The 1153433-nt window shown below is 43.4% G+C and overlaps 4 protein-coding genes and 1 non-coding gene across 16 annotated transcripts; 2 read left to right on the forward strand and 3 right to left on the reverse strand.

Annotated features, from left to right (window-relative positions):
- Positions 1-16894: 16894 nt before the first annotated feature.
- On the reverse strand, positions 16895-816903 carry ASTN2 (astrotactin 2). 5 transcript variants are annotated; one of them, XM_074362105.1, is made up of 24 exons: positions 816355-816903; positions 700525-700712; positions 634933-635317; positions 579209-579361; positions 536866-536973; positions 489947-490093; positions 460411-460578; positions 432867-432951; positions 432304-432378; positions 431434-431571; positions 344733-344883; positions 314492-314658; positions 300147-300335; positions 240714-240838; positions 237532-237636; positions 234435-234614; positions 182185-182450; positions 156454-156587; positions 154767-154915; positions 66722-66863; positions 32293-32393; positions 30399-30582; positions 17687-17720; positions 16895-17603 (listed from the first exon to the last, which is right to left on the reverse strand). In XM_074362105.1, exons 1-24 carry the CDS (start codon positions 816803-816805, stop codon positions 17538-17540), a joined length of 3891 nt encoding a protein of 1296 aa, XP_074218206.1. In that variant the 5' UTR covers positions 816806-816903; the 3' UTR covers positions 16895-17537. The 5 variants fall into 5 exon arrangements, with proteins under 5 accessions (XP_074218206.1, XP_074218205.1, XP_074218204.1 ...); XM_074362104.1 differs by having other exon boundaries at positions 16895-17720; positions 431434-431559; positions 816355-816902; XM_074362103.1 differs by having other exon boundaries at positions 16895-17720; positions 816355-816902.
- On the forward strand, positions 202419-213562 carry TRIM32 (tripartite motif containing 32). 4 transcript variants are annotated; one of them, XM_074362108.1, is made up of 2 exons: positions 202419-202491; positions 210488-213562. In XM_074362108.1, exon 2 carries the CDS (start codon positions 210565-210567, stop codon positions 212524-212526), a length of 1962 nt encoding a protein of 653 aa, XP_074218209.1. In that variant the 5' UTR covers positions 202419-202491; positions 210488-210564; the 3' UTR covers positions 212527-213562. The 4 variants fall into 4 exon arrangements, with proteins under 4 accessions (XP_074218209.1, XP_074218210.1, XP_010955494.1 ...); XM_074362109.1 differs by having other exon boundaries at positions 202424-202491; positions 210485-213562; XM_010957192.3 differs by lacking the exon at positions 202419-202491 and adding an exon at positions 202692-202777.
- TRNAV-GAC (transfer RNA valine (anticodon GAC)) lies at positions 283572-283643 on the reverse strand. Its single transcript has one exon. It is a non-coding gene; the product is annotated as a tRNA-Val (tRNA).
- Positions 816904-1020751: 203848 nt separating the features above from the next.
- Positions 1020752-1021178, reverse strand: LOC105070722 (large ribosomal subunit protein eL36). Its single transcript, XM_045518231.2, has one exon. It carries the CDS (start codon positions 1021125-1021127, stop codon positions 1020810-1020812), a length of 318 nt encoding a protein of 105 aa, XP_045374187.2. The 5' UTR covers positions 1021128-1021178; the 3' UTR covers positions 1020752-1020809.
- Positions 1021179-1071687: 50509 nt separating this feature from the next.
- On the forward strand, positions 1071688-1080073 carry TLR4 (toll like receptor 4). Of its 5 annotated transcripts, XM_074362114.1 has the most exons (4): positions 1071913-1072322; positions 1074616-1074782; positions 1077103-1077340; positions 1078484-1080073. In XM_074362114.1, exons 1-4 carry the CDS (start codon positions 1072230-1072232, stop codon positions 1079366-1079368), a joined length of 1383 nt encoding a protein of 460 aa, XP_074218215.1. In that variant the 5' UTR covers positions 1071913-1072229; the 3' UTR covers positions 1079369-1080073. The 5 variants fall into 5 exon arrangements, with proteins under 5 accessions (XP_074218214.1, XP_010955488.2, XP_074218215.1 ...); XM_010957186.3 differs by having other exon boundaries at positions 1071890-1072322; positions 1077103-1080073; XM_074362111.1 differs by lacking the exons at positions 1071913-1072322; positions 1074616-1074782 and adding exons at positions 1074842-1075222; positions 1076449-1076645 and having other exon boundaries at positions 1077103-1080073.
- The last annotated feature ends 73360 nt before the right edge of the window (positions 1080074-1153433 follow it).

Here is a 1153433-nt window from a genome sequence, read left to right on the forward strand (position 1 = left end):
TCTCCTGTCAGGGGATTCTCCTGGAACGTTAATTCTTCGGCACACTTGTATTCCATGCTGGTGGGAGGAACAGACTTGGGCCATCATAAAATGCTCTCAGGCAGAGAAGTGTGGATACTGACCATGGGAAGTGAGACCAGGATACCCTAGGATGGCGAAGCTCAGGGATATGGGTGGGGATTCACTGGGATCTGCTGCAGGACTAAAGAGTGTGAACCTTATTCTGAGGGTGACAGACAGAAATGGACATTCTCAGGGAAAGAGATGGAAGAAATTTAAATTTGGAGGAAGAGCCCTTTGTGTAGAACAAGGGTTGCAGGGGAAAACAAGCGTGTACTGAGACCAAATGGGAGGCTGGAACAGGGGCCCAGGTGAGAAGTGACCTGATCACGATGGGCAATAATGGAATAAAAGCAGCTGGGATCAAGAGGGTGGTAGGAAGTTGAGCAGGGTAGCATCAGTGATTAATTTGATATTGGTGACTGGGGGAAAGGTGGTATGATTTACTTAGAATGCATATACTTGCCATGGACATCTGTATAATCCAGGGTATTTAAGGAGCTAAATGTAGCCAGAAATTGTACAAAGGACATGAGGGTTCAAACCCGCAGCAATTTATTTTTCCTAGAAAAGGAGAACTGAGTGCTGGGAATATGTGTCATGACACATGGATGGTTGCTTGAGTCCTTTTAACAGCTGAAATGTACAGCAAATTTCCCAGAGAGTTCCCAGAATTAGCCTCCTCACAGAGCAAAGAACTTGTCCATAGCTCACGATGTCCTCGAGTTCTACTGAAGCTAGTGTCCACAGAACCTCTTAGAAATTATGGCATCCTCATCGCCATGGTCCAACCCATTCCTCTAGACTAGTGGTACTCAAACTTTGGCAAGCATCAGAATCCCCTGAAAGGCTTGTTAAGATTTCTGGGCCCCATTCCAGGGTTTCTGATTCAGTAGCTCTGGAGTAGGGCCCAAGAATTTTGCATTTCTGAAAACTTTCCATGGGATGAGGTTGCTGCTGATCAGGGGGCCACAATTTGGAACCACAGATCCAATCCCTCAACTGTCCACATAGTCACACACCCACTCTGCTGTGGTGATGAGGATTCTAAATGGATCAAATGAACAGCACATGGCCCCTGCCCTCAGGGAGCGTCTTGTCTGTTGGTAAAGACACAAGAGGGAACACACGTTTTCTAATGTCAAAAGCCAAGTTTGAGAGGGACTGAGGCTTGAGGATAAGATTGTGTGATGATCAAATGGAGTTCTGAACATGAATGAGCAGGAGTTGGTCAGACCAAGAAGGGAGAGATGGGGTTCCAGGCAGAGGGGGCGGCCTGGGCAAGAGGACGCTGGTGGGAGAACGCTTGGTGATGGGTTTAGAGAACAGCAAGCAGTAAGTTCGGAACATTGTCAGCCTGTGGGCAATCAGAGGACGTGGGACTGGAGAGGAACCCAGAAGGCTCCTTAGAGGAGGCAGCACTTGAGACGAGCCTTGGAGAACAAGTAGGGCTTCAGAAAAGGGAAGGAAGGATGGCCTGGCTGATAAAAAGGTCAGGTTCACCTGACTTCAGGGACTTTACATGGTCTCCCTCGTTCCCTCTACCTTCTCAATGTACGAGGGAGCACACAGGTGCTGTCCTTTGACAAAAGTTTGTCTAGGAGTTGGGGTCTTCCCCTATGGGTCCTACCAGGAACATGTCTGGGCTTTGCAAGAAAAAGGAGCAGCTTATTCTCCTCAACAACTTCGCACTGTACGAACACGATCCTTTCCAGGGTTAAAAACATGCCAAGGTAACACAGGCCACATGTAGGACAAGAAGGGACCAGACGTCCTGTTTTCTCCAATCCCTGGACAGGCACAATGTGTCTATCCATCCATCCATTCATCTCTATACACATACATACACACACCCTCTCTACCAGCACAGGCCAGGGAGGTAGAATTCCCAAGGACCAATTTCAAAATCTCCTCCCAAGAAGCCAAAGAGAGAACTTAGTTTCCAGACATTTAGTGCACCATCCAAGACCTGAGCCCAAAACCTTGATATTTCTCTTCCGCTAGGAGAATGGCTTTCTGTCAAGTCGTTACTAATTTTTCTCTGTGTTGATATTTTAAAAATATTTTCCATGAAGCTCCCTGCCAAATGCTTTCATCTCAAACGTCTGCAGTTCCCTGTAACTCACGTTAACACATACAAAGCATCAGTTATTGGGACTCCATTCACCTGTAAATTTAAGTTGTCTTCAGAGCCTGAATTTGAAAATAGGCTCACTTCTCAAGAATACAGCTGCCCAAAGTTTTAAATTCTGCCTACCCTGCAAGACTTGTCTTTTGCTACCATCCCCGCCACTCCCACCGACCCACTCGTCACTTGACGCTCCAGCCAGAGCGAACTTCCCTTGGTTACTGTGGCATGCCGCGTCCTCTCAGTCCTGAGCTTTGGACTCAGGCTCTGCCCTTCACCTGGAACACTTTCCCTTAACGACACAGAGCTCACTCCTATTCATTCTTTAGGTCTCAGCTCAGATAAGCATATTCATAATTATTATTACAGCTTACACTGATTGTAGGCCCACCGTATGCTTGACCTGGAACTAAGTACTTTGCACTCATTTATTTAGCATACACAATAGTCCAATGAAATAGATACAGTGATCAGTATTCTCATTTTATAAATGAGGAAACTGAGGCAGGAAATTTTAAATAACTTCCCCCACGGTCATGAAACCATTAAGGGGAGAAATCTGAGTTTGAACCCCTTAATATAATTATGTCTGATGGTGCTCCTGGAAGCCTCTCTAAGCTCAACCAAGCCTGGCAGGCCTGTGGGTCCCTAACAGCCCCTGCTTCCTCTGAAACTGCCTTAACCACACTACACTACTTTGCCATTTACTTCTTCCATTTCTCAAAACACACAAGCTGCTTCTCATTTGCCCTGGATCTCCTGGCTCACCACAGGTCTTCTGGGGTTGTTTGAGAAAGACGTGAAAAGACTTGGACAGAATCTGAGTTAAGTACCATTCATGAAGGAAACACACACTAATCCAATTAGTGATATAAACTCCAGGCTGTAGCCAAACCAATTAAGGAAACAAATTTTTTTCAGCACTTTGATAAAGTATGCTAACACAAAAATTATATGTTAATTTCCAACCTGTTTCATTTTTTTTCATTACAGAAGGTGCCCCAAAGACCTCCAACTGCTAAGGCTTAACCAAGAAGAGCATGCAGCTAGAAACAGAAAACACGATTTTAAAAAATGACCAGTAATTCTATCACTTAGTGCGTCCCAACTGCCTGCGTGTGAATAAATCAGAGTCAAATATGGATAATCAAGTAGAAGCCTACGTTTAAAGTTCTAGTGGCCGGCGGGGAATCAGGCCAACAGAAGGACATCAGAGCACCTGAGAGCACTGCTGCCTGTCAGTTTACGGAGCTGATGACGGACTGGACTTTAAGGCTTTGACTCCTCATTGTGTGAGCAGGATCTCTCAGACATCTGACCTCTTGACCATCATCTATCTAAGTCAGTTCGAAATTTGGTTCTACCATTTTCAATTTTCACAGGTTTTCAAGTAAAGCCACACACTCTCCTTTTCTTTCCCATCTGAAGTTGGCCATTCTCCCTTCTTCCTTTCTTCTGCTTTTTGCTTTTCTTCTTCGAACTTCCTAACACAAGTTAATTGGTCAGAAGGAAGCCACAAGCTTAAAGTTAACAGGCTTACCCTGCTACCAGAATGATACATAAAAATCCCGCTGCACTCATGCTACAGCCCAGACTCCATCGATGGCCCACATGGCTGTGGTTGATCTAGCCCAGCACTGTCCGCCACAGCAGCCACCAGCCACATGTGACTACTGAGCACTTAAGGCTCGGTTAGTGTGAGCTGAGATGTGCTGCAAGTGGAAAATTCACATTAGATTTTAAAGACTTTGTACCCCCCTCAAAAACTAGTAAAATTTCATTTTTAATTGTTTATATTAAACACATGTTGAAAGGATAATATGTTGAGCATTGTGGGTTAAATAAAACATACATATCTTCCTCAATTTATGATGGGGTTACATCCCTATAAACTCATCGTAAGTTCAAAATGTCTTAAGTTGAAGATGCATTTAATACACCCAACCTACTGAACATCATAGCTTAGCCAAGCTTACCTTAAACATGTACAGAACACACTAGCCTACAGTTGGGAAAAATCATCCAACACAAAGCCTACTTTATAATAAAGTATTGAGTATCTCATGTAATTTATGGAATACTGTACTGAAAGTGAAAGGCAGGACAGCTGCCTGGGCACAGAAGGGTGGTAAGTGTATCTGTGGTTCACCCTTGTGATCACGTGGCTGACGAGGAGCCATGGCTGCCGCTGTCCAGTGTCAGGAGAGAGGACCCTACCACATGTCACACCGCCAGCCCTAGGGGGATCAACGTTCAAAACCTGAAGTACCGTTTCTACTGAATGTCTAGCACTTTTGCACCATCGCTGAATCTAAAAACTGAAACTCAGGGATCATCTGCATCATTACATTTAATTTCACTCATTTCTTTTTAACATGGCTACTAGAAAGTTTAAAATTACACACGGATGACACTATATTTCCATGGGGTGGCACTGATCAGATAACAGATATGTAACATTCAGCCTCAATTCCTGCCACTCTTCCCATCACAATCTGCATTCAGGTACACAGGACTCCTTTTAGGCCTTCTAGCCTTGAAAGTCTTCTCCTCTACCCGGCTTTTATTTATCTGGAACATTTTTTTTCAGTTCATTTACTCTTACTCAACCTTTGGGCCAGAGTTCAAATATGATTTCCTTGGAATAGTGTGGTGTGTGCTCAGCCTTCTAAATTTGGGTTTAAGGGCCTCTCTCTGTGACCCCATGGCCCCCTCTGTTTTGATCCATCACAGCACTTGCCAGGCTGCTGTGATGGACTCTTTCTGTCCCTCCAGACTGTAAGCAACAAGAGAGAGGGAATTGCTCCTGTACATGGTGCGTACTAGGTGCTCAAGAAATACTTAAGGAATGAAGGAAGGAAGGAAACCTAACCCGGTCACACTGCCTCAGTGACACCCAACACCCTGTAACAGTGATTGGCAAATCACAGCCCACCAGCCAAATCTGGCCTGCTGCCTATTTTTGTACATATTTTTTTTTAAATACAGCTACACTCATTTGTTTACACACCATCTACTTTTACGTATGTCTACTTTTGAAGTAGAGGTGAATAGTTGTGACAGAGGCCATATGGTCCACAAAGCTTAAAATATTTATATCTTTTAAAGAAAGTTTGCTGACCCCTACCCTATCAGATAAAGCCCAACCCCGTAGGACACATCGCTGCCTACCCATCCAGGCGTATCTGATGGTACTCTACCTACAACACCTCTCTGTTTCGTGTGTGTGAAACAACTGGCAGGGCCAGGAAACCTCCTACACTCTCGCTCTGCCATTCCATCTCCGGGCGGCACTGCAGCTCTCAACGCTCTGTTTTATATATTTATATATATTATACACAAGTACACATACAAAAGTATATTATATGCATATTTGTACATGCAGTTGTGTATATATTACATACATTTATATACATGTATGTTTTTATATATAACATGTAATTATAATAAAATGACTATATACTCACTTAGAAGTCCTTCTTCTCTAGACTGTGAACTGCTCAGGAGTAGAAACAACACATTCACTCAACACTATTTACTGACGTGCCCACCATGCTTCAGGAACTGAATGGTGACAGTGCTCAAGGCACTTACAGCCTGTCTAATGGGGCGGTAAGACCACTCTTCCTCAACTCCGTGTCCCCACTGTCCACTCCAGGGTCAAGCGTGCTGTTGTCACCCAGCACATATTTGAGTGAATGAATGAATGTCTCCCACCAGGATCACACTTTTATCTTTACACAATGTTAGAAGCCATGAAGTGAAATTAGGAGTCAGATCTGTTTCTAGTCCCAGCTTTGACAGACAGGCAGGCATGAAATAATGATTAAGAACATAGATTTTTGGAGGAAATTTGTCTGGGCTTGACTCTTGGCTCTGCCACAGGCGCTCTGTGTGATCGTGGGGCCAACTGCTAGACCCTTGTGTGATCCGTTCTCCTTGTCTGTAAAGTAGGGATAAAAACACCCATCTTGCAGAAATGCCGTGTAGATTCAGCAATGAATACTCTATATGCAGAATGCACAGGCCAGTGCCTGGCCCAGTCTGACGGTTTATAAGTGCTGGCTATCGTGAACATCAATATCATTGCCATGACTGCCTAAGCTGGGGCGTGTGACAACTTTAGGAACTTCATTGGTCAAATGGGGACAAGGACATCTGTTCTGCCCATTTTGCTGTGGGAATCTTATCAGAGGCATCAGTGGAAGGACTTCATAACCTGTAAAGCACTCTCCAGAGGTGAGCCGTGGTGATGATTATCTCCCAGATGTGTGGGCCAAGCCCTCATGGATGCATCTTGCAAGGAGCAAACATCTGGAGGCCTGGCATTCCATCATCCCAACTTCTGCCTCCCTTTCCCCTCCTGCTCTATTCCTTTTCCTCCCAAAGTCTCTTCTCCCACCCAGAAGCGGGCAGTTTCAGGGATGGAGCAAAAAGAATAACATTCCTCTGTTCTCTGCCCAGCGTGGAAATTCCATCTCTTCGCAATTTCCATCATGTCAGAGTTGCACTGAAGGTCCATTAAGGCTTCTTATGAGAAGAGAGAAGGGTGTGGAGAGCGAGAGGGAGTGGGAATCCCTTTCACTAGAACCCCTAAGTGAAATCTTTCCATCCAGTCACCAAAGCCCTCAGTCGGTCATGGCTACGGTGTGATTTAAAAACACACACACACACACACATGATTTAAACACACACACACACACACAGATCAACAGCAAAAGAGAGCTTCATTGAATCGAAGCACACATCCACTGCAATTTTTTTTTTCCCCGACCATTTCTCCCTCTTTGCTTTCTGAAATACCACACTGTCTAGGTTAGTTCTCAAAGCAGTTTTGGATTGAAGGCTTAGACTGCTTTGTAGGGAGTCCCCCGAAGTCAGTCAGTTCTGTTCAATACGCATTTCTTTAGCATCAAGTCTGCACCGGGAGCCATACTGGGCCACAGAGGCCCTGAGGTGAATGGAGCACTGCCCTGCTGTTGAAGATCACATACAAAACCCAGAGCTCTCCGACCCGCTGGGGCAGGGCGAACGTAGATGTGATCCCTGGCACTTGGGGAATCTCAAGGGAGGGGGCAGGAACCCAGCTTGTGCGTTGCCTGTGCCCAGCACAGAGTAGGTCTTGCAGAGGAATCTCTTGATGAATAAATGAGCTTTAGATCTGAGAGTTCAAGGAAGGCTTCCCAAAGAAAACACTCTTGAACCATGGTTGAGTGTCTGTGCCACGGCTCATAGGTTGCAAGTGGCAGCAACAGAATTTGACACAAAGGGAACTTAATGCGAGTGTTTGGGGAAGTTCTGCCCACCCGTGAGGGAAGGCTAGAGAACAAGACTTGAAGGAGCTAGAAAGCCAGGTGGGTTCAGGGGCTCAGCAGTAAGAAAAGCTCAAAAATCTCAACCAGGATCTACCGCGAAACAAACCCCACTGTCCCTCTCTTGCATCACTCTGCTCGAGACTCAGAGTCCTGACAGTGAGGCTCCAGTTGGCACCTCTGCCTGGATGCACAGTAATGAGAGGAGTCATCTGCAGCGGGGAACATAACGCTTTGATTTACATTTCACCAGGACCATATCCAGGGAGGTGAACCCCACCCCCTCCCTCACCCCAAATCCGGGCGTTGCTGGGAAGGAGTAACAGTTGCTGAACAGCCAAAAAAGACATTGCAGCTACCTAATAGACTTAGATGAATAAAGATGGCAAGAGGATGCCTACTCATGAAAGCAAAGTTACAGAGGTCTGGAAAAATAAGGACTGGGCAGGGAAGTTCCAGCAGCTTGGCATTACTTGCGTCTGAGGCGTGAGACAAAAAGTAACTGGGTGTGAACAGGGCCATGACGTGACGGTGCTTACACTTGACGATGCACTGTGGAGTGACTGGGATGATGGAGGAGGCTTCGGAATGCCACTCCTGCGCGCGTCCCTGCTACTTGGAAACATTATGCTGTTTTTGCCCAGTGTCAAGGCCACAGCACGTTCTGTGACTGTCACATCCCACTCATACTGGGACAAAGAGATTAAACAAGGCCAAATGACATTAACCCGATTACAGATGTGCTTAGAGGGTGCCGGGCTTTGGCCCATCCCCAACTGGAAGTTTCCCTTGAAGACTTAAAAGGACCAAGGGCAAAAAATTCTCATTTATGGCCCATGCCCCTTGCCCCCTGCCAACTACAGAAACCTCTGCTGCCCAGTCTTATCCTCCTTTGTTCTGTTACTGTCTGTTGGCTTTGCTTTTAGCACAAACCCCAGTTTCCTGTGTAACAGACACGCGGCTGGGCGTGTCTGAAGTTAGACTTTCCTGGAACTAATAACGATGCCAAAGGAATGAGTAAGTGAAAACTAAAGAAAAAGCAAACTCCAGGCCTTTAATGAGCACCTACTGTGTGCTGGGCTCTATGTCAGGCCTTTTATTTACAGACAATGTCTTCCCTACAGTGTCCCAGTGAGACAGATGAATCTGGTGATCCCTATTTTTTCTGGTGAGAACACTGAGTTTTAGGTCTATACAACTCCCATGCTGAGTCTGGAATTTAAATCTGAGTTTGTCTGACTCCGAAGACCCCTATTCATTCCTCAGAGTCACTCTCTCCCTCAACAGCTCTTTCTGTGGTCATTTCTCCCTCCCCACAGAGACTTGAATCTCAACCTGCTTGACTCTCAGTCTGCACCTGTCTAGCAATGGGAAGCTCACCATCTGACCGAAAAAGAGGTCTTCCCTGGGCAAACCTCTGGTCTCCATTCTATTCTCTTAAACCCCAACAAAAGAGTCCATTCCCTCAGCTGGATGCCTACTATCACAGTATCTAAAGATGAGACGAGGCCTCTGTGTATTTTCCACGGAGAGTCACAAACTCTCTATGCTCCAGTTGGGAAGGTTCTTGGACATCTTCTAGATCTGTGATTCTTCCACATGGCGTGCATCAAAGCCCACCCTGTAAATGTAAAAATACAGATTCCCAGGCCTCTCCCAAGACTTACTCATTGGAATCTCAATGAGTAGGGAGTAAAAGTCAGCACTTCCCCTAAGCACTCAGGTCATCTGGAAGTTTCAACTCCATTTTCCAAATTATATTCCATGGGAGATGGAGATCCCAAGAGGGCAAGAAATTTGCCCAAGGCCATCCTGCCCATCAGTCATGTTTTTATTTGCCGATAAGGCAGGGCTGTCCTCACTGACCCCCTCAGACAGCCCCTCTAAACACACAGCTCTTTCTCTGCCCAGGAAGGCTGTTCGTAGACTGTGGAGCTGAATAGCTTGTAAGTGAGTGAAGAAACTACGTCATCCCTGATCATAAAACCTAGTGAACCGCAACCAGGCTGGTATTTGGACTACAAAACCACCTGGGGAGCCTGGCCTGACTTGGCACTGGCCTTGCTTCCTGAACAGAGGTAAGGCTTTCTTGCCTGCCCCTCCCTACCAGCCCAGACGTCAGGAAAGGGGATGGGCCTGAGGTTACCAAGGGGTCAGAACAGCACTGGAAAAAAAATCGGAATATTCCACACTTGATTTTGTCAGCCGCGTGACCTTGGATGGGTTTTTCTTCCTTTCTGGTACTCAGCCTTCCCAGTTATAAAATGGGAGCATTGGCCTCAGGTGTGGTTATGAGAACAGCAATGTAGAGTCACAGTGTCTTAAGTTAGAACCGTACTCCAGCTCCTTACTAACAGTGTGACTCCAGGCATATCACCCAACCTCCCTGCGCCTCAGGACTTGTTCTGTACAATGGGGATAATGGGAAATACATCGTAGGGTGTGTGTGACAGCTAAATGAGATATTGCAAATAATGTGCGTGGCACAGACCCTGCCTGTGGAGAGTACTCAACAAATGGCAATTGTTGCTCTCATTACCGAAATTTGTCATTTCTAATCTGAATCCCCAAGAGATCAGCCTCTCTGCTCACAGGGGAGGGTGCTGGGGCTTTACATGTGCACAGACTTCCGTTCTGGTACAGAAGACTTTTCAGCACCCCCAGTGGGCCCTCAGCAGTTCCACCAGAGAGGCGCTTGGCACACCCCAAAGGGGCTTGCTCTGAGGGTCAGAAGTCAGAAGCCCAAAGGCCTGCTCTGGCCTGGAGATCCCGCGTGACCACAAATACAGCCTCAACTGCTTATGTCAAAAGTACAGGTCACGAGCCCTGTCCTAGAAGACTCGAAAAAAAACAGCTCTGAGACCAGGTGGAACTGCAGCAGCGCGTATTTTCTGAACACTTGCCACATGGTTTGACCTGTCCTGGGCACAGATGACACAAAATAGGGCCCCGCCCAAGAGCTCACATGTTAGGGGAACGTAGAATCCTAAAGGCAAAATGAAAACTCAATGGACTCAGTGGAGATACTACAAGAGTACGGAGATTGTGAGAACCTAGAGGAGCCGGTTCCCATCCTGAATTTGGGGGGTCGTGGTCAGAGCAGCTTTCCTGGGAGAAGTAGCACTTCTCCAGGGGGTTGGTCTCTAAACAACAACACCCTCTGCAAATACACAGCATTGCTTACTCTCCCCATTTCCAGTTGTGGGCCCCGAGGGCTCGAGAGCCTAGAATGTTAGCGCTGAAGGATTCTTCAGTGATTTTCCAGTCTTACCAGTGTGTTTATGAAAAGACACTGAGGGCAAGACAGGGGAGAAACTGGACCTGGGTCCCACGACTGCTAGCGCCAGAGATGGATCCAGAATCTGAATTCTCAACTTTGCATTTGGAGCGCTCACCGCCACCAGAACGGACAACCTCCGCCCCAGGCTCCTCATTTCACACACACACGCGCGTGCACGCGCCTGTCCAGCAGAGCACACCTGTGGCCCCTTGCCCTCCCCTGCTGCCAACTCCTGTGAAACAGGAAAACAGAGCAGCTAGGCTTCAGCTGTAACATGTACAAACACATGCAGCGAAGTTTCCAAAGGGAGACAGACAGTGAGCGCCTTTCAGGGTCTGGCAGTGTTACGGGCAGAAGCTAATTAAAAAGCACCCCCCCACACAAAGCCCATGGGTTTCGTCTGGCTATGGCCTTCTCCCCAGGACCCTCATATGCGGCGTTGACAGCGCGCACTGGAAGTGCCACTGTTCTCAAGGGATCCCGGGCATGCCGCGTGCTTCCCAGATCCTCCCTCAGGATCCCCTCGTTCTAGGCATCAAGCTCGATTTTGCTGAATGCCAGCTATGAGCTAGGGCCAGTGAAAGGCTCCAAGGTACAGAGAGAATCCTACCCAGGCCGCGGCCTTCTACTCCTCATAGTCCTTGGGGGTAGTGACAATGACACCGAGTGAGGAAAATGCTGAAACAGAGGCAGGGAATCCTCCCCGTAAGACCCCAGAGGACAGAGGGGCAACGGGTCTCACGGAGCCAGTGAAAGACATTTCAGCTGGGTATGTCCAAGCTGGAAGGGCATTCCCAGCAGGGTGATCAGTACATGCAAAGGCTAAGAGGGAACATCTGGAAGGGCATTTCTGGGGATTTTTCAGTGCAGCCGCAGAGTACAGTGCTGAGTACAAGAATGGTAACAACAACTAATACTTACCAGTACTTGTTCCATGCCACATACTGTTCTCAGTACCTGATATATGTTAACTTATTTAATCCGCACTATAATCTTAGGAGAGGTGCTATTATTTCTCCCAACTGGGCAGAAGAGAAACTCAGGGCATGGAGAGGCTGTCACTTGCCAAGGCTGTTGGATCCTTGGCAACCTGTGGCTTGTATGACCATGAGTGGGACTGGGGTTGTCTCTAGGGCAATAGAGTTGGCTGGGAATCCAGGATCTACAGCCTTGCTGGGACCTTCACTCTCTCTAGACTGGCCAAATGGAACCATTCATTCTGGCACAGTCAACCTCAAAGGGAGGTAGTTAAGATAAAAGGGAGAGTGAAGTGAAAAATATTCTTTACACTTGAGTCATCATCTAATATACTTCCTCACATCCATGGCACGTACATCTTCCCCAGTGTGGCAGGCGCACATGGAGAACCCAAGGCCCACAGAGAGTGAACAGCTTGCTCAAGGTCACCCAGTCACTCTGCTACGGCGGCAAAACTAGAACCCAGAGCTCCGCACCTCAGAAGGCCACAGAGTATAGGTAACATTCTAGGGTCAGATGACATCTGGTTTGAAATTTTGATTCTGCCATTTACTAGCTGCCTAAAATCAGGACATTTCTTGAATCCTTCGGGTTCAATTGTTTCATCTATATCGCAGGTGATGATTTACACATTGCAGAGTTGTTGTGAGAAGTATATGAAATATATGTGTAAACAATCTGGCATATAGTAAGTAATCAATCAATCAAGTGATCATGGTGATGAGGATAATGATGATGATGAAGGAGGAGGAAGAGAAGAGGAGATGATGATGGTGAAGAATCCATCACTCTTTTCATAAGTCCAGTACCTCACCCTTCCACAAGATTCTACACTAGCTTTACATAGTCCCTCACTATGGGACATTTGGAACCCATGACAAATTTGTGCTCAGATACACGCAATTCCATGCATGGTTTCCACATAAACCTAAATGATACTCTTGGCTCTCTTATGTTCCAGTTACTGTATTTGCATGATGCAAATCCTGCCTCATTCATGCACTGTCCACTGAGCCCAAGTGGATTTATCACCTAATTCATGTCCCACATTCTGCCAGTCCAACACTTAGACACTAGAGAAGAAAGGCAAGACCCAAGTCTCTAGGCCTCTTAGCAAGTCCTGTTGAGTCAAGCTCCTTCATGCCACTCAGATCCAGCCTCACCATTGCAATGGCCCTGGCTCAGGCATCTTCATCTCCCTCCTAAACAACACTTATCTGCCCTACCCTACCCACCCTATCCCACCCCATCCTGCCCTGTCTAGTGCCACTGGCTCTCTCCCTTACCTCCTCTCTCCTACTTTGCAGCCAGAAGTGTCTTTTCAGAATGCTTATCTGCCTATGTCACATCCCCGCCTTCAATCTAATGCCTTCCACAGTGGCCAATGTGGTCTGTACTGCCATCCTCTCCAAACACACCCTCCATCTCTCAGTCCACACCAGTTCACTGTCCCTCAAAAGTGGCACACTCTCTCAGGAATATGCTGGTCTCACTGCTTATAATGACCTTTCTCCACTGCTCTGCTTACTGAATGTAAACATCCTTTGACTGTGAAGGCCTTCCCAGTGCCTGCCTTCCTGATGCAGAGTTGATCTCATCCATTCTTTCCCATGTAAATAAGTCGTTGTAATAACTATTTATTGAGAGCTTTTGTTCTCAAGCATCCAATGGCTTTATATACATTATCTAATTTAAACTTTCCAACAGTATTTTGAGGTAGTCTATTCATCCCCTTTATAGATAAAGAAAGTGAGACTTAGAGAAGTTACTGTCAGCCAATCTGAGCCTGTTAATTAGCAAGATTTCTTGAGTTTGCGTCATATATTTTTCTTAGGGTCCAACCTCCCCTCACTGTAAAATATACAGCTCATATTTAAATTCAGGCTGGTTAGATTCCAAAATGTCTTGAGTTTATCACACTGCATTTAGTTAGCTAAGTTCTGGGAGTTCCTTAAGGGCAGAATCTGGGTCCTGTTCATCTCAGTACCCCAAACCTGGAAATTAGTACTCGAGCATTGGTCGGAAGTCAGACGGACTTAGCTTCTAACTTAAGACGGAGAAGGGGTGCATAACACGCATCTGTTCGAGTGAGCAACAGGGCTCACCAGATAGAAATACTTAATCTGTCCAAGTTTAGATCTCAGTGACTTTCTAACTATAGGATTTGGAACATGCTATTCGACCTGTCTAAACCTCACTTTCTTTCATTGAAAAAACGGCAATCTCCCTGGCCTATGACCATTTCGCACATGATTAACAAAGTGTGTAGAGTCCCTGCTAGGATGGGGACTCCCTCAGTGGCAGTTGTCAGCATGCATCCATGCCATCCACTCTCAATCCCGAAGCCTGCCTGGAGGAGACACTTCTTGACCACACAGAAGATGGGAGTCACGGAGGGTGATTTCCTGAGCACCCCTGACACACACCTCTGTGTGTTCACAACATCTTTATTCAGGGGTGGAGACCACATGCAAAGCCCCACCCTCACCAGCCAGGAGGACATGAGCTTCCCGGCATTTTCTGCAGAAGCACATGAATCTAGCTGGCTGTGCAGAGGCCAGGGTGCTGGGCCGGGCAGCTTCGGTAGCACATCAAGAATTTTTCTTTTTCTTTTTCCAATGAAACATCTTAAGAAATATTGGTCTAACCTCCTTTCCTGCAATGGCAAGGCCCAGACACACACACCTGTCGCACCAGGCTTCTCAATCCCACTCCTGAGGGACTTACTGGGGCTGCGAAGGGCAATAGGCCCCACGATGCCAGGAAAGGGAGGTTGAAACCAGAGAGGGGCATGGACGGAAGATCGAGCTGCAGACAGCCTGACGGTGGATATCCTCAGGGGCCAGCTAACTTTGGCAAACCAGGCAGCTATCCAGAGGCCACGGCCACCTGTGAGAGTCTCAGAGCCAAGCACACACTTCTTGCGGCTCTTGCTAAGTTCCCCCACTGTGGCCACCTCTCTCTGGCTTCAACTCTGATACTATTTACAATCCATATACTTCTGCTAGTCATTAATTTCTGCTCTTAAGCAGAGTTCTCTAAGCCTTTCTCAGACAGTTGCCTAGTTACCTCTCCAAGATTAATAGCATTATGCATATTGTCTATTGGGAGAAAAAAAAAAGGACCCTACTGTATATATTGCGCTGGCGCATTACAGCTGTTATCACACTCAAGCCTCACAATAACCGCAGGGACAGACCACCATTTACTCCATTTTGCTGATGGGGAAGCTGGGGTGAAGGCATCAAGTGACTCACGCAAGGGGAAGACCTGGTGAACGGTGTCGAGTCAGACTCACACTCACTCAGGATCAGACCACAGCCCCAGAGCACTGGGGAATTTAACCTACTGCAACCGTTGAGCTCAACTTTTCCTCGGGTTGTGTCAAGACAATGGAAAGCTACAGCAGCGGGGTGACTCGGCGAAGGCCTGGGACCTAGGCCTCAGGAAAGGGTGCACATGAGAGCAATGGAGAACAGGCTTGGCGTGTGGCAACACTATAGACTGAATGCTTGTGTTCTCCCCAAAGCCCTGTGTTGGAACCTAATCCCCAGTGTGATGGTATTTAAAGGTGGGGTCTCTCAGGGATGATTAGGTCATGAGGGTGGGGCCCTCACGAATGGGACTAGTGCTCTTAAGAAAGACACCCCAGAGAGCTCCCTCTCCCCTTCCACCATGTGAGGAGACAGCAAGAAGACGGTGTCTATGAACTCACCAGCTCTCCCCAGACACCAAATCTGCTGATGCCTTGATCTTGGACTTTCCAGCCTCCAGAACTGTGAAAAACAAATTTGTATTGTTTATAAGTCACCTAGTCTCGGAGGTTCTGTTTTACCATCACTAAGACAGACAAGTACTCAATGAATGGTAACTATTCCTTTTCTTTTCATTTTTGTTTTTTTCTAAAAGATGTTTGCTTTTCTCTGAATATACTATTCCTGGAAGAAGAGCCATGCACAGTGCAGTGGGAATTCATTCGTCTAAATTCCACCTACATGCTTGCAGAAATGTAAGCCCAAGAATAATAAAACTTCTTGAAAGAGCATCTTTGAGCTTAGATTGTTGGAAGTTGAGCGGATCTTTAGGCACGTGAGTTGTCTGGAAGAACCTCCTTCTTTCCCCATATAGGATTATTAGAGTCCTAGGGTGGGGAGAAAAAACTCAACACGGAGGTTTTCGGGAAGGGGGTTACGGATCTCATCAGTGCTCATCAAACCCGGGAAGTACGCTTATTTCCGACTGCATATATTTTATTGACATTCAGTATCTTCCCCTCTGAATTCCCGCAGGGCCCTACACTCTTTAACGGGCGTCATCCCTGCATATGAAATACCTGACCTCCATCCCATTTCCTCCAGCAAGCCGGCCTCTCTGAGCTTTTGCCAGGAAGTTAAGAACTTACCAAGCCTCTTGGTACTCATTACCCTCCCAGGCAACACAACGGAAGCGAAACAATTGCCATTTAAAAGGAGACTGAACGGTGGAAGGTCTTCCCCATTACCACAGGGTCCAAACTGCCATCACTTCTGGAAAATGACAGAAGTCACTCTCTTCTTCGAAGCTTTCTCCAGTCCAACCTACGCTCTGGATCTGGGATGGTTTTTCTTAAAGAACAAGTCGACTCCTGTGTTAATGTTCTGCAGTGACTCTCAGTTACTTCAAATACCATCAAACTTTTTCCCCGAGACTTCCAACGCTATGCCTAGCTCCCAGCCTCACCTACGGCTTCTTCCTACTTTGATCTCCGTTCTCAATGGAAGTGCTTTCAGCTCTTGAAGGGGTTTTCTTTTCTCTTATCTCTGGACTTCTGTTCACGGTGTCCCACTTGCCTGGAGCAAAGCCCCCCCCCCCCATCTTTTGGGCCTAGGCATCGCTTTTTCAAGAATGCATCTCAGAACCCCTCCAGTTTGTCTCATGACCCAGCAATGAGCCCCAGGAACCTCCAACCTTCCCCTACCACAGCCTGAAATAACTGGTGGTTTCTCTACCATTTCCACTGGGCTGTATACTCCCTGAGAACAGGGAGCATCTCTGTCTTTAGCTGCATGCCCAGTGCCTACTATATAGTAGATAATCACTATTTGTTGACTGAATAAACAGAGGCCCCCCCATTTGTAAGAAACACCACCCAAGCAGAAAGAGAGACAATAGGAATTTTTAATGCATGGAAAGTCCTGCAGGGACTCTGGGCAGACCCACAGGCAGCAGGAAGAGGCAGGGGTCCTGCAAATTCAAACACGTCTGAAAAATAAAAGGTCCTAAAGACCCAAGCTTCCTCACTGCAACAATCCTCGGGGCCTCCATCCTGATGCTGAAGAGGTCCAACTGTCTCTCCGTAGGTCTCCTCCTGGGGTCCATGGCAGGAAGGAAGCTGAGTGCGGCCGGAGGAAGAAGAAGAGGAAAGGCCGCTTGGTCTCCGCCTGAAAGCTCCTGCCTTGGGACTGTCCACCATCCATAAGAAAAAGTTTAAAAAGGAGAGACTTTGATAGAGTCAAAGGATATCTTAGAAAAAATAAAAGATAGGGGGAAATGAATAATTCCAGTGGTTACAAAGTTCTCTGTCGGCTATCCACAAGAGAAAGAGTTCGCTTTGGCCTTGCTGGCAAGCCTCATCTGCCAGGCCCATCCTCAGCTGACCCCAGCCCACCCAGGCCCCAGGATCCAGAGAGCACGGCTCCCTCTCCTATGGAGAGTCTCTGTGCTCACGGAGGGCGGCACCCTCCCTCACCGGCCCTTGGACTCGCCGTACGTGTTTCGGGCCATGGACACCATCTTCTCCTCACATGTGATTTTGGTGTCCTTGAGGATGCTGTACCACACCATACCGGCAGGCCGGACCTCCTCGCTGCGGCAGAAAAGGTAGGGCACAGTGTCCACACGGCTCTGGATGTAGGCACTGCGCAGGAGGCTGGAACAGTGGCTGCTCACCCTCTCCAGGCGCCTCAGGATCAGGTGGGCCTTCCTGGAAGACAGAAGGGGGCAGTGATGAAGAAACAAGCCCGGACCAAGGGTCAGACCTTGGAAGAGGTGAATAACGGTTCACAGACAGATGAAGACTTCTTGGCATAACAATTTCCTAGCCATTCCTGGCCTGAATGCGGTCTCTTGAATACCTGTTCAAAATTCACCTTGGAACGTGTCCTCTTCAGCTGTGTAATGTGTAAACAGTAAAAAAGAGGTACAACCTTTGACCTAACATTTTCACTTCTAAGATATAAGAGTTATAACGTTAGCAACCTTAGGACTCTGACCAAGTGAAAATTACTGTAATAATGATAAACAACAAGAACAGTAACTAAAATGTATTAACATTACATGCTAGACACTACGTGAGTACTTCATACACATTTAAAAATGTACATTCAATCTTCACAACAGCCCTGAACATACTGTTCTTTCCACTCGTATATAATGAGTATGGAGCCCAGGTTTCAGAGAAATGACACTACTTGACCACAGATGGACATCAAGTTGACCATTGAAGTTGGGCATCTGGATCTGGGCCTAAACACCTTGTCCCCCTCTGTCTGCTTTCTGACTTTCCTAATTCTCTCCTACTATTTTCTCATAGTCAGAAGAAAATCTTGCCCTCTGTGTTTCTGCTTCATCAAAGCCTTTATGTAGCAATATCCGCAAATCAGAACTTCTCTATCTCATTTTTCCTTATCTCTACGATAGCGATACTGGCCTTACCTTCATATACTGGCTGTAGATTGACTAAGAGAAATGCCCAAAGGCTGGCACAGAGTACGCCCTCAAAAAATGATAGACAGCTGCTACTAAAAAGCACTGCCGTGATGACGTCTCAGGACCGAGGTCATACTGAACACTAGTTTCAACAAGAACTACCTGTACGGTGGTGACCATCATTAGGAACTCACCCTCAGCTCGTTACACGACACCAGAGAGGACCCCTGAGGAGATCCGATGTCTGCATAGAAAATTAAAGATGGCGAGTGTCTCTGAGAGCACCTAGCCCAAGGTTTCCCCTCAGGGGCGCTGCTGACGCGTGGGCTGGGCCCTTCTTTGCTGTGGGCGCGGTCTTGCAGGACACGTAGCAGCATCCCCAGGTCTCCGTCTACAAGATCCCACTAGCACCCACAGCCCCAGGCGTGACAATAAAGTTGCCTCCAGACATTGCCAAATGTCATCTGGGGAGCAAAATTGCCCCATTTGAGAACCAATGACTTAGTCTGACCTACTCTCGTTAGAGAGGTAGAAACTGAGGCTTAGAGAGGGAAGGAAACATCCTTTTCCTGGGTCAGGGCATAAGGCAGCTTTGTGGGTCTCCATGTGGAATCCGCTTTTCTCTGCACCTCAGCATCCTCGAGATGCCCAGGAACACGGAGGGGCTAAGGGGGAGGCGCTCCCCTGCTGTCCTCTCCATGCCCCTCCGAGACCTCAGGAGGGAGGGCGTTTTACGACAGCAGACCCCACAAATGGGAGACTGTGTCGGGCACCTGTGTGGCGGCTGGAAAAGGGCCGGGCTTATGTGTGGAGGTTTTGTGGGCACGATTTATGAGGTGCCTTTCAAAAAGTCCTCTTTGTATAGTTCACCACTTGGGTGGAATATTTCCTGAGGTGCCAAGAATTCATGGCTTCGCAATCACACTCGAGTTGCCGCTCAACCCACGGCCCTCTTGCCTTGCAGGCGCCTCCCCGGAGGAGCCCGAGGAGCGCGCTCGCAGCCCTCCTTGCTCCAGTCCCTGCTCTGCTCCTTGGGGAACTTACTCCAAACCTGTTTCTTCACTTGACAGATGGGGCGGGTGTGAAGTTAAAGGCGATAAAGTCTTTGGCCGCTCCTTTACTGAGCACTTATTACATGGCGGAGCTCCTGATTCAGTGGGAAAGACAGACAAGTGGAAACGGCAGCACAGGTGGCAGAAGCCATGATAAAGGGGGTGTGGGAGCTGTGGGAAGACAGAGGACAGTGCCCAGCTAGGACTGGGAAACCCAAGAAGACTGCCTGTAGACGGGGAACTTGTGCTGAGTCTCACAAATGAGCAGGGTGTAGGCGAAGAAGAGAGCAGAGGCACAACAGGAGGCAGGTAAAGGCAAAGAGAGAAGGGCTTGCATAGAAGTTCTGGGAATTTGTGGCAGAGTACAGGTGGGCACGCAGTGGGAAACTGGAGAAGCGGCAGCAGCCAGGCCACTGGAGCTCAGAAGCTAGGGCATCTGTTGTGCACCACGCAGGCTCCTGGGTCTGACCGCTCAGGTTCAAATACCAACTCAGCCACTCATGAGCTCTGTGATACGGAGGAAACTGTTTAACCAGCTCTACCTCAGTTTCCTGACCTATAAAATGGGAGAATAATGGCTGTATCTACCACAAAGGTTGTTTTAAAAATCAAAAAAGCATTAAAGAGTCTATCATAAGCCCTCAATAAATGTTATTTATGATTGTTATCTGGGGAGTCACTGAAGAGTTTCAAGCCACAAAGTAACAGGTTCAGAGACGACTATTTAAAACCATATCTGATAAACAAGTTTCTACTGTATAGCTCAGGAAACTATATTCAACATCTGGTGGTCATCTATAATGAAAAAGAATATGAAAACAAATACAGGTATGCATATGGATGACTGAAGCATTATGCTGTACACCAGAAATTGACACAACATTGTAAACTGACTATATACTTCAATTAAAAAAAAGAAAGCAAGTTAAAAAAATATTTAAATACCTCAAGAGCTAAAACAAACAAACAAACAAACAAAAAAACCAAACCATGTTTGGCTGCCTTAAGGAGAGTGGAACTGGGGGAGGGTAAGACTGGGGGCCGGAAACCAGGTACAGACACACCCAGGTGTTCCGTGTTTCCTATCATTGTATGTAGGGGTGCTGGTTCGTTCTTTCTCTCCCTTTTAAAAAGCAACTTATTTTTTCTGTTTCCTTATTTACCAAGAGTGGGGAACATCCGCCCACCTCATAAAGTTGTATCAAGGATTAAATAGGTTAATACGTGTAAAATCCTTAGAAAAGTGCTTGGCACACAGTAAGCCCCTGATACATGTCAGGAAGTATCAGTAGCACCACCACCACCACCACCACCACCATTTCTATACTGCTTAAGCTTTGAACACATAGCTATATAAGTCAGTGGCAGGAGACAAAAAGACCGACCGAAATAGTGACAGCCTCTACTTTAGCAGTGGAGTTCTGGGTTGGAGAATTTGCTGGGTGCTATGGGAGTATATAAAATGGATACCTAATCATTACTTTAGGGGCTCAGAGAAAACTTCCCAGGGGATGTAACATCTGAACTAGGTCTTCAACGGTCAAACACATTTTTCAGGTAGATGGGAAGGCAGAGGAAAAAGCCCATCCAAAGGTGGACTGAAGAGAGCATAAACCATCAGTTGTTTGAAAAGGCGAGTGCAAAGAATGGGTGAGAGACCAGTCAGTTTGGCCATGGCTAGATGGACATCAGACCATCCAGACTCTTCTGAGCCATGGTGAAGTATTCTATTTTGGGGGTAATGGAGAGTCACTGTTTGATCTAGACAGGTCACCAAAAAAAGCCCCAAATATGAGCTTGGGAAGGACAGTCCCCTAACATGACCAAACGCTTTGTCTCCAAGGGCCCAGCCATTTCCAAAGAGAGACTCTTGGAACTCAATTGGACCACACCTTTATACAGATGAGGAAACTAAGGTATGAAATGAGAAAATCGTTTCACCTTAAGTTAATAACAAAGGCAAAGCCAGAAACAGGGTTCCTGAGTGTATAGCGCTGAGATGAAGTATTTGGCTGTGGAGTCCCAGGTTCAAATCCGAGTTCTATAACTTAGCTATGTGGATCATGAGCAAGCTCTTCCATGCTACTAACTCACAGTTACTGCATCAGTAAAATGGGAATAACAACAGCGTTTTTGGAAAGGTGAGATAACCTGGGTAACTCGCTTAGTTCTCAGTAAATGTTAGCCAAGATTCAAGGCAGTACATTACGGTACCACGGACATAGGCCCCAGAGCCCATTAGGATGAGCCACTTTTCCCTACAAGCCTCAGCTTCCTCATTTGTAAAGTGGGGACGCAGATGCTTATTATGTAGGGTTGCTGTTAGGCTAGAGTGGAAGTACCGCCTTCGGCATTCAGTACAGGGATGCACACCTGATCGACGGCAGTTTGCTTCGCTATCCCCTGCTCCTTCTACACTGTACACTATGCCTCAGCACCTTGGTTTGCATTTAGATGACAAGGGCAGGAGAAGTTGGAAGGCGAAGCAATGAGGAGAAGGGTTGGAGGTACTCAAAGGCTGGAGAGGAGGAGGGGGAGCGAGAGACCAGAGGCGAGAGTGCTGAGTAAGAAATTGTAGGCAATGGAGATTCATAAATCAAAGGCCAGCCATGCTCCAAGCTTTGCCTGCAGGGGGAAATTACAGGTCAGAGTGACCACTTTTCTCAAATACCGGAAATGAAACCTTCCTCCTCGGAGATAGGACTCAGGCCCCCTGGGATAGGAAGCCAGAGGTGAAGGGGGGACACCACACATTAATTCATCATTGTATCAGCAGGCAAGATTGAGACAGGGATGGCTGGTGAAGGAGTCAGGGGCTGGGCTGGGACGCCGCTTCTCCGGGAACTGTAGAACCTTTGACCGATCATTCTGTTCCCAGCATCATTACCCAATCCGCTGCTGACACGGTTATCAGACAGAGACCTAATTTCTAAGGGGGCCTTGGAATGGAGAAAAAGAGGAGAGGCAGTAAGGAAACATTCCCGCTGGCCTCTCTCCTTCCTCTCTGCCTCCTTGAGTTGCGCTTAAATGTCTCTGTGTTGGCTGACCTCAAGCTTAATGAGAGTCAAGGGCATGACGTGGTTGCAAAAAATCGGAACACAACCTCTAGAAGTAGAGAGGGCAGATTAAGGGAAGTAATGACTTCCATTCATGCTGCCCTTCCTTGTCAGGCCACATCTGGAGAACCCCAGTCACTTCTGGTAAGAGAGCCACATGCAAACTGTAGCCAGATAGACCATGATACTGCAGGTTGTCTCAAAGGGAAGTCTTCTGAGGAAGTGCTGAAAGCAGGAATCAAATGTGTCACTGAAGGGGGTGGGATTTAGAAGGAAAAAAAATGGTTATGATGTTCTAGTAACTGAAGACAGGAGGGGAAGACCTTGAGGGTCAGGGATGATAATGGCTATAGTTGACTGAGGACCCACTCTGTGCCAGAAACCTATGCAACGTCATTTTAAATATAATTCTCACCGCAATTCTAGGGTGCAGGCTTCAGTCCCAGTCTTCAGGTGGTAGAAGTAAGCCTCAGGCTGGTCATAGGATCTGACCAGGACTAACAGAGTTTGAGAACAGCATTTCAGATCTCTGCTGCAAAGCACCTCAGCGTTAGCAATAAAGCACTCAACTAACAGAAGGCAAATTTGGTCTCAAACAGACAAACAGAAAACAAAAACAAACAAACAAAAAACCCCTTACAGCTAAAGTCCTCTAAATGTAGTTGGGGTCCTCCTATACCTGCAGTGGGTTCCCCTGCACTGGAGATGATCAAATCAAGTATGTCTCAGAAAAGAGTCTGTCAGTCTGTCTGGGCTGCTGTAACAAAACAAAAGGCCGCAGACTGGGAAGCTTACAAACAGCAGAAATCTCTTTCTCATAGCTCTGGAGGCTGGGAAGTCTGGAATCTTGGCACTGGCAGATTCGGTGTGTTCCTGGTTCACAGACGGCACTTTTTCACTGTGTCCTCCCGTGGCATAAGGGGCCAAGGATCTCCCTGCAGTATCTTTTACAAGAGCATCAATCCCATTCGTGAAGGCTCCACCCTTGAGGTTTAATCACTTCCCAAAGGCCCCTCCTCCTAACGACATCACCTTGGGCATTAGGTCTGCACTATATGAATTTCGGGGGAGACACATTCAGATCACAGTAGAATCTAGTGGCAGTAGGAGGTGGAGTAGATGTTTCTCGTTTTTATTTGTTTGCTTGTTTTTAATATAAGAGGAACTAGGGGCTTGATTCGCAGAGAAATAGCACCTGGTGAGCAGTTCACAAGAGAACCTGGTGTGACACAAATGTCACAGCATCGAATTTCTGAGATGCGATGACCACATTCACTGAGATTCTATTCATGCTCCAAAGCCATGCTAAAACTTCATCTGGAGGACTTCTTCTGGATCTCCCCAGCTATCGTAAGTCATGTTTTCCTCTTTGTGGATGAAGAACTTTATTTCTCTGTTGAGATTCATATTACATTATCCATTAGTTGTAGACATATCTTGGGATGCAATGTGTCATAATGAACAGGACATTAGTTTGACATCAGAAGACAGTCTTTTCAATTTGAGCCCTCACACTTACTAGTTGTGTACCTTTGAACAGTTTACTTAAATCCACTGTTTCTCTTTCACTTCATCTTCAAAATTAATTTGTTCAGGAGATGAAATGAGATAAAAATGACTGGGCCCTAATAGGTGCTCAACTAAATACTTGCCGCTTGCTTCTTGGACAGTGCATAGCTCCCCTGATGTCCAGCTCCTGAATGTGTAAGAAGAAGGAGTTCATAATTTTCAGTCCTTAGCTTTAAAAATACAGCAATTCTCTAACAGAGGTTGATAAAAGGAATAAGATGGCACAAGAACTTCAAGAAGACCTGAGGAAATAATCAGGTTAGTGGGTAAGATGTACGCAGATTTATTTATAATAGCAAAGAAGTTGGAAGAAATCTAGTTGGTCTTTAATAGAGACCTAAACTAATCTGTGATACATGTATATAATCACATGGCCAGAGGACCCTTCAAAAAGACAACGTATCTGCATAGGCATCATCCACAGGGAAGACCTGTACATGTGCTATTAAGTGGAAATAGGCAGAAAACAGAACATAGTGTACGTATTTGTTAGACATAGCAGAGTTGATGGAAATGGAACTGTGGTCTGCAGATGTCAACATATGCTAAGTCTGTACCAGTTGCCCTACTGATTTGCATACCAGTGTCACATCCATATCTGTGTCTGGGGAGGTATGTGCACACTGTTAACAGTTTTATCTCGGAGTGGGGATTAGGGGTTTAGAGGTGCAACATTTTTCCTTCCCATTTTATACATATCTGTCTCATTTACATGTTACAGAAAGAACAAGAATTACTTTTAGCACAAAATACAATAAAGGCACTTCCATTTTGGAAACATGCATACACACACATTTTAAAGCTGGTATGGTAAATTTGTGCAATGAAGCCTTAGTTTTACGGCTTCTCAGTAGTTCACTGGGGTTACTTTCAGAATGAATCCACATCAAATTCAGCCTCAGACCACCCCCACTGAACAGAAAACCAGAAGCTCAGGTACCGCCATCGGAATATATTTCCTCAACACCAGGCTAGGAACATGATTTGTAAGGTGACTAGTGAAAATATTTACATTTGGCTTTGTCTCCTCCTCGTTCTCGCCTAAGAAATCATGAGACTTTTGCAAGAATTTGTTCCTACGCTGATGGCAAGCATGACTGAGTCTCAATGGACCAAAAGCTATTTCAGTTTGGGACTGATAGATACTGCAAGATAATTATCTACCTTGCATATGATCAATGGGGAAAAGGATCTATGGGACATTTGTTCAAAGTCATAGTGTGTCTTGTTTGTATTTACCTATTCTAAGACATCTTTAATTTTAAGAGATGCCACTGATTTAATGACAGCCTTTCAAGCAAAGAAAAATGCAACACGTAATGGGCACATCTACTGTGCACAATCCATCCTGATTTCCGAAAAGTCAAAGTATGCAAGAAAAAATTAAAAGTACATCTGAGATGATAGGAATATGACTCTAGAAGCCTAAGTTTGCTCTTGTTCCCAATCTCCTAGAAATTCCAAGAGTTATTCCAAGATATCTAAGGAAAGAGTAACGTATGAAGAACGTACAGTAACATCTCAGACTTCAATGTCTTCACTAAGAATAAAGTAACAGCAGTTCATAGGTTGCGCTCACTCTTTTCAGATGGGAAAAGCTTCTGGTTGGCTATGTTGAGCAAGATTCCAGGATGAATCAAGCCTGGGATGATTTCTGTGATCCATTAGCAATGTCTGCCATGAAAGCAAGAGGGGCTGACATCACAAATGCACTATTTCTAATCTAGAAAGATCAATTCTACTAAGACAAAATCTCTTCCAGTGCTTGCTCTCTTCTCCCTATTTGATCATTTTAATCAAACATAACTGAGGATTAAGAAGTCTAAGAGTGGTCAAAGATATTCTGCCTGGAGCAAATTCTGGTCCCTGACCACCTATAAGCTCAGTTTTTCAAGTCTCCTAATAGGAACCGTACAGCTGGGACAGCTGGGTGTCAGCCGGTCTTCTCTGAGCAGTTGTTTGCAGTAAACTGTGGTTGTCATGGGAGCCAGGCTCTGGAGGACACTGTCCTGATTGATTTATTAGGTAGAGGTAAGAGATGCCCTTCTGTCACACGACCACAGATTCGGAGTAGAGAACATTTTGGGGTTTGGTGATTACAGGCCAGCAAAATCCTAATAGAGCTCTCCGCATGATCTCAGCCCTCCGGGTGCTCCTGGGAAAAGCTTTTATTACCCTAGCCACCCTGGGTTGCTGAGAAACAAACTTGCTAGGCTAGAGGTGAAAGGACACTCATGGTGTGCCTCTTCTCTGGTCTCTATGACCTTCAGGGTTTGCGGGTTCCTTGGTTTTGTAGCTAGAAGGGACTTTGGAATCCAGCCCTTTTATGTTTCAAATGAAGCCCAGAAAGGTGATGAAATTTGTCCAAGGTTACACAGCAAGTGGGTGGCAAAGCTGGGACAGGAACCCAAGGCTCCTGGTTCCAAGGTAGGGTCCTGCTCTCTCTCCTTTACACCCTGATGTTCTGCATACCTGCTAACCCTTGAGAGGCATGGTACTCTTACCCACATTGATTCTTGTGTCTAAAACCTTTATCCAGCTTTTGGAAGAAAGAGCAACACGTGAAAAGGGCTCATAAGGGCCATCACGATCTGACCTCTGCTGAATTCTTCAGCCTAGCTTTTTTCCCTGCTCCCTCTCACCTTGAACTCTCTGCCCCACTGAGATCCATTCTTCCCGACTGAGGTATGTTCTCTCACCACCCTCTCTCACCTTTGCACTGGTTGTTTCTTCTGATGAGAGCACTGCTCCCCTTCCACCTGGAGGACTCATATTCATCCTTTACTTCTAAGCATGCACTTTCCTTTCTTCTCCAGGAATTCTTCTTTGAGTTCCAGGTCTGGATTAGCTGCACCAACAGCTGCATCCGGAACCTTGTCACTCAAGGTGTGCTTTTTAAAGCAGCAACACTGGCATCACCAAAGCGCTTCTTAGAAATGCAGCATCTCAGGTCCATCCCAGACCACTGAGTTGATATGGATTTTAACAAGGCCCCCCCAGGTGATTCTCATGTATATTAAAGGTGGACAAATGATACTCTAAAACACACTTCCCACCCTCTTTTTATAGCATGCTTCTTGTGACATATTTCACTGCAACTGCTTGTTGGCCAGTCTTCTCACTAGATGCTCAGCCTGGCAAAGGCAGGAGATGCCTTCTTCACCTATCTACTTCCAGCCCACAGCACTGGGCCTGGCACATGGTAAGTACGCTAAATGAATCGATGAATCAATTAACTAAAGTGAGGGTCTCCTCAAGTCTCTTAACATTTGCAAGGCCAATACTTTTTTTTTTTTTTTTTAAGAATGTTACTTTTAAGCTAGAAAAACCTTGGAGTTTGTGGAATTCAGTTGTTTCCAATGGTGAACTATAGATCTTTGATAGTTCAGGTAGACCTCAGGGACCCCTGGGACTGGAGGCAGGAGTTGAAGAGGAGACCCAGAAGCGGGGGCTCCAGGCCACCCACTCAAGCTTCCAGCAGAACAACTCTGTAGTCACCTGGTCCACACATCCACTCATCCCATGATCCAATTATTCAACAAATAATGGTTTAGCACCTACTCACAGGAGTGAATAGGACAAAAAGGATCACTAGCTATGCATGAACTGCCATTGCAGTGGGGAAGAGAGAGAACGTATGAGCAATATAGGATTCTACACCCAGTAGATATGACAGAAAATTAAAACACGAGGGTGTGATACAGTGAATGGGTAGAGGAATGAGGTAGAGTGAATGAGGAGGTGGCATTCTAGCTAAGACCTGAGGATCTATGTAAGATTTATTTAGAAAACAAAGTTTTCACTGCTTGAAAACAGCAAAGTACTACTGTCGTTTTATAGATTAAGAGACCGCAGGCCAGAGAGGGCCAGAGCCCACGGCTGCACAGTGGGTTTACTAGCAGTCCCAGGACAGATCAGGAGACGGAGGCCTTGATTCCTGCTGATGCCAGTGTGCGATATCAGAGAAACCTCAGATTCCCTCCGGAGACTAGGAAGACCAGGGGAGGAGGAAACTGGGTGACACAGGCAGGGGTTGGTGGGCAGTGGCTGGTGACTAGCTGGCTGGCAGTAAGTAGGTTGTCACAGTCCCTCCCTGAGTGGGTTGTCCTGCCTCAATGGGTGGCCAGAAAGCCTTTCTAGAAGATTTATGTCCTGGAGGGTCATAAAGGATCCAAGATGATTATAAAGACAAAGTCAGCAGTGAAGCCTTGGTTTAGCTTCCACCCGAACTCCCTGAACCCTGTGGCGAAGCCCAATAAAATAGACCGCCTCTCCCTGATCATGGGCAAGATGGCAGCCAGGATGACTCAACCAGCAGCTTTCATCTGGGGCTCAGCTGCTGTCTGTCTGCTTTCTTTTAGCTTTTATCTAGAGAACCTTTCTTTCATGTGAAAGGGAGCAAGTTACAGTCCAGGACCCAATGGAACAGATAAGGCCCGCACCAGGGAAAGATCTCTTTTATCCCTCGATCAGGCTCTCACGTCTTCCCTCAGACTCTTGGAGGGCTGTAAGTGTTGTACGGGCCCAGGGGGAAACTCAGAGCCAGACTCCACAGCAAACTCTGTGCACCTCTGGGAAGCTCATCCAACCTGAGGGGGCCTTCGATTCTCTTCCATGGATGAAATGGGGAGGATACTTTGCCTAGTTTAGAGGGTGATTTGAAAGCTCTTTAAAGCAAAACACGCTGCCCACAAAGTATTTCAGGAAGTCATGCAATTCTCTCTGGGGCTACTGATACTACCCCGGCCCGGAGACCACACTCTCTCTCTTGGATCAGTATGACAACAGCCTCAAGGGCCTCACTGCCTCCCTCTGGTCTTGACTCCTCTAGTCCCCGCTTCCAACTGCAGTCAGAACGATCTTTCTCCCCTGAAGTTCTGATAATATCTCCCCCTTGTGAAAAACACTTGAAAAGCTTCCCATTACCCTAGAGAGATAATCCAAACTCTTTAACCCTGCTTAAAGGGCATTCGGAACTGGCCCCCAATGACCTCTCCCTTCTTATCTCTAACCACTCCTGCTGTCACACACTCCGCGCCAACTACACAGAAATTCTTTCAGTTCCTCCACACGCAGTGTTTACCAAAGTGCAGAAAGAGTTCCCCCGGGGCAGGAAAAAGGATTTTAGGTGATACCCGAGAAGATCACAGACCCAGTATTGAACAACAATGAATCACACGGGGGAAAAGCAATTAGGTTCCCTTTTACATTCTCTTCCCCTCCTCCAGATTACCTTAAGAAAGTCATAAAGGTGCAGGCAAATGACCAAACTTTGAGAGGAAAACCCTGCTCTTTATAGTATTATGTATTAGAGTATTATGTCGTCCGGACACTTCACAGGCCAGCCCCCTGGCCTACAACCGTCCAATCCTCTCTCTCTGCTTGCCTGGCCCTTACTCACCCTTTGGGTCTCAGAGTCTCAGCCCTCGGGAGGGCTTCCCTGGGTTACCTAGCCTGGGCGTCTAAGCCTCGCCTCCCCAACAGGCCCCACTCGTCTGCTGCCATGACACTTATTCCTGTCCCTTGCACTTGCTTGTTTAATTACATGTGACAGTAAGCTATGTGCAGGCAGGGACTGCTTCTACCCTTAACATTGCGTGGTCACCAACCGACCTAAAAGAGGGGCTACTCAGTTTGTGCTGAATAAGTGAATGAATGTCATTGTTGGATGCGAGGCATGAAATGCAGCCACCATTTCGGACACTAGTTTGGGGAATTTCAGAAGACAGCGACTGTCTTTCAGTTACGGTTGAATCCTGCATGGCACCTATCACAGTGGTGGCATAGTCACTGCTGGTGATATAAAAATCATGCCTTAATATATGTTCAAATTATGAATGTATTTAGTTATGGTCATTTATGGACTTAAGTCCAGAAATAACCCAAGATTTCTTATGAAAGAGCAGGAAAAGCCCTAGGTTAGGGGGCCATGGCCCTGCCACCACACTCTTCCATGACCTTAGTCAGGACACATCTCCTCAAGGAGGCTAAGTTTCCCATCTCTGAAACTGAAAGTGGAAGATGAGTACAGGCAGTGACCGTTTAAAAGAGCAGTGATGTCTCTCTCTTATCTGACATTTCAGGAGTCCAGGAAGCCGAAGTTCCGAGATTCATTCTCTCTGCCCACTTCCCGTCTCAAACCCCGACACGACTAAGGCGACTGCCACCCTTATTTATTTCACAAAGCCCATCCTCAGCCTGTGGAAGAAAAGGATCCAGCAAAGTCCCATGGTAGCCAGAAGAATTTACCACTGCACTCGTATCAGATGCCCATACCTGGGCCCCAGCTCGTCCTCACTCCTCCAGACGAAGTCGCCGAACTTCTCATAGTGAGAGTTGTAGTGGTGCTGGACTCGAAACAGCATGGAGGCTGAGACTTCCATCAGCGTGTTGTAGGCAGTCTGCTGTTCCTTGCCACTTGTGTACCCATTGTACAGATTGTAGATCTTGTCGGCGATCTCTGGCAGGAAGAAGTGCAGGCACAGATCACTGGGACAGTAGGAAAAGGGAGGATGGAAGCATGCCTTGTAGCTTGGAAGGCATATTCATGCAAGAGTTCACTGGTGTGGTCTTCGGGGGGCCAACAAACCTTAGCTCTGTCCTGAATATGCCACTGGCCAGTTGTGTTCAGTTCTCTTATCAATCAACTGGAAATAAAATGATACATACTCGGGAGGGACATTGTGAGGGCTAAATTAAAAAGTGGATGTAAAGCACTCAACACAGGGTCTGGCACAAAGGTAATGCTTATAGTTGTAAGCATAATTTTTAACAGAAGTTTGGTGTCTATGACTTAACAGAAAATTTCAAATAGGTGCAGAGGCTTAAATAAACTGTTGTGAGCTCTTCTCAGCAGTCTACTTCCAGCTCCTCTCTGCAATATTGCCAACACATTTCTGTGATCAGGTCTAACAGCTCTGTTCAGAAATCTTCCAAAGAAAAGCCAGACTCCTTTGCTTGCCGTGCATGGCAATTTCTGGTCTTTCAGTCATTCCTACTAACTGAGGTAACTTAAATCCATTACAGGTTGCTCTCTTACAGAGAAGGTGCGTTCTTTCATCTTTGAAGACTGAACAAAATTCATGTACATCCACAGGTCATTGCTAACAAAGACTGCCTCCAGGAAAATCAGAGGGGCTTGGGTTCAGGATGGGAGAAGCAATTACTCTGCACAATTTTCTACTCTCATTTAGATTGTTCTTGTTTTTTAAACCATATTCATATGCTATTTTAAAATAAAAATAATTTAAAGATTACCAGGAAACCATCTCAAATCCCCTCCCTTTTGAGACTCAGTATCTCACCATCTCCTCTTGTCTGGTAGCACACAAAACATTTATCATCAAGGTTATGATTGAGCCATTGGAGAAATGTCTCTCTCTCCCCCCACTAGAATGTGAACTCCTAAAAAGTGGAGAGTACGTCCCTCCTGCACTGCTTGTACCAGGGCCCTTGGAAAATATTTGCTCAACTTCAAGTGAACTGTGAGAACTTACAAGCTACCACCACATTTTTGCCAGTCTCGATGCAGAAACTGTATCTATACATTGTCTAAGAACGAAGCGTATGGTGGATCTGATGTGTTGGTTCTATTTTTTTTTTTTTTTTTTTTTTGCAGGTGTCTTGCCTAATATTTACAACTTCATGGACCAGGAACAGCAAAAAGGTCTATTCCCGCATGTTAATTCTGACAGTTGCTGAGGATGCTGGGCCTGCCCCTGGGCTAGACAGGAAAGGGATCTGTGATCAGTTAATGATGTCTGCCACAGGTGCAGCAAAGGAAAGTGGTCCTCTAGGCGCCACCGATTTGCCAGCTCGAGCACAGACCAAAGTGGAAGAGAAGGATGGGCCCCTAAAAGCCCAGGCCGAGTGGCAGGACACAGGCGTGGGGTTCTGACTCTCCATTATTCCTTGCCTCTAAGTTAGAACATAGATTCTATAAAAGAGGAGCAAGTCTTTTCACTGGCAGACATACTGCTGGCCAATCTCCATTTCCTTCATGGCTCTGATTAACTTAGCCCCATGTCCCTCCTGGTCCCTTAGTCCCTTCGCTGTCTTCTCCCTCTACCAATGTGTGTGAGGTGGGGAAGGAGTGGCGGTTAATGTTGGGTCCTGAATTTAGAGACAGGAAATGTGAGTTAGCTGGGGAGCGAAGACATGGGCCACCCACCTTCTGCTTTGTTGTCATCCACCAGCGGGCAGGCGGTCCGCAGGGTCACGGTGCTGAGCTCTGAGTGCCTCCCTCGTGTGTCCACAGCATAGAGGGTGAACCTGTAGCACAGCAAGAAAACAGAGCGTAAGGCCACGGCTTCAGAGAAGGCCCTGGAAGCTGCGAGGAGGAACACAGCACCGTAGCACAGGAGGAACAGCTGAAAGAACTCAGGGATGCTTAGGCTGCAGAAGAAATGATTTGGAGGAAAAATGCTAATTACTAAACATTTATTGAGCACCAACTGCCTGCTGGGCATTTTGCACTTAAAATCTTAACTTACAGGTAGCGAGGCCAGAAGGCAGGGATTATCATCCCTTGCGTTTCACCAGTGAGGAAACTGACACTTAGTTTTGTCTATTTCTCTTGTCTCACAGTTACTAGAGGACAGAGCAGTCTGAGTCTAGGACTTGAGAAGTAAAACCCAATGTTATCTTGTTTGGCTTTATAAACTCACTTATATATTCATTCATTCACTCATTCATTCAATCAACAAATATTCATGAGCATTAACTGTGTGCCAGGAATTATTGCAGGAGCTAAGATTACAAAGATGAGCAAGAGAGTCAAGTTCTCTGCTTGCATAAAGCTAATCAAAAAGGAAGCAAAAAATCAGACAACCATAAATGTAAGAGAGAATGTAACAGGTTAATACAGAAAAGACTAACGTGAAAGAGAATGTGGGTGCTTTGGACAGGTTTGTCCACGAAGACCTTCTTGTGGAGAGGTTTGAGCTGAGACATGAAAATGAAAAGGGACTAGCTTATGGGAGGAAGACCAGGGGAAGAGCATTCCATACAAGAAAACTGGTAAGTGCAAAGGTTCTGAGGAGAGGGGGATCCAGACTGCTGGAGGAATGGACAGCAGTAGGTAGCAAATATGAGAGGTAGATAGCAAACAGAGAGCAAAATGAGACGAATGGGAAGATGGGTGGGGACCTTGGGGCCACGATAGGGTGTCTGGAAGTTATTTAAGGTACAAGCCATGTCCCAACCCAGGGCACAGAATTCTTTCTGGAGCAGACACTGTCCTCTGGCCTACTTGGAGAAGGCTCTCTGACCCTTCATACCTCCGGATCTCCAAGTTCTGTGGTTTAAACAAAGTCCAAGGAGTGAGCAGAGAAAACTTTCAAGAGGAGGTAAGCCTTGGAGGCGAGCAACAATCTGAACGGAAGGGAGAAGGGATGAGCATCTAAGTGTCCTGTCTTGTCACGCCCTCCTCTTCACCAGCCTTCAAGGGTAGAGGTAGTTGTGAGGAGTGGGAAGACTGTTCCCTGGGTCAGATAGAAGAAACCACCATCCTGGGGCCCTATTTCCTTTCCTCCTTCCCCAACACGTCAACTTACCTCGTCTTATAAAATGAGCATTACACTACTCCCGCCAAGTTGCAGAATAATGAGCCCTGATTGTACATATTAGATGGTTAATAAACATGAGTTGGCCGTACAAATCAATTAATATGTGATAAGTCCTTAATATGCGTCAAGCACTGGCCTGAGCATTTTTATCTGCATTATTGCTATTGATCCTCCTAGGTGATCCTAAAAGATATCTACTATTACTCTCCTTATTTCATACAAGAGGCTCGGAGAGGACAAAAAGCTTGCCTAGAACCACCCAGTAATTACTGGGACTGGCAATTAAGTCTAGGTGTGTCTGACTCCAAAGCCCATGCATTTAACCACTATCAGCCACTGTCTTCTGGCTAAAGGTCTACGGGTACCAACACTGTACAAATACAACAAATACAATTCCATTAGGTACATTTGCCAAACTCCAACTATGTTGAAACAGTGCCATTTCACATGTTTTTCTAATCTTATGAAAACTTGCTAAAGTAATCGCCCTCATTATCTACATCTTCCAGAAGAGGAAACTGAAGATCAAAAAATTTGGCAATTTGTCCAAAATCACAGAGCTGGACAGTGAAAGAGCCAAGATTCACACCATGGTTTGTCTTACCCTAAAACCTGAACTCCTTGCCCTTAGCTGCCACTCTGCCGCTCTAGCTCTACCACTGCTGGCTTAGAGGGTCTGAACCTGGTCATCTCTCAGGCCCTCTGAGTTTTCACACCTCATGACCTGGTGCCCCAATGTTTTTGTGAAAGGCACTATAAATCAGAACTTCTCAGTACTAGGTGCACAGTAAGCAGAAGCCAGTATCTTTCTGGAGAAAACACTATTTGTCTTTTTTTGTGTGTAAAAATCTCCTTTTGAAAAAATAACTCAATTTCTCTTCTAAAGAACTGTGAAGGGTACTCATGTCATCCCAAGAATGTGTTTCTAGCTTATTCTGTGATAATGCTTCTGAGTTCCATTGTAATTCAGACAGTACATTAGTGCCATCCTGCCTTTTCTAGGAAGTTGGTATTTTTTGGTGCACATAGGAATTCACCAGTCATGCCAGGTCTATGTTTACAATGCCATGAGCCCGGCTGGCAGCAAGCCTTATAACCATATATGCTCCACAGTCTTTGCTGCTATGGGACACTGCCACCAGGCCCATGACAGGCCCATGGAGACACCTCCCAGCACCACAGGAATGTGCACTGCTCTGTCCCACCCGTCTTCTGCAAAGGGGACTGGGGTGAGGAGTCAGGCAGGGAACAGGGCAGGAGGACTCTTGTAGCCCAATCAGCATCCATTCAAACCTTGGCTCTGGTGTTCACTAGCTGTATGACCTTGGTCTAGTTGATCATCCTCTCTGCTCCTGTCTCCCTAAATGTGAAACAAAAGCAAACAAGTCCCTCCCTGCAGAACTGTCAGTCCAAGTGTAGGAAACCTAGGGTCATACGATGGCTGAGTGCAACGCTAGGCACGAATGCCATCTAATAAGTGGTCACTGGTGTCCTTTACACGCACTATGCCAGTTAATCTTCATGATGATACACTGGGTACCATGATTGTTCCCATTTTATCAATAAGGATGTTGGTTCCAAAGAGGCCAAGTAATTCACCCATAATTATGTATTAAAAAATAAATAGCAGCAGGGGACCAGAACTTAGGTCTGTCTGAATCCCAAGATTATGTTCTTAATCACACTGTACTATACTACCTTGTCAAACCTAATTCCACCTTGTATCTTTCATCAGCTGACTTGCAGTGCTGGGAAGGGTAAGCAAGTGTAGGTCTACTCCTAATTCATGTGACTTAAGATACCTAAACATGGAGTGTTTTGGCCTCATCTTCAGACGGAAGCCAACCTATTCATCAGCCTTCTGGGCCGTTTAGCTTCAGCCTTTGGTGAGAGAACAGCAGCACTGTTATATGGGCGTTCTCTCTCTCCACCTGTCACATCTCAGCACTGTGAGCGGAGCTCCGTTCTGGCTCTTACTATATATCCTATATTGTCTCAGTCAAGGGAGAAGTAGTGGGTGACAGAGGGAGAAGTCTGGTGTTGGAGGTGGCCAGGCTTGGGTTCACTTTCCATTCTCTTGCCTTGCTGTGTGACCTTGGACTAGTCACTTCACCTCTCTGTGTTTATATCACTTCTCTGTTTGAGGCATCTTGTGATAGGAAGGCTGCTATCCACTTCACAGATCAGTGTGGACGAATGTGAAATTTAAGTGCTATACAAGGGGAGGTATGGCTGGGAAGCCTTGCACAGGGGTTGGAAGCATGACCATCATGAAACCCCAGGACGTGAGAATAAGTAAGCGGCAAAGGAGGAAGGTAAGGACAGTACCAGGTAACATCATGTAAGCACTTACTGTACACACAACAACCCATCTAGAAAGCAGCAGAGGCAGAATCCAAACCACAGCCTGCAGCTTGGGTATGTCCCCAGCACTTCATACAATACTAGGCATATGACAGGCCATCTAAATATTTGGTAAATGAATGAACTTGAGCATAGCACATCTCATTTCTCAATTTCAGTTTCTGCGTCAGCAAAATGGGGATAACTGTACAGACAGTGTACGGTTGTCTCAAGGATCACATAGAGTGAGGCATGAGAAGTGGCTTGTAAGTTGCAAATTTTTATGAAGGCTATATAAAGAGCACTTACTTGGGCAAGAGTACACATTTTTAAAATGCTTTCTTGGAGTAGAAGAGGAGACATATTTCAACTGAGGAGAAAGTGGAAGGTTGTAGTAAATAAAACATGTGAATGAGACTCCAAACATGAGGACTTGGAGACAATTTTTAACACTGCTTTCCCATTGGCCACTTATGTTTGCATGATGCTTCTGTAATATATTTCCTCCACCAAGAGAGTCCGGGGTCACCTCTCTGCTTAGCCAAGCAGCATGAGTAACAGCATGCTGGGGGGGAAGCAGTCTCAGGTTTTCAAGTTATAAAATGTGGGTAGAATCCTCACTTTCCCCAACTGCTGGCTGAGCATTCTTTGAAAAGTCACTTCACTGTTTCTGAGCCTCAGTCTCTGAACCTGTAAAATAGGGTGAAATTAACCATACCTCACAAGTTGGGGGAACAAAACTCAACAAAATAGTGATTGCAACAGGCCTGGTTCACTCTTCACTTCCTAAAAGACAGCTTCTATTTGTGTCATTAGAGTAACTCAACCTGTCAGTGGAGGCCTTAGGCCACCCTGCCAGTGGGAGCGGAGGGGTGGAGAAAGAGGAAGATGACAAGCTCACGGGGCTGGGTCAAAAGTCACAAGGCCACGCGCTTTCTGCCTGTCTCAGCTGTAATTGTAGAACTGTTCCAGAGACACATCTGAAAGCTGTTAGGGGACCAGGGGCTCTTTGAGAGGGGAAGAGACTGGTGGCCCCTGATGTGGGGAAGGAGGAGAGAATGAGAGAGACCGAGAGACAGAGACATGTACACAAACACAGAGCAGAGTGAAAAGGTGACAGAGAGAGACCGAGAAAGACACAGGCAACACAGATCTGTGTTCTCAGGGGTCAGGAGGGCCCCAGTTACCTTGGTCCAGCTCTTCCATTTTCACCCGCTGAGGCAGGCTGAGATCCACTGGCCATTTGAACTAGAACTCCTGAGCCATCACCAAACTCCACATCCTCATTCTACAGGTGGGAAAACCAAGGCCCCAAGAGGAGAGAGACTTGCACAAGGACCTGCTGCCAATAAGTTAAGAATAAAGACACTGGCTCTCCTGACTCCTCCTTTCAGTGCTCCATCTACACACCATCTTGCTTCCTGTACAACCAGCTGACTTAGGTCTGTTGGACCTATGGGATACTTTTATTATAAAAGAGGTGGCTCCAAGGATGAAGTGGGATGAGCTATTTAGGAAACTGGAACTCCAGGCTCAAACCCTTGCCACGCCTCCTCTGATCCTGTTTCAGGGGAAAGAATACTGGCCAACACGGCTGAAAACCTGAGTTTGCATCCCAGCTTTTCCACAGACTGTGGGTTGTGAGATCTTGGATGCCTAAAGCAATGCGGTCTTTATGTGGTGGGATTTCAACGTGTGGGGAGATGCCTTGGGACTGGCTACTCAAATGCAAAGTATTTTTCAGTGTTTCTTCACTGTCTTCAGGACAAAGCACAAACTCCTCCCCATGGGCCCGCGACGTGACTCCTTGCTCGCGGTGATGCCTGGCACGTGAGCGCTCAGTGAGAGAGAGCTGTGGGTATTGTCAAGATGATGACGATGATGAAGATGAAGATGATGCCGCCACTGCCCGAGGCTCTGAACCCCCTGCCATCCAGAGTAAGTCGTCCTGGTGGAGATCAGAGGTGGGTAGGTGGAGAGGAAGCTGTTGTCAGTCCCATCCAAGACCCCCAGACCCGATCGCGGCAGGGGTGACTGAATGAAACTGAGACGTTAATTGGAGGTGAGAGCTTCTCACCGATCTGACAGGGGGTAAGAGCTGAGACAGAGCCTCAGAGGCCCACGTCAGAACCAGGTCCCCGAGAGGACGGGAAAATGCGTTTGAAGTCTCTAGGCCAACGCCTGCTCTTCCCCAGCCATCACGCGATTTAGGCATTCTGGGGAGGCAAGATCTCCTTACTGATTTGAAGGGAAACAGATGTTTCCAGGCCAGAGTCCCTGGTCTTGTAAAAATGCTCCTTCCCCCACACAGCTTTGGCAAACAACTTTCCGTTAACTCAACCCCTACCCTCCATCTACCACCAGCTACCACCACTCCCCTCCCCGCCATTCCCAGCACAGTGTGCAAATCAGGGGTGGTGGGAAAAACACCAAGGCCCAGCTCCAGCGGCAGGTATGAGCAGCCAGCCAGCCAGGGACACCCCACTGCCTTTTCCTGGGTCTCAGTCTCTGCAGCGAAGGAACTAAACCAAGATGAGCTCTGAGGGATAGGCCAGACCTGATATTCTAGGGACTGAGGGCATTTTCCTCTGAAAGAGTTGGTACTGTCCCTTCCAGATCCTTCTCCATTGGAGTCCATGGCAAAGAGCATGGGCGTGCCTTAGCAGGCTCCGGGTTTGAATTTGGACTCCATCAGCTACTGGGCAAGAACAACTTAACCAGGGGGCCTTGGTTTCCTTATCTGTAGAATGGGGACAAAGGATCCATCTATGGGGTTGTGAGAATTAAATCAAAATTCAGTTGCCCACCACCCATTTAGGTTTTTTATGAAGGAAATTGAGCACCATACCTCTCTCCTTGAACCAACCATGACGCACAGAACAGTCTGAACCCAGAGGAGTTGTGCGGTAATATTTGTGACTGACTCCTGGCAGTTCAAAGACTCAAGTATGTAACCCAGCTCTGCTTTAGCAGTAGAAGAGCATTCTCGTTTTCATGATCACGATGAAGCAGGCGGTGTTGTGGTTAAAAGAGAATTTGGAGCTTGATGACCTGAGTTCAGATGTTGGTTCTGCAACCTCCTATCATTGTGACCTCTCTGTTCTTCAGTGTTCTTGTCTTTAAAGTGTGGATGATAATATGACCTCCTTCAAAGGGATGCTGGAGGAATAAAGTACTCAAAACAGTGCCTGGCACATGGTCAGTGCTAAGTAAGCACTGACCATTATTTGACGTGTGTGTTTAAATGATAAATCTCTTCTATGACAATTTTAAATGAGTCCCCCACCCCAGTCCTTTGACTTTGCTCCCACTGAGAGGCAGGGGTCTATGCCCTTTCACCTTGAATGCAGCGGGCTCCTGAGTGCTTTCATTAACAGAGTGCGGCACAAGGGATGCACTGTAACTTTTGAGTCTGGGTCATAAAATGCTACACAGCTTCTGTCTAGCTCCCTCAAGCATTCTTGCTTGGAGCCCTGAGCCACCATGCAAGACAGCCAACTACCATGAGGCCACCCTGGTGTGAGGAAGGCAGGCCATGTGCAGAGGCCCTGTTAGGCACTTCAGCTGTCACAACTCAGGTCATCCGAGCCCAATCTCCAGGAAGATGAGTAAAGGAGCCCTCAGGTGATCTCAGCCCAAGCAGTGGAGTCACTCCCAGCTTTTGAATCCTTGCAGCTGAGGCCCTGGTCTTCATGGAGCAAAGACAGCCCAACCTGCTGTGCCCCGTGCCAATGCCCGACCCACAGAATCCATCAGCCTAATCAAGCGGTTGTTTTAAGCCACTAAATTCTGGGGTCATTTGTTATGTCATCAATAGTAACTATAACAGTTTCCAAGCATTCAGAGCAGGGGTCAGCAACGATGGGCCATGGGCCAAATCTGGTCTGCTGCCTGTTTTTGTGACGTTTTAACGGAACATAGCCACTCTCATTTTCCTAAAACCTGTTTCCTGTGGATGCTTTCATGCTACAGTGACAGAACTGAGTAACTGCAAGGGAGCATATGGTCCACAAAGCCTAAAAAACGTACTATCTAGACCTCTAGGGAAAAGTTAGCTGACCCCTGAATTAGAGTTTTGACTGCACTTAACATTAAAATCATTTGCTTACATTATTTCATTTGATCCCAGGGTTAGACGTCATTCCCATTTTACAGATAAGCTCAGTGAGTTCAGGTGACTTGTCCAAGGTCACACAGCAATTCTGACTCCAAGTCTAATGCCACAACAGCCTGCTGAAGATCTGGACTGTGGTTTGGATTCAGACACTGAATGAGCAGTGCAACCTTGGTCAAGTTCTACCACGTCCTGCCCTTTGGTTTCCTGGCTGTGAGATGAGGGGTCTGGGCAAGATGGTACAGACTGGCTGCCAAAATTCAGTTGTCCCAAGTTTCCTGCAGCCGAGTGCTGGCCACCAGGCAAAGTATCTCCGTTCTCCTTTAGTCCAAGTGCATCTCAGAGGGACTTTGGAACAATCAGCCAGGGGCTCTGTGGATACCTGCTCTGTTCCACATGCAGCCCCCTACTCCCCAACACCAAAACCCAACTTTCTTATCTCTTAACTCAGACTGACAAGCCATGCTTTCTGCCAACATAAATATTTAACTCCAATACCCAGCACAGAGACACTGGCATGGTGTTAAGGACTCTAGCCCTGGTTTCTACTTTCAAAACAACCCAGTCTGAACCATGATTGGGAGGCCCTGCCTGGGACAAAGGTGAGGCAGCCTGTGGTTGGGCTCCAAACATCAGCCCCGCCCACCTGCCCTCCCTTCAACCCCTCCAGCTGCATGAGCTAACAGGTAAAGAATCAGGGGAGGGGGGAGCCTGTAGAGAGAGCTCTGGGGGAAGGCCAAGTCTGGAAACCAATGAGGGCCTGAGCTCAGGCAGAGGCAACAACAATCGAGAATCAGTGTTACACACACACTGCTCTGCCTGCCAAGGCCCCCAAAATTCACTGGGTTTTTGAGCGTTACACTCAAATCCTTAGTGCCAAGAAAACTATAACTCAGGAGTGAATTATTCGCATACTGACATTTAAAATCAAATAAATACAAACTGATTTACAATTAAACAGGCTGAGTGTATCTCCAACACTCAACTAATGAATGAGCAATTACTACAGCAGCTCGGCTCTGTGTGTGGAGCACCTGAGAGATGCCTGGCTCTCTACTAAGCAGGGAAGGAAATCACTCAAAGAGAACAAGAGTGTGGTCCTTGCTTTCAAAGCGCTCACAGAAGAGCAGGGAGGTGATCAAGTGAACAAGAAATGGGAGGCAGTGTTCCAGCACTTCAATAAAAACGTATTGTTGTCCCTATGTTTGCTTCAGGTATGTCCCTTCACCCTTCTTGAAAACAGTGGAGTAAGCCTTAGATATGCATTCAAGGGTCACCTGGGTCAGCTGGCAACCTACAGGGGATGTCAACCACCTATAAAAACCTCATTGTCTCCTACAAAAAGCATGGTGACACACCTTACCCTCCCCACCCAGAAAGCCTGAGAGGTATGAACATGCCAGTGCCTTTTAATACACAGGTAGTATGCAAATGGTCTGCCTAAACTCATTCATCCACCTAGCAGGTACAGCCCACCCCGCTCCTTGAAAGGAAAATTCAAGCCAATCGGCATTAGCAGCAGCTCTTGTCCTCTGCCTTCCTTTCCTTCTTCTCTGTCTCTTCCCCTTCTCATCCTCCCTCTTCTCCATCTCTCTTTTCAGGGAACAGACAACATAACTCCTCTTCAACTTGTATTCCTGGGATCCTTGAAGCCAAGTGTGGCCTTTTACTTATATATTTATTGCATATTGGACAACCTGAAACCCAGATTAAAAACAATAATTTTCAAGTGACTTCAGTTACAGAATTCTTTGCATGAAAGCATAACTTGGAAGCATGTTGAACTGAGAGGCAGAGGACATGATTTGTAGGTTTAACTTCATCAACTAACATCTGTCTTTGGTCAGATGATTTGACTTTTCTGTGCCTCAGGTACCTATTGATAACCCCACAGGGATGCTGTAAGGACCAAATAGTCTTTTTGGGTGTGAAAGTGCCTTAGAGATCCCACACACATTTTTGGGGCACCTACTCTGCGTCAGACACATTGCTGGGAACTTTTATATAGTTGTCTTCTGTTCTCTTTACAACTGTCTAAGGGGTATGTATTATTAAATCCATATTTACAAGTGAGCCATAGAAATGTGAATGGACTTTCCCAAGGCTGAACAGACAGTGGTTCAGCCAGGCCGGGCCCCAGTCTAGGCCTCCTCATTCAAAGTCCAGTGCTATTTCCAAATACAATGATTAGGTATTCATTGGTCCCAGCTGGGTCTTGAGTCACAGTTCAGAGGAGGCTGGCGTTTATTAGGAGGATGAACTCCATGTTCCCAACTTCTGACAAGGAAGAGGTCTCAGGACAGGAACACCATTGCCTTCACCCCCTTTCAACACAGATACTGCTCCTCTTTCCACATCAGACCCTAAAGTCATCTTCCTCTGCGGTGCCTTTGGAGACTGCATTTTGCCAAAGCCAAGCACAGAGGAAAGGAGGCCAAGTAGAGGTCACCAACTTGGATTTATCCTCGGATGTTAAATTAGGGAAGGACACTCTAGGCAGGATGGTTCTTATCTACTTCAAGCTGAGCTCTGTCTCCACCTCACATGGGTGGAGGGGTGGATGTGGGGAGAAGGACCAACCCCTGCGCTTGGAGTCTGAAGGACTGAATTTGATCATGGCTCTATTTCCTGTTCCTATCACCTCTGAGAGCCTCAGCTTCCATATGTAAAATTCGGTAAATAATATCTGCCTGGTGAGACTGTTCTAACAATGAAGTAACATGGAAAACACCTAGAACAGTGCTTGTAAATGTTATCTTGCTTGTCTTGCTTATTTGTGATACTCAAGTGAGATGAAGTGGGAACAATGCTACTTTGAAACTCAACCTCATGGGCAAAGGCAATCACCCAGGGGATGTTGTAAGCAATAAAAACCACTGTTTTTCTTAAGGTTTGGTTAGAGATCTAGCTCAGCCACTGGAGGTGTAGGTAAATCATACTATGTCTACGAGCCTCACTTTCCTCATCAGCCGCATAGTGCCAATCCCTGCTTTCAAGAGAAGTAGGAGAATTAGAGACAATGCATATAGTGAGCTACTGGCTCAACTGGGTCTGAACCTTAGGCTGCCCTGGCTTTGCCCCAGTCGACACTATGACCTTGTGTGATGTCCTTCCCCATAGACCTTGCCTTCTTTTCCTATAAAACAATGGATCACCAGATGCCTTCACTGGTAAAATCTACCAAATGTTAACACCAGTCCTTCACAAGGTCTTCCCAAAAAATAAAAATGGAGGAAACACTGCCAGCTAATTAACTGTATGAAGCCAGTGTTATTCTGATACCCAAAAAACAGACAAAGATACCACAAGGAAAAGAAAAGAAAAGAAAAGTCCAATATCATTTATAAACATAGACACAGAATACTAACCAAGTACGGTAACATATAAAAAAGGATTATATAGTATGACCAAATGGGATTTAGCCTATGAAAATAAGATTGATTCAGTATATAAACATTGACCAAAAAGTATATCATATTAATAGGATAAAAGATAAAAATTACATGATAGACACAGAAAAACTTTAACAAAATGCAACACATTTTCATGATAAAAAAAACACCCAACAAAATATGAATAGAAAGAAACTTCCCCAACCTGAGAAACAGCATCTGTGGAAAACCCACCATTAACATCATACTTAATGGTAAAGACTGAAGCTTTCCCCATAAGATCAGGAACAAGACCAGGACGCCCACTTTCACTACTTGCTATTCAGCATTGTTCTGAAGGTTCTAGACAGGGCAATGAGGCCATAAAAGGAAACAAAAGTTATCTAGATAGCAGAGGAAAATGTAAAACTATCTCTATTTGCAGATGGCATAATCTTATCTTGTATACAGAAAAACAAAGGAATTCACTCACATACACACACACACACACACACGTACGTACGTAAAAAAAAAAGATTTAATAAAGTTCAGAAAGGTTACAGGTTAAAAGAGTAATATACAAAAATCTATTGTATTCTATATCCTAGCAGTGAATGAACAGAAAATAAAATTAAGAAACAATTCCATTTACAGTACTGTCAAACAGAATAAAACATTCAGGAATAATTTTAACAAAAAGTGTGGAAGACTTACACACTGGGAACTACAGAATATGATTGAAAGAAATTAAAGAAGAGCTAAAAAATGGAAAGGTATCTTGTGTACATGGACTGGAAAACTAACACTGTTAAGATGAAAATACTTCCAAATTTATCTATAAATATAACACAATCCCTATCAAAATCCCAGATGATTTTTTGTGGAAATTGACAAGCTCCTATAAAATTCATATGAAAATGCACAATACCCAGAATAGCCACATAATCTTGAAAAAGAGTCCTCAATCCTATGTGCCAGTGGGTACTATGTGAGATGAGATGAGATTAAAAAGAAACATAAAACACAGCCCTCAAGGGCTCCCAATTCACTTGACTAGATCGATCAATCGATCAATCTATCTCATATACACATGTCATCTTTGCCAATCATTGGCTATATAAAATCTAATTTACTCTTTACAATAATCTTAAGTACCAGATTGTATTATCTATACCAATCTATATTTACAGATGAATATTCTCTATATTTATCTATATTTACAGATGAAGAAACAGAGTCTCAGAGAGATGAAATGAGATTCCTGAATCCTACGGGTCATATGTTCCAGAGCAGGGTCCCATCCCAGAGCCTACCCAACGCCAGGTCTGTGGTCTTTGTGTTACACAGCAGCCCTGCCGTGAATTAACAGTACTTTAATCCTAATCCAGAAAGCAGCTAAATCGTCCTTGAACAGATAAGACATATCCACATGCAACAATGGTGAATAAGACAGGATAGAAAGTTAGCACGGGGAAAACTACTCAGAGAGGGGTAAAGGGGTTGACAAAGTCTTTCCTTAGGCAAGAGCTACAAACCTTTACCTTCACCAGTTTAGGAGGGCCAAAGTGATAGAGGGCAAAGGTACAAATAATATGACTTAAAGATCAACTATCCAATCCAGAATGCCAATAAAAAGCTTAAAGATGATGAAATCACATTGGGCTTGGACTTGCGATATCTCAGTAGAATTCCCAGCAGAGGTGGGAACTGCAGAGGATCTGGAAGCAGTTGCCCAGAAAACTTGAGGGAAACCTTGCCTATGCTGGCCGTGATTCCTGAAGAGAACTCAAAGCGTTCTCATAAGCTGTAAAAATTGCTAGCATCAACATAGCATCTGATCAAGTAGTTCATTCAACCCCGTTGTTTAACTAAGGCTGAGAGTGGGCAATCAACTTTCCTAGGTCACATAGTAAGTTCAAACCAAATCCAGGATTTGAACCCAGGCCCCCTGCCTCCAAGGCAGGATGCTGTACAGACATTTAGCATGGTAAGCAGATTTACAGTGAGGACTAAGAACAGTGCTGACAGCAGGGTGCCCTTCCCACAAAGGTGTCCCCCTGCCTCTACTCCACTTAGCATGAGCTGTCAGTGGGGTCCCCAGAGAGCCTTTATACTGGGCAGCTTTTGCTCTGTTTTGATTTTCTCTTTTCTCTTTGATGACTGCTCTCTGGGCCACACTGCCCTGATCTCTGCTTGCCAATATGGCCTAACTTACCACTTCTTCCCATCAACCATTATGGATATTAAGTGTCGAGTGCTCCAGGTGCTACACGCCGGATCCCTGTCTTCCCAAGACCCTTGCAAAGGAGGTGCCTCACCCTCCCCCATGAGTAGGCTGCAGAAACAGGCTCAGAGCCCTCTGGTTACTCTGGAAGGACACCTGCCTGAGATGCGGTAGGGTATCAGATCTGAACCCAGGTCTGTCTGGTCTGTCTGTCCCCACCACCAGTGCTGCATACTCCCCACTATGCTGTCCCTCTGTGCTCTAGCCAGCAGGTCTGATCACTGCCGTGAACTCAGGCAACCCCACAGAGCCTTTGCCTAGTATCTCAGAGTCCCAACTGCCATCCAGTTCCCTTTGCCCCATGAAGATAAGCCTCTCTGGTCGACTGGACACATCAGCCTTAGAAACCTTGAGACACCAGAATAAGGGAACAGGCTGGGTGGGCATGGTTGGGGCATCCGGCCCTGATAAGACCTCGCCACGGCTGGACAAGCTCTCAGAGACGTAAGGCTTTGCGTAAGCACAAGATTAGAAGAATACATTATTAAAATATTTATTTACTTTCTTACAGGTATTGACATAAAAAGGAGGGGAAAAAAAGGTTCCCAGGAGAGATAAGACACAGTGGGACTTTCTGGGCCTTGGTTTTGAATATACGATTGTTACAGGAATTAAATTAATATTAATAATAAATAATAACAAAAGCTACAAGGGTCAGCTGGAGGCAGCTGGGGTTTCACTTTGCTGACATATGAAACTAAGAACTGATGGTGGAAATTAAAAAGCAAAATGACAAGCAAACAAATAAGCAAACAAACTCACTCTGTTCTTTGGACTAGACTGACACAAATTTAGGACAATGGTTATGTCTTGGGAGGGAAGGAGGGAACAGAACACAACTGGTGAGAGGGAGACAAAGAAATCTTCAAGTGTATCTTTAATTTGAATTCCTTCTAGGGGAAAAGAGAGAGCTCTGAAGCAAATGTGACAGAGTCCTGACATGTATTAATCCTGCATGGTGGGCACATGGAGCCTTATTGCACTGTCTCCATGTTTTCTGCATTTTATTTTCATTTTCATGATTAAAGCAAACAAATGAATGCATCCCTGACACCTATCAATTTACACTTTGCAAGGCTTATTACACAAATAACCTTGAAAGCAAGACAAAGCAGGGTTTATTGCCCACATTTTACATTCAGAGAATTGGATGTTTGCAGGGAGGGTGGGGATGGGGCTTTTTAATCAAGGACAGACACATAGTGGCAGAGTGATAGAGCTGGCACTTAATCAACTGCTGGTTGAGGGCTCCTTGCGCTGTGTTCACCTTGACTTTGAAGACAAAACTGTTCCCTCTTGCAGAAGAATCTCTGGGGTTTGGATTGGTCCAAGGACTAAGATGGCACCGAGACACTTCTGATCTCCAGGCTCTTGGCTAGTCCACCTACCTTCATGTCACTATGCTCTCCCACAATAAGCCTTGATGTCTTTGGTTCAGCAGAAGTTTCCTGAAGCTCGGATATGAGGCTGGGACTTGTAGGCAGGTCCCCCTGCTTCACATTCACACCAGCCTACTTTCCAGTGACTCTCCTTGCCTAGCCGCTTTGTGTGAGTTTGATTGTTGCACCTAAGTGGCGTTTTCCACATTCCTGCCTTCCTCAGACAGAACACCAAGTGTGCAGTCAGGCTGCACAGTGCTACGCTTAAGGACCCAAGGTGCTGGCATCAGAAAGATGAAGATATAGACCCTGCTCTATGCTCCACCCCTATGAGCCTCTATTTCCTCATATGTATAACATGGATGATAACACTCTGAGGACAACAGTTCTTAGTTTTATTTCTTTCCTTTACTCAATCTTTCTTTCTCCTTTTTCTGGAAGCATTGGTGCCTGTATCCACCACTTAGGACCAATTTCTCCATCTCTTCTTGTGATTTGGGTCGGACTGTCCATTTCATACACCTACCTCCTACATCAGAGGTGGTGGTATCCCCTAAACAAGGCAACTAGAGTCCCTTCTTGAGGATTGATAGGATTGGTAGGAAAGGGGTATGTCTCTTTTTCCTGAGATCATAGGCATGAAAAACCATCAAAGCTTGTAGATGCTGGGGTCCATCTCCATCTGCCGAGTGGTCATGTCTCTCTCTACCTGGCTCAGAAACACATTTCCAGGCTCCAGGAAAGACCCACACTTGCTCAGATGGGACTAACTGCTTCTTCCTCTGAGTGTCTTAGTACCTAGGATGTGAAGCCATGAATGACGCTGTCTTCATCTATCCTTTACTTGCTGTCATCCCCCTGGTATGTGAGCTCTCTGGGAGGAAGGAACCACATCTCATTCTCCTTCTAACTCCATCAGCCTCTCACACGGTCATGGTATCCTTAAAAAATTTCTTGCTATTTCAGAAACAGATGAGAGTCAAGTACGCTTAAAAATCAGGAACAGAATAATGGGGAAGGTTGCCAACTCACATAGGCTTACTTAGCTTACTTTTTATCTTCTAGAGGACAGTCATAGTCCATAGTAGGTATTTAGAAAATGCCTTATACCTTAGACTGGCCCAAGAAGCAAGGGACCGAAGTAGAGTTCTTACCAATAAGCATCAGGCAGGAGAAACTGACGCATGCTGATGAGTTGTCTCTGGTTCACTCCACACCCTCTCTCGCCCTGCTTATCTGAGACTGTAGATTTCAACCACTCTCCTTTCTTCCAATTCTGGTCTATCCCAGACCTCATTGCTTCTCATCTAGGCCTTAGGAATAGCTCCCTTGTTTGCTTCCTACAGTTCTCTCCCACCTCCAGCCTATTCCAGTATATTAGCCAAAGGGATCTTCCTAAAGTACAAATCTGACAATGTCTACTGAGCAGCTTAAAATCTGAACAGCTCCCCTTTCCCTCAAGATAAAGTCCCTCTATAGTTTGACCCCTATCAACCTCTTCAACTTCATCACCCAAATTTTCCCCATTGCTCTATGACTTGAGAAGGGTTTGTAAATTGCTATGTTACCTTGCTCTTCAGTCACATATGACTTCCTCTCCCTGGAAAACCATTGTCCCTTCTATGTTCACCATACTGATCCTGTTCTTCCTTTAACACTCAACTACAATGTGATCCTTTCTTGGCCAGCTTTCACTGGACTAGGAGACATTCTCCCTTCTGACCTCATACATCATTGGCCACATTTTACCGTGAGCGACATAGTGGCAGGAATGATGGTGTTCACGGTCTTCAGGATGTAGTATAGAGCCCTACAGAGAAGCAGACTCTCTAAAACAAATGGTATGAGCAAACACCAATGCTGATGGGGGGATGTTACACTGAAACGCACGGTGAGAGCATAAGTGTGCATGGGAGGGGTAAAGGAAGGCTAGAGGATGTCATTCCTGGCTGCCCAAAATTTCCTTGTTTCCCCACTTTTTTTCCATAGGTCAACATTCGTCTAATGTTGGAGAACCAGTTCACCACTTTTAATTAGCTTGTGGTATGGTGGTTGGTGTATACATCTGGCTCCTCCCAGTAGAAGAGGGAGCTCTTTAGGGCAGATACCATGTCTCAGTGCCCTCTGTGTCCCTTACAGGGTGCCACAGGAGGGAAAGTCGTGCAGGTTCAGACCATGGGCTCTGAGGTCTGAAAAGACCTGCTTTTGCAAATGGAGACCAAAAGAAAGCTGGAGTAGCAATACTTATATCAGACAAAACAAATTTTAAAATAAAGACTATTACAGGAGACAAAGGACACTACATAATGCTCAAGGGATCAATCCAAGAAGAGGATATATGTACTCAACTATATATGTACTCAACATAGGAGCACCTTAATATATAAGGCAATTGTTAACAGACATAAAAGGAGAAATCAACAATAACACAATAATAGTGAGGGACCTTAACACCCCACTTACATCAATGGACAGATCATCCAGACAGAAAATCAGTAAGGAAATACAGACCCTAAATAACACATTAAAGAAAATGGACTTAATTGATATCTATAGAGCATTCCATTTGAAAATAACAGAATACACATTTTTCTCAAATGCACATGGAACATTCTCCAGAACTGACCACATGCCGGCCCACAAAGCTAGACTTGGTAAATTTAAGAAAACTGAAATTGTATCAAACATCTTTTCCAACCACAATGCTATAAGAAAAATACGAGAAAAAAACTGCAAAAACTGCAAACACATGGAGGCTAAACAATATGCTACTAAACAACCAATGGATCACTGAAGAAATCACACAGGAAATCAAAAACTACTTTGAGACAAATGAAAACAAAAACACAATGATCCAAAACCCCTGGACATAGCAAAAGCAGTTCTAAGAAGGAAGTTTATAATGATACAAGCCTACTTCAGGAAATAAGAAAAAAACTCACATAAACAACCTAAACTTACACCTCAACAGCTACAGAAAGAAGAACAAACAAAACCCAAAGTTAGTAGAAGAAAAGAAATCATAAAGACTAGAGCAGAAATAAATGAAATAGATACTAAAAAGCAATAGAAAAGATCAATGAAACTAAAAGCTGGTTCTCTGAAAAAGTACATAAAATTGATAAACCTTTAGTCAGACTCATCAAAAAAAAAAAAAAAAAGGAGAGGGCCTAATTTAATAAAATCAGAAATGAAAAAGGAGAAGTTACAACCAACACCACAGAAATACAAGGGATCATAAGAGGCTATTATGAGCAACTATACACCAACAAGAAGGACAATGTAGAAGAAATGGACAATTTCCTAGAAAGGTAAAATTTGCCAAGACTGAACCAGGAAGAAATAGACAATATGAATAGACCAATTACCAGTTCTGAAATTCAATCAGTAATTTAAAAAATTCCCAATAAACAAACATCCAGGACCAGATGGCTTCACAGTTGAACTCTACCAAACATTTAGAGAAACGTTAACATCTAAACTTTTGAAACTATTCCAAAAAATTGCAGAGGAAGAAACACTTCTAAACTCATTCTATGATGCCACCATCACCCTGATACCAAAACCAGACAAAGATACCACACACATAAAAAATTACAGGCCAATATCACTTATGAATATAGATGCAAAAATTCTCAACAAAGTGCTAGCAAATTGACTCCAGCAATGCATTGAAAGGGTCGTACACCATGAAAAAGTAGGATTTATCTCAGGGATGCAAAAATTTTTCAGTATCTGCAAATCAATCAATGTGATACACCACATTAAAAAAATTGAAGAATTAAAAATCATATGATCATCTCAATAGATGCAGAAAAAGCTTTTGATAAAATCCAACATCCATTTATGATAAAAACTCTCCAGAAAGTAGGCACAGACAGAATATATCTCAACATAATAAAGGCCATATGTGACAAACCCACAGCTAAGATCACACTTAATGGGGAAAAGCTGAAAGCATTTCCTCTAAGTTCAGGAACAAGACAAGGATGCCCACTCTCACTACTTTTATTCAACATAGTTTTGGAAGCCCTAGACATAGCAATCAGAGAAGAAAAAGAAATAAAAGGAATCAAAATTGGAAACAAAGATGTACAACTTTCACTGTTTGCCGATAACATACTATACATAGAAAACACTAAAGAATTGACCAGAAAACTATTAGAACTTCTCGATGAATTTGGTAAAGTTGCAGAATACAAAATTAATATCAGAAATCAGTTGCATTTCTATACACTAACAACAAAATGGCAGAAAAAGAAATTAAGGAAACAATACCATTCACCATCATCCCAAAAAAGAATAAAAGGCTTAGGAATAAGCCTACACAAGGAGGCAAAAGACCTGTACTCTGAAAACTGTAAGACACTGATGAAAGAAATTGAAGATGACATAAACAAATGGAAAGATATACTGTGTTCTCGGATTGGAAGAATCAATATTGTTAAAATGGCCCAACTACCCAAGATAATATACAGATTCAGTACAATCCCTATCAAATTACCAATGAGATTTTTCACAGAGCTGGAACAAAAAAAAAGTTAAAATTTGTATGGAAACACAAAAGACCCCAAATAGCCAAAACAATCTTGAAAAAGAACAGAGTTGGGGGAATTACGCTCCCTGCCTTCAGACTGTACTACAAAGCTATAGTAATCAAAACAATATGGTACAGGTAAAAAAAACAGACACATAGATCAATAGAGTAATCAAAACAATATGGTACAGGTAAAAAAAACAGACACATAGATCAATGGAACAAGATAGAAAGTCTAGAAATAAACCCACACACTATGGTCAATTAATCTATAACAAAGGAAACAAGAATATACAATGGAGAAAAGAGTCTCTTCAACAAGTGGTGCTCAGAAAACTGAACAGCAAAATGTAAAAGGCTGAAATTAGAACATTCTCTAACACCATACACAAAAATAAACTCAAAATGGATTAACGATTTAAGTGTAAGTCTAGATATTATAAAACTCCTGGAGGAAAAAATAGGCAGAACACTCTTGGACATAAATCACAGCGATATATTTTTTGAACCAGCTCCTAGAGTAACAGAAACAAAAACAAACAAATGACATCTACTTAAACTTAAAAGTTTTGCGCAGCTAAGGATACCATCAACAAAATGAAAAGACAATCTACAGAGAAAATATTTGCAAACGATGCAAATGACAAGGGACTAATTTCCAAAATATATAAACAGTTCATACACCTTAATACAAATAAAAAGCAACACAATAAAAAAAACAGGCAGAAGACCTAAGTAGATATCTCTCTAAAGAAGATATACAGATTGCCAACAGGCACATGAAAAGATGCTCAACATCACTAATTGTTAGAGAAATGCAAATCAAAACTACAATGAGATATTACTTCACACCCATCAGAATGGCCATCATTAAAAAGTCTACAAATGATAAATGCTTGAGAGAGTGTGGAGAAAAAGGAACCCTCCTACACTGTTGGTGGGAATGTAAACTGGTGCAGCCACTATGGAGGTTCATTAAAGAACTGAAAATAGACTTACCATATGATCCAGCAATCCCACTCCTGGGCATATACCCAGAGAAAAATATAATTCAAAAAAAACCACATTCACCCCAATGTTCATAGCAGCACTATTTGAAATAGCCAAGACATGGAAACAACCCAAATGTACATCAATAGATAACTGGATAAAGAAGCTGTGGTATATATATATATATACAATAGAACACTGCCCAGACATAAAAAAGGATAAAATAATGTCATTTGCAGCAATGTGGATGGACCTGGAGATGGTCATTCTAAGTGAAGTAAGCCAGAAAGAGAAAGAAAAATGCCATATGATACTGCTTGCATGTGGAATCTTAAAAAAAAAAAAAAGGACACAAATGAACTTATCTACAAAACAGAAATAGACTCATCACAGACATAGAGAACAAATTTATGGTTACTGAGGAGGTAAAGGGAGTGGGAAAGGATAAACTGGGAATTCGACAACTGTACCTCTTGGGAGTGATGGAAATGTTAGCTATCTTGATTGTGGTACTGGTTTCATTGGTGTATATACATCTATCAAAATTCATCAAACTGTACATTTGAAATATGTGTAGTTTACTGAATAGGAATCATACCACAGTAAAGGTGTTAAACGAAAAAAGATCTGCTTTCAAATACTAGTACTGCCATTTACTCTCTCAGTGACCTTGCCCACATACTGAACCTCTGTGAGCCTTTATTAGCTCTAAAGTGGGGGGGGGGGGGGAAAGTGTCTGTCTAATGAGATTACAGCTATGATTAAATGTGATATTACCTGTATTCAATTTTTCATCTGGTAACTATTGAGTGCCTTCCACATGTGCGCTGTTGAGTATACAGAGATCAACAGAACAGACACCATCTTTACCCTCATAGACTGTCAGGTCTAATAGGAGACAGACGTTAACACACACACATAAACGTGTCATTGCAAAGTTGAATAACTGAAATAAAGGAAAGGGATGGGGAACCTAATTTAGGCTATGGGTTCCGAGGATGCCATTCTGAGGAAGCAACATTTGGGCTGAGAACTGAAGAATGAATAAGAGGTGCAGAGTGTGTCAAGGCCCCGTGATGGGTGAGAGTAAGATCTGGTGTGCGCTGGCTCATTAAACACTAGAGTGACTTCTGGGGAGGTTGGACTAGTTAGCGATTAGGAACCTGGAGCCAGCCTGTCTGAGTTTAAATCCTGGCTCTGCTGTTGACTAGGGCATGACTTTAGGCAAATTTCTTACCTTCTCTGGGCTTTGGTTTTCTCACCTGTAAATGAGGATAATAAAATGCTGCCCTCACTGGGTTATAGAGAGGATTGGATACTTTAGTTTGTGTAAAGCATTGAGAACAGGGCCTGGCACACTGAAAGCATGCTAAATGATAGCCATGTGTATCCTCGAGTCTTCTGTTTTTCCTCCGAAGTATTTACATGGAAAGTATCATGAAAAAGGAGGCAAAGGCTTCGCCTGTGGAAGACATATCCAGGCTAGAAACTGAGAAAGAATAATGGGAAATTATGGGAGGTTGTCCAAGAAAATCCCAGGAACCCAATTTGCCTCTCTGTAAATGGTATAATCCTTGCCTCTAGAGTAAGGACGTGTCACGGTGCCAATGGCACTCCTGAGACAACGCCAAAGGACCTCCTTTGGCCTGCCATTGGTTATCTGGATTTGGACAAGGTTGTTGAGATTCCTGAGGGAAAGTGTAATTCCAAGACACTGTATTATTTTAAAAATTCACAGGATTAAAGCAAAAACAAATACAAAACTCCAGGGATTACCACTGCTTTTTTTTTTTTTTTTTTAGAGATGCTCTTGTGGATTTAATATCCATCTAGAAGCCAGCAAAATTGCTGTTTATTTATCCTGTAGCTTCTGAGTGTCTTCCTTGTCCCTGAGCTCTCTCTCCTCTCCCTGTTACAGGCCATGGATAGGATTAAGAAAGATCTATTTATGGTCTTAAGTTACTGCACATGTTGCAGGAGAGACTTCTGGGGGCAGGCCTGTGATAAGGAGGGAGAGGAGCTGGATACAGTTTTGGGAGGCAGGCTGCTCACCCACCCTTCAACCTCTCCACAAATGAGACCGCTCCCCAGGCCTGCCTTGCTTGTTTGGGTCTGTGAATGTTTCCCAGAAAGAAATAGTAACTTCTCCTTTTTCTGGCAGGGGCGCCTGATGAAACTCCCTGAAAACAGGGCCTCTCCCTCCCCTTCTCACTGGCCTCACACATGCTAATGCAAATGAGTCCTGACCCAGCCAGGGGTCTGCGGGAAGGCGGCCAGGAGCTTTAGAACAAACACGCAAAGAATGTTATTTCATTTCTGGCATCCTGGGGAAAGAGGGACAGAGAGAGGGAAGTTGGGCAGTAAGGGGGTGGAGTGAGAGAGAGAGTGGATACAAACTCTACTGCAGTTAAGACTGAAGCAGATGGAAAGCATGGGAGGAAACTGGTAGGAATAAGGGCCTACTGAGTGCCAGAAACTGGCATATAGAATACATATATTTTTAATTCCTCATGCACATTTTGAAGTTGAATATCTTATCACCACTTTTGGGGTGCTCTCAAAACTTCGGCATTTTTTCCTAGGCCACCCAGCTACAAAATGGTAGAGCCAGGATTTGAACCCAGATTTTAAAATTTCACATCCCGTGTTATGCTTTCTCAATGAGGCTGGCTTATTGGTTGTCCTCTGATAGACTCTCAGGGAAAACTGTGAACATGACAACCTCAAATCCTACAGCTCTCTTCATCCACTTCTTTCTCTCCGTCCCTCTCTGCCGATCTAATTCCAGATCCAGGATCTCTTACCAGGACACTTGTAGCAGCTCCCTAAGCATCCCGTGCTCCACAGAGATCATTCTAAAACCCAAAGGTGGCCTTCTCACCACTGCTCAAGTCACTAGTTCCTTGGTCTGCATCACAAGGCCTTGCAAGTCCTACCTCTCCAATCTTATATACCATGTATCTCCAACTATCCTGAACTTTCTGCTGTTCCCTTACATGTCCCTTCATTTCCCATCCCCTTGTCTTTATTTCAGCTGTTCTCTCTAATGGTGATGCAATAACACCCCTAATTCCAAATGGTGGGTGCTATCCATTCTTTCAGACCCAGCTCAAATGCAACTTTCCCGAGGTACACTGGCTATTAGAGATCATGGCCCCGACAGAGCTCCCATGCCTTTATTATGGGGGCAAGTCACCCCCTACACCAAGTATGGATAATCTTACCAGTTTGTTTCCAATACTGAGCAAAACGCTTTCAGTCTAAGCCATAAGTTTTCAAATCTCAGCTGCACCCCTGCCTAGGAGAGGAACGCATAAGATTACCCACATGTGGACTCTGGAGCCAGAAATGTGTTAGACTCATGGTCCTGCCATTTACTAATTAAGTGACTTTGAACAAGTCATTTAGCCCTCTGTCTTAGTTTCCTTATATATAAAGTAGATACTACAGTACCTACCTTAGAAAGTACCATATTGTGAAAGTTCAAAGAGTTAGTAAACACATAGGTCTTAACACAATGCACAGAGGTAGTAAGAACTTGATAAATAGGGACTGTTAGGCAGGTGCCATGTCATTGGTATGTATGTTCCTGGCTAATAGCTACAGATGTTTACATGAAGGCCTGTTTCCATCCATTCAACCCGTATACCTATTCCTGACCTTTGATGTTTTCTAAATTTAGTACCTACTAAATCCCAGGCCAAATGTTAGGGATGCCCGGATTCCTAAACATGGTTTCTAAATCTTGTCCTACTCTTGGATCACTGATAATCTGAGTTCTCTACAATCATGAGAACTACATTAGGGACAGGCTCAGGGAACAGGAGAGGAAGAGAATGGGGGGAGGCATCACTTGTTATGCCTAATGCCTGGGGGGAACAATGCCAAATTTGTCTCATGTCCAAACAGCTTCTGGGGGATGTTCAGAGAGAAAAGACATGGGAGCAACTTCACAGTGGGCAGGACAACTAGCCGATCGTGATTCTCTTTCCTGGTCATCCTTAATGAAGTCCTACTAAAGAAATGTCTTGTACGTACTTGATCTTGAGCATTTACTGTGTGCTGGACTTGCTATGCCTGGGAGATGTGCCTGTGTTAACTACTCTATATGCATTCCATAACAGAACTCTAACATAAGAGTACCAATACCCTCACCTTACAGATGTGGAAATTGAGACCCAGGGAAAATAAGTATCTTGTGCAGCCAGAAAACATCTGAGATTTGGACTGATGCTAGGATAGTCTGACTCAAAAACCCCAGCCTCTCAGACATCCAGGATGACTGCAAGCACATGGATGCTTGGATCCAGGACGAGAGAGAAGCAGGTGGACCACAGTGGAGTTAAGAGCCCTGGGCCAGCCTAGCTCTGAGGCTGGTTCTCTGAGTGACCACGGGCAAGCCTCTGCCCTCCCTGAGCTTGTTTCTCCTATGAAGAGAGAAGGTTTAGGTCCATGATGTCTAGTCCTCAAGCTCTATTGTGCTTGATTCAAGTGTGAAAGCAGAATGGGGTTACAGGTCCAGGGGGGAGTCTGTCCTTGGGGGAAAGGAGAACAGAGCAGAAAGAAAAAATGCCAGAAGTCTGGATCTGTCTTGCCTTTGAGTTTCTACACATCTTTCACTGTGATCTCCTGTAGTCTGCTAACACCTTTCCAGTGATGACCTCAAGACTGCTCACAGTGACAGCCTCCTTCATGGATAGAGGTGAGGGTTTAGGGGGTGGGGGCAGCATGTCATGTTGGACCCACGGGAGCAGGGCAAGGTCTGGCTTCAAGTGTAGGTCCGTTCCTATCATCAGGAGTTCTAGAGTCCTAGGAGATCAGAGAAGGAAGGGACTTCGCCATCCAATCCCTTCATTGTGATGAGGAAGAAACTGACGTTCCTACAGAGGAATCTCTTTGTCCAAGGTCCCTGGCTGATGGGAAGCATAGCTGGGCACAGAGCCTAGTGTGGCTTGTGACCCCATCCTGGGAACTCCTCCCTGTGCAGAGCTGTCTCTGTGTCTTCCCTCTAACACGGCAACCCTGAGATAAAAGGTAGGGGGCCAAGGCCTGCTGGTAAGAGCCCTGGATCGAGCGTCAGGACCCATATTGTTAATGCTGGCTCCGCCTTCACTGTGAAGCCTATGGGTCTCTCCAGGCCTCAGCTCCCTCATCCACACACTGAGAGAGTTGACTAAGACCACGGATTCCAATGAATGACCTGAAGGCTAATTGTGACCTACAATATTGGTTTATATGACCAATATTAAACTGGTTTCCAGTAAGTACTAATTAAGAGATTCCACTTAAGCCTAGATTCATGACTTTGAAGATTTTCAACACTGGATCTACCTTCTCACACAGTAATGATTAGTTGGAGCTAAGTATTCTCAGTCCCCACTGCTCCCTATCATCAAGCAACCTCATGCTGACCCATTGACATCACTTGCCAGTTCCTCCTTATAAAGCCTGTCTGAGGGCTTGCCCAACTCCCTCCGCTCCCTGCTGCCCCAAGCATGAGGCGCACTGTCCTCTGAGACTGCCACCCTACTGAGGCCAGCATTATTGGAATGTTTCCTGCTACTGACCTGAAATTTACCTCCCTTGCAGCCTTTCACCTCATCCTGCTCTCTGGGGTCTGAATGAACAGATCAGTGCCCTCTGACAGCTCCACAGCGGGTTGAAGACATGGACCATCCTCCTGTGTTTTCTCTTGAATAAATAGTCCAGGTCCCTGAAATGTTCCCCAGAGACATCGTTTCTAAGGCCTTTGGTGACCTGCTTCCTCTCCTCTGCTCAGATGATGAGTCTTCCCTTTGCAAGTCAACTCTTCCTTGCAGCCATGAAGGTCGCTCATCCCATGCCCGCCCTGAATCTTGCTCCTACTCCCCCCGGGGCCCCAGCATGGCTGGCGAGGCCTCGCCTACCTCTGTGGCCCAGCTCTCTTACTTGCACCTTGCCCTCCACATTCCAGCTACACTGCCTGCCTCATCGCGCTCTCTCTCATCTCCCAGGCTTCTCATGATCTGTCCTCTGCCTGAAAACCCGGCATTGGTTTCCTAGGGCTGCCGTAATAAACTACCACAAACACGGTGGCTTAAAACAACAGAAATGAATTACCTCACAGTTCTGGAGGCCAGAAGTCTGAAATCAAGGTACCAGCAGGATGATACTCCCTCTGAAAGCTCATGGGAAGAATCCTTCCTTGCCTCTTCCAGCTTCTGATGGCCCTAGGCTTTCTTTGGCTTGTGATAACGTAGCTCCCAACTCCACCTTCGTCTTCACATGGCCTCCTTCTCTGTGTGTCTTTCTAGGTTCTCTCCTCTTACAGTGACACCAGCCACTATATTACATTGGATTTAGGGACCGACCTAATTACAGTATAATCTCATCTTGCTCTTTAATTTATTACATTTTCAAAGACTATTTCCAAGTAAGGTCACATTCTGAGGTTTCAGGGACACATGAATTCGGTAGCAGGGTCGGGGGGCACTATTCAACCCAGTGCAACCCACCCTCCCCTGACTTCTCCAGGAAGATTCCACAGCAGACTGCAAAACAGGCCCTCAGTAGACCCGGCTGGGTGAGCAACCTTTCCTCGCTGTTTCCATGGCCCCTGTGCTTTCCCAGCAGAGCGTGATGTGAAGCACCGCAAACCCAGCCCCTTCTGCCTCTCCGCCACGACTGTGAGCTGCATGAGGGCAGAGACCTTGCTTGGCTCGGTTAGTTCTGAGTCCCAACTGACCAGCTTAGCATAAGGCACGTTGTGGTGGCCCAGTAAGTATGTCCTTTCCCTGCGCCCCTGCACTGCAGTCAGTCATGAAGAATCGGGAAGGCTATTTCCCAGATGTTTCCAGAACTGAGCTGAGCCCACGCTGCTCCACTCTGGCCCAGCACGTGCCCCACACAGGGCACCACTCACTGGACCCCCAGAGGTGTGAGGACCCTACCCATCCCCTCCACCTGCACCAAACGGCCTCCCTGTCTCTCAGCTCAACCCAGCCTGCTCTCCACACCATGGTCAGAGCTGTCACCAAAGACACAGGTTTAAATACAGCCTGGGCCTCCTCAAAAGCTCTTCCTGGCTGCCCACTGCCTGCAGGATCAGGTCCACCTCCTCCGCCCGGCATTCAAGGCCTGGCTCTCCAGCGCGGCCTCAGCTCGCACCTCTCTGCCCTCCACGAGCCTGCACGAGCAGTCTGTGCCCCGTCCTTCTGGAAGCCTGGCCGCCGTCCCGTTCCTGGATGAAATCCTGACGCAGTGAGTCCCCAGCAGGTTTTAGGAGCCTCACTGTCTGTCGGCTGAAAAACAGCGTTATTTTTCCTCTGTGAGTCTCTCTTGGCTTGGGACTCACGGCTGTATTTGCTTCTGGCTTGAGGACAGCTCTTTCCCTCTCTGGGGCCCCAGTGAGCACGTTGGAGAGGTTAGCGTGACCTGACGCTAGACGGAACTGAGTCTTGACTAGCTAGCTAGGCTGCCCACCTCATTCCACCCCCTGATCAACAGGACAGGGTACCACAGCCAGAGAAAGCTCACATTCTGTCTGGGTTTTGGGACATCAGAGGCCCCCGCCCCTGCTGAGCTCTGGGACCCTGGGCCACACCTAACTGGCTGTTCACCCCAGCGTCATATATAATAGGCCCAGACCCTTGTTCTTAGGCAAGGGTGGGAGTGGGTGGAGGGGAGGGGTTGGAAATGCACAGGAAGATGGAAGGAGAGAGATCCTGGGACTGAGCAAGACAGAGACTGAGAAGTGATAAGAAAAAGGAGGCAGAGACAGGGCATACAGACACAGAGAGGGCAAGCATAGGAGAAGCAGACGCAGACACAACAGGACTGAGACAGACAGACGGGACGTCAGAGTGCTGGGACAGAGGCAGCACCCGTGACCAAAGCAGAGAGAGCTACAAGGTTGTGAACGGGAAGGAGGGAAAAGAAGAGCAGAGTCAGAAACAATAAGAAACGGACAAAAGCGGGTGGGGAAGAGAGATGTCAGAAGAGCAGGAGAGGGTGCAAGGACAGAGGAAGAGAGGGAAGAAAGGCAGGAAAAGAGGGAGGGAGGAAGGAAAGGAGAGGAGGGAGAAATGATTGAAGAGAAAAAAAGGACCGAGAGAGTTTCACAGTGGGAAGGAAGAGCCAGTAAAGAGCAAGGCAGGAACTGCCAGGCCCATCCTGGCTTCTTTCCCTGGTGTGTCCTGGATCAACCTTGGGCCTCGGCCTCAGCTCCCAGAGGCTGCAGCCCAGGCCCCTGGTCAGCACGGAAGGCTTCCTCTGTGCATCTCTCTGTCCCCCTAGGACCTGGAAGTCCCCTGAGGAGCTGGCCCGATCACGCTGGGGACTTGGCTCAGGAGGCCCATGTAACAGGCCGGGTCACTGAAGCTGGCAGAGAGAAGGGGTGTGGAACCTTAGGCTGAACGAAGCTCTTCCACCCAGACTCAAACCCTTCCGTCCACGATCGTCACGGGTTTGAGTCCACGTCCTTGCCTCCATTATTTCCTAAGACGCAAGGCCTCCAAATTCATCTGAATTCATGAAACATTCTTCAGGATGGCTGCATTCAATCCCTCTTCTACAAATGGAGAAACACAGGCCTCCAAAGCAGAAACTCCTCATCCAAGGCCTCATGGCTGCTGACGGCCAGACTCAGGATGACCCTCAGGTCTCTCGCCTCCCATCATCTGGGCAAGCATTTAAAAAGCCAGCCCTGAAGGGCTCCTGATGACTTTCATGCTTTTTCCAGTAAATTCTGTGCTGATTCTTGGCACAAAGAGAGGAAATGAAGAGGGCAGGGTAGGAATGTAAATAAAAGGAAACTTTGGGATTCCATCTAATATGTAATTATCATATCCATGGCGGTGGCCCCAGCTGCCGCTTCAGTACGCTGCCCAGGCTGTACCCAGGCAGGGGCAGGAGGTGGGGGGTGGGGTGGGGGTGTCCTGGAGGTGATGGGAGCCCAGCTATGATCCATCCAAGGCTCTAAGCCCCCTGGGCTTTTGGAATAGTATCTTTGGGCCAGGAGCCTGGACTTGTTTGCAGACACATGTGGCAGTCTGGAAACACTGGGAAACAGCTCAGCAGATGAGAGCTGGAGATCCTGGACGTCTCAAGAATGGCACTGGGAGGACATCCCACGAGGAGCAGGGGTCCTTGTACAGACTCAGGTTCAACTGTTCGCATGGCACTGCCAGGATTCAGAGGCAGGGAGAAGTCTGGTGTTCAGTGGAGGCCACATAGCTTTCAGTGTCAAGACTCAAAATCTGTTTCCCACAGTGTTTCCAACTTATCTGAGCATGGATCTTCGCACCAAAGATCCCTTTAAACGGTTTCTATCCTTGACCCCTTGCCATTTCCACATATCCAATTCTTCTCATAATCTAGTGTGGTAATTTCAAGTTCAAGCTTTGCAAATAACTTGGCTGCATTCAAATCCTGTCCTCTCCACTTACTAGCTTTGAGGCTCTGGTCAAGGTATCTAACTTCTCTGGGCCTTAGCAGCCTGATCTGTTTGACTAAGAATAACAGTCACTGCCTTAGAGAGTTGTTTTGAGGATTAAATTAGAAAAGATTCATGACAGATAGATAAGCAGGTAGGGAGGTAGACAGAGAGACAGAAAGACACAGGAAGACAGAAGCAGAGATATAAGACACAGCGTTAGACCCCAGCATGACACACAGTGGATGTCCCCTGAGTATTTGGGAAGGAAGTGAGTTAGAGATGGGGAGTGAGTGAAGGGGAGAAGTCAGTATTCTCCAGGTTGTTGCACTGACTCGGAAATTTGTTCCAAGTATATTCAACAACTATTTACTGGGTTCTTTACTGGCATCAGGCATTGTTCTAGGCGCCAGGGATTTAAAATGAAGAGGGCGGACGCAGACTCTGCTCTATGCAGCTGATAGTCTAGTGTGAACAGACAGACAAGTAGACTAGATATTAAATCACTACATCTTTACCATGTGCCATGGCTTTGTGTGTCTGTGTGTGGGGCAGGTGGGATCTATTGTAGAGAATGTGGTCAAAGAAGGCCCTTCTAAGGAGATGACATTTAATCATGGACCTAAAGGAGCAAAAGGTGCCAGTCACGGGAAAAGCCAGGAGAAGGCCATCCCAGGGAAAGAACAGTAGAAGCAGAGACCTTGAGGAAGGTACATTCTAGTACATTCTAGCAAGAGCGCCTCAGGGGGTTTGAGTAAAGGAGTCAGTGTCAGAGATGACGGAGTAACTTGCTCTCCCACTGGAATGCTCTGGACCTAGTGGTCAGCAGCGCAACCCCAGGCGCGATGGCTTCTGTAAAGCACATAGCCACAAAGTGTAGCAGCAGGGCTTATCCCTCCTCCTTCCACTGCTTAGTAAGTACCGACCACGAGCCAGACGCCGTCCTGTGTTCTTGGTGTGTTTCAGTTCACTGAATCCTCACAATCCTATGAAATAGGCCCTACTATGATTCCATTTTACAGAAGACAGAACTGAAACCCAGAGAGGTTAAGAAATCTGCTCAAGGCCACACAGTGTAGGTGTTGAAGCCAAGGTTAAAAACTCACCTCTGCCTGATATCAAAGGCCTAATCTTAAAATGTGTATGCGTGGTGGGGTGTGGGGCATGTGGATTCAAAACTTCTATTGTCCTTCCTTTTGCTCTTTCTGACAGCGTGATCGTGGTAACTTTTTATCTTCACATGATCTTATGACAAATTCAAAGCACTTTCTCATATACTATCCAGTTTCATCTTTGCAACAACTTGAGGAGGTATAATTAATTATCTTCATTCCATGGGTAAAATTAATTAGCCCTGCTTAATTGCTGAGGAAGATGAGGTGTGAAGTACCTTCCCTGGGGATCTGCAAGCAGGGATGTGGGTCCTCCTGTCCCCAGTGTTCTTCCCCTTGCAAATGTTTGTTTGCAGTCAGAAGGCCCTCTTCCACTCATATCCTTACCAGGTATTGCTGACAGTTCCACATGTGTGGGTAGACAAGGACAGGGACAGAATATGGGGAGAGGGGAGGGGTAGGTGGGTCGGCTTGGGTATGAATCTCAGCTTTATCTCTTCTTATCACGTGACTTTGGGCAAAATACTTACTCCTTTAAGTCCCAGTTTTCCCATCTGTGAAATGAAATATGAAAATGACGACACCAGATCGGTAGGGTTACAGCAAGGCTCAAACGAGACAGCACATGTCACATCCTTAGCACGGTTCCTGACACACAATGAAAACTCAGTGGACTCTTACTACCACTACTTGACTATTATCCTGGAAGTACTGGAGGCTCCATGTTTACCTCAGTGTGCAAGTCTTGGAGGTCATCGAGTTTAACCTGTCCATCCCACAGCCAAGAACTTCAAGGTCAGAGGAGGGGGAGGAACCGGCCCCAGGTCTCACGGGGAGCTAGTGTGGGAACTGCTGTCTGACTCCAGACCTCAGGCTCGCCACCACGCGCACCACGCCTTCCCTCCTCCAGGGCTGTGGTTTTCCTTTCACTCCTCTCCTCCAACTCCACCCACCCTTGATAAGGAGCATCCCCTGGAGCCTCTGGTCCCACCTTGGATGTTGGCACGTGGCTGCAGGACCCAGGCTCCCTTGGCCTTCCCTTCACAGAGCTGAGGCCAACGAGGTGAGGGCGGGCCTGTGGCAAGCCTCTGAATGTGTGGGAATGAGCCCCCCACCCTAGGAATGAGGCCTGGCTGCTGCTGTGTGTTTGCTCAGGACCCTTTGGCAGTCATCCACGATCAGAGAAAGGAAAGGCAGCCAAGACAAGACAGAGGCTAATTACCTCGGGTAATAGGAAACTGGGGAGCGGCAGCAAGAAGGGTGTCTAGGCCTCTGGCCAGGCAAGGGGCAGGGACCACGGATGTCCAGCCTGGCCTGACTCATCCACCTTGAGGGGGGGTTCTTTGCTCAGGGTCGCCCTCAGTCTCCGACAGCCCAGAGGTACAGGAGCTGGTCACACTGTCAGATCTTCTGGGGACCCTCTCCCTCTGCTGCTCTTTGTTTTCATTCAAAAGTAAGACAAATGAAACAAACAAGGAAATTCAATTTAAACAGGCCCAAGTGCTGATGTTTCTGTTTTGTTACACCAGGGTGAGCTTAGGACAAAAAAAAAAATCTGCCTTGACTTTCACTCCTCCGATTAATCTCAACTCTGCGGTGCTGTGTAAAAGCACATGGACAGAGGGGCTGCAAAAGCAACTTGCCTTCCCAGGTGGGGGCAGAGAGAGGGAATGGGGATTCAGGGGGACCAGATTCAGAGAGAGAAAGACAGAGAGACAGAGACAGAGACAGAGAGAGAGAGAGAGAGAGAGAGAGAGAGAGAAAACGAGCGCGAGGAACCAAAACTCAAGAAATACGGTAGAGAAATTGAGATACTCATATAGAAACAGAAACTAAGAGAGTAACAGAAAGGCAAAGAAGGGATGATTGGAAGAATGGCAGACAAAGCCAGTGAGCTACACAGAAAATACTCACAAGAAAGGGAACACAAGGCAAGGAGAGACAGACAAGATGCAGAGAGGTATGGCAGGGCAAAACAGCAGTGAGAGAGGTAGGAAAGTTGGAAGGGCAAGAGCCCAGGAGGAGAAGACAGAACGAGGGTTAAAAAAAAAAATTCATGGCAGAAGTCTGCACTCCCAGAACTCTCCAGCTGGGGTGGATCTAATGCACCTTCATTCTGAAGACGCTGAAACCGTAGGATGAGGAAAGGCTGTGAACGTTACGTGCAAGGTCTCGGAGACAGAAGTGGTGGTAGTGAGATGTGATGCCAGACCTCCTTCCTGAGAGATGGGTCCTCCATGCCCATGTCACCCTAATCTCTCCATCACACCTACTGATGGCACAGATGCGGGGCTTGGTGCCCAGCTGTGCTTAACAAAAACTTGGGGGTCTGGACCCATGCTGTCTTTTCACCCTATTTCTACCCCAAAGGATCCTGACTGTTTACTCTTTCCGGGGTAATGAGACCCCAACCAGCCTCATAGAGAATAGCTCTTCAGACAATGTTTGCTGAAAAGTAAGTGAGTTATGAATGAGTGAATAAAAATGTGAATGAATGAAAGAACTGATGAATAAATAAGTGAATGAATGATGGTGTATAACAGTGAATGTACAGACGGATAGATAGATGGATGAATGAATAGATGGGATGGAGGAATGGATGGATGGATGAATAAAGGGAAGAGAGAAGGACAGACGGATGGAGATACAGATTAATGGTTGGACAGAGTGACGGATAACTGAGTGAATCATTGAGGAAGTGAATTAAAGAAAAAGATAAATGAGTTGAATGCTTGGTCAGTAACACTCACTTTGTCAACAACTGCAGCTTTCTAGATAGGTAAGGGAGGCAACCTACAGTTTCATCATTAAAGAATAAAGAGAGCTGGTCTCTAGGACTCTGCATTATAGCTTACGATGACTGCATCCAGATGCATCCCTTTGTGCTGGGGAACAAAGGGAAAAGGAGCCCCCTTTCCCTCTGAGATGAATGGATGAGTCTCAGAACGACTTCCTTTTGCATCTCCAGAAGTGTAGATGCAATTACCCTGGCGTACTATTTGAAGGAGTGATGATGACACTATTACTAAGGGGTTGCATGGATCCATTAATAAAAAAAATTATATATTATATATACATATATACACAATACACACACTACACACACACACACTTCAGATATGCTAATCTAATATTTCTCAGGAGAGATAGCATGGAATTGAGAAAAGAACACCAGGCAGGGACTCCTGTCTTAGTCCTCCTTGCTAACTTGCCACTTTCCCTCTCTGGGTTGCAGATTCTTCCTCAGTAGGATGAATGGTTTTGAATTACTGGCCACCCCGGGCCCTTTAGCACTAGCCCTGTATGATTCTGTGACTCACTGTGGTCATACTCTCCAACGGACGCTTCTAAACCTTAGAATATCAAGGTGAACAACAAACAGACTGGCCTATAAAACACCTGGTTGGCCTGGACAGACGACGCCTGCCTTGCCTCCCAGATCGAAGCCGTCCTGTCTGCTTCATGCTCCCCACACACAAAGCAGGTCTTACTTGTAGAGACCGTCGGGCTCCAGACACTTGAAGATGACGGAGTAGATACTGACTTCAGGGACCTCTCCATGGCTTCGACCAGCTGCTACACAAGATGTGCCCAGGCCAGAGAGTAAGTCATCGGCAAAACTCAGGAATTCTCCTGGAGGGAGACAAAGAGAGATGAGCTCCCCAGCTCAGGCCTTGGTGAGCAGACATGCCTGCTGTTGTCCAAACCCATCAAATGTCTGGATACCATTAGTTAAGAGGATTAATGGGGAGAATGAGCACAGGATATGCAAATGACACAGATCAGTGTCTAGCCCTGATGATTCTTCGTTTAAATTTATCCCTGAATTTTCTCAACTGTAAAGTGGGGATACTAATACCTACCTTTACAAGGCTGTTCCAAGGCTCAAATGAGGTAAATTATTGTGTAATAAAAATGCATGAAAAGGCAATAACGGGACAGTGCTTTCTGTCTAGAGTCACAATTCCGGCCTTGTCACCGCCATTAACTTCCTCTTAACTCCTAAAGCAAGGCTCTTCCTCCTTGGAATTGCAGTTTCCTTCCTTATATAAAGAAGGAGTTGGGCTAAGGATGTAAAATAGATTTATGTCATACGGTCAGTCTTACGCACTGGTCCTGGATTCATGGAGTGTTGTATTGAGATGGGCAGAGACCAGTCCAGCTAAGGGGGTGGGGAGAGTTCCATGACTGATGAGTGATAAAGGTCATGAGACAAAAAGGGACAGTAGAAGAGCAAGTGCCCCCAATTCCATGATTTCTAAAAGTGAATCCAGCCACTGGATTTGAGGAAACAGCTGAAGTTTACTAGAAATAGGGCTAACAGGATCAGAGGAAGACTAGGAGGCACTGAACGTCTGGAATCTCGGGATCCAGGCTTAGCTTTGTTACGAATTTGCTGTATAGTTTTGGGCAATGAGATTCCCATCTCTGCTCTAGTTTTCTGTAAAGTGAAGGTGCCAGAGTCACTATTATGATTTCCAAATAAATAAATAACAAAATAAAAACACAGATGTGCACAAAGATTAAGTTATGAGGATAAACATTGCAGTACTATTCAAACTAGCAAGAATGTAAACACAACTAAATGTTCAATGATACGGAAGCAGCAATATCAATTATAGTTCAATGATGCAAGGGAATATTTTATAGCCATTAAAAATAATATTGTGGAAAAATATGAAGTTATTTGAAAGGATATTCATGACATAGAAAGTTCAAAAACAGGTTACACTATTACCGAATAATTTAATTTTGGTGGAAATTTTACACATACATCTATTTAGAAAAAGAAGAAATACAGCAAATGCATAATAGTAGCTTTGTCTGGAAAATGAGATAATGGGTACTTTTTCTCTCGTATTTTTGCTTATCTCTATTTTTAAAAGTATCTACAATGAACATGTACTGCTTTTGCAGGAAGAAAAAAAATCAATAAAAATTACTTAAAAATAGATAAAGTAAATGAGCCAGACTAAACGGGCTCTAAATTCTCTCCCAGTTCTAAATCTGGATGATTTAGGAGCAAAGGAGGCATGTGAGGTATTTTATACCATATGGTATGAAAGTCTATGAGGCTTCCCAACTGTTGATTCCTTGTTTTCCTTCATGCCTGGGATGAAAGGCCTTACACTCTCTCCCTGCTTAGATTCTCAGCAATAAACAAGAGGAGGATGTCCATCCAACTACCTTCTCTCTACTTGGGATTAAGGACAGTCTCATATGACAGACCCACCATAAAATACTAATGTTGGTTCTAGTGTCTGAGAAGACAGGGAACTGGATGAACAGACTTTACAGATCACCTCCATGTGGTCCTTTAAAGAAAAGTTTCATCCTTTACTGGCAAGTGACTCATGTAACACTTGTCCGTTGGAACTACCTAGACAGTCCTAGGATTCTATCATGTGTTTGTCCCTACAGTCCCACATAGCAGATCTGATGAGTAGTGTTTCTGTTTTCCCTTTTTCACAAAGACAACACACAGTTCACAGACTTGACATGTAAATGCCAGAGCAAGTGTCTGAACCAGCCTAATGTCAGTGACACACAAGTTCAGCTGCTGCCGTCAGACAGACTTGGGACTGCAGTCACATTCCACCATTTATTACAAGTCTCTTAACTTCTCAAATCTCAGTTTTCCTTTCTGCAGCAAGGTGTCAATGACTCTTTCATGAGTTTGGAGTCTAGAAAGACTGAGTCTAGCAAGAAAGTCTGTCTAGAACCAGAGATTTTGCTAGAAAATGAAGAGGTAAATTAAACCTTTTTTCATCACAAATTTTGACAGCCCCTATTTCTTCCGTAGGCTTCTCATGTCAAACTTCTTCCACAACAAAATCATAAACCAACAATGTCTTCCCGTAGGTACCAAAGCAGAACAATGTATGGGGTGAAAAACAGAAGGGGGAAAGGGGGATTATTCACTGGATGGAGTAAGGGCTTTGTTTCTCTTGTTTTTTCAGGATTGCAAGTCTGGCTGCTGACATTTGTTTTCTTTGAGCTTGGATCCATGACTGTCTGCCTTTCAATTTGTTTCCAGATAGCCATAAAAAGAGCTGGCCCTTCATAAGGGAATTCAGCATGCTTGTGGCCTGTATTAACTAACTGTCTTCAAGCCAAAAGGTGGTTGACATTCATTTTCAAATGGGCATAGCTCTCCAGATACTTCCATGCATTTTAGAATAATTTAGACCATGGACAAAAGCCCCATAAAAACGTCTGGTCAGGAAGATCGGTACACAGTTGTAAGGTTTACAGTTTTAGATCAAGAGAAGAAACTGGATAATGTGGAGTATACAAGTAGTCTTATCAAGGACATTATAAGGGTTATTTAGTGTCCAATTCTGTTTGGGATATGGAGATATATATATATATATACACATATATATATATATAAAATAACCTTCAAATGAAAAGGGTTAATATGACATAGGAAACTGATATTTTAGTACCAACTTTTATTTTTCCCATTTAATCCTCACAACATTCAGTCTTAATAAGTTAAATGTTAGTATTTCTGTGGTAAAGCTGAAGTTCAGCTCACAAGTTTAGGAAGAGACAGAACTGAGATTTGAACACATATCCTTCTAATTCCAAAGCCATACCTTTTCTTTTATGCTATGCTGCCTCCTAGAGAAAGTTAAAAAAAATGATAGTGTTACAAAGCAAGCTTTCTTGATTCTTTTCAATTTGCGATTGAATGCATGCCACTCTCATAGCTCTACGGGCTTGGGAAATAAAACAATAAAAGAAATGGTCCCTGACCTTCTACAGCTTGTAATCTGACAACAGGAAGGGTTGTTAAATACAAGAACAGACCCATAAAGTAAACTGCAAGACTGCTTGTTTTGGATCCCCAGTCCAGGTTTAAATGGAACCTAGAAGGAGACAAGTGAAGGACCCCTCGCTGTCCTTCGTCACCTAGTGGAGGGGGACTAAGAAAGGCCTGGGGGCTTCTCTATGCACAAATGCGAATCAGTGCAATTCAACACACGCACTGCGGTTCCACAATGTATCACAGCCCACATCTGGCAGTGGTATCATGGAATGAACAATATGGCGCAGCGGTGAAGAGACTGGGCTCTGATTAACTCCTGATACATTCCCGCTTACAGCTTTCCCTGGGCAGGTTTCTTGACTCTCTGTGTCCATTTCATCATATGTTAAATGGGTATAATAACGGCACCTAATCTAACAGTATTGCTCTAAATATCATATCAAATACAGTACATGTGTATTGCTTACAGATCAGTTCACACATCTGACATGCAGTAAGAGCTCAAAAAATGTATCAGCTCTCATTGTTATTATTGCTTTCGTCACGACAGAGGAGAGACATAAGGACCCTTAGAGATTATTTTTGTCCAACCTGCTCCTTTTCCAGGTGACAAAACTGAAGCCCAGATTTAAAAAAAAAAGGGGGGGGGGGCATATCCATGGCCATACACAGAGTGGGAGGTAGACCTGGAACCAAACTGGGTCTCAAAACTTGATCTCTTGACACCTACAGCTTATGAGATAATTCACATCGGCCAGGGTATGAGATAATATCACTGAGAACTGAAGAGCCTCCAGAGCCCATGCTCCTCAGTTTCTGACCACCTCTATTCAGCATGACTGTGAGCTGTATTTACTAGGCATTTACTAAGTGCCAGGCACTGTACAAGGCACACAGGTCCATCCCGCCGTCTTCTTAAAATTGGAATCTCCGAGAAAGACAGAACGCCCAGGAGAGGCAGGAGGAGGGGTTCAATATGTTTCACGGACGCAATACATTCTAACTGCAGTTTGTGGATGTGAATATCTAGAACTCCGGGATAAGAAGAAACATACACGTGGTGGCGGCTGAAGCCTGTCTTCTCTATACCCACACTAACCTTCAACCAGATCAGCTCCAGCTTGACCTATTTCAGTTACTAATGGTCCATGTTTTATGTAGGTTGGGAATAGAAACTGTTTTTAAAACCCTGGCTTCAAAGTTCTACTGCTTAAAATGTTTGAATCCTAAAACCCTGCCACATTCCCTGATAGGAATATAGAGATACAGGAATGCTGCAGCCCCATTCAAGGCTTCGCAGCTACTCCCAGGCAGGGTCCAGAACCCAAACCCAGCTCTTCTGCCTCTACGCACCGTGCGCCTCCCACTAGGACACTCCGCCCAGGGCACCTCTGTCCCCTCCTCCCTAGGATGTCCTTACAGCCGCGTGGCTGAGCCCTTCCAGACCCAGGCTGCTACCGCCGCCTCGCCCATGCCTGTCCAAGACTCTAACATTCTTTTTCTGTTTTTCTTTCCTTGAAAACAGATAGGGAGTTGGGAGTTGCTGTACAGGAATGCGCCTGTTCCCCATTATGGCTCTTCTGGGGCTGTAACCCGAGTGGGCTTGGGCCAGACCCCCACACATTTCTTTATCCACTCAGACGCGAGCCTTGCTCTCATTACCATCCCCAGAAAAGGTCAATCACAATTCTGCTGAACCTTCAGAACCAACCCAACAAAGCACAGAGCGATTGTTCTAAAGGTCCCACCCCCTGCCTCAGTTCTCTCTCCCCCTCCCCTTTCATCACTCCCTCAGTCCTCCTCCTCCTGTTTCTCCCTCCACCCCCCTTCTCTCTCCCTCTCTCTGCTTCTGACTGAGTTGAGGTCACAGTCAAAGCCGGCCACAAGAGCAAATTGAAAACAGGTTGGGAGAAAAGCAGCAAAGAAATTCCAAAATGGAAGGGGCGGGAGCAGAGAGTTATTTAGCCCAGGTGGGGAGAAAGGTCCCTGCCCAGGACTCCGCACTCTTTTCAGGAAACGCCAAGGGGATTTAGAGGCCACTCTGGGCCTGGCCTCTCTCTAACCTACGGATGCTCTTGGCCGCAGTGCCCAGGGAGAAGCTGGGCTCTGCCTTTCCCCACCTTTTCTTTCCTTGGGCAAATTCAGACATTGACTCTGAGACCTTGTCAGTGACAAAACACATCTTCGAGGGCCTCACGCTATTCAGCTGCAGTTGGCTTGCTTCTTCCAAAACACACTGTTATTTTAAATTAGGAGAACCAGTGCATGATGGTTCTCACATTTACTGTCATGGCAGTATGGGGCAGGAACAAGAGAATGGGTTTGGGAGGCAGATGAGATCCAGTTTTGAAGCTGGGCTCCCCCACTTATGAACTGTATTATCTAGGGATGGGTGATTAATCTCTCAGAGACAATTTCTTCATCTGGAAAGTAGGTAATCATGAGAGAATCAGCAAGGAATAAATCAGATAATATATGCAGTGTACCTGCTACGTGAATGGTTTACGGGCGTCAGTGCTCCCTCACTCCTGCTGCCTCATCCTCACCATGTCTCATCAGTTTGTCTGATGGCAAAAGTTTTAGTGATCAAACTCAACTGGTTTTAGATACATTATACAATATCTCATTCCATAGAACTTTCCCCCTTTTTTGGGGTAAAATGAACTAATTTTAAAAGGAATAAAGAAAGGAAGGAGAAAAGGAAGAAGGGAAGGAAGGGAGGCAGTTAAGGAGAGCGCGGAAGAAAATGTTCATTTAGCTCTTATTACATGATGTCAACAGTGCTAGACATTTTTACTTAATTGTCTTGATTAAACATTCAAAACAACCTTGTCTTGATTAATATTCAGTACAACCTAATGAACTAGGTTAATTGTGCTTTTACAAATGAGGGAACAGTTTCAAGGAAAGTTAGATGCCTTGCCTAACGAGATCCACCATCTACCATTCCTAAACGGTAGAGAAAAAGGGAGAACCAGGACATTTGTGATCCAAAGTCTGTGCTTTTCCTTGTGCACTACTGTGAGATGCTTTCAGTGGGAGTTGTACTTTGGTCACCTCTGTGTCACCAGTACCCAGCACAGGGTTGGCCATGTAGGTATTTGTGGAATTCTGTGAAATCAAACTTCAGAATTGAAGCCTGGATCCACCTTCATCTCCCCAACCCCAGCACCTGTCATGGGAACCTTCTTTTGGGGGAACCAGGCTGCCTCCTGCATGATCTCTTTCAGGAGTACACAGGGCTCCTGTGGCACAGGAGAGAACGGATTGCCAAAAAAGGTGACAAAGTGTAGCAAGTATCTACTGAGAGCCCGTGTGCCAGGTGTTGTGCTGAGGGACTTCTGGCTCATCCACACACCAGTCCTCACATGGTTTGACCTGCTCTAAAACCTGTCTCCTTTCACTAACAGCACCCCAGTTTTCCACCCCAATTTCAGTCCATATGATTTCAGTCCATATGGAAGCCACGGCTTCCTCCCTCCTCCAGAGATGCGTATGTGATGATGGCGTGAAGGTCCATGTTAGAGACCAATGACAGATGAAGAAGTGACCCAGGCCTGATCAGCCAGACTCACTCCTGGGACAGAGACGAAGTACCGATGACATCATCTGAAGCCTTGGATCAGCTGTGTCTGAAGCCAGATATAGCCTTGGATATTTCAAATACATGACTCAGTATTTTCCCTTTTCTGTCAGGGCTAGTTTCCATTTGTTTTCTGTTACTTGCAACCAGAAGTCCTACCAGATACAGATCCTGTGAGGTTGATTTTATGATTGTCATTTTATAAATGAAAAATAAAAAGTATCCACAGGTATTCAGCAAGTTGCCCAAGGTCACACTCCATCTAAATATAACAAGGCTGGACTTTAAATCCTGAGCTGTCAGACTCCAAAACCTCTGAGCCTTTCCCATCGTGAAACACTGCGTAGGCAAAGGATACAAAGATTCTATTATGCAACAAATCACAGTATTTCCAATGTCCTGCTTCCTCTAGCCTTGTCTTCTGACCTCACTGCCTGTGTTCCCTTCCTCATTCACTCACTCTAGTCATGCTGGCATTCTTCCTCCTCCTCTAACACACCAAGCATGCTCCTACCACAGGGCCTTTGCACCTGTGGTCTCCATGCCTGCAGAGTTCTTCCTCATATCCTTACCCAGATCACTGCTTAAATGTCACTGTCTCAGGAAGGCCTTCTCCAGCTACTCAATCTAATCTAATCATTCTCTATCCCCTATCCCTACTTTATTTCAATTCATAAAACACATTAATCTCTCTCATATACTGAGGAATCAATGTACTGTCTGTATCCCATGACCAAGAGACTTTATTCACTTAGCAAGGTGCCTATACACAGCATGCTCTCCAAAATATTTGTCTAGGGAATGACTGTATTTACTGTGTACTGTATACCAAGCCGATGCTGGGAACACAGCACAAAGAATGTCTTAGTTTGTATTCCCTGGAAAGCAGAGTCTAAGAGAAGGGTTTGGGTGCAGATGGTTCATTTGGGAGGTGATTCCAAGCAGTGGGCATGAAGGAGAAGGGAAGAATGAGACAAAGGAGAAGGGAAGAATGAGACAGAGAAGAGGAAAAGTCACATCAACATAGAGGTGCATCGTTAAGTTTGCTGCTGTGAGTGACCTTCTGAGGAGTGAGCAGGGCATCTCCCAGAATTGTCTGGCTGAGCTGGAGCACCTATCCCCCGACTCCTGATGGGCATCTGTCGAGAGCCTCTGGGGAAAGTGAACTTCCCTCACTTCTTCTAGTGCGGCATGCTTACAGGCGGAGGGAGCGCCCTCGGTCTTGTACAAGGCCACGAGACAGAGCGGAAGTGTGCATTTGAGGTCACTGGCAGCACAAGGGCGGCCTGGGTGCGCACCACAGCTGCAGCCGAGATGCCCACGGGCCAGGTGGCTGCTACAAAGACCCAATCTCTTGCCTTTGAAGAATTTATAGAAAGAGCAACTGATAAGCCTTCCTGACTAGGGGTCCACTGTTGAAACAGTCCACAGACAGTTACCCCCCCACCTGCCAGGGGAAGGACCACACACCGCCGACACAGTCTTGAGCCCCCTCCCTGCGGTGCTCATGGCTTGGCAAAGTACAATTGCAATGGCTGCTTTCATGGGCGACCCGAGGAAGAGTCTTACAACTTACTATTGATACAGAATGTAATAATATTAACCTCAGCATTAATATGCACTTGGCTAATCGAGCCTGCCCTTTTCTACAGCTGGATTACTTAGGGCCATAAAAGCCCTCGTCATCCCCACCATCTCAGGACAAATGATGCTAACACATTTGGCTGGAGTGGGTATTGCTAACATGCGTGCGAGGCCGATCTGGGGACCGGTCTGCGGAGGAGGAGAGGGTGGAAGGAGAGCCAACCCCCACCGCCCTCACCATCACTCTCTGGGGACCACAGTGGGTGTTTACAGCCGTCACAGCACTCATCCATGGAGGGTTGTCTTTCTTTCCTTTTTCAAATCGCGTTCTTAAACCTTCCACTGTGGTGAAGTGGAAAGAACCTACTGTGCAAAATGTGCTTCTCATCAGATTCTCGGTTCCCCGAACACTCCCAGCTTTCTCTGGGCCTGACTCTCCATTCAGCATCTCCCTCTCTGTGCAAAGAGGCAGAAACCTCGTGTGCTGATGGGGGGCCCTGACAGCCCCTCGGACCACAGATGTGATGAAACAGCATATAATCTGGCAGAGCTGGGGTTGTTATTCACATTTTTTCAGGGAGAGAAGAGAAGGCTCAGAGAGTTGGGGCGTGCTGCCCAACCACACAGCTACTACAAAGCAAAGCTGGGACTCGAACCTGGGCTGAACCAGTTCCAGGGCCTGTGGTTTTTCCACCACAACACGCACCTCCTAATTGTGTCTCTGGGGCCCTCAGTCTCCTCGTCTCTAAAGGGAGGACTTCCATATCCACGCTGCAAGGGGCTCATGAGGAGTGAATATTAAATTAAGTCCATAAAAATCAAGAAAGTGCTTCCTAATCTGCGAAGTGTGATGCACATGTCAAAGACTGCTGTTAGGGGACAGCCACAGAGTGTCACGTAAGATGGTAAAAATATCAGGTAGGGGATTCCGGAGCTAGAAGGAGGGAGAAGAGGCCATCCTCTGGGAGGCACAGAGGAATAACTGTTGGTGTTCAGCCCCAGAGACACCCCAGGGCACAAAGTGTGATGATGAAGGACCTTTATGGACTTGGGAACATACCTGTCGGTGACACAAAGAAAGTCCTGTGTCACAGGAAAGGAGAAAGGTGCTGGGGGTATGAAGATGCTATAATGCAGGGAAATCTAGGGCTAGCTTCCTGAGATCAGAGCCTCTGGACTCTTCCCAGCTCTGAACTGGCTTCTCTTCCTTCATTCTGGCTGAAGTCTCACCTCCTCAGAACCACCCCCCACCGCCACCTGCCCCGCACCACCCTCTCTAAAGCAGACACATTCCACCTAGCTCAATTACTGTTCATCACAGGACATTTGATTCTCCTCTGAGCGCTAGTGATGACCCGTGGTTACTACAGTTGTTCATTCACTTCGTTATTTTCACTTGATTCCTAAAATGTTAGCTCCGTGAGTTCAGCAGCCTTGCCCATCTTGTTCTGTCTTGTTTGTGGTCTCCCCAGTGACTAGCAGAGTGAAGGACACGGTAGCCATTCACCAAAGAGCCACTGACTGGATCAGGGAGGGGTGAGGCTGCAGAGGTAAGCAACTAATGACTCAGTCAAGGCTTTGTAAACATCTTGGGACAACTTAAGTTTCCGCTCATATCTAGTATCTTTCCAAAAACTTTTCTTGGTCGCCCCTCCATGCAGCAAGAGTCAGGTCCTCCTCTGAGTTCCCATCATTGTCCTTAACCCACTGTTCTGTGATCATCTGCTCAGTGTCTCCCTCCCCAGTGACTGGGAGGACCTATGGGAAGGGACCTGGCCTGCCTTACTCACCATATGCGCCCTGCGATGGGTGTGCAGAACAAGCAAGTCAGTGAATGAGCAAGACTTCCTTTCCAGCTGGCCCACGAGGGGAGCGGTGGGCTAGGGTTCCTCGTGCAGCAACCTTTGAATTGTGTCAGAAAGAGCAATCCCAGGAGGCCAGCAGATCTTGCATGAAAAAGCAATGAATCAGGAGTCAGAGGACATGAGCTGCACCCCTGCCTCCCTATGAGACTCTCTACAAATCAGTTACCCGTCTCTGCCACTGCAAATGGCCAGGATGGAAGGAGAGTGTGTCAGGTGCTCCCCCATCTTTTCTCTGATCCAGGTAACCCCAGTGTTGCGACCCCTCTTTATTTTCCTCTGTTCACGCCTATTACTCTGCTTCCTCAGTCCCAGTTCCCTGAGCTCTGTCTAGTTGTCAGACGCCCCCCACAACTCAGGAAATTTCCTTCATTAATATTACTGCTTCCTGATCTCTGCCCACCTCTGGCATTTCTGCGCAGCCAAGCCGTCTGCTGCATCGCCTCAGCCTGAACTGGCTGCCCATGAACGTTTGACTCTTGTCTCTACAATGAGAAATGCCTTTCTCTTCCTACAGCCCTCTCCTTTTGTAAAGCCCTTTACAGTTTGCATTGCATGCCTCCCTACCTCCTCATCATATTTAAACTTTACAAATGCTTTACAAGTAAGGTGGGCAAGACAAGATGGAAGTGAAAAGTCCCATTCTACAGAAGGGGAAATTGAAGCTTGGGAAAGCGTATTGGGGCTGGATCGCACATTTCCTGACTCTTGACTGGTGCATTACCCTGTGCTCTTGTCTTCTCATCCAGACTGTGAGCCCAATCATGAACAATATAGCTTTACAGGCACCCCTGTAGTGAGTAACGAGGCACTAACCCTTACTGTGCCCTCCACACACTACTGACTTAGACAATTATATTTACTAAGACACCAGTACCAGATCCCCTGTGGGGAGGGAAAAGTAGCAGAAAAGGCAGTATCGTACTCAGTCCTGGTTTTAAAACCTGACTTGGCTAAATGACTCTTCCAAGCAAGTCACTTAATCTCTCTAAGCCTCATTTTTCTTCACCTGTAAAATTGATGTGAAAATGCTGATATTAAGGGAATCAATGGAATCATAGTAAGAATTAATTTAAGTAGTTAGCACAGTGCCTCACACATGGTAAACATTCAACAAATGGCAGCTTTATTGTGGCTGGTACTGTTACGAAAAATGCCAATTAACAAAACATTTCATATAGGGTAAGTAGAGAGGAGAAATTTAACAATCCAAGGAGAGTGAATTACCCCTGTGAATTTAGCACTTCCTGCTCCTTCCAGATCAGAACTGCATAAACTGTCCACCCAGAGGTTAAAAACTGCTGAATGCCCAAAGCTTCCCCCCTTTTCTAAATATAAGCCTCAAAGCCTGGGGTTAGCAGATAGCTGGAATATCTTCAATAGATAAGGGAGCCTGTTTTGTCTTTCTTCTTTCCCCTTGGGGGGAAATCTAAGCTTCAAGCCCAATCTGACCAGGACCCTCCGAAGGTAGCCTCTGGGGACCCCATCAAGGCACCAGGGAGGATAGAATGAGATCCTGAGTCCATTCCATTACCCAACCCACTTCCCCACCACACTTGCACACGCACGTACACACAAACGCACACATCTCTCCCCACCCCATCCCTGTGCTCAGGCCCTACAGCAGGCCTCCAGGAAGGTGGAGAGAAGGCCAGCAAAGATGAGTCAGGTTTTCTGGTCGTGCAAGCAACACCGTTCCACCGGGCTGAGGTGAATCACTGAGAAGGAGGTGGGAACTGGGGGGTGGCAGAAAGAGGTAGACTTCCAAATGAGAGAGACAGAGACACAGAGACAGACAGACAGAGACAGAGAAGGACAGAGATGGAACTAACACAGACAGTCAGAAAGAGAACCACAGCCAGGAAATACTAAGAAACAGAGAGGCTGGAGTAGAAATTGACAGTGACAGAACAGAATAGAGAGAGTAAAAGGGAGAAAGAGTCAGAGACAGGTGGGGAGAGGGGAAGGAAGACAGATACAGGTAGAGATCAAAACAGAAATGGAGACAGAAGGAGACCAAGATTAAAAGAAACAGGGAGGGAGGGAGGGAGAAAGGAGGGAAGGATGGAAGGGAGGAAGAAAGAAAGGGAGGAAGGAAAGAAAGGAAGAAGGAAGGGAGAGAAGGAGGGAGGGAGGGAGGGAAGAAACTACCTGAAAAGAGAACAAGACAAGACCAAAAAAAAAAAAAAAAAAAAAAAAACCCCGCAGGGGCAGAGAGCTGTAGAGAGTCAGAGAGCTGGAGGCTGAGGACCAGCCCTGCAAGATGAGGGACGGAGGATGCCCTGGCTCTCCTTCTCATCCCATTCTCCATGGCCCTACCCAGCGCCCAGAGGAGACAGACCTTGGGCCCAGAGGGAGGATGCTGCTCCTTTCCCTCTTCAGCTTTGGACCAAAAACCAAGACCATCAAAAGCCCTGTTTTCTCACAGCCTGGCTGGAGGAGGGCCTTGGGGTCCCTCTTAAATCCCACCGGGAGAGGTGACTTTCTGAAGAGGCCCAGAGGTCAGAAGGGTTTCCACCAGAAACAGGCGCCCTTAAGCATCTGACCAGGGCAGTGACCTCCGGTCCCACCTATCCCAGGGGAAGTGATCTGGAAGATAAAGGAGGGAGAGTGAGTGGGTGACAGTCATTTTCATCCAAATCCTTCACCGACCCCTCCCACACACAGATTTTTTTTCTCACTCTCTACTCAAATGACTCCCTGGCCTTGCCATTTATATTAAAATTTTCCTTTAAATAGAGAAGGGGAAACAAGTTCTCTCTTCAGTCCACAATGAGAGCTATAAAAGGGTTTTTAAGCTTGGAAAATTTGGCTGGTCAGTTTTTCCTACTGTTTAATACATGCCTTAGGTTACACTGAATGGGTAAACATGGTTTATAAGAGTCTAATTCATACCTAACTCTGTGAGTTTATAGCCATGTATATATATATATTATATTATAATATATAAAGTATATTATACCTATATAATATTTGCATTTATATAGCATATATATGTAAAACATTTGTATATATGCATGGATATATACACATATACATATATACAATACATATATTTTTTTACATATACACAAAAAGCACACACATGAATACTCACATATATGAATGTCTGTGTGTGTAAAAGCAATCCCTTAAATTTATACAGCTCCTTAGAATTTACAGAGCCCTCTCATTTGGTCCTCACAAACCTGGGAGGTAGACAGGGTAGGATTATTGCCCCCAGTTTACTGGTACCTGTGGTGAAGGCAAAGTCCCCAGGCACCCGAGTCCTCCAAGGGGTCACAGCCCACGTCACATTTCCCCTCTCCACAGTCAAGCAGACTGACTTCATGAGCACAGGTCAGGTGGTGCCCACTCTGGACATGCAAGGACCCAAAGGCAAGGGAAGCCTGAGGCATCACCAGCTCAGGGCTTCACTTTACAGGCTGGAGGACTGATGCTCAGAGAGTCACTGCTAGGCTATATGATACCTCTGTGCAAATTAGAAAAAAATCCCTTCCTTTAGACACCTTCTTTCTATGTACCTGAAAATAGCCTTAGCACTCTGATTTCTTAGAACAAGACACCTGATCAATGATTACTACATGTTTGCGATGTCTACAGTTGGAATGGCGAGCTTTTACATGTGGTAGCATTCTGCATTGCAAAACCTGTCCGACTGTATGTGGTGTTCCTAGAAGTGAGCCTGGCCAAAGTCAAGGCAGAGAGGAGGGCAGGAGAGACGGCTGGGAAGGGCAGATGAGAGAGGGACCAACCTGAATTGCTGGGGTCCAAGAAGACAACTCATTTCACTTAAAGCTTAGCAGGAGAATAATAATGAGTAGTGTTTTTATTAAACACTTAATCATGTCCGATGCTTGCAGTAACCCTTGAGAATAGACTGTACATCTAACTACAGCTTGTATTTCTGCCTTGTCTTCTCAACTAATATTAATAATAATTTGACCATTCACAATCTTTTGGGTGATATGCCTAGTATGTCATGTACTTCATTGCATTTCAGCTTCACAAGAACAAGAGCTATATTCCACATTTAGATGTCGATGTCAAGGCTCACAGAGGTGCAGTGACTTGCCCAAGGTCATGCAGCAAATTGCATGGCTGAGATTTGAGTTTTATAACGAAAGGACAGAGGTAGAGGTAGAGATATTGTCACATGTCACATCCTCTGAAGATAACTGAAATGTTTTCCACACTCAGTCACTCCTGGCCATCCTACTACGCCAGTCCTCACTTGTGTACAGGGCATCAATATCCAGCAAAGGGAAGGGATTTGCCTCAAGTTACATCTCATCAAGCAGCAGCCAAGAATGAAAGCAGCTCTCTGGCTTCTCATTCTGTGTGTTTTCCTGTGTCCCACAGTCTATTCATCCTTTAATCACATTGAGGCTGTTGATGAATGGAACCATCTGGAGGATATATTCACAGTCTCTGCTCTGGGGACATTACAGGGGCTCCAACTCAGCCTTTCCCTGGTACCTAGCTTGCCTCCTCATTTCCGCCTCCCCCTCACCAATGAATGCAAATGGATACGAAAAGGAAGGAAGGGAGGAAGGAAGGAAGGAAGGACAGGCAAAGCAAAACAAAATCAAAGCTAGGAGTCTGCCGTAACAGGACACCAACAGAACTGGGCTTCCTGCCTTCTGCATCCTCTTGTGTAAATAGGAATAAGTACTCCCACTTTGATGGAATGTTTTAAGGAATTAATGTGATGTAAAGTGTCTGGCCCAGTGCTTGCCCTTGATGCATAAAATATGTTTCCAAGACAAGGAGAAGTGGCTCTTGGCCTGGGGCACTCACACTGGGCTAGAACTTTACAGTGTCCATCGGCTCCTTACCATGGCCTGTGACCCAAGTGATCCAGGGCCTCACTACTGCAGCTCAAGCCCCTTCTGCTCTCCCCTGGCTGACTCCACTTCCGCGACCCTGAAGTCATGTCACCAGAGAGCGACTCCCTGATCACCTTAACGGAAATGGTACCCCCCAGCCTCCATCCCCATATCCTGCTTTACTTTCCTTTCAAGCACACAACAGTCTTTGGCATTACATTGTACATCCATTATTTTGTCGTCATCTCCGCACCCCCACTCCATGACAGGGAGGTATTTTTGTTGCTCTTGTTCAGTGCTGTATCCTCAGTAGTAACTGGGGTACACAGTAGGTGCTCAACAAGTACGTACGGAATGACTGAACTCATAGCTCCTCAAGAGTTCCACCAAGAGGCTAGCCAGGCTGACATTCTGGTGCCCATTTTATACATTAATAAACTGAGGCCTGGGGATGTGAAGAAACTCCTCCAAAGGCCTTCAGCTGGTAAATGACAGAGGAGAGGCTGGCAAGCTGAGCGGTCAGACTCAAATCCAAAGACCTTTCTGTCCCTCCAAGTTGTAATTCCCATTACCGGCGCCCTTCACCTCCAAGAACACACTGGGGAGTGGTGATTCTTGGGATTCTGTTGCCTAGGTGACGCCCCCAGAGAGGGAGGTGTGAGGGGTGATTGCCTCATGTGTTCCCCACCCAGACACGGGCCTTGCCAGGGCCATCCCTGCAGACAAACCAGAGCACGGGTCCACGGCTGGGAGCAGGAAGCAGAGCATCCGTGTTCCAGACCAGCCATCAGCAGCCAGGAGGAGGAAGGGACTGGTATCACGATGGGAAAGTGCGGGAAGGGGGCAGGAAGGGGTTGCTGGAGCCCTCTCCAAGGCTCCAGAGAGCCAGGTGGGAGGAGTCCCGGTGCCCTTCAGAGCAGTTTCCGCTCTATAAAGAGGCAGTGACTTACTTCATCCCCCGGAGGTTTCCACTTGCCTCCTGGGGATAGCCAAGCCCTGCAGGGGCAGGAGGGACTCACTGACTCCTCAGTTCTCTGGAGAGGAAGGCGTGGACGTGGGCTGGGCTTTGACTTCCTTTGTGACTTACCTTGCCCTCTCTGGATGTCCGTTCTCTTGTCTATAAAAATAATTCTCGGGCCTCGAGGAACTCTGGGGACTGGTTTAGGGGAGGCAGCATCAAGAAAAACACGTCACCTATCACATGCCCATGCTACCGGGTGGGCCCTGTGCTTGGGTCCCGACACACATGATCGCTTTAATCCTCACAGAAACATGAGGTCAGCATCCTTATGCTTATTTTTCAATTGAAGAAATGGAGGTGCAAGGTCAACTCATACAGATGGTGAACAGCTCATGCTGGGGTCAAAACCAAGGGCTACCCAGGCTCTGAGTAACGTGTCCCCTTCAAACGCAGAGTTGGGGTATTGTTATTGACAGGGTCAGAGCCTGGTCCCTTAGGGACCACCAAAGTGAACCTTTTTTCCCAGTAGGCACAGGAAGGAAAGTGACATGCCTGAGGTCACACAGCAGGATGAAAGCACAGTCAGGTGAGCTCAGTGAGGCAGGCGCTAGACACTGGCTACGAGGTGGCGGTACCGACATGGGCGTCACCTTCATCGTCTCACCCGGCTCCATCTGCGGGAGCTTCACTAAGCTCCACTCACTCTTCCAGAACTTCAGTTGCCTTTCAGCATGTCCTGTCAACAGGACTGTGAAGTGGCGGGGGCGGGGTGTGCACACGCACTCACGCATGCTAAAGATCCACACTGGGACGCCCTCCTCCGCGAAGGCATCACAGACACCCGTGCCCACGTGTGGAGCACTTTACAGTTTACAGGGCACTTTCCTTTTCTTTCTTTCTTTTGATCCTCAGAGCAACACTTCTGAGCAGATGATCTCACTTTCACTTTGTAGATGAAGAAAGCGGAGGATCAGAAAAGGGAGCTGATGTGCCACAGCGGTAAGTACGGGATGAGGGACTGTTGGGAAGGATCTAGGACCTGGACCCAGCTCCGCTAACTTCCCGTCAAGTGATCTTTCCTCGGCATCCCCCCACGAGATAGGTGATGATTAGAGAGCGAAGAAGGGGTGCTTCTACAGAAGGAAGCACTGGGGAGAAAATAAGGCAGGGTTCTGGGACAAGGAAGACTTCATTTGAAAGACCTGAGAAAGACGGAGTTGAGAAGACCCCGCAGGTGCAGTTTTCCAAGTGGCAATGAGAGCGTGGGCCTCAGCGTCTGTCTGCTGCGTATTTTCCATCCCACACCTCTGCTCCACCTCTGAATTTTTAAACAAATCCCCTGGTGAGCTGAATGTTCAAACAGTTCTCCTTTGGATATCAATGTAAGCCGTGACCTCCCCCTTCTTCTGGTGACAGCATGCTCATTTTGATTAGTGTTAACCCCCCACCCCCACACCGGAAAGCAGCAAAACCTACATCACAAGCCACGTGTTGTTTGGCAATGGTTGCTCTAGTGTTGGGCACGGGAGCCAGGTGGAGGGAAAGTGTGCTGGGGGGCTCCTGGGAAAGATCTTTTTTCAGGATAGAAACGCAGGGAGAAAGTCCATTTCCTCTTTTGAACACATCTGAATAGAATGCTTCGAAGCTGTGTGATCATCTTGTGAACAGCACCAGGTGGCCATCCTGCCACCAGCTTGGAGAGGAGCCAGCGCACACTTCAGGGCAGAAACAAGGGCATTATAGACCACATTTGGATCCACCCCACCTCTGGACTTCTGGTAACATGAGATGATGCATTCCCTTGTTTAAACCAATCTGAGTCAAAGCTACTGTTACTTGCAGCCAAAGGGCACCTGACTCCTCCTGGTGGCTCTTAGGCGCAGCCTGCCTTGCAACCCAGTGCGGTTCTCTGACCCAGACCTGTTTCCTACAGACTTCAAACTTGACACCCCTGAGGACAAACTACCGCAGCTGTAAATCGAGGCAGCTAAGGTCAAATTCCTATGAACACTCAACTCTGCCTGTTGTACACAGCCAATACAAAGTGCTGGACTGAGTTTTTAACAAGGAAAAACAAAAGACATGGTACACATTCCAGGGCTAAATATTAATTGCTTGGCATTCTGTACGTATATTCTGGTGAAATATACTGCATAATTTAAATTTCTTATTGAACTTTCTTCCTTTTGTAGCAGTCTAGGAGACTGTATTTTGGAAGATATTTGAAATTATGTAATTCTTGAATAAAATGTTTTCCAATGTTGTGAGCTACCTGAGTCAGGTAGTCAGATGTTATTAGTCACAAACAATGATATCAGATTTAAGAATGATTGGCTTTTTAGATAATCTAGACCAGCAGTCCTCAAACCTTACCGTGCATCAGAATGACCTGGTAGGAAGTTTTGTTAAAACACAGGATGCTGGGCTTCACCCCCAGAGTTATTAATTCAGTAAATCTGAGGTGGGGATTGAGCACTTAAATTTCTAACAAGTTCCCAGATACTGCTGTTGTTGCTGATAAGAACCCCACTTTGAGAACAACTGATTTGATTTAGACCGTTTTATAATAATGTCCCTCACACTTATTTGACTACACTCTTCATGTGTGTCATGTGGAAATAAGGGTTGAGATCCAATGCTCCAAGGCCTGTTGCTTCAGATTCAGAGAGCCTATGGCACAGGTGCGGTGACTGAGCGGTAACACAGAAAGATGCTTGTCTTCATCCCCACCACAAAGCGAACATGTTTGTGGGATCAAAAGGTCCTAACTGCTGTCATTGTCAATATCATCATCGTTGTCACTTAGACTTTATAAATTCCTTCCACATCCATCATCTCATTTAATCTTTGTAACAGCACCATGAAAAAGATCATTGTGATTGTAAACAGGGGGAGGAAAAGGAGGGAGAAGTGGGGGTGAGGAGGGGAAGGAAGAGGATGACTCCCATTGTACAGATGTGGAAACTGAGGCTGCACAACTTGTCCCTTGTCTTACAGTAAATAAACCCCTGAGCTAAGACTCAAATGCAGGTCTATCTGTCATCAAACTCTGTCTTCTCTCTACTAAACTGTGCTGTTTTTGGTGAGTTGGCACAGGTGTCAACTATGGATAAGAGAAAGAGAAAATTCAGGTATTCTAGGGTTATCTTACTTTCCAAAAAAAAGCTAACTTCTTGCTTCAGAAACAGATCAGAATGAATGTCTTGGGATAGCATGATCTAGGAAAAAAAAGAGCATGTTGACCTTGGGTGGGTTACTAAACCTCTTTGAGCATCCATCTCCTTGGCTTTATGAAGTCATAATGCCTTCATTGCAGAACTGTGGAAACTGCCAATATTATATAGAAAGATATGAACAGCCCTTGGCCCAAAGTAGGCCCTGAATAGTAGGAGGCTCTTGTGGTTTTGATACTGACGGTTGTTCAGGGAGGGTCTAGGGATGAACACACACGAGGCAGGGGCAGGGAGAGGCTGAGACAGGTTGGCTGGCTGGTTTGACTTGGGAGGACACGGGCACTTCCCACTTAACCAGGCCTTTGATGCCAGCTCCAAATATTATTTTCTAAAATCATAATTTGCTAAACCAAGACGTTCACAGGCCTTACTTCACAAATTATTACTTTGCTGTTTCAAGAGCCTCCCTCACTAGGACCAGCCCTTGAGCCAGAGCTGACTTCTACCTGGAAAGCACTGTTTCGGAGGCAGCAGACGCATGGAATATGTTTTGGGGCCAGCGCTCGTTGGATTTTGAGACAGGAGAGAGAGGACAAAAAAAAAAAAAAAAAAATCACAAAGCTTAGCTGCTTAGATTTTCACTGAGGCCTGTCTCAGTCTAAAACTCTGACCATTACAGATGCCCTGTTTCATGGACACAGTATCTCTAACATAGGTCGGACGCCCTGGTGAAAGGAGAAGAAAAGTGACCCTTAGTGGGATAAACACCGAGGCTCCTATTTTTCAGTGGCTTCTGCTAATGTCTATATTCTTCACCAGAGCAGGAAAAATGACTCTTTAAATTCTGCTCTATCACCTTCCCTGGTAGGTGGTACGTGAGACGTAACTGAGTTGACTGGAAGGCGAGCGGATCACTGAAACACAGTGCTGTGCTATTTGGGCCATAGGTCCTAACCACCACGGGTAAAAATGTTTCCATGGGAAAATGTGGTCAGAGTTCCCTTCCATGCTAAGGTGCCAGAAACACCTTTCCCTTGCCTCCTTTCACTGACTTCTGTGAGGCAGCGCAGTGTAACGGAAAGAGCTCTATAATTAGAGCAAGATGACATGAGTCCCAGTCCCACTTTTCTTGATCTATTAGCTGAGCGACCCTTGGAGTCATTCTTTGAATCTCAGTTTCTGCATCTGTCAAACAGGCATGAAAATGCCAACTCCTCCAGGTTCTTCTGAGTTTAAAGGAAAATAACATTTGCAGAAATCCCTTTGAAAACTGTAAAGCACCCAGTGCAGCTCTTGAAGAGCTGTAACCCTCCGGTCTGTGAGGACGTCAGCTGCCCTTGAACAACTTCTACATGAAAGTGAACATTCACTTTCCAGGCCTCTCGGTGGAGATGTGCCTGCTTCTGTCTCTAAGCTGCCCAAGGGTATCGGCTCCCAAAGCTCCAACGTCCAAAATGCGTAAGTTCCAAGATAAAGAGAACTGAAAGAGAGTGCTGACTGCAATGCACGTGGACACGACGTGGTGCAGATCATGCTTCTGCTTGAATGGGGCCCTGCTGATTGGGCGGAGGGCGGGAGGTGTGGCAGAGGAGGTGGCACCCAAGCACGGGGGCAGGTGACTTCCCAGCACCAGGGCTGGGATTTCCTCACCTCTTCGACCCTTTGTCCAGCCTGAGACCTTAAACACCACTGACAGCTTCTGCCCTCCGTGGCCGCTGGGACATGTTACCAAATAAAGCATCAGATTAAAACCTGCATCCAAAAGCTCTCTGTCTCATCTCTACCACTGGTCCTTGGGTTTGAGGGATGTTAGTCCTGAGCAGTAAGCACAGGAGAGTTATTAAAGCGAGCCACCTGCATTCACAGCAGTGGCAGAGAGGAGAACTGAGAATCCCCAGTGTGCCAAGGGAGACTTCCTGCTCCCTTACCCTGCGGGTGCCAGCCTTAACCAAAGCTCTATTACCATACTGTTCCCCTATGGAAACGCCCTTAATTATTCACCATGGGGCTTGGAAGGAGGTTAAAGCTCTTTAGAGTCACCCTAAACACTGGATTCCTGACGACCATTCCAGACCCCACTCTCTCCACAAACTGTCCCTTCTGGATTCATCCTCAGATAGCTCACAGACTCACACCTCCGTGTTTTTACCTGAGCGGGTCCCTCAACTTGGCAGCCACTTCATCACATCCCCTTGCCTGCTGCCAGCATGGTCCCTTTTATTGAACTCCTACTCATCCCCAAGACCCAGTTCAAATACCACCTTCTCTAGCCTCTTGGTCCAAAACCCCTTGATGGAAGCTGACAGCCCTCTCCATTCCTTCTTCTCTAACCCACAGATGACCTCTATTATTCAGTGAAGTTATTCATTCACAGAAAGGCTGAGAAATCAGAAGGCTCGGGTGTGCATACAAGTGGCAGCATCCCCTCCATGCACGCATGTTGTATCATGGACATCTCTAAAAGCCCCTCTTCCCCATCTGTAGTGTGGGGATACCTGCCTTATGAGGTTGGTGTGAGTAGTAAATATGACAAGAAACACGAATGTAAATTTTAACTTTGGAAACATAACAAATTTGCCATTGTGATTTTCAGTATGCCTCCCTCGCTGGTTTTGGTTTTTCTTTTTTTTTCCTTTAACTTTCTGATGAGACTTATCTCTGTATCCTAAGTAATCAGATTCAATTTGGACATAGTGCAAGTGATTAGAAAATGTCAGATAAGTGAACAAATGAACAAATGGATGAATCAATCAAACAAGAATCAGGAAACAGGACAGAAGACTTCTTCTGACATGAGAATGACCCCTCCTCCATCAACTAAATTACAGTCCTCCTGATATTCCTTTTCATAACACCCAATAGTTTTCACAGAACCTATCGCAGTGTGAATTGTCTAGGTATGTGTGATGGTTTAATATCTCTCAGCTGCATCTGACAAGCCCTCCACTGATAAGGACCATTTCTTTTTATCCATTGAATATCCAGCACCTAGGACAGTACATGGCATGCAACAGCCACTAAATATGTATCTCTCAAGTGAATGAATATATGGATAATTTTTTCATTTATAAAAACAAAATCATGCCCAGGTGAAAGATGAAGTCATAGTGTAGCTTTGTATTCAACAACTGTTCATTAACGTAAGCGGAGGCACCTTCTTGTCCCCATTCCATGCCCTAGTCTGGGTTGGGGGGCACGGTCTTTACTCTCCCTGCCTCTCCTCTTCTCCCATGGAAACATTTATGCCCTATTGCATTTGCCTGTGTCCTTGTCTGCTTGCCTACTGGACTGTGTTCTCCGAAACAGAACCACCTCTCATTCATTTTTATATCCTAAATGAGCAGCCGTGGATGCAGAAACAGTGAAAGAGCACAGCTGCAATTGTGAAGTTCCATTCCACATGTGGTTCGAGGTCCCTCTACTTACTTATAGTTGCTTTTTTTTTTTTTTTTTGCCTCTTTGTTCACCAAAACTTCTCCATGTTTACATAACAGTGAAACAAACCAAACTGAAATTTTGGTTCCACAGTTTACACTGGTAACTTCACATTCATTTGACAGTTCTATCATATTTCCAACAACTCCAGATTTTCTGTCCATCTAGGACCTACGCACATAAATGAGATGAAGTGACATGTGTAATGTGTATGTGTGGTGGGGTCGTCCAGAGCTGCAAACACCCAGGGAAGTCCTGGGAGGTGAAAATTGAACTTTGATGGAAGCTGACTGCCCTTGAGTTTCCAAAGCTAGAAAACCCAGCAAAGAACCTTGGAGAAAAGTTCTAAAGACAGCTCAGGCTTTGGAAAAAGAGTGTCCACTGCAAATGGGTGAAATCAGAACATTTCACTATCACATAATCAGAAGAGCTGGGGTAACTGCCACACACAGGTAATAGGATATTAGTGTAGAATCAAAAAATTTAAACATCAAGTCCTAGGTACTGAGGGGTGGTGGTAATGATTCAAACCGGAGAGGACCCGAGCCAGGGCAGCCAGGACTGGGAGAAGCAGCATGCGTGCGCATGAGGCACTCTCATGCGTGACTCCACAGTTGTCACAACAACACTTCTAGGCTGCTGTCATCTTACAGAGGATGGCACTGAGGCTTGCAGGGGCTTAATAATTTGCCGAAGGTCACACTGCTCCTAAGTGGCCATGTCAAGATTGAGAACCAAATCTGCCTGCTCCAAATTCACTACTGACTGCTCCCCAATGATGCCTAGGATGCCTCTGGCTGATCTGTCTAGAATGAGGTTGAGCTGTGGTTCCCAGGTCTGAATTAGCTCCTAAGAAAAAGAAACAGAGAAAGAGAGAAACAGATAGAGAGAGAAGAGAAAAAGAGAGAAAGAATAAAAGAAAGAAAAACAGAAAGAGCAAAAGAGCAAGAGAAAAAGGAAGGCAGGCAGGCGGGCAGGCAGTTCTCACGCCCAAGGGCAGAAGACCACAGATCTGGAGGGGACTCTTGCTCTGGCTGCGGTGTCTGACTTGCGACTTCTAATGTCCTTTCAAGTTCTTCGGCTGTGTGTCCCAAGTCTCTCCATTTGTTGGTGCTCAGAGTGAACTCTCTTCATATTGATCTAAGGAAAAGTACTAAAGATACTCTCCATGCTTTATTAATTCTAAAATACATTCCTTTTTTTGTCTTTCACTACGTCTGCAACTGTCCTACAAGTGATGACGACTTCAGATGGTTTCCGTTAGCCTAGCAGCAGACGTCACTGCGTGCGCTTGTGTGAACTTGGCCATCATTTCTAGTGGTACAATTGGATGCAGACAACCCTCAATATTTAAGGCCACAAACTACTTAAGAACTAATTGTGGAAGGAACATGAAACCCGACTGTTGTTCAATTGGCCTCAAACAACTGCTGGTAAGATCAAGAAAACATCAGCAATAAAACTTGAAGGAAAATCCCAGAGGTAATAATGAAGTCTTCTTTTAAGAAATGAGATTTGCAGATACTAACTAAAATATATAAAATAGGCAAACAACAAGTTCATACTGTTGTATAGCATAGGGAACTATATTCAGTATGTTGTAGTAACTTATGGTGGAAAAGAATATGAAAACGAATATATGTATGTTCATGTATGACTGAAGCATTATGCTGTACACCAGAAATTGACACATCGTAAATTGACTACACTTCAATTAAAAATATATATATATATATATATATATACAAAAATAAAAAAAAGAAATGAGGTAATAAAAATGAGTGATGTACTGATACATGCTACAACATGGATGAACCTTGAAAACATTAGGCTAAGTGAAAGAAGGAAATCGCGTAAGACCAGGTATTGCAGGATTCCACGTCAATGAAACCTTCAGAAGAGGCACATCCATGGAGCAGGAAGTAAATTAGTGCCTGCAGAAGATCAGGAAATGAGAGAAGTAGAGGGAGTGACTGCTAATGGGTAATGGTTTTCTTTGGGGAGGGGGAGGGTGTTGAAAATGTCCTAAAACTGGTTGTGGTGACAGTTACACAACTCTGAATGTACTAAAAACTTAAACTGTACACTTTCAATGGGTGAATTACATGGTATGTAAATTATACTTCAATACAACTGTTAAAAAATGTGAAAAAACAAAACTATGTTTGGGGAGGGGAAAAGAAAAGCTGCATAACCAATCGTCTGGCAGGCAAAGAGGACAACAGTCTAAGGAAAACCTCAGAAGTCAATGACCTTGAGTCAGAAAAGGCAGAAGCTGAATGTGAAAAAAAAAGTTCTATGAATATTTGAACATTTATTTTACTTTTATATCGTAAGAGTGATGCATTACAAAAATATAATCAGAATAAGTGAGCTCTTTCAATAAGTCTAAAAATTGAATTGATAAGAAAGCATTGGGTTATAGTTCAGTCGGCAGAATTTTCTTTTCTTTCTTAATGGCACCTAAAATAAAGTGGCTCTTAAAGTCAACGGCATCTCGAGGTGATGAAATACAGTATCTGCGTCTCAGCTATTTGAGGCTGTTTTTTTCCGGTCAATGACTAGCTGTGAAATACTGAATATATCCCTTACCTTCTCCATTCTTAAGCTTTCATACCTCTATAGTGGATTTACTTCTAAGGATCCTCTTGGCTCTGAGATGTACTAGTTCTAATTTAAATTTTTATTCATGCCTGGTGGGAAATTCGCCATTCATCAGATCTTGCACCAGACCACAGGCTTGAAAAATAAGGAAAATATCACATCCACCTAAATGTATCTTCTACTGAAAGGAATATGCTGGAAGAAAAAAGTAGAATGATGTCTTGTATGGCAACTTTGGCTCCTGAATGAGATCTCCTTGGCGGGTAATTGTCTGTGTGTAGGGCATCAACCAGGACACCTGATGTACTAACCCCAGAAGGAAATTACACAGAGACAAGACTTTCAAAAATAATAGAAACACAAAGGCAGGAGAGGGTGGCTTATAAGCTCAACCTGAGAAAGTAGTTTTTCAGTAGGTTCGAGATTCCTTTTAGTTACTAGAGTTCATACAAGATTATTTTTGTCTAAAATGGAAAGGCCTATGTTTATTTTAGCGCTTTTCAAAATAAGTGAGAAATTGGAAATGCCTAAGTGTCCAACACTGGTGAAATGTTAAATAAAATGTGGAATATCCATATTACTAAACAGTATACAGATTGTAACGTTTGTGAAAGGTTTGTAACTATAAGGAAAGATTTGTATTCCACCATCTAACAACCAAAAAAAAAGTAGAAACAAATTTAAATATATTATGTTCTCCATTATATAAGGATTATGCATTGTTTGGAAAGGAAATGTGCCAAAAGTCTGATCATCTCAGACTGGTATAGTTCTGAGTGATTTGTTCTGGCTTCTGCTTTCCTGTTCTATAACGCATGTGCAATACCCTTTTCCATCACAATTAATTCTATATAACTTTAAATAAATGTTTTCCTTACTGTAAAAATAAAACATGTCCATTATAATAAAATGTAGGGAAAAAGAGGAAAGTATAAATCTGCCAGATCGAACACAAAGAAATAATTTATAAAGTATAACAGCAATAGTATGCTTTCTTATCGGTCATCATTGCTGGAATACATACAACACATATACACACAAACAGAAGATCCGTAACAGTACGAACCACTCTGAGGTCTACTCAGCCAGTGACTCTGCTATCTGAGGACTGGTGCCAACACACTTAGCACTGGGCTGTTTTAGCTGTAGTTTTGGTAGGTAACCGTATCCCTTTCATCATAGTTGAATCAACCAAGAGTAAAAACTTAGCCCAAGGTGGCCCAAACATATTTTTTTCTCCAGGAAATTAAAGCTGACTATACCAAGATACTAGGAAGATGGGCAGTTGGCTGAATTGCTGGACTGGGGTAGTGAATCTGCCCAATGAGCAGAAGCCAAGGGAGGGAGAGAACAGTATCTGTGCATCCTAATAACTCCTTAGGTTCCTCGTCTTCTTGATTGACGAGATTTCCCCTCCAGCTCTCAGTTAAAGACACTCATAATCTGCAGCCAGAAGTGCTTTAATTAAGACATCTCATCTACTATTTGGTAACTGGTTTCCTTCAATGGTAATGTTTAGGTGATTTCCTTTTATTTCCTTTATAGTTAACACTGTCATGAACATCCTTACATGTAAATCTTTTACGAACATTTTTTTCCTAAAATAAGTTGTCTTTTGATGCACACTGATAATGTGCCTTTAAGAAAGTTTAATTAATTTACATTACAATCAACAAACTATAATAGAGTCCAATAGACATTATTATGTGATTTTTAATGAAATAAAAAAAGTGATGTAAACTTTTAGTGGTTTATAAGATGCTATAAATCCACTCACTGTCTTATAAGGAGGCCTAATAAATCCTGTCACTTCAATACTTTAAAATCAGATCAATTTAAGTTAATATGTTCATTACTTTTTGTCAAAGATCATTGCCAGAGTGTCCAAAAAAAAAAAGTAAGTTCATTGTGAAATATAAAAACAATTTAGACAAATCTGAACAAAACCAGGTTACAGATTCTGGGAAAAACAGATAATATTTTGGAGTTATTAAAGACCATCATCAGTTCTATTCATCAAAATGTTGTTTTAAGAATATTATTTTTGGAATAGCTTTGATGTTCATCTTCTGAATCATCCAGTGCCCGCCCCCAACTAAAAAAAAGTCATATAGTATGTGTGTTGGGTGGTGATACAGCTTTTTTGGAACTATTTTAAATTGAGTACTAGCTCTACTAAATATTGATCCTAGGGGCCATCTGGCAAGTTTGTTTGTTTGTTTGTTTGTTTGTTTTTGATGGGTAGAAAAGATTCAGAGGAAACGAGAGAGCTCTTCATACTCATGGGTTTCCTACGGGGAAACTGATAATCTCTTCTGTTGTTTATGACATAGTTTTGAAAAAAAATTTTCAAAAAAGAAAAAGAAGCTTAATGAACAAAGGAGTGCTAATCTCTCTTCAAGATCCTGATTCCAGTTGCTTTGGATACACTCAGAAATGGGACTGATGAATAACATGGTATCCCGGTTTTTAATTTGTTGAGAAATCTCCATACTGTTTCCCGTAGTGGCCGCACCGTTTTACATTCCCACCAACAGTGTGCACGGTTCTGATTTCTCCACATCCTGGCCAACACTTGTCTTCTGTTCTTTTGGTAATAGTCATCCTAACAAGTACGAAGTGACATCTCACTGAGGTTGGGACTCACAATACCCAAGATGCTGAAACAACCTAACTGTCCATCACCAGATGAACAGATAAAGAAAATGTGCAATATACATACATTGGGATATCACTCAATCTTAAAAAAAAAAAAACTGCAATATGGGACAATATAGATGAATCTTGAGGACCTTTTGCTAAATGAAATAAGCCAATCACAGAAGGACAAATAATACATGATTCCAATCACAGAGATATCTAAACTAGTCAAACTCATAGAGTCAGAGAGTAGAATGGTGGTTTTCAGGGGCTGGGGGCGGGGAGAGGGAAATGGCAAGTCTCTAACCAGTGGGTCTGGAGTTTCAATTTTGCAAGATAAATAAGTTCTAGAGATCTGCTGTACAACACTGCACCTATATTAGCAGAATTAGATTACATATGTAAAAAACCTGAAAACTTGCTAGGAGGCTAGAGCTCATGTTAAGTGTTCTTGCCACAATAAAATAAAAAAGAAAAAGAAGTTTAAAATTACTTAAAAAACGGAAGCTTGGGAAGGTCAAATCATGCACTGCTTTGCCAGAGCCTATGCTTAGCTGTGTCAGGGATCCCTTTCAAATCATGTTCCCTTAAGACAATAGTCTTTATTTTCCTCATCCCCAACCCCCTCTCCAGTGGCCTCTCTTAAAAAATCATCCTCGTCCACAGATGGTCAACATTACGATGGAATTTTGTTTTCCTCTCATGTGAATTTGGAGCTGATAGAAGCCTCTCAGCTCCTTGCTGGGACCTGCTGACAAACCCGCTGGCCCCAGAACTGTCTGTGACGTCAGGATGATGCTTCTGAGGTTCCTGTTGGTACCCTCTGTTGGGCCGTGGGGCCCAGTGGACAAGCACTAATGAGAACTTGGAGTTCAGACTTTGTCACTGCCCTTGGAAAAGCCACAGTGATCTGGGCTGGATGACTGAACACTCCACTGGTCTTTTCCCCCACCCACTCGAACATGGGAGTCAATTGTAACAGAGAGAACAAGGAATGGGTTAGCAATATCGTATTCCCCGAGGAAGGACTTGCGAAGGAACTGCCAAGAGGACCTTGTTCACAAACTAAGGGGGTTGCACTCAAAACTCTCCAAGGGCCCTTTGTGGCTGACATTCTAGTATTCAAAGATGAATCAACCCTGAAATTTGTACTGAGGCAGTCATACTAAGGAACATGCAATGTCTGGGGAGAAATGAGATATTTACATGAAAAATGGAATGTCCCCAGATAGTCAGGAGGAGGAGACAGGAACCAACCCAGAAGCCCTCCATGTTGACTCAAGTTATTCACCCTATGACAGCATTATAGCCCCCCAAATGTTTATCATCCAAAATTATCATTGACAAAGGAGTCAGGTATCTTAGACATAATAGTGGTAGGTCTTCCCTTGAAATGGTCCGTTTTGTTTCTTTTCTTTTTATGGGTGATTTACTATGTTTACACATCCCAGATAAAAAGGAAGGACGACTTGAGCTCCTCTATTTACACAGATTTGATGTGCTTTTGACAGTTCTAGCACATTTCTGACAGTTACACATTTTTGTTCCTGGGTTGTTTGATTAGTTTTTAGGGATATCAGAAGTTTATACTGGAACACAGTAAGGGCTCACAGACCTTATACTTCTGACACCAAAGGTCATGCTGTGGATTAGGCACTGGGGGCCAGGCCTCCAGACCACAGGAGCGAGCACAGCAGCAATTTTCCAGGAGCTACATCAGTGGGAAACATGGCAAAGAAGATGAAGCCGAGAGACATTTTTGTGGCTGTCTTAAGGACATAAAAAGTCATGAAGCATAAAAAGGCCTCCGAGGGATTCCCCCATCTTTCTTCCCAGCTGCAGAAACATTCTTTCCAGCTTGTTTTGGAATCTGAGCCAGAAGACCCTTGGTGAGAATGCCAGTGGCCTGCTCCTGGCCCAGCTACCTGCTCTCTGGATGCCTGAGCAAACATGGACGGGCCCTGCTCCTCTGCAGCCTCTGGGACAGTTCCTTCCAGCTTCCCAGAGATGTTCTTGGATGGCCCCAGCAGCTCCTGGCCCAGAGCTGGGCCAAGCTCCCCGATGTGCCAGCTTGCAGCCTGGGACGCCAGACCTGGCATGGGGGCCGCCTGCCTGGGGCCATGGGCTATCCTCAAGAAAACAGAGAGTTTGAGATGGCCTGGAGCACTGGACCCTAGCAGGGGTTAGATGCCAGCGAGGTTCTGTAACTTTCACATGTGTTCCTGCAGAAATGCCCTAAAGATTTACACAGAAATTGCTTCTTCCAAAATTGGAGAATGAACTGTGGCTTGGGCTCCACGTATACCACACCACTTTATACAGAGCCTGATTTGGGATATGCCAATGCCTCCTCATTACCTTAAGTCAGTCATTTCTCCACTCATTTCAAAGCAGTAGAATCCACCTTTCTAAAACTTGACACATACACCCCGTATGAAAACAGGTGGGAGTGCAGCCAACAGGTTGTACCCAGCACCTCCCACTGTCACCTGCTGTTCCATCACACTGCTTGTTGTCCCCTGAGGTCTAGCCAGATCCCTTAAGCTCGGAGAAACCTATTTGGAAATCATGGTTTAAGGATTTTTATAAACAACTTAAAGCTTTCTTAAAATCCAATTTCAAAATCACTAATGTTTAGCAGGAAAACAGACTTTAAGCAGAGTCACATGTCGTCAGTGTCAGAATGCATTCAACAAACATTTTCCGAATAGGGTGTAGGCCAGGCACTGTGCTAGGCGGAAGGGGTGAAGAGATGAATATGACCCGATTCTAACACCAAATAGGCCTTACTGCTGAGTGGCCTGAGGAAAGTCACTTGCATCTCTCCGAGTCCCTGTTGTTTTAATGTCCTTGTGAAGAGAAATGTGCTAACAATGTGAGAGCTGATGATTACTGTCATCTGGAGTCTCTTCATTTCCCACTAAAATAAGCTGAGTTGCAGAGTGGGATGATATCAGACTCAAGGCGCACACTCAACTCTGGTCTCCTGGCTTCCAACTGAGCAGCGTTTCAGACTCCCTGGCTGCAGAGTACAGGACAAGTCAGTGAGGAGACACTGATGAGAATGACTTGGGAATAGCAGTGACGCCCGAGTCTTCCTGCTCATAAGTGAGGGGCTGCAGATACTGAATTGTAGATGACAGTGTGAAAGGATGCCACGGGTAGGGTGCTCCAGAACCCAACAGAAATGATGCTGTCAAATCAAATATATTAGTGTGATAGACACTGAGTTTCCATTACAGGTAACCCTCCCATCTACTTTCTAAATTTTCACTGGTAGCATCATATTTGATCTTCCTTGTGAGGATTTGGGTACATAGAAGAGACACTGCCCCCATTTCAAAGATGGATAAACTGAGTCTCAGAGATGTCAGCTGACTTGCCCAAGGACAGACAACTGGTAAGTAGCAGCACCTGGACAACTCACCAAGTCAGAAGTCTCGAGCCCCTGCTCTAGCTGAGTAATATACTGGGTCAGAGATAGGCGTGGGTCGGAACTTTGGCCTGGGAGTGTGAAGATGGAGTGATTTTAAGAGGATTAAAGAAGAAAGGGAGTTGACATTTATCAAGTATAGACTGTTGTATCAAAGTGAAGCACAGCTATTGCCCTGTGGATCTTTACCACAGAATGGGGAGACAGGCCTGTCAAGAAATAAACAGTACCTAGTGTGATGAATCCTATACCAGTGGCACACACAGGAGCTTGTGTAATTGTAGCAACCAGGTGATAGATGTGTTTTATCCTCAACTCTCTGATGAGGAAACTAAGCGCAGAGATGCTAAGTAACCGGCCCCCAGGCTATGCAACCAGTACAAGGAAGGAGCAGGAATTGAACTCCAAAGCCCTTGCTTTCCAGACTTCACCCAGCTGCCCTGGGCTTCAATGAGATCATCCATCTGCAGGCATGCTGGATGGAGTGGGTAGGAATAATATTATTTCATTTATGTCTTATTTATGTGGTGCCATGATATTTATCTAGGGGCTTTCATCTGAGAGATGTGAAGTGTTTTATAAACAGGTGCTTATTATTGCCTCTCTCCGCTTCCACTCCTCCACCTGAGTCCTTGGGAACTGAAGAGGATGCCGGGGATGGCCAAGGTCACAAGTGCGGACAGGTGTATGTGTGACGGTGGTTCCCCGCAAGTGGACACAGCTGTGTTTGGCGATAACAGCAATCATCTCTTACTTCGCATATCTCTCTGTTTTCTAACCTCTTTCATGTCCAACTTTCATCTGATCCTCACGCCAGTCATGTGAAACAGGCAGAGCAAGCATTAGCTTACAGAGGAGGAAACTTATGCCCAGAGAGGGCCAAGTCACTTGCCTAAAGACACACGACCCATCATAGGGGAGGGAGATTCAAACTTAGACCTGCTGATTCACATGAAAGCAGCATTGCATAGTGACTCAGAGGCTGAACTCTGGCATCAGGCAGGCCCTCTGAGACTGAGTTGTCCATCTGCTGTGCACCTTCAGGGCTGCATTCCTGGGACAGTGGTCTTCCCCTCTCTGGTCCTGTTTCTTCATCTGTGAAGTGGGCAAACTAGTCATTCCGACCCCAGTGAGCTCTGAAGAATCCACATGAGAATTATATGTAACATATAAAGAACTTATCATAATGCCTGGCTTGTAGGGAGGTCTCAATAAACAGCCGCTCTAACGAAGATCCCAACCAAGGTTTCCTTCCACTGTGAACAGTGTGGAGGGAAGGAGGGGAGTTTGCATACACTCGAAAGGGTCTGCCTGGAGGCAGGCCAAGGCGCAGGGTTTCCCTGAAAGTGCCACCCACGCTGAGGCAGCAGCCCGTGTGTGGGGTGCACTCTCAGGTAGCCTGCTGGCAGCTGCGGGAGGCACGCGCTCCCTGGCTCCCCCCCACAAGTGGCCCTGACCACCTGTCTCCAGTCCTCCCCATCTGGCAGCCTGGCTTTGCCTCGGAGAAGAGCAGCAAACCTGTCCTCAGGTGCTCTCCTCCTAGCTCCCCCACCGGGGATGCAGCCAAAGAAAACCAAAGTGCTGTGTTTGTTTTCTAAGCCGGAGCCAGGAGCGATTCCTGTAAGGCACGCCTGGCTTAATGGGGCTGTGTCTGGGCCTCGCCTGTAAGCCGGGCTCTGGCAGAGTCGGTAGGCTGCTCGCCTGCCTGGCCCCACTGTGGGCGGTGGCATTTGCTTAAGGTGACTCAAAGTCCGGGCCAAGGGGGTGGAGATGGCAGGAGGCTTGGTTCTGGTTCTCTCCAAGCTGACTCACCATGTGACCCTGGACATGTCCCTGTCCCCACTCTGGGCCTCAAGTTTCTCCACCTTTACCTTAATAAAGCAGCTTCTTCTCAATCAGTGATTTTTCCACCTGGGGAGCTTTTAACAAATGAATGCCTGAGCCCCACCCCCAAGAATTCTCATCTAATTGGTTTGGTACGGGGTCTGAGCAACACTAATTTTTAGAAGCTCAACAGGTGATTCCAGTAGGCAGCAGGGTCTAGATCCTTGCTTTAAATGAATTAAGAGTCCTGCCAACTCAATCACTTAAGGAATTGATGAAAGAGTTGAAGGAACAGAAGCAGAGAATTCTAGAAGGAGAAATCCTAATGGCTCTTTGTCTTTAAAACACCATCTAATCAAACTGCTTCCCTGGACAGATGGGCAAATTGAGACCCAGAGGAAAGGGATGAGTCTAAGGCCTTCTAGTGAGTCACTGGTAGCCTGGTCTAAACCTGCGTCTCCTGAGTCACGTCACAAATAACACAATACAGAAAATAAAAGGATTCAAAGAAGGGAGAGGAAGCTGAAAGTAAAGGTAACAAGAAAGCAGAGAAGGGCAAATTTACAAAAGGAAGCAGAAGAGAAGGAAGTAAAAGACAAGAACAGGAGGCAAGAGAAGAGAGTGGGGATGACTAGAGGAGAAAACAGAAGAGGAAGAAAAGCCATGGTAGGGGAACGAGCCACTCAGCTAGTTCCCAGTGAGTCAGGGCAGCTCTGAGCCACTCCTGGCTGTACAGTGCATATTCAGTAAATGCAACCCAGGCAGGAGCTCCCATCCCAGCTGGGGCCCCAGGCCGGGGCTGGAGCCTGCGTGGGGGCCGTCTGACTCACAGCTGCTGCTTCTTCACCCCGCTTCCAGCCTCTTGCTCAACCCAGGCAGTGGTGGGATGGATGCTCTTTTGCAAGGTGATCCCAGCAGAGAGGCCCTGTGACCTTTATGAAATGACTCGGGCTAGAGGTAGGGACAGGTGGGGCAGGAGACCCTGTGCTCCTGCCATGCCGAATAGCTGGGCAGCTCCAAAAGAGGCCTACTCCAGTACCCTGTCTGATGCCCACGTCCACAGGAGTGCCCTTCCCCACAGACACCCTACCTAGCATGGCCTTCAACGTCTGGTCCTGTCATCTCTCTTCACTCACCCTTTACAAACCCTGCAAGACTACAGCGACAAAGACGCTGTTAGGCTCTTTCGTTGATAAGAAAACTGAGGCTGGCAGATCTGAAGCAACTTTACACTCGAGACCTCATTCTCCCCTCCTAACAGTCCTGTGAGACAGGCAAGAGTTCCCGTCCCTAAAAATGGAAGAATACCCTATCCGATGTAGGAAAGCTTGGGACAAGGCCACGGCCAGATCAGAAGTCGGATCCTCCTGACCCCTAAGATGCCTTGCTTGCTCTTGCTCTGAAGTTCTGCTGCCTGCCAGGAAGAGAAGCAGGCTCAGCCCCAGTGTCAGCAGATGTCAGCCTTTGGGCACAGTGGGACCTAACCTTGGGCCTACAGGAAGCGGAACACACTCAGGCTAACCTCGCCTGCTCTGCCTTTCATAAGAAGCCAGGATGTGGTGCGGGGAGTGGAGAAGGGGCATTCCAAGGCCCTGCAGAATCCTTTGGGAAAACAGTTATTTGGTTTCATCATCCCAAGGAGATTCTCAATCATGGTGACTTGCAAGCATTAGTAGACATGGGATCACTTGGGGATCGTGTTAAAAAATAAAGATTCCCAGAAATTCTGATTCAGTAGTTCTGGGGTCAACGCAGTAATTTGCATTATTAACATGCCGTCCCTGGTGATTCTGATATAAACGGACCACACACTGCAAAACACAGTAGCCCACCCTCTGATCTAAATTCTCTCTCTCTCCTCCCAGCCTAACCTTTTACAGAGAACACTGACTCAACCTATGTGTATAACCCCTTCCCCTTCTTCTGCCATCACCCGCCACTTCCTCCTATCTTGTTTCCCCTGGGCCTTAGACTGGGGGAGGAGAATCCAAGAGGGAAACAGCATCCTTCCACCTCTATAATAAGGTCAGCCCTGCCCATGACTTCAGGTCCATGAAACTCTCCTTCCTGACTTTTTTGGAACCTGGTTCTATCAGTTCCTCTAGTTCCCTTTCTCCAGAATTGCTTCCACTCCTGTATTTCTTTCCATCGGGAAACTGGCCCCTACATCCATATGGTAAATGATCCTGACTCAGCCTCAGAGTCTATATCCAATCTGTCCATTGAGTCTTCTTCTCCAGCAATCCGCCACCAAAAAGTACACGCACACGCATGCAGACACATACACACCACATACATATACCACCTCCACTGTCCCGTGGATTCTACCTCTTGGCTTCCTTCCCCACTCTGTCCTCACTGTCAACACTCTAGTTGAGTCCCCATTTCCCCCGGGGGAACTGCAGTTCAAGGAAGCTGAAGAGCAGAGCAAGAGAGGTAAGAAATCAGGCAGCAGAGCAAGGAAGCAGGACCTTCTGGCCTCAGATTCTCAGGAAACAGAAAGGGCTATGGAGACTTAGGAGGAGTCAGAGAAAGGGAAGATGATGTCTAACCAAGTCTGTAGTTCTATCCGTGAGGGTACGGCCAACAGATTTTGAAACAGCCTGCCATATACACATACATACATACACATGTACATACATACACAATATATATACATGTACATATATACATACTTGTACATACACACACTATAGATTTACATATATATATATATCTCCTTGATTGTAAGATATTTCAGAGAAATGGAAGCACCTCCAAAGACTTTGGTCCCTTGTTCCAACAGTTTCCAGAGGCCAAAGTTGGCCCATTGGACTCCTGTAACACCAAAGAGTCTAAGATTCTTCCCTCACGGAATGTGTGAAGGTGTGAGTGAGTGAGCAAAGCACTTTCTTTGTCAATATCCTTCTCATGCCTGAGTTAATCTATCATCTAAAATAGGCATATTACTAGGAAAATAATGCGTTTCATTTGTTTTCCTTTATTTTCTTTGGGGGGGCGTGTATTTTTGTGAGTATATGTGTCTATGTATAGGGAGGTGGGTGTTTAACAGAAAGTAGACTTGGAAAATGAGTGTCTTTTAAAACTCTTATTCCTAGTAAAATCTTAGGGGAAACCCCAGCAGGTAAAGGTAAAGCACTCTGCTAGTAGCAGGAGGTGAGTAGGTGCAAACTCCTATCCACTCTAATTTCCCTCCCTCGGTGGCTCTTGGGGAGCCCCCCTAGGGTTCTAATAACATAGTTTTAGAAACTATTAGCCTCGTCCAAACGCCTTATTTGGAGAACAAGAGAGAGGAAGACTAGCTGGAGCTCACGCAGCAGGCCACAGTAGAACTGGGATCTGAAGCCTTTCATACCAGTGCTCTAGCTAAATGGCTCAGCCGTATATGCGTGTGTGAAAAGCCCAACTCTGGGGTCAAAGGGAAGACAAAGACCCAGGCCTGGCGCACTGGGACTTGGCGTCACCTGGGGCCAGGCTTGGGTGCGGTCACTCCGTTCCAAGCTGCACGGGCACAGCACATGAGCACACCTGGCCTCTGTAGGACAGTCAAGGGCTTTTGGTGGGATTTTATACCTTCCTCTGGAAATCCATGAAATTATTTGTGTCATGAAGCTCATGGGACAGGTTCTAGGGGAGAGAAGGCAGAGGGGCTGTGGGCAACAAGCCCAGTGCAGAGAAGACTAAGGTAGCTTCAGAGGGCAGGGCCAGGAGAGACAGAGCTGAGGGCCTCCCCTGGGCTGAGAGTCTTAAGAGACATCTAAGCCCAGCTCAGGCAAATCCCCTTTTGAAAAGCAAGTTTTTCCTCCTTTGCTTTATTTTGTTTGTTTCATTGTTTTTCTTTTCTCTTCTTTTTTCAGTGGTCTGCTGGTATGAGGAAGATTCTATCAATCTGCAGACATGTCAGGGAAGAGGCCAGAGTGTCTACCTTTGACTCTAAAACAAGACTGATCAATAACCTGTCTTACTTCATTTCATTTTTGTTCCCAAATTAAAAATAAATTTAAAAGACGCAACTTCAGATGTTTCTGGCATTCACTTCCAAGGAGCCCGAGGTGAGGCAGTGAACTCCAGACAGCACAGGGCCAGGGGCCAGTGCTATCTTCCTTCACTTTTCTCTTCTGGATCTCAAATTCCCCTATCTGTTATATCACCATTACCCCCCCGGCAGACACTTACTGAGCAGCAACTACGAGCAGGGCACAGTGTTAGGCCCTCAGACGGAACAGAAAACACATGTGAGAAAAACTGCTCTCAGAACGCTTACAAGCGTATAGCACTGAAATGCAGTAGAAAGAATACTGGATTTGGAATCAGAAAGACTTGAGCACAAGTCAGCTTTCTATCCGCCCAGGCTGGTGTGACTTGGGCAAAATGTTTTCTACACATGAGGCTGTGATAATGGCTCCTACCTAGCACAGCCCTGCTGCGTTGGGGGTACTCAACAAACAATGTAGCCTCTCCTCTCTCTCTGAGAAAATCTGGGGAAGTCGAACTTGGGGTGAACTTGTCTGTTGACTCTCCAACCTTGAGCAAAAGTCAAAGTTTAGAAAATCGCCATGGAAGAGTGGGATAGCAGGCTCCCAAGGGTCTTCTACCAGCTCTAGGTGAATGTATCTGCAGGTGTAATTTGCTCACTGGGTACTGAATGAATGAATGAATAATTCAATTATTAAGCAATAGTCAAGTTCAGCATGCTTGTGACTGATCTACTTTCTAGTTTTTATAATTTGGCACCAATTGCCTTATCACTGTAGTAGTCACTTAATTCACTCAATTCTAGTCTATTTCTAAAGTAGGGTAGAAAAATACAAAGCAGTGGCTGGAATGTTGAGAACCTAGTAACTTAACACCACGGATTCAGAGTTCTGTGAGAAAAAAAAATAATATAACCTTTCTCTTGAAAAATCCTTACCCAAGGAGGCCCCACTATTGAAAAGTGAAGTGTTTCCTTCAAAGAGGCAACTTGGTGTATGTTTGGGGGACAGAGGAGAACCCACTTTGGCGTCCAGGGTCCCTGTCTAGTCTAGTCCCACCATTGTCACAGATTTACTGTGTGACTGGGAACCAGTCCCTTCCCTGGTAAAAAACCATTCTGCTGGGTTACACGGTGTTTGCCAAAGTGTGGGACACATCACTTTAATTAAAATCATTTAATTAAAAAAAAAGAACTTTCTAATTTTCTTTTCGTCCTTCAAATTCAGTCATGGAAAAGGACTTGGTTTAGTGTTGATACACTCTTGACAATTCTGTAACATTTGCCAACCTACCTTCTTTAAAAAAGGCAGAACAAGGGTTGCAGTTCAGAACCTTTCAGAGGCAATAATGTCTGTCTAGAATTATATAAAATTGTTTTGTTTTCATTGTATTGATTTTTAGAGATATCTTCTATTTATGGCAAGTAGACCTCGTTTTCCATTTACTGGTAATGATACAAATTTCCATTTAAAAATCATTGATTAAACCAAAAATCAATAAAAAGAGACAAGTCAATTTTAAGAAGAACACACTAAGTTTATGATACCCCAGGTATGACGAAATTAGGAAAGTGATGCTCAAATGAAGGGTAGGAGAAACTGTGCTTGATGATTTTCTCTGGTCCTTTGAGGAGGGACACTCAGATTATCTGGGCTCTTCAAACCCTGAAACTGCCAGCCAGAACATTCTTAGGGGGAATCAAATGAATTCTGGTTTTCAGGGAAACCAGGTTTTAGTTTCCAGGAAAATTAATCTGCATAAGGTGATACCCGGATGTTCCGGAGCATCTATTTTCCTCAACCAGCTGTCTGTAAGGGAGAGAGAAGCAGGCCTACTGAGGCCCTGAGAAGAAAGAAGAGCCCCTTGACTTTAGAGGCCATAGAAAATGGCCCACAGCTGCCCAGAGGCCACCGCAGCAAGAGGCTGAGGTCCTGTGATTTCTCTAAGCTCCCCAGCCTGGGCCTCTCTGCTCCCTGGCCAAGAAGAGAGGCAAGGCCATCTGCACAGGCCAGCCCACTCGTGCGCAGCTGGACTCTCTGGGCCAAAAGCAAGTCAGAGGCCAGGATGCAGATCCCCTCTCCTGTACCCCCACCCCCACCCGACTCCAGCTTGAAATACAGCAGAGCAAGAGGGTGAAACCAGGACAACCCCAAACTACAGAGAATGGATTTAAATGGGATGGGGGTGGGCTTTCCCCTCCCCACTCAGCACATCCACCTCCCCCCCAAGCCATCAGAGCCCATGGAGACCTCTGGCTACAGCTGACCTCAGGGAAAACTATTAAATAGTGCTCTGAAGACACTGGGGGGCAGGGGAGGAGGAGGTCCTTAGCTCTGGAAGGGGAGGAAGGGAGGAATGGAGATGGATTTTTCCAAGGATTTAACAGCCACTGAATAATAAATGCGGTCAACTACATTAAAAAAAATAATAAATCCCACCCCCAGCCCTGATAATTGAATGGCGGGAGCTGAATGTCTGTGGAATGAGGAGAGGCCTTGGGGTATAAGGGTGAAGGGGCATAGGGAGGGACAGACTGACTATTGTTGAGAATAATCAGCACCTAAGTTAGGAGCTGCTAGTTCGTGAGTATACTGATCCACCACATACACAAGACACAGACTCACAGCATGGCAGCACCGGGCTGAGCAAAAAGGATCTACTCCATTCATCCATCTGATCTTCATTCAGCAACTGCATTTAACACCTACCAGGTGCATGGCTCAGAGCAAGGTACTAAGGGGACAGTGGAGAATACTTCAGATGCTGCCTCTGCCCTCCAATACCCTACTTTAAAGCAGGGAAATAGAAAATCTGAATAAATCACTGTGATAAAGTGTAAAGAGAGCTCTCAGGTGAGTGAGGGCTTGAGGCCCACTTCATCTCTGCTAAGAAGTTTCTGAGACACTTGGTCTTCACATCCCTGGTCTTAAGTTTCCTCCCTTAGCGTATGTATGCACACAGGCACACATGCCTGTGCACGTTACATTTACAGTGTATGTGTAATATATAAACACAGAGAAATGTACATGAAGAGATGTGTTAAATAGATGTACCACTGGAAGTGACTAAGCATTATTCGATGCAGCGATTAAAGGCACAGTGTTTTGAATCTAGGTGACGACTGCTTCTTGCATATGTGACTGCGGAGAACAAACTTAACTTCTTTAAGTCTCAGTCCCTCATTCTGTGAAGTGAGAAGGGGAATGCCTAACTATGCAACATTCTTGGGTGGATTCAATACGACAGTGTAATTACAGCATTCAGCATGGTGGGTAGCACGTAACAGAAGCTTGTAAGCGGTATTTTCTTTCCTTTTTTTTTACCCCTTCCTAAATGTCTAGGCATGGATGGCCACCAGTTTTCTGATGTGCCCTTCTTGCTCTCGATTCAGACAGGGGGCATTTCCACCTGGAAATTGCCCTTAAAGAAACTACAGGTTGGTACAGAAGCCAAAGGACTATAATTTGGTTGAGTCCCATCACATTCCCACATAAATTACCTAAGTAATGTGTGGCCCTCCAATGGAAGAGTGGAGAGTAGATATAAGCAAAGGTAGGGAAAAAATATGAATTATCTGCAATCACTGCACTTCAAAATAACCACTGTTGGCATCTCGGGGTATATTTCTCATACTTTTTTCTAAGTATATATTAACAAATGTAATATTCTCTGTGTCTCTGAGCAATTATAAACCCCTAGGATGAAAGAGGCACCATGATAACGCAGACAAATAAACCACTATAACAAACAAACACACACACCTCTCATTTTGTTCTTTGGTTCCTTAGCAGCTCTGAACTTGCACTGGCTTCAAGCACTATCCATGTTCCAAGAGGCTATGATTGAATATACATTGTTGGATTTTTGCTTTTACAGGAGTCCCATCATGGAACTATAAGCACAGAAATAAAATGACCCCGTCCACCTGCTGTGATCAGCCTTTTGGCAAATGAGCCTTGGGCTCTCGTGGGGAGCTAGCTCCTATGTGATGGCGGCTGGGATGAAGACTGTGTGCCTGGTCCTGGTCTGCTCTGGCTGACGGAAGACACCTGCCAGATTCCAGGTTAGCCTGTTTTCACCAGCATCTGATCTGCTGGGGCACAGAATAGCCAGGGCTGAGGCCAAGGTGTGGATCCAGATGATGTGAGCTTGTCTGAGCCTCATTTTCCTCAGATGTCAAACAGAGATGAGAATATTACCGATTGCGTAAGACTGATACAAGGGTCGAATAAATCATGTAAAATTGCGTGGTAGATGTTTTTAAAAAATACTCATTCTTATTCTTTTTCTCATTCATTCAGTAAATACTTACTGAGTGTCTACTGTGAGCCAGTCATTCATGTAGGTGCTTGGAACAGACCAGTCAACAAAACAAACAAAACAGTAAGACCAACGAGAGCTTGTTGCCTTTGTGAAGGTTCCATCTGGGGAACCAGGGAAGCAGGCCTCACTCCACCCTCCCTGCCAGTGTCTCCTGTGGAAGGCTGGAGCCCCGTGGGGCTGGAGGAGACCTCCGCTCCTCTGCTCTTAGCTGACAAATGCTCTACTCAGAAGGACCCTTGGAAACTCCACACTGGCTGTCCATTCCTTTGTAAAACCTTGGTCCTAACCTGACTCCATTCCACAGACCAATGCAGAAGGCTGAGGCCTTGGAAATCACATCAGACCAGATGCACAAGAACATAATTTAGGGAGGGGAAATTCAACAGACACATGCTGAATACATCTTAACACCAGGCCCCATGAGACTGATGCTCTGAAGCAAGACGAAGCACAGACCCAGTTTTTTTTTTCTTCACAGCTTATTTAGAGGCTAATTCTAATCTGAATTCATTGTGAACTGTCTGTGGTCTTTTATCTTTAATTCCACTTAGTGTCTTTATGTAAGTATATGTATAGCTGCAGAAAAAAAAAAGAAGATTGACATTTGATTATGGAGTTGCTGATCGAGGACCCAATGAGAATGTAAGAAAATACATGGTACGTGCAGGGCATTACCTTTCCAAAATTAAAAAAAAAAATTCTGAATCCAAAAGCACACCTGCCACCAAGGATTCTGGACCTGTAGTATTGTTCTCTCTGCATTTCACAGATAAGGAAGCTGAGCTCCAGGAAACCTAAGGGTAACGAGGTTATCCTCAAGTAACAGAATCAGGATTTGAACTTGGAAGTCTGACTTACAAACGTGTGCACTCTATACTCTTTACACAGGCCTCTACTATTTTGCCTTTCTTACTCCTTGAACTATTATTGTTTCTAGGCAATTTATATTCTTTCTTTTTTGCATTTAATCCTCACAACAGTTATTTCACTGATCAAGAAACAATTGCTCAAAACAACATATTCAAGGTCAAGGTCAAGCTGCTTAGCATGGCTGGGACTTGAACCCAGGACGGTCTGGCTACTATGCTCTTAACCACTGTATTACATTGCCCCAGCCCAGTGAAGCCCAGTGAGGTCCAAAACGGTCTGTCATTACATGACTTATACACTTCTTTGGTTTATGTACACCTCCTCTTGCCCCTCCTTGTAAGTCATTCTCCATATAAAAAGCACAGTGATATTTCTAAAATAAAATCTGGTAAATCACTAATTCAGTAACTCATTCACTCATTCAATAACCATTAACTGAACACCTTCATGTCAGGCACTTCTCAGGTCATCCAGAAGACAATGAAGAAGAAAATGAAATCTTGCCCTTAGATCAACAACCTCCCATTATATTTAGAATAAAATCTAAAAGCCTTAACATGAGACCCAGGCGATCTGAACCTCCCCACTTCTCCACCTCCTCACTTTTCCCTCCATTCACAGTAGTCCTCAGTAAGTTTACCCATCACTCCAGCTTCCCTCCAGCCTCATGTCCGTAGCACATGAGCGTTCTTTTTTCAGGAATGGTTTTCCTTATCCATTCATTACTTTTATAATTCAATTAATGTGCTTGTCCTCCTCTAGACTGTATGTGCCCTATGCCTTTTCTTGTTGATATATGTATCTGAACCTCTAGCAAAACGTCTCTGGGACCCAGAAGGCATCTGATAAATATTTTTTTAGTAAGTGAAGATAGAAATACTATGTTTGAGGCACAGATCTTTTTTTTTTTTAAGCTGAGCCAAGTGGTGCACTATTATGACATTTATTTTCTTGTACAAACTTTTTTATAGTTTCCTGGGGATAACTCCTGATCATTTTTTCCCTTAGATCTGAGATATTATTGACATATAATATATGTAAGTTTAAGGTGTACAATGTAATGATTTGATACACATATATATTGTGAAATGATTACCACAAAATGGTTAGTTAACAGTTCCATCCACTCTCATAATTACTTTTTTTTTTTGAAATTTTATTTTGTTTTTAACATCATTATTGTGGTATGATTCCTGTATAGTAAATTACACGTATTTCAGATGTACTCTCATAATTACTTTTTAAAAAATTTGTGGTAATAACTTTTAAGAGCTACTCTCAATAACTTTCAAATGTATAATACAGTACTGTTAATTATAGTTGCCAGGCTACACATCAGATTCTTAGAACTCAACTCATAACTGGAAGTGTATACCCTCTGACCAACATCTTCCCATTTCCCTCACCCCTTCAGGACCTGGCAACCACCATTATACTCTCTATTTCTTTGAGGTCAACTTTTTTCAGATTCCACATATAAGTGAGAACACACAGTATTTCTCTTTTCCTGTTTAACTTACGTCACTTAGCAGAATGCCCTGAAAGTCCATCTATGTTGTCACAAAAGGCAGAATCTCTTTCTTCTATAAATGAATGATACGTAAATGTGTGTGTGTATGCTTTTTTTTTTTCCTACTTTTTTTTTTTTAATCCATTTATCCATTGCTGGAAACTCAAGCTGTTTTAGAAGCACAGGATTCAAGTATTCCTACTTGGGCCCTGATAGAAGGTGGGGAAGGAACATAGTAAGGAAGCGTCTCAGAGAAAGTGAAAGTTATTTCAAAGAATGATGACTGGTGTTTGACAGGCAAAGGAGCAGAGAAAGGTACCACGGAGCAAAGCGCAATCTGTGCACATGCTAGGAGGGCTGAATGTAGAGGTGTCCGGATGAACCCTGGCTGTTCGTGAAAACAAAGCTGAGAGAGTTTGAGGGAAGTAAGTCTGGAGGCATCATCCATGTTGGAAACCAATGCTCTAATAATTAACAAATAAATAGACAGACAGTCCCTCCCTCAAACTCAAACTCACCTCACAAGCACAAATCGTCCAAACACTCCCACTGGGTCCCCTCTCATCTTATTCCCTATAAACTACTGTGCACCAGGATGTGCTGGGTCGCCTTTGTATGTCTGTCCCCACTACAGGCTGGGAAGTTCTTGTGATCCATAGCTATGACTCATTCATCTTAGTTTCCTCAATGCCTGGTATACAGCCTCCGGCAGAAGTTCAAGAAATGGTTACTGTTCAATCAGTATATATTGAAGTAAAAGAAAACAAGCTGAGGAAGAATCAGTTGCACTTTTCTCATCTCTCTACTGTACCAGTTGTCATCTTTCACTTCCTAAAGTTTAGCTGGATCATCAGGTTCCAGATCAGAGAAAAGCCATACCAAATGAATGAGATGGAGGAGACCACCAAAAAGAAAAACAGAAACAGAGAACGACTTTGAGAAAGACACAGGCATAACAAGACTGAGAAAAAAACAAGAGTCTCTTTGTCAAGATCTGGAGGGGTTGGCTGGCGTCTCCCACAAGCCCCAGGGAGCAAAGATAAAGATCCCATCGCTGTGAGTATGAAGCTGAATCCATTACATACCACCACTAATTTCATTTTTACAGCATGAACTGACCTGCCAAACTTTTATTGTTGAGATTACTTGAGAAGGTAGCAATGGAGGGTAAGAAGGAAACTGCCCTCTTCTTCCACAGGCCTGGGTCATAGGTGTTCCCTCTTCATTCCCTTGGCCTTCTCCCAATTCTCTTAATTGTGACTCCTTATATTTCATTAGGGGTTCCCTACTGGCCAGGAAAATTTTAAAGTCTGAGGTCATTTCTCTGTCCTGAACAGTCTTTTTCTCAATAGGCAAGCAGGAGGTAGAAACCAAAACCAGGGTGGCTGCCTTGGGCCATGAAGCTAATGTGACAGACGTCAGCTGAGGTTAAACCAAACAAAATTACAGAAGCTGGGAGACTCCCAACCAAATTCCAGTATTTCCTCAAGTGGGTTCCTAAATATTGCTCCTTTGGGAAAGGTGCACAATAGTCAAATACATTTAGGATATAATCCCTAACAATCCCTCTCTTTGACATTCACAATGACTTTTACCATGTTAAAGTCTCTGAGAGGTTATCGAATAAAGAAACCCACTTAAGATTTGATTAACCTACAATTTCCCAAACTAACCCCAGGACTCTTTTTATGTTCTATGGCTCACATATTAGACTCCTATAGTACTAATGTTCTCCGTCGTAGACTTTAGAGTTCAGGCCAAGGAGAGGCGAGCATGACCTTGATAAGTTAAAGAAGGCTTCTGGGAGAACACAAGGCTAATGCAGGACCTTGGAGGATGAAGGATGAGGAGGCACTGATTAGACATGAGCAAGAACAAAAGTCAGAAGGTTCAGTTCATTTAATGATGTATATGATAAATATTCATTCAGTGCCTATTCTCAGCCAGAGAGTATTCTTGGTGTTGAAGACACAGAGATGACCAAGAGGTCATCTTGGTCATCCTTGACCTCATGGAACCTGCATTCTGCAGTGGGAGGACAGATGTAAGCAGACCATCAGAAAGCAATTCCTCTGACCAGGTGCCCAAGAAAAAGGAGACGGGGCCTGAAGGTTAAGAATTCTCCCAGCAGCATGGCAGAGAAAGGAATTTGAAATATAGCCATACGAACATAATGCCTTTACCACCCCTCAAATACAGCAGGCAAGCTTCCACCTCAGGGCCTTTGCACACGCTTTCCCCTCTGTCAGGGACACTCTTCCTCCAGGTTTTTCACCTCCTTCAGATCTTTGCTCAAATTTTGTCCTTTTCTGACCACCTTATTTAAACTTATGTAGATCTTCTGTTCCACTAATCACCCTCTGATATAAAATATAAATATAAACTTTGTCTCCCTCTCCTTTTAGAGTCATCCTCTGTGAGTGATGCCTTTGGAGTTATGAACCACTGTGACCCGACCCCCCAGAGTACTGGCTCCATGAAGTGCCTGGTATACAGTGAGCACTCAATAGGCATTTGTTGAAAAAATAAATTAATATATGAATAAAAAGGAGACATTTGAAAGAGAGGAAGATAATAAACATTTACTTACCACAAACTCTTTGTAAAACATAGGGATCATAGAAATATTATAAGATCAGCATTACATCCATTTTATAGATGAGTAAACTGAAGCTCAGAAGGTAAAGGACTTACCTGGTGCCATACAGCAAATACATAGAGAAACCCAGATTCGAACCTAGATCTGATTCAAATAGGTAATATGACTTAGGCTTGGCTAACTTTTAATGACCTCAGGTGGCTCTTTGGGTTCTTGCTCTTCACCTTAATGCACTTCTCCCCTGAACTAAATGTGCAGCTTCCTGAAGTGGCCCAGGGTGCATGGGACTGGTTGGCTCCCAGTCATGGGACTGATGAATAACAGCACGGCAGCCCTTGGTGCTGGGGATGACTCAGCACACCAGAGCTGGGGAAAGAGCCCATCTCTCCCCATCCCAAACACCTCATTCATTCTCTGATGTCAGGCGCCTGACTACCCACATGCTGGGCCAGTTAATAGCTCACCCTATAAACGGGTGCGTAACAAAGTCTACTGCAAGGCCGTCATCACTCGATCCAGTTAGGCTGATCTTTGTGCCGGACACATGATTAATTTCAACTGGCTATGGTCCCCTGCCTGGGGTCATTCAGAAATTCTTCACTTCTTAGCTGGAAATCTACAGACTCACAGTGTTTGTAAGGAGATTCAAGAGTTTCCTTCCTGCCTCCCTTGTTCCCTTCTACCTTTCTTTCCTTCGTTAGTTCGTCCACCCAGTTTTTCATCATTATATATTCATCGAGTCATTCATTCATGAACTGATCCATTCATTCATTTACTCATGAGTTGCTACTGCATGAATTTATAATCTATATCCATTCATGTATTCATTCATAAAGACATACATTGATCTGCTCATTCTCTTATTAATTTAACCAGGTATTATAAAGGATATTACAAGAATTATCTGATCCTGGAGATATCACTTCAATTCTCCAAACATCATTTTCCAACTAAAAGAGGTAGAGCATGGGGTGGAGGGTAGGGGGCAGCTCAATAGCACAAAACTTCTGAGCCAGTTAAAACCAAAGGCCTCCTCCAACTCTATAATTCCTTGAGTTTACAATGTCTAAAATACAACTGTTGCCCTATAAGAGTTCATAGCCTAGGAAAAGGTCTTCCAAACCTTTTTTTTGATTAATATATTTTACATCCCAACCTAGTATACATGCATGTATATACATTAGAAACAAAGCTTAATGAAATAATATTTACCCTTGCTACATGCAATATAATCTATTATCTTATATGTTTATTTTAAATGTTGGCCACAATACAGCAAGTTGATGTCATGATCCACTAATGGTTATGACCTGAAGTTCAGAAATTATGGTTTAGAAGGTCTAGAGACTCGGTTACAAGTATGTACAACATAAGCTAGCTACTTGGACACCATCATAGACTCTCTACTCTCATAATCTTCCAAATACAACAGCCATCTACTCATGTTGGCTCTTTCTCTCCAATGGCTCTCAACTGACTTTCCTTCTCTACATTCATGTCCCTGCCATCTCCCTCCCACATGGACCTTGCTTCCTGTCCCGACTTCCTACCTCCTGTCTTATGTCTCCAATTCATCCTCAAAACTGCAGCCAGTGGTTGTTCTAAAATATGCATTTGCTGAAAAGTCTGCAGTACTCCTCACTTATCTGCAGTCTACAAAATAAATAAATGTATCTGATTTATTAGCTTTGTCTGGCCTTGATTCTTTTTCCAGGGTCATTTCTCACTAACTCTACTCCTATATCTTATGCTGAATCCATGTTGAGCTGCTTGCAAGTCCTTGAATATTCCATGTTCTTTCATGTCTCTGGGTCTTTACTTTTGGAGATTTTTTTGTCCGAAATTCCCATTCTACCCAAGTCTGTTCACTTGTCAATCCTGCCCATACAGGTCCCCTAAGGTCAAGGACCCTGTTTCGAACCTCTCTTCTTCATTGCCTGGACTCAGCACAGTGTTTGGCACAGATTTAGGTGCTTAGAGAAACATCTTTAAAGTTGTATGATGTGCTCTGGGTAAGATACAAGCAGTGGGGTTTGATGTGTTTATATCTGTGGCAGTCATGAGGCTACATCTTGGAAATTCAACTAGAGGAACCTCAATTAACCAAGAGCCCTAGTCTGAGTGCTCCAAATTCCATCACTACATTTGTGCTGAGGCCATGCTTCCCGTGGGCTGTTCCTAACCAGTGATGGGACACAGCAGGGATACTGTGACAGGCGGTTCCTGGGAGACCCAGGACTCTTCCTTGTATGGTAGACTGTCTTGAGGACTCCTCCATGGCCTTGCTAAACATTCCTTAAACCTTCCTTCTCTCTCTCTCCTTCCGTCAGGGTCAGATTTGCACTGTAGTCTGATGACTCTCCCAGTCTTCACAGCAATTTCTCATCTCTCACGCGCGTGTGTGTTTCCCCTAAGAAAATCCTCAGACGTTTCATCCCATCTCAGCATCTGCTTCTCAAAGGACCTGAAGTAACATACTATCCACCATGTATATGTGAGGGCCTAAGGGTCAGAGAGGTCACATGAACAACTGATGTGAACAACTGATGAGGTCCAGTTGGTGTGCTGGTAAACGTTTAACAACTGGCCCTTTGGAGTTTAAAAAAAAAAAAAAAGTGGGGAGGTGCTGACTTATAGCACTTGCTGATTTCCATGGAGGAAATACTACCACCATAGCCAGTTTCACTTTTTTTTTTTTTTTTTTTTTACCGCCCACAATTTTCCACCACTGCTATGTGACATCACTGAACTTGGGAGTCGGGAAGAGATGAGCAGGACTGTTGTCAAGCCCCAGTGCAAACTGACTCCAGCACACCCCTGCAAAGCTGCAAGCCCAGGTTTCTGTGTCTCTGTGGGGCATCTCTGGCCAGCCCTCCCCATCCTGCCTCACTCCTGAGTGCTCTTCTCAGGAGGGGCCCTGCAGTCAGCCTGCCCCAGGAAGTCTCTGTCAGGTCACTGGGCTGGAAACCCCGTGACCTTCAGCTTCTCCATGGGTCCAGGAGGTGGATGGGGGCTCTCACGTTCCTAGGAATGTAGGCTCTGCTAGGTGGGAGTGGTTACTTGCTGTTTTCTTAGAGAAGGCCTGTGACACCAAACTGGCCTTGGGTGAACTTTCTGGCTGTGACATGGAAGAGGGATTGAAGGAGAGAAGGCAGAAAACAGTAACATCAATAAGAGGTGGTTTAAATAGGAGATATAAAGCCTGAATGAAAGATGGTGTCGTGGGGACTGTTCCACAAAGGACATCAAGGAGGGGAGGGAGGAAGGGATGGAGACAGGGAAGGGGGAGGGAGGGACTAAAGACTGTAGTTACTAGTTCCTGAGACTTTACCACCTGCCGGGTCTGTACGAAGCACCTTCCCACCACAAACACCAAGGTGAGAATTACTGTCTCCATGTTACAGATGTAGAAACTGGCCCTGAGAGAGATTGTGCCTTTAACAATGAAATCCGTAGCAGAAGCAGTAGCTAACATCTATTGGGCCTTGCTGTATACAGCATCTCCCAGCAACCCTGAGGTATTAACATCATTCCATTTTAAAGATGTGATTAAACTACTAACAAAAGGTGGAGCTGAAACTGTAATCAGGCACTTTGTCTCCTGACCAAAGTCTATGCATCTTGCTCTAGGTGTCATGAATAACTCAGATTGAGTCCCCAAATGCGGGCTACATTCTTTTTCATTTCTCCTTCCCAAGTGTGGACAGAGTAGGAGATGCACAATGTAAAAAGGAATGACACTGAGATCCATTTTGCAGATGGAAAACTGGGAGTGCCCTCCCTCTGGGGACAAGGATGCTTGGAATTTCAGCCCAGGACTGTACCAATGGACCAGCTCATAGAGAATTCATTGCATGGAGAGAGTTGTGGAGATGCCTTATGCTCAGTAGACTAATGACCAAGAATACCAGGGAGAAAATTAAACATACTTAAGAACAAAGGCAACCACTGACCTCTCCATCCTGGGAATCTGAGTCTGCAGCCAAATCTCAGCAGACACAGCTGGAAAATTCCAGCGTAAATCCCCTTGAGGAGTAAGAGACAGATCCCACCAGAATAAACAACAACACTTGAACGCTGTGGCCTCCAGCCTCTGCCAGCCAACCCTCCATATTCTCAGCACATATAGCCTTTGTCAGGAAACTCGAAGCTGGTTATGTCACCAGCCTGAAGCTGGTCCTTCTCTGAGCCCAGGGCCAACTGTCACCTAGCACTTGTACGTGGACAGGGTCAGGCCTTAAATGACGAGAACTAACGTCACCTAAGGGGGAGCAGGAATGTGACCAAACCGAGCCAGGCAACGTTCAAGGAGTCTCAGCAGAACCAACTGGGAGACAGTTAACAACTGCGCGACATGCTAAAGAGGCCCAGGAGAGGAAAACGCCCCTTCTAGACAGGTGGGGCCTTTCATGGCCCTGATGCCAAGAAAAGTGACAGGGCCAAGCGTGGCCCGGGGAGCAGTGGGGAGGGATGCAAATGAGCGACTAGGGGCTCTGGGTTTTGATAATCGACTCTTTGACCTGAAAAGACATTCTTCTCCTCTGACCTGAGTTCCCCCTCTCTTTAAATCAGGGGTAACTGCTCTTGCCCATGTCTCTAGGTTGATCAGGGAGTTCACAGGCCAGAGCAGTTAGGAGTGATTGCTAACAGTCAGACCAGTCAGACGTGCCTGGTTAGCATCTCAGTGCTGTCACTGGCTAGCTGTGCAACCCATGGCAAGCCACTGCATGTCTCTGAGCCTCAATTTGCTTGTGAAAGTGACATACAGTGCTTGCCTTTCTGGAGTGTTATGCACATGTGATGAGAAAATACATGCAGAGTGCTTAGCACAGTTCCTGGAACAATATTAAATATTTAATAAATCATTTCTAATATGATTATTAAGCAAAGTAGTAATAAATTAGGGCATGTTATTAGAACTCAGCTTTCTTCCCTACAAACTGACTAGATAGTCCCGAATGTTCCTTCTACTTCTGCTGTTATCTGATAGCCCTCAGCAGATACTTGGTGATACAGACAAGAATGTGTTTCAGACCACGTGAACTGGAGAAGAGACTCCAGCTCTCTTCAGCCTCAGTCCACATTTGGGCTCACTGGCTCTCCTGCCATTTCTTCTTTTATTGACCTACAGTCACCTAGGGAGATCCAAGAAGTCAGAGATCCATCCCTGACACCCGCCTCACACAGTAAGCAGCAAGATGACGGAGCTGAGGGCTGCAGCACACAAGGACACTGCCTCACGGGGAAGTTGGCAATCAGCTCCTAAGTCAGACCCGACGCCAGGCCCAGGAACTGGAGGACACAGGCCCTTGTAAAACTAACAGCAACTTCATAACCCAAGGTTTCCTCTTACTGGTGGAAGAGTCTAAAATATGCCCTCATGCCATCTAACTCAGAGCCTCTTTGCTGTGACTGTCTCTCTCCCCTTTCTGTTGGCTCTGGCTCAAGATCTGAAAAGCCAGAGGAAGTAACTATTACCATGCAGTGAAAAGCAGGGGGGCTTTGAAGTCAAACTGCTTGGTTTAGAATCTGGACTTCCTAACGGTGCTGCCTTGGGCAGGTGGCTTCACATCATCGGCCTTGATTTCTTTCTCTGTAGCATGGAGCTATTCAGCCCTCTTTTTGAGAGTTTGTTTTCTGAGCTTCAACCAATATGATTGATATACAGCACCCAGCACAGTAAATGTAGTAGCCTTTCAACTAATGTTCACCCCTTTGCTCCTTCCCTTAATATAAAAGGTACCAAATTCTATATATTCACTTAACTCCTTTCCCCTTGTTTTGTAAGTTTTAAATTCTATATCTCTACTCCTCATTAGGCTGTGTATTTTGGAAGGTGGGTTTTGAGTCTCGTATCTCTATATCCCAGTATCCTGCAGTGGCCTGGACCAGGATGGCTGCCCAAGGTTTGCTGATCTAAATCTGTTTCACTGAAAATCCCATGATTCCAAGAAGTGAGTTATATTTGCTTAGTTACATAATAAGCCAGCTTTGATGAGCAAGACCTGTCCTGTCTTCTTGGATCTTAAGATCACTCAAGTTTTCCCTTTTTATTTTGAAAAGGTATACTTTAAAAAGAGAGAATGAAATATACCCTGAGAGTCTGGGTAACAGTTTCTTTGTGATACTGCTGCCCAGGGACAGCCAGACTGTGGATGTAAGTGATTCACAGGCCAGGATTAAACGAGATGGAGTGGGTCAGGTCAGGACTGGTCCCCCTGGAGCTGCAGGGACCCAGGGAAAGGGAGCTGTGGTTTGGTGCCTCTGACTTTTCTGGCCCCAGGCTGATGGCTCACTTTCACAAGGGCACCATCTGCTCCCACTATGTACCCTCCCCAAGGGCACCAGAAACTAGCTCGCTCTTTGCTCCAGTGACCGGGGTGGAGAGGGGAGAAGAAGCTGAGTCGAGCACTGGACTCCCCGCAGTCTGTTTCTCACTCCCCTGTCCTCTTTGCCATCTTTCTCAACACTCTTTCACTCCTCTCACCCCATTTGTGGCCTCCTTTTCTCTTCTCTTATAGAAATATTTACTGAACTCCAAGTGCTTCTGATGTAGGTGGACCTGTGCCCATAGAATGAGTGTGACATTGCGCACCGTGGGCTGTGCAAGTGGATGACATCTCACGTGATCTGCATGCCTGTCTGTGTTGGGTGGATCGACATGGCACCTGGTCTGTATGTCTTTACGGTGTGCCTGTGGGGAGCAGGCTGTTTATGCATCTTGTGAGCTTCTGTTACTTGTCTATGATCTGCGTCTGCTGTGTATGGTGGGTGATGCCCCGGCTGTGTGTCTCTGTGGGGCGTCGTGGGGCCGCTGTGTGTGCCTATGTGCTTACCACGCGTGTCTTTGTTCTCCGTCTTTTGTATATCATACATGGCTGAATGTGCCTGGGGGTGACGTGTTTACATACATGCGCGTGTCTGTGTGTTGTCTTTGTTGTTGCTTAGCTGGGCGAGATGACTGGGTCCTGTTATTTGTGTGCAATGGACTGCGTTCATGTTGTGGTTCTGCATCCTGCGTGATTTTTAAAAAATGCCTTGGTTGTGTGCTGTGTCTGTGTGGTGCGGATTGCATTTGTTGTTTGTAGGTGCGTCGTGTAATATGCTGCGTGTTTCCTGTGTCCCCATCCCTGAGAAATGCGTTCCCCCGCCAGCTCTTCCTCCCCTTGGGGTGCCCCAGCCTCCCTCCCTTCTCTCTCCTCCCTAGGCTGTGACCGCTCTCAGCTGACACCTCCGCTGCTCTGGCAACCGGAGAACAGCCTGGAGAAAGGTCAGCTGGCCACCTTCTCCCCAGGCCTGGCGGAGCCGAGCCTTCAGCGTTGCGCGGTGTGGGCGCGCCCTCTGTCGGCCATGTGGCCCGCGCACAGCATGCGCAACGGGGGCTTCCTCTTCCCTTTCCAGACCAGCCCTGAGACTTCCAGCCTCCTTAATAAGGGGCCTTAGAAGGGGAAATGACCGTATAATTTCTCGTTCAAAGTAAGACAGTTCTGAGATGAAGGAGGGTGTCATTAAGCACACTGAGACAGTGGGTACACAGCAGATGCATCCTGAGCAGATGGTAGGGAAGACCTCCCTGATCACCTACGCAGGTCACAGTCCCCCAGAAACGAGACTGCAGAATGCGCCCTGGCTCTCGCTGGTGAAAGTAACAGCGACTCCCAGTTTACATTCAAGCAATTTAGAATCTCAGACCCACACTTACCCAACAACTTCATGCATCCCCCAACCTTCTGAATAATTCCTCAAGGCCTCAATTTCCCCTTTCCATAGAGATTCAAGGTTAAGACCCAAGGGCTCCAGTCCCCAAAAGAGGGAGGGGTTAACTCTGCAAAATGAACACTGAAACTCTTCCGGGGGATTGAACGTCAGGAAGTCAAGGGCACCCTTGTGAGAGCATTTCTCTTAATGGAAGGAAAGGGCAAAGTCATGGATGGACCCGGACCTGCAGTGCCCCAGCTGTGTGATCCTAAGAGCCGCAGCAGGAGAAAGGAGCCACGAGCTCATATGTGGGGATGAGTGCAAACATACACAGATGTACAAAGACACCCCAAAATGCAGAACTCTCAAACAGCCTTGGTGGCAGATAGCCCTCGGGATTGGGGGCATGCACATTTACTACTTCTTGACGTATAGAACAAACAGACTTAAAGAGCCCTATTTTATACAAAAATGTGGGTTTTCATTGCATTTCTTCTGCTGGCAATTAAAGAGAAGGCTGAGAAGCAGTAGCTGTCCCTGTAAACTCAGTATGACAGGGCTGCAAGGGGGCCTGGGGACCAGCTGGCCCAATCCATCTAAAGTGTGCTTTTCAGAACATTACCTCTCACGAGACATTAAGAGTTATTTCAAGATGTGCACAAATAAATTTGAACAACACAGGGTTAAATAAAGTTAAACAGATTTCTATCCGATAGGCTATCTCAGAGCCTTTAATTTGATAATATGTCTTATGACTTCTTGAGAAAAGGGAACACTGCATGTAAGGTTTCTTAAAGCATATGGATAATAGAATTTTTTTCCTTTCCCAGACATTTAAGGGGAAAAAATGTTTTAATTTACACATTAGCAAAGCAAGATCCCCAAAAGCCTAAGTCAGTTACTATTAAGTTTCCACTCACTACAGCAATCATGTGTTTTGTTTTTGCTTTTGTGTGTTTTGTTTCTTTGGATCTGATAATAACCTGGATAGGCAGGTGCTTCTGCTATCACACTGAGTTACAGATGAGACAAGAGGCTCAGGGAGGTGAGGTGACTTGTCCCAAGTCACGACACTGGTCAGGGACAGAGCAAGACTCGACACTTGGCACATCTCTCTCTATAACACATAGACCTGCTGTGCTTACCACTGTTGAACATAACTTGACGGAAAGTTTAAAATGTGGTCCCTGCCCACAAGAGCTGTACATTGCACTTAGAACTTTTTAAAAGTACACATAAAAGGAAGGGAAATAACGGTACTGAAAATTGGTGGATAATAAGTGGCATCACATATGGGAGGGAGGTGTCCTCCATGAGAGCTGGGAAGGTCAGGGAGAGCTTCCTGGAGGAGGTGAATTTAAGCTATGCTTTCAAGGATGCAGAAGGCTTAGTCAGATGAGGTGTCAGCAAGTTTTTTATGTAAAGGGTCAGACAGTAAATATTTTCTTCATGTGAGGCTTACAGTCTCTGTTGTAAGTACTTGACGTTGCCGTTGTACTGGGGAAACAGCTACAGACAATAGGGAAATGAATGGACCTGTGGTTGTGCTGCAATAAAACTTTATTTGCAAAACAGGAGGATTGCCAACCAACCCCTGAGGTGGATGGAGGGAGGAGGGGAATGGAGCCTTTGTGGGCTAGGAGAACCTTTTATGCAAGTGCAATGAGCAGACACTCTAAGGCCAGCTCCAGGCCACAGGCGTGCTTGTAACTGCTCCCTTTCTGTCTCCCCTGCCGCCTCAACCCCTCCTCAGTCGTGTTCTAAGCCCTGAGGGTGAGCTTACTGCAGCTATACAAAGAGCAAGCTGCCTGCATTTGAGATAAGCTGAACAAACAGCTCACCTGTCCCAGGTGCTTGTGAACGTGTGCCTGGCTGGAGTCTGCTAGAAGAGCAGAGAAAGACAACAAACCTAGTTCCTGCTTGAAAAACGGACTGGCCTTTTCTCCTTCCAAAGAAGTCAAGGCCAATGTTAAACTGCTTGTCTGGGTGTGGACCTAAGTGTGGACCACCTGCCCCTTTGCAGATAGCCATGCCAGTCTGCAGCAGTGCCAGTATTCATCAAATGTGATAGGTCAGGGCAATGACTCCGTTCCTCCATCTCCATCCAGCACGGGCCCAGTGATGTTACTTCTTCTACGTGAAACTTCAAGAGCTCTCCACTTGGTACAGGATCAAAGTCAAGCGTTCCAGCCTAGCATTCAAGGCACTGTACACCTGACCTCAGCCCAAGACTCAAGCCTTATTCTCTTCTGCATCCACTCTAGCTGAACTACATTTGTCTCTGTGTCCCTGTGCATGACAGACAAGTGCCAACCTTCAGGACTTTGCACTTGCACCTGGAGTGCCCCCTCCTTCCTTCCTCTGATCCAAGTCCTACTGGGACCTTCAAGGCTCTACTCTGCATTTGTCCTGCTTGGTGAAGACATCCAGTCCTACGCTCTAAATTGTCATAACCAGATACTGTGTTTCTTATGAGCAGTATCACTTTCCTTGGCATGATTTTTCTTTGTTTTCCAAAATGAAACTGACTTTTAAATGATTATAAAAAACACAATCTTACTGTTTAAAAGACCCAAACATTCCAGAAGAAACTGTAACACCAGAGAGAGAGAGACTGATTCAGAAAAGGGACAAAGTCTTAAAAGATGAAAAGGGGGAATATGGCGCAGTCTTTCAGGAAATGTCGCTGCTTCGGTGGCGCTGAAAAAAAATGTCCCTATAGAGGAGTGGCAGGGGAGATGTCAGGGGCAGAACATTTAAATTCCATAGGTTTCAATGAGTCTTAATTTATAGATTGCCAGAGAAAAAGCAAGAAAGCACATAGTAGGTGATTGATAAATATTTATAAATTAATATAAGGTTGGCCTTGGGGTCTTAGGCTGAGAAAATACCTCCAAGAGAATTTCCTAGCATTGCTCACATAGGGTGAGAGAGAGCCTGCAGCAGAAAGCTTAGGGGGACTGGCTCCTGCAGCTGGTCCTGTAAACTAATTCCTTAACCATCTCCCCCTCAGAATGTTAACTGAGAGCTGCCCCTCTACACCGGCAGGTGTGCTGAAGTCCGGCAGGAGAACGCAGGCAGCTGAGCTCCCCAGGGAACAGCCCAGGGAAGGCAGGAGACTGACTTGGAGTTCTCCATTTCAAGGCAACACTGGCTCTGGTGCTGAGTTAGAAGGAGAGGAGCTCAGGGCACAGGGGGAGGAAGGAACACACAGGGAACAGTCCCCTCGTCTGCACACAGATCTTCTCAACCTGGGAAGTACTTTACAGAGTAGCAGAATCCTAAGTTTGGAAGAACCCAAAGGGTCGCTGAGCCTGACCCCTCTGCCCACATCTGGGCACTATTTGGCCCTACCTTGAACACTCCCAGTTACAGGAAGCTACCTCAACCTTGGTCCAGGATGCTAGTGTAGACAATGAGAAGAGGAAGGGGGACTAATCTCCTAAGAAGACTGAGGATTTGTCAGGAGCTGACTCGGTGTGCTACCTGCATTGTTCCAGGTAACCCTCCTGACAACCTTGTGAACGGGGATTAACGTCCCTGTTGTACAGGCAAGGAAACTGGGGCTCAGGGGTACTGAGTCATTGGACCTAAGTACATATCTCGTAAGTAATTACAGTTCAAACTCGGGATGGTCTAGCACTCAGGGTCCACGGGATTTTAGGCCCAAAAAAGGCAAGATGATTTAAGTAGCCCCCACAAGGGACCAGCCCAGAAGGGGATGAACCCGTTGGTTGGTACGGCTGCAGAGGGAACGTGAGAGGATGCGAGGCTGGGGCAGGAATGCAGGAAATGCTTCAGGACAGGATTAAGGCACATTGGTGAGGACAGCCCTGCCGGCTCACATGTTTTTGGTTCTCTGTGTGCCTGTGCCTGCCCCACGGTGAACATTTGGGCACTCTCCCCTTCTCATCCCCTTCCCAACTCTCAGACAAAATAGGAGAGAATGGGGCCCAGGGAACAGGACTGCCCTGGCCTGATCCCATAATCACACAAAGCCAGCCCCACCCTGGATCTGCTACCAATGCTCCTTTGAAAACCATCAGACAACTCACCCCATACTCCCCCTTGTTTATAGAACCCTTTCATCCTTTCAACAATCATTGTATCTTCTCCGGGCCAGGCACTCAGGATACAGAAGCAACAACGATGACAGCAAACATTTACCATGTTCCTTTTATGTTCCAGGAGCTCTGCTAAGTGTTCTGTGTGCGTTTTCTCACTTAATGCTAATAACAGCTTTGTGAGAGAGATGCCATCATTGTCCCCATTTTATGGATGATGCACTGAGACTCAGACTAAGTCATGCAAAGGGACGCACACTAAGTGACAGAGTTGGGATGTGTGATTACAACCCATGTGCAGAACTCTCCAGGAACTGGTTCACAGTGCAGTAACACAGGAAGATGCAGGAGAGGGCTGTGTGCTGACCTGTGAGAAAAGAGGATGAGTTTGAAGCTATGTCTAGGAGGCAAGTGACCAGAAGAAAGAGAGGGAGGACTAACCCTCTGAAAAGAACTCAGTATTTGCCCTATGCTGAACAAGTTTAGTTACAATGGTTGTCTCATGTGATTCCTCCTTCAATCCTGTGGAGAGGGGCTTAACATCCCCATTTTACAGATGAGAAAAATCAGAGCCCAAAGATGTTGAGTCACTTGACCTAAGTTATAAATCCAATAATCAGGGGTTTGTACGCAAAGATCCTAAGACAGTCTCAGGTTGAGAGTGGGCTCTTGAAAGGGGACAGGTATGCAAGGGCATCTCAGCAGAAGGATGACAATGTGCAGGGGTCACAGGCAAGGGGGCAGGGCAGGACAGGGGAGGTGAGGAGAGAGGAGGCTGGAGAGACAAGTAAGGGAAAGATTTTGGAGAACCTTATAAACCTCACTACGAAATGAAGACTTTCTTCTGAAGGCAAAGGAGAATTATGATGGGTTTTAGAGTCCTCCCACTGACTGCAAAGTGGGAAGCTGAGGGATGGCAGGGGAAAGACGGATGGAGACAGGGAGGCTAGCTAGGAAGATACTGCAGTAACCCAGGGGAGCAATGATGAGGACAGGGACCAGGACTAGGGGGCAGTGTGCTCAGAGACGACAGTACAAAAATAACTTTATTATTGGGAAATTGAGGCTCAGAAAGCTAAGCCCTGGTCATTGTCAGAACTGGGGTGCCAACTCAGGTCTTGTGACTCTGAGGGTCCTTTCTGGAAGTGCTTACACCTTTTCTTCTGGAATTTCCTCTCTCACTTACTTCTACTACTTAACAGTGTGAGTAGTGCATTTTTAACTCTCTAGATACAACTTTTATGATTCTCACTTCGAAGTCATGAAATCACAAGCTCAGAAAAGCAAAAGGCAATTGTGTCTGAGAGGATGTAAATAGGAAGCAGCAGAGCCAGAATGTGAACCCCAAGCCTCTGTTTTTCTTACTCTACCGCGCTGATCCCCAAGGCATCATTGTTTCTTCTTCCCCACACTGCACCTCCTCACTGACATTTTTTTTTTTTAAGTTGAGTTTTTCAACTGGAAAAAAATACCGACCGAGGAAATATAGTATGTAACACATTCTTGGATAAAGCTCTTTTTGTCCACAGCACTTTCTCCCCTTCTGAAGAACTGCAGAAGGTTCCGATCAGCAGAAAAGCAGCCTGGAAATTTCGTGCTTTAAGTTCCAAATATTTTTGTGTTATTATTTACTTACTTTCTTAGGAAGTAAATTCCACACTTGGAGGAAAGGGAGGCTAAGAAGTGGCCACAGATACAGACTTTGATTCACTCTCAAGAAGGAAGGTACCTGGAGACACAGCCTCCTATCACTGATCCCTTGCAATGGGTCTATGGTACCCCTTGCTCGTGTAACTGCCCTGACAACAACCCCAGGGGGAGGGGAGTATCACCCCTATTTTACAGACAGAGCTACTGCTGCCTAGAAAGGTGTAGTCACTTGTCCACTGTCACCCAGATGAGAGTAGAAGGAGCTAAGATTTGAACACAGGATCTGTCAAAGGTTTTCTCTCTTCCTACTGCAATTTACCACATCCACGTGATAGTCGGCCCAGCTCAGCTCTTTCTTTTCCCATGACCGGTTCTATGAGAAGGCAGAAGATGCAAGCATCTCAGGGCGTAACATGAGGAGCAGAGCACACGCCATCCCTCCAAGCCCACACCTTTCCTCCCACCATCTTGCCATCTGAAATTGCACTGTGGGAGTCATCTTTATAAAGAAGTGGAAAGGGCATTGGCCTGAGAGTCTGGCCCTGAGGTCCAACCCTGGCTCTGCTAGGTCACAGGTGTGGGCCCACGGACAAACCATCTCCCTGACTGGTGCTAAGTGTCACCAACTGTAAAATGAGGACATTACAAGGTGAGGCGGGGCCCTTCGTGATTCCATATTCTAGGATGCTAACACCTCAGGGGAAATGCAGGGGGTCAGTTCTCAGAGCAAAGGTGAACATGCACGGGACAGAAGAGGTAGTGATTAGGTGTGGGGGGAGAGAAAAGTAGGAGGGGCTGATAGGCAGGAGGTGTCCAACAGAGGGGCAAGAAGCATCCCGAGGTGACAACTCTGCCCTCTTCTCTAAAGACTCACGAATAAGCTCCATTCCAGATCAAGGACCCATGGCCTTGGGAAGAGCATCAGTCGGGGCTGACTGGAGTTTGAGATGGGAGAAAGGGAACAGAAGACAGCTAGTGACAGATCTGTTCACTCTGGATGCCCTGGGAGATGAGGCTGTGTTCTAAATCTGCTCTTTGCTGCAGGACAGCTGAGTCGGTGGCACAGAACAGCCAGATGTAATTGCAGAGCCAGCCTGGTGTTCCTTCTCTTTTTACCCTGGCTGCCATTTTCACATGAAAACCATAAAAGATCCCAGAAATGGGAGGTGCACTTAATGGGTTTTTTTGGCACCAAGAAATTAATCTTTTTTAAACCAAGGGGATTTTTTTTCTTTCCTAAAGATCTTTGGCAAACAGAAGCTAAATTGCTTCCAGACCTCATGAAAGGTATTTTGTGCAAACGAGGTGTGATTTACACTTCCTTTAATTAGTCTGAACCCTGGAAAAAGAGAGAAATAATAGAAAACAAGAGCTATGTAGAAAACAAGTCCAAACAGCCCTAAAATAACAGTTTTGTAAAAGCATCAGTTGAGGGTGTTAGAAGGAGACCAATAACAAAAAACCAAAAAAAAAAAAAAAAAAAAAGAAAAAAGAAAAAAGAAAAAAAAATCCTTCTAATTCTGGGAGTGGAGCAATTATAAGTGAATTGAAGTTTTGTTGGACTCCTTTCCCTGGGGATGGGGGTGGGGAGAAAGTTTGGCAGAAAGGAGCCTTAGTGTTCTCAGAGTGAGGTTCAAGTTCTGGTTGACCTTCCTTCCGTTAAGCCTCAGTCTTTTCTGAGGGCATTTGGGGTCTAGGAGCCAGGGAGTCAGGGAGGGAGAGGATAGTTCTGCTTGCAATCATGGACATTTTACCATCCAGTTTGTCTCGTAGCTGGGTTGCAACACAGCCTTCTGGAAGGGACATGGGTTTTGGAATCACAGCTTTGGGTTCACATTCTGCCTCTGGCACCGACCTCCAGAGTGACTCTGGGCAACTCGCACCTGCCATCTCCTGACCACCCCTTTACCCCTAGACACGCTCTTTTCCTGGGTGCCTGATTCCCCCAGTCTTCTCATTGTCCTATCAGACTGCTCCTGCTTAGTCTCTTCTGTAGAAAGAGATTCAGCCTCATCTACCTTGAAATTTGTCGCTGGCGCTGCTCAAAGCTCAGTTCCAAGACTGCTTCTCCTCTGGGTCAAAAGACTTTATCAAGACAGTGTATCCACGTGAATCACTTCACCTTTCATCTGATTAACCCTCAAAGTTCCACCACCAGCCCTATCTCCTCCCTTGGTTCTGGTCCTCATATCCAACAGGTGCTTTATTTTGGTTTGTTTTTTCTTTTGTTTGCTTGTTTGTTGAGGGGAAAGGTAATTGGGTTTATTTATTTAGTGAGTTACTTTAATGCAGGCACTGAGGATTAAACCTAGGACTTTGTGCATGCTAAGAATAAGCATGTTCTCTAATCACTGAGCTATACCCTCCCCCTACGTTGCTGTATCTTTGATCCAAAGCTGAACTCAGGATCTCCTACCTTAATCAGGTCGACTTCCCACGGGAGCACCCTCACTCACACACATATTATCTGTCCCTGACCCTCATCCTCCTGCCTTCTGTATCTGATCCGACACCAGACCCAGGTGATTTTATCTCTGCCCTGACATCGTGTGATCTGAGCCAATCTTGCTCCATCTTTGAGCAAAATGGGGAAGTTGAGTGAGATGGTCTCTAAGCGTGATCTTGCTGACATCGTGTGACGACTAAGTGGTGATCCCCTTCCTTCGCCCACTTATCCTCTTCTTACTCAACTCACTTACAGTCTCTAACAATCTCTGGATCCATTCAGAGCCTGGGCCCCGAGCCCTTGGAGGAGTTTAAGTTATTGAGATAAAACAGGACCCAGCAAGAGCAGCCCCTGCTATCAGTCTTATCTTTATTTTTACTAATCCCAGCCCTTCTGACTACTCACATCCCCCAGGGATAAAAGAGAAAGAAAAGAAAGAAAGAAAAAAAAAAAGAAACCAAAAGCTATCACAGCACCTTTCAGGTAAAAGGAATGGTGAAAGTGATGTACTACATACACTAAAAGAATACTTTCACTGGACCGTGACAATGTTTAAGGGCCGGGGGCTCCATTCTGCCTCTAGGATACTGGAAATCGTAGGCCAGTTTCATGTATAATGCCCTGCCCACACATGAATAAAGAGTAATGAACTGGAGGACCTGGGCTCAAGTCCCGGCTCCATCTCTGACCCCTGGGATCAGCCCTTTCTACTCTCCAGGGCTCCAGCCTCTTGTCTATACAATGAAGAGGTTGTACGGGACGACTGGCATGGGTTCTGGCAGCTCAGAGGTTTGCAGGACTTCTTAACGAACTATGCATAGAGTGAGAGGGTCCAGGGATCATCCTTTGCAGCTTTTCTAGAAAATCACACGAAAGAAAGAATACAAATAGCAATAGCTGAAATTTTGGGGCACCCATGGTGTGCCAAACACTAATGTCCACAGTTAGAAGCAAACTAACAGGAAAAAACAAACAAACAAACAAACAAAAAAGGGTAAATATTGAACCTAGTGTCACAGAGCTACTAAATGATATAACTGAGACTTCAAACTCCATGCTGATTCCGAGCCTGGGCTGGACACTACACTCTCCAACTATCCAGCCGTGTTTGTTGCTGCTCTGCCTTTGTTTGTTCATCCATTCATTTATGCTACAAACATCCCCCTGAGTACTTTCTCTGTACGTGGAACTGAGCTAAACGCAAGGAAGCATGAGAAAAGGTCCACCAGGGAGCTCAGAGATTGGCTGAAGAAACAAGGGGAAGTTCTCTTTCTCCCCAAAGCGCCACTCTGATCATGTTTATGATCCTCCTCGAAAGGCATCCAAGGCTCCCCTTGGCCTGCAGGATGAAGTCCAAACAGCTTAGGCTGTTTTCTAATCCTTCTGCGATCTGGCTCCTGTCTCATCTCCTCTCAGCCGCATTCATTCCACAACATTTGTTAAGTATTAACCGTGTGCCAGACGCTGCTCTGGAGTAGTGGAATGCAACGTTCAGTGACAAAGACTTGGGCCCTGCTCTCTTGGAGCTTACAGATATTAATCAAATTATCACATTAATGCAGAATTAGGCATTCCCAGAAGCTTTCAGTGGTCTAGCCTTAGAGATGCAGGGTCTCCCAGCCCATCGGATGCTTCCAGCCCAGGAAGCCGACAATGGTGGAGCTCAAGACTCACTTGAAGCTCAGTTGACCTTTTAACAACGTGATTCGTTCTGCTAATCAGGCAGAAATAGCCACTTCTAAAGAGAGGCCCTTTTAGCTCTTGGTGCCATAAAATGTTTAAATTTTATTTCAAAATCATTTTTCAACAGTTCTTCCTGTATACTACCGTAGAACGGGATGCCCTCCATGGGCATGACTCCTTCAGGAGTCACCAGGCTTAAAGTCAATTGCTTACTGTCTCAACTCTAAATTTCAAGAAGGCAGAGGTCTTGCCTATTCTTGTTCACCGGTGAATTCTAGCACTTAGCCTGGTGCTTGGCACACTGCTGACATTCAGAGCATGTGCTAGTTAGACTGAATCATCCTTAATGATCCTTGAATCCTTAATTCAAAAAGAAACTGTGGCAGACATAGATTTTTGTTTTTACCATCACTCCCCTCCTTTTTTTTTTTTTCAGATGAGGAACCAGAGCCTGAAAGGAGAAACAACTTCCCAAAAGTTGCCAAAAAAATTGGTCCATTAACGTCAGAACCAAAGAGAATCTCATGTCCAGAACTCCTGCATGTCACATCCATTCATAACCTTGAGTCTGAAATGTCCAGTAAGTTACGGCCTCAGTGGGGAAAGAGTGCATACCCGGAGGCAGACACTGTCTCCCCAGCCTTCGTCATGTATGCATTTATCTCAGAGAGAACCACTGAGCGGACTGTCTCAGAGCTAGAGGGGCCCCCTCCGCAAGGGAGAAACCCTAGCCTTCCCCCAAGCAAGGCCTCTGACTGAGGAAAAGATTCAATCACTCCCTCTAACCCAAACTCTCCAAAATACTATTTCCTATTATGTCTCAATAACCAAAGTTAACCCACCCACATCTCGAGATTAGATCTGTGAGCTCACAAGGGCTCACTCACTCAATTAAGAGGAGGGAAAATCTTATCCTCTCCAAACAAAGTGAGATGCGACATAACCCAGTTGCAAGGGTTATGTCTCATACAGGAAGAAGGAGAGAAGATGAGAATGGGTGGGTCATTTGTTACAGGAATTTTCCAGGGAAATCTGAGTGATGTGGCCCTCCGAACTTCAGTGTTTCCATCCCCCAAACAATGCTGAAGGCAAGGTCCTGGCTTTAGGAGAGCCCTGAGGGTGAAGAAAGCTCTTCTCCCCTTGTCTTGGAGCTCTGGGTAACCTCCAGGTGCATTCTGACTCCTTCCAGGACAACTAGACTGGTATCAATGATCGGCTTAATACACAGACTTAATACCCAGAGAATCCTACAGGCAAGTACCAGTCTCCAAAATCTACTTGATTAGACTAATGCAGATGTGGGGAAATTCCTCTGAAAGAATAAACCCTTTCTTCGTCTAGGCCTTACTTTGCGCATCCTTAAAATGGAAGTTGGTAGGCAGGTGACTTGGATAATATCGAAAGTCCCTTCCAACATTGATGGTCTATGATTCAGTCATTGAAAAACACTGTCCACACCAGAAAGAGCAGGGATTCTGATGGGTCCTGTTCAGATCCTAGTTGTGCAGTGGACAAGTGATTTCACCTGACTGAACACCGGTTTTCTCTTCTTTAAAAAGGAAGTAACAATTTATAGCCCACAGAGTTACTGTAAGGATTTGAGAAAGTCTATCTGATGTCCTTTGCACGGTGTCTGCATACAGACATATACAGAAAATGGAAGTAATCACTCTGAGAAGGTCTTTTAGACTTTGGCTAATGAATAACTGATTTCAAGAATGAGACCTTTAAGATAAAATCTTGACAGAGACTTTGAGTTTAGAAAGAAGCCATGTTCTCAAGTTAAAGATTCTGCGAATTCACCAGCAGCTGCTTGTCTACTAGAGACCACTAATTCATAGCTAGTGAAACCTGCTTTCCAAAAACCAACTGGTCATATTAAAAAGCCACACAGTTACAGAGCATCTAGATCTCAGGCCAGCTTTGGAGTGAACCATTCTTTTCACGTGGAGGATTATTAAAAGGGACCTGGTATGGACTCAAGGTTAGATGAACTGGGATAACTTCCGCTGGGGACCGAGCCATATAATTAATTTTGAGCCATTCACATTACCGTGCCCAGGCTTCAGTTTTCTCTTTTGTATAGTAGGGATAAGATACAAGCTTCTAGGAGTTGCTGGAAGTATTGACTGTAGGCCCTTGCAGGGTAGCTGGTTGGCAACAAGAGCAAGAGCCCTTAATAATTGAACCCCAACTGTATCTCTTACGAGCTATGTGTCCTTGGTTAAATCACGTTCCCTCTCTGAGTCTCCGTTTTCACATCTGGAAAAAGAGCCCAAGGATACTCCACATTGTAGGACTACTGTAAGGTAGCTGCTGAGACAATGTATGAAAGGGGGTTTATAAAACAGAAGGATGACCCAAAGGCAAGAGATGTTCGTGTCTATGCCCAGGCCCTTCCGGAGAAGCACTGCAGCATCTCCTTCTCAGTCTTCCAGTCTTAAAGTGCTTGTACTTCCATACAGACAAGAATTTGAAGGTCTCATTTCCATCGCTGCCCTGTGGAAAGGTTCCCAGTATTTTTTCCTGTCACTCAGAGCGACCTGAGGGGAAATTAGCCAGACTGTTGTTCTAGGTCCAGGATGAAACTCCACCCAGAAACCTGAGTCAACTGAAGAATGAGGCACTGGGTATAAACCATGCCAAAAATATCCACCCTCTGCTTTCCAGGATCCCAGATGACACTGGTCATTGAAAATACATCCCTCTTATCCAGAGGGAAAATTCAGCTCTGCTTAAGATGAATTTAATGCGCAGCATTAGTTTTTAAAACCCAAACAGGCCCTTCCAAAACTGTGACCTTCTGTTCAAAGACTTGCTTTTGTTTGGTTGTATCTTGTAAAACACTTTAGCAGCAGACTTAGGACTTACAAAATAGAGCCGATTGACAGCCTTGGGAACTGAAAGTCTCTGTTTATTCACTAGCTAGAGACAGTGGGGGCAGTGACACAGATGAGATGGTGCCTCTGCCAGGGTTTCTGGAGCAAAGATATCTCAGAACTCAGAACTGTAATGGACCCTGGGGTAGGAATCAGGAAAGGCTTCATGGAGGAGGTAGAGCCAGTTACAACTTCTGTGGGCTCTGCAACAACAGTGGGTTAAAATGAAACCACTGGACCTTGGATACATTAGCATCTCAGAACACGAGTGTTTTCATCAGTAAAATGGAACGATAGACTTCCTACTTCATTTTTAGTACTGAATGGCATTATCCCAAAGGGTTCGATAAATGATAGTTTTCTTCTCTGACATCTCACACTGATTTTTTTAAATTGAGAAATATTTCTTTACATCCAAATGCACAGATATTAAATATATAGTTCTCAATGTTTTTGAAAAATGGCTGGGTTTTCCATTTTTACAGGGGTGCTTGACCCACATCATAGAGACTTAAGATAAATAAAGGAAAAGATTATCACTCTGGGATCCAGGAAGCAGGAGACTTACAAGGAAACTTACACATGGACCTGTACAACAATTTTCTCTTCTCTTTTCTTCGGGAAAACTGAGGTCTAGAGAGCTGATTTGGGGAGGTGGATGTGAGAGAAGGTCACATAATTCTATAGTGATAAAGATGATCCCCCAAATTAGCAAATATCTATTCAGTGCTTCGTATGTTCCAGGAAGATAACTCTTCCCACTAAATGCTTCATTATCAACCATATTTATTTCTTTAATGGAGGTACTGGGGATTGAAGCCAGGACCTCACACATGCTAAGATTACGCTCTATCACTGAGCTATATACCCTCCCAACATCAACCGTATTGAAAGGGGTGCAGCCACAAGGAAACTTTTAACCATTGGTCAATATACCTGTTACTTTACAAAAGATAGGAGGAATGAAAAAATGAAGGGAAGAAAAGATGGTAGTTGAAGATGTATTTCTTCTGAAAGCACCAAGCATGTTGGCTAGAGAGTTAACAGAAACTCAATAATTATTAAATGAATGAGTGAGTGAGTGAACAAATGATCTGCAGACAATTTCATCAACTTGACTACAAACACTCCTTTAAATGTTTGGAATAACTGTCTCTTGGTTCCACATGCACACACTGCCCAGGAACCAGTGCCTCTCTCAAAGCTAAACCCCTCTCCCTTTGAACTGTGAAGGAATTCTAGAGGTTTTCTCAGTCAAGGCTTCCTGGTGCCTTGTGGCAAGAGAAGAGACAACATCATCAGGTCTCCATCCTCCCTTGTCTGTAATCCCGGCCACTGTCACGTGACATCACTTCAGGAAACAGGAGCTCTGAATGCTCTATGCCAGGTCCTGGTGAAGGGGGAGGCGTTAGAAAGCTGCCTTACGCAGACCACAGCAGTTCTCCAAGGGAGGGCACTCCCCCTCCCTCAGCCACAGGAGGCCTGGGCTCAGGCTCCCGAGTGCACAGCTCTTTAGAGTACATTTCATTCCTCATTCCCAGGTCATGCCCACTGTGCCAAGGGGGCTGTGTACACGTGGCTTTGAGCCTGATGCACCAGTCAGACTTCTTCCTCCCTCATGCTGAGCTTCCCTCCATGTGGGGACAATCTTAACCCACCTGAGGGGTTCTATACTTTACAAGGGAAGGCGATCAGCATCCTCCACCCACTTGTTCCAGCAGCAACGCAGTTTAAAATGGAATTTTCATACCTGCTCCCCTCAAGCTCTATGTACCAAGTGTCACTGAATGGGTAGCCCTTTTCAAGCCATCAAATGCTACCACCAAATCCTTCCCCCAGTAATTGATGAACACCTACTGTCCTTTCCTTTCTATAGCTAAGACGCCACTCACGAGAGCGTTCTCAGACAAAAAAGCTCAGCTCCAAGCTAACCTGCTGTCTCTAGATATAAAAACTGCTGCCATCTTTTTAAATAGCAGCTTCCCTTGAGAACAAGAGAAATGATGATGATGATGTTGATGATAAAAATAACAATACTCTACAACTCTACAAATGAATCTCAAAATACAGTGAGCCAAAGAACCCAGACCCAACAGAATGCATACTGTATTTTTTTTTACACATAGCTTAAAAAGCAGGCAAAATTAATCCATATTAATAGAAGTCAGGATAATGATTTAGCCTTGAGGGAGGGGCTCTGCCTGAATGGGAACACAGGGTGGGCTTCCGGGAGGCTGGCGATGTCCTATTTCTTGATTTGGGTATTGGTTACAGGACTGTGTTCACTTTGTGAAAATTCATCACGATATACACTTGTGATTGGTGTACTCTTGTGTATGAATGCTATACTTCCAAGGGGGTTTTGAAAAATAAAGGCACTCTGCTAGAAATAAATGAATAGAGGATAGTATAGGCATTTAATAATCTAGAGGCTTGAAATCATAAAATCTTAAAGACAGAAAGGCCTCGAGGTGATCTGTTTCAATCACCCCATTTCAGAGATGGGGAAGATGAGGTCCAAGGAGGAGCCCCAAGATCACACAGGAACTCAGTGTTACGTCAGGTCTCCTGCAACCCAGCCATTTGTAATGTCACTTTCCTTCTTCAGATGATAAAGGGGAGATGTGGGTGGAGTCTAAATATAAGCCATGCATCTGGTATAAAATTTTTCAGATGCCAATTAATATCTGCCTTGCAAATGGGCTGGGCAGCTGAGACAAGGCAGATGTGGCCACACAAATTTGTTGCCCATGACACATGGGTTGGAAGAGTGAGGCAGAGGCAGCTCTAAAGGAACAAAAGGAGCACTCTTCTGCCCGGAATGCACTGAGAATGAGGATTCCAAAGAGGTCATCCAGGGAGAAGCTGTGCCTGAACCCCCGAGAAGGCTGGGTGCATTTACTGACATTCCAAACATCTGTGCTTTTGCAAGGGAGATAAAAGGGAATCTGCTTCCCTGCCTCGAGGCATGATATATGGGCTTCCGAGGCACTGGGTGTGGGCCACTCTTGAAGGCACGATGCAGTGTTTGATGGATGAAGGCTGAGGAAACTCACTAGGCCACACATTAATAAAAATTATCAAACTGTCCTGGCTGGTGGAATGAAATGCTAATGCCATTCTCCATGTGGACGTCAAAGGCAGAGAATGTCTGGAGGGAGCTAACCTGCTTTATATCTTTACCTTGATCCCACTTGTCCAAATTAGAGCCTCTGTTCTGTTGCCAAGGCCCTCTATAAGCCAAGAACGGAGGGGATCACTCTACACCACAACCACCCATGATACCTCACCTGCATCTCGTCACTCTTAACTGAGAATGAGAAGGTGTGTTCTAATCACAACGTAGGTGCATAAACACCTTCCACCACTTTCCGTTGCCCAGAAAAGAGACTCCAAACATCTTAGTCTGGCCTTCAAGGCACTCATCCCCTTGACCACAAACTCCAGTCTCCCTCATGCTATGCTCCCCTAGGTACCTTTCCTTTCTATCTGCATGTCTTTCTTTTTTGCTTTATGATCTTTTCTCTGTCTGAATTTCCTCTTACTTATTTCTACTATTAAAATTCTTCTCATCCTTCGAGGCTGAGGTCAAAGGCCACGTTCTTCATGGAGGCCTCCTTAATTACCAGTTCCTCGAACTAAACTAATCTTTCTTCCATTGTAAGTTTTTGTATCTATTTAGTTGCATTTCATTTTTACTCTATTATCGTGCAAGTTGCCTGTTTTTCATTTCTCTCCCCCCAGACTGAGTGCTCGAAGAGAAGGGATAGGATTTATCATGTTCCCTATTGGTTTCCAAGAACACAGCAATACGCTTGGCTTGCACAGTTGTTCAATATACACATTTTCTGAAAGAGTACGTAAGGCCATCCTTCGGGTCACTGCACATCCCTAGTCTCGGATTTCAGCCTCAGCTGCAGTGGACAGTTCCAGTGTGAGTTTGGACTCACTTTGTGCTGCTCCAATAACTTCCACCTTGAGCACATGCCAGGTATATCCTTCTGCTTTCTGGCCCGAGGTCTTCCTTCATGCCATGGGAGCTCTCAGTGGAAGGAACCATAATCTTCAAACATCATGGGCGGGGGGCCAGAGCAGACACACTCCAGCTCTACATCCTCAGGCAGCAACTCTAGGGGGCACTCCTCTCCTTCTCAGGAGGTCTTGTTTTGGAATCAAGCCCACACCACCTCAGTAATAATCTTGTGGACACATCCCTGTATTGGCTTTCTCTCCTTCTGGAGTCACTGCCCAAGCTACCTGACAACTGTTTCCTGTGTATTCTTATCAAGCAAACCACCTGCTCCCAATCCTTGCTCAGGCTTTGTGTTTAGGTTAATCAAAATGAAACCAAAACAAAACAGGATGAATACATGTCCTATACTTTGAATTACAGTAATTCAACTATCTCTAACATTTCTCCAGCGCCTGGAACCAACTTGGGCACACAATAGAGAGTCTCTAGTTGATTGTCAGCTAAAAATGAATTGAAAAATATGAGCCACTATTATTAAATTAGCATGCAGAGAAGGGTCCCATTTCTAAACTACATAATCATCAAGACATGTGCCCATGTAGCTAATTCTAGGTGGCAAACATCAGGAGCACCAGTCTCACTGACGTTTGATTTTGCTGTCACTTTGGGGTTCGGCCGCTTGCACCTACTCATGGGATTCCAGTTTCGTCATCACTTGTAACATCTCCTTATGCTGCAGGCCCAGAACTCCCCCGAGATGCTCAGCTGCTCCAGAATAGCCAGATGTGACCTTCAGAAAGGTGTGCTTCATCATGCACCTGACGATAGCACATCTGCTCCCAATGCACGAACGTGGAGACCTTCAGACCCTGAGCCAGGATATGACCCAAGTGACTCTGAGTTTGTTTTCCCATGATTTCTGCCATGAGAATAATGCCCAGCCCCTCTTACACACCCCCAATCAAAAACACACCACTTAAAATTTGTATTTTTTTTTTTTACTACATAATCCTCTCCTTTTTTCATTTACAACATTGTTTTTATTCTTCCCCCTGCAGGGATTCCTTGAAAGCTATCAAGAGTAGAAACAAGGAGCATGGCCTTCTGAGTGAGAAAGAACTGGGTTCAAATGCTAACACTGTCACTCAACAACTATATGCACCTAGGCAAGTGACTCTGCCCTCCCCAAACCTTGATTTTCCCATCTTGCGAAATAAAGATAATAATAACCACTTCAGAATAATTCTGATGATTGAAATTATAGAAACACCTAGTATACAAATGCTCAATAAACGCTGGCTCTCTTCCCTTTCCCTTTAACTAGCTTTGCATTTTCTGTAGTGCAATCAGAGTTCCCAGTACGGAGCAGGCGCTTAACAAACGCTACTCCTCTGGCTTCGTTCTTACTGCGGCTCTCTTATACTGGATACCTTTATGCTTCTTCACCCGTGGTTTGGCTGTCTGGTATCATGAGCTCTGATAATAGCATGATTTATATTCTTGGTACAAAGAGTATAGCATGGAATGAGACAGCTGAGGTCCACAACCTTATAGAGCTTACATTCAGAAAAGGGGAACCAAAAATAAATAAGCAAAAAACATAAATAAGTGAGACTATTTCAGAGAATGATAAGTGATGTAAGAGCACTGATACTGGGGGAGGTGACAGGAGTGACAGAAAAGCAACCTTATATTTGGGGGGTCAGAGAGAGAGACCTCTAAGTGAAGAGGACAATGGGATGAAGAAACCAGGACGAAGGTGCTAACAATCCAAACAACCGGGGGCAGGACATTCTAGGCAGAGGGAAGCAGAAGTGAAGCTTGATGTGTCTGAGGATGAGAAAGAAGATGAGTGCTAATTTTTGTCCTTGTACATTAGGTTCACATTAGGATACACACCAGCTTCTTAAAAGCCAACTCAAGAAGAGAAAGAGTTTGAGTTGTATTGTTCCCTTTTACAAATATAAAGGAAATATATCTCAAGGTTGGTTATATAAAGGAAGTTATTTTCTTGCCTACTACAATGTATGGCTGGCTGTTGAAAATGGAGATTATTCTTCCTGGAACTCAGATGCCCCTGAGAGATGACTGCTGCCTGAGGTTTGAAATAATAAGCGATTGGACCCAAACCCATAAGCACTCTTTGGTGCTTGCATGGTCAGTGTTGAGGGCAACAATTATTCCAGGACTCCTGATACGTCTTCTAGGACTTACAGAATTATACTCACGAACTTTAAATGACCTCAGTCTAGTCACTTTTCTTCTCTGATTCTTATTACTCATCGTAATGACTGAGTAAGGGGTGAAGGGTGGCTGGAGGACATTGGGTAGAGGTTCATCTGTGATCTCGACTGTTCCTTCCAGATTTCCTGTGATTCCCAAAGGCCCTTTGTAATCATAGAGGGAATACTCCCATGGAACTCCTATATGTTGGGAAGCTCTCCTGTATCACTGATGTCAGCTGTGCCTGAGGCTTTTAAATGGGTCAACAATCCCCAAAGATGACCTGGAGAGAAACCTGGCAATTATGAATTAAAGAACAATTATAATAGGGCTCATAATTGTTCTCCTATAAGCCCATCTTCATTGTTGCTTACTAACCAAATTCCCTCTATCCAGAGTACTCCACCCTCACCTTCTCCTACAGGGGTGGGGGAGGCCGGATCAGGGCAGGGTAATAGAGTTCTTCCTGGGAAGTTTGGGGTCAGGTGAAGCCAACTCCTTGATCTCACCTCACATGGCTCCAGGGATGTACCCAGAATCTTTTCCTTGGGAGGCAGGACAGGATGACTCAGGAAGAGGGAATTCAGTCACAGGAAGTTTATGAAGATTGGAAATGGGGTTGGTAGACAAATCCAAGCCTGGATACTCCCAAAGGCACATGGTATAGGAACCAGTGCTGGGCTGGAAGCCAGGAGATCCTGCCTATATGCTAGTCTGAACTTATCAGGAGATCAATCAGAAATTCCTTGACTCTGAAATTCAGTCTTTTCATCTGAATTGAAGGGATTGGCTTAACTGATCTGCAAGGATCTTGTACGTATGATATTTTAGGACTCTAGAAGCATATGACCCAGTGGGCTACTTCTGAGCCTCAGATTCTGCTTTTGTGAAAATTAGAATAACAAGAGTAACCTCATCATGCAACTATTTGAATTATATTAAACTCATAGATGACTTTACTACAGCATCTCTACGTTGTTCATTTAGTGGACTCCTTTAATAGTTACCCATTTGGCTTCTACTGCAAACCATACTCTGTGCTAGGAGAGAATGAACAAATGAATTCAGTGATCAACTAGAGAGACACCCTCACAGAGCTAGAAGTCTTGAGGGGCACAGAGTGAACATGCAAAAATTAAAGCAATTTTAGTAAGATATTTCTGTTGTTATTCAACAGTCAGCTCAAACCCCCTGTCCATGTAATGGCAAATAGCAGGAGAAAATATTTCAAGAAATGGTGAATATAAAACTATCAAGGGAAGATGTTCTCTGTCCTTGGACTAAATTAGAGATGACACCTTCAAATACCTACAGGGCAAAGCAGACGATGCAGATTAACGTAGTTGGATGGGTGCCAGACACCCTGGAAAAAGGGGACTAAGGCAAACTAGAGTTTACGTGCGTTCTCTACAGTGGGCAGCTGCTGCTCAACTCTCTCGTCTACTGCTGCCAGGCAGCATACGCGCCCAAGGTTAACAAAAACTGTTCTTTTTCAGCAGAAGCCAGGAATCCAGATTTTTATGTAAAAATCTTCCAGATTTCAAATGACGACAACTTATTCAAATATTAAGAAACACGATGTAGCCACTGGTTTGCTACCTCTAGTTTAAGGCAAACTATTTCAGGTAAGTAAGAGCAAAATGTGTATTTTCAAACATGGTAAGGATAAAAGAAAGAGGATGAGTCATTATTGTATATTCTCTACACACAGGCATCTCACAGACATCACATATCATTCCATTGGTTGCTCACAACAATACTGAGAAATATTGGTGTTTACTTCTGATGTTTTTTTCCTTAGTACAGTCACATGTGGGGAATATGCTTTGGAAAACATGATAAAGACAGATAAGACCCTGGCAGCAAGAGGAAGATTAAATACAGGGACAAGACAAGAGGCAGGGAAGCCCGGTGAGAAAGTTATATTGGAATTATCTAGAGTGATTTTAGTGGGGAAGGAAACAGACAGATTTAAGGAACAATGAAGAAGTAATTAACTAAGATTTTAAAAAGTCAATCAATAATGTCTTAGAGGGAAAATCTACTTCTCTCCCACTTCCCAAGGTTGGATGGAGAAGGGAGAGACCTTACAGCTGTACCCCTTCTCTTATACTCTCTTTTCACCTTCTGGCTATCTCTTTGATGCCTCCTCTCAGCCCCACGTTGGCCACCCCCCCAGGTAGGCAGCAGAAGCTGAGCCTCAGTGCTACTGATGGGGTTACCTAGTCCACCCCTCACTGCCATATGGAATTCTTTCTAAGGGCAATGAAGTTCTGTAGAAAAGACCATTCAGCCTTTCTTCTTGAGCCCCAAATTCAGGGGCTTCTGGCCTCTGGCTGGTATCACACTGGCAGTGAGAAATGGAAAGAAATGTGGATTAAACAGTCAGGAGATCCAAATTCAGTTCTTGATTCCACCCTCCTCAGAAGTTTGACCTTCAACTATCAACTTTACAAGATTGATCTTCAACTTCCTCACCTGTAAATGGAGATAATAGTTCCCTCCCACTAGGAAGGATTAATTTGTGGATAAAATGAGATAATAGATTCAACGGCCCTTCAATTCATCTTCTATAGAGCAGCCAGGGTGATCAAACTTTCATTCTTTAACATGCCTTAAACAACTCGCCATAATCTCACCCCTTCCATAGTCTCTTCTCTTTCATTTCCACAACTCAAAATTTACACTCCAGCACACCAGCCTTTTATACCTCAGGGTCACCGCACATGCTTTCGCCTCTACCTGGAATGCTCTCCATCCTCCCCAACCTCTCCACCTTCACTGCATCTCACCACTTCCTGTTCACACTTCAGGTCTTTACTGGGTGCCCCTATCTGCCTGGCATTTTATCAGGCACTGGGGATAGAGTTATGAAAAAGATGAACATAACTCCACCTTGGAAGAGCTAGTATTCCAGTGAGAAAGGCACATGCTCGACCCTTCTTCCCCCAAATCAAAGATACATTCATTATAATTGCAATAAGTACTACCAAGGCAGTATTAAATGCTAAAAATTCACATAATCAATGAAAGGGCCAAATATAACTAAAGACTCAGATAAGTGACATTTAAGCTGAGACCTAAGTGGGAAAGAAAATTAGTGATATCAAGAGTAGACAGAAGACTGAAGACATAGTAGGCAAGAGCAATTCTTCACAGCCTTACTGGCCACGTCAAATTTTTTTTCATTTAGTTAGAAGGGTTGTAGAAAGCTCTTAAAAGGTATAAATTAGGAGGGTGATACTTATAGATCAGGTATCTATTCATCAACTATTTACTGAGTGCTTATGACATGCCAGGCACTGTGCTAGGTACTGTATTCTGAAGAATAACTCTGGCTTTAGAATGAATAACTGACAGGGAAAGAGAGTGGCTAATGTGAAGACTGATTGGAAGGTGACCACAAGAGATGATGGGTAGTTTAGATTAGGCAATGAGAGTAGGAATAAAGTAGCAGATTCAAGAGATAGAATTATATGTCAATTATATCTCAATAAGTCTGGGAAAACAGATAATGGAGATCGAAGCAAAACCATTTGGTTATAAACTGAATATGAGGATGAACTAGAGAAAAGAGTTAAACTTTGGGATTTTGCTTCAAGGAGCTGAATTTGTAGTGGTACCAGTCAGAGAGAGAGTAAACGAACCCTTGGTCAGGAGCACACTAGTGGAGAGATGGTAACAGGCTCAGTTTCAGTCGCGCTGAGCTTGACCTGCCTGTGAGACGTCAAACTGCAGATGCTTTCCGCCAGTTGGATGTAGACAGAGAGCTGGGAAGAATGAGGTGGAAACGCAAATGTAAAAGCAGTGAATATATTGATTATAACCATGGGAGTGGGTGTGGTAGCCTAGAGAGAGTTTAAACTGGAAAAAAGAAGATGAGACACCCAGATCTAAGGAGCTTTAAGATTTAAAGAGCAGACTGGAGGACCCAGTCTGCAAGGCAGGCTGAGGTGGAGTCAGAGAGCTGGGTGTAAAACCAGGAGTATAGTGTCAAAGAAACCAAGAAAAGCAAAGGTTTCAGAAGAGAATGGTGAAGGCTGCAGAATACTTGAAGATATCAAGTAAGTTTATGACTAAAAAAAGTCATTGGATTAGTAACATGGAAGTTACGGATGTCTGTGGAGAAAAATGTTTCAGTAAATTTGGTGGTAGCAGGAGACAGAGTGGAGAGGGTGAGGGGTGAGTGCGCATTGAAGAAATGAAGTCAGCCACTGCAGAGTCTACTTTCAAAAGTGTGCTCATAAAGAAGAGGAGAGAGATAGTTATAGTGTAAGACGGAGTGTTTTGCTTGCTTTAAGAAGAAAAACATGTGAGCACATTTAAAGGATGGTAAAAATAATCTACTAAGTAAGGGGAGATTGAAAGCCTAGAATATAGGGAGACCGTTGATACGCAAAGTTTCCTAGGGACTTAGTAGGGCACAGGAAACAGGGCAATAGGAGGAAGAAGGGCGCCTCCTACATTGTATCAGGAGGGAAGGGGAAGACAGGCATCAAGAAGCCAGCACACAGATTCAAAATAGTGAAGGAGGGAAGATTACCTACTCCCTATGCTATTTTCTCTGTGAATGAGGAGACACAATCTTTTGCTGAGAGAGGAGGAGGAAGGATAGGGTGTCATGGGTCGAAGGACGATGAAGAAGAAAGTAAATTGACAGAAGTCCAGTAGGATCGCCTGGTAGCATGAAGAGCCTGGCTGGCACTGGTGATTGATAATATACTGGTGCCAATATCCTCAGCTGTGTGCTTTTCTCCAGCCACCTGATGTATGTACTAGCAGAGGAGAAGATGAGAGCTGTTACATGCATCCAGTGCAGGTGTTTGGCCAAGCAGGGCAACTGAAGACCAGAAAGGCAAGAGAGCTGAGGAGGTGGCTGATAACACTGATTCAAATATGAAACCATGAATTCCTCATGGTGTCTTGGTCCAACTGGGTTGTTGCAACAAAATACCATAGACTGGGTGGTGTATCAACAACAGGGATGCTCTTTCTCACAGTTCTGGAGGCTGGGAAGTCCAAGCACAAGAAAGCAATAGATTTGGGGCCCACTTTCCCATAGATGGTCTTCTTCTTGCTATAATTTCACATGGCAGAAGGGGCCAGGGATTTCTCTGGGGTGTCTTTTAAAAGGGCACTGGTCTGAACACCAGAAATTAACACATTGTAAACTGATTATACTTCAGTTAAAAATGGGGGGAGGCACTGATCTAATTCATGAAGGCCCTGCCCTCAGGACCTAATCACTGCCCAAAAGCCCTACCTCTTAACACCATCACCTTGGGGGTTAGGATTTCAACATGTGAATTCTGGGGGGACACAAACATTCAGTCCCTTGCACATGGATAGGGAGATGACTAAAAAAAATTGTGATAGATGGAGATAAAAGTAGAGCAGTGATACCTAGGGACAGGAAGTCCTACTGAGTTAAAAGACAGACATGGTAAGAACGGAAGATCAAAAACCTGAGAAAAGATAATGGTCAGAAAGTGGGATACTGGAGCTAATGATTTTTGATGGGACAGCGTCATGGGAGGACAACTCCACGGTGTGAACTAGCAGTGGGTGGCTGAGGTCGACTGGGGAAAAGTTCACTGGAGATGAGCAGGCTGAGGAAGTGAGAGACTGGGTTGCTGGGCAGGGAATCCAGGAGGACTTGAACACATCTATTGTGATGATACGGGCACAGATGGAGAGAAGGCTCCAAATCAGCAGTTTTAATAGTTAGAGAAACAGTTTCTGTTGAGGCAGGAAGATGAAGGCTGGATTCTATCTGATTTTACCTTTTGGGGAATGACTGCATTTCAGGGTCATAAAACAGGATGGAATAATCCTGACAAAGTCTCTGGATGGGAGGTAGGTATCTACCTACCATAATTCTTCCCTGGCCTGGAAGGAGGTTCTGGAGAGGACAGAGGGAAAGCTAACTTTTCATCGCTTGGCATCTATAATGGGCAGCTGCTACTAAGGTCAGGCATGGTGACAGGTGGCAGCAGGGAGAAAGTGAAACTGGAAAAGCAGTCTTTGCAGCCGGAGGGTGAGCTCCACATGGAGGGCTGAGAGTCTTCAGTAAGGCTTGACCAGTATGATTAATTCCTGGAACCAGAATCTTGAACAGTCACCTCACTTCCTCTGTGTAGCCTTTACTGATGACACTAGACTGAGTTTAGAAGTCCCTAATCTGTGCTCTTATGGTATCTGAATTAACTCATCACCTATCATGCTTAGGGTAATTTCTTGCTAAATTGTACCCATCTCCTAGTAGACGTATAAACTCCATGAGGGCAGGAACCACACCTGCCTTGCTCCTATTCCATGCCCAGCATGTTCTGCTGTGTCTGGACCATAGTAAGAGCTCCATTTATGTGAATGTAATGAATGAGTGTGCTTTGTGAACTGTTTAAAAAAAAAAAAAAAAAGCTCTGTGATTATAGGAGGCAGGCTGGGTGGCATGGAGGAATGGAGAGAATTAAGACCCTCCAAATACCTTTTCCCTTTGGAGGCCCTTGACTTCAGAAACCTCTCACCCAAAGAGCTGCTGGAGTGACAGAAACATTTTCTGAGGACCTAATATCAGTTCCAGATGTTTGCAGTCATGTCGGTTTGTACCTCACCCTGTAAAACATATTTCCCTCACCCCCCTCCACTCTGGCTGAGGGAGTGGGGCCCAGTCTCCAATGACATCACCTCCCTCAAGTTGGTCCAGGGCAGGCAGACGGCAGGCGGGCGAGGGCCCCTCTAGCTTCTCAGACAAAGGGTACGGCTCAGCCGCAGCCTGAGCGGCTTGAGGAGCTATGAGTAATTTCCACGGTATTTCATAAACAGCTTCGATGTAATTGCTGCACCACGGCCGCTGCGCCACTGTCCTCTCAGCTACTGGGGGATGTGGGGCCTCGCTGTCCCTCGCCTTGAGTTGCTCCACACACAAACTCGCCTCCACAACTGCTCCCCTTCACATGAGAAGGTCTCCGGTCTGAGGTCTAAGATGGGATGGTGGGTGTGGTGGGGAGGGGTGTGGGGCCTGACCTTTCAGTCGTGGATTGGACTTACTGGAAACAGGGAGGGAGGGGATGGGGAATGGATTTGAGGGTGGACAGAGATGGCTTATGACCATTCTGGACATTATTCTTGACCCAGATCTAGGTGAAGCTAGGTGAACAGCTCATGCCTAAGGCAGCCTGAAGAGACCAAGACAGGACAAGACAGGCCGAGACAAAGGCAGGAGGAGACATGGAGCAAAACAGACCACAGAGGAGGCAGAGATATATCAAGAGGGGCACACGTAAGGGGAGGGAGAGGGAGGGAGGGAGAGAGAGAGAGGAGAGCTGAGAGCTGGCAGGAGGGGAGCCCTGTGCTGATCAGCTGGGGAGCGGCCCTTCAGGCTCCCAGATGCCAGGACAGAGAGGGGCACTGACCAGCTCCAGATGCTGCTGCCTTCCATGAGGACATGTGGGGGATGGTGGAGAGGGCCTGCTGCCTGTCTGTGGGGGCCAACAGAGCCAACTGGCCTTCCAGCCCTGAACCAAACAAGCTGAAGCTGGGAATCCCACGGTGAGAGAGAGAGGGGTCTCTGATTTCTAAAAGGTTAAAAAATATTCCAGCAGACGACCAAAGAAAATGCAGGGGAGTGTGGCGGGAGATCATGACACTGACTGAGGCCCTTCCCCTTTTCATCTTCCCTTTTCTGAGACTTACCTTGAGGGAGCTGGACTCACTGCTTAAGGTCATTCTACTCTAAAGTTGTGGGTTTCTCAGAAACTGGCATATATGACAGTCTGAAGGGCGACGTTCTCTCCAGCTGCCATCAGGTGGCGAGATACTCCATCCTGCCCAGACACACAGATGCCCTATATCCCCTAATGTCCATCTGCTTCTTGGTTTAGTCTCAACAAGAGCAAAGCTCACCAGAGGTAATCTGGACTGGTGCAAAGATGTTAGGACTTGGCAGGGAGAGCAGGTAAAGAAACCAGAGGCCTCGTTCTAGCACTGACTCCACCACTAACGCGTGTGCGGAACCTCTGGACCACCCCTCTCCCGCCTTCCTCAGCCTTTTTTTCTCCGTAGGTCAAACATGGGATTTGGATTCATTAAATCTGCTTGTGCCTCAGCCCCCCTTCTTATTCCCACCTCCCGCCCCTGCATCTACCCCTGCCCGAGAGGCTGAAACCCATGCCAATTGCTCTGATGAGGCCACGTGGGAGAACCAGACGTCTGTTTTTAATATTGATGACAGATTAGCGTGCGGGGAATTCAGCCACCCCCCAAAACAAGCCCCATTTCTGCTCAAAACAACTGGAACAGGAGGCTAGTTGTGCTTGGCTTTCCCAATAGAGTCCCAGAACCGACAGAGCAATGGTTTCTCTGAAGGAAACAAAGAGGGCGCCAAACCCAGGGGTTGGGGGGGGGGGGCAGGAGAGGGAGACAGGGAGGGAGAGTGAGCATTTCAACAGCTATTTCAAAAGGGTGTTGAACAGATGGCAGTCATAAAGTGTGTGTGCGTGTGTGTGTGTGTGTGAGAGAGAGAGAGAATGTGTGTATGCACGTATATCTGCACACACACGCATCCGTGAGCTTGTGAATAAATAAACAATTACAGCACTGGACTCGGCTGCCAGCAAAAATCCAGAGAGATCAAAGAGAAAGGCCATATTTCCCTATTCTGGCCTCACCTGGCCAAATGTTTGAGTAATCCTAACTCTCTAACAAAACAAGTCTTAAACCTTATTTCTGTTTGTTTTCTTTCTAACGTTGAATTTTCCCTTTTCTTTTTTTAATTCGAGGAAATTAGAAGCAACTAAAATTTATTAGTACCTGCCATGTGCCAGGAACTGTGCTACATTTGACCCTTAAAGTAGCCAGTGAAATAGGTGTAATTTTCTCCATTCCACAGATAGGAACACTGGGATCCAGAAAAGATGCTGACTGGCCCTAGATTTTTTAGGAAGAAGTGGTGAAAACTGAAAGCAGGAGACAGGTTTTCCAAAAAAGCCCATAATCCTTAGTTAGGCTTATATCCTCTTAAGATAAAACTCAATCAAATGGACTAAACTTCATATTTGGTCCAAGTTCACTTTCCAGACAGTTGAGACATGGTAATTGTGGCACGGAGGCAAAGAAATGAGGTTTCTGCTTCAGATTCCACCCCCAACCATCTACAGCATCAATTAATCATGACACATTTTAGAAGTCCTTCTATGTACTCAGCTAGTCTCTAGGACTACATAAGACCACATAAAACCACATAGCACTCAAGGAGTTGATGTCGGAATTGAAAGGTTAACACATGGATATGCCTACCCATATACAATTCAATTCAGTGGACACTGAACATCTACTGTCAGGCACTCTGGGAGGATACCAAGTTATGAAGACATAAGAGTCATCATCTTGCTTCTTTAAAGACAACTGCCCACTAACCCCCCCCCCCAAAAAAAAACCAAGAATTGGATAGTGGAGAGAATGAAAGTCAAGTAGCACAAGGAAGAATTAGAAGAACCTGTAAAGATGGTGGCAGATATGTCATTATCTTCAAACTTCTGAATGGCAGCAGGAAGAAGAAGGGGTAATATCTCTGTGGGGTGCCCCCAGGCCATATAACTAAAAAGAAGCTTTATCTCTACCAAAAAAAAAAAAAAAAAGAGAGAGAGAGAGAGAGAGAAACTCTTGCATCAGGCATCAGAACACTGGTTCCTGGACAATCAGAAGGAAGAATCTTGGATTTCCATTTCCGGTCTAGATAGAGAAAGAGACTATTTACCCTACTGCCTGAAACATTAAGAATTTTTTTTTTTTTAAGAAAAGAGCATAAAACAAGTTTTCAAGCTGGAAATCAGGAAACAAAGGACAGAAATCCTGAAATATGGAAAACGAATTCTGTGAGCCCTAAAGCTTCCCAAGCTTCTGGCCTTTAGAGAGTTTCTCGGTCACAGCAACTTGGCAGATTCCCTGCACTGAAAAGACAGAGTTCTCAGTCCAGGGAGACCAAAGTGACTAGAATTTATAGGGTAGAGTAATTGAGAGGAGACAGCTGTACAGAGAGAAAATCGAAGAGATCTGTGGAAGGTCCCCTTTAAATTCTCAGCAGAGTACTGACCGACGGATACATGTAAGGAGCCTACCAACCCAAGAGGATTAGATAGAACAGTGCCCACTGCTCATACAAGGGCCAGAAATAGTGCCTATTCCTAGCAGCCACACTGGAAAATCTTGTAATTCATGGGCAGGTCATTGTGTAGAACACACAGAAAGGTCCTGCCTCAGCAGTAGGGAATAGTTAGCCCTAGCCTAAACACTGTTCTGATTCTACCTAACAAATCATACAAGCCGGACTCAAAGGAATCAAACTGTTTCCAACTAACTTAACTGTGGCCCAGAAAAGAGTTCAAAAATTTTTATAGGAATATAAAAATATCCAGCACCCAACAAGGAAAGTATCACAATGCCTGGCATTCAATCAAAAATTACCTGGCATGCAAAGAAGAAGGAAAATGCAAGCCATGATGAGGAGAGAAATCAGTCCATTGAAACGGACCCAGGCCTGACACAGACATTAGAATTAGCAAACAAGGGCATTAAAACCATCATTGTAACTATTGCATATAGCAAAAAAGTTAATGCCATATACTAATAAGATCCAACTTGAACTTCTAAAGGTGAAAATTATAATGTCTGTGTTGAAAAAGAAATCACAGCCTAGGATTAACACTAGAGGAGATTTTGCAGAAAGTACTGAAAACATAGCACTAGGAACTATCCAAAATGAAACAAAAAGAAAATGAATAATTTTTAAAAATGAAAAGAGCATCAGTGAAATAAAGAACAATTTCAAGCAGCAGAATGTACATATTAGGTCACCAAAGGAGAAGAAAGGTGGGCAGAAAGAAAAAGAAAATTTTAAATAATGGCCCCCAATTTTCCTGACGGGATAAAAATATAAATGTACAGACCCAAGAAGCTTAGTGGACCCCAAGCACAATGAATAATAAAACTTCTCTAAACCAATAATAAAGAGAAAAATCTTAGAAGCAGCCAGGGGTATGGGGGGAAGGTATGCATGTACAGGGGAACAAAAATAGAAATAAAGACAGATTTTTCAACGCAAATAATGTAAGCATGACAGAGAAGTAACATCTTTAAATTACTAAAAGAAAAAAAATCTGTCAATCTAGAAGACTGTACCCAGCAATCATAGTTTACAAAAAAGCAAAAGCGGGAAGAATTCATCATTAACAGACCTGAAATATAAGAAACAGTAAAAGATATCCTTCAGGCAGAAAAATAATGAAATCAGATGAAAATATGGATGTTTGAAAAAGAATGAAGAACACCAAAAACGTTAAGTACATGAGTAAATATATAAAATTATTCTTATTATTTAAATATGTTTAAAAGATAATTTACTATTTAAGGAAAATGATAATGAATTATGGAACTTATGTATATGAATAAAGTGTGTAACAATGCAGCATAAAGGCTTGAAGAGGAGAAATAAAATTATACTATATAAAGTTCCTATACTGTATATGAAGTGTTATAATAGCACCTAATGGTACACTGTGATATGTTGAAAATGCATATGTAAACCCTAAGTAACCACTAAACTAACACAAGAGAGTTGTAACTAGAAAGTCAACAAAAGAAATAAAATGGAATAATAAAAACACTCAATCTAAAAAAAGATAGAAAAAGAAAGGAAACAAAGAAAGATGGGACAACAGAAAACAAATAGCAAGATGAACCTAACGACAGCAATATCATTTGAAATATAAATGGACTAAACACTTCAATTTAAAGGTAACAATGTCAGATTGGATTTTTAAAAGAAGAAAATATTGAGACCTAAAAATATGCTGGCTGCAAGAAACACATTTTGAATATAAAAGCACAAATAATATAAAAGTAAAAAAATTAAAAATGGTAGATCATCTTAATACTAATCAGAAGAAAGCTGGAGTAGTTCTATTAATATCAGAAAAAGTAGATCTGGGTGCAAAACATGTAACAGGGATACAGACAATCATTTCACAGTGATAAAGGGATCAATTCATCAAGATGTAAAACATTCTAAATAACAGAGCTTCAAAATACATAAAGTAAAAACTGATAGAACTATAACGAGAAACAGATAAATCCACAATCATCTTCAGAGATTTCACTGCCTTTCCCTCAAGTATTGACACAAAAAAGAAGACAGAAAAATAGGAAGGATTTAGAAGACCTGACAACACAATTGACCAATGTGATCTAATTGTCATTTATAGAATACCTCATCCATAAATAGAAGAATGTACTTGATTTTAAACTGGAATCTGAAAACAATGATAGACCATATTCTGTGCCATAAGACCAGTCTCAATAAATTTAAAATGACTAAAGTCATAAAATGTGTATTCTCTGATATGAAAATGAATATATGTATATATACATGCATGACTGGGACATTATGCTGTACACCACAAACTAGTAAATTGTAACCAACTATACTTCAATTTTTTAAAAAAGTATATTCTCTGATACAGCAGAATCAAATTAAAATTCAATTACAGAAAAAATAAATGAAAAATCCTCAACTATATGGAAATTAAGTAAAATGCATCTAAAGAAACCATGGGTCAAATAAGAAAACAAAAGGGAAAATAGGAAGTATTTTGAATTGAAAAGAATATGAAAATCCAATTTATCAAAAATTTGTGGTAAGCCACTAAAGCAATAATTAGAGGAAATACTTACAAGAAAAATCTCAAATCAGCAACTTCAGCTACCACCTTAAAAATCCAGAAAAAGAGGAGCAAACTAAATCCAAAGCCAAAGAAAAAACAAAGATCAGAATAGAAATCAATGAAATAGAAAATAGCAAAAATAGGTGAAATCAAAGCTGACTCTTTGAGAGGACAAATGAATTACATAACCCTCCTTCCAGACTGAGCAGAAAGAGAGAGATGAGAGAAATTACCAATATCAAGACTGAAAGAGGGATACCACTATAAATTCCATAAATACTAAAAGAATAACAACAGAATATCATGAACAACTTTTTACCAGTAAATTTTACAACTTACGTGAAATGGATAAATTCCTTGAAACATACAAATTACCAAAATCACTCAAATAAAAAAATACATAACTTGAGTAGCCCCATGTCTCTCAGAGAATTAAACTGGTAATTAAAACCTTCTTACAAGAAAGGCTCCGAGCCCAGATTATTGCACTGGTGAATTCTACCAAACAATTAAAAAATATATATTACTAATTCCACCCAAGCTCTTTCAGAAGATGAAAAAGGAGAAATATTCTGCAATTTACTTTGAGAGGCCAGAATTATCCTGACAACAAAACAGACAAAAGCATCACAAGAAAACTACAGATCAAAATCCCTCAGGAACATAGATGCCAAAACCAAGCAAAATTTTAACACAAGTCCGACAATATATAAAAAAGATAATGCATCATGACCATGTGAGATTTGTTTATTCCAGGAATGCAAGGTTTTCTTTTAAATCATTTGAAAATCCTTCAATGTAATTTACCACATTAACAAACTAAGAAACATACACTGTATGATCATTTCAATAGACACAGAAAATTCAACATCCATTTTCTAATTAAAACAAAACAAAAACCTCAGCAAACTAGCATTCAGTCTTTTATCACCAAGCATAATCAGTAAAGATGCAGGCATTACGCTGGGAGTAAGACAGCCTGGCCGTGGGACTTGGGAGGGTCACAGGCCTCTCTGGGATTCACTTCCTTGATCTATAAAAGCACGCTTGGTAATCGTTCAGAGACTAATGTTAGCAAAATGGCAGCATAAGAATTTCTAGCACTTGTCTCCCTCTGCATCCTCTCAACCACCTCCATTGAAATATCAATTTCAACAACTATCTGCACAGAAATACCTTCACAAGAACTATGGTTTCTAGGTGAGGGATCTCATAGCACCAGGGTGAGGTACAAAAATAATATAATGTGCTTTGAGGAGGGTAGGAAAGATAGATTTACTTTACTCCCATAACCTCTCCCCCAAGCCTCAGCAGCCCAGGGCAGTGAGAGAGAAACCATCCTGGAAGGAAAGGGAAAAGTGAGCATGCAACTTGCACCCCAGGGCCGACTCCCATGGCTGCACGTGGCTCCCAGCAGGCTTCTGTACAAACCCAGGCCTCTGGTTCATCCCAGGAACTGCCGGCTCAGGAGCCCCAGCAGCTTCCATGGCACCAGACTCCCAGTGGGCTCTCATGAACCCAGGCCCCTTACCCACCCCAGCATCTGCCAGCTCCAAAGGCCCCTGGCTGTCCCTGGGGCCCAGGCTCCCTAGTCCTCCTGGGAACCCAAGTTCTAGGAAATTAGCCTTGAACCCAGGCTTCCAGCTGGGCCCAGCACCAGGCTAACTACTACCAACTCAGGCTTCTGACCCACCCCAGAGGCAGGCTGGTGGCTCCTCTGGTCTCTGGCCCCCGACACCCCAGTACCAGGCCTGCCCTCAGGTCCTGCCTCAAGGCCAGTCCCAGAGACCCAGGCTGCCAGCCTGCCTAGAGCCAGACCAGCACTACGGCAACTATTTCAGCACATCTCACTAGAATAGGCAATTCCTTGAATTTCCTCATCTCGCTCCCAGAGATAATATAGTTACAGGTCAAGGTCTTCAAAAATGCAACATGTAGGCCTTCCCAAGTAGAATTTTTTGAATTAACTAACACTTCAGTATATGGCTTTGAGGATCCAACTTAAGAGAATCAGGAATTTTTCCAAGTACAATTTCCTACCTTCCCCTGCTGAAAATCATACCAGAAAGCACACAGGTGTGGGTACTAGGTGACAATCACTAAACAATGAAACTTCCCAGTTCAGATGACACCAAGCCTCCAAAGGCATTTAGAAAATCCCAGGTTCCCTTCTCTGTCACACCACCTCGGCCAAAGAGGAAGTCATAGGCTTTCTACTTACCCGTGTAGAGGTCTGTATCTGTGTATTCATCCACCTTCTTGTGCTGCAGAATATAGTCAGAGACCTTGGTCCCAATAGCTGGCTGAACATCTACCCACTCCAAGGAGACCACGGTGCTGGAGGGCTCTACAGTTGGGGAGAGCCGCAGCCTACGGGGGTGACAGGGAAGGTTGTTTGTTTGCCAGCCAGTATTGTCTGGGCCCCCAAAGAGTCAGCTTGTGTCAAGATTAAGAGCACAGCATTCAGTGTGGCTTCAAATTTTGATTCAACCCACCACCAATCCCTTATATAGACTCAGGCAATTAATTACACCTCTTTCAGCCTCCGTTTCCTCGTCCATAAGGGGGATAAGAAGAGCTCCCTTTCAGGATCGATGTGGGATCCAGTAAATTAATCTAAGCAGGCAATATGTGCTCAAAGAAAGTTGATTAGCTTTCCATTTATTTAAAATATATTCTCAATGATTCTTCACTGTCAATTAACTTGGCAGTGCCTTCAAACACAGTATCTTCCAACTCGTCTGCCATTCTCTTCAATCCCCAAATTTATCAGCCAACCTTTTAATATCCTTAAATCAATACTCCCTCACAGAGGGCAGGAATCCTGGGGAGTCCTTTTATAAAAAAGTGAGAAATAACAGAATGATTGAAGGTGAGCACTGGGAGGGTCCTCTGAGAGAGGGGAGTTCATCCCCCCATTTCACAGAAGGTGACAGCGAGGCCCAGAAAAGGGAATGATCTGCACAAAGTCACCCGACCAGCTGGGGACCGAACCATGTTGGTGACTTTGCTTGTCCCCAGCCCAGATTCTGGCTCCCTTGCCACTCCATCCACTGTCTCCTCAAGGACTATCTTGCAATGCATCCTCAATACTGGCTCCTGCCCAGATCTCTGCTCCTCACACGGCTCTCCCTCTGAATCACATGTCCCAGTCCTTTACTTCCTCCAATGGTGAATGCCCTGCATCAGGGCTATCCCATGGGCTCTTTCTTTTGCCTGAAACATGACTGTTGCCGTTTCCCGCCTGCCTAGCTCTGACTCTAATTCAGGTCTTCTCAAGAGGCTTCCCAGACTATCTTCCTCTTCTCCAACTAAAGCATCCCCCCCCTTTATTTTCTCCATTAGTGTGTCTTTGTGGGGTTTTTTTTCGTATTTTTATTATTTAACTTTTTGAGCGGTATCACAGTTTCCTGTTTTTGCTTTGACATCTGTCCCCCTCACTAAATGGTCAGCTCCCCAAGTGTCTGTCTTGCTCATCGACAAATTCTCCAGGGTCTGACACACAGCAGGTGTTCAAACATTATCTTTTGAATGAGTGAGTAACATAAAGTTTCTTAGAATAGGTTCTACACTTTCTCTGTCTCAATAGCCGCAGTGGTCAGCACAGGAACTGACAAAGCAACAGTGAGTGCCCGGGAAACCTTTGTTGAGCGGATGAATGAAGTCAGGAAGGACGGATGGTGTGGCATTGCTAAAACAGCATGCACTGCGATTTGAGTGTCTACCCCTGAGCCATGATTCTGTTCTGCTAAAACTCCCTGCTTTCTCAAAGAAGGAGGTAGGGGCCCCCAGAGACTTCAGGGATCTGGTGAAGCACCCTAGGAACAGAAGCCAGCGATGGCCTGGGTTGGCAGGAGAGGACTATGAGTCCATGGGAAGGGGTGGCCAAAGGGGCCATACATACGTACACCGGCTGCGGGAGAGGGCTGCAGTTGGGGAGCCCACTGGCATCAAAGGCACTGAGGTCACACCTGCACCAGTCATCGATCACGTCCCCTTTCCCTGAGCACCAGTAGGAGCTCATCAGTGCACTCTTGAAGGCCTGAAATAAAGGAGGACAAAAGAGATGATGATGACAATGGTGGAGAGATGGAGAGTGAAGGTTCCAATGGCCACGATGGCAGCTGACTCAAGCTCCAGAGTAGCTCTCCTGGGCACAGGACAGCATCTCTTGCCTAAATCCCTAGCATTCTACTACCAGGCTCTTCTACTTGGAGCCATTCTCTCTACCCAGCAGTCAGAATGAACACTGGGAACCCAACCTTGACTTTAAACCTGGAGTCAGGCTCCTCTTCCGGACAGCATAACACACTGGACCACACCTAACCATCACATCACCTTGCCTGTCTCACCCAACAGACTCTGACCCCACCAAGGGCACAGGCCATGACTTAGTCACATGCGTTTTCTCATAGGACTGAGCACACTTATTCAGCCAGTATTTACTGAATAAATGAACAGACACTGAAAACCTGATCATTAGGCCCAGGCTCAGATGTGCTTTATGCTTTTGTCACTCCATTTACACTGACATTTCAAGGCACTGGGGATTCAGAAAGTTTGACAGCTTTTTTCAGACTTAAGGATACCAGATAACATTGATCTCCTCCTCCTTTGCCAGGTAACAGATTCTGCATAGTCTCATGTTTTCTTTAAGGTTTTTTACTTTCTGTGTACTTTTTAAACAAAAGCTTCATAGTGCCTACTATCAAGGACACCTGATTACCCAGGTGTCACTTTTTTCCATCTTATATTATTCAAAAGACAAGTACAGCATGTCTGTGTAAAGTGGGTCTGGGGTCTGCCTTCTTGGCTACAGGACACGGATCTAGAAGGAGAAGGTGTGTATCAAGAATGCGCTTGTGTAAGCCTCCAACTCATTTCTCTCAATGTCTCTGACGAGGAGGCTCCAATTATTCCTGCCGTATGTTCTTACCCATATCCTCTCCAAGGGGACCAACAAATGATCTAATTTCTCCTGAATTAAGAATAGTGACCCAAAGAAATGAAAAAAGAATTATAAGAGCTCATGTTCATGAAGCACCTAATTACACAGTGTAAGGTACTTTAAAGGCATTAAAAAAATGTAATTCTTACAACAGTCCTGAGGACCTTCACTTACAGGTGAGAACTAGCAATCAGAGCAGTGAAGTAATATCCCCAAGACCACACAGCAAGCAAATGATGGAAGCAGAAACCCGACCCAGATCTCTGTGACTCCTAAGCATAGATCTTTTCTATTTAACCATGTAGGACAGTGGGGTTGACCCCATGTAGGGTTGCCAGATTCAGTAAATAAAAATACAAGATGCCCAGTTAAATTCAAATTCCAAATGAACAACTTCTTTTGTTTTAGTATAAACATATCCCATTCAGTGTTTGCATATAAAGTATGTGGGCCAGAGTCTGGTACACAATAATAGCGCTGTTCTCACTAAGCGTCAGAACCTAAGTTGGGAACTAACGTCCGTTCTCCCGCCAGCATCAGAGGGGGGCACTCTCATGAGGGCAGAAACCAGATGGGACGGCATGAGGTCATGCTGACCGACAGACTTTCTTCTCCCTCCATGTGCAGGTTCTCGCTTAAATTAACCTGTACAACTGCTCACGGTTTAAGATTCTGTAGCGTCTCCAGCTAGTGCTGAGGGCTGGCTTAGTTGCCACAGTGGTGAAATGTGGGGCCGTGGGTGAGAGTGGCACAGGTGGCAAGAGACTGCCTCGGAATCCAGCGTGGGGAGGAGGACGGAGAACATCCTGTTTTGCTTGTGTATGTGTTTTTGTTTTTGCGTGAGTGTGAGTGTGTGTGTGTGAGTGTGTGTGTGTGTGTGTGTGTGTGTGTGTGTGTGTGTGTGTGTGTGTGTTGTAATCAACACTGGAGCTTGTGAAAAACAAAACAGGAAATCTCTCTGGACTTTGTTTCACCATCCAAGCAGTTCTTGGGAAGAAATCCTGCCTGTGAGTCTCCACGTCCACTGGCTCTTTCCCAGACCCTGAGGAACAGAATGGGGACTGCGGCAATGGCCAGGCAAACCGTGGACAGAGCACAAACACACCCTGGTAAAAGGCCTACATCAAACACGGAGCCCTCGCAAAGCAGCAGAAGCCAGCGTGTGTCAGCGTCGGTCGAGTCTTTCCTTACGTCTTCAGTCCTTGCAACACTCCATCCCGAATCCAATTAGATCCCAGGGGAGGAGCAGCGTAGAATGTTCCAGCTTCAAGGGATTCTGTAAATCATCTAATCAAATCTGTTTTACAGATGCATATACAGTGGCCCAGAAAGGCTAGCCAGCTGATCCAAGGTGACAGAGCAACTTTGTGATGAAATGACCCCATTCCTCCATTTAATCCTCAAAATCACCCTTTAGATGGGTGTCCTACCCCCATTCACAGACATGTGGACGAGTAGGGATTTGAACTAAAGTCCATCCGAATTCTGGCACCCTTGACTTTCCCAGGTCGCACAGGAACAAGAAATGCCAAGATTTCATCCAAAACATCCTTTTCAGCTGCTCTGCTTGTATCATGTGCTTCTGTGTTGTTTGTGTGTATGTGTGTGTCTGTGTGTTCTCAGAGGAAAACGAAACCTTACACTGGAGGTATTGTTGACTCTTGGCTTTTGAGTAAGTGAAGGGAAGTAAGAAACAAATCTTGCACTTCATACAGGGCTAAGGGCTACATTTGCATGGCCACTGGTTTTCTTAACAAAGAAGGTTTGCATTTCCACTACTAGTAAATGCTTCCAACTTCTGGCTAATTAGCTAGCAAACCAAGCCCGGCAAGAGGAGAAAACAGCCACAAAAATGTTAAGCAACCAAAATAAACTAGGATTTATTCCTGACTCTATGGTTACTTTCCTAATTGAACTTTGCATAAGTCACTCCTCTCTTTAAGCCTCAATTTCTCCAACTGTAAAATGAGGACTCAGAAGTTATATTTCTGAAGGTGTAATTAACATCCTCTGAGAAAGGAGAAACAAGATCCAATCACTAATTCTAAAGGACCCAGTGTCATTAGATGAAGACACACACCATCATAATTAATATAGTTCAAATGCTATGACGTAATACACACAGGTCAGACTGCTAGGCTGTTATCCTAGCTTTGTAGGAGACTAATTCCTGAGCCCATGCTCACCAGGTTTGATGGTCGGAAAGACCAGATTGATGAACTTAGGAAGGACTGAATCTGGCATCGTAGCAGTGCTTGTGCAGAGGCAGAAAGAGTGGTTTATAGCCATCACCTGGGCCTCTCGGATACCTGAGCCATCTGCCATTCAGTCACCAGCACACCCCCTAGCAGTGGCTATAGGAGATGCCAATCATTCATTGCCCTGTTACAGGAGTTGGAGACCAGGGGCTAGAGTACTCACGGGGGGTGGGGGTGGGGGTGGGCGGGTGGCAATTCTGGTCTGTCCTGACAGTGAGGGGATTAACTGGTCGTCTTGTTACAAATCAATGAGTGCATAATTAAGCAGCATGCGTGAGAAGACATTTGGGAAGAAAAGTGGGTAATGTTGGTTGATTTAAGTCTTCTTATTCCCCAACAGAGCAGGCAGGCAGGTATGTTGACTTTAAAACACGACCTTAAGTATCTTTGACATTTCCCTCATCAAGAAGTGGGATCTAGGTTCTCTCCCCTTGAGCCTGAGCTCCACGGTGGCTTGACCAAAACTAGTACTTCTGCTTCACTTTCCAGGTCCAGGCCGTAAGAGTCTGGCAGCTTCCACATCATGTCTCTTGGGATGCTCACTCTCAGAGCCCAACCACCATGCTGTGAGGAAGCCCAGACCACATGGAGGCTACATGGAGGCATTCCAGTCTATAGACCCAGCTGAGGTCTCAGCCAACGGCCAGGGTCATCTGCCAGATGGGTGAGCCACAGACATCCGCTGACCACAGCCACATGAGAGAACCAAGTAAGAAATGCCCAGCTCAGCCCAGTCACCTCCAGAACCATGAGAGACAATAATAAAACGATGCTCCTTTTAAGCCACCCATTTTGGGGATGACATAGGAATAAACAACTGGAACAGCAGGTTAATGCACGTCTGAATAATCCTGCAAGATTACTTAGAGGATTACTTAGAGGATGTAGCAACTAGGGAGCAGCTGAACAAAAGGAAGCAGAAATCTTAAACTACATACTCGTCCCAGGAGCTAGCGGGCTCTGAAGTGCACACACTCATACTCAATTGTCACAGGTGCCTGGCCTTTCAGATCCGAAAGAGTCCTGAAAGGTGAAAGCAGCCCTCACAACTAAGAGACTAAGAGACCCAAAAAGGAAAAGAGACTTGTCTAAGTTTCCACCACAAGAATCTGGCAGGAAATAAACTAAGTTTTTCATATCAACTAACCTTCACTATACAAGGCTGCCTACCTTTGGAACTGGGTCTGAGCCGTTCATTTGTTATGCTGTGAGACAGGAAACAAACACAACAGCAACATTTACTGAGAGTGTGATAAGTATTTTAATACACATTATCTCTTTCAATCTTGTCAAGAGCCCTATGAGGCAGATTCTGCTGTTACCATCCCCATTTTACAGAGGAGGAAACTGAGGTTTGAAGGGTGAAACAGCCTGTTCAAAGTCACCCAGCTAAAAAGCGGTAGAACAAGGAATTGAATGCAGGTCCTTTGGTCCTACCATCATGAACAAGATCCCCACTAATTAGAAGATATTAGTAATAGCACTTAATATTTATTGAGTGCTTATTACAAGCCAAATACTATTCTAAATTCTTTACATGTATTACTCCTCACAACAACCCTAGCCACTTAGAGATATATTAATTCATGTAATTAATGTTCCCAGCAACCTGTGAGGTAGGGATGTTGTTAAGTTCCATTTCACGTTTGTGCCCGAGATCCTAGGGCGAGGAAGTGGCATCGCCAGGATATGAACCCAGGAAGTCTGGCTCTGGAGCCCGTGCTCTGAAATGTAAAGCCTCCAAACACACAATCTGACAGAGACAAGCCATTTTTTAAATATGTTATTTATAGTCCTGATTCCCACCCCTCCCCCTCCCCCTTTAGTATATATTGAGATTTTTCATTGTACTGATGGGAACGGAACAGTGAAAATGCCACAGATAACTGCCATTTACATTTAAGTCACATGTCTGCAATTTCATCTGGTTCAATGTAAGAGAAGCCACAGGAGTGAAAAAAGCCTCACAGGACAAGGATAGAGAACACGAAAGGAGTAGAAAGTGCCTTGGACAGAAGAGTCCCAGGAACCTCTAACATTTTCTGACTAATGTGCTGTGTGACCTCACAAGTCATTTACCCTCTCTGGACCTTACTGCCATCTGCATTTTCTTCAACTTGGACATACACTCCACAGCATTGCCGGTTCTAATCATTTTCTGATTTTGCTTTCTTCTCAAAGCTGCTCACAATTTTCCAATCCCCTTTAAAATTTTCATCCTACACGGGATCCTTTGAAAATTCATGCCTGTAGACAAAACTATGTGAACAGTAAAAGAATCAGCGGTTGGCAGGGGTTGGGGGGAAGGGAACAATGAATCTGGAGCAAGGAGGATTTTAGGACGGTGAACCTATTCTGTATGATACTGTCATGGTGGATACATGTCATTACACGTTTGTCAAAATTCACAGAGTGCACACCAGGAGTGAACCTTCAGGTAAACCCTGGACTTCTGGTGATGATGTGCCAGTGTCGATTCATCAGTCGTAACAAATGCCCTAGTGTGGTGAGCGATGATGAGGGTGGGGAAGACTGCGTGGCGGGGGTGGGGGGACAGGGGCTATATGGGGACTCTGCGCTTGATACTGAGGATTGTGCTGGGAACTTAAAACTACTCTAGAAAAATTACGTCTCTTTTAAAAACTCCTCCCAGCTAACATCCTCTCTGCAGAGGAGGCCCCACACACAATGAGCGTGCTGTTGACGGTTTCTGAGGAGCGAGAGTAAGAAGAGGCATTTCTTTATTCTAGGTCTGGCGCTGGGGCATCTGTCTCTCAGCTCCTGTCAGGCTCCCAGTGACCTGTGGGTGCAGCAGCTCTTACTGTCCCAGTAATCCTTACAGAGAGCAAGGGTGGGGTCAGAGGAGTGATACCAGCCCGGGTCCCCCAGACAGAAAGCAGTGGAGCAGATCGTCTCGAACTCGGAATCCCAAGCTCTGCCCGCTGACCTCCCTTACCCTACCCCTCACTCTCAGCTCCTGCGTCAGATCCCCCCACTCACAAGGCCACACAGAAAGAGACACTGATAAGCAAGGACCCACTTCCTATATGAGAATTTGCACAGCTCAATTTATGGCTCTATAAATCACGGGAACGACACCTAATTTCCCCTGTCAGGATAAACTTCGCTTTTCAAGCCATTCTCCCCTGAATGATGAGAGCCCGACAGAACAGCTTGTTAATCTGGGCAACAGGGGGAAGATGCTTAGAGTCAGCCAGACTCTTTCTTGCCACACTTACCTCTGTTAATGAAAAAATATTAAAGAAATAAATACACAACCCACTGAAAGGCTTCTGCACGGGGCTCTGTCAGCTGTTTTCCAAGATGTGCAGAGACAAGATGATGGGGTTATATGATCCCCAGGCAAGGAGTTATTTTTCTCGTCAGTTCACTCTGTATTTCAGCTCCCATCCACCTTATGTAGAGGATGGAGAGCTGGGTTTTAAAGCATTAAAAATGACAGTGAGTATTTTTGAGCATACCTATATGCCAGACACAGGGCTCGGTGTTTGCCACAAAGTCATTTCACTTGCACAATGCCACAAACTGGGTACTTCCATCACTCCCATTATACAGAGGGTGAGACTGAGGCCCCAGGGAGTCTGGGTTCCTGTCCTGTGTCACATAGCCAATATGTGGCAGAGCAAAATTCAAACTCAAGAGCCTCAAATTCCAAAGCCTAAATGTTTCACCACTATGAGCTTATTTATTCTTCATAATAAACCCAGGTATCAGGTTGCATTGTCTCCATGCAATCTTTGAAAAAATTGAACCTTTAAAAAGTTTGGGGCTCAAGTGATCAAGTGACTTGAACAATGTCACTAATCTAGGATGATTCAGATTTAGGATTCAAACACAGAGCTGATTCCAAAGACTGATTCATTGGAAGTATTTTTCCCAAATACCAAAGACAGTATTTTTTTCTAAACACTGACTTATTTTTCCTAAATACTAAATACTGAAGAAGCAGGAGTTGAGGTGCATGCATATTCTCAGGAGGAGACAGGGTGACCAGTCAACCAAATCCTCATGGGCCAGAACAACACTCCAAAGTTGTTTCCAGGGACATGAGTTCAATAGGATATTTACTGACTTTGAGTTTAAAAAAAAAAAAAAAAAAAAAAAGGAGGTGGTGGGGGAAGTCGTCTCTGAGGTCAAATAAGTTTGGAAAAGACTAGATCAAAGAAAATCAAATAGATTGTTCTACACAGAATTTTTCAGAGCCACACATATGCTAATGGTCACTGGGAAGCCCTAAGAAGGGAATGTATAAAATGCAGCATTTCCCAAACATATTTGTCCATGGAGCTTTTTTGGTTCTCTGCACGGCATCTGAGGATCTGGCGCCCTGCAGAGTCGTTTCCGTGTGACGCTAATCTACGTTCTGAACTGGACACAAAGCCCTCGGCCAGCCAAGAGCTCCTCAGGAAGCTCACCCCGGCTCCGTCGGTAACTGCGCAACTTTGGCCAAGTCAGTCTCCCTTTCTGATTATCTCATCTATAAAATAAGGGTTTCGGTGTTCTTATGTCAGAGGCCCCGAACTTCCTCCGACACACGAGTGCGAGAAGTATGTGTGGCTCCCACGGACACTGGTCCAACTCAGGCACCCAGCTCAGGCCCCGGGCCACTCTGAGGGCCTGAGCCCACTCCTACTGGCCTCTCTGGCCGCAGATCCTGCCACACCCTGCTCGACGGCTGTGGGGGTGTCTGGATGGCCTTGTGCTGCTGTCAGGCTCCCCCAAATCTCTGCTTCTTCTGCCAGCATCACCTCCTGCCACCAAGTTTTTCATACTCTATTCTCCAGCTATGCTCGTCTCATCTCTTGATTTTTACATGCTATTTCCATTCCTTGGAACACTCTTACCCCATCCAGTAATTTCCTCCATTGACTAACCCATCAGCTTTCAGCTTAGAAACCACCTCTTGCAGGCAGCACTCCCTGCCTGACCCTCCCACAACTGGGATAGACCCCTTCTTTCATAACACATCTCTTCCTACCTTCTATCATAAAACGTATTTTACTGTGTTATATTTCATAGTCTATTTCATTACCTGTCTGTCTCTCCTAATAGGCTCTGTACAAATTGAGGTTGGAGTCCTGTCTGCTTTGTTTACTGTTTAATCCCTGGGCCCTGACCTACAGTAGGAGCTCAGTAATTGATTTATAAATTGGTATACCATAAATTAATTAATGTTAAGAACATGAATCCTGTCACACCTTTCTCCCTTTGCCTCCTACTCGCCTTGGCTTGGAAGATTTCTCCTCTGTCTGGGACCAGAGAGAAATTCTGCACTCTTAACCTCTGCATACTCCTACCAGATGCTAACTTCACCCCTGAGACCAGCCCAGGAGATCTAAGAGCCAAGACTCTTGACATAAAAATCTTCTACATCTTCCAGTAAAATATGGAAGGGCTTTTTGAGCTTTTGGTACAAAGCATCCCAAATATCAGAAGGGACAAGTGCAAAATTACTTTGAAGTCTCTTTCTTAAATATTTATGCAAATTACATATTCTACTCCACAATAAACTCTGGCTGGCTTTAACATTGAAACAATGGAGTTTTTCCCAAAGTGTTTCTCACAGTGTGATCCCTGGACCTCTTGTCTCATTAATGACCTGAAGCGCTTGTTAGAAATTCAGATTCCCAGGCTAAACTCATAACCACTGAATCAGAATCTTGGGGAGAAGGACCCCAGCACTTGTGATTGAAAATATTCCCAGGTGACGCCTAGGTACTATTAAGTCCGAGAATCTCCAGTCTCTTTATCTTGTGGTTTTGGATATATCCTCACATACCACAGTGTGTCCCTCTGAGTTAAGAGTGCTCCAGTTTGAGAATAACAACCTTCAGGATCTTAATAGATGCCGTTCAGGCATTAGATACAAGGGATGGTTTGGTGGGCACATTTGAACTAAACAACCCTGTTGCTTTGGCCAAGGGTAGTGGGACCAATATTGGCCCAAACTGGATCAATCACATCCTTTATGGAAATTTAGATTCTGATGTTCGTTGCTCTCTCTGAGTGCTTGAACTGGGATGAAATACAAAGCTAGACTTGGCGAGGCTCATCGTGTTGAGCTACGTGCATGGAAACCAGAAAAGGTGGGGGTGATGGGAGGGAGAGAGGGAGAGAGGGAGAGAGGGAGAGAGGGAGAGAGGGAGAGAGGGAGAGAGGGAGAGAGGGAGAGAGGGAGAGAGGGAGAGAGGGAGAGAGGGAGAGAGGGAGAGAGGGAGAGAGGGAGAGAGGGAGAAGGGAGAGAGGGAGAGAGGGAGAGAGGGAGAGAGGGAGAGAGGGAGAGAGGGAGAGAGGGAGAGAGGGAGAGAGGGAGAGAGAGAAGGAAACTGGGAAAGCTCTAGTGCAGAGAGAAGCAGAGATGTCAAGCTCCAGGTTTACTGCTGAGAGTGGCTTCTTGGATGCCAGGACCTCCACTGTGCTCTCTGTCCTTGAGTTACAGGAGAAATCACTATAACATTGTAATAATTTATCCACTCTTTGCTTAGACAGTTTTAGTGGGTTTCTATTCCTCACCAATAAAAGAGGTTTGACTAAGACAAGCATAGATACCGTTTCTTAGCCTGGCATACAGGGCCTTTCGCAGAGTGATGCCAAACAATCTCTTCAGTCTCATACCCCACTATTCTAGTCTGCCCTAGTCCTACCAACCATGGCTGTATTAAACCACCTGTCACGGACCAGACAGGCAACAAACTTTGAGGCCACTGTTTCTTTGCACATAGTTTTCCTCCAGCCTGCAGCGCCTTAACTCCATTCTGCCTTCAAGCAAATCACACTCATCATTTGAGACCCATGACAACTACAATCTTCCCTGGAAACCTTTTTCTGAGTTCCCAACAGAACTGAAGGCCCCAACTGCCCCGTGCACAATACGTCTGCTAGTGAACTACAATATTTTATACAATTATTTGTATGTCTGTCCTCTCCACTGAACTTTGTGTTCTTTGCCTTATTTTATCAAAAGCTCCTTGCACAAGGCCTGGCCCAAAGGAGGCACTCCATAAATGCTGCATGAATAAGTGTTGCATGAATGAGTGGTAAACTCTGAGGATTAGAAGACTGGGAGCTCTTTGGATGTCTCATCTATGTTATCCCAGTAGACCTACTCAGTCATCAGGGCAAGAGATTGTGCTCACATTGTTTCAAACTATCTCCAGACCATTTGTCCTGCCTGTCACTGAGCTGATACCGATTGGGAAAGTGATGAATAGCAGACCAATTATGAGCAATAGGAAACATCAGTTATAACTCCAGGGAGAAGACGCAGCCATATCAGTAGCCTCATCCATCTCCTTGTGAGTCATCTTCCCAAGGCATCTTGCCCTGTGACCTCGAACTGCCAAGGGCTTCTTAGCCTTGTACAAATCCAAGTTCTTCAGAGGACGGCTCCTCCTCTCAGCCAGTCTCCTGCAAGGCGTTGCTCCTGGCCCACTCAGTTCTGGAAGGGGAAACCTGGATGGGACTCACACACTTCTCCTAAGGGAAGCCTTCAGCCAAGGATCCCAGCCCCACCCAATAGACAAGACCTGTCTTCTAAGGCCTGCTGTCCTGTGACAGATAGTAACTCCTCTCCCCTGTGTGAGAACATCTGGAGATGAGAGGCGGGTGGGAAGGTTTCAAGTGGAAGATTTGTCCAAGATTGTGGAGTTTATGTTGCTAAATGCTAGCTTAAGTTAATGGTGAGTTCCTGAGTAAAGGACTGCAAAATTTCCCTTCTGTGGCCACCGGTGACCTCATTTTTCCAGTACGCCCATTTTCCCTTGGGAGGCATCTGAGGGAGGTAGTCTCTCCAGCTGGTGGGGCTTCCATGGTTGGAACTGTGGGTGGGGGCAGGGAAAGAAAGGTCAGAGGACAGGAGGGGACATGCTTAGTCTAGACCCACACTGAGTTTATCTTTGCCTTTGAAAAGGCTCCTTGGAAATCTGGCTAAGGAAGCTCTGAAAAGAGGGAAGATTTCCACCAGGTTCACTGTAGCCATATTTCTGTCCTGATAAGTTGGACTCTGAGAAGTCTTGGTCCCTTAACCCAGCAAAGGACATTACATATGCTGGAGGGACAGCAGAGCGTGGAGGTTAAGAGTACAATCTTTGGGACCAAACCCCTGGGTTCAGATCTTAGTCTGATTACTAAGCAAACAGATAGAAGTGACTTCAATTCTCTGTGCTTCATTTCCCACATGTGTAAAATGAGGAGGTAGTAACAACCACCTCAATAAACCTCAATAAAGAATGGTGTAAGGTTCATTTATAAAGTGCCTAAAGTAATGCCAGAACCACCCATGCGCCCCCACGTACACATATATTTGATAATTAAAGAGCACTGATAAAGCTCTGAACTTTTTCTCTAAATGGAAGCAAGATAATGATTATGAATTATCATCATTTATTATGAATGTACTAGAGTTGTTATTCACAATTACTTACAGACAAAAGTGATTCTAGGCTTATCTAGGCTCATAATTAGTTTTATTCTTCTCAATATTTTTTCAACAGGGAAAATATGTCATTAGAACCAACTATGGGGAAGTATGCTTTTCCTGCTCTCTGTGAACTGACTCCTCTTTTGGTTCATCCATTGGTGGGTGCCTGAGGGTAAGGCAATTACATTTATTGTACACCTACTCGGCACTGGATGCTTTAATCAGAAGCAAGAGCAGAAGCAAAAGAGTGAAGGAGGAAAAGAAAGAGGAGGAAGATGAAGACGACAAAGGAAGAGGGAAGAAGCTGCAATTAATATTGATCGAGTCTCTAATCACACAGGGCACTGCTAAGTGCTTTGCATATATAATCTTATTTAACCTAACAGCAACTCTGAGTTCAACGCTGTTACCAGCCTCACTGAGATTCTGAATAATTAAGTTATAGCTCCACAGGATGGGGTAAAATAAGAATGTAAGCCTAGGTCCATCTGATTCTTACACTGCTCTTCTTTACAGCTGTCTTCTGATATAATATCCAGAATTAATCTACGCAGCAAGTCCAGATTAATGTGACAGATATGAAAATAAAGTTCAAGTAGGCTAAGTCACTTGTTCATGAACATCCAACAGGTTAGGCATATAATCTGGAATTCAAATCTAGATCTGATTGATTCAAAAGCTTGGGCCCTTTCAATAGTAACTCACTAGAACACTTAAAGCTTCAAAATCTCACTAACAAGTCTGTTTACTTTGAATGTAACTCATACCCTTCTGAAAATTAAAAAAAAAAGTAAATAAATATACCTATCTATATAAAATATGTAAGTATGTATCTGTACCAATATACCTACTTATAAATATGTATCTAAATCCCCATTTTCTCCAGCTCCCCTCACAACAGGTATCTACACATCTGAGGGACACGGACTATGGAGAAGCACTATGGGGGGATGGGCAGAGCCTCATCAACGTGTACGCCCCACCCTCAAGCAGCTACCACGCTTCCGTTTCCTGGCATTCCCTCTGAGTTTCTGACGGGAAGCAATATTTTCTGGAAAAGACTCAGCTTGGGCAAAGTACAGTCGAAAGAGCCAAGCCCAAGCTCTTTTAAGAATGATTGATGCTTCTAAAAAATAGTTGAGAAGAGGGTTTTGGATTGTGTGCACAGGTCTTTGTTAAGTTTTGTGACAGGAATCTCAATCAGGGGGTGTAACAGAAGTCAGCTTCCAAAAGGCTGAGAAGTGACTAAGAGGTGAGGATGGAGCAAGGCGTTTTACCGTCAAGGAAAGGTGAAGAAAAAGACAGTGACAGGAGGTGACTCTAGAAGAAAGGCTACTCAACGCCAGAACAGGCTTGCCAGTGTCCGAGTGTGGAGGAAGGAGCCAATGATGGGGCAGCCTCTATCTTAACACGTTGAGACCACAGGCTATGGAACCAGACAGACGTGCATTTAAGTCCTGGTTCCATAACTACTGGCTGTATGATGCCAATAAGATAAGAGATTTTTCCCCTTGAGCTTCTGTTTCCTTTAGTGAGCCAAAAATTAGGTTTTTGAATACTATGGACATGATATTAAAGATAGAAGCTACTGTGACCCAGGGCAAATCCAAAAGTCTGGAAGCAAGAGACTTGGCTTCCACCCTGAATTCTGTAGGCAAGTAGGGCAGTCCCTGTGTGTTCTAGCCTCTCTCCTCATAAAGCATACATCAAGAGGGACAGAGGCATACTGGAGTTCTTTCAGGGGTCAACATTCGGGATGGCTGGGCTAGGACTGAGTCTGAGGAAAGCAGCAGATCCGTGTGACGAAAAACTATTGAAAGAACTGGGGATGATTACCAGAAGAGAAGTCCAGCAGAGACCTAAGATGCCTTCAAATATCTGACTTAGAACCAGGAGAGAGGCCAAACTTTTACTGAGTTACTTCTGTGAGCCAAACATTGCTACAAAGCACCTTACCTGGATTTAGTTAATCTGCAGAACAATTCTATAAGGTAGATATTATTAATCCCATTTTACTGATGAGAAAATAGAAGCTTAAAAACTTAAGTAATATGCCCAAAGGCACAGAGAAATTTTGTAGCAAAGCTGGTATTTGAACCCTCATCTCTGATTCCAATGTGCTCTGTCTGATAAGTCAGGAGATAAGTTCATCTCAGTATAGCACCGACAGATGGAACTGGAAACCACATGGACAGGGCACGCTGTACAGGAAAATATTTTAGCTCAATATAAAGAAGGATGTTCTAATAATGAGAGAACAAGCTGCTTAGGGATCACTGAGCAAGCTTTTCCTGGGAGTATTCAAACACGGGCTCCTGCAGGGAGAAAAGAATTTAGCAACAGACTAGGGTTGGACTAGATGCCTGGATAATGATCACCTCTTCTACTGAGTTGGCCTGCTCCTTCTTTTTCATAGACACTCTTTTGGTCATAAAATGTAGTAACACAATGTGGGAGAGAAGAAGTGGGGGGAACAAGAGGAAGAGCAGGAAGGGAGGGGAAGACAAGTAGGAGCTTGTCTACACTCAGCACTTACTATGTACCAGGTGCCCATCTCATTTAACACAATAACCTCAGAAGTTAGGTATTATTGTTATTATTCCCACATCATACCTGAGGGAAGTAAGGCTCAGAATCCCCTGCCAAAAGCCACCCAGAAGAAAGGGAACAGTCAGGACCTGATGGCAGATTTGACCAGCATCAGAGATAAACTCTTACCTATTATAGTAAAGAGCTCAAATTGTCCTGTTAGATCACCTTGTTCTACAAAGTCTACCAATACTGGTGATGATGGGTTGCCAAAAAAATCATGGCAGGTCAAGCCTCCAGACCTAACTACAAAGTCACAAGAAATACAGGGGCAGAGGAACATGCTAAATAATACTGTGGGGCTGCCATGAGCAAAATCCCCTGGGAACTATGCCCAGTTTTCTTGACAAAATATCACAAGGAATAAAAAGAGCATTGGAGGAGGAAATCCGTAGATTAAAAGAGATTTAATTATCAGCCAATCACAATGTTTGGCTATTATTTAGATCTTAATGTGAACAAACTGGTGCCAAAAATGTAAGACAATCTGGTAAACATGAACAATGACTAAACATTTGATGGTATAGAGGAATTGATAGTTTAGAGAGCAAGGCAATGGTATTGATATTTTTTAAGTCCTTATATTTTAGAAATATGAACTTTAATATTTACATATACAACTGTATAATGTTTGAGGTGACAGAGTAGTAGCTTGTGATAGGTACAATGAGGTTTACTATACTAGTCTCTCTGCTTTTGTATATATTATACTTTTTTAAACTAAATTGGTTTGGGTTGGGTAGCAGAATATACAGAAATCTGACAATGTTCTCCCAAATGGGAAAACTCAGAGATGAATTTAAAAAAGAAAAGAAACATGTGCTGCAAGGAGAAGCCAATTCCTTGAGGGCTTCTCCTCCTCTCAGGACTCAAATGTATGTCCTGGAACCCTTCTGCTCAAAAATGCTAGGAATGACCAGAGAAGGCTCTGCACAGATCGCCTGACCGTGTAACAGTACAAACTCACACTGTTTTCAACCACATCTGCCTGATGAATTGTGAGGCACATCTGGAATGACTTTTTTTTTTTTTTCCTTCTCAGATTAGAGAGAAATAGAGAGAGTTGAATTGTTTGTAAATTCTCTCTGGGCCCTTAGCATCACTGCTGACTGAAGTTTCCTAGTGACCCAAGAAGAGACCCCTGTGAACAGACAAAGCACCCCCAGGGATGGGGCCTTCAGCTTGCTCTGTTCCTTGGAAGCCCAGCACTGCCCTGACTGCATGTCACTCTAAGATAAATGATGGTTGTGTGATGGATGAGTGGTGGTGGGACAGCTGGGAAAGGGATTCCAGTCGTGGCTCTGACATGTGTTAGCCCTGTGCGGCTTCAGAGGGTGGTACCCACCTTTTCTGAGCCTCAGTTTCCTAATCTGTAAAACGAAGATAAACATCGATACCTTCATAGGTCTACTGAGAGGACTAACGGAGCTAGTATATGTGAAAGCACATGTGTGCATGCCAATGCAAGTTGGTTACTCATTTTTTCACTTTCATTTATTCTCATTAAAATATATATTTATGGAATGTCTACTATGAGTCACTTTACTAGAAGATGTTGGTGCACTGCTGAGCAAAAGTTTGTCCAGACCTTGGTCTCATGGAGTTTAGCTCTTAATGTATAGGAAAATATTTTGACTCAGTATCAGAAAGGATATTCTAGAAGGAGGGGGAGACAGGATGCTTACGGATCACTGAAAAAGCTGTTACTGGGAATGTTCAAACACAGGTTCCATAACACTTGCGAGGTGTGGCAGAAAGGAATCAAGCAGACCAGGGCCGGTCTAGATGCCTTCATTCTTGAGTTTACCTGTTCTTTCCTTCGCATTGGCACTGCTGTCATCATAAAATGAAACAATAAAATGTGGAGGAGGAGGAGACGCCGATATTAATCAAACAATTAGAAAACATTCATTAAGGCATAATTATAAACTATGATAATTGCTATGAAAGAAAGATAAAAAGACTCAATAAAGTAAGTAAACAAACAGACAGGGGGATCTTATCAAATCTAGAAGCCTCAGCAATCTGATGGGTGAACAGTAGTTCACTTAGTGGAAAGAAGAAACAGGAGGGGGTGAAACAAGTTCCAAGTAGAGGGAACAGCATGTGCAAAGGCCCTATGGCATGACAAAGCACAGTTTCGGAAAGTGGGAGATCACTGTGACTTGAGCACAAAAAGCAAGAAGGGAACAGGTACGAGATGAGCTGTAAGATAGAAGGGCTGGTCCAAGCAGCCCCTTGGAGGCCACGGTAAGCTCCTTGTTCTGGATCCTATGAGCAACTGGAAGCCAGTTAAGAGTTTTCACTGGTAAAGTGATGTGAGCAAGTTTTAATTTTGAAAATATCATTCTGGCTACCAGGAAGAAAATGAATTAGAGGGGACGAGGGTCACAGCCAGTTAGGAGGCTACTGAAATAGCTCAGGCAAGACTTGGACTAAAATGAGTAAAAAAGTAAACTTAATTGAGAAGTTTCTAAGACAAAAAATCTATAGGGTTTTTTTTTTAATGTGTTGTAGTTTTCGGGGGGAGGGGGGTGAGTGCAGGAAGAGCAGAGTTACCAAGGATGTCTCACTGGTTTCCAGACTAGAAGAACTGAGATAGAAAACACCATTAAAAGAGAGGCAAAGTCATTTGTGGCAAATGTAGTGTCTGCAGGGGTTACAAGTGATGAGAAGCCAGTGTATTTCCACTATATGGAGGGAACCGACCCTAGAATGAATGGGAGTGAATCTGTGTAGACTGCAGAAGTTGTCTGTTCTTGCAAATATTTTGGCCACTGAGTAAAAGAAATGAAGACTCAGTAGTAGCTGGAGAAGGTACTATTAGGCAATGATGGTCTCCTTAGTACACATTAAACTTCCATTTTTTAACACTTTGTCAAAAAGTTGAAGGGAAGTAGCTAAGGAGAGAGAGAGTATAACAAAGTGAGAAAAAGCTGAAATGCTTGGGTCAAACCTGGCTCCACCAGTTCCTACTTACAGGACCTTCGGACAAGTGATTCTCTGTGCTTCAGTTTTCCCAAGGGGAAAAGAAAGATAACAGGAGGACCCACCACGTGGGGTTGATGAGAGGGTTCAGTGAACTAAGCACACAAGGTGCTTGAGCTGAGCTCTTGGCACAAGTGAAGTGCTCAGTAAATGGTTGTTCTTTAAAGTATCAGGAAAAGACATTGTGATCTTCTTTTTGTCACATTTGCTAACTAGATTCAACGTCCCATGGAGGGGACGTGGGGGAAGCTCTACACTCTGACACGCAAAAATGTCTGCATTTGCTAAGTCTGTATGCCTTGCATATCTTACTGCATCTGGTAGTTTTCTGGTCACATGCAATAGCTCTGTTTTCCAGTTTTGCAAATAGGCAAGCCAAGCATTAAGTTCCTCTTCTGTAATTGACCATGAGCGTGTTGAGTAATATGTGGATTATATCCCCCTCTTTTCTTTGATCTTCCCTCTTGCCAAGAACCGCCTGACAGTCTGGTTCCTGGCCAGTTCACCTCCTTCTCATAATGCTCCGACGGAGAGGAAGTGGCCCACAATAGCAGAGATTTACATCAGATTATAAATACTTGACTTTCTTAATCCCTAAGCATGGAATTCCCTGAAGGAATTTCAGAATGAGAAAGTCACATGAACTGTGGTTTTGGGCAGTGGTTCTCAAGCTCACCTGGGAAACTTGTGAAAATGAAGATTTCCAGCCTCACCCCGCCCCTAACCCCAGACAAGCAGAATCAGGAGGAGGAAGCCAGGAATCTGCATTAAAAAAAAAAAAAAATGCTTCCTCCAACCCAGGTGATCCTGACTGACTCTGTCATGTTCTGAGAGCCAAGCCTCTACACTCCACTAGGCATGCCTGACCTAATTCTGTTTTATGTATTTCACCCTTTGCCTTTTAATATATTATATTATTTACTATTCTGATTGTTTACGTCTTCCACATACATTTCAGTAGAAATTTTAAGTCTCCAGATGGTCAAAATATACGCCAATTTTGCTCTCTGATGTATCCCAAAAGCCCAAGGACAGCACCTGGCCCATAGGAGACCCTTAATTAATAGTTGTTAAAATTCTTTGAATTGAGCCCGCACCTTCCCAGACATCCCATTCATGGACTTCTGCCGTGGACACTCCAACTAACTAGTCCGTTTATCTTAGCATTCTTCAACATTTGGGTCAAAAACATTTAGAAAATTTGCTGACGCCATGTATCTTTTTTCCAGAAAACAACTACAGTGATACATAATTCTGCATAAACTTTCTGGAGATCCAATGACCCTTTAAAATCAGTGATCTGCAGACCCCAAATTAATAAGCCTTGCCATTAAACCAGCCCTGGTCCCTGCAATTCACCCTGCAACTGCTGTTGGTATAGTTATTATCCTAAAATTCACATCTAGTTATGTCCTTCCCTTGACCACAAATCTTGAAGAGCTCCCTGTAGTTTACATGGTACCTTAGCCCAGCATTCAAAGTTGTCCACAACCCAGTCTTCTGCGTATCACTTCTCCAGTTTTATCTCTCCCCAGTTTTTTAGACCTGTTGTAAGTATGATTGACTAAATACATACATTTTTGGACACAGGCTTCCAGGGTTTGAATTCTGACCTCACAAGTCACTAGCTGTGTGATGTTACATAATTTACCTAAGTACTCAGATTTTTTTTTTAATGTTTAATTTGTGAAATGGGCATAATAGTGCCTACTGCAAATGTGCCAGGGGATAGAGTGAGACAACATGTACGAAAACAGATGAAGCACTTTTAAAATGCCAGGCATAGAGCAGGCACTTGATAATTGCTGGGCTTTATTCCTCTGTTCTGTATGTTTGGCACATAGTGTTTGAAAGAACTTTCCTTCTCCTTCTTTTCTGGTATATCTTAGCCTACACCAAGGTTGGTCATGAATTTTTTTTTTGCGAAGGACTAGAGTAAATACTTTTGGCTTTTGTATGTCCTGCTGTCTTCTATGGCGACTGCTTAACTCAGCCACTGTGGCAGGAAAGCAGACGTAGACGACACGTAGACAAATAAGTGTGGCTGCGTTTCATCAAACAGATGGCACGCTGGCTTTCACCCACAGACCAGAGTTGGAAAACTCTGGCCTAGACTCGCTTCGGAATCTTGCAGACCTGGGTCCAAGCTTTTCTGAGCCTCGGTCTCCTTATCTATTAAGTAGGGATGATGATAACATTTCCCCGATAAATTCTTGGATAATGAAATGAGATAAAGCACATAAAGCCCTTGGCAGAGCTCTTGGCATATCATGAACATCTGGTTCATAGGATTATCTTCATCATCAACAGGCTGGTCTCAAGCTATTTATCATCTGCCCATATCCACCACCTTCCCTGGCCCAAGAATCTTTTCCAGATTCACCTTCCCCTCTAAGTTTCTTTCTCCCTCTTTTCTAACACTGTTGGCATATCTATTGTATTGTTTGCAAATAAATCATGCATTAAAGTAGCATACACAAGCAATTATAGTTACTTATGTGGCTCTTCTTCCTCACCCAGTACACTGTGAGCTCCTTGAAGGCACAATCTGTGTCTGATTCGCCTCTGTGTCATCTTCCCTAGCACAACACCTGGTACACTCTAAGCGCCCAATGCAAGGTGGTGGCATTGACCCTGCTACAGCAGTGGTGATGGTGGTTATGACAATGGTGGTGGTGGCAGTAACGGGGGGGTGGGGGGTGGGATTTTGACTGTCAATTTCTTTTCAAAGAGCAGTCATTTGGAATTCTCTTCTCAGTTTGAGCCAAGAAGTGTAAATAGAGCAAACAAGTCTTTCTGGCAGAGAGAGAGAAACTGCTAGAAGGTCAGACAACCACAACAAGACCAAAATTATACACGGCTCTTCCTAGGGCAGCATGAAAAGAAAAAAAATAAATCACATTGGAATTCAGAGGACTTGAGCACTAGAAAAAAGTATCCAGAGCTATAGAGCATTTTACAGTCTTTCAAATATTAGCAAACAGTCTCTTAAGTTTTCTATGTGAGAGCCCTGTGGGGAAAGTTATCACGACCCATTTTACAGATGAGGACATTGAGTCTCAGAGAGATGCAAAAGCTATTTCTGAGGTCAGAAGTCATGATGACTAAATCAAATTCAGACTTGGCTGTGTGGTCTAGAACAAGCCATTCCTTACCTCTAGGTCTGAGTTCTACTATTTGTAAAACAAAGATACTGATCTGTAAAATAAAAAAGGATTTGATTTTAGTATCCATCTCTACTTATAAATGCTGTGTTTGAAATGGAATACAAGATGTATGTATCTTTCTCTTCCCAATATTAATTTAAGGAGTAATCTCTTTGTATAGAAAATAAATTGCAGGTCACAAGATGCCTCTTCAAACCTCAAAAGAGTTCCCTTATTTTCAGGGTAGAATTAAGATCTGACCCTATCATAGTGCCAAAGGGGGCCGTGGATAAAGTTAGCCCTACTTCTCATTGTATAGATAAAGAAACAGAGACCAAAAGAGTAGAAGCATTCATGTCCAATGCCATATAACAATCAAGGACAGAACCTAGTTCAAATTCCAACTGTCCCAGTTTCCTAGTTCTTCCAAAGAAAACTCCCAACCCCCAAATGGATAGGGACAGATGCTACAATGTCTACTCTACAAATGAGTAAAAGTAAGGTTGCCCAGACAATTGATGGTAGAGATGGATTCAAATTCAGCTCAGTCTGGCTCTTCACCAAGACACTATTCTGTCTCCTCTATTTGGAGCCTCTTTTTCTTTACCCAAAGGCTAAGTTAACACCCACACAAAGTCTTACACATTTAAGCACTAGTTGTGCTTAGCCAGGCTCTGTGGCTTTGAGCTGTTGAAGGGTCATTTAACAGTTGGAGGGAGGAGATTATGTATTAATCAAAGACATCTCCATCATAAAGACTTTCTTCCTACTTCACTTGTTCAAAACCAGAGCACCATGTGTAATGAAGGGCTCCTTTCCAGCTGAGGCAGAAGGTATCATCCTTTCCCACGCATTCATGGAAATGGATCCAAGGAGATCCCAACCACCAGAGATGCTGGTGTCCAGTGGTCCCCCAGGCTATCCAGAATCAGAGGCCAGAGCTGCCAGGCAAATCTCAGGCAAGTCACACCACTCACTGATACTCCCTGACTGTGCCACACAATGGGACTCAGCACTTCAGACAGCTCAAGTAGTCAGCTGTTCTCACATAGAAGAATGGTTCCATTCTGCTCTGGAAGGTCTATGGAAGGAAAGCCTTTCACTTGTGTGTAATTCCATCTACAGTAAATAAGCGTATGAGTTCCAGCAATGGTTATAATGTGAGAAAATGCTCCTGAAATCCCTCCATTTGTGATCTACCCTTTTGGGTTAACCAGCGACCTCTCCCATACAAAATACAGATCTTACTCTAACTGTCATGTCCCTAGAACTTTGCGCATCTGCAAAGTTACTGCATACTAGCTAGAAGAGGATGCACCAAAGGAAGCACAGAAAAAGGAAGGAGTCAGTTTAGACAAACATTATTGTTACCACTATCATAGAAAACAGGAGTCCATTACATGCTATACGTACCTTGTGCTCATTATCATTTGATCCCCATGAAGCAGGAATCACAAGACTCCATTCTATAGATATGGAAACTGAGGTTTGGAGACGTCATTCAGCATCACACAGGAATATCGGATTGAGGCAGGATTCCAACTCCTCCTGAGCAGAGCACACAGCCTGCACTATCTGATGCCACTTAGACAAAGCCTCTTGTAGGACACTCTGAAGGAAACCTACCCAACATCCCTGTTTTTTTCAGGTATGAAAAGAGAGGCCCAGGAAGGAAAAAGGACTTGCCCCAGCCTTGCTATGACTCAGTGTCAGAGCCCAAGTCGAGGACCTTTTGTGTTTAATCCATGCAGCCTCTGCCTCTGGCTGCAGAGAATGGCAGAGGAGTGGAGAAGCCGTGGGAGGAGTGATGGGGGCTTGGGGAAGAGGCAGAGAAACAATGACGGCCATGCTGAAAGTGGCTGCCTCCTTGTTGCACCAGCCTTGCTCAGCGGCCACGTTCCCCTCCTCTGGATCATTTCCAGACCTGCAGGTGGGCCTGTCCTGCCTACTCTGACCACAGCCTGGCTCCCCTGTAGAGGCCTAACACACTGCAGCCCCCAGGCTGCTGTGAAACTCTAAACAAGCCTGTTGTTGGGGTTTGGGGAGGAAGAGAAGAAACCAGTCAATCAGCTCTAATGTTCCTTTGTAGGGATGACTGCAACAGGAGAGGAGCTTGGCACTGAGAAGACATCACTCGCGCCTACCTGTCTGCCCTAACTCCCTACGGCTGCCCACTAGCAGAGGCCAGACTCCTCACCAGCACAACCTCCATGGCTCTGCCCAGCCTGGCTGCCGCCTCTCCTCGGCGGAGCCTCAGGGAAATGGGCCACGTCTGCACATTCTTCAGGCCTCTGTGGGAGCTGGGCCTTCCACCCTGCATGCTCCCGGGCTCCTCCCCTCCCCCAAACCCAGCCCTCCACATTCTCTTTATGCACCTGACCCCCGAGAACTAATTTCAATGGCACTTTCCAAAGGAAGCCTCCGCTCACCTCACAAAGCCCTCTGTCACCTACTTTTAACCCACAGGCCTGGAATTCTCTTGGTACTTAGCACAGTCTGTCCTTCCTTCTTTGGTGTGATTGTTTCAATGATATCTGTCCCCTCCGCAGGTCTGTGCACTTCATGAAGATAAAGACTGTGCCCATTTGTGTCTGTTTGTCATACGCTTTACTTCTCAGCCTGGGACGCAGTACAGGGCATGTAGTAGGTGTGCAAAAATACTGAATGAATCAATGAAGGGCTAGTGCTTCTGAAGCAGCAGATGTCCCATAAGGAGAACAGTGACATCTAGTGACCACTGTCACACTCCTGGGCTCCTCGGACAGCACATGTATTGGCCTCAGGAAGTGGGTATTTTGAGGATGCTGAGGGAGGCTGGAGTAGCATGCAGACACGGGGAATCTGACTCCTGAGCAAAGAGGAGAGGAACCAGCACATGTCCTGCTACCACACGTGCCAAGAGCACGTCATAAAAGTCCTGTGACTTAGCTAGTGTTGAACCACATTACAGAAGAGTAGAGTGTGGCCCAGACAGACAGTGACTGGGGCAAGTTCACAGAGTGGGCAGTGGGGATATTCACAGCCTCACCCACCAAAACCTGGAGGGCTCAGCCCCACACAGCTACCAAGGAGCAGCTTTGTCCTCACTGACACAACACTGGTCAGACCACCCCTGGTATTTGCTGGAAGCTTCAACAGCCTCCTCATGCATCTCCCTGCTTCCCCTAACAGTTCCACAGTTGACTCTCACCCTGAAACCAGAGGTGTGGAGATGTACACGCATTTGGCTTTTTTGGATCTTTCGTTATTTTTACTTTGGGGACCTCTGATTATTTGTGATGCTTAATTCATGACTTGAGCTCACTGCTGTACCACGCATAATTAGACTTTATATATTCATCCAGTTAATGCTCATTAGTTAGCTGGTTTTAATACTTTCATAAACCCTGACAAATCCAGCACCTAAACAGTTAGGAACCTGACTATGTTCATGTAACTCATCCTCATGCCATCACCCTGCCTCCCCTGACTTAAGACCACCATCATCCTAACCTATGCTCATCATTCCCTTGATTCTTTTTTAAAGTTATCCATTGCATCTGTATGTATTCTTAAAGTAGTGTGTTTGGTGTGTATCCATTTTAACTTAAAACAGGAAAGGGCATCTATCATGCTATATAAAATGTACCTTTGGGATTTCCGGTCTTCACTGAACATTATGGTCACCCACCTCATTGTCACTATGGTTCACTCATTGTGGCTATAGTACCGTGTTCCGTTGTATGCATATTCCACATCTCATTTAACTGCTCTCCCATGGACGGTCATCTGCGTTGTTTCCAGAGGGCTCTTTCTGCCACTTAAATCTAATCCTATCAGTCTCCTGCTAATCTTCAGTATGTCATTGCCCTCCAGACAGGGTCCAGACTCCATGACCTATATTACAACCGGCTAAATAAGCAAGTTCTTCCCAACCCCTCTGGCCTCATCTCTGCTCTCCCTCCATCTCTTAGTCTAAGTAATGGGAAGTTTCTATTGGACTGTATACAGACCATGTTCTTTTCTCCCTCAGGTTGTCTACCTGGTACTTTCCCCACTTTCCTATTCTCTTCTCCTCTCTCCTCTATGAAGCCCTTCCTGATCACTCACCATGCAGTGGCCCTTACTCAGCCCAACAGCATGCTGTGGGAGGAGCACATAATCCAGAGCATCTTACTGGACTTGGTCGGTGGTCTACAGACTGTCTTCCCTGGAGGCCCAGGGCTGCCCAGAAGCTGCTGCATAGGGAAGAGTGGGGACCAGGCAGAAATGCTTTATCCACCTTCTTCTTTCTTACTGAAGGAGTGGCATCACTATTTCTGGTTTTGTGGATTGGGGTTCCTGAAGACTGCATTTGGAAAAAGTACTCCACAAACACAAGTTTGCAAACCAGTGAACCAAATCATTCACACAATCCTCTCAAGCCCTGACATGCTATAGTTGAAAATGAGAGAGACACAAAGAGGAAAAAGATGTAATTTCACAATTAAGCATGCAAGCTCTCCAGCAGACCAACACTGAGCAAATCACTAAATGTCTTAGGTTTCCTCACCTGCAAAGTAGGAATAGGATGAAGGTGAACCACATGGAATTGCCATTTTCATGAATAAATAATGGTCAAATGTTAGAAATTCCATATGAGTCAACAACATACCTATGAGTAAATCATAGATCTGGAAGGTAGCTTCAGTGAGCTAACCTGAGTACAGCACTGAAGTACAGACTTCTAGATTTTAACCAAATCCACATCTTCTTCTCCTGGGAAAACTGACAGACTGCATTTCCCTGTCTTCATTTGCAGACAGGGGTGCCCAGTGGCTGAACTCTAGCCAACCAGTGAATGGGAGCTGAAATGATAATTTGCCATTCTCAGGCGTGGCCCATTTAAGCTTCTCGTGTGCAACCTTCCATGTTCTTTCTTCTTCCAAAGCAGCCTTGGAAGCATCAGATGAACAGAGCACAAGATGGAACAGGCTGGGTCCCTGAACCACTTCTCAGAGTAAAGCCACTCATCAATCAAAAACATCTACTTAGGACTCTGCACAAACAAGAAATAACCTCAATTGTACTAAGCCACTGAGATTTGAGAATTTGTCGGTCACAGTACCTCTTGTTACCAAGCTGTATGTGTGCTTAAAACATGGTAAGGAATCAAGAAATGCTAGTCCTCGCCATGATGGTGATGGTGGTGGTGAGGATGACAGTCCTGGTGGACAAAGGGCCCACCAAGGGCAGGAGATATGAGGGTTGGCACTTAGATTTGACTTAGTGACTGCGTCAGGGGAGCTCACCTCCTTGGTGCCATTGTCCTGGATGAGGCTGTAAAGTGGTGCCACACGGCTGATCTCCAGCAGTACCGGGGTGGGGCTCAACTGCTCTTTGCCCGGTCGGCGGCAAAGGTGGCAGGTTGATGGACAGCGGCCTTTCTCTTCACAGCGGATCTCCACACCCGAGATGAGCTGGTCATCTGACAGCATCTGGGCCGTCAGCAGACCTGAGAGGTAGGTGATGAAGGGCATGGACTTGAGCTCCTTCTTGCTGCCCAACTCCGTGGTCTCTAGAGAAAGAGATAAGTTCGGTATTGTTCAAAAAGTCAGACTCCTGAACCCATAAAGATGTGCTAAAGAAGTGGTATCCGCTGGAAAGGAAATAAAATGATGACAGAGTGGTTTGTTCATGATGCTTTGGAAAGAGCGTTGACCTGAGGGTTCAGAGGCCAGAATGGTGTCTTTTTCTACTATTATATTAAATGATCCTTTGCTTTCTCTAGGCCTCACTGTCTCCAGCTTTAAAGTCAGTAGGTTGGACTAGAGGATTCTTCAAGGATCTTGCAAGATGTAAATATTCATGCATATTTTTCCTAACCAGAAATTCCTTTCTCTAACTGTCAATTTGTATAAATGCTACCTTTCTTTTAAAAACTTGCTCCAGTCCTATATTTCCCATGAAGTTCCATGTTATGGGGGAAAGGCAAACTTTGGAGTCAAGTCAATTTCAGTTTAAATCTCAATTCTGCTTTCTAAGTGCCTATAGTGATTAACTCTGCAATGTGTGGTTAATAATAACAACTGAGGCAGTTATGACTGGTAAATGAGACAGGAGAGGGACCTGTCTGGAAAAGGCACGATTTCCCCCTTTCTTTCCACGCTCGTCTATTCCCTTATTCAAACTTCTTTTCCTCAGAGCCGTCATGTGCGTGAGTGACACATGTCCTGTTCTGTGCTGTCCCTCCTGATCTATACAACTGGCGTTTCCCATCTCTGTGCCTTTGTTCACCCTGTCCTCTTTTTCCCCTCTGCCTCTCCAAATCATTACTACTCATCAGTGTTCCATCTCAAAGTGACCTTCTTCAGGAAGTCTTTCCTCCTTGCCCCAGCCCTTCTTCTCTGGATAAGCATTTCTGCTCATAAGATCTTACCCTGTTAAGCTCATTTTCTGTTGACCTCTCTAACCATATAATCAGCTCATGGAGACCAGGGGCCATATTTCTCAGTCCAGGCCCCCAACCTTCAGTGCCTAGCATGGTGCTAGGAATATTCTTGAGGTTTTATCAAAGAGAGAAAATATCTAGTCTGGGGGCTCCAAAATTATTCTGAGGAACTCTAGGGATCACAGCAGGCATCTCAGCAGCTTCCTGAAGAGGGCAAGAGGGAAACTGAGCAGGCAGGACTCTAAACCTACACCTCAGCTTCAAATAGAAAGTCCCACCATCTCCTTTATAGACTGGCCTCCTACATGAGATTTCATAAGAAGAAGGGGCTCAAAGCATGAAGCAGCAAAGTGATTTACACAACTCAGAGGGTTCCATTTACATCACAGTGTCCTCAGAGCTGTACAATGCAGAGTTAGACACAACAACGTGGCCCTGTACTAAGGGACAAAGCTTGGTCCAGATGACAGGTTCATCCAAGCCTAGTGAAGTCAGGGCAAGTTCCTGCCTCAGTGGAAACAGGGGCCCTGGGCACCAAGTCCTAGGAGAAAAAAGAAGGTTGTTTCCTGCTCTCAGCTTGCAGTGACATGCAGCTGATCTGGAAATGGGCTTGCCAATTAGAAATACAAATAAACGCAGTCTTCATTCATTACTCTCTGGCCCTCGGGCTTGGGATCTGGGCTCCACCTTTTCTGTCTGGCTGTCAGCAAATGCTTATGAGCATCAGATCAAAGGCTCTGGGGGAAGAAGACGAGGCAAATTCCAGCTAACCAATCCTTCAGAGGGATTAAAGAAGAGTAGTTACTAAGATAAACAAAACAAAGCTGCGAAGAAGGCATCTCAGCAGCTGGGGAGACGGAGAGAGTCTTATATACAGACATGTCAAAAGAAGATGATGACGACCTTTGGAAGTGCAGGCTGGAGGGACAGTTTTGGAGAAGGGTGACTTCCAACTTGGGAGAGAACTATTCAGGGGAGGTCAGGGAAAGTCAGAGCTGCAAGGACATTAGGAAGTGGTCAGCCCACACCCTGATGCAGAATTCAGTAAACCATGGCCCATGTGTCAAATCCAGCCCTCTTCCTGTTTCTTGTAAATAAAGTTTTATTGGAACACAGCCCCCCTCATTTACTTATATATTGTGTATGGCTACAATGGCAGAACGGAGTAGTTGCAACAAAGACCCTATGGTTCACAAAGCTTAAAACATTTACTATCTGACCCTTTACAGAAAACACTTGGAAACCTCTGCTCTAGCCCTAAGCTACAGATGGGGAAACTGAGTCTCAGAGAGAGGTTACACAGGAATGTGGCAGTACGATGGATTAAAGTAAAAACTCTGGAATCAACAGACCACCAATACATGTGGATTGTGAACCTCCAAAGAGAAAAAATAGAGTAGAGCATCTTTTCTCTATAAAATATCTTTGGAAAATTATTGAAAAAGTATACCTTTGAAAAGGCTAGTCTGGTATAATTCTCCCATTTTGAATGAGAGGAAATAGTGTCCCAAAGAAGGTAAATGACTTTTTGAGGTCACATGGTGAGTTAGTGATCCTTTTAGTACATGATCCCAGCCTTCTGTTAACCAATTCATCACTTAAACTAAACTACTTTTTTTTTTTTTAAATCTCATACTTTGGAATATAGACGCCCTGCCCCTCATAGCACCTTGCCATAATTTAATTGGGCAAATAATGCAACATGGTGCTGGGGGTAAGGATTCCCTTGATGAAACAAACATTCATAGCCATCGGATTAAAGATCTAAATATCTGTCTAATACAAAACAAGCTATTGATCTTAGTTGGTCTGCTTTTGCCCAATAAATTTTTTTTTCAATCTATCAGCTCAACGTAAGTGGGGTTATAAGTACTCAATATAAGTACTTTTAAGTGGGGTTAAAAGCCCATAGTCCAGGCTGAAAACTGCATTCCGGTAGCAGTATAGAATTTAAGCTGAATTTAAGGGCTTATTTTGCAAAATGAGGGCCCTGGGATATCATCTGGTCCAGCCGCATTGCTTAACAAGTGAGGAATCTTGTAAGACCTAAATGGAAAAAGGGATTTAACTGTAAGTCCCACATACATTTATTAACAACGATCCTTTTTGTAAAGATTGTACCATGCTTAAATTATGATCTGGATGAAAGTTACAACAGGGAAGACCATTAGCCATTCCATTAATTATTCCTCTGTAGACACTACAATTGCAAAAGCTAATTGCTTCTGATCCAACCTCACTCTGTGGCTAAAGTCATCTTTTCAAGAAGCAAACTCTATATCCTTCTCCTGCTTAAATCTCTTCCAGGGCACTTCATTGCTCTCAAGATGAAGACCAAAATCCTTAACATGGCACATAGGTAATGTGGGATCTAGACAGCCTGTCTGCCTGTCCAGTCTGATTTCTCATCCTGTTGCTCCTAATTCTCCTCCTGTCAGCTACGCTGGCCTTCACATTTCTTGCATACACCCTGTGCCTTTCTGTCTTGGCAATGCTCTTCTCTCTGCACAGAATGCTTTCCCCAGCCCCACCCTCCACCCCTGCCTTCTGGCTCACTCCCACTCATCCTTCAGATCTCAGTTCAAGGGCCTGTTCCTCAGAAAAGCCTCTCCTGAACTCCATGCCACCAGTCTCTATTAGGGTTTCATACTAAAGATCCTCATAGCATCCCGTTCTATGTACCATCCACTAACATCTACAGACTATAAGATCCATGAGGGCAAAGGCAGTGTTAGTTTTGCTGATTTCCACATCCACTTTACCTATTACCTGGAGTACAGTACGATTTTAATAGTATTTTCAATAACGTATTTGAATATATATTTACATACCCTGATCACTGTGCTAGCTCATCAAAACACTGATGAGTCTAAGAGCCAAGATCTGTAAATTTCAGGATTGACAATCATATTGATGGCTTGCCATCAAGTGGCAAGCTCTTCCCAAAGAAAAACTAGCCCTTGATTGAAAGGTTAACAGATGAATAGCTGATCAATTTGCCAGCTGTTCTGACCTCCTCCAGGTTTTCACATAGGCCCTTGCCATCGAGGGGATGGGAGAGTTCAGTTAAAACAAGCCGTCTTTAACAGGCCAAGGATAAAGAGCATTTTTGAAGAGACTTATCCTCTGTTCACATTTCCCATCCCTCTGAACAATGATTCCAAAATAGGATCATGTCTGGTTTCAAGCCCAATTCAGTTCCAATGACACTACAACCCATTCATTTGAGAACCTGCCAACTGAACCCTCTTTTTTCTCCTCCCAAATTCCTGCTGGGTATTATTTTGTTGCCACCAGAGGAGGAAAAAAAAAGCCTCAGTTGAAGTGACAACTCCTTGTTGGGAGGGCAGCCAGGGCTTTTCAGCAGGAGGTGATGGCACCGCTTGCCCTCATCCAGAAAACAAAACAAAGGCATCAGACTCAGGGCTTCTGGGAGAGCCAAAGCCGCGTGAATGTTTGTTCAATATTCGGCAACAGCGCAGGGCGCTGCCTCCCGAGTCAGACAGGCTTGCTTTGGCAGTAGGCTTCCACTTGAAGCATTTAAAGGCTCCACAGGGACCAGAGGGGCTCAAATTAGAAACGTTAGGGTGGGGGAAAGAGGGTGAGACTTTTATATCATAAAGAATGGCCTTTATTACAGCAACGGCCTCCCAGGAATTGCTGAAATGGGATCATTTCTTAGGCGGAGTTACTGTCTCCTGTTGGAGGAAAGCAATTGCTCTGAAGCCTGCCTCAAGGACCCACACAAATATCCTTAACAAAGGGAGAGGTAGCCTGCTGAAATGTCTTCGCTGGTCTGCCCTTCATAAATAACAGTACCGACCTGAAGGAGTATTTGTGGAGATTAAAGAAGGTGCCTGGCAAAGGTTAAGCACTCAGTCAATATTAGTTGTTATTGTTGTTCCTGCTGTGGTTGTTTTAATTGTTATCGCTATTGCTGGAACAAGATGGTAAAACTGAAATTTCTATTGAGACACCAAGACAGAATGGAAGTGAAATCCCAAAGCCAAGGCCCTAGATACAGAATTCACAAAGGAGGTGAATCCCAACTAGTTTTATAACTCTAGAAACCTCAGCCAGAACAAGAAACTAAAATGAGGTCAGAGAGGAGACAGGAAGGATTTAGGGGAGATTTGCTTTGGAGACAGCTATTACCTAACGTTTAGAGTCCTAAACACCCCAGGTGGGACGTGCAGAGCACAGTACCTTCTAAGCCCAAGTTTTGTGACAAGGGGCCCCAAGAGTGCATCTTGGAGAAATTGTTAAGTGCCCCTGGCAATGGGGAAGATAGTGGACCAGGGTCCTACTCTACTTGCAAAAGCTCTAGCAGCCTGTGGGAGCAGAACAGAAGGGGCTGCACAGGGATTAGCCCCAAATCCCAGAGGTTGCCAGTGTAAAAAATGCTTGAGGATTTCCCCTGGGCCAGATGTGGATCCCAAAATAGGAAGAGCTGGGCTGGATCTGGGTTTCTGGGGTTTTTGTTTTGTTCTCTTTTGTTTTCCAATGGAGGTACTGGGGATTAAACCCAGGACCTCATGCATGCTAAGCATGTGCGCTAACCACTGAGATATACCCTCCCTGCCGCCCTGGATCTATTCTGAGTCCCCCACCCCTACCCCAGGAGGAATTATAACAGAGACTGAGAGGTCCCCATAGTGAGAGTCTCTGTAAAGTGGGCAGCCGGAGAAACAGAAGGTGGAGGGGGATCACAGCAGCCAAAGAGACATTGCGTGGTCCCCTGGTCTTGAGAGAAGCCTCTAGCTACTGGCACCACTGAAAAGCCCCTGAAAAAGCCCCCAAAGAAAGGGTCAATTTAAAAAACCTGTCAGGACCAGAGAACACAGACACAAGGGCACCAGGGCAAGGATGTCCTTCTCAATCCCCACCATCTCTCCCTCCTCTGCTCTGACTGTGGACAGAGAGGAAGAAGAGCGAGAGAGAGACAGAAGGAAGACCAACCTTACCCTGGCCCCTGATATCCACGCTGGGGAGGGCAAGGAGATTTGACTTGTCAGACTTAGAGATCTGATTAAAATCTTGGACTGGACATCCTAATTCCTGACATGAAACTGTATTATCAGTTTAAAATGCCTATAGCACTGTCTGTTCCAAAGGAGTGATAACAGACTAGATGTGGCTTGCTAAGATTTTCGTCTAGGAGCAGAGGAAGATCATCCCAGTGAATACATTAAAAGGAGTGTGGGAACCAGCTCACATATATATACTTGCGAACATACGTATCTTCATAAACTATATCTTGATCATTCTAAATTTTTGCTATCAGCTGAACCGTTTGCATCATCATCACTATGGTGCTTATCAAACATTTTAAATTTTAGTTAGTGCTAATTTAATATCTGTCTCCCCAACTAAACTGTGAGCTCCACGAATGCCAGGACTACAGCCAGTTTTCATGACCATTTGCATCCCCACCATAGAGTTCAATGTCTGATGTACTGTAGACAGTTCACAGGAAAATATCTTAATAAACAAACAGATGAATGTGTAATCTGATCCTTTTTCCCTTTAATTCCCTCTATTCCTGCAACATTTATCAGACTTCAAATCCACTGTCTCAATTTTATCACCATCGCCCCAGAGGTAAATAGTCTTAACCTTACTTTAGTCATGTACAAATGGTAGCTCAGAGAGGTAAAGGAATTTGCCCAAGAACACATAGCTAGTAAATAGTCCAGCTTTTTGTACCTGGTTCTACTGCCTCTTTCATTGTATTTTTCTCCGAAATTTTTCAGCTCTAATATATATATTAGAGTCATCTCTGTTGCAAAGTCATCTCTGTTGCAAACACGTGGCCTTTCTTATTCCTGTCACCTCCAGACAATAACCCTAGGCTCCCCCACCCCTTTCCAGGCGTTAAGGCATTTTAAAGGTTAGCTAGTCAGAAATTCCACCTGATGTTTCATTCACCACCAAATGATTCGTCAACCGCTATTTGGACACTTCTAATGACATATAACTCAGTACATTTTTAGGCCTCCAGTTCTATTATGGGACAGCTCTGTTGAATCTAGCCTGGCTTCCCATCTGGAAATTGCAATTCTCATCTTAAGCATAAGACCCAGGCCCGGAGCTATGAGCTTTATGCGTTTTGGACGCCCCATCTGCAGTACTCAAGCCTGCCCCTTACCTGTGGGTCATGCTAAGATTAGCCAATTAACTATAGTGGAGGTAGATAAATTCCTGACCTCAGGAACTATGGGGCACCCTTGAGTAGTCTCTGATTAAGGTGTGCGTGCGTGTGCGCACGCGCATGTTTCAGGAATAGAAGGGAAAGCCACAGTGGAGACTGTAAAAAGAAGACAGGTCTACAGAACTGCCAAATCCTAGGACAACTTATTTCCTGCTCCAACCTAATTTGCAACTTCTTCCCTAAATGCACAGGTAATATGCGTGATCACAGAAGGGCAGCTACAGCACAGTGACTTGCTTGGGTTTAAATTCCAGCTCTTCCATTCCCAGCTGGATGATCCTGGAGAAGTCATTTAACCTCCCTGAGGCTCCATTTTCTCATCTGTAAAATGTCAATAATGCCAGTATCTAAGTCTTGGATTATTTGAAGGATAAATGAGAAACTGAAGCCAATAAATAATTTACAAATTCTAGGGTGTCAAGAGCATCTTCAGAGGCCAGTGCTTGGCCTTCAACTCTGAATTACTCATTCTTGTGCATGTCTGAGTCCACAAAGCTTCCTTTGCAACCTGCTGGTGCTTTAGCCACACTGCCAGGAATCTCCTTAAACTACCTGTTTCCTACCTAGTGGAACGTAGTAGGCAAAGGTAGAATTGAGAACTTAAGCCCAAAGCTACTAAGTCAGACTACCTGATTCTAAACTCTGGGCAAATCGCCTCACCTCTCTAAACTTAGTCTTCTCATTTTTAAAAACGAGGAAACTAATTCCTCACCGAATTGCTCTGAGCATCAAATGAGATGCAGCATCTATGATCCCATATAGTCCTTGCTATCATCCTACAAAGTAGAATTGTTGCCCCCTTTTACAGATGAGGGAACTGAGGCTCAGAGTGACATAGTATAACTGACAAGAGGATACTTGTTTCCAGTGAAAAAAGGTAAATCTCTGAGGAAGGTCATATTCCTTGTGGGCAGTGAGATGTACCCCTGGACAGTACCCAGTAGCCCAGTAGTGGCTGATGTCTTTTGTTTATTTATTTACAAGTTAGAATTATTTTAAAAGGTATTTTTTAAAAGGACAAAAATACCCACATGGTTTTGCTGTATTATTTGCCCTAAAGTAAAGAGTAGAGTGAAGAACCCCAGGGCAGCTCAGTCGGCCCAAAAGTGCGTCTTCCCACAGACTAAGGGCATGCTCAGCCCCCACCTGCCCTGACTTATCTTTCTCTTGTGTTCAGGGAACAGTCAGCATCCAAGGTATCATTTGCTCCTGCCTCTTGGGACAAGGTGTGCTGTGGCCAATAACGGGAAGCTGGATGAAAGGCCACGTGTGATCTTCTGCTGCCCTCTAGTGCCTTCTTAAGATGATTGCTCCTGGGAAAAATCTGTTAGGTCTTTGATGCCAAAGAGTGATCACTGTGGGCAAAGCAACTTGCTAGGCATTGAGCACAGCAAGGAGGAGAGTAAAGGCTTAGCTATGATACAAGGAAGCCCAGTGTAATGACTACAAGGGCTCTAAATGAGCGTCTACTTAGAAAGTCTATCAGTGTCAGGTTTGGAGCTAGGCATTGGGGGGTGGGCAGTGAAATTACAAATAATGATTCATTTCAACCCTAGCTGTGCTTAAGTGTAGAGATTTAGGAAGGAAAAGCTAGAAGGGAAGGAAAGAGGAGAGAATGGGGACAAGGCAGAGAGAAGAGGTAATCGGTGGAATAGGATCTTGAAGGAAATAGGACGAGATGATCCCCCAGGTAGCAATGGAAAGGATGTGGTCTGAATGTCAGACTTGGGTTTGAATTTGTTTGATCAAAACTGTGCATTTGACTAGGGCTTCTGTGTACAGTTATGCAAGTTGTGTACTGCATGACAGCAACAAGGCAAGGGGGTGAGTGGGGGCTGAATCCTGCCTCAGCTCCACTGGCCATGCCTGTGCCCATGGGACTGAATCCAGGCAAGGGAGCACCATTTCCCAATTCATTTGAAAGGGGGCTTACAGCTAGCTAAGGCCCTGGATGTGACCATGGACAAGCTACTTCCTCTCTAGGAGCTTCTGCCTTTTCGTGCATACACTAAGGTTAATATTATCAACAATAAAAATTATTGTAATTTAAGATAATGGATGCCCATGCCTCTCAAGAGGTTTCAGTTCTACTACTAGTATTATTATAACAACCTGGCTGTATTCTTAACATGTGGTGGGATAAGTGCATGAAAAAAGGAGAGGGCAGAAAGGAAATTCACATTTCCTGAGCTTCTATTCTTAGCCAAACACAAGACATTGTAAATTTCATTGAATCCTCACAACAGTGCTTTGGAGTACGAATATTACAATTTTTATAACCATATTTTACGACCGAGGAAACAAGAGGTTCTGAGGGGTGACAGACTCAGCCAAAGGCTGTTAGGCACTCAGGCTCTGACTTCAAAGCCTCTTTTCTAGCCGATGGAGCATAGAAGCATCATTACTAGAAAGCCTGCCTTCTCCTTGGGATCCCAGTCCTCCTCTTTCATAAAAATTCTGCTGTAATTGACTATACTTCAATTTTTTAAAAAAATGTTATTATGGATATCAGGATGGTTGATTAAGGATAAAACAGAAAAAAAATCCTTGAGGAAGGATTACAAAATTCCTCCTCCTTCCAGTAGCTTCTTAGGCTAGGGATCAAGGAGGAAATGCCTGGAGGAAATGTGCGCAAAGAATCACGCTAATGGCCTGCTTGAGATGAAGACTCCCAGCTCAGGCTGCTTGGACAGGACCTCGAGGCAGCTGAGCAGGCCAAGGAGACACACCAGGCCACCCTGGAGCCGGTGGAAAGCTTCCAGGTTGAAACATTGGGGCGGGTGTGAACCTGGGATGGCTCAGCTGGGAGGAGGCTTTGGTGCCATCAGAAAACAAACTGCCACTCTTGAGATCGTCCTAAAGGGGCTCCAGTTTTGCTGGCATACTTCTAAGTCTTCATGATCACTGAAATCTTAACAATACTCAGACTGAAAGGTCACCTTTAAACATGCTGATAGGCGATGCTTTTGGAGAACACATTCAAGGTGAGTTACTTCTACTAGCTTCCTTCTTCCCCTGGCTGTGCTGCTCAGGGCAGGAAAAGGGAATCATGAGCCTACCAATCCAAAAAAAAAAAAAATTCAATGAAAATTAAAATAAAATTAAAATAAAGGGCTGAGACCACTTGGGACTCTGTCTTATCACTGAGGACATCAGTAAAATGAATATTAATAACAGCCAAGATTTTACAGACACATGCTCCAGGCCAGATGTGCTGCAATATGCCCTGTGTACACTGTCTCCTTAGTTCCATATAAATCATAACAGTGAGAGGCTGGTTTCATTTCTGCGCTTTAAAGTTGACGAAATGGAAGCTTATAAAGGTGAAATTGGGGACAAATAGCCTTCCAGTTTAACCTGTCTTACTTCCAACCATGTTCCTGTGATCTTAAGCTGCCTCCACTTGCTAAACTGCTGTAGACTCAGGGTATAAATTCTGGAAATCAAATGTGCAATTTCTGTTACTTCTGCCTATTACATCATAGTGATAAGCAATACAATCTTTAAATAATAATCTATGGATAATCAATAGGGAATAGGTTAAAAAAAAGAAAAACTATGGTTCATCCATAGACATAGTGGAGTCTATAGGTTTTTAAAAAATATTTTATTAATTTATTATTGTATTACTTAATGATTTTATTGGGGGTAATTAGGTTAATTATTTTTACAGTAGGTACTGGGGATTGAACCCAGGGCCTCCTACATGCTAAGCATGCGCTCTACCATCTGAGCTACACCTACCCCTGCAGAGTCTATGTTCTTAAAAAGGTACTGGGGCAATCTTTACATGCTATGGAGTAACCACAATGTTTTATTAAATAGACAAAACAAAGTATGGGACGGTTTTATAGTGCTTTCTTTTGTGTAAGAAAGAAGGAGAATACAGATACACAGATAGATAAAATCATATTTTATATTTATATTAATTATATGTTTATATTATATTTATACATTTGTATTTTATATTTATATTTATATGTATATAAATAGATATAATATGCATATTATACCTAACATAGATAGGTATAATTTTTCACTAAGAAACACAGACAATTAACCAAAACTAATAAAACTGGTTACTGACTAGGGGAGTGAGAATATAAGTTAAAGGGAAAAAGGAGAAGTCAGAGCTTTTTAGTGAATCCTGCTTTATAAGCTTTAGCTTAGGAAGCACACCAAGTTTTTACAGAATTTTTTTAATCAAAAAACAAAGGCAAAAACAATACCTAAAAATTATATGCACATTTTAAATATATGTATCCTGCTATATATTAAAGTGTTGGCATAACTACACAGAGAAAATAATTATGTTGAGAGGCTTCAAAATGCAATATTTTGATTTTACATGCTTAGTGAGAAATAGTCCAAAGAAAAAATGTTCTGCAAATAAATCTTAAACTAGATTTTAGGGACTTACTGTGAGTTGTAATATCAGTATTGCTATTTTGAAACTATTATGTGTATATTGTGAGCTATAGCAAACAAGCCATTATGTTACTATCCTTAGGAACTAAGATTATCAACCTAAGAAAGAGCCAATTCAGATATAAAGTCAGAGAAGCTAAGAAAAATTCTGCACCCTGAAATTTCCATTGGAAATCACATATACTTAATGCTTCTCTTTTAAAAAAAATAAACATTTCATAGCTCTGTCCACTGAAAAGGCCTAGAAGTAATGGTAACCTAATAGCAGCAAGTTCTCCTAACGCCCAGAATCTTGTTTTTGAATACCATTTCCCACTAAAAGGAACAAAAGATTCTTGGAAAAATTCCTTATTCCAAGTCTGGGATAGGTGTGGTACAAGCTGAGTCTGGGATATCTTGCTGTGCCAAAAAATAAGATAGCTGCCAAAGACCAATGTGATCATTTCAAAAGGACAGAGAAGCCAATTTAGAGAGGCGCCCACTGGCGTAACACTGAACAAATTGAACATCAAAGTGAACAATGACTGCAATTGATTAAAACAGATCAGATAAATACATTTCCTGAGATTATTATGCTCCTCAAATCAAAACCAAAACCAAAGCCAAAGCCAAAACCGAAAAACAAACAAAATGAAATCTCAATATCCACCACTGGGGATGGCTAGGAGACCAGCTCAAGAGTAGCAGAGAAGATTTTATCATATGAACTGGATTTCAGGGTAACCACAATTTACTTTATGGAAATACTGCAAGCAGGAAGAATGACAGAATTAGGAAATGACCATTTTGCAATCTCTAATAAAACAATAGCTCTAGACAGCTATCATCAATGAATCCTAAAACCATTAGGAGAAAGGCTGATGGGAAATATTCTAATGAATGGATCACAGTTACAACATCTGAACCTACTGGTAAACCTTAACTTCACTAAAAGCAGAAAACCAGACAGTAAGTGCTTTTGATATGATGCTAGAGTAAGTACATGGCCTGTATATTTCAGCTGGTGCTTCTTAGGCCCATGGGTAGATTTCAAGTGTCTGTAAATTTGCATAGGGGAAAGATACACCTTTATTTTCAGGATCGTCTAAATGCAATTTAGCACTTTAAATTTAAATTATGAATGCAGGCAACAAACTACAGTACAGTAACACTTCCTAAGACTTCGACACAATCAAAGCCACATACATTTCCATCACATTACAGTTGTTACAAATATTTCTAAACATTTACATTCAACACCTGTTAGAAATCATGGTAATTATTAGGCTCTCCACTAAATCTTGTCACCAAGAAAGGAGCACATACATTGCTACATTTACCATTTGGTTCTTTTGTATTTTGATAATTATATCTTGATATAATTTCTTTCTTCTGTAGTCCTTATGTATTTCATTTTATGCATTTTAAAACATTCTGAGAAGGGAGGTCTATAGTCTTCACCATTCTACAGCAGTCCATGAGACCAAAAAAAAAAAAAAAAAAAAAAGGAAAAAAAAAAAAAAAGAAAAAAGTGCTGAATCCCTAGGAGAGAGGAAAAATTTAAAAAGCACCAGGAGGAAGCAATCAGCTAAATCTGCAAAGTGCAAAATTCTAAAAAAAAAAAAAAAAAAAACAAATGAGTCAATGCTGTTGAGCAATAAAGGCATGGGCAAAAATTACAGATGTAACAATTACAGATTAGAGGAGACCTCGTACAACCTGTAGACATTCTAAACCTTAAACATACCTACTATAAAAAGGTACTTGGAAGTAATTAAGGAAATTTTAATATGAAGTACTCGATGTGATAATGATGTTGAGATTATGTTAAAAAAATAATCATCTGCTCAAGATACATACTGTGGTATTTACAGGAGGAATGACAGAATATCTGAGGTTTGCTTTAACAGACTCCAGCAACAAAAGACGTATCAAGGGTGAGGGATAGCTGAAGCAAACGCAGTGAAGTGTTGACAACAATATTTGCTGGGTGATGGGCACAACGGGATTCACTATCCCATTTTCTTTCCTTGTTTATGTACTTTTCTCAGTGAAACACTGAAAAAAGTGGGCTGCCAGAAGGATTACACAAAATCAAGAAAGGCAGTTACTGCCAGGGAGGACTGCCCCTCATTTCGGAGGAGGGATTTTTCACATCTACATTATGCACTGTTTTGATGCCTTCCTCTAAAGGTATTATCAGTTGCATTATGTTTAAAAAAATAGTAAAGAAATTTTCCTACTTTTAGAAAATACATTAGAATAATAAAAAATTAGCATAGCAGTGACATAAAAAGAATACGTGGGTGGAGGTGGTGGGGCGTAGGAGGGTGGTGGGGGAAAGGAGACTGTTTAGTCTGCTGCCACCCAGTCTTTAAAAGATACCAACTGGTAGACAGGGTAATGGTAGCCACTATAAAGAGAAAGGTGGCTGAAATCCTGGAGCCAAAACGACAGGATATCTGGACTGGGGCTGACACGTGGGGCTTAGTAAAAATAAGGCGTATGGGAAAGCTTCCAGCAGCCCTCACTTAGTATTGGGTTGAGGTTAATGACGTGACACAGGGAACATTCTCCGAGCAAGCCTCCAATGCTAACATTTATCAAACACCTACTCAGGTGTTTGATTACTTCTGACCTTTATAACCTATGGGGCCTTCTCAGAACTGACCCCCTCCCCCCCAAGTCCTCTGCCTGCCTCTTGTCTGTAGAAAAACTTTAGCCTCCTAGGTCTTCTCAAAATTGAATCACAGAAGTCAGAAAATGCAGAAAGAAAGGAAACAGTCAAGCAAGGCAAAATAATGGTTGTTCAGCCATTAAACAAGGTTAAGTACCTTTAGTTTCTCCTCCAGGGGAACAGATATTCCGAGTCACATCCTTTGAGCTGTTTTACTAAAACCCACACCAGGTGGAACAAGTTAACTGTATGCTGCCCACAAGCACGAGACCCCAGGCAGGTTGATGATGTTGACTCCTGATTGCCTTATCACCCACCAATTAGAAGAATGTCCACAAGCTAATCACACATTTCACAACCCCTCTCCTTAACCCTGTCTTTACAAACATTTCCCTGAAATCCAGCTTGGGATTCGGGCCTTTTGAGCACTAGCTACCTGATTTCTCGGCTTGGCACCCTGCAATAAACACTGCACTTTCCTTCACCACAACTTGCTGTCAGTAGATTGGCTTCACTGCACGTGAGCAAGCAGACCCAAGTTTGGTTCAGGAACACTTTGGCTGGCTATCCACACTAGTTCAAACCATTACAAATTGGGTCTGGCCAATGCACATAAATGTGTATGATATTAAAATAAAGACTCAGAATCCTAAACCAGCTATTTCCATATCAGCTCAAGGAAATAAAACCAACAAAAGAAAGCATAAAAGCTCCCTGCAAACCTTACTTGTGATAGTTAAATGTTCGAAGATGAGCTTATCAACTTGACAAATTCTTATCCAGCCAGTTTGACAACTAATAAAGGACAGAAAAAAATGATTTCAAACATTTTTCCATATTAAGTAAATAAAAGATAAAAACATTTATTAGAAGATGAAAATGTTGGACACCCAGCATGGTTGTAAGTATATATGAACAGTTTAAAAGGGAACCTGGTAAATATTTATATTTACATAAATGTAACCAACATAATGGTTATATTAAGGTGATGGATAAAGTTGACTCTTAAAATTTCCTTTTATGCTGTAAATTTAAATCAAATTCAAACATTTACTGAGCACTTTCTAGGTACCAGGTGCAGGTTAAATGGAAAAACACACAGGGATTGGGTATGGCGTATGGAGATTAGAGTCAGAGTTTCAGCAGAATGTAGACTAATGACAGACAAATGGAACGATAGATATGTACATAAGTAGAATAAAAGACTGAGGGAGGAAGAAAAGGAAGGAGGCATGAAGGGAGGGAGGAAAGGGGAGAAGGAGAAGGAGGGTGGGAGGGATGGAGCCTTCAAAACGGCCTGTGATAATCTCACCTCCTCACAAGCACTGCCTGGATAGTCTCTTCCACTTGAGCAACTTGTTTTAACCAACAGAACACAGCAACATGGAGGGGATGCCACTCCTATGATGACGTTACAGAAGAATGTGTCCTCTCTCTTGCTGGTTTTGATGAAACAAGCTGTCCTGGAGAGGCTCACGTGGCAAGGAGCTGAGGGCAGTCTCCAGCCAGAAGCCAGCAAGGAGAGGAAGCTCTCAGTCCGACAAACCCATAAAGAACTGAAACCTGCCAACACCACCTACGTGGTCTTGGAAACTGCTCCTTCCCTAGCCTTTCAAGTGAGACCCCAGCCCTGGCCAATAACTTGATTGCAGCCTCGCGAGAGACCTTGAAGCCCATCCCCTAGTGAAGCTCTGCTCAGACTCCTAACTCACAGAACCTGTGAGATAAGAAACGCGTGTTGTTTTAAACCACAAAGTTTGGGGGTCATCTGTTATTCAGCGATAGATAAGTGATACAGATAGACAGATGTAATTTTACATTATGTCATGAAAATTCTAGCAGTTATAAACCTCTAGACTCAGACAAATTTGGTTAGGCTGTATTAGAGTTTTAAACTCCTTCTATTTTCTACTCAATATCCCATAAACAAGACATTTCTCTTTCTCTTCAGAATTCAGCTGCTAATATGGGAAGGAAAAGAGAACATTTTGTCAAAATAGTAATCATAGTAATAGTAATAATAACAATGACAAGAATAGCTAACGTTCATACAGCACTTATTCAGGCAGTGTTCTAAAAATCTTAGATCTATTAAAATCATCTAACATTTACAATATTACTGTGAGGTAGATAACTACTATTATTTCCATTTTGCAGTGGGGGGGGTGAAGTACAGAAAGGCTAAGTTGTTCAAAGTTACATAGCTTGTCAGTTGCAACAAATTACCAAGCATTACTTCAAACCACCTTCTAAACCATTCCGCAAAATAACCTTCCAGGTGGGTGGAATTGGGGTTTCAACCCAGGTTTGTCTGACTCTGAAGCCCTCCACTACACAATGGTGGACTTAATAAGCAAACTTATTTATAAAATAATAAATGCAATACAATGAGCATTACCATATCTCATTTTAGCTGATGTTATCACTATTTTAAAGAGAATGAAAGAGAGAGAAAACTAGAGATCTCTGTAAACGGAGAAAGCAATCTTTAGCTGATAGGGTGATGTTATCAGTTGAATTGTGTCCCCCAAAAGATATATTGAAATCTTAACCCCCAGTATGTCAGTATGTGACTCCATTTGGAAACAGGGTCACTGTAGATTTAATTAGTCAAGATGAAGTCATATTAGAGTTTTAATCAGGTAAGATAAAGGTCATAATCTAATAGGGCTGGTGTCCTTGTAACACGAAGACACAGATGTGGATGAAAAATGTTGCCTGCCAAATCAGTAAACAGAGGATGGTACAACTATCAAGCCATCAGACACTGCAGCCACCCCAGCTATGCACCCTGAGGGGACCCAGGATGCAGAAAGCAGAATACTGGCCCTCAATAGTTAAGGCGCATGTCAAAGGAATGATTTCAATGAGTCCAGACTCTTGCATCTTCCCATATAGAGAAAAAGCTCTAAGTTCATTAAGTTGAGATGTCTGGTTTTTTTTAATCAACAATAATCTTTTGATGTTCCAACTACCAGTTTTCTTGCTGAGAGACTCCTATATACCCTGGCTCCTCCCTCACCTTTTGGGAGTAGTTCCTCAGAGCTATCTGAGAGGCTGTCTTCCGGGTTTGAGCTCTCGGTTTTGTCCGCCAAATAAAACATAATTCTCAGCTTTTAAGTTGTGATTTTTGTTTTGTTTAGTTTTTCAGTTGACACAGACACACACAGAGGAGAATGCCATGTGAACAAAGAGACATACAGGAAGAAAATGACCATGTGAAGACAGGGGCCGAGACTGGAGCTGTTACCACAAACAAGGAACACCTGGGGCCACCAGATGCTGGAAGAGGGAAGGATTCTCCCTGTAGACTTTAGGGAGCCTCGCCCCACTGCCACCTTGATTTCAGAATTCTAGCCTCCAGAATTGTAAGAGAATAAATTTCTCTTGTTTTAAACCACCTAGTCTATGACACTTTGTTATGATAGCTCAATGAAACTGATACAGGTGGTTTAAATGTTAAATAAAAAAAAAAGGTATGGTAAAATGCTGAATAAAGAATATTTAAAGTATTCCCCAAAGAGTATTTTTAAAATGTCTCTGTGTATAAGGAAAACTAATAATGTGTCAAGGGTATGCAAAGCCACAGGATTAAAATAAGTGCATTTTTCCAGAGTGTTTATTTTACTCTGAGATTTTGTGGGAAGCATGGTAATTAATTTAAGTGGTAAGTAATTTAAACATTTTTTTTAAAGGCAAACAGATTTTTTTGAGAGAAAAGAAAGGGGTTATGTGTGTGTGTGCGTGGTTTTTTGAAAGCATGATTGGACTACATCCCCACACTGTCAGAGGAGTACCATTAGCTTCTCTCTGTGCTAGGAGAAAGGTCAATATAAAAACATGAGTCCTGAATTGAGACTTTAGGCTTGTAACTGTGATTTTCATCAAACAGGGTGCTAACTCACCACCAAGTCTAAGAAGGGGCTATAAGACTGGGAAGAAACCGACAGTAACTCTCCCATCTCCCCTACCTGCAACACACTGCCTGGTACAAGAACCCCAGGTGTCTGTCCAGAGAGGCTCCTTGTCATTGTGGTGAAACAGGCTGTACTATGTCTCCAACACCACAGAAAACCAGGGCAGAGAGCAATCCCTCCTTTTTGCTGGCAATAACCAAACTTAAAACTTAGCTAAACTGTAACCCTGCCACTTCCCAGAAAGTGACTGTAGGCAAGCCATTTAATCTGGCCGAGCCTTGCTTGCCTCTTTTGTAAGATGAAACTACTGATGTCTATTTGAATCATTGTTGTGGAGATTAATCGTGACATAGGACAACAACTATGGAGTGCCTGGTAAATTGCTGGTGTTCAAAATATGGTCCACTTTTACTCGACTGACACCACCCTGAATCATTTTGCAGCTAGAGTAACTCTAGGTCAGACAGGGATGTGATTTGCCTAAGGTCACATTTCTGAGTCTGACTCACTTACTCAGCAACTTCTACGTGCTGGGCACTGTGCTAACAGATGTGATGACAAACAGGCATTGTCCTTCAGGGAGTTCACAGCACACTGGCGACGATCGCAGGGAAGTGGGCAATTAAAGCCCAACTATGTGCTTTGTGCTGTGTGAGAAATCATCCAATTACAACTCCTGGTACTTGCTGAGCACGCAGTGTGCATATCCTTAATTAAATGCAAACAACTATATACCAATAATCTCAGTTAATCCTTACAGCAAAACTCACCTCCATTTAGAAATAAAGAAATGGGTAGAGAGATGAAACACAGTTAAGATGCTGGGTTCTCAGATAAAATCAGGTTCCAGTCTGAGATTTATACTTATGAATATGTGGCCTTGTTGTTTAATCACCTGGGCACCAATTGCTTATCTCATAGGGTCATTATGAAGATGAAGTAAACTATGCACGTCAAGTGTTTAGCTGCAGCCAGACACTAAGTGCTCAAATGTTAGTTTTGTTGTTGTGTTTGCTGTTTTACCCTTGTGAAGGGTCACATTGCCTACGTGGGATTTCAAATTCAAGCCCATCCTACTTGAAATATCTTCCTGCTCCTAAGCTATACTGTATGGTCACCTGCAGGAGCCTGTGGTTGGCCCCAAACTACACAGGGGCCACAGGTCCTCACCAGCCAGTAGGCTAGACCATCTCTCGATTGCGAAGACTCTATCCCTTCCTGCTCCCCTAAAACTAGATTAGTTTTGGGTTCCTAGGTAGCTTCAATTTGCAGGGATAGAGGCTGCGTAGTGTGTTCCCATCTCTACGTCTGCTGTCAGCCTCCTAGCTTGAGTAAGGTGTAAGAAAATTTCACAAGAACTATTTGTTCATCAGGTAAACTTATCTCTAGCCTGCAGTGTGTCACTGGGAGAACGATGAGGCCCTGAAGCACTACCTTTCTACGCGTGTCCAGGCTCTGTGCTTGCCCCAGAGTGGAAGCTGTAGTCTTCTCTTGGCCCATTTCTCAGATGGCAAAGCTGAGGTTCAGAGAGGCCTTTCTGCAAGGTGCCAAGGCTTGGCTGAGGACCACTCCTGGAAGCCGCCGTTTAGCAGAGGGGTTGACACAGACTGGAGTCAGGCACGTGAGTTCTCGTTTAGCTCCCCGACTCGCTGAGTGAACTTGGGCAGGCCCTTTTCGCCCCAGTTTTTTTAACTGTCCGATGGGGACAGAAAACTGAATTGCGTGGCCCCAAGACAACTATCTCTCAGCGGAGGGCCCACCACCACCCTGCCGCTGGGCCGTGAACGCTGCCCCACCCGCCTACAAGCCCCAGCATGCCCGGGGGGGCGGGGCGAAGTGATGGACAGGCCGTTCCGCGAATTGGCGCCAGCCAAGGGGAGCGCGTTGGCGCGTGCGCAGAGGGCGGCAGGCGGGTGGGCTGGCAGCGGTGGACGCGTCGGAGCCGCGGGCGGTCAGGTAGGGGGCGGGATGGAGGGTGGGGGACGAGGGGCCGCGGCCGGAGTCGCGGGCGGTGGCTGAGCCGCGGGGCGGGCGACTGTGCCGGCGTGCGGCGGCCGGTCCACGCCAGAACGTCAGGGTCTGGGGACCGGATCTGAGGGGCAGGACCGGGGTGGGGGTGGGGCGGTGAGGGGCAGACTCGGGAGGGATTCGAGGGGACTGAGGAGCTCGGAGGAGATGCACCGGGGGAGGGGAGCGAGGGGCTGTGAGAAGATTCGCGGTGCAGCATCTCGGGAGGTATGAGGTAATGTGGGGACCCTGAGGACAGACGGATGCAGAATCTGGGAGATGGGAGGGGATCATCTGAAGGCCCTGGAGGATCAGGGGTGCAGAATCTCGGAAATAGGAAGGGATTTGCGAGCCCTGATGCGATTTGGGGTGCAGAATCTCAGGAGATTTGAGGGAATCTAGGCTTTGGGAGGAGGGGGTAAGAGCTAACATCAGAGAGCAGGGTCGGGGCCATCCTAATTACTTAGGAGGAAGCGTTTTCCCGAGTGGAATCTGGGGAATCAGAGTTTTGGGGGGAAGCAGTGTCTCATTAGCAAAAAGAAGAAACACTAGCTCTGGTATGAAGCAACACATGATATGGGTGGGTAAAAGGAAGGAGCAAGATGTGAAGGCGGCAGGGTTCCTGGTGGAATGCAGGAGGTGGGGGGGAGCTCAGATTGAGGGAGGGCACAGATGTGAGGTGTGGGTTTGGGGTGTTAAACTGTGATGCAGTCCTGAAGGCTGCAGAGATTTGGAAACAGAGATTAAAGGATCTATGTCAGAGGGATTCAGGGCACATGAGTGAAGAATTGGCGAGGGTTGCAATGTAGATCCCAAAAGGCTGTAATTTTGTATTGTAAGAGAGTTGGGAATGGGATTCAGGAAGGGTTGAATGGTGGGTGGAGATGTACTAATTGGGCTGTAGAATTAAGAAACTCTGAATAGAGTCCTGGATTGGTGTCTTGGACTGCTAAAGGAATTTTCCTGATGTCTCTGCACGGGAAGCAAAGGGAGTTCTGGGGACCCAAGGACCTAGAAGTAATGTATGAAACTGTATGAGTGTATGAAGTTTAGCAGAATTCAGAGAGTCAGCAATAAAGTGGTGGAGATCAGGAGTCCTGAAGGAGACTAACTTTCCCTGTGAGGGGCAGAATCTCCCTCACTTGTTAACCAGAGATCCCTGATCATGAACAGCCCTGGTACTGCCACTCACTCCACTCTGAACCCCTGGCCAGCTGAAAGTGGTAGGTGTGAGGGAGAAGAGAGTGATCAATGGAATCATAAAGCAGGAACCTATTCAAGGTCATCTGCCCAGGCTCCCCTTTGCCTGTCCCTCCAAGCTGTGGTGACAGATAGTATGTGACACCTGCAGGGGATGAGAGGAACATGATCTCAGGCCTTATTTTCCTTATCAGTTATGTAAGCACATTGAATTAATCCAACATAAGGTCCATTACAGTGGCTCTGTGAACGAGGTGTTGGGCTGGGAGAGAGACAAGAAAAGGGGAACTCTGATGTACTGAGCATTTAGTCCCGTGCCAAGTTCTAAAGAAATGGTTCCTAATTGGCAGTGGTTTTGTCCCCCAGAGGACATTTGGCAATGTCTGGAGACATTTTTGGTTGTCACATTTGCGGTTTGGGGTACTACTGGCTTTTGGTAGGTGGACACCAGGGACACTGTTACACATCCTACAGTGATGCCATCCTACAGTGGACAGCCCCCACAGCAAAGAAGTATCGCCCAAAATATCAATAGTGCCAAAGCTGGGGAACTCTGCTCTAGAGTCAGATATTCTGGATTCAGATCTTGGCTCTATCTCTCCCCGACTGTATGATCTTGAATGAATTACTTAACCTCCTTGTGTATGGCTCTTCATCTGAAAGATGGGGTTAATAACAAGACCTACATCATAGATTACTGTGAAAACTCAGTGAAGTAAATCAGAGTGCTTTGTGTCTAGTGCAGAGTATGTGCTCAAAACTTAGTAATTTGTAATTTTCGTATCAGTTTTCTTACTCAGTTTTCCTAACAGCCCTATTCTATATCCAGTTTTACACATAAGGAAACTTGTCTAAGATTCTATAGCTAGAGATGGCAACACTAGGTTCATATTCCAGTCTCTGTAACCCTGTATAGGCCCTCTTTCTTTGCTTTTTTCCTTGCTGGGGGCTTTTTAGTCTTTATCTCAACCCGTTCCCCTCTAATAAAAGAATTGCCCAGTGAGTATCACCGAATATCAAATTGAACTCTAGAAGGAATAAATCTATCTAATTAAGTAGGGTGTAGCCCTGGACTTTGTTCTTGATTTACTCTTAGACCAGGACCAGTGGGTAGATAAGGGGAGGAGCTTGAAGTTAGCAGGCAGGATGAGAGACAAGAGACTAGAGGGTGAGGTAAGGGGGCCACTGGCTTGAAAAAACACTTCATAGCAGGGACTGAGGCTGAAGACGCCCATATTCCGGAAAGGAACTCCTGTTCTGAATGATCCCTTGTGGGCTTCTTTCCCTTGGGACAGAATAACAGCATTTGCTCTGTCAGCTCCAGGACTAGCTACAGCATTGCTGAGACCATTTCAGAAACATCACAAGGGCTACATCAGAAGGCCAGAGACTGAGCTGGAATATCCACAAACACACCCCTAAGCAAAATATGTAGTGAGAATTGAATCAGCCCAGTAATCAGAGGCTTGAAGTCCAGAATCCTTCCTCTGCTGCTAATTTACTAGGTGATCTTGGACAAGTACTTGCCCTCATCAGCCTCAATCTATTACAAACACTAATAGCTACCATTTATTGAGTGCTTATTATGTGCATTATCTCAGTTAATCCTGCCAGTGATCCTGCCAACAATCTAGGTGCTATTCTACATTTTACAGATGAGAAAACAAATAGGTTAAATGATTTACCCAAGGCTCCATAGCAAGTGGCACAACAGGGATTTGAGCCCAGATCTGTCTGACTCATAAGTTATATTATACTAGTTTTAGTAGAAAGGCTTTTCCAATAGTTAAGAGCTCATACACTCATGTCTGGAGAGTGGTTGGTAGTCAGAAGTCTATGGCGCCCTGGAAGTGCATCACTGTCCATGCACACTGTATCAACAGCACGATGGACTTTTATGTCTTGTGAAAGGAAATGTAGGTTCTCTTTTACATGTGTTCTAGTTTTTACCTGAGGAGCTCTGTTCTTGTCTGTTACTGCTCAAAATTATATCTCCAGTGTTTTCACAGGGCTGGACTCATAGTAGGTACTCAGTAAAGATCTGCTTAATTAATTGCTTAAAGCCCTCCAGTTTTGGTCATAGGGAATAGAGACATCTAGACAACTAACTATCCATGGTGTGGATTCATGCATTTTATAGAGATTTGAAACCTTAGGTCATCTCTAATCCTTTGATTCTGAGATCAGGTAAAACAATCCCCAGAGAAGGCTCAGAATTTTAATTTTAGAAACATTATTACCTGATATCTTTGAAAAGTGCCTGTTCATTCTTTCTCACTGGCTGGGTGGTGGCCACCACTGCTGCTGCACCTGCTATTGCTGTGGAAAACTGTTATTTATTGCAGAGTTAACTGTATGCCTCGCTTGGTATTTTCCGGGCAAGAGAAGTTGTAAATGCATTTGCCCATCAGTTTCTAACATGGGTATCTGGTGTCCTCAATCAGATTCCTTCAACGCTGACAAGTCTTCTTTATTAATCTTTAGGTGCCTTTATAGGCTGTGAAAGGAAGGATTCTTCATCCTCTCAAAATGTAGTTTGTAAACTGAATGCTTTGCTATAGTTGTTACATTGTTAATACTCTTCCTGTCACTAAAATTATGACAAATAGCAGTTTTTTATTGCATACTGACCACTTTTCAGGCTAAGCACTTTATCATTATCTATAGTTATCACAGTAACCTTTTTTTATAAGAAAGGAAGCAGGTTTAGTGAGGCTGAATAACTTGCCCACTGTCTCACGACTTGGAAATGACATGCGGATTTGATCTCAGTTCTTTCTGACTTCAAGGTTCACTGGGTTTTTGTACGTGTTTGTTGTGGTTGTTGTTGTTTGTTTTTGTTCTGCTACCCTCGTTTATTTATATCATGGATTGGAGAAAGCCTGGTGGTGCCAGAGGCAGCTAGATCAGGCTACGGTATGACCATAGAATTTTCTTGAGTCTTAGGGCAGCTGGAGCGAATGCAGCTTAACGGGTAGATTCTCATTTGGAGCTGAATCAGAGCTGGGCTAGTATCAGCGTGGGGTGTGCGCTATCATGAGATCAAAGGAATTGGTGGCGGGGTAGGCTGAGGTGAGATGAAGTGAGGGGTCAAGAGTTGACAGTACAAAGGGCACAATAGGAAATACGTCCAAGTATCCAGAAGGCAGCCGAAGATGTAAATAACATGTTGGGGGTTCATTTTGATTTAGTTTATATTTTATACTTGGCAGAAAATGGGCAGCTAACGTAAAGACTTGGAATGGTAAGACACTTCCACACACTCATCTGTCTTTTCAGGGAAACTGAGTTCAAATTGACTTTCCATCTGAATCCTTCTCGGTATTAACACTAATGACCAGGTGTATCCTTCTGGAGCAGAGGGGCTGTATCTGTCTGTCACATAGCTGCGTATCAGACTAGGATCCTGCTGAAAGCGGTGTTCCCGTGTCGTACAAACAGGAGACGTGGTTCAGGCGTTTTCCAGATCCGAGGCTACCTCCATGCCTCATGCTTTAGGGATGGGAACTCGTGTCTCCCTGGCAAAGCGTGGCAGCTTTAGGAAAGGAGTCCTTCACATTGTCTTCTGCCTCAGAGCCTAGTGAAGCTGCAGACAGCTGAGACGGTTTGGGGGATGGACGTGGGCTTAGAAGTGGGTGGCTTAAACAGGGAGGCAGGAAGCTTTTTTTATTGAAGGAGGGGTGGTATGATATTCCAGAAAACTGGAGAAAGCATTTGCTGGTATTTTTACAAGTTGGCAGGCTTGTTTAATTAGATGAGCTGCAGTGCCAGTTCTGAGAACAGATGTCCCTGTGCATTGTAAGGTAACATGCTCTGGATCCAAATATCAAATGTTGCCCTCAGTCTGTTGTCCCAGATGATGGAAGAGAGGACTGAAGCTATTGGTTTAGAACTGAGGAGGTTTGCATGGATCCAGAGTTAAGGTTTCCATCACTATTTCTATACGATTGCACCCAGACTCATGACATTTAAGAATTAAGCATTCATAGCTTTGGATATTCACATGAGACCTTTTGAGTTCATGATATGTGGTAATGTGTTATTTTGTTGAGGCATAGATTTGAGTCATAATAGATTGTAAGGCTGGTATGTGGGAGTGGGTCACTCAGCTAGTAGATCAATCTAACCCACTCTATAGCAGCTAAATCTCATTATTATTATTCTTCCTTAACTATGGAGAAAATTCTATGCTATAAGGCAGCATTTCCCAGAGTATGGTCTAGAGAAAACTATTAATAAATGTTATATGATGGTTAAAAAAAAAAGCTTGAAGTAATGTTGGGTTAAACAAAGTTAAAGATAACTTTACTGCACAGTCCCATTGTGTCTGAGCTGTGTGACTTCGAGTCAGTTTTTCTGAGCCTTACCTTCCTCATCTGTAAAATGGTGTAATAACAATAGTACCTACATCATAGGGTCATTATGAAGGCTGAAGAGGATAAAGTGTATGAAGCATCTAGCATGGTATCTAGCGTATAATAGGCACTAGATGTATACTCTTTCCTTTCCAGGAAGGGAAGTGGGATTTCAGGGAGGTTGGATAGACTTTGATAAATTGTGCATGTCTGTTACTGAATATTTGTCAGACTGTGATGCAAAGCTAAATCTGGGGGAAATTTGTAATATGTGTGTCTGCACTGACCCCCCTTCTTGTATATGGGTGGAGAAAGAGTTGATGACATTTGCAAAGCTTTCCTTAGCTTGCTGCATTGTCCTTAGAACCAAGACAATTTGCCCTCCTCCTCCTTGATGGCTGACCATCTGCAGATCACAAGACTGCACAGGTGCAGCAGTAGGATTTGCGTTTAAGAAGGGCTGAATGTATCCATGTGCCTCACCTTGCTAGATTTATTCGTTCTGATTTGGTATACATTGACATTGACAGACAGCTGCAGAGCACTGAGATCTCTGTGGTTCTACTTCATGAGCATATGTGGATTGAGGAGGGTGGGAGTATTCATGGTATGTACTGCTTGTAGGAAAGGGTGTTTCCAGCCAAAAATAAACTGCCCTGATAAGACACTACTATTTTTTAGATCGTCAGTCATCAGGGCTTGAATCTTTGACTGTCTTAGCTCTACCACTTCCCCACCTAATCCACTCAGCTAACAACTCTCAGGGATCGTACTAATGGCATATTGCTCAGGTGCATCTTCTTTCCATTTCCATCACCTGCTCCTAGTTCAGGTTCCCCATAACCTCCACTAGGCAGTTTTGCATATCTTCCAAACTAGTTTCTCTTTCTTTTCCCCCACTCCATTCAAGCTTTGATCATATCAGTTCTCTGCTCCAAACCCTGCGTTGCTTCTCTGTGCCCATCAGAATGAAGTTCAAAGGTCTCATTTTGGCTCTGAAGCCTTCTTACAATCACTCCCCAATTTACCTTTCCAGATCAGTTACTCTAATTCCCATGTTCTCCCACAATTTTAACCCAAGGATGAGAGAAAAGAACTAAATTTTATTTAAGACTTTTGGTATTGAGCCAAATTTTAGCATTTTATACACTACATATAGGATCCCATTTAATCCTTGCAATTGACCTGTAATGGCAGTATTCTCTTTTTACAGAAGAGGAAACAAACCCAGAGAGGCTGTTTCTAATACACTGAAGCTCTTGTCCTTTCCCTTGCTTTCTAGCCTTCGTTAAGACCATGCCCTTTGCCTAGTGCCCCCTCTCCCCTATCTGCACACATGTGTGCGTCCTTCCAGGACCCTATCAAATGCTATCTCCCCTCAGAAAACTGTTTCCCTTCAAGTTAGAGTGAATGCCTTTGACCCTCCATCGAACTTAGCTTATATCTCATTTGTGATTCTATTTTATGCCTTGATTATTGCTTACCCACATGTCTTGTCTCCTTTCCTGAAGTCTGAGCATTTGAAGGGCAAGATTTGTGTTCTGAAAACCTTAGTATCTATCTAGTACAATACATGATGCCTAGTCCTAGATGGTAGGTAAGTAAACAGAACAGATGAATGAAAAATTCATGTTATTTTCTGACCTAATGTTTTGCTGATCACCTAAAGCTAAACAACTTTAATTTTCTATTTCTCTGTATGATTCCTAGGACCCCTAAACATGACATGATAGACTCTATATAACACAATTTTAAAAAAAGTCTTCATGCTTTTGCTCACCCAGTGATCTTTGCTTAAAATGCCTTTATCTCTCACTGCCTTGTTCTTTCAACAGATCTCTGGAGTGTAATTGCTTCTGGGAAGCCCTCCCCAGTTCCTCTAGGCAGAATCTGTTACTCCATCCACTGGGCTCCTGCAGAACCTTGTGTATAATCCTTTCCTGTATTTAATTTTTCTCCTAATGTAAATTATGAGTTGTAAACTTCAAAAAAATGTAAAAATAATCACTAATATTTATCAGGCATACTGCTGGTGAGGTGCTATACTAAGTGCATCATATTATTTAACCCTTCCAAAGAACATATAAAGTAGACATCATTATTATTTCAACTTTATAGATGAGTGATAGGGAAACTGAGTTTTGGGAAGTTTAAGTTACTTCCTTAAGGTCACACAACTAAGAGTAAGAGACTCCAGAACATGAATTCTCACCCACTTAAGCAATACTTTGTTTTTTTTTCCTGTGTTTCACCATCGCCTAGTAGAGTAGACGTCAATAAATACTTGTTAAACAAGTCAGTGATGGAATGAGTAGCTGTTCTCTAAATGTTTCTTGAGTGAATTAACTCATAGAGTCAGTGGAATAATGGCTTCTTTTTGTCTTTAGCAGGACTTGACCCCCTGGAGCATGAATACTGAGCTGCCCTGTTCCAGGCTGTGCTAGCGGGCCCCTTCGCAGGAAGAGCAATGGCTGCGGCAGCAGCCTCGCACCTGAACCTGGACGCCCTCCGGGAGGTGCTGGAATGCCCCATCTGCATGGAGTCCTTCACGGAGGAGCAGCTGCGGCCCAAGCTTCTGCACTGTGGCCACACCATCTGCCGCCAGTGCCTGGAGAAGCTGCTGGCCAGTAGCATCAATGGTGTCCGCTGTCCCTTTTGCAGCAAGATTACCCGCATAACCAGCCTGACCCAGCTGACAGACAACCTGACAGTGCTGAAGATCATCGACACGGCCGGGCTCAGCGAGGCTGTGGGGCTGCTCATGTGCCGGTCCTGCGGGCGGCGGCTGCCCCGGCAGTTCTGCCGGAGCTGTGGCGTCGTGTTGTGTGAGCCTTGCCGGGAGGCGGACCACCAGCCTCCCGGCCACTGTACGCTCCCCGTCAAGGAGGCAGCTGAGGAGCGGCGTCGGGACTTCGGCGAGAAGCTGGCCCGCCTGCGGGAGCTCATGGGGGAGCTGCAGCGGCGGAAGGTAGCCTTGGAAGGCGTCTCCAAGGACCTCCAGGCACGGTACAAAGCAGTGCTCCAGGAGTACGGGCACGAGGAGCACAGGGTGCAGGAAGAGCTGGCTCGCTCTCGGAAGTTCTTCACCGGCTCTTTGGCTGAGGTGGAGAAGTCCAATAGTCAGGTGGTGGAGGAGCAGAGTTACCTGCTTAACATCGCCGAGGTGCAGGCTGTGTCTCGCTGCGACTACTTCCTGGCCAAGATCAAGCAGGCGGATGTGGCGCTACTGGAAGAGACGGCCGACGAGGAGGAGCCAGAGCTCACAGCCAGCCTGCCCCGGGAGCTGACCCTGCAGGACGTGGAGCTCCTGAAGGTCGGCCATGTCGGCCCCCTCCAAATCGGGCAGGCCGTTAAGAAGCCCCGGACAGTCAACATGGAAGACTCCTGGGCCGTGGAGGCTGCAGCCACTGCTGCCTCTACCTCTGTCACATTTAGAGAGATGGACATGAGCCCCGAGGAGGTGGCTGCCAGCCCGAGGGCCTCGCCTGCTAAGCAGCGGGGTTCTGAGACAGCTGCCAGTATCCAGCAGTGCCTCTTTCTCAAGAAGATGGGGGCCAAAGGCAGCACGCCAGGCATGTTTAACCTTCCGGTCAGCCTCTACGTGACCAGTCAAGGCGAGGTGCTGGTTGCTGACCGTGGCAACTACCGTATACAAGTCTTCACCCGCAAAGGTTTTTTGAAGGAGATCCGCCGCAGCCCCAGCGGCATTGACAGCTTTGTGCTGAGCTTCCTGGGGGCTGATCTGCCCAATCTCACTCCGCTCTCAGTGGCTATGAATTGCCACGGGCTGATTGGTGTGACTGACAGCTATGACAACTCCCTCAAGGTGTACACCTTGGATGGCCACTGCGTGGCCTGTCACAGGAGCCAGCTGAGCAAACCCTGGGGCATCACAGCCCTCCCATCTGGCCAGTTCGTGGTAACTGATGTGGAAGGTGGGAAGCTCTGGTGCTTCACTGTTGACCGAGGAGCAGGGGTGGTCAAATACAGCTGCCTCTGCAGTGCTGTGCGGCCCAAGTTCGTCACCTGTGATGCTGAGGGCACCGTCTACTTCACCCAGGGCTTGGGCCTCAATCTGGAGAATCGGCAGAATGAGCACCACTTGGAGGGTGGCTTCTCCATTGGCTCCGTGGGCCCTGATGGGCAGCTGGGTCGCCAGATTAGCCACTTCTTCTCAGAGAACGAGGATTTCCGCTGCATTGCTGGCATGTGTGTGGATGCTCGTGGTGATCTCATCGTGGCTGACAGCAGTCGCAAGGAAATTCTTCACTTCCCTAAGGGTGGGGGCTTTAGTGTCCTTATTCGAGAGGGGCTCACCTGTCCAGTGGGCATCGCACTCACTCCTAAGGGGCAGCTGCTGGTCTTGGACTGTTGGGATCACTGCATTAAGATTTACAGCTACCATCTGAGAAGATACTCTACCCCTTAGGGGCTGAGAAATACCAGTTTCTTCTGCTCCCCAGCCAACTTCCCTTATTTCTTGGTTGCTGGTGGTTCTATAGAGTAGATTTGGCCCGTGTCCTGATTCCAGCTGGCTAGTCCTAGAAGTTTAGAAGCTCTATCTTTCAGTGGTTTTTTTTTTATTTGCATTATTTACCTCCCTAAGTTTAGAGCTTTAACAGATGCATTGCCCCAAATAGGACACATGATATGAGGTTAGCTGAAGTTTACTTAGAACTTAGGCACTTCCAAGGCTTCAGTAGAGAGCCTTTTTGCCCCTGGATTTGAAATGTGCCCTTGTGTTGAATCCTTGTTGATTTAACTCTTTTGACTTTGATCACCCTGGTCCATTATTTCCTTCCCATTATAGTGTGCCCCATCTGTCTCACTTCCTCTTGAACTTTGCTGCATTTAGTGTGCATGCTTCAGTGGGATCTGCTTCACCTTTCAGTGGCAGTTCAGACACTATCTCCCTGTGGCATGAGGTCTCAGGTCTGACCACCTTTACCAGTGTGAAAGACCATTTCATTGCCACCAAGGGAGATGCATAGTCCCTTTGGGAAGCAGTACCTCTCGGCTCTGTGGGTTTGTGCCATCTTGGATTGGTCTCTAATTGCAGATGTGACAGAGAATGGGTTGACCCTTGGTGGCTGGAAGATTTTTAGCCTGGAAATTGTTCACCTTTTAAAGGAGCGTATGAATTGAAATTATGCCAAAGCATAGGAAGATGGAAATAAACAAAAATATATGCTAATATAGTCAGCAAACACCCTTGGGTAGTCTCTAGAGCTCATCATTTTTCATATTACCTCTCTCCCCTGACCTGTGCTAGGAGTGGTCTGAGGAACTGCACAGCTCAGGCCAGGGCCAGCAGAGCAGAGAGGTGGACACATCTCATTTTCATTACTAAAACAAAACTGTTGGGTCCTTATTCTGTATGTTCCTCAAGGTATGCATAATATTTGGTTTGAGGATTTATTTCCATTCCTCTATCAAGCATTAAACAATTGATAATTGTTTCTTCACTACTGGTGTTCATGTCTTTTGATTAAATACAGCATTCGGGAGGGGAAGACAGGGTAAGTTGTACCTTGCTGCTTTGCTTTGATATCTGATGCTGCATTCTTTGAGAGCAGTCAGAATCTACCTAAGTCAAAATTCAGCAAAAAGCACCCTTATGTAAAGATAATCCGTATCTTGTTCCCACATACATGTGTACAGAAGCAGCCCTTAAGGTCTATAGTCACCAACACCCTGTTTTAAACCGAGCCACCACCCTCTCTTTTATTCTTATAATTAAAGTTCAGAAAAGGAGGAAATCTTGTGCTTTTAGAAGGACCAGAAGCAGGTGAGGGAATTTGTGACACGGTTCTTCAGGCTTTGCAGTTTACTAAGCAGCATATCTTGCTCGTTGGGTGCAGGGCTGATTTGATGACAAGCCAAAGAACTATTACCTTGCTTTCACAGAAGCAAAATCTGCTAAGCCAAGCTACTCAAAAAAAAAAATTTTTTTTTTGGTAGTGTTACTTTTTTGGCTTCTGTTGTGATAGCTGCCAAGGGATAGGAAAGGAGCTAATTAAAAGGATGTCGAACTAGTTTGTCTTGTGCTTTTCACCTGGAGAAAGCCCCATGTTCTGATTATGAAATTGCATCCGATTTTCAAAGATTATATAATTGAGAGAAAATTGATCCAATTAAAAGTGCATCACAAGTGACTCCACTGGTTATTAGAGCCACTTTATCTGTGGTAGCACTTGGCAGCAGGAGATCTATCTTTGCTGTCAGTGGGGGACTTGCAGAGGCAGTAATGCTGGCTGAGGTCTCTGGCGCCAGGTTTGCAGCAGAGAAATGGATATAATATTGTGGGCTGGCTTGACATAAACAGTGCCAGGCGTCTTCTAGCTGCCTGTGCTTTTGGAAGGAAGTGCTGTCACCGTTGGCATTCGGCATTTAGGTCTACCTCATCTCTGAATGGTGCTTGTGCCTTGGCCCTCATGCTGGCTCAAAATGAAGATAAGTGTGGTCTGAATGTTTTTGTTTCTTTGATGTAAATATTTTAGGCTGTGCTTAGTACAGGCAATTTTTCAATTATTTACCATGTTGACTAAATTGCAGAGTATAGCCCCCAAGAAGCACATTTGCTCACTTACAGCAGTGTTTTTGTGTTTTTTGGTGGTGGTGGTTTTATCTTTATGAGCAGCAATACCCTTATTCAAACAGTCTTACATGCAAATCTATCTGTACAGTAGATCAAAGAGCAGCTGCTGTGGCTGAAGCAGGCTGTGGGCCTGGTGAACAGGCTTTATCCCCTTGCCTTACCTCCTGTGTATGGTTGCAAAATTCTCGTGAATCCACAGAACACTTTCTGAAAACCACTAAACTTCAGCATTGCTTATCTTCCAGTTCCAACTTATTAGCCTTGTGGTCATGGGCAAGTCAAAGTCATTTAACCCTTCCTCTTCTGGAAAATGATGAAAATGATCCCTGCCTCCAGAATTGGACATGAGGTGTGAGATAACAGACATTAAAATACCTGCTACAGTTCTTGGCATACTCAGGAAGTGATAGCTGTTACCTTCTTTGATTGAGTTGTTCAAAAGAGTGGGGTTAGGTTGTCCAACCATTCCAAGTATTACCTTCCCTGTTTCCTATTTTACAGATTCCTGTTTGCCAACCCAAATCTTTCTAGGCATTCCTGCCCCTAGCCACAAGTCTCTAAATAAATCTGGCCACCTGATCCTTTTTACCATCACTGTACCTGTTTTATGTTTCTATTATTGTATAAATTACTGTGTTGCAATCATTTGCCCATATACTGGAGCTTTATTGATGGTTAACATTAATCTCTACCTGTGAGCACATAGCAAGGTGCCTGTATTGAGCCCTCAGTTACTTAATTGGCTGTTATTTACATTACTTAATGGTGATGGTAGGCCCTCCAGTAACCTGAATCTTCCCAACACAACACCATTACATTAGCTAAAAAGTATTTTCAGACAAGGTCTTTTATAAGGTATATAAAAAATTAAAGGCAGACCACTGACATAAGTTGGTTAAGTCCCTCCTGTCCTTTATCATTATGAGTAATTATATAGAACTGAAGATTTTGGAGCAATGATTCATTCAATATTTATTAAGTACCTGCCATGGGCCAGGCCCTTTGCCAGGTGTTCAGAAAAGAAAAAAATAATGATATATGATACGAATTTCTACTTTTTCATAAGTTGTTTCACAGCCTTTCCTGTCTGAAGTATTTGAAATCTTGGGTTCCATTGCCCTGGATTTCCTCAAAGGCCAGGAATAGGCACCGTCTGACTGACTGGGAGGGTCAGTCCCAGTGTACACTCCAGCCTGAGATAGTCCACAGAGAGGTACTCCATTATTCCAGTTGGCAGGAAAAACTTGGCTTGAGTCTCAGAGTGTTCCTATGGGTGAGGCAAGTAAAGCTTGAATAGTTGTACTTTTAATCTAGTGCTAATTAACGGCCTCTTAAAAGTGAAGTGTTACCCAGCTCTGTAGGAGGGAAATGGAAGGCAGAGCCTAGTGTGAAACTCAGCGCTCTACTTGTACCTGACCAGGCTGCTGATTTGCACTCAGGACGGGCAGCTCCTCAAGGAATCACAAAACAAATTACAGCTATGGAACAGCAGATCCCTGGATGCATTTTAGAAGCAGGGCAGTGGTAAGATAGGAGGCTGTTTAGCAAAAGACTTCATGCCAGACCTATGGCTATGTCCTGTCCATGGCATTAATATTCACGGTACCCCAAGTCTGAAGTCAGCAAGGTAAGTTCCAGGACTGGCAGTATATTCTACTGGGAAAGTCACTGGACTTGACCTGGGTCTGAATCACAGTCTGCCTCTTCACTAGCTGTGTGGCCTCAGATGATCACCGTCCCTCTGCATCAGCTTCCCTATCTGTAAACCAGGAAGGTTGGACCAGATCAGCACTAAAATCCTTCCTAGCTCTATGGTTTTAATTATTTTTTTAACCACCTAGATTGTGGTTGAGTCTGCACTGGAGTAGCAGAAGGAACCTGCACTTGGTAATCGGCCCCACCTTGGTCCAGTTGATGACTCTATCCCAACTCTTGTGATCGTGGGTCACTCACTAGCTACTGCCACTCTGTTGAGCTACCACTCCCTCACCTGGTAAAAGAAAATGACAGTTTATGTTTTAAAGGGCTGTTGTGAGAATGAAAAGATATTAATGGAGTATCTGTAAAAGTACCTAATTCAGAGAATGTGAGGTGCTCAGAAAATGTGACTTCACTGTAGAGGGCAAAGGGCTCCTTCCCCTCATGCTGAACTGATGCAAATTTTTCAAGTTAATAAGGGGGCGTATTTCAAACCTGCACTGGCGATTCAACTACACTGCTCAGCTTCTTAATTAAAAAGCCTATTGGAAGAAGAATGGTACTGCTGGAGGGATAGAGGCAAAACTCTTACACAGCAGTGTATCCCGCTAGAAAAGCTGCACATAAAACCTAAAGGATAATTGTTTGATTAATTAGGATGCATCTTGACTCTTTTTGAGAAATTAAATGGAGTCAAGATTTATATATTATTTATATATAGATAATTATCTATTAACAGGTTATTAATAATTACATCATTATCTATTAATTATATAATCTATTATATGTTATTAATATATTATTGATAGATTATAATTATTAATAGCATGTTAATAGATAATATATTATAAATAATATGTAATTATATATTATATATAAATTATATATATATATATAAACACAGAAACATGCATTTTTAACTATTCCTGTATATGGCTAGCATAAAGGGATTTTTACTTCAGGCCAACAGTCATTAACTCAAATAATTACAAAATTTAAAATAAGCCATAAGTCTCATTGGTAGGTAGAGGTAATATAACACATTTGAAGTTAAAACTTGGTCTTTGTAAGCATGGGGAGGCCTCAGTTCAGTCCTGGTTCCCCTCTTGTTAGTTCAGTGACCACTGAGTCATTTAGCCTCTCAGCCTCAGTTTCCTCATTAGTAATAAAATGATTGTGTTTGCTGCATTGTTCTGAAGGAATGATGGATGTAAAACACTTAGCAGACTTTCAGACAGTCCATAAACTTTACGTAGAGGTAAATATTTTAATATTACAGTAAATTAAATGTATCTGAAGGTTACCCTCATTTTTGTGACAGAAGGATTATATGAAACTGGTGAGGAAAATTAAATGTTTATTTCCCTCAAAGGAAAATTATTTAGTAACTCACTGAAATCCTGAGTGAAAACATGAAGAGTTTGTGCGAGTGTCAAGTCAAATACACATCTTTCCTATAAAAATAGAACCAGGATTTACTTACGGTGATTTACTCAGTGTACCTGGCTATAACTACAGTGCCACTGTATATTTCCACAGAATATTAAGATTTAGATTTCATTCACTCATTTATTCACTCACTTACTCATTAGACATATATGACATCTACTGTTTTTTATTACTGGCAGCAATTATATGAGTAATGAGTGCAAAGATGAATCAGTCATGAATCCTGCAGTCAGGTAGCATGTGGTCTGAATGGAGAGATAAGGGATGTGAAAAGTAACACAAATATACCGAAGAATAAGGTAAATAGTGCCAGAAAGAAATGGAGTGCCAGGTGTTTAAGAAAAGACTGCTAGTTGAGAGGACTTGGTTGCTGCAGGGTAGCTGCATAAACGTGGTACAACATTGGAAGGAAGAGTGAGAAGTTGATACCAGCAGGAAATTCAAACCACGGGAGTGAGGGGGCATTAAAGAAATTCAAAGGTCGAAAGTGATCAATCTGTCCGTGACCCTTCAAGTAATAACGCAATATTGGTTCTCTTTTCTTTCTGCCTTAAATCATGTCATTTACCAGTAACCATGGCTCACAGGTACTTCATTCTTATGGAGGTGGTAGGGTATGGAGCAGAATCTCCTTAGAGATTTGAGGGAAGCCAAGATGGAAGAAGAAGGTATAGTTTGAAAGTACACGCACCACCCCCGTCCCAAATTCTAATATACTCCTTACTGGGAATCCCTGATGACATTGTCTCAGAAATAAATGTTCTGCCTTTTGAAAATCCTGAAATAACCTCACATTGCTTACCCTCAAAAGCTTAAGCTAAATGAGTTTTGTAATCTCAATATAACTTTGTATAACAGCCTTACTCCCCTTCTGATGTTTGATGCTGACAGCTTTCAAAACCCACCATCCTCAGGGGTGGGGAATAGCTCACTGCTTAGCATGCACGAGGTCCTGGGTTCAGTCCCAGCACGTGAATACAGGAGGAGGAAACAAACAAAAAACCGAACCAGAGGTCCACAATTTGACCCAATTAGAAATCCAAAATTTACTGAAGGAATTTATACAAAAAACAAAAAAAGCTCAAAGATTGCAAATTGGTTTTTGTAATTCTACAGTCTAGGTTCTGAATTAGCTTTTAACATCTGCTGAAATGCACCAATTATCAAACTTTCATGGCTTCAATCAATAGTGGGGCTCAAATTAGATTTACATGTGGGAATTCCCCTAAATTTAAATAAGGTACCCCCTTAGGGAAGTACCTTAGAGGAGTTACTTAGGGGGAGTTACTGAGGACACTTTTGGATGTGTAAGGAAGACAAATAGGTATACCTCACCTTAATCATCAAAACTGATGCCTAAAATTCCCCATAGGCATAACACTCATTACACTGAAATATTCTGTTCTGGGTATGGATGCTCTGACCCAATGATTAATAAATTAAAATTGAATTAGGTTTTGGTACTTACAATTGGCTTATCAAAATGGAACCACATGGACTTTGTCTCCTCCCATTAGTTAAAATAGTTAATACGGCCCAGATTAAACAGAGCCTTTGAGGTTTAAAACCCATATACAAGACCTACTTAGAAAAAAAGTGATTATCCCCAGTGCTTCATCACTTAACAGCCCAATTTAGCCTATTCTTAAACCTGGAAAGACTGAATGAAACCTCACGATGGATCACCACAACCTTAATTCCGAGGCCCCGCCCATTAAGGGTTCCATACATACCAATGGTTGAAATTACAGATTCCATCCTATCAATAACCAGTAAATACTTTGCAGTCACAAACTTGGTTAAAATGTCATGCTCAGTGCCTATTTCAACAGCCTCTCACACAGTTTGCCTTCAGCTTCAAAGGAACACCATCCCCCTTTAGCTGGCTACCCATAAGGTACCTCAGTAACCATGCCATCACATGCAGTCTTTACAGAGAAGGTCTTAATGCTTTCTCCAGGAGCACAGGATTGACATCACACTGATCACATCCTCTTCCAAAGAGATTAATTGGACACAGTCATTGAGGACACACAAACATTCACAGAAAACCTCACAAAAAGGGATGGGCCATTGCCCTATCTGTTGTAGAAGGTCCTGCCGCCTTGGTTAAATTCCTGAAAGTTACTTAGCTGAGGACCACTGCATCCCAGACACTGTCAAAATCAGCATCTATAATGTTAAAATAAGCCCAACTCTTTTTAGGTCTTTTTGGATCTAGAGACAACATATTTCTCATTTACGAATTTTATGTAAGCCCATTTTTGCCACTACTCACAAATCAGCCCACCTTTGGGACCCTCGGCAACAGAAGGCTCTAGAATCTACCCAGAGATACAGCGAGTGCTCCAATTGGTGAGCCCAGCGACTCCCTCACTATAAAGGTGTCAGCAGTCTCCTCCCATGCCTCCTGGAGGCTCTGGACCACACGTGGTAACCATAATTTGCTCGTGGACCTCCGATACAGAAACAGCCCTCCCCATCCCCATGCTATACTCCATTGCAGTGCAACATTGGGCCGCACACTGGGCTCTCCTGGAAACAGGCTGTGACTCTCCATACCCTGCTGCCCACTGCCTTTGATCATGGACGCAGCCCCCTGAACTCAGCACAAACACCGAGGCCTTCTTGCTCCATCACAGAGTCAAACCTGGCCCTCCAGCAGATCCCATCTGTAAAGGGGGTGGGGCACCCCCCTCTCCAGAATCTTTTGCCAGATGCTGTGGTACTGAAGAAGACCACCCCTTCCCTTTCCCAGACCCCTTGACTACCCAAATGGCCAGCAAAGGGATTTCATATACTGTATAGATGGCATCACCACAATCATATGATATGGAATTTGCTGCTTTTCAGTCCTTAACTAAGACGTTCCTGATCATGCTGACCCAAGAGTCAGCACAACTGGCCAAACTTCATGCAGTCCTGTTTGCACTGGGTGTCCAGGCCCACTGTCAGCCCCATCTGCACACTTCTACAGACTTGGTTCATTGCCAATGATCTGCTGATCTGGTCTAGCCAATGGTAGTGACAATTCCTTATCCAAGGTTGCCTCTTTGGGGTAAAGAATGCTGGGGATCTCTTGTTTCACAGATACCCAAAATATAAATCAAGGTCACATATGTCTCTACACATAGTAAATCCACAATAAAAGGCCTCACTAAGATGATCCTTCTGTTCAGAGCTCCAGACAATATTGATAGTGACCAAAGCACTCCTTTCACGTCTCAGAATATATAGTGCTGGGCTCCTGTACAAGGCGCTTAATGGAACTTGCATTTCCCTTACCACCCTCAGACTGCAGGCCTCGTAGCGTGCCAGAATGGGTGACTTAACAAGTTCAAGTTCAATTAAATAAAACATGGCACATTTCAGTCACCAGTCAATTATCCAGGGTGAACTGCAATGAAAATTCTGACTCCATATTTGACTGATCTCTGACAGCTTTTTCAAGCTCCCTTTCTGCCCCCTTCCCCACTGGCCCCTCATCTGGGCAAGCCTAGGTGCTCCCACCTTTGGTGCCAGAGGGAAGTTCAAACCACGCGAGCCCCAGCCAGCACATGGACCCCACTCCACCCCACTCCACTCCACTGGCCATTACATAAAAGCCAAGCCGGTCTCTTTCCCTTGCTCTCTCAAGCCATTTTTGGTCCTGTTTGAGAGCTGCCTCTACTCTCTCTCCCCCAGAAAGCTGCATGATGAGTGACAAATCCTTTAAAACCCTGTGTGTGTGTGTGTGTGTGTGTGTGTGTGTGTGTAGCATCATCTGAACCAAATATTGGCTGGGAGTCCATCCCACCACTCCAGAGTGACAACAAGTGTTTACAGTTAAATATTAAAAACTTCATAATGTGATAAATTTAAAAATTTATAAGTTTAATTTCTGAGCAACCACATGAATAAAACCATGTGCTTTTGTGAAATGACATTTCATATTTACACTTAAAAATAATAACTCTCTAAACCTCTCAGGCCCAAACATCTGAAGCTTGTTTGACAAATTGAATAATTCTGTTAAAATGTTAGTAATAAAGTTAAATTAAAAATATTACACTCAACAAGTGGAGAGGAAGTGAGCATGCATATTTCCTCACCTAATCCCGACTCTGGGACTGGATCTCGGAGAATAAAACTTGCATTGATGACAATGAGGAAACGCATGGTGCACGTACAAATGACACAAATACCCTGGACCCTCCAGAAAGGCTATTTAATAGTTAGCTAAATGAAAGATGCAAATTCTAATAAAGGAAAAACTCTACAAATATATCTTCCTCCCTTCTGCTCTGGTGACCATTGCCACATAGGCCCGTTTTCCTCCTCAGTGACATGGGGATAGGAACTCCACCCTACTTAAGATGTAATAGGACTATTCTTAACGTCCCATAACATTTTACAATAATGAGCAGACTAGGCAGCCTATCTGAATAAGATAAAGCCTCTTTAAATAAAACACCGGAAACAATACTGGGTGTGGCAGGGGAAAAGTAGCTCCCTAAGGAAAGAAGTTACAAAAGGAGAACTTTATTTTTATGCTAGGAGACTTGTTTTTTCCCTATGACTTCCACTGCCCATGCAACTAGGTCTCAAACCTGCATTTTTCAGATCTTACCTTCCTTCTGATCACCAGACTGACATATATCCAGTTGTCCACTTTATATTGCCAACTGGTGTACCAGTGGTGGGCTGGTGTGGTCAATGAAGATATCCCTTAGAAACCTTACACTGGGCATATTCAAAACTGAACTCAGCTCTCCAATACCTGCTCTTCTGCTTTTGCTGCATTTAAGGAACACCAGCACCCACTCAGGCACTCACATCAGAGACCTTGGGAGCACCTCTCACCTCCCACCATTCAGTCATGAAGTTCTCATCCTATTAGCAGCTTAATATTGCTCACTTCCCTTTATTCTCTTCTTCATCCTCATGACTACTAAAATTTAAGCTCCTATCATTTCCCTCCTGAAATACTGTTACAACTTCCGATCTGATCTTCTTAACGCTAATCTAGCATCCGGTCTACCACACTTCCTCCCATTCCAAGTTAAGCCCAATCCCACACCAGCCAGAGTCCAATTTTAAAATGTAGGTGCTAATCATAACACATAAAACCTTTATATGGCTTTAAAATGCTCCTGGTAAAAGGAAAAAAAATCCCTAACACTGTCTACTGGGATTTTGTTTCTGCCTATCTGTCTTTCTAGGTGTATCTCACCACTGCCTCCATCCCTCTCTTTTTAGTACTTGCTTTTATGCTACCTAAAATATTTTCCCTCTCCCTACCCACCAATGTCCCCTAAATCTTGCCTCCTCCAGGTCTTCTGGGTGCCTTTCCTGATCTACTACACAGTTTGAGTTAGGTGTCCACACTCCCTTCTGTTTCCTCCTTTTAGCGTTGACATATTGCATTCTGGTTTCCTTGTTACCTATCTCTCTCCAAGGCTAGACAGAGCCACTTTGAATTTACACAACATCTGACACTGTACCTGAAACACAGTAGGCACTGAAACTGCTGCTGGATAAAACCAGGGCAGGGGGTCAGCATAGCTCATGTGTTGATGTATATGAACACTTTGGGTCACATTTAGCACCAGCTGGTTACGCTACCTCCTGTTCCTCCCACCAGCTGCCTCCCTGAATCACTGATGGCAGCTGCAACAGAAAAGCGGGATGTGGTTGAAAGGTTGGGGAGTGGTTCCCTCAGATTTCATTTTCCTTAGAGAACCTTCTCAACTGTAAAATAATTCAAAGTTGGTGTTCCCTTCTGGAAATTCAACCTAAATTTCGCCTTGGTGCAAAGTCACCACTGGAAGAGAAGTCTCAAAAAGGCTCAAGAAAGCTTTGATTGTGTGGTGTGTAACCTGTATCATGACATATTACAAACAAAAATGATATACCTTTGGACACATGGTCCCTTGAATGGCCTCTCAACACACTTTCTTGGACAGGGAAGGGAGAAGAGGGAGCTAGTGTGCGTCCTAATCCTGCCACTAATGTATAATTCCCTTTGAGCAACTTGTTTATTCTCCATGGGATTCCATTTCAACATCTGTATTAACAGAGTTATTGAATGAAGGATTTCTCCAGTTGTAAATGTCTATGATTCTGGTGTCCCAGACCTCAGGGACTTCTTGAGCCAAGAGCTCCAAAAGGAGCCTTCCACATCCCTGGGCACCTGTGGGATGGGAGAGAACAGAAGTGCAGGTCCAGGGACCCTAACGAGGCACCCTGGGGTCTAGAGCTGGTGTGTCAGATGAGGACAGCCAAGGCTAGCTCCAACCCAACAGATCAATGGTCACATCCATCTCTAAGGCCCGCCTCAGAGCCTGCACCCTGACCCAGAGCCAAGGTGTTGCTAGGAAACAAGGCTCTGGAGCCAGCAGGCCGACATCATGAAGGCGGGAACCATGCTGGTCTGCCTGCCTCTTTCCCTCGCTCTTCCTGATCAAGTACTTCTAATTGTTTCAGGACGAAGAGAACCGCCTCTCAGAGAGAACCCTCTTTTTGGAGTGCCCACTGTGGTTAAACAATAGCAAAATGTAGGTGGTGAGAGGACTGGAACAAGAGAAGATGAAAGAAAGAGAAAAGCAAGAGAAAGTGCCTTTTACCAGCTGTATGTCTCTGGATTATATGTCCTACCGGCTCTGAGTCTGCTTCCCAGGCGTAAAGATACCAGCTTGACAACAACAGGGCTGTATTGAGGATTCAGTGAGATCATGTATGCGTCTCCTGCCGTCCTGTTCTCAGCACATGCCATCTGCGGTTACAGGGGGCCAGCAGGGCATGTGGACCTTGGAGTCAGACAGACCTGGGACGGAATCCTGCTTCTGCCTAGTACCAAGCCACGTGCCCTTGAGCACATGAGTTTTCTCATTTAGACGATGGGGATAATTATCTGGACCTCACTGGGATGTTACAAAGACAGTGTGAGACCATGTGGTTAATTGGTTCATAGTAAGGAACAGAAAACAAGTCAGTCATTGTTGCTCGCTCCTCTGTCACCCCTCCCCCAACACACACACACACACACACACACACACACACACACACACACACACACACACACACACACACACTCCTACACATTCTTCTCGGCCAGTATAAACTTAGCGTACCACTGTGCGACCATGCTCCCCTGTGCTCCGCTGCTGGGCTCCAGGCTGTGCTTCCTGGTAAGTCTGCCCCCTAAATCCCACCTCAAGGTTCAGGCAGGACTCAAATTCACAAGCTGGCAGATCAGCCTGGGAGGAACAGCCATCGTTTTAGAAGGTCTGGCAGGAAAAGGGCTTAGGCTGCTGTACTCAGGACTGGGAAGAGCTGCGTCTGTGTGCTTTTTGTTTTGGAAAACTAATAATAATAAGCATCATCACTGACTTGATCGTGTCTCACAGAAACAAAGGATACCTGGAATAGCATTTCCCGGGCATGTCTTCTGTGTCAGGTGCGGTGATAATCACTTGACAAACATTGTTTCACTTGATTATCATAACAATGCTGTAGGGCAAGCATTGTTATGCCCATTTTAAAGGTAAAGGAATTGAGGCTCAGAAAGCCCTAAGTCACACATGGGCAAATGGGACAGATGTCTTGCACAAAGCTTGATCTGTTTGTTGTTATTTGTTGAGAGGGACACCTCATAATGAACAGGCACGAATGACTGACTCTGTGTTGAGTTCCTACTGTGGGCCCATTCATCACATGGCATCATACCGTCTTCACAACAACCCTGCAAGGTCCAGATGTTTTTCCAACAATTCCCCCGGAACCTCCTCCCAAACCGGCCCCTCGGCACCTGAGACAGGGCCTGGCATACACTAGAGGCTGGAAGCACTGGTGTGGAAAGACGGGGGCAGTGAGGAGGGACAAAGGGAAGACATGAGATGGGGAGGGAAGCACCCGGTGGGGTGAATCTGGGGGTGAGGCTACTCTCAGGTGGAAGGTTCCACCTGCTAATAACGACCTGGGGAGGCAAAAGCTCCCATCTGTGTATCTTTGTTCCCTCCAGACCATTTTGTTCTCCCATTCACCTCCGGGGAAATTCCACATCCTTAGTGCAAGACAGATGTGAGAGAAGGGTCCTATCTAAAATCCTGCTCCCTCAGTCCCTGTGTGGCCTTTCTGGGAATGAGACTGTGGTAGGGGAACAAGTGGTCCGGCCCCAGTCTGGATAGAATCAAGGTCACTAGCTTACAAGAGTGTCAATCTCTTAATGCTTCCCCTAACTAGAAGGACAATGGGGACAGGCTCCGGTGCTTCAGGAAATGAGGCACTTGTGCATGAGTGTGTGTGCACATGCACCCCAAAATAAAAAAATATGCATTTTGTCCATGAATGGCTCTGCCATCCGTGAGCATGTCGGGGGCTTTGGCAACTAGGATTTTTGAATTTGCTGTAGGTTTTCAGGACAGGGAAGACCAAATAATACTTCTAGCTGGTTATTAAATTGCACTCCTTTGCAATTGCAGGTTCTAATGGAGTACATAAACTGACCTCAACATTCCCATCCATAGAATGGGAGTAGCTAGCCCAGATGGGAATGGTAAACACCTTACACACGAGTCACCATCTCTCATTCTCACACTCACAACAGACATTGCTAAGTGATGCGTTCTTTCCCACTGAGCCTGGTCCTGACCCAGAATCTCTGTCAATGCAGCATGCCAGGCAGTCTCTACCATTTGATCATAACTGACACATACAGAGGAACTCAGGTCGGGCTAGATGACTGCTGAGGCCTCTTCCAGCCCTGACGTTTTAGGGCTTTGGCTTTACCTTATAACACTGCCCCTAAGTTAAGACAGAGAAACCAGTTGTGCAGAGGGGCATCGGTGAAAAAAGAGAGTACTTCCACCCCTGCCTGAGCTGCGGGACTAACCCTGAGTCTCAGCTTCCCCCGTTCTTTGAACTGTGGATAAGAGAGACAGAAAAGGAGAGCAAACGGTTCCCTTGGGTCTGATGCCAACATCTAAAGAGCTCTCTGAGGCTGCTGTGGTACAGTTGGACGAACACAGTCTTTGTGATTAAAGCAGCCTGGGTTCAAATCCCTGCTCTGCCGAGTTCCCTGGGGCGAACTCCTGCGCAATCATCTCACCCGTCAGAGCCTCAGTTTCCTCAAGCATGAAATGCAGATAACAACGCCTACTTTACAGGCCAATTGTGAGGAGTAAATTGGATGAAATAATGTATGTGGAAGCGCTTTGCGAGACGCTCCACACTGAGCACAGTGGAGGATTATTATTCTTGGTATGCTTCGCACCAATAGGAAAAAGACTAGGGTGTTCCGTTCCAGATGGACTCAATCTAAACTGGAGAACAGATGCTTTTTTTGGTAATTTCATCTGGTGGAAAGGGCAGTCTCATGGGCCTATTTGTATTTAATGAACCACATCCTGTATCATCTTTCTGCAGGGTTCCGAGGAAAAGTGAGTTGGCTCACTCCTCTGGCGCGCTGCAGGCCAGAGTGTCCAGCTCATAGTTAACCTCCTCCTGCCCTCTTCAAGAAGAAACACCACCCTAGAGCTAGACCCACCATACTAACAGCTGCACAGAAGCCAGGGTGCTAGGAGAGGTGCGAGGGGTACACAGCCACTTCCCACCAACACACTGGGACACTGGCATAGAGGAACACGGCCAGGCTGAGACTAACCCATGTGATAGTTAAGAAGTCAGAAGCTCAGTGTAGCTGGAAGGCAGAGAGAATGGAGGCAGATGGAGCTAAGGAGGTTGACTAGGGACACATCAGGTCTCTGAAAGCCCTGAGACCATGGGAGGAGCTTGGAAATTAGCCTCAGGGCCATGACAAGGCATCCAGGAGTTTTCATCCAAGGAAGGACATGATGGGATCTCCATTTTAGCAACATCCCCTGATGGTTGATTTTTTTAATGTAAACTTGACTGGGCCCCATGAGGCATCCAGCTATTTGACCAAACACTATTCTGGATGTGTCTGTGAGGGTATCAGTGAGGGTGTTTGGGACCAGATAATCAGCAGACTGAGTAAAGCAGATTGCCCTCCCTGATGTGGGTGGGCCTCATCCAATCAGTTGAAGGCCTGAATAGAATAAAAAGACTGACCCTCCCTCGAGTAAGAGAGAGCTCCTCCTGCCTGAGTACTTGAGTTGGAACATCCATCTTTCCCTGCTTTTGGACTCGAACTGAAACATTGGCCCTCCTTGGGTCTCATGCCTGCCAGCTTTGGAACTGGAACTCACACCATTGGCTCTTAATCTCTAGTTTCCTGAGATCTTGGCTTGAAACTTCTCAGCCTCCAAGGAATTGGATCACATGAGCCAATTTCTTATAATAAATCCCCTTATGTATATTTCTGGATATATGTATATATATATGTATGTGTATAAATATATATATACACATATATCTAGAGATATAGAACCAATTATATATATCTTTCATATATATATCATACATTATAAATATCAATGAATATATCAATGAATATATACATGTGAAAATTATATATAATAAGGGGATTTTTGTCTATCTACCCATCTCTCCTGTTGGTTCAGTCTTTCTAGAGATCTCTGACTGCTTCACGTCCTTAGAGCTGTGCAGTCTGGATTGATGGGGACAAGAGTGGATGCAGGGCAACGAGGTACAGGGCCAAAGCTAGAGTCCAGATAAGCCATGATGGTGGCAGCAGTGAGATGGAAAGAAGTGGATGATTTCAAAAGCTATTTGGAAATTAAAATTGGTAAGACTTGGGATGGTTTGCAGATGGGGGGAGCGAGGGAGGGAGAGATGTTGAGAAGGATTTCTAGGTTTGTGGCTCTGCCTCTGAACAGATACAGGTGCTTTCCACTAGAGTAGTGGAAAAGTACTGGGCTGTGCGGGGCAGTTTGGGCAGATAGGGGGCTAGCATGACAGCAAATATCAGAGGAAAGAAAGCCTGGAGGCAGAAGTACACATCAGTGTAGAGAGCCTGGCTGAAGGCTTCCACCAAGAATATGGCTGTCCTAGAAAACTGCACTGACTGGTTTAGTGGAGAAGGATGAGCCTGTGAAGGAGACAGAGAAAAGGAACAGACAGGAAGGAAGGTGGGCAGCCAGCAGGATCTGGTCTCATGGAAGCAAAGAGACAGTGCCTCAAGCAGGAAGTTCCTGGACATCATCAAATGCTGAAAATGAAAAGTCAAGGCAAATGGGAACTGAAAACTGCCCAGATGATTAAATCACCAGGGAAGTAGACCAGCACCCATGCAGGTCTCAGCTCTGAGATCAACTCCATGTCTGGTTGGCATCTTTGAAGCAAGTTCCCTCCGGAAACTGAAAGTCTAGGAGAGTTCTCCAGCTTACATCGGCCCCTTGGCCACACCTGTCCTCACAAAAGGAGGTGACATTTGACTACATCTTTCCCTTCTCCTCCCCCACCCCAACCCCTGGGCTGTCTTTCAAACAGCCAAAACTCCTTTAAAGAGTAATCTAGGAATGTTTCAGCTGACATTCAAAAGTGCATTGCAATTCAAATGGAAATGCAGGAATTCATTCCCTTGGACAGTCTTGGGAAATTATAATAGAGATAAAACACCTTTTAAAGGTGGCGGCAGGCATTTATCTGTGGGGACATCGCTATGCTATAGACTCCCCCAGTCTGAACTCAAGAGCAGTTCAACCTTCACATGGAGAATGTCCTTTCATCAGGGTCACCGAGTCTCTAAACTTGGAAAAGACACATTCATTGCATATTTTTTCTCTTCTACACTTTCTTTTCTCTCCATTTCTCTTTGTGGATTTTGGTTTCCCTGTGTGGGCCTCTCTTTGTTTTTCTATCTCCTCCTATCTCCCTCAATCTCTCTCTGTCTCTGTCCCTGTCTCTGTCTCTCCCTGTGTCTCTGTCTGTCTCTGTCTCTGTCTCTCACACACAAACAGAATGAACAATTCCTTTACATGCTCACATCCTTTACTTCCACAATCACTTTCTCCATGAAAAAGAGGCAACTGAGAATTCAGGAAACCTGTCAGACTGGTAATTTCTGCATTCATCACTATCCTCTCAGAATAGAGAATGACAGGGGATGACAAAAGTGCAAGGTCATAGAGCGCTTTTCACATCTCTCCCAAGGCTCCCTCTCACACTGGCTGTACACCACTGATGCCCCTCTGCACCCCAGGCCAATCTACCCCTGTCTGAGTCAACAGACAAGGGAGGGGAGTAAATTAGCAGTCATATCTCCCCCCGCCCTCATATACACACATGTGCACCCACCCACCCACACACACACACACACATCTGGGATCATGGTTACCTGAGTGGATGTGGTGGCCATAGATGGAGGCAGTGGGTTGGATCAAGACAATAATTAGGTGCCCGGCTCAGTGCTGGGTGAGTCCATCATTGATGTGTCTCTGCTTTTATTGGATTGTGTATCTTGCACACAGGAAAATTAATCTTAGAGTGTGAATCAATTTGCTCAAGATCACACAGCTTGTAAAAGGAAAGCTGGGATTGGAACCAAGGTCCATCTGACTGCAAAACCTGTGTTTTATCTCCAAATGAGGAAGTCTTTATCCAAGACGACCAGAAGAAGGGTAACGTAATACACAGAGTCTTAATCATGATGTAAGACTCATGTATCAAGGTCATGGCTAGGAAGAGTGTATGAATATCAAGTCAAAGAGTGAAATGAAGTCCTGATTATGAGAGAGGTAGCTTTTCAAAATAGAGGCGTATCAAGGATGTAGTGGCCTACAGTAAATGTATCAAGCTGGGACAAGAGACTAAAAACTTCACATGGTGCTGAGAGAATGGCCTGGGAGCAGAGGTGATGGTTAAAGGAAACTGACAGACTGAACAGCTTCCAAGCTAATCACACCTGGGTCTGGAGCGTCCAGGGATGACGTCAGCTAGTCAAGTTGCCTTTTAGGGCCCAGCTCTTCCTGGCTTCTGCCAGTACCATCTAGTTGACTTGTTCGGTGCTCTGGCTCCCTCTCGACTGGTGTAATGCCCATAATACCCACTTGGTGATAGGAAATCCCAGCTCCCTGCCTGACCTTCTTAGTCCTCCTTGGTGTGACCAGTCCTCACTGGAATCATCGTCAGAAGCTGGGTCTGTTATCCTAGATTTCATTTTGCCCTGTTACAGGGAGTCCATACACAGGTATGGACCACCACTCCCCCTTCTGCACCTAGAGCAGACACTGCTAACTGATCACAGCTCTCTTTCCTGATGATCCCTATGACATCCGTCAGGGGTGCAGACAAGCCACTCCCCAAATGATCAGAAAGCTACAGGCCACCGTACGATAGTGACTAGGTTCCCTACCATGTGCCGGCCACCTCCTTTTTCCTAGCTGTCTATCAGTGGATTAAAAAAAAAAAGGTCTATAATAAGAATGACAAACTGTTGGAAGGCTAATAGTGGCTGGACCAACATAAGGACTGCAGCCTCATCTTGCCTCCTGCAGTGCCCCAGCACGTGTCACGAAGTCTGCGGAGAAGAAGTACTTAGGAAATACCAGTGAACCAGGGATTAACGAGTGATACATGTGACTTTTTTTTTCCCCTGTGGCATGCACACTTTGAAGCACTTAGGGGAATGAGAGTCAAATAAACCTCGCATGGGAGATATTTTAATCAGGCAACTCACCCCAACCTCCTTGACTTTCCAGTGATTTCCAGTGGTCTGATCACAACAGTGGCCAGACCCTAAGTAAGCCTGGAAAGGCTGGGACTTTTGTTTTTAGTGTCTTGGGGACACTGGATGTGGGTTTGGGCTCAGGTTGGAATTTAAACACCATCTTGTTCAGTAAAGAACTCTGTGGCCCTGACCATTCCCCCTTTTCTCCTTTAAGTTCAGGTTTCCCTTCTCTAAGAGGAGGGGTGAGTACCCTTGCCTTCTTTGCCCCAAGGAGTAAGGGGAGGGCCAAAGGAAGGCCATCTGTAAACTAGACAAATGTCTGTGGTTGTTATCCATTCCCTGTGTGGTCTCTTCTCCCGGCCTCCTCTTCCAGCCTTGGCCCTTCTAGTCAAGGAGAAACCACTGTCTGGGGATAAACAGAGATTTCGAAGACTCCTGGAGCCCTCCGCCCCGACCCTCCTAGGTTGAAAGGCCATTTGCAGGGACTGTCCTTTTCTAGTGACATAGCTGCTTCTCAGGGACAAATGAGGACCACACGTTAGCAAGAGCTGTGGCCAGGACTGCAATCCTCGGCTGATGCCCACATGTTCACTACATATTAAGCTACTGTTTTTTATGTGTTTAGTGCATGAGAGGTGTCTTACCAGTATCCTCTCATTTCACTCTCCCAAACGCCATCCAAGGGAATTACTATTCCTCACTTAACACACACGAGGAAACTGAAACATAGAAGTTACTTTGCCTGAGGTTACCTGGCAGGGATGTAAGAAGCAGTATCCGGACTTGAAATCTTATCTGTTCCACTTTGACACTGTTCTGTTCATCCTCTTCCCACAGGCTCTGCCCCCAGAGTGATCAGCTTCCAAACCCAGATGCATCCTGACCTGGTCCCCACCGAACCCTGGTTTCGCAGATGCCAGTGACACATAGTTGACACAAAGATGGCAGGGTAGAGAAGGGACACACGCCAACCATCTCTGAGCCAGAGTTCTCTCCATTCTTCAGGGGAAAGTTCTCAGCTTCTCATCCACCTCCTCCCCAGCATCACTTCCAAATTTAAAAAGTAAAACCTTAGTATTTGAGGTACCGTCCAAGTGGTCACATCAGGTGGAGAAAGAGAGGAAGAAACACACACAGACCAATCAAGCTGGCCTCAGCGTATGCCTACACTCTTCTGGGCAGCAAGCACGGAGGACGGAAGTGAGAAAAGTGCCTCTGCACTGGAAGCCCAGTGAGTAAAGCTACCGTCCAAGTTCATCCAGCAAATCTGTGGCAAATCTGAAGGCTCCCTGAGTCTCTGGAGGGGGCCCCCAGCTGCTTTCAGCATTCTGTCTGCCCCTTCCCCACCTTACTTGCCATAGGTTCCATGCATCCACTGTATAAGGAATGGGATTTTCTGGAGTAAACAAGCCCAGGGACTGAAGGCAGCTGGGGACGGATGGTGGGATTCAGCATCAGAGCGGTGTCCCAGGCCCCAAATGCTGGACAAAGCAAATTAGTTCAGTAGCCACCGTGAGTGAAGGTTTTTATAAACATAACCTAATTGTGTTACTTCAAAGTCCGAAAGCTTATTGCCCTGCTTAATGATGTGTCACGTTATTTATAGGGTAGCACAATGAGACTTCTATTGATTTAATGCACTTCCTTAAAGACTGTCATTGTCACAGCCATAAAACGAAGCTATTCCCAGGCAACTCAATTATTCCCCTGCGCCTATAAACCACCCTGTGCCCCACACAGTCGCACAAAGACAGGAGGGAGGGGTGAGACCACGACGGGGGATGCAAGCCCCCCCAGGGACAAGAGGGAAGGGTTCTGGAGAAGACAAAGGCAGGTGGACAGGGGCTTCATTCTGCGCGAGAAGAGCTAGACGGGGAGTGTGGAGCACCCCACCCCGTCTCGGCCCTGCCCAGAGGAGCTGCATAACTCTGAGCCAGCTTCCTCCTCCCTCGGGGCCTTAGTTTTTCCCAGCTGCAAAATGGGAGAGCTGAGCCCAGTGAGACCTGTGAGGTCTGTGAGTCGCGGTTGATTTGGTCTTGGACACCGGGTGGCTGGGCCACACGAAGGAGGTGCAAGCTCCTTTTTAACATTGCTTCTCGCCCTATCCGTCAATTGAGGGTCTTTCTTTTTAAATAAAATGGTAATACTATTAACAATGATAACGGGAAGACGTCCTTGCCCTACTATGGATTAGCTGTGTGTCTATGGGTACTTGACCTGGCCTTTCTGAGACTCATTTTCTCCTCTGTGAAATGGGGATGTGCAAACATGGACCTGTTATAATACATAACACATATATGCAATATTTCCATCTGTTTTAAAATGCTGCTGCATGAACCACTTCCCTTTAGTGTAGGAGGGAGACAGGACTAGCTAAAGTGCCCATGTCACAGAAAGGGAACACTGAGGCAGGAAGGGAATGGATTTCCCAAGGTGAGTGGCAGAGACTGGTCTCCTGCTTTCTGGTCTGGAAAATTCCCATCCTGATAAAAACTGAGAATCGGAGGGAAATGAGATCTGGTGACCCTCCCTGAGGATAAAAGCCTCTGCATGGAGAGACTTGAAACTGTCCCCTCAGACATGAGGTGATCATTCCTAAAGGAGCCGGAGCTCTTCCTGGGCTCTTCCAAGAGGCCCGGAAAGAAGGAGATGTCAAGGAGACACGCTCCACTCCCCCACAGCCTTCCCCCTGGCAGTTGTTTTGAGTGCAGAGAGTGCAAAACAAGGTGCCTGCGGTAGAAGCTTCCAGAATTCTGGAGTCGAGAACACCCCTAGGGTCTCAGAAAATGCCTGAACTGAAAGTATCCTGAGAAATTATTACATGGCCCCTCATTCTGTCCATGGTGAAAGTGAAGCCCAGAGAGGAGCAGGGACTTGCCTAAGGACACCCAGTTGATAGACGGCAGAGCCAGAATATAGCTCCCAGGGCGCTCGGTTATCTCCCCAGCCACCTCGCCCCCATACTAAAGGCTGCCACCTCCAACAAGCCCTCCAGGCTTACCTTTCTGGTACTGGAGCCACAGCTGCTGCTGGACCTTCTTGCTGGGAAAGTGGATGATGCAGGTGAGCTCGGAGCCATAGAGGGCCTCTGCGATGTAGTGGGAGCCGTAGTGCTGGATGAAGGACAGAAGCTCCTCCCGACTGCTCTCCTTGGTCAGGATCTTGAGGACGTTGGTGAAGCCTGGATAGAGGAGGAGCACGTGGAGGTGGTCAGACTTGGGAGGCTGGGGGCCAGCAAATGATAAGCCTGGATTTGGTGCCTCATCCCTCACCGTGGTGTCAGCCTGGTGGCTGTGCCAGTCCGAACACACACAGCATTTCCTCACTCACATCCCAAGACAGCTGTCTCCAGTGGACATACGAGACACTAGGACGGAAAGGGAGCTGACAACAGAGGAAGAACTAAAGCTGGCGACCTGGACCACGGGGACCCGAAGATCACAATCTGGAAATCGGAGCTGATGTCTACTGAGCAACCAGCCTGTACCAGGCACACTGCTGGGTGTTTCAGCCACTTTGTCTCGTTTAACCTCAGCCCAACACTGCAACCCCGACCGTAATGGGCCCCGTTGTGTCGATGAGCAAGTTGGAGGTCAGAGCCTGGAATTGATCTGCCTTGGTCCTCCAGCCAGAGGAGCTGGGACTCCCACTCCCTTCCGTTCTCATCTCAAAGCGCATGTATTTCCCACTGAACCCGTAACCTAGGGCTTGAACTGTCCGTGGCCGGAGCCTCGCGGCTGCGCCCAGGCTCAGCAGACATGCTCAGATCTGCTCCCTGACTATCTTTCTGCCACATCACCTCCCATTCCAGCCCTGACATGGCCTCCCTAAAACAGTGGTATGTTCCTTCTCCTGCCATGGTCAAGGGCCTCCTTGCTGCTCCACTGTCTTTAGTCCTTTGCCAAAGAGACATGAGTGGTCAGAGCCCAGCACGGGGCATTCACAGCATGCACTCAGCAAGCACGGCTTGCCTTTCTCCTCTTCCTCCAATAGGCGGGTCACCAAGCTACTCTTTCAGGAGTCTTAAGACCTTCTGGACTCCTCCTTGCTATGGATAAAGCCCAATGACCTTGTCTGGGTGTCTCAGACTCCCAGGGTCATCTCCTGTGAGCCACCTACATCAGGCTTTCCCTCCAGACAAATCAGTTCTCCTATTTGTTTCTGTGATCTTGGATTTCCATCATTCTTCATATCCCTCCACCACTCCCAGTACACACACACACACCCCCCACCGTGTACCTGGAACGGCCTCCCACTTCCTCCCTAAGTCACACCCATGATTCACGGCCCGGGAAGCCACCCCTCCCCCCAGGGGTGGGATCTTAGCTGGGATACCTAGTCTTCGCACCTTCAGCAGGCACCATCTTGGAGGCAGAGGCTCTGTCCCATTTGTCTCTGGGCCTGCACGTGCACCTTTCCCCACCCCCACCTCAGCCAGGCTCCCGGCACAGCTCCCGGGACACAGCAGACACATCACCACCTTATTACAAGAACAACTGTTTCCATGCCACATCAAAGTAAAACGCAAAAGAGCAAGCTCTTCTTCAGCATTAAAAATGAGCTCCGATTTGCCAGCGTTTGATTTACAAGGCGGTCCTCAGGAACATCATTATTGATTAATTAAAGCAGATACACCTTTGTAGTTCTACTAGGAACACTGCAGTCTTATTCACAAGTGTGGTGTAAAGGTGTGGGTGGTGGTAAAAACAGAAACGGGGCTCAAAGAATGAGTGCTTGATTAGAACAACCCCTCTCCATAAACCTGTTAACTCATGCACCTGGGTAATTAATACAGCAGAGTTAATGATGAGATGGTTTCTGTTAAGTAAGAAATCACATCATGGAGAAGCCCTGTGGTTCTTTATCCAGGCAGACTACACTGCCATCAGATCCCTGCTCTGCTCCTGTTCTGCCAGTGACTAGCTGTGTGACCTCGGGCAAGTTACTTAACCACTCTGACCCTCAGTTTTCTTTCCTGAAAATAAAAAAAAGGGGACAAAGAATGTCTTTTTTTTGAGACTGATGGAAGTCCTGAGATATAAAACATCATAAAGTGCTTGGCAGATGTCAGCAGTAATTACTATTTTTACTTCCCAATTTCCAGGCTAAAAGAGTTCTACGTTGCTCATGAACAAAGTGATGCTGAAAAAGAAAGGATAAGAAAAGAGCTGGCCAACAATGAGGAGGCACTCGGACAGCAACCCACGACAGTGTTATGAGTAAAAGCCGGGGTAGAAAACCCGAGGCCAGGCCCCATCTTTCCAGAGTCCTTCACTCATTCCTTATTTTTCAGTTTTCATTTATTTTTTAGCCTTTCATCAAAAAGGAGCACCAACAATGTGCAGGAATTCAGGGTCTAGGAACTGCCTGCAGTTCTCACGTCAGTTGGGGAGACGGACAGGATTCTGATATGAATCAAGCACTTGTTAGTGCTTTAATATAGGCAGTCAAGCACAGGGAATTCCTTGAGTTACTCTGAGGGGTACATGAAATGGAGAGGCAGCTCCAAGCATTGCAGGATGTGCAAGCAGATCCAGGCAGAGGGAACAGCATGTGCAAAGTCACAAGACATGAAATAAATGTCCCATGTTGAGAACTGCAAGCCATCCCCCTTAGCCGAAGCACAGGGTTTATGTAGGCAAAGTGTGGGCAATGTGTGTGTGTGTGTGTGTTGGTGGGCAGGGGGAGCAGAGAAAGCCTTATTGCTATATAGATGGGCAGGAAAAGAAATCAGCCAGGAGAGACAAGAGGAATCAGTGCCTAAAAGAACTTACAAGCCACATGCCTGAAATACTGGCAGAACATAAATGTGACTGAAATTGTCACTTACCCCTCTCTCCTATTCATCCCACCACACCCTATTCAGAGCCTCTCTTACTCCCCAGAATGGACAGCTGCCCTACTGCTGTGTTGACCTCCTGCCATGTGTGGACATCAATGTCTGTTTGCCAACCACCTGCCCTCCCTGGGAGTTCTTTGATGGCAGGGAGGGCGTGGCCTCACTCCTTCAGCATCTCCTTTGTCAGCACTCGGCCAGATCCTGGGGAAGATGCCCGGCATCATGCTCGGTCCCCTGGCTGCCGGGCAGCGGTCCTCACCTGCTGAGAGGGTGATGGTGCTGAGCTTCACGCGGTACAGGTTGCTGCGGACCCGCCACTGCTGCACCATGGGGTAACCCATGGCCTCGTCATACCTGATGTCGCCTGGAGGAGGGAACAAGAAGCCCACGTAAGCCCACATCTAGAGGCCTCACTCCACAATCCCACCCCGCAGCCCTGGCCTCTGGGCAGAGGCTCGGCCCTAGAGTGCGGGCTCTCTCTGGGGCTGACAGCTTTATCTGGATCCCACCTCCAGACCTCTTCCCCTCCTGGCCTCTGATCTCGGCTCCAAACCTGTCTTTTCTTTCTGCCCCACAGATTACATGGCCCCTTTACCCTACAAGCAAGAAGGGATTTAAAGTTCCACTTAGTCCTGAGGGCAATTTGCCAGGGGATGCTAGACGTCATGGTGCCTCAGTTTCCCTATCTGATACCATGACTCCCTAGGCTGACCTTATTTCATAGGTGCCTTGTGAGACTCAAATGAACTAATAGCAGCGGAAGTCCTCTGGTGACCCAGAAATGCATCCCTGCAGACTGGGGGCCAGTGAACCCCAGCCGCTCATCACATTGCCTAAGGCTATTTTACACGATGATGGCAGAGCTGAGCAGTTGTGACAGAGACCGCGTGCAAAGCCTCAGACATTTACTATCTGATCTTTTATGTTTGCCCACCCCAGTGTGGACCATTGTTTCCTAACATGGAAACACGAGATGTCCTTTGGAATCATGTAAAATACCCGTGTGGACAGATAAAAGGTTCCCATTTCAAACAAGACTGAGAAACTGGCTGAACAGAGTTGAACAAAATTTTTAAAAAACTATAATTTCTCAGGACCTTGAATAAATTAATATGCATTTTAAAGGTACATGAAGGTAGTGTGTAGCATTGCACAAACTTCTTTGGTCAAGGAGCCCTGCTTTTAGGGTCCACTGGAACTCACGTTCCGCAGAATGCATTTTGCAAAACACAAGTGTAGATAAAACATAAACAAAGGAAAAACACACAACAAAACGTTAGCAAGTGGTTAACTCGGAGTGACGGCTGTGTTAAAGATTCTTGATTTCTGATTTATATTCAGCTCCGCTTTCTAAATGTTCCTCTCTGATCACTGCGTACTTTCTTATAATCAGGAAAAAAGATTCACGAAAAAAAATGCTAATCACATCAGCAGTTAGCAGTATTGTTGTTCTATACCCTCTGCAAACGGCAGGCACATTTTCTATCCTTCTCTCTTGTCCTCTGGTGAGGAGGTACTTAAAAAGATATTTGATACCAAGATTAAAATGAGAATCTCTTTGGAACAAATGATTTCTTCCTGGACATTACTGCAGTATTAAAGTCCATTACTGTCATTTTTTTTTTCCTCCACAGCCTTTTCAGGAATAATATAATTTTTTACAGGCTTTCATTTGAAAGTAAAATATTCATGATCCCCAAAGGTATGTCCACTGGAGCGAGGTTGTTTTGTTATAAATATGTCCTCTCTGTTTATCTGCTCTGCCTGTCCTGTCTTTCCTCTGCGGACACTAGGGAGAGGAGGAGAGCGGGTGGAAGAGAGGGAGGGGGCTGTGTTTCGAGTCAGGGCAGAGAAAACAGTCTGCACAGGAAGACCAGACACCAGCACCCAGGCAGCCTCTGCCCCATCTATTAGTGCTTGTCCTAGTTCCGAGCAGTCTTGCGGGGGGTGTCGGTGACCGGGGCCATACCCAAGACAGGGAGGCAGAGCGCTTTGCTGCAGGCTGTTGATGCAGCTCATTCACTTGGTGGCATTGTGTCCAAAAGGAAAAAGAAAAAAAAAACTATCTCTTTTGATTATTAAGAAATTCACAAAACCATCTCTGTCTCTCATCTCTAGGCTTCCCCCGTAAGTGATCATCACTCTATCCTCACTTTCCCCCATCCCTGGTCCTTCCTGGGTTCCAGCCAGGAATATAAGCCCCTTCCGTGAAATGTCATCTTCTTGAGGTCAAGGCCATGGTCTATATTACGCCTACTCCTGCAGAGTCAAAACGGAGCCTGGCACAGAGTAGGCTCTCAGTAAATACCTATCTATTGACTCACTCACTCACTCGCATCCCATTCCTGACCGCAAGCTCATCCCTGGTCCTTCCTCAATCCCTGACCCCCATCTTACCTGACTCCATCCTAGACCCCCACCCAAGGATTAGGGGTAAAATGAAACCCTGGGATGAGGGAGGTTATTTTTTCTGGTAATTAAGAAGAAATTAACTCTTAAAATGTGACAGTTCCTTTATTAGGACACCTCCAAAGATACCTGAATTGAAAAAAAAATCCTAACAGTGTGTACCACTAATGCAGAACCACAAGGTACTGTATCACAAAGGCAGAGCCAGGGCCCTTGAATCTTGGGAAAGTCTCCCAAAAAAAGAGAAAATGAAGAAAAGCAGAGGGCACCCTGCAGTGGGATGAAAACATGAGCCTCAGGAGAGCCTGCAGAAGAGAGCTTCTCAGTAAAGGAGAGACAGGCTGGGGGGGGAGCGGGGACGCAGGGAGCCACAGAGTGGAGTGAAAAGGGCAGGAGACCCGGAGCCACGGCAGCTGGTTCTAGTCCTTGTAGATTTGCTGTGTGACCTTCAGCTGGTCCCTTTACCTCTCTGAGTCTAGACTCCTCATCTATAAAATGAGAAAAAAATAACACCCACCCCACAGGATGGCTCAGTGCCCATGCTCATGAACAAGCTGTGTAACTGAAGTGCTTTCAAGTGAGAGAGGTTCCTGGTTGGGGTGGTGGGGTCCACTTGGTTTATTTTAAGATGAGTTAAAAATGAACTGCATGACCTCACTTATAGGTGGAATCTAAAAACAGTTGAACTCTTAAAAGCAGAGAGTAGGATGGTGGTTGGATGGGGAAAATGAGGAGATGCTGGTCAAAGGGTACAGAGGTTCGGTTATGTGGGATAAACATGTTTTGGGATCTAACCAGTGACTACAGTTATTAACACTGCATTTGCTAAGAGAGTAAACCTGGCCTCAGCTCAGAGCTCAGGGAAGACCCCAGTTCTGCACAGCCAGCAGGGGCCCAGGGAAGGGCAGGTCCCTTTCACACCCCATCCCCCTCAAATGTGGAGGCCCAGCGGACGTGCTGAGGGCTGATGTGTCCTGGAGACCAGGCACGTCGGCAGGGAGGCCTGGGAGGGGCCCAGCGCATGTGCCTTACCAGTGAGCCGCTGGAGGTCCGGGAGGGGCTCGGAGAGGACCCCCCTGCACTGCTCCTCCACCGGCAGCGGGATCACCAACAGCCCGTCGGCCAGCTGAGGGAAGTCCTTGATGAAGTTGTTCTCCCTGTGGAGAGGAGCAGAGACACTGCCAGATCGAGGAGGACGTGGAGGCTGCGGGGGCGGCAGGGCAGGAGGGCAGGAGGTTCGCAGGCAGAAGAGAGGCTCACGAGTGGGTGGGCGGCCTTGCTGCGATGCCTCTGGCTCCCTCAGTCCCATCTTTGAGAACATGGTGCTAACAACAGACTCTAGACTCTGGCAGCAGGGGCTTGAATCAAGGCTCTCCACTTACTAGCTACACAACCTCGAGTAGGCTCCCAGTCCACTCAGAACTTTAGTTTCCTTGTCTATAAAAGTGAGATCTCAGGGTAGTTATAAACACTTCGTGGGATAAAGCTGCCAATTGCTTAAGACACAGTCTGAGGTTCTATAAACTGTAAATATGGTTGCTAAATGTCCCCTTACATAAGCAGTGACGATGTGAGCCAGGATGTGAGAGATCTGAGGACAGCATGGAGTGCTTGAAGAAAGACGGGGTGAAGTTAAAATGGAGAAGGGAAGTCTGGAAAGAATAGGTGTTTGTGTGCTAAATGGAGGATCCTAAGAGATCTTTTGCATCAAACCACTCCTTTTACACATGGGGACACTGAGGCCCTGAGAAGGGGAGCGAATTGCTCACAAACAATGGCTTAGACTCAAAACCAGGTCTCCCCACTCCTAGGCTAGTACTCTTTCTTGCCCTAACTTCTGCAGGTGCCTCTGTCCCTTCCCTGCAGGGCCAGCCCAGGAAACAGAAGACAGACTCTGGGGTACCCTCTGGGCACTGAACCCTGAACAAAGGTAGTCTTAAGGGGAGGGGAAGGGTGATATTGTATCACAGGGAGGCAGGCTTCAATCTTCTAGACAATAGACCTGCCTAAAAATTGAACAGCCTGCCACTGAGAGGTGGTGAGCTTGCTGTAGCTGGGAGTATGCAAGTAGGAAGCTTGACAGCCACTTGGCATGGACAGTATCCAGGGCATTTCTGTACTCAAATCTGACTTTTGAGGTCCCTTGCTATTCAGAAATCCTCAGAGTTAGAGACACTCCCCACAATCTGGAGAGGACAAGGAGGGGGAAGAGGAGCAGGAGGAGGAGAACAGAGGGAGAGGGATGTTTATCAATCTGTTTTGAATGGGAAACCTTGAAATGAAAATCAGAAATTGGCAAACAAAAATCTGTGATGCCAAAGCAACACGTTTGAAGCTGGATCTCGGCTATGCGGCTATGCGGCTATGCAGGTGATGTGCGGCCTGGGTCACCCTCCTGTCTGTGCTCCACGTCCCCACACATTCCACCCCCAGGCAACTGCGAAGCTCACCACCAATTCACTCATTTAGTGAACACCTTCTCCGTGTCTGATCCCCTGAGCAGGTCAGAGTCCGGAGGAGGACATATTATCTCCATCTTCCACATCACCAGCATCTCCGTCGTCGTCGTCGTCGTCGTCATCATCATCTCTGACCATTTATGTATTGAATCCTTATAATTTGCTAAGATCTGGCTAAGCACTTTACATCCCTTTTTATCATTTAATCTTCATACCGACTAAAAAAAGAGCTATCATTATCTTCATTGTACAGATAAGAAAAAAAATGAGGTGCAGGGGTAAGAGGTGGCAGAGTTGGGGTTGGAACCCAGATCTGTCTGACCGCACACCTGGTAAGGTGAGCGGCTGGGGCCGGGACTGTCTTCCCGGCATGCATGTGCACGATGGCGAGTTTCTAGGTCCACACGTGTACATTTAAGCATGCTGTTTTGTGTGTCATAGGTGTGCCCTCGTCTGTCTGTGGCACTGTACTTGCTTATGCCTACAAGTGTGCCTGTGCTCATGGGTGCTGCCTAGGTGTTGGAGGCTGGCTTTGAATTTGTCTGTAAACTTGAACATGTGGAACAGCCATGGAAGTGCCCCCAGGTAGCATGTAAACTTGTCAGAGCCTAAGGAACTAAGTTTCCTCCTGTCCCCCTCATGAGGTGGCCTCTGGTGATACAGACCTTCCCTTAGATACATAATGAGGTGGAGAGTGTCCCCATGCCCTGGGTATTGAACCAACGTGAGCTGAGCACACACTCTCGGGGTGGAGCCCTGGGCTGGGTAAGAGGGATCCAGGGATAGACTGGATTCTCCCCTTGTCCTCTAGATCTTCTCAGCCATGTGGGGGAGACAAGGCATCAGCTATGCAGAATACCCAGTGGGACCAGCTATCAGGGACCCGAGCAGGCTGGAGGCTTCTGGCCAAGGGTCCCTCCCCCATGAGACCCACACACCTGTTCCATGGATAGGAGAGGGCAAGAGTGAGATGACTCTGAAGACTGGGCGCCTCTTTTGCCCACACAGCATCCTAGTTGTGTAACCTGGAGCAAACCACTCAAACCTCAACATTCTCATCTGTAAAATGGGGATCTTAAGAGCCATTCAGGCTGCTGTAGTGAAATGACACTAACAACGATGATGGCAGTAGCTGTTTGTTGAGCATCTACTACACACGAGGCACTATTCCAAGTCCTTTACACTAGTTCTCACCTAACCATACGAATTAGGCACTGTTAGGAACCTCGGATTGGAGGTGGAAAAGCTGAAGCACAAAGCCATTAAGTAACTACTCAAGACCACAGTTGGGAAGTGGGACATCTCAGGTGGTCTGGCCCCAGAGCTCACACTCCTCATCACTGCACAGATGCAGGGCACTGAAAATGCTGCTTGTGACGTAACACAGGCTGTCAAAGCTGGAAGAGCCGTAGCAGGCTCGAGTGCACTGAGCCCAGACAGGCAGAGGGAAGCGGGCTGTTACTCATTATGACCTGACTGCACACCAGGTGCTCTGCTCTCCAGGTGGCCTCACCAACCCCGACTCCAGTGCCATGAGATGGACATGATTACACTCCCCAACCAGCTGATGGGGAAATAGCTCTCAGACGTGAAGTGACTTCCCTGGACTACACGCCGAGTGCACTGGGGTGCACTGAAGGCAAGCTTTTTTTTCACTTTACCACCCAGGGTCACATTTCACATCTTCTCTGGCAGTAATTTTATAATCGCAGGGGAGGAGACAGTGCCACTCTGTCCACCCCCACGTCCCTCTCCTCTAATCCCTCTGCCTTGTTCAAGCTGGGCTTGACTGTGTGGCAAACCTCACCTCAAAGGGACAATGAGTGGCAGCACAGTGGGTGACTTCAGGATGGTAGAGTGCCTGGCTCATGACTCCCCTTCTCTCAAAAGATGGTTTTCTCCTTGAACTTCCAGGAAGCAGAGAGGGTCTTGAGGAAGTGCATGAGAAGGAGGGAGACAATGGAAGGGTAGAGGCTCATAGGCTAGTACGGACAGTGAGGAGGGAGCGAAGTAGGGGAGAAGCAAGGAATGACGAGACAGCAACGGCAAAGACCAAGGACCAAGGACGGTCCCTCAGGACTGGGTCCCTTCACGGCTGCCTGGGCGACACGACAAGTCCTGCATGGCCTCTGCCAGCAGAGGGCGCCCAGGGCCTTCGCATCAATCAACTCTCCCCAGAGGCAAAACACCAACGGGAACGGCTGTGCTGGGAAAGTTCCTCTGGGCTGAGGACCTCAGACAGAACCCAGACAGCAGCTTCAGAATCCACCCACTCGGGGAAGGTGACAAGGAGGATGGCACAGTGCTGGCTTAAACTCAGTTGACCCGAAATCAAATTCAGAGTATTGGAGTTTGTGTGGGTGTACATTCATGTGTGTGTGTGTGTGTGTGTGTGTGTGTGTGTGTGTGTACTACCAGGCAACTAACTAATCCTAATAATAGGAAGACAGGAAGAAGAGTAAGTAATATTTGCTTATTGATCATATTTGTTAATCATCAGCTATGTTCTAGGTACTGTGCCAAGATGTGTGTGTGTGTGTGATTTTAACCACATGAGAATTCTCTAACTACTATTATTACTCCCATATTGTAGATGAAGAAATGGATACTCAGAGAGGTTAAGGAGCTTGTTCAACTGAAGTCCACAGTTGGGAAGTGCAGTGGGGCTCCTAGTTTAGCACCTGGTTCCCAGTAAACACGCGTTCAGTGGATCATTCCACAGCCCACGCTCTTGATCACGCAGATAACCTGAGACCAGGCAGCTCTGTTGTTAACCACCAGAGGGATGTGCTTTTGTGCCCGTGGATGGAGCTGTATGCACATGTCTGTGTGTGTCTGCACAAGTGGATGTCGTGTCTCAAACAGAAAAAGGGCTGTGTTTCTTGAGACAAACATCTCCCCCCAAATATCTATGAAAAGAGTTCAGTCTCAACTGACACTATATAGAAACAATTCATCAGATTTTTTAAATAGCAGATCCTGGGCCCCGGGGACTCAGGAGCACTCTGGGAGAGGTCTCTTTCATTCCACAAACATGCACTGGGGTCTCCCGCGCTCCAGGGGCGGATCTGCACACCAGGGGTACAGCAGTGGAGAGTCAGAGGAGGTGCCTGGAGGAGCACGAAGCACAGACTGAAGGTCTACGAGGTCTTCACCGTCCAGCCCCTGCCTATTCTTTCTGCCTTGTTTTGGGAACCACTGCCCCCTGCCCACTGTTCAGCCCCACTGACTGGCTGTAAGTTCCTCTCCTGGGGCACACTCACTTCCCACAAAAGGTCCACTTGGGATGTGCCTTCTCTCTGGAAAGCTCTTGCCCACCACTGCCCTGAACCAGGCCAACTCCTACTTGTCACTCAGACCACATGTAATTTCTCTGCCCTTGAGAAACCTTCTCAGAGTCCGTTCCCCTGTTGCACCCTCTCATAGCATCCTGCCCTATTCTTCCATGAAGAGCTTCAGAGTTCCTAACCCAGACGTGCTCAAAGGGACCTTGTGGGATACCTACCTCTCTCACTAGACTCTGCACTCCATGGGGGCCAGGGTTGTGACTGTCCCCCTCCCCAGGACCTCACACAGTGCAAACCGCATGCAAAGTAGGTGCTCAATGAACATCTTTTGAGGCAGCAAAGGAAGGAAACCCAGACAAAAGTAATGTGTGCACAACCTTCGTGGAGTCCTTTCTGATATTTGGTTACAGGGTCCCAGGATGCCTCAGGATCTAAGGGATGTTGGGGATTTTAGTCTAAGATGCCAGCTTTTCTGCAAGAAGCTTCAAAACCCTACTTTCTTCCTCTAACTTCCTAAGTTTGCAGACACCCTGGCTCCCATGGAGTGGGGACCAGATGGGAAAAGGTGATCCCCCTAAGCAGAGGCCAGTCAGACCTCCCACTCTTGCTAAACACGTGAGTACATGTGTGCATTCGGCTTGGGGAGGAGGTGCAGGGGATGGGGCGGGGTGAGGACTGCTAGCAGGAAACAGGAGGACCAGTTAAAAAAACCATCTCTTCTAAGAATCCATTCCAACTTTCCCCACTTGGAATAAATCTTTCTTGTCACTTTTCTTTCATGCATCTTGTCTGAGGGTAGATTCCAGCAGCCAATGTGGGAACCAGTGGTGGAAAAGGCACAGGCTCAGAAGTCATAGAGACATGGGTCCAAATTTTTGTGTGACCTTGGAGACCTACATTTTATGAGCCTTGCTGACTCCATCTGTAAAACGGGAGTCAGGAGTTCAACGTCAAGGAGTAAGAAGGAGGATTCATGTAGAGTTCTCTTTAATGCTAGTCCCTTTTCCTGAATCTTACAGCAGATTCCGGATCTCTTGGAGATCCGAGAGCCCAGCACAGTGCCACTCACAAGCATAAGCATAAGCGCTCCCTAACTTCTACTGAATTGTGCGCAGAGGTGGAGGTGGGCCTCCTCGCCCTCCATGCCACCTGCTTATGACCTCCCAGTGACAGGAACCCATAGAGCACTTCCACAGAGCATGCACCTTGGGTGGCTTCCCTCTCATCAGCCATACTAACAGGACTCACCAGCAAGGGAAGCTGGGCCACTGAGCCATCCTCCCCCCACCCTTCCCAGGGTTTTCCCTCCTGCCCGCCTCCATTTAAGAATATGTGTGAGCGTTTTTGGATACATTAATACATAGCCACCAGCATGTAAGAGCTGATCACCCCTCAGTTCTGGGGAAATTAGCATTTAAATTGAGGTATTTCGCGGAAGTAAATCATCCCAGAGCCAGCAGTATCTGCAGCCTTTTCTCAGTGGAGGGAAGGCATGATGTTGAGTTCGCAGGGAGGGGTCCACGCTCCCTGTTTCTCCCTAAGCGGCCCAAAGCCTCCAGAAAGAGTGCCATCGAACTCCCAGTACCGACAAGGACATCGCCCCTGGTTTAAACCATGACCCCTCCTTCGCCTCCAGCTCATCTGAGTCTTTCTGCCAAGAGAGGCAACCTTGGCTGAGATGTGGTTTCCTCTGTGATCAAGGAGTTGGGGGACTGTCCTCATCTTGGCTCTGTCACTGCCTGGCTGGGTGGTTTGGGGAAGCCACTCCTTACCTCTGGAACTGGGAGGAGGGATGGATGCAAACTATTTATTTCTCCGAATGCCTGATTGAGAGACGCTGGCCTAGATTTTGCAGCCATTCTCAAGTCATAGGGTCTCCCCGTGATTAAATGCATGTTCCCGCTTGTCCATGCCCATCCTCCACCTCTGCCCTTCTGGGGGAACAGTTAGAAACTTAGTTCTCATGTGGTCTGCTTCTTAAATAGTGGTCTTGGTATAAGTTCTCCACTCAAGCACTTCAGATTCAGTCATTCATTCATTCATTCAACAAAGTTTCAAGATTATATGCCAGGCATTGGGAAAACAAACATTCCCCACCCTCAAGACGCTCACAGCCCAGGAGACTTGCATACGCATGATTCCCACATACATGTGCAAATGTGTGCCAGGTGAATAATGGTTTGGAAAATGTTACAATGAGCATTTTTCATTCCCCACAGATCATATTGGTCCGTGGTGCCCTGCCTGCTAAATCAAAGGCATGCGCCCCTTAGGTAGAAGAGCAGACACCTTCTAGAAAAGAAAGGGTGCCATCACTCAGCTTGGGGCTAGATCTCAAAGCTGACTTTGTAGTGTCTTGAGCCAGACAATGGTTTTGAAAGCCAGCCTGTGCTGGGCGTGAAGGTTCCCTTATGTATCAAAGGCAGGCCTGGCCAACCCAGATGTCTTATTTCCATGTACGGTCGGTGCAGGCTCTGACCTCCGGGAAGTGCCCACCAGATAGGAAGAGGTTAGAGAAAGCCCTTTTTTCTGCCACTAGTGTGGGGAGGAATTGCTGAGGAAAGAAAGCCTGGAGGCTAGGGGTTCGGGCTTGAGAGTCACTGAACCTCTTTCTGGCCTTTTTGGAAGCCAACTCTCCTCCCTACTCACCCCAGCTTCAAGGGCAGTGTCAAAAAATGCTGAAATATCAACAAGGGTTTGGGGCAAGTCTAAGGGAGTTTGAGCAGGAGCAACAGGGTTTGTCCCCCTACCCCAGAACAGGCTGTAGCCTGGGGGATATGTGATCCCCTGCATCCGACAAGCCAACAGGAGGCCCCATGAGAGGGCAGCAGCGGGTGAGCAGGAGGCCAGCAGGAGTCAGCCCCCCAAGTCCTGCACCCACAGTGTGGAGGAATTAAAGCTGATGGGACTTCCTGGCATAACCTCCCTGCTCCCACAGAGGCAGGGATGGGGAGCCTGGGATTGGAACAAGGGTTCTTCAGAGAGTAGAGGCCTCAGGACTCTGGATTCTGACACTCAGCCCCTCTCAAAAGAACGCCCAAGACCACCCGCATCACAATGGATGCCAGGCAAGGCTGGGATCCAAGCTCAAACAGGAAATCACATAGTAAATGCCAGAAAGCATCCAACAGATCACATTTGTACCAACGTCCTTCTCCCATCAGCACTGCCTGCACCCTGAGGCCAACTGGAGGTTGGGGAAGACTTCCTGGTAAGGCAAAGACAGGGCTGGTTGGTGAAGGGTTCAACTTTGAATGGACTAAATATTTACCTTGAAGAATATGTTCTGTATCCTTAATTGGCAAGTTGAACTACTTTTTTTTGCTATCAGTGGAATGAAAACTTGAGGGAAAGATTATGTCAGCTGTAGAAAATTAAGAAGACCAGTGTTTTGCATGACTGAGTTGCAGTGGAAAGATGTTTGAACCTTTTACTGTTTAAAGAGATGGTTATAGGTTAGTTTGATAGTTTAAGATTCACAGAGGAGGTTCAGAGACCCAGGGAGTAAAGAGAAGAGGCACTTAACACAGACTGGAGAGGCCTGGAAGGCTCCCTGGAAGAGGTGAGTCTTGACCAATGGGAGGGGCTATCCAGGGAGAGAGCAAGGAAGGGAGATCAGTTAGGGTTAAGGTGGGACCCAGGTAGAAGTAATAGCACGTGCAATAGTTCAAAGGTGTGTGTGTGTGTGTGTGAGAGAGAGAGAGAGAGAGAGAGAGAGAGAGAGAGAGAGAGAGAGAGAGAGAAATACTAATATGGCACATTCTGGATATTGGAAAAAGCTAAGCTCCAAGTGTAGAAGCTCTGAGTAAAAAGCAAAGATGGGCTAGTGAGGGGCAGGAAGGAATCAGATTTTCTGAGTCTTCTACGTGATGGTAAGGAAACCATTACAGGGTTTTAAACAAGAGAGTGGTGCCATCTGACTGGAGCTTTAGAAAGATGGTGTGGATGCCGGGTAGAGGGTGGGCTGGGAAAGGAACAAGGCTCAAGGGGAGGGAGACCAGGTATGAGGTTTTGCAGCAACACAGCCAAGACATGGGGGAGTAGTTGTGTGGCAGAATATAGGGGAGAGGGACAGGTTAGAGAGAGACTCTGGAGGTGGAACCTGCAGGTCTCGATCCTAATTGCACGTGGTGGCGGGTGGAGGGAGAGTTGTGGGGTAAGTCAGGCAGTGCTGCCGGCGGGGTGGAGGGGGCTGTTCACTGTGTGTCTGTCCCCATCCCAGGCTCTGCAGGTCTTGGATGCAGGGATCTATTTGGCTGACACCCCTCTGGTACAGACGCAGCACATAACAGCTGTCAGTCCTGGCTTAAGCCATCCTGCCCTCTCCCAGGGCCTATCACAATAGCCTGTTAACCACATTCTCTGCACCCAGCCTCGCCTCTCCAACTCATTTACCATCCTGTGGCCAGAATGATTTTCTAAAATGATGGTCCTAACTCAAAAATATCATTAGCTCCATGTATGTGTGTTCTGTTGCTGCCATAACAAATCACTGCAACCTTAGTGGCTTAACACAACATAAACTCGTTACCTTTTAACAGTTCTGCGAGTCAGATGGCTGACACGGGTTTCTGGACTACAATCAAGGCATCAACAGGGTTGCACACTTCCTGGAGGCTCTAAACAAGACTTTCTTTCCTTGCATTTTCCAGCTTTTTGAGGCTGCCCACATTCCTAGGCTCCATCTTCAAAGCTAGCCAAGGCAAGTCCAGTCCTTCTGGAATCACATCGCTCTGACCTCCTCTCTTCCTCCCTCTTCCACTTTAAGGACCCCTGGGATTTCATGGGCCTGCTTGGATAATCCAGCATCAGCTCTTTATGTCAAGATCAACTATTAGCAACCTCACTTCAACCTGCACCTTGATCTCCCTTTTCCATGCGAGATAATTTATTCCAGGGATTAAACACGGACATCTTGGAGGCCATTATTCTGCCTACCCCACTCCAGTTTTGTGGGTTTTTCCAACACCTTGCTGACACGTTTCCCTTCATTTGACAGTTCAACATCCCTTCCCTGGGTTTCCACAGCACCCATCCTCCCCCTACCCTAGCATTTTCGTGCTGGACTACTGGTGCTGCTCACTCGCTGTCTCTCTCACTGGACCAGGAGCACTACAGGATAAATACCATGTCTGTCTTACTCACTGCTATGCATCCAGCCCCAACACAGTGGCTGAAGCACACACTGGGGACTTAATAAGTGCTTATTCAGTGAATGGATGAATGAATGGAAATGGAGGGGGGACAAGGCATTCAGCTGTGGTACTGCAGTCTCCCTCCTGTGAGGCCCTGGGTCATTGCATCACTCATCTCTGCTGCCCCACCCATCTCGCCCTTTCCTGCCTAGACAGCTAGTGTCAGAATAGCACGTGTCATTCTTAAAGCCACTATCTATTGATTGTTCACTCTGTGCTAGACATCATTCTAAAGGCCTTGCACATATCTCATTTCACACTCACAACTCCGTAAGGTAAGAACTCTTACTACAATTTTTTTTTTTTAAGAGAGGGAACAGAAGTACAGAGTTCTTATGAGTTCACAGAGCTAGTAAGCTGGACTTTGAACAGCCTAACTCCATGTTCTTAAAAACTATGCAAAAATATGCTAGGGATATTTAGTTTCTTCCCTCTAAATGAAATGCTAAAAAATGAAGGTTGAATCATTGAAAATACCAGTGCTGGCTGAATGTCCCAGATGGACTCCCATTTAATAACAGTAACTGCCCTTTATATTGACTGCATACCATGTGTTAGGTACTCTGCAGGAATTGTTTTTAACTTTCTTGCTATAGGCTGATTGTTTGTGTTCCCCTCAAATTCATCAGTTGGAATCTAATCCCCAATGTGATGGTATTTGAAGGTGGGGCCTTTGGGAGGTAATCAGGTCATGGGGGTGGATCCCTGATGAATGGGATTCCTGCCCTTATAAAAGAGGACCCAGAGAGCTACTTGTCCCTTCTGCCGTGTGAGGACACAGGGAGAAGGCGCCACCTATCAGCCGGGAAATGAGCTCTCACCAGACCCTGAACCTGTCAGTGCCTTCATCTTTGACTCCCCAGCCTCCAGAATGGCGAGGACTAAATGTCTGCTGATAGGCCACCCAGTCTACAGCATTTTGTCACAGCAACCTGGAAAAACTAAAACACTGCTCAACAATCTTGCAAAGTAGATATTATTACTTCAACGATGAAGGTGAGGAAACTGGGTTCAGAGATGTGAGGTCACTTTCCTAGGGTCATGTACAATTAAATCAGGGCCGTCAGCTCCACTCCTCCTCCCACCTCTCTGACCATGCTCACACCTGTCTTTCTCTCTGCAGGCCCACCCTCATTCATACACAGGTGTGCATGAACACACATACACACATACACAGAATGAGAAGCCAGGGTTAGACGTTGCAGAAGCCTTCCTTCCCTCTCTAAATGCAAAATCACTTCCACCAGTGGTACCAAACTCACTTTAGCATTCTAGGCATGGCTGTTACTAACTCCTGCCCTAGTAATTGTGATCCCTGAAATTGAAAGAAATTGCAAGCTAGAGAAACATTATCTTCTCCTCAGCCACTTCGCCCCCGTCTCCTTGCCCATGTGTGTCAGCTCTGGGATTCCTTGTCCTGTCATAACACAGGGAACAAGCTGAGCTGCTGTCCCTGGGGCCTCTGGAGCATCTCCCTGCACTGTCCTTCCAGTTCTCAAGAAAAGGAATCAAAGACCCCGATAGTCTGGCATAAAGCTTCAGAGCTTGAGGTGGGAAAACTCGACATCACTAGGTCCAACCTCTGCATTTTTCCAACTAAGTGTTGTCATTATCTCTGTTTTTTCAGATGCTATAAACGAGATTGGAAGATGAAAATTAGCCTTGTCCCCGATCACACAGTCCGGATGCAGCCAAATGATATGCAAGCTTAGAGCCTGTCTCCTTACACAGATGTGCAGTGGTCCAAGGTGCCAGCTGCTGGATGGAGGGGCACCACTGAGCCTAGATCTCTCTCTCCAGCCCCAGCCTCAAGCTACAGTTTGTCCCTCCCTCTGTCCTTGAAGAGTCCAGCTACTGATTCTATCACAGTCGAGGGTAGAAGCTGATACCTCTGTATCTTTAAAGCTGTTTCAAGTCCAACTAGGACCTCCATATTCTGATTTGCAAGCCCTCCAACCCACACCATTACCTATGTCTATCTCCAGAGTACCAGAGTAGGGGCAAAAAAGCACTTGCCAAATGAGGCCAAGAGATGAGGAAACTGACCGTCCCTGAATCCTAATGTATCTTCTCACGGTTCCTCACACGTGCTTGTCCTTCCCCGGACAGGAGGCCAGTTCTGTGGAGCCATGCCATTAACTTGCTGTGTGACCCTAAGCAAGTCACTTCCCATCTCTGGTGGGGGGGGTGCCTTTCAGCCCTGGGGTCACTTTCTTCACTAACACAGATGTCCCGATGGCTCTAGCACAGAGGGCTAAGAGGAAGTCCCCAGAGGGGACCCCTGTCCCCATGGTCACTGTGTATCTTCTTTCTTGTCTTTTTTGAAGAAGTTTTTGCAGCCAGATACACCTGGATTTGAATCCACCTCCCATCTCTCATGTGGCTCTGGTTGGACAGAATATTGAACTTTTTCTGAGCCTCTGTTTGCCTATCAGAAAAATGTAAATAATGGTCATCCTTGCCTCACCTACTTGCTGTAAAGATTAGGAGAGTCCGTGACATGAACCGCTTAGCAGAAGCCCAGAGACTAGCAAGCTCTTAATGAGCAGCAGCTACTGCTGCTGTAGGGAACTCTGTTCAAGCACAGTTTTAGTGAACACTCTCAAAAAGCCTGTCTTGACTAGGAATAAGAAAGATGCAGATTTCAGAGCTGGAAAAGACTCACATTCTTCTCTTTTACCCCTTTCCAGACAAGCATACACAGCTTGTCCAAGTCACATGATGGAGCTATAATAAGAATCCAGGACAGGTGGCCACCAATTTGGAATTCTTTTCTTTATATTATGGGATTTTTACCCCCCGCTGGTGGATTTGATTCTTTCCTAACCACATACCCTACTCTTGACCTCTAGGAGAATTATTTACACTTCAGGCAATACCCCACCCGCAGCACCACACACTGAATATGTCTCTTCCTAGCCCAGCAGGTACTGAAATTGATGTGGGATGTCTATTTCCCCCACATTGAGACCAGAGGCTCCGTCTCCTCTCTCCTTCTCCAGCTCCCAACAAAGCATCAAGTATATAGAGTAAGAATCTCAAAAATGTTTGTGAAATGGAGCCTCCAGTAGCCTGGACTCCAAAGAATAAAAGGATGCTTCAAAACTAACTTAAAGCAACAGATAGGAAACATCAGAGCCACATCTTAACTGACCACATAGCATCAATGCATTTATAATAACTTCACTCCTGGTTGTAGTTAGAGAGGGAGAACTCTTCCGTTCCGTTCCGTTCCCTTCCCTTCCCTTCCCTTCTTCTTTTTCTTTCTCCCTTCCTCCCTCCTTCCCTCCCTCCCTCCTTCCTTCCTCCCTCCTTCCCTCCCTCTCTCTCTCTCTCTCTTTGTTTTCCTTCTTTCCTTCCTTTCCTTTCCTTTCCTATTCCTTCCTTCCTTCCTTCCTCCCTCTTCCTTCCTTCCTTCCTTTCTTTCTTCTTTCCTTCTTTCCCAATAGGTACACTTTAGAATCAGAACACGTGACCTCGGAACGGCTGGTGTGAATTTGTGGCTGGGGTCACACCTCTGAAAGTTTCTACTTCCCTTTTGTCTTTCCCATTTTCCCAGGGGCACCTTAGAAGTCTTTACTATAACCATCTCAAATGAGCTTTGCAAAATGAGAAACCTACTGCAGTAGAAGAAAATCTCATAGCACTCGCTTTCTTGTTTGTGTGGCTCTCTCTCTCCCCTTTCTCTTTCTATCTTTTTTTATTAGTCATTAGCAATGGAGAAAGAAAACACCCAAAGGCGGTGAAAATGTAGCACTATTTGCACGTATTTCTTGCAACACTGCACTAATGAGGAGCCCAGCCATCTCTCACATCCCTTCATTTTCACGTCTGACAACAGCTGCAGCCAAATCCAGAATCCAGGTAATGTGAACATTAACCAGTTCATGTTATAACCAAGGTGAAGTGTGCATACTGTTACAGGACAGTTGGAAATGGATTTTAAGTGCTCCTTAAAACCAATGGATGTCAAGATTTTAAAAGGGCCTAGGAAAACAAAAATCCAATTAATGAACATAATTTTGGGCCTTTTCAAAATATGACACCAAAATGTAATTCCATTCAGTTTCTAAGACCCTGGATCTAGCTCCCAGCCTTGTTAATTACTGATCATGTTGTCATATGCAATCACATGGTCATGTTGAGCCTCAGGTTTGTCTATAATAACTGTGGTTCACATTCACTGAGAATGGATCTTAAACTCTACCTCTTACTAGGTCTGTGATCCTGGGCAGGTTATTTAATTTCAGGAGCCTCAATTACCTCACTTGTAAAATGAGGATCATAATAGTATCAATAGTAATTGATAGACTCAATTACAAAGATCAAAAGCGGCAATGAATATAAACAGGCTGGTACATATTTAACTGAGAGATGGTTACTGTTACTATGGTTATTATTTATTTCCTAGGAAAAAAGACTAGGTTTAAGTCTTATCTCTGCCTTTTGCAACTGTTTTTTGTTTGTTTTGTTTCATTTCCTTTTGCAATTTTGGATACATTGCCCTATTTACTAAATTTCAGTTTCCTCACTTGTAATAGAGACTAAATAACAGTCTGGTAATTCTAGGTACTGGTAATTCTAAATTGTTGTGGAATTAAATGAGATGGTGCAGGTGGCCTGGCACCTGGTACATCACACTCTGTAATGTTAACTATCACCACCACCACCATCACCATCATCGTTATTACTGACAGGAATGTTATTTGGGCTTTTTTTTTTTTTTTTTAAAGATAATATACAGTAGAAAATTCCAAAGAATCAACAGCAACAACAATAAAAATCCTGGAACTAACAAGTGATTATGGCAAAATTACAGGATGCAAAGATAACATACAAAAGTCAAAGTATTTCCAATATGCCAGCAATGAACAACTGGAATTGGAAATTAAAAACACAATACCATTTACATTGGCACCAAAAAGTGAAACACTTAGGTATAAATCTAACAAAATATGTGTAAGAGCTATATGAAGACAACTATAAAATCTAGATGAAAGAAATCAAAGATCTAAATAAATGGAAAGATATTCATGTTCATGTTCAAGGCTGTTGAAATGTCAGTTCTTCCCAAGTTCATATATAGACTCAATGCAATCCAAATCAAGTTCCCAAAAACTGATTTTGTACAGATTGACAAACTAATTCTAAAGTTTATATGGAAAGGCCAAAGACCCAGAATAGCCAATACAAAATCGAAGGAGAAAAACAAAGTCAGAGAACTGACATTACCCAACTCTGAGACTTATTATAAAGCTATAGTAACCAATACAGTGTGATTCTGGAGAAATAATAGACAACTAATAGAGAACAGAGAGCACAGAAATAGAGCCACACAAATCTATCACCTAATATTTGATAAAGGAGCAAAGGGATAGTCTCTTCAAAAAGCAGTGCTGGAACAAATAGACATCCATATGCAAAAAATGAGAATAACAATCTAGACACACACCTTACACTTTTCACAAAAATTGACCCCAAATTAATCACAGGCCTAAGTTTAAAACACAAAACTATAAAACTTCTAAAAGACAACACAGGAGAAAATTGTGGTGATCTTGGGTTTGGTGATGGGTTTTTAGATACAACATCAAAAGTATGATCCACTAAAGAAAACCTGATAAGTTGGACTTTCTTAAAATTAAAATCTGCTCTGTGAAAGGCACTGTTATAGAAACTGAAAGACAATCCACAGACGGAGAAACTATTTATAAAACACATGTCTGTTAAAAGACTTGCACCCAAATTATTCAGAAAACATTAAAATTCCTCAATAAGAAAACAAACAATCATATTTTTTAAAGTGACAAAATCGCTGAGTAGACCCCTCACCAAAGAAGATACACAGACAGCAAACGAGCATGTGAACCGATGCACAACACACGTCATTCTGGAATCTCAAGTTAAACAATAAAATACCACTACGTAACTATTAGAATGGCCAAGATCGAAAATGCTGACAATACCAAACGCTGGTGAGGATGTGCAGGGGGCAACAGGAAGCGTTCACCGCTGGTGGGAATGCACGAAGGAACAGCAACTTCGAGAGGGAGTTAGGCACTTTCTTACAAAGCCAAAGGGTCTTATCCCACAGCTCTGCAGCTGTGCTTCTTGATGTTTACCAAAGCCCTGCACATGATTGTTTACGGTGACCTTAATTCATATTTGCCAAAATTTGGAAGCAACCAAATTATCCTTCAATAGATGACTAGATAAACAAACTGTGGTACATCCATACAATGGGACAGCTTTCAGCAATAAAAACAAATGAGCTAACAAGCCACAAAAAAACATGAAAGAATATTATTTCTTTACTTCTTTATTTAATGAAGGTCCTGGGGACTGAACCCAGGACCTTATTTATGCATGCTAAGCACGCACTCTACCACTGAGCTATGCCCCAGCCTTCAAATACATATTACTACTTGAGAGGAGCCAGTCTGAAAGGCTACATGCTGTATGATTCCAACAATATGACATTCCAGAAAAGGTAAAGCTTTGAAGGCAGTGAAAAGACCAGTAATTATCAGGAGTTCAGGGAGAGAGAAGAAGGGATGAAGTGGTGGCCCAGGAGATTTTTAGGACAGTGAAACTATTTTGTATGACACTGTAATGGTGGATACATGACTTTATGCATTTGTCAAAACCCACAGAACTGCACAACATAAAATTAACTATGGACTTCAGTTAATAGTGTTGTATCAATAGTGGCTCAACCGTTGTAACATATATACCACACGAATGCAAGATGTTAACGGGAGGAACCATATGGTAGAGGGTATTGAAGGTAATGGGAACTCTGTACTTCCTACTTAATTTTTCCATAAATTTAAAACTGCTCTAAAAATAATCTATTAATTAAAATAATGATAATAATAAGATAAGCAAGATTTCTTTCAAATTAAATTTATGGTTATACAGTAGAGGTTGACAAGCTATAGGCTTCTAGCCTATCTGGCCCCCACCTATTTTTGTCAGTAACATTCAGCTGGATCACAGTCCCATCCACTGATTTGCACATTGTCTCTTGATGCTTTCCCATTACAATGGCAGAGTTCAGTAGCTGTCCTAGACCATACAAATGTTTGCTACCTGGTCCTTTCAGAAGAAGAGTTTGCTGATTCCTGTTGAGAGTAGAGACTTTTAGTCCAGGAAGTACATTTAGAAGTTGTTCGTTCAATTACCTAGTAAATTCTAGAATCCTTACTACCTTATGATCCTGGGGGAAATAGTTTCCTAGTCTCTGCAGCTAGCAATAATTTCTGCACACTAACCTCTGCACTAGAAATCAACCTCTCGTCCTCCTTCTGCTATTCCTTTAACCCACCAAGCCCAGTCTTTCCATCCAGAAATGCCACGTCAGAGCAGAACCTGGGCATATATGTGTCACAAGCCTTCATCCTGAATCTCATCTCTTAACCCAGTCTCTTCCTGCTTCTGAACTCAGTGGTTATCAGCCTTACAGTTCACACCTGCGCCCCAACGCCTGCTTCTGATTTCTAGTTTCAGTGCCAACCCGGGTGCCCCAGATGTGACCCCAGCTCTTTTGGCGCCATTTAAATGGAAAAGTAATGAGGTAGACTAAATCACACCCCCTGGAGATATCTGACTGGTGTACTTACAAGAAGAGGAATTTTGGACACATGGAGACACTAGGGGTGGGTCAGGAAGGCTGTGTGTGGATGCAGTGAGATGGTGGACACCTGAAAGCCAAGGAGAAGGCCCCGGAAGAAACCAAACCTGCTGACACCTTGATCTTGAGCTTCTGGCCTCCAGAACCGTGAGAAGTAAATTTCTGTTGTTGAAGCTGCCCAGTCCGTGGTATTTTGTTGCGGCAGCTCTGGCACACCAATGTACCTTATACAACAAAGGAGACTTTTCAGAGGAATGGTCTCCTAGGCCAACCTCTCCATCCATAGTAGTTTAAAGATCTTAAAAAGGGGATATGATCCTAGATTATCTGGGTGGGCCTTCAGTGTCATCACATATGTCCCTGTAGAAGGGAAGTAGAGTGATGTGCCCAGAGGGGGCAGGATTTATAAAGATGTAGAGACGTAAAGATGGGAGGGGAGATTGCAGTGATGTGGCCACAAGCCAAGGGATGCCAGCAGCTGGAAGAGACAATCAACAGATTTTCACAGAAGCCTCTAGAGGGAGGTCCTCCGAGACTTTGATTTTATCCCCACAAGGCTTAGTTTGGACTTCTGGCCTCGAGAACAGAGCAAGGATAGATGTATGTTGTTTCAACCATTAATACGTAATGGTAATTTGTTACAGCAGCCATATGAAACAAATACGCACACTTTCTCAGATAAACAGCATTTTTAGTTTAGTTTGGTCGCCACACTCTCCTCTGTGGCCACTCAGTTCTCAAGCAGGAGCCACAGTCACTTAACCACGGTCCTGTCCAAATAAGAGCAGTGTGTTCTTATAACTACATTTCTACGAAGCTGAAGGGGCAAGGCTTCAGTGACAGCCAGGACGAAGTTTGAATCTCTGCTTCAAAATAGTCCATGTGATCTTGGGCATATTATTACTTAACCCAGAGAAATCTCAATTTCCTAATCAGTGAATGGAGATCAAATTATCAACCTACTAGGGTGGTTTTGAGGATTTAAATGATATAGATAAAACAAAAAACACATTTTCTGGAATAAAGTAAAATTTTCATGTTCTCAATAGGTAACAGTAATGATTGCTATTACCAGCTATGTTAGGTTCTGCAGTCATTCTGAGTATACCTGATTTCCTTTTCTCAAAGCCAATAAGGGACTTTGTAAGCTATAGCTGGGGGTGTAGCTCTGACACTAATTCAATGAATTTTTACCAACAACTTCCTCCTCTTATTCATTAGTACTTTTATCTATGAGACGCTTAGAATAAAAAACAAAATTAAATTAAAATTTTTTTAAAAAGCATGGTCATCATTGACCCCAATACTGCTATTTAGCTTTAGGGAGACTGACTGGCTTAAATTCAGAGAGACTAAGCAACCTGGCCAAGGTAACACAGCTAATAAGTGACAACTCCAGGATATAAGTCCAGGTTTTCCATGTGTTGTCCACTATGCCACACTGTATCGCACCTGCTAAGCCTATCTCTCCAAATTCTACACCCCAGAATAGCGTGTTCCCACCTACAGTACCTCTTGAACTGGGTCAGGTGTTTCCTGACCATAAGGCCAGACTCTATTCTTCCATCTTTCAGGGACTTCCTTCCCTAGGGCAACTCTCTAGTGAGAAGACAGATGGGAGGACTCCTGGCAGGTGGCGGGAAGCCCTGAGCCTCTGTGTCCTCGCACTGGAGATGTGACACACCTAATAGCCCTCCCCACCCCCACCCCAGGAAACCAGCAAACCAGCACTTACCCAGAGTGCCTTCCCTCTCTGTCAGCAATCCAGACCATATGGTTAATTAGCAAAAAATTTGCGACCACATCTGTGATGCTATTTCTCTTTTTGGCATATGTGAACTTAATTACTGAAGCCACAGTTAGCTCCTGGCCCCCTGGGAGTGTGGTGGGCATAGGGGCCATAGAGCAAGCCCATGGCTTGGGGAGTGGGACGTGTGGGCGGTTGAAGGTCTGAGAAATGGAGGATGGAGAGGTCCATCTGACCAGCTGAGGATAGGGCTTTCATGGTGGTTGTATCAAAGCCAAGACATAATGTCACAAGTCCCCCATCTGTGTATGCTGGCAAGCCTCCTCAAAAAGAAGCCAACCTTCCTGCACGGTAGAAGGTAGGGTTCATTCTCTGGTCAGCACAGTCCTTCATTTCAATCCTTGGTTACTCCACAGAATATTTGTCTCCCCAGCACACACCACAATCTCCCCAGGATATGGGATGAGGCATATAATATAAAAAGTGTCCAATAAAGAAGGCTGATTGTCCTAACAAATGAACAAACACTTCTGAACCTGTTTACTAATCTGGAAAATGGATCATGAAAGTTATATTCTACCATTTTGTTAGGATTAAATGAATTTTAAAAAAGTACATGCAGCACCTCTCACAGTCCCTGACATAATGACAGGAATCCAAAATCAAGTCCAGTCCTTCCACTGTGCCTCAGTTTCCTCATCTATAAAATGGGGACAAGAAAAACTGCCTCCCTTACGAGGTTGCGAATGAAAAGAAATAACATATGGAGATCTGTGAGAAGAGTTTCTGGAAGGTAGTAGGCACTCCATAAATACTGTGGCTGCTCTTGTGAATAATAATGAAAGGGGGAAACTTGCTGGGAGTGACAGAAAGGGCCTTTCCCTGACAGTCTGTGGTATGTCCTGGATGGTAACTCAGGGCCCCTCCTCCCAGCCCACCCTTCTACTACCTGAGCAGCACAGGCTGGTGTTGTGCTCAGAGTCCCAGGGCTCATTAATAGGACAGATGTATGCCAGTTCACAGGGGTCCCTGGTATGATGTGGGAGACAGGGCACCCACCTCCTTTGGGGACCACTCAGGGATGCTCTGACTTATGCTGGTCAGAAGAGCCTTGTCCATGGCTGGGTTGGCATGGCTTGGGGGTGGAAGCTCTCCGGGACTCCCGCACATGATTTTGTAGATCTTGCCATTGCTTAGAGGGCAAAGAGAAGGTGAAGTTCAGCTCTTCTCTATAAGCTAAGCTCAATGCCCACGCAGGGGGTGTCTGTCCAGAGAAGCCTCCTTGTCCTGGTTCATACACAGGTGCTCTCTTGGCATCTGTGGTCTTGGTGCTTGCCTTGGGGCCAATAGACAGCTAACAGGAGAACTTGAAGACTCACGACCCAGGGTGGATGTTCACAAGAGCAGGACCCTGTGTGCCTTACTCACCTCTCGATCCCTAGTGCCTAGTACAGGACTTGCGCTAGTGGATGCTCAAGCCATCACTTGCTGAATAAATGAGCCATCGTATTCTTAACACCTGTCATAGACCCTGCTGTGGGGTATGGGCTCAGTGCACACTGGATAAATGTGTCACTGTAGTAGCAGGAAAGGAAGCGTAGGTGAGAAAAACCATGATTTCCTAGACTTTAAGCCCGATACAGTAAGAGTGGATAATTTATGAGCAATGACTTTGTCCAGGAATAAAAACAAGAGCTGTGTATTCCCTAAAACCTCACAGCAGCCTTACAAGGAAGGTACTGTGATGGTTTGCAATGTACAAGCATGGAGGTGTGAGGAGTAACACTGATGCCTGAACCTGTATTCTCTTGCCTCCAAGTGCCCCTTTTAACCACCATGATCTTCTTCACTGAGACAGTGAGTTGGCCTGTGGAGCAGCAGGAGACCTCCCACTCCCTCTGTCTGCTACACTATTTCCCTCCACGTGCATAATTCTCACCCCTTCCCTTCATTCAGTCTTCTGCTTTACCATCACCTCCTCCAAGAAGCCTGCCAGGACCACCTCATATGAAGTAAAACTTTCCAGTTCCTTACCCTGCTTTATTTCCCTTCATATCCCTTACAACCACCAGAAATATATGTCAGCTTTCTCTTGGCTGCCTCCACATCCCCATTCCCTCCCAGAAGGTTAGCACAGTGAGGGCAAGGACCTTATCTGTCTTGTTACCTGCCATGCTACCAACATCCAGAACTGTACCTGACATATAAAAGTGCTTGCCATGTATTTATGAAATGACTGGAAGGATGGCTGGATGACCTCGGGTCTGTTATTTAAATGTCTGTTTAATGTCTGACATTCTCTTTCACATTCTCATTCTCTGGCTCTGGTTTCTTCACCCATCAGACAAGATACAGATACTGGAGCTGACACCACACTGTGTGTATGAGAGGGGCATCAGGATAAGCTTGGGAGTTCACCAAAATAGATGACACTATTGTTATTATTATTATTATTAATGATATTATTATTAATTAATATTATTATTATTATTAAACACTTGTGCACACCCTCGGGGGTACAGATCTTTTTCCCTGCCCGGGGTAAAAGCCCAGATCACTGCCAAAGGGTCCCCATCTTGCCAGGGCTGCTATACACAGCCTAGCCTCAAAGCCCCAGGGACAAGGGCCCCCACTGAGACAAACTGGTGTCAGGTAGACTTAAGATTGTCTTTGAACAGGGAAGCAGGGGATGGCTTTTTCGGTAAACGATTTAGTGGCAACATTATTTGGGGTAAGTTATTTTGTCCCAGTTGCCTCTTGCACAAAACCAAAGTCAGGATGAGACCAATCTTGGAGGGCACAAGCTAGAATGGAATGAGTTAAGGCTTTTGAAAGTACTTTGCAAGTTTAACACAGACTTTAGGGCCCTAACCTTACAAGGAGAAGCCGGGCTGGAGGGTTCGGACCTGACTGAGAGTTGAGAGCTCGGGAGGATCTGGAGCAGAGGACAGGTACACGGAGACACTGTCTCTGGGGAGGGCATCTGGTAGTGTGGTCAGAAGGCTGAGCCTCCAAGGTTCCTTTTTGCCTTCTAGATTGTTCCCCGGGGAAGTGGGAGGTAGAGTCGATGGGGTGGGGAATCCCCCTTCCACGCGGGCAGAAGAGGTGCGGGTGGCAGGCAACGGACCTGGGTGACAGGCACTGCTTGTGCCACCCTGATTAGCTGGGAAAATGCAAATCTGCACTTCCTTCCCCGCTGCAGTTAACAAGATAATGAATATTTTCATCAGCTGCAGAGAATACAAACATCTGTAGGAACACCAAACCTACTCTCAGGGGTGGGGGAAGAAGAGGCGGACGCGGAGGTGGGGAAACGCAGTTTCTCAGCAGTTTTAGGGAAGAAGAGATGTGCTGAGATGCTGGAAAGGTGGCTGGGAGCTAGGAGCCTGGCTGGTGCCTGCTGTACGTGGCACCATGGGGAGTAGATAAATCCACCGCAATCTTTGCCTGGTACTCACTCAGGGTTTACGCGTGGTCCGGGGTGGGACTCTGCTCATCACCCACTGATCCATCCACCTGCACCTGCGTCCTTCCCTTGCCCACCCACTTATCCATTCCACAAACTTTCACTGAATCCTACTGCGTGCCAGGAATGAACCTAGGCTCCGGGGGGACAGAGGTAAATAAGACATCTCTTGCCCTCAAGAACCTCATTCATTCACTTAACTATCAAATGCCTGTTCACGAAATGCCTACTCTGTGCCAGGTGCTCACATTCTAGGTGGAGAGACAGACACGTTAACTGGCCCCTGTTGAAGGAGGGCTCTGATACAGAAGAGAGCAGAGGACCACCTAACTTCTGGAGAACAGGTGTTCAAGGAAGACTCCTGGAGGAGGTGACAAACCCCTGGTGTAAATCAAGGGTGAATTAGAGTATTTTAGGCAGAGAACCTGGAAGAGCATTCCAGATAGAGGGAACAGAATGTGCAAAGTCAGGGAGGCAAAAGGAACCACAGGGAACTCAGGGAACCACAAGCAGCTCAAAAAAATGGATGATACCAGGTAAGGCAAGGACCAGGAGCAGTGATAGAGGAAGCTTGAGAGGTGGGTTTGAACCCGACTATGTGGAGCCTTGTCCACCAAGCTAAGGAGGCTAGACTTTCTCCTGGGCACCATAGGGGAACTGCTGGTGAGTTTTGAGCAGACGAGGAACATGATCGGATCTGCATGTTTAGGAAGATCACTCTGGCTGCAGCACGGAGAACGGATTGAGAAGGAAGACTGGGGGTGAGTAAGAGGGCTGTTTAGAACTCCAGTTGGAGGCAGCCTGGCTAGTACGCAACACTGAGGAGGGCTTGTTCTCTTGGGCCTGGCAGATCCCCACAGATACAGACGTGGCTTTGCCATTTAGCCTGATCTGTGACTTTGTAGAGCAAGAAGAGCTACTAATAATAGTTTCAACAAAGAACAAATAAGATAATGTGTGGCAAAGTGACCTACAAGGTCCAAGGCACTGTGGAAATATTAGTTATCAGCTATTCAATTACAGCAGCACTGTTAGATCTAATCATTACTTCACTCTGCTGTCTTTCATCCTCATCCCTGAAACCCAGAAACAGAAAAGAGCACAGCATTGGTGCCTCAAGGCTCCAGTTTTGCCACTTACTGTCTGAGCCTGGAAAGTCGCCTGAATCTCTGTGCTTTGGTTTCTACATCTCTGACATGGGGATAATATTCTTCCCCTTGCCTACTTTCCAGGACTCCCAGGAGGGCCAACCTGGATGGCTGATTTTTCAAGTGTCTTGAAAAACATAAATCTTTAGCAACTTGAACGGGAAGTACCTCCACGGGTTCCACATTTCAGATTAGCGGTTGGCAAGCTACTGTCCGCAGGCTAAATTAAGCCCTTGAGAATTTCAAAACTTAGTGTTTATAAATAAAGTTTTATTGGAATACCCCAACAACACCTAAGTGGATGAGTAGGGGGGATGGATTCATTTACACATTGTCTGTGGCTGCTTTCTTGCTACAAAAGCAGAGATGGTTATTTGTAACAAAAATCAAGTAGCTGCTGTGAAAGACAGTATGAAAGACAGTATGGAGGTTCCTCCAAAAATTAAGAATAGAACCACGACGTCAATCAGCTTTCCCACTTCTGGATATTTATCTAAAAAATATGAATACACTAATTTGAAAAGCAGTATGCACGTCCATGTCCACCACAGCATTATTTACAATAGCCAAGATATGGAAGCAACCCAAGTGCCCATCAATGTGTGAATGGATATAGAAGATGAGAGATACACATATAATATATATAATGGAATAGCATTTAGTCACAAAATAAGGTGAAATCTTGCCACCTGCAACAACATCGTCCTTGAAGGCATTATGCTAAGTGAAATAAGTCAGACAGAGAAAGAAAATACTATATGATTTCACTCATAGGTAGAATATAAAAAATATAATAAACAGACAACAACAACAAAAACATAGTAAGTGAACAAACCGAACGAGACAAAAACAAACATGCAGCTACAGAGAATAGAGTAGTGGTCACCAGTGGGGGGGGGGGGCAAAATGGGTAAAAAGGATCCAGTCTGTGGTCATGGGTGGAAAGTCAACTTTTTGGTGGTGAGCACACTGCAGCGTACACAGGAGTAGACATATAGTATTGTACACAGGAAACATACAACTTTATAAATCAATGTTACCTCAATTAAAAAAAAATCACATGGCTGCAAAACTCATTGTCTGTAAAGTGCTCGAATATTTACTACCTGGCCCTTTGTAGAAAAATTTGCTGACCTCTAGCTACACTGACTTATTTAATTATCGCAATACTGTGAGGTGGGGATACTTTTTTTCTCTCCATTTACAGATGAGGAAACTGAGGCTCAGAGAAACTGGGCCACTTGCCCAAAAAGATATGGAATGAAATTGCCTCAGTTCTGCGACTACGTTATTTCAAAGCTGATTCTCTTTTCACCTCATCTTGATCCTCCCCTAGAAGACTAATCTCCTCCTTTCTAAAGACATCCTGCGAATCTCGGGTTCAGCGGCTGCCTTGTCCACCAGACTATACACTGAGTGAGGGTGAGGATGGGGACTGACTTGCTCCCCGCTCTCTGCAATGTCTATCACGGTGCCTGACACACAGTGGGTGCTTGATAAATAATTGATAATGGCTGGGTAGCCATTCTGCTCTATCGCTGCCCCCTCTACCCCCACACCCACCCAACATTCATAGTCATCAGCCATAAACTTGTAAGATATACTCCTTTTCTCCTTTGCCTTTTTGGAAATCAGTGTAAATCTGCCCCTGAGCGCAGCAATTCGCAGATGTCCGTGTACTCTCTGTTCAGTTTTTCAATGGAAGCCTGGCAGTCAGCATCTGCTCTGTTTTACTGCTCGTAGCTCCGGCGATCAATACCAACTGGTCTCTTCCTCCAGCTACGTGGTGGCTGGGGGCCCCTGAAGGCCACCTTCAAATACCTGGAATTTCAACTTCACCAGGCAACCCTCATCACTCAGACTAAAAAAAGGCAAGAGAATCCCCGCCGAGGATGGAGCACTGAGAGGAAACACTGTGTTTGTCTGGGATGTGGAGTCAGGCAGGTGGCCCTGAATTCTTATTTCAACCCAACTCTAGCAACGATTTACTACAGGACTGACCCAGGGCAAGATCCTTCACCTCCTGAGCTTCAGTTTCCTTACACGTAGAGTGGGTAGCGAAAGCCCAGCTGGCCGGGCTGTAGAGAGGACTGGACCACAGACGCCAGGCGGAGAAAGCACCCTGCCACGTCAGGCTCTGAGGTGATTCTCAGTAAGGGCTACCATTGCTCCCTTTTCTACATCATGCAAAGACTGTTCGAGGCCCTTGGGAGTCGGGGGTCTTGGAGGTGGATGATATACAGAAACAACCAGATAACTACAGCACCAGGCAAGACAAGAGGGTTGCAGAGGGGGCCCAGAGGAAGGAAAACAAGAACGTTACTTTTACCAAGGATCCCCTGGGGCTGAAGAGTGTGCTGGACACATCACTTACAGAGCCTATTAATCTTTCCAGCCTTTCTGTTATATGAGAAGGAGTCTCTTCATTATATGGATAAGGAAACTGACTAGAGAAATTACATGGCTAGTCCCAGGTCTTACAGCTTGTGTGGCCGGCACGGAGATGGGTCCCCCTTCAGGTAAGGACTTGTTGCCCCAGGTGCTGAGACCAGATGCTGCGTGTGCTGTCAGGGTACAGCCTCCAGCTGTCAGCCCCTTGAGAGACTGCCTTGGCTGCAGGGAGCCACCTTGCCCGAGATCCTGCCCCGACCTGGGTATCCTGCACCCATGACTGCTCACTGCATGAGTATAAAGGCTTGCACATCTGGGCCCAACTAGGGCCAATGCTAAAGGGCCACTTCAGCCCAGCACCTCCCTATGGGGCAGCTGTGGTCGACCTGTGGGGCAGTGGGACTTCTTCCCAGTCCTGCTTGCACACCTGCTAGTCCCACAGCCGCTCCCTAGTCTACATGCTGCTTACTGAATTCAGATTCTGCATCCTTAGCAAACCCAACTTGCAAGAACAGATAGTGGTTGATGCAGCTAACAGTGGGATCACTTCTATTCAGTTCTCAATTGTAACCTCTTTGCATGGATAACTTCACAACTAAAGCCATTCATTTCTTCAGCTCTTCACTGAATCTTCCAAGAATTTGGTTCCCCTTCTTCATTCCCTGTCTTCATGGAGCTTGGAGTACAACAAACTTGCACTCACTGTTTCTGGTATCATTATCTCTCCACCTTTACGTGAGTTCTGGCATCCAAGCATTTTAACTGCCCCCTGTTATTTTAATTGGAAGTTGAGGGCGGTGTAAATTTTGAAAAATAATAATGGTCTAAGGCAGGCATCCATTGGCTCCTCAGTTCTTCTGAAGGCTCCTCTGTTCCTTTGTATCTGCGTGTGTCTGTACGCTGAGCCCCACCACTCTGGCTTTGTCTGCCTTTTCCCCTCATGGTTCTGTAACAATCCTCTTTATCTTTGAGAGACGCTGCGTGAAATGCAGATGCCTCTACAGCATGCTTGTTAATGACAAATTGGAGGACCAAGACAGCATGGGGCTGAATTAGGGTAATTCAGCCCAAGAGGGTTCCTTCTGAGAGGAGGCCACACACCACCTGAGAGGGCTGTCTGACGTGGAGCAGCCTAATGAAGTTTCCTTGCAGAGAAAGCCCCGTTCTCCTGCTTTCCCCACAACAGACTTCCAGGCACCCTGCAGAGGAACCTCTAGACACTACGGCCCCTCGGTCCTGGACCAGCTGAGCCCTGGGGCGGTCCACATCCCGCTCCCCCAACAGTAGGGTTAAGTCAGGACCAGCTGTACTCCCTCTGGCTAAGTCGTTACATCTGGGACTTGACGTGTGAACCTATTCAACCTTTCTTGAGGTTATCCAGCATCAGGAATCAACAGTTAAATGTGCATACCTCTTGCCCAAGAGGTTTTGCTTCCTGGATTCATCCTGAGACACAATCAGTCAAGTGTGCACAGCTGTATTTACAAGGATGCTTATCACAACGTAGTTTGTGATAGTGAAAAGCTGGGAAATACCTGTCTATCAATAAGGGATTGATTAAATGAATTATAAGTTTGGGTAACAGAATATGTGCAGGCATTAAGAAACATATAGCTGATCTTTACAAATTAGAAGAGAAAGATTTCTAGGGGATATTTTTAGGTGAAAAAAATGACGAGCATATCCTGTGCCATCCTAGTTTTATATACATATGAGGACAGCTTTATGAGAACAGCCCTGCTTCTGCTACTGAAGTTCAAGGGAAGCAAGTGCCCTTACATCTCTGCTTCTTTCCCCCTGTGTCTTGGTGAACAGTGTTTGATTATTTTGATGCAAATGTGAGTTTGTTGTGCCATTCTCATAAATAAATGAATTTCATTTTTGTCCAATGGCATAAAGATCTGTGCTCACTCAAATGAATAAAATATGTGACTAAAAGCACAAGGGGACATTTGGAAGAAAGTTCACAAATGTGGAGGTGGTTGTGCACAGATGAGACTTTAGATGATTTTAACTTACTTTTCTTCCCCCCACAAATACTGGTTAGACTTTCTAGGGAAATATTTATTAACTTTATGGGGGTGGGGAATAAAGGCTGTATGGCTTTGGACAAATAATTTTCCCTTTCAATCCTTAGTGAAAAGGGGACTAATACTACCTACTAATAAGGCCATTAAGTATTAAATTGAAACTTATCTAAGTCACTTAAAACAGGACCGAAGACATGGCAAGCCTCAATAAACAACCACAGGTGACAGTCTGTATAAGGAAGTGGGGATAGGGCAGAGCATCCTGGTCGAACGGCCTAGGGCCACGGCGAGGAGACATCCACCCACCTGGGCCAAACGCCATCCCTCCTACACCCACCGGCACACACTCACATACAAACGCAAGTACACACATGCACGTGCACATAAATGCACACACACACACACACCAGCACACATCCACACCCACCTTTGCTGAGGCACACGCAGACGTACACATATATACCACACAGACACACAGACACACTCACGCTCATTTACATACAAGCACACACGGCGGCACGCGTGGCCAGGAGTGGGAGAGCACCACGCCTGCAGAACTGACCCAGCTGGCACCTGCCCCGCCCAGCCCGCTCTCGTCCCCCTGGGTGTCCCCGCTGCACGGATTCTGGGTGCTCTGGCTCTGCGCTGGCTCCCAGAGAGCAGCGGGCGGGGTGGCTCTGGAGAGGCGAGGGTGATCATTAGAGTTTAATTAAGCATGACGCCCAGAGACAGGCTTGGAGGATGCACTGTAAGAGACATTCTGCTGAACTCGGAACCCCTGTTCTCTAGGTGAATGCAGGCCTGACAAAACATTTCAAAGTGAAAGAGAACATTAACAACAAAGGAGCTGACAGCTCCTAATAGCACGGTAACAAGGAGACACTAATAACGAGCGTGTCTGGGGGCTGAGCAGCTCTGGAGACAGAGACTACGAGGCTTTTTCAAAGGCATGTTGGCAACGCACGGGCCTTTCTTCTGGTGTCTTCTGTTCTCTGTGCGTCACAGCAGAGGGACAAACTCCTGATGAAAGCAGGGGACCTCTGTGAGCAGGGGTCCCTGAGGCCAGCACGGACAGAGATGTCCTTGAGAGCCCCCCGGGGGTAAAATGGTGGGGAGCACAGGGTGACAGAGTCATGCATTAAATATCTCAGGGAGGAAGGAAAGGAGGGCAGGAGAGAGAGAGGAGGGACGTTAAGAAGTGAGGGAAGGAGAAAAGGAAGAAAATCCACTGTCTCCTGATTGCAGATCTACAGGAAAAGAGAGCTCATTACCTCCATTAACACGTTGTGCAGATGTTGATGGTTCTTGCTGTCTTTTCAAGACAGAAGTCACTAAACACCTACTCTGGGTCCGACCCCAGGTGAATAACATGAAAACAAAACCAAACAAAATAAACAACCAACCAAACAAACAAAAAAAACCCAGAAAAGCAACGATCCTGTCTTCAAGCACTTAGTCTAGTAGGGGAGTCATTCAGGTAAGAAAGATAATTATAATATATTGTAAACTCCCCAAACCCAAAATTTTGTCTCCTCTTTCTAGCAGAATTCCTCCTTCAAAAGGAGTTAGCCCACTGACTCAGTTTCGCACCTCTCATCCTCACACAACCCATTCCTATAAGTCTTTTGCCATATCCGTTCCACATACCTCACCCTTACACAGCTACCAAAGACCTCCAATTTGACAAGCCCACTGGTCTCGACCTTCATCTTAAGTGACTGCAGGGCAGCACGTGACACAGATGACCAAACTCCCTTCATGAAGCATGTTCTAGAGACCCCATGACATCCCTCTCTCTGGCGCCTCCCCCTCCTGCCTCCCTGGCCACGTCTTCTCTGTCACTTTGGTTGGCCCTTTCTCCTGTCCCCACCCCTAATCTGTCCTGACTTTTTTTCACTATCTTTAGTCTTTCCAGACAATCTTTTCTAAAAGGACTTTAAAAAAAAATCTACATGCTGGTGACTACCAATGGGTTAGTTTAGAACTCAACCCTGAGTTACATCTGCTCATCAAGCCGTTATACTTGGGCGCTTGGATACACCTGACTATAGCTCTGGAGAAAGACCTAGATGGGCATGCAGATTTGGAAGTAAGCATACATGGAGCCTGCGTAGGGAGAGAAGATAAAAGCACTGAGGATTGAGCCCAAGAAAGCTGGAAATGTATACAGCGGTGAGAAGTGTGCTGTACACAGAAGGCAGGGGAGACGTTTTCAAGTGAGAGTGAACAATGGGGCTAAATCAAGAGATGAGATGGTGTGAGGTAAAAAGTGAGATGTGCTTTGGAGGTGACCATGAACAGGTGCCCTGTTGGCCCTGGGGGAAGCAGTGTCTGGGGGTGAGAGGTGCAGACGCCAGGCTGGGGTGGGTGGGGAAGTAAGTGGGACGTGAGGAAGTGCAGGCCATTTGCATAGACTTCTCTTTCTAGAAGGCTGGCTGTGAATGGAAGACATACCGTGGCAGCTGAAGGCAACTCAAAGTGTGGGGAGGGGATGAGGTGGGAAAAATGAACACATTTATTGGCTGAGGGGAAAGGATCAGGAGAGAGGGAGACATTCAAGACAAAAAGGGGGTGGTTACTGACGGTTTCTTAAAGGACTGGAGGGGATGAGATTGGTGGGGATGAGATGAGTATTAAGTAGAAGAAGAAACACTTCTTTAAGGCCAGAGTGGGTGTGTATGTAGGTACATGTGAAGGAGGCTTGGAAGTTATGTCCTTTCTTGCCTGATGGTCTCACAGTTTTTCATCAAAACAGTAGGAAAGAAAAGAAGGCTGAGTTTGTGCTGGAGGCTTAACCAAGGGCTCTGAAAGTTTTTTGTTTTTGTTTTTAAAGTCACTGCAGGGATGGAGAGAGGGGAAGAGAAAACTGCATACTTGTGCTGAGGACCCAACTGATACTGGAGGCCAGGGGTGGGTACTGGTGCCAACCTGCATTGCAGTGTGGATTACACAAACCACATGTGGCCGTCCCCATGCAGGAAGGAGGAGAGCTGATGGGGTTGATTCAGGACTGGGGAGTCTGTGCGGGATGAGTCTTTCCCTCACATACTGCTTCTACAGCAAGACGATTACAGCAAGAGCGGCCACCGTTCTGTTGAGTGTTGGTCACATGCCGGGTGCCTTACATACAGTATCTTTAATTCTCAGGATAGTGCTCTAAAACCACTACGTATTTCCCCCTTTCACGCTGAGGAACTCAGTTCCCAGAGAGGTGATGTGATTTTTGTAAAGTATCACAAGTCTGTCTGGCTCCAAACCCAGTCTGGTGCCCTCACTCCACACCTTGTTGTAATCTTTGAGATCTGACTGCAGTTCTCATTTTCCCAAGTGTTTGCTTCTCTAGGATAAACAACTCCAGGCTTTGAACACTTCCTTATGGGACCTCATTTCCATTTCTCTCACTCTCCCATCTTCCCCTTCCAGTTTGTTAGTTTCCCATTCCCAAACACATGTGTACTCGCGTGCACTTTCTTCAAGGTGGTAATGAGTTCCCTATGGGAAAGCCAAGACTTCTTAGTGAAAAGTTCTTGAGAAGGACTCTCTGGAAGGTTTTCCCCAAAGACACTTTCACATGCTTCAACCTAGCTTTCTCCCTAAACCGATTTGCCAACCAGGATGTCCTTCAAGGAGCCAGGGGTATAAAGCCCAGCATTCCATGACCTTCATCACCTCTTCACCTCCCCCTCCAAAGACTGACCCCCATGCTCCAGAGCGATCAGACTATTTGGAGTCTCATGCGCTTTCTTCTCAAGTCTTGTGCTTCTTCACCTGCTGATCTCTCTGCCTGCAGTACCCATTCCTCTGTCCTTTTCTGACAACCACTTGCCCTTCAAGATTCAACTCAGGCGTCACCTTTTAGAAACCTTCCCAGGTGGCCTGGCTACATCAGGTGCCCCCTGGCTTTCATGCTTCTTTTATCATAGCACAGAACAAGCAGAGGACAATGATCAAGGGAGAGGGTGAGTGGGCTTATCAGTCAGACTAGACAAGATCTGGCTCAAGGCACTTACTATTTGTGTCACGTAACCTCTCGATGTTCCCCATTTTCTCAGCTGTAGAATGGGGATACTGTACACCTACCTCATGGGGTTATTGTTAAGAAGAAATAAGCTAATCCCTTTAAAGTACTTGACATAGCTCAGCACATAATGACAGTGATTTCTGTAAAATCTGTCAAACAGTACTGCATTTAGTTTAAGCTTGTATCCACCCCACCAGCCCCTGAGTACCAAGAGGACAAGGACAGCATCTGACTCATGTCTCCATCTCTAGCACCTCAGAGTCTCACACACAGTAGAGGCTCATGAATAAAGGAATGGATGGATCTAAGCCACCTTAGTACAAACTGTCCTTTTATCACATTGTATGAAATTACCTATTTCATTTCCACGTTTTGAGAGAACAGGGATAAGGTGTATATTCTTCATATGGATGGTGGGAGAACCCCCCCCCAAGGACTGACTAGATGATGGCGAGATTCGTGCACTCAGTGCCAAAGCTCCGTACAGGACCATGAATAGTGGTGGTGGCCATACCCAGCTGGAATTCAAGCTCATCCATCTAGAAGTGGTAAAGACTAAGAGGACAGGCAGCCAAAGGTGAAGGCAGGCAAAGAGAGATCTAAGTCCCATGGAGTGGTGGGGGCTCTGCCTCAGGGTGAACCTTCCATTGGTGCTCATGCATATGACCTTTCTTGTCCATGGCTGACAGTCAATTTGATAGCTCCAGGGTCCACGCTGATTGTGTGGCATCCATGCCATTACATTTTCAAAACATATTAAATGTTACCGTTTCTCTGAAATATTGCAATCCTAGGTTCCCAGCAGGACTGGGAAAAGCAATCAAGAATACAATTAGAGAACTGCAAATCCAAGGACTAGATTTCAAGTGCCCACAAGCTAAGAGCAAAGAAGCATAGAGTTCAGGCCAGGCATAGGCCAGCCATTGGGCTGGGTTAATGAATTAGCAATCTGAGCCCTGCCAGGTAAGCTACCCCTTAGAAGACTCTGACACCCAGAGGTTTGCTAAAATGATCAGCCCCATTTCCAAGGCTGCCTCCCCCCTCAACCAGCATCCCCCAGCCCTCCTCTTCCAAGACCAGAGTCATGTGACTCCAGCCAGCAGCCCTGTCTTGGCCGCAGTCACCAGGATCTGATTCTTGTCAAAGGCAATTTATGAACCTCTATGTCAGAGCTCAGAGGACTTAGCTTCACATTAGCACGTGGTACTCATGTCTGTTAAGCATGCACTGAGTTGTACAGTCATTATTTCTTTACAGATGTGTTTCTTCTGTTAGCCTGAGGCTTTCCTAGAAGCAGTAAGATTAAAGAAAAAAAAAAGATGGAGGGAAGAGAATTAAACAAAGGAATGGAAGAAGTAGAAATTAGGCTGACTTCTGGTTTTACTCTCATTTTAGGAATGAGTTTTGGACACTGGGCCTTCATCCTATTTTACCAATAAGTGTCTTGATAAACTGCCCAGCAAGCCATGTTCTTTTGATCCTTGATACTTTCTCTCTAGGAGGTAGAGCTCTGTTTCTAAAGTTCTGCCTCATGCATTGGGCCTTTAGTCTTTGGAATGTACCCAGTTCCCCCTGAAAAGTCTGAGCCCCAACTCTGAGCCACCATCCACTTACACTGTCCACAGGGGACTTGGACTGGGCTTCACGACTTCTACAGTAAAGTTTTGTGTTTTTTTTTTTCCTTTCTGGAATTCTCCTGCCAAGGCTTTGCCCCAGAGGCCTGTGGATTTCAAGAAAGAAATGCTGTAGCCTAATGGGGGTGTCATGAGGAAGAACAGGGGTCACAGAGAAGATAGCTAATGACAGGGAAGGTAGGTGGGACCAGGTCTCCTTCATAATGGAGTACTTGATCTAAGTACGGGCCTTGAAGAGCAGGGATAAAGCAGAGTTTGGCATTCAGGTGGGGAAGAGGAGGAAAAAAAGACACTGGTATGTGCACTGAGCCCATACCACATGCCAAACACTGTGAAATTACACATATGATCTCACTGAAGATCGCCATCACCCCCTGCAGTAGGAGCTATTGCTTCCAATTTACAGATGGGAAAACTCAGGTTCGGAGAGGGCAAGACTCTTGCTCAGTATCTAAGTAAGAGGCAGAGCCCGGAACTGATTCAGCTCTAACTGTAAAGCCACTCCCTCCTCCTACAGAACCAGATCTCAGCCTAGACAGACAGACTCAGGACGTCCTCACAATTTTAAGACATGCCTTGTCCCCAGACTAACTCAACATTCCCAGAATAACTATCTCTTATCCCTTAAGGGAGCGGTCACTCTTCCCTCTGCCTGTCCGTCTCCTTCCGTGAACAAGTTGTAGAATCACGGGCCATCAAAACTATAAGCGCCTTAGTACCTGCCAGAGCAGTGATTTTCACATTTGTTTACTCGTCGCAGAATCTATGGTTGGAACGCCCACTCATGACACAGATATTAGGTCCTGTACTCTCCAGCCCTTATCTGCACTCCTCTGAAAGGGACTCCTGAGGCTCTTCTGAAGACCCCATGCCTCTTCAAGAAATGCAGACTGATCTACTTTGACCCCTCAGTTGTAGATGAGGAGGCTGAGAACCAAGGTCAGAAGGGGCTCACCCAAGGGTTCCCAGTGACCTTGAGGCAGAACCAGGACAAGAATCTAACGTGTTGTTTCTAGTGTTCTCTGTTCTGTAGAGTGGACAAGTCACGCCCATGAGAGTAGAAGAGAAGGTGTTCTGCCTATGTTCAGGCAGGCTGTGCGGGAGTGGGCTGTGGAGATACAAACTTCCTTCTGGCAGGGGGAGTAATCATTAATAACAGTGGCATGTTAATTGAGCATTGTGCTGTGAGGCACAGGACAAAGAGCTTTGCTTGCATTATTCCGTTTAATCCGCTCAGCGGATTATGATCCCATTACGGAGATAAGGAAGCTGAGTCTTAACTCCTAAGCTTAGGTGGACCCGCCAGTAAATAGCCATGGTTGGATCTGATCCCGAGACTTCTCACCCCAGAGAACATCTCTCAACCAGTCTGCTGTACTGTCTTCCTAGTGGAGACAAGATTCTTTCCTATTTACCAATATATCCTTCCCTGTCCTCCTGCCAATCTCTCGGCGAACGCTCTGCACAATCAGACATCTCATTTTTCTACCCCGAGACCGCCAATATGCAGGGTCTTGCGTATAAATGCGCACCCGCTACCCTTCCTCTGACAAATTCACACACTCCCTACACACAGCCGGGCGGGCGCACTTATGCATAATGCATGACGCTGCGTCTCAAATCCTGCTAAATTGAGATTCGGCTGGCTGTTGGGTCTGGAGACACCTCAGTGCCTGCGTCATTAGCTGCGCTCTGAAAGCCATCATTAATGTAGCCACTGTGGCTGAGTCACTGACATCGCAAGCAGGTAATAGAATTGAAGGGACACATAATAAAAGGGAATGGAATGGGACTTGGGTTGGAAAAGAGGACTATTGGTTATCCGGTCCTGAAGGGTGATATGTAAACAGGGAGCTTCAGGCCCCCGGGATGCTGGCTCCCCCGAGTCCCTCAGCAGCGGATAATAAATGGCCCAATTATAACCTCCACACTCTGAGGTTTCAAAGGAGAGGAAGAAAAAAAAATCAATGAAATTAATTTCATGTGGACCCATTTTTTATGTTTGTTTTGCTACAGCAGTTGTGTAAGATACCCCTATAGACGTGCTTATCTTTCTTCCACCCACTGTCCCATCTACAACAGCAAACAAACCACCACCAAAAAAGCAGGATTTCAGGCATATTGTCTGTGACATTTCAAAGAAAGGGGACAGATCAGAGAATCCCAGGGCTGGAAGAGCCTTTAAAATCTCATCTTTCCATGGCACAGGGGAAGATACAGGGTCTCCCCATACATTTGTGCAGGTTGTGCACTGCACAAAGATGCCCTATTGAGGGGTGAGTGGGGACTGAGATGTAGCTCATGCTCTGCTGGACAAACTGCGATCTGCATGGTGTTGCATCCACCTGTATATGATTAGCAAGGAGGAGCCAAAGGTAAATATATAGACTTACACTGAACAAGGACTCAGAGACGTGTCTTCTGTGGGGTTCCCGTTGTATGTGATCTTTAGTATATCTCTTTCCTAGACTTATTTCCTTCTTTGTAAAGGGAGGGCATTCGAAAAGGTACAGGTGAAGGAGACTACCATGAACAAGGCACGGGTTTCCCATCAGGCACTGTGCCGAGAGTATGAAGCATCTGTCTGATTTCATCCTTTTAGTAATTCTCCTTGAGGTTTATTTAGTCTCATTTTACAGCTGGGAAAAAAAGGGCTCAGAGAGAGGTGGCCCCAGGTAACAGAACACTCGGGTGGAGGAGACAGGTCTGCCACCCCAGTATGTCCGGGCTCTCTCCCCACAACATGCCTCCTGTTGAAAGCTGTTTACACCTCTAGCTTCCTGTGATTCTGTATGTAAGATGACCTTGATAATTGCAGCATTGGCGGGGTGTGTGGAAAGGAATAAGACTGCTATCCAAGTCAAACAACAGGGAATGCCACCCAGAAGCAGTTGGTAGGACTGTGTGGAAGGAGGCAGGCGGTCAGAGAACGGTGGCAGTGAAACTGACCAAATGCAGAACTGGTCTTCCAAGGAGGTTAATGAGAGGTAATCCTGAAAATTACTGTCTAGTAAGCCTGGTGTCAATATTTAGTAAAATAATTGGACAAATGTGCCCAGAGAAAAATCTGTAAGCATTTGAGAGATGATGGAATAGTGAGCGATAAGAAGCACTGGAGGTTCATGCAGAACAAATCATCCTGGACAACTTGATAGCTTTTCCTGACAAAATTGTGAAATTAGTGGATGAAGGAGACGTAGTAAAGGTTATGGATCTGAGCTCCAGCAAAATATTGAATAGTGTCACGTGTGATGTTCAACTTGCCAAACTAATTCAAATTGCCTCTGATTCAAGCTGCGTTATGTGGATTAGTGCTATTATTGAATCCGGTTGAAGAACAGAGCCATCAGGTGCTGAGAGATGGTGCTGCTCTAAGGGCCAGGGCCAGAGACCTTCTCATCCCCATCTGTGGTCTGGAAGGGAGTGTCAGAGAAGCCACTGGGGTCCCAGGCAGAAATGCAGACATCATTAAAGCATTAAAGCAGTGGAAGACTCCGGGGCATCAGGAGGAAAAGGAAGTTTTGTCGATGATTTGATTATCACCATCTGCCTAGGGAGCAGCGGTCATTACCATCATCATCTTCATCGTCATCAGTTGTGGTCACCATAATTTTGCTTATAAGGTCAGACAGGGAGTGGCTGACCACACAGATAGGAAGCGGAGGTACCTAGGTTCCAACAGGTGCATCTGAATTTAATGACTGGTGTACTTTCCTCTATCCCCAGTCGTTCTCAAACTTTGGGTGCATCAGATCCACCAGGGGCAATGGTGGGGTGAAAGCTGGGTTGGGGGAAGGTTGTTAAAGCACAGACCGCTGGGTCCCACTCCCAGACTTTCTGACTTGATAGGCCCGAGAATCTGCATTTCCACCAAATTCCCAGGTGATGCTCATGTTACTAGTCTAGGGACCCCATTTTGAGAACCACTGCTGGATCCCAGTTCTCAGATACTAATTTGCATATAACTCACCTGGAGGTCTTGTTAAAATGCAGATTCTGATTCAGCAGATCTTCTGGGGAATGGGGGATTCTGCATATCTAATAAGCTCCCAGGTTTGCAACCACGCCTTGAGTGGCAAACACCTATGCCACGATGCTAAGACATGAGAAATCTAGAGAGACAGCACTGCAATTTAAGAACCTACTCTGGAATCCAAAGTGGAAGAAGCAGACCACTGAACAAAGAGAAAAATGAGCTGTGGAAAGGACATCATTTGGAAGATATGAGTTTAAAACTTGGCCTTGCCTTAATTTGATTTGCTTTATGACCGATGGAATTTATTTAACTTCCTTGGGCATCAGTTTGCTTATTTTTAAAGTAATGCTTACTCTTCTTCTTAGAGTGTTTATTATTCTTTAATGCAAAGACTTTTATATGACAGTCAATGAAAATTTTTTCATAGAGAAAATACTTGGGGACTTCTCAAAACAACTGCTGAAGACTCATTCCATGGTATTGCCCATGGTATGCTTGTGCGCGAAGCCATGGAGAAAACAGCTCTCAGGATGCCGTGCTAACCTGTCTCTCTCTCCTCTGATGACTGGCTATCCCTCCTTCCACAGGCAAGAAGAACCCAGTAAACTCCGCATTGTTGACATTTTCCCTGGACTCACTGACAGGGCTTTCATTAGCATTCTAGAATCAGACTGTTATCAAACTTAAAATCTACCCCTCTGCTTTAAATACCTCGCTATATGTGTGCAATTTATTGCTACTTGTCTAAAGTCCTTTAGGAGACAGAAAGGGATTAAATCTAAACTATTGATCAGGTGAATTCACATGGAAGGAATGAGGGCTTCTGCCCAGCCTCCTCTTGAAGCACTTGGGAAGCTCAGGAGAGAGAAATCAAAGAGGGACTGTGGTAGACTGTTCGGTGTTAGGTACAACAGGAATGAAATGGCTCATTATTGTTGTGATTATTATTACACACTAAAAAGCCAATTACACTGTAATCTTGATACTTAAGGACCTTGTAACAAATAGAACCCCACCCCATATAATTCCCCAGCCTTGCTAATTCCTGCCATTCTCCTCCGAATCTCTGTGCCCTTTCCCCACCTTCTCCTGTTTCCTCCACCCTGCCTAGCACAGCATCAAATTCTAAATACTGACTTCTTTCTTAAAGTTCCTCAAAGTCCAGGAAAGACAACTAGACAATTTATTCATTCATTTGCCTTTTCATTCAGTCATTTTTTTTCATTCCCTCAGTAACATTTCTGCCCTCAGCAGAATCCTCAGGGAATCCTCATTTATCACCATTCATTCATTCATCACTTCACTAAATCCACTCATAGGTTCGTTCATTCATGCTTTTATTCTCATATATATTCATCTATATATTAATCATATATGAACATATATGCATGTATATATCCATCCACTGAGTAATTCATTTCATTTTTCATTCACATTCGTTCTATTATTCATTCATTCATTTCTTGATCATCCACAAAATTCACTGGGTGATCACACGGTCAGGCTCTGCCTTAGCCACTGATTCACAGAAGATATGACCTCTGTACGTGAGAAACCCATAAGCCAGTCAAGAAGACAAAGAAACAAACATATTTAATTGCAAGTGCTGTGTGATTGGGGTGATGCAAGGGAGGCAGAGGAAGGCAGGAGGTTGAAAAGAAAAGTAAACAACAACTTCTGCCTGTCTACTACATGCCCAGCAGTTTGCATGCATTCACTGATTTGAATGCTCCCTTCCTTTAAAAACATGATGAAACTAAATTTACTTAGTACAGAGACTCAGTTGAGATCTGAGCCCAGGCATTTCTCATTCCACTCCCCAGGCTCTTAACCACTCTGCAGTGTTCACTGGTAAGATCATCGAGGACCTTAGTTTAGACTAGCATTTCTGGGGAGTGATGTGGGAGAAATCAAACTAGAAAGTTGCAAGAAGCAATTGGAAAATGAGGAAGTGGAAACAATACATTTCTTTCAAACTGAACATAGTCTCTCCTTCAAGGGGAGGAGAGAAAAAATCATAAGTGAAGAGGGGCTTAGGAGTGAGTCTTAGTCAGAGCATCAGAGGAATCTCAGGAATCAGGACAAGCATGGCTGTCATTGTAGGTTTCTTCCATTATCTTCTCTTAGTTGACCTCACTCATGTTGCCCCCACCACGACTCTGAGCTGTTTTATTCACTTCTGCAAATACTAGGACTTTGCATAGGGCTTGCCATAATACAGTTGTTAAATTAATACCTACAGAATGAATGTCAAATGCTCTACAGTGGATTCACACATTACCCAGAATTGTACTTTTTAGGGAGGAGGGAGGAGTAGGTCAGCTGACTGCCCCCCAAGCAGACAGTGTAACCAGTTGGGTCCTGGAAGTCTGGTGATGCAGAGGGAGTGACTGTGATAGCCAGAAAAATAAAGCAAAGTCAACACTGATAAAGAAAATATAGACTTGAATACAGGGAATAATCAAATTCAAGTATAAGCAGGGGGCAAGATCAAAGCTGGGGACTTGAGTAAGTGGGTAGAATGGTCTTAGAGTAGACTGGACACCAGCCATAGAAAACAGACCCAGGGAGTGAATGTTGCAGGTCTATATCGTTTGGGTGTTTGCACAATTTCCTGGCAATTTGCATTGGTTCAGGAGCCCCAGCAGAGAAAAGAGTCTTTTGAGTGTGGAGAAAATGAAGGTTTTGGCTTCAGCAGGGTAGGTTTTATTAGAACTGTTATTAGTCTGTTGAGCAAAAAGCTCATTAGAAACTCATTGGGGCTCTCAAAAGTGCTGCACATTTTTAATCATCGCCTTCCTTTTCATTCCTCCATGGGTTTCTTGATGCCATCTGAGCATTGGACCTATTAGAGATGTAGCTTCTGGCTCACTTGTCATTTGAGTCCAGGGCCAGATACCTGCAGCTCATGTCCCGCATACTGTTGAAGGGAAAAAAGGAACCTGGCAGGTGGTAAACTGCAGCAGGTGCTCTGACATGTATTATTTTCTGTTACAACAGCCAGAGGAACCAGAGGACCAGATACCTCAAGTGGCTTCCACGAGGTCATACAGCGAGTCAGTCGGGGCAGAATCAGCACTGAAACCTCAGTGGGCTCAACTGGAAAACCTGTACCTTTCCAGGGTCTCATGCTGCCCCCAACAATGGGATTGCTTTTATAAGAGAAGGGGTTTCTCACTTCATGTTGGCAACCTAGGATGTGGGGAAGGGAGAAAAGAGGGGGCAGGAGGAGGAGACAGGGAGAGGAGAAAGAATCATTCCGCACCAGTTTCAGATTCAAAGATCACTCTCCAGCTGTCAGCTGAGCCCACAATCATTGCAGAGTTTTATTAAGGAGCAGAAGTCGTAGAAGAGTGAAGTGACAGATTTAAAATTAACTTGCCAAACTCCCCATCAATATTGTGACAGTCCCCAAGTACCCATTCAGCGACCCAGTGCACCAACTTGACAATATTAACATAACTTTGTCGGAACAAAAGCTTCCCTTCTGTCTTTTCCAGAAAAGCTAATTTTGGGGAGACACACATTCTTCTCACTGCCTTTTTTTTGGCATCTCTGCGACAGGTCCCTTTAGGCCAACCCAGGAGTTCATGTTCTAAAACTTCCATTCTTCTTCCATCTTTCTGGTGATTGCCACTCATGGCAGGACACCAAAGACCATGAGAGAGGTGCTCTCCCCTTTAGGGACCTACTAAGTGATTGGAGACCAGGAAAGAGACCCCAGCATGCTTGCCACTTTCTAAACACCAGCTTGAATTCCCTTTAGTCTTTATATTTGGAGCAATATGCTCTCTGCGCCAGTTCTCTGCAAGTCACCATAGTCTGTCCTCTTCTTTCCCTTCACCTAGTAACCTCTTACTCACCCTTCACATCTCATCTTAAACATTGCTTCCCGAGGAGCACCTGCCTGAACTCCTAAACCCCCATGTGGGTCCCAGAGGTTTGCTCCAAGAGCACCCTGACTTCTAAATGTCACACTGCACAACTCGCTTGGTTAACTTTCACTTGAGTAAGCAAGTGTTTCCTTTCTTTTGTTATCTGTGAGTTCAGTAGATAAAGTGACCATATCATGTATCATCTAATCCAGGTGACTTTTGTCTGGATTAAATGCTAAAGTAGACAGGAACCTGGGACATCAGGCACAAACTCGAATTGTCCTAGTCAGACTGGAATGTATGGTCACCCTACAAACATGGGCATATGTGGCCACCGTCTGGCTCTCTTTGTATCTCCATCACGTAGTACAGTGGATAAAATTTATTAAGTGCAGGATATCTGTTCAATGAATGAATGAAATGCTTTCTTTTTAAAAACTAGTCCTAATGGCAAGCTTACAGACCTTTCCTGACCGACTTCCTTCCTTCATTCCTTCCTTCCTTCCTTCCCTCCTTTTCTTTCCTCCTGCCTTCCAACCTTCTATGCATTAAGCCCTGTTTATTTTCATCACTGGGCATAAAAATAAACATAGTTTCTGCCTTGAGGGTGAGAAGGGGAAATGAGTAGCCTGTACTGAGCATCTATCATGGGTCAGTTGATTTAAGCATCACATACCATTTAGTCACCTGATCAATGAGGTAGTCAGTATAATCACCTTGTACAAACGAGGACAATGAAGTTCAGAGAGGTCAGGTGACTTGACCAAGGGCACCCAGCTAATAGAAGCAGAGACTGCATTCAACTGAGTCCGAAGCCACGGCCTCATCATTAAACTATGTTACTACCTCAGCTCTGCAGAGGGAAACTGAAATATGAAGGAGCACAGGGTGTAAACTGCCATGACTAGGGGAGATTTCCAGTCTCGGGTGGGCATAGAAGTCACTCTGACGTATAGATCTCATATACGTTATCCATAGACTTAAAAAAAATTGGAGGGGGTAATTAGGTTTTATTTATTTATCTTTGATGGAGGTGCTGGCGATTGAACCCAGGACCTTATGCATGTCAGGCATGCACTCTACCACTGAGCTATACCCCCACCCATAGACTCTAAAAACAAAAATCAACTTCTAAGTTACAGTTATCATTTTTGTCCAGACCTTAGTCACGGACACACTTTGCTAGGTCTTGGGGATTTACCATGACAAGGAGTCAAAGATGGTCCTGGATCTCATTTCAGTAGGAAAAGCAGACATGAAATAAAGAATCCCATAGACATGAATTCAACTTAAGTGTTTGCGAGTATTATGGAGGAAAAGCAGTAATTTCCTGCAGACGCAGGATTTCTGTTTCATTGCATTTTCACGGATAAGGGAACTACGGCTGGGCGGTTTAAGTGATTAAGACCGCATTGCAGGGAGTTAGGGTTTAAACTCACTCACTTCTACTTGACCCCAAAGCCTATGCTACCCTACCTTCCCCCCTTTCATTCTGAATAATGCGGTCATAAACCCATCAGTGGAACAGAGCAAACCCCTAGCCACCACTTTATAAGGTCTGTTTGTTAACCTCAGTGGCTTTACATGCCGAATGGCTACAAGCGGCCCATCTCCACAAACTTGCTGTGAGGGTTAAAGACGATGCAGCATTGGAAGCACTTTGCACAGCGCCTGACCCATAGATACACGCTCAGTAAATAGCAATTTTTATATCATTAATAGTATTAGGTGGCACTGAATTATTGACTAAGGTAATTTGGTGGTCGATCACACACATAATGTCCTGCATTATTAGTTAACTTTAAACGTGCTGTTTTTATAACATTCTTCCTCTCCCCTGCAGCCACCACCCTCAAGTCCCTCAGCCTAGCACAGTGGTACGAAGGGGGTGGAATGTGTGACTGTGTGGTAGAAGGGATGGAGGGAGATGGATATTTGAGTATGGGTTTGGAGCCAGACTGCCTACATCCCAGTCCTGGCTCCACCATTTACAAGCTGGATGACATTAAGAAAATTAGCATCATGTCTCTGCATTACACTGCTGTGAGAGCTGAGTGGGACTGAACAGGTGCCGCTACTTCCCGGGCTCTCCTCTTCCGTTACTGGGGCTCCTCCCCAGCCTCCTGTGCTGGTGGCTCTTCCGCCCTCTGACCTCCAAGCACAGGAGCCCCTGGGCTGGGGACTTGGGGTCTCCCTTTCTCTACCTCCTTCCTGGTGGACTCATCTCCCCTCGTTTCTTGTAGACCACCTATAGCCTAAACAACCCAAAATGTGTGTTTCAAGTCTGGTCTCTCTTCTGCCAGACTGTCTGGCCAAATGGCTTCCTAACATCTCCATGAGGATGGATATTATACATAACCAGATGATGCTTACTGAAGCAGGGTGATGAGGACCTGGGGTTTTTATCACACGATTTTCTACTGTTATAAATGACTGGAATTTTCCACAATCGAACTCATTTTTTAACATGGTCACAACCAAATTTCTATTTCTACATCCCTCCCTTGGGCCAGCTCCTACCGTGGTCCTTCCTGTCTCCGTCAATGCACTTCCATCTGTCCAACTGATCAAGCTAAAAGCAGGGAGCCAGCCCCGCCTCCCCCTTCCTCTCCCTCATCAGTAAATTCTGGCGTGCTGCCTTGAGAATACACCCAGAACCTGTCCACCGCTCGCCATGTCAACACCTGCAACCAGTCTCCGCTGTCTTTCACCTGGGTGGGCTAAAGCCTTGGGACTGCTTTTCCTGCATCCATCCTGCCTGCTAAGCTCCATTCTTCACACCCCAGATGAAGTGGCCTTTTAAAAATATGACCGATCTCATAGCCCTTTCCTGTTCACATCACACACTGGCTTCTTTCTCTTCTCAGAGTAAAATCCAAAGCACTGTACCTGTGTGACGCATAGGACCCTATACAAACTACCACACTGCCCCACTTGATGTCCATTATCTCCTCATTTATAGCCTTTTCTCCTACCACGTGCTGCTCTGTCACTATGTCCCATTTACCTCTGGGCTCCTTTTTGTTCTTGGAACATGCAAAGGGCCTGTGAACTTGCTGCGCCCTTTCTGCCTGGAAGCTCCTCCTTGCCTCACCTGGTAAGAACTTTGCATGGATGTCACTTTATCAAAGCCTTCCGTGTCCAGCTTGTATTAAATAGAACCCCCTGCCTGGCACACCCTAGCCCCCTTGTCCTGCTTTCCTCCATAGTGTGCACACCTGACATAGTATATATTTATTGGTTGTCTCCCACACTAGAATTTAACTCACAAGTGCAGGGTTTTCATGAGTTTTGCTCACTGTGGTATTCTGTGAGTGGTACATAATAGATAGTGATTATTTCTGACTGAATGAAGATACAGTGGTACTTGGTAGGGGGTGAAAACCGTACACGTTTGTCATTGTTGTTACTGTTGCTACTGTTACTACTATCACTTCTGTTACTTTTCCTGGGACTAGTTTCCTTATATCCCTTAGTTTTCTCACAACAACACAATGGGATGCAAGGATGCTTATTTTACATATGAAGCCACTGGGCTGAGGACAGTGACATCACCTGTGTAAAGCCCAGGAGCCCAAGATGAGGAACTACTCATCTCCAAAACCCAGGTCTCCCCATCTCCCTGGGGCCCCTACATTCTCCAATGAGATTCCAAACCCCAACATGAGTATGTTCTCTGTGTCTCTGTTGACAAATTTCCTGTTTGTGGAGAGATCTTTAAGAGATATAACTGAGTGGGGGAAGGGGGGTGAAAAACAACATACTTTATGAACCTTTTGTGAGATAAAGGTTGAGAGTTATATTCAATCTTATTTGCTTGAATTTATATAAGCAAATGTGGTAAAGATACCTACGAAACTAACCAAAGTGGAAAGGAGGCAGGAGAAAAGAATAGAGAGAAACAGGGAAGGGAGTATCATTGGATGTCTTTTATACCATTTTCGTTCTTGAACTTTGTAAATTTAATGCCTATAAAAATAAATTAAAACAATAAACCTACTAAACTGTCACAGCCAAGAGGCACCGAAGGAGACAAACAACTAAAGGTAAGATAGTGACTAAGCCAGCTTCAAGTTTGCTCAGCTTGACCAAACTTCAGGCAGGCTTCTTCCTGACTCTAGGTCCCTGACCTCCCTTTTCTTAGAGCATTTCCTCTAAATAACTTGTCACTGTAAATTCCTTCTCTGCCCTTTAACATGTAAATCTTTTTAAAAGCCTCTTGCCAGTTTTATAACCCAAGAATGTCTTTCTCAAGGACCTGGGAGCCATCTCTTTGAATGTAATCATCAAAAAAAGAAAGCAGAGAAATATATTTGCAAATTCAGGAATCACTGTGCTGTGTGGGGCCTATCCCATTGGTCCACCTTCTCCAGAAGTCCTCCAGGACTTTTCCACTTCCATAACCCGGTCTTAAAAACCCTTCTGTCCTTTGTTTCAATGGAATTGAGTTCAGACCTCCCCTATTGCAATAGCCTTGAATAAAGTCTTCCTTGACTGTTTAACATTGCCTAATGCAATTTTGCCCTGACAGAGCACTGGATAAGCTCCTGGATTGGGGGGTCAGGGGAAGGACATTAGGTAAAAAACTGAAGCAATCCGAATATCTGACTTTATTCAAGATTACTGCAATAGGGGAGAGAGGTCTGAACTCATTCCCATTGAAATAAAGGGCAGGAGGGTTTTTAGGTCAGGTTATGGAAGTGGAAAAGTCCTGGAGGACTTCAGGGGCAGGTGGGCCAGTGGGATAGGCTCCACATAGCACAGTGATTCCTTAATTTGCAAATGTATTTCTCTGCTTTCTTCCTTGATGATTCCATTTCAAAGAGATGGCTCCCAGGTCCTTGAGAAAGGAGAAAAGTTAAGAAACACAAGACTTAGATATACCAAAGAGAAGAGTATTCTTTCCCTCTTTATACCAATGTTCAGCTCTAAGAGTCTTGTTCAGCTTGCATCTCCAGAACCTGGCATGCAGTAAGCACTCAATGTATATTTATTGGTTGAATCACAAGGCTGAAGGAGAATTTAATTACAGTTTAGTATAATTTCAAGCTAGGTTTCTACCTCCTTCGCAAATACAGCACCAAGATGCCTATGTGGCTTCTGGGATTGTCTGTTTCCAGTGACTGGGTCCTCACTAACTCCTTCGAAGTAGTTTGGTAATTAATAGAAACTTGGAAAGGTATCCCTTGGTGGAATTTCAGTTCTCTGACTGGGACGGCAAGGTAAACCAATCCCTTTATCCTGTTAATTTCCTCCTACACTAGAAAGCATCCCAAACAAGCCAAATAGCTTCAAGGTTGCAGAGAGCACCCGGACCCTCAGAGAGGATGGAGAGGTGGCTGGCTGATACAGGGGTTAAAGTTCTTTCAAAGTGGTCAGGGATGCACTGAATGGACCAGTACTGGAGTATCCAAATGCCTGCATCATTGGCTCCTGGCTTGTGCCTGCTAATTAACTGCTAACATAATGGGCTCCTCTGAGGATCTTATGAGACATAAAAATAAATGCTCATTTTGGACTCTTAAAAGCCACCTTTGAGGTGTTCCACTAGATTATCATTAATAGTAATTATTCAGTGGTGATGTTACATAAAACCCCAGCCACTGCCCTTGGAGCTTTCTGTATTAATTCACATCTAATAAACTATGATCATATCTTTCATTAGAATTGTTACTAAATACATTTCCATTCAGGGCATCTCCCTGAAATGGAAATATTTCCCTAAAAATTAATTTTCTTGATACACATGCGTAGGCTTATTAATGTGAGCTTAGAATAGACTTACTTTTTCATTTCTCTGGAAGGAATACAAAGAAAGTAATGCTGGTGAATTTGCATCTCACATGATCTCAAATGTGCCAGGATATACACTCCCGCACAAGATTTCAGAGTAAGTAGTATCTCATAGATGCTCAGATTCATGTTAGGAAAATGTCACTAACATTTGCACATGTCCTTACACTTTATAGGGCATTTTAACCTGACTTTTCTCACCACCTCTCCCTCCCTATCATAATTCTCTTGTGGGGTTGCTATTATTATGTTCCCTGATTTAGTGATGAGCGCACTGGGATCCCAAAGGTTAGAAAACGTTGAAGAGTCATACAGCCAGTAATGGTCCCATTACTGTGGTGCTTAAATAACCCTACCTGATTGAATCCATCCATCACCAACCATAGTTTATCTCTACAATCCCACCCCCTCACCGTCTTCATGATCCACTTTGATGTTCACGTCTGTCAATGCTCTGTCCGTGCTCTTACCTGCTGAAGCACTCTCCCACCTAACTGTAATCACATCCTCCAGGCTTCAGCCAGCATCTCATTCAGGAAGTCTTCCTTGCCACTTACCACACCAAGGCTGGGCCAGTGGTCCATCTACATAAGAGTAGGGACTTTGTCTATCTCCATCTTTCATCCCCGAAGCTTAATACATCAGAGGTGCTACATGAAAACTTGTTACATAACCAATGAGAGTAAGTGGTAAAGCCAGGACTGGGATCTCTGACCTCAAGTGCAGTCCTGTGGTGCCATCCCACTCCCTCTTGTAATTAGCAGAACAATAACAAATGACTTCTGAGGTGTGAATTCTTCAGAGAGTAATGTAGGGGCGCTGCCTTGGCATAATGCAAATATAGTAAATGTTCAGTGCTGTGGACTCCATTAATTAAGGACGATAATGCTTGGCCAGGGGCTGGGCTGCCTTGTACCTTTGCAGTGTTTATTTATAAAAGAGATGGCTAAGCATATTAGTACATTAGCAGTGTAAACAAGATCACCGGGGAAATGGCAGAAGATACTTAAGAGAACAAACTGCCTGGAGTCACTTTGGAAGCACCCATTATGAACAAACAATCACTGTGCTAATTACAATTGCTCTGCTAATTACAATTACTGTGCTAATTACAGTCTATCCTTATCTGCTCCTTAGGTTCCCTACAGACTTTTCCTTATGAGTGCTTAGACCAGCCTGAGTTACTGCCTGCATTTGAGTGTAATGAAATTGCGGTTCCTTAAAAATTGTCTCTGCTTCAGATAGCTCAGTGGTTCTGACAGGCTTCTCCCTCCGAGAAAAACAACACAGTCAGGGATTTTGAAGACAGAAAACTAAAAACAAAATCAAAAGGAGTGGCGGGGGTGGCAGTGGATAGAAAACCGGGAAGAGATATAAAATGGACATGGTTACTTCTGTAGCTTTTAGCACGTTTTGCCGACTAGAGACACATCTTTAGGTTAGTTGGAGAACATTAAAAGTAGGCTGTGTATAATCTGTTTTCCTCATAAAATGACCATCCTTGGGATATTTAGAGATGTAAACACTGAGAATAAAGTGTTTTCAAAAATAAAGCAGCTATTTTTCTTTCTGCTCTTACTATAATTAGGGAGAAAGATTAGAGAGGCCTTGTTTAAAAATGGATTGAAATTCCCTGCTCCCCACAAAGATAAATAAATAAAAGGCATCTTTCACTAGGTCTTAATTTTATTACTTTCTTTCTGTCCCCAATTAAACTAATGAGTGTTGACAGTATAAGATTTTTGTCTCAGCGCTTAAGAATGATAAAGCTTCATCCAGGCCAATGACCCCTCCCACCTGGATTTCTCATGAATTTGCCAGGAGTCTGCCTTCCACCTAAAGCAGACTGTAGCCCAGCTTTCCACTGGCAAGTATTTTCCATGGCATCGGATGATGGCTGGAATTGCAGTGCGGACAGGCAGAGGAAGCTCTGGTCTGGGCACCAAACTTTGCCTTCAGGACACTGAAGTCAAGATACATGCCTCCCTCTTTACCACTGATGCTCAGAGTGTCCCTGTACCCATCAGTGAGCAGAGCAGACAAATGGATGCAGAGAACAGATTCTGTACATTATGCACTAGGGGCTTATTGAACTGCAGAACAGCACTGTCTCCCCTGGCTGCTGTAAATCCCAAACAGTCTCTGCACTTGGTCACTCTGCGAGGAGACTCCTGTGGGATTGCATGACGCCCTAGTGCCACTGGCCTTGGGACTGCTTTCAGACAGGCAGATGGAAGGGCGGCCATCTTTCTCCTCTCAGTTGTAACCTGGGCTCACATCCAGCAGAAAGTTCAGTTTAACATCTCGCTATTCAAGCTGGTCCTCAGATCCAGGAGTTCATTTGAAATGCAGAGTCTCAGGCCTGACCCACAGCCCACTGAACCAGGGCCTGTATTTGATCCCCTGGCGATCTGTGTGCACCTTGGAGTTTAAGAAGCACTAGCTTATTTCATGTGCATTGAGTTCTGGCTGTAAGCAGACACATGGAACATTCCTACCTTTAGGTAGCGATTTCCTGTCTGATGATGATGATGAGCTATTATTTGCTTTCTGCTCTGTGAGTATCATATGGTTTCAGACCATATACACACTGTACCTTGGATGCCACACTTCACCTTTCTGAGCTTCAGTTTTCTCATGTAAAACGTATCATAGGAAACCTGCTCTGTCCACTTGTGTCATGGGAGAAACATCTGCCTATGCCCCTCAGAAACAGACTCTTAAAAGAAAAGAAAAAATAGCTTTACTATATCAGTCATGCTTCAGGGTATTGAGAAATGCATCAGGAGATGTGATGAGTTGAAAAGAGGGGAAAGAAATCAGGAAAGGGGGAAGGTAAGTAAGACCGATTGATGTGCGGTCCAGGAGGACCTACTGCTGAACCTTCATTCTATTTGGATGGACATCCTTCTACGCTGATCATTATATATTTTTAATATCACCCCAGAGGTGGTAGATTAACATAGTTCTGGAACTTCTGGATCTGGGTCCAGATTATCAAATTCCATGTAGCACACATGAGCATCAAAATTTCACATTGCTAGTTAGGTATATTTCACCGTAGGTCATCCAGATAGAAACAAAGGGGAATACCCTATAGGAAACAAATGATACAACCTCTCAATGAGATTACAGCTTTCCAAAGATGAGATAAATACTCCCACAAGGAGATGACCTTGACTGCTGCCCGTCCCACACTGCAGGCTGAGCGGTCCACCTTCAACGGACCCACGGAGCATGAAGGGCGGCATTTCTGTCTCTACCCTCAGCATTTCACCAAAGCAGTGTATTCATCAAAACATGGGTTGGTTGGGGAAAGTTGGGGGGATAATCATGACTCTAGTCCAGAGATGAAATTTGGGAGAATGCAACAGAAAACATCTTCATCCACCACATGGCTTCTGGAACTTGGGGTAAAGGAATGAAACTGAAGGAAGAGAAAACAACGTTCGTCAGAAGCCTACTGTGGCTACGACTCTTGCTCATTAGACTGTTAAATCCTCACCACAGCTCCTCGAGGATATTTTGAGGAAAAGCCCCACTTTACAGTTGAACATACTGGGTTCATAGAGGCTTAGAGGATGGTCCAAAGCCACACAACTAGGAAACGGCAGATGTGGGGTATGGACCCTCTTACTTCTCATGGTGGCACCCTGACACCTTGTGTTGGGTCCCAGCCAAGAACAGGACCAAGTTCCTGTAGGATCATGCAGGTAAGGATGGCCTTTGCCCAAGATTCCTCCTTAGTTACGGATTTAGCTGCCCCCCCGCAGCACTTGGGTCTTCCATGTCTGCCGAGAACAGGGATGGAACAGGCGCCAATCTTGTTTAATCATCACAACACCACCACCAAGAAGTGGGTCTTGTTATTATTATCTGATTTAGAGACGAGGAAAATGAGGCTTGATGAGCTAATGTGCTCAAGGTCAGACAGCTGACAAGCAGCCAGGTAGGACTTGGACTCCAAAGTCCAGCATCCTAGACATTAGGTGAGCATATCCCCAAATTGCTGGCTAACATAAACCACCTGGGAATACAGTGGAAATTCACTTTCCTGCGTCCCTTCACTGGGGCAAATGGTCAGTACGTCTTGACACGGCTCTTGGTGATTCTGATGATTAGGTTAGGAGGAAAGGCGTCACGGAGCCTCTGGCCATGGCAGTTGAGTAAAAGGAGTGCCCTATTCTGGGACAGATGCCCTTAGTCTTTGTCTGAGCTCTGCCCTCAACTTCTCCTTAAGAAGAGGCAACAGAAATCAGAAGGGAAGAGTAGCCTAGAGTGACACAGCAGGAGGTGGCAGGACAGGACTGGCAACTCAGCCTTCTGATTCCAGGACCTGACATGTTGGCCTAGACTCCTGGGGATGATGCTAGGAACCCCTGGGGAAATGGAGACAGAGAAAGGAGATTCTTCTGCAGGCAACCCAGGAGTTAGGACCTCAGGGAAAATTGCCCGTTGACTCCTGTGATCCAGCCTCCAACTTTTGTTCCTCAGTTCACTTCCAAAATTTTTTCATTGATCTCCCAGAGAAGGTAGCTTACAGCTGTGTCTCCAGGTGTTTAGTTGAAGATTTTGCCAAGAGCTGGAATATTACTACATAGAAAGGCTTGGGAATGGCCTTGAAAAATCAAAAGCTAATGCTACTTTCAGTTAACAATTTCTCCACTACTTGCCTCCTTTGCTTTTTTTTTTTTTTTTTTTTTTTGCAATAAGATGACGGCATATTACAAAACACCTAGGCCTAAGAGTATAGAAAAACAGCTTCCAGGCCTGGCTCTGCTGTTAATTCTTTATGGAACCTTGGCCTTGGTGTTACCGTCTGTACAGCGCGGGAGTTGGATCCTATGTCTCTAAAGCTTTCCGCGTGAATACAGAGAAACCCAACAGACTGGGGCTTGGAGGCCTGGTTCGTTCACTTACTAGTTACATATGATTTTAGGTAATTCATTTAAGCACTGTGAGCCTCGGGCATCTCATCTACAAAGGGAGGAGTTTGTACAAACTGTTCTCCAAGGTTCTTCCATCTATAAAGCCTATGATTCTTTGGGAACTGAATGAAGAAAATTGACAAGTATAGAAAATAAATCTAATTACAGCTCTCAGAGGTGCTAATACAAAGTAGGAGCACGCTGAAAGCCTGGGAGGCACTACAGCTAAACGGGCTTTGTTGTCAGACCCACGTGCTGTCTGTTTTTAGCTGCATGACTGTTAGGTGAGTCAGCCTAACATCTCTGCGCCTCAGAGTGGTAAACAGTATTGGTGTCTCACATATTTCTGGGTCTCTAATTCTCTGCGCATAATAGGATTGCATGTCTCAGTTCAACCCTTGGAAGGCGCCTTGATTTGACCAATGGAATGCCAGCAGAATGTCATCTCTAGGAGGAAGTAATGAGAGCCAAGTTCCTTTCCCACTACGATAGCATTCATGGAAGCACATGAAGATGATGCTTCTGTCAGCCAGGATTCCCAAGTACCAGAACGAGCAGAAACACTGTGATACGAGCAACTCACACACGCGCGCGCACACATGCATTTCTGTGAAGCCACTGAGGTTGTGAAGTTGTTTGTTATCAAGACCCAGCTTAATGCATTCTGGTTGACACATTCATTTCCTTTTTTGTAAAACGAAGTTGTTGAAGACTACTTTGCAGCCAGTCTTGGGAAGATTAAGTCAGAAAACACACAGTATGTAATGTAATATAGGACCTGGCATATAAAGAAATACACACATGATTAAAGGGTAGAATGCAAGGAAAGATCCAGAAGCAGCATGGACAATTAACCATGTCCCAGGAAAGCAGCAGAAAAACCCTAGCTTTGGAGCCACTTAATAAGATGTGACTCAGGACCCTCAGCTGGGGAACAAGTGGTTGCCACAAAGGAAAGCCAGCTTTCCTCAAATCTTTAAAGAGAATCCTTCTGTCTCACCAAGCGTGGGTTGGTGATGTCTCATCCTGAATCCCACATCTTACCCCAAACTGTCCTCTTATGCTGTACAATATGCACATCTGATAAGCAAGCCAGATTGGAAAGTGCCTTTCTAGTAAATCTTTCACGAGCTCCTTACACCCTTTGTAGGTCATTCTTGAAGGCCTATAGGCAAATGTCTGCGGCTGGCAGAACCGTCTTCTTTTTGATGAGGCTTTTGCGAAATCTACCACTGTGTTTGCTCAGCCCCTATTCCCAAGGAACTTCTCCTCGCTGCAATTTCTGAGACTCCAGGCTCAATAACAGTTCTTGACGGATGTTTATCTAAATCTCAGCAATCTATATCTGACGTTGGCCTTTCTTTCTTATAGGAATGAGGTAGGATGGGTAAGGATGGGAGAGTGAGGGAAGTAAAATCCAAATGAACAAACAAAACAACAAATAGCACCAACCTCTGATGAGTGTATCTCACTCCAACAGTCTCTGCCAATCCCTCACTGATCAAGAATTAAGGCAAGGGAACTCTGATAGTGACCTTGCATGGGTTGTAAAGACCAACACAGTTCACTAAAAGGGATTAGAAACAGCAAAGCTTGACATGCCTTACTAAGTTTGGGGGCAATTCGGAAGTGAGATCTTTGATGCTTCACATTTCCACAGAATTTGGCATTTTACCAAGAGTTTTATGTGCATTCATGAGTCCATCCGAACTTGATTCCTAATCCAGAGCTCTCTCCAGGCACCAGCCAGCCTCTTAAAACAACCCTTATTCCCTCCTGGGAATAAATGATATTGTAACTTCAGTGTGAACTATGTCCTTCTTTCTCTATCACTTTAGGTCTCTCCCTCAAGCCTTCTACCTTTCACTCCTTCCCAACTCACTTACCTTTTGCCGGTTCTTTATCTCCTCATCCTTTGAGCCCTTGCTACTACTTGGTATACCTTTAACCCTTTCTGTGCTTGACGACCCCTCCCGCCACTCTGTCACTTAACATCTCCTCCATCCTTGTCTGCCCCGCACCTCTGCGCGGCCCCTCTGACTGCCTCCCCTTAGCACACTCACCCCATCGCTGTCTCTCTCTGTGAGTCTCTCAGTGTGCACTGTGCTTCATCTTCACCCAGAGTGGATGACTCCTGGACTTGTCAGGGTCCTAAAAACCTCCACATGCTCATCTCCTAGAGACAGGCTGCAGCCTACATGCAGCAACATGAGGAGGCAGCCAGGAATGGGATCAGGTTCCTGCAGAATCATGCATATGGAAGTGACCTTTCCCTAAGATTCCTTCCTTTGTCATGAACTCGGCATCCCCCAAGGCACCTGAGTCCTCACTCTCTGCTGAGAGCAGGGATGAAACAGGTGGCTCTTCTTACCACATGCTAACGTGGGGATATGAAGAAGTTACATATGTCCTTTGTAACAGAGCCAGAAACCAGGAGAACGCTGGTTTGTGAATCAATGACTCAAATTTTCAGTCTCAAAGGGGCCCCAAACCATGGGGAGCACTGGGCAAGTAGTATCCATCTTGGGCCTCAGTTTCTCCAGCTATGTAAGAGATTAGTTCTGGACTAGTTAATCTTTAAGTCTAGTTAAGTCTCTGATTTGGAGACTTAAAATGTGAGGCTTTTTGTAAAGCAGCAATCCAGGCTGCTCTTTCAGAGATCCCAGAGAGGACATGAGAGGCAGGCCTGTCTTCCGTCGGCAGATGCAGGTGCGGGGAGGTGGGTAGGGGCTGGGGGTGTACAAAGCAGAGTTGTGACTGTCACACAGGAGATTCCTTAGCTGGTAAAGTTTGAAATCCCAGGCCAGGCAGCTGTCAGGAAACGAGGCATATGGCAGGACAGCTGGTGGGGTGCCTGCTGGCTACTCTGGAGGGCTGGACGGGAGATTACTTGGAGGAGGAGGGGAGAAAGAGGAGGAGGCGAGAAATGACAACAGCCTTTGATGCTGAAAAACTTACAGGCTTGCCTTCTGGAATTTGAAGGACAAAGGAGCTGCAGCCTCTTTCCTGTCTGGGGCTCAGGAAGGGAGCCTTGAAAGAGATAAATTTAGACTCATCAGAAGCTACTCACCTCCCATGGTGGGAAGTCAACTGCCTTAGCATGTGGCTCCAAGAGGTGACATGGTCTGGGGATAGAAATAATTGCAAAGAATGTAAAGCCAAGGATGAGAGAGCTTAAGTGAAATGGCCTTCTCTAATATAATGGGAGACTGGGGAGTTCCCTAAATCTTGAGGCTGTTGTCAAAAGAGAAAAGTGTGTTCTGTCCATTATGCTCCCTTCCATGAGCAAATCAGGGCAGACAGACCCTAGCTATTCAGAGACAACCTAATATTGAAGGGCTGGGAACAATAACCAGAGTGTTTGAGGCAGAAGGACTTCTGATGGGGCTAAAATTCTGTCTCAGCCTGGAGACTCCCGGGTCAGCCTTCAAGGAGCCAAGCTCTCTCTTATGAGCCGGTCTGTTAGTAGTGGGAAGGCAGCACACTGGGCAATCAGGAGATCTGAGTTTATATGCTAGCTCTCCAATGACCTACCTAGGGACCTGAGCTAAGTCCCTTCCCCACACGCAAATGAGATCTTGGGATTCCATGAAGCCCCTTCAAGTATCAGCATCTTGCTTCTCGATTTGTATCCTCGTTTTAGACCAAGCTAATCTTCACACTTGAGAATGGGAACTAGCACATTTGATCATTTATCACATGCCAGCCACTCTGATAGTTGCTATGAGAAATCAAACTACATAAAACAAGCAACTGCCCATGTCACAGTGACTGGAATCCGATAAAACATCCTTTTAAAAGATAAGGCAGTAGGACTAGTAAGGACTAGTAAGACAAGTAGGGCTTGTCATGGGTGGGGCCAGGATTTGGAGACAGTCTATCTGGAGCTTTATTTTCCTGCCCCTTCCTCTCCCCCTGCTTATCAATATGTCTGGGCTTCTGCATGCTCCTTCCTGGACAGTAAAATGCCTTTATAGCTCTTATCCCTCCCAAGAGGCACTGTTCCTTGCCATCACTTCAAACTCCAGCATACAAGCCCTGTCCTTTATGAAGCCCTTTATCATTCCTTTACTGCCTTTCAAAATCTTCACATGGGAAATCTTTGAAAACCATTGGCATTCCCTGGAACACTGTTTTACAAATTAAATCTTCATTCTATCCCCTCCAATTGTGTCTGTCATCTTGCAAACTTGGAAATTCCTTTCTCGAAGACAAAGGGTAATTTCTTTATTTTTTCCTTTGGATTCCATGCAGCATTATTCTATCCATCACAACGGTCAACAGAGGGTTTCATAGACTATTAACACTATAGAAAATCAGGATTGTATACAGTCTCAGAATTGAACGGTTCAGTCAAATTGTCCTTAAATTTCTCCCAGAGTTTTTCTAGCAAAGTAGCATTTGGCCTCAGCTGGAGCATCTGGATAGTAGAAAGAACTTTACTGGGAATAGGAGGACTTGACTCGGCCATTAAATCGCCGCGTGGTTGCCTGTCACTTATATCACCTTTGAATCTACCCTTAACCTCACCCTTTGCCTGCAACTGCTCCCCAGCCCTTGTCTGTAATACTCTCAACTAACTCCCTGAATCTCCTTTCTCAATATTGTCCCCATCATCCTGGTTGAAGCCGCTAACGTTCTCTTGTGGCTTCCACAGTAGACATTGACCCCACTCCACTGTTTCCCACTGCACCCTCATTGCAATCTACTTCCCACACAATTACTGAGAGGTCATGTGTTGAAAAATGCAATGGAATCATGATGTATTCCCCTCTTTTAACCATTTAGGAGCTCTCCCCTTTGCTATTAGAATAGAGACTTGGCCTGTAAGACCTCCATGGTCTGCCACTGCTTATTGCTCTGGCTTTGCCTCCCACCATCCCTCCCCTACTTCCTCAGCTTCAGCCACACCAGGTTTCATTTCCTGAAGCCGACCAAGTTCTTTTCCTTCTTAGCACATGTCTCTGCTTGAAACATTTTCCAATCCTAACTCCCACTCATCTTCCAGGTATCAGTTAAGTAACACTTCATCTGGAGGGTGGACTGTGAGCCTTATTATTGCTTTCTAATCCAACAGATGCACCCCCACCTCCATATGATGTAATCCAACTAAACTAGATCCCACTGTTAATTGATTTCCTGGAACACTGTATATTTACTTCATAATAACCTGCCACAAATTAAGTACATAAAATTACACACATACACACACACACACACACACTATATCTACACACCACAGGGTCTAAAGCCATTTTTATCTCATTTTCCATTGTCTCCCAAGCAACCAGCATGGTACATAGGATATAGTAGGTGCTCAAAAAGCATGTGATATCTGCATAGATGAATAGTTTCAGGGAATTCACATTTTCATTCTAGTTCTATAAAACGGGAAGTGATAAAGTACACTGGATTAGAAGATTAGAGCAAGACTTTGGAGTTAGCCAGATATACATCTGAATCCTCACTCTCCCTCTCACTAGACAGTGACCTTGAGAAAGCAACTTTACTCCTCTGGTGTTGACTTTTCAGCTGTAAAGTGGAGGCCACGGTGTCTCAAAGGGTTTTAATTATGAAGCTAAAATGACATTATTCTGGTTCTTTCATTTCCTAGAATGGGGACTTGGGAAAGTCACTTAACATTGCCACTTCTCATCTGTATGTGGGGATGATAACAGCCTCGGCTTCCCAGGGCCATTGTGAGGGTAACACAAATCAGTGGATGGAAAGTGCTTAGAATGCCCACAGCATGTGCCAAATTAATGTTACTGGCTATTACTGTTGTTAATATTATTAAAATATGTAGTAAAGAGCTTGACATAGAATATTTCTTAATATTCAGTAGCCATTATTACCACTCCTACAACAATCACTATTATTACTTAGATGACAGGATGAGGATGATGATGATTATGCTGGTGATGTTTCTTGTCTGTCCTGACTTTGTTGACATGACCTTAAATGGTAGGCAGAACCCTGCTTTGTGATAACCTCTAATTATATTTTTATGTAAAACTGTCTAAAAGTATAGTTTTCTTTTTAAAAAGACAAGCATTTCTTATACATGGAACAATTCTTCTTACTCTACTATTTAGAGTTTTCAGATTTTGAAGCATGAATAAATCCCACCCAAGGCCTCTCTTGTCTAGAAGAGCCCCAGTTCCTTTAACTCTCCCAGGAAGATTTTAACAATCAGACTGCATGTCTAATCTTCATATAATTTGGCCAACCCAGTCCCTGTTCTGCTTATTCTATGAGAGCAGTCTCATCTTTTAATTTCCCATGTACCTCTGTATTTATTAGCAGGGAAAGAGGTCTCTGACATACTGAGTAGCAAAAAAAGCAATTTATAAAGAACTTTACTGAGAGTTGGTGTGTATGTGTGCATATGTATGCACACTGATATACAGATAGAGAGGGAGAGAGAGAGGACAGTATTTTAAAAATGTTCAAGAAAATGTTAATTCTGGGTATCTCTGGGTGATGAGAATTTTACTTTCTACTTCATTAAATATCTTTGTTTTTGAACTGCCTGAATAGACTATAAAAGATACTTAATCCTAATAGACTGAAAGATTAATTACTTTAAAAAACTCCATTAACTATACTTACAGGATGATTTACGATTGAGATGGAATTTAAAATATATGGATAGAGTTAGAAAATGTGAGGGTGGGATAAATAAGGGCTAGGTCAATGGAGAAGGAACTTCAAGGAATGACCTTTGCTGACTGCTAACACTTCATGGGCAGGCATTAGTGAGTTTGGGGAGATGCTGGTCAGTATAACAGACCTCTATCCCATAGTGCCCATGGCTTCCTCCCCTCTTCCCAGATCTTGGGGCAGTGAATCTACCAGTAAAGTACAGGTGTCTGCCCATACCTAAAAGTCATCTGGAAGACTTGGCCTTGGTTCACACGCTGGGTCCGGTTGTTGTAACCATGCAGCATCTCTCCAAAGAGGGTGTCGTTGAATTTGGAGTCCGGTTTGAGGCACTTGGGGCCCTCGCAAACATCTGAGAGCATGAGGCAGGATTTTCCATCGGGAGCCAGCTTGTACTCCTCCACACAGCTGCACGATAAAACAGAGTCAAGAGTTAGCTCCACACGCTGGATGCCCCCATTGGGGATGACCTAAAACCAAGGCCTCCTTTGCCTGCAAAACAGGTCAGAGTTTAGGAATGGAAACAGCTATTCTGGCTGGAATATATCTAGGGCACAGGTGTCTAGAGAGAAGCACATTAATCGTGCAAATTGGTAAATTCAAGGAAAGTCATTTGTGACATTTTGGAGGAGTCGAGGGGGAAGCCAGAGAGCACATCTGCGCACAAAGCAAATTTAAAAACTGTTTTCCATGAACACATGGACTTTAAAAAGCATGACAGACCAATTCACAGGGAGCTATCAACTAGCTTCTCAAACTAGAATCTATTCCCAGTGTGTCTGTCGACCAAGGTTGAAGACGGTAGCAAAAACAAGGCTTTTATTGCCCTTGTAGCACAGAGGTGATCCTTTCAGTACCACGGACAGCGCACGGAGCGGCTTCTGTTCAATTAGCAATGTTAGCAGCCTCTGCTGGCCTCTAACTACCCAATCCTGACAGCAGAAGGGCCTTTGATATGCTTGTGAGGCAAGGGTGGGTTCCTCTATGGACCAAACAGGTATCTGAATGGAGTATGGGGAAATACTTGCAATTTGGGATGTTTACAGAGGGAAAGAAATCTCTTAGAGAGGTATTGGGGGCGGGAGCTGGGGGGAGAGGAGACAGCAGAGGTACTAACCCATGAAAAATCAATCCAGAAACTGGAATTCTTTGACTGTCTATCGGTTCATGGTCCTTTGCTAGGCACCGGGGGGAGGGTGCACACAATAAATAAGACACACAAGAAAATACGCTGCACAGCTGAAGACACCTGTAGAATGTCCTCTTTGCTCCTTGTGATGTATGTGAAGCAAAGTAAGCCATTTTACCTCTGTAGCCTCCAGTTTCCTCATCTGTAAAAGGGGGCTGACATTCCTATCCCACCTTAATTCACAAGGCTGCTAAGAGGACCTATGATACACTGACTGCAAAAACAGTTAGGAATTGTACTGTACTTAACAAAATAATTATAGAGTGGTTGTAATGATGGTGATGGTAGTGTTTACTTACTGAGTATGTGCTATTGACTAGGCACTGTGGATATTTCTTTTCTAACCATGAAAAAACGTAGTATCATCATTTCTGCTTTATACAGAAGCAAAATGAGGATCCAAGAAACAAAGCATGTCACACAGTGAGTAAGTGGCAAAGCTGGCATTCAAAATCAGGTCTGTCTAGCAACAAAGGCACCTTTTTCTACACTTGTCTTTTCCAAATCCAGTTGTTTCTATTTGCATGATACGGCCCTGGTTAGGCTGTGCTGGCTGGAGGCAGTAGAAAGCACGCAGTCTCTTATTTGCCTTTCTTCCACAGGATGATGTGAAGATCTATTAAATCTGACTGCAAAAAGACTCATGTGGGAGAAGGAAGAGGCTCTGTAACACGATTTGGGAAGAAAATGTACCCAGGTTGCAGGAACCAATAGCTGATGTCAGAGACACAGGATCTAACTGAAGGCAGGAAGTAGACAGGCAGAGTGGAAAACGTGACCCAAAATCACTCCACTGAAAAGCCAGGAATGTCTCATGCCTGAGGCAAGCTGTCACTCTGCCCTCGCTTTCCTCCAACCCCCGATGTATTGCACAGATGCACTGATTGTCTTTCTAATATTTACATGCTCCTGCCCAAAGTAAAGTGGAAGTTCTTGGAAGGAGGCCTGTCTTGTTGCCTTGGTCAAGTCTCTCCTCTTTTTTTTTTTTTTATCTGTTAAATATGTGAAACTCTCCCTTATAAAGCTGCAGTACAGATGACATGAGTTTTATAAATATGCAGAGTATACAGTAAGTGCTCAGTAAAGTCTAGTTCCATCCATTTATTCCAAAAGGTTTCCAGCAAGTAAGAGAAATGGTTTACTAGGTAGAGCTCTCCCTCTTCACACACACACACACACACACACACACACGTGCATCCGTGAATAAATACACTGTTGTTGTAAAAGATTAGACATTATCAAAATCTATAGAGTAAAATGTAGAAGTTCTTCATTTCCCACTCCACACATATTCTTACTTCCTGTTTCAGTGGTCATCATTATTAATAATTATGCATTATTGGAGGATTTTTTCAATGAATTTAGATATACACATTTTATATATTTATAATAATAAATATATCATTTTTGTTTATTATATCATGTTATATATTTTTAAATTATATATATATATAATTTTATAAAAAACTCATAAGCAGAATTACTCTATACATTGTTGTGAGATATGCATTTATATCTAATATAATTTCTTAGAGATATTTTCAAAACAGTATCCACATAGATTTATCTTTTTAATGACTGTTTGGCATTGCACAGGAAAAGTGTACTATAATGATTTTACCTCATCTTTATTGATGGGAATTTTGGTTGTTTATAGCTGTTTGTTTTTACAAATGGTGCCATAATGAAGAATTTTGTACATATATCACTATGTACATGTGTGTGTTTCTATACGCCAGTCTTAGAAGAAGAATTGCTGGGTCAATATTTCATGAATTTTAAAATTTTGATAGATCTACTAAATGGCTATCTGTAGAGGCACTACCAGTTTACAATTCTATCACTGATGAATGAGAGAACCCATTCCCCCACAAATTTCACGTCCATTATTGCCAATATGGGATGGCAAAAAATAACTCATTTTTGTTCGGATTTGCATTTCCCTGACTACTAGTGAGAGTCACCATCTTTTCATGTCATGGTCATTTGTATTTCTCATTCTGTAGATTGTCCATCCATGTGCTTGGACCACTTCGCTGTTTTGGTATGTGTCTTTTTCCTTATTGGCTTTTACATGCTTTGTGTATTTTCTCAGTAGTTGTATTTCACCTTCCAAATTTATTAAAATTTTCTCCAAGTCTGTACTTGTATTTTAATCTTATTTTTGATGTCTTATAACCTTTTTATCCTGATCCTTTATTGCTTTTGAATTTTGTGTTATGCTTAGAAAGCCCAAAAGGATGAAAAAATATCTTTCTTTATATTCTTCTAGTATTAATACAGCTTTTTCATCCTTGGCTATTTAATTTGCGTGGAATTTATTTTTGTGCATGGTGGGGGTGGTTATTTTAACTTAATTATTTTTAAAATTGGTAGATGATTATCTGAAGGATCCATCCTTTCACTAAGTAGTTTGAAATGCCATTTTGTCATGTACTAAATCCCTGTGTGTACCCTGTATATATGGTTAGAAATTTTATTTAATTATCTGTATATTACTGCAACAATTCTGCACTATTTTAATTACTGTAGCTTTATGGCATGTTTTGGATGTAGCAAAGTAAGTCTTCTCCCTGTCAGGAACACTAATTTTCTATTTCAAAATCTCCTCCGTGTTCTTACTCATTTTCCCTTCAGATAAATTTTAGAGTTCTCTTGTCAAGTTCTATGCAAAACTTTACTGGAATTTTGGGTGGTTTTAAATTGAACTTGTAGACTAAATGGGGACAAGTTGTTAATTTTTTCTCCTTTAAGAAATATGCATTGAGAGTCAACTCTCTGCTCTGCACTGTTGACAACTGTGGCAGAGATGATATCTTGTGTTCACCACACTGGGCGTTCTTTGAGGACACATTGTAGGCTAGGCATCTAAGCTTCCCTTGCAGTTGGGTGCCTTGAAGGGACCGTGTGAAGAGATTCTGAGCCATGGAATCGTGTTGATGTGATGTAAGTCACTGTAAGATCCAGCCCTTACAAACATCCTGCATGATTCTCAAGCCCTCTCTTCCCTTACTCTGGCAAGGGTGGGGGTCATGTGTTCAAGATGCTTTCTGCAGGATAGAATAGGTTTGCTTCAATTACAGTGGATCCTGTGTGAACAGGAAACCAACTTCTGTGTGCAATCTTCTGGTCTGGGAAGCTTCATTTGTTGCAGCAACATAGCCTATCTTCCCCTGGCTGACTGATTCAGCATCTTCACAGTTGGGCGTCTTCTAATAGTTTTCATCTCCATTAATCAATTGTTCTTTTAAAATCTTCACTGAAATTTTAGACGTTTGGTCATAAAAGTCCTGCACATATCTTGTGGGGGTTTATTCATAGGTATTTAAGCAATGTATTATGCTGTAGTGGTTACAAGCATGTGTTTTGGATACAGACAACCAGAGTCCGAACCCAGATTCCATCATTTATTGGCTATGTGACTGTGGGCAAAATCTCTCTGTACTGCCTTCACTTATCTATGAAGAAGTTCCTACCTCACAGAGCCACTGTGAGGATTAAATGAGTTATGTCTAAAATACAGTGTACCCAAGCATTTAGTAGAGTGATAGCCTCTATTATTACAGTTTTCCCACTTGAGGAATAGGATCAGTTTTTCACGTATGCTTTCCCTTATATTTTCTAGTTAGCTATTGCTGATACTGAGGAAAGTTATTACTGATTTTTGTAAGCTGATTTTTCATCCTACCACGTAAGAAGCCCATCAGTTCTCACATGTCAACCAGATTTTTCTAGATGAGTGAGTATGTATTTGCCCAGTTTGGGTATTAGGATTATGCTAGGATTATGGAACAAATTAGCAGACCGTCCTTTTATTGTCTTTCTCTGGATCAGTTTACATAAGATAGGGGTTATCCATTCCTTGATGGTTCGATAGGACCTGCCGATAAAGTCCCTTGGGCTTGATGTCTTCTTTTCAATTGCAGACATTTAGCTCTCTTATCATTTTATTTTATGTTATCTGACTGTTTAGATTTCCTACAGCACCATGACTCAAACTTGGTAATTTACATTTTCTATGAAAATAATGCATTTTATCAACACTTTCAAATTTATTGGCATAAAGTTGCACACAGTATTCTCACTAAATTTGTTTTATCTTCTGTGCTTCTATGGTTATGTCCCTAGCTCATTCCTAATGTGTTCATTTGTGCTCACTCTCTCTCCCCTTTGAACAAGCTTTTGCAATTTATTAGCGAGGCTCCTTTTTTTTTTCCTATTTCATTTATTTCAGCCTTTATTTGTATTAATTCCTTTCTGCTGCTTTCTTTGAGCTTGTTTTATAATTCTTTTTCTGGTTTCTGGAGTTGAATGCTTCATTTGCTTATTTTTCAATCTTTTGTACTTCGTGTAAAGGCCATGGAGCTTCTGACCACTGCTTTGCCTCTCTTCCAGGAGTCTGATATGCAGCCTTCCTGCTCTTGCTCATTGCTAAAGAGGTGATAATTTGAGTTCGATTTTTTTTTTCCGGACTCAAGTATTACTTAGAAGGTTGCTATAGAATCATCTATTGATCTACAGATTCATCTGCTAGACAGATTGTTGTTAATATCTAACATTATTGCATTCTAGTCTGAGAGTGTGGCTTGCATAATTTCTACTTTGGTGAATTTATTGAGATTCCATGTCCCTTTATTTAAGGGAGACACAGGTGTCAAATTCAGATTTTGGATCTAATTAAAGCTGAGTTCAAACACAGGCTATACCACTTTCCAGCTACATGACCCTAATCAAGGCTGTTAACTACCCTTGGCCTCAGTGTCACAATCTATTAAATGGGAATAATAATAATTCTTCTCATAGGGCTGATGTGAGAATTAGAGGTAACTTACATAAAGGATAAAATAGCATCTATGATGTAGTGGCTAATTAATGCATCAGCCATTGTGATGATGATTATTAATGTCATTATGATTGTGCTAGTATTACCTATAATTGCTATTCTGTTAGCCCATTTACACTTCCCAGAGAATGTAAATTCATTTCCAGTGGTCCTGGTCCCCAGATCCTAGTTGCTGGCCTTTTTTTTGCTGGCTTCTTTCTAGATCCAGATTTCTTAAAGCCAACAGAGTTGCCTTTCTTTGCCTATTTTTTTTTTTTTGCTTCAAATTACATAATTGATAACTTCTTTGTGTCATTCATTGGAAATAAATTGTACATATAAACATATACTATATATGTGTTTTAACTATAAAAAATATATATTTATACACATGTAATTATTATACATAAGTTAAATATATGCACAAATGTGGACATACATATGTATATGTGTGTATGTACATATATGTGTGCATATATGTATGCATCTACACACATGTATATATACAAAGCTCAGTCCTGCATTCAAGATTCCACAGTTTAGTGAAATGATTTTCTCCCTATTGCCATCTATATTAGATAGAATAATGGCCCACCCCAAACATCCATGATCGAATCCCTAAAGCCCACAAAACATTACCTTACATAGTAAAAGGGACTTTGCAGGTGTGATTAGGTTAAGAATTCTGAGATAGGATGATTATTCTGGATTACCTGAGTGGGCTCAATGTAATCATAAGGGTTCTTATAAGAGCCTAAGAGGTAGACAAGGGTGTCCAAGTCAGAGAAGGACATACAATTTGGAAGCAGAGCAAAGAGAGAAAGACACGCAGACACAGAGACTATGCCTTTGGCCTTGAAGTTCTGCTGATGCCTCGATTTTAGAAATTCTGACCTCCAAAATGGTAAGATAATAAACCTGTGTTGTTGTAAGCTACTAAGTTTGTGGTAATGCATTATAGAAGCATTGGGAAATTAATACATAGCCCTCAGAGGAAGGTATTGCTCCCATTTTCAGAGGGAAATCTGAAGTTTAGAGAAATTAAGTGACTTGCCCATGGAAATATACCTTGTCAACAGTGGTACTAGGAATTAAACCTAAGAGTTCATATCTCAGGAAGTGTGTATATAAGTGTGTGTATGATTTTAGCCACATTACAAATATTGGTGCATAGTGACTTCCTTTTGCCTGGGGTGAGAAAAGACTGTGGCTCAGCAGGAGAGGAGATTAAAGGCCCTGGTATGCTTAGTAAGACCCTTAGAGATGCAGAGAGAGAAAGGAAAGGGGGAAAAAAAAGAAAAAGAAAAAGAGACTCATAAAGGCAAATGATCCTTTAAGTTTAAAGACGTAAGCAACTCTCTCGCCCAAGCCACCTCAGGGCACAGGATGATTTATGCAAAGGTCTATTTGTTTGTTGGTTTCTTTCTTTTTGTTTGTTTGTTTTAATTTTATTTTTGTACCATGTGACATAATTGGACAGCTCCTTTAGAATATTCTGTCGTCTGGGAGATTTTCTTACAGAAATTCTAAAGAGTGTAGGCTCACAGGAAACCAGCCAAGCTCCGCATGAAACTATATTTATACATTTGCCAAAATGAAAAACATAAAATAAAATAAGTACGAAGATACAAACTGGGCATTTTAGCTGAAGGCAATGAATGTGTTACCCTGAACATACCCATCACGTTACAGAGAATACTAGAACTGGTTGGGATTTTTTTAGAGACTGTACCATAAAACCTTATACGTGTTTAGCCAAGAGCACGTTTTACATAATCCTTATAGCAACATCGTGAGATGGGTACTTTAATTCCAACATTGCCACCAGGGTCCCTGAGGGTTGGCATTTTAAATCCCTTGACCAAGATCACATGAGCACTTTGGAAAAGCCACAACTTTGACTTGGATCTTCCTCCTCCAAGTCTAGGGCTCATTCCACTGCAGCACAAATGCCTGCTTCCAACCTGTTTGCTTCCCAAAAGAGGAAACTAGGACCTAAGAGAAATGGCATTTATAGAGATTCTCAAGACAAGGTATTTATTTATTTACTTATTCATGCATTTACTCACTCATTCATTCACTCATTTCTATTCCTCAGTGGCTTATGGAATCAATAAAATTACGTATTGAAATGCATAGGCTAGAAACTATTTTTTTTAAATAGGGGAGGAAATCAAATCCCAGAAAAAAAAAATAGAAAAAATTTAAGAAGCTTTCAAGAAACTGCATACCACACAGACTTGGACCAATGTTGGAGATGAATCTTGGTATCCTACCACCACAGCAGGAGAGAAACAAGTATGTTTTTAGCTTTGCAGATCCTGCCACCTGAGAGAATCCCCACTCCAGGGGCAACAGGACCAGGGTCCTCTGTGACCCAGCAGTGCAGGCCCTCAACCACACGGACCCCACTCACAATGTCATACAAACCTTTCTCAGGAAAGTTCTCAAGATTGTCCCGATACTAACCAAAATGAAGATTAGTAAAACTGTTCTTGGAGTGGTCTCCATCTGCAGGTTTCACTCAAAGGAAAAATTTAGAGTTTCTAGAAAAGCCACTTTAAAGGTAACATACTCAAGGGTATTCTTCAGAAAAGAAGGAAGGGAAGGGAAGGGAAGGGAAGGGAAGGGGAGGGGAGGTAAGGGGAGGGGAGGGAATGATATGGGGACTCTGGGCTAAATCATATAAACTGTTTCAATTACTCTGAGATTCGTAACACTTGTAAGAAACACTAGCATTTCACCAAACACTAAGAAAGGAAAAAATTTCATTAAACTCTATCAAACCATTGATAGTAAAATACATCCTAATTTCAGAAATGTGGAAACTGTGGGCACTTTAGAACCAATCAGATATGATATGTTTCACCACTGCAGGACTTGCCAAAGCTTTTACTATGCCCAGGTGCCCTGTGAACCTTCAAGAGACTGTTAAGAGAGCGCAGGTTCTCCCATGTGGGCTTGATCACTGGAACTTCCCCTTTTTTGTCTTTGAGCATCTCATGGAACTAACGTTTTACAGAATCCACGTTGGGAAACACCTATCTGAACGAATGGGTGGACTTCGTATGCTTCCATCGGCTGTCTGTGAATGTCTTACACCTGAGCTTTTGCAGATGTTTCAAACAGCAGAGAGTGCAGCGTTGTACTGTTTGACAAGAACCTGGCATGTGCCTGTTCTGTGTTTACTATGAGAGGCAAATCAGAGCAGTAGAGCTCAGACGACCTTCCCTAAAAGTTGAAACCACAACAGAACAAGTGCTTGACTGAGTGACCTCGCATACTCTTGCAACTAGTTACTAACAGTAACTGTCTGCATTCTCGAGGTCAGTGTTTTCCACTGTAAGAGCCAATTTCACATTCGACAATGAAAATAAGAGGTTTCCAGTTACCAGTTGGTATTAAACACACGTATTTATCTCTTTTCCCTCCTAAAGTCACATGAAAATGACATGAAGCGGATATGCTAGTAAGGACTATTTGAGGCTGGATGTGCTTTTTGAACTCATATTTTTACATACATTTTCACTGCATTTTAAAGTAAACTATATTTAAATGCATTCAGTATATTCAGATTAGAAGAGAGTAACTGAGGGAATCTCCCTCCCCAGTGTCACTTCCTCACTGACTGTGAGACACTTCGGGGCCTGGCTTCCTCTTCCAAATGATCTGAGAAATACTGAAACTTCAAACATGTTGATGACATTGCTCACTACTTCTTATATAAGTACATACAGGAAACATCTCAGCAAATTATGTCAGGAAAACAAAACAAAACAAACTAACCCCACCCCCGCAAAAATGACAACCTTCTTTTTCTCAAGCAAGGACAACTGTATAATCCATTATACATTTTTTTTCTGTTTACTTTGGTTGCCAAGACAAATGGAGCTAAATTTATCTCATGTTGAGTAACTCCCCCATTTCCAGCTCCCCAAATTATTTTCTCCCTTTCCCTTCCTCTCCTTACAAATGGCTCTGATCGGTTCTATATTGATACTATCTGGTTTTTTAATAGGTTGGATTTATGTGGATGATATTAAATTCTCTTGGAAGAATGCACAGTATACACAGCAAACACACAGGCACAAATGAAACAAACGTGGTTGCTAGGTAACTTGCCTAGGTCTTGGAGAGAGGTAATGCTTCCTTCACCTGTAAGATTCATCGTTAAGTGTTTCATCTTAGCATCCAGTGACCTTCTCAACCTAGCTCAAATTCACCTGCTTCTCTCTACCACACTGGTACCTGTGCTCCATCAACATCAATCAGGACCGAGTGAGGCTCAAATACCTGTCCCCAATGTTGCCTTTGCCCCTAGTGGGTAAGGACTTGGACTCAGTGCTTCCTTGCATTCTCAGCACCCCAGCAAAAAGACCAGGCACAGAGTAGGTGCAACAGATCTTAGGTGGATGAAATCCTTAATACAACGATTATGGCTTTGGAGAAGCCCTTGGGCAAGCAGTGGGGAAAGATAACAGGGGCACACAGGTGACTAAGATCTGGTCCCTGCTCAATGTGATAGAGACCAGACAGGAAAGCAGGTGAGCAAGGGGGCTACCACCAGGAGAAGCAAGGGAGGCTGTGTGACCCCAGAGAAAAGACACTTTATCCAGTTTTGAGGAACTTGGCCTGAATAGGGGCTGACTGCCAGCACAGCTAGCCAGAGGGCCAGTCTGCAAGAAGTGGCAAGATGTCACTGGGATAAATTAGAATTGGAGGCAAAATGTCTATGGCCCTCTCCCTGGTTAAGAGGGCCCTGGGGGCAGAAAAGAAAAAAAAAAGGCAAGAAAAGCAGTCCTTTCTATACATGTTTTTACCTCACTTGATAAACATTGAGCCAATATTTAAATAGTATCAACTAGAGAGGACAAAGCATTACACTCAGCTCCAGGGTAACCACACATCTCATCTTGGCACTCTCGTAGGGCTCAGAGAAGACTTGTGGGAGAAGGTAACGCCTACACCAAGACTTGAAGATGAAACAGAGCATTCAAGCTAAAGACCACAGACATATGAGGGGCAGTGGGAACAATACTGAAAACTCCCAAAGCTGAAGCAAAGAGGCCTAATTCAGGAATAAGGATGTAGCTGGAAATGTAGCTGGAGAGGCCGGACTGGGAACAACTCCTATGGCCATGACAACCGAGGAACTTCATTTAACAATTATGAATTGAGCACCCACTATGTGCCGGGCACTGTTCTAAGGTCCCAGAGATAAAGCAGTAAACGGGACAGGCACTTCAGTCACTGAAAGATTAAATGAGGTGGCTTTATTCCTATTAGACTAATTATAACAACCATTTACTGAGTCTTAAGTGTGCTGGCCCCTGTGCACATATAATTTCATTTAATCCTCACAATGGTGCTTCAATCACATCTGACTCCACGTGAGACAAGAGACGTTTAGCAACTTGCTCAAAACCACACAGCCAAAAGTGGCCAGAGGCCAGCAGTGACATCAGATCTGTCTGTCTTGACTAATACTGGGGCCACATGGACTGGGTTTGAATCCCAATGCCCCCATTTACCAGTTATGTGACCTTCATCAAGTCACTGAGTCCCTCTGTGCCTGTTTTTTTGGACAGTATATCGAGATCATAATATTAGTACCTCCCTGGTAGAGTTGTTAGAAGAATTCAATGGGCTGATGCAATCAAAGCACTTAACACAGTCTAGGCATGTAGGAAGTGCTTAATAAGTGTTAGCCACTATTATTAACCTGGCTGCAAATAGGTTTGTTAAACCTGTGCTACCCAGGAAGCTCTCAGGAAGGGCACAGAGCACTGAGCAAGTTGACAAGGTCCCCTTGAGCGAGGGTTTGTTTTCCTTGCTTAATTCAATAGCATGCCACTTCTCCTGACCAACTTCCATACAAGTACCTGCTAATGGCTTTCTTTGCTCTGTTTACAGTGCTTCTAACAAGTGTGGCTAACTTCTCATTTGCATCCTTAATAGACAATTTTCAAAGCATGTTGACACTGCAGTTGGTTTTAGGAGACCTGGGTTTTTTGCTCTTTTTTTCTTTTGTCCTGTTTATGGGCAGTTGGATGAGCTGCAACAGCTCAGAGTACACTCCCAACTCTCCCAATTCAGTCTGATTTAAAACTTTCAGAGTCCTTTCTGGGTAGGGAAGGTTAGTTCCTCCTGATCTCACAGACCTTAAAAACATGAGGTTGAGCACCTCAGGTCACTGAGCAACTGGAGGGCTGTTGTCGCTACTATCATTCACCTGAGCTATTTTATTTAACAGATACAGAGAGTGTTAACTCTGCACAGGGCACCACTCCAGAGGACTTTACAAATATTATTGTGAATTGTGATGCAACTAATGTAATGCATTTAATCCTCATTAACAATTCTACAGAGAGAGGCTATTAGGGTCCCTATTCTGCAGATGAGGAAACTGAGGCACAGAGATGTTAAGCAACTTTCTCAAGGTCACACAGCCAGAAACAAGTGTGCTACATTACTAGCCATATGACCTTGGGCATATTACATAACCCTAATGGAGTAATAAATTACAAATGACTTTGCACCCTTCACAACCATCATTAAGGTAGGTATTAAAATTTTAGAGATGAAGAAACTGAAGGGCAGGGGTCCTAAGAGGCTTGGCTGATGTCTGAGAGAAAATTAGTGGCAGAGTTCGGATTAGAACCCAAGTCTATCGATTCTCCTTGACCGCTGCAGTGCTCTACGGGTGAAAGGTGGTGATAGTTTCTATGTCAAAATCCATTACTGCTGCGGCCCCTGCTGTTACTGTTATTTGCAGCAGGACACCCCCTCCCCCAAGTACAATAACAATGGTAGGAACACAGCTGATTCAGTATTCAAGCCTGAGACCCAAGCCCATGCATAATTTACTCAATGCTGCCCTGCAGTCACTTAAGCTGAAGAGAGAGACCCTATAAATTCAAGTTTGCATGCACTAATTTATTTCTTATTTATTCTACTGATACATATCGAGGGCCTCCAGCGAGCTGCTCTAACACCTGCTCAAAGGCGCCTGCAGTGCCAAGTGTAACTGGGGCAGAGGGCAGGGAGACCCTGAAAAAAGCCCCAGAAGGAAAACCAGACCCCATGGACTAGAACCATGCAGGTAAAATTAATTTTCTGTTGAACTGAGATTAAAGCCATACACATTCGTCTACCTCCTCTTTCGTGATAAGTAGGGCTGTAAAGGTTGTTCAATGCTTTATTCGCTTTTCTGCCTTAGTAAAGCACTGAGCACACTTCAGTGACTGACATTCCTGCATGAGCAAAGGATTATTTTTCTGAGTCACAGAATGTCAAAAGGGGAGCAAGTTTTCCAAGATGAAGATATTATCAGAAAGGGAAGGAAGAGAAGGAAAAAGGCTGCCATTTTCTTGAGTGATTGCTGAGGACCAAATGCTATGCTAGAAGCTACCCATGGCAGAGGTCTCCCCCTGCAGACTTTTCCAATATGGAAAACAATAATTACTGGAAGAACTACTAAGGCATTGTCCAAAGATATGATTTCACAGGTGGTCAAACTGTGGCCCAGAGAGGGATAGTGACTTGTCCCAGGCCACTCAGCAAGTTGGTCCCAATGTGCTCCCCTACTTTTTTACTTTTTATTTTTATTGAAGTATAGTTGATTTACAATGGTACATTAGTTTCAGGTGTAAGGTAAAGAAAGTGATTCAGTTAGATATATACATTTATATATATTCTTTTTCAAATTCTTTTTCATTATAGGTTATTACAAGATACTGAATATAGTTCCTTGTGCTATATAGTAGGTTCTTGCTGCTTATCTATCTTGTATATAGTACTGTGTATATGTTAATCCCAAACTCCTAATTTATCCCTCCCCTCACCCTTTTCTCCTTTGATAGGCATAGGCTGCCTTCTGTGTCTGTGAGTCTATTTCTGGTTTGTAAATAAGTTCATTTGTATCTCAGTAAGTTGGTCCCAACATGCCCCTCCTTTCACGCTCATCCTAATTTTAAAACTCAGCTGAATTCTTAGCATGAGTGAAAACTTCCAGCTTTGCCTGCATTGTTTCTTTTCCACCTCACTTCCCCCAATTAATTACCCTTACCGATAGGGGCATTAGGGTAAAGAAAGGGTAAACTCTGAACTTGGCAGTGTTTGATCCCTGCAGAAATAGAGTTGAAAGCCTGGGCTAAGCCCGTGTTCTTAAGCATCACACCTGCTGGTTTCTTAGTGACACTTCAAGATGCCTGCTTTTGTCTCCATAATACACTCACCTGGGGTACAGGGTAGATGCAGAAGGGGCGAGAGACTTCTGCAGAAAAAGATCCTGACCCTAGGATGCAGCCTGAGCATGGATTCCATTTGTTATAATCATTAATCAATGATTTATTTTTCTTCTTCCATGCTTCTTCTGAATACCTAACAAAAGGTTATACTGTTGCCTTTTGCCTCTTGGGCTGAAAAAGCAGAGGCAGAAAGGCCATCTCATTGAAGGTCAGGCCCAGCCGGGCTGAGCTATAGTTCCTGACCTTTTTCTGCATCCCCCGCTGCTGAGAAGGCAGTGGCTGGGCCTCGGGGACAGAGACTCACCCGCAGAACATGAAGATGGTGCTGGAGGTGGTGTCGTAGGGCAAAGGCAGTGTCTGCTGCAGGCATAGCTGCTCACAGCCACCGTTGAAGCCATCAGAGCAGTCGATGCCTTTGGAGTGGTCATAGCAGCCGGAGCCGTCCTTCATGGGCCTCAGCTCCTCCGGGCACTGCTCAGAGAGAGAGCAACAGGGTGGTTACGGATAAAGAGGTGATGGGTTCCTTCGCACCTTCTTCTCCCATCTCCTGAAAAGGGGCAAATTAGACTTTGAACCTGTATCGGGACCACAGAGCCAGGTTCAAAGTCTAATTTGGCCAACTAACAGCTGTGTGGCCTTGGACAAATTCCTTTACCTCTCTGAACCTCAGCGTGCCTACCTGTAAAATGGAAAGTGGTACAGTTGTGAGAATGAAGGGAGATAATGTCTGCAAAGGGCTTAACCATATAGCAAATGTTAGCTGCTATTGATAGTGACCTTGCTGGGATCATCACCATGACTGAGTTTATTACTGTCCAGTAGGGTCACTTTGGGAGGTAGCCTACCAATAGGTGTTTAAATTCCAGATCTTCCCCTTCTCCCTGTGTGACCTGGGGCAAGTTACTCTCCCTCTCTGAGCTTCAAGTTCCTTATCAGTTAAATAAGCATAACGCCTGCCCCTTGGATTTGTTGTCACATTGAAGTTGGATCATGCCTGGTGTATAACTTATTTCAGAATTTGGCATGTAATTTGGTACTTGTCAAATGTGGGTTCTCTTCACGATTCTGAGTATCTTAAAGCATCACTTCTTCTCCATCCTTGTGCCTAAAGTCCTAAATGAGATTCCTACATTCCCACAAAGCCCTCCTGAACAGTTTGCTGGCCACCATATGACCTCCTCTGTACCATCCTTGTAATGGCCACCAGGGTGACATTTCTAAATAACATCACTCCTCAGCTTAGATAAATACATGACTTCTAAACAACAACTATAAATTGAATTTTCTAAAGCTAATAGCCAAGGTCCTCTGCAGATGATATCAAGCCCTCTGCCTGGCCATGTGCATATTCCTCCATAAAACCAAATGGGCTCCGGCCACTAAAATGCCCCAACAATTCCAACCTTGAGTGACCTCAGCTGAATGCTCTTGTCGATGTTCCTGGCAGCTGCTAAGTGCTCCGTGAATGGACACTCTTACACCCTAGGGAAACTTGGTTATTTATTTAATTTAGTTCCCTATCATTTGATGAGGCTGAGCTCATCTCCAGTCCAGCAGATGCAGAAGCAGTTCTAACTCTCCGGTGTTGGGGAGAGAAAATGAGGTACTAGGTTTCCATTTCAGCCGCCCTGCTGGCATTTTCTGTCCACCAAGATTAACACCCAGAGCCCAGCCCTCCTCATCCATCACTGGACATCGCTGATTAAAATGCCCTCCCAATGTTTCTCTCCTCCCAACCAGCTCCCTCATCCCCTCTCCAAACCGTCATCCTAAACAACATCAATAACAAAACACACACGCAAAAATTAATTTACAAAAACCACAGTAACAAAAAAAGGTCAGCCCTCTTGGAAATTAAATTTCACCTAAGAAAAATCTGTAATTACAAATGCATGAGAGAATTCTTCGAGGAATTTGAGACTGGCGCCAGGAAGGGTGACAGAGGGAGTGGGTTATAAATGGCCTTTGTCAAGCTGCCGAAAGGTTATAAAACTGGCTACATTTTGTGCTTAAAAAGAAAAATCAATTTTCCATGTGAGTGAAGTGCTGTACATATTAATACAAGCTCAGAGGAGGCCCTGCTTGTCTCTGAATGTTCACTGTCAGACAGGAAGGCGCCTAGTCCCGGGGTCATTTGGAGAGACTTGTGCTGGTACAGGGGGCTGGGTCTGACTGCAAAGACTCAGAGATGTGTGCTGGAAGGAAGGGCGGACCTTCTTGCCAGGTCACCGGAAATACCTGGGGCAGGGTATTACTCACAGTTCTTTCCATCCTTCACTGAAAAAATATGTTCTATAATCCAGGCAGACTCTAAACACTTAATCTGTTTTAACTCGGTTAATCCTTATGGCAAACCTATAAGGTCATATGGTAGGCTAAGGATGGCTCCCAAAGATACATCCTCATCCTAACCCTTGGAACTCATGCTACTTTCTATTGCCAAAATTTTTTTTTTCAGATATAATTAAATTAAAGCTCTTGAGATGAGGAGACTACCCTGGATTTCCCAGGTAGGTCGAAATGCTGTCACAAATGTCCTTATAAAAGAGAGGAATGGAGAGATTATACATACAGAGAAGGCCATGTGAGGGTAGAGCAGAGATTGGATGATGGGGCCACAAGCCACCAAATGGTACAGTCACTGGAAACTGGGGAGGCAAGGACACATTCTCCCCTAGAGATCCTGGAGGGAGCAGGACCCTGCTGACATCTTGATTTTAGACTTCTGGCCTCCAGAATTGTGAGAGAAAATTTTTCTGTTTTATTTAGACTCACGGACATAGAAAACAAACTGTGCTTACCAAAGGGGAAAGTAGGGGGAAGGATAAATTAAGAGTTTGGGATTAACAGATACACACTACTATCTATAATACAGATAAATAATAAGGACCTACTGTATAGCACAGAGAACTATAATCAATTTCTTGTAATAAGCTATAATGGAAAAACATCTGGAAAAAGTACATATGTTGTTTGTATAGGTAAAATTGAATCACATTACTGTATAGTTGAAACTAACATTGTAAATCAACTACACTTTGATAAAAGGTAAAATTTAAAAAAATTCTGTTTTCTTAAGCCACCTAGTTTGCTAAGCCAATCTTGAATTTCTAATCCTCAAAAAATGATGTGAGATAATAAATGCTTTTTGTTTGAAGCTGCTCCATTTTGGGGTAATTTGTTACACAGCAATAGATAACTAATACAGTGAGATAAATGCATTAAGTGCTTGGCACAGTGTTCAGCAAATGGTAGCTGCTGTACTGAGTATTATGAAGAAGCTTAACATCTAATTTGAGAAATAAGAAATACACGTATTTGTTGGCCAGAAAACAAACATGAAGAAGCCCAGTTAATTTGAATGGGAAAGTGGAAATTCTGCAAATGTGATTGACCAGAGAATAGGGGAGCATTGTTCAGGGAAGTCTTCTTAGAGGGAAGAGATGGGTGTCACTGGAACAAAAGGGAGATTCTGGTGTCCTAAAAGGACAAAGATCAGAACTCAGCCCAGGCACACCACTCGCCTGCCTTGTGACCTTGGGCAAGGCCTTGAACCTAATTGGGCCTCGGTTTTCTCTTTTTAAATGAGGGAAACAGTTTGAAGACAAGAACATAAGGACTGACATCAGTCCTGAATTCCACACAGGTCTTTGACACCAAGCATCTAGGCAAATGCCTCACCTTAGAGACAGCCTCGGGTTCCTCATCTGTAAGATGGAAATAAGAATGCTTCTCTGGGAGGCATTTCTAGAGACCCTCGAGGAAAACAACCTAAAGTGTCTGGCTCAGAACCTGGCATACAATAGGCACTTAAGAAATGAAGGACAAATGATGAATACATGGAGCAAGAAATAAATGAATGAGCCCCCTGGCCACCTCAGAAAACCTAACTGGGACTATCAGCTTAGTTTTTCTTTCTTAACCATGTAAGTCCTTCATCGGAACATTTAACAGATGTTTACTGGACATATACTCAGTGCTAAGCAAACAGGCTGGATGCTGGAAACAAAGTCATAAAAAAGACAGACAAGACCCTGCTGTCGTGGAGTTTAAATTCTAGAGAGAAGACAAACGATTAACAAGTAAAGAAATAAAGTGATTCTTTCAAAAAGTTAAAAAGTATGACAAAAGTATAATGTGATTAAAAAAAGTGAATTGAGGATGGAGTAAAGGAAGCATAAATGGAGAATCTGAGCTAAACCTGAAAAATAAGTGGAATCTCCCTGGTGAATATAAGTGGAAAGAGTTATCCGAGAAGGAACAGCAAGTATGACAGTCCTGAGGCAGGAACAGTGTTGGCCTGTCCATGGAACAGAGGAGGTCAATGCCCTCGAAGCTCCATGAGCCCGGGGAAAACAAGATTAGCGCAAGACAAGGGGTGAGAGGTAGGAAGTGACCAAATCACTTAAGCCAGGGGTTGGCACACTATAGTCTGTAGGCCAAATCCAGTCAGAGGCCATGTTTTTTCTAAAATTATATATATTTTAACATTTTGCAATACTTACAGATTCACATGCAGCTGGAAGAAATACTATAAAACAGAGACATCCAGTGTATTGCCAGTTTCCCTCAATGGTAATATCTTGTAAAACTATACTAAAACATCACAACCAGGACATATACACTGATAATCAAAATATAGAACATTTCCATCACTACATAGATTCCTTCTGTTGCCCTTTTAAAGCCATGTCCACTGCCTCCCTGATGCTTGTCAACCACTGATATGCTCTCCGTTTCTACAATGTTTGTCATTTCAAGAGTATTACATAAATAATCACAGAGTTTTTGACCTTCTAGGGGGGGTTGATTTTTTTTTTTCATTTGGCATAATTCTCTTATTCATCCAGGTAGCAGCATGTGTCAATAGTTCCTTTTTCATTGCACAGTATTATTCTGTGCTGTGCATGGACTATAGTTTAACTGTTTGCTTCATAAAGGACACTTGAGTCATTTCCTGTTCATGGCTGTTATGAATAAAGTTACTATAAACATTAGTGTGCAGGTTTTTGTGTGGACGTAAGTCTTCATTTCTCTGGGGGGTAAAAAAGGCCAACGAATGTAATTTCTTGATCACATGGAACTGCATGTTTAATATTTTTATGGAGCTGCCAAACGTTTCCAGGGAGATTGCACTATTTTAAATCCTCACCAGCAATGCATGAACAATCCAGTTTCTCCACATCCTCATCAGCATTTGATATTGTCAGTAACTTTTTACTTTAGCCATCCTAGCAGGTGTGTAGTAACATCCCACTGTGGTTTGCATTTGCATTTCCCTAATAGTTAATGATGCTGAATCCCTTTTGTGCTTATTTTCCATCTTTATATCCTTCTTGGTGAGATGTCTCGTGATGTCTTTTGCTCATTTTATAATTGGATTGTTTGTTTTTACCATTGCTAAGATTTGAGAGCTCTTTATATATTCTAGACACTAGACTTTTGTCAGATAAGTGGTTTTCAAATGTTTTCTCTCCCACTCTGTAACTTGTCTTCTCATCTTCTTCAACTGAGTTTTCACAGAGCAAATGTTTTTAACTTTGATGAAATCCAAGTTATCATTTTCTCTTTTATGGATCATAAAATCTATATCTTAGAGTCTCAGAATTCTCCGCCAAGCTCAAATCTCAAAGATTTTCTCAAGAGAGAGAGAGTGTGTGTGTGTGTTCTAGAAGTGTTATAGCTTTATGTTTTACAATTAATTCTGTGATACATTTCAAGTTAACTTTTGTACGAGGTATAAGACTATTACACTGAGGTTTACATCTCCAGTGAAACTATCCAAACATAGAGATTTCTTTGGGGGGAGTTTTTGGGTTACAATTTCCATTTTCTTAGTAGTTATAGAGATATTCAAATACCTATTTCAAATTGGGTGAGTTGTGGTATTTTGCATTTTTCAAGGAATTGGTCCATTTCATCTAGGTTGTCAAGTAAATGTGTGTACAGTTATTTGTAGTAGTTCTTTCTTAATCTTTCTGGTGTCTGTAGTGATACCACCTGTCTCATTCCTGATATTTGTAACTTATATCTTTCCTCTTCTTTAATGGTCTTGCTAGGTTTTTTTTTTTTTTCAGTTTTCTTGACATTTTCAAAGAATCTTTTTTTGTTTGTTTCATTGATTTTGATCTATTTTTCTGTTTTCAACTGCATTGATTTCCTTTCTTCTGTTTGCTCTGAGTTTGTTTTGTTCTCCTTTCTGTAGTTTCTCAAGGTGGGATCTTAGATTCCTGATGTGAAACTTCTTTCCTAATGTATGCATTTATGGCTATACATTTCCTTCTCATTAAGTATAAAGGCTTTTACTTTAAGGAAAAGGATGAATTACTGCACTAGCTATGTCCCATACAGTTTGATATACTGCTTTTTTATTTCATTCAGTTCAATGTATTTTTAATTTCCCTTGAGACTTCCTCTCCGACCCATGGATTATTTAGAAATGTGTTGTGTAGTTTCCAAGTACTTAGAGAATTTTCTGTTATTTGTTATTGCTTTCTAGTTTGATTCTTTTGTGGCTGGAGAATCATACTCTATATGATTCAAATTCTTTAAATTTGTTGAGACTTTCATCAGGGCCCAGAATATGGTCTATCTTGTACATGTCCCATAGGTACTTAAAAAGAATGTGTGTTCTGTTGTTGCTGGGCAGGGTGTCCTATAAGCGTTAGCTAAATCCTTTTGGTTAATGGTGTTACGAGTTAATCTATAATATTGCCAACTGTCTAATTATTCTATTGGTTGTTGAGGGCAGAATGTAAAAAGATCCAACTATAATTGTGGATTAGTCTATTTTTCCCTTCGGTTCAGTTAGTTTTTGCTTCAAACATTTTGCAGCTCTGTTGTTTGATGCGCAAATATTAAGGCTTCCTATGTCTTCTTGGTGGATGGCCCTTTCATTATTATACAATGTCCTTCTCTGGTAATTTTCTTTGTTCTCAGGCCTGCTTTCTATGGTATGAATACAGCTACTCCAGCTTTTGCTTGATATGTATATGTCTTTTTCGATCTGTTTACTTTCCACCTGCCTAAATCATTATACATGAAATGAATTTCTTGCAGAGAGCATGTAATTGAGTCATGATTTTTGACCTACACTGCCAATTTCTGTCTTTTAATTTGTGTGTTTAGATCACTGACATTTAATGTGAATATTGATACTTCAGAGCTTAAGTCTACTGTTTTATTTTCTATTTTCCGATCTCCGATTTTCATTTCTCTGCTTTCTTTGTTTTGCCTTCCTGTGGGTTACTTGAACTTTTTTTTTTTTTTTAGAACTCCTTTTTAATTTTTCTCTAGTATTTTTGGGTGCATCTCTTTGTGTAGTTTTTTGTGGGTTGTTCTAATATGCGTAACTTACCACAGTCTACTGGTGTCATTATTTTACCAGCTTAACTGATGTACAGAAAGCTTACCTTACTTTGTGTCCCTTTATCCTCTCCCATTTATAATATAATTTTCTTAAATATTCCTCTAAATATACAGTCGTCCCTTGGTATCAGCAGCAGATTGGTTCCAGGAGCCCATGCAGATACCAAAATCCACAGAAGCTCAAGTCCCTTATATGGCCTGAAACAGTGACTACAATCAGTCCTCCATATCTGCAGGTTTCACAGCCACAGAATCAACCAGCTGGGAAATTGACATCTGAGGTTGGTTAAATCTGTGGATGTGAAGAACCTGGGGATATCAGGTGGACTATAATCAGGACCACATCCGACAATGCTGTCATTTTGGCTTTAACCATCAAGTGTAATGAAAATAGCTCAAGAGGAGAAGGAAGGTCTAATGCATTTATTCTTGCTTAATTGTGCTCTTCCTTCCTTTCCAATGTTCTAAGGTTCCTTCTTTTGTGATTTCCTTTCTGTTTGGGTAAATTTCATTAGCCTCTTTCTTTATAGTAAGTCTGTAGGTGACAAATTCTCTCAGTTTTCCTTCATCTGAGAATGTCTTCATTTCTCCTTCATTCCTGAAGGATACTTCACTGGACCCAGGATTCTGGGTTGACAGCTTATTTTTATTCAGCACTTGAAAAATTTTGCGCCTCTTCCTTCTGGCCTCCCTGATTTCTTATGAGAATGCCACCACCCCTCATTTCATATTTTCCCTTAGATGGCATTTCTCTCTCCTTGCTTTTAAGATTTTTCTTTTGAAAAACTAAAGATATTTTCAGAAACTGGACTATGATGTGTTGGTGTGGATTTCTTTGTGTTTACCCTTGAGTTTGCCCAGCTTTTTGAGTCACTGCAAAATGATTCATTTTGCTAAACTGGATACGTTTTCAGCTATTATTTCTTTGGCACCTTTTCCAGTCCTATTCTCTTTTTTTCTTCTTCTGGGACTCCAATGACACAAATGTTAAATCTTTTTTACAATCCCACAGACCTTTGCGACTGTGAGCGTTTTCTTTTTCAATCTATTTTCTCTCAATATTCAGAGTAAGTAATTTCTATTGTTCTATCTTTAAGTTTACTGGTTATTTCCTTGTCCTCTTCATTCTGCTGGTGAGTCAATCCCCTGTGTGTTTTTTTAAATGCAATTTTTGTACTTTTCAGTGATAAAATTTCCATTTGCCCCTCCTTTATATCTTCTACATCTTTGCTGAGATTTTTCTATTTTTTCATTCGTGTTTATAATTGTTTAAGCATTTTTATGATGGATATCTTAATGTATTTGTCAGATAAATCTAGTATCTCTGTTATCTTGTTAGTGGCATTTACTGGTTGTCTTTTTTCACTCTGTTTGAGATCTCCCTGGTTCTTGGTATGACAAGTGATTTTCAATGGAAACCTAGACATTGGGACATTATGCTATGTTATTATTTTAAAATTCCGTATCTTATTTAAACTTTTCTTTTTTTTTTAAAATCTGGCTTGTTCTGACACTGCTCCAACAGGGGAAAGGGGAAGCATAACTTATCACTGCCAGAGGGAGGCAGAATCCCAGTTTCCCCACTTGGCCTCCACTGACACCCAAGAGAAGGGTCCCCATTACTGCAGGGGGTGGTGGTCATCTGACTCCCTATTAGGACTTTACTGATACCTTCCTGGATGGAATGGTAGGCACGCCCAGTTACTGTTCCCCACTGGGCCTCCATTGATACCATGTGGGTAAGGAGGGTGGCTACATTCCTCCTGATCAATGGTAATGGTCCTGACTTTCTGCTAGGCCTCTTCTGGCAATATTTCAGCAGGGAGGGGGAAGAGCATCCTATTACTGCAAGCTGGGGTAGAAGTCCAGGCTCTTCATTTAGTCTCCACTGACTCTGGATGGAGTGACTCCCTTGGGTGGGAGTGGGAGGGTTGCTCATTACCTCTCAGTGAGGATTAAAGTCTTGGCTCCTTACCTGGCCTTCTCTGATACCACCCCTCCACCACCACAGCAGGGAGGGGGACTGAGTTGTGAGATTATCTCACTACAGCCTGCTAAGGATGGAGCCTAGTTCCCTACTTGGCCTTTATTAGCGTGGGTGGAGGAGGGGCCATGCTGTTATTATTTATTATTATTTTTTCCTGTGATGTTCAGCTGGAATTGAATGGTTAGTGTCTTAAATTTTCTGTCTTGGTTGGCTGCCCTTTTCCTGATGCTTTGGCTGAAGAAAGCAGCTTTTTCTTCTTCTTTTTCTTCATTTGTTTGTTTTTGTCTTTATCAGCATTTCTGAGTTGCTGGCTCCTTCAGCTCCAAGCCTGGGACATTATGAGGCAAAAAGAAAATCCAGGTAATTGACCATCATGTCTTCCCTTGGGTCTCAAAGACCCCAGCTGGTGTGGCTTCTTCCACAGTCTTATATTTGTTTTACATATATCCTCCAGAGTTTTTAGTTGTATTTAGTGGGAGGAACAGAGAAAAGGCATCTCCCCCACAGCCCATTTTTGCACAGCCCTGGAGCTAAAAATGTTTCCTTACTTTTTAAAGTTTTTGTTTGTTTGTTTGTTTTTGGTTTCTTTCTTTGTTTAAAGAAGAATATAAGAGACAGACACACACACATAAGGACCACATGTGACTTGCAAAGCCTAAAATATTTACTACAGGGTACTTTATACAAGACAGCTGCTGACCCCTGACTTCAGCCACGAGAAGGCATCTCGAGTTTATTCTGAGCACAACTGGAAGGCACTGGAGGGTTGTTGGCAGGAGGAGTGAAGTGATTTGATTTGCTACTTTGAAGAGACTACTGCAGTTAGTGAATTCAGTTATCTCTAAGTACTTTCTTAGAGCTCACAGATGGAGCCTTGGGAGGCAGGCTCTGTGGGACAAGGAGAGGGCGGGAGAAAGGAGGCAGGTCCATCTGATAATGACCCCATTCTTTGGAGTGTTGCTCCTTTGCCTGAGATTTTACAGTAAGTGGGTGAGAGAGCTTGGGGTCTAACCCAGGACAGCTGGGCTCCAGAGCTTCACAGCCCCCATGCTGCTCCATCTCAGACGAGAACCCACAGGAAGACCCTGGGCCTAGATTCCTGAGTCTTAAGGCCTTGAGGGGTCTGAGCAGGGAGAGGGGCAGCTGGGGGATTCCTAACTGTTTCCATGCCAGGCTGGCCCTGCCTTGCTCTCTGCCTCCCCCTCCCTCCCCTACGCCTGCTCTGTTCTCCTGCCCAGTCTGACTTTTCATCAGCACCAAGCTATTTGTTTCTGTTTGTAATTATGCATTTTAATGTTCATTAATTATGGAATGCAAATTGCTCCGAGTGCAAAATTTGTAATGAGTTGTTCCACCACCCCTCCCCCAGTTCTAGAAGGTGAACCAGCTGTTCTAAGCAGAAGGAAAAACAATCAACTTACAAAAGAGAGTAACTTTTCCTGGGGCCTGAGTGATTCATACAGAGAACAAGCCCGAGGGATTTCCTGGTAGTGCTGGAGGAGAGACCTGCCCCTCCCCAGGCGACAGGAGTGATACCTCCATTCTTTCCTACTGCCTGGGGCCTGAGAGGCAGGGTGGGGTAGTGGACCTCTTACTAGCTGCCACCTGGAGCTCATCACAGAGCTGCTCTGACCCTCAAGTAATAAGTGGAAAGTGGCAGCCAGGTGGGACACTGGAGATACGCCTGATCCCAGCAAGCCCCCGTCTGCACCAGGATGGCTCTCCAGAGAGCTGAGGTCCGACTCTGCCTGGCCTTGGTCTCTCACTGGCTGGGTGGCCTCAGGCAAGTACATCCCACTCTCTGAGTCTGTTTCCTCTACTACAAAACTAAAGACGTTGGGCAACAGGACGTTGGAGTGGCCTTTAAGCTCTGAGCTGCTTGGTTTCTGTCAAAGCAGCTATGAATCGTGAAAAGGGGAGAACCAGGTCTACAGTTATTTCAGAAGAAAATGGAGAATCCCCTTTGAAGTGACAGAGCATGCTTTAAGAAATCTCAAGGATGCCTCCACAACCCTGCCTGACCACGGGCAAAGCGTTGTCATCCTCCAAGGGCTCAGCAAGCACTTACTTCTCGCTCATTGCCGGTGCAAGCGTGATAACAGCGCTACCTCCTGGGAACAGCGCTGTCTCCTAACAGGAGCACTGCCCCATTAGATCATGGCCAGGATTAAATGAGACGATGACAACAGTGAGATGAAATGTGAATGGGGGGCTGTGCACGCTGGCAGCTAAGTAGCATCCCTACAACTGTGAGTGAAGTCTGGTCAAACCGCTTCCCTGCCATGTGGCCTGGCTTCTCCGAGCTGCGGTTTCCACATCTCTCCGCTGGAGAGAGTAACTCCTCCCTCTCTGGGCTTGTGAGAGAGCCAAACCGGACCACGTACCTGCCACATACCTGCCACAAGGGCAGGTGCTCAGAAAGGGGTACCTCATGTTGTGGATACCTTGTTACTTTCTGCCAAATAGGAAAAACATTCAGGAAGCAATGGAAGGGGACCTATTACATGCAGAGAGTAGGCAGAATCCTGGCACAGGCAGCTTTTGCTTTTCCAAACAATGCCGAGGAAGGCCTACAATGCCAAGGTAGGCCCACCATCATCCTGTTCACACTGTAGATGAGGAAACTAAAGCCCAGAGAGGCCAAGTGACTTGCCTGAGGTCACACAGCAAGGAAGAGGCAGACTGTGCCTACCATTGAAGGTTCTCTGATTATAAATGAGGCTCTCTCTGCCCTGATCCACACAGAGGCGGCCTGTCTGTGATATCACAGTGGCTCAGAGTGACCAGGGCTACACAATGAGTCCCAGGACCTTGTGCGAAGGCCACTGTGATGAGTTATAAGGGGACTCAGAGAGGGGGCTGGCAGCAGTCTTGGATGTACAGATCAGATACAGAATCTTGGGAGGAGGAAGCAGGAGAGAAGGAAGTGAGGAAGGAAGTGGAATGGGTATTTCTTGAGCACCTACCATGTGCTACATATTTCCCATATGCCATCTCTTCAAAGCCCCACAACAAAACTCAAAGGCACCTCTAAGACACACCTGTTTTGCGGGCGAGGTGAGTGAGGATCACAGGAGCTGAGTCCTTTAGTACGAACAGCCCCTTTCATTAGAGACTGAGTGGGCCTAATGCTCCTGCCCCAGGAGGCCTCTGGAGGACCGGCTGGAATGGGAGAGAGTGGGGAAGCCCCGCCAGTTCCCGTCCCTGCCCCTCCTCCCTCAGCCTCAATCTGTCAGCAGGGCCAGCTAGCCCGACGATTACTGCCGACATTGATTTGGACAACCGGGCCAGTCAAGAGCCCATAATTACTGGGAGTTTTAATCAACTCATGCCAACTCAGCTGTCGCTCAATTTGTGCTGGGCTGCAGTGCCAACACGGAGCGGGGGCGGGCAGGCAGAACAGGATTACAGGGATCAGCAGTCCTGGGGAACATGGGTCTGCAGCTGCCAGCACCACCAGGGGGCCTCAGACCTCCAGGTGGAGAAGGCAGAACCTGCCTGCCTCAGTCCCCAGGAGAGCTCCCTCCCAAACCACCACCCAGCCTCACAGGACCTTCCACCTGGATGGAAGCCACCTGGGCCAACACCCAGCAGTGCCTGTTCCATGCAGGATCCAACCTCAGCACCTCCGTCCATGCTATGCCCTCATCCGAGCCTGCCCTCCTCTTCCTAAAGAATCCTATGTATCCTATAAGCTACACTTCAAACAGCCCCTCCGCGGATCCCTCCCTGAACTCAAGAAATGGAGGGATGCTGAGAAGACAGAGAAAAATGAAGTCTAATCCAGACGCTGCTATTTCCCAGCTGTGTGGCTTTGGGCACATCACCACTTTTCTGATCTTGGTTTCCCCACTTTACAATGGACTTGACAATAAATATCTCCCGGGGTTGCTGGGAACACTAGGTGCCACCACGGATGAGAAGTCCCGTGTGGAAGTTCCTGCCTCCTTCTGATGCCTGGAGTCAGTGAGAATCATTTCCCTTCCCTCCCACGTGAATTATTCTTCTAGTGCAAACTTTGCTCTGCCAGGCAGGACGGTTTCTGGGTCACAGCATGTCTCCCTATGAGTCCACAGGCTATTTTAGGACAGAGAGTGGAACACACACAGCTTCCTCTTCTCAGCACTGTCCCAGTGCCCAGCACAGCTCAGGGAGACACCTTGTGTGGACTTTGGGGGTCAGGCAGGCCCGGGCTCGAATCCCACCTGGTGCTGCCATTTAACTAGCCGTGTAACATCAGTCAGTCACTTCATTAACATGTTGAGCCTAATTATAGCTACTAAGTAGAACTGTGAGGGGGGTGGGGGAAGTGAGACATTTAATGTCCCTAACATAGTGCCTGATCCAGGGTAAAATGTCGATTATTATAAAAAGTTTAGTTATTATGATTATGACTGCTCAATATTTGACGTTTGGTAAATATTTTTGGAATATAATAAAATGCCTGGTTATGTTGCTTAGTTTTTGGCTTGAGTTCCAGTGAAATACCAACAGGCCACTCTCCCCACATGCCAGCCATTTGTGTGGCTTCAACACACTCTGGCTGAAGACGCGAGAAAGGAAATCCAAACCCTCCGAGCACCTCCTGCGGGCCCAGCACTACACGAGGTGTTTTCCCGATTCTGCTTTGCTGAAGCCCACAGTCCTGGGGGTCTGCTACCACTGGCCCAGTTGTGCAGAAGATGAAACAGGTTTTAGGGCCAGAAGTGCTTTTCCCATGTCACTGCGCTTTCTGGAAGTAGAGCCGGGGTGCACACATGGGTGTCTCTGACTCCAAACCCACACTCTCCCACACCACCCCTTTCCCACGGAGACACGAAGAAGTAGCAGGCGGTGGTCCCCGACTTCCAGGAGAATCTAGACCGACTGGAGTAACTGGGTAAACCCGGAGAGGCTTATTTTGGTTTATGTTCAAGAACAGTGCTGAAATAGCAACACAGGAAGCCCTCAAAGACGTTGCAGGTTCACTGGAACACTGCAATAATGTGAATGTAGCAATAAAGTACGCCCGATGAATTTTTTGGTTTTCCAGTGCATGTGAAAGTTACGGGTACGCTACACTGTAGTCTATTAAGCATGCAAGGGTACTTTGTCTGAAAAGACAATGTACATCCCTTAATTTTAAAATATTTGATTGCTAAAAAAATGCTAACCATCATCTGACAAAGCAGTGGGGCCACAAAACCTCAGTTCATAAAAACCACAACAGCTGTGATGCACAATAAAGCAAAGCACAACAAAACAAGGTCGGGGACTGGGCTTGGGGGTAAAGCTCTGGCAGACCATGTGCTTGGCACGCATGAGGTCCTGGGTTCAATCTTCAGTGCCTCCATTAAAGGTAAAAACACTTTAAAAAATAAATAAAAATGAAATGAGGTGTGCCAGTAGTGTCAAAATGCATGGTTAAATTTGCTCACATCGTGCTAATCATGGCTAGCTGCCTGAATTCATGGTCACTTATCTTCCCCATCAGAGGAGCCCAGGGAGTTAGGAGACACAGGTTACGATCCCTGCTTTGGGCACTTCCCTTCTCCAGCCCTCAGTCTTATCATTGTTCAATGAGAAAGGTGGCAGCTGGTCTCCAAGGACCCTTCCAGCTTGGATATTCCGAGTTTTCTGCATGAGGCTGACAGGCATTCCCAGAGAGGTCAGGTGGTAGGTTCTGACTGTCAGTGGCACTTGAGCTGGGGAACCAGGGAGATGGTCATGCTAGTGGGAATGGCTTGAGAACACTGCTTGCAGCTCATCCCTACAGCCTCTCCAAATGGCCAGGCATCCTTGTGGTGGGAGTCACCAAGCCTTCTGCAACTCCCTGGAGCTCCCCAGGGTCCTGCACGGACTGGGTGTTCAGTTCAGCATATGCTTATTCAAAGCCAGCTGCCCTCCAGGCCGTAACATTTACAAAACCTTAGCATCGGCTCTCAAGAAGCCTCCATTCCAAAGAAGGGAGAGGTGAGGCGTGGAGAGAAAAGTAACTGGAAATGCACATATCCTTACCTTCTTTGAGGGTTTTTATTTGGTGGGAAGAAGCACCAAGAGCTGACAGAAGGGAGGCCAGGGAGCACTTTCCCAAGGAAATCTGCCAAGAGTCCTGAAGCATGTCTATTCAATAACTGTCTGGAGATGATAATAAATAGCCTTTGTATAGCTCATTAATAATAATAATAGCTAACACTTAATAGTGCTTACCGTGTGCTGGCACGGTTCTCACTGTGTTGTGAATATTAACTCAGACTGTTAAGCACAGTCTGATGGTGCAGGTACCACTACTCTCCTCGTTTTTCAGAGAAGGAAACTGAGACGCAGAGAGCTTTTGCAACTCGTCCCAAGGACAGAGGGCAAGTAAGCGGCAGAGCTGAGATATCCTCAGGTCGCGCTAGGCTGACTGTCATGCGTGCAGTCAGGTTTCTAAAGCACTTTTCCATTCCTTACATTGTTCCAGCTTCGTGTGATTGCAAGATAGAGACTCAGATCCCAGCTGGAAGAAGAGGACCTTGAGGTGTGAGATGGAAGAAGACTTGCCAAGGTCACGCGGTGAGTCGGTGTGGGGTGGCGCGGAGGCTGACACGCTAGGCTGAGGTCTGCAAAACCACCCCGACGCTGTGCCCGCTGGGCTGATGGCCAGACTCGGCGAAGACTCTCTCGTCAAGGTAAGGGCTCTCACCAACTAACACTTGGGTTTAGGCACTTTGTGGTTAAAGGGTGCGGGGTGCAGGGAAGGAAACAGAGTTTGACGATGCTCTCCTCATGTGCCAGACACACTGTGAGGGTATCTTATCCAGTCTCCCCCAACCACTCAGAAAAGGATGCACTACTATGTTCACCACCCACAGATGGGAAACTGAGGGTTGGAGAAGAGAAATGACTTGCTCCAGGTCAACACTGTAGATGCTTGGATTTCTCTCTCCTGTCCTATTTCCTCTGTGAGTGGCATGGAGCCAAGGGTGTTTTGACAAGGAATGTCTTTTACAGACCTGTGCCCAAGGGGGCACCTGGGGAAAACAGCTTTTGGACATTATCTGAGCACTTACTACAGAGCCAGTTCCATTCTAAGCACTGAATGTGCATTAACTCATCCCTTCCTCGCAGCAGCCGTCGGTGGCGGAAACTATTATCATGCCCACTTAGGGGATTATGAAGCACAGTGAGGTTTGTTAACATGCCCAAAGTCACATTTCCAGGGAGTGGTGGAGGCAGAAAATCTAGCACCAGAGTGTTTCCTTAAGCCATTGGCTACACTTCTTCATGCAATGACCATGAAAAGTAGGTACTATAATGTTACCCAATGTTTTTGGATACTGGGAGACTAAAACAAGGAAGTTTAAGGCAACCTGCCCCAGTACGACACTGTGAGTGGCAGAGTTAGGATTTAGACCCACACAGCTGGACTCCAAAGAACCCCTCTCACCCTCTCTGGTGTCATGTCAAGAGCCAAACACCCAGGGGCCAGAGCCAGGTCTTTAGTAAGACAGGCTGGAGAAACGGACTGCTCAGTGCCTACTGGGTTTCACGGGCTGGTCTCCCTTCCTTCCCCATCCTTTGTAACTAAAAACTCGATTTGCAGCTTGAGGCTGATCCTCTCCCCGCATCTTCTCATTGATCATCAGGACTCTGCGTGAAGGATGATTTTATAAGCTAGTTGGCTTTGAAAAGCAGGGAGCAGCAACCATTGAACATATGCTTCTGTGGGTATATATTTATTCAGCGTATGTTGAGTGTAATTTTGCGCAGTTTGCATATTTTATCTTTTTTGTCGCAGAGAGCAATTTAAGAGAAAGAAGACCAAAAAAAAAAAAAAAAAATCCACCCCGGAATGGAGACAGATGTCATATGCGTTGGACCCTGAGGTTCCCCAAGCCAACATTTCGGGAATGGAGGTGGGTGGATGGGAACTCACAAGCGCTAAGAATGAAGCATCACCTCTGATGCTCTCACATCCCTGCCACCCACAGCAAGGCACTAACCATCCAGCCTCACGGCAGCATCCTGCAAGCCTTTATTTCCATAACCTCCCCAACCTCCTGTCTGACTCTGTGCTCTAGCACCTATTTACTGAGTATTAAATACAGGCCAGACTCTGGGCTTGTACATGCCATCCCACTGAACTCTCCCCTCACCCCACGCTGAAGTGCAGCACTGTGCATGTGAGAACACTGACATTTCGTTGCCTAATGCTGTCAGTCGGTACGACAGGGATCTGTGCTCCAGGAAGCTCATCCCCCACCACAGTTCTCAACTTTTCCATCAAAGGTTACTGGAGCCCCTCAGATTCAGTTTCTGATCCAATGCCACCGATGCCCATCTGAGGGACACTGGGCACACCACTCCCCTTCCTGAGCTAGCTTCCGCACTCTCAGGATGGGGATGGCTTTAGCATTTGGCTGGGGTGCTGTGAGGATTCCAAGATCCAAAGTTACACTGAGAAGCAGCTTAAGAGACATTTGTTCTTTTTCTCTCTCCACCCCCACCCCCTGCCTCAAAGGTTTTCCTCTCACCCAGGATGAACTCAGGATGTAGCATTTTAAAATATGCCTCAGAAGACGCTTGCAAGGTTTTAGACCAGCTGGAAAAAAGAAAAAAGAAAAAAACCCACACATGATCATGTGGGCCCCAAAGATTCAAAGGACAAGAGGCAGTAGCTTAGGCCAGAGTCTATACCAGGGGGAATCCTTAAGAAAGGAGAAAGTTCATCATGTGTTTATGCCTTCATTGTGTGTTCGTGCCATAAGGAAGCATCCACATGTGATTCATGGTGGCAGGACTGAAGCATCGTTTTTTGGCTAGGTAAACAGACTGTGAGCTCTCTGCTGCCAGGACACAGTTCATCGCTGTAGCTTGGGAGCCTACAGAGTGTCCGATGTGTAGTGGGTACCTAGGGGCTGCATTGTGAATGCAGCTAAAATTTGAATAAAACTGTGGACCTGCTGTTAACCAATTTTTGCCTCAACCAAAGAAGGATATCGGTTTTACCTAGCTTAATGAGATGTGTCGAATGCTGGAAAATCCACCACCAACAAGCAACAAAATACATTGTTTACGTTATACACAGGTGGGGAAACTATAAAGAAAAGATAACGGACTTGATTAGCATAATGGTCAGAGTCCTGGCTACTTCTAGAGGGGAACAGGGGCTAAAATGGGAAGTGGAGACACAGCAGGTGTGTCAGGGGAGGGCTTGTGGAATGCAGGCAATATTCTAATTCTTGTCCTGGGTGATGGGTAGATGGGTATTGCTAAATTACCACTGATAAAACTGTATGTAATGTTTTACACATTTTTCCATATGTCTGTTATAGTTCACAATAAAATTGCTAAATATACATCACACAGAAAAGCTACTAGAAGGAAATACCAAAACGTTAACGCGATTAGGGGAGGTAATGTAAGTACAGAAGAAACTGTTCTTCATTCTTCTCTCCCTGTATTCTAAACATTCTTATATGTGCATATAATAATTTTGTAATTGAAACAAATAAATTTTTAATTGAGATGCCTCATTATCTAAATGAGGCAACAACAGTATCATGGAGGTCAGATACCATACTCCTGCCTGAAATTCCACCGTATGGAGAACCCCATCTTCTCCCTGAGGTTCACTGTGAACGAAAGCACAGCTCCTTTGGGGCAGGTAGGGAGGGGTGCAAGTCCCATGGCCGTTGCACAGGCTGACCTTCAGGGTTTTTTCCTCCTGGGACTCCAGCACAGCTTTGATTTGTGGACTGTTGTGGGCAAGGAAGGAGCCCCAGGAAGAATCAAGTTCAAGTCTCTGAGTTTGTAGAAAGCATACAGGGCTTGGCTAAGGACACATAATAAGCAGAGCCACGGTGAGATAGAGGGTCCTGTTATACCTAGTCTGTGTCATCCCCATGACAGTGGGCTCCTGAAATCACCTTTCCTTTCCATGAGGGTGAAGAGAATTCTTGAAGATCAATGGAAGCCAGAAAAGGATTTCGTGCTTCCTAGCTCACCAAGCTCCTCTCTATCCAATACATACTGGCTCTGGGAAGTGTGGTTACATAACTGGGTCCGGCTGGTATCCAATTATTCACACAGGGCTCAGCCAACAACACTAGAAGGTGTAGGGATCATTCCCAGTTTGTGGACAGACGAGATAACAAAGGCTCAGGTACAGTCAGCCATTTGCCCCAAGTCACCTGGCCTCCCAGTGACAGGAATGCAGTTTGATTCCAACTCTGTATTACAGCCAAGTCTGCTCTTTCCTCTATACTGGGATTCTGATTAACTAGCCCGCTTCCCAAGAAACATATAACTCGCTCCAGGTACTATTTTCTCAGTGAGGAGAAAGGCTAACGACTGTTTTATGAAACCTCCTCACTGTGTGCTACCTCAAGGCTAAAAGTTTTCACGATCGTGGCTGGTGGCAGGAGTCCAGTTAGTCTTTTTCCTGAACTCCAGACTAACTGTTTGCTGTCCCTGGACAAAGTCTCCAAGAATGTCTGAGCAGTGGGGGAAGACTTATTAAGGCTCAGGAAGGATTCAGGGAGACCCTGGAGAATCTAGGGAAAAAAGGCAACCCTTCAAATTAACAGTAATGATGCTGACATCATTTCCATCCACTTATCTCAAGACCCAGGATAAGAGATATAAAATAAAAGAAGGATACTACATGTGTGGAAGAGAGAGTCCTCGGCTGGAATTTAGGACACCTGAATTCAAGTCAAGTCTAGCTCTCCTGTTTTTCGGTCTCAATTTGCTTATCTTTATTTTTAACATAAGGAAAAAAGTTTACATACCAAATTAGGGAGTCAGTTTAAAAAGAAAAAAGGGAAATGCTCTTTGAAAAGCATATATAAAACATGCAGTGCTGACATAGAAAGTTACCCCCCCAAACCGCAACTGTGTACTTTTGATGCTTCCATTTTTATACTTACATATATAAATTCTTATTTATATTTGCATATGCATGGAGGGAAATGTATAGAAAGATATATATATATATAGACCAAAGTTTAGCACGGTTATCTCTACAGTGAATAATTGATAAAGAGAACCTTACTTTTTTTTTTCTTTATACACTTCAACAAAGTTTGAATTTGTTTCATTTTATTTTACAATGAGCATGCGCAACTTAAAAGAAGACTGAAAAACAACAACAACAAAGATTTAAGACTGGATGGGGAAAATACCTTACAAATGGAAAAATTCTATTACTATAATTAAGACAAGCACAAGTATTCTCGGCTTTCATCTCAGAGCTAAGAAAAGCTGTCTAATTATCAGCATTGGTTTCCTTCTTCACAGGCGCTCAGCACAGCCACTAAGAACTTTGCAGCCACTGCCACTGACCCCTTCATGTCCTCAAAGGGATGACAGCCCTGCCACCTCATTTACTCATCGCTGCACCAGTCCTCTGCTCTGGGACTATCTCCCACATGCATATTTGCACACTTCACCAGGCACTACTCCCTAAAGCAGTATTTCTATTTTATCACTCTCTTCTTCAAGGACCCTTTTTGCCTAACACCCTTGAACTGCAACCAGAACAAAAAACCAGCACCCTAAATCAGAGAAAGTCCGGAAAACCAGAGTTAGTGTTGCTCCTTTTCATTTTAATCCATCCCACGCCTTCACCCAAATCATGGAACACAAATGCAATTTGAAACTATCCTTACAGACTTCTGGAAATGTATTCTAAGGCAATAAAACACAGAGGGAGCCTTGTGCCCAAAGATGCACAGAGAACGTTGTTTATAATAAAGTTGGAACACTCCAAATGCCCAACAATAAGACAAAAGTAAATGATGGAATATTCCCGCGCATGAAAATCAGGCACTACAAATGATGTTTATGGAGAATTTGCCTTGGTTAAGGATGAGGGTTCTGGCATCGGGCTGCCTGGCTGAAATCCCCCGCTCTAGAATTTAAGAGATGTGTGAACCTGAGTGAGTTACTTCCGTTCTCCCTGCCTCAGTTTTCCCATCTGTAAGAAAATGGACAATAAGGGGACCCATGGCAGAGGCTTTGGAACACAGCGAGCACTCGAACAACTCAAGCTGTCCTCACCACCACCACCACCACCATCATCATCCCTGCGTGAAATAGCCAGTAATAACAATAAGTGTGATGATGCTTCCTGCCTACTTAGGGCCAGGTGCCGGCCTATCGGTCAGTCCTAATAGCTTTATCGGGTATTACTATCCCCATTTTACTCAACAGGAACCCGAGACTCAGAGGCCTCAAGTAATCTGTCCCAAGGTCACATGGCTAGTGAGTGACAGAGTGAGTTTTGAGACCAGGTTTTTCTGATGCCAGAAAATGTGCTCTCTTAAGCACTCTATTGATCTCCCGAAGGTAGGGGTGATGGTAGGAGGAAATTTATCTCTCTTGGGGCAGCTTTCCTAAGTGAAAACATGTTTGAGGCAGGTGCATGAAACACACAATTACAACACCAGAGACGACTCCAGAGATGCTTACAAAAGGGAGGCGAAGGGATGGAGATGACCACTCCCCACCCCTCACTGTATATTTGTTTTCCCACCAGCCAGTGAGTTAAGCCCACCCTTCACCCATGTTGCCAGTCCCTGCCCTCAGACCCTTCCAATGTTAGAATCACTGCCCTCCAGGAACAAATATCATGAAGTCACAGATTTCAGGAATTGTAAGAACCCTTAGCAATTCATCAGCGCCTCCCCAGGCTGGTCCCCAGCTCCGTCTCCAAGTTCCAGCCTGCAGTCGACACAGGTGGCCACCACCTTTTGCAAAGGGATTTATTCCATGCTTGCAGCCAACAGGTGGCAGGGCCAGGACAACAGCTCCTATTTCCTGCCTCCAATTTGGGGCTGTCTTATCCCATGCCATCTTTCCAGGAAGCAAAGGGTAAAACTCATCACTTTGGAAGGGCAGGGGCTGTTCCCTGACTTTAGCAGATAATGACTTCCATGCAATAAAAACAACTTACCAGAAATGCCATCAGACCCAGCAAATTCAGGTCCCAAATAAATAAAATAAGGGGGAAAAAACAGAGAAGGCTTCAAATGTCATGGGAGGAATAAAATGCTTAATATCATAAAAGGGTGCCTAGGCTTTATGAGAATGCCACATATTATAACCTTGGAAACCCCGTACCACACCCCCTCACCCCCCAACACCTAGAAGGGAGGAAGACTTCACTTGAAGTTCACAAAGCACAGCTCCCTTCCTTTTCATCCCCCAGAGTTTGAGCCTTGCGTGCAGGGACTTGAGTCAGCAGGTACAGTTCCAGTTTCCTTCTTTGGCAATTTCCTTCTCTGACCCTCCCCGCCCCCTTTCCCATACTCATTCCCTTTCTCTTCCCCCAGATCTCTCGGCTCCAGAGGAGGAAGAAGGAACCCTGGACACTGGAAGGAGGGTGGCGAGAAGGCAGTGTCCCCTCCCTGTAGGCTCCCTGACATGGGGACATTTGCTTTATCCCTGGGGAACTATCCTCAGCCTCTGGAAATCGCCATGTGATGAGGTAAGAGAAGTGGCTTTGCAGTTAGATCGACCTGGGTCTGAATTCCAGCTCTGCCTTCACCTGGCTGGCTGGACTGGGTCAAATTTCTCATGCTTTATGAATCGCTTCTGTCGTGGACGATACAGGAGTACTAACAGTTTCCGCCTCATCTAGTAGCTATGGGGATTCACTGTGATGATGCATTTTAAGCATTTATCCCAGGGCCTGGCCCATAATCAGCACTCACACACTCTCTATCTGCATCTCCATCAGTGATACTGTTATTGATATGATTGACAGCTTTGATTTGTCTATCAGTAGCATCAACTAATTAATGCTGTCAGTACTAGTATTACTGAGGACGGTTCATATAGAAAATTCTCTATGGACCTGTTTGAGCGGAAGGCACTCTGATGAGGATATCATGTAAGAGATGCTTCACCCTTTAAATACTGATTCCTTGTATTTAAAAGGAATAACTCTTTCCCTCTGAAAGAGTCTCTATAAAGACACTCTGCCTCCTGACTCTGCACATTTGTATTAAAGATTTTTAATAAGAAAAATGTGACAAGCATTGTCCCTCCTATTTTGGATTCTGGTAAAGCCTAACCTGGTTGTTCCATGAATCCATCACACCGCCGGTGGCTGACCTGCAGGGATGGAGAGTCCATTTCTGGGGAGGAGGACATGCTTCCCAGGGTCTGGACCCACTTAGGTTCAGCCCTGCTCCACCCGTCAAGGAGGGCAGGATGCCGGGCACACAGGGCCAGGTTCCCGGCCAGCAGGGCCTGGGCTATGCTCCAAAGTTATTTCTCATTCTTCTGATCCCCCTCACTTGTTCTCCCCACTCTTCTTGAGTTTTGTTTCCTTTAATTACAGTCCAATTGAGTCATTAAAGAGGGAAAGCATGAGGCATGGAGAGAAGCAGCCTCTCTCTCCCTAACTGAACCAGATGCCAGAGTCTGCCTCCCTCTGAGCACTGCCATAGAGGGGCCTGACCTATAATCAATGAAAATCTGTATCTTTATTCATTTTGACTTTTTAAAAGGCAGCATTTTCTTGTCGTTATTATCAGCATTTCAGGGCAATCAGGGTTCCTCTGGTCCTTCCTCATATCTGGGAGGCCAGATGGCTTTTTAGGTCAAAATTGTTAAAAAAAAAAAAAAAAAGGATAAGGGGAGGTGGCTGGGTGATCTGTAGTGGGTGGAGCAGAGAGGGACTGATATGGAATTCAGAGACAGGACTGGGAACTGACATTAGACATACCTCCTAAAAGATACCATTGCTCCATAGGATCCACCAAGCGTGCAAATCCTTGCACCTCTTTCAGTCCTAAATTTCTATGAAGGCCTCTAGCATTGCCCCCCCTTTCCCACCCTCCTATGTCTGTGTTTTCCCACATACTCCCATTTCCTACCAGACCATTTCAATTTTCTCATGTGGAAAGTGAAGATAATCATAAAACCTAGCTCACAGGATGACTGTGAGAATTAAATTGGTTAAAATAAGCAAAGCACTTAGAATCATGTCTGGCACACAGTCACTGTGTGGATGGTTGCTCTTATAATACTAGCTTTCTTCTTTTGCAAAAGAGATATAATAATACTCAGCTAGGGAGAGAGTTATAAGCATTTAACTGCCATGAACATAAGTGAGATGGCACATAGTAGGTGCATAATGAGTGCTGGTTCTCTCCCACATCACCTCGCTTCTCCCCAGCACTCACATCGGCCCTGTTGGTATTCTTGTGCAGAGATACAAAGTTCAGGGTCACACAAGCCCCCCTGAAGCCCATCCTGTCTTTATAAAACCAGGTGGGGCTCTTGTTCTTGCATCTCCTGTTCCGTTCGCCGTGCTGGATACGGGGTTGCTAAGTCAGGATTTGGACTGCTACAGTGGCCAAGGCGATGCTAAAATGTCATGACTGTTGGAAGATACAACTGCATGGAAGGAATTTTGGGATCAAATCTTGATTCCATTACTGCTTCCCTCCATGACCTTGAGTGATCCCTGCATCTTCCTAGCCCTTTATTTCTCTGTCTGTAGAGTGGGAGAGGTGCTAGCCTGGTTGGAAGATCTCCAGGGCCCCTTCCTGTTGTGTAGCCCTGCTTGGTGGGTCCACACTGCAGGAAAATGGGTCGCTTAGAGATGGCCACACAGTCTTGGCGACTCCTCTCACGAACCAGTGAAGTCTGGTTTCCCTCCCTTGAATCTGGCAAGAAATTAATGACCTGTTTGACTAACAGTGTGACAGAAATAATGTCCTGGGACTTCTGAGGCTGGGCGCTCAGAAGATACGCAGCTTCTGCCTAGGCTCTTGGAGCACTTGATCTGAGATGTCCGCAAACCCAGCCTCCATGGCACGAGAAGCCCAAGCCAAATGGAGACACACGAGCAAGCACTCTGGCTGACAGCTCCCGCCGAGGTCCAGCAGAGCTAGGATCAGCTGCGCCGGTCCCAGCACTCACCTTCACTGGGAAGCGCAGGGGTCCTCCACAAAGCAAACACTACAGCTCCAGATAGCCCCCCCCCCCCCACCGAGGGCCAGGGACAAATCACCCCGCTGAGCCCTTCCCATGTTCCTGACCCACAACGCTGTGAACAGAACAAAATAGTTGTTTTAAGCCATTGAGTTTGGGGGTAGCTTGTTCTGTAGTAACAGATCGCTGGACCAGTGCAGGTGAGCTGTGAACTGACATTTCAAAAGGGGCTGAGGAGGATGCATTTTGATCACCAGATTGTCTGGGGTGGAGTCCAATAAACAGCCCCTTCCGCAGCTGAGAAAACCAGGATGACACAGAGGAGCAGCAGGAGCCAAATGCTTCAGGGGGCAGCAGCTGCTCAGAGATGGTGGACACGTCCTCCACAGGGTGTCATGATTAAGTGCGTACAGACTTCTCTGGTTTTGCCCTCTATCTTGATTAAAATTTCACAGTGTTTATACTGCCACACAGAATAGATGGAACCACAGCTTACTTTTCAAACTGTGCCTTGCTGACATCATTATGTTTGTCACATTTATACCTCCTCTCAGAGATAACAATTTTTCACTCTTTAGCATACTGAAGGGGGACACACTCTCTCCTTCCCTCTTTTGATGCTTCGTTCATTGTTACTTTCTCCATCCCTAGTCAAGAGGTGAGGGTCTCCCTGCAAGTAACTGAACAACAAAATAACAGGATAATTTTTATATATTACCTCCCAGATCAACCTCTCTCCCCATATTATTGCTCACTTGCATTAGTTTTCTATTGCTGCTATAACAAATTGTCATAAACTTGGCAGTTTAAAAAACACAAATCTATTTTCTTACAGCTCTACAGATTAGAAGTACAAGAGAAAAAAAAAAAAAGGTCTCACTGGGCTAAATTCAAGGTATTAGCAGGGCTACATTCCTTTTCTGGAGGCTTGGGGAGGGGGGTGGGATCCATTTCCTTGCCTCATTCAACTTCCAGAGACTTTCCTGGCTTAATACGTCCTCGTCCATCTTCAAAGCCAGCAAGGCTGTATCATTCTAAATTCCTCTGCTGCCTCCCTCTTCCACATTTAAGGACTCTGATTACACTGGGATCACCCTGATCATTCAGGATAATCTCTCTCTTCAAAATTCAGCTCATTAGCAACCTAAATCCATAGATGAACTTAATTCCCTATTTGTCACGTAAGGTAACAGATTCGCAGGTTCCAGGAATTAGGATGCGGACATCCCTGGAAGGGGGCCATTATTCTGTCTACCACACACCTTACGACCCTCCCCAATTTGGGCAACTAGATGCTTGAGGACCACATTATCCCAGGAGAAGATGACAGCAGAAACAGAATACCAAGAAAGAGAAGGCAATTAAAAAAAAAATTCAGGTTTCAGAAGCTGAGGTCTAATTAGAAGGTATAATAATAATAATGACAATAAAAGAAAGAATCTGTGATCTGTTAGAGAAGTGACCTCCCTCCTACCCATAAAGATTCTATGAGCTGAGGGAAGAGAGCAGTGTTGGAAGTCAAACAAGATGATCCTGCAAAAGAGACCAAACAAGACCCTGTGCTCTCTTCCCACCAGGCTAATGACATGGGTGGTTGAAGAGGCTGAGGGCCGTGGAAAATCAGATGAGTTTGAGGGATCTGAAGGCAAAGGGGGGGTCTGTGTCTCAAACTTGCCAGATAGTGTCTGATAGACGGTAAATGTGGTCAAGTGTTCTTCCCTGGTAGGAAAGGTGCCATTTACAAATGCCTTCATGGTCAGTCTAGATTAAGAGGGCTTCAGCCAACTCCCCTCAGACCCTCATGCCCTCAGGGGGATACAAAAGCTTCTGGCCACTCCTCCCACCCTCAGTAGAATGAGGAGCTATCTGATGGTTAGAACCAGCTGGCCTCATGTGACCTGTGGGGGGATGAAAAGAACACAGTAGCAGATTCCAGGATGGACCATATACCCATACATCAGGTGGAACAAGGAGGTCCTGGCATAGACTAGAAAGGAAGGAGGGTGACGGAAAAGGGCCAGATGAGACAGCAGGTACTAGAACTGAGCAGTGATGGTCTAGTACCATGCATTCCCTTCACTTCCATCCATGCATTAGGCATGTATCAGCCCCCTTGAACTTACAGATGTTCAGGAAGGCAAAACACCTAAATTGACTAGACTTGAATTTTCACTACCAATGGATGGAGCTGAAAGGAAATAAAATTCAGCTGTAGAAACACTATAGAAAATAAAATACGCTGTGCTCCTGCATTTTTTGTGACCCCAAAGAGCATATCCACTACATAAATACATCAGTAACTGTGGCCTCATCATCTCACACATAATGGCACTCTGTAAATCCCACATCATTTCCAGTTACCTTCTTCGGTTTTTCAGAAAACATACGTGTTCAAGAGTTTTTGTTCCCATTGGAAAAATGAAGAAACTGAGGCTAATAACATCCATGCAGATTCTAAAGCTCACCAATGACCAAGTCAGGGCGTGAACCCAATTCACTCAGACCAACCTTCTTTCCAGGGTTCTTTGCTGCCACCTCCTCTCAGCTCCAAAGGAAAGCAACCCAAAATGGCTTTGGGACTAACTAACATCAGAGACTTGTTCTTGGGTCTCCATCCTGCCACCTTGTGGTGAGACCTTGGAAAGTCGGTCTGCTTCCCACACAGGTCAGGTTTGTTGTGAAGATGAATTACTGGATGTAGACATACCTTGAGAACTCTGAAGTGTTCTAAAAGTGTAAGGTATTATTATCTTTTTGCCAGATGAAGTTTCTTAGAAGAGGGGCTATAAGAAAAATTTTGTCTTTGCAGGCATGATGGAGAGTCTACAGAGAAATGACAGGCTTTAAATTTAAAGTGGGCATTTCCCCACCTGTTCTGAAGGCACAGAGGAGAGGTTGCCTCCTATCCGCTGAGCCCTTAAGTTGCTACTTCAAGATTAGATCCTTAATCAGGAAAGGAAGGTCCTTGACAACCTCATCAGACTATTGAATTTTCTCTTAACCTCCAGGGAACAAATGTTCTTTCTTTCTCTCTCTCTTTTTATTTCTCCAGTTTATATTAATGAGAGGGGGAAAAGAGACAACTTCCACGCGCACACACACACACACACACACATCTCTGCATTGTGAGGTTTCGTTCTTCTGGGACATCTATCCTCAAGAAGGAGCTTAGTTCAGAAAGAGAACTGATGGAAAAGGGGGAGACGAGACAGACAATTTAATCCTATCAGAAATATCAGCCTGGTGTTGGGGAGACACCACCAATGATTTGGAACATCCTCTTGAGTTGTTTGTCCACTGACTAGCTCTAAGACTTGAGCAAATCCTCCTCTCTCTCACCAGGCCTCACTTTTCCAATACGCAAAATGAATAGTTGGGTTGTGACGCTCTGAAGCAGACAGCTGCTACTCCCACCCATCGTCCACATCCCCATTTTCCGTTACTAGCAGCCTACTTTTACTCTGAGAATCTGTGCCTTCCCACAACTCACTACCATATATTACAGGTGCAGCTGCCACTAGCCCATGCCCCAGGTACAAGCGGTTCTGGAATGAGCCCAGGCTTTCCAAATGACCACAGTAACTGGTACAGGGATGGGCATGAGAACCAGTTGGCCCAATGAGATGAGATCCTTTGACTTTGGCTGAAGGGACTAGGAGATAGATGTCCGTGTCCTGCAGGACTCCCTGCATGGAGGAGGTGTGGTGCTGAGAGAAGAGAGGGATCCCCATGGCATTGTTTGAGCCTCTCCATCCTTTGGTGCCTAGACTTCCACTTGAGCCAACATACTGCCTCTTTTTGCCAGAACTAGCTTGAATTGAGTTTCTGCCACTTATGATTCTAAGAATTGTCATCAATAAAATCTCCAATCACCCATCCACCTACAAAGATCTGTTGATCTTTGAGTCTAAAATGCATTTTTGTTGCATTATCTCATTCTCTAGAAGCTTCTTCTTTGTATTGGTCTCCTGGCCATGGAGAGCGGACTGTGCATTCCATTTCCCTTGGTCTCTTCCAAGAGCCTCGTCCAGAGCAGCTGTTCTCATCCTTGGCCCCGCTCCTCCCTTCCTGCGCCTCTTTCTTTCTTCCTTATTGACTGAGATGAGTACCCATGGGGAGCTGAGCTGAATCAACAGATTCCCTCAGTTCTCCTTCAGCTTACTGGGTGGGATAAACTTGGAAAAAGTCAGTCTGTGCTAGAAATGATTATAGGTGATGTAATAGATGTACATATATAAAAACAGTAAGGATCTTCACAAGAGCAGGGTTATTTCTCCAATAGGGAGAGGGGAAAGGCTTCAGAAAGGAGACAAATCTGGAAAGAGGTCCACTTGTTTGCTGCGTGGCTTGGGGAGCAACTCACTGTAGGCAGAAGAAGGGCATGAGCAACAGCTCAGAGGCATTAAACAGGCACGTGTGCTCAGGAATTGCATCTAATCCGTTTGGCTCTAGTGTAGAATGAAGTAAAGAGAAGGTGGCAGTGAAAAGGGGGCAGACCAAGAAGGCACTGGATGCTGGGCTAAGGAGTTTAGCTTGTAGGACAATGTTTCCCAAGTGTGCTTCCAAGACGCTCTTTAAATTGTTACAAATTCAGGTTCCTGGGACCTAACCTCCCTCTAGAGAATCAAAATTTCTGATGTGGAACCTGTATTTTAGACAAGCACCCGAGGCCGTTCCCATAAAATAAATCATCCAGCTTCTTCTATAGGCAACAAAGATCCTCACATGTCTTCTGTGTCCCCAACCCACATTCCACACTAAAGCTCCAAGCAAACGAGGCCACCATCGGTCCTCTGTGCCTTTACCTTGGCCATCTCCGCTCTTCTCCTAATGTAAATCAACCCATCTTTTGAAGCCAGTTACAACACCAACTCCTCCAGGAAGCCGCCTACAAAATCCGTAGGTCTTAGCTGCAACTTTCTCTTTTGGACATCTCATGACAGGCTCCCCAGGGTGCTCACAGAGAGAAGACGTGCCCTACCTCACTCTCACACGGACCGTAAGTTTCCTGAGGCCAGGAGCTCTCAAGGACCTCTTGTACATTGGGCACTAAAGCTGTAATATTTCATTTCATTCTTCCAACAATTCCAGGAGGTAAGTGTTATTATCCCACTTTACAGATGAAAAAACCAAGGCAGCCTGCTGTGCTGAAGGCCACCGAGGTCGGAGCTATGGGTAGCCTGATCCTCTTTGACCAACTCCCCCTCACAGGGAGGGGCCTCTTGCAAGCAGCATGGGCACTGGGGCCAGCCCGTGTTCATGGGCCAACAGCACTTACCACACATCCCGAGGAGTCCACCTGGCGGTCAGACACACACTTGAAGTTTCGAGTGCAGCCCCCGTTGTTTCGAGAGCAGTCACGGACTGGCCCAAAGGAGGACAGCAGGTCATTGATGGTTTCAAAGTATGTGGACAGCATCGCTTCTTCCCTTGGAAAGAAAGGGGATGGTTAAATCCCAGAGACACTGGTATTGTTGGGTTAAAAAAAAGTTTAATGTGCATTCAGTTACATTTGAGATCTTCATTATTATATTTGTAATTAAGGAAATGATGCAAATACACATTTAAAAGAAAGTAAGGAAAAAAAGCCAAAAAAATCAATACGAATACCATCATATGACACGATGGTTGTCTAATTTTGATAAAAAGAAATGTACTTGGACGTGTGTGCCCTGTATCTCATGACTCCTCATGGGTTTGGAGAGCAGGCATGAGATTTCCATTTTACTGGCCAGTGGGCTGTGGCGCAGAAAGGTGAAGTGTCTTGTTGAAGGCCATCCAGCCTGTAATGTTTGTGGAATTAAAGTTTGTGCCAAGCTCCATCTGAGTCCAGACAGAAAGCTCTTCCTCCTACAACTCTTAACTTGCATTATACATGTTTCTACAGATCCCAGACCTCCCTGTAGCAACTCTGCAGAATGAGCACATTTCTATTATTCTGACTTAGTGGATATAAATGAAAATTATGGGAGGTGTGAGACTTACCCCGAATCACACATCCCATAAACAGTAGAGCCAAGACAGAAACACAGGACTGTCCGACCCTAGTGCCCTGGAGCTTTATTTTTCAGACTGTTGCATGCAAATCATACCATCAAGAGTGGCAACATCAGCTATTGGAAAGGTCACGAGATTCTAGGCTGATGCGTGACTCCTCACAAATCAGGTTCACGAGAGAGAAGACTAGACTGGATGCCATAATCTATGGATCTTCCAAAGTTCTATTAGATGAGACATACAAATGGGAGTTTCTGGATGCTTTTTCTGGAGAAAGGGCCAAAATAAGGAATACCCTAGAACTGGATTATTTATGATGCCTACATTTGCTGGAGGTATTATCAAAGGGATACCTCAAGCAGTAAAAAGAGGCACTCTATTCTTCCACAATGTAGGACTGGTGGAATCTCGAATTGTGAAAGAAGGGAGATGCTGGCATGTGCACATGTTGCAAGAGGAGGCCAAAGAGCACCATCAGTGATGTCTGTGGACCATCCTTCATCCCTTCTCCCACACTCTCCTCTTCAGTTTCCTGGCTTATTCCCTGACTCTAGCCTTCTACCCTTCCATTCCATCTTCCATGCTGTCTGCTAGTGAACTTGGTAAATTCCAGCTTTAATTAGATACTCCATGGATCAATAGTTCTTCATTGCTTATAGAAGAAAACCTGAATTAGTTTCATTGGTATTCAAGGTATTTCATGATCTGGTTCCTGCCTACCTGTCTAGCTACATTCTCCCGTGTCCTCATATTCTCCATTTGATAGCTACCAGCCTCTTCTCATGCCCTAAATACACAATCTTAAGTCAGGTTCCCTGGAAACAGATTCCAAAACGGAGCATTGTATGCAGGAGGCTTATCGAGGAGCCCTTTTGGGACGTGCTGGTAGGAAGAGAGCAAGGCAGGATTGGGCAAAGGAGAGGTGGACCTGCTAGTGGATGATGCTGTGTAGATCTGAAGTCTCAGCTGGTCCTGAGGGGAGCTCTGGAGCTGGGATGGCCCTTTAGGAATGCCCTGAATGGAAGCAAGAGATCCTGGCCTCTGCATCACCATGTCAGCCAGTCACTGTCACGGGCTGCCATCTGGAAGGGAGTATCCTTGGGTGAAGCAGTTCCTTGCAGCTGAAGGCAATGCCCAGTGAGAGATGCAGCCACGGGCTTCAGCCACGTTCTGGAGAATGGGAAGGTCATCCCCGGAGAGGGGATCTGAGTGCAGTGCGTTCCTTTTCCTTTCTGAACCCTTAACGATGCTCATCTGCCTGGGATGCTCATCTCCAACTTTCCTCCCTGACAAAATCCTAGGACTCTTTAAAAACTATTCTAGTTCATCCATTCATTCATTTACTCATTCATTCATATATTGCACATGCTTACTGAGTGCTTAGCATGCACCAGGAACCATTCTAGGTACTGGGGATGCAGCAGTGACCTTGGACAAAGTCCTTACCCCCACAGTGCTTACCGTGACCTCCTCTGTGGAATATTCTCTACTTACCCCCAACCAGAACTAATTCCTTTCCCTTTGTTTAAATCTATTACCTTATTGCCCTTCATCATCTGCTCTGTGTCTTCCCAAAGAGACTACAAGATTCTTGAGTGAAAGGCTCAAGATTTACTCACTCCTCTTTAGCCCCCTGCACAAGACCTGGTAAGAACTTGCGCTAAGTCAATGTTTTTCAAGTGAAATAAAGTAGCAGAGGGCGTGGATGCAACCACCACCAATCAGTAGTTTTACCAAGAGTCTCTTCCAACAGGACACTCCCTCCCCAACTCTGGGCTCCCATTCCAAATTGTCCATGCTCAGGGCTGAAGCACAGGGACAAAAAAGAATATGCAGGTAATGCTGCCAGCTCTCCATCATGTTCTCTTTGCATAGAGTGAGGTTAGGGTGACAGGCGGGTAGGGGGAGATAACTGACAGCCCCTAAACCGAAGCTCTTGGGAGACCCATCACTTTTGAATCATGAGTTGAGGATTCTGGAAAGATATTAAGGCTATTAAAATATTAAAATCCTTAGAGGGAGAAGAAGTGATAAGTGAGGGGAAGAGATAAAGACAGAGGGGAGAGACAATCTGAGAAAGTGTGAGAACAAAAAGGAGAAACTGTTAAAAGGAAGGATGAGAAACTGAGAGGCAGAAACACAGTCATCCAGAAGAAGATAGATGGATGGATGGATGGATAGATGATGGAATGATGGGTATATATTTAGATATTTAGGTAGGTAGGTAGATAGATATGAATAGATGGATGGATGGGCAAATGGATAGATAAACCAAGAGACACAGACAGCAACACGCCCAGAGGAGAGTCATAGAGAGATTAAAAGAGGGGAAGATGGAGGCAGAGAAAGTGTGTGAAGAGAGACAAAATGCAGAGCTAGATCAGGAGAAAGAAAGAGAGGGAGAAACAGGAGAAACAAACAGATTCAAAAGGAGAAAATATCAAGGTAAGGAGAAGAAATGTGCATGTGTATGGGGAAGGGGGCAGGAGGAGGGAGGGAGGGGAAAGGGATGGGGAAGGAGACGGACTCAGAAAGACAGAGAATGAAAGTGAAGAGAAAGACACTGCATGAGTGGAAAAGAACACACACAGACGGAGAGCAGAGACAGAATAGCAGAGAAACAAAGGAAGAAAAGAGAAAAACAAGCAAAAAATGTCACCTTCCAGCAGAACCTGGCGACAGCTCAGGTTGTACAGATAAGGAAGCTGGTAGCTTTTGAAAGGATTGATTCTGCATAAACATCAGGAGGAGAACATTATTTAAAACACAAAGACCTGACACCGGGGCTGTTACGGAGTCTAGAGAATTGACTTTGTCAGGCTCGGAAAATGAAGAATCTGGAGGCAAGTGACGGAGGGAGCTCAAGGCAGATGCTGGAATTTCCTTAACTCAGGACTCAGTCCCTCACCTCAGCTGCTGAGTCCAGGATTTGCGGTCCGTTGAAGCTCAGAGCTGCTCCAGTAACAGGACACAAAGGGATGTGGGGAACAGTGCAGGAGGTGAAGGCGGGCTGGGGTGACAGGGAGACCTGGGTGAGAGTCTCAGCTTTGCCAGAAATCACCACCATCACCACCATCACCTGCATCACCCATGACTTCCTGAGTACCCGCTAAGATTCCTTTCCTGTGCTCCTTTGGTTTACACCAATAGCCCTAAGGTACACATTTTCCTCCCCTTGTGTAGCTGGAGAAATGGGATCTTGGGGAGATACATTGCCTTGGCTCACACGGGTGTGAGGAGGAGAGCCAGGGTGTGCACCCAAGTCTGCCTGAAGTCAGGTCCTGAGCTTCCTCCCCACCATGCTTGAGTTTGTCCAACTTGCTCTGCGCCCTTTGGGCAGGTCAGAGCTCTCCTAACAGGAAAGCTGGTAGAAACCTGTACCCCCTCCCTCTGCGTCTCTGGGGAGGAAGAACTGGATGGGCAGAGCCAGTGCAACTTCTGCACGTCTCCCAGCGCTGCCTCCAGTCAATGTGTGTCAGAATAAAGGCAGAAAACATGGCGTGTTAGTTTCCCAGGGCTGCCCTAACCAGTACCACAGACCAGGGGACTTAAAACGACTGAAGTGTATTCTCTCACAGTTCTGGAGGTCAAAGTCCAAAATCAAGGTGTCAGCAGAGCCATGCTTCCTCTGAAGGCTCTAGAGCAGAGTCCTTCTTGTCTCTTCGAGGCTCCTGGCAACCCCGGCCATTCCTTGGCTTGTAGCCCCCTCCCTCTAATCTCTGCCTCCATTGTCACATGGATTTTCCTCTCCTTACAATGACACCATCCATTGGATTCGTGCCCACCTGAATCCATTATGACCTCTTCTTGATTACATCTGCAAAGACCCTATTCCCAAATAAGGCCACATTCTGAGGTTCCGGGTGGACATGAATTCTGGGGGGACACTACTTAACTCACTATTCATGGCTCTGAGAGAAGTCTGGAAGCTCAGCAGGATGGCAGGACAAGAGCCAGGACTAGAACACCCTGGTCTTTGGCTGTTACTCCAGTGCTCCTAACCCCACGCCAGCCCTTCCAGCTCTGGGCTCTGCATGTTACATTGTGCACTTACAAGTCCTGTAAAGTCCTAGAAAAAGGACCACAGTGAAGCCATTTCTCCTTCATCTGAGAGGAGAAAAGACCAACGTTAACGAAGTACCTAACACACCCCAGGCAGAACAGGGTTTGGCATACTTTTCTACACAGGAATCCACAGTCAATATCTTAGGCTTTCCAAGCCATATGGTCTCTGTTCCAACTCCTCATTTCTGCATTGATAACCCACAAGCAGCCACAGAAAATATGCAATGACGATATGCAAAATGCAGAGAATGAGCACGGCTAGCGAATGACACAGCAGGCTGGATTGCTACTTCCTGTTTTACAGGGGGAAACCTGCAGGTCAGTGTTGGAGTTAGGATCTGAACCCAGGTATGCCCAACTCCAAAACCCACATTCTTTCTCCTCCATTAAGTGTCTTCCAAGCCTCACTCTTCTCATCTGGAAAATGGGAACAGCATCTTTCTAGCTCCCAACCATGTAGAATGACTGTGAGAATGCAATGGCATGGTGCACAGGATCGTGTTTTCTAGACTCTGAAATGCAATGCAAATCTATTTATCATTCATTGATTCAACAAAAACTAGAAAACTGACTGCATGCCCAGAACTGAGCTGATCATTATTACGTCTCTCCTTTGGCCTCACTCTGTCCCTATTTCTGCCCCTTTGGAGTCCAGCCACCTTCTAAAGTGCTTCCTAGCACCTCTCCAGCTCTACCATTCTAATTCCCTTTTTTTTTTTTCCTGATAATACTGGTTTCAAAACTGAGTCAGCCAGACCCTAGCAGGCTGAGGGAGGCTGCCATCCCCTCACTACCTGATTGCTTAAGTGTGAACGCATCACTTGGGTTCCATTCAGCCCAGTCAGCTGAGCCCCAGGCGGGGTGCACCTTAGGCAGGGTGGCTGGGAGCAGGTGATGACATAGCCCCGTTAATAAAGACCAGGAAAGGTCTGTGTCACTCACAGATAGCTGCGAACGGATGACTCAGGGCCCAGACAGTGACAAGCTCCCCTCGGGTGTAGACTAATCGTCCTCTGATACAACAACAGGCAGCCTTGTTTCTTTCCTGAGCTCCCAGAGAGGAAGGGAGGGAGGACAGCATTTGGCAGGCATCAAGCTGCCCTCCCAACCCGCCCTGCCTTGGGGTTCAGGGAGGCTGCCAAGTCCCAGTAGCAAGAGCAGCTGTGCACAACAGTGGCTACGAGGCAGGTTTGTCCCCTGGCTTCACGCACTATGAGACCTTGGGTAAGTCTCTCAAACTCTGAGCCTCCATTTTCTTGTCTGAAAAATGGGGATATTAATACCAAGCTGGCAGAGTTAGAATGAGAATCAATCAGATAATGCATGCAAAATATCTCACACAGAAGGTGCCCAGCATACTACTGGAAATTATAATCATCTGATCGTCCTACAAAATTGCAAGAATCGTAACTTGAGGATGTAAAGAGCTTGGGGATGCAGGAGAAGAGGACCTGGGGCCTCTTAATCTTCATAAAAACACAGTGATGTAAATGGTATGATCATCCCGTTTGTTTTTTTTTTTTTTCATGGAGGTACTGGTGGTTGAACCTAGGACCTCATGCATGCTAAGCATGTGCTCTACCACTGAGCTTCACCCCCACTCCCTGATCCCCATATTGTAGAAGAAACTGAGACATTGTTGTGAGGATTAAGGCGGTTTTGAGACCAGCTGAAGATAATGTAGGCACAGTGTTAGGACAGCGGCTGGCACAGGGCGGCTGCTTTATAAAGATCCATTGGTAAAGGCTTCTGGGCAGGAGTGAGCTGGCACAAGGCACAGGGAAGCAGATTTGGGCTTTTTTAAAGTCAGAGGTGTTGAGCAAGGGGAACGCGCTCTCCCAGGGTCCTGCTGCTGCTGGCCGCTATAGGAAGGCGCCCTGAGAAGGGATGGCCGTTTTCTGGGAGGGGTGTGGAGGAGAGCCAGGCTTCCCAGGAGGGCTGCACACCATCACGGCGATGGTAACAACCACCACGGCTACTACCTCTTGAGAACTTATGACCTGAGAACTTGACTTAACACAGATGATCTCAATCTCATTATTTCTGGCCATACTCCTATGGGATGGTGCCATTCTTATCCCCATTTTTGTTGATTAAAAAGGAAACACACATCCTCGCATGCAGGACCCAGCACTTACAGAGGGGAGGGGTTGCCCTGTGACACACCATGCGTCTTAGTGGCAGAGACAGGGCTCTGCTCTGCTGTGTCTGTCTCCAATCCTGAAGGTGTCCTGCCTTCCGCCTTAGGATCCCTTCCCACCGGAAATTCTTTGACTGGAGTTCCAGCTGACCCTTCTCTAGCAATTACAGTTTACACTGATTTAGGTCAGGGATACATATTACTCTGCTGAGTGCTCTCGGAGCTTCCTGGCAGTGTCTCTGTCTTTGAGGAGCTTGCAAGCTTCCTGTGTACAGAGATCCCTCCTCACTCTCTTCCCCCTGCTCACCGGGCCCCCTGCAGCTGCTCACTGAATAAGCGGGGCACTGAAGGATGAGGAGGAGGGGCACGTGAGGACCATCAGCTGTGTGGTCTAGGGGACAAAGAGCAAATGACTGTGTGTCCACTGCCCATCTGTGACATGGGGGCAATAAAATTCAGCTCACAGGGTCATGGTCAGGGCTCAAGGAGATAAATGATGTAGAAACCCCTCAACCTCAAACAGAAACCTTAATAAGAAGCTGTTGTATTTCTGGAGATGCGTTCGTCCATTTCACAAGTGTTTACTTGGAGGCTGGAGTTAGGGATGCAGAAAGGAGCCAAACAGACATGAGCTCTGCTCTCCTGGAACTTACAGCTCAGCCAGTGGAACAGGGTCACCCAGCAGTTTCCTGCCTCTACATCAACGTCCTTATCTGTGTCTGTATCTACAAACTATAGCAGCTGCTTTCAGAATACAGGGTACTATGACGCCATATGGCAGAGGAGCCAATCTCATCAGGGGAGCTGGGGGCAGGAGTTGGGCATCGGGGGAAGCAGATTTCTCTGGAGAGTGTCAGGCCCTGAAGTCAAGCCAGCCAGTGTCCTGGCGCAGTTCTGTCACACCGGGGCCTTCCCCAGGGGAGCCAGGATAACGCGTGACCCCCACGCGCATGGCGGCTGTGGAGTCTCTGAAGCTATCATGCCTCGGCAAAAAGCCGCCACCTCCTCCCTGTGCTTGCACTGACTGCTCAGTCACGGCAAGTCTCCTCCTCACCTACCCTCTGTCTCCTGCCCCTTGCAAACCCCATCATTATATTCAAAAGAAACCAAAAAGGATCTGTGACAGTGCTGAGGCCTGAGGATTGTTTATTCGTGGACTACCTGCCCTGAGTTGCTAGGAGAGCCCCACAGCTCGCATCTCATAGGGAAGCTCTTTTAGGTGGGCTCTGGAGGTGGGAGGGCTCTGTGTTCTCCAGAGGCCCTGCAGCTCCCGGAGGGTGGGAGGCCCTGCGGACCTGGGATGGCACAGGGGCTTGCCCGGAGCCAGGAGGGCCCACCCTCAGTGAGTAAACGGGGCTGCATCCTCCGGCAGGAAGGGTACCAGCATGAGGCTGGAGGCGCGTAATCTGGATCTAGCTCTGCTTTGTGCTGCTGTGTGTCCCCAGGTGACCCCCTACCCTCTCTGGGCCTCTGTTTCTGCACTATACACTCAGTGATGGGGTGGTCTCTCAGGGTCCTTCCAGCTCAGATTTCTAGTAATATTATGTGGCTTCCCAAGAAGGATAAGGTGGAAGATAAGGCGTAAGAACGGGGGAGGGAGGGGGAGAAAATAGTTTGTTTCCATTGTATCCATTACAGCGAATATTTCCATTGTTCTGCACCTAAGGAAATCTAGGGACTTACACAGTCATCAGGGGAATTAGAAATAAATACAACTGTGCCAGCGGGAGGAAGCCCTGGGCTGAAACCCAGGCCCTGCCACTTATTAGCTGAGAAAACTCTAACAGCTCTCTCAGCCTCTCTGAGTTTCAGTTTCCCCAAGCGTGGATCATGGATAATAACCCCCACCTCTCAGGGAACATCAGGACGACACGAGGTAATAAAAGCTCCCTGAAGCAGGTGCTCTGTCATGCCCACTGCAGTCCAGTGCCTGTACAGGCACCCAGATTTTTTATTGGACAGGTGAATGAATGAATGAGTCAATGAATGAATGCAAACATATATAAACTGCTGTACTGATGCACTCGCTTTTATCGTTGTGGTTCTTATTAACAACAGCCTGCTTTTCAGGCTGAAACCCTGAAAGTTACTCAAGCTGGGAAAACAAGGGTTCTTAACTCAACCTATAACCCTTTTGTCAGCATATGGGCTACATCTTAGAATAATGTTTTTAAACACTTGAAGTCAAATGCAAAAGGCATTACAAAAGAAACCATTTATCAGAACATTTTTGAAAAAGCCAACTGGAATATAATCATATATAAGCTTCTTTATTGACACCTTAAATAAAAAGATCTAGGAATAGATGTAATAACGACCATAAATGGAAGGCATGAAGAGCATAAACTAGATTTTTAAGACATCTGCAACAAATGAAACAATAAATGAAAGATGATACGTAACTGCATGAGATTTCTATTGGCAGCTAAGTCACAGGGTCTACCAGCACACCCCCTGTCTGCAGTAGAAGGACACGCTCAATTTCAATAAGAGCTTGGTGAAAGTAAAAATGTAGGCTTTTCCAGGGCCTTTCATGGGCCTCCAGCACAACCCTGGGTTGAGAGCCTCTCCCTAAACTGACACTTTGATGGAGAAAGCTTCTTCCTGAATATCTGTTGGTCTGTGAATATCTTGGGTCTAGATAAGAAGAGACAGGAAATTAAAACTCAGCTAAGATCACAGCAAAATCATTCTTTTCCTAAAGGGACATAGGTGGTGTGGGGAAAGGAGGACAGGTTTGGTTTCAGAAAAAAAAAAAAAATTAAACTCTCAAGGATGTGTCCTCACAAAAGTGACCTCCCTTTCTGAGCTTCAGTTTCCTCCTCTGTAAATGCATCATTGCGATGTTCCCTCAGTGCCTAGGGGACTGGGTGAAATATATGAGGCAATGCACCTTGTGCAAAGACGCAAGTGCTTCCCCTCAATATCCTCCTTCCCGTCCTTCTAGAATGAGAAAAGATTTTTGCAGCCACCCACACTTAGAGCTGCTGAATGTACCATAGTGGGGATGCATTTCCCCATCCCTTAGCACCTACTGGGGACCAGGCCCACCTCCTAGATACTCAGCACACAGAGGTGCCCAGATAAAGTCCTGCCCTCAAGAAGTGCATAGGCTGCGGCCAGAGACAAGATTTATAATATGAAGTAGAGTGAATACTTACAGTATAGATGCATAAAAATACACAGATGTCCAAGAGGAAGAAGCAATGAATTTTTCTGGGGCTGGTTGGTGACGGATTCTCGGAGGAGGTAGCAATGAAGGAAGAGGAGGACAATGATGAGGAGGAGGAAGAGGAGGAAAGGAAGAGGAAATGAGAAGAAAGGCAGGACAGGTGTTAAAGGACAGCACAGAGTAGCTAAAATGTGGAAGAGGAAGGAGCGGGGAGTGCTGAGAAAACAGGCAGTGAGCTCACTATCCGTGATGAGGGGTGGGCAGGAGGAAAGGAAGCTGGCTCAGCAGGCTACACCGTGTGGATGGGATAGACCATCCCGGGTCTGTCCCATAAGGCAGATCTCATTACCCCCATTTTAAAGATGAGAAAACTGAGGTTCAAAGTGGGTGAAGTCATGCACATCCCACAGTTCCTTAAAAACGGAGCCATTATAGGAATCCAACTGTGCTCCAAAGTGTACATTCTCTCCCCAGTATGGCACCCACTGCCACCTGTAGAAGACTGCGCTCTCTGGAATTCCACCCACAGTCAGAATCAGGAACACAAAAGGCTTAGGAATAGGACTTTGGTGATCAGGGTAGCACTGTTTCCCACCTCTCCCCTCAAATGCAGCCTTCACCCCTTTTCCTTGCCATGCACATTCCATCTCCTCCTTTGATCCCCACAGGTCCAGCCACCCATCTACAGGGTATGCCTGGTGATAGTGAGCACAGGGAGTGTGCGGTGATGACAGTGACTCTGGCCTGCTCTGCGGGTGGCTGTCACCCAGCAGCCAGGTGGGGCTGGGCTCTGGGGGCTTCTCTCCTGCCTGCTTCACCCCCACCCTGCCGGGGCCTCTGCTTCTAGCTGCTGTCCCAGCCAGACTGGCCTCTCCCACGTGCTGGCATGTGATTCCCTGGGCCAGCACAGGGGTTGGGCTGAGTAAGCCCCTGCCTCCCTCCCAAGGGCCTGGCCAGTGGCCTGTAGTGGATCCTAGAGCATAAGACTTATTGGCGATGGCTGAGACATGGGGAGAAGTTTCTGGAAAGTGTTTGAAGGAATAAGGGCAGGCAGCAACTTTGTTTTCCAACTTCAGAAGCTTTTCTCCTTAGCCAGGGCAAGTCAATTCACTGTGCTGACAAATCCTATTGTCTTTAAAGACTTACTCTCTCTGTCATTCATCCAAGCCACATTAACCATGTTCTCCATGGCCTCCCTTAGTATGTTTCATGATCACTAACAATTGAGCGATAGGCAAGATACTGAGTTTTCCACATGCGTTGTCCCATGCAACACCCACAGCTATTCTGAAGAGAGGCAGGTGCAAACCCACTGTACAGATCAAGAAACTGAGGCTTCAGGAGGGTGCAGAGATTTGTTCCATGTCACACAGCTAATTAGGATTCAAATCTAGCTCTGTTTGACTTCAAAGCTGGAGGCATTTTCAATGTTCATGCCAACCCACCACCAACTTCAACCTGTTTCATGAGCTGAGTGTCTATAGTCCATCTCCTCTGTAAGCAACCCAGTGGGTAGCCCAGGGCTTGGCCTACAGAAGGGTATGGTGGATGTCTGAGCAGAGAAGGAAGGAGGAAGGAAAGGGGAGCTTGAGGGAGAGAGGAAGGGAGGAGGAGACCCAAGTTTTATTTTTCCCGCTAGGCTGTGAGTTTCTGAAGGTAGGAATCTCTGCACCACCACGGCCTAACCCAATGACACCTAACAGAGGGCGCTGCGTATCTAGTGAATATTTCAGCGAATGGATGGATGTGTAAACAAAAATGAGAGAACTCACTGAGGAAATAATGAAAGAATGAATGTCACGGGGCCAACTGCCTGGTAAATTGGTCTCTAAATAAGCCTGAGCTTTCAAGAGCTGAAAGTCCCATCCTCTTGATGGCTCCTCTTGTGGGATTACAGTCACACAGTTTTGGGAGGAAATGAGAAGATAAAAATAAAGATCAATGTAAAACCCTCTGCCCACTAAGACCACATGAAATGTGTTGTTCTTCAGTGGGTATACATTTTCCGCTACGTAACATGAGTGAGTTCTAGAGATCTGTTGTGCAACACAGCACCTGTAGCTAACAAGCGGCTTTGTGCACTTATGATTTGTGTTAAGAGAGTAGATCTCCTGGTAAATGTTATCACCAAAATCCTACCAACCAATAAACCAACCAACGGTGGGGAGGAAACTTTTGGGGAAGAAACTTTTGGAGGTGAGGGATATGTTTATTACCTTGATTAGGGTGATGGTTTCATGGGAATATGAATGTGTCCAAACTCATCAGATTGTGTACATTAAATATGTGCAGTTTTTGTATCTCATTTATACCTTGATACAGATGCTAATCATTAAATAAAAAGACCCCTTGGAATCCCAAATGACTGAAAAGTTCATGATGTTCCCGAGTCATCACTTTCACAAGAGCAGCCACCAGCCTGGAAGTTTTCCTCGGTACACGTGCCTTTAAAGTGCCTTCCTTGTGCCATCCCTCATGCCTTGATTACCTTCTGATCGTAGATGGCTACAGCCCTGTGCTCTCCAGGTCCCTGGGCACAGCCAGGTTCCATGTGGCGGGCAGGTATGCGTGGAGAAACTCATCAAAGTTCCAGGAAGGGAATGCGCTGATGCCCTTTGGGAAGGTGAGGTCACGGGGACACCCTCAGAACCAGACAATCCTGTGAAGCCCCTACAAGCTCTCTGACCACGCTGGCTGAGAGCTGGAACAGTAGAGAAAACACTGGACTGAGAATCTGGAGACTTGGATTCCAGACTGGTTCTGCTGCTCATTCAATGTGACTGGGGGCAAGTCCTTTCTTCTCTTTGTGCCTCATTTTCCCCATCTGTGAAAAGAGGGCTGGACTTCACGCTCCTTCAGAAGTCACCAGAGCTCCCTGTGTGAGGAGGGCCGGGGGATGTCACACCCAGGTGCCCTGTATTTCTGTAGAGATGGGGGAAAGTTGCCCCAATTCCCTAGGCCAGTGGAGGCTCCTGCGGCCTCAGAACCAGGTTTCTAAGGAGCTGTCCAAGAGATAGAGGCCTCCTTCCCACAGCTCAGCTGGCCACACCACTACCCTCATGCTCATTCCTCATCTGTGCCACGTGGCTGAGCCCCTGCCATGTACCAGGCACTGTGTGTGGTCTATGGAGGTGGGAGAGATGGCCCTTGTCCTCAAAGACCTGGCATTTCAGTGGAGGGACACTGCAGACACCCCAGGAAATGAACTAACAGCAGAACTGATGAATTAGAGTCAGAAAATACAGCGCCTGTCTTTCTAATGACCCCTTGTGTGCGTGCAGTGCTACAGCATTTGCATTTTATTGGGCTGCCACAGTTGTTCCTGGTTTGCTGGTCCCATTTAGCAGAGGAACAGATTGAGTTCTGAGAGACAGAATGGCCTGCTTAAAGTCAGATCGCCTGATTTCTGGGCAGTGTTCAGGGAGGGCTTCCTGGAGGAGAGAGGTTTTGAATAGAGTCCTAAATATGGCTGAAGGATAAAGAGTTTGCATCCAGGGTAATGTGTGTGGGGAGTGGAGGAGACCATATGCCAGCAAGGGGAAAGGAAGCCTGGAGAATGCAATTCTACCCCACAATGTAGGGAAATCTATTCTACAGTATAAGTGCAGGGAGGACATAACATTCCAAGTGCTGTTGGAACGAGGAGAAGAAAGAAATGTAGAAAGAGAACAGTCAGAAACATCAGAAAGCACTCGAGATGCCAATCCGGGGACTCTGAGCCCGAATCCCAGCTCTGCCTAGAAACTTCACTGTGTGACCTCAAGAGAATCACTTGGTCTCTCTGATCTTGGCTTCCTTATTGGTCAAATGGAGTTTACAGCAGCTCTCTCTCAGTACAGAAATGAAAACAAAATGAGATAAACCAACTAAACCACCCTATACATGGCCCAGCACCGAGCAAGAGTCCAGCCTTCTCACTGCTCTTCTCAGTCAGCACCTGGGGTGCCTGCTGCCCCTGCGTTGTGTTGATGCATTAGAAGAAAATACAAATTTTCAAGAGACCCCAGCTTATGTAGAACACAAGGCACCTCTACCTACCTGCAAACAAGGACTTTACTCCATAAAATGTAAATTCCAGGCAGGAAAAGCCTGTGCCCAGTCTATCAGCTACTTGCCAAAGGTAAAAAAAAAAAAAGTAGTAGCAGATAGTGAGTTATGGTAATTAAACTCCAGTTAATCCATTTGCTGAAAAGAACTATTGCCTCTTTGAAGCATCAGGGTTATCTGGAGCACAATTTAATGAATGGCATTTCTATGTGGTAGAAATCACTAGGTAATTCCTGGCTCATCATCCATAATTATAAGACCGTTAGGTATGCAAAACCTGAAACGATGATTTATAATTTCTTTGGAATCAACAAAATAAGCACCCATCCATCTGTCCATCCATCCACTCATCTCCCCATGTTCCATCTATCTGCCCACTACAAAGATACTTACTGAGCACCTGCTGTTCCCATCCCTGTGCTGTGAAGTCAGAAATACAGATAAAACTAAGCCATGGTCACTGCCCTCCAGAAAGCCAGAAATCTCAAAGAACAGAGAAGACATGGCAAAAAGGTCTGTGGGAAGTCAGAAGGGGAGCAGGTTATTTCCAATTTGGGAGGAGGGAAGTGGGTGGGAGTTCGGTGTACAGATCAAGAAAGACTTCCTCCTTTTTGCATCTTTGGAAGTTTGAGCTGTGTGTATGTTTATGCTTATTCAAAAATAAGCAAATATTTCATTTTAAAAAACGAGTGAGAACTGGGGAAAGGGAAGAGGAGGAAAAAAGGAAGAGGAGGAGGAAAAGATAACAGACTGAAATCAAGTCATTATAGTTGAGCTTGCATCATCAGTGGTAAAGTAAAGGCAAAAAGTAAGAAGACTGGATTCAAAGAAAACAGGCTTGAAGAAGTGAAGACCTTAAGCGTCCACTATTCTCCAGAAGTTTGCCTCTGTCTTAATTTGCATTTATTTGATAAGAAAGAAGTAGTATCCATCAATGAAGTTGGCAAGTATTTTTGTCAAGTGCTAATTCTCAGTGCCGACGAGGGTAGAGTGAAATGATCTTCGTCCTATTCTACCTGTGCTGGTATAAATTGCCAAAATTTATAGAAAGCAATTTTGCAAAAATCTATCAAAACTACTAAAGCATTCATATGGTTTGACTTAGTGATTATAGTAGTATATTCTAAAGGAAAAATAAACAACCCAGAGAAAGATATATGTTCAAAGGTGTGCATCACAAAATCAGCATAATGGGGTTAAACATGGGAATGATCTAAACATCCAACAGCGACAATGCGATCCATTCATACAACATCATGATCCATTTTTACAATAAGATGTTATGTGAAAATTCCAAATTATGATTTCCAGTTACAGCTAATTGTATGGAAAAACTTTAGAATAGTATTCTTCTCCAAAAAAAGCAAAAAACCATTTCAGATAAACAAATGAACATGCACATATAATAGGGGGGAAAAGACTTCAAAGAGGGAGTGCGTTTTCACTGGGTTGGATGTGTGGTAACGGGGGTGAGATTATGCAGTAGACAGCCCTTCCTTAGATTTCTTTATACAATAGGTAAAAGTACCCCCCTAGCTTTGTAGAAATGTGCTCCACTCTCCCCGTACACACACACACACCTTTGGTACAGCCTTGTAGATTTACCACATATGGTACCTTCCATTTCTCTGCCTTACAGGTGAGTGAGGGAATTGACAACTAGACCAAGCAGAGGTTCACTCCTGGGAATCTGCATCTTAGGCAGAATGAAATGAAGGATGTGAAAATTGATAGCTTGTAAATTCTCCATGTTCCTGCACCTCTGAAAGTCCTTCAAGGTGTCCCTATGTGGTAGGTCTACTTAGGTTTGCTGACTGTTGTCACAGCAATGGAAGCCATTGGAAGTTTCTGAAAAGGGAAATGACACAAATAGGGCTGTGGCTACAAATAATTAAGGAACACTTTAGCTCAGAATGTCTAGGTTTGGTTCAGGGTGTCTTAAGTTTTGGCAACAAAAGAAACAGATCCAGATTTAGGGGCTTTGGAGACGGGTGAGAGAGGATACTGAGTTTCAGGCAGTTGTGACCCAGGATGGACGTCTGCCTTGCACTTTCTCTAAGACCAACCAGCAGAGGGCACAAGGCAAGGGAAGGAGGGCTCCATCATGGCCCCATCTCCGTCTGGAAGAGCACAGAGCAGGTAAGAGGCCCACATGAATAGAGTTGCTTGCTAAATTCAATCTCACAGCTAGTCAGGCAAGCTTTATCTAGGAGCCCTGCCTCTGACAAATCCAGGGTGTGAGCTTACAGACTTGGAGGCCACAGAAGAGCCATAGAGCCTGGAATCAGGATAGTGGGTTCAAGTTCCCTGCTCTGCTGCTCATGTGAAAGATCTTAGACAGTCACTTTCCTTTCCTGAGCCTCTGCCCCATTTTCAACAGGGTGATTTACTCATTCATTTGGCAACATTCATTTAGTTGGTTCATTCATTCAGCAAATGTCTATTGAATGTCTACAATTTTGTATTGCCAGTTTAGATGGATGCAGGAAAATTGGTTCTTTCTTCAAAAGAGTGGGTAGGCTCTCGGCAGCATTGTTTAGGGACAATGGGGGAGCTGGGGGCCCCTCACTTCTGGGTTTTTCCCCTTGTCTCCACTTCTTAAGGATCTGGGTAGACCTACAACCCCAGGCAGCAGGGAGCCTCAGACTCACTGTCAGAGAGAGGTACAGTACAGGCAAAGGTGTAATTACCCACCAACAGGCTTGCGCTGCCCGTCTCCTTCTAGACACGGCCAGTATTTGGCCTGCTGGGTGGCTGGAAAAGAAAGTGTCAGGGAGGAAGCAGGTAGAGACAGTGCTTAAGGGCAGGTCACAATGAAGCACTCAAATGCAGACAGTGCACAAGCAGGGTGGAGGAACTGACCCCTTCTGCAAATTGTGTTTTCTTTTTTGGTGGAGGAAAGACTTTGATTCTTTAGAAATATCCAAAGATACTTACTGAGTATCTATTACACATCAGGCATTGTTCTAGGTGTATCAAAGACTGCAACAGATTTTAAAAGGACCCTTCTTTCGTGGTATTTGTATTCTACTAGGGAGAGAAATTTCCAACAAATACACAAGGATGAAAGAATTAAATGGTTTAAGCATTAGACAGCTACAATGACAGAAGGGGGCTAGGAGTGTTGTGGTGGGCTGTGGGATGGTGTGCTAGTTTCTGCAGGTGTCAGGGAAGGCTTGTAGGGTCTTGGAGATAATGGGGTAATGAATGCAGAGTGATTAGCATAGCACTGGGCATAAAGCAAGTGCTCGAGAAACTGCTGCTGTTGGTGTTATTGTTAATTATGTTCTAAATTCCTTATCTGAATATGGGGACAGCAATGCCTATTTCACAGGGTTGCTGAACAGATTAAATTTGGAAATACAGAAAAATAAATTTACATGACAAATTCAATAAGGGATGACTGAGAGCCAGCCATGTTTCAGGGCAGACTGGCCTAAACAAACACATGCATGAACAGTATAAAGTCAGAGTGGTAAGTGGAGGAAGGTCAGGGCTGGGACAGAGAGTCCTGAGGGGAGAGGAAAGGACCTGCAAGGCTAGAGATGACCTTTGAGCAGAAGCAGGAAGGAAGTGCTGGAGAGAACAGGGCTGAGCAAAGCATGTCACAAGGGGAAGAAACAGCAGGTGCAAAGGCCCAGAGGCACGGGTGGGGGTGGCCCTGCAAGAAGCAGCAGGGGTCAGTGGGTCTTGGAGGTGACAGTAGGGGCTTTGGGTTGAATTATGGGTAAGAAGCAAAGGTGCTGGAGGGTTCTGAGCAAGGAGTATGATGATCTGATTTACAGTTTAAAACCATAACCCTGACCACTTGGTGTAGGTGGTATATACCATCTTATTCATCTCTGGTGTAGCATGAGATCAGAGGTAGCAAATGCAAAGGATGTGACACTCATTCTAAAATCAGCACACTCATTACATGCCTGTTATGTGTAGGCTGCTAGATACAGCAGTGTAAATAGAGACAGCCACGACTTCTTGCCCTCAGGGACCTTCTGATGCTTTTATTGGCAGAGTGTAGATATTTAATAAATTATTATCACCTGATATGGACTAATATATTGCATTGCATTACATGGCATTATATTATACTAAATGAATAACACAGCATTCATATTTTTCTCTCTCTTGCCTCCAAAGTGACAGTGTTAAAATTCACCAGAGGCTCATTATTGAGGAAAAGGAAACAGGAAAAGGGGAAACAAAAAATAGGAGGCAGAGATAAGCAAGAGGGAGCAGGGAATGTGTCATTTCTCACCTAGGCATCTCTGAATCAGTAGATATTACTTTCCTCTCATTTGACCGTCTGGTGGACTCACATTATGGAGCCCAGCTCACTCACTGTCTTCTCCCTGAAGCCAGAAGCCCTCCCTCCACCACACCATGCAGGCTGAGATGCTGTCACCTGCCCATCCATCCTCTTAGATCCTGGATTCACCTTTACTGAGGCACCTTGAGGGGCACCTGGGCACCATGTTTACTCACAACATCCATTCTTCTCATTTGTGTAGCCTTGGAGATAAACACAGGGTCTCTGGTGGCTGGTGTAATAAATGTTTCCAGAAAAGAGAAGGGAAGAGAGGAAAGAAGAAGGGAAGGAGGGAGGGAAAAGGAGAGGGGGAAAGGGAGGGGAGGAGGGGGGAAAAGGGGGAGGAGGGAGGGAAAGCAATCCAATTCTTTCCTCCTTCATTTCCAGGCAATGCTAACGCTCATTTCAACAGGCAAGTGCTGAGTTTATTGATCAACATTTCTGAGGTATTGAACTGAGTTTCTATTGACAGAAATAACTACCAACCTGGCTGGGGGAGAGAGAAATGTGCTGACAGCCAGCAAATCATAGCCCTGGTATCAGAGTGCCTGTCTATGCCAAGGGGGACAATCATTAATTTCCTGTTCCTTCACAGTTACATTTCTGGGGCTGACTGACAAGTTCATTTTAGGGATTCATCAGGCCCTTTATAAATAAACTCCCTTCTTACTCCATGTTTCTAACTGCACCTGCCACCCAGATGATGGGCTGCCCGCGACTCACATAAACATTTCAAATTGCTAGCAATAGCTCAACACGGTAGTTAAAGGAAATCTTCCTGGTTCTGTATTATATAATCAAGAGGGCCCAATTCCCCTAGCACATCAGGCGTCTCTATTCTGTGCATAGAACCAAAGAAGACTTCATCCATTGCTTTTCCTCTACCCCGACCCCACCTTTAAATAAATGATACCCAAGCATTTAGCTTTAAAATGATTTGCTAGCATGTGGATCTTGAAATTAAGTCCCCTGCAAAAGCTCTGTGATTCTGAGTAGGTTACTTAATCTCTCTGGGCATCAGTTTCCTGGCCTGAAAAAAGTAGATACATTGTGAATGGCAGCGTTGATAAAGCAGACACAAAGTAACAGAAGCAAGCCTGTTTAAAGCTCTGTAGAGGGGAAGCAAACTTGTGATATTATCTCATTAAGCCTCATGATGAACCCTATGATTGCTATCTCCGTTTTACAGACAAGCAAATCGAGTCTCCAAGAAGGGAAGTGACCTTTACCAGGCTGGTAGGTGGCATAGGTATGATACAAGCCCAGCTCTGCCTGAGGCAGCTGCTCTCAGAAAGACAATTTCTCATTAATCTTGCTGACTTGACTCCTGTGCCTGGCCTAACATTCCACTTGGTGCTAGTGGCTTTGAGGCTAGCTTAGGAAGAGCTCAGCTCTCTGCTAGTCTTCACATAAACAAAGCCAATCCAGTCTCTCCAGAAACAAGTCTGCAGGCTCCACTCATCAAAGCAAAGTTCTTAGAATCCAAATGCCTGGTACTGATGCATATAATGTACTCATTGTTCAGTGTATGTTGCTAACAGTAGCCAGAGGTACTGTGACATTTGCATTAGCATACAATTTCTCTTAAAGATTGTTTATATTTTGAAAACATTTTGAGTAGTTCTAACTGTTAACTTGGGCAGGAGGATTTTTCCAGTGAAGGACAATCTGTGGTAGAGCTGTGGGGCTGAGACATAAGACGCTTCGCATTCACTTACATTTACTGAATACCTACTGTTTAGGGGTCCGTGGCATTCAGTCCCCCGGGCCCTTTGGCAGCTTCTGTTAGAGTCTGGAAGATGCACGTTAATCCTATAATGCTGTTCTCCCATGTGTCAAACAGGGAACAAGACACTAAATGTGTGCTATCTTACCCGAAACCTGTGAAGCAGCAACTATGTCCCTTATTCCTATTGTATAGATGAGGAAACTGAGGCACAGCAAGGCATGGGGGCAGGCACAAGAAAGTGGCAGCATCTAGAATTTGAACACAGACTGGGATGAGCCCAGATGGTGCCACTTGATTGCCAGCTGGGCTCTGGGCCATGAGGTGAGATTATTCCAGCTGGATACGGGGGTCTATTGTACTAGTCTTTCTACTTTTATGTGTTTGGCATTTTCCATAGTGTGTATACATATACATATATATATATATATATATGTATATGTATACACACACACACACACATAAGAAGTACATGCTCTGGAGCCAGCCTAAGGTCTTAACTGTGAAACAAAAGTAACAATACCACCATGGACATGGAGTTGCTCTGAGCATAAAGCACAGCAATACAGACAAAATATTCGGAACTGGTCACACTGTAAGTATTCAAGACATGTTAGCTGTTATTTATCGTAACAGCTAAAATGGAAAAGTCTGCAGTGCTCAGGGTCTAGCACGCCCTTCCCCACATATTCTTGAATATAAGGAAACTCACCCCCATCTTCCTAAGAAGAGTTTAAGCATTACTTGATCTGCCTGAATATATAAACTTTGCTTAGAAATGTAAATGAAACAGCCATATCTACTCATAGTATTTCATGTATTACTTTAGTAAGACCCATACCTATTTAAAATCACATATTACACATAATAATAAATACATTCAGAATTGCTGCTCTTGCCCACTCTTTTTGAATAAAACTACTTTATTCCGACTCTTCACCTATCATTCCTCATCTAGCCTAATGCATCTTCCCTCAAGTCGTTGTTGTTTAAAATAAATTAGCTGAGAAAATACCATTCAAGTGTGAGAAAGCTGTACCCAAGGCGACAGCCCCTTGGGTGGGGTGGATTAAGCCAGTAAATGCTTCCCTTATATGCATGTATTTACGGTCAGTTATGTGGTCAGAGGGTGCAAGATTTGTTAAAGAAGCAAAGGGGAGGGGGCTGGTTAAGTTGGGTGGGGTGGCTGGGAGCCTGGTCTGCAGGAAGCGAAGGAGAGAAGACTGATGGAGCTAAATGTCAGTCCTTCTCAGACCACGCTACACTCTATCCAGCTCACTGACTTTTAATCAATTTTTTTTATTAGAAAAGTCATACATTGCTGTTATAAGGTGTTTAGACAACACTGAAAAGTAAAAAGAAAAACAAGTCCATTAATTCCACTGCCTAGAGAGAGCCACAACTGCTGTTGTGCTGTCTTTGAGCCAAGCAGGAACGCACTTTCCCCAGACAGCCTCATGGTTCATATGTCACCAGCTCAATGTCACTGGATGACCACCTAATGTTAGGGTTGCCAGATTTAGCAAATCAAAATTCAGGACATCCAGTTAAATTTGAAACAGACAAACAGCCTTTTTTTTTTTTTTTTTTAAAGTAGAAGCATGTCCCAAGTATTGCAATTACTCATTCTTTTCCAGAAATTCACACATTTCACGCCAGTGCAGCCACAACCAGCTATTCCCCACTTGGCTACCTCTGTCCAGTGCTGACCAAGAGCCTCCTCCACGCAGGCTCTGCTCAGACACAGGCTAGAGGGGGATCCCAATGCCAAGACAGACCTTTTCCTGCCAGTTTCTAGAAAGAAAACACCTGAGCCCCCTTTTCTGCCCAGAACCTGGGCCTAAATTGGGCTTTACTCTCTGTTTTCAAAAGGAAGTGGTAAGTAGGAATGTGGGGTGAATGATAATTGATATTTGAAGGTGAAAGTAAAAGAACTGTAACATCTTTTTAAAATACAATGACTCCATTACAATTAAAAAAGAAAAAAAGCCACCTGGCAGCAATCACAAAGCAGTAGGAGCCAGTGCCCTGCTGTGAGTGTTGAGGCATTTTCTGTGATTCTGACAACAATCTTGATTCTCCCCTTTCACTGGTGAGCAAACAGAAGTTCAGAGATGGTAGGTCATTTGCCCAAAGTCTCAGCTAATCAGGGAGGAGCTGGGGTTAGAATCCCAAATCTGTATGAAATGAAAACCCCTATATATAACTGAAGAACTGTGCTCTACACTGGAATTTGACACAGCATTGTAAAATGACTATAACTCAATAAAAAAAAAGCAAATAAATAAAATAAAATACAAAAAAATTTTTTTACTCTATAAAAAAATAGAAAAGAAAAGAAATGAAAGCCCCTGCATCAATTTTGGACCTGAGGCTCCCCAGCAGTTGCTAGAATGTGAAAGCAACTGGCTTTTCTGCAGTGCTCTTGGTCATGTTATTTATTTATGGAAAAGCATTTTATCTCCCTGTGCATTTATGAAAGCGGCCCTGCAAGAGGGAGTGTTTGGGCAGAGATCTTGGAGAGCTAGCATGTTCTGAAAGCAAACTTAACACATTCATTTGTACTTACAAAGCACACAATCCACAGTCTTGACTGTCTCTATTTTTAAAGGGGTGGCAGTGGAAGCTGGAGGTGGGTTGTGGGAGGGGTCAATTAAGGCTGGACCCCAGAAGGCTTTCTGGAGTAGGTGGTATCCTATCGAGGCCCTAGTAATTTGGGCACAGTTTCCACAAAATCCGGTTCTCCCGAATTAAACAGGACGGCAAATGAAGACTATATTGATTTCCTGCTCAGGTCAATAAATAAGATAAATTGACCAGAAGAGCTAAATACTGATCAGGGTGAACCGAACATCAACATTTACTAAGAGCAGAGGGAGGAGAAACATATATATCAGAAAAATGGAGATGCCGATAGCACGTCAGGGCAGCTGCTTGGCTTCCAGTTAAGGTCTATTTTTAAGGATTAATATTTCAGTCAGGTCTTTACTATTTAAAAAAAGCAATGGAATTAACTTATTACAATAAAACTTCATTTAGTCAGACTGATTGCTGGGAAGACTGGCTCTTTTTTTTTTTTTTTTTTTTTTTTTAAGAACGTCATTGAATTAAAACGCACAGATATAATGTGGCAGAATGAGCACTGCACTGGGAGTCAGAAGACCTGGGTCACTGGCCTGTGACTTGTTAAGAGCAGCAAACCATATATTATTCATTTTTGTATCCCCTTTTGCCCAGTACAGATCCAGATGGACTCTGAATTCTGTGAAGGGCAGATCTTGGGTCGAGGATGTGGGTACAGGTAGTTGACTAGGGAGGTGATCCCAGGAAGCAGGCGAGGGACTGGGATATGAGACAAAGGAGGAAGGAAAGCCACTAAATGGGCCATCATGTTGGAAACAGGGGTGCAGTCTTTCTCAAAGACTGGACAGGATGCACCCAGAATCTTTCTACCAAGGGGCAAGGAACCTGGGGTGTTTTCCCACCAACCTCCTGTCCGTCATTTGTTGAGGGCTGTGCAATTTGTTGAGGGTACTTCTCCTACCCCCACTTCCCGCAATGGTTTCTGTAAAGCTCCAAGGCAGAGAGATTCAAGTGCAGTGCAGGTGACCGCTGCCCAGAGCCAAGTAGAGATGGGAAGGACACAGGTAAGCAGTCAGGCTAGTTGAGGGGCTGCAAGAGAGAGCTCTGGGCACTGTGACTGCAGTCAAGTCCCATTGCCTCTCTGGGCATAAGAATCTAACTTTAAATAATGAGGTTTGGACCGTTACATTCCCTCCAAGATTCAGTGTCAGTAACTCTGAAAACCAGATGGTCAAACCAGAGCCCAGGATTAGAGACCCTTCAGGAGACTGCTTTTCACACAGATAAAAATGACCTATAATAAGCACTCCACTTGTTAGGGTTTAAGTGTGAGTTTTTTGAGGGCTAGAACATACACACAGAGATAAATGTGTACAAGGTGATCACTGAGGCATAGTTTGTAATAAGGAAAACGTTGGAAACAACCTAAATACCCTTCATCAGGGCACTGCTGAATAAAATTGGTATATTCATCCACTGGGATGTTCTCCTGCAGTGAAAAGGAATGAACCAAATCTATATGTGTCAACATGGGGAGAGCTCAAAAAATATTTCTGAGGGAAAAAGCAAGATGCGGAACGTTATATATAGTATGACACCATTTAAGAAAACATGCACGCATCAGAGCTTTCCTTTGGGTGGGTGACATATACGGAAAAGTATTTTTAAAGGACTGAAAAGTGACAACGCAAACTCATTTCAAGTTATTTTGGAAAGACCTGGAAAGTTAAAGCCACATTTACATGAGTGGCTACTTTTGGGGAGAGAAAATCAAAGACTAGCAATGGTGAAATGTGGGTGGGAGAGTCAGAGTGATTTTAGTGATATTGTCCTAATTTATAAAAGCAAAATTGATTCATGCATTTTTAAGCCAACTCTAAAAATGGGAGAAGTCTAGTACACAGCCTGGTATCACAGAAGACAACACGATAATGTGGAAAGAGTTTAGAAAATGAAATCGGACCTAGTAATCCTAGCAGATAACTTCTCTGCTGAGTCTCTGACTCCCCAGTTGCAAAATGGACATGAGAAAAGGACTTTGCAAAGCTTAGTGCCAATAAAGCAACCAGCAGCATCTTCTGTCTAGGGCACAATTTGCATTCATCTACTGTTTGTTTCCCACACTCTCAAAAAAGGGACATGCATTTTCTTGCTGTGTTTCTTACACTTAAAAAAAAAAACATTCCTTTACTGTGTTAAAAGGTGAGGTTCCTGCCTAATCTCTGTGAAATCAGGAATCTGATTTAATGGACTCAGAATTAATGAGGCTTTAATGTTTTCCCAATTATCATAGGGTCAGGGTTTGAACTGAGCGAGGTTTCAGCTGAACTTGAATGTGCCCTTTGACTTGCTTTATGAGTATCAATGAGTATTGACGAGGGGCCACTCCCCAAGGACAACACCAGGCGGTGGGATCAAAGTCAAAGGGTCACTCGATGACCCTGAGTTAGAACTGCTGGGGTTAAGTCCAAACAGGTGAAGCTGTTGGGGCAAAGGAGTATCTCCTGCAAGAGTGCTCTAAGCTTTTGGGTCCTTGTGTTTCTACTAGGTTATCACACGATGTTCACGTGCTCACATCTGACTTTTCTTGATGTCATTTTTTCCCATGTCTTCTTCATGGATACCTCCTCCCTCCGTAATAATGACCACAAGAATGATCATGATGCTGATGGCAGCCACCGTGTATAGAGCAACATTAGTTACGAGGAACCATGCTGGGTTTCCATTTAATCCTCATGGAAACCCTGAGAACTAAGCATCCACATTCCCATTTTATGGATGAGGAAACCAAGGCTCAGTGAGTGCAGAAGGATGTGAATGGGGAGGGGTCATTATTTCCCAGGGGCTCTGCTTTTTGACATCTCTCCCCCATATTGTCTTCATGGTTTCCTAGGGTCTATGGTTTTTGTGTTATGTGATTTGTAGAGAAATCATTTGTTTAGGAATTTTCCTTGTTGAGGGCTAACCCTCAACTCCTTGGCTCCTAACTCCTTGGGCTTAATCCTCAGAAAAAGAAAGTTCAAAGTTAAAACACAAGTCAAAGGGAAAAAAAAACAGGGCCCTGTGAAATGACCTAACATAAGATCCATTCATCAAGGCAGGAGACCTGGCAAGTAGACAAGGCAGAAGGCTTATCATTCATACCAGCTAACCCTTTAAGATGGTTGAGGAGGAAGCCCAGATGTCTAGTTACTAGCGGAACCCCTCAAAGCTACCCCTCAGCTGGGGACAGTAGGAGCCTCCAGTAGTTTCCATGAATAGTTTCCATTACAAAGTCCCAAGGGTGAGTTTTCCAGTAGAAAAGATCTCTCATCACCAGCCTAAGTGGTCCTTACCTGCTCCTTCCTCCCTCTGTACCCTGCTCTCCTTTCTTCTCTCCCCTCCCCCAAACCTCCTTTTGGTTCTGAGGCCGCAAAGGAAGCAAGTGGCAGGGGACAAAAAACGTAAACTGCGAGGGAAGACGGAGCCTCATTCTTTTCTTTAGAGTTTCTTCGCCTTAGGTCAGCTCCTGGCTTGCCAGGAGGTAAAACTATTTACCACGTCAAACTAAGATTTTTTTTTTTTTTTGACTTCTTGGAAACCAAGATAGAAGTATGAAGAAATTTGTCCAGGGTCAAACATAATGGCCATGGGCTGCAATCTGAAGCAAGTTCGGAATCCCAAATCCTCTTCTGACTACTGATTGTGTGTGTGTGTGTACTTAGAGCTGCATTTTTCTTACAGCAATTTTTACTTCAGTTCCCTTTACATGATCATTATTTATGTACATGAATCACCATGAGAGCAGGACCCAACTTGGATTAATTTCTACATCTTCTAGCAGCTTAGCATCATGCCAGGCATAGAATAAGTGCCCGTAAATGACTGTGAAACAAAACAGAGAGACAACCAAGGTGTGCTGACCCCTAAGCCTTCCTACTCATGACAGCTCAGTGCAGATGGCGATGTGGACAGGGCAGCACTGTCCTGGCAAAGGGCAGCACCTGCAGGACCTCACAGGCGAGAAGACTGTGTGCAGGAGGATAGAAAGGCCAGAGCAGCCTCCCAAACAGGTAGGGGTAGGCGGCTACAAATCACGTGGATAACTGAGACGTGGCTGCCTTGATGATTTCTTCCTGGGAAAAAGGTCACTGAAATAAGACTGGCCTTTCCCAAATTGTTCCAAGGAAGTATGCTAATGGAAAAAGTACCTGGAGTCAAATATACATGAGAAATGATGTGCTGAACTAAGTTAAACAAAGGTCTTTTACTTTAGGACTTTTCAGAGTAAGAGCACATTGTAAATATTTAACCAGGCAGGCATCCCTGTGGATGTGCTCACAGGGAGCTGGCCATCAAGAAGGGACAGGCTCTCATTTGCCTCCAGGTCTCTGCCAGGAACACCGGTCACCCCTACTCACTAGGCTTTTGGCTTCATTAATGCCTGCTAATTGTTTGAGTCTCAGATTAATTACTCCTTGCATCTGGAAGCCTGCATGAACCTCTCACGGGTGGGATTCCAGCTGCATGTCCCAGGGCACCCATCCCTCTACCGTCCTGGCCAGCGTCACGCCGGAGGGTGATGCTTTCTGCACGTGGTGAGGATTCTCGTGCATTTGCTGCAGCTTTAATGCCTACCACAGGGCCTGGCATAACCCCGATGTGAATAACGCTGGAGCTGTGTGTCTCTCCAGGACACAGGAGCATCAAGGGTTAAGGTTGCATGAGGCCCCTGTGGTGAAGAGAAAGACATTCCTAGAAGGCTGTGTGATGGTTCCTTCTTAGGACCCTGAGAGTCTAGGGCATAGCCATGAGGTGACAGGCAGGACTGTGGGACTCCACTCAGTGACCCGGTCATCTCCAAGCAACCAGACCATGCTGTGGTTGAGACCTCGTCCTGGGGGCCAGACTGCCTGCTCCCGAATCTCGGCTATGTCACTGACAAGCTATAGGACCTCCAACAACTTTCTTAACCCCTCTGGGCCTCAGTTTCCTCATCTGTAAAAAGGGAATAACAACATCACCTACCCCAGGGGGTTGGAACTGCAGGGATTAAGTCAGTTAATAAGGGTAAAGCACTCAGAACAGTGTCTGGCATAGTTTAACCGCGAAGAAGTATCTGTTATCAATCTGCCTGTTGAGTAGGATCTATATCTGTTCTCTATAGCAGAAAGGCCTGGGCCACTTCCATCTCTTCAAAAATTCACATAACAAACAGGATTACAAAAATAAACTCAAGATTCAGGCCGTGTGACGAACATCTTTCAGGCCCCCAGCGCCTGTCTGTGACTGAAGGCTCCAGAACTCCATTTGGTGGTAATGTCAGAACTCTGGATTTGCAGTTGGAGACTGTGAGGCCCAAGCCAAATGCTTCCAGCGCCACCCTCCAAAATAACCCTCCCCCGAGCCCTCTAAAGACCCCTCTATGGCCTCTTCTTGCCAAGAACGAGGAGCGACTGCAGCCTTCTGAACCCTCCCCACCTTGGGGGCCTCCTAACACCACCTCCCTGCTTGGAGTCTCGGCTATTTCAGGAGACTAAAACGACCCCCCAGGGAGCTAACCTTTGCGCTTCACTCCTGGGGGAGGGGGTGTGGGGAGGGGGGAGAGGCAGATTTTCCTGTACAGTGAGGCGCGTGTTCCTTTTGAAAAGCCCTAGCGGAAATAAATCTACAACCTATTGTAGGCTGCGAGGAGCGACCAGCAGGAGCTAGCGTGATACAAAAGGGGCATTTGTGACAGCACGAAACACTCAGCACTTTACCAAGACATGCACAGGATATAAAAGGAGACGCAGGGCTCCATGAGCCCACCAGGCAAGCGACGTGCCCATCGCTGCACCCCAACACAGGCTCTCTCCTCTCCCAGATGCCACGGCCTCCTCCAGGGTGGAAGGGGCCTCTGAACCGATGCAGGTGTGCAAGGTCAGGTCTGCCTGCCTTCTGAGCTCCCCCTACCCAGGCACTGGCCTTGTCTACCTCAGACAACTGCCCCCAACATTCAAGACGACAACTAGAAACCCAGGGTTAAACCAAGCATGAAAAAGCTACACATTAAAGGAAGATACTCAGTACATGGGGTTTATCCTCCTAACTGACACGTACACAGGTATCCACCGCTTTTCAAAAGTTCAGTTTATGCTGCTTTGCTTTTACGAAAGACCTGCCTTAGTACCTGTTTTCGCTAACTAAAAGAAATTCAAAAAGAATTTTCACTTTTACAAAAGGCGAAAAGCAAAAATACCCCTCAGCGTTTGTTTTGCAGGGAGCCTTGCAGAGGCAGCACGCACCCTGAGCAGTGAGGCAGGCACCACCAAGCTCCTTCCCCGGGAACCACACTCAGCATCTCATAGCACCAGGCCGCCACAGCTTTGAACTGTGTCTGTGAGCATCTGTGCTTTATCTCCACTTATTTTCTGCATCTGTTATCAAGATGTGCCCTACGGTGGTTGCTTCTTCACTGGACACCATTTCTGCTGGTGGAAAGTTTCATAGGAATGCTCTACTTTTGGACAACAGGGGACACCTGTATCTTCGTAACAACCTGGAAGGTGAAGTTTCCAGAAAGCATAGGAGGCCCCCAACATTCACAGTGCCCAGGGAACCCAGAGATGTGGGCAGCAGAACACAAGACTAAGTGCGTCCCCGGTATTTTTAGCTTTAAGGGTCTAGGAATCACACGTCCTCATGAGGAGACATGCAAGAAATACTATCTGGCCTTGAACCTAAACCTGTCTCTCTAGGTCTTTCTTTCATCCTTTCTAGCTTTTCACTCCTGCCCTTCACAGGCACACAGAAAAAGCAGATCTCTGTTCTCCACTGACCAGACAAGCCTCAGATTTCTGCCAAAGTCCAGGGGAGACCCCACGTGTGGCAGGCTCTGCTCCGGAGGCTGGAGGTAACCCAGCGAGGCTACAGGAACCCGTCCCCACAGAGCTCACAGGCTAAACAGGGAGATGGCCAGCCAGGCCCACGTGAGCTAACTCAGTGACGCACGTGAGAAGGATCAAAGTGGATGGCGTGCAAAGCAGACACATCTGGGAGCAAATCCTGGGATGTCAGCCCATAAAGGGACCAGCAGAATCTTTCTGCTCAATGTTAAAAAAAATAGCAGCAAAACCTTTCAGTCAAACTACACTTTTTCTGGGACGTGGGCATAGAAATCTAAAGAAAGCAGAGCTGCTCTCTTGGGTTGAGGCAGGTGGGGGCAGGGCATGGAGGCCTCCAGATATTTCCTTCTCTCCCTCTAGGGAGCAGAGGACCACCCCCGTCCCCACCCGGCATACCAGGGGTCTGGGCAGCCCCATTCTTTCACTGTTGCTCTAGTCCAACTTCTTCACTTAGAAAGAGAATGATTTGCCTACGAGCCCATCCCTTCTGTGGACTGTCAGCTTCTAGGAGATGCAGCTTGGACCTTGGTCCTTTTTGAACCCCAGAGTCTGGCACATGTTGGCTGCTCAGGGAGTGTGAGTTAAACGAGGTCAGAGTAGAGATACCAGCCCAGAATCAGAACATGGAGGGTCTCATGTGACGTCACTCAGTGGATGTTTGAAATCCTTTTCAGAAAAGCAAAGGAAAATATGGGTGAGAAGTCTCAGGAAAGACAGAGAAAAAAAAAAACAGGATCTATAAGAGGCTAAAGATACCTTGAAGTGAGAGCCTTATATTATTATTATATCAATAAATATAATCAATATATATGAAGTTAAAAACTGTCTCTGCTTGGTATTTTTCTATTTCATTTCTCTATTAGCATTTCTTCATTACTCTTCCTACTGACTTTTGCTCACAATTTTTGTAACAATTTGCTCGCAATTTGCTTTTGTAACAATTGTTCGCAATTATTGAACAACTACCATGTATTCTTTACTCAGAGCACTGCTTGCGTTTTCTCACCTAATACTCAGAACAACCCTTTCAGCGAGGACTACGATTCCCTTTACATGGTTGAGAAAACAGAGAACTCAGAGAGGTTAGGAGACTTGTCCGAGATCACTCAGCTGTGGAGTGAAGAAATGTGCACTGGAATCTGCAGTATGCATTTATTGATTATTTAACCAGAGTAGGTGATGGATCCAGTAATTTGGAGGACCAGTGCCCCTTTCCCTTGGCCTGTGGTCACAGAGCTGAATAATGTATTTCTCTTGCTGCTGGTTGGAAGCCTGGAGGTTGGGGTTACCTGTGTTCCAGGCTTCCTTTAGGGCCAAGACATCTCAGCCTTCAGTCCGGGTCCTGAAGGGCACCAGAGAGTGAGCTGTAGCCCCACCTGGGCAGGCTCCAAGTAGAGACAGCTTGCCCAAAGCCCAGACCCAAGAAAAATCTTCCAACCTCTGTTTTGGAGTGTGCAGTGCCTTTGTCTAGAAAAGCAGGCCTGCCTTCATGGGCTTTCCCATTGGTGTTACGCATGGCTAAACAGGGGCCACATTTCACCCTCGAAGTGGCTGCATTTCAGAAGCAGAGTGCGATTAAGAAAGACGGATGGCGGGCAATATCCATTACCAGCACCTGTGCTGTGCGTGGGGATCTGTTTGGCAGAAAGGGACTGTGTAAGAGCAAGATCATTACCATTTGAACTAGAAAACAAAATGTGGCGGAGGTGGTGAAGGATGGGAGGGGAGGGAGGATGGAAGAGGGCACAGAGGTGCGGAAGTACGCACTGCAGACAAATGCTGTGTGCAGGAGGCTCTTGGCCCCTGGAACCAGAGGACTGGGTCCTAAGCCCCAGCTCTGCCGCTAACTGACCGAGTAGGCTGGGGCCAGCCTCCCCTCCCGGGCCTAGCCTCCCTATCAGACTCCCTCGGAGGTCTTGTCTTGCTCAGGTTCCCAAGGCTGTAGGAGGGAACCACACCCCACAACAGACTAGAATAGCCTCCAAGAATGTTCAGAACTGAGCACTGAGCCAAATGCTGATGCATCAGCCCCACCCTCCCATTTTGAGAGGCAGGGCCCTCTGGCTGTGGAACCTCAAAACTGCAGGCTGAAGGCATGCAGGCCGAGGCGAGGGTGGGACAAGGGAAAGGACACAGGCTACGGGGCTGGATGGACCTTGGTCCCAGTGCTTCTACCCAACCTGTAGTTTAATGAATTTGGAGTCAATGACTTCAGAAAGAGAAAGAAAGATAGAAGGACTTAATAAAAGACAAAAAAAGACTTTAGAGTTAAGCAGATCAGGGTGGGGGGACCCACTCTGACACCTGTTCACCCTGTAAACTCAGGCAAGTTGCAGTTCCCTAAGCCAGCCTTTTACTTATCTGTACAATGGGGATATCGGCCACCTCATAAAGCAACTGTGGTTATTAAATGGAATAATGATTTGTAAATTTTTGGCACAGAGCCTGACATAAAACTGACTCAACAAATAGAGGTTATCACCTACAAACTCTTCCTCCCCATCAAAAACATCACCATTATCACGACCACTGTCTTTAGCCAGCTTCTTTTTATTTTGGTGGTTTTAATTCTCTAGAGGCTCTCACAGAGAAGGAGAGCCCTGTCCTGTGTGGCTCCAGAGGGAAGCAGGGACCAACAGCAGGTGGGGAAGAGGCAGGGGATGATCAGCAGGCGTTACGCATATCTTCACTTGTTCAAAGCAGCCATTGTGCATTGCTTTAGGGGCTGGGTATACAGAATTGAATACAACATAGGTATATAATGTGTAATATTATACATGCCTTCTATTTTAATAACAGATGCATGTATAAAGTGGATTCAAGAGACCTGGGTGAAGTGATGGAACCAGTTACTTAAACATCTGAGAGATGTAGACTCCCCAAATAGGGAATCATAAGGGCGAAAGCCCTGAAGCAGAATGAGCTTGGAGTGCTAGAAGGACAACAAGCAGGAGTAAGTGGCAGGGGTGAGGGGTGGTCATGGTAGGAAATGGTAGAGGGAGGCAGGGGCCAGATCAGAAAAGGTCTAGGTAGTGGAGGGGATGTTGGATTCATCCTAAGTATGAAGAAAAGCCATCGGGGCTGGCATTTGGGAAGGAGGTGGCATGGTCTGATTTCTATTTTAAATGATAATTCCAGCTGTTATGTGGAGAAGGAACTTGGTGGGGATGAATAAGAGGGGAAGCAGAGGCCAGTCTCGAGGCATTGCCATGTCCCAGGTGAGGGATGATGCTGGCTTGAACTAGGAGGTCAGCTGAGGGTGTCGAGAAATTTTTGTATAATGGATATATTTTCAAGGTAGAACAGACAGGATCTGCTGACAGTTTGGATGAGGCTGTGAGAGGCAGGACTAGCCAAGGATAATTCTAAGTGTTTGGGCCTGAGTAAAAGAACACAGTTGGTGCCTTTTCCAGGATGGGACAGACTGTAGGAGGAGCAGGTGGAGGGGATAATGAGTTTGGTTTCAGACATGCAACGTTTGAGATGCCCATTAACCATTCAAATGGAGGCACTTATGAGGTTGGCACTGGACCTATTTGGTATTTAAAACCAGGGCACTGAACGAAATAACTGTGGGAGTGAGAAGCTGAGGCTGGTGCTGGGGTGCCCTCTAAAATTTAGAGGTTGGGAAGTAGGGAGGATCCAGCAGGGGCCAGTGAGTAAGAGCTGCCTATGAGGCAGCTAAAGTAAAGAAAACGTTTCCAGTAGGAAGATGTGACTAGCTATGCTACATGAAATGAGTCCAGCAAATGGAGATCAAGAATTGGTCTGGAATTTGGCAAGATGAAGGTCACTGGGGACACTGACAATGCGATGTTAGAGTGTTGCTGGGAGGAAAGTGTGGGTGAGAGCCTGGGTGGAAGTGGATTCAAGAGAGAAGGATGATGAGGTGAGAGGCTGGAGGTGATGAACACAGGTCACTCTTTGGTGGGGTTGTGCTGTAAAAAGAGGGCAGGGAATTGGAGTGGAGGCCAATTCCTATGGAGGGGTCAAGGAAAGTGTTTTGTTTTGCAAAATGAGAGATCTTAAAACATGCTTATATTGATGGGCATGACCAAGTAGAGGGGAGAAACCACAAAAGCAAAGTCTGTAATGAGGGAAAAGGGGTCTGGTGCCTGAGTGCACATTTTGTGGGGCCCGAGCTGATGCAATTTCGAGAGCCTTTTTTGGAGAAAAAGAGTTCAAAGTCATGAATTCAAAAGTAATTATGGAAATAAATACCGACTAAACATGAGAAAAGAAATAATAACAAATCAGCAGCACTTTAAAGATGCCCTTATCTTTCTTCTGAGATTTCTTTAGGCCAGGATTTCTCCATCTGTGCAAGACTGACACTTGGGGCCAGAGAGCTGTAGGGGGCTGTCCTGTGCAGAATCTCTGGCATCTACCCACCAGATGCCCGTAGCATCCGTCCCCTCAACTGTGAAAACCCCAAATGTCTGAGACATCGCCCACCACCACCTTGAGAATGATGCGTTAGATAATTTACTTGAGATGCTTACATACAAATGTGCTTGGTTACAATCTCCATCTTGAACGTCTACAACCCCTGGGAACCTCCAGCACTGACTGAGGCCAGGCTAGTAAAGGTCTCTGAAGCCTAGCCTTCCTTTGCTTCTGATAAACCCACCTCCGCTCAGGTTGAGAGCATGCACTTAGACTGGAGCAGGGAGAATGCCCATCACAAAAGGTAAGGCAGAGTATGGGAAACAGATACCAATAAACTCACAGCTTGGAATCTTCTCCTTACTTATGTTTTCTCAGTGCGATAAAAAGCAAGGGCCTCCGCTGAGCAGGTGAAGGCAGGAGGCTGTTAGAGATTTACAGGAAGGGAAGGAATGAACAGTCACCCTGGAGAGTAAGAGAGTGAGTGGACTAGGGTTCCAATAAGCCTTGCAAGGCTAGAGAAAGCAAACAGTTCCAGCGACTCGAGGGTGGCTTGGGTGCCTTATAAAGCAGTGCCCACCTCATCACTGGAGCAACATGCTCTGTAATAGGCATTCAGGCAGCAATGGCAAGTCAGACAGAATGATCCTACTAGTCCTAGTTCTGGGATTCTGGGATTTTAGAGCAAAGCCACCTGCTGCACTGGAGTGTACCATGCAGAATGATCCCACAGGCACAAGAGAGGAGGATTCATCCCATAAAGTAATGGCTGTGATGGCCAAGAGCACTGGCCCTGACTGGGGGCTTTCCATGCTTCATCTCATTTAATACTCACAGCAAGATAAGATAATTTAAGAACGTATACGTCATGTAGGCATTGTCACACAGCTGGTAGAAACAGTGTGACCCAAACTGAGGGACACTCTACAAAATGCCTGACCAATGTTCCTCGTGATTGTCAAGGTCATGAAAATACAAGACAGAAAACCCATCTCAGTGCAGAGGAGGCTGAGCAGACATGATAACAAAATGCAGTGTTGTATCTTGGACTGGATTCTAGAACAGAAAGAGGGTATCACCTGAGAAACTGGCGAAATCCCAGTCAAGTCTGGAGCTTAGTTAAGAGTCATGTTCTCATGCTGGTTTCTTAGCTCTGACCACTGTATCACGGTAAGATGTTAATCTTAGAGGCAAATAGGTTAGATGCAAATGAAAACTCTCTGTATTATCTTCGCAATTTTTCCGTGAATATAAAATTAGCTCAAAATAAAAACTTACTCAGAAACAACAGTAACGAGAATAACAGCAGTAGTAGCAACAGTGGCAACAAAAATCAAGATGTATTAACTCCTCAGCATCTAACTCTGGGAGCCCTGCTTGTCTGGGATGTTCAGGGCACTGGGAGCCGAAGGTCATTATCCTGTATTCAACGTGATGTGTCTGAGGCCCCTGCTTTCTGCTTTTACGCCTACACGTGTCCTGCAGCCGAGAGGCAGCCTCGTACAGCACAAGGGGACAGCTCTGAATCCAGGCAAACGTTGGTCCAGCCTCAGCTCTGCTATTAACTAACCACGTGTCTTAGAGAAATCGCTTTCCAGCTCAAACCTGTGGTTTTCTGCATCTGTAAAATGTAGCCGATAACCTCTCCCTGCTCTAGGCTTTGTGTGAGACTCCAAATGGAAACAGAGAAAAGCCAGCCCTTGACACATAGTAGGTGCTCCATAAACACAAGGTCAGTCTTCTTCCTTCTCGAGAGCCCAGAACCAAGGGCAAACCTGGCCTCTTTCTTTCTGACAAGAACCATTCATGCTTGATTTATAGGCTGGTTTAGGTAGTTGAATTTTAAATAATTCATAGCCTTGCTGTTAATATTTGTAGTTGTTGAATTCCTCTAATAAAACATTTAGGGATTTCTTCCCCCCTGAAGTGTATTTCGCCTGGAGAATGATGTTTTCTGAAATGTAGGACTTGGCTACCCTCTCTCCTTTCTGCATCTAATCCTGTCTATCGCTGTGGCAATAGCAATATTGTGAGTAAGAGATGCCAGCTTTGGGTTTTGCTCAGTAGCTATGGGTATGCAAAAATAGGGTATCAATTCTCCCTATTTTTTGTATCCTATTTTTTATGGGCTGCTGGCTGGGGCTTGGGAGGTGGGGTCACTTTCTAACACTCTTTGTGGTGGTTATTAACACCATTTTCTTATCAGAGCTGGATTGAAACTCAGATCTGCCATTTCCTTACTGTACGAGCTCATATAGGTAACTTAACCTTTCTGGGCCTTTGTTTCCTCATGCACAAAAAATGGGAATGAGAAGACTCCTGGTTACTTTGCCTAAGAAGCTTCTCGGTCTTCAAATTCTGCTGGTATCTGTGGGACCTGCTTTATCAAATCTCTCCCAGCCTCAACCCTGACCTCGTGCATGTCATGTGACAGAGACTCCCTATTAATTCTGCTTGCTTCTCACCTTGGTTTGGGCCATTCCCATGAGAACCCCAGGCTCTCTCCTGGACCAAACCCTGCTGGCTCTGTCACTTCTCGGTTGCCCTCAATTTGGGGGAAGGGGAAGGATGAGCCAAGCATGCTGTGGCATTTCTTGAAGGCTCTGGCTCCCTCTCGAAGACGCAGGAGAGTTTGAAACACAAGGCAGACTTCCCAGGTGCCAACTGTATTGTTCAAAGAATATACTCCCTTTTATAGCACTTATATTTCATTCTCTACTGCCAGAATGGAGACACATGCTGGGTTTCTGCATTCGTAATTGGGGAAGAACAGATGGGAGAGACGCAGTTGGAAGTAACACTGTCATTAAAATAATCTATACCACTCGTAACTCTCGGGCGTGTGGGAGAAGGTGAGCTGAGCCACGTGGGCCAAGTGTCTTCACCTTCATTCCTCGTGGGAATTACGGGGGGCTCGCGCCTTGGTAACACCTGAAAATTCACATCCCCGCCAGGCACACCTCTGTGGGCGTACCTCTAGCTATGGGGCCCCGAGGACAAGAAAAAGAGCAGATGGGTGGATATGTTTCCTTAGGTAGAGGCTGGGGGTGGGCATTCAGGAGAAGAGGACAGCACCGGCAAAGCACAGAGTCTGGAGAAGACGGGGTGTTTTCGATGGATAGTAAGTGCAGCAGCCTGGCTGGGACAGAGTTCTCGTGAGGGAAGGAGTGGGGATATGTCTGGGAGAAGAGCTGAGGCCATGGTGATGAAGTTTTTAATGCCAAGAAAGCTGTTGAATGAGAGTCCCTCAGGTTGGTAGAAAGAGCACTGGACTGGGAGTCAGGTTCAGTTCAGGCTGTTCCTAACCAGCTATGCGAACATGGGAAAGACACATCTGTCCTTCATCTGTAAAGCGGGAATAAAATAGATAATCCAAGTAAATCTTTAGTAGTTTGAAGGACAATAGCTCATTAGCAGGACACAGCTACTTCCTGAGTCTCTGTTCTCTTCTGTTTAAACTAAGCTTATCCAAGTCCCTGTTGTTTGATTAATAATAATGATGATACAAAAAAAAAATAATAATAGTGGTGGTAGTAGTAAGATAACAGCCCCCCTTTACTGAGGGCTACTTCGTGCCAGGCAATGTGAAGTGCTTTACTTCACGTTTTGATCTCAATTATCAGCATCACAAACCCACCACGCAGGGGTTGCCACCCCGTCACACCTGAGGCTCTGACATAAGAGGATGTGCTGGTGTCACCCCGGGCTGAGTGGCAGGGCCAGGAGTCAGGCCCGCCCTCGGCAGCTGCCCTCTTCTCCCAAGCCCCATGGCCGTGGCAATAACAGCACCTACTGAGGCAGAGAGCACTGGGGAAATGTTTAACGTCTGCTGGCTATTTTAATCCTTTCCACTGCTTTTCAGGGTAAATCCTGGGATCCCCATTTTACAGATGAGTACACTAAGGTAAGTTCTTTTCTGTGAAAAGAAATCACCAAAGTCATAAAACCAGACTGTGACATGGCTGGACTGTGGCCTCTGATCAGCCTGGTATCAGTGCCCTGGATGCTACTTCCGATATTTCTGTGCTCAAATTCACACAGGTGGAGCCCCGAATTAGGGGGCAGCTCCACAGTCTCTTCTCCCAAAGTATGGAATGTTCTTTGCAAAACATGCACAGTTCTTGCCAAACTTCTAGACTGCCCTCTCCTGCCCTGGGAAGCATTCTCCCAGCAGACACGTCAACGCCATTGCCACAAGGTGACTGGGCTGATATCTTAACACGTGTGTAGCAGCAGCCTTAGACTAGCTAGAAGGCTGAGGAGTGCCCGTGGCTGGGTCCAGCCCTCCCCTTGGGGAAAAGGCTTATGATCAGTAGACCAGCACGTTGGCACAAGCTTCAGAAGATGATTTTTCACCATACTTTCCAGAGGGTCACCTTATTTCTACATGTCGGGGTTTCATGCTGTACTTCTCCCACTACTGACTGCCCACCATCAATGAGAAGTGCTGGTGAAGCCCTTCAGACATCACTTTAGGGCATCTGAGGTTGGGAGGTGGGAGGGAAGAGAGGAAATGGACTGAGCAGCTGTTTTATACAAATTAGCTCCAAAATGTCCAATCCCAGCCCTGCAAGGTAGGTACTACATTAGTATCCACATTTTACAGACGAGGAAATTAAGTATAGAAAGGTTGACTTGCCCAAGATATGTGGTAAGTGGTAGAAGCAAGGTTTAAATCCGGGGCTTTGGTTTTTCTGACACCAAAAACCTGCAGCATTTTTGGCTGAACCACATGACCTCTAATGCTAAAGAAAAATGGGTTTGGCCCTCCTCTGTTTTGCCTCCACTCTCACCTTTCTCATTGATTTCTCATTAACTTAGGAAATGCCACTGTTCCAGCCATTTGGGCAACAAAAGTGCTAATTTCTCTAGGGAGATATTTTCCCTGCCATTTTTTGCTTAAGTGACAAAGATTTCACTTTTGGGCTCTTGCAAAGACTCCCAGTGACATTGACCGTGTTCTTGTCACCCACAGAGTCTTTGCACATGCTGTTCCCTTTGTCCGAAATGCTTTTCCCTCGCTCCTTTCCATTTTTAACCCTGCTCATCATTTAGATCTTAGAACTACTGTGACTTTCTCAGGGAAGCTGCCCTGAACCCACGTTGAGATCAGCACCTTTCCACCCCAATGATCTCCCATAGCATTGTACTACTTTCCTCTCTGGCACATGGCTCAGTTTCCAAGAAGTGATTAATTGGTGAGTTACTGGGTTGATGCCAGCCTCTCCCACTAGACCATAGCTCTAAGAGGGCAGAGATCGCATCTACTTGGATTAGGGTTGAGTCTTCAATTCCAAGCACAGGGTATGGAACATAGTAGATGCTCAGTCGGCTTTTTTGAGTGAATGCATGAAATGCATTAAAGTACAGGATGTTAAATGTCTGGGTCTGGAGAAAACAGAATTTCCTGATTTGTGCTTTAAAGAGGCACAGCTTTCTTGCTGGAGTTAGTTAGAAATGCAGAATCTCAGGCTCCATGCCGCACCCTCTGAATCAGAATCTGTCCTTTAACATGGTCCCCGGATGATTCCTATGCCTATTAAAGACAGATCAGCACAGCAAAGGAGAAAGGAAAGTAGAAGGAAAGGGTGCGGCAGCTCATGTTAATGATCAACCAATTAATCTGGTAAAATTACCTAAGCACCAACCATATGCCTAGTACTATATTGAGCCCTGTGACTCTGGCGTGAGCACAGTAGATATGGAGCCTGCCTTAAGGGGCACCTCATACCTGCTTGAATGGGCAGAGCTACTGAAGCAGAGGGAGGGGACACTTACAGCCTGAGGGACAGGGAGGGCTTCCTGCAGGTGGTGACTGGGACTGATGGGTAGAGAGGGGCAACCTCAGTGGAGCTTCTTGTCACATGTCACCAGGCTAAAGGCTGATCGATGGGTCAACAGGTTCTTGCAATAGTCCCGGCTGGAAATGCAAGCTGGTCTTTATTTCCCTGTAGAGTTCCCCCAGTTCTTTTCTGCAAGCCTTTCTATGAAACCTGTGAATCAAGTCATGGCCAAAGCCCATGGCTCCTCTCTTGCTATAAAGAGCCTCCCTCACTCTTGTCTTACTTACATTCTGCCTCCAAATGTCAATTTCCCACCTTCTTCTTGATTCTCTCTATGTCTTCTTCTCTCTTCCACCCATTTCCTTCCTAGCCTTCCTCTGATATATCCATTATGTGGACTATAATGCAGCCATTAGAAATGATGTTTATAAAGACTGTGTAATAACATGGAATACACTTAGGTTATAACAGGAAGCAAGGTGTAAAATTGTATAGGCATATGATTACGATTTTATAAAAATGAAAACACTATGTATCATGTAAGAAAAACAAAGCAAAACTCCAGAATGTATCAACAAATATTTATGTTTGCATAGGGACTTAGAAGTATATTTATTTAAAATAGATAAACAAGTTTCTACTGTACAGCACAGGGAACTATATTCAATATCTTATAGTACCCTATAATGAAAAAGAATATGAAAAGGAATATATGCATGTTTATGTATGACTGAAACATGATGCTGTATACCAGAAATTGACACAACATTGTAAACTGACTATACTTCAATTTTTAAAAGTATATGTATTTAAAATTTGTCTATTTTCCATTTTTATTCTAACTGAGGATTTCTTTTATAAATGGGAAAACAAATAAACACCATAAATTTAAAACTTCTGCCATTTATTTACCATGGCATTTTAGGCAAGTTTGTTAATTTCCCTGAACCTCAGTTTTCTCATTTCTAAAATGGGGCCAAGAGTTGTGCTTCCCACAAGGGGTGTTTTAAGATTGTGTTCATTGAGTAGCTTGGCATAGAGCCTGGCATGAGAGAAAAGGCTAAAACCATAGCAGTATTATGGTTGTGACTGGTTCATAACTTTCCTGTTCAGTGCAGTTTTGGATCAAAGAACAGGACGAGTCTGATGCGATAGAGACAGAGGCTGGACATAGGAGGTCATTATTTAGAAGTTCTAAACTTTGGAACTAATTTTGATCCTAACTGGCTGTGTGACCTTGGTAAGTCCTATTCCATCTCTGGGTTTTTGTTTCCCCAAGTGCTGAGGAGAAACACAGCCTCTATGATCGACAGAACTTAACTAAAAGATAGTATCTCAGCTCCCCTGGATTCACACTGTGAATGCTTTAACAGTCCCCAAAATTCAATTGGACAGATACTGTGATCTCTTTCAAATGTCAATCTTTGCCCTTTGAGGTCTGCTGACCTATGGATGAAGGTCCATCTCTGTTAAGGTCAGGAGGTCTCTCACTTGCTTCTAAAGAGCTACTAGGCCCCTCTTCCTCTGCTGACCACAGAGCAATTCAGAGTTCCTTAGATTGTGTCAATTATTTAAAAAAATGCCATGTTGATAGGTCAGGAATTAGGGTGCAGCTGTCCCCAGTTCTCAGCTGGCAAGCACACACCTCCTTGCTCTTTGCAATTTAGTTCTCAGAACTGACGAGTCTTGTTTCAAACACTGCCTCCTATTTCTCCCAACACTGTACACTGAAGGTGGGGGGACTGGATCAGATCCTCTCTAAACAGGCTTTGTGCTCCAAAAGTCTTCTCCTCCCAAGGACAGTGGCAGTTTCAGCACATGGAGGAGAGCCTTTCTCCTGAGCACGTGGCTCTGTCCCAGGACCAGCCTCTCCCCCATCCCAGTCCCCCTAGTCAATCTGCCAGGTTCAGAGGAGCCAGGCCAGCTGCCTCTGCTCTACAGGGAAGCTTTAAATCATATTAGTGGCATAAAAGCCAAAGAGCTGTTGTTCAGCTCCTCCTGTAAGAGGAATATTAACTGGGTATAATTTAAAGAGGAAAATATGTGTGAGGAAGACAGAAAGATAAAAAGAAAGGGAAGAATGGGGATAGCCAACTTTCAGGATCACTTAAAAAATCCTGGGTCAACATCCCACCTGTCTTTTGCAAGCCCTCTTCATGCTCAGGACACCTTCTTGCCTAATAGCTTAAATAAAAATGCTTTACTATGTTCTAGGCACCATGTAAGCTCTTCACCATACATGGCCTCATTTCACCCTCAACTAGAATGTCAGCTCCATGCAGACAGCAGGGGGGATATGAGGCAGGCTCCCTGTTGCACCTCCATTTTGTAGGACAATGCCTTTTGTATGCGTTCATTAAGTATTTGGTGATATAATGAATGACAACACTCTGAGGTCACTAAGGTTACTACCTCCATTCTACAAAGAATAAACTGGGTGTTCCTAGAGATATAATTACTTGCCCAGGGTATACAGCTGGTAGGAAGTAGACCCAGGATTCAGTGTATCTGACATCAATGCCTGCTTTATTTCAGACCCTGTGCCCATTGACAATGCCCACCCCTCTCTACCTCCCTATTCAAGGCTCCTTCCTCCTTCATATGGCTGTTCCAGGGCCACCTCCTTCTAAAAGTCTTCCTTGATCACTTCTTTGGAAGGTGGGACTCCCCTAGGAATGACTTAGCCCACAGCTCTCCTGTCCTTTACCAAGTCTAAGGCCACTTTTCCCAGAAGGCCCCTTCTTACTACCCTGAGCTATGCCTGAGTATCTGATACCCAGAATTGTTACTGTTCACAAAGTGTGGACACATAGAAAGTTACCAGATTCTGGAGGAAGTCTCTGTGCCTGATTCATTGTGTGTGTTGCAAGAAGGCCTGGCTCATAGTGGGTTTTTAATCAATTTATGTTCAATAATGACTAATTTAACCCTTGGAATCACAGTTTCAGGGAGCAATTTGGCATTATCTATCAAAACTTAAAATAATTTTCCTTTTACCATATAATTCCACTTGAAGGAACTTAAAAATACTCAGTCACTAAAATTCATGCATAGGGCTGTTCATTGTAGCATTATTTACACTAGTAAAAAAATAACTTAAAGTCCTATTATTGGTGGGTGGTTAGATCATGACACATTTGTACTGCAGAATATTAGTCAGCTGTCAAAAAGAATATTGCAGATTTCTGTGAACTGACATGGAGTCATATTTAAACCTTTGTATTAAATAGAAAAAGCAAGTTTGGGGAAAAATATACAGTGTGATCCTATATGGATGAAAATGTCATTATGTAAATACGCACTTTGAATTGCTAAGCAGTGGGTACTTTGGGGTGGGATGTAAGTTCGGTGAGTGAAGATTTCTGCTTTTTTCCTCTAAAAATGTTTCTTAATTTTTTTTTTTATGGTGACCTAAAACAACAGACACACAGGGCATGAAGATCAGAAGGGACCTTACAGGGCAGACACAGCACAGGAAGGGGCTTAGGTTCACTGAGTATTCATCACCTGCCACAGATGGGGTTAGGTTCTTTGCCTACATTCCTCACTTACACATCATAACAAACCCTCAGCTGTAAAGATCAGCAGTGCCACTTTATCGATGAGGACATTAAAGTTCAGACTCAAAGACAGCCTATCTGAATCTCAAGCCTGTCCTCTTCCAGAGCATAACACCCAGATTCTAATCAAAGTCCGTTCTGTGGGTGGAGATGTGGAGACGTCTGCGGGCTCACCCAGCTGGAGGTCAGCACCGGGAAGCTCTCTCCTGCAGTGCTATGCCTTCCTCTAATTGCTTCTCCCATCTGGAGGTTGTCACCTCACCCAGCCAATTTGCTCTTTAGACAGCAAGGGCTTTGCATTTTGCTTCTCTGCCCCCAGGTCTGGGCTGATCACGTTTCCACGATGAGATAGTTACTCTTTGAGGGTCTAAGTCAACACTCATGTGGCTTCTCTTGCCCGTTTGTCTTTGGAGATGGAGTTGTCTTTGCAGAATCAGACTTGGACCTAGGGAAGAGTGGTGCCATCTGCATTTATTGAGAAGAGGCGAGTGAGCAGGAGGAGCTGTAGGAAACAGCTCCTGTTTGGTAACCAGGCTTCCAGGTTACGAAAGACAGAGATACCCCTCCCAAGTGGTCTCCCGTGCACCCCATCCTGGCCCTTTCTCACACAGTGACGCTGGCTGGAATACCAGCCCCTGTCCAGTCACCAAGGCCTACTTCAAATACCACCATGTCCATGAAATCAGCAGCGATGTCCCTAGGATTCTTGCTATAAATGACCTCTCTCTCAGCAGAGCTCTTAAGATCATTTTCAAAAATTGCCTCAAAAGACATAGTGATCCCAGTGATTCATGCAGGTGCCTGAACTGTTTGTTACCACCCTTCCTCTACCCTCCGACGCAGAGATTTATTTTTGGTGCACATTTCCCTTTGGTACATCCTATAGCCTTGTCAGTTTCCTCGGCTCTTGCAGGAACCTCTACCCCTCACTTCTTTTTGTTTCCTGCCTTTGTGTTATCAGGTTTCATTTTATGAGTATAGGTAATTTGCATTGCTATTATTTTTCATTGGTGTTATAGGAAAACGTCTGATTCACTCTCACAATAATATGCTGACCATGTTGATAATGGTAAGTTAAATAAGGCATTTGATTACTGATTGCTTTATTTAAATCTTTCACAAAACGGATAAGCTGGGCACCTTTGTTTAATTCCCATTTTACAGATGAGAAAACCAAGAGGTGGAGTAGTTGTCACTCATGCAGTGTCATCCACAGAGTAACAGAACTGAGATTGGAACCCAGGAGTAGCTGACTCTAAAGTCCAAGCTCTGGATCACAGAATAACCCAGAGATAGTCAGTCATGTGCAGTTTACTATACATAAAGGAGCCAACCATAAGGCCACTGTTTAGAAATAAAAGCAAAAACAGGATTTGTAAGAGAGAAGGAAGAAAAGAGGAAACAGCCAGAGCAGGCAATCTGAGGACGATGAACTGTGGACTACAAGTCTGGGGTAAACTAATTAACCGTATTACAGCAAAGAGGGCAGCCTGAACAGTCTATCCTTGAGCAAGTTGAACACACGTCCCAGAGACTCGTTTTCAGTGTCTAGATAGTTCAGAAAACCTTGAGCAAATGTTTAGCTGGGAAGCGTAGGTGGCAGGTGTCCCTTCCCATCAGCACCTCAGCCTTCTTTGGGCCAGGTCTCCATCACTTCCTTCATCAGAACCTTCCCTTAGAGTGCATTGCTTCTTACCTCCTGAAAGACTGCTTTCTACGATTAAAGGACACAATGCATGTGGAGCCCTTAGCATGGGAACCTGTCACATGGTCATACAGCACTATGTGTAGAGCTGCGTCAAGCCCTTCAGTCATGGGGCTGCTTATTACCTTTACATTTAGTGTCGCCACAGGGAAACTGGTGGATTTTATCCTCCTGGCTTTCCCTGGTGTTCAGGTTCGCTTTCTGCAGGCTCTGGTAACTCACCTGTCTAATGGCACACTCATGAGTGTTCATAGAGTGCACTGCTTTGGATTGATCGGCTCCACCTATTCGAATTGTCTGGCCACAGGGAATATAGTTACAACAGAAATCTGTCCCAGACTGTTCACCCTTTGACGCCTATGGGCTCCAAAAGGAACAGTGCCCGGGCTTCATCCGGCTCCACCTCCTTGTCTACCCAAGTGCTATCTCCCCCTCTGAGAATAAGCGTCTCACAGCAGGGTCTTTTCTAAAGCATTTTTGTTTTCCTTGCAGCCCTTACTTCCACACCTGTAGAAGATGCTTAGGGAGTGTTCTTGGACTAAATGAGTGAGAGATTGAAAACACCATTGTATCGCCCTACTGCTACACACGACGGACTGTCGGTGCTGACAGCCCCCTGGGCTGTGCTTTCCTTCCTGGGGGAAACACACCAATTTAGCTTTGCCTACTGTTCTCTCCACATACCCTGCCATGCTGGTGCAACTCTATCTCCTCCTTGCTTTCAACTTGCTGTAATTCAGCATTCCCCAGGACACTCCGCAGCTGTCTCAGCTTCCCTCCCCATCACTTTCCGAGTCCCCCCAACTGCCTCTGTCTTCCAAATAATGTTAAAACAGCTACTATTTACTGAGTACCTAATATGTGGCAGATGCTTTATGTGCAAAACCTCACAGGATCTTCACAGCAGCCCAATAAGTAGGTCTATTACTACCAGTTTCACAGATGAGAAAACTGAGGTTCAGAGAGGGGACTTTATAAGCCTAAGAGAAATAGCTGAAATGCAAACTTGGCTATGATTGACATTAACGACCAGCAGTTTAACTATCTTCACATAGAAACACTGATTAACTTTTCCAGATATTCGAGGAAAACTGCACATATAGATTTGAATATTAATGGGGAATCACACACCCCTGAACTCAGTTTTACTCACAAACCTTCATGGCAACGGCTCTTCATCTTCTAACCTTACACATACATCCAGTTTCTACAGAAAATACCTAGCTTCCCATGTGCAAGGCACAGAGCTGGGCATGGCTCAGGGTGTCAACTGTGTATGATACAAATCATATCCTGATGACATCAGAGAGGAACAGGGAGATGAGAAGAAAAAGAAAGAAAAAGAAAATTGTATCAAAAGAGTTGACGATTAGAATACTCTTTAGAAAGACAAAGACTTGTGGACATGCAAGGGGATGAGTCAGGAAGGGTTAAAAAAAACAGTATTTACTATAAGCCTGACACTGTAGTAAGTGCATTAATAACAATGGTGGTCTTTTTTAAAATTATTGAAGCATAGTTGGTTTACAATGTTTTGTTACTTTCTGGTGTACAGCATAGTGATTCAGTTATCCATGTATATATATATATTCCTTTTCATATTCTTTTTCATTATAAGCTATTATGAGGTATTGAATATATTTCCTTGTGCTATACAGTAGGACCTTGCTGTTTATCTACTTTATTTTATTTCACTTTATTTATTTATTTTGATTGAAGTAGTCAGTTGACAATGTTACATCAATTTCTGGTGTAGAGCATAATGTTTCAGTCATCCATGTACGTACAAATACTTGCTTTCATATGCTTTTTCATTATAGGTTACTGCAAGATACTAAGTATAGTTTCCTGTGCAATACAGAAGAAACTTGTTGTATATCTATTTTTTATATAGTCATTAGTATTTACAAATCTCGAACTCCCAATTTATCCCTCCAAACCCCCCTCTTTCCCCACTGGTAATCACAAATTTGTTTTCTATGTCTGAGTCTGTTTCTGTTTTGTAAATAAGTTCATTTGTCTCTTTTTTAAGATTTCACATATAAATGATATCATATGCTATTTTTCTTTCTCTTTCTGGCTTACTTCACTTAGAATGATAATCTCCAGGCCCATCCACGTTGCTGCAAATGGCATTATTTTATTCTTTTTTATGGCTGAGAAGTATTCCATTTTGTGTGTGTGTGTGTGTGTGTGTGTGTGTGTGTGTGTGTGAGTGTGTGTGTGTATGTATACACACACACCACATCTTCTTTATCCAGTCATCTGTTGATGGACATCTAGACTGCTTCCATGTCTTGGCTATTGTAAGCTGTGCTGCTATGAACATTGGGGTGCATGTATATTTTCAAATTAGAGCTTCCTCTGGATTTATGTCCAGGAGTAGTATTGATAATCCATATGGTAAATCTATTTTGAATTTTTAAGAAATCTCCATACTGTTTTCCACAATGGCTGCACCAAACTACATTCAATGATGGCCATTTTAAAGCACCTGCGATGTACTATGTGCTTTTCATACATCTTCCATCATCTTTACAAGAAGTCAGCACATCTTATCTGTATTCTTAGTTCTATTTTACAAGTGAAAAAATTTAGGCACAGAGAGGGGGAGCAAATTACTTAAGACTATACAGCCATTAAGTGGCAGAACCAAAATTAGAATCCACATCTGTCTGGATCCAAAGGCTGTATTCTTTTTGCTAGACTCACTGCCTGTAATTCTGGAATTTCTCACCTGAGCCTCTTCACCTTCCAGTTGGATCCACCATTTATAGGTAAAGAGAAAGGGGCCGAACCTTGGGGTTGGAAGGGACCTGGAAACTAGAATGTTTGTTTGGGAGAGAGAAGGTTTTGTGATGCAGATGAGACCTAAGCTGGACCTGATGGGATTTAGTGAACAGACACTAGGAAGGCATTCCCAAGAGAAAGGGCCTCATGATCACCGGTGTGGAGAGGTGGAAGCCCCACACACACCGGAGAGAAGAAAAAGCCATTGGCCGGTGTAGCTGTGGCATTAGGCTTCTGGAAGGGGACATAGACAGAATCCTGGAGCGCCTAGCTAGAATTCCTGACTTTGGCAGACAGTTTGCTTTGAATTAAGGGTGTTGACACCGTGGAGTTGACCCTGCGGGAAGTAAACCCTGAGCAGAGGCACTGAGACTATTTCCAGGGGACCCCGAGAAAGCAAGCCCTCTTACTCCAACCACGAGGCACACCACTCCCTAGACACTGGCTCTCTGCAGGGTCTTGGAGTATTCTGTAGGGATCTCTCCGAAATCCAGGGAAATAAAGTCTACAGCACCTTTGGGAGACAAAATAGTACTTTTTCTCACCATCTGATCTGAACAGCCCTTTGCTGACTAATTGAATTACTCTAACCCACAAACTGATAGACAGCTGCTAAAAATGGTTATTGCATTATTAATTCGCTCCAGCAATTTCACATTAAACCTATACTGTTAATAATTTTTCCCCTTCCATTTCTTCCCTCTTAATTAGACTATTTAAAACTTTGAAGGAATAGTCTTCCCATGTTAAATGGAGGCATCGGGCAAATTACATTTTTGATTGAATACTTCTCTGATAGGCCAGCAAATGAGACTGTTGAGTTGTTAATTATTGTCAGAGTTCCACACGATGCCTGCTAATGAGGCAGTCAATCTTAGCTGCCAGTCCCCGAATATTAATGGAGGCCAATGGGATGGACTGGGAAGCATGCTTGTTGGAGGTCCAGGGTGTCCATTTTGCTGGCCGTACGTGAAAGGTTGGACCCAAGAGCTAGAGCTAATGTTAGAGCTAATGGGGATTCATGATGAGTTCCAAAGGCGTGGACAATAAAACAGAGGTGAGGACAGCCAGAACAGCTTCATGGCACCAGGTGGGCACCACTGGGATAACCCACTTGGTTGGCATTCAGCCTTTATTGCTCCTGGCCTGGCCCCAGGCATCTTACTAGCAAGGCTGTGTGTTTGGAGTTTTTCGGGAGATGCTGGGTATGAAGAAGTAGCTGTTGAGCAGTCAGGAGAAGGTACACATCTTAAGACTGTGGATCTGGGCTCAGAATGACCTAGCCTCGGGCTCCAATGCTGGCTGATGCCTCGCGATTTAGCCCTGACTTCAGCCGGTCATGCTGTGGGCTGAGAAAGATGTCAGGTTTCATTCAGCAAGTCTGGGGTTGACAAAGAGGGGATGTCATCCAAGATTGGGCATCAGAGAACCGTACATTTAGTCTGGAACAAAGTGAAAGCTCAGTAGAAGGGCAGAGAAGGGAGAAAATTGGATTTGATTCAATAAATATTTACTGAGTTCTTTGTATGCATGATAAAGACTTAAGTTCCCTGTGCAAACTCCCAGGGCAGACATTTTTGGGGAATCATCCTTGACCTTCGCTCCTATTTCACAGCTGTCCACTCGTCCCTCCCCTCCACTGGACTGCTTCCTAAGGCTCTGATTCTCCTTTGCTATTGCTGCAAGAATTTATTTTCTTATTCATGCTCATTTCTCCTCCCCTCATCCATGGCTCACTGGGCTACTGTCTCAGTCTAATTATTACTGTGTCCGCACTCTCTCACCCTTCCCTGCTGTGGCCTCTGAGACCTCATCCCCCACTCCTCCCCCCCAGTTTACTCTATTTCTCAAACACATCGGCCAGGTTTCCTGCCTCTCCTCTGAGCTTTTGTTTCACCATCTCTAAAACAGGGCATCAACTTGCTGGGGTGTCTGGCAAGGGGTCTGGTCAACACATGCTGGTTTCTATCTCCCTGAGCCTCTCTTTTCTAAGCTGCATCATTCCAACTGATGTTTAATCTTCACTCTTGGGACCATCTGCCTATACCTCTGATCCTACTTATTTCATGACAATGTAGATATGGCTTGAGAATGAGGATGAGGAGGCTGGCCTGTCAAGGCTACAGCATCCTGGAATAGGTCGGGGGTTGATCTCTAAAATGGAGACTTCCCTCCCCATCACGTGGGAGAGTTCTTGAAGACAGATTCCTAACCTGGGAGAGGCAGTGGGCAAGAAGCGTGTGAATTCACATAAGCTGACTTTCTAGATTTTACTTTGCAACTTTGTGGGGTAATAGAGTTAACAAAAAGAAAAAGAATGGAACTTACCTCCTAAAGATAAAAACTTGCTATTTTGCTAACAAAACAATTGAGGCCACTGATGCTTTCTGACAGCGTGCTAGGTACCAGACACTGTTTTAGGTGTCTAGGATACTATGAATGACAAAACAGGCAAGATCTCTGCCCACCTGGAGCTTATATTCTAATTTGGGAGGCAAAGAGCCAATAAGCAAATCAATACCTATGTACACACAACAATTTCAGACAGTGAGAAAGGCTATGTAGACCCTATCTCTTACGGCATGAGAGTGATGATGAGATGGGCCATGTGGGGTTGGGCAGTGTTAGGGAAATACCAAGAGGTAGATCTGAGCTGAGATCTCAGGGAAGAGAAGGCGGCTAAATGAACATCGGCCACGGGAGAGCATGGCAGGCACAGGAAATGCATGCACAAAGGGCCTGAGAAGCAACACAGCTCGGTGAGCTGCAGGGACAGAAAGAATGCTGGTGTGGCTGAACCACGATAATAATGGGTGAGAAGTGAGTATAGTGCATGTGAATTTAGAGAGGTAGAACCTTAGAGACCATGGTAATCAGCTTGAATTTGGCGCCAAGGTCAATGGGAAGGCTTTGTAGGAGTTAAGTGGTGGAAGGACACCATTGGATGCAGGTGCTTTTTAAAGATTTCTAGAGAGCACCTTACAGATGAAATCTGGTGCCAGGTGGTGGGCATACAACAATGAAGTAGCTATAGTCATCACCTTCTTCTTAAAGTTCTAACGGTGGAGACAGACACACACAGCCAGGTGTCTGATACAACATAAGGACAAACAGACTGAGGGTAGGCCTCAATGGCTGTTCTTTCTTTCTTCTATAGAAATAAGACACTTCAATTTCTGGCTTCCAGGAATAAATATCACGTTTCCCAGCCTTCCTTGAAGCTGGAGTGGCCATTAGATTCTTTTGTGGCTAACAGGATGCATGTGGAGGTAGCTCACAGCAGCGCCTCCTGGGGAAACAACTGATTTTACGTTCTGCTTTCCTTCCACTGCCTCCATCGTACTGCTGGCAGTGTGGACGCGAGGGCCACAGTACCACCTGGGAGTACACTAATGAGAGCTAGATCTCAGGGACAGAGGAACAGAAGGCTGGCAGGAGCCTGGATTTCCAGGCAATTCCTGGAGTAAAGAGCGACCTACCACTCAGCCCTGGATTCCTACCTCTGAACTTTTACCAAGAGACAAGTACACCTCCATCTCACATGGAAGCAGGTTTTCCTTAGGGCTTCTTTTGCTGCAGACTAAGTTACACGTGCTAATAAGGAGGGCAGGGATTTTTTATGGGCATTCAGAGAGACAAGAGCTAATTCCAGCTCCTTTAAAACAAACTGCCCACATTTACTCTGAGCTTCCCTCCTAGTTCCTTCTCATCACCTGCTCTCCACTCCTTTCAGCTCAGGGCTGCGGGAATGAGTAAGACTAACTGTCTGAGACCTCACGATCTCAGAGCCCGAGCGAAGGTGGGCACAAGGCAGTCCCTTCCCGCAGAGATGCCAGGTGATTCTGTCTCATGTGTATGAGACAGGCAAGCCAAGACAAGTCTGGATTAGAAACAAGAGCACTTAAGCAATTAAACCAGAATATTCATTTCACAAGGCAGGAGGAAAACCGGATGAAAACAGAACCCAGCTAACAGGAGATGGCAACCCTTTTGAAGCTATTACTTATTGGCAAAGATCACTCCTGAATTTTATTAAGAAAAAAAAAAAAACCAAGGAAAATTCAGCCTCAACTAAAATACCACCACTGAAATGCAATAGGTGGAACATACCAATTATGCTGGAATCCAGATGAATCTGTGCAAGATGTCAGACAAGACAAAAACAATACTGAGAGGATATTGTGGATGCTCTGTGACTATTCTGGACTGGTCTGTCCTCTAGCTAAATGATGCCTTCAGGCAGAGGTAACAGATAAAAACTTGACAGTGGGTAAAGAGAAAGCACGGCCAATCAACCAGTTTGAACATGGTGGGGTCCTGGAGGCTTCTGTTTAATCAAGTGTTAGTCCTCTATTTTCTGAATCAAGGGGATATCTGAGGAATCCCAGCAGAGGGACTGGGGTCACCAGAGGCACTTGGGACTCAGGAAGCAGATATTTAGGATGTGGTCTAGATGCACTTAAATATTTTAACAGCCGCCGCAGTATGCCATTGCATACCTGCCCAATTATCAGCCCCCTTCCACAAATGAGAAGCTATCGCTCCAAAGAGGTGCCTTGATGCCTTAGATGAAAGAAGCCCCATTTCTTTTCTCAACAGCCTCAGAGGTGCCAGTCTTCTGCAAGTTTTCTTCCAAGCCCCATAAAGGGCCCTGGAGTACCCATCAAAAGCAATGCCAGCTGCAGCTAATGCACACGAAACACTCTGCAATTAACAGAGCTGAGTGTGCCGTTAAGACGACCCTATGAGGAAGGCAATACTCCAAGTAAGCCTCAGAGTGTAATGAAGTTAGAGGCTGGTAAACACCTAAGGAATGGCCTTGTAAAAAAAAAATGGCTTTGGAATTCATTTAGCTCCGCAGGCTGAGGCATGATGCAGGCACACAGTGGTTGTTTCATTATTTTCTGCTGACATTTATATGCACCCCCGTATACGGTGGCTGTTGGAGAAATGTTTGGTTTTCTAGAGACAGGCTGTTATGCATGCATGTTCCAGTTCTTTTCCTGTTCTAGCTGTGCAAACTTGGGGAAGTTACTTGAATTCTGAGATTTTATTTTTCTCATTTATAAAGAAGTTCAGGGGATAATGCCCCGCTACGTTGTTGTTAAGAATAATTACAAAAGATGTTAATTAAAGGTATTTCCCTTAGCAATCTTCACGCCTGTGCTGGTTGAACATACACTTCTAGATCTTATACTTCAAATAAAACAGATCCTATACTGAATTCCAAGAAGGGTATCCCACTGTTCACTACGTTGGGAGATTGAGGCTGAGAAAGAGAATGGGTTTTAGAGTTTCATATCCCTGAATTTGAGTCCTATCCCTGCTATTTCACAATTGATCTTGGGTGAGTAACTTAACATCTGAACCTCAATGTCTTCATCTTAAACATGGAAATAATACTGCCTAGCTCATAGGATTGTTGTAAGAATTAAATAACATAATACGTGGTCTAGCAAATAGAAGATACTCAGTAAATGTGAGCTTTTTAAGAGATACCCATTACTCTAGAAGCATGTTCTTAGATTTTGGGATGAGCCAGAAAAAGAATAAAGCTTCCAGTCATACAGTCTAAAGTACCATCTTGCCCTCAGGGAGAACAGGATTCAAATTTCATTTCCACCCTTTACTGACTGGTGACAGTGACATGGGCACTAAAATTACCTCTCTGTTTCTGTGTCGTCATCTACAAGATACGGGAGCAATTCTTCCTCTATTTGGGGATATTCATGCCCTACCTTATTGTTTTGAGCACTAATTAGCTTGTACATTTATTTGACATTTATGTTTATCATGTTCCAAGAACTATCTTCACATGTTACAATTATGACTCTACGTTTAATCTTCATATCAACCCTTCAAGGTGTGTACGATCATTCTCCCCCTTTTACAGGTGAAAAGCCAAGAAAGAATCATCAAGTAACTTGCTCCAGATCACATTTTGTGAATGGCAGACCTGGGGATATGCTGGCTTTGGGGTTGGCGCTCCTAGTCACCAAGCTGTGGGGCCACTACCATCACCACCACTACAACCCTCTCAAATGCAATCACCAGCACAACCACATGAATGGTGCACTGATTAGGTACCAAGCACTTTCACACACAGTCTCCTTTGATTCTTACAACCCTATGGGCTAAGTTAAGGGACCTGCCCAAGATGGCGCAGTTAGCAATGCTTGCCTTTGATTTAGGTCTGTCTGGCCCCAAAGCCCATGCTCTTAGGCACTTTATGCGACTGTTGAAATAGAATGCACCCAGCATGTGACCAGGCACATATATGACCATCTCCAAAAAGGCATTTCTCTCTTCCAGGAATGTCCAAGTCATAAAGGTTGGATTTCCTGACAGCCCTTGAGCACTTCGGCATAAGTCTTTTTGCCCTGTGTAATTTGAAGGGTGAGTCTCAGATAACAAATGAGCCCACACACATCTCCCCCTTGCTCTCCTTTAGCACAGCTCTGCCCAAGGTCTGGCATCTTGTTTATGTCTTTGGAAAGGAAGACTGATCAGCAAAGGTGGTGGTGGAGCCATGCCTGTCTCCTTAGGAGCTGGACAAACCACAGGATGTGAGGACACAGGACTAAGACCCTAGTAACCTTGAACACATGAGAAGGTGTGAATGGCCCATCATTGTCTGGATTGTGTTGGGGGATTTCTAATTTGGTTTAATTCCATAAGCTCAGGCATAGGATCTCACAGAGAAGATTGGGTTCAGTGGAATCTATGACAGTGACCTTGCTTTCCCTTTCTGTCCACCTTCCATGCTGAGCCAGAACAATGGTTCTAGAATGGAAGTCCAGTCATTCTCTCTCCTCCTTAAAATCCTTTCATGGCTTCCAAGTGCTTTCAGGAAAAAAAGACAGGATCTCTGAGTATAATCGGTGAGGTTCTTCATGATTGGTCCCTGGACCAACCACTCTTCTCACTTTCTTCTTCCCATCTTCCCTCACCCTCTGCCATCAACCTTCACTCAGTCATCCAGAACATCTTGCATTTCCCTGAATATCTAGGTACTATTTCTGCTTTGCCTACTTCTGTCCCCAGCTTTTCCTTCAGATCTCAGCTGGGGGATCCATGTTTCTCTGGGAAGCCAACCTGGACAATTCAAATCTGTCCATCCCCTAACCTCCTATTTATTGGAAATATCTATTATCTTTCCAACCAGGCCAAGGACTGGGTGTAGTTTTCTACCACATAGCTCAGTGACACAGTGGGTGAGCCCGCCATAAATATTTATTGGTTTAATAAATATTTAAATGAGCATTTCCAAGGATTAACATTCCAACTACATTTGTTTTAGGAGGTTAAGTAGAAAGAAATATATTTAAGGTTTAGGACAAGATAAAGGTGTAAATGGAATTGAAATTTAAAGACAAATTAATAATCATTTTCATTCTCTGATTCCTAGTTGATCCTGGTACTATACTAAGTTTGTTTTATAAATAACTTATTTTTTTTATGAATTGTCAAGCAACGGGATAGACTCGGCTGCAAAGATAAATATATCTTTTCTGCCCTCAGAAAGCTCACAGTCTAATGGGGGAGGGAGATACACCAAAACAAAGCTCACAAAATATATTTTGGCTGTTTGAGCCAGTGCCAAGCCAATTTTCTTAGCATTTCTAATCTTCTTAGTAATTGACAGGATACGCATTTATCCCATTTTTACAGATGAGGAAACTGAAACGCAATCAGACTTGAGTAACTTCGGTTACTTAATTCAGGTAAGTTTCCTTTGTTGGGTTGTGCAATGCAGTAATAGAAATATGAACTGAAACTCCTTAACACCTGTGACCTTCTTGCTATGCTACCTTAATTCACACTCCACTGTGCTGTAAAACACTTGAACAGCATTTTGTACATTTGCCATCATTTGTATGCATATTACCTCATTTCAGTCTCACAAAGCACTGTTTACGATGCAGATGAGGATGCTATTACAATGCTCAATTTACAGATAGGAAACCAGAAATCCTGAGAGGCTGGATGACAACCTCCCGGGTCATATATTATTGCCAACAGGAACAGAATCTAGGTTTCTTAACGGTGGAGCCATTTTCTTGTCACTTTACAAATACACCGTTGAAGATCATGCCCCTCCAACCCCAAACACGTCTGTCCATTTGCCCACAAGATATACTGACATTTCTTTCTCATGGTAGATCAATGGCACTGCCCTATGGCTGGATGATGGTAGTTTTACAGGCCCCGGGGGTCCTTAACAATCCCCCATGTCCCCAAGCAGCGCTTGCATTAAGTTTGCTTTCAGGCCTTTATCCATTGCTCCCCTTTCGGCTGATATATGAAAGGGCCCTGGAGGCCATGGCCAGCTCTTGGCCCCATTTGAGACGGCACATTGGTCCAAACCGCAGCACATTATCGGGCCTCAATATTTTATCACAATATTTTTCTTCAGACTGATAGCAATTCATTACTTTAAGTACACAGGGGGATCATTCCAGAAAAGAATTGATCATCTCTCTGAGATATTTCCTGCTATTAAAAAAAAAAGAAGAAGAACATTCCCAGGAAGTGATTCTCTCTGCCCCTTAGCGTTTCTCAAAGTTTTATTTCCTTAATTCAACTCAACAAGCATTTACTTTTTTTGCTCTGTGTCCAGCTGTGTTAAGATTTGAAGGAACAAAGATAAACACGATTGGGACCCTTCCTTTTAGGTTCCCCCCTCTATTAGAAAAAGAGAGACGTGTGAAAAAGTAGAACTAATTCAGAAATATTGTATAACACGTTAGGAAAAAGCTGAGGCTTTGCTGGAGGCTAGTCGTGAGCTCAAACCCCAATTCTGTCCCTTAATTGGCATGACATCCTTGGGCCAGAGACTTAACCTCAGAAAGTCTTGAATTTAGTTCCAAAATCAATGCCTTATTTAAGGATGATATGCAATAATATACAGACAGTCCTGTATTGTATCTAGCACATAGTAAATGCTCAATAAAAACAGTTGTTTGGTTACTATTATTTTCTTACTTTCTGGCCTCCCGCGGGACTGTCAACTTCTTGAACACAGGGATTGCACGTTTCTGCTCTTAGTAACTCCTCTTTCCCTCATATCCAGCAAAAGGCTCATCACACATTTGACTCTCAATAAAAAATAAAAAGAAAATATCCCAGTGTATTTTATACAGACAGAGATAAAATCATTCGTGTTATTCTTTTGCACTTTTTTTTCAAATTGGCTAAGTGAAGAAAACATATCTTCAGTGAAAGCCTCTGGTGTGTGGGCCTCATGCTAGGGGCTGGAGAGAAATAAAACACCATCTTTGTCCTCATAAATCTCACAGCTTCACGGTGCCAGGGTGAAGGGACGAAATAAGAAAAACAGCATATACTCTTCCTAATGATCTGGATAGAAACTAACAGCACATAGGAGAAAACTGAGGCCACTAGTCTGGGATCTGGAAGATCTGGTTAGAGCACATTGTTTAGCACTGTATTTATTCCTTTGCCCTCTCAGGACTTTGAAGTCCCTTTATTGGGGAATTATGATCATCTAGAATACTGGGATTCTGGCTTGACTTTTTTCTTTTTTTTTTTTGGAAGCCTTTTATTCTGGAATAATTTAGAGAAGAGTTGCAAAGATAGTATGGGGAATTTCTGTACCCTTCACCCAGCTCCCCCTAATGTTAACATCTTATACGAGATAATCTCATATTTATATATAAAGAGATTTATTACAAAGAATTGTCTCATGTGATTACGAATGCTGGCAAGTCCAAAATCTGCAGAGCCAGTGGCCCAGTTTAAATTTCAAGGCTGCAGGCTGCTTTTGAACCAGGAAGAGCAGATCCTCAGTCCAAAGGCCAGCGGGCAGGAGGATTCTCTTGCTTGGGGAGACTTCTATTCAGGCCTTCAACAGACTGAATGAGGCCCATTCACATTCAGGAGGACAATCTGTTTTACTTAGTCTAGGAATTTAAATGTAGTTTCATCCAAAAACACCCTAACAAACACCCAGAATAATGTTTGACTGAATATCCAGGCACCCTGTGGTCCAGCCAAGTTGAGACATAAACCTAACCATCAGGAACCACATTACATTTATCAAAACTAAGAAATTAACCCTGAAACAGTACTGTTAACAAAGGACAGACTTTCTTTGAAAACCAATTGCTTTTTCATTAGAATAACCTCTATTCACATCCAAGATAGCATCCAAGTTAGGCCCCCAGGTTGGGGCTATGGGACTGTACCCCCAAACCAGAGTAAGACATTCATCCACACAACACGGACAGAGGAGTAGAAAGAACACTGGTCCAGTAGCCTAAATATTTGGATCTAATCCTGGGTTTGCTGCTAAAAGGCTCCTGTGCCCATTGTAGCACCTTTCTGCTTCTTCATTAAAGAAATCTAACTGGCTAAGCCAAAAAACCCCTTCAGGCTCTTAAAAGTATAGAAATTCAGAGAGAAGGACACACCACCTACACACACACACACACACACACACACACACACACTCTCACACACACACACTGGCCCAATGTGGTCTGCAGCTCTGAGGTCCCGTCCTTAGCATGGAGTGTGCCAATTGGAGTAAGATGACCACCACTCAGGTCCTCAGTTCTCAACACTGGCAAGTTCAGTCTAAGCCCTGGCCCCTCTCCAGCCACAGCTCACCATCCTCTCAGCTCATCTTGAACACCCTCTGAACTCATCTCCCTAATCTCCCAAGGCAGAGCCTCCTGTTGGAGCTGCCCCTCTTCTCTGATCTTTGACCAAATTCCCTTTGGGGTCTGTGGCTTCTCCTCCTCCTGTCAGCTCTCATGACTTCCTTTGCCCTGGATCCCTTGGATACTAGACCCAGATAGCCCCCGGGACCCAGGATACTGACCCTGCCCTGCCACCAGCTTCAAACTGCTTATTTTAGGAATCTGTGCCTGAAATGCACGTCCTGCCTTTCTTGCACAAGCCGAGCCACTGATTTACTGCCCAGGGGCACATGTGCACACACAATGTGTGTGTCAGGGAAGACTTGTGGGGGCTCCCCTTGAGCAGGGTTCCCTTCTGGACTGAAGTAGCTAGCCAGAGACAAGGAGTTTTGCATTTAGAGAACATGTCTAGATGCCTCACAGAGTGAAAAAGATTAAAACAATGAGAGGCCAAGTTCAGCCCAACACAAACAGGTACTTAGGGAACAGCCAGGTATCCTCGCTCAGAGGCAACAATCGCAGACCAGGTGGCTGATGCACTTGACCTGTAGTTGCCAAACAGGCAGCAATGACTCACAGTCTTCATATTCATAATTCTCCTCTTCGTGGTCCCACACCCTCTCCTGGATGGAGATGTACCACAGGAATGCCAGCCCATTTGCCCAGTGGAGTCCACAGCCAGAACTATAACAAATGGCCTTCATGAGTTTCTTAACCATCCATCTCAAATCTCCACCTCCTGTGTGCCAGGTCCTGCTGCCAGGAGGTACAAGCTAGGGAGAAAAAGAGGTCAGCAATGATCCTAAATGTCCAGGAGCTCACAGATGGGAGGGAAGGTCAAGTAGGAAAAGTATGTAATCAATTACGTATAAACATTGAGCCTGAAGAGGAAGGGGAAAGACTGAAGGGACTAGGACTCATGGCATGCAGAGGTTAGGGTCCACACTTCCCAGGGCTAAGCCTCAGAGTAAAGAGAGACAGATACTCATTTGGTTACCAAACACAAGTTCACGTGCCGGATGCACAGTGAGGCCAAATGACATCGAAACGTCGGAGCTGGAGCAGAGACAGGTTTACTGCAGGGCCAAGCAAGGAGAGTGGCTCATGCCCAAAAAAACCCCAAAGCCCAGGTGAGGGAGAGGCAGGTGACAGAGGGGCCCAGGGTGCACAGTTCTCTGATTGATTGATGGTGATCAACCCTTTGGGGCCAGAGGGTCTGGGGGCCACATGCTCGTGATCATCAAGTAGTTAATTTCTTCCATTTGGTGGCTGTTTTTAGCATCTGAAAAACTCAGGAAATATGCATGAGATACTATTATCTGGGTACTTCCGAGAGGAGCTACAGCAGAGGATATGGGGGAGGGGTCTGTCCCCGGAAGACCCCATAGAGTCCCGCTCAGTTACACTTCCTGCTGCCGCCGCCTCCGTTTCTGGCTGAACCTACAAGACTGGGCCCCTACATGGCCTGTTTACGTAAGAGTGTTTACAGTTCAACCCACACTTCTAGAGAAGCCTGATTCAAATGTTCTAAGATTGGATTTTGGTGATGGTTATACAACTCTGTAAATTTACCAAAACTTGCTGAAATGAACACTTAAAATGGGTGAGTATTATGGTCTGTAAATTATATCTCAAAAAAGCTCTTACAAAAAGGCAGATTCATCTTCTGGATATACGTGTGATTATGCACTTCTGCAGATTGAGATCATCAATGCTTCCCTAATTTCTTCAAGATAAAATCTGTACCTTTGGCCTGACATTCAAAACACAAACGCAACGGCGGAAAGGCTTAGCTCCGTGCAGTGTCTTTTGCTTTAAATGCACTGGCCTCCCACACCATCACGCGTGTTCTGTTTCCTTCACTGCATTTCAAGCCTTCCATCCTCCTTGAGCCTATGTCATCTCCTCCCACGAGACTTTGTTGGTTTGCTTTGTTCTAAGCACTTTCTTTAGCAATGCATGGCTCTATGACAGGTGTTGAGGATAAAGAAATGAAGAAAAGCTTCTGCCCTCAAAGAGTTCACAGACTCGGCTGTTCATTGTGAAGACGGATATAAAACAGACAAATAGAACCATAACGGTGAACTTATGCAGCACTTACTATGTGCTGGACACTGTTCTCAGTGCTTTTACATATATGAACTCACATCATTTCTTATAACTACACTATAGGGGAGGGCCTGTTATTATTTGCATTTTATAAAGGAAGGAACGAAAGCCAAACAAGATTAAACAAAATGCTCAAGGGCACAAACGTAGTAGGTGGCAGAGCTGCAATTCAAATCCAGGCATCTTGGCTTCTGGGATCATGCTCTTGACCTTCATGCTATAGACACACAGATTAGAGGAGGTGACATCTCAGTTAGTTTTGGGAGAGGAAATATGATCTGTCCTCTAGACACATGGGAGAGGAGACCAGATGAAAAGCAGGGGCAAAGACATGAATGAATCGATGGGATGTATTTGGGGAACCATAAACAATGTGATGCGGCTGGAATGTAGAGAGAGGGGCAGCGCTGGTTGGAGATGAGGCTTGAAATGTTGTGAGGGACTGGATTCCATCAGATTGAGGTGCTGTATTTGTTTGGATGCCTCTGTGTCAAAGAAGTAGAAAAGTATGACTGTAACTGGCTTAATCTATAAAGACATGAAGTGTTGCTTATATCACAAAGCCCAGAGATAGGGAGAGCTTCAGAGGTGTTCAATTCAGCAGCTCAACTGTGTTATCAGGCCCCAGGTTTCCCTCTCTCCACTCTGCTAAGCTCAGCACTGGCTTAACTCTCTCAAGTTGACTTGCTTCATGGCCTCAAAAAGGCAGAACATTTTCAGGCTTCCTGGCCAGACGTGGCAAAGTCCAAGATCAGATAGTAACCATCACTTACAGTGTCTCCTTAAGAGCAAGGGCACCTTTTTGGGCCCACCTTCCCACCCCCACTATGTCTCACTGGCCAGGACTGAGGTTCACATACCGACCTTGACCAAACAGCAAGTAGAATCCATCATACTGGTTTAGACAAATCCTTATCAGCTTTTAGAAAGGGATGGGGCTCACCCTTCCCTGAATCACAGGGTAGACATTTGTACCAAATCCAGGTTTATGAGCAAAGAAAGGGGGGCTGAATATCAAACATGCAGCCTGTGTTTCGGAGAGCAAAACAGCCTTTTTCCTGAAGGTGATGGTGGGGATGGGGGACAAAGCAAGACATTCATGGTTAACATACAACCAAACTAATGTTTAGAAGCAATCTTTTATGCATATGTCCATTGCCCTTTACCTCTCTAGCCTTCACTCATGCCCCTCCCCCCTTCTCCCTCACTCATTCCCTCTCACCCTCTTACCCTCCTCCCTTCCTTCCTTCTTTCCACTTTTCTTCTATTGATCACAAATGTTTTGAGGTTTATAGTTTGTTCAATATTATCCTTAGTGCTGGAATTGCAGTCATGAGCAAGACACACACAATTCCTTCCTGCATTTTCTAGGACCATGAGTCCTTGGCTCCCCTCAATTCACCCTATTCCTCCTCTTCTGCCTGAAACCTTTTATGAATACTTCAGCCCCCAGTGAACTCTCTCTTCTATCAAGAGTTTTCACTATCCCTGAGGCTGCTGGCCAATTCATGTGGAACCTAGTGTGAGAAAATGGGAAGCTGCCCCGTGGGAGATTCTGGACATTAAAAGCATCTTGGAACTAGACAGCATCTGTTTATTTCCCTCACCCCCAACCCAAAACCCTCTCTCCTCCTTTCATTCTCTTTTAAATTCTCTGATAATGATTATTGGTTTTTTGGTAGCCAAAGGGAAAAATTAATAAATTCCTCAGCTGCACAGCTTTCTGGAAATCTAATAATGACCTTTGACTGTTAGCACTGGGATGAAGGATGAAGACAATAAAACAGAGACAACCTGGAGTCAGGGCGTGGATTAAACCTGTCTACTCACAAGTGTTGTTCAGTAAGATCAGGAAATTGAGCCTTTGAGAAAGGCAGAAGGATCTCACCTCCAGGTGGGAAGGTTACGGGGCAGGAAGAGGGTACATGAGAGTAGTGAGTGATCCAGGACCTCTGCAGACTAGAGGATTCATGTGTCACCTTCACCTGCAAAGGCTTCTCGTCACCCCACCCCCTACCTCCGTACCTGAAATTGGGACCACAGGCTTCAGTTATCCTGAGTGACTGGTCACAAGTATGCATTTTGCCAAAAAATGAGATTGCCCTTTAATTTCAAGAGGGGAAAAAGGAGGACAAAGTTCTCCAACATGTATAAAGCCAATACAGAATATGGGAACAGAGAGGAATGATGCGTCTTTAGTAATCACAGACTAATTGTTGCTATTTCTTTGAGGGAGACGCTATGTGATGTGATCTTGGAAGGCAGAGGGTGAACTCTAAAGGGACTTTGGAGTCAGACAGTTCTGGATTTGATTCATTGCACCATTTTCTGCCAGCTGTGTGGTGTTGGGAAGTCGCTTAACTTCTGGGGGATGTAGTTTCTCATCGTGTGATTCATATTCTCTGTTCACTCTGCCTCCATGGGCTGTTTGAGGAACAATGGGATAATGAACGTGGGAAATCTCATGGAGACGTCTGAGTTAAGTTGATGAGGTTGTTACTCCTTCTGGGAAGATACTTCTCACTTCCCAAAGGGACCACGTAACAGAGCTCATGGAGTAATTAACATGTAAACAACTTTGATTTTCCATCTCAATTACTTTCTCTCTCTCATTTGCCTCTGTGTATCCCAGAGCTCTAGACTCTCTTCTTAAAAAAGGGAGGGTGGGCTCCATCTTCTTGTTACTCTTGAAGATACCCCAAAAGAGACATTTGGTCCAAATCTAGCCAGCAGAGAAACAGACTCATTCTCAAAGAGCAAAACTTTGATTCAGGCAGTGTTTTTATATTCCTGGTCAGACCAAAGAATCTTTTCCTATGAACCACTGGAGAGTAAGATGCCAATCAGATTGCCCATTACTTTGAACACTGTAGTGGTATTGTCTACAAACAAAAACAGCCTCATACATAACAACAATATAAGCATCAAAATCAGGAAATTAACACTGTTGCATTACTACCATAGAATCCCCAAGTCCTATTCAAGTCTTGCCAAATGTCCCAAAATGGACTTTAGGGGAAAGGATCCAGGTCAGAATAATGTGCTGCCTTTATCTGTCATTTCTTTAAGTTGTCTTCAGTCTAGAACGTGTCCTCATTTTTTTCTAATCTTTCATAATCTTGAAACTTCTGAATATCATCTCCTCTCAATTTGGGTTTGTCTGTCTCTTCATGATCGGAGTCAGATAATGCATCTTTAGAAAATATTATCACAGAAGTCGTGTTTCTTTGTCAGGGCATCCTATCAAGTGACACATGATTTTGACTTGTCCCATTTAGGGTGATCCTTTATTCATTCAATTCAGGTGTTGTCTGCCAATCTTCTCTTCTAAAGTAATGCTATTCCCTCTATAATTATTGTCTTCTGTGGGGAGGTAATTTGAAACTGTGTAAATATCTCTTTCCTCATCAAACTTGGCAATGTATCCACTTATTAATGCATATTAGTATTGAACAGTGGTTTCCTATGTTATTGACTAGGTTATATGTCACTATCATTATTTGATTCTCAGATTGTACCAGATTTGGCCAGTGAAAGCTTCTTCAAGCTGGCTCCTGTGTCCTTTAACATGTCCCCAACATTCTGACTTAAGATGTTTTATTTTCCTTGTCCTAGCCCTGGAATCAGCCATTTCTTCAAAGAAGTGGGACTCCATTTAGTGGAAGTGGTATGTAGAAGCCAAAATCTAGACACTAGGTATGCTCACTGCTATTGTGTGTTGGGGTGAGGGGAGGGGGCAGGCGTTGCTGGTCCCAGGCCCTTTATCTTCAGTAGACAGAGTTAAACTTCAGCTTGTGTGTGTGTGTGTGTGTGTGTGTGTGTGTGTGTGTGTGTGTGAGAGAGAGAGAGAGAGAGAGAGACAGAGACAGAGACAGAGAGAGACACAGGGAGAGACGAGAGAAAGGTATTTTGGTTTCTTTTGGTATTAAAACAATCGCATTTGATTAGCATGTCTCAAAATACATTCCAGTAGAGTGTTAATAAATACTCTGTGAAAAAAGAGATCTAAGGTCAACTGAGTCTGGCAAACATTGGATTTCTCTGAGTTTGAATACGCTCCTGTACTTGGTGATCATCTAAAAAGGCCACGTAGTACATAGCATCTATTTATGTCAGTCCTGGTCTAGAATTATTTGTTGGTTCTCAGTGATATTAACTGGTGTATGTACATATGTATATGTGTGTGTGTGTGTGTGTGTGTGTGTGTGTGTGTATATGTTTTCCTTGAGTTCTTTACAACATATTTATCATCACTTATTCAAAGTATACTAGAGAAATACTAATTCTCTCCCTCTCTCTCTCCCTCTCACCCTCATTCATAGAATGCTAATATCTTCTTGTCCTCTAGAGGAGGAAGAGATGATGAACTGAGACTGTTACCAGAACCTGTGCAGGTGCTGGAGCCTAGCAGAGCCGGGTGCAGGTCATGTGATGCCCAGTTCCAGAATGTGCTCATATCCAAGTGGGCCAATCTAGGAGGAGGAAGGATGATGCCTACCCTCACAGCTTCTGGGTCGATAGAGTGAGGGATCCAGAACACTTACTGCTTAGTGATCAAAGGCACTGACTCTGGAATCAGACAGATTTGAGTTTGGATCTTGATTTTCCCTGTGAGAAGGATGTGAGGCTTTAGGTACCCTATAGTACCTATTCTATAATGCCTTTGTGAGGATTAGAAGTGTGCAAGAAACACACTTAGTCCACAGCCTCGCATATGGTAAATGCTCAATTAATGGCAGGATTTTCTTCTTTCTTCTTTGTTTGGTTCCAGCACCAGCTGGGAGTTTGGGTGGTCTCTCAGGGAGGTCTATAAGAGAACATGCACGGCAGTCAGGAATGGAGGCGACAGCTCTAGGAGAAGGGTCCTAGATTCCCCATCTGGGCGCTAGTGGCATTTGGAGCTATTTGGTTTTTTGCTGTGAGGGGCTGTGCTGTGTACTTAGGATGTTTAGTAACATCCATGGCCTCCACCCACTAGAAGCCAGTTGCATCTTCCCATCTGCGGCAGCCAAAATTGTTTCCAGACATCGCCAAATGTCCTGGGTGGTGGGGAAAGGGGGCAAAGGTGTCCCTGGTTAGGAACCACTGGGCTAAAGGAACCTATCTACCAGAAAGCTGTAAAGTGGCTAGGAAACGCCAAAAACAGTTTTTTTTCCATTAAATAAATGTGGCTGTTCATTGATGGAGAGCAAAAGTGGATTGACAGGAGGAACATGATTAAGAGAGGATAATTATTGCTTTTTAAAATTTTCATTATTTATTTTTAATAAGAGATATGGTTGGCCATGTTTAATACTGGATGCAAACTGGCCAATACTGGAAGATTGTCATGGTGGTTATTGTTTTCACTTGGTAAGCATCCCTTTCCACCTTATTCTGATAACATCACCTAGTTTTCTTTCTCCTTCTCTTTTCCTTTACTTTCCAGAATTACCTCTTTCTCACTTCACATGGCGTTGGGGGGAGAGAAAGGGACAGCTATATAAGCCCGCTGCCATCCTGGCCACAGCACATGCCAGACTCGATCAATTACAGTGCCTGATCCTCTTCAGTAATAATCGTCCCAGCAAAGGGCAGAGGCATCAGGCTGAGCCAGCACAAATCCTTCTCTGGGATTTTATACAACACACGGAGGAAAGGAGACATTCTTTGTTTCCTTTATGTTCAAGATGTAAAAATATGTCTCCAAAGCTCTTGCTGCCCACATCCCATACTTTATGGAGGATGTGGAAATACTGTGGTCAACACAGAGACAGGAGATAAGAGAAGGAGGGTGTGAGGGAGAGAGAGACAGAGAGAGAGACAGAGAGAGAGAGAGAGAGAGAGAGAGAGAGAGAGAGAGAGAGAGTCCCGTTTATCCATGTTTTCCATGAATGAACCTATCTCTATCATAAGAACCACCGGGTTCTCATTTATAATGAAGCTCGTTAAGGTTGGTTGTTGTCACCAACTACGAAGACAGTCTGGTTTCTATTGCAAAGATGCAGGAAAGGGAGGGTATGATCAATAACGTGAGGTCTCTCAATAAGTCAGAGTGCGTGGCCTCCAGAGCCCAGGCAGAAGAATTTGCCTTAGACGGGAGCGGGTCATACCCCACAGGTCAGTGGAAGAGGAGGAAGGTACAGATGAAGCCCAGTTGTCTACATGGTGGCAGAAGCTCAGGGAGGTACCACAGATTCTGTCAGCGGCGATGTGTAAGTGTGCATCACCAGCAACTTATATACTATCCCATTTTCCTCTCTTCTACTAAAAAGAAAGCATTCCAAAATTCAAGTGAAGGCTACTATTTTAGTTATCACTTTGAACCCACAGTATTAAAAAAAAAAACCCTCTCAGAGAAAAAATATTTTCAAACTTGAGTTATTTGACTGTTACTAGTATTATTATCTTTGCAACTTATCTAAACTCTGGGTTGAGACCTTGCACTTTAAAATACTACAATCCAGGATAATGTGAGTAATCTGTCTATTTTTGGTGTTACATTTCTTGCAACTTAGCCAAAAACTTACCTGGATAAAACCTGTAGGCAGGGCTACATGTAGTTGAGAGCTACTGCATTGATTGAAATAACAATAAGATGTAAGCATTTCATTAAATGTCTATAACTGCACGCTCTGTTTTTAACTGCCTTTTAGTTTATTTTTGATCCTGGTGAGGATTTGACAACAGAACTTGAGAGCTGAATGAATAGTCCAACCTTCACCATCACTGGATGGAGGATTATAGATGGAGAACTGTCCGACTACTTACTTTTGACCCACTGCAGACATCACTAATGGATTCTGGTTTTCATTCTTATTGCACTCACATCTAGCCTCAGAATCCGTCTCAACATCATCCTGCAGAAAGTATAAGACTGGCCTGAAAGATGTGACTTATTGCCTACTGGTGATTGCTTTAAAAGCCCTTGAGGGCTTTGTTCCTGTTCATTTCCTAGTGAAGAAGCAGCAGCTCCCAGGTTCTGGCCAGGCTAGGGAGGACCCTGGAGCAGCCTTGAGTATCTGGTGCTCCATTTCAGCATCCTTGTTCTCCCATTAAGTAGAGGTGAGATGTGATGAGAGTCTCAGGCTGTGAGGCCTCGGGCTTTTATCTCTGGTGATGACACGGGCAGTGTGACATGCAGAGTAATGAACTGCCCTCTTTGCAGAAATGAATAAGTTGTGGTCGGTGATGCAATGATCAATTTGCTCCATCACGTTAAGCTGCCCATTCATCATCCACACCTGCTGTCAGGAGCCCAGGGCTGCTGATATTGGCCTCAAGCCTCTGCCTCCCCAAGGCTCAAGGCTGCTTTTGATTACAACCTCCAATGAGGGGCCCAGTTCCTGCTCAGCCACTGGTGATTCTGGAAGAAGGGACATCTGTGCTGACCTGGACCGTGGAGATGCAGCCCAATGAAAAGCAAAGGGCCCCTTGACAGGGACCCAGATGGCCTGTTCCACTGCCCCGGAGTGTGATGGTGGGCAAGCCCCGTGACATCTCTGTGCCTCAGCTTCTAGGTTCTAAAAGGATGGGATGGAGGAGTTTACCTCTCAGGTCTCTCCTCCTCCTCCAACCCAGTAGGTCCTCCACAAATATCTGTTCCTGGCAGGACAGTCTGTGATTTTAACTCTCCCATTCATTGAGGCAAATAACATTAACTGCTGATTGCTTGGCATCAGTGAATCCGTACATTGACTTTTCACAGCTGAACAGAAGGTACAATGATCATGTTTTATTGATGAGGAAACTGAGATCCAGCAACGGTAAGTGAGGTGCCCAAAACCACAGAGAGGCTGTGTCAGAGTCAGAATTGAATCTAAATGTGCTTGACTCCAAAACCCTTGCCCTTTCTACTAGGAATCGTTCTGGCTACAGAGCAAGCTATTGAGACACTCTAACCAAGCCAATTTCCTGAGTGTTCTGCAGGTAGCAGGTGCTGCTAGGGCCCGATGCCTGCTGAGAGGAAGGCAGGGAGGCCCAGAGGAGCCCATGATGAGACAGTAATTTTTGCATCTGCAGTTTCCAGTTTGAATTTTCAAGCCCCTGGTTAGGACTGGCATTATGGAGTCCAGGGTGTTGGCCAACAAGAATGTTGAGAGGATTTTCAGCATCCTCTGGGGTAGCTGCTCCCCAGGGGATAGAGCCATTCCCTGGGTATCCATGGAGGATTGGTTCCAAGACCTCCAGGATACCAAAATCCAAGCATTCTCAAGTCCCTTATATAAAATGGTGCAGTATTTGCATATAACCTTTGCACATCCTCTTGTATACTTTAAAACATCCCCGGATTACTTATAATACCTGATACAATGTAAAATGGTATATAAATAGTTGGAAATACAATGTAAATACTATGTAAGTAGTTGCCCCACACAGCACATTCAAATTTGCTTTTTGAAACTTTATGGAATTTTCTTTTCAAATATTTGTTTGTTTGTTTTTTGGGTCTTTTCGAACATTTTTGATCTGTGGTTGGCAGAACCCACTGCTGGCAGAACTCACTGATGTGGAACCCATGGATGCAGGATGAACAGACTGTACCTTTACTGTTATTTTTCCTTAACAAAAAGGTTTGGTGTCCTGTATTGAGCATGTGCTGAGTGCCAGACCCCATGCTAGGCTCTCAGTACTGTGCAATTGATCCTCCATCATTTAGGCCTTATAACTACCTGACAAGGTTAGTTGTTCAGTTTTGAATAGGGAAACTGGAAGCTCAGAGAAGACAAGATGTTTGCCAATGGTCATTGAGCTCATTAATGGCAGAGGCCCCATCAATCATCGGTCGGTATTTCCAGCAATTCCAGGGGAGTGGAACCGGCCATGAAATGGGCTCAGAGTCAGAGCCCCCTGTGCTAATCCACTCTTGACCAGCCCACTGTGTGAGCCTGGACAGGCCACATTTCCTCTCACGTGCGTGACTGAGGGCCTGATAGAGGTAGAAAAAGTACCAGCTTTGGATCTGTATGGGCAGGGATTTGAATCCCCATCTGCTCTATGCTCTAACTGGTGTGGTCCCAGGCAAATTGCTTCACCTTTCTCAGCCTCATTTTTTCCCTCCATAGAATGGGCCAGTGTTACGTATCCCATGGGGCTGGAGAGAGAGTTACAGACTTTGGCATTTAATTTTTTTCCCAGTCTATTCTGCACCAGGTGCTATTGCTGTGGATATGATGCTGAGCAAGAAAAACCTTCTCCCATCCCAGCTCACGCAGGATTCAGTGTAAATGGAAACCTTCATGAGAAATTACAGTCCACTGTGACCCACGCTGTGGTGCAGAAGGTCAAAGGCCTCTTCCAGAGTGGTTGATCTAGGACATCTCAACCCTTACTGCGCCTTCCCACCAACTGGGAACTTTTAAAAAATGCCACTGCCTCAGTGTCAGACCAGCTGGAATTCTTGAAGGTAGGGTCTATGGTATTTATTTTTTTAATGTTTTATGTTAGTATAATATCAGACTTCCAGAACAGTTGTAAGAAGAAGTAAAAACTCTTGCCAGTTCTATTTAACATTGTACTGGAGGTTCTAGTTAGAGAAGTTAGGCAAGAAAAAAAAAAGACATCCAGATTAATTAAAATATCTCTACTTGCAGATGACAGGATTTTACATATAGAAAATCCTAAGGAATACACACACACACACACACACACACACACACACACACACACACACACACACACATGTAGCACTAGTAAATGAGCTCAGCAAAGAGGAGATATTTATACTGAGGCCTAAAAAATGAAGAGGAATTGGAAACTGGTGATGGTGGTCGTGGGGGCGGGGAGTAGATGTTCTGTGTTCAGAACAGACCTGGAGACAACCAAGCACAGAAGATGTCTAGACATGAACCGAGGCCAGCTGGCTGGGCACAGAGTGCAATTCAGGAGCAAGGCTGGAGGTTTAGGCGGGGCCACACAAGGAGTTTGGGCTTCTTATAAGGGCAAGGAGAGATTATGCAATGAGTTTAATCAGAGGAACAACATAACTGAATTTTTGTATTAAAATGATACTCTTTTGAAGACCATGTGGGACATTGACATGAGGGTGTCAAAAGCCAGATGCAGCAGCCCTGAGTCACAGTAGCACTATGCAAGGTGAGTGTCAGATGCTGTGGACATGCACAGAGAAAGAGATTCTACACTGAGCTTGCAGGATCAGAAAAGGCTTCCTGGAGGAGGCGGCATTTACTGAGCCATGTTGATGAGTAGAAGACAGCCAGATGAAGGGGCAGGAGGAACAAGAGGCACGGTGAACTAAAAGCACTCAAGAAGGTTAGAGCTTCTAGGAGGGATTGTGGGGATGTGACAGGAGAGAGAAGCAGGGCTAGACGCCCAGGGCTGTGTGTCACAATGAGAAGTTTGGGCTCTATCTTCCTGGCAACAGGCAAGGGGAGCAAAGGAGGCGTCTAAATCAGGTTTACAACCTCGAGGCATCCACTACAGCTGCATGCAGAGGATGACTCTGAGGGTAGGGGTTAGGGAGGCAGGAAGAAAGTCTAAGAGGCCGGTTTGCCAGCGTTGTGGAGGAAATATGTGCACGGTGTGGGCACAGACCGGTGCTCCTGCTGTGTAAGCGATCATCCTAACTCACAGCTCAGGGAGGATGGCCAGGCAGACCCATCCAGGTCTTTACAAGCTTTAATTGGGGTCTTTCCTGCAAAACTCCGGGAGGAGGGGTTAAAAGAAGAAAAGCCCTTCCTATGCAGAAGAGAGGGAGGAAAACAACCTGTCGGCTGTGGACGAGGAGAGAGAACGAGCAAGGGGCTCGCTCTGGTGCAGAATGAAGACAAATGGGCAGTGAGTTCCGGAGAATACATCCTTTCTCTGGAACACTTGCCTCTCCATCAGGGCCCCACACAGGCCTGTCAGGCGGGAACAGTGCTTTTGTGCCTGTGCCGGCTGCGCTCCCGTTGCCATGGCGATGGGGCCATAAGTCACGTCTGCTGCTGCTGCACAGAGGCGCTGTGATTTATGCCTGCCCGGCTGGGATTATAAACTTTTTTTTAATGTGCAAAATCCGTCACAGCAAGGGAAGGAGGGGTGTGGCCGGCTCATATTGGAGGTGTGGGTTGCGGTCAGGTCAGACCTCCCTGCGATGCTCCTTCTGGCCCTGTAGCTGGGCGGCTGGACCCTTGCAGCCCAGCTGGGCTCTGCAGAGCTCTCTGGACCAGAGAACGGTACCAGAAGCCTGAGGCCGATGCTTACTCCTGAGGCCAGAGCACTGCTGTAATCCTGAGACCAAATCTTCCCCCTGTCTCCCCAGGGTTAGTCTATGCATTCCAGCTTGTCTATTCCTGCTTCAATTTCTGGCTTAACAACTTGCACTGTTTATACCCCAGTCCCTCTAGAACTGGGTCTTCATAAGAGGCTGGGGTATACATCAAGTTATTATTTGAAATTCCTTAGCCTTGATTTTCTCATCTTGTTCAAGGTGCTAATAGCACTTCATCTACTGAAATTCTGGTTGGATAATTCTTTTTTTTGTTGTTGTTATGTTTTTTACTGAAGTGTAGTTGATTTACAATGTTAGTTTCAGATATACAGCAAAGCAATTCAGTTACATATATATATATACCCATACACAAATATACATATATATATTTTCAGATTATTGTCCATTATATGTTATTACAAGGAATTGAATATAGCTCCCTGTGCTATATAGTAGGGCCTTGTTGTTTATCTATTTTATATATAGTAGTGTGTATCTGTTATTAGAGGGGTGGTCCTGAACATCATAGGGTGTTTGGCAACATCCCTGCCTCTACCCACTAGATGCCAGTAGCACCTTCCCAGTTGTGCCATTGAAAATGTTTACAGAGATTGCCAAACGTCCCCTGGAGGGCAAAATCATCCCCTTTAAAGCCCATTTTACAGATGAGGCTTTTCCTTTTGACTTCACTTTAATGGGCAACCAGAATTGCTCTTTGAAGACCAGGTCCTTCTGGGCCACGTGGAACCATGGACTTCTGTGACTGTTTCCTGTCATGCCTTCCAGATGCTGTGTTCACCCCTCTGGACCAGGCGCCCTCCCAGCTGACTCAATCATCCCCCAGCACCTGTGTGAGTCGTGTGCAAACCCAGATCCATGTCACACACCTGCTTAGGCTGTTCCAATTCAACACAGTTAAGTCATTTCTGTTGTATGTAGAAGGATAGTGGCAGGGCTGAAAGGTACCCTAGAAGGGAGGATGGTGAGTGATATGCCACGGAGCCATCCCTCTGCCCCAGGAACTCTGTACCCAGGAGGCCCTTGAGGCATCTGGCATGCCTTGTAAGGACTGACTGGGGTGCCTGTGCATATTTCCTTCCAAACCATTCTCTTCCATGTTCTTATTCTTCTTTTTTCACTTTACTTTCCACTCCCGCTTTATGTGATAAAACATACATAGCATAAAAGTTACTACCTTAACCATTTTTAAGCATACCGATCAGTGACATTAGGTACATTTATGTTGTTGTACAACCATCACCACCATCTCCAGAACTTTCCATTGTGCAAATCTGAAACTCTGTACCCAATAAATAATAACACCTCTCTGCCCACCCCGCCCCTGGCAGCCTCCAATCCTACTTCCTGTCTCTAAGATTTCTGACTAAGTGCCTCACAGAGGTAGAATTATACAGCATGTGTCTTTTTGTGATTGGCTTATTTTCCTTAGCATAATGCCCTCCAGGTTCACCCATGTGGAATGAATGGATGGATGTAAGATTCATGCATGTGTCAGAATCCCCTTCATGTCTAAGACCAAATAATATCCCACTGTAGGTCTATCCCATGTTTTGTTTGTCTTTTCAGCCCTGGATGGACACTGGGCTGCTTCCACACTTTAGTTATTGTGAATGATGCTGCTATGTGTCTCTTACTCTTTTTCGAAGCATTTTGGGGCCACTTCCAATGACTCAATCCTCATGCACATGCTGAGTACTTACTGAATGCAAAGGACTAAGAAGGAAAAGTGGAGATTACAATGGGCCTGAATCATCATCCCTTCTGCTGGACAAGAGTTTAAAAAGAGCCTAATGAGAAGTTCCTGCAGTGGATTAAGTCTGGGCTAAACAGTTATAATATTATTTTAACAATAATAGCCACTCTTTTTGTGCCAAAGACATCATACACATCAACTCACTTAATTCGCAATAGCAATCGTACAGGGTAGGTGCAGTTATCTCTTTTTTGCAAATGTGGACATGGAGGCAGAGGGAGGTCTAGTAACTTGCCCACCCTCCCCAGACGGTGAGTGGCAGAGATGGGCTTTGAGCACTAGTGCAGACCCTGCTAACCACTGGGCTGTGCTGAGCTTAAGACTTTCAAAAGGCTGGGAGGCTATGAAGTTTTCCTCTCTCACTACTGTTTCTCCTTGCTACTTCCTTTCCCTCTTCTGCCAGTTAGGCGATCTTACAGTTCTACTCAGCCAGGATTTGTTCCCTCTCTGGAATATTCCGACGTGCCCATCCTATCCCAAACCTGCACCCTTCATAAAGGCACTGTGTCTTCTGCAGGGTCAGGGAATAGAATGTGGAGCTCAGTGGGCAGGTGGACTGACTAACAAGTCAGCAGGATAGAGGCCAGCTTCCCCCTCTTCCCAAAGAACACATGCGTGCTTTGAAAGAGCTCTAGCCCCTCTTCCTGCCCACCCCTCTGGAATCAAATCCCTCTTTCTCTGATGTTTGGTTTAACGTGTGTAGCCTCTGAGCCTCACTGGGTTAACATGGTATGACTTCAAGTGGGTCTCAAGGAGTGTTGGTCCTGAGCCTGCATCTAGTTAAAGAGTGCTGGGGAGATGGTAGTGTGCAGCCTTCGCTTTCCAAAAATTCATGACTTTCATTAATATATTAATGTCTTTGGAAAAGCCTCCACCAAGGAAATCAATATAGCAACTTCCTTTATCACAGGATTTCTTACACCTTTCAAATTAGGGAACCCTCCTTTTCAATTTTGTTATATCCATGAACACTGTGAGGCAGGAAGTTTTGATAGGGCTATTTGATACTAAGGATATTTCTATGTAAGGGGATTGGGTGATGCTCAGACACAGTGTAAAGATATCTGTTGAATATCTGTTGAGCAATTTATTGGTAATATCAAAATATCCTCAAGACTGTGCCAACATAGTCACATCTAACTGGGACATCCAAATGTTCTGTACCCCTTCTCTGAGCTGCTTACTTGCCTAGAACCAGGAATGCAAAGATGGTTAAGATTCAGTTCTTCACTTCCAGGAACACACAGATTACCAGCTGAGGGCAGAGCGGGGTGCCCTTCTATAATCAACCATAACGCAAGGACAGTGTGCTGTCCTGTAATTAAGGAGGAGATATTCTAGCAGAACGAACACAGCAATGAGGGGGCTCTGATTCTGGTGATGGAAGGAGAGCATATTCCTGAAAGGCTGCTCAGAGGAAGTGACATTTCTGCAAGACTGCGATGGAAGAGTAGTGAGGACATAGGGGACATTGTGAGTATTAAGACAGTTCAGAGGGACAGCACTGGCAAAGGCAAGGAGATGGGAGAGTGTATTTTGCATTTTGAAGGAAAGGCCAGTGGTGACATAGTGGGAAATGAGACCCTGGAGGGCAGGGTGGCCAGAATCTGAAGTGCTAATGCGCCCCAGGGGAAATGCTCTGGATTTTTACTCTTGAGGCTGTGCGGTACAGGTGGTGGGGCTCCGGATGGTTCTAGCAGAAGAGAGACACGGCTCGATCTGTGTAGGGGTTGGACTGGGATGTGCAAGGGGATGTGGTCGGGGGGAGCAGTGGGTCTCTCCAGGAGGATCTGATTCTGGGTGTGTCAGGGAAGACAGAGAGGTGGGGACGTCTGAAGATATTTCGGAGGTGGGATGGAAGGGCCTGGAGTAGATGACGGATCTCTTCTATCTGCCCCTCCACCTCCACCCTCAGCTCATCCTTGCCCAGCCTTCTTCCTTAGAAGCCTGGCTTTGGCGGCCAGCAGAAGGTCAGACAGGAGGTGGCTGAGTGAGGCTAGGATGCTCATTCCTCTGGCTTCTTTCCTATGTCCCTTGACTAAAGGTTACCACTCCTGTCAGGTGGCACTTTCCATGGAACTCTCTCTCCATGTTCTGGTAGCCTCACCCTCACGTGGACCCACTGACGCTAGCCACAGTGTACTGAATATCTCTTTTCTAGAACTCCCTCCTCAACTTTGTACATAGCCCCTATGAAACTTTCTCCCTTGAGCAGACCATCTGCTTCTTGCTGGGAGCCTCTTTGATACTAGTTTCCTTAGTTAGTGAGAAGAAAAGGAATTAAGCCTAATCAACTAAGCCAGATCAATTCATGACTCACTGAAATATCCAATCATCTCTCTGACCAGACTGCACAGTGTGTGTGTGTGTGTGTGTGTGTGTGTGTGTGTGTGTGTTTGTTGGGTACAAGGGGGACTGGCATTTCTCTAGTAGAGAAAGATACACTAAAAAACGGGTGGTCCTACCTAGCCCCAGTGAGCGGGCCTTAGAAGGCAAAATGATAGCTCATCTTAGCTTATCTCAATGATCACCGCCTGGAGATAATGACTGCAGAGCCTAAAGCCTGGGCTGCTTAGGTGAGACCAGATGAGGGATTTCTAAGGGAACACAGAGCTCACATCCGGAGGCTAGGAGATACCTACAGGCAGGTGGACTGTATTAACTTAGAACCATCATGTGATGGCAGGGGGATTGAAAAAAAAAATGACTCAGAAGGTCACATCCAGTTTGTGAGCTTATAATTGTTTAAACATGTCTTTAAAACTCTAAAATGCAGTTCAAGGCCCCTGTGATACGAGTGGTTTGTTTACAGCTTAAATTAGTGTTCCATTTTTAATGTATTACAAGTGACAATGACAGTGCCAGACAGTATCTAGGAAGCACCTACACAGAAGCCTCAACTTTGCCTCAAGCCAGAAATCTATTTCAGGAAGCTTACTGGCACCAAGATAAGATTATCCAAATATACCCCCTGAGATAACAGATAGATGGATACAAAACGGTTAGATGGAGTAAGACAGCTCCATTTCCAACTCATCTTCAGTATCTCCATCCACATGACTATCTTTCTCCTGTATCTCAGAGGCCAAAAATCTCTCTTCATTTTACAGTGGAACACAATCCACAAGTCATCAGATGCAAAAACAGAGGACCTCTAAATCCCACCAGGTTCACAGATGGCCAATACCTGACCTTCTGTCACTAGCTCTCATCCCATGCTGAAGACAGGCATCAGGAGTTGATCATAACAATCTTCCCAGCTGTGTCAGTCTATAGCCTCAGAAATCTTCCCAGCTTAATATCCTAGGTAGCCCCAACTCATTTATCTGAGTTGGCACATGAGATGTCTGCTATCTGCCAGCTCTGATTTAGTCCAGCCTCTAAGGCAGATGGATAAACAGAAGCCCAGAGAGGATTCTGAAGACATGGGTTGGAGATGTTCAGCTCATTCATGGTCCTCCCACTTTCTTCCATGACTGTGTTTGTACTTTGTGATCCTGTCCCCTAATCAAAAGTGACTAATCCAGTGGTCAGCTCCTAACCCTTGTCACGCCAGGAAGATGCCTTCTCTAGAATTCTTCAAACTGCAGCTCAAGGAAGGGAAGCATTCACTCTTTGGTGGTAAGAGCACAGTAGTCTTGGAAACGCATGGTTATCACAACCCTTATCATGGGGTGGGAGTGGGGAGGAAGTAGCTGGGCAGGAGGAGAGGATGAAGCCATCCTGGAAGGATTCAGAGGGGAAAGACAGAATCCTGATGTCATGTAATTCCCTTCCCTCCCCTCAGCCCTGTGGCTAAGCTGATCTTTCACTCTTCCCATGGCAGCCTTCCGGTAAAGTTGTCATTAAGCTAAGCTGAATTGGGTTTCTCTGTCCTGAAACCAGAAACAACCTGAATAATAAAGAGCAGAAAGTGTTCCCATGTAGCAAGAGGGGAAGCCACAGTCGCATGACGGATGGAGCAGAGGTCTTGAGATCAGAAGCCTTGTGTTCAAATTCCAACTCATCCTCTTACCAGCTGTGCTACTTAAGGTCTTAGAATGTCAGATTCCTCATCTGTGAAATGCGGGTGGGGGTGGATAAAAATAGCCTTGACCTTGGAAGACGACTGCAAGGATCACATATGAGATGCTATGTAAAGGCCTCCGCCCAGTCAGGTATCCCCAAAATGCTGCTTATCGCTGTCTTCAAAGTGGAGTCAGGACTGAAACCCAGGTATCTTGACCCCTAGCCCAGTGTGCCTGCCAAAAAAAATCATACTTTCATGTCTCTCCCTCCCTTCTCTCTCTCTCTTTTTTCATCCAAAGATCTGCAGTCCCATTTCAACATCAGAAGTCCCATTTGAAAAGTGTTTAACTTCTAATGCAGATATAACAAGTCATTTCTCAGTTTCACTGTATCTGCAAAGCCTTCTATAATTCAACATCAAATATTTATTATTACATTTATTAAAGTTTTAATAATTTAGCATCCCTTGCATGTAAGAGAGAAGCTTAGCTAACTGGTTCCCCTTTATCCAACCTGGGTCACTTCAATATTTATATTCCAAAGCCTCCATTTGAGTTTCATTTAGCGGAGGCTGTGTCGTGGGCCTCCCGCCCAAGCTCACAGTTGGTGCGTGCTACAGCCTCCCCAGTGGCAAAGACTAACAAAAATCTGGTGCCGAATGGTGTTTGAAGAGATTTACCGAGCCTGGGCAGAAACTCATCCTAATAGACTTCACTTTTATTATGATCGCTAAAGTAAAATGGGGGAAAAATATATATCTTCCAGGCTTGCTGGCTGAATGACAGGCAGTGAGGCTGCGAAGTGATGTGGGAAGAGAGCAGATCCGTTTGGTGGGGGGTGTGGAGTTCTTCATACTAATGCATCTCAGAACGGCTTCATTCTTCTAAAAGAAGAGAGGGCAAATGCCAGTGCCCAAATTCCATTCCCCTCAACACACACACACATCAACAATGGCCAGCATTCACCGAGCACTCACCAAACAGCTTGAGTTCAAAGCCTGATTCTGCCTCTCACCACCTGTAACGTGCTGGGCAGCAGATTTAAACTTCCTGTGCCTCAGCGTTCTCCTCTGTAAACAGAAGCAACCCTATCATTGAGTTGTCGTGAGGAATCAGAACTGACATCTGTGAAGTAAATGCTCAGCACATGTTTGTCATGATTATCTATGACTACGGGGCTGAGAGTTTAAATGTGTTATCGCATTCAATTCACAAAGACATCCAAAGATACAACAGCGATTGCATTCCCATTTACAGACAGGAAACTGAGGCTCGGAAAGTTTAAACACACGTTGCCCAAGGTCTGCTGCTAAGTGGCGGAGACAGGATTTGAACTCAGGAGGTTTGACTCCAAACTGTTTGGAGTTGGCCCCAAACTCCTCTCTTCTGTGTTTCAAGCAGGTAAGTGGGCCGCCTATTGAAGGCCTCTTGCCCTTTAGGAAAAGAACATCTGCGTGGGAAACTGGGGGAAACAAAACTCGGGGCGGAGACTGTCTAATGAGGGCTGAAGAAGCCCACCCCTGTCTCAGCATCTCCACTGGGAAGGGAAGTGTGCTTCGCAGTTGCCTACCATGCAAACACACGTACACACACACACTCGGAGTCACTCACTTAGAAAATCCAGTTGAGGTTGTAGGGAAGACAAAGGCAAGAAGTCTGAGTTTAACTCACGTCCCATAGGAGGGAGCATCTTGAGTATCAAACCATGCAAGGCCTCCATCAAGGGATTCCCCTGACCCAGGGCTCCGCTGCCCTGGGCCTTCTCACCCAGCTGTCCCAGTGTAACGCATCACCTGCACTGGCCGAGCCCCACTCCGGCCCACCCCACACATGCTGCTGTACCCCTGCTCTTACCCGCCCTTGCCTCTGCTGCTGATACCTAAAGTGATCAGGAGCAATGTACTGGTCCCTTCTGCGTACCGCTTCTGTGCCACAAACTACATCTTTTATCCCTTAGCCCAACTGCATCACATGGTGACTTCCTTATTTGTACTAAAATGCCTACCAAAACTTCTAAAACCTTCCCACCCACTGAATGCCAGTTACATGTGAGGTGCTGCACTCTCACTCTATAGACATTGCATAATCCTAACAACCACTGTCTGAAAGAAACACAACAATCTCTACCTTCCAGGTTGAGAAATGGAGGCTCAAAGAGGTGAACTGACTTGGCAGTTCAGGTAGCAAATTGTGATGCCAGGATTCATATCCATATTTGTAAGAGTCCAAGCCCACGCTCACTTTCCTACCCCCCTCCCCTTTTCTGGTCTTTATGTTTCCAGAGCCAACACAGTGTCCTTCACACAGGTGAGTATCCAGCGTGCTTTTGTTGAGGCTCTCCCTTTAAGATGGATGGCCCCACTTATCTGACTAGGGGCACTGCCTGGGCTAGAGTCAAATTCTGGAATCTGGAACCTTCACACAGGAGCATCTGCTACTTCAGTGTCATGCCTTGTCCATGAAGAGGAGGACTGGTTTTTGTTTGTTTGCTTGCTTTGCTGCCTACCCTGACTTCCCCCACAGGGAACTGCCCTACCTGCAATCTCAATCCACATGGTGAAGGTACCCCGACTCGTGCTGGTTTAAGGGTGGGTCAGTGACCTAGATCTGGCTAATTTCAGGCACTGATTTGGGACATTGACAAATGTCCCCAAACCAGCCCAACAGAAGCATCATAGCCTAGAGATGAGGAACGTGAAATCAGGAGGCAGATTCTCAGGATTCAAATCCTGATTCTGTCACTTCCTGGCTGTGTGACCTTGGGCAAATTATACAACCTCTCTGTGCCTCAGCTTTCTCATGCATTAAATATGACTAATAATGGGTGAAGATGAAATAAGCTCATTTCAGCAAAGTATCTGGGAAGGTGCCTTATAATGAGCTCTCACTGCTGTCACTCAGTGCCAGGACTTTGGTTTAAACCCTGGGGGAGAGGTCATCTCTATACTCTGGAAATGCTCCACTGAGGTTGTAAGCCTGGAGTTGTTGGTGCGTGTGTACCTGAAGAGGACGTTAACCCAGAGAAAAATAGACATGAGGGATGTAGAGAGACAGAAATACTGAGACCCAACAATACCGTGCAGCATACAAATCCTGCGGTGCCCAAAGCCACTGCCACCCTGGTGTTTCCAGGCCTTCCCATCCTTCGCTTACTGCTTAAGCAAGGGGAGCCTTCCCTTGTTTTGCCGCCTCGTGCTTTAATGGTCAATGTTAGCGGGCATTAGAATCACCTGAGGACTTGTTACACAAGCTTGCTGGGCTGATCTCCAAAATATTTGATTCAGGTCTTGAGTGGTGTGTGAGTTTCCTGTGGCCACTGTAATAAATCACCACAAGTGGGAGTGGCTTAAAACAGCTGGAAGTCTGAAATCAGTATCAGGAGGCCTGCACTCCCTGATGTGACTCTGGAGGGAGAAGCTGTTCTTTGCCTCTTCCAGCTTCTGGTGGCTGCTGGCATTCCTGGGCTGTGGTTGTGTTACCGCAGTCTCTAACCCATCTTCACATCTTCACATCTCCTTGGTGTGTGCTAAATTTCTCTCTGCTTCTCTCTTATAAGGGAATTTATAATCTTTTGGGCCCATCCAGATAATCCAGGATAATCAACATATTTTAAGACTCTCAATCCCATCTACAAAGACCCTTTTTTCCAAATAAGGTAACATTTACAAGTTCTAGGGATTGGGAACTGATACTTGTGAGGGTCTCTGTCAGTCAACAACAGGTGGAGTCTGAGATTTTGCCTTTCTAACAAGTTTCCAGGTAATGCTGACGCTATTGGTCTAGGGACCACACTTTGAGAATCAGTGACCTAGTGACTTCCTGCTAATACTGTGCAGTTTGGCTCAGAGGTCCTCCCTCCGTGAGGCATTTCCTTTAACTTCCAGGTGAGTTTAAGCACCTCCTCTCTTGTGTCCGCTCTCTGCCCTGAACTTTTCCTCTAACCTCTTCAACCGTCCCAAAGTACAACATCTTTCTGTTTGCAGTTCTGTCTCATTTAATAATGCATTGAGATCTTTGTCTTAACATTTCTAGATCTTTAATACTTAGCGTATATCTTTAATACTGGCATATAATAGGTGTTCAATAAATTCTTAGTCTTGGAAATGAAAGGCCAAAAGAACAAGGAACTCTTCTTAATTCTACTCGGAGCTAATTCAGTGTGAAAACTGTCACCAAGTGAGCGATGCTAGCTTGCATTCTGGTGTCCCATTATTCTTTCAACATTGTGCAGGAATTAACAGGATTTCATCATTTCATTTTCATTGATTTGAGATCACAGAAAAATCACTGAGGGGCTCCCAAAAGCTGGGCTTTGTATCTGATTATTATTCCAACTATAATAGCTATTCTTCCATGTCTCTTATAAGAAGAATCAGCTCTCAGTGAAATTGTGAAGAAAGCCCAGTGTGCAGCAATAAGCGTTGTTCGCCATGCTTCTGTCTCCATGAGTATCTTTTATTTTCACCTCTCAAGTCAATCTCTTGTTCCGTGCTCCTTGCTACACCATGAGATTTCTGCATGCAGAGGTGAGCCTTATTCATCTTTGTATTCCTACGGCCCCTGGCACAGTGCCTGGCACACAGGAGGGGCCCAGCCAAGATTTTCAGAATTGAAAGGGATCTGCATGCAATTTAACTAGAGCTTGCTCCTCCACCTTTGTAGCTGACATCATTAGTGCCCTGAATGCTAAAATTCTCATTCTCAGCAACTTTCTGCTGGAGCAGGCTGAAGAATGGAGATTGTCTAGGGGAGAGTTCTTTTCTTTGGCCCTTCAACCTTTGAGACTTGAAAGTCTTCCCTCCCGCCTTAAATTCCACACAGCCAAATCCTATACACAATTCAAGGTTAATTGCCAATGTTCTCTCTCCTGCAAATACTTTTCTAATTCCTGTGGTCAGGAATTTTTCCTTCTTTTTCCACCCCCAAGCACTGTACGTGTCCCATACATATGCCTCGTTGTTCATTCTGCAAATCTTCCCATATCCATAAGGCTGCTAGACCTACAGCACTGTACTAGATTTTATATATTCATTTAAGTCTTCCCTAAGCCCCATGACAAAGGGATGAGGGTGAACTCTCAATACTAAGACCCTATTGATTTTTAAGATGCATCATAAATTGGATGGAGCCTTTCAGCAAAAGAAAGAGAAAGGAATTAGGAAGAAAAAGAGAACACAAATATGCTATGCTATGCTACAATAACAACAAACATAACAGCTAATGCTTCAAGGGAGCTCACCACATGGCAAACTCAGTACTTTACAAGGTATTACATCATTTAAATCTCGCCACTCCCCTATGGCATTCTGTCCATGTTGTCCACAAGGGCAAACAGAGCTACAGAAAAGCTCACATGGGAAGCATGTGGTGGGGCTGGGATTTGAGCTCAGGCTGTGCAATTGGGCTCTATAACATAGGCTTTTAAAAAAAATAAACTACCTGACATAGTAAACTTTATGTTTAATCAGAATACGGCACACATAGAGGAAAGTGTGAAAATCATATCTGTACAGCTTGAAGCATTTTTACAAAGAATGAAAACCCCCATATCATCACCATCCAGATCAAGAAATCAAATATTATCAGCACACTGGTATGCTTCACTTGAATCGTTGGCCCCCTCTGCCACCCAACATCTTCTAACATCAGAGATTAGTTTTTACTGGTTTTGATCTTTATTTAAACGCACATGTTCATTTGCGTCTTCCACAATTCAATCGTATATTTCTGAAATTCGTAAGTGGTGATGTGTGTGGTGGTTGTGTTCATTAATATTCAGCATTAATAGCATCCCACTGTTCTGTTTTATTTATCTACTTACTCTATTTATTCACAGTTTTGTTACTGCTGGGCATCTGGATTTTTTTTCCTATAGCTTTTTGGCAGTCCAAATGAACACTACCATTAGTACTCTTGAATGCAGTATTTGCAGCACATAGACATATTTCTGTTAGGTATTTTACTAGGAGTGGAATTAGGAGTCGGGTTATAGGACATGTAGATGCTCAACTTTAGTAGATACTGCCCAACAGATTTACATAGTGGTCATACTAATTTATACCCCCCCTATAAAAGTACAGGAGTTCCATATCCTCACCAACATTTGTTACCAAAAAATGTTTTAAATTTAGACACCCAGGTGGGTAGAGCCCATACTTTTGACTCTAGGTTCTTCTGCCTCCCCTAGTGTGAGATTCCATACTTTCACAGTAATCTGTCACAAACAAACAAAATGTGAACGGGGAAAGTACCTTTAAACTTCCTTCCCAATTCTACTGGAGCGCTTATCTTTTCCTTCCTGACTCTGCTCTTCTTTTCATCTCTCAGTTGTGATTCTATGACATATTATTGGCTATCTATAATTATGATCTATTATTTATTAATTTCTAACATATCATCAGACCCAGACTTACTAATTCTTTAAACGTCCGTGATACGCTTGCCTGGGCAATGTCATGTCAAACAAGGTTTATTAGTGCAGCTTGGAAAACTCCATGTACGTAGCACAGGTTCTTTTGAATGATGACAACTGTAATATTTTATCCACCCTTGCAGGTGAAACCAATGGGCATGTGACAGGGAGGATGAAGGTAAGACTTACAAAGCCTGCCTGCAATTGCTCCAAGCCTAGACAGAGACGTGTGGGCACCCCAAGCAGGACAGTAATTTAATGCCCTAATCAAACCAAAATTCTTCAAACATTTGAAATTTGGATATTCTTCAAAGGTTTGAGAAGGAAGACTCATAGCTGCAGGATTCCATCCCCTCTCCCATCCTGAGCAACTCTGCTCTGGTCTCAACTCGGTGAAGACACACCCTCCATGTAACCAGGCACAGAATTCTTAGTGGTTCAGAAGCATCTAATTGTTATTGGATCATGCCCTCTGAAGGTCTCATCCCTTTCAACTTACTAGAGTATTTCTTTCAACTACCTACAATATTCTCCCTGAAATGAAATAAATTTGAGTACTATACTTTTCTCAGTTTTGTTTTAACATTTCCAAAGACGTTTTAAAGTCCCTGAAGGTTGATATTCTGGTCTCCTCCTTGTCTAGCCTGCTGTTTAACATAATAATTCACACTGAAGCAAAAAAGGCAACTAATTATCCGACAGATCATGGTCGTTCTCAGCAGTATGACATAGTACACACCTTCCCGCCTCTGCCTTCTCCATCATCACCAGTTTCTACATGAACTACATTGTAGTGGGAATTTAATGCACTTAAAATTGGTAACACTGTACCTTTGGGAGTATATCGTGTACCAGGATTCACACATATGACTTAATCATTATAACAGTTATTGGGAGGTGTTTCAATGCAATAGTTAAGAACATGGATTCTGGGGCTGGAGAGATTGTGTAAGTGAAGTTATCACCTTTATGCCTCAGATTTGTTTTAATTTGTAAAATAAAAATAATAGCACGACTTTATGGGGTTGATATAAGGATGGAACGAGATAACACTAGCAAAGTGTTTGGCACATAGGAAATGAGCAATGGATACGAGTTATCATTATCATTATACTCTGTGAGGAAGGCACTGTTATCGTCCCCATTTGCAAAGAAATGGAAAGTTAGCAAGTTGAATTTGGCCAGGATTAAAGAGCTCATCCATGGCGGAGACGGGACTGTAATTCAGACCTGTTCAGCTCCAGAGGGAGTGTTATCACCAGCCAGTCTGACATCTATAGCTTCACTGAAATCACAAATTCAGCGTCAACAGTACAGAACTCTGAGGAAAGCTGGTGGAGACCTTTTTGCAGTTGATTTGAGGAAAAGTCATAGGGTCTCTTGGAGAAGAGCCCTTAGACCAGATGGCCTTTCCTCCATCTTTAACATATGCAATGCAGAAAAACCTCAGCACGTGCTTTGCTAAAGTCTTCCTGACTCCAACCCCATTAAAAACGGAAATAGTGGCAACCTCTCATGAATCAGCTTGTGTGTGCATGAACCCATCTTAGTTCCTAGCAATCACCACTTCATTTCCTAAGTGCTATCCCTTTAATTTTCTGTTCTTTTTTAAAATTGCCTCTTTGGAGAAATATCAATAAAAAAATCATATTATGTTCATCCTTCCATGAAAAGTTGAGAAGGGGAGAATAAATCAATTGTAAAGCAGGAGACTCGGGTTTTAGGAGCTCACTACTAAGATTCCATGGACATATGATAGCATCTTGATTCACAATGACCTGAAGACAGCTGTGCAGGGGTAAAGTAACAGTCACTGGATACCCTGGGGGCCGTGTCTCCAAGTTCCAGCTCAGGAGCCAATAAACTGTCCACAAGTCAATTCCAAAAGTAAAATCAGAGTCCATTTGTTGTAACATTTAAATTCTAGAATCCTTCCCCTAATCAAATTGGGAGGGGAAAAAATACTCCACTAGAAAGCTCCATAATAGTGCTAGGATCAGATCTAAGGTCACTGGTATAATTAAATCAATAAACATCTAGTAGATGTCCAATATGTACTGGGAACTGGGGATTAAAGAGCTAAATAACTCATTTTCTTTGACCTTGAGAGATTCGCCACATAATAGGACAGAATGATATGTAAGCAACTAATTACAACACTGTAGGGTAAGTCTATAATGAAGTTAACTATAAGGTGTAAAATGTTTAAGAAAAGGTGTAGTCTCCATCCTTTCATGAGTAAAGAACAAATTAATTTGACCTGGACATTTAGAACCTATGGATTAGCCCAAAGTCTGTTCCCAGTACCAGAGTCAAGACAGAAAGCACCTCACTCTCCAATCTTTTACCTTCATAACTCTCCAATATACTGTAAGTATGATCTTTTATTAGATAAGATCGTGGAAGATCCCAGGATGAGCCGGATAACGTGTTAACCTCTCTCATATTTTATATAAACCCAAAAGGAAAGTAACAATGTTGAAATATAAAAGCACCGAGGCCCACCACGGAGGTCACTTTCAGGAGTGCGGGGCACAGCATGTTGGACAGTGTTTTCTTACACATCTACTAGGCAGCTGCCTCCTTCAATGACATGGAAAGTACTTTTCCACAGGTGTTCCTGTGACCCTGAAACAGAGGGGCTTCCTGTGCTCCAAGAAGTCCTTGGTACAGGATGCTGGAGAAGACTTCCCTACCTGACATCTGCAGGGTCTTCCGTGACGAGCACGTCGGTCTTGCAGCTGGCCAGGGGGTTGATGGACAGCTCCACGGGCGGAACCACAAAGCTTTTGCTGACAGGAAGCCAGAGTCCTTGGCCCAAGCTGAAAGTAGACCTGCAATGTAAGAGTTTCCATTGGGGGAACTCCCGGGGAAGCAGAGAGAAACAGAAAAAGGGGGCCCCTCCTCCCATCCCTTCTAGGACCCTTTCTCACTCCCCCAACCAACTGAGTCCTCTGCATTCTCCAAGGCACAATTTGGGCCAATGCTGCCCAGACTTGGATGGTTATTTCTTCGTTCTGCTAATCATTTAGCCCATGCAATGCTCTGTATTGATAGTTTCATTCTCCTGAGTCTAAGTCCTGATTCCCAATTGCAGTGGGCTCTGTGAGGACAGGGACAATTTCAGCTCTGCCTTTCCAAGCAGTCCTGATAGCCAGCAGAGGGATCAGAAGTGACTGCTAAGTTAGCAGGGGCAATCTGCACAAAGGTTAAGAGCAGACTCTGAATCAATTTCAGCCAAAATCTGATTCCAAGTTCTGCCACTTAATTTGCTCTATGTCTTCATCAGCTCAAGTACTGAAGTTTCACACAAGATTTCATGCAAGTGGCAAGAAGATGTTCTATGGCTATAGAATGTTTTAAAACCACTGGACTAGATAATCAGCAATGTCTCCTCCAGTTCAAGTATCTAAGTCTAGACAAATGGGAGTTAGATTCCCATAGCAACCTGGGCCATTGCATCCTGGAAGTGCACAGGCTTGACTGACTAAGGATGCATAACTATACCTCCCCATCAGACCCTTCCCCCTCCCCGGGAAGGTGCCCCAACAGGACTGTCACCTCACCTGAGAATCTTTTCAGGGGCTTGCTCCCCTGTCACCAGATCGTAGCCCCTCTCGAGTGTCGTGTAAGGCCAGGGTCTGCGGGAAGAATTGAGAGAGGGAAAGAAAGAGGGGTAGGAGATGATATTAGTCAGAAGCAGGTGAGATTCACATGTGGACACTGCCTAAGAGCAGCATTACAAACAGCCAAATTTTGCAGAAGTAATTATGGGTTAAGACTGTTTATTCCATAAAAGAATGTCTCCATTTTACAGAAGGACTCAGCACTTTAAAGTCTACTTTGTCCATTTTGGAGCTTATGTTTAAAAGCTGGTTCTTCATCATCAATCCACTCTAGAGAGTGTTTTTGATTATGTATGGCTGGGAGGTGAGCTAAACTTCAGCCTTTGTTCTCTAGAAGACTCATTAATCATGCACCTTTAATACTAAATAGGATTCACTCTCCATCAGGTACACAACCATGGCAGAGAAAGAGTCCTCTTTGTGGAGCAGTTTGGGGCATTTGGTAATGCCACAGGGGAGGTGGGTCCTCCCCTGTCCCTGCCCTGATGTCCTTTGCCACTCACCCTTCACTCTGTCCCCAGTCACTGCGCACACACAGGTGTCTGTGAACTGGGTCTGGGGCGTAGCCTTCATGACAGCTGCACTCTCCTGTAAGCAGAAAGAGAAAAGAATCTGGTAAAATACTGCCTGCCCCAATAGTCTTCTTTAATGGTTTTCTTGTTTTCTTAGAAAATAATGTGAGCTGCCGAGTTTTAAAAATGGTCATGGAAAGAGGGTGTTCTGGTCTACCAGCCACTGTGGTTAACAAGGAGTTTATTCATTTGTTCATTAATTCACTTATTCACTCAACAAGTCCTGACCACATGCCCTGCCAGGCTCTCTGCTCAGCACCAGGCATGAGGAGGTCAAAGGTACAAACCAGATGCTAAAGGAGCTCAGGGCTTAATGAGGGAAACAGAAAGTGACCCGGTGGCTACAACATAGGTCCTATTTTCAAATATTTAAATTATGATAAAGTACACTTGCACTAAAAGTGTAATCAGAAAATTGAATTCTCTCCACCTGAATGAAAAATTCATGTTCATTTATAAGCCCCAAATCAAATGCCACCTCCTCCAAAACCTTTGTTTTCCCCTTTTGGAAAATTTGTTTTCATCTATCATCTCCACGTTTTATTTTGTTTTGCTGTTGTTGTTCGTTTGTAATGGTTTTACTCCCTTCTTCTCTCCTCCCCTCATTTCCCTTCTTTTCTTCCCTTACATCCATCCATCATCCATCCATGTATCCATATGCCCTTTTTTTCTGACCATGCCTTACCCCGGTTGCATGAATACTTGCTAGTACCCCACACTGCCTGAACAATATTTTCCCATTGGCCAAGCTCATTCTGGGTGGCCAGCATCTCTTGCTTCCTGGTACACCTTCAAAGTTCAAAATTCCAGAAGGGTCCTACCTCCTTGCTACTATCAGTATTGCTTCCCTGTACACTCCTTAAGGTCAGTGGATATTTTTTGATTCAATTCGTTGTTACATTTTCTCAAGACATATTTGTAGAATGTCCACAGATACATTACAAAAATAGATTCCACAAAAAAAAGTTGGTGAAACACTGCACCATTTCTTATATCCAGGACAGTATGATTCTTCATAAGGGTGCTACATATACAGTTTTCCCTAAACTTAAGTCACCTTGGAAGACTTGCTGGGGCGACAAGTCATAGGATTAGCGTTCTGTGGGACATACTTTGGGAAATGCTGGTAAGGAACTGCCCTGGCGGAGCCCACTGCCTAGAACAGTGTCTCAACACTGAGAGTTGAATGAATAACTAACTATCCGCTATGGCCCTGATAAATTTCCCAGATAAGCCTGCGATGCTTCACTCCTACAGTGATTCTGGTTGGCCTGACCAGAGAGTTTCCACATCGTGTTTCATGGCGACATCTAGCTCAAGGGGGGAGATTTAGGGACTTTGCAACTTTCAGCTTTTAATGTTCCTTTAAAAGTTTTATTTTTAAATCTCTTTAATAATAAAAGAACAAAAGCTCAGCACTCAGATGTCGCATGCTAGAATTCAGGACACTGGAGAGCACTGTCACGTTAAGCCCAATTGCCAGGTAAATGTGTTTCATCCAAGTCTCATTAAAAAAAATTCTCCTGTCATCCTTGTTTCATTGAGGACGTGTGTCGAGGTGCTAACATGCTCATGCTTTTTACAACTTCAAGTCTTGTGAATCAGGATTTTCTCAACCTTGTGTAACCAAAACAAAACAAAGCGGTGAACACGATGCCAGCGTAACACAGGTTCTACAACTGTCACCCATACTCCTGGTTTCTAAATGTCTGTATGTATCAAATGACCTTACTGTTTTCACTGATTCACTATCAACATTATGCCTCTGACCTTAAACAAAGCATTCTGAGTGTTAACTTGTTTTATACATTTAAATGCTGTTAAATCTTTGTATCCCCAGCATTAGCAAGTACCTAGCAAACAGCCTGGGCTTAATAAATGTTGGCTGAACTAAAATGGTAGTAAAACAGAATATGGAGAGAAGAATGGGTCAGAGATAGTATTCAAAATATTCAGAACAAGATTGTGGAAAGACAGGAGAAAGGGAAGAGGGAGAGAGAGAGATCTACCTCTCCCCTTCTCTGGGTACCTGGCAAATAAGAGGGGACTGCTTGCAGGCGGGGATGCTGTCAGTAATTCTCCCCTCCAGCATTATCCCTGAGGTCTGGCACTGAATGTGTGTGCTGTGCGTGCGTTCAGCCTAATGGACTGATTCTTGCCGGAGGTAAGGAAAACGGAGGAAAAGGGCTGAGATCCCTCAGACTTGGCTGAGAATAATTTACTAAAGGGGGAGGGGTAGGAGTCTCTAATGATGTGTTAAAATGCAACAGTCCCTTCATGAAATATTCACCACTTTAAACGCGTCTAATATTAAAGATTAAAAGTCCTGGGATTTGTCCTCGAGACTCCCAGGACTGATTTATGATCTGCCATGAGCCACAGGCCTCATGATTCATAATGGGAGAGGTAAAATGGTTAGCTCTGGCAAAGGGACGGGAAGTCAGCTGGAGCAAGCCAGCAGGGTGGTGGGAAAGGAGGCTCCTCCTTCTCTCCAGAAAGGGCAAGGGCTGAGGTTCCTGTCTCTTCCGTCAGTGACTCAGGACAGGGCACAGGCCATTTTTTTTCCCTCTCCCTCCTTTTGGGAATATTATTGAGAATGAGAAATCCATACAGAAAAGAGGCGCTGCTACATTCTCCATGTGTGCTTACGAGGCAAGTTTCCCCTGCCTCGGGACAGGTCATTAATTACTGACACTCATTATACAGCAAATATGTATTTTGCAAATGAGAAGCATCCACCCTGGAGGCTGCTTGGAGAACAAGAGGTAAGGCAGAGAGAAAAGAACCTGAGTGCTGGAGACACACAGACCCAGGCTCCAGTCCTCTCTCTCCCCCTGGGTGTGTGGTTTTGGGGAGGAGGTTACTTCACCTTTTCGGTCTCAGTCGTCTCCTCTGTGGAATGAGAATGACAGGAATGCCAACCCCACAGAACTGATGTAAGAATAAACTGAAGTAGTGAAGGGTAAAGCTCATGGCTCAGGTAGGAAGTGAAATAGATGCCCAATAAATTAGTTTTCTCCTCTTTCCCTCTCATTCCAAGATGCCTGCTGGGTTCTGACCTATGTTGACACATTAACTCTGGGAACAACGGATAAGTAATTTCCTCCTTGCCGGGACTTAGTCTCCCCATCTGCAAAATGGAAAGTTGGAATAGATGTTCATCAGTTCTGGGCACTAACAAGAGTCAGTTATTTGCACTGCTTTTCTGAATCACTGATCTCAGGTTTTCTGGACACCCGTGGTTTTAGCCTTAGCTGTGATCACCTTAACAATCAGGCCGGGTGTCTCCAGCAGGGTTTCCCTCAATGCCATGGCTATTTATTGACTTCCATTTCCCCTTCTGCTGGCTCAGTGAACTCTCTACTATTTGCAACCAAGCATTTTCTTTTTTGAAAGATGCAAGCCTCTGACAGCCCGAGCGGAGGATTAGCCCCTGCCCTGGGTGAGTCCCAGCCTCAATCAATCCTGCCTTTGTATAGCCAGGGCACCCAGGCTGTTGAAGATCAGCTCTCCAGGGACACACGTTTACATGGTTTCCCTGTGCTGACTGTGAACGCCCATGCTCCCGTATTCCTTCACTACAGCAGATGCCCCATGGAAGAAGGAACGGCCCCCATCTTGCTCAGCACTGTATCCAGCACCTGCTGCACTGCCCGGTACATAAATAAGTGAGGGGCTGCACTCACTTCATAATTGTAATACCTCTGTCGTTGGGATAGGGATTTTTTTTGCCTGTTTTCCCCACTAAACTGGGAGTCTCTGGATTGCAGAAACATTTTCTTAATTATCTCCATATCTGAGTAGTTAGTACTGTGACTGATGAAGGGTAGGCAACTCATTGAATGGATGCATGGATGGATGGATGGATGAAATAGTGAATACACAAATACACTGTAATCATCATGAATTCAGGCTGAATTCCTTTAGAATAACGATGTTGCTGCTGAAGACTGGAAGGAACTTTCTTACATCCATGACAGGTATTTGCCAAGAAAATGGAAAGTGTAAACATGAGTGCTGATGAAATGTCTAAGATAGAAATCTATTTCACATCAGAGTAGAAAAGGCTGGTAACAATCATCTAGTTTGAATCTTCCCAGCTACATTTTTTTTTCAGAAGGAGAAACTCAAGCTCAGAAAGTGAAGGCATTTGGCCGTATAACTGGACTAGCCTCTGGGCCAGTCAGGATTAGAACCCAGGACACTTGGCCATTATCTCCACATCCCTTCCATTCCACTGGTGGTCTCAGTATTTCAATACACTCAAACACTTTCTTAATTTTTTTTTCCTTTGTACTTCTCTGACACTTCAGAGTTTCCTATAATGAGAATGTATTACATTTAAAAATAGAAATTATTTTTTTAAATAAAATGAATTGAAAATCTCCGTAACACATTAAAAACATACCTTTGTATGTGACCGATAATGCAGACCTTAAAAAAGAGTTTAATTTCTTCATAAAGTGGTTCCCATAAGGGAATTCAATTATGTAGATTTTCAATGGGCTAGTTATTAGGACTCTCTATTATCGGCTATAGATGAGTGGTATTGGTTTTAAAATATTTACTCTTGATGTCTCTTAAGCCCCATTTATTGAGTTCTCATTTTATGTGACGTGCGTTCTCACACCATAAACTCTTGGGGTAGCTACAACAAAATCTCTCAATTGTGAACAGTCTGAGTTTCTCCTGTGCAGGGCTCTCCTAAACCACTTCAAAGTGGACAGTACCTTCCTGTTAATCATGTAAAGCTCAAGGTGAAATGGTTTAGAATGTGAGCCCCGGAATCCTCTTGTTTTGTCCTGGTTCTGCCACTTAGAAATTGCATGAACCTCATCAAGGTGCTCTCGCCTCTCGGAGTGTGTTTCCCAATCCGTAACAAGACTGGTATCACCCATCTGCTGAAAGACCAGTGACACATTTGAAAAGTCCTCAGCACAGTCTTCAGCACATTCTTCTTGCTGAAAACATCATTAGCTGTTTGAGTTTTTTGGTTGTTTTTTTCCCCCTAGATAAGAGGGGCCAATTTAGTATCTGGTTTTAGTGGAAAGACAATGTGCTTCCTAGGTAAATGATGATCTCAATTTCAAGCTATGCCCTAAGCAAGGCCAAAGGAATTTCTCAGTTGTTTCTCAGTCTGTCAATTTGGAGCAGCTTGAATGAAATAATCTCTAAGGCTGGTCCCTGTGTTCCTGGCAACAGTTGCTGCCTTTGTCAATGGCTCCTTCTGCTGAAGGACACACAGGCATGGATGAGGGCATCCACCACAGCTCAGAGGAGAGTGTTAGATAAGTGCAAAGCCTTCTTCCCAGTCCTGCCCGGCTCCTTGGCTCCCCTCCTAACCTCTCACCCTCTCATCCCATTGTGATTCCATTTTCACTTGCTTCTGACTCAGTCATCACTTCTCGACACAGGCCAGGGACACTGGCTGCTGTTCACTTTCCTATTCACTCTTCTTGTCGCTGTGACTTGAAAAGACATCTCCCTGGGCCCTTGAAACTATAAGTGTGTGTGGCATCCTTTCCTGCTCTGACTCCGACGGGGCCACCTTGGGCCTCTGTACTGTGTGTTGCCGGAGCCCAGCTCAGGACCAGGCATGTGGTGGCGGGGGCATGGGCTGGCATTATACCTGCTCAGTGCTCGGAGTGGTGGAAGAGGCTTGACATATGTCATCGATGTCATCATGCAGGTCACACCCATGACTTGTACCAGGAGGAAGGCATTATGTCCTCACCATAAAACAAGGAAAGGGAAGTTCAGATTCAACTAGTCACTTGCCCAAGGTCCTAGAGTCAGGGCTTCAAAGCTCTTGCATTCTCACAATCAAACATCACGACAATAAACGTAATCATAAGGGCATGAGCAGAGGAAGCCGCTACAATTAGAAATTGCATGAACCTCATCAACGTGCTTTCGCCTCTCTGAGTGTGTTTCCCAATCCATAACAAGACTGATATCACCCATCTGCCTTTAATTTGACAATTACCATGAGCTTGAAAATATGAGTTAGGGAAGAAGAGGAAGCTCCAATCCACCCACACTGAAACTGGCATCCTGCTGATTTCTAAAATTCCACTGTTACTAAGGGTTAAGAATTGCTCTTCCAAATATACCCTATTCAAAAGTAAATAATTTATGTACAAATTGCATCGAACTAATAATATCTACAGAATGAAGGGTCGTTGGGTTGATTCTAGCTGACCAGGGTCAGCCTCAGGGGAACCATCATACCTCCTGTTAAATGAGCATTTACTATGTACCAATGTTACCCAAATAATATTGACATCCATAACAACACTGGGAGGAAGATGTCATCGGCTTCTTTAAATAATACGAAGCTGAGGCTTGGAGAGGGTGAGTAAGCTGCCCAGGATTGTGAATAGAGGAGCAAATATCCAAACCCAGGGTTTTTCTGACTCCTTCCCCAGCCACGTGATGGCCCTCTAAGAAGACATGCTTTAAGACAGTGTGGACAAGGGCAGAGGAATAGGAATTCAGGGGTTGCTGAAGGAAAATTTACTTTGTCATAGACTGAATTATTGGTGGCAAGTCCTCATTTCTCTATAGTAGTATTATGCATTCACATCCTTGCCATGGCTGATTGTGGCAAGAGTGAGATTTCTTTCCTACCCTGTCCTCATGCTTGGCTCATGACTTACTTTGACCAACAGGAAGGTACCAGACATGACGCGAACTAAGGTTTGAAGTGTGCTGCGTGGCTGGACTTGCTCTCTTGCATTCCTGCCTCGGGCCATGAGAAAGCCTCACTCCAAGTAGCTGTTGGTCCAAGGAGGATGTGGGTCATGTGGAATAGGGTGGGCACAACCTGAGCTTGAGTCAAGTGCTCCTCGGTCTCAACTGGATCTGTCCACCCAAATGTGTCACAAAGGGGAAAACTGCTTAGAGTTGTTGGTGATAAAAGGCTATGGTTGTTTGCTGTACAGCATCAGTGTAACAAAAGCTGCCCCTCCTCTGTGAATAACGGTCCTACCTTCTTCCCAAACTTGAAAACTTAGAAGAGTTCTCTGAGTAGATTCGTTTTTTTCTTTTTTTTTTTTTACCTTTAGTATCCAAATGGTACCAGCCTCCCACTAATTCTACCTCTTTGCTGCCACAGACCCATCCTCCCCATCTCTCCGTGGTGCAGGTCCTCAACATTGTCCCTGTGTACTACTGAAAAAGTCTTGTCGCTGGAGACCTGCTTTCAGTGTACCCCCCACCACTATGACTGATGGCCAGTTACCTTTTCAAAGGAATAGTTGCACCTACAGCTCATCCCAAAAGGTCTCCAGTTCAGTCGCTTTCATGATAGAGTCCATATGCCCTAGTCTAACCTTCCAAGTCCTTCGTGACTGGCCCAGCCAGTCTTCCCCCTTATCAGTCACTATCCCTCCCTGTACATTTCCTGCTGTAACTTCCCCTGGGTTTTCTGATAAGAACAGAGTTGTTCGAGACTCATCTGCAGACCAGGAACTGCTTTTTGCAGCCAGTCTGCCTTGACCCCACTTCTTGAGAAAAGCAGAACCTGAGCATAAGAGAGGGATGTACTCAACAGAGAAGAGACCAGGGGTTGAGAGAGAATAGGAAGTGAAGGGAAAATTAAGTGACAAAAGGACTATTTAGTAAAGGAAGGAGGTCATCTGGGCAGCTTTGAAGGTAAGCAGTGTCATCAGGGAATACATTTTACAGTGCTAACCCCTCTGCACCTTGGGCAAATCACTTTGCTTTTCTAGGCCTCAGTCTTCCCAACTGTAAAATGAGTAGCTGGTACTCAGAGTTCCCCAAACACTCTTTCAAACCTTGCTCAAACTCCAGTCCTTGATTCTACCTCAAACAGGCTCTGGTCTAGTTTCTTGAAGCCAGTATTTCCCTAGGGGCTGGAGGAGGGAGTCAGAAGATGTGTGGGAGGGTTGGGAGTTTGGAGAACAGAGTCCTGGGAGGCAGAGAAACAGGACTGTAGTGAAATACCAAATTCCCTTCATGAAGGGAAGAGGGCTCCTTTGGAAGTCTACTCAGCCAGTTGTGCCGTGTGACCTGGGGCAGGGCCCCACCCTCCCTGGGGACTCAGTTTCTCTATCTGTACAGTGAGGAGGTTGGTCTTGGTGACATCTAAGCGACCTCACGTGGGCATCTCTGATGTCCCTTTTTCCCTCACACTGCTGGAGTGAGACATTTAGGCCTTGTACTTCCCAGAGCATTTGAAACAGACTTGGATGCCTGCATCTGAGCTGCTGACCCTCACTGCCATTCATAATTACGCCTCTGAGAGCAAGAATTAAAAAAAAAAAAAAAAAAAAAAAGAGGCCAAAAGGTGGTGGTGGCACAGGCTGGTGATGGGGCCTGATAGAGATCACAGTCCTTAATCAAGGCTACCTGGGGCCTAACTGGCTATTGCTCAGCTCAGGTGGGTAGCCCATGTGGGATGGCCTAGGCTCTGAGAGGCCACCAGCCAGGCCACGCCAGGGCCCCCACTACAAGGTCTCAGCCCTGGTGAACCCTCTCCACCGGCTCCATTCTCTCTCTTCCTAGAAGCCTCGCTCACCCTGAGTGCACCACACACACACAATTATCTACAAATGAGTGTCTGGGGGAAAAGCGTGTGGGTAAGAGACTCCCTTAAAACTACGGCTGATTGAGGATGGAGGGAGGGAAGAGATCTCACTAACAGCCTGGAACGGATATGGACGCAGATGTATCCTACAAACAGAGTAATCTGGTTCCAGCTGGGCACCCTGGGATTCCTCACAGGTATGCACAGAGCTAGGCCTGCTGAGCGAGGGGCTGCCATCCCCCCACCCCTGACCACCCTCTACCCTAGAGCCTGCATCATCCAGGCTTCTCAAATCAGTCTGGAATGGGTTGGAGGGGGGGTCAAGGATCACAGCCCCACGATGGGGAAACAGCATCGACCTGGCAATCAAAGCAACCTGAGGCTGAATCCTCAGTCTACTTATGGATTGAGTGGCCTGGATAAGTTGTCACCCTTCTTTGGGCCTCAGTTTCCTCATCAGAAAATGGGCACCTTAAACCCAATTTTTAAAATTGTCACAAGGAATGGCGATAACAGGTTAAAAACAATGACCACGTCACCAGACACGTAGGCAGCATTCAGCACACGGAAGTTGTTACTAGTCTCACTACCATTCTGGCCAGCGCCGCTGTCATCCCCGATGCTGCTGCCCAGGCGGGGCTCCGGCAGGCGGTGTTTCCTCCCTGGTGTGGTGCCCTGGCCCCTCTCCTCTCCTCCTGGGTTCCACCCTTTCTCCTCCCCATGTGGTTCTTGCCTCATCTCTGGTCCAGACAGCACTTCTTCAGACCACTTTCCCTCTCTGTGCAATTCCTCTGTGCCCAGCACAGGTGGGATCGATGCACAGAGACGTATCCGTCTGATTCTCTGCCTTCAGACACTTGAGTGGGAAGATTGAGAACAAAATGTATCACTACTGCGAGGTGTTTTACCGGCTGTTGAGGAGTTTGTGCAAAGAGCCCCATTACGCAGAGGAAAGAGCTCTGAACTCTGCTCCCAGGTCAGAGGCACTCCAGTGAAGAGAGAGGGAGATGAGAAGAGGGAACGCCGAGCTCCTCAACTGCCAGGTGGAGCTGGAAGTTCTCTACTTACATTAACTCACGTGACCCTCCCAACGAGCCTATGAAGCAGATTCTATTTTCAACCCCATCTTCCAGAGGAGGAGACTGAGGCCCAGAGGGGTTAAGTAAGTTGCTTGCCTAGAGTCACAAAGCTAGGACGGCCTGAGCCAGGGCTGGAATCCAGCCAGCCTGGTTTCAGAGACAGTGCTGCTGCCCCCAGGCTGCACTACCTCTCTCTCAAGGGCAAGGAAGAGTTTTCCAGACAGAGGAAAGGATGGGACCCAAGGTAGGTCACAGCACAAAGGGAGAACCATGTGCCCCCTTGTTTCTTTGGATCAGCCCGATCAGCAGAGCCAGAGGGCTGGCTAAGCACTGAGAATTCCCGCCCTAGTACTACTACAGGCAAGGGGAAATAGCCCCTGCGAACTCCTGTACCTCCTCTGGAAAACAGTCATTCCCAAATGCTGAATCCAAGCATTATGCACGGAGAGAGGCAGCTGAAAGCAGAGAAGACAGGCACTGGGATCAGAACTCTGCACATGTTACCCAGTGGCCTGTGGTCTCTGTACAGTTTCCGTCTCTGGCCAAGACTCAGTTTCCTCAATTCTACACTGAGGTTAATCAAGCCTGGCCCTCTCACTGTACAAGAATGAAGATGCTCTATTCCCAGTACAAGCTCCAGAAACATAACCTGCTCTTGCTGTGATTAGCATCAGGAAACTGGCTTTCTTAATGTTCTTTTCTAACCATAGCTCTTATCCTGGACCTTTTGGTTATAATTTGGGGAAAGGGCAAGGCTAAGAGATGCTTATAGATCTTGTGAAGCATAATGTGTTAATCCACCCAGCCACTCTGTGAAGCAGGTGCTAATGTCCTGATTTTACAGATGAGGAAACTGAAGCTCCCAGGGGCTAAATGACCAGCCTGTAGTTGACACAGTGGGGAAGCAACAGGGTCAGGATTCGAACCCAGTTTGGCTTCACCCTGGAGTCAGAGCACCCAGACACTATGCCAGGTAAGATGGAGGAGTTCAGCGTGACCCTGAGTCTCAAAATGAGCCCCCTTGGTGGCTCCTTCTGGCCGCCAACCACACCTGTTTTGGAGCTTACAGAGATGTAGACGGCACTAGGCTTGGTGTTGTCATGCTGCAGGACCCTGCTGCTCTGTTTCCCCACCAGTTAACGTGTGGCCCTGCTCAAGCCCCTTCATCTCTCTGAGCCGCCTCCTTCTCTCCTGGCAGGAGGGGAGCATAAGCCCTGTCCTCCCTCATTCACAAGGATGCAGTGATGACAACATATAGACTTATCCCATTTAGGACACACGATGATTAATAATGCAGTCGTTCCCCGACTTGCACAAAACCTGAAACAGCAAACTGAAATATACAAAATAGATTAAGCAGAGGGTAATTATTCATTTTGCAAAAGAGTTCTTCCGTGCACAAAAGAAATGCATTGATGTTTTTTCCCCCTGAGCATCGGCTATCTTTGTGAGTTTAAAATCAAATTTCATTTATAGAATTAAAGCAAAAAGAGGAATGACTTTCTAGATGTGCACTGAGTACAGTGTGCACTGAGCCCCAGACATCCTGGCCGTGCCATTGCGCTATAAAGCAAGGGGGTCCAGACTCCTGCAGGGATGGACCTTTGCCTTCCTCTAGTCAGGACTTGGAGGGAGATGGCGAGAACCAGGGGTGACCTGCGCACACTGATGCAGAGGGGTCCCTTCCTGAGTGACCTCAGCCCCAGAGGCAGGCAGGTGATCAGGGTCACAGCTAGCTTCCTGGGAAACTGGAGGGCTGTCATTTCCAGTTCCTTCCATCTGGAACATCATACCACTTTACACACTGTGCACGCGCGGCTGAACCCAGCTAACTTTCACTCCGCTACTCTCATTCTCGATGAATCCTCATTCATGTTCTTGCTCACGCCTCTGCTGCTTGTCTCTCTTCTGTTCTGTGGTTCTCTCTCCTCACCATCTCCATCTCTCTTTGTTTCCCAACCTTTGTCTTTTTGTCACTGCCTCTGTTTCTCTCTTGGGCCTCTGCTTCTCTGTCCTGGCCTTGCCCCCGTGTGCGTTCCCATATTCCTCACTGTCTCTCTGCCTCATTTCCTTGGCATCGCTCTGCAGTGAAAAGAACCTGAGTTTGAGTCAGAGGCCCAGGTTCAATCCCCAAGACCTACCTTCACTTCCCCTTCCGCAAATAAGAGGCCAGAAAGGACAGTCTGCCTATTTCAAGGGTTAATGGGAAGGTCTGTAAAGGTGCCTAGAACAGAGAATACGTTCATGTCCTGCTAACTCTGGTTCTCCTTTGTTTCTCCCTCTCTCTCCTGATTTCTCTCATTCTCATCTTTCTCTTTCCTTCCATCTTCTCTCCTCCCTTCCCATCCATCTCACTCTCTCTGCCTGCCTCTCACACAAGCACACAGATGACAGCCTCTGCCCCTCACCCCCACCCCATGCAGCCCCCACTTTCTGGGAATGATTTAATTCCAGGACAGCACCGGCTCCCATTCCTAAGATGCACACTCTTCTGCAGAACATGATTACACCACCTTTACTGGCATGTGATGGAGAATCAGCATGCATCATTAAAATCAGGCAATGTGAGTCCAAGTGGCCTGCGCCAGGCTCCACGAGGGAGTTGAGCTTGACTGTCAACGTCCATTGTTGACCATTTCAGAGACTGCAGCAGTCCGTTCACAGCGCACAGGGCGAGCCCACATGGCTTTGCTTGACTTGTGAGAAGCAGTTCAAATTCCTGGATGTTCTGTCCTGATGGACAGTCTTGGTGTGATCAGCATAAAATCCACATACCCTCCATCACTCCATGTGGTCTGGTAAACACCCATCTAGTGAGGTTTTAATGAAGAGACCATTTACCACTATAGCCAAAAGGCTGGGACAGGTACACACACAGACACACAGACACACACACACACACACACACACACACACACACACACACACACCCTCCTATTCAGATATCTTTAATCACCGACATTGAAATGAAAGCTGCCTTCAGCCAAGAGAGAGGAGAAAGATGGTGCAGTACAGTGGGCTGGCTCCCTATAGATGGCATCAAATAACCAGAAAAGGCTGGTGCTATTGCTAAGTGCTGTGTTTTAAATAGTTTCGTGGAGACCCCTTTTGCTCCAAAATCTGTCACCACGCCTTCCATTCCATCATGATTAAGTCTTTTGTGGGTTAAGCATTGCCCACACTGGGGGTGCTTTTTGCCCCTGATGCAATAATTCCCATTTGTTGAACATGTGTATTTGCCATATAATGTATCAGGTACTTTGTACTGATTATAATCATCACAACAACCTAGCAAAGGTGAATACCTTTTTCTCTGATGAAAAAGAGCAGGAAATGGAGGCTTGGGGAAAATTAGGCAATTTGTTTAAAACCCTACCAAGACTGTAGTTAGAGGCAGAGCCAAGATTTTTAACCCAGATCTGTCTGACTTCAAAGCCTTGACTCTTACAAGTTTGCTCTGCCTCTCCAAAAACAAAACAGAGCCCCCTATGAGGGCAGCAGGATTATGAGCAGATATAGGAGGTGGCAGCATCTCATCCACTGTCTTCCCTGTGGACTGACTCAGTCTGGGGGCTCAGTCAATATTTCTGAATGACAGACCTTCATGAAGCTGATGGGGAACTCGCCATGCCCCCGAGGTCCAGCACTGAAACACTTCCTTGCATGAATGAGTGATTCTGATCATAAGTCTGCAAGGCGAGCCTGGGAAAGCACCACCAGGAGCCAATACCTTCACACATTGCAAAAGACTCCAGGAGGCATTGGGTCAGTTTGCAGCTGGGGGCCTACATCCCAAGGATAAAATGTCTTGACCGCATAAGATGTTCTCAAGAGGTAGGGAAACCAGCCATCAACATGATAGTCTAGAGACCTCCTCTCTGCCACTAATGTGACTTGGCCAAGGCGCCGACCCACCCTGAATGAAGGTGAAGACTTGCCCTCAGCAGCTGCAGAAGGAGGGGCTTGGACTAGATGGCAGCATGGTTCCTCCCAGCTCTGCCCCTCTTTGTTCTCTGACCTCGCCCCCAAGCTTGCCCCTGCCAGAGTCTTCTCAGAAGAAGGGCTGGAGAGGCCACAGTTGTGAACTAATACGTTCCCTCCCCAAGTTCGAGGGGGCACTCAGGATTGTACAAGTGCAGAGTTGCCACCTGAGAATGACAGGTTAGATTCTGCGCTGGGGCCCCTTTCTCGCCTTGCTCTCGTCCCAGCCCTGTGTGGCACGGTGTCCAGTAAAGCTCTGTCCAGCCCCCTCACCAGTACCCCTTATTTCACTGTTTTCCTTCCTCTCTCATCCTAGGTCATTGGTGTTTGTAATAGACTGAAAGTCTGTGTCTCCCCCAAATCACTATGTTGGAGCCCTAATCCCCAAGGTGATAGTATTTGGAGAAGGGGCCTTTGGGAGGCAATTAGGGTCAGGTAGGGTCATGATAGCAGGGCCCTCATGATGGGGTTAGTGGTCTCATGAGAAGCAGAGGAGAGAGAGACTGCGCTTTCTCTCTGCGTGCACACACTGAGGAAAGGCCAGGTGAGGACACAGTGACAGGTCAAGAAGTCAGCCGTCTGCAACCCAGGAAAAGAACCCTCACCAGGAACCAATTCAGTGGTACCTTGATGTTGACCTCCCAACCTCCAGAACTGTGAAAAATGAGTGTCTATGGTTCAAGACACCCCATCTATGACATTTTGTCATGACAGCCCAAGCAGACTAAGTCAGTGTCCTCCTCTCCCGGGTCCTTTCCTTAGAGACAGCATGAAAACTGGTCCTCATGCCGGACATAACACTTGGACTCCTCATCCTTGACATCAAAGCCTGAAACCAATTCATCAGACAGGAAGCTCCAAGGGACAGAGATGGCAGCCTCTCTCACTGGCCATCCCCAGCACTGGGCATGATGCCCAGCATGTAATTGCCGCTCACTAAATCACTGCAATGAATGAAACACAGTATCTAGATTCTGACCACTTCTTTCCACCTCCACGGCTTCCACCTTGGCCCACGGTACCATCATCTCTGGACTGGACTATCCCATCAGTCTCCCAAGAAGCTTCCCTGCTATCACTCTTGCCTCTGCCCCTGTAGATTTTTCTCAATAGAGTGACTAGTATGATCCTCTTAAAATGTTAGTTAGATGATGTCAATCCTCTGCTCAGAATGTTCTGTGGCTTCTCCTTGCATTCAGGTTGTTCTTAAAAAAACATTCAGCCAATGTTCTTAAAATGTTTGACACAGGCTCTGGCCCTCTGGTCCCTCTCAGACCCCATCTCCTAACATCCAGGGGAGCTCAGCCACGTTCTCCTCCATGATCTCCCTCAAACAGGTGAGGCACAGGCAGCCTCAGAGCCTTTGTCCCGGCTGCCCGCTCCGCTTGGACTCTGCTCTCCCCAGACAGCCCAGAAGCATGCTTTGCTCCCTCACCCCCAAGTCATGCTGACCTTGAGCAGGTTACCACCGCTCCTCCATGTTCACAGCCCCCTCTTCCTGCAGTCTTTTTTTGTTTGTTTGCTTGCTTTAATAACACGTCATCATCTAACATAGATCTAATTTGTTTACTTATTACTGTATATAGTCTATATATTCTAATCATCTGTCTGTCCCCTGCCCCTACCAGAATGTGAGCTCCATGACGGCAGCAATTTTTATCTGTTTTCATCCTGTCACTGCCTGACATCCTGCTTATATTAGGTGCTTGATAAATACCAGTTGAATGTTAAATGAACACATACATGAATGAAAGAATAAATACAAAACCCAGTTCTTGAACTCAGATGCCAAAGCATTAAATCAGTCTCCTAGACCAGGGGTTGGCATTTTCTCTCCTACAAAGGCCCAGATGGTAAATATATTTGGTTTTGCAAGCCATAGAGTCATGACTATTGAACTCTGCTGTTGCAGCTACAAATAGTCACAGGCAATAGAGTAACTAGTGAGCATGGCTGTGTTTCAATATAACTTCATAAAGTTTTATTGAGACACAGCAGTTGGCTGGCGGGCTGTAGTTTGCTACCCCCTGCTCTAGTCTATATTCTATCAGGCCAGACAATGGGTCTGGTTTTGCTCACTGTAAAATCTTGATTCATAGCATAGTACCCAGCACAGCATTGTCACTCAATAAATATTTTAAATGAAATGAAATATATATGAAACACAATTTCACTCTCCATCACAGCTGTCTAACTGAACTTGCTGTAATACTAGAAATGCTCTTTAATGCAGCAGCCACTAGCCACATGTGGCTACTGAGCATCTGAAATGTGGGGACTGTGGATTAATTTACATTTCAGTTTAAATAGCCACATATGGCTATTTGCTCCCACATTGGACAGTATAGGTCTAGCACATTCTTTTGCTTCATGGTCCAACTCTGGTCTCTCCCCTGCCAAGAAGCCTTCCCTCACTGCTTAGGCTCTTAGTAACTGCCTTTTTTTTTTTTTTAATTAGTCCTACAATATTTATTTTATTCAATTCATATTTTAACCATAGCTATAATAATAACTAATGTTTGTTAAGTGCTATGTACCAGGCATTCTGTTATGTGCTTCATATGCTTTATCTAGTTCAATCCAAATAATAATCCTCTGAAGATTACTATGTTGATATTCTTTCCATCATTTACCACTGAGAAAAACAAAGGTTAAAAGGGGTCAACAAAATGTCCGGAGTTGTGCAGGCCCAAAATGAAGGGGCTGAAATTTGAATCCCACCCCACTGGAACCCAGAGATCAAGCTCTAAACCATCATAAGTTGTTTATTAAGAGCACAAACTTGTAGTGGTCCCAGTTTCCTGTGTCTATATTCTTTCTAGAGATCGGAAGCATGGACGTTCCCAGAGCTGGACATGGCACTGGCTTGCAGTGCAGATTTGCAGTACACAGAATTTCAGAGCTGGAGAGCACTTAGAGAAAATCTAATGTAAGCTCCTCTTGTATTAAATAGAGAAACTGAGGCCCAGAGAACACAGTGGCATGTCAAAGGTTACACCTTGAGTAAAAATTGCAGATCCAGGAGAAACCCATGGAGTTTATCTCCAAATTCAGTGTTTCCTCTTTGATGCACTCATTCCATTATTCATTATTAAACATCAGTGTGCTAGACAGTGGACTGCATTTGGGGATACATCAGGGCCTAATAACAGCACAGTCCTTGCCTTTACACATCATCCGGTCTCTTCGATAAGCAGGCATTGAGTACAGAAGCACACGAATATGTAATTACAAGTTATAAGTATGTATTGATAACATAGGATAGTGGTTAAGAAGATAGACTCTGAAGCCAGACTTCTGGAACTCCAATTTCAACTCCACCACTTCCTAGATGTGTGACTTGGGGAAAATCCATTCACATATGTGATTTAGTTTTCTCACCTGTAAAATGGTGATAGTAACAGGGAAATTCACTAATTCTAAGACACAAAACCTTCCATATTTTAATATCCCTGAGATGAGGACTTTTCTGATAACCATTAGTATCTTCTGGTTATTAATGGCAGCATTTTTTTCCTTAAAAGCACATAAGATAATTGGTACGTATTATCTGATTGTATCTTGGTTTAGTTAAAACATAATTGTATCTACCTCATCGGGTTATTGAGAGAACTGAATGAGGTAATACCTGTGAAGTGCTTAGAAGAGAGCTAACACATAGTTTGTGCTATACAGTGAGCATTATTATTATCATTATCATCATCATCATCATCATCATCATCATCATCATTTACTTTACTACAAAGAAAAAAGAGTGTACTAATGGAGCATAAAACGTGGAGGAATAACTGAGTCTGGAAGGTCAGTGAAAACCTCCTTGAGAAAATGACATTCAAATTAAAACAGGAAGAACAAGAAGACACGGAGAAAGTAAAGATTGGGGCTTATAAGAAATGGGGACGGGTGAAGAGCAGACTGTTGCCTACAAAGACCTATCGCGTTGGTTGGAGGGAAAGGCCTCACCCTTAACAAGTGTGGACACTTCCAACATGGCTTTTGTATCCTAATGGCACTCCCAACTCCCACCTATACTTTTGCCATCATCTTCCCTCTCCATACTTTCCTTTACTGATAATCCATTGGTCATAAGGCATTCCAAATATATTTAGAAGCTTCCTGAATTCTTCTTTTTAAATAGTAAGACATAGACCACTTTTGGAGTCCCAAGTATATTTTTGCAATACATTTGTTGAATACATTTAAATATAGACTCTAATTTAAATACCAGGGGCTTGTATTTTGGATGATAAAACCTAGATGTAGAAGCTGAGAGCCTTCCTTCTTGGTGGTACAATCCTCCTAAAGATTAGTCATCAGAGCTACCTCAAGTCATCTTCTAGATGCACCTTTACAATGATAGGCTCTTACAACCTCTTTCTTTCAAGTTCCGAAGTAAGGCTGCTTTGGATTTTCAGTGGGACTGACATGTTCCCAATAAGGAAAAGTTTTCAAAGTCTTTTTCGCAGCCCATTCTAACCTTCTCGTCCTTCCAATCGCTTGAGCAGTCAGTCCTGTTTCTTGCTGCTGTGGGCTCTCTGAAATGTTACAACCTCCTCTTTGACACAGATTGTCCTTTTCCAAGGACCATTCACCCTCTTCCACAAAGTAACGTTTTACAACACATTTACACCACATATAGCAAGGCTCCCAAACAGAGATAAAAAATGGTTTCCTTACAGCTGACACACGCTTCCCCAGTTCCACCTCTTCATTTTGCATGTTTCCCTTGTCCCCAACCCAACTGGGTCCTTTTGTTTTTTTCAAGTCAACTTACTCTGTAAAGTCTTTGTCCAAAGGATTCATGCCTGCCTCTGAGAATTCTCTGCAAATACCTATCAAAGAGAGAATGCCTCAATGTCTCTCTCTTCTCAGTGCTAAACAAACTTCCTCACACACTCCTCAGAATAGCAGCTCCTGACTCAATCTGGGTCCAAATTCCAGCTGTGACACTTAGTAAACAGAAGACCTTGGGAATGTAATCAACTACACTTTAAGACACAACTTCTGCTCTGGAAAATGGAAGCAATAATGACTACCCAGAAGTGCTGTCATGAAGACCAGGAGAACTAGGAATGAAGTCTCAGCAGGATACTTGGTACACAGTGAGTGCATAATATACAGCAGAAGTTGTTACTGTTACTCCAGCAGTCATGTATCTCTCCCACCTCACACAGAGTCTGCCGTAACCTCTTAGCTGTAGGCTACCTCTGGCCATTGTCTCACACCCCCATCTGCTGTATGTAGATAATGAATGCATCAAATGGATCAATCTGGTCCGATAAATGGGCTTTTAGGATTAGCGTTCATTTCATGGAATTTAAGCAGGAAAATCTTGGTTTGTTGATGTTTGAATATCTTTTGTTGGAAATGGACAGTTTGGTGCCACTATCTTGAATGTCTGAACAATAAGGCATCAAGTTCACTAATTTACAGTAAGTTTAGATGAGATGACCTCAGGTTCTAATAAAGTCCAGGACCAAGGAATGGTGGGGTAGAGAGCATTACAGATTCTGAGGATCAGAGTGACTCACTTGGTGGAAGATTGATTTCCCCAGCTGAGGTCCCCTGGAATAACAGCATGGTTGGACATGGACTGACACTACATAGATAAAGGATAGAGCTTACTTTATTTGAGTTTAGGAAAGACCAGTGATACTCAGCTCAAGGGAGATGAAGGTGACTTTCAACAGAGAATTAGCTGTCCCAGATAAAAATCTTTAGCAAAAACACCCTTAGCCAAAATGTCACTGTCAGCAATCTGAGGGCTATTCATTGTATTGACACCAGAACCATACACCCAGCCCACTAACCAAGCTTCGATCTCTCAGCAAGTGAATCTTGCTTCTCATTCATTCACTCATACATTCATTCATTCAAGAAAAGATATATTGATGCAGGAACTGTTTCAGTCCCTGAGACACAGCAATAAGCAAGATGAGCAAAGGCCAAGTCTTTATAAAACTTACATTCTCACATATAAATTTCTCCTCTCCAATCTGCCAGAAAGCTGGCTCTCTTTGGAGTCATCTCAACTCACTTAACTGCGCATCACACCTATGCACCACCCAACTTAAACCTTACGTATCTACAACATCACCTAGAAACCCCATGTTACGATCCCCTTTAAGGCAGGGACATTCTTCTTCTCTGTAAATTCTTGCTCTTTACAACTTCATAAAGTCCCCATGTCCCTTTAAACGTTAATAATACAGGGATGAGCAAATAATAGAAACAAAAATCCATAAACATTAGAAGCATTCAGTACACTAGAAGACATACATATGGCACAACTACACATTCTATATTCTCTTTTCTTGTCCAACTGCAAATGAAAAGTGACTGCTGAAGACACGAAAATAAACTGCACATGATGGTGAATGTGAGTGACGTGCCTATCAATTTGAAAAGAAAATTCAATCTGCTTTAAATGCCATTTACAAATTGTTTCAATCATACTTACGTTCTAAGTTATTAGTGCTTAAAAGGTCATAGAAACATGAATTTTGAGCTGGAAAATATCTTAAGAATTATTCAGGGTTGTAAATCACATCTTGCCTGTAATTTACTGAGTGACACTGGGGAACTTGCTTCGCCTTCGTGACCCTCAATAGATCTGACTAGATGATGGCTAGGGACCTTACTTGCATTAAAATTATGTTTCCACTAATCTTTTTGTTGAAGAGACGGAATATGAAGTTCACAGTACGTGACAGACACAAGGTCAATAGCAAATCTGTGGCAAAGCTGGCACTAGAATTGAGAGCCTGTGGCTTTTTTCATTGTACAAGTGTAAAAGTCACACAAGGACTAAATGAAAAGCCAGCAGATAGAAATATCCAGGTTACGTAAGTTTCCCTATTAGGTGGTCAGCTGCCAAGGCCAGGGAGCATACCTTATTCTCTTCCCACATAATCTAACACAGTTGTGCATTGCTGAACTGAAGGTGTTTCATGAAATATTTACTAAATTAATTGAAAGAGTTATTAAATTAATGAAGTGAAGACAATAGTGACTGAATAACTGATTACAAAAAGAGCAGCAGACACTACGTTTTGAGTCGGTGCTGTGTTAAGCACATTTTAAGCGTGATTTTTCATCTTACTCCCACAACAACTATGCAAAATAGGAATTATTCTATTTCGAGGCTCAGATAGGTTAAACGACCTGCCAAAGTCAGCAAACAAAGAAGCAAGGATTTGAACCTAGTTCTGTCTGACTCCAAAGGATATTCCAGCTCAACTCTGGTTCACTAAATGCATGAATGAATAAATGAATAGATGAATGAATTAGTGACTAAGTGAATTAGTGTTCTGCTGTTACTTGCCTCATGTGGTTTGAGCCATATTGTCAAAGATTCTGTATAGAGAATTTAGCATGATACCACCCATGTGCAAGAAATTTAATAAAGCTGTTTCACACTAAGATTCACTCAGCCAGGGTGACATTCTTTTTTAAAATTATTTTTGTCGAGGTAACATTGGTTTGTAACATTTTATGTTTCATGTATACATTATGTGTCTACCTCCGTATACACTACAGTGTGCTCACCACCAAAAATTTAGTTCCCATCCATTACCATACAGTTGCTCTCCTTTACCCATTTCAGCCTCCCCACTTTTAAGAGTCAAAGCCTGATCATTTGAACTGAATGATGCTATGTTTGATAAGACTACAGTAAGTAGTCTTTGAATGTTCACTTTCTGTCTTCTGAGAGCTGAAGATAACTGTAATTTACTCTGAAAAGAAGCATAATGCTACCCTCTGACAACATTTTCCAGCCTTCTCTGAGCCTTCACTGAGACCTTTCTCTGCCTTGGTCCTTGACTGGTTTGTTCTCATCCCATCCACTGCTATGAAGGTAAATGTTTATGACTGGCATTTCAAAGAAAGTAAGCCGTAATTTGTAACATTTACCTTTTTCTTGGTATAAATACTCCTTACCATAGCCAATTTATGAGCCATCTACATGACATCACTGAACAAAGAGTTGGGAAGAGATGATAACAATCAACTCTCACGAGTTCATACAAGCCAGTTCCAGCACACACTGGATCCAGTTCCATCATGAGCCCCGCACGTCCTACAATTGCTGAAATTTCTGAAAAAACACCTGAGCTGGGATATGGCACAGAGCCAGGAAAACCTGCCCAGGCTCATCCATACATCATGGCAATTATACACTCTTCAGCCGCCCAATCCCCCCCTCTTCCCTCCTTCTTTCTGGTCAGCTGGGAGGAAAGATCCTTCCTACTGACACATCCAGCGAAGCACTAAGGCAGGATGAGCACTGCTTGGACTCCATGACTTTGTTCAGCCCTGCAGACCCCACCCACAGAAGGAGGGGCTCTTTATGGGAGGTTAAGCCGCTCTTGACAGAGCTAAGGCCTGAGACATGTACTGCGCTTGGGGGTTTCACTTTTCCATGACTTCCTCCAAATTCTAATTCCTGTTGGAAGGCGAAGGAGGGGACTCCCAGCTGTCCCCTTGGGCGGTTAGATGTTCCCTAAAACAACTCGATAGGTGGAGGGCAGTTTCTCTGTTTCAGTGGCCAACAGTCTTACTAAAACGCTAGGTGGTTCTCAGAAACTTCAGATCCTCCTCTTTCTGTGAGTTCTCTTCACTCTGCCTTTCCAACCTCATCTCCTCTTCCTCTACCTCATGTACAGCACATTTTCCAGAGGCCAACTCAGCTATGCTGCTCTCTAGGTCTGGAAATTATTCTAGATTTACTTCCTCCTTTTCTCCACCATAAAGATTCCTCTGCTAAATCACCTTCTATTCATTCTCCCTACTGATTCTACAAGGCTCAGCTAAAAGGTCATCTTCTCCATGATGAATCTCCTGAAGTCCTCATCTAGAACACATTCCTCCCTCTTCTCCAGGCACCGGGTGCTCTATAAATGCCTGTTCTTGATTTATTCCACGTTATATCTTTTATAATAGCTACATTTGAGCAGATTATTTTTATCCCTGTGAAAATATGAAGCCCATGAAGGCAGGAACATTGTCCAATTTGTCTGTGATTTCCCATAGCACTTAACACACATGAGTTATGAGTGACTTATGAGATGTGGAATTAAGAAAATCTAGCTTGAATGAATTTAACAAACTGAAATAAATTTTGCAAAGTGGGTCTGAGGCAAGCCCCATGAAAATATAGTCAGGAAACTTATGTTCCTATTTCCACTCCTTATCTGTAGATAGTTCCATTCATTTATGTCTTGAGTGACTTGTAAGAGCAAGGTGCTTTGTTGGACACTGGGGTGGGAAGAATACAGGGATAAATTAGATACAGTAGTAAGCTTTAAGCAGCTTACATTTTAGCAGGGTAGAGAAGTTTCCAAATAATAATTCAAGTTTTAATCAAATATTTAGTCAACAGAGAACCCTAATGATACCATAGAAGTCATCCAGTCTACCGAGAGGAAATGAGAGGTAATTAATCAAATAGGATTTTGGAAAGTATGTAATTAAAGATGGAAGGAATTTCAGGTAGAGGGAGGAGCCTGAACTCCAGTTAGAAGGTAAAGCTTTGCATGGGATGTCTGGGGTTGGGGTGTGGGGCTATGCGAATGTGAGCAGAGAGGAGAATGCAAAGAGGAATGTTTGAGGGGTATGGCTGATGGGAGGGTGAGACCAGAGCACTCTAGCTGGTCTGGCTACCGGACAGCTCTTGGTGACCCAATTTCTCTAGCACTGGAAAATATTTAATCTGAGTTTAAAGGTGAGTAGATACGGAGGAAGAAACTGAAAATTGGTGAATAAAATTTTTTCAAGGAGCATGAGGAGGGAAATTTCCTTCCTTCCTTCCTTCCTTCCTTCCTCCCTCCCTCCTTCCCTCCTTCCTTCCCTTCATTACTTTCTGTGAACCAATTATATGTCAGCATTTGAAAGATACACAGATAAGTAAGATACAAGTGTTGAATCCCTCTCCCCGGCCCTGAACAAGGCTTACTGTCTGGTGATTCATCCAGACAAGGAAACTACAGTGACTCTTCACAGGGACAAGGACTGTGACATATGGAAGCATAGAACCCATAAGAGCAGAGAGAAGACCCTTAATCTGGTCAGGGCTGGGGATGGTGAGTCACGGATGCCTCTAGGAGGAAGGACATTTGGGCTGAATGAAATGGGGGTAAAAAGGAGCCCCAGTCTCCCAGCAAAAGAAAGAGAAAGGCATTTCAAGGGGAGGAAACAGCCCATGAAAGGGATGCAGGCATGAGAAACCACGGTGCCTTCAGGAAACTTCAGGTATCAGTGCACCAAGAGCCCATGGGATGTGGCAAATAGAGGCAGAAGAGGAAGTGATAAAAATGAGCATGGTTTCATCAAGATAAATAAATTAATAAATGTGGCAGCTGGGCCTCCCATTGTTTGTTTAGAACACAAGAGGACTGTTTGGGAAGAAGAGTGCTCAGAGCCTTGTTGTATCAAGGTTAGTCCTTAGGTCAGGAGCGTTAGCAACAGCTGATAGCCTTGTAGAGTTCCAGAGTCTTGGGCCTCACTTTAGACCTATAAAAGGCTGAGAAGTGTTGGTTAGGAGCACAGGATCCCGAGTTTGAAGACGTTCTCTGCTACCTGCTGGCTGTGTGATTTTGGCCCTGGATCACCTTTCTTCTCTGGGCATCAGTATCACCAGTGATAAAGTTGAGAAGGTCAAGAGAGTGGATTCTAGTGATATTTCCAGCTCTAAGCAATAAGTGTGTGTGTGTGTGTCTGTGTGTGTGTGTGTGTGTGTGTGTGTCTGTGTGTCTGTGTGTGTGTGTGTGTGTGTGTCTGTGTGTGTAATTCTAGGGGATACTGGTGGGAAAGTTGATCATTGTTGAACTGGCTAATACATGCTTGCACCCTGAATGATCCACTGTTTGGAATTAGGTCCGCAAGCCTGTAGCTAATCAGAAAGATGATCAGAAACCATGAACTTGCACCTGAAGGCAGATCAGCTGGGAAATCAGCAGGTCAGACCCTCAGACACTCGCCACTCTGCCTAGCTGGGGCTTCATGGAGGGAGGAAAGCAGGGGAACCTCTTCTGTTCCCTCCCACCAGCAATCTTGCCTACTTTTTAAGGAAAGGAAAAAGCAAAAAGGAGAGCCTACAGGACCAGATCCAGGAGCACAGAGTTTCACAAAGGCTTTCCTGGCTGTTGCATGAGGATAATCAAGAGTGTGTATGTCTGTGTATGTGTTGGGGATAAAGGGATACTGCTTAGGGTGACAATGCCTTAAAGTCTAAATGTTTTAATTAAGAGAAAGAAGATTCAGCTATCTGGTCAAATGGTACGCCAGAGCTGCACTGCATTTTCTAAATAGCTTCCCCAATAGGCCTATGTAAAGGCTGCAAAAATGTGTCTGAACAGGCTCCCAAGAGAACAATGGTTAAAAGGCAAATCTTTTCCTGACTCTGCCAAGACGCAAGGGTAAGCCTCTCCTTACTCCTGAGCTTCTGCCCCCTGGAGAAGCAGGAGAGAACTTGGGAAGAGAAAGCACACTCTTGACTTAAGCCACTGAGACCCCTCAGCTCTACACAGGCTTCCCCAGGGCATCAGTGCAGTGGGCTTTCCAGGCGAGATGGCCAGAATCTTGTTAACGGAGAGAGGGATTAAGTTCCAGAGAAAATAGGCCCATATAAGTTGTTGGGAAGAGCAGAGGACTGGGAGCTAGGAGAACTGGGGTTTTAATTCCAGCTTCATTTCTAACTTGATTGGTGGCCTTGGCAAATCTCTTCTTCCCTCTAAATACTATTTCCCTGTTTGTGGACATTAATATACACTACTTATTGAGCAGAAATTCTGAATAAGACAGTGTCCATTTACTAAGCATTAACTGTAGATAAGATGGTGTCTTCTGGGTTAATACCATCTATATGCTGTTGACTCACAACTTTCTATCTCCAGCTAAGACCTCTTCTTTGAAAAGACTTCTGGATTCCAATGCTTATTTTTTATCTCTACCTGATGTTTGCTCGACATTTTGAACTTACGTCTAAAATAGCACGATCCTCCCCCACCTCAGCCCTGACCCTCCAACAGGAACCTCGTACTCAATAAATGAGAAATCCATTCATCTCACTGTTTGGACTGAACAATCTGGAATCATCCTTGACTCCTCTTTGTTTCTCATCTTCCACAACCAATAACAAGTTCTGTCAAATCTACACTTGAAATATATCCAGAATTGGATCATTTCTCACCATCTTCTCCCCTAACCCCTGTGGTCCAAGCTACCACCAACGCTTGCCTACATTAGAATAGCAGTGCCCTTGAATGCCCTCTAAGCTGATTTTCCACACAGCAGCCAGAGTGGTCCTGGTAAAATGTAGGTCACATCATGTCGCTCCTTTGTTCAGAGTCCTCCGATGACTTCTTGTCTCACTCAGAGTAACATCCAGAGTCCTTCTTGTCCTTTATAAGGCCCTGCAATCTCCCTCTATGCCCCGCCCTCCCCAGCCTTCTGCTTGTCAAGTTTCTCTCCTAACTCCTCTCTCACTTCCCTCCAAGCACACTGGTCTTCCTGCTAGTGCTGAATCAATGGCATGTTCCTGTGCTCCTGCTGCAGAGTGCTGGCCCTTGCTGTTCTTTCTGCCTAGAATGCTTTTTCCTCAGATAGTAGCATGGCTTCCAGCATCTCCAGCTTAAAAGCGCCTGCTCAGATGTTACCATCTTGGAGAAGCCTTCCCTGACCCCTCTCTGTGTGATAACAACTCCACTCCCACTCCCAGCTTAGCATCCCATGTGCTCTGTGCTCTCCCCGCAGCATTTATCATCCTCTGACACAGTACACACATTCACCTGTTTGTCTGTTGTAGTGCCGTCCAACAGAACTTCCCGCAATGATGGCGATGTTCCACCTCTGAGTTCTCCAAGAGGTAGCCACTAATCACATCAGCTATGGAGCGCTTGAAATATGGCTAACATGATTGAGGAAATGTTTAATTTATTTAATTTTAATTAATTTAAATAGCCACATGTGGCTAGTGGCTAGCTTCTTAGGCAATGCAGATTTAACGTCTCCATAGAATATAAACTTCTTTAGGGCAGAGATTTTGCCTATTTTCTTCATTGTTATATCCTCAATGCCTAGAAACGTGCCTGGCTACTCAATAAATATCTGTAAAATGAATGAATAAATAAGTCTACTAGGAGCTTTCCATACTTTATCTCGTTTAATCCTAACAACAGGCTTGTGGATGAGATACTATTTTCATTCTCTGGAACTCAGAGGCAGGAAGTGTCTTGCTAAAGAATGCCTACCTAGTTTGTACCCGATGACCATATCTCCCCATTTGAGATAAGTTCTGGGGATCTAGTGTACAGAATGGTGAACAGTTAACAATGCTGTATTGTATCTTGAAAACTCCTAAGACAGTAGATCTTAAATGATATCACCAGATACACAAAAAAGGTAAGTATGCGAGGTGATGGGGGTGTTAACGAACCTTACTGCAGTAATTATTTTGCACTATGTCTGTGTATTAAATCATCACATTGTATATCTTAAATTTATACAGTGTTATATGCCAATTATAGTTCAATGAAGAAGAAAAACTAACACCCAGCTAGTAAAAGATAGGCAGGATCTGAGCTCAGGGATGTCTGGTGACATTCAGATACTTTGCTTTGCTGAAGTTGGACTAGATGTTCTCTGTGGTCCTTCCTAACTCCGAGATGCTGCGGTTTTTACAAGAACTTCCTTCCTTGTCAGGCAATGGCAGCACAGAGTTTAATTACCAAAGGGACTGATGGGCTTTTACATAAAGCCACTTGTTAATCGCTTAGAAGCCATGATTCTTCCAGAAGAAGGAGTGCAGACCATCTTTCAGGCCATACCCTCTCTCCCTCCCTCCCCAGCCCTGCTCACGGCTCACCGGTTTCTGGGTCGCAGAGCTGCTCACAGGCGTCTGTTGTCCTCTGTCCGCAGAGGTCCCTCACCCACGGGGAGGTGGCGTTGATCTGGTAATACAGGGACAGCTTGGCTGGGTTTAACCAGTCGGAGATGTCCAGGTAGCTCCCTTCACTCACCACAAAGCTGCTCCCTGTGGGTGAACAGACAGAAAGACAGCTACTTTCTCCCTGATTTTAGGGTATAGGTGTCTTGCTGCTGATGTTGCAGACCAAAAGCAGAGACAGGTGCTTACAAGCCATCCCCCCACCCCAGGTCCCGGTTCTTCCTGGTCCACATACATTTACAGAGCATTTACAATGAGCCAGTCCTGGAATCAGCAGCCGACAGAGACAAGTCAGACACGAGAGACAGATCAGCCTCGTGCTGAAAAGTCAGGTCCTTAAGACTGAGTGAGATGTGGGTTCAAATCCTGGATCCACCCTTACCAGCCATTGACTTTGGGCCTCAGCTGTAAGTAGGAATATTAATGGAACCCACCTCATGGTTGTGAAAGTGAAATAATTAGCCAGTGCCTGATTTGTCCTGGTAAATAATGATTAAATATTGAAATTTAAAAGAAAAATTGTCACCCAGGCATCCCCCTTGGAGCAGGAGTCATTAATGCCCCACAGGGGGCAGGCAGATGGCATCGACGGGAGACACTGGCTGAGGGGAAGGGAAATAGCATCCTGGCCCCTAGGTCTGGCTTGTGTTTCTGTTTTGTTTTATTCTATTAGAGAGAGAGGCAGAGAGACAGAGACAGACTCAAAGAAATGTGTAGCATCTTTAAAAGAAAAAGCAGTACTCATGGAATGGAAAATGCTTTAACGTTGGGAAACAATAAGGAGAGCCGGGGTTTGGGGTGAACAGGGTGCTGCAGGCTCTGTCAGAGTGCAGCAGCCACACCTTGGCTCCAGCCAGCTCCTGTCAAATGGGTCTAAAGGTCAGCGGTGCAAGAACTCCAGATTTTCTCTAGGAGAGGCTGAAAATTTTGATTTTTATTGTAATTGGCCAATTTGGAAATGATGGTTTAAACTTGTTCTTGAAAGCTCATGTAGGCCAAACAAAAGACCCTAACTCTGCAATCTATACTCTAAATTGTTCCTCTTTAACTCACACACACACACACACACACATGCATCCATGTATCGAGTACATACATATATTAGGTATATTCTTTGGGGGAAGGAACAGAAGCCCATTCAGGGTGGCTACATACTGGGTGTAAATGCTCACAAGTGCATGTATGTAGCAATACAGCAAAGGCAGAATTTCACATGGCAAGTTAGAAAAAAAAAAAGAGCTCAAAGAGGACCAGGTTTCAGAAAGCTGGACTTGGAGAGAAGTTCTAGATTTATGGCAGACCTAGAGACCTCAGCAGGAGGAGATCTTAAATTGTTTCAAAATTAACATGACTCAGCTTCTCTCCCTGTATTTGCTTCTCTCTACCTCACTATCAACCAACAAAATCCTTCCATGTCTGCAACTTCACTTTTCCAAAGAGGGACTCAGTTAATAGGCATCCTATAGGTTTGGTGGCAACTTCTCTGTCAGATCAGATCAGACCCGCTGGCTAGTCAATGGTCAGGCTGCTCTGGGCTCTGGTACCCAGCTGTGGTCCAATGGGCGCTGGCCAGACAGGCAGGATCACACCAGACCTTACCTGGCTGACCTGAGGATCTAAGATTCCCTGGAAAGGATATGTGCATGGCAGGCAATGTTATCGTCTCTAACTCACACACATGTTATGATTTACATCACCTTACAGAATGAGTTCCTAAGTAAAAGCCCAGTGGACAAATGTGGTTTTGGTGAGGATGAAGGAGGACTCTGTTTGAAAAGCATAAGGAGCAGAGAGCATCAGACTCGGAGATAAGGAAATGACCACATTTGAAGTTGGCCTTAAAATCCTTGGCAGGTAAAGCAAAAAGAGAAGTCTGTTGGGTGCCATAATTCACATTTCTGGCAAGGGAAGATATGCAAATCTATCTCCAAAGCCATATTTTCCCCCTCTGGAACTAAGCCCAAGCAGAAACATGTCACATGGGTCCTTGTGCAAAGCACCGAACATCAGTATCAACTACAGATTTTTCTTTTAAAAAAGCACAGTCATGCTGTTTAAATGGATAATTTTTGTATTTATTCGCACTAAAGACTGAGGGATGGATATTGAATTGTGTCCCAGGGCTGAGTTTGGCTAATCCCGCTACTTTAAGAAAGCTACACAGTGCAGTGACATAGAGAATAAAGTCAGCAAGACATGTTCAGACCTTCACTATGCTACCTACTGGCTCTGTGAACTTGGGACAAGAAAACAAATCCTCAGTCATATTGTATGGAAGATGTGGATATCAATTTCCCCTTCACAGGGTTAATAAAGGTAAAGATTAAATGAGACAAGACATTTGTCTTAGGGGAGGTTCACCAGAAGTCAGACTCAGGCAGGGACTGGCATGCTGGAGGTTTGTGGGGATGCTCCCTGGTGAGGGCCTGAGCAAAGTGATGTTGGGCAGGAGGAGAAGTTAAATTTCCATGCAGTTGTAGCAAAGCCCTCAGCTGATCCCATGGGAAGCACTGGAGCTGGGACGGCCCTTCAGAATTGTTTCAAATCAAGAAAACAGTGTCAGGCCTTTGACCTCCACATTAACCAGCCATAGGCTGGGGGTTTTCCCTGGGGAAGGGATGTAAACTTGGTGAAGTGGTCCCTTTCAGCAGAGGGCATTTCTCCAAGAAAGACTCAGAGACAGTGGTCAACTGTCAACATTCCAGGCAGCTGGGGGGGGCGGGGGGACGAGGGCCTATGTTCTAATGAGAGATTTGGATGCAGCATTACAACATCCACTACAGCATGTTAAGTCCTTGGCACATGGTGAAGTCTTAACTTGCTGGAACTATTTTGATTACTATTTGGATTTCTTAGGAACTTGGAAGCTCTGAGTGCAATACTAGTTAACAGATCTCTTCAAATATGAGAAATACGATTCTCTTTGGAAGTGACTGACTCAGAAGCAGGTTATCCTCATCTTCTTTAAAAAAGATAATACATACCAACGTATATGGTTGGTGTAACGGCAGAAGGGAGTTACTATCCTCTGAATGCACTCCCTGGTCCAAACCCTGGGATGAATCTTAATCCTTGTAAGAGCCTTGCAGGATAGGTATCTCCCCCCTTTTACAGAAAGACAACATGAGGTTCAGGGAGAAGTTGATTTGTCCCAATTCGCAAACTGACAGAGACAGACTCAACCCAGGTTTTTCAGCATTCAAAACTGAGACCTGCCCATCATTCCAGACTGTCTGGAGAACTGGGGCTTTGGGTGGGTGTGAGGCAGAGCTGCCTTCCCTGGTCCTTCCACTCCGCCTCTGGTTGTCTGTGCGCTCCCCTTCTGTGTGTATCCTGGAGTGCTGGAGGGCTTTTGCTTTCTCTGATAGATTGATTTCCTACAGAGAAGAGATCATGACTTTTCCATCAGTCCTTACTCATCATTAGTCCTGCACGCATCAGTGCACCCCTCAGTAAAAGGCTTTGCACACACTAGGAGTTTGGTAAGTATCTGTTGAATAAAATAATGAAATCAAAGTTCCATGCTCAACTAGTGGAAAGTTTAGCTCACCTGATGATGGGACTGGGGAGCAGGAATGCTTCCACATTGATCCCAGAGTTTATTTTCATCCCGTAGGAGCCAGAATACAAGACTAGTTCTTTAGAGTCTCCTGAGTTCCAAACCAAAACTTGAACTTTGCTATCATGATCTCTCATTCACCCCGTGGGCCTGTGGTGTGGGTGGTTAAAACAGAGAGGCTAGAAGGACTCAGTATGAAGCACATGTGGCAGGAGGTTGGTTGTCACATCAGAGAAGGGAAGTAACTATGCAAAATGCAATCAAGACCTAATCCGCATGTTCATTTAACCAACAATGATTAAACTCCTCTTTGGGTAAGAAATAGACATAAAGAATGAAAAACAGACGGACTAGAATAACAAGGGAGCTCAAATGTACGTATAGGTAGATCTAATATAACCTAAAGTGTAATAAGAACTGCCTGCCAGGGATGGGCATTGAGTGGCTATAAGGGGAAGGAAAAAGGGGGATTGCAGAGGAATGATTAAAGAGTTGGCCTTTAAGCTAGACCTTAAAGACTGCAAAAAAAGAACAACAAACTAGGCAAATGTTGAGGTGGCATTTGTCCCTTAAGCCTCACCTGCAGACCGGGCTCCTATGCCTCTACATCTCTCTAATAATAACAAAGTATTGTACTGAACTAGCTATATATGCCCTGTTATAGACTCATTCATTCATTTATTCATTCATATATTTGCTCATTAAACAAATAAAGCACCTATTATGTGCCAGGTTCTGTTCCTTGGCTCTGGATGATCATAATATGGTGTCTGTCCACTGAGAACTTATAGACCAGGAAGGAAGGATGGAAATTCAAGATGGCAAATCTAAGGCAAAGAGTAAGCATTCTATATCCCCTTTTCTTATTCTCCCATCTAGACTGTGTAATTCTTGAAAGCAAAGATAGTGCCTTATTTAACTCTGCAATCCCCATAGTGCTTAGGGTATATTGGAGGTTCAGAAGGGGTGTGTGTGTGTGTGTGTGTGTGTGTGTGTGTGTAGATGAGAGTAAGGAGGGAGAGAGAGAAAGATTATAAGGTCAAAGAGTGGCAAGCAGTTCTCTCTGGGTAAATTCTAGCATTACTTTGAGAAAAAATACACAGGAAAGGAATAAAAATGCCTTATTCCATTTGTCTCATATATCTCTAGTTTTCCAGTGAGCCCCTGTTTTATTTTCTTGACTTTGGATCAAAAGTACCATCTTTTTCTAAGTTCTCTGAGATTCTTCTTTGTGTTCAAATCAATCTCCCCAGAGAGCAATGACTCTGAAATGAGTCTTTGCCAAAATCTCAACTTCAAAATGTCATCTTTCCTTATTTTTAAATATATATACATTTTTTCTCCCACTGGCTGTGGGTATATACATCATCTAATTAGCCAAATGGATTTTCAGTTCAGCCCAATCGTTTCCTTATCTAGCATCTGAAGCTCGGCGTTGCTCAGGGGACCACATGGGCACTGAGGTCCTCATTAACTCTGATCTTCAATTACATTGATTATAAGCCTGCTTCTGTAATTGTGCAGCATAGATCAGGGGTGAGCTGGGGAGCTCAGGACATTCTGCAGAGAAGTCTGAACTTCCAGGGGCACATCAGCCCCTAAAGAAGCAGAAAGCTACAGATGAGAACTAAAAATACCACAGAAGGAGGTATATCACCAGACAAAACTGCCTGGAGAGCCAGACGACAGTGCAAATTCCTTTCATCATACCTCGAATCATGAGACAGACCTCTGAAAACTGCGGATAGAAGATTTCAAAAGAAGGCTCTGGTCACACTGGTGAATGGGGAGCAGAGGAGGGAAGGATTGCATGGCTGAAAGATGCTCTTCCTAAATGAAGCTCAGGGAATTTTTCTAGCCAAAAATATTCCGTTCTCTCTTCTGTTCCCTCTTTCTTTGGGTGCAAACTCATTACAGGCTTCCTTCTTTCCGCTACATCCTGTATCCCCACAATGATCCCATCTGTCTTGGACCTGGGGGAAACGTCTTTCTGGGGCACAGGAGGAAAAACTGTGGTGAAGCAGGAATGAGTCCATCTGCCTTCAGCCCCACAGACCCCTGAAGAATACATCCACTCCCATTTCTCCTCCCAGTCCACAGAGCCCCAGGTCAAGTCTGAATACAGTCAATCACACACCGTCAACTGCAAACTATTTAAGGAGTGACCCAACTCTGCAAAAATGAGGTTAAAAACAACACTTTGAGGGTTTGTAAAACTGAGGAGAGAAAACCTGGGTAGGTGGGGGCTGTCAGGCTCTGGGAGAGAGCAGTAACTCTCTATGGTCACAGGACAGGGGTGGGGGTTCTCTTACAACCATTTCTGAGAGAGGAATCTGCCTTCACCTGAGCTGCTCCTTATAGCTCTTTTCCCTTCGGTCATTTCTTTCTCTTTCACTTTGATCAAGTTCGACCTATTTCTCGGTACTGTCTCTTCCTGTTCTGGGCTGACTTGTGTCCACCGCAAAGGCCATATGTTGAAGTCCTAATTCCCCAGTAACCTCAGGATGTGACTGTATTTGTTGCCAGGGTCTTTAAAGAGGTGATTATGGTTAAATGAAGTCATGAGAGTGGGCCCACATCCAATATGGCTGGTGTCCTTCTAAGAAGAGATTAGTATACACACACACACAGGGGGAAGACCACGCAGAGACACAGGGAGAGGACCGCTATCAACAGCCAAAGAGAGAGGTCCTCAAAAGTAACCAATGCCACCAACCCCTTGATCGCAGACATGCAGTCTTCAGAACTGTGAGGAAATAAGTTGTTTTAAGCTTCTCAGTCTGTGGTGCTTTGTTATGGCAGTCCTAGCAAACCAATATATTACCTCCTTTTTTGACAGCCACTATCTCTTAAGCTTGGCTTTTGCTCCATTTATTAACTTTTATTTTGTGTCATGGGTCCCTGTGAATCACTTCTCAGAATAAAGTTTTCAAATGTATAAAACATAATGCATAGTATTACCGAGGAAACCAGTAACTGAAATACAGTTCTATCCATGGACCCCTCAGGGGTTCATGGAGTCCAGAATAAAAACCCTAGTCTGAGCTAAGCTATTTTCATCCATAACAGATGCCCAGTCTGTGGCCTGACCTGATTCCAAGTACGGCCAACATCACTGGATGGGCAGAGGGAGTGGCAGCCTGGGTGGAATGAATATGCCCTCCTCCTAAAGTATGTAAGTGAGATGCAAATGACAAGGAGGTGAAAGACACTAAGAGAACGCTGAGATGGTCCAGTGGCTAATTTAAAGAGAGTCAATCTCTTTCATTTTGTTTATTTTACATGAAAATACTTTTTTTTTAAGCTCTGAAGAAGACAGAAAGCTGGTTAAGATCAAAATTTTCTTGGAACAATCATACAACAGATCAGAACTGTATGATGCTAAGTCACATATTTAATTTTAAAGAGTATTAGAAAACTCAGAGTTCCTGCAGTCCAGAGTTTCTCAACCATTTTTTTATTATCACCCACTAAAGAACTTTTTGAGATCTTTTTTCCCCCTGATCACCCCAATCCATAAAATTTTAATACCATATATATATTATATACGTGTTTATGTTCTGTGTTTTGCTGTGCATAAAAAGAGTAAGATTTTTTTTGTGCCCCGTGTACCTCCCAAGTATCAAATTCATCCCTTTGGAAGCATTACTGTCCTCATTGAGAATGGATACTCCAATGAGACCCTCTTCTTTCAGAGGTAAAGAAACCGAAGGTTAAGGAAGGAGAGGGAGGTGCCCGAGATCCCACTAGGATTAGTGAAATATCTACGACTAGAACCGAGATTTTGTGACTCCCAACCACTTAGCACTGTGAGGGAGGTGTGGGTCAGAGAGGGTAGCTGACTTTCCCAAGTCAACAGAGCTGGAAAGCACTGGGGCTGGACCAGAACCCAATGCTGTGATTTCTAGCTCGGGTTTGTTCCAGGATGTCACACTGACACTCAAGAACAGATTCCAAGGAAGTAAGTAAGTTGTCATGAGGCTAGATGAGACTTCGATGGGAAGATAAAATGCTAATAACCTTGAGACGTCCATGTCAAAGAAGAAACATAGAAGAATGCATCACTAGATATCCCAGAAAAAGAAGCGTGGTTATGGACAGGCTGCTGGTATTCTATGTTAGAAAAAGAGTTACTGCCAAATAAAGTGATACGAAAGCCTTGCTCCCTCTCCCCCAACAGAGGTTTCCCAGAAGTGCCAGACCCATATTTGCTCCAGGCAATTGTATTTCTACTGCCTTCTGTCTTCCCCATCTCAAATTGTGATCAAAGTCTGGCTAAAACAGATTGCCACAGAATTCCACATGCCTTTATGTATCCCTGGTCTTGCTTCAAAGTTGAGTTAGGGATGTTTGAGTCTGGACAAAAGAGGTTTGAAGTGTTGAAATTTCAAAAAATTATTTTTCTCCCCAGGGATATAACAATTTGGTATCAAGCTAGGCAGCAGGGGAGAAGAACAAAGTCATAAGAATGCTTCTCATTTTTCTTGACATTACTTAAATTTTTTAGAGAAGAATTGTGGTTAAAGATTGAAAGCAGCTATTTACTTTTAATTGAGTAATTCATTTATTTCTTTCTTCCTTTCTTTAAAAAAAAACTTTCTTCATTAACTTACGAAATTTATGCATCAAATCCAATCTCAATGCTGGATTTCTTTTTGATCTAAGATCAGTGCTTCTTGAATGAACATGGTAGACAGTTGCTCCCAAAACCCAAAGATCTTTAGCTCTGACTTGCTAATACTGAAAAGCTTCCCTCTCTGTCAGCTGCTCAAGTAAGACATGAACTTAGATGAGAGGCAAAGGTCTGGATTCTGGAGTCAGACAAGCATGGATTAAATCCTAGCCCAGCCACTGAGTAGCTGTGTGACCCTGGAACAAATCACTTAATCTTGGCAAGCCTCATCAATTCCCATAGCTGTACAGTGGAAATACTTATTTCATAGAGATTCTGTGACCATTAAATAAAACGCATTTGAATTGCCTACGAATAGGACTGTGCCTGGCTAGGGTCTCTGTGCTGTACTATTCCAGGGGACAAGATTTACACAGTAAAAAATGCGTTCTATGCAAAACTGTATGTCTATCCATATGCACTATGTACAGTGTGGTATATTTCATGTATGTGTATACAATTGGATAATTGAGTTTGTGTATGTACATATGCATATACATGTGTACATATACCTAAACACAAATAAGTCTATGAATAATTGTATCCTATGTAGATGTTGCTCTTAAAGTTGTGTAACATGGTGGCTCTTCCTGGGAAACAATCAGACAACAGTTTCATTTAAAAAAAAAAAAACCACACCTATCTCCTGCTTACCCACGAATGCTTATTTCCCCTATGCTGATTCATGGCTTATCCCAGCACCATCTCCTCTGATTTTCACAATATCCTGGGGTGAACTGGGTAGGGTAGGAACAAGGGATAGTACTTTAAGATGTATTGCAGGAGTGAGGTAACACTGTAGAGGCCCTAGAGAAATACCTGGCACATATTAGGTTCAGTAAATTTGTAATGAAAATACAAAATGCGTGGCTGACTGAATTTAATAAATGCATGAGAGCACCGTGTGACCTTCCAGATCCATCGGCTTAATTATGTTCCCTGCCCTGTTCTCCCTTCTTCGAGTCTACCTTTTTCTATGAAATACATTCTTCTTGCCTTTCCCAAGGAGTCTGCACAAACGTCAGGGGCTGTTTGGCAAAGACGACTCACAACTGTGATCACTAAGAATAACCGTATTAGCAATTCCTCCCGGATCTGTTTCATTACTACACTGTGGGTTTGATGCCAACCGACCAAATTAGGTCCAGGCACCTGCCTGCTTTTGTGTCTCTCACTGTCGTGTGTGTGTGTGTGTGTGTGTGTGTGTGTGTGTGTGTGTGTGTGTTTCTTCCTTTCTAGATCTCTTACCTTCTATTCTCTGCTCTTTTGAATTCAGTGGGAAAACTGCAGACCTTGGAATCGGCAAACCTGGATTCAAAAAGTGCCCTTACCACTTATTATTTGAATGACCTTGGGAACTGCTTAATATTCCTTTTCTTAGCTTCCTCATCTAAAAGAGGATGAATAATATTTACCTCATAGCATCTGCATGAATATTACATGTGGCTGTGTGTGTACCTTACTTATCAAATGGGAGTTTTTATTACTGCTGCTGCCATTAATCTAATTGATCCTAGAAATAACTCTGGAGGGCAGATGTGACTTTTATCCCCATTTTACAGACAAGGAAATTGAAACTGAAGGATGTTAAAGGTATGTGTCTTAAACTGAACATGGCTAGGAAGTTAATGATTCCAAGTTAGAGCTCAGGCCTCCTGTCTCCGAGTCTAGGGCTCCGCAGCACCAGGTTGCCGCCCATTCCTCTCACTTAGGGGAGAGCGTAAGTGAGAGAGTCCACACGACTAAGGTGTGTGTGTGTTGGGGGGTGTGAGTTTGGCTTCTGTCAGTATTCCTCTCTGGTTGTTTCTCTGAGTCCTGAGCTTTTCATGGCGGTGGCTGAAACATAAATCAGACCATGTTGAGAGTATGTGTGTGTGTGAGGGAGAGAAATGGCAGGGGCAAGGTGACATAATATTGTAATTCAACACTTAGTATCTCCAAAGACATGCAATACATCCTCTTGACATTTCCAGAAGATATTTTCTGGAAACTGGACAATAATTCAAATTAATGCTAAGCCTAAATCTAATTGTTTTATGATGCTACAAAGGACTACATGGGGCAAAGCTTCCAAAAATCAGAGGTTTCAACAGTCATGTTGATGGAACAGATTTTACCACCTGGCACAGATGAGAACAGCTGCCTAAATATATAATATTGGTACCTGGAGCAACATAACAAAGGAGAGGTTCAACTCAGCCTCGCTGCGGCATCCACAGCCGTCAGCCCTGCACCAGCCAAGCCTACTATGAATCCCGGGAAAGGTAAGGAGAGAAAGGATAAGATTTTTATTTGAGGACCAAATGAAGGTCTTGAGGCTCAAACAGGATGAGATCCACATTTCTGGTATATGGCATATAAAGGATGAGTTCTTTTATCCTGTTCCCAGAGGGAACTGGTGGGATGGAACTTAAGAGAGCCAGGCTTTGGTGCCAGGCAGGACTGGCTGGAACCATAACCCTGCCACTTTCCAGTTGATGGACTTTATGCCCTTTACCTAACTTTGTGAGCCGTGGGGCTCCTCTCCTAGGAAATGGGGACAATAACACCTACCACATACTCCAAATACCGCACTGAGATGAGATGTCCATGAATGATGAAGAAAGCAAGATGCCCAAGAATATGCGGGCTCTTATCTCAGGTTTGAAACAAACAAGTAGAAAATTCAGGGTGTGTGTGTGTGTGTGTGTGTGTGCACGCACATATGTATATGTACGTATCTGGGTCAGTGTAGAAGTAGCAAAAATTCTGGAAGGAGATACACCAAAAGACTCATCAACCCAACAGACTTGGACCAGGATTACGAATGAGGGCATATTCAATATTTATTTCCTTCACTCCTGCATGACTTCTATAATACAAGTTCTGCTCCTGCTGCTGCTACTACTATTCTTAGCACTATTACTACTATAAGACCAACAACTTCAGGAGGTCTGGGGAGGAGCAAAGGAAGAAGTTATAGTATTGAGTCAAACACACAGTAGGTGACCAAAATGTGCTTGCATTTCTTTCTTTGTCCTTCGCAACTTAGGAGCAGGTTCTCCCTCCCTTGGAAGAGTAGAGGCATTGGCTAAAGAAAGGCAGCAATTGACTAAATGGCTCTGCTCCTCCCTCCCCTGCATGTCCTTCCCAGCCCATCCCTTTGCCTGTGCTCAGGTTTTCCCGTATCCCAGAGCATCCTTCTCACCATACCTGTCCTCCCAGGTCCAGCCAAAAGCAACTCATACTTCCTGGTTCTCTCATCTGGAAGTGGCCTGTCCTTCCTCTGCCCCTAATGGCCTGACTCTCTCCTTACATGAGTGTCACTGTTAATGAATCTGAGTTCAGCACATACTTATTGAGTACCCTCCACATGGCAAGGTTTGGGCAGGTTGATGTTTTTCTACGTTGGAAGAGACTAAGCTCTCTGAGGGTCAATCCATGTCTAACTCATCTTCAAATTGCGAGCTCTTAGCATAGTGTTTGGCACTTAGCAGGGAACCAGCAAACATTCTGAATGGTTGGATGGATGGATGGATGAAGTGACAAATAGTACTTTCATTCTTTGAAGAGCACCACCGTAGATGTTATCAAACTGAATAAAAAGAAGACTCCATAGTTCTCTCACTACACTCTCTAAAAGTGCTTCAAATTTAACCTGCGACTCACTGAGCCTTAGTAATAGGCATTTTCTGTTTAGTATCTAAGACACTGTGTAACACCTTAACATCCAGTATCTCACCTGATCCTCACAGCAACAGGTATTGAAGGCTCTGGAGTCAGACAGATCTTGTTCAAGCTGAGCTTAGGCACTTACTACCCTCTTTGGGACTCAGTTCCCTCATTTGAATAAAAACGAGGAAAATAACTGTAACTACCTCAAGGGTTATTATCAAGAAGAAACTTAAGGAATGTAAAAAAAACTTAGAGCGGTTGGCATTCATTTATACAGTATTCTACATGTGTGCATCCATGTTCGATGACGTTATTATCATTCCCAAGTCACACATGATGTTGAAGGCAGCAAAGAAACCTGTTGCCCACGTACACATAATTATTTAATTACAAACCTGGGACAAGAGTCCAGATGTCTGGGCTCTGAGTATCGTCCTTCATCTAACTGTCCCTTTACTTCTCAGCAGTCTGGTTATTGAGTTTAAGTCTAAATGCATTTACTCACAGGGTCGACACATGTTTATCGAGCACCATACACATGTCAGGCCTGGTTGTAAGAGCTGGGTAGGCAGCAGGGAACACAAAAGACACATCACTAGAGCACTTGCTGTAGAGAATGTGCAGTGCTGAGCAGGAGGTGAGCATTAGAAAAGTAAATGCACCAACACGTACGTGGCTACAAATATGAAGTGATGTAGAGAAAGAAATAAGCTGCTGTGAGTACCAGGGCGCTGTGTGTGTGTGTGTGTGTGTGTGTGTGTTTGGGGTGGAGAAGACAGAGTGGTGGTATCAGTGAAATAATATTCCCTGCAGGAAAAGAAAGTACGTGAAGCTCTAAGATAGAAAAATGCCAGGTTCTGTGTTTGGTTGGAACCAGCAGTTTAGCAAACGAGGGGATGTGAAGGATTTGGCGTGTATTTATGCTTTTGCTTTCAAACCTAATTGTCCCTTCTGGGGTGCTAAGTACCTGAAAGAGCACAGGTAAATACCTAAACTCCGATTCTGTGAATCCGGACGCAACCCCGCGCTGCAGTTTACACTTTCCACTGCAGGAGCGGGATTTACCAGGGGCCACATAAACAACTAAACGTAGACTCACATAATTTCAACTTTGCAAAGAGCTAGTCAGTTTTCTCTATTTTTGCTGGTTGTTAACTTCATTTAGCTGATGAGGCCCCTTTATCTTTTTACAGAGAGAGTCAAGTGCAGTGTTTAAGAGCAGGACGATGGAGTCAGGCGGCCAGTATTCATGGTCCAGCCCAGCCACGAACTAACCAAGTGACAATGATCCAGTTAAATGGGCCTTGGTTCCTCAGCGATAAAACCGTGGATAATAATCTCACAGGAATGTGGGAGGTAATATATGCAAATTAAATTTCCGTTGTTTCAAATTACTCACTTTTAATGAAAATGAGGTCACCTATATAAAGTCCTTAAAAGAGTACCTGGCACATAATAAATGCTTAATAAGTGTTAGTGATTCCTATATCATTTCTGCCTGCATAGATTTGATAACCCTACTGTGAAATACAAGGGAAAGTTACCTTGTTCACAGACAGTTCGGCAAAAGACAAACGTGATCACAGAGACTCCTGCTTAAGCAACACTCTAGCTTTGGACATAACGGCGTAAGCGAAAGCTCATTCTGTGACTCATTTCTATTTTCTTAATTGCCTGCTCTTGCTCTGGATCTCAGCCAGGAGTCAGTCTTCAGCCCGGCCATGGATACATGCACATCAGATTGTGTGTGTGTGTAAACAAGAACACGCAGCTCCTGTTGCTTCTGAGGACTGCAAAGAAATGACATCAGAAGTGAGTGATTTGAAACAACTGAAATTTAATTAAAAACAAAATTAAAAGTGGTTCCAAGCCCGGCGCTTCAGCCAGAAAGACTCAGAGGAAATTAGTAAGTGCTGCTAATAGCTGGGTCCAATTCACAAGTCTCCATGATGAGACAGTCAGAGGAAAGGAGATGCATCCTCTTTAGATGAAACAATTAAAGATCGCCTCTGAGAGATAATCACAAACAGGATCCCAGGGCAAAAAGAAACATTATTTGCTGGTGTGTTTCTTTTTGACTTTCTCATTTCCATTATGGGAAAGTGCCCTGGCAAAGGAGAAGGACACTGATTTTGAAAAGCAGATTTAAATAAGTGGAAGGCGGGGGCAAATTCTTTAAAAAAAAAATAATTGCCATCCACTCACTGCCTGAAATTCCACCTTACTGATTCATTTATCTTTTAAAATTTCAAATATTCAGATTGCTCAATAAAATTCTAATCCCTCTCAAATTAGGGACCTCAAATAATGAGCTGACAAGTGTTTGGGCACTGGGGACTGGGTGCTAGGAGAATTAAATGAGCTGGTTTCTGCAGAGCCACTATGGATGAAATCAGGGTGGGTAGTGGGGCTGTGTCTGAGATGGACCTGAGAGGTGCATCTATCCGTGGTCCTCAGAGCAGCATGGAGACTGGCAGAGGAAAAGCAAAAACTATGCCAGGAGCCAGGAAGATACAGGAATTGAGCTCAGGACAATAAATGAGGGGAGGAGGGACATGTCAGGGGAGGATGGGACCAGAGCTGGGACGCCAAGACTTCATGAATGGTGACTGGCCAGGAACGGGGTGGCCCAGCTTAACTGAAACACACAAAGTTGGGGCAGACAGAAAATGCCCCTGGACAAAGGAATGCTCATCAGAGCTCTACTTTGCTGAGCATCGATAGAAAGGCAACAAGAATGTCTATGTCATAGGAGATCTGGTTCCTGCTCACATCAGCAGCCTCACCCCACTCTGTCTACCCAACCATGTTGACCCTGTCCCAGCTTCTCCATCACTCAACTGGCTTTGAATTTGCTGATCCCTCTGCCTAAAACACACCTTCCTCCCTGGTTCCTTTCACATCTCAGGCTAAATTTATGCCACCTCCTCAGAGAGGCCATCTCTGACCACCCTATCTGAGAGGACATCCCAACTCTCCTCTTCGTTTTAATTATTGTACACCAGTTTAATTATTTTCACAGCAGTTCTCACTTATTTCACTGCCTTGACATATTCCATTATTCTGCTAATTTGCTTTGGTATCTGTCTCCTACTGAGAATAAGAGCATTATGAAGGCACGGCCTTTATAATGTCTTTTTTTCCGGGACAGTATTGTTACTGCCCCAGGACACATAAGGAACATGAAATGAATATTTGTTCCACGAGTGATTGTGTTCTGGGAAGATGAAATAAGTCGTTGTAGGTAAAACAGCTAGCACACTGCCTGCCACGTAAGGGGCACATGATGACTTCTAGCTGATTATTTTTATAATTAACCAACATTATATTGATTTGGATTCTAATAGTGAGCTTGATCCTGGGAGGGTGGAAGGATGGAGACTGAAAAGGTGGTTGGAGTGTTCCAAATGCCAACTGACTGTCTCACACTGTGTTTGAAATATTCAGTATGACCTAAGTATGTGCTTGTTGTATAGATGGGTCTTATGGGGAGTGTGAGGATGGGAGGGTGTGGGCCTGGGTGCTATTGAGGGCTGCTCAGCAGATAGACCCTTTTACACAAACCAGTATCATTCTACCCTCAAATCCTTTTAGGAAGTGGATGAATCTGTCCAAGCCCAACCTACCCTTAAAGTTCAACTCAACCCCTAACTTCTCCAAGAATCCTTTGAGATCCACCTCAGTGAGAATTACCTCCATTTTCCATTCTGTTCCTGACGTAGCTTTAGAAACAATGCCATTTATGTTCCCTGGGCTTGGGCTTAGTGTTAAAGAGGCCATTTCACTGCCAGATCATGTGACCTAATTTTGGATTTCAAAATAAAATTGCAATAGGGATCATAATCAAAATCAAAATAGCAATAGTAAATTTTCAGACTGGCTTTTCGAGATCTGTTGTTTTTGTTTTGTTTTGTTTTGTTTTTATGTCTTCAATGGGTAATGGATCTAAATGTACAGTGGGATGTAAATAGCCCACTCTGTGTTGGAGACTGTGACAAAACGTGGAGGCTTCCAAGGTACAGGAGACAGACCTTGTCTGAAAGTAGCGTACAGTTCAGTTCGGAGATAACTAGACAGTAACCACAGAGCATCATCAAGGCTGTGATGAAGATGAAACAGGGAGCTTTGGGGGCACAGAGGAGGGGCCCTTCTCTCCCCTGTAAAGTCAAATTGGCCACATCTAAGTTGAATGTTAAAGCACATTACAGCACATAAAGTGAAGGGAAAAGAGGATTTAGGTACAAGGAAAGGCCTGGTTGTAAAGGAATGAAGAGACAAACTGAGCCTTCGGGAAACAGCCATTTCCGTTGGCCAGATGGGAACAAGATGGAAAACATCAAAGATGAAGCTGAAAATATTTTCCAGCTCTCAGATATCATAGTTTAGAAAATTGCCAAGCTGGCTACTTTGCCACATGGTCACAGTGTGTCCTCACCCCTGTACCCACGTTGTCTCTCTTGAGGAAGCAGAAGCTGCCATTGTTAATTGATTCCATATTTCAAATGTGACACCAGCTCTGATCACAGGGCCCCTGGGCCTCCCTTCAGGCCTCTGCCTCCGTGGCAGGCCCACGTTAACGCTGTATTTGAGTCTCTGCAGGAAGTGGCCACCGCCGGAGCCTTCGCACTCACAGGCCATGTCAGCACCTGTGCGGGGGCTGGGACTGATCACTCCCTCCTCCATCCTGGCTGGAAGACTGCGGTGAGACATCACCTGAAATATTACTTGAATGATTCAAACCTTCAGGAGCGCAGCCTTCAGAGATCTGGCAAATTAATTTAGCTCACAGAGCACAGTGACAACTCTTACTAATAATTTCCATCCAGACAGGATTTGTAAAGGTCCTAATACTGTGTGTTCTTCATAGTTGCTTGCATGTTTTTCCCCTATTTTTTCCACAAATACAGCCAAGAAGTGGGCATCTGATTCTTGATCTCACATAGGAAAGCTGGTGCATGAGCAGAATAGTAATAAGAGCTGGCTCTGGGGCGTGTTTACCATGGCCAGGTTCTTGCATTTAATGACCATTTGATCTTCACAATCCCAGTCTTACTCCTGGTGCATCAGTATCTTGCTTTTCAGAAGATGAAGCTGCATCTCGGGGAAGGTGGAGTTAGGGCTTGAGCCCGTGCACTCTGCTGCTGGTGTTCATGCTCTGTGCTCCCCACCTCCACACTTCACAGCTTGGCAAAAAGAGTTCTTATTTTGATATCTGGGGTCACTAACCTCTAACGGACCCCAGGATGCAGTTGCCAAGTAGTCTTTGACTCCTACGCCTCCTAGGTTGCTCCTTGCAATTAGCTGGCAAATTTCCTTGCTCAAGTTCCACGGGACTCCCTTATCTTCACTCTCACTTCCAATGCCCTTGCTCAGATATCACATAGAACAAACGTAACAGCCCCCTAATAAATAGCCTGCCTTCCTCCTTGGCTCCTCAGACTCACCTACACTGTGGTCACTCAGTCCACAGATCTGTACTGAACACCGACCGGCCAACTATGTGTCGGAGATTTCACTGAAACAAGACACTAGGGATTTCAATTAGCATTATGAGGGGCTATTGTTTCCTAAATCTTGATCATGTGCCAAGCCCTTGTCAAGTGCTTCATATACAATCACTTGATTGCCTTTTGAGATGGTTTACTGTTATCATCCCCCTTTCACAGATGAGCAAACAAAAGCTTAGATACTAAGTAACTAGCTCAATGCAACACAGCTGGGAGATTTCAGAGCCTGGTACTGAACCCTGGGAGTGTGAACCTATAGCTCGGACTGTTAACCAAATCAGACATTGAATAAGCAACTGTAAATGTGCTGAGTGCACGAAAGAGAAGTTTAGGATCGTCTGACAGGGAGACCTAGCTTAGACTAGGAGAGAGTGATGATGATGATGATGTCAATAAAAACTAGTATTACCCAGTGTTTCCTGCTTGCCAAACATTCCACTAAATACTTGACAGATATCTTCTCACTTAAATTTCCCAAGAGGGAGTTATAATTATGTCCACTCTACAGATTAAGAAACACAGCAAAGACTTAAATATCATTTGTAACATCAAAAACTATTAGTAATTCATAGAACCAGCATTTGAACCCAAATATGTTTTGATCTGTAGCCTGAACTCTTAATTACTCTATTGCATTGCCTTTTGTAAAAGTAACTGTGACCCCTACACTCCCTTGTTTAAGATCCTTCAGTGGCTTCATGACCCCCCAACAACCTGCACAGTAAAAACCCAACACAGAGACCCCTGCTCTTCTCATGTGCTCCTCCTGTTAGTCCTGTTCAAGCCCGGTGGAGCCCCAGATGCTCTGGATGCTATCTGTTCCCGCCATACCTTCGCTCATACTTTTCCCTTTGCCTCGAAGTTTGTCCTTGTCCTCACTCTCTCTCATCACCTCTGACAGAACATAGAGTCTCACTTCCAATCCCTGCCCATCCAGCTTCCTTCAATGGGACAAACCAACTCTGGCTCCCTGAAGCTTTACCCAGATCTGTCTAGTGGAAAACATTCCAGGCTTCCCTGGCAATCTTGTGGACTCTTATTTCTATGTCCCTCCTGGTCCAGATTATGATCGGCCTTCTGTTGTTGTCTTTTGCTTTATAGCTATTCTGTCCCTTTAAATAACATGTGTAATCCCTCTGAGGGCATGATTCGCATTTACTGAGCATCTGTTATAGGCTATTTTCATACCACGTTCTATTTCAAACTCATCAACACCATGTGAAGTAGGGGCAAAGAGCTGCACTTTTATAGATGGTGAAAGTGATGGTTCAGAGTAGTGACGTGACTCGTCCAAGATCCATAGTTAGCTGAGTGACAGAGGGCAGATTTGAACGGGAGGTTTTCTGCTTCTAAATCTCAGATCCTTTCTCCTACTTCATGTTCCTTTAGTGCTAATAGTATCTGAGTTAGTTCTAGAGTGTGAGTCCTGGCACTGAGCAGACACTCAGCAATGTCAGCTGACAGTCTTAATGTATGGGTTCACTGATAAAGTCCAAATGAGAATCAGGGTGAAAGCAGAGGAGGGAATACATGGAAAATTCAGGGGTGGTCTAGGTTCTGGGGATGATTCCAGCTGAGGGTGAGATGCCCAGGGACTTTAGCAGAGCTTCAGGGAGTTACCAACAGCTGCCAAATACATACACACACACACACACACACCCATACGGCTGTGCAGCTGCAGATATATTTGGCTTAGATAATCCAGAGGGGTGGCTGGGGAAGAAAGACAAATAGCAAGGCTCTGCTGGGCACCAGAGGCTGGGAGAGGGGAGGGTTAAGCAGGGGGAAGTGGAGAAGCAGGAGGGATATGTAGGTTTTAATTATTCCTCCCATCTCATCATTTCCTTCTGAGTATGATACATCCTCCCCCTCTCATACTTTTACTGGCATCCGAGATGTTCAAGGTCCCTTGGCAGCTGAAGCTGGGAGCTGGAGATGGAGAGACATCGTTCCTACCATGGCCCAGCTCCCCACCACTTCCTGTTTCATCCCAGCAGCCCTGGGAGCCTGCAGTCCCTACACAAGCTTGGCTGTGATCCTTCTAAGCTTTCTTCAAATGGCAACTTGTGGGCTGTGAAAGGTTTGCTCAGCTGCGTCTGCTCCCAAGATGTTTGCTCAGGGGGCCGCCTGGACACAAACTTTCCCAAACAAGAGTTGGCAAACAGAGGATGGAGGATGCTAATAGGATGGTTGCCTAAAGACTCCAGAGGTCAGTACCTAATGGGATGAGTAAAGAGGGACTTTGAACCCCAGTATTTCTTACTCTAATGTTAAAATGTTAAGCCAGGAGGAATTTTAAGCACCATCTTGTTATCTTTCCCACATTTAGCAGTGAAGAAACCAGAGAGAAGTAGAGATTTGCCCAAAGTCACGGTGAATTTGTGGCAGAGCTAGAACCTGACCTTGTCATTGAATAATTCTCTGTCTAGCACAGCCTGTGGCTGCTAATTTGAAATACTTCTGCTCTTCCTGCCTGTGTGATACTGAGGTGGTCACAGACTCCAGCTTTAGTTTCCCTTAAATTTAAAATGAAGAAATACCTGAATCTACTACAGGTGGTAACAGAATTAAATGAGGTAATGCTTTGCAAAGCACTCAGCACGGGGCCTGGCACTTAGCAATGCTCTGTAAATGTTACCAATTCACAGTGTTGTTATGATTGTAATCACTGGGAGGCTTGAACAGCAGGGTGTATATGGATGCAGTGAAAAGCATCCATGACCCCTCTGGGAAGCCTGCCTCATCCATCACCCGCCTGCAGGTAAGCTCTAAGACCCAACTCAAGTAGCATCTCCTCAAGACATCCTCCCCTTAGCATCACAGCCCATCTCCAGCTTGAAGTACTTGGCTGCCCCTCCCCTATTTTCCCACAGCACCAAGTGTAAACCCCATTAAGACTCTTACCACACTGGGTTTAATATTTCAACTGCTTGGTAGCGTCTCACTACCAGCAAACTGGGGGAGGCCAGAGATGGTGTTTTATCCACCTCTGCATTCCTAGCACTGAGCATGCCACAGAGAAGGTGATGTGCTATATTTGTTGACCACAGGAAGGAGGGAGGAAGGAAGGGAAGAAAACAGGCACTATATAAGAATAAGGAAGCAGTGTTTTAGTAATGAATTTTTAACTATTTAATGTCTTCCTTCTGGCCAAGCTAAGCCTCTCTAAAATTGTACCTCCTACTTATCTGGCCATACCCACTAAGATCTTTTCTCAACCTCTTTATTGTCTTCATAAATAACAAAACACTGCACAAACAGAAAGGGAAAAAGCACCATGTTCTCATAATCAGATCTGTTCTCACAGCTGGCCAAGTGCCTCCACACTCACCAGCCCCACTAACACTCATTTGAGTCAAGGAGTATTAACATTGCTTTTGGATGAGAAAAGTGAGAATGGAGTGTGTGTGTGTGTGTGTGTGTGTGTGTGTGTGTGTGTGTGTGTGTGTGTGTGAATTAATATACTCAAGGTCACAAAACTAGAAATCAGAAGAATTGGAAGTTGAGCTCACATCCCCTGGGCCACAGATCAATGCACCTAACCTCCGTACCATGCTCCCTTCTCTCTCCTGGCACTGCATCACTGCCTCAACCCTGCCCCATTGCCTCAACCCTACATCCCTTTGCAAGCACCCAGATGACAATGATGTAATATCTAACTCTATACTCCTGAGCTCCATCCCATTAAAGTTCCCACCTGCCATTCTCTCCTCCAAGTCAAAAAATCAAAGCAGCCTTCTACTTACAACAGCAGAATGGAATTATTAATGGGAATAAATTAAATTCCCCTACCCCTTGCAACCATCCTCTGCCCCTAGTTCCTACTAACATATTTTTGGACTCGATTCACTATCAAAACACAGAAATTAGTCTCCAATTTTGGATGTCAAACCGAGTTATCCCTTTTGTTAAGAAAGGAAATTAGTAACAATTTATCCTGGTCGGAAGCCAAGCTAACATCTTAGCACAGAGTGTCATTAAAAATCCCAACCCAACTGGTTGTTGTGATATCTTTAAAAGCTTGAACATGTTCAGTTGCTTAGAGTGGTTTTCCAGCATTTGTTCTCCCTCAAGCCCCTTGTCACTTTTAACCTGGGGATCAATTACAATTTAAGGAAGAAATGGCTTGAAGCATTCTTTTCCTTCCATGGTTTTGTGGATTTAGACTTTTCTAATGAAGAGCTTTGAGGGGGGAAAAAAAAAACACCGATTCCACTCTAGGGGGTACCCGTAGCTCCCAGCACCAGCTCCAGGCCATCGCTAAGCAAGTTGCCCATTAAATACAAGAAGAGAGAGAAGGGAAGAAGTTTTCACAGTTTATAATTATATTACCAGTTTCATTATCTATCTCATTTTAATTCTGATGGAAAGCTAGCCTTGCCTTCTCCCGCACTCTCGCATATAGTTATTAAACCTGGGTTGGAGTTCAACCTATTCTTTCTGATTTCTGCATATTAATACGGTTTATTGGTATTTCATTGCCACCTCCCTCCTGGGTGTTCTGAATCTCAGCTCAATTTATATTTTCCTCTCTTTCTGGGCTCTGGGATAAAGCTTGTTTCATTTTGGTGTTGTGGTGGGGAGAGGGTGGGCAGAGATGTGAGTCTGATTATAGTTTCTTATCTTTGGGGATGGGAAAAAAAACCTTGGGAAGTGAAGTCAATCATAAGAAGAGGAGGCAGCCTCAGATTTCTTGCACTGTCATTGCCCAGAATGTATCTTCTTAGGGCATCTGGATCCACCTGCCTGCCCTCTCTCCCTTCATTCATTTCACAGTCATAATTTATTATATATCTACTGAGTCAGAACCATCATCAGGCTTCATAATAGTTTAAGACATGAATAAACTGTGGCTTTGCCCTTAAGGAAATTTAAGTCTAGCTATTGAAATCACTTATCTATTTTTCTCCCCATTCAACCAAATTTTGGGCGCTGTCCTAGGTGCTGAACATAATGTGAAAAACAAACAAATATCTCTATCCTTATGTAGTTCACAACCCAGTGGGAGAATGCAACATTAAGTAGATAAGAATATAATTATAAATAGAAATAAGTGCAGTCAAGGAATCAAGCAGGGCTTGAGGAGAACGAAAAAGTATGAGCCAAACAGAGGCTGGGATATGAAAAAGGGAGGTCAATCACTATAGGGTAAATGGAACTTATCCCGAGGAAACTGAGGAGGTGAGGAGAAATTTTCAGACAGTGAGAATAACATGTGCAAAGGCCCAGAAGCAGGAGACAGCCAAGGATATGTAAGGAAACAATAGAGAAAGTGGTATAAGGTGAGGCTAGAGAAGCAGGCAGAGGCCTGATCTGCCTGGGACTTAAAAGCCATGTTAAAGACTTCATTCTTTATAATGGTACAATAAGAAATACTTGAACAGTTTTACGGGAAGAGGCAACATGTTGAGATTTTTCATTTTAAAAGACTGCTGTTTGCAATGTTGAGAAAAGATTGGAGGCACACTTGATTTAATATGGGATGCCAGTTTTTAGGACTATGGCAGTTATTCTAATGACACATGCATAACAATAACAGTGCTGGAAGGTAGACTGTGGGGTCATTAGAAAAGTACAAGTATAGTTTTATGTAATTTTCAAGGAAAGATAGATTATTTCTGGTGGGTGTTCTCTTTGAAGAAGTTTTAGGGTTTTGGTTAAAGAAGGGTTTCTGGAGGAAGGAAAAAAACTAAGTTAGGTCTTAGAGATGGGTAGGGTTGCAATACATGTTAATTAGGAAGGATACTCCTGGTGGAGAGTGACATTTTAACAAATGTACAGAGGGAGGCAGATACAAGGCAAGGCAGCCTATCTGTCTAAATAGCATTATGTGCGTGTACAGAAGTTAAGGATGGAAAAGGCAGCAGTCATACTGTAGAGCACTTTTACACCTAAACAGTTTCCATGAAGCTCAAAGGTCTGAAGTCAAAACTGAACATTTTCAAACAAAGTTCCAGATAATTCCAGAGAGCAAGATGTCCAAGGAACTACTGTTTTTAGACAAGTTGTTTGGCAGTTTGTGACTAAGCAGTCACCTTCAGTGTGGTGTAATTTTCACTTCCAAGAGCTGAAAATATTCCTCCCATGTATTCAAATCACTGCAAACTCACTCTGAAGTCAATTACGAACCTCATTCCTCATTAACGGCACAGCCACACATTAGTTCACTCTCTTGGGTGAAAAGACATAAAGTAGGGGCACAAGCAAATAAACATAGAACAAGATTCACTGTACATAATTGTGTGTTTCAAAGCAGCTACACATGTGGCATATTAATGAACCAGGCCATCCTAATGATGAACATTTCCACTTGATGACTTCATAGGCTGGTAAGGAACACATAATCGCCAATTCCTCAGTCATAGGGAACAGAGAAGACTTGAATACCACATTAGTCCAACCCAAAAGTCAATGCTAACACACTAACTCAATCTTAACAAATTGATATTTTGGCCTGGATATTTATGCAATGATCATATAAACGCAAGAAAAAGCCCAGTGTGTGTGTGTGTGTGTGTGTGGTGGAGGTGTATTTAACCAAGCAAAGTGTTTGAGACATATCTGGCCATCACCTATTCCTGAATCTCACTCTATTTCTGAGTCTAGGCAAAGAATGGGTGACACTCAGGGTTGAGGTAGTAAAGAATAAACACACTCTCAAGGTTCTAAAAATTTAAGTGTTTTAAAAATTTACATTATGATAAAATGGTTCTGAATCAAAATAATATGTAGCCTAGCCAAACACATTCCTTCACTTTTCTTCTATGGTTTCAAAGAAATGTGGTCATCTATTTTTGAAAATTCCCTGAGATGGGGAACTCATTACCTTACAATGATCCCCTTCCAATATTATAAAAAATATTATCACAACTACTAACATTTATATGATTTATTGAGCCATTACTAGGTCTCAGGTACTGAACTAAAAGCTTTATAAGTATTATTTCATTTATTCTTCACAATAACTCTCTAAGTACTGCTATTATCCCCATTTTATAATGAGACTAAAGCTTAGAAAGTGAAGACATTTTGAGACGAAGGGGTAATCTTCCATATCTGATCACCCTCATCACTCATATAGCTCTAATTTTGTTTCCTGGGAACTTCCAGAACAAGCCTGCTCCCTTTTCAAGACAAATGATAATTACTATGGTCATTTTGTGGAAGCATGGGACCTGGAAGAACCCCGGATGAGAGGTCCAGGTAGACTTGGGCTTCCATACCTTGCTCCACTTCTGTGCGTTAATCTGGTCAAATCACTTAACATCTCTAAAACTTAAATTTCATGCATACAAAATGAGGATGCTAAATCCTGCCTCACAGTTCTGCTATGAGAATTAAATTAGTAACTCTATGTAAAGTGTTTTGAACACTGCCATATTTATAACAGATATGTACAATAATACTAAGCTCACTTTTTTGTCTAGGTTCCTTCAACTCCTCTTACAGAATGATTCTCCTCCACCCTTTCCTTAATAGGTCATTAGGTATCAACAATGTTTTTCCAATATCTTGACTGCAATTCCTTTATTTTGGATGACTTCCAATATATGTTTCCCCTTCTTAAAGCACAACTACCAGAACAAAACAGAACAGAGAACTCTAGGTGTAGTGCTATCTGTTTGCACTAGAATAGAACCATCTGATCCACATAATCTAAACAGCTTTTTCCTTTAAAAGTTATCTCTTCTACTGACTTCCCATAGGGCCAGAATATTGGGTGACCATATCCTGACACACACTGGGAGACTCAAGGGATGAACAAACCAGTATCTCAATTCATATGTACTTTTAAAGTTAACCAATAACTATCCATCAATAATGCTACCTGCATGGCAATTTGGATGAAGGCCAAATCTGTGTGATCAGAGCTGCTTTGTTATAAAATTCATATCGGAGCATTCACAAGGTATTCAGTGCTATGGGAAATCACTGTAATTATACCATGAGGCAACTCCATTAAACAGCACTGATCAAGTCAAAGATGGAAGAAGCCAGAGCCCCTTATCAGGGCTCCACGGGGGTCTCAAGGAGTTATTAATCTGATGAAAGGAAGATAACACAGAGACACTGATGCAGCTTTCAAGCTTCTGTTAAGGGATCACCTCAAGTTCTTGTTAAAAATATTAATAGTTGGGCTCTACTCCTAGAGAATGTGATTCTAGTTCTAGGGATCATCAGCCCAGATAAGCCAAATGCAGATCACCTATAGGCCACAGCTGGAAAAAAACAAATATCAAATTCAGTGAGCTTGGACACAAATCTAGTCCATCTCTCCACTATGTGCTTAGCAGGGCAAAAAGCCACCAGTGGCCTTGAGAAGGCCCAGATAAAGGAAGGGATGATATTTGCCAAGGGCTTGGATGGGGACTATCAGTATTTATTGCTCTTGCCAGCTGGGCTTTAGACAAGTACTATATTATGCTGACCTTTGCCTATAATGGCGAGTAAGCATCAAGTACAACTATGTTGTAACACAAGTGCAGAATTCATTTTCTTCCTGAAGACCAAACCCATTACTCAGCCACCTCCAATACTCCAACACCATGGACAGCCCAATGCACAAGGCTGGCTGAGAGCTCTCTCTACTAAGGCCAGCCTAAGGTTCATGGAGGAAGGTGAGAAAGGTGAGAGCTGCCTTGGCCATGGTCCTAGGGTGGCCATGGAGCCATTTGACAAGGGCTGCTCTCACCCTGATGGGTCTCCTTTTGATGGTGTTTTCATTTATAACTCAGCCAATGGCCTTGGGTGGAAGCCTACATTTTGATCTGGCTATATAAATATATGCAAAGAAAATCACTGAATTGTACACATGAAATCTGCATTCTTGACTGTATGCTATACCCCAATACATTTATAAATATTAATGCCAAGTGATGATAAGGGTTCAAGAAAATAGGCACCATCATCATCACCTCCTCTCTTGCCTCCCTGTATAACACTCTCATATCTCCAGAAATCAGAGCTAGAAACCCTACTAAAACCCTTTTTTTTTTTTTTGTCAGATCATGTTCCACCTCCAAAGGAAGTTGAATTCTACTCCTTTGCAAGTCCTGATTTATCTCCCAAAACAGGGGATAATGAAGATCACTGTGGAGAGCTGTTGGAGAAGTGGAATGAGCAAATGCACATAGATTATCCACCCACATGAGGCACTGGAATCGTGCTGTGGAAGGCCTGTTGCCTAGAACTATTAGATAGCTGCCCACTTGACCTGGAGTATTTGCTGCTCTCTACATTCCTGCTGATCCCCAGAAAAATGAGGATCTTCAAGTGTTAATGTCTTCCACTGGGAGTCATGTCCATGGGCCAGGGGTTGGGAGGGGCATATAGTGGACTTCCTGTTCCATTTTCCTAACTGAGAATAGGTCTCATCTATATAATTTATTATACCTTCTTGTCCTACCATGGTACAGCATCTGATATCTCTTCCTTCAAGATCATTTTAGGAATCAGATTAATAACAGCTGTTATTTACTGAGCAATCACAATGTTTCAGATAATCTATTGGCATTTTATACATATTATGACATTCAATCTTTTCAAAATAAGCACCATTTTACAGATGAGAAAAAGAAACTCAGGGAGCTTAACTGATTTTTCTGTTTCACAGCAGCTAAGCAGTAGAACTGAGATTTGAACCCAAACATATGTCATTTCAAAGATACACTCCTTATCAAGATATTACAGCATGTAGAGGAAGAGGGTTCCATTATGCCTTAAGATTGAGGCACTGGGCTTTGTCCTTCTAATGCTGCCCCCACCATGTTTGCTAAATTGTGTCTGAAATACTTGTACACGCCATGGTTATTTCCAACTTTCTTGGACTTCTATGCATTCTCGGCCTTAGTTTTCCTTCACTCAGTCTCCCATTTCTGCTTAGAGATCTAATAAAAGAATCCCACAGAACCATCCATAATTCTGCTTTAATTTAGGCCCCATTCATTTATTCAACACATATTTATTGAACATCCATCATGGACCAGGCAATGTGCTTGTCATTAGAGATACTCTTGCTCTCACAGGGATTCCAGTCTAGAGGCAGAAACAGATAAGTCTACATGTAGTTATAAAGTTTTAAGTCTATGACAGGTCAGAATAAGAATTATCAAGAAAGGGCAGTTTTTAATTCATCACGTCATTTTTCATCCTTCCAAACTATCACAAGAGTTTTGCAGTTTTCTTTGGTGATCCCTTGATATTAATATTTCCCTCCTATGTGCTATCTGAAAATCTAACAAATATGGAATTGTAGGCTTCACAATAATCCTATGAGATAGGTATTATTATCATTCTCATTTTATAGATTCAGAGACTGAGTCTCAAAGAGGTAAGTAATTTACTTGGCTACAGAAGATGCAGATAACAGGACAAGCATTTGAATTCATGTTTGTATTATTGTACAGCCTCTCTTAGCCATATTATTTATCATGACCTTGAGCATATTATTTAGCCCCTTAGAAGCTCCATTTCTACATTTATAAAAATAAATGTTCAAAATGTGAATGTCTCTAAAATCTATCATTCTACAGTTAATGAGTAATGACTGGTGAGAACAAAAGGAAAGGTCACATGACTTCAATAATGGTTAAAATTTACCCTATTGGTTTTCCAGCTTCATTGTTCATCACTCTTACTCTCCCATCCTCATGTTCTAGCCACATCTAGGTTCTGGTAGTTCTTCCAGTTCCGAGCTCCAGGAGCCTACACTACCAGTGCCTTGTTGCTTCAGTGAATTTTGCTCCTTCTGCCTCCCTCCTCGATGCCCTTGCCATCCCATACTCACGTGTTTTCCTGTCTTGTGTGCACATATGATTTGTTAGGGATGCACTAAAAGTCTTAGGTCAAAAAATCAACTGATTTTTATATATATATAAAATATAAAATATATTTTATAAAATATATATATAAAATGAAAAATACTGAACTTATTTGCAGTTCAACTGAAAAGCAAGTAAGGGTTGGTTCACTATGGTGAAATAGGAGCAATTACAACATGCTTTAATAGAGTCTGGGTGTTTCAGAAAAAGAAGGTGAATGTTCCACTCTGGACAGAACATACTGAAGAGGCTGGTGCTAAGTTATAAACACTGTATCTTAAAAAATGGAGATAAAATTAAATTATATTGAGATAAGGGTGAAAAAATAGAGTTAGGCTCTCAAAAACATTCAATACATATCCAGTTGGAAAAAATTTAAAAAATAATGGTAGTAATATGGTGTGAGAAGTCAGAAGGCTGGTTATCTCTGGGAGGGCATTCACTGGGAGGGAGTGTAAGGAAGCTGAAGGGGCTTAAAATGTTTTATGGTTTGATCTAGATGAACTCATGTAAAAAGTCCTTAAGCTGCATACTTAATATGTCTTCTATTTTGTATTTATGATAACTTTCAATACATTTAAAAATAATAATGCCAAGCATTTGGACAAGCATTCTGGGAAACAGGTGCCATCACATCCTGGTGGAATATGTAAACCGGAACAATTTTCTGGAGGGCACTTTAGCCACAGATATCAAGCACCTTAATCAGCTTCTTCGACAATGCTTTGCGAATGAGTATAGTGACTACAGTAACTCATTAATTCAAATTAATTGAGTGAAGAGTAAATGTAGGATATAACATGCTTGTAAAGTGCATTTATAGGGAATGAGATATGAGTATTATCCAGGACAGTCAGGAAATTCCAACAAAGCTCATGCAATCCTCTCTGTCATATTTTTTTAATTCACAAAGACTATTTTTGGGGGGTTATTTTTAGTCAGGGATAGCATGATAAGAAACAGTGGGTTCCCTGAAGTAGCTCAGTCTTTCTGTACCCACATTTGAATTCTTTCTTTATTAACAAACCTTATCCTTGCCCATGGAATAAAAGCAGTCTTTCGTTCCATTCAAATAATCCAGGATTCTAAACGATAAGAAACTCTTCCAAGGTCTTTGGATGTTCTTTTTTTTTTGGGGGGGGTAACATAATTCTGAGTGACGAGCACAATTAAGGAACATTCAACCAGACAGGGATGCAAGGTGCCAAGCAGGTGTGGAGCATCTCTGATGCTCAGCTCTTACCGTCTGCAATGAAGTGCTCCGGCACATGCAGAGTCACCTTCACAGTGAGTGGACAGGACATCTGACTGCCACACACCATGGCCAGGATGCAGGAGCTCACAGCAATCAGTGTCAGGGCCGTCTTGTTCACTGGACTTTTCAGCAAACCTAGTAAAACAAACACACACAAAGACACATCAGTCACGTCAGAAATAGGAATAGCATGGAATCTAGGACTCCTGTTCCTTTTTCAAGCTGGAAAAAGAAACCATATTTTCCAACCTCTGTGCTTGTGATGACACCTCAATGACCCCTTTTTGGGTCTTGGTTTAAAATCTCTGCAAAATCCCTTTTGGTTTCAATGAAAGAAACAAACTTTCTGAAAATTGTGGCATTTCTCCCCTCTCCCCTCTCAATTAGCCTGGTCATTCTTGATAATAATTAGATGATATTAAACTCTCTGCTCACTTCAGAAGCAGGTGAGAAGATACCATGTTGCTGAATTCACAGGGCCTAGGGAAATGAGCATGGGCTTTGGAGTTTGACAATCCTGAGTTCAAATTTGGGCTTCAGTCCTCATTAACTTATGACCTGTTTCATTCTCCAAGCCTCAGTCTTCTTATGTGTCTGATGAAGATAATAACACACATCACTATTCTGATGATTACGTGACATATGCATAAGGGTTTCACAGACTGTAGGAGGCTGATCCATTCAAATGAATTTCCCAAGCATTTACAGATGACCAACTATGTGAGACACACATGGAGCAGAATAAGAATAGTTTTTGCTGTTCAGGAACTTACAAGTTGGGGGGCAAAGACAGGTTTATCCACAGCTAATTAGAATCCAAGGCAAGTTGTGTTAAGAGCAAGTAGAGAGGACACAGGATGGGGAGGGGAGTTTTGCCTGAGAAAATTAAAGGCAATTTCACGAATGCAGCAGAATGAGTAGATTGGATCTGCATGGCAAAGAGAGTGCTGGACCAGCAAAGAAATTCTATGCACTGCATTCTGAGCCCTACTGAGTTTCATTCTTTAGGATTTGCTGTTCACATCTAATTTCAGGGCTTTGGTTACCATTTTTAGAGCAATCATTCCCAAATTTCTATTACCTACTATGCTCTTATTTTGAGCAAACCTTTATGCCCAAATCTTCTGCACATCTCTCTATGAAAATCCCATGAGCCTGACAAAACAACATGTTCAAAAGCAGACACATTATCTTCTACTTATGGCCTCCTCCTCCTTTTTCTCCTGGGCTCCCCGAAGTATTGGAAGCACCGCCATTTGAACTGGCTAGAAACCTAGATGTATCTTTCAGCCTCCTGTCTTCCTCCTTTACAGCATCGAAACAGCATGCAGTCCTAGGTGCTCCATGTCCTTAGCATTTTCACCTCTTTCTTTCCCCTCATCTCTTCTATCGTCTGTTTGCTTGTGAGATAAGGGAGGTGGGGGCACAGCTCATCTCACTTTGTGATGGAACCCCTTGAGCTGTTATCCAGCATCTGGCCACAGGATGTGGTCCATGCTGATTAGCCTGGCATCTGAGGCCTTCGTGGTGGGTCCCTGTACTCAGACCTCCTGTTACTCTCTCCTACCCAGCCCAGGGGCTGGCAGGGCTGCATTACTACAGAGCTGCCACAGAAAGCGCTCTTTATCATGCTACTATCAGCACAGGACTTACTTCTTTTGCATAGAAATCCACTTGTTTCCTTGTCTCCCATCACTTATTGAGATTAATGGTATATGTAAATTCCTTTCTCTCTGGGAAGACAAATCGCCTATATTCGTTGTCTTTCTTAAAATCTCATTCAGACACTAGAGTCTAGTAATTAAATGATAAACTCCTTGAGGGCAGGCATTGCATCTTTTGCCCAACAATGTATCCTGATGCCTAGCATAGCGTCTGGCACGTGTTAGCATCTCAGCAAATGCATCAGAACTTCCAGAAATGAGAATAACAATATTAGCAACCAGGCACAGGCACTGATCTATCAAAAAGCATGCCAACCACACACAACCAACACTGCCAGACTGGTGGATCCTAATGGGACAAGAGCCCTTGACAGCCCACTTTGGGATTTTTTTTTTTGGATAGATACCTATTTCTCTTAATAAACAGTGAGCTGCTTGAAGGAAGGGATCCCATCTTCACCATCTTTATGTCTCTCCTGCCAAGTTCACTGCCTGGAACCTAGAAATTGCTTAAATTAAGAATAGGGGCTTTGTCTTTATTGCCACTCTTAGAACAAGGTATAGCGTACGGCAGGAGCGATTCATATATCTGTGGTTGTTATCGTTGGTGAATATTAGTTAAATGGTAGAGCAGTTAAAATAAAAAGATGGCTCTGGTGTCAGGGGATGGAAAATCCCTAAACTTAAAATGACCACATAAAAAAAGGAACACATTTTCTCTCTCATCTGGGAGCCACAAGAAGCTATTTCAGACTCTGATAATATCAATAGTTTCATAACTAAATGGCATAAGCAAGCTAATATCAATGTTTTCTACTAGAAGGGGTATAGACCAGGGGTTGGTGCCTTGCATAGGTCTTTTCTTAAAAAATCAACACATTACTTTCAGCTTAGATGTTTAACAACGCCCGCCCCCTGCCCTGGTTAACAGTTGGCAGCAGTACCAAGTTTCCATTTCAGATTCTACAGAGGCTGTTCTGAGGGAAAGAACATGCAAAAATGAGTCCAGCACAAACAAACTCTTGGGAAGGTGAACTGGGTCTAGAGCATGAGATGTGAAAGGTAGAGGCACCTGGCAGTGGGGAGGTGGATGCCCTGGATGCGTGTGTCCAAGAAGTGCATCTCTCAGACTGGCCCATGCAGCAGCATGAAATGGATGTGACCAAGGCATTCCTTTCACCAATTAAGCAACCACCAGAAATACCACTCAGGCTCCACAGGGCTGAGTTCTGGTCATGGGAAGAGGGTTGAGGAGCAGGAATAGGAGTGCTCACACTAGCTCCCCGGGTTCGTGCTGGGCTAATTGCATTCCCTACATCACTTAAACCTTCACAGTAGCCCAGGGCCTTGAACAGTCAATGGGGTGGGCAGTAAAGTCACATCTGCTTTTTGACCCTTCATTTTCTCATCTGGAGAATAGGACTAAAATGATGTATCCTACAAGAGTGTCGTTAAACGTTAATGAGACAACAAATGTCAAATGCTAAGCAGTTTCTGGTGCATGGTAGGCCCTTGGTAAATGGTCTTTTGCAAGCCAGATATTGGTATTTAACTCACAATTGATGGCAGAAACCAGGACGTATTTACCTCTTTGTCCAACGCATTATCAGAACATACTAAGAATTGAATTATTCTTTACAGAAACTGAAGACACAAGGAGTGGATACGGAGGGAGAGTTTTAAGAAGCAGAAGGGAGTGGAAGAGAGAATGAAAATAAACAGCATCCTGGGGGAGCCATTCACGCAGAAGATGCCTGAAACACCACTGTTGTCTCTGAAGTTCAGGAAAAAGAAAGCACACAGGTCAAGTCTGCACTCAGACCAGATGCCTGTGGAGCAGCCACTAGGGTTTGGGGGTTTCCATGGCAACTGGATTTGGCAGAAAACTTCACAGTGGGACTCAAACAGAGGTGACTTTTTAAGAGTTTCTGGCCTAGGGAACTGATCACGAGCAATAAGCTTGGATGAGGGGCTGTAGATAGTGGCAAGGTAGAAATTATCTATCCCATAATACCCAATCCCTCCTCCCCCAGGCTCCATACTGCCTTGCAGGAAGCAGAGACAGGGAGGAGAACCTCCGTTTATTGGCTACTTACTATGATATAGGCACCATGCCTAACATTTTCATTCATCCAATCATCTACCCAACAAACTTTTATTGATCATCAATTCTTCCCCAACACTGTCCACACTGCTCTAGGCACAGGGAAAGGAATAGTTAACAAAACAGCCAATGTCCTTGAAGCTTACAGTTTAAAGGAGGAGAATTATTTCATTTAGTTCTTACAGCAAACTGCTACTATCTCTGTTTTGCACAGGAACAGAGGGACAAAGCAATAAAACGACTTGTCTAAGGTCACTCAATCTGTATGTGGCAGAGTCAGGATTAGAACTGGTTCTTTCCATTCTCTCCCCCATGTCATACTACCTTCTACTTCACCACAGAATAAGGGTCCAAGGATAGCATCATGTAACTGTGGAAAGACCATGGCCTTTGGAGCCAGACATGCCTATGTTCAAATTCTGGCTTGGCCACAAAATCTTGTGTGACACTTATCAATTCACCTAAGAAGACAAAATGTCTCCATCTGAAAAAATGGGACAGCTGATGTGAGGACAAAATAAGATAATGCATGTAATTGGTAAAAAAAAAAAAAACAAAACTCAGTAAATGATAGTTCCAGATCATAATAAGAGCATCCTCCAATGGCCAGGGTCACAGTTATCCCTGGTTCACATCCCAGTTTGCAGTTCCCTCCCCATCACTTGCAAGGGAGTGAGCTGTGCTGTGGGAATAAAATTTCACCAGGGCATATCGATTGCTGGAACTGGAGAAAGTTAATAATCTAATTTTGCTTTCATTTCCCCTCCCTCTTACCCCCAACTCCTCTCATGGCAGCAGAGAATGGCATAAAATGCATTGCTTGAGAAATTCATCCGGAAATAACTCAGCATTGTTGATCCATGCGCTGCCTATAATTTGGGGTTTGATTGATTCTCAGTTTGGAAATGCCAGGTTGAGAGAGGAAAATCAAATTTAAGTTAAATTTGGAATTGAATCAATCACATTTTACAATGAAGAAAATAGATCTAACCCCATCAGACCACTGTGTATGGAAAACTTAAAGCTACTATGCTCCCAATGATTCCTTCCTCCTGGTATCCTCAGGGGACAAGAGACTAGGTCGTAAACTGAGAAGTCATTTCTTTCTTTAAATAGCATATGGAATTGAGGTGAGGGACAGGGATTCTAGGAACCCAGGACATTAGGGTGGAAGAGCCCAAGAGGTAGAAAGGGCACTTAGAACAAAAGAAAGCAGTTGGGTTTAGGTTCTGGACATAGAGATTTAAATCCAAACTCTTCCCTTTAGTAGCTTCTGACTTTTGGCAAGTTACATACACTCTCAGAGCCTCAGTGTTCTAATCTATAAAATGGAAATGATAACCCCTAATTGGTAGACACGCTGTGCGGATTAAATGAGATGACATTTATAACAAGAAGCACACACACTTAGGGATCTATACATGCTCTTGGTATCATCCCTTTCAACTCGATTCCTCAAAACCCCACTGCCCAACACTCGGCATCTACATTGATATCAAGAGGACATGTGGTAATTTGGCTCAAGTGGGAATTCTGGCTTTTACACTCAGCTGCTGGCCCCCATGGACAAGTCACCTTACTTCTCTAAGCCTTAATGCCCTGATCTGGGAATTAACTCATCCAGTAAGAAGTTTTGTAATGTGCATCTACTGTGTGCTGGACCTCATTTTTTGTGCCCTCCTGTTATTCCCAGTGTCTAAAAGCATGTCTGAATATATTACGTGCTCAATAATAATGAATGAATGAATGAATGTTTAAATACTGTCCCCCATTCTACCAAGAGGCGTCAGTGTTGGAATATTGTTATTGGTTCATTTCTAGTCAAATGCATTCATTCATTTTCTTTGGTAAGGATTGGTCCTCGCCCAGCCAGAAACTATACAAAAAGCCCCTGAAAGGCCGCTATTCTCCTACATATCAGGGAGAGCACTACAGATTGGAGGTGTGCCCCATTAACCTCACTGAGCATCTCATGGGACTCCTGCCACACCTGAGCTCCAGCACCTCTGTGTTTCTCCGTGTATTTCTGGAAACTAAAATTGGGACACACATCTGACAAGTTCAAGTGTCACACTGGAGGCAGGAGGAAAGAAGATTTGAAAGTGGGTCTTCCTCAGAACTCTGGGGAAGGCAGCCCTCTTTCTTTAGCCAGCCTCCAGTCAGGATTCTGCACACACTACTTTAATGTGGCATGTCAATATGGGACATCCTTTTCCCAGTCTTGTCCACCAGGCGCCAAGTCTCTCCTCATCCCTCCACCAACCCCCGCCTCTGCCATGAACTAGTTTCTTGTGTTCTCCGACTCTCTGACCTTGGCGCTCTCAAATCCATAGTATCCTTTAAATCATTTGTAATCCCCCCAGTCTCCCATTTTTCATAGTGTTTTCCATTGTAAGATCTGTGTGGGTGTTCATCCAGCCTTTGCATACTTCCAGAGACAGCAAACTCAACCCCTACGGAGCAGCGATTCTGCTCTGAGACAATTGTACTACACAGTCCTAGACTCTCACTCTGTAAGCCAGCTTCTGATGTCCACATCAAACAGGGTGCATCCAATACCTCCTCCTCCAGGCAGCTATTTTATTTAGTTAAAGACAGCAGTGTAGTTTCCTTGAGCCTTCTTTCCTCCAAACCAAATATTGCTGGCTTCACTTTATTCCTCTAAAGTAATATTTTGAGTCTCTTGAATATATTTTGTATAGACTTGCTTTTTCTACAACAGCTTTCCTAGCAAAGAATGTCATCACCATCATCATCATATTTAACATTTGTAAAAAACAGTTATGTGCCAGACAATATAATTAAACATTTTTCATGTAATATCTCACGTACTCTTCACAGAAACTTCATGCCATGCTGCCTACTACCACCCACATTTTACACATGAGGAAACTGAGGCCACCACTTGCTAAAGGCCATGCAGCTCAAAGGCAATGGGGCTGAAATTTTTAGAAAATTGATTTCAGCGTCCAAGTTCTTAATCAGTACCCTCCATAACTTTGCTATCAATATGCTAGATGTGGCCTGAACAGAGAAGGATCAACTCTTTCAATCTGCTTACAGACCTCAGCTCGCCCTGTGGACCTGTGGTGACAGATGGGCTCACAGTGGCCTCACTCCCCATCTGTGTTGACCATAGGTCTTCCAAGGAACTGCCTGGCACCACCAGAGGGAACTTCACAAGGAGGGCAGATGGTGAAAGGGGTGAGCTGGATGGCTATTTCTCTTCCTCTCTGCGCCCCAGAAAACAGTTCAGTTGAGCTACCTGGGGCCAATTATGACCCTGCAAGGCCAGTGGGGAACACCTTTGACTAGCTCTGCCCCACGGATAAGCAGAGTGTCTGTAATGCAGGCTTGGAACACCCTGTTGAAGATGAAGGCACTGACAGCAGACAAACAGCTAGCTCTGTAGATTTCTCTGTGGCTGTTGCAGACACCTGTTCCTGGAAGTATGAAGGTAACTTTAAGATGATGACAACAGAGGTGGTGACAATGGTGTTGGTGATGCAGATGGCACAGATGTCATCCTTTTTTCAGGTTCTTTTTTTTTTAAATTTTACCTTTTATTAAAGTGTAGCTGATTTACAATGTGAGTTTCAGGTATACAGCAAAGCAATTCAGCTATACATATGTATATTTTTCAGATTCCTTTCTATTATAGGTTGTTACAAGAAGCTGAATATAGCTCCCTGTGCTATATAGTAGGACCTTGTTTTTTATCTTCTTTATTCAGTCATCTGTCAATGGACATTTAGGCAGTTCCTGCTAGTTTACAAATTACTCACAAATATCTCATTCACTTTTCACCATCCTCTGTAGTGGGTACTGCTATTATCTCCAGGATACACATAAGAAATCAGAGGCTTAATGGCGAACTCATGTTTCAGCACCAGGGGAATAACTGGTCCCGGGAACCATATCTCCTAACTCACAGCCTGGTGCCCTTTCCATGACACTGGATCCAGGTCTCACTGGCGAGGAGTGAAGATAGGATTAGAATCTATGCCCCAATTTCCGGATCCACTGATCACACTATTGTATCCAAAGGCCCCAAAGAGCCAGTGCAGTATTTCCCACAAAACAAAATGTATCTTGAAAAGCAAAAAAAAAAATCTTCAAAAAATTCTGAGAATGCTACATTCCACATTCACCTCTTAAAGTGCTCGGGTACATATCTAGTATTACAATCTCTGAAAAGGCCTGCACTAAATCCCCTTTAGCAGAATTTCACTTGATCTTTTCCAGAAGTATTGATATATTGCAGAACTCTTATTCTACAGAACAAAGCAGGGAAAACAATGAGCTAGTTTAAAAATTTATACAGAGGTTGGTGTTATCAGTATCAGCTGTTCCTAATAATTAACTGTTGCTCTTATGCCAGCATTGTGTTAAAGATTTCATGTACATCTGCCTACTTAAACTTCTCAACAGCCTTGCAAGGTAGAAATTACTACCTCTACCTATAAATGGGAAACCAAGACGCACCCACTGGGAAGTGATAGAGGATAGTTTCATAGTCACTCTTGTAGGACTCCAATGTCTTCCGGTTCCCAAGTGTTAGAAGAAAGCATAGTCTTGCATTAAACTTAAGAGATACGTGCACCCCATGTTCACAGCAACATTATTTACCATGGCAGAGACATGGAAACAACCTAAGTGTCCATGCACAGATAAATGGATAAAGAAGTTTGTGAAATACACACACACACACGTACACACCCCCACACACAGAATATTATTTAGCCATTAAAAATGAGGAAATTCTGCCACTTGTGACAACATGGATGGACTGGACCCTGAGAGCATAATGCTAAGTGAAATAAGTCAGAGAAAGATAAATACTGTGAGATCTCACTTATCCACAGAATTAAAAAAAAAAACCTATAGAAAAAGAGATCAGATTTGTGGTTTACTATGGGTGGTTGGTAGAAGGAGGGGGAATTGGAAGAAGGTGGTCAAAAAGCACAAACTTCCAGTTATAAGAAAAATAAGCACTAGGGATACAATACAGTTAACCTCGCTGTATGATATATATGAAAGTACTGAAGGGGACTCCTAAGAGTGCTCATCGCATAGAAAACACATTCTTCTTTTTTTGCTTTTGCTTTTTATTGTATCTATCTGAGGTGATGGATGCTAACTAAACTTATTGTGGTAATCATTTTACAAAATATGTTAACTCAAACCATTATGTTTTACACCTTAAACTTATACCATGATGTACGTTAATTATATCTCAATTAAAACTGCAGAAAAAATTTAAAGGAAAATGGATTTGAGTCACAGGAAAATCTATGCAAGGAAGGAAAAGAGGCAGGTACAGCAGGCCAGTTTAGAAGGTTAAATACTATTCAACTGGAGTTTAACCGGCTGATGGAATGCATAAGGGGAAAGAAAAAGATGCTGTACTCAATAGATGAAATTGCAGCGTGCAAATGAGAAACCATGGAGATGATTCAAAAGAGATAAAGTTCTACAAAGGCTCAGACATACATGGGAAAGAAGGAGGAAGAGAAGGTCACACTTGAATTTCAGATTCATAGGTGATCATCAGCTGGTACTGACTTATAAAACTAAAAATAAATAATAATAAGGCACTGGCACTTGATCCCTGGGTTCACCCTCTTAGACTGTGGGCTGTTGGCTGCATCACCACCATCAGCCCACATCACTGATGGAAAGGGGAGTGGCAAAGAAGAGTGGGGACCAAGTAGTGGATGCAAAAGGACAGAGCAAAAAGCAGCTACAAGTTTCCATGGCTACCAAGGAAAATCAGAGCCAATCACGTCCCATCTTCATCAAAGGCGCATTTCTAGCTGCTTTTTGCTCAGAGCTTGCCAAAAAGGGCACTGTTCCATTCTCCTACGAGATGTCACTGGACTTGGGTTCAACGTCTGTGAAAGCAGGAGAAGAGAAATGTTATTTATTGTATTTAATATTGGATAGGTCTGCTGTGGTGCCTTTTACCACAAGAAACTCTTTTATGCCACACATCTACTGTCAACTCTAGGCAACACTGCTGTTATTTGACATTGGAGGAAATGGAAACTGAGAGATTTTAATGGACTTGCCCGAAGGTTCAGAACTAGCAAGGGGCAGAGATGGAATAAGAACCAAGACCAACTGACCTGCAAACTCAGTGTTTCCTCCATTGCATCACATGGCCTCTAAAGGAAGGAAGCTTCCTCAGTCTCCCTGTCCCTTCCCCCTCACCTCTTTCTCCTGATTCTCAGACTGTATCTGAGAAATCATAAGAAATAAGGCTTGGCCTGATGTTCCACACACTCTCTGCTGCACTTAGATTTCCCTGTCCCCTCCCTTGTAACAGGCTGCATGCTTTCCCCACACCTACGTGTTGTCCTTCCTACCTTCCTCGACAAGTCAAAGGTAGAACAACTTCTCAAGAGAAGAGAATTCCCATCTCTTGGAAGTCTGCTCTAATCACTGCAACTCACAGGAACACTGTATTCCTCTTAACTCCTGCCACATGCATCATCTGTTCCAATTTGAGTCACGGGATCACAGAATCATAGAAGACTAAACGGGCTTTGACCCTAACGTACCATACGATACGGGTGGTTTCCTACAATGTCATCCAACCATGGTCATCCAACCTGCGTTTGCACATCATCTAAACTGGGGGCTTGTTAGCTCAAAAGAAAACTCACTTAACTGCTGTTGCTGCTGATAATCTTTTCTTTTAAAGCACTTACTTTGTGTGATATGTTATGCCAAATATTTTACAGATATTACTTTATTCAATCTATCATAAAGTTTTGTTAGCTCCTCATTTTACAAATAAGGAAACTGAGTCCAGCCCAAGCCTGGAAGGCTATTGAGCCCCAAAGCCAGAATTCAAATCCAGATCTAGATCCCAAAGCTGTTAACAAGTGTACTGTGTAGTCCTCCTTCACTGTTAGCCTGCAGGCTGAGGACTAGGTTGATCTGAAACAAAAATCTACTCCTAGAGTGGTAACCTGATGAACATGGTCCTGTCCTCAAGACTTCCACAGACCAGTCTCCATCCCTCCTCTCCAAGGCAGCCCTTTAGTTCTGAAGTTGGAAAAGAGGTTCCCTATTCTTTTGTTCCAAAAACATATTCTGTCATTAGACTCCCATATGCAGGAAACAATCATGTAGCAAAGAAGCAGCTGGAGGAATAGCTTTACATCAGTTAGTCTAATCCAGGAGGCTAAAGGTTAGAAGGACAACATCCTTGCCCAAAGTCACATTGCCCAGAGCCAGACCTAGAACCCATCTGTCCCAGCTCCCACAATGATGTTTCTCCGTTCTCCACTTGGGATAGTTGTTGTCTTTTCCTAAGTTAATCGATATCTCCTGGAACAAAATTAGTCCATCTTACACCTCTCTTGTTCCCTGTGGCACTGGACACGGTAGCCCATGTATGACTGTATGTTAGGTGGGCTCACCTAGTATAATTTGGTCAATGTCAACACACAATCAAAATGAACCATACCCAAATATCTCCACAAAACAACCTCAACAGATTGGTGCAAAGTCTAAAGCATGGTAGAGTCAAGTAATGGTAGGAACGCGGACTTTGGAGTTAGAGAAACTTGCTTCATTGTTTTCTGGTTAACCTTCAGCAAGTCACAGTATCCTAATCAATAAAATGTAAATGACATCTCCTTGACAGGGTCATTAGAAAGATTAAATAGGAAAATATATATTGCATAGTACATGCTTGATGCATAATATCTTTTATCATCATCATTATCATCATCATCATCATCATCATCATTCAAAAGAAGACCAATAAATGCAGAGACTGACCTTTGAATCTAGAAAACTATCTGTATAAATTTAGAATGGGTCAGAAGTGAAAGAAAGACCAGGTGGCTGGAAGGATAGTGAGTTTCCACTAAGAGTAGGTTCAAACACACGCACAGTGCCTACTACGTGCTAAGCCTCTGCTGGGCCCTTTGTGCCCATCATTCAGTTTGCTCTTCATAACAACCTTTGGCTCCCCAGTTTACGGAGCAGGAAAGTGGAGCTCAGGGAGAAGGAATGGTTTGCCCAAGGCCATATGCCTAGTAAGCTGCAGAGCAGGTAATGTAAGTCAGGTCTGTGACAGTCTAAATAAGATACAGACAAGTGGCCCATTATCTGAAGAGAGTCACCAGGGCTGGACTGGAGACCATGTCAGGGCAGGACACCAGATGAAGGTTATGGGACATTCAGCCTTGAAACAAGGAAGACTCAGGCAGAGGGGCCTCTTGACGGGAATGTTGTGGAAGACATACAAATGTAGAAAAAGGGAAAGGAAACATATTTTGCACAAGCAACTACCGTGAACCAATGCTCGGTGCTTGACTTGACTTTTTTTCACTGAGTCCTAAAGACAACCCTCTGATTAAGTACCATGATCTCCATTTTATAAAGGAGGAAAATGAAGCTCTTGTCCCAAGCTGCACGGTCAGAGGCAGAGCTGGGATTCAGCCTAGGTCTACTTGACCCCAGCAACATCTTTGCTTTTCATACCAGGGCCTGTTTACCATCAGGTTCTCTTGCAGGTCTAAGAGCCTAGAAGAAGCTTTGGCCTGAGGAGAGGATTCTCAAACCAAGGGTCTTGCTCAGCACCTGAAACCTCACTCCTATAAAGGAAGGCACCAGGGTCCCCTAGGGGACAGAGGATGCTGCCATTTCCTGGGTGCGGGAGTTTGGCTGCTAAGCACCTGGGAACGTGATTAACATAAACACACCAGTCTCTAGCTCTTTAAATACAGGGGCATTTCCCACCCTGGTTTTCCAATCCATTGCCTCCTCTTCAGACCACTAACATTTCAGCAAAAGCACGTTGCATTGTGTTTAAATAGTCATTCGGAGATAGACAACTCTGCCTTTAGACCTTTGAGGAGGGAATATAAAAGAGGATAAAAGAAGAAGAAAAAAAAAAAAAGACAGGAGAAAATCTTCCTGTAAAGCACTTCTGCCCAAACACATTTCCATACAGAGGCCTCTACCCATTTCAGGCTGACATTCTGGGCGCAAACCTTTCAAACCCGCTGGCTGAAATACGACACATCCAAAAGAACAGTACTCCTAGCCCAAGGGCCACGCTAGACCCACATTCTGCCTCATCCTTTAGTGTCAAGGATATGCCTGGGGGGCTGTGCAAAGAGCTCTGTTCTGGAGTCAAGAGACCAAACCTGAGTACTGGGTCTGCCGTTACTCACTGTGCAACCTTCAGAAAATCCCTCCCCCCTCTGCACTTCTGTCTCCCCGCCTATAACAGGAGGAAACGCATTCATTCAACAAATATTTATCGAGAGTCTGTTCTCCACTGAGCTCTTTGCTGTGAGCTGGGGATTCAGAGAATCAGAGCTTTCAAGGGTCTCAAGGCCCAGCAGGGTAACGGGTCCCTAAACAGAGAAAGCAATGCAAGGGGATCACCACGGCGGCAGAGGTCAGTGCAGAGGAGGGGACCCTAATCCAGGCTGGGAGGTCAGAGAACCATGCCTGAGAGTTGAGGCTTGTCATGTGAGAGAGTTAGCCAAGTAGAAAAACAGGACATGTGGTCCAGGAGAATGGAAAAGCAAGGATGAACAGGGCATTGCACATAAACTGGAGATGTGGGAGCAACAGGTACCTGTAGCATAATGCAGGCAGAAATGGACAGGGAGGTAGGTAGAGAACAGCACAGAAAGGAAGTCATGGTCCACTGCCAGGAGAGTGGGCTTTGACCGAGAAGATGTCTCCAATCCTTTCAGGCCAGCCCTCCCAGCACCATACAAACCTGAAACACATACCCATTCATTCACTTTGTCAACAAAGATGTGCTCGGTGTCTACCAGTGCCTGATGCTGTGTTGGGTGCTGGGGATGCGACAGGGCCTTCATCATCCCAAGGGGTGGGATCCAAAGACCTTGTGACAAAGGATGAGATCTACAACTGTACCTCTGGAGTGGAGGACAAGGAGAGGCCCTGGGTTAGAGCACAAACCTTATTCTACAAAGACACAGTGTAATACCAGCAGAGGGTGTTCACACAGAGGAGGCTGAAAAACACCCTGGATAGAATCTAAAAACCTGAAGCTTGGTGATAAACCATTCTTCAAGTCTATGGACACAAACAAGCACGAGTCACCTGAAATGAAAGAAAGATCTGGTCTGGAGAAAACAAAAGAGGGCAGGGGACCAAGGTAGGCAGCTTCTAGAGTGGCTCCCGATGGCCCTCGCCTCCTGTCATTCACACCCTGGTGTACGTCTCTCCCCGACAGACTTGCTGCCATCAAATGAAATGTCACTTCCAAGAGTGGGGTACAGAAGACTGACTTCCTCTTTCCTTACATTCTCTGGCTCTTTCTTGCTCTGGTAAGCCAGATGCCACATCGTGAACTGCCCTGTAGAGTGGCCCATGTGACAAGGAACTGAGGGTTGCCTCTGGCTAACAGCCCTCATGGAACAGACTCCTGCACTGACCTCATGAGGAGCCTGGGAAGCAGATCATTCCCCAGTGGAGCCTTGAGAGGAGACCACCGCCCTGTTGACCACGTCACTGTAATCTTGTGAGACACCCTGAGCTGGAGGACCAGTTATGTGGTGTCCAGATCCCTGACTCAAAGAAGAAATGTTTGTTGAGGTAATAAATGTTGGTTATGATAATAAATAAGGTGATGCCTGTTTGCTGTTTTAACCTGCTCCTGCTGGGATAATTTATTACACATGATCAGATAACTAATTCTGGGATCCACCTGAATGAATGACAGAGAGAGGCTGAGACTGAATGAATGACAGAGAGAGGCTGAGAAGTCCTTCTCCCTAGCACCCCTCAGGGCCCTTCAAGTTTAGAAGAGACCTCCCTTCATTGAAAAGAGGTTCCCTGAGCACTTGGTGTGTACGCCGCCCTGGACAAGTCAGAGGACTCACCAAGGAGCCAGACACAGCCCAGATCTGGAGGGACATAGGTAAGCGAGAAGGTTGGGGGAAGATATAATTACACGGTACCTGGAAAACTGCTTGGTTGCTTTACTGAACACTTCACAACCTGGTAAGAGCCAAGAAGAAGGAGCCAATAAAGTCTGCTTGACAAAATCAGGGCTGGCTTCACAGTGAAGGAAGAAGTTCCTTCTGTCTCTATAAAGGCATCTCTCTCTCTGTGTCTCTCTCTATCTGTCTCTTTCTCCCTCCCTATGTTCACACATTGATCCCAGAAGCTGGTGAAATGGAAGGCTTGTAAGCTTTGCAATCAGACAAATTAAGCTTGAAAACCCAACTCAATAATTTCTCAACACTGAACTTAGGAAGTCAATAAAACAGAATAGTTAAGAACATAGCCCTTAAGTTCCCCCAGAGCTGGAATCAAGCACCAGCACCGCCCATTACTAGCTGAAGTTGCTGGTATATATAATCTGGTCTTTCTAAGTTTCACTGCCCCATTTATAAAACAGGAAGAATTAAAACGCATGCTTCATAAGATAACTTGAGCTCAAGCGAGAAGTTTCCAGCACAGTGGCTGATAATGAGAAAGGCTCGATGATTGTTAGCGAGTAACGCTGGGGAAGTTACTTAACTTCTTGATGTCTCTTGATGCATGGGAAGTTCTCGGCACGTTGCTCAGTGTTTACGCTGTTCTTAGCTGCTCTACCTATAAATACCATCAGCGGTGGCCCTGGACCTAGTGATTTGTCATGGTTCCTCCTAGATTAAGGGCTGGCTGGCAATGATGCATTCAAGACATACATCCTTGTGTATTTATTAAAATGCTCCCTACCCCACCCCTAGGGACACTTAGTTCCTTGTGCTGGATGGAAGGACACAGATTATTTCTGCAGCAGGAGCTGTGCAGAGGCATCAGTCAGGTAGAGGTGGCAGGGACACGGCAGCAGCAGTTCCCTAAGTAACTGTAACTCAGGTGCGACACACACCTGGAGCTTCCGGCGGGTACTGTTAGATTTATGGGACAGCAGTGATAGTAATGACATTAGTGCTTATTTATTTATAAAATGCCCACATCTGAACATCCTAAAGAGCTAAAATAGAAGCCCCACTCAATTTTACAGAAATCTATGTACATGTGGAGGGGGGGTGAATCTATATATGAGTGTATGAGAACAGCGATGAGGATGTAGGCATGCTTAGAGCAGAAGTAACAGCAGCCCTGGGAATCATAACCGTGAATTTCTTCTTCCACTTCAATCGTCAACCAGGGCCAGCGCTACCAATGCTGCTTTCCCCTTGGTTTTCTGGTAGTCAGCAGCTCAAAGAATGAAAAATACCATTGCAAAAGTCAGCAGAGTCCAAATTCCCAGATTCACCAGTTTCTGGTGACATGATGCTCATTTCTGTTTTGCAGTATCTGGTTCCTCAAATGATATAATGGGCATAATGCCTTGGTTGGTCCAACTCAAAGTCTAGTGTGGGAGACACAGACTCCCTCCCTGCTTCTCTCCCTTCCTTCTTATTTTAAACTACAAAGGACAGGATATATCCAAAGTTCACTGTGTTTTACAGACTAATCCCCCACTGGCTACTTGCAGTTATTTAGCAAAATCCTATAACTAGGGAGAGAAGGAGGTAGAACCTGCCATTCCCACCAGGTGATTCCACCTTCCTCAAGGGCATGGACCCTGCCTTATACTCTGCACCACATGACCTGGAACTGAGTAGTAGTTAAATTAATATTTGGTTCATGAATAAATGGATAAGTGAATGAACAGAAGATTCTGCAACCAATGACTTGTTTTAGAGAGAAGCAGCAGCCTTCATGAGAACCTTCCACAGGGGGAAATAAAATTTAGACATTACCTCTTTGGTGAAGAGAATGAGGTGAGAATGAGTTTCAGCTGAAGTATCACTTTGCCTCCCAATAAAAGTAATAATAGCTACATGGGTAAGCACTTAACTCTGTGCTGAGTCCTGGGTGAAGGGCTTTACATGGAGTTACCTCATTTACTCCTTATAACACTCCATGATGGAGTCACTGGTACTACAGCCATTCTATAAAGGAAAAAAATAAGTCTGTAAATGCAATTGCCTACCTAAGATCACAGAGCTAATAAAACTGAAACAGAAGATGGCCGACCCCACAGAACAGCCACCAAAACTCTCTGCCACATTGCCTTCTAGGTGACAGCCTTCTGACCCATCAAAGGAGACTTTCCAAGACCAACATAGTTACCCTTCCAGCACCGCTAGGCACAAGGAGCCAAGACAGAAACAGACGTGGCCCCCACTCCCCTGAATTTTTCAATCTGGTGGGGGTGGGAATTTATAGATGTGAATATATCATTCACACTCTGATTCATGGTAGAGTGGAGAACAGGGTGGGATGAAGGACCTCATTTAGAAAGGGAGAGTTAAGTCCAGTCCTGATGGTGGGAAGGAAGGGTGTTTTAAGCAGCAGGTCAGATTTTCCAGGGTATCATGAAAGGGAAAAAGTGATGAGTGACAGGAGATGAGGCTGGACAGGTGGGCAGGGACATGCAAGGCTTTGAAGGCCAAATTAAGGAGTTTGCTGTTAACTGTAATAGAGCAGGAGAACCACCAAAGGGTACCAAGAAGGAGGTGGTGTGATGAGATTATGCTGCTCAATCTGACTGCTGGGGGGAGAGGGCAGTCACGACCAGAGTGTGACATGACTTGATTATAGTGGCTGAAACTCATTCTCACCTCATTCTCTTCACCAAAGAGGTAATGTCTAAATTTTATTTCCCCCTGTGGAAGGTTCTCATGAAGGCTGCTGCTTCTCTCTAAAACAAGTCATTGGTTGCAGAATCTTCTGTTCATTCACTTATCCATTTATTCATGAACCAAATATTAATTTAACTACTACTCAGTTCCAGGTCATGTGGTGCAGAGTATAAGGCAGGGTCCATGCCCTTGAGGAAGGTGGAATCACCTGGTGGGAATGGCAGGTTCTACCTCCTTCTCTCCCTAGTTATAGGATTTTGCTAAATAACTGCAAGTAGCCAGTGGGGGATTAGTCTGTAAAAAACAGTGAACTTTGGATATATCCTGTCCTTTGTAGTTTAAAATAAGAAGGAAGGGAGAGAAGCAGGGAGGGAGTCTGTGTCTCCCACACTAGACTTTGAGTTGGACCAACCAAGGCATTATGCCCATTATATCATTTGAGGAACCAGATACTGCAAAACAGAAATGAGCATCATGTCACCAGAAACTGGTGAATCTGGGAATTTGGACTCTGCTGACTTTTGCAATGGTATTTTTCATTCTTTGAGCTGCTGACTACCAGAAAACCAAGGGGAAAGCAGCATTGGTAGCGCTGGCCCTGGTTGACGATTGAAGTGGAAGAAGAAATTCACGGTTATGATTCCCAGGGCTGCTGTTACTTCTGCTCTAAGCATGCCTACATCCTCATCGCTGTTCTCATACACTCATATATAGATTCACCCCCCCCCACATGTAGATAGATTTCTATAAAATTGGAGAAACGTCATCAAACACAAAGCACATCTGGAGGACAGAGTTGCTGGCTTGTGATGGAGCAGATCTCCTGGGAAGTGGAAAGGGGCGGGGGTAAGTAGGGTTTTGACATCTACACCCAAACTCTAGTCCCAGGCAGAATTTCTTCAACAGGTCATCTTATTGTCTCAGAGAAGTGCAGGTAAGCACACAGAATCTCCTATTAAGAGGATGCTGTGTCCTTAATTCAGGGCTGAAGACAGTATTTCCCAAACTCCTCTCCAGTTTGACTATTTATGTATCATTCAATTGCTTGTCTATTCTTTAATCAACAACTATGTACCGAATTTCTGTATTTCCTCTTTGGGAAAAACTGTGCCAGGCACTGGAGATACAGAGGAAGACAAGATAGCAATTCCTAGTAGATACATCCCGGGCTTGTCAGTGGGACTGGAGCAATGGCATAACGAAACTGGCTCCAGTTAGCTTACGAGAGAATAATACTTAGGGCTTAAATACTTAGGGATGCTGCTCGGTGGTTATTAAATCTATGACTCGAAACTGAACATAGTAGGAAAATATACACCATAGAAACAGGCAAGTGCTATAAATAAGGCTTTTTAGATTTTTTTTTTTTTCTTCAGAGAGCCAGCCTGCCAGGACACTACTGGGTTGGACCAGACTGCCTCAAAGGGGCTGACAGTCAGAGGGTTCCTCTTCTAAATTCAGGTAAGTCAAAAGTATGTACAGAAATTCAGGTCACAGTTACAAAATATACACCCATCCTTTTTAAAGAACTCTTAAGCATTTCAGGGCCAGATCATAGACTCTGGAGTCAGACGGACCCACGTTTGTATCCTGCTGCCAACACCTGCAGTGAATGATAAGCATTATCAATATTGTTCTTTTTTCCCTATTATTTTCTAGTCTTCCCTCTCAACCATTTCACTCTCAATTATCCTTAGAAGCATCCAGCCTTAACTTACACCCTCACGAGAACAACTCTCAGTGCAATCCATTCCATCTCTAATCAGCTCTGGGTATAAGAAAGATCTTTCTTAAACAGAAAACTGTAATTTCTACCAACAGTATTCACTTATTTAATAATACGCTATGCACATATTTGCTACATCCACCTTAAATTATTCAAGTGTCATCAGGGGTACAGAGCATAACAATCAACAATACAATACAAATTGTGTCTACTCTGCTGATGAACTTGTAAAAGGAGACCACTGGTTCTGGGACTAGAAGACCTGGGTTTAAATTCCAGCTTGATGTTTATTAGCTGTGTGATTTCAGGCAAGTTATGCAACCTCCCTTTATCTTCATGTCCTCATTTATATATTTGTACTCTGTAGGTTTTTGTCAAAGATCAAATTAATTAATTTGTCCTCCATGCTTACGACAGTATATGATAAATGCAAGGTAAAATGTCTCCTGACACCGTGGAGGTAACATTGTTTCTGAGGGTCCTTGCCATGCTTTGTGGTAGGTACCAGGGGCATAAAAATAAATCAGAAACAAGACTGTACACATCAGCCATCTATGACAGAGTACATGAGTGGCAGATGTCATTTTTAAAAGGAAGAAGCTGAGGGTCAGGATGCCAAGCTATTTACCCAAAAGAAGTATGTGTTCCGTACTGCATAAGCAAGTCATCAGGGTCCAAAACCCAGTCATTGCAGCTTATCATTACAGCTTACTTTCCCTGCTTCCTCGCCTGCAAAATGAGGACGGATAGCTGTACCTCCTTCATCGGTGGTTGTGGGGATTATATTAAATTGAATACATAATGTTTCTGATACTGAATCTGGTACATGGTATGTGTTTGACAACTTATTGGCTTGAGTCCCCAGAGAACCTGACTGTGGCAGTGTGGGATTAGAGCAGCCCATTTTCTTTTTTTTTCTTTCTTTTTTAATTAAAATATAGTTGATTTATAATATTGTGTAGTTTCAGGTATACAGCAAAGTGATTCATTTTTTAGACTATATTCCATTATAGGTTATTATAAGATATTGAATATAATTCCCTGTGCTATACAGTAAAATAAATTCTTGTTGCTTATCTACTTTATGTATAGTAGTTTGTATCTGTTAATGCCATATTTCTAGTTTGTCCTTCCCTCCCTCCCTCCCTCCCCTTTGGTAACCATAAATTTATTTTCTATGTCTGTCAGTCTGTTTCTGTTTTGTATACAGATCCGTTTGTATTTGCTTAAATTCCACATGCAAGTGATGTCATATAATATTTGTCTTTCTCTGTCTGACTTACTTCACTAAGTAAAATACTCTCTAGGTTCATCCATGTTGCTGCTAATGGCAACATTTAATTTTTTATGGCTGAGTAATATTTCATTATATATATATGCCACATCTTCTTAAGCCAATCATCTGTTGATGGACACTTGGGTTGTTTCCATGTCTTGGCTATTATAAATAATGCTGCTATGAACACTGGGGTACATGTATCTTTTCAAATTAAATTTTTCATTTTTTCCTGGATATATGCCCAGGAGTGGAATTGCTGGATCATATAGTAACTTTATTTTTCAGTTTTTTAAGGAACCTCCATACCATCCTCCATAGTGGCTGCACCAATTTATATTCCCACCAACAGTGTAGGGGGGGTCCTCTTCCCCCACAACTTCTCCAGCTTTTATTATTTGTAGACTTTTGATGATGGCCTTTCTGACTGGTGTGAGGTGGCACCTCACTGTAGTTTTGATTTGCATTTTCTTCATAATTAGCGATGTTGAGCATCTTCTCATGTGCCTGTAGAATACCCCGTTTTCATGCTTGCTATTTACCTCTGCACCCTCCCCTTTACAAAGCATTAACTCTTGCCTCCTCAAATTCAGCCCAGTTTCAATTCAATTTCTTCTTCTTTTCTTTATGGAAGGACAGCTGCCGCCACCAACACCCCACCCTGCCAAATTCTGCTTTGCTGATTCGTAGTTTAGCTGTATTATTCCAAACATTTACACGGGCTCATGGGGAAGAGGCCACCTGTCTGTTTCTAGGTGGTATCTTTACACACAGATAATTTAAACCCATCTTCAGTGTCCAGCTTGAGCCCTTGACACGTGGGAGAGAGTGAAGTAGGTAAATCCTGAAGTTAGTGGGAGGCTATAAACTGTATTTTACAAATGCACATGATGTGATTTGTTGTATAAATTATGGATGCCAGTCCAGGCTGTGGCTTGTTTACAGTCTCTGAACAAGGAAATAAATACCATCATCCTTGAACTTTCAGTAAGAGAATGAAAAGGGAGAGACGGTTCTCAATTCAGTCTTTAGAAGACTTTCTTACCCCTTGGCAAGGAGAGGAGGAGGAAGGAAGAGAGGAGGGAAGGAAACATTTGGAGCCACAAAGTCTGATAGTTTCTTGACCCACATTATTTTCCTTCAACCTCTTCACAATGCTGTCAGTACTTCTACAGATCAGGGAAGCTGTGTTGCTTGCCCAAAGCCTTGAAGCTGGTAAGCAGTGGAGCTGGGACTTTACACCAGGTTTGAATTCAAAGGATGAGCCCTCCCTTGCATAGCATGTTGAACTCTGCACAGCAAGGAGTATGCCCCCATCTGGGGCCAACTCCAGCAGGACTGACCCTACTCACAGTGAGGCTGCTGATTGGCCCAGCCTGTCCCCAATGCCAAGCTCATGGACTTATCAAGGTGCCATCCACCCCTGGCTACCCACCTGACCAGTCACCATCAGAGCATCTTCTCATCTTGCACAGGAACAGGGCCACCATGACCCCTAGACAGCCACTCTTAAACCACTCAGCAATACCTAGCACCTAGAAAGGAGCTCTCTTCAATCACATCTTCACCTTATTGAACAGATTCAGCTTTGTTTGCTTCCTAGCTCAGAATCCCCTACAGAGCTTATTAAAAATACAGTGCTCTGCGTCCATCATGAGGTGTACTGAACAAGAATATCTGGGGTGGGACCCAGAAATCTGATATTTAAACTTTTTTTCCTCCCAGAATTGTTAACTATCACTCCTGCAGATGGAGAATCAGAGAAAGGTTGTTTAAAAACCACAGAGATGAGCTATATATTCAATGGAATCTACACTCAAGCCCCAAGCCACGCCCTTGGGTACCTTGGTCAACTAATCTTCGACAAAGGAGGCAAGAATATACAATGAAATAAAGACAGTCTCTTCAGCAAATGGTGTTGGGAAAACTGGACAGCAGCATGTAAATCAATGAAGCTAGAACACTCCCTTACACCAAACAAAAATAAACTCAAAATGGATCAAAGACTTAAACATAAGACAAGATACAATAAACCTCCTAGAAGAAAATATAGGCAAAATATTATCTCACATACATCTCAAAAATGCTCTCCTAGGGCAGTCTACTCAAGCAATAGAAATAAAAGCAAGAATCAACAAATGAGACCTAATTAAACTTACAACCTTTTGCACAGCAAAGGAAACCATAAACAAAACAAAATGATAACCTACGGAATGGGAGAAAATTTTTGCAAAAGATGAAACTGACAAAGGCTTGATCGCCAGAAAATATAAGCAGCTCATACGACTTAATAAGAAAAAAACAAACAACTCAATCCAAAAAAGGGCGGAAGACCTAAACAAGCAATTTTCCAAGGAAGAAATACAAATGATCAATAGGCACATGAAAAAATGCTCAGTATCACTAATTATCAGAGAAATGCAAATCAAAACTACAACGAGGTATCACCTCACACCAGTCAAAATGGCCATAATTCAAAAGTCCACAAGTGTCAAATGCTGGAGAGGCTGTGGAGAAAAGGCAACCTTCCTACACTGCTGGTGGGAATGCAGGTTGGTGCAGCCACTGTGGAAAACAGTATGGAGGTTCCTCAGAAGACTAGGAATAGACCTACCATATGACCCAGGAATCCCACTCCTGGGCATATATCCAGAAAGAACCCTACTTCAAAAAGACACCTGCCCTCCAGTGTTCATAGCAGCACTATTTACAATAACCAAGACATGGAAACAGCCTAAATGTCCATCGACAGATGACTGGATGAAGAAGATGTGGTATATTTATACAATGGAATACTATTCAGCCATAAAAATGAAACATAACACCATTTGCAGCAACATGGATGTCCCTGAAGAATGTCATTCTAAGTGAAGTAAGCCAGAAAGAGAAAGAAAAATACCATATGAGATCACTCATATGTGGAATCTTAAAAAAAAGAGCATAAATACAAAACAGAAACAGACTCACAGACATAGAATACAAACTTGTAGTTGCCAAGGGGGAGGGGAGTGGAAAGGGACAGACTGGGAGTTTGAACTTTGTAGATATTGATAGGCATATGTAGAATAGATAAACAAGATTATACTGTATAGCACAGGGAAATATGATCTTGTGGTAGCTCACAGTGAAAAAGAATGTGACAATGAATATATACATGTTCATGTATAACTGAAAATTTATGCTCTATACTGAAAATTTACACAACATTGTAAACTGTCTAAACTCAATAAAAAGTTAAATAAATAAATAAAATGAAATTTAAAAATTAAAATAAAAACCACAGAGATGAGCTATACATTCAATGGAATCTACACTCAAGCCCCAAGCCCTACCTTTGGGTGCCTTGGATGCTGATACCTTCAGAGCAATGGTAATTGTGTGTGTGCGTGTGCATATGTGCATGTGCACATTCGTACACACTTGCACATGCTGTTCTAACACACTGTATAGAAATACATGATGTATTTCTTTAAAATTAACTTCATAAAGGGTATTTATGTACAGTGAATGCAATGCTATTCATATTTCTCATATATAACAGGTTAATTAGGCTTGTAGACAAGACTGGAAACTTAATCCTTATTCATAATCCTTTCAATTTGCAGGACAACCATGCAACTTTTTGAGGGACCAGCCTCAGCTGTAAACCACCACTTTTACCATTGCCACACCTCAGGCACACCAGGGTAGAGGTTAGATAGAATGCCGTGTGCAGCCTCGGAAGCTAATCAAACCCTGTTATATTCTTTTACTTCAGGTGCATTCTAGGTAGCACGATTTTAATGGAATAGCCTTGGAACCCCACCACATTAGTTTGCACAGATTTTTATTATATACTTGCTATATCAGGCTTAGTTCTAATTCAGATATGTCACACGGTGCCAATTAGGTCTATTCTTAGAAATAACCACAGTTAATAACCTTGTCACCTTAAAGGTACATTTTTTTTCAGGTTAAAGAACCACTGGGGATTAACTGGACACCTGGTGGGCATCTTAATAATCAAAATAGATTTGCAATGTTTTTGATCCTGTAGGAGGTTAAGTCGACTTTTGCAGGTTGAGCCTGGAAGCTGTGTGGCTGTTTACAAGTTTATTATGAGGAAGCATACTCTGCATGCCAGAGGATCTTACAAACAAAGTCCTGGCCACCTGGTGGGCTCCTAGGTTGAGCTCCTAGGGGTTGTAGCAAAAACTGACAAGGGGGTATGGCTACGAGCCACAGGACCACAAGTGAGAGATAAAGGCAGTACAGGCAGAGAGCTATAAATAGTGTGCCAAGTGACCCTAACAGGCTCTTCTATCCACTGGGGCCGCTCCAACAGCTTTCTCTTTCGGATACATGAAAGCAGCTGAAAGGATTGTTTTCCCGAGAGCTTTTTGGCTGCCCTGAGCATGTCAAGGGACTTTGCTGTTTCTAATTATCTCCCTTTATGTTCAGGCCGAGACTTGTTAATACAATAAACCGGCGTTTCCAGGGCACGCTCACAACGCAGAAACATCTCAAGGTGTTTTACAAGCAGAAGATCATGTTAAATCAAATCAAATACCAATTAAAGATGAACAGCAGTGTTAGAGAGCTATTATCACAGTCCAGCCAGGGCTGCTGGGACGGCCGGTGTTTCCTCCAACCTGCTGTGGTCCAGCTCCCGTCCAGATTGCTATTTTGGGATCTGTTGGGTAAAACAGTCTTTGCCTAAGTCCCAAGGTCCCAGAATATCAACATTGGAAAGATGTTAAAGATCATCTCAGCTGAGCCCTGTTGTTCTAAATGGGGAAACTGGGATCTAGAGAGAAGAGGTGACCCAGCTTCATCCAGCATCAAGGATCCAAGCTCCTTGAGATGTTCCCAGGAGCCCCCTGTTGTTGGCATAGGACCCCATCTAGCTGCTTTCCAATACCTAAGAACCTTCTCTCTGATTTCCACTTGCAGTGCTGAATTGTAGTTCCCATCTGGAGCCTCAGAATGTGATCCTATTTAGAAAAAAGGTGCTTGCAGATGTATTTAAGTTGGGGATCTCAAGACAACATTATCCTGGAGGTAGGATAGGCCTTACTGCCAATGACTAAGGTCCTTATAAGACAAAGACAAAGGGGGATTTGAGACCTTCAGAGGAGATGGCCATGTGAAGATGCAGGCAGAGACTGGAGTGATGCACTGACAAGATAAGAAATGCCAAAGACTGCCATGAGCTACCAGACACTAGGAGAGAGGCATGGAATGGGCCCTCCCTCAGAGCTTCTGGAAGAAATTCACTCAGCCAACATTTTGACCTTGAACTTCTGGCTTCCAGAACTGTAAGATAATACATTTCTATTGTTTTAAGCCACCCAGTGTGAGGTAATTTGTTAGACAAGCCCCAGGAAACTAATATTGCCTCCTCCTGGAATGTCCTTTGTCACCTCTTCCATGCAGTGAGTACCTACTTTTCTTTTAAGATTCAGTTTTAGTGTTGCCACCAGCCTACATATGAACCTTCCTGGCTGCACCTCCAACTACAATTGATCCCAAATATCTTGGTGTCCCTTAAGCGTATATACCCATAAAGTTTATTTCAGCATCAGTAAGTTGATATTTTAGTTACTTGTCCCTCCCTTCTACCAAATTCTGGGTTCATGTACAGGATGGACCACATCTGATTCAGTTCTGGGCCCCAGAACACTTAAACAAGTGTTTAGGAAATGTCTATAGAATTAACATAAGCATAAATGAATGACTTAATCCATGTTCTTTCCTTCCTTTCCAACTATAGAAACCCATACCTATTGCATCTCCATGCCCACCTACTAACCTTTCCTCCTCTCCCCTAACTTCAAGTCTATCAAAAAATAAACTTAGAGACCTTCAGGTCCAGGCATGAGGCAATATAACATCAAAGATCCAGGCACCAGCTTTGGAGACAAACATTCCCAGGCATATACCCTGATTCTATCACTTTTTATTAAGTAATTAACCTCTCTGAACTTCAGAACCCTCACCTCTGAAATGTAAGTAGAAGATTAAATGAGTTCATGCAATTAATCTGAATAACTCCTTTCGGACAATAACTCTATCACTCCCATCTTACAGATTAAGTCCTTGAATCCAAGAGAAGTGAATTGTTCAGGGTGGCACAGACTGTAAGTGTCACTGCAGGACTTGAACTTCGGACTAGCATTCAAGTCCATGCTCCTGAACAACATGTTATACAGAATCCTAGGCTCTCTACCACCCCAACAAGATACTCCTAATCCATTTGCTGAGTGGTAAAAATAATTCTCTTGTTTCCCAGAATGAAGACTCCCCAGAATAGCACATATCCTTGAATTTATCTCGTTTCATCTTCAGGCTCCTTGGGAGGCCTCTAAATTCGTATCTAATACAGTCTTTGAGTCTCAGCTGGTTCGAGACACTGTGAATCGTAATGCTGGGAGTATGAAAACAAATGCCTTCTGCCCAAGCCATCATCTTTCAATTACAGATCGCTCTCTCCATTTGGAAGCACCTCCCTTTGGATGCAGGCATCTTGCAGTCTGGCACTAGTTACAACTGGGAAGAAATAGAAAGGACATGGGGAGAGGGAGGGACAGGGGAAGAAGCAGACAGGGAGCGGAAAAGCTGGAAGACAATGGAATCATCAATTTGACCAGATGCTTAGAGCTCATCTCGTTCAAGGCCCTACTATCACACAATTCCGGGGGCCCAGTTCCCCTGGATCTTTGCCCTGACATCCAGAAATTGAAAAGTGGCTGCTGGAGTTAGTTGTAGGATGTGGTGGCACAGATACAGTACAGCCAATTGTTTTTCGAAACAGTGGGTGAAACCAAGGTAGAGAGACGTTAAGTGGCTTACCAGTCAGCAAGACAATGGCAGAGCCAGGATCTCTGACTTCTCTAATCACTGCCCTGTGGCATTCGGTGGGCTGGGTGCCCAAATACAGAACTGGAGGTACGGACCAAGGGAGTTTTGCAGGGAAGACAAAACAGCTTAAAGGCTTAAAAGAGAGGGAAAGAGAGAAAGAAGGAATAGAGTGACAGAAGTAGAACAAGAAGACATGTACAAAGGAGAAGAAGAGAGATGAGGAACAAGAAGACATGTACAAAGGAGAAGAAGAGAGATGAGGAACACGAAGACAAGGGTGAAGAAAGTGTGAGAAAACTGGGAATACCAAAGGCAATACAGTGCAGCAAAAATTGAAACAACAGAGGGAGACTGAAGAAATAAAAATACCGGGTTACCTAAGCGCTTTGTCACTGTCCGATGAAGATGCTTGAAGGCATCCCTACGCTCATATCCACGAAGTCCTTGCCTCTTACTCAGCTCCCCTGACTCTGTGACTGAGCCTGGCTGACCTCTCCCACCCCATGCCCCAGCCCCCTAGCCCAGCTGTCTGTTCCAGGAGTGCCTTCTGCCCGGACTGTCCTTTTTCTCCATTCCACTCCGGGATATTGCTAGGTTCACTTCACTAATCCTTTAAGATCTCCTCTGCTCCAGGAAATTCTCCTCTCCCCTGTTCCTATCATCCACCCTCCACTCCACACAGGTTGGAAGGTTCTCTTCTGTGTTCCCAAAACACCCCAATAACCCCCATCGTACTATTTATCATAATGGACTTTAAATCTCTGTTTTAATGTTACCCTGCTTCTCCCAGTAGACTGTGCATTTTTCCAGAGCCAGGAACTAGGTTTGATTCAGCTCATATCTCCAGTACATACCACAGGATAAAGCATGCATTACACGTTCAATGCGTGACTGATGAATGTGTGATTGGACAAAGGTCTCCTCCTTTGAAGAGTGAAAAATTATGTCTATAACCACTGGGGGGCGCTCCTGGGTAACTCCAGCAGTGGACCCTGGGGCAGGAGACAGAGTAGAATTTCTCCTCCGTGAAACAGAGGAAGCAAGAGTAATTCAGAACTGGAGAAATCCTTCCAGACTTCACCAGGTGAGGCTGAGAATGGAGCAGAGGCTGCCCTGGTGGACCAAAGACTAAAATGAAAGTCAGAAGAAATGGACTCTCGTTTGTGAAACTGGCTAGCTCTGCAGCTTGGGGAATCATCATGGAAGGGTAACAGCTCACCCCCATCACACAAGCCCAGGTGAGGCCATGATTACCACCAGCCCTCACCTGCCAGGAAGAGCGGGATGAATGAGCAATAAAGCGCTGTGATCTGTTAGGGGAAAAAAAAGACCTTAACAATACAAGGAATGAGGTTATCTGAGATTCTTATTCTAATTGGGAACATTTATTGCATACCTACTACATCAAACATGATTTCAGACACTAGTGTTACAGGTGTAAGCAGCTCACCGCCCCTGGTCTCAACTCTAGAAGGAGGCAGAGACACACAGGACTAACCATAATTTTAAAGGAGAGGCAAGGACTTGATAAGAGAGATGCAGGTAACATGCCACGGTGACATTTTGTCTGCAGGGATCAGGGAGAGCTTCAGAAAGGTGGTGACATTTATTCCAGCTAGACCTATAAGGGCAGTCGGCTTTATGAGACAGAGCTGGGTCGACAATGCACTCTAGGCTGATGGAACAGCACCAGCGAACACTAACCAGTGAAGACGTGCAGCTGTGCATGTGGGTGTTCAGGCAGAAGACAGAATGGAAGTTCAGGCAAAAGGGGCAGGTTTGGCTAACACTGACAACAAGTAATAGCAGTTGAAACAGAAGAAGCAGCAATGTGGGGTGGAAATGTCTGCACCTGCAGGGACGGAATGATAGAGAAGAAAGCTGAGGACCAGGCTAAGGGCTGAGCACACAATGCCTCCCTGAGTCCTAAGTATCCACACGTGTGCATACACACAAACATATATATGCATACATGTATCTGTCTGTCAGTATGTAGTTTTTATTTCCATTTCATAAGTGAAGACCACGAAACACCAAGGGGTTCAATAATTTCCATTTCATAAGTGAAGACCACGAAACACCAAGGGGTTCAATAACATGTCCACAGTAAGCAAACGGTGACGCCAGGATCTATATACTCAGGTGTGTTCATCTCCAAAGGCAATGCTTTCAAATGCTATGCTACACCTCACCCAAAGGCATGCTAAGAAGTGGAGAATTTATCATGAAGGCCAAGAGGGAGCCATCAAAGGCATATGAGGGAATGACACCATCTAACAAATGCTTTCAGAAGATACTCTGGTGTCACTCGTACCCCATCAGCTTTGGGTGATTCCTACTCTCTTATTCCTAATGAAGGCTCTTCTGGGGTGAGTAGGGGTGGATATGGTCCATTTGTAGCAGTACCCAAGTGTCCCAGAGGAGCCCTGGATGGGCTCAGCCCCTCTGACAAATGCTCCCGCCTCCCCCGGCCCGAGGGAGTGATTTATCAGAGCAGCGTCAGCGCCTCTGCCCAGCAGCCTGTGATCCAGGGCTCACAGCCCAGGCTGGGGTTTTTAATTAGCTGAGAGAGGGAAGAGTCAAGCCCTCTAGGATGGAAAGAGAGACACCAAGAAGGCTCATAAATCCAGAACCAAGGATCCATCGGCTGGAGTCTGGCAGTGGTAGGAGGGAGGAGGGGGAGATAGGGAAGAAGGTGAGGGACAGACTGACTATCTTTTTAGCTTTTTTCATACTCTCCCTTGCTTTCTGGTCTAGGCACTACAGAGAGGATGGGAATCTGTACCACATTTTCCAAAGGAATCCCTGGGGAAGCACTTTTTTTCCTAGCTTGTCTGTGTGACCAGAAGTCAGGGAACCTCATTTCTAGTTTCACCTCTACTGCTGAGTTGCTGTGCAATTTGGAGCAAACATTACAACACAAAAGCTTGCAGGCTTTGGAGTTAGACATGAGCTTAAATCTCTATTCTATGATCCTTACCAGAACTGTGACTTGGGCAAATTGCCTTTGTCTCTCCATGCCTCAGTTTCCCCATCGATACAATCAGGATAAGACCTTGCATTGCAAGGATTAAATGAGAACACAGATAATGTGCTTTACCTACAATGGACACTCAATACATAACGGCTATTTTAAAATTTATTTTCCTCCCTCTTGGCCTCAGTTTTCTCATATGTAAAATGCAAAGTTGTTCATATGACTGATAAGGGCTCTTTCAGCACTGATTTCCTCTGGGTATTTTTATCTGGATACAAGAAAACACATCCAAATCTGGGGCGGGGGAGGGTGCTTCTTTACAATGGAAGATTTGAATGTACTCTTTGCAAAGAGTCCAGAGGAAGGGCTGGGGCTAACATAGGGTGTAGCGTGGAAATCTTGAGGATTGCTTATTTCACACCGGTGTAGCAAGACAATTCTGAGAATCTGGGCTATTGGCTGCCTCAGTAGTGAGTGAGTGCCACATCCTTGGAGAATGCAAGCAAAAGCTGGACAACAGTCTGGAGCTGATGTTCTGAAAGAAATTTAAACATTGGATAGAAGGCCAGAGTTTTTCCTTTAAGGTCCTTACCAGAGCCGAAAATGTCATGACATGATGCTTTAGGGTGTTATTAATTTACTGTACTGTTTCTTATTTAACCCTCACAGCCCAGTAGGGAGGGAATACTAACATCCCCACCTTACAGAGAGGAAACTCAAGATGCAGAGTGAAGCTGCTTGGTCAAGGTTGCACCCAGATAGAAGGAGGCAGAGCAAGACTAGGAGCCCCAGTGAGTCTAACTCTTAAGCCTCTCTCTTTTTGTTACACAGCCGGCCTTCCATCCCTGATTCTACACCCAATGGCAGAGTCCCAGCCTCGCTAATATTGATTGCAGCTGTCCCTTCCTTCCTCCCCAACCCCTGTCTCTGTCCCCTGACTGCTCCCCCACACGTATTTACACTGGGCTGCCTGGTAACAAACGGCTCGTTACCATGCGGAAGGCGACAGCCGGGCGATTAGTGAAATTTGTTACCCATGCGTCTCTGAACAAAATTAAATTAAAAGTGCTGCTTCGCTGTCAAGATAAGGGCCAAGCTGCTGAGATAATTTTTCACTCTCAAACACTCAATTACCCAGTGAGGCTGGATCAGATACAATCAAAGGGGGGAAAAAGAAGAAAAAGAAAGAAAAAAAATATAGAGGCAGGACCTCCAGGAACAGATGTAAGAGTTGTTACCGCTCTCTCTGGCCAGGGATGTTAAAGAGGCTGTTGCCATGGTGATGGGCTGGCCCAAGTGAAGCAGGTAGGTGGGTGTGGCCTGTGACTACATCCTGTAATAAAGGAGATGATCTCCATCCCCACTGCCCCAGCATTAGGCCAGATGCTGAATTATTGAAACAGCCTCCTCTACCTGCTCTCTCTTACCCCATTCTTGTCCCCCTCTATCTCAGCTTCCATAAAATCCAGAGTGACCTTTCTACCACACAAATCTGAAAACAACACTTCTATGTTGAAATCTTTTGACGGCTTCTCGCTGTCATCATGATAAAGTCCAAATCACTCAGCCAATGTCACCTCTAGCTCTCTGCTCCTCAAACTTTATATTTCAATGAAACAAACTAAACATATCCCTCTTTCCTTCCTTTTTCTCTCCCTCCCTCCTTCCCCTCCCTCCCTTCTTTTTCAACAGGAATTATTTTGAAGGCCTACACTATGCCAGGCAGTTTGCTTGATCTCACTCTATTCACAGTCTCCCTCTGTCTGAAGAGTCTTCTCCGACCTTCTTCCCATCAACAATACCACCTGGTTCTTTAAAACTCAGGTATTTCCTATACCAGCGTCCCTACTCTGATCCCACCAAGCTGGTCAGGTGCTCTTCCTTTGTGCCAACACAGTATCCACTTGCACCCTCTATCATAGTCTTTTCCACATTCTATTATTAAATTATCCATTTGGTTATCCACCAACCAGACTTGAGACCCACAGGGCAAAGACTGCCTTGCTCATCTCTGTATCCCCCCAGGATCCAAACAGCAGGCTTCTAGTATAAGTTTCGTGAACTGAAATTACCTTGGACTTAAATGATGGAATACCTTCTGGAGATCTCTTCTGGAGACTGGAGGAGTCTCTCGCCTCCTTGTTTTCAGTTTCTCCACCAGAAAGAAAATGATTTCTTTAGATGTGTGTTTCAAGATTTTCCTTTTCTAGAGAACCATCCTTGGTTTTTGGACCCTACATATGCCAATGCCTCACTCTAAACCTTCTCAGCCATTAGCACATGGCTAATACTACATTATCTTACATTTGTTAAAACAAAACAAAAAGTACCCTTCCATTAGAATCACAGAATTGCAGAGCCAAGGATACCATAGAATTATAATCTATTTTGGTTACAGAGAGATTACAGAGGGAAACCGAGGCCACTGAATTTGATGGATCTGCTATTCTCCATTATATCTTACTTGCTCTGCCAGATTAAAAATACCTTGAGTGCATGGACCATCAGTCTTACCCTTCTTTGGTTAAGATCCCTAAGGCAGCGATTCTCAACCATGGCTGCACCTGGAGAGCTTTTATTAAAAAATCAGAGATGCCCCGGCTCTACCCCAAGCCTCCTAAATAAAACTCTGGGCTGAGGTCCACAGATAGGTATTTGTTTTTTAAACCCAAACATGTTCCCTATGTACAGAGGGTTGGGAACCACACTAAGAGAGGAAAGTAGCTTTCCTCAAAACATCATTCAAGGACAGGGTACAAGGATATCATTCTCATGGTCCAGGACCCTTTCCACCTGGATATTTAGTTTTGACTCTTCTTCATTCCTTCTTTTACTTTTCCCTCTTTAGGTAAAGATGAAATGCTTTCACACCTCTAGGGATCCCAAGACCAGACACACAGTGGTTTGAATGAATAATGAAAGAGGGATGGGCAATGTTTTTCAAGATTTAAAATCGATTTAAAGATGTAGTAAACCTTTGAGATCATCAGACTTGGCTGCTACAAGACACAGTTTCCCAGTGTGTAAAGGGGAGTGGGCAGACATGATGCCACCATTTGTCCGTCACCTACCATCGTCAGGAACTGTGCTGAGTGCTTTACTTACACTATTCCATTTCAACCTCAAAACTACTCTTAGAAGAAAGAGCTAAAACATGCCATGACAGAGCTGAGGAAAGCAGAAGCCAGTGGGTTAAAGTGATCTTCCCAAGATCACTCTGCCAGGACTCACAACTAGACTTTTAGCTTCAAAGACCATGAATTAAGCACTGCACACTAGGCTCCAGCAAGTCCACTCCCTTCAAATCCTTTTGGGGGATGGGCAGAGCATAAATGATAAACAAAAGGATAAACAAATACATACATATATAATATATTGCTATTCTCTCACATTTTTTAAAATAAATTGTTCTATTTGTCCTCAGAAGTAATCATCATGGTTTGTGAATCATGCCCTTCTTAAAAAATCATTCTTGACAATTATCTGGCTGCATAATATTCCATCAAGTTGATGGATCATAATTTACTTAGCCATTTCCCTATTGCTGGTCACTCAGGCTCATTCTAATTTTTCAATATTACAGATTATGCTACAATGAGTATCTTCAGGTTTAGAGTGTCATGAAAAATGGGTAGTGTCATGAGAAAAATATGGTCATAATATAATTTTGATTTAAAAAAACAAGTGAAATGCAAATGTGTGTATTGATTACAGTTACAACAATGAGAAAAAATATATATGTAAATGAGGGTGAGAGAAATGAAATAAGCTCTTTGGTCTAGAAGGTTCTTGCTCCTTTCTGTTTTCCTCTAGTAGAATTATTACATGATTTTGCATTGCTGAAAAAAAGATAAAAACAATCAGCATGCCATTCCCAATGTTGCTGAAACATCTCAGTTCCCTAAGTGTCCTCATTGCGGAGACATGAGCTTAGGAGTCAGTGGTCTTGACTTTTTCCATGGACAGAAGTCAGAGGAGGAGATTCTCAAAGGCTGGAACCATGTCTAATTAACCCCTGACTCCCAACAAAGCCACACTTTTCCTGGAATCTACAATGTGTGTTCAATGAATCAAAGCATAGAATTTCAGAGCTTGAAGAGGACTCAGATATAATTTATTCAAACACCACTCCCCAACTGAATGGATGGGGAGCCAAAAAGACTTGCCCAAGGTTCCCCAGCATTTGAGTACAAGAACCAGAGTTGACCCCACTTTTTTTCCAAAATCCACTGTAATTAGAAGAGGCAAATGGTTAGCAAATCTGCTCAACAGAATCCATGAAGGAAAAGTCCTTTTCCAGTCCAACACAGAATGGGTTTGACTTGTGAAGTTGGGGTACTGCACATGCTCATGCATGCTGAGTTAGTTTTACAGATCTCACCTGAAACCCTGAGTCCCACAGCCTCTAGGCTGTTCTTGTGACAAATGCCTCTGAGCTGTATTCCTCCCCATGAAGCACCTCAAATATACTTGAGATGTTGCGAGATGGACATTTTTCAACCCAGAATCTGTGACTGAGGGGAATACCCTCGAACTCTTCACTTTCCAGTCTACTCCCTCTCGTAGATAGCCTCTTTCTCTCATGACTTCATTTACCATCCAATAGGGGGACAGGCTCTGAATCCTAAAATGGTCCCCAATATTCCCCCAAGATACATACTCTGAACATTCCCCTCCTCCTGAATGTGGGTAGGTCTCTGGATATGATGGGATATCCCCCCCTGATTAAGATATGTTATCTGAGAAAGGTGAAGGGATATTTTCAGATAAAATTAAGTTTCCAAAGCAGCTGACTTTGAATTAATCATAAAGGAGTTTACCCTGGATGGGTCTGGCCAAATCTAATGAGTCCTAAAAGAGACTGGGGCTTTGAGGGAAGGGAGTCAAAGTGTAAGAGATGCTTTCCAGCTGCCCTTGAAGAAGGCAACAGTCATGCCATGAACTGCCATGGAGGGGCCATGAGCAAGGGCCTACAGTGACCTATAAGAACTGGGAGTGATCCCTGGCTGACAGCAACAACAGAGCAGGCATGTCAATCATACAGCTACAGGAATGGTCCCTGGCTGACAGCAACAACAGAGCAGGCATGTCTATCATACAACTATAGGAAAACAAGTTCTGCTAACATCCACGTGTGCTTGGAAGAAGGCCCTGAGCCTCAGCTGAGATCAAAACCCCAGCCAATGCCTTGATTTGAGACCCTGAGCAGAGAGGCTGGCAAAGGCATAACTGGACTTTTGACCTATAGAACTACTGTGAGATAATAAATGTATGTTGTGTGGAGCCTCTAAGTTTGTAGTAATTTGTTATGCAGAAACACAAAGTTAATACACAGCCACAGAGTGCTGACTCTGACTCCCTTTTCCCAGTTAGATCTCTCAGATCTGGTTGGCAGTGCCTCTGTCTGGATGTCCTATAGGTACCCCAAAGGCAGCAGCTCTAAAGCTGAGCTCATCCTTCTCCCTCCTGAAGGTCTGCTGCTCCTCCCTTCCCTGGTGCTGTGATTCTCTCCAGCCCCCATGCCTAAATCCAATGCTCATCTTCAGCAATCCTCAGTGGCTCACTGTCTTAGAGTCAGTCATCCCCTCTAACTGCATCTTAATTGTCCCTGGCAGCCATCCCGTCCCACGGTCTCCCAGAGCACCACGTTCTACCTCAAATACATCCTAACTGGTCTCCCACCTCTAGTCTGGCCCCCTCCAGTTCCTCCACCGTGGAGAGAGTGATCTTAGAACAGGCACAAGGTGATGGATCTCTCTTCTTCAGAAACCTTCCTGGATTCTGCACTTCACATAGGTTCAAGTTCAAGCTCTCTCCTACTCACGTGGAGATGTGTTTTCTTGGTACCGGCCACCTCCCATCCATCCTTCAGGTTTAAGCTTTAATACTGGCTCCTCAAAGATGCCTTTCATGACATTCCCCATTATACGAGTTCCCCTACATGTTTTTCACAGGCACGTCTCACAGTTTGAAATGATTGTTCCTTCATGCGTTTATTTGTGAAGTCCTCCCTCCCACCCCATTCCTCTCTGGCAAGACTATAAGATTCATGAAGGCAGCCACATTACTGGTCTATTTGCCACTATATACCTGGTCCTTAGCATAGAGTCTCAACAGAATTAGATATTTAGTAAACATCAGTTGATTCAATGAATGAATAGATGAATGAACTTGACACTCAAAGCCTTTCCCAGTCTGGGTCAATTCACCCTTCCCTACCTTGTTCTCATTATCTTGCTTCATGTACCTTCTATTCTAGCGACACATCGTTCTGTTGGATCATCACGTAAATCCTATAATGGGATTCTCACCTCCATTTTTCATAAAAGTAAACTGAAGCCTGGGAAATAAACTAACTTGTCCAGGATCACCTAAACTAAGAGTCAGGAATACATAAGGTCGTGCACACAAGCATTTCACAGGGCATTTGGTAGACGGCCCGCAATCACGACTGGTCATTTCACCTCTTTATCTAGGAAAGAGTTTTGCAGGGCAGAAGAATCCCAGCTATCGCATAGGATTGCAAAAAAAAGGAGATGACAGAGCGCTCATGCTTGGACGGGAAGCAGAAAGTCACAATCCCTCAGCATAAGGAAAAGAGGAGGAAATCCTGCTGAGCCTAGTTGAAAAACAAGAAAGCGAGAGAGACTGATTATTCCTTCTCGCTAGTGTAAGCAACTAAAAACGACATGTTTGCTTTATCGCCTTTGGTCTCCCATTTGATTCCTGACAGCTGTCTCCCTCCCTTGGAGGCTGGGCTGTCAGGTGCTGAGCTGGTTGGCATCACTAAGGAGTAGGAGAAAGAAGAACAATTTAAATAGTATTTTAGGGACCGTCACGAGCTTGGGGAGGGAGTTTTTGAAGTTGTCTGGCTCCCTCACTGCATTCCAGGAACCCTCATTTGCCAAGAGTGCTTGATGTCTCTGCAGACTGGGGACAGGTAGTCTGGGAGGGACCTTTAAGAGAAAAAACAACGAAAACAACAACAAAATAATGTCTATTTCCTCTGAGGTTGGAGGGAAGAGAGAGAAGAGAGACATCAGACAGGCGCTTTTTTAGCCTATAACAATTTCGGAATACATAATGTCCTCTTCTCTAATGCCACATTAAACAGGGCCAAATGCAGGTGTGGATCAAAGGTAGGTTTCTGCATTTTACTGTTCTTTCAGTAACAGAAATCCAAACTTCCATTCTCATTTCTTCATGAGAGAAACTAGAATCTGTCCAGAAAGCCTGCATGGGCTGCTGGAACCTTCTGGAGGAAGGTATCCACCTAACACAAATCACAAACAGCTAACTATCAGGGCATGAGCTATGGGAAAGAGGAAGGAGATAAAATCTATATGACTCCCCTAGGGGGGTCATACTGAGGTATGGTGACAACAGATTTTGGAAACAACTGAAATGGGGTTCCAGACTCAACCCTGCAACTTCCTGATTCTATGACCTTGGAGAATTTACTCTGCCTGGTTTTAGTTCCATTCTTTTGCATAGAAAGACAAGGACAGTAATAGATCACAGAGGATGATTGGTGAATATACAATAGACCTGGCACAGAAGTGACACTCAATAAATGGTTGCTATAAGTTGTTATTCATCCTGTAACTGTGAATCAAGTTCCTGGCTTGGGCAAGGGAGATACCCTCGGTGGGAGCCAATGCCAGAATAGGAACAGGGATGAACTGTTGGCTAATACGTCAAGGATATAGTAGAGCGGTTTTTCTCAACTCTGGCTCAAAACTAGAATCTGGAAAGGATTTTATACCAATACCCAGACCCCTTTCTTGGCCAGATATTCCCATAGAATGAGTCCGAGATAAGCATTTGGAACTGGTGTTTTGTATTTTAAGTTCTCCATGTGGCTCTGAGGTTCAGTTAGGCCAGAGGACTGCCCAGCTCTGATGTTCCTTTCTACCACAGAGCTGAGGACACCTGCGCTGCCATTGGCTCTGATCTGACCCAGATTCTAGGACTCATCATTCCTTCAAGTAGGCTGCCCCAGAGTCTCCAATCTCCTACACAGGCCTTAAATATCCAGCCTCCCCAGCTGACCCTGTCTTCTGTTCCTGGAAAGAGATTTTCCACCTAGAGCCTTGAACTTGGTAGTTTGCTTTGTCCCAGGCCTACTGCATTGTCCTCTGGGAAAGATTCCGGATTACTCAATTTCTAGAAAGAAGTCCGTGCACTTGAGCTTGTGGCTAAAATCTTACTTCTTACAGTTCCTACTAGCATGATGGTAAATATTTAACAGTGGGCTCTCTTAGGAGGAAAGAGAAGCTTCCATTGCAGGGTTTGCCAACTTCCCTAGTGTAAATACTTCCACCATGGTTGATTATAAGCTACCAAAATGATTTGACTCATAGCAGAGTTGGGAATAATGAGCAAAACTGGCTCTCACAAATGGGTGTGGGAAACTAGAAGATCTCTTTGTCATGTATTTTCCTCCCTGACCAAATACCAGGACCCTCACTGGCAGTAGTGCCCTGGTAGGGTGGGTCCCCAAGGATGCTGCCTTTTTTCCTTTACACTGAACTAACTTCTCAGTGTCTGAGCTAGTTCTGACCACCCCTACTCCTGGTCCTAGCCCCTCCTGGACTGAAGCTCTGTGGAGGGTTACAGAGCTTACACCAGGATGTTCTCAGAAGTCAGATCAAGCTTTCTGTACCAGCACAGACATGTGTACATACCTCTTGTCTTGTTAATATAGATCTAGTGCTAGGTACTGAGGGACACACTCGCATTATCTCAATCATATAATAGTCTGTCCAGATTTTGAAACCAAAGAGCTTAAGTCCAAATCTCAGCTACCCTCACCTCATGGCAGTCTCAAGGACGTGTTCTAAGTCTCAGTTTCCTTAGGTATAAAACAGAAGTAAAATAATCCCTTCCCATGGTATTACTGGAATTCTATAAGGTGGTGCATATAAAGAGCATAGACCAGTGTAGAGAGAGTTCAATAAATCAAACATGTCCTCTGCCCTCATACTTGGCAGGTTCTGTTCTGTTGACGCTCAGCTTTCATCCCACCCCATTCCCCCTTCCTGGGGTCTCTGCTCCATCCAGGCATTCTCAGATTATATTTCAGAACAGTCGCCTACTCTCCATCCCCAAAGGCCTCCTCTTCTCAGATATGGCTTGAACTTTCCCTCACTTGTCCATTTTCCTCTAAAACATGATTAAACTCTGTGTGTGCATATGTGTGCGTGTGTGTGTGTGTGTGTGTGTGTGTGTGTGTGTGTGTGTGTGTGTGTTTTGGCAGGGGAGAATCAAAAAGAAAAAAAAACACAAATCCATAGCAAGGTTTGCCTACAATTCAATAGTTCTTATCACTATAGAAAACCTCAGCTTAAGAACTGTCCAATTAAAACAAGCAACTAAAAACAAAGAAATAACTCAAACCAGGAGGCATCTATGCCCTGGTTCTTTGGGAACTAGTCAACAAAGCTTAGAGGAAAGTGCATGGGATTGGGAATCACATAACCTGGGTTTCTCGAACTGGCTGAGCAACCAGCAGAGGTCCAGAGAGTGAGAGAGACTCGCCCCAGGCCACACAGCCACCCTCGCAGAGCTAGGCTGGGAAGTCCATGCTGGGTGCTTTCCCTGCTGGAATCAGCTGCAGCTGTGGCTGCTCTGTCTTCTGCTCAGCACTGTGCCTGGGGCTGGACAAGCCATCTGCACTTCTCATCTGGACCTACAATAATACACTGGCTTATCCTGATCAGCATCGCTCCTCTGTGTGAGCTGGATTTCCCCCCAAGGAAATTATTACCACTCGGAGGCTGGGGGCCCAGGGCCCATTGCCCACACTGCCCAGCATCATGCTTAGTAAGGTTGCTCATTCCCTAAATGTCGTTTAGACTAGAATGAGCTTTGGACTTGATGAAATGAGATGTAAATATTTTTGTTTCATAGATAGGAAACCTGAGGCTCCAAGAGGGCACATGCTGGCCAAGGGTCACTGAGTGAGTTAGTGGTCGGGGGTACAAACTTGACTGTACATCTCCTGACTGTGAGTCCAGTGTCTTCTGCTGGATGTAGTGTCATCTCTGGATAATAGAGGTGAAATTCTGCCCAGTGGGAACCTGTCGTATCAACTCCTTAATTAGTTAACGCTGTCAAATGCCATCAGAATTGGCAAACGTCAAACAAGTGATGGATTGGGTGGTTATTTACTTGGCCAAAAGTAGAACTCTTTGCTTGGCAAAGAGACTCCTTTAGGCAGAAAGACCGTGAAGACATGAGATCAGATCCATTTCACAAAGCACTGCGAGATTTCACTTGTGCTTTCTGGACAGTTTAGGTCAGGGCTCGGCAAACTGTGAGCCACTGGTGAAATCTGGACCAGCATCTGTTTTTGAAAATAAAGTCTTATTAGGATGCATTTATGTTCATTCCTGTGTCTGTGGCAGCTTTCAAGGTACAGTGGAAGAGTCAAGGAGTTCCAACAGAGACTGCGTGGCCTGCGAAGCTGGAAACGTTCATTAATTAACCATTTACAAAGAGAGGCTGCTGGTTCCTGACTAGGGAAATCCCTCCAGACACACATATTGTGGTCTCTCGGTCTCTGTTTCTCAGTCACTTTTTCTTTCTTCCTCTCTGCTTACTCACCATCTTGATTACTCCAGCTCTTTGCTTTGGGAGGGGGTTCTACCTGGCCACCCAAGACACCTTTGAATAGCAGTCCCATTTCCCTGACAAAGAACCCAAGACTCAGGGAAGCTAGCGCTGATTCTCAGACTATATCATAAATATCTTTTCCAGTAGATCTCACTGCCAAAAATGAGATTTTAGCTGATTTAGTTTGGGGTGCAGACTGTGTTCAAGGGAAGGGGAACTTCAGCGGGAAAGAATCAAAATTTCTCGAACACCTTTGGGTGAGTCCTGGAACCTTCCTTCTCTGGACTCGCTCATTCTGTGAGGTCAGTGCCCACAGCTCTATTTTCTATAACAGAAGTGCCCCAGAGGTTAAAGGCCGATCCACAGCCACAAAAAGCAGATGAAGAGAAGTCAGGATTCATAGGCAGGTCTGGCTGAATCTAACGCCATTTTTATTTCTCCCATGGGACATGCTAATGAGAGAGACCGAGGCAGGAAAAAACGGTGAGGTGTTTCCTTTCTCCTCCCGCTCCATGTCCTCTCTCTACCATCAGCCTTGGGTGCATCCTTCTCTGCCAGGGACCTTCCCAGACTTGTCACATCCCAGTAAATTGCACTCGGTCCACCTGCGCCCAAAGAAGCCAGGCAGAGTGGGCTTTCAGCACCAGTACCCGGGCCCTCCCCCAGCTACTAAGCACATCCTTCCCTGATGGCCTTGAAGAGGAAGAACGGGCAGGGCTGAGGCCACAGTTCCATTCACCAGGAGCAGTAAAAAGAAGGGGAAAGGAGAGGAAACCTTTTTTTTTGGTCCCAGTAACTGGAGATGGAGTGAGAGAAAACAAGAGGGGCCAGGCCGTAAACCAGCATCCACCCTGAGCACGCGTAATAATTCGAGCACTCGACTAGGAATTTCTTTCATTCATTCATTTATCACTCTTTTGTTCAAAAATATGAACCCAAAGTTGAATTAAAAATATGGACCCATCTCTGTGTTTGGTGTGGGGATGGAAAGCTGGTAGAAGTGGCAATCTATGTGCCTACCCTTGTGAAGCCTCTGGTTCAGTGGAGGGTACAGACACTGCCCAGAGAACACGTTGGTAAATGTAAAATTACAGGGGTGATGAAGTCAGCCGAGGGAACAGCACAGAAGCGGGTGCAGAATGAAACAGGGAAACAGGGTGTGGGATGGCTTAGCTGACACACGCCATTTAAGTGGAGATGTCAGAGTGAGTGGGAGTGAGTTGGAGGGCAGGGGGCAGCCTTCCAGGAGAGAACATTTTGCGAAGGTTCTGGCAGGACAGACGGGGGAGTGCTGGAGAAGAGGCCTGGGCAGCAGAGCAGACAAAGCCCTGGAGAGATGCACGTGGCCAGACCACTCAGGGGCTCGGAGGTGCAGCAAGAAGTTCACATTTCACCCCAAATGCAGAAGGACAGATTAATTCTAAGCAGAGAAGAAGCAACATGATTCCTGTTTACATTTTTAAAATGAGCACTCTGGCTGCAGGGTTGAGAATGGATTAGGAACAGTAAGTGAGACCACTGAGAAGGTGATTTTCATCGCTTTTAAGCAAACGATGCAGGGGACAGGCATTAGGATGGTGGTCATGAAGAAAGAGATCTTGTTGCCAGGAGTTATAGTTATAAAGGAGATCCTCAAGTTCCCATTCAATCCCCATAGTTACCCTCAGAGGGAGGCATTGCTACCCTGTCTTACAGACGGAAATGTTAGGATCATTGTTCATGTTATGTGGATGAATAGTGACAGAGTCAAGTCTGGGCCCAGGTCACTCTTCAGCTTCGACTCCTTCAGGAAGCCCTCTCAGATATCTCCAGTGTTCCTCCATCTCTTTCCTTTCCCTCCAAGCTGGGATAACATCTGGTTATACTCTGTCTTCCAAAGTCTTCTAACATCTTTCCCAGAACGACTCGGCCCCCAGCAGGACCCTCAGGAAGACCTTAACCAGAATTTACTGATTTTCGATTGAACATCTCTTCTTGTCAATTGGGAAAGTGAGACTCAGAGAGGGGCAGTGATTTGGAGACTCACCCAAAAAGCTGGTGACAAGTCTAGGACTAGAAACCACTGTTCCTGTCACTGTCGGGTAACCCAAGAGTCCCAGCTTCCTCTGAATACTTCAAAGACAGCAACAGTCAAATGCCTCGATCCAAGCCCACATGGCCCTAGATTTGGGGAACACAATCCAGATCCTATTTTCAGATGGATTTCAGATGGTGAATTAATATGGACTTCAAATGCTAGGAGCTCTGTTTGCAAACAGCATAGGGGTCCGCCTTTCCTGGTATATTCAGCTCTTTCTCCCTCTACCTCATTGTACTTTATCGTCTCTTCTGGGTCATAGCCTGGCTGGCCTGCATGGCCCCGGGCAGACCAGCGGGAACTGCTGACTCACTGCATTTTCTAAAGAAGAGCTGGGATGGTGGTAGCAGAGGCTGGGAAATGGGCAGGGATGACGGGGGTTCAGGCAGGCTGGGGATGAAGGCACAGTGAAACAGGATGGATGATAGAGGCTACTCTCATGCCAGGGACAGACACCTTCTCCAAAAAGAGAACCAGGAAAAAGGAGAGGCACTGGCCAGTGAAGGCGCGGTGGTATGGGGCAGACATGCTGCAAGGGAGTGGGAAGCCAGATACATTTCCAGACACACAGCCAGTCCCATTGGCATGAGTGAGAAGGGACCTCAGAGGCCAAACTCTCCCAGGTTCAGGTAAGAACAGAGGCCTGGATCAGGGGTGTAACTTGACTGAGGTCACACCACACGTTGGCAGCAGATCTGAGATTCATGCACACACTCAGTCCTAGGGTGCTTCTTCCTCGGCAGCCTGGCTCCACCACGACCTCTTCTCCCCCTCCTTAACCCCACCTACATGCTTCACTAATTGTAATCCTTAGAACAAACCCTCCGGGCTTTACTTTTCCTGTCCGCTTTTTTTTTTTTTTTAGATTGGGAAACTAACGCACAGAGAGAGGCTAAGGTTCATGTGCAAGATGGCATCTCTAGTAAGCAGAGGGGCTGGGGTTTAAACTCAGGGAGCCTGCCACAGAATCCATGCTCTTAATACTCTGCTCCATTGCCCTCTCACCCTCAAGGGCTCCCAAACCTCCCCCAGCTCACCTCTGCATCATACATTTTTCCCATCAGGGTAATGAGCACTGAAGGTGCCCCGACTCCTGTACAATATATATGAAACAGGGAAAGGTCACAGTCTTTCCCGGGTGACCGTGGTGTCTACAGTCCTGGGTACTGGGCTCTAGTTCATCTGGCTGGAGCAGAGGCTTTGCCCAGACCAAGTTCACCCTCTATGCTAAACAAACAACCAACCACAGCAGCAGTGGCAACAGAAGCAATAACCTTGACAACACCAACCACAGTGTCAGGAGTGCTTTCTCTGTGACCCTGCAGAAAAGTAAGGTAACTCGTGCTCAGGGAACCTAAACTTGCAGTCCCTTCCTTACTCCCTCAAACCCCTCCCTTGTTGTACTCTTTCTCCTTAGCGTTGGCCACCATCTCATATGTTTATATTTTGATATAATACAAACTCCACGATGGCAGGGCTTTTAAAAATTGTTGCTTGGTTTCTGTCCCCATTGCCTGGAAGAGTGTCAGACACATAGTTGGTGCTTAACAAGTATTTGACATATTTATGGAAGAAAATAAGGGAAGGAGAAAAGAAGGAAGGATTCACTAGGAAATAGCTGAAGAAAAGAGCAGAGTGGTCGGAGGAGAGGGAGGAACAGAAGAGACAAAAAAAGGAGAGAGAAGAAGACAGAGGGACACAGGAGAGAAAAAAAAAAGACACTACTATATACAAGAGCTAAACAACCAGGGCCTACTATAGAGCACAGGGAATTATACTCAATACCTTGTAATAACCTATAATGAAAAGTATATATTACATTTTCAGTTATGTATGTGTAACTACATCACTTCGCTGGACACCTGAAACTAACACATCAATGTAAATCAGCTATACCTCAATAAAACAATAAAAAGAAACCCACAAAAAAAGAAAAGACAGAAGAATGAGGAGAAGGAAGCAGTGACAGATGAGGGAGGAAAGAAGAGAGGAAGGAGAAGAGTAAAAGAAAAAAAAAAGAAGTAAGATTGATAAGAAATACGCAAGCAAACAAATTCAAAATATGGAGAAAGAAGAGGAGACGGAGAAAGATGTGGTGGGACCGGAGGTGGAGGGAGAGGGACTTGCTATTAGTGGACAGTAAGTGGAGGAGAGGGACGAAGCAGCTTTTGTTTTCCACTGGCAGGAGGGGAAGGGAAGGAAGGTGTGTGTGTTCATGGGGTGCATCACAGCCCATGGCATCCCTGTCATCCTGGAAACACAGCCCTGCCTTTTGGAGTGTATGGAGGTACTGGGCCAAATTGCTTATCTCAAGTCCTGCGGCTTGCCTTTGCTTTTCTTTTTTAAGTTTAACTCCAGTTTACGAGGGGCACGCTCAACGATGGATGCTTTTCCAGTTAGCTGTAAAGAGCCCGGTCCTGCAGAGGAGACCCACCGACTTCCCCAGCCCTAATTCTGGCTGTTGTACTGGGAGAGGAAGAAGACAGGTCAAGAATCATCCATCACCAACTTCTAAATTTCCAATGCAGCAGACACCAGAAAGCTGAGGCATGGGAAGTGTAAGAGGCAGGCCCACTTATTCTAACATCTGCAGAGGCTGCAAGGCCATCCCAGGTGATGTGTCAAGGGAGACACTCTCCTTACAGGGCCTTTGTGGTGAAAGGCACCAGGAGTAGAGAGATATGGAAAGCAACAAACAGAACCGAAAGAACATGAATGATGTCCACTTTATGTGCCCTTAGTATGTATCAGGTGCCATGATACATTTTTAAACAGAACCAAAATTCATCTCTGAGTCAATGAGACAGTTCCAAGGCCCATTTCACAGAAGAGAAAACTGATGTATTGGGTGGGTAGATAACTTGCCCAGCAGCCAAAGGCACCCAGAGAAGCTATGTGATCTATGCCTATTGAAGGTCCATCACACATGGGTAGGGCTGTTTTGTGAAGAAGACTTCCCCTCCTCTCCTCTACCACAGGTACATCCTCAGCCCACTTCTGTGCAGAGCTGGAGGTGGTGGTGGTGGGGGGCACAGGCTGCCACATGCCTGCATTAGCTGCCATCATGTTTGTCAGAGGACCTCCCTTCTCTCCAGGGCCTGGTCTAAGCCCATGGATCTGCCCTTAATCACTGGCATGGAATACATGTTTGCACCCTAAGTTCTCTCCCAAGATTGCAATCTTGAACTTGCTACTTTGTCATCCTTCTAAAACACTCAAGGATGAGGCGTCCTATTCCCAGGTGACTGCTTGACATATGATCCATTTTCTCTCCAGAGCACGTTTTACCAGAGAGAACGATGGACCTCGGCCACAAGGTCTAGCTCTTTAAGGGGGTTCCACTTCAGCATTCTGACATATCCTGACATTAAGTGGCATTGTGAGAAAAAAAATTATGTATCAACACTGATTCTGTCCGCTGAAAACACACTGTCTAGAGAATCACAAGGAGTCCTGTTTATAGAAACCAACTGAATAACTTTCTGTCTGGTCTCTGTGTCAGATAAACACCATTTCCTGAATAAATGCTGGTTTTATCACATAGACCCTGTGCATTCTACTGCTGAGTACGTTACCTTTTGCACTTTGGTTGCTAAGAATCTCTGAGTTAAGCTGTCAGCTCCTTGTAAGAACTTCACAACACAGCACAGCATGGATTACCGTGCACACATCTGAGCTGAGTTTGAATAACTTTCCTTACTCCTATTTTCCTTTCCATCTGATTCTCTATTGTGATGATTTTTTTTGTAAAAAACTGCATAAACTTAAAAAAATCCCCAAATCCTTTGAAAAAATGGGGTAAGAAAGAAAGCAAATAAAGGATGGGCAATCAGGGTACTGAATGCCAAGCTCAGGGTTAACTGGATCAGCACCAGGCTGAAGAAAATCCAGGGTTTGTCAAGAAGCACAGAATCTGCTTCCCAGGTTTTCCTCCTAAAACCCTGGTTCTGGAACCTTCCCAAGGACTTCGTTACCTTTGCTGCGGCGACGGCTGCGGTACTGCTCCGTGTAGAACGTCAGCTGCGTTTCGTCGTCTGCCTCTGAACCCGACGTCCCCTTGGTCCTCCCAAAGCTGATGCCCCCTGTGCAGGAAGCACAATCCATCTGTCATCACAGGCCTCCAGAAGCTATTAAATCCCTCATCCGTCCCAAAGGTCAGCAACCCCATCCCCAGACCCTTTTCTGTAAATCCCAAGGGACCCAGGAGTCGGCATGATTTACAGGAGGAGCTCAGGCTCTGCAGTGATGTGGATCTGGGTTCTAACTATGGGCTTGGCAGCCTCGGGGCTGTGTGACCTTGAGGAGATGCCTCATCTTTCTGAGCCCTGGGTTCTTTCTTTCCAAGTCAGGGACCATCACTATTAAGCTTGTGGGGTTGCTCTGGAGATTAAAGGAGATAAGATACGAAAAAGACCCTGCCGGCTGGGGTGGGTGTTGAGTAACTGATAGGTATATTGCTATGATGATCCAGCCTCTAAGGAAACACTCCAGGCAACTTAATTTCACACACATTTCAGTCAAGTGCTTACTATACGCCAGGCCCAGAGTCAGACACGGGAGAAGCAAAGATAGATACCACCGGTTCTTGCCAGCCAGGGGATCATAAGCCAGTCACAGGGACAAACGGGAGCCTAAGGAGCCTTTAATCTAATTCATGGCCATGTTTCCCACACAGTGAGACACCAGGAAGATGGGAGAGAGCAATCCATCCCAGCATGGAGGGCCCGGGAAGGCTTTACAGAGGAAGGGAGATTGAGGTCAGGGCTGGAAGGATGGATGGGGCTTCCATGGTGGAAAATGGAGTTGGAAGGAGAGATAAGAGCTGGAGCATCCCTGGGGCGGGGGGGAGGAGGCAGCAGGGGTGGAGTGCTGACTGGGAAGGAGTGGAAGTCCCCGAGTGCCACACCGAGGACAGGGACTAAGTTTGGGATGTCACGGAAGCTTCTGAAGCAAGAGAATCAGTTCATCAGCTGCACATGCCAGGAAGGACATGATGGTGGCTCACAGGTCTCAGAACGGGTGCCAGGGAGGGCAAGCAGCTAGGAGGCTCAGCGATGGCCCAGGTGAGAGGAGGTGGGGGTCTGGGTAAGGCCAGGGGTGGTGAGGATGTGGAGGAAGAGATGAGCGCAAGGGATGCTTCAGAGACAAACTCAGAGGAACATGGAGGGGAAAGGGTAAGGCTTCCATACGCAGCGAACAGCTGATCACAGAAACAATAAAGAAAAAAGCCCAGAAAGAAATACATCAAAATACTAATAGCAGTTAATTCTACAGGGAGAAATATGGGTAAGTTTTATTTCCTCTGTGCTTTTCTTTCTGTTTATTGTGAAAAAAAAAAAAAAAAGTGCAGGATGTGGAAAAAGAAGGCTGAAAGGGTCGGGAAACTCTTTATCCCAGAGAGGAAATGGCTACAAGAGAGCCTCAGAGCATGGTGAGGGTGCGGGGTGGGCAGAGCAGGGAGCAAGAGGGACCTTGGTTTGGAAAACTGTTTAGTGGAAGGAGCTCAGATGCCTACATCAACAGACTATCTCTGGGACGACACTCAAGGATCTGGTAAACGTGGTTGTCCTGGATGGAAAAGTAAGTGGCTGAGGATGGAGATGGAGGAAGATACCTTTCCCTATATATGCTGTGTATCTTTTGGCTCAAGCACCATGCAAACCTATTAGCTACTGCAAAACCTCCACCTGAAGAAAAGCAAAGCATAATTAGAGGGAAATGTTATTCAGTCCATGTAAGGATTTACTCTGTCATTTCCTCTGCTGGGGCATCGGCAATGATGTTCAATACACAGAAATCCCACTTTCAGACACACTTTCTGCTATACAATTATTACGCATTTATTCATTCCAGCAACGTCTTCAGCAATCTACTAAGTACCCAGAAGATGTCTATACATTATTGCATACAGTCCTCATCATGACACATTCATGGGGAAGGTGTAATTAGCAACTGAGACAATAATACAAAGACACAGAGACATGCAAAGGTGAAGTTACCTGCCAAAAGTCATACAACTGATGAGCAGGAAAGCTACAATTCAGGGCCACACTGCCCAGCTCCAAATCTTGGCTCTCTGCTATGCAAGTTGCTTTCCTGGGAAGCAACTTGAGAGGGAAGCTTAGGGAAGACAGATCGTCCTTTAAGCACCAGGTGTCCAGTGCTGTGTTATGAGCTTTGCATATGTCATCTCATTCAAACTCACAGTCCTCATAAGAGGGAGGCAACATGATGCTCACTTTATAGATGAAGAAACCAAGGTTCAGGAAGGGAAAGTGATTTGGGAACGATGAGTGAAGTTGAACTTGGTACTCAGGTATGAATGATGGCCAAGCTCAAAATTTTAACCATCGTGACACTATCCCTCAGTTTAATAGTCTATAAAATGGAAAAATTAATACTCACCACCCTCCTTTTTGGAGACAGTATTTGTAATGGATGGTAGAGTATGAAGGAGAACAGTATCTGATCACTGTCCCCAAATGTGTCTCAGGGACATGGTCTGTCCCCATCCTTCAGTGCAAACCTTCCCAATCCCCAGAAACTAGGAGTTGGGCCTGGAGACAGCAGGAGACTCCAGATTCTACCAGATGCAATTCCCCACTTAAAGACTCTCCTTTGAAATGGAGTTGGCAGATGCCCCATGGAGATTCTGGAAGCAATGGAAGAGCAGAGGTCTCATAGACCAGCAGACTTCTAAAAATGCCATTAAAATATTTCACTGTTACAGAAAGAGGAAGGAAGGAAGGAAGGAAGGAAGGAAGGAAGGAAGGAAGGAAGGAAAGAAGGAAGGAAGGAAGGAAGGAAGGAAGGAAGGAAGGAAGGAAGGAAGGAAGAGGGAGGGCCTGAGGGAGGGAGGGAGGGGTAAGGAGGAAGAGGAAGTGGGGAGGGAGGGAGGGAGGGAGGACTTTTTTTCATCTACGCATAATTCTTGGCCAAGGGGAAAACCAAGGCCTGTGATAAAATAGCTGCCTTATGTACAGGAAGCATCTGTCATACTTCCTGCTGTGTTTGGGTAGCAGAGAAAAAGGGAGGTGTCGCCTGTCAGGAGTCTACCCCAGGCCCTTCCCACATCCCCTTTCACGCCACTGCAGTCCTTTTAAACATTCCAACTAAGTCCTCCCTCCTTTCCTTCCTCTCCTCCTCTTTCTCCTCTTCCTTTGTCTCCCAAGCAAATGACATGCTGCACTCCTGCATGGTGAACATGGCAGATAGGATGCAGACAAGTCTTTCCTTACTGGGACAGTCCAGTGGTGGGGGTACAGAAAACTTACTGGGCAATTCTAATACAATAAGAAATGCTAACCCTTCCACAGCACCGTCTCTCTGCCAGGTACAGGTCTCAACCCTTTACTTGAATTGCCTTGTTTAATCCTTACAATAACCCTAGGAAGTAGGTTAAACTTTTCATTCCCATTTTAACAGATGAGGAAATGAAGGCATGAGGAAATTAAGTAATCTGCCCAGGGTCACACAGCTTGTGAGCAGCAGACCCACAATTCAAACCCAGACAGTGGCTGCAGTGTATTCCCTTAGCCCTCATGCTGTGTATAATAAAATATGAGTAAAAACCTCATTTAATGTCCACAGCCATCCTTGCAAGGAAGGCATTATGAACCTTGTTTTACAGATGAATAAGCCCTGCCTCAGAGAGGTGATGTGAGGTGTGAATGAGCAAGCTGGGATTGAAATCAGGTCTGCCTGCAAAGCCTGCCTCACGGCTAAAATTAGCTGAGAAGTTGTGTGTGCATGTGAGTGTGTGTGAGTGTGCATGTGAGTGTGTGCAGAGGGAGCGTGGTAGCAAAAGCTTGAGGACCTGACCTCTGAGGATTAGCAGGTCTGTTACTTGCCCCCAGCACCAGGGCACATTTTCCACTTCCCACTGCTCCTCCCTGGAACCTCGGCAACTGTATTACTGGTAGGAATTCTGGTCAGACTCAGCTAGATCTTATTGATGCCTCCATCATTCCACATGTTCATGTACCCCAAGACTATGCCCCTGCTTCTCCAGGTGCCTCCTCCAATCCCACACCTCTGACCTTCATCTCCCTCCTATAAGTACCAAGGTACCACTTTCAGAATGGAAACTGAGGCTCAGAGATGCTGCCTCTACCTCAACCTGTCCAATAAAAATAAAATGCAAGACACATGTAATTTGAAATGTTTCAGTAGCCACAGTAAAAAAGTAAAAAAAATAAATAAATAAACAGGTGAAATTAATTTTGGGGATACACTGGATTTAACTAATATACTCAAAATACCATCATTCCAACCTGTAATTAACATAAAATTATTATTCATGAAATATTTTATATACCATTCACAAGTTTTCAAAATCCAGTGTATTTTTTTATGCTCACAGCACATCTCAACACGGACTAACCATATTTCAAGCACCCATTATATTGGAAAGCACAGTTCCAGAGGCACTTATGTGATTCCCAAGTATAATTAAGGGCTGGAACCTGGGCACAGGAGAGAGATGAATAAGCCACAGGCCCCACTAAGGTGTTGAATCTTTTTCTATAATGTGACCTGGATGAAAAATGGTGTAGCTCAGATTCCATTAAAAGACAATAGTCATTGTCTCTGCCCTTGGGCACTTAGAGTCTAGCAGGTTTCTACATTGGTTTAATCTATGCGTCATGAGAGGTAATACACTTCTGCACAAAGAAATTAGGGTATTGGAGTCCGATATGAGTTATAACCCTAGGTCCCACTTATTAGCTCTGTGGGCTTGGGCAAGGCACCCAACCTCTCTGAATTCATCTTGAAAAGGGGAACAGTAGCTCTCCGATCATATGGTCATTATGAGGAAAATGAGACAGTGTATGTGAACAGTTAGCACAAAGGCCAAAGAAGTGAGAGCAAGGGTACACTCCTCATTTAGTCAATGCTTGTTTACATTTCATAAAAGAAATGGATGTGCTTCTGGGTGGGAGTGGTGACTCCCTGCCTTCAGTGACATTGTAGGGAGGTGGCAGCCACCCAAGGCATACAGCCTCTGAGTGTCCATATAATCTGAAGAGGCCACAGGCCAATTACCGACTGACTTGGAGATGATTCAGACGAATGGAAAAGAGCCCCCTCTGCTAGCATTTTAATATGAAATTGGTGATTTAGTGACCTAAAGTGCAACCATTAATTATATAGAGCTGCTCAAGTATTCCTAGTTAGGGGCTGAGAGAAAGTGAGAATGGTCAGAGCCTGGCAAGAAGAAAGGAGAGGGGCCGGCAGCTCCTTTGCCCGCATTTCACAGGTTCCCGGCTCTTCTGGTCCTGAGTGGCTTGGGATGGAGCCATGAAGATGGGCCAAGCACGTACCACAGCAGGCTAAGCACCGCTCTGGGCACTTTGTATGCAGTATCCCACCCATACCTGTCACGGGGTCTGAGAGGTAAGCACCATCCCAGTTTTACTGAGGGACAAACCAGCCTTCAGAACCTCAATATTGCTTATCTAAGATCACACAAATCATAAATGGTAGACTCCACAAATTTGAATCTGACTTTTGTCTGATTCAAAAACCTTCTGTTCTAGACAGATTCACAGACAGAGAAAACAAACTATGGTTACCAAGTGGGAAAGGGGGTGGGAAGGGATAAATTAGAAGTTTGGGATTAGCAGATACTAACTACTATATATAAAATAGGTAAACAACAAAGTCCTACTGTATAGCACAGGGAACTATATTCAATACCCTGTAATGAACCATAATGGAAAAGAACATATATATATATATAAACTGAATCAATTTGATGTACACCAGAAACTAACACTAAATCAACTATACTTCAATAAAAAACAAACAAAGAAAAACCTTCTGTTGTCATGAAAAGATCAGTCATTCATCAACAGGGAAATCCAAATCAAAGCCACAATGAGATAGATACCCTTCATATACACTAGGTTGGCCATAAGCAAAACAATGAGAAAATAACAGGTGTTGGAAAGGAAGTAGAGAAACTGGAACCCTCCTGCATTGCTGCTGGGAATCTAAAATACTGCAGCCACTGTGGAGGACAGTTTGACAGTTCCTTAAGAAATTAAACATAAAATTATCTCATGACCCAGTAATTCTGCCCTTAGGCATACCCGAAAGAACTGAGGAGAGGGTATTCAAATAAATACTTGGACATCAGTGTTCACAGCAGCACTGCTTACAGCAGTCAAAAGTGGAAGCAACCCAAATGTCCATCAACTGATGAATGGATACACAAAATGTAGTATATTCATACAGTTGAATATTATTCAGCCATAAAAGAAATGCTGACACGTTACGACATGTGTGGACCTTGCAAACAGCATTTTGGTTCTTAGCAAAACACTTCGCTAAGTTAAAAAATCCAGACATAAAAGGTCATATATCATATGATTCTATTCATAGAAAACATGAGAAATAACTAAACCCATAGAAGCAGACAATAGTGGTTGCCAGGGCTGGGCAGAGGGAGGAGAGGAATCAGGAGTGATTGCTAATTAGTATGGGGTTTCCTTTTGGTGTGATGGAAATGTCCTGGAACTAAGTAGAGCTGTTGGTTGCACAAACCCCTGAATGTATTAATTGACAACAAATTTCTAATGAGGATGCAATTAAGATATTCCAGACATGATGCTAAGCCCTCTATATGAAAATGATCTCAATTTTGCTAATAAATAAACTGAAATATTCAGAAGTTTTTAGATGCTTCCCCAAGACGACATAGATAGTTGGTAGCAAAGAGAGACCTGACCCTAGGTTTGCTCTGGGGTAAATCAGGGCATTTGAATCACTCGAAAGCCATGCTGGAAAAGGCTGGAGCAGTTGTTAGGTGCATAGTCTTTCCCAGGCTTGAGAATTAACTCATTGCTCTTTGAAAATCCACTTTCCCTGACTGGGCTGCCCTATTCACAGACCTGTTCTGTCAGCTCCTGGTAGGCCCACCCCTCCACACTCCATCTCCCGCGCTCTTGGTATCATGATGGATGGTGGTGACATGTTAAATTATTCAGACTCCATGTCTTCCTCGAGCTGGTGACAGCGCTATTGCATTTTTAGATTGCCCAGAACTGCACCAGATAGAGAAATATGTAGCTTGGGAATGCAAAAGCCCATCTGACCCCCACCACCCAGGGAATACAAATGGTACCAGTCATGGGAAGAGGACAAAAGTGGCTAAACTTTCCATGCCCCCTAAACCACACAGCTCATAACTGCTTGGAGCTCTAGGGCTAAGCCATAGATGTTCACACACATCCACCACTTGCAGATGCTCTGACCACAAATGCTACCAGTCATCAGGCACCGTTATACACCAGCACAGTGCCAGGCACTTTGCCCAGAGGTGACGAGTTGTATTCCTATAACTCCAAGGTGGAAACAGAGGCTGAGAGAGGTGGCACTCCTTGTCTGTAGTCACATAGCCAGGAAGTGGCAGGATCTGGATTCAGACTCGGGTTTATTTGATTCCTAGGGAAGAAGATTCTGCAGAATTCTTTGAGGTTCATGTTGAATTTTTTTAAGTTGGTCTTTATGGTTAAAAAATATCTTTATGGTAAAATATAATTAAATATATTTGTTTATAATTTCAGAAAAAGAAATGGATATGACCTAGAGACCCATTTATAGGTGACTGCTTAAAAAATGTTGGCATATTTCTAATACAGATTTTTCATGAGACCATTAAATACAGTGACATAAATCTCTATTTACTGACATGCAAACCTCTCTCTAATATACTGTGGAGTAGAAAAGTATACAGAGAAGAATGCAAAAAAGGGATTCCCTTTGTGTAAATTTATACACACTTCCTGATATTTGGTGTGAATTCCACGGAGTGTGTGTAATAAAGAATAAATATATTTTAATTTAAAAAATAAAGAAGAGGAAAGTAAAAGTCATTTTGAGATGTTCATGATCTAGGGTTATGAACCAAGCTTAAAAAAGCATATTGCAAAACTGTAATTGCAGAATGATCCTATTCTGTTTTAAAAATACACACACACATAAAGCATATAAATGTATGCATATATATATATATATATAGGCATGCATAAAAAGATATTGAAAGAAATATATTAAGGTGTTCTAGTGGTTATTCCCTGGGTAGTAAAATTTGGAGTATTTAAAACATTTTTCTTATTGTTGCTCATCTGCATTTTATAATTTTCCTGCAATGAACATCTATAGGTTGGTAATTTTAAAAAAGACATTTAATAAAAGTTACTTTTTTTTTAAAATAGATTGTCTTTATTGCTTCAGCTGAAGCTATTCCTTATATGACCTTTGGCGTAATATGGTGATCATTCCACTATCCAAGAAAGGACAAATCTCAATTTATCCCCAAATTTTGACCCAAAGAACTACCTATGGAGGAGAAGCTCTCCAATCAAGCTTAACTCAGTATTTCATGAAAACAAAGCTTTGTCTTCTGGAATATCCCACTGCTTCCTTTGGGAGGCTGTATTTTCCAAAAAGAGTCAAAACAAAATTCCTCATTCCCTCTTCTGCAGTGGAATTTCTGCCACTTCCCTATCAAAGGTGGAGGCTAATTTTTCTCCCCTTGAATCTGGGCTGCCTTGGGGATGTGTCTTTAATAAAGAGGTATGGCTGTGCATAACCTCTAGGACTGGATCATAAAAGGTGATACAGCTTCTGCCTGGCTCTCTTGACATGCTGATTCTCTAGGTATCACTCCGTCTTTGGAAACTGCCACTGCACTGTGAGAACCCTTAGCCACAAGGAGAAGTCAAGTTTAAGTGGTCCAGTCAACAGTCACACTGAGACCAGCTTTCAGGACACCTCAGTCTGGGTGGCAAAAATGTGGGAGAAGAAGTTTCTAGTGGATTCAGCCTCCCGCCACCTGAGTCACTCACAGATGTTTGAGTATTTCCAGCGGGGTCATGGTCATTGTGAATCTAAGACAATCTATCTTCCCTTGCTGTTTATGAATTCTTGACTCTAGAATCCATGAGCAGGCCTGAGTTTGGGGTGGTGTATTATGCAGCAGAAGGTAACCAGAACACTCTCCTTGTCTAGTCCTACAAAAATATCCACACTCCTTCCAACCCATCACCATGTGGCAGACCTGGGCAATGGAAAGATGAACTGGATGTCCAGAGACCTAAGTCTTACGTCTGTCCTGTTACTAACATACTGTATGAATTTTAAAAAGCGTTAACATCTAGTAAATAGTACATAACAACACATTAATTTCTTCCCAAAGACAGTAATTCATTGGACTCTCACAATAACTGGATGAGATATTGTTATCCCCATTTGAAAGAAAAGGAAACTGAGAGTCAGAGACACCACAAGTGACTTGCTCAAGGTCCCATAGCTTATACACGGCAGAGCAAAGACTGAAATACAGTGGCAGGTCCAGAAGGTACAACAGAGTAAGAGAGCAGATCCAGGTCTGTGAGGCTGGCCAGGAATCAAGTTCCTTGCATTTCCACCCTTCAGATTCTATCGAGCTTTTTGGAATCATAGGCTCAAGCTGTTTAACGACCTCATACAATGGGACTTCAGCTGTCTGAAGACTGCTTATTTGCCCATTTATAATCTTTCTATCCAAGCTAAATAGTCCTACCATTAGCTATTCCTTATATCATGCATTTTACAAAAATTATGATTTTTCTGGGGGGGTTATAGAGTCAATGCCTATTTATTGTAGAACACTGAGGGGAAAAAAGTAGGAAAGCACAAAGAAGAAAATAATAAGTCAAATACTATTACTCCCAACTAACCTTCTCTTTTTCTTTTTTACCATTTATATGAGTGTGTTTTTAAAACTGGATTTTATTATCTTATAACATAAGAAGTACATTTTGTGAGTTTTGTTAAAAATATCTAAGCATATATTGATCTACTCCTTTATGTCAAAAATACATTTGGGGATCCAATCATATGCTTGGTACTCTTTTGCTGTTATATAAATTACATATATCATATATGTTGCCATAGGCATACATCTAGATCTGTATTTAGATGTGTATGTATATCAATATGTTCATTTATACATGTACCTATACCTAGATCCACCAAAGTGTTAATAGTGATTTTCTCTAAATACTGATATTTTCTTCTTTTTGTTTACCTCTTTTTTTTCCTTTTAAAAAAAAATGAACTGAGATAGCTTATGGAATCAAAACAAAGCTAAATAAAATATCATACACATTACCCTATGCTATTAAGTATTGACTCCAATATCCTTTAATCCCTGCAATATATTCTACTCTATCAAAGTTTTATAATTTTTCATCAATTCCCTATTGTTTAAATTTTATGTTGTTTCCAATTTTTCATTATAATATTGCATCACACATTCCTAAAGATAAATGTTTTTACACATTCCTGTAAATCCATGTGTAGAATTTTCTTGAGAGTAAAAAGATGAATTGCTGGGCAAAGGGTATTGACATAGTTGAAGTTTTTGATCCATATTGTCATGATGTCCTCCAGAAAGGTTCGACCAGTTTCTTCCTGATCAGCTGTATATAGGAGTGATTAATTCACTACATCTTTTATAACACTGAGGATGAGTGAAAACACTAATCATTGTTTTCCAATCTTAGTGATTTTGATGTGCATCCCATATTTCAAATTCATTTTGTCAGATTCTTTTCTACTCCAGTTTACTCAACTCTTTCTTGGATTCTGATGTCCAGAACTAGTCATGCTAACCCAGGTGTGTTCTGGCCTACACAGAGCAGAAGTGTGCTATCACCTCCCCTTTTCTGAACATGAGACTTACAAAAATGAAGCCCAGGAATGTTTCTTTTTTCCTGGCAGCTGACTTGTATTCAGTATGCCCTCGGTTCTTTGTTCAGACACACAGCAAATAAATCTGGTCTTTCCCATCATGTATTTATAAAATTGATTTTCTAAAACCAAAGTAAAGAACAATTTGCATTATCAAATTTTATCTATATGTTCTGGCCCTTTCTTCTCATGTCTTGGGATATTTTTGGTCCTAATCCTGTGATCTCATGTTTTCATCATTCCCTAACTACACGCCCTCTATGAACTGGAAAAATATGAAGAGGAGCAGGAGGTAAGAAAAGGAATGAAGGGTTACTGAGTGTCTGCAACATGTCAAGCCACAGACTAGAAGTTTGTGTAAGTTAAATTCATACAGTACATATAATAGTATAATGAAGTTGCTGCCGATATCTTTGTTTTAAATATTAAGAAACTGATGTGTGCAGGGATTACCTGTCTTTGGCAAGGCCACACAGGCAGTAACGAGAAGGGATGGACTGGGAAGTCTGACTGGTAAATGCTGTTCTCAGGGTTCCATGCCAGATCTTTCCTTATCTCAGGCGAGGACATCAGTGTTGAAGAGAACTTTGTGGAGAACAGAATTTGATAGCTCATGGCTACAGGACTCTCTTCAAAATGATATCAGGCCCTGAATGAAAACTCTCTGGAAACATGTAACTGAATAAAACTGACTATACTATTAAGCACTCTACAATTTCCTCCTTTGCAAATCAACAAAAAAACATTGTTCATTCAATAAATATTCATGGAGAGCCTATAACATGCCAGGATATGCAGTGGGAAGTGAAACAGAAATAGTCTCTCCCATCATAGAACTTGCACTTAACGGGAAAGATAGAATATTTGGATAAACACATGTAAAAAGCAACAGACCTGAGAAGCTTTGTCAAATGTCCTGCTGACAATCAGAGATCTTGTTCTGTGGTATCTCCCTGATCTTCCTGTGCAACAAATCTATCCACAGGGGAATAGCAATTTGCCTGGTATAATTTTTCCTTAGTGAACCCAAGGTGGCTTCTAGTGCTCCCAGCTCCTGTTCCCACATATTCACTATGTAAGTTTGACATATGATCTTATTGTTCTTAAGAAACACAACCAAGTTTCAAAAATGCTTTACCACCTATTCAAAAGCATGATTAGATTCTCCCTTTTCAGAATTTTGGAAGCCTCTCTACCTACCTTGATTCATCCAAAAGTATAACTCTGTGGTTCTGAAAACATATCTTCAAATTATTTTAGTCCTGGAAAAGTAATTTGCTTAGGTTTGAGACCAAAATTGAGGCAGACACTTCAAAGTGAGTACTTAGTTCCTCCTCTGTGTGTTAGAACTCCATTCCTTATGAAACATCTTTATTCTCCCTTTCCTACTTTTCAGATTTTTTCTTGCTATAAGTGACAGATCTGACAGACTCAGAATGAATTTAGTTTTATACTTTCATCTGGTAATAAGGTTTCAGTTGTTTCATGCAATGGGACAATCATTTTCTTGTTCTTATTGTTCCAAAAGCAATTTCAAAAGCTTGTTTTATTTGTTTATTTCCTTTCAAATTTGCCCACCATGCATTGACAAATCTGAAATCTCAGCCTTTCTGAGAGTATTTTCATAAATTTAGGCTAAACTGTTACATATATTTGGCCTTTTTTCCCCCCTCTGTTAGTTTCCTGTGCAAATACAGCTTCCCCCTCTATGCTCCCCAAATTCCTCCTTCATTGTAGTTTTCTGTGATTATTTGTTCAGAATTTCATTTTTCAGAGTCTTCCTCTCTGTAACACATCTATTTCATTTTAGAGTCTCTGGTCATAGAACCAGAAAAATCTATCCTCTGCCATTAAAATATTATCTGTATATGTGTTCATAAATTCTTGGTTGTAATTTTTCATCTCTTGAAATAGAAATGTTATTTCTTGGTTTAATAATATCCAGTGCTGGCAAGGGTTTTATGAAATGATCATTTTCCTAAATTGCTGCAAGCAGTGCAAATTTGTACAGCCCTTTTGGGAAGCAATTTGGCAATATAAAAAAGAGCCTTAAAAAATGTCCATCCCTTTGACCCACTTCTGGGAATTCACCCTAAGGAAACCATCCTAAATATAGAAAAGGCTTTATGCAGCATTATACTCATAATGCAGTGTTATTTATAAAAATAGAAAAAAGTGGAAAATAGCCTTAAATAACTTGAGGGGAATAACGAATTATGATGGAATATTAAATGGGTCTTGATGATGATAAAATATTGAAGAAAATACTTGTGTCTGTCCAATATCAATTTTGAGAAAGGAAGGTAAAAAACAAATTATATATTATAAAGTGATAATTACTGACTATAGCAGAGATTTTGCTTATGACATAAAGGAGTAAGATATTAGCAGACCAACCCTCTTGTAGATAGCAACAATAAATTTTGGATAAAACACAAACAAACAAAACACTACCTAAGGCTCTGGAAAGTAAATAAAAGCAGGTATGTTCTAGAAAGGAGTAGAAACTTAGAGAAAGCAGGTAGCATCAGGGGAATTTCTCATGTTTCAGGCTTGGTCATGTCAGTAGTCTAGGGCAGTACATCTCAGGCCAACTGAAACACCAGGACAAAGGTCCTTCTGGACTGAGGAGCCAGTGGACGGACCCCAGATCAACCAAGGCCACCAGGGAGTGAGGGAGGAATCCAAAACAAAACAAAACAAAACAAAACATAGAGGGACCCAGAGAAGGGTCTCATAATCTGTGTGTAATCTCTCCCCACATCTCTGGCTGACCTGTGAACCACACAATGTGTAAAGGAGACTCCAAATAGATCAGCTCAAGAAAAAAATAATAATAATCGAATTTGAGCTGCTGCTCACCACAGGCAAGACAGTTGGAGCCTAACCAAGTTCACTGCCTGCAAAAACAAAACAGCAGCATTCCTTGGAGAAACAGAATCCAAGAATCTTCACACAATAAATTCGCAATTTCTAGAATTCAATCCAAAATGATTCAACATATAGTGAAAGTTTCATCCATTCCCAAGGGAAAAGACAATTAGCAAAGGCCAATCTAAGATGATCCAGATGGACGAAGACTTCAACACAACTACTATAATTGAGCTCAGTGGGGTAAAGAAGAAGATAATTATAATGAACAAAAAATATAGGACTTATGAGCAAGAAAATTATACACACACATATATATAGCAAATGAAGATTTTTAGAAGCAAAAAATGAAAGATATATGCATTGTTTTTAATCACTGGATGGGATTAACAGAATGAATAACAGAGAAAATAGTCATTGGCATTGAGGATAAATTAATACAAATTCTCTAACCTGAAGAGGAGAAAGATTGAAAAAAAATTAAACAATGTTAAAGAAAGACATGAGACAATATCAATAGTTATAAATATAGATAAACGGAGCCATAGACAGCAAGGAGAGAAAACAGAATAATCATTTTTTAATTTAAAGAAATAATGGTTCAAATGTACTAAATTTAGTATAAGATATAAACTAGAAAATTCTTAAAGCTCAGGGAACAGGATACACATGAGAGAAAAAAAAAAACCTGTGCTTATGGTCAAATGACTGAAAATCAAACACACAGAAACATCTTTATTTCAGCCATTTCAATATGGCAAGAAAAAGAAAGAAAAAGCATACAGATTAAAAAGGTAGAAATAAAACTATATTTGTTTGCAGATAACATGATTATTTAGAAACATAATTATAAGAAATCTACAAAACAACCATTAGAATAAGTGACTTCAGCATGGTTGAAAGATGAAGGTTTAATATACAAAAGTTAATTCCATTTTTATATATTGGCAGTAGACAACTGGAAAATAAAATTTAAAAAACAATTCCAAACAATAGTGCAAGAAACTCTAAACTACTTAATAATAAGTTTAACAAAAGGCATACAAGATTTCCTCGATGAAAACAACATGAAACTGCTAAGAGAAATTAAAGAAAACCTTAATAAACAGAGAAATATACCATGTTTGTGGATTGCAAGACTCAATATTGTTAAGACATCATTTATGCCCTATTTACCTTTAGGTGAAATGAAATCCTACTTATAATCTCAGCAGTTTTCTTTTTTGGGTAGAAATTGACAAAGTGATTCTAAAATTTATATGGAAGTGTAAATAACCTCAAATAGCCAAGCACTTTTAAAAGAGGACAAAATTAGAGGACTTACACTACCTCTTTTCAAGGTTTATTATAAAACTAGTAACCAAGACAATGCATTACTAGCCAGAGGATAGGCATATAGATCAGTGCAACAGCTTAAAAAGAGTTCAGAAATATACACAACTGATTTTTTAAAAAGTCGTCAAAGAAAAGTCTTTTCAACAAATGGTGCTGGAACAAAACGAGAGCCATATGCTGGAGGAAATGAACACAGGCCCTTAGTTCATGCTGTATACATATATTAACTCAAAATGGATCCTAGAGCTCAATGTAAATTCTAACACTATTAGCCTTCCAGTAGAAAACAGGAGAAATGCCTTCCTGGCCTTGGGGTAGGCAAAAATCTTAAATGGGGAACCAAATGCATGAACCATAAAAAAAAAATAGAGAGAGAGAGAACTTTACAAAAATGAAAAAAAAAATTACTCTTCTAAAGATTTCTCTGAGAAAAGTAAAGACAGGCATAGAATGGGAGAATTGTCTGTAATACATATATCTGACTTGTATCCAGAATATATACAGACTCCTTATAATTCTATAAAAAGAAAGCAAAAAACTCAGATAAAAAATTGGCAAATTATAAACAACCCAATCCCAAAATGGGCATAAGACCTAAACAAGCAATTCTCCAAGGAAGACATACAAATGATCAATAGGCACATGAAAAATGCTCAGTATCACTAATTATCAGGGAAATGCAAATCAAAACTACAATGAGGTATCACCTCACACCAGTCAGAATGACCATCATTCAAAAGTCTATAAATGACAAATGCTGGAGAGGCTGTGGAAAAAAGGGAACCCTCCTACACTGCTGGTGGGAATGCAGGTTGGTGCAGCCACTGTGGAAAACAGTATGGAGATTCCTCAAAAGACTAGGAATAGACCTACCATATGACCCAGGAATCCCACTCCTGGGCATATATCTAGAAGGAACCCTACTTCAAAAAGACATTTGCACCACAATGTTCACAGCAGCACTATTTACAATAGCGAAGACATGGAAACAGCCCTAATGCCCATTAACAGATGCCTGGATAAAGAAGATGTGGTATATTTATACAATGGAATACTATTCAGCCATAAAACAACAACATAATGCCTTTTGCAGTAACATAGATGTCTCTGGAGAATGTCATTCTGAGTGAAGTAAGCCAGAAAGAGAAAGAAAAATACCATATGAGATCACTCATATGTGGAATCTAAAAAAAAAAAAAAAAAAAAAGAACATAAATGGGAAACAGAAACAGACTCATAGATATAGAATACAAACTTGTGGTTGCCAAGGGGGAGGGGTGTGGGAAGGGATAGACTGGGAGTTCAAAATTTGTAGATACTAATAGGTGTATGCAGAATAGATAAACAAGATAATACTGTATATATAGGACTTATGAGCAAGAAAATTATACATATATATATAGCACTGGAAAATATATACAAGATCTTGTGGTAGCTCACAGCAAAAAAAATGTGACAATGAATATATGTATGTTCATGTATAACTGAAAAATTGTGCTCTACACTGGAATTTGGCACAACATTGTAAAATGACTATAACTCAATTAAAAATGTGAAAAAAAAGGTGAATAGATAAAATAAAGCATATCTATATAACGGAATACTATTCAGCATTAAAAAAGGAACTCCTGATATATGCAAAAGAGATGAATCCAAGATCACTAAGTTGCAGGACCAATACTAGACACAAAGAATATGTACTGTATGATTCCATTTACATGAAATTCTGGAAAAGGCAAATCCATTGTACAGTGCCAAAAAGCAGATCTGTGGTTGCCTGATGCACTGGGTGGAAAGAAGGATGTACCACAAACAGTGACAAGGAATCTTTTGGCGGTGCTTAAAATGTTTACTGTTGTATACACATTTCAAAACTCACTGAACCATGTACTCAAAATCGATGCAGTTTGTTGTACATAAAATATATCATAACTTGGTTGATTTTTACATTGCATATTGAAAAACGTAAATCAAGCTTGAAAATAAGCTAGAGTAAAATTCAAATGTTGGTAGTATTTGGATGGTGGGGTTACAGGAGATTTTTATTTTTCTGTTGACCTTTTAGGCACTTTAGAAACTAGCTTTAATGATATGAATCATTTTAAACTAAATAAAATACAGTTTATGGCATTTATTAGATTAAGGTCAGCATCCTGTTCCAGTTAAATGTATGACTAAGATATGCTTTTTTGCCTATGACATATTGTTTCCAAATTAATACTCTTCTTGTTGGTCAGACTCAAGGACAAAGAGGTAATCCGAGAGGGATGAGTGTTCTCCCTTCTCTACATTTCAGGCATGAAACTGCAACAGAGGCAAGTCAATAATTTGTCATAAATAGTGTTTTTAGCAGAATAATTCTTCCTGTAGCCATCTGAAGAACATTTAAAATTTTTTTGTTATTTAAATATAGTCAGTTTACAATGTTGTGTTAATTTCTGGTGTACAGCATAGTGATACAGTTATACATATACATACATATATTCCTTTTCATATTATTTTTCACTATAGGCTATTGCAAGGTATTGAATATAGTTCTCTGTGCTATACAGTAGGATGTTTCTGTTTATCTATTTTATATATAGTGGTTAGTACCTGCAAATCCTGAAATCCTGATTTATACTTCCATCCTCCCCCTTTTCCCCCTGGTAGCCATAAATTTGCCTTCTATGCCTGTGACTCTCTCTCTGTTTTGTAAATAACTTCATTTGTATCATTTTTTAAGATTCCACATATAAGTGGTATCATCTGGTATTTTTCTTTCTCTTTCTGGCTTACTTCACTTAGTATGATGATCTCCAGGTCCATGTTGCTGCAAATGGCATTATTTTATTCTTTTTTGTGATTGAGTACTATTCCATTGTGTGTATACACACACACACACTCTCCACAACTTCTTTATTCAATCATGTCGATGGACATTTAGGTGTTCATGTCTTGGCTATTATAAATAGTGCTGCGATGAACACTGGGGTGCATGTATCTTTTTTAATTAGAGTTTTCTTTAGATACATGCCCAGCAGTGGAATTGCTAGACCATATGGTAAGTCTATTTTTAGTTTTTTAGGGAATCACCACACTGCTTTCTATAATGGCTGCACCAAACTACATTCCCACCAATAGTGCAGGAGGGTTTCTCCACACCCTCTCCAGCATTTATCATTTGTGGACTTTTGAATGATGGCTATTCTGACTAGTGTTAGATGATACCTCATTGTAGTTTTGATTTGCATTTCTCTGATAATTAGCAATATTGAGCATTTTTTCATATGCTTATTGGCCATTTGTATGTCTTCAATGGAGAAAGGTTTGTTCAGCTCTTATGCCAATTTTTTGATTGGGTTGTTTGTTTTCTGAAGCCCTTTGATACACTGCATTAGCTCTAAATTGTTTTGTGTATTCAGAATTCATATCTATATATCAATATCTCTATCCCTATCTATCAACCTACCTACCTATCTATATCTATATCTATACATCCATCCATTATGGAAGAGCCAAAAATGACTGGATTTGGAGTCAGGATACCTGGGTATCCTGATTCTTCATTCATTAGTTCTGTTTTACTGTGGTGGTTTTAAACACAGCCTCCAAATTCTTTCGCATACCTCCCATTGAGAGGTAGGATCTCCTATCTCTGCACCTGGGTGGGTGTGTTACTGCTCTGACTAAAGGAGAACGGCAGAGAGGAGGCTGTATGTCCTCCAAGGCTCAATTAGAAAAGGCCATGAAGTTTCACCTGATTCTCTCGGGAAGGTTGCACTGAGAGAGGCCAGTCACCATCCAAGAAGGGACCACCCAGAGATGACCACGTTGGAGAGGCCACTTGTAGCACTAGTCAGCAGCCCCAGCCCAGCCCCTAGCCAACAATGAGAATCGGCTTCCAGTCACGCAAGTGGTCATTTTGGATGTTCAGCCCAGCTGACTTTTCAGATAACTGCAGCTCCATCTCATGTTTGACTGTAACCACATGAAAGATTCGAAACAAGAACCGCCTAGCCAAGTCCTTCCCAAATTCCTGACCCACAAAATTATGTGTAAAATAAAATGGTGGCTATTTTTAGCTACAACATTTGGGGTCACTTATTATATACCTTTAATAATACCTTTAACAGTGACTGTTGGTGAGTCATTTGACATTTTTAAACTCAAGTCTTACATCACGAATGGAGTATCATCTACCCTCAGAACTGTTGCAAGACTTAGAAGGATCTTGTGAATCTTGGAGTTCTGAGCAAATACCTGTAGTTTTATTTCATTTACTTATTTATGTTTACTCAACACATTTATTGCATATCTACTGGTAGGTTAGGGGTATAACTGTTAATAAGATATAGTCCCTCAGGTCAAATAACTCAGATTTGGATGGATGAAGGAGTCAAGAAACTAGGTGATGGAATGAAGCGTGGAAAGGCCGCTGCAGATGTCAGTGCAGGAAGAGTGGGAACACAGGCAGGGCTTGCTCCTACTGTCCTGGGAGCAGCAGAGAGAACAGTTAGGATTCCAGATTAGATGTGCGGAGGTGCAAGGAGGTGTGAGAGTAGAGGAAAGACCATCACGTAAGAGAAACAGAGCATCTGCTTAGTTCAGTAGCGAATGAGTTGCAACGAAAAAAGGAATGTGGACTGCTGTAAAGAGGAAGGGGGTTTCTTGTGACTTATGTCAATCTTGTTGAAAAGGGACACTTTTGTGGTATGACAGGCAGTTTAATAACTATCTTCCATGCACGTCTCAGCACACAAGAATAAAACAATAAATAAACAAACAAATAATGAAGAACAGCAGACTTGCGTAATTGCTACCCTTAGCTTATCTTTGTCACTTTGAACAGGCAAAGTGGGAGATAAGGCTAAGGTTACAAGATTTCATGAGAAACTTCTCATTCTGCTCACTGCAAGGATGGAGAGTGGTGATGGTGGGAGGCAACGGTGGAAGCTTGGCTCCAAAATCTTTGCAAAGGCCCTCTTTCCAAGTCAGAGTTACATAGGGGCAGACCTGACTCCCTTGGCCTCATGGTTGTTCCACAGCCAGCAGAGTTATTCCCTGATTGTCAGATGACCATGATCATACTCACAAAGTGTGTGCGTGCGTGCGTGCGTGCGTGTGTAGGTCAGGGAGAATCCAGGTATCAGCAAAAAAAAAAAAAAAATCACCTCCCTAATTTGTCATTTAAGTAGGTCCATTTAACAACCGCATGTTGTAAGCAGAATAAGCAGAATGTCATATCATCAACGCGCAAGGCCCTGTGTCTAGGAGATGGCAGTAAAAGAACGATTCCCAATCAGCTCTTGCGTCTCTATGCCCAGGGCTCTTCCCCTATACCTCTTGCAGACAATATGACAACTGAACACTTCAGAACGGTGACTAGTGGTGACAACAGTGAGGTTCTCAGAGCAATCGAGGCCTCAGGCAGGTGAAGAGAAACAAAGCGACCCTATCTGGAACAAGGAACCTCAGTTTCTCCTTCACTGGGAAAGAGCCATTCCTCTCTGTGACAGAGACAAGAAGGGCTCTTGCAAATGCCAAATTTAATGAGCTCAGATCCATGTGAAATGAACTCAATGCAATGTGCTATTTGCTCTCCTTTTCTCTCTTGGAGAAGTCTACGGTTTTGGACAGCTTAGGGAGAGGGAGAAAAAAGTAAAGTTTAAAAAAAAAAAAAAAGAGGAAGAAAAGGAAAACCAAGCAGCTATAATACCCAGAGTTGTGCCAATACAGCTGTTTTAGGAAAGAGTGGGGGACTTTCCTGGGTAACAGGAAGAATTCTCCCAGACAGTCTCCAAATGCGGGCAGGGGCTTTTCCCATCCCTTAGCTCTTGCTATGGAACCAGGCACACAGAGGGTGCTAGCGAGTGCTGGCCAGAAGGAACGAAGCAGGAGAGGCTGTTCTTATCAGGACCCGCCACCCCACCCCATGGTGTGATGCTGCAGATGCTTTGAAGAGACGGTCTCCAGTTTAATCCTGTTTGCTGAGTTATTAGCCTTTTAATCTCAAACAGAAATACTGCACCATGTCCTGAGAGTCTGCTTGTTCCTTTCCCCCTGCTACCACTCCCCACCCAGCCCTCCCACATTTCCTTCCCTGTAGAGAACAACATCTTTTCAAAGCAGACGCCACACTCTGTCTTCCTTCAGACTTGGCAATCTCAGGGTGAACTCTGCATCCCTCTGGGTGTAAGGACACCCCCCCCAACCCGCCGTTGCCCCGCAAAGGTTTCTGCATATTATGACAGCATGGCTGAATGCAGGTGAAATCCCTTTTTAAAAACACTGTCATGCAAAAAACACATTGTTTCCAACTTCCCTCCACCTCCTACAAGAGCACCAGGGCCAGGGAATTTCATTGTCATTCAAAGAGGGATTCAATGGCAAGTTTATATAGACACATTAGCTAAGACCTGATTTCTGGGTCCTCACCCTGATTCTATCAAAGTGGCCACAAGGCTTCAGGTCAGTCATTTAACTTCCCTATTTTCTTACAGGAGAAAAATAATATCTTCCCCATATATTATGCAAAGCTACTATTCAGTTCAGATAAGAAACTCACAGAATTCTTGATGAGCCTTCCCAAATCTGCCACTCGGCCAGTCTCCCCATCCTAGAAAAAAATGACCTCCAGTCATGCACTTAACTCAGGCCAAAACACGGCAGCCATCGCTGCGCCCTTTCTTTCTCTCCCAGAGAAGAGCCCATCCAACCTCTTTCTGTTCTCCTCGTCCCTCGCAGGGAATCATTCACTATGGCCTTTTTGCAGGTCATCCAACGCATTAACTTTGTTCTTGCTCCAGGGTGACGACACTGTTCTTTCCTTCCCTGGAATGTCCCTTCTCGACTTCATGAAGGCCTTTATTCAAATGACACCTCCTCAGAGAAGCCTTCCCTGACTACCCTATCTGAGGTACTATTTTTCTTTTACTCCCACACGCTCTACACACTGCTTTATCTTCCTTCATAACATTTATTACTGAGATTATGCCATATCTTTGCTTATTGCCTCTTTCTCCTGTCAGAATAGACAGGAGACTAGGATCTCTGTCTTTCTGTCACCACATTCTGGACTTAGTCCAGTGCTGACATACAGCAGGTACTCAGTAAGTATCTGTCGAGTGAACGAATAGGTGACGCACGTGAAAACATGTGGAAAAGTTCAAAGCTGCACAGCTGAAAGGAAAATTATACATTATAGCTGTGCCTGCCCACTCCAAAGAGGAGAGAGTTTACACACGGGCTTGGAAATCTCTGGCAAACACGTATCCATTTCAGGAACAACTCACCTATTTGGTTATGTGAGGAACTGTCCGGGGAAATGAAGGAAATGAAAGAAATGCATTTCATTTCGCTAGGCATAGCATGTTATCTCCCAAATTGCTCCAGATTTCACCGGAAGTGCCTTCCGGCTACGGGAACGCGAGTGCCAAGGCGTGGTGCAGCCAGGACAGGAAGCCGCTACTGAGGACCAGATGCGCTTGCGCTCTGGGGCGACGGGAAAGCCGGAAGTGGCCCCCGGGGTCCCTGCCCTTCCCAGCTCCCCCCTCACCACACTCCCTCATCCATTGGTTCCGGAATTTTTCTCCCCTAGTCAATGATAAAGCCTACCCTTACAAGCGCTAGAAGGAACACACAACTGGGCACTAGATTTGCACTCAGCCTCCACCTTGCTGTGGGATTCTGAGAAAATTAACCTCTTTGACTCTTTTTTAAACAATATTTTTAACAATTTTGTGTACTATTAAAAATAAGGACACTGATGCCTGCCTCACTTCTTGAGATAAGAAGCTTGTAACACAAATGAGGGGATCCCACTGTGACATGTCTGTTACCATGAATTTCCCAGAAGGTGGTGGAGCCTGACTTTAGAATCTTTTTCTGTGGGGAGATTTTGCCACGTGGATGGGAACAAATAAATTGCACTGGAGCATGAAAAGGTAATTTCGTAACTCGACACAACTATTTCTTCACATTAAAGGAAATTCATTGTATTCAAAGATTATGTAACGTTGAAATGCTGAACAATTACAAAATATTTTGGCTCCAGTGGGGTATGGGGGAGAGATGAAAAACCCTGAAATAGTAGAAGGTGGTGGCTCACAGGAAAATGTTACCATATCTGTTTGTGAATGACTGAAGACTCCACCTTCCCACACACGTTCTGAACACTTCCGGCAAAATGAGTCATCATGTTATGATAGCAAGTATTTGCTAAGCCTCTACTATATGCCTGTTTCTAGATCTGAACCATTTCTCAGCTCTGAAGCCACTGACTGAAAGTGAGCCTGGATACCCATGAGGAAGGCTGCAGCAGGAGAGCAAGTGTGCACAGGAATGCTTCCTCCAGGCCTTCCTCGGGGGACTCAAGGCCATTTATTTGGGTAACCATAAACCCAGGTAAGAGGAATATCCAGATTGTTCAAAGACAGTTGAATGCATGTTGGCACTGACACCCAGGGAACCAAGGTATACTTAGAATGGAGGGGTACATGGACGGCTAGGTAACCAATGGAGTCCTCCCCTAGGTCTGTTTCACAGTGATGATCATTCCCCAAGTCCCCAAGTGCATAATCTACATGGACATATGCAGTAGTTGGCAGAGCCCTCCTCCCATTGTTTCCTTAATCTCTATGATAAACTATCATAGTGGGGAAGGCAAGTGGAGTCATCTGCATCTCCAGACAAAAGAGGAAGACAAAACCAACATCACATCCAGAGGATAATGGATGTGATAAGTGATACTCTTAAAGACTCTAAGGATGCAGGGATGGTGGTGTCCATCATGTCTCCATGTAATTCACCAACCCCGTCCCTTAAAAATTCAGATGGGATCCAGGAGGATGGCAATGAGCTACGACAAACTCCAACAAATTGTAGCCTCAACCGAAGCTGTCAAATGTGGTGTCTATGCTACAGCCAATTAATAGAGCCTCGGGGATAGAGTCTGTGGCCAATGATCTGGAAAATATGTTTTTTTCCCATCCCTTTCAAAGAAGGATTGGAAGCAGTTTCCATTCACATGGGGTGGGCACCAATACACATTTAGTCTTGTCCCAGGGCTGTATTAACTGCCTAACCCTCTGTCATAACAGTCTGAAGGGACGTGGACCACCTGGACTTTTTGCAGAATATCACTTTGGCCCACTATGTTGATGTACTATGCTAATTGGACCAGAAGGACAGGAAAGGGGAAGTATATCCAAGAGCTTGGTGATGTATATGTACTCCAGAAAGTAAGAGATAAAGCCTATGAAGAAATGGGGGCTTGCCACATGAGTGAAGACGTTAGGTTTCTGTGGTCTGTAGTATGCCATATATCTGCTCCAAAATAAAGAAGAAATGCCTGAATCTTATACTTTGTAACTCCAGAAAGGAAGCAGAATGCTTGGTAGGCCTTGCTGGGTTTTAAAGGCAGCATACTGAACACTTGGGGATACTGCCCTGACCCATTTTTCCAGTGGTATGGAAGGCTGCCAGCTCTGAGTAGGTCACAGAGCAGGAAAAGGATCTGCAATGGGTCAGGCTGTGCTACAAACAACCCTGCCATTTGCATTATGTGATCCAATGGACCCTAGAGTATGAGAGTCATCTATGGTGGTAATAAATACTCTGTGGAGTTTATGGACAGGTTCCAATTAGGAGACTCATAATGTAGAGCCTCAACATGTATCGAGAAAAAAACTATAATTTGCAAAGACACATGCATCCCAATGTTCATAGCAGCACTACTTACAATAGCTAAGACATGGAAACAACCTAAATGTCCATGAACAGATGAATGGATAAAGAAGATGTGATATATTAACAGTGGAATATTACTCAGCCATAAAAAAGAATGAAATAATACCATCTGCAGCAACATGGATGGATCTAGAGATTACCATATTGAGTGAAGTAAGTCAAGAAAAGACAAGAGAGATAAATATTATATGATATCACTTATATGTGGAATCTAAAAAAAATTGATACAAATTCTATTTACCAACCAAAACCAGATTCATGGACATAGAAAACAAACTGTGGTTATCAAAGGGGAAAGGGCAGGGAGGGATAAATTAGGGGTTGGGGATTAACAGACACACATTATACTATACATAAAATAGATAAACAAGGACCTACTGATAGCACAGGGAAGTATATTCAGTTTCTTGTAATAGCATATAATGGAAAAGAATTTGAAAAGAAAATGTATGTATATAAATACGTATGTACATATATAACTGAATCACTTTGTTGTACATGTGCAACTAACATTGTATATCAAGTACACTTCAATTAAAAGGTTAAAAAAAATAATGTGGCCCCTTAAGCTTATGGAATAAGACCATGCCAACTGCAGCACGAGCTATGCATTTGTGGAGGGGAGGGTGGGGAGTTCCTGGTATGTTACCAGCCTCTATCAAGAGCCCAGGAAGCCAGCACTGCCCATTAGGAGCTGGATTCTATCAGATCCACCAAGTCATATAGGAGAGGTGGCATAAGATGGAAATGGCCCATCCAGAATCAAGCCTAAGCAGGTCGAGAGGGCACAGGTGAACTACACAAGTAGATGGCCCAGATCTCATGTCGTCCACCACTGGCTCCTTTCACTCACCTTACACTATGTAAGTGGCAGGGATGAAGGGAAGGTGTAGCAGGGGTGGGAGGCTAAGCTGATTTCACTAAGAGGTACTGGCTCCGTATATAGATAAGCCAAAATAGACCACTTGTGCACAAAGGATAGACTTCAAAGGGTACACCTGGCCATTCACTTTGTGGGAAAAGAGGGGAGGTTCAAAGTAAGAAATAAGTGGATGTATGACTTGACTGGTTGTCAGGGGCCTTGGCAGAGGAAGACAGGAAGGTCCTCTCCCTTTGCTTGTTCAACACCAACTTAAACAAAAGCCTTTGAGAAGTCAGTGAGGCATCCCTGGCCATGGTCATCAATGGGTGGTGGGTTTATTGAGAAGAAGGCAAACTGAGAAGACTGTGGAACTTATCTCTTCACTTTCAGAGGTTCAGACACATGCCACAGCTCAGCAATCTACATTAAACCTGTCCCAGCTCCCTGGAGCCTACTTGCAAGGCTTTTAGCCCTCAGCCTCCTTGAAGCTGACTTTGACTACCCCATGCAGATGTGCAGAGCACCAAAAAAAAGAGACCACGTGAGTAACACAAAGCCCCAAAAGGGGCTGTAATCAGTGACCTGCAGGGTCCCTCTGGCCTTCAGATTCCAGGACAAGGGAGTGAAGGATGGGAACAGTTTCCCAGTGCAGTGGTTTTCTCACTTAATTATGCATCAGAATCACCTGGAAAGCTGTTGAAACACTGATTGCTGGACTCCACCCCAGAGTGCAGGGTCTGGGAATTTGCATCTCTCAAGTTCTCCAAGGATGCTGACACTGCCTGTTCAGAAACCACCCTTTGAGAGTCACTGTCCCACAGCAATGGTGACTCAGAGGTCAACCTTGTGGGCATCATTCGCCTGCACTTTAGCAACCAGTTTCAGTGAAGGAGGCCGTGTGTGTTGTTGTTAAGAGCCTAGGATTTGGGCTTCGACTGATTTGGGTTCAAATCCAGACTCTGCCACTGACCAGTTATGCGACCTGTGGCAAGTGGACTTTACCTTGTGAGCCTCAGTTTTCCCATCTATAAAATGGTAGACATGAAAATATCAACCTTCACACTCATAGGGATATGATGAAGATTTAATTAATAATAATGAAAAACTAGGCACGGTGCTTGGCACATAGTTAGCCCTTTGTAACTAAAGATACAATGTCAACAGGTGATGCTAGTGTTTTGTAAACTGTAAAGTGCCGGCCAAATGTAAGAGATTGCATTCTACTGACATTCACCCTGTATTCTTCAATTCAAATTTTCATCTTCTAGGACTCAGAGAGGTAACAACATTAGAAGGAAAGCAAAGTGAAGAAACTTCTTAATGGGGGCTGTAACTCCTCCTTCCCCAACCCTCCCCACCTCCAAGGTCAGCCTGTTTAAATTGAGACTTGAACTTCCCTGGGAATCAGTTTCACGTTCTTCTTACCCACAGTGCCCAATGAGGGTAAGGAGTCATATTGTCACTACAACACATCTGTCTATGCTTTTGTGGCTGATGGAGTCACAGCAGTTAGCACAATTCCTGGCACATAACACCTGCACAAACAATGTTTGTTGAAATTGAATTAAATGTACATAAATTAAGGAGACAGGATTTAGGGTCTAGTTCTGTCTCTGGGTCAAAGTGTAGTCTTGGGTAAGCTACTCCTCTCATTCCAAGCATTCCTTTCTCACTTGTCAACAAGGAGACTTCCCAGACCTCTTCCTCCAGCTGAAGGTTACAGTTATAGAGTAGGAAACAGATCTGAACTGGCTGGGAGTCAGTAAAGCAGGGTTGGGGGTTCAGATCTGCCAGTAATTCATGGTGGAGAAGTCACTTCCCCTCTCTGTGCCTCAGTTTTCTCATCTATACCATGAAATGATTTCTAAGTACCCATCTCCCATTCCACAGTCCTGAATTTCTAGAATATTTTATTTTAGATCTCCTTAGGGTTCAAGGTCAAGGCATTTAAGTAGTGGTTGACGGGATGGAGAGAGTGTTTCCTTTCATCCTGAAGCGGCCATGTTTTACCAGAGGCTCTAGGATCTTTCTGGATGACATCTCCCATAATAATGCACAGTAATAATGATCATTAATATTGCATGCAATCATTAAGTAGCATCGTATTACTCTCAATTCAGATGGTATCTTTTAGCGGAGAGTCTGCTGATGCTTTAGCAAGACAAATGAAGGCAAAAAGAGGATTGCTATTTGAGACAGTCACTTAAATCTTCCCTGCTTGCAGTTTCAAACATAAGAGAGGTGGCATATGGAAGACAGCATTGGATTTGGCTTTAAAAGCTGTGGCGTTAGTGCCAGGTTCTTTTACTTTCTAGGTGTGTGACTGTAGGAAAGTGCCTCAGCCTCTCTGGGCCTCTGTCTCCTCATTTGTGAGTGCTTTTCTGCTCACGTCACACGGTTGTTGCAAAGATCACCTAAGATAATGGATGTAAAAATTTGTTATAAACTGTTAAGCTCTCTGCAAACACAAGGCATTGCCATTATGGTAATAAAAAGCAAATGGCACATGAATATTTCACAAGCATGGACCGGGACAGAGTATTTGTAAAGTATTCCCATCTAATGGGGTTTTATAAGTACACACGCCCTCTCCTTATTACGAACTTTCTAATAATCTCTTTCCACATCTTATCTTCAAATTCCCTTTGCCTCTCCCATCATTTCTTCTTATTATCTCCTTTCTTTCATAGCTATTTATTACTGAACTCTGCGTCGCATTTGGAGAGATGGTTAGAAAAATACACACATACGTATTTTGTACAGGGAGATAAACAAAATGAAGCCAGGACACTTCAATTCTAAACTAAGATATTAAAAAATATACATCTTCTTTGTGGGTCTGTCAGAGCTGTTCATATTAGCAATACTTAGTCTGAAATTAGGTTTAACAACCCCATCCCCATATGTAGCTTCAAATCTGTTCACGTGTGGTATTAATGTGGAGCAGAAAGAAACGAAACAGGCTCAGGTGCAATATTTTTCTTTTTTCTTTCCCCCTCAGGAAAAAAAAGTATAAGAGTTTTACAAAGCCTTTTGGAGTCTCTCTCGACTAAAAAGGAAATCCTTTTGCCATTAACTGATCCTGCAGAGAGAGCTCGCTAGCTGCAAGATCATGATGAGGGTAAGCATTAATTAAATCTAACTGCGAGAGAATAATTATGTACACATATCCGTCAGGGCAAGTTGTCACTATCCAGTAACAAAGTTGGATTCAAACTCCATCAGCAGAACTGTCAGGCGGCTGTTAAAAGAATATAAATGTGTCCCAAAGGGATAATTTCATTTAAGGGGGGGGAAAATTGGATTGCAAAGGATTAATGAGGCGAGGGGTTTGTGTTTTCAACTGGACGTAAAATGCAAACTGAGTAAGTCATGATATCATCATTTAACCTTAATGTTTAGCTGCCTTTGGATTTCTAACACGTGGTGAGGACAATTAGACCTTGTACATCAAACCCACATTTTCCATCAGGAAATGAAATTCAAGGCTAGATTTTTTTTTAAGTTCAACTCTGCAAAAGTTTACAACAAAATCATAAAATCTAATTTACACAGATGGCATATTCTTAATAATAATTAGGCAAGAAAATTAATGCAAATCCCACTAGGGTGAATAGGGGATTCAAAAAGGGTCCTTTTTTGGGGAGGAGGGGTTGATTTTACTTCTGCCGAATTTCAGTCTAACCTCTGAGGTCTGTGTCTGTGCAAAGGCCCTGCACAGGTGATGTGAAATCAAGACTTGGAGGTCGTTGCTGCAAAGAGGCACAGCTACAATGTGGGAGAAAGGACATCAGTGTTGGAAGCAGACAGATCTAAGTTGACAACCAGGCTTCACGGCTGACTCAACCACGGGAGCTTGGGCAACTTATTTCATGTCTTTGAACATCCATTTCTTTTTACAGAATAAAGGTTAAAGAAAGATGGTGACAAGAATACACTTGAAAGCATGTGGAGCAGTGACTGGCACAAAACAGGTAGCCAATTATTGTTGTTTCCTACCAGATGTATGTCCCAAAGTAGGAAATTGGATAAAAACAAACTGCAGCCCCAGGATCTGCTCCTCCTGGGCTGTCATCTTGGCTAGGAGAGCCATGGACAGTGATGGTTTCTAGCCAAGGCAAGGAAAAGGAAGCCTGGCAGGTTTCACCTCATGCTTGGTGGACAACTGTGACGGTCAAGACCAAGGTCATTGTCTCCAGTGCACTGATAACAACGTGTAATCATTGTACTTCAATGCTTTCTTGCTTGATTGATAGTCTGCCTATTTCTTCCTACGTACCTTGAGTCCCACAGGGGTGGAGCCCTCGTCTATTTGGTTTTCAATTGAAGTCTCAGGACCATCGCGTCTCACATTTGGTAGGCATTCAGTTGAAAGAATGAATGAATGACAGTGAGGTTGGAGGTCCTGGGCTGGATAATAGCAGAAGGAGCTAGAATCCAAGAAACGGGAGTCAGCAGCAGCATCTCTAGAGAGCAGTTAGAAAGTCTCACGCTATGACAGGAATGATGCCATAAGGATGGTGTGACTCGTCTGGCAGTGCTGGGACCAAAGAAGTCAACCTTAGTCAGAATGAGGCCAGAGTCTATCAGAGATCCTATAGCCATGCTAGGATGCTGTAGTTACCAGTGTATTTACCTACTCTTGGGTTCTCAAGATCTTGGAGTTACTTCCATGCAGTCCTGCCTGTAAGTGGAACAATTTCTTCAAGATCCTTTTCCATCTTGGAATCTATGAAGGTTGCTACTAATGTCCCACTAAGGGGATCATACTGAGCAACTGCTTTGGGAAGATAACCAGGCTGACACAGACACAGAAGGTGATCGGACACTACAGCTATTCTCCACCCACCTTCGCAACTAGACCACACATAGGTAATCGAGGGAAAGATCTTTCTAATTTCAGAAGACATCTTGACAAAATGGACTATTTCTTTAGCTTGAAGGAAAAATATGAGGAATATGGATTGAAACAATATACTTCTTTTTTTTTTACACTCATTTAGATTTATTACTATTGTTTAAGAACTTAGGAATGCTTATAGTAACTTGAATTCCACTTCATTTGCAGATTCAATCCCTTCTTGCTGAAGCACATCTCTTTCAGCAGTTCATTCATCAGATCTCAGGGTGGTAAAATCTCTCAGTCTTTGCTTATCTCAAAATGTTTTTATTTTGCCCTCAGTTTTGTTTTTTGTTTGTTTGTTCTTTTATTGAAGTATAGAACATTAATTTATAATGTTGCAGGTGTACAGCAAAGTGATTCATATATATGCATATACATACATATATATATTTTTAAATTATTTTCCATTATGTTATCACAAGAGATTGAATATAGTTCCCTGTGCCATACAGTAGGTCCTTGTTATTTATCTATTTTACATACAGTGGTGTGAATCTACTACTACTTTATCTTGACAGTGACTATTTTTCTGGAAGACTTCTCCTTCAACCGTAACATCCCCCTATACCCTCTCCCCACCCAAAAAAAACCAAAACCAAAACAAAATCAGTGCAAATACATTGCTAGTCCCTACTCCTACCCCTGATTGACAGAAATGTCTTTCAGAGGCATAAAAATGAATCCACATTTAGTCACAAATGCTGCAAAGAGTTATCACTGAAAATAAAATAAGATTTCAGGAAACTGGGCCAAAGCAAGAACATTCAGGTCATAAGATGTCAAGACCCATAAAGAGAATTTCTTACTTTTTAAGAAAAGTCTTTAAACTCTAATTCTTAGGGGTAGAATTTTATGTATGTTCATTTTATTGTATTTTTAACAGTATAGTTCAACTTATCCATATTATTAGTAGTATTTTGCTTACTTGATCTAATAGGAAGATTTCTACAAAGAATTTCCCACTTCGATTAGGTATTGACCAACTACTCATTTTACTTCTCTCAATTTATCCTTTTATCTGTTTTGAGGTTGTGTTGTTTGCATATGTAAGTAGAGATTTCATTTGTCTCTGGGTGAACCACTCCTTTTATGATTCATTAATGACCATCTTTATCCCTAAGGAGTTTTCGTTTTTTCTTGTTGTAAAGTGTGTTTTCCTATATATTTATACTTTTCTCCAAGCTTTCACTTGAATAGTAGTTGCCCAGTATTAGATTGTTCCTTCACTGTCAAACTTTCTATGTCTTTATGTTTGGGGAAGATCTTTAGTAAACAGCAAATAGGTAGATTTTGTTTAACATAATCTAGCTCTGAATTTTAATATGCAAATTAACTTATGATTGCTGATGCCTGGGGGCTTTTTTCTACCAAGTTATCTCTCATTTCTTCCTTGCTCCTGCTTTCTTTTTACTTTTATCCCATCCCATCCCACTGCCCACCTGGAGTCAGCATGACAGCTGCTAAACTCAAAGCCTGGGTGTTTGCGTTTCCTCCTCATTCCGCACACCTGAGGAGTTGCCTTTCTACATTTTGGAGATAAATTTGTGTTTTTTTAAGGTACATTTCACCCACCCTGCATATGTGTGTATGTGCGCATGCGCGCGCGTGTGTGGTTAAGGAGCAGGAAAGAGGCCCCGCCAGCTTCGTGTGCTGTGCTGTTGGAAGCTTACGACTCTCCTTGCTAGCTTTCTTCCCATATACAAATGGGAGCTTCTATCATACAAATCATTTTTGTTTTTAAAAGCATGTATTCTAGAATTGGGACTTTTCCCCCCAAAATGTTTAAGTCCAATGCATAAATCTAGAACAGGAACATGATGAAAAAGCCCTGCTTATGCAGTGATATCCCTCCCCCCAACTCCGTTCGCCCCCCGGAGCACCTATTTGGAGCAGAGCTTGAAAACTCCTGTCATGCACTCTACGCCGTTGGCTCATTCTGTTTCACCATGTCTTTCTCAGATATGGGAAAACACAAAGCCTTCTCTTTGTAATCTTCTAAGTGATTTACTCATTTGATTACAGTTGAATTAGACAAGCTGCCAGTTTCTAACTATATGTTTTGTCCAAATTTCCCAACAGTTGATCCATATGTACGTAACTTGGCCTACAAACTTTTATATGTTCAAATAGCAGGAAACAAGGACAATTTTGTAAGTCAGAGAACTGGGAATTCCATTCCTCGGTCTGCTAGTTTCTCTCTGTGCCATGGATGAGGTCTCCCCTCCACCACTTTCCACATCCACAAGCAAGTTGGATCAGATGAACTTGAGATTCACATCCCCCTCTGATGGACTAAGAGAACATAAGGAATTATTTCCCCTCACCCGTGCCTGGGAGCCTGGGGCAACAATGGCTCTGGGATATTAAGAATCTGCCTAAAATTACACAGCAGTTAGATCCTCATGAGTGGTTAGATCTAGGATTCCCAGAGTCCTAATCTGAGGTGCTACCTTATACCAGGTGTTGTGGGCCATATCTGGCCCACTGCCTGTTTTTGTCTGGACCAGGAGTTCAAGAATGGCTTTTACATCTTTATGTAGTTAAAACAAATCAAAAGAAGAATATATTAAGATGTGAAAATGATATGAAATTCACATTTTAGTGTCATAAATAAATTCCATTCTTCTCATTAGTCGAGCTTCATTACAAAACGTGGTACGTGGTTATTACTATATTCTAAATTTCATCCATAAAAATTGGTGAAACAAATTCTCTCATCGTTCAAGTGCCTACACACTACATTCAAGTTTGCCTCTTGGTCAGAAAGGCCTGAAAGATTTTCTATCTGGCCCTCTACTGAAAAGTTTTACTGCTCCTGCACTGGACGATAGGCCCTTGTAAGAATGGAGCCTGGATGCAAATCTACTGCCCTTCCATATACCACGAGCCAGGGTGTGTACTGTACATAGCACAGGGAACTATATTCAGTATCATGTAGTAACTTACGGTGAAAACAAGTATGAAAACGTATTTATGTATGTTCAAAAAAAATATATAATGGCTTGAGATCAAAAGTCTTTAGCACTGTTAAAGAGCGGCAAAGTAGCAGAGGTTAAAAAAAGGTAATCTTTAGATCAGCTATAGAAGGATTAGAATCAGGGAGCTGGTCCTCCCATGACCAGCTGTACCATGATATAATGTTTCCTTCATATGTCTGAGTCTCAATTTTTCCATCAGCAAATTAGAAATAATTAGCTGGGATTCTGAGGATCAGCCCAATCTTTAACATAAAATAGAGGCTTAATAAAATATGAATATTTGCAGGTTGCAAAAACCATCCTAATATTTTGTCCCTGCTTCCTGCAAGAGATGAACTCCGTTTCGCTACCCCTTGTAGCTAAATTGGCCTCACAATTTGCTTTTGAGTAACTGAATGAAGTTCAAAGGATGATGTGTGTCTTCTGAGCTTAAGCGTCAAAAGGCCTTGCAGAGCCTGCTCATGCTGGTTTTGGAACCCTCCACCATGTGAACCAGTCTCGGAGAGCGGGTTGACCGAGGTACACGACTGAGGTCAGCTGAGCCTGCCCCACCCAGGCCAGAAGAACTGCCCAGCTGAGGCCAGGCCAAATGCTTGACTTGAATTAACAGCCACATAAGTGGTTTCTGTTTCAAGTCCCAAAGTTTCAGGGTGTGTATTAGGCTACAACTCTAACTGACATGGAATTGTACCATTGTGATGAAAGAAATATCTTAGACTGGTGTCCCCAGGCCCCAGCAGACCTGGTCCAGAGCATTCTATTAAGGCTGTTTACAGCTGCCTGTCCACCCAGCCAGGCCAGATGGGATTGACTGAGAGCCCCTTGACATATTTCAGACAGATAAGGAAAACTGTCTGGAGGAGACACACACTTTTAGGAATGCAAACTTCTCTGAAAGACACAGCAGGGAAGATTTATGGAGGCCGCTGTGTGCTCTGACTACCAGTCAGCTCTCCGGGCCTCAGTCCAACATAACCTAGGGGATTGCTGGACTGTGGTGGGACTGGCCCTGGCAGCGCCTCTTGGAAGGGGCCTGTGGTCAAGAAAAGGAAAGCTAGAGCCCCAAGGAAAAGGCTGCCTCTTCAAATCTGCATGTTAGTCCCTGTCTGTGAAAGTGCCAAGACTGATTCCAGGATGCTGCTAGTCTATAGAGTGTTCTAAAGGGGCGTTTCCGTGAGCATTCTAGCACCTCCTCGCAGGAGCCCTGAGGAGCAAGACTGGCAGGTATTACCACCCTCGAGGTGCTGCAGAAGGAACCCCAGGGAGATTAAGCATTTCCCCTAAAGACTTACTGCACTTAAGATCTGGGATGCAAACCGGAGTTTTCTGACTCCAAATGCTGGACTTTTCACCAAAAAACAGTGCTTCTCCATCAGATTTATATGTAAAGACCATTTGAGTTGGAGGAGACCTGTGGAAATTATCAAGCCCATCACCTTTGCTTTCCATATTAACAACAACAAAGATTTATTAGGTACTTACTATGGTCAGTGTGGCCCGCTGAGCACTTCACATACATTGAGTCTAATCCTCCCAGCCTCCCTATGAGGTGGCCGGTTGTATGATTTGCAGATTAGGTAATGGCAATTTAGCACAGTAAGTTATTTCCCAAAGTTGAGCAAATGGGAAGCAGAACTGTGGAACCACGTCTACGTGACTCCAGAACCTAAGCTTGTTTCTGGCTTCTTAGATAGGGACATGGAGGCTTGGAGAGTTGAAAGTCTTGTCCAAGGTCATGCAGCCCATTTGATTAACTGACCTTAATTCATCAAGCGTTAATTGAGCATCTGCTATTTGTCAGGACTAGTCTAGTCAGTGGAAGCGGAGGCATGATCTGGACACAGTCACTGTGCTTTAGGAGATCAATTAAGGGAGAAGAGAAGTGGTCATAAACCACTCTTGTCAAAGGTAATAAATGACAAACATCATAAGGAAGATAGAGAAGAGGTTATCAAAGTTTGGAGGAAATATGCATGGCTTTCATTTGGGAAAAATTTAGAAAGACTTCATGGAGAAATTGGTTTTAAGGTTTTGTTTAGAAGGAAGAGCAGGGTTTTGGCATGTGGCAATGGAGATGGGGAGGAAAATCAAGCAGAAGAAATGTCACAGAGGTAGAGACAAGAGGTTATTTCATCATCAATTTAGGGCTAGACTCTGGTAGACACACAGGTAGCTGGAGTCTACCCATTCTTCTTTCTATTTCTGTAACTCAAGCTGAATGTCATCCTGATTATGCAGTTTCAAAACTTCCTTTGGCAGAAGGGGGACTGAGCTCCACCCAAAACTCCTTGGTAGGAAGGGGAAGCTGTTAAGGGGGCCCAGGGGCTGGGGAACAAAGATGGGAACCAAAGAAATAAAGACTGATCCTGTTGGCTGCCTTTTCAATATTTAAGCATAGCAACAATCCAATGAGGCAAATAATTTAAAGCCATAATATTTCTGAATATTTTTCCAACTAAGTGAATAAGCCATAGCTACTTACTAATAAATACACACACACACACACACACACACACACACACACACACACACAAGCCTGTATTCAGATGACAGTGTCCCACCATAAAGAGCACTTTGGGGCTTAACTATCAGGGAACACACAGAAGCCAGAATGTGCCTCTCCTCCCAGTGTGGGGACACAGCTAGAGATCATGGGAGTCAAGTCCAGGGCCTGGCTCCAATGGTAGATGATATCTGCCCACTTCACCAGCATCTGATTTGTTCTGTCTTCCCCAGATATTCCCACAATGCCCTGCACAGTGTCACTCACAGGCACCTTTGCATATTTTCTTTCTTCTACCAGCAGTGCTTTCTCAATCTCTCTTCTTGGTTGACACCAATGCATTCTTCAAGGGTTACCTCCTCTGGGAAGCCTTCTTTAATTATTCTCCCAGTTTTGTAAACACTCCAGGCCAGCTCATGCCACCTTTCTATCTATGTATTCCTTGTAGCACAAATGTCTGATCTCCTGCTTCATTCGCTAAATGACAAAGTGCTGGTTGGCAGAGATCTGAGTGGCACAACCAAAAAATGTATGACATAGCAAAAAAAAAAAAGTTGGGTGAGTGCCTTAAAAAAGGCACAGAACACTGGACAATGACATAACCACTAGGTTTGCCACTCCTAAAGTCACAGCACTGACTCCCTGTGGCCAGAGGGAGCTTGTAGGGGCAGTTCCGACACTTCATTAGCTAAGAAAGAGAGAGATGCTTCACTATCCAGAAACATGTAGCTCCTGACCACCTTCACAGCAGCACTGATGATACAGAAACCTGCCAATCCAAGGGAAGCTACAACCACCTCCTTCCAGTATCTAGACTAAGCTGATACAATTTCAGAGCTCAAAGATCTTGACCAGGATGCTAAGACTAAAACTCTAGTCATCTGGGGACTGAAATGTGGGCTCAGTATGGGCTGAATTCACAGTTCCACAGTCTACTAGCTGAGTACAGTTGTGCAAGTCACTGAAACTATTCAAGGTTGGATTTCCTCTTTTGTAGAATGGGCATCATTATAGTCCTTACCTTGTGGGATTGGGGGGCTTTTAAATAAAAATATGTGATGAGTATGGTACTTAGAATATACTAAATGCTCAATAAATGCTAGTTGCACCATATCTATGAGGCTCCTAACTATCTCCTTTTATTCATCCATGCATTCATCCATCCATTTATATATTCTCCCATTCAGATATTTGCTCTTCTGTGACAATTCTGTTAGGCACCTGGGCTGCAGAGACATAAATCAGTGTCCTTTCCATCATGGGGCCGTCAAAGTTGAGGGAAACAGATGTGTCCTGTAATGAGGGCTGTGATAGAAAGCAAATGCCCAGACAAAGGAGTGGCTCACTCAGCAGGGGTTAGGGCTGAGGGTGTGCTGGGGGTGGGGTCTTCACAGAGAAGATTTTGAAACTGGAATGCGAAAAATAAGTAGCAATTTGCTGCCTGGAGAAGAGACTGGGGAGAAAGAGGGTGGCTTTCAGGTAGGGCATGACCAGTACACAGACTTGGAAACCAAGGCATGTTGGGGAAGGAAAAATAGCCAGTGTGCTGAAGGCTGCAGAATACAGAGGCTCGGGGCTTGTGGGGAGCCAGAGGTAGGCTGCAGCCCAGCCTAGGAAGGAGCCTGGTGTAGCACGCTATGGCAACTTTTTAATTCTTTTAAACAGTGTGTCCTTCATCCTCTAGACTCTTGCTTCTAAAACTGGGAAGCTGTATCCCTAATGGGATACTGAGAAATATAATGATAATTGACATCATCACCGTCATGATAATGATGTTGACAAATACAAACATAATAATAAAACAGAAGTGATGATAGTAAATAGAAAATAGTAAAACACACATGTTCAATGTGCACCTTTTGCCTGGCTCTGTGCTCAGTGCTTTACAGGCATCCTCTCACTTGAACCCATGGAAACCCACTGAAGATGGTACCTTACTATCCTAGAATAATCAGCTTAAGTGTGGTTCTTCTTCCTGTGACATCAACATTACCTAAAGACTTGAAAAAAATGTTTCATAATTTAACTGACAAATAATACAATCTAAACTAAAAGAAAGCTGCACATATTATAAAATTGAGTGGCATGGATTTTCTTTTAGATGGAACCTAGTATTCGGAGATGATAACTGATGTCTTGTGAGCACAGCTGCTGACCCCTTGGAGGTGTGTTGATTCTCATTCGCCCTTAGGAATACTTCACTGGGAAAGCTTCAGAAGCCCCCAAAGCAAGTGACAGAATATCAGGAAAATGTTCTAGGCAGGAGAGTGACATGGCCTGACGTAGTGTGTTTTCAAAAGATCACTCCACCCGCCAGGGTAGAAGATGGATTTGTGGATGAGGAGGCTGTCACACAAATCTGGATGAGGGATGATGAAACTTCAACCAACTCAGAGGCAACGGCCCAGGGAGGAGGGGATGGATTTGTGAGTCTCTGGAGGCCAAGTGAGCAGGACCCTGATGCCAATGATAAAATTAGCTACTCTTGATTGAGGGTCAACCATGTGCCAGACACTGGACCAAGCATTTTGCAGGTATTATCTCACAACTCACGTGTGACTTTGGCATTATTAGCACTTTTTAACAGATGAGAAAACTGAGGCTAAAAACCCTCAGTTAGCCAATGGTGGAATTAAATGTCAAAGTCCCACCTTGAAACCACTGTGTAGACTGCATGAACCTCAGTAAGCCCTTCCTCACATCCACAGAATTTTCCTCTGCTTTATTTGAATGCCAGCACCTCCTTTTCACTGCCTGTGGACCCTGGGGAGTGACTACCCAACAGTTGCCTTACAAAACCTGGTTGCAGGCCTGAGGACAGCATCAGAAACCACATCACCATCCTCTGTCGACCAGAGGACGATGCACTTCAGCATCTGCCAGGCCTCTCAGGAGGAAGCCCTAATGACAGAACCACATTGGAGCTGCTTTTAACCATGTGTGCAATTCCATGACACTGGTTCTCTGCTATCCATCCATCTGCTGGGAACCACTGAGCACCATGGGCTGGGAGTGAAGCCTAATGAAACAGAGAGAGGCCAGGTGCTCCCACTCTAGGCCAGAAGGCCTACGGCCACTTTAGTGGCAGGGGTAAGAAACAGACAGTGGAAGACTGGGGATTTTGACCATCGTATCTGGGATTTCTGCTGGTCAGTGCAAGCCAATGGAGCTCTTCCAAAACTGTGTTTCTATAGACGCTTCTGTTCTGCAAGATGTTAATACATGTTATAAGGGGAATAAGAGTCTGTGGTCAAGATGGTTTTACAGATCATGTGCTAAACAAATCTGCCCAGCAGTTCTGTACTGCAGGACTTTCCAGGGTCTTTAATAGATTAAGACACAAGTGGGATTTTCCAAGAGCAAGAGGGAGCGTGCAGAATTTCCAAAACTTTTATTGACCATGAGTTCTTTTGTCCAAGAAAATCTTGAGGATCTGGAGTGGAAAGTATGTGAGTTAAGAAGTTCAGGACTGCCACGTATGATCTTTACTCTCTCTTGAAAAATCTTATCCAATAGTGGCAGCAAAATCCTGAGCACAATGTTATTAAGCCATTCTGAAAATTGCTTTAACAGCATCCACTTGAGCACGTTTAATGTGCTACCCATCAGTGAGTCCATCTCTAGGGGAAATAGGAGATCTTCCCTAGAGATCTGTACCAGGAGGTTTTGCTTTATCCTGGATCCCTTTTATACCATCAATTTGAAAGTTATAAAACTGAGCCACTTTTCAATGATCTTTGAGGTTAATGCACTCATTTATTCAATAAATATTTATTAAGCACTTTCTGTGTATTAGGTTTATGAACATGAAGCTTATATTTTAGAGAGAAGAACAGTAAACAAGCAAACAAATGAAACTGATTTTAGACCCTAACATGAGGGATGGAGGAGAGTGATGGTTATGTAACAGACAGGAGCAGGTTGGGGATGGGAAGGAGTCAAAGTTTGGGTACCCATATTTGGGTAGTCACAGACAAGGATGCTGAGGAGCTGATGTGTGAGTTAACAGCTGAAAGATGAGAAGGGGCCAGGCAGGAGAACAGGTGGGGGGCAAAAAGAGACAGAGGGAGAAGAAGAAACAGCAAGTTCTTAGACTCTAAACTGGGGACTCATTTTTAGGGTTCATAGAACACGTAAGAAAAGTCATTGTGTCTGGAGCACAAAGAAATGCCAAGTGAGGGAAGAGGGCAGGAGTAGATCCAGATGGAACAGGATCTACACGCCATGGCAAGGAGTTTGGATTGTGTTCTAAAGGTAACAGGAAACCACGGAATGATTTTAAGCAGAAGAGTGATCTTATCTGGTTTATATTTCTAAAAATATGACTCTAGCTTGCTTTTTGAAGAATCTCAAGGAGGGCATGGTCACAAGCAGGAGGTGAGAGGTGGCAGTGGTCATAATGATGACAAAGAAAGGGGGAACAAATTTGAAATACATTTAAAAAGGAATTTCTTCCTGCATTAGTTCTCTTAGGCCCCACCTAAATTGTAAATTAAAATAACTGGATATCCAATCATAGTCTAAATCAAATAAGAGAGCTCATTAATAATCTAATTCTGCAGTTCTACTGTAAGAGGGGACAATGGACCCCAAAGTGAAGGCTAAGTTTTAAGAAAAATAAATAAATAAATTTCACATGGTATTGTTCATAATGGTGAAATAATTAGAAACAGCCCAAATTCCTAACAGCAGGGGCCTTGTTAGAGACAGTTATGGTGCATAAAATAGATTGTTTTCAGAAGAATTTATTGACATAAAAAACGTTTAGGATATGACATGAAGGAAAGTGATACAGATTGGTAGTGAGGAGGGGGAGGTTATGGACTTGGATCAAGAGTATTTTGGGGGGCTGGATTTGTAGAGAGGATGTGGGAAGGAGATTCTTGGTGAATAGTGGAAGGACAGAGACGGACAGTTCAAGCCAAATGGAATGACAAGCGACCCTGAATGCCCAACCCATAACAAATATAAGACAGCATTTATTCAGTTCCTAATACATCAGCTAAGCAATCCAAGGTAGCCTACATCCATCATCTCATCAGATCCTTACAGCAATCCTCTGATGTAGGGATTGGCATCCCCATTCTACAGAAGAGGAAACTGAGGCTCAGAGATATCCAATGACTCTTCCAAAGCTAAGCAAGTTGGAACTGACTGGGCTGGGATTAGCACCCAGACATTGCGGATCTGAAAACAACTAGTCTTTATCATTACACAACGTTTCAAGCTGGGGTTTACTACATGAGTTCCAAAAACAAACTCCATCATCAACTTCTGCCTCCATTTATGACCTCAGCTTAATGTGTAGATCTTGGTTTTTCACTGGATACAGCAATTCGAACATTAAGACTTAGACATTATCTCTTCAAATAGCAAGTGTCTACTTGTGTGCAGACACTGATTTACACCCAGAAATGCAAAGATGATTCAAATAATAAAATAATTCCTGCCTTCAAAGAATTCTCTGTCTAGCTAAGGAGAGAGCCAGCAAAAGCAAATGATACTACACAAAAATGAAGTCAGTGCTTAACACATGGTAAAGATATGGGAGAATTCAGAGTGCACTGTGACTGTGACAATGGCTTCTCCAACATACGCCATGCAAGTTGAATTTGGAAAGATAGGTAAGACTTCACTAGTATAGAATAGGATGGTTTAGTAAAAAAGTTTGGGACCCTGACTGTTTAGTTCCTCCTGGCTCTGCTACTTACTAGGGCATCCCTTTGGGCAGCTCTCTGTGCCCCAGAGACATCATCTGTGAAATGGGTGCTATCACTGTACCTGTTTCACAGGGTTCCTGCGGATCCAATGAGGTAAGACACGTACAGCGTTTAGCCTGCTGCCTGGAGTGAGTAAGCATTAAATGACAATGACTGCTCATAGGGGCTTTCCTGCAGAGAAAAGGGCATGAAAAAGAACATGGAAGTGGGGACACATGGACTTGGAAGAGCAGCAGAGAGATCGGAGCTCTGCAGTGGCCTGAAATGCCATTTTCATAAGCATAGACACTTCTGAGGACACTGGACAACCACTGAAGCTACAGGAGAAGGGGAATGACAGAATCAGAACCAAGTTATAGGAACTAGAGACGTAAGAACCAAGAGGAAGAGGCACCTGCTGGAGACTACTGAGTGAACTGAAGGACAAACAGACAAGATTTGGAAATCGATGGCAACAATGAGGGGTTTTGTCCCAGTTAGAAAGTCACACAAAAGGTCAGAGAAGCAGTAGATGATGATGATGACGATGAAGATTTGGATGAATTATCAGGGAGACAGGGGCATTGGTTCTATGAGCACAGGGAAGCAAGGGAAGAGGGCACAGCTCTTTCTGGCACCTTCAGAACCTGGGCACAGTGGCTGACACCCTGGCCAGAAGCGCTGGGAGGACCTACCTCGGGACCTGCTTCTTCTCTTCCTCCTCCCTGCCGAGGCGCTGCGCAGTGCTGGCTGCAGCTGACCGATCTCGATGGGCGTGTTGGCGCGGAAACTCTCCTTGAACTTCTGCATCAGGGACTCCACTGGCTCCTGCGTCACCTCGGCTGCCGCTACAGGGTGGGCAATGGGGCTAAGGTTAGGTCTTGGCCCACCCTCAGTCCCTGGAGGACTGGGCCTGGCCTGCTGAGTGTCTGGAGCTCCCTCCCTGACCCAGCGATGATGCAGAAGCCACAGGGACCAGTCAAGATGTACCTGCTGGCTTATGCATTTATTTCCTTAGCACCTATGTTCTCAAGGGCACTGCCCCATGCCCTTGAAATATGATGGTGGAAGTTAGACATAGTCCATGATTCAAGGAATCCATAGCTTGGAAGGACACATATCCAGGCATTTCCAACACTGTACAATACTTCTGTGATAGGAGAGTACAGAATACTAGAGGAGCCCCAAGAAGGGTCATCTCACCCATCCTGGAAGTCAAGGCAGGCTTCCTGGAGTAGGCAACACCTACCTATACTGAGCCTTTAAACATGAGTAGGAATCAGCAAAGGAGATAGGATCAGGGTAGAGCTGCCAAAAAGATTTGGAATGAGAGTGCCCTGGGTGGAAGGAGAGGCATATGCAAAGATCTGAAGCCAGAGAGAACATGGTGCATGAGCAGCTAGCTGTTAAGGTGTTCACTCTGGCTGCAACAGAGCATGTAAAGAGGCATTGAAGCTGCAGAGGTCAGAGCATCTTGTAAGCAACCTTGAGAAGTTTGGATTTTATTCCAATGGCAAAAGGTAATCATCAAAAGATTTTAAACAGGAAACTGGCATGTTCCAATTAAGTCCCTTAGACAACAATTACTAAGTAGAGTATGGAGCAATGCACATAGAGACAAGGAGAAAGGCCAGTGAGAGGCAATGATGGCCTGAACAGAACAGTGGCAGTAAAGGTAGACGGCAGGATGTGCGTCAAATGACATTTCAGGAGACACAATTGCAGCACTGTGATACGTAGACCGCTTGGTACAATAACCCCATTTTACTCAGGGAAATTGAGGCCCTCCAAGCAAGGCAAACAACTTGCTCTCAGCTAGCAAGTGGCAGAGTCAAGCCTTCTAACTCCTACTCCAATGTTCCATTTGCATCAACACCCTCCAATAATCTGTTGGTAGCCAGGAATTTCAATATTTAAACTCGTACAAAGTTCCAGAAAATGGACAGATTGTGGTCAAAAGGGCAGAGCAGAAAAAAAAAATGTAGAACATAAAAGTTTAAAAAAGCAGGAACGCTTGAGAAGGAAGGAGAGGCAACATAAAAGGCAAGGAGAGGAAATGAGAAAGAAGAAAAGAAAACCAGCTGAATGGTCTCAATGCCTTTGTTCTGAGAAATCCCCAAAGAGAGCTCCGACTTTGAAGTCTTCAAACTCAGCTCTCCCTCCACCTATGTCTCTAGAGGCTGGGAGAGTTCTTCAGTTGGAGCCACCTGCTGTTTGATGCCAAGGAATGGGACATGCCAAAGATTCCTGTTTCTTTGATGAGGTTTCACTAGCCTGGACAAACAAGGCTTCTGAACATCCCAACACCAATTTCAAGGGGCTTCTGTTCTCCCAGGAAAGTTTATCTGCCTAGACACAGGTGTGTCTGCAGGGTAGCTCACACCCAGGGGGCTGGCTTGGGTACTGGGCTCTGTGAGAGGTCCTGTCTTTGGGGACCTAGGGGGAGTCTGTTTGCTAAGAAAAAAGACAACCGACGATACAAATGACCTGCCGTAGCAATATGACTTCTGTACTTGCCTCCCTTGCTGTCTCTCCAGGTACCCCAACCAGGTCTACTGAAAAGTAAGCCAATAATAAAAACCCAGACATGAGTCCCTTAATCCAAGCCTACAACACAGAACCTTCCAGCAAGAGGCTGCAGTCCAATTCTGAGACACACTCTCATGCCCAATCCTGATGCTTTAAACCCAGAGAGGAAAGTGATTTGCACAAAATTTTAAGAGTTGGGCTATACTGTGGTGAAAAGTCCAGAGCATGCCACAGTCTGAAATCCTTCAAGGGAGGGACACATACAGGTCTGTCAACACTCATGCATTCATTCATCTACTCATTCATTCATTCATTCATTCATTCATTTATTCAATAGTATTTTCAGAAAAACCTCCTGTGATGAGCATAGGAGGTATGTCTTAGTTTGCTTGAGATGCATAACAAAAACCACAGACTGGGTAATGTTAACAGGTCAGGTTCTGGCTTGAATATGGCTGCCTTCTCACTGTGTGCTCACCCTGCCTTTCCACGATGCATCCACATAGGAGTGGAACAGAAGAGAGAGAGAGAGAAATCTTCCTCTTATAAGGACACCAGTCCTATTAAATTAGAACTTCACCCTTATACCCTCATTTAATTTTAATTACCTATCAAAAGCCCTGCTTCCAAATACAGTCACATTGTGTTAGGGCTTCAACATGTGAATTTTGAGGGTACACAATTCAGTCTATAGCAGACTGTATTTGGAGATAGGATCTTTAGGAGGTAATTAAGAATTAAATGAGATCATAAAATCGGTGCTCTAATCTTACAGCACTGTGGCCTGAGGAGAACAGAAAGATCCCTTTCCCTTCCTCTCTCTCTCTCTCACACAGATAGATATCAGCAGAAGGCAGCTGTCTGCAAGCCAAAAAGAGAGCCCTCATTACAACCTGACCATTCTGACACCTGGACCTCAGACTTCCAAACTCCAGAACTCTGAGAAAGTTAATGTCCACTGTTTAAGCCACACAGTCTATGGCATTTGCCTATGGCAGCTCGAGTAGACTAAATCACAGTCACATGGAGGGTTAAGGTTTCAATGCATGCACTTGAGGAAGACACGAATTTTCACTCCATAACAGGGTGCAATGGTGAAAAACACAAACCAACAAAACTCCCTCATGGTGCTCACCATATAGACAGGAAGACCACTACTAATGAAATGAGTGACAGAGAAATGTAAAATTTACAAGCGATGTGTACCATAAAGGAGAGGTGAAAGATGGTATCAGAGGCTACGTTAGGGGATTAAGGCCTCTCTAGGAAAACCATAGAAACTTGCTACAAGGGAGTGAGCAGTGTGACTAAGATCTGAAAAGCGTGTGAGTTAATCAGGTGAAAAGGGAGCTATAAGGGAGGGGAGAGGTAAAGAAACAAAAAAGTCAGAGGGAAGAGTCTAAACAAAGACCTCCTTGGGGAGAAGGAATGTGGAAGGGGCTGCAACCACCACTGGGGCTGAAACACTGGGGGCGTGAGATTATTCTAGAGCGGCAGGAAGCCCTGACACTAATGCTGACCCTCACCCTCACCCTCACCCTCACCCTCACCTTAACCCTAATTATTCTGGGCTTGTGGAGGACAGAATATACTGAAGGTATTAGATAGGAAAGTGACTTGATCAGATCTTCATGTAGGGAAGATTGCTCTGGCAGGAGACAGAATCCATCGGAGAAGGACAGAAATGGAAGTGGGAAGACCAAGCAGGAAGAAGGTGCAGTAGTCCAGGAGTCCGTGTAGGAGACGACAGGGGGCAGGGGCAGAGACAGAGAAGGAGACAGAGCAGTGGAGAGAGCAGGGACAGAAATGGTGGAGTAGCGGAGGTGGAGGAGTGTGCAAGTCTGAGTGACTCTGCAGGTACAGCTCCCTCCGAATGCGGAGAGTTACTGGGAAGGGGCGGCGAGGGAGAGGGAGGTGTAGAGGATGATCCTGACATCCTCGGAGGCAGAACAATGGTACCTCTCAATGAGAGGCAGGGCACTGGAAGAGGAGTTTGGTTTTAGGTAAGCACACTTGGTGCCGCCCAGACGTCTAAGTGGAGTGGTGTTGAGTAGACAGTAAGTTAAGTGGGCTTTGCACTCCCAGGGGAGAGCTGGGCTCTGTGGAGACTCTACATGCATTCTTTGGAAAAGGAAGAGAGTGCGTGGGTGTGGTGGTTAAGAACATAAGCTTCTGGCGTAGTGCAGGCTACGTAACACGTATTCATTCCTGATCTGTGCTGTCTGATCTCCCTTTGCACCCCCAGATCCATCCTCCACTTAACTCTGCCTCACTCTATGGGCTACTCTGCAGTGGAGCAGGCATACGGGCTATTTCACAGATCCTTGTTATCTGGCTACTAATTGAGTTTGCCCAGTGGGATGCCATGGGAGGAGGGAATTTGAGAGTAAGTCTTCCCTTGCTCCTTTCCTGTTTCTGCATCATATTTCTGATAGAGACTAAGACCTTCAACACCAGGGGCTTCTTTCCCACAAATCTAGCTCTCACAGACTCCAATGAAATCATGTTCTCCCCTAGCCCCTCTGTTCTAGGAATTAGCTCATTGTAGTTTTTTTTTTTAATATTTTATTTATTTACTATTGTATCATTTTATTTTATTTTATCTTGGTGGGGGAAGTAATTAGGTTTATTTATTTTTAGAGGAAGTACCAGGGATTGAACCCAGGACCTCAAGCATGCTAAACATGCACTCTACCACTTGAGCTATACCCTCCCACCTAGGAATTAGTAGTGGCTTCCTGATACTTATTTTGCTTAGTTCCTCAGTACAACCTCCCTGTTGATTCTCTTCATTCTGTCTACACCTCTATACATAGTCACTTCATTGAATTTCTCCTAAAAATCTCATTTGAGGGTGCCTTCTTTGCCCAGCTGGAACCTTGAAGGATATATCATCCCTTTTCACTGTAGCTTTGACATTCAGCAATTCCTAAAGGTCAGCCTCTTCCCATCCTGTTATTTGCGCTTTACTTTCTCATGAGCTGATGCAGATTGGACCGGCTGGGAGGAGAGGAAGACACACAGAGAGGCAAGGTTTGCTCCCCTGAGCAGCAAGGGTTTCTGATCCCGACTGTAGCAAATCCTATCCATCTGTTTGGCTGCTCTTGCCTTGGCGACAGTGCCAAGCGCCCAGACAGGCTCAGAGGCGGCTGTGCTTCTGCAAACCCCTCCATGGCCTAATTCATCCTCCGTACCACCCTCTCCTGCCCCCATGCCTCTCAATCTCATTCGGTAGCTCTATCAATATCAATATATCAAGTTGTCCAAACAAGCCACATTACCTCCTGGTTCCCGCTGAGCTCTGCCTCCCCAGAGCAGCAAAATGCTCACCCGTCGCCTAGATGAATGCAACAGATGGTGCTTGATCTGAGCATCGCGGCAGGCCCAGGAAAGGGAGGGGGAAGAGGGGGAAGCTGCCTCTTTCTAATTGACATATGAGAGATTGTCAGGCTTAATGGGAATGAACCACTGGGGCCAGAGGAGAGACGCCCGGCCCCCAAGCCAAGACAGAGAGAGAGAAGAGAGGAGGAGAGGGAAAATGGGGGAGGGAGAGAAAACAGGAAGGAGGAGGAAAACTGTACTCAGTAATCAAGGTCAGGGGGTGAAAAGGGAGGCAAAGAAGAGTGGAAAGGAGAGGAGAGAGCAAGATAGTAATAAAGGGAGATCAGAAAAGGAAGGACAGGAGAGGAGACAGATGGCAAGAGAAGAGAACGGCGGACCCCAAGTGCCTTTGCAAAGGCATAAGGGTTGTGTTGGTTTCCAGACACCAGGCAAGCTTCCCCCTGATCCTTGACCCTGCAGAACAGGCACTGTCTACACTGGCAGTCAACAATTTCCACATTCAACACTCATGTGCTGTTCTCTCCTCCACACAGCCTGGGCTGTTCTATCACTGAAACTATTGTGGGTTTGGGTTCAAGATCCTGTATCACCTTTATCACCCTCTTTAATTTTTCTAGACTCATCTAGCCTGTTTAAGAAGAAAACTCACAATTCTTGAAAAATTCACTAACTCTCTGCCAAGCAAGGAGCCTGGCATTTTTTCCTATGTTTTCTCATTTATTCCTCCTAACAACTCTGAAGAGGAAACATCATTAGCTGCTTAGAAATGAGAAAACTAAGGCTCAGAGAGGTTAAATAATCTCCAAGGGTCATACCCTTAATTCACAGCAGAGCTAGGATTTATACCCACATTCCAATGACTAAGATAACCAGGCCCCATTCACTGCACTACCTTGTACATCCTCCTCCTGGCCTGCCTGGTGAAGGGACATGGATATCCCAGTCTTTGAGTATGGACGTGACTTCTCTTAGTCTGGAAAGTGACTCTGACAGCCCACCCCTCTTAAATTATCTGGGCAAGGAGTCCCCGGCAATCTGGCCCGGGCTGGAGCCAGGGGCTCAACTTGATTGGAGATTGACCTGCCATGCCAAGGAACCTTGTTCAGTGTCGACGGTCAAGACTGTTCAGCCTGGAGGTCCTAGTCGCAGCTCATGCCCCATTTTGTCAGTCCTGTCTCACCACAGATCTATGTTCAGAAAACCAAGCAATAGGTGGGCGTTACTTGATCATACTGCCTAGTGCTACGTGTGAGAAAGCCCACCTGAGTTCCAGTGTCAGCTCTGCCACTGTGCGGCTTGGAACCACCCCCTTCTCTTTTATAAACCTCAGTTTCCCTAAATGTCTGTAGGGTTTTTTGGAAAGATTAAATGTAATTACGTACATAAATTGTGTAACAGAGCTTCTAGAGCATACTAAGGGCTCAAGAAAGAGTAGTCACTACCCAACTTCCTCTCTCTTCACCTTCATGATTGCAATCCATCCACCCAAAATCCATCCATCCATCCATCCATCCATCCATCCATCTATCCATCCATTCACTCATTGTGCATCATAAGATATCCATTTTGAAAATTCTTTTAGAGAGTCTGTATTTCCCCTTTTATTCAGATGTGAAAACAGAGGTGCTGTGAGACAAAGTCATGATAAAAGTCAGCAGAAGACCAAGATCCAGCACTCAAGTCTCCAATTTCCACTACTCCTCCCCATTTCCCCAAATTCTATGATAATCTTAACCTCAGATCTTGTGATGAATAATTTTATGGGTCAACTTTCCTAAGCCATGGTACCCAGATATTTAGTCAAACAGGATCCTAGGTGTTTCTGTGAAGGTATTTTTTCAGATGAGCTTAATATTTAAATTAGTAGATTCTGAGGAAGAAAACCTTCCATAATGTGGGTTGAAGGCCTTAACAGAAAAAAGACTGACCTCCCCCAAGGAAGAGAACTCTGCTAGCAGACTACCTTCAGACTTGACGGCAATAACTCTTCCCTGGATTTCTAGCCTCCCAGCCTACCTAGAAAATTTTGGACTTGTCAACCTCCACAGAATTATGAGATGAGTCCTTAAAATAAATCTAGATAGACAGACAGGCAGGCAGACAGACAGATAGGATGTATGTAACCAATAGATGATGTATCTACACATGTCTTTGTCTAGATCTCCTATTGGTTCTGTTTCTCTGGAGAACCCTAATATAGACCTCAATTTTTATTCCCAAGCTTTGGACTGGACACACTCAAATGCCAGGATTGGGGTGCAGGTAATCAGAGAAGACATCCCAGCCCTAAGGAACCCCTCAGCTGGGAAGACCTTGTATAAATGCAAAGAACCGTCAAATTTGGAAGTTGTGAGAAACCAGTCCCTGAATCTAACATTCCATCTCATATAGGAGTTACCTCTTCATAAAATAAATAAATAATAATAATAAAGTAACAAAGGAAACAGCCAGTGTTCCTTAGCCAGATGAGAATGCTTCACTACTAGAATAAATTTAAAAGGCATGTATGCCCCCCCTTTTTTAAATGGCCATCTCTTCCCAATTCTCAGGGATAAAAAATGATGGATAGAATTTTCTCACTTTTTAGTTTTTTCTTCCACATATTTCCTTAAAACTTTGGTGCCTGGTACAGCTCATCTTCAAGCAAGTACCTGCAGACAAGACAAATGAACAAACAGCAACAAATATAAATTGGAAAACTCAGGAATAGCCTTTTCTTAGATACACGATCTTGGGTCTGTCAGTTAATACTGCAGACTTACAGAGTGGTCGTAACTTCTGCTGGAGAACTGCATGGAGTTTGAAGGATGAGATTAAAGGCAGTGATATTTCCTTCTGCTCTGTTAAAAACACAATACCTTCCAGGTTCTGCGGAGCTGGTTGTACAGTCCCAAGCCAGAACACAGATGGTCTCAAAGATTCTTCCCAACTCCACGGCCTCGTAGGCATAAATGTAAATGAAAGGTGCTTTCAGAAAGATGAATGCAGTAACCACAGGCACGGGATGCTTCCGTGTGCAAAGTACTTTTACCTCTCTCAGCGAACGCTGCCTTCACCACCTGCCATTTTATAGAGCCCACAGAGGCAAAGGAGATTTCCGATAGGTGGGCTGGGGTTGGTACCACAAATAGCAATTCTTGTTCAAGGGAGAAATGGTCCAGTTCTAGACAGGCTGGGTCAAAGACTTCTCGGTCACTTTATTACCTCCTTGGTGGCAAGGCATGGCTCTGGAAAGCCTTCAGAACTGGCCACACTTTGGGCTGTTAGCTATGTTTCTTACCAGCTGCAAAACGTGGGCAAATCACTTAACCACTCAGAGCCCCTGCTTCCCCAAGTATAAAAATGGGGCTTGCAATTCCAAATTAAGTAAGTTGTTAAGGGATTAAATGAGAGGTTATAATGCTTATCACAGTGCCTGATACAGAGTAAGCATTTTCAAGATGAAACTTAATATTGGAATTGCCAAAAAAGATCTTAAACAAACAGTCACGGCAAATCCAGATCTTCTACCCAACCCTGGTGCCATGTGCGTGCCTAGAATCTGATGGAACTCACAGTCACTAGTCAGAGTCTTCTAGATTCCTCCTTTACTGTAACTGCCCAGGAAAGCCGTGTATGTGGCTCAGCAGTCCTCGGGACTGAGGGACCCCTATGTTCTACAACTGGAATTCTTCTTCCAACACCATTGGCAGAAGTGGGCACTGGGGACACAGTGCTGAGCATTGTGCCTTTAAAACACAACACTGTTGAGTAGAAGAGACAGTTAAAGATTAAAAAAAAAAAACAAACACACACACAGCATGCTAAATGTTCAGTGATGAGACTACGGGCAATGTGCCCTCTAATTCCTTTTGCAAGTGGAAAAGCTATAGCAAATTCCCAAAGGAGACACGGACTTGTCTGACCCTGAAAGAATGCAGAACCAGGAAAACAGATGACAAAGTGTAGTAGCATCCGCAGGAAAAGGGGGCAAGAATTGTAGAGAAAATCCCACACAGTCTGGTTTTTCAAGAGCATCTCTCACTTTCAAGTTAAAGTGAGAGATGATTTTATGACAAAGAAAATCCATCTTTGGGCTAGGAAGAAGGGCCAGGCTCTTTCTACCAACTCCTACCTCCTCTCCCAGACCACAGTTCAAAAGGCCCACCTCTTCTGAGAGCCCTGCCGTCCGGCTCCCTGCCCTTCCCTGTGCCTGCTACTATTATCTCAGATACCCTGGGTGCAGCAGGTGCACACCGTTTAGGAATCCGACAGACCCGGGTTTAACCTCCGTTCTATCACTTAGTCCTTCTGGGACTTTGGGGACTAGGTACGTTCCTTGACATCTCTAAGCCCCAGCTCTTCATCTGTAAAACACTGAATATAAATCCCCTTCAAGAATTGTGGGGTTTTGTTTCTTTGTTTACTTGTTTTGGTTGAGACTGAATGCAATGATATATGCAAAGTGCTTAGCACAGTGTGCAAAATGGATTAAGCACTCAACACAGGATAGCCTTTATTATCATTATTGTTAGTCAGCTTAAGTGAGGTAAGCTTGCAGAGGGCCTTGCACCGAGTCAAAGCTTAATACACACTAGGTTCTCCACTTCCCTTTTAGGTAACTCATTGCCTCTAAGGACTGTGGACTCCAAGTCCCTGTTGTGCTGTCATGTATACGTTTTTACCATCATCCCTGACCCCAGTGACACCCAGGGCTTCCACTCTGCATCAGCCAACCCTTGTCACGGTTACACCCTGGATCTACTATAACCTGGGACTTGAAGATGGCAACTGCATTAAGCCGGGAGCCGAGCTTCTGTTCATGACCCTCTGTCTATTCTCACAGTCTGTTCTGTGATGCTCATCAACTTTGTACTTTGACCTCTAAGAGATCACCAGGTCCTGAATATAAGGCAATTGTGGCAAATATGTGGGAGCTTACACACACACACGTGTGTGTGTGTGTGTATAGTGAGAGAGAGACACACAGAGAGAGAAACAGAGAGACAGACAGAAATCTGTTGCTGATGAAGATCTAACTCCATTATTTTGAGCCAGAGGACGTTGTTTTCCTGGCAGGTGGTTGGCAGGAAGGGGAGACTCTCACTCTCTTACCCTTACTCCCTTCCCTCCCAGAAATTTCACCTCTTCCCCCAGAGAGTTAGCTTAAATGTTTCTGGTTGATCTGGTAATCCAGGCTCACCTAAATGTAACATTCCAATTTGCCGAGAACAGTTCACCAGTCACATAATCACAATAACAGTAATATTTAACACTTGTGGAGTGTTTATAATGTAACAGGCACGATTTTAAAGGAAACAAGCCACGGGTTAATGTAGTTCTCTTAATGACTATGGTGTACGGAACTTTTCGCCGCTTCACCGCTCCCTGTACCCACTTCTCGCCATAGTGATGTGATGTTGATGGACTGTACTTCATTGCCCCTCGATTTGTGCTTGGCTATGTGACTTGTTTTGTCCAATGGTAGGTATGTGGATAAGAAGCTTGTACCAGTTATGAACACAGGCTTCAAGAGGCACCACACATTTCTGCTCACACACTTATTCCTTCCACCACCATGAGGAGGACCTGTTCCACATAGCCTACTGGTCCAAGAAGGATGACGGACATATTGTGGACTCACAGCTCTTCAGCATGGAGTAGAGTCATCCTACTCCCACAGCCTAGGTCACTGACACCAGCCAACCTGCAGATGATGAGCAGATCCATCTGAGATGAGCACACACTCCATCTGATCCTCAGATACAAGGCGATTCAATGCTTATTACTAGATGCCCCTGAGATGTGGCAGTGGTGTGGTGTGTGATGTAGCACTCTTGTGGAGATGATTGACTGATCCACAATTTGTCAAGACACGTATCATTATTTGGGTAAGGGCGGCATGACAAGATTAATTAATTCTTCAAGGTTCATATAGCCTATAAATAGCAGAGCTAAACAAATGGCTTCCCATGCTATACCGTGGCTTGTCTTCGAGTGGGACCAGTAAACATGGTTTAATGAATTGACTTCCACATTGGAGTGGATGAAAGGAACCTCTCTCAGCCAGCCTCCCTTTAGAACATATTAATGATAATTATGAGAATAAACCCAGAAATAACCACCACCTGAAACTGAGATGGCTCTCTTTAGTGGTATTAAGTCTGTTCACACATCCATTCAGAGCTTTCAGGGTTGGGCTATGCTTGCGGAATGAATGAAAAACTGTTTCACAGTGTATATGACTGAGCACGGGAGGAGGGGTTTGAAAAGTATACGTCGTGACACGGGCACAAGACTGACCCACACGACTGTGGGGGAGCAGAAGAGGGAACGTGCACAGTTTTAACCATTTCAACTCGCAGATTTCCTGCCCATGTTCCTTTAAACCGAAGGCAACTCTTCCCAGTGCAAAAAGGTGGTTATAAATTTAAACACATTTAAGTCAACTATAGCAAATGGCAGGGATTTTAGACTAAAATGAATGCAGCTGCATTATATTTCTCAATATTAAACTCTTAAAAATAGACTGGCTAAATATATAGACAATAATGGATTGAGGCTGAGTTGGCGTTATACTACGAGGCTCGGGATTTTCCATGTAATGACTTATAATTTCAATTTCCCATTTCTTCATGGCAGTTACAGCAGGCTTGCTTTATTATTCATGATTACATGCCACTGCCACACAAAAACGCAAGCAGAAAGCTTAGAGAGCAACTTGGGGGAGGGGATAGCAGGGAATCCTAAACTAAAAACTCAGCAGATCTGGAAGAAGAAGATGAGGTCTTCAGTTCCAGCTCAGCTGCTGTGTGACTTTGAACACCTCACCAGGCCTCTCTGAGCCTCAGAAAACAAAAAATGTCTGTGAGATGCATGTTAAAGCATTTCATAAGCTGGGTTATGATAAAGTTTGCAGTACTGCCGTTCAGAATTATTAGTAAAAACTGGGTTCAAATTCTGCTGTTCACATCCTTAATCAAGTAGACAGTGTACATATAAAGAAGTGTACATACAAAACAACATGGGGAAAGTATGATGCAAACTGACTTTGTTATTGCACTCTGGGGCAAATCCTGCATCTGCCTCTTAGCATCTTCTAACCCTTGAGTACAATGACAATGCCTCTCTGAGCCTCAGTTATTTTGTTCACTTACTAAATGGAGATGATGGTATCTATAAGAAAGATTTAAATAAGCACACCAGCTATACTATTAACTCATATTTGTTGACTAGTTGAGTATTTATGCCAGGCACCACTACCCCATACGCCACTCACGGCAAGCCTGGAAGTGTATGACATTAGTACCCCTGTAAGGGAACAGAGCCTGGCCCAGAGCCCAAGCTGATCTGACTCCTACGATCTTACCCACTGCTGAGAAGATGAAAATAGGAGAAGGAACAAATGAAGGATGTGGAAAGGGCAGAGACGGGATCAGCCTGTGGGATAGTGGGGCTGTCCCAAGCATCTCTGAGGGGCTGCTGTGTGGATACAGGCTCACATGTGCATTTTAGGAATTACTTTGAATCCATAGCTAGATAATCCTGAATTATCTTCTTCTTTCCTTATTTAGTCCTGGTTAAATGGGCTCAGCTAAGTATTATGTATATCTCCTTTTTTCTCTCTATCCTTTTCCCAGGGAGCAGCCAAAAAACTGAGCTAAGGCAGTAGAGAAGACTGGAAATCATGTCTTTAGTGGAGCAGAACAAATTCCTCCTCTGATGTTTTTTGGTGAAATAATAGAGATCCATCCTAGGGAGCCATTTGTACAGGGAGCCTGTGTGCACGGGCGGATGGGTCTTGAGGAATACTCTCATTTTGCTAGATGTGCACAATGAAGTAGAGCAATGTGATAACAGAAAGGGAGAGAGAGAGAGAGAGGCTGTGATAAAACCTCCAAACTAAGCGTCTAGTAGCAACCCGGGAAATTCCGGTAGCCTGGGAAGGAGACTCAGGTTCCAGCCACCGTTCAGATAAGGGGTATCCCAGGACTGTAAAGCAACGTGTGCCATTTCCCCTCTGAGTGTGCCTCTTCTTCCTCACCCTTTGTCTCTTATCAGTCTCCTCCTGATTTAAATCTCTAGAGTTTGGACCTTGCATGCCTGGGTTAGACGTGGGTGTCCAAGTAAGCTTCTTGGAGTTCTCCCCAGTAACACAAATCTTATAAACACACGTTCAGTTGGGTGTTATTCCTCCCTCTCCTGTCATTTCCACTCAATAATCTGGGCATCAGAGATCTCAATGTGAGTTAATGGTAAGGTGACCACTGAGAAAGTAATGTACATCCTTAAGCTACGTGAATAGAAGCATAAAGTCTTGGAATGAAGAACGGGACAGCTCTATGGTGCACTGCTCAGACCACACCTAGAGAACTGTGTTAAGTTCTGAATGTCACATTAAGAATATCATTAGGGAGAAGGGGACAGCTCAAGTGGTAGAGTGCACGCTCAGCACCCAAGAGGTCCTGGGTTCAATCCCCGGTACCTCCTGCAAGAGGAAATTCATGAATAAACCTAATTACCTTCCTCTCATAAAATTTTTTAAAAAAGCAAAAAAAAAAAAAAAAGAATATTATTAGCTAACAACTGGAAACTTCAAACTCTTAAATTTATCCCCTCCCACCACCTTTCCCCGGTAACCATAAGATTATTTACTAAGTATGTGAGTCTGTTTCTGTTTTGTAGATGAGTTCATAGTGTCCTTTTTTTTTTCAGATGCCATATATATGTTCAATATCTTATAATAACCTTTTATGGAAAAAAATATGAAAACAGATATATGTATGTATATGCATGACTGGGACATTGTGCTGTACACCAGAGACTGATACGTTGTAATTGACTGCACTTCAATTAAAAAAAAGAATATTATTAGTGCTGATCCAGATATGAGAAGCTAGTCTTACATGAAGGCTTATAATGGTATCATAAGGAATAAGACACTATGAGGGAAAATATATATATATGAATCATTATGCTATATATCAGAAATCAACACAACATTGTAAACTGACTACACTTCAGTTTAAAAAAAGTCTCTACAAGGAAATAAAAGTCAGCTGCCTTTGATTACTTGAAGGGCTGGAGTATTAACAGCACTTACAATACTGATATTTAACATTCTTTGTTTTTTGATGTTTAACATTCTTATTACTGTAACTATGACCCATGCACCATGATACATGCATTATTTGTGTTATAATTACAAGAGCTATTTCTCTGAGGGCTTACACTGGGCCAGGCACTTGCTAAAGGGCTTTGCAGGCATCAGTTCATGTAATTCTCAATGATGCTGTGAAGCAAACTCTACTCATATCTCTCTTTTACAAATGGGAAAACTCACCCTGAGACAGGTAAGGTTCCTGACCTAAGGTAGGGTTTCTCAATCTTAGTACTATCGACGTTTGGTGCTGGATGATTCTTTCTTGTGACAACTGTCCTGTGTGATGGAGGATATTTGGCAGCACCCCTGGCCTCTGCCCATTAGATGCTCGTAGACCCCTCCTTGAGGTACACTAATCACACGTATCTCCAAATATTACCTAATACTCCTTATGGGGCAAAATCACCCCTGGCTGAGAACCACTAGACTAAAGTAACCTAGGTGGTAAGTGACAGGGCTGGGATTCAAACTCAGATCTGTCTGGTACCAAGATCCATGATCTTAAGAATAATATCAATAACAATCATGATAGTAACATTTATTTTTTTATGAGCCCACTACATGACAGAGCTTTCTAACTATGGAAAGAAGAGCCAGTGGAGATGGTAAGTCTTCTGAAACCGGAAGTTAGTAGGCAGAGGTGTCACATTCCAAAAATAACATAGAAGAGATTCAAGTATTAAATTGTAAAGGTGGATAAAAAGACAGGTCAAATCAATGATAACCCTAAAAGTCCGTTATTCTGTGAATTTGTAACTTAAAGGTGACAATTTTAATTCTAAGTGTCTTTCAATAATTATGGAGGAGAGAAACAAATAATAATTTGAACTGTCTTAGACTTAGCAGAAACCCAAAGAAATTTGCCTTGCTCTTACACTTAAGAGATTGGGAAGATGCCATTCCTCTTTCCTTCTTCATCCCTCCAACCTACATAGAGACACAAACCCTCTTGTCCATGCATCTGGGTTCAGAAACAATTGGTCCATTATCTGGTTCTCAGCAGAAGAAAGCTGAGATACAATATAGCATGTAATCAGCTGTGCGGCAAACTGGCAAGCCTCCACCGGTGTGTAATAAGTTAATGATGCCTGAGAAAGGAAGAGGGAAGCCCACAGCCTCCCACCTGCCTCTTTTCATGGCCAGAGCTTCTACCTCCTGAGTTGTGTCTGAACACAGAGGAGGAAAGTGGAGGAAAGATATGCACATTGCTAGTAATCAGAGACTGGAATGAGGAAAGGCATATGGATCCAAGTCAGTAGCAAACCCGCTGGAAGCCAATCATCCATCCAGGTGACATTTTAGAGCCTGTTCCCAAAAGAGCCTGATGATGCAACGAATTACACCAAGATGGAGTGAAATTTAATCTGAACTGGACATCAAAAAGAATTCTTTAATTAACTGGTGATTCAAGAGGAGGATGTGAAGGTCACATCCAGAAGGCCAAGTGGAGAGAGATGGCTAGCCATCTGGCTGACTTTAGCACTCCCTTGCAAAGCGCAGGAACTGAAGCAACACTTTGATGCCAAAGAAAGATGAGAGGGCTTTCCTAGGTGGCATATACAGAGAGCAGAAGTCCAAAGACATCTTCAGTTCCAAAAATGATGTCATTTAGTAAGGCTCGAGCTCAGTCTTCCTGGAGGGGTGCTGCTGCACAAGAGGTGAGGAGGAGGTTGTGCCCACACCAGGAAGGGACTTGAATGCCAAGCTAAGCACCTGAACTTTAGTCTACAGAGCAGGGAAGATTATATGTACGTGTATTATAAGATATATATATGGGTACTGATCAAAGGAGTGGCACCATCAGGGAAGTACTTAAGAAAGATCAATGTGACTGCTGGTGTGGAAGAGGGATCCGAGGGAAAATAATGCATAACAAAAATAATGATAAAAAGAGCTAAAACGTACCAAGCCACTCAGCATGTGCCAGTAACCGTGCGAAGCATTTTACCTGAAGTTTCCAATTTAACACTCACAACAATCACGTGAGGTAAGCACTTCAATAAACTGCTTTTTGCAGAAGAAAACTTTAAGCTTAGAATTCACATTGTGTTCAGAGTCCCAATACTTAACGTCGATGGAGTCAAGATACTAACCAAGGTCCAATTCTAGTAACTATGCATTTATTCAAGGAATCTCTGTAAGCCCCGACAAAGAGAGACACAGATCTTGACTATAAGAATGTCAAAGAAAATAGAAAATAAGATTTATATGTGAATATATATATGTTATATATATATTATACACACACACACACACACACACACACATATTCATGTAGGGGTTAGAATGGACAAGGAAGATAGGACTTGTATCTAAATTAGAAGAGATAAGAGAAGTCAAGATGCATCCTAGTCCCCCCCCCCCCAGGAATGACACATTAACTATATAATTTTAGGGTTAACTACAACCCAATATAGTCGAAGATCGCCTGAATATTCCCCTTTCCAATTACAAATGGACTACTTGCCACTGATGCTTTCCTTACCATGATCAACTTGCCTACAGAACTAAATTAAAGCATTCATTACATAAAAGAGAAAAAAAGTCACGGCATGAAGAAATTTCTTCATCTGACTGTCATCCTCACCGAGGGATGGCAGTAGGGCAGAGACTGTCAGGCAAAACCATGACCCGGACCGTACAGGGCTTAGGCAGATTGCCAAGGAAGGCACTGGTTTCATGAACAGGAGGGTTTGTGGATGACTGAACTTGAAACTTAAGTAAACACAACTCATGCAAATATTTATACTCACCTGTTCAATGAACTTAACATGAACATCTCTGTGACTCTGACCTATAAGTCCAATTCTTAATGTCTCACTGCTCTTCCTGGGCACCAGGTATACTGCCTACTCTGATCTTCACTGTTTTCCCATCCTCAGCAAAGTATGAATCCCCCTCTCACCCCTGTCCTTCTGGATGTGTCTCACCCTCCCTACTTCATCCTCCAGTCACAGCCTTCCTACACTTCCAAGCTAATTGTTTCCATCCATGTGAGCAAACCAGCCACTTATGGGAAATGCCACAGGATGTTACTTTCATTTGGAATTGGGTAATTGCAGAAAGGCACTTCCTTTTTTATTATATAGAATGAATAAGTGTTGTACTAATAGTGCCATTTCCAATTACAACCACAGTCGCAGGTCTGTCGTCCAGTAACTGTGGGTTATTTTTCATGAAGCATTTTTCTGAACAGCTTTCTTTTTAAGTCCTCCCCCCATTCCCTTCCTCACATCATTGTAATTGAGATAATGCAGCAAAATTATAAACACATTTTGGAAGCTCAAATGCCAGCCTGGACTATCCAACTAGTGCTACGTGCTCGCTGAAATTTCTCAAGCAAAACCGAAAAAGCGTTGGGGTCACTATAGAGGGAGAAGAATGAAGATTGGTAGAGTCAGCAGAAACAAGCCAGAGCCGTCCAGAAAACCTGGCCAGAGCAGACCACGTCTGGGGAGCTGAGCTCGCTTCGATATTTCTAGAAGGCAACCAGGAAGCATGCTCAAAGTTTTGAACATTGAGAAAAATCTTATCAAGCCTCTACCATGCATCTACCATGCTTCACGTGCATCATTTGATTTACAAGGCAAATCCATGAAGTTTGTTTTTTATTACCATTTTACAGATGAAGAAACTGAAAGTCTAAGAAGTTAAGGACATCGGCCAAAATGAAGAGTTGGAACAGGTAAGCTGAGATTTAACCCTTATTGCTGGTATGTGCTCGTTCCTGCCATTAAGAACCACTCCGATTTTTTTTTTTTTTCATTCAAGATTCTACTAATTCACATGTCTGTGTGTCAAACGAGGGTCAGATTACTCAGGCTGAGATTAGTTTGGCTGCAAACTACAGGCTGAGTTCAGGTCTGCTTCGTGTGTCTTTCATCCTCTTTGGACCAGCAGGCTGTGTGGGACATATTCCCACAGAGAATCAAGAAAGTACCAGAAGGAAACTTGGCTGTGCAAGCACACTTCAAGCCTTGCCGTCACACCTGCTAACATCTCACTGGTCTAAGTAAGTCAGATGAACAAGCTCAATATCGACAGGACAGGAAAATCTGCTGTGATCACAGTGGCAGGTGGAAAGTGAGTATCTGCTGAACAATAATCCAAGTTATTACACCTAGAAATCTTTCCAGTTTCTAATACACCATGAAAACCAAACCACCGAGAATCCAAGTTTCTGGAACGTAGGGACTCATGTCAAAGGGAGGTGGCCATGGTGACACAGAAGTGGCAGTAAGTACATGACCTGGAGCTTTTCTCATCTGCATAAAGGCAATGATATTGACCCAATCTTCCCAAGAAGGCTGTTGGAAGATGCCTATGCAGAGTTTTAAAAAACAGAATGCTTCCTGGTATGCTCATGTTCCATCACCTGGCCCTGCTTTAGTTTATTTCACCAAATACATCACCGCTGACATTGTGTTGAATATTTATTTTATTATTCATCCCCCCTTAACCATTACAAATATAAGTTAAATGAATGAAAAGACATGCTCTGTTTTAACTGTTATATCACCAGCCCCAAATGTATTGACTAAAATGTAGTACACACTCAATACATTTTTTTAAAAATAAGTGAAATGTAACATTAGGAACCTTAGCTTTTAGATACTCTGTGCATGCAACACAAAAGACTCAAACCTGTCCCAAGCTCTGAAGAGGGGACAAGATTTTTTGAGAGGTACAGTGGAATCATAATAATGATAATGGGTGGTGGTGGTGGTTTGATGTTGGTACTAAACATAATGGAAATTAAAAGAATGTATATTTAAAAGATCACTGGACTTGGGATAAAAAATACTGATGACTCAGTTCCGTATCTTTCCACCTGTGCTACTTTGGAAGGTCCTGCAATTCACAATTCTCAGCGATCTCATCTGTGTAATTGGTTCAAGTACATAGACTTTGCCAAAGCAGCTCAAGTCTCCAGGATAATCTATTAAGCGGCTGGCACAAAGTAGGTAGCTACCAGGAGGAAGACGAGGATGGTGATGATCATGATCATGAGCATTCTCTTAACTTGCAATTTTTCCTGGGAAAGGTATATAAAAGCAACTACTGCCAAAGCAGGCAGAATTAAACTTCTGCTATAAGAGATATAGCAAAGGGCTGGGGGTCATAAGTTGGAGAAAGTTTCATGGAACCAGAGGCTTTTGAACCGACTCTTGAAGACCACGTAAGATTCATCTATGGGGAGATGAGAGGGCAAAACCCCAGAAAGGGGAAACAAAACAAGAAGATCACTATGCTGTACACCAGAAATTAACACAACATTGTAAATCAGCTATACTTCAAATACATACATACATACATACATTCATGCATATATACATAGAACATTTCCAGAGAGATAAGGGCAGAGATGACAGTTACAACTGTCCAAGCAACTTACACGCTTCTTTTAGAAATTTTTGTTTTATCTGAGCAATTCCAGATTTATTATATAAGTTGATCTCTTTAATAACCATGTATGATATATAGAGGCATTATCACCCCTATGTTATAGATGAAGAAACAGGCTCAAAGACAGTGCATAATTAAACTTTGCAACTAGATGAGAAATGGAAAGTTGAGTCGAGACCCCAAAGTGACACGTACCAGAGATCGAAACGAGCTGAAGACAGATCGCTCCAGTAGCTCATGTGAAAAGCAGGTGGCTAGGAACCAGTAAGTGAACTCTTTAACCTGTCAGTCCCATCAGGCGAACGACAAACGACTACTGGAGAAAGTATAGAGAGGAATTCTCTTGGGAAACAATATCACTGTGAGCCCCACCTCCTCCTTTCTGGGGGAGGCTATGAAGATGTAGGGGGTGCCTAACCTCTCTGCAGACCTAGTAAGAAGGGCTCTCTCAGTACTGCTCAAAGAGGTTTGTGTGTGGCCCCTGCTCAGTGAGCAGGTGTCCAGAGCTCCTGCCAGGGAAACGTAAAGGGTGAAAGATGAGCTGGCTAGTTCCTCTGGGGAGAGCAAAGCAGAGGCGCCAGTGTGGGCATCATCCCGCACCCCCAGAGGGTTCTCCATAGCCCAGGATTCTGAGTCAGAGAACCAGCACGGGGCTCGGGTACAGAATACTTGTTCAAAGAAGGACTCTAAGCTAGACTGTGTGAGCTCAAATCCCGGCCCCTCCACACTCTAGCTGAGAGGTCCTGCTTCATGCTCCTTGTTCCTTAAGCTTTCTAAGGCTGTTTCTTTATCTGTGTAACAGGGCTAAGCATTATGTACCAATACATTCTGTAAACGTAGGTTTAAGGGAGCACGTGTAAGTGCCATACAAGTGTTAGCTACTTATCATAAGTTCTGAGGAGTACGGTTGCCTGGAAGGGCGAACAGATCTACCCAGGGGGAAGTCGGAGAAATTACAAAAGTAATAGAGTGAGTGAACCAACATGGAAACAGGGATGCCAACCACATTAAGGGACCTCAGAGGAGGGCTCCTGAGGAATGGGGGCTGGTCTCTGAGGACATCATAAAATGCCTTCAGACAGAGAGCCAGCTCCACCTCTAGTAGGCTCACTCAAGTTGAAGTCATGTTATGATGACACCAATCAAGTCGCACCTTTCCTGACCCTCTTGTGTTCCCACCCTCTGCTTCCACACCCCAACTCAGAAGGGTTGGAAACGATAGCTAAAAAGCAGGGGAAGAGGTAAGTGAGAAAGAGAAAGCAAGCCAGTTTCACTGACCTTCCTCAGCTGCCAAGATAACCTCGTTCCTTGTTGTGCGAGCAGCAGGGAGACTCTCCTTCTAAGGGAGACCGAAGGGTTGGTTATCACATGACACTGGACAGCCCTGATCGAGACTGTTTTTGTTACATTAAGTAAATGTCAGCCTTTTATTACCTAATGCTCATCAGAAAAGTCACTGTGTTTTTATACACAGAGAGGGCAGAGGAGAAACTAATACCATTCAATGATTACAAAGGAGTGACAGAAGACGAAACTAGAGATGCTTCAAGACTATGTCCTATGGGGCATCGCTGGGCAGGACACCAGCTTACACCTCTCTAATACTATTTTTCTTAGACTTACCATGTTATCATATTAATACAGCTTTTCCCACTCTAACTAGGACTTCCTTTTTGTTTTTAATTTAGTAAAATCATCACAACACATCCAGATAAAAATTACTTAGCAGGGAAGTGGAAGATTTTGACTTGAGTCTGTATCTCCCAACTCATGAATCATTCTCCACACCATGAGACAATCAATATATTCACTTTATGGTTCTAAATAATGCATTTTTTCCCTTTAGCTCAAACCTTGGACTAACCATTAAATCTTTCTTCCACTGGATCAGGTACTTTTCCTATACGCTCCCATCTTATCAGAGACTCTTTGTTCTTGTAACACTTCTCATATTTGCAGTGATGTATGATTGTTCTCTTCCCCACTGGATATGAACTCCATGTTGGCAAAGACCACGTCTGTATAATTTACAACTGTTTGTCCAGTGTGCATAATGCCTGGCACAGAGTAGGCATTCAGTGTACATCAGGTAAGTGACTGAATGAATAGATTAACTAACAGGGACTCACCATTTTCACTCTGAGTTTCAAAGCACTGGTTTCAAAACAATTGGTTTCTGTCTTAAAACACATTCCCAAGTAACATATCACTTGATTAGGTTTTAAAATCAGTTTTAGAAGTATCCCCATTTGGAAGTACACAAAACCTTCAAAAGATCATTTATAGGTGGCAAAACAGGGTCCCAGAGAGTGGGGATGACCTCTGAGGCAGGGTTGGGATGGGAAGGCAGGTAGGCATCTACCTCTTAGTCCAGTACTCTTTCTGCTGCACCGAGCTGGCTGAAGAATCCTTTGGCCCTGTGTAACTGATTGTTTTTATGGATTCACACTCCAGGGCATCACCCAGTGAGATGGTCACCAGGTATAAATGAAAAGTGAACAGAACCTGGAGGAAGCTTCCATTCGGACATTAATGAACGTACGGCAAAATCCCAGTGTAATGTTGCATGAAATTTGGGGAAAGATCAATAACCGTCAAGTCAAAACAGATCTTCAGCCTCCTGGTCTCCTGAGACTCCCGCCCCCATCTCCTCTAGGCAGCCAGTGGGCCTTGAAGTGTGTTATTCATGGCTGGATTTGAATAAAACGTCTTTATGAGGCATAGGTCTGAGCCAAAGCAGGCGAGTTTCCTTCGAGCACAAGACACAGGGATACCTGACTTTGCTGTTGGGTTCAGGTGTCAGGCTTTGATGAAACTGTCCTGGCACAGGGCTCACCCCTCTTGTATGAACTCTGCTGGGAGACTCTCCCCTGCCCCACTGGGTCCCTATTCTCAGCAGGCATCAGGAGGACAAATGGTGATGGCCAACGTTCGCTCTGCCTTCCCTATGTTGGCACTGAGCTCAGTACATTTAGGATTGTCTTTTACTTCCCACGATAATCCTATAAATTAAACAACTTTTTATTACGGCCTCTTTACAGATGAAGAAACTGCATCTCGGGAAGGTTTCACTAACTCCCCCAAGGTCACAGGCTAGCATAGGATAGAGAAAGTGTTGGAACACATGGTCTGCCTTCAGAGCCCACGCAGACAACCACTAAGCTTCATAACTCCCACTGCCCACGTGGCAACCATGCAATAGCTTGAGGAGGTCATGGTCTCCTCCTCCAAATGCCTCCCCTCTGCTGCCCTGCCCTTCCACATCCTGCCCGCCATATGCATTTGCACTCACGCAGAGGGTGCGTGTTATTTGCTGAACACCTCCCATATGTTTTATATGATTTGGGTACATCACACTCAACACTTTACTTCACTTCTGCAAAGGAGGTATTGTTACCCTTGTCTTCACAGATGAGCAAACAGAGGCTCAGGGAGGTGGAGTAACACACTTGCCAGCAAGAGGCAAGGCTAAGATTCTGCGTGGGAGGCCCGGGCTCCTTTCCAAGTGCTCCAGTATAGCTCTGCCTGGCTGTCCTAGTTCCAAGAAGAGAATCCCTCACCTCTCAACTGGCACTTCTCCCTCCCTGCCCGCCTCCCATGGAACGCAGCACGACACAGTATGAAATTTCGACAGTTAGTCCTGGGAATGAACCGCTTGTTCCCCAAGGCTGCAGGTTCCTAAGAACAAGGGCCAGGCAGGTTTGCTCTATATTCCCCTCAAGCCCTTTGCCTGGCACCCTGCTCATCGCAGATACTTGAAATTCCAGTGGCAAAACATGGTCCCTTTCCTCCACATGTTCGGCTGTGTTTTGCTGAGGAAGTCACTTCACATTCTTGAACTTTACTCTCCATGTCTCTCCAAAGGGCCCACAGTACCACCTCCTGACAAAACTGGTGGCAAGATGAAATAAGAAACTAGAGGGGGGCAAGGTATAGCTCAGCAGTAAAAGTGCATGCCTAGCATGCACAAGGTCCTGGGTTCAATCCCCAGTACCTCTGTTAAAATAAATAATAAATAAATAAACTTAGTTACCTCCTCCCCAAAACAAACAAAACCAATAATAATAATAATAAAAGAAACTAGAAGGGGAGCCTCAGATGCCTGACACAAAATAAGTATCCATTTTTTAAAAAATAGCTATTATCATAGGAAGATCTTCACTTGAAGCACTGATCATCTGAGGTTTAGAAACCTCTGGAACATAACCATGGAGTAAAAATCACCTCTTTAGCACTTATAACAAACAGTCCTTAACTTACTTAGGTAACTGGTTACCCAGTACAACAGGTGTTCAGTCTTACTAAGATAATAAATAACACTGCTGATAGTATCAAACATGTGCTCTATAGCCTCAGGTTGTGTTCAGTTACTAACGGTGCACTGGAAAGAGGGGGACAAAACCAAAGACATGGCTATGGAGTCTGAAGGGTCAAGTCACAAGGGAAGCCAGAAAATCTGCTGGCTGGTTCCACCATCTCTCCCCTCTGCAGTCTCACCCTCTCCAACCCATCCTCCCCACTATAGTCCATTTGATCTGCCAAAAATGCAAATTGGATCTTTTGAGTCACCAATTTAAAGGCCTTTAATGGCTCCCCAAAGCCCTTAGAACAAAGTCAAGTGCTTGTACATGGTTTGCAACAAAAGCCTTTTATAACCTGTTCCATAATAGCCTCTTCGTCATTTGCTGTTATGTGTTCGTTCCTCTGTGATCCACACCCAGCCAGACCAAACTTCCAGCTCCATCTTCCCACACCCTGGTTCCCCCTAGCTGGGTGCCATTTGTCCTCCAGCTCTCTAATCAGCTCTCTGCTACTCAGAAAAACCTTTGCTGACCCTCTGAACCAGGTGGCTCCTCCTGTAAACAGATGTAGCACCACCTAATCCTCCTCATAATATATGCTTATTGTTCAATATCTTCTCCACAAACTACACACTGCCCTAGAATCAAAGAAGATAGCCCGTCTAAAAGCCCAATCCAGTCCCAGGTGCGTAATACGATGTTTGATGTGTCCCCTCTCAGCCTCAAAGGCCAAATGATGTTGAAAACATCCATTCTTCCTGCTATAGCGGATTGGTGGGAGGACACAGAGCAGAGATAACTACTAAAGCTTTCAATCACTGTCCAAATAGAGATATTTCTCTTGTTTTTTTAATTTAGAAAGATAACGTAAAAAGGCAAAAACCAGAATAATCAAAACATAACTGGATTTTGAGAGGTAAGATTAACAAAAAGAGAAAAATACCATCAGCTAGACCCTGAAAAATCCCAGATTTCATGACAAGTGCAAGATAGTATCTATATCCTTCTATCTATCTATCTATCTATTGATCACAGTAACTTTTTTTCCCTGAAAACATCCTTCCTTAATTGTCAAATTCTTGTGCGTTAAAGGAGAAATGAAATCCATATAGTTCTAAGTCATCTACAATTAAATCATTAAAACCTTTATGCATATTTTAATGTCTTGAAGATTCTGGAGTGACTTATATAAATCCCCTAAAACCACTCTGTTTTCCTTCCTGAGTTTTTACCACCTTCCCCCAAAACAATGCCTCACTAAGGAAAGGAGCAATGTCCCAGGCCAAATTGTAGTAAATACAAAACATAATGTTGAGACATGACTTTCTGAGAATTTGAAAATTTGGCAGAAATATTACTGTCTCTCTTGAACCTGAATGTGGTGGGCAAAACGATCTGAGTCAGAAAAACAAAACAAAACCATCCATTCAGTAAATATTAAGCACCTATTCTACACCAGGATCTGAAGAAGGAGGACATTATCCCTATTCTTATGGAATTTACATTCTAGAAAGGGAGCTAAACATCAACTCGAGTAATTTCTTGAGTGGCAGACCCTGCATAGGAGGCTGGGTGAGCATGTAATAGGGAAATCTGATGTGACCTGGGAGGTCAGTAAACTTTCTCCTGAGGAAAGAACCTTTGAGCTGGCATCTAACTTGACCTTTACCCTAAAAACAGCAAATTTTAGTCATGACATTGAGAACTTATCTATCTACATTTTAGAAATATAATCTGAGTGGCTTTCAGGAGCAAGGACCACAGGGCAATAGGCAGTGTCACGGGGTATAGACCAGTAACAGGGACCACTAACCAAGACAGCTTCTTTGAGATTCAATTCCCTACCCTCTAAAATAGGGTTATAATTCTTCTTCTGCCTCTCTCGCAGACTTATACAGAAAAATTAATAGTGGGAGGTGTTAAGAAGATGGTGGGAGGAGCTAAAGGGATAGTGGGAGGAGCTCAGAGGATGATAGGCTGAGTAAAGATGATGAGTGTGCAAGCAGTTCACAGCTTATGCACATTAAATTAATAGGAATAAAAAGTTGCTTTATCAATATCTTCATCACCACAAGAAAATGCATAATATGATAGCCTGTGGTCACAGTCCCTCATATAAGGATCCTTAACTTATACTTGGAGGTAGGAGTTCAACATCCTGGAAAATCTAACGTAAGTTAGAGCCCTTTCCTTAGAAAAACGCTTAGTACAAGACATAGGCCTATAATCCCAACTGGTTTCCAGGCACATGTGCGCTGAAGTCCATCCACAGACCTCAGGCTAGAAACTCCAGAGGCAGGAGGAAGCATTCAGTCATCACAGCAGCTCCTTCCTAACTTGTCAGACTGGAACCCATAGTAAAATATGCATTTTAAATTGCTACCCAACTGAACAAAAGTTTCAGGAAGCAATACTAATATAATATACTACACTGTTTTTTATTCTCTCTTACTTTACTGTTCTCTGTTTTATTTCATTGCAGTTTGTTTTTCCATGTTTCTAAATGCTGGCCATGATTCAATAAATTGAACCTAAGTTGCAGTTTAGAAAACACTGTTTACAGAATGGCAAGCATATGTCTGAGTTTTGCCCTGTCAATTAATTGCTGGTGTGACCTTAGACCACAGGCATCTTCTTGGAGCCTCAGTTCCCCTCAACTATGAAATAGGGATAAGAATGCCTACTTGAAGAGTTGAGAGAATTAAAGTAATACCATGGGAAATCACTACCTAGATTTCCTGGCACAGAATAGGTGTTCAATAAAAAGCAGTGATTATAAACTGAGGCTGCTAATGGGGGAATTAGAGCATAGCTAAATCCCTTCTGCCTCAGGGGGTAAAAAAAATGGAAGAAGCAAAAATAAATAAATAAATAAATAAAACTCATTCATTTTCTACCCAGGGGGTCTTTTCTGTCTTCCAAATGTAACTATTTGCTATGGGGAGGAGAACTCGGTCCAAATGCCTCTGTTTGCTGTGACAGGATTTATAAATAAGTAAAATGCTTCATCAAACATTTATAGTTGTGTGTGAGAGTCAAAAAAAAAGGCACGTGGGCTTGGGGTTTATTTATAGTGACTCTCTATTTTCCCTCTCCACCACGATTTCACAGCTTAGCGTTCGTTTACTTATGATTGTTCTTGGATGAACTTCACTTCCAAGCAGAAGGTATTAATTATTAAAACACAGACCAGAAAAAAAAAGTCCATGCTGCTCCCCCAAACATTGACAGGATGATGCAGCAGAAGGGAGCCACCAGAAAGAAGGGCTTAGCATTGCCAGCACATGTTTTCTTGCAGAGCCAACAACCGTTGGCAAAACATGCTGTAACAAACAATCCAAGGGCGCCTGCTATGTGCAGCCTGGGGGCTGCGCCAGCCCACGGTTGGGACAGAGATGTCAAAGATGAATGAGACAGTGTATAACTCACCTCCCCGTGAAGGGAGGGAGTTTCCAGCCAAAGGAGGGAGGAGGTATGTAAACAGTAAACTACAAGAGAAGAAAGACAAGTATTTTATAAAAAGTTTGCTAGAACCACAGAACAGGAGTTCCTCTTAGTCCACTTTTAATTCCCAACTAATTTTCATTTTTGAATTAATTGGAGTTTTTTTTTTATATCATACTCAGAATGGCAACCTGAATAATGTTTATAAATAGTTCACATAAATTGAAAAGAAATACATTCTCTATTTGTAACATGCACCATTCTTGTTTATCTGAATTTTCTTAATTTTCTACAATGAGCTTGTACTATTTTTGTTAAGAGAAAAAGATGGACAAAAATTAATTGACATAAAAATTCTTCTGGCAGTATTTAAGTCATGGGTTGTCTGTTAAAAAAAAAAAAAAAAAAAAAAAGGAAGGAGTCCCTCTTAGAAGGCTTCGCAGCCTGGAGAAGGAGCACCTGTGGGGTCAGGCCATGTGCGTTTCAAATCCCGGCTCTAGCACGTTCTGAATTTGTGAGCTCGGGTATGCCACAGTCATTCCACTTGTGACACAGGTGTGATAATACCTCCCTGGCAAAGGTCATTGCTAGGATTAAATATGAAAAGTCATGTGGACTGCTAGACATATTGTAAGCTTTCATTAGATAGTAAATATTAATATTACTAATATGGGTACTATTTAGCACATAGTAGATACTAAACAATAGTGCTTCCCATCTTCCTTTCCTTTCAGAGTCAATTTGATTGCAAACTGCACCTACTTTCTTGCCACTCCAACTACGGTGTGCCTGGATATCACTGACATCCTCTCAGTAAGGCTCTCATCCAGACCCGACCCCAGCCTCAGCTGGCCTCAGAGTTTGTCCACTGATACAGTCATTGAGCACCTGCTATTCCTTAACATTGACTCATTAACACTGATTGACATGGGCACCTGCTATGTGACAATGCTGGTTCAGGCACTTGGGATTCAAAGAAGGAAGACAAAAACCCCTACCTTCACTAGGGAAAGATGACAAATAAGTGAAATATAGGCCATGTTAGATGGTGCTAAACACTAAAGAGAAATGTAAGGCAGGAAAGAGGAACAGGAATTGCTGGGGAAGGGGGATTCTATTTAAAACCAGGAGGCCTGGGGAGCCTTATGGAGAAAGTAATATCTGGGCAGAGACCTGAAGAGGCCATGAAGCAGCCAGGTGAGCATTTAAGAAAAAAGAATCCCAGCAGAGGGAAAGGCAGGCGAAAATGCCCTGAGAGGGGAGCATTCTTAGTCTCTCAGTCTGGGCCTCTGGAAGGAAGGAGACAGTAGAGTGATTTGATTTTGCAAAACAATTTTGGTTTTCCCGCACACTGATATAAGCAGTCATACCTTATCAAGTGATATTGAACCAGTACCCACACTGGACTCCACAAACACATTTATAAAGAAACAACCCGGCTGTGTGCTCTGCCCCTGGCTCCACATGAGGAACAAGTGTGGCTCTGGACTTGGCTCCAAGGTATTCGTGACTGCACTGTCACCACTACTGCACCATTCTCAGACCCTGAGTGCCACAAGCATGCAAGCTCTCAGCAACATCCAAGACCACGGACTTTGGAATAACCTCTGATGACATCAGGGCCTTGTAGAAGGAATTTAAACTAAGTAAAGCCAGAAACAAAAGCAAAAACAAACAAGCAAACAAAAAACAAAGAGGAAACATGGAACAGAAATAGTTCTTTTAGCACGATTGAAATGCTCATAGGTATATAATGTTTGCCAGAGTACACGTAAGAGGGTGAATATCATGTACAAAGAATAAGGGCTCCAGAGAGAACCTGTCTACCTGGTCTCTTGGCTTCGCTGTGTGACTTGGGAAAGATTGCTTCATCTCTCTGTGCATGAAATTCTTCACCTTTCAAAGAGGAATAATAATGGTTCTTATCGCAAAGGACTTAAATTTAGGGTAAAATGAGTTAATCTGGGTCAATGTTTAACACCATACCTGGCTTGGAGTGAAAGATCACAAAGATTTAGTTAGTGTTTGGGAGAATGGATATATACATTTTGGTAAATTCACACAATGCAACACTACACAGCAGTAAAAGAGTGGATTATCCATACCTGTAACAACAGGATGAATCTTGCACATGGTATGTTGAGTAAAAAGAAGTCAGACATCAAAGAGCTCACATGTAGGCTCCCATATACATAAAGAATAGGAAAAAACAACTGATGGTAAAAGTCAGAATATTGGTTACTTTTGAGAGCCCATCATACCACTGCCCACTAGAGCTTTCTATGACAGAGTTGTCCACTCGATCTGTGCTGCGCAATGCAGTACGCACCATACATTACCAAAGGCATGTGTGATTGCTGAGTATTTGAATGTGGTCTGTGTGACCAAGAAACTGGGTATTTGAGTTTAAGCAATTTTAATTAATTTATGTTGAAGTGGCCACATATGACTGCTGGCCAATGTACTGGGAGGCACAGGTCTATTTCTCCACCTGGATGGTGGTATCATGAGTATACGCGTTTGTTAAAAAAAATATCAAAGATAGACTTAAAATTAATGCAATTTATAGACTTTACATGTTTAATCCTTCAAAAGTTAGCCAGAATTATTAATTTACCTGCATTACCTCATACAGTCCTCCCAAGCTCGAAGCAAACAGGGAGAACTATCCCTATTGTGCCCATTTCCGCAGTGGCTACACTGAGGCCCAGAGAGGTGGTTGTGATTTGTGAGTGGTCCTGTGGCTTGTGAATGGCTGGGTGAACAGCAAGTCCATCCAAGCCTCTTCTCACAAATGGGAAGAAGGCATCACACAATGACCTGCTGAGATGATTCCATTCAACAGTTCATTCATTCAATACATATTTTGTGATCACCTGCTAAATGCCAGGCAGTGTTCTGGATGCTTGAAATGAAGCAGTGGACAAAGGAGGGGTATGTCCTGGCTCTCCTGGAGCTGACATTACAAATCTTTGCTGACCTCATTCTGCCACCATTTCAGAATCTCTTACCTGAGATGACCTGACCATGGACCAAAATGGGTGAAATCAGACTTTACTAAGCACCTATCAGTTATCTACCTTCTGCCAGATAATCCTAGATTTCATTCCTGATTCTCTTCTGAGCTGACTAGCCTACTTGTTTTTCCAGTCCCTGGCTCTTTTATTTTTAAGACAAAGCATGAAAGAAAATATATTAAAGAAATGCTAGCTAAAAAAGAAAGGCAAAAAAGCAATCATGACATTCATTATTTAATGACAGAGGATCAACTCCCTACAAAAAAATTAGCAACCCAAAACTTTAGGGCAATGTAGCCCTAAAACATAAGAAAAGCACACACTGCCAGAAATGAGTGAAATTCACAGGTCTAGATTTTGATTGAAAGATTTTAGCACATGTGTCTCAGAAACAACAATGACAACCCCCCCCCCCAAAAAAGCAGACAAAAATTTAGACATAGAAATTTTGGTCAATAAAATCAACAGACAGGATCTACTGGTTAAACATGAATATTTTGTCTGATAATTAGAAAATACATGATGTTTACACACACAAATCGCTTACACAAAGTAGCCATGTCCCAAGATACAAAACAAGTCTCAACAAATAACTAGGAATTGAATAGTATCCAGAACATATTCTCTGACAAAATATAATAAAATTAATGCCAATAGCAAAAATCTTTAAAAAAAAGTATGTTTAGAAATTTTTTTAAATTGATATAATTGTTCAAAACAAAACAAATACATTTTAAAAATACTTAGGACTAAAAAACAACATGCACAATACATGGCAAAATCTGATATCTAGAGATACAACAACACTTAGAAGAAAGTTAAATATTTAATGCAAATATCAGTAAGACAGGAAGAACGAAACTTAGTGAGCTAGGCTTTTAATTCAATAATTTAAAAAAAGAATACAATAGTAATAATAAATGATATAGAAAGAAGAAAATGACTAAGACAGCAGAAATTAATGAAATAGAAAAGAAATAGCACTGAGTATCAATAAACCATTACCTAATTAGTGAAAAACACTAATAAAGTAGATACATCACCTAAAAGATTGAGAGAAGAGGCCAAATAAACCCTTACCTGGAATTAAAATGAGAATATAATTGTAGGTATGGTAGAGATTCGGGAGATGTGTATACACATGCAAATGCATATCTATACTTATCACACAGATATATAACCCTATATATATAGTGCTGTTTGCTACATATTTAACACATAAGATTAAAAACACAAAACATTATATACATAAACGAGATAACCTGAACAAAAAAAATCAATGATTCTAAGGAAAAGTATCCAATACCAAAACTGACTTAAGAAGACATAGCCAAGTGAACTAGCCATATAAACATCTGAATCAGTAGACAGAATTTACCATTAACAAAACAGAAGTACAAAAACATCAGGCCTAGATAGATATAAGCATAAATTCTAAGGGGTAGCGTGGCCGAGCAACCTAAGGTGCTGGATTAAGTAGAAATTCTAACCGATGTTAGGAGATAGTCCCCATTTCATACAATAGTCATACATTCAAATAGTCATATACAACAATATGATAGTATAAAAGAGAAAGCTGTTAATCCCCAATTTTATACAGCAAAGATAACGTTGTTACTGAAGCTTACCAAATATGTTAGGAAATATAAGGATATTTTACTAATAGAATACATATGTATATTCTGTTAGTAATATATATACTCTATTAGTGTCTGTCTGTATATATAGACACTACTCAATCAGGTTAAAAGAGAAAACATGATCATCTCACTTGATGCAGAAACAGTATCTAGTAAAATATAACCCCAGATCATGATTTTTAAAATCCTTAACATACTAGGAATAGAAGAGAAATTTTTTTATTAGTAAAAGCTTCCTAACTTTTATTATTTGGTTATGTATGGAAAACCTACAGAAACATAATACATAATGATAGTGTTTTAGGATCCTTCCCTTTAAGGTCAGGAACAAAAAGGACATGTTCTCATAATTCAAATTCAGCACTGAATGAAAGGCCCTGCCTGTTAAGTACAATAGGACAAGAGAAAACAAAGACAAGATGCAGAGATTTGCAAAATGATTGTTCGTGGTGTATTATATGATTTTTAACATGGAAATTAAGAAAAATATATAGGAAAAAGGTAATAAAATAATCAATTTTCTGGGTTCAAGATCAATGAAAAACTAGTATTTCTATACACAAGAAAATAACAATAAAGAAATGTGGTAAAAACAAAAAGATACAATTTGCAATAATAATAGAAAGTGGTGATGCTCTGAGAAATTAGACATAATAAAAAGGGAATGATAGGTGTACAGATAAAATTTGTAAAACTCTACTCCAAGGCATGAAAAAATGGCCTAAAGAAAGAGATATATTTATTTCATGGATAAGAAGTCTGAATTTTGTGAATTTTGCAAATTGATCTGTAAATTCAATGCAATCACAATGCCAATCACAGCGAGATGTTTTCGAAAATAGGAGAAATGTATCTTAAAAATTCACTTGGAAGAGTAAAGAGAAAAGAATAGCCAAGATACTTGAGTAAGAACAGTGAGAGGGGGTCTTGCCCTATCTGGTATCAAGATATTATAAAACTATAATCATTAAAAGCAGCATATTACTAGAGCATGGATCAATAAATAGGCCCCTAAAAAGGAAGAAAGAGTCTCAGAAACTGACCTACACACACACAGGAACTTGTTACAGGACAGAGTATTATGAACCAGAGGAGTAAAGATGGACTCTTTGGAAAGTGGAGAACAACTCGTTATCCACGTGAAAAATAAAGCCATTAGGTCTTTAAATCCTACCATACACCAACAAACCGATGTCTGAAGACCTGTAAGTGGCAAGCCAAATCTTCAGAATTTAGAAGAAAGTGCAAGAACATCATTAAGACACTAGGAGAGTGGAAGATTTCTTCCATAATTCATGAGAAGTATACACTAGAAATTAAAAAATAACTTTGCAGCATTATAATGAAAACCCTCAAAATGAGGAAGTAATTCTCCTAGCAAAATCATTATGTAAGCCATAGACTGGAGGAAATATTTTCAAATGACAGAGGCCTACTTATTTTTGTAAATTTGATTATCATCAATAAGAAAAAGAAAAACAATCCATCAGAAAAATACACAATGGATATAAATGAGGAAAATAAAAACTTAATATAGGAAAAGATATTTAACCTCTAGTAATCTCTGACATGCAAATTAAATCACCACTGAAATCATAATTTCATCTCTCACAGATGGACAAAGTATAAATTGTCTGATAATAAGTGTTGTTAAGAATTGGGGGAAAATGGTAGCTTTTATACATTGCTGGTGGGAGTGTGATAAAATAAAAAATTTAAAACATAGGAGACCATCCTAGATATGATCATGGAAACTATATAGGAAGTAAAAATGTAAACATTCAAATAGAAGGGAAACATCAACTCTAGGGTAGTGAGGAATGGAATAAGTGGAGGAAATTATTTAGCTGTGAAATTTAGTATCTTACTTATGAAAATACACAAAATATTTACATTTGTTCTAACTCAGTGGTAAAAATATATATAGTATATATATATATAATATATATTTATATATTATGTTATGTATGTACATATATGTATGTGAATTGTATTACATATTTACTGCATGGTTAAAGTAGCTCATGACCTGAAATAAAATCTATTTTAGGAGGATTTTAGAATAAGATGTAATCCAAGAGAAGGACAATAAATATAAGGATATAAAGATGAACCCAAGGGAAGGAGCAGCCCTGAAAATTAACACTTATAAAATTAACACCTCCTAGCGTTGTAAGCTTCAAATAAGACTCAGCATTCCAGCGGACAGCAGAAAGGGGAAACTGGTGAGAAGATTTGTATGTCCACGGCACTGAAATAGTCACTGGGCCAGAGAACACAGGGATCTTGGTTCTGATTCCTGAGGTCAAAGTTCATATTTGCTGCCCTGTGTAAGTTACTAACAATATGCTCGACTAGACCCTTGCAGAAATTAGAGTGAGCTGCTGCGAGGACTCATGATGAAAACAGCCCCTATGTAGACCAACCCACTGTTCTAAACAGTTCACGCTTTATAGCTTCTTTAATACTTACAACTAGCCATATTTTATTATCATCATTTCAGGATAAGGAAATTGAGGGGGAAAGAGGTAAATAGCTTACTTCAATCCCATAGCTATAAAGAGGAAAAGTCTGGAAGAGAACTTACACAGTCTAGCTCTCCATTACCCTGCATTAATGTCATTACAGCAAAGCCAGTTACATAAAAGTAGTTTCATGATCTCAAAGTAAAGTGGTCCGGGTGTGCGGCTGCCTGGAGGTCTGGCTCTTCCAGCAACTACATTTTTGAAGCAGCTAAACCAGTACTCATGACTTCTGCTTATGTCTGGGAAGTTTTTGATTGAGTGACATAGTTGTGGACCCTCTGGCCAAGGAATTGAAGTTACTCTTAATTTTGCAAATAATTTTAGGGGAAAACTCAAACGTGAAAGAACTCAAACATCAAGCCCCCTCCTACTCTGGGGAGGAGTGAACAAACTGTATATTCTCTTTCAGTGAGCCATGGATACAAATTCTCACCACTGAGTAGCCTTAATTTGGGAGGATTGCAGCTGTAATTAACGCAGAGCACACAGTAAGTACTAGCTGTGCCCAGAGCAGTGATTATTGTCATTGTTACAGGTAGCAACCTCCTTCCTGTTCTCCCAGCTTCCAGGCTTGCTCCCTGCATTCTCCACCTGCCCATCACCAACATACATTTCAACTTGCTGCTTCTTTGCTCTATTCCCTCCAATGTCTGCAGATCACACCTAGAACAAAATTCCAGCTCTTTGCCATCATCCCCAAAGCCTGGTTTGATCTGGCTCCCCGTTAAGTTTCCAATCTCACAGCCTATAATTCTCCCCCTTTCTCACTCTGCCCCATCCCTGCTGTGTCCCTCACTGTTGGAACCCATCTCAAAGCTTTGGAAGTTATGTTCTCCAACTGGCCGTCTTCTCTGTAGTAGCAGCACCCCACCTCTTCTCACTCTTTATTCCTCTGCCCATCATTCACTTATCATTGCCCTGCATTAAGGTTTCTACAAGTGGATTCCTGTGATTAATGTCTGCCTTTCCCTTCACCGCCCTGCTAGCATGTAAGCTCCTGAGCACAAGGACTTGTCTGTTTTGATCTTTGCTCTGTCCCCACCATCTGAAATGTGCCCAGCACACAGTAGGCGCTCAGTGACTGTTGGTGAACAGAAGAAAATGAAGGAGGGAAGGAGGGAGAGAAGTTAGCTGGGGTTTATGATTGTGATTCCTGGGCACTGTTTTAGACATGTCCAGGTGCCCAACTTTGACAACATAGGGTAGACTGGCTCCACCCCCAGCTCCTAAGGACAAGAGAAGATGTGTGTGTAATGCCAGGGGACATTGTAGACAAAAAGCAGCAGTAACTTCCCCAACACCCCTCACTAACTGCTCAAGGGCAGGCAGAGAAGTGATACCACACATGCCTTGGAAGGGCAAGGTTCTCAGGTCCAAGAGTGGTATCCTCAGGGCCCTCCCAGCCCGGCACTAGACCCCTCACACTTAGATCTAATTAACAAGGCCCCAGAGAAGGAGCCTGCAGGGCAATCAGATCACCAAACACCAGCAAAGCTGCATCTGCAGGGGGAGAGGGCTGAACCCAGCTGGGCTGCGCTGAGTGGCACTGGCCCTAATTAAGTTATTAGACACACACTGCTGCAGCGGGCTGTTCCCAGCCACCACACACAGACAGGGCTGGCTCGGAGGGAGGCTGATGGCCGAGGATACCAGCTGAGCTGCCTCCTGTCCTCTCACAGCCCTCTCATCCTTCTCCTTCCTTCATTTTTTTTGTCAATATGGTAGACAAGAAGGAGACTCCCCCTAAGAGAGTAGTGACAGATTAATTTACATACATATGCACAGCCCTTTATAGTCTACATTGACTCCATCCGCTCATGTATTTTATTTATTCAACCAATATGTATTGGGGACTTACTATATGCCAGGAAATAGTCTAAGTGCTGAGACAGTGTGTGGGTAAACAGATCTCAAATCCTAAGTCTCTTGGAGCTTACTTTCTCTATTTTGGGAAGGGCGACACTATGTATGTGTATAGTATATATATATATGTGTGTGTGTGTGTGTGTGTGTGTATAAATATGTGTGTGAGTATATGTGTGTAAATATCATACAAAATAAACACATCAGATAATTTACATATATGATCAGCTAGAGAGAAGTGAGCCAACACATCACCATGTGCATCTCCCACGTGATAGAACAGAATCTTTCCAAGAGGTAAAATGGATGATGAAGCGTAAGATGCCATCTTAATATGAGACCCCATGGAAAGAGACGGGGGATATCCTTCCTGCTCCCAAAGGGAAGTCTCTTATCTTCCTCTTCTCAGTTGCCTCTCATTCTTGCACCTCTCCCTTTCTCTCTATTTCCTTCTTTCCCTCAGTAAATCAAGGTGCAACACAGGGACACCAGGGATGGCCCCTGCCGACTGCTTGCTGCAATCCAGGCTTGCTGGGGTGGGGCAGTGGCAGGGCCTTTCTGTCTGACTCTTACGTCCCCAACCCCACGTTTCCCTCCCTGTCTCGCTGCAAATCTGTCGCTCAGATCTGTTGAAAATTTGTATTTAGGGACTTACCTCACTCTCTCCCCCTTTTATTTTGCCATCGCCTCACCTCAGACACCTCCATCTTCTCTACCTTTCCTCCTAAAGATGTGGGATATAGGAGGTGGAGGTCTCCTTGGAGATCACTGGGTCTCATTTAACAGATGAGGGAACCGAGGTCCAGAGCAGGGCTGCTAAGTCAAATCACACGGCACATCTGTAGAAGAGCTGAGTCAAACGTGGGGAGGTCTGCCCCCAACAAATACTGTGGCATCTGCTGGAACATGCTGACTCTTCCCTATAAAAGTTTTCATAGCTGCCCAGTGCCTTTCAAATAAAGTCCAAGGCCACAATGATCTGGTTCCCGTGCTCCTCTCCAGTCTGCTGTTCCTGTGCATGTCCTTTGCTCCAGCCACCCTGCACTTCTCGCAGCTCCTAGAAGATGCCATTTTTTCTTGTGTGCCTCAGGGACTTTGCACACCCCCTCTCCTTGCCCCTTGGGTTCACTGATGACCTTCTTATCTTCAAGATTCAGCTCACATGTCACCTCCTGAGGGAAGCCTTCCCTGGCACCCTTGGCACGTTGAAATGCTATTTCCAGTGTTCTCTTGAATACCTGTTCATAGCCACATTCCAGCACCTTCCCAGCAATAATTTATGGACTTCTCACAATGCACCTAGCATTGTCCTGAATACCTTACATGACACATCTCATTTAACCTTCAGAGCAATTTTTAACCCCAGTATTCCTCTACACTTGTTTCAGAAATGGGGAAACTGAGGCCCAGAGAGGTTTGGTAACTTGTCCCAGGTCATAGAGCTGGTAAATGTCAGAACAAAGGTTGTACACTGGCCACACTCTCAAAAACTGTCCTACTGCTGTCATTACCTGTTGATCCAGATCTCTCACACACCATTAACTGCCAAAGATATTAACCCCTACAGAACTCCAGCACTTGGCACAGTGACTCGAGTCTCTGCATGGAGTATACACTTTGTAGGTGGCCACTGAATGAGTGAGTCACTTCTCTCTGGCTTGTTTGTCTGTTTTAATAGCATGCTGGAGAGCAGTGTGGTGCAGGGACTACGAAACACAGACTCTGGAGCTGGACAGACACAGAGAGACAGGTTCCGGTCCTCGCTCTGTTACATCTTACGGTTTCAAGCAGTTCACCTCTCTGAGGCCCATTTTTCCTGGTCTGTAAAATGGGGCTCATGATGATACCATGTAGGATATTCATGAGGATTAAATACAGAAATGCATAAAAAGTGTACAGCATAGTGCCTGGAACTCAGCAGACAGCAGGGACTCTGTAAGCATTTGCTGTAACGGCCATTACTATTCAGTGTGTTCCTTCTCCTGCCAGCGCCTCTCTTTCCCCCATGTCTCCCCTTAATCAAGAGGCATGCTCTCTCAGCAATACTCATGTGGGGTCTGGAAAGGCCAGGAGGGGATCAGGGCTGCTCTGGCCCGCTGAGCTCAGTGTCCCCTTCCCCACTCCACACTGCCACCTTCCAGCTGTGAAATTGAGTGCCTGCTCTGCCGGGCCCAGAGCTGTCAGGGGGCTGCCAATTTCACAGTTCACGAGGCTGCTGCTCCCCCCTGATTAATGGGGTGACAGCAGCCACAGGCAGGGCTGTGACACCAGTCACATGGGGCTGTTCCCCCTCTTCCACTCATGCTTCCTGAGGAGGGGAGAGCAGGCCGGCCTCATGCATATTTATGCAGGGAGAGAAATGATTTCGTACTGCATGCCTTCCCCCCAAATAGATTTCACCCAAGTCCCATGCATTTCCCTCTGTGAACATGGCAAGCTCCAGGGAAGAAAACCACACACGTGCACAGACACACACAGAACGATGAGAAACTGAAGACACTTTATACCACTGATCTGAGCAGGGGAGTCTGATGCCAAGGATGACCCAGGGGACACAGGAGCTATTAAACCCTGGAGCACAGATAAGGTTATCTTGAAATTAATCCAGTTCTATCCTGTAGCCCTAAGGGAATTAGAACAGATAAGGTCCAAACTCAGCTGGGAATCTGCAGGCCTGCCCCACCACCTTCTAAGTCATCGCTCTCCGTCTACACCACCCCTCAGCCCAGACAGATGCGCTCTCTTCCCTCTGAAAGCTAGCCAGCGTCAGCATCCCTGGTACTTCCCCTAATGAGGCTGGAAGGAAAGCTTCCATCTCCCGCAGACCCCAAACCTTCTGTGCCAGATACGCCACCTCTGTGAAGACACTTGGGCTGCCCGTGCCTCAGTTTCCCCATCTATGTGCACAACAGCCCCCTGGCCCAGTCTCCCTCACTGTGTTCTCATCATATCAGCCTTCGGGATCAGGGAGTGGGCCAAGCTTTTTCTTTGCAAAAGCCCTTCCACTGTTCTGGGCATTTCATCTTGCCAAACACTCTACATCCTTCCGACTTCAGTTTAATTCTTTTTTCCTCAGAAAGGCCCTCTTGAACAGCCATACTGGGGCCAAGGACCCCCTTCTCCTCGCCCAGAGCACTTTCCTTCCTGGTGGCTTGTGTTGGTTAAATTAGTAACTGTGTGATAATTCAGTATGGGTCTCAAGTCTCAAGCCTTTAATGTCTTCCCATTAAAGGACAAGTCTGAGGGCAGGGTCATGGCGGTCACTTTTGCTGTCCTGCCCAAATGAGTATTTGGTAAGTGAATGAACGACTGAATTGCTGAGTAGTTGTGAGAATTAAACGAAACAGCGTAGAAAATGCCTGATCTATTGGCAGAAGACTCTGAACACTATCACAACGAATATTCATAGAAACTTTTCTTTGTAAAAAGCACTCTTCTGAGCCCTGTGACAGGTTTTAACCCATTTAGTCTGGCAACAGAGGATGCATACTCTGACTTTCTCTATTTTAGGCATGAGGACAGTGAGAGACGGGGACAGTTACTCATATATCCAAGGTTATGCACACCTAGTAAGTCTCAGAAAATACTAGGAGGCAACCTAGGCAGCCTCGCTCCAGAGCCACCCGCCTAACCACCACGCTGGAGAGGGACCTTAGTTCCGTCCCCACGCCTCCCCACTTGGATCTTTCTTGGCTTTAAATACCCTGGTTAAATCCTCTCTCTCCCATGGAGTCTCTCCTGGTTTGCCAGCCCCACTCTCTTAATTCGGGAATCCATAGCCCCGCTTCCCCAAACCCACGCAAAAACAACTGAGGCTACAAAATGCAGCCTGTGATATCAGAATAGTCTCTCCTGCCCTCTGGCAAGCCTTAAAGGTGGGGCAAACCTTGTTTTCTTACAAGGTGAGGACACAGGGTCCCCACAGGTGACATTCAGACCTCAGTGCCAAATTAACCTAACACCCAGGAGCATCCTCCCCTGTAAAAATATCAACGTTATTTGCCTCCTGAGATACCGACAAGTTGGGAGCTGGATAAGGGTGCAGAGGTATCATGGGGCGCCTGATTGTGCACAGTCAGGCTGAGGTCCAGGGACAGGGAGGACCCAACTCAGGCCACACGCCGTGCTGAAGGCAGTGCTCGTACACCCTCATTCCTGCTCCAGTGCCCTCCCCTCTGTCTCCCACTGTTTTCTCTTCTTCGAAGGGGAGCCTTGGGGACAACACGCAGTAATTACCGAGCATGCAGCTGGATGAGATGCAGCTGTGCTGAGCTCAAGCAGGCTGCTGGTCTGTCCACCAGGCGAGGCTGCTTTCAGAGGGGTGGGGGTGATGAACAGCGCCAATCAGGCGGCACTTAACATAATCATAATGAAGTGGATGCATCTGGTCTCCAAAGGCTTCATTCACAAGGGAAATGATGAGGAAGTGATATCTCTCTCTGCCAACCTCGTTGGGACACTTAGAGGAGAGTCCTGGAGCCAGGAGGCTATAAAAAGAAGCTTGAGGCTGGTCTCTGCCGCCCATCAGCCCAGTTAGAATGCGAATGACTGGCGCCCTTTTCCTTTCTGCATCATTTCTTTACAAGGAGGTATGAGGAGATAAGGGTTTGCATGAAAGTCTTCCTCTCTTCCTCTTAAAGACCTCTTGGTTCTTCTAATAACCTCTCCCCTCTACACACACACCATTAGTTATGCTAACCAGGCATGTGGCACTGAGTTCTGGCACAGTTTCCACTGGTCCCATGCCATATGTCTATAAACAGCCCAAGCTGAAAGGGGTAGAAATTGAAGAATGCAAGAGTTCAGATGGCAACGGTTCAAGCTGCTCATTATACAGATGGGAATACTGAGGTTCAGGAAGGAAATATCATTTTCCCAAGACCATTCATGTTTATAGCAGGTGCCCTCTGCACAAACTATTCATATGTTATTATCAAAGCAACCCTAGAACTCTGACACAAGTATTGAATCAGTTTCACAGGGGAGGAATCTGGGACTTAAAGAGGTTGGCTGACTTGTCCAAGATTGAGGTGTCACATGGGGACACGGCTGATACTCCCATCTGCCCCATTCCAAACCCATCATCCTCCTGCTGGCTATTCCTCAGACAGCCATACCATTATGGTTTCGCTTTGGTTTAAACATTTAAACATAGTGCTCAGCTAAAAGTTGGTTAACTCCCACCCTCTTTCACATGCCCTGGTTGGGTGCTAGATACTGAAAGGGATCTTGTGATGAATGCTTTCATAAAATAAAGAAGCATTTAGGAAAGTAATCTGTCAGTCTTTGATTTATTTCTTTGATTTCTTTGCTAAGCTGAGCTCTTCACAAACCAGGTCTTTTGAAGCCAGCATGTCAGCCCTGCTCTGAGCAGGTGGGACTCCCCCCTCTTCTGGACACGATATGATGCTTTGAGGGTGAAAGGAGCTGCAGGTACTTCATAACCCAGAGGGTGCCTTGCTGGGGGCCCCGAGACCCCACTATTCTGGCAGAGCTGATGGGACCAGAGCTCCACATCCGAGCAGAGGCAGACAGTCCCAGATGCATAGATGGACAGTGGCATGGCCAGGTATGAGGACTTGCCCCTTGGGACATTCAATATGAGATGTGACAGATTCTCTCATGGGCTAATTGAATAGGTGGCACCTATTCTGTCTCCAACACACATGGAACAGAGAGGAGGCACGAGCAGAAGCAATGAGGCAGGAGAAGCCATGGGCATGCACAGTTTAGGAGACAAAGAGAGGTCGTTGCCAGATTTCTACAAAAGAGTTGCAGGAAGAGACACCAATGCATGAATTTAGCAGAGCTGCTTGCGGCAGAAACAACGTGGCAGTTTTTCTATATCCTAACAATGGCTCTTTCTCCATGAATTCTGCGGCTGTTTTATGATTGTGCCTGGTCCCTGTGTTCACCAACAGTAAAGGCAGCAGTACTGGTGAGAAATGAGGACTTTGAGGTCACCCAGATCTAGGTACAAATCCTAGCACAGGATCCTGGGGCAAACTACCTGGGCTCTCCCAGCCCTGGTTGCCTCATCTGAAAAAGGGGGCAATTAGAGGTACTGACCACACCAAATTTTTTGAGGATTAAAATATTTACTGAGAGCTGATAACAGAGCTTGGTCCATACAGACGAGCTAATACTACTCCTATTGCAACTGAAAATAAACCCTCAGCAGCAAAATCAAAGTCTGATCTTTGAAACCTAAACAAGCCAAATGAAAACAATGGCAGCCATGCATTGACTCATTTATTTATCCAATTTATCCATTCATTCCAGAAGCTCTTTCTTGGTTGTCTGCTCTGTGCCAGGCAACGTTCTAAGTAACAACTGTACAGCATTAAACAAAGTGGACAAATATGTGGAGGGAGGCAGATGACAGACACACAGATACATATGACGGGTCAAATCGTGACAAAGGCAATGAAGAAAGAGAAGAGGCAGAGGGGAATAGAGTATGGCCTGTGTGCATGTGATGATGCGTACCATGCTGTTTTACATGGGGTGGCCAGAGATAGCCTCAATGATGAGGTGAGAAATAAGGGAAGGTACTTGCGGAATAAATTATGCAAATACCTGGGGGAAGAATTGTTCAGCGATGCAAAGGCCCTGAGGTAGCACCCTCGAAACAAATCCTCCTAGACGATGACAAAAATGTAACAATGGCAAGCAAGACATCACCATCCTATGTTTGTGTAGCGTGTTAGTTTACAAAAAGTATTTGCCTCCATAACTGTTGGTTCCACATTCTTGTGGAATTGGCTTCTGCTTTTGACCAAGGTGACAATGAAGGCTTGCAGCAGAGTTTCTCAACCTTGGCACTCCTGACTTTTTGAGCTGGGCAATTCTTTGCTGTGAGGAGCTGTCCTGGGCACGGCAGGGTATTTACCAGCATCCCTGGTCTCCATGGATTAGGGCAGCATTCTCCACCCCTTTCCCAGTCATGACAAACAAAAATGTCTCCAGACATTGTCAAATGTCCCCAGTAAGTGGGAAAGGTGACAAAATCACCCCTGGTTGAGAACTACTGGCTTAGAGAAATGAAGGAGTTGGTCCAAGACCTCAAAATAAGTGTGAACAGATAAGGTTGGATTCTGACCTTCTTTTCAATGTCTCTGTGAGCCAGTGTATTGTACGGCTGTCTTCCTCATATTGCTCCTTCCTATTCCTGAATGCTCCCAGTGCACTATGCTCCCAGCATGCTGTGCTCCCAGCACAGGGCCTTTGCACTCGCTAGTCCCTCTCCCTGAGAAGCTCTTTCCTCAGATATCCAAATGGCCTACTTCTTCATCTACTATAGATTAGTACTCAAATATCACCTCATCAGTGAGACCTTTCCTGAGGGTCCTAGTTCCCTTCCTTCTTTGTTTCTTCCTCATTATGATTATAATGATTTCTATTACATATATAATAATATATATTTTATATAATGTATCATTTTTCTTATATACATTTATAAAATATTTACATTTAATATAATATGTAACTACACATATTTTATATATTTTTATTTGTTTATGATCTTTCCACACTCAATAGAAAGCTCAGCAGAAACAGATTTGTATATATTTTATTCACTGCTTTATCCTCAGTGCCCTAATTAGTGCCTGACACAGAGTAGGCACTTAATTAAAGCTTGCTGAATTAATAAATGAAAATTTAGATGAACAAATGTTTCCTTATTTAACAAATGTTTACTGAGACTTCCTGACACAGGGATGTTGAGCTAAACATACATTAAGAATTTTAAAAGTTTCGTACAATTTTACCCGGTAATTCCACTCCTGGGAATACATCCTGAGGAGATAAAACTGTATGGTGAAAAACAAATTTAAGTCCAAAAATGTTTGTTGCTGATGAAAACAAAATCACAAGGGAAAAAAAAGCCACTGAAATGTCTATCAATAAATCCAAAAAAAGCCACTGAAAAATGTCCATCAATAAAAAGTTATACAACAGAATAATAAACATGTTGAAATACTTATGATATAATATTTAGCAAAAGTATAAGACATAAAATATTATAGGTTTTCACTTTCAATATGTTAAATAAGATTTTTTTTTAAAAAAGGAAAAAACGGTAAGAAGTTACTGTGGCTATTTGATGAGGCATTCTGAAAAATGCTAATTTATACTTTTTAAAAGTTTTCTAATTTAGGGATATACAACCTGTATAATTAGGAAAAATATTAGGAAAAAAGTATTAGGAAAAATAAGGACCAGTCATTATCCAGGTAAGGATGGAGATTTATTGCATCCCCGAGGTAGACAAGGATATGGAAGCCAGAGGCAGGCGGAGTCCCTGTGGGAGATGTGAGGCTGAACTGCCTGGACTCTGTGTGACAGTCAGGCCCTCACTGGGTGATTTCCAGCCATTTCAAGGGAGGCCGGACAGGAGGTACAGAGTCCCCTGACTGCTGGGAAATCGCTCTAGCTCTGATCAATCAGGGAAGTCTCTTCAGCCCCTGACATTTATCAAACCTCCTTTACCCCCATCTGTCAGTGTGCGGTGGGGCTGCCTCACTGGGCACAGTCTAATCAAGTCAGAATGCCCCGAGGGTCCCTGGAGATAAAAGGAGGGGGACTCTGAGGGAGTAGGGAGAAGGGGGAGACAGGGCGGTAGAGTGAAGATCATGAGGCAGGAGGGGGAAGAGCCAGTGTTCAGAGAACACCCGTTTGTTTTGCTATCATGGCAATTAATGCTGGGAAGTGACATTTTAAGGGGCTCTGGTGACAGCTTTGGTGACACTCCTGTTTGTGATTCCATGACAAATCCCTGTCTATATCTTACTTTAGAGAGTGTGGCGACAGCTCAGGAGAAGGCTGTCTGGGGATGCTGAGCTCCTGTCTGTCGGAGGCACTGCTCCCGCCTGCTTTGCCGAAGCCAGGCAGTCAGGCACCCAGGCCAAGGTCCGGAGGGGAGGGGCTTAGAAATCCAAGTCAAAGACCTTTGTTGCTGAGTTGCTGGCCTTCCATGGTCCTGTTAACTCCACTAAGTGGTATGATTAATTGGGACAAAAATGAGCTCTCTACATTCTACAAGATCAGTTGGTCTTAAAAGAAAAAGGAAAAAAAAAGTCTCAATTCTGAACACTTTCCAGGCTAACTAGTTTTGAGGAATCTATGTTTTCAAACACAGATCTTAGCCCCCTTTGTTCAAATTTTACAATCTGAGAATCAGAAGGAATTACTTAAATTGTGTCTCATTGCCAACCCTGCTACACCATCCTTGACAAATGGCTACCCAGGCTGGTTTAAATACTTCCAAAGACCAGGAGTTTACGATCTTTAAAATTAAGATTGGGAAGGCAGTGTGGATGTAACAAGTTGCTTGCCAAAAGATATTCAGGATACTGCAGGGATAAATACAATGTGGCAAAATGAAGAGAGTACTGAACTTAAACTTGAGAGATGTAGGTTTGAGCTATACCACTACACTCGCTCTGTATTGTGGAATGAGTGATTTAATTTCTCTGAACCCACGTAAGGTTACTTGTCTCTCAAAAGGGTTCACAAACACACAGAGTTTATCATATAACGTTTATGAAGTCATTCTACAAATGTTAAAGGACCACATAAAATAAAGTCCTATTATTAAGACTATTACTGTTTTATACCCCCCTAAACTGTGAGCTTCTTGGAGAAAACTATTTCCTATTTTGCTTTGTATCTTCTGCATTGAACACAGTGCCTCACACATAGTAGGTGCTCAGTAAAGATCTGTTAATAAGTGAATGCATGAGTGAATGAATGAGAGAAGAGAAGATGCAGGGACTAAAATGTCAGCCCATCTCTTTCTGCAGACGGCTGATGAAGGTGCACAGGAGACAGAAGACACACCGAATAGCCTCTGGAACGGTTTCCAGTGCAGACTTCAAAAAGTGCTTAACAAGGAGAATGGAGAGACAGCTTGGTATAAGGGCGGCAGGGCAGTTTGGTGGAAGAGAGTTGTATATAAACCTTTCTTCTTTTTATGCTGGAGAGCCCATCTTTCAAAAATAAGCTTCAGTGGAATCCCAGTGTGTGAACCAGTTTAGAGCAGCCCTGCATTAAAACAATGCTGCCCATTCCGTTTTCCTCGTGTCCTGGGTAGCACCCTGAAGGCACTGTCAAAATGGGAGCTGTTGTTAGGAAGGAGTTTTCCCCAAGCTCTTTGAGAAGCTCCTTCTGGGCTCCAGGCCAGCTGGGAAGAGGGAGGTGCTGAATTGCAGCCTAAAGGATGGGTAGAGGGAGAGTAGGGGGAAGAACTCTGGAGGGGGTTGGGGGTAGAAGAAAAGTAGGCAAGGAAAGAAGATAAAGGAGACACAAAGGATCCTTTGGGAGGGCAGGTTGAGCAGTTTCAAGGGAAAGTATGGAGATGGAATCAGTGGGCCAGAGGGTTGGGTGAAAAACACCAGAGGGTTGGCCACAGGGACAGCTGGGTAAGACGTAAAGCCATCACATGGGTCTTGCCTATCTCAGGCACCATTCCTAGTTCCTCTATCAAACCCTTACCTTGAGTCTAATTATCTCCATCCTTCAGCTTTCTAGGCAAGGAACACCTCCAGGAAGCTATCATCACAGACCCAGTGATGAGGAATCTGTCTCCCTAAAGATATCTCAACACAAGGTAGCCTCTCTGAGGCTTGAAAGGTCTTTGAACTTCAGGTTATGACCCACTCGTAAGCTGTGAAATCAATTCAGTCGTTCACACCAGCAACAAAGAGATGACCAAAGAATAGAAAATCTCAGAGCATGCTACATGTAAAAAGGGAAGGATTCTTTTGCAAAGCTTATAGACACACATGCAGGCATTCACAAGACGACATGTGTGACCACAGTGCAAAATATATTTCTTATTGGGGTTTGCGTTCAACATTTTTGGTCGACACAATTCTAGCGTCTAAGCCCATGTTTTACCTCTCCTGGTCAGATAAATGGACAGGATTATGCATGTTTGGGGTTTGGGGATTAGACAAAGCTGGGTTCAAATTAAGATTTCATTACTTTTAGCTGTATAACTTTGAGACAATCTCTAAATTTTGATAAGGATAACTTCTTCCTTGTGAGACAGATGGGAAGATTCAACAAATCACTGATTTGAAAATACAGTTTGTATTTTGTATCTTCTGCATTAAACACAGTGCCTCGCATAAACACAGTTTGTACAGCTCAGAAAAAGGGTAAGGAGTCCATGCAGAGGTTACCAGTCTGTGGGAAGACACTGAGACATCCATCCATCTATTTAATTCCTTTATCCATTCCTTCACCTATCGACCCAATACATATTTTAACGCCTATTATATACCAGTCACTCTGGCACAGAACAAAGCAAACAGACCTGGTATGTGATCTCATAGAACTCTGAGTCTAGTAAGAGAATTAAAATATTTAGTAAATAAATCCAAATAATAAAATTACCATTACAGGAAACAAAAGAGGAGAACTCAGAGAAAGAAGCTTTGCCTGATGAAATAGGGTTTAAGCTGAGACCAGAATGATGAGAAAGAGTCAGCTGTGACAGACTGGGGAAGGAAAGAGTGGGCTTTTTTTCAGACAACAATAAGTATGGCATATGCAAAGGGCCTGTGGTAGAAGAAGCTTAGGAAGTTTGAAGAACAGAAAGGAGGGCACTGTGGCTGGAGCACAGAGGGTGAGGGTGAAGAGCAGTGAGAACTCTGCAAAACATTAAGCATGGAACTTCTATGACCAGAGTGATCAGGACAGAGCAAATACTGTGTAGAGAATGGAAGGGGAGGGTAGGCATGCAAGCAGAAGGGATGTGAGGATGAAGTGCTTTGGACATGTCAGGAAGCCTGATGTGGCCTGAAGAGGGGATGGATGAGCAGAGGTGAAGATGAGGGATCTGGAAGCAGGCTACAGTCTCTGTGTGAGGAAGTTCAAACATCGAGATAAGGTGCTGAATAAGGTGCTGACTATGAAAGAGCTCTGAAATTTTAGAAAACATTGCACAAAGATGACATTTCCATGGCATTCACAGGGGATGTCAGAAGGGCTAATAAACAGCTCCTCAATTCTCTGTCACCCTAGAGTGCTTTATTGACACTAAACATGAGTTCCCTGCACCCTTGGGGACCACTCAAAACACTCCAAAAAACTGGGATCTTCCTGTTGCAAAGTCCCTTCTGCCAACTTAGAAGCTGGGGATTACTGTGTAGCAGCACCCTGCCTTGGAGAACAGAAGCTAGTCCCATTTTTCTTCCCATACTTGTGAGTGAAGCAAGCTCATGGGCGCTACGTTTCAGCTCTCCCCGGGACTGCAGGAGCTTGCTGGCTTCCCAAGGGGCATGATATTCAGTGTGCTGTCTTGTGTTCACATCCCAGCTCTGCCGCTTCCCACGATGGCTCTTATGCTAGAGTTTTGATCTGGCTTAGCTACTTTCCCTTCTGTGACCTTGGACATGATATTTAACCCTTCTTGGCTTCAGCCTCCTGCTCTGTAAGGTAAGGGTGTTACTAGTACATAACTCATAGGGTTGTCGTGAGGGGTCAATGACATAATTCATGGAAAGTTCCCAGACAGTGGTTGCCACTAAGTGGAGGTCAGCTGTCATCTGTATCATCATCGGCAGCAGCCTTGGTTTCCTAGCCGACCCTTCCATCTGCCTCCCCCAGGGTTTATTACAAATGGGTCAATGAGGCAATGTATAGAACAGCAGCGGGGCTCCTACAGGGACTCAGTGAAAGCCCCACCCTCCCCAGCCTCTCATCAAGGGTCCCATTTACCTTGAGCCTTTCTGGTCTGCAATCCTGCGCAACAGTAAGGCTGAGCCTACTGGCGCATGTCAGAGACACCGTGACACCCCCCACCCCAATCACTGAGGGCCAGGGCTCATATTTGATGCTATTTCTCTTTCCTTTTCCATCCTAAGTTGAAGTGGGAGAGCCAAAGAAAAGCCTTTAGTTGGCATCACTTCACCAAAGAATCATTGCTCAGGGTAACTACAAGGACTGACATCTGACAAAGAAAATAATTTGGATCCATGTTCATTAGAAAAAAAAATTGACAGAGAAAAGTGCATGTTTAAAATGATGGCAGCTATAGAGATAAAGACCACAAGGGTCCGTGCTAATATATGAATGGCCAGTGTGATGGGGTAGTGGGCTGTTAATGCAGATCCGTGTGGGAGACGATATATAGGCCCCCTTGAGAGTGCAAAACAAAATTTAAAGTGAATAAATATGGCAGTACTTACCAAAATTGTAAATGTGTAATTGGTAACTACAAATGTATAACGTGCACCCTTTAAGGCAGCGATTCTGCTTTTAGGCATCTGTTGTACAGAAATAGTCTCATGTGCGTAGTGTGTGTGTGTGCAAAGATGTTTACTGACTCACTGTAAGTGCAGCAAATTGAGATAATGATCGACAAAAAGGGATAGTAAAGCAAATGCTGGTGTATGTGGTATATTCACATGATGGGATCCTATACAGCTTTCAAAAAGAGGAAGATGGATGTGCAGGGCTGATATGGAAAGATGCATTTCACACATTGTTTGTTAAACTATGAAATTGCTGCAGAATGACATATGAGGCTAAGACGGCCCTATCAGTGTGTATCTAGGTGCAAAATGCATATACCTGTATCAATACCATTTATATATAACACATACATTCCAAAAATGTGTATGTTGGAAAATATGCTAGAAGAAGATATAAATCAAAGTATTATCAAAGATTAGCCTTTGGGTCTCATTAGTGGGATGGGATGGAGAGACAATGGTGGGACTTTTAGTTATTGCTTTAAACAACTCAGACTTCTTCCTCCCTCCCTCCCTCTCTTCTTTCTCTCTCCCCTCCACTTTCTCTCTCCCTCCCTCCTACCCTCCCTCGCAACCTTCTATCACAAATAGTGTGCCTTTCTTTCCCAGTAATAAAACAAAATTAAGAAGCCCCAATATCCATTCAGCCATCCCCTACCCTGTCCCTTGATAAAGTGATAAATTCGTTATTTTAATTTCCTTGAGCTTCCATGCATAATATTCAGGAAAGGGAAACATAAATTTAAGGACGGATAAGGAGAATTGGAATTAAAACGCATAAAGTTTCTGTTATGTACCCAGCGCTGTGCTGAGCAGTCACATATTGACATGATTAAATTCCTAGCAACCTGCTAAGGTGATATCAAGGGTGATATTCGCTAGACCTGAGAACTTCCAAGACACAGGCACTAACCAGCAAGATGAAATGCCAGCCATAATCCTGGAGAAGCATCTAAAGCCACCCTGTCCCTGGATGGTGGGGACTTTAGGAGGGTCCTTGGGAGGGGTCGGACTGACCGGGTAGCAGGAGGGCACCGGGGAGGAGTGTACTTAGGCCGGCAAGCTTCTTGCCGACTGGCATGGAAGAATTTCAGTGTTTAACTGAAATTAAAGGTGTGGCTCCACATGGGGGTGTATCAGCTGAAAACCAGCCTGTTCAGCACAGTGCTCTTGGGGTCTGGGATCCCAAGCTGTTGTCTCTTGGTAATAAAACTTTGTCCCTTTGCACTGTAGACTGTCCCCTCTACTATTTGCAGGCCCAAGCTGCAAAGCAGGGTGACAGTGCTCAAGTCTGATGAGGCAGTTTGACTCTATGGGCAAATTCTAAGTGTGAGATGCACAGGTGAGACTAGCCCTTGGCAATGTAATTTCAAAGGTATTTCAGGATTACTTTTATTTGCATTGCCCAGCCTCTGATACCTGCCCACTCTGGACAAAACGCACAGCTGTTCCCAGGTTCCCCCGTAAAAGGCAGAACCTCACGGTTCTCTCCAAGGGCCGCCTGAAGCAACAGCAAGCACATTTGGTCTGAGCTGCTGCTGTTACACTCTGCAGTCTGCAGGCAGAATCACCCCTTTTCTGTCCAGCAGGAGGACCAGACGCTCAGGGGCTACAAGACTGCAAGAACAGCCCCAGCCGCCACCTCCCCACAGGTGGGGTGACCGGTTTCCAGTCTGCAGTCAGGAAAAGTGGGTCCTCTACTTCCTTCTTGCCTGGGTTTCTTCCTTTCCTGCCCTTATTGGATCAAATTGTGGCTGGGATACGCTATTAAATAAAATGGTTAGTTTTATTTCAAATTGTACTTTGTTTTAAAGCCAACTCAGAGGAACATGAAAAAAAAAACGCAGACAGATGAAAACAGGAGAAACAAAGGCATGCATCTGCAGGTGGCTAAAAGGTTCACCGGGGCCATGCCGCCAGTGAACTCGAGAGCTGGGTTCCAAGTCCGTCTGCTCACTCCCACTCATCAAGCTGCCTTGCAAGGACTGGGCCTCAGGCATCCACCACTCATTCTCTTTGGATTTCTTTTGTATGCTCCTCATCTAACGTAGAGATTTCAAAAAATAAGAGCCTGGTTTTGTCACTGTTTAGATACAGTTCTGCTTGAAAGAAAACACAACAGATGGGGTCGTCTTTAAGGCAGGATGCAGCTGGAGGCCCGAGGGCGTGCAGACCTCAGAGCAGCTCCTGAGGAGGGGAGGCCACAGTGCGTCCCTCTACCTCTCGGGAGTCAGTCTTCTATATCCTCTGGATCCCGCATGTGTCTGTCCCCTGTGCTGTCTCTGTCACGTAAGAGTCAGGCCCCTACCCTCTGTGAACATGAGCAACTGAAACGCATAGCAGCTGAAATGGCAAAACTGAGTGTTCCCTTTAAGGAACACAAGGCCTGGAAGGGCCCAACCCCCAGTGAAATGGGCTGCCACCATGACGCCAGGTGGGCCATTCTGAGCAGGACAGCTGTCTGTAGCACAGGTTCTTTCTGGCCAGGATGCTAGGACTTACCTGGACTCTGCCACATCTTTGCTGTGTGGCACAGAGAGATTCAGGACTTTCTGAGCTTCAGCTTCGGTTGCCTAAACCCCAACCCCTTCTTTTCTCCCAGGAGGTTTACTGTAATGCTCTTTAAGGGCAAAGTTTCTGCTTTCCTCACCTCTATTCCAGGGTCTATCATGGCCTCTGGGACAGTGTAACAACTTTGAAGACTGATGGTATGAATAATAGTAACATAAACGTGTGTTGAACGTTTACTGTGCACCAGACCCGTTACATGGGTTACCTCATTTACGTTTCTCAGCCACACTGCAAGGTGGAATACTAGTATCATGCCCCTTCGATGGGAGAGGAGGACGTGACTCATCCAGGGTCACAGAGCTAGTAACGCTAGATGGGGAACTTAATCCTGTATTATTATACCTCTTGATTGCAGAGGCCTTATTGCCATACTGTATTGCCTTCCAGGGGAGGGGAGGGGAGGGAAAAGAAGGGACCTGCCTCCCCCACCTGCTTCCCCATTTTGAAGACGTTTCCTGTACTCCATCTGGAGCTTGCTGGAGGCAGTGAAGTGGGGAGAAAATCTGCCTGTATTAGCTTCTTCTGATCTCTGTTCCTTGTCGGTCACTTACCTGTCATCTATGACTTTTCCTGGGTTTTCACCCCCAACCAGTGGCTACTCTCTGCTGGGTTCTGGTCATCACTACCAATGGTCTCTGCTAACCCTTTGGTTCCTAGATTTGAGGATGGTGAAATAGCTCGAGACCTGGAACTGAGAATTCTGGACTCTAACCAAAGAGTGGATTTATCTAATCGACCAAATGACTGATGAGTGGTTTTAATCATTCAGTCAACAGGTATTTTCGGAGCACTTACTAAGCATCAGCCACTGTGCTGGACACTAGTGAGACAAAGATAAAGACACAGCCCTTGCTCTCAAAAATCACCAAGTCTCATATATCATGGGGATGTAATGCACAACATGGTGACTAGAGTTAACAATACTCTATTGTATATTTGAAAGTTGCTAAGAGAGTAGATCTTAAAAGTTCTCATCACAAGAAAAAAACTGTAACTATGGGAGGCGATGGTTGTTAAGTAGACGTCACGGTGATCATTTCTCAGTATAGACAAATACTGAATCATTACTTTGCATACCTGAAACTAATACGATGTTACATGTGAATTATATTTCAATAAAAATAAATAAAAAAAAATCTCCAAGTATCATGTAGGAGACAGAAAGAGGAACTGATTATTACTGAACAGTGATAAAGTAATCACACCCTGCTCCAGGAGCTGGAGGGAGTGGACCCCTCTCCCCATGGCTAGGTTGGGGAAGATTCTGGTGTGGGAAACAAATGCCAGTCTAGGGAAACTTCAGTGTTTGCAGTGCATTTATGATTTGATCCCCACAGCAAAGCTAAGGCATGGGCAGACTGGCTGTTCATTCACCCATTTTCCATATAAGGACAGTAAGGCTCAGTAAATTGGGCTGCAAAACCCCAAATCTAAGCAAATGGGAAGATGGCTTCTGCCTTATCCAAGTGATTTTCTGCTTCAGACAAGAGACACAGGATGCCCTGGCCCAATGGCACTGCTCCCAAACATGCTTATTCTCCGGGGCCATCTTTCTTACCTGACACTCACTGGGCATTCTCTACGTGCGAGGCCCTGTGCTAGGCACTACGGGATGTGAAGAGGTGAAATAAACGCAGGCTGGTCTTGTTCTAAGATGGGAAGTCACATGAAAAAAGATAAATAATGCTTGAGAAAGCAAAGAATTGAGGAGACTGTCAGTAAACCAACAGTTTAAAGGCAGAAGAGATCGTGGCAGACAAGGGAAATAACGCAGGCGTTCCCGGGCACTGAGCAGACCATGGCAGCGGGGACTCAGAGGGAGACTGGAGGGGAATGGATTAGGGAGTCTCAGAAGCCAGCTGAGATCGAGGGCCTGAGGTTGACCGAAACGGCTCTCAGGGATTCAACACTCACCAGGTACCAGGCCCTGGCTTAGGTATTTTGCACACATTTTGTTTTTATATGTAATCCTTCAATGAGGAATCTGAGGCTTGGAGGGTTGAAATTCCCATTTTCCAAGGTCACCTAGTAAATAAAGGAGATGAGATTTGAACCCTGGTCCAGATGACTCCAAAACCTGTGCTCTCACCTCCTGCTCTATCACTCTTTTCCCTCCATGGGTTTCTAAGCTTAACAAAAATTTCCCCTTTTTAAGAAGTCCCCAGTGTTCCCCTCTGCCCACTGAGAATCATGGAAAGATGGATCTGACATGAAGGATTTTAGAAGTAGAAGAAAAGACTGCAAATTTCACAGCTCCAGGACTGAGCCAAGCAGTGACGGTTCCTCTCGGCTCAAAAAGAGTAGTTCTAACACTGGGACCTCCAGACCAAACCTTTAACCCATCATCATCACCAGTGTCACAAAGACAATATGAAAACAACAACAACAACAACAACAACAACAAAACAGGACAGCACTTTTGCAGCATTTATCTAAAGGAAAAATAGCCAAATCCCATCTATAAACAAGCTGGAGCCATAGACACTTACTAAACATCAATATAAACACACCCTGTGCTTACATCCAAATAATTAATTGTCCTCCACCAGAACAAGGTCTTTGCAATAGCACATATGAAAAAGAGGGGGAGGTTTCAGTCAGCAAAAAGCCAAATATGAGCCAGCAATAGCTGCAAAAACCCAAATGTGATCTCAAGCTGCATCAGCAGAAACGTAACAGCTGACAAGAGGGAGGTGAAAACCACATTTTGCTCAGCACAGGGGCAATCCCACCTTGAGGAACAGAAGTGTCAGTTCCGGTGTTACGCTCCAGGTCATGAAACATTAGAATGTCTATCTACAGGACAGTGACCAAAATGGTGAAATGTCTGAAAAACACATTACATCAGACTAGCTGAAAAGACTGGGATTGTTTATTTAGGTTGATTTTCCAAAGTGACAGGTCATCTCTTTTTTTGTTTTTTCCTGTTGTCAAATTTCCTGAGAGCTGCCTTGGAGAAGGAAAAATCAGATTCACTTTCTTTGAGGATGTGAAGGGCCAGGGAAACAGATTTCAACTCAGTATAAGGAAACACCTTTTGATAGAGTAGTGCCTGGAAATGAGATGCACTCTCTCCTGGGCAGTGAGAAGGCCATCATGGGAAGTAATCAAGAGATACTGGAGAGACGTTTGACTACATAACTTCTGACGCTCCTCAAAACTCCAATTCCAAGAACACTGATACTTTTCCCCCCTCCCATCACCACTGAAGAGCCAGAGAAGACAGATTCTGAAAACCCAACAGAAGTTGGCCATAAATCCAAAACGGCTTAGCCCAGAAGACACTGCCTGTGTCCCCAACCGCCAGCTCCTGTGCCTCTTCCCAGTTTCCTGAAATGCCCCCTGGAAGGTGGGATGCAACAGGGAAGACTCACCTTTCTTCTCAAAGTCCCCTTTCTCTTCCCCTGGTCGGCCCAGGCTGTCCAGGGTGTGGGTCACCTGGCTGCCAAACTCGTCCTCATGGGAGACATGGTTGGCCCGCCGGGGCAGGTCCTCCTCCTCCTCGTAGTCATAGTCGTCCAGGATGGGGGTCTCCCGGATGGGCACGCCGATGACGGAATTGTGGGCCTGCAGCCGGGAGGAGCGGAAGGTTTCCCGGGCCTGGGGGCCCAGCAGCACGGAGGGGATGTAGTGGATCTCGTGAGTGGCTTCCGTGCTAGCGCTCTTCTGGGGGATGCGGCGACGCTTCTGCCAGCGCCGCTGGGCGTAGAGCGCCACCGTGAACACCAGCAGCAGCAGCAGCAGCGCGATGAGGCCACCCTGGAGCGGGAGGGAAGAAAGACAAGCAAATGGGTCACTGTCCTCGGGGATGGAGTGACAGAGGGGGGTTTCCAGCCCACCATACTCAGTCCTGATCCCTAGGTCCTTAGGTTTGGCTCTCGGAGCCTCAAGGAGCCACCAGCCATGCTTTGAAGCCAGAGAGACAGTTTCCAAATGTGGCTTCCTCACCAACACACTGTGTAACCTTGGAGAAACTGCTTCACCTCTCTGAGCCTTGCTTATCACTTGTATAAAGGTGGTGAGTAAAAATCCCTGCCCTCCCTTCTTCAAAAGGTTGCCACGAGGAGCAACTGAGATGGATAATGGTCATGCCAGAGCAATGGAGACTCCTAAACACTGGGAAAAGTCAGGGTTGTGGCTTCACACAAGAGTCTGAGTCCCAACTCCACCTCCTACCAGCAGAGTGACCCCAGGATATTTGCTCATACCCTCTTAACCTTGCTTCCTCATCTCTAAAATCAGTCCACCAAGAGGTCAAGAGACAGTAGCCTTTCTTCCATTCTGCTGGGAATATATGATAGCACTTTTAAGTCAAACAGTTTCTACATAATCCATCTTTTTTATTATCAGAAAAACTAGTCTTTTAAAATTTGATTCCCAACAGGGGACCTGGGACAAAGGTGCTTCATTAATATTTGTTGAATGAATGAATAAATGAGCCTTTCTAGGGCTCCCTTAATCAGGAATTTAAGGCATACTGAGATTTGTTTTCCTTTAATACATTCAACTGGTAAATATTTGGTTATATCTGCACAACATATATTAAAATGAAATAGGTTAAGGTGTTTACGGACGTATCTGACAAGATTCATGAGACTCATGAAATAGTCTGTTCTGTGAACTCCTCAAGGGTGGGGGTGTTTCCAAAACACGTCTGTACTTCCGACAGCAGCTGTCCAGGGCTTGAGGTGGAAGGTCTGCGTTCTCCGCACCCCTCTTCTTTCACTCTGTGCCAGAAGCATCTCTGAGGAACAGGGACAGACCCTCAGTTACCTTGCTTCTCTTCATTATATCTTCTGCCTGGGAGATTCGAGGCCACTGTGCTGAGTCTCTGCTGTGTAATCCTTAGACCTGGGGAGGATCACCCTCTTGGTATGGGGTGGGGTGGGGAGCAAAGAAGTCCAGAGAGTCTGAAACTCAGATGGTGAGCAGCATAGCAAGCTCTGAGCCTCACTTTTTGTGTGTTTGTTTATTTTGGATTTTTAGCTCTAAAGCCTGGATTCTTTCAACACACCCATGTGGCTGATCGCGCTTCCTTGATGATGATCTCATTGGAGGAAAGGACGATTTCTGACAACGACTTACATAACATCTTGCAAAGATGAGAGACGTTAACTAACCTTGAATACATCATCTCGGTGGGGAGTGACTGCTGTTAAGGATACTTGTTTAGGCCAAGAAGCAGATTATTTACTAAAATGATTCAGCTATCCCGCTGAATACTTTAAAAAATGATCACGTCTTTCATCTCTGCAAGTCCCTCAGTTCACTAGGCTAGAATTCATCACCTCCATGGGGGTGGAGGTGGGGAGTAGGTGGGTAAGTGGCTAAGAGGTGGCCAGGGACACAGGTATGGCTGGCAGTCAAGCCCTGTCTTGACTCCAGCAGTGAGTCACTGCTAGATCCCCAGGAAGGTTGTCTCTGGATGTTGGAACTCAAAAACAAATATACAAACCAAATAAAGCTACAAGTATATGTACTTACGTATACGTGTGTGGGCGTGGGTGCCATCTGTTAACTCTGTGTAAAGTGTGTGTGTGTGAGTGTGTCTGTGAGTGTGTGTGTGTGTGTGTGTGTGTGTGTGTGTGTGTGTGTGTGTGTGGTTTATCACCTCTGGAGCCCTAGAAAAACAAGAACAAATGCTTTTTCCCTCCAAAAAACACACAATAGAGACCGCACTGCATCTAGAAATCATGTGTGACATGATTTCTTGGTATGATTAGCTTTTTGCATCAGCGATAACAAAGGAAGGAGACTGGGGTGGGGGGGTATGGAGGGAAGAGATAATAGGAGAGGTGAGTGAACAGAAAAAGGAGGCATGAAGAACACCACCACTTGATAAAAACAACAGCAGGCCCTCTCCTTACTACTTTTACTTAATGTTATTTTATTTATTCTTCAAGACAATCCTATGTGATAGGGATTATTATTTCTGCTCCATAAATGAAAGGAGGGAAAGGTGGTTCAGAGAGGTTAAGTAACTCGCTTGAAGTCACACAGGTTTGGGTCCTGGGTCCAACTGAACACAAAAGGCTAGGATGTGGTAAAACAGGGATGTGAACCCAGTCCTTCACTGCACAGCCAGTGGCTCTTTGACAGCGTAGTGATTCTACAGACCAAAAGGAAGGAAAGGAAAAATGGGTGCTGTGCACAAATAAAGGAGCTCAAGAGAATTATGTGGCCACCTTTGTCCTAGTGGGACGTTCCACCCAATGAAAGCGGATGAGTAATTCAGAACCAAGAAGCAACTAGAATCTGCATCCACCTGGACTGGTCCAGGCTGCAGTTCTGCTCCACTGCTGCAGGGCTGTACCCTTCTTTGCAGTCTTCCTTCATCAAGGGCAAGCAAACAGAAAAGCAGGAGCTGTTGCTGGAAGGGTGAGCAGGACTAGAGTGTCAGTCCACCAAGTCTACAGGCCAGGGGCAAACACAGACCCAGGCAGCAGAAAAAAGGCTGCCGGGAGAGCAGGGAACCCAGGAAGGAGAAGAGGATGTAGAGAGAAGGCTATGAATTTTAAGAAAGCAAGTTAAGGAGAGGTCAAGGCTCGAGGGGGCTCAAGCTGAGGTCCTGCCAGCCTCAGGGACAACCCGATGCCAAATCTGATTTGGACGAGACAAGTCAGGTTGGAGAAGTGGCAGCGAGTTCCAGAAATAAAAGTCCCAGTCTGTTACTGAGGGGTAGGTGTCTGCAAGACTGCAAGCAACACAAGTCTCAGGGTAATTAGCTGTACCTTATTCTTTTGTGTCTAAGGATTTCACTAAGCTGTCAGGCAGGAAGTGGGAAAGAGACAGGAGGAAGAATGTGTGTTCCCATCTTTTCTGGAACCTTCCCTACTAAAGCCTCTCTAGAGTAGGATCAGCCTGCTCTTCTTCTATTCCTGACACTGAGTCTCAGATCCCTCAGTGGAGCCAGGCCAGGGCCAAGGGCAGAGTGGCAGGATGTGGTAACCAGGTGTCTGGGGGCACCCGGGAAAGCGTGGGAGTCCCTGCTTCCCTGCGTGCTGTTGGCCACGACAAGCTGGCTAAGACATTTCACCTCCTTGTGCTACAAAGGCTCACCTACAAAATGGGCTGATTGTTCCCAATGTGAAGGGTTAATTAAGCTAAGGATTAAAGAAGACAATAAAAGATCTGGAGAAAAGGTCTGGCTCCACAAATACCAACAAATACCAGCCTCAGTCCTTCAGCCTCTCTATTCCTTCATCCCAAAGCAAATCCTTTCGCACCCTTCCCCTGGCGTAAAACCCTTTTCTGGCTCCCCTCCCCACCCTCAAAATAATGTCCAGATCCCCAGCCTGGCACCCAAGCCTCCTCGTGCTGAAGTGTCTGCTTCCTTCTCCTGCCTCACCCCCCAACAAGTCCCATCTCATATCTTGTCCTTGAATCACACTGTGATTAGCATTCCCCCAAAGCATGATGCTCTGAGCTCTTCCCCAATGACTTCGCAGCCCAGAGCACTCAGTCACTCACTCCCTACAGTGGTTGGAATAATGCCCCCCAAATTCATGTCCATCCAGAACCTTAGAAAGTGATCTGATCTGGAAGAGAGTCTTCGCAGTTATAATTAAGATGAGGTCACACTGCTTAGAAAATAAACATGGTTACTAAGGAGGAGGGGGCGGGGAGGGGAGAAAGGAGGGATAAATTGGGAGTTTGGGATTTGCAGATACTACTATACATAAAATAGATAAACAATAAGGCCCTACTGTATAGCACAGGGAACTATATTCAATACCTTGTAATAGCCTATAATGAAAAAGAATATGAAAAGGAGTATGTATATATGTACATGTAACTGTATCACTATGCTGTACACCAGAAATTAACACAACAGTGTAAACTGAATATACTTCAATGATAGATAGATAGATAGATAGATAGATAGATAGATAGATAAATAAATAAATAAATAAATAAATAAATAAATAAATATTTTTAAAAGATGAGGTCATACTGGATTGGCTGGGCCCTAAATCCAATGACCTGTGTCCTTGTAAGAAGAGTAGAGGAGACACATACACACAGATGGCCACGTGAAGACAGAGACAGAGACCAGAGGGTTGCAGCTACAAGCCAAGGAACACCAAGGACTGCTGGCAAACATCAGAGCCTCCAATTGCACAACCCCTGCTGACATCTTTTCTTTCTTTTAATTGAAGTATAGTTGGTTTACAATGTTGTGTTAATCTCTGGTGTACAGCACAGTGATTCACTTACATATATAATACATATTTATTCTTTTTCATATTCTATTTCATTATAGGGTTTTTTTTTTTCCTGCTGACATCTTAATTTGGGACTTCTGGCCCCCTGAACTGTGAGAGGATAAATTTCTGTTGTTTTAAGGACCCCAGTTTGTGGTTACTTGCTACGACAGCCCTAGGACACTAACACCTCCTCCTCATCTGCTCGTCTCAACTCGCCCAGCCATCCCAGCTTGGACGTCAGGTCACCGGGGGCATCTTTGCCTCTTCAAGTTGGCGTGAGGCTCCGCTCTCCTCCCTCACACACGCCACGGCTGTCAGCCATCTGGCTACACTGCTACAACCTCATCGTCTGGTTGACCACTTTCTCACCCTAGCTTCTGCACGGCCGTTTCCCCAGCCTGCAATATAGCACATGGCCCAGGAAGGCACTTAATAAACATCCAGAAGCCTAAAATCTGGCCCAGACTTTGCCAAAGGAATGTAAATCCGACAGTCCCTGTATCAGCACTGACCCCAGCAACCAGAGGACACCTGATCCGACCTTGTATGGCCCGGCCCCTCTTTGCTGCTCTGCTTTTATCCAATGCCGGTGCCTCCAGCTGGTTTGCTTACATACACAATATCAAAAACTGAAAAATAACACAGAGGTGAAAAATAAAAAGCACCCCCAAACTGCCCCACCGAGAGAGCCTTCTGAAAAGTCAAACTAAGAACTCTATTCAGCCTGGCCCCATTCTAATCTATTTTTTCCTGTTAAAATATCCAGGCACAGAAGAAGGAGCCAGAGAAAGGAAAGAAAGGGGTAATGTGAGAAATGCTTTATTTGACAATGTGTCATTCGGAAACTGATTATTTCTGTCTCTGGCCTTTTTAATATTCCCTCATGACGGCCAAGCCGCAAAAGGATTTGGTATTCTAAGACTGGATTTATAATACTCTGTTCGGCAGTGATAAGAACACAGGCCTTTAATCCTCAGAGCTGTGAACATGCATATTCTCCCAAGTAATGTCCTTCCCCTCTGTCACTTGTGTCTGGTCCCGACAGCCAGCCCCAGGACGTCTGAGGTCTGACGACCCACCGGGTCTTCTCTGGGCCATTACCTGAGTGACGGAGCTAGCACGCAAAGGCCAGGGCTCCAAGCTCTCTGGGATGTTTTCTTTCAGGCCTCAGTCTATGTTTAAGCTGGAGGGATTATTAGAAAATAGCCCAGACCCTTGGGACTACAGATAAAAAAACAGGCTCAGAGAGTGGAAGTGACTTGACCAAGATCACAGAACATCCTAAGATAATTTTGGAAGCAGTATATGCAGCCAACACCCTTCAAAGCTGCTGAGAAACCACGACTCCTGACAGTCTGATCTACAAAATAGTTTCCGCAATCTTTCTTTCTCTCCACTCTATGTCTCAGTCATGACTGCCTTTCACCATGATAATTTCAAAACCCACCCCAAATGACCTCCCAGGCTTTATTCCACCTCCTTCACTGTCTCCAACCCATCTTCTATCATAACTAAGGCACAGCTGAAAACAAAGCCCCTCCCCACTGAGCAATCGAAAAGTCCTACAGTTTGATAGTTCAAGTTCATGTCAACTGGTTCTCCACCTTTGTAGATAACGTATAGCTCAAAAGGTATACCTTGATCTATATCCATAGGAAACCTTAATTTGAAAGATACATGCACCCCAATACAGCACAATTTACAACAGCCAAAACATGGAAACAACCTAAATGTCCATCAACAGATGACTGGACAAAGACGTTGTGGTATATTTATACAATGGAAAACTACTCGGCCATAAAAAGTAATAAAATAATGCCATTTGCAGCAGTATGGATGGACCTGGAGATTGTCATTCTAAGTGAAGTAAGCCAGAAATAGAAAGAAAAATACCATGTAATATCACTTACATGTGTAATCTAAAATAAAAAGACTAATGAACTTATTTATAGAACAGAAACAGACTCACAGACATAGAAAACAAACTGATGGTTACCAGGGGGGAAAGGGGGTAAGAAGGGATAAATTGGGAGTTAAAGATTTACAGATACTAACTACTATATACAAAATAGATAAACAAGAAGTTTATACTGTATAGCACAGGGAGCTATATTCAATATCTTGTAGTAGCCTATAATGAAAAAGATTATGAAAACAAATATATGGATGTATATATATGACTGAACTATTTTGCTGTACACTGGAAATTGTCACAACATTGTAAACTGAATACAGTTCAATTGAAAAGAAAATTTTTAATGTACACCTTTGTATATCCTTCTCAAAATGTATGCTTCCCCTCCACACACCACCAATTCTACTGAGAGCCTATTATAGAGCAGACACGGTGCTAAGTCTGCAACCACATTGGAACTCACTGTTCCTATTTACTGTCCTGAGATTTCCTCTCTTTGGAATGCTGCCCTCATTGGCTCTCACTGTTATTCCTCACCCTGACATCTCTATGCACAAAGACCAGGAAGACTTAATGGCCAACTTCAGTGCAATCTCCTTGGTGAACTCTTCTGGGATGAGTTCTGGGGATATTTCCTCTCTAGGCTCAGCCAGAAGGAATCACTTTATCCTCTGAATTCCCACTGTACATCATCTCAACCCTGATTTAAGGAACTTTAGCATTTTCTAACTTGTATTAGAGTTATTGATGCTCAAGCTCCCCTACTGGTTAGATTATTACACCCATTGCACAGATGAAAAAGTGGGGCTCAGAAGATAAACTTGCTTGAGAACACACCCCAAGGTGGCAAGTCCATGGGATAAGGCCTCCCAGCTGGGGCCACTGCAGTAAACTGCAGGCCCACTCTCTCACAGACTGGGAATGCCCACTGGGCCTTGAGGGAGCTGCAGGGGAATAAGCTGATAACACAGGTCTGAACCACACTGCAAATGGCATGACAATTTTTTAGGCAGTAGGGATCCAAGATTTTCTTTAAAGCAATAGAGTAATGAGATCACACTGGATGTATGTACTGCAGGGATGGGAAACAGGGAGACCAGTGCGATGGCTGTTGACAATAGTCCAGGACAGAACTTCTCGACTGGGGGTAATTTTATCCCCCAGGAGACATTTGGTAATGGAGACTTTTTGGTTGTCTCAACTGGGGAAAAGGTGCTACTGGCATTTACTGGCTAGAGGACAGGGAATCTGTAAGCATCCTCCATGCCCAGGACAGCCATGTACACAAAGAATGATCTCTGTCAACAGTGCAGAGGAAGAGCAAGCCCTGGTCTAAGAGACAGACGATTCGACCTGATATACGGGCAGCTGAAGTGGGGTCGTCGGCTAATGGCATACAAATAAGACATTCCACAGGACGGGAAGACCTGGTGTTTCACCGGCAGGAAGGGGAGAGAAAGAAGGTGCCAATGATGACACTGAAGCGTAGATTCTGTCACTGGATTAGAATTGTATCTACATGTGAATTTTTTCCCTAGGTAAGCTCCCAGAAAGTTATGAAAGATCCCAGCACATAATCAAATGAAGAGATAAGTTTATACATGTGAACATCTAGGAGAAGATAAATGCACAACAGATAAAGATATGCATACACATACATGTATTATACACATATGTATATACTCACGTGTATAAAAATACATTCATGCCTATCTTTATGTCGATAGTTGGCTATATTTAGTTATCTCTTTGCCTCTAGACAAATATAGGGTGACCTATTTAAGGAAGTCCCATTATAGAAAATGAAACATTTTCCTTTTAAACTAATCATCTACTTAGAATGTATCTATTAGAGAAACTATTTTATTTCCTAAGATAATGCCAAGGGAATAAAGTAAAAATGCAGAAATTCTTTGGAACTTATTCATTCCCCACCCAGCTCAACCTTCCTTAATCATCTTCAGATTAGATCAGAATGGGGGCCAAATCCTGGGTGATCATTCTGAATCCATCAGCAATTCACCAAGGGGAAAGCTGGTGAACTCAGGGACACCTGCACTTGCCCATGAGTCAGACAGACAGGGATTCAGGTCATGGTCGTACTACCTTTCAGATGGGTGTCTTTGTTTTGTCCCTTGAGCTTCGTCAGTTTTCTCATCTGTAAACTGGGTTACTAACCCTTAACTGAGAGGGTCTGCAGAGGATTAAATGAGATTGCATTACAGAACTCATTGAGTATAGTGGCTCGCAGGTAGAGGATCTCAGGGAATATTAGGATCCTTGTTATTCACACAAGACCTTACTCCCTGAAAAATTAGATACAAGGTAATGGTGAAGCCACCAAGTTCCCTCCACTATGGTGTGTGGTACTCTCTGTACAGTTTCCCAAAATATTACCATGATCACCCTACAGACTCTATGTTGTGTGACCTTGACTATGGCCCTTCTTCCCCTCTTTGGGGTGAGTAGATAATATTGCCTGGTTTTTAATGATCATCCCAGCTCCAATATTACAGATCAGAAAGGCAAAGGCAAATGTGAAAGTGTTTTTGAACTGATGAAATATATGTATTCCCATAACATCCTGTCTAGCATTTCAGTTGTATAAGCATGAACCTCACCGGCAAAACCTCCTTCATCCCTTGCACCATCTCATGCAGCTGTGCTTTTGCTCATGCTGCTCACTCTGCCTGAAATGTTCCCCCAGCTTTTCCTTCTAGTCCTTTAAACTCAGCTCTTGGGTCATGAGTTCTCAACAAGCCTTTGTGAAACCTGCCGTCTCTGGCTGGTTAAGTACTCACCCGTTAGGACCCTCAGTGACTCATGCTTCTGTCTGCCAACTACCGTCTCATCACCCTGAGTGCCCCTAGAGGGCATCCTTAATCAACTCAGTGTACCCAAGACCAAGCCCCGGGCCCAACACTGAGTAGACCTCATTATGCATTCATTGTATTTCTACACTGAGAGGCAGTGAAGGGGAGGGCAGGGTTTTATTTATTTCTGAGTGAATTTGAGTGGTACATGGTACATAGTAGAGCCTCAATTCCTTACTGAATGAATGAATGAATGAATGAATGAATCCATTATAAATGCATCTTTGAGGGTAGGTGACTGAAATATACCTACATCTGTTTGGCAAGTTTCCATTTGCTTGGGAGAGAGGGCTGACAATAAGTCACAGGAGGTATTTAGCACAAATCAGTACTCCAGATCCTCAGGTGGCCTCTCATGTTTTGTCAGAAATCCCAGTCTGAAGATGGATGAATGGAGAGGGTGGGAGAAGGCATCGTTGAGAGGATTGATTTTCTTCCTATTCTTTGAGTCATGAAGATAAACAGATGAACCCTGGTGACTACAGAGGGAGCCTTGCACTCATTCACCAGGTCAAGGGCATGCCTGGAAATAGGCAGACCCAAGGTCAAGTTCTCACTCTGCCACTCAGTGGTGGTGTGACCTTAGAACATTTGCTCCGTGAGGCTCAGTTTTTGCAGCTCTAACTTGGAAATAAAACCATTCACTGAAATGGGCTGTTGTGAGGATGAGATAAGGTGATATTTGCAAAATACATCATGTAGCCCTTCATCTGTAAAAACATTCAATACCTGGCAGCTATTGGCTTGTTTCTGCTGTTACTGTTATGCCCCATCCTTGCACCCAACTTTCTGCCTGGATTTAGGAACACACAGATATGGCCTCAAAGAACTTGCAGTCAGTTTGGGGAAATAGATAAATACACAGATAATGACTGCCATGCACAGTTTGATAAGCTCTATGCCAGAAGCAAACATGGTGAGAAGCAAAGGTTCTGATAGCTTCCAAGTGCAAAACAGAGAAGAAGTGGGAATAAAAAGAACTTGCTTGCAATTCCAATTACAGTCAAGTTCAAAGGTGGGGGAGTGGGCTGGCCCATCTAATCAAGTATACTCACACCCAAAATGAGATGGAAAGACTGGATAACTACACAACACAGCTGACCATGCAGGCTCTGGAGGACTTGGCCCGGGTCCGATCTGTGCTGTCACGTATCAGCTGCGGAGCCTTGGGTGGGTCACTGCCCTTTTCTAAGCCTCAGTTTTCCCACTAGGAAGTTGAGGACAGCAGTCTTTACAGAATGGGGCTATCGCAGGAATTAAATGAGTAAATGCACAAAAATGGACTTGAGATTATGTTTAGAACACAGTCGGTGGTCAATAAATGGTGGTTTAAAAAATTCTGACAGAGGAAAATTGCCTTGAGAAGGAAATCAGAAAACTTGCACCCTAGTCCTGGTCCTGGCCCCTTATAAACTGAAGACGCTCACAGAACTCTCACTGGTCCATGTGTATCTTTTAATGAGGTGGCCACAGCAGCCCCATGAGCGAGATGGCCTTCTTTCAACAGACAAAGGAAGAGCCTCCAAGAGGTGACTTTGCCCAAAGTTGCAGGTTCAGGCAGAGGCATAGCACACATTTGGTTCCAGAATTCAAAGTCCATAATGATCCTGAAGCTCTCTGTTTGGCCCTAGAGTTGGTGGTATCCAGAGCCTAAGTCCTTTGCTCAGGGCATCATTCTCTGAGATTGTGTTTCAGACTCACAGTGTCCACGGAGAGATCCCTAATACTGTGCCAACCTTAAACCACTGTGCCAACAGCCCAGCCTTCTGATATAGAGAGGAGGGCTAAGAGTTGAGAGGAAGCTGGAAGCCATGGAAAGCCTTAATACACACAAAATAATTTTCATACAGGCTGGGAGCTTCCCACATTAGCTGGCTTCTTGAGAAATCACGGGTGGGGAAAGGAAGTTTGGTGCAGGCGCAGTGGGTAGTGGGTGCTTGTCTGCAAACAAGACACAGCCTCACCTGTGAAGTCTTCCCTTTGCACCCCTGGTGGGTGGTGTACCCTCACCCATGTCCATCACAGCATCTCTGTGATCTTTCCACTCTTCCTTCATAGTACTTACCTCCCAGCTGTTACATTAATAGATTAACTCTGTTTATGGCTCTAATGGACTAGAACTTCCATAAGGTAGGAGTTCCATTTTGTCTATTATTTTATCATCAGTACTGAGAATAGCACTCTGTGCTTTATTGGTGTTTACTAATTATCTTTTGGATGCATGGATGGATGGTTGGATGGTTGGATGGTTGGATGGATGGATGGATGGATGGATGGGTAAGTGGATAAACACAGTAGACAGATGTCTCCACAAAAGGCGTGGAAGCCCCTAAAGGGAAAGGGCTGGGTCTGAACCATCACTGTGTCCTGTCCTAGGGCCAGAAGACTGGAAGATACATAGTGAATTAAAACACACAGGCACACATACACACATCGCTGTCAGTCTCCTCCTGGATCTGGGGAATGGGCACTGGTTATACGGGTAATTAGGAGGCAAACATGCCAACAGTCTGGCTAGGTCTCCCTGCTTTAAGGGCAAAGAGGAGAAGTTGGTCTGCACTCCAAGCTTGTTTAATCATTTATTTACTTGTAAATGCTCAGGAGAAAATGAACCAGAAAGCAAAGAGGTCAGGGGATGTCGGACCCAATTATTCATGCACAATCACCTTCTACAGAAAGCAAACTGATAGCTATATCTATTTGCTATTCCTCTTCCTATATTTGCATGGCAATATTAGGACTTTAAGTGAAAGGGGACATCCATGATGTAGCTCAAAGAGCACTGGATGGTTTCCATTCCTGGCTGTCACTGATCAGCTGTACAGCCCTGGGCCAGTCGGTTTACTTTTCTGAGCCTAAGTTTCCCCATCTTTAAAAAGGTCACATTAACAGGTGCCTTTTCCTCTTTATGTAAGGACCCCACTGAGACTCATGTTTATAAGAGAACTTTATATGTTGCAGTGATTTACACATATCAGGGCTTAGTGAAAGAAATGTTGAAAAAGAAGGAAGAAACAAAACGCCAGTGGTAACTCTGGCAGAGAGTAACTAAAGTCACAGAAAGAAAGCTGCAAATCCAGAGGGTTTCCATTATTTCCTATTTCTCCATCACCTACCCATCAAGTGTCTTCAAAACCTATTACAAGGCACACAACAGGGGTCTTTTGGAGGCACTGTTTTGCTGCCATTTCCCAGCCCTGGTGCTGGAGCTGCGGATTGTCTGGAAAGCACGTTGTGATCGCCTTGGAATCTCCCTACTGGGCCTGATTGGGAAAACCCCAGGAAAGATAGTTACCAAGGGCAGAGAGTCAAACACAAGATGCCAACCAATGAGAAGGGAGAAGAGAGAGGACTTGGCTGGAGGCTGGTCTGTGCAATGATGGAGGCAGGAAGCAAAATCGCTCAGTGCCCTTGCTGCAGCCACCAGGGCTGACCTGGTCTGATTCACCCTCTCCTCTTCACCGTCCTGCTCCATGGCTCCTGAGTTCTCAAAAACATAGAATTCAGCATTGCCTGAGTATCTCAAGTTAGCAGAGAGACTTGCCCAGTCACCTACGACCTTACTCTTAGTAACCCTTCTTAGCTTGGTGATGTTCTCCATCCTAGGGTGCGGGCTGCAGGGGGAGCTGGTAGGTGGTGCTTTTCTTCCTTGTTCAGGGAACATCCCAACAGAAATACTGATAACCCCCTACCCCTCCATGAGTGCTAAGCTCCACAGAATCTGTTCCCTGAGACTTTGCTGTCACCAGCTGGGCTGCTCCAAAGCAGCTCACCAAGTCCTGCATCCCCAATCTCTTCCTAAGATTCTGCATCCATATCCTTCCAAGGCCCACCCTCAGATCAAGCACCAACTGGGCTTCCAAAGACTGTACACTGTCCTTAGCTCAACTCCAGGGTCAAGTCCAGGGACCCAAAGATCTAGCACACCTCAGCCTAAACGGGTCAGTGATAGCTCCCCCAAACCTACCACCCAAGGAGACACATCCCTTGGGGGCTACTGGAGCCTGAGGCTGGAAGGCTGAGGTCTGGGAGAGCCCAGGAACTGTGCAAAGAGGAGGTAGAATGTCACAGAGCCACCCCCTTTTCCCATCGGTGAGGGGCCTGAGATCTATCGAGAACAACTAGCTGGGGTTCCTGGCGCCTGCACAGCCTTGTGCATTTTGAACCAACGAGAACACCCTGGAGGAACAGGTGGAGGTGGGGCATGGACTGTCCCAGCGAAAGTCCCTGCTTCCAGATCTCAACTTAATCCTTAATATCCTCCAAGGAAGCTGGGGATATTCATTTCCGAGGCTGCCATAAATATCATTACAAACTAGGCAGCTCAACACCTACTACATGGTCCACAGAAGGTTCTCAGTAAATTCTTCTCTTATTGTTACCACATTCACCAGCAACTACACTGTCTCTCTTTCCTTTATAGGGAAACTTTTTTTTTTTTTTGCTTCTCTTTCTCTTTTTCACTTTGATATCCCCTTCCTTTATCCATACTCTTCTGAAATTGCACCACAGTACAACTAGGTGTGGATTTCCCTCCCATTTTTGTTCCTCATTTATCGTGCTTGGTTTTCAGTGGATACTTTCATTCTGAATATTCACTCCTTTCTTCTGCACGGGGAGGAGGAGTTCTGGCATTATTCCCTCCCTCCTATTGTCTGTGCCTGGTTACTGGTTTCTGGTTTCTGGAGCTCCTCCCACTTTGCTGTCAACAAGCACATTTTCTAAATGCTTGGCCAAGGTCTTAAGTTCATGAAGCCTCCTGGATACAGGGCTGCATAACCTTCCTTCCAAGAGGCAGAGAGTAGGCTGGCAGTGGAACTCCTGAGAAAATCAAGGAGGGGCTGGGATTCTGGAAGGACGCCTTGTCTCCAGTCTCCCTCGAGCAATTGGTCCTCACTCGGAAGCAGGATATCCTGGAAAACTGCTGGACCTAAACCAGTATCAGCCTCAGTGGAAGCCAGGAGTTTGGAATTTAATCCTCTTAAGGAGATTTTGGGCAAGTCACTCAGCCTCCTTTCCTCATCAGTCAAGTGGCAACAATGATTTACCTTCCCTGACTCCCAGGGTGGTTGGGAGAGCCAAATAAGAGGATACAGGGGAAGAGGCTTTGGGAATTACTAAGTGCTACTTACATACAAGTATTATGTGTGCGGGCAATACAGATGCATGAAATTAAAATATACTCAAAACTCTCACCGCATTAAGAAGAAAGACTGAAATATACTAAACACATCTCTGCTCATCCTTCAAGATCCAGCTGAACTGTTGTTGTTATTACTTATTTGACTCAGCACCTGAAATAAGTGGCTTGAATTTAGAACTGTGCTTTAGAATGAAAGAAAGAAAGAAAGAAAGAGAAAGAAAGGAAGAAAGAAAAGGATATATCTAAACAAGGGAGTTGCACACAGGACAGAGCAGCATTGACTGTGAGGCGTGGACATTTGAGACTGACTAAAGAAGACAGCAGTTTCATGTTTCCCATCCTATTTTCACTCTGGATTCCAGATGCTCATGGAGTGTAACAGTGAGAAAAATGACCTAACCTCTTAAATTTCTGTCTCTGTGTCTCTTGTCATAAAACATACATAGGTTAACTCATGCAAATTAAATGTACTTATGATAGGCCTCCACTGTTATAAAAAACTGCTTGTTATCTGTCTTGTGAACTGGAGATCTCTCCCCGTAAGATTCCATTTGGATCAACAACTCCCTGCTAAACTGTTGATGGAGTCTCTCTCTCTGTTACAGAAGGGTGTCTCTGCAGTGCTGTAGACAAGGGCTAGGCAGCAGGAAGGAGGGTTATAGGAGAAGTAACTGGGCAGAGGGCAAGAGTCAGAGCCACCCGTCTCTCCCCAGAACAGCGAAGGCAGCAGTGGTACCCAGCTGCCAGCAAACAGGCTGCGAAGGGAGCCGTGGGCAAGGACAGATAGTGTCTGGGTTGGAGGGTGAGACTAATAACTCAGAGGAGACAATACAGACGTGCCTGGCATCCAGACCGCTGCCCCGTGACCCTGCTTCCCTCTTCTCCTTTCAGTCCCCCAGAGCCAGCTAATCTCTCCTGATCAGGCCATGTGCCTCCTACTGTGCCCATATCATGCTCAGCAGGGGCTGGCGGGAAACCCAGTGGGGACAGACACACTCATCTTTCTAAACTAAAATCTCACTTTCCAACTGTCAGAAAAGAAAGGAAGTCAGAGGTCTTCTGGGGAGCCAACATTGTTATGATTTTTACCGCTTGTGAATACCTTCCTTTAATAAAAAACAAAAACCTTAATTGGGCACTCATTTCTGGAAAAAAAACATAAAAAAAGAACTCTTTTAGTTCAAGTGGAGGTTGGGAGTCTGAAATTTCTAGGGTTGCATGGAACAGAACTAGAAAAAGTATTCTTTCATTTTGCAAAGAAGAAGATCAAGATATTCATTGTCATTGACAAATTAATCGCACTAAATCAACCTTTGAGGGAACCTGAGGTTGGTGCTAATGCACCCATTTTGCAGGTAAGAAAACTCAAAGAGGTTAAGTCATTTGCTCTGAGTCACAAAATGAATCTGTAGCAGACCCATTATCAGAACCCAGACCCATAAGACACTGTAGAAAAATCTGAGAGGGTTTTTGCCTACCCTCCAGAAAAAACTCTTCTCATCTAAAAGTGTATTACTGTAATTACAAGCAAACAATATAAACCACCGCCACTGCAACAAAACAGGGTCATTTGCACAACACAGGTTTAAAAGCCTTTCCCTGCAGCACTGGCCCATCTGAGCAGCTAGCTGTGCATTACATGGCTGGGACCAGGCTGAGGAGAGGCAGGCACTCATCTGCAAAATTTAAAGGGGTGCCCAAAACCTAGTAATCAAGATAAATAATATTTTAATGAAATCTTTTTAAAAATCAAAATTAATGCATTGCTGAGTCTTGGGGCAACCCTTTCAATTCAGTGCTCAAGGTGAGTGAAGCACTCATTCCCTGACTCTAGCCCCAGCCCTGTAGTCTGCAGATCTCTGAAATAGGGAGAAAACATATTTCTGTACCAATTTTACAGATGAGGAGGATGATTAATAACAATTCCAGAGAACTAGTGGCAGGTTCTTCTGACTACAGGCCTTGAGCTCCTCTTAGTCCAGCTGTGGGCCTCTCAGCCCTGGGAATCCGGTGATGTCGGTGTGATGGGGCTGGGGAGAGCTAAGTCCCATTGCACATACCCCAAAACGGAGGTAGAGAGCAGCCAGATGAGTTGTCTGAGAACCTGAGACAATGAGTTGTCTGTGCGGCAGAGCTCAGCAATAAACTCATCTCTGATAGGATCCCGCAGTCCGCTCCGCCTTCCATCATTACCGAAATGTGAAGATTATGTTTCGGAATAACACGCAGAAACAAGGAGGTGCTGAGTGAGCCCACGGACAGCCACCGTCCTGGAGCACTGGTAACTGGGCTCCGTGCCTGCTACCACGCTGGGGAAGTGCCAGTGGCAGCCGTCCTGGGCTGGAGAGCATGAGTGGCAGACAAGTGGCCAAGCAGTGGAAGAAACTCACAGGCCGTTGGTTGATGGGAGACTTGACCAAAAAATGCCACGGGCCAAGGACAGGGTGCCCAGGGCAGGATGTGCAGTCCTGGGGCTGACTCTGACATCTGAGTCTCACTCTGTATTGAACTGTAAGTTCCACGAGTGCGGGGGTGTTGCCTGTTTACTGCGTGGTATCTTCGATGCCTGAAACAATGCCTAGCGCAGAGCAGGGGCTTGATAACAGACAAGATAACGGCTGGATCTCAGACTTTGAGATTCAGTAGAGTACCGTGAGCCCTGGCTCATAAATCGACTCTCACCCTCTTCCACTGACCCCATGGGAAGGGCAACCGCTCTCTGCCTCAGTGTCCTCACCTGGAAAATGAATGCAATGTACCTCACGGATGGACGAGTTGGGAGAGAAAGGTGAGTTAATATAGGTCAAGCGCTGGGTAGCACGTCTGCCACCTCAGAGGTGCTACATAAGATATTATTAGGCAAAAGAACACTAAGGAAAGTTAGCCCCAAATACAGACAAAGTAGAGACAGCTGACATTTTCTTACTGTGTCTGACATTGGCTCAGGCTCCATGCTGGTCTTGGATTATGGAATGAAGAGAGCAATGACTGGAACTAAGAAGGGAGGGAGACAACCAGTCTTCTGGCACCTTCTACCCACCCGGTCCCTGCCTTCCCCACTTTACCTGCATGATTTCACTTAATCCTTACAAGTTTGTGAAACAGGTTCTATTATTATCCCCCTTTCCCAGTTAAAGACCCTGAGCCTCAGGGAGAGGAGGTGATCTGCTCAAGGCCGTTAGAAGGGCTGATCAATGAGGCCAAGTAGCTCTGAAGGTCGAGTTCCTCGGTGGTGCCAGGCTGCGACCCACCTCACTCAACCTCTCTCTTGGGCCCCTGTGCCCAGCTGGAATGGAGGCAGTCAGAGAGGAGAGGCTGGTGCCAGGCCTCCTTCCTCCAACATTTGGTGGCTACAGGCCAGTCAGTCTCCTTGGAGATGCACAGTCCTGTTTCTCAAGGGTCCTGGGACAGAGGCTGCCACTGGCATGGCTTTGGGAAGGTGGCATAGTGAAATCTCACCATCTCACAGAGCTGCAATCACAACTCCATTCTTTAGAAGGAGGATAAAGGCTGTTTTAATAAAGGCACTCCCACCCCCATCCAGTGCAGGAAGGAAGGGCAGAGATACATCCCTGGAGGCTCTGGGCAGAGGACCCACTGGTCCCAGGTATTCAGTCCGGTCCCTGTGTGCTGGGTCTATGGCCCTGGAACAGGGGCCAGGCTCCCTCTGCAGGCACTCACTGAGGGATAGTGGGATGTCAGGGATGTAGACGGCAGAGACAGAACTCACACCCAGCGCAGCCTGACTCTGGGAGGCTGAAGAGTGATGTTGGTCAAGTCCCTGTCTCTCTCAGAGCCTCAGTTTCTGCATCTATGAAGAGGGGACTGTAGCAGATGGTCCACAAGGGTCCTCCCAGTGCTGAACATCTTATGAGTCTATGAATTAAGGCCACAGCCAACATCTCTGGTTCTGGCCCAGCCCGTGGCTGAATCTCTTAAGTAATGCCCTTCAGTGAAGAGAAACTCATTCTTTCTTGTGGGTACAGCACCCTGGAAGAAATTTTGAATGACTCTTTCTCTGACTAGCTGTGCGACTTAAGAGAGTGAATTCTCTTCTCTGATTCTCGCTTTAATCATTAGACAAACAAGGACGCTGTGCCCACCTCAAAGGAGGGCTCTAGGGATCAAAGGAGCTAATGTGAGTGAAGTTCCCGGCACTTAGTAGCACTGGCTATCATTCTCCAAGTTGCCAAGCTGCCCCTCTCCCAAGTGGAAAAAAAAAGCTCTATTCACATGCACATACGAAGCTGCCAGTCTTTCCCAGCTGTAGGAGGGTCCATAATACTCAAGGATCAATTACGCAGGAGATTCTTCTTCATAGAACCTTAGATGTATCACTTTATCAGTGTGAAAACTGAGGCTCAGAGGGTGTATCTGCCTTGCCCAAGGACACACAGTAAATCAGTGGCAGACTCAGGATTCCTGAATCCCAATCCATCATATCTCATCTTGGGTAATGGAGAGGCCCTGCCATCCTTGGCAAAAGGCAGCAATGAGTCCCTACAACCAATTCAGTCAGTGTTTCCTAAGCCAGGTGTTGGGCGGGACACTTGGAGCCCAGAGAGGAATGAGAAATAGCCCCTCTTCCCCAAGGGAACACAGGTTGGGGAGGGACAGAAGGACGAGTTAGTGAATCCTGTCCACACAGTTTCTAGAATATGATCCTCCCTCCCTCCTCTGTTCCCACCTCTTTGTAAAAGGCCCAGCAAAGCAGACAGATGTTGACAACATCTGGGCCACCGTTGTCGGGCAAGTGGCTCTGGGCTGCCACTGGAGAAAAGAAGCTGTTTGTGTTAGGAATGATAATAAAGAGCTCACATTTGCAGAGTGTTCTCTCCTGTTTCAAGAGACATCCCCACCCCGTCTCACTCCCATTCATTAGTCCCAGCCAGTGCTGCAGACTGCAGCTGTCTGAAAGCCAGGTAGAACTACTACTTCTCAGGAGGCAAAACCGAGGCTCACAGAAGTTAAGCTCCCTGCCCCAAATCACAGCTAATATGGCAGCGAGGGCCCAAACACAAAGCCACATGACTCCTAGAGCAATGCTCATTCTCTTTGCTAGGCTCGGACACCGACTGTAAATGAGTGAAAATACAGATGCAGCCCCATCTCTATATTTAAAGAAAACATTTAGTGTGTGCGTGCTAGATGCCAGGCACGGTATCACGTGGCTAGTATGCGGATTTGTTCGTTCTCTCAACACTGTGAGATAAATATTATTTTATCCTCCTTTTCTGGATGCGTAAGTGGAGACTCAGGATTGAACCCAAGCTTTCTGCTTCCCAGGCAGGCACTCTTGCACCGCCTGCCCCGTAGTCTCAGCCTGATTCTCTGTGCAACACAAGGCTTTAGCAAAAGGCTCACATTTGCTCCCTGACCGCCCAAGTCCTGGTTACACTTCTCCTTTCCCATCTGAGCCTTTCTGGGCTTCCCCTTTGTCTACTATAAAAAGAGCCACTCAAGATGAGAGGGAGAAAAGGACAATTCTCGCTATGCCAGCTGCTCTTTCTGAGCCTAAGGCCATTCAAAGCCAGTGGGACCATCAGCTCTGACATGAACCGAGTCCGGTAAACAAAACTGCACTCAGGTGAATCTGTCCTTTTGATGCTTTTCAGAGTCGACACAGTAGCTCCTCGGAGTCTGCATGACTCAGGAGTTCTCTCTAATAGATTTGTTTGGGTACACTTTCAGCTAGGAGAAACTCTGACAACCACACTCCTATAAGCCAGGAGTACCTTCTGAAGGATCCATCCGGCCTCATTCAAGTTAGAGGTCATTTTGACATTTGTATCACTTCAAACAGTGAGTATCCTGTGAAGAAAGGGCCCAAACAGAAATACAGACAGAGAATATAAATAGGGAAGTGAGCAGGATACAATAAAAGGGACAGTAGAGACTGGTGAGGACTGTGGCAAACTAGAGCACATGTGATCTTCCCAAAGGCATATCTGCCACTTAAATGCAGTCAGTTGTTGCCATCCAAGAATGTGGATCAATTGGACATAGAGCATGCAATTTTCATATACATGCACGTACACACACACACACACACACACAAGCTATATTTTCGCTTGAAGTCTAATTTTCAAATTTTGGGCCACCAATTTTTTTTTAACCTTTGTCCCAACTGTGGACAAAATAAGACCCATGTGTGGCTTAGATATAGTCTTGGGCTCCCAGTTTACAAACTCTGTTCTACAGGGTCCAATTAGTTTCCTTTAACTTGGAGCTAACTTTGACATCCGCATTATTATAAATCCTCTTAGAGAGTGTTTCCCGTGTGGAATGGTTCCCCTGGACTCAGCTGACATCCTTCGGAGCATTCCTATAGATTGCCAGACTGAAAATTGGCAAGTTTCCACCTAGAGGCTGTAACCTATAAATATATCTCAAACCTCCATTCCCTTTACACTCTGCTGGTGGATATAATTGAGTTTCTCTCTGTACCAAATGAGCTCTGAGTTCTTAGTCCTTGATGTATTTAATGGAGGAAAGTCAGGAGGAGTCTGGAAAAGCAAGAATAACATGGAAATGGAACAGGGATATGCGGGCTGGAGGTATCATAAAGGTTTTATCGTCTCTTGTTAGAACAGAAAAGCAGAAGTAATGTTATCATCTCATCCTCTGCAAAATCAGCTCTTTATGGTACCCGGCCTGGAGACACAGAGGAGGGTCCAGCTGCTGCTAGGAGTCGATTCTCAGTAGGAGGCCAGCGGGCCCAAGGATGGTGGAGGTGATGTGGTAAGACTTTTTTAAGCAGGTTTCTCAACATGTGCTGTGGGCCCTGTTGGTGTGTGGAACCCACCACACAAGGTTGGCGCTGCCCAGAGCAAACTCTGGTGCCAGAATCCCACAGGGAACTTAACCTGTTGTGTGCCCCGCTCTGGGTGGCCCTGCAGAGGGAGGACACTGACTCCAGCTTCTGGTTTGCCTGTGGACTCATTCATTCCTTCACTCATTCATTCGTTCCAAAAATACTGAGTGACATATCACCATCATTTTGTCATCATCATCCCCATAAACATCAATGCCATCTATTCAGTCTTCTATTTTTCAGGCCCTTCGCATTTGCTTTAGATAATTCTCTTCAATTCTACAAGAAATTGGTAAGGAAAGTATTGCTGTTCTCTCTTACTAGTAAGCAAACCAAGGCTCAGCCAGGCTATGTGATATGGCCACAGTCACACGTCTGAGAAGCAGCAGAGCTGAGGTGTGAAACCAAGGTTTCAGACCTCCCCCTCCCGCAGCTCGTCGGTGTTCTCATTGCAGAGCACTACCTTTGTAACAGTACGGCATTTTGTGTGTTGGAAAGTAATTCTTTGATTCTCATAACTGAGAGTAGATCTAATTAGCCTGATTTTCTAGAAATGAAACTGAGTATTAGACAAGTTAAGTGACTTGTCAGAGGTCACTCAGCCATTATGTGGGTCTTAAGGACAGGTCTTCTCCCTCAAACCCCAGAATTCTTTAAAATAGGATATAATACCTCACTATATGGTTCTTCCAATGGTAATGAGAGTCATTCATAATCCTGTAAGCCATCAATTATCAACGCTTCACAGTGTGACAGAAGCCCTACTAAGCACTGGAATAGAATACACCCATTTCACGCTCAAACCACCCTATAAAGTCAGTGTGACTGTCACCATAATACAGAAACTGGGCTCACAGAAGTAAACAAAGCTGGCCTAAGCTACACAGCGAGTAAACTGCACAGCCAGCATTTATACCAAGGTTTTTCTGACCCAAAATCTTAACCCTCCCCATGATGTGTAAGGAAGGCCTTGTTAGGGCTATTAGAGCTGAATCAGACCCAGATACTCTGTCAAAGACGTAGGGTGCCTATTCAATAGGAATTCTCCCTTTCCTCCTACTAGCGGACCCTGATTTTACCTAAATGGGTGTACTTCCAGCTAACAACTGTGTCTGAGTCAGGTGACTAGGTTCTGGCCAATGAGATGTTAAGTATAAGCGTTGTGAGCGACGCCCCAAAAACTCCTTAAAGGGGGCTGCTTCAGCTAGGAGGTGGCCTCATCTTCCCTTTCTTTTTCCCCCTTCCTGCTGCTTGAGACTCGATTATGACGGCTGCTTTCCGGCAGTCATCTTGGACCATGAGGATGGATGCCACAGCTTAGGATGATAGGTAAACAAGGAAGGAGGGAGGGAGGAAGGGAGGGAGGGAGGAAGGGCTAAGTCCTTGAAGACATCACAGAGCTGCTTTGCCAGCCTTGACTATCCTTTCATCAGATGTGTTCTACGTAAGACAAAAACAAATTTCATCTTGTTTAAGGCACTATTATTTTGGCTTTCTTGTTATATGCAGTCAGACTGGATGTTAATTGATACAGATCTGCCCTCAGGTAGCTCCCAGTCCTGTAGGGAAGGTGAATGTGCAGCAAATTGATCACCATGATATAAGAAGGGGGCTCCAGCCCTGAACAAAGGTGAGAAAAGGGCTCCATTCATTCCCCAGTGGCCTCCACCGCTGTGGCCCTGATCACAAAACCCACAGGCTGGGGCGTGCTCTCTGTGTAACCGCAATGGATAAGCTGTCCATTCTGAAAGGCAGACGCATCCATTTCAATTAGATGTGCCCAGTGCTAGGATGCTAACCAATTAATCCTGCCCATCTGAAGGCTGATTAGTCGGAATATTTGGGTGAATGGATAATAACAGGCTAATGAGCCTGCTATCTGAATGCTGCCGCACGTCTTTTTTGACACAATATTGTGGATGTGTTTGCAGCATCTGTGACTAATCTTCGAGTGGCGAGAGGCCCAGTTTGCAGAGCAGCAGATGGACGGGGCTCAGGGGCGCCTGCTCCGGCTAGTCTTCAGCGTCTGTGTTTGAACCCGAGTGGCCCAGGCTCTTCCTCTAACTGCCCTCTACCCACTGTAAGGTGGAGGCCTGCTCCGTGCGGCCAAGGAGGCGGGACACAGCCTGGGAGGGGAAGGTCTCTGCCATGTTCTTGTCCACCCTGAATCCACTGGACGACTCAAAGCAAGTCCCTTCCCCTCTACGGCTTTCAATTTACTCATCTGTATTACTCACAGTCATTTTTTTTAAATCAAGGTAATAACACTTAACACAAGATCTACCCTCTTAACAAACTTCTAAGTGTACGATGTGGTACCGTTAATGGTGGGACCAATGTCGTAGGGCAGGTCTCTAGAACTTACTCATTCTGCACGACTGAAAATGTGTACCCACTGAACAGTAATACCACCTTTTCCCTTTCCCCCGGCCACTGGCAATCATCATTCCACTCTCTGCTTCTATGAGTTTGGCAATTTTCAACACTGCATGTAAGTAAAATCATGCAGTATTTGTCCTTCTGGGTCTGGCTTATGTCACTTAGCATAATGTCCTCAAGGTTCATCCATGTTGTTGCATATGGCAGGATTTCCTTCTTTTTAAAGGCTGAACAATATTCTTTTACACACATACATCCACACACACATATTCCATTATATATTTATATCTATATATCTCATTGTCTTTATCCACTCATCTGTCAATGGACATTAGGTTGTTTCTACATCTTGCCTTTCATGATGGTGAACAGGGCTGCAATAATCTTGAACCAGACTTACTACGGCCTCCTGATACTTGCACAGAGTCTCCCTGCCTAGTACAGTTCTTCCCAACACTGTATGCCTAGTTAACCTCTTCTCATTCTTCAGATCACTGCTTCCTTCTGGAAAACCTTCTCCAGCCACCACTTGCCTATGTTACCCAGAGTCTTGTGCTCCTGGCACCCTAATGACCATCATACTCTATTACAACTATGTATTTACTAGTCCATTCACCGCTCAGCTCCTGAGGGAAGAGGCCACGTCTGATGGCTCATAGTTACGTCTGTGGTGCCTGGCCTAGTGCATGGCCCAGAAGCAAAACAAAAGTGTGTTTGCTAAAGCCTTATTCTGCCCCAAACCATTGACTCGAGTAAGAGGCGAATGGAATGTAGGATTAGGGGGCGGGAAAAAAAGCCACTTTGCAAACCTCCAAATTGATATACAAATGTAAGGAATTAGGAGTAATGAAAAAGTCCTTGAAGGTGCAGAAGGAAAGCATTTCAATTCTTTAAGAGCTTCACACTTGCTCAATGTGTCACCAATAATTACCCAGGCTTTTCCCTCCTTCATTTGTTGTAATTAAGACATAGTGTCTTTGTTAGGGGAGAAACCAAGGTCCAGGTCCACAGTAGCAGAAACCACGCCAGGTGTAAATCCTGGCAGCGTGGCACACCGACTGTGGGGCCCTGGACAAGCCCTGCAGCCACTCTGCTGTCCCCTTCTGTGTGACAGAATGAAAATCTCCACCCTCGAGCTCACGGGTCATGGTAAAAATCATACAGAGTTAATGTTTGTAAAACGGCTTGTAATCTGTAAGATGCTATGAAGGTGTCACTTTAATAGCTTCCTGTTGGTGTCTCTAGAGAACACACAGTGGATATTGGAACTCGGATTTCCAGTCTCTAAGATCTCTAAATCCTGGGGAGGATGACAGACGTAAAGGAGAGTCTTGGGGGTGAGGGAGGGGTCTGTCACATTTCTTCACTAAATTCACTGAGTATTTGCTGAGCATCTTCTATGTGCAAGGTCTATTCTAGAAATTGGGGGCTAAGAGGTGAGCAAAGCATGCCCTTCCCTCAAAGACCTTCCACTCTGATGGGTGAGGGTGAGGGGAACAGGCAGGTGAAGAAATGGTTACCAGATGTTAGGTGTCGCTGCAGGGCTGTGAGCTGAGGGGAGGGAGTGAGGATGGGCACTGACCCTGATGGAGTTGTTGTGACCTGATCCTGAAGGAACTTCTGGAACAGGTGAAGGTGCGTGGATTCTATCCTGGGAAAGATTTTGAAGAGGAAAATGACCAAGTCAGATTTACCAAGTCGACAGAACATTCTGGAAACAGGCAAAAAGGTAAAAGCACTGATAAAGGAGACCATGACAGGAGTCTTCTCAGAATACTGGAGAGAAAGATGGGAAAAAGAAAAATTGCAGCAGAACAGGAGAGAAAAATAAGAGGGAATCAGAAAGGAATGTTAATTGAAAATGTGAGGAGAGAATGTCTAATAAGAAACGTGTAAAGATAAAGAGAGAAACAGCAAGGATTAATGGCTTGCCTCCTTATCTGAGGCCTTCCGAGGCCATCCTCTGCCTGTGCCGTTCATCACTCAGGCTGTTCTCCTGGCTACCCGACAGAAACCTGCCCAAACAGACTCTCTGTGGCTGAAGAAGATGCGAGGGACAGAGGGAAAGTGCAGGCATGGATTCTGATCCCAGCTCTGGTCTATATGCTCTGAGCCAGATGTAGGGAGTTACTTAACCTCTCTGATCTGCAGCCCCTTCATCATAGAGTGATGGGAGGTTAAAGAAAGTTTACACGAAGGACACCTAATAGAGTTCCTAGGACAAAGCAGTGCTTTCACGTCCTTCCCTTCATCCATCCTTTGCCCACCTCCAGACCCATGGCCAGACAATGACACTGAGCACTAGCTACGTACCAGCCTTGGAGGAAGGCAATGCCTTGCATGGGGTCTTGCTCAAGGAACTGGCCACATCTCACTGGGCACTCAGCACTGCCACGAAGTAAGTAGGGACACATCGTCCCTATCATACAGATCTAAGACCTGAAGCCAAGAGAAAGGAAGAGACTGTGTCCTGCCCAGAACTTGGCTCTTTGGGTTCACTCTTCTGCCCTAGTGACAGCCAGGTCCTTGCACAGTGATCAGAGCCAGGTCCTAGGGCTCAGAAGAGCCTTGTCCCAGTGCCAGCAGATGTGGGCAGAGCCCTACTGTGTAGTCCTGTTCCTAAAGCTTGGTAGCCCACTAAAAAGGGCTCCTGTCCCATCATCTGGACCTGGACAAAAACACTGGCAATTTATGTTTATGACTCTTTTACAAAGAATTAATTGCCTGTGGGAACCTAAGGAAAATGACCTCATCCTTTTAGTCCTCAGTTTCCTCATCAGCAAAATGGGAAAATCACCTCTAATCCTGCTGAATTCACAAAAGGCTATTACTAAAGTCACTTGAGGATATATGTGCAAGTGTTCCCAGGGTACAAACATGATACTTGTGGTAAGACTACCTTTAACCAGAAGTACAAGTAATAATTTTTCTTCTCTTGACTTTTAAGGCTTTTAAGATCATCTTAATTTTGTTTGGATCTAAAATGCCTGCTGGAGTCTGCAAGACCTTAAGCCTCCTGGGAGCAGCGACTCCATGCTGAACAACATTATACCTAGGACAGTGCCCGACAGTAAGTAGATAATCAATAAAATATGAAGGAATGGATTTAATTAACAAATTAATTAATGGATAGATGATGGATGGATGGATAGATGAAGAAGGGCATATTTTAACTTCAAAACATCATTCTATTTTGAAATGAAATTATATATATGTACATATACACACATAATATATGTATATATACAAATGTATGGTTACCATATAATGTCGTGTGTGTGTGTGTGTGTATGGTCAGCCATCCATATTTACAGATTCACCATCTGTAGATACTGAGGGCTGCTAAATACTACACCATCTTATATAAGGAACTTGAGCATCTGGGGATTGCTGTATTCACAGCATCCTAGAACCAATCCCCGGGGAATACTAAGGGACAACTATATATAGACACACCTCCCAGCTGGAAAGAATCTCAAATACAAAATAATTAGACTCTATAGTTTGTAGGAAGGGAAAGTGGGGTGAAGGGATGGGAATGGGGGCTGGTCCAAGGGCAACGGTGAATGAGTGGCAGAGCAGTAAAATCCTGTGACTGAGGGAAATGTACCCTGAGCTGGAGGGTCCCAGGCACTGGTCCTTCCTCTGCCCCTACTTTAACGTATGCTCATGGGAAAACCCCATCCACTCTGCCCTTCAGTCTTCCCATTTATTAAAGTATATGGCCAAAGAGTGAGAAAGGATGTCTCTAATGAAATAATCTTCCACTATGTGGTGTGTCTTCTTTTTCTCCTTCCCCGGGGAGTTTCAAGTGCAGGTGAAGGGGTAAGCTAGCTTCTTCTCGCTTAAACTCCCTGAATTCTTATTTCCTTTTTAAAAAATCTGTTCAGACGAAAGATAGACAGGCAAGTCTAAAGGCAAGAAAAGCCATATGCGCAGGCCTTCGGTATGGGATAGCCTGTCCTGACGTGGTCCTGGAGCTGAGCTGGGTTTCTGATGTCTGTCTGCAGAATGAGAAGGGAAGTGCTCCTGCCTTGGTTGGCGGCTCCTTCCTCAAGAGGAAGCAGGGCTGCAGTGACAGGCCAGCAGCTGCCCACACCTCTAAGGAACTGGCCCTAAGATCTGGCTCAGCTGCCCTACTGGAAATAAAGCCTCATTTCTGAAGGAGAAGGAGAGACAGAAGGCTGCATCATCCTCTTTTCCTAGATATCCCAGGCCCTGGGGGGTGCAGCAGGAGATGGCCAGACACAGCTCCAGTGTGTGTTAATAGCAACAACTCCCTCATCTGCACTAGGCATGGCTTATGAAGCCCTTTACGTAAATGCAGTCTTACTTGTCCCTCTCAGAGACCCCTGTCCAACAGCCTTATTAATCTCTGCCTCCCTCAGACAAAGCAAATGAAGTTCAAAGGGGCTCAGGTGTATTCAGGTAAACAGTCATATGCAGGTCTGTTTACTTAACCCTGTCACGTGCTAGGCTCTGGAAACACCCAGGAGAATCAGATGGAATCTCTGATCTCATAGCGTTCCCCGCCCTGCAGGGCCACAGACAGGAGGAGGGGCCCCTTGACTATAGGAAGTAAAGTGTTATTATAGATGTGAGCTTGAGATGGTCTGTCCACACTTAGGACGGTTACATAACCCAGACAGTGAAGATGAAAGCCAGGCTGGTTTTCTGGAGAAGCTGAGACTTGAACTGACTTGTAAACAATGAATAGCAATGACCCTGGCTCAAGTAGAATGAAATAAAAGGAGTGAGTGTTGCAGGTGGAGGGAATCGTGTGAGCAAAGGCCTTCTGGTTAAAACTTCATGGAGCACTTGAGATGCTGCAGGAACTTCACAGTGTCTAGTACAGACAGAAACGTGAGTTTGGGAGGAGCAGAGAATAACGCAGCTGCTTGGTTTGGACCACAAAGAGCCTTAGATACGAGGTCAGGGCGCTAGATCTTAATCCTTAAGGGAATGAGAGCCAAAGAACATTGCAAGCAAGGGGAAGATGCGAACAAGATGCGTGTTCGGTGACTGGGCTGGCCCCTCGGCTGCTGTCCCATGATCTTAAACATCCACAAAACAGGGTCTTGTTGACTGTACCTTTCCAGAGACAGGAGCAGAGTGTGGTAGTCCCTGTATAGTTATATGACCGTGCATTTGATCAAAAAGCAGAAAGGTAGCACCAAACAGACCCCAAAGATGTAATGTCAACAATCTGCATTTAAATTCAAGGTCAGCCCCACCCACTTCCTCTTTGAACCACTGTGTTGTGTCCCCCCCCCCCCAGCTAGTGACTGCACCCCAGATGGCTTGACAATCGGCTGCCTCACTGCTGATGCTGTGACCTTGGGCAAGGTCCCTCCTTCTCCAGGTCTGCATTTCCCCATCTGGACGATGAATGATGGAACCAGAAGCTCTTTCTTTCCTCGACTGAGTATTTGAAATTGAAGGTTTCGTTTTCACTCTGATTCTCCTCTCACAGATGCTCCAAACCGGAAAACCATTTAGGATCATTTTGGCCAGAGGTTTTCAAACTACTTTTTGTAACAGAACCCTTTGTTCAAATGAAACTGGGTACTCAAAAATGCAACATAGGAAATCTACCAAGGGAACACTTCTGTAAGAGTGAGGGTGCATGCTGCACCTTCCCTCATTGCCCACCACCTTCCTCCTTGGCCCAGAAGCACAGCCACAAATCCCTGAAGTCCCAAGAAGCATGATTTTAAAACCACTGACCTAGTCTCTCTTTTTTTTTAAATGGAGAGACTGAGACCCAGATGAAGAAGACACTAGCTCAAGCCACGATGCTAATTAGGTAACAGGGTTGGAACGAGAACCCAGGTCTCTGGGCTCCCAGGCCAGCATGTCTGCCACCGTCCTATTTGTCTTCTTGGTCCCAGCCTGTTGAGCCAGCAGCCGCAAGGGCCCTCAAGGTGATAGTCTCTCCAGAGAATGTCACCGCCTCCTCACCTCCTCTCTCCCTTTCCTTGGAGAATTAACTCACGAACCTCCCACACTCAGTGCCAACTCTGCTTTCTGGAAGCAGATATATCAGCCTCCCTTGACCTGGCAGACATACTCTCAGAGCCTTGGGCTTTTCCTTGGCTTGCTGCCCATGCAGGGACTTCTGGGGCCATGTGGGACCAGGAGGCTTCCTTGGAAAGGTCCCTTCCCTGACACTCCCCACATATCCCCCCACCCCCACACACACAGGCTTTAATGCTGCAGTCTGAGGAGCTGGCAAAGCCTGCAGTGGGCTGGGAGTCAGAAGACTGGGTTTGAGTTCTGGTCCCCCTTCTTTTTAACCTGGCTGATCTTGTCTGACATAAGCTGCTTTGCTCCTTGAGGTCTTCTCCACCTCGCAAGTTTGATGATCAAGTGAGATAATGAAGCTGGAAGGATTGATAAGCTGTAAAGTACTGCCTACAAGTAAGGAATGATTTTATTTGGTAAGTTTTTCATCATTTTCCCGAGCCAGGACATTTTCATCAATTTCAGTTTATACCTAACAAGTCTTTCCATTTGTCCATTAATTTACTAATGGATGCTTTTTAAAAAATCATTATTTGGTCCTCCTACCCAAACAATTCATTCGTTCATTCATTCACTCAACAAGCACTCAGGGGCACCTACTATGTGTCAAACACTGGATCTGATGGCCTTACAAAGCTCACAGTCTCACAGGAGCACAGACACTAACAGTCCTGTGGGCAGTGATAGGAATGGAGGAAACAGAGAGGGATGGGAGCATGTAGGGGCACATACCCCAGCCTCGCAGTGGGAGGGTCACCAAAGGTTTCCAGGAGGAAGTGAAGTCTAAGCTAATATCTGAAGGTTGAGTTGGAGTAATCCAGGAGACAGGAATGGGGTGGAGATGAGAAGGAAGCAGAGGACCACCCTGATGGAGAGAAGAGCAGGTGGAAAGAAGCTATATGATTCAGTGAAGCTGGACCAGGTAGAGAGTGATCAGGGAAGAGGCTGGGTTAGGAATAAACAGAGTTCAAAGCCTGGATGTTCTGGAAGTAAAGCTAAGAAGTCAGAACTATCCCAGCATCCTTATCTCATAGAGAAGAAAGTGAGGACAACAGAGATGAAATGATTTGTCCAAGGTCACAAATGGAAAGCAATGGAGGTAGAATGTCAACCCAGGTTTGTCCCTCTGCCTGCAACCCTACTCCCCCAGATGCCTGAGTGGCCTGTTTACTCTCTTGCCTCATTTGCAAAACCAAGCAAATGTTACCTTCTCAGAGGAGTGTTTGCTGGTCACCTTACACAAAATAGAGCCATCTTGCCATTCTCCTACTTCATCTTTCCCCCTGGCACTTATTACAGTCAGATAACATAATATAAATTTATGTATTTGTGCAATATCTCCCTCTCTCTCAAAAACATAAAGTGAATATAAGGACTTGGTGCTATTCATGCTGTATACCTGGTGACCGTAACAGCACCTGGCACACAGAAGGAACACAACAAATGTTGGATGAATAAGTGAATGAATTTCAAACCGTCTAAAATCCTTGCTGACACTTAGTGCTACAGTACACTTCTATGACTGACTGGGAGCCTTTGACCTTTTAGTTACTACTGGCCGGAAAACAACACGACAGGATTTGGCTTTAGAACGTCCATGCTGGGAGCAACGTGGAGAAAGAATTAGACAGGGACACGCTTGGGGGCCAGGAGAACAGCGAAGAGGCAGCCACTCTCTTGTCTGCCAGGAAAGATGATGGTCTAGACCAGGGAGTAGTAAGAGGAATGGAGAAGAAAGACCCCCGAAGGACCTGAAGCCTCAGGGAGACCATCAGCCCAAGACTCGGCGCCCACTAAGAGAAGAGGCCAGAGTAGGAAGGTCACATCTCCAAGAAGGCAGAGTTACTCCCATTTCTGGAGATTAAACATAAGAGTGGCTAGAATAGGCTCTCAAATTAAATATTTCCAGAACAGCCTCTGATAAAATTATACCCTCTATGGGTTGGAGGAGAGGTGTCTTTGGGGAAGGAAAACAGATTTTTGTACTGCCTAATGATGAGGAGGATGAATGTCTAAATCACATGGAAATCAAGCCCAGGCTCACCTCATAGTCAGAGAGGCAGAGTCTGATACCTGGGGAGTAGCAGGCTGACCCCTTGGACAGTACTTCTAACCTCCCTACTCCTTGCACATACCTGCCCATCTGCAGCCAAGACTGGAGAGGTAGAACTAAAAGGTGGTGGTTTTCATTCCAACAAAACCTGAAAAGAAATTAAGAAGAGGCTACAGATATCTAAGTCAATTGCACTCATTAACTTACTGATTTATTCATTTAGTCAATCCGTCCACCAGAGCATCATTCAACTAATGCTTCTAATACCCTCAAAGAGCCAGACACAGCGCTACCACCGAGGACAGAACAAACAGCAGGACAGATCTAGTCTCTGTCCACATGATGTGAATGGCCTAGTGTTTCCCAACTACGTTCTTTGCACAAAAACATTACAAAAATCAAATTATCGCTACCTCGTTACAGTCTTTTATATTTGCCAGGGACTAGACATGTCTTGTACCATTTAATCAGCAACTCTATAAGGCAGTTATCATCACTCGCATTTGTCAAATGAGGAAGCAGAGGCTCAGAGAGCTTTAGGAATGTGCCAGAGAAGAGACAGCCTGGGATGTGGGAGCACAAATTTAAACTCATGTCAGGTTTTTTGCCAAAGCCCTTCCATGGTCTTGTGCAGCCTCACAGCTTTGCAGAAGTCTGGCTCTGAAGTCAGACAGCCCTGGAGTGAGTCCAGGCATCACACAATATGCCCTAAAGCACTTAGAACAGTGCTTGGCTCTCAGTGAGTGCTATATGAGGTTATCTGTTGTTGATATTACTATTACTAATAGGCAAGTTACTTCCTCTCTGAATCATAGCAACCTCCTCTGTGAAATGGGAACACTAATGCCTCACAGAGTTTAATGAGAATTAATGGAGATTTAGAGAGATGGTGTATACTGTGTCCTGTTTGCTGCTGGACATGTTTTGGGTGGTCATCAGTAGCAGAGTCAGAGTCCTTGATCATGGCTGAAGGGCACTACTACAGCTCTGAAGGACAAACCTGGGCCTGGACACAGAAGGAGCCCTTTGATGAAGCTGCTTTATTCCCAGTACCTGGGGCTACTAGTTCAGAGGGCCGTGGCAATCTCCCAGATCTGTTCTGCCATGCCAGGTTTCTCTCCAGCAAGGGGAGGGGAGGGGGAGAGGGGCAGAGGAGGTCCTAGGTCATGAGGCCAGGAATAGAAATGCCCTGCGGAATGCCCTGTGGCAATTAGAGCTCCAGGCTTGGGGACATTCCCAAAGACCTTTCTGTGGCCATCATCAAGGATGTTTCCCTTCTGCTGAAAGGCTCCCCTGGGCTAAAGAAAGAGCTGGCATGGCAGAAATCCTGCGACTCTAGTCCATTGCCACCCAAGGGGGAATGCACCCCCATTTAGTGAGGGGCTACTACGCCAGACCTCTGTCTTCTCCTCCTGTTTCCCCCATTCTTATTCTCAGCACACCTCTAAAACAAGCAGGGATTACCCGCTCCATGTGATACAAGGACATGGAAGCTTGGGAAGGCCAACAGTAGTCACTGCACGCCTCTGTGCCTCTGACCAGGCAGCATCTTAAGTCTGTGTCACAGCAGCCGTGAGTGGGGAATCAGGGCACAATGGGGGAGTGGGTAGGTTTATGATGACCCCAACTCCCTCTGCCAGCATCCTGTCCTAGCATAAGACTGAATCCAACTCAGAGACCACTAGCCTCAGAAATCCAGTCTCCAGATCCACTCCTATACCTTCTGTTCATCATCCTCACTAGCCACACACCCAGAGGTTTTTATCTGTATCTACTGCCAGCTTCAGGAAGCCTTACTGAGTCTGAATAGTCCTGGGTGGTCTACTTCACCTGCCTTGAGCAGCCTATGAAGTGCTTAGAGAGCACAGAATTCTTGAACCTGACAGAGAGGGTGGGGTGGGCATTCCAATGCCTGCTCTGCTTCTATTGGGATTTACTTCCTTGGGCAAATCACTCTGTCTCGTTGAACCTCAAACTTTCCCATCCAACAAATGGGGGCATTAATATCTACCTCCAAAGGATGGTGTGAGGAATACAGGATAAGAGGCACTGAAGCACCTAGTGAGCTTTAGCTAAGTGGTGATAATTGAGGAGGTGGGGGAAGTGTGAATAAGGCTGCTACTTACTAAGCATTTACTATGCGCCAAACCCTGTTCTAAACACATGAGCAGTGGTTGATATTTCTAAGTAAAACTTACTGTTCTTGTTGACACATTTCCTTAAATCCACCTTACACTTCGGCTACCATGTTTTTGTAGGGACTACTGCGACAAAGCTCAATGTATTCTTCTGTGAAGGGTTGGGCCCAGATTTAGGGGATGAAGAGACCCGGATGGAGATTAGTTATGGTTCCTTGTCAGGGAACTTACCATCAACTTAAGCAATAACACAAGGACATGGCTGACTACCAAACCATAAAGTAGTGAATTGAATTTATTTCCCATTAGAGTCTACGATAACAAATACATACAGTTTATTTTATAGGTGTATGCAAGTATGTAAATGACCTAAAAAAGTTGCACACACTGAAAGTACTTGCCTTGACAATAACGGATGCATGCCAAAGTGTCTGATCTGTTCTATTCTCTTCTAGAACATTCTGCTCCACTCTAACCTTTTATATTCTGGTCTGTCATTTTCTATCCTTTTCTATTTGATTTCATTCTATTCTGGCCTGTTTTGTTCCTTTCCACTGCATTCTGTTCTATTGTTTTCTGTTTCATTCCATTTCATTATTTGATATTTTCTTTGATATCTCTTAAAAATGTTTGCAAGCCGCTCAAAATGTTATGACTTATTAAACGATTTTGACCCACCTTTCGAAAAGTACCGAATAAAGAAGCTCTTTTCTGGTTATTTCTATCTGAGATACTCTCTTGAAATTAAGTCCTAGCTAACACTAGTCTCTCAATAATCATTAAACAAATAATTGGAGTTATGCTGGCTGAAAAGTGTGAGGGCCCTATTTGGCCACCTCCTTTCTAGACATCCAATAATCGATGAGGATGATTTAGGGCTGATATTGATCATAAAGAGCTCCCTCTAGGCTTTCAAGAAAGGACGGGAAGGAGATGATTTAAATTTTTGATTAATTCAGTTCATTTGTATATACTCATCAGATGCTTATGTGTTCCATGCCCAGTGCTAGGGCTGGGCCTGAGTAAGATGATTCTTACCCTTACAAGGTTATATCAAATGCCCACCATTTATTAAAGCACTCTACACACAGCCTCACATTAAGCCTTCACTGCTCCCTTGAGAGACTACTGGCAGTGTACCCATTTTACAGATGAAGAAACAGGCTCAGAAGTAGCCCATGGTCATACAGTGATACACATTAAAGCTGGGATCTAAACCCAGGTTGTTTAAATCCCAGATTTTACTTCTAGCTGGAACAATTGAAGAAAGGGTTTCAAAGGAGGTGGTTTCTGAGATGCCTCTATCTGTAGGGGCAAGGGAAAGCCTTTCCTTGCCTCTCAAGAAACAGAATAGTGTGGGCAAAATACTGGAAAAAGACTGAAGCTACAAGGTGCATTGGGAGAACATGGAGAAGCCAAATTTGGCTGGAGCACAGACTGCATGAGAGAGAGAATTTCAATGGTGCTTGGAAGCTGCACACAGCAAGGGGAGCGGAAGAAGAAGGTGGCTGGGCTCCGGGGAGAACTGCATCTGGCTGGGGCCTCCAGGCAAGTCCCAGGCTGAAGGGCAGGGTTGACAGTCCTCTGGCAGAGATTCAGCTTCAGCTTTGGTGCAGGAAGGGCACAGCTCAAGGCAGGAAAAAAATTACTTCTTTGGAAGCACACATCCAGAGATGGCCATCTCTCCAGGGAAAAAACATTTTTGGTCTGAATTAAAATGAAGTCCACAAAAATAAAATTCTCCCACCTGGATCACTAAAAACCACTGCCTCATTCTTAGTTTCATCTGATGCTTGGACCCAGCAGAGATGATCATTGTCTCTATCTGAAGATGGGGGAATGGAGAGCTGGGTAGCAAGACACAGGGCTTGCCTCACTCAGGCTCCTGTTACAGCTCTGTGCTTGCTTTCCACCTGCCTTCCAGGGAACCCAATCTCCTTTCCTTGTACAGAGGCTGCTACCAAAGTCAGGCAGCACAAACATTGATTCCTGGAATCCTGAAGCATCTGCTGCTGGCATAAGCCTCAAAAATGCCACTGTTTCCCAAAGGCCATGAGAGAGAAACATCGTCACCAAGAAACCTCTTGGAGAGATTCAAACACATCTTCTTTCCCTGTTAGGGGGTCTGGACTCAGCCGAGTCCTGATTAAAGAGACTGACTTTAACCTACGAGAATATGAGTCTTTCTGAGGGGATTTGGGAGTGGGTGGGACAGGAGAGAGGAACCTATTATTTATTGCGTTCTACTACGTGTCATGCGTATTAGACAACTCACTCAATCATGAAACCTTATCATTTTTATAGGCTGGGATTCCCACCTTAAAGGTAAAGCAACTGAGGCTTGGAGAGGTTAGAAGACTCGTCAAAATCGTACAACCATGCAAAAGGCTGGCTTTGAACTGGGGTCTGCATGTCTCTTGGTTAATGGGAAACCTAGGCTGTGCCAAACCGGAATAAAAAAATGGAGAAGCGTAAAAGGAGGAGGAGGAGGAAGGAAAAAACATAAGGAATAAGAGAAATTATTACTACTTTTTTTCCCACGACTACTACCATTCCACCACTACTACTATAACTCAAACCTCTTTCTAAATCAGTTTCACATTCAACACATTATTTGATCCTCACAAAAATGATGAGAAGAAGGAAAGACACACGCCACTTTCTCTGCATTTAATAGATGGGGAAACTGAGGTTCAGAGAGTTTAAGTAATTGTTAAAGAACAGTCAGTTACAAACCTGGAATGACAACCCATTAAAAAAAAAAAAAGTTTAGTCTTAAAAAAAAAAAAGGAAGACTAAACAATATTCCTTGAAATGTTTTTATAGCACTACTTATAGTAAGAAAAACATTTTAATTTTTTCCCAGCCTTATTCAAGTATAATTGAAAAGCAATATTGTGTAAATTTAAGAACGCTTGCACACTGTTGGTGGGGATTAAAAATTGATACAGCCATTATGGAAAGCAATATGGAAGATTCTCAAAAAATTACAAGTAGAACTACCATAATATCCAGCAATCTCACTTGGAAGTATACATCTGAAGGAAATGCAATTATTATCTTGAAGAGATACCGGCATTCCCATGTTCACAGCAGCATTATTCACAATAGCCAAGACAAGGAAGAAAACATTTTTCAAGGGGACCCAGTCCATACACTCACATATACAAACACACATGCACTCGTCAAAATTTCAGAAACAAAACTCGTCCTTAACTCTCTACAATTGATTCTGACATTCTCCATTGTATTCTACACTAATCCATTCTATTTTGTTGCAGACGAGGCTGGTCCTGACTCATTAAATGGATTTAATATCTTGCAAAGGAGTCAAACTCAGGAGTCTGGGAATGAACCATAGACTTTCAGAGCATGAAAGCATAAGAGAACTAGCTCAAAAGATCCAAAGGACTCCCACATGGAACAAAAAATAGATTCATGCTTCACTGTTAGAGATGGTAGAACTATGACCAAAGAGTGGAAAATGAACACAAATTTTAGGTCAACATAAAGAAGCCTTTCTAAATAGGCAAAATTGTCCAAACATAGAAAAGTCACCTTGGGAAGTAGTGAGCTCCCTGACACTAGAGCCGTACAAGCTGAAGCTTGAAGATCACTTGATAAGGATGCTATAGATGGAGTTGAAGGTGACCCTCAAGTTTCTTTCTAGGACAGAAATGCAATTTAATTTCTTTTTTCTCATTTTTTCCTCCCTATGGCAGCAGCCATCACAGCAAATTTGGCTTTGATGTCAGAGTCAGAGGACACAGAGGAAAAATAGAGATGCTGAATTTTAGTTCCACTGGCAAATTGGGAAATGTAATACACGTTTCTCCATTCTCAGAATATAGGGGAAATGAGGAATAAGATAGCTGTCTAGGGGAGGAGTCAAGGTATAAAAGAGTACAGGAAGTCATAGAATAAGAGAGATTCGTTTTAGTCCACGTTTGGTTTTTTTCTCATTGTGAGACACAGGGCCAGCCTCATTTTTCCCAGCTAAGCAGTGGGGATACAGTTGAACTACATCTCCAAGGACTATTTCTGGTCTCAGGTTCTAGGTATTTCTGTTGCCTTATTCCTGGGCTCTCCTGTCACCATGCATGATGCCAGCTCAGCAGCTAAAGAAGGTAAAGGAAACAGTGGGTAGTAGCTTAGCTTCTCTTTTGAAGGGAAGGAGGAAGGAGCGATTATGGTCCATCTCCATGGCCTCGTGCTGACTTAGAGAGTCTCATCCCATCAAACGTGTGGGTTATGGAGTTCAATTCATTAATTTTGGTGGTGGAGGGAGGCTGACAAGCCTGGTGCTGACATGAATAATGATGGATCACCAGGAGAGGGCCAAGCAAAATCTGCAGCTTAATCAGACCCAGAGAGTCTCCCTGGGCATGTATGTAGGCCAAGTGCTTTCCAGCCAATCAGACCCAATTTCAATTTAATGTTGCAAATTGTTACCACGCAGCTTGGCCTCTCAACGCTCAACTCAGACTCAAACTGGGTTACTCATTTGTTCTTTTTTCCTGCTCATTTGGAAGCACCTGCCTGGTCATTGTTTGGACTACAGTTTGCAGCAGGGGAGGTGGCTAGACCGTGATGGCGAGAATTCACACAGGGCCATGCAAAGCCCCAGACCAACATCCCCACTGCACCACTTTGTACTCTTGTTTCTAAAGCCCATTCGGTGCTTGATTATGAAGACCTGCTGTTCATCCACAGCCTGCAGGATAAAACTCAAGTCTCTACTATCAGACTGCTCTAGCCTTACCACCCGCCATGCTTCCCCAAGCAACTTGTGCCTCAGTCACAACACATCACTTCCACTCCTGAAAAAGCACAGTGCCCTCGCATCTTGAAGCCTCTGTGTGCCTGCATGTGCTGTGCCCTCTGCCTGGAATGCCTTTATCTGCTCCTCTCTGTTCTCCACCTCACCTCCATCTACCTTCCTTTAATCCAGAAGACACTGGCCGGAGAGAAAGGTACACACCAGACTAGCAGAGCCCTGAGGGGCAGGGATTATTTATTTCACCTTGTGCCCAGAGTAGACATTCAAAAGAAGTAGAATCAATGAATGAATGAAGGTGTAACTCTGGACATTTCAAGTTTCCAATCCTCTGTTTTCTCAGATGTAAAACGAGAAAAAAAAACAATAAAATTAGCTCCTATGCAGATACTAGTGTGACGACTCATAAAAGATGCTTTCCTTTTCAGCCCTCCCATTTTCCCAGTGTTTTTCAGAAACACTGGGTGAAAGCATCAGTGTAGACTCCTGCCCTCCAAGGCCCTCCTCTTAGCTTGCCCTGTGCTTCACATCTCTGTAGCTCAGTGTCTTCATATGTAAAGTGTATGTACTAAATCCTAGGGGGTTGGGGAGATGAAGCACATTCATTCATTCATCCCTGCTTTCAGTATATATGACAGATGGAAATTATTGAAATGATGAATGTTAAAGTCACTTTCATAGGATGGGGTACAGAGTGGATGCTCAATAAAATCTTTCTACCTCTTTGTCTCGTATTCTCTTCTATTTTCTGTCTTTCTCTTTCTTCCTGCCTTCCTTCTTTTCCCCCAAGGTATGATTTTGGAATTATCATAGCCTTGGATGAAGGGATTAGGCACAGACTAACTTTATCCCTAAGTACCATGATGCAGCTTCAAAGCTATCTACCCCTTTAACAGGACACCTGGACACAGAGCACTGAGATAAGAGTGACTCTGTCCCAGCCAACTGTTACGTGTATGGGGCTTTGAGCTCCACTGAGCAAGCTACCATGTGAACAGAGAGTGAGAGGTTACTATTAATTAAGGAAATTGAGAATCCTTGCTATTCTTCTGAGAACCCATCTTTAAAATCACACCTCATCATTCCATTCTACCTCCTAGTAAACCAGTGCCAAGATTGAAAGACGATCTAAAGCAATGTGATTTCACTTCCAAAACTCACTTCTTGCTCACATATTTCATCTCTATTAGCCCACAAATAAATCCCCCCCCCAAGCTGCCAGAAACCATACATAAATAACAGGGATCCACACCATACCTGATGTCAGGAAAACATCAGTGTTGTTAAGAGGAATTAGAAGGTCAAGAATTGTCATTTCTCCAGATGGTCTTTAAATTTAGTCACCAAAGAAGGGGAACCGAAAAGTCTGGAGAGCGACACTGTGTAGGTAAAAGCAGAGAAAATGTCACTGTTCTCCACTACTAATTTACTATATGACCTTGGGCCATTGATTTCTCTCTGAAATTAAGTTTTTAAGTCTGTGAAATTAACCTAGTTCAGTTCAACAAAAATACTAGGTACCTACCATGTGCCTTCCAGACACGGAACTAGATGTAGATACAGAAGCAAATAACTTATAGCTTACATTGACCAGGAAGACTGAATTTGAAAGTATTCTACACATTATGAATTCCATACATTATAAAGTATGCTACAGAAGTATTCTGTAGCTCTTTTGATTGCGTACGGATGTGAGTGTGTATGCATGTACATATGTAGGTATGTATTATTCCAGTGAATGAGTGAAAAAGTGAGGACAGTGTGATTAGTAAATCCCTCTGACCTAAACTTAGCAAGTGTCTAGCATGAATGAGATGTTATCTGAGACACTGCAGACAGAACAGTGAGCATAATCAAGTCTCTGCTAAAGCTTACATTCTAGTGATGAAAATGTCACATTTGAAGGCGGAAAGAAGGAACCCTGGGCTTTTTACCCAGTTATGGAGACATAATTAGAGGTGAGCCTTTGGTCACAAATAGGAACCAAAACAAGTTGAGGCTGTGTTCTTCAGACCAAGTGGTAGTTTAACAATGTGTTTATTCAGCACCTAGGACAGCACCCCATGGAGAAGCCATGCTTTGGGCATTACTAGGGCAGCTGATCTGTTCAATGTGATGAGGGCTTAAAAGAATTTACAGACCCCAAAACACATGGGGTGTGCATGCAGGACCTGACTCTACTTTCATATATACGCCTGAATTGTTCGGGAGTTATCTATATCACCAAAGATTTCCCCAATAAGTGCCCCAGCCAGGCCTCCTGCTTAAACACGGTGGACTTGAAAGTCAGAAAATAATTTAACACCACACCACTTCTCTTAAAATGCCTCCAATAACTCTTCATTCTTACCTCTGCTTTCTATCTTTTCCATCTGTAGCTCCAAAGTGTGCATTTGACTGGAAATGCATCACTCAAGGCACCTGTGGTGGAGTGAAATTGGTTAGGATTTCATGATCCCATCCAATTTCAGCTAGCAGCAGGCAAGGAGGGGAGAATGTTCAGTTATGGGAAGTCCCTTTTCTTTTTTTTTTTTTTTTTTTTTTTTGGTTTTCTTAAGGTAAAGTTTGGAAAGAAACATTTTTGTTGTTGTTCCTCTAGAGAACATTGTCTCTTTGGAATTATTTTCCTGAAGACTTCCATGGAATCTTTTAGGATATATCCTTAAAAATATCCTTCTCAGGTGAGGAAGACAGTATTCTTTATTTCTTAAAGAATATATCAAAACCTTTTTTGATCAGCATTATCCTAGTGGTCAAGCTCTTGTTTGACCATTTTGGACTCTAGAGTATGAAAAAAATTAATAGCATACTATTTCTCCTAAAATGCCTCCTATAACTTTCACTCATGGATTCCATCATCTAGAAACCAGGAAACTATATAAACAAGATAGTAAATTTAGGCTTAGGAATATCCAGGGCCTTATCTAGGAACAGAGAAAAGAATTTTTATCATGAAACAAAATCAGCTATTTGCTTCTTTGTTGTTAGGCACAGCTGTTGAATATGGTCTTCAAACATCAGAATATGAAAAAAATCTTTGCAATCACTAGTTTCACCTTCTACCCAATATTGAATACCTCACCCCACACTGTGGTTGATTTTTTTTAACTTCCTTGGCATCTCTTTCCTTTTCTTCTGTAACAAGGACCTAGCATTGCTTTGAGAGACTACATGGTACACCTTCAACATTCACAGCCTACACAGTCTGGCTCCAGCTTACCTGAGTCTAAGTCCAGGGGCAGACACTTGACTCAGAATTAACCAGCTGGAGCATCACAGGAACTTTTTATGGTTTGTGGTAAGCAGAATAACATCCCAAAGAGGACCACATCTTTATCCCTGCAACCTGTGAACCTGTGAACATGTTAGGTTACATGGCAAGGGGTAATTCAGGTTGCAGATGGAATTAAGGCTGCCAATCAGCTGACTTTCTGAAAGGTAGATTGTCCTTGATTATATAGAGAGGCCCAATATAATCACAAGGGTATTGATAAATAGAAGAGGGAAGCAGAAGAGGAGGTCAGAGTGATGTGATGTGAAGAACTTGGCTCACTTGTGTTGGTTTTGTAGATGGGAGAGGGGGCCACAAGTCAAGGAATGTAAGCAGCCTCTACAAGCTGGAAAGGCCGGGGAAACAGATTCTTCTCCCCTAGAGCCTTCGGGAGGAACATAGTCCTGCCACCAACAGCATCACTGTAACTCAGGGAGAACCATTTCGAATTTGTGAACTGCAGACTTATAAGGTAATAAATGTATGTTGTTTTATGCCGCTGAGATTGAGGTAATTTGTTACAGCAACAATAGAAACTAACGTAGGGATAGACACATAAGCAAATGATAGTCTGTCCAGGGACTTAGCTTAAAAACAAGGAGCCCTCTCTTTCCTTCCTGGCAGTGCTAAAGTATAAAATAATCTTATGACCTGGGGAGAGTTCGCCCGGGAATGAAACCTACCCAGAGGAAGCCAGAGTAAAAGAATAGAGAGATATTCCCGAAGACTCTGTGGATATTTTGATCTAACCATACCTGCACTAAAGGTAGCCTTAGATACTTCAGTTCCTTGAGGAAGTAAAGGCCTTATTTATTCTTTAGTCAGTTGGAGTTGGAGTTACATCACTTACAAAAAAAAAAAAAATCCTACAGGCACGGTGGAGTGAACACCACCTCTTGAAATATCCTATTCCAATTTTGGATACTTTTGTTATTGTGTCTTTTAAAAATAGAGCTGAAATGGGTGGTCATGTGGCATCTTCCCACTGCTTCTTACATCCTAAGGCCACACAGGACAAATTTAACTCCTACCTCCTCTTGAGAGATATTCAGGGTTTGAAACGGTAGTCCCCACCAAGATCCCCAAGTCTTCTCTTCTCCAGGCTAAATCTCCCCGGTCATTTTCAGAACTGCGGTAACATGGTTTTGAATGCTTTCACTGTGGTTAATCTTCCCTGGACACAGTCAATTCTGATCTTTTTTTTTTTTTTTTTTAAGATAATACCCCAACTAAGCACAACATTCCAAGAAATGATTAAGCAGATCAGAATATCCTTGTTCTAGGTGAGACACTTACACTGATGAAATCTAAATTGAAAAAAAAGTATTTTGCTGTTATGGAACACTGTTACTTCACTCGGCTTACCGTCCAGTAAAATCCACCTGTGCTTTTCTAACGAGCTGCTACGTCATTTCTTCGCTCCTGCCTCTACATTACCCAGTGTTCTGAAGTACACAGAGGTCTTTAGGGTTACACTTATTGAATTTCATCATGGAGATGAGCAGGGAATGGTTAAAATACAGAATTTCAATTCACATGAGCTTGGATTCAAATCCTGGCTTCACCACTAACAGCTGTGTGACCTTGGACAACTGCAGAATCTCTCTCAATCTTAGCTTCCTCATTATAAAATAACAACAGTACCTTCCTTGTAGGGCCCTCATAGAAATAAACAAGATAATGTAAGGGAAGTGCTTGGCACAGTGCCTGGCATGTACTAAGCTCTTAAAAAATGCTACCTATTACTATATTCAATCTGGAAAAAAATTAAAAGGTCAGAGCTTTCAAGCTCAGGATTGTCCTCCTTCAGGTGTGCAAATGGAACAGCGCAGGGAGTGGGATGGAGAATGAGGAGGAGGAGGAACGGGAATACAGCTATCCTTCCCCGTATTCTGCGTTTACATCCAAAGTCAAAGCCAAGCAGTCCTAGAAGACAGGCTATCCAAACTTCCTTACCCCTGAAAGTGTTAAACTTAAGAGTTTATTTTCAAAATGGGACCTGGCAGGCAGGAAGCAAACAAATTTCCTTAAAGCAAATTAAATAAAGTCCTGGAAATCATACACATAAAGGTGTCTGGAAGTTGAAGCCTCAGAACAAAAACTTTAGGAAGGGCTTTGGCAACCCCTGAGCCAATCTCTCCTCTGACAACTACAGAATGTAGCCTCAGAGAGGGACAGTGCTTTGCTCTGTTTCAACCAGCAAGTCTGTTTCACAGCCACTGGAAGTTGGGGTCATTTTTAAATTCCCTTTTGGGCCCAAACTTCCTGGTCAAAGAGGCCACAAAAAAAGCCCATTTAAGTTTGTCTTTCTCCAGATGAAATCCAGAAAAGGATTTGAGGGAACAAAAAGGATTTGGAAAGTAATTCCGGGAAACATTGGTAGGGAAGTGGGGAAATGAGGCAGGGGAGGGAAAGAGGCCAATAAAGGATGGCTTTTTAAGCCAGGTATCACAGTGGACCACAGGAAACCTATCCTGCTGGCGTGGCAGGGGTGACGGGGCATGTATTAACCACACTCCAACAATCACCAGTTAAGGGCGGCCGTTAAAGAGCTGATGATTCTGACTCTCCAGCTGGCCTCAAGCCTGGGCAGAGGGGTACCCAGCTGCCAGAGGGCCTCTGGCCAGATGCGTGTGTGCTGGCAAGTGGAAGTTGAGCCAGCATTCATGGAAAGGATTAATGCTGAGGGGATCTGAGCTGGACCTCAACAGAATCTGCAACAAAGTTCAAATGGTAATGAGACAGTCTCTGAATGAGCCTAAAGCTATCAACCAGCAAACCAATCAGCCCACTAATCAATTAAGAAAAATCATTAATACTGTGTCACTATTCCAAGATGTTAAAGATACAGAGAAAACATTCAGTGTTTGATCACTCTACTGATGCAAGTAGCCACATCCCTACACAGTATGTCCTCAGAATCAAAGAATTGTCAGCAAAATGAGTAGGAAGTCCTCCAATATTTTTATGGGTAGGGAACTTCCTAATATCCTTAGACTCTTGCCTGCTAATTTCTGTCTGGAATACTTCCTGCCACCCTCAGTTCTTCAAGGACCATCTCAAAGGTCACCTCTTCATAACCTTTGTTCCAAGGGATAAATGAGATGATCTGATATGGTCCAGTGACTCGCACCAGATTCCCCCAAGATGTGCCAGGCCTGGACAGTTCATTCACATCTCTGCACTTCCTCATCCATGAGCTTCAAGTCAGCTGTATTCATCTAGATCTTATGGAATCTCGCCAAGGGTTCAAGCTGCTCTAAGTGACTGCTCAAGGCTAAGATACAGGAAAGGAAGGATCTGTAACTCCCTTCCTCCCTAAATGCCATGGGACCCAGTAATACAAAGAAGAAAAGCAGCAGCACACACACAACACACAACACACACAACACCCACACATACACATAAAAGCATAGACCCTATCAGGCTAAGAGACATACCTTTACCCGCTTCCTCAACTAGGTGTATTTTAAGATAAAATATGGAGGAAAAAAATGGACATTTTAGGTGTTACTGCATTGCTCCCTGTTGACCTTTCCCTAACAGAGTTAAAAGACCTTCCTTCGGCCTTGGAGTGTGATGGTTACTGACAGTGCCATGGTGATGCAATTAGAATGCCCCCGTATTGGGATGAGGTCTGCAAAGCCAGTGAAGATGCTGCAGCTCCTTTCTGCCCAGCACCTGCTCTGACCCAGGTGTACCACCTAGAAAAGAGGTTGGTGTTAAAAAGTGTGCATCTTTTTTCTTCTTCCCACCTCCTTTTTCTCCCCCCTTTATATTTTTGTTTTTGTTTTGCTTTAAAAATCCCTTTTCTCCACTGCAGTAATAAATCACTGCAGACAAGATCCACTGATGAATGCAAAACTTAGTGGGGAAAACCTCATGGAAAAATAGGATATTTGCAGAATTTCAAAATGTCTCTCCCAAATATTAATTAATTACGGTCGTGGTTAAACAAATACCTTCACATCCTTTGACACCTCTTCCTCCAGGTGGATCTTAATCCCCCCTCCTTATGTGTGCTGGACTTAGTAACTTGCTTCTAATAATAGAGTATAGAATGAGAAAAATACAAACTTCAGAGTGGAGAAACCTGGCAGATACCACCTCACACAAGAGCTCAAGGTTAACGTATTAAATATTAGATTCTGCTGATGTCACATACCTCCTGATACGATGTGATGAGGCCGCTCAGTCTTTGCAGTGTTTTCCCTCCAAGTCTATAATCCCAGTCTAACTATGAGAAAGCATCAGACAGACCCAGAGTGATGGACATTCTGTCAAATACCTGACCCAATACTCTTCAAAAAAGTCAAGAGGATGATAAGCAAGAAAGACTGAGGAGACGGAGACTAGGGGAGACAGGATCCTAAATGAATTTGGTAACCTGCATTGGGTCCTGGATCAGAACGAGGACATCAGTGGAAAATCTGGGGAAACAGGAATAAAGTCTCCAGTTAACAGTGTTTCATCAATGTTTACTTCTCAATTTTGCCAAATGTACCATGGTTATGAAAGAGGGTGGCATTAAGGTAAGTTGGTTTAAGGGTATATGGGAATTATCTGTGCTTTTTGGGTAACTCTTCTAAAACTATTTCAAAATAAAAAGTGAAAAACACGAAAACAAACAAACAAACTAATCCCTTTTCTTAATAGTGCCGTAGAAAGCCTTGGGGTAGGACACCAGAGAGCCAGCACCTGGCTTCAGCTTGCTGACTGACTCCAGCTTTGAGTAAGCTCCTCTCTCAGGGCAGACCCTCCATCTGTTACGCGCTGGGGAGTGGAGGGTAGTTTAGTAGTATTCAAGTCAAGTTCACTAGGGCACAGACTTGGTGGTGCGTGGGGTAAACTAAAAGTAAAGCCAGGTCCTGTCCACCCCTACCCACCACCAACTCCTCCAAACTTCCACCCAAAGTAGATCCATTTTCATCTGTTATATATTACGTATCCATATAACTTTTCATTTGATGACAGGTTTCTGGTGTAAAATGTTAAAAAGAATGGAATCGATCATTTATAAGGTTCCTTTCTAAACGTACCTTCACCCATCCCTGACAAGTCTTCCCTGAATTAACTATAAAGGACTTAAACATTCCCTTCCCTGTGTAGTCTGAGATTTTCATAGGAGAACCCATGTCTGTTTACTTGTGTTCGTAAGTCCCCAACCTTTGCCATGGGACGGAGTAGTCCATACCAGGTGAACTGGTGTTCAATAGGATGCTAGGAATCTAACCATCCCTGGGAAAGAGAATGAGTGTGACCCTAGCGTCTTGCTCATATAATCTACTGCAAAGAGATCTTGGCAAAGAGGCAGAAGTTGTCAATTATTGAGTGATGTCCAAATCCATGCCACACTTTAAGACCTGGATGAATTTTCCCTTCTTCCAGGAAGTTCCCTTGATCTCTCCGGCTGGAAGTGACTGCTTCCTCCTCTGTGTTCCCACTATCTTTGGTCTGTGTCCCTGACTGGGTGCTACCTTGTCTTCCTTGAACACTTGACTCACCACCCCTACCCAAAGATGTGAAAACCTTCATCTTGGAACCCCCTGGAGTGCTTAACACAGTGCCTCGTGCATATGAGATCCCCCATGAAAGTTGAAGAAGTAAATGAACAAGCTCCAGGCCTCCTTGTTTCAAAGGAATCTGAACAAGACTCCAAGAGATCCAGGTTTGAATTCCAGCTCTGCCAGTTCCTATAGTGTGACCTTAGAAAAGTGACTTAACGTCCCTGCGGCCTCAATCTCAAGTCAGTCTCTGGTGTGTGCAGTGAATAAACTCTATATACAAGATCACACAATCCCAGGGGTCTGACACAGTACTTGACACACAGTGGGTGGTTGTTCAAGAAATATTAGTTGTGTAAATAACTAAAATGTAGCCTCTTTGAGTTTTGGTTTCTCTATCTGTAAAGTAACAATAAGAATACCTACACCTTGCCTCTCTGTGGTGAGATTAAATAGCAGAACATAGCCGTACATTCGGCACAACGCCTGGTGCATGGCAATTGCTCAATTAATGTTTGTTTCTCATCTAGTCTTTTCCCATCAGGCATTCTCTCCAATGAGGGGACTAACTTAAGCACTTCTCCCAGCCATGGGCTTCATTATGGAGGCCAAATTAAGAATCCAAGGTGCTTACATTTGAGGAAAAGCAAAAAATGCTAAACCATGGAGTGCGGTATGCAGTGTAACGTATGCACAGTAGCTTGGCTAAGAAAACATCCAGGCCCCCAGTCGAGAGACTAACGCAGCACCATTAGCATAGCAGGTGTCTTTGCAACAAGAATGACACTTTAAAGATAAATCCCCCCAATGCATTCCCCAAACACAGGAGTGCATATTTAATTACACTTAATGCTATCTTCTCCCTCTAGCTCTGTGCTTAGGACACATCACTCCACAAAGTTGGGAAGATTTTTACAGAAATGGCTGGAATCCAAAATTGCTTCCTAGCTCCAGTGCCCAAAGGAAGAATATCAACAGTGGTGCTTCAGGGAAGGAGCCATGGGCTTTCTTTGTTTGCCTGAAGGACAGGGAGCTGAGAGAAGAAATCATGGGATGGGAAGAGCAGAACACACTGGGACCCAGGAGAGTGGAGGTTCACTGTGGGCAAAGCCTGGGGCTGACCTTTGTCATAAATTAGTTTTAATACACACAACAAACAAAATGGTGCAGGTATAACCATCATTCTAATATTTCGAGAACACTGAGGTTCAGAGGATTTGAGTGATTTTTCTCAGGTCTCAGAGCAGATGATGGAGGAGGCTGGAGTTGAACTCAGGCCTGTCTGGCCCCAAGCCCACGCGTTTTCTTCTTTATCCACCTTCCCAGGGGCTCTCACACAGAGGGCACACATTCTGTTACATGCACAGTACCACCCATTTCACATACATCATCTCACTGAATCCTCATCCTGTTTTGTAGTACTTTTAAAATATATTTTACAGAAGAGAAAACCGAGGCTCAAATAAACTAATCTGTCTAAAGTCATAAGTAAAGGGGATGGAAAATTTGGGTTTTAAATCCAAATTCATCCATCTTTATCCTCAATGTCACACTAATCTGCTGTGTGAGTTTGAAAAAGTGAATTTCCTTCACTGGGCATTGGTTTTTTGTTGTCTTAAAAATCAGACTTTTATAAGCAGAGGTTTAAAGGTCCCGTATGCCTCTAATATGCCATAATTGGATGTGCCTCTCTGACATAAGTTCTTCCCTATTTTCCAGCACATGACACGCCCAACCTTTCAACAATCTCCAGGGGATGTTGAGATATTTGGTAAAGGTGATTTGGCTCTAGCATTTGGCTTCCCTGTGTGATCTCTGACATGATAAACCTTTTTAAGCTGCGAGCAGGGCTGATAATAATAACAATAGCTACTATATCAATGTCTAAATACACAAGGATGGTTTTGAAGATAAAATGTGATAGTAGATGTGTGAACACTGTCTTGAAACTGCCAAAGCACTGTACAAATATTAGTTAGCATTAATAGTATTATTATTGCCAGGTAAAATACATTCTTTAAGGATGATTAACTTCTACATCCACATAACTTGATTCATGAAAGTGTAACTGGTCCTCATTGGCCCCCACATGAGAACCCCTGTGTTTTACAAGATCTGATCTTCAAAATTCCTCACTCAGCTTTTAACAGATACTAGGATATTTGTTACAAATGGATACTCAGAGCATTTTATCCAGAAGACAAGGAGGTTTTACTATGGCACGGCATCTAATGGCATTGACCTTGGACTTCCACAACCCTGGGCTCAAGCCTGAGCTCCATCGCTTGTAACAAAAGAGTTTGCTGCTCTGAGCCTTGGGTTTCTCCCATGTGAAAGGCAGTTACCAAAAGCATTTAGCTCTGTTCCTGGCACATAAAAAGACTCAGCGGACTACACTGTTGTTAATAGCAAAGTGGTAACAATGCAAATTACAGCAGCCAAAAGGATGGGGCCACGCACATGGGCACATAGAAGTGGATCAAGAAGAGGGCTCAGGTGTTCCTTTTCAATGCCCGTTTCCCAGGTGCCCCTGCTCAAATGCGTACCCTTTCACGTGATGCTAAAGGGTGAAAAAGGCATTTGCTTAAAATCCATCTGCTTTTTACAACTTCCAGAGACCAAAATCTGCACAGGCAGCAGTTCTTCTCAGCTCCTAATTAATTCCTAAACAAAGACCGCTCCAGCAGCAGCACAGTTTAGGAAGCCAGTTGACCTCCTGGTGCAGAAATGATGACACAGATGTCGTTGTTGCTTCACAATCTCATTTTTCACTCTCCACCACTTGGTCAGGCCAGCCCTGTCTTCACCTCCTAAAGAGCAGGAGGTGGTCTCTGGGGTGGCTCTGGGACCCCAGCTGTCACCTCCCATAGCTGCTGGCCTTCTTCCACTGAGGGCCCTCCCAACAGCAGTCAGGGGTGAAACAGTCCAGAAAAACATCAGCCGGACTTTGCTTTATCTAAGAGATTCCAAAGTTGAGGACTCTCTAATCTCCATGGTATTTGAGAGGCTATGAGTAATCACAATCATAGTCATCATGAATTGAACATCTATTATGTACCAGACACTATCCTGGCCTTTTGCCTGGGCAACCTCATTTCATTCAACACAGTCTTTTAAGATATGAGTTACTGTCCTTGGTTTAAAGTCCAAGAAATCAGATATGGGAGATACGAAGGAAGCCTTGCACAACTCCAGAGCCTCCAGTTACAGAGCACTTCCTACAGATGAGGCACCAAGCACTTTACTGTGTCACCTCCTTGGAGCCTCTCTCCACCACTGTGAGGATCTCTACCAGGTCAGACAGCATTTCCAGGTCACACATGTAGTTAAGTGGAGAAACAGAAGCCTAATAAAGTGTGGGTCTTTCCTCTGAGTTAGCTGTTATTCCAATTTCACTGGTCTTCATGTGCAAACAGGGAGAGCATGGGCTCGAGACTAAGATTCCAGGTCTTGGGTTGCATGTGACCTTGGACAATCTCAGTTTTCTCACCCATCAAATGGGCACAGTCTTACACAACTCATCTGTGAATAACCACAGACAGGTAGAGTTTTGCAAATTTTAATGAAGTGGTATGTGATGAAGATCATACAAGCACATAAAAGGTACTAGAAAATAATTGTTACAATAACTCAGTGGAAGCTGGTCTCTTCAGCTCTCTCCCTGCAGCCTGGGAATCTGCACCCAGGGCTACGATGCTGTGAAAGTTAACAGCCGTAACACGTGACAAGATCCAATCATCTATCTCTAGGTCCATCCATGTACATGGATGAGCTCCTAGTACATGCCAGATACTCTAAAAGCCTTTCTCCTCTCCTCTCTCCTCTTTCTATCCTGTCCCCTTCCTGCTTTGTGATCACCTCCTCCCCTCTGTTTTTCCCTTGTGTTCCAGAATAAGAGCTGAGGAAAAGGAAAATATTTATTTCAGCTTTCCTGATCCCTCAGCCACTGGCAGCTGGGGAGGCACTAACCACAATTCTCCACTGTACTAATTTGCTCAGGCCTTCCATAACAATTCCACAGACAGGGGCTTGAACCAAGAAAGTTTATTTTCCCACAGTTCTGGAGGCTGGAAGTCTGAGATAAGGAGCCGACAGGGTGGTTCCTGGTCAGGTTCCTGGTCCTGGCCGCCTTCTCAACATGTCCTCACGTGGCCTTTCCACTATGTTCCTGCATCACTGGTCTCACCTCCTTTCCTTATAAGAACATCAGTCCTATTAAATTAGGGCCTCACTCTTATGACTTCATTTAACCTTAAATATCTTCTTAAAGGTTTTATCTCCAAATATAGTCCCATTGGAGGTTAGGGCTTCCATATATGAAATTTTTTAGAGGGGGTGAGGGGGGACACAATTCAGTCCATAACAACTGCCACCCTGAATCTCAAAATGACAGGCAGACAGCACATCCAGCCCAAATTTCACCATGGACCTTAAATTACCTTCCACAGGACTGCAAGCAAATTTTGATCAACCCCTCCCCCACCCCACCCTCACCCCCAGTTCTGGCAGGGATTCAGGGACTTTGTATTTTGGCACTGACCAACTGTGTGACCCTAAGCAAGCTCCTTCTCTGAGGCTTGGCCTACTCTGCTATAAAAGGACGTTAAAATGGACACCTACTTAATATATCGTCAAGTTTTCATGAGATGTTAAATGACAACGTGTTCTATGAATGTCAGTGGGTCAACAGTGTTAGCGCTTAAATAGCTACAATTTATTGAGAAACTTCTATTTATCGTATATCAAGCTTGCACTTACCACGGATGCTTCCATATCTGGCCCTGTTTTCATCAGAGGAGGTACGATTGTTATGCCTATTTTACACCTGAGGAAATCAAGGCTCAGAGAGGGCAAGCAGCTAGCCCAAGATCACACAGCTAGCAAAAGGCTGACAGAAGCAGGTCCCGTTGATTGACCCCTCCCCTCAGCCATGCTGCTGTCATCACTGTATTGGCAGAAACCTGCCCTAAAGGTGAGCTTCCCTTACCTGAGATCATCTGCAATGAAGGGAGGAAGGACTTCCTCCCACATCTCCCCCTAGAAGACCCCCAGTGGCTCTGTGAACCATCCAAACAAAGCCTCTGGCACAGACACCGACATATTTCACTCCCTATTAAGGGAAGCCGAGACAGGGCAGGCCTCTAGACACTTCATTAGAGGCACATCAGGACACATAAGGACTCTAATAAAACAGAAACTGAAGAGGGTGTCTGCTGGGAAAGCCCAGAGCCGCTCTTGCTTGTGCCCCTGCAGAATTTGCAAGAAAGATGGGAGGGCTGGGGAAATGGAGGGACAAGGGCAGGAGAGGGTGAGACAGGGATGCTGTGTAAGAGCTTACAGCCAGTGAGGTAAATGCGGCGTCTAGATCCCAGCTCGGACTCCCCCATCTGTGTGACCTTGAGTGAGCCTACTTAACTTGATGTACTCCCAACATTTCCATCTGTAAGATGGTGATAGCAATGCCAGTATGGCCGGGTTTTGTGAGAATTAAATAATTTAAGAAATTAGCGGCTCAAGGCTAGTGGTGTTTTTTCACTGCTGGTCTCTGGGCGGCAGTTAGCGATTCTCCACCTTTGCTATTGGCAAGCCTTAGGGGCAGAGCTTGCTGTAATGCGGATTCCCCATCACCTCACACCAGGGGTTCAGATCTGGCATCACTGGGGCAGGGCCCAGGAAATGGCCTTTTAAACAAACACGGGAGGTAATTCTTATGTAGGAATGAGATCTGGCTTCAGATCTAGTGAAATATCAAAAGTAATCAGTGGAACTTAATAATAGTAGGCAATTTTTTAAAAATCCTAATGCGTGGAGTGGTAATGCAAGGGCTTTAGAAGCAAGACACTTGGTTTCCAACCTTCTGTTGCTTATGTTGGATGAAATGTTTATCATTGACGGATTTCAGCCTCTTCCCAGGTGATACAAACTACCCTATAGAACTGTTTTAAAAATTAAGTAAAATAATGCATATAAAGCTCCCAGCACATAGTAGTGCTGGCATATAGTAAGTGCTCAGTATTATTCCTATGACAAATTCCTTGTTACTTAGCACTTGAAAGGAACTTGTAAGAACCCCATAACTGTGGAAAGCCAGGTGTGGAAACAAAGGCACAACATTTTTTTTCCACCTTAATTCCAACCTCACATTTTGTTTAATCAAGCAATTTACAGAGGGCAAAAATAATTGGTGGTTTTAAGTGCTTTGATACAAGCAGGCGCTGCAATCATGATAAATCATCTCCGACATATGCCCGGCTCCTCCAGGTGACAGATGACAAACAAAAGCAGGACAAGGTCCTCCATCACAGGCGGAATCATTGAGTTAATGGAAGAATTATTGCCTCTGAAATCCACTCCAGTCCTATTGAGGGGAACGTTCCAATTTATCAAAGCCAAATGAACATTAATTGCAGCAGTCTGGTAAGTTTTCCAGCCGCTATGACCTTCATTGAATTTTAATCCAAAACAGATAAGATTTCTCTCCACACAAAAGGAAACAACACAATTAGCTCAAAATGACAGCTGGATTACGAAGCAGGCACACACAAACAACGCACACACACTCATGTACATGCACACACACTCACACGCACGCATACCCCCAGTGAAAATATTGATTCTGCTTGACTTAAAATTCAGCACCAAGGAAGTGGGCAGAGAGAAGGTAAATAAAGACAATCACACATCTTCATAAACCCCCCTCCCTTCATTCAGGAGGGAAATTTTGGAGGCAGAAGCCAAGATGGAGAAGGTGGCAGGCAGTAATGGAGACAGAATTTCCGTTAACTGCTGTAATTAATGTTATGTCTCATCAGGGAGAGATTAGGAAAAAACAGAGAGGGAAGGAAGAAAAAACAAGTATTATTTTGCTATTAAAGACGCCCTTGAGCTGGGGAACATTAGCAGCAGAAGTTTGAATTGGGTAATTGTTTGACTGTATTGGTGGATGTGCAGACAGGATGATTACCACAGTGAAGTGAGACACTGCTGTGCTGAACCTGTATGTTTAGGGTTCCCACAGTGCAGAGTGAGGGGCTGTCTGCTGGGTGCAGATCACAGAGTGGGGAGGTTTGGAAAGTGGTGCACTTGGGACCCCCCCTCCACACACAGACACACACACACACACACACACACACACAGTCATGAAATCTAGATGGGACGGCCAGCTGTCCCATTGACCTGCCCCATGACACTGGCTGAGTCACTCTCTGAGCCCTCAGGCTTAGTTTCTGTATTTGTTTTCACGCTAAAATGAAGGAGTTGGACTAGACGCATTTTCAAAGAGCTGTTTGGGGTTTTTTGGTGGGTTGGGTACTTAAGTCAGAAACTTCTGTTTTCATCACTTCTAAAGAAGATGCCCTGTCTTCTTCCATAGCCCATGGTCAGGCCTGCCTTAATAACACACAGAGACGAGTATTAATTAGATGATTGTGGAGATGGGCCCCTAAAAGGTCCTCACCCATCCTTGCCCCTATAAGAGAAGAAATACTACAGAGGAGAGAGAGCACCCAGAATCAGAAACTCAGGTTCAGTTCTGGGCTCAGGCACTGGCTGTGTGATCTGAGAAGAGAGTGGTCTTAACTGTCCAGCCTTGGTTTTATCACTGGTGAAACAGGAACAATAACAACATCGATATTAATAAAAGTGATGATAGAACATGTGTGTAGAGTTTACACATGTGGTTTTGTGTTAATTCCCGGAGGTAGAAACTATTATTACCATGTTTTACAGTGGAGAAAACAGGCACAGAGGGTAACTGAACCGATGTCACACTGAGAGATCCATGGGGAGGCCAGGGTTCTAACCCAGGCAGTCCTGCTCCAGAGTCAATACTCCTTCTGTTTTTAACTCTTTTGTTTTTAAATAATTATAGACTCACAAGAAGTTGCAAAGTTAGTACAGAGAGTTCCTATGTACTCTTTACTCAGTTCTCCCAAAGGTAACATTTCTTGTATCAAAATAGAGTTGGTCCTCCTCATCCGCAGGTCCTGCATCCATGGATTCAACCAATCCACTGTTGGCTGAATCCACAGATGCGGAGAACCAGCTGCACTACGCCGCTTTATCTAAAGGACTTTAGCATCCATGAATTTTGGTATCTTCCAGAACCCATGACTGTGACCTTATTTTGCAGGTGTAGTTAAGTTAAGGATCTTGTGAGGGGGTGGTCATCCTGAATTACCCAGTTGGATCCTAAGTCCACAGACTTTATGAGAGACACAGAAAAGAGGACACAGAAGAGAAGGTGACATGAAGAGGAAGGCAGAAACTAGAGCTACGAAGCCACAGACCAAGGAATGCGTGGAGTCACCGTAAATGAGAAGAGGCAAGGAATGAATTATCCCCTAAAGCAGGAAGAGCACGCAGCCCTGATGACACCTTGATTTTGGACTTCTGGTCTCTAAAACTCTGAAAGACCAAATTTCTGTGGTTTTAAGCCCCGCAGTTTTTGGTAATTGGTTATAGCAGCCCTAAGAAACTAATGCAAGTGGTATCTGCCAGATTGTTTACTTACAGTAAAACCACTATTTTCCTTTTGTAAATCATCCATATCCAGGGGGTGATACTTTGAAACTCTGCAAATGTCCTGTTTCTTCTCGAAGTTTCACCCATTAATTTTAGCATACATCAACAGATCTTGCTGGCAGTAATTATCACAGTGGTGACTGTCTAATGGTGATTTTCTAGTTCCCTCTTTCCTTCCACATTTATTAACTGAAATTCTACTGTAAGAAAGAGCTATCTCTTCTATCCCATTTATTTATTTAGTCAATTATTTGTATCAGTATTTTAGAGTCGATATTCTTAATAATTGCTGCCCAACTGAGCTCAAAGGATGTTTTCCAAGGCCAAGTACAATGGTGAAATAAGAAGGAATATTTTAGAAGGTAAAAGAAAAAGAAAGGGATCTTCTCTGAGCACTGTTCTAAGACACTCCATGTGTCTTTTATCATTTATTTCTCCCCTCAGACCCATGAATGAGGGATTCACAGCCTCACTGGAAATTCAGGAGAAAGTAAGAATCAGAGTTCAGGAGTGTGTCTGAGGTCAAACAGCAATAAGGGAAAGAGTACAGTCTGAATGAACATCTCTTTGTCTCTAAACGCACATTACTTCCACCAAACCAAGCTGCCTTCTGAAGATGGGGATGGGGAGAAAGGGGAGTTAAGTGAAGGGGGAGCCAATGGATCCAAAGCTAAGCCCACCCTGATTTTTCACTGCGGGCAGAGGGTGGACTCAGGGCACGTGGGAAGGGGTGTAAACACCGGGAACTGTGCACCCCTGCTTGTGCCCACGCCCAATTCATCCATTCACTCTCCGTTGTTAGAACACCACACAAAAGCCCCAGGTTCTTGGAGGAAACTGAAATGTGGAACAAGAGGCTGGAGGAAAGAGGGTGAGGCGTGGCCATGTAGGGAACTTCTCCTGGACTCATCTGCCAACCCCATTGGCCCCTCCCATTTTGCCTCCCTGCAGTCTCTGCATCTCCCCTCGCCCCTCCTTTCTCTGGAACTTGGCTCTGCAGCCCCAGCCACCTTGCCCTCTGCTGCCTCTTCTCAGATCCACTAGTCTGGGGACCCACCACAGACCCTCCCTGTCTCTGCTGAGTGTTGACCCCATCTGTCTCCTTCCTCCTCAGTCTGGTCCTCGCGCTTAGCCCCCCACCCTTCACCCCTGCAGTCCACCCTCTACAGCTTTTTCTGGGGATTGGATTCTATCTGTCCCTCTTACCCTGTTGTCGGTTTTTCCCTACATACGTCTCTCTGGGTGGTTTCCTCCATGTCTTTCATTCTCTGTTACCTCTTGCCCTGCCTCTGCTCCTATTGCTAAATTCTCTTCTATCTGTTCCTGCCAATTCCCCTTTATTTTCCTACATCTCTCTCATTGTCCTTGGCTTCCTTTTTCTGTCTCCTTTCTTTCTCTCTGTTGCTGGTAGTTGCTATACATCTAGCATACAATAGTTGCTCAATAAATACTGGTGGATGTCTGTTTTTCCTGTTTGTGTTTCTCTCTCCCCTCCCCTCACATTATGCATTTTCTTTTTCTTATATGCATTTCATTCCTGAAATCCTTTTGGACTGAAGGTTCAAAGGAAGTACCTCCCTGTCCCCTTCCTGACATGCATCTCCAGGATGCCTTGGTCAGCATTTTCCACCAGGGCTTGATTGCTGACCCAGACAAGTGGAGTAGGGATGGAGAAAGTCCATTTTCTGGTCTCTTTCTCCATCTGTAAAATGAAGGTGGGGTATAGCCTACTGCTATTTGCAGTTGTTCACATGCTCATTCACCATCTAGGACCGCATATCTCTGCCACTGGCTTGGGCTTGGCCACACAACGTGCTCTGGCCCACAGAATGCGAGAGAACCCACGTCTGAGCATTTGCTTTAAGAGCCATCCTTGATTTCTGCCTGCTCTCCTGCTCATTCCCATTGCCATGAAAACCACACATCTCAGACTGGGGTCCCCCCCTTGGCCATCATTCCAGAGTGAGCAGACAAGCAGAGCTGAGCCCCAGCGACTGCAGCTGCCGACGTGCAATGTGCATGAGAAGTCAACCATTATTTGGTCAGTCATAGAGATTCAGATTGATCTGCTCATAGGAAAAAAATAAGCAAACACTGACTCATCCCATGAGTTGGGTTCTGCAAGGTCTAACTAAGGTGCTTGCAGCTCCAACATTCCAACCAAATTTTACGTTGTACTGCTTTGGGGGAATGGTTTCATATGCCTTATTTTAGTTCAAGGTTAGGATTTTAATTTTGTTTCCATTTTGCAGAAGACCAAACGAGAAGCTCAGAGAGGTGACGATCTGTCCAAATCTCTGCAGCTGGTCTGAGGCAGTCTACGCTGGAAACGAGGAATCCAGACAACAAGCCCTGTGCGCATTCTTTTTCCCTAAGCTGCATCCCTAAGTGTGGTGGGAGATAAGACCCGATTCCTTAGGACAGAAGCCATGGCTTACTCTCCTAATCTTCCCACAAGCCTACCTAGGGACCCTGCAGGCTGTTCCTGAATCTTTGTTGTTCAGGCAAGTCAAGGCCAAGCTTCAAAGTCCATGTGATTCACATGTTTAAAAAGTAATAAAATCTAGTTGTGATTTTAAAAATTCCACTTTCTAAGGGGAAAAAAGTAAATGCGATTCATGAGGTACAGCAAAGATATAAAAATGTACTTGGGGTATTTGTATTGCCAAACTCCATCATGTCTTGGCAACAGAAACAAGCAGGATGATCTCAATTTACAAATGTAGATACTAAGGCTAAGAAGGCAGTGTGACCTGCACAAGGTCACAGAGCACATGAGCGGCAGGGCAGGGACCCCTGACTCCCAGGCCATAGCTTTTTGTGCTGTGTGTATCACATGGTTTCCCCACCACTAGATTTTTTCTGCTATCCTTTTTGAAATAATCCCTCTTAGTCAGTAGACTCTGCCCTCTCTCTGAAAGGCTTTTGGACTTGTAGTCTGTCTGTAATGGCTTGGTTTCTCCCACTCTGGTTGCCCTGGGCATCCTTTCTTAATATCACTTATAAATAACACAGTGATAGCACTTACTGTTATTGGTTGAATTGTGTCCCCCCCAAAAGATGCGTTGGGTTCCAAATCATCAGTACCTCCAAACGTAACCTCGTATGGAGACAGGGATTTTAAATACAGAAGTAATCAACTTACAATGAGGTCATTACGGTGGGCTCCAATCCAATATGACCAGAGTCCTTATGAAAAGGAGAAAATCCGGACACAGAGACAGACACGCACGCAGGGAGGATGCCATGAAGATCAGTTATGTTGCCCAAGCCCCGGCACCGGTAGAAGCCCGGGGAGAGGTCTGGAGCAGATCCATATCTTGGCCTGCCCACATCTATGATCTCAGACTTCTAGCCTCCAGAATCCTGAGGCAATATATTTCTGTTAACTCACTCAGTTTATGGCACCTTATTACGGCAGCCCTAGGAAACACACACTTGTAAACAGCAGAGCACTACCTCTTGTGATGACTGGACTTTGTGTCGGACTCCAGTATATGCACTCTAAGTGATCATCTTAGGAAGTCCTCACAACAGCACCCTTTGCCAGATACTGCCATCCTCACCCCATTACAGACAAGGAAATCGAAGCAGAGGGATGGAACACACCCAAGTCAATGTGGCCGGTAAGTCAGTTACGGAGCCAGAATATGAACCTTGGAAACACCAGGTCCACAGTTCTTGCACGTTAGTTACATTCTCTATGCCTACATTTTCTCAAAAGTAGCACAGGAGTAATGATGACACCTATTGAATCAGGATTATCGTAAGAATTAAATGAGTTTAAAACGTGTCAATTACAACACGACACATTAGAACAGTTCTTGTTAGCATTTTTAAGATTCTTCACCGTCTTCATTATTTTCTCATAAATCTTCTAGTTAGTTATTGCTTCTCTTAACATATGATCCCCCAAAGGAAACACAAAATTTCATGTCTCATTCAGAACCTTCTAAAACTACTTGCTCAGAAAACTCATTTTGCATGAATACAACTTAAAATGTATGACCACGTTGAACAGTCAAATCCCAAGGAGTTGGTTTGTTCTGAGCCCATGGCTGAATTTTTTTAAAGCTTTTTTCTTCTTTTTCCTAGCAGATAGGATTTTCATTGTTGGGTTTAGTGGGCAAGTAAACCACTGCATGACTGAGTGATTAAATCAGTGAACTAAGGGATGCATGATATGCTGTGAAGGGATAAATGCAACAGTTGGGGAAATGATCTAAAGCCATTTTTCTCAGAAAGCTTTAAAAAGTATTATCCCCATATCACACAGATCCTTCAGACAAAGCTACTGATTGAGAACGGTAATAATAATTTCTTAGGTTTATGTGGCAGTTCATAATCCTCAAAGTATTTTTCTATATATTATTATGCCACAGAATCATAGATCTTTTAAGTTTGAAGGAACTACAATAGTCATCTAATGTCACTATTATTTCTCTCCAAGTCCTGATGAAGAGGGCTTCTGGTCTTTGCTTGCATACCCCCAGAGACAAGGAACTCACTACCCTCTGACTCAGTACCCCCAACAGCTGGAGAGCTCAAACAGTGGGAAAGGTCGGTCTTTTGTAACCCCTCCCCACTCACTGGGACCCACCAGTTGAAATCCCTGGCATTTTCTGTGGGGTGGTCCCTTTTGAAAGAAACATGTCCTCAAAGGCCTTCTCTTCTCATACATCAAATCAAACATTCCCTTTCATCCCCTTTCCCAAAACAACTTAACAACAACATTTGTCACTGCTGTCATTACAGCTAACATTTTAATAACAGCTACCACTTTCTGAGCTCTTACTGAATCTCAGACACTGCACCATGCAGAATCATGCCCAAGAGCAAAGACTCGAAATTTGTGCAGACCGGAGGTGGACTCTCAGCTTTGGGATGCATCGGTGGTGTGAACTTCAGCAGATCACAAAATCTCACTACCTCCCAGGTTCCTCATCTGTGACTGAGGGACAGCAGCAGGACGTATCTTACAGAGGGATCAGAACAGCTGAACGGAATGATGTATGTGCTGCCCCTAGACTGTGCCTGGCATACACACAGCCCTCACTTGGGGATGGTAGCCACTACTTTCATTATGAAGGACCCTTGCGTGTGAACCCTCATTTAGTACTTCGAAAAGAAATCTAAGAATTAGGAAATATTACCCCCATTTTACAGATTGTGAGGTTGATCTGGCCAAGGTCATAGAGCCAGCAACAGAGATATTGTTTAACCTTGGAGTTGACTCCCAAGTCATAACCCACCCCTCCTTAATCTGCCCATAGATTCCATATAAGGAGGGAATCTTTGTATAAATTTGTCCATAATATCTTATAATTTAAGGCAGCAACTTACAGGGAGAAGAGAAATGGTGGTCTATAATACAGATTAAAGATGGAAGATCTGGAGTCAGCCTATATAGAGTGAAATACTGGTTTTACGACTTAACCTTGACCCACTCACATCGACAGCTATTGATATCATTAACATCTCGGGTTCCACATCTATGAAATAAACACAACAATGGTATCCACTTTAAGATCTGTTGTCAGGCTTAAATTTAACATTGCATATAAAACAACAGTTGGAACACTACCTGGCATGTAGTGAATACTCAATAAATGTCAGGTATTATGAATATTTCTCTAGATCAGATAGCAAGATAGCAGCAAAAGTAAGACTAAATTCCATGTCGCCTTACTCCCACCGGAGAGTCTTTTAACACCGCTGCATCGGTAATAGCTACTGTTACTGTGTGCTCAAGATGTGCCAGACCAGATACTAGGTTCTATGTTTTATGTTTCTTTCACTCTTCTCCATAACCCTGTGAGACTGGTACAATCAGCTGTTTCATAGATAAAGAAACTGAGGCTCAAAGAGGTGATGGGACTCCCCAGAGTAAAACCATCAGGAAGCCAGAAGCAAGAAGGACTGTGCATTCCAAACCTCTGCTCTTCTCTCTGCATCCACTGAGCCACCTGCATGGCAGAGGCAGGCATGTGACTGCTCAGAGGAGCTGAAGCTGGGGCCACAGACTAGATGAATGACTGTCTGCTCTCTTTCTCTGCCCAGGGGTTCACTGAGTATCTCTTTGTCGCAGGACCCCTGGGATATTAATAGTCAGAAGATGCAACCTTCTGGGATAAAGTAGCTGCTCAGCTCAGGACTTAACAAGCCCGAAAGAGCATGCTGGTTCCACTCCAGCAGGCACGGACTGTAGCAGGCTCGGGTGACTGAGCCGGCGCTGGCTGCCCTGCATGGGTGGGCAGGACATTTATGCTGAGAAAGTGGATGGAAAACATTGACCCTGACCTCCAGATTTCTTTGAGATTTGACTGGATGATTTTGTCTCTTCCCAAACCATCCCGGATCTTCATCAAAAATGAAAACAATGCAAAATTTGACAGGGTGAGAGCCATGGTGTCTTGAGTGGCCATGTGACATGAGTTTGGAATCTTGGGGAAAGCCTGGTCCCAGAAAGTGCCTTCTTTGTTAGCCATGTAGCCTCAGGCAAGTCAATTAAACTCACTGAGTCTCAGATTTTTCATCTGGGAAATGGGGAGGCAGATCCTAGCCACCATGAATGCCATTTTAAACATTTGAGATTTTAAAAATTAAAATATTAAAGGTTTTTTTTTTTTTAAAGATTGGGAAAGTGAAGTTGTGGTGGGAAGCAAACACTCTTTTGGTTCTTGCTGAATTATCTGTGGCCAGAGTGGTCAGGACAGAGACTGAGCCCCAGAGAGGTCTGTTCTCCAGGCCAAGTCCCACCAACTGGCTGAGGAACCTTGAACAAGTCCTAATGTGTATCTGGAACTCAGCTTATCCATCTGTGAAATGAACAGGTATAACACAACAGCATGTCTCCATAATAAAAGTGTACCTAATAATAAAAGCTAATGCCCGTATGTGCCAAGCTCCTCTGATACACAGTAAGTTTGAGTATAACCTTCATTTTATAGATGACAAAACACGCCATAGAGGGGGTTCAAAACTTTGCCCAACATTGCCAGAGTGGTAAGTGGCAGAGGGGAACTTAACACCCAGGCACTCGGGCTCGGGTATCTATGCTTATAGGCTCCATGTCATCCCACCTCTACACAGAGGGCAGCGCTCTCTGAGCCCACATCCGAGAGGCTGGGCTGTCATCCACGGATGCAAGGGGTCCCGTGTTTCTCAGACAGGACTGCCTCCTGAGGACAAGAATGGTCAAGATTTTGGAGCATGAACGGGGAAGGACCTGGTGGGACCACAAGGTGGTAGCCTTGGGCCACTCCAGTTTGTGGGCAGGGAGGGTCTGGACAGTGTCAACCTCTGCCTGACCTACTCTATTAGCCATGTTCTGAATTACAAGGAATTTGAGAGACATCTGGGTCTTAGGGAGTTCTCTTTCCAAGCTAAACTCACCAAGTAGAAAAAAGTCAGGAACACCTACAGGTTTGGGAGAGATGATCTGATTAAGTGGAACTAACCCTGGGCCTGGAAGCAGAGAAGCCCACACAAGACTCATTTCTCATTGAGATAATACTATCACTGGGTAACGGGAAGGACGTATGAAAATAAATGCTGTGCTGAAACACAGAAAAGCCTTAATAAATATTAGCCGAAAACGAGTCTTACTCTCAAACATTAAAAGAAGAACAGTCACTCCCTGTCAAGCCTTCTTAACACCAGATGGTGCCCCAAGCCCCATGAGGAACTCAGTGAGTACCCTGAAATGGTGCTTACAAACTTGCAACCCAAAGTTAGCATGCAGGCACCCACTTGGCTTGGCTGTGTGGCTGCATCAGTCGCTAAATATAAAAATGGGAAAAGTCTATCACACTCATTCCACGAATAACACAAAGGCCTTGATTTGTTCCTCCACGTGATGAGCATGCGTTAGGTCCAAATTTAACGTGGCTGTCTGGCTGGGGTATGTGTGTGTTTTTCCAAAAAGAGAAAACTTCCAGGCACTTATCCCTCATCGGAATGTCTGATGCACAGCGCAGGTTGAAGAGGGACCAGGAGAACAGAGATCAAAAGCCAAGATCTGCTCCACCGTAGGCTCTGATACATACTGTCAACTACTGAATGGGAGGAAGGAATGACGCGCTGGGTCATAGCGCTATTTTGTTGAGTAGCCTTAGGACAATCCCTTCCCTTCTCTGAGCCGCACCCTCCTCGCACAAAGGTTGGGAATAACATTTCCTACCCTCATACATCTGGCAGAGCTCTGCTAAAGGAGAAAATAATGTAAGAGTGGCTAAGGAGTAAAAGGCACTAGACGGATGTCAGCTGTAACTATTATCCGATTTCTTCTTGAGCCCATGAGACCCTGTGCAAGCTGCATTGTGAATTTTTTTTGCTTTTTAAATAAATCATTAATATGAGCCTACCTACATTTTAGACTACTGTTGAAGGGATTCCCGCCCTTGTAGCTTTCTCTGTCATCCACAGATGCAAGGGGTCCAGTGTTTCTCACACATGACTGTCCGAGAGGAGGCAGCAGACTCAGAGAGTTCCAGATCATGGGACCAACAGAGATGGAAGGTCATGTCATCTCTCTGTGTCCATAACATCCTCCCTAGTATGAAGGTGACTGGCCAGACTTCTTGGTGAGAATGCAATGAAAAAATGCCCACAAACACGCCCAGCATAGTGCGGACATGTGGTAGACAGTCAGTAAATTCCTGCACTGAGAGAAACGGGGTGTAGAGGACAGAGTTCAGTGTTTGTAGCCAGACACGGACGGGTTCAAATACCCAAGAGCAGCTCCACCTCCTCCTAGCTACGCGACCCTGGGGAAGCGTGTCTGCCCCTCTGACTCAGTGCTCACAACTATACAGCGAGGGTGCAAAGGGGCTTCCGTGTGCAGTAGCGCTGGCCACGTCCAGTCCAGCGTCGGGGGCCACCATGGGCTGTCTGCACGGCAGGGGCGTCGTGAAGGCTGCGTCTGGCATGTGAAGGGCGTTCGGGAAAGGGCAGCCCCATTCCAGTTTGGTTTGTTCAGTCATCCTCGGAAAGGCCAGTTGTATTTGGGAGCACTGAACCTCAGCCCTCGGCCAAGCACGTGACAGATGTTAAACAGCTATTCCCAGAGACGTCGGCCAAAAGGCCAAGGAGTTGGAGACCCTTTATTTTCTTCTCTGTAGCACAATTAGTTTGTCACAGCTGACAGATGATGGATGAGTATGCGTCAGTCCAAGTGACACCACGGAATCCATCTGATCTTCCGTTTACCATTCTAACCTCTTGCACTCGGCCAGCCCTTCCCCTCCACCTGCTGCAATCCCCTGCGCCTCCTTCCACAGTCTTTCCATGGAGCCCTCCCCACCACGCCCCCAAACTCCCTACTGAGTTCCCCCCCTCACTCACCATCACAGAAATGTGGAGAATGTGCATCTGCTCCTCTACGATCTCTGAGGGCTCCTGGAGGGTGGGGGCGGTGGCCCGGGCCAGCTGTCCAGAGCTGCTCATGGAGACGTGGAAGTACAAGGTGCCATTCTCCAGCCACTGCTGCCGCCAGTGCACCAGCGAGATGTCCGCCGCCGTGCCCGACATCTCTGCAAGACAAGACCCAAGGCGCTGGGTGAGCGGCCTGCCTGGCCTCGGTGCCCCACGGAGGAGAGGAGTCACACATGTTCAGGAGCTCAGAAGGTACTTACCTTGTACTGGGAAGCCTTTTCCCACCTCAAATCTATGAGCCAGAGATCATGACTTCCACTCACAGATGAGTCAACTGCAGCCAAGATCATTCCCAAGCAAGAGTGGCAGAGGCAGGATTTGAACCCAGGTCTGCCTGGTGCCCTTCTGATAGCCCCAGACATGACTGGGTAATTCATTGGACTCCACCACTGAAATGGAACTAAGCAAGAGGTGGAAGTGCTTACGTTCTTCTGAGGCCATGGAACTAGAAGAAGGTGAATGGAGGCCACCTATGAGAGGAGTGGGAGTTCAGGGTGGACATGCTCGTGGCAGAAATGCAGAACCTCAGAGCCTGGAAGGCCCAAGAGAACACCCAGCCCAGCTGAGCTGCCTCAGGATCATCCTTCCGGGAAAAGGAGCCCGGCAAGCGGTTGTTCTGAGCCACTTCTCCTGCGTCAGTCAGAGCAATTCCTTTTTTCCCCCCTTGTATTATACATACTGTACTCTCAAGCAAGGCAGTGTTGGCACAAAGGTTTCCACGGCTTAAAAAATACTTAAAAACCCACTGTCCCACTCCAATGTTCTCATACAACCAGCAGGAAGTAAGGACTTTCTAGTCAATTGTAAGATCACCTGACTTGACGTTCCTAACTCTTACCTCTCTGCTGTTTTTCCCTCTGAAGATACTTTAAAAATAATAATAAGGATCACTTCAGCAGTACTTCCATTCAGTATAATCATACCAAAACAGCTTCTTACGAAGTAAGACTTATGATGGCGTGCAGTATGAAGAGCATTCGTGCACAAGGATCATATCATCTTTTCATAGTGCTGTCTACGAAAGGGATGTGTCCCTGGAAATATCCTAGAAGGCCAAGGCCAGTAAGTGTGTCTTGTGAAGAAAGAGGAAGAGTGATGGGGTTCTTGAAGAATTATCAGATCTTCCCTCAAGTGACAGTTACTCCAGGAGACAGAGGCAATCCATCAATAGACAAGTAGCCTTAATAGCGTCTGAGGCTTGGACCTTTGGACCAAGATATGGAACTGACCTAGAGTCGGTATTCCTACAGTTGCCAAAAGCCTCGTGTGTACACGCACACACGTGAGCTTGAGGAGGACTGAAGGAAGCCGAGTTGGAACTCTTTGTCTAATCAGTTCTCTCCATGCTCACTGCAGCCCCCATCATACCTGGTGACACTGAGTGAAAAGGTACCTTGAAGAGATGAGAAGATGACATTAGCAAGCTAAATTCTACTGAATTATTCTTACATCGTCCATTCTCGATAGATTCTAACTCCTTCAAGTTCACAATCAAAAGTCCTTAGGGGAAGAGCATCTGGCACTTAATAAGTGCTATAAAAAGTTAGCTATTAATATTTATTATCACTAATATTATTAATAGGGACAGGATCTAATTCATCCTTCAGCTGCTCTGAAAAACACCTTAGACATTCTTGATTGCTTGCTTTCTCTCCCACTCCTCATCCAGTCCATCAGAAAATCCTTCAACAGCCGCCCGAAACACCACTCTTCTCAGCTCCTCTGTTGTAACCACCAGGGCGAAGACGCCGTGTCTCCCTCTACCTCTCAGCTTACTGCAAGGGCTTCTTCACTCGACTCTTTTCTTCCACCCTTGCCTCTTCTGTCTGTTCTCAACCAGAAGCCAAGGAATCCTGCCATGGCATCAGCCCATGCATGTCACTCCTCTGCTCTAAACCAACAGCCTCCCACCTCATTCCAAGGCAAAAATGTAGTGGCTGGAACATAATAAGTTATTGGTCCAAGTGGAAACCTCCTTGGATTTCTCTTGCTACAGTAAGAGTTGAGGGGGGGCTGGGATCATCACAGTGCACTGGCTCCTAAAACTTAGGCCCTAAAGGACCCCCAGAGCTCACTGTGAGGCCTTGGGGAGGAGACCGGCCAAGTGCCCAGTCCCTGAAGCAGGTCTCTCCCCAGCATCTTCTCTGCCCTAACCGCCCCACCTCCCAGCCTCAGCATCCCAGGACTTGGCGGCGACTCCTCTGGCAGCCGGCCAGCTGGGCCAAGGCAACGTGAAGACATTATGGTAAATGGCCTTGCTCAGTACCTTGCTCATTTTTCTCTCAGTGCATCAAAGCCAGAACCAGATGTCCAGGGAACCCAGGGCTGGGATTTGCCTCTGGAAATGGTTGTTTCTCATTAAGCAGCTCAAGAAAGAGGATCTGTGTGTTGCCTACTGGGCAGCCACTTACTGTGCTAAGAGTCCCTGGGGTGGCACCAGCAGAGAGCCCCAAGCCAGGCCACGTCTGGCGCACACAGCCTGGTATAGAAGGAGGCAGAGTAAGCAGAGAAATGCCTGCTGAAATCTGCACCCCTTACTCCTGGACTCTCCAAGCCCATGCCTGAAACCCCCCCATTAAAGAAGCTTGCCATCCCATATTCAGATTAGAAAAGAGGGTCATGGAGGGTCAGTCACTTGCTTAAGGTCACTGGTGAATTGGTACCCAGCTGGACCCAGTGGATTTCCAGTCCACATAATTTCTACTAGTCCAGTTGCTCTCACATCTCCTTTTCCTTGACTAAATTAGCCCATGGACCAAAACTAGACTGAGCTCTTCGTTTGCTACGGTGATGAGTGCACCGTCAGCAGACAGTAAACGTTAAATGATAGTAACAGTGTGTGAAACACAGTAAATATTGAATCACAGAGAGCAGCTCCGGACTTACTCTATTACAAAGAAAGAAAAACGTTGTCAGGGAGGGGAGAAGGGGCACAAAACCGCACAGGGAAAATCGCCTTAGTGGAAGTAGGTGTTGGTCATTCATTCATTTATTCTTTGTTCAGTCATTCAGCACACAGTGAGGACCTAGTCAATGGCAGGTAGCTTAGTAGCCTGGAATATGGAGCTTTGCCTTCAGGAAGCTCATGGTCCTTGAATAGCAGAAATTCTACTCCTGCCCCATGTAACTGCCCACACATGTGCACACTCTCCATTTAATGTGACGCAGGACACTGTGCACTTTCCTGACCCACCTCCTACATCATCCCCGCATCATGTGCCCGAGCTCTGTGGGGCTCACAACTGTTCCTCACACAGGCCAGACTTTCGCTTGTCTCAGCGCACAGGGACTTTCTGTCCAGTCTCTCTGGAACTCTCCACCCAAAGCTTGCAAGCTGGCTTCTTCTCAGCCTTTGTCTCTCTGATCAACGCCTGCTCAGAGAGGCTGTGCCACTCTGATCTAAAGTGCTCCTCCACGAATACATGTGTAAATGCATGACTGGAACATTGTGCTGTACCCCAGAAACTGACACATTGTAACTGACAGTACTTCAATAAAAAATAAATAAGTAAAAATAAAACTAAAGTGCTCCTCTCCACACACATCCATTCTTTACCGTGTCACCTTTACAAACACTTTCTATGGGACTTAAACTATTAGAAATTTGCCTTGTGTATTTTCTTGAGCATGTGTTTAATGCCTGTCTCTCCAGGGACCTCATATGTCTTATCTCCTGCCACATTGCAAGTCCTTCGGCACATATAAGTGCTCAATAAAAAAATTACTGCGTCGCTGCTGATGAATACACATACATACACATACGCACTCATACACACATGTACTTACACATATTCATAATAAGATGATGAGGGTACTGTTAAGGCTTGCTAGGGAATTAAAGAAAAAGCAAAGGTCTATTGGGAACTTGAAAGTGGGACAGGACTCTCCTAGCTTCAAGATCAAGAACAACTCCAAAAACATGGGAAATGAGCATTGCCGAGGTTGGACATCTCATTAGTCCTGAGAGGACAGAAAGACGCAAGAGATGGGCTGGGTTGCTGGGTATCTCAGGGCAGTGAAGCCACAGTACAAGTGGGAGTGCAGCAGAACATCAGGTTGCAAATGTAGTTCAGACCCTGAGTTAAGGGCTCTTAATGTTTGGCAACAGAGTAAACTTTATTCAGCATGTAGTAGGGTATCGGCGGGGTAGACTTGATCCGAGAACTGGTCCTGTGTCCATTAAAAAACAGGTCGAAGAAATAGTAGCATAACCAAGGCTAGTTCTTGAAATTCCCTGCTGATTGATTTTCCAAATGCATTTTCCCTTTTCTCTTCCCTTAGTCCCTCCATATAAACATTTCATTGAAGTCTTCAAGTCACATTACAATCAAACTTAAAGCAAAAGGGGGACTAAACGCATTTGGTCGGAAACCAAGATGATTCCCATAAAGGCAGATTATGCTGACATGATGAATATAAAATGAAACAGCAGATATTAAAGTGGGAGAATTGGTGTGCCATGCCTTCCGGCAGTAGACTGGCTCCAGCGCTTGCCTCCCTCCCACCCCAAAGAGCTTAGTTTTATATTGGAATCATAAAGAAACACAGGAATTGCCTTTCACCTTTCACTGTTCTCCCCATTTGGGCTGCAACTCGTGAAATATTCAATAGGCTCAAATCCCCTCCACTGACCGCTAAAGCCAAGCAAGAGGATCAGCCTTCATCAGTGATTCTGGGAAGACCTCTATCCTGCCTCAGCAGCCACAGATGCCTTTCAGCCTCCTGGAAAAGAAATAAAAAATCCCAGAGGCGTGTTGCGGTTTTAATTGGCTTGTTCTTCCTAATCTATGGCACTCATTGTATTTTTATTTAATTCCTGAAGGTCATTATGAAAATAAGCAGCTCTTCTGATCACCAGCCATCTTGGTAACATCTCCCAAGTGGCTAACTAACCCGTCTTCAGATTCCACAGCACCAGCTGACCCTCCGGCACATTATTCACAGAAGGCCTGAGAGCGCTTCAGATGAGTTTGCAAATGGCCTTTGCCTCACCGGGGGTAAAGCAGACATTATGTGAGATGAACTCACTGCCCAGGCAGAAAGAGCTGGGAAAGGTGGTGACGCTGACTTCAAGTACGCCTGCCATTAGCTGTTCAGCCTCCATGGGTGGTTACCTCTAAGCAGCAAGTCTTGCTGAGTGGGCTTCGGAAATAGATCTCAAATACGTACCCCTCATTGTCATTGCTACAATGTCCGTCTCTACACTGTCATCTCTACAGTGGTGGCCTTAATGCACACCTTCATCATCTTCCTTGTGGACTGCTTCAGATGGCTCTGTGCCATCATCAGAAAAGAGAAGATACACTCAGTAAGGTTACTGAGAAGTGTGTAGTTACAGGACCACCTACAAAGGCTTTGGAAGTGTCTCAGGGTTCTCAGAGAAGCAGAAGCAACAGAGCATATACAGACACATAGAAAGAGACATTATGAGAGACTGGCTCACATGGTTATAGAGGGTAAGAAGTCCCACAGTTTGCCATCTTCAAGCTGCAGGCTCAGGAGAGCCAGTGGCGTGGTTCTAGTCCAAACCCAAAGGCCTGAGAAACAGGGGAGCCAACGGTATAAGTCTCAATCTGAGTCCAAAGGCCTGAGGACCAAGAGGACTAATGTCAGAGGACAGGAAAGGATGGATGTTCCAGCTCAAGTAGAGAGCAAATCCACCCTTCCTCCACCTTTTGGTTCTATTCAGGCTCTAGAAGGATTGGATGATGCCCGCCTGCATTGATGAAGGCCTTCCTCCTTTACTTAGTTAACCCACTCAAATGATAATCTCTTCCAGAAAACACCCTCACAGATACATTCAGAAGTAATATTTTACCGATTCTCTGGAAATCCCTTAGCCCAGTCAAGTTAACACAGGAAATTAATCATCACAGGCAAACCAATGATGAAGCACCCCAAAGCTAGCAACAGCATGCAGCTGCTGGGCCTGAAGAGGCAAGGGGAGGGAGGTTCCAACACCCTGAAAGAGCCACAGCCTTAAGAAAGGGCTGTCAGACAGTAGCTGTGGCCTTCGGGCAGTATAATCCAGTAGAATCACCCAGCTACCGACAGGCATGACCCAGCATGGAGATGGTGGGGTAAGTGCTCCAACCTCACTCCCCTTCTACCTGCTAATCTCTTGGAGGTACCTAACATGGGCCAACCCCTGACACTCCAGGGTGCCCCAGCAAAGCAAACCATGCAGGTCAGCCTTCCAAGGAACACAGCAGGCGGGGGGAAAGGATGGAGAGTGAATCTCCAGGAGCAAATGGAGACTATCTAGTAGCCCAACAGGTATCCTTGTCCCCGGGCTCCCTTCCTTCCAGCCACCCTTCAAATGACTCCCAGGATTAAATTTCTAACTTGTTAACATGCTCATGTCACTCCTTCACTGAAGACTTTTCAATGTCTCTTGATTCCCCTCAGGAGAAAACCTCTTTTTACCAACACAGCACCTGCCTCTCTCCCCTGGCTTTTCCTCTTTTCACTCCTTTCTTTGCACTTATATGTGAAATCCGATCAAATAGTTATGTGATCTTCCACATACACTATGCTGTTTCCTAATTCAATGTCTTCAAAGATTTTTTTTTCAGAGTTTGGAATAACCTTTCCTACTGACCTCCATTCCTTGCTCTGGAAGACTCCCCTGACCCCCATATTACCTTCTCTTTACGCTCCCATGAAGAGGAAATATCGCATGCCATATAGGATCACAGACTGTGGAGACCAACTGCTTAATTTTGAATCCCAGCTCCCTCGTGTTCAAGCATTGTGTCTCTGGAAAAGCTTTTCAGTTTCTTCATGCCTCAGTTTCCCCATCTATCAAATGAGGATATTATTAATAGCACCTGCTTTGTAGGGTTGTTGTGAGAATGAGATAATACAAATAAATTAGCTTTTAGCATTAAATCTTGATCCTCAGTAAGCATTCCACAGTTCCATCCATTACATATTACTTCATACACACTGTGATAGCATCCTATTTTAACACGGTATTTATTTATGTTAAAAAGATCTGTTTATACAACTGACTTCTCTCTCTGGGTTCTAGGGAAGGAACCCCTCATAGCCCTTTGTGTACCCTCATGCCTTGAGACAGTGGCCAAATACTGAGTAGAGGGTTCTATAAATGTTTGGTGAGCTGAATTGAGCTGTTCTCACATCTGAATTCAGATGGACATCCCCAAAAGACAGAGAGAAGAGATGGCAACTCAGGACGCCAGTGATGACTTGATGCCTATATAACTACTCTGCAGAAATGTGTTCAACATCTGGCTCAAGTTTCAGCGCCCTGGAGAATGCAAATGAAGAGAAGGATAGAACTCTAACTTTCAAGGAGCTTGCATTCTCTGGAGAGGGAGAGGAAGTTTATATAGAAAATACACAGTCTCATGATTCTGTTTAGACATAAGTATGTGTATATACAGCTGGAAATAAATGCACTGGAACAGCAAGAAAGGGGGGATCGGAGGTGATTTTAATCATGCTCTGATTCATTTTTCTCTACGTTTGCTACATTGAATATATATTGCCTCTGTAGCAGATGCAAATACGTGCTCACTTTAAAATTCCGTTAGTCAATCAACTTTTTCTGAGATCTGGCATTGAGGAACTCTATCCTCAGGAGCTCAGTCCAAGGAAGAGAGAAAAAGCATGCTGTAAGTAGTTATAAATCAAAGCAGGAAGGTTAAAGCAGAGGAGATAACTTCTGGCTGGATCTAGAAGGTATTCATAGAGGAGTCTTAAAGGATGGGCAGAATTTCAACAGGTGGCCATGTGGCAGAGGGCATTTCAGATAGAGGAGTGATACAAAGGCAAGAAGGCAGAAAGGATGCAAATGTTCAGAGGGGTGCATTGGGTGCATGCCAGCAGAAAATACAGAAGCTCATCATTGCAGAGAAAATACAGGGAGACCAATATAACATTCTGTAGAGAGGAAAGTAAAAAGGGAGTTACCACACTCTATCTATGGACAATATAGCAGAATAAAAAAATGTCAGGTCCCACTTGGGATTCCTTCATGAAATCAGACCAAATCCTAGTTCAGAGGCTAATGAAGCTCTCCAAATGCTATAAATTAAAATAAAAAGGTGGATGGGTAAATGGATGGATAGATGGATGGATGAACAGGTGGATGTATGGGTGGGCAGGAGGATGAATGGATGGAAACACAGATGGATAGATGGACAGATGAATGGGTGGGTGGATATATCCCCCTCTTTCTGACCTCATCAATAACCACACAGCCTGGGTTAGTGAAAGGAACACTGACTTTGGAGTTGGAAGCTTAGGTTTGTGTGTTACCTCTGCACCAGCTGGCTAGTTTACCTGAGGACAAGTAACAAAGCTTCTATGATTTTCTTTATTTATTTGTAAAGTATGTGTGTGTGGGGAGGGGTTGGTCATACTTATATCACATTCAGTGCTGAGAGAACATAAGGCCACCCCTAGCAATGTGCTTAGAAATCTGCAAAGTCCCACAATTTGTCCTGAAAGCAAATGCAATTGTGATTACCATTGCTCAGCAATGCACTTTACCGTAGATATTTATCTATCTATTTACAGTTAGATAGACTGTCTAACATGTGCCTGGCACAGAGATAGGTCTTGTGGATAGATTGGATGAAAAGGTGAATTCGACTGCTGCCCTGACAGATACTCCGTTCCAGTCTGCATTTTCCTCAGTTCCCACTTAGCGACAGCAGCAGCACCGTTTCCTCTTGCTTCAGTCTCCTTATTCATTCACCCACTTCATCATTCATTCATTCACTCATAGCAGACAACTGTGTTTCTCTAGGTAATTGCTCTCCCCAGGGATTAGCATGCAGTAGGTGTCCAATAAATACTTGTTGAATAAATGCACCACTCGATACACATTTTATAAGTTTCCAGCCCTCGAGTCAATCACAATCTAGGAGAGCAGAAAAGGGAAAACCAATGGCACATGATGTTACAAGAACACGCCCGAAGGGTGAGTCAATGCTCCTGGTTTATCAGGGTCCTGGAGAAGCCAGTAGGCAGAGTGTATGATCTGGACGTTTCATAGGTCCGCAAGATCCTGACGTCAGGCCAGGTTCCATCACCGCATCAGGATGGCATCACTGGGATGCTAGGTTTGGGAGGTTGCCTGACGGTGTGGGGGTGGGGACAGATAGTGGAGAGATAGCAGGGGCTGTGACACAGCCAGGCCCTGCAGTAGCAGTTGGAGAAGAAAGTCCCAGGAGAGCCTCAGAGCCCCTCCTTCCCCACCCCTATCTGTCAGAGCTCATCTCTGCCTTTGCCTCCAATCTGCCCAGTCGCACCTCCTTTGGGAACTGCGTCTTTTACACAAGGCTGTTTTCCCCAGCCACTCGGTGGAGATAAATAATACAGTTATACCCGGTTAAATAAGGGAGGAGAAGAGAAAAATTAAGAGATATTGGCAAGGGAGAAAAACATATCGTTTCAGATTAGATTTGGAAATAGATGGAGGGTTGATGGAATTGATTCTCATTACCCCTAGTTATTCTCTCCTGAACCATTTCCCTCCCTCCTTGCTGCATTTTCTTCGCCTGCTCTTTCTTTGTCATTTAGCTTTCGCTATGCACCCTTGGTTCCTTTGTGTGTTTGCTGTTTTCTTATTTTTCCTTTATTAAAAAAAATTACATCCAGACAGTCAATGAGTTTTTCTCCCTGCCCCTCCCCCATTCCACAACATTGCAAACTGATGAAGAATGAGGACAGGAATTAACATTCACCAACTTCTACTCATGAGCCAGGCACTAAGCTAGGAGCTTTCATCCACTGTCTCGGTGGTCCTCACGGGAAACCCACACAGACAAGGTCGCTAGGAGCAGACCCATATTTCACCTGAAGTATCTGAGCCGCAAAGGGTGACTGGACTTTCCCAAGGTCTTCCATCTAGTAAGTGGCAGAGCATGAATTTAAGCTCTAGTTTCCTGATTCCAAATCCAGTGTTCCCCGAATTTGGGCTGAGAAAAGGAGTTGGCACATTTGAGTTAAAAAATTGAGGGATCAAGTCCACACTGGGGGTATAATTAAAGTACCAGGGCTGGCATCCCCCGGGGCTGAGTCAGATGCTCTGTCTCCACATTCCATCTTAGAAAGACATTTGCTAGGGTGAAGTGATGGCGCCCTCTGTTTTTAAGATACAAATCTCTCCTGGGAGGGAGGATAATGAAGCACTCTATCTTAAGGTGAGTGACATATTAAGACCACTTTACTCCTTCCTGTATTTCACTGGGCGACATTTACCCAGTTCAGTTCACCTCTCTAAGCTTCACTTGCCTCACACGGAAAATGGGAATCATAAAAGCAATCTCTTAAGATTGTGTGGGAATTAAGGGAGATAAAGCTTCGGAAGGAGCCAACACCACTTTTAGCATATACATGTTCCCTGTCAGCTGTCTACCCTCTCTTCACTCTTTCTCTGTCTCACCACTGTCACGGTAAGAAGAATCAGGTTGTTTTGAGAGCCACGGAGGATGATACAGTAGCAAATAGAGAAAAGAAAGGAGGCAGAGGTCACAGAGATCAAACTTCCCATTCCACTTGGAAAGTCTTCAAGACCTTTCTGTCTGGTGCCTAGTGCCCTCCACCCTTTTTAAGTCATTCCTATTGGCTATGACCTGGAATCATGGAAAATCACGACAGAAAAAGAGGGCAAAGGGATAGCGATCAATGATCTAATCTACCATTTTACTGACTGGGGAAATAAGGACCAGAGAAGGGTAGCAACTTGCCCTAAATCACACAGCCTTATAATCCAGGGCTCTTCAAGGATTATAGCAGGGCTAGAGACACAAATTTACAGAGGCATTGGAAGAGGTGAGAGGCAGAACCTCCCTGACACCTAAAAGGATGTTGCAGCAAGAAGGGAGGGTATAGAATTCCCTTATAACTCCAGGGCTCCCTCAGCCCCTCCTGAAGATGTTACCAGGATGGCTCCTTATGTCTCTGTTGCTGAGTCTGACTTGTCAATCCCCAGCATCCTCACTTCAACCCACAGGGTTCTGCATGTGAGTGCCACATGCCTGGATTCCAACCTGACAGGTCACAAAAATGTGATGAGTCAGGAAAGCGTGGCACTGTGCAGTGCGGTGGGTGAGGGAGGAAAAATGACACCTTAAAATCCAGCAACTGAACAGAGGAACGAAGATGAAAGTGAACGTGCTTTCCACTGACTCCACCAGCTATGTGCAGCAAGGCAGGAGGGGCTGGACCAGGAGGAATACCTTTACATCATGGATTCATCCCAGTGCTGACACTGGACTAAACCCAGTGCCTACATACTCCAAGCCAAAGTCCACTGGACCCCAGCGCATCCCGGCCTCCCAGGCTTTTTTCATGCTGTGCCTCCTGCCTGGGATGCCCTAATCGCTTCTTCTGCACACAGACATTACCCACCCTTCAGAACCCAGCTGGAGTGACCCCTCTAAAGAGCCCTGCCCAAAAAGCCCTCTCCCTCCTCTGAGCTCTAAACTCCTCTGCCAGGTTTCTACTCCCTTCCCTGGTTCACTAACCTCACCTGCCCATCATTCTCATTTCCTTTGCTAGATCATGAGATTCTTCTGGGCCAGGAATCACTATTATCTCCTATGATTCCCTCTTGGCAGCTCAGCATATTTTGCAATAGCAGGTGCTTGACAAATATAGGCTGATAGAAGATTAAAATAGAGGTCAAAGAGGGCAAGACTCCCTGTTCCAATTCACAGATGGGAATATTGAGGCACAGGGGGTGCAGAAGGTACTTAGAGAGACTGAGACCCAGACGTGGAAGGAACCAGGTGAAAGTCTCTTAGCCTAAGACCATATGGGTCCACCTGTCTCCCACCCTCACTCCCATCCCACCCAACAGCCCCCACAGCCTCTATCAAACCAACACCAACCTGGATCCTACAGCATTTGATGGTCAAATCATGACGAGTGACTGTCCTGTGCCTTGACTGTGTCTCCAGTTGTTCATTTCCTCACTGTCCCCCTGCTGTTGGAAACATATATCTCCATGCTCTTGTTCACACCATTCTCTCTCCCTAGGCTGTTCTTCTCACTGGTTTTTGTCTGCCTAACGGTCAGAGCTCAGCTGTAAGTAAACTGAACAATCAACAATTCCTTTCCTCCTTACCTCTACACCACTGTAACGTGACACTGCAGACCACCCCCTTTCTCCCATCAAGAGGTGAGTCTACTTCTCCTCCCCTTGAATCAGAGTTGGCTGCAGGGCCAAAGGGGCAATGCCAAAGATGACACATGCAGGGACTTGAAAAGTGTGTACCTGGCTTGCTTTCTCCTGCTGCTCTTGAAAATCCTAAAATTGTCATGGGAAGAAGCCCAGGCTAGCCTGCTGGATGATGAGAGAAACACGGCCCATTCGCCCATAATGCCCCAGACAGAACCTGTTGAACCCATTCTGGGTGATCCAGGTCCCAGCAAAACTGCCAGCTGACCCCAAGAACATGTGTGAGACCCCCAAAGGTTTGCCAAGACCAGCAGAACTGTCCACCTAAACTCAGCCTAAATGACAGCCCATAAAACTATGAGTTAAAAAACTGCTTGAAGCCACAAAGATTTTAGGAGTGCTTGTTACACAGCCATAACTAACTGGAAGAACAACTCAGATGTCTTCTCCTGGTGAAGCCTCCCTCCTTTCAGAGCTGGGTGGGGGCCCCTGCTCTTGGCTTCCTTTCCCTGCTGTGTTTATCACACTGTACTGTAATCCTCGCTCTAGTTATTTCATACCTCACCTACCCTCTGCTCCCCAAGTCTCAGAGCTTCTTAAAACTAAGCCCCGACCCCCTTGTTGCTTATCTCCCTAAGACCTCGCTCAGAGTAGGTGCTCAGCAGGCATGCGCAGAACAGAACAAATGGATTCTGAAAACTTCCTGGCACTCAGGATCCTGCTGCATCCCCCCAGCCCCTCCTCCTCCTAATCAAAATCTCCGGGGCCCTGATTTGAGAGAGTGAACGGGTATTGATTGGCTCCGACAGCACAGCTTTGGGAGCATAATCTGCCTCTATATTTCTTAAATAAGCCCCGTGCCTGTTCGGTGTGTTCATAGCAGCCTTGATTGTAATTCAGCCTTTACTCCATTACTCTTATTTATAACACGGCAGAGCACAGAGCCTGGGGCCATCGGCGGAATGATTACAGGACCCTTTTGACTTGCAATTCCACACCATTCAGTCCAATTTAAACCCTCCACAGATGCTGTCCTGTGCCAGGGAAGGGACGATGAGAGGAAGCCAGGCTGGGTGTGGGGAGGAGAGAGGGGCCCTCCAGATTTTCTGACTGTGTCAGAGGAGAAGGAGAAAAAGGCTCAGGCCGAATGATGTCCCTCCGGACCAAAACAGTGAGCGCCTGAATGATGGCAAATCATGGTCTTCTCCAACAGGGTCAGGCCCTGGACTCCTGTGACCGTCGCTGGACACCTTTTTATTTGATTTAAATTCCAGACTCCCCAGTGAAATGATGGAATGTGGCTCCCCTATTGCCAGGCTACCAGTCAGAAAAGACGAATTCCACTCTATTGGCTCTGTGATCCTAGGGGAGTCCTCAGTCTTCTCATCTGTCAGATGGAAGCACTGATCCCACCCCCCCCGAACTCCTTCACTAGATGACTGGAAGAAGCAAAGGGAGAAATTCATAAGAAGATGCTTTGAATAAAGCATTGTCTGTGCCAAGTTCATAGTTAATGATTAATACTATTCAAAGTCATGGAAGATGTCTGGAAAACTGAAACCAACAGGCTCAATGAGACAGGCTAAATTTCCTTCCTATGCATTAATACTCCAGCTCCCTAATTCAGCACAGGGTCAGAAGTTGGTCTCTGAAACCAGCCACATGGGTTCCCACCTCTGCCCCTCAATTTATTAGTTAAGTAACCTTGCTTCTAACTTAGCAAGGTTAGAAGTCACTTCACTTCTCAAGGTCTCATTTTCCTCATATAAACTGGGGAGAATAATATCATAATAAACACTGAAGTGTAAGTACCAGGAAGGCACTGAATGAGCTGTCTTACTCATCTCTGTATCCCAGTGCCTAGAACAGTGCCTGCTATAATGTAGCCACTTAATCTAAAAGAATAGAATGATTGACACTTACTAAGTGCTTATGATGTACAAAGTCTGTTCTATGTTTTATTTCATCCTCCCAACATCCTGAAGGTTTACAAACAATAATAAACCCACAAGTATGTGGTGCTGAGATAATGTGGCAGCACAAAGCCTGGCACCAGCATTTGCTCAATAAGGTTTGTAACAGGGTGTGCTGCTCCCACCATCTCTTCTGTGCTCACAAATAGGTTGCTTTTACGCCACTCAATACAGAGGTTTGGAATTGCTTGTTCTGAAGCTCCAGGACCTGTCTTTGTAAATTTCTGGAGACTACATATCAGGTCTGTCCAATTACCCCTTCAGGGCAATGAGGTTATAACCAAGAACATCATCTGGGTGTGGGACTAGTAATCACGATCTCTGGATTGTCACAGCTCCCCTACCCTCACCCCACATGCTGGCTCCACTTTTGGAACCACAGACAGCAAACTTGAACTGAACCAACTCGCTAATGCAGCTACCACAGCACTATGCCCTTTGCTGGAGCTTTGAGCATCATTTCCCTGAGTCTCTACTCAGAAATGAAACTCAGAGAAGCCAGGGAGATGTCTCAGATTACACAGCAAATGGGGGAATTGTGTCAGCAAGAATCCAGAATCTTGACCTCAAGGAGAGACAAGTACTCTATCTGCCAGATTCCAAGTGGTGGCCTGGCTCCACCACTGACCTGCAACCCTTTCTGAATCTCACTTTTCTCCCCTGTAAAACGGGAGCACCCACACAATCCTCAGAAGTTGTGCAGAGGATTTACCAGAGAATGTTGTTAGTGGAAAAGGGGCTTGGACCCTCTTCTCTGTCTTAATGGAAACTGTCATGCTATCAGAGAACACAGAGAACTGTGTCTCCCGCTCCACGGTGTGCACGGGGGAACCTCACCCACCTGGGTCAGTTCTATCACACGTTAATTACAAATGGAAACTGGGGGCAGAGGGGCCCATCTCTGGGTGACCCAGGCACTCATCCCATACACCTATACGACAGGGTTTTCATCTTTTATGACTATGGCTCTTTAATGACCACTTGGTGGCTTAGCTCCTACCACCATCACCACCACCCAGGTTCCTGTCCACAGAGTGATGTGCAATACACTAGAAAGAAATGTGCTACCAGACGCCCTTGTGATGGGCAGGTGTGCCTATCATGGGGCAGGGGGTTGCGGGGAGACCAGGCAGTGTGCTGACACTGGGAGTGAGGACAAAGTTAGACAAATCATCTCTAGAGAATATATAAGGGGCTCAGCCCAGGGGAGTCAGAGGTACGCAGGAAGTCAAGTCTGCACAACCTCAAAGTACCTGCAGAGATTCCCAGCCAGGTGAGCATACAGTCATGTCTGTACTCCCAAAGCACAAGCGTGCTCACGGACATGTGCACCTCCTTGTGAATGTCTGCAGCTGTGTGCTTCCACATCTCCTTGCACACACAAACACATGTGTTCACACACAGTCATGTTCTCATGCTTATGCATAAATACACCAATCGATGCATTTATGTATGATACAGACACCAGTGCTACAGAAAACGTGGGGCTGCGTGCAGATTCATGGGTACCTTCTGCAAAACTGCTCCCTCCCTTATATTAGCATCGTGAGTAGCCATGCATGCACGCACAGCTGTGCATTCCCTGACACACATAAACAGGTAACTCCATGTACATATACACATACATATGTGGACACTCTGACAATGCAGCAACCACAGGCATATGCAGGGCCTTCACACGTGTACTCTCTCACCCTGTGTTCACCTGATTCACCCCCTTTATACACTGCCACGCATGCTCCATACTGCATGTCCAGACTCACTTCTATGCGCCCTGGTATCTTTACACACAGGTGCAGATGGTGCATTCATGGGTAAAAATTCACATATGTGCTCAGGCATGTACATACCTACAGACAGGGGTACATCCAGCCTAAGGACGTCCCCAAGCCCTCATACATGTCCTCACACGACTGACATCAGGAAAATCCACTCTATGCCCTAGAAGTATCTCTGGATCTGTCCTCCAAGAGGCCTGGTTTGCACTCAAGGAGAAAGATCAAATCCGCTTCCACACAGTCTCTGAAAGCTGTTTCCTCCTTTCTAGTATGACTGACAGGCCATCATGGAAGAAAGGAGAGCAGAACCGTCTCTGTGCCCGGGTTGTTCATCCACTTAATCCTTTATGATTTTGTTATGGGGGGAAAAATTCCACCGATTTGCTGTTTCATCCCCTCAGCCTAATGTCCTGGAAAGGGAAAGATTCACATGAGGCAGAAAGAGGCCCCGGACCCCAGGCAACCATGGTGACGTTCCCATGGGGCTCTGACTCCAAGTACTGTGCAGGCAGCTTGGCTAGAAAACCAAAGCTGATGCCCTGGTCTCAGGGGCTGGAGAGCCCAGAAGCAGAAACAGCAAGTTCCGAATCCCCCTCGTGCTCTTCTGACAGCTGCACATGATGCTCGGCACCGTCACACACTGAATCCATTTGATCCTCAAAACATTGTCAAGGGAGCTATAAGCAAGCCCATGCTGCAGAGAAGCCAGGATTCCCAGAGGAGCAGGCACCTGCCTAAGATACGACTGCATGAATGAGGGGCAGGAGTGGAGACGTGAACACAGGTCTTCCTGCCCCCAAGCACTTTCCAGACTCAGGGGAATCAGGAAGGAAGCCGGCCAGCCCAGTGTTACTGCCTGGCCTCTGGAATCCTCGGCATTTCAAGTGCACTTTCAGGAGTTTCATTCCTGAGAGGAGTGCCCAGTGCGCTGCAGAGGTGCTTTCTCAGCCTGATCCGGAAACGGGGAACCAGATAAGGAGAAGAGCAAGGAGAATAAGTTTGGAGGGGAAAGGGAGGAGAAGAGTAAGGAAGGAGAATGAGACAGTGTTGGGAAAAAGGCAGGGAAGAGAAGCTGGGGACGAAGGGAAACAGCTTAAGAGGTGGTAGGGTCCATCTTTCTTCTAATAACATGGCTGAGCTCCTCGCTGTTGAGTCCCACGAGAGATGCTGGTGGGTTAACTCCCAAACAAGGGGGGCCAAGGTCTCTTTCATGTTGAAGCCGGACCAGATGTTTTAAAAGTATTTGCACAATGACTCTCCAAATCAGTGAGAAAACCTAGATGCAAAATGATCTCCAACATACCCTGTCCCTTGCCATAAATCTGTCTGCAACAACGTGCATGAATTATCCATCAATCCTCTCACACACATTTTCCCACATAATTCTTACAACCACCTTTCAAGACAGTTATTAGAGCCCACCATATATTCATGGATACACGCATATGCATGCATATATGTATACATACACACATATATACATGCATATACATTTGGCTCAGAGAAATGACACTAAGCAAAGATCACACAAGATTTCAGTAGCAAAGGCAGCACTCAGACCCAAGCAGCCTAATTCCACAGTCCTGGCCCTAAGGTATTCATTCTTCCTACTGCCCCTCCTGCAGCTGCAGCTGCTGACAAATGCCCACAGTGCTGGCTGTTTAGCAGAGGACAGCACAGCTGGATGACCCCTGAGAGAGAATCCAGAGATTGCAGCACTGAGGTTGGAAGAGGTGACCTGGCTTGGCCAAGGTCAATGTACAGTAAATGCCAGGACGGGGACCAGGGCCTGCCCTTCTGACCCCTAAATCAACACTCTTCCGAACGTGCTCTGTGGTGGGCGATGCATTTTCAAGATGAGAAATCCTCACTCTGAGGTCACTGACCCAAAGGCAGAAACACATGTGAGAGAGCTCTCCTCTCCTGGATGGGGTGAAAGCACTGGAGGGGAAGTAACCCTTCCATCCTGGCAGCAACAGGATGAGCAACTTTGTTTCACAGATGAGCAACCTGAGGCCCAGGGAGAGGAAGGGATCTGCTTGAGAAAAAAAGGGAGCAGGCTTCTCCAACAAAATCCAGCTCCTTTCCCACAGAATCTACTCCAACCAGCACTGGAAGCCATTGAGTGTTGAGGTTAAAAAGACAGGGGTGGAGACAGGCACACCAGTGGCTCCAGAGGTGTCACTTATTAGCCCTGAGATCTTTGGCCAGAGCCAGCTCACAGTGGATTAACTTGTGAGGTCACACAGGGCTCAGTTAAGGCTCTGCTCTCACCATCTTGAAAGTGTTAATCTGTGAACAAGGGGCCCCACATTTCCATTTTGGATGGGCCCTACACATTCCCAGCTGGTCCTGTCTTTGACGCTTCCCTTTTCTGAGTCTCAGTCCTCAACTTTGAATGAAGATGGCGATGGGGCTAACTTGTCTTGGCATGTAGCTGACACTGTCTGTGCCTTGCCCACAACCTCCCAGTACTCACCTTTCCAGAACAGGCAATAGAGCTTTCTCCTGCAGGTACCTGCAGTCCACCCAAGTCCTTCCTAACCCTCATGTAGAAGCCAGAAATACCAGGGAGTTTTAATGTCCTCCACCTGTTTCCCCCATCCCTCAATGTCACAGCCCTTAGCCAATGACAGGTGGAAAGTGGGGAATAAATGTCCCAGCTTGGGATAGCCCTTAGCATGTTCTAAACTGTCCCCCAGAGCTCCTCAGTGGGACTGAGTCTCCAATGCCCACAGGAGCCCCCTGCCCACCTATAAACCCTTCACTGGCTCCCTGCCTGGCCCTGCCTCATTTTTCCTATTGGGGCTTATTGGGACCACCTCCCAAATAAATTACTTCACTCATCTCCTCATCCCAGGATCTGCTTCCAGAGAACCCAATTTAAGACAGAGCTGCTGTGAGCTTCCTTGAGATAATGCATGTAAAGTGCTTATTTAATAAAGCATCAGACATAGACCAAACCCTCAATAAATGGTAGGCTTACAAATAATAATAATAATAATAATAATAATAATAATAAGGTGCTTTATGAGATGACATGAGGAAGACTACAGAGCATTTATAATTGATTTGTAAACTTATCCTCCTAATGAAATCATCTCCGCAGACCCCGTGCATGACCAATCAGGAATGATTTTCAGGACCCCACAGCCCACCAGAGGCAGATGCCAGTCATTCTGGTTCCTAGGATCCAACCCCAAGTGAAAACTCAAGAAATCACCATCCAATCCCTTCCTGACCTCAGCAGCAAAAGAGAAGCACAAACCCACCCAGAATCTCAATGCCTGGAAATTGAACGTCTTATCTACCCTTTGTTTTACAAAGACAGAAACTGAGGGACAGAACTATGCCAAAATATGCGTATTTCACATGCAAACTAGTGTGCAAAGGGCAAGTTCAGAAGAAGGAATCAGGAGGCCTGTCACCTATTATCCTAATAAACCCCATCATTTACGATTCATTCTTTCTTTTTAATTGCCCTCGGCATACACACATACACACTAACCACTACCTCCACAGATGCAAGGATTTTTGCCTGTTTTGTTCACTGCTGTGTCCCTCAGGAGCCCAGCGCAGTGCCTGGCACCTGTTAAGTGCTCATTTATATTTATTAAGTGAATGAACGTTCTTCTCAGGATACCCATAGTATATCCCTGCTGAAGCTCTTTCTGGCCTTCCTCAGGAGAAACAATTCCAAAGGGCTCAGAGCTTTCCCCCTACTATGATCAGAATAGTACGGTTAAGACGGGTCTCTGGAGCCAGACCACCAAGGCGACCCCTGGCTCCACTAGTTAGTCCCTACAAGACCCTGGGCAAGTGACTGACCCTCAGTCCCTCCATGTTTCAATAGGGCTGCTGAGGGTATTTACCACAGGAAGTACAGGAGGTAAAACATCACCCCCAGGGTTAAGCACTCGGTACAGATTAGCTATTGTTAAGATAACAAGAAAAGCCCTCTCACCCCTAAGGCTTCTCTCTTGCTGCTAATATATTAGGGGAAATTTTCCAAAGTGTGGGGAGATGCACTAATGAACAAAGAATGACAACATGAGTATTCAGCCCTTCTGTTAACCTCAAGGAGAAAGTACCAGTGAGTTGCTGCAATGTCTCTAACAAGCCAGAGAGGGCAGCCCTCCGGCTCAGATCCCCCAGGCTGCTAGCACCAGCAGGCTACAATGCAATAGCATTGCTTTGCTTTCACTGTATTTATTTTTGTAGTGGCCTTCTAATTTTAGTAAGTGATGCCAGTTTTCTCCTTATCAATGTGATATTGAAGTTTCCATTTACAATACGTATATTACTTTAGAAAACAAAAGAAGTAAAAAAAAGAGTACGCATATATGGCCAAAAGGATGGTGTCCCTGAAATGAAGGTTGGGGAGTTCTGGTCCAGACCTAGGTCATAAGTCCCCCCAGAAGAGGGCTATGGGGTCCAGGGATTCAGACCCAACCCTGACATTCACTATGACTTTGAACAAGCCCATTCCCCTCCCTGAGCCTTGGTCATCTCATCTCGAAAATGAACGGATCAGAAGTCCAAAGCTTCTGAAAAATTTTTAAATGTGTTGAGTCCTTTCAGGATTCCAATAAAAACTGGAACAAACCCGTGGAAAATGCATCAAGGCCATGTGGCTGCCCCACCTGTCTGCATGATGTCTCACTCCCCAGTGAAAGTCTGCAAACTCCAGAGACTGTTGGCAGCCTTTTGTTTATTAACCTGGTTTCACATTTTATGTTGCTTCCCCTCTCCCTGCCCAAATCCTGAAAAAGGAAATAAAGCCAGCATTTAAGACCCCTCGTTTGGGTATCATCTGACACCAGTCACAATGACCATCATTAAAAAGTCCACAAATGATAATTGCTGGAGAGGCTATGTAGAAAAGGAAACCCTCCTGCACTGTTGATGGGAATGCAGTTTGGTGTAGCTGTTACGGAAAACAGCATGGAGATTCCTTAAAAACTAAAAATAGAATTACCATTTGATCCAGCAATCCCACCCCTGGGCATATATCTGGAGAAAACTCTAATTTGTAAGATACATGCATCCCAATGTTCACAGTAGCACTACTTACAATAGCCAAGACATGAAAGTAACCTAAATGTCCATCAATAGATGACCTGATAAAAACGATGTGGTATATACACACACACTCACATACATACATACAGTGGAATACTACTCAGCCACAAAAATAAAATAATGCCATTTGTAGCAATATGGATGAGCCTGGAGATTGTCTTACTAAGTAAAGCCAGAAAAAGAAAGAGAAATACCATATGATATCACTTATATATGGGATTTTTAAAAAAAATGAGACAAATGAACTTACTTACAAAGCAGAAATAGACTCACAGACATAGAAAACAAGCCTGTGGTTACCATGGGGGAAGGGAGGAGGGTGGAAGGATAAATTGGGAGTTCAAGATTTACAGATACTATTATATACAAAATAGATAAACAGCAAGCTCCTACTGTAGAGCACAGGGAACTATATTCAATACCTTGTAATAGCCTATAATGAAAAAGAGTATCAAAGGGAATACATATATATATACCTATCTATATCTATATCTATATCTATATCTATATCTATGATTCACTCTGCTGTACACCAGAAATTAATACATTGTAAACCGACTATACTTCAGTTTTTAAAAGACTGCTTGTTTAGAAACCTGACTGTTTATAGCGCCTTGTTGTGCACACACTGCACTGGGTGCCACTTTCCACCTCCTTCGCCCCTCACTGTCTGCACTGAAGTCCCCTGTGTGGGGTTTTGATGGAAGGGGCCTTGGGGAAGGCACCTGTGTTGTTGTGGCACATCCTCAGAACAGTGGAACCCTGGGCTTTGGTTCTGACTTTGGGTTATCTCAAATTTATTGAGCTGCAGCTCCAAGGACCCTATGAGCATGGCATGTCCAAGAGACAGGTAGGAATCAGACCAGGTCTCCCCCTGCTTCAGGGAGGCCTCAGATTGGTGGGATGTGCATTTAGCTCATCAATACACTAGAGTGAGAAATGCATCTCCAAAATGGTGTACATGACAGAGAGGTAATGGAGAGGAGGCGATTATTAAGGAGCAACCATGGAAAGTTTCCTGGACAGATGATGTCCCAGTGTGGCCATGACAAGTGGACAGATGTTTGCCAGGTGAAGATGGGTAAAGCTTTCTGGGCACAAAAGTACAAAATCCTGTGTTGAAGTTACATAAATCCTTGGGAGTCCCTGGTTCACAAGGTTGGGACCACTGCCTGCTGGGTGAATTTCAAAGTCACTGAACCTCTCTGAGACGTGAGCCTCCAGCAATGCCCAATCCCAACAGACCAACAGGCATCAGACACTGGGGATGGACTCACATGTGAGATATGTGGTCCATCTGTGAACACGTTGCTGAGGATACAGTCACGGATATGCACTGAGGACCAGAACCTCCATGTCACAAGGCAAGTTGGAAAAGGGTATAGAGGTCTTGAAAACCAGACCCAATGAGACCTATTTCCATCTTCCAAATCTTCTCTGGATCTTTCTTTTTCCCTCTGTGCTTTGACACTGAAGTCGCTGCTTCCTAAGTACGCCTTCCAATCCTCTCTTCCTGCAAATCCCCTCCTTCTCAGGAACAAAACAAAACACTATGTATCACTTCCCTAACTAACAGGCAGAGGCTTTTAGCAGGTTTCCAATGCACTGCTAGACAGCGCCTTAAGGCTTGAATCCCCAAGGACGCCTCACCGGAAAGGGCAGAGAAGCTGTAGGTATTGGGCTTTGGAGTTTATTGTTTTCATAAAACACTGCTAAGAATGTGTCTGTTTCACTCACAGGGAGACACACACACAGTGAGTCTACCCACCCCCACTCTGAATGTTTAAGTGAAGTGACATACAGATGGAAGCCTAATTCATTCTGAACAAACAGCATCCCAGGAAAAGCAGGGTCTGCGTTAGTGATGAAGATGCAGGGTTCAGAGAACGGGTGTTGGTGGCCAAACATGAAGATCACTTCCATCTCCCGAAACCTCATTCAGATCTCTTTTGCCAAGATCTAAATAGCTACCCCCCTTACCAAATCCAAGTCAAGGCCCCATGGCCCTACAGCTGCCCTCTTAGCTCCAGAGGTTTTCTAGATGCATCCACTACTTTGACCCAAGTGGGATTACTTAAGGACAAGTTCTTTCAGATCTTTACTGGTCACCAAACCTGTCCTTGCTGCGTCCTATCCTTTGACATGTTTACAGGTGAGGGCTCAGATTCTAGCTGATTCACATTGCACCCGAGACTGCTCCCTAAGGCCACCTATGTCAGTAAAGAAAACTCTTGGGAAGTCTTTCCAAATAGAAGGAACCAAGAACAATCTGAAATTGAGATCCTATACCTGGTCTACAAGAGAAGACTTTCTTAGCAGGGTACTTTCCATTGGCTCTTTTGAAACAAATCCATGACACTAATAACAAATACTTAACTATATTCAATATCTTATAATAACCTTTAATGAAAAAGAATGCGAAAACAATATATGTATGTATATGCATGGCTGGGACGTTGTGCTGTACGCCAGAAATTGACACATTGTAACTGATCGTATTTCAATTAAAAAATATATACATACTTAAGTCTAATATGCCCTGTTATTTACTATCAGAATCCCCTGAATTTAGAACCTCTACCCTTGCTAGAACCATAAGTGGTTGCACCTCCCTAAATGACCTAGGTATTCCACCATGTTTTATGAACTTTTAAGTACTATACAAGGTAGTTTTCTCCCCTTTTCTATAATTCAAAGAATAAACACAGTGATGTTTAAGAAGTCCTCATAGAATGCTCAGCAGTGAAACTGTCGAGCCTGTTTTCCAGTTCCAGAATAACAACCCAGAGGCACTGTTATGTACTTGGCTGGGTTGTTAAGTCAGTGAAAGTCAATGTCTCCATCAGCTTTCCCCCAGCTGCCAACCTTGGCCCTCAGATGGGAAGACGGCAAACACGTGGCTCTGGAACCAGCCTGGATTAAGATCCCACCCAGACTTCTTATGAGACACATGAACTTGGACAGATCCTTCTAACTCTCTGAAGCTCAGATTCGTTAAGTAAACCACAGGATCACGGCAACCTCCTCGCTGGGGCTGCTGTGATCCGGGCAGCATTGAGCACACAGAGGCTCTCATCCAACATCCCATCTCTGGTTTCTCTCTTTGAAACTTTGCAGTTGTTCCTTTGAACCCTCGAGCAGAACTTTTCACTGGTGGGAAGTTTCAGTTCCCTAAATTCAGCCCAGCATGAAGTGCGCCAACTCTCTCTAACTCTGACCTCTTAAGATTCATCTTTGATGGAGGACTTAATTTGAATCTCCTACTCCTCAACAGAATTTTTTTTAAACATCCAATATTAAGTATTTGGACATCGAAGAACTTCAGAGAGTAAATCTCCAGGCATGTAGGTATAGGCTGCCCTAACTCCACACAAAATCATGGGCAGATGGTAATCATAACAGGCAATATCTTTTGAGGGCTTGCTGTGTACCCAGCACTTCTAAATGATCTAAATAAACTCATCTGCCTCATGTCACTTTTTCAGCAATATTAGGAGGTAGACATTCAAGTCAATCCCATCATGCAGATGAAAAAAAATGAAGTGCTGAAAGATTTGATCACTGATCACAAATCACACAGCTCAGACTCTCCACTCTCTGGCAATCCAGCCCATGCAATTATCCACTCCTCTGGGGTCGCCTCCCTGATTTGGACTCTGGAATCTGGCGGCTTTGTGAAGCATGTTGCGTCCAACACAGATTACCTGAGCACCTCCAGCCAGTTCTTCTATGTGCTTGGGAATCTCATCCATAAACTGGAGGTAATTAAAGGTGAACATAACTTACAGGACAGTATTGATAATTCAAAGAAGGAGAGCGAGGATGAGAAAGGTTGGGGAGAAGGGAAGGGGAGTTGGGGAGTAGGGAAGGGAGGGAAGGAGGGAGGGGAGGAGGGAAAGGAAGAGAAGGGAGGGGGTATGGTAGGCTTTCTCTCCATGGCAGTATCTTTCCTCTCTCCCTCACAAGAGCCTCTTGGTGGGGCTGGAGGGAGAAGAGGCACTGGAAGGGATGATGCTGTTGATCCCTGGGCCGTGGTACTCTCAGTGGTCAGGAAGGAGCCCGGAGCCCTGCCTGGAGGGATACAGGATGATGCTCGCCCTACTCACATGCCCTCTGGCAGAGGACCTCACCCTCAGATTGGTGTCCCTGTCCCAAAGAATGGCTGGACTCTGACCCCCTTAAATCCAAACACTGCTGGGCCTCTCACTTCCACGTTTCCTAGCAGGTCCTTCAGGGAAGAGAACAAACTGCAGACAAGTGTGGGGCTGGCGGCTTCCTGACAGACAGGCAGCAGGCGGGATCCCAGTATAATGTGGACTCAGGCCTGGGGATCCTCTTGCCTCTGGGGTGCAGGGAGGTCAGAGGCTGTCCCAGAGTGCATGAAAGATGGATGGAGTGCAGATGGGGAGGGTACACTCTGGGTCTATCTGGGCTCCAGGAGCATAAACAGAGAAACCTCTGTCTCTGTTTATTCTTTCCTCGTCTTGTCTCTTTGTTACCCCTTTGTTACTTCTTCCTCCTGTTATGCCCTCTTCCTTCCCCCTTTCCTTTCTCCCTCTGTTGTCCCTCTTTTATCTGTCACCATCCCCTCTCTTCTCTGTCCCCTCTTCCTCCTCTCTTTCCTCTCCTCCCCTCCCCTCCTCTCCCTCTCATTCACACACACACACACACACACACACACACACACACACACACACACAGAGTCCCATCTTCCTCTAAATGCTGAAATGAAACACATCTGGAGTATTTCATGTTTTTGAAATTGGCTTGCACCCCTAGATGGGATTTCAGAGCCTCAGGAAGCATCTTCCCCTCTGTATACATCTCCGGCCCCAGCCCACCATGAGTTTAAAGGTCACCATGGGCCCATCAGATGCCAGGACTGACAAGGAACTGAGGGCTATCATTCACTGCTGAGTCAGGAGAGCCTAAAACATGCCTGGGAAAGAGTGCACAAGACACAGATTTGTTGAATCAATGTAAGTTCTTGACCCCATTTTATAGGTGGGAAAACCACGGTTCCAACGCAGCTGAGTCTCTCGCCCAGGATCACACTGTGAGTTAATGTAACAGAACCAGGATTTTGCCTCACATCTCATTTCTTACTCCTAACACTATCGGGACTGTCAAACCCAGGCCTTCTACTGAAGGCACTGAAAGCATCCCTGTGAGCCTGCGGCTCCTCCTGGGAGGGGAGGAGCACAGTTTTATGCTTTGTCAGCCATTAACAGCACGGCAGAGACCACCCCCAGCCTTGGGAGAGCGGATGGGAGGATTCCTCGGAGAGCTGGGTCCTGGATACAGGAGCAGTCCTCCTGGCCACAGCACGGGCAGGGCTCCTGACACTCTGCGAAGGCAGGCCCAGTGCCAGCCCTTCACTGTCCACTCCAGAGCAGGGCTGTGAGCCAGGGCAGAGAGCCAGCAGGACTGGGTGTGTCAGATGGCTGAACCCCAGTCCCAGGTGCTGCGAGCTCAGGAAGGCACCAGATCCAAGGTGGCCGGGAACATCTCTGCCCTCTTTTGGATTCCTGTTGGAGCCAGAGTGGAGTGCAGGCAGAATGGAACTGTCCTGCCAACTTACATGACGCTCACCAGGGAGACTGTGTGGCACAGAGTAAGGGCGTGGTCCCTGGGGCCAGCCTGACTGAGTTCAAATCCCGCCTCTGCCACTCACTGGTCTGTGCGCCTTTCAAAGGTTGTTTATGTTCTCTATGCCTCAATTTTCTCATCTATAAAATGGGGATATAATAATAACCTCTATCCCTGGATTTTGTGAGGATTAAATATGTTATTACATGCAACATGCTTACCGCTTTGTCAGAAAATCTGTATTTTATCAATGTGAGCTGTTCTCATGATCACCATGCATCTGAATACAACACGACCACAGCAATCTCCCAGTTTAGGTTACTCCAAACCCCCCAGGCTCCCACTCCAGGCTTGGTCCATCTTGGACTTTCCTTCTTCCTGGCTGAAGGAAGAAGTCACCAAGGAGAGTCAGCAGACACTGAAGCATCTCTAGTAGAAGGGAGACCAGGAATCCAAGGTCAGGGCTGATTTAGTCATGTTGTGACTCTAAGGGATACATCACCCCTTTTCTGTTTGCCCAGCGTGGGGCTCTCTTGGTCAGGTTCCAGGTATAAAAAAGCTAACTCAACGATGGAACCTGACGCTGGAAGAGTTTCAGAATGCCATCATTTTGTGATGAAAAATGGGGGCCCCCAATGGAAAAGAGGTGTGCCCACGGTCACCCAGCAGGGGCCCAAGCTGGATGACAACCTAAGTCTTGCATCTCAGATGCTCGCTAGCTGCCACTTCTCCCACACTGGGCTGCCCTGCCAAAGGCCTGGGGTTACAAAGGCTCCGAGACCTTCTTGCTATAAAGCTCTTCGTAAAAATCAAGTACTCCAGAAGGACCAAGCCCGGCGCTGGTTCTACTGTTGCTCTGAGGGAAGGGGACTCAACTAGTCACTCTGGGAGGCAAATTAAGACACATTTGTTTTATACAGGGTACCACTTAGAAAATTGCTTCCTCCACAGGCTCCTGGGAAAAATTCCTCCTCTTCCAAGGGGTGAGACTTTTGCTCTCAGAAAGCCATTTATTCTGATAAGATCGAAGTAATCATTAAGGGCCATGCTCCTCCCTGAATGTGCTTTTCATTAAACATATAGTGACGCCCTCTAATGAGATGTTTTATGTAGATCTATAGTCGCACCTTCATGCAGCAGTCTAATATTCAATGAGATTTCACCTACATTTTAGTCCAATGCTTTCTCCCAGCAGCACAGGGAGTCATCCAATTCAGTAGGAAAAAAAAAATCAAACCTGAATTCTACCACTTTATAAAAACTGTACAACCTCAGACAAGTTACTGTCCTGTAAAATGGGAATAATAAATTCACCCCAGTCTACTTGAGTAAGTGAGGAGTCCGCATTCACTCCCTGCCAGTGACCCAACTTCACAAATTAGGAAAGCGAGGCCAAGAGATCTGGACATGGAGGTGAAGATGCCCAAGACCCACAAGACACTTAGTGGGAGACACAGGCTGCCCAATTTCTAGCTCCATCACTTCTCTACTACACCCAGGGTTCAAGTTAATAACGTTGGAATTGATGCACTGAAAGCTGACATAAATGTAGGAGTTGTTTTAAACAAGTCTTTTGGTCCTCTTATCTCATCCACAAAATGAAGACAGTGAAAACATCTACTTCCCAAGGCAGCAGAGAGATTCAAATTAAACCACCAAGTGAGCCTGTTTTGCTGGCAGGGAAGAGATGCGCTGATTGAAGAGATCGCAAAGGGCTGTTTCCCCTGTTCCACTGCCAAGGAAACTGAGGCCTAGCAACAAGGACCAATGGGATGCTCTTTGGTATGCATATTCCCAGGGCCCGCATTCACTGGACTCAAACAAGAATCTGGCCAGAGACAAGGCATTTGCATTTTAATCAGCTTATGCCTGGGATGACTTTGTGCCCAAGCTTGAGAATCATCAAACAAGACTGTTCTACATGCCTCTCGGAAGAGAAGATGAAAAGACCTTACCAGGGGCCCTTTCCAATAACATATTTACTGCTTAGAATCAACCAATTAGGAAACAGGCCCAGAAAGGTTAAGTAACTTGCCCAAGGTCACAGAGCTAGGAAGTGGTAGCTTCATACTCCATGAAGGTCTAACTTTAAAGTCCTTGTGGACCCCATAGTGTCACCCTGCCCCTCCTTAGTGACTAGAACCAGCACCTTCTGCTTCCTTTCAAGGCATCTGGAGGAGCAAAACGTCTGCTATGTTCTCAGATGTTTTGGACAGCTCTGTCTGATATACTAATCACCACTCACACATCTCTTTGCTTTCCTTACCTACAGCCTAACCAAGGAGCCAGATGGCCCCTCCCGCATCCCTGCTCCCCATAACAGCCGCCCACCACCCCCTCATCATGCAATCCAAAGAACAGCCACCCATGTCCTCTCTGCATCCCTGCCTGGGACAAATACAACAGCAGGTACCAAAGAAAGCTTCTGGAGATTAAAATGTGGAGCACGCAATGGCAGCTCAGGCGGACGGGCAGCTGGATGCTCCAGCAACTTGTCTGCTCACATACGTTCCCGATGCATGGAAATGCACATCTCCTCCACTGCTCTGTCAGGCAGGAACACGCATTGCACTGGGTGCAGCTTCCTTCACTAAATACTGTCCAACACAAACCCAAACCAAAGTTACAGCCCAGCTAGTGAGAGGGACACAGCCACTTCAGTCCATGGGAAGGTGACCGGGCTGTGAACAGGCACCTTGGATGCTAGCCCAGGTTTTGTGGCTTTGGACAGTGGCATCCCCTCTCTTGCCTCAGTCTCTTCACCTGTAAAGTGGCGTGGTAGTAGCTGAACTACGAGGTCCAGCACTTCACACAGTGTCCAGCAAACAGTGGGTGCTCATTGAATATTTATAGATCAAATGGAGGAAATGATGAGGTCCCTCTCTAAGAAATTATACAGTGATATGCCTGGCTTTCCTGGCCCTCCGAACAACCCAATTCCAGAACTTTACAGCCCCCCACCCCCACCACATCCAAGGCTGTGGTCCTTGCTAAATAACTGAATAATCTGATGAAATGATTCAGGCTAAGGTGCAAATGGCTGCAAGTGAAGTATCAGGTGGATGGAATCAAGCCAGAGATGCCATCTGCAGGCCACTCATCATGAATATTCAATCCTAAGAGGGGAGTGGTCAGCCCAGTGACAACTTTAGGGGATTTTTGGGATGGGGTGGGGAATGAGTTTGTGACTAAAGTCAAATCAAATAGGCAGCCACCTTCTCTACCAGGTGATGTTCTGATGTTCCAGAGCAGGGTATCTCAACCTTGAACTACTAACATCCGGGGCCGGATAATTCTTTGCTGTAGGGATTCTCCTGAGCTGGGTAGGATACAGGGCAGTATCCCTGGCTGCCACCTGCTAAGTGCCAGTAGCGTCTCCCTCTCCACCAGCTGTGACAACCAAAAACTTCTCCAAACACAACCAAATGTCCCCTGGGGGGTAAAATTGCCTCCTGTTAAGAACCACTGCTCCAGAGTAAACATAATAAAAACGCACTAACCAAATAATACAGAACTAATCCATCCCAGGGTCTTGAACACATCATGGTATCTCTCACCACCTGCACATTCTATTCCCTCCTCCTGGAATCTTCTCTCCCTGCCCTGTTCCCACTTCACCACCTAGCAAGGCTCTACTTCTCCCCAACTCACAGGCCACTTCCTCTGCCAAACCTTCCATCCCCTCTAAAACTGGGATGGCAGAGAGATGCTCCCCATGTCTGCAAGTAAGTTATGCTCGCTCGGTCATGCTGTGGTTATTTCTCTGCGTCCCTGAAGGAAACACTGCATTCTTGGAAGGCAGGGTCCCTGCCTTATGCATGTTTATATCCCAAGCCCTGAAAGCTGTGGCCCAGGACGGAATAAATAAATGCAGGAACGGAGCACTAACACTTAATGAGTGCCCACGCCGTGTCAGGCCCACCAGGCATCCTGAGTCAGCACGTCCTCACGCCTTTAGTGTCTTCAGCGCATCACGGGCTATTACCACCATGCGTTTCTAGTGAGTCACGGACTCCCAGCAAGCAGGGAGCACTCATCCAGTGTCACACAGGCAGCAAGTGGCACAACTGGGCATGTGAACTTAAGTCTGTGTGGCTCCTACTCTGCCAGCCTGACCTCTTGTCTTTCCACTTGTGTGCTCACCGGTCTTGTTTCCTGCCTTTGGCCCCTGGGGCTCAAAGGGCACTCCACTGCCTCCTCTTATAAGGCCCCTGACCCCGCTGGCTGTGGGTAGGTGTGGGTGGTAATGATGTGTGTGCACTGCCGCAGCCCAGCACAGGCACAGGTGGACTCCAGCTTCCAGCTGAGCAGCCGGCTTTCTCCCCGGCTCTGCTTTCTAAGCAGAGAATGTGGGCATTTTCAACACGCTCTCCTGTCTCTGGCGGTATTATTACACTCCTTCAACTTATCCAATAATGGGGACCTTCGGGGGCTGGTACAGAAACAATGATGTCCCCCCTCTCCTAGAGTCAAGACCAGAATTTAATAAAGGCCAAAAAAAAAAAAAAAAACAAAAACCCAAAAACTAAGGTATTCCAATTCCTCTTCTCTGCAGTTTTTTTTTTTTTTTAATTTAGTTTTAGTTATGATGTTAGATTGACAGTCCTGAGGGCTGAAGTTTATCCATTCCCATTACGGGTCTGGTGCAGACGTAGAGCGAACCATTTTTATGCATATGCACACACGCGCACACACAGACACACAGAAGCACAGTGCTTGAAAAGAACAATTTCTTTTACAGAAACAAAACAAAAATCAGCTGCCTTAAACTAATCTGGGCACAGTCTATTTGCCCCACCCTAACTCCTGAAGCCACATTCTCAATTGTAAATCGACATTCCAGGCAATCAATTAAGACCTTTCCTCTGGCCAACCACCACACCACCACTGGATCCTACCTGCTTGTGCTCAGTGCCCACTGGCATCGACTTCTTGGTTCTGGCCCTTGCCAGACAGTCTCTACAGGGAGCATGAACATTAGCCTCCAAAATGCTTTACGGCTTTGCCAACCCAATGTCCTGGTGGTGGGAGGCCCCACTCGGGCCCCTACTCTGCAGAACACCACTGCCTCCAGCTTTCATCCTGCATCACCAGCATTGTATTCACAAAGAGAGGTTGGGAGGGGTGGGAGGAAGATTCCACAACCACAGAGAAACCTTTGATATTAGAAGTCAAGATGATTTCAGTGTGAAATATGTCCAGGATTGACTCTCATCCTAATATTAATTATGTCCCTCATATGGAAGTATGTAGCATTCTAATCGGTTTCCTTTCTTCATGTACATTTTTGCTTTCCATCTTCATTGTAGGAAGGTAGACCTAGGGCACACACACTTCACAGACGAGGAAATAAAGACGGAGAATAAAGCTGAGTTGAACCTACTTGTATTTAGCTCAATTCACGTAATCAATCAACAAATACTTACTAACTGCCTAACTATCAGCGGGACTCAGCGGACACAAAGAGAAATAAGACAGACATGGCTGTGTGCCCCCCTAACTGGGAAGAAACACGTGCCAATCAGCCATATGGTGCCCGACGCCATGCGGAAAGCATTCAATGAATAAGCACAGCAGGGCTATGGGAATTTAAGGAGACCCAACCACAGTGCAGTCTTGCAGGCTCACAGGAGGACAAGACATCTCCAGAAACAGCAATAAGATCAGTAGAGTTTTCAAGAAGAACAAGAACAAAAGCCTTCCATCCAGAGGGAGCAGATGTGAATATGCAGGAAGAAGTAGTGAATGTGAATCCTTCAAAAATCTGGGGAAAAAATGCAACACAGCTGGTACCTAGACTTGAGGAAGCAGGGCCAAGGCCATAGCAGCTATGAGGCTGCAGAGACGGACTAGAGCCTGATCGCGCCAGGCCTTGCAGGCCGTGCTTAGGATTTGGCGTTCCCCCTGATATCCAAAAGGAGCCCCTGCAGAGATTTAAGCACCTTCAAAAGAGATGAGACTCATAGGCCAGCCTTCTGCCAACTCTACCTGCAAAAGGAAGAGACTGGATCTGAAGGCTCTTGGAGGGGGTTAGGGGTGACACTGAGGGAAACTTACTGCAGGGGGCAGGACTTGTCCTGGGTGACCCTACAGCTGCAGAGGCCAGGAGTTGGCATCTTGAGGAGTAATGGGTCGAGCGCATTGCATGTGGTACTTCAGGAGCAAAATAAACTGGAGAGGGCAGGAGGGAGATGCTGCTGGAGCAGCTGGTTGGCAAGAGACTGTGGCATCATCCATGTAACTTGCTTAATAATAAAACAGGCAGACAAGAGACGCCATCTGAAGCGTAGATTCTTGGCCCTGGTCCCTGAGGGAATGGCTGATGACAGGCCAGACTCTTGTAGGTCCAGCGCAGACTGACCTGCCCTTCCAGAAGGCACTAGATCATCCTGGATTATCCATATGAGGAATGTGGGTTGGAGGGCAGGGGATCACCTCTTACTTTCTGGCCCCACAACACAGACACAGACAGTATAGCCCCTCTTCCACCTACTCTGTCACCATGGGATCTCCAGGCACCCTCTCTGATGTCTGTGAGAGCAGCCAGTGGGCCGGTCCTGAGTCTGAGCTGGGTTAACCTAGACTGACCATGTAGCCGAAAGCTGGGCACTGGGGACTGGAACCCCACTCTCCTTCCTGGATCCAGAGTCTCCTCTTCCCTCTCCCTTTCCCACCAGAATCTTTAATGATGAAGACTGGCTCATCCATTCCCCTCCTAATTACCTGTGGTATGTCCTCATGGAGCCTGATAAGGAAGTAATTAGGATGGACATGCAGGGCTTACAGGAAGGGAAAAATGTTCCACTGCCAACATAAGGCCTCCTTCCCACCCCCCCTTCCCTGACAAATGACTGAGCAGGACTTGGGGGTTTTTAGAGATGCAGAGCTAGAAGGGGAGAGAAGGAAACAGGATGGAAGAAGAGGATGAAAATGCATGTTTCAGTGCTGAAGGGGCCCTTAACTATCACCTAATTTGGGAGCCCCAACCTTAGAACCTTTGGGTGCCAGGCAGGTAATGAAATGGGTGGAACAGAATGGATGGGGGCGGGGAGAAATCAGCAGCACAAGCATGACGGTAAATGACAAGTGACACTCAGCCTTAGGGAGTCACCGTGCAGGAGGGATGGGGACTTCAGGCCCCTTTCAGAGGAGGCAACACAACTGGGCCTCAGCAGCACAACGCCATGCAGGAAGCAAGGCCAGCATTGGCAGCGCTTCCAGTTTTTCCAGAGAAGCTGGAAATCCAGCTGTTGTGTGAAATTTCTCATTTATTTTTTTTTCCATTTTGGAAATCTATCCACTTTTTTAAAGCAAAATGTTTTATGAGCCAAGCAAAATGATATCTGCATGCCAGAAGTGGCCTGTGGGCAGCCAGTTTGAGATCACTAATTTTAGTCCAACATCTTCTTTGTAGACGTGGAGAAGACATGGGAGCTCAGAGTCAAAGACGGCCTTGCCCAAGGTCATGGAGCAAGTTCACAGCAGGACCAATACTCGTACAGGCTTTTTTGACCCCTCACCCTCCCACTTTTCAAAATACAAAAAAAGAAAAAAACTGTAGGCTGATCACAGTAAGTAATAATCAGTGAGTGCAAGTAGAGACATCCAATTGCACAAAGAAAATTCTACAGTAGGAAATGAAGAAATCACTTCCAGTGGTGGCTGTGGGGGAAGGAGGAAGGGCAGATGAAGGGCTTCATAGGGAAGGGACTGAATCATATATTGCTCCCATATGTGAACGTGGGAGCACCCTCTTCTACATTAAGGGGCTGAGACTAGGGATATGGGCACAATCCTAACCCTTCAAGCAGCTAGCAGACTGGAGTCGGGGGAGGCAGACCCATACATCGACGTGAGGGATGAAGTGTTACAAGTGCCAAGAAAGAGCATCTTCAAGAAACAGGAGTGAGCCAACAAAAAGGGGTGTCCAATCTATGCGGAAGTGAGGATGACAAGAAGCTCCTCAAAGACAAAATGACACTTAAGATGGTATCTGAAGGGTAAACAGCTCACCGGCGGATAGAGGCAAGGAATGTAAGTTAAACACTCTAGGACCAGGACTTATGAGACTGAGTGGAGAGCATGGATTCCAGGCAACGGGAGCACATAAACAATGGTCTTGAAATGGAAATGCAGGTGAGTGTGTGTCACTGGGAAGCGGAGGTCATGGTAGCTGGAGTATATGTTCACAAAGGTGGCCTTGAGTGCAGGGCTGAAGAGGGAAGTTGAGCCCACAGCTGACAAGGCCGAGGGTGCCAAGCAAAGAAGTATGTATACGTTAGGTAGGAAACAGGCAGCTGCTGGAAGTTTGTGACAAGGAATGAAGGTGGTGACGCTATCAGCACTGTGTCTGGGGAAGACTCACCCGACAATACCTGTACAGTGAACTGGAAGATAAAAAACTGGTGCAGACGCCCCTTGGAAGAAGCTAAGAGCACACTCGTCCTTGTTCAATAGCTACGTATTGAGTAACTCTCATGTTCCAGCCACCAGGCTACGACTCAGGTGTCCAGTGATAACAAAGCAATCACTCAATACACGTATTGCACACCCAGGATGTACCATAGACCCTTTGAAAAGAGGGTTTCAGCCTCATTCACTTGCGAGCCAAGCACAGAGCTTGACATACAGTAAGTGCTCAGTAACTGTTTGCTCCATCTAACTGCACAGGCTCGAAAAACAAATCGAAGGACCAAGTCTGAGCAATTCCAGCAGAGCTCAGAGGTGGGGATGAGAGAGAAGACGTATGGTGGGTGGAAACATCTCTGATTCTGAGATCAGGATTCTCGGTTTGTCTCGAGTCTTTGTGATTGTTATATAAGCCTGGACAATTCTGTCTCCCAGCCTGGGTGGGGGCACTTTCCACATCTGCAAAATCAAGGAACTTGGGGGTAGTTCCAAGGTTCTAAGACCCAAAGGTCATATATGACATTGAAATCCCGGGAAAATGGAGTAGACTGAGATGGAAGAAGTTAGCATCACATGTGCAAAGTCTCTGAGCCTGGAAAAATAAGAGTGCCAAGAAAAGGAAGGGGAGGGAAGCCAGATTTGGGAAGCGTTGGGGCTACACAGAGCTGTGGAGTATCTGCCAACTTCCAGAATCACCGCTCTACCTTGACCTGCTCCTGGAAGGACCTCAGGCTGAATGGCCATTGCTGTTTCTTGTCACTTGCATTATTATAATGACTCAGTTCACTGGTCTTCTGTAGGTATTCTATACACTGAAGAAAAGCACTTTCCCGAGGTCTGTTAGTGAATCTCTCTCTGCCCCTGGGCATGGTAGAGGCTGCTAAAAACATCATTTTTCATCCCAGGGAAACAGGCATAGAAAGGGACTGAAGGGTCCCTCAGTCAGGCTGAGGCTGAGTCAGGACTGGAACTTGGGGCCTTTCTCCACCCACTCACACCAGCCCCTGGGATGACCCAGCCTGAGAGGCACCAAGTGATCAAGCTAATAAGCAACGAGTCGCTGTAAGAAGAAAGTGATGGCAAATCCTTCCCAGAGTAGGGGATAAATGGGAGTCTCATGGAGAGAAAAAGAAGAGAGGATGCCCTTTGGAGACTGAAAAGGAAACAAGGTTTGGACACCATCCCAAGGAGTCTGGTCTTTATAGGAGACATCTCAACTTCTACTGGTATTCAGAGAAGGGAGCGTCAGTGACCTCCAGCTATAGGAGCAGAGAAAGGCAACCTCTGGGAAGAAGGTTCACCTCTAGTTACAGGATCAGAGATGGGTGACCTTCTACAGGAGGGCAGGGAAGACCTACAGGCAGAGGAGGTATTGGAACTGAGTGCCCTCAAAGAACAGCAAGTCAAAAAAAAAAAAAAAAAAGAAAAAAAAGAGCAGACTTGGGAAGCTACTGTCACAGCTCTGAGCAAGTGGCAGCTGCCCCACCTTCTTGGGTTAAGCTATTAACTAGTCCAACTCACTGCTTCCAAGTCCATCATATTTTAACATGCATTCAGGGTCCCTGTCCCTGGTGAGTGAGGATGAATTAAGATTAGGTTCTGCAGGAAGAAAGAGAGGAGGAGAACCACCCAGGAAGTGGGAGAAGAAACCCTGCTGTGTTTTTAATCCACTAAATGAGGAGCGGGGGGAGCAGGAAGGGAAGGGGACAAGAGGGGCCACGTGGTGCACTGCCTTCTGCAAGATCACTTGGCAAGAGGTGTTAGCTCTCAGGACTCCACATAAAGTGGGACGTGCTCAGTTGCTGCTGCAGTCATAAATGCAGGGCCAGGAGATTGTAATGATAACAGCTACCATTTTTGTTCCAGGAATGGGGATCCACACTAAAATTATAATGGACATGATCATTTTTAAACACACATAGTTCTGGGAGCCTGTGCTTGGCCCTTCTTGTGCACTATCTCTTTTAAATCCTCAAACTGCCCTATGACATGAAATGTTATCACTCCTACATCTAAGTGAAGAAACTGGGAGTCCAAGGGGTTAAGCGGTTTCCCTAAGGTCACCAGTGATGGGCAGAGCAGGGACTCCGCAAGCCCAGGACTCTGTGGCCCCACAGCCCTTGTTCATAACCCCTATGCATCCATTTGAGCACCCCACCAAGGGAGCAAGCTGATGTGGCCAGAGACCCTGAAGGACAGATCCCCGAGGGAGCCTGACTGCTCCCATCACACCCTCCCGCCAAGACACTCCAGCCAGTTCCCAAGAGGGAATGATCTTGAGGCCTGAAGGTGGTAAAGAACTCTGTCTCCACTTTACATACACTGCCTAAGGCTTCAGGAAACCCAATGGCATGGCAAGAAATGAGCCCAGTTGAGACCCAGAGAAAAAGAGCTTAGTCAAATGTCAGGACAGATGGAAACACAGAGCAGAGCTTTTCACCATGAGCCCTTCTCCAAAGCCCTTCTAGGTTGGTTCCTGGAGGACTCTCTGGAAATTGATGCTCATGCAGAGAACAGAAGGGAAGAGAAAAAGGCATGAAGCCTTGTACTTCAGGCATGAAAACAGGCAACAGCTCACAGCCCAGCTAGATTTCAACACTTCAGCTTCACCTCTGGTGCAAGACCCTGCCTCCAACCAAAATAACCTCTTTCTGCCCACTCCTCCCCACCCCTGTCCTCTGTGTCAGCCTCCAAGGATACAAGTGGGGAGAGAGAACACAGCAGAGAAGTTAATGCCATGCCTCACCCCACCAAAAACAAAATCTTCCCCTCTCAGCTGAAAGAGAATTCCCCAAGTTCAGCTGCACAATTTCCACCTTCCCTTGGAGCTGGTTGTGACCACATACCTGAATCCTGGCTGAAGAGATGGAAATGGAAATTAGCTTAACTTACAGACAATCCCTGAAGTGAAGGCATATGCCCTTCTCCTGGACTTTGCACCTTCACATGGCTACAATTTGGACACAATGGCTATTGCTGATCTAGGAGGTGAATTTGGGAATCAGGCCATGCACAACAGAGCAACAAGGTAAAAGGACCCTAGGTCCCTAACACAGTGTCCAACAGCATGAAACATCTACAAGAGAAGCAAACATCTGTCTTGTGTAAGCCACTGGAATGGTGGATCTTCTGTCACTTGCAGCTGAATCAATAACAACACAGGGAGAAGGAATGAGATAGTGGAGATTTTGAGTGTCTTGATGGCAGGAGTCACATTTCCTATGTCTTGTGTTTATCCCCAGTGTGGGTTAATAGAAAAAAACAAAGGCTTGGAAGATAGACTAGAGTTCAAGTAGGTTTCTACCATTTACTAGATAGCTTATACTTGCCAAGCCTCGGTGTTCTCATCCATTAAATGGGGTTCTGAGGATTAAATGAGATAAGCTGTACTCCCATGGAGGAAGGGCTTTATCTGTCTTGATCACTTGCATATTTATCCATCAACACTAGCAAGAAGGAAGTGGCACACTGTGAGTGCTAGAGAGAGAACTGATGAATAAATGGGCAGGGTGCACTTGGAACTTTATTAATCAGCAACACAGTCCTGATAGACCTTCCCCATCAGAATTTCTGAAGATAGACCAAAAGACTATCAAAGAGGGGGGAAAAAAATCTAGGTCTGTGAGTTAAATGTCTAGGTTTTGGTTTTGCTGCAAAAACACTTACACAGGGTCTCTTTGCCCTTTTAAAGTCAGAAAGCAGAAAGATAATTACCTTCCTCTTTCTCCCACCTTCAGAGAAACTCTCTCCTCAACAACAGCTCCATTTATGCTCCATTTAATTTTCACACATATTCTAAGATGCTAATTTTCTTTCAGACTTCACCAGGGAGGCTCCTCAGCTTCTGTCTGGAAGGGATAGAACCCTGAAAGCTAGAAAATATAAGGCCAGTTGTGGAGGTAGGGGTCTACTCTGCCACCAAGGAGCCTGTAGATTTACAAGTAAAGAAGAGAAGAAGAGGGGAACTCTGTTTTGTTTTTTGAGAACCTGCTTTGTCTCATAATAAGAGTAAATGACTACTTATCAGATATCTATCCTATGGCAGGCTCTACCCCTGGTGTCTCACCGTGCATTCTCTTATCCCTCCCATCAAGCCCACAAGCACACAGGCTCAGCTTACTTAACAGATGAGAAAATGGAGACAATGAAGGTTCAGGGGGCTTAAGCTGCTTGCTCAAGGTGAGAGCTGACACCTGCCCCCTCATAGACTGGTATATGAATTTTTACAACAGCATTATTCACTAAGGCCAAAAGGCTACCCAAATGTCCATCAACTGGTGAATGATCAACTAAATATGGTAGAGTCACAGAATGGAATATTAGATGGCACTTAAAAAGGAATTTACTGACACATGTTACAACATGGATGACCCTTGACAACATCATGCTAAGTGAAAATACCACCTATTGTACGATTCTATTTATATGAAGTTTCCAGAGAGCAGATTAGTGGTTGCTTAGGGAGGTGATAGTTAAAGGGTATGGGGTTTCATTTTGAGGTGATGCAATGTTCTAAGACTGATGGGTGATGGTTGCACATATCTGTGATTTTACTAAAATCCACTAAATTGTATAATTGAAATGGGTGAATTATATAACATGTGACATATCTCAATAAAGCTTTTTTTTTTTTAAGCTGATGCCTGAAACCATGTCTGGAAGGCTTCCAATTCCTATGTATTCCAACTCATCATCTGGCTCTTGGCGTGTGTCACCTCATTGAATTCTCATGATGGTTCTGTGAGGTGTGGATGACTGTTCCCATTCCATAAATGAGGAAATTGAGGGCCAGAGAGGAAAAATAATGAGTTCTCTTTCCAAAGGGAAATTTAATTTACAGAGATGAACACTGCTTTTTTTTTTTTCAACATCTCCATATAGGAGGTACCCACCCGTGTTGATTATAAACAGAGAATGTGAGTGCCAGAACAGATCCTAAAATGATCTAATCTAGTATCAAATGGCCCCAAAGTGCTGTCCCCTAAAGATGCCCATGAAGTTGTTCAGGGGGATGGTAGAGCAACTGGAAGGTTAATTTAGAGCAGGTTTTAAATTCTATCTTACATATTGAGCTTCCATGTTAAGACTTTAATGGAAGATACTGCCAAGATAGTCTGGAAACCATTGATCTTGTCCCACTTGCCCATTTTAAACATAAGATAATTTAAACATGAAAGAAAAAAAGGTCTCTGAATCACATGGTGAGTTAATATTAGTGCTGGGCAGGGGGCCAGTTTTCCCTCCCTCCAGATCACATGTTTATCTTAGACCAGATTAATGACCCAGAGTGAGGAGACCAGGGTGGAGACCTTGGTTCTGTTCACCAACTCATGTTCCAAATCAGAGGTCAGCAAACTTTTCTGTAAAGGGTCAGATGGTAAATATCTCTGGCTTTGCAGGCCATGGGCTCTTCACTAGACCAATTCACTTGGCCATGGCAGTGGGAAAGTAGCCACAGACAATACACAAAAAAGGTGTGTGGTTGTGTTCCAACAAAACGAGAGGAGAGGGGCATAGCTTGCTGACCCTTGCCCTGAACAGATCCCTTACTGTCAGTCGTTTCTCTCCCCAGGAATGAAAGGGGCAGGATATGATGAGGAAAGTGGTCCCTCCTCAACTCCTCTGTTGGAACTGCCTAAGGTGGCAGTGTGCTTTGGTGGAAAGCCTGGCACCTGGAGTCAGGTAGATCTGCTTTCTGGTCCAGGCTTCCAGCCATTAACCTTTGAGACGAGGCTAAGTCAGTCACCACCTTGAGCTGTTTCTTTATGTACAACATGGGGACAACAGTGTTGGCCCTAGGGGACACTGCAAGGATTACAAGGAAGGGTATATCAGGGCTTCCTTCAACAGCAGGGAGGTAATGATGATAAGCAAAGGCAGTCCCAGGCTCCTCCTTCATCTCCCAGCTTTCTGCTTTCACCCAGCCAGCTCCCTTTAGTCATCCAGCTCCAGCCACAGCGCCCTCCTTGCTAAATTCCTTTTACACAGTGAACTTGAAGCAACCTCTGTAGTCTTGGAATGCTTTCCTCCAGAACTTCCTACAGCTCATTCTTCTCATTTTCCTAGTCTCTGCTCAATTGGCACTTCCTAGCAAAGTTTTTCTAATAACACTATCTAAAATAGCAACCCCTATTTTACCCCGCACCCCTAGGCTCTCTACCACATTACCCTGCTTTACTTCCTTCACAGTCCTTCCTGCTGCCTTAAATGCCGACACTTAAGTATTTATTTACCTTTTATTGTCTCCTTCTCCCTATTCTCCATAAAGCTCCTACTGGGTCCTCTGGTTTCCCAGAATCAAGGATGGTGGCTAGAATATAGTAGGCACTCAGTAAATATTTGTTGAAAGGAGAATAGAACAATAATGGTCCCCGACACTGTTGCAATTTTCTGAATTGACTTCTCCACCTCAAGCACCTGTGTTTGGGAAGAACCAGGCTTGAACACAACACAAACACCCCCATGTTAGGAAGGTCAGTCTCATGATATGGGGTAAACTAATAACATTCCCCCCAGTGAAGTACAGATTTACTTGGAACTCAGAAATCCTGTGTTTGGGATAATCTGGGTCTCTAATGACATTGATTGCCAAGAGCTGGCATTGCAGAAAGACCATTTCAGTAATCTTCATATTAAATTAGACCTGCAAGGGTCCTTGAACTCCCTTCCCTACTTACATTCTGCTGATAGGGAAACAGGCTCTAAAAGGAGAATGGACTTTCTCATAGTCTTGTTCTTCACTGAATGAGGAATTCCTTAAATCAGTCAAGTCATGAAATTCTAGAGCCATAAGGTCCCTTAAATATCACCCCATATGATAATACAGATGGAGAACTCAGAGCAAGAGAGAGAAACGGACTTGCCCAAGATCACACAGCATGTCAGTGGCAGAATTACTACTAAAACCCATGTCTGTCTGTAACCAGAGTTGGAATCTCACCACTCCCCCTCCATGCTGCTCTTTGGAGAGAAACAGAAAAGAAAGAAAAGAAAACTATTCTAGGCACACATCTAGCAATGCTCATAAATCCTGACAATATTAACAGTACACGACAGCTTCATTGAAAAAATTGGCAGCCAGTGTAGGCAGCTTAAGGAGGCAAGAGGTCTGGAAAGAAAAAAAAGACCACCAGGCACAGAAAAATCTTCCCATTCTGCTCATTTCTAAGCCTGTCTATAAAACAAGGGCTCAGACAGGAGACATTAGGGTATGGTAAGAGTTTGAAAGAGGTGCATACCTTTGTGTGTGTGTGTGTGTGTGTGCGCGCGCGCGCGCGCATGCACAGCTCCCAAGAGACTGCATGGGGAATAATCCATTTGTAAGATGTCGCTCATCTTTACAAATTAACCTCCACCCCCCTCATGCCAGGATTAATTTGCTCTTTGTTGCCTTGGTATTTAGCTGGGGAGATCTCAGAGGAATCAAAGAAAGTTCTTCAGGAGGTGAAAGGGGGAAGTCAGGGCTTCGGGGCCAGGAAGGCTGGGTAATCAGCATCTGCCACACTGCTTCTCCACGGGGACAAAGAGGACGCCTGCCTTCATCACTACTCCCTCCTATCCACAGGGGAAGCCCATCCCCGTCTCCAGATCCCGGTCAGTAACAGTAACATCTCATGTCTACTCTGTGCTTGGTGTGTGCTGAGTGCTTTGCAAGCATCTTACCAACTCCCACCAATTCACTGCCATCAAGGTCCGGCCAACCTAGTCTTCTGCAACGTCTCCGCCCTCACCTAGGATGTTCGCAGGCTTCTGGTACTAAAGGACCATCCTCATCACTCCTCCCACTTCCCAGATGGCCCCCTAACTCCTTTATTCTCTACTCAGAAGTCCCAGGTCTCCATGTGTCTGTGCCCTCAGTGGGACCAGCCCATGTCCCTCTCCCACAACAGAAGCTTGAGTCATTGTGAAAAGTTCTGCTGTAAAGACTGAATAAGAAACACAACAAAACAACACTAGGTCCATACTCAAAAGTGTGGACCTGCCATTGTCCCCCTTAGCTGTGTATCTGTTTGTGGCCACCATTTGTGTGAATAAATAAGCCATTTAACATTATTTTTGGAAAGAGGAGCAATATAAATAAATACCTAAGAATAAAAAATGCTAACGTTGAATTAAATTAAGATGGGTTTTAAAAATACACAGACGCAAATCACATTTAATGTGAGGGATCCAAGGAATCACACATACCCCTACTGCACCCTGCTCCATGCAACAAGTTATCAGGAAATCCCACGTGAGTTCCTATTTTACACGAAGGGTCCACAGAGGGCAGTAGGGGTAAGGCAGCCAGAAGTTAAATGGCTTCTTCAAGGAATTAAACCTGTTTAGTTGCAGGACAATGACCTGTGGCTTCTGCATTCCAGAGATCAAAATTCCTTCATATTAGGTCCATCCTAACAATCCTGAAGAAGTTAGAACAAGGAACACTGAAAAGAGAAGTAATTTTCATTTGTTTACTATGTCTCACATGTTGCATGAGACCATGTGCATAATCATGCCTGGCACTAGACTGGGTGGTTTGCAATTCTCTTAAAAACCTCATAAAGCAAAAGCAGTACACCCATTTTTCAGATGGGGATACTGAGGATGACAGAGAGAAAGTGACTTTCTAGAGGCAGAAGGGCTTTAAACATAGTTTACACATATTTCGAACTCCAACATGTATAATTTTCACTGTTGAGATTCCCTCTTAAAGATGCAGATCTCAGGTAGTGAGGCATCATGGGGTGGGGGTGGGGGAGTGGGGAACTCTCTGCAAATAACCAATGAGTAGAAATTCTGTTTTAAGTGAAAACACTGTGTAGGGCACACTGAGTAAAGCTCACAGTCAAGGGGAGAAGCAGAAGCACACACAACTAACCTAATATCCACGGCATGAGGATCTGGGGGAATGGGCTGACCAGGTGCTCATGACCTTGAGCAAGTGGATGTAAGTTGGCTCATCTTCCCTCGTGCAGTGGAAGTGTTACCAAAAATCCATCTGAATCCAATTCTGTTCTTATTTATAAGAAAAATAAAACAAATAGTGAACCAATGACTATCTGACTGACTATTTATCTATCTATCTATCTATCTATCTATCTATCTATCTATCTATCTATCTATCATTAATCTAGCTATAAGTTCACAAGGTTTAACACTTTCTAATCATTCTCTCATCTTCACAGACAACCTGGAGAGAATAGGAGGATTAGGAAAGATTCCCATTCTGCAAATAATAAAGTGAAGCTACCAGTCCTCTATGTAATATTGAACTGTTTTTTTGTAAATTATTATTTTCTACTCAAATTACCCTTTAGGACATCTAATATCCTGAGACAGTCTCATGTTCAACATAACCTTAATGGTTGTGTCTCCTCCCCAACCTTTTAATTTCCCGAGTAAAAATATGCCCATTTATTCCTTCTTAGATCTACATGTAAAGATGCCCTTCTTTAGGTATACAAGTACTCCAAACCCCAAGCTCCTCTCCATTTATCCATTCATCCATCCATTCATTCATCCATCCACCCATCTGAAAATCTGTCCAAAAACTTCTTCAGATGGACTACCTCATGCTGGGTACTCACAAGACAGGGTCCTTGCCCTAAGGGGCTTAGCAACTAATTGGCAATACAGATGACATTTGTAACATACTTGGAGACATAGAAGAAAGTGATAAATGCATTAGGGTAAGAAGGACAAAGATCTGCCTCTGAGCAAGTGCAAGCGAAAGGAGAGGGGAGATCAGGGTAGACAGCACTGCAGAGAGAAGCTCTCATTTACTATGCAGCCAATATGTGTCAGGCATCATACTTGGCATGTCTTGTTTACTGTCTTACTTACTTTAAACAATAAGATAAATCAATCAGATGAGATAAATACCGGGGAAGGAGTGTCTTCTCTCCCCCACTCCCATCGCTACCACTAAGCTACCAAGATTTAGCTCTTTAATGGTTTAGTGAGACCTGTGAAAACAACTGGATCACCTTCACATTCAGGCTGGGTCACTGACCTTTAACAGAGCACCCATCCCTCTTACACCTCTCCTGCCCCAACAGATGGGTGGATGAATTCAATGACCCAGCTTTGACAGCTCTCTCTAATCAGTCAGGTGAGTTTGTGCAGCTATACAGAGACAATTAGACGACACGATCAGACCGGCTAGGAAGTGATGATGGAGGACTTGTAGATCCCAATTGGGCGGCTGTTAAAGCTGCTGGCTTCATCCCAGCCTTCCTCAAGCTCTGAAAAGTAGCCCTCCAGGTGATCTTGGGTCCCGCAGGATCAGAAGAGGTGACAGACATGGCAGGATCCAGGCATCGCTCGGCTTCTGGCTACAGTTCTGGCAACCTCCCCTCCCATTTTTCTCTTAGCAATTGGTATTAGTATTTCCCATTTTGCCAATGAGGAAATGGAGGTTCAAAGAGGGGAAATGATTTCTGTTCCAGATCACAGAACTTTCAAGGGACAGGGTCAGGACAGTAATGTAAATGCATCTAACTCCACAATGACTCTTCTTTCTACTACATCAGAGCTGAGATTTGAAGGGTACAGGTGATCTTTGTATTGTATTGTATTGTAGAGGCAAGAGGAGGCATGGTAATCCTCTCTCACTCTCAAAAGTCTACTGCGAGATCACACACACACACACACACACACACACACACACAAAGTCTATTGCCACCACATATCCAATGTCATCAGACCAGCAGAGAAACACCCTACTTTCTCCTAGAGAAACTTTTTCTCTGTTAAGAAGCAAAAACCCAACAGCTTCCCTGAGACCCATTTTTCATACAATTAATGTCAGACCTCCCATGTTTCCTAATGAAAACTGACACTAACGGAGAAAAATGGATACATCAATATTGAGTTCATTAGTAAATAGATTACCCAAATGTTTGGGGTGAGGGGAGGAGGAAGGTGAAGGAAGAAAGAGAAAAGGGGAGAGAGGCACACTAACCCACTCAGCTATTCTGACAAGAGTCTCTCCAAGGACCACATGCTGATCAAATATTTATGGATTTTAATGCACTGATCTGTTAAGTCCAGAAATATTCTCTACTACCAAAAGAAAAGTAATTTTTAAAAGAGAGATAAAGAAGACTGGACCTGCTGCTGTAGCATTTTACAGAGATGGGAACTGAGGCTTGTTGAGGAAAAAGGGGACATCAGAGGGAAACCTTTTTCCCCATATGGTAAGTACAAATGTCTATTCCCCTGTGAAAGCAAATCCCCTCCCTCACGTACACCCCTCCATGCCAACATAGCGACATAGAAAGGAGGGGAGGTGTGGCTGTGTGGGGAGAGGTAGTATGCTGGCAGGAAGTATGGCTGTAGAAGAAAAATGGCTTGTGTATCCTGCTAAATTCTCCTCCTACCCTCCTAAATAATCTGTCAGTGGCCTCACGGTCACCAGTCTCTTTCATACTCAGCCCTGTGAGGGGAGTGAAGCCAAAATAGCAACAGAAGCATGTGGTCCCAACCCACAGAGCAGAAGAGTCTGGTTCTGCCCCTTCCTTGGTTGGTACCTTGGACAGCTCTCCTCACCCCCAGCCTCTGTGGAAAAAAAAGAGATGCTAATGGCAGTCTTAGCCCAGTCTCACAGAATCACTGCTACCATGGTCAAATGAGGTCACAGGCGGGGAACTCTTAATGTAAACTCTAAAGTACCATAAAAGGCATGCTGCTGCTGTTTTTAGAAGACATCCCCATCCCTCTGTGTCTATATGAGTTGGAAAGTAAAAGCAAAGGGAACCATGACAGCAGCCCGGCTCTGCCAGCTATCCCGTGTGAACTTGAGCAGCTATTACATGTGACTTTCATCCCTCTGGGCCTCAGCTTGCCCATTTTGGCCAGGCTGGACCACTGCTAGATAACCCCTCAGGACTTTTGCACCGCCTCATGCCTATGTCAGGCTGAAGAAGATTTCAGGAGGAGGCCAGCCATCATAGTACTGGCTTCTCTAGAGACCCAAGATTGTCCTTGATTAAGGTCAGAGTGAAGAGAGAGAGAATTGGATGATCAATTGGAACTACAGTAGCTCTCACATTTTGTGAGATGGGACATTCTGTGTCTTTTAAAGTCTTTGAGCAAGGGAATCTCATATCATGCTCTAAGGAAAAAACAACTTAATAAAAGTGAGGTCAGAAAGAAAGAAGAAAATAGTTCAGGTAGAAATGGACCCCAGAGAGAGTCGGTGTTCGTGAATCAAATAGTTTCTTTTCTGGTCGCTGCATTTCGCTCTGTTATGGGCATTTTATTCACTGAGATAGGAATGATCTGCCAAAACACTTTTACACACAAGAGATGGAGATACACAGACAGATGGTGAGAGACAGAGGCAGACACAGCCTCCAAGCTAGAGGCATAACTTTCCTGTTCATTGTGAGCAGGAGGTTAAGAAAACAAAAAAGAGGAAGAAAAGGAAAGAAAAAAAAAGTAAAGCAGCAAACAATCAGGAAAAAAAGACAATGCCACATTTAGGGCAGGGTCTTTGTATTCCGAATAGCAGTGCCATTTCCTTAAACAGCATGATGAATCCTTTTATACAGGCCTGTTTCATATGGGCCCCTTGACACCCAATTTACCAGCAGAGAGAGAAATACATACATGGGAAAGAAGGCATAGAGAACAGGGGAAGATAAGAAGCAGGAACCAAAGATGCATTTTGTTCCCCAAATCTTCTGATGTGACTCACTAGCTCTATTGTGACAAAGTGAGAGGTCTCTGAGGAGTTCATGTCACGTCTAATCCATCCTCAGAGTAATGGGGAAATCCCGCCTTGTTTCTGCAAAATATCAGCACACACTGTGTGCCACAGACACTCGATTCCATTAGACATAATGGAAGAAGATTGTCCCAGAAGTTGTTTCCAATTGCTTGAGTGCATCCTTCATTTACGGAAACAAGAATATATGAGCTGTTTGACTCAAGTGGAAGTGAGGACCCAAGTTTGCAGTGAAAGCCATGGCTATTTTCTGGTATGGACGGCTAGGTAGACACCTGGTCAGATGTCACCCCTCCCCCTGGTTGAAGAGATAATCTTTAGCATCTCCATTTCATGCCATCTATTACAAAGCAGCGCACAGCTATTCATTAACTGTGGTTAACTGAACACAGGTCCCTGAATGGCCCACACCCACAAAGGCATTTCCATTTTCCGAATGCCACAGTCAGGTTCAGAGCTGGAAGAACACATAAGCTGAAGTGCCAGATGGTCAGGAGTTTGAATCCCCCATCCTGCCACCTCTAGCTGCTTGACTGTTGGCAAGTCACCTAGCCCTGCTGAAACTCAGCTTTATCAGGTGAAAAATGAAACAAAAATTATACGTGCTTGGTGAGACAATTCGATTTAATGTGGCAAGGACAGCGGAAGGCCTGTGGGAGGCATACAGAACTCAGGAAAGGCGAGCGTGCAGTGAACTGTAGCTTCCCAAAGTGAGTCCTACCTCGGGAGCCCCTGCCACTTAGAGCTGGGTTTCCAGTGCCAGGAAGAGGAGCTCAGGAACCTCCAGCTTAATTCTTCCTGCTGCCACTAATCTACCAGGAACATTTGGTCATTTGTCTCCCCAGGCTGGGCCCCTGTTTCTTCACCTATAAAGTAATGGGGAGTGGACTTGACATGTAATTTAGCAATTTTGCAACTGCATTATTAGAACAGATCATTTCCTCAAACACAGCTTTATTATAGAAACATTGCAAATGAGAGTGGGTTTTTTTGTGGGCACGAGGGCCACAGGCCCCCTTATACTCATGCCTCTGACAACCTTTCATGGTATGTCTTCTGCAGAACCCCAGGACATCGTGGAATACAGTGAGAAAAACCACTGTCTCAATGACATTGAGGTCTTGTCTAAGGACATTCTGTGAGATGACAGAGGAGAGATGGTGTGGGAATTTCAGAAGCTTGGGTTGCTGGACAGATCTTTCCTGACTTCTGCTCCCAAAGCTGGCTTCTGATCACCATGGCTACAAATCTTGCTTACTCTTTCGTCCTCACCGCAAAAAAAGCCACGGCAGGGAAAGCCGATAGGAGAAGCAATGCTTTGGGAAACAACAGGCAGCCAATAGGAATCTTGTCCACAGCCATCCACTCCCACACAGGGACAGTGCATCTGCTAAGGGGCCATCCCTGTGCTGGGCTGGAAATAAATGCAAATATTGTTATTGTTTTTATCTGTTTCCTCTGGCTGCTGTAACAAATTACCACAAATTGGATGGTTTAAACCAACAGAAATTTATTCTCTCATCTTTCTGGAGGCCGAAAGTCCAACATCAGTTTCACTGAGCCAAACTCAAGGTGTCAGGAGGACCGTGCACCCTCCGGAGGCTCTAAGGAAGAATTTGCTCCTGGCCTCTTCCAGCTTCTGGTGGCTGTTGGCATTCCTCGGCTGCCGGCCACATCACTGCAACCTCCACCTTCTCCACCTCTGTCTAAAGTCAAATCCCCTTCTGCCTCCCTCGTGTCAGGATGCTTGTGATTACTTTCAGGGCCCAGCTGGATAATACAGTGTAATCTCCCCATCTCAAGATACTAACTTACTTGCATCTTTCTTATAAGGTAACATTCACAAGCACCAGGAATTAGGGTGTGGACATTTTTTTGGTAGGTGGGTGGGGGGTACATTATTCAGCCCACCACACTAATGTTCTTTATTCATAGTAACAGTGCAAGCTTTAAGCAGGCAGACAAGTATACCTGATAATGCACCTTAGAAGCTTTTTAAACTGTGCAAACATAAAATCTCCAGGTCCCCTTTGTCACTTTGCTCATCTGTTCCTTTTGTTAGAACTATACTCAACTCTCACCCCAAATTCACTTGTACACAGCCTACTCACCCTTAAGAATCAGTCTGAAAATAACTCATCCAAGAAGATTTATTGGATCACCTCAGGGCGTGAACTCACTTTTCCTGGGAGAGACTCACAGAAAACATTAGCTAAATTGTCACAATGGCATTGAAAAATGGTATCTGTGGATAATGTTTGTACAGTACTCACTAAGACTCAGGCACTGGGAGGATGCTTCACTGAGTAACACTGCTGCATCTTCACAAACACCCTACCAGGTAGATCCTATTATTTTCATCCCTATTTACAGATGAGAATATTGAGACTTGGAGAGGTTACGTAACTTAACTTGCCCAAGATGGCTCAACTAGTGAGGGGCAGTAGTAGAAAAAGCATTCCAGCCCCACCCATGTGTAAGGTTCAGGATCCCAGCTCTTCACGCAACCTGTTCTGTCTACACTCCTGCTCATTGCCTTCCTCCCAAGCCCATTCCACCCTGCATTAATTAGTTCCATACCAACTTTATCTTTCCTCCTAGAATGTGCCTTTTTTGAAGGCTAAGCTAGTCCTTTCTGCAGGTTGGTACCCATCCTGCACCTGGCCTACTCCCTAGTATCATGAGTAAATGAATGATTACGTGAAAAATAAATAAAAAAGAGAATGTTAAGGGAAAAGAGATCCAGGAAGGCAGGGAGAAGAGGAGAAAGTAGAAAACAGAAGAGAAGAGGGAAGGAGGAGGGATGAAGGTCTGAAACTACTCAGAAAGTATCACTGGAAGAGTCTCCCTCTTATTTGTTACTCCAAACATTCCTGAAGCAGGAAAAGCTCCCACTCCTAAGGTGGCCCTGTCATTAGTTCTAGTGAGAGACATGCAGAAAGAGAGAAAGAGGGGAAAAGACACAGATCTCCAGCACAGCATGACTGAAAAACAAGCCAGAAAAAAATACATACAAACAAGTGGAGGAAAAACCCGTCCCCCAAAAGCAACATCAACAAGAGAAAATTAAACCCTACACCATGGCACAGCTAATAAGACTTCAAAGCCCTCTACATATGGAAATGAATCCTGCAGGCAGGTTGGGGAGCAAGGGTGATGATGAAAGCACAGGCAGCGGGGAGGTGCACTAAGCCGTAATGAGACCAGAACCCCAGAGACCCTGTCCCTCCCCAGCCTTGTTCATCTCCGGGACCCCGGGAGTTTTCAGAGGAAAAGGGCGGTGTTAACTCAGCACCGCAGACATCTGGGGAAGCTGTCTGGATTCTGGAGGACAGCAGTGCCCAGGGGTGGTCATGTTCATTTGTGTGTACACACACCCCTCGCTCACACACCCTGCAGAGTGACACAAACACCCAGACGACACCTCTCCCTGTTTCAAAGACTGTTCTCTTCATGCAGTTCCCTCTACTTCTCGATGATTTATTCTGTTTTCATTTCTTCATTCCCCGAGCCTAAAGCTAAGGGAAGAGGAAAGAATGAACATGGATTTCAACTCCAGACCTAAGAGTAATGAAAAGTATGAGGCACAAGGAGAGCAGCGGCAGGGACCAGACGGAGGAGGTATTGCGTGCAATACTAATACGAATGCTGCCCTCTCATTGCTCATTCTTTCTAAGGGCCTCAATGCATTTTTCATCCAAACATAAATTAGCTTTATTTATTTATTTTTCCTCCAGAATGTGGAAAGCAACGCTGACACGCGCAGCCTGCACAAGGGTGAAGGGCCTTTATTCCCCACCAGGGCATGAACAGCTTATAGCTAAATGAAGAGACCCAGGATCCTAAGGGAGCTGGGATTACAGTTGGGAGGATCCATCAGAATTTAAAAAGTCACCCCAATGCTCTGCCTTGGAGCTGTATTTCTGCAGCACAAAGGAACCCAGGAAGTGACTGCCTGGAGCTAAGCCTGTGTCTTTTGAGTCCTCCATGCTGCAAGGTTCATCCATGATGCTCCCTCTTTCAGGTTTTTTAAAATTATTTTATTACATACATTTTGTTCATACAACCAGCATGTGGTCAAGTACCTAATATGTGTCAGACATAGACTAGGTCCTGGGTGTTCAGTGGAGAATAAACAGACAAAATCCTTGCCCTTAGGGATGTGTATGTAACACAAAGAAGCGGGCAGACATAAACAAGAGTGAATCGCAGTCACAGCTGGTTTGTGAGAGCTCTCTCTATACCTTGCACAATTCTGAGTGCTAAAGATGTAGTAAATCATTTCCTCATCGCAAAATCCCCGGATGAGAGATGAGGGAGCTGGGACTCGGAGACTATAAACTTGCCTAAGGCCACACAGCTGGGAGGCGGCAGAGCTGGGCTTTGAAGTCCAGGCAGTCTGGCCTTTATCCACAAATCAAAACAAGGCAAGAATAGATGCACGGTTACAATCGGTGTTCAGTGCCAGAGGAAAGGAACAGGATGCAGTGGTACAGAATCACCAAGGCAGGGGGCTTTTTTGGACAGGATGGTCAAGGGGGCTTCTTGGAGAAGGTAATGTTTAAACAGAAGGAGGTGACAGATGAGAAGAAGCCAGCCATAGAAAAGCAAGAGAAAAGATGGTTTCAAGAAAACATGCAGGCTTCCTGAGCCCATCCTCTTTCATCTCTTAACCTCTTTCTCTCTTTCCCCATCCCTATTCTCCAGCTCCCTCCATTACCAACATGCTCAATTCTGCAGTTTTTTCTCCTCTCCCTTATACCTTTTTACTCCCATTAATTAGTTTCCTGCATCCACTGTGCAGGTCTTCTTGTGGCTCCCACTCTGACCTATATTTTAATCTTCATTTTGCAGTTAGGTAAATTGATGGACGGAGAAAGGAAAGGAGGAGAGGGCATGATTCCTCTAGGCATTTTCTAGATTTTATCTTGGTGTTATGAAATTTGCCCGAAACTCCATGGCCTGCGGGAGTTACAGTCAAGACTAAACTCACGTGCCCTGATTCTCTGCCCAGTGCAGTATGCTGTTTCACCAGAGTTCTGGTTACTTAAAAGGATTCATAGATACCAAATCGAGGTAAAGCACAGAAAACTAGGAAACCAAGTATGACCAATGATAGCATGTATTAGTTTCTTAAGGAGAACCCAAATCTGTGCAACCAACTAACACTGAACTTGACCACCTATTTATACAAGTTTGTCCACCAATCAATCAGTCAGTGCTCACCTGCACTCATTCTCTAGAGTCCTATTATCTCAGTGTAGGAAGGGTCGCCCAATCCTCTTATTTTGTAGACATGGAAACTAAGACCAAGCCAATAACAGAAACTCATTTACTGATAAATCATTAAGCAAAAACCAACAATTAAATTGCCCACATAGTGAAGAAGGAATATCGGTACTTAAATTTTTCCCCTCCATCCCCTTCTCTTGCAGGTGATGTGAATGAATCTGCCCTAAGCCATCTCTGCATTCTAGGGAATGTACATACTACATAGGTGTTGAAATCACACAGACTTGGGTTCAAACTCTATCACGGCCGACTTTGACCAATTTACTTAATTTCTCTGAGCTTAACTTTCATTGTCTGTAAAGCAGGGTCACTCACACCTACATAGTGAAAGTTGCCATGAGGATTAAATGGAGAGACATATGAAGAACTGGGCATGATGCTGACAAATAATCTGTGCTCAACACATGTGCATTCCCTTTGACTTCTGGGGAAAATAAAATGGAAGGTAACTGACCAGAGTCAAACATGTAGGTAAGTATCACCAAATCGGTTGAAGTTTACTAGCTGACCACCAACCTACAACCTGAAGGGTATCACATGTGTGTTACCTGAGGTAGGGTGAGCTGGTATAGCTGGTACCCCATGGACATCCAAGGAGAGGCCACTGGAGTGGAAACCATAGAAAATTTAATGAAGGTGCAATCAAGGAGAAAAGGCACATGCGACATGACTCCAAAATCATTAAGGGGCTGCCACTTAGGAAGCACTCTCTATAATGACTAACAGGCTTCATGGAGAGGGGAAGTTTTTGAGTGAGACACTTTAGAAATTACTACCTAAATACATTATACTGATAGCGCACATGTAGATGGCCCTCAGTAATCACAGAAGCACTTCCCAGTTCAGTACCTCATTGGTTCTCATCACCACCCTGGGAGGTTGTCCCTGTTATTCAAGAGTTAGCCCTTCACTAAGCAAAGTGCCTGCTGGGCCCTCCTCACATTTGCACAACAGCCCTGTGTATCGGTCCCACTGTTAGTCCCACTGTATCAGTGAGAAAACCAGAGTTCAGAGAGGTTAACAATTTGCTCAGAATCACACAGCCAGTGAGTAACATCTTCCACTTTGTCTAGTGTGATTCCCTTTTCCTCCTATAATCAGTGCTCTGTCCTTCATATACATATGTCTTTCTGGAAATAAAAAAATAGAGAATAAACAAAAAGCAAGAAGATACAGGCTACCACCACATAAAGACAGAGGGATGTTCTCAAGGGCAAAGAAGGTGTGAATTGCTAAAAGGGAACAAAAAAGTGCATCTGACCTCACGCCTCTTGGGGAAAGCACTCAGCACTGGATGACAAGGGCAGTGAAGGCCCAGGGACCCAGGTGCTACAGTCCCGCTTTCTGAAAGCTAACATGGCATTCTCATTTAGCTTCCAAAGCCCTGTGCATGCTGCTTAGCTGGAATCTAGAGGAAGTGGGAAAATGCTAATCAGAGAGTCTATATTACCAGATCAGAATATTACACTTAACTTACATTCTCATCATTTTTAATGTTTCAACCAACACTGCATCGAGCTTAAAATCAGAGAGGAGCACAATCTATTTTTAAGTAAGTAGGTAGGTAACTGGGGAGGCCTACTCAGCGTGGGCCTGGGAATTCAGGTCCTCTGTGCTCTCAGGGAGCATGGGGAGGATTAAGCAATTTGGCCAGAGACAAAATGAAGCAGGGATTCAAGTCACTTTTGCAGGCACTTGAATCTAAAATTCATCACTCTGACCAAAGAAGCAGACAACTGAGGACAAAAAAAAAACAAAAACAAAACAAAACAAAAACCCCAATAAACAAAAAAACATATTGGTGACTGGCTGTATCTCCCTGTTCACTCCACACATTCTTATTTCAATTCACCACTCTTTGCTGCATCTACATGATCGAGGAGGTTCCAGGTAGTATCAGTTACATGCTCGTTTCTCAAAACATGTTCTGTGGACATTAACAGAAAAGAGTCTTCTATGGTCAAATACACTTAGGACATCAACAGAAAATAGTCTTCTATATGGTCAAATTCACTTCGGAAATACTGAGACAAGCAAAGAGAAATGGGTCTATTTCCTGTAAAGCTGCCCGGAGCATATTTCCTGGATAACATGATGTGTACTAAGAAGCTCTAATGTGTCTCTGTGTGCATGTGTCTGGGGCTTGACAACCACTTATCCATGCTTATTCTGGACCAGAGCTGGAAAATTCTGGGGTCGATTGTTCCAGCTTTACTCTATGTTGGGAAAAAGAGAGGCAAGGAGAGACCTCTAAGCTTTTATTTTACAAGTGCCAGACACTTTGTGCAAAGCCAAGGGCTTCATTGCTACGATATTAGGTTGGAGTATTTCATTAATAACTGATCTCTCAGTGCACAGAGGCATTGGTATCTGCCGAAAGAGAAAGTGTGTGTAGCTTCTCATTACGTGCCTCGCCTCCCTCTGCCCCATTAACTTGGAAAAGAAGAATCACTGGAAAAGGTGGACGAAAGTCAAAACAATTGAGTTGTCTCTTTATGGATTTATTGAGTGGCAACTGGTGCCACAGAGAGGGCGAGGCGGGGGCGGTGGAGCATGCCGGGAAGGCCATTGATCATCAGGCACCCGGGTCAAAAAGGATTTTATCTTCTGTCCTCATGTCTAAATGGCAAGTTCGAACATGGGTGCAGCAGACAGGAGGCTGAGTCCTCCCCTCGCCAGCCCCTCCCAGGGAGAGGTCTCCAAGGTCAGAGGAGGGTAAAAGACCCCTATCAGGGAGAAGTTAAGTTGGGGTCAAATTTATTGCTGAGAATCAAGCACGGGCTAAATTCTGAGGAGACAGACAAATTAGACATGCCCTCTGGATTCGGGAGCCCACTGTTTAATGGGTGTGGGGGAGGGGACAGACAAGTGAATGCCAAAGGGCCAGAAGAAGTACTGAAAGCAAACAGCTCCCGGGTTCTTCAGGGGCCAGAAAGGAAGGCTCTAGAAATGTCAATACCCTCTCCAGGAGGTGGAGCTTAATTCCCCTCTCCTTCAGTGTAGACTGCACTTAATGACTTACACCCAATGAACAAAGTAAAGAAAATGAAAAAGAGTAACTTTGTAGTGGAGAAACCTGGTAGGTACCCCCTTACCCATGTGATCAGGGTTGAGATCATACACTATCTGATCCGGTATGGTGACAAGGGCACGTCATCTCTGCGCTATGCTCCCCCAAACCTGCATGACCTCAGACTAATCATGAGAAAACACACAGAAAGCCAAAATGAGGTCCGGTCTATAAAAAACTCAACTGCTGTTTTTCACAACTGTTAAGATTAAAAAAAAAAAGAAGAAGAAGAAGAATGGAAGAAAGGAAGGGAGGGAGGGAGAGAGGGTAGAAAGAAGGAAGAACTGAGAAACTGTCACGTATCAGAAGAAGCCAAGGAGACATGATGACTAAAAGCAACATGGAAACATCACCTGGAGAGAAAAAAAGATATTGGTGGAAATCATGCAAAACCTAAATAATGTCTGTAAGTTTAGTTAATGGTAACATACAAATATTGATTTCTTAGTTTTGACAAATGCACTAAGGTAATACAAGATGTCAGCGTAACTTAGGGGAAGCTGGGTAAAGGGCACATGGACCGTCTCTGTGCTATCTATGTCAATTTCCCTTTCATTTAAAACTATTCCAAAAAATTTTTTTTTAAATCTAAAGAAAAAGAAAGATATGGTGCTTAAGAAGGGCTTTGAGAGATTAACTACTTCTGTAAAGCAGTTTATGGAAGAGAGAAATAAAAATCACAGGAAGACACTGCAGTCAGAGGGAAATGTGTGTTCAGAGTGATCATGCGTTCAGAGCACTCTGTGTGCTTGAAATGGCGGTAGAGCCCGCTGAGCAGTGGGGAAGGACAGAGACTAAGAATCAGAGACAATGGCGTGAAGCATCTTCTAGCTGAGGTGAAGGATGTTAGATGTCAGAATGTCAGATGAGGGATTTAGAGCAGAGAAAGCCTGTCAGATGTGAACAAAATGTCTAGAGGTCAGAAGAGTTGGCAAAGACAACCAGCAAGTCATGTTTAATACGGAAGCAGCAAAGTGGGGAAACCAGTGAGTAAAATCACAATGAAGCCATCCTGCGTGGTCCCTGCTGCCCCGTGACTTCTACATCGAGTGGCAAATGGGAGAAAGTGTTTTTCACACTTTTGACTTGAAAGCATAACAATCATGAAGGTGGAAGCCTGTTTTTTCTGCTTGCACACAGGGTGTCTACACTCCTACTCAGAGAATAGGGGACAGGTACAGGCAACTGGATACACCTGAGAAACATACATTAAGACCTAAATCCATGATGGCAAAGCTATCACTAGATATGTAGAAGTAATAGGATCGAGGGGAACAGATCATGGCAAACCCAACTCAAAAACCTTAACTACGCAATGTCTCCAGAGTAAAGTCCAAACATCTAAGCCTGGCATTAGACACCTATTATATTTGCAGTTAACTAACTTAATAACTCACTTTCTTTCTTGTTGGATTTTACAACAGATATTCTAAGCCCGCATCCTATAAAAAATAATAAAAACTTGAATTTCCAATTCCTGTGCCTCTGTGTAAGCTGTTCTCTCAGTCTGAGCTGCCCTGACTTCAGCCAAAATCTGAATACTTCACACACAAGTCACCGTCTCCATGAAGGCTTCCCTGACCATAGAGACAGTATAAACCATTCCTCCCTTCAACTTTCTACATCCCATCTCTTACAGGATTTATTCTGGTTTACTATGTTTTTGATTAGCTGGGAGCACGCATGACCAAACCTTATCAGTATCTATACTTCAACTGCACCTTGTGCACAAGTGTTCAGGTAAATAGTGTTGGTTGACTACCCAACACAGTATTCAACCCCTACCCACATCTTTCTTACATAACTCTCTCACAAAGGATGAAAAAGCTCACTTTCCCAGACTCCACTGCAAATAGAGGTGGCCATGTGACTCACTTTTGGCTAATAAGTCATAAGGTGAAAACTTTGAAGGCACTTCTGGGAAAGACTTTCTTCTAATAAAGGAAAAAGCTCACAAGGAGAGCTGTTTTCTGCCTGCCCTGCCTTCATCCCTACTTTAGATTATATGTTAGTTCATGAATCTTGGGGTGCTATAGCCACCTGGGAACACTAAGGAGAAGGCTGAGACAACTGGAGAGATTCCAAACCTGGGTACTGCAGCCTTGAGCTGCAAAGTCACCTATCTACAAACTTTATGTCACATGAGATAATTAAAAGTCCTCATTATCTAAGCCTCTAGGATACAGGTAAAAGTAGCTTAAATAAGATGCTGCCTAATTATCTTTTTAGTTGAACTGAATGTGAGGGTTTCCTATCATTTGTGTGCCTTTAGAGAGAAAACCCGGACTTCTCAATGTACCTCCTACAGAGAGAAACGGCCCTTTCCAACTCAGAATCATGCCTCAGACTTTCAGAATCTACACCTCAAAAGCCCTGGACTAGAAAACACAGAGTGTGGCCCCAGAAAACCATCACTCTCTCATGTGAATTTCTAATCTGGCCCAAGAAACACTATGCAAGGCCAAGTCATAATCTCCTTATGACTTCATCCACCTTTAAATGTCAAGTGCTGATTTTCGCTACACTTCCCTTGAGAGGAATTATTAGTTTAATGAGGAACACGGGCCGTCATCTGCATCCCAGGACGTCTGACACTTGAGAGGCATTATCTCCACCAACCTGGAACCTCCCACACTTTAAACACGCAGAGGTCAAATCAAATATTCTCCTCACATTCCACAGTCCAAGAATCAGAGCTGAGCTAACGGGCCCAGAGAGAATCAACAATTGGCAAACAGTGGCTGAGCTTCTAATGGTCAGGGTTCCAGGTACCAAGAAGGGGGTTGACAGAGATGAACAAAAAGGGGGAGGAAAATTCACAACTGCCAAACTGGAAACCTTATCTCAAGTGCTTCATCTGTGGTGTATCTTCTAATCCTCATCACAATCCTAGGTCTTAAGGGTTAAAACACCCACTTTATTGAAATGAAGTTCAGAAACTAAGTAGATTATTCAAAATTGCATCACTAAACCAAAAGGTGGAAACAACCCAAATGTCCATCAGCAGATGAGTGGGTAAACAAAACACGGTATATCTATACAATGGAATACCATTCAGCCATAAAAGGTATTAAGTTCTCATACATGCTACAACTTAGATGAACTTTAGAAACATTATGCTACATTAAAGAAACCAGACATGGAAGGCCAGATATTGAATGATTCTACTTATATGAAATATTTAGAATAGGCAAATTCATAGAGACAGAAAGTAGGTTGAGAATATCAGGGGTGTGGTGGTGGTGGTGGTAGTGGGGGGGGGTGTGTGTGTGTGATGGGGAGTTACTGCTTAATGGCTGCAGAGTTTCTCTTTGGTTGATGAAGGGTTTTGAAAACAGTGGTGATGGTTGTACAGCATTGTAAATGTAATAATGCCACTAAATTTTATACTGGAAAAATGGTTAAAATGGCAAATTTTGTTACGTGTGTGTGTGTGTGTGTGTGTGTGTGTATGCATAACCATAACTTAAAAATCACATCACAACCAAATGTCTTAACAGCAACTTAAAATCTATCTCTGACTCCAAAGCCTACAATCTTTCCAGAAAACCATAAAAGGGTCCTCAAAAATGTAATCCAATGCTGTCCAATAGAACTTTCTACAATGATGGGAATGTTCTACTGTCCCATATGGTAGCCACTAATCACATATGGTTACTGAGCACCTGAAATGTGGCTAATGTGCCTGAGAAACTAAAATTTAAATTTAATTCAATTAATTTAAATTTAACTCATTGCCACTTGTTGGATAGCCCAGACCAAGTGAAGCAGGGATGACTAAGAAGACACTGTAACAAAATGGAGACACCCTGGCAAGTCTTTCAAGTTAAGACCTCAGTAAAAAAAAAAAAAAAATGTGGACCCACCCAAAGCTCCAAAGATTACCAGTACAGCCCCCAACCTGTCTCCCTGATTTTGGTTCACCTCTGCCTCCAATTCATCCATCATGAAAAGCAGCCTTGATAATAGCAGAGCTGAATGTGCCATCTGCTTCCTAAAAAAGCCACTAAATAGGAGCCTTGAAAGCATATACTAAGTGAAAGAAGCCATCTGAAAAGGCTACATATTGTATGATTCCTACATGACATTCTGAAAACTACAGAGACAGTAATAAGGTCAGTGGTTGTAAGAAGTCAGGGGGAGAGACGGATAAAGAGGTGAAACACAGAGGATTTTTAGGGCAGTGAAACTATTCTGTACGAATAATAATGGTGGATACATGTCACTGTACGTTTGTCAAAACTCACAAAACTTAACAGGACCAAGAGTCAACCTTAATGTAAACTATGGCTATTGGGTGATAATGATACATCAATGTAGGTTCATCAGCTGCAAATACACCACTCTGGTGGGGGATACTGATAGTGGAGGAGCCTGGGGCAGGGGGACAAGGGGTTTATGGAACCCTCTGTACTTTCTGCTCAATATTGCTATGAACCTAAAACTGCGCTAAACAATAAAGTCAATTTTTTAAAAAAGCACTAAAAGGTAAACCATAATTAAAATTCACTCATCAGCTGTCTCCTGCCTCTCCTCCAGTCCCCTTTCTCATTGCCCCCTTGCTCCATTCATGCCATGTGCCAGCTTCCTAAACTCACCAGTGGTTTCTCACCATAGACCTTATCTGCAGTTTACCATTCCCTCGGACTTGAATGCTCCTCCAATCTCTACTAGAACTGCTGGGCACACTCCCTCATATCTTTTTAAAAAATGGAATTCCCCTTATAGAATACTTTGTTGAGCCTGAGTTGAAAACTGAGTTAAGGACTCCCTCCTTTGCAGTGGGGAGTCCATGCACTGAATAAATATCATAGCTCTTATCTTTGTTTTGTTACTGATCTTCTGTTCTAACAACATCTCTATCGCTCCAGGGTAGGTCTTATTCCTCTCCACAAGATCTTGCGTGATCTGGCCCCAGGCAATCCCTTAAGGCCCCATCACTCCTCCCTCCCTCCAGCCTCACTGGCCTTCTCACAATGAGAACACACGCAGAACTCCTCCCTGATGCCCGCCTCTCCTCCCTCTGCTGGAACCCACTCCCCAGCTAACTCAACCTCAACAAACTGGACTCGGACCCCACCTCTTGGGGAAGCATTCCTGATTTCCCAGCCTAAAATAAATGCCCCAGTTATAAGTCCTCAAAACATTCAATCCTTTTTCCTCTAAGGCATTTACTAAAAATGTGTCTAAATAATTACTTATAAAAGTATTTGTTTAATTTTTACCTCCTTCTTCAGGCTTTAAGCTTCTTATCCTGTGGTCCCTTTTTTTCCCCCCCTCCTAGTTTTATCCATGGTTCCTGCTGTATCAGAGTGTCCCAGTATGTGTATGTGAATAAATGGATTAATTTCTCTATCTTCCAGGGACCCCTCTAGGGTCCTAATTATTACTTGTAAAATGGAGTGTATTTCTTTTACCTCCAGGGTGAGGACAGTCCCTGACACAGAATGAGTGGTCAGCAAATTCAGTATCTGTTGAGTGAACGAATGAATGAGAAATTCAGAAATCCTTGCATAAATGAATTGGTCCATTTCTTCACCACAGAAATTATTCAGCAGCAGTCAGTCTTGAAGAGGCTACTACAAGTATATACAAAAATCATGCTCTGAGTATGATAAGTTTTTTTTTTAATTTACCAAAGATTTTTCAAGCATGCTCTCTACCTTATTCTTTCAGTAACGTCAGTGTTGGGTAATAGAAACCCACTTCTAGAAATGGGCAATGGAGTTTACAGAGAGAACCTGACCTGCCATGTATAATACAGTGAGCGAGGGGACAACCAGAGGCCAGGCCGCCTGGCTCCCAGAAGAGGCACAGGGTGAGAGTAGAGGCTGCAAAGCTGGCAGGACAGAGAAACAAAACAAGCCCTCTGGCTGCCTGGGGACCAGAGCCGGATGGGGAGAGACAGAATGGACCCTGATTACAATCTGAGGGGGATTCTTCCACTGGAAGAGAGTTGATTGGATTGTGCTGTAATGCCAGAGTCTGTGGGCAATCAAACACCCTCTGCCTGCCTCTGAGCAGCTGGACGTGAAAATTTGGAGGCAGAGACTGGCCTGCTGCTGGGGTACAAGCTTGGGGATGCAGGAGCAGCTGAGCTTCAGGCTCCAGCTAAAGTGGTAGACGGCAGACTTATCCCATCACAGCACTACCAATAACAAATGCTTCCCCAAGGAACCCAGAGGAGGGAAGCAACCTGTCCTGGGGGTCAGGGGACAGAGGAGAAACGGGAACAACCTCTTACAAGTGCAGAGGATGCAACAGGTTACACCATGTTGAAACTTATCATCGCATTAGTTCCTCCCTAAGCCCCACTGAAATCAGTGTTATAACCCCCATTTTACAGATGCACGCATCTGGGTGGGTAGAGGGAAAATGTCAAGCCCAAAGTTACAGGTTATAAGAGTAGAGCTGATGAGAATTACAAGTTAGCCCTAGCCTCCCACTGAGTACCCTGCCATCAATCCAAAGCAAGAGTCTCCAACATAAAGTCAAAATCGCAAAATCCTGAGACGCATTAGATTTTCCCAGGAAGATAATAATCATGGATCTGATTCTTCTTGGACACCAACCATGTGCCAGGAGGCACTCCATAGGGGCCATCACATACAACCTGTGTGCATGAGATTATTACCTCCTATCTGATAGGATGAAGCTGAGAGAGGCTCGAGAGGCAAAGCCATTCACTGCAAGTGGCAGGGCCAACAGTAAAAACTGGACCAAGTTCTTGAGATTTCACCCTGAGAAATATGAGAAACAACAGCAATGCAGGAAGGTAGCTCCTTTCCCCTCCCTCAAGCAACATGCTGGGACTGGCTCGACAACACAGCGAAACAGTGGTGCCATGTCTGCTCAGTCTGGTTTCCAATGTTAATGAGCTTCCGTGTGAGGTTGGTCCAAAAATAAAAAGTAAGTTGAAAAGTGGTTAGGAAAGGGGAATTCAGAGAAAACAAATAAAAGAAGGGAAGGAATCTCTCTTCATACCATCTCAGGGAAGAAAAAGAATTGAATCTGAAGCACGTCCTGGCAGGGCTGGGTTACTCATCAAGCCCTGTGTCTGGAAGCCCACAGAACTTTTAGGAACCAATAAAAATGTTTCAACTTTCCTTCAAACCAAAAGCAAAAACGCTTAGTTCAAAGAAAATGTTTCAATCTGTGATACTAATATCATCTTTATGCAAACACAATTGTACATTTTAAAGTAGATAATAATAATAATAATAGTAATAGTAATAATAATAATAATAAAATAAATTTTTAATGATAATGAGGAATGGCCCACAGAGGCAAAAGTGTCTACTCCCTCGAAAGTCCTAAAGCTGCCCAGCATGCTGCCTTTGTTATTATATAACCTTGGCCACTGAATGTGGCGCTAAACGGAGCTAATGAGGATTAGTGGGATTCGGGAAGAGGGCTTTCAGTTGAGTTCTCATGGACTCGTGCATGGAATTATTGGGGGCAGAGCTAAGGTTCTGAGCATCACCAAGAAAACTGGAAATATACTCCTGGGTGCACATGGGCACTTCCTCTTTGTCTATGCCAAGCAGAGAAGACTAAATTATAGTTACTTTTAGCTTTATCATTTTCTCCATCTCAATAATCACTTCTTATGGGTCCTTGGGACATAATGGCACCCTGGAGATTAGAATCAATATCTAATCTATGGTTAAGTAGGTCTTTGAAGCCTAACCCAAACCTTGCCTGTTCTAGCTACAGTCTTTCATCCTGCTTTTTAAGAGTGAAAATCTACAAATGTTGCTTTCCTGGCATTGTTGCAAGGATTTCCTTCTAATAAGGTCCTTCTGGAAGTTCAAGTCTGTAACCTCTTGAATGGACAGAACACTTGAATGGCAGTGACAAGACAGACTATAGTAACAATTCTGTCATAAATGTTTGTGATCCGGGCAAGGCACTTCCTCTTTTGGGTCTCAGTTTCCCTATCCGAAAAAGGAGGGTTATTGGCATAAGTAAATGTGGAACGTCTTTTAATGCTAAACATTTAGGGTTTTATGGATGGTCCTATCACAGATTCACTTACAGTAAAATCAGTAGTGAGGATCTATCATGTTTGGTGTTTAGGAAGCCTTCTTCTAGTTTGCCCCAAAGTCAGGATATGCCTGTTTGTTTCTGCACAGGCAGTATCATTTCTAAGAATTTGCAGAGGGACAGAAAAGGTCAGACTGGTAAGATAATGCACACACATTCACGTACATACACACTATACACACATACATACAAAGACCCATAGAGCAAAGCAGAGGCAATGCCAGGCTCAAGCCCTGGGGACAGAACAGGGGTATACATCCCCTGCTTGAGTTGTCACATTACAAATACCTCGGTCCTACGGTTACAAACTCTGCTTCTGGGCATGACAGCTGAATGAGAAATTCCATTTCCTTTTCCATCTATTGAATCAGAAAGGGGCCAACATTAAACTGGGGGCACTTGTCTTTATATCACCCTGGGCACCACTTCTAATCACAAACTTGCGGACCACCAGCCTCCTGTGGCACTGATACGGAGCGTGGAAATTATCGTGTAATTTGCGGCAGGCAGTGCCTGAAAGAGACTTTCTCCGCATCTGCTCTCTAGTAGTCCCAAGAGCGGGGGATGCAGAAAGCCCCCCAGGGGCTGCTGGAGAAACGTAATCTCCTCCAGCTGCATCCAGCAGTTCAAAAGCCTCCCTCCAAACTCTTCAAACAGATCTCTTTCCTCTGCTTCCCTCATCCCGTCATGCAGGTCTCTCCACCTGTGCTGTTGAAGTTCTACCCATCCTTCAAAACTTTCCTTCATAAATCCCACTTTTCTCCAAGATCCTCCCCACCTCAGATCACCCCCCCCCCCACTCCCCACTCCTGGCCTTTCAATCTCTATCACTGGTGAATTAGGGGGAAATTAAGCATGGTTTGCACTGGACTCAAATACAATTACTCCATGAGTAAACCCTGGTTGGCCCCTGATGTCTCTCAGAAACTTTTTTTTTTCTGTGCAACATAAAGCACAGGTTCAATAATAAACTTGAGCTGACGTAAGAGGATCAATCTTGTATTCTGGACCCCTCAGTTATTGTTCTAGTTCTGTCCTTTCCTAATACTGTGCCCTTGGTCAAGCCCCTTCCTGTCACTGAGCCTCAGATTCCCCATCTGTAAAATGGGAAGAAAATGCTTAAATCTCAATAATTTATTTTGAGAAGAAAGCAAACTATGACTGCTGGCAGTGATATGCAATATAACTATAAGGAATGATTATTATTAACTACTCCAAAAAGAACAGCCGGTATGTTAAGGAAAGTAACAAATGAAGCTGATATTCCTCCCTTTTTTGTGACTCAAGAAAGGCAGATAGTATGTTTGAGATGTATCTATTATATGCTGAGATAAGGGTTTAGTCATTCAACTATGAGTTAAAAGATACAATTGAACACCTATGCACCCACTGAGGTTCCAGAATTAGAATGTGATCAAATTATCATACAAAAAACTACCCTATATGCCTTAATTCTGTTGAATCATATGGGTTTTAAAAGCTATGGGTTCCTGTCTGGACTGTGGGAGTCTTTTGGTTAATAGCCAGCACAGTGTCAGTATGTGGTCAGAATTTGTGAAATGACTGCATGGATATTTAACAGGGACTTCCAGTACTACAGCACAGATTTGGGCTGGGTTCTCTGATTGTAACAATGTAAGTTGAAGAAATAATACAGAAACTTAGATCCTAAACTATCAGAGGCAGGAGAGAGGAGTGAACTCAGACCCAATTCTGACCTGGCCACTGTCTTGCCGTGAACCTGTGTAAGTGATTTTACTTCTCTGAGCCTCAGTTTCCCTGAAAGTCAGGAGGGAGAGATGCATAAAACCAAGAGCAACTGTATAAAACCAAGAGCAACTCGATGAAGAACAAAATACAGAAGCAGGAGTTAGGATATCAAATAAGGGTGGTTGCAGCTTTTCTCAGCATGAATAAACCAGGGAATAAGAGAAAGGGGATGCAAACTCATTGCTGATTGCTAAACATGAAGCAGTGGAAATCAATGAATGTCTCAAATCAATTGACTCCCAGGTCCTGTGGGTAGCTGTCCAGCACTCAGGGGTCCTTGGAGTACACTCTGAGGTTAGGACCATCTTGGTTTCATCCTTCATGTATCTGTCAAACATTTACAGAGCATGTCTGGCCCTGAGCTAAGCACACTTACTGGGAAAAAACAAGAGGAATTAAAACAGCCACTATCCCTGCTCTCACAGAGTTTCTAGTCTAGTGGGTAAGACAGTTACACAGGTAGTGAAAATGAAACATCATGGAGAAATCAGGAAAGGGTCCAGGGAATATGGCAATATGCAACAGGGGGTGCCTAACCCCGCAGGCAGTCAGGGAGGGTTTCCCATTTGAAATATTATATAAGTTAGAATTTTAAAATGAATCAAAGGTAGTCAGTTAAAGAAGAGTGGAAACTATATCAGAGAAAGGAAAGATCAAGCGTATGGGAGACAGAGAGATACGTAATTAGCTGAAGCCTTCCCTCCTGGTGCTGCCAGTCTAGTGGCTAGACTGTAGTCTGAGTCTGTAGACAGGACAACCAGAATCACATGAAGTTCCTTTCCAGTCCATGACTCTGCATCCACAGTGGGCAGGGTGTGGTGCAGGGGACACTGGAACCGAGCGACCCACCTGATTTCGAGGCTTGGCTCCTTTAGCAGCCCATTGTATGACCATGAACAAGCCCCTCCCCTCTCTGGCCTCACTCTGCCTGTCTGTAAATGAGGCTACATTAAATCATCATTGATACCTTTCTACACCCAAAACCCTATGCTCCAGAATGACTTAGCACTTTCCAGGGTTTGTCCTTTCCTTCTAACAGAACCACAATTGTTGTTTTCTTCTGCTGCTGCTTCCACATTATGCCCCTTTATGTGGAGTGGGTGACGTTATTTATTTCTTATATCCTCAGGACTTAAATCCCTGAATTATTCTAAATCTTACCCAGGCTTGACATCACAAATAAATTCTCAATCCCAGGGGCATGGAGATAAATGGGGGCTGCTACTCTGGTAACCTCCATCAGGGATTTGGCTCCACCACTGGACCTAAGCAAAATGCTGTCAGGCTGGAGGGGGAAGGAGGACATTTAAAAATAACAACAAAAAAACAAAAACAAAAAAGGAAAGAATGACACATAAAATTGGGTATTTGTGAAAAGACAAAAGAAATAGCTTTTTTCTGGATGCATCTCAAAGACCCCAGCAAGTGGAGGGGACTTAATTTTGGATCTGTGTTTCTCATTCTCAAAAGGAAGGAGTGTCCCCTAAGTGGGAGGCAGCCAAGCCAGGCAGAGCAGGGACTCCCAAACCGGGTGTCACGCACAGCTGACTCAGAGCTCTGCCCCCGTTGGAATCTGTGTGACCTCCAGCTCTGAGACCCGGTTTCCTCAGCTATTAAGTGAAGACACCATCATTTCTTCAAGGAGTCACTGTAAGGATAAAACAAAGCCACATATATGGAAATGCCTGATACTGGTGTGGACATCTGAAGTATTTAAGGAGGAGTGGCTGAAGCTAAAGCAAGGTAGGGGCTCAGTGGGAAGCTGGAGGAAAATACCTGCAGCTCTCAGCTCTCTGTGGGGGGGATTTCTCCAGCCCCCGCCCAGTCCGGTGTGCAGGACATGGGCAGTGGAGTGTAATAGCTGGGTATAATTTTTAGCTCCATCCATCTTGAAGACTCTAACCCTTCTAAGCCTCAGATTCCTCACCTGTAAAAAGTAGTGCCTACTTAAGGCTGTTCTGAGGATTAAGAAAGATCTGCAACTCAAGTACGACACCTGGACATGATGTATGCATGGTAGATGATGGCAAACACGGACTCAGAAACTCATGGCTCCTATTTGATCCCTACCTGCTGGGTATCCTCCATGTGCTCCACCCCATCCCCAGACCATTTTCTGTGGTGCCCTTTGCTCCCAGAGGCTGACTCACTTCTCCGGACTGTATCACCCAGGGCTCTTGCCTTCTGCTTCCATGTGGTTCTACTCAGGACATGCCCTGGCAGGAGATCAGTGGGCAGCAGGCAAGAAAGATCAGGGAATTTTTCATCCTTGCCCCCTCCCTGTTGAACTGTGCTCCCAACAGTTATGGGGGTCCCCTACGGCCTGTCCCGGTGAGGGAGCCCCTCTTTCTGGCATCATCGTTCTCTCCCCTGGCTCCTTTGGGGTGGCAAGAGCTTCTCCTTTGAAATGAGGAGTCTGGCTCCTATTTTTGATGTTTGATGGCAGGCAGTTTTTAAGCCCCACCTCACCCTTTCTCTCTGTGCTGTGTATCTGGACAAGATGATAAAAATGTCTGAATGCTCCCTCCTTTTGTCTCAGGCTAGAGATTCAAATCCTGCAAGTCTCTGCCCATGCCTGTGAACTCTTACCCCAGCCCCACTCTTGAACCACAATTAACACCCAAGCCAGTCCCTTTTGCTGGCTCTCCAGCCACGTGGAACTGTTGAGAGGCCAGCCCAGCTCACCGCAAAGACTTCAATTATGTGAATAATCTACCCTTTCACACCCACTTCGCATCATCAGTCTCAACATCTAAAGCAAATTTGGGTCGGAATCCCTTGTGCTTTTGCAGGGAGACCAAGGCACCCCACATGCTGGTCTACAAAGCCTCATGAACCTGGGTGAGTCCCCTTACCCCTGTGTTAAACCTTCTGCCCTCTTCTGAGTGGGTTCAGAAGGGAGCTGCCTGCTTCCTGCCAGGCCCCCAAATGACATGACACTGAAGGCCAAGGAGCACGTTCATGCACCAACCACCTGTCCATCACCTACCAGGACGAGTTATGCTGAGTCTGAAGGGAATGGTTAGTGGAGGAGGGCTTTACAGTGTGAGAAATAAAACAATTACTTTACACACGTTATCTTACTCATCCTCTCCACAGCCCTGCGATGTTGGTATTGTAAGTACCATTTTATAAGTAAACCAAAGTGCAGGAGAAATTAGAAAATTGCTCAAGGTAACAAAGCTCGTTAATGGCCAAGAGGAGACAAGGATCTAGGACTGACTCTACGCCAACTGTCCTCCTCTCTTTGTGCAGACAGAGGCACAGACAGCAGCAATGTGGGGCAGAGTGTGGTAGGAGACACACGCAGAGCATCCTCTGAAAGGCAAGCAGACACGGAGGCCCTTTCTGTTACAGTTGAGGGCCTGAGAGAAGACCCGAGTGACAGGCCTGCAAATATGAGTAGGATGTGAACGTGTGTATATGAGAAGGGGGGAAAGAAGACAGGGCTACCTCATGAGGATCACGTTACAGCACTGGGGGCATAACGGGGAGATGTGGGGCAGGGACATTGCATCTTGGCCCTGTAGACCTTGCATGCCATCGGCTAGCAGTCCCTACTTAATGCAGCCATGCTTCATCCACAGTCATGAACATACCTTTGTGCACAATCCACTAGGACTGCATAGTGCGTATTGCTTTTTTACAGAATCTGTTTCCCCATCTACAAAATGAAGGCTGTGCTGTTTTATATATACTTACTTAGACATGGATTAAATCCACTGGTAGCATTACAGTTGGTAATGGACCCATAACTCACAGTGACATGTTTCATCTTCACCATCCACCTCCACTAGCCTCTGGACCATGTGATAGAAGACATGACCCATACATTTCACCTTTAAGCCTCCACAGTACCTGACACAGGGTAGACCTCCAATAAATGTTTTCATTTCACTTCATTTCATTTCATTTCATTAATGTGGTCCAGCTTCTTCCCCTGATAACTCAGAAAATTAAGGACCAAGAAAGGAATCAGTGATTTGCCAAAGGATACCAAGCAGATGAATGGCTCCCCTAAAGGCATCAACCTAATAAAGACCCACTCTTAAAACCCATCCCCACCCTCATACACTGTTGGTGGGAATGTACATTGGTGAAGCCACCGTGGAAAACTGTATGAAGGTTTCTTAAAAAACTAAAACTAGAACTACCATATGACCCAGCAATTCCACTCCTGGGTATATATCCAAAAAAACCCCAAAAACACTAATTTAAAAAACATATGCACCCCAATGTTCATGGCAACACTATTTACAACTGCCAAGATATGGAAACAACCTAACTGTCCATCAGCAGATGAACGGATAAAGAAGATGTAGTACATACACACACACACACACACACACACACACACACACACACACACACACACACACACACAGGAGTATTACTCAGTCATAAAAAGGATCAAAGTTTGCCATTTGCAGCAACATGGATGGACTTAGAAGGCACTATGCTAAGTGAAATAAGCCAGACAGAGAAAGACAAACATTATACGATCACTTATATGTGAATCTAAAAAATACAACAAAGTGTGAATAAAACAAAAAAGAAACAGACTTACATATGCAGAGAACAAACTAGTGTTTATCAGTGGGCGGGGGGTGGGGGAAGGCAATACGGGGTAAGCCAAAAGGAAGGCTATTATGAGATTATATGAAATCATGTGTGTGAAACTTTTGAAGTTTGTAAAGTTCTACAGAATAGACTCTTTCGTTCAATAAAAAATATATATAACTAAAATGAATTAATATATTTTTAGATGTAAAATAACATTTAAAAAATACGTAACGACAACAACAAAAAACTTGTCCCCAAGGGCTTGCTTTGCAGGTCACAGGGCACAGTTTGCTGACACCTGTCTGATATCATAGATGAGAGGTTAAACCAAGAAACAGGCCAGGTGAGTCTTCTTTTCTACGAGCAGAGAAAAACACGAGCCTTTCGAACTTGCCTGACTTCTCTGACAAGTTTAATCAAGCACAGAATAAAAGGCAGGATGATTTACTTAGTTTTTTTCAAACACTGTTGATGAGGTACCTCCTGAAAGACTACAGACGAAGATAAATAGCTCGGGGATGGGGTATAAAATGTGGTTGCAGAAGAGAAGGCAGTGAAGCCTCAGGGAATAAAGGTCTGATAGCTTCAAAGAAGAAAAAAAATGCTACTTGAGGAAGCCGAAGAAAATCCCCCTAGACTAACAGCTGTAGCTGGGCTCCAACTCAGAATACAAGGTGTATCAGGAACCCTGAGCCCCCACAATGCAGCGTCAAGGACCCTGTAAAGGGGCACAATAAATACGAAAACTGGTTTCCCTGGGCTCTTCCCCACTTGTCATGACATGTCATCCTATGCCAGTTACACTAGTTATAGTGTATGTTTCAGTAACAGCTCCCAAACCTTCAGGACTTAAAGGATAATGGTTACGTTCCACTCATGCTATATACCTCCATCCCACATTGGCAGGGGGCCTCGACTCGCTGGAATTTCTCAATGATGGGGCAGCCACCATGTTAAATGTTGCCAATCTTCACGTGAGAAGGAAAGAGAGTGCTGGAGGGTCTCCCCCTGACGGCTAAATGCTCAGGCTCACAAGTGGCATAAATCACTTCCACTCATAATTTAGTTACTTGAGACATGCAAAGAGCGGTAAGCCAGGACCCGCAACCCTAACATGAACCCAGAAAGGAGAGGCATCGGGAGGACTTGACAGAGCAGTACTCCCAGTTTAGCCAACAGACCCTCCCAGGAAGCCTGCCACATTCTGATGATACGGGAGGCTAAGCCAGCCTCTGAGCTTTCCAGCAAAGGGAGGAGGCAGCCTGGATTCCTGGAGGAGGGCACTGGCCTGGGAGTTTGTGGGTATCCTCAGCCGGCCACTCCCCTCCCTGTTGTGTGCATGTGATGCTCTGTTTTGCTCCTTCTTAACTCCTTCTCAGCGCAGATTCACCTCGGCAGAATGTGACAGGTTAACATAGCATTCTGTTTGCTCTGTGCTCCTGGCACATTACATAACTTAGCCCTGATCTGCAGTTATCCCAGGCCTCTGCTCGTCTCCCCTTGCAAACTCCTTGAGGGCAGAGGCCCTGTCTTACTCATCTTGCAAAACCTAGCACAGTTCTTTACAAACTGGAGGCGCTCACCGCATGTTTATTTAATAAACAGAACAGGGTAAAAATTTCTGAAAACAATGACTCCGTGGATGTCCCAGTGAACACACACAATAATAAGACTGACGGTGTCAATGATCAGTGAATAATTTTAAAAATAAATATTAATAGTAAAATTACATGTATGGATGGAACCCTTTCCAAGAGACAGAAATTTTTCACCTTTATTCTTTATTTTGATGCTCTCATTAACCCTGTGTGGAAAGCAGGGCAGAAATTGTCATCAGCATTTTAAAGATGAGGAACTTGAAGTTCCCAACAGGCAACGGGACATTCCCCAGGATCATCAGTGAATGAAGCTACAGCTGGGCACTTCTTTCCGTAAGAATTTTTCTCCTCTCCCCCACTCCTCCCGTAACAAAGGAATACGCCTTTATTGTAATATTTGGACCCAGTTTTTCCCTGAATCTTGCAAATCAGACTCCTGAGCCACCCTCGTGACCTTCACCTTGGTGTCTGAACTCCATGTCCCCACTGTAGCCACCCATTTGGCCACCCTGCTCCAGCAACCCCAGCTCCCTGGGAACACCTACTCTGCACTACAAATCGCATTAACGACCTAGTCTTTCGGTGAGCTCTTCAATTGCTAGGGACATCATCAGAGCAGAATGGAGGCTCAGTCTCACGTGGACTTCACCTCTCCATTTTGTGTGCTGTTTTAAAGCAACAATGATACACACAAGCCAACCACAACAAACACAAGTCATCCTGCTGCACAGGCTCCTCCCAGCAACTTCCTTCATGCTTTCCATGAAGCAGGGCCACCCATTTCACAGAGGAAGAGCATGAGGTCTGTAGCAATTGAGTGATGGAAAAGGCAGTATGGTGGCTACCTGCGAGCACGAGCCCTGGGAGTCAGCTAGATCTGGGTCTAGCATTGACCCTGCCACTTATAAGTGCTGTGATCTTCTGCTCCTCACTAACACCTTCAAGTCTCTAGTTCTTTCTCTGTGAAGTAGGGACATCATTCTGATCCTCTTAGAGTTGTTGTAAAGATAAACAAGAGGATGCATGTGAAGCTCTTACAGGGGGCCCTGCTTATGATAAACACTGAGCACACGGACTACATCCTCATGCCAGCCCTCCCTCTAGATGGGACACTCGTAAGGCTGAAGTCCTCTCTGCTTGTTCCCAGCTGGTTCCCCAGAATGTAACACAGTGCCTAGGCTGTGGTCCCTGCTTGATCAACTCTTGTGATTACGATGGGACTTGATTGAGTTCACATAGATATTTATCTATAAGGTCACTGAGGCTCTTGCTTCTCAGACATACAGAATCTGGCAAGCTCTCACCCAGTGTAATCTTATCAAATTCTTATCAAATAAGGATTTGATAAGAATTCTTATCAAATAAGGATTTTGGGAAATATACCATAAGCACATGCACACACAAACACACACACAAATACACATACATACACATTTACAGTTGTGAATATCACACCCACTACAAGTAAAGAATGCATCTATTGAAACAAAAACAAAACAAGAGTCAAAGGAGGGTTTTTTTTTTAACATGCTAAAGGTAGCTAATATACTAAATAATGACCTCTTTTCACATGGTGTTGAGAAGTGCCAAAAGAAATTCTCAGATGTGGTTTCCATTAAGCCTGAACCTCATTCCAAAGGTTTTAGGTTAAACTAATCCCATGTATTTCGGAAGGGTAAACATGTGATCGTTATCTTCCATCTCCTATCTTAATTTTCCCAAGGTGTGTAACAGACAAGGTTTTCACATTATCACTGGGTTAAGGGCGCAGGTGGGTGGGAGACAGTACCCTAACCTTCTACTGGAAGGTAAAACAAACAGCTCCCTTTTGTCTATACTAACCTGCAGGACTGCTTGGTTCCCCGGGGACCACACTGATTGTCAGGCCCTGTTTAAATAAGAGTTCTGATCTGAAAGACTTGTGCATAAAAATAACACATTTTTAATATGTGGTTTACAAATATAAAATCTTATTATCACAAAGCCACAGTTAGCCATGGCTCCAAGGATTAATGTGCATTTAGCACAGTGAGAAGCACAATCATTTGCAGGCTTAAGAACTGCCCTGAACCTTGATTGCAGGTGTTGGCACAGAATAGTCCTGTTTGAACTTAGGTCAAGAAAAATGGGGCAAATCTCTGTAAATTATCACTTACTTAGGGGAAACTAAAGTGCTGTTAATGAAGACAAAATCTTACAACAAACATGGGATAATACTTGCCAACAAAAGTACAGGCCAGCCAGATTAATAAATTCTTTAAGTGTCCTTCCCGGCCACGGCTATTTGTTAAAACTGGAAGAGTACTAGTCAAACGTAAAGTTCTTCTTCTTGTTGTTAATAATATTTTATTTTTCTAGGCACCAGTGATCCTGATTGCTCTCGGAATCTCTTGGGAAATGAGTCTCTATATGAGGTGATTATAATGATTCATTATATTTGTGTAGGGTTTTGTAGCTTGGAAAGCACTTTCCCATCCATTATTAATATTATCATTATTAATAATAATAGCTACCATTTATTGTGTTCTTTTTAGGGGCCAGGCACTGTTCAGTGAACAGTAAACACGATATCTCTAATCTGTACAATAACCCGACAAGGAGGTTGTAACACTAGTTCTATGTGGGAGGAAACCAAGGCCGCTAGAGGTGAAATAAATGACCTAAGATGACACAGCTCGGAAGCGGTGGAGATGGAACTGAAACTCCTGCCTGCCTGACCCCAAGAACCAGGCCACTTTCACCCTAATTATGCCATTTTATGTGACATTAAAAGTTACCTGTTTATTATCTATTATCTGTCATCCTTTTAGACTAAACAACCTTGTAAGGTAGGAAACTTACCCTGTTCAGTCTTAAGACCACTGCCTCGCACAATGCTGGGAACACTGCAGGCACTTGATGAATATTTGTTAAAAGAATGAACAGATGAGCAAGTGAGTGAGTTCTGACATCTCCTCTGAGACAAGGAGATTACTCAGTATTTTCGCTATTAACAAACAGTGACGTGGAAACTCTAAGAGGTGAAGCGACTTCCCCAAGGGCAGCTGTTAAGTGCTGGTGCCAGGACCCTATGCTCAACCCTCTGACTCCTGGTGTGACTGGCCACCCACAGGCCCAGGCTGCTACCTCACTGCAGCAAAAGCAGGTACATGTGCTATGTCACAACACCTCAGCTGACAAGCAGTGGGCAGGAGCTGCAGGCTAGCCCCGAACGCAGGAATACTGCCCGCCTCCCCTGCACCCCCACCCCTGTATCAGCCCAGGCTGGAAGCCCGTGAACGATGGTGAGTATAAACACGGGGGCCCCTGCTTGCGGGTGGATGAGGATGTGGAGGGTAGTGGATGGACAGCTGACAGCTCAGGCAGCCAAATTCAATTTGAGGGAATTTGGCTCAGTGCTTTCCATTAACAGCACTCTAAGAAAAATATAATTCCCAAGACTAAAGAAGGAAAGGAGGGGGGAAAGTTTCATCGTGCACAGTCAATGTAAAGCAAATCAATCACTGCCTTTCTCCCCCAGGCCAGCAAGGCCTCGGGGAACACCAACGGCACAGGCAGGGCCTCTGAGCCGCGGGCCGCACCTCACTCAGGATGGTGGTGAGAGAGATGGACCAGGATGAGAAACAGATCCACAGAGGTTATCTACAGTCCAGGCTGTGCTCAGTCATCCAAAAAAACCTTAACAGTTTAGAAAACATTTTAATTATGTTCGGTCATTTGATTCTCAAGAGAACCTTTGGAAGTAGGGGTTATCAGAATTCCTATTTTATAAATAAGAAATGGAACGGGAGTAATTAAGTAACATGCCCAATATCAAACAACTAGCAAGTGGCTAGGATCTGAACCCAGATCTCTTTAACCCCACATGTCCAACTCTTAAACTCTACACTAGCAAACAGCCCCCATGACCCGAGTGAGAGCCAAGACTAAATCCAGCTGGACGTCCCACACACCCAACTGGGAGTTTTCTATTCCAATGCAAGCTCATCCCAACATAGGAACTAAAAGGACCCATACATATTTTAATATGGTAACATTTCTCCCTACCTTGCCTCCCCTATCCAAGCAAAACCTAAACAAGAATAGCAATGCTCTAAATTTCCTCAGTACCGTTCCCGGAAAAGTGCCCCCGCCATCACCTGCCGACAGCAAGGTGGGGAGGAGCCATGTTTCCAAGGAAGCCTGACTAAAAGCCAATGAAGCACAGGCTTAAACTTGTGAAGCCAGATGACATGAATTTGAATCCCAGTTCACTCTTCGGAGCTGTATGACCTTGAGCAAGACCTGTAACCTCCTTGTGCCCCAATTTCTTGATCTGTCAAGTCAACATAGCGGTGCACCTCACCTCGTAAAGTTGTTGTGAGGATTAATGAGCTAATACCTGAAGCACTTAGTGTCTGCAAGATGGAAAGCATTTCATAAAGTGTTGTTATTATCATCGCAAGATGTCAAAGCACAGATGGATCATAGGATGCAAAGTTGGGGAGGCCCTCACAGAGTCGAGTCTAATTTTCTCATTCTACAGAGGAGAAAACCGAGGTTCAGAAGGAGGAAGCCCCACCTCCCCACCACCGCCACCAGGACACTCAGAGAGCCAGTGTGAGCTTCCTGCACCCAGGTGGGGTTCTTTTGCTGCATAAGCACGCCTTTCTCACTTTCCCACAAAACCGTTCATCTGAAAAGAGCTTCCTTTCTCTTGCTTGTGAGAGGTGGTGCACTGGCCTTGGCTGAGCAGGGTTTTCAGGGAATCCTTAACACTACTTGGCAAAAGTGGCTACTGATTTTTCCAACGTCTTGTTGAACATCCTCGATCCAAGAGTTGCATGAGGCCAGACTGCTGTCCCCAGGGACAGTGTGGGCACGTTAACTTCCAGGCTGATTATGTCCTTGGTGGATTAGCCATGTGCCTGGCTTTTCCTTTCTCTTTCAGATGTCCCTTGGTCATTTCATGGCTCATTGACTCTGCCGCCCCTAGAGGGTGAGGAGGGAAGGGGAGCGCCTCCGAGTGGCTAATCAAACACTGGTACTAGTTAGCAACTCTCACCACGGTTTCCAGTGCAATGGCTATATCTGCAAATGTGAACCCCGTTCATAGGAATATTTGAGAGCTGAAGGGTGTTTCCATAGCCCCAAACCAGGATCCTGGATTTGGAGAGTTCAAATCCTTAGCGCTATCACTTATTAGCTATGAAATTTAGGAAACCCACTTCATCTAAGCCTCAGTCTCTCCATCTGTAAACTGGAAAGAATAATAGGACCTACTTCAAAACATTGCAGGAATTACATGAGACGATAAATGCAAAACATATAGCACAATGTCTGACACATAGTAGGTATGGAATGAGTTTTACCTGCTATTAAATTTTTTTTTTTAAATACGTTCTGTCTAACACATTCTTGAAATCCCAAAGTTTTGCACCTCACCACCCCTTCCCTGCTGACTTCTGGCTGATGTTGGCTGCCTGGAGGAATACTTGGCAGATTCATCTAGCAGGTTCCAGTTTGCAAGCACATCAGAAGGAAGAAGCACAAAGAGAAAACTTGAATGTGGAGCTCAACTTCCACTCAAGTCCCATGTTCTACCGCTTCTGAGTTTGTAGCATTAAGTCTGGTACACTGCTGAATTTCTCTGAAACTCAGTTCCCTCCTTTCTCCATGGGGGATAATTATATTTCCTGATCTGCCACCTCAAAGTGAGTGTGGGAAAAGGTGATATAGACATTTTTGTTGCTGTCACTAGCATTGTCATTGACATCATCATCATCATTAGTGGGGAAGCATATTCATAACTATTGAGTTATAAATGTATACTCGTATTAATTTACGAGTATGAGTATGCATTCGTATATATACAAATATAGACATATGAATATATACTCATACTACAGTATGATTCATGCTTTAAATAGTCACCTGGTTTTATGTGCAAACTGAAAAGTTAGTGATAATCATTCCATTTTACAGATGCAGAAATTATATCTTATAAGGAATCTGGCCAAAATTTCACTTCTACAGTTTTCTCTGATGCCCACCTGCTCAAACTGTCAGTCTGGCTTGTATTCCCTGAGCTGCTGATGTGATCTGCAACACTTTACTATTTGATACTTGAGCACATGTCTATCTACATGAGGTGCCCAAACCAAAGACAGAGCTTTCTTCACTTCTGCATCCTTACTGTCTCACATGGTGCTGTGCATTTAACAGACATCAGTAAATTATTAACCACTGCAGTGAAAAACCATCAGGCCAAACTAAGGGATGCAGACCAGTGAAATGTGCTCATACGGTGTTAGTAGCATCTGCTCAGAAAAGTCTCTCTTTAAAAAAAAAATAATAACTTTATTGACATGTTACAATTACATCTTTTTTGGGGGGTGGTGGTGGTAATTGGGTTAATTGATTGATTGATTGATTGATTGATTTATTGATTGATTGATTTAATGGAGATACTGGGGATTGAACCCAGGACATCATGCACGCTAAGCATGCGCTTACAACTGGGCTATATCCTCCCCGCTAGAAAGGACTCTTTTGAAGGGGAAATGTGATTACAGAGAAGCTGAGATTATCAAGAGTTCTTAGAAGGAATCCAGGTGGGAAATCAGAGAGCGAACTGGAACATACTCCTGCCTTCATAATGAAGAAGAAAGGAAATTAATGATGACTCTAAGGTGGCAAAGATCCTGAACACATCTTTGCTAATCTGTCTTTTGCCAGAAAAAGAAAAGAAAAAAAAAGGGAAGAGAAGAAATGTGGACAATTAGGAAGTAATTAAGTTCTCACAGAAACAGCTATGACAGAGAGCAGTTAAGGGAATACTTAGCAATTTGGGGGAAAACACATATCAGCAGGTTGGACAGCAGGTATCCTAAGGTGTTCCAGAGGAGAGCTAATATAGTTACTGAAGCACTTAACAATTACTTCTGAAAAGTCACGGTAGAACAGCAGCAGAACATAAACTTAAATTTTTTAAAACATCAAATGTCATATTGATCTTTTAGACAGAAGGGAAAAAATACATGAAGTAGGAGCTTTAAGAACTAAGAGAGGGGGAGATACCTCCAGCTGGTATGTGGCAGGCATTTGCAGACAGAGCATCTTATTCAATCATTCACATGCAAGCTGGGCTTGGATTCTTCCCACTTTTCAGACCAGGAAACCAGATCTCAAGAAGGGGAAACAAATTGTCCAAGGACAGCCGCTAATCACTGCCTGAGCTGAAATTCAACCCAGCTGCCTCACCCTGGCAGGGCCCGTGTCTTACCATTTTTATTGCTCTTCTACAACAAGGATTAACAAATTGGACACAGCCCAAGGAAACAAAGGAATTATGAGACTGCATAAGGCCGGGGTTATTAAAAAAAAAAAAAAAGGCACCGATCACAGCCCACAAATATGATAGCTTTTCAATAAAATTACAAAGACAGCGGATGAAAAGATCACAAGATGACTTAATCTGGACCACAGTAACTCCAAAACGTTTCTCGCAAAATTAATTCAAATGGACTGGGAGAGCCAGTATAACTGCAAGTCTCAAAAATCAGCTCAAAGGCAGTAAACAAAGAATAATGGTGGAAATAATTCAAATACAAGGAAGGCACCAAGTCTGGGGCAGCTCAAAGCCCCCCATGACGTCATTTTAGGAATCCTCCTATCTACTTAGTCATGCACAGCAGGACTAGGCAAAGGAGTCGTGTGGCATGAAGCCTCATTTTGAGGCCTAGGGTTAATAGACGAAGTAAGGTCCAGAGAAGGGCTAGTTTCCTTCTCACCATTAGCACCTACAAAAGAGGAGGTGTGGGCATTGCATAAAGGAGGAATGAGTCAGGCTGGACAGAAGCAAGAATATCTGGATGAACCAAATATCATCAACCCAGAATTGGAGACCCGTTATGTCAGGTCCCACCTAACCACTGTGGTCCCCATCCTGCCCTTTCCAGTTGACTAGCAGGCCAAACTTTAGAACCAATTCTTCCTCCTAATGGATCTCCCTGATTCCTTGTCCTTACCCAGACTCACCTCTAAGGTCTGGGGTTCACTCTGATACTACTCCCTCCCATCACAGTTCAGCGTATGCAACAAACATCTCCATGCACAATTACATGCCACGCACTGTGCTAGGTCATGAGGATAGACAGATGGACGAGGTAGGAGTTTCTGCCTTGCCCTCCAGAAGCTCGAGAGGGAGATGTTTGAGCTAGGGTTTGCACAGTGCACTCATTTAACCTTGCTTGAATTTATGTTCAGAAGATCCATAGAGGTTGAGGTATACTGTCCAAGGTGATAGTTAGCAAATAGCAGAGCTGGCATTCAGATCTGTGTCTCTTTGGCACAAAAGCCCATGTTCTCTCCACTCTACTACACAAGCTCACCAAAAGCCCTCCACAACCAGGATCTGTACCACGAGTTCACAGCTATAGGTCAAAGGAAATAATAACTTTCATGAGCAGCATCTGTGTTGTGCCAGGTATACTGCTTACAAAATGGTCTCATGCAAGTTTCACAGATCTTATTTAAGAGTCGTCATTAACCTCATTGCATATGCGGAAAGGGAGGCTCAAAGAGGCATAAGGTCACTCACAGCTTTTAAGTACAGAAGTGAGAGGTTCAAGTTCAAGTGCGTCTGCCTTACAGACTGTAAGAAGCCCACCATTTAGTGAAGATATATATTAGTTTCCTACTGCTGTTGTAACAAATTACCACAAACTCAGTGACATAAAACAACACAAATTTATGATTTTACAATTCTGGATGTTAGCAGTCCAAAACAGGTTTCCCTGGGACAGAATCAAGGTGTTGGCAGGGGTACATTACTTTCTGGAGGCTATAGGAAAGAATCCACTTCCTTGCCTTTTCCAGCTCCTTCAGTCGCATTCCGTGGCTCGTGGGCCCTTCCTCCCTCACAGAAGTCTCTCTGTGCCTCTCTTCACATCTTCTCAGACTCTAAGGCTAGTGTTCCACTCTTAAAAGGATTATATCAAGCCCCAGATAATCCATGATAACCTTTCCATCCCAAAGGTCTTAACTTAATTGCATCCATAAAGTTCCTCTTGCCCTTCACCATAGCATCTTCATAGGTTAGGGAACTAGGATGTAGACATCTTGGGAGGGGGTGTTCCTCAGGACAGCAAAAGCATATGTAACTGTAGTGGGAACTATAAATAATAAGCCCATTGTCCTAGAGAAGACACTGAGGTTCATGGAGGTAAAGTGTGTCTATTGGGACATGTGTGCAAGTGGCAAGATAAAGGAAATCTGAACCAGAATCAGTCTAGCTTCAAAGTCCAGTTTGCCCCCTTACCATGACACATACCCTCCAGGAAAATGTCATGGATAGATAAACCATCTGGCCCATTCAAATAGATAAGCAGACAAACCCAAACAAATAATCATCAGGGAAGGCTTCAAGACAGGCTTGGTGATTCCCTGGGTAGGTGGGTGGGAAACAGCTGTGGGTAATCTGATACTTTGCATCTTTGGAAATACCAAGAAATACAGGTTTGGGGGTGAGTTCAATGCTAATAAGTGTGGCTAAAGGTTAAAAAAAATAAGTAAAATAAAACTATGTATGTGTGTGTGTGTGTGTATTTTTTAAATCCTCCTTCTTAGCAGTTAGGCACTGTGGAGGGGGAGCGGATCTGGGACAGGAAGTCAGACAGATGTGGATTTGAGTTCCAGATTTCCTGACTCTAGTTATAAGCAGGTTATGTCACTGCTCTGGGCTCAGTTTCCTCATATGAAAATGGGGACAGCAATGTCTTCTTGGGAAGAGCCATCGAGGTGCGCAACACTGCATCCAGCATGTGGCAGGAGCTCAATAAATGTGGGCATTTTTATTTTCTCGCCTTCTCTGCCCTGACTCAGGCTTAAGAGTAAGAAACAAAGACAACTGGGCTTTGTTTGAAGAAAGGCCGCTATCTGTGCAGCTAATCTTTAAAAAACCAACCACTCCTTCCTCTTGTCTGAGCTCAAGGCACTGGCTAAAGGCCTAGAGACACCAGGCAGACAAAGGAGGGAAAGCAGGCAGCTGGAGGGAAAATGCAGCCATCCATCAGACCGAAAGAGGACAAATACAATGCATTATTCAGGTGTTGGGTGGTGGGCCTCTATCAAGACGGGACAAGGGAGCTGGAGAGGTCTTTTGAACTTCTTGGGACTTGGCCAATCTCCTAGCGAGGCCAGGTGCCGTGGGCCCTATTAGTCAGCTGTTTACCAGCCCTTGGCCATGCTCAGGGACCTGCTCAGGAAACCCAGGGCTTTGAGCTGGGCAGGAGGTTAATCAAGCCACCTCCCTATTGTGGCAAGTCTTTTCTAAAACCCTGTTTTGGAAGCCGGGCAAGCACTGAATTGCAGGAAACCAGACACAGGAGGCACTCGGAGCAGGACCCACCTCACCTGTAAACAGAATCACTCACGGCTTGCAGAGGGTGTTTTGAAAGGTAATGGGCAGCATCCTGCACCCACAAAGATGCCCTTAACTTTGTCCCCACATCTAAAATTCCACCTCAACTCTTTGAATGTTAATCGTTATGGCTATTTCAGAGGACGATTCAGCAGTAGCTACTCAAATTAAAAATGCCCATATTCTTTGATCTAGTAATACTGGCCCTAGGTAGCTAACCTACAGAAATAAACACCCAGTAGAGAGCTAGATATACAAAAAAGTTCACTTTTGATAGTGAAGCACGCTTTTGATAGTGAAAGATTAGAAACAAGATAAATGCCCATCAATAGGAAAATGCGCTGGACAAATTGCAGTATATCCGTACTACAGAATGAGGCCGTTAGAAATAATGAGGTAGATCCAAATGTTCTGATATTGAAAGATTTCCAATTATCTTTAAGTGAAAAACATACACAGGCAAGTCTCAGAAAAACAGAGCAGTAATCCTGCATATGGGTAAAACCACAGATGCTTATGTGGACTTACCCATACACGGGGATGTAAACAAAGAGAAAAGTCATCGGGAAGGATATACACCAGACCAACAGTGCTTATCTCCAGGTAGGGGAATGAGGTGGGGGAATGCCAAGGGCAGGCTGTTACTTCTTACTCCGTGTGATTTCATTTTGTTTATGTTTTTACAAAAAGAACGGCTTTCTATAGTACTTATATAATTTAGAAAAGTACAAATTAAAAAAAAAAAAAACGAAGTCCATTTCAACAGCTGATGAAAGCAGGAAGAGGCTGGGCAGGTGGATTCGAGTCCTTCATTTCCCAGGTAGGGAGAGCAGGCAGAGACAGATGAAGTGATCTGTCCAAGGTCACTAAGTGGATTCAGAATAGATCCTGGGCTCCTGGAACCCAATCCAGAGCTGTCCCCACCACCTTCAAGGTCTGGAGTCCTTAGGTGTTCATGTTATGAAGGAAAACTTCCACTAGATAGGAGAGCTTCCAACATTCTGAGGCTCCCTGGGGGCAGTGTGCTGTAAGTGGCCTGGATCAGGATGCTACCTCTGCCACTGGCCGGCCCGTGGCTGCAGCCACATAATTTTCCTCCACTGAGCCTCTGATTTCTAATCTGCAACATGGGGACACCAACTTTTTCATGGAGATATTATAGGCATCAAATATTAGTTCCCCCTCTTCCTTTCTACACAAGTCTCATTCTCTGCCCTTCCTTCATAAGAGGGATACCTCTCCTGGAGACGTTGAGAGACAACTAGGTTAAGTATGTCCCAAAGCTCGGGGTTCTAATTTCTGCTCTGCCCTAGCCCCACTTGAGAAAGTCTGAAACATTCCCTGAATGCCTTTGCATCCTTCCTACTTATCAGGAAGAAAAATAAATATGTCTTTGGGTCAAAATGCTGTCATCAGGAACAAAGGGTTCTATGTGCTTCTCCATCTCTGGAGGGGAAGGGACATGTGAGGCTAGATGTCCCCTGGAGGAAAAAAGAAACCCGGGGTTCCACAACCAGCAAGAGGGAGAGGCACTAAGCCAGCTCAGGGAGAATTAGCTTCAAGTTCATGTAGAGGAGCAGCCTTGACAAGGTGAGGTGGTGGTGATTGGCTGGCTCCAAAAATATCTCCCCAACCAGGCTGCCTTAGATGTCTGGAATTCCATCATTAATCCTTCCAGTTAAGTCTTCCAAGGCCTTTGTTAGCATGTAAATGTTTCTCTTGGGAGGAATAATAAAATTTAATTCAAGTGAACAAACATTTACTGACAGTTGCTTTAAACCAGGTGCTTTTGAGGCATAGTGGGACATCCAAAGATGCACAGGATACTTCCCTGTCCTCCAGGAGCTCATGGCTCATTAGAGCTATGAGATGTGCCAACCAAACTTAAAACAAGGGAGAAAATTCCAAAATAAGGTATAAGCAAAAGTTCCAGAATTATTCTCCCCTCTGTATATTTTATCAAGAGCTCAACTATAGAGTACATATCATCTTGAGGGTCTTCCATCAAAATGGCTCAAGATTTTATACTTTATTTAAAGGAGAATAGGTAGCCATGGGTGTTTTCTGAGTGGGATGATTTTCAAAGTATTTTACAAAGATCAGTCTGACAGTTTTGTGGATGATGGGTAAAAATGGCAAGGCCAGGGGCTGGAAAAAAAGATAAGAAGTTAATGTGAAAGATGTTAGAGAGCAAGACACCACAGATTGTGAGACTATGTGGCAGGAGAAGGTAGGGTTTGGAGGAAATGAAGGGATCAATTCATGTTTTCATTCAAAAGATCTTTTTTGGGTGGGCAGGTACTTAGTACATGTAAGGCAATGTGCTGGAAACTCAAAATACAATAGATGTGTACTACCCTTCTTGAGCTTGGAGTTGAGTGTGGGGATTACATAGTAGTTTAACATCACAAAAACACATGTATAATTCAAAAAAACATGATAAGGATTCTGGAGGAGAAGGTCACAAGAAGCTAAGGAAGAACAGGGAGACCGGTTCTACCTGGGGGTGATGCCACTGGGGAAGTTTTCCTTGAGGGAGTAATATTTTATTTGGCTCTGATGGAGAAGTAAGAACAAACCAGGTGAATGAGATGCTATTTCATCCCACGAGGGTGGCCATAATCAAAAGAAAACAAGTTTTGGTAAGAATGTGGAAAAAGTAGAACTCTTAGGCACTGCTGGTAGGAATGTAAAATGGCACAGCTGTTTCGAACATTTAGAACATTTCATCACCCCAAATGATGGGAGTGATCATTAGTCCCAAGAGAGGGAAGACAATAGATGGATCACTTGGGCAGGGGAGATGTGTTTCGGGGCTCATAGGGAGAACTGAGGTAAAGGTCAAAGTGGCTGGAGTGTTGGGAGCCAGGGAGGGTGATGATACCTAAGATTAGAAATGTAAACAGAGTAGATCATGGGCACCCTTTAAGCCACTTTAAGTAGCTTAGTCCTTATCCTTGAATAACGGGACATTGGTGGGGAGTTGTATGTATGTCATACATTCGCTTTTCCGGTACCAGGCAGCATGAATTGGAGGGAGTCAGGGAGGGTGTAGAGAGTAACAGTTGCACAGGTCAAAGCAAGAGAAGATGTTGGGTCAAGAGAGCATGATGGGGCCGGGAGTATGTTCATGGAGAGAACAGGCTATAACTCTTGATGTTTGGGAGTGGTTGGCTGGGAAGATTCTGAGTTCACCAACAGGAGGAATAGCAGGTTTGGACAAGTAGAACAACTCTGTTCTACAGTGACGTTTAGTCTGCACCTACTGTGTGTCAGGGACTGAACAAGGCATCTTATGTCTCTATTTCTTTTCATGTTCACAAGAAACCAATGAGATTGATTTAATTATTCTACTACTGTTTAGGGAGGGAAACGGGGGCTCCGAGATGCTAAGTAACTTGCCCAAGCACACAGAAGTGGTAGGTGGCGGAGCAAGGATTCAAATCCAGGTTTGTCTGATGCCAAAGGTCTTTGCATCTTTGTTCTACATGATAATGGTCCTAGAACAGGATGGCAAATGACTTTCAGCACGTACTCAACTCTGATCTATTCATAGTGACAGCCTGGAGCACTGGGTTGAGACGAATTCTGAGCCCAAGCCCAGGCCAGCAGGAAAACAGACCATGACTGGTCAAGAATCTAACCCGTGGGCACAGAAAGAAGCATGGTGGGGGAACCATTCCTGCTCTGGGAGTTCAAAGGGACAAGATATGTCTACCTAAAGGAAGTAAAAAGAGCCAGTTGTGAAGTAGCCTTATACACAACAATAGATGAATCTCAAAAATACAAACCTGAGCAAAGGTGTCAGAAAGAAGAGTGCGTTCTACATCAAGGGCCAAGAAACTTTGTCAGTAAAGGGTCAGACAGCAAACATGTTAGGCTCCGAGGGCCTGAAAATCTCTGTCACAATAATTCAACTCTGCCACTGTAGCAGGAGAGCAGCCACAGGCAACACATAAACCAATCGGCAGGGCTGATGCCAGACAAACTTTTTATGAACGCTGAAACTAGGATTTTCAATACATCATTAAATATCATTCTTATATTTTTTTATATTTTATATTTTTTATAAAAATATTTTATATTTTTAATACACCATTAAATATCATTCTTATTTTGATTTTCTTTCCAACTATTTAAAAGTGTAAAAACCACTCTTCACACACAAATCCATATGGGCTATATTTGGCCCACTGGCCATAGCGTCCTGTCCCTGGTACTGTATGTCTCTATTTATAAGGAGATCAAAAATTGACAGAATTAATTAATAACAATAAGTATCAGCCCCACGGCTGCCTCTGGGTGGATGAAGGTTGACTGGAAGAGATCACCAGGGAACTTTCTGGAGTGACAGAGAGGTTCTTAGTTACATGGACGTATCCCTTTGTCAAAACACATTGAAATGTACACGAAGAGCTAGGCACTTCACCGTATGTAAATTTAATCTCGATGTAATACTATTGCTTTGAACTGAAACACTGATTGGGCGATGGCTGCATGGAGGAGGTGCCATCTGAGTGAGACTTGAAGAATGAATTCAGCCTCCAAGGTGGGGAAGAAACTGTTGCAGGGCAGTAGGGGTAAGATTCAACCAGGGCTCAAACACTAACAGAAAATGGGGCAAGAAGCAGTGTAAGTACACCCCCAACCACATGCCTTATTTTCCCAAAGCTCCAGCTCAGAAATAACTGCCTTGCACAATAATTGGGGGATGCAGTCCGGGAGCTGATACAAGTGGAGCCGGGTGCAATTTGGGGAGATTTGTTACGCTAAGCTCCCTTCTATCAATTCCAGCGGCTCAGACGTTTCTGACCTGTTGCTTGGCATATTGTGAAAACAGCTTTTATTTACTGCACTTCCATTAAAAGATGAAATCCACGAACAGGGACTCACAGGCCTGAAAATCACCATTTACATCTCCACTTATCTCCCGTCAACAGCCAAGAACCTCAGTTCCTCGGTGCCTGGGATCTGGCTTCAGCTGCCAGCTTCAGGGGTGCCTGGGAATATAGGTAGAGGGGCCCACTTTTGGGTAGTGAGACTGGGCAGCCAGGCAGTGCTGGACTGGGTAAAGATGGTGGTCCCTAAGGGGAGCAGACAGCATGGTCGCATGGGGTAATGCTGAGCTGCAAGAGAAGGGATGGAAGGCAGAGTCTGGTTTTATACAGAACTCAAGGTATCTTGGGAAATGTGGGGATAAAGAGGTGTGGTTCATTGAAGGAAGTATTGGAAAGGGCTAGTGATTCAAAGACAAAAGTCAAACCTGAGATACCCTTAACCTAAGCAAATCACTGGTCCTTTCTCAGCATAACACATGACTGACCCTAACCATGTCAAGACATGTCTGTTTAAATGTCAGCTTTGCTGTCAGATGAGTGACTGGTAATAGAGTTCCTTCCCTTCTCTGAGCCTCACTTTCCCTCTCTGTGAGAAGGTAAGGGCAAGATCTGTTTCAGCTCTACAGTTCTTTCAATCCAACCTCAGTTCTCCAACTTGATGTGCAACTCTGAGCAAGTCATTTCCTCTGAACCCTAGGCACTGCATTATACACCAAGAGGGCTGAATGTGGCAGTCTCTAAAGATTCTCCCAAATTTGGATTTTTCCGCTCTTGCCTGCTTAGAAGACCAGACATTTATCTCATTGCTCTCATCAGATTGCACTTGGGGTTATAGCTAAGCACACATCATCCCTCCTATCCTTACTTCTCCTAGCCTGAATGCTCCCTAAAGACATGAATCCCACAATTCTTAGCACAGAGAATGGAGGATAGATGGTAGATGAAGAGGTAGAAGGCTGATGGATTCAGATGGTTAAATGGATGAAAAAGAATTGGAGAATACTGGAGAACAGAGAAATGGGAGGAAAAACATCCATAAACAATATCTCAACACCACCTTTACTACCATAGCTCAGTCCCAGCACACTGAGTGCCCATTGTGATAAATCCCATTATATGAATTCTTGTAATTTCTGAAGCTTTCTAAAGTCCTTTCTTTAGGAAAGAGACCATAACACTCCTTTTATTTCAGAGTAAGCACATGAATTATAAGCACATATTGTGCCTATTAATATGCCAACTGTGAAAAGAATATAAGGGAATATGTGAGCCCTTCACCGATTGGAAAGCATAACTCAGATCCAGAAAACTGTGTCAGGTAAAGAATAAAAGAATTACTTTTTTCAAACAAACTGTTTCTACGTTATGTGATCCAGACGATAAGTACTGAATAAGAAGTTATAGGCAGAGAGAAATATGTGTGAATGGGGAATGCAGGTGACTAGATTTCCCAAGAAAGAGCTTTGGAAAGTGGAAAGGAGCCGTACAGGGAATGAGCACAGAGCAGAGCGGGGGATGCACAGGTGGAGGGAAGGGGATATTGGCAACTGCTTGATCAAGACCAAGGATCCTGGATGGATGGGGGTGGCTCAGCAAGGGACGTGCCAACCAAGAGTGCATAAATCACCAGTCTTCTGCCTGCCCTAGGAAAGACAGAGGGAGGCAGAGAGAGAAAGGAGAATGAAAGAAGTGGTAAAGAAAGAGGAGTAAAAGGAGAACTAAGTAGAGAAAGGACAGAGACAGACACAGGGAATTCTCTGCATCCAGGAGTTTCAATGCTTGATTGAAAAGGGATGAGGCTGAGGCTGAAATCCCTGCGGCAGCAGAGAATGATCAGGCAGCTTTTGAGTCAGCTCCGCTGGGCAGCACCGGGGGCTGCTAATGCAAAAAAGGGACAAGTGTGCCTCGCTCAGAGCGCCCAGTGCTCGGGCATGTGGGGCACCTGGAACCCTGTCTCCTTCTCCACTATCAGCTTCGAGTTGCTAAGGTTACCTTCTCAACTGCCTAATTAGAGAAGCCGTCACTCTTTGACAAAGATCAGGAGGGAAGGAGGGAAAAAAATGAAAGCAGACATTTCATACTCTGAGACAAGAAGGAAATAATAAAGCCAGTTCCGCAATCATAGAAACTCTGCCTGCAGTCAAAGAAGACAATGCCTTCACCAGGACCACCCTCTGCCACCAGCTTGGAGAGAGCTGGGAACGAGCAGCTATTCCCAATTAGCAGGGAGCTGCTGACTGCCTGCAGCAAGGTGAAATGGGGTGTTAAGAGGCAGGTGGGGAAAAAGGGGGATTTGTACCCATTTTGCTGCCATGGCCTGGTGAGTCTTAATGACCCAGAAATATGGCACCCTTCTTAGCCAGCAGAGCTAAACTAAGCTGATGCAGACTTTGCACTGGACCCATCATTTTGGGGGCAACATTACTGGGACCAGGATGAAGCATTAGCTGTTGCCTTCAGAATGCATTTCTGGAGGAGAAGCTGAGAAGGAAATGGGAAATGAGGTGGAACAGGAAGGGATCTGGATATAAAGGAGAAGGCAAGTTCCATGAGGTCACAAAAACTGCAAGACCCCAGATGAACGTCCCCCTCTTTGACAGCAGAGGGCACGCCACTCTGAGATGCCAAGTCAATTCCTCAGCTGACTTGAATATCGCTGGGACCATCTGGCCTGCGGAACGCCCACGTTTACTGCAGAAACCCACATGTGCTGCAGCACCCTCCTTTGCTAAGCCCCTGTCCATATTTCCTCCCTCTGCACCCACACACCTCATCCTTGCCTAGCCAAGATGCTTCCTCCCTGGGGGAAAGAACGGAAGCACTTTCTGTGGTGTGGAAAAAAAAATTCATTTTCCCTAATTACACTACTCTCCACAAGAATGGGAGAAGCAGAGGAGCACTGGGCCAGGGGTCAGGAAGGTCAGGCTTCAATCCCGGCACAGCCACCAACTCACTGTATGACCCTGGGCAGGTCACCTGACCTCTCTGGGCCTCATGGTACACACCCTGTTGACTTCCTGGGGTAGGCTGGGGATTAAATGGCAAAACAACGAAATTCTCCTGACCAAGAAAAGGAGCAGCTCAGGGGCTGGATCCTATTTAGAGTCCATCCCAGCCCCCAGGAGAGAACCTGGTACACAGAGGTGTTCCGTTCAGTAAATACTGAACTGAATCAACCCTGTGAGAATTGTACTCCGCTTTATATTTATTTCTTTATCAGTCCACACTTCTTTTAGCACCTAATAAAGACATTATTTCTGCCTTTGCTGAGCTTATAGTACGGTAGAAAATGATAAACATCAAAAAGAAATAAATGTATAATTAAAATCTGTGACTAAGTGCTATCAATATCAGGAGCTTTATATAAAACAGGGAGACTAGCTCTAACCTGAGAAGTCAGGACAGCTTCTCTGAAGGAGTGATATTAATTGAGGGTCTGAGAAATTAGCAAGAGTCAGTCCAATAAAAGAGGTAGGGGCAAGACCAGGCAACACAAACAGCTTGTGCAAAGGCCCAGAGGCAGAAGGGAGATTGTTACATTAGAGGAAGTGAAAGAAGCCCAGCAAAGATGGGGAAACAGAAGACACCGGGAGACTGGCAGGATGTAAACAGGGCTCGAACCAGAAGGTCCACACACTTTCTAGCACCATTTCCCTAAGGAAAAGCCTTTCTCTCTAGAGGGAGAGGCTGAGCCCTAACTCTTCTGGGCATGAGTACAGAGGTCACGTGAAGGTCATCATCTTTGCCAGGCAAATCAGAGTCTGCTCAGCCCTATAACTACTTCCCAGAATCACCCTCTCCTCTTTGCAAGTCTTTATAAAGCCCTTGACTTAGATGCTCTGTTTTGCTGCAAAGGCCAGAGTTCAAAAGGGCCCTGGAGATCACAGAGTCCACTGGTACCTAACTGCACTTCATGGATCTCTAGTTTCTAAATAGATACTTCAAGGACCACTTCAGGGGAGGAGGAAGAGAAGGCCTGCAGGGCAGGGCTTGGGGCGGCCTCACCCCTACCTCAACTGAGCAATTCTGCTTTCCTCTGGTTTTTACAGTGGGTTGCCCGAGATTCTATTTGAAGGAAAGCTTCTAATGCTTCTAATGAAGAGAATTTGGAAAAGCCACTATCCCCTTACAGATGAGAACACAGAGGCCCCTGCTGAGGACATGTGTTGTTTCTGCTACCCAGCAACCATCTTGGTATCAGCCCCTAGACTCCCCTTTCTAAATATAGTTCTCCCCCCAACACGTGCAGCCTGGAGGGAATGTCAGTCCAGGTGTCCTCCTCTCCCCTAGATGAGGGGTACATATGAGGCCACGATAAGCCAGTGGATGCTGAAGGGAGGGAGGAAAGGCTGGACGAACACTTTGGAGCCCCTCTGCCCTGGATGGGATGCTCAGATGAGACTGTGGACAGGTTACTGCGGTCAAGATTCCCAGAGCTGCCCTTTTGGAGCCTGCACCTCCAGATCTTCCATTGTTCTGAGTCATCCCATAATGTCTCTATGCCTAAGTAAACAGAGTTGGTTTCTATTGCTTGCCACCCCCAACCCCCACTCCATACAGCTGGAGGATGTATGGACAACTTGCTCAGGGCACTCAGAGAGCTGGAAGTATACCCAAGATTAGAAATCGGAGCTCTTCAACCACTACCTGGGGCAACCTGGGCTACTATTTGCAGCTCCATCTTAACTGGGTCCTTAATCCCTCGTGATCTGCCTCATCTTCCCAGCCTCTTTTCCTAGTCTCAACAGGATAAAAAATATAGCTGCCTACCTTCCTCTCTATATCCTTCAACAGAGCTCATAGGCTATCCTGCCCTCGAGGTCCTTCACCATAAATCTGACATCAGTCACTCCTCATTGGCCATAAGATAATTTATTGAATGTGCAGAGAAACAAGGACAGATATTATGCCAGAAGCTGGAACTCAAGCCAAACGAAAACAAGATAAATTCTTAACTGCTTCCTTACTCTGCTTCTCCAGTGATATGTGTATGTGTCTCTCTCCCACCTAAGCAAGGATTAAAGGAATCTTTGGCAATTTTCCCTGCTTCAGAAAGCACCTGTGACTATCCTGTTTCCACATCACTCTTCCCTTTGCTCGCAATCTCAAGGCAATTTAATTTCCTATAGGAAAGAAGCAGCAAAGGGGACTGGCTTTGGAAGGCGGAGGGCAGGGGGGAGTAGGGCTTTTGGTTTTTCTCCTTTCACTCTGCTCGCTGACTACAGAGCTGTTTCCAACAGTTGCAGAAGTCACTCCCAAGGCACTTGAAGGAGCTGGGAACACGGGAGCCTAATTGCATTATACCGCAGTTTGACCAAGCGATCACAAACTTTATTGCAGAGAAAGAAAATGGAAATGACACAGACAAATTTAACTCATCCGTTCCCTAACTTAAAGTCAGGACTCAGGCCACCAGCTGGAGGGCAAAGGGAACAGAGGGGAGTGTTCAAGGGTCGTTAAGGAAATTATTTGCGTTCTGTAAGCCCCTTTAGGAGTGGAAGTGGGGTATGTGTACTCATTATCTTACTCAGCTCCAGACACCCACCCACCATTCTGCCCCGAGAGTCTCCTCTGCTTGTCATTATGGGGCAAGAGGGGGGACGCCATCCAACTGTTCATGCACTCAGTGATATTTACAAAGTACTAACTGTGAAGCAAACGCTTTGAGACGCACAGCGCTGAACAGTCCCTGTCCTCAAAAAGTCTGTAGTCTGGAGAAGCCAACAGACACTAAACATGGACAAACAGATATAGAAGTACAGTCTAGATCAGGGGATCAGGGAGAGATTCTGTGAAGCCTCTGGCAAACGAGAGAAACAGCGTGGGTGAAGGTGGAAGGAGGCAGGCCCCCTCTGGGCAGAGGCCCTCAAGCCCAGCTGTATGTTAGAACCTCTAAGTCACCTGGGAAGATTACAAATAAAACAGAACAGTAATGCTGGGTCATTCTGATTTAATTGGCCTAGGGTAGACCCCAGGTTTCTTGCCTTTTGTTTTTTTTTAATCAATAGACTTTATTAAGAGCAGTTTTCAGTTTACAGAAAAATTTATGGAAAACTAGAGTGCCTACATACTGCTTCTACGCGTGTGTGAATGTGTGCGCGCGCACACGCGCACAAGCACACACGCGCACACGCACACACTCTTTCCCCCTGTTATTTACGCCATGTGTTAGTGTGGCACACTTGTTACAACCAATGAGTGAATTAAATGCTTGATTATTAATTAAAGCCTGTAGTGGACATTAAGGCTCATTCTTTGTGCTCTGCTTTCTAAGGGTTTTGACAAACATATAATAATGTATCTGTTGTTACTGCATCATACAGAATAGTTTCACTGGCCTGAAAGTCCCCTGGGCTCCACCTGTTTGTCTCGTCTTCCCTCCCCTCAAGCCTTTGACACCTGTTCTTCTTCCTGTTCTATAGTTTGGCCTTTTCCACAGTACGTAGCCCTTTCAGACTGGCTTCTTTCACTTAGCGACATGATTTTAAGGTTCCTCCATGTCTTTTTGTGGCTTGATAGCCCATTTCCTTTTATCACTGAATAACGTTCCATTATCTGGATGGACCACAGTTTATCCATTCATCCACTGATAGACATCTTGGTCATCCAAGTTTTGGCAATTTTGAATAAAGCTGTTGTAAACAATCACGTGCAAGTTTTTTGCGTAGACTTAACATTTTCTACTCATTTGAGTAAATAACAAGGAAGGCAATTGCTGGATCATATGGTGAGAATGTGTTTAGTTCTGTAGGAAACTGCCCAACTGTCTAACTCCTGGTTATATTGATTTAATTGATCCAAGTTAGATTCCAGGTCCTGACACTTTTAAAAGCTTCCCACATATTCCGATGTGCAGTGAAAGTTGAGTATCTTGCAGGCCTTGGTTGGGACCATAGATTTCACTATTAGCACAGTGGTAAATCGTCACAGATTTAAGCAGAGAAGAGGTGTGACTGGATGCACGAGTTCATAAAGTCCTCCTGGTAGCATGAGAGAATGGACTGGGGAGGGCTGGGATGGGAGTAAGAGCAAGACTGAATCTGAGTCAGGAATCTACTGGATTACAGGTCAAGAGAGGAGAGTAACTTGTACCAGAGCAGAGATAGAAAGAAATGAACGCGTTCAAAACATACATTGGGAGGAAAATTAATAATCTGGGGTTAGAGGTTAAATATTGAAATGGAAGGAAAGAAAGAGCAATCCAAGATGATAAGAGATACTCCCCATCCTGCTCCAGAAGCAAACTGAAATCTACCCTGCGGATAGACACCCAGTTTACTAGACTCTTTCCTTTTGTCTTCCCCCTTTCCCTCCTCCTCCTCCTCTACTTCTTCTTCATCTTTTTGTTTTGTTCTTTTATCTGTTTGGGGTTTTTTTGGAACAAGAAATCCTCTTGACTCAAGACAACTGCTATTTTACAGTTGTGAAACTCTCACAAACTAACTAAGCATATAAGCCCTTAAGGTTGATCTCAAAAGGGCACATCATATTTGGGGGATAAGATAACTTGGCTCAGATGCCTTTTGTTGTCAGTTACTGCTAAGGGTTGAAATTTTAGGAGGAATGATCTCTTAAGAAGGTTTATCATTCTTGCAACTTTTTTTCTAAAACTATCCAGCAGATGTTTCTAATGCCCTGAGGGAAAAAAAGCTTTAAAAAAGAGCTGATGAATAGTGCAACACTAGCAGAGATGGTTGAGAAAGAAGAGCCCACCAGGGTCGCAGAAAAAGAGCTTGGAATATTTAGCACAGCTGAAATGAGACACCCAGATCCTTTTTACCAGCTGCTCTCAAAAATCCACCTCACACTGAAAATCAAGGTTGTAGCTGAATGTGTCCAAGATGAACCAAACGGTCATGGAGGCCTCTAAAGTCATTCAGGACATTTGGAACCACATCTGACAGCAGGGCCAGGGGTCCAGACCAGAGGTCAACAGCTCAGAGCTGTGCATCGGGCCATGTTGGTCAACAGAGGGCTTGGGTTGGTCAGCAAATGGGTTGGTCGTGGTAGGCAGACAAGAGTGAGCTGTGCTCAGGAATCCCCAAGAGGACTCAAGGCTGTGGGACAGAAGGACAAAGAGAGAGAGACATGGAGATGAAAGGAGACAGACAGACACACACACAGCAATGTAGGGAGAGAAAGGAAATGAGACATTAAGAGTAAAGAGAAAAAAGGTGAAAAAAGACACAGAAGAGAGAAAAGAGAATAGGTTAAAGAAACAAAAGAGAACGTGGGCATGAAGAGGAAACTGAGGAGGAAAAGAGAAGAGCGGAAAAGGATGGGGCAGCGGAAGAGAGGAGAGACTCCTGCATCCCATTCTCATCCCATCAGTCACAGAACAGAGTTTTCAGGAGTTCTCTCTCAAAGAAACTCTCATAAATCTTCCATGAAACAACCACGGAAGCTCAAATCTGTGCATTCATGTCAGACAGGTCTGTCCACACCTGTCTCCCAGGGAATGACATCTCAGGACTGTTCTTTCTAAGGCCCAGCTATGGGATTGACCTGTTCTGGGCAGGGAGGGAGGAGATTAAGATGGGAAGAAAAGGCATGACTGAGAAATGACCCATCAGGGCTCAGAATTCCTACCAGTGCCATTAAGGCCCCCTGAACTATAAGATACATCAGACTTTGCAAATGAAAACCTAATATTTTAATTAACAAAACTTGGTGTGTCTGAACAGTAAATTTCTGCAAATTTCTTTCTTTAAAACTAAATCTCTAGTAAAACACAATTAAGACTTGTTGACTCACAAACAATATAGGATTTTACAGAGCTCAAGGGATAGGAGTCTGAGCATCACTTATTATTGTACAACATTGGAAGTAGATTGTTTTGTTATGGATTTATATTAAAGTTCTGATCTCCTATAAGAATATACTAAAACAAATAAACAAAAAACCAAATCTCTTTGAAGTTAGTGCTTACACAGTGTTGCCCAAACGTCAGTTCTACCAACATTTATTAACACCTACTCAATAACAGGCCCTGTAGAAGGAACAGGGTCCAGAAGGGACAAGACTCCATGCGTGCCCCTAAGGATCTCATAAGCAGTTCTGTCCAGCAGGATTTTCTGCAATGGTGGGCATGCTCTTTATCTGTGCTCTTCAATACGGTAGCCACTACCCACACGTGGCTATTAGTTAAATTTGAAGTAGTTACCATTAAGTAAAATTTAAAATGGAGTCCCTCAACCATGAGAGCCACATTTCAAGTGCTCAACAGTCATCTGTGGCTAGTGGCTCCTGTACTGGACTATGCAGGCCAAGGAAAAGACATGGATGTATGTATTTCAGTGTAAGCCAGGTGCCCTGAGAGGTATGTAAGTAAAATTTTCTGAATAAAGCTATTCAATCTAAATTAGGAGAGGAAGGAAAGTGAAGGAAGGAATACAGATGGAAGTTCCCATAAAGAAGTGGCTGATGAAGGTTGGATAGGGTTCCACCAGCAGAAATGGAGGCGAACCAGGGCATCCATGGTAGAGGACCAGCTTGGGAAAAATCACAGAAATGCAACTTTAGTAGAGCTTGTCTTCTGAGAGCAGTAAACCACCACCACCACCACCACCACCAAAACCCAGTTTAGCTGAAGTGTAGGCAGAGGAATAGTGAGAAAGAAGGATAATTAAGGTGGGGTTGGTCCTCAGGTGGAGGGCTCAGATGCCAAGGAGTTGGCTATTAATCCTATAAGCAGTAGGAGACACTGAGGATTCTAAGCGAGGGAAAATCGCTTAGGGAGATCCTTCAGGAAGCACATGATGTATCTACTCCAAGGAAGACACTGAAGCAGTATTGTAAGAGACTGGGAGAAAGAGAGAGAGATGATGTAACATGAAGATGGTGGAGAAATGAGGGCTGAGTGGCTGGTTTTTAATTATAAGAGAGAGGGCTGTAAGAAAGCCTTATTTTGCCCCAAATAAGAATGACATCTAAAAGTCTAAATATAATTGTTGAAGTCAGACCCCTGAAGTCATGTCCTGAGCCAATGTCCAGGAGAGGTAAGCTTTTCCAAACCATCTGCCAGCCCATTAACCTATACTGCAGGATCCCTGCCCCCAGTGCCACCCCCACTGTGTCCCCGCAGAAGCCACCAGGGGATTATCATCCAATGAAAATGGGGTGGAAAAAAAGGAAGCAGAGAAAAGAGGAAAATGGATGGAGATGGAGAGGAGAGGTATTTAAAAAACATGTGCTGGGGAAGTCAAAACAAATTCCCAGCCATTCCTGCTGGAGGAGATTTTATGGGGTGAGACAACCCCAAAATGAGTTTTGGATTATATTCTGCACCTCATAAAGCACGGGAACTCTTGGCAGTCTGCAAACACACACACTTCCCTTTCAGTACTTGACCAACCCTCCCCAGCAGGTAGGCAGGCTAGGAGACCCAGGGCTGTGCAGGCAGCCTAGTGGAGGTGAAAAAACACAGGGCTGGATGGATTAGGGTCTGCATTCAGAAGCAGCCCCAGTCCCTTGATTTTAGCAAGGTATCGGCCTCCTCTGGGTCTGGGTCTCCCTCAGCGCAATGAGAAGGCTGGTCTAGATAGGCCTGAGGGCCCTGGGGGTTCTAAATGTGGATGGCCTGGAATGTTGGCTGCAGGACAGACAGAATTACAAAGAGCCCTTACAAAACTGGGCATGTCTAAAAGGATATGTGGTGACAGCAAAGAAGACCTGAAGGGCAGTCCCTGCTCTGATTCCCTCCTAGGGTGAAGGAAAGATCAGGTGTGGTCATCAGTGAAAAAAAATTACCTGATAAGGTTTAATTACTTTAAAAGACACTGAAAAACTACCCTAGAACAAAGGAATATTTGGAATGGCATGTAGGAAGTCATCATGATCTGGGAATTGAACTGCAATTCTACCTTGCTCTCTATACCATGCTAGGTCACCTCAGTATTTGAACCAGTTTCCTCACCTGTAAAACAGGGGAAGTGTGGAGGTGCCTCCCTTAAAAGGCCACTCAAAAGGAAAGGGGCATTGGTGACAACTGCTGGGGAGACCCAGGAGGGACCATGAACTCTAAGAGTCTAATGACCTGAGTTCCCTACTCAGCTCTGGGATTCAATTTTTTTTAAATTAGGTTTTCCAGCTTCACTGAGATATAATTGACACATAACATTGTGAAAATTTAAGGTGCACAGTGTGTTGATTTGATACAATTATATATTGGAAAATGATTACCACCATGGCATTCCCTAACACCTTTCACCACGTCACACAATTACCATTTTGTTTTTGTGGTGGGAACATTTAAAAGGACTCTCTTAGTAACTTTCAAGGATATAATACAGTATTGTTAACTGTGGTCACCACGCTGCACATGAGATCCCCAGAATGTATTTCTCTTCTAACTTGAAATGTGTACTCTTGGGCCAACATCTCCTCATTTCCCCCACCGCCCAGTAACCACCATTCTAGTCTCTGTTTCTATGAGTTTGGCTTTTGTAGATTCCATGTATCAGTGGTATCATACAGTAACTGTCTTTTTCTGTTGGACTTATTTCTCTAAGCGTGATGCCCTCAAGGTCCCTCCACGTGGTCACAGATGGAAGGATTTCCTTCTTTCTCATGGCCGAATAATATCCTATTGTATGTATAAACCATATCTTTTTTATCCATTCATCCTTAGATGGACACGTAGGTTGCCTTCATATCTTGGCTATTATAAACAATGCTGTGATGAACATAGAAGGGCATCTACCTTTTCGAATTAGCAATTTCATTTTCTTCTGATAAATACCCAGAAGTGGAACTGTTGGGTCATACAGTAGTTCTGTTTTTTAATTTTTTTGAGGAACTTCCACACCGCTTTTCATGGTGGCTGCAAAAATTTACATTCCCCCCAACAGTGCGTACAAGTCAAGTCCCCTTTTCTTCTTCTTTAAATCAGAGTTCTGGGCAAAATGCTATCTAATGGCTCAACCACTAAAATATCTGTGACATTAATGCCTCTGTCAATGTGGAACATATGTAAATTTCAAAAGCTTTTAGCTGGCCTTCTCAGCACAGACGATCGGTTTAACCATTGTTCTCCATCATTTCTGTATAACATCCTGAAACTCCGAAGCCCTCTATGCTCCCACTAGTCAGGTACTTCCTCTCCAGCATTCTTGGAATTTCGCCGTCAGTGAAGTTGCATTTTTACAGACAGCCAGCTTGTTTCCCAAACTTGTTTATGCCTGTTGTGTTTCCCATAATTCTAAAATTTAATAAAATACTGTGTAAATTTAAAATTTATGAGCATCAAAAGAAAGTGGCTTCTGTGAGGACTAAGTTGATTTTATGATAAAAATAAAGAAAGCCACTTAAATATTGCTATTGAGTTAGGTCAGGTGTGACAACTATAAAAATTTAGAAAGGAATCATAAAATTCTAGAAGAATTACTTGGCAAGAATCCTTAAGTTCTCAGTCCCCTTTAATGAAACCAACATTGGAGATCATATTTGGTGCATTATGAGCACAGTTCATGCAAGAAAGATGGCATGGAACTCCAATCAGCTGACCCAGACTCAGAGGCAGGCCCGGGGCCTACATCAAATCATTGGCAAACGTATACACATTTATGTATTTTAAGTTAAAAATGAAATGTTTAAGGTGCATTATTATTTTTTTATGATTCCCTGCTTTAATAGACTTTTTCTATTAACTGACCAGCTGCCAATCTACACAGCTTCATAAACGAGGGTTTCTAAAGGCAACAACTCAACCTAAGCCTAGGTAACCCTCTCCTGAATAGTCTGTCTCCCCACTCAAGTGAGGAAAAAAAGTTAAGGGAGGAAAGAACTGCTTTATCCATCATGTCAAATACTGTGCCAGAAAGAAAGAGACACCCACCCCCGACCCAGGATAATTGTTTCCTTTCTGGTTCCTTCCTTGCTGGGTTCAGTTTCTTCTTTTAGCTCTCCAGACAGAAAAATCATTATCATACTCTCTCTCCCTCACAGGTATCTGTATGTATATACGTATACATGCAAGTATGTATGTGTGTGTAAACAGATACATTTGTATATATACAGACATAATATATTTATTTATTTTATATATATGCATTCATTATATATATTCATTTAATTTATTTATATTCATTCAAGTAGGGTCAGTCAAGAAGAGGACTCCCTGCTTGTGGCCTGGAAGAAATCTGCAGTCATCGATTCTGGGGCCTGAACATACCCGGAGCTGGTTTATACTGGAACGTCTCTTTAGCTGAAGCCCAGAGCAATTCAAGCTCCCCAGATCTATCATGGAACCCAGTCTGAAAAACCAATGCCCTAATGAAAAGACGATTTCATTAATACTCCTGAGCTGCTTGCAAGAAACTTGCAGAGTGACCTCGGACAATCACTTCATCTGTGTTGCATCACCAAAGGTGGCTGTTCAGGCCCTTCTTTATTCCACATTTCACTAGGATCCCAGCAAACTCTTCATCATGATCACTTCTGGGGAATGAGACTGGGCAGAGGGAGAGACTTTCATTGTTTCCTGTATAATGTTCCTGAATCATTTTAATTTGTTACAAGTTTGTATTCCTTTTGTTGAAGTCTAAAATTAAGGTTAAAAATTTAATAAGTATGCAAGCACTAGTTGCTGGAGTTACAGATATTAAAGAGACACGGTGTTTAACTTGGGAAGCTTACAAGACTAGCGAGAGAGACAGACAATTAAACAATCAAAATATTTTCATGAAAACACGGACTGCAGTGAATATACAAAGTGCTTGGGAGGTAACTACTCTTGGGGGAGCCAAGAAAGTCATTTGGAAGCAGCAAAGGCACATTCAAGCTGGATCTTTAAAAAATGGGGAGTAGTTATGAGGCAGGGAAGATATTTTTTAAAGTATACATCAAAATAAACCTCACAATTAAGTGGGCAAAATTTAAATTTTAAACGAATATCTTTATCTCAGCAGTTGGGCTAAGTCAATGTTTTCCCAAGTGTGGTATGAGAGACGAATTTAGATGGCACGTGAATACTATACTTACTTTTGTGGGCTATTTTCCATTTATAGCAAGTTATTCTGGTGTTCCATTCGTGAGAGTGACACAAAGATTCCTTTTAAAAATAAATACAGCTAATTCCACTTACTATGTGACCTTGTGCAACTGACTTGATCTCTCTGAATGGCCAAGTCTTCATCTGTAATACGCAGATATTAAAAATACCCATGAAAGGGAGTTTGTTTTTTTTTTAATCAAAAAAGTGCAAGTATTATCCTAATAGTCTGTGAACTCCTTGCATTTCTGTGCCTCCAAGGGACTCAGCACAAGGTCTGGGGTGGAAGAACCACTGACTCCAGACTGAAGGGGCTTAGCTGCAAGCAAGGGGAACTTAAGGTGAACCAGGGGTTTTAGGTGAACTGGTTTAGTCTAGGGAACTTGAGTAGATTTGTTAGCCATGCAAACCCCAATTGACCCCAGTGACTGATGGGGGCATCACTGAGAAAGCATCTGAAGCTGTGATTAAGTTGATTAGCAATGTCTGATCATGTGCATTTTCCAGTTATTCATTCCTTTATTCAACAAATATTTACTGAGTGCCTACTATGTGACAGGCACAGCTCTAGACACCAGGGATTCCAGTCACACACAGGGCTAGGAGGTTCCTCCTCTCTCCTGGAGTATCTCATGCAGCCCAGTCTTCCCCAGCTTCCTGAAGGAGAGATGGCTCTGACAATAGTCACTTAATCTTACCTGAGGCCCATAGAGGAACTGTTATTTATTTGACACCACAGGAAGTGAATGGCAGAAACAAGACTAGAACCCAAGGCACTGCCTCCCAATCTAGCTGAGTTTGGTATTTAGTAGACTTGCCAAAGCTGTTTGGCTTTCCGAGGTCTGCAGCTGCCCTTTCTCAGCTCCCTGCCTACTCACCCGCTGGCCCTCTTGGGGGAGAGCTGCCCCTCCCGTCCCCGACTGGGAGCAGGGAGGCAGGTGAACTGAAGCCCTTCCCTAGAGGGTTCCGCAGTTTGGAGAGATGGTTTAGAAGCCAGGAGAATAAAGTGGAGAAAGGAAAGCAGGGAGGGAGGGATGGTAGGAGTCCTGCTATTGGCAGACAGGTAATTGGCTACTTTGGGTGGTCAGCTTCTCCGGTCTCCCTCCCTGGGGGAGGCTAGAGGAAGTAATTGAAGAAGGTTCCCTAACAAATTAGTGTGAGACTGGGCTTGAAAATTTGAGTTGCACCTGGGTTCAGAGCTGAGGATTTGATCTTCAGACACTCCGGGAAGGATGCAGGGAGGGAGGGAGGAAGGGAGGGAGTCGGCTTTATCCGGCTGCAGCTGCTTCCATCCTCAGAAGCTCCTAAAGGGAACTTTTCTATCCCTCCTGGGCCCCTGCTGAGCTGAGGCGGCTGAGAAGAACCTCACCTGTCACTTGCTTAAATTTTATCACATTAGAAATGGGGGGAAGAAGTCCAGAAGGTGGAAAGGACTTGACCACAGGCACCCAGCAGAACTGGGACCAAACCCCAGGACACCTGGCTTCTAATCCTGGGCACCAGATGACCCTGCTCCCTGGCTCCATAAGGTCTTTAGTCACAGGACTTCCTGTGAATTCTCCTAAATATGCTCCAAATGCAAATCAAGTGGGGAGAGGGCATGGCCTAGGGATTAAGGTACAGCCTGTTTCCTTCTGTTTATTTCACAGACACCCAGGTAGCATGTGCTGAGTGGTGGGCACTGCTTTATATGTGCTACAAACTTCAGCTCTTAGAATCCTGTGAGCAATCTCCTAATAAGCAAGAGGACAACCCCCGATGAGGCAGGTACCCTGTAAGGTGGGGCTCACAAACTGTCACCCCATCCCTGCCCCTGTTTCATTCATTTGGTCAGGAAATATTTACTCAGCACCTACCATGTGATGTGTCCTGCACTATATAGTTCCGAGAGCAAAAAGAGGAACAAGACACAGTCCCTACCACAAGGAGCTATCAGATAAAGATTAATGAATGAATGAATGAATGAATGAAGCAAACAAGCAAGCAAGCAATGAGGGAACGGTGTACCAGGGTTCTACTTTGGTCAGGGAATACTTCTTGGAGGAGGTGATGTTCAAGTTCTATGAGCAAGGGAGAAAACAAAATAGGAACTCAGAAAAGAAGGCAATTTTTTTAAAGGATTTTCTAGAGTGTGAAAAGGAATTAGGATCTTATCTTAAGAGCAATAAGAAATGATTAAAGGGTTTAAACAGGAGAGTGGCAAGATCTAATTGGCCTTTTGGAAAAGATCACTCCGGTTACTGTATACAGCAGGGCTGGCAAACTTCTTTCTATAAAGGAACAGTTAGTAAATATTTTAAGCTTTGTGGGCCAGATACTCATTGTTGCTACTATTTGACTCCTGCTGAAAGGTGAAAGCAACCATGGACAGGACAGACACGAGTGGGTGAGTGTCACTGTGTTCCAATAAATATTTGTTTATGGACACTGACACTTGAATTTCATACAATTGTCACATATCGTGAAATATTCTTCTTTTGATTTTTTTCAAGTATTTAAACAAGTAAATAGGCTTACAGGCCATACAAAAGCAGGCAGCAAGCTGGATCTGGCCCATGTGCTAGCTATCAAATGATGTATGGAAAGGATAAGGAAGATGGAGAGGCAGCAGGAAGACCAGTGAGGAGACTGACGTAATAGCCCGAGTGAGCTTGTACAAAAGTGACGGCAGGAGGAAATTATGAGAAGTGAACAATTTCGAGAGTCATTTTAGAAGACCAACAGGGCTGGCTGCCTGAAAGAATGAGTGAGGCAAGGAAAGAGAAGTATCAAAGATGATTCCTGCACTTGAGTAACTGGGTGAATGGTAGTCTGGTTTCCCGCGATGGAAGAGATGTGGGGAGAACAGGTTTGGGACACAAATCACACACTGGTGGTACGACTCCCTGACAGGAGAGAGAGAAACACACGGTCCCTGCAGGATTGCCACATAAAATACAGGCTGTCCAGTTAAATTTGAATTTCTGATAATCAGAGAGTCATTTTTAGTATAACTATGTCCCAAATGTTGCACAGGACATATGGGAGACAGTTATACTAAGCAAGTATTCATTGTCTGAAACGCAAGTTTAACTGGCCATCCTGCATTTTATTTTTTGCACTTATTTTTGTTCACAAAATGTGTCAACCCTACCAGGGATTTATGAGCATTCAGGGTGGGGGGAGAGGAAAAGACCCTCTACCTAAACCTTGGAGGAGAAAGAGACGCTTCCTTGGAAGAGGTAACAGCTGAGCTGAGACCAGGAGCTAGCCAGGTAACTCAGGAACTAGAAAAGCATTCTCAGCAGAGAGAACAGCCTTTCCATTCAGGGGTCAGATGAAGGGATCACGCCCGGTTCCCTCAGAAATCTGCTACCCGTCTGCTAGTGAGGCTAGGGCCCCAAGTGCCACGGGGAAGGTCAGGAGGTGAGGCTGAAGAGGTGCACAGGGGCTGCTGCACCCAGGTGGTCCAGGGACATACCAAGGATTTGGCACACTTGTTAAAGTACAGATTCCCAGGCCCCTCCCAGGTGCCTCTGCAGAGCTGGAAGGGAAAACTTGGCTTCTAAGGTGAATCTGTAGAGTAGCTAACTTTAGGAAAAACTGGGCTAAATAATCTGGGAGCTTTCCCACTGACAAATCCCAGGAGCCTGGGAAGTTGCTGCTGGCTCTGAAGTCTTGAAGAGAGTAACCCAGGTAATCAGAGCAAAAGCAGCAGAGAATGAGTGTGCTGCCTCCCCTGGGAACTTCTTAAAGGGGGCTCTGTCTGGAGGGAGGAAGGAGGTTCAGAGTGTTTGTCCAAGGACCCACCCGGCTCCCCCAGAGGCACTGGCCTCTGGCTCCTGGTTCTCATTGATGCCGTCTCTCAGCTCCTGCAGGCAGACCAGACGTCTCTGCGACTCTCCTGCCGCCCTGCCCCCTCCCCCCTCCGCCCACAGCCACCACTGAAATGATTCCCCCAAATGCAGCTATTACTGTGACTGGAAATCTCTTTACTGCTGATTCTGCTAATGGAAATGTTCTTCCCTTTTCGGCTGCTTGCAAAGCCACTCGTGACTTCCCTGGGTGCCTGAGAGCAAGGCTTTGTCAGCCAGCCACCACCAGAAGGGAGGGGGCTCTGCCCCGACTGCCTCCCCCAACACCCAACTGCCTTAGACTCAGTCTCTCAAGCTTCTGTCCAATCTGTCCTCAGAAAACCCTGGAGTCCCCCGCTTTCCCCTGCTCCTGGACAGGGAGCGGGGATCAATGGTCAATTTCATTCTTTTCTGCCTTGAGGGGAGGGAGGGCAGAGGGCTAAGCAGAAGCCTAGCACTGCCAGAGTGGAAAGGAGGGGAGGGAAAGGGAATTTGCATTCATTATTTATTCATACCTCCACCTCCTTCCATAAAAAGGATTCCAGGTGGCTAAGAGGCACGGAGCACAAACTGTGCCAGACGCTATGCTGGGTGCTTTGCACATACCATCTCCAGACGGATCATACGGTTTAGTGTAAGTAAAAACTGAGCACGGTGCTGGGCACGGACTGCAATTTAGCTTACGGAGGGCTCTCCAAAAATAATGATCATAGCAACACAGGGACGTGACTGCTACGTTATCGTTACTTTATTGATGGGCAAACAGAGGCTCAGAGAGGTCGTATACAGAAGTCCACAGTGAGGAAGTAGTGCATCTGGGATTCAGTCCCAGGGCTTTGGTCTTCAGAGCTGGCACACCGAAGTCACAGGAGCTGAGCTAGGGGCTGGATTTTGCTGCAGCTGAGCTTTGGGACCTTGAAAAATGTGCTTCTCTCTGCTAGGTAAGGGAGGGAGTTGGGCTGGATCTCAAAGGTGTTCTTTCACTCAGTTCTAATACTCCAGGAGACCTAGAAACTATGTATTTGGATTTTTACAGGATCATTATATATTACAGCATTTTAATAAATATAAAAATAACATATTATGAAATATCCCATATGTATAATGTAATATAAATTTCATTTTCAAGGTGGGAGCATAAAAACCACAGAGTGCTGTTAAGAAGCACTAGGTGGATGGAAGTCAACTAGTATAACAGTGTGCCCAGCAGAAGGTGGGGCTTCCCTAAGCACTGGGAGAAGAAGGAAGTGGAAAGAAGAAAGGGGAAGGAGAGAAGGAGAATCAAGAAGGCACAGCAGCCTCGGAATCTGCTTGTCGAGTAGTCCGGGGTAATGAGTGACGTCTAGAGAAAGTGAGATAAGGCCCCACGCTCTCCTGGCAAACCAGCAAGGAGCGACAGGGCCTGGGGAGATGCTGAGTCAGCTCCTGGCAGCCCAGAAACCAGGTGTTCAGTCCCCTCGGGCCTGTGAGGCTGTCACACCTGAAGTTCCTCTATAAGAAATGTCTGCAACTTCTCGGTAATGAGAAGAGGGAGAGATAAAAGTAAAAGAGGTTGTCGAAGAGATGAAAATTCAAGAGCACTCCTAGTTCTGTGCAGCATGGGAGGCAGAGAAGCACAGGGCTTGGAACCAGGCAGACCCGGGTTTGGACCCGGCTCAGCCATATAAGAGATATGTGACCTTGCAGATCTTCCTTAACTCCTCTGGGCCTCTGTCTCCCCAGTAACATAAGATGAATCCTATCTGTCTTCCAGCAATATGGAAAGGATAAAATGAAATAACAGATGTGCCAGCATTGCATCCATGGCACAGTAAATGTTCAATAAATGGGTGCTTTTTTCATAATCTACCCTATGCCAGAATGGTCTGCAATACCAGCTCCCCACCTCCCCATCCCGCAGTGGCCTGGACTCAGGTGGGAGGAGGACACGTCAGATTAGGAGTCAGTACACTGGATCTGGTTCCTGTTCCACAATAGACTTGCCACTGTGACCTCAACTTCTCCATCTCTGTATAGAAGGGTTCTGTTTAGATAACGTCCTAAATTCTTACCCTTTATGACAGCTGATGATTCCCAACCATTCAGTGCCTCTCTGTTTGGCACAATGCAAAGGTCCTAATCCCTTATCTGGCTCCTGTGATTCTCAAGAAAAGGTCTTCCCTAAACCCAGTTCTCTTTCCTCTACTCAAACAGGTCTCACTGCTCATCCTACAAACACCCCAGAATAATTCAGAGGCAGGAGAAGGTGGAGGAAATCGCTGCGGAGCTCAGAAGAGGGAAGGCTTTAGGGAAGAGGTGGCATTCCAGCTCAGCCTTAATGGAGGAGTGGAATTTCAACACCTCTCCTGTTTTGCACAGAATGGATTCTGAGATGAGATTTGGCAAACCCAAGGTTCTAGTCAGCTACGATCCCCTGAACACCTAGGATGTGCCAAGCCCAGGGTGAGTCACTGCAGCCCCACAGATGAAGGAGGCATGTTCTCTGCTTATGGAGTTCATAAACAAGCAGCACAAGACAGAGAAACACAGAAGCTCTGCTCACTCTAGGCCAAGCCACCATCATCTCTCACCTGAGCAATCTTCCACAGATCTTCCTCTGCCATCCATGCTCCTCTACAGAGCAGCCTGAGCAAGTCCTTTGAAATACAAGTCAGATAGTGATACCCTTTTGCTTAAAATCCTGCCTAGTTCTCCACATCACCCATAGTAAAAGCCCCAATCCTGACAGCAGTCTATGGCCCTATGTGATCCCCATTTCCTCCTGTCCTGCCCACCCCCCACCCACTGCACTCCAGCTGTGCTGGCCTCGCGCTGGCCCTTGGACACTCCAGGTGTGCTCTGGAGTCAGGTCTTTGCTGCAGCTGTTCTCTGCCTGGAATGCTCTTCTTTGTATTTGCTTGGCAACGTCTTCATGGCCTTCAAGCCTTGGTTCTAACCCTACACTCTCAAGTAAGCTCTCCCTCTGCCCTATTTAATATTAAAACTGATTTCCTCATCTCAAAAATGTCCACTTTTCCCCCAATGTATTACATTCTCACATACTACATAATTTTCTTTTTTATTACGTTCATTGTTATTGTCCTCTTACCACTACATACACACACATACACATGCCCATGTATGCACGTACTGCTGGATATGAGCGCTCTGACTCTCTGAATACAGGAATCTATGTCTTTTATTCGCTGATGCACCCTGTGCACCTGGAAGAGTGCCTAGCACATTGTAGATGTGCCACAGTTCTAAGGGACTAGCCATTGTTGCAACAGTCTTTCTATTGCTTGTGGGCTCCAAGGCCCAGAGTGTCCAACTTTGGTGTGAAGAAGCCAGGAAAGGCTTCAAAGGTAAGCTGGTACTTGAATTCAGTCTTGAAAGGTAAGGAATTTCCCAGGGCCACTGGGGCAGAGTTACAGAACAAGAAGGGAGGGCAGTCAGGGCAGAATCTGACCATGGACCTTACATCACAATAAGAAGCTTGAACTTCATGTTAAAATCTATGGGGAACCAGTGAGGTGCTTTAGAAGAGGACAGCCATGATCAGGTTTGGGTTTTTAATGAAATTACTCTGTCGGCGAGTACAGATGCTGGATTAGAGAGGATGAGACTAGAGGAAGATAGACCAGCAAGTTGACTGCTGAAATCGTGGTTTAGAGAAGTGTTGAGGTCTGAGCCCACCAGGGGCTGCAACAACGCGGGTAGAGAAAGGGTTCCTCCTCTGGTGAAAACCCTGATGGTTAGTAACATACCATATCCTTGTCCATTTCTGACTCACAGAGGAGCTGCTTGTATGTTCCAGTACGCCAGTGAGGAAGCTGCAAATACTTCAGTCTTACATTGGGTTGTCACCGGCCCCCCTCCCTTCCAATCCAAAGAGACATCTTTATGGAGGCTGTTGTCCAAAAGAGCTGCAGACAGCAGTGAGCTAGTGAAAGGAGAGCACTGGTGATGCAGAATAGAGCCGGTCCTGCCAAGCACGGCTGCCTGCCTCCTTCTGGGGCAGAGAGGCGGCAAGCTCTGCTGGAAGGAAAGAGAAGCCAGCTCTCTCTCGCTATAGTTAATCTTCTGTTGCCACTAGCTGGTCAGTATGAGAACTTGGGAAAGTATAGGCAAAGGAAGCATCTGCTCCACCTCAAGGTTAAAGTCAACTCTTTCTCTTCCGGGAAAAGGGCAGGCTTCTGCTCCCCTTCAAAGGCAGCTGGAGTGAAAGGCATTGAGGCTCCCTCTACCCCAGCACAAAGCCCATCAGCTAAGGCTCTCAGGAGAGCTTGGAACCAACCAGCTGGATACCTGGGCAGGAGAACAAATTTAGTTTCCCTAGGGATACTTTTCTCCTTAAGATGTTTTTGGATTTTGTTTCTTTTGTTTGTTTGTTTGTTTCTTTGGTTTTTGGTTTGTTTTGCAAGGGAGAGGAGGAGAGAGTGGTGGTATGATGTTTGAACAAGTTGTAGATCTGAGCTGTGTTTAACCAGAACCATGTGTTCATGGTCAATGTGATGGAAAGAAGCATGGAGTGGGTGGGACTCAGGACCACTAGGTTTCAGTCTGAACAGCTGATCTTTAAGTAGGTCTCTTTCCTTGCCTGGGCCCCAGTGTTACCACGTAAAATGGAGGGGCTGGATTCACTGAGCTCTGAGAGTCTGGGATTCTGGGAGCCCATCAAAGTTGATGGTCATGGTAACAGTTTTCATGGCTTGACTCAGAGAAGTCACCATCACGCTCCATCTTCCTCTCTCCCCAGCACACATGTTCACACCATCCTATGGCAGCCAACACCTAGTTTACAGCCAAGCAAGGAGGTGAGAAGGAAGAGGTTTTGCCTGCCAGAGGCCTAGTCAAACCTACTGCTGGAATTTCTGTAAATTAAAATGATCGAATGATCTTGCAGCTGGGGGGCCCCATTCAGGAAAATGATCAAACACTGGGCCACATCAAAGCTTGCAGCACTGTGCTGTCTTGCTGGCTGGTATTCCTGACACCTAGAAATATGCAAATCTGGATGGCCTTGGCCCCACCTGGGCCTCTCCTACAGCTGAAACAAATCCTCCTCTTGCCCTGCCCTATCACCCACTCCCTTGGTAACTGCAGGGGACTGGTTCCAGGACACCAACCCCTTCCAAAATTCATGGATGCTCCAGTCCCTTAGACAAAATGGCATCATGCAGTCAGCCCGTGATTGGTTGAATCTGTGGATATAGAACACACAGATTCGGGGAGCCAACTGTACCTTCTGATGGCAGACAATACATCTCTCTCTCTCTGCCCCAATTATTAAATAGATTTCATCAGATCTGAGCTGCCAAAGCAGTGGGAATGGAGTAAGGGAAGTGAGCGGAAAGGTGAGAAAACTCAGATCAGAGACCACTGAACAGTCCCCCTTATTTACAATGTCCCAGAAACCTGGAACATCACAGCAGGATGGGACCTTGAAGTCTGATGCTACTGAAATACTTTATTTAGTGATAAGGGACTGGGAACCCAAATAAGAAAATAACATTTTTTAAAGCCTAGCTTTGTTTGAAAACATCAAATTCAGCCTCTCAGCCACCCCAGAATCTCTCTCTCTTACCCATACAAGGAAAAAGAAACACTGGAATTGATTTTAATGAGTATTCTGTGGTCAGAAATCCCTCCAGAAAACTCAGCTTATCTATCTGTGTATGTTTTTTCTCCCACTTAATAACTGGCACCAGAAACCAGAAACCATAAAGGGCTGATAGCCTCAATGCCTCTGGTCCTTTCTCCGAATGCCTGCCAAAGAACTGCATAGCCTCTGCTTGAAGGCTTCCTCCCATGTCGACCCCTTCATCATTAAGGGTCAGAATGTGGGGTTGTTGGACAACTCCCTGGGACACATCCTCCTGTAGTGTTGAACTCCATCTCCTTAGTATTTGCACCATTAGGACATTCCTTAGAACCAGGCAGAAAAAAAGCACATGCCTCAATCCATGTTGACATTCAAAGGGAGCTCCTCCAGCCCTTTGTGGACTGTTTCTCTTTGGCTAAACTCCCTGCTTCCAGAAACTCTTCTGACCTAGTGCCTGGTCCCTCCCTCCTGGAGGCTTTTCTATTTGGGTATCCATTTTTTATTTGCATTTTAAGGAATCTTCGCAGACCTGACCAAGTTGGCATTTCAGGCCATCTTTTTCTTCCAAGCCAATCAGCTTCCTGCAAAGAGCATCCTTTAGGGACAAATCTTCAGGACACTGCCAGGTCTGCTCATGCAGGTGCCTTTAAACCAACTACTGGATGGTTTTTCCTTCTCCCCACACCACCCTCCCCCACCCCCACCCTTGCAAATACAGAGCACATTCCTCACCTGTGTGATATATATGATGAGGCAAATTAGTAACAAATGTTGATAATGAGTAGTTACACTGTTTTATCTCCTTCCCACTTTTGCTGAATCAAGGCTGGTGGTAAACAGTCCAGATTGGCCACTGTCAAGCACAGGAAGAAAGATGCCATTTCCCTACCTGTGGGCATTAAAGCTACATCCACAGGCGGACTCTGGGGCTGCCTGGGGGGAAATGAGAACTGACTGATATGCAGGTTCACCTCAGAAGCCCTGCAGTGACAGGTGCTCCTGCTCAAATTCTTTCTTTTCAATCAGTCCTTCCCAACACCCCCATGCTACCAGCAAAGGAAAGGAGACAGTGAGAAGAGGAGCTAGTCAGAGTTACAGAATGGGTCAGGGCACCTCAAGTTCATAGAGTCTTTACGTCGACGGATTATTCTAGGGCTCCTCTACCTACTCATATCACAGCACAAAGAACTGATGATCTGGGGATAAATGAGTTGTTCAAGGTCATAGTGGGGCACAGCTGAGAGTTCCACGACCTAACCAGCCTCAAGTCTCCAAACTGTGTTGGGGCATACTTCTCTTCCAGCCTATCTCCATGGCCTCGCACGGTTTTTTGTTTTTTGTTTTTTTTTTTCCTGTCCAGGAAGTGTCCCCAGATTTCTCTGAGTCTAAAGAGATGCCTTCCCTCCCTGATGTTACGGAATGTGTCATCTCCATCACTCACTGGCACCATTAAATAGAATGCCCTTTGACATCCCATGAGTCACAGAACTTGGAGTTGGCAGGGTCATTGGAGGCCATTTCACTCATGCCTCACTCTCATACTTCAGCGAGCCAGTGTAGCTGAGGTTCCCTTAAGATAGGTTCTTGTCAGATTGATGACTGTTGTTTCTTTCCAGGACCCTGCACCATACCTACATGAATGCAGCTAGCTTGTCAGTGCATATTTGGCTCAGGGTGGCTGTTTAGCAGTTACCAAGAATGTAGGTGTCTGGTGAACTGAGGTTCCAGGCTTGGGTCTGCATTCACTCACAGTGAGACTAGGTACCTGACCTAAGAATGCTTCCTAGCCTGTAAAATGGGAATAAGTAACAGCAGTGCCCACTCCATGTATTTTATATGAATCAATAATAAAAGGTAAGAGTCAAGTTCTTAACACTATATGAAGGATTCAACAACTATTTGCTATTCCTTGACCAATTTCAAGGAAATTTACTTTATCAGTGCCATTGACTTAGATTCTGAAGAAGAGGCCCAGACACAGAAACCTGGGGGGGATTTCACCTCTGAGGGAAATTTCCACCTACATAAAGCAGGCTGGAACACAAAGGGAAGATCAGAAACACGAAGAGGAAGAGACCTGAAGAAAAGCCTTTTGAGTCTGGGCCCTATCAATAATAGAGCCAATAATTCAAACAAGAGAGGCAGAATGGAGGGAGGGAGGGCCAGGAATGTCAGTGACCTTGTAGCCAGCTTGTAAAGGAGGACTGGCAGACAGTGTATGCAAAATAACTGTGAGGTGCCCCAACTGGACTTGGAGTAAAAACGGTTTGTTCACTCTCTTTAATGCTAGGAACATTTTACCACCACCATCTCTGGCCCACAACCCAAAGCATGGCCCGGAGGGCTTTGGCAGACACTGTCACCCCCTAGCGGTGGCTCCACACACTCCACTATTGGCAGGATCTGGCATTGACTTTGCAAGCGCATCTGTGGTATAATGCCATCTCCAAATCCCTTGAACCGGCAGCCTAATAGCAAAAAACTCACCCAACCCTCCAGAGTCAAACACTAAGGAAGGATATTTAGAAGGTGTGAGGATACGATGATGGGATGGGGCAGCCTCGGGACCCCGGGGAAGACCTGTCCACAAATGACTCATAGGATCCACCCCTCACCAGCCCTCATGTTCAGCCAGCCTGGCCCTCCCAGAGCTCATTGTGCACTCTGTGTTTACACGCAAACAGTAGAAGACCAACACAAACAAAAAGCCCACGTCTCCCTACACAGCTCCTGCTACACTCGGCCATCTGGTGACTACCTCCCTAGCCAAATCCCTGGCAGAAATGCCTTGAGCTGCCAGTCCAGGGCGCTGGGGGAAGAAAGAGGAGGCAGGAACCCAACTCCCCAAAGGGCTCAGAGCTGCCAAGGAGGAAGGCACCCCGCCACTCCATAGCAGGCAGTCCCCAGCCGCCAGACTCAGCTGCTTGCGTCAGAGAAGACAGAAGGCTCCAAGTGGAGGGCACCAGGAGACTCTTCATGATGAAGCATGGTCCTGAGGGATTTGAGACTTCCAGATCCTCACTCAGCCTTCCCTGGGCTCCCAGGCACCCATTCCCTCTTGAAAGCCAAAGTTTAAAAAGGCAGCAATTGCCAGCTCCAGAAATTCAGGAGCGACTCCTGCAGGTCGCTGGACCAGGTCCTCCATATCCAAGGGGAATTGGAATGCTCCCAGGTTCTGGCTTCCAAGTCATGCCATACCCAAGAATGTTCCCCTTTGCCCCTCATTTGGACAGCCATTTAGTGGATTCCTACTCCCGACCTCTGGGGACAACCCAGATTAGAGAGATCTCCCAGGGGAAAGGAGAAGGTTGTGTGGAAGTGGTGTGGAAGGAACCCCGAGTCTCTGGAAGGCCTCTATCCTGCTGTGGGGTCATAGGAGTTGACCATGAACCCAAGATTAGCTCTTTACCCTAAGGAACCCCATTTCCACCCCATCCCCTTCCTTGGAAATGGGCAGCCCTCAGGTGCACGTGGGAAGGGTGTGTGTGTGTGTGTGTGTGTGTGTGTGTGTGTGTGTGTGTGTGTGTGTGTGTGTGTGTGTGTGTGTGAGTGACAGACCACAAGTGTGTATGCTTGAATGTTGTAAGTGTGTCCTAAGCCAGACACGGCGCCCCCCGTGTGAAGTCCCCAAGGAACCTGCAAGGCGGTCTCCTGTCTAGTATCCCAGAAAGCTCAGAATGCTCAGGTTACAGCCAGCTGGGGAGAGCCAGGGGCCAGAAACCCGAGGCTCAAGCTTAGACCACGAGAGGGCCTAGCACTTGTTCAAATCTTCAGAGACAGCATGATAGGGAAAGGGGAGGGGGTCACAAAAATACATCAAAAATATCATGGCTCCCAGGAGAGAGGCATTTAGTCCATTGATTACTCTTTGGGGCTTCTCGGGTGAGCAAAGAGTTAACCTCAGAGGTTCAAGCCGGGATCTTGAAGGCGCTGACCGATAAAGCCCTTCACCCTCGCGGTGCTGGAGCTGAGCCGAATCTCGAGGAGGCAACGATGGGGAAGTCTGGAGTCTGGGGCGAGCCCCCCGCGCCTTCCAGGAGCTGTTATTGGCCAGAATCCGACGACCAATCGCGCCCCGCGCCCCCAAGAGGGGAGGGGAGAGAGAGAGCGATCAGCGACCGCGGGAGAGCTAAGGGGGAACAACATTTTTGTAAACGCTCTCCGAGATAATTAAGCTATCAATTACCCGGGTGGGAAATCAGCCGCGCTTCCCACAGCTTCACCGAAGGGCCGACTCCTCCGGAATTCGCGCTGGGAACCAGCAGGCAGCAAGCTGCTTGTGAACTTTCTGATTAACTTTTCCGTTTGAGCCCCCATCCCCACCCTTTTCCTCGCCTCTTTCCTTTTCATGCCTTTAAGTTATTATTATTAGGCCAGTGGGTGAACTGTGAGGACAAACCCGCTCTCCGCTGGGAGGGGAGAAGGGAACGAATGCGACAACGGAGATGGAGGGAGAATCTGAAAGTGGAGACCTTGGGCTCAGAAATCCCTCAATCCTCCCCAACCCCACTTCACAGATGGCCAAAACTGAGGCCCAGAGAGAGGAGGCAGGCTTGGCCAAGGTCACCCAATCCATAGGAAAACCGAGTTTATGCGGACTGCGTGATAATCTGTCCGGAAAAGCAGAACCAACAACTCCGAGGCGAGAGCGAGGGGGCGGTAACCGCAGGCGGCCAGTGGCCGTGCCTGGATGAGCAGTGGGCGCCTGGACTCGGACCTGGCTTCCGAGCCGGGGACGACCACTGCGCCTAGCTCTAGCACACTCAGTCATCTGGGGTCTCCGGCGTCGGGGATGGACTGAGAGACGGAGGGACAGGTCCCCGCTGCGGGAAGACTGGCACGCCCCCGGGCTCCCACCACGCGCTCGCCCAGACCTCCTGCCCCGTACTCCTTCCAACCACCTGTACGCCCTCCGGGCCCCTCAGCTGTCCTCTCTTAACGGCGCTCCGGGTAGCCCGGGGCGGGAATCCCCAGGGCGCCCCCACCCGTCCAGCTTCACTTAGGGGCTCCGGGTTCCTTAGGATCCCGCGTGTGCCGGCGCCCAGTCTTACCCAGGGTGAAGAAGGGCAGCTCTGTGTTGTCCAGGTCGTCCTGCACCGCGATGCGCCCCGGCAGCTCATTACGCACAAAGAGCAAGAGGCGCGACTCGGCGGCGGTGCCCGCTGTGCCGGCGGAGCCCGGGGACGCGGCGGCTGCGGCGGCGGCGGCGGCGGCTCCGGCCCCGGTCCCAGTCCCAGCCCCGGCCCCGGTGCGGGTGCCGCTCCAGCCTATGTCGCTCTCCCGCAGGGCGGGCAGCGTGGACACCGTGACGGTCTTGAGCCGGCATGGGCTGTCGGGCTCCCGCGAGGCGGCGGCGGTGGCGCCGGCCAGAAGCGGCGGCGGCGGCAGCAGGAGCAGCAGCAGCAGCAGCAGTGGCGGCGGCGCCGGGTGGAAGCCGAGCCTCAGCCGCCCCCGGAGCCCCGAGATGGGGCCGGGGCTGAGCCGGGCGCCGGCGGCGGCCATGGCGGGAGGGGCTGCGGTGCTGCGAGCGGCGGCGGCGGCGGCGGCGGCGGCGGCGGAGGAGGAGGAAGAGGCAGCGGCGGCGGCGGCGGCGGCGGCGGCGGCGGACGCCGAAGCGAACCAGGACGCCGGAGCTAAGGAGCCGTGGGAGCCGCTCGCCAGCAGCCCCCAGCTCCGGGCTCCGCCTCCCGATCAGCCCTGGACCGCCCCCCCGCGCCGCCTCCCCGGGCCCCGCCGCCCGCCCCCTTCTCTGGCTCCCCCCTCAGACCCCGAGCGTTTCAGAGGCTCCGCCCGGCCCCGTGCAAATCCCAGTCGCCCCCTCTCCTTTCCCAGGATCCCCCAATCCGCCCTCACGATATTCTTTAGCCACAACACCCCTCTCCAAATTCCTAAGACTTAGTGACCCCAGGCGCTTCCCCTAATTTCCCCGGGGCTCAACCAAGCTCGTCCAGCTTCACCCCACCCCTGGCTCAACCCGGAGGCTGCACCTAGGGGCGCGCCTTAGCCCAGCCTTGCTCCAGGTCCCGCCTTCTGGGGGTCAGGGGAGCCTCTGGATGGCCAAGACTTAACTTTGTCTCCCCTCAAGCCCCATGAAAAGTCCTGTACCCTTTTCTAGTCCTTAAAATAATTCCTTGAGGCCTGAGAGCCCCCTCCCCACCCACTTGCCCACAACTCACGCATTCATCCTCCCCTCTCCGGACCCCACCTCTCCTACCCACTCAGACCTTGGAGATTGCACTAACTGCTAATGGACAAAGAAGTCTGGAATTCCACCTTCTAGCCCACACCCTCCTACACAGACTTCGGCAGGATGCTCTGGCCTCCAGGCTGCTGCCCTGCAAGCCAGCGCTTTTATTTTGGATCCTTACTCTAGTCCAGAGCAGCTCTACTTGGCTGCTGTGTGTGTGAAATTCCTGAAAAGGGTGCGAGGTTGAGACCTACTACTTGGTCTGCTTCTGGCTCACACAGGCTCCTACATCCTCTGCCCCATTCCCAGAAGAGGGGTCTGTTCACCAATTCTTCCCCCCGGGGTTCCTTTTCTCCTAGATTCAAGTTGAGTTATAAACCTAGCTCCTCGGACACAGGGTAGCATTTTGGCCCTGGGCTGGTTCTTTCTGATCCAGGTACCTAGGATCCTGCAGGGAGCCATCACCTGCGCAAGGATGTAGTACTTGAGCAGCCCCCCTTCTCCACTCCCCTCCTTTTCTCTATCTTTCCTCCCTCTGTTCTCTCTTTCATCTCTCCACTCATTTCATTCTTCCCTGTCTTGACTTTAATCTTATAAATGCTCCCTACCTATCATTTGTGAGCCATCTCCCATCTCCCGGTACATCTTGCCCATCAGCACCTTTGTGTGGTCTCCTCCCTGCATTAACTTCTCTCGTCTTAGCTCTTCCCTCTTCTGCCCCTTTTCTCATTTGTCTTTAACCCTTCATAGGAATTGCCTTTTCCCCCTCTCCCATCACATTTTATATACTTTTTGTATGACTTTGGATAAAGGGAGAGGACTGAAAAGAAGGAAATTTAAAACTGTTTTGTGACCTTGGACCTGATTATACTGTTTATTATTAAGCATTCTCCAAGTGCCAGACATGTACATATGTGAGCTTTTATACATAAACCGAATCCAGTGAGATGGGTATTATGATTCCCAGTTTCCAGATGAGGAAACTGAGATCGGGAGGTCAGGGAGGTAAAGGGACTTTGCAAGGTCACACAGCTAATGAGCACAAGAACTGACATCTGAACCCTAGGTTCCAAAGCCTCGGCTGTTTCCACTAAATCACACTGTCCTCAGTGACCTTGGAAAAGCCCACCTATCAAAGATGTTGTGAAAGGTACATCTGCACGAGCACATCTGGATCTGTTTCAGCTCTGAGGTTTGTAAGGTTTGCTTCTCCTGTCTCAGTTTACTAATTTGTAAACCCAAAGGGGTGGGGGGGGGATCTGGCCTTTCAAGTCCTCCAATTTTCAGTCGTCTCCTGCCTCTCTGATGCCTGCTCCAGTTCATTTACCCCTCCAAAATATGTCACCCTAGCTCCCTCAGTCTCTCCTTTGTACCCTTACAATCCGCCACTATCCTCTGCAATGGGGCTTTCTGATTTTCTATGCCCCTTTCTTCAAATATGCTGACATAGTCCATTTATAGAAGTGCACACCAGGAAAAAAGGGCTCCCTTATGTAAGGCAGAGTCTGTGCAAGTCCTTCATGGTCCTCTGGTACAAAGGCCTGTCGAATGAGACCAACACTTTCATTCATTCATTCACCACCAAATATCTAGGGCTCCTACCAGGCACTATATGGGGACACAGAGATGGATAAACACAGCTCCTGCCCTTGGAGAGCTTATAATGATGGGGACAGAGGTGGGGGGATGAGGCAGGCACAGAAATGTCTCAGATACCAGGCAGGTAGGCAGGCAGACAGACAGACATGTGTTTCTTTTATGAGATGCTCTGAAACCTGCTTGGAGAAATCAGAGAAACCTTCTCAAAGGAGGTGGCATTGGAATTGAGCCATGTAGGACTCGTAGCATGGGGGTGGACATTCCAGGTTAAAGCTTGCATTTGGCACTCTTTGCAACTGCTCAGCATCTGAATGAATCCCTTTTCTAATTTAGAGGGTGTTTTACAAAGCCACAGCCCACCTCCCATGAAGAGGCTACAATTTCCAGATACTTCCAGCCTCCACTGCAACTAGGACTTGAACACATGACTAAGAATTAACCAGTCAGATTCATCCACCTCAGATGCTGGGAAGGAAGCTGGAATTAGGCAGAATCCACTTGGAGACCAAAGTGGCAACAGGTGAGGAAATTACATGAGGATTTCATTGCTAGTAGAAATGGTTCTAACGGCTCTGCTCAGAGCCCAGTGTCATTGGCGTCAAAAGGGTGAATTGCCCTATTGGTGCCTGGCCACAGCTGCAACAATGTCTCCAACTGCCAGTTCTGTGATATGATTTGCAGTGGTGCTCTTGAATTCACTGACTCTCAGCCCAGATCCCATGCCCTCCTGGAAATTCTGGGTAACCTAACGTCACTCTACTGAATTCTGTTTCTGCTTAAATTATCAGAATTGGTATCTGTTGCTTGCAATTAAGATACCTGACTGAGAACAGAAAGTGGAACCAAATGGAGGGCAGAGAGGGCAAAGCTTATGAAGGGAAATAGAGGAAGTTCATCGAGGGGGAGAAGAAGAAATTGAAGACAAGACTGAAAAGGCAGGCAAGGAATTTGCTGTTCATTTTGAAGAGGATCCACTCTGTCTAGTAGGCAGTGTCAAACTGGGAATGACCACAGCAAAAGAACTCATGTTTCTGAATACATGCTCTGTAACTTTAAAACTTTAAGCAGTGTATCAGTGAAAGATGATGACAATCCCTGCCTTCTGGTGGTAGTGAGGCTTCAGAAACCATTATGCAGAGTGCTTAACATAGTAGGTGCTCAATAAATGATAACATAGTAGGTGCTCAATAAATGATAACTGCTGTTTTGATGTCTAATCCCAGCAACATCTGGAGGGAGGCTTATTATGCCCATGTGATAGATGTGGAATTTGAGGCTCGGGAAGCTAAGAAACCTGACTTTGATCACGCAGCTACCAAGCAATGGAACACAGGTCTGCCTGACTCCTAAGCCTTCGCTGTCCCTGTCACAACAGGCCACCTCCCTGCACCAACCCTTCCCACCTACCCCCAGTATGGTAGGACTTCCCTGCTCACATGCTGATGCCCTGTCTTGTGGACAGTGGTACCAGTCTTCTCCCCCTACTCATCTCCTCCTCACTGTTACAGTTCATTATTGATTTAATTAGTTACATTTCATGATTGATATAATTTATTCTCCTCTAGGGTCCGCTTATCCCCCTATCTCTGACTCCACTGATCTGAAATTCCTTTTTATTCTTTCTAACATCTTCCAGTCCCCCCAGCAAACACTTCCCTTCTGCTTCATCTTTCATATTTCACATTTGCCTTTCTAGATAGTTTTGTAACTTTTTTTCCTTTCCTTCTCCCCCTACCTTACTCTATACTGTTTTTAAAAAATTCCTTTTGTTCATACCATGTGACTGAGACAGCCTAGTATAGTTGGAAAAGCAGGGGTGGAGGGGCTTTGGTTTAGATATCATCTCTGCTATATACCCACTGGGTCAGGTCACTCCTAGACCTCATTTCTTCATTTGTAAAATGAGGTAGTCCTCATTTCTGAGGAACACTATGGGAATTAAATGAGATCACGTGTGTGAAAGTGGCTAGCTCATTAATTTTATAAGTGAAGTCAGACATCTACTATCTCAGTCCCTACTTCCCTCTCCAGCCCCCGTGAGAAGATTCTCACCGTTACCTCTCAGTTCTAGCCAGATGTACCTCTTTTCTGTTCCTGGAGTATTTCAAGCTCTTGTGTCCCCAGTGTTTTCACACAGGCTCCTCCTTCTGACTGGAGAGACCTCCCTCTAGACTTCACTTTGCTACCTTTTACTTACATGTAAGTCTTACTGAATAGAGCACTTTCCCTACTATGACTAACCCCCAGTCTAAGCTGGCCCCTCTCTGCCTTCCCAGTATATTCTTGTATATCTCATTATATATTTGTAGTTATATTCATTACACAGTTTAATAATTGTCCATTAATTAGTGTATTTCCTTGATGCACCTTCTCCACCAGACTGGGAACTCCAAGAGCTCAGAGACCACGTGTGTCTAGCTTAGCACCATGTTCATACAGGTTAGCACTGTGACTGACATAGGGTAGAGACATAAAAGCAGTATTTTGTTAAGGAATGATCATGCATTTATTGACTTTTTACTCTAAGACAGGTATTGTACTGGGCACTAGCCATAATTCTGCAGTGAAGAAAACAGACCATCCTTCTGGTTTTTCGTCAGTGCATTGTCCTCCCTCTGTCCATCTGTCTGTCCCTCTCTCCCTCCTTCTTTCCTTCCTTTCATCTTTCCTCCCTTCCCAGCTTTCCATGAGTCAGGTGATTTTTATCAACAGTCTTTCTTCTTAAAGCCTCAAGATGATGTCTAGAACACAAACTCTAATTCAAGAGGAGAGCTTGTGATCTCCATCCCTACTCTATCTGAGCTCAGTCTTCCATCAGTCCTCTTCATACCCACACATGCCCACCATTTGTTTCCCTTGCTTCAGTCATGGCCCTCTCTGTAATTCACCTCGTCCATCCGTTTAATCCTGCCCCACTCCCTGCAGCACGTCGATTCCATTTATCACCCGGCATACTGTTTCCTTTCCTTCCCCTCAGCTACCTACCCCCACCCCGGACCTTCTCTTATTTTAGCTCTGCCAACCCCTCTGCATCTTAAACCATGCAGAGCCGAACTTCATCTGTTGGTTCAGGATCAATTACCAGATGAAGGTCAATCTTGAAGCTTTTCCTTTTATTGTTGGTATCTCTAAAATAGATCACTGGAAATATTTCTATTACTGCTGTTTTTTTGACTCGGAAACCTCTCCTTGGTGTAAATTCAAATTCTTTTCTCTACCACTTACCAGTTGGCTAATTCTATTGATTCACCACCTCTCTGAGCCTTAATTTTATTTTCTTTCCTATAAGCGGGGTGCTGGGAAGGTTGGATGAACCAGCAGGTATAAATGGAACTACCCAGTGCTCTCTGGGACATAGTAGGTCCTCAGTAACAGTAGCTTGTTTCCACCTCCAAACGTCTCTTTTTTTGGTCCTTCTGTGACCTCTCTCTTTGCTTTCATCCCTCCATTTTTCACCTCCCATTTCCACCATATCTCATTTAGAGCAAACTTTTACCATTGTCTCTAACTTCTCCTTTGTGAAAAATGAAAGAATATTTTAATCACCCTTGTCTTTCTTCATTTCGACTTACATCTGTCTCACTGATTTCTGCTTCAACTCTGTACTTCTCTGACTCTTTCCCTTAACAATTCTCAAATTTATTATCTTTTTTCTCCAGCTCATACCTTTCACTACCTCCCACATTCCCTGTCCCCGGTCCTCTAAATCAACCCCTTCTTGTTCCGTGATTTACTGCAGTCATGTCATATCCTTCTTACACCATCTAGTCAAAATCCTCGCAATGCTCCTTGAAAGTCTCTCTCTTTCCTCATTTATCCTTTTGCATTTCTTTTTCAAGTTCACTCATCTTTAATTCATCCCCATCATTCATTTGCTTGTGCCCAGATCACTGTACCTCTTTGCCTACTTAATCATTTCACCTATTCGTGTTTCCTTCTTCCTTTGTTATACTCGTCATCTTTCATCATTAACACATATTAATGGGTGATGTTCCTTTGGATCTTTTTTCTTCCAAATCTTACTACTGGTGTGTTTTCAGGATCCTCTTTCTGGGTCCCATTGGCTCTTTCTGTCTAGAATATTTTCTTTCTGGGACCCTGCTTTAGTTGAAAGAAAAAAAAAGAAAGCCTTGCAGTGTCTGCTCTATATTTATCCAAGCTGAACTGCTAACCTGGTGCATTTAGAATGTGTATTACTAATGAAAAGTGTAAGCTTTCTTCTCTGCTAGTGAGTACTAGGTCATTTTCCTTTCTGCAGCACATTATTTGTACTATTATATTTTGAACTGGTGAGGGGGGTGGCAGCATAGAGTGACTATTTCTACAATATTTTCTGGGTGCCTACTATGAGTAAGGCACAAAACACATTTTTTTATTTAATTCTCACAGCTACCTGTGAGGTTGGAATTGTTAATCCCAGCTTTACATAGAGAGAATTGGGAACACGTAGGAAACATGCAGCCTGCAATATACTAGGCAATTTACATCTAATAAAGCCCTTCCAACTTCTTTGGGTAGAAATTTGAAACCGGGCCCCAGAGGCAGAGGGCAAGGAGAGAGGAAAGAAAGAGGCTGACCCCTCCAGATTGGTAGGTGGCACTGCTAATAAAAAGCAAAGGATCTTACATACAGGCTTGTCTGGTGTTGCAAGAGAAGTGGATCTCTGCATCTGTCTGCCAGAATCTTGAAGGTTTATATATAGAGGTATTAACAAGGTTCAGTCATTTATACTATCCAGAGGGTCTCAACAACACACTGCTCTCTCAAGTCTGCGTCCTTGAAATGGTTCTAACTATGGGAACAGTGGACGAAATGTACATTTCAAAGATAGGGGAGGGGGTGAGAAGCACAGGTCCAGCTCGCAGGTCAACTGGCGGTCATGTCCTCTCGATGACCTCCTCCAACAAGACAGTAGAGTGTAAGGGTTAAGAGTTTCCATACTTCGGTAACAAGGGTGATAACAACCACTTTGCAGGAGTGTTATTTAATATTTGTCTTCTCTGTTAAATTATAGTTACCACGAGGGCAGAATGCCTGTCAATTTTGCTCTCTACTGCCTGACATGTGTTAGGTCATCAGTGGTAATTTGTTAAGTGAGTGAATGAATAAATGTTAAAAGCACACTCTCTTGCATAAGACGACTCTGTTTTTGAATTTCAACTCTGCCACTTAATACCTATGTGACCTTGAACACAGTAGGAGAGAGCAGATATCTTTTCACAGTCTGTATCTTTAAGTTTGTTGATGGGTGCTGTTCTATGCACGTGGTTTTTAATTTTTAAATAATCTTATTTAGGAACTTTTAGAGTCAGGCAAATGAGGGTCCAAATCTCAGCCATCCCAGTTGCCAGCTGTGATGGCTTGAGCAAGTTAATTACCTCTTCAAGTGTCACTTCGTCTACAAAATGGGAATAATATAGTCTCTCTATTATACTCAAGAACAAATGCTAGTTTGGTTGATGATCTGGAGTGAAACCCCAAGGCTGCCTGTTTTCAAGTCCCCTGCACGTTTTATTACCAGGATCTCCTCTCCCTGACTCACAACTCCATGGTCTCCTTTCACTATCTCTCCCTCTGTCTTAAGGAGCTTTATGTAAACATAACTCCGACAGCCTTTGTTTAGATGTATCTCAGAGATGCAAAGGACATCCCTGACTCCTGACCCACTTATCAAGCTCTATTTGATGACTATTGTATGAGAATCTGCAGACTCAGCAAGGCTGGGGTTCTGCAGGCTTCTTATGTCTCCTGAAGGTCCAGCGGCATTCCATCTCATTTAGAGAGGCTTTCAACAAAATCTATTGGAAGTCCCTCATCCCAGCTCTAGGCACTATATACAATGTATATGTGAATTTTTTTTTTTTTTTTTTTTTTTTTTTTTTTTTTTTTACTGAGACTATAGTCTATGAAGGGAAAAAGAAAAAAAAATTTACACTCAAAAGAGCCCGTTCTCCCTTCCTTCATCCTTTCCTCCCTCCCTCCCTACTTCCCTCCTCCCTCATGGAGGACCGTGGAATACTATGCTCCAGGAATATGGATGCAATGATGATTAAAACTAAATGGTCCCTGGACTCATGGAACTAAAGGAGAGCAGACATGCCACCCCAAAATATGTTACGTTGACATATTGATTTCTTTGAATTAAAGTTACTTAAGAAACAGCAGGTGCAGGAACTCCGATCCTCCTTTGTACCCTGAAAATAGGAAATGCATCTTCTAGGTGAAAAATGCCTTCTGTACCAGGAGGTAGAGCGATATCCTTATCACCAGAGATAGGGGATTCAGGGCAGAGAAGGCTATATAAACAAACCTAGTTACTTCTTCACTAATTAGCTGCCCCTAGCCCAAACCCCTTTGTTTTGTCAATACTTCACAAATTAATCATTTCTTTGTCTAAAAAGCATAGAAACTGCCTGCTTTGGTCACTTCCTGGAGTCTCAGATTTTTATGAGCGTCCATATATATGAAATTAAAATTGTTTTTCTTCGTCTTAAGTCAACTTAATTATTAAGCCAGCCAAAGAATCTAGAAGGGAAGAAGGGAACGGTTTTCCTCCCCTACAGAGCCTACAGTCTAGTCAAGAGATATATTAAAAAAAAAAATCAAAAATGAATATATGGGAGGAGAAAAATGGGGAGATGCTATTCAACCAAGTTCTAATGATCTGCTGTACAACCTTGTGCCTGTAGTTAACAATACCATATTGTATTCATAAACATTTATGAAGAAGGTAGATCTCATGTTGACTCTCGTTACCAAATAAGAAAGAGAATATATGATTTAAATTTTTAAAAATGTTCTGTGATAGAAGAGAACATAGTTCTATGAAATAGAATGATGACAGAGGTATTAATTTATATTTGAGGACCAGGTGATGCATCTCTGAAAACATGCCAATCAATGAGAAACAAGGAAGAATGAATACATATTGTTATGGGAAGGGGGTGAGGGGGGAAGTCCAAGCCAAGGGAGCAGCAGGCACAAAGGCTCTGAGAGAGAACCTGGCAAATTCCAGGGACCAAACATTTGCAGTCAGCATGGCTCAGCAGTCAGGAGGGAAGACTAGAAAAGGATAACACAAGTCTCGGAAAGTTAGTACGGCTTAAATTACTCAGGTCTATGTAGGCCATGGCAAGGAGTTTGGATTTAATTCTAATTTAAATTGAAAGCCATGGGCAATTTTACATCAGAGGATGGCATAGTCAGATATACGTTTTTAAATGCTACTTTGGCTTTAGGTAGAGAATGGATTGGAGTAGTATAAGACAGAACAGCAGGAGTCCAGCATGGAGTCTTATCGCAGCTGCACGGGTGTAAACCTCTCCAGGATGCAGGCCTTTCCATGACAGCATCAGCCATCACGAGGCCCTACAGCATGCAGACACGGGTAGTGGGCACTCATTATCTCCATAGAAAACTGGTTCTAGCTTTGGTTGGCTCTGACCAACAGAATGTACTGATTTATGTTTTCCTTGACAACTCTACCACTATAGATTCAAATTCCCTATTTGGGAGCAGCCATACAGGGCAAGTTTCATGAAAATTCTTCAAGTGTTTGAAGGCCTGTACGTTTTTCTCCCTTTCAAGGAATGACTGTCCCTGTCGGCTGTCTCTACCATCCTCTGTATGGGTATTAAAAGAAAAACAACCACAAAAATTAACAATAACTTTCAGTTACACTGAATAATTCAATATTCATCATCATAAATTTGACTTCTACAACCTTCTGAGCCAGCAGGACAAGAATTTTTAGCCTCAATTTATAAGTGGAGAGAATAAAATTTAAAAATGTGACTTACCCAAGTTTGGTCAGATAAGTGGAAGAATTGGTTCCTAAATCAAGTTCTTCAACTTCAAGTGCAAGCTTCTTTTCACCCTAGAACAAAAGGCAGAACAGATGTAGAATAAGCTCAATTGTTCTGGTTTCATATTGATTGTCTAAGTTCAAATCCTGACTCTGATACTTGCTGTGTGACCTTGAATAATTTATTTAACTTCTCTGAACTTTGGTTTCTGTATGTGAGAACAATGAAAGCACCTACCTTATGGAGTTGGATTAAATGAGGATTAATGAGCTAATAGATTACAAGCATGAAACAATGAAACAGTGTCTAGCCTATATTAATAATCAATAAACATATAATCGTTAGATGTTAGCATCTTAGACCTTCATTGTCAAAAGCAACAGCAGTGAAATAAAAGTTGCTGTGGATTTAGTATAAAGTATCTTGGTTTAGAATATTAACTCTGCCATAATGTCATGAACAAGGTATATAATCAGTGACCCAATTCTTCATCTGTAAAATGGGCACACAAAGTTCCCATTGTTGTTGTGAGAAGTAAATTCTATAAATAATAAAAGAAATCACCTAGCAGCAGGAACTATGTACTCAACAAATGTTAATTTCCCTCCTCTGTGCTTTGATTGATATCATTTCCCCCAAGGAAGACTTCTCTGAGGCTCCAGGCTGGCTTAGACACCTTCTTTTCTTTGCTCTTAGCAGCTTTCATTTGCCTACAGCAGGGCACAGAACAAGCTGCATTAAAAATATTGGCTCCTTGAGGATGTGAGGATGTGGAGAAAAGAGAACCCTCATACACTGTTGGTAGGAATGTAAACTGGTACAGCCACTATGGAAAATAGTACAGAAGTTCCTTAAAAAAAAAAAAAAAACTTAAAATAGAGGTACTATATGATCCAGCAATCCCACCCCTAGGTAAATACTGAGAAAAAAAATGAAAACTCTAATTTGAAAAGATACATGTACCCCAATGTTCATAGCAGCACTATTTGCAATAGCCAAGATATGGAAATAACCCAAGTGCCCATCAACAGATGATTGGCTTAAGAAGATATGAGATATATATACTGATTACTGGAATGGAATTTTACTCAGCCATTGAAATATGCCATCTGCAGCGACATGGATGGACCTAGACCTAGAGTATATTATACTTAGTGAAGTAAGACAGACAGATACAATATGATACCACTTATATGTGGAACCTAAAAAATAATACAAATGAATGTATATACAAAACAAAAGCAGACTCACAGACATAGAAAACAAACTTACTATTACTGAAAGGGAAGGGAGGAGGGACAAATTAGGAGTATGGGATTAACAGATATAAACTACTATACATAAAATAGATAAGCAACAAGGATTTACTATATAACACAGGGAATTACATTCAATATCTTATAATAACCTATAATGGAACATAATCAGAAAAAAATCTGAATCATTATGCTGTACACCTGAAACTAACAATATTGTAAATCAACTATACTTCAATAAGAAAAGAAGGAAAGAATATAATGAAAAAAGGTATCTGCTCCTCTGTCTCCACCTTTAAACTGGAGCTACTTGATTGTACCAGGTACTATTCTAAGCACTTTGCAAATAATAATGTGTTTAATCTTTCTATGAATCCTAGGAAGGTATACTATCATTCTCTTTATGTCAACTGGGAAACTGAGGCAAGAGGGTTTGAGTTATGCATCCCAGGTTGCAGGCAGGCATGGGTGAGGTACTCACTTCTTCCTTCTGCTCGTCTGGGTCTTAATGGATGTCATCCCCAGAGAGAGGACTATCATGACTCCCTACTGTACAAGAATCACCCATTCGCCATCATTTCTATGTCGATATTTTCTCCACCACAGCTGACTCACTGATTGATTGATGGATTGCCTCCATCACTCAAATGCAAGCTTTACTAGGAAAGGGATTTTGCTTCTCTCATTCACTGCTGTGTATCCAGCCCTTAGGAGACATTCTGACACACAGGGGATGCTCAATAAGTATTTGTTGAATAAATTAGCAAACACATACATTTATTAATTATGGAATTTATTTTTCCAACTTAAAGACAATGGCCTACGTCAAACCATGTTTTTTACATTCTTGAGAAAGTTAATGGCATTTGAAACTGAAGACGGGTCTGGGGACGAGGAAGGCTGCACAGAGCTGGGACTCCCTGCTGCCCTGCACTGGGTCTTCTGGACTCTCAATAGCTTTGCTTCTCTCTGAGCAGCTGGCCAACAGCTGGTGAGATACCCTCTTCTTGGAAGGCAGGAGGGGTTTCTGCTCAAGGTGACAGGATGGGGAAGCAGAGGGAGCTGCACAAGGGAGAGATATACTGCCGTCATGGCATTAAGCCTGAGGTTTGAGATGCCCACTAAGATTCACTCGGAAAAAATAATACTTGAAAAAAGTGTAATGTCTAGTATTTATCACCTCGGTCTACTGGTAGTTCATTCTCCCTGACATCTATGGAGATTCTTAGGAACTAATATATTGTCTAACACCTACCTTGCCAATGCACTCTGTGCTTTTTTTGGTTGTTAGCTTTAATTCTCACCTGTTATTCTCTAATTAATTTTTGTTGCTCTAGGTCTTATGTAACCCATTAGCATGATATTTAAGTTCTTAAACAACCTTTCTCATCTACTCTCTTGCTATTTTTTCTTCCTGTAGCCTATGCTACATGAATGTCCCTGCTATTCCCTGCACACACTCCAAATTCCCTGTTACCTCTGTCTGGATGATTCTTCCATAACTAGCACTCTGCATGTACACATAGCATCTGCCCTTCAGGGCAATTTCTGATTCTCATCATATCCTTTATATGTTATAGTTTTTTTCCTTTACATACTTATTCATTACAAAACTTATTTATTGTATTTAATGTTTTCTATCACATATCCTATTTGCATTTAAGGCTGTGATGCTGTAGATTATTGTCCAACAAATATTCATTCCCTTCTTTCTCTCTGAGTAGAGAGTCTTCCCCAGAACTTGTTGATGTTGACCTTGGCCATATGACTTGCACTGGCTAGTGAGATACTGACTGTCACGCTATGAGCCAAGGCTTTTGTAGTGTTGTTGTCTCTTTGTGCTTCTGCCATTGTCATGAGGGGAATATGCTCTGTCTAGCCCACTGGTCCATTTAGGGTGACAGATATGACAGCAGACCTGCATGTAACCCAGTTTGGAGACAAGTCTAGCCACGCCAGCCTAAATCAGCAGAATCCCCCAGCTGACCTTCAGATGTCTGAGTGAAAATAAATGATTGCAAATGTAAGCCACTGAGTTTTAGAGTGCTTTTATTACACAGCATTATTGTGATAATAACTGACAGATACAAAGTTTTAGCTCCTTTCCTGTGATAATAACTGACAAATACAAAGTTTTAACTCCTTTCCTATACACCGAGTTTCTTGAAGCTAGGGACAGTTTAATTCATCATTTTTCACTCATGCAAAATTCTATAGCAAAATCCTAATATGTATTTTTTTGAACAAATGAGTGGACGAATAAATGAATGATTAAAGAGCTCTAGAGATTCAAGAATCAGGGACATTAATGTACTTATTAGCTCAGCAAGAATTAATTGAATACTTACTTATTTAGTGTTGGGCATTGTACTAGAGAAACAGTGTTTGGTGCTAAACAAGCCAGATTTGGCTTCTTGATGCTCTTTGGTGCTTGGTAAAGCTTGAAAATCAGGAATTCATAATGCAGTCAACGTGCAAACTCTGATTATCCTTGAATCTCATGCGAGGGCACCAAAATAATCAGAGAAGTGATAATGGATAGAAAAGAGCAGAAGATCCCTCTCTCACTGCTGATTCCCATTATCTCAGGTTAAGAGCAAATCCCCAGAGAGATGGGAGGAATTTGCATCCATTTGAGAAAATGAGTAGTAGAAGCTGACCCACGGGGTAAAATTGAAATCTACAGGGACAGGTATTGGTTGGTCATTTTCTGATTGCTGAATGACACCCCTGTCCCTTTCCCCCTATTATGGAGAGGCTGTCAGCATGCTGAGCCTAAATGCCGTTATCATCTGTAAATCAAAAACCTGGGTCCATGACGTCCAGATCTGATAGTGTGACCGCAATACCCTTTTGTAAGAGCTTTTCCTGACTATTAAGCACTTCTGTCACACTTTCCTGCCTACCCCACCTACTCACCCCAAAGGTGTGGCTAAGGTAGCTTGCAGCTGGCGACTTCCATTTCACAACACAAGTTGCTCCAGGAATGAGGATCAGAGTGCTGAAATTCCTAAATCACAGAAGGCATCAATGGAGCCAAGACTTAAGTTCAGCTTCCTTGCCTTGGACACCAGCCACCGGGGAGCAAAATTCATCCAGCCTGTGCTTTAACATCACCTAAGGCTTTTCGTTTGCCTCTATGTTTTGAAAGAGCAGGCAGCTAGTACAAATGGACTGCGAGAGAGAAAAGGCAGCTTTCACAGGGCTTGAAGAATGACACTCCAAAAGAAATGCATGGCTATTTCCAAAACTAGCTTCTCTTTGCCTGAAAGAATAAGGTGGGAATTTTTATTAGCTTTAATCCAAGTGCCACTTTGGTATGCTAGCAGATCCGAATGGGGACAGCAGTCAGAAGAAAATAAACTTTTTGGTCAGGTGGACAGATAGATCTCGACAGAGATCTATTTTCTAATCACTGTGCAACTTAAATGTGATAATGCACGTATGGCATTTAGTACATTATTTAGCAAACGACAGCAACAACAAAAAATAGTAATAGTGATATTTATTGAGTCCCTGCAATACACCAGGCAGTGTGCTAAACGCTGTGAAGGTCTCATCTCAGCCCTTTCAACAACTCTAAGCTAGAACTGTCAGCACCGCCATTTGTCATACGAGGAAACTAAAACAAAGAAAGGTGAAATTCCTTGTCCAGAGTCGCACACCTAGTAAGTGACGAGGCCAGGATTTGCTCTCGGGCCTCTTGCCCTAGAGCTCCTGGTTCCAACCACTACTCCCCATCCCCGCTCACAGTCAAGACTAGACATATAATACGTGAAAGTTACATCATCACCATCTTCTTCTTTATCATAATCATAATTACTAGGTGCCGAGAAAAAGTCACTGCATGAGGGTATTTTCTGGACTATTTCTACTGAAAGAAATTGTTGACTGAAAAGTCAGTATGCAAGTTTAAGTATGGCCTTTGGGAGCAAACTGTAGGAGACAAGGGAGAAAGGGAAAGGTCAAATCCAAAATACCCTGTTCTGATTTCACTATACAGCAGCCTAGGCAAGGAATTCCCTGAGTCGTTTGGAAAACGAAATGCAGTAGATTATATCACAGTCCCAATTCTTCACCTCTCTCTGTGGCTGCAACCTTTGCCAGGTGTCTTTAATCTTATTAAAGAGCCAGAGTCTATTTACCCACCCTTTGAATCAGGGCATGGCCCTGTGACTTGTTTTGACCAATAGACTGAGGCAGAAGTGAATGGTGGGTCAATTCCCTGCCTTGTGTGTTTCTGCCTTCTACCTTATGCTTCTGTAATCACTAGGAGAAGCACATGCCTGGGCTAGCCTATGAGTCTCAGAAGGAAGATGGCCGACAGTGGAGCAGAGATTTCCCAGTTAAGGTGCTGCAATCAAGTTCAGCTTAGAGCTGAATCCCCGCTGGCCTGCAGACACATTGATGAGTCTATCTCAGATAGCCAACCTCCAACCAACCCCCTGACCTGTCAGCTCTAATAAAAAATAACGGTTGTTTTAAGCCACTAAATTTTGGGATGGTTGGTTAAGCAGTAACAAGTAACCAGTAAAGAGAATGATCATACATACTTAACGTCCAGTGCCTGGCACACAGCCGCTGCTGAATAAAGGATAGTTCCCTTGCAGACCTCTTTAATCAATCAGAAAAGTTTCTAGTCCCTGCCAGTGAAAGTCCCAAAGTTATGTTAAGATCATCAGTCACATAGGCGGAGGAAGAGACCATGATTCAGGGCTTCAGGGATACCGTGTACCAAGGCTTCCACTTTGCCTCCTTGCTGGGGGTAGGGAGGTAGAGTTAACAGACACCATGTACCAGGAGCCTGCAGCTCCACCACCAACACAGGACAGCCTGACAGCCTCCGAGCAAGTTTTCCTCCAGTAATTATTTCCATTGCCACGACTGGTTATTTCTGTGTCAAAGTCAGTTCCCCTCTTCACTCCTGATTTCTCATATCTGTAAAAATGACAGTGTCTGATTTAGCTCTTGGAAGAGGACAGGGTGTTATGGGAGGGATGGAGGCATGGAAGAAAATGGCAAGGGAGGAAAGAAACAAAATGCCTCACCCCAAACGGGCTTTACATATGTAAAGCGCTAATGAAATTCGAAATGACAATAATTATACTTCCAAGGCTGAAGCCTCACATTTCTCACCATGAATATTCATCTCCATGTTATCTTTCAAGGGAATAAAAATTGGGTGAAATAGCAATGTATGTGTAGGGCTTTTTTTTTTTTTTTTTAACCTCTCATTCTACTTTTACCTGGACCAAGGCAGGCCCCTGGCTTGATATTGTCTACATTGTAATATTCTTTGTAGCTAAGATTCCTGTCTCACTGGGTGTCCATATGCAGATATCTTAAGTAGAAGATGCTTAAAATGTCATTAAAATGTAAGTAAGAAAGAAGTGGGGGCACAAAAGCTGAAACTACTCTCTCTGTGGCGGCTAAATGATCATAGGTAGAATATAACTCTGACTTTGAGCTTGGCAACCAGGAATCTGGACAAGGCCATCCAATGCATCAACTAGCGTGGAAGATTAGGAGGTCATCACTAAGCTATCAATAGAGGGGTGCAACTTGCTGTCCAAAGAGGTCTGCGGATGACTCCCAAGCTCAGAGGAGCGTCTGGACTGCAGCACACATTACAAGGCACTGTATATGTAGACTGAATGTTATTACCTCAGGCTGCCATAACAAAATACCACAGACTGGGTGGATTGAACACCAGAAATTAATTTTCTCACAGTTCTGGAGACTAGAAGTCCAAGATCAAGGAGCAGCTGGATTGGTGTCTGGTGAGAGCTTTGTCCTTGGCTGCAGATGACTGCTTTCTCTATATCCTTGATGTGTATGCATGCAGCCAGGCGGAGAGAGAACAAGAGTTGGGGGGAGAGAGAGAGAAAGAAGGAGAAAGGAAGGAAGGTAGGGAGGTAGGGAGGGAGGGAGAGAGGAAGGAAGGAAGGAAAATGTCTTTCTCTTCTTATAAGGCCATCATTCCTATTGAATTAGGGCCTGATCTTCAAGACATCATTTCAACCTCAATTACATGTTAAAGGCCCTATCTTCAAATACCATCATATTGGGGGTTAGGGCTTCAATACATAAATTTTAGGGAGACACAATTCAGTCCATAGCATATAGTACAGTCAACCTTCTCTGCAAAGGTGGCATGGTTCCCACTGTCCCCAAGGAGGGAAAAAAAAGGCTCATATTATCCAGCTATGATGTAATCATTGGCCTATATTTCACTGCTAAGAGTCAGAATGTCTGCATTGATAACACCATCCCTGAAGGGGTTGGGGCAGAGAAAGTGGAGGAGGGAGACAGGAATCACATGCTTTAGCAAATCCCAAGGGAGCAAGGTGGCCCAGGAGCTGTGAGCCAGAGGGCTTCCTTCTCTGGGGCTCTGAGAAGCAGCCAGGTTTGCCTAAGTCAGCAAGTCATCAAGCAGAGATCCCCAGAGACAGGAGAAGGGCCTCAGGGAGCTGCTGAAGGATGAGGTGCCCTGGGACCAGGTGGCACCCAGGTCAGTGGGCTGACGGGGTGGCAATGGGAGAGAGAGCATAATAAATAAGATGGTAAATGTCGACACATGAAGGCTTCCCAAAAAATAGCTCTCATGTCACTCACAATTTTGCTTACAAACCTTCAGCAGCTTTTGGTATCTTCATAATAATGGTCTTAAGTTGGCATCTGTGTCTCTGTGTGCTGTTTTTCAACTAACTCTTCTAGGTTTTTTGAGATGGAAGTGCTAACATTTAGGGCTTGCTTATTTGAGATGGCCAGTGTTCTGAGCCCTCTATACATATAAACTTACTTAATTCTGACAACTTGAGAAGATAGGGGTTACTATCCTCATTTTACAGATGAAAAAGATGAGGTTCATGGCAGCTGAATGGCTCAGTCAAGCTCACATGGCTAGCAAACAGCAAGCTGGAATTCAAACCCAAGACATCTAGTTCCAGACTCCATGCTCATAAATATTACACAATATGCTTGCTTCATGCACTTTATGTGACAGAATCTCTGGCCTTCTCCCAGACATGTCCTGTATTTCCTGTTCCTGGGATGTTCAACATTTTCCCATTCTCTGCAGATCCTGACTCTCATGAATATTCAAGACCAAATTCAAGGGGTGTCTCCTCCATGAAAATTTTCATGGTTCCTCCCGCTGTAAGTGGCATCTCCCAATTCATATCCCACTGAGCATTTTATCTTTTCTTCTCTTGTGGTGATTACCATTTGGGGACTGAAAAGAAAATTAATATGACTGGAGTGCAGCGTGTCAAATAATCATCAGATATGGATGCATCAAAGCTCTCCTACAGGCTGTGAACTCCAACAGGCATGGGATAGGAATGTCAGCATGCCTCATGATCCCTAGAACAGTGCTCTGTACTTAGTAGTTATATCAGTTGGGATTAGGTTCAGTGCAGAGTAACAACAACAACAAAAACAGTGAATTTAATAAGATAAAAATCTACCTCTCTCATAAAGCAAGCCTAGAATAGTGCAAAACTGTTCTAGCAGTTCTTTGGTCATCAGAGACCCAGATTTTTTGCTTCTTAATCCCTAAGGTGTGGCTCTGATCTTCCTATTCCAAAATGGCTGCTTAAGTTCCAGCCATCACACATGTGATCTCAGTAGTAGCAGAGAGTAAGAGCAAACTTCATGGAAAGTGCAGCACAACACCTCTACTTATATCTCACAGACAAGATTTTGTTATACAGTCATTCCTAACTGCAAAGGAGCTGAGGATGTCTTTTCAGTCATTTAGTTGGAGGTATGATCTTCCAGGTAAAAATGAGAATTATGTTATTAAGGAAGAAGGGAAGGATAGGTGTTGGAAGCAACCAGCAATTCCATCATAGTGGGTACTCAGTAAATAGTCAATTCAACCATTATTTTTTTTGAACCTACTCTGTGCCAGTCCCTGCGTGAAAAACTAAGGATACAGAATTCAATAAGAAAGCCAAGGTCCCTGTTTGCTAAGAATTTATACTTTAGATGGGAAGATGGACAAAGCATTCTTATCAAAAATTTGTGATGGGGGCTCCCATAGAATGCTATAGGAGTTTTGAGTGGATGAGATTTTTGTTGATGGAATGAATAAATTATTTGCATACAAAGATAAAATAAGCCCTTTTTTTGGTTCCATTCTGGTAGCTGTAGAAAATGGGGGAAGACAAAGGGGTGGGGAGGGAATGCAAGTTTAGGAGTAAGACTATAGTCAGACCCACCATATTCTAAACATGGCTGGCCCACTTGTTATATTTTGGACAAATTACTTAACATCTCAAAAATGCAGTTTCTTCAATCTATAAATGAAATAATTTTTCACAGTTTGTGGGAGAGCTGATACAGCACATAGTAGGTGCTCAAAAAATGTTAGCTTTTTAAAACTGAAAGCCACATCACATGCCCTCCTCCCTTCTTGCTTCTGCCGTCTAACACCAGGGAGAGCCCTCCAGCTTGGACACAAGTCAGTTTTGGACGAAGCTGAGATTGAATTTGATTTTTTTTTTCCCTTGAGTTGACATAAAGGGGTCTGAACTTTAATTACTAGTCATTGCCCTTCACACACAGAAAATGGTAACCCGCTCAGCCCATCAAAGCATGCCCTTTGAAATGCTGAACTAGACAGTGAACAGAAAGTATCTGCCAAAAGGCGTCTTTGCTTCCAGAGATAAAAGCAACCTGAAATGCATGTAAGTCCAGCGCCCTTGTTAATTAATCAAGATTCACATTAAAAGCTTAAACATCTTTGATGCAGGAAGCTCAGGGAGCTGGAACTTTTTTTTTCTGTTCCGTCAAGGGGAGATGGGTGGACAGGGCAGCCCAAAGAGGTGTGTGTGGGAGGGGAGCAGATCACCAGATGACCTGTTGCCTCCCAGGACAGATACAACAGGTGGAGAAGGGACCGGTTCCAAAGTGGGGAGACAGCCACGTTTGTGCAGAGCCCACTTATTCATTAAAGAGAAACGCAGGGCTCTGGGCTACTCACGCTCCTGACACAGCTTTCTTCCCAGCGCCCTTCGTTTGGTAGGAGTCAATAGTAGAAGCTTTGAGTCATGTATCATGCAGCATATGATTAGTGGGCTTCTAAATCTACTACTACCTGCCAGAGTTGTGCTTAAGACATAGTCTCTGCCTTCTGAGGAGTCTGGCACAGTGGTTCTCAAATGAGGGTGCTTCTGTTCCCAGGGAACCTTGGGCATTGTCTGGAGACATTCTTGGTTGTCATAATGGAAGGGAGTGAGACTGACGGCAGGCTGCCTGGCATCCTCCCGTGCACAGGACAGCCCCCACCACAGAATTCCCCGTCCAGAATAGCAAGCGTGCTGAGGCTGCGACCCTGGGAGAGCAAACATTCCAACAAGCACTTTGAATAAAGCATACTAAGCACCATGCTCTAGCAGGAGCAAGGAACCGAGTGTCAGGGAAAGCCTCTCTGCAGAAGTGGCAGATAAGCTGACTTTCGAGATGAGTAAGAGGGAAGGGGGTGGGCAGGGCAAGCAGGGGGAGCAGCATGTGTGAGAGCTCAAAAGCAGGAGAGCAAGCAGCCCCTGAGAACATGAATGGTCAATGCGACCGGAGGACAGCGTGAGGAGGAGACAGGGGCAGAGGCGAGGGTGGCAGGCCAACGGGCTGGGACTTGTGAGCTGTGCTCAGCAACAGAGTTTTGTCTGAAATTGAATGCAGAATTGCTGAAGGGTTTTAAACCAAAAAGCAACACAATAGAAATGTGTTATAGGAAAACATATTGCTAGGTACTGTCCCAAGTACTTGGGAGGAAATACAAGATCATCTGTGCCTTGGCAGTCTGATAGGCAAAATAAAATGAAATCAGAGAGCTGTGATACAATTATACGTGAAAGAAGACTAGAGACAGATTGGTTTCCATTTACAAGACCAGGGGAAATCAGTCTTGGTTTAGTCAGTGTGGGCTGCTACAATAAAATACCGTAGACTGGGGGACTGAAATAACAAAGATTTCGTTCTCACAGTTCTGAGGGTAGGAGGTCCAAGACCAAGGTGCCAGTAGATTCCATGTCTGGTGAGAGCTCTCTTCTCCGTTGGCCAATGGCTGCTTTCAGCTATGTCTTCACATGGTGGAGAGAGATCAGCTGTGTCTGTTTATCCCTTTTTTAGAGCACCAATCTCCTCACGAGGGCTCCACTCACAAGACCTCATCCAAACCCAATCACCTTCCAAAGGCCCCACTTCCAAGTACCGTCACAGTGGGGATTGGGGGCTTCAACATATGCATTTTGGGAGAACACAGACATTCAGTCCAGACTAAATGTATTCCCGTTGCTTAAATGCAACAGGTTCTCTCTTGCCTCCCAATTGTGCTACTCATTAACACCTTCTCAGCCTGCAGGTCTCAGATTGGACATCACGTTTTCTGGAAATTTCTCCATGGATTCCTCAGTCTGAAGACGGGAATTGCTTATCTCTTTCATGTTCCATTAGATGATGAACCCCACGAAGGCAAGGACATGAATTGTTGCCCATTGCTTTATCCCAAAACTTAGCACAATCCCAGCAAATACCAGGTGCTTGCTAACTATTGACTTGGCTTGAGTTGGAAGCCAGGAGAAAAGAAATGGGGTGGAATCTAATCTGAGGAATGGTTCAGGGTCAGGGTCAGTTTCTGAACCAAATCTGCAACCTCATAGAGGACAGAGAATCCTATTCATTTGGTGCAAGCTGAATGTTGTCAGGGTTGGCATGAGTGCTTAAAGATCAGAGTTACCCCAATAAAGTGAATCAAGTACACAGATCCGGGAGAAGTTAATTTTTTCATGGGGAGAGAGGAGTGCTGGAAAGGTCCGTGGATAAAATGATATTTCCTCTTGGCTTTGAGGCATGGACAGGCTTGATGCTGCCACTGCACAGCATTGTTCTCCCTGTTTTGGCATATGTTGATCTTCCAAAGACTTCTCTCCCCACCACTGTCTCTGTCAGAGCACAGGTGCGGCTTAATGTGCAGAGTGTCACCTAGGTTACATCCCACAGAGGACACCTATTATCTGCTGTTACAGGCTAGGATCTCCAGGCACACGCATTCAAAGCACAAAACACCTACAGGGTATTCGACATGGCGTACATTGTGTATTCATGATCATGAATAGTGTATGTGTGTGCTATCCATACATACTTAAAAACTGGCATTTCATTCAGAGGCTTAACTTTTCAAAGAATTTCTACAGCCAGAACCTCATGTCTTCTGCATGGCAATAATATGAGAGAGGTGAGGAAGACATTGCAGATGCAGTTTGACTTGTCCAAGGCCACACAGCTATTGTTATGCAACTATGGATGGGACCCAGGTGTCATCACAGCCAAATAATCAAACCCTTCCAATTCAGTGTAGGTGAGCTCTAGTTTGTGAGAAAATATGTTCAAATGTGTTTAGCACAACTGCCATTAATTCAACCTCCTGTGCAATGTTTCATAAAGTCTTAAAATATGATCCTTTGATATGTGAATGATTGTTAATTGTTATATCTTCCTGATTGACCAAAGAAATCAATTTCTTCAATTATGAAAACTGGGCTCTTGTGTTTTAGTCATATGTGTGATGCTGAATTATTTATCTGTATTTTTTATATAGTTCTCTCTGCTATACAGTAGGTCCTTGTGTAATGGTAAATTTTAGAAACAAATGAATAATTGGTAATAACATGAACTAATATTCATCTAAAAGTAAAAGCATTTGGTGATACACCTAGCTTATAATGAAATCAACTGAAGTAAATCAATAAGAATCAAAATCCTCCAGGGGAACTGTTTCTTCTCTGAATTTATACTTTAGGCCAAATTACCAGAAGGTTAATATTTGGGTAATCTGGCTAAGGACAAAGCATATATACATATGCAACCATGTAACTGTAACTAGTTACATCGCCGTATAGTGACCTTTTCAACTCAAACTTGGAGCAAATGCAGTCTCTTTGTTCCTTTGCCCAGACCCCTCCCACCGAGATTTATTTTCCCTTTTTCATCTCTTTTCCCACCTGTTTCCCTCTAAGACTGTCTCCTCTCTGTGAAGCTTTTCATACTAAAGCCAGTGATAATGTAGGCTCCTAATTCTGAAGAAGAAAGAAGTATAGCTGTGTTGAATCAGTATAGCTAAGAAGAAAGTATAGCTGTGAAATTCATTTCTGTGGTCTGAAGTCTTTCTGCATCGTATGTTTTCAAGCATTCGTATAAAGAAGTGCCTTTTTATGGCATTCACGTTGTCTTTATCTTTCACTCTCTTTATGCACGCACGCACACACACATGCTTGCAGAGACAGAGGCTGTTCCTACGCAAACTTTGCCAAACAGTGTTCTCCCACAGATAAATCACTTCCTTCCCAAGGAAGCAAATACCTTTGCCACATGGCTGGAGTGGGCGGGAGGACTGCATCCTGAAATACTCACCCTGCCTGTCAATCATTTAGCATGACAGCAAGATAGCAGGGAGAGCCTCTCGGAACGCTGAGCGGTCAGGAGAGCTGCCCACATTGGACATCGGCCCTGAGGCCCTGTCCTCAAGGTGACTCCAGCAATCAGCTCCAGGATGGTCTAAAGGATCCTGTGTCAGCAGACAGATCTGATTCCTGGTACTAGCCCTACAAGATGACTTCTGTGATCTGCCCAAAGAGCAAAGCCTGCATGTGCTTCCCAGAGCTAATGTCAAAACCAAGCGGATGGCTGGGATAGATGAATTATAGCTTGGAGATCCTGTGGAGGGCATCTTGCTCCTCCCACAGTACTCAGGGGGAAAAAAATCACATACAACATACTGATGGGTTGCAAATATATGAATGCTGTTATTTGCTTCCCCTACTGCACAAAGGAAGAAAACACATAAATGGGTTAATTAGCTCCTATGCAGAATTTAATTAGAGCATCTTTGTTCACTCTGCTTCAACCAGAATCTCAATGATCAATCCCTATTTCCAGGATTTTTGAGCCTGACATACGTTTTCACTCAGGGCTCCCCATCTGAAGCTTGGGATCTCAGCTATCTTCCATGTGGCATTGGTAGCCAATTTCAACATGAAATTTTGATTACTTTGAAGCCCTCCTGTTATCACAGGGAACAATGGCTCCTTTTAACATTCAAAAGGCATTTGTTTTCACCCTGTATGTGTATAATGATAAATAGAATTTTTTAAAGCCCACATTGGAGCCTGGGCTGGGAACTTGGGGACTTTTTTCCCAATAAGATGAAGCAATGATAAGTGACCTTGATCATGCAAGAACTCATTCAGTCCTCACAACAATCATTTAAGGTAGGTACTATTATTATTCTCAGCATTTGCTAGATATAGATACTGAGTCACAGAGAGGTTAAGGTATTTGCCAGAGACTTGACCCCAAGCGGTATGGATCCTGGGTCCACACTCTCTGTCATCATGCTCCTGTGTCTCTCACAGCCTTTTGCTGCAAGAACACCAATATCAATTCTACTGGAATCATAAATTGACACAAATCATTCCTTTGCAGGAATAATATTAGTTAGAGCTATTTTGATTCTGAATAAGAGAAATCGGAACCATACTAAACATATGCAAAGGGGGAAATTTATAATAAGGGGGGAGGCGATGGCTCTTGGGAAGCCAAGGGCAGGAATGCTGCTGGACGTCAGAAACAATGGGAACCAGGGACTGAAACAGCATCAGGACTCTCCTTGTCTCTCTTCCTTACTTCTTTCCATTATCACCTGTACCTGCTTTCTTCTTCATTGTCTGTCTGCAGGGCTGCATCCTGCAAATCCCTGTTCCTTAGAGAGGAGAGCACATGCCCACAGAGTCCGAGCTTTATTTTTCACACACTTGGATCTGAAGAAAGACTAGTCCAATATTTGCTCCAAATTATGTCCATGAAGCCCAGTGTGAAAGTGATGATTATTATTGTTGTCACTGAGGCCATTGTGCTGGATAACTCTATTGATTTCTGCATCTGGAACTTGGGCCAGCTCCTTCTCCCTACACTACTCATATGTGTGAAATAGGAGCAGCTGCCTTTTAAACAACAAGCATCACAAGGGTCCACAATCCTTACGCCAGTAAGGAGCTTCCCTGGACTTTTTCAAATCTGTAACTGTTTTCCAGCATTTGATACTTGAAACAGCAAGAAGTAGGCAAGGTGGTTACTACTACTATTGTTGTTCCTTTTTTTTTTTTTTAACAGATGAAGACACAGAGGTTCAGAGAGATGGCAATTTTCATTCAATTTTGCATTGTTATCAAATGGCAAAGTTCTTTGTCAATGACATTCTGTACAATGAAAGCAAAATGTAAAATTAAGCTTTTAGTCCTGGTCTACCTTCTACTGGAGAATCCAAAGGCACTGCACCTGATTTGAAGATTAGGACCCAAATCTCCCAACTTCTGGTCTTGCCACAGAATATTTCTCTGCGCTTATAAGGAGTTTGAAACACACCTTAGTTTGTCAGCCCAGGCTTCAGAATTTAACCTTTTTCCTAGAATCATTCCTTTTGGGCACAGAGCACATACAATTTTCTTTTATTATTTTCTACTTAGCTCTTTGTTTTTCCTGCCAACTCTGGATTCTGAGAAAGAGGCCAGCGTTGTAGATGTTAAAGCTACTGAATGTTCAGATTTCCCACAAAGAAGTGATGAGTTCCCTTGCTGCTCCTCTACCTTCTTTTAAGAGCATTTCCTCCACTCAGCAACCTATCAATCATTGTCACCAATTAATTCATATGGGCACCTACTCTTCAAAGCTTCACACTAAGCTAGGCACAGCTCTCTGCAGGGGCTCATGCAACACATTTCCAGGGAAATGAGAACAGATCTCTTGGGTGAATGGTGTCCTACAAATCATGAATATGTAGTTAACCAGCTGTATAGCATCTCTCACTCTAAGGCACAAAAGAGTTGGTTTTAATTCTGAATTTAAAGCAAAAAATAAAAAAAAAAAATCCAGTTGTATCTAAAAGAGAGCTTCTTGATCACCCAGGGGAAACACACCAGCATGAACCACTCAATGAAGATGTTGCATCTTTGTCCCTAGAAACCTGTTCTAGTGCTGGCTCTTGCAGTAGCCAGCATTCAAGGTGGTCCCCGATGATACTTACCACTTGGTATTCATGCCATTACACAGTCCCCTCCCACCATGAACAGGGCTGACCTGTGTAACCAGTAAGATATTACAGAAATGACAGTGTGCTACTTCTCAGGCTAGGTCATCAAAGATATTGTGGCTTCTGCATAGTCTTTCTTGAATTGCTTACTCAGGGGAAAGACAGCTGTCATATCATAAAGATACTCAAGAAGCTCATGAAAAGGCCCATAGTGGGAGGAACTGAGGTCTCCTAGAAAAAGCCAGCATCAGCTTTCAGGCATGTGAGTGAGCCTCCTTGGATGTGCATCCTCCAGCCCCAGTTAAGCCTTCAGGTGACTATAGCCCTACCACAAGGGAGATTTTGAGATATAACTTAAGCTAAGCTGCTACTAAACTCTTGATCCATAGAAACTGTGAGATAATAAATATTTGTTTCATTATTCTTCAAGCTTAAAATTATTATTTTAAGTCACAAAGTTCTGGGGCAATTTGTTATGCAGCAATAGATGATGACTAATATTGCTCTGCCCAAATCCCATCTTGGAGAAGCTAACTTTCTATAACCTTAATGAATGAGCACAGCTCAGCTCAATCAGTAACTGCTGGGTGCTGCTTTTGAAAAAGGAATAGAGAGTTGGGGGGTTATCAGCCACTATGAGCCAGGGACAAGCAGAAGCCAGAGGATGCTGTGACTGAGGAAGGAAGATAAGAGGCAAGAGAGAAGCAGAGAAGAGAAATAAAATAAAACAAAAATGAGAAAGTAGCTTTGACTCCTAGTGGCTTCTTAGTGCCTCTTCTTGGGGTACTTGAAGCCAATTCTGAATTGCTAGGTCTCTATGACATTTCAGACCCTTTGATTTCAACCAATATACGATGCACTCCAAAGGGTCCTGAAGCAGAAGTGCCTTCAAAAGTCATTAGAAAACCACCTTTCCAGATGTTGGGATATTTACCTAGAAGAAAGGGCTCAAGACTCTGACCTCTGAAGAGGCAGCGTTTCATGGAGGAAATACACTTTCTTTGCCAGCTCTTCACTCTAAAGGCACATAAATAGCTTAGAGAAAGTGATTTGCACATAGTTCTGTTGTGATTTAAAGAGATAATGCAATCTCTTATATCAGATAGAGACATAACTAAGAAAACTATGTCTTGTGTAGGTGCCTATTTACTCATTTCTAAAAAGCCCAGGTTCAAGAACAGAAGAGATTTGCACAGCATTGGAACAATGATCTTCCCTGTCTGAATCCCTTGACTTGCCATGATGGATAGCTGACAAGCAGAAGCAATGTCACATCCCTGCATTGCTTGTTGTATTCGGGGAAAGAACACTTCCTCCAGGGGCCCTGAATTGGCTCAGATATTAATCTGTCCTTGAGACTGAGCCCACTGTGTGCAGAGGAGCTCTGGTTGGGAGCTTTTAGTAAATCTAAATACCTAGATTATGTTCCAGCTTCCTCCTCTGGAGAGAACTCACAAAAAGGAATCATGCCATGTGAAAAGTGGTGAGAGTTCCTTTTGCTCTTCATTGCTAGAGGGTATAATGACAGATAGGACATATGCACTTGAGAACATGAGGTTCATGAGGAACTCAAGGTCAGAAGAAGTCAGATTAGAAAGGATGGGTGCAGCCGAGGAAGTCTGTATGAAGGAGGTGGGGTGTGAACTCTGCCTTGCACAGGTCAAGAGATGCCGGGTGAACCCTGCAGACCAGAGGCAGCTCTTGTGCTAATTTCCAAAGGGACACTGATGGTATTTCCATCACGAACACTAAATGATGTCTCCTGCAAGGAATGTTTTATGCTTCCATAAACAGCCCACGCCTGCGTGATTTTATGGAAGAAATTCTCCATAATGGTAAGGGATTTCTACTTACAGAGAGTTTTTAAGTGAGCTTCAATGATGCGCCTTCAATAAAAGAAGAAATGAAACATCAGAGACACTTACAGAGATGGTCTTGGAATGTGTAACCATTTTCTTTCTTCTGGTCTCTCTGGAGTACATTGGCTGCCTTGTGTTTTTCTTCTTGCTTCTCAGCCCAAGAAATTTAAGATTTTAGGACCCTGGCCCTGCTCACCTCTTCAGCCTCCACTTTGACCATTCCTTCTTCAAAATCTCTTCCAGATACACTGAACTATTGCCATTTCCCATCCCCAAGCTTATGTACCTGCTACTCTGTCTGTCTTGAACACTCCCTGGACATGCATTTACCTGGCTAACTTCGTTCCTTGTTTCAGAGCTCAGCTGAGATTTCAACACCTCTGATAAGCTAGTTGTGTTCCCTTTCACAGTCCATCCCCCTAGTTCTCCTGTGGGAATGTGTAATGGATCCTTGTCTTGCTTTTTCTGCTACTCAGCAGCTTTTGAAGATACACACACACACACACACACACACACACACACACACACACTGGTTGGGCAATGCCCTGCCTTATTCCAATTTGATTGGTTACAGTTCCAGCCTGACCAGTCTGGCACACCCAAGTGAAACCTTGATTAGAAAGTCGGGAATGTGAGAAAGGAGACATGCACAGAATCTCTTTCCTGACAGAGAAGCTTCTGGTTGTTCAGGCCACAGGAAAGGGCAGTTCTGGTGACCAGCAGATGTAGGGTCATGTTTGGTCAGAGGCCAGCAGGGTGGGATTTGCTGGCCCAGTCACACAGTACAGGTTGGGTGCTGTGTGGTGCACAAGCCTGGCTCTCTACGAACCACCATTAATCAGTTCCTTTCCTCAATTCCTTTTCTGCTTAGATCACCTGAAAGAATTGTTTTCAACTAAAGACCCTGAACGAGGTGGCACCCCCTCCTCTATGCCCCGACAAACTTCCCCTTCACTCCCCGTCGTGAGTTCTTCTACCTGGCCACCTGTCCTTCTATCTGTCCCATCCATTCCCTGATGGCTGGGGCTGGTATGTCTTCTTCGTAATCCCAATCCTGGTGAAATAAATATTTACTGATAAATAAGTATACAAATGAAGATTTCTTTTTCCAAGTGCCTGTTACCATCCTGTGACTCAGGAGGACCCTTGTCAGCTGTGCTTTCACCCAGGAGGCCTTGTCCCCAGAGCACACATCTGTGGGCACCAGGGTGTCCTGAGAGAGTGGCTTGGGGTCCAAATGGGAGTGGACAGCTGCCCAGAACAGCCAGAAATAAAACAGTGGCACTTGGATCTAAAGAAATCGACAAGCTTATTACCAAATGAGTTCAACATCAGGGGCTTCTGCTGGATTCAAGAGGGGAGTGCAAGTTCACGGATAGGGAATAGGGAAACCAGGGACGGGAGTGGAGGGCAGAAACAGGCTTCAGCGGGGCATGTCAGGTGGGAGGGAGAATGAGCAGGGCTTCCCTGGTGATGAGTGGAGGGTCGGCAGAGGGACACAGAAGTACAGTGACCTTGAGGTGGCAGTTCTGGGCACGTGCCAGGAGTGGAAAGAAAACTAGTGGGACATGGAAAGCCATGGCTCATTCTTTACATCACCTTGAATCTACGATCCCTGCCAGAGAATTTTTTCTGACCCTGGGCTTGGTTTGGATCACTTATTAGGACCTCAGAGACCCCTGCTGTTTCTATTCAAACATTTATGGCATTAGAGTATAGTTATCTGTTTACATGCTCATTTAATAATACTAATAACAATAACAGTTACTATTTGCTCAATGGCAGGCACTTTATGTACATGATCCATCTAGTCCTTCCAACAGCTTTATAACATAGGCACTACTACTATCCCCAATTGTCAGACGGTGAAAGGAAGGACCAGAGAGGTAAAGTGACTAGCCTAAGGCTGCACAGCCAGTCAGTGGCAGAGAGAAGGTGTGACCTCAAGATGTGAATTTTAGAGCCTCTGCCCTTAAACTCTAGGTTATAGTGACTTGTGTTTATATCTCAGCTGAGTAAACAAGTATTCATTTCCTTACCCCTTTTGAAGTTCTAGAAGTCATATGAGGATCCAGGAGTGAGGAAAGAAAAGACCCTTGTCTGGAAGACACAGTGAATGGCAGAGCTGTGATTAAATCCCAGATCTCTCAGCTCATCCCAGATGCTCATCTTGCTTTGGGAGGATAACCTAGGGAGATAAGTCTGGCCCAAGTGATGTGGGAGGAAGAAGGGGGTACCAACAACTGATTCTCTACATGGGCCAAACACCAGTGGTCAGAGAAGATGACCTTTGCACGGAGAGTCTGCAAGTGTCTTATGAGTCTGGGCAAGCCGCTGCCACCCAAAGCCGGCACAGCCTGTGCAGCCTTGCTGCACCGCTCACCTGACGTACCCAGACATTAGATGCTCGGAGGGGAAAATGCTTCTAATCTGTGTTGGCTCCAGTCCCAAAAAGCTGAGATTTATGGGCAGGCTCAGCGGGGAGAGGGGAGACTGGCTCCAGGCCCTCTTTCAGCTATCTCCACGTGGGGCCCATCCCCCTTTTCTTACCTCCTAGCTGGGAGGTTAAAGGACATGAGAAGTATGCAGCCTTGAACCTGGTCATGCCTTCTGGAGTCCCCTTAAATGAGGACTTAGCTGGTCCTCACAATTATCCAGGGTATGGTGTAAAACACGCATTGTGAGGCTCCCTTAAGACTCCAGAGGCCTGGGTATTGCAGTTTTCAATAGCACCTTGAGAAGTATTGATGGTTAGGCAGGTAGAGGAATCTCTGATCCAATTCAACAGAATGACAGTCCCATCTCACAGATGAAGCATAGAGTGGGAGAAGGTAAGTAGGATAAGAAAGTAGCGAAAGCCTGAACTCTGCTCGGTGCTTGCTTGTGGCTTACGGAGAGTCACGGAGCCTTCTCAAGCTCCAGTTTCTCGTATTTAGAAAACAGACATTAACAGACTCATAGCACCGTTGTAAGATTTAAGCGTAAAGTTCTTAGCTCAGTGCGTGGCAAACTAAATGTCTGCTCTTACTAACTAGTGGAAGCAGACAAATAAATTATTATAATCTAGTAGGATAAATAATTTTGATCATTATGTTCATTGTTGTGGCTGTTTCTTTTCTCTTTTACAATTTTTTTTGTGTGTGTGTGTGAGATTCGAGACTACTTGCCATTCTTTCTTTTGTTCCCTGCTAGAGGTGACCATTTCCTGGACCACGAGCTTATGCTCCCGTATGTGTCTGTACAGTGCTACGACCTAGATCTCCTTTGGTTCTCTGAATGTTCCTCTCCCACCAGGTCGGCCTACAAAGACCTAAACAGACCCCACAGCCAGCCTGACCTGCCATCAAAGTCCCTCTGGCGGGGAACATCTGAGAGAGTAGGCCCATTCCACAGCCCAGGGACAGGGCAGCAAAGGCATGGAGCATGTCCAGGGACAGTGGCCCCAGGCCTGGCCCCAGGGCATCTGCAATCTCAAATTCCCTGAGCTTCTCTCTGGAAAGAGACCAAATGCATAGAGCCAACCAGTGTGACTGTGTGGCCCTGGATGAATCTGCACATCTGCATATGAAAGCAGGTGCTTGTGTTTCTATGAGCATGCCTGTATGTTCACATATTTGCAAGCACAGAACAGCCCAATCCACCACACTGAGACTGGGTGGAAAGAAAAGGCACTGAGGCTTACACATCGTCTATGGTAATAGGTATGCAACACGTGTTCATTAAACAGCTGAACGAATGATGATAGGAGTGAATAAATGGCTGAACAAATGAAGAAAACCAGGAATGTCTCAAATGGAAGCCAAGGAGACTGTCTGTAAATCTACAGTCTAAAGTCAGGGTTTGATAAATCCACGTCCATGAAAGTGTGTGCACCTTTGCTTGAGGTCGCATTATTTGGAAAGTCCCACAGATTTTGTAGTTAGGCAGGCTTGGATAAGAATCCTAGCACACGTAGCCTCTCTAAGCAGTAATTTCTTTGTCTGTAAATCAGGGATGTCAATGATTAAACAGAATAATGTATTGTTAGGTGCCAAGCACAGTGCCTGTTACGGGAGAGTTTAATAAGTCTGTCCTTCCTTCCTTCCTCCCTCCCTCCCTCCTACTCTCCTTCTTTTCCTTCCTTTCCTTCCTTTTCTCCTTCTTTCCTTCCTCAACCCATCCTTCTTTTCTTCTCTCCCTCCTACACTCCTTCTTTCAGGGATACAGGGATGCATTACCTTTAAAGCACTTTACTCAATGTGTTGGCAGAATTGCTTAGGGCTGGAGTGGTACCTAGGAAGGTCAACTTGGAGACAGAAGAATATTCCAGTTGGGTCCTAGCATTCTTTCCAAACTTCAAGCCCTATTAGGCGTTTACTAATGCAATTTGCTTCCTCTTAGGGCAGTGTAGTTTGTCCATGTCCTGCCATTATGGCAGACTAATGACCTCGGATCAGTCCCTTCCCCTTTCTGGTCCTCCTTTTTTCCTGCATGGCAGATGAAGGCTCAGATTAATTAAATGAAGGCTCTTATTTATTTAGATGAGAATATAAATATTTTGGGTGCTGAAGGAGAGGAGAGGGGTTCACAGTGTTCAGCATGCAGCGCCCAGGATGCCCAGTCGGGACAGAATTTGTACAAGCTGCTATTCAGATACCCCAGCCATCTAAGGTGGAATTGTGACTGGGGGTGGCTGGCATGGACCTTAGGTGCTAGGACAGTTTAGGAAAAGGGGGAGCCCTGGAGAGTCACAGTCATCTGGAAAGGTTCTCCAGGTGTGAGGCATTAGAACCTTCTTCAGGAATGCCTCCTCTCACCAGGGAGAAACAATAATTATGATAACAATGATCACTACAATTTATTAAGCATTCAGTCAATTCCAGGACCTGTACAAAGTGCTCTACATGCAACACCTGGCACGTTTCTTGCAAAACATGGGGTTGATGCTACTACTATTATTCCCGCTTTACAGATTGTAAGTGATTTGCAAGGTGAATGGTGAGGTGGGATGTGAGCTGAGACCATGTGACTCCACAGCTGGTGCTCTGAATGGCAACCACGCCCAGAACCCAGCATCTCTGAGCATGGTTACAACCCAACCGACATGACCCCGGCCGCTTCTGCGGGCACCAGCCCACTGCAGGGACTGAAGGTGCTGATGATAGGCTGCCCATTATGCAGACATTTCACACTTTTCCAAAATGCCTTTTCATGCATCCTCCCCACTGCTTCTCAACACCATCCCAAAACGAAGCTGTGATGGGATTATTCCCAGCGTGCAGATTAAGACAATGAGGCTCTGGGAATTTGTTTCTTGCCTTAAGACACACGTGGTGACAGAGATCATAGCAGGACACTTGGCTCCAAATGTAGCCTTTTCCTTCAGTGTGATATGGAAGTGTTCTCAGAGTGAAGTGCAACTGCACCTCTAGCAAGAGGGTAAACTGAGGCACAGAGCAGACCAGCTGTTTGCCACACACCTTGCAGGGAGTTGTGAGTGCACTGGGCGTAGGGACTGGGCTCCCTCCTCGCCATCCTCTCTGCTTTGGCTGTCCCATTCTGTGTGCCTGCTGGAAGGCTCCTTGCTGTCGTTTTAGACACAAGAACAGCCCTTGGGTAGACCCGGCTCTCTAACCCACACGCCTCAGTTCGGCACTCAGCAGAGAGAGCTCAAATGTCGTGAATCACTGTTCTGTTTCCATAAATGCCGTCATCCCTCTTCCCAGGCAAAGGCAGATACCCCTGGGGGAGAAACTCTAGAAACAGAAGCCAAAGCGTGCACCCCAACGCAGCCTGAAAGGAAGGGGCTGAGGTTACTGCAGTGTCAGAGGGAGGGTGAAATCTTTAGTGTTCCTGTGGGGAAAAAGCTTTGCTTAGAGACCTGTCAGACAACCAGAACCTCAGCTTCTAGGAACTACTCACCCAGAATTAAATCCTGATGCCCTCTGTTGGTATTTTCCAGTAATGGTAAAATTTTGGAGATTTAGAAAGGCAGCAAGATTTGTGGGTCACAAACACAAACCTCACACTCACACATACATACAAGTTCACATATACCAAGTTTTCACTCTCAGGGTCTGCAGAATAGAATCACAGACCATCAGACTTGCAGAAAATTTATAAACATCTGAGTCTTGTCCCTAATAATAATAATAATAATAATAATGAATTCACAAATGAAGAAATAGAGACCGTCAGAGGGAAAGACATTTTTTCAAGGCAAAAAATGATAGCCGTTCTAATGGCATAGTGCATCGAGCATTTACTATCTGCCAGCAGTGTGCCAAGTTCTTTACACGCACCACCACATCTAAGCCTTACCGCAGCCTCCCATAGAAGGCACTACCTTCCCCCATTTACGGAGGAGGAGGGGAGGTGCAGGGGAGTTATAGAATGTGCCCAATGTTAGTAAAGCTACTACTTGGCAGGTGTAGGATGCTAATCCAGGCAGATTTGGCTCCAGAATCCATGCTGCCTCCCTAGTTAGTTAGAGCTTCAACTTGAACTTGGCTCACCTAATCTTTAATTTTGTGACCTTTACACAAATGTGTGCAAAATACATATATTCAATCTCTCCCCGCCCACACAGAGACACAGTGAGCTGACTTTAGGCGCATGCCCTGAATATGAGTGTGCAATATAATGTTTGTTCCAATAAATGACATCTTATTTTCCACCTGTGTTTAAAATTAATTGAAAGACAGGCACAGGAACCAAAAGAAAAAATCAGGCTACCACCATTGTCACTGCCAAAGCTCCTATGGCTTTGTGTCTGTTGCCCAAGTGGGCCTACCTACACTTTATCCCTGAATATGATAAACTCACCTCCCAGTCGCTGGTGCAGTGGACAATCACAGGTCTCCACTCAACTAGGCTTAGCCCGTGGCAAAGAGCATCTGAGAACGCACCCTCCCTACAAGCAGGCAGACCTGAAAGAACACAAAACAAAACAAACGAAGATGCACACTGAGATCTGCATACCCATTTTTGTGTAGAACCCACCAATCCGTAAGTCACTTCCCCTCCCCTGGGGGTCAGAGGAAGGCCAAGAATATTATGCTAATGGAAGTTCCCTTGCAAGGAAACATGAGAAGCTGAGTATAAGCCATTCCACTTAATGCTATTATTTCCTGGGCCCACTAAGAGTATCAAGTTCTTTGCATTACCTGAAAAGTTTGCCAAGTAAGTTAAATCTGTAGTCTAGAGTATGCAGAATGATTAGACTCCTCAGAGAACAATTTTTAAGTGCTGTGTTATAACTAGCACGTTATACTCCAGTTATCGATGAATACTTTTTCCCATTTCCATCAACATGTCCCCATAGGGACTTGAATTGAATTCTAAAATGTGCAGTTCTCGAGTTGAGACTGGCCTTCCCTTAATTAGTTACAAATGACAGGTCTGGCTCTATGTAGATGAGTCCCCTAGCTGACTCATGTGAGCTACATCGCAGCACAAAGGACCGGTTTCATTGTAAGCCCAAATTTCACCTGCTTCAAATTCTTGGAAAAGCCTCCTTCTGTGTGGTAACTTGTCAGACCCATTTCTTGTCATAAGTCGGAGGAAAATCAATCCCACTATTTGGGAGTTGGACTCAATCTGAAAGCAATAGGCTTGTCACATTTAATTATTTCACACTCCACTCACCAAGCCTTGAAAGTGTCAATTTCACCTGTGGGGTAATGGGACCAGGGAAGAAAAATCTGACAGAGTGTGGGAAAACAATAAGTTATGGTTAACAACAAGAGCAACCTTTGAAAGTTAGAGAAGTTTCCCCAGCGAGGAACTAGAGGAAGGCTGGAAGAGAGAGACTAGCAGATTGATTTTCTTCTAACTTTTCTCATAAAAAAATTAAAATTCTGAAAAGTACGTGCAGAAAGGGACCTTGGAAATTATCAAACTGCTTTAGTGTACTGATGCAGTCACTAAGGCATCTCTGACACTTAATAATAACAACAACAAAAACAACAGTAACAACAACAACCATTATTTATCCAGCACTGATTTATGTCAGTCACTTTTCCAAGGTCCCCCAGAGAAATCAGTGGGAGAAAGTAGGCCAGAGGCCAGGTTTTCCAATTGCTACTATTTTTATACTAAATTCTAAAGTAAGTGAGGATCACACAGAAAAGCTCGATAATTCTTATTTTATCCCCCTCAAATTCAAAGGATAGTGAAGTTTCAATGACCTCATCTGTTTAACTCTGTCATAGACCATATCACTGAAATCTCTTCCCAAAGAATCACGGCTGATAGATTTTTTTTTAAAAAGATAAACAGAGAAAATAGAGAGGTAATAACATGGAATAATATCATTGTTCCTCTAAGGCTGTGATATGAATGAAAACAAACCCAAACCTTGTTATTTTCAACAGTTGATGTGATGGAGGTGTGAGGGGTTAAGATTCTTAAACTACATACAAGATCTAAGGTGATGGAAAATGGTGATTTGTTCCAAGTTACTAGATGCAGGCAACAAGAAAGCAGGAGTTTAAAAAGATCTTTTCCACCAAAACATAAAGGAATAATGTTAAGAGTGTGTCTCCATTGCACTCTGCAATTTTCCCCAGTTTGTGAGTATAGAAAAGTAGAATGATCTAGCTTGTAAGGGATCCGAGTTAATCAGATATGGCTTTGCCTTTCACCTCTGCTACCTACTTACTGTGACTTTCGCAAGCAACTCGACCCCTTTAAAAAAAAATTGTAGTAACAATATAACATGAAATTTGACATTTTAAACCATTTTTAAATGTATGATTCATTGGCATTAATTGCATTCAGTGTTGTGCAATCATCAACACTATTTATTTCCAAACTTGTCTATCACCTCTAGCAGAAACTCTCCACCCATAAAATAATAACCCCTCATCCATCCTTCTCCAAAACCCTGGTAACCTCTAGTCTACGTATTTTCAGTCTCTGTGAATTTGCCTTATTCTGTATAAGTGAAGTCACATAATACTTGTCTTTTTGTGTCAGGTTTATTTCACTTAGCATTATGTTTTCAGAGTTCATCCATGTTGTAGTATGTGTCAGAATTCCATTCTTTTTCAAGACTGAATAATATTCCATTGAATGAATAGACTGCATTTTGTTTATCCATCCATCTGCTGATGGACACAAGTTGTTTTCACCTTTTGACTGTTGTGAATTTGAATATTGTGACAGAGGCTTGTTGGTTTGAAATCTCAGGAGCTTCCCAGATGAAATCTGAAACTAGCCCTTGTACTTAGAGGGCAGGGAGAGACCAAAGAAAGAGGTAGACCCTTCCAGGTTGGTAGGTGGCAGTGCAAGGAAACTTACATACAAGGCTTGTCTTGGGTGCTGTGAGACATACAGATCTCTGCTCCTGTCCACCAGACTCTTAAAAGTTTACACAGAGGCCTTAAAAAGATTCAGTCATGTATACCATCCAGATGGTCTCAACAACACTTTGCTGTCTCAAGGTTACATCCTTGAAAACACTGCTGACTGTGGGAACTGTGGGCAGAATGTATATTCCAAGGACAGAGGTGGAGGTCTGAGGATTGCCTGGGTCCAGCTTGTGGGTCATCTGGCAGTCATGCTCTCTTCATTACCTCCTCCAACAACGCTATGATTGAACACTGGTGTACAAGTACCTGTTCAAGTCCCTGTGTTAAATTCTTCTGAGTATACACTTGGAAAGTGGAATTGCTGGGTCATATGGTAATTCTCTGTTTAGCTCTTTCAGGAGCCACCCAACTGTTTTCCACAGCAGCTGTAGTGTTTTACATTCCCATTAGCAACATACAAAGGTTCCAATTTCTCCACATCCTTGCCAACACTTGCCATTTTCTGGGGTTTTTTAAAAATTATTATCATTTTTTTAATTACAGTCATTTTAGTAGATGTGAAGTGGTGTCTCATTGTGGTTTTGATTTGCATTTCCTTAATGAAGTAACTCAATCTCTTTGAAATTCAGGATCACCATTTACAAAATGGTTAGAGTGATGCTTATCTTGTAGGTTTTCTGCGTAGAATAAATAAGACTCTATTATCCGAAACACAGAAAAATCCAGCAGAGGGTAGATGATGACACTGATGCTCTTGGAAGTGTTGATGCCTTTGTACATCCAAATTGTTCCCTCCTTTTGAAACGTCCTCTCTTATCACATTTCCAAGTTTTTAAATTTACAGTTGCCCCTCGGTATCTGTGGGGACTTGGTTCAGAGACCCCCCTCAGATAAGAAAATCTGTGGATGCTCAAGTTTCTTATATAAAATGGCATAATGTTTGCATATAACCTATGCACATCCTTGCATGTACTTTAAATCATCTCTAGATTACTTATACTACCTAATATAATGTAAATGCTATGTAAATATTTGTAAATACAAGGCAAATATTGTGTAAATAGTTGTCAGTGCAGCAAATTCAAGTTTTGCTTTTTGGAACTTTCTGGAATTTCTCCCCAAAGGCTTTTGATCTGTAGTTGGTCGAACCCGGTCCATATGGGTTCCATATCTGCAGGTGTGCCAAGGGCTGAAAGTGTATCTATCCTCCTGCCTGTTCACAGAGTAAGAAAATACACACTTAAAGTTAGAGAAGTGGTACTGGGGTCCACACTTTGCTGGCAAGGATCTAGGAAAACATCAGCTTTGGCTAATATTTATCCCTTCTTATCTTTATTCACCAGAAACAATTTTTTCAGCCTTATAACACATTTTATTTCCAATACGTATTAAACAGGGGCACCTGTTGAGAAGTCATCACCCTCTTAGGACATTTTACTTTGTCTCCTAGATGATATGTAGGATTTAGGCATTTTTACTCTATTTTTAATCTATTGAGGCAAGATATGATCAAGGACCAGATGGATACCATTCGCAGCAAGATGGTGGGGAGATCCCAGAACTGCTGGTGGGTGTTTTAAATCACAAGATGCCAAGAGTCACAAAGAGAACACTTTCTGGACAGGACCCTTGGACTAAAAGATCTCTGAATTGGAGGCAGTGGTTCTTATGGTCTTGCTCTCTCTACCTATTCTGAGCATTCCCTCACTGCTTAAATTAATTAATGAGACAATGAGGAATATATTTGAAGCATTTAGATCAGCACCTATTAGAGGTTAGGAGATGAGAAGTGTTAGCTCTTATTTGATTGTGGAGTTCACCTTAGGTTGTTACAGTGTCTGAGCTACTGAAATGAGGGAGGGTTACAAAGGATGCAATGGGAAAATATTATCCCACTCTATTGTTTAATAAACAATAAATAAACAATAGAGTGGGATAATATTTTGAATTACTAACATGATCTTACCTTGCATTGCCTTACATACTGTGGCCATCCCTTGGAACCAGGAGTAGGGACATTCATTTCCACACCCTCAGGGAAGCATTGTTCTAGCAGAGTGTAGGCAACAAAAAATCAGCTCTTGGCCTTTGAATTTAGAACCAATATGTGTGACAGTAGTTTAAAAGAAAAGGATTTGGAATTTCAGGATTCTGGACATTAACAAATAAATGGCCCAAGATTTGCATAATGGAGAAGCGTTGAGTTTTGTTGCTGCCATGTTGCCAAAGGCACCATCCGGTAAAGACAATTACCCATGATTCTGGAAAGATTAACTTTGGCCAAAGGTAAAAAGGAAAGTTTAAATCTTTATCATGATCACACTTTCATGGGGAACTTGTATCACCTTTTGCTTGGAGAATTTATTGATCACTTTGGAGAATAAGTGATCTCTTCTGCCCCAACTTTTCTAGTAGTTTGTTTGAACATTCCTTAGAGTACTTAATCATTTCACATATTTTGGTATATTAATCTGCACACATAACTTTCCTCTTTTAATCTTCAGGACCGTGGAAAACAGGAACTGCAGCTTTTAAGTGTTATCATAGATCTAAAATGTCATGGTGCAGATGAATCACTTGAGGTGTTAGTTAGCATATAGATTGCTGATCTCCACCCACAGAGATTCTGATTCAGTTGATCTCTAGTGGCATCTGAGAATCTACTTCATAAGCAATTATCCCAGGTGATCCTATTATTAAATACAAAGACCACATTTACAGAAACATTTCTTTGTTATGTTGGAAGTTGTGTCTTGCAAACAAAATGTGCGCAGTAAATGAGTGCTGGATTAATGCAGAATTAGGGGTTAGCAACTTCAAGAATTGGTGTTTTTGTTGAGTTTTTATATCTGAAGAGATTCTTAGGAATGAGTTGGGAGGGAAATAAAATGTGATCAACTGAATGCCTCCCACTCAATCAAATTCCTTGAGTGACAGGAACTTCTTTACCATAATCCCACCAGGTTATTTACACAAGAGGAAACTGAGGCTCAGCGAGTCGATCTCTTGCTTAAAGTCATGGAACAAGGAAGCAGCATAACCAGGCTTCACACCTGGTTGGTCTTATTTTTAAATCCATGCTCTTTTCATTCCTCCAAGCCTTCCAGGTTACAGGGCTCAGACACCAAGGTCCAGAAACGACCTCTCTCAGTAGTACAGAGGAAAGGCATTTAACCTCCATGTGCCTTGATTTACCACAAGCAAAATAAGGGCAAAGATACTGAATTATATAGGGTGTATTATGGGAATTAATCGGTGGAGTTTTGGAAGGAGAGATGAAAATGTAAAGGCAGCATCCAATCAATCATGTCATCATTATTACAAACAATAACAACATTATCAACATTGGGTTCACAATTTAATCCTTGCAACATTGACCCACCAGCTCTGATGATTATTACTGTTAATTAATAAGGATAAGTCATGAGGTTAATGAGGGTTCTTTGTGGCTTCAAATCTTTACTGGGTAGGAGGAGAGGAAAATTAATTCTTTTCTTTACATCATATGTAACTCGATTTTGGTTTGTTGTCTATTTTTGTGTCTCTTTATCTCTCCCTTAAAATTCCCTGAGGCCCACTTGGAATAATGGAGTAAATGAGTCAGTCCGTAAAAACGCATTTTAAAGCCCACAGTGGCGGCGGCTGCAACACGTGGTAGCTGAGACAGTGGCTCATCAGGGATGTGTTCAACCCAAAACTTAGCTATTTTCTGAAATTCAGAGGGAAGTGCTTGACAGGAATATAGCCCCCTACAAATGTTAGTCTAAGAGTTAGGGAATCTCAGCAAGAGCTCTGGCTCCATGATTAACCAGTCTGTGAGTTTACCTAAATTGTTACACCTCCATGATCTGGTCTGCAGAACAGGGGTGACAGTCTTTGTTCAGCTTTCAAGGCTGTTTCTACGATTAAATGACGCGATGTATTTGGAAGTCCTGTTGGTGATTAGCTCAGTTTGCAAAGGTAGTCAGAAACAGAAAGCAAAGACTCTGAATCCTAGACACACATCCAGATTGCATGCTTTATTAATAGATTCACTTGTGAGTTACAAATTCAGAGGAATGATCTGGGTCTAGTGTTTGAAACTTGCTGCTCCAGAGTGATGTCTGTAGTGCCTGGAAAGTCAGGCCACCCAACCCAGACACCATCATCACGGGCTGTGGTTATCCACCTGGGAGCTTATGAGCTGCTTAGCAGACCCTCCACTCCCACCCTGTATGGTGCAGCAGAGACGTGCACATTGGCAACTTGGTTACAGAAAGTTTGTTATTGAATACATTTCTTGGATAATTTGACCAGAGAAGTGGTCCCACTTCCACCTTTTCATCAATTCTAAACCCAGCATCTAAACAATGTAATGCCAAATAGCATCTTGGCCATGTAGGAGAAATAGTTCCATGATTAGGAACTTGCAGAGTAAATGCAGAATTGGCCACAGTTCTTCACCTTTCCCTGTATCCATACCCTTTGCAATACAACTTGGCTGCCTCTTTCATCAACTGGTGAAGTCTGGTCCCCTATCCCCGGAATGTGGCCTTGTGTCTTACACTGGCTAAGAGAATATAGTGGAAGTGACAGTGCAGTGGTTCTAAATCTAGGCCTCTGGGGTATTCTGCTCACTTTCTTTGGGAACCCAATCATTAGCCATGTCAAAAACCCTCACTAACCTTTTGGAAGATCAGACTCTTTATAGAGGAGAGCCCAGCTAAGGCCTTCTAAGAGCAATTTATAGTCAGCAGGATTGATTAACTGACAAACAGCTGCTGGCAGATTCACAAATAAGGCAAGCTAAGACAAGAAGAACCACTCTGTTAATACAAAACTCTAGAGCAATAAAAATGTGTTTTAGGCCCCTGAGTTTGGGATGGTTTGTTAGGCAGCAGTTGCTAACTTATACAAATGTACAACAGAGATCTTCAAGTATAGCACTTCTTTTTGTAACTTTATGAAAAAAGAAAGTAAATGGAAAAATATTAATTTAGCATGAGTTTACCAGTAACCAGATTTGTCTAATCTCTAAATGTAGTTTCTGAAGTTTTTAAATTATGATAAAATATCTAATGGTAGTTTTATTGCTCATAGTAGAAAAGCTCTTGATCACTTACAGAGTTGAATGTAAGAGGCCATGAAATGACCTCTTTATCTTATTGATTCATTTTAAAACAAAAATAAAATACTTTCTTTTTTTGAGCAACTGCTCTGTGCCATAAGTGTTGCTAGGTGCTGAGATAAAAAGTCAATTAAGGCATGTTTGACATTTCATCTTTAGGAAATTATTCTTTTGAAATCTGCTTTTAAATATTCCCAGAAGGTAGACCATTTTAAGCTGGACTCAATTACCAATATAGATGGGATTCACTGTGTGTTTTGACTCAACTCTTTTTTCCCTCACCTATGATCAATTTTCTCACTTGAAAAGCAGAAGGTTGGGGCCAAGTTCTCTTCCATCTCTCTATTTAAAAAAAAGTGGGGGGAGGTAGCTAGGTTTATTTACTTATTTACTTTTGAAAGAGGTCCTGGGGATTGAACCCAGGACCTTCTGCGTGCTAAGCACACTATCTCTCTATTAATTGATATGAGAAAGTTTCTTCATTTTCATTCCCAGATGGTATATGACTGATATAGTGACTTAAGAGATACCAATGACTTAGCTCAAAGCCATGACATTAGTAAAAATAATGGTGAAAATCCTAGATACTGGATTTCAGCTCCAGCACATAAAGAGCTTGGAACTAATAACTTCAACTTTAAAAATATGAAAAAAGCTGGAAAAACTGAAAACCAAGCACTGTTCTTGGACCCATTAGAGAACCGATGCTGCCACTCTGAAATATGGAGAGTTTTATCCAGAAACACAGCTAGGCTCACTCCAAAAGCTACTGGAGATACACTGGTAAGAACGCTGTAACAATCATCTTAAGAATTGCTTATGGCTGAGTACTGACTAGCATGAGAACAAAAAAAATGCCTGGGTACCTCAGTCTCAAGGGACCTCCTACAATTGTATAGGCTTTACCTTTAAGAACCTCATCAGATTCTCATTTTGAAGATGTGGGAAGAACCCTGTGTTTCTGGTAGGTGGATGGGGAAGGATAAGTAATAATTATGAAATACTCCCAGAACCTTTTCATCACAACATCCTGCACTACAGGTGAGACCCCTATCCCAGCTGGGGAGAGGAAGGACATTCCTATTATTCTAGCCCTTCTAGCATTCCTGTTAGGTGAGAATGAAGAAGCACACGGTTCATAGCATCTGGGATTCAAGAAAATTGATTGAGAGTGCTTCACCCAAGGAAAGGAATAGGAGGCAGGTAGAAAAATAAAACTGTAGTTGGGGAGGAAACTATGACGATCACAGTCCTAAGACATAGCCTCAGTAAAACACTGAGCTTTAATGAGAAGATTCAAGAATGCTCCTGTGGTATGCTAAGTGGCCCACAAAAGATATAGCCACATCCTAATCCCCAGAGCCTGCAAATACATTACATGGTACAAAGGACTTACAGATATAATTAAGTTAAATGATCCTGAAATGGAAAGGTTATCCTGAGCTATCCCGGTGGGCCTTAAATTTAATCAGAAAGGTCCTTATTGGAGGGAGGCAAGAAGGTCAAAGAAGGGAGTAGGAGATATGAAGAGAGAAGCAAGAGTTTGGGGGATTCAAGGAAAGGGTCGCCAGACAAGAAATGTATGTGGCTTCCACATGTTAGAAGGCAAGTAGACAGATTCTCCCCTAGAGCCTCTAGAAGACACCAGCCTTGCTGGCATCTGCACTTTAGCCCTTTGACACAAATTTCAGACTTCTGACTTCCAGAACTGTAAGAGATGGCATGTGTTGTTCTAAGCCACCAAGTCTGTGTTAATTCATTACAGCAACAATAGGAAACAAATACAGCTCCTCTCCCCTGTACTTTACCACCACATCCACAGGGTTACAATATAATGACAGTGGATTACACCTGAAACAACTAAAAGATACAGACTCTTTTCGAAGAATGGTACTTAGGGAAGCCTGACATCAAGAGGGGAGACAAAAACAAAGACACTAGAGGAATTTAAAGCCTCTGGAACATAAAGCTACACTAAATATTACACATACTCAAATCCTAGCCAGTTTACCATAAATCCTCACACTAAAGGTCTATTTGCCACAATCCTTGTTACTTGATACAACATGTCTGCCTTTCAACAACAACAAAAAAATTACAAGACATGCCAAGAGGTAACAAAAAACACAATCTGAAGTGACAGAGCAAGCATCGGAATAGACCCAGACATGGCACAGATGTTTAAACTTTCAGACAGGGAACTTAAAATAACTATAGTTAATATGTTAGGGCTCTGATGGAAAAGGTATACAGCATGCAAGAACAGATGGGTAATGTAACTAGAGAGATGGAAACTGGAGAAGAGCAATTTAAGCCTAAAGCAAGCAGAAGAAAGGGAACAATAAAAATTAGAACAGGAATCAATGAAATTGAAAACAAATAAATGGAGAAAATCCATAAAACCCAAAGTGGTTTCTTTGAAATGATCAATAATGATCAATAAAGTGGTTTCTTTGAAATGATCAATAAAGTGGTTTCTTTGAAATGATCTAGGCTAATCAATAAAAAAAGAGAGGAGACACAATACACTGATATCAAAAATGAATGAAGGATCATTATTACTGATGATTAAAAACCCCATATAACATTAGGAATCAAGGGGAATTTCCTCAGCTTGATACAGGACATCTACAAAAATCCTATAGCAACATCATGCTTATGGTGAGAGATATGGCACTCTCCTCCTAAGATCAGGAAAAAGGAAGAAAGTTCTCTCTCATCACTTCAATTCAGCATCACAGAGGAAGGCCCATCTAGTGAAAGAATCTAGAAAAGACTCTAGAAAAGAGTCATAAAAAGTATAGAGATTGGAAAGGGAGAAATAAAACCATATTTATTCTCAAGTGGCATGTAGGAAAATCCCAAAGAATTGATTAAAAAAACTCATGGAACTAATAAGTCATGATAGCAGGGCTTCAGGATACAAGAATAATATACAAAATTAATTGGTTTTCTATATACCAGTTATGAATTTTATTATTAAAAATACCACTTACAATAGCACCCCCAAAATAAAGTATGAAGCATAAGTCTAACAAAATATGTTATAATATCTGTATGTAAAAGCTACAGAACACTTATGAAAGCAATAAATAATTTAACTAAATAAATGGAGTAGTATTTCATATTCACAGACTGGGATATTCAGTATTGTTAAGAAGTCAATATTTCCCAACTTGATCTATAGATTCAATGCAATCACAATCAAAACTCCAGCAGAGTATGATGAAGATATTGCAAAACTTATTCCAAAGTTTATACAGAAGGCAAAAGACCTAGAATAACCAACACAACACTGCAGGGGGACAAAGTTCGAAGACTCTACCACCTCATTTCAAGTCTTATAAACCCACAATAGTGGGTGCAATATTGGTGGAAGAAAATAAACAGATAGAGCAATGGAACAAGAAAAGCTGCAAAACAGACCCACACAAATATACTCATCTTTTATAAAAATGCAAAGGCAATTTAATGAAGAAAGAATAGTCTTTTCAACAAGTGATGCTGGATCAATTGGACATCCATTTGTAAAAAAAAAAAAAAATCATGAAGCTCTAGGCATAGACGGTCCACCTTCCACAAAAAAGCCACTCAAAATGAATCATACACCTACATTTAAATGTAACATTATAATACTTATAGAATCAAGAGAAAATCTACATGACCTTGGATTTGAACATGAGTTTTTAGATACAATAGTAAAAGAATGATCCATAGAAGAAAAAAATGGATAAGTGGGACTTCATTAAGATTAAAAGCCTTTTTTTCTGTATAAGGTATTCTTAAAAGAGTGAAAAGACAAACCACAGCCTGGGAGAAAATATTTACAAAACACAAATCTTGACTTGTATTCAAAATATACAAAAACTCTGAAAAATGGAACAATGAGAAAACAAGCCAACCAATTTAAAAATAGGAAAGAACTCTGAACAAGCCTCACCAAGGAAGATCTACAGATGGCAAGGAAGCAAATGAAAAGATGCTCAACATAAATTATCATTAGGGAAATGCAAATTAAAACAACTAGACACCACTACACACCTATTAGAACGGCTACAGTCCAGAAAGCTGACAATACCAATTTCTGGCAAGGATGCTGAGCAACAAGAACTCTCATTTATTTCTGGTAGGAATGCAAAATAATACAACCATGTCAGCAGTTTGGCAGTTTCCTACAAAAGTAAGCAGTCTTACCAAATGCTTCAGAAATCTTCCCGCTAGATATTTTATCCAACTGAATTGAAAACTTATGCCACACAATAACTAGCATGTGAATATTTATAGTAGCTTTTTTGAAAATTGCCAAAAAATTTATAGCAGGCAAGATGTCCTTCAGTATGTGCATGTAAACAAAGGGCGGTGCATCTGTACAATGGAACACTATCCAGCAATAAAAGGGAATGAACTACTCACCCATTCAAAGACATGGTTAAGACTGCTAAGTGAGAAAACCAGTCAAACAAGACTACTGAATGTATGATTCCATTTGTGTGATATTCTGGACAAGGCAGATCTACAGAAATGATAAACAGAGAAGTGGCTGCCAGGGATTTGAATCAGGAGAAGGGCACACAGGGTGTATTTTTAGACAGTATATGGTGGATATATGACCTGAGGTATTTGTAAAAACAATCAGAACTTTACAATACAGAGTGAACCTTAATAATGTGAAAAATCAAAAAAATAATTTAGGAGTTCAGAGAATCCTAGGATGGGATGCAAAATGTGAGAAAAGAATCTAACTTTTTTATTTTTAAAAATTTTGTATATTTATATTTATATTTATTTATTTATTGAAGTATAGTCAGTTTACAATGTTGTGTCAATTTCTAGTGTACAGCAAAATGCTGGAGATTGTCATTCTAAGTGAAGCCAAAAAAAGAAATAAAAATATCATATAATATCATTTATACATGGAATCTAAAAAAAAAAAAAGACAAAGTAACTGTATTTTAAATATATGAAACAGCCTCACTGAAGGGAGACAGGGGGCTGACCTACATAGCTTTGGAAATTAGTGGAGTTATAAGAGTAAAGGCAAAAAAAAAAAAAGTTCATAAACACTGTGCTCTAGTTGAAAAGTTGTTTTCCATGGAGGTACAAGTTAGCAATTCTGAAGCCACTACATATGTACACTGGAACTGAAAAATTAGTTACAGATGGCAGATAGGAGTCAGATTTCTCACTGTTGGAGGGGAAGGATATAGACAAGCTAGAAAGGGCTGGAATGATCCATGTAGCCACAGATTAGAGTTGGCAACATTAGAATGAATTCATGTTTTGTTTAATATAGATACAGATGGCTACCTACAGAACTACTTATAATATGTATCTATCCATGAGTTAGGGCACACACATATATTTCCTTGCGGTGTCAGCTGAGGGGCTCTATAAGCAATGATACCCTAGTAGTACCAAGCATATGTAGCATTCATATCTTAGTTTCTAATACCATTCTCCAGTAAAAGTAACCAGGGCTTCTTGAAGAAAAGTCTGATTCAAAGACTAAGGCAGGAAGTGCACCAGGTGGAACTGGAGCATCTCACAAGTGCCAGAAATAAACCACACACACACACACACACACACACACACACACACACAAAGAGTAATGGAGATACGTCAAAGGGACACAGAAGCCAACTGCGAGAACTCCCAATGGTCAATACTGGAAAAAATTGCACAATGCAGGAAATTTTATGTAGTACAGGTATCCCGTGCTTTGCAAAAGTTCACCATATGCTACTTCTCTTTCATGAAAGACCTATATTAGTACCTGTTTTTGCTAACCAAAAGAAATCCAAAGAGGAAGACTTTTGTTTTTATGAATGAAGGTGAAAAGCGAGATGACCTTCAGTGTTTTTTTGTTTTTTGCTTTGTTTTTTTGTTTGTTTTGTTTTGTTTTGCAATGAGCCATTACAGAGGCAGTATGCACTCAGAGTAGCAGGAGTGATACTGCCAACTCCTTCCTTGGGAACCACATTCAGCATCTCAACATCAAGTCTCCAGAGCTTTGAACTATGTCTGTGAGCATCTGTGCTTCATCTCCATTTACTCTGTACATCCATTTGCAAGATGTGTCGTAAGGTATTTGTCTTCACTTTATGCCATTTTGGTGTATGAAGGGTTTGATAGGGATTTCAGACAGTAGGGGAAACCTATATTGGATTATAGCCTGAAGTATAAAATAAATATCCATGAGTCCACACAGAATTAGACAAATGATTGAGTAGACAAATAAATGGGAGGGTATAGATAAATCTCTCATGCAGAAGAATTCCAAGTAATTTTTATTGTCTACTCTGTCCTTGTGTCCCCTGTACCTTAAAAAGTAGGCTTCACATAAGGACTCCGTTACAGGGGAAAAAAGAAAAAAAAAAAACAAACCTAAAAAACACTATCTTAGCCATGTGATTCAGATGAATATTATCAGTGATGTCATGTTGATAAAAGGTACCCTTGGTAGGAGGTGATGACACCTCACCTCTGTGATCTACCCCTCCCAACACCCATAACCCCAGTCCAATCATGAGGAAAAACTTCAGACAAATCCCAATTGAGGTATTTCTACGAAATATCTGAATAGCACTCCTTAAAAACTGTCAAGGTAATAAAAAACCAGGGATGAATAAATGTGATGTGGGAGCCTGAAACAGAACAAGGGTATTAGGTAAAAGCTAAGGAAATCTTGATAATACATAAATGTTAGTAAATAATAATATATTAACATTAGTTCACTACTTGCGACATGCTCATGTGAGATGTTACTGATAGGACAACCTGGGTGTAGGTTATATGGGAACTCCGTACTCTTTTCACAATTTTTCTGTAAATCTAAAAGTATTCTAATTTAACAAGTTTATTAAAAACTAATACTGGGCACTGCAGCAAGTTTGGGGAGAAGATGATTTCCTGGCAGAAGAAGCCAAGGAAGTCGGCACAGTGTGGATACTGGGCATTAGCACTAGTCAGAGCTGGGTTCCAACATCAGCCCTGCCACTTTCTGCATGTTTGCTGCTAAGCATCCAGTTTAACCTCAGTTTCCTTGTGCATTAAACGGGTGTCATCTAATGATCACAGCTGAATTGTAGACGGCATAGGGCACTTAGGCCATATAGCTGTAGCTGTAGCTGGTACCGCCATTCTCACTGCAACGTGACTCTTGGTTTGGCTGTCCGTGCTGATTACCAGCATCCCCTCGGTACATGTCTGTGGTGTGTTTGGATGACTACAGCATTAAGACAGCTCTTCCTTGTATTCAACCCCAGGACCGCCTGCTGTCATTCAAACATGTCCCTTCTTGGGGAGACAGAAAGCAGATGCTTCCTTTTCCCTTGAACAAAAATGCCAATTATTTAGTCAGAGTTCTCTGCAGACTTAGGGTTCCTTTCTGTCTTTTGTGTTCATGTAAACTGGCCCTTTTATTCTCACAATTGAAGGAGAGTTGAGGCTGGAAAGTTTATTGTGCATCTTATAAATAACTGTTCATTATTTTTCCTTTTTACAAAAACAACAGATATAAATAGATAACATCCTAATAATCAAAAAGGAATTAAAATCACCTAAAATGCCAATGGTCAAATTGTTTTACAACCTGCTTCTTAAAACAACATAGATCTTGTAAATATGTGATCATGTTTGCGTCCCTAAATATTGTAACACAAATAATTTTTAATTGCTGCATAGAATTCCACATACAATGACGGCACCATAGTTTTATTAGTTTAAGTGCCTACTTTGGGGTGTTTGGGGAACTCCCTTTTGTTTATTTATTTTTTGATATTATAAATAGTTTAGTGATGAACATCCTTGTGGTTAAATCTACGTATGTTTTTAATTATGTCCTTGGGGTGGTTGCTTGCGATGGTTGGCCTCAGGAGGATCCTAAAGCTAGTACTGTTCTTAGGCCAAAGAAAGGATGAGAGGGAGGGGTGAGATATAGGGAGTTTGAAATTAATACTTGGGTAATTCAGCATAAAATGAAACAAAACAAAACTTGTATTTATGCTAGATTGGACTTTGAGTTTCTGTATCTAAATGTCTGCTTTATTCCAGTGGTAAAGATTCTAACCACTATGCTCTTTGCAGCTAGAGACACTTGGGTGAGAATCTCATTTATGCCACATCCTAGCACCATGATTCATCATACTCATCTGTGAAATGGGGATGCCTTGTGAGAACTAAAAGGGGTAAAACATGTGATGCCCTGATGCACAGTACAGACTCAATAAGGAATGGGTTGCTTCCACCTGAGAAATGCTTGAATTTTCCCACTGCCAACAGCAAGGCATTTATCCCCCCTCAACTTCGGTTGATTTATAATATCTAGGCAATATTTTCCTTCTGAGAAAAGCAAAAGGACATTTTTCTCCCTCTTTTGCTTTCTGCATCCTCACAACCCCAGGCCCTTCTGAGACTCCTACCACCACAAAGTCATTTCCATTATCATCACGACTAGAAGAGTATCTGTCCCTGACAAACAGGGTTTAATTCACTAGGGGCCCTCTGATACCTTGGTGTCCAAAATGCTTTATTTGGCCTTTTCTTAGCCAATGCACAGATAAGAAAGAAAAGGCAAGATGCTGTGCAGGATTTAAATCTAATAAATTCAGAAAATTCAACTCCTGCTCCCCTCCAACCTGGCCCTTTTTCTTTTGGAGATACTCATATTCAAACAGCCTTCATTTTATATCACGAGGGACATGAAGAAAAGGACATAAGCTGGGTAGCCAGGCATATTGGGGTTCCACACCATGGCTCTGCTATTTACTGGCTTTGTGATCTTAGGCAAAGTCATTCATCTCCTTGAGCCTTGGTTTCCTCACGTGCACAATGAGGACAATGACAGCTGGTTGGCAATAATTTCACAACTAATATAAAATGCAGTGCATAATGCCTGCCACATAGCAGCACTTCCCCGTTTTCTGCCCAACCAAAATTTTCCTTACCACACCTCTACTCCAGTTACCTTGGAGATAGAGGAACGTTTCACCGGTACACCCCTCCATTGGGCCTTCCAGAGAGCTTTGGTTAAGATCGTTGCCTAAAAACCTGCCTAACTAGATTTATTTTCACCCAACTAGACTTGTTCATTCATCCACTCACTCAGCTTGTGCCAAGAATCAGGCTGGACACTGAGAATGCCAAAATGAACAAGACATTCTCTGTCCTCGGGGAGCTCATAGCCTAGTGTGGGAGACAGACAAGTAAACATAAAATTATAATTCAGTAAGAAAGAATTCGTGTTGTGGCAGAGGGATGGATGTGTAAGGGCTTGGCAGGGCATCGAGCAGGGACACCTAACCAAGCCTCGCTCACAGCGTCCTCAGAGAGGGGCAGCTGAGTTTGATGAGCTAGCACAAATTAGGTGGACATAAGTTAAATCATGTAGTCTTTATGACAATTCTCAACAACAGATATTTCCATTTGGCAAATGCTCAAAGAGACTGAGCTATCCAAGATCACCCACAAGTGTGGGAACCCAATAAAATCCAAGGGAGCATGGCTCCAGATTACATCCTGGATGGTGATAGTCCAGTCACCTTGTCAGCACTGCTGCCTACTTAAAGGAAGCCCTGATGTGTGCTTTTCAGCTTCCTTTCAGACTCCCCTACTCACCAACCCCCTTCATCCCCTCCCTCTACCCTCACCGTGCTGTAGCTCTTCTATTTCCATGGATATGCTGGGGATTTGGAGAGAAAGCAGGGACTCAGCTTTGCTCCCACTGCCCAGCCCCGTCCGTATGTGGGCTGCAGGAGCCACAGCCACCTCCCAATCATCATTCTTTCTTCTGGGGACAGAGTTATGGCCCTCGGGAGAGGTCTTTTCCACCAGAGTAGTCAGTTACTAATGAGCTTCATGCTGCTTCTCTGCCTCCGGCTCCCCAGCCGTTCTCCACCCCAGATCTCCTAAGTCACCTTCATCTGGCAGCTGGAGACTGGTGGGAGTCTGCGGGGGGCGGTGCCCAGCCCAGGAGCTAGAGCAGCTCCTAGATCCCTCGTGTGTACACTGGGTGTGAGCCAACCGCCAAGGAGAGGAGGAGAGGGGTTCAGCCTCTTGGACCCCTGCCGAGGACAGAGAAGCCTGGTCTCAGGACATCAGGCCTGCCTGTGGGTCCCTCCCTTCTGGAGAAAAGCACATTTCACTGATGCCTACAAAACTCTGGTCTTTCTCTGCCAGAATCCCAGGATCCCTCTGCTGAGTCTGTGCCTACTGTGTGATAAGATTATATAATACCATATAGATTCAAATTGGGAACATTAGTATCACAATAGTTGCCATTTATTGAGAATTTGTTACATGCAAGATATTCTTAAGTTTTCATTTTTATTTTATTTTTATTGAAGTATAGATATATATTATTAATGAAGTATATTATTAGTTTCAGGTGATAGAATTCAGTATTTTTTATAGATTATATTCCATTAAAAGCTACTACAAGATAATGACTATATTTCTCTATGCTATGTAATACATCCTTGTTACTTATCTATTTTATACATAGTAGTTCCTATCTGTTAATCCCAAACCCCAATTTGTCCCTCCCCCTTCCCTCCCTTCTTTGTTCACCACTGGTTTGTTTTCTATATCCTTGAGTCTCTTTCTGTTTTGCATATACACTTGTTTGTATTATCTTTTAGATTCTGCATATAAGTGATACAATACACGCAAGATATTCTTAAATACCTTATCTGAGTAACTTCATGTGCAGCTCAGTCTAACTCATGAAATAGGTACAATTATTATCTCTGTTCTATACATGAGGAAACTAAGGCTCGGGGATTTTAAGTAACTTGTCCATCCTTCCACAATTGAAAATGATAGATCCAGGATTTCACCCCAACACCCTGACTACAGAACATGCACCCCTAACTACCAAAATGCAGGGAGCAGAGCTAATGTATGAGCACTTACTGTGTGCCAGGCATTGGGGTAAACTCTGTGCATGGATTATCTTTGTGGCTTCTCCCAACCAGCCTATTTTTCTTATTTTACAGATGAGGACACTGAGATTCAGGGAGGTGAAGAGTTTCTCTAGGTCACAGAATGAGCAAGTGGCAGATCTGGGATTAAAGTCCCAGGCAACCTGACTCCTGAGTTCACCCTTCTAGGCACCATGCTATACCATCCGTGCTGGGTTGAACAGTGCTCCCCCAAAGTTCACGTCCATCCAATCTCAGAATGTGACTTTATTTGGAAACAGGGTCTTTGCAAATAAAATCTGGTTAAAATGACGTCATGCAGGATTAGGGGAGACCTTAAATCCAATGACTGGTGTCTTTATAAATAAGAGAAAGGAGAGGAAGATTCAGACGCAAAGACTTTGACACACAAAGAGGAAAGACAGCCATGTGAAGACAGAGGCAGACACTGGAGTGAGCTACAAGCCATGGAATGCCAAGGATTTCTGGGAACGACCAGAAGCTAGGAAGAGGCAAGGAAAGCTTCTTTTCTAGAGCCTTTGGATGGAGTATGGCCTTGCCAACAACTTAATTTCAGACCTCTAGTCTCTAGACCTGTGAGATAATAAATTTTTGTTGTTTTAAGCTACCAAGTATATGTATGATCTGTTATGGCAGGAATCCAATATACCATCTGAGTACCATGTTATCTTCTTGAAAACAGGAGACTGGGCTTTGTGCTGTCTTGAAATTCTTTTTTGGCTCCAAAGGTATGAGCCTATGATTCTTAAGTAAACCGAATAGGGCTCTGGAGCTACTGAGGTGAATAATCCGGGGGAAACCACGGCCGCCAAGGGGGTCTAGCAGCATGAATCCCCCTTTGCCATTCCATGGTGTTCTCTGGAGTAGGGAAATAGACTTGCGTTTTCAGCAAGGCCTTTTGTGAGTCAGTTAACCTCTTAGCCTCAATGTTCATATCTATAAAATGGGAGTAATTACATCCTTGATATTGTGAGGATTGGATAAGGTAGCGGATATACAGTGCCGGGCACATGGAAAAGCAAAATGTATGCATTAATCACCCACTCCCATTTCAGGAAAGTTTCTTTGAAGGCAGTGGCTTTTTGTAAGGATGTTCTCAATAGGAGAGGGGCCAAGGCTATGTGGAGGTGGGAAGTCAGGGGACCAGTTCAGCTTTAGTGGGTCTCAGGGGGATGTTTGTACAGCAGCTCTTTGCTGGTAGGGGAGGGGTGTTCAGCAGGATTCAGGAGGTCAGTTCAACAAAACATTTGCTGACCCTCTAGTGTGTCCTGGACCGTGGGCTAGATGCCACGGCAAGGGAGGAAACCCCCGAAGCCGTGTGCCAGATGGGGCTGCTCACTCTGCCGTGGAGTTCGGCTGTAACTTTCTATATTTAGATTCTATCTTTGTCAAGCAAGAAGACGTGTTTGACAGGGCTCCGGTTTTTCATCTCTGAAAAGCCACTCATCCACAGAGCTTGGGGTTTGAGGGCAGAGGGAAGGGGGAGGAGCCCTGGCGTCTTTCTCCCACTCTGAACAGATGGGATCAGAACAGGGTCCTTCCACATCCCCAGCCAAGATGCCCAAGCCTTGGCTGTGGTCCCAGGACACAGACAATGGGGTCTGATGGCAGCTTCTCAGGCCTGGCTTTCCCCGGGCAAGAGGCTTCTCCTAAGGCTGGCACATCCATTCCTTCAGGCTCAGAAAAGGGATTTGGGGAGAGGGAAGAGGGGACTGCATTGAGGCAACTCCTGACAGCTTATCCTGGAAAACTAGGACACAGCTTGTGGGATACTAGCCCAGTGGCTCTGCCATCTGACCCTTCTTCTGTCCTTGTGAGGACCATTGTCTAGGGAGACACGGGCAGAACTGGCCCAGGAATGCTGGTCTGCTGGCGACCGAAAAGAGGATGTTGCATGGAGTGAGGGGTGGGGAAGGAGGGTCAGGCTGCGGGATGGTACAGCTGGTTAGAGTCTGCTGTTTCTCTTTATTGGAAAGGCAGGGCAGGGAGGGAATGGGTAAGGACAGCTGGCCTCTGAGCACAGCTAAAATAGCAAAGATTTATATTAGGTTGGGGAAGGGGTCCGTCTGTCCGTATGTCTTAGATACAGACCTGAGAAATGAAGGAATCAGATCTTGAAGAGGCTTTCTGAGGTGCCTGAGCCAGACTCCTGCCTTCAGAAAGATGAATCTTGAAACCACTCAGGGAGATGGCTGAGCCATAATCCCTCCATTTATCTCCCCTTGACTCTGCATTGAAGGCCCAGCTGCTTTCATCCCCCGTAAGTCCTCAGCTCCCTCCTTTCCTAAGAAGATGACTTACCCTGTTCTTTACTGAAATTGAGTCCATCTGCCATCTCCCTCAACTTCCTTTCTCTCTGTCTCTCTGAAAATGCGTTAATCTTCAGCCAAGCAGATTGTAAGCTTTTCAAGGGCAGGGGTTCGGTCTTACTCCTTGTCCCCATCATCTGGCACAAAAGCAGGAGAGAGAGAAGGGAGGAAATGAGAGATGCGTGTATACCTAGGTAGAGAGAAATGCAACAGAGTGATGGAGAGACATACAGAGAAAACCGAGAGACAGGACACGGACATATAAAAACCCCTCTTATGTGCTACGCACGATGTTAGGCATACTGAATGTATTTTGGGGGGGAGGGGGCGGTACTTCATTTGGTTTTCTGTTCAAATTATGAAGGGCAGTAAATACTGGTGGATGGATGAATACCTCCCAAACTACCCTGATATGAACATAGACAGACAAAACCAGTAATCTTCCCTTCTATGTACACAGCCTCCCACCCCTCCCCCATACTGTAATAAGTATCAACAATTAAATATGAGAACTTTTGTCCTATCTGGCTTTTCCATATGCTTATATAAACATAGTCTTCTGTTTATTCTATTTCTTTACCAAAAAACAAAAACGTATCCTACTATGCCCATTTACTCCATATTTGCCTTTTTCACTAACAATATATCACAGACATTCCTTTTTGTCAATACACATAGATCAAACTCATTCTTTTAATAACTAAACAACTCTCCATAGGCTAGATGCAGAAGAATTATTCTGCCATTGATGGACATTAAGGTTGTTTCCAGACTGTTTTACGTTACGATAAACAATTATCTAATAAGGATCCTGGACTGTCTATTCATGTATGCTGGTATTTTTATGTCTGTATGCTGGATTCCTACAGGAGGGATTGCTGCGGTAAAGGTATACAGTTTTCAAATTTTATTAGATCCTTCTAGCTTCATTTCTGAAAATGCCATAGGGATTTCTATTCTCACTGGCAATAGGAGACAGTTTTTATTTTCCTATCCCCTTGTCGGCTACTAACTGGAATTAGTCTTTAGTCTTCATGCATTGGTTGGACAAAAATGTTATTTCATTGTTGTTTTGATTTGTGTTTCTCTAACAACTAGGGGAGCCTCACCCTAGTTTAGGCTTGTATTATTAGCATTAGGATTTTCTCTTCTGATATTTGCCCATCAAATCCTTTGCCTTTTTCTAATGGGATGATTCACCTTTTCAAGTGAATTGGATGGATTGGATGGTCCGTCCAATTTGTAATGGATAAGAAATTGTATATAATGCACATGGTACATATAGTATTTCATTTAATTGTCAGAATGATGGTTCCCGAATTGTGCCAAGTTGCCCAGGGTGGGCCACAGAAAACTTAAAAGGGGCTTGAAGAGATATTTAACACTTGAGAGAGAAACCCAGTGATGTTTAACACCTGCTGAATACCCTGGAACTACCACAGCGAGGGAGTTCACCATCTCAGCATCAGATCACGCTGCAGTCCTTTCAGTGCCATCCTGTGCAGGTGATGCTGGGTTTTAGTGAGTGGATGTAATTTAAAAAACTAGTAACATGCAAGGATCAGCGTGGAACAGGAAATGGGGATTTCGGTATTCAATCTGATCCCTGTTTTGAGGAATTGTACAGTGTCCACAGCCCCTCACCTTCCAGGAGTAAGTAGGTGATTGCATTTATTTAAGAACAAAATGATGGTGTTATCTTTCTTTCAAATTATGCGTAAAAAGTGTAGGATATACATAATTATTAAATTGCTTGAACTTATCAAATACATACTCAGTAAATGGAACTGTTGGGTATTTCTTTTGGCCTAGGGACCCTATGAAAAACTACTGAGATACTAAGAATAGTACCTGTGAATCAAGTAAGTTTGGGAATCTCTGCTTTGGAACATTCCAGTAAGCTGGGTGATGACATCTCTGTTTTGCATCTTTTTCACAGATGCAGAGACTGAGGCCCAGAGAGGTTAATTGATTTATTCAAGATCAGAGAGTTAGAAAGTGACAGAATCAGAATTCAAACCTAAGTCTGCCTTGTTCATACCCTGAGATTTTCCCACTTCAGAAATCTGATATGATTTATTCACTGACTCAAATCTTCATTACGCCTGGAGTCTTAAAGGAAGGTGACCCTTCTTTCTGAAGTGCAATCCTCCAACATTGCCTTTGATCACACTATTGATTATTTCTTCTCTCTCCTATATCTTTGATCTCTCCCTCTTCACTGAATCCTTCTGTAGCCCATGAAAGGGTTCAATTCTTATCTTAAAAGAAGTAGGGGGAAGTCCCTTGACCTTGATAATCCTTGAAGCCCTTTTGCCAATGTGCTCTGTGACTACACACTTCTCCATAGCTTGGTGGTACCTGTCCTTCCTCACTTCCCACTGTGACTCTGTGCATTGTAACCCAGCCTCCTGTACTCTGCTGATAAAGGTATTCCCCAACACTACCGAATGATTTTAGAAAATCTCTAAATAGTTTAGGGCTTTTATAAGGATCCCCATCCAAATCGCCCCTGTGCCTATTGGAATTGCATGCACTAGGTGCTCAGTGTGTGCCTAGGACATGACTGGCTTTGCAGGTGTGTCTCCGGTGTCTTTCCTCAGCTCCAGGCCCCTGTTAGTCCAGTTGTCTTATGAGCACCTCCAAGTGAATGAAGTTCTGAAAGGATTATCTACATAGATCAGCCTTCCTGGCTTCCTCAGAACTCCACATATCCCAACTCTAAATCTTCCTCTTCACCCACTTCCCACTCTTTTCCTTTTTCCATTGTTTAATAAAAGGGCAGGAATTTTAAATCAGTCTAGAGCTAGGTTTGAATAATCCCTTATATGATATTGGGCTAGTCATTTTACTTCTCTGAGCCTGGTTGTTCATCTGTAAAATGAAATAATAATAATAATAATAATAATAATAATAATAATAATAATAATAGTAATAATAATAGTAATAATGCATTTTATGGCTGTTATAAGGATTAAATGAGAGGTTTCACAGAAAGTACCTAACATAGGGCTTGACACTTAGTAGGACAAGAAAGATGAAGATAATTTAAGTGTTAATTTACCAGCATCATCTTTGTCATCATCATCACTATCATCACCCACAAAAGACCTGATTCTCTTTTTCCTGATGGAAGAAAATGTACTTTAGTGAAGAGTACTGGGTTTGGAGTCAGAAAGACCTACATTCAAAACCCAACCACGTATATACTCTGTAACTCTGGACAACTTCAAGACTCTGAACCCCCTATCCTCCTCCATAAAAGGGGATTTGTATCATTCATGATGGTTTGTCCAATGAGACAATAGATGAGAAGATACATTATAACATATATTGCAACACCAAGGTAACTTTTAGCTTATGGCTTATGGTTGTGTCCATTCTCACAGGAGAAGAGTTCAAAGTCATCCTTGACAACCAGCCTCGGCCCCTCCTGCCCAGACCCAAGGCCCAGGGACCACCTTTTATTCCCTAATCTTCTTGAGCTGGTCAGAGACATGCACTGGATCAAGGAGCACTTTCTCTGCTTTGCGTTTACTCTGGACTCACAATTCACATTTAACCCACAGCAGGGCAAGAGATTTAGCCCCATGGCTGCTGTCCCAGCATCTTTTTTCTAGCACCGTATATGTCTACTTGCCTGATAAGGTTTTTCTGACAAAGTGAGTATACTTTCCAAGTATCTCCAAATCTTAATGGAAAATTCTCCTGCAACTTTTCAGACACTTTATCTGTGATTAAATATTAACGTTTCCAACCAGCATATTTTTCATTGGAAAGCATGAAATATTACAAGATCATTTCAAGTCATCTATTCATGTGACTTCCTGAAGCCAGTGCCAGATCAGGAAGCTGACTGGAAATACAAAGAATATTAAAAAGAGGAGAAGGGAGCACTGATGGGGATGGGGAAGGAGAAAGAATGCAGACAGACCCCTTGATAATTGCAGGGACTGGCTTGGAACTGCTTCTCTTGATTGCGCTTTGATTGGCAGACATCTCACAAGGTTCCAAGATAGCCCCTATCCAACTGATGTGCCCCCTGAGATTTATTAATGTGACTCACAGAACAGGGTAGCAGAATGCAACTGTCAGGAAGATATTATAACCAGAATCTGTTTTTAATGCAAAATCTTTAACTCACCAACGTATCCATCTCCAGAAAAAGGCTTTCCTGTCCAAACCCCTTGGATCAGAACTCAGTGAAACGTAAGAGGGAGAGGAGAGAGTTCGCTATAACCGATAGCATTCACCGTTTTTTACGGTGCTATTCGTCTAAGTGACAAAGCCAGAAGGCAAACCTATACTTCTTTCTGACTTTTTATTGCTTTTCATCCCAGTGGGAACCAGCAGACAGGGAGAAAAAAAAAAAATCTTTCGAGTGGTGAAATGTGCTTAAGATTTTTTTCTGGAAGGAGGAAGGAAAAAAATGACCAACAAATACGATTCAAGTTTGTTACAATCTGGAGAAAAATGTTGTTGAAGCTTGGCTCCTGCAAATTCTCGGTGACTTCTGTAGATCTAGCTAGAGCTGAAGGGTAGACATGAGACAAAAGGAAGAAGCTATTGTGACTTGCATATTGGCTTTAATGTAAGAGCTCTTACCACACGGAACTGTGTACAGAGTGAGCTACCGTACGAGGTGGTGAGGTCCCCAACAGCAGAGGTATTTAAGTATATGCCACTTGGTGGATATATTGTAGAAAGAAATTAAAAATTGCAAAACAGGTCAAGTGGGTGGCCTCTGAAAACTTTTCTAGGCCTGAGAGTCTATGATTCTCTAAAGTCAGCTGCAATAAGAAAAAGGATGTGTAGGGGGAAAGGCTTTAGTAGTAAAGATACGGAAATTTTATTATCTCCCTTTGATCCAAATAGAACTGAGTTTTGACCACTTTACTGAGTAAGAGGGTATATATCCCATTTTATAATGGGAAGGACTAATAATGTTAACATTAGCAACAACCACAGTGATGTGAGTTAATTTATTTTTAGTGTTGGCTATGTGCCAAGCACTGTCTTAAATGCCAAGCACTGTCTTTCCAAGCATTATCTCCTTTACTCCTAAGAATAACCCTATAAGGAAGAAACTGTAATTACTCCTCCTAATTTAGAGTGGAGGGAACAGAGATGCAGAGAGGTTGTATAAGGTCACTAGAGCCTCCTTTATAGATGGAAAAATTGTAGCCCAGAAGACTAAATAATTTACCCAGAGTCTTAGAGCATGTTTGAGGCAGAACGATCAGAAAGGAGAGTCAGAATCTGGAGTTAGAAGACTGGGGTCCTGACGCTCTAGGCATCAAGTGTGACCATGTATAGTACTAGGCACATTGATTCATTTCATCTCACAGTAACCACGGGAGAGTGATCATTTTATCCCTCTTTCAGAGATGAGGAAAGTGAATAGGTTAAGTCAGAGGGGTTAAGTAACTTGCATAATATTACACAGCATGGCTGAGGTAAAGCTTGACATTTTCAGACTGATGGATCTGTTAGTACACAGAGACCTTCCATACTTTCATCAGATCTCAGGAAAGTCATTAAACACCTTTTAGCTTTGTTTTTCTCATTTAAAAAAAGAGACAACATTACAAATATCCCTGGCTTGTCAATTGCCCGAGGTTGTTATAGGTCCTCATAATGCAGATGTAATGTACTGTGAGTTAAGTATAGTGATTCTATTTATTGCAAGCACTGGGTCTCCTGAGTATAAGCTGGGGGGGAGAGGGATCCTCCTACTTGTTACTGTTTTTTGTTTATTTGTTTTGTTTTGTTTTTTGTCTCTTAAAGCAGCAGCTGGAGACCAGGGCCTGAAGGTTCTACAGTGGGTCCATGTTCTTAAGTGCCAAGGACTTGGTAGGTAGCAGCTCTGTACCTGTAAGCAGGTGACAGTAAGATGCTGGTCTCCCTGCCTGGCATTGTACTTGACGGGTCTCAGAAAGCAGAGAGGCCAGAGGAAAATGCCCTTTGAGTGAGCCTGACGTAATGGGACCAGGCCTCCCGATCCTCATCTGGGTTCTCTCTCACGAGTCACGGGGTCGCTCTGACCTTGCTTGCCCCTGCACAGCATTTGTGGCAGAGCCGCTTTATGTGCTTCTGCCTAAAGGTGCCTCTACTCTGGGCTCATGCCCTTACAGATCTCCTAATGTTTCCAGTCTGGAGGATAGAATCCAATTGCTAAGTTTCCCGAAGGCGTAGCTTCTTCCTCTCTGGTAGTCCTAAAATTATCCCTTAATAAACTCCATGTTGGACAGGGTTTTTTTTTGTTGTTGTTGTTTTGTTTTGTTTTCCCTCAAAATGTGGGATCCATGGAGGGGAAAGCCAAGCCTTGAGATTTTCAAAACACTTCAGTATTCTGCAACACACAGAGCCCTGGAGCCAAAAGGAGACCTAGTATTTTGCCTCTTGCCTCTGCCATGAGATCTTGGGGAAGTCATGTTCATTTAACAATCCTCTGTCCACCCAGGAGAGGGGGACCCAGTAACAGAAGTGCACTCTGGATGGAAGCATGGGGTGTTTAAATGCCCAGAACAGGCACTCAATTCATTCTGGTGTGAAGGAACAGCAGGCAGTGAAGGCTTCCTGGAGGAGGTGTGATGAAGCTGAAATGTAAATGATGAGTTAAGTTGATAGGTAAGCAGATGAAGGAAGGGCATTCTGCAGAGCGGACAGTTTGTTCAAAGACTTAGAGAGACAGTGAGAAGGCCTGGTACATCCAGGGACCAAAAATCATTAAGCATGGCTCGAGCTCAAGGTGAATCTCAAGGGATGGAGAGGCCAGATAATGAAGAGCCTTGGGTGCCAACAGAAGAGTGTGCCTTCATCCTAGCAGCAATCAGGGAGACATCAGAGAATGCCAACCCATCAGTGGGGAGGAGAGATCCACACAAAAAGGTCAGTTTGGTTGCAGTTCAAAGGGTAGGTGGAAGGGGACAGTAGAGACTAGGAGAAGCTCAGACATTAGTGCATAATTCCAACAGAGGATAAAGGAGGCATAATGGAAGACAGCAGTGGTGAACAAGAGTAGTTTTAGGGTACAACTTGCATCTTTGGGCTCTACTTTCCTCGCCTATAAAATGTGGACACCTCTGTGATCCAAATCCTTCACCATTGCACCATTAAGCTTTCCTTCCATAACTTTTTCTTTTTCCTATAGACCCCCAATGTTTCAAGAGGTTACATCTAATAAGTTACATTTATTAAGGGATAATTAGTTTTCCAATAAGTACCAATTTTAGTTGATATAATTCCCACCAAAAGCAATTAAAGTCTGATTTTATTGGGGAAATATATGATTCCCGTTAGCATTTTTGAAATATTGAAAAGAGTTCATGGACTGCCATTATACCTCCTGGGCTCTTCTTGCTCTGAAGTGTGCAGTAGAGTTGGGGAACCACTGGATACGTTCATCTGTAAGGTTCATCTTTGAAATTTTATGAGTCTAGGAAATAACCCTCTTCAACAAGTGCTTGGTGAGTTGTAAATCACTCTGTAAGCGTGAGGGATGGTTATAACTCATTATGATTATGTAGATTCTCCCAAAATATTAGACTTCAGACACACGAGGCAGTAAAGTGGGAGCCACTGTCATTTAATATATAAGAAACCGGAGACTTAAAGAAGGTGAATAATTGGTTTTAAAATGTCAGCAAATTAGCAAAAATAGCCACAATTGCTTCCCCTGCCTGACTTCCTTGGGTATCTGTTGATTTTAAAGAATGTTTGACATTATCCTCCCCTCTGCCCCGGTTTCTAACATCCTCACTTAGTGGGAAGTGATTCATTTCTTGGTGCAAGGGAGCAAGGAATCAAATGGTGTTGCAATAGGAAACTCAAAGGAGGCTTGTGATAACTCATAATTGACCTCAGGGTTGGGGAACAGGAGATACCACCCTGTACCACATCCCAGAGGGAACCACAGAGACAGTGAGGAGTTAGGGAGAGTCTGGCAGAGCAAAACCATGGGCCATTAGCGAAAGGCATTTTAACGGCACTCAGTTCAGCTCCCAAGAGGGAGGAGACTGAGGACAAGATTAAAAACCAGTAAATGGAATGACATTGAAGCCCTCTGCTAATTTGAAACAGCTATGGAAGGAACAGATGGAGTCTGAGTTTACACATCAAGGTATACCTAACTACAGCATATCTTAAGTGAAATAAGCACACTGTGAGCTCATAGATCTAGTATGATCCCACTTATACATTAAAGAAATAGCAACTCTGCCTCAGCTTTTGTATCTATACACTGGGGTTAAAATAGCTCCCATCTTACAGCGTTGTTTTGGAGATAGAGAGTTAATGTATGTAAGTGTTTAGAACCATGTTTGGAATGTAGTTAAGTACCACAAAAAATGTCTGCACTCATATTTATTACTATATCTAAACACTTCTAAGCCTGTGATGGAATAGGATAGATTTGAAAGAGTGAACAGTGGTTCACTGTCGGGAAGAAAGAGGATAAGGATGTTGAAGGAGGCCTCTTCTTTTGGCTGTAATTATTTGCGTATTTTTATTTTATATTCTTGTAGTGATTATTTCTTTTGTGTGAGACAGTATTCATGTACCACATATTAAGAGACAAACTTGGCTTACTGAAAACTCCAAGAGCGTAACACAATTCTGGAAATGTAAAGTCAGAAAATAAAATATTTTCACTTACTTGTTTATTCATTTACCCTTCATTCAGCTGGTTCCTACTGCATGCCTATTTTGTGCTAGGTATCTTTTTAGGAACTAGAGATAAAGTGATAAACAGAACAGACAAGCCATCCTAGCTTTCCTATGAAAGGTGGAGACAACGAATAAATAAGTAGAATATTTACTATGTTAAATGGAGGTTTGTTCATTGCTATCTATTGTTAGCCAGCAATGGATGTTCTGTGGTGAAAAGCAAAGCCAGAAGAGGGATGGGAGGGACCCAGAGGTAGGTGTGCTGCAATTTTAAATGGGATGGACAGGATGCCTGAGAGAAGGCATCTGAGTAAAGGCCTGGCATGTGTCAGGGAACTATGCAGCTATTTGGGGGAACAGTGTTCGGGGCATTACTACATTTAATCCTCTCAATAATCCTCACCATAGGGGATGTAAATTGGTACAGCCACTATGGAAAACAGTATGGAGGTTCCTCAAAAAACTCAAAATAGAAGTACCATATGATTAGGCAATTCCACTCCTGGGCATATATTCAGAAATGATAAAACCTCTAATTCTAAAAGATACATTCACTCCAGTGTTCATAACAGCACTATTTACAACAGCCAAGGCATGGAAATAACCTAAATGTCCACCGACAGATGACTGGATAAAAGAGTTGTGGTGTATAGATACAATGGAATATTACTCAACTGTAAAAAAATGAGTGAAATAATGCCATTTGCAGCAACATAGATGGAACTAGAGATTATCATACTAAGTCAGACAGAGAAAGAAAAATATCACATATCACTTAAATGCTGAATCTAAAAAAATACAAATAATCTATATATAAAACAGAAACAGACTCAAACATAGAAAACAAACTAATGGTTTCCAAAATGGAAAAGGGAGGAGCAGGAGGGATAAATTAGCAGTATAGGATTAACAGATACAAAATATTATACATAAAACAGATAAACAAAAAGGTCCGACTATACAGCACACAGAACTATATTTATGTTTTATAGTAACCTATAGTGGAAAATATTATGGAAAAAAAAGATATGTAACTGAATCACTTTGCCATACACCTCAAACTAGCACAATAGTGTAAATCAACTATTATTTCAATAAAAAATAAATCCTCATTATAACCCTGGGACGTATGTATTATTAACATCTTCATTTACAGATGGGGAAACTGAGGCTCAGAGAGGGGGAGGTTGCCCAGCTAGGAAGTGGCAGAATTGGGGCTCAGCCTAGTGCTCTATTGTGCTGGTGACTCTCTCCTGGATCCAGCTTCAGAGAAATATTTGTAGCTTTGTTTGGGGCAGTATGAGGCAGCTCTATGGCAGCTCAGGAGCTATAAATCTGGTAGAAAGTTGTCCTCTAGTGCCACCTTTGCTGTTCTTGCAGTATTAGAAGATGACACAGCCCTTCTTCCTCTCACTCCCTCTTTCTTCTTCCTTTTCCTTTCTCTCATCTCTTGTCCTGAGCCTAGGTAGGACACAGGTGTAGGTAGAACATGGCAACTCATTTCAAATCTTCACAGAAGTTTCCATCTCTCCAATCTTGGCTCTCCCAGTGTCCTCCTGACACAATGATGCATCAGTAGGAGGCAGAGTGATGATGTGGAAGAGCATGGGATTTGGAGACAAAGGACCAGGCACCTTGCCATCCGTAGGAACATGGCCAACACTCTCATGGTCTCAATTTCCAATTTTATCTGGCCCAATTCACAGATCTATATTGCATATCAAATGAGAAGCAAAATAACTAAGATTCTGGTCACAAATTCCAATGTGTGTGTTTAGGGGTGGGGTAGATGGGTTGCTCACACTAATAAGCAACACCACTTTCCCCAAATCTCCACGTGTTCACTGACTCAGAAGCTCTCCAAACACCATCCCTTTGAGTTTTTATGGAAGCTTCATAATATAAGCATAATTGATTGAATTATTGGTCATTGGCAATTGATTCAGTCTCCAATCCTTTTCCCCTCCCTGGATACAAGTGGGTGAAACTCAAAGTTCCAACTCTCTCTTCCTGGTTGGTTCCCCTAGCAACCAGTCCCCACATCTGAGTACTTTCCAAAAGTCACCTTCATTAATATAAGCCCAGTTGTAGTGGAAAGGAGCCTGTTATGAATAACAAGACATCCATAACACATTTATGTCTCTGAGGACAAGAGACCAATTATTATGACAAAAGATGCTCTCATTGCTCTTATCACTCAGGAAATTCCAAGGGTTTGGGGGGCTGTGAGCCAGGAACTGTGGGTTGAGATCAAACATACATGAGAAATACATTTTGGTCTTTTGAATGACCAAATATATATTTTCTATAAATCACAATATTACTATAATTTTATTAGCAGTAATATAATATATGGATACTAGATAGTTAGATGGACTAATAAATGTCTCACTTATTAGAAATCTACACTGAGGTGTAAGGTCTGGACAATAAAGATAGCAAGAACCAGAACTCATCTAAGGATCTAAACACCCAGATAATGTTATGATCATTTTATTTTCCAAAACAAAACTTAATGATGTATAGTGAGAGAGAAAACAATCAATATTTTACTTTATAACTTGGAAGCAAAATTCAGTCAGATATACCATCTGATGCTGACTCGACTTTCCTCATCCAGGACACCACCAGTTATGACTGGAGTGACTTCAGAGCTCTGTTCCTCTTTCATTCACTCATGTGCACAAGCAATAGTCACAATGAGGTTCATAATAAACTAATCTAAACATGCTACTCCTCTGCTGAACACCCTTCCATTTCCATGGCTTCCCATTGCCCTCAAAATGATTTTCAAACTTTCCAACATGGCTCAAAAACCTCTTGATGACTAGGGCCCCTCCAGCATCTTCAGACTCATCTCTTACCATCAGCATTATTCCCCATTTTTTCCCAGTTGTAACTATGAACTCCAGCCAATCTGAGCTGCTTGTAGTTTCCAAAGTAGCCACGCTTTTTCTCATCTCCTGGACTTTTCCACATGCCCTTGCTTTGCCTAGAGAATGTCTATTCCCCACCCCGACTGCTGTCCACCACTGCCCAGGTGGTGAATTGACCCTGTGCTGCTACACCATCCTGCCTGTCCAGCCACAGCACTTGTCACCTCGGATCGTAACTGTGTGCAGTCAGTATCAGCAATTAGACCACAAGGTCTTGTGTGGGGGAGGGTCAAGTCTCTCTGCTTCATTTTTTAGTGCCCAGAATCCACCACAGTTTCTGACACAGAGAAGGTGCCAGAAAAAGAAGGAAATAAATATCAAGAGCTGCTACTTATTGAGTTCTTCCTGTATAGTAGACACTGTGCTAAGTACTTGACACAATTATCATTTAATCGTCATAATAAGGGCACTGATCCTTCAGAAAGGACTCTGTCCACGGTGTTGCGTTGAAACAAGGATCTGGATGCTCTTCTGTGCTCGGCATTAATTCTTTTTTTCCCCCCTAGTTTGTTCTTTTCTTTTTATTGAGGTACAGTTAATTTACAATGGTGTGTTAGTTTCTGGTGTACAGCACAGTGATTCAGTTATACATATATATGTGTGTATATATAAATATATCCTTTTTCATATTCTTTTCCATTATACTTTATTGCAGGATATTGAATTTAGTTTACTGTGCTATACAGTAGGACCTTGTTGTTTATCTATTTTACATACAGTAGTTTATATCTGCTAATCAGTAGCATTATTTCTTCAGTAGCTGGTACGTCTATTTGTCCAGGGCTGGACTGTACAGGTGTGTGTGTGTGTGTGTGCGTGTGCGTGCACATGTGAGTGTGCAGCTGCTGTCTATCAAAAGGGATGGGATTATTTATCAAAATATTTTAACCAACATAGGGTAGCTAAAATAGCCATATTTAAGGTGATCATATAATTCATAGTCCAAATGGGGACACTGAGAATTGAAAAAAGCACTCTGAAAAAGTAACTAAATCAAAAAAAAAAAAAAGTAACTAAATCGGTGATTTAAAGTGAAACTTTAGTGTCCATCAGAATCACTTTTTGCTGAGCTCCACTCAAGAGATTCTGATTCAGTAGATCTGGGGAGGGGCATGAAAATTTGTATTTATGGCAAGTTACCAAGTGATTTAAAAGTGGGGTGGGGGACAGAGAGACAGAGGGGGAGGGGAAAGAAACATACAAAGAAAAACAACTACAGAGCCAAGAAAAAACTGAAGTGACCTAATTTCTCTGTCTTACTTTCTTAGATATACTGGTATTAATCAGTTTTAAAAACAGTTATTATAATGTACTTTTCTTAATAGAAGACAGTGTGTTCAGTAGTTCTTAAATTTTACTTTCTGCTAAACTAGTTCCAGGATATGATAATAAGTGATTCCTGAGGGGAAAAAAAGGTTTCTAGGGCTCAGATAACATTTCTAGCATAAGGCACTGAGAAGGTCTGCACAAAGAAATGCACATAATTGAAAATTCAATTTTATTTATTCTGTGAACCCTTAACATTTTTTCCCCTAGAGCATATTAATCATCATTTCGTAGAACTAGACTTCCTTTATACTCAATTTGGGAAATGATTATGGAAGTGAAAAGTCTGTAAAATGTAAACAGTCATTTCAACCACAAAAATACTAATGTCTGTGTGATATTTTTATACTCTGAAGTGTACTTTAAAATGCATGGGATAGTTTGATTTTCTCACAAACCTGGGAACTTGACTGAGAAGTCATACTGGACATGAAAACGAACACTCAGAGAAGTTGTCAAAGATTAGTCCAGGAGGAAATGACAGAAGCAAGAACTGAAGGTAGGTTTTCCAGCTCCCTGACACCAGGCAGGACGCAGGCAAAAGTAAGCTGGAAAACTTGAGTCAGAACATCAGGCAAAGAGGAGAGGTGTACATTTTTGTGGCAGAAGAGAGCATCTTGACAAAGCAAGTCCCATCGCAGCCAAGCTTATGCCAAGAAAAGTTGTAAGATGTTCATCCAATATTAGTGGGATAATGAGAAGAGAAAAAAAAAAAAAAAAAGGCTGTTTGTCAGGGTCCTGTGAGGACCAGAGAGCAGGTTCTGGCCGGATGATGTGTGAATGATATTCTGTAATTAGTTGGCAAATAGATGCTGATATTTCTTTTAAGTGCCTGGAACACAGCCTTCGGCACTGTGCCTCCACCTGGCTCAAGCCAAACGTGGGGTCCCAGCTGCTGTCACAACTATGCATCTTTTGTTTTCTCCCTTGTCATTTATGATCAGGTCATGCAGAGACCTAATTTCCCCATTCGAGAGCTCAGGTTGCCACAGTAACCCCATAAAGTTGCTCAGGTGCTGCAGCTGAAGCTCTGTCATGTGGATACATGCCACCGGGTCCCCCTTGGGCCCTTGCTCTCTTCAAGAAGAAAGAGATAAAACAAAAATTAATATAAAAGGGATTTAGCAAAAGGAGGAAGAAACAGATGGATTAAGTGAGTGCCTCCTTCACTTGTTTGAGATGAGCACCTCTGATTGGACCACTCAAAGAAATTCCATCTCACCCACTTTAGAGATGGGAAAACTGAGGCATAGGAAAGGGAAGTGCCTGGTCAGATGTGTCACACAGAGTCAGAGGCAGAAAGAAGGCTAAGCTAAAACCTTCAGACTCCTTGTACAGTGCTCTTCCAACACCAAACTTTTACTCAAAATATTTATGGCCAATTGTTTTCAAATTGCATTCTCCAGAGACTTGAGGTTTTTCAAGAAAAGTTAGAAAAAGAGGGAGGAGAAGAAGAGAGAGGGTGACCTGCTCCTCAAAGGAAATTTGAAAACTCCAGAAGATTTCAGAGAAAAATCATTCTCTGAGGTTTGGAATTCCTTGCATGATGGCATGTGTATCTATGTATTCAATGTGAACATGGATATATGTTATCCTGGCTTTCCGAGACAACAGCCAGAAAAGTAAGGCCTTTCATTTATTTATCCAACAAGACACTGCCCAGGACACAGAGCTTATAGCAGTGGACAAACACAAAATCCTGCTTCTGGAATGCTTAACATCTACAGAACTGGTGACCTTCCCGCTAATTCTGAAATAACAATCTCTTATAAGGATGGTGACTTCTGACATTACGAAGGACTCCTACACCTTTTACCTCACTGGAGACACTTAGCAGATCCCTGGGAGGCAGGAGGAGGTGGCATATTACATTCACTTCCTAAAAGGAGCTTGTGGTCCCGGAGCAGAAAGAGGCAGAACCAAGGCCTCTGGCTCTTACTGAGAAATGGTGTCTGATCCCAGAGTCCAGTAAAGCTTCTGGCGTGTGAACAACAGCGATGATGATGATGATGATGATGATAAATATAACAGTCAAGGTTTTCAAGGGAAACAGAACCAATTACACAGATGAAAACCCTGAAGCCTACAGACGTGATGCTCCGTATCTGAGTCTCACGTGTGGCAGCCACCACGCCATATAAGAAAGACATAGAAGTTAAATGTATACATGGGGGATTTGGGAAGACTTCCTGGAAAAGGTGGTATCTAACCTCAGTTTTGGATTGATAAATCTAGAGTTTCTCATGCATGATAGAGAGAAGGGTATTCCTGTCAGAGGTGGTAGCTTTTCAGAGTAAAAAGATGGCACGAGATTACCTGAAGAATTGGGGATTTAGGGGTTGGATCATGAAAAACCTGATATGACAAGATCTTGGAGTGTGGGCATCCAGAGTTGGTGAAAGGTTTGAAACGGGGTAAATATGATTTTCCTTGAGTTGAAAACATGATTGTGAGGTTTTACAAATCCAGCAAACACAATACTCTCTCCACATAATGGATTCTAATGGTCACATACTTGCACCAAAGCACGTAGCATCAAGTTTTCTCAACTTATCATTACCTCCCTCCGTGGCACAGGTAGGACAGGATCACAGCTGGAGCACATTCATGGCTCAGTCATTCTGGACAAAAGGACAACACCCTCCTTTTTGCAGGTGAGGGGTCAGACTCAGAGAGGCCAGAGGACTTACCAAAGGACACTGAGATGGATCATGCTGGGGACAGCCTGGGTCACTTCGCATCAGAGGTTTTGTCCCTTCCCTCCCTAGGAGATATTTGGCAACGTCTGGAGACATTTTCATTTGTCACACTGGGGAAGAGCTACTAGCATACAGTGGGTAGAGGATGAAAATGCTGCTAAGCTTCCTGCAAATCACAGGACAGGACCTCCCAACAGAGAATGGTCCTGATCAAAATGTCAGTCATGTTGAGCTGAGAAGCATTGCTCCACACCGTGCCTACATGAAGCTCTGCTGGGTAAAGTCCTTGCAAACCATCTGGTTTCCTTCCAGCTGAGTACATCAAGGTTCCTAGAAGATGAGTGCCTTCTCCAAAGTCACATAATGGAACTGAGACTACAGTCATGGCTTCATTAACTTCCAATTCAGCCTTAACATTCATTGCCTCTCACAAGCCTGAGCATAAGTCAAGTATCTGATGGAGAGAGAAGAGAGAGGCTACCCAAAACAGCCAGAGGAAGTTGTCTAGACCAGCGTTGTATAGCAGTCACTGATATCCTCATTAGTAAGTCAGAAAAAAAAAAAATCCCAGGCCCTAATGGAACAAACACACGTGAACTCAACGTGGGGTGTCTGTTCCTGTGTAGGCACCGTGAGAAGCACTGGGGACTGAACAATGGACAAGACGCGGCCCCTGCTCTTTCAGCACACACACAGGCAAAGAGACACAATTCCCACCCACTTCCCAAACTCTGATGACTCGGTGCCTGGGGGTCCAGGCTCTGAGCTCAAATGGACCTACTTCACACGCACTTCTTCAACACATACTAGCTGGTGCAGCTCAGGCAAGTAACTTAACCTCTCTAAACCTTCAGTTTTCTCATCCATGTAATGAGAGTAAGAGTCCCTCCTTCCCAGAATTGTTTCGAGGACTGAATCAGGCAATGAACGTCAAGCATTTAGCCTGGTGCTTTGAACAGCAGGTAGAAGAGCGAGCACTAGTAGCAGCAGTAGTTTTAATTGCTATAGACAGGAGCCCTGAATCCTTGTCTGGCTTCTCCCACTCTCAGCTAAGTCATCCTAGATAAGGCTCTTCCATTTATGGGTCTCAGCAACACAAAGAGATTGGACCAGCTCTTTGTGGGCTGTGAATGTTACCCTCTATCCCTTAACTGAATGACTCCTGGGTCCAGCACTGCCTTTCTCTTCTGGAACCTAGCCATTCTGCCCACCCCATGCTAAGGTCATCCATGCCCCCACATCACTCACACGCCAGCCAAGGTAGGGATGGCTGGATCCCGGAGATTCAGCAAAGCGGAGGCGATGAGAGAGCTGTGGTTTCAGGTAGGCCAGCTTCCCGGGCTGCCCACTGGCTGTCCCTGGCTGCTCGGAATGCACATCAGTGCCAGCCTGCACTGGTCATGAACAAACCCATTAGAGAGAAGATGGTAGTGTTTTTATTTTTAACAAAATGACTCATTTCCCCTCTGGCTGTGAGCTGTTGAAGGCTCCGGAAGGAAACAGGAGATGTTAGAAGTGCAAGTTCAGGACACTTTTGCCCCACTGGGAGCCAACTGCAGGGGATGCCACACACTTTTGCTCAGCTTAATAGGGCCTGGAAAAAGGTGTTTAAACCAAAAAGGCTGTGTCAGGGCTGTGCATTTAAGGGCAAGGGGAAAGGAGGACAATCACATAGCCAGTAAGTGACAATGGCAGAATTAGAACCCTGGCTAGTGGAGGGGAAAGGTGCTGATGGAAGTTTAATGTTGGTGTGATCAGGGGATGGAGCTTTCTGGAACTTGGTTTCCAGATGTTGGCTTAAATCAGGAGCTGTTAAGTTGTGTTCTGCAGAATCACAGGGGTTCCCTTGGAGGACCCCCCGACCAACCATGAGGTTCTGGTTCTCTGGCTCGGCTTGTATCTATTTCAAATATTAAAATCTCAAGAGTTAACATAATTATTGGGTCCTTATTATGTGCCAGGCATTGCACTAAACACTCAATAGGTATGAAGTCATTTAGCTTCATAATAACCTTATGAAATATTTACAATTACTATTGCTATTTTACACTTTATGAAATGGAGGCTTAAAGCCAAGGTAAATCATTTGCCCTGAGTCACAAGGCTAATAGGCAGCTCTGCCAGAACTGGAAATCAGACCTGTCTGTCTGCAAAGCACATTTTCTTAACCACAATGCTATATGGCCCCCCATGCTGGGTTTCCACATAAGTTTTCATTTTCAAAACGTGTTCCATGGTTATTTTAAAAGGAATAAAATAAAAGTTTGAAAGTGACCGATTAGATGTTCTGAGATTCCCTCCCAGCTCCAAATTTCCAACTTTTATGATTTACAGATGGAAGAAAACAGAGGCCTTGTTACAAAGGTCGGTGGTGGGAGACAAAACAGGCTCTACTATAATAACAGTAGCTGATATCTGAGCCCTTAATAGGCCAGGCACTGTCCTAAGTCCTTCATACACATGAACTCACTCAGTCTTTGCACCACCCCTCTGTAGTAGGTGGTGTTCTTATTATTCCCAGTTCCAGATAAGAAACAATATAACAAGATCATAACTTATTCAAGGTCATGCAAATAGAAAGTAACAGCCAGATTGCAGGGCCTGTGCTCTTCACTGCTGTGCTGTTGAGACGACTTAGTCTGGGGGAGAGCCACTTTCCGTAATAATCAGCATTTATTTTTTAACATCGCGCCAATGCAAATTTATGTAAATAGACATGCAGATCAGCTGCTACCCTGGCATTGGTGCCAGCTTCCCATCAGGGATGTTGATGCAACAAAATTTGACCATTGTTGCCGATTGATTTGAGTTATCACGGTGGTAGACATTTTAATAATTCCCTGCATTTCTCAGGCTTGGAAGAAATAGATGCATGCAACCAGAACCTCATGGTTGGTCGGGGGGTCCTCCAAGGGAACCCCTGTGATTCTGCAGAACACAACTTAAAAGCTCTTGATTTAAGCCAACATCTGGAAACCAAGTTCCAGAAAGCTCCATCCCCTGATCACACCAACATTAAGCTTCCATCAGCACCTTTCCCCTCCACTAGCCAGGGTTCTAATTCTGCCACTGTCACTTACTGGCTATGTGACTGTCCTCCTTTCCCCTTGCCCTTAAATGCACGGCCCTGACGAGAGAGCTATGTGCCTATACATGCTGCAGTTTTGCATTTTTTTTCTTCTAGTTATTTTTCCAACTGTGGATAGTTGATATACGTTGAAAATAAGGTAATGTCTAGTACCTCATTTTCATACCGATTGACGCATTTGGGTCTTGCCGCTGCCCTACAAAGAAGGTAAAACATTCCTTCTTCAAGAGGCAGTGATAAGGTGTAGGGGCTTTCTTAGGATATTCCCAAATGTTGTTGTCTTGGTTTGTTTATGTCTACTAGCCCCTTCATCATTGATTTTTCCTAACATTGCAGTACTGTTTTCTTAGTTGAACGTAGGAAAACTAGTGTCCACTTTGTCCCATAAAAAGAAGGAAAAAGAAAACTGCGTCACCTGTCCCTTTAAAAATGGACGTAAGCATTCACAGTAGAAGACTAGCAACCTAATAAAGAAGAGAAAAACTAGGATTCGTCAAGTAACTACCACACCCAGCAGGGTGCCCTGTACTTTGGACAGGCTGACTATATCGTTTATCATACAAAGAATGAGAAAGGGCGCTATTAGTAATTACATCAGGACCAGAGGCATAAACTGAGACCATCCTGGGGAAACTGGGATGTATGGTCTCAGAAGAGATACTATTCATTTCATATTCACCATAGCCCCATAATGTAGGTGGCTTTCTCTTTGTTCTGAATCTCAGAAAGGTGAAGCATGCCCAGGGTCACAGAGCAAGTGCTTGGCAGAGTTGTCTGTCCAATTCCACATCGCTTGGTCAAGGCTGACATCAGAGATGGGGACTCTTGACATTCTAGCCACATAAGAGCTGACTCTAGAGGTTGATGAGTTGTCAAGCCTTTCTTCTCCCCACCATATTCCATTGTCCTTGGCCATCAGCTCTCTGGTGGGGACGCGATAGCTGTGCTTCTCCAGCAGAGGGCAGTGTTGCCATGCCAGCAGAGACAGAGGGTTCCAGGAAACAGGAAAGAGGCCCTGACTTAGCAGACCCGGTGGCCAGTGCAGCATCCCTAAAACAGCCAGCCTCACAGGGCTGCCTGCCGCCCAGCTGCTTCCCTGGCTCCCATTCCCTCAACACTCACCACAGATAAACCTGTTGTCCCCTTCACCTGTCTACTGGCTTCCAAGATAAGACACCTGAACAAATCCAAGATCTCTGTGCCACCTGAGGTGGAAAGAGACCCAGGGATAGTTTCCAGACTGGAAACAGGAACTGTTGCCATCTTCTTGTTTGCTCAGAACTACTCTGGAGCTGGGAGTGCTGTTGACAAACGTGTTACCACTTAATCTTTCATAAGAAATCCTTTTCATGGGGGAGCTGAATTCTGGGTCCACGCCAGTTTAGATAATTACATTCTCCCAGAAGATAGAAACTCTGAAGGCTGCATTCTTTCTCCAGCAAGAGTTAGGGGTTTCAAGGATGTAGGTTAGACATTGGTGGGGGTTGACAAAATGGCCCCTGGAGAAAGAGAGACCAGGGTTGGATGAGGAAAAGTAAACCTCAAAGTGATACCCACTAAGAGCTCCCTTTTTCTCTTTTTTCCTTCCGTTGGCCTCATTCAGAGTGAGATTCATTTGTAGTTTTTGTCTGTAACTAGGAATTCAATTTTTGCTCTTTTAAAATAAACCTGATATACAGGGGGTGTGAAACAAAGCAGAAAATGATAAGAGGAGGGGAAAAAATAACAATTCAAATGGAAAAAGGAGAAAGAAAAAAAAATCCTTTTAACAGTTTCTCTCATCTAAAGTGGATGAGACAACATTTTTATATTAAGCTCAGCATTTTGTCAGGAGGAGATGACAATGCCCTCTGATCCTCAAACTAAGAATTGCTGGTCATTTTATACCCTCCTGCTGGGATAGATCTTAATCAACCAGAAAACCTCAAAATGACAAACAAGCAAAAGACAGCTTTGCTCTCTGAGGTTCGTTAGCTCAGGCCAAGGTTGAGGAGATGCACTGGAAACAGGCGAGCTTGAGGAGTCACTTTGTGAGTAATTCTCCCCTTCCCCTCACCAGCCCTGTTCTCCTCCCACCAGTAACCAGTGGCCTCTCTTGATGGTTTCCTGGAGATTGTACTCAGAGTCGGTGGTGAGAGGAGTTGAGGCTGTTGGGGATGGTGGGGAGGCAGGAGGGCCTCTCCAGTGTGCCAGCTCAGAAGTTACTTGCCTCTGCTTTCAAGGGCATTTGCCAGCATCCTGAGAATCACAGCAAACAAACCCAGGTCCAGCTCTATCTCCTCATCTTCATTCCCAGCCCAGCTCCTCTTCCTCTAGTCCCTCATCGTGTTCAAAAGGCACCACCATCTCCTGGATTAGAAGCCCCAGAGACACCTCCCTATTCTTCCCCTGACTCTTTCTATGATCAGACTTCCAAGTTCTATCCAAACATCTTCCAAATCTCTCTCCCTGACACATCTCTTCTTTCAAGGCTCCAGGTCTGGCTCTCAATATCTTTCCCCTTAATGACTTCTTAGCTATTCTTCCTGCCTCTTTGTGCATGACAGCCAAAGTAAACCCCCTTAAACCCATTTCTGATGGTATAATTTCTCTCTGATATCCTTCAGCAGCTCACTACCACCTACAGGATCAAGTCCCAAATCCTTAGCTTGGCATTTAAGGACCCTGATGATCTGACTCTGTCTTGCCATTCAGTCTCTGTTAGTATCCAGTGTCTCTCTAGTCCCTGGACTCCAGTCGTACAGAGCCTCCCCTTACTCCTCAGCATGTTCTTCTGCAGACCCATTGTGTTTTCTCAACTCATTGCATGTACACATTTGGTTCCCTTGTCCTCGCTGATCCTGTCCAAATTCTGTCCGCTTGTTATGCTTCAGCTTAAAGGTCAAACTTCTCCTGAAAAATACGCTTCCTACTCACCATATCTCTACCCCGAATGGAAATAAATCCTCCCTGCTTGCTAGCTCCCACAATCCTTTACTTGCAACACATTTTGTTAGTTGATCTAATACTTAGCCTTTTTATGCTCATGTTTTTTTTCCTCCCCGCTTAAGTGTGCATTCCATGCAGACAGGGAATCATTTCTATTCCATACAGATTAATTCAGTGCTATCTTGTATGGTAAGTTTTAAATGGTAATTTGTTGAACAGATTAATGAATACTTTTGAGAACCCATAAGTGAAGGAGTGAATCAAAGTTGCATGGATGCATGGATAAATGACTTCGTGCATGGATGAATAAATGAATTGGTGTACTTATGCATTCAAATATATCTTGGGAGCCTATGATGCAAATTAATCCAGGAATAGACGAATGCTTACATGCATAAATGAATAAAAACATCCATGCGTGAATCTGTGAATCAATGACTCTATGGCTGGATTTCTGATTCGTAGGATTGTCTTTTACAGAAATGCTGGCAAAGAGACTCCTGCATACTGCTGTTGTGCTATATCTTCACCAATACTTCTTGGGTCCAAGTTGGTTTTTACTAATTAAAAGCCTTAACTATGTTCATCTCATTAACCAAACCAATCCATTTTCTTTCTTTACTGATCCTTTTGGTGAGTTGGCCCACTTTTGCATATACCATTGAAATAAATAAAATTAATTCCAGGCAGTTTCCCAAGGATTCTTCTGCATCTTGTCTGGGCTTCCTATTCAACTCTTAGATCTTTATTCTTTTTTTTTTTTTTTTCTCTTGATTGTAACACTGACTTGTTTCTATTGAGGATGGTCTCTGCCAACCCCAAGCCAAGACATCCCAGAAGAGGGGAATATTCTGCTCATATTTGTACTGAAGTGGTTTGGCGCTTTCTCTGGGAAGGCATTGAATGATCAGTTCTTAAGTGTTCTCGAAGGATGGCATCTTTGCCTCTCTGTATCACATAGTGGCCAAAATGCATGAGTTCTCCTTTAATCCCCAATAGAGATTATCTGCACTCTAAGTCCTTGATTGTGAATCGAATGAGAGCCAGCACTTCTCAGAGGCTCGTTTACAATATCTGATGTTTGATAGAGAAAGTCTAATAGACATGCTAACCATTCATCTCCAATAACCCCTGGAACAGAAACATCTGAGTCACATTATGTCAGCCCATGGCAGAAATGCTTTCCGTGAGTTATGACTTAATATTTTGCTCTTTGCCTTTACAGAGGGTCGATATGAAAACTGCCCAGGAGAAAAGAAGTGTGTATTTTTCTGAAACTGTGCTTGAAGATTGCATCCACTATTTAATTCAGTGGACTTCAAAGACTCTAATTATATTATAGAAAGAGTCCTAAGATGAAATAATGGGCCCTACCATGAAGCTAAGCAAAGAACATGTGGACTGTGTTCTACCATGATGTACATGCCCCTGTGAAAGGGTATTGCATAGTGACTGATGACTGATGTGGGCCGTATCTGACATGAGAAATTCCACAGTGTGTGAGTTAGGGCCTGGGACCAGGCCTGAGTCATGAGGTATTTATTGGACAGAGTGGGGAACTGGGAGGCCACTAAAGTTTACTTGCCTTTTTACCTGGCTTATCACCAAATATCAGAGGTAGGTGTCTAGAGAGCATTTGAGAACAGAGGTGGCAAAACTATTGCCCTTGGGCTGGCTACCTGTTTTGTAAATAAACACAGTGGGACATTATTAGAAAACAGCTACATTCATTGTGTGCTATCTGTGGCTGTTTCCATGCAATAAGGGTGGAGGAGAGTACTTGATGCAGAGACCTCATGGCCTACAAACCTAAAATATTTACTACTTGGCCCTAGAGAAAAGGGTATTGGGACCAAGTCAAAGGACATGGGTTAGAATCCAAGTTTGCATGCACTTAAAACTCCCCGTACCATCTGAGATACAGAATCCTCAACTGTCAAATGAGACCAGGAATTCTCTCTGTATTGTAGGTTTTTACAGGATTGAACAAGCAAACATGGGTGCAAATAATTAGCATGGTGCCACCGGAGCCATCATGAGCAAGGCATCGTGCTCCTTCTGAGTGAGGCTTAGGGACTGGGACAGGACAACACCCGCTCTGGGGCCAGACACAGACATGATCTCTTCCAAACAAAAGTCAGTGCTTCACTTCCTCTCCAAGAGAGCCACTCTCAGAAGAATTTTCTCTAAAAGCCGTGGCCTAGAGGAAGACCATTTTCCTGCCAGAAAGAAAAGTGGTTGTGGGGTGGGGTGGGGTAGGGTGGGGTGGGGGAGCAGTGCATCCCCTATTTGTCCTTCTTATCACACAGGAACTAAATAGAGATAGTCTCAGGTGGAAAAAGCAAGATCCATTTCCTCCAGGGCCTCATATGTCAGGTATGATTTTAATTTCAGATAATGTCCCACTAGATAAGAATCCCATTGGTAGTGTGAACAGATCTCCTGGTGTTGCCTATGTCTATGGCCAGCACCCTCCTCCCTCCCTCACCCCAGCTCTAAGCTAGGGGAGACCCCACTGGGATGAAGGTACACTCAAGCTCACTTTCTCCCATTGTTTCCTGAAGCTGGAGTCCCTAATGGAAATGACCATTTGAGACCCAAGTTGGCTCTCGTCCCTGAGGTAAGCAGCTCCTGATATGTCTTTATTGATAGCACCTAGTACCAAAATGTCCAGTGCACTCAGACCATTCAAATGGACCTGGTCCATCCAATGACACAAATGTAGAGGGCAGAAATCCACCATACAGCATGATGCAGACACTCAAGTAATTTCACTTCAAATTGAATTGAACAAAATTGGGTTTGGGGCTTGCTGGGAATGATGATGATGATGATGCTGATGATGAAAGCAAGAGCGGTGGTGGTAATGAAATGATGGCAGCTACAATTAAGAGATGAGGGTGAGGTTCTGCAAAATTGAAATGTATTGCACCAGGAATTAAGTAAATGCTCAAGAGCTAGTCTGCTGCTCACACACCCGGGGCTCTCAACTGAGACGACTATGTACATCGGGAAAATATCCATATCCTCTCTATTAACAGCTGAACCAACATCCAGTAACCTCCAACGATGAGCTCTGGTAAAAGCCGACGTGCAGCATGAGGCTAAGGGATCGAGGCTGGTCTGTTTAACCCCCTTTTTAAAATGTAAAGTGGCTGAGTCTGCAGAGGAGCTTACATAGCAGGAGCTTCTCACTTGGTTCTAGGCACATGTGAAATGGGGTAGACACACGGATTTGGTTTATCTTTCTCCAAGAAGGCAAAAGTGTTTTTCCTACCCTTTGTGAGCAGGAAGTAACCCCGAACATAGCTAATTCAACATCCTGGGGATGACCAATTAGATCAGCTGCTAGAGCGGCTGACAGAGGTGGAAACATAAGAGATGTGGCAGAATTTTCCTCTCCCTACAATTTATTACATCAGAACACTTGGCTAAGCATTTACAAACTTTTATTTTTTCCCCTTTAACCCTCACAACAACCCTAGGAAATAAAAATCATTTTCCAGATGAGGAAATAGATTCAGAGGAGTTAGGTGACTTGCCTGAGGTCACGCAGCAAACAAATGGCTAAGCTAGATCTCAGACTTATGTTTGCTTGACTCCAAAGCCCTTGCTTTTCCCACTACGCCCTTGCTACCCAAAATGCGATATACAGATCAGATACTTGGCATCACCTGGGAGCCTGGAAGCGTTTCCGGAGTGTAAGTATCTCAGGCCCACTCCAGTCCTACTGAATAAGAATCTACAGTTTAACAAGATCTCCAGGTGACCTGTCTGTGTTAAAATTAGAGAAGCACTGTGCTACACAACACTGCCTCATCCCTGCCGGTCTCTTTTTCCAGAAAACAAGAACATTCATCTGGTCACACCACACATTGAAGGCTGACCTGGATTTGGGAATCCCCAAGTAGCTAGATTTACTCTGCCAGCAAAGATGGAACCCTAAGGCCTGCCAGACCATGCCTGAATTTTCAGAGGTCCCTCAGCTTTATAGTCCCTGGTCAGTTGCCCTTACTGGAGCCAGTATCCCCAGTTCCTACTCCATCTTCTTTTACTGACATTCAGTCTGAGACCATGGAATCCCAGCAAATGTTGGGGAGGTTTTGTTGAAATACCCCAATGTGTGGCCACCCCAGACGCTCAGAGGAGTAAAGGGTCTGTTTTATTTTCCCTTAAGGGGAAAAAAATGTACAGATATGTATATGGAATCCTACAGAAATGAAGTCCCGAGATAATTTTAAAAAAAAAGTTTGTTGTGGGTTTAAGCCATTTATTTTCCTTTTCGATTTGGTATAGTTTTGTTATTTCTCAGTGTAATTTCCTATGGCACACTAAGCTCCGTAATGTTCCAAGATACTACGACTCATGCACAAGAGATATTTGAAACGAAAGATAAACGTTGGTTGATACTTACTTCTCAGGCACTTGATAAATATTCTCTCACTGAAACCTCAAAACAACACTTTGAGGATGGGGGAAATTACCCTCATTTTTTAGGTGAAGGCAATAGGCTCAGTCTCTCATCAAACTACCAAAGCCAGTTTTCAGGTGTAGGTTGGTACCATTCAAAAGATGCATTTGCTTGAGATGAATGACAGGTAACATGTGAGGGGGAGAAGGATGCCTAGAAATGAGCAAGACATAGAGTCCCAAAGAGACCATCTGATTTGAATACTCAAGGTGGGGGAAATTAATGAATTTCACTCGTACATTCTTCTAAACTTTTAAAAAGAATCAAGTCTGTATTAAAGAGTAGAAAGCAAGTGTTGAAAATCTGAATACATTTAAGACAAACAGAAGATCTGATAAAACTTTTGAGATTGTGGATGGCTAACTTTCCAGTTATGTCCTGAAATCCCGAGGCCAGGCTTTCACTCTTTTCTCTGTCGTGAACAGTTGCCACAGCAGCAGGAGTAGGAAGAGCAACAGTGATGATAGCCTGAGGGCTCCTTATCTATTGCTGCCTAATCAATTATCCCCAGGCGTTGTGGCTTAAAACAACGCACGTTTGTTATTTCACGATTCCTGTGGATCAGGAACCAGGGCATGGGTGGACTCAGTCTCACACAGGGTGCAGTCCTGCTCTTGGCTGGGGCTGTAGTCTCATTTCAAGGCTTGACTGGGGAAGAGTCTCCTGCTGGTTGTTGATAGGATTTCGTTCTTCAGAGGCTGTTGGAGTGAACATTTCAGGTCCTCACTGACTGTTGGCCTGAGGCCACCCTCAGCTCCTTACTGCAAGGATTTCTCCAACATGGCAATTGGCTTCATCAAAGTGTATCAAAGATGGACATCACAGCCTTTCATAACCTGACCATGGAAGTGATATCCTATTTGCTAGAAGCAAGTCAGTAGTGGGGAGAATTACATATGTACTTGAATACCAGGAACAGGGAGCATTTGAAAGATGCCCAGCATAACCACTATTCACTGGGTTTCTCCGATGTGCCTGGAATTCTGCTAATCATTTAAGATACATGATCTCATTCACAATTTTCAGTTGCAGCTTGGATCACAATTATCCATTGTACAGACAGGGTAACTGAGAAACATAAGGTTAAGCAACTGATCCGGGCTTACATAAGTGGTAAGGTCAACAGGAAAATCATGATTTGTGTGACACTGAAGTCCATGTTCTTAAATAAACTCTCTAAAAATGTTATTTCCTCTCATGGGGTCCTTGTAGGGAGCAAGGACCAGAGGCTTCTTTTCTAGCCAAGTTCTTGGAACTTAGAGGTACTACACATCCCGGGGGCTCAATCCAGGGAGTCAGATACTTATTAGAGAAACATTTCAGTAAGTGAATGAAGTGGGAATCTATTTACACAAATTGCTGTTCACAGGAACATCTAGTGTTGGCTGAAGCAGATGGGAGGAGACTCTGGGGAGAAAGGAAAGGGATCATTGCCTCAGGCCCTCGTGATGCATTTTGTTCAGACACCTCCGAGATAGGGATTAGGGTTAGAAACTGAAAAAAACAGTACTTGAGCCAGAATTTAAAAGTCTAAACATAAGCAGACTTTGGGAGCCATGAGTCTAGGAATAGCACAGATTGGGCAGGTAAAAGGGGTGATGTTTTGTGTGTGTGTGTGTGTGTGTGTGTGTAACAAATGATCTTATTAACTGGAAGGTCAGAAGTAGGGTGGATTTCAACTTGGTTTAATTCACTGACTCTGTGGTGTCATCAAGTCCCTGGTTTTGTTCTGTTATTTGCTCTGCCTTCTACAATGTGAACTATATCCTAAAGCTGTTTCTATTTCTTGGCCATGAATTGACTATCAGAATGTCCAGGGCTGTATGTCTATCCATATCTAGAGAACTCTCTCTGAGAAGGACAGTCAGCCTTGGCCAGAAACTCTCTACAAACTGCTCCTCCCTCCTTGCCAGCCTGAATTTTGTCATGTGTTCATGTAATGATTATGTGGGGATCATGCTGATTAGCTAGAATGAGACACATGCCCTATGCTTCGACCCAGAGACATAAAACATCCCTTTTCAACCCAGTTTGTTTCTGCCTTCTGATTTTTTTTTTTTAGAGTTTTATTGGACCTGGCTGAGATTAACATCAACCTGCCTGAGAATGAAAGTTCTCTCACTTCCTCTGCAAATCTCTGTCCCTAGACCTTCCTTGTATCTGGACACAGGAGTCAGGGACAGCATGGTTTGTTGAAAAGAACACTGAATATTGAGTCAAAGTACTTTTGTCTTAGCCATTCTTCACTCAGTGATCTTAGGCATTCTTCAACTCATTCTATTACTGTTAACAGTCAAATGAAACTGGGGCCACGCACTGTGCTAGGCTCTGTGGGAACAAGGAGAACATGACATAAAATGGACCTTCCCCTCATGGGGTTTCCAGTGGGAACATAAGCAATAAACACATCACTTTATTATAGGCTAAAGATGACACCGGAGAAAATACAGAATGGTGTGAGAGCACAAAAGGGAGGCAGATAATACAAACTTTAGGGGAAAAGATATGTCAACTGATATTGGAAGGATGATGTCCATGAGGCAGTCCAAGGTGTGGGGGTGACAGAGGGGAGAGCCCCACAAGGAAGTCACTGAACATCACAGGCCTCAGTGTACCTTTCTGGAATACGGTCAGAGCAGGTGGTGCTAAGTGAATGTGAAGGTTCTCACCCTTGGAAGACTTTATGATTCTGCATCCTGGGAGAGTGGCCCTGAGTGATGTCAGGATGAGATCCATTATCCTGAGGACCAGAACAACTGCACGCAGGTGAAGACCAGCTATCTTGGTCTCTCCTTCCAAACGGCAATGAAAGGGATGGAGCCATTGGGAGCCATTTCCAAAGGGTAGAGTAAGAGTTGGAAGAGGTTTTGAATAAACTATGTGTGCATTTTTTTGTCAGTGGAGAAGAGGAGGGGCTTCATGATTATGGTGGAAGGAGGTATAATGCCTAATTGCCTTAAAAAACGAAGGACTTAGCAATTACAGCTTTATGTGTTTCTTGACATTTCCCTAGGACAGAGCAAAAAGGCCCTTCACTTCCCTGCATCACACAGATTTCTGCATGTCTATGAATGTTATCTGGAAAAAAAAATGTTTTGAGACTAAATAAGAGGGAAGATTCAGTATTAAAAAACAATGAGTACACTTTTTTTTTTTTTTAATGAAGGACTTCTCAGAGGCAATGCACCAAGTTTCCTGGAGAGGGGGTTAGTATGATGCATCTCCAAACATACTGGACCACAGAGCCCTGTTTTCAGATTATCCGTGCAACTGGTGAGCTGTGAAAAAGACTTTGGGAAGTGCTCCCCAGAAGGCGTTGTGGTGAGAGAACACTGCCCCCTACTTACGCCCTAAGAGTTTTAGAGTGCTGCTTCTCCTTGGGTAGCATTTCCATAATTGTGGTTATGTATGTGGTTGTGGAATGTCTGGTCGCCTCTCTCTAATGTAGTTACCATATGCTTGTCTTTCTCATTGCTATGCAGATGTGTATCTTCATTGCTTCCCAGGTAAGTGCTCAATATCTGTGTGAATGAATGAATTGATGCATGATTAAAAGTAGAGGTCTGGATTTTAGTGCCAGTGTTGAGGCTGATTTGGTATCTGACTCTGGGAAAGTCACTTCCCTTTTTAACCTCAGTCTACCTATTTTTGCAGCAGAAGGATATGGAGGTGAATGAGGTCTGAAAGCCTTTCTAGCTTTAAGATGTTATGATCTAATTTCTTATCTCAAAGGTAACAATTCCATACTTTCCTTACGATAGGATGTTAAATATCTTGGAAGATGTGAGAGAGTGTGTTATTGGCGATACACAAAATAGAGTCTATAAAGCACTTAGCACAGCATAGTACCAGGTCCCTAGTAAACGTTTAGTAAGTGGCAGCCTTTCTGCTCTTGTGGCTGTTGATGGGATTTGGAATTCAGGTGTTTTGACTTCTAATCTAGAGCTCCCCTAAATTATACTTGAATACTTGCAAGGCTTCTGATACAGGCTTGCTCCATAAGACCACACACAAACTAGGAACTCAATATGTCAGTTGAATGCATGAATGTCTTTTGATAATATAAATATCAAGTCAGACAAATGTCTCTAGTCAAAATATCCCCAAATAGTACAAAGTGCAATTCCAAAATTCTAAGCCAACACTCTCCTTTTTCCTATGTTTATACCTATCACTGCTTAAGTCCCCAAAATTGACTAAAAACACCCCTCTCCACAAGCTGTTCATAAGGTTTGAGGGGGTCCAGGTCAAGTGAAATTTTTCTTGATCATAAATTGATCAAGTTAATCCAGGTGATATTGAATTAAGACTGAAATGAAAGACATTTTTAAACAAAAAGAACTGAAAAGAATGGGTAGAGCAGAACAGAATGGTTGAAGAGAAGGCACAAAGGGCCACGTGCATGTTAAGGAATGCACCTGAAATCAGAGAAAGGCAATGCCCTGCTGCTGCTGATGGAGGAGCTGTTATAGACTGACTACATGAAACACTGCATTATTTCAAATTAGTCAAGAGAAATACAGGACACTAGACACCAGAACAGTTAAAAGGTGTTATTTTCAGTGAGCACCCATTAAAAACAAAACCACTCCACTGTAATAAAGTGTGCTCCATTACAATGGGGAGAGTGATGACAGTATGATCTTATGGGCAGGAAATGACCTGTATTGATATCAATGTGTCTCAGGCTGCTTCACAGCCACAGCACGGTGTGGGTTTTAATGGACAATGACCATGACATCACGGAAGTCTAAGTGGCAGTGAGCTTGTTTTGTTTTGTTTTGTTTTTCCAGACAGGTTGGGGTCATAAAATTTTTTTAAGCATTAACCTGCAATTATGCAAATACATGTACATTACATGTTAATTTTAAAAACGAATTTAAGAGAACCAAATTCAAGAAATATAATTGCTCCAAGCAGAGCAAGTCCAGGACATTCCTCGTAAACTATCTACTGCTTTTTCTCATTTGTCCTCTTTCCTTCTCACCTCTTTTCATTACTTCTCTAAGTCTTCAGGGACTCGCTTCTTAACGTGGAACCCTATATGGATTTAGGGGGTCAGGGAATAACCTGACATTTCATAAAATTTTGTACATGGGAGGAAATGCATTTTTTTTTCTGGAGAGATTGTCTCACATTCACAAGGGATGTATCAGAGCATCCATTCCTCCACTACGCCAGTGTTAGAATCATTACATTAATTGAAAGGAATAATGTACTGTGAAAGGAGCCATAGGTTTTAAGAGAAAGACAGATTTAAATTCTACTCCATGAATTTCTTGAACAAATTACTAAACATTGATACACCTTAGACCCCTTCTTTTAAAAATGAGATAATACCTGCCCCACAAGGTTATTATTTAAATCAGATAATCAAATAAGCCAAATTAATGTTTTAGAGCATCTAATTCAGTACCTGGCATATAGTAAATACTCGGAAAGTGATAACTGACATTATCATTATGATTATTTTTAAAAATACTACTTCCAGCAGCAAGGGATCATGTCATGTCCCATGATTGTCCTTCAAAAGGTTCTGTTTACCACAGACTCTTTCATCTATACAAGCCATCTAGCTACCCACCCACAAATTCATTCAGCCATTCCTGTATTTCCTGCTTGGCTACTTTGTTGAAAAGGCCTTTAGTTTTCCATCTGTCTATTTAGCCGTCTTGCTTAACCTAAATCAACTCAGACAAAGATGAACAAGACTGGATTTATTAGGAAAAAAAAAAAAAAGAACAACCCAAAACAAAGAAAAACTTTGATCTTTAATCGTGGCCAAAGATAATTCAGTCTGGTCTTCATTATTACAGTGGTTTATATCCAGCAGCTGCAAACCCTGACTCAGATAAATGCTTGCCCTGGATTCTTACAATAAAACCAACATCATAGAGTGATATTTCCCCCCTTTCTTGATGATATCATCACAGAGAATTAATATTCTGGATTTTTTTCCATTACTGATTCATCGTATGAAATATGGACTAAATCAAACCTCTGGTCAGATAGTTTCATCTACAATATTGAAGAGGGGGTGAGGAATGCAACCATTGAGCTCAACAGGTGAAAACTTCAGTGTGAAATAATCAGTGGAGAATACTGGATATGTGTTCATAGAGAGAGGAGGCAGAAATCATGCCCCCATTTAAAGCTTTCTCCTTAATCAAGCTGTTCTGTGTCCTTTTTTAGTTGGTGGCATTTCTAGTCTTACTAGCATGGAGGTCCAAACTTCATCTTAATAATGTTTAAGTTTTGGAGCATTATTAAATGGTATTTGGCTAAAAGACACATAGAATACCTGAATCCTGCCTTATACCATCTATTTGTTTCTTTGCAAGAATCTCCAAGGGCAACAAATATATAAACAATGACAGTAAATAAGAAATCAAAGTTTCACCTTATTTTGGCAGTGTCTGGGCCAGAAACCCAAACTTGATCTCTTTGCTAAACTGTACTGGAACACCTGGCTTAGAACCAAGGGCTAAATGGGGGATGAGGAAGGAGAAAGATTTCTCCCGTTATGTCCAATCTAAATCTTAACTTTAGTCCAGTGGTTTTAAACTTGGCCATGTATGGAATCACCCGGGGAGCTTTTTAAAACACCTGGGTTCTACTTCCAAAAGTTTTAATTTCGTTGATCTGAGATGCAGACTGGAGAAACGAGATTTTTTAAAAGTTCTCCAGGTGATTCTAATATGCAGCCCAGGTTGCAAGTCACGCCTTCTAAGCTAGTTGCCTGACACTGAAGTGATAATTTCCTGGAGCAGTACTTCTCAAACTTTTATGTGCATACAGATTATCTGGCATCTTGTTAAAATGCAGACTTTGATTTAGTAGCTCTGGAGTGAGACTCAAGAGTCTGCATTTCTACAAGCTCCCTGGTGCTGCTGCTGCTGGTTCACAGGCCATGCTTTCTGTATCAAAGTCTTAAGAGTTCTTGACAGGAAAAAGAAGGGGAAGTTGCAGGCTTGATCATCTAACCTACTGATCTGATTGCAATGAAAGGAAAGACTAGAAGAGAGCATGACAATTGTGTTCATAATTCAGTGACTCCACCCTGCGGTACATTCTCTTTCTCTCTCTCCTAGAATCTGACCTAAACAGATTAGTAACTCTTTTTAAAGCAAGGTGGGGTAGGGAGGGGAATGAGGTAGGAACATCTCTTCCCAGCAGTATCTGCAGTGATAGGAGGGACAATATGAGGTTCAGCTCTGCCTCTTCACTCTTCCCTTTTCTAATCAATCGATGGCCATCCTCTGTGATCTTTCTCTGAAATAGCCCCAACTTTCTTCTTTTAATTTAGGCTATAACTATTTCATTTTGTTATCTTATTATCTAAAGTAGGATGTCTGCCTCTAGTTTCTCCCTTGCCAAATTTTTCTACACAGCACTGTTAGGTTCATCTTTTCAGGAGATTTTCCTAGTTATTTACATAACCTTAAATAAAATAAACTTGAAATTCTGTAGCCTGTCATATAAGCCCAGCTCACTGTGTACACAGATAGGCTATGTCCCAATCCCTCCAGGCTTGCCATTTTCTGAATACATCATACACGATTCCACTCATCCATCCATTCATTCACATGTGCATTCATTCATTCATTCATTCAAGGAACATAACGTTAGACATGTAGACAAAGAGCTGTGCCAAACTGTGATATTATCTGAGAGCATCAGGGAAGACTTCATAGAGGAGGTGATATTCAAACTGAGACTTCCAGGAGAATAGTTTTTCAGGTAGATAAATAAATTTTGAATAGAAGAGATAGCAAATGCAAGCTTAGAGAGGCATGAAACAGAGGACATAGTGTTCAAAAGGTACAAATAGTTTCGGTGTAGTTTTAGGATAGGTTAGGTAGGATAATACAGTGAGCGGACTTAGGCTGAGAGGTGTGTTTTAGGCAGCAGGGAATTTAGAAGGATTTTATGCTAATAGAGCAACATTGAGATGCACGTTTGCCCATCTTTGGCATTTGCATCTTTTGTTTTTTTCTCTCTGGAATACTCTTTTTCTTTGGTTTTCCCTGATGAGGGTCTACCCACTTGTGCTTTAGATGAAATAACTTCCCTGTGCTAGACAGAATCAATCTTTCTTTCTGCATTTTGGACTCAAGATATTAGGTGACATGTGAGTCTTTGCCTAGATTTTAAGGTATTTAAACAGCAAATATTATGTTTTATTTATCTTTGAATCCCTTTACCTTTAACACCTGGGCTTTCTCTTGGCACCTATTACCTGTTCAATAAATTGTTGTTGAATTAAATTAAACAGGATTGGAAAGCTGTGCCATCAATTATAGCTTAAGCATTCACCATCTCCACTCTTTTTATATTTGACTTGAGTGTTGATCAAAAAGTATTTACTGACAAAACCGTATATTCACTCCAGTACTGTTTCCGCAGAGACATTGCTGAAGAGCAGAGGGTTGGGAGTTAAAAGGCCTCTTGCATCGCAGCCAAATTGATGGCTCAATTTCTCCTTTCAGGGTTTCAAGCCCAGATGCTGAGTACCACCACAAAGCACAGCTGGATCTTCTTATGCCAGGTTGAAATGAAGGAACAAAAGGATAGAAACAGCACCAGCCATTCCACCTGCTTTTGCTACCAGCTCTCTGGAAATAACAGCTGTCTGTCAGGCCATTCTCAATGCCAAGTGTGCATGGCATAAAAACAGTAGTTATCATTTCTAGTGCATGTATCACAATTCAGACACTGTGATAAGCATGTCCTGTAAGTTTGCATGTAATATTTACAATCATCCTGCAAGGCAGACATTCTCATTCCCTTTTCATAGATGGAGAGACTGAGGCAGTGAGTGGTTAAATAACATGCCCAAGTCATTCACATGGTACTGGTGAGCACTGGAATTGGGAATTAAGCCGAGGGTGTTTGACTCCAAAGCCTGCGTCTTTAACTATTCTGTCATGTTGTCTCTAGGTATTTAAAGGGTGTTCTGAGTGTCAGGGGATGTGCTGGCAGGTGCAGGGAGGGCATGAAGAACTTCATGCCAACTAAGAGTCTCTAAATCTACATCCCTATTGTCATCAACTCCCACTGATGCAATAGCAGTAGGACATGCAGGAGCATTTGAAAATGTTTCTATTGATTGGAAGTGAATAATTATTATCTTTTCTATATTACGGATTCACTATCAGAAAGTAATAGCAGCAAGATTAATGGCCATGTTTCATTATTTTTAATGCAAACTATTGATTTTAAAGTGGTGTAAGGTATGGCGGTTTATTACAATAAAACAATAAAATAGACTATATGAAATAATTGAGAATAATCTTTTCCCTTTTTGCTGCGGCGATGGGACATAATGTGTCGTGCGTGTGAAGGCATTTACGGTGAGCTCTATCCAGCGACGGCAGCTTAAGCACTCTATAAAGAAGCACTTTGGAACCAGAGTATTATAAATAATCGGCAATAAAGCTGGTAAATGGGCCTTTAATTTGATTCCATTATGTCACAGGATCACAAGAACCAAGGGGGGCCTAGCATCAAAAACACAAACTGCTGGGTGGAACACAAAGGTAAGTACATCAGATGGCTCCAGGATGGCCTTCCCCCCAGGGGAATTTCCGGGAAAAACCTGGCCATCCGCATCTGGATTGGGGTAATATCTTACCTGTGAACCAATGCATCTATGGCCAACCACACCCCCACTCCCATCACGAGAGTCTGCTAACCATCTTCCTCAACAGGCATTGTTTCTCCCAGTTTCTCCTTTACTTTCATTCACTTTACCCCTTTCCACAGTTAACGGTTGACACCTTCAGGAGCAATTTCCCTCTGGACTCATTCATTCTGTTGATTGGGGTCTTAGAGGCTGTCAAAATAATGTATGGTTTCATTGCCAGAAATAGACCATAAAGGATGAAGGAGGTGATAGGCCACCTGTATGTTGTGTTAATCAGACCACACCTGGAGTAGTGAATACAGGTCTACACCAAACTCCAAAAACAGATTAACACTGACACACTGAGGACGAAGTGGAGATGAAGGTAAAATCATGGCAGATGAGTACAGCTGGACCTGTGGTTACTGAAACTAGAGGAGACTCAGGGAAACTTAAGAATTGTTCCCTAGCATTTGATGCGCTACCACATGAAGAAGGATTCAGGCTCGTTCTGTGAAGCTCTCAAAGAAGGAAATTTGGTGTCAGCCAGACATAGGCTTGTGTCCTATCTGTCCACTTAGAGTTCTGCAACTCTATGCAAACAAGTGAGTCTTGCTGGGGCTCAGTTCCTCTGTCTGTACAATAGAGATAATAATAGTAATAGTTACCCCCACAGGGTTTAGAGGAGGGTGAATAAAGTGAGACAGAGTAAGTGCTTAGCACAGTGCTTGGTACAAAGCAAGAGCTCAACAAACACTAACTTAAAAAACCAATACCCGACAATAACAAAAACATAACTGGAAGGCAGAGGGGCTGGAACAGACATAGCTGACACTGAAATTGGGGTCAAGGGGGCTTGAACTAGCTCCATAAAATTAGCCAAAGCATCTGGGAGATATAGTTTGAGGGCAGGGTGGGAAAGCCAGACATTTCTTATCCTTTCAAAGCACAGTGGATTAAAACTGTGAAAGCCAAAGACAGTCCAATTTTAAATGCAAGCATGAGGCCAGAGGCAAATCCAAGAGGAGGGATAAACAAGGGGACGGGGAGAAAGCGAGAAGAAGGGGAAGGAATGAGAGGTGACAACTGGTTCTTGAGACTGTTCATGAGTTGTCTGTGGCTCACTCTGGCAACCTGTGATTACATAGTGAGTAGGACGGTCAGCCAGTAATGGTCTTTGGTTTAGAGTGGGTACCAAAAAGACAGATTCCAAGTGGATATGAGGAAGACATTCCTAATGGGGAGGCAGTATAGTACAATAGGTTATGAAAAGAAGTAGCAGGCTAGTTAACAGCACAAGCTCTGGAGCCATACTGGCTGGATCCCAGTCCCGACCTACCCTCTCTTTGCCTCCACTTCCTCATCTGAAAAATGGGGACAATAATGAAATCTACCTCTTTAGGTTATAAAAATTTAATGAAAATCATGCCTGTAATGATAGTAATTATCATAGTCAGAATTATCTAACGATGATATGAGTTTCCACACGTGAGTCTAGGGTCAGCAGCAGAAAGTAGAAGGACTTTGATTAATTTCATCACCCATATTTCTGAGCAGCAAGCCATGCCCATTCCCCTGGGGTGACAGACTATTGTCTGTTCCACTACCCACAGCAGAAAGGGCATTGCTTAAAATAGATTTTTGCTTTAAAAAAATTGCCAGGGACATCTGGGGATAGGGTTCAAATACAAGAATGTGCGTCAAAGGGTCATCTGGGGGAAGCAGTCCCTTCCTCGGATGCTGATGGCAGAGAAGGCTGAGACTATTCAGGGCAGTTTTAACCCCCGATCCTGGAAGAGCTTTGGATCATCTCTTTCCGGACTCTCACCCTCTTCTAAAGCTCACGAAGTGGGTTGAAAGTTGAAAGTGGGACTGGAATTATATTTTTTGTAGCCCACATCCTTTCCCCTTCTGTCTACCTAAGAAAATCTATTAGCTCCCATAACTTCTAAGGTCATCCAAGAGGACTGCCCACTCCCCTCCTTGCTGCTCTACTTCTCTGAAGTCCTTTAATTTTATAGAACACAAACTCAGGAATCTAGTCAGACCACTAGATGCTGATGTTTCACAAAGATGCAAATCTGCACCCTTTACCATGTCTCCAAATCCCCATGTCCCAACCTCAATCATTACTCACAAAAAAAAGTCTCCACCTAAAACCTGAGTGTAGATGCTCCATGAGCAAGAGCTGCTTCGACTTTGTCTCTCATAACCTCTAGCACCCATTACCTTCCGTGTGTTACATTTTCTCCCTGAACCACAATTTTCATTTACTGAGGGATGGCAGGAGTTCACTGAGCAGATTCAGAGCATGTGTGGTGGACAGTGGTTGTTGTCTAAACAATAACTACCTCCCTTTATTCCATTTAACAGAACCCCAGCACCAAGCCCTAGGTGATGGGCATGGTCAATCCCAGTGAATCATTTCAAACCCACCTTTTATTCTCTCAGCCTCCCCCCTGCAGCTAAGGATGGCTTGTCATGCGGATATGGCCAGTTAGACACAAAGGGGAGTCAGCCACAGCGTGGCTTCTAGGAAAACTCTTGTTTTCCTGGTGGAAAGGACCTGAGGCTCCTATTTCTTCCCTTCTTCCTGCACTGGAGGCTGACTTGCAGGCCCTGGTATTATTAAGCCTCTGAACGATGCCAGCCAACACCTACCTTGATGCTCATGATATGAAGAACATAGCCTCTGTTTAGTTAAGCTATTCCTAGTCAGGGTTTTACTCACATGCAGCTCAAAACATTCGTACCCAATGTGGGGGGAGGGGAATTGAATTATAAGCCGAGGCAACTAGTTAAGCAGAAATGAAGAGATGTGGAAGTGGTTAGTATGTAAGGGGAAGTGAGGATGTTGTGGGATAGTGTTAGGGAATGGATGGGCAAGACAGAGATGAAACAGAGAGGGAGGCTGGGTCAGTTTATAAAGACTGAACAGCGGACATTCCCAGTCCTGGCTGCATATGTGAATCATCACCTGGAGAGCTATATGAAACAATGCATGCTCAAGGCCCCTCCCTATGGCACTCAGAATGAGCATCTGTAGTTAAAAAAAATCTCCCTGGCATCAAATGTCAGGGCTGAAGAACACCGCCCTATAATGCATGACATAGTCAGGCCCTACCTACCCGTCCACCTTCACTTCTCTCCCTTGAGAAGTAGGTTCCTGACACACTGTCATTCTTGAGCACATCATGGGGTTTCTCACCTCCTACTCATGTTTCAAGCTTTACCTAGATAGTCACTCCCTCAGACTCCAGAGAACCCCCTTGGGCTCCTCATGCCAATCTAACTTGGGTGTCCTATCTCATTTTCTCTCATAGTAGTGTTTATTTCTTAACTAGGTAGTTCAAAGCTATATATATATTTTTCTGCTATTTATTTATTTACTTATTTATCTATTGTGAGAGCAAAGGACAATTCCCATTTTAATCACTGCCGTATCTCCCAACACCTTGTACAACATGCCTGCCATATACTGGGTACTAAATAATTCTTTGCAAAGTGAATTAATAAAAGGCTCTGTGTCTTAGACTCAGGTGTATGATGGCAATTCTTGCAGCCATGGGAGGGAAACAGTTACACCAGTGCTTTAGCAAAGTGCCGCAGGGTGCCTGGAGCAAAATGGTGAGGGAACACTAGTTGGAAGCTTATTTCAGCATCCTAGGAAAGAGACGGGGACAGCAGACACACATTCAGTTGTGTGTACCAAGTGCCCAGCCCTGTGCCTGACACCAAACAACCCAAGAACATTTGGAAAATGAATGAATGGAGGGCTGAGTGAGTATTGATGGAAGAGAGTTTTTATACGGAACAGATTTCAATGGAGCAGTAGACCTCTGGATTTTCAGAGAGGAAAGGATGCAGAAAGTACACACAAGGGTATGGGAGATTAACTTTGTCAAATTCACAGCACCTTTTGCCGATGTTAAGAATTTTCTCAGTGTCCTCAGCTAGTGCATGTAGTGGAGGACAGCAGGTTAAGGCAGCTTGCGGCATTTTGTTTTCTTTCTTTGTTAGTAGAGGGAGAATTTAAATGAGTTTAACCTTTGATGATCTGGCGATTGTAAAAATCAACCTACCAAAGTTCAGGCAGTGTCAGATGCAGAGACACCCTTTCTGAACAGCTCATCTTCCCAGACCTTTCTCTGTCAAATGTCAAAGCCCAAATGAGCTTGTTTGGAAGGCAAATTACATGTTGCAAGCAGTCATTTTCCGTAGCTGGTGACTTCTATTTTGAATAATTAAATAATACAGCAACAAAAATACTCTGGTCTTCAAGTCTAAACATAAGGGTACACATATTTAAAATTGTCCTCATAGTCCCTGGACACTGGGGGGGTTTAGGTCTTGAGCCATGCATCAATAATAATCTACCCAGAATTAATCATTATTTAAAGACTGCAGTCTGTTTGACATAAGGGCTAAATTATGAGCACAGTTTTAATGGGACAAGAGAAGAGAGAGAAATTTTTTTCTTTCTGGAAGGGTAAATGTGCTGGAACAAGGTACCATGAAGGATTAACTGAAAGGGTAGAACTTGGTCTGTGAAACCAAAGGGAAGTGGTTTCTGGAAAGGAGCGGTCATCATCATCTTCATCCTCATCCTCACCCCCGTCTTCTACATCTGCATGATACAGCCCTCACATTTACATCACAGTTTCATATTTGTAAAACACAAAAGTGAGCTGAGTTGATCTGCACATAAGCAGAACAGGTCCTACTACCATCACTTAACAGATGAGGAAACCAAGGCTCAGAGAAATAAAGAGCTATTTAAGATAACCCAGCTGGTAAGTGATAGAGTCCAGGGAGAAGGGTCCATGAAAACCCCAGTGTTCTGATACCTGAGAGACAATGTGAAGTAGAGAAGGCAGTAAAGACTGTACCAGTCACTAGGGAGTATGCATATCCCCAAACTCATCAAAATGTGTACGTTAAATATGTAAAATGTTTTGTATATTAGGCATGCCTCAAGAAAGCTGGGGGAAAAAAAAACAACCTGTACCTAGTTGTGTGGCCCTCAGCAAGTCAATCGATGTTGACTCTTCCCAGTGCTGCTTCCTGATTCAGTGCTCAAACCTCCCACTTAGAACTCTGCAACAGTGTGTACACTGATCTCCCAGCATCGGGCTGAAGCTCACTCCTGTCCCTCCACCACCATGCAATGAAAATAATCATTCCAAAACATCTACTTGATCAAGATCAAATCATGCCCTTATGTAACTATCCATCATTCCACGGTCAAACTCTAACCCACCCAAGCCAACTCATAAAACCACCAAGATCTAAATAAAGCCTTTTAGTTTTGAACTTGGCTTCTCCCAATGTCTTTCAACTCCTGGAACCCTACGTTCTAGTCGTTCAATGGGTTAGAATGTGTAAAATGCTTAGAACAGGGTCTGGCACGTGGTAGGTTCTTTGAAGTGTTAGCTACTGTATTTCTGTTACTTTTATTATTAGGATTCTTGTTATTGTCAGCACTTGGATTTCCCAGCAAGCATCATGTTCTCACTGCATTTACACATGCCTCTCCTTCGTCTGGTTAACTCTAACTCTCCTGAGAAGCTTAGCTCAGATGCTGCTTCCTCTGGAAAAACTTCTTTGACTTCATCCAGAAGAAAGAAGTACCACTTACAGTGCTCTGTGCTTCCCATAGAGGCATGTTCACCAGTTTGTAATTCTGTTTGGTTTTTTGTCTGGTCCACATTCCTTCCCTAGCCAACAAAGACTTACAATTTTCTCTGTAACTGTACTTAGCATGGTGCTTGGCACACAGTTACATTCTCAGTATAGGTTTGTCAATAGATCAATGATGTGGCTGAGCCAGAACAGGCAGCTCTGGATGTCTATTTCTTGAAGTACTGTGTTTGGAGTCCTAACTGGCATGTAAATGCCCTTCATTCTCTGTTCTTTTTTTTTTTTTTTTTTTGAAAACACTAATTGTGGATAAGCCAGTTATTTATTGTCAATTTTTAGCCTCCATCTTCCACACCAGTTAGTAAGTATGTAACAAATGGCCCTGGCTCTGATCCTGTGGCTCCCTGGGGATGAGGGAGGGCAGGCTGGGTGACTTAGGGAAGGGACTAAAATACAGTGACACCAGCGAGTCCCCAAAGCCATTCCTGTTGATTAGGCTCTAAATGGGAGATGGAGCTGTGTGTGCAGCAGAGAAGGGAATGGGCTTCTTCAGGACTGTAGGACACAGGCAGAAACACGCACAGGTGCACATACACGCAGTCACACACTCATGCATGCACACTCTCACACACATACACACACTCACATCATACTTGAAACATTTTTACCCAGCTTCTGCTTTCTAACATCTATTTCACAAGTATTTTCTGAACCTCTTCTGTGTACCAGTCACTAGGTGAAGAACCAGTAGTGAGCAAAACAAGGTACCTGCCTCATGGAACTTGTGGTCCTGCAGGGAGACATACTTGAAATAAGTAGATAAATCCAGTGGTGTCTGCTCTAAGCTCTTGATGATGATGAAGATAAAATTGGTGCTCATTTGTTGAGACCTTACTACAGAACAGGCCCTGTACTAAGCACATTATGTGTATTTTTTTGTTTAATCTCCCTGGTGATGGTAAGTGATATATGCCACTATCCTGGTTTTCTGGATGAAAAAATTGAAGCTCTGAGAAGTTATGTAACTTGGTGAAGGTCAACTGTGACTCCAAATATGTTTATTCTCTCCAAAAGCCAAGCTTAGAAGAGATGGGTGTTGAAGGGGAAGAAAAGAGGATGCAGAGTAAAGAGATTAGGGAAAATGAGGGCACTTTTCTTCTGAAAGTGAGCAAGTTAGGAAATGCCAGGAAATCAGATGTGCCCTTAAATCCTGTGGTACAGGTGTGTCTGAGGCATCCATGACAATGGCTGTTACCAGGTCAAACATGGGCAAAAGGGAAACAGCCATCCAAGAACCCAGCCATGCAGGAAAAGGCCTGGGGTAAGGTATGGGAAGATGCCAGTGTTGCTGTGCCAATAGCAGTGGTACAGGGAGAGATATGCACCGGCATTGGGGGTTGGTGGTTATTGGAGTTGGCAGAAGAGTAACCATCATGGTCAAGGGCACCTCTTAGAAAACCCAGTCACCATGGGTAGATTTTTGGTTTACATACAAATTGTTAAAATCCTGGGTTTCATGGCAGCTCTTCCTATAGTTTTCAGATGGAGAAACACAGAGAGGCCAGACGTGTAGGGGAGTCTGACAATGAGTTAGTGGCAGGAAAATGACTAGGAGCACAATCCATTTTGCTCTTGTCCTCTTCCCCTGCAGGAGAAGGGTTTGCTCCTCCTCTGTGTCCTGGCCAGCATAGCAGAGTCTCCAAGGCTCCCTGAGGCTTGGCTCATAGTTACATTCTCTCCTGTTTCCTCTGTTTTTGGATCCTTCACTATGCCTGCCTGCTGGCAGGTGCAGAGGCCATCAGAGAGCCTGCTGGTCACACCTGCTCAAGCCGTACCTGAGAGATGGGGCATGGGTTCCTGGTCCCAGCAGGACTTCTTGGAGTGCGCCTCTGGCCAAAGCAAATGCCAACCCTGTACCGGGAGGAACTGGCCTTTAGGGCCCTGGCTGGCAGGCCCTGGACATTTCTCCTCTTTCTCTGTGTCCATCCTCCCCTACCTTCTTGGCAGACCAGGAAGTCCCTGGTGAGGGAATTCAGCTCTGGGCCACTGATGTTTTGCTAGGACAGTACATTCTGAAATGATACATTTCTTTAAAAGTATATGATGGTCTAAAGCAAAGAAATCAAACTATAAACTACCATGTTGTAGAGAAGGGTTATTTTTCCAAAATAGCTACAAAATAAATAAAATTCATATTTGTCTCTAATTCTAGAAAAAAAAACCTCCCATAATATATTTTCAATATTTCATACCTGCTCTTTAATTTTAATTTTCCTCCACAATTAAGAATAAAGTCAATTGGATTAAGTGCAATGAAAGTCAGAAGTAATTAAAACAATAATAAGAACCACAAAACAACTAGGTACCATGTATTGAAGACTTGTTATACGACTGATATGTTTTTGAATTTTCATTACGAATCCAGGATAAACCCAATTTTGTTTTAAATTTGCAGATGAGAAAGGCAAAGGCAGACACAGGCTGTAGAGTTCACCCCAAATCGCACAATTACTAGGCGGCAGAACTGGAAGTTAAATCCAGATCAGTTAACTTCTGAGCCTGTTCTTCTCCATCATAATATATGGCAGCATCAGCGTTAGAGTGCATGAGTCACCTGGATGGCGTGGTGACACACGGCTGCTGGGCCCACTCCTAGAGTTTCTGATCCAGTAGGTCTGGAGCAGGGCTGGAGAATTTGTATTCCAAACAAGTTTCCAGGTGATGCTGATGCTGTTGGTCAGGAAACTCTATTTTGAAAACCACTGCCTTACAGGGTCTCTAACTAGCATCTTTCATGACTATATAGTTTAATCCTCACATAACATATGAGGAAAGAATTTTATTATAATCCCCATTTTGTAGAAGACAGAAAAGCATTTTGCCTAAGGTCATCCAGCTGGTAAGTGATGGAGCCTACATTCAAAGCAGCCTGTATTCAGAGCCCACACACATCCTGAAGATTATGCTGGAGGGATTTCCATCTTTTCCTTGATTGTATTAAGCTTATTATATCTCTGCTTTTGCTACAAGCAGCAGCACTTGCATGTTTTCACTGTCCATCCACAATTATACGACAGGAAGGACAGAATGCAATTAAATAAAAGGCAATCACTTGGACAAACACACCCTGCTAGACAGAGAATGTGGCAAAACTGCCCACTCTGAACTGTTGGCTGGCATGCAGTGCCACTAGGTGGTAGCTCAAAATGCTGAATGATCAGCAAGTACACAGAGGTCCAAATTCAGTTTTTCATACTGTTGGGTAAAGTAGAAAAATGATAGTAGATGATTGTTTCTAACTGGCTTTTGAGTCTTGGTCCTCCTAAAGCTCTGGGCATCAGCTGGACCACCACAATCTATATGAGAGACTTAGTTCACGAGGTAGCCGTCACAGTTTGCACAATGAGGTCCAGTCTGACATCTCTCCCCAAACACAGACCTGCTTCTCCTACTGCATAAATCAACCAAATTCAATGAAAGGAAAGCAAAGTGGGGAAAGACATTAATAATTGCCAAGTGTTTATACTTGCTGTTGATCAGAAACTCTCTAAGGTTAGTTGGTCGATCAGAAACTCACTAGGTTAGCTGGATGAAAATGATTAGGCAAAGCACTTTTTTCTTACCCACAAGGAATAAGGAAAGTTGTTTTGAAATTATTCATATCTGTTTTGTTGATGAAGATTAGAGAAGAGGGAGTTTTATATTTTAGTTTAGCCCTCTCTTTGGCCATGACAGAGAATCCTCCTATCTCTTGGGCTTGGATTAAATGAGATCAAATGAGATCATGCTTGGTAAACTGTAAAGTGTAATGCCAGAGGGTGAGATTATGATGATGAAACACAGCGGAGTGAAATGGTCAATTTTCTAGCTTTGAAGACAGACAAATTGAAGTTTAAACACCAGTTATGCTAATAGTGGTGTAATTTTGGAATGAAAATTAACCTCTCCGAGCCTTCTTTTTCTTAACTATAAAATGGAAATTATAATCCTATTACATGAATGCAATTGTGGGGATGAAAAGGAAATAAAATATAGTCAAAAAGGTATTATAACTGGATATTATTTGGGGGTAATACTGGTTTGAGATTTTTTTAAAAGCCAAGAAAAAATACCATAACTAGGGTACTGAGAACAATGTAATTAAAAATGGATAAACATTTGCTAAACCATTCTCATTTTGCACCAAAACAACATGTGAAAAATCATGAATAAAATGTTTTTTTTGGCCAAAATCTAACCTTATCTGAAGTTTTAAATAATTCATAAAGTAAGAAATTGCCTAATGGTATTAAAAGTATGGTTTCAAGATACTCAAAAGATTTAACGTTGTGCCCAGCAGGCCCTCTCAGTCAGATAAAAGGATTCTCAGAATCTTAAGGGCATTTTTGCCCCAACAGCAATACATGGCAAAAGTAAAGAGAAGCATATCAAAAGGATTGTAGCTGTAGCTTCCATTAAATGAATTGGACATTTAATTCTACATTTCTACATTGATATATAGAAAGCCCATAAAGCTTTTAAGGGAGCAATATGAAGAATATACCATCAGCTTGCATTTAAAGGGATTGAGATTGCTATTATTTCTAAAAGGTCTCCAAGCCCCCAAGTTAGCCTATAGGTAAGAAAAAAAGCTAAGAAATTTACTTAGTTGTAAGCAAGGGCCATTTCTTGGCAAGAATATCTCAGAGGGTGAAGTCAAGATCCAAGAGGGAGCATCAACACCTAAAGGAAGTAATGAATTTGTTCAACATAGTATTGGCAGTCCTAGCCACAGCAATAAGACAAGAAAAAGAAATAAAAGGCATCCAAACTGGAAAGAAAGAAGTACAATTTTCCATATGCAGATGACATGATACTATACATAGAAATCCTAAAGATTCTACCAAAAAACTATTAGAACTAATAAATCAGTAAATTTGCAGGAGAATTAATAAACAGAAATCTGTTGCATTTCTATACCTTAACAATGGTCTATTAGAATGAGAAATTAAGAAAACAATCCCATTTACAATCATATTAAAAAGAATTAAATACTTATGAATAAATTTAACCAAGGAGGTGAAAGACCTATACTCTGAAAACTATGACACTGATGAAAGAAACTGAAGACAGTACAAATAAGTGGAAAGATATACCATGTTCATGGATTTAAATAATTAATATTGTTAAAGTGTCCATACTACCCAAAGCAATCTACAGGTTCAATGTAAACCCTATTAAAATGCCAACAGTGTTTTTCACAGGACTAGAACAAATAATCCTAAAATGTATATAGAGAGCTACAAAACACCCAGAAAACCAAATCTTTCAGTCTTGAGAGCTGAGAGCATAACATGCCCTGATCTGAAATTATACTACAAAGTTATGGTAATCAAAACAGTATGGTACTGATACAAAAACAGACACATAGCTCAAAGGAACAGAATAGAGAGCCTAGAAATAAACCTGTACTTATATGATCAATTAATCTAGGACAAAGGGAGTAAGAGCATACAATGAGGAAAAGGCAGCCCTTCAATAAATGGTTCTGGGAAAACTGAACAGCTACATGCAAAAGAATCAACATGGACTACTTTCTCACAACATATACAAAAATAAACTCAAAATGGATTAAATGTAAGACCTGAAACCATAAAGTTCCTAGACAAAAACATATACAGTATGCTCCTTGACACAGATCTTTGAAATATTTTTTTGGATCTGTCTCCTCAGGCAAGGACAACAAATACAAAAATAAACAAATGGGACTGAATCAAATCAAAACCTTTTGCACAGTGAAGAAAACCATCAAGAAAATGTAAAGGCAACCTACCAAATGGGAGAAGATATTTACAAATGATATATCCAGTAAGGCATTAACATGAAAATTATATAAAGAAATTATACAGCTCAATACCAAAAAACCCAAACAATCAGATTAAAAAAGGGACAGTGGACCTGAACAGGCATTTCTCCAAAGATGACATACAAATGGTCAACAGACACATGAAAAGATGCTCAATATCATTAATCATCAGGAAATGCAAATCAAAACTACAATGAGATAACCCCTCACACCTGTCAGAGTGCCTATCCTCAAAAAGAATACAAATAGCAAATGTCGCTGAGGATGTGGAGAACAGGGAATCCTCCTACACTGTTTGTGGGAAAATATCCACTACGGAAAACAGTGTGGAGGTTCCTCAAAACACTAAAAATGGAACTGCCCTATGATCCAGCAATTACACTCCTGGGTATATATTTGAAAAAAAAAATGCAAACACTAATTTGAAAAGATACATGCACTCTAATGTTCATAGCAGTATTATTTATAATAGCCAAGATATGGAAGTTACCTAAGTGTCCACTGATAGATGAATGGATAAAGAAGATGTGCCCCCTGCCACTACACACACACAGACACACTCACATACACAATGGAATACTACTCAGCCATAAAAAGAATGAAATCTTGCCATGAGACAACATGGAAGGACCTAAAGGATATTATGCTAAATGAAATAAGTTAGACAGAAAAGACAAATGCCATCTGACTTCACTTATATGTGGAATCTAAAAAACAAAATAAATGAGCAAATGAAACAAAACAGAAATAGACTTATTCCTTATTTCACAGAGAGCAAACTGGTGGTTGCCAGAGGGGAGGAGGGTGGAGACTTGGGCAAAACAAGGGGAGAGGATAGCTCAGTGGTAGAGTGCCTACCTAGAGAGTTGGGCAAAACAGGCAAAGGAGATTAAGAAGTACAGACTTCCAGTTATAAAATAAATAAGTCACAGGGATGTAATACACACCATAAAGAAATACAGTTAATAATACTGCAATAATTTTGTATGGTGACTGACGGTTACCAGACTTATCATGATGATCATGTTGCAATGCATTTAAAAGTCAAATAACTATGTTGTACACCTGAAATTAACATAATATTGCATGTCAACTATATTTCAATAAAAATATAAAAAAACAAGCAACAAGAAAACAAAAAAATAAATAAAGGTAGTAACAAATTTGGAAGCTACTCCCAGGGAGTAAATGCAGGCCCTGTTCAAATAACAGTAACTGTTCCTAAATTACGGGGCCCTGACAACACTCACCCAGAAGAGTGACAGCTCTGGCACTTTCATTTCTCCCCCTTTTAAATGGGATTATCCTTTGTGGTTATCCAGTCTCTAGCTCATCGTGTGTTGGGTCAGTGGGAGAAGACGTTGCCTTTTTAGGTCACAGGTTTTTAGATAAAAAATGATCACAAGATGTATCTGAGGAGCTTCAACCACATCTGGAGCTGACTTTAGTAATAAGATTCTGGAATTGAAGTCTGATCCTATAATGGCTTTTGTCAGTGGATCCTCCAATAGCTTCAGCAGAAAATAAAGGGAAAAGCCAACTGTCTGGGAGAAAAGGATCTCTGACGGACACTCTCTGGCAGTCCTATGGAAACAGATTTAGGGTCTATTTGTGTTTTGCTGCAGTAAAACCTCCAGTATGGAGAGCCTTCTGGGACTGTCTTTCCACTTAGCAAAAAGTTCCCACGTGGCTAAGGGTCTGCCATGTTAAGTTCCTAAGGGTTGTCTTTCCACAAATTTTAGAGCTGTGCATTTCTAAAGTGTACCATATGCTTCCCTGATTCTTGAAATAGCGAAGTCAGAACATCAGTTTTGTGTCTTCCTACAACTATGCCTTACTTATACTCTTCCTTCTCTTAGAACAATCCATCTGACTTCTACCTCTGAGAATCCTCCCCTTCCACTAGAAGCTGCTGAAATACCACTTCTCTCATGAAGAATTTCTTGATTCTTCTTCTCCAACTAATTTAATAATATATGTGATTACAAGATAACAGCCATCACTTACTGAGCAGTTACCATGCACTAATTACTTTGCCTGAATGACATGATATAATTTTTTAAAACAGTCAGATAACCATTCTCCTATTATTATTTGGTCTCTGGAGATGAGTTAGAAAGCTATAGGATTTTTAAAATGAGGAAACTGAGGATTTGAGATTTAATGAAACTGCAGAAGTCATAAGCCAAATGGCATCTGTTTTAAGTAAAAAGAGTAAGGAAGAGTCCCAAACCATACTGCTCCCCAGTCAGGTTGCTTTCCATCCCACATATAAAGATCTGCCCGACCTCAGGGAAAGGATGACATTCTTTTTCCTGTTCCTTCCTCTCCTGGGATATTTCTCCTTTCCATACTAACTCACCTTCTGAGGTTATGTAATAGAAGGATTTAAAACATTAGTCTCTGGAATGAGACTAGCTGGGTTAAATGCTGACTCTCCTTTTCTACAAGCAGTTAGACCTTGGTCAAAGCACTGAATATTTCCACACTTCAGTCCTTACCTATAAAATAGGGACAAGAGTAACCTCCCTATAGACTTACTGTGAATAGTAAATGTATTAATTTTTGCATGACACCTAAAACAGTGCTGGGCACATAGTAAGAACTCAATAAACACTAGCTATTAGGGTCTCATTCTTTTCCTTTCCCTCTTGCTCTCTATCTTTCTCTTTCCTTGCCTTATGTTTTGAGGTTTTAAAAAAAATAGTAATTTGGCTTTGTTTGATGAAGCTGAAAAGTAAATAAATAGCAGGTGCAGACAGAAAGCAGATGGGATGCACTCTGGGTTTCTTTTCCTGTTAGCTTTGGACAGGTTCGCTGTTTGCATAACTTGTTCTCTCCCTTCTCCCAAACAACCCCATTTGGGTGGGATCTCTGTGTTTGTTATTTAATTCACAAATAATTTCCACTTCCTTTTCCTCCAGCTATCCCACCCCATCTTTCCCTTCAATATTAATAACAGTTGTTATTCATAGAGTGTCACACACCCACCATACTCTCTAGTATAATGTTCACGTGATCCTTAAAACATAGGTATCATTTCCTTTTCACAGATAAAGAAATTGAGATTTTTATAGAGGTAATCTCTTAAATTTCTGCTTGTGATCATTTAATATTTATGTGACATTAAAAAACAGATGAGAGAAGCTTCAACTTGTTTATGGAAATTTTTATCTTCAGAAATTCTCTCTTGTAGAAAATAGAAAAATGCCATTGTTCACTGGATTTGTGTGTTTTAACAAAATTTTTGACTGAGTTAAAAGATGACTTTTAGGAAATAGGATCCAGGCTGGAGAACGTTTGATTTATTGGAAATATTGCTCTCAGTAGGAGAAAGGAGTTGACTTGATTATAGTGAGATTACTTCTCTTTCACTTGCTCTTGGGAGGAAATACACCAATAAGCAATGAGCCCCTCACTTAAAATATAAGGGCCTTAGAGAGCTGCTTCTGCTCTTATGACAGATACAGGGATGAGGTTGCATACAGCGTCTCAGCTATGATGGTACCCTGGGGCTATTGCATCTGGCATTGCACTCATCTTGCAATTGTGATGTCCTGAGAGCCAACCCTATCCCTTCAGCTCTCCACAGGAAAGAAATGTTGAGATATTTTTCTTTAATTATTTCCACAGAATAACTTCCTTTGCTTTCTTAGAGGTTTTCTGTTCCTTCACATCTACAGTTGCGTGTGACCTTGCAAACTCTGTGGTTAGCTCTTGGCTTGAATGTAAATTTTTCAGTCAGCTTTTATCCAGGCTATGCTGCATAACAAACAACCTCCAAATCTTATCAATACATATTTAATTATGAAATTTCTTGAGGGTGTTGGGTCAACTACAGGTTAGACTTAGCTGGATTCCACATGTTTTCTCATTCTGTAACCTAGGCTGAAGGGGAAACCACTATTTGGAATATTCTGTCCTCATAGAGGTGACCCAGAACAAAAGAATTCAGCCAAGCCATGAAATCAAACTGAAAGCTTCTGTGCATATGAAAATCACATCATGTCTGCTCATATCACATTGATCAAGATATGGAAAAGCTCCAAGAAAATGGGGCAGGGAAGCATAACAGGGGATGAGGATGGAACAAATAATTGTGATCAAATAATATACAACAAATAAGGAACACTGGACCTGACATTTAAAGTGTCCATCAACACTGGACTACAACTTGTGTCATACTGAAAATTCTTGATAAATGTTTCAATTCACTTAGGATAGCCCAAACTATGGATTGGTTTTCCTGGATCAGATGTCCATCCTTAAGTCAATCAGCAATGGCCAGGAAGAGGGAATTCAACAGCATCAGATAAAGGGAAAAATAGGAGCTGTGACCAAGGGCAAATTATTTAGAAAGGATGCATGGGCAAGGCATGCAATTTCGCCAAGCTTACATTAACTGAATGTTGACTTCCTACTTTTCCCCTTATTATTAACATCATTATCATCACCTTCACTTTTACCTCCTCTCTATCATTCCTGTGATCATTATCATCATCATCTTTATTACCTTGATGGCTTTACCAAGTTCATCCTCTTTATTCCTCTTCACTACTTTGTCATCTTCATCATCTATACCATCATCAGCATCAGTTTTACCCTCAGCATTGTCGGGTACATTTTGCTATTCATTCCAATGCCTATTCCTTATCTTAACCACTGTGTAGTACCCATGGAGTTTAGGAAAGAATTAAATTCCCTCCCTGGGTCAAGGAACTGGTGGTGATTTCAGTAAGTCTACAAACATAATGGTACCATGATGATAGCTGTTATATCTTATCCTATCTATGGGCTCAGGATGGAAAAGTAATCCAAGTTGGCCCAATGAGATTCAGATTCAGAACTCTGTGGGTCAGTCAGAAGAAACAGATGAATTGTCTCTCATTGGACATGCATAAGAAACTATACAATCCAGGATGTTGCTGGAAACCATCTCATAACTATAAAAGGAATCAATCTTAGGATGAAACCCACACTGAAGTAGAAAAAGGTGACAGAAAAGCTCTTAGTGTTTTTCTTGGTGACACTGTCACTCTATTGGATCAATCCTTAATTGTGGCTTGCCTATATGTCTACATTTTATGTATTTGATGTAATAAATTTCCTTTATTGTTTAAGTCTGAATTTCATTTTTAAAGCATCCAAAGTTATATAATTAAACTAATGACCTTCATTGACTTCATCAACACCAATATCACTAATCCTACAGCTGCTACTATTTCCATGACTGCCTCCACAACATCTCTGGAAGGCCTTAATTGGGTATAAAATTACACATATGAAGGGAAAAAGTGCAGAAGCAATGAGGAGATGCTTTGTTTTCTGTTAATGTTGTTGGCATTTTGAGAAAAAAAAAAAAACTCCTATTTTCTCTTCATCTTTCATATCAGTAAACCTGTTGGTTCTAAGAGCAATCTTAGGCATGCATAATATATTTTATGTTCCAAAACTAATAAAGTGACTTTATATCTGAAAAAAAATTCTAAAGTATACCAAGTAATGAATGAATGGATAGCAAGGCAGTGGGGTGGTAAGTGCCCTGGACTGTCTTCCTTCTTGAATAAGAATACGGAGGCCTGCCTTCTAAGAGTGCCAGCTACTATTTGCATGTGACCCTGGGCAAGTTCTTTTTCCTTTCTGAACTTTAGAGTCTTCATCTATAAATGGATAGGGTTAGTCCAGGTTTTCACTAAGGAGCCTTAGATTCCAAGGTGGATTTGAGATTTTCTGAGCAATGGAGAAATGTATTTTAATAGATTGAGTATTTCTGGACAAGTCATACATCTAAGTTTAGTAGCTTATAAGCTTATAAAAATCAATGTAGAATCATAGACTCTAAGAGTCAGAAAGGCCCATCAAGATCACTGAATCCAACTCCCTTACATTTGAGATAAGGAAACCAGGGTCCAGAGAGGTTAAATGACTCATCCAAGGGCACCCAGGCAATTTCATGGCTGTACCCTTTGCCTACTCCTTATGACCTTAATTTTATCTGCTTTTCTTGTCATCTCTTCTAACATTGAGAATTCCTCAGTGGTAGGTTTTTTTTTTCCCCTCCCTCATATAGCAAATGAATTACAAAACCATAAGCTCTTCCATAGCGGGACTGTTACTTATTTCTGCAGCCTCCAGTCCTCTTCGCCTGACAATCAAGGCAAGTTGAATGAATGAACTTCAGCAAGAAGTGAGGTCATTTTAAGCATTCCTCTGCCTTTGTAATGCTTTCCTTAAACTATCCCAGATGAGTTAGTTGGGTGACATTTTAACCCTTAAAGAATTAGGTTGGAAACACATTGAAGATCTGGGTTTGTATCCCAACTATCGAGAAGATGTTAGGGAAGATAGGAAGTGTCTCCTAAAATCATCTGCATTTCTACACCACCGGCCCAGTTACCTATCTCAAATTTGCCTTCCACTTCTGACATACCTGTCAAATTATCACTGATAATGGACATAATGGTTATTTGATTATTTTACTGTGAGATTGTCAGTTCTGCCAGTTAATAATCTATTAGCCTTCTTTGTCCAAAGCAAGGAGGGGGAGGTCCCCCATGACCTTTGCTGACCTCCAGAAGCTGAGAATCCAAAGAGAGATTTTATTTTGCAATTATAAGAAATAATGCAAATGAGGGCCATTTGAAAGTGGCTCCCTGGAGTCCCTCCTTTTGACTGAGATCTGTGAAGGAGGTTGTCAGCTTATTCGGCTTTGAGTAACCTGTAGGGTTCACAGTAAGATCACACACACAATCTCATACTCTCCTTGAGAGAAAAGAAAAAAAAAATCTATGAATTTTCTGGGAAAACATACTTCAGGATCTTTGCAGGGAATTAGGGACTCATCTCCTGCTCAGTCTCCTCTCTGAAACTTGAAGCTAAGAGACCAACATGAATATGGATGAGCTTGCATCTCTGTGACCCTCTTTACCTCTTCTCTCCTCTCAGACACAAGCAAGGTCATGGCTTCAGAACACGAGTCTCACAGAATGCCCTTCCTAGCGACCATCATGTCATGGAATGAAACTCAGGAGACCTGGGTTCCAGCCCTAATCCTGCCACTTTCTGGTTGTGTCACTTTGTCACTCAGTGTCCATTTGATTCATCTCTTAGGTGGGAGAATACTTACTTCACAGGGCAAGTGTGTCTGTTATGAATTATATAAATAAGATGCTTGGCCCATCATTGGTGATTAACAAGTACTATCTGCCATTGTTCTATTTTAATAGCCACCAGGTTGGGAGGAAGTATTGTTTAAGACTATTAAACTCAAGAATAGTGTTTGCCTAACTTTAGGATGCACAGAAATATCATTTGGGGAGCTTATTAAAACACAGATTTTAGACATTAGCCCCAGAGAGTCAGATTCAGTAGGAGTGAGTCTAAGAATTTACATTTTTAACATGAGCTCCAGGTGATTCTGATGCAGGTGGTTCACGATCCACACTTTGAGTAAAATGTCATGAAGGGGAAAATGAGCAGCAAGCAGGCTTAGTAAATATTTGTTGATTCATTGATTGACTCATTGGGGACTTGAGCTCTCACCTGTAGAGGAGAATGAAAGTAGGCATCATTTTATCCCTGTAGTAATCACAAAATCTCTCCCCAGGTCTAATTGCATCCTTGCCTGCAGTAAGCAAAGCCTGTTCTTTTTAGTAAAAGTGAGAACAAGTGATCAACAGCCCTATCATAAAAACTCTTTAGATATTTGCAGAGAGCAGTCATGTCATCCCCTAAAGTCATCTCATGTTTTCAGAAAACTCTTTTATTTGCAGTAATTTCAAGTCATTACTTACTAAGACTTAATAAATGATCTCTAATGAATAAAGTCCTGATAAAACAGGAATAAGGATCAAAGCATATCAGAACTCATTGGGACCTTGGAAATTTTCTAACATAAATCTCTCATTTGACAGATGAGCCAATTAAGACCTAGAGGTCACATCTCACATTGGTGACAGGATAGGGATTTAAACCCCAGGGCTCCTGTATTCCATTTCAGTATTCTGACTGCTACATGGTGTAGACTCTAATTCATTTTAAATCAGTGAACACCTATCCTTTCTGAGGCACTGTGCTGGGCTCTGCCAGGAAGGAGGTGGTATGCTGACCTAAGAAAATAGACCCTGCACTAAAGATCACTGTCTGCTGGAGAAAACATAAAGCTAACATTGATGAACAATATAACAGCTGTGAAGGAGGCATAATTGTCCCTATTTTGTAAGATGGAAATTGAGGCCACAGTGGCCTGAGATTGAATTGCCTGAGATTGAATAATATCTGAAAGAACCTAAATGTGGTCCTTTAACTCATTCAGTCAACAAATATGGCTTACTTACTATGTGCCAGTCCTATACTAGGCATTTGTTATATAATGACAAATGGGACCTCTCGCTACGCCAGCATAATGAGTCAAGCATGGAGCAGAAGAGGTCGGGTCCTGGAGCTCATGGTCTAGAGATCTGATCCCTCTCTCTCTTTAAGCAAAGACTAACTGGCTTGCAGTCATCCTGGGAACTTCAAAAGTCAAAGAAGGCAGTTCCAGAGAACTCAGGCAAGGAAAGCAAAGATTCCTTCTTGCCTAACAAAAGTGAAGACATAATCCATGGAAAGTCTAATCAATCTTTCCTAACTCTCTGGAAGCCCAACTGCTAAGGACTCCTAAAGATGGATGGCTCATCTTAAGGCTGTAATTAAATATGCCACAATTATCTTTCTAACAGTCAGATGCTAGGGCCATGAGGGAAGGAAACGTATCCTGGCTACCCCCACCCGTGTTAAATGTTGAATTATCTTACAGTTGATAGTTCCCTAGATTCCTCGACCTTTAAATGCCGAACACTACATGTCTGTTGAATTTTAATCAATTTATTTTTTTCAACTGGAAATGTCAGACTTCTGTATGGAATTACTCGGCGCTGCTGATGTGACAAAGACTCAAAGTTCAGTGTCTGAAGTCACAGAGTAGCAGAGGAACTAGCATGCGTTGAGAGACATCACTTGCAGTCAGCCAAATAAGGGAGTGAGAGAATATACATTTTTCATTAGTTTTCATTTAGAGGTTCGGGGGCCTGAATTTATTTTGTCTCCTATCCTTCAGATAAATAAAACTACTTAGGATTGCTAAAGACTAGGACTATGTCACTAAGAAAGCTGAAGAGGGAATGTGATTTCCTGTTTATAAAGAACCTATTGTGTGTCAAAAAATGTATTATCATCTAATCTTCACCCAAACTCTGTGTTATAGGAGAATAGTTATGATTCTTATTTTGCAGAAAAGAGGAAACTGAGGCTTGAAGAAATTTCCTAGATACTGAGAAGGATTTTAGTGACAGAGCACTTGCTGATTCCAAAACTCATGCTTTTGCCATTACACCAACTGCCCTGAACTGAGTAAATATTCTTTTACTCATTTCTTATAATGAGTCAGTCTTCAAGTGTGTTTAAGCTGAGTCCAAGTGGTCCATCTGATTTCTACCTGCTCTTGGCTTAACTGACCCAGAACCTTCACATTAATATATTTTGTATTCACATAAGTAACTTCTATAATGTTTGTCTTTTGTGAAAAAAATAATGTCTAGCATGTTCTCCACCATATAGTCACCAGTCTGACCACCAGGGGAGGTGTCTGGCACACAGTAGGTATTCAATAAACATTTGTTGTATTTTCCTCTTTTTGTAGTTGTCCTTGTCTCTGTCTCTGTTCCTCTCTTTCCTTCTTTCTCTTTCTCTTTCTTCCGTTGATATGTGCTCCAGCAGTTATCTCTAGGTTAAGAAAATGCCAAACCAATCTTACAAATTCATGGGTCTCCCCCTTCACTGAACCATTACTGTCTCCCTAGCTGGCTAAGTAAAGTTAACATTTAAGTCACAGAATGGGGCCCCAAGGTAACAATGGAGAAGTAGGACTTCACTAATCACTGACTGGTTTTATCTTTTAAGAAAAGGCTGTTTGGCCAAGCTCACTGCTCCACAGCCCCACATCCCATCCATATGCCTACTTTCTGTCTAGAGAACTATCTGCCCAGCAGATTTAGCAGCCTGAAAATTCCTAGGCAGGACTAGACTTGTCCAGGGCTGACACTGCATTCTGGCTCCATCTCTGCATAGAGGGAGGTGCTAAAAACATATTTAAACAGCTAACAGCAGACTCAGTACCCTTAGGTGACTTTTCCATCAACTGATCCCTGGGGAAGGAAACATGCCAGTGCCCCAACCCATCTTTGTAGCTTCATCTGTTACCAATTATTCTATATCTTCTATTCAAAGGCTTGAACTCAAATGCACACAGTGGCTGAGCGGATAATATAAACGCATACACCAGCCCAAGATGATCAGACTAGATGTTTCCTATGAAAGGGCAACTGTTACCTAGCTTCAGTAGATTGTGCCTAAGGGGAAAGATGGCTCTGGGCTGCTATAGCTTCACATTTTCAAAAGGATTCTTATATCCAATATATATGTGAAATCTGTCAATCTTAACTACTGTTTAAGTGTTCTAAAATTAGGTGTGTGGCTATGGAAACCTCTCTTCTTTACTCCTGTGATTCCCTGTAATCTGTGTCTTCTGACCCCTGGATTTTCTTCATGCTGTTCCCTCCACCTAGAATTCTTGGCCCTCTGTCCTCAGCTATATACACTCTGAGATGCCACCTCCTCTGTGAAGTGTTTCCCCACCTATAACTGACCTTTCTTTCCTCTGTGTTCCCAGGACATGTTTCGTGGACTTAGATAAATGCAATACTTTTTAGATTTGAGTTCTTTGGCTCTTACTCAAAATTTCATTATCCCTCTTCCCACATGACTTATCCCTAGGACTAAGGCTCAACAAATATCTTTTGGAGCAAAGACTGAATGAACGAATGAACTAATGAAAAGACAGTGTGGTGTGACAGAAGAAGCATGAACCTTGGAGACAGACTTTGGTCTTTGGGTTCCAATTTTAGGTCTGCCACCTACTAATTTTGTGGTCTTAGAAATACTATTCTTATTGTCTGTAAAAGAAAGACAAAGATGTCTACACTGCAAGATTGTGATGATTAAGAAAAATGAGCCTTGGAGGCTGGACCTACTCTTTCACTTTTCCTATTGCTGTGTTTTTTAAACATAGCTGACCATAACAATCACTGAACCATTTATTATTAATCATCCAGGACCCACTCAAGGCATATTAAATCAAAACCACTAGTGGAAGAGCCAAGGGATGTTTGTTCTTATAACCAGAAGAGATCAGAAAATAAAACACACTCATTGTTACCATTTCTATATCTCTAATAGCAGCCTGATGTCTCAAGGTATTTCAAACTTTTGGAGTCAGACTTAACAGCTCATATTTAAATAAAAACAGAACACACCCTCATTCCTTTCCCTTAGTCTGATGGTGAGGCCATGTTCCAAGTAAGAGCAGTTATCGAAGATTTATTGGTAGGAGTCTTACTGTGAAAGTTACTTTAAAAAGAATTTCCTGACTCCTCAGGATCCCATTAAAATGTTAGCACCATAAGGACAGGAATTTGTCTGTTTTGTTTGTTGTTGTATTCCCAGAACCCAGAGCACACCTGAAACATAGGTGTTTGATTCATGTTTTTTGAATTAGGATCAGATAACTCAGTTTGCAGCATTGTGTGTTCCAAGAATAGGCTCACATGTTGAATATCAAATGGTTCCTCCCCTTCCAACTCTCAATCCAAAACCTCACCTGGAATAAAACCACACAAAGAACACTTCAAGTCCCAGCTCAAAACCTCAACAGCTGAAACTTGAGCAGAAGAGTTAATCTTCTGAGTGGTTCTATCGCTGCCGGTTTATCTTTTCTTTAGTCACATTGTGGACTGTCTGTCCAAGTACAAGCCTTCATGATGTATAGGACCGAGGGATGGATAAGAAAGATGAAAGCATTAGTATGGCCATTCACTGTGGCAGACCCCAAGGAATGTTTCCAATGAAAAACAAATAAGAAACCCTGAATTGGTCTTTGTTAAATCACAATGGAAGGAAGTAGAAAAATAGAGACAACTTATTTACTCAATTGCTCTATTGGTCAAAAACAATAACTATAAATTAGAAAAATTTAGAAAATATATATTGTATTGAAAGTACATGATTGTTTACACAATACAAGGGAGCAATGTTATACTAATGCACCAATTAAATCAGGAGTTATTTGCAATTTTACAATTTATCAAAAAGAATTAAGTATATAGTGAAAGGAAAATGCCCTTTGCCAAAGGAGGAAGAGGCAAGATAAGGATTTGCTCTCAAGTGGCCAAGACACAAAAATCCTCACATAAGTAATCAAAAAACAAATAACTATATTAATATAGAAATAAATAGCAAGAGCAAATATTTCAGGACAGGGAAATAATATGTAGCTGAATGGCATCATGGGAAAGGTAATTTAAGATTTTACAGTCACCTGAAATAAAAGACCTTGAGTTAATTCTCCCCGTTCCAGTATGATTCCTTTGGTAGAATGAATTTTTCTCTATTTTTCACTCCTTCCCTTTAGTAGAATTACACACCTATATCTCTGGCATATGGCTTTGATGTGCCTCCAAGCAGAGTAGGGGATACCATATATCCTCACTCTGATCCCACCTCCAAACACTTTGGCCTTATCCATCTGGCTTTCTCTGGCCAATGATATATTGGCAGATACGGCAAGAACAGAGCCTTTGAATGTGCTTGCTTGATTTGTTTTGGTCTCTTGTGCTTTTTCCACCCACCATGAGAAGACCATGCCCTGGATAGCCTGAGAAACCAGAATGAAACACCTGTGGAATGAAGGGCACACAACCTGTGGCAGAGCATTCTCTGTGCAGGCAACTCATAAACTAGTGAACAAAAGAGTCAGAATCATAAAAGATTTTATGCAACAATATTACAGTAATATCTGGCTACTACAGTCCCCACAAACCTGCAATATCTGATGAAGACTACTGTTGATCAAGGTGACTTCACTTCACCTGAATCGCTCCAGCCCCCTGCATGCATGGAACTTGGGCTGCAGGAAGCCATGCAATTCATAGCATCTCTGGGACAATCTCATGGAGCTGTTTGTGACAGACGAGGTGGTGCGTATTCAGAGACCAGCCATGAACTTTAAATCTTAATGACATTTGGTCTTACCTTGAACACCAACTATAAATGGAACTATGGCCATACGCCATTGTGCCCAATTATGGAAGAAATCTTTATTGATAAGGAAAGTCTACATTATGCTGTAGTGATTTTTTAAAAATCTCAGTGGTTTAGCAAAACTCAGGTCTATTTTTTGCTAAGACCAACTCTCCTCCCTCTGGTGACTCAGCGATACAGGCTGATGGAGGCTTCACCAATCTACAGCTGTGCCATCTGGATTTCATGGCCTCCGTGGTCAGTGTGGCAGGTAAAGCAACTACAGAAAGGTCTTATGTTGGCCACTAAATATTTCACCTCAGCTACACATCACCTCTCATAGCCCACTGACCAGTACTAGACACATGGTCCTATCAGACAAGGCCATAGGGAAGTGTAATATTATCCTGTGCCTGCAAGGAGAGTGGAACTGGATATGGGTAAACACGGGAAATCTCAATCACAGGATCATATTGTTCTAGTTTATTCAATGGAGAAGATAATCACTGGGTTGTCAGTATGCTAATGATAATTATTGTGTCAAATACAACACATGACAAACTTTAGCTGATTGACGTGTGAACACAATTTTTAAAAAGTATCCTGGTGTACAACTAGTGATATATATACATTTAAAGTGAGTATCTCTATTAACATGAAAGAATATTCAGTAAGTGCTTGCCAGGGCTAGAATGGTGGGAGCCTCCAAGGTACCACTTTCTATACCTCAGTTTAGGGTAATGAACCTGTCTGATATAATTGGAATCCCACTGAGAGAAGGGCACAGCCTTTGGAGCCCTTTGGGGAGTAAAACTGTAAAGGATATCAGGTAGAAGGATGGAGTATTTTAAATCTCTACACAGACCTAAATGGCTTTGGGGCAAATAAAACATCCCCAAACTGCTCTGAAGCCATCCAAGCATTTAAAAATTCCGTGTAACAAAGAGCTGTGCTAAGCTGAAATAAGACACCATGTAGACATGCAGCCTGGGGGAAACAACCAACTCTGCTCCAAGGTCATGTTTGGTGGGAAGGGGGATGATCATGAGAGCGTGTGGCCATGGCTCACAATGCACGATCCTGGCAACTGTCTAATGGGCTAGACTCTCCAGGAAGACATCAGTGCCCAAAGTACTGAAACTGTGAATTGGAGGAAATGACCAAAGGGATAATAAAACTATTTTATAGGCTCAGAAAAATAGAAAGCAGTGTTTCAAAATGAGTCATGCTATACAATTTGTAGGTCCATATAGGAAGAAAAATTGGTAATAGTTAGGGAGTTAATAAGAGAGAGCTAGATGTAAACTCTGCCTTCTTATGTTGGGTATGATTTTATTTCTAACATCTCTATTGGGTATAAAAAGTAAGATCTGCCTGGGAAGTAACAGCATCCAGACATGACTCCCAAAAGTATCATTTTGATTTTTTTCTTCCAAGCAATTGTGTTAAATTTATAACTACCCCACACAGCCACGCCTTCTGGGTGTGTGCTGCTGGACCACAAGGTTCCATTTTCCCAGCTCAGCACAGGGTCCTAGGGACCTGTTCATTGCGGCTTCTGTAAAACTACCTGGTTTTGCTCTAAGGAGTAGTGGATGCCATAGATAACTATTCCTCAAATGGTGAAAAAATATGAGGTGACTCTAATATTGGGTTGAGAAACTGTGTGCATCCATGTAAATAAAGTGACATATACACCTGTCAGTGCCCTTGGGAGTGGCACTGCCTTCAAGGCTATGGGATTTCTAACTGTTAGCCCTTCTTTACTGGCTGAGGGTAAGTGCTGTACCTTGGAAGGAATCTACAATGTTTGGGTCAAGTTTTTTAAGGGCTACGAGGGCCATTCTTGTACACAAGACCTTGAGGTGAATTGGTATTTACATCATTTGTAGGTCATCTTGCATAAAGTTGAAAACGCGTGAACCCAGCACGACACACACATTCACACATGTATACACACATATGTATATACACAGCTCTCTTTATACATATATGAGTTGTACTCCATATACACATATATGAGCAGACTGTTGTTATTTTAGTGGCCTTATGTGGCTAGGAAACACTAGCTTCTTTTTTAATTTACCATGGGTTCTGGCTAAATGCGAGGATTTCTGTGCTTTGAAGAGTACAGCATTACAGCATTCACCTTTTTTCCCAGTTAGTGGGAAAAATTAAATAGTAAAAGGTATTAGAGACTTGGAAAATCCTTCACTGAAAGCCTAGGCATTTGGGCTGTTTTTATGATTACAACCATTCTTTCACCTGGGGACAAGAATGGACTTGAAATATTGTTACCTGGAGAACACAGAACATAAGGTGTGAGCCTTTCAAGTCTCAAGGGAAAATTTGTGTAATTTACCATAAAACTAGAGAATAAATATTGAGATATTCTTCAGTCTTTTTATCTTGCATCATGATATAATGTTTCATGTCTACTATTTTGTCGCATTCCTACTAGTAGGAGAGACTTGACCTACTTTTCAATATTTTAATAGAGAAGAGAGGAAGCCCCACTCCCAGAGCCCCACACACAGAAGGAAAAGTTGTAACTGGATGTTACTACCATCAGACATACTGAGCGTCAGTGAGAGAGGCAAGTTCTCAGCTCCAGGAGAAGTAGTGTGGGGTCTAGCCTGCTGAGGCTAACAGGGATGAGCAAACACACCTGTTCTAAGTGAACAGGTGATCTAGCATCACCTCTTCTGAGATGGAAGAGGGCACTGTCTCCACTGCTTCTAGGAATGAAAATAAAATTAGAGAACCTATCCCAGGAATAGGCCAAGAAGCCGTATCAGGTATTTTCTTCATTTTGTACTATTTTTTTTTGAGTAGAAAATTAAAATATTTTTCTAAAGGAACATGGATCACGTGTCTTCTCACACATCCACTCACTGCCTTAGACAAAGAATCAGGTATATCTCTGCTGATCCCTAGAGTACCAGCTTTCCACTGCATTTGTGGAGTTTTTCCATTTCCCCCATCATATCTTCCTCTTAATCCTTGCAGTTAAATCATTTATCTCCTCTTACCTTTTGAAGATTTTCTTTTCTCTTCTGTCATTAAATCGTGGGGCTCAGATATTTTTCGTTGAAGCACAAAATATACCACTCACAAAGAGATCTGAGGTCGCAGTGGAACTTTGATCCCAGCATTGGTGACCTAAAGTTGAAGGCAAAAGACAGAATGAGATGTTTCAGTTTGGGGGGTTCTTAGCCTTCTTCTTCAATTCATTCCTCTCTGTTTAATGCTTTCATCCAAAGGGGGAAGAGACAGGTGTTACTAATCCATCTTCTTCAAACCAAAATATACATTCTATGCAAATCTAAACACTCCAGGTCATCTAAGTCCCTTGGCCATTATACCACCTAAATTTGCTGATTGGTTATCTCTCCCTCAGACTTGAGTACCCTTGGTTACCCATCTGTCCCAAGATTTACCCCATTTCCAACACTGCCTGCTTATGTACACACAATCTCTTTTCTCCTCACCTGATAACTGGTTCTCTTTATCTCTTTTCTTGGGTTTACCCAGAAAACTCAAAATCCCTCCTATCTTTTTTCAAAGTAATTTTTCTATTGTGTTAAAATACACATACAATTTTATCATTTAAATCATTCACAGTGTCTAATTCAGTGGTATTAAATACATTCATAATGTTGGCTAAACATCACCATTATCCATAAACAAAATTTTTCATCATCCTTAACAAATACTCTGTCCATTAAATGATAACTTCTCCTTCCTCTCTTCTCCCAGACTCTGGTAACCTCTATTCTACTGTCTGTCTCTGTGAATCTGCCTTTTTAGGTACCTCATGTAAGTGGAATCATACAATATTTGTGTATCTATATCTGGCTTATTTCACTAAGCACACTGTTTTGAAGGTCCATCCATGTTTTAGCATACATCAACATTTTATTCATTTTTCTCTATTGAATAATATTCCATTGTCTGTATATGCCACATTTTGTTTATCCATTAATCTGTTGATGGGCACCAGAGCTACTTCTGCCTTTTGGTTATTGTGGATAAAGCTACAATAAACACTGATGAACACATATCTGAGTCTCTGCTTTTAATTCTTTTGGATACATACCTAGGAGTAGAATTACTGAGTACATGGTAGTTCTGTGTTTAACCTTTTAAGAAGCTGCCAAACTGCTTTCCACAGTGGCAGCAACGTTTTACTTTCCCACCTGTAATGTATGAGGGTTGAATCTCCCCATATCCTCACCAACACGTATTATTTTCCTTTTTTATGATTATAGACATTCCTATAGGTGCTAAGCGGTATCTTGGTGTTTCATTTGCATTTCCCCAATGACCAATAATGTTGAGCATGTTTTATATGCTTACAGGCCATTTGTATATTTTCTCTGCAGAAATGTCTATTGAAGTCTTTTGCTCATATTTGAATTGGGTTCTTTGGTATTTTTGCTTTTGAGTTTTAATATTTATATATTCTGGATATTAATCTCTTATCAAGCATGGTTTGCAAGTATTTTCTTCCATCCAGGAGGTTGTCTTTTCATTTTCATGATGTTATCCTTTGATGTACAAAGTTATTCATTTTGATGGCATTTAATTTTTTCTTTTTTTGTCTATACGTTTGCTATCATATGCAATAGAGTCATTGTCAAATCCAAGGTCTTAAAGATTTTCCCCAATATCTTCTAAAAGTTTTATAGTTTTAGCTCTTAAGGTTAGATCTTTGACCCATTTCAAGTTAATTTTGTGTATGATATGAGTCCAGCTTCATTCTTTTGCATGTGGATACCCAGTCTTCCCAGAACCACTTGTTGAAAAGACTGTCCCCAATTTATCAACTTTATATTCAAATAGCCAATAGAAGTCATTTACCCTAGAGAGACAAGATCCTAGAAGCATGTCCAGGCAGTCATGAATTTATAGAGTAGGAATGATTCACTGTTAGATCCATGAAAGGAGAAACTATTTCTGTTGAGTTCAGCACAGTAACCTCAGATCCTAGAATCATGCCTGGCACATCATAGGCTCTCAATAAATACCTGGTGGCAAGAAAAATAGACGAATAAATGATTTATCCTTTGCACTCTAAAATAAAGTATAAGAAGAATGCAAAGATTTGTGTGGACTAGTAATAGAGTTTAATGTTCTGCTGACGCTGGTAATGGAGACGTTTCTGGGGAAATGAGACCTTCTTAGATCTCAAAGACACTAGAGCACTACCACTGTTTAGCATACACAACTACAGTCTGCTGGTTTCCATCATTCTCTCGATCAGAGGAAAGCTGTGAAGGCAGCAACCACTCTCCACACTCCTTCCTCAGGGTTTGTGCCCATGCTCTTTCCTGGACCTAGAACACGCTTCACTTCTTAGTGATGCTCACCTTCACAATCCAAACACAACTGAGCATACACTCAGCACAGGTGTGCACACACACTTTGCCTAGCTAACTCCTTATCATTTTGACTCTCTCAGCTCAATATCACTTTCTCATCAATACTTTCTTGGTCTCTATCTGGACTAGGTCAGTCCTCCAACTAGATCACCCTTATCATTTTACACATGTCAGTGCAGGTAACTATATATTTGTGACACGATTTGATAATTGCTTCTTTCCCCCAACTAGTTTAAGCCTACCACACTGCTGTGTACTTAGTAGGATCTCAAAATTTGCCCAGTAGACAAGCATGTGGGAGACACCCCAAATGTGGCTAATTGTCCTTTATTCTGAATAAATTATTATCTAGATCTAAAGGTGATGTTAAAATAGTGCGTTAGACTGGTAGGCAAAGAACATAAGACAACAACCAAGAACACAATGACAAAAACAACTCAAGAGAAAAACTTCACTGCGTTCCTCCCTCACTAATCGCAAGCAAGCAACACTCACATTTGAAAATGAGTTTGGCTAAGGACTATTGATTTTCTCTCTACTCTGCTTCAGGCTTTGTGCTGGGACTCCAGCTCTCAAGAGGAAGAACACCCTGCCCTGATTCTACTTGGCCTTGGTTTATCTTCAGCTCAAACATGCCTACCTGCCTGTCAGATTTAATTAAAGGGCAAGACAATAGCAACAACAGCAGAAGCAGGACAGTCAAGAGACCTTGCTTGTTTTGTAAAATGGAACATTTAGAGGAAAGATCCCTGGAGCATCACTCTGTCTGGCAGTGGTGGAGAAGGCAGCTCCAGAGGTCTTTGGGTCCCTTGCCTTCTAGGTGGGCAACGTGGGAGGCAAGAACAGCTCTGCCCGCTGTGGCCTGAGAGGGCATAAGCCAGAGTTTCTGGAAGACAGAGTCAGAACGACGGCTCCAAGCAGTTCAACCTAGGACAGCAGCTAGAAATGTTCAGTCAGCTATGATTGCGCCCACAGCCCCCAGCTCAGGTCCTGCACACTGAGTGGGCATGAACTAGTAGCCTAGGGCAACTGGGGATGGGTTATAAGAACACTAGAGGGTGGAGAAAGAATAAAGTGCCCGTGATGAATGAAGCGGGCAGGGGTCGTACCAAAGGGCTACCGTGCAGCAGACAGCCTCCCTTGTGACTTCTATCAGCCCCTCTTACTGCCACACGCCACGCTTTTCTCCTCCATAGTCTCTAGGCAAACTCTTCTAGTTTTACCACACATATGTTCTCCTCTTTCTTATCCTGGTTCAACATCACAACACCCCAAGTAAGTCTTCCTTATTCTAAAAGAATACATGTGTGGGGTGGGGAGAAAAATCAAGTGACAAAGTCAAAACCTTCTGTAATGGTTAAGGGAGAGGAGAGGATAGGGGCTTTCTGGGGACTTTTGTTCCATCACTCAGGATACCCTCAAAGAAACATACATTTTAAGAGGTGGGAGGGTCTTCCATCTTCTCCAATTTTTATTGCAAAAAATTTCCAACCCTCAGAGAATCTGAAGGACTATTATAATAAATGCATATATATATTCTTCATCTAGATTCACAATTGCTAGCTTTTTGCCACATTTGCTTTATCTGCGTGTAAATGCACACACACACATTCACACAGTGGCTTTCACCCTCAAATCTTTTGAATGTCACTTGTAGGCATCATAACATTTCAACCCTAAATACTTTAGATCTATCTATAGAACACAAGGATCTTGTCTTACAGAACTATCCTATTATCACCCAAGAATTTTAACACTAATATGGTAATTGCCTAACATGTAGTCCATATTCATATTATCCTAATGCTCCCCAAATATACTTTATAGACTGTTTTTAAACATCCAAGATCCAGTTAAAGGTCTCTCATTGCATTTGTTTTTTTATGTTTCCTTATTGTCTTTAATACACACCCTCCTCTCCTTTATTAATCTATGTTTATTTATTTGTTTGTGTTCCTGGGCATTTTTTAAAGAGAGTTTCAGGCTAGTTATCTTGCAGAACTGGCCCAAATTTTGGATTTTTCTGTTTCTTCATGACTAAAGTTAAGTCTTTTTGAGGAAATACCATGTAATTGACTTTGACTTACATCAGGGGGCACATAATGCTACTTTATCCCATTACTGGTGTTGCTAAATTTGATCACTTGGTTAAGGTGGTAGTCTCCAGGGGTCTCCATTATAAGAATCTCTCTCCTTAATTAAGAAGTGACCTGTGGGATTATAGTTTGAAATCCCACAAATGCTCTATTTTTTCAAGACTCTTTTACCCAATGGCTTAAACTTCTGTTATTGACAGAAGTCAATAACAGTGAATCAGAAATCAATTATTTCTTGATGGTTACCAAATGGTAACTTTCTATTCTATTATTCCAATGACCTATATCAGTTAGTATTCTTATGTTAAGAACTCTCCCTTTGTCCTTCAAGGGGGGGGAGGTGCAGATTGCATCTTGAAAACAAGACCCAAAAGTGCATAGGAATAAAGCCTACATTACTGATCACATCTTGCTTAAAATGTTCCATATGTAGTTGCTTTCCTTTATGACTGGTCTTTTTTGATGTGGGTCCCAAGCCCTCCAAGATCTTTGGATACCCCAACAGCACAGGTGCCTGCTTCTTCCTGGCATCACCAACATTATATGAGGAATTTAGATAATGTACCCAGGAGTCAAAAGTATGGAAACATTTTTGTATATACAATGTAATTCCTCATTAGGGATGAGGTTAACCCAGTAGAAGACCAATGTGGTAGAAATAGGGTAAAAGATATTAGGGTCCAGTTGTAGTAAGGAAGATGCATTCAGCACTGTCAATTCCATAAAAGTTTAACTCCTGGCATACAAACTGAGTAGGGTAAGAGAAATAAGGGGGAATGAGCAAGAGACAGAGGATCTATCATATGTCTGAGACGGGAAGGGTAGGGGCACACTGGGGCTCTCTTATCTACTTCAGAACACTTTGGACTTAGGATATAATGCAGGTTTAGCCCCCCTCAATGGAGCCCCCTGTTATGTGAGAACAGACTGGGTTAAATGCATCTACTGTCTGAAGCCATGGCTGTTGGGGTGGTTGTCCACCATGACACTCTCGCATCTCCTCACCTGGTCTCTGAGGCTCAGTTCCAGTGGAATTTTCAACATGTGGTCTCAGCAGCACAGCTGCCATGTAATCCCTCCACCTCTATCTGGCAAGGACATTCCTGCAAAGATTAGAGAAGGGCAAAGTGAGTGTGGGTGAGGGGCATGGCAGTAGGGAGCAGAGGGGTAGAGACAGTTGTTTAAATCAGCAGAACAATTGGTACTAGGCAGGGGCAATTTTGAGATTAGGGCTTCGTGTTCTATTTTATTTTTTATAAAAAGAAACGATCTCTCTCTGATGAAGTCGTGGTGCTCTATTGTAATCTCACCTCCACTCACACAGTTTCATTTCTGACCCACTTTCTTCATCTCCTTTGCTTGTTTCCTTCAAGAGCAGTTTCAGCTCCCAACCCCAGCCAGTACCTTGCTTAAATTGCTTTAATCTCCAAGTGCCTCTTATATTGATTTTAAACAGTTAAGCTGCCAATCAACTCCTCTCCTTGTGCAGCAGCCGAGGGCAGAGAGATTAAGACAACAAACAAATAAGGCTGGAGCTGGGAAGTTGGTTAGAATTTCCAAGTGAATGTGAGCACCTACCAGCAGCGCCTCTGCCCCCTCCCACCATAGAGGTGCAAGGTTATTACGAACAGACCCAGCCTAGCTTTGTCATGTTAATAATAGCCAGCATTTAATGAATAGTTGCTCTGAGCCAGGAGCAATTCTAAATATTGTACTCTTTTTAACTCATTTAATCCTCGCAGCAGTCCTAGTGGTAAGTCATATCATTGTTCTGCTTTTAACGGAAGAGGAAACTGAGGCATAGAAAGGTTCAGTGGCACATCTAAGGTCACCTGTCTTTAGAATATGAACTAGTAGCCAGTAAGCTATATGGACTCCCTTGCTTTGTTACAAAGTCTCCACCGGGCTGTAGCACAGAGTGAAGCAGGAATGCCACCTTCCAAGAAATAGAGGGGCAACTGGTCAAAACATGTAAAAGTTAAATACCTTTTCATCTAATAAACATGCAAAAAGCCCTGATTATGTACAGGCACTAAGCTAGACATTGGAGATACAGAGATGGTGAAGATACAGAAACAGCTTGCAGAAACCTCAAAATCTAACGGAGTCTAATCACAGATAAGCAGTCCACCTGGGAAGATGGTGGTGAAGGAAGGAGAGGCAGGCAAGTGATCACACAGCTCTTAATCCTTCAAATAATGACTCAAAAGTCACCTCTTCAAGGAAGCCTTCCCTAACTACCTTTGGCTGCTTCCCTCTTGTCATATCACTCACTCTTGAATACTCCAGCAGTAGGATCACTTGTTTCCAACTAGATAACAGGGAGGTGCCAAGATGGCAGAGTAGAGACTCACAGCTCACCCTCTCCCACAAATATACCAAGAATTACATTTACAAACCCACTGAATCACACAGAACACCTACTGAACTCTGGCAGAGTGTCTCTTGCTTTGAAATATAGGAGGATTCTCACAAAATCTGGTAACAGAAAAAAAAAAAAAATCAGTGCAGGACCAGTTCTGCAGGGAGAGAGTGGCACAGGAAGAAAGGCATCCTCATGCTGGCACACCTCCTCAACAGCTGGGAGGTCAGTTGGGACAGAAGTGGAGCTTTGGAGGCTCAGAGGAGAAAGTGGCAGCCGTTTGGCAGAGCTAAGGGAAACTGGCACAGAGGGTCCCTGTGATCCCCAAGACCCTCAGTCCTAGACGCCAGCTGGCAGGGACAGGTGCCGGGACTGGCTGCTGGAGATTGGTGAGGAGCCTGGGTAGAGGGCTGGGGCCCACTGCACGGAGGCGGCCTCAGGGGACTGGAGGGCAGTGTGAGCTCTGGTTGGGGATGTGTGTGGAACAGAACAGCCTGGGACCCCCATAAGAAAGCACCACTGCTGGTGTGTGGGGGGGCAGGGATGCAATGCAGCCGCACCATAGCCCCTGTCTACACTTGGCTGCATTGCTGATGTGTTCTTGGGAGAAGAGAGGTGGGGCTCAGCCTTCAGTGCTGCGCAGAGCTGGGGCTGAAAGCTGAATCCATACCCAATGGGCCCTGCAACTTTACAGGCGGGACTGAGATTTGTTTACAACCCCAGGTATAGAGGGTGGATTTGCTCTCTCTGGACCCTTCGTGGACCCGCGCCTCTGGGCTGAACAGACAGTGAGTGGAGTTCTGACTCCGGGGCAAGTACAGGTATTTACAACAGGCCAGCATATTGTACCATATATGTAGGTGGGGCTGGGGTCTACACTGACCCTGTGGTGCACCACGGATTCAGGTGTGTGACTGCATGCTCACTACAGCAGATCCCAGCACCTGACCGTGGGGAATCTGCACTGGTGGTTCCTGGGACCCAGAACCAGGGGGACACCTGAATGGGTGGCTGACATTCTCGCAGCTAAGGTGGGGACAAATGCAGCATCAACAAAGAGTACTTTGTAAGCCCGCATAACAAGTGACAGACAACACCACAGTAGGCACCTCCCAGTGGACATCTCCCACGGAGGTACACCCAGTAACTCTCCTTCCTAGCTGAAGTGTTCCAACCCTGCCTACCACACACCACAGCTCAGAAACGGGGCCTAGAAGCCTCTATTCCAGCAACAGGGGAGCAGACCTGGCCTCTGTCAAGTCTGTGACAGCCACAGAACAAAAAAGGAGGCCTGGCTCCACAACAATCAGGGCAGGCTCTGATCACAATACCAACCACACCACAAATCAAAAGGATAACAGCCAACACACACAGAAGAAAGACTTGACAACCATCCACACTAAGAACAGCCTTTGCAACAAAACTATTAGATGCACACAGTCTACACAGGAACACTCCACTCCCACTTTAAATAAAAACAAACACACGAAAAATAAAACAGCCCTTCAAGACAACTGTAGATAACTGATACTCCTAAATCCACAGAGCCTGTGAAATATAAGTAACATGACAAAGCAGGGGAACCACTCCCAATTAAAAGAACAAGAGCAGTCCCCTGAAAGAACAAACAATGAGATAGACCTCGACTGTCTACTAGATCATGACTTCAAAAAGGGTGTGATAAAAGCACTGAAGGATATAAGAGAGACTATGAATAGAAACACAGAATACTATAAAAAGGAAATAGAAACTATAAAGAGGAGCCAATTAAAAACAGAAAACTTGATGGCTGAGATGAGAGCCGAGCTAAAGGCAGTTAAAAGCAGATAATGCAGAGGAACAAGTAAGTGACTTAGAAGACAGAATAACAGGAGTCACCCAATCAGAACAGCGGACAGAAAAGCAAGTGAAAACCAATGAAAGCAATATAAGGGTCCTATGGAATGATATAAAGCATGCCAATGTATGCATAATAGGGGTCCCAGAAGAAGGAAAAAGAAAAGGCGATTCCAAAGGTATTTGAAGAAATCATAACCGAAAACTTTCCAAATCTAAAGAAGGAAACAGATATCCAAGTACAGGAAACACAGAGGGTCCCCAACAAGAAAAGCCCAAACAGACCTACACCAGGACATATTATAATTAAGGTGGCCAAAGTTAAAGATGAAGAAATGATTCTAAAGGCAGCAAGAGAAAAACAAAGAGTTAGTTACAAGGGAAACCCCTTAAGGCTTTCAGCTGATTTCTCTATATAAACACTGCTGGCCAGAAATAAACACTGCTGGCCAGAAGGGAGTGACAAGATATATACAAAGTCCTGAATGAGAAAAAGCTACAACCTAGGATACTCTATCTGGCAAGACTATCCTTTAGACTAGGAGAGATAAAGAATTTCACAGACAAGCAAAAACTAAAAGAATTTAGCAATACTAAACCTATGCTAAAAGACATATTGAAAGGTCTACTCTAAATAGAAAAGAAGCAGGAAGCTATAGAAATGAGAGAACCATAAGTGGAAAAGTGATAACTACAATAAGTTGCAAGAGAATAAATACGAAGATTAAAAAAAAAGATTTCAAAATAATAAAAAAAAAAAGCAGCAAGAAAATACAGATTTTTTTTCTCTGTCCTGTTTAAAAAAATTTTTTTTCCCCTTTGTTCTTTTTAGGATGTGTTTGAGCCTACATGACTACCAGTCTAAAGCAAACAGATATAGTAAGGGGTTAACATACTTGAAAAACAGGGTAACCACAAATTAAAAGCACACAGTAGAGTCACAAAGACCAAAAAGAAACCAAGCTAATACTAAAGAAAACTATCAAACCAACTAGATAAGAGGCCTGCAGATGACATCTTGAGGGTCAAACCTGGCCCATCATCTGTTGTTTATAAATAAAGTTTTATCGGAACACAGTTGTGGTCATTTGTTTACATATTATCTATGACTGCTCTTACACATTTAATTTAATTAATCTACAACAGCAGGAATAAACAGTTGCATCATAGACTGGCCTGGGAAAGCCTAACTAATTACTAACCAATCCTTTTCATAAAAAGTTTGCTGACCCCTACACCAGACTATGAGTATTTTTAGGGCAGGGAGTTGCCCTTTATTTCTGAACCTGTAGTAGGCAGCAGAGCAGGAATAGGATAATTCTGGGTAACCTTGCTTGTTTTTGTCACAGCAGCATCATTTAAGCTTGGCCTGGGATAGATTCTTAAAATGAGGGCTCCTGCTGGACAGAGAAGCGGGGGGGATGCGGGAACTCCTACCCAGCTCTTCTCTTTCCTGGCTCTGTGCACATCCCACCAATGACACAGCAAATATGGCCAGGCGATTTAGCAACCCAACCAAACCTAGGCCTGTTGAAACCACTCTGCAGGAACTAACACACATCACAAAGAGAGGCTTAGGGGCAGGCAGAGGGAATGAAGTGGAGACAAAGGAAAAATAGACCATGCGTAGGATGATTTGCCACTTTAATTTTCCTGGGGGGGGTGACATAACTTCTGTGACAGGTAGGTTATTTTGGTTCTTCATTAGGACTCTTATTAATATGGTGTTGGATATATCTAACTGCACCTGCTGTGTTAAGGATCATAAAGTAGTGTGTATAATGTCACATCTATCTTGGGAAGGACCAAATGGGAGCAGGCGTGAGGGTGGGCAAGCAACAGATTGGATGGCAGGTAGAAATTACCTGCAAAATTTCTGTGCTCTGAGCTGGAACCAAGCCCAGCATGTTTGAATGAACACTCTCTCCAAGCAGTTGCTGGTAAGAGGGTCATCCATCTTGAAAGAGAACATTTCTGCTCAAATTGCTGTGCACCATGAGAGAGCTCAGCTGGTCTGAACATTTTTGTTCAGTTTTCCCCCAAGCAGTATGTAGGGAACGGAGCACAGTTTTCAAGGGCTGGCTGCAACCTGCAGAGAGGCCTAGGAGTCAGGAGGGAGGTGCAAACCTGCTGAAAAGGGCTGACCTGTGATCCCTATTTTATACAACTAAGACATGGCCAGAGTGAGAGAGTCTGGGCTTTTGTTGTTGTCCTGGGAAATCTTGTTATGTTGGGTTACAATTCAACATGAGTCAGAGGCCCTGAAGGCTGCCGAAGCCTATGTTCTTCCTTCCTTGTGGGACAGCTGAGAATCTCAGTTCCCCTGTCATACGACGTGGGTCATTAGAACTTTAGGTTTAAAAGGATGTTAAGAATGAGGTTCTATCAGTTAACTATTACAGTTCAATTAGGGAGCTCTTACAACTGATGATGAGCAGACTTTGCATGAATGCCTCCTGTCCTGAAGAACTCAGCTCTTCCCAAAGCACACCATAATATCTCGGACCAATTTAACTGTTAGAAAATTGTACAGTGCACTTCACATTGTACCAATAGCTGACTTCCTGATGTCACAGGATGAGTCCAGTCTTGCTTTTCCATGTTGTATCTTCACATATTTGCAGATGGTTTCCTTTCTCCCCCACCCCCCATATCATGAGTGTTCTCTTCTCTAGGCTATATAATCCTATTTCCTTCAGCCCTTCCCACAGACAGAGTTTTCACTGCACTCACAACTCTGATTGATTTTTTTGTAACATGCCTCATCCTGTCTTTAGCCTTATTTTAGTCTGTTATTCAGAAAGAATGCATTGAAGCAATACTCCTTTCCTCCTGCTAATTGAGCTTCTCTCACAAGACCAAATACATAGAGAGGACAACTCTCAGATGTCAAAAATAATCAGCTCTCGAGGAGAGGCCCTCATACCCCCATCATAAGTTTAAGTACAAAGACCGGGAAATATTTAATGGGAAAAAAAGGGTGTTAGGCACAATGGATTCCTCCTCCTGATTTCAGAAGTACTCAACCCAGTCACCGATTGGGTTCTGATTAAGATTCAAAGATAAGGTTTTTGGGTTTTGTTGTTGTTGTAATTTTTCTTGCATTTGGGAAAATTTGTTCATTAATTTTGAAATTATTTTTTTCTAAGGGACTGCTCTGCATTAAAAGAAAAGTAACCTGCACGGTTGTTAGCAATGCTTTGTTAACTTATGCTACTCACCTCTGAACTAACTTCTTCTCAGTGACTACACTGCTTTGAAAATGCAGAGCTAATATTCATGAGTTAACCCAGCAAGCTTATGTTTTCTTTTTCTCTCTTTATGATTTTGGCAAGAAGTTTTACTTTCCTAGCTATTCAAGTGATTCCCAAGCCATTTTGTGGACAAAGATGTGGCATTTTGCTTGGGCCAGAGCTTTTTTGAAAGAACCAAGCTGTAGGATGTCAGCAGTTGGAGGAATCCAAGAGATCGTGAAGCCAAGGCTCTCACTTTATGAGTGAATGTCAGCTATAGCTGATCCTGGACTGGATCAGAACATGAGCCAAGGCTTCCCAAGAGTCACTCACTTCTGCTGAAATTGAGGGGTTCCACTAACATTCCTTTTCACACTTACAGAATGGTAACAACAGAAATGCAATCATGGAAAATTTGACAATCTCTGTACTGCTTTTCTTTCCTTCTTTTTTGGTTTTTTCCTTTTCCTTTTCCCTTGGCTTTTTTTTTTCTTTCTCTAGAATTCTTCTTGAAAATGTCAGTCTGTCTCAGGCACACCAAGGGGAGATAAGAAAAGGGGGATAATCCAACACAGAAGTAGAGTTTTAGAGAGAGGACTGGGAATGCTTGGGAGTCTATGGTGAGGCTAGCAAGGCAAATTAAAGCCAGAGAGAGATAGGAGTTAAGTGCCCTGGGGTGGCCCTGCAGAGTCATCTCCATGAGGCTTTGGGGAGCCCTGGTGTTCTGGGCACAGCCTGCACCACCATATCCCATACCCCCAGGGGACAAGGGGTAGCCAGGAAACCCCTGCAGAAACTGCAGCCAGCTTCAAACAGCTCCAACGTCTCCCATTTTTGTCTTTAAAATTTTATGTGAATTGTACATTGTACTCCAAAATAGTATAATCCATAAAATCTAAGATGCATTTATTGGGAGACACATCATTGTTTTATCACTCAGAAAGAAAGGAAAAAAAACACTGCAAATTAAACTGTGACATAGCATTGATTGTAAAATGCATTCTAATTTCAAAGGTGTTAAAACACGAATGAAACATTGGATATTTGTCTGTATTTAATATAAAAACATTATTTTACTCCAGTCCTCCCCTCAGTCTTTAAACAAGCTTGCTTCAGAAATGTACCATGGTGTCCTTTGGCTTTGTGCATCTGCTGGTACATCACCCCAAACCCCCCGAAGTATTCACACTCCCACTTCAGACACATTCATTACACCATTTCCTGGAGGGAGTGGTAAAAAGCATCTTCACGGGATAAAGGGAGAAGCTTGTGGAACCATTTTTCATTTAAAATCCTACAAACTCAAGAGAATTAAAAACATATGTTCAAACAAAAACTTTTATTGTGAATGTTTATAGAGGCATTATTCATAACAGCCAAAAAGTGAAAACAAAGCAAGTGCCCATCCACTGATAAATGGATCTACACACTGTGGTCTACCTGTGGAATATTATTAAGCCATGGAAAGGAATGAAGTACTGAAACATGTTACAACTTGAAAACATTATGCCAAGTGAAAGAAGCCAGTTACAAAAGACATATATTATATGAATCCATTTACATGAAATGTCCAGAATAGGCAAATCCATAGAGACAGAAAGATGAGTGGTTTCCAAGGGCTGGAGAAAGGAGAGACTAGGGAGTGATGAGTGACTTTAATGAATGGTTTATTTGGGGGGTGATGAAAATGGTCTGGAATTAAACAATGAGAACAGTGGTACAGCACTGTCAATATATTAAAAGACTAAAGTGTACACCTTAAAATGTTAAATTTTATCTCAAAAAAAATGGGTAAAAGCCCCACAAAAATGTTTTTGCTTCTTTCCACTCCAACTCCTAGTTAAAAGCAGAAGCAACTTTGTTGGAAATAGAATTGGGAGGACGTTCTAGCTCAGCTTTGCTCTTGCTCCCTAGGGTGACCCCCGAGGTCCTTCTGCAAATCCCTGGGGTTCTGAGGAGCCAGTATGAAACCCACTGCCTTAAACTCACTCCACAAAGCAGCCTCCTCTTTCCCTGTGTATTGCAAGACCCAAATTGCCTTCTTCCAGGAGCAGGTTCCCTGAGTTGCAAGAACAGTGTGCTGCTTCCACATATGTCCTCTCTTTCCCTCCCCAGCTCTTCCAGGTACTCTGGATTCAAACTGCTCCCTCCCTGGCATGAAGTTCCTCACACCTTTGGGAGCCAAGTTTTTATACCACCCACATGCACCGTGAAAGGCCAGCCATGAGGACACTGGAGAGGCAGTATGTTCTGCCTAAAAGATTCTTCCCCAACCTTGAATTCCCTCTGGAGAAGTGCACACACACATTTCATGCTCATCTGTAAAGTACGTGGCTTGCTCAGGCCAGGTGCTGCTTTGCTCAGAAATGCCCAGTTGAATCTGCCCGAAGCCTTGGGTATTTTGAAGGTTGGTCACAGCAGACCCACTTATTTATTCCATATTCTGACTTAGCTTTTGTTTCACAGTGATGTACTCGCCCCGCACCTCCATATCCCTGGCTTCATGGCAGGCACATCATCTCTGACCCCAGTCTCATCTGTCCCCTATGCCTGCCACTGTGTATTCTCTACCTCCAGTAATTGACTGTTGGTTCTGTGAGCAGCTGGGATAGAGGCAGCCTGGAGCCCCCGGCTCCACCCACAATAAGTCACCAAGATGGAGCCCTCAAGGCTGATTTCCACTTCTTTCTGTGTGCTGTTTTCTCTCTTGGAAGTACCTGTCTCTCCCCTTTTTGCTTGACTGACTCACTCATGTTTGAAGACTTCGCTAAGATCCAGTAAACGGAGGCTTGGAAAGATTTACCTCATCTCCCACTTGACACATATAAAAATGTTAAATTAAAATAAAATAAAAGTAAACAATACAAAACCAGTCTTAGAGCACAGAGGGGAACCCGTGATGCCAGCATTGGAGAGGGACCTGGAGGTGGAGCTATGAATATAGGCTGATCCCTAACTCACTGAGGTGGGGAGAGGTTATATAAGTGAATATGGGTTCTGCTCACCTGGGTGAACTGAAATCCTGAATAGACAGAAGCATTAAAGAATGCACTACCTGTGAAATAGGAATTTTACCATAAGCCCTCCACTCCTAGGGCTGTACGTAGAAATCAGAGTCTTGTGAGAAGTCAGAATCCTTGGCAAAAGCCAAATATACTTGTAGAGTTTAAATTCACACAATCTCTGGAGTGTTTAGACTCCAAATGAAAAGTCAGTATTAAAAAAAAATGAGTCTCAAATTAACCCATAGGGATACTTCTATAAGACAAAACACAAGTAACTCTCACTAGACACACCCCTACTGAGATGACTTCCTAGTGAAAATTATGTACTGCACAGGAGATAAGCCACAGTGAAGGAGGGTCTGCATATGAAGCAAATGGAAGAATTTACACTGAATGAATCAGACAATCTGAAAGACATTTTAAAGTATATTTAAAGTGGTAAAAAGAGATAAATGAAGGAAGCATACATAAGTAAAGAACAATAGAATATGGAAAAATAATAGGTGGATTTAAAAGTATAATTAGAAATTTCAGACATGAATTATTTGTACATATTAAAAACACAATGATGGATGATACAGCAGATGAGAAGAGAAGAGAACTTGTGAACTGGAATATAGCTTTGAGGAAATTAACTCAAACTGCAACAAAAAAGGTTTGCAGATACAAGGAGAAGAAAGATACAATTACGTCTCTCTGAAACTAAGACTATCCAGTGTGCATTTAATAGAAAAATGCAAATCTAGATGAAAGTGATATTCGTAGAGAAATAGGCTAATTTTCCAATTTTTTATTGTAAAAAAAGTCAACATAAAATTTATGACCTTAATCATTTTAAGAGTACAGTTCAGTCGTGTTAAGTATATTCACATTGTCGTAAAACAGAACCTCAGAAGCTTTTTATATTATAAATACTAATCATATATGTTAAACAACAAATCCTCATCCGCCCCCTCCTAGTCCCTGGTAACAATCAGCTTCCTTTCTATTTCTATGAATTTGACTACTTTAGAAACCTCATATAAGAAGAATCATTCGGTATTTGTCCAGTTTTTAAAACAGATCAAATCAACATACAGGGTCCTAGATAAGACAAATTAAAACAAATCGATACTCAAGATATTTTATATTAGTATGATAGACGATCAAAGATAAATTCTTAAGAGCTACAAAAAGGGAAAAGAGATTTCCAACAGACCAATGACTATTAGCCTGACAATCAACCTAACATTCTATACCCTGTTTAATCTATCATTTTGAAGTGAGACTACAATGAAAACATTTTCAGACAGAAAAAGACTGAAGTAATTTGTCTACTCACTGGCTTCTCCAGGACTATTAAAGGCTGCACTGAAATGAAAAAGGAAACTGAATTTGCCTAGAAGGTATAAGGCCCAGGAAGCAAAGTTGGGTAAACGGTATTAAGTATACTGTTACCACTAAGTAAACATAAACCTCAGATGCATACACACATACACTAATAATGGAGTGGCTTAAAACGGGTGGAAATAAAGTACTTGCCAATTACATAGACTACAGGGAAAGAGATTTCATAGTTAATGGGTCCTATGTGCCTCACAGGAGTCATGTGGAAAACAGAAATGATCAGTCTTAAACTTATTAAATATAGCATACATCTTTAAAATTAAAGGGCAATCTCTAAATTAAGTCAAATAGAATGCATAACTTTCAATTACAAAAAAAGAGGAAGTAAAGACATAATTTCCCACTTACTAGAAGGCAGGAAAGGAGCAAGGAAAAAGAAGCCAGGACAAGGAATGCTACCTAGAATGTCTAGATCTGGATGTATTCACATGGGCAGATATACATCATTCAGAATAATAGAGAAAATTGACAAAGTTTAGGTATATTTCTAACATATGTACTTCCTATTAACACATGAAATTGTGATATGTATTGTTCATGGAAATGTATAAATACATAAGCATGACTGTGAAGTGCTAACACCATCCCCAGGCTAGGAGTTGCTTCTAGAGATAAAAGAAAGAACATAGAATTGAAAAGGCCCACAGAGAAGTTCTCTACTACCTTGGTATTCTCTAATTCTATATAAATTTTGAAGCATCTATGAAACAATGTTGGCATTGGTTACATCCAGGTGGGGAGGATGTAAGGGTTTTGTGATGTTGTTTTATTCCCATACATTACTACAGATTTGAAATACTTAATGCCTCAAAGATTCAGCTCAGGATGCCTCTTTGCCAGGGAGCCTTCTCAGGCCCTTTGTCTGTAGAACACATCATACCGTTCCCTGGTGCTCTCACAGCTCCATGCACCCACCCTATCAAAGCACCAACCATATAATGGCTTAGCAGAACCCAGATAAGGATTCGGATCCACACACTTTACAGAGGGAGAGTTATTCAGTAAAAACCTGTAAGGGAGGGACTAAAATGGGGTAAGCAAGAGGAAAGAGCCAAGCACAGACGTGGTCTGAGGCACAGTCCAGCCTTGGCCTGATCCATAGGACAGGACTCCAGAGCAAAAACCATATGACAGTGTCATCCCTCCTTAGTGCCTTTTGGGCTGTGGATCACTCATAGTGGAAGCCAAGTGTACTCTTCTCAAACAGGAGGCATGGACCTTACCAACCAATAAGCACTATAAGTAGAGCTCAGAGCACTGACCCTGTAAATGACATGTGGGTCAGCCCCTATAACACCTCCATTGACCTTATATGCTCATGCCTCTCTTCACCTTTCCAGTACATGGGCTTCTTAAATCAGGGGCTGCGTCCTACTAGTATTCTGGCCTCTGGACCTAGCTCAGTGACTATATAGTGTAGACTCTAACACACATGGAATGAACTGAAAACGATCCAGCAATGCTAAAAGTGGAAAGTCAATATGAAAAAGACCAGTAGTCTGTTCTTGCTTCTACATTCCGAACCCATTGGTGAAGTGCTGACTTGTTGATTATCTGATGAAGGTCCATGCATGCATGCATCCATTCATCAAGTGTTTATTCGACACCTACTATGTGCCAAGTATTAGAGATTAAATGCTGTATATATTATGCTTATGTCCTCAAGGAGGTTACACTACAGTTAAGAGTAAGGCAGTTGATTCCTATCATCTTCTATTCATGGAGGGCCCAGCTTCTAGGATCTGTGGGACTTAACCATGCTGAATACTTGATGCTACCCACCTATAAGCACTTACAATTCAGAAAAGGAAACAGGAGTGCACACAAACAAATCTGGTATCAGATAAGTTGTTGTAAACGCAGCAACTTGAGTTCATCTATGTGATGTATGTTCAGTACAATATATAATTCATTCATTCATTCAATTATTCATTTGTTCCTTTTTCCTTTGAGTAAATATTTAACAAGGGCCCGTTGTGTACTAAACCCTGAGAGGCATTGGGTAGAGAGTGTTGAACAAGACAACATGGTTGATAAATTTACAGACTATAGACCAGTAGGAAAGGCAAACATTCTAAAGTTTCTCATAAATAAATATATAATGGCAAATTGCAGTAAGTCTATGATTGAAGAAAACCGAGTGCTATGAAGCATGGTAATGGAGGACGCCCTGATTTGGTCTTAGGAGACATGGAAAGCATCTCAAATGAATTAAGTTTTTTGTTTGCTATGAAGGAAGAATTAGGACAAGCAAGGAGTGTGAAAAAGAGTATTTTAGACACAGGGGGAAAAAATCACAAAGTTTCTGATGTTGGTTGGCATTTGCACAGGATTAGAGTGAGTTGGAGATGACTGAAGTGAGGTTATAGGGGCTGGATCATGAATTACTTTGTAGGCCTCCTTAAGATATTTGAATCTCATCTAAATGTAAAGGGAGGCCACCAGAAAGTTTAAGCAAAGGACTAATATGATCTGATTCATGTACTTTAAAAGATTAGTCTACTGGAGCAGAGAATGGATTGGAGGCAAACAAGAATGGATGTGAGAAGGAAAGATAAACAGTTGCCCAGCAGTGAGGTGATAGTGGCTCAAAGCAGGCGTGAGATATTCAGTACATATGTTGAGGGTCGGATGGACAAAGCTGGGAGATGGACTGGATATGAGGGGTGGAGGAGGAAAAGACATAAGAATGATTCCAGATTTCAGGCTTAACTGAGATGCAGAAAGATTGAGTAGAGATTAATGATAACTAAGAGAACTCAGGAATGCCTCCAGGGGTGGGTTATATCTGGATGACAGGAGTTATAAAGTAGGACATTAGAAAGATTAATATAGGGAAAGGCGGTTGTTCTAGGCAGAGAACAATGTGAACAAAAGCCTGGGGGATGAAAGAGTGCATGGTTTGGAGAATGGCAGTGAAAGAGTATGGCACTGGGTTTGCAGAGTGAAACAGTGTGCAGAGGTTGCTGCCAGGATACAAACTCACAAAGTTATGTAGACATAGGATATCAAAGATTCTGAAATTAATCTGAGGTAAAGAGGTAAAGATAATCTTTAAAGGTTTCTAGGCAATGGAATAACATGTTCAGACCTGAGTTGTTGTTGTCTTTTTTTTTTTTTTCTTTAGGAAGATCTCCAGAATTTCTGGAGCTCTGAAAGGGGAAAAAAAAAAATAGTTGGTGTTGGAGAAAGAGACATTTTGGGAAAATTGAAATATATGCAATCTTTTTTTAGCATCTCTAACAGATCAGTTTAAGAATATGAGCATGCATTATGTATAATTTGGGCTGTTTTTAAAAAGATCATGTTTCATGTTTGTTATATATAGAGCTGCTAAGGTCTGGACAATTCTTGAAATAGATTTTATTTTTCCATTAGGATGGAGGTGGGGGTTTGGTGGCTATCCGTTGGTCAACAATATGGCCTGGTCAAATCTTATCATTTCTAAACTAAATTTTTGTAATTCAAATAAGGAAGGCTTGTTTTGCTTTTGTTTTTTTGGATGGCCTGCTCTATTGCCCATGAAAGTGTTCTTTGAACCAAAAAACAAAGGAAAGAAGACTACAAATGGAAAATTATGGGACAGTATATCCTGTTCATGGTGTGGTATTATAAAAAAGTGTATATAAAAATACTTTTCCTATTTATGCTTTCTTGGTACTTTATACATTTTTTTTTATGTATTTTTTTAAAAAAAAATCAAAGCAGTGTCCTTGACCCAGAAGTCAGTAAAGTTTTTCCGTGAAGGTCCAGATAATAAATATATTAGGCTTTGCAGACTCTGTGATCTCTGTTGCAACTCTTAACTCGTCCTGTAGCACAAAAGCAGCCACAGATGATACACAAGCAAAGGATCGTGGCTGCATCCTGATAACTTTGTTCACAAAAACAGGCATTGAGCCACATTTGCTGTCCCTTGCCCAAGACCTCCAAATCTGATAATATCCTAGTTTTTTGTTTTGTTTTGTATTGGCTATTTTTTTAAACATGTCTCTTTCTCCCTTTGCATATCATGTGTCGTTTATAGAGTATCACTATGTCTTATTTGTCACTTACAAAGGATGCTCAGTTCCACTCATACGCAGTAGAGCCGCTACCCAATAAAAGTGAACCCCAGCTATGGTAGCCCTTTGTCTTAATCTAAGTTGTGAGAATTCGTTCCCAAATTTTACCTCATTTTTGTGTCCCACCCTTTTTGATTTGTCTTGAGTTAATGTTTTTAGACTTCCTACCTGATAAACTAATAAAATTTGTCTCTCAGATAAAAGTCTCACTCACCCTCAGAGAGTGGGGAAGAGAAGCCGCAGAGGGAGGAAAGGGAAAACGAGAGTAAGGATGATGTGATGAGGATAAGGAGGAGGACACACTGCATTTTGGTTGTTGCTATTGTTTTTGCTAGAACTAATGGGCCAGGCTCTGGGACAAAACCTTGTAAACACTATTAATTTCCCCCAACAACCCTATAAAGAAGGTAATGCTCACCATTTAAATATTGGCAAGAACCCTTTTAGAATGGGTTTCTCCACCAGCTGACTTTGGGACAAGGATTTGAATGCAAATAGTCTATCTGAGAGGCAATGTCAGGAAACAAAGTGAAGGAATGTGCAAATGAGCCAGGAAAAAGGAAAGCCCTCAGGGAATGTATTATCCAGGGGGCAACTGACAATCCCTCTGGGGACAATTTTAGAGCCTGTATAGAACATACTCACAACTATTCCACTGAGAAGCAAGGAAGCTGGGGTATTGAACCACCAACCCCCTTTCCTTGTTGGTTAAATCTGCTCCTAGGGTCCTTAACCCCTTGGATCTTCCAACTTGCCCCACATGTGAGTTGATCCCATTCCCTTATTCTAGATAAATCCTTTAGGGGGAGACAAACAGGTGCTAGAGGCAGGAAACTAATGGTGTGTACAGGAATTGTCCATCCAACCTCCCTCCTGATGACCTGTGGCATGGACCAAAGGGATGTCGGTAGGATACCAACAGTATATGCTACAGACACTGAGGGCAAAGTCTCTAATGCATGCATGATGCTGTTTTACCCTGTTCACACCCCTTATTTATTCCTCTTTTGTCCCCATTCAACACTATTATCAGTATAGAGCTAAAGGAAAAACTCAGGCCAATGTACAGGAAGGGACTTTAACTCTTGATTCCTCTAATTTTTCCAAGCTTTTTCTCTTCCCAGTATGTCAGACTCCACTCTTAAAACGGAAAACTTCAGTGTGCATTCACTCCGGCATGATACAATTTTAGTAAGAAAGAAATCAAAGCAGCATAGTCACAATCCACTAAATCATCCCCAGTCTGTCATTTACCTGCATGGAATATAGATGCAAGATTTATTAGGTAGTCAACACCCATAGATAAGCGTGGTTCACAAGTCTGATGATGGCTGCTTTAACAGCAATGAGGAAACCTTCTTTGTTTGGAATCTTAGAGGCATATGCCCAGAAATGGAGGGAAAAAAAGAGTATTTTGATAAAAATATTAAGTGCTTGATAAGGGTTAGCTAGTACCATTATCGTAGATTTTTTTAAAATAACTGTCCAGTTTTTAACATACCTTCTTCCCTTCCCTTCTTTTAGTTCCACCTTCTTTCCTTCCCCTCTTTTAGTTCCACCTTCCTGAGTTGGAGCAAGCAGGAGACTGATTTAATTACAGCACAAGGGCTAACATATGGGAAAGGCATGAGACCTTGTTTCTGTGCTCCTCTAGGGGGCAGATCCAGAATTGATGGTGGGCAGGAACTCCAAGAAATGACTGAACACAGTATGAGGAAGAACTTTCTGGCAGTTATTACAGTCTAAGACTAGAGCTATACTGCCTTGAAGTAGCGAGCTCCCCACCACTGGAGATGCTGGCTTCCCATGTGTTGCAGCCAGAGTAGCGGGAGCTACGGCATTAAGTGGATGCAGGGAAGAGATATTATCACTGCAGTCTCCTTGAAATAACAGTCTTTGGAGTCTGACAGCCCCGATTTAATCTTGGCTTTGGTATTCTTACCCACTCTGAACTTTACTCTTCTGATGTGTTCGAGCGGAGGTAATGATAGTATATTTTTATAGGTTTGTTCTGTGAATTTCCTAAGATTATGTATGTAAAGTGCTTGCAAAGAGTCTAGCCATAACACTCATTAAATTGATGTTGCTGTTTGTTGTCATTAAGGAGCTCTAACAATGCAGGGATTTACACAGAAATTCTCTTGGCTAACACACACTGAGCACGCTCTTTGTCTCAGGCTTGAGCCAGATGCGGAAATATAGAAATGGACACACCGGATTCTTTTCCACAGGTGCTCCAAGCATACATGTGCTTGCATAACAGGGATCTCTTAAGGATTAATTAGTCCAGGGGGACTGCTGACCCGAGTCTTAGGGAATGACGCAGCTGGCTGAAGCTCTGCCTGGGAGAGGGCTGTTCTTAGGGTGATGGAAACAGGTGAGCCACACTGTCCCATGCCATTTCTAGAGGGCTAACAAGCAGCCACAATAACCTCCAGAGGATGACAGGCAATCGGACAAACAAATCACAAACACTTACCCAGGAAAATTAAAATGAATGCTAAAATCAGCCTTCCAGAGAAAAAGAAGCTTCAGAAAGTCAGTCTGTCAATATGTAAAGGGGTTAGCTTGTCCTAAGCCCTTGAAAACAGAAATTGAAGGGGGAAAACGGAGCTGCAAGGAACCACAATTTGTTGAGTATTTATTAAATACCAAGCACTGCCCTGCGTCCTTCATATGCATGGAAGTATTTAATCTGTTCTGTTCAGTAGCCTTATTATTTAGGCATACTATTATTATTCCACCATTAGAGAAGAAAGTGAAGCCTGAAGAGGTTAAACTACCCACGGTGGGTCACAAGGTGCACAGGTAGGGAGACTTCTGTTCACCCAGAAGGGGAGGACTGTTGGAGAATCATCTGTTTGCTCGCCATTTTCCCTAAGCCAGGATGGTGTTGACTGTGGTTTCTGGGCTTTGTGAGGACAGCTGAGCACTCTGAACCTGGGATTGTCTGCTGACTTGTTTTTGCCATCCCTACTTCCCTGTTGTAACCTGGAATCACAGCTGTCCATAAAAATGCTTCGAGGTGAATAAGATGAACTAGGGAATGGGGAATGAGGACAGAAGTGGCAGCTGCCATGGAGATGCAGGGATCTTTGTACAGCCCAGTTTCAGGTGGTGACACTCATAAAGGTGTGTGAAATGAGAACGTTCTCTTGTGAAGGTATGTGAAGGTGGGATGATCATATGGGAGACCTCGTCTCTGAAAGCAGTGGCTGGGTGGGTTGACCCACGTTGGGGCACAGAAATAGTCCAGCACTTACAGGTCCAAATTCTATGTGACTTCTTAGCTGTGTGATCTTGGACTTGTCATTTAACCTCTCTTGGTTTCAAGTTCCTTTTAGGTAGTGATGTCTACTTTGTAGATTGCTGTCCATATTAAATGTGTTAATAATGCAAAGTGTCAAGCATTAAGTCAAATATTTCAGACTGTTAATAATACCTGACCCTCTGTGTGACCTTGGATTTAGCCTTCTACCTGTCTTGGGTGAGGCTCACTCAATGTGAAAAATGGGCCAGAACTCAGCTTCTTTCCTGACTTGGCAGCAGAGTAAAGGTGGGAATGGTTATCTCTGCCAATCTCAGCTAGGTCTGACCTTGTGGAAAAATCAAACAAACAGAATCTTATTTTCAGTCCCCACAGGAAGAAGCATGTGTAGGGGTCACACTTGCTCTGCCAACTATTGGCTTTCTTTCATGGACATTTTAAAAAATATATTTCACTGGTAAAACAAAGCCCACCAGTGTCTGGCAGAAAAGCAGAAAGCAGAAAGCAGAATAAGGCGTCTACTCTCATGCCTTATTACTAATGCTTATCCAGACCTGCTGATGAGAAAGCAATATCAGTGTCAGAAGGTCTGCAACTACAAAGTAGAGATTCCTAGGGCTTTACAGAATGTTTCAGCCCCCAGATTTGTAAGCTGAGACCCCTCCAAAAACAAGACTGGACATCAGGAGAAAAGGACGTTGTGGTTGTACGGTAGAGTTTCTCTGCGATGCCTAGTGGTTCTCAGTGCATTGACTGGCATGAAGTACCTGCTCAGATCTTAAACACCTCTACTCAACTACCTCCTTCCCCCAAAAACAATCTTATGAATGTAAAATCAGTGTGCTTCCACCAGATGGATTGTAGAGAAACCACTCTGACCAGGTGGGAGATGACCACTCCTTTCATAACTGTGGGGTCTTGAACAAATTACTATGTATGTCCTTGGGGTTTCTGTTTCTTCCACTATGAAAGGAGGGCAGTGCTGCTTATCTTGAAAGATCATTATGAGCACAGAGACTTCCTACCAACTTATACATTAATAGATACATATTATTTTGAGGGCTGGGAGGCAGGGGTGAATAAGACAAAATTGTCCTCAAAGAGCCTATGTTCTTACATGGAAGTCAGACAAAAACCACATAAACAAATAAGACAATTTCAGCTACTGGGATGAGCTATGAAGAAGATGAAAGAGTCATGTGATACAGTAAGACAAGTGGGGCTACTTTAGTTAAGTGATTAGAGGAGGTCTTCGAAGAGGTGACTTCAGAGTCGAGGCGTGAATGATGAGTGGGTGTCAGCTCTGCAAATATCTGAAGGTAGGACATTGTTGGGAGAAGAAATACGTGGAAAGGCCAACAGATGGGAGCACAATTTGGAATATCTGAAGGTTGTGGTTAGTGTTCAGTTAGTGAACAAAGGAAATACTGGCACGAGATGAGAGATCTTAACAGCTTTTTAGCCACAGACTAACTCTCAGCTCACTTTCTTGGTTCCAAAGCTAAAATCTCAGTGGAGAGAATTACTGGTTCAGCTTGGGAGAGGTGCGTAGCTCTCAACCTGTTAACTCTGGCTGGAGGGTCAGGTTTATATCAGAACATAGTAGCTCCAATGGGAATCATATGGGTGGAGTGAGGGAAAAATGTTCCCAGAAAGAAAAAGGAGAATGATATTTCCAAAGTGAAAGGAGAATGGCTGGTGCTTAAAATGAGTCATTCATTATATCAGGTGTTGTGGTTCCAAAGAAATTTGACCTTTCTGGCTACCTCTTGAGGTAGGTTGAGCAGGTCATCCTGTGTACAACTTAGCTTAGGAAGAGGGACCATGAGGCAAAGACTGCAGAGTCTTGTGAAGGTTACATTGGCTATAAAAGGCTACACAAGTAATCAGAGTTGAGGTTGCAATCCTGTCACTATCTTCTATTCTTTGTCCACTTACCCATTCATGTTTGTTGGGTATTTATTATATTCTAACAGCTGTTGTCCTTTAAAATAATAATTTTTTTCAAAGAACTTAAAAAAAAATAACCTACTATCTTTTGAGATTCTTAAATTATACTAGCATAAACAAACAAAGTTCTTGAAGCACAGCATTTATGAAAATTTCTTCAACTGTGGAACTTGCTTTCTACTACGTAAAATGCTAAACGAAATGTCTTTCAGTTATTCTTATTCTTTCAAAAGTCATATATCAAATATCTACTGTAAGATATAATGGAAAGAACAATGATTTGAAATCAAAACATCCGGTTTAAATTCAGACTCTGCTGGATGATCTTAGGCAAATTACCTATTATCTGTACACTAGGTTCCTATTTCTTTATCTATATAATGAGGAGAGTTAGACTAAATGAGGCTAAAGTCTCTTCCTGCTCTGATACTCAGTAATTGCATTTCCATTCCCCAATGCTGTAAACGTTACAGACTAGAAGAAATATGGTTCTCGACTTCAAGGAATTTACATTTCATTTGCAGAAGGAGAATGTACACACCCACATACGCATACAAGATCATAAATGTGTGATTATATAGTTCTAATTATATACAGCCTTGCTCATCTCAAGGTGAGAGGGACAATAACGTTTGGTTGTTCTATGAGGAGTGCAGCAACAATAGAAAGGTTTCATCGTTTCCCCAAGGTCACACTATGTTTAATTGTAATTGCTATTGCCACGCGTGTCCACAGTTTGGGATCTCCACAAGTTAACTCAGCCTTAGAATAGAACTCATGCTGTTTGGAAAAACTGCAAAATGGGTAAAATAAGAACTAATATTTGTATAACTTTTCACAGTTTAAAAAGAGCTTTGCTTAGACATATTTTACCCAATCCGTACTGCCTAGTATATATGTATTATTATGATCAGTACCTTTATATAGATTAGAAAGCTGTAGCACAAAGCATTTCAGCAACGTGTCCTAGGTACAATAAGTGGTAGGGCTGCTTCTGTCCAACCCCATAGATGTCTGTTTCCATTATTCTGTCCTCACTGGCCTAGTAAAAACACTGTATTTCTAAACCTGGAGGTCAAAAAGGGATGCTTTTTCTGTTTATACTGAAGTCCCAATATTCAAACCAGAATGGGAGAAAAGATACCATCCCCATTCCCTTTTCCTCTCACAGTGTGAATATCTTCACTCCCAATTTTATTTTGGCAGTTGGGATATTTGAGATGGAAAGAAAATAAAAGATATTGAAGATATTACTCATCATAGAAAATACTTTGCAGATCACTTGACATTTGCTTCTTGATGGCAGGACATAAAACATACAAATGCCTTAGCTACCATTCTTAGTTTCCTGGAAAAATAGTTCTCATAGAGTGAGCTTTAAAAATAGAATATTACATAGGAGAGAGCATATTTAGAATCCAAAATCCCCAACCTGCAATTTAAGGGTTGTAGAGTCTTGACTGATTTACTTCTTTCAACTTCAATTTCTTAATCTGTGAAATAAGAGTAAGCTTGATACTTTAATAATCAACTGCTATTGCAAAGATCAAACAAATAACCCTTGGATGTGCATTTTAATCTTCCAAGAGAGATGCAAACACTAAGGAGATACTGCTTTGAGAATGAATATTCTATGGGTGGTGTTCAAGAAAAGTGTGCAAGAGCTCACATTCTGTTGTAACTAGATAAAGAAAACATCGTTCCTAAGAGGCAGCTACCAAAGTACAGACAGAGCTTTGTTCTGCAGAATTCTCCTTTGTTATTGTTATCTTTTTGAAATGGAATTTGACCTGTATTCAAGAGAGAATGTAGCTAGATGTTGGAGTCAGGATTTGCAAAAGACAAAAGGCAGCAAAGGAGAGGGGTGTGAAGGAGAAAGGGGAAACAGTGAGCAAATCGTGATTGTACGCATCAGCCTCCAGGTGAATCACGTCCTTTCCCCAGCAGTTTCCAAACACTATCTAGGTAAACGCATTGTCAGTTGTCAAGGCCACGTGCTCTCCTCTCCCTTGTTTAGTGCCTGTCAATCACAGCTTCTAAGCTCTGACAACGGGGAAAAGTTTAGCAGTCTTTTAGCTGTCACGCCCAAGTCTCTGCAAACAAAGCTACAGCAGTCAGAGGCAGGGTTCAGTGTGAACTCTCCAACTGGGATGGGATTCCAAACCCCTGCCATGAAAAGAATGCTAATATTTCATGGCAGTGTTTTGAGTTTTACCCCCTGTGACATTCCCAAGGAGACATCTCCTTCCAACTGTAGTATTTTACAAGGTAGCACATATGGACTTTGGGACAGACGTAGGTTTGTCTGAATAGGTTGCCTTAGACAAGTAGCAAGTTTTCTGAATATGTTTCCGTTCTTTATAAAAATAGTCCTCTTCTACTTGCCTCAAAAAGTTATTGTAAAAATCATAAAGGTTAAATTGTAAAAGAGATTAGTTCATTGTTAAGGTCACCATTAATTCAGCAGGCAAGCCAATGTTTGAAATTAGGAATTCTGGCAGTCAGTTAAGTACTCTTTTCACTACTTCTTCCAGGGGGTCAGTTTGAACCAAGCAGAAGTCTCAGAAAGAAAAGAACATGTATTTCTGTCCAATATTAAGGTGAGATATATTTTGAGAATCTCTCCTCTGCCCACCAGATGATTGGAAAATTGCTTAAAGCTGGGGCTAAGATGTCTGCCCCGCAAAGGGAAGATGAAAAACATAAGGTTTCAAATGCCACTACAGTCTATGATTTCCAAAATGCTGCACATTTAGGGAGGAGGGACGACACAGACACAGCCCGTAGTCTTTCCGTCAAGAAGTTAACCAAGCTCCTACTGGCTTTGTTCCGACCTCTGGAGAACTTCTGTTGTGATGCTTTTCAGACTCTCTGTGGAGATAATAAGGTTTGGTTTTTCACCCCCTTATTTCATCACAGAGGTTTGTTTGTTTGTTTGTTTGTTTGTTTTAGTAAAATACAATTAAAGCAAATTGAAAAATGAAATAAAAAATAGACATATAAAAACACAAGATCAAACTTTGTTGTGTTAGATTTGACAGAAATAAAATTGCTTTGTCAAATTGATACAAAAGTTTCCAGAGCCCTTCTCTAAACGTTTATACTTGCCTCCTCATGGACAGGTTACAAATAGTCTGTGGATCAGCACAAATTGTGGACTTCACTTTAAATAGTACTGCTCTATATCACAGCAGAGCAGGAACCCCTAAGCAACATTCTAGTCCCTGGAGGAACAGGTGCAGACAACTACAAGATCATTAACACGCTATATGATTTGTACATGTGTTAAGTTTATTGTCTATTTCCTCCCTCTGGAATGCAGACTCCACGCAGGGAGTGATTTTTTTGTGTGTTTTGTATGCTAGATATCCCCCAGAGCTAGAATAGGGGCTGGTTCATAGTTGCCACTTGAATAATATTAACATATAAATGTGTAGATGATACAGGAAGGGGTCAGAAGAGGAATAGGGAGGAAAACAAACATCAAAATACACACACACACACATACATACTTTTCTATGAGGAAAGCTAATACTGAGAAAATTAGGCAACAAAACCAATAATCAAAACATGAATACACAATGAATTAAATCAGTTCTGCAAAATGTTTGACAAAAATTCATAAGAAGAATGTGTAAATTGCTCACAGAAAAAAAAAAAAAAGCCACTTGAATCACACCAGAAATTAGGAAAGAAGCAAAATAAAAGCAATTGAGAATGTGGACATAAAAAAGAACCAGTAAGAAATTTTTTAAATGGACACATTTAAACAGAAAACATAAAGAATGGAATAAATGCTAGTTAATAAGCAATAAAAAATAATGATTTGGAATGGAATAATAAGAACTTCAGCCAGAATTCTCCAACAGAGAAGCAGCTAAAAAGAAAAAGAGAGAGATATCAAGGATAGCTTGAGAAGCTCCAAATTAGACCCTGCAAGAGTTCCAGAAAACTTAATGAAGGAAAAGGGGGGAGAAATATTCAAACAGGTAATTGATGGCCTTTTACAGAACTGAAGAAACACAGTCCACAGATTTAAGATCCGCAGATAAAAATAAATTATACGAAATAAACACCTACTCATTGAATAAAATGGTAGAAGAACTAAGGCAAAAATACAATCTTAAAAACTACCAGAAATAAATCAAAGTGGCCAAAGAGTAACTGAATTTAGATTGATAAGGTGTGTGCGTGTGTGTATATATATATATATACATATTTTTTTTTTCCATTTGCCAATTATGATGCCCAAAGATCAAAGGGTAATACCTTACTACATCTAAGGAAAGCATGCATTAACCCAGGATTTCATGTCCAGCTAAACTTTTACTTAAGTTTGAAGGCAAGATAAAGCATTTTTTAGAATTCAAAGATTAGGAGAAGTTAAGACTCTCAGGGTCTTTCAAGGAGAAAAAAATGAAGAATACATTTTATTAATAGGGAAAGGTTAACCCCAAATAAAGATGCGGGAAGATGTAAGAAACAATGTTGAATGTTAAAAAAAAAATAAGAGAAAAATTTCTGTGATCATAGAAATTGATAAAATACCAGTATATTTAATTAACTAGAATTAATAATTATGTTTGTGTAAAACATATAATTCAAACTCTAAAGAATAATTACCATGATTGAGGCTGGAGCTTGGTGGTAAATAATATGTTCTAAGACATTTGCTGTGTTCAAGAAAACAATAGAAAATTCTGAATACTTTTAATCATGGTTAAATTTTTATAATTGTAATTGTCCCTTGCTATCTGCGTAAGACTGGTTCCAGGACCCCTGTGGAATCCAAAACCACAGATGTTCAAATCCCTTATATAAAGTGGCATAGTATTTGCCTATAAGCTATGCATATCCTCCTGTATACTTTAAATTATCTCTATATTATTTACAATACCTAATACAATGTAAATGCTATGTAAGTAGTTGTAAACACAATGTAAGTGCTATATACATAGTTGCCTACATGCAACACATTCAAGTTTTGCTTTTTGGAACTTCCTGGAATTCTGTTTTAATATTTTCAATCTATGGTTGGTTAAATTTGTGGATGTGGAACCCAAAGACATGGAGGGCTGACTCTATTTATATAAGGTGGAAAAAAAATACATTCCTAAACCATCAGAGGCAAATAATACAGGTAGAAAATGTATCAATCCTAGCAGAATCAAAATAAAGGAAAGGTAAAAAAAGATAAAAATAAGTCTAAATACATTTGTAATCATTAATAATGTATATGAATAAAATGTGCCATTATAAGATACATTATCAGAATGGATTTTCAAAAATACACTTATAATGTTCCTCAAAAGAGAATCACTTGAAACAAAATTACATAATAATTTTGAAAAGTAAATGATATATTATGCAAGTACTACTGCAGTGATATATAACGAGGCAATATACCAGCAAAATGAAACCCAAGGCAAAAACGTTACTAGAGATAAAGAAATAAATTACTTAATAGCAAGATTAACAAATAACTAAGCAAATATAATTTAAAGAATATTGATGCAATTAGCAGCATGGCCTCAAATTATAAAAGCAAAATTGATAGCATTTTTCACAAAATTGACAAACACCCTATCATTAGTGGGAGATTTTTAAGTATCTTTATCAGAAACTGATAAATTAACCAAACAAAAATAGTCAACAAAATTAACAAGCTTTGTCATATGTGTGTGTACTTGTTCACATACATAAATACACAAAAATTGATAATTTTTCTAAAACATACAAAGTACAAAATCTATTTATCTAACTATACATATACATTTATGACAGATGCAATCATAAATAAATTATTAAATATTTCAAAAAATTTATATTGAATAGACTACATTTTCTTTCTGCAATGCAAATAATTTAGACATTGACAATAAAGTGGTAGAAATGTACTTTACATTGGGTAAGTGAGATAAGGTAAGAGAAACATGTATTTTGACAATCATTGAACACTGGCATCATCCAAGGGGACTATAATAAATACTGATGCCTAGATGTCACTCCTAGTGGTTCTGATGAAACTGGTCTCTAGGGTGTGTAACCTGGGTTCTACTGTGTAGTGAAAGTTAAGTACACTGGTCCGTCAGTATCCACAGGGGACTGGTTCCAGGACCTCCCCTACACCCTACTCCCATCACTGGCAGATGCTCAAGTTCCATATATAAAATGGTGTAGTATTTGTATACAACCTACACGTGTCACCCCAGATACTTTAAATCATCCCTAGATTATTTATAATGCCTAATACAGTGTAAATGCTATGTAAATAGTTGTACATACAGTATTAATCTATATAAATAGTTGCCAATGGCTGGCAAATTCAAGTTTTTCTTTTTGGAAATCTCTGAAATTAAAAAACTATTTTTTTTTGACTTGCATTTGGTCAAATCCACAGATGTGGGACCTGTGGATGCAGAGGGCTGACTTTACCACTAATTTAAGTTCTGCTAATATTTCTACCCTATATGTGTTAAAGCCTTAAAGAGGCTATCACACAGACAAATATTTTTATTTCTCTTCGAGCGTTATCAAGATACAATCCTCACTGAAAGTCAAGTGTCTGGTGATGTAATCACCACAGCAGCTGTTGAAGTACCTTCAGTCACTGTGACCGAATTCCTCCATCTGTGCTTTAGTTATTTGCACTAAACCATGAAGCACACATCTTAATTGACCCTTATACAGAAGGCATCTGACTGTGAGCTGCTGTGGTCTCCATATGTGGAGGGGTCTGAGTCAATCATTTTGCCCACCTCCTCATGGAAAAGAAACAGCAGACACGCTGAAGCATCTCTCCTCAGGCTAATCCAAAGCCCAAATGTGAGGTGGATAAAGTTCTCCCTGAAGAGGGGTGAACTGGAGTGCAATACAAATGTTCTGGAGTTGGCCAGAAGCAAGGATGGATGACTGAGATTTTTCAGGAATAGAATTCTATATGTAAGCAATTACATATAATGTATGAATGTGTGGGTTTTGAAATTACATATAGTAGGAACAAGTCTCAATTAATTATGGGCTATGTCTCCTTGGGCCCATTACTTATTAGTAAGATTTGTGACATTTTAATGAGATGACATGAATAAAGTACTCAGCTCAGTGCCTGGCACATAGTTAAGTATGTGGTACATGGTATCCATTACTATTGTTATTGTTGTTATTATCCAGTAATTTTTCAAAGATACACACCACAACGGTCATGCTAGCTGTCAGTGTTTGGAAGCTAATGCATCTTTTGTCCATTAGAGAGTATCACCTCTAATGGGCTGGGAGCTCTGAAATAAGTCTCAAAAAGTGAAAAATATAAAAATAAAGGTCCAGAGAGGGAAAGGGATTTTAGCATTGAAATACCTCGGTAATACCATTTCCAGGTTTTGGTGGACAGGGATCTCCTTTAGGAAAGGATCACTCCAGTGGGGCAAGGTACTCTAAGGCTTCAGTGTGGTGATTGGTAGATGATACTTTTTCATGCCATTACCTCAACCAAGGGAACAAAAAAAAACATTTAAACTTAAAGTGAAGCAGAAAGCTGTAGATCTTATTATCTACTCCCTGAATTTACATCTCCCTTCTCCAACAAGACATGGACAGACACCTATTCATTCTGCCACCTCCTCTTCCTTCTCTAATATTGCAACCTAGGTACAGAGCTGTCATAATTTACATGTTTTGGTGTGGGCTTAATAGGTTATTTTCTTCTCTGATAATCCATCCACTTCTAAGCCTCCAATCTAAATCTGCTGTCCTACTTTCTTGTGTTCAGAAGTTTCTCTTTCTCATTCATATGACACACCTGGACAAATTGTTTTCCTCTGCCCTGCATGAAGACTTGTATCTCATGGGATAACACCTCTTCATTGTGCAAACAAAGTATTTGTTGACTACCTAGTATGTATACTGTGCTATGTGCTAGGGGCTCTGGAAGCGGCATAGAGTCCCTGATCTCAAAAGGAACGCAGTCTACTGGAAGAGTGATGGAAACAAGTTATGATGGGAAGGAAGAGCAGGCACTCAGCATGACTACTGAGCATTTGTACTGTGGCCAGTCCTAGTTAAGATGCACTGAAACTGTAAAATATATACCAAATTTTAAAAACTTAGTCCTGGAAAACAGTATGCAATATCTCATTAATTATTATGTTGAATATATGTTAAATGACAGTATTTTGATATATTGGGTTAAATAAAACTATTATTAAAAATAATTTTACATGTTTATTTTTACTATTTAAGATGTGGCTGCTAGAAAGACTAAAATTGTATCTGTAGCTTACATTTATAACTTGCATTATTTTTCTATTTTTCTGAAGCACAATGTGCTTCATTAGAGGCTTTTAAAAGACAGAATATGTGATCATATTTAACAATACTTTTCAAGGATGGATATTTCCTTAATATGATAAGTATCCTGCTTACTAGGGAGAAACACTAAACATTAAAAGCACTTCCATTAAATTTAGAAACAAAGAGCTCACCATCAAGAAAAATAACAATGACAACAACAGCTATTACTTAATTTTTCTGTTTTTTTTTTTCAAAAGGTGCTAGACAGTGCCATGGGGCAAGAGAAGGGAATCACAGATGTAAGCATTGGGAACGAATATGTAAAATGATTACTAGTGTAGATAATATGATGGCATACTTGGAAAATCTAAGAGAATGAAGTGAAAACTATTACAAATAATCAAGAGAATTCAATAAAGTAGATGGGAATAATATTAATATACTGAAATCAATAACTTTCATAATATAAATAACACACTGAACAGTTAGAAAAATACAGTGGGAGAAAAGATTCAATTTAAAATATCAATAAGTAAGAAAATGCCCAACATCTTTATAAAGGAAAACTGTAAAATGTTCTTGAAGACTTGAACAAGTAGAAAGACAGACCATGTTTTTGGATAGGAAAACTCAATATTTTTTAATTAAACTTTTTATTTTGAAGTAATTGTAGACTCACATATTGTTGTAAGAAATAATATCTTCTAGAGTGATGGTACCATGTTACATTCCCACCAGCAAGGTATGAGTGACTCAGTTTCGTCACATCCTTACCAGCATTTGGTGTCACTATTTTTCATTTTAGTCATTCCGGTAGGTGTGTAGAGCTATTACATTGTGGTTTTAATTTGCAACTTTCTGATGGCTAAGGATGTTAAAGTAATTTTCATGTGCTTATTTGGTTTATGTGTATTGTATTTGGTAAAATATTTGTTCATGTCTTTTGCCCATTTTCTAAATGGATTTTTTTCCTGCTGAGTTGTAAGAGTTCTTTCTATATTTTACAGACTAGACCTTTGTTAAATGTGTGGCTTGCAAATATTTTCACCTAGTCTGTAGTTTCTCTTTTCAGCCTTTTAAAAAGGCTGAAGCCTTTTGCAAAAAAAGTAGTCTTAAATGCTGATGAAGACCAACTGATACATTTATGAATTTTTTCCCCTTTCCTCTTTATGGATTGTACTTTTGGTATCAAACTGAAGAACTTTTCACTTAGCCATTAGGTGTTCCATGAATTTCAAAGCTCTTTTATTAGATTTCTATACATTTGAATGAGAACTCTTTGCTTAGGCTCAGATCCCAAAGATGTTCTCCTATGTTTTTCCTAAAAGATTTATAGTTTTGCATTTTACATTTAAGTCTGTGATATATTTTTAGTTTAATTTTTATGAGATGCATGGTTGAGGTTGAAGTTCTTGTTCTTCCTGCCCCCTGCCCCCACTGTGGATATCCAATTGCTCCAGCACCATTTGCTGAAAAGGCTATCCTTTCTCCATTGTACCGCTTTTACACCTTTGTCAAAAATCAATTGGTCATACTTGTGTGGATTTGGTGTTCAGTTTTTTATTTTGTTTCATTGATCAATGTGTCTATTTCTCTACCAATATTACACTTTGTGATGACTGTGGCTATAGAGCAAATCTTGAAGATCTATCAACTTTTCTTCATACATTTTACAACTCTGTTGTTTGATGCACATACATTTATGGCTAATATGTCTTCTTGGTGGATTGATCTTTTTATCATTATAAAATCTCTCTCTCTGTTTCTGGTAATTTTTTTTTGCTCTGAAGTCGATTTATCTGATATTAATATAGCCATTCCTGCATTCTCTTGATTAATGTTTTTTTTAACATTTTTTATTCTCTTGATTAATGTTTATATGATGTATATTTTTTTCATTTTTCCCCTTTTAACTTATCTATATCATTCTATTTGAAGTGAGTTTCTTGCATCAGCTTGCAGCACAAAGATGATACACATTTTAAAATACACTCTGTCAATCTCTGCCTTTTAATAGGTGTGTTTAGACCGTTTAAATAATATAATGATTGACAGATTAGGGTTTAAGTCCTCCATTTGCTGTTTTGTTTCTTATTTATTTTGCATTCTCTTTCACTTTTCCTACCTCCCTGTTTGTAACTTGAACATTTTAGAACTTCATTTTGATTTACCTGTAGTGTTTTTGAGTGTACCTCCTTTTTTCAGTGGTTGCTCTAGCTATTGCTTTTTTGTTATTTATTTTCTCTCAGCACTGGAAAACATTGTGCCACTTCTGTAGAGGCCTCCATAGTCTCTGATGAAAATTCTTCTGTAATTGAAATTGTCCTCTCACCCAACCCGCTCATAGCTAAGGTACTATTTCTTTCACTGTTTCAAGAATTTCATTGCATTTTTTTTTCCAGAAATTTTATTTGAAGTTTGCCTTAATATTCCTTTGTAGGTTTATTTGGGTTTATCATGCTTGGGGTTTACTCAGCTTTTTGAATCTGTGAAAAGACTAATTAAAAGGCAATAGTTTTCACTTTTTAGATAATCCAACATCCAAAAGTCTCACTAGGTATGCACTTTATTGAGGAGGATGTGAAGAAATAGGCAATTGTATACAATGCTGGTAGAATTTCTATTCGGCAAGTACTCTGTAGAGTAAAATTTGAAAGTACTTGTTTAAATTATAAGTGTGCTTACTAACACAATTCTACCTCTAGTAATTTATTCTATATAGATACTTAAATGTACACAAGATAATAAATTAAAAAAATATATTGCAGCACTGTTTATAAAAGCAAAGAATTGCTAACAACCTTTATGCCCACTGAGGTGACTTGCTTCTGTAGATGACTTGCTATAATGGAATACTATGAAACAAAAAAAAAAAAAAAAAAAAGAATAAGGAATCTTTTCACACACACATATGACATTATCTGTGAGTCCTATTAATATATGGAAAGAAAGAAATAGTGTGAATTACATGCTATTATCTGTGTAAAAAGATGAAAAGGAATATCTGAATGTATTGGCTTGTATATGAATAAAATTCTGATAGAGGGTATACATAGACAATAGAGAACATTGGCCACCTTCGGTGTGGAGAACTGGGTTGTTGGAGAATGAAGTATTATATCCTTTTGGATTTTGAACTATGTATATGTTTTAGCTATTAAAAAAGCACATTTAAGAATGCTCAGCCAAATGGTACCATACGTTAGTATGCTTCATCAGAAACTTTTCATCAGGGTGAAAGGGGATCTGATAAGAAAAGTAAAGGAGCAGAGCAGAGTATGGATAAAGACTGGGAGTAATAATATCCTTACGGTAGTGAGAGAAATGTAAAAGTGAGAAGTTCAGTGATGCTGTGAATTGGTTAAGTATGCTGCCACTTGTGCTAGGCAAACCAAGAAGCATGTATGAATTTGGTTACTTCCTAGCTAAGAGATTTAACTTTTTTTTCCCTTAACTTTTCAAAGTGTTAGTTTCTCTCTCTCTATACAGATAGATAGATAGATAGAGAGAGAGAGATAGATGATAATAAAACAACTTTATGTAGTGAAAAATGATGAAATAATTTGGTACATGCACACTCATTAACAGGGTGTAACACATAGGAGGCATTCAATAAAGGGCAATTCTATTTTTCTTTTTTTATATTTATAACAATCAATACACACATCCAAAAATCTTACTTTATAAGAAATTGGATCATACCATAAAACTATAAAAACTTTTCTGAAATTTTGGTTTTAATTTAAAATATTATGAGCACCCTTTTCCTTTCAGTGCATGTGACTTTACCTCAGTTTTTAAAATGGCTAAGTACTGACCTCTGTGCACAAGTGCTATGATTTATGGCATTGTTCCTCACACAAGTGCTGTTAGGATTTTTTTCCTAATACTCTATTCTTACAAATAAGGCTGAGTGAACACCTTAAACCTGTATTTATGTACTTATTCTTTGGATATTTTCCTATATTAGATTATTACTATTTCTATTTAAATGGTCATGGAGTTTGGTTAACAAATGAATTTTCTCTTATAAGTCAGCAAAGCTTCTCAGAACGCTTTGCCTTTCATTTCCAGGTGGGTCCACTGAAGGATTCCTCTGTAGGACTAGAGGACGAAAATCACCAGTGTGACCTCAGTGGAGAGTGTCCTGGTCCCTGCAGTTTCTCTAATCACTCTCTTAAGCTTGATTGATGCTGAAGGAGATAGATGCCTGTTGGCTGGGTAGTTTTTACAGGGCAATAATGGTAGATTATTTTTAAGTGAGCAAAACTTAAGCAGCACATTCTGTTAATGAGGTGGGAAGTAGAGTAATGAGCAGAGTTCAGGGTATGAAAACATCACAATAAAGAAAAGTGCTTTTGAGCAGAATGGCTAGAAGAGTGATTAAGGAGCAATGTTGGGAATGAAATGATGCCAGGCACAGCAGAAGGAGCATGGAACCACAGAGCTTAGATGGGCTTTCAAAGGTCATCTAGTGCTTTCCTTTCGTCTAGGTAGAATTACTGACTGTTAGACCGGTGGTTGTCTAGAGACCCATGGACCTGTGCCAATCAATAGGAGTCCATGTGACCCACAGGTAAAGCCTCAGGGGTTCAAGAAGCCTATGAGCATTTTATTTGGAAGAGTTTTAAGTATACAGAACAAATGAAACTAGCAAAAACACAGCAGAATAAAATAGCAAACAGCCATCTACTTAGCTGCTCAGAATTAACAAATATTTAGATTTTCTTACTTTGTCTTACACTTAAGAAATAAAACATTGCAGGTAAAGTGGAAGACTCTGCCTCTCACAGCTCCCTCTACTTCTAGTCTACCAGCATGTTATATGTGTGTGTACGTGTGTGTGTGTTTTTATAGATAGCAAAAATGGCTGCCATACATTCTTCCCTTTCTTGCATGTTCACAGCACCATTCTTATCAAGAGGTAGAGTCTATTTCCCCACCCTTTGCATCTGGGATTGTGACCTGCATTGACCAATGGAATGTGGCAGAGGTGACATCTTAGGGCTTCTGATCCCAGGCCTTAAGAAGTCTGAAAACTTCTGAGCCTTCCATCCACAAAGCCAGCTGTCATGTAAGAAGCCCAATGACCCTGAGATCACTATTTAGTGAGGAATCCCAAGCCAGCCACATGAAAAGTCCATCTGGAAGAACGTCAAGTTTCCAGATATACGAATGAATTCTTGTAAATTCTAGCCTAGACCACCTGCCAGCTGAGAGACCCCATCCAATGCCACATGGAAGAAAAGACCCACCCAACTGAGCTAGGTCAGCCAACAGAATTATGAGGGAAAAAAATCTTATTATTTTAAACCACTAAGTTTTAGGGTGGTTTATTATTATGCAGCAACAGATAAATAAAATATGCATTTATATTTATACCGATAAAATATTAATAGTGCGCATAGCAATAGCTGCTTCCACTAATGGGCAAATTAACTTCTATCAAACCGGCCCACCCATGGATGACAATAAATAATGGACAAAATACTAAAAAGCAACTACTTCAAGGTAATGTAAAGGGACCAGAAGTGGGTGTATCCTGGAGGGGAGTTGACACTTGGAGGAAAAATGTGGTCTTCCTTTGCGTATCTTATCTCAGCGCGAGGGCAGTCCCTAGCCTGCACCATGCAGGGCAATTAGAACTCTGATAGAATGCACACAGCCTTTCTGGCTTCACAAACAGAGATTAGGGTTTGGAGCAATCCTATTTGCTGGAAGGAGAGGGGCAGATCTTAGAAAGGACAGAGCCAGAGGTAGACAGCCCAAATTCAATCTATAAACTCTTCCCAAATCTCTGTCTGATAACTGAACCACTCATGCATGGAGTAGAGTTTCAGTAAGCTGGCTATGGCTAAAAGAACTGAACTTTGAACTGCAGTCCAAGAGACAGAGTTTGCACTTTGCACCCAGATGTGTAATCTTCTGCTAGAGCAAATAAACAATAACTTTCACTATGAAAAAGTATGGCAGAATCTACCAACTCCAAACCATGACATTTTCAATATCCAGGAGATAACCATAGATGCTGTGATGTATGAAGGAACAGGAACATGAGACAAGTCCTCAAGGGTATAATGACTTCGCTAAAAGCAGACTCTAACATTTCATGAAAGCTTTCTAGGCCACATTTTACAAACTTTTACACATATTATGTAAATCCTCACGGCAATTCTATTATGTTGATACAATTACCTTATCGGTTAATATGGAGTCAAGAAGGCAGAAACCAGTTTAAGGTATTTCAGGCAAAGAGGGATCAAACACATAAATATAGAAAATTGAGCTATTTAAGAGATAGAAGGACCAGAAACTACCCACCCATCCTCCAAAAAAAGGGCATGTTATCTGGAAGTAAAAAACTATGAGAAGCCACGCCTGCCTTAACATGACTCACATGGTCCCCCGCAGCGACTTTGCATGGGTCGGCTTTTGCACAGCTACTGAGTACAAGACCCTGCTACTGCCACTACCTCCGCTGGAGGGAAACCCCCTCGCCTGTGCTGCCAGTGTCACGGTCACTGGGAGTCCCATCTTAGTCAGCTGCCACCACTAGGCTGGAATCAAAAGAAGAATGGCTCTTCCTTTTTTCTGCCACATAATCTTGCAGAAGTCCTTTTCACGGGTGGAACCTACTTTGGAACACTACTGGTGAGGAGGTAGAGGAAACGTAGTTCCTAATCTTCTAGGTCTTGTAATACAGGGGAGAAGTTAGAAGGGTGGGGATAGTATAAATATGAATGGACATTATTCAGCACAACTGCCATTATTATTTACAGAAGGGAAACAGAATTTTAAGGAGCTTGCCCAAGATGACACATCTGGGATGTGGTGATTAGCACCTGAATCTAGAAAGCTCAACTCCAGAGGTCGTGCTCTTAATCCAATGGACACTTACCTTGTTTTCAATTATTTAAAAATTTAAACAAAATCACAGAGAATATATTTGTCTTTGGGTCCACATGCTAATTGTCATTTTGATGATGACCTAAAAAGAATTAATTTAGATTTTCCAAATTACAGCGTTACAATGGAGACTACCATCTAATTTTAAATCCCGTATTTGTACTTGTTTTTCATAATGATGTCAATGCCAAGTGACAGCATTTAACTTTTAATGTGTTGGTAAGCAAGTTTGACAGCATGTAGCTTTCACGTCCTAATGTCAGAGTGACAATGTTTGTTCTGCATCTGCCATTGTATTCTTTAATCCTTTAACATTTATAATGACAAAATTACTCTTTCTCAGCAATGGGTTGTAGTCAAAAGATATTTTCATGGTCTAAGAAATTAATTTATTGACTTAGTTGATAAATTAAGAATTTAATTTGACACCATGTAAATGATTCAGCGAAGGGTAGTGTCACGCTATCTTGAAGGTTGCAGGCTAATGAGAAAACCGTACTGCCAAAGATTTCATAATAACTGATGCACTTGAGAGCCAGTGACCTCATGACAAGCTATAGGGACAAATAGTTCTTGGCAGTTTGAACAAAGAAAAGTGGTGGGGAATTGAGTCATCAGAACAATGGTGTTCCTAAAAGAAAACAAAACAAAGCATATACCTTTGCACTTACTGACATACTAAAGTTTTGAGCAAAACTGGAACATAGGCCTCTACTTTAAACATATTATTTACTTAATATAAGTTTAGCAATAAATTTGTGAGTTAAAAACATTAGGAAGAATTCATGTATATATAAGTAAGTAAATGTATGTAAATGTACATACACATACTTAGGAACCTGTTGTAAAGTGTTATTCTTGAGATTGGCTATGCTAAAGCAACTGATAGATCCCAAAATTTTAGTTTTTAACCCAGTCAATGTTCACTTCTGACTAACACAACAATCCAAGGTGATAGGCGGCTCAACTTTATATAATTCAGTCTTCTTCTATCTTGAAACTCTGCCATTTCCTGAGCCTCAGCAACTTCATCATCCACATCAGCAGAAAGAAGGAGAGAACTCAGAAGCTTACATGGGTCAGCATGGAAGTGAAACAGACCCTTTCCCTTACATGCCCTGGTGATCAAGTAGAACTGCAGTCTTATTTGCCTACCAAAAAACAAAACAAAGCAAAAACAAAGACAGAGTTTGGGAGTGCCAGAGCAACTGAAAATTAAAACGGGGAAATGCTGGAAGACGGGGAGCCACAGAAAATGCATTCTAAAATCTGGGTCTAAGCTTCCCTTGGAATCCCTGGCTGACTCCTGAACTACACACCAGAGACATGAGAACACAAGCAGTCCACAGGCAAAGCAGCACCTGGAAGCCCTAGAGTTCTGAGCAGAGATTTCAGCAGCTCCTTAAAGGCAGAGTTTGAGGTTCCGGTCAAGTTATGTAAGAGGGAATAGGTGAACACCTTAGGCTTGTATTCAATCGAAGCCACAGAAGAAAATCCCCCTAGGATTATGGGGTTTATTTTAGAACTCAGGAAAAAATTGGAATAGATCACTTTTCCTAAGCTCAAATCTAAGCCTCCAAGATCCAATTGATCTGCTAATAATTTAATTGTCTCTCAGAACAAAACTCAACACTCTATAAAGGAAAATAACAGAATCTAGAATCTCCATAATTTATCATCCACAGTATCCAGTTTACAATAAAAGGCAAACCTCAGAGTTATTTAGGTTCAGTTCCAGACCTCTGAAATAAAGCAAATATTATAATAAAAGCAAGGCAAATTTTTTTGGTTTCCCACTGCATAGAAAAATTATGTTTACACTATATTGTAGTCTATTAAATATGCAATATTATTATGTCAAAAATGTACATATCTTAATTTAAAATATTTTATTGCTAAAAAAATGCTAACCATCTTCTGAGCCTTTGGTGAGTCATAATCTTTTTGCAATAAAAACATCAAAGATCACTGATCACAAATTATCGTGACAAAATAACAACGGAAAAGTTTGAAATATTGTGAGAATTACTAAACTGTGACAGAGACATAAAGTGAGCAAATGTTATTGGAAAAAAGGTGCTGATAGACTTTATTGACAGCAGAGTTGCCACAAATCATTAATTTGAGGAAACATAATAACTGCAAAGGGCAGTAACTGCAAAGCACTATAAAGCAAAGCACACTAAAATGAAGTATGCCTGTAATTATTAGATATATACCAAACATAACAATGTGATCTGTAGTCAAAAGAAAAAAATCAGTCAATAGAAACTCTGGCAATCAAAATACTGGAATTAGCAGACAAGGACTTTAAAAAACGATAAATATGTTAAGGAATTTTCAGGAATTTAATATAATTCATAAAAGTTGTGGAATTTCAGGAAAATATTAAAACTATAACAATGAACCAAATGAATGTTCTTAAACTGAAAATAAAAAAAAGTGCTACTTGAAATTTTTAAAAAATGGGTGTGTTTAGCAGAAGATTTTATTAAAAAGAAATAGCAGAGCCTCAACAACTTGTGATAATATATCAAGTGACTAGCATATGTTAATTGGAAACTCAGAAGGAGATGAGGAGAAAATAAAGCAGAAAGATACAGTGAAGAAAGATTTGAGAGGAGGGAAAGGGGCAGGGCACAACCATTAAAAGAATGACACAGCAATTAGCACCAATATGGCAGAAGATTTAACTCCCAGGAGACCTTGAGCTTCATTATACACTCATTGTAATACATTAGCATGCTAAATGGCACTTCCACAGGTGTCATGACAGTTTCAAGGATGACCACAAAAAGTCAAAAATTGGGTGATGGTCCAACTCCTGGGAATCCCAGCCCCTTCTCCAAAGTAGTTGGAATAATCCTCCCACTTGTTTAGCGTGTGAAGTTATGAGGTGCACCTTGTGGTCACTCTGTCTTGCTTTCAGAGATGGCCTGCACCCTGTCTGTGGAGTGTGTATCTCTCTGAATAAACCTACCTTCACTTAATTATGACTCACTCTTGGCTCTTGAATTATTTCCTGCGTGAAGCCAAGGAACCTTACTTGGTGGGCAAATCCCAGGGACTTGACTGAAATCTGGGACATGACCATACTCTTGCCCCATATTGGTAAAAGTTGGTAAAAGTCATTCCACAGTTAATCAGAAATAGAAGCATAGATTCAGGAAGTTTAGAAAACTTCAAGCAGGAAAAACATGAAGAAAAGCACACAAAAGCACATTATAGTCAAAGTACTGATAGCCAGAGGAAAAGAGATTAGGAAAAATCTGAATGACAGAGGAAAAAATGCATATACACACAGGGAATGCAGGCTAAATTCTGGCCAGAAGTTAAGGAAGATGGAAATCAAAGTAATGACACCTTTAATAGCTGAGAAAAACAGTAACAAAAATAACTGTTAACTAGAATTATTTATCCAATGAAAATTTATATTAAAATTGACGTTGAAATAAATATAATTTCAGACAAAAATTGACAGCATTTTTTCCACTCCAAAAAATACTAAAGGAAATTGTTTTGGCAGAACAAAAATTCTAATATGTACAGAGAGTAATAAAGAACACTGAAAAGGATCAATAGGTGGGTAAACACATACAAAAATATCTTTTTAAAAAATTATTTAAAAGTTAATTGGTTAAGACAAAAAATAATGTATTTGGGGTTTATATCCTATGAAGAAGTAACATATGTGATATATGAAGGATGAGAGGGAGTGTACATGAAATAACACTGTAGTAAATTTCAACATACATGATATGGTACAATATTAACATATATTGTTATAAGTTAAGGACACATATTTTAATCCTAGAGTAATTAGTAAAATATAAATAAGTAAAACAAAGAAGCATAGATTTTAAAAAATGATAGAGAGGAAGAATGGAATAGTAACAGTACTTCCTTAACCTCAAAGAATAATGGAAAGATGTAACATAGAAACAAAGAACAGGAGCTATTAAAATAGTAAGAGGTTGGCTTTAAATTCAATTATATTAATAGTTACACTAAATGTAAATGGAGTAAACACTTTGATTAAAATGAGAAAAATTTTCAGACTGAACTAAAAAAAAAAGTCCCAAAGATACATTATTTACAAGAGTCACACTTCATTATGATATAGAGAAGTTTAAAGTAACAAGATAGGAAAAGATCTACTACACAAACTCTAAACCAAGAAAAACTGGAGTTGCTATATTGATATCAAAGTCAATTTCAAGACAAGAAGTGCTGCCAGAACATTTCAAATGATAAGAGTCAATTCCTCAAAAAGGCAAGGTGACATTAATGTGTATCTTCTTAGTAAGAAATTTCAAATACATTGATAAATCTATAGAGAGAAATAGGATGAAAGCTATATTTTCTACCCCTGCAAAGGTGTTAAAAAGATATCCTTTATCCCAAAGGGCAAGTGTTTGGGCCCGATATTACTGATGTTCTCTTTGACATTCCCTTAGAGGACTTATCACTGTTTGCTTCTGGAATTTAAGAATATATCTTTAATTTTAGCTAATTTTCTTTATTGAGCTTAGTTGTGTCTTTATTTTCTGTTAAAAAATTGTGCATTTATTTTTATTAAAAATTATTTTCATTAAAAAACTATTGTGCAATTCTATGTATTATATCCAAAAGGGAAATGGTGTGCATTGGTTCAGACTGCTAATATGCCCAGACTAAAAATCACAGACCAGCCCAAATCTTACATGGTGCATCGTGACAGCCATATAAGATGGATCTTTGGTGGAGGGCATAACTAGAATTTGCAAACAGGTGAAAGTAGGTGAGAAAAATGACTACTATGTAGTAAGTACACACTATCACCTAGGCTCATGTTGAATACTTTCCATACATCACGTATCTAATTCTTGCAATATCCTAAATGGTGTCATTTCGTTAGTTTTAGAGTTGAAGATAACTGCCCAAGATCATATAGTTTGTAGACAGTAGAGATGAGGTACAAATTCTTTCCCCCATGACTCTAAAGTCTGCATTTCTATGTCAGCAAACCAACTTCTACCAATGATGAGGAAATAACACCTACATTAAGGAAGATGGAGGGAAAATAATGCATCTGTGACACAGCAGGGCTGTGACATGCAAGTCTGATAATTAAAATGACTGAGGAAGACAAGAAGAAGCTGGAAAAAGCAGAAGGAAGAGAAAAGAGGAGGTCAACATCTTTTCAGTATAAAACTCTGGTTCTCGACTGTAGCCTGGCTCTGTCACCTACTCCCTGCGTTGCCTTAGATAAGACTCTGTCCCTTACTAAGACTCAATTTCCCCATCCAAAAAATGAAGGAAGTAGAGGAGTAGATTTTGAAGACGGCATCCAGGTCAAAATTCCCATCCTTCTCAGACCAGGTTGCCAACGTCCCCATGCCAGCACAGTGGCCAAAAATTGCTCAGCAGGACCTCGTCAAATCTGCATCAGCAGGAGAAGGAAAGGTGGAGAAACCACCTCAGGCTAAACGTGTTAACAGTCGTTTCATTAATCACAGTTTGTGTTTCAAATTCAAAGACAATCTGTCCAATTAACATTAAAGCTCTGGCCTCCGTGTGGAGACCTTTAGGAAAAGGCAATTTGACACAATTGCTAATAATGCTCACATTTAGAAAAGTGCCTCCCAAACATAACATTCTCTTGGTGACAGCTTGAGTCCTGTCCAAAGAGGGAGCACAGGCTCCAGGCACTTCCACATTCTGACCGCTTCTCTCCACCTAGCCTCACTGCCCTGGATGCCCGTCACATGCCAGCTGCCTTAGGGGGACCAGTTTTCCAGAACACACCACCGTCATTCACATTTCCGTATCCTTGTCCATTTGAACCCACAGCCCAAAGTGTGTGTGCCCAATGCACAGTGAATCCAAACAAACTGAAACATTGTAGTTTGGAGCAGAGAAAGGTTTGTTGCGAGGGCCAAGCAAGGAGTCCAAGTGGCTCACGCCCAAATGGCTTCTGCGGAAGGTTTTTTGTAGGCAAAATTTTGGGTGAGGGCTGCAGAATGTGTGACTTTCTTCTGATTGGTTGGGGGTAAGGTAACGTGTGGTATTCTAGGAATCTTGTGCTCAGCCTGAAGTTACCATCCTCCACATTGGGTGGGGGCCTTAGTCCCACAGAACTCAAAGCTCTGTATCAAATTGTTATGTATGCCCTGCAGGGGAGAAGCTAGGACTCTGCTTTATTGCTGCACTATTGTTTCTTGACTGCTGTTTATTTCTGCATTCCCTCACTTCCCTAATGAGTAACTGTTTGAAACAGTTCTTTGGAACTCAGGGAAGGCCTACAAATGAGAAAGGAGGGACACAGAAAGGTTTTTGTACCCAGAAGGGCCCTGCAGGGCCTGCTCAGTTTGAAACCCACGTGCCTCCCTGAGTTTTTGTGGCCCAGACTAAGCTCCTCCACATTATATTCCCGGTTATACTTACTGCAGCAAATAATTATTGAACTCTGTTGAGTTTGAATCTCACTTTAATAAATTATTAACTTGGGGATGTTTTGTTTTTGTTTTCAAATAACACATATACACAGACAAAAACATTCAAACAGTACAAAGTCTACACAGTAAAACCTAAATCTCCCTTTCTCTCTAAGTACCAAGATCCTCCTTGGATGTAACCTTAGTTACCAGTATCTTGAATTTTGTTCCACAGATGCCCATACAAATATATAAATAAGTAAACTTTTCCCCATACACAAACTAATATATTAGGCACACTATTTTACACCTGGCTGAACGAAGTATCACAGAGATTGTTCCATATAGGCACACACAAAATTTACCACCTTCTTTATGACCATGGGCAAATAAATTGAGCTCTGAGCATTGGTGCCTTTATAGGTGAAGCGCCACAATAAAACGATTCAAGCCTACCTCTTGGGTGTCTACTCTGGGTCCATCCCTCCTCTCTTGGGTGAATAGCACTTAGAGGACACTGTACTGTAATTGTTGGTTAGTACTTTGTGCAATGCTGGCAACCAATTACTGATATTTGTGGAATGAATTACTCTGAATCTAAGGAACCCAGTGTCGTCGTGATTGTTACTTTTATGTGCCAATTGGCTGGGTTAAGAGAGGCTGAGATACTTGGTCAAACATTATTTCTGGGTGTGTCTGTGAGGGTGCTCAGGAGGAGAGTAGCATTTGAATTGGGAGGGTGCATAAAGGAGGTCACCCTCATCGGTGCAATGGTCATCACTCAATCCACTGAGGGCCTGGAGAGAACAAAAAGGCAGAAGAAGGGCAAATTTGCTCTCTTTGCTTGAGCTGGGACATTCATCTTCTGCCCTTAGACATCAGTGCTCCTAGTTCTCAGGCCTTCAGACTTAGACTGGGAGGATCTACATCATCAACTCCTCTGGTTCCCAGGCCTGTACACTGAGATTGAATAACACCAGTAGCTTTCCTGGTTCTCTCCCTTGCAGGTGGCAGATCATGAGACTTCTAATAAATAATCTCTCTCTCTCTACATATTTATTTATCTATCTATCTATCTGTCTATCTATCTATCTACCTACCTACCTACCATTGGTTCTGTTTCTCTAGAGAACACTAACACATGCAGTTAAATGAGATCACAGCATCAAGAAGAGCACCTGACAGGTGGAAGGTAGGAAACATGAGAGTCCTCTTCTTCTCCTTACTTTTAGAGTAGGCACAGGCTAAACTGCACAACAAAGTACTGAACTTTATTCTCCTTAACTTACCACTGTGCATGTGTGTGTGTGTTTGCGCGTGTGCGTGTGTGTGTGTGTGTGCTATGATCTACTGATACACTGGAGGCAGGGGGTAGATGGTTTAGAATGAGCTCTAGGAAAAATAAAGTTCGTAAAGTTGTCCCTTTCTCACTCACCAGTTCCCTGAGGAATCTGTTGACTGGGAAAAGCACCAGACTGGAGAGAAGCTTTGGTTGAAGGTCACAGTTATACCAATTCCGTGGAGCAATCATGACTTTCCTCAGGCAGTTGTCGCTCATCTGCATAATAGGAGTAAGGGACTGATCCTGGATAGGATTATTGTGAAGTCTAAATCAGATGATGCGTATGAAAGCACTTCAGAGGTGACAATGGCACTGAGGGAACACTGCATTTGATCTTGATATAATCAACTCTCTACTTTGACACTCTTGCCTGGCTGCCTTCCCTACTTCTAACATTTCTGAAACAGAGATCAGATAGCAAAAGGTTCCAGGCAGACCATAACAGTAGAGACTTATGCAGAATCGCAATGTGTTTGTGTGTGTGTGTGTGTGATCTGCCCGTTCATAAAAAAGCCAATCCCTCTGTTAGGGATATGGTGAACAGGAGACCCCCTGGGGCAGAAACAGGCAAGGGTCAGTCTCCAGACCCCTGAAAAAGTGACTGAAGGTCATGGTGAGTCAGTCCTTGAGGGAGTCTGAAGTACTGAAAACAGAGAGAAGAGAGGCCACGGTGTCAGGAATGCTCTTCTTATGAATAAACTCTTAGACCCACCAGTTTCTGGCAAAGGTGGATAAAGAAAACCTATTTTTACAAGTGCTGGTTTATTTCAGTGAGAAGTGGGGTGTTGGAGAGTGGAGGAAACTGTGCAACTTTGAAATTGCCTAGGTGTCCATGACTTACCCAAGCCACCCCAGATGTGGAGTGTGCAGCTAATTTCCTGTCCTGGATAGGAATGGCTCAGGTATTGTTGGGTAGGGTGGGGGTAGGGTCTTTTGGGAGAACCACACATGAAGAAGTGCAGAGGGCTCAACAAGGAAGCCTCAAGCATTGCTATAAGCTTTCCCAGAGCCTGGCCCTCTTGGAGGGTTGGGTATCCCATGGCTTACTGGTAATTACCAGATACACTCAGCTGTTCAGCAGGCTCAGACATCAGATGATGGTGCCTCCCTCACCCCTCCCCTCTCCTCCTGATGGCTGGCTCTCCTTGGGTGCCCTTGCCATTTTTCCTTCAGGTTTTTTGCTGGCTGTGGTGGGGCAGCAGGCCAAACAAAGGTATCCTGTTGATTCTTTTCTCTTTTCCCCATGGAATAATTGAACTAAACCTGGGGAACAGGAATGAAGGGAACTAAGGGGGCCATTAGACACTGGGGGAGGAGGAGACGACCTTTAAGACAGTCTTTTCTGGTGACACCTGAGCAGTCCAAGCCTGCAATTTCCTCTGTGACTGTTCAGCCTTTTCAGATAAGTCCCCTAATGACAGCGTGGGCGATGGATGGAGACAGGGCAGTTGAAGCTTAAAATATATGCCAAGGAGATATTAAAGGCCATATAACTACCTAGGGGTGGGGAAAGCAGGCAGGAGAGCAGAGGAGATGGGATAGAAGCTCTGCTACTTGTCTTTTAAGAAGCTAGGATCATCTTTTGCTCGCCTTCTATTGTTCAGCACGCTATCATACTGACCCTTCATAATGCCTTCATTATCTCCCCACTTCCTCTCTACTTCCACAGTCACCATGCTAGCTTAGACCATAATTGCCCTTCTCCTTGACAATTACAGTTACAGACTCCCTGCCCCCAGGCTCTGCCACTTCCAGTCTACCCTGTAGATGTCACCGGATTGAACATCCTAAAATATCACTTTGCACATATCATTTTTCCTGCTTAAAAACTTAAAACAACTCCCCACTGTCTGCAAAGCAAAGGCTGAAAATCTTAGTCTAGAAATCAGTGCTGCCAAGACCTTAGACATTCTGTGTCCACTGTGAAGGCTGCAGCCAGATCTTATTCATCTTTCTGTCTCCAGAACTGATGTGTGAGCTCTATGAGGAAATACAGGAGTTATTCTTCATTGTTGGCATTTAATAAGCACTCGGATGTTCACTGTTGGATGAATACATTAATTAACTTATTAATAGTGTATGACATAGTATATGGTAGGTATCCAAAGTCTTTGTTGAAGGAAAGGGTGAAGGGAGACAGACAGGGAAGGAAGATGATGCTGTATTAGATCAGGTGCAGATCACAGCTGGATGGCAGCTATGGTCAGGGCCCTCCAGAATCAGAGCAAAGCAGTAGAAACTTCCCATAAGGAGCTAAAGATAAGGATGAAGCAGGGGCTTAAGGCCTTCTGAAGTTCAGACCCATATTGGGAGTAGAGTAAGACCCTAGATGGAGGCTGGCAGAGCTGAGGGACCACTAGTGGGCACTGCTTAAGCAGACAGGCAGTTATGGAAGCAAAGTTGCAAGTGGGGGGCTTGGGAGCCCAGGTAAGAGGACATGGAGTAGTGAGCCAGGTGGGTGAAGAGCCAGGGACTCAGAGAGTTTGCACACCAACCAGGATGTGCTGAACAAGTTTTAACAGCCATGATTGCTTTATATGGGGAGCACTTCAGTTTTGGCTATCATGAATGTCTTCGAGACTCGAATGACAGCTGAAGACCCATTTGTCAGAAAAGTGAATAAACCCACGTGATTTTGCACACAGTTAAAGAGGTTGAGAGATTTCTCTGAAGCCAGTCCCCAGGTTAGGAAAATCTGTTTTATGTAGTCTGAATACTTTGCATTTACATTTTATCATCTATTAACTTGAAGATTTTTATCATCCATTAACACACTGAGTCCTTGCAACTCTGAAATTAGTAATAAATTATTCCTATTTCAAGGAAACTGAGCTTTCATGAGAAAGTATGCTATGTCCAAGAGAGAAGTAAGTAGCAACCTATTTAGGGTAAAAGTCAGGCATTTTGGTTTCAAGTGAGCAATTTTTTTTCCCATCATATATTCACTGAAGCAAGCTGTGCTAACACTTCTGTGTGAAACAGAAAGCCCTTTTACGAATACCAATGGAGTGCCTGGTAGATGTCAGATGCTGTGCTAGGCACTTGGGATGCACCAGGGAGTAAAAACAGCCAACATCCCTGCTTTTGTGGAGTTCCAGACCCAAATTGAGGTCAGTGCTTCCCCATCCTGAAAGCCTGGGTGGGAACATGTTCTGGCCATAAAGTGTTGATTCAGATGCTTAATGAAAACCTATACTTCAGTACGCAGCATCCTAGGTACAAGCTGTTGTCAAAGGTAAGTTTCACGTCCGCTAACAGTCCTCATCCTCCATCACTAGCTCCTCAAGGAATCCACTAATTTTCATTTCTTTTTGTTGTTGTTGTTCCAAAAATGTAAACTTCAAGTCTCTCCATTTTCCATCTCACCAAAAGAAAAAGATGTAAATAAGTCATCGGACGCACGGTTGTTCAGAAGAGGACTAATAAAAATCAGACTAAGAATTGGGAGACCCAGTGCCCCAGGACCAACCCCATCGTTTATGGTATTCCTTCTTCTTGGGTCTTAGCTGCCTCACCTGTAAAGTAAATCTGTATATTTCTGTGCTCCTTCTTTGTCCTAAAATGCGAGGGATGCCTGAGAGCTTTGAGCCTGTCTGAGAGAAAACTTTAATAATTGCAAGGTGGTAAGACATAGATAGTGAAAGAAAACTCACCCCCACAATTAGCAGCTGCCTCCCTTGGCTCTGGGAACCAAACAGTTCTTAGCTGAGTGGTATGTAAGGGACAAGAAAGGTGAGAGGCAGGACAAAAACTTGGTTTAATATCAGAGAAGAAGCAAGACAGATCAGTGGGCTGGATTCGTGCGTGCAGAATGTCGTGGGCTGTATTTCCTTCTGAAAAGGTCAGTGTCCTGCCAAGCCAGGGCTGCGACAAGGTGGCCTTTTAAAAGCAGACAGTCAGAGAGGCTGCCACCGAGCTAGAAAGTGTGGGGCAAACTCAGACTCCTGGTATGGCAGAGCAGAAAGGGACCTGATCACATTGATCCAATCTCCTTCTGTTTTGCACGTAAAGACACTGAGGTTCAGAGGGTGTTGTTAGGAGAGGTGACATGCTCCTGGTCACAGAGCTTGCAGCCAGCAGAGCCATGACCAGAGCCCAGGAACTCCCCACTGCTGCCTTAATCAAAGCGAACCTCCCCTTTGTTCTGCTTGTTGCCACCTTTAATAAAATCATTATTTTTCTTTCATCTGCTACTTGCTCAGCATCTCGGAATTAATAAAATGTGGTAATAACAGTTATCCCTTCTTGACAGCATGGAATCTGACACTTAAAAATTGAAGATGTGACTCATTAAACCTCTAGGTATTTTTTAAAGAGTTATTTTGTAAATGATTAAGTGTTTATAATGAGAGTTTACAAAATTATACCTTTCATTTGAAATTTCAATTTAAATACACTCTCCTTCATTCATTTCCTTCCTTGCTCTCCACCTGGTCTGAGTTATCTCTCCAATGAAAATATTAAAAAGCGCTCTCCCTGCTTGTACCTAAAGTATCTCACTGGAGTCTCTCAATGGTTATTGGTCTTGCCCTCCTAGACTGATTTATACCCAATGCCCCACACTCTTGCCAACTCCACCCTGATCTGTTGAAGCATCATTATTGTTTCAAGCAATCCAGGCAGGATGACTTTTTTGGTACCTTGAGAGCAAAGTAAATCTGGGAAAATTATTTAACTTCTCTGTGCCCAGCTGGATTTTCTGGGAAATGGAGAGAGATGTAATTCTTAACTCAGGTTATTGTAGGGCTAAATATAAAAATAATACCTACTGTTTCTCCAACACCTATCTGTGCCGCAGCAATCACTTCACACATCTTATTGAATTCACCTATCATCATTGTTCTCATTACTACCTCCATTTTACAGCTGAGAAACAGGATCAGAGAAATCCCAGAATTGCCCAAGGGGTGAAGCATTTGAATAAGCAAGCCTTCCTAACTCGAAGAACCCTGCCTTTCTCTAGCTCACCACGTAGATTGCTATACAGCATTGGTTCTCAACCTGGGCGACCTTGCCCCCCAGAGGACACTTGGCAGTGACTAGAGATAATTTTGGTTTCACGGCTGGGGAGAGGCGCTACTGGCATCTAGTGGGTAGAGGCCAGGGATGCTCTTAAGCTTCCTACAAGTGCCCACCAAAAAGGGAGTACCCAGCCCCACATATCAACACTGTCAAGATCCAGAAGGCCTGCAGCGTGGCATTCCGCCGTGTGAATTTACCATCATTCATTCTGCCAGAAGGACATAACAGGTGCATATAAAGGGCCAAGCATCCTTGTTAGTATCGCTGGTACTGCTACTTCCAGACTGACTTCACGCTTTGTCTCTTTCGTTTGCAGTTCCTCCCTGATACCTACTAGACAGAAGTTCCCTTACCTCTTTCAAAAGCTCTTTACTTTCTTTAGTATTTGATACTCATTCATTATAGTTATTTACACACATTCTTTATCCTCTTTAATAAGTTGCCAGTTTCCCAAGGGAAGCAGTTGTGTTTGTTTATTTTGTTGGCATCTCTCCATGTATTTACTACAGTGCCTGGCCCGTCCTCACTGAATTTGAGAGACCAAACAATTTCCTGAAGAAAGGGAGGCAGGGACAATTATGCTTATTTTCTAGCTGAGGAAACAGGCTCCGGTGCCCAAAATATTTAAGGTGCATGACTTACAAGATGGAGCTTGTCCTGAGGTTCACCTTGGAGTCAGGCATTAGCTTGTTTGGCTGCTATGTATGCAATCCACTACAAACCACCAGAACTGGAGCCCGTTCTTTTAGAGAGAAGTTTGTAAGAGAACCTTTGGATTCGACAAGCAACACTGGGAAGGAAATCAGTTTCAATGTGCATCTGACCTGGAGATGTCTATTGTAGGGTCCACAAAATGGAGCTGGAGAGAGATGACCACGAAGGTCAGGCCACTGCAGAAAATACACGGTAGGAAGTCCAGGCACCTGGTGTGAAGCCTGAATTTGAACTGGCTAGTGGTGTGGCATTGGGAAAGCTGTGGTACCTCTTTGTTCCTCACTTTCCTTGTTTGTCAAATAGGGACATAAGGCCCATCCTGGGAAGTCTGCAGGTTGCTCTGAGGAAATGCATGCCGAGGACAGTTGATCCTCATTATGCACTGTTGTTATCTTCTATAAAATCACTGCAAACCCTGACCTGATGAACACTGAACCATTGCTCCAAAGGGAAATAGGGGTAGGATTGCTGAGACTCTGATCACAACATTTTCACCAACCAATCAGTATATAAACGTGTTTTATGTGCATTTCTTTTAAAGACACTTGATTTAAAAGAATACAAGTAACAAATCTTAGTGAGGACATGGAGAAAAGGGAACCCTCATTCATCCTGTGGGAATGAAATTTGGTGCAGCTACTATGGGAAACAGTATGGTGGTTTCTCAAAAAACTAGAAACAGAACTACCATATGACCCAGCATTTCCACTCCTGGGTATATATCTGAAAAAAAAAAAAAGCCCACTAATTTAAAAAGATGCATGCACCCCAGTGTTCACAGCAGCAAAATATTTATAATACCCAAGGTATGGAAGCAACCTAAGTCCATCAACAGATGAATGGATAAAGAAGATGTGATACACACACACACACACACACACACACACACCATGGAATACTACTCAGCCATAAAAATGAATGAAATCTTGCCATTTGCAGCAACATGGATGGACTTTTGCCCCACGGAGGGCATTATGCTAAGTGAAATATCAGACAGAGAAAGAGAAATATTGTATGATATCACATATACATGGAATCTAAAAAATACAACATACTAGTGAACATGATTTAAAAAAAAAAAAGCAGACTCACAGATATAGAGAACAAACTAGTGGTTAACAGTAGGGGGAGGGAAAGGGAAAGGGGAAATATAGGAGTGGGGGGAGGGGGTTATTATGGGAATATGTGAAATCATGTGTACATCTTAAAAATTATAAAGCATTATAAAATTTAAAGAATCTTTCATTCAATTAAAAAATTAAAAAGACACCTATATAATATATAGTGTCAATTCATTAACATTGAACTTGTGGCAACAGCCCTATAACTCATGCCTGAACAAAGCTGATTTAACACATCTATTTTCTCTGTGAGGCACATTAGAGCCTTCTTGAACTTAGGAACACTAGACAGCATTTTAGCACTATGCTTGGGTGACATTTCAAACAGTGAAATCACAAACAAAAATAATAAAAATATAACAAACTTGGCAACAAATGTACCACAAAGAGGACACTTGTTTATAGGATGAAGCTGACTTAAGAAGGCAGAGCATCACCTTGTTTGATCTCAGCTGGGACAGGGCATGTTGGAATAAAATTCTTCACTATTCTGCACATGGGGTTACAAATAAGTTTTAGAAAGTAGGAGAATTTGGAAATTGAGTCCATGAATAAGGAGGATCAACTGCACCAAAGTTTTAAGAATTGGGGTGTTAATACAAAAATGATGACAGGTAATTCATGAGAGAAAAAGATTTTAAATGTCCAATGAACATTTGAAAAGATGTTCAACATCACTACTCATCAAGGAATTGAAAAGTAAAACCAAAATTCAATACCACTGGACATCCACAAAAATGGCCAAAATGTAAAAGATGATAATATTAAATGTTGACAAAGAGTGGAGCAATGGGAACTCTAGGTACTGCAGATGGATGTGTAGAGTTGGTACAACTTTGGAAACCTATTTGATAGAATATACTGATGTTGAATATATACCAATGTTAAGGCCCAAGAATTCCACTCCTAGATGTATGTATACCCATCAGAAATATCTACACACGTTTACCAAATTACATGTATATGAGACATTTATCTTTGATTGCCTAAGAGAGGAAAGAAACTAAACATCCATCTAGTAGAATAAAAAAAATATAAGGCTAAATTTACAATGGAATACTATACAACTGCAAGAATAAAGAAACTACAGGTACACTCAACAGCATGGATGCCTCTCAGAAGCATAATTTTGAGCCAAAGAAGCCACACATTAAAAAGAGTATACAGTATAATTTCACTTACATAAAGTTAAAAAACAGGCAACACCTGTCTATATTGTTAGAACCCAGAAGAATGTTTATTCTTGGGGCAACAATGACTGGAATAGGCCTGAGGCTACTTCAAAGAGGCTGCTGAGATTGTTACTTGATCTGGGTAGGTACACAGCACCCTTACTTTCTAGCATTTCTTAAGTCGCACACTTAGAGCTGTGCACTTTTCTACACATACTTTAATAAAATTTGAAAAATATATCTTTTAAGTGAAGGTAGAGGCAAAGCACTTAATGAACACTATGTAACCAACATCTTACTTAGCATCTCATTTAATCTTTGCAACACCCTCTGTGTTTTCATAGCTTGCTTAATGATAAAACTCACAGATGACACTTAAAATTAGAAAATCACCAGATCCTACTTCAGGCCAAATGTGTTAAAATCTCCAATGAAAGGTACTGGACACCAGACATCTAAATAGATGGTTTTACAATCAGCCAATTTTGACATATATTGACTGATAAGTGTACTGAGTTCAATGTGGTGTCTAATACATAACATGAACATAAATGGTAGCTCTTTTCATTTTGGGGTACCCTTGCCTCCATTTTATAGATGAAGGATCAAGGTGTAGTGAGGGAAAATGATTTATTTAAGGTCACAGCTGGAAGCTAAACTTCTGTATGTTATCTCACTTAATGCTAATAACAACTCAGGGGAGTCAAGCCCATTATGCTTATCTTAGCCAGGAGCAAACTGCAGCTCAAGGAACTTAAGTAACTTGCCCAAGGACATTTAGCCAGGAAATGGCAGAGGTGGAGCCAGGTCCCACTAACTCATGAAGCTCTGATGGATACATTTCTCAAAGTTCTGCCATCGGTTAGGAAGAGCAGAAGAAAGGCAAACTTAGGAGCACAGAAGACAGACTTCATTATTTTTACATTTCATGTCCTTGGTCTTCAACATACACTCTCTTTCCTACTGAGTTTCTTCACCTCTCCGGAGTTACGGTAGGCTGCCTACTTCCCAGTTCCATCTTCAAACAGAACATGCAGAGTAAGCGGGAAGATGATAGGATGCTTGTTGATGGGACCTGTGTCTAGGATAATTGTAATCTGTGCCATTTACTCACACAGATAACATACCTTATTTGGGCTGCTGTCATCACTGATTGAGGGAAACCTGAAACTACAAGGCCGCCCTACCACAGATTTGGAAAAATCCTTTAGTCTTTTTGGAAGGCAGCTCTTAGAAAGTCCCTGTTTGAAACAGAGCTTCCTCTTGTCCTTCTTTTTCATGGCTAAGTAGTATCTGTGGGAGTCAAGATGGTAGCCAGAATCTATTTTGCAATGTCAAATGTCATGAGCACTGTTTCATTATCGTCAAAGAGCAAGAATGCTTTTGTCTCAGGATAGAGTGAAGATGGTGATTTCTGATCCCTTTTGCTCATAGAATAGAATAATCTTCAGTCTCATTGCCTACCACTTTTACTAGTTCATCATCAATTTTTTTTAATTGAGGTAGAGTCAGTATACAGTGCTGTGTCAATTTCTGGTGTACAGCACAATGCTTCAGCCATACATAGACATACATATATTCATTTTCATATTCTTTTTCACTGTAAGCTACTACAAAACATTGAATATACTTCCCTGTGCTATGCAGTATAAACTTATTTATCTATTCTATACATACCAGTCAGCATCTGCAAATCTCAAACTCCCAGTTTATCCCTTCCTACCCACCTCCCCTCTGGCAACCACAAGTCTGTATTCTACATTTCTTAATGACAATGTCTTCATTCCTTAAAGAAAAGAAATAGGCGCTGACCTACATTTTTTTCTCTTCCTGTACTTAAGGGTTATTCATTTCCACTAAGCAGTGATCATCTACTTGAAAGAAGCAAGACTTTCTCCTTGAGTACGAGGCTAGGAATCTATTTTTATAGCTTGTTTTGGAGCTTTGGATACAGGCTACACAGATTATGCCACCTTAACACTAGAGATCATGGGAAAATGTATTCTCTGTTGTCTCTCTTGCTTCTTTCTTCCCGTGACACTGGTGGATGTCACGTTGACTTAACTTTTATGACCTCACAAGGGCAAGATCCTAACCTTAAATAAGGCTTTGATGGGAAGGAAACAGAAACACCACTGAAGACTCCTGTCCAGCTTTTATTAAGAAAGTCATAGTTGGTTTTTTTGCTTGCCTACTGCTCATGTGCATATAAATTCCCTGGCCAGAGGACCCTCTGTTGTATATCCATATCCCACCATCATTTTAGTCATCTCATTTTTATCACTGTCAACGTAATTATCCTTGTTCCCAACATTAGAAAGTGTTGACAACTGCTACTAAAAGCCTTGACCATCACTGATTGATATCCTACCATGATGGCAGCATTATTCTTGGTATACTTAGTGGTCCCCAGAGGCAGAGACTCTGTCATTCAGACATGATTGACATGCTCCAGTTCCCACCTCTTCGTCCTCCCAGGGGATCACACACCATGCAGACTGACCATGTTTACACACGGTTCTGGATGAAACACAAAGATGACAAAGAACTCCCACCATTTCTTGGAGACTCCTAAACAGACAGAGGTGCTGAGCTTTCAGCAGGAGAGATGGAAAACCAAGCACATATGGAGTCCAAAAAACCAGCTGCAGCCATTTTTCTAACATTCTGGCTTTGATCAAATATTACAGTTTTGCTTCGAGCCATTTTGCACCTAATCATTTAACTCACATGTGGTGGCAAAAAGTACAATAATCGATCATGTTTTAGATTCATTGACATTCAGCCCAAACATTCTGGCCTTGTAAGAGCAGTCCAATTTCCCAGTGCCTGCAGGCAGTTGCTAAGCTGTTGCCCTGTGTTTCAGAGAGTGGAAAGGTATCTTGTGTGAGAGACAGAGATCCCTAAATCAAGAGGCTGGAGAGAAGGAGGAGAAAGAGGAGGAGGAAGGAGAGGAACAGGAGGAGGGAGAGGAGGAGGAGAGGAGTGGGGTGAGGCAAGTGCCAAAAACCCTTTTGTGCCCTTGCTCAGTTTTTTCATTCCAAAATGGGGGTGGAGGTGGGGGGAGTCACCTGGCTGAGTGGTTGGGGGACTAAATGGAACTAGGGCAAACTTCTAATTAAGAGACAGATTGGCATGAAGGACAGAACATTGGCTTTGGAAACAGACAGGTTGAGATTTGAAATCTGGCTCTCCCACTAATCTGTTGTGTTACTTTGGACAAGTTTCCTCACTTCTCAGCTTCCCAGTTTTCTAAGCTTTAAAATGGGGATAAAAGCTTGATCTTTCAAAGGTTGCTCTATGGATTTTAGGGAATGCACCTAATGTAGGTGCTAGCACATTGATTGGCTTTCAATAAAAGACCACTCCTAGTATTGTTTAATTCTAGATATTGACTAGATACAAGGATATAAAGGTAAGAAGCACACACACCTGGATCTCTGGGGGCTCACTATGTAGTAAATGAGATGCAAAATTGCCTAGTTACAAGAATAAAGCAGGACTGTAAATCCATGTTTGATTTGAGCATCACAATTATTCCTGTCCTCCAAGTAGATAGTTTGAGGTTATCTCAACTCTTCTCCATCCTTTTATCCCCACATCTGATTATTCACTAAGTCCTACCACTTTCATTGCTAAAATATTTCTCAAATCAAAACCTCTCATTTCTACACCTGTTCTTACTACCTTCACCATAGTTCTGTCCCAGGTTGTTTCAGCTCTTATTAATTGAGCTCTTCTAATCTTTCTCCACATTAATTTCTTTTCCAAGCAAGTTATCTTTTTGAAATGGCTCAAATTCTAATCAATGTTTGATTATCCTTTATTGTCTTCTAAACAGGATTTTATAATTTATCTTGGTAGTCAACATTGTCAGCATTTTGGTTCTGACCTCCCTTCCTACTGGTGGTTCTCAAGTGAGGGTGACTGTGCTCTCCAGGGGACACTTTTGGTAGTTATGACTGGGAAGAGGGGGATACAACTGGCATTTAGTGGGTACTGGCCAAGGATGTTGCTTGACATCCTACAATGCACAGTACAACAAAGAATTATTCAACCCAAAATGTCAGTATGTCAAGACTGAGGATTATAGTTGAGATAATCAGAGCAAGGCTGCAAACAGAAACACTAGGTATTATTGCTAGTTAACAGATGGGAAGTTGGGAAAAAGCAGGATGGGGTGCAGACCAAGAGGAGAGGTTTAAGAAGACCATACCCTTCTTACAAATCATTTGCTCCACAGAAGGAAATGAGCGCAAATGATAAAGGAATTGAGTTGCACTGGACAGCCGGGTATAGAGTAACATTCAGGAGAACCCTGGGGCAATGCATAAAGGAAGTAGAGGGTTTGGGAAAGGAGAGGAATGTTGCATTTCTCTAGGGCACCTCTCTTTTCTGTTAAGAAAGTATGCATGGTAAACAAGTTAATCATCTCTCTCAGAAAATCAGAGAGATTTTTGTATAAGTAAATGCAAAAAAATCACAAAAATTATTCCGGAACTGCACATTTATATCATCGAAATATAAGATCAAATTAATTCAAGTAACAGAAATTTAACGAGAACAATGATAATACTAATAATGATGATAGTGATTTAGATTAATATGTCACCTTTAACCTGAAGAGTTTGATGAAACAAAGAAATCTGAATTAAGTTTCTATGGTGATATAAAAAATTGTGTGATAAAACCTTTAGTGATGTTATTTTCAGATAAAATATAAATTTCTAAAGTTCCAGGTGCAAGGCAGTGAAAAGTGTTTTTATTGTTGTTTTTGTGTTGTTGTTATTGTTTTTTGCAATAAGCCACCGCATGTGAGGTAATTTGAACGAATTTAATGATAAGATTTATGAAATGAAGATGCTGAGGGCCAGAGACACACACCTTCACATTCTTAGGTTGCTGCGGCTGATTTACACTTGTATTAGGACCTCTATGAGGTGACATGCATAATTAATCACTAATATTATTTTAATATCTCTTAATATAGAAGATGGATCATAGTGTATCTAAATTGCACCCTGCCTCAGCTGTTACTTAATTAAAAAACTGAGACCAGCAGTCTGAGGGAAATATTAATGGCATGCAATTTAGCTTAAATCTTGGTTCGCAAAGAGGTCTCAAAAATAATTGTATGTTTTGCCATGAGGAATACCTGTTATGCCAAAACCATTTTGGACAGATTCTCTTGCTCCTCAGATCAAATGAATGTCTGTTTCATATTAACATGTTTATTTGATCTCAGATTGTCAATAAGACCATTAGAGAACATTCAGCTTTGGAGACTGAGAAGGAACATTTAAGACGTGAATGTAAATTACAGGGTGAAGCGAGGAATTTATTTTTAACCTCATGGAGGATCGGACTTTAATGAGACACTACTTTAGATCTGAAATGGATGATTTGCAGCAAGAAAAAAAAAAGTTGACTGTTATTATTAACACAATCTTGTTTTTACAAGTCATTTTCTAAATGACTATAGCTTACCTCTGGGTGATACTGAGCAGTTTGTATGTGAAACACCTACATATGGGCTATTTCATTAAATATTCAGTGCAACCTAGCCATTGGGCAGAGCAGAAGTTACCACCTCCATTTTACAGATTACAAATCAAATCATCCAGAACAGACAAGTGATTTCCTTAAAGCCACACAGTAAAATACCACCCCCCCTACCTTATCTAAAGTAGGATTTTTTTTTCTTTAACTAGGTAGCTATTACAGTCACTTCTAGACTTGGTATTTTAAAATAATATGTTTAAAAAGTATTTTACATTAAGAAAGTACTACATGACTTATATACTGTTTCTGAATCTCATTTGGTCCTCACAAAAACCATCCAAGCTAAGTAGTGTTATCTCTAATTTCAAGATGAAAACATAGATGTCCAAAAAGTTCAAGAGATTTGCCCTAGGTCACCATTTGGAGGACATGCCTGGAACTCAAGTCCATGTGTTCTGAGCCCAAATTCAACATAAGTTTCTATTATTCTTATTCTGAAATGCAGCTTAAATGTCAGCGGATTCCTAGGACTATTTGACTTTTAGTAAGACACTTGGAACCCCAGTGTCTTTAACGAACCAGATAGATGAATCTGTCATATAGAAACTCTAGGTTCTGCCAGGGATAGAGGAGGGTCTTCATTTTTGGTTAGGCTGCCTTCTCGAGTGTCCTAAACCTTAGTGTGTGAGCAGCTGTGATTAGGATATTCTGAAGAAAAAACTGACCCATCTGATTCTACTGTCCAAACGGAAAGAAATACATAGAAGGTAAGCATGCAAAATAAATGTCCAGCAAATCTTTTTTTTTTTTCCAGGAGACTGGAGCAGGGGGAGGCTAGAAGGAAGTCATTTATCACTTTAAAGGTGGCTTTGTCCCTTTAAATGCAATCTGTAATGACTTATGACTCCAGCGACCCCTCTCGATTACTGCCTGTTGCCATTCATTATCGCCATGGAAACAGCACTGCTGCCAGCTGTGTGCTTGGTGGTGGGCTGGAGGCTGTGCTATTGACTGGGGACAAGAGGCTAGTGCATGTGGGACTCTGGATTTCCAGGACTCTGTTTTTCAAGAGGAGAGAAATTGCAGGGAGATGGCTCCCTCCTTCCCAAACCTCTAGACGGGGTATAATCCAGAGGGGAACACCAGGACAGATGGTCTCAATGCCTTTGTCTCTCTCTGGGAAGAAAATAAGATGAGATCAGAAACACTCCAGTCTGGATGATAATCCACCACGTGGCAGAAGGCATGAGCAAGCGGCAGACTGTGTGCAAATTTCATTAACGCAATTTCTCATGGAGACTCTTCAAGCATGAAAGCCAATCTTCTCTGCTACCTCACCCCTAAGCCTCTCGAGTACTGCATCACCAAGAGTGATCTGCAAAATCCGTCCAGCCTCCCTCTACCTGACTCAGTCTTAATTTCGTCCCTGTCTTCTTTCTGCTCCTTTTCTGCTCTTCTTTACTCCTTCTTGTATGTGACCCTTAGCCTTTTATGCCTGCTAGCTTTTTGTCATCTCCCTTTTCATCCCTAATGAATGAGCCTAGCAAGATGGACTGGAAAGGGGCGAAGACAACACACTCCAATCTCCTATTTCCCCCTCGCTTCTTAGGCTAATTCTCCACCGCACAGCAGGATAGTCAAATCTCAACTCTCTAGGCCAATTATCATTTAATGCAGAATAATCCTTGCTTTCACGGAGTCTTTCTCTCTGAAGAACTTGGTTTGCTCCAGAGACTTCAGAAGATTCATTCTCATGAGATACCCAGGATGGAGGGGAGCAGGACCAAGATGGCTTAGTCATCTTTCTATTTTATTTAGAGTGAGCATGAAAGTCCCAGGACATGGAAGGCCTCGAAATAGGTATATAAAAAAAGTGCTAGAAAAAGCAGAATATTGCACTCTGCACTGCTGAACCCTGTTTAAGCTGCAGGCTGCTGGGGAAATGAGAGACACCATCTCTGGGTTTGCTGCAAAAATGTTTCACACAAACATTATTTGGTTAGCAAAGAGTTTTTTTCATACATGACATTATATTCAACTTCTAAGATCTCTGGAGAATGCCCACAATCGATGACTGGTGTTAAGATAGAGGCAGAAAAAAAGTGTTTCTGAAGTTTTTTTTGTGGGTTTTTGTTTTTGTTTTTGTTTTTTTGGTTTTTGCTTTTGCTTTTACTTTACTCTTAGGTAAAAAGTGCACTGAACTGGAGACTGTTGATCTGGCCCTAGCCCTGGTCTGCAGCTGAGCTTGCAATGATGGTGTGATTAAGCCCTTTCCCTTCTTGGACCTCCATGTCTTTGTCTGTGATGTCAGGTTGTGGGCCAAGGTTAACTGTCCCTAGAAGACCTTTTCCAGCCTCAGTCTAATTGTAACGATAACAGTAGGGGCAGGAATCACTACCGTCTATTTAGCCCTACTGTGTACCCAGGGATTTTGTAAGCATCATTATCCCACTAATGCTCATAACCTCTCACATAGATAGAAATTGTTATCCCAAATTAGAAATAAGAAAATGGATTCAAAGAGATTAAAGATCTTGCCTAGGGTTATTACATACTAATTTAAACAGCAAAACTAGGATTCATTCCCAGGTCTGTAGGTCCAACACCACTTTACCACATAATGCCTTTGAACAGTCTATGATTTTCTATCCCCTCTGACTTCTTTAAAGCCACATATTGGTTTATTCAATGAGTATTGACTGAGTGCCTCATACATGCAACTTTTTTCTTTGTAGTACTTTTATTTCAGACTTACACAAAGGAATGAATATTTTTATTACCTCTCTTGAAAGTAATTTGTCTCTCTCTCAGTGGTACTTTGACATTGATACATTATTTTAGCCATTCTAGCTTTAGTATGATTAGTATGGAGAACCTTTCCTCATCCTCTTACTTGTAACCTATTTGTGTCTTTATACTTAAAACGTATTTCTGGTAGACAGTATAAAATTGGGTCTTATTATTTTATCCATTCTGACAATCTCCGCCTTTTAAATGGAATATTGAGATGACTTATGTTTAATGTAATTATTAATATGATTTGGTTTAAGGCTGCTACTTGCTATTTGCTTAACATTTGTTTGATCTGTTCCCTTTCCCCTCTTTTCTGATTTCCTTTGGGTTAGTATTTTTCATAATTTTGTCTTACCTCTTTTCTTGGCTTATTAGATAAGGCTCTTTACTGTGTTATTTTAATGGATGCTTTAGGGTTTATATTATAACTTATCATAGCCTACCTTCTAATGACATTGTACCACTTCATATATAGTATAAATAGCTTACATTAGTATGCTTTTATGCCTCTCTTTCCTGACTTTTGTTTTATTTTTCTAATATATTTTATTTCTACTTAAGAACCCCCAAATACATGACTATTTTTGCTTTAAACGGTCAATTATCTTTTTTTACAGCTTTTTTTAAAAGCACAGTTTTAGGGTTCACAGAAAGATTGAGAGAAGGAATAATATGCAACCTTTTAAGAAACTAGGGATATGAACAAAAGAGAAAAAGCCCTTGTTCTCCAGAAGATTACAGTCTGTTTTGTGAATATAGGGAACAGTAATCAGTAAAATGCATGTAACTTTAGGTAGAAATTGATGCTCTAGAGAAAATAAATAGAATGATGAGACAAAGCCAGTTTAGGTGGCTTCCCTGAACAAGTGACATCTAGGCTGAGACCTGAAAACTAAGGATGAACCAGCCATTTGAAGAGCTGGGGGAGAAGGATGGCAGGGACGGAGGAACAAGAAGGGAGTCCTGCAGAGGGAAGGAGCTTGGGGTGTTTGAGGGAGAACGAATAGAGTGGAAACAAGGAGGGGCTGGGTCCTGGGGAGAAGGAAGAGGGTGGAAGATGATCTGGTCAGAACTAGACAGGTGCCAGATGAGTATAGCTTTGAAGGCACTGTAAGGTCAGAGGGCCCCATTTAAGTCTGAGGAGATGGCAAAAGAATTTAAACATATAAAACCAAGATGTACGTATGCAAACACACTCTCTCTGGAGTATAAATATGAAATAGTTTAAAATCTTTCAATTGTACTCTATGCAAGTCTCATCGTCAGCATCTTTTGATCTTGTACCTTTGCTTCTGAGCCATTTTTATATATTAGAACACTCCAGCTATTCCATTCAATTCTTAGCCCTGGTTACTCTAATGTCAACCTAAAAGTTTTTTTAAGATTTTTGTCTTCTCCCTAAATAGGCATTTCTCCAAAGAAGACATACAAATGGCCAATAGGCACATGAAAAGATGCTCAACATTGCTAACCATCAGAGAAATGCAAGTCAAAACTACAATGAGGTATTCCCTTACACCTGTCAGAATGGCCGTCATTAAAAAATCCACAAATGATAAATGCTGGAGAGAGTGTGGAGAAAAGGAGTCCTCCTACACTGTCGGTGGGAATGTAATTTGGTGTAGCCACTCTGGAAAACAGCATGGAGATTCCTTAAAAAACTAAAAATAGAGTTACCAATTTGATCCAGCAATCCCACTCCTGGGAATACATTTGGAGAAAACTCTAATTCATAAAGATACACGCATCCCAATGTCCATAGCAGCACTATTCACAATAAAAAGCCAAGACATAGAAGCAATCTAGATGTCCATCAACAGATGATTAGGTAAAGAAGATGTGGTGTATGCACAATGGAATATTACTCAGCCATAAAAAGAATAAAATGGTCATTTGCAGCAACATGGATGGTCCTAGAGATTATCATACTTAGTGAAGTAAGTCAGACAGAGAGAGAAAAATATTACATGATATCATTTATATGTGGAATCTAAAAAAATGATACAAATTAACTTATTTACAAAACAGAAACAGACTCACAGACATAGAAAACAAACTTACAGTTACCAAAAGGGAAAAGGGTGAGGGAGGGATAAATTAGGAGTTTGAAATTAGCAGATACAAACTACTATATATAAAATAGATAAATAACAAGGTCCTACTGTACAGCACAGGGAATTATATTCAATATCTTGTAATAATCTATTATGAAAAAGAATAGATATATATAACTGAATTCCTGTTGCACACCAGAAACTAACACTAACAACACAGTCGTAAATCAACTATACTTCAATTCAAAAAATTAATTTTGTCTTCTCACCTCCCAGGTACTGACTAGACCTATCCAAGGCGCTAGCATGGGGGACCAGCAACATTTTTCTATAAAGGGGCAAGTAGTAAATATTTTAGACTTTGCAAGGCCATATGTTCTCTGTCGCAGCTACTCAACTCTGCAGCTATAGTGTGAAAGCAGCCACAGACAATACAGAAATGAGCGGGTGTGGCTGTATTCCAACAGTACTTTATTTATACACACTGAAATTTGAATTTCATGTAATTTTCAGATGTCTTGAAATTGTATTCTTCTTTCCCTTTTTTTTCTTTTTTTCCCTAACTTGGCTTACAGACCAAATAGAAATAGGCAGGAGAGTTTTTAGATGCCTACTCTGGTGATATGGAGTCAGAGGAGGTGTATGGTCCACTTTTTATACAGTTTATCTCTCCTCTATTTTTACATCTTCCATCGGTGAGCAGGACCGGGGTGATAAAAGTCTTCTATATGCCAGTGCATGGTCAGTGTGCTAACACTGAATGGGAGTAGCAGAAACTGTCAGTACTCATCCATATCCCCTCAGCCTGTATCTTTTTCATTGACTGACTTTCAACTGCCAGCACGTATGTCTCTTGGCTTGATGGTTTTTCCTTGGCTTCCAGAGCCCACTTTTATTATGCAGTAGTAGGTTGGAAGTGGCAGGAAATTAATATTCCTGAAGAGTAGCCCTCAAGCCTTCCTCAAGCAGTGAGCGACAGGAGGGAGTAGATAAAACCCCCAGCTCCCTCTCCTCATGGGAAATCCCAGGCATGTGTTTTGCACTGGCCCCAGGAGGATTTAGCTACAGCTGTCCTCAGCAGCAGCTTGCTTGATGAGTCCTTCTGTATTGGTTGCCTTCCTAACCCTTTCTCACTTCCTTACTCCCTTACACATGTTTTTTAGGGTCACCTCCCTAATAAAGTACTTGAAGCCTTGCCTCAGGTCTGATTCTAGGGGAATACAAACTAAGATAATGGGCATCTAGACCCTCTGTGTCAGCCAGTGTCCAGTGCTGGTCCCCTTTTGAGGTCTTCAATGGGGTCCGTCTGTGAATGGTCAGAAATGAATGTTGTATTCCGGTATCTGAGATTCATCCTAGAGGAAGTGTTTGATTTAAACCCATGTGGCTCTAGAGAACAGAAATAAAATCTTCAATAAGCATTATGGAAGGTATGGTTCAGATAAGGAGGAGAGTTTTCACAGTCATACTTATCACAAACTGACTCCATCTACCTCATGAGTTAGTGAGCCCCTAATCCATGGATATGTCCACATGAAATCTGGCAGCTTCTTGGTGGGGATATTAAAGAATATCCGATCAACGGACTGAGGTCAGATCAGTATATGCATTAAGGTTCCTTTACACTCCTGCATTCTTGCATCTTGGGCTTAAACATAGAAATCCTGAAGCCCTGGGAAAGGCACACCAACTAATTGTCAGGAATTGATGCATCACAGAAAAGAAACGGCATCAAAATTGTGATGACAGAGTTTAGGACACTGTTTCTTATCTAAAATCTCATAACTTGTTTCATGAGACAGTTTCCAAAGGATCCTGAAACTGTTGATGTGGAAAACAGTGACTCATCACCCAGTCCGACACCTCTTCATACCTGAAGAGAAATTTATCCAGAGTTGAACAACCATAATCTCCCCGAGGAAGAATTACGGCACCATTACCTTGCCCTCCAGTGTCTCTTTCTCTTCTCTTCCCAGAGGAAACTGAGCAAAAAGTAAAATATTTTATTGCTCTCACAATCATGTCAAATATTTATTGGAGCAATTCTCTAGTTGTCACCACCAACTGCAAACCCTGGCCATGTATAAATCTTATTAGCGTCATACTCACTGAAGACACCAGTCTGACTTGGGCACTTGGTTAGCAGGTCTTTCTTAACTCCCTAAAGAATGGGATTTTAATATTTCATGTGGAAACTGGCAAGGGTGATGGAGATTAAGAGTTAGCCAAAAAGTAGCAGAAAGATAATGAATCATTCAGAATCTTAAGCAATGGAGTTAGAGACATTTCAGAGTCTGTCAGAGCTAAATCTTGTGCTTCAGTGTTGAGGAGAATGAAGAAAAGAGCACATAAGTCATGGTACTAGCTGACCAGAGTTCTTGTCTCAATTTTGTTCCTATTTCACTAGGAAACAATGGGTAAGTCGGTTCCCTTCACTGGGTTTCAACTGTTTTCATTTTTAAAGTAAAGGGATTGGAACATTGACTGCTAAGTTCTCTTCAGGTTTAAAATTGTGTAATTTGCAGCTGTACCTATTATTATCCTTTTCCAAAGAATTTTTCCTATTATTCACTCAATAATGTGAGATGAATGTATACATACCAAATACACATATAAACATATATATGTTTATATATACAAACTTGTATATATATTTGTTTACATACATGTTTGTACATGTATACAGATGGCTGCATTCATATAAATATACACTATAAGTAAATATACACAATCATACGTGTGTGTGTATATATATACACACACAAATAAAATATGTGTATGTACATACAAAACAAGAAAGCAGAATGAGGAATATCTAGTGGAGGGATACAACTGCAAAATAAGGGAAAATAATTGCTCCACCTTCATCAATTAAAGAAGGCTTCCTGGAAGAAGTAGAATTTTATTAATTATTTGACTGAGGAACATTAAATTCTAGATGGATTGATGGTGATGGGTGGCATGTGGTCACATCATTTGCACAAATATCTTGAGAGCGGTATGATCTTTTTAAGATGGCATTAAAGTCATCATGACAATGGCCGTGGGCAGAGGTTTTTAGTTGGATTAGTAGAAAATTTCAACATGAGCTATGTTTCAGCAATCTACTCTTGCAGAGCATTTATTTTCACCCAGGTGCTAGAAATACCTGAAATTAGAAAACATAAATAAGATTTAAGAAAAACAAGCACTAGAAAAATAAGTCATGGTGTCCGCTTTCAAGAAGCTGACAACCTGATGAGGAATAAAGATTACACAAAGATTTAATTATTAAACTGTGTACTAAGTTCAGAGTAACAAAGAAGAGGTGGAGAAGGAAACAAACACAAAAAAGAACAGACAGCATAAAAAGCTTGGTGGCAAGAAAGAGACAACTGGGGGAACGTGGAGACAATGTTGATGAAGCATGAAGGAAGGAGTGAAGTGTGGCTGCAGAGAGGGCAGAAACGTCAGATTGTGAAAGACTTAAAACAGTGTTAAAGACTTCATCATGTTTCATTCAGAGGAGTAACATGGCCTTAATTAGCATCCACTGGAGAATAGTTTGGAGGGGGACTAGACTGAAAATAGAGGGAGAAAGAGGCTAGCACAGCCATCCAAGTGAGAAAAGGTGAGACTCAGGTATGGAAGTGAGGATGAAGAGAAGAGGGCTCTATTAGTTCCTGTGGCCACTATAACAAAGCACCACAAACTCAGTGGCTCAAAACTACTCGGAGTTCTGGAGGACTGAAGTTTGAAATCATGGTGTCGGCAGGGCCATGCTCCCTCCAGAGTTTCTTGGGGGAAGTCCATTCCTTGCCTCTTCTGGCTTCTGGTGGATGTTGGCATCCCTTCGTGGTCCTTGGTTTGCGGTTCTATCACTCTAATCTTTGTCTCTGCTTTCACATCACCTTCTCCTCTGCATGTCTTAAATCTCCAACTTCCTTTCTCTTATACAGATTCTTGTTATGGCATTTAGGACTCACCTGGATAATTGAGAATGATCTCCTCATCTCAAGATCCTTAACTTACTCACATCTGCAAATACTCCTTTTCCAAATAAGGTAATATTTACAGCTTCCAGGAATTAGGATGTGGACATAACTTTGGGGGCGCCATTCAGCTTACTACAATGACAGTAGAAACATATAGGATGGAAGAATTGTGATTAAGAAGGATCACGGAGAAAAGCCAAGCTTCAAACATAAAGTTCTAGCATAGATAACTGGGTGAATAGTAGTGTAAGTGGGTAAATAGTAGTGCTACTAATTGAAACAGAAAATAGCAGAGGAGGGATGGGTTTGGAAAGTATGATAATGAGTCTTATTTTGGACTTAACGAGTTTGAGCTGTTCTTGGTCATCCAAGTGAAGACTTATGATCCTAAAGTTAAAGAAAAGGGTCTGATAGAAGGCAGCTATTTGGGGGCCAGCACCTATAAATCAGCCTAGAAGCCAATGAGATAACTTAGGACAAATGTGTAGTAACATAAGCAGTATATCAATGGTGGAACACTAGGGAACACTGCTTGGAGAGAGGCAGGAAAGTTCAAGGAAGCATAGCAAACATTTAAAGTAGACACTTAAAGGGAAAAACGGTCACATATGAAATGGGAAGACCAGTTGAGTATATAGATGCCAAGCAAAAATAAAATATCAAGACACAAGAACTCCAAAATGTCAAATTTACAGACTCCTAGTAATAATAGCTGGCATTTCCTGACTATCAGGGCTTGTGCTAAGAAATCTATGTGCTTCGTGGAATCCTCCCAACTGTCCTGTGATGTAGGTGCAATGAATGTACTTACAGATAGGAACTAAGGGTTATGGAAGAGTTTTTATATCAAGATCACAAAGCTAGTCCATGGCAGAACTTGGATTCAAATGCAGGTCCATCTGCCTCAAGAATAAATGATCTTTGGCAATCTCTGTTGTCTCTCTTTTAAATAGTGGTTGGAGAGTGAATAGGAGAAGAGGACATGAATGTACCAAGTGTTCACTGGTCTTCCCAGAGATTGGCTGATAAAGGAAAGACAGAGACTGAATGGTTAATAGAGAGTAACCACAGGTCAGATTATTTTTTAAAGAATCTGTGATGCCTGTTTACAATATAAGGAGAAGGATTCTAAAAGAAAGGGTTAATTATAAAGAGAGAGGGTACTATTGCTTGGTTACCCCAAGTTTGTGGAAGAGGGGAGGGGTTCAAAGGCAAAGGTGGTTGCACTTGCTCTTGAATCTCAGCTTTCTCAACTGAAAAACATGGACAGTAAACCCATCACTTATAGGAGAGCTGTGCAGATTAAATGAAATAAAGCCCTGGGAGCACTTTGTAAGCTAATTATCATACTAATTATTGGTTTGCTATCCTTAAAATGATATCCAGAGGAGATAGATTGGTTGGTAAGAGACCCCAAAGAAGCTGGAAGATATCTATTTGTGTGGGTGACTAAGTTCTCTAAGATGAAGTTGGCAAGAGATAAATAGAGAGTGAGGAGATCTGAAATCATAAAAGCTGTGTTTCTGGGAAACTAAGTGGAGTTGCAGTCTTCCTGTTTTTGCCTATCTTCTGACAAGAGCTAATTCAAACCCAGGAAAGTTCCAGCTGAGGACAGAAGGGGCTGTATCAGCTATCATGTACTACTAGAAGGAAGCAAGGTTGATTAGGTGTTCTGGTAAAATGTTTTTAACAACTGGCTCTCCAGGTGGAAAAAGCCATTATATAATATTTCCTGATGTCCTGGAAAAATTACTTCCACTGTGGTGGATTTCAATCCACCAGGTGAAAGTAGAGTTGAAAGAGGTATACACAATCAACCTTGTGAGGCAGCATGAGCAGTCACTGGCACTTGCTTTATATAAAGGAAACTCATAGTTTAGAAAGTGAGTATTGTGATTCCTATTTTCAGAGATGGAAACAGAAGTTCAGCAGGATGAAATATCTTGCCTACTTTTATATAGCTAGCCCATGGGGGAGAGAAGTGGTTAAAAACAGTTGTAACACATGCAAAACACTGTGTGCATATTTTATTTTTAATCTTGATTCAAGTGTTGAGATTCCAAATCTCATATTCTTTCTGTTAATGTCTGTGGTAACTATTAAGCATCTCTGATTATTTTCATTCCTCTTCCTGGGAGATATAATCAGAGGTTTCTGTTTTTAATATTGTTAAAGTCCAAGAGAACTTGGAAGATTTTTAAAATCCTTCTTTCCAGACTAGGCTATGGACTTAAGGCAAACAGAGTTCAAACTATTAACTTTGCTATACATAAAGTTAGTATTAAGAAAATAGTTTGTGCTGTAAGGAAGTAATCTTTCTAAAGCTGAATCCTATGTTAGGGAGACTTAGGCATCCAGTGGCAGGGATGTTGGGCCAAGACAGGCATTCCTTTCCTTGTTGAAACTTAGGGCATTGAAAAATGAGATCTTGCTTCCCTTGAAAGCGGTTCACTCACAAGTGAAAGACAGAGAAGGAGAGGTTGCTTATGTCCAGATGTTCCTTCCAAATTCAGCAAGTAGGTTACTCCACTCCCTTTTATATAGGAATTAACTCCAACCCTTCTCAAACTAAAAAAAAAACAAAACAAAACAAACAAACAAACAAAAAAAAAAAACAAAGAACAGGGAAAATTCATTCTAAGAGACCAGTATTACCATGATACCAAGGCCAGACAAAAACATCACACACAAAAAAATGAGAAACCTATACCCCTCATGAATATAGATGCAAAAATCTTCAACAAAATACTAGCAACTGAATCCAGCAGCACATAAAAAGGATTATACACTATAACCAAGAGGGATTAATCCCAGGAATTTAAGGTTGGTTCAACATATGCAAAGCTAACAATTTAGTACACATATTATTAGAATAAAGGGGGAAAAAAAACCCACATGATGATCTCAATACATGCAGAAAAAACAGTTTTAACAAAATACAATATCCTTTCAGGATAATAATACTCATCAAGCTAGGAGAGAAAAACCATCTGCAAAATGCAAATGGAAATTTCTTCACATGAAAGGAAACATCAGCAATAGGGGGAGAAAGTCCCTTCCCTAAAAAAATTAAAAGTGTGAATTTTGTCAATCACCTTTTCTGACTGCTGTTTGGAAAGAGCAGCTTGATGTACACAGAAGTTGTTATGACTGGAAGGAATAGAAAATTCTTGAGGCAGACCTGGGTAGACTGCATGATATAACACAATTATACAAATGCTGGTTTAAATTTTGAATGGCTATTTATTAGCTGTGTGATCTTTGGGCATCTTAAGCTTTGTGAGACTTAAGTTTCCTCAACTGTAGAATTACAGTAATTCTTATTTTCCAAGGTTATTACAGAATTAGAGCTAATGTGTGTGAAGAGTCCAGGATAGTCAATAGTCAGGCACAGATTAAGCACTTCCTAATGATAATTTTACTGTTTATTCAAAATTATGGGGAGCAGGATGATAGGATGGGAGGGGGAGTCTGATTGGCTAAGAGGGCACCCACTTAAGATGTGGATTTGAGTATATACCCTAAAAAATGAAGTCACTATCTGAAAGAGATAGCCACACCCCCAGGTTTACTGCAACATTGTTCACAATAGCTAAGACATGTAAACAACCTAAGTGTCAATGGAGGGTTGAATGAATAAAGAAAATGTGGTGTACAGAACTAGAACAAATCATAACAAAATTTATACGGAACCATCAAAGACCTAGAATTGCCAAAGCATTACTGAAGAGAAAGAAAGAGGCTGGAGGAATAACTCTCCCAGACTTCAGACAATACTATAGAGCTACAGTCATCAAGACAGCATGGTATTGGTACCAAAACAGACATATAGACCAATGGAACAGAATAGAGAGCCCAGGAATGAACCCACAAACTTTTGGTCAACTCATCTTTGACAAAGGAGGCAAGAATATACAATGGAATAAAGACACTCTCTTCAGCAAATGGTGTTGGGAAAACTGGACAGCAGCATGTACAGCAATGAAGCTAGAACACTCCCTTACACCATACACAAAAATCAACTCAAAATAGATCAAAGACTTAAACATAAGACAAGATACAATAAACCTCCTAGAAGAAAATATAGGCAAAACATTATCTCACATACATCTGAAAAATGTTCTCCTAGAGCAGTCTACTGGAGCAATAGAAATAAAAGCAAGAATAAACAAATGGGACCTAATGAAACTTATAAGCTTCTGCACAGCAAAGGAAACCATAAGTGAAACAAAAAGACAACCTACAGAATGGGAGAAAATTTTTGCAAATGAAACCGACAAAGGCTTGATCTCCAGAATATATAAGCAGCTCATACGACTCAATAAGAAAAAAACAAACAACCAAATCCAAAAAATGGGCAGAAGACTTAAACAAGCTATTCTCCAAGGAAGACATACAAATGATCCATAGGCACACGAAAAAATGCTCAATATCACTAATTATCAGAGAAATGCAAATCAAAACTACAATGAGGTATCACCTGACACCAGTCAGAATGGCCATCATTCAAAAATCCACAAATGACAAATGCTGGAGAGGCTGTGGAGAAAAGGAACCCTCCTACACTGCTGGTGGGAATGCAGTTTGGTGCAGCCACTGTGGAAAACAATATGGAGATTCCTCAAAAGACTAGGGATAGACTTACCGTATGACCCAGGAATCTCGCTCCTGGGCATATACCCAGAAGGAACCCTACTTCAAAATGACACCTGCACCACAATGTTCATAGCAGCACTATTTACAATAGCCAAGACATGGAAACAGCCTAAATGTCCATCAACAGATGCCTGGATAAAGAAGAAGTGGTATGTTTATACAATGGAATACTATTCAGCCATAAAAACCGACAACATAATGCCATTTGCAGCAACATGGATGCTTTTGGAGAATGTCATTCTAAGTGAAGTAAGCCAGAAAGAGAAAGAAAAATACCATATGAGATCGCTCATATGTGGAATCTAAAAAAAACCAAAAACAAACAAACAAACAAAACATAAATACAAAACAGAAACAGACTCATAGACAGAATACAAACTTGTGGTTGCCAAGGGGGCTGGGGATGGGAAGGGATAGACTGGGATTTCAAAATGTAGAATAGATAAACAAGATTATACTGTATAGCACAGGGAAATATACACAAGATCTTATGGTAGCTCACAGAGAAAAAATGTGACAATGAATATATATATGTTCATGTATAACTGAAAAATTGTGCTCTACACTGGAATTTGACACAACATTGTAGAATTATTATAAATCAATAAAAAAATGTTAAAAAAAACTGGCAGAAAAAAAAAAAGAAAATGTGGTGTATATACAAAATGGGATATTATTTAGTCATAAAAAGAAGGAAACCCTGACATTTGCGATAACATGGATAAATCTGGAGGGCATTATGCTAAGTGAAATGAGTCAGAGGAGGCAATTAGTATATGATCCCACTTATACGTGGAATCTAAAAAAGCCAAAATCATAGAAACAGGGGGTAGAATAGTGGTTCCCAGGGGCTGGAGGATGAGGGAAATAGGGAGATGCTTGTCAAAGGGTGTGAACTTCCTATTAGTTATAAGATGAATAAATTCTGAGGATCTCATGTGCAGTTAACAATACAGTACTGTATACTGGAGAGTTACTAGGAGAATAGATCTTAAATGCTCTCATCATCACAGCAAAAATGGTCATTATGTGAGGTGAAGGATGTGTTAACTAACCTTACTGTGGTACTCATTTCACAATGTATTTGTCTGTTAAATCATCACATTGTACACCTTAAACTTACACAATGTTATGTCAATTACATCTCAAAAACGCTGGAAAAAAGAAGAAGAAATGGAGTAAGACAGCACTAGGAGTTCTCTCCTGTTTCTGCTCTGACAGCTTGTGCAATCCTGGGTAAGTCATGAATCTGACTCTGGCTTTCCCTTCCCCCATCTGCAAAATGGAACAGGTGAGTTATGTGATCTTTGGTATCTCTTTTAGCTCTAAAACTCAGTGACTCTACAAAGTGGAGATGGCACAGAATGGAGGTGGAAGAATGCCATGTGCAACTTTTTGAGTGTTAATTGTAGATCGTGTTTGAACACAAGCTCCAATTTACTTCTACCAAAGGTAACCAGAGGAAAGAACATCAACATGATGACACACTCCTTTTTTTGGCTCTAAAAGGCTCCCAGATTGTGTCTAATTTTAAACCACTTTCTGGAGGCCGAAGAGGTGCCTGTGGACAGCTTGACGATAAATCTTTCAACACACATAACTCTTCTGCTTGTCATCTCAGTGTGAGGAACGTGAGCATGTCAAGCTTCCTCCTCCAGAGTCATCAATCTGGCACCTGTCACCAGCATCTGATTCACTAAAAAAATATTTAATTCTTCCAAGATGAATTGGCAGAATGTCCAAAGAGAGGGAATAAATGGCACAGAGGAGATGGAAAAGGCTGTTTGCTTCCTTAGGGCTTCTGCTTGGCTCAGAATCCAATAAACATTTTTAGAAGGGAAGCCAAACCAATGGTTTTCTTCACCACCAACATCACTAGTGTCATTTTGGTCAAATTCAGTAATGTTAATAACCCATTGATTGTTCTAGCCTGACGGTTCTCGAAGATTGTCTCTGTGGGAATCTGTGTCTCCTCTAATCTTTGGTAGCCCTACACATTCAAAGTCAAAGTTAAGGAACTTTCAGACCTGTTTCTCTTCTGAGATTTCTAACTCAGAAGGCCTTTTTTCTAATTCCAACCTTGAAAGAACTTTGATAGCTTCCCACACCTATAGGATAATGTTCAAAGCCCTCACTTTCAAAGATCAAAAATTGTCATTTGCCTTCAATCTATTTTCCCTGCATCAAGACATTTCCATCACTCTGAACTAATCATGACTCCTGGCTTCATGTTCACCTTGGTTTAGACTGTACTTTCTTTCTTAAGAGCTTTACTTCAGTGTTTCTCAACCTTATGCCTAATGACATTTGGGGCCAGATAATTCTTTGCTGTGGGAGCTGTTTGTTTGTGCATTGTAGGATGTTTTACAGCATCCCTGGTACACTCCAAGTATGACAAACAAAAATGTCCACTGAAGTGTAAAAATGCCTCTGATTGAGAGCCACTGCTCTTACTTGGAAAACTTGTAACCAGCCTTCACTACCAGTTCAAATGTCACCTCTTCTGTAGAACCTTTCTAACTTCTCTAGGGAAACCAACTGATTTCCCCCCATAACTTTAGTATCACTATGGATAGGCACTCTATGCTGTAGTTATTTCTATAAATGCTTGTCTCTTCAACTAGACTGAGCTTCTCTAGGAAAAGGACCTTGTCTTATTCATCACTGTATTCTCATCTCCTAGCATAGTACCTGGAACTGGAACTAAGATTAGTGATCAAAATCTGTTCATTTATCTGATATTTATATCAGTTCTATGATGTAAAAAAGAGCAATTTAAAAAAATTAGGCAGATAATTTTCCATTGGGCAGATGTACTTCCAATTGCAAGTGGCAGGAATATAACTCAAATTGGCCTGGGAAAAGCAAGACATATTATGGCTCATGTATTTAGGAAAAATATACATTTGGATCTGGACTTCAGGCAGAGCTGGATCCAGGTGATTAGATACTGGGCAGGAGAAATGATGCAGTGTTAGTTCAGATTAGGTGTCTAGAGACTTGAGAACTTTTAAAGAAATGTCAGTGACTAGCCCCAAGCACAGCATTAGGCAGAGATTGAGGATGGTAGAAAATGACAATGTAGATTATACTCAAGTTTGCTTTAACCTCAGTTCTAATGCCTCTGTTAGTAGAGACAATGGTGTATTTTGAAATAAGGATTCAGATGATAAGTGTGGATGCCTATTATTTCTATGTGGCATACAAATGTACTCAAGGTTCAATGACTTTAGGTCCTGTGTAAAGTTTGATGTTTTCTAGGCCGAAGGAATCTATAAAAGTGTGATTTTTATAGTCCCAGCTATCTTCATTTCCAAGAATAACTTAATTTAGTCAATAATTCTGCTGTTCATTGATCCCTGTCACTCAAATGCAATGTCTGGGTTCTGGGCCTTGAACTACTCTCCGCACCAGTGACGAGTCATTCTTCTCTTCTCTTTGACTGACTAGTAGGCCTGAGGGTTTTTGACTAATGTCCTTTTAGGATTTTTTCTCCCCCTGAGGGAAAGTCTAGCCATAGACCACACAGCAGAATAGCTGGGATTTGAAACTAGATCTCTTGATGAATGAGTGATTAGCTTTCTTTATCAATATAGTGTAAATTAAAACACAATAAACTTCACAGGAAGACATTACCACAGACAGACAGATAGGTAAATTCCCTGGGACACAGATCAGATGAGGGCTTTCCAGGGATCTAGAAAAGGATACAATTTGGAGATACCATACAAGGCTGCTCTTTTATGGAATGAGACTTCTCCAAAAGCCATACGACACACATCTCTGAGCTGAGATAACCATATACAGTAGAAACACTCAGACTAGGAGTATGGCAACCTAGACTTTGGTAAGAACTTAGTCAAGTCACAGAATCACAGACTATCACAGACAGAAGAGATTTTAACCATGAGTTGCAAGCCTTTTATCTGTGATGATGTAGATATTGGTCCAGAGGGACACAGCTCTGGGCCAAAACTGTACAGTGGCAGAGTCAGGATTAGAACCAGGTGTGTTCACACAGCACTTGCGTATCAGTATTTCCTTTGGTGTTCATGATGCTCCTGCTGTATAGGTATTATTATTATTATCTCCATTTTAGAACAATACCATCTGTCTCTAAAGGGACTTAACCAGCATCCCTGGGTAAATATTAGGGTTGAAATCACAACGCTGGAATTGGTCTCCTTGTTACAAGCTCAGGTTTGTTTTTGTTTTGTTTTTTTTTCCAATACTGTCTATAAATAAGAACCGGAGACTAGGGGTCTTCCTGTTCTAGGCTTGGTAACCACTCCTCTGCCTAACGAGCCCTCCTCAGAAACCATCCGTGTACCACAGTGGGCTTACTTGAAAGCAGTCTTCCAGGAAAGCCAAGGCAAGTGGACTCCAAGAAGGCGCTTTGGGAGAAGGCAAGGAACAATCTAATAAGGGTACACTGTGAACCCAAATGTGCTCCGCCTTTTAGTCACATTATCACACTGAATTATCACAATCACGTCTGATTAGATTTTGCCTTGCTTTACAAATAAAGAAACAGAGGCTCAGAGAGAGGTCATGATCAGTTCAAGTTCACGTAGGTATTTGCTGAGATACGAATCTCTTTTTCTGTGGTGCCAAGTTTACCCTCTCTCTATGCGCCCTCCACCCTGGGAATAAAGATAACCTGGTTTATTTTCCTACTAAATTTCCGATGCAATCCATACAGTTCCTTCACCACCTGTTTGCCTCCCATCTGCATTTTGGGCTTAGCATTCTCAGTTTTCCACATGGAGCCAAAATCGAACTGAAGCCTGGTTCAGAGCACTATGCTCATCTCTCTTCTCTGGACTCAAAGTTTGTTTCTGTCAAAGGGAATGAAAGAGATTCCTTATCTCTATCCCAGCTCAGGTAATAGGGGCTTGTCCTCTCTCATTTTCCAGAAATACAAGCCTGCTGGCGGCTTCTTGACTTCAAGTTACAAATTTTACAGGAGTTTTAAGGAAGGTGTGGGGAATATTTTTTTTTAATCTAAAAATAAGATTTTGATGATAGCTGAGTTGAAGGCATTTATTAGAGGGTTTGGGAAACAGAAATGGTCTAGGAATGAACTATATGTGGGTCCTAATACTAGGGCTGCCTCTCATGTTAGGTTATATTAGGTTAGGTGAGGTTACTGTAAATAAAATCTTCAACACTCTGAGCTTTTCTCTATTTCCTCCTCTGGAAAAAAAAAAAAGGATATTATAGTAACTCTGCCTTTGATATAATAATAACACACACGTATAATATCATTGTCTTGAAGATTAAATGATATAAAATAGTTGCATACATAGGTTATGTCTTTTATATGTATATACACTATACACACATATCTATCAATGTGTGTATATATATTAAAATGTATATGCATCAATGCATATGTATACATACACATATCAATGACTTATACTACTACTAGCTAGGGAGGTTTAACATTTTCAAACTCAATTTTACTCATCTGTAAAATATGGATAATATTCTCCTGTGAGATTGCAGAGATGATCAAATGTGATATCCAGGGAAGCACATAGTAGAAGGTTAATGGGCACTGAATGTATATAAATTGACAAATGTTAAAAACAGGTCAAACAATTAGCATTTATACACTCACATTTTATGTGTCTCTTTTCCGCCAGTCTGTAACCTGTATCTCACCCCAAATGACCACATTCTTAGAATTATTTGCAGGGGAGAAGCACTCATGCTAGGTTCCCAAGCATATGAGACTCAGTCATGGAGCCGGAGAGATTGGCTCAAATGCCATCATTCTCAAAGGAAATAATCAGAGGCATGCATGGGTCTGATCATCATAGTGTTGTTTCAGTATTAAAATGTCATTAAAGCCCACAATCCACCAGCAGAGAACTGTAAATTAAATTGTGAAATATCTACATAATTAAGTCTTATACAGCCAATAAAAAACATCTTATATAGTATGTTTGACAAACTTGTCTGATCATAGGATTCTTCTGGGGTGATTAATAAAAGCATAGACTCCACTCTGACTTAATGAATCAAAATATCCAAAAAAGGAGATTGGAAATATGTATTTTTATCAAGTTCCCCAGGTGATTTTTATGCTCAGGCAAATGTACGAAATTCTGTTCTAGAACATGTATTCTTTTAATGCTAAGAGAAAATAAAATATTATCAAATAATATGTACTTTTCTGGCAAGAGAAATAATAATTAAAAAGAAACAAAAGCTCTTTCTCGGTGCTGAGATTACTTTTGTAGTGTTAAAAGTATGGTATTTGCTGTCAGAAGATCTGTATCAAATCTCAGAACTGCTATCACTAGCCGTATGACACTAACCAAGTACTGAAACCCACTATGTTTTAGAGTCCTCGTCTTTAAAATGAAGAAAATGAGGTATATCTCTTATGTGTCATTATGAGGAAAAATAATATAATCAATATAGTTTACTATTAGTATTATTAGGGATACTTCCACTTCCCGCCATGAGGAAACAAGATGGTACACTGTCTACCCACTGGACAGAACATAGGAAGAAACAATTTGCAGAAATTGGACAGCAGACAGCTGAGGTTTAATACTGCCACCACTGAAACTCCTCTGGGTCTCAGTTTCCCTGGGTGAAAGGTGGCTTCCAGACTCATGGCAAAGGCATCTCCTCATATCATCTCTTGACAAAGTTACAGGGAAGAAACAACCCTGCTAACTTTCACCTGTCCAATGAGCTTTCAGGTTCTGCCCTGGGAGTCCAGCCTTCTCATTTCTTTACAGTTCATTGGCCAAGATGTTATGATTGACATGCACTGAACCCAATGTGTGATGAAACCTGCCCTATTGTAGGTTCCAAACAACACTGAGACTCCAGGGGCTTGACCTGGGAAATGCATGAACTCTTCCAATTCTTTAGAGCTTCATCGTCTGTAGACAGAGGAAGAGAGTTAGTTCTAACTCAAGAACAAAAGAACACCAAACCAGCCCCTGAGAATAGAAACAGATTTACCAATGGAAGGGTTATAATCCAAAATGGAGGGTAGTCACACCTCAGAGGAATGTGCAGCCCCCGAAAGACACCTAGACATGTGACAGACCCTGACAGGCCCTGGGAAACCATAAGAGTCACTGATCAGTCGGGAGAATCTGAACAGCCTGGGACTGGTCCTAAGAGGTTCTGGGAAGACCCTGGCAGATTGTCAGGCTCCAAAAGGTTCCAAAAGGTGGTGACTGATCAAAGGTCTAGACCAGAATTCATAAGACGGAGACACAGAGCTTGCTGCATAGGACTTGAGAGAGAGTGAAAGGTGCAAGAGATAACAAAGAGACCCATGGTGAATTGACAGGTAGTGACAGGAAAGGGGTGCAAAGAGAGAAGAGGAAGACTGCCGGTTGGAGGCTGGAGATGACAGCCCAAAGTCGGGTGGATGGCTGCACCCCGGCTGCAGGCCCTCAGCTGCAGGCCCTGTTTAAATCTACTTCAGCGTCTCCCATTTCCCTTAAGATAAAAGCCATCCACTTTACCATGACCCTAAGAACCCGCTCCTTGTTTAGAACTTCAGCCTCTTCTCATTTATGTTCTATCAATCTCCGTGTAGAGAGTACTTAGAGCTCTTTCCACTCAAGGCCTCAGAACATTCCGTTCCCTCTCCGGGGGAGCACTCTGCTTCCTCTCATCCTTCAGCGGGGTAATTACCACTCAGCTGTCAGGGCTCAGCGTGTACGGCACTTCCCTCTGGAGGCCGTAGCTGACCCCTCCGGGCTGTGCTCCGTGCCTTTCTCCACCTTTGTGTCCCATTACCACTCCATGGGAGACAGGGACAGGGTCTAGGAAATGGTGCCAGTCCCCAGAAGGATCTGAAAAGTGGCTCCCTCCCTGGGGGAAGTGATAGACAGAGGTAGAGGGTGGTAGAAGGTCAGGAAGAGCGAGTCTAGAAGGAACAGTGTGAGGATGGGAGGACTTCTGAGAAGAGGTCTGAGGCAGTGGCATGAAGAGAAGGGCACTGACCAGAGGGGACAACTGGTGAGAAGTGTGGAGAGATAACATCGAGGCCACATCCCCAGGAGAGTGGAGCAGGGCACGTCTGCCGTTGACAAGAAAGGTGGGCACTTCTGGAAGTGAGTGTGTGTATGTGTGTGTGTGTGTAGGGCGGTGAAGGATCTACAGAGCTTTAGACAAAGCACTAATGTATTCCTTCAGAATCTCAAATCCCTGATCTTGTTTCTTTAGCCTGGTTGATGCCCATCTTTTCATCCTGCAGTGAGCTTCTGTGAACCTTGGGGTTTCACCCCAGAGCTCCATGCCTGCCTGGTCCTTACAGCTTGAAATCCCAGAGAGGAAAAAGCATCTTTGTAGATTATGCTAAAAAAAAAAAAAAAGTCCCAGGGGTGATCTCATTAGCTTGGCTTGAGTCATGTGCTTGTCTTTGAATTGATCCCAGTAGCCAGGATGACAGTTGGTGACGTGTCTCTAATTGACGTGGCCTGGACCAGGGACCGCACCCCCTCCAGGCTCTGATGGGGGAAGGTATGTGGTTCCCATGTCCAAATAGCATGTCCAACATTCCACAACACACCTTGTTCACAGTCTTTGCAGTGCTATTTTGTTATACCTTTTGGATGCTCCCAGGCTCACAGAGGTTCATGAGAGAATTTAGAACTTTTAAAATTAAGTCAGAAAGAGCCCTGGGCGGTTCTAAGAAAGACCCAGGTAAGTGTAAACCAGTAACTAATAAATGCTCTCACTTTCTGTGCCATCCTATGCTCTAATAAACCGGCTCTTGTGATCTGTCCATCCCTCCAGGGTCTGGGTGAGTTTGATTTTTATTAACTTTGTTTTTCTTTTTATAATTCTCCTCCCATTCAGAGCCAGGAAATTACAACAAAGTAACCAAGTGCCAGAACAGCCTTAGGGAGACCTGCTGAGTGAAGGGATAGTTTCAGGTGTCGCAGCTGGACTTGGCCACCTGCACTGTTGGGTGACCTTGGGCCAGTTACTTCATCTCCCTGGGGTTTCCCGCTCTCTGCTTTTGAAGAATAACTACTCCATATTTACCTTCTCCCTGTGTGTAAAGCCTGGACTAGAGAAATCTCGGATGGCAGGAATTCTTGCTGCATGCCAGACGGATGATTTGCGTACTCTTTTTTTTTTTTTTTTTTTCAGAAAAGGTTTTATTACACACAGACGCGAGGGAGGGGCTCAGTCCTTCTTAGCGGCCGCTTTCCTCATGGCGGCCAGGACGTTGCTCAGCTCCTCTCTCTTCCTCTTGGGGCGGATGTGTGTCCCCACCCGTTTCTTGATGAATTTGAGGGCCCGCTTGTCCTTGGAGACCTTGAGCAGCTCCATGGCCCGCCGCGCATAAGGGGTGAAGCCACACACCTCCCGGATCATGTCCCACACGAACTTGGTGTGCTTGGTGAGGCGCCCGCGGCGGCGGCTGTGCCTCGGCTTGCTCACGTTCTTGGTCACCTTGTGGCCTTTGTTGAGACCCACGGCCATGGGATAGCGCAGAGCCATGGCTGCTTCTCTCCAATGGCTGCTGCGGCGGAAGGCTGATTTGTGTACTCTTAAATGAATCTCTTTTTCACCTAAACTCACCTGGTGCCCTGATTCTCCCCTGCTCCTCCTGTCCTCAGGTAATGAGCTCCTGGTTTTGGCTCATGAAACATTCAGTGAAATAAACTCTCTCTGGGCTTATACGTGGTTGGGGGCAGGGTGGGAGGAAGCAGGTGAAAACTGGAAATAAGGAAAATGGAATAAAGTCTTTGGAAAATAAAAGGCCTTTATTTCTGGCAGCAGGTTCAACCCTGGCACCAGTAAGAGAGTTAGTTTATTTATTTAGTATCCAGAACTGCTAAGAAAATATTTCTGCGATTGAATTGAACTACCTGCTCTGTTCTTTCTCTGCTTAAAAAGACAAACCACCAGAGATAAGACTGACATGAGGGAGCTACAAGAACCTTTCTGGATATTCTACAACTTGAATGATTTACCTCTAGATTACTGAAAACAGCTTAGGTATAAAATTTGTAAAAAGTCAGTTGCTGCCATCTAAAAAGTAATTATTAATTAATTTGTTCAATAGATATCTACTGAGTATCAAGATGAAGTCATTTGCTTATTTAACAAATATCTGTATCATGGAAACAACCTAAATGACCACTGACAGAAGACTGGATAAAGAAGATGTGATACATACAATAAATAAAAAAGAATGAAATAATGCCATTTGCAACAACATGGATGGATCTAGAGATTATCACACTAAGTGCAGTAAGTCAGACAGAGAAAGATAAACATCATTTATCACTTACATGTGGAATCTAAAAAAAAAATGATACAAATTCTATTTACAAACTAAAACTGGATTCATAGACATAGAAAACAAACCATGGTTACCAAAGGGGAAAGGGTGGAAGAGGATAAATTAGGAGTTGGGATTAACAGACACGTACTACTATATACAAATTAGATAAACAAGGACCTACTGTATAGCACAGGGAACTATATCTTATTCAATTTCTTATAATGACATATAACAGAAAAGAATATGAAAAGAAAAAGTATATATGTATGTATGTATATAACTAAATTGCTTTGCTATACACCTGAAACTAACATTGATGATCAATGACGCTTCAATAAAAAGTAAAATAAAAAAACCTAAACAAACCAATACCTATGTTTTGAGTGCCTTCTGTGTGTGCTCTTCCAGCCCCTGGGAACAAAGCGATGAACAAAACAACGGAAGTGTCATCCCTCATAGTGCTTGAATTCTAGCAGAAGATAAGCACAGACTTTGAACAGATAAATACATAGGATAATTCCAGAGAGTGGTAAGTGATCAGCAGAAAGTAAAACAGGTGGAAATGAGTGGAGTGGAGCTGGTTTAGACATGGTGGTCAGCAGACCCCTTCCCTAGGAGACAGCCTTTGAAATGAGAGCTGAAGGTGGAGGCAAGTTAAGGAGCTCGGAGGAAGGGCTGGGACCCAAAACTAATACGTCATCTCACTTTCCAGTCTATCTCTAGTCAGTAAAAATAAAAAATTCTCTCCTGGTCTGTCCATCTCTCCAGAGCCTGGGGGAATTTGATTTTTATTAACTTTTTCTTTCACAGCTAGCTTCTCATTCGGAACTGGATCAACATCGACTGAGTTTTGTGAAGGTTTTGGGCACGGCTTTCTGAGGAGGTGGAGCAAAGCAGAAAATGTGAAGACCTGAGCTGGAACAGAGTTCACTGTGGGGAGTAAAACAAAGCTCAGTGTGTGAGGGTGGGGGTGAGAATGGAGGAGACTAAGAGAGCAGAAAGGGGTCAGATTGTGTGGGGCCTGAAGCCTGACGCCCTAGAGGGAGTTTGGAAGGTTTTACATAGGAGAGTAGCATAATGTGATTTATAAGCAGGGTTTGGCTGCTGTGTAGACACTGATCGCAAGATGAGAAGTCTTTCATTTTAGGAAGGTCATGGTCTCATAGAGGAGATAAATATTCGAACAAATGATTATGCTACAGTGGTATGATTCAACATATGCTGAAAGAATTTCCCAGAACACAAAAATACAGTCTGATATATTTACTAATAATTGGACCTTGTAAGGATTCAAAACTGAGTGGGAAACTGGGTAGAGAGTATACAAAGAGATGGGGTTAGCCCAGAGGTAGGAGTGATTAATTCTGCCTAGGGGAATGAACAGAGGAGTCCCAATACATATGGCAGTCCTACTTTATCCTGAATAATAGGTAAGATCTTGCCAATTAGAAGGAGAAGGATGGACCTTCAGACATAGAGGACAGCACTAACAAATGCCCAGAACCATGAAATTTCAGGCTAGGTGACCAGAAGTCTCTTTGAAGAGAATTACATGAGTACAGAATGGCTGCAGGTGAGTCTGGAAGATCAAACAGAGGTCACTTTGTAACAGGTTCATTTGCCATTTGAAGGAGTCTGGACCTTATCTGAAGACCGTGGACTGAGGAAGATTTCTGGACTGAGGAATAACAAACAGAGGACCTCTTGTTCCTTGGAAGGATCATTCTGATGGCTCTGTGGAGCCTAGATTCAGTGGGATCATAGTAGAAGGGGAGCCCAATTAGGAGACTATAGCCATATCCCATAATAGAAGTTAGGAGACCATCTTCAAGGACATGGAAAGGACATGGACAAGCCAGGAAAAGAAACTAAAGGAAGAGATAGAAAACAGAAATTGTCCTCTGGTGCAAATGCCATAAGTTAGTACCCAGCGACATAATTATTTTCCAATGAGTAAGACCAGTGACAAGACAATTCTTTTCTGGACTAAATGGTCTCTGCTCCTGACACGTGTCCAGGTTAATGGGGATATATGATGCCCCAATATGAATATTTCTCACATGGTAGATAAATCATAGCTTCAGACCAGGGGCATGCTTGAATGTGAAAGTGCCCAGCCAGCTTTCAGTAATAGTTCATATCTTTTTTAGGATGGGATTCTCTATTTCTACTTACTGAATGATTGCTGAGATCAGTGCTCTAAGGGAGCATCACACATTTGTATATAATGGTTTGTAACATGCTTTCATGGCCATATCCTCAACCATCACAAGAATCTGGCCAGGTAAGGAGAGGGAGAACCACCACGCTTATCTCACAAAAAAAAAAAAAAAAAAAAAAAAGAAACCAAAGCTCGCAGAGAAAAAGAGATTTGAATAAAACTCTTCAATCACTTTATGGAAGAGCATTCAAACTCAGCGTTCCAGTCCACACCCCAGCTCATGCACTGCATCACTCAGCCTTTAAAACTAACTAGTAGGGAGTGACCTTGATCCCTGATGACAGCAGAGGCTTAATTCTGTGCTTTCTCACCCCTGGCAGACATCACAGACCCAACTCAACACTCTTTCCCACTCAACTTGGACTTGGCCTGAGTGGCTCTAAGAATAAGGCTCCAGGCGGCCACTGAACAATAAATTGGGATTAGCTTTAAAATAAAAAGGGTTTCCCGTCATGGATCAAATGATCTCTGAGGTTTACTCCAGCTTTAAGTTTTTAAATTTTCTGTGTAGTGGTGATGATTTGAAGAACTCGATTTAATCCAACTAAAATTCACTGGAAAGCCAGTGCTACCCTAGGTACCTCTGTTCATCATAGGAGTAAAATATATTTTCTAGACTTCTGTGCTCATGGTCTGGTGGAGGTGACAGGCATCCACAATAACTGAGCTGAAGTCTAGTTTAGAGGCAAAACAAAACAAAAGGAAGAGGAGAGGAGGCAGAATTTTGTGTTTGTTGAGGGTAAAGAATGTGCTAGGTAAAGACAAACCTGGAATCCCTGTGTTATCTAATGTAGCATATGAGCAGAGCTCAGACATTAAGGTTGTGAAGGAGACATTTTGAACACTGACAACTGCTTGAGAAAAGGCACACTTGAGTGTGGTAGGTTGGAAACTTTCTGAAGATGGAGTATAGGCTTTTGTTCTGAATCTCACTTTTGATGGTCAGATGCTAAATAGGAATGCAATCTGAGCATTTGATTGAATAATTTTTTTTTTTAAATCCCAGGGTGAAAAAAAAAAAAAACAAACTTGTTCATCCTTAGGCAGCCTGCAATTGAAAGAGAGAGGGGAGAAAGGTTTTTGGATTTCAAATCTGGGTTCTAGTTACTATCCTGCCTGCAACTTGAGAAGTCAGCCTCCCAAGATCTTGGGTTCAAAGGTTAAAAATAGGTTGCATCTTCTGTGCCTGCCCTGATCTGCAGGGATGTGTTGAGGAGATGCTGCCAGACATAAATGGCTTGACGGACTAGCAAGATCTGTCGCAGGCGGGAGCTGGGAGCACACACCAGCAGAGCCCAGATTTCCCATCCCTAGGTGAGTCTGTCTCCGAGGTCTCTGTGAACTCTGTGCTCCTAGGATTCCCATCACAACCTCTGTACTGTGGCTTAAACCCAAAAGACAGCACTTTATTCCACTTCAACAGGAAAAGGAGCACATACACTATTGGCAAAAAGAGAGGAAAACTCTCTCCTTTCTTTTATTTTGAGATACATTTTAAAAAATTCCTGGTCTCAGCATCCTCAGTTCCTGGCTATCAGCCATGGTGAAATCAGTCCCTTCTGGTCCATCACAAATTAAATAATCTTAACTCTGTTCATCAGGAAAACATACACAGAAGAGATACATAAGCCAGCAATTAGTATTAAGGCTTCCAGCCTTTCATTGACTAACTCCGAGGGCCTCCTGGTGACTGTTCCACTTGAGACCATGAATATCCAAGCTCCTGGCTCTGTGATTCCACAGCAATGATTCTTCAAGTGGCTGCATTGGGAGTAGATGTCTACCCAGCCTTGTTCCTGGGCAAACCTAGAATGCCTGATAATATTGGTGGAAGGAAGAGTGCCAACAGGCCATGGTACTGAACAACTTTAAGCACATGGACTGTGCCTGAGCCACTGCTGGCAATGGGAAGAGGCCTCCCCAAACACAACATGCTCTTTGCTGCTTTCTGTGCATCTATGAAAAGAGGAGGTTGGGGTGGACTATGTCTAACAATGTATGAAACAATGTGACCAACCACACCATTCTGCTCAGGATTCTGGTCGCAGGAGCAGGGCAATTTTTCAGGTGATTCCCATCTGGGTTACAGCATGAGAGAGGCTTCTGGAGTCAGGCTGAGGGTCCGTGGCTAATGTTTCCAGTAGTTGCTGCCCCCTTCATGTCTGCCTGGTCCCCTCTCCCTGTGCTGTCCTCATCGCATCTCAAACGCTCTCCTCCCCTTTTATCTAGAGCCAGATTCCTTTGGCTGGGAAGATGACTTGCCCTCTGAGAAGCCTTCTCTGAAAAGTCCACCGCAGCCTCCACTGAATGTCATTAACTCTCCACATAGTTTTTTGCAGCGCACTTATGTCAGGAGATAGAAAATCTAAATGTGAGTTCTGAATGGAGCTGTGATGTCGGCCATGCACATGTATTGTGGCCATTTTCCTTGTTGTGTTGTGATGTGTTTTGTTCCAATTAATATTTTCTTCCAGATATTTATTGAGTGCTTATTCTGCATCTCCAAGCCCTGTGCCTTGGGGTAAATGGGGAAAAATCAAAATTGTGGTGCATCTTGTCTCTCTTTGTACATTCAGAATTCCACTAGTTATGTCATAGGTTTGTGTAAAATTACCCATGTCATCTGTCTGAATGGGACCTTAGTGATTAGTTTGATTCAGTCCTCTCTATGCAGCTGGGAAAACTAAGGCTGAAGGAGGGAAGGTGACATGTCCAAGGACTCACAGCTCATCATGTCATATGGGCAAAATTTAGTTCAGATGTGAAGGCTTATAATATCCCACCCTCAGTTTTCTCAGATGTTTTTCATGGGAGGGACATGTATCTTCCATATGTATATATCTTCCATATACATTCCATATGTATATGCGCACGTGTGTGTGTATCTATCATATGTATATGTGTATATATATCCTCTCTCTATATATACATGTATCTTCCATATATATATCTTCTGTATGTGTATATATATCGTCCATATATATGTGTACATATATCCTCCATTTACATACATATATCTTCCATATATATATGTGTGTGTGTGTGTTGTGTGTGTGTGTGTGTGTGTGTGTGTGTGTGTGTGTGTGTATATCTCCTGACAATGTTCTTAGCTTCATCCCCTGCCATGCTCAGCACTGCACTGGGAAGCGTAAGGACTGGCCAGCAGGTAAGTAAACGCTGGGTAGCTAAAGAATCAGTGGGTCATTTATCTGCAGTATTTTCTCCTTCCATCAATATGCATTTAAAGACTTCCTACTATTTGCAAATTGTGAAAAAATAAAACCCGGTCACTACTGCCTGCCAGTTCACTTCCTGGCAGGGGAGAGAGCTACACATTTAATTTCCATTCAGTTCAGAATTTTGGTAAGCAGTACAATCACAACAAGTGAAGTGAAACGTGTTTGAAGGTGAAAGAGGTGAGTTGTGCTCAGATATTCAGGCAAGTGTCTTACAGCGCAGGGGTAGTAGTACTTGAACTGGGGGCGAGACATTTCATGAAAAGGGACCAGCGATTGGAATGATGTGTAAAAGACATCCAAATATCTTTTGCAAAATATCCCAGCACTCCTTAGAGGAACATGAAAACCGCCCACTCGTGATCCGTTAGAGGTCAGCTCTTATCTTCCTCCACATCGCGGACTCATGGAAGCGGTCACTGGTTTTTGCCGCTTAAGTGGCTGCAGTGCTCTCTTTAGCCACACGATGGCAGTGCAGGGCCACAGAAGGATTGAGCAATCTCTAGCGCTTTTTTTTTTTTTTTTTTAAGGGTCTATTTGTTTAAAAAAAAAAAAAAACCAACTCCAGGAAAGAAGGGTGCGGTGCCCCAGACCAGGGCCAGAGCTGCGGGGACGGGCTTCTAGAAGACTATAGCTTTGGAAGCTGGGAAGGCAGGTACTGCCATTCTAAATCTCTGCCCTGTTCGAAATCTCTAAAAGCAATTTAGGTGTTCTTCCAGGTTCAGCCAGTGAAGAAAGAAGCTCTTTTGAGTTAGACCCATTTTAAACAACATGGAAGCTTGAAATACCCGACCCCTCCGCTTCCCTAAAGGTTTTTCTTCTCTATCGGGATTGTGCTTGTGGTGGTGCCTGTGATGGTTGAGGGGCAATGGCTTGTTGCCACCTGGGGTGAGGAAAATAAAAGGTGATGGTGGAAAATAAGTCAGTGTTGCCAGGGCCCCTACGGGAAGATCTGGTGAGGAGAAGAGGACAGGAGAGAGAGAGAGAGGAAGAAAGAATTCCTAGAAGATTCCTAGGGTTAGGGAAGTGATTTGATTGAAATCTCTGGCAGTCAGCCAGCTTCAAATTAGAACTTTTTAACCCCTATTCTTCGACTGCTTAATTTCCACCCCCACTGCATTCTCTGTGTCTGTCTTGCTGTTTCTCTGTGGGAATTAATAGCCACCCCCTTCTCTCCTCTGTCTCTCTCCCTTTTCAACTCCCATTACCCTGAGTTCCATCCTCTTTTCTGTTGTTCACAAATAAAAAATTGGTGAGAGAGGGATTAAGGTCAGAATCTGCAGTCCTCCCAAGAAGAGAAAGAAAAGAATGTGTGTTCTTTGCTTATGTGTTGTTGTTGTTGTTGAGTGTATGTGCGTGTGTGTCATTGGGATGGGAGGGGAAGGAACACTGGAGGAGAGTAATGATGACCAGGTCAGCCCCAGATCAAGAAGGCTGCTGTCCAGGAGAAAGCCTGCCTTACAGCTACAAAGGAGAAACACAAGGACTGTGTCCAGATGAGTGTTTGCGTGTGTGTGTGTGTGTGTGTGTGTGTGTGTCTAGAAATTGTAGCTCTTTTATTTTTTAAAAAAGCAGAACCTCTCAATTTTCAAGTCACAATCAATTTCCAGAAATCATTTATTTCTAAACATTACCAGTCAAGTACCCCATTTCTTTCTGCTTTTAGAGTTTGAGTGAAATTGATTTGTGTTTTTAATTTTAAAGAAAAAATTGTCCCTCTGGCTTGGGAATTCCAGCGTGAATTTTCTCTCTCTTTCCTTTCTTTCTTACTCCCTCTCCTCTCCTCTCATCTATACCAGGGAGGGCCCCAAAGGTGGGGAGCCAGAGTAATCATTTTAATTTGATTTTTTCCTTTATTATTGATGATACAACAGAAGAAACATTTTTTCCATAAGTTGATATTCATAAAGACGGTTTTCAAAGAGATACAAGTAAAAGAGGCTGCGTGGGTGGGATTCAAAAGAGAATGTGTTGTGATTTTTTTTTTATTATTATTATTTACTAACCTTTTATTCAAGGACTGCGATGGAAGATCGACAAAACAACTTTCATCCCATAATCAATTATAGCTGGAAGACAATAAATAGCTACTCAACGTTTTTTTTTTCATGTTCTGGGAAAGGAGGATGTATCGACTGTCTTTAAAGCTGGGAGGCTTTCCATAAACCCGGGGTGGGCTGTCATAATTGGCTCTTTTAATCCAATAATCTCTATGAGCTTGGCATAAATTAAGATAATAATAATGATAAAAACAATAATTTACTCTGGTGTTAGCTGTTAGGGTTTAGAAAACAATGGCGCATGCCTTGTGAAGCTGAGTTCCGTCCACTGCCTGTGAAATAATGATTGTTCTCATGTTACTGATGAGGCAATGAAGGCTCCGAGAGCTTGCATTTATTTCTCCCACTACAGCCACGCAGATCAAGGGGCAGCCTAAAACGTTCTCTTTCCACAGAGACAAAAATCAAGGCCAAGGGAGATTCCGCACCCTCAACCAGAATGAGTTGTGATGGATATAAACTTCCTGGAGACTAGAGTGAGCAGACCCTGAGTAGAGAATTCTTTTTTTTCTTTTTTTTTTTTTTTTTTTAATATTTTTCTTTTCTTTCTGTCTTTTCTTTTCTTTCTTTTTTTATAATAGGAACATTGACCATGAGATTACCCTCTCAATAAACGTTTAAGTGTACAGTATTGTTAACTGCAGGTGCAGAGTTGAACAGCAGACCTCTAGAACTTACTCATCTTGCATAACTAAAACTTTATTCTCATTGAATAGCATCTCCACATTTCCCCCCGTCCCTGGCAACCACCATTCTTCTATTTTAGGTACTGCATATGAATAGAATCATATAGGATTTGCCCTTCTGTTGCTGGCTTACTTCACCTACCATAGTGTCTTCAAAGTTCATCCATATTCTCACACATTGGAGAATTTCCTTCTTTTTTAAGGCTTCAAAAGTTAACATAGAATAACTATATGATCCAGCAATCCCATGCCTGGGTATTTACCACAAAGAATTGAAATCAGGGTCTCGAAGAGATACCTGCACTTCCATATTCATTGCAGCATTACCACAATAGCCAAGATAGGGAAACAGACTAATGACTAATGCCCATTGACAGGTGAATGGATAAAGAAGATGTGGTGTTATGTATGTGTGTATATATATATATATATACACACACACACATACACACACACACACACACATACACATACAATGGAATATTACTCAGCCTTAAAAAATAGAATTCCTTTTGAAGCAGAACCTCTTTCAAGTTGATCTCACCCATATTAAAGCAGAGGCCTTGGACATAGTAATTGACTTCTCTAATCTTTCATTTCTTTATCTATAAATTGGGAATAATGGTATCTGTCTCTTAGGACGGTTACATGAAATGATGCATGCAGGGTCCTTAGTATGCATTCAAACTTGCTAGTTACTGTTACATCAACTAGTATCCAAGTGGATCATCAATTGATTCCTAGACCCTCTTTAAGCCATTACCAGACATGGAAGAGAGACTGTACATTTACTATTTTTGTGTAACAGATTACCTTGAAATGTAGCAGCTTTACAACAGTAACCCACACAGTTTCAGTGGATCAGAGCTTCAGGAGGAGCTGACTGAGGCAGTTCTAGCCCAGAGTCTCTCAGGAGGTTGCAGGGAAGATGTTGGCCTGGTTTGCCATCATTTAAAGGCTTGACCAGGGCTATGGGATCTGATTCCAAGATAGCTCAACTGGCAGGGTGATGGTGACTGTTGCAGGAGGCCCAGTTCCTAGCTACATGGATCTCTCCACAGAGCTGCTTGAGTATCGTCGCAATATGGTGGCGGGCTTCCTCTAGTGAGAGCCATCCAATGATCCAGGAGAGCAAAGTGGATGACCAGCCTTAGAAGCCACATTTTGCTATTTCCACCATCATGGGCCACCCAGTATGGAAGCAGGCTACACGGAAGCATGAATGCAGGGAGACAGAACCATCTTCTTGAGACACAGTGCTCCTTCCTGCAGACTCAAGGACTGGTAGTTTTATACCAGGGATTGTTTTCGGAAACCTCTGCCCTTGTAGTTGGGTGCTCATGAGATGGCAGCTGTTGGCAAACAACCCCTCAGAATCCAGGGGGTCAACTTCAGAAGGCTCTGTGTGAACCTAGCAGGAAAGGTGTGAAGCTGGCCAGGGAACGTTGTAGACTGAGGCAACGTGGCCCAGAGAGTTTAAGTGACCTTCTGGCTCTAGTTTCTAATCTGACTTCCTTCTGCACCTTACCCTGGGGACCTGGACACTCTAATCCCTGCACCCCAGCCTGCCACAAAGCAGGAATTCAGCTCCCATCACCCAAGGCAGGGTTTCCCTGCCTCCATGGTTCCTAAGAATCATTAGGAACACTACAATGATTTCTGGGTGCCTCTTGGAGAAATTTTGATGTAGGAAGCTTGGGATGGAGGCTGGGAATCTGTATTTTAACAATCGTCCCAGGTGACTTTTAATATTAAGTTTGGGAAGGTCTAAGATACTTTAGTCAAGAGTTGATGGAGTTATAAGATCTGAGTCCCACTCCCTGTAGCCCCACGTGTGCATCGAAATTGCTTAAAACCCTAGATCTTTGGACAAACAGGCTATGTGAACCTCATGCATCCTCCAACTTCTGATGCCTCTGCTTCTTGTCTTGTATGTGTGCATATCTGGACTCCTAGTACTGCTCCCCTCCACTGCCAGCACCAAATTAACTACTCACAAAAACACACATAGAATGTTTGTGTGTTTTGTCTGTTTGAACAGGCAGGGGGTTCCCTGGGCATTTGGTGATAATTTCTTGGTTAAATTATGTATTTTTTCCTTTCATCTTTGAAAAAACAAATTGGCTTCCTTATAGTTGCCTCCTTTCTCTTTTCATTTCCTGCTGTGGAGAAAAATCTCCTTTTTTTTTTTTTTTTTTTTTGTTTGTAAATCCCCAACACACACATGTAATCAGTCTGCTTATAAAGCCACATTTTCAGTTCAAATATTGCATGGAGGAAAGAAATGAAGGGGGAAATCCTGTTTAACCAAATAATATTTCCCTAGATTTCCACTGTTCAACAGTGACCATTTTGCTGTTAAAATGGGCATGTCTACTCTGCAAAAAAAATCATGAGGTGTGGTTCTGGTCCACCATTTCTATGCTCTGATATTTATTAAGTCCCTATTGTGTGCACTTTTAAAAAAGGAATCCACTGATATGGATTCAGCGCTCATCTTACCTAGGAGGGGAAAGGAAAGTGGGGCATGGTTTCAGTGCAAGGTAGAATGTGGACAGTGTCTTAGGAGAAGTGGACATTAAGTGTCAGTGAAGCTCCAAGAAAGGAGAACATTCCAGGGGGAATCACAGAAGGCATTGAAGTTAAGGGCATGAAACTCTGGGGTTGTGTCCTAGAGTTCAAATCCCAGCTCCACCTCATATTGGCTGGTTGATGTGGGGCAAGTCCATGAGCTTCTCTGGGCCTCAGTTGCCTCATCTGTGAAATGGGGATAATAAAAGTCCTCATCTATGGTTGATATGAGAACTCAGTGAATTAATGCAAGGAAAGCAGCTAATCAGTATCTGGTATACAGCATGGACTCAAAAAGTATTAACTGTTCTTGAGCTGAGCCTTGATGGAAGGGTAATGGATGGGTGACATGGACAAATGGAGGTCATTCTAGACTAAGACAGTAATAAGAGAAAAATCAGAAGTTGGGGGAATTTCCAGGCATTTATGAGGTTAGGGGACGTAACTTTAGTGGAAGAAAAGGATGAGTGAGGAATGGAGAAAAGATCAGGTGAAAGGATGTGTTGGAATCACATCTCCTGGGTGGCTTGCTTACTTCACTGATGGCACTAATGTAATACAATTATAGAGATCTGTTAATTGTAGAGTTCTGGTGGGGAGTATATAGTGGTAAGTATGATTGTTTTAACTTTCCTTTTGGGGAGAAAGAGTTATATTGAGATAGTGGTGGCTTATTTTGTTCTCTTTCACTTCACTAAATATTTCATCTCAACAACTGTATCTGATAAAATGCCCTCTAGCTTGACGACCGAAACAGTCCACAGCTATAAGGCATTGTTACTTTTACCCTCGCAGCTTAGAGACAGATTTTGCAAGATTTAAACTTGGTAAGGTATTTGCCTCATTTGAAGCCCATCTAATTCTTTATTTCCCTCCTCTTTCAGTTACAAAGAAGTGGCCTCTTCATAATGGAAAAGGCCAACAATAAAGTATCAGGTGCATCTTCTTCCCAAATCAAGTACAGTCCATCTTACATAAACAGGCAAGGATCCAGCCTACAGAGGCAGGATTTTTCAAGGCTCCCTTGGCCCTGGTGGGCTCTGTGAACTTCAGGAACTTTTTTTTTTTTGCGATGCAAGGTGTGGAAGTTTGAGAAGAGAGCAAGCCACAGGGAACAAGGTATGTTCTCTCTGGGGAAAGACAGAAAAGCAATACCTAGTGGGTCAGAGAGCAGGAAAATACAAACTGGGGAAACAAATATTTCTGATAAAGATTTTTAAGGTAGATGCTATGGAACAAGAAATATTAATGCCCTATTCTGTCTCCACAGGAAAACTTATGGTAAAGTCTTAAAAAAGAAAAAAATATCAAGTGATGTTGGCTGTGATTGAGTATCTGGAGGAAAGAATGTGGGCAAACAGGCAGGTTTACACCTGGTGTCAAAAGCAGTGGCTTCTTTTATACATAAAAAACCCTATAAGTTGGTGTAGGTTCTCCCCTGGAAGGAGTGAGGAAGCTGAGGACTAGAAGGTTAAAGTAACTTGCTTATGATCACATAGTTGATAAAGATGGTCAGGGCTTCATCTCTAGACTGTGGGATAGTAAAATCTGTGCCCTAGACGTCTGCATAACCCTTTTCCCCTGAAACAGGGCCCGCCCTGCCTCGCCCATCTTCACATCCTCTAAATAAGTTCAAAGCCTGGCACAGAGCAGATTTTCAGTGCTTGTTTATTGAGTGAACGTTTCAAGGACTCCCTTGTCTCCTGCATACAACATAGAGATGGGTTGGTTTAATAGGGAAGGCGCCTATTTGTTAGCACTGACTCTGGTTGATGGAGTGACCCAGGCATTGATGCTCAGAGGGTATGTGACTCTAAGTAAACCCTCATGAGTGAATGGTACCTCTCCAAGTTACTGGCAGTGGCTTTCACCACCAATTGGAGGGGCCGCTGTAATAGAGTGCAATCATTTGCTTTCAAAGCTGTTTCAGAGCCAAAATGTGCATGTGGTGTAGGTTGCCAGACCCTCTAATATACTGGCCCAGAGTAGAGTAAGTCATGGCTGCACCTTCCGAGTAACAGACTATCCTCACAAGCTGTGCACCTAATTACACTCTGATAATCTGTATAAATTATCATTTGTTAGTGATAAATATCACACACGAAGCCTTAAATAATACATTAGACTTAATTGAATAAATGCATATATTATGGCCTTCTAATGCATATTTGCCATAATGAGTTATCTTTTATGCACAAACAAACAGCAATTCTGATTAATCAGGTGGGGTAATTGTGCTATTAAAACTCCAGATTCCCTGAGAAAGTTCTCAGTGTTGGTCAGATGACAGAGAAGGAATAAAACAAAACTGTTTCCCTTAACTACTTGGATACATTTCCTATTTTTGAGCCCCTAGAGTTTTGCAATGATATCTATGTCTATACCCTTTTCCTACTCCCCAAATTTGGATTTCAGTCTCAAATCTGCTGTGATCTTAGACAAGTCACTTGCATTTCTTATGTCTAGTCATCCCTATGGGTTCAGAGGAGACTATCAGCACTCCTCTTATCTGTTTGAAAGAATTAGATTTACACATAATTACACGTAAAGCAACTCATCCAGTGGCAAGAACAGAGAAGGTGCTTGGTACATGGAAGCTCTTATAATTGTGAAATATTAAACAACTTGCCATCTATTACCTCATTCAATCATGACAAGAAATATGCGATAAAGGCAGCGCAGACATTATGCCCAATTTTAAAAAGGAAAAAAAAACTGCCCCGGGAGTTACATAACATATATATTTTTCCATTTGACAAATATTTATTGATTACACAATGTTCAAGAGTTGGAGATACAAAGATAAAAAGACCTGGCCCCTCCTTGCCTTGGTAAACTTAGTGTAGTGGAGGTGGGGAGGGGAAGAGAAGATATTAAGAAATTACCAATGATTATAATATTGCCCTAATGAAGTGCACAGAAAATGCAGCGGCAGAATCCAGGAAGCTGAACCCAAGTCATTCTCTCAAAGCCAAGGAACCTCTCAAACAGATGGTTAGAGTTAAATGAATGGAATGTGGAGGAACAAGTTTGATGCTTGGGGTTGGGTTGGGGGATGCTTTCTGGGAAGAGGGAACAGTCATATCAGAGAGTCCAAGATGAGGAGTCAAGTTGAGCATGAATAATTAATCTAGAAATTCAATGCATCTATAGTAGGTACCTCACCCTCAGCACTCGCGGTACTTTGTTTAGTTGTGGGGATTGTTTTGGGGGGCTGTCCTGTGTATGGCAGGATATTTAGGCCACATCCCTGACCTCTATTCACTAGATGCCAATAGCATTTCCCCCGACACACGCCAGTTGTAACAGTCAAAAGTGTTTGCACACAGTGTCAAATGTCCCTGGGTGGGGAGAGAGTGCGGGGCAGAAATCTCCCACAGCTGATAACCACTGGTCTACAATGTAGACTGCAAGGGGAGGAGTCATGAAAAATGAAATGAAGCCGGATCACAGCAAACTTGTACCATACTAAAGTAATTTCTATTTTCCTTTCAGGTAATTGGGAACAATCTTGTTATAAGTACATGGGGGAATCCTCTTACTTTATTTTTTTTTTAACATTTTTTATTGATTTATAATCATTTTACAATGTTGTGTCAAATTCCAGTGTTCAGCACAATTTTTCAGTTATTCATGGACATATACACACTCATTGTCACATTTTTTTCTCTGTGAGTTATCATAACATTTTGTGTATATTTCCCTGTGCTATACAGTGTAGTCTATTCTACAATTTTGAAATCCCAGTCTATCCCCTCCCACCCTCCACCCCCCTGGTAACCACAAGTCTGTATTCTCTGTCTGTGAGTCTATTTCTGTCCTTTATTTACGCTTTCTTTTTGTTTGTTTGTTTGTTTTTGTTTTTGTTTTTTAGATTCCACATATGAGCAATCTCATATGGTATTTTTCTTTCTCTTTCTGGCTTACTTCACTTAGAATGACATTCTCTAGGAGCATCCACGTTGCTGCAAATGGCATTATGTTGTCGGTTTTTATGGCTGAGTAGTATTCCATTGTATAAATATACCACTTCTTCTTTATCCAGTCACCTGTTGATGGACATTTAGGCTGTTTCCATGTTTTGGCTATTATAAATAGTGCTGCTATGAACATTGGGGTGCAGGTGTCATCCTGAAGTAGATTTCCTTCTGGATACAAGCCCAGGAGTGGGATTCCTGGGTCATATGGTAAGTCTATTCCTAGTCTTTTGAGGAATCTCCACACTGTTTTCCATAGTGGCTGCACCAAACTGCATTCCCACCAGCAGTGTAGGAGGGTTCCTCTTTCTCCACAGCCTCTCCAGCATTTGTCATTTGTGGATTTCTGAATGACGGCCATTCTGACTGGTGTGAGGTGATACCTCATTGTAGTTTTGATTTGCATTTCTCTGATAATGAGTGATATTGAGCATTTTTTCATGTGCTTTTTGATCATTTGTATGTCTTCCTTGGAGAATTGCTTGTTTAAGTCTTCTGCCCATTTTTGGATTGGGTTGTTTATTTTTTTCTTATTGAGTCGTATGAGCTGCTTATATATTCTGGAGATCAAGCCTTTGTCAGTTTTACTTGCAAAAATTTTCTCCCATTCCGTAGGTTTTCTTCTTGTTTTATTTCTGGTTTCCTTTGCTGTGCAGAAGCTTGTAAGTTTCATTAGGTCCCATTTGTTTATTCTTGCTTTTATTTCTTCTAGGAGAAAATTTTTGAAATGTATGTCAGATAATGTTTTGCCTATGTTTTCTTCTAGGAGGTTTATTGTATCTTGTCTTATGTTTAAGTCTTTAATCCATTTTGAGTTGATTTTTGTATATGGTGTAAGGGAGTGTTCTAGCTTCATTGTTTTACATGCTGCTGTCCAGTTTTCCCAACACCATTTGCTGAAGAGACTGTCTTTATTCCAATGTATATTCTTGCCTCCTTTGTCGAAGATGAGTTGACCAAAAGTTTGTGGGTTCATTTCTGGGCTCTCTATTCTGTTCCATTGGTCTATATGTCTGTTTTGGTACCAATACCATGCTGTCTTGATGACTGTAGCTCTATAGTATTGTCTGAAGTCTGGGAGAGTTATTCCTCCAGCCTCTTTCTTTCTCTTCAGTAATGCTTTGGCAATTCTAGGTCTTTGATGGTTCCATATGAATTTTATTATGATTTTTTCTAGTTCTGTGAAATATGTCCTGGGTAATTGGATAGGGACTGCATTAAATCTGTAGATTGCCTTGGGCAGTGTGACCATTTTAACAATATTGATTCTTCCAATCCAAGAGCATGGAATATCTTTCCATTTTTTAAAGTCTTCTTTAATTTCCTTCATCAATGGTTTATAGTTTTCTGTGTCTAATTCTTTCACCTCCTTGGTTAGATTTATTCCCAGATATTTTATTACTTTGGGTGCTATTTTAAAGGGGATTGTTTCTTTACTTTCTTCTTCTGTTGATTTATCGTTAGTGTAAAGAAATGCAACTGATTTTTGAACGTTGATTTTGTAACCTGCTACCTTGCTGAATTCTTCAATCAGCTCTAGTAGCTTTTGTGTGGACCTTTTAGGGTTTTCTATATATAGTAACATGTCATCAGCATATAATGACACTTTTACCTCTTCTTTTCCAATTTGGATCCCTTTTCTTTCTTTCTCTTGCCTGATTGATGTGGCTAGGACTTCCAGGACTATGTTGAATAGGAGTGGTGATAGTGGGCATCCTTGTCTTGTCCCAGATTTTAGTGGGAAGCTTTTGAGTTTTTCACCGTTGAGTACTATGCTGGCTGTAGGTCTGTCATATATAGCTTTTATTATGTTGAGATATGTTCCCTCTATACCCACTTTGGCGAGAGTTTTTATCATAAATGGGTGTTGAATTTTATCAAATGCTTTTTCTGCATCGATTGAGATGATCATGTGGGTTTTGTCCTTTCTCTTGTTGATGTGATGTATTACACTGATTGATTTGCGTATGTTGAACCAGCCTTGTGTCCCTGGGATGAACCCCACTTGGTCATGATGTATAATCTTTTTTATGTGTTGTTGGATTCTATTTGCTAAAATTTTGGTGAGGATTTTGGCGTCTATGTTCATCAGTGATATTGGCCTATAATTCTCTTTTTTTGTAGTGTCTTTGCCTGGTTTTGGTATCAGGGTGATGGTGGCTTCATAGAATGAGTTTGGGGGTAATCCCTCCTTTTCAATCGTCTGGAAGAGTTTGAGAAGGACTGGTATGAGTTCTTCTTTGTATGTTTGGTAGAATTCCCCGGTGAAGCCGTCCGGTCCTGGACTTTTATTTGTAGGGAGGTTTTTAATTGCTATTTCTATTTCCTTTCTAGTGATCGGATTGTTCAAGTGTTCAGATTCCTCTTGATTCAGTTTTGGTGGACGGTATGTTTCCAGAAACTTGTCCATCTCCTCTAGGTTATCCAGTTTGGTTCGATATAGTTTTTCATAATATTCTCGTATGATATTCTGTATTTCTATTTTGTTTGTTGTAATTTCTCCATTTTCCTTTCTTATTTTGCTAACTTGTGCTCTCTCTTTTTTCTTCTTTGTGAGTTTGGCCAGAGGTTTGTCGATTTTATTTACTTTTTCAAAAAACCAGCTTTTGGTTTGGTTGATTTTTTCTATGGTCTTGTTAATCTCTATTGTATTTAATTCCCCTCTGATCTTTATTATTTCCTTCCTTCTGCTGCTTTTTGGGGCTTTTTGTTCTTCTTTTTCTAATTCATTCAGGTGGTGGGTTAAATTGTTTATTTGAGATTGTTCTTCTTTTTTGAGGAAGGCCTGTATCGCTATAAACTTCCCTCTTAGCACTGCCTTTGCCGTGTCCCATAGGTTTTGAGTGGTTGTGCTTTCATTATCCTTTGTCTCAAGGTATTTTTTAATTTCAGCTTTGATTTCCTCATTGATCCATTGTTTTTTCAATAACATATTGTTTAATCTCCATGCTTTCCTTTTTTTCTCCTTTGTTTCTCTGTTGTTGATTTCCAGTTTCATGGCATTGTGGTCAGTAAAGATGCTTGAGATAATTTCTATCTTCTTAAAATTGTTGAGGTTTCTTTTGTGCCCAAGTACATGATCGATCCTGGAAAATGTTCCATGTGCACTTGAAAAGAATGTATATCCTATTTTTGGGGGGTGTAATGCTCTGAAAATATCCACCAAATCTAGTTTTTCTATTGTAGTATTTAATTTCTCTGTTGCCTTGTTTATTTTCTGTCTGGAAGATCTGTCTAGTGATGTTAATGCAGTGTTAAAATCTCCAACTATGATTGTATTCCCATCAATATCCCCCTGTATCTCTGTTAGTAATTCTTGTATGTACTTAGGTGCTCCTATATTGGGTGCATATATATTAACGAGTGTAATACCCTCATCTTGTATCACTCCTTTAATCATTATAAAATGTCCTTCTTTATCTTTCTTTATGGCCGGAATCCTCTTACTTTAACTTTTAGAGAACACACAGTTTCCCACTTTACCAGCCTATGAATTCATTAATAGCCATCATTCAAATTGCACTAGCTCCTGCCTCCACCTGCTGACACAGGAGCTGCAAATTTTTCCCTTCCTCCAAAAGCTCCTTTCCTCCCCACCTCCCTCATTAAGTGTTTTCTGGAGTTGTTTTTGAGTCCTTGGAATTTTCTCATATATGCTCATGAACACATTTTCCGCAGCTTCCATTGCTCCGTGAGGAACTGTTGCTGTGCTAGACAGCAGAGTTTCACACACAGAAGACCAAAGAGTCATGGCTAGGATAACACTTACAAAATCATGACCTTCATGGTCCAATCTTACAGCATCATAGTGGACAACATGGCCCAGTCCCCCAAACACTTTTTCAGTACAAAGTCATCTTCTTTATTTGCAGTCCTCAAGCATCATGATAGCAATGCCATGCATAGACTGTCCACCCTCACTAACCTCCCTGCCTTTCCCTTCTAGCCACAGCCATTACATCCCATCAGTTTTCTAGCACCGTTTCCTTAAAATATAACACACACACACACACACACACACACACACACACACTCACCATCCCCCTATACCTTCTCTATCCCATCTCTATGCAGCCTTGCTTTGTGATTCAAAAAGAAAAAACAAAAACAAAACACAAAATTCCTCCGGCCACAGTTCATGATGCACCTCTTGTGTTTCTTTTCTGCTTTCCTATAATCTTTGATGTTCTTTTTCCATTTTCTGTGTCATAAAAACCCAGAGAACCAATAAGGAATTACAGAAAAGTCCTTGGAGGGCAAGAAATAAAGTGGTGAGCAAAGCAAGCCCTTTGTGGGTAGCAGGAAGGGTAAGGCTAAGATTTTTGGTCCCATCCAGAAGATGCAGCAGTCTACACAGTTGGCACTGTCACTAATTTAGCACTCCTGCACTGGTGTGACTAATTTAGCGCTCCTGCACTGGTGGCTTCCATTGTTGCACCAGCCCCTGCAGTGTCCCCTCTTTTCCATGCAGTATGGCTTTCCTGGGAGAGTATTTCTGTTCCTCTGTCTACCATGCACCCTGGTTTCTCCTGTTGCTCTAAACTTTCCTAGGCATGGTTGCCACTGGCCTGCCAAGTGTCACCGCTCTTTGATACTTGAGCTAGTACAGAGCAAAAGATTCTCAGCAGCCTCAGGTGAGCTGAAGGAGATATTTAACTCTCCTTCTTTATGTCACATTCTCTTAGAAAGGCCATAGCGGTGAAGACTGTCCCACCATGCTTAAAAGAATTTGCTGAATTGGGGCCTTCACTGTTTAGTGACGGTGCATACACCCTTCTGATTGGCTGGCTCAGCAACAGATTTGAAAAACAATCATAGTACTGTCGCTAAAATCATTACTCCCTCTGATGATTCAGTTTTTGATCTTGGTCAGCTTATCTTTCCTCCGGACATACAAATACTGCCTGCTGTCTCTCCATGCCACCCTATGGTGCTTCTTACCACTTAGGGTACTGTTGGGCCACTTGGGTACCAGCCAGGCCCATCATGGATGCAGCCTACCTGCAAGCAAACTTTTCCACTGAAGTAGATTTCCTGATCCTCATTTTTATGTATTTATTTCTCACTATCAGTTTGTACGCTTCCCTGTAAGCCACCTGGAACTCTTTGTGGAGTGAGATAGGCCATAAATAAAGACATAAATGAATCTATACTTTAGACGACTACATGAAGTGGATACAGAGTACAGATAAGGACCCACTGCAAATAATGCCCCGAGTCAAAATTTGGCTGACCAGCGGGAAGGGAGAATGGTAATCTGGGATAAGAGACATATAAACTCTCATCAAATGTAAAAGCACAACAAAGATCACACTGGTTAACATGAATAGGACAGTTCTTATTGGCCTGACATTCCCAGAAGATGGGACATTGTATTTAAGTGATGTTTTTCAAAAACTGAAGCTTGGTCCTTTCAAGAAAACACACTTTCCTTTTAAGTAATTTTCATGGAAATCTTTGTAAATAGAAGATTATAGACTTTTGGAAAGTTTCAGTAGAGACAGACAGACTTCATTTGACCTCTGTGTGACTGTTGGAAATTGGCATTATGAGTATCTGCTCCGACACCGTAGCCTGCCACAATACTGCCGTGATGTCTTCTTTTTAGCATCTTTTAGTAGCTCCTTTATATGGAGTGCTTACCTCAGACCTGGCACTATGCTTAATGATACCATCCATTATCTCATTGTCTTCTCACAAGGGACATCCTACTGGAGGCACGCAGAGAGATTGTGCCCTTTCACTAAATAGCTTCCTTTATGTTGCTTCTTAAATTCTTGAGCCTGCATTTTATGGTTTTTCTGTCTCCTTGCTTATTGTCTGGAAATCATCTCTTACCCAGTTTCTAATTTTCTTCTTTTCCTCTGCATGTTAGGAAACCTGGAAACCATCCTTTTTAGGATTCTGTATCAAGTAAGTTGGGGTCTAAATGAGTCTCGTTGGTTTGTCTGTGTTAAAATGAATGCATAGCTTCAGATCCTGTCACTCGGGAGGCCCCACTGTGCCACCCATGGGGGCCAAGTTGAGAAAGCCCTTTCTAACTCTTTCCATTTACAGAGTCAAACTGGCTTGGCTTTTATGCAATTTCCCTTGAATGCACAGGCTTCCAGTTATCATGGGGAAAAAGAAGACGTGCTCTTATTTTGTATATGTTGATACTGACAGATGATGGGAGGGCAGGAATTGCTTATTAGAATTTAACATGCCTAAGTGTTTAATTGATCTTTTAGAAATTAATCTTAGACTTTCAACAACATGTAACTCTGTGCATGTCATTTGAACTTACTACAGTGGCTGAACAAGGTTTCTAAGAATTGTTTGTACCTCTGGGTATATCTTAGTAAAAGACTTTTGATAGAATTTGTTTAAACCTTATGAAAATTGTAGTTAGTCATGGCCTAATATGAGTTGTTCATGGGATTCATTAGGGATTGTCTCTGAGAATAAGGTTTATTACATTTATAATAAAATGTGTGAATAAAGAAGTAAAAAGTTAACGTTTCTGAGTATCTGTTGTGATCTGCTAGAATGCCGCGTGCTGTGTGGGTATGGCTGATTGATTAAGATGCTAAGTCTCTGGTTCTTTCACAGTTCTTTCTTTTTGGCAGACACCATAGTGAGCCCAAGAGAAGGAACTGTAAATAGACATTTCTATAGAAGCCTTGAGTTTGGGGATGATACAAGAACATTCACAGCACTGGGCCAGATGGAATTTTTATGGGAAAGGGTATATGACTATATGACTTAGACATTGGAACCTGGGTCATTTCTTCTCATGACCTGAGGATGGTCTTCCTTCAATAACTGGGATCCAGACAACAGTAATGGGACCTTAAAAGGATAGTCCCATAGCCCATTCATATATGGCGCATCTCATAAATCTGGGTGACAGAAAACTCAGCATGTTATGGACATAATGAAAGAGCAGGGAGTGGGGTGTCTATGGATGGGGTCCAGTCCTTCACTGTATCACGTCCTAACCTCATTGTTTCTAGCAAGTGGCTTTCAGTTGTATCTCTGAGTTGCAGAGGGCAGTCAGGCCTTCCTCACTCAGATGATTGTTGGGAGAGGTTGAAGCAGTGACATGTATCTGTGAAAAACATTTTGGAAACCTTAGTATACCATATATGCTTTCCTTTAGTATTATTTAGAATTTCACTCCCCCCACCCCCACCCCAGATTTAATCTCCTTTTACATCAGCATCTGGATGAAGGTGAAAGTTAAGATGTAAATCCCTGAAGGGAATAGGGTTACTAGTGGAATTTAGTGAACCGTTAATGAGGCTCTTTGGAGTGAGATGTCTACCCACCCATCTGTGTCTCTGTTGCCTTGAAGTAGGTTCTTTATAATTACATTGATCCTCATCAGCCATAAAGAAAAAAAAATGTTTCTGTTTCCCTTCTGTAGAAGGACATAGTTCAGGCAGCCTCCTAGGCAAACTAGCATGGAATCTTCACCTTGGTCCTGTGCACTACTGGCCTACATCACTATGTTCACAGTATCTCAGTATCTCTCTTTCTCTCATGGGAAAGGTTACCCTGTATAGTGAGCATACTCTTCAGGAAGAAGGAAAAGAATCAACATACAGTGTGCAGGTATATGCCATGCTGTGTCATAATTAGTCCTCAAACTGGGATCCTGGGAAAAACAGAGTACTGTCCTATATCATGGCTGAGGGAATTGATGCTTCTAAGCTACTTATGTAAATTCATACTGATGGCAATGGCCAGAGATGGACCTAAACTTTTCTCTCTGACATCTCAGTATTGCAGCTCTACTGGTCTGGGCTGCCCTCCAGAATATTAGGAGGCAGATGGAATCTGCCTCGTGTTTAGGAAGGAGATTCCACTGAAAAAATCGTGAAGACATGTAATACAGTATTTTCCTCTCATTTTTTCTTTTACACTTGAGAAAATCTTTTAGCTTCTTTGAACCTGTTTTTCCCCACCCTTGCATATCTGTCCTGCTTGTCAAGGATCAAATGGAATAATAAAAGCAAAAGTGCTTGGTAGGCTGTCAAGTGCTATATGAAAGTTCAAAATTGATCTTATCCAAAGAGACCTTACCAAATTTTGTCCGATGTTTAAGAGGGTACAGGTGAGAACATCACTCAGCTACTACTTTCAGAAAGCAGCATTTTTCCCCTCACCCAGTTGATTGGCATGGGAAAACCAGCCACTTGTGTTCTTGGTAATGACTGGTACCAGTCAAATCTCAGAAAAAGCAGCCACCTGTTTATCAGACTTACGTTGGATTTGTGGTATAATCTAGTTTTAATGGCAGCACATTGACCACTTTTGGTATGTAAGTTTAGGAAGACTGGGCTTGGCTTCCCAGGATTATTAACTTCTTAATCTGGGCTAGAATGCATGGGGTGCCTATTATATTTTCTTTAGGACTATATAGAAGACAACAGATGGGATGGTTTAGCATGGAAGTATTTTCTAAGTTTATTAGAACCATCTATAGTAATCATGTTGCAACTGGAAGGAAGCATGTACAAGTCAACTACCATTGGTTTGCTTATTTATTTAACTCCAACCTTCACTAAGAACTTCTATATGGCAGGTCTTATGCTAGGGATCAGGGAGACAAAAATGGAACAGCAGGGTTCTTGCTTTTTAAGGGCCCAAAGTCTGCAGAGATATAATACATTTTATAAAGTTCCTAAGTTGTTCACTAAAGGCTGCATAATTATTAGTAGTCAGATCAAAGAACCCAGAACATTCTAATCTAGAAAAGTTTGTAGACAGTTTTTCTCCTCACTAACTCCTTGCAAACTTTTGAATATACTTAAGGCTTGCATTCATTACTTGGCCTTTTAGAACAAAGTGTACAGTCACATCTTGGTGTTGTAATTCATGGCTCGTTATGTCTGTGAGTTTTCTGTGTGTATTCAGGGAGGACACGGTAAATAGCACTGTGATGGATCCCCTGGCATTGGAAGTTAGCCTCGTCTGCCTCTATTACAGACTTTTATATGAGCACTTGGGTGATTATTTAATCTTGTAAAGCTCCATTTTCCTTCTGTGTAAATGGGAGTACCAGTTCTTACCTTGTAAGGAGTTGGGAGGATGAAAGGAAATACTATGTATAAAATTGCTAAAGCAGTATTTGGCACAAAGCAAGCGTTCAAAATCCTAGTTGTCATGGAAATCCATACATGTATACACATCCCTGCAGCATCTCAGGAAGAGGCCTCCCCCATGGTGATTCTGACACGTGGATATCAGCGGTATCAGTTATACATAACTGTCTCTCCAAAACTGTTGCTTTCTCTGCATAAGGAAATAATAATGACTACCCTTCAGGGGCAGTGACGGGGTTTTCATTTGTTTATGTATTTATTTCATAGATCTAAGTGAAGCCCCTATTATACTCTAGGAAACGTTCTAGTTACTGGAGAATCAGCAGTGAGTAAGGGTGACATGACACATGCAAAGTGCTTGGCAGACAGTAGGAACTTAATAAATGTAAGCTAACTACATGTTCCTAATAATAAGAGCAGATCATCTATTACTGTTCAATCAAACTTGGTTATAATTATAGTTAGCATTAATATTATCTATTCAAAATTATCAATGCCCCTATTAGATGTATTTATCTTCTTATGCATCTGATTTTAATAGACTGACAGTCTGAATAGCCCGTTGCAGGTTACAGAGATCACTGGGACCAAGCATTTGAATTTCCAGATATTTGCATGTATTTTCTCTTTCATGGGACCTTGCATTTGACCTCAACTCCAGCCTCTGAATTTCCATTTAATAAGAAGCTGAGTGGAAAATCAGACGTTCACCCCCGGAAATCCTTTTACTTCCATCTGTGTTTACAAAAATGATGATGCCTTGCAATGAATTTCCTCCTCTCACTGGCTACTCAAAGTGTGTTTGAGGGATCAGCAATGGTAATTCGGTTCTTAGCTCAACTATCTTGATTTAAACGATTGCACCAGCAGCTGTGGGTTTCATTTCCTTCCTAGGTCCATCTGCTTCCCGGTATATTAGGTTCATGTAATAGATCTTGAAGATGTACCTCATTAGACCCTGAGGTGATCTACTGCTTGGGAAGGAGAGGCTGTCTCCATTGTTCATGAAATGCCTTAATTCCTTAGCTGAGTGTTGGAGCCACCCACAGATCTGCCGTTTCCTGGTGTGGAGCTGGCCTGAAAGTCACCTGACGCAAACATTGGTTTGTTCACCCCTAATCTAAGTACAGGCACACAGAACACTCTGATTTGTGACTGGTTCACTTACTTTGTTCAGCGAAGGACAAGTTCAGGCCACTTCCCCCAGGTTGACATGTTGTCCCCCAGTTGTCCCATAAAAGCTGGTGCATCTAGGCCAGCTTTTACAAACTAGAGTTCCATGGAGGTGACATCAGGTCAGCCTGGGTGGAGGTGGAGCAGGCAGTTCTGAGGTTCTGGTTCCCCCACTGTTTTAGGAAGAACAGCCTTGCTTATATTTGTTCTGCATTTTGCTTCTCTATAAAATTTCACTTTAAAAAAAATATTCTTGGGCCCACTTATGTATTTATTTTGGGGAACAACACTTTAAGGTGATCATTCCAGCTCTTCTCCCCTCTTAATCCTTCCCTTCCTCTCTTAAATATGGTGATTGTACGGTCTTCCTCACAGATTTCTGGTGCCCCCATCACTTTCATTTTCTCTTCAGTCATCCAGTCACCTTTCATTCTTTCTAATTTTTCTTTATGTCTCCTTTTCATCACTTTTATCTTTTCCCCCTTTTCCCACATTAATTTTCATCATTCCCATTTTTCCTTCTCTTTCCTTCTCGTTTTTCTCTTTCCAGTGATTTATTTCCTTACTTATATATTTTCCCTCTTCTTTGCTTTTGCATTTCCTCTTTTTTTCACTTCCTCATTCTTTTTTTCTTCTCCTCCTTTTCCTTTTTCTGTCCTTCCCCTAATCTCCTTGTACAGCCTATTTCACTCCTCCCTACTTGAATGGGATATATCATTCCATATCCCATCTGTCCCTTCCTCACATTATACCAGAAGTTTTCCTTTCATCTTTTTTTCTTGTAAAGACACCTCTAGGAGCAGATGTGCAAGTGTGGATTCAACAGAGCAAGAAAACAGATGGTGAGCAGTCTTCTCTGGGGGGAATCTCTTGTGGCAACCTGACCCCATCCCCCATACCTTTCTTGTTTTCCTTTTTTTTTTTCCTTTCATAGGAAAGTGCCTGTGTTAGAAACTCTTTTGCTCTCCTTTGAGGCAATGTTGCTGACATCTTTTAAGGAGAGGATAACGGGCACAGGGTATTTTCCAGCCTGGCATGAAAACTGTAGCAGCTGAAAAAAGTCACGGAATACATAAAGGGACCTAGATGTAATCACCAATTATTTTGTTGTTGTTTGTGGGGTGAAATAAGAGAAACTATTGTCTCTTGAACTCTCATATGTGCCAGATGCATGCATCATTTTGTTTGATTTCTATAACAATGTCATGAAGTAAGTAAGCACTACTGGTTACCCTATTGTGCAAACAAGAACCGAGGAGGATCAGGGGGTGAGAGTTGGCCCGAGGCCACAGAGCTGGTGTGGAGCACTTCTAAAGACAGCATTTCTTTATGACAGACAGTTTTCCTGCAGAGATTCATAGGGAGCAGTTGGGACAGAGGCACTGTTACAGAACTGCTAATCTTTGTGAGGTAGCATGATACAGCAGAATCATGCAGACGAGGTTTAAATCCTGGCTCCCCAGTTACTAGTCATGGACATGCACTATCTCATTTAATTCTCGTGCCACTTGTTAGGTCCACTTCATAATGAGGGACCTAAGGTTAGACGTTCATAGGCACCTTGTCCAAGGTCATACCGATCTGACTCCAAAATGTAAATCCTGTATACTACATTGATGTGGGTTTTAAGGGTGAACAGAATTCCTTAGGCAGAAAAGTAAGAGTAAATTCTCTAGGCAAGGAGAAGAGAGGTTGTAGGGAAAATACAAAAATAAGGATACAAGCACAGTATTTACAGGACATTGAAGAGATTAGTCTTTCTGGCTTATACCCACTTGCAAACTTGAGTGAGTCGCTTACCTTTGTAAGTGGAAATTCCTTTGTATGTGAAATGGAGATCATATCTGTCCATGCAGTTGTTACATATTTCAAATTTTATACTGTCAGACAAAATAAATTTAAATAAAATATGTAAAATAAAAGGAACACTAGAAAAAATATGTCAAATATTGCACCAATATGTCAGAGTAGGGTGGGTCAAAGAGGGTTTTTCCTTCCTTTATTTTTTTCTTCAGCATTTTCCAAATTTTCTAGGATGGCCATATAGTTCCATCCTATAGCGAGGAAAAATACTTTTATTTTCAAGTATTAATGTCTATTCTGTTTCACTCATGTGATTGCTACAGGGATATTTAACAAAGCATGAAGAATATCAAATATAAGAATATTGGTATTAATGTTACTTTCTTCCCCTTAGTCATCTTGAGTCATGAAAAATACTGAAATATAACATGGCTCATCAAAGATTAATTTTCCTCAAAGTACTTAATATTATATTTTAATTCTTTTGAAAAAATATTAATCACATCTTTGGCTGCACATATACATATGAACATTTTTCCTCTAATTGTAATAACTATGCTCTCATGTCTATCTTTTTTGGTGTTTACCATGTAGAAGTATTGAGGGCTCACAAACTTAAGAAAATGGGTCAACGTAAGTTGGGACAAATCAGAAATATCTTTTTGGAAGCCACGAACTTCAGCCAAGGTGTTCAAGAAAATGCTGTCCTGCTAAAGAGGAACCGTAGACAATCTTGATAAAGAATATGATAAGGCTAGATACATGGAGAGGGAAATAAGCAAGATACGCACAGATAGGTTCTAAACAGGATAAATCAGAAGGGACAGGTTACAAAAGTTAAAATATAAGGTTGGAATGTTACAGAATATAGGAAAATCATCTAGCAGAGGGCTTAAAGATCAGGAGTGATCAACACAGTAGAGACAGTTGAATTCCTGGGGACCAAATGTCCAAGGCCTGAATTCACTCCCTAGTTGCTGTGTTCCGAGCCACCTCCACATATTGACAGTGAGAGGTGGACATATATTTCAGAGGGGGGAGGAGAAGGAAAAGGATCCAGGCTTTCCGAGAGAAACATAAGCACTAGAAGCCTGTTAAGGACTTTTATATTCACTTTAACTAATATTTTTCCCACGAGTCTATTTATAAACCAGTTCTTTCCACCCAGGCTCTGACACAACTACTCATGAGATTTCCATATAAATCCTTTAACCTCTTTCAGCCTTATGTTCTTTATCATTAAAATTTGATCATTACTGCTTCCGTTTTTTCCCTTAGAGAGATCTTCTAAGGACTATATTATTTCAAGACTATTAAAGCACTTGAGTATAGTAATACGCTGTCTAGAATTATAGGTAGTAGCTGCATCTTCCTATTAGAAGGAATTAGAGGTATCTTCTCATATCAAGCATACTCACAAACAGCTAAACCAGAAGACAGGCCAAACACCATCCACTGGCTTTGAAGTGTGATGGATAATGATGATGATGAAATCAACTGCTGAACTTTTTGAGTTCTTACCATTTTCCAAGACTTTTACCATTTTTCATCTCTGAACTAACTTTATCTTGCCAAGAACCTTGCCCAGTAAATAATACTTTTATACCCATTTATCTGTGAGAAAGCTGAGATACTAAGAGGTTAAGAAACTTGTCGAAGACCTTGTAGCTAGTCAGGGTTGGAGACAGGAAACAAGCCCAGGTAATCTGGATATAGTGTTAAAAGAACAGCATTGAAAGAAAATATGAAGATGATAACATTGTATTTAAGTCATTTTAAAGCTATCTTTTACATTTCTAATTAAGTTTACCTTAATATTTTCTTTTGACAAAGGTTTATCAGAAAAACTTATATATGTTTATTGTCCATTGTTAGAGAATTTGGAGACTCATGAATAGAATCTGGGGAAATAATTGAAGGAAGAATGTAGATTTACTGAATGTAACAAGATCTGGAGGAGGAAGCAGGGGGAGCGATGCAGTTAATTTTCAATGCTTATGGATATTTAAAAACGTATTAGGTGGCCACTGCTACAACACTTCTGAGTAACAAACTATGCCTCAGATCTCAGTGGTATACAGCGAACAGTTTTGCTTTCACAGGTCTGCAAGTTAACTGGGAGGCTCTGGTTCAAGCTATGAGTTGGTGGTTCCGGTGGGCTCCATCTGTCTTTCATTCCATGTCTCAGGTTTAAGAAGCAGTGCCTACAAGGGTATGATCTTCTTAAGGTGCAGGATGGGAGTGCAAGAAGCCAAGTCAAACAACAGGAGCTAGTGTGAAAGCTCTGGTTGCTATGGTGCACTTCACATTCACACACATTTCATTGGCCAAGAAAATCACATAGCCAACCCCCAAGTGATTAGAGTGAAGAAGCATAATTTGTGCTCAGTGAATAATGACAGAGGTTGGGAAGGAAGGAAAAGCATGATCCAATACTATAATCTACCACAGAGAAGCCATCTGAGGTTGAAATAACTAAACCTTACCTAGTGAAAGACCATATGACTATCCCTACTGGAGAGGGTTAAAAAAGAAGTCTTAATGGGGAAAAATATATATATTCAACTTAATGGACCAAAAAAAAAAAAAAAATCACCACTGGGTGGTACTCTTATTCCAAGACAGCTTTTTGTAGGATGGATCTGTATTTGAGTGGTCAAAAGAGGAAATTTTCAATAGGACATTTACAAGTTGAGTTTTTATAACTCAAGCTGTGAATACATTTTCACTTGTACTTCATGATGGTAGTGTATGTGTAAAGTACTCAAAACAGTGCCCGAAAGAGAATAATGCTAAGAGAGTGTGCTCTGATGATGATGGTGATTATGATGATAGGATGATGATGATGTCAAAACTGTGGAGCATTTCTGTTCTTTGTGTATTCCTTTATCCTTTAAATCAACAATAGGTTCTGCAAGATACTCCAAAATGCTTACATCCTAATGAAGACCTTTTCTAGGTTTCAGGTCTCATGACCAAGCGAGCAGAAAACAATACATTTTGGCAATGCTGGACATTTTTAATAATATAATTTTGTCTAAAGCATTAAGGATGAGTTGCAAAGAGGTTTTGAGGATTTAATGAGAAGTGTTCAAGGATAGATTTGTCTGTCTTCTTCCCCCCACGTCATTTTAACTGTCAAATATGAAATAGATTTTATTTACAGGGACAAAAGTTGGGAAAGAAATTTGGCTCTTACAATTTTGGCAGAAGATATGGCCAAAACTGACACAATCTGGGAACAGCAAAGTTCCATTGGCAGCTATATAATAGGTAATCTTTCTATTAAATTATTCAAGCGTACTTTTAAAATGTATGCAGATCTTATAAATAATCAAAATAAATAGCCAATGTCTCAAAATATTTAGCCAAATGTCTTTTTCCCTGAGACATCTCCACATAGCAAGAAAGTACAACACTTAAAAACAACCAACCAACCGAAAAAAACATGAACTAAAAGTCAAGGACCTAAAAGCATTAGGGAAAAACAAATCCTGGAACAGTAGGGGTCTGTTCATCAGGATGCTCTCTCTTCATCTGGAATACAAAATGAGAATTTCTTTGGAAAGAAAAAATTCTTCCACCTCCCTATCCTCATAGGCTTGGGATTAAAGCTAACATGGTCTGTTCTTCACAAACGTGTCTAATCAGAAAAGAGTCTTGGAATGTCTGTGCTGACAGCCCTTGAAGACCACCCTGAGACAGCCAGAGAGAGTTAATGTCACTTTCTCAAGTGCACAGTTAGTAACAGAGCAGGGACAAATGACTCAGATGTTTTTATTCTAAGTCCAGTGTCTAGTATTGAACTGGATTTAATAATAGTTTTCCCTCCAACTGCTTATCTTTGGGGAAATGACTTTAATGTTTTCATTTTCCTTGTCAGCAAAACGGAAGGACTAGATCAGTGGCTTTCCCAAAGATATCCCTTCTATTCCATTATTTAGATCCACTTCTTTTCAGCCATTTCTCATAGAGAAATGTCTCTTCTCCATTTTTGTTACTTTGTGCATTGGATCGAAAGGCTTACCAATCAAAGGAATCAAGGAAAATTGGGGGGAGGGGAGAAAACTTCTGAGAATACCATGTATAAGATGGACAACAGACAACTCTCTAACTGGTCTCTATTCCGTTACAGAATGATTACTTTTCTGAAAGAAAAGTTTTTGCTGAAATTTCTCAGAGAAGTAAGCTTTAAAAGGCATCCTATTTAGAATGATGGAGCCATGCTCAATTGCTGAATTTAGATAAATGTGGTTAATAGACCATTGTTCGACACATGCTTTCCGGTGCATGAATCAACACTTTGAGGTTAGAATCTCAGAGATTCTTAATTTCAATTGTTGGCAAATATTCAATATTTGTCTCTCTTAACCTTTTATATTAAACCTTTTTAATATAAAAAGGTGGACCCGATCTTCCTTGAGTGTCTCATTCACTGTGTTCATTATCTAAAAACAGACACTTAAAGAAATCAGTGATAATCACTTTCAACAAAGGTAGAAAAGGCCTGAGAAATCATCTTGTCCCATTTTCAGACAAGGACTTTGAAACAGAGCAATTAAACGACTTACTCAAGTCTTCTGTGAATAATGTGTCTGCAAGTTTCTGCCTTCAGCTTCTCCCTGGTTTTCTCAGTGCCACAAAACCCTCTCTGTGGCAGCTGTAGGGAAAGACAGACTCCTCCATCCTCCCTCCTCCTTCCTTCAAGGACTGAAGAGTTTCATTATTAATCATTTATATATTACCTCTACCCCGCCTGCCTCTTTATTAATCACCTCTATGGAATCTATTGCTATTAATCATCTGATGTATGTCTGAGTATTACCGGTAATTATCTTTGAATGTTCGTTACCTGTCAATTTAATTACTTCTTTCCCCCCAGGAGTAAAGACTGATTCAGGACCCTGACTGTGGTGGGTGTGTGTGTTTGTGTGTGTGTGTGCGTGTGTGCATGCGTGCATGTGTCTATGTATGTGTGTGTGTGTGTGTGTGTGTGTGTATGTGTATTTTACTTTTAGGCCCCAATTACCATTGCATAAAGTAAAACTGTATTTCAATGAACTATTCCTAACTTTTGATCGCCTATGAAACCACACACTTCTTGTTGAATGTAAAGGCTGAAATTCAGGTGTAATCTATGATTTTCTTTCATTTAATCTTATGTCTTATACAATAACTCTTTGAAGGCCTCTATAAACTAATTGATTTTACTTCTCCAGGAATAAGCACTATAGATGTACCTAGGGTATTTATTTCTTTATGTATAAATGTACGTATTTATTTACACTCATTTGATGCTTTAGGGTATCAGAAAAGAATGAGACCAAAATATGTAATGTTTCTGTATACTTTTCTAAAGGTAACTACACAACGCAAAACTCTGTATCCTCCCTTTTGGATGGGTGGGAGTAGAAAGAGAGTTTCTGGGTTTTAAGAGTATTTAACTTTGCAAAGGATGTTCAAAGAGTGCCTAAGCAAAAGAACATTTTTTAAAAAAAAGTTCATCTTCTCTGAGGAGGGCATTTCACTATAATAGAAGAGTGTTATCAAGGAACCTACAGTCCCACGGTTAGAAGAAAAAGAAGAGGGTGAAAAGAAAGAAACTAACATTTGCTGAACATCTACATGTACTGTTTTATTTTGCTCTCCCAGTGAGAGCTTTTATATGTAGGTTCCATTAACTCAAAGAATTTGCCCAAGGACACTCAGATGGTAAGTAACAGAACTGGAATTTAAACCATGATCTGCCTAATTCTGAAATCCATGCTTTTGCCACTACATCATACTGCCTCAAGATAAGACATGTATAAGTAATATCAGAGAAGGCTCAAATGTGAAAATTAGGGGAAGCACAGATAACGTTCCTCTCATACTCAGAAGAGGGGTTCAATATTTCTGGATGGGTTGTCCAGGGAAAGCTTAACAGAGATGACATTTGAATTGAACGAGTAGAATGAAAAGGTCTAAGCAACTCCAGTGTGTGCTCTTGTCTGTTCACTTCTACTGGAGTCAGAGGAGCCTGGAAAGGTCTTGGCTCCTCACTGGACTTCATGAAGTCTGTGGTTCATTTTAGCATTGAATGCTTTAGAATGCAGAGTCACAGAGTTCTCTGAAGATATGCTGTCTTTTTGTCAGCTAGACATTGACTAGAGGAAGTACTGTTAAAAACACACACGTGTGTGCATGCACACACACACACACAATTATTTAATGTAGTTGTGTTCTAGGAAGATATTTCTCTTCTCCTCACTTCTGAAGGATACTATCAAATATTTGAAAGATGTTTAGCTTTTTTTTTTTTTTACTGAGTGCAAGATATTTTTATTCACACAAAATTGTCTCCTAATATAGGTGCCTCTACATTGGTCATCACATATTGAAATTTAATTGGCAGAGTAACATACACAGTGAATATGCATATAATGTGACTTGTGGAACCAAGTGAATATCTGTTCAATTATATCAGTAAAGTTAACTAATCTGTACTATTTAAAATGATGTTTAGCTTTCAAGATACTTTTACAATCAATGTATCCATTTAGTCAGTATTGACTTATTGGATCCATCCTTTCTGTATCCAGTGTTGTCCTATCTACTTTGAGATTTGCAGAGATGCACTTTGGGAGATATGACATAGCCTCATTTATCAAAAATCTAGAAGTTACTTTGAGATATAATAACCATAGCTTGCATGTACTGGCCTTACTATATGTCTGGAACTATTCAAAGCCCTTTTATGGATTTCTTACCTCATTTAATTGGTTCAATTGAAAAGGTTCAAGTTGAAAAGAAGCTTGATTTTTCTCACATCACAGTACCAGGCAGATAAATTACTTGATAGAGCTTGTTATGAGTCAATGAATGTGAAAGCATTTTCTAAATTGTAAAATGCTATATAAACTTAAGGGAAGTGTTGGGAATTTCATGTAAGGTAGGTGGGTAATTTGGGGAGTAGACTCAAGTTAGTGAACTCTTTTTAAAAACCAGATAGTAGAGTGCAGAGCTTGGATTATGAGTCCTATTTACAGACAGGCTATTTAAGTGTCTGAAAGGTCTAGTGATGTGTTCAAGATCATATTGCAAATGAGTTAGGGAACCATTCAAGTCTCCTGACATTGGGTCTAGTACCCTTCCCTCTAACCCTAGTACCACTGGCCAAGTATACAAACAAGCTAAAAGGAAGGCTAAACAAAGAGCAATGAGGTAGACCAGACAGTCTCAGTTAGGGGTCAATGTCATTACTTACTCTAGCTCCACCGGTAATACCCAGAGAAGAAAATTAGGGGCATGGAAAATGCTAATTTGTAGTTTGAAAAAAATAAAAATGAAAACAGTGGTATTTTACACATCTAGCACACCTACTATATGCCAGGCATGGTACTAGGTGTTTTGCATGTTATTTTTTCATGTCATCCTTTTGACAACCTCCTAAGAAGAGTACTTTTATCCCCATTTTATAGATGGCCCAGAGTTCTGCAGTTGGCCAACTGGGAAGCAGAGATTCAAACTCAAATTGCCTGGGTCCAAAACGTACTCCATCTCCATTCCATCACTGTGCCTTAAGCGGAATGAATCTGCTGCATGAATTGTTCTCCAGTCCTCTTTATTTATTTTCTCCAAATTTGATCATAATTGCTTACACAAGAGCTGAGGAATGATTCTTAACTGTTTGGGAAAGAATTATTTTCAGAGCAAGATTACAGCTTCTTTCTCTTCTCCTAAGAAGTATGTTTTTCCTTCAGTAGGTAATTCCACATGAACAGAGAAGAAACTAGATGAAAATGCTTACTGAAGGTCAGATTTTGACATGATGAATCCATATCCCTGCTACAGCCTTAGGAGGTATCTTCCCTTGTGATGTCAGTGGGATTCTGATATTTTATTGGCATTTGTCAGAGACAGCTGCTGGCAAACTGTTGTTAAAAAGCCTGGCCTAATTTGGAGGATACCTTATCATAAACCAGGAGTAATTCATTCCACGATCTGGGAGAAGAGTCTTGACTTCCCTTGTATAGTTACATATTGAAATTTCAATCCTCCATGGAGAACTTGGACACCTCTTGTTGAACTATTTGTTACTGCAGTTTCATATGTTTTGATTTGGAGCCAATATATCCGACAACCCCTGCTTAAATTAAGTTTATGTTTTGTGCAGTGAAGGAAGCAAATTCCCTTCCTCTCAGAATTATCCAGTTCACTTTCTCATTTTCTTCTCATCTTGTTCTTATCTCTACTCTTTAATTGAGATGTTAAGGTCCCTCACAGCTCTGAGTGGCAATTTTAAACCAGATTTCTCCATAGACTTGGGAGCTAGCAACGTCTGCGAGATGAGGCTGGTCCAATTATCTAGGCTGAAAACTCTGGAGAGATAAGATTTTCTAAACTGTGATGTTATGTCCAGTGTTCTTTCTCTTTTAAAAATAAACATTTCTAAGTTATAGGCTCTTTGTTCGCACTGGTGTCATTGAGGGAGGAGAAGGGAAATGTCTTTTTGGAAGATGAAGTGGAGTGTGTAGCATCATAGAGCTATCGTCACCTTCTCCTTGTATTTGTTCACTTAATTTTCTTAAATGGTCCTGCTCTTACATTTATAATTGAGAATTTGTTGCCCTTTCAGTTGTGCTTTTATCATAGGCCTCTTTTCACAGCATCCCAGAAACAATGAGCAGAAAAAAAACTTATTATACCTCCCATCATTATAGATGAAGTAACTGAAGTAGACATAAAGGTGCTTTGCCCAAGATCACATAGCATGTTTTAGTAACAGAGCTACAAGGAACAGAATCCTCTATTTTCCTGTTCTGTCTTCACTCTCCACTAACTTACTGAGTTACTTTCCTTAGTTTCTCAATCTGATAATATGCACTTTTCATTATTTCTTTTTTTAAACTTTTTTTTAACATTTTTTTATTGATTTATAATCATTTTACAATGCTGTGTCAAATTCCAGTGTAGAACACAATTTTTCAGTTATACATGAACATATATATATTCATTGTCACATTTTTTTCTCTGTGAGCTACCACAAGATCTTGTATATATTTCCCTGTGCTATACAGTATAATCTTGCTTATCTATTCTACAATTTTGAAATCCCAGTCTATCCCTTCTCACCCCCTGTCCCCTTGGCAACTACAAGTTTGTATTCTATGTCTATGAGTCTATTTCTGTTTTGTATTTATGTTTTGTTTGTTTGTATGTTTGTTTGTTTGTTTAGATTCAACATATGAGTGATCTCATATGGTATTTTTCTTTCTCTTTCTGGCTTACTTCACTTAGAATGACCTTCTCCAGGAGCATCCATGTTGCTGCAAATGGCATTATGTTGTCGGTTTTTATGGCTGAGTAGTATTCCATTGTATAAATATACCACTTCTTCTTTATCCAGGCATCTGTTGATGGACATTTAGGCTGTTTCCATGTCTTGGCTATTGTAAATACTGCTGCTATGAACATTGGGGTTCAGGTGTCATTTTGGAGTAGGATTCCTTCTGGGTATATGCCCAGGAGCGAGATTCCTGGGTCATACGGTAAGTCTATTCCTAGTCTTTTGAGGAATCTCCATAATCTCCATACTGTTTTCCACAGTGGCTGCACCAAACTGCATTCCCACCAGCAGTGTAGGAGGGTTCCCCTTTCTCCACAGCCTCTCCAGCATTTGTCATTTGTGGATTTTTGAATGATGGCCATTCTGACTGGTGTCAGGTGATACCTCATTGTAGTTTTGATTTGCATTTCTCTGATAATTAGTGATATTGAGCATTTTTTCGTGTGCCTATGGATCATTTGTATGTCTTCCTTGGAGAATTGCTTGTTTAAGTCTTCTGCCCATTTTTTGGATTGGGTTGTTTGTTTTTTTCTTATTAAGTCGTATGAGCTGCTTATATATTCTGGAGATCAAGCCTTTGTCAGTTTCATTTGCAAAAATTTTCTCCCATTCTGTAGGTTGTCTTTTTGTTTCACTTACGGTTTCCTTTGCTGTGCAGAAGCTTGTAAGTTTCATTAGGTCCCATTTGTTTATTCTTGCTTTTATTTCTATTGCTTGAGTAGACTGTTCTAGGAGAACATTTCTGAGATGTATGTGAGATAATGTTTTGCCTATATTTTCTTCTAGGAGGTTTATTGTATCTTGTCTTATGTTTAAGTCTTTGATCTATTTTGAGTTTATTTTTGTGTATGGTGTAAGGGAGTGTTCTAGCTTCATTGCTGTACATGCTGCTGTCCAGTTTTCCCAACACCATTTGCTGAAGAGACTGTCTTTGTTCCATTGTTTATTCTTGCCTCCTTTGTCGAAGATTAGTTGACCAAAAGTTTGTGGGTTCATTTCTGGGCTCTGCTTTTCACTATTTCTGACAATCATTTATTCAATTCATTCATTCAGTGTTATTCATTCATTTGATGAAGACTATGAGCATATCATTGTGCCAGTCTCCCTCCATGATTTAAAAAAAAATTCTCTATCTGTATTGATTAGGGTTATCAATTCTAAGTTTACCCTGGTTAGTGTAAGAAAAGAGAAACACATTGGAAGGATCTCTGAGGGCATCTCAGAGGATTAGATTTGGAATAAAAAGGAGCCAGGGAGCTCTGGAGAAGAGGTAAAGATGATAATTTCACAAAAGAAATACAGATGAATTATTTAAAAAACATGAAAGAATGGAGAGAACAGACATCAAGATGGCTGTGGGTACATAAGATGATGCTTCATGGAGGAGGTAACATTGGAGCTGATCCTTCAAAGATAGGGAGCATTTATATATTTTGAGACAGAAGGGGGAGAGGCATGACTTTTGTACAAATTCAAGGTCACAGTTGTTTTAACACCTTTATTGTGGTATGGTTCCTGTACAGTACACTATACATATTTCAGATATACACTTTGATGAATTTTGATAGATGTATACACCAAGAAAACCACTACCACAATCAAGATACCTAGCATTTCCATCACTCCCCAAGAGATGCAAATTTTGAATTCCCAATTTATTCCTTCTCACCCTCTTTACCTGGGTAACCATAAGTTTGTTCTCTACGTCTGTGAATCTGTTTCTATTCTGTCGATAAGTTTGTGTGTGGCCTTTTTTTAAGATTCCAAATATAAGTGATATCATGTGGTATTTTTCTTTCTCTTTCTGCCTACTTCACTTAGAATGACAATTGCTGGTCCATCCATGTTGCTGCAAATGGCATTATTTTATTCCTTTGTATGGCTGAGTAGTATTCAATTGTAGTGTGTGTGTGTGTGTGTGTGTGTGTGTGTGTGTATACACCACATCTTTATCCAGTCATGTGTTGATGGACATTTGGGCTGTAGCCATGCCTTGCCTATTGTATATAGTGCTGCTATGAACATTGGGGTGCATGTGTCTTTTGAATTATATTTTTCTCTAGATGTATGCCCAGGAGTGGGATTGCTGGATCATATGATAAGTCTGTTTTTAGTTTTTTAAGGAACATTCACACTGCCCTCCATGGCAACTGCACCAATTTACATTCCATCAACAGTGTAGGAGGGTTCTCAAGGTCTCTTTTAGGAAACTTGATACACGAACACCTGAAATACTTAGATGATGCTGGAAGGTCAGTCAGTATGTGATGAAGGGCTAGAGTGAGGGATATTAACTTTATGTCAGTTTCTGCATATTTAAGTTCATTCTGAACCAACATGGGTCAAATGTGGCAGTTTTGTACTGCTTTTTCCATCTGTTTTTCTCTCTTACTGCCATTTCTTCCTCTATCATGTGCCTTTCTTATTGTTCTTCCTTTTTCCTTTCTTTAAGCCTCATTTACCTCTTTACCGTTCTTGTCCATTGCCTGTGCTATGATTATTTGCCTTACTTTTAGGACATTAATATTGATATAAAATTACCCACTTTTGAGTTCCACTTCTGGAATGACAGCATGAGGAGCTCTGTAGATATACTCCCCCTGGATTTTGCCTAGGGGAAGAAGTAAGCCTTAAAACAAGTAGTTCCTAACCTCCTGCCAAAGGAACTGAATTCATTTACAAGACTGTGGGGAATTTCAAGCTCAAGAGTGCTCTCAAAAACAGTAGCGGTTATGATGGGTGGCAATTGGGAAGATATTGTTAGATTCATTGGGGATACAATGGCTAAACTGTAGGCCATAGAATTATAAAAATGAACCAAATGGAAATTCTAGAGTTGAAAAGTACAATAATTGAACTGAAACAATCACTAGATTGTTAGATGGATTAGAAGACTTTAAATAGATAAGACAATAATATTCCCCAAACTGATCTAGAGACTCAATGCAATCTCTATCAGTATTCCAGGGGGCTTCTTTATAGAAACTGACAAGCTGATTCTAAAATTTGCATGGAATTTTAAGAGACCCAGGAGAGTCAAAGCAATCTGAAAAAGAACAAAGTTGGAGGACTGACTTTTTTTTTTTTTTTTTTTAATTTCAAAACTTACTGCAAAGCAACAGCAATCAAGACAGTGTGGTATTGGCATAAAGACAGATGTATAGATCGATATGATGGTAGAATTGAAAGTTCAGAGATAAGCCCATGTGTCCATGGCCAACTGATTTTCAGCAGGAATGCCAATGGGAAGAGATTAGTCTTTCAACAAATCTTAGTGGGAAATCTGAATAACCACATGCAAAAGACTGAATGCTTACCTCACACTGTATTAAAAAAATTAACTCACAATGGTTTAGAGACCTAAATGTAAGAGCTAAAACTATAAAATTCTTATAAGAAAACATGGTGATAAATCATCATGACCTCAGATTTGGCAATGCTTCTTAGGCATGACATCAAAAGCACAAGCAACAAAAGAAACAATAGGTGATTTGAACTTCAAAACTTAAAAATATTTGTGATTCAAAGGACACTGTCAAGGAAGTGAAGACAACCCATGGAATGGGAGAAAATATTTGCAAGTTATATACTGATAAGAGACTAATATCTAGAATACATAGCTATAGAACATTTACATCTCAATAATAAAAAGACAACTCAAAACATGGACAAAGAACTTGAATAGATGTTTCTCCAAAGAAGATATTTAAATAGCCAATAAGTACTTGAAAAGATGCCTCACATCATTACTAATCAGGAAATGCAAATCCAAACCGCAGGGAGATAGCACTTCACACTCACTAGAGTGGATATAATAAAAAAAAGACAGTAACAAGTGTTGGTGAGGATGTGCAGAAATTTGAACCCTCAGACACTGCTGGCAGGAATGTAAAATGGTCACTTTTGAAGACAGTCTAGCCATTCCCCAAGTGATTAAAAACAGTTACCATATTATTCTGCAATTCCACTCCAAGAGCAATTAAAATATGTATACACAAAAATTGGTCATAAATGTTTATGTCAATATTATTTGTAATAATCAAAAGGTGGAAACAAACCAAATGTCTACCAACTAGTGAATGGCAAGCAAATAGTGGTATATCCATACAATAGATAAACCTCAAAAACAGTATGCTATGTGAGAGAAGCCAGTCACACAATACCACATACGATAAGAATTCATTTAAAAGAAATATCCAGAATAGGTAAATCTATAGAGATGGAAGGTAGGTTAGTAGTTTCTTAGAGCTAGGGCAGTAGACATCAGATAGGACGGTGATAGCTAAAGGGCCTGGGGATTTTTTTTTGTGGTGATGAAAATGTTCTAAAATTGATGGTGGTGATGGCTGAACATCTTTGTGAATATAGTAAAAAAAAATTTTGAACTGTACACTTTAAGTGAATGGTGTGCTAGGTCTCATTAAAGCTGTGACAGTTCAGTGATGCATTGTTATCAAAGCTACTCCCTGGTTTATGGACTGAAGCTCAATTAATGATGGCAATGGTGATGATCTTAAGAATCTCACTGTCTTGTATTTCAGAGTTCTAAAACACTTTCTCTCTCATGTTTCTTTCTTCCCCAGGGTATTCTGTGTTGGTTCTCCCTTTTTCCATATTAAAGGATTTTCCCATTGTCTACTTGTTTGTTGGTTTATTTGTTTGATAACATAGTGTAATTATGCAGCTAGAGTTAAAGAAAATCTGGTTTTGAATTCCAGCTCTGCCAGATTTAATGATATGAAAAAATGCAGTTGTATAATTAAGTTTTAGTTTTCACAAAGAAAAAAAAATGTACTTACTCATGGAAACAAAAGCTTTCCTTCTTGAAAACTTGACTCCATAAAATTTTTGTTGGGGCACGGCCAAACCACTACCAGTTGGCTCAGTCAACTTTCTGGAATTTGACTCAATTATGATAGTATTCTTTGTCTTTGTAATAATGATGGTATTGGTTGTGAAGTGAGGTGAGGAAGACATGCTGTGGCCCAGCATTTTCAGAGACAGACCCTGAATTATTTACTTCCTTATGCATGCTTATTCTATCTCTTTAATTCCTAGAAGTTGACTCCCCACTTTTCTTTTGTACCTCCTTCTTATCAGGTCTTTCAGCTTGTTAAAAAAAAACAGCTTCCCAACTTGGGCCACAGAACTTCTCTCTCCACTTGTCAACTCACTGTGATAACCAGGTAGCATTATGCTCCCTGTTTCCATGGGACTTATTTGTCCCCGTCTACAGTTTATGTTGGCATGACCTAACTCTGCAGGGGAGACTTAGTTAAACTGGCTTAAAGTCACATTTCCAAGGGACAGACCATAGCTCAAGTTCACAGATTGCATCTCTACTCCTAACAGTTTATGTCTCATTGATCACAAGTTGGAATACAGACATTTTGCTTACTTTACCTCCAGCATGACCAAGAAACTAAAACAAATTTTACCATAGATGTTGTATTATGAATCTCATTTTCCCACCTGAAGAACAGAGCAATTCGAAGTACAGAACTCCAACCCTATCACTGCCTTCTGTGTAAAGAGAGACGGAAGGTGAGCTTAAAGATGCTATAGATCAGCACTGAGCAATCTGCCACCATATGCTGCCCCTCAGCTTTGCCATATGGCTCTGAGTCTAATTTCAAGCTCCTTTTCAGCACATTTAAAGGTGAAGGAGTTAACACAGGACTGAGGGACCTCCATGGAAACCACCTACCAAGAGTAGAAGAGAGATTTTAGAATGGTCCATCCTCTGGCATGTGCTGTCCAGCTGCACTGGGACAGAGGTAGAAGCAAAGGCTTGTGGTCAGTGGAAGCAAAGCGGATGTCTGTTGAGAGGCCCTGAGGCAGGTGGGCAGCCCTGACTGAGGAGTCCCAGAGCACCTTACTAGAGCTCCTCTGCCACAAAAGGAAGGAAATGGGGAGAAGATTCCCTTCAGTCCTTAGAAAATGAGAAGATTCCCTTCAGTCCTTAGAAAATGAGAACAACGAGAACTCTTTTTTTTTTTTTTTTTTTTTTTTTTTTAGGTTTCTTACTTTTGAGCTTCACATTGTGCTTTATTTAGTGTCAAATAATTTTATTTAGTTTGGGGAGTCATGTTATAGAGAGTTTAACAATCTTTAGTTCTTACAATTTATTTTGTTATCAAGTTTATTTATTATTTGTCTCCCTTTCTTCCTCTTTCTCTTCCTTCTTTTGTTTCTTTCTTCCTTCCATTAGTTGATTTTTGCTACAGGGTAAAGTGCCATGCAAAATATATATATGTGCAAAGTATGTTTCTGGTTTTGAGATGGTATGAGCTAGAATAAAATGCCTTTCAAAACAGATTAAGTCTGCATAAGGGCCTGGGCAATATTTCTAAAAAGATTCAGAGGGAACTGAGGTCACTGTGACCGCAATGTATGAATGTGTAGGGCTGGGAGTAGAGGAAGCTGAAGAAGGAACCAGAAAACCACATGGACAACAGCTCTGAACTGAGTTCTAAAGCCTTAGAAAACACGTTTTTCCCCTCATGAACCCTGAGTCACTACTTCCCTTTCACACTCAATCCCAGTAGCTCTGGCAAAGGTGACATGTGCTCTTCTAGTGAAGGAAACACTATGGGAATTAAACCCCAGCATACAAAGTAACAGGGGCTCTGTCAGCCATTCACTTCCCACCTTCTCACCTGGTGGAAAACTCTTAACTCAAAGATGTAAGATATTTAGAAATCAACCTGGAGTAAGCTGTCTGTGATCCTAAAGGTGCGCTGGGTGCCCCTCTTCCACAAGCAGTGAGAAATCTCCATCAAGTACTAACATCAATAAAAATAATAAACCTTACATTTGTCATGGTCTTAGCCTACATCATCTCATTGTCTCTTCACAGGAAACATTCTACAGGGAAGGAAACTAAGGCTTATCAAAGTTAAATAACCTGGTGGATGTCACACAGCTAAGAAGAGATGAAGTGTTAGAAGCAAAGACTCCCAATCAAATGCACAGTCCATGCATTTCAGTTATTATTCCATGCCAAGTCACTGAGACCTTTTTCCCTTTGTTGAGTCATTCAGGACACATTCGATGGGTATTTCCTCTGAGCAGGTCCCTGTGCTGAACTTTAGAGGAGTCAAAGATGAAAAAGGCATGATCTTTTTGGATCAAAAGGGCAGAGTCCAAATAGAAACATATTTATGTTTAGTACTCAAAGCATATTTGTATGCTACCCCAAGCACAATCCCTTTCCACAATGTCACATCAAACCTTTTACTTTCTCCTTTTCTCTTCATCTTCCTGCTCCCTAGATCCTCGACCTTCTAAGACCAAGGCACTAGGAAAGATTTTCCCTTTTTTTTTTTTTTTTTAATTTCCTGTTTTAACTCAAAGCAGGAAAAGAGGCAAGTACTTATATAAGCATAAAATATAAAATAATTGATTGAAAAGAGTTTTACTTTATCCATGTAACTATCCATCCTTTGGGTTTCTTTTTATTTTATTTTATTTTTCCTCCTACTTGGTGGTCAATCCACAAGGGCCTTAATGGCCCATGCTCTTCTCCTTAGGACCTGTAGATTTCCCCTTTTCCCTACTCAACAACAACACCAAACCAAACAGGGAAAACTAACAACTCATATTGAAGTCTGTAGCTAACGCAATGCTTGGACTTTGGAAGGAAGTGAAGCGTCAGGGACCAAGAGTCTGCTGGGGTCTGGGAGCGCACATGAGGAATAGGGTTTGGGGATGATACTTTTTGCAGTGGGAGGGATAGTTTCTAAGCAGGATTTTCTCAAAGGCGAGGGATAAAGCTGAGGTAGTAGGAACACCCCTCTGAATCCTGCACCACACTTTCCACTCTGTATGGGTTGAACTATATCTCTTGAACCTCAGGGAAGGCATTTGCTGGATACTTTTTGGTGCTTCATATGTATTTGTTTGCCCAGGCTGCATATTTGTTCATCCTATTCCCATATGATCATCTCCAGATTCCTGAGTTCCTCTAGTGTGGGAGATAGGAGACAAGGGGAGCTACTTGTGGAATCAACCAGCTAGTTGACAAATAATATTTATTTATTCATGTCCTTACCCTTTTCCTTCCAAAGATACATAACCCACGCATAACCCTGGGTTATGCAAGCATGTGTTGTCTACAATGACGTGTTACAATGTGACCTGCATGCGTAGCACATCCTTGCATCAGCCACCAGCTCAGATTTGTCACAGGCTGTCTTCTAGAAAAAAGGGCAGATATTCCTTTGCAATTTCTCCTTCCTCTTTTTTTTTAAGAGAAGTTGCTGAGAAGAGAAATCTGCCTGACCAGAAATTAAGGAAAGTGCTAATCATATATAATCTACTCCTTCTTGTATTCCGTCAATGTTTATTGAGCACTTATTATGTACCTGGTACCGACTAGGCCTTAGGGTGACAGATATGAATGTCACAGACACATCTGCCTTCTCATGGATCTTATTAGCCTGTGTATGAAATGAAACTCAAATCAATCAAATAGAAAGTTATTATCATAGTCATTGGTGCAAGTAACATGCACTGAACTCCTACTGGGTATTAAGCACTGGGACAGGCCCAGGGTATACCAGATGGGCCAGGTCTGACTGCCATCATCGAGGAGGTGAAAGCCTAGTGAGAGAGGCAGAAGATAAGAGAGTCACCAGGAGCATGACAGCTGGTTGCTGTGGGAGGACTGAGGAGAGTGACAGTGCCTGTCTGGGGCGGCTGAGGCAGGTATCAAGAAGATGCAAAGTCTTTACATGCCCTCTATGATCTAGGTGGTCACCTGTGCCTGTCTATACTGGCTTCCTTGTTGGTTCTGGCAATTTCCTGTCCCTAGACCTTGGCCCTGGCTTAGCCCTCTAACTTAAGGTTTCCTAACCTTGTCACTGTTGATATTTTGGATTAGGGGCCTGTCCTGTGCATTGTGTGATGTATAGCAGCATCTCTGTCCTTTACTTACTGGATGCCAGTAGCAACACTCACTGCTCCCAAGTTGTGACACCAGAAATGTCTCCAGACATGGTCAAATGTCCCCAGGGCCACTACTCTAACTGGAATGTTCTCCTAGATACCTGCATGGCTCGCAACTCCTTCAGGAATTTGCTCAAAATGTCATTTTCTCAGTGAGGCCCATACTGACTGCCCTATTTAAAACTTCAGAACCACCTACCATTCCCCCTTGAATTATACTACTTACTCTCTTTTAATTTTCCACTCATAGGCCTCAGCATCTTCTAACATACCATGTGATGTACCTATTTACAGCTGTCATTGGCTCTCTTCATATTGGAAGATGAGCTCCATGCAAGCAGAGCTGCCTGTTTTGTTCACTGCTGTATTCGTAGCCTGGCAGATGGTAAAGCACTTAGCACATATTTGGTGAATGATCGAATGAGTGAATGGCAGTCAACATTTTTGTGAAACTGTAACATTTACCAGTACAACCACATACATTATCTCATTTAACCCTCAAATAATATTAATTAGGTCACAGTGCTATTTTCATTATACAGTTAAGGAAACTCAGTGACATTAAAGATAAGTCACATGCCAGGAAATGATGATGCTAAAAAATAAGTATGATAATTAAGTATTCTTAAATACAGCCTTCTATGCCAACTTTCCCAGGATCTGAATAGACAAGCAGAGATTTGCTGAGCAATTTGGGGGAGTAGAGAGACAGAACAAAGAAGGAAGACCCTCTTGGCCATAATGAAATAGTCTCTGCCTCAGGTTCATGACCCACAGAGACAAAAGAGGATTTTCCCACCCTAGGACAAGGCATGGTGTTTACTGCAATAAGGACTTTTATCCCAGTCCACTTGCTGTGACTCTGTTATTCTCTGTGTTGCCTAAACTAGGGCACATGCACCCTCAGGAGGTAGAAAAGCATAACAATAATAAAGTATAAAGAACAAGTATTCAAAAGTATAAGAATAGAAAGAAAGCAAGCCCCAGAATAATCACTGAACATTATAAGAGAGTCACATTACTCAGTATGGAAAGGTGACAAATGCTCTAAAATACTAGCTACATATTGAAAACAAATTCAGATACATTGTTCCCTGATTCATTCATTAATTACTTTCTGAATATTGACCCATGCACTCAGTCTGTGAGTACACTGGACAAAACCTCTACCCTCGTGGAGTCTGCACTCTACTAGTAGAGACAAACCAAACAGAGATAGGAAATTCAAAGCAATTTTTAAAATAACACAGGAAATGCCATAGACATTTCAGGCTGGGGAGGAGTAGGGAGTACTTGGGCTATTTGCCTTAATAAAGCCCCTGTGGACTGCACTTACCTGCCCCTGGTAGGAAGGGCATTTGAGAGAAAAATACGGAGACATATAGGGCAGTTCTTAATGTCAGGACCTAGCCCTAGAGGCAGGAATTGGGTTACTGGGTGCCCGGAGAATGTCCTTCATGCTTCTGCCTTAGAGCCACTTTTTCTGTGCTATAGATCACAGGAACATGCGTCCACAGCACTAATGGATACATGACATGTAATAGGTATCCAAGGATGAAAGAGAGTCACCATGAGTCAGAAAGGTTAGGAAACACAGAGTACTCTATTTTCCTTTGCAGATGCAAAATACTCAACAGTCTAGCACATGTTCTAAAAGTACTTAAGAAACAAGTCTGTTTATTCTCTAACCATTTGTTTTATTTGTTTACTTGGAAAGAGCCCTGTTTTTGTTTTGTTTGGTTTTGTTTTTGGTCTTCTTATTGACAAACTGGTCCTCACTGAATATGAGGTATTAGTGTTAGATGTACCATCACCTTATTTGCCACTAGGAAAAAAAAAAGCTCTGCCAATAATAATTGTAATGTATCGTGAGACACATTCTGATTTGAAACACATTCTGATTGGAAACACATTCTGATTTGACAGGTGTTAACATATGAAAAAAATGTGAACCTTATAATTGTTGGATGGAATCAGATTTGGTTCTTAGATTAGGCCAAACTGTGGGGGCTTTTTTCTCTGAGCCAGGCTATGTTGTGATGTTCACTCTTGTTACTTTCTTTTAATCATCATGAAATTACAGGATGCTAAGGTGTGGCACAGATAACCCACTGATCAACAGAAATGTGTGTTTCCTTTTCATAGTGCAGAACAGAATCAGTGCTGTGGAGCAGAAAACATCAGTGACTTTGTGTGTGGGGGTGTGAAGGAAAAACCGGGCTGGTCTAGCAAGATAACTCACAAATCTAAGTACTGGAATACTGATCTGAGTTCTGCTGGACTAACTTGTAAATCTAAGTTAATTAGTGTTGGTTTGCTGTTTATGTTTTTTTTTTTTTTTTTTTGCTAGCCAGCTGGATTTTCAAAGATACATATCTGGCTTTGGAATGTTGGTTTGCTGCCTCCCCACCTCCACTTTTGTGATGATAATGCTGCTAAAGCTGTTCCATGCCTATTGGTGGAATACCCCAAGCTTGTACTTTACCCTATAAAACCTCATGCGCACGTCTTGGAGGTGCTCAGAGCTTCGGAGCAGAAGCCCTTCTGAGACCGCCAGCGTAATACATCTGAGTACTCCAACCCTCCGAGTGGTGCTTGTTTCTTGACTGGCCTGTCGTTTCCATAACGGGGGTGTGTAGGGGGCAGACCAAGAGGCTTGACGCCTAGGCAGTACATAGCATCAGAATACTATCGATGTGGAATGAGATAGTTTTATTTGCGTTTTAGGAAGATTGCTTTGGTTTTGGGATAAAGGATGGATTGGAAGCTTTGAGACTTCGGAAGAACTGAGTCTGGACCCCAGGGGGGAACATTTAACAGTGCATTGCAGTAACCTAGTTCAAGGGATGTGTTCAGTAGGCATTGCAAATAGAAATGAAGACTGACATTTTAGAATTATTTTATGGCTAAAACCTCTAGGACTTGGTAAAAGGTTTTGTTTTAAAATGTTGATTTTTAGTATTACTCAGGTATTGTGAGACCAAAAGATCAGAAGACAATTGCCTTTGAAAAGGTAGTTTGCTACTCACAGTTCCCAAGAGCAGGGGGCACAGGTCACGCTGCAGGGCCACTTGGGGAAGCACCAGGGTCTTTCGGGTGGCAGAAGGAGCCAGGAGAAGGCACGGACAGGGCCCCTTATTGTGGCTTCTGGGGGAAAGGAAAGAAAAGGCAGGGTTAACAAGCTTAAGATTTGCTAGTGTGAATAATTTCAGCAGTCTCTGGAGTATAGGGGCTTTCTCTAGTTGTCTGGTGCCTGGCCCTGTGATGATTAGGACAGAAGAGGATAAAAGCCAGTTAGAAGAGGTGGTGCAGAGTACACCTGGTTTGGTTAGTTTGCATATGAAAGGTGTGCTCCAGGCAAATCATTTGCTATCTCTAAGAACTGGTTAGCCCTGGGAGGGGCAGTCTAGTCCCCAACAGTAAAGCCCCCAATGCCAGAGCATCAAAGAATACAGAAAATAAGAAAATATAGTTAATACACATTTGATGAGAGAAATGAGGAACTCAAAGATACTTCCATCTTAGATGACTATGGAAGTGAAATGCTGTTAACTTTCAAGGGAACTAAACTTTACTGAGCCCCTCTTGTGTGCCAGGCACTGCTTTAAGACCTTTCCAGAGTCTCAATTAATCCTCAAAGCAAAGTTTTGACAGGGGGACTATTTTTAGCTTAATTTTACAGCAGTGTTGAAGAAGTCTGCAAGAGTTTGTTCTCGGTCCCCTATGACATGCTCCCTCACAGCTTGTTTGAGACGTGTTGGATTTGAGGTGCCTGGAGGATATTTTGGTAGAACTATTTAGGACACGATACCAGTAATATCCCCATTTTAAACTATATTTTTATTTAACAGACACTTATGTTGCACTTTCTATACTCTAGACACTGTCTGTCCTGAAAGCTTTACAGATTCCATCTTATTTAGTCCTAAAACAATACTTTCAGCTATGTATTATTATCTTCATTTTATTCATATTTTAATCATCTTAATAGCTACCAATTTATGGAATATCCTGATGAACCATTCACTGGACTAGGCATTTTATGGAAACTAACTTATTCAATCACTCAAGACAAATGTGATTAGCATCATTTTAAACGCCATAAAACTAGGCTTAGTGGCTTGCATCATTTGACTACTATCACATCTTTATTTTCAAGAATTTCATAAATATGAGCTTCTGTTGCAACTAAAACTATTATCCCATTTTACAGACTAGAAATTAAGTCTCAGTAGCTTAAGTGACTTGACTAATACTACAAGGCCTTAAATCACCCAGCTTGGATTTGAATTTCAGTATATTTGATTTTTCATCCCAATCTTTTCCCAGTATTCCTGTACTTTTCAAACTGTGTTTCACTGGAGCTTTATTTTCAATGTTTCATAAATGTGGGTTTCTTCACAAGATTTCATAAAATTGGACAGTGCTATGGGCTGAATTGCATCCCCTGCCAAAGTTCAGATGTCAGAGTGTTTACCCCAGGACCTCAGGATGTGACTGTATTTTGCAGTTGGGTCTTTAAAAAGGTAGCTGAGGTAAAATGAGGTCATGAGGTCAGATGGGTGGGCCCTAATCCAGTATGACTGGTGTTCTTATAAGAAGAGGAAATTACGACACAGACACACACAGAGGAAAGACCGGGAGACAGCAGCCATCTACAAGCCAAGGAGAGAGCCTGAACAGAAATCAACCCAGCTGACACCATGATCTCAGATTTCTAGCCTCCGGGCCTTCATGAGGAAATAACTGTCTGTTGTTCTGGTGTTCTGTTATGGCACCTGAGGAAACTAATGCAGTCAGTCTGCACTATAAACACAAAAGTGTAATGCCACTGTCCTAGGTAGTTAGTCACACAGATTGTTTGACCAGTCTGATTACTTTCCTAAGCTCACCAACCCGGAGGTCAGATGACTGCCTGGGATAAAAGCCAGCTTCCTCTTGCTGTTACTTAAGCCACTGGTCTGCAGGCATTTTTTTCTTCTTCTAACTTCCCCTGCGGTGGCAGAGGAGATAAATATTAGCGAAACAAAAGTCCAGAATGCTAAGGTTTCCACTCTCACTTCCTCTCTCCCATTAACCCAGTACTACTTTGAATAGGGTAAGTGCCCTGGGGCACCGAGCTGGGGAGAGAAGACAACAGTGCCTTGGAGGCTGCCCTGACGGCAGACACAGAGGGCCATGCTTTCACAGGGCCACTTCTGGTCACAGAAAATGCCAGGATGATGCCTCACACCCACCTAGCTGTGGCTCTGATGACAGCCATGGCCTTTCTCTCCTGCCTGAGATCCGAGAGCTGGGAACCCTGTGTGCAGGTATGTGGTGGGAGTCAGCTCAACTTCTCTGAGCTTTGCTTTGCTTTTGAAAAACTGCTCTCTGCCCAGAGTTTCCCACAGTGGGCCCTGGTTAGTTTCATTAGCAAAAAGAAGTCAGATTACCTTAAAGATTTGAGAAACCACAGGGACCAAATAATTCATGGTTACAGGGCACTAACGGGCAGCCCCTGGGGCCATGTCCCGTTTAGAATTTAAAGTGCTACTAGCAGTTTAATAGGGACTTTGGGTCAGATAAACCTGCTTAAAATCACTGTTCTACTTCTGGGCTGTGCAACCTTGAATAAGTTAATAACCCTCTCTGAGACTAGTTTTTGCATTGATAAAAGAATTATAGACTTCTGTAGAGAGTTGTAAGAAGCCAGCGCCCTGTCATTCCTTTCCACTGGTGGTTTGTACACTGCTTCAAGCCCTTGCTTTGTCTCTTTCAGTCTCAGGAAGATGTTATTTTGTCTCTTAATAGAAGAAACTTTCTAAGGGGATTTCAGATTTCTGAATCTAGTCATAGTTCTGTCCAAGGGATGAAAAGAAAACAAGTTGGAAAAAAAAAGAGAGAGAGAGAGAGAGAGACAGAGAAATAGAAAACAGGATAGAGCAATAAAGAGAGAAGAAAGAAAAAAAGACAGGGCAAGATGTAAACTATCAGGTGTGCCATACTTGCTTGCTTTGTGAAACACCAACCAGCGGGCTCATGACCTCATTCCTAACAGGTCTCTTGTTTTTCCCCTGTGTGGACTTCACAGTTGCTTTGGAAGCCCACAGCAGAACCAAACAGCAACATCCGGGATTTAGGATGTGGCAGGGTCAGAAACTCAAGAAAAGCCTAACTAGCCAGAGTCCTGACATTGAGGATGGGGAAATAGGGTACTTGAATAGGTAACAAAGACAAACTTGTTATCTCCAAGTCCTCTGCTCCCCCAGCTCCCTGCCCACACCCTGCTCACAGCACTTAGCATAAAATGCCTTCAACTGGGACTTGAATAAACCTCCACTTAATCAGTTATCCTTTATTTTATTCAACAAATACTTATTAAGCATTAACCATTTTCCAGGCACCATTCTGAGTGTTGGAGACACAGTAGAGAGTAAGACTCAGAGCTTACAATCTAGAAAGGAAAACGGACAGTACATATGGAACAACCACACAGAGGACATGTAAGATAGTGATATATCCTGTGAAGGATGATGAAGGAGGGTGAGGGAAGAGTGGCCGGCACCATCCCTTATTAGACAGGATGGTCTGTGAGGAACATATGAGGATCAGCATTGCAGGAGACATGGGGATGAAGCAAAGAGCTGCACTGTGAGGCCTTACACATATGATTTCATATCTCTGAATTCTTCTTTAAAAGGTTTATCTGAAGATTAAAGTATGGAACATATAAGAAATGAGCCTGCATATAGTGGGGAATTAATAACAGCCCATAATAATACATGTTAACCTTTATTGATCATTTATGCTGCAATAAGCTTTGAGATAATCTCTTTAAATGCCTTATCTCGTTAATCCTTTTAACAGATGCTATTGGTTTTCAACTGAAAACCAAAATTAGCTGGCTTAAGCAAGGATTTTTGTTGAAGAAATCAGAGAATTAGGAAATTAAATGGGAGGTCAGAGAACAGGACTTAACAAAGAATTTGGGGAACTGTGTCAGGAACGACCCCAGGAACCACGGCAGGTTCAAGCACTTGACCTTATTTACTAGGTTCCTTGACTGGCATCCTTGCACTTGAAAGATTTGTCCCCGTTTCTGTCTCATCTGCTCAAAGGTCAACGATCCAAGGGAGAGAATACAATCAGCAAAAATTGGGCTACGACTGAGGGAGCTCCGGATGCCCGACTGGCAGTCTCCACAAGCTTGTACACAGTGAAGGGTGTATTCAGAAAAACAACAAAATCCCTCACCTCCAATCACAGGGAAGAGCAAGGGTGACACCCAGAGCTTTCTAGACTCTAAAGCCTCAGTTCTTCACCACCTGACTCCATTGCTTCTTGCTAAATGCTGCCCTTGTGATAGCAGACGTTAAACATTGGGTACATAGTAGGAGCTCTTCCCTTCCTATCTACAGAAAGACATTTCATAAGAAAGAAGTGAGTGGATGGATGTGTGGATGGATGAATGGATGACTGGATGGACGGATGAATGAAGAAAGGTTGACTGGCCCATGTGCTTGTACCAGTGGCCTCCCAGGCTCTGGCTAGGAGAGGGCACTGCAGGGCAGTGTGTTAAGGTGCATGCAGGAAGACACTGCATCTAATGTCTGATCATTTCAGGTGGTTCCTAACATTAGTTACCAATGCATGGAGCTGAATCTCTACAAAGTCCCAGACAACATCCCCACATCGACCAAGATACTGGATCTCAGCTTTAACCACCTGAATCATTTAGGCAGCCATAGCTTCTCCAGGTTCCCAGAACTGCTGGTGCTGGATTTATCCAGGTAACGCACGAGCTTTCACCACTGCACAAGGTGAAATGTTCACTGTTCTTTGATCTCATGCTAACATTGGGGTTTCATTTTCATTCACCTATTCACTCATTCAACAGATGTCTCACTTGCTATATAACTTAGGGCAAGCCACTTGAAACTAGCAGTTAAATGAGACAGTTTCCGAGGACAACTCTATCTTTGGTTTTCTTTTACTTCAGGGAAGTAAATGGACTCTTTCATCAGCAGATATTTTTTGGCCACTTGCTGTGTGTTGTACACTCTGCTAGGAAACAAGAGTATGTGGATACTGAACATACAACCCCAGCTATTAAGAAGGGCCTATCCACTTGAAAGAATTAATGGGTTAAAATCCTGAGCATGGTGCTGGGCACACAGTAGAAATTCAAAAATGTTACTTGAGTCTGATTTTGGATTTTGAACCTCATGAGGTAAGGATAGTAATATATAATAGTTGTTGTTAAGCTATTTGCAAACTAGAGGCAATACATTATGTTATTCAGAAGAGGGACCTTTTATGCAGTGAATAATCAAGACAGATTTCATGAACTGAGTGGGAATCATATAATACCAAGAATATTGAAAGTAGGTTAGAGGATGGGAAATTAGGAAGATAGAAGTGACCCGAGGAGAAAGATGACAATATCAGAGGAAAGCATTTGCTGTGAGAAAGAACAGTGGCTAATATTTTCTTTTCTGATGCAGAGAAATATATTATTTATTAGGACAGGTAAAGTTATTATCATCATTTTAAGCGGAATTGAATCCTAAAATTATTTTCATCATCAGGGGCCCTATTTAGAAATGTACTAGATAATGGATGACAATCTCTATAAGAGTTTGTGAAAAATGGAGAAACTTCGTACTCATGACATTTTATCATAGAAACTCTTAATAAGGGCTAAGAGGATAGTAGGTATTTCTGTAGAAGAGTGAGCATTTGGTATTTTATGCTATATCTTGGGTATTGATAGAGTTTAACATAGGGGGAATAGAGCATTTTAAAGGCAGTGGCACAGAACCCTATGGAGGTCAAAAGACTTGAGCCAGGTCTTCCTCTAACACTTACTGCCATGTGACCTAAAGCATGTCACCTCATCTCCCTGAGTCTCCATTTTCATATCTATAAAACAGAAATTGTGAACCTTACCCCACAGGGTTACTGATGTTGAACGCTAACATGCTATATATATTAAAAACCTTATAAAGTAGACTTTATATAAAAATACTATTATAACATTTCATTAGTTTCTAAATTTCAGTTTTCTGAGTAAGAGTTTTGTCATGAGCTATACTGGATTGAGGTAGACAGATCAGCACCCCCCACCATTTTTTTTTAACAAGATGTGGTTTCTCATCAAACAATGTCCCTTATTATTCATTTTTGATCTACCACATACTCAAGGAACTACCCTCAGAGGCTTCAAACATGTGCTCAGAGAGAGGCCAGCTTCCCCTCTGGTTAGCCAGGAGGAATTTCTGGATTAGGGCAAGGAAAGATAATAGTGCGACAGACAAACTCTACCTTTGCATGTTGCTTCATTGTGTTCACGTACAGTAAAAACATTTGTCCTCTAAGGATGCTTTTTGATAGACCAGGCAGCCTTTTTTTTTTCCCTATGGAAATCTATTGATATATATTTTTTTCTTTTTGTAGATGAGGAAACAGGTGTGGAGAGTTTAAGGGATTCATATACATTCATATGACTTGCTGACAGCAGACTGGAGATGCATGTTCACATCTCCTGCTTCCAAGTTAAATGTTCTTTTCATCTTAATACTCTGCTTCTCTAAAGATGCGCCCCCTTATGTGGACAAGTTTTCATAAACATTAAGGATATCTGTGACACTTAGGTATAATTTTTTTATATCTTTGAAATTGACATTCACCAGTCATTTCTCATGCCTAACAACTAACAACTATCAGTATCATCTGTACCAATTGGATATACAATCACAATTGTGTGTGGCGGAGAATGGCTAAAGTTGATCCAAGGTTGTTACATACTCTCTCAGCCATTTGGCCTTCATGTGCCCTAATTATTGATCTTTAACTGACTTCCCTCTGATGGATGGGCTGCCTTTGCTTAGCATGTGTGCCTAGTGTGATAAAAAGAGATTATCATGGTGGCCAGTGGAATACCAAATCTGTGGGGCTTCTTTACTTCATCTGCCTTGCCTGATATTTTTGCCTATGCACAATCACATGGCATGACCAATCTGTGTGAAGACCTAGATGACTGGCTGGCATTTCATTTGGGGTTTTTATTCAGCAGAAATATTATGTAATCTGTATCTCTTTTCCCTGTAGATGTGAAATTCAGATGATTGACGATAATGCGTATCAGGGGCTAAACCACCTTGCCACCTTGATATTGACGGGAAACCCTATCCAGAGTTTAGCCCTGAGAGCCTTTTCTGGAATACCGAGTTTACAGAAGCTGGTTGCTGTGGAGACAAACCTAGCATCTCTAGAGGACTTCCCCATTGGACATCTCAAAACTTTGAAGGAGCTTAATGTGGCTCACAATCTTATCCATTCCTTTAAGGTACCTAAATATTTCTCTAACCTGCCTAACCTGGAGTATTTGGATCTTTCTAATAACAAAATCCAAAATATTTATCATGGAGACTTGCAGGTTCTACATCAAATGCCCCTACTCAACCTCTCTTTGGACTTGTCCCTGAACCCTTTAGACTTCATCGAACCAGGTGCCTTTAAAGAAATTAAGCTCAATAAACTGACTATGAGAAGTAATTTTAATAGTATAGATGCAATGAAAACTTGTATTCAAGGTCTGGCTGGTTTAAAAATCAATAGGTTGGTTTTGGGAGAATTTAAAAATGAAAGGAACTTGGAAAGTTTTGACAAATCTGTCATGGAAGGACTGTGCAATTTGACCATTGAACAATTCCGGATAGCAAACATCAGAGAATTCCCAGAGGATGTTACTGACTCATTTAACTGCTTGGCAAATGTTTCTATGATTTCTCTGTTGAGTCTGTATTTAGATAATCTAGAAGCCATTCCTGAAGATTTCAGATGGCAACACTTAGAATTAGTTAACTGTAAATTCAAACGATTTCCCACACTGAAGCTCAACTCTCTCAAAAAGTTTGTTTTCATACACAACACAGGCATGAGCACTTTTGTTGAAACTGAGCTACCGAACCTTCAGTTTCTAGCTCTCAAGGGAAATGATTTGAGTTTCAAGGGTTGCTGTTCTCACACTGATTTTGGGACAACCAAACTGAAGTATTTAGATCTGAGCTTCAATGGTATCATTACCATGAATTCAAACTTCATGGGCTTAGAGCAACTAGAACATCTGGATCTCCAGCATTCCGCTTTGAAACAGGCCAATGATTTTTCTATCTTCCTATCACTCAGAAACCTTCATTACCTTGATATTTCTTATACCCAGACCCGAATTGTCTTCCATGGCATCTTTCATGGCCTGGTCAGTCTCCAAACCTTAAAAATGGCTGGCAATTCTTTTCAGAACAACTTGCTGCCTGATATTTTCACAGAGGTGACTAACTTAACCGTCCTGGACCTCTCTAAGTGCCAACTGGAACGGGTATCCCAGCGGGCATTTGACCCCCTCACTAAACTGCAGGTGCTAAATATGAGTCACAACAAACTCTTGTCATTGGATGTACTTCCTTATGAACCTCTCCGCTCCCTCCAGATTCTAGACTGCAGTTTCAACCGTATTGTGGCCTCCAAGGAGCAAGAACTACAGCATTTGCCAAGGAGCCTTGCTTTTTTAAACCTTACTCAGAATGACTTTGCTTGTGTTTGTGAACACCAGCATTTCCTGCAGTGGCTCAAGGACCAGAGGCAGCTCCTGGTAGAAGCTGAACAAATGGTGTGTACACAACCTTTAGACATGCAGGACATGCCCGTACTGAGTTTCAGGAATGCCACCTGTCAGATAAGCAAGATGACCATTAGTGTGTCGGTCCTCACTGTACTTCTGGTATCTGTGGCAGGAGTCCTGGTCTACAAGTTCTATTTCCACCTGATGCTTCTTGCTGGCTGCAAAAAGTATGGCAAAGGTGAAAACACCTATGATGCCTTTGTTATCTACTCCAGCCAGGACGAAGACTGGGTGAGGAATGAACTTGTAAAAAACTTGGAAGAGGGGGTGCCGCCCTTTCAGCTCTGCCTTCACTACAGAGACTTTATTCCTGGTGTGGCCATTGCTGCCAACATCATCCAGGAAGGTTTCCATAAAAGCCGGAAGGTTATTGTCGTGGTGTCCCAGCACTTCATCCAGAGCCGCTGGTGTATCTTTGAGTATGAGATTGCCCAGACCTGGCAGTTTTTGAGCAGTCGTGCCGGCATCATCTTTATCGTCCTGCAGAAGTTGGAGAAGTCCCTGCTGCGGCAGCAGGTGGAGCTGTATCGTCTTCTCAGCAGGAACACCTACCTGGAGTGGGAGGACACTGTCCTGGGGCGGCACATCTTCTGGAGACGGCTCAGAAAAGCCTTGCTGGAGGGTAAAGCATGGAGTCCAGAAGGAACAGCGGATGCAGAGAGCAGCCAGCATGAAGCGACAACCTCCACCTGAGGAGGAGAAACTCCTGACGTGCTTCTTGCCCAGCTAGACCCAGAGCTTGTTCAGCTAACAAGTATTAAATGCTGCAACATAGCAGGCCTTGTGCTAAGGGCCAGTGGTTCAGTGTGCACAAGATATACAGGACTGCTAATTCCATGGAGTTTACAATGTAGAGGGAGTAAACACTGTACTGAAATACAGAACTTCCAGGAGGCTGTTGAAACCAATTCAACTAAGTGGTCCAGGACAGGGAAAGTCAACTCAACTCTTACCCAACAACACCGAATTAGAACTCAGTGAGATCAGAACAGGACAGAGTTCTCCAGAGTCTTTTCAGCGGAAACCACCTCATGTTATAGGTTTCAGCCTTGTTAAAAGACAATCGTTTTTGTAGTTTCAACTGAACTGGGTCTTTGCTTGCTTTTCCCTTTTCTATTGAATACAGTGTAAATTCTACTTGCTGACTCAGAAGGTTCCTGATTCAGATACCCCCTCCACTTTAAGTCAGTTCACAAACGTGCCAGTCATTCCTTAGCATGTTCTATTTATTAACTAATAGTCCCTGATATATTTTTGCTTTTATAAATCCAGTTCTCATTTTTCACGTCTTCTCTATAAACCCGTATCACAAATAAGGCTGTTAGAGACATGCTGGAAATATCCATATTTAACCACTATCTTTTGAGCAAATACGTAAAATACACTGTCACTTTGTCACTTGATGTCATTCTGAAGTTAATACCTACTAAGTTATGACTGTCATGAAGGTAGAATTAAAATAATTTGGTTAAAAGTGGCACTTATTGTAATAGAGGGAGACAAGTCCAACTTCCTGGTCTCATAATGAGCAATTTGGCCTAGAGGTGGGGCAAGAGGTGGGATGCCCTCAGGAGGTCAGCTCTTCTGGATGACGCCAGGAACATGTGGGCTGATATAGCTGGGGTGACCACACGATGAGAGTTGCAGCAAAGGTTTCTTCTGCAGCAAATGAATTTTGTTGGATGGACCATCGAATCCTTCAGGGGACTGTGAAATGGTTTCAGGTAGGGAGCACACATTGTTCCCTCCTGTTGGGTGTCACTCCATGACCACATTTAGGAAAGAGTAAATGTTATCATTGTGAAAATAGTATCTCTGAGGTTACTTTGGGCCATGTTAAGGGGGATTCTTAGAAAAGCACACTTACCCAGCTTCCCCAGAATCATGCATTCAAAGAAAGAGCAATGAGGACATTTAGAAAATACAGTTGTCAAAAACTGGAACTATGGCCACACTCAGGAGTGTGTTTGTGACTGAGTGTTCCAGAGTGTGTTTTGGTTGGAGCATAGCTGGAGTTGCTGAGCATGCCCAGGTGTGTTTGTAGGTCTTACATGGTAGAGAAAGGAGATGTATGTATGTGTGCATGTGCCTCTATGTGTTCCTATTCATGTTTGTGTGATCCTGGCTGCACAGAAGAAAATGTGATTATATTACAAGGGGAATATGTCCATGTGATGTAAAGATCTCCAGCTGTTTGAGACAGGTCCTCACTCTTGTGTTTGTATGTGATTGCTTATATACAAATGTCTACACTGAATTTCAAGTATACTTGAAGGCATGTGTTTTTGTGTGAGTGTGTTTGTGTTCATATTTAAGTATGCATTCTGCACCTGTGTGTTAGTTAGTACAAGCAAATATACAAGACTCCAAGAGGGAACATCAAAATACAACTAGAATATTTCCTGTTCCCAGGTATGCAAGGCTGTCACCAGCCTACTTCCCATCAGTCCCCTCTCCTAGCTGGGAATTCTACAGGTGAGGTGGACAAGAAAGGAAAGAAATGATATGGCAGAAACATAAGGGGGAGAAGAGGACAGTTAGGCCTGGGACAGGTTCTCTGCAGCTATTTAAAGTCTCTGGATTTAAAGAGAGATGAAGTGTGGAATAAAGAGATATGAAAAATTAATACTAATTAGAATGCCTTAAGTTTGTGTAATACCCTACAACTTGGAACATATTCACACAATTATAAACACATCTGAATCTCTCATTTTCCAGGTAGGGTAGCAGATTAAGAATTAGTTTCACTATTTTACTGGCATAAAACCTGAAGTTCAAGGAAGTAAATTTATTAGGCCACAGAACAAAGTGGCAGGGCCAGAACTCAAGTCTCCAGCGTACACCGGGCATCTCACTTTCCACTGCACCCCGTTGCTTCATGCTTCAAGATCACAAAATGGGAAGTGAAATTCCTGAGCTTCTCTGTGTGGTTCACAGCAGTCAAGGGCTTTTCACTGAAACCATGAATCATTAGGCAAATACATGTGCATATATATATATATATTATATATACTGAGTGATTCATTTATAAAACATTTCTTTCCATAAAAGACATGAGGGAGATTTAAACAAACTATACACAGACAAGTTTTGTTAATTAGGATTGGAAAATCTGGAGAAAGAACCTAAAAGAGGAAAAGGAAACACTAAGAATATTTAGCATAGTATTTTCCTGTCCTAACTTCAGAGAAATACCCTGGCATTTTGGATAGTGTGGCTTTTGGAGAAAGCCAAAACTCATATCCACCTCTCACCATGTGTTCCCCGGCTTCCCTCCTCTGAGAGTCTAGTCAACTCAAATGTAAAAGGAGGGTAGATTATTACTTTGCAAAACTGTTGTAAGCATTAAAAATAATACATGTTCAATATAAGGGACATTGTTTTCATAGGAAAGTAATCCTCTAGGAATTTATGAGGGGGCCACAGGTAGAAATACTGAGTGGTCTTCTCAATAATACCATTTTAGCAATTGCTGTTGTCCAACCTGGGAGACCACAGGGGGACTGTGGGTGTGATGCAGTTTCTTTCTGACTCAGCCTCTGCCCACAAGATCGTCATAACCCCAGCTTCCTTCTGGACTCTCTCACCTGTCTAGAAAACACCAGCAGGTTCCTGGAAGGCCTTCTGTGAACTCACAGGAGTCCTCACAAGAATGACTGAGAGGTCCACGAGAGCAGAGAGTACATCTGTTCACCCTTTGCTTCCCCAGCCCTGAGCTCCATGGAGTGCACACAGCAGATAAAACACACCTAGTTATTTGAAGAATTGATGGGGCGAGTGAAGAACCATCTCCACGGGGGATGCTGTTCTCCATTTTTCCCAGTCAAGGCCCTCAAGTCCCAGACCACAGTTCTTTGTTGCCCACGGAGTTTCCGAGGTCTAGACTTTCACATCGGCCCCCTGTTTCTCTTTTGTCTGCATGGATATTCTCAGCCACTTCCTCTACTTGGTTCCTTAACTCCAAGTGTTCCCAAAGACTTTGCAGAAGGGGAGAAGAGGACTTCTCTAATAATAATTATTCTTAATGGCTACTTTAAGGTCCCATTCTACTGCTTTAGGTGTGATATCTAATTTAAATTCCCACACCATGCCTATGAGATGGGCACTAGTAATATCAGCATTATTACCCATTGGAAAATGAAGGCTCTGAGACCATAGGTAACCTATCCCAAGTCCCACAGGTAGAAAATGGCAGAGCTTGGCTTTAAACGCAGTCTCTTCAAAAAGACTTCTCACTCATTCTTACAAGGACTCTTGTGAGTTCATATAAGACCCTCCAGGAACCTGCTAGTGATTTACAGATAAGTTATAGAGTCCAGAAGGAAGGTGGTGTTCTGACAATCCCGTGGGTGGAGAGGCAGAGTCAGAAAGAAACTCCCTAATTACTATCAGGACTCCTGTGGTTCCCCTGGTTGACCAGGGCCCAACCCCAGAATCCAGATATGAAAATCAAACCAAAAGATGTGTGTTTGGCTGAAAGATGAGCTGTGTAAGAGACACAAGGCAGTACTCGAAATCAACCATTTCCTCCAACAATGATGCACTAAGCCTGTCTCACTTTAACTCTTTTCTGATGGAGTAAATTCTTTTCCATGAGGCTCCCAGGACTTCCATGCAAATACGTCTATTCAAATGGCCTTCCAGATAGGCTCAGCTGCTTCTGTATTTATAGCGATTACCCACCAACCTGCACTCAGAGATCCTTTCTGCCAAATGATTTTAAATAAGGCTGCTCCTTTCAATGCCTTTATTAAATGGCAGGGATGCGTCATTGGAAATCAACACAATAAGGAGGTTAGGTGATAGTCTGTGTACATCAACTTTAGCAATGCACCTTGATACAGGATTTAAGTCGCACTGTCTGGAGAATGAGCACCAAAGCATGCCCCTTGGACTGGATTTCCCACTGGCACCATTGTTCTCACTTCTTTTAGCTGGGCAAAATGAGAGGACCCAAATAACTGAGATTTGGACTTCGAATTTTAGCCTTGTACTTAGAATGCTAATCATCTATTTTGCTAATTGAAGAAGAATACAAATGCTTTGAAAATCAGGAGTGGCTGGAAAATTTGACTTTCGTTTTCTTCCCATGGAATATTCTAGCCATTGTTGCTAAATATAGGGAAAACAGGTTCTTAAAAATCCTATATGGACTTGTTTACGTGGGTACTAGTCTAGCAGATGCACATAGTGGACTTGGGTTTGACTACTAGTCCTGCCACACCTTCACAATATAATTTTGGACACGTTTCTTAATCTCTCTAATTTCACTTTGTTTTCTTGAATAGGAAGAGTAAGTCTCTCCTATACTACAGGTCTAATGTAAAGCTAAAATAGAGAATGGGAGAAAGAGCATAGTTCTAGATTTATCTGCTTTATGGGGCTGCCTTAAAAGTGAGAAAGATCCCAAGCTCGGTATGAAGTTGACACAGAAACCTGGAATCCTGAAAGCCTCAAAGGCAGGAGGGCTCACACCCATAGTCAAACTTAGGGATTCATTTCTCCAGGAGGGAGAACAGAAAGAGGGTCCCAGCTCTGAAATACACACTGAATTACCAGACGCTGCTGCTAGGATTTAAAAAGAGGCAAAAGCCAGACCCTGTTCATTTATAATGGAGCATAATCCTGATGCCGTGGACAGTGAACTGCCTGGGAGGGTAGAAACCGGGAGTGGTCCAGACTCTCTATTTACTTGGCTCATGGGCAAGTCATTCAAGTGCTCTGAGGCTCAGATTTCAACACATAAAACAGGAATAATACTACCTTCTTGGCAGACCTCATGGGGCTATAATAATAATGCTGTAATAATAACAAAAGAGTGATCTTCAATTGAACAATCACTCTGTGCAAGGGCCTTATATTTACTATCATGTTTACTTTGTCATGTCAATGAGTTAGGAAAATACTAATTATTCCCAAGTAACTTATAACAAAAAGAGATGAGGAGACTGACCTTTGGAGTCAGTCTATAATGTGTCCCTGGTCACATGTTAATGAATGGCAGCTCTGAGGTTAGGATGTAAGTCCACTTCACTCCATAGCCAGGACTTTTAAACCCCGTTAAGAGCACCCTCTTCCTGCAAAAAATGCATAAAACCTCCTATCTCACCATCATAATTTTGATTGATATGGAACAAAGAGAATTAGTATTATTATTTTTACCTATTGATATTACTATTATGGCCATAAGAGCCTGGGGAAAAATAAATCAAAGATACACAAGTGGAAAGATTTTTAACAATGAACAAATCGGGCCGACCAGATGATGCTCTTCCTGTAAATAACATGTGCAGGCTGCTACGTCATGTCTCTTGTCAGTCTGATTTCCTGATGGAAATCACAGACCTGCGACTGAACACAGAAGTTATGGGGGAAATTCCAAGAGCTGAGGACTTTTCAGTGGCTGGAATAAGATCGCACACTCTGGGTTCTGTTATGGAGCTCAATAAGTTTTTCAACTCATAGTGAAGCCTGTGGAATCAGTGGATGGTCAAAAGGAGCCAAACATACTGAGCATCATGTGCACTTATCTGATTGTTGCCACTACCCTGTGAGTTAGGTACCAGTCTCCTCATTTTAACAAAGAGGAAATGGATGCCCAGAGAGAATGAGTAACTTGTTCAAAGTCACACAGCTTCTATGTATTAATCACAACTATAACTAATATTTACTAAGCTTTTGGTACATGCCTGGGGCTATTCTAATCTGTATCTGAATCAATTTCATTTAATTGTTAAAATTAAATGGGCAAGTATTAGTAGCTCTGTCATTCCTCAGATGAAGAAACTGAGGTGCAAAAGTGAATTGTCCAATTGGAAGGAGAACTAGGATGTGAACCCAAGTTAGCCTGATTCCCAGGGCTGCATTTTTTCTATCGTGTAACAACTATTCTTTCAGGGGTATTCAGAGGACGGGCTGGAGAATAATTTAGACAAGGTCAGTACCTCCCACACCATCTAGAAATGGTAAGTTTATAAGACAGTGTATGCTACTCTCCTTGATTTCTACAGAAATAGAGATGATACCCCCTTGCGACAGTGCTAAGTGACAATTCTGACTGTAAATGTGCTTTTTGGCACAAATTGTCCTGTCCTAATAGTCTTGATTATAATTATAAAATAATGGGTTTCTGAAAGGCTGCAAGCAGTTCTGGGAATGGCAATAAGGGTTTAGAAATGACATGTTGTTTATGTGAGGAGTGTTTTGTTGAAAATTAAACCCATGTTTAGGAGAAAAGATTGTGTTGTATGCTCTTAAGAAACTATCTCGCTATGTAATTAAATCAAAACCAGTCAGTTGCCAATTTGAGCTCCTGTCTCACACTAACAACACCCAGGAGCCATGCTAGACAGGACTGGACAAAAATAACCCAGCCCGGTGTTTAATACACTGCTCCCCAGAATCGTGTCCCTCCATCTTCCCAAAGCCCCCATGTGAGATGTGGCTGTGCGGCCCATCTTCTTTCTGGGGCAGATCTTATGTTTCTCTTTGGACTCTTTCTTGGTGGTCTTCCCACCTCCACAGAAAGGAAGGAACACTCTTCCTGTTTAACGAATTCCCTGGGAGGCATTAAATAGAAATAGGAAGTTAAAAAAAAAAAAAAAGATTATGTGAAAATAATCTGAGGTTCTAAACTTCTCACAAAGATCCCCAATGTCTTTGACTTGATTTCTTAGGTGGGTAACTGAAGTCTTTCTCCAAAGGTTAGAGACACCTTCTCTGTTCCAAGATACTAAATTGAGAGTAAGTTACTTCCCCAGCATGTTTTCTCTTCTCTCTCTCTCTCTCCTGCTCTGTCTTCTTCTAGCCTCTTTCCTCACCCTTAACTGCACTCAGCCTATTTTCCCCAAGGACTTCAGGCAGCTGACAACTGAGATGGTTTCAACAGAACTATTAAAAATGGAAATAATGCATCAAGGTGATAAAGCTTACCGGCTCAAGTCTGACTTTTTAAAAAAGTGCCTGGCTTAAGAATCACTTGAGGTCTTTAATTATATATTTCTATCTATTTTTCTAGATTTGTTTATCATCCTAATTGCTGGAAATTCTGATTTAGTGTCAGAGGTTGAGCCTAAGGAATCTGTATTTTTAAATATTCACCAAGTGATTTTAATGCACAGACAGATCTGAGAATAACAGTCATAACAGAAAATGGAGGATAATACCCCACATTTAATATGATTACTGTTTTTTTTTCCTTGAGATTTATCGCAAAGGTTCATAACAGGCAAGACAAGGTCAACAGAATGAAATATATGGCCCTTCTTGTTAAAGAAAGAAAACAAAACACCCCCTATTGGTCAGAAAAAATTTCTTCTTTCACAGGAGACAGCTGCTGCTTCTCAATCCCACTAGATCAGACTCACTGGGACACTAGCCTGGCCTGTTTGATTCTGAGCTTACAATAACCATTTAGACATTGTGACCTCGATAAGTGTTTAGTTCTCCTGGTTCCTCCCAATGTGTTGCCAATCTCCCTTCTTCATGTTCCAGGTTAGCTGAGATCTAGCATGAACTTATATCAGAAAAATGTCACAGTCTGCTGTGAACTCTCTGAAGCATCTGCTGCCAATTTTATTTTCTGGATTTTCCATTGCAGAATAAATCAAAACAAAACATGTCAGCTCCACTTCTGCAAACTGACTATTCGGCTTGCTATTGACTATCAAGATTCCAAAAATGGTTTCTCTGGGAAACACCAGGATTTCCTGTGCAAGAACTTGCTGGAGCCTTATCAGTCTTCCCAGGAACCTCTTTTTGGTATTGTTGGGGGCAGGTGGCACAGTGGGCATTGAACACTGATATTCAGTTGAGTTGGCCTTTCAACTTGAGACCCTGAATCCTGTGGGGGCGCCTACTCCTCCCCAGTGGGGAATTCTTGCTGTGAAAACTCCCTCCTTGCAAGGAGCAGTTTTGAAACTAATGGTAGGAGGTAAATCTCTGGCCATTCAACTCACTGCTGGATCCTGCTGAGTCCTTTCTACACATCAGCTTTAGTTGGACTGGCTATGGTCTCAGTGTCTCATCCAGGGCTGAGAACTGAGCACCACAAGGAGCAGGAACATTTTTGCTAGTTACTGGAATAGTAGCTACTGAGATCAGATAAGTGAGAAGAGGCTTTGGATGCATGGTTCAAAACTCCTCTCTGGACTCAAGTTTCTTGCCTATAAAATGGGACACTTGGGCAGGATCATGAGTACGGATACATACTAATGAGTGTATTACCTTTAATAATTATGTATATATTTTCATGGTTATTTTCTATTTATAAAAGATTTTGTGAGTAATAAGAAATATGATCCTTTAAAAACATATATTTAAGTTTGCAACATAGGCCTTTGTATTAAAAAAAAAATCAGAGATCAAAATGAACAATACAAGAGGTATGCAGATGTAGGAAAAAATTTTCAAAGTGCCGTGGGTAAGACTGCCTTTTGGAAAGCAATGAACCAAATGGCCGCTGAGGGCCAGGCCAGCTCTCTGACATTCCAGCATGTTCACCTCTCCAGGACTATTTCCTTATCTGTGAAATGCAGGGGTTGGAGTAAATGCCCATTTCAGCAATTCTATTCTATGATTAGAGGTGTAACTCTATCATGCAGATGTTCCAGCATCCTTAACATGTGATTCTTGCATTTTAAAACTCCTGATACTATATGAAAATGGGACACTCACTAATTAAGCAGTGGTTTATTCATGCATTTATAATTTTCCCCACGCTCTCTCCCTCATTCCGGGAGAAAATTCAGTTATCAATCGACTTGAGGGTTAGATGAAAGACTGTGGAAGCAGAGGTTAAGACAATGGGATGGTGAATTGCTTCCACCGCTATCTTTAACAAATGGTCCCTGGTCTCTTTGTCCCTTCATCTCTACCTCTTTGTCCAGGGAGTGGATGGTTTCTGGAGTCACTTCAATGACAGCTATGAGAATGAAACAGAGGATTCAAGAAATTTGGGGGCAGTGTTATATAAATGGGAGAAGTCAGTATCATATTGGATGGAAAACTCCTTGAAAGAAGGTTTCCTCTTCTGCCCAATTATATGGTATTCAAAATACTTCCCAATTCGCCTACACATTTAAAAAGCTTTTAGATTAATCCATATGTCATCTTTATAAGGTTCTTCCATATTTCAGTAATGTGTATACTTGGCTATTTTGAATGATCTTAAGGAGAAAACTATAGTTTGTCCAAATCCAAGCACTTTCCTACACTGTGAAACTTGAAATGATCCTTTCCTTTTCCATACTTGACATTTAAAGTGATATCTTACAGGCTCCTAAACAGCTAGCTATGGAGGCACTGTCCGACCCCTGGTGCCTCTCACCATCTGTGAATTCTTGCCAGTTAAGAGTAAACACTCTGCAGAAATTTCACAATTGGCGACTGGTAATTGCAGAGACCTCTTGTTCCTCATTCTTTCCCGCTCTCTTTCTTAAAATGCCATCCTTGATTATCCCTTCTATGACTGCAGGGCTGCTATTATCCCTCGGCCATATGCCACTGCAAACAGCCACCAAAGATGTACTCAGTAGCCAGGCTGCCAGACCTCCCAGGCACTTCCTTTCTCAGGCAGTGAGGTCAAGTCGTCCCCTTCCTGAGCTGTGACATCTGCCTTTAAATCACTCTTTTTCCTTTGCCTGACACAGGCCCCTGTCTTTGCCCTTCACTCTTTTCTGGCTCCTGAAACAGTTTTGAAGAAAACTTGTCCAATTATCTGGGGTTCAATTCTGGTGCCATTCTAATGTGTCTAAATGTCACCACAATCTTCCTTCCTTGGCACTTTCTTATTGGGTGCTAAGCTGGTTCTCACCTGGGAGACTGTGTCTCTCTCTTTGCCTTGAACTGTCAATATTCCTCCTTCCTTATTTTTTGGTATTCTTTCTCCCTTTACTCTTTTCCTTCCCTTCTTTCTGTGATCTTCATTAACTGCATCTGCACATGACAATGCCAACTGCATTTCCCAAAGAATGTGCCTTTTCCTCTTCTAATGTAACAGAGAGAACACCAGCTTGGGAACCAGACAGATTTGTGTTCCGATGCTTAGTCCCAGAGTTTCTGTCTTGTTTGCATTAGCAGTAAAATGAGGATATGAATACCTGCCTCTCAGCTTTGTTGGAAGTTTAATTAGCTGAAATAAGCTCTCACTCTCCTTTTTCTCCTTGAAAGTTTCCTTTATTTTACTCATCCTCCCATCTAACATTTATGGAGAGGTTGCTTTGTTGCTAGCACATGGCAAGACACACGAGGTTGCAGGAATAAATAACAAAGACATGCTCCCAAAGTCGAGGAGTTCAGATTCAGTTTGGTGAGGGAGATCTGTCAATAAGTAATTCACACACACACACACACACACACACACACAGTTATGCCAACTTGGGAGACAGGGTTGTTTTGCCTAGAAGCAGGCGGGGAAGGCTTTAGAGAAGAGGTGCTATTTGAGCTGGAAATTTTAAAAGGCTGGCTCTGCAAGTGGAGCATAGTGCAAGATGAGGAAGGGGATTCTTAGACAAAAAAATAATAATAATAATAACATGAATGAAAAGCTTAAATCTGGGGAACAGCAGGGAGAAGAGCACAACTATAGCACAGAGTGGTGGAAAGAACATTGTACAAATAGTTAATTATGTAGATGGCAATAATTTAATGGCATCAGTAGACCCTGGCAAAGTCATTTATCAGTCTCAGTTTGTTCATCTTTCAGGTGAGGAATATGTATTAAATGAGCTAATATGAGCAAAGAGCAAGGCACTTAGCAATCACTCAAAAATACTAATTTTCGGTGTGTGCTTTGGTTAAATGATGGGGAGGATACAATCACATTGAAAGCCCTGGTAATTTCCTAGCATTAAGTCCACTGGATTGTGATGTCTGGGACTTAGGAGGCCCAAGTTCTCATCCTCTTGTTGCTACAAACTTGCTCTGTGACGCTGGTGAAGTTAGAACTCTGACTTGAGGCATTGTGACTTGTTCTTTGGTTTGTTCTTTGTGACTTGTTCTTTGGAAAGTATTTAAAGCAATACTTTCCGGGAATTGGGGTGACCCCACCCTCTCTTTCAAGAAACAAGAAGACATTCTGGAGTGTTAAAACATCTGGGCTAGAGAATCACCATTGTAATGGAAATGTGTCACTAGCTGTAAAGTTGTCAGTTGTATAACAGGGTTATGCAATTTCTTGTTCCCCTATTTTTATGACAAAGAGTCAAAAATTCATGACATAGCAGTTTTGCTTCACTAGAGGAGACACTCCAGTTGAAAAGAGTCCACCACCTAGAAATTAGCAGATACAGAGCCAGCTACCAGAGAACCTTCATGAGTGCCAAGTTGTATACCAGCTGGTGTAAAGGTACAAAGAGAAGAGACAGTTGCTTCCTGCCCTCAATGAGATGCCAGTTGAGCAGTAGAGATAGAACATGAAACAGCAGAAAAAGAAATTTTCCGCAGAACTCTGTAGGGCAAGGCGCATTAGTACAGCAGTCTCAGGCCTGGGTTCCCCTGTCTCTCTCTGCTAGCCTCCTGTTCTGCCTAATGTCCCAGGGACACTGAGAGGCATAGTCTGGATCTGAGCCAGATCTGCCTGATTTCACTGCATGATGCTGACCATGTATGAAGGAGACACCGCTGGAGTAGTGGGGGTGGTAGCAGTAGTAAAATGATATGATGCTACCACTACTGATATTAATACAAAAGGGCAGAGGTGGAGGGAAAGGGGAGAGGAAACATGTGACAGATTAACTGGAGCGGTTCTACACCATAAAACAAAGAATCTGTTCTATGTTTGGGACTCCAGTTAAGGGTTTTAGCCTTACTTTCTTCTTTATTTCTTTTTTCCTTCCTTTCTATTTTTTCTTTTTCTTTCTTTCTTTTTTTTTTTTTTTGATGGTTATTTTAGAAGCTTTTGCTCAACATTCTAAAATTCCTTCCACTACCATAAAACAATAACAATAAAAACACTAATGAAAAAATTATTAATTCCACTAATACTAAATAAAGCACTCTGAGCAGGTGCCATGGGCCAGGCACTACACTGGGTGTTTTACAGGCATGACCCCATTCAACGTTGCCAACAACATTGTGACAAAGGTGACCTCATCATCGCCATTGGGAGGAGAGGGAAGCTGAAGCTAAGGGAGGTTGAGCTGATTCTTCCAAATCTCTAAGCTAGTAAATTAGAGTTAGTAAGAGGTAAGGAACCCATTTGTGCCTGATCACTGAGGCTGGGTTCTCAAATCCTGTCCTCAGATATCTGTTATTCATGGTTGTTCAAATTATGCTCAGAACTCCAGTGATGGGGCTGATTATTCCCCTACGTGTCTCATTTCATTGTTTGACAACTCTGTTGACAGCTATATAAATAGAAATATTTAAATTGAGCCCAAATCCACCTTCTTATGCATAAGAGTAGGTCCATCATTTTCCCCTGTGATACAGAGACAGCTCTGAGAATTGTTGCTTTACAGGAACTGGGATGTGAAATGAAGTCTTGTCCAGAGGGCAGCTGGAGCCAGACCTTGCCCTTTGCTCAGCAGGAGCTCCTGGCCCACCGCCCCTGGCCTGGAGCAGAAAGCCTGTGACCTGGGGCAGGGACTCCACTCTGGGAGAAGCTTCCTGCAGAGTTCATTTCCTTTTGTAGCTTGGCTGCCTGACCTTCTACGGGACACTGAGTGAGGTCTCTGAGAGTCAGGAAGTGCTGAAAGATAGCACAGAGAGGTTTCCTCTTCCACCACCTCCATGAGGTATGTGGTTTGTCTGTGTTGTTCACCAGTTTCTCTCCAGTACACTTGGGTAACTTAAAGCCACGTGTTCACATGAATTGGGGTGACGCATGTAAGACATCCAGCATAGTACCCGGCAAGCACATTGTTCCTGCACAGACACCCATGTGGTCAGCTTCAGTAACTAGCTCCTTAGCAAATGTTGAATGAGACATTGGGAAGCATTCAAATGTAGTTCTTACAGGTGTGGAAACTGGAGGAGGCAACTGAGAATCCCTTTCTGGTAGCCCTCTTGTCCTCCATAAGCTGGATGGCAGAAGAGACATCATTCCAGAATCCTGTGCCTCCTCATTTAAAAACCTTGACTGAGCTCCTGCAACCTGCCAGACCCTGAAGGGGAGTGGTGTAAAAACCCAAAGCATGACCTCCACACTCAGGAGGGTCAAAGTCTAGCAGAGCAGAGGGAGAAGAGTAGAGTGATGGGCACATTCCTCCTAAATGTGTATGCAAAGTGCTGTGAGTCCTCAGGCAGCCAACTGGCCAACTGATAACTAGGGCTTCCTTTTGTGGAGAACTTCCTCCATGCCTGACATTTTTCAGGTGCTTGATGTGAATTTACTCATTTACTCCTCATTCAACCCCCGTCATACAGGGAGAAAACTAAGGCACAGAATAGCTAACAATTCAGCCCTAGATCATTGCAAATCCAGAGGTCACAGAAATGTGATTTGAATTAATCTGGAGCTAGAGTGTAGTTCTTACCATGCCTCTATCTATCACCGGGAGATCGAATATAATATAATACAATTTAGAAAACATTTTCTGAATGTCTGCCCTGGCTCTGTTCCAGCTCGGGGTGACAACAAACCAAAGCACCATTCTTAATCTGTTGGAGTTGCTGATTTAGTCGAGAGAGAGTCAGACATGAATTTGTGGGTTAAATTGTAATGTGATAGATATGAGGCAAAAATTAGTGATTGAGAGTGGAGAGGTTTGGTGACAGACAGACCTAAATCTACCACATAAAAGCTGTGTGACCCGGGGCAGTTTACTTAACTTCTCTGTTCTTAAGTTTCATCATCAGAGATTACAGTAGGATAAAATAAGTGGGTATAATAAAAGTGTAATCCCTCAATAAATGATACCTATTATTATTTTTAATGATAAAATATGGGTGGGATAAAGAAGAGAAAAGTCGGTAAAGGTAGCAGGGGACTAGATCTGGAAAGAACTGAAATCTCTCAAGGTTTTGGGAAATGATGAAGCTCTTTACTTCAGTAAGGGATAAGAATGAGATTTAGCTCTGTCTTTCAGGGAATGGTGTGGTGGGTGGATTGAAAGGAAAGAGACTGGAGCCAGAAGGCCAGTCAATAGAACATGAAGGCCATCACCTCAATTGCTTTGATGAATGTCAAAGAGATTCCTGATCTTGTTAAAGAAGAAACTAAAAGTTCAGGAACCCTGGAATCCTTGGCCCCTTTGAGCTCCATTCCACAAAGGATGGAGTGGGAACTTCAGGGCCAGAAACACAATCTGTTCTTTTGTGGATAAGGTAGCAGCAGTGATGTCTCTTGTGGTCTGACCTAACAGTGTGGGCTCCACTCATTCATTTCAATAGCTGAGCACTAGGTATATATAGAATCATGGTGACAACAGGCAGAAGGTAATTTAATTTGAGCAAAGACCCCAAGTGGAGAGACAGGAGGCTCTTCTGAATGTAAATGCCTAACATGCCCAACTTTGTTTTTTATTATTTTTATATCTCCTCGCAAAGGCTCAGCCTTGTCATGTCTCCAGTTGCATTTGGCCAAACACCAGAAGGAAAAGACACACAATCTAGGCCAGTGGTTATGAAAGGAAAGAAACCTTCCTGAAAAAGTGGAAGTAAAAATTCACAGGCCTTTTAGTCCCTTCGAGGGTTGAAAGAGGGGAGTGGGATTATCAGTAATCCCTGTACTATCATTTATGTCCTGTGAGCTGACATGTCATTCTCTCCTAAACCCCTGAAGCTTGTCCCAGAATAAAATAGCCAGAGGACAGTTGGAGAAGCCTGCTTAGATTGTGATAAGTACTGACACATGTTCTCTGTGTGTGTGTGTGTGTGTGTGTTTCCTTCTTCCTCCTTTCTACCTACATATTCTTGCTCTGCAAATGACTGGTTTGTCACCCTTCCCTTTGTTGTCTGGAGTTTAATTAAATGCCTTAAGGTTCCTGAGATTTAGGGATCGGCTAGCCTGGGTCTGAGAATTCTGATTTGTACATTTCCTGCATGGGTGGCCTTGAGACAGTCATGTCCCCTTCTTTATGCTCAATTTGTTTCCACGTAAGGTGAGGATAAGAATGCTTACTTTCTCAGGGTAGGGTGGGGATGGAGTTAGATAAGAGAGGTAGAATGAGTACCTGGAATAGGGGTTCTATAAATACTGGATTCCCACTCAGTGACTGCATGACCCCCATTGCTCTTGCTGCCTGAAAATCTTTCCACCATCCTGTGCCACAGGCTTCTCCTTGTTTGTGTGGTCCATACATGGGAGAATTCTTGCCTCAGTACACTCCCCTTTGATGCATCTACTACATCATCCCATGACTGACAAATCTAAAGCTCATTTCTGATCTTGTCCTTTCCTACAATAAGGAGCCTCACTATTTCCCAACATCTAATTTCCATCTCCTCAAAACCTTTCTATCTTTCAAGATCCAGCTAAAATTCCATCTCTTCTAGGATGTTTTGTCTGATCAGAGCATCTCCCAATGTTTGTAGATACACTGAACTCCAGGAAGATTTCTGGGCTATAAAGCTTCCTTTGATATTTCCCAAGTACTCCCAAGATGCCAGGCTGTGTGCTGACTTAACTCTACATAAACTCTGCTTGACTCTGAGATAAAGCTAAGGCGATGGATGGATGAGATAGGGGGACATACAGATATGGATTCAGCAGAGGCCAGCGTTCTCATGGGAACCAGGTCTAACCAAACTTGGAATGAGCATCCCTGCGAGCAGTGACTTCCCAAATAGTGCTCAGCCTTGATTGTCAGCAGCCCCAAATGTTGGTGCAGGGGCTGGTGCAGGAGAAACAGCACTGATAGGACCCACCTATCCATCTTACAAGAGAAAGGAAACTGAGAACTTCATGGTTCATTTTCAGTCCTCTCCTGCTCTATGAGGAGTTGAGGCATCTCCTATATGTTGGGGTCAAATATTCCAGCATTTGAAGGATTAATTTTAGCTATTAGCCTAGAATGATCAGAAAAAAAAATAGTATTATTTCTTCTAACTCTTATCATGTCTATTCTTGCTCGCACATACATCGAACCAATTTTCCAGGCCCTGTTTCTGGTTCAGTATCGTCCTGGAAGCCAGCATTTAGTGAGTGATTCCCGTGTCTCAAGCACTGGGCAAATTGCTTCATATAGTCCTTTTGACTTCCTCTGAGGAGAATTGTTATTATCCTCATTTCACAGATGAAATTGCAACAGAGATGTTAATTAACTGGCCTAAGACCCCATGGCTAGTAAGTGCCCAAGCCAGAATTTAAACCCTGAGGCATTTATTCCAGAAGCTGCTCTCATAAATACTATTACTATGCTTCAAAATTTTAATATTTGCCTGAATAGCAGTTGTCCGATTCCAATTTCAAACGTGTAACTTCATAGGTCCTACTTAGTCCTTCCCAATGCCTCCCTTTTCCCTAAGACAGTCAAAATCTTCTTCTGAATAAATCTGTTGCACTGTTTCAAGAAAACCATCTTGTTTCTACAAGTATATCTGTGTGTGTGTTTGTGTTTTGGGGAAAGGAAAATTCATTAAAAAAAAGTTATGTCTGTCCATTCCTATTATATAACTGAGATCACACCTCTTCCTACCCAGGTGGGGAAGTTTCACTGGGGTGCTGATGAATGTTTTACAACCTACTCTCTGGGGATAGGGAAAGGGAGTAGAAAGCCTCGGTACTGTCTGCCAATTTCTGTGGTGCAAATATTTCCACCATGGCTAACTTCAAGATACCAACATAAAATCACTAAGCATGCAATTGGGAAGAGATGCTTATGATCAGCTCTCAGTAGCCAAATGATCAGAAATTGTAGCATTTTTCCCTCTAACTTTTAAAATACTGATCTATTCTTGCTCAGACATAAATCATGCCAATTCCCCAGGTCCAATTCTGACTAAGTAACATCAGAGAAACCAATATTTATGGAGTGATCTCTGTGTTCCAGAGGCTATGCAGTTCACTTGATAGAGTTTAGCATTACCGTTGGCTGTATTTTAACATCAAAGAGTATGTGAAATAGAATTTCCAAGCTCTTCTGTACTGACCAGTGTATATCCCACCAATTCCGAGAGATGCAGGTTGGAATGTGGGGAGAGGGGTGTATCCGGACATAGGCACATCTCAATTCTAGTCCTAGCTCTAGCACTCCCAGAGGTGTGATCTTATTCAAGACACGTAAGCTCTACTGGATCTGGAATATATGGCTAAACATGCTGACAACACAGGGCTACTGGGAGAATTAAATAATAGACCATATGTAAAATACTGGGCACATTACAAGTGATCAATAAATGTTTGCTACCGACACTTGCTCCTTTCATGAATCATTTATATTTTTTCAATCCACATTGCCTCCTTTATTATACTCAATTTATCTCCACTGTTCTTCACTCAGAGCCCACATGCTTTGTTTCCTATTTGTATTATATGTTCCCCACCCTGAGTTGTGATTTCTCTGTATCTGTGTGATTCTATTTTCATCCTTCAAGGTTTCCTTTGTAAGCCTCTCAGCTGTTCCCCTTTGTGTTACTCTTTTTCTTTTTTCTTTTCCTCGGGCTGTAACTTCCTCAGTCATGCATTTCTCCTTCTACTGGGATGTGCGCTCCATCACCAGTGGGACCCTGAGTCTCAACTCTTTGCTCCTTCCTCATTAATTTCTCACAATACCCCTACCCATTTCTCTTTTGTGGGTTTTGTACAAAGCTGTCTTTACTGATGTGCATTCTGTTTGCTTCTCTGCACAAGAGCAGCCTTCGCTGTCCTCTTTACTTCTTGCATCCTGTACATCCCTTGCTCCTGTCTACATTTTTTTGTCAACTCTCAAGTGCTTCCACTGCTCAACTTGAAATCCATTGTTGTTATTTTTCCCATTTCTTCCCTGAAGACCTTCGAATTCTTGTTCCATCAGCCCATTATTTGTTTTTCCCTTTCACTTTTCCTGAAACTCTTTTAGCTGGATAGATTTCCTCTTCATAATGCAAAGGACTCAGGGGTAGTTTGCACTGATACATCTGTTCACATCATAAGGGTTAGAACACTCATTTGGGGGGCTGAGTAACTGTGTTTTTGCCACTAACTTGTGGAGGGAAATGTTCTTGTAATTACACTGAAATCTGTTTAATAAATCCCTGCACAGAAGGGCAGTTTAGGTAGTAAAAAGAACATAAACATGCACCTAGTTGTAGATTCAACTTGTCACAGCTGTGTGATCCTGAGAAAAGGCATTCACCTCCCTGGGGCCCATTCTGCCCATCAGTAAAATGAGAGAGCAGCACAGTAGAGGGTCTAAGAATGAGGCTTTGGAGACTGACACATTAGTGCCCAATTACTGGTTCATCTTACTAGCTCTGCAGTCTTAGGTCACCCACTTCCTCCTGTCAGCAAGCTATTCATCTGTGAAATAGGTAGATCTCAGAACTGAAGGAAGGATTCAATAAGATTATGTGTGTAAAATACTTAACCCATTGCCTAGGCCATCAAGAGCACTCAGTCCTGGGATTTATTGTTACTGGAATACTTCCACCTTTCTCAGAAGTGACATGACCCCTCATGCATGTCTGACTTTGCTCTTGCTGTTCCCTTCACCTGGAATGTTCCTCCACTTCATCCCTAAAGTGTCTTCCATGACTCTCTCTTTTTTTTTTTTTTTTTGCATCTTTTGCAAAACCTTCTCCAGTCACCCCAATGCTCTAGGTAGAACTAGTCATTCTCCATTGTCCTCAGAGGACTTTTTTGTGCCCCTTGTAAGTCTAATTACCTTATTCTGTAGCTGTTAGTTTACTTACAGGTGTACTTCTTACACATTTTTCTAGACTATGAGTTTCTAGAAATCTAGACAATGTTTTTTTTTCTTGGTTTCTCAGCACTAGACACAATGTCTAACAAATAGTGGGTGCTTACTATATGTTTATAAATACTTGAGAGAATGCATGTGGACAAATGGTAGGCATTCACTATAAATTTGTGATGAATGAATGAATAAAGACCCAGTGTCTATAATAGGCCATAAGGCAAGGGGCACACACACAGGATATCCAGGTTTCAACTCCACTGTGTGTTACCAGGTTAGAACTGGCCCAACAGGTTGACTGTTTTGCTGCTGAGGCCCTGAGCTGCTTATGTGGACCTTTTATATGTATAGGCAAGCAGAAGGCATGTTCTCAAGTGTGTAGCAGGTTGGAGTGTGGGGATAGGGTTAAATGGCCCCAGCCTAGATGATAAGAACATTCAGAGCAGGGAGACAAGCAAGTCAGCAGAGTAATCTGGTTTATTTGGCTCTCTCAAGGAGTAATTCCCAGACAATTTGGAGTTCTGACACCTTATCATCTTTCATTTCCTTATATGTGTACTTATTTTCTCATGCTTACACTTAAGAAAATGACACAGGGTGAAAAACTAAAGTATAATGGGTTTTTTTAAAACAAAAGTGAACTAAAATTACAATGCCTCTCCATCTCCCATTCTATGCTGACACTTCTGTGAATAAGACCAACATCTTTCTGACTATTTTGTATCAGACATTTACCATGTGGGCTGTTGTTTCTAGGAGCATGGTTTAATCTATGGAACAGAACAGTTCAGCTATTCATTTAATAAGCATTTACTGAATACAAGGTGTGATGTAGGCACCATGTGATGTATTAATAATAATAATAATAATAATAATAATAATGTGATGGCTTGGAAGACAGTCCTGAAAGAGAAGTCAAGAAGTTTGAGTTTAAGTCTGTGACTACTTTCCTTATGAGCTTTGTAATCCAGGATAAGTCACGTGGATTCCTGAGTCTCAATATCTGCATCTCAGAAATAGGCGTGATAAGAGTTGTCTTTTCTCAGACATATATAGACATCTCTCCAAAGAAGACAAACAAATGCCCAACTGGCACATGAAAAGATGCTCAATATCGCTAGTTATCAGAGAAATGCAAATCAAAACTACAAGGAGGTGTCACCTCACATTGGTCAGAATGGCCATCACTAAAAAGTTTACAAACAATAAATGCTGGAGAGGATGTGGAGAAATGAAACCTTCCTACATTATCGATGGGAGTGTAATTTGATACAGCCACTATGGAAAACAGCATGGAGATTCCTTAAAAAAACTAAACATAGAGTTACCATCTGATCCAGCAATTCCACTCCTGGGCATATATCTGGAGAAAACTCTAATTCATAAAGACACCTGCATCCCAATGTCCACAACAGCACTACTCACAATAGCCAAGACACGGAAGCAACCTAGATGTCCACCAACAGATGATTAGATAAAAAAGATATGGAAATATATATATATATACATACACACACAATGGGATGTTACCCAGCCATAACAAAGAATGAAACAATGCCATTTGAAGCAACAGGGAGGGACCTAGAGATTATTATACTAAGTGAAGTAAGTCGGACAGAGAGAGACAAATATCACATGATATCACTTATACGTGGAATCTAAAAAAATAAGACAAATGAACTTATTTACAAAACAGAAACAGACTCACAAACATAGAAAACAAATTTATGGTTACCAAAGGGGAAAGATGGAGGGAGGAATAAATTAGGAGTTTGGGATTAGCAGATACAAATTACTGTATATAAAATAAACTACAGCGTTCTAATGTATAGCACAGGGAACTGTATTCAATATCTTGCAATAACCTATAGTAGAAAGAACATATATATGTACAACTGAATCACTACGTTGCACACCAGAAACTAACACAACATTGTAAATCAACTATATTTCAATTAAAAAAAAGAGAATTATCTTCTGACTGCCTCTCATAGAGTTACTGTAAAGATCAAATGAAACAGCATTTTAAAGAGCTTTGAAAACTGAAAAGTGTTAGGAAACGACAAAGAATGGCATTAAGGGTTTGGGATTTGTTTTTTCCCCTAGTGAATAACGGGAGCTTCATTCGGAGGAAATTGGTATAAACCAAATGTGGGACTTGAAAATAGAAGCTGATATTATGAACTCTAAGGTGATCTTCCAGGTTCCAACTCTGGTACAAATTACCCGTGTGATTGAAGTCAGTTCATCTCCCCTGTCTGGGCCCCAATTTCCTTATCTTGTAAATGAAGTGGCCAGACCACATGAGCTCTAACACCCTTCTAGCTCTGAAAGTGTTCTGCAATTTCATGACAATGACTGTCATCTGCCTGAGCTTGGTGGTAAGTTATGCTTATAACTCTACTCACCTGGGCAGGAAAGATGCCAGGACAAGATTGGATTCTTTAGGATTAGGAACACAGCTGGTGGACAGAAGACTCAAGAAGGCGAAGAGGTCCCAAAGCTGATGTCAGGGGAGGCCACATGATGTTTGGGGCCCTAAGCATATTTGCTTTCATAGGTTCCTTTCTTCACTAAAAAACAAACAAACAAACAAAAAGTATATTTTATGACTTTATTGGTATAAAGATGAATATAATCCAAGATAAATAATACATACATATATGTTTTTCTTTCTATGTAAAATAAATAAAACTTTTAGTAGCCCTATAAACTTGTCATGGACCTTAAGCACTATTCCTACTGTGTCTAGTGGATAACTTGGCCCTGAAAGTACGTGGAGCCTACCAGCCAACTAAAGCTTGCCTCTCTTCTAGAGCAGGATTTCTCAACTTTGCACTCCTGGCATTTGTACTATGGAACTCTTTGCTGCGGGGGGCTGTCCATGCATTGCACGATGTTTAAAGAGCATCCACCGCCTCTATTCACTAGCTGCTAGGACAACTGAAAATGCCCCCAGACATTGCCAAGTGTCCCCTTGGAGGCAAAAACCATTTCTGGTTGCTTCTAGAGCACTGTTTTAGAATATTCTTTCTAGACAACGTTCTGCCTTCTGCTGAGAGCTCATGATTACTCTTGGGCAACTGCTTTCTGTATCACTCTTGGTGAAAGGTAAAGTCCTTACATGGACCTGTAAGGCTGTCTCTGATCTTGCCTCCAGAACCTCTCTGACTTCGTTTCCTACTGTTCTTCCTGTCACCCACATGGATGGCTCCAGCCTGTGTCCTCCTCGCTGTGTCTGCCAGACACACTGCCCTTAGGGCCTTTGAAGTGGTTCTTCTCTCTGTGTGGACAATGCTCCCCTGCCCCACCTAAAGAGTCTACTCGGTTAACTCTCTTACCCTCTTCACTGCTTTATTTAAATATTACCTTCTCAATGACACTTAAAGTGTTATTTTAAAAGTCACCCTCTTAAAAGTTACAACCTTATTCCCTGGCATTTCTTTTCCCCCTTCTCTGTCTTTGTATCTCTCTGTCTCTGTCTCTATATATGTATATATATATTTTTTTCTATAGCTCATACCTCCTAACATACTATTTAATTTATATGATTTTATTATTTACTATATTTATCATTTATTGTCCTTCTCCCCTTGCTAGCATACAAACTCCATGAGGACTGGAGTCTTTGTTTTGTCTGTTTTGTTCATCCCATAGCTCCTATGTAATATGTATTTGATAAATACACACTGGATTGCATTGAAAAAAATTAAGTCAGCTCTTCTGTCTCTGAACAGACCCAGCAGGAACTTCCTCCTTCTTATGACCCCAAATCCACATCTCTGAGTCCCCCGTGCTATGTGACCATTCCTTCCACAGTGGAGTTTTTTGTCTCTTCCTGAAGTGCTCTCATTCTTCTCCACCACATTTCTGTTTGTTTGTGCCTCTGTCCCCTTTTATCCCTTAGCTGCCTGGAGCAGCACAGGGGAAACGTGCATGCCTGGGTTTTGAAACAGCAGATTCTTCACTTGTAATAGCCATTCTATCCGTGAAAAGGAATGATTCAAAAGAGACTTGAAAAAAGCAAGGCCTTGCCATCCCTGTGAGCACAAACAATGAGCGACAGAACAGAGGAGCCCCTTCAATCTTCATGTTGGGAATTATTTACCTCAGGAGCTGCTGAATAGAAGGGCCACGCTGTGGGGTTATTATGTCCTCCTCTCAAAGCCAGCTGGGGAGAGGAAGCCAAGGAGCCACTGCAACCAGGGCTGGCATGTGGGGACACCAGGAGCCCACGTCTTGCCAGAGAGACAGCCCTCGCTGACCCAGTTTCAGCACAACATCGCCTGACACAGCACTGCAATCCGCAACTTTAATAACTTGGTGACATACAAAGCAGTTTTGATGCAAAGTGGAGCTGACAGAGCAGTGGAGGGAAGGCTCTGCTTCTTGCTGAGCTGCGTGGGGAATCCACTCAAGGTGACTGCAACCTTTGCAGCCCAGCCCAACAGTCTGAGCTTGCTCTTACAAACAAGGAAGGCTGGTTTCTTTTCCAGGATGGCAGACGCAGGGGTAGCAGAGAGTGAGTGGAACCAACTTAGAAGGACAGGTTGATACAGCCTGTCTCTTCTGCTTTGATATATGTCCTTCATGTTCCTGCTCCTCATCATCCCCGCTGCCCCTGCCTTCATCCAGGCCTCCATCACCTGGGCTATTGTGACAGCTACATAATATTCTTAAAGCTTGCCCCCTCCGTTCATCTTGTTCACAACCGATAGAACGATCTCCAAAAATCATATCGCTGATCACATCACTTCCACATCAAACCATTCCGTGGCTCCCCATTCATATAGAAAAATGCATGCAAAACATAATTCTTTGTGCTTGACCTGTGAGCTACAATTTCAGCTTCTTCTGCTCAGTTCTGCATATTTCTCATCGTTTCTTGCCACCAACAACTCCATCACCTTAAACTCTAGCTTTCTCTCTGTAATTTATTGAGCATAAACCATACTTTTCATTCCCTAATGTCCTGATACATAAGGTCATTCGTGTCCACTTGGATGCTTCCTGTGCTGGGGACTCACTACCTTGGCAGCCTTTTCTAATATTGAACAGCTGTAAAACTTCATCTTTCCTTGTGAAACACAAACTCTGTTTCATAACTTTCATTTGTTGCCTCTTTTTCTGGTCTCTGGAGTCCCACAGAATATGTTGTCTCAAGACTCCCTTCTGGGAACTGAACTCAGTGAACTGTATCTTTTGAGCTTCTTATCTGTGCTCAAGTTCCAGAGTCCTTTAACCACTTTTGATATGCTAAGGTTTCTCCCACCTCTACCCCCTCCATTTCACCTTTATGCATCTTCCTTATATATTCAATATTCCCCTTAGAATCAACAGGAGGAAATGGTACATTGTGCATTTAAAGACAGTAACAATTAGCAACAATAATAATAACAATTGAAACTGTTCTTGGCATATGGAAATGGATGTTTTGACTTAGGTTGTGCAGTGTGAGTTATTTACTCTAATATTCATTCATTCATTCATTCACTACATATATTTCTACTGAACAATAACGATCGGCAAAGTAAAACACAGTCCCTGTCTTCCAGTGTTTCACTGCCTGGAGAGCAGGGGTGGGATGGGGGCAGTTACCGCGTGAGCAGCGATTACAACTGAGTGTCATTAGAGCTATATGATGGGGGCTATGCCAGCAATGAAAAGAGGCCCCTAGCCCAGCATGTGGGGACCAAAAGAAGAAAAGGGGATCAAGAAAAGCAGTGTAGAGAAACTGCTGTCTACACTGAGACTGGGAGGATAAGTGTTAGTTGGATGAAAGGAGTGGGCAAGAACATTCCAGGTGGTTTGAACAGCAAAAGCAAAGGCACAGAGATAAGACAGCACAGTCTTCAGTGACCTCAAAGGTTCTTATGATTCCTCACGAGAGCTGTGTATATTAAGAGGTTGATTCCTGCGTCCAGACTATAGTTCAAATGTAGTTCCAGAAGAGAGAGATTACTGGGGCTTGAAATTGTCAGGCCAGTCTCCCTGGAGGTAGAGGATCCTGAGGTGGGCCCGGAAGGAAAAACACATTTTGGATAGCAGAGAGGAGGGGAGATGGATATCTGTATGCAAATATGTCCGCACACATACATCTGCTTCATATGCATTTAAACCTTAAATTGACTTTCACTTGCCTTCCACTTTGGTTTCCATGGTAACCCTGGCCACTTATTTTTCTTTTAACCTCCTTTTTCATTGTTTCAGGATGAGGTGAGCTGCGTGAGGAGTTAACCAGTCAAGGGAAGGCAGGAGATTTTAAAGCAATTATTATTATTTTTTTTTGTAAGAAAACTGCCAACTTTGCAATTTAATGCAAACTGTCTCTGGTATATTTGCCCTGAAGGATGCTGTAGGGAGAAACAGAAGCCAGAATCCTTTTCGTCCCCTCCTCCCTGACTTCTATTATTACCGTGCACTTACTGCTAATACAGCATCTAAACTTGCAATCTTGGTAACTATGGCAATAAAATGGGTGAGATTCCCTTCCATTATGACTTGAATTGTTAGGACTTTACAAAGAGCATGTGCGATGCACAGGGGAGGGGGAAGATGCTCTCTGGGGAAAATAGTTATTTCAACTCCCTGTGGGGAGTTGGAGGCTGTCCTATGTCAGCCCACATTCACGTGGAGAATTATCACCATGCCTGTGTCAGAGGATGCAGACGTGGTACCTGGGAGTCACAGTGTGTATCCAGAGCTTGCAACACCCACTCTACACACAGCCTGTAGAGCCAGGAGGCCAGGGCTGTTCCGGGTTTAAAAGACATGCAGGCAAAAGGCAAGGGAGGAGGATCTAATCCAGGGACCACTAAACTTTCTTTGTAAAGGAACAGACAGTAAATATTTTAGGCCTTGAGAGCCTTAGCATCTTGGTTGCAATTATGCAGCTCTGCAACTCAAAAGGAGCCACAGACAAAATGCAAATGAACAAATATAGTGTATTCCAATACAATTTTAGTTATGGACACTGAAATCTGAATTTTGAATACTTCTGAAGTGTCATGAAATAGTATTCTTCTTTTGATTTTTTTATTCAACCAATTAAAAATGTAAAAATCATTCTTAGTTCCAGGCTCCTCAAAAACAGATGGTGAGCTGGATTTGTCCCGTAGGCCATAGTTTACAATTCCTCATTTAACCTATGCCACAAAGCAATGCATTTCACACTGATGGCTTTCATTATTCTTACCTGTTTTAGTTTATTGCTATTACTATGTGTCATATTAAATACTATTAATGTTATTGGCTATGACTTTTATCACTATGTGTCAAGCATTATATTAAGTACTGCAAATATATTATCTCATTTAATTATCACTAAAAAGCACTTTATAGATAGGAAAAACAAGGCTCAGAGATTGAATTCCTCATGGTCATGTAGGTTATGGGAACAGCCGACATTCAAATTCAGCATATGTCTGACTCTTAGAGACACAGGATGGCCTTTCTTTCCATTGACAAACCAGCCTTCCAGTCTGGGAGAGTTTCTGCATCCACAGGGTTCCTTCATATCCTATCCTCAGAGAGCTGGGGAATCGAGTCTAACAAAAGCACATCTGTGGGAACAGGGCCCAGGACTTTCAAGAGCCATCCTACTGCAGTGATCTAATTTCTGCCAAGAAGGAAAGCAGCCTTGTACCCCTCAGCTCCTCAGCCTCCTGATAAATCCTGATGGTCCTCATCTCTGATGTGCCCTTGGCCTTGACTACTTAATGCCATATTTATATTCACCGTTTGCTGGCTCTGGCTGTGCTCCAGGAGCAGCCCTGGGCACTCTGGGCACCCTCCACCCACTTTTCCAGTCTCTGCTTCCTCCCTGCCTTCACTGGCCTGTCTTAGTGCTGACAGCTTAGTCTCATAGCCCAAAGACTTCCTTCATTAGCCGGCTACTCTCAACTCACAACCCCATCCCCTCCAGAACCTTCGAGGAGAGGTTCTGGGAATGTGGGGTGTTCAGCAGGGAGAGAAGACTGCTCCAGCACTCCTTGCTGAGAGTCATTGTCTTCTAATCTCCAAGGAGGCAGGAGATTTTAACTATTAAGGATAGTTCTGGAAGGAAAAAGTAGGATCAGGGAGCAGAATTTATATCAGTGGACAATTTCTCTCTTATGGATCTCATTCTCAGGCTCTAAATACACTGTCTGACATGGGCAACTGTGACATGGTAGAGATGACTGGACCAGGGTCTAGAGTATTGGATTCAGGACTTTACTTCCCTCAATTGTGATGTCAGGCCCAAGGGTCTTCTCCTCTTTCCAGCTGTAACAAAGTGACTCAATAACTTCTGGGAAATGTAAAGTTTGGCAACAGCTGACCTTGCTTCTCTTGGCAGGTTGTGTGAGCTTCGGAAAACCAGGTCCCCTTCTCTGGGCCTAATTCTCCCATCTGTGCAATGTAAGTAGTAATCTCCAGCTCCAGAGACCTCCAATTATAGCCCTTTCTGCTCTGCTCCTGAGGAACTGGCACATCTGTTCTTTGGATCCGTTACTTTGCAAACTTTTAAGGGATTTTCTTCCTTCTTGGTCCCTAGGAAATTGCTGTAGTTCTTTCTTTGGAAAGAACATTAGCCAGGCCCTGTGCTAAGCAAATGCATTCAGCTTCTCCCTATCTGATTTCTCTTTTTCTCATTCGTCAGCAAAGGAGAAACCTCCCAGCTATTAATCAAACTCCTGGCTATGGATGGCTTTAATTGCAGAAACCATTGCTGGATGAAGGATGCTCAACTTTTCCAAAGAAAGCCGGCTGCCTAGTGCAGAAGAGAAACAATTAATTACCTGCTCCTCCTGTCCCCAACAGAGATGCAGATGAACTAACAGTATTGCTGCTGGCACCAAATCCTCCCTTCCCAAGGTGGAGGAACGCTAATGCAAACTCAGACAGCATTTGTAAAAGTAGAAAGCTCAAACTGAAGGTTAGCTATAAGGCTCTGGTGGGACCTAGGTTCGTCTCTCTCTAGCATCTTTACTTTAAGGTGAATACTGACATGTTCTAGACCTTATTGAGGAGAATGATTGGGGATGTTGACATGCCCAAAAAGCATATTCTCTGAGGAAGGATCTAGTGTCACAGAGATGCTGAATTCAGAGAAAAAAAATTAAGGTACAAGGAAGGGAGTGGCTCAAGGGAAAAAAAAAAGTCAGGATAAAAGTGATAAGACTTATTTTGTATAATCCAATAGACAGACCAGAATGTGGGTGGAATTTACACTTTCAAAGAAGAAATTCCTGGGACTTGGAACTGTGCGCCTATGGAAAGAGATGTCTCCCAAATGTAGTCAGTTTCTTGTCTCTGGAGGTTTTCCCGAACCACTGAGGATGTTGTAAGGCAATCTTTGTATTGGATGGGAGGTTAATTAAAGCCATCTTGGGCAGGTAAGTGCCCCTCCTTAGAGTCTTGTTTTACTAATACCTTTGTCTTAGTTCAAAGTTTTCAGTCTTAGAGACAACGTAGCAGGGGTAAGTGGGGAGAGGAAGAACTAAGCCCAAGATAGGCACCTGCTAGAAGTAAAGCCTTGCATTGGAGAGCTGAGGGAGCTAATGTTAGAATACTTTTTTTTTTTTTTTAACTCAATTGCTACAGGGATATGATAGATATAATGCTCCCTTTGGAACCTGGAACTAGGAACTAGATTGGTTTTCTCTACATCCACAATACCTAGCAGATGCTCCACATAGAGAAAGTATTTGAGACATGTTTCAAAGTTTTGATTGAGTCAAATTTAAACTTGCACTTCTAGTATGAGTTCTGGGAGGCAATACTGAACAGTTTTGAAGAGAATGAAATCAAGTTAGACTGACATGAGTCTACACCCTATTCCCTTATTTCCTAGGTGAATGAACCTGGGGCAGGTGTCAAAAAATCTCAGTGCCTCAGTTTCCTCATCTATAGAACATGGATACATTCATATACCTCATGGCACTGCCATGAACTTAATGAAATTATAAATGCAAAATACTTAAAACAGAGCTTGATAAAAAGTAGCAGATACTTATTCAGCACTTAAAACATGTCAAGCACTAGATGGTCTATGCATTTTACATATAGTATGTGTTTTGAGATTTATAATAACTCTATTGTTGAATATGATACTAAGGAACAGAGAGGTTAAGTGATGTGCCTAAGATCACACAGTGAGGAGACAGCAGTACCACAATTCTGAGCCAGTGCTCTTGATCCCTGTAAGCCTCTGCTTCATAAGCATTAACCATCATTTGTGTGCTACTATCACTCCAACTTTTCTCCCAGTAAAGGCTAGTTTCCATTTTTTCCTCTCCTTTCTACTTCTGCTACACGTATGGGTACATACTACTCTACTACACAATGAATTCCCAGAGCACTGAGATTCTGATTTCTTATTTCTTCTTCCATAGAATCTTGCATAACATTTGCACTTGATAGACGCTGTTTACATGTTAGGTATTTACACTGAGGCTCCAATCTCTTTAAAGTACCAGACTGGAATCCTACATCAGCCAACCTGTTCCCTTTTCTTCCTTTATTTTATTTGTTTATTTGTTAATTAATTAATTAATTTGCAGTCAGAATGTTGAAAAACACAGGGCCTGTGTTTGAATCTAAGCTTCTGGCACTACAGGCTGTGTTAACTTGGGTATGTTACCTAACTTCTCTTGTGCTTTGGTCTCCAGTCTGCGATGGAAGCAAAGTAAAACCTAAGTTCGAAGATACAGTGATATTGTAGATAGTGAAGATATGGTAGATATTGAAGACTTAGTGATATATAGCCAGCGACATTGGGAATGTGATTAACAGGGGAGCCTTCTGTGGGGGTAGAAAATTTTCACAATTACTTGCTAATCTGCAAAACTACCAAAGAGGAAATACATGGTTTTAGCTTTTTAAGCCACTGCAACTCTTGTCCGTCTTGACTGTCCCTCTTAATTCCCCTGGATTGGGTTTACCTCAATTCCTGGTGAACCCAAAGCTTCTGTCTCTCACTGAAGTCTCTCACTGTAGCTAGAACATAGTGAACCAGTTATGGGGTAGGTTGTGGCAGCTCTTAATGCCTTTATGATTTTCTTTTCTCTTTATGGTGGTTTAAGCTATTAATTTTTTCCCCTTTACTTGAAGTATTTTTCAGTTCTTTAAAAAAAAAACATTTATTTATTTATTTTTAACGTGCTGTTCTTTCTTCTCTTGCGTCTATAAGGCTTTCTCAACAGCTTCAAACGGAAAACTTTGAAGTAAGTGAGCTTTAAAAGAACTGAAAACTCAGCCCATGCCCCGGAGTCCCGTAAGCTACCTTGCTACAGTAACCACTCTGGACGGAACTCATTAGTACGGACTGTGCTCGCCGCCGCCACGCAGGCCGGCCACGCCAGGGCTCCCTGGCTTTGAGCCCGCCCGGCACCCGGGCGGGGATGCACGGGGCTGCAGGGACCCGCATGCTCGCAGGGTCGGGGCGGCCCCCAGGGCTGGGCTGTCGCGGAGCCTATGGTGCAGCCGGCGCCAATGAGTAAATTACATCTGAGCCGCCTTTCAAGTCGCCGGCCGCTTTCAAAATGGGGCTTTGAAAGGCTGGGCTCCCCTGGCTCTGTGCTGGAGAATGGAACTCGGCTTTGCAGGGAGGCCTGCCCGGCGCCCACGTGCCTGCCTTAGAGGCGCTCGCCTGCGTTTATAGCGAGAATAAAAGGAAGAAGACTTTGTCTGGTGGGTGTTCCTGTGCACGGTTTCCATCCCTTTATTTATGGAGGAAACGTTCAGACTCCTGTAGTTCTCACTGGCCGTCGGGGGATGAATGGGCTGTTTAAAGTGAGAGCATTGGAAGTTTTCCTTTGGGATCGATCGATCGATCGATCGATCTTCCTCAATACTCAGCGATACCAGTATTTTTGTTGTTGTTTTGTTTTGTTTTTGTTTTTGTTTCTGTTTTTACTTCGAGGTCTGATTGAGGAGAGGGGAAAACATACAGACATATGCAGTTAGGATGGTTCAAATACTGTTTGAGGTTTGCGAATCCAATGTCTCTTACTCAGAGAAGGGAGAGCCACAGCCACACAACCCCTTGTTTTTTCTTGCTTTTGCCCCAGGCCTCGTGGTTCCTGGCTGAACAAGCAGTGTTTCCACACAATGAGAGAAAGGGTAGGGAATACAGTGATGAGAAGGCAGGCTTTGCCACCAGACGCATGGGTCTGAATTTTTTTGCAACTGCTTAAATGAGAAAGTACCTGACATCAGCCTTCACCCTCACACCAGAAAGTGGCCCTTCTTTGCCTTTTGTATCTTGGACTTCTGCTCACTGCTGTTTGTGCAGGTTCTTCCTTGCAGGAAGGTTGAGCTTTTAACATGCACAAAGTCTCCAGTGCTATCCCTCACACCAGCACTTATTGTGGTGCCCTTCTTTAGTATAACTGCCTTAATATTACTGCCTTAATATTATTTTAGGTACTTTTATAAACCCTATTTGTTTCAAGTCATCCCTGTTTATAGGGCACCCAATTCTTGGTTTTAGGAGCGTGATTCTACCCCAAGGATGTCCAAAGCCATTCAGCCGATCATAATGAGTTAAAAAGGAAATGTAAGTACTCTGCTCCTGGACACTCTTCGGTCTGGAAGAACAAATACTTATTCAGTGTTTCCTAGGAAGTCTATCAGAGAATTGGTATGAGCTTGGGAAAGCACATTGATATAAACTTCCTCGGGAAAGGAATATAGGTTCAACACAATGGTCCTTGAGGGCAATCCTGTTATCCCCTTCTCACAAGAAAGTGGAATTTAAGAATCTCTATGAACTCCCAAGGCAACACAGAAAGTGGTGAAGCCAGAACACCACACATGTAGGTTTTCTGACTCTGAGTGGATGTTCTTTCCACACACGATGAATTGTCATCCTCCTCGCTCCCGCCCCTCTCCCTCTCTCTTCCTGGGGAGAATACTATCTCTTAATTCCTTGCCTCCAACTTTTTGTGCCCAGAAGCCTTATCAGGCTGTGACAGGCAGTCCTGGGCATAGAGCCCACTCAGTGTCCTGTGAATAGTAGTTTCCGTTCTCGCACACAAGCTACGTTGTGTACCAAAGCCCTATTCCCTTTAGTAGGGAGAGACTGTTAATTATAGAGGCTCCTGGGCTCTGTGTTCCAAAAAGACCCAGCACATGTCTTTGTGTCTGGCCCAGCCCAGCAGAGAAAGGCTACATTGTGTTTGAAAACCTTACAAGGGGATCGTTAATTGAGACATAAAAGCATGTGTCTTTGATCTTCCCAGGACCTGTGGTTCTCCTATTACCTGAGTCCTGTTCCTGAAGACACAGGTTGGAGCGAAGCCTGCAGTGAGACTTGTGCCAAAGGCACCAAGCACAATGTCATAGTTGCTTCCCTCTCCCTTCTTTCCACCTCTGTTGAAAGCTTGCCTGTGTGTATTTATCCCTTACTTGCATTTGAAGCAGCCCCAGCCCGGATCTCTGTGGTCATCTCCCTGTTCTGTAATACAAGGTCTGTGTTCTCAGCTTTCAAATATTTCTATGAGAATTTCTGTGCTTCCCTTTCAGAACTGCTCCCTCCCACTCCCTGCGTAATTCCCTCCTATCTGTCCTAAATCTCAGCTTCGTGTATCTGACCTCTGTCTTTTAACAGCTGGATTGCAGTGTTTTGCAGGATGCCTCCTTCCTTCATTCACTCACTCATTCATTCACTTCATTGCCCCTTCACTCACTCACCCATGCATTTCTTCAAGCATTCAATCAGTTTCTTCTCCTATTTTCAGTCTATAATTGATTGAGCCAAAGGAGCCTGCATGTGTAATAAGTTGACTAGAATCATTGTAGAAATGTAAGGGCTCTTGCATGCATGTGCCTGTCTGAGTTAGTGAAAATGGCTAGAAGGGCCAAGGCAGTGGCCTAAAATATGTGTAACACTGCATTTCCCAGAGAGGTATTCATCCAGGGTTGTTTGAAGGTCTAAGTCTGCATTTAAGGAGCAGGTCAGCTTAGTGTAATATAAAAAGTTAGTTTTTGGAGAGAAAGAAAAACTTGAATTCAAATGTCAGAAGTGCTACTTAGTGATATGACTCTGGGCAAAATACTTAACTGCTCTGAGCCCCACTGTTCTCATTTATAAAAGAGAAGGGCTAGTATCTATCTTGCAGAGCCATCATGGGAAAAGAGAAAACACTTTTATGTACTAAGAACAGGTCCCAACATACCACTGTTGTATGAAGGTGGGCTTGGACCCACTGGAGAGCATTGCTGTTGAGTCCCTGTGTCCTCTGGAAATTATAGATACTCTGATGCCTCACAACAGAGAATCTGAAAAATGGGCCTTCCTTCAGCATAAAATGGAACTGCCGGTTCTTTAGATTTCCCTTCCATCACCTTTGGTGGGGGAGCTGGAAGCCTATGTGTGCGGGACAGCAGTAGTGACATCTGGAAGAGCCAGAGAAACAGGTGAAGAGTATGCATAATGGCAGCGACACATGATCAGCTCAGTAATGTGTGAGCTTCCCAGCCTCCATCTTGGGATGCGCGCCCTGTTTAAAACATGCACTCATCCATCTATCTATTTGCAACATATTTATGTTTGATATGCTAAGCTCTGGACAAATTTCCAGCGAGGCTTTCCCCTACTGCCATTGCATTCCTACGGTCATTTTCAAATATTGTTATTCCTGTTTTTTTCCCCCTTGCAGCATCTTTGCTCTATTTAAAACACATCTTGCCAGGAAATCCCATATATAAAACTTTACAGGGCCTGTTCTAATTGAAGTGGGGATTGGGTTCATGGAGTCTGCCCATTCAGTTTCCCCAGTCCTGTCCTCTTATAGCCTGCAGGGATTCTGGAGAACCTCCTTTAGTTTAGGCACCAAAGTATCAAGACAACACAAGGCTGCTGACAGTGTGAAACCCTGCTTCATCAGAAGGGTGAAACATTAACCATTTGCACCAACATACTCAAGAGCCAGGATTGGCAGATTTATCAATCACACCAAAAGGTCAGCTTTGATGGAAGGAGTGGGATATAGTTCAGGGGTATGAGATGATGGTGGTATAGGGAAGCACAGGAAAGATGCTTTCATGCCTCTTCCATCACGGTACTGTCAGACCAACCTATGAGGTTGGGAAAGTAACATCACCACCAGCAGTGCACCCATTTTGTCGACTAGGAGACTGAAACTCAGAGAAGTCACCCAGATGGGACGTAGCCAGGCTGAGATTTGACTTCAGGTCTTCTAACTCTTCCCCGTAAGTACTGTAGCACTTCCCTGGCTCTTCCCTCCACCTCCATGAACGGCACATCAGCTGTCCCTCTCCTCCAAGCATGGAGAGGATGCATGACCCCAAGGTGGTTCTCCCTGACCATCAAAATGGCCATTCCCCATTCCCATTCTGCTCATTATCCCTTTATCTTCATCTGTGGCTGAAAGATTAGTGAGAGTTTCAGGAAGATCAGATCTCATGACAGAGATGACTCGTCCTGGGAGAAAAGTTTGCAGTAGCCCTCCTAGATCCAACCAAACAGGAGAATCCAGAGGCTGTGCCCTCCCCTCTCCCTCAGCCTTCAAAGGGGAGGCTAAAATAAGCCTGAGGGAAGAGCTTCCAGAGCCAAGGACAAGCCTGTCTTCTTAGCCATCTACAACTCTGGTGAGTCAGGAGGGAGGGGGATTTACCACCTGAGGCCACTTTCCTTCTCTCTCCTTTGAAACTCACTTTTCAAGTGAGAAAAGAGACTGTACTGGGATGAAAGAACAATTATGGCTTCCCTGTAGTCAACAAAAAGGCAAGCCAGTCCCTCCAATTTATGTGAACATACACTGTGCAGCATGAGGCTTCTCATCTGGGCTTGGAAGTACATGGAAACCCCCAAAGAAAAGGAGCCACTGATGAGGAAATGGCTTCTTGTTATTTGGGCAGCACTTTGCCATTAGGGAAAAAAAGAAAAACAAACAAACAAACAAAACCCCAAAACACTTTCTTTTGCATTATCTCATTTGATCCTTACAATAATCCTCTCAGGGAAGACAGAGATAATCACCCCCATTTCACAGAGGGACAACTGAGGTTCAATGTGGCTATGGGACTTGCCTAAAATCATGCAATTGTGAAATGGCAGAGCCAAAATTTACAAGCGGATCTTCCAACTCAAATGCAAGAATACTGCTATAACCATCAATGCTTAATTTTATAAGAGTATCTAACTCCGTGGTGATGCCATCTAAGTTAGCCAAGGATGGAGCTGTGAGGTCAAGTTGCTTACACGTTATTTCAGTGAAGTTATAATAGGACATTCCTTATAACAGTTTTCTCGTCAAATTAATATTACCTCCAACACCTTGTCTCAGTTTAAGAAAGAAAAATAAATAACAGAAAAAAAATGTTAAATGCATTTTGGAAAAGAGCATGGTCATATTTAGATAGAATAAAATTTAAAATTTTGAGGAAAACTATGAAACGGTCAGCTTTCCTAGGGCATTAGTTTCTTATATAACAATCTCCTAATTGAGAAAAAGAGTAGGTTGATGGGTAGGTTGGGACAGAGGAAGGATACACGAGAAGAGCAAAAGGGCTTAAAATGGTGAGGAATGGTGCTCACCAAGCTCAAATGCCATTTCCTTTACCACTTTTTAGGAGTGTGTTCTGTTAGTGTGGTGCTGCTTGAGTTCTGTAGGAATACAAGGTTATGGCTTCCCTTCCATCCAATCCCACATACATGTACTAGATTAGTCTCAAGATGTGGCTCTGGGCACACCACTGATGGCCTTGCTTGGACACAGTCATTGCCCCCCTCCCCCACTGCCTGCTGGATAAAGTCAAAGCATCTTAGCCAAGTATTTAAGGCACTTAACATCTTGACCCTAATTAACCTTTCCAACTTGACCCACTAGAACTGCCATTCTTCTTTAGGAGAAACTGCTTATTTTCCCTGCCCTTCCCTGCTTTTGCCACTTTGTTCACCCAGTCATCCTAATGCTCACATCACCAAATCTTACTCTATTCCTGCTTTGCCTCCTCTATCCACACACCTGAGGCACCTGGAGGCTCACCTTCAAACTCAGCCCCAACCTACGTGATATGTCACAAAGTACGCAGACACAAAAAACAGAGATTCAGGCATTCTGCATCCAACTAGGTTATACTGTCCCCTTATGACCTAGCTTTTGGGCTCCTGCATTTTCCTAAGAGGGAGATACATACACTGGGCTTCAGATATCATCCCTGGATTCCTGTCTAAATTACCCACACAGCTTGACATTACTGTAGGACTGATTCTTGCTTGGTGTTTCACGGTCCTACTTCTCTTTTCATGGGACCATATTTCTTTTCTGGAACACTGGACTGCTGACTAGTTGGTAATAATTGCCTACTAGGTCTCCCCAAACTGACTTGTCTTTGAATACCCTCATACTTAAGCAGGATACTATATCTCTGCACATTGCCTCTCTCTAAGGTTGATCATGTGTGCTTTCCTACCACCTGCTGGGTGCTGACTAACTCTCTGAATTCAGTATTTCAACCTGTTGGATTGGGTTTTTGTCCACTGTTATCATTAGCCAAAATGCCTGCTCTCTCTTCCAAGAAGACTGCTCCCATCCCTTCAGTTTCAGCTGATTCTTCCTCCAAGGTACATTCTTGGCAGGACTACCATCTTGAAATATGATTATATGCAGTGGTGAGCTGGTAAATGCTTATGAAGGAAATACAGAGTCCTACATGTATAGTATTTGACAGTTTCCATGGTATACATACTCCCATTGTGGCTGATTTCAAGCTACCAACCTAGTATAGATGTGTGCATTGGGCTCATGCCCTCTGGTATGAGCTGACCCCAAGATGCTGATTATATGTGTCCTAGCCTCATCTTTCATTTTCTCTCTCTCATTCTGTTACTAAAGCCACTGGACTTCTCTGACTCTTGAACATGACATGCTCTCCCACACCTCTGGGCATTTGCAAATACCATTCCTCTACCTATCACATTCCCCTTGTCCAATGCCCCAAGCCCTTACCTTGTATCAGCCTAAATAACATTCATTCTTCCATCTCTGCTTAAGTATCATTTCTGCCTCTAGTTAAACATCACTTCCACCAGGAAATCTCTTATGTTCCTCCTAGACTGAATTAGATAATCCTGTTATCCCAACACTACATGAATAGTTGAAATTTTTTATTATATTTGTTTTAGGGCTATCTACCAACTAGACAAAAGGTTCTAAGGGGCAGGTATTATGCTTGTTTAATTCCTCAGTATATCCCTAGCCCTTACCTCTGTGACTGACATATAGTAAACTCTCAATGCATGCCTGTTGACTATCCTATCATCTTTTACTGGATGAATTGAATCTAAAGAATTGGTATGCTTTTCCTTTATAAATATTAGACATCAAACAAACAATTGTGTTTTCCTCTTTGCTTCAACAGACAGGATGCTCAAGCTGAATTTACTACTTAAATTTAATATCCTTTATATGCTAGACACTGCATATCTAGTTCCAGGTTTTTTTTACATTGGTTTGGTCCTTCTATTTTGCTTATGTTTGTGCTTTTCAATTTTATTTCAGTAATTTTTGAAAGCTGTCTCAAATTCGCTGGGTTACAAAGTAGGATATAGACAAACATATAATTCCTCACTGTCTGTTTGTTTTATCATTGAGCAAACACCTTCACTCTGCCCTAAAATGAGATCTCACATCAATCCTTGCAATGAAAGGGAGTAGAGTGAAAGGGTTAGGACTCAGGCTTTAGAATCATGAGGACCCATGTTAGAATCCTAGTTTGTCACCTCTTTGCAATGTGAGACCAGGCAAGTTAATTGGCCTCTCTGATTTAAAGTTACTTTATCTGTTACCTGGAGTTGATAATATATTCCTCACAGCGTAGTTATGGAGATTAAATTAAATAACGTGCATAAAGTGCTTAGTGCAGTTCCTAGCACTTGGCGAGTGTTCCATAAATGACAGGTATAATTACAAAATGCTATTGAAGAAGACATGAGTCAGAGCAGAATCACAGCAGGGGTTTGGCAAATGCCAGCTTAGTTGCTGCAACCCCTTCTATCTTCTCTCATCCTTCCAATGCAGCCTCCCACTCCCCAACCTCTCTCCAAGCATCACGAAAAATACCAGTGTTCAGTCTCTGATTTGCTGAGAGTGCATCACTAATTCCCCCAGGGATAAAACTTAGTTGAAATCTCCGTAGTTCCATTTGCTGGGAGAGAAACTTTAATTCAGCACATGAAAGAAAAGCCGATTTGGTTCACTTCATCAATTTATTGCCACCTCAATTGCTCAGTTTGTGCAGAGAAAGGGAGGTAAAGACATGGAGAGCCAGCTATCGCATGTTTAAGATTGTACGTGGCCCAAATGCACACTTAGTCTCGCCAACTGCAGCAGCAACCACTACCCCTCTAATTGTCCCAACATTGCCTAGCACGTATGGCTTCCACTTACTTACCTGGAGCATTGTGTCAGCCTCTTGGGGTGCTAGGAGAGGACACAAAGTGGACCTATTTTGTGGCTTCCCAACCAGGTATTCTGGGTGAATTCTACAATGTTGCTGTGGTCACCTTAGATTCTCTCATCAGTTTAATGTATGTTTATTCTCAGCATCATTTATTAAATATGTATTGAGGACCTGCTCTGTCTGGGATGTGTTGTAGAAACAGCTCACTCATGAGTGATGTGTATCTTCTATTTCAAGTGCATTTATTCTCTTACAATCCCTTAAAAGGCCTTGGCTCCCCACACTCACTTGCCTTTAATTGTAAACTTTCCTTAGCTTGAAATGCCTTCCATCCTTCTCCAAGACCAAAGTCAAGATATCATTTTAGTTCAGACTGAGCTAACAATTAGAAACAATCATTTGTTTATTCTTCCATTCATTCTTTCTTTTAGTGGATGTTTACTAAACAATTACTATGTGCCAGGCACAGTGTTCAATGCTGAACATACATAAGTCCATTAAACAATGTGGTCCTTGGCCTTGGGAGCTTATGTTCCACTAGGTGAGACAGACACTAATAAATAAAGTTAAAATAAAATATTAAAATGTGTACTATTTATGGAGCATCCACTGTGCATTGGATCCATTAAATTTCCTTGTGTTACTTAGTCCTCAAAAGAGTTTGAAAAGTAAATATGATCGCTCTCTTTTTGCACAAATAAACTGAATTTTACAGAAGCTCTGTAATTTTCCCAGTGTCCATCAGTTGTAATGGCAAAACTAGAATTAGAGACCAGGTCTACATATTTTTAAAGCTCATGGCTTTCTCACTGTGCTACCTTACTCACTGTAGAGCTGTCATCTATCTCTTGATAGATCGAATGATCAATCTAAGTCTATTCTTATGACAACCACTTGACTTAGAGGATCATTGTGAGGAGTCAGAGCATGGATATACACAAAGAATTCAAAACATGGCTTGGAGTTCTGGTATATATAGGAGGCATGAATAAAACGTCATCAGCCAATGGTCGGGGAGAACCAGCATCATGGATGGATGGCCTGGGGTCAGATGCAGAAATCAGGGCCAGGTAGGGGCAGTCACCAGATGCAGAGGATGGGCCCAATGCCTGACAATATCATGCTTAGTGAAATAAGTCAGACAGAGAAAGAAAAACACTGTATAATATCACTTATATGTGGAATCTAAAAAATAAAACAAATGAATGTATAAAGCAAAACAGAAACAGACTCAGGAGATATAGAAAAAAAATCGTGGGTGCCAGTGAGGGAGAGGGAAGGGGCAAGACAGGGATATGGGATTAAGAGATAAACCACTATGTATTAAATAGATCAGCAACAAGGATATATTGTATTGCACAGGAATTTATAGCCATATCTTGTAATAACTTCTAATGGAGTATAACCTGTAAATATACTGAATTGCTATGCTACACTCTTGAAACTAATGTAATATTGTAAATCAACTATACTTCAATTTAAAAATTAAAAATAAAATAAAATCATGAAAACATACATAAATCCACAGAATAAAATATTGGACTAGACAAAAATCTTCTGAGGTGGGCCTCCAGAGCTTGGGAATCTGTATATATTAAACACATACCCCAAGGGGCTTCTCATTATTAGACAAAAGTATGTGGCTCTGACCATCTTGCTCTCTAGTGTAGGATGTCAGGGGCTGTGGTCTGGGAGGTCAGAGCCAGCACTGGGGACCAAGGGCAGAAACAGTCAATTTGGATCCTGGATAGAGACAATTTTCTCTATGTCTTCTAACCTTTGCCATGGGTCAGGGCTTCCAGGTGTTTGCAGCTGAAGGTCAAGGCAAAACTCAGGGGTGTATCTTGTTCCTGAAGAATGCAAGCAGCAGAGTTGGAAGATGAAGACTTTAGGGCAGTTCTTACACACCAAGCCTTCCTTTCGTGTGCAGTGCAGGAGTCAGTGCTGCGGGGGGCGACTTCCTCCTAGGAGCCAGGCTGTCGGCTTCCAGGCCCTTTTGCTTGTGACATCTGCTCTAGCAGCCAGGAGCTGGGTCACAAGCTTCCTTCCTCTCTCGCTTCTGTGCAGCGTGAACTGGAGGCAGTGAGGAAGAGGAACGAGGGTGGGAGAATGTTGTGTACGCAGAGCTTAAGTGATGTCTTCAGGGCTTGTGAAAATGTAATTCTGTTTGAGCAGTTTTCTGGCAGTTTTGCAACTCATCCCCCTAAATTAGGGACCGAATGAAGTCATTAGGCCCTAATCAAAAGTAGCTAATCAGGAGTCAGTGGGAGATCTACCAATTAATCGCGGCTGGAATCCAATGAGCCGAAGTACCCAAGGCTGGATAAATAAAAGTAATGAAATTAAATATCACTGTCGTGCGATGTTGCACAACTTTAAGAATGGGTTAAGGGCTGCTCAGCCGTTCCTGCCCTATGAGAAATACAGATTCAATGCCAAAATATGGATGAATTGGGAAGACGCTTTGGAGCTTGCTTTGAGCTTTTCAGAGGCTGAGATGTGTGTGAGCAAAAAATGGGAGAATATGAAAAAGAAAGTGGAGGTGGACTTTTGTAGATTTGGTAAGAAGGTAATAACAGGGTATAATATAATACAACAATATGGTTTGATAATTATATGTGATAATACCTATTTCATAGCATTTAAATAATTTATACCTAGGTTCTTTCACCCTCTCCATCTAAACTGTGAAGACAGAGGTTGTTTCAGATGAGTCTCTTGTCCCATACCCAGAACAGCACCTAACACATGGTAGCTGTTAAGGAAACAATTATAGATTCATTTAATAATTTTAGAGCAAGGCAAAGATTTGAACTGAGGTTTTTCAGTTCCAAATTTTGCATGCCTTTTCCTATACTACTCAAGCAGAGGGATTCAGTGCCCAAGAGTTGTTACCTGCTAGCAGTTTCTGGCTCAGAAACATTCACATACTTCAAATCATAGCTTTAGGGACCTTATAAAGTAGACTGTCAAGTTCAGACCTCTAATTTCACAAGTAGAGAGACCAGGGCCTGAGAGTGACAGGAACTTGCTCCAGGTCCCCCAGCAAATTTATGGCAGAGGTAAACCTAGAACTGAGGTCCTGACTCTGGGTTCAGTGGTTTCCCTTAGCACCTGGTTCTCTGCTTTTGTTATTCATGGTCATCCTTCCTACATGGAATTTCCTTGTCCTCCGAGATTAACAGAGCTATCAGTCTGTCTAGACTGGAACCAATTAAAGGTTTTCATAAGTGTTTCTGGATTCTATGCTGGTGGCCAGGCCAGTGAGTCTGGGCCACGAGGCAGCTAGGAGCCATCTCCAGCAAAGGGATTATCTGCATTAGGAGGTCTGTTTTAGAAAGAAAAGAGGGCTTGTTTGTGTTGGGGAGATCTCTGTGATGATGTTCATCTGAGTGAAGTCTGGGCTTTAAGATGAAGTAGGGGGAGAGTCAGTGAGAGGAGAGAACTGCCGTCACAATGTATGTGTGTTTGTGTGTGTCTGTGTAACTATACATGGGTGTGTTTCATATTCTGCATCCTGCAAGTGGTTTTATATTTAAATGTAGATACTTGATTCTCCCATAATTATTTTCAAAAGCACATGCTTGGATTTGTAGCCTGTGTCTGTGTGAGGGTTATTTTTAAGCATGGCCATTTATGCGTGTCCATGAGGTGTCTACAGACTCCTGGACAGTGCCTCTTGTATAGGCAACATTGAGGGATAGCTGAGTATCCATGTCTACACATATTCTATTTTCATTTTCTCTGCGCATTGTTTTCCTAGATTTCTGTCTTGCATGCTTGTGGGTCTGAGAGTCTGTTAGTGTCTGTGTGAATGACTGTGTGTTCTTAATGTGGAAAGGATGATTTAGATAAGGATTTGAAAGTGCGAGATTAGAATTTAAGAGCATCTATGCATTCTGGTGAGTGTGCGTATATGTGTGTGCGTGTGTTTTCGAATGGTTGAATATCTTTGTGTGTGTTTGTGGAGAGAAGGGGAATCCAGTGTGTCAGTATGTGTTTGTATGTTTGTATGTTTTGCTGGGGAGTGTACCATGTATGTCAGAAAGTTAAGGCGGCACTGTAACTTATAATCCATATGGGGTATATCTGAGAATGAAATGTGTGATGTGTGTGTGTGTTTGATTGATAATTACACCTGGAAAACAGGGTAGAGCCATGACTGGCCCAGGATATTTTGACACTGGGATATGTGTGTATGTTTGTGGTGTATGAAAGTATGCCTCTGAATGGACATCTGTGTGTATTTAATTTTGTGTGTGTTACTGGTGTCAGGAATTCATAAGAATAACAACAGTAAAAGTCATTAAATTATTCCAGTCTTTCTCATGTTGTAGACTTCTAACAGAGGCATTAGTAACATTAACAGGTAAGAGCAGGTCAGCCACAAAGAGACGGGTTATTTTTTCAAAAACCAGATCAGTGAACTGAGAAAAGAGGCCATACATGTCTTGTGGTGACAAAAACACACGTGGTTTAAAAAAAAAAATGAGGACAGTCAGTAAGGAGAAGAAATGTGAACTATGTTGTGCTAGAAAGTGTCTTTCATGTACAACATCCACTTTGCTGTGTGCTCTTTATGCCTCCTGCCTTGTTCCCCATGAGTAACTCCAGCTTGTGATGGCCAAGATAGCTGAAGACCTTTTATTCTCTTACCCCAACAGTTTGGAAAAATAGCTCAGCGTGACCTCCACCATGTAAGAGACAGAGGATGGACAGAGTCGGCTGCTTCATTTCAGGTGATTCAGAAAAGAAATCCCAGGGATGCTCTTGGCACTCTCCTTTTCAGAGAGCGGGGCCCCTGAGTCCCTGGTTTATACATGCACCCCTGGGGCTGGGAAATCCACTCGCTTAGTTCTTCCTGGCTTTGCTGGGTATAGCAGAGAGGTTGGAATAGTGTTCTTCCTCCTACTCTACCACATTGGTGCAGCAGTTTCTCAGAAGCTCCATGCACCCCAGTCATCCCTTTTTCACGCATACTCTGTACGTTCTTAGCAGTGGGGAATCTGCGACTGCTTCTAGATGTTATGATGCTACCATACTAGTTATATGGCAGATTAAAGACAGCTGCAGATGATTTGTCATCCTCCCATTGAAAGGTGGAGTTTAATTGCCTCTCTTTGAATCTGGACTGGCCTTGGTGACTTAACTGAACAAGAGAATGTGTCAGAAGTGACTTTCTGCAACTTCTGAGGCTCTCTTAAGGGTCTTGTGACTTTTGCTCAGATCTCTTTCCTCTCTGGGAAACACTGCGACACTGTGAGAAGCCCATGACCCTGGAGAGACCACTCTGGTCTGACTGGTCTTTGTAGGCACTCTGGTCAACATCCTGAGCCAAGCAACTGGCTGACCACTAGCCTCATTTTCCTATACAAATGACATCCCAGCCCAGGTGCCAGACAAATGACTGAAGAGGCCATCCTAGAAGTGGATGTTCTGGTCAATGTCACATAGACGATCGCCCAGGTGAGCTCTTCCTAAAATTCGGATGCTCAAAGTAAAATGGTTGACAGTACTAAGTTCTGGAGTAGTTTCTTTCACAATAGACAATCGGAATAACAGTGCTAGGAAAAGCTACGATAGATTGAGCAGTTGCTGTTTGTCAGAGAATGTTCTTAGGAATTTGTATACATTATTTCATTGTATCTTCACAATAATCTAAGGACTTTGGAGACTTATACATGGAGGTTCCCATTATACATATGAGGAAGTTGAGGTGAGGAAACTGGCCAGATCACAAAGCTAGCAATTAGCAGAGATGTATTCAGACTAGGACTTTTTCTTAACCACCTCCCTCCTTTATAATCCTGAGACTATATTAATGTCAACATATAGGGAAACTTTTTTTGTTTTCCTTGGAATAAACTTCCCAATCACTCCATTTCAACTGAATAACTCCTCCTGATCCCTTATGGTCTGGCTCTATAACCATCTCTGTTTGGTATTCAAATCCATGTGGATTCCCCACAGAAGGTACACAGGCATTGCACTACCTGGTTCTAATGGAATGAAAACAAATAAGTTACTAAACCTCCCCGAGGCTCATTTCCTCTTCTGTAAAACTGGTTAAAATGACTTCCTCAAAGGTTCATTGTGAAGATTAAACGGGGTGAGAGATGCTGGAAAGCATCATGAATGGAGGACCAGGATGCACACACTACCCATTATTAAAGGTGAGCTGCAGGTGGAAAGGATGCACACTCCAGTCAGTCACCTTTCACTGTGTGACTCCCTGGGTATACAAAGCTGCCTAAGGCACTACTTGTATCCTCAAGGAGTTCACAGTCCAGTGGAATGGAAAACAAGCAAAAGAACCATTACATTAATGAGATTCATGGCAGAATAGAGGAGGGGCACAGAGTTTTTGAAACTCAGAAGGGGGCCCCTAATCCCTTTGGGTTGACATGTCATGAAGGATTTCTTGAATGTGAAATGAGCCCTGCAGGATAAGAAGGTGTTAGTGAGGTTAAGAAAGCAGAATACCAGGTATTCCAGATAAGAATGAGCTTGAGCAAAGATGGGAAGGAATCCAAGAGTAGCATGTATGGGAAGACCTCCAAGTAACTCGGTCCTAACCTTAGGGGCATAACAGGAGTCAGGTGAAGGTGGCCTGGGGTAGACAGGCATGGGGGGGAGAGTTAGAACCTTGAATTCCAAGCTGAAGACCTGACAGCAAGGTCAGTGAGAAGCTATCAAAGGTTGAGAACAATGAATCAGATGAACTGATCTACATTTTAGAACAATTACTTTGAGGACTGTTTTGGAAGGCGCAGGGCTGGAAGCAGAGAAACGACATGGAGGATTTTGTAACATTCTAGAAAAAGGTGATGATAGCATGATCCAGGGGCTTGGCAGTGGGCATCAGAGAGATTCCAAAGCAAAATAAAGAAGGAAGATTGGTGGCTGATTGGCTAAGAGGAAAAAAGGTGGAGAAGGACTCTGAGTTCGTACCTTGGTTTCTGACTTGGTTGACTTATTTCAAAGTGGCACCCCACAATCAAATAAAACTAAGAGAATGAAGAAGGAAGGTCAGTCTCTTCTCACTCCCATAGTGAGCGGCTGTATGATGGGGGAACAATGGGTCCCATGGCCTCCGCTGTACGAGTCACAGGCCCACAGGAGCATCAATCCAAGCATTACAGCATACCCACATCCGTGATTAAAACTGAACTCTTAATTGTGCCAGACCCACTCTGGCATAATAAGTGTGGTTTTTAACATAATGCACTGTTGGAGTGAAGTTGTCAGAAAAGCAGGGGGCGGAGGAGATAATCTGTAAGACTTCAAAGAAGAGAAGATTGAAGCCATTTTATGTGGCTGGAAATGAGTCATTTGTCAGCAATGCCAACGTGCTGTCAGTTCCACAGGGAGAGATGACTGGGCACCCTGGGGGGAGGGCTGGTGAAGGTGTCAACCTCCACTCACCAGAGGCCATCTGTGGGGTACGAAGTGTCAGTCACATCACGTCCCTGTCCTGACCTGGGTCAGAAGGAAACCAAGGTCACGTCAGAGCATTTAGCATCGTAACCAAGGAACCTTGTAACCTGCCTCTGTCAGGGAGGAACTGATGTGCTCAGCACTATCAAAGACAGTTCAGAGCTTTAATTCCCCAGGAGATTTGCACTTTAGAAGAACAGTGCGAGGGCAACACTTTTAGGAAAAAAGAAACTGAGAGGTGAGAGTGAAGTGGCCACACAAGGGAGTGGAGACTTCTGAGCAAGGACTTGCCTAAGGTCAGTGCAAGAGTACTGTCAAGGCTTGGGGCCAGGAGGAGGTGGGGTGTCTGAGTCCAAACAGCCTGGAAGCCATTCCAGTGAGTGGGTGACCTGCTCTAGGTGTAGGAATCCTGCTTTTTAAGCTATTGCATTACCTGTTATTCCCCCCTCCCCATATAATGCCATTTATCTATCACTTGGGCACTTGAGAAGTAGGCTCCTCTGAGGTGGTCTTCCTGCTTCCCTTGCTCTGATCTAATCCATCTTCCTCCCTGCATCCACAGTGATCACTTTAAACTGAAATTGAATTTTGTCTTCTTCCTGTTCACAGTGTCTTCCCAGGCTGTATGCTCTGTCTCTAACAACCTGTACTGGTTTAGTCTCAAGCCAGACACCTTCTTCCTTGTTCTATGCACTTGCCCTTTTCAGGTCCTTGAACACACTGAGGTTTTGCCTCCCTCGAGATCTTTGTACAGGCTCATCTCTCTTCTTGGGTAATGTCTATTCATCCTTCAGTTTAGTTTAAATATAGCTTCTTCAAAGAGGTACCTCCTGACTCTCAAATTAAGTTGTCCCCCAACTCCAACACATGCAGAGCATTCTGTTCCATGATGTCTTTGTTTCTTTTGTGATGTTTGTGATCACTTTGTTGTTGTGGCTGTTTGTACTGTGCAGTCTCATTTTGACTCTGAACTCCAGGAGAGCAGGGATACCGCTTATCTTCTTTGCTGCTGCATCAACATGCCTGGAATGATGCCTGATATAAATGTCCCACAGGTTTTGGAGGATGAATAAATGAATGGGTGAATGAACAAACAGCTCTTCCGTAATTCCGGTGAGCAGAAAAGTTCAGGACTCCATGTATCAGACAACGTCACAGAAGTACCAAGTGACTTGTGTAGACAAAGAGGCAAACAAGAAACAAAGAAAACAAAGAAAACTTACTGGGAACTTTCCTTTCACTTTACTCTCTGCTTCCCATCCCCACTTTCTATAGCAGGATAGCTCCGACGGAGCGAAGCTACAGAACACTTTCCTCTAGACCAGTGGTTCTCACAGTCTCCAGAAGAGCTTATTAAAACTCAGGTCACTGGGCCCCACCCTCGATGTTTCTGATTCAGTGGTCTTGGGTGGGATTTGAGAATTTGCATTTCTAAAAAGTTCCCAGGTGATACTGATACTGCTGGTCCAGGAACTATACTTTCCTGGAAAGAGTCCATTAGACCATAAACTCCAAAGGGCAAAGAGTCTGCTTTTCACATTTACTATTGTTATCTGCAGATTTTGTTACATAAACATAAATATATATATATATATATATATATATATTTTTTTTTTTTTTTTTTTTTTTTACATAGGATATTCTCTAAAAATATTTGTTGAATAGATGAAAGAACCTTGGTGGGTGCCTGTGCCCATCATCTGGTTCTATCCCCAGGGCCATCTCCTCTCCTCCTATTCATTTCTACCCCATGCCAGATGATCAACACAATTCCAATCACCTACTCTAGCCAACCACTTGACTTTCTCTAGGTAGCTTTTATGTTCCACCCATCCTCCCAGAGAAACATGATCTATTCTTATTCTTTTAGTTTCTGCTAAGGCCCTGACAATACTTGATAAACCTGTTTAAATTGCAGTGTTAACGAGTAATAACAGAGCAACACGTTACTTCCCTAAAGAGAGATTTTATTCTAATATCCGATTGATTATTTGTATCCAAACAACACTGATTAATACTGGTGGTCAATCTACACAATCATAGCTTGCAGGCTGAAATAAGCCTTCAAACATACTATTAAAAGTGTTTTATTTAGCAAGTCTTTTTAATAGAGCATTTAAAAGATTGTGGGGTAGGAAATGATAAGACAGCTTAATAGTAGAAATTACTTCTCTGGACTTTAGAAACATCCACATGGATGGTATTAATTATAATTAATTATAATAGTATCTTATCCATTCACAAGGCTCTTTATTAAGAAAATGTTTTGATATAGTAGGTAGATTTGCCATTTATACCTGAAAAAATTATTGCACATATACATACATAGTTATGGATATAAGCAAAGTGCATATGTAAGTTTTTTTTAGTCACAATATCCTACAATGTCAGTTTTTCTTACCTTACCACATTGACTTCAATATGAACTAAGTTTTGTTCTGTGAAATGGAGCCTATTACAACATGCATTATCTGTTGTCATACATATCATACAGTGTCACTCATATTCATAAGTATTTAGTAACATTCCTAAAGAATGATTTCTGCTAGATCAAGCTGGAGACTACTGGGACTTAGAGCGATTTTTTTTTTTTTTTTAAATGGCAAAGCGTCACAATCCTCGAACAATTCACCAGGTTGATTTCATTTAGTCACTTTCAGGCTTTCCTGTGGATCTACCCTAAGTCTCTAGCTGAATGGTGCTCGAAATCGATGAAATGTTCTACTCTATGTCACATATACACACAAAGTTCAATTTCAGCACTGATACTCTCATCTACAGGCTTAGTTGTACTTAGGGAAAATCAAATATTTTCTTCCCTCTTGAGCTAGATAGGTACTTCTGACAGTGATAAACGAAGAGGGAAACTAATGAACTGAACACATGCTATATGCCAGGTGCTCACTGTATATCAGCAATAATCCTCACATCAACACCAGGAGACAGATATCATTATTCCTTTCAGGCAGATTAAGCAAAAAACAGAGGGAAAAAAGGAAAAAAGAAAAGCATAAAATCACACATTTGAGGTCACCTATGTAGCAAATGGCAAAGAATAAAATCAGAAACAGATTTGTCACTAAAAACCATGCATACGTTTGAGCAGGGTCATGGTCTAGAGTGGGACTTCGTATGGAGGCTGCATGAGAGTTCTGAAAACAACCACCAAGAAATAAGACTAGCTGGAAATAGTCCTTCATTTATTTCATGACAAGGAGAGTGTGGTATCTTTTTCTCTATTAATTTCAAGACAATGATTGTATACCACTTTTCTGAAACTCTCTGAGATGTCTTCCATTTAACTCTCCTCCTTTTTGTTTTATCTAATTTTGAGAATCATATTCAGCCCCTCTAATCCACGAATTCTTCTCTGATTTCACCACTGGGATAACTTTCTTCATTCTATGCCCCTCATCTAGAGTTTAACTTTTTGCAGCTTGGCTTACACTCGTTTATTGTCCACGGATGTTAGGATTGATGGGAGGGCTGTAGGAGGCTGAAATTTTGGAACAAATCAGTGACATTAATTTTTTCAATCTCTGATTTCCTTAGAGAGAGAGATAATTATTTAATTGGTACTTTCAACCAATTCCCTCTGAAGCTCATTCCTCCTCTGCTAAATGGGAATAAAACTATGTTTAATGCCTCTTTCACAGAACTAATGTGAGGATCAAGTGAAATAAAATAAGGGAGAGTGCTTTTTAAAAAATCCAAATCCTATAGTTGGAATAACTGTTAGGGCAACAACAAAAATTGCAACAAAAATCTATGAATCCATGAACTACCTGAAAAATTTCTCTTTAAGTTAAAACTCTAAGCATACTGTCCATAGATATAATATATGTATTTCTTGTTATGCTTATTTCTAAATTCCTAGTAAAGTCTAACTTATTTGTATATCTTAGTATTTGAGACTCAGTAATTTTGACAAATAGCAGACTATTTTTAATAGGTTTTCTAGGCAGTAAAGATATAGAAAACAACAGTTACCAGTGGGGGCAGGGAAAAGATGGTTTAAATTATTCAAGAAATCAGACATTATTCAAGAGTTCATAAAATCTATTTAGCTGTATCCAACTGCTTGCCAAGAATACACAAATCTTTCTTATTTATATTCAGTTTTTGATATTGCGGTAAATTCGCATTACTAAAATGGCATTTAAAAATGAACATACTCTAAACTCCTCTTTTCCCAACATAGGGAATTTGAAAATATCAGCAGACTAGTAGGACTTAGTTTTTCCATCTGTATAATTAGGAAGTTGAACTAGATCAGGAGGAGAAAGAACAAGGCAAACTGGTCCAATATGGCTCAACTCCTTGCCTGAGGCAGACATCACTAATGGAACAGAGCACTTTCCCACTGAACTAGAGGTAACCTCAGAATCATTCTTTCCTCACTGCTCCCAGCAGCTGCTCTCAATCAACTGGAGTAGTGATTTCTAAAATTTCCTTGTTTAACTCTGACATTTTGAGGGCACATAGATGCAATGAGTTTGTCTAATGACTAAAATTCATTTTGCTCAAAAACAGTCTGTTCCTATTCTCTGGAAGGTGTTGACAAATTTCAGCTGGTATTTCTCGTGCGGTTGTCTGTCTTCTCCATTGCCATTCTGTGAATGGTACCAGTGTCTCTCAGCAGGAGATGCCGAGTAAATGAAACCACCCAGCAGGAAACCCTGTTTGGCAATTCTAACTAGGCTTGAAGAATTGGTTTCCTCATTAGAAACAACAAAAGTTTCCTATCTGGTGAATATGCAAGTTCTGGGCATTGAACTGATGCGTGGCCCTACCTGAACAAAATACTGAAGCAGAAGGAATACAAATGAAAAGCAAATACTTGGTAATGATGGGATCCATCATTCAGCTTGACTACAGGAGATAAAAATTCCATTACCTGGTCATGCTTTATCTGGGTTAGCCGACTTTAGTCCTAGGAGTGGAGAGACTTCACCTGCTGAATGGAGATTACCGCTTGATGAGCTGCTACTATGTGCCTTCCTGTGCATCATTTTACTTAAATCACAGTAATACTAGTTAACATGTATGAAACCTTTCCCATGCGTCAGGGACTGATTTAAGCACTTTACTTGAAATAGTCCATTTAATCTCCACAAGAGTTCTATGCAGTAGCTGCTGCTCGTGTCTTTAACAAATGAGGAAATTGAGGTGAAGAAAGTTAAGTAACTTGCCCAAAGTCATACAATTGTAAGTGGCATAGCTTCTAATTGAGTCCATGAGGTCTGGCTTCAGAGTCTGAGCTTATCACTGTATTATACGACTACACGATGTTCCAAAGACTTGGTTGTTATGTTTATTTTTCTTATTAATGAAGCCTATATTGCCTCCTAGCCAGAAAGTAGCATAGCAGGGCCAGCCCTTTTCATCAGTTGTCTCATTTTATCCTTGCCACAACCTTATGCTGTAGATGGTAGTATTTCCCCTAGCTAACAGATGAAAAAACAGAGGTTCTCAGGGGCTTGTAACTTGTCTAAAATCACACAGCCAAATGGCAAATAGTAGAACGAGGCTTTGAATAAGGCAAACTAACTCAAGGGTAAACATGTTTCCAGTTCTCAAGGAGCTAAAAATTAGATCTTAAAGAAGGAACAGTACAAAGATGAAAAGTCTTCCAGGTCTGATGGGCCAGAGACATCATGGGGCAGTGGAAACAGAGGGCAAGGGGCTCAGGGAAAGTTCAGAGTGGTGGGGGCAGTTTCAGGAATGAGGTGAAACAGCTATTTAAGAATAAGTGGAGGGCTGGTTAAGGGGTCTTCAGAAAAGGTGACTGTCAACATCTGCTTGCGACGGAGTCTAGTGTTTATATGTATGTGAGTCATAATTAAGGATGGGTAGTAAGGAAACGGGCACCTAGTAGTCAGTTTCCTAGGAGGCACTAATAATTGATTAATAAAGGAAAGGAAAATTTGTTGAAGATGTTCATTCAGTATCTGCTTAATAACTGCTTCATGAAATGCAATGAAAATGTTTCTGAGCCTTACTTTAGAGCTCAGACAGAAAGATCCTAGAATTTACTTTTCCCTAACTCCTGCTCATTTTCTTTTTTCTCTTTTCTCTATGTCTCTACCTCACTTCACTCCCTTACAGTGTTCTTTAGCCTTTAACAGAGTTCTGTTCTTTAAGCAGGGCTTTTAGAAATTGTGACCCTTAGTTTATTTTCATTCTAATTTAGGCTTTTGACATCTTAGCAGTAAATTGCTTTTAAGTCTCTTCCTGCCAAATCCCCCACCCCCATTTTGCCATTTTATGCTTTTCCTCTGCTTTCTGCTTTTCTGATATATATATATCATTTTGGGGAAAAAAAATATATATATCTCCACAAATAAAATGTATACATATATAGGTTACAAACACACACATTCATTGCTCGCTCACAGTTTTGGGGTTTGGGAGTTGTTGGGTTTTGTTTCCCAATCATAAACAATGTTTCTATTCTACTGCCATCCCCTAGAGAAGACCGATAAAATTTGACTCATGAAGAGAGAGAGAGGGGAAAAAAAATCCAGGAGGCGAAAGTAATATGGGGAGAAAATGAAAGAGATTTAGTGCAGCTATCAACCGACCGTTGTGCTGTCTTTAAGAGTCTGTTGAAACAACATAATAAAAGGTAATAAAGGTTGGATTTATACCCTACCTGGTGGAAATGGCTGCCTGTTTGTGTCTTGCCCACTCACAGCCCACTGTGGGCTTGCCTTGGAAGTGGGATCTCTTCCCCTGGACTCATCTCCCCACCTTGGATTTAAGAGGCATCAGGTAACCCTGAGAGCATCCAAATCAGATTGCCAGGTAAGTTAAACATTCTTCTGGCTCTTCCCCCCCCCCCCCCCCGCCCCCGGGATTTAATAACCTCAATTTGTTTCTTTTAAAAGATGTTATTTGGTTCAGTTTGCCTAGGAAAGCCTTCAGTGATTCACAAAAATGGGCAAAGGGAACTTTGAACTTTGAAAATGGTCATGTCAGCTTCCGGGGGATCAAGGTCTTACTGCTTCCCCTTTAAGTTCAAATAAATCTCCATAAACTTCTAAATCAGTACTAATCAGTCTCTCAGGAGTAATTTGGTACAAATACCCAGGTAGTTTGGGAAAATCAAGAATCAGGAGGACAAGAGAAAGGGTGATGTCTTCCCACAAAACTATTCCAGGAGGCAGCTGGGATAGAGATTGACATCCTGAATCTATAGGGTATTCTGACACTTGGTAGGTGATCAGAAGATTGATGTTCATTCATTCATTCATTCATTCATACATTCATCAAACATTTACCCGTCACCTAGTTTGTGCCAGGCCTTGTACCAGTGGCAGGGCTACACAATTGAATAAGATCAGGGCTCCATCCTGAAGATTCCAGTCTGAGGGAGGAGATGCTCCCTCAGACACAAGTTCTAAATGCAGGATTGAAGTCCATAATGTTGGTATATGTATTTAGGGTTCGGGAGGTGCAAAGGGGAGGTAGAACCAAGCCAACCTAATTGTCTTGGAAGGCTTCAGAGCAAAGCTGGTCCTTGATCCTTGATTCAAGCATTTGCTTAAATAGATAAATAATAATAAACTGAATTAATAAACTGAAAGAATAGGGAGAAAAGAGGAGCCAGAAGTTACAAGGTCAAGACTAACTACCACTCCCTGTGAGATCTTGGGCAAGTCATCTCCCTACTCTGAACCTTAGTTTCCCGATCTGTGCACTGACAGGTTTGTCTGTCTCTAAGTTCTACTTCTCCTTTGACATTCTAAATTACATCAAGCAGGGTAAAGGGGTATACACGTTTTTCCAGATCTGGATTTTTCATAGCAAATCCAAAAGCTCCCTCCTGTCTCCCTAGAAAAAAAGCCTCAAATCTTCATACTGTGTGTTTTCTTACTGCTTGTTTCTAGACTTGGTCTAGCCAGGGGGCTCTCTGAGGCTCTGATTCTTTGCAAGAGAGAAGTTACAGAAACCAGTCTCTGTTTTCCACCCTTGAATGGTGGTTGAGACCAGGAGGGAAGCTAGGAAATTCTCTGGGGGAAAGATGGAAATGGAGTCACTGTGGGAAGGAAGAGGGAGGGACGCCGGTAGCAAAGCACTGAGCCCCTGGAACAGAGGCCTCATTACTAAAGTATGAGTCATAGTAATAGTCTGAATAAATCCCCATAAAGTCAGGGCTAATGGTGTCTGCTGGAGCCCACATCATGCCCTCCACAGGAAGCCAAGGCTGTGCTAATTGTCAGGGCCAATCAGCGGGGCTGGGGAGCATGGAATGAAGGGCTAGTTCTGACGGGTGAGCCCCTAGCCCCTCTGGGGGCCCTGGCTCTGCCTCCTGGCTGGCTAGAGCTGCTCAGTGGGAGGGCTGGCCAAGATAGAAACAGCCAGATGGAGGGACAAATGCTCCTGCAGGGGCGTCCACAGCCTGGGTTCTGGGGCCAGTGAGCAAACCCAGAGCCCTGACACCACTATGGGAATCCCAGATCCTTCTCCAAAGAACCCCTCCAGTGCTTCCTTCCCCTGTCTTACTCCCTGTTTTCTCTCTCCATAATCTTTCCCAACATTTTTTTCCCCTTCCTGCTTTCTCTTTTTCCCTTTTCTTTTTCTTTTTCTCATTTCTCCCCTTCTCTTCTCCCATTGCTTTCCTTCTTCTCTCCCTCTCTCCTCACATCCCTTCTTTTCTCCCTATTTTCTTTACCTCCTTCCTCCTCATCTCTCACATCCTTTCCACTCCTCTCCCTTTTGTCTCTTCCACTCTCATTTTTTTTTTCATTATCTATGTTTCTCTGTTTCCTATCCCCTGGCCTCTTTCTCTTCCTCTTCTCCGTGTTCCACCTGCTCATTCCCTTTTTTCTCTTCACTTCTTCTCTTCTTCCTCCTTTTCCTTTCATTATCCAAGTTTGGCAGGAAGTAACCTGGGGTTGACTGGACGAGGTGACTGAGCCCCCTGCCTCCTTGCCATCTTCAAAACTCCTTCATGATTTGATTCTCACCATGACCTTCTGATGAAAATATCCTTGAGGAAACGAACACTCAAAAAGGCTAAATGATGGGTCAAGATCACTTAGATACTAAGTAGAAGATGTGGGATTGCATCCCAAATATGTCTTAAGTCTGGTTTCCCACACAGAGTTTAGAATGGAGGTATGGGTGACAAGAAAACCAATCTGAGCTTATTGACAGTGTTACAGGGTTCCATGTATCCTCCCAAGACTAAGGAGAAAAGTTGTAGCCAAAAGCTCGTCAACCCCCTTTCCCCTCCCCGGGGACTGATTTAGTTAACAAACATTGAGTGACTGCCATATGCAGGCATTTTCCTTGGTGCTAAGGATACAAAACCAAGAGATTCTCCCATGGAACTTACATTCTCAGTAGTCAGTAAACAAGTAATGGAGTACAATCATGATACAATGGGCCCTGAGACGGGTGTCAGCAGCTATAGGACTGTGTTGGGTAGATGATGGGGTTGGTGAAAGCAGACAGTGGAAATAGTTACAATTTTGGTGCTCATAAAATCTTTATGAGAGTCTCTTCCTCTATAATTTAGGTATGAACTGGACTTTTTGCCTGACTCCCTAAGTATGACGTGCACCATTAGTCCACAAAATCTCCTGAGATTCTCATGCCAAATGCTCTTTGAGCTAATTTTGGTTGCTCAGAGGCTCAAGAAGCTATGGCCATAGGGCATCATCACACTCTGCCTCGTCATGGAGAATTTTAGACTGCCCTGAGCCTCCTAAGTTGAGCTATTTTTCTTCTTTTCTTCCATTTGGCCCTGTCCTCTGTCTGTCTGTAGTTGGACTGTGTCAAAATCTCAGTTGTCTGAGTAATGGGCAGGAGCCAACTGGAGACCTTGCCATCTGGCAAACACTGCCAGTTTTTAGTTACAAGAACTTTCCAATGCCTACTGTTCCTGGTCACTGTTGGGGGAGGATAATTATCTCTGTCTCCTTATTGGGAATAAAAAATGGCCCAGAGATGGTAAAGCAAGTACATGACGGCTGCCTTTGTGACTTTAGTCATATTTTATTCCAAATCTAGAATGTTTATTGTCTCCATTTGGAAATCTTTCCCCTTCTTCAAAACCCATTCCAAATGGCATCTTCTCCATGGAGACTTCTCTAGTGACATAATGATCTACCCTTCTTCAGAAGTCTCATAGCAAAATCCGCCAGCACTAGATTGGCCTGGATCCACACCCTGCTTCTACCATGTACCAGCTGTACAACCTTAACCTTGAGTACATGTCAGAGTGATCTCTCCCACCCGACAGTCTCCTCTGCAGGGTGACGTTGCCATTTCCTCATTACAAATTGAAGTCTAATTTCTGAATCAATACATGCTTGCTTTCTAGACACCAACAGAAGTGACAATGCATGTCTTCTAATGCTAAGTCAGTAGAACGCAGCTGCCAACAGAAGTCCAAGCCACCTGGAGAGGCCACATCTAGGTGTCCCTGATAGGTAGTCCCAGCTGAGCTCAACCTCAACTCACCAAGCTCAGGCTCCAGACCCTGTCTTGAGACAAGCTATCCCTGCTATACCCTGTCCCAATTCCCGGCCCACAGACTCCATGAGCAAAATAAAATGGTTTTATGCCACCACTAGTGGGTGGTCTGTTCTGAAGCAACAGACAAGTGGAACAGTGTTAAACTTTTTAAATCAGCAAGATTGGGCAATATTGCCAGCCTCAAGAGTACAGCTGAAAATTAGTTGAAATAATACATGAACAATGCCTGACATTTAGAAGACATTTAATAAATATAATTTGTCCACCTCCTTCTAACTACAGCAGTTTCAGCAGTCCACATATCTTACAAGAATTTTTGCTCCTCTGTGCCATGGGTTGAATCATCTTCAAACTGCAAGCCCTGTATTATCTACAATGTGCTTTAAAAATACTTGCTGAATACACAGATAAATAAATAAATACAAAGAGCACTGGCTTGGGAGCTGTGTGATCCTGGTTAACTCTCTCTCTCTCGGGATTACTTTCCTTCTGTGTAAATGAGAAGGCTTAAATTTAAAGGAGGGGGGTTACTGTGGCCAGATGATGAAGACCCGGAAACTTTTCTCAAATTCTTAAAGAGCTGTTGTGGGGAAGAAGAACAGATTTCTCTGTTTGACTCTAAAGTGGTACACTCAGGGCCCTGGATGAAATAAATACCTAGGCACAAGACAATGAAGAACTGTCTAGACAGTCAGAAATACCCAAAGGTTAAAGAAGATGTCTTGTGAACTTAGTGAATGTCTTGCCCCTCAAGGTGTTCCTGTGGGAATCTGAGTGTTTTCTTACAGCTCTGCTGCAGAGAGCATGCATGCACTGGACTAGGCAGATTCCACTCTCCATATCCGCAATTCTACCACTGGATGACTTCTTCCAGCTCTAAAGATGTTCAAATTTGCAAAAACTCTTTTGACTCTGTGATCTTTTTGTAAGTCCTATGTTGATGGGTATAGAATGGTGCAGATGGGGATGTGGCAGGTAAAGCAGCCTGGAGCGTGAGTCACCTGGGGGTAGCCTAGCTTGTTTATTTTAGGGATGCAGGAGAAGGGAGTAGGAGTAGGGCAGTCAGGGGAGGAATATTGATCAGGGACTGAATTTAAGTGCACTTCCAGAGATGATTACAGGGTCATGATTAATGGTCTGCAGAAGCTCACCAGGGGAGTACTAAGTGTAGAGAAGAGGAAAGACCTCTGGAAAGTGTGGGCATAGAAACTCTGATCTAGCAGCATTGGAGGATGCTCAGAGGACGGAAGTTAAGTTTGCTGTTCTTCATAGAAGCATCTATATTTATCAGGTAAAAATGGGTTAACAACCTCCAACAGTTTTAGGATTCATACCAATAAAGTCCATGCCTCTCTTCAGCGCAGTAGCTCAGCTATCCAGACAGCTTTAGTCTTGTGACTATTTTATCCACAGGAGGCTTCAACAGTGTAAAAACGGGAGCAGGAGACTTGAACAATGGTATAGAGTGATGAAGGATCTTGGACCAGCAATTTAAAGGCTTTATGTCCCTAAATGGCAATATGTACTCCTGCTCACAGCTCATTGGCCAGAAGTAGTCACTTGGCCCTTCCTAATTATAAAGCGCTAAGAAGGGTGGTCCCTCAATGTAACCAGAAGGCAAGGAGGATTACATATACGTTAATACTAGTAGTTTCCGAGGAAAGAGAATGAGAAAGGAGAGGAAACACCCAGAGTAGTTGAAGGGCTAGGCAAAAGAAAAGTTAAGCAATCTCATTCAGTATCCTCATCTTTCCAGGAGAGAGGATCTCACCTATCATACTAAGGACATAATGAAGATTAAATAAGAAAATGCATGTAACTTTAGCTCTTTGTCAGTGGCAAGACATTTTTTAAAAAACAGAGTAGTAGGGTTCTTACTATGAAACCATAAAATGCCAGATTTATGGGGTATAAAGACTATATGGTGTAACCTTCTCTCCAGTACAAGAATTTCCATTACAGTAGAAAATCATAACATGACTAACAATCAGAGTCAGCTGGGAAGTTACACACATGCACAGTCTGAGTCAGAAGGCTTGGAGCAGGTATTTGCCCCCATCCAGATTTTGGGGTCTGAAGCTTTTACACGAGCCTGAAAAGACGCACCAGGTAAGAAACTGGCAGGATGGCTGAATGTTGTCAAAATGCATGGGTCAACTGCAAGAAATCTGATGCTACTTTTGGGAAACGGTGAACTAAAAATAGTCATGGTTTCCCTAAATGTGGCATTGTTTTGATGTTGGTATTTGTGACCTATCTGTTTTTGCCATCTCTGCTTTGTTCCAGCTGTCTTTACCTCATCCCACCATCTATATTTGCAGCACTAAGAGGTGTATCAGAAACACTCATGCTGTCTTTCACTGATGCTTTATTTCATATCCTCATCTATTGACTCATCCATTTATTCATCCGTTTATCTTTTTCCTTCTTTCCATGAAGTCTTAGAAAACAAACATTTATTGAGCAACCTTGCTTTTCTCTTGTCACAGTGTTAGGCACCAGAGATCCTAATAGGAAAAAAAAAAGTATGCAGTACAGTGAGGGATACAGACAAGCAAGTACATAATTACGTGGAAACAGTGCAGTGAGAGCCGAGTTGGGGATCTCAGCTAGCCTGAGGGTAGGTGGGTGAAAGAAGGCTTCTTGGAAAAGGTGACAGTTGAACTAATTCTTGAAGGAGAATTAGTAAAGTGGGGAAGGTGAGAAGCCTTCCAAGGTAATAGGAACAGCCTCTGAAAAGGAAACCAAGTGCAGGAGAGTCTGGCATGTATGCAAACCTGCATATGTTCTAAGAGGCTCTTGTTGAATGAGCACTTGATGGACTTAGGCAGTTACCTAATCTCGTCTCCACCTCACGAAGTGATTGCAACAAATAAATATGACAATTTAAATAGAGAGTGTAACAGAGTATCTGTCACACAAAAGGCGCCAGAAAAATATTACTTCTCAATTCTCGTTTCTTGGCTGTGGCACTATTTGCGTCCTAGTCCCACAGTGCCTAGGAGAAAGTAGCTCTTCAATAAAGGTTCCGTATATTTAATTCTATCGCTCACCACTCAGTCTCAGTTTTAACTTCCTTTCCCTCCTATCAGGTCACAGAGGGAAGCAAGGCAGCCTCTTCTCAAAGCCTCACTATCCTTCTCAGTTTAGGAAAACAGCTCCTGCAGTCTCCACAGCAGTCAGTTTCTCTGCCTCTGGGGAAATCTCATCTCGTGTAAATCCTGTAATTAGAGGCTCCCACCCTCTCCATTGGAGCTACATCTGCTGCCCTAGATTTGCACCCATTTGATTGTGAAGAGATAATCACGGGGGCGCTACAGCCCACAGCTTGGGGAAGACAGAAAGGAATTCAGAGTAAAATGTTGGTTTCAAGAGCAGGGATCTCCCTTGCATCACACCCCTGCTTCCTGTCTGCCTGCATACTTGGGCTTCAGGCACAAAATCTTGTTTCTTCTCTTTGTTTTTCAAAAAACCATATAAATTTGGTGAGAAATAGAAATATGCCTTTTTTTTTTTTTTGATTGGTGAAGACTGTGAAGCTCAGAGACAGAAAAGCATTTGACTTAGGTCATGGAGTTGGCCAGGGATATGATCTGGCACAGCCATTGGGTTTCACTGCTACCTGGTTTTATTGCCTCCCTAGGGGAAAATGAGAGGATGTGGAAAAAAGATTTTTCTCTTGGGATTATCTGCTTTTGAGTTATGTGTGCATGTAAAAACATGCATTATTAATTTAAACTAGACATTCAAATTAACTTTAAAAAAATATTAGGATAATGTGCATATTATAAGAAATGTATAAAACATAGAAAAGCTGACAGAAGACCCTGAAGTCACTCATTATATCACTATCCAGAGATATTTTTGGTTGATATGTAATGTGTGGTGTATCTATATAATTTTTTTTATAGAATCAGGATTATAATACATATATAATTCCCCTTTTACTTTATACCATAAATATTTCCCCAGGTCATTAAATATTCCTCAAATATACAATTAAATATGACTCCATCAATGTCTGGATCTGTATCACTAGATCATCTCCTTGTTATTCAATTTGAGGGGAAAAAAGGAAACAAAAACACTGGACCAAGAGAAAGTAGCTCTGTGTTCTCACCCTAGTTCTGCCACTTAACAAGCCCCTCCCCGGTGTGTCTCTGTTTGCCCATCTGTGAAATGAAGATGCTGGTGCCCTTTACCAGTCACACAGCCCCGTCTGGAGGAGCAGGTGAAACCATGGTGATGCGTCTGCCAGGGATGCAGGATCGTGCTGCCTTAATGACCGTGTGGGTGAGGATTCCTATTGCGGCTCTTCATCCACACAAGCATCAAAAAAAAAAAAAAAAAAAAAAACCAAACTACCAGGAGGTGGGTTTTTATCTTTTCTGCAGGCAGTGCTTGCATGGGCGGTACAGTTCACAGGAAGCACCTCTGCTCCAATTGTCCTCCTGTATTGTCTGTCTTGATGAAAAATGACCAGTTATTATTTCCTACCTTTGGGTCTGGGAGGCCCAAAAGAAATCAGTAGCCACATAAAATAGCTGCTGTTATTGTAACAGCCTTTTCATTGATGGATTTAAGTGTGAGGTGTTTGGTATCGATCGCCAGCATCTGTCCTGAGGAGCTTGCGCTGGGGGGGGGAAAGGGACGATAATGGTGGGAAAAGCACTACTAGGGGCTACCTCGTGCGAAGCGGTTTCCCTGAAGCTGGTGGAGTGTATCTGGGCTACGGAGTTATCTTGCTTTGCAGGATAAATGTACACCTGCAGAAGTTGTTTTTGAAGGCGTAACCCTGTAAAGCAAGTGCTGCTTTCTTACTGGATTACTTTCTGATTTGAGAAATTTAAAAATTTCATTCCAGTTTGATATTCATTTGGCTCCTAGTTCTTTACCTTTCCATATTTTTGGTCCTCCTCCTCCTCTGTCATCAGCACTTAAATGCACAAAGTAAACCCATAATAAAGTATGCTTTATGTCTTAAATGACTCTTTGTAATACAATAAAAAACACTTTTTAATATTTCTCTCCCCTTTTTCCCTTCCTTTCTTCCTATGAATTATATTTCCCCCTTCCTCTTTCAGGCCTGAATTTGTCTCCTCCCACTCTTTTGACCTTCAGAAAGCGAAAACAAAACAAAAACAGAGTGTCTAGTACCTTTCAAACAACAAGATGTTAAGCATCGTGGGAAATCAAAAGTTGATCATGATATGGTCTTTGCTGTTAGAGAAATCCACCAATGTACAATTTACAGACATGTATATGGTCTCATAAATGACAGTCTTAGTTCAGAGTAGAGGTCAAGGTAATGGGAAGGAGAGAATAGATTGGGAGGATAAACAAAGGAAGATGACGAATTATGAAAAGCTGAGCATAGGGAGGAGTCAGGAATGACTCAGATGTAAGCCTCAGTCATTCAAAGTTTCCTTAGACCACTGATGGTTCCCTTCTGTGAACCCAGATGGATGGTGATACACTTTGGTTAGGTTGTCTGGGTGTTAATGATAGCCCTCTTAGGCAGAGAAACAAACCCAGGCCAGTGGGGTGCTTGAAATATTAGTCCTATTTGTTAACAAAAGAATCTATCTGTCAGCAGGACCTCCAAAGCAGGCACCTCACAGAGAGAGCTCCAGAGGCACAGATGTGACACGTACTGCCTTCTTACAGGGAGCCTGAGAATCATAACTCCCTTCTCTGATCTAGAAGATGGCCCAGAGTCTTGTGACACTGACTCCCTCCCCACCTCTAGACACTGCTGGGCATACACTTTTAAAACCCACAGCTCAGAAAGGGTAAATAATTTGTCCAAGATCACGAAGCAAGCTGATGGTAAAGACTGCAGAAGAAATCTAACTGTCTAGAACCTCATGAAAGTGATTCATTTCTCAGAGGAATCTTCTGTATGAAGAGCTCCCCACCCCAGCTGTTTGGTAAGGCTGATCACCTCCTGGTTAAAATTTCTTAGGACAGTCCAAGGAACATTTGGTGTGTTTCTCTGTGAAAGTAAACATTCCACCAATGAGTGAGTGAGGATGTGTGACAGAAACTGAGCCGGTGAAACAGACCAAGATACAGGGACCCAGGAATTCAGAAATAGGGACTGGGATACAGATTGTGGGAGAGGGAACATAATCAGAAAGTGAAATTGCTAAGTAGGTGGAGAGGAAGATGCTGAAACAAAGCTGTGGAGAATAAGATACCAGTGACACAGAAAGATGGTGAGGAAATAGAGACAGACACTTAGATAACACAGGAGAAATACGTAATGGAAGAACGAAGATAGGCACAGATGAAACAGGGACATGGGAAACCAAGAATGAGAGAGGCCAGCCAGCAACCAGGGAAATGCGCGATTCTTGCAGCCAGCAAGAAGCCTGCAGCCAGCAGCAGGGGGCATCAGAACTCCATGGATATTAAAAGGGGCTAGAGGGAGGAAGAGTGTTAGAAAAAAGTGAGGAGACAGAGAATGAGAGAGAAATAGGAGATAGAGAAAAGGGTTAGCAAAGCTCCGTGTAACTTTGAAATTGGGACGAACAGGGAATGGCTCTTCCTCTGGGTTCCACATTCAGTGGTATGGTTAACTCCCCCCTCCAATCCCCAAAGGCACCTTCCTGCTCCCTGTTGGGACTGAAAGTGTATAAATAGTTATTCAAATGATATCAAAGACTTTCTCAAAGAGACTGAGTCCAGGGAACAAGGTCACCCGATTCACACTTAGACACATTCAGTTACAAATGGCATCTCTAACTGGAACCAGCTTGATCTAGACAGTCTCCGTAGTTTCACCTCCCTCCTCCGCAAAAGAGAATTATTAAGAAAATACTTGGCTAGCTCACAGATCAGGGAGTGACAGAAACATGAGCCTTGAGAAAAGAGAATTGAGGAATTGATGTCAGAACACTGTTGTTTGGCTTTGTCTTTCCCCTCTTCATCCTTGCTGAGTAGGTCTTACTCTCGCAGCTTTCTCTACATAGCTCCCATCCCACCTGAGGTCTTGACCAGAAAGAAACAGAAGAATTCACTTCCAATTTCAGTTTTGTTTTTTTTTTAAATCTAATCTGTTCTTAGAAATAATAATTAGTACATACATGTAAACTAAAAAAAAGTGCAGTATACTGTATATATGTATTTACATGCAATATAACGTATATGTGCAGTCAAACTGTAATAATTCTACCTAATAAAATTGAAAAAGGAAAAAAAAAATCAGAAGAAGTTTCTGATTGGCTCAGCTTGGATCATGTGCTCACTCCTTAGGCAAATCACAGCCACCAAGGGAGGGGAATGCCCTGATTGGCCCAGCCTGAGTGACATGCCCACTCTCGTTTAGGTCTGGAGTTGGGGGTAAGAGGACCTGCCTTCAGAAGGAGGGATTAGCATCATGATCCCTGAAGCCACACCCACTTGGGTCTACTAAATACATCTTGAAGAAGTGAGTTGACTTACTCTGAGCCCCTTTTCCTCATTCATCAAATGGCGTCAGTCACACCTGCCTTGCCCACCTCCAGGAGCTGTTCCAGTGGTCTGCTTGGATACAGAGCCAATCACACCACCTCCTACTAGCAGGCACGCAGAGAAGGAGCAAGATGAAACAGACCTGAACACGACAGTCGGGAGACTTGAGAGTTTTGACTCTGACATAAATATAATTAGCAATATAAATTTGAGTGCATTTCTTCTCTTGTTGGATGTAAGTATCCCTCACTGTGAATTTAGAGATTTATTGGGTCAGCTTATTTTTTTAAACTTCTGTAGTCATTAGACAGCTTTGAGTGTCTGAGAAAAGATAGTTGCCTATACTGTCTCTCGCCCCTTGTCAGGAAGTTCATGAATCCTCTACAAGTCTATCCATAGACATCCCCAGGATAAGAACTCCTGGATTACAGTTGGCTCCATATCAATGCAGATTCAACAAACTGCAGATCAAAAATATTCCAAAAAAAATCCAGAAAGTCTCCAAAAGTAAAATTTGATTTTGCCACTCCTCAGCAACTATTCACATAGTGTTTACACTGTATTAGGTATTATAAGTAATCTAGAGATGATTTAAAGTATAAGGGAGAATGTGCATAGACTATATGCAAATATAATGCCATTTTATACAAGGGCCTTGAACATCCTGAAATTTTTGTATCTTTAGGGGACCTGGAACCAATCCCTTGTGGATACCGAAGGATGACTGTATATTGCCTTCAAGGTGATATCTGACTTTATTCAATTAATTGAAAGGACAACTCTGTGCATCAAGAAGACCTACATCTTTCTTTGGTTTAAATTCTCTTCCCAGAAACATCATTCACGTTTCTCATTATCTCCTTTCTCTGGACTATTTCTTATCTTCTATTCCTTTTTATCCCTCCAGAACCTCATCTTTCCTTCAATACAGGTAGTCAAGTATGGGTGTGATTAAAGTTTCTTTTCCATCTGTGTTAGTGGCAGGAAGTGTTGCTATCAGGGAAATGGATGGGACGTGTATCATCTCTTATCTGTATCTCCAAGAACTTAAATGACTTCTTTTCCCCAACCAAAATAAATCAAAGGAGAGGAATTTTAATTGTAGTCCCAGGTGGTGAATTCAATACATCCATATTATTCTCTGTGCTGGCAGTGATGTCAGAGGAACCTGTCTCTCCAGGCAGGAAGATAATGGGATTGTGAGACTGAGGAGGGAGAGAACTCCAGGGATTATATCAGTGGTTCCCTGTGGGAAGGAAACAGTCAGGCAAGGCCTGTTAAATATAAAGGCTGGAGAGACATTGCCTCGTGTCAGGGCTGTCTCGACTCATGCTCCATTGTGAATAGCTTCACTGAGGGTCTCATGGGGGTTGCTCACATGCCCTTGACCACACAAGTCTGGGATAGACCCTATGCATCAATAAACTTCCTCTAATTAGTCAGTTTGAATCAGTGGACAGAGCTCTAACTTGGCCCTCAGAGAGACCTGGACTTATATCCATTCTCACTATTACTGTTGAAGTTTTCAATTAATAAACATTTGTTGAGTGCTTACGACCTGCCAGAGATTTGTTCCAGATAGTGGGGATTTATCAGTGAAAAACAGATTTAGAGCCAAACATACACTTAGTTTATGACCAGCAATCCTCCTCCTAAGTTTTTACCTAAGAAAAGGAAAACATGTTCACAAAATACTTGCACACAAATGGTCATAGCAGTTTCACTCGTAATAGTCCAAAACTGGCAACAATCTAAATATTCATCAATAGGTCAACAGGTAAGCAAATTGTGGCATATTCATTACAATGGAATATTACTTAGTACTAATTAGAAAATACTGATATTCAGAAGAATATTAGTGGGTCTCAAAAACATTATGGATCTGGCAAAAGGGTACATACTGTATGATTCCATTTATACGAATTCTGTAAGAGGCAAGACTAATCAATAGTTCTAAAAATCAGATCAGCTTATCACCTGGGATAGGGAGAGGGACACATAGAACTTCCTGGTGTGACAAAAGTGTTCCATCTGATTGTAGTATATTTGTCAAAACTCATCAAACTAGGCACTAAAATGAATACATTAACTTCATGTAAAGTGTAATTCCTTAGTTGGGGAAAAGAGAGATTTATTCCAAGCCCACACAGAGCTGTGTTCTAGGGTGACAAAAAAGTAAGCAGGTTTAAAACTTCCCTAATAGAATAGCAGGCAATAGGTGTTAAGATGAAAGTCAAAGTGGTTTGAGCGCTTAATGAATGACAAGAGAGGGAGAATTGCTTTCTTATGTGGAGTGATCAGAGAAGGCCACTTTGATAAAATGACATTTGAGAAGACGTGAATGAAGTAAAAATGGGAGCCATGTGAGGAGAGGCATTCTGGACCAAAGGAGGAGCAAGTGCAAAGGCCCTGAAGCAGCAGCATGTGTGTCCTAGTCAAGGAAAGGCAAAGAGGCAAAGCTGGTAGGTTTGAGCAGAGTAGGCAAAGTGCAGAGTGAAGCTTGACTCAAAGTCTTAGAGATAGAAAATAATCCAAACACACACAACCTTTGAGACTATTGCTTGGACTTCAGCTTTTGTTCTGACTGTGGTGGAAAACATGAGGATGTTCTGACTTGAGGACTGACATCAGTTGACTAAAGTTTTAGAAGATTCATTCTGGAGAAGATAACAGATGTGGTTAGGGAGATCACAAGGAAATCTAGCAAGAGATGATGGGACTTAAGTGGATGGAAGATGGTCATATTCTGGATGTATTTTGAAGGTAGAACTATAATTTTTAGAAGAACTTGATATGGGAAGATGAGAAAGAGCCATCAGGAATGCCTCCCATGTTGACCTAAGCAACTAGAAGGACAGAGTACCATTGTGTGACATTTAGCAAGACACTTAACTTTTCTCATGTTCAATCTCTTCAATTCTGTAAAAAAGTCCTGCTTCACAGCGCTCCATTATAGAGTCAGAGAGAATATAAGGGGAGTGCCTAAGATAGGAGAAATTCAATATATCTTAATATATATTTGTTCTTCATCAGTGAATTAAAAATACTCTCTTTTGCAAAGGACTTCCAATTGTTTTGGTTCCATGATTAACATTTCCAGATATCTGAGAGCATCACTGTACCCATTTTGGAGAACTAACTGGCACTTACAGAAGTGAAGTAATCTGCTCAATGTCAAATATTTTTGCAAAGTGCTAGACCCCAATCCAGTCTCTTAATGTCATATAAAGTAAACCGTTGTGTCCTGACTCCAAACTAACTGCCCTCTCTATAGTTCCAAGCTCTTCTGCAGATGTTTAGTTCAGTTTAAACAAATATTTCTCAAACATCAACTTTTTCAAACACTGATACCATGGAGAAGATGAATAAACCAAAATTATTGCCCTCCATGGTATCTCTGTCTCCTCTTCTTCAGAGGAAAATTATGTTTGATAGTAACTAAAAAAAAAAAAAAAAAAAAATCTCTTGACTAAATAAGTGAATGCCTAGCATTTTTTTTTCTGGCATAGTATTATCTAATATCCACACCCTCCATATAAAGTAGGTTTTATTACTCTTGTTTTATAAATGATGAGGCTTTGAAAATTTAAGTAACAAATGAAGTCAAACATCTAATTATCATTAGATTCCTTAGATTTGTCTGACCAGAAAACTATTTGTTATCCATCATACAATATTGCCTCTATCTAGTCCCTGACCCCTTGTCAGTGTCCAGCATAGGAGAGAAGCAGCAAGCAGTCCACAGCATCATCAGGTGCAGTGCCGGCTCAACGAATGTTGGAGAACTTGACATACTGGAGAACCCAGTAAGTCTTTTATGTCTAGCTCCAAGAAGTTCTCAGGTCTGCAGCTGACAGCAGCCAGGTCAATATTTCGAGAAAAGGGATATCTGGTGAGTTCTAAGCATCCAACACAGAGGCTGGGGGAGTTCCTGTAGCTGGCCAAAAATGAGAAGTTGCTGAGTTCAGATTTGGAACTTCTGCTGCCTTTGTGGAGACACCATTAGGCAAATGAGCTGGTCTGAGGGAGGCCGATAAGGCTTGGGGAGAGAATGTACGAGCCTTTCCAGAGAGGGTCCTTTGAAGCAGCTGCAGAACAATAAAGCTGCTGGCCTGAGATAGGAAAGGCCTTGAAAAATAACCAAATGAGGGCCTCTTCCTTAATTCCTTGGAGCTGAATTTTATCAGGAAGGCCAGTTGTGTTTATAGAAGGCTGCAATCGCTCACGGTGGGATGCAAATTCTCAGGGAGACGGCAGTTGCCGATCAGGTCTAATGTTGAGGCTCCTGTCTAAAGACATGCTTCTCACTGTGCGGCCTGCCTGTTCTGTTCTCACAGCTTCTTTAGAGTTTCCTAAGCATCTGGACATCTGAGAATCATGCTTGCCAAAGACTGTTCCTTTCTCCCAGAAGGATTAAGCTTTAAGTGATCTCTGGGAGGAACAACATTGGCTACACCTGTCTCCATCATGCCAACCTCAACAAAGATGCATCAGGGGCACATGATTACCTGCCCATCCTGTCCCTCAGGACTGATGGTTGGAAACCTTGATGTCAAAAGAACTGAATCCTCAACATTTTCTCCTCTTTCGGAGCTCTTGGTCAAAGGGAAGAACAATGGCTTTGGAGTCAATTACTCAAGTTTCCATCCTGGCTGTTTCTTTTATTTAAACCTCACATAAGTAATGACCTTTAATTGGGATTCGGTTTTCTCATTCCTGAAATGGAGATTATGGCCCTAATTCATAGAGTTATAGAAGGGTCAATTACAATAATAATTTTAAGGTGCTTCAGGCAGTTTCTGGTATGTACTTATAGCCCTAGTCATATTGGACTTCTTTTAATTCTCAAATTCATCAGACTCTTTCTGGTTCCAAGGCTTTTCTTATTCTTCCGCTGTTACTTTCTGCTCCTCACCCCCCCACCTCATCCCCACTACATTCCTTCTATCTGGCTCACTCATCTTCCCATATTAGTTTAGTCACCATTTCCTCTGGGAGATCTTACTTGATAATTTTCCAAATCTGTATGAGAGGCCCCTCTCTAGGCTCCCTAAACACTCTGTTCTTCCCCATTATATTTTTTATTAAAATGACACTTTCTTGGGCATTTCCTGCACCAGATATTAATCTATGAGATCAAGGACTGTATCTGCTGTAGACTTATGTCAAAGGTACATGTGTTCCTAGTTTATAGAACTCTTCTGCATGCTTTGTTAACTTTTGACTCTCCTAATTCAATCAAGATCCCTATGAGGTAAGTTGTATTAATCAGATCATACCAAAAAAATGTTCAAGGAGGTTAAGAAACCTATTAAAATTATACATTAGATACACAATTTGATTCCAGTTATATCTAACTACAAATAATAAGAGTACGTAGTCACTGAGAACTTTTATGTACCATAAATGTATTAAGGGTTCACACTGCAACCATATTGTAAATGTATTATCAAAATCATTTGTTACAGACACAGCAGCATGATCTCAGGGTGGTTAAAGAACTCACAAAGACAAGCAAAGAGTAGATGATGGAGCCTACATTAAACTTGGTCCTATCAGACTCTGGATCCCCTGTTTCTTATCAGTGACTCACGTCTTATACACTCTTTCAAAGCCTCAGTAAGCTCCATTGCACCAAGAAATTCTTTGTTCCAATCAAAATTTTGCTGTTTTAATTTAGAAATGAACTCATTTTCTCTTATTCTATCCTCCATAAATAAAATTTTCTTGTTTAATATTATTATGAACAAAATCTGCAATCCTTGAATGTAGCTGCCAAGGAATTTGAAAGTTTCACTATGAATTCCGCAAAATGGGAAATTTCGGGATAATGAGTGAATCAGAGAGAATGGGTCTACTATTTCTGTCCAATGGTTAATTCTCAAATTTTGTTACAAGCTTATATTCAGAGAAGAAGGTGGAAAAGGATAACCAAGAATCATTCAACTCTTGCATCTGAGGAAATTTTGGAGGGTTTAGGATTGTTAACTCTGGGAAAAGAAGACTGGTTGTATGCGCGCGCGCGCGCGTGTGTGTATGTGTGTGTGTGTCTGCTTTCTTATGTGAGGTCTGTGATTTCAGTGGTCAGAGAAAAGTTAGTCATAAGAGCTGTTTTCAAATATCAGAGACTGATAAGTGGGAGGTATGAGAAAACAGGTCTCTTCTTCATATAAGAAAATCCTGTAAATCAGTTGGAGCACCTACTCCACAGTGGAATGGGTAGGCTTCTGAAGTCATGAGAATCCTGTGGCTGGAAGTACTTAGGCAGAAGTTGCCGAAGACAATGTAGATGAGATTCTCCATAGAGAGAGTGATCATATAACATGTTACTCAAACTGGAATCATTTCAAGATGAGAGGAAGGCATATAAATAATTTTGTGAGGTTAGAAGACATTCTAAGGGGCTTAGTATTATCCTATGCACACACACAGTGATTTCTCAGACTTCTTCCAATTCCAAGATTCCATTATTTTATGAATTTAAGTTAGGAACTTCCAATGATATTGTGCATAATAAATTTTGAGGAGTTGTCTATAGAGAAGTGAGAAACTACCTACTCTTAAGAGCTTCATAGATTCTCAAATACATATTTTCTTGACTAGTACATCACTGGCAGGTTGGTTGGAGGGTGCTTAATGACCTCACTCACATGTCTAACAGTTCTTTGGGACTGTTGACTGAGGACCTTGATTCTCCTCCATGAAACCTCCCCACTTGGCTAGCTCAGGCTTCCTCACATGACAGTTGGATTCTAAGAGACTGTGAGAGGCAGCTGCAAGCCTTTTTGAGAAATTTCACATCTAGTCCATTAGCAAATCACAGGGCTGGTGCACATTTAAAGGAGTTCAATATATCCAAGGGGTAGAGAAATAGACTCTACCTCCTGACGGGAGGATGGACAACATCACATTGCTGAGGAACATGCATTGTGGCCATATTTTGCAATCAACCACACTGGGGAAGGGGTATTTCTTTAGCATCTTGCCTAAATTCTTGCTGATCTTGTACCAATCAAAATAATTATCACTTATGGTAGTAACTAATAAAACAAATGTATGTTTTTTTCCAGTTTTCAGAGTTCTTTAATATCTACTTTCTCTCTCTTTGATTCCCCTAACAATGTATCCTACGAAGTGATTGACTTGGGGTGAGTTGTTTCATACATTTCAGCTTCAGATTCTTTATTCACAAAATAGAGAAAATTCTTGTTCTTGCTACTTCTTAGGGTTACTGAAAATCCAATAGGTAATCTAGGAATGGTTAGCAGTGGCCAATATTATAAGATTTTAGTGACTTTTTGCATCAAGCATCAAGAAAGGAAAGTCTAGATGAGATAATTATTTACTGAACCTCAAATCCTCAAAAAAAAAGATTTATAAATGACTTCATTTATAAATGAGTCCTATATATAGTTTAGATTTTAAAATACTGGACTTACAGGGATATTGTATTGGTTTATTGAACAAAAGAGCAGATATTTGAAATTAAGATTGCCCTAGAAAATCCAGTTGGTTTAATTACCATGCTGTAGTAGGAAGTCTCCACTCAATTCTGTGCCAACCAAAATCAGTCTGAGAATACTGAGATATTGTTTACATCTTAAAACATGACTCCATGGTTTGTCTACTCATATACTTCCTGTTCTTTGTACTAAGATTCTTTAAAACACGTTTATGGCCCTTATGGGGCTTGTTTAAAACCCTTGGGTACAGCAAGAGGTGGTGGGAGAGAATTATCATTTACCATACTCTTCCTCTGTCCCCAGCATCCCACATCTGATGGCGCACTAAATCTTCTCTGTGAAGCTGTTATGGATGAGTACACCTAGGCTTGCTATCGCCTGCTCAAGGATTCAGCTAGTTAGTGTCATTTCACAGATTCAAACTGAGGCCTCCTATCACCAAAGCCCTATATTCCAAGTATCCAACACTACTTCTCAGAAAAGCAAAGGTCATTAAGCTATTATCCTCTTGTAGAAAAGAAATCCCTAGAGATTGAGTATGAAATGGTCACTGCGAGGAGAAGGAATCAGATCAAAACCTTTGCGGTCTATAGGAAGAACAAAAGGAGTGCCTAGTCACACAGTCTGTACTACAGAAGCCGAATCAAGAGTGGAGAAGATAATAATAAAAGGTCCCTTCAATTCCTCAAAGTGGCCTTTCATTAATATTCCAGTGGCTTCACAGTATGTGCCACATTCTCTTCCTTCTCTCTGCATCTTAGAGAATAAAGATCTTTTTTTTGTTGTTGTTAAGCAGAGAGCTACCCCAGTTCTATTGGCCACATACATATTTCACTTCTTAAAAGCTGCTGACAAACAGTGAGATTCGTTTTAGCACAAGCCTACCATAAATTTATTTGCTTGTTAATGCAGCTTCCCCAGTTCATGTTTTTGCTAACTAGGAGCATCAAAATGTCAATCTGTCCTCAGAGGGGTATCAACCTCATGATCTGAACTCAGTAACAAGATTAGAGTATGGACTGCTCAGGAGCACATACTGCCTCAAGGATCAAGGCATGCTGAAGTCTTAATATCAGAGAATCCTACAATAATACACAAGTTGCAGAATCATAGACTCAGTCACGGGGGAGGGAAAGGGAAGTGAGCATTTATTGAACAATAATTTAGCATATATGTATCATATGCCAAAAAAAGCAAATCTTTGAATGTCAAACCACAGAGATATCTAAGAGTTCTTTGCTTTGACACATGAATTCTTGCCCATCCTACGAGTACCATCAGATATACACTGGAATCTATTGATATCTGTAAGTTTAATTTTATCAACCAATAGTTTTTATTTACTTAAGCCCATTTGAGTTAGGGTTCTCTCACTTGAGCTGAAAGTATCCTTATTATTACAATTGTGTGGAACAATGACTAGCAACGAGCAGAGTCCAGTAAAACAAATCATATCTATCATTACTTGAACACCTACCATGTGCCAGTCGCTTCACATTGGTTATTTCTTTTAAGCCTGATCAGATGCAGCAAGGTTGGTAATATACACTAATCTTTTACTGAGGAAACTGAGGTTTAATGTCTCAAGAGAAAAAGAGTTAAGAAGCAAACCAGCTCTGTCAAAACCAGGACCTATTCTTTTTCCAATTTACCACGTTTTTGCTCAGGAGACAACAAAACATGGCACCAAAGGCATTTACACTAATCTTCCATCTCCAGACAGAGCTGCGGCTAATTTCTTTCTAAGAGATCAACATCTATGCTGTGTGTTTTAGCACTCTCCTACAACCTCCTTGGCTTGTTGTTGTGAGTGCTTAACTACCCTTAGATCTGAACATTCTTCCTTGGTCTGAACAATGTGGTACTCGTTGGAAAAGCAGTAGATGTGCTGTCCAGCAGCATGGCTTGGAATCCCTGATATTCCATTTAGTGGCTGTAAAACCTTTGGAAAACCACTAAACCATTCAGTGCCTCAGTTTCTTCCTTTATGAAATGAGAAAACAATTTATCTCCTACCTACCTGAGTTGACAAATATGATAAACTGAAAGCAGTTTATAAATTATCAAATGCTTTAAAAACATTAGGTAGGATTGATGTCATAATTAAAGTTACTAATACTAATGATTCAGAGAAACTAATCCTTATTGGTAGAATTATAGTTGTTAACAGTAAGTAGTTGAGGGGAGCGGATTTATAGTTAGAGGAGGGTGTTCTTGCCAAACGGATCTTAACTAGACCATATGGACAGACATTGTCTATGTCTCCATATAAGACAGTAAGCTCTGCTGCATCTGGTAGAATCAATACCGTGTCTAGCTCCAAGGTCTCTAATTACCCAGGGCTTTCTCCAGCAATCTGCAGCCCACTCCGTGATTATCAAAAGATCTCCCAACACTGGCTGTGATGCTTTTTCTTTTCTCTACAAGGTCTTTATTAACTCCTCTGCCTCTGCTGGGTCCTGGAGGCCAGGTAGGTGATTAATGGCCCCTGAATTATGACCCAACCAGAAAGACTGTTGGTGGAAATTTATGCTCAGAGTGGTGAGCTAGAACTCTTTCAACCCAGGTACTTGACATTCATTGCACGATTTAATTGTAAAGAGTAGTAGTTAATGAGAGCACAGGGGAAGAGGGTAAAACAGGAGCTGAGAGTCTGGGCTGAAGGCCAATGCTCCCAGCAGTGAGGTTACATCTGGGAGGGTTGAATCACAGAGTGGACAAATT

The sequence above is a fragment of the Camelus bactrianus genome, chromosome 4 (genome assembly GCF_048773025.1).
Source record: "Camelus bactrianus isolate YW-2024 breed Bactrian camel chromosome 4, ASM4877302v1, whole genome shotgun sequence".
Lineage (NCBI taxonomy): Eukaryota > Metazoa > Chordata > Mammalia > Artiodactyla > Camelidae > Camelus > Camelus bactrianus.

What these genes read in the sequence shown, in the direction of transcription:
- LOC105070722 (XM_045518231.2), bottom strand. Translation starts at nt 1,021,127, where the DNA reads ATGGCTCTGCGCTATCCCATGGCCGTGGGTCTCAACAAAGGCCACAAG.
- ASTN2 (XM_074362103.1), bottom strand. Translation starts at nt 816,805, where the DNA reads ATGGCCGCCGCCGGCGCCCGGCTCAGCCCCGGCCCCATCTCGGGGCTC. An exon ending in GCCCCTGAAAAGATTCTCAG is followed by an intron (nt 431,572 to 432,303) that starts GTGAGGTGACAG and finishes CTTACATTGCAG; the next exon opens with GTCTACTTTCAGCTTGGGCC. An exon ending in GAAGACCCTGCAGATGTCAG is followed by an intron (nt 344,884 to 431,433) that starts GTAGGGAAGTCT and finishes TTTCTTTCCAAG; the next exon opens with GGAAGAAGCGATGCTGTCCA.
- TLR4 (XM_010957186.3), top strand. Translation starts at nt 1,072,230, where the DNA reads ATGATGCCTCACACCCACCTAGCTGTGGCTCTGATGACAGCCATGGCC. An exon ending in GCTGGGAACCCTGTGTGCAG is followed by an intron (nt 1,072,323 to 1,074,615) that starts GTATGTGGTGGG and finishes TGATCATTTCAG; the next exon opens with GTGGTTCCTAACATTAGTTA. An exon ending in CTGGTGCTGGATTTATCCAG is followed by an intron (nt 1,074,783 to 1,077,102) that starts GTAACGCACGAG and finishes TTTTCCCTGTAG; the next exon opens with ATGTGAAATTCAGATGATTG.
- TRIM32 (XM_074362108.1), top strand. Translation starts at nt 210,565, where the DNA reads ATGGCTGCGGCAGCAGCCTCGCACCTGAACCTGGACGCCCTCCGGGAG.